The following is a 1,013,760-nucleotide window of genomic DNA, read 5'->3' as shown; positions in this document are numbered from 1 at the left end:
CATGCTGTGTGCAGAGCACTGTACTAAGCAGCTGGGAGGGTAGGAAAGAGTGGAAAAGAATACATCAACCCTGTCAACAAGGAGTTTCTTGACATTTCTAATCTGTTTTACTCATTCAATCGTATTTATTCATTCAATCGTATTTACTGTGCGTTTACTACATGCAGAGCACTGTACTAAGCACTTGGAAAGTACAATTCAGCAACAGAGACAATCCCTGCCCACAACAGGTTTATAGATGTCTATATTAGATATATAATATCTATATTAAATAGCCAAATCAACATCCAGAACTTAACTCCCTCCACTGGTGTTAACTTAACTCCCTGATTATTTGCAAGAGGGCAAATAAAAAGACTTTTGGGCACCTGACCTTTGGGCTAGCTTCTTCTGAGAAGGTTGGAAAGTGATATTCATGGAAATCATTTTCCCGAATATTTGACAAAACAAAGGCCTACAGAAGAAGCTCTTCTGAAAGCTTTTCTTGTGGGTCGGGGGTGAATATTTCTAATTAATTTTCAAAAAGCACCTGGGTTATTTTTCATCCCTCCAGTCGTGTTACCAATTATATTGTTTCAAGTGTTCCACCCTTGCTATTTCAAATGACCTTAAAAGAAGATGTGCAGCAGGCAGTGAAATATAGGTGGTAAGAGTTCTTTTTCACTAATTAAAGGCCCCCCGTCCTTGCTATCAATATGTAAATGTCTTGAGAACAGCAGGAACAGCAACCTTGAGGAACAATTCATCAGACAGATAAATTCTGATATTAAGAAGATGAGATAAATGCATTTTATTCTTATGGTAATATTTAAAATCAATTGTTTTTATTCTAATTTTTAAAAATCCAATCAACCTGTTTGGGGGTCTGTTTTTCCAAAAAAATGTTTATGGTTTCTCAAAAAAAAAAGACCTTTGGACATGTTCCATTTCAGCTTTCTTAAATTTTTAAAAACATTCCTCTGTGAGAATGAATCCTTTAAGGGTATCAGATAATTTTTTACTTTGTGGGTGTTTATCTACTCTTGTTTCATAGTCAGAATTTCTATTAATATTAATCAGAGCCAAAACCGCCATAAAATATTCAGAAGCCTGAAAAGATCAGTTAAGTAAGAAATCGTGGTTTCCTCAGTTTCAACTCAAATTTAAGTTTTGCTTCACAAACTAAACCGCTCTCAATTATTTCCTTACCAAAAAAGAAAGCATTCTCTTAAAATTTATAAATCGTTCAGCTGGGACTTAGGCTTTAAGAAACTGTGATGACGTTTTTCTAAGAAAAGTGTTAACAGCTGACTGTCAAAAATGAAATTATCTGATGAAAAATAGGGTCTGCTTCCTCCTACCACAGAGAGTTAAAATGATTCTGAATTTAGATATATGACAATATTTCTCCCTTCAAATAATCTCCCCTATTTGGACATTTTGAATAGAGATTTCAGATGTGATTGTTCCCTGGGAAACACATCTTTGCATGTTTGAATTAAGGAGATGTTTGACATTGTAGAGGGCAGGGGTGATTTATCCCTGGGGTACAGTATCAAAGTTTTCCCTCTCATTCATTTTTATGCATGATCTCATACTTTAACAACAAAAATTATTTTATGAAGTATAGTTTCAGCACATATAAAATACCTCATTATAGCACTGGTTTTATTTTGCTATTTTTTTTTTTGCCAATTCTGCTTGGGGCTAAAGGGGAGGAAGAATAGAAATATTCTGCATTTAGGTAGGAAATATTGTCTTAAGGTGATAAGGGTCCAGTATTCAAGTGTCTCCGCTACAAATATACTAAAGGTAAGTGTTGATAGGTTTTTCTGATTCTATTACTTTATGTATACAGAATTTAAAATCTATGTTTAAATTTTTATTTTGGAGATTAACAGCTGTAGTGTGTATGGGACTGTGGGTTTTAGAAAGAAAAACCAAAAAAATGCAAATATGCTAGTTGCATTTTGCCTTTAAACCAAAAAGCATCAAGGATAGGATGACAAATAGTAACTGAATGTCTAAATTCATGTCCTCTGGAAAAGATCAAAAGATGGGGCACTGTTTCGAATGGAGGCGCGAGCATCTAAACATGAAAATACAGTCTCCTTCTCATAGGGCTTTCCGTTAAAGTGATGCTAGTGATTTCAAATTATAGTAGTCGACTCAAAATACTGGGAACTCAGAGCACCTTCCATCCCCGGCCCCCCACGCTTATGTACAGATTTTTATACTCTAAAGCGTCCTCCTACCTGAAACTTATTTGGTTGTCTATCTGCCCCCCTAGATAGTAAACTCCTTTAGGGTAGGTATCATGTCACCTCTTTCGAATTTCATTCAATAGTATTTGTTGAGCGCTTACTATGTGCAGAGCACTGTACTAAGTACTTGGAATGTAGAAATCGGTAACAGATAGAGACAGTCCCTGCCCGATGAAGGGGCTTACAGTCTAATGGATGAGAGCGAGTCCTTAATGAATTAATCTATCAATGTGATTGATTGAGCAGTCCCTCTGTACTGTGAGCTCATAGTGGGCAGGGAACATGTCAACAACTCTTCGATATTGTATCTCCCAAGTGCTTAACACAGTGCTCTGCTCCCAGTAAGCACTCAGCAGATGGATGGATGAATGAATGAATGAATGGTGTGAACTGTAGAGGAGTGTGTGAAGAGAGCCACAATGCAAGATAGGGAAAGTTGGTTGAAGGCTCAGGAGCCAATGGTAAGTCACCTCCATGCTGCAGAAGGAGCTAGAGAGCCATCGGAAGTTTCTGAGGAGTTGAGGGACAGTTTTGGAGAAGCAGCGTGGTTCAGTGGAAAGAGCTTGGATGTCAGAGGTTATGGGTTCGAATCCTAGCTCCACCGCTTATCGGCTGTGTGGCTGTGGGCAAGTCACTTCACTTCTCTGGGCCTCAGTTACCTCATCTATAAAATGGGGAAGACTGAGCCTCACGTGGGACAACGTGATGACCCCGTATCTACCCTCAGCACAGCCTCAGCTCACCGTTAATCTCCATTTTACAGATGAGGTCACTGAGGCACATTGAAGCAGCGTGGTTCACTGGAAAAGAACCTGGGCTTCGGAGTCAGAGGTCATGAGTTCGACTCCCAGCTCTGCCACATGTCAGCTGTGTGACTGTGGGCGAGTCGCTTCACTTCTCTGTGCCTCAGTGACCTCATCTGTCAAATGGGGTTTAACTGTGAGCCTCACGTGGGACAACCTGAATACCCTGTATCTACCCCAGCACTTAGAAGAGTGCTCTGCACATAGTAAGCGCTTAACAAATACCAACGTTATTATTATTATTAAGTTGTGACTCGCCCAGTTACACAGCTGACAAGTGGCAGAGCCGGGATTCGATCAGAACCCCTTCTCAGGGTTGCACCTGGAGAGTTTCCAGTCTTCTACCAGTCATTATTGCAGGAGGGGGAGTCCGGCAGAGACCTACCCATTCCATTCCTAGCTTGGGCAGTGGCTAGTAAGCGGAAGGCCATCTGCTGCAAGTCCCATCGAGGGTGAAGACTCAACTTGCCCAAGGTCACATAGCAGAGCAGGGATTCAAACCCATGACCTCGTGACTCCCAGGCCCGTGCTCTATCCATTACGCCACACTGCTTCTAAATAGCCACTTTGGAATAGATACGAGGTTAAGATGTATCAAACCAAATTGAAGAAAGCACAGACAAGATCCATTTCTTTTTTTTAACCTCGTCTGACTTTCTACCCCTTCGATCCGGCGGTTATTCCTGAGTGCTCATCGAAGCGGATTTGAAAACAAAAGCTAGTGACCAAATTAATGTAAAGTGGGACTGCTAGTCAGGACTTTCATATGGTCCATTAGGGGATCTGGCAACCCGTGGCTTTCTCTAAGGAAGACGTAAAAGATTCTTATAGATGGATCACAGCCGATTAAGGACTCAAAAGGAGTCTGGTTTACCCTTTAAGCTAAATAAGTTCTTCGCTGGCTGAAGACAGCCATTTGTGCATGCCTCCTTGTTCTTCATTCTGCTTTTGTTGTTCGATCTGAAGATGATAACAAAAAACATCCATATGCACCTCAGGACCACAGATTATTTTCAAGCATACCCTTTTCCAACCGAAGTTGGAAATACCATTTTCAGGAAAAAGGTTTTGGAATACGAGAATACGACAAAGAGTGAGGCTCCGAGGCTTTATGTAGGAAGGACGATACAAAATTTCTCCTAAGAAAAAACAGCGGGGCAACAGCTAACAAACGGCAAAATAACTTTAAAATTCAAAGTACTTGAAAAGTTCCCAGACTCTAGGTTTTGATTAAATATAATGCACAGTTTTATTGACAGAAGCCATTCTGAATTTTGAGAAAATTGCTCATGAGCTTGTAATCTTGGTATGAAGGAAATTGGAAATATATCCTCTGTACATTTTATTGGAACAGTAATTAAGACATTGAAACTTGGATAAAGGTAGTGAGCTTTTCATAAATGTTCACCTTTTAAAATTCAAAGGTTGGTTTTTTTGCATTACCATCTTCTTCATGTATTGGCATTCAAATAGATAGCCATGTTTGGTCTTTAATAATGTTGGTATTTGTTAAGCGCTTACTATGTGCCGAGCACTGTTCTAAGCGCTGGGGTAGACATAGGGGAATCAGGTTGTCCCACGTGGCGCTCACAGTCTTAATCCCCATTTTACAGATGAGGGAACTGAGGCACAGAGAAGTGAAGTGACTTGCCCACAGTCACACAGCCGACAAGTGGCAGAGCTGGGATTCGAACTCATGAGCCCTGACTCCAAAGCCCGTGCTCTTTCCACTGAGCCACGTTGCTTCTCTAAGTGCTGCTAAGCACTTTGATCCCTACGAAAGATATGCTTTGTTAAAAAAAAAATTGCTTTCCTGTGGATTATTTTCTAGTATACTCAAGATGTTAAAAACATTCAGGAAATTCTCCAAATTTCAACTTTATTTCTGGTTAACCATCATAGCTTTGCAAAAGATTTTTTTCAAAAAAAACCAAACATCAGGATGGCAGCTTCCAGGTACTTCGGGGATTGCTATATTTTCTAGTGAAATCCTTTGTTCATTCATACTCAATGTCAGTGGAATGAGACTTTAGGTTGGAAGCCTTTTATAAATACCACATGGACCTCTTGTTTAATGAATAGAGATTTTTCCTCGCTTTCCAGTCGCTTCAAATGCAGGCACTCAGAGATTCCAAAAGAGAATAATTCTGGTCCAAATGGCCTCTCGATTTTTTTTGCACAGACACTTCAGAATTGATAATATTTGAAACGAGTTATATGAAAAAGCACTTTCGGGCTAGCATCGAATAATCAATGTTCTAGAGCTATGAAATCTGAAGTCTGAGGATCAGAGGTAAATCCAGTGACTAGGATTTCAAATCCTTTTAGATTTCCCATGGTCTGTATGTACATTCACATTAACAAAAACATTGCCAGTGATTTGGACAACAGTGATTGACAATGACTTCTACTGTAGCCTGGGTACACACATGAACAATGACATCATGTCAACAGTACAGTACTGTACTTTATCAGTCCATAGCATTGTCACAGGGATATGTCAAAACACATCCTAAAAGTAGTATTATGCTATTTAATTCCTTGTGACATAAGTAACCCCTCTCAGTGTCGCATCTGGAGAGTTTCCAGTCCTCTTTCAGTCTTGACTATGGGAGGCAGAATCAAGCAGAGGCCCATCCATTCCATTCCTAGCTTGGCCAGTGGCTAGCGAGTGGAAGGCCATCTGCTTTGGGGCAAAATTCTCCTGTGCTGGGCAGCAACATCCTGAGAGAGAGTCGAGGGCAGAGACTCAAGCTTACTGCGTGGAAGGAGGCAATGTAAACCACTTCTGTATTTTTACCAAGAAAACTCTATGACTCCATTACCAGAACGATTGCAAATGGAGGTGGGGCGTTCCGGGAGAGATGCGTCCATGGCGTCGCTAAGGGTCGGAGACAACCCGACAGCATAAGACAGGTAACTTGACTAATTCTCCCCCATCTCTCAGCTGCTGTCAACATTCTGGACCACCCTCTTCTCCTGGATATATTATCCAACCATGACTTCAATTGACACTGTCCTCTCCTGGTTCTCCTCTTCTCTGGGTGCTCATTCGCAGTCTCTTTTTTCAGTTTCCTCTGCCTCCCTTCCCCTAACTGCGGGGGTCCCTCAAAGTTCAATTCTGGCCCCCTTCTATTCTCCCTCTAAACCCACTCCCTCGGAGAACACATTTGCTCTCAACTACCATCTCTTTGCAGATGACTCCCAAATCTATATCTCCAACCCTGATCATTTTCCCTCTCATCAGTCTCATATTTCCTCCCGCTTTCAGGATGTCTTTACTTGAAAGTCCTCCGACACCTTAAACTAAACATGTCCAAAACAAAACTCCCCATATGACATCCTCGTGATATTCCCATCACTGTAGACAGCACCATCTTCTTCCCTGTCTCACAAGCCCCAAACCTTGGCATTATTCTCTTCTCATCTCTCTGTATAATGAGGATTAAATAGCAGTTCTGCCTCTTATTTAGACTACGAAGCCCATGTGCGGCAGGGACTGTCTCCTACCTGTTTATCTTACGTTTACATCAGCGCTTAGTACAATGTGTCATACAGAGTAAGGCCTTAACAAATTTCATAATAATAATAATACATATTGATGATGATTATCGTTGTTATTATCAAGCTGCGAATATAAGCAATCTGTCCATTTCTCCCAGCCTGGTTTTCTTTTGCTATTGACTTTTGGGTCAGTGGGTCAGTGGGTCGGTTGTACAGGACACTAGTTAAACTAAGCATAAGCATCCTGTGGACAGGAAACAGGTTTTGTGCTTCTGTTATACTTCCCCAGTGCTTAGAACAGTGCACTGATTCATTGGCGCTCTTACTATGTGCAGAGCACTATACTAAGCACTTCACTACATCAGCCTAGAAATTATTTTGTAATTGTTTCCTGAAAATGGTGAACAACGTTTTCTAGAGATTATTACCCTCTTTAAGTCACCAAAGAAGGGCCTTTACCTCTTCGAGCTTGTGATAAAATCAGTTGGGTGCACTTCCCTCGAGGGCATCCAGATGTTTATTCATCGGTGAACTTAGGCTAGTCTTGGTTTCTTCCTTCTTTTATTTACCATTTTTTTATCGGTATTTGTTAAGAGCTTACAATGTGCCTGGCAATCTTCTAAGGGCATGATAAATACCATTGATCAGGATGATGACTGACACTGATTGGTGCGTAATCAACCCTAATCCCTAGAACCCAGATAGAGTTATGAGAGAAGAGAAGCAGCATGGCCAAGTTGGTTAGAGCATAGCAGTCAGAAGGATGTGGGTTCTAATCCCAGCTCCACCACGTGTCTGCTGTGAGACCTCGGGCAAGTCACTTCACTTCTCTGGCCCTCAGTTACCTCATCTTTAAATGAAGATTGAGAATGGAAGCCCCATGGGGGACATGCAACTTTATATCTACCCTAGCATTTATTACATTCATTTTCTCATTCACTCATTCAATCGTATTTATTGAGCGCTTACTGTTTGCAGAGCACTGTACTGAGAGCTTCGAGAGTACAATTCACCCCTGACTCACAGTAACTGCTTAATAAATACCATTAAAAAAAAAGTTGGCTGGTCATAGATGAGGGTTGGCTGATGGCAGTACTTGCCAATAGAAGAAACGATACAATTGCAGGCAGGATGGTCTTAAAGGGGAACATGAGGACACTTGATTCTCAGACAGTAGTACAGAGATGCTCTCAGTAACTTGGTTCTCAGTAGCACAGAGATGCTCTCAGTAACGGTGAAAGGGATCAGTGAAAATGATGTGACTTATTCAGCATTCCAAGGAGAAGAGGCAGAGTAGCCTCAAACAGCCCAAACTAATGGATGAACAGCAGGCGATTTCAAGCTCCACTCACATTAATAGTAAGACCATTAAAGGCATCATTGAAGACACTGAGGAGAGCAGTATTTTGGGAAAGGATTGGAGTGATTATGCATCACGGAATTTCGACTCTGAGCCGTTAAAGAAATCCTAAGTCCATTTCTAATCATATAAATCCCTCAGGGTTTGTGCAAATCAAAAGGTGATGAAGACTAAGATGTGGGGCTGGCAGCTTAAACAAAAGCCCCTTGAAACAAATCCTTGCTTAAATCTAGCCTGACATATGCTCCTCATTAGTAGCTGAGCAACAACCATATGTTTGAGATGTCTCCAGCGTTCCCGTAGCCAGAAATACACGGCGTATGGAGGAGAACCATACTTTCAATGATCACGTGTTATGTGCGTTGATTCATGGATGGTTTGGCGATACCTACATTTAGATCGTGAGTTTCCCGAGGAGCAGGCAACACATCTGATTCCTACCCGTGTATTCTCTCCCAGAGCTAAATACAGTGTCCTGCACAGAATAAGCGCTTAATGAATACTATTTCTACTACTCTCTCATAATATATCTAGATATATGTGCAGATATCTATATACACACACACATACTTTTGTATAGTGTGAGAAGTGTATAGTGAGAGGAAGCATGGTCTGTTCAATCATTCATTCAATTGTATTTATTCATTCACTAGTATTTATTGAGCGCTTATGTGGAGCACTCTACTAAGGGATTGGGAGAGTAAAATACAGCAATAAACAGACACCTTCTCTGCCCACAATGAGCTTACAGTCTAGAGGAGAAATTTATACTCTAGAAGACAAGCTTACAGTCTAGAGGGCTAAGGGATGGAGCACGGGCCTGGGAGTCAGACGGACCTGAGTTCTAATCCTGCCTCCACCATTTGCCTGCTGTGTGACCTTGGCCAAGTCACTTAACTTCTCTGTACCTCAGTTTCCTCTTATGTAAAATGGGGATTAAGACTGTGAGCCTTATGTGGGACAGGGACTGTGTCCAAACTGATTCGTTTGTACTTACCCCAGTGTTTTTAACAGTGCCTGGTACATAGTAAGTGCTGAACAAATGCCATAATAAAATAATATAGTCATTCTTAAGTGATTAACATATTTGTATGTGTTCAGTGCTGGAGCAGATATCAATCAGATCTGATGTTCACGAGATACAGTTCCCATCCCACACAGGGCTCTCATTTTAAGGGACTGTCGAATTATCCTCTTCCAAATTAGACTCGCACCAACCTTGCCTAAAGGTTTCAAGGGAATTTATATAGAGAAGAAACTTTAGCCTGGTGGATTTGAAGGGAGAGGGAATTCCAGGAAGCAGGAAGGTTTGAGCAGTGGGTCTGGGAAAGGAGAGTCAAGAGCAAGGCACAGAAATATGGTCAACTTGGGATGGAGTGAAGAGTGTCAGAGATTATTAGCTTCTAGAGGGCAGAAATTGTGTCTACCAATTCTAGCGTATTGTTTTTCCTTAAAAACCTCATACAGTGCCCTGCACCCAGGAAGTGCTCAATAAATAAGAAGAAGCATGGCCTAGTGGATAAATCACGGGCCTGGGAGACAGACGACCTGGTTTCTAATTCTGACTCTGCCACTTGTCTGCTGTGTAACCTTGGACAAGTCACTTATCTTCTCTGTTTCTCAGTTACCTCATCTGCAAATGGGGACTAAGACTGTGAGCCTCATGTAATCAGGAACTGCTTCCGACCCAATTTGCTTGTATCTACCTCGGCACTTAGTACAGCGCCTGGAACATAGTAAATGCATATGAAATACCATAATTGTTTAGTACTCTGCTCTGCATATAGTTAGTGCTCAATAAATATGATCAAATAATTATTATAAGATTCCAGATAATTTGAGGGAAAATACTGTGTGTATGACTATGTTAATGGAAATACAGCATGTAAGGAAGCTAGTTCATCCTAAAGAAATTGGATCATGTCTACCAACTCTGTTATACTGTACAATCCCAAGCACTTAGTACAGTTCCCTGCATACAGTTAGTGCTCAATAACTATCATTGATTGATTCCAAGCGCTTAGTACAGTGCTCTGCACATAGTAAGCGCTCAATAAATACTATTGAATGAGTGAATGAATGAATGACATTGGTTCGTCAAGAACAAAATATTTCTTCTTAAGGAATATATGAAGGGGCGGTCCCACTCAATACTCTATTTGAGTTGGTTGCTGACTTAAGCACGACTCTCTCCAAAGAAATTTTTAAAGTTCATCAGGGTTCCCATGTGCTTTATTTGTCCATTTCCAACTGGGTACTACCGTTCCAACATGAGAGTTCTGAAATCGGGCGTCAGGATTTGATGTATGTCTTGATGAGGCCTATGAGGGAAATAAACTGAAGCCTGCAGTCGAGTGATCCTGGAAATATCATCCCTGGGAGCAGAGGTTGGGGAATCAACTCCTCGATTCACAAGATTTTTGTAGTTTAGGCCGCAAGATCAGGTGACTTTCTCAGAGGTAGTGAGATGAACAGGGTGGCCTAATGGAAAAAGTACAGGCCTTGAGGACCTAAATTCTTATATCCCTTGTCCAACCACTTGTGATCTTGGGCTAATTACTGAACTTTTCTGCGTCTCAGTTTCTTCACCTGTATAATGGGTATTCAATACCAGTTCTCCCTCCTACTTAGACTGTCAACTCTAAATGAGACGGAGACAGATTTATCTTAAATCTCCCCTACCGCTTTCTAAACTACTTGACACACAGTAAGACTTGATGAATACTACCATTATTATTATTATTATTATTATTATTCCATCTGCCCCACCTCCCTCTTGTATTTTCTCGCCCAATTCTAACTCCCCTTCTAAGCTGATATACACCTCAAGGACTCAGTGGATGCCTAGACATATTTTCCTTCCCCATCCAATGCTCTGTGGACCAACAGTTCACTGGTGTTGGTTTTTCCCAGAACACTTCCAAAATCATTCTACCTGAAACGATCCATTCGAAAATGAATCCACCAGACAGAGCAAGCAACACGATATGTCACTGCGCAAATCGACAACCGTGATCTAGAGCGGGTGGGAGATAGGGACAGTGACGAAAATATACAAAAATGTACCTTAATCAATGTAGAGGGTTTTTTTTCTTTCAGCACCTTGTGCATATTTCATCTTATTATAACATTTCTTTAACGTGACCAGTACTCTGAGCTTTTAAGTAGGGAGAGGAAAGGGATGAAGGTTTTGTTGCTTTAGTGCTTTCAGTCACGCTGTGTAACCTGCTAAAAGGCTAGTCACAAGATTCCTGACTCTCATCAGAGCATTGAAAATGAGAGGACTTGATGACTAGCAGGACATCCAGGTCCCAGCAGTCCTCGTGAGGAACTCTTGATTAAAGTGTCTTGTTAGTAGTCATTAAGGCTCTAAGGAGTGATTACTTTTTTAAAGGATAATATTCTCATCGTCAGTCTCTTTTGTAGCTACTCCAGTGCCTCCCATCCCCTAACTGTGATCACATCCTATCCCTCAAGGCTCAGATCTAATAATAATAATAATTGTGTTTTTTTAAGTGCTTACCATGCGCCTAGCACTGTACTAAGCACTGAGATGGATACAAGTAAATTGGTTTGGACACAATCCCTGTCCCTCATGGGGCTCATAGTCTTAATCCCCATTTTACAGATGAGGTAACTGAGGCACGGAGAAGGGAAGTGATTGCCCAAGGCCACACAGCAGACAAGTGGCAGAGCCGAGATTAGAACTCATGACCTTCTGACTCCCAGGCTTGTGCTCTATCCATTATGCCATGCTGCCTCTCAATACCATCTAGGTACTGATGGGTATCGATCTGGGTCCCCTTCTATTGTCCATCTACACCCACTTCTTGGAGAACACATTCGCTCGCATGGCTTCAGCTATTGCCTCTACAAGGATGATTGCCAAATCTACATCTCCAGCTCTGACCTCTCTCCTCTGCAGTCTGGCATTTCCTGCTGTCTTCAGGACATCTCTTCTTGGATATCCCGCCATCGTCTCAAACTTAACATGTCCTTTTTCCCACTGAAACTGTGTTCTCCCCCTGACTTTCCCAAGACTGTAGAAACCAACACCATCTTCCCCGTCTCCCAAGTGACTACATAGCCTTGGCATTATCCTCGACTCATCTCTCGGTCAACCCACGTGTTCAGCGTCACCCAATCCCTTCACAAGGTCGGCTGAAATCCACCCTTTCCTCATCATTCAAACTGTCACTATTCAGGCCCAAAGCACTCATCATATCCCACCTTTACTACCGCACTGGCCTCCTTCCTGACCTCTCTAGTCTGTTGCCCAGATCATTTTACTAAAGAAAGCTCAGGCCACGTCTCCCCACGCCTCAGGAACTTCCAGCGGTTGCCCATCCATCACCACACGAAACAGAAACTCCTTTCATAGGGTTTAAAGCACTCAATCACCTTCCCTCCTCCTATCTTACCTCCCCAATTTCCTACTATAACCCAGCCTGTCCACTTTGCTCCTCTAATGCCAACCTATTCGCTGTACCTCAGTCTCTTCTACTTCACCGCCAACTACTTGCCCACACCCTCCCTCAGCCTGGAACTCCCTCTCTCTTGATAACCGACAGTCACTCTCCTCACCTTCAAAGTCTTACTAAAATTATAACTCGCCCAGAGCCCTTCCCCAACAAACCCTTATTTTCTCTACTCCCTCTCCCTTCTTTATAATAATAATGTTGGTATTTGTTAAGAGCTTACTATGTGCAGAGCACCGTTCTAAGCGCTGGGGGAGATACAGGGTCATCAGGGTGTCCCACGTGAGGCTCATAGTTAATCCCCATTTTACAGATGAGGGAACTGAGGCCCAGAGAAGTGAAGTGACTTGCCCACGGTCACACAGCTGACAAGTGGCGGAGCTGGGATTCGAACCCATGACCTCTGACTCCCAAGCCCGGGCTCTTTCCACTGGGCCACCCTGCTTCTGCTTTATCACCCCTGCACTTGTATTTATCCACTTTAAGCCCTTGCAATTCACCCTACCTCAGCCTTACAGTGATTATAATTTATTTGAATGTCTGTCTCTCCTTCTAGATTGTAAACTCCTTATGGGTAGGGAACTTGTCTACCAACTTTATTGTATGGTACTCTTCCAAATGTGGTGAGCATTCAATAAATGCCACTGATTTATTAATTGATGGTTCCTCTGACTTTTCTGCCATCGAGTCAAACTTCTAAAGCATTTGTTAAGCACTTACTATGTGTTGAGCAGTGTTCTAAGTGCTGCGATAGATAGCAAATCTGGCCAATGCAGAAGGGAGTGAGAAAAGAGGAGATGAGGGCTTAGTCATCTTAGTCACTACCCCAGAGAAGCTTATTCATTTTTTCATTCAATCGTATTTATTGAGTGCTTCCTGTGTGCAGAGCACTGTATTAAGCACTTGGAATGTACAATTTGGCGATTATATATTTCAGTAGTGATGAAATGATTCTGGTAAATTTGGCAGTGTACGCGTTTTCTTAACTTGTAGTGCTTCAAATTAAGAATTTGGGAAAAGAGCAATTAAGAAAGGATTGGGGTTAAAAACTTCATTTTTATTTAATACATGGAAAACTACTATTAATAATAATAATGATGGTATTTTTTAAGCTCTTACTCTGTGCTAAGCACTGTTCTAAGCACTGGGGTAGATGCAAGATCATCATGTTGTCCCACATGGGGCTCAGAGTCTTCCTCCCCATTTTACAGAAGAAGTAAGTGAGGCACAGAGAAGTTGTGACTTGTCCAAAGTCACACAGCTGAGAAGTGGCGGAGCCGGGATTAGAACCTATGTCCTCTGACTCCCAAGCCTGTGCTCTTGCCACTAGGTCATGCTGCTTCTCTAACTACTCTGCCTGGTTACTGAGACTGTAGTTTTTCACGAATTAAATCTAGATATTGCAGGTAATTGACACACACACACACATTTCACATGCACCTGCTAGGACATCCACACTGCACAACATTAATCAGTGGTATTTATTGAGAGCAGTCTGTGTGCCGTGCAATGTACTATTACATACATATCTTTAAATTATATATTATGAATTATTTATTCATATTAACATCCATCTCCCGCTCTAGACTATAAGCTCATTATTGGTAGGGAATATGTCTGCTAATTCTGTTTTATCGTACTCTCCCTAGTGCTTACTACAATGCTCTGCACATGGTAAGTGCTCAATAAATAAGTTTGAGTGATTGATTATTAAGTACTTAGGAAAGTGCAGAGCGACAGAGTTGGTAGATGGAGAAAGCAGCAGGGCGTAGTGAATAGAGCATGGGCCTGGGAGTCAGAAGGGCATGGGTTCTAATCCCACCTCTGCTACTTGTCTGCTCTCCCAATTCGGAGAAGCAGTGTGGCTTGGAAAGAGCACAGGCTCAGGAGTCAGAAGGTCATGGGTTCTAATCTCGGCTCCGCCACTTGTCTGCTGTGTGAACTTGGGCGAGCCACTTAACTTCTCTGAGCCTCAGTTACCTCATCTGTAAAATGGGGATTAAGACTGTGAGTCCCACATGGGACAACCTGATTACCTTATATCTAGTCCAGTGCTTAGAACGGTGCTTGGCACATAGTAAACGCTTAACAAATACCGTAATTATTATTAGATGTGATCCTTGACCTCAAGGAGGCTAAATACTATGGAGACCTTATAATCTACAGGATAAAATAATAATTATGGCATTTGCTAAGCACTTACTAAGTACTATGCCAGGCAGTGTACTAAGTGCTGGGGTGAATACAAATAAATTGGGTTGGACACTGACCCCATCCCATGTGGGGCTCACAGTCTCAATCAAGTTAAATAACTTCAACCCCCAGATATCTTAGTTATTTCTTAATTGTTGTTTTTGTTTTGTTTTTTCTTTTCACGCATCCTGAGATGGATAAGCGATAGGATTTGGTGCATCTTTTATGCCTATCCTCAGGAACTTGGGTCACCTTCCATGCAGAGCAAAGCCTTGGAGAGGAAGACAATAGCTGAGCCGATTCATTCTTCTCTACTGGTAGATATGGAAGGAAAAAAAATCATGAAACCAAGGCTTTTTTGAATCATGACAAGAGGGCAAGCGGGTATAAAACACTGATACAACGTCTAGAGGCTCAAACAAACACAGAACTGAAACCACTCCATTTGCTGAGAGTTTGAGTGAGCATTAGAGCATAGAACTCGCGTATACTGTAATAAACAAAGGTCTCTGGAAACTACTTCAGGATCACATTTCCGAGGAGTTACAACCATCGATAACGTTTGAATTGTGGAGGCTAATCTTGAAGGTAAAAAAGGTCAGATGGTAAAACTTTGGCTTCCCACTTCTAGAAGAAATTTATGCTTTATATCCACAAAATATCTCTGAAGCCCGATAGTTTTGAGTGGCTCTATATTTTGGAGACCCACTTTTTGAAGTTCAGTTTCTACAGGATTTATTGTCAGGGAGAGCACAGAGGTTCAATGGCTCTTCAACTCATGCTCTCCAGATCTGAACCATCACTGAACATTTAATCTTATCTGAATCGGATGGATGTGGACAAAGGCTTTAGGAGAAATTGCAACTCGAACATTGCTAAGAACCAGATTTCGAATGTAAAGTGAGTAGTGGAGTGAAGGCAGCATTTGAAATCCTAAATCTTGTTCCCCATCTGGTAATCGTTTTGATTTATTAAACTTGGATCTTAACCAAAAATATACTTAAACATGATTATATTAAAGTGCATTTGCCTTCTTTGATATCTGTATTAAGGGAAAGGAACCGAAAGTAAACGGTAGTGCAATAGCTTACAATTTGATGACAGTGAAAATATTTTTGGAGTTTATCATGGACAAGTCATTAAGGAAAATTTGCCATCCGCCTGCTTTGTTTTTCACGATATCATTCTAAAAAGCATGATGATCTTTTCTAATGCACATTTATTTTTTAATGTTCTGCCATAGAATGAGAATGTTTGTTGTCTTGGGAATTTCAATGATAATAACTTTTCCAGCAGTTTCCTACCATTTCTTACTGGAAGGCAATTATTTCTTTTGGGGTAAGTAATGAAAATTCATTTTCTGTTTGTAGCCTTTATATTCAATTGTTGGTAAAGCATGATGGACACGTTCAATACCTTATAATTAGTATTTGGGTTTTGAAAGAAACATTTGATAAGATCCACTAGAGTAATGAATGATATTAGCTCACCGGCTATGGATGGATGTCACACACATGATTCAGAGATTACTTTCTGATACCATGGGGCTTAGGATTTCAAAACTCTTATTAATTGTAATGGATGTTAAATGTAAGGATTTTGATGGGATTAAAAGGAAAAGAAATCATTGAAAAGCCCATTACTATTCTGCTTAAAAGATGAAGCCGTTATTAAAAAAAAAGAATTTTAAAATGCCTGCTTAGGAGAAAAAATTACCTAGTCTTTCACTGAGGCATAGAAGAGGCATAAATGGTGTGTAAGCTCTTACTATGTATCAAGCACTGTTCTAAGAACTGAGGTAGATGCAGGTTTATCAGCTGGGACAAAGTCCCTGTCCCACAAGAGGCTCACAGTGAAGTCGGAGGGAGAACAGGTAGCAAATTCCCATTTTACAGTTGAGGAAACTGAGGCACAGAGAAGTTAAATGATTTGCTCAAAATCACACAGCAGGCAAGCGGTGGAGCAAGAATTAGAAGTCAGGTCCTCTGGTCCCCAGGTCTGTGCTTTTATCCACTAGGCTGAACCGCTTCCCTCCTCGGGGACCCACAATATTGACACTGACTCCTACCCTGGAGGAAACTGTCAAGTTTGGGAGACTCATACTTTCTGTCTTCAAGACAGACACTCTCACCCCTCCTAGAACCACACTCTATATTGCCTCGTGTTCCATGATTGAAGAGGACCCAGATTTTGGCTAAATGCTCCCGTAAACGGAACTGCAAAGTTATCTTTTTCTGAATTTTAAAAAGCAGAGAAAGTTGGTGAGGAAAACTATTGTTTTTAGATGACCGAGCCTACTCCCAAGAAAAGATGCACATAATTGTAAACTGCTTCACCAAATCAACCAGGCATAGGGGCTAACCATAAAGTCGTCAATCAAACAACTGTATTTATTGAGCACTAACTGTATGCAGAACACTGTATTAAGAACTTGGGAGAATACAGTATAATAGAGTTGATAGGCATGTGTCCTGCCCATAGTTTACGGTCTAGAGGGGGTTACAATTTAGGAGAGCTCACAGCCTAGGACCTAAGTGCTGTGGGACTGAAAGCGAGGTGAACATGAAGGTCTTAAAGAATATAGATCTGCAACTAGATCTGCAGGAATTGGATTCCCGCCAGGTCAGAATATAAGGGATCGGGGGAAAATCAGGTCATCCTGCAGTATCCTGGGGCAACTAGTATTAATAGAAGTGCCTAAAGTTGGCAAGGGAGAGGTATAAAGATCTCATAGGTAACAATAGGTAACAACAAAATTCATCAGGCTGAGACAGAGGCTATGTAGAAGACTAGTTTTCTTGTTCTGTGTTGGTTTTGCTTTGATTGTTCTTCTTTGAACATCTGCCGTTGGTTATTTTCTAGTAACAGAAACTAATCTTATTTGCAGAAGAGAGTGGAACAGATAGTCATTTTAAAATTTAATTTACAGAAAAAAATAATCTCAAGCGCTAATTATGATGGGGTACGACTAGTCTTGTCCGTGGAGTGCCACTTATATTATACTTTTATGATGTTTTTGTCAACATGCAAATATCTTTATAGAATATGTCTTCCAAAATAATTGCTGTTGAAGGGAAAAATAATATGAAGAAATTGAACTGGAAAGAGAACCATCTTCTATACAGATTGGAGGAAATTTAGAAAGTCATGTTTTATTTGAATAGAAGAATCTATCCAGTATATCCAAACTACTCTAAAGAAACCTGATAGTCAAGATTAGAGGAAAGCTCAAATTCAGGGTGGTAACAAATCGACCGCCCCCCCCAAAAAAAAAATATTTAATATTAAGTCAGGTGTGAAACTCTGCCTCCAGAAGCCTAACTGCTGTTTTGTGTTAATGTTCAAAAGATCTGGTTTGGCCTAGGCCTTCATACATTGTCTTCTGTTGTGAAAAATAAATAAAGCAGTCTTTATTTTCATTGAAAATTACAATGATTTATGAGAGTTGTATAATTTCAGGGTATTTTTAGAGGCAGCCTCTTCACCTATTCATCTCTAATGAAAACTGCTGCTTTTCAATGGCATTTCCATTTATTACCTCAAAGGATAGGGAAGACTAAGAAAAGGTTTTGCGTGGTTGTGTGTTATGTATGTATGTGTGAAAATCTGCCTTCCACTTTCAAAAAGGCTGCAGCTGGCATTCAAGCCTTATCCATGCATGGAACTGTGCCCAATGCATTCATTTAATCATATTTATTGAGCATTTACTGTGTGCAAAGCACTCTACTAAGCACTTATTATGGTAGAAGGATTGTCTTTAACCATCCTGATGATGTCCTGGCCATTTTGCCTCTTGCTGTTTTTTATTCCGCCTCTTAGTATTCAAAAGATACATGTGCTTTAAATATATACATGTCTTTAAATTTATCTTGTGCCTCATATATTCTGATTAATCCATCTGGACAGATAGGTTAACAGTAGTTTTCCAACTGTTAATTGACCTTTCACTTGGTTTCAGGAATTCGACATAGCTCAGATGCTGTGTGCTTAGAGAAAGTTGTTAACGGTATTGCTGAATTTGAATGTATTCGACTGTATTTTTCCCAAGGTTTTAGTACAGTACTCTGCACATAGTAAGCACTCAATAAACTAACAATGAATAAATAAATGAACTGTAATCCTTTTAATTTTATTCCACAGAAGAAACCAAAGAATCACAAATCAGCAATATTGTTGAAGAAAAGAAGCACATGGTAGAAAATGCTATATACAATACAATGAAAAGGTAAACTGGATTTTACTGATGATCTCATTACCTCCTGGATTGCATAATTATGAAATTTACCATCACGATAATTTCTGAATACATGTGTCTTTGACCAAAGGGAGAGCTTTTATCACATTCTTATTCAGACACATAAATTTAGTGCCTTGATATACTAACAGTAGGTACTTTAAAAGTGTTGATGATGATGAAGATTGAAATCGCAAATGACAGCCAGCATCCCATCTACCCATAAACCACTGACTAGGGAATAAATGCCTTTTCATTCTGTCTTAAAGGTTTGATTCTCTGAATCAAACAAAAACATTTCTTTTTATGTTCCCAATCTGTGAGGGATGAGAACTTTACTCCAGGTTTTGAGGTCACTGTCCAGGCATGCGATGAAATCTCCCACGATAGCAATTATTATTACTATTGTTTTGGTATTTATTAAGAACTCACCATCTGCCAAAGAACTGTTCTAAATCCTGGTATGGATAATCAGACCTGGTCCCTGACTTCCATAGGGCTTTCAATCTAAGAGGGAGGAAAAGAAGGCATTTTATCCCTATTTTACAGATCAAGGTCCAGAAAAGTGAAGTGACGTGCTCAGGATCATACAACAGGTTAATGGGAGAGCCAGGATTAGAAACTGGACTTTCCCTCTGGACTGTAAGCTCACTGTGGGTGGGGAATGTGTGTGTTTATTGTTGTACTGTATTCTCTCCAGTGCTTAGTACAGTGCTCTGCACACAGTAAGTGCTCAATAAATATGATTGACTGACTAAATGACTGACTGCCTCTCAGTCTCATGCTCTTTCTACAGAGCCTCTGATGATGATCCGCTTTTTTCAATCCTGGGGGATGTTGAATCCGGAGGGCTGATGCTACAAAGTCACACCAAGATTGTGCTCAAAAGCATTAAGAAGCAGCTTCATTCTCTGGTGGTGGCTCCGATCTGAGATTCTCAGAAGTTGAAATTACAGATTTATTGCCAAACTGATCAAGGAAGGTCACCACAATGATCACAGTGGTCTTGACCCAATGGTTGATCTCTATCTCTGTGTCAGCTGAAGAGAGATGCACATAGACCAGTACAATCTGCCCGCTTACGTACATCCTCCCTCACACCCATTGGTCGCCAACGTCTTCTGCTACCGTCCTCTTTTCCACCTGTCTCTTTCTGTGATCGGTTGGTTGGTTGGATTGTTTTATGCTCCTCTCCTCGGACCCCCCATCTTCTGGTTTCAACTGATTTAACCCGGGCCTGGGGTGGGTTTTTACTTCTATAACCCCCTGTAGTGCTCCCTCTTCTTCTGGTGGTCAATATTTTGCAAGCCTAACATTTATCTTATACCTGGCTTTCCACTTTATAGCTTATCTACATTTCTGGGATCTCACCTTCCATCCTGATTTAAGCCTGGCTTTCAGCCTTAAATCCTTGGGTGTTCTCTGCCTATCATAAGCTCTGTTAATTCATAAACCTACATCTCCTCTCCGTGCATACCCCTATTAGCTTGTCAGATTTTTGGAGCTGCCATGACAAATCTATCCAGATATTCATCTAATTTTGGTTTTATCATTATTGTCCCAGAGATATGTTCTTAAGGCTGGGCCTTCCTGAAATGACCATTGCAATGACATCAAACTGAGATAGTTTTTAATAGCTAGGATCTGGTAGAAAAGATGAACGGATTTCACCCATATAATTTTCAAAAATGGGAATGTTCCCATAACTTTTAAATATGACGCCCATGATGCAATCTGGAAAAAGGAGAATCTACTATTAAACAACCTTTGAAATCACATATACATGTACCAGCCAATTAATCAACCAATCAATCATATTTATTGAGTGAAGAGCATTGTTTAGGAAAGTACAATATAACTGAATTGGCAGACATATTCCCTGCTCAAAAGGAGCTAAGAGTTTAAAGAAGAGACAGATCTTTAAAAAAGAATTACAGATACATTTATAAATACTCTGGGGTTGAGGGTGGGGTGAATATAGGGTACAAATTCAAGTGTGAAGGTGACACAGAAGGGAATGGGAGTAGAGGAAATGAGGCTTAATCAGAGAAGGCCTTTTGGAGGAGAAGTCATTTTAGAAGGCTTTGAAGGTGGGGAGAATGATGGTTTGTCAGATAAGAAGTGGGAGGGAATATTCTAGGATCAATGGACCACGGAATGTACAGAACACTGACGCAGGTTAAAAATAAGGATTGAATGCTTGAAAGGGACTGAACCCGACCAAAATTGGAGAGAATCAAACCTTAGTAAATCCTAAAGGCTACTCTCAAATTTCTCATTCTGGCTGGGGAATTTTACATTTTCCTCCCCTTGCTACAATTTTTTTTGGACTTCTCTTTAATACTGGGATTGTATCAAGTGAACACAATGTGGAGCACACTTCTGGATTCCCTTCTTCAAAGGAGGAAGTCAAATCTAAGATGGTATATGTCAGTGTAATATGAGTCAGATAAATTTTTTTAATGATAGTTGTTAATAATAATAATGTTGGTATTCATTAAGTGCTTACTATGTGCCAAGCACTGTTCTAAGTGCTGGGATAGATGAGAGTCCATCACGTTATCTCACGTGGGGCTCAGTCTTAATCCCCATTTTACAGATGAGGTAACTGAGGCCCACAGAAGTTACGTGACTTGCCCAAAGTAACACAGCTGACAAGCACCAGAGCCCGAGAGTAGAACCCACGACCTCTGACTCCCAAGCCTGTGCTCCTTCCACCGAGCCACATTGCTTCTCTACACTCACTATGTGCCAGGCACTGTACTAAGCACTGGAGTAGGTTCGAGCTAATCAGGTTGGACCTAGTCCTTGTCTCAAAATCTCACTACCCATTTTACAGATGAGGTAAGTGAGACACAGAGAAGTGAAACGACTTGCCCAGGGTCACAGAGCAGACAAGTGGCAGAGGCAGAATTAGAACCCAGGTCCGTGCACTTCCCAGTAGGTGACACTGCTGCTCAGTTATCACTGATACCTACGAGAGAAGCTGAGCGAGAGAGCAGAGGATTTGGTGGCAAATGACCAAACTCTAGGCTCGGCTCTGCGACTGGCCTATTAAATGATCTTAGCAAATTAAAAATTAAAAAATGGTGGTATTTGTTAAGTGCTTACTATGTGCAAAGCACTGTTCTAAGCGCTGGGGGGTACAAGGTGATCAGGTTGTCCCACGTGGGGCTCACAATTTTAATCCCCATTTTCCAGATGAGGTAACTGAGGCACGGAGAAGTGAAGTGACTTGCCCACAGTCACACAGCTGGCCAGCGGCGGAGCTGGGATTAGAACCCACGACCTCTGACTCCCAAGCCCGTGCTCTTTCCACTGAGCCGCTCTGCTTCTCTATTTATTTAGTTATTCATTCTTTCTGGTCCTCTTTTTCCCTCGTCTATAAAATGGGGTTAAATTGTCTACTCTCCTTCCCTATTATAGTGTTACTTTTGTGCGGGACAGGGATTGTATCTGATCTGTTTGGCGTCTATCTTCCCTTGGGGTGGAAGACTGGCCAAATGATTTACTGAGGTCATTTCCAACTCTCTGATGTTAAGACCATGACCTCGGATGATGTGCTAGACGCAGCTGCCACGCACTCCAGTAGATATGCCTTGTACTCGAGAGAGTCGATGACTCTTGACATTTTGTTCTCCACTGAGCTGTGTTTCTTCTGAACCATTAACCTAGAAGTTTCTTAGCTTTAAATATCTTCTGGCAAGGATGCCCGCAGGTTTTCTTTCTATAACGAAGCTATCGGGTATCTGTTTTTGCACAGTGTTTCTCAGCACGCAAAGCCTGAAGGACAGACTGCTCCCTCTACCCACCCTTTGACCTCTCCGCAGCTAAACCTTCTCCTCCCCCCTTTCCCTCTCCTCCTCCCCCCTCCCGTCCCACCCCCTCGGCACCGTACTCGTCCGCTCGACTGTATAGATCTTCATCACCCTATTTATTTTGTTTAATGAGCTGTACGTCACCCTGATTTTATTTGTCATTGTTTTTATGAGATGTTCTTCCCCTTGACTCTATTTATTGCCATTGTTCTTGTCTGTCCGTCTCCCCCGATTAGACCGTAAACCCATCAAAGGGCAGGGACTGTCTCTATCTGTTGCCAACTTGTACATTCCAAGCACTTAGTACAGTGTTCGGCACATAGTAAGTGCTCAATAAATACTATTGAATGAATGAATGAATGAGTTCTTGTGCCCAAACCGGCAAATTTTAGTGCTGACAAAATTGATCTGGCACTTATCATCCTGTTTCTAATCGTTTCATTCCTTGAAGGAAGCTCCAACGTATTTGTCTCGTATTCATTGGCATCATTAGTTCGTGCCTTCATTCGCTTTTTTTAATCTTTTATTTTTCTGCTCAACAAGTGGCTTAATCTCTCTAATTACTCTTGTCACCCGTACAAAACCGGTGTTCTTGTTTTGGGTTTGCTGTCTTGTCCAGTTGCTGTTAAAAGAAGAAAATGATCTGGCTGAGATTTTGTAGTGAATGTTAGGCATCTGTTCCTCGGGAAAAAGGTGGAGAGGTTGTTGTGAATAAAACAAGCTATTCCATATATCCCGGCTCTGCCGCTTGTCAGCTGTGTGACTGTGGGCAAGTCCCTTAACTTCTCCGTGCCTCAGTTACCTCATCTGTAAAATGGGCATTAAGATTGTGAGCCTCACATGGAACAACCTGATGACCCTGTATCTACCCCAGCGCTTAGAACAGTGCTCTGCACATAGTAAGTGCTTAACAAATACCAACATTGATATTATATAGGTATAATATTCCACACTCAGAGTCGGTGACTCTCCAGACTGTCATCCTCATCCTATCGCCCCAGGGTTGAAATGCCCCAGATCTATCTATAATTTTATGTCTATTGCATCTTTATCAGTCAGTCAGTCAATCATATTTATTGAACACTTACTGTGTGCAGAGCACTGCATTAACCACATGGGGAAGTACAGTGTGACAATATAATAGACACATTCCCTTCCCACAAAAGACTTAAGGTCTAAATAATAATGTTGGTATTTGTTAAGCGCTTACTATGTGCCGAGCACTGTTCTAAGCGCTAGGGTAGACACAGGGGAATCAGGATGTCCCACGTGGGGCTCACAGTCTTAATCCCCATTTTACAGATGAGGTAACTGAGGCACAGAGAAGTTAAGTGACTTGCCCACGGTCACACAGCTGACAAGTGGCAGAGCTGGGATTTGAACTCATGACCTCTGACTCCAAAGCCCGTGCTCTTTTCACTGAGCCACGCTGCTTCTAAAGAGATAGACAGACAATAATAGAAATAAATAAATGACAGATCTTCATAAGTGCTGTGGGGCTGGGAGAGGGGATGAATAAAGAGATCATTTCAAGGTGATGCAGAAGGGAGTTGAAGATTAGGAAAAGAGATCTCAGTCAGTGAAGGCCTCCTTGGAGTTATTGTCTGCTGGATATGAAGAGGAAGGGTGTTCCAGAACAGAGGCAGAATGTGGGCACACAAGTCAGGTGTGAGATAGACGAGATCCACGTACAGAGAGGAGGTTAGCATTAGAGGAGCAAAGTGTGATGTTGGCTTGTAGTAGGAAAATAGCGAGGGGGAAGGTGATTGAGATGCCTTTGTATATATGCACTGTTGGTATGGAAAAGGTCCCTGCCTTAGAGAAAATTAGGTGAAAAACTGAAAATCTTTGACACATAATAATAATAATGATGGTATTTGTTAAGCACTTACTATATACCAACCACTGTTCTAAGCGCTGAGGTAGATACAAGGTTATCTGGTTGCCCCATCTGGGGCTGATAGTTTTAATCCCCATTTTCCAGATGAAGTAACTGAAGCACAGAGAGGTAAGTGACCTGCCCGAAATCGCACGGCTGACAAGTGGTGGAGCCGGGATTAGAACCCACGGCCTCTGACTCCCAAGCACGTGCCCTGTCCATTAAACCATGTTAGCATATATTCTAAGGATATATACATAGATATAAAAGAGAACCTATTAATAATCGCAATGAATACAAGTATGTTGGAGCATCTTTCAAGGAATTAATTGATTAGAAAGAGGATGAAAACTGCCAGAGAGCTGGGACTTCATGCATTGCAAGGGAAACCACAAGTGAAAAGAGTAGAGAGAACCTTCCAGAAATTCAAGGAATGGAATCTTTTAAAGCCACTGACCTAGTGAAAGAGGAAGGGAGGATCTGAAGAGGGAGGGTGAGGTGAGTGAAAAAGACACTGTCAATTTAAGTTCCAAGATGCAGAACGAGTCTATTAAATTCAAGTAAATGCAAGAAGTGCTTAAATGGGAAATGAAGTTAAAGGTTTTGAAGAACTCTAGTTTGTCTGTGAGAGAACTGAAGTAATCATGTTTCTGCCCGTAATGAAATTCTGATGCCTTGCACATGAATGTGATTTTTCATCGGTGTGCCCATTTACACAGATGCATACATTTGATAATTTAGGGGTAATTATTTTTACGGCTTTTATGACTTATGAGTTTATGGGTTTGTGATTTTTGACCTAAAATATTTCCCTTTAGCTTTCACTTGAACATTCAGACTTTACTGGAATTTTACCTTCTACTTTGGCAAATGAAATACTTCCTTTATGCATAATGCATCAGTTCCATTCTTAACGATAGATTTTTGATAAATTGTAAAGGAAAGCCAGATGTTTCTTTGGGTTTACACAGTCATTCTTAATTTTTTTAGCATTCAAAATTAGTTTCATTCTGTTACTGATCATTTTTGTTCCTTATAGATATTTCCAACATGAAATACTAATGGTGGTATACTATCTTCTTTTTGATAAGGCCTCCTTTTTCTTCTTCTACAGTTTTAATTACTTTTGCTGAAAGAAATGCAATGGTTCCATGTACCAAGTATTTTCTTGAGGAATAATCTGAATTACCAATTTTTTGCTCCTTTTGACCTCTCACCTCCTCACACAACACAGTTAATTAACTTTTGCACAATTTTGTGAGAAAGAATACGATAGTTTAATTAGGTTTTAATTTATTACCTTCTTATCAAACATGAGCAACAGGATGCTTAAATATTTGCTTTCACTTGCAACAAATAACCTGATTTTTAATCATTCATTTTCTGTGTATCTTCTAAAGAGACAGTTTTTTTAAGTAGGGAAATTGTTAAGAATGACAAGTTTTTCGGGACAATTATTTAGAAAACCTAATGAATGAAACTAAATCAGGCTTTTTAAACACCAACTAGGATAGTAGACTAAAATATCTGACTAAAATTTATCTTTTATAAAAAATGTTCAATGGTTTGTATGTTCGGATATTTAATTAACATTCATGCATTCTACTAAATGATCTTCCTGGACCGATAAGGCCCAAACTGCTATCAGAGTTTTCCTTTAAAAGGTTGAAATCAGAAACTGTATATGTTAAAGAGAAAATGAAGATGTGTTAGCCTCAAGTTGTGTATGTTAACAAGGATGAAAGATATGAGGTAGCCAGTAAAGGAATAATAATAATAATAATAATGATAATGTTGGTATTTGTTAAGCACTTACTATGTGCAGAGCACTGTTCTAGGCACTGGGGTAGATACAAGGTAATCAGGTTGTCCCACGTGAGGCTCACAGTCTTAATCTCCATTTTACAGATGAGGTAATTGAGGCACAGAGAAGTTAAGTGACTTGCCCACAGTCACACAGTTGATAAGTGGCAGAGTCGGGATAGTGTTAGGAATATAGGAATGTGTTAAATTGAAATAATTATAATAATTTTGATAAAGCATTTAGTAGGTGCCCAAACCTTTGCCAATCACTGAGATAGATGCGAACTAATCCCAGTCTATTGGACTCCTCTCTATAATAATAATAATAATTATGGCATTTGTTAAGTGCTTGACTCTGTGCCCGGCACTGAACTAAGCAGTGGGGCGGATACAAGCAGGTCGGGTTGGACACAGTCCCTGTCCCACGTGGGGTTCACAGTCTCAATCCCCATTTTACAGATGAGGTAACTGAGGCCCAGAGAAGTGAAGTGACTTGCCCGCAGTCACACAGCTGACAAGTGGCAGAGTCGGGATTAGAACTCATGACCTCTGACTCCCAAGCCCGGTCTCTTTCCACTGAGCCCCGCTGCTTCTCTGTCCTAATTTGCTGACTTCCTTGACTCCAGCCTCTCCCCTCTCCAGTCCATACTTCACTCTGTTTCCCATATCATTTTTTAAAATCGTTCTCCAATCCCTGCGGATCCACTACAGCATCAAACAGAAATCCCTCACCGTCAGACTCAAGGTAGACCACAGCCTCTCTCCCGTCTTACTTCTCCTGGCTCCTCTCCCTCTTCAACCCAGCCCAAACATTTTCTCCTCGAATGCCAATTTACTCACTCTGCCTTCCTCTCATTTCGCTGGCCATCAACTCCTTGTTCACTGCCTCAGGGAAGGAGTGTGGCAAGATAGAGCCCGGGCCTGGGAATCAGAGGGTCATGGGTTCTAATCCCACCCCTGCCACTTATCTGCTGTGTGACCTTGGGCAAGTCGCTTCGCTGCTCTGTGCCTCAGTTACCTCATTGGTAAAATGGGGGATTACAACTGTGAGCCCCATGTGGGACAGGGACTGTGTCCAACCCGATTTACTTGTATCCCCTCTTGCGCTTAGTACAGTGATTGGCACATAGAAAGCGCTTAACAAATAGCATCATTTATTAATTTTATTTGACCTCCTTTCTTCCTGGAACTCCCTCCTCCTTAATATCCGAAAGAATGCTACTCCCCCCATGTTCAAAGTCCTGCTAAATTCCCATCTCCTCCGGGTAGCCTTCCCTGGCTAATCTCCCTTCTTCACAGCTTATTTCCATTTTCTTCTGCTCCACCTGTGAACCTGAGTCCATAACCCCAAAGCACCCCACTCTCCCACAGCACTTCTGTTTATATTCTTATACCCACAGCCGAGTATATACTGTAATTTATTTTAGTGACCTGTTGCCCTCACTAGATTCTAAGCTCCTTGAAGACACAGATCATGTTTATTTCCTCTATTATACTCTCCCAGTAGCTTAGTCCAGGGCTTAGGAGACCAAAGGCACTCATAAATGCCACTTACTGATTGATCGATTGATTCCTCTCTGTTCTTTTGGACAGTGTCTTTACTAGGTCCTAAATTGAAGTGTTAAACTCTCTCTTCGCATCATACAGAAATCTCAAAAGGAGGGAAGTAACATCTCCAGCTCAGCTCTTTGCCTTTTCAAAAAGCCCGGAACGGGCCAGCCAAGATGTTTCCCGAGCAGCAGAAATAATGGAAGCCTCGGTGCAAGCGGTGAAAGGAAAAGTTGGCCAAAGTCACAAAAGACTGCTGCATCCAACAGGTGAGTATTCACACAAAAACTGGCAAGACCCTCCTCCCACCTCTGTTTAATTCTCAAGGGTCATTTTCTGTAAGAAAGAGTTGTGGCATTTGGGGGGATTCTTCTTTCCTCTTCTACTTCGAGCAGAAGTACGATCGGTATCAACTCTCAGACTCAAAGAACAAAAGATTCCGTTCGGAAAGCATCTTATAAATGGTAAAAGGGATTTCCCTTCAGAGAACTCTCTGTGAGTTTAGATTGAGATCTCTTCTAGGATTTGGACACTGCACTTTGCAATATTGCAGCTTCATTCATTCAGTCCGTCATATTTACTGAGCTCTTACTGTGTGCCGAGCACTGTACTAAGCACTTGAAAAGTACAATTCGTCAACAGAGGGACAATCTCATAACGGGCTCACAGTCTAGATGGGGGGAGATAGACATCAAAACAACAAAAAGACATCAATAGTATCAATATCAATAAATAGAATTATAGATATATACACACATCAGAACAAGTAAATGGGCATTAATATAAATAAATAGAATTACAGATATGCACACATATACACAAGTGCTGTGGGGTGGGGTGGGGGAATAGAACAAAGGGGACGAATTGGAGAGTTGGGGAGGGGAGGGGGTTGTACTCTGCCAAGTGCTTAATACAGTGCTCTGCACACAGTAAGCATTCAATAAGTAAAATTGATTGCCCGATCGACCTTCTTCCATAAAAACAATAGCAGTCACTGTTAACCAAAAATATTGCAAATGCTCAGGGTGGCATGCACAATCCCACAGCCGAGGAAAGATATTTTTGACCCATTTCAAACTCAGAATGTCGGGCACAAAACTGGAAAAAGATTCCCTTTTATGGTAACCTTTTTTGTAGTGCCCTTTCATAAAACCATGCATTTGAGAGTTATTCTTCTTTAATTCATTTTTTGGAATATAATTGTTTTATGAATGATACAGAATGGAATATTGGTCGCTTTCAGATATGATTCTGTTTACTGAGTTTTTTATGTGCCGGGCACTGTACTAAGTGTTGGGATAGATACAAACTAATCAGGTTGTCCCAGAAGGGGCTCACAGTCTTAATCCCCATGATGGTATTTGTTAAGCATTTACTATGTGCACTGTTCTAAGTGCTGGGATAGGTACAAGCTATTCATGTTGGACACAGTCCCTGCCCCATATGGGGCTCACAATCTTCATTCTCTTATTTCGGATGAGTTAACCAAGGCACAGAGAAGTGAGGTGACTTGCCCAAGGTCACAAAGCAAAGCCAGGATTAAAATCCAGGTTCTTCAGACTCCTAGGCCCGTGGCCTATAATTTGCGCTATGCTGTGACCTGGAGAAAGTCACTTAGTTTTTCTGTGCCTCAGTTGCCTCACCTGTAAAATGGGGATTAAGACTGTGAGCTCCATGTGGGACATAGACTGTAGCCAACCTGATGGGCTTCTATCTAAATCCAGCGGTTAGCACCTGCTTAGAACATAGTAAGGGCTTGACAAATACCATTTTAAAAATAGGGAGATTATATGTATGGAAAAGTATCACAAGACGATGACCAATTTTATTTTTTGTCACATTCTACTATTATTCACATAGTTTAAGATGGCAAGAAGGAATGGTGAAATAGGTTCGGAGGAATAAGATCATTCGGGTCACATCAAGTTGAAGAGATTTATAAGAAAGAGGGAGCCAGGCAATGAAGAAAGTAAAGACGGAAGGACAGTGAAGAATTTACACTTTGATTGGGGCATCAAAAAATTGCTGGAAACTAACAGATTTTCAGCAGAGTGAAGAATAGAAACACTTTTGGAAAGATTCAAGATAGAGTTGGGTTAGTAAGTGATTATACTTTGGACATTATCGAAAATATTATTGAGAACCTAAAATGCATATAGTGCTCTACCAGTAGCTGAGGACTATATGGAGATTATTCCAACCGACGACAGACTGTACCCATGGAGAGACCACTACCTGTAGCGGCAAAGGGGGGAAATTAATGAAACAGTGGTATTTAATAAAAATAATAATTTTGGCATTTGGTAAGCGCGTACTATGTGCAGAGCACTGTTCTAAGCACTGGGGTAGATTCAGGGTAATCAGATTGTTCCACGTGAGGCTCACAGGCTTCATCCCCATTTTACAGATGAGGGAACTGAGACACAGAGAAGGTAAGTGACTTGCTCAAAGTCACACAGCTGACAAGTGGCAGATCCGGGATTCGAACCCATGACCTCTGACTCCCAAGCCCGGGCTCCTCCCACTGAGCCACGCTGCTCCTCATTTACTGAGCAACCATGCAGTCCAAGTACTCATACCCTGCCCTTAAGGAACTTGCTATCTAATGGATCTAATGAATATAGAACTAAGCCAGGAAAATACCAAAAATAGCATTTGAAGAGCTAATGTTCAACAAAATCTATGCTAGAGGGCAAGGAGTGGGTCTTCCAACTCAATCGTACTCTCTCAAGTGCTCAGCCCTGTGCTCTGCACACAGTAAGCGCTCATTAAATACCATCGATTAGTTGATCGGCTGATACAGAAGGGACTGTAATCATCCTTTGCTTGCATTGGGATTACACCATTTTGCTTTAGGATCATGGAATCAAAATGGAAACCACTGTTATTGTCCATTTTTTTTTAATGAAGGGCAAATCATCCACATTTAGAAAAAGAGTGGGGAAATGCCAGAGGGGGAAGGGGTCCTGAGGAGGATGGGGAGTGGTGGGGGGGTGGGGGGGTTAATAGGAAAAATTACTTCATTCTTGAAGAATTCTACCTGATTATTTCATTTGAGAAACTGTAAATGGGAGGAAAACTAAAGGAGATGCTGATTTCAATTTCAATGCAGAAAATACATATTAACTTAATAACATAATAAAGTAGAATTTTCCTGGTAATGTGGGAGGATCAGTAAGTCAGTCCTAAATAATAGATATGTAAATGCTGAATTGTACTTTCTAACGGTGTCTAGAGAATTAGAAAGGGGAACAGGAAAAAAAAAAGCCCAACTAATAATAAAGAGGAGAAGCAGAATCTTTCTGAAATGACATGTTTTTGGGGACAGAAAATATTTTAGCACCTTTATGCCCCCAAAATGCTATTTAATTAATGAAAATCATATGGGTTTACTGCATGAGAAGAAGTCTGCCCATTTTAACTGAATAATACTGGCGACATGTGAGAGAGGAGCAAGACCAAGCTTTAAAGGAAGCATGTGCAATTAACTTGTCTTCCAGCCATCGAATAAAATCTGCAATCTATACCCACTCAAAAGGTCAAAGATCTACTAACTGATTGGACAGACGTGAAATTCCTTACAAAGTTAGAAAATCGTGTCAAGATGACATTTTAAAATACAGCTATTAGCTAGGTTAGAGATAACATCGGTCTCTAAAAGTACAAACTTGCTTTTTCAGACGGTTTACCAAGTGCTGTGATGAACATCATTGCCAATGTGTCCGGCTGCCTGCCTTTCATGTTACCACCAAAATGCCCAAATACCTGCTTAGCAAATAAATACAGGTTAATCACCGGTGCCTGCAACAACAGGTATTTCCTGCACATTTCTTTACCTCATAATGTTATTCCCCCTCGAGACTGTAAGCTCCAAGTGGGCAACGGATGCGTCTACCAACTCCATTATATTTGACTCTTCCTGGCGTTTAGTACTGTGTTCCACACACAGTAAGTGTTTGATAAATTCAAATGATTGATTCTTAAGTAATTTATTTTCATATTTTCTAAGCCCTCCCATCCCCTACCTAACCTTTCCCCCTGCATTGCCTGTGTACTTGGGACTATATTGTACTGATACCCCAGTTCCGCAGCACGTATGAACATATCTTTATATATACTACTTGGGAAGCAGCATGGCTCAGTGGAAAGAGCCCGGGCTTGGAGTCAGAGGTCATGGGTTTGAATCCTGGCTCTGCCACTTGTCAGCTGTGTGACTGTGGGCAAGTCCCTTAACTTCTCGGTGCCTCAGTTACCTCATCTGTAAAATGGGGATTGACTGTGAGCCTCACGTGGGACAACCTGATTACCCTGTGTCTACCCCAGCGCTTAGAACAGTGCTCGGCACATAGTAAGCGCTTAACAAATACCAACATTATTATTATTAAAAGGGGGATTAACTGTGAGCCTCACGTGGGACAACCTGATCTCCCCCAGTGCTTAGAACAGTGCTCTGCACATAGTAAGTGCTTAACAAATGCCAACATTATTATTATATACTACTTCTAAATGATTTTAATGTCTGTCTCTTCCTGTAGACTGTTAGCTCCTTGTGGACAGGCACTGTGTCTATCAGTTCTATTATATTGCACTTTCTCGAGTGCCTGGTATAGTATTCTGTGTATAGAACACTAAGGCTAGGAAAAGTCCAGGGAAAAAGTCAAAGAGACAGACCAGCAGCTAGATGGATAGAGACCATAACAACGATGACAGAAGAAACGTCAGAAAGGTTGCGGATTATGGCGGAGGACGGGACGTTCTGGTCAAAGCAAATCCATGGAGTCACTATGAATCGGAAATGACTCGACGCCACATAATAAAAATAACAATAATAATTGTGTCGTTCTTTGAAATGAAATATCTGTTCACTGAAATTTTAAAAAAGAATAGAAATTTTGCTAAGGATCATCAATCCCCAAAGCATAGCCAGATCTTTCTGAACTATAGATTTTCATAAAAGCATCAATTAGCGTATTCATTCTGTTGTGCCATCCTGGTGAACTACTAAAATACAAAATAAATTAGAAGGAGAATCACTGATTAGGTAGTTAAATGAACATTCCTTTATTTTTAATTGACTGACATAGTGCTGTTCCGTGAGCAGTACTTTATGCGATTTCAATAAAGACAAACGAACTGTAACTAATTTGAACACTTTATTAAGCCGTACGCCAACGTTCGAGCGCTGAATCATTGCAGTTAATTACGAGCATTACAGTCCCATATAGCTTTGTAAATTGAGGCATTCTGATTAATGATGTATTAATAACCAAACTATTCCCTGTTTAGCATCTCTGCAGACATAATAACCTGCAGGTAATCCACTGAAGATCCACTCTCCTTTACCAAAATGTCACTCTGAAATCCTTCCCAGATTCTATATAAAAAGATGAATGATAGGATTAAAATTTCTTTTGGGGAATATTTCGAATCGCTTGTAACCAATAGGATTTGCAAGAATTGAATAATGCTGACATTAGAGCTGAAAAACAATAAAGAGTATTTCCTGGCTCTTGAATTCAATCTTTTACAACCAATCCTTCAGTGGTATTTTTGATCACTTAATGTGTGCAGGGCACTGATAACCTAATGCCTGAGAGGCCACCGCACTGTTTGTTGTGGGCAGAGAACGTGCTGGCTTATTGTGTATTGTACTCTCCCAAGCGCTTAGTAGAGTGCTCTGCACACAGCAAGCGCTCAGTAAATACGACTGAATGAACAAGCTGTAGTGTTGGTAGACACGATCTTATAATCTACCGGTTCTTTAGATCACTGGGTGTTTAATTATGTAGATCTATGGCACTATGAATTCATAAACCATACATTTTCAAACCTATACCATCTAACGTAGTATCCTGCATGGTTAGGTTGCTGTATCAACACAGATGTAAGAAGCTGGGGAAAACGGACAGTGTGAAATGAACCTTGGAAATTGAAGTAAGGCTTCGAGGCTTCCCTTTAAACGATATTAGAAACAAGGTCCACAGATCCTTGTGGAAAGATTAAGCGACACAGTTCTGATTCAACGCAAGGTATATATGTGGAATCTTGGTTCGCTGATCAGAAATCTTTTGGACTTAGTGTGCCTATCAGAAGAGATAAATAGATAAATGAAAACGGCATTTGAGCTCCTCTAAACCCACCCTCAGAATCAATTCAAAACCCCCTCCCCCTAATTCCCAGGGAATCTAATGGATAACGAGAAGATCTAGTGGGTTGATCCCTCAAAAACAATCCTTCAACCACAAACTGGCCAAATAATGATGCTAAAATATATATGAAAGCTTTTTCACCACACAAATTGCCATGCGCTTTCATCGCATGAAGTTCCTGGAATTATATTGAGCATTTCTTCCATCAAAGAGAATGCATTCATCCAACAGCATTTTTTGAGCTCCAACTCTGGGTAAGTCACCGTACTAGATACTTGGGAGAATATAATACATGAAAAAGCCACCATCCCTGGTCTTTATCAACCAGTCCATCAATCAGTGGTATTTATTGAGGACTGATTGTGTGCAGAGTAGTGTACTAAGCATTTGGAAGATTGCAGTACAGCAGAACTGGTAGGCATATTCCCTGCCTAGATGTGGGAGGCAGATATTAATATGAATAAATAAATTACAAATCTCTTTGTGGGCCTGGGAGTCAGAAGGACCTGAGTTCTAATCCCACCTCTGCCGCTTGTCTGCTGTGTGGCTTTGGGCAAGTCACTTCAATTTTCTGTGCCTCAGTTACCTCATCTGGAAAATAAGGATTAGAAGCAAATCAGGTTGGACACAGTCCCTGTCCTACATGGGGCTCACAGTCTTAATCTCCATTCTATAGATGAGGGAACTGAGGCAGGGCACAGAGAAGTGAAGTGGCTTCTCCAGGGCCACACAGCAGGCAGGTGACAGAGCTGCGATTAGAACCCACGACCTTCTGACCCCCAGGCCCCTGCTCTATCCACTAAGCCATGCTGCTTCCCAGACACTATATTGATGCCCCCCTCTAGACTATGACATTGTTGTGGGCAGGAAAGTGTCTATTATATTGTACTCTCCCAAGAACTTAGTATAATAAGTGCTCAATAGATGCAATTGAATGAACGCTTTTCCTAGTTTCACAAAATCAACAGTTCCAGGATCTTTTTTGAAAAGAAAAGGTACTGGTTATAAGAATGATTGGCGAGATCTGAGAATCCCTGAAAAATCGACTTTCAAGTCTCTCTTGTTTCCACAGGGCCAATCCCAGATGGGGAGGTTCTAACACAGCTCTAGCTCGATGGCTCCCCGCTGTTTACGAAGATGGAATCAGCCAGCCCAAAGGATGGAATCCCAGCACCTTATACAATGGATTTGCGTTGCCCATGGTGTGTATAACCCATCAACATTTGAGACTGTGGGACGGAGTTTGCATCTCATGCTGAGTTTCCCTTTCTTCCAAAGGCTGGCCCTAAAAACTGACCCTGACTATTTTTCCATAAATGCGAAAGCATCTTTAGCAATCCAAGAGCAAGATCTTCTTCCCATCATAGCCAGCGTGGAGGAATTGATCATAGTTCTTGTGGTTTCCCCACTGTTCATATGTTCTCATGCTGAGCATGTAGGTGGAGAACAGTATAACATATTGTGCAACACATGCAATAACTTCACGGACCAAACTCATGGACTGCCAAAGTGTCCACGGCATAGTGCAAGATGCAGGTCGTTAGGAATTAGGGGGCAAGAGCTAGGATAATCCATTTTTTAATGGTATTTTGTGAGCATTTGCTATCAGCCAGGCAATTTACTAAATTCTGCGGTAGATACAAGCTCAGACACAGTCCGCGTCCCCCATAAGGCTCACGGTCGTAATTCTCGTTTTTCAGATGAGGTAAGTGAGGCACAGAGAAGTTAAGAGACTTGCCCAGTGTCACACAGCAGAAAGGTGGCGGAGCTGGGATTAGAGCCCAGGTCCTTCTGACTCCTAGGACTGTGCTCTCCATGTACCCATTTGATTCCTATGGCAGTCTTCACTATGTGAGCCAACTTCTTCAGAATTGAGCATTTAGTACAGTGCTTGGCCCAAAGTAAGTGCTCAAAACATATGACTGATTGATTCCTTCCTGCTGAAATCGATATGCGAGACATTCTAACCGGTCCTTTGGCCAGAAACCTTCAGGCCTGTTGTCATGGCTCACTCAATCTCCACCATGGAGAGGTGAGGGTCAGAGTTTAGGGGTGTGATGTAGAGTTTCATACAGTTTGGGATAATAATAATTCCCCCGATTAGACCGTAAGCCCGTCAATGGGCAGGGACTGTCTCTATCCGTTGCCGATTTGCACATTCCAAGCGCTCAGTACAGTGCTCTGCACATAGTAAGTGCTCAATAAATACTATTGAATGAATGAATGAATAATAAAAATGAAAACAAGATGATTTAACTGAGAACTGGGCAATGAATTACATTAATCTCACTCTGTTCAACTGTATAATAATAACGATGGTATTTGTTAAGCGCTTACTATGTGCCAAGCACTGTTCTAAATACTGGGTTAGATATAAGGTAATCAGGTTGTCCCAAGTAGGGCTCACAGACCTAATCCCCATTTTACAGAAGAGGTAACTGAGGCCCAGCGAAGTTAAATGACTTGCCCAAAATCACACAGCGGACAAGTGGCGGAGCCGGGATTAGAATCCACGACCTCTGACTCCCAAGCCCGGGCTTTTTCCACTTTCCCAAGTGCTTAGAACAGTGCTCTGCACCCAGTAAGTGCTCAATAAATACCACTGATTGATTGACCGATTGGTCTCACATTTTCTCAGATCCATTAGTGAAAAGAACTGTCTAGAACTCAGAGTAGTTTCCTGCAGTATTTCAGCTGGTGTTGGATAAAAAATGATTAACTCCGGAAATCCCTCATTGAAATTTCGGCTCATTTAATTTTGAAAGCATGTGTTCAATCGCAATCTTTGATCCAAATTCATTTTACAAGATGACGCTCTTCAAATCTTTCTGATTGTTATCTTTCAATTGCAAGTGTTTATTGTACTTTCTTTTTAGCCTTCTGTGGTGAGCCTAATTGAAGAAGATAGAAGCAATAGATATACGGATTGACTTTAGTAAGAGTTTTGATTGGATAATGAATGAAATCCATAAATTTATCCATAAAAGGAAGCACAAAACACATTCGGATTACGACCGTGTAACTAACAGCAGATGAACCAAAACATTATCCTTCTCCACTATTAAAGCTCAGTTTGGCAGATAGCATTTTTTTTTTATGTCTGGTATTCCTTCTTCCTATTGTTTTGTTGGCATGTCCTATAAAGTAAACAGTCTTCACCACTCTAGGTACATGAATTCTCTCTCCTAGGTTCGGGAAGTGACGAGAACGATTATTCAGGCACCTAATGAAGCGGTCACGGAGGACAACCTGTATTCTGATATTATGATTGTGTGGGGACAATATATCGATCATGATATTGCATTCACTCCTCAAAGCACCAGTAAAGCTACATTTCTGGGAGGAGCGGACTGTGACCTGACGTGCGAAAATCAAAATCCATGTTATCCCATTCAGGTATGGTGCGAATTTGGATTCTGAGATAATCTCTTTTAAAGAAACATAATGATAATGATATTTGTTAAGTGCTTACTATGTACCACGCATCGTTCTAAGCGTGGGGGTAGATACTAGGTAATCAGGTTGTCCCACATGGGGCTCACAGTCTTCATTCCAATTTTACAGGTGAGGTAACAGAGGCACAGAGAAGTTAAGGGACTTGCCCAAAGTCACCCAGCTGACAAGCGGCGGAGCCAGGATTACAACCCACAACCTCTGATTGCCAAGCTCGTGCTCTTTCCTCTAAGCCACACTGCTTTTCTATAGTTACCAAAGAATCTAACTTCACTGTAAATATGTGGTCCAGGGTAAATCAATACAATGAATTCAAAAGGGGGAGAAACACTCAGAGAGACAGACAGAAAGAGAAAAACCAAAGAGACGGGGAGAGTCAGAAAGAGTGAGAGAAAATACATCAGTGAATAAGGATGTGTCTGTGTGTACAGGGAAGGTTTGACTTTGAAGATATTAGCCAAAAGACATTTTTAGTCAGGAAGTTTTTGCACTTTCCATTGTTTTTTCTCAGAGAACTGTGTCAAAAGGGATTCATAAATAATTCTCTTTCTAACCTGGCATTTAGTTTTATGTCTGAAGTGTCAACATGTATCTGTGAAAAATATGATCTTTTTTTTGATGGGGGGGGGTGAGAGCAGATTTTTGACAGGGAAAATGAATCCGCTATCCCTCTCATGCAGCATGGGGGAAAACCGTGACGCTCCAGACCCTGATGAGTTTGATGGAGAGCTAGGAGGGGATTGCAAGTTTCTTCAACAACTTATTAGAATTTATGTTTTAGCCCCACTCTCCCTTAATATTTTATTTTTAAAAGTGGATACATTTTCTCTCTCCCCGGAGGGGCAGGGGGCCTTTTGGAAAGAGGATGGAACTGAGGGTTGGGAGATGTAGATTCAATTTCCCTACTCTGTCACTGGCCTACTGTGTGAACCTGGGGAATTCACTTCACCTCTTTGAGCCTCAGTTTCCTCATTTGTAAAATGGAGATAAAATAGAGTGTACGGTCTTGGGGTCTGCTAATTCTGTTGTATTGTCTTCTCCCAAGCACTTAGCAGAGAGCCTTGCATATGGTAAGTGCTCAGTAAATGCCATCGATTGAGCACAGAGAAGCAGCACGGCATAGTGGCTAGAGCATGGGCCTGAGAGTCAGGAGGTAATGGGTTCCAATCCGGGCTCTGCCACTTGTCTGCTCTGTGACCTTGGGCAAATCACTTCACTTCTCTGTGCCTCAGTTCCCTCATCTATAGTATGGGGATGAAGACTGTGAGCCCCTTGAGGGACAGCTTGTGTCCAACCTGATTTCCTTGTATCTACCCCAGGGCGTAGAACAGTGGTTGCTACATAGTAAATACTTAACAATGGCCATAATATTATTATTATTTCTAGACAGGTTTTAAGCACACACGACTACCCCTCAGGCCCCGATATGAAATTTATTTGAGGCATGTTTTATATCTTGGATTCCTGATTGCATCCATAAATTTTTCCAAGTCCAAAACCCCAATCCAATCTCATCAACTAGTTTATCCAGAGGGGCTTGAGCTCTCTCAACTGTGATAATTTGGAGGATACCTTATCTCATTTAATTTAGCTTAAATTTGTACAAAGACCTAAAACCATTTAGGTATTGATCAGAGAGTTTAAAATTAAGAAAGTGTAAAATGTAACATCCACTTTATTCCCGGGAAATAATCTCTGTGTTGCCTCTTAATGCTCCATGTGCACTGTTCATCTCTACCCCGATCAATCATTGGTATTTATTGAGAACATACTGTGTGCAGAGCACTGTACTAAGTGTTCGGGAGAGGACAATCTAACAGAGTTGATAGACACGTTCCTTGCCCATGAGGAGCTTACCCCAGTGATGCAGATCTAGAACTTTACATGGTCATACTTCCTGCCTTTAATTCTCCTAATATAGTGATAGTATTTATCAAGCACGTTTCTGTTCCAAAGCACATTGCCAAGTGCTGGGGCAGACACAAGAAAATCAGATCGGAAACAGCCTCCGTCTGGCATAGGGATCACATTCTAGGAAGGAGGGAAAGCAGGAGTCATTGCCATTTTACAAATGAGTAAACTGAGGCCCAGATAAATTAAGTCACTTGCTCAAGGTCACTCAGCCGACTAATAACAAGAGCAGAGACCCAGTGTCCTGATCCCTCAAACCATATTCCATCCTTGCGGTTTTCTCCATCTCATGTGATTTCCTCAAAGAAGTTAAATTTCATTTTATTCACCCAGGTAGAAATCGGGATTCTAAAATACAATATTTATTTCACTCAATCGCACATTGAGCTTGTTACGGAAAACTGGACACGGATGATAGTGTTACATTAATTATGTGCTCAGTGTTATTCTGTATGAAAGGAATTCACCTCAAACTGCACACCGATACTTCCAGAACGATGGAGATCCTCCCTTCCGTATGGACACTAGGGAAGCCTCATTTGCCCACTTAGCCTTTGGATGCATAAAATTCATCACCCAAAAAAGCACAACTTCATTAATCTTAGGTTTTTTTCATTCTGAATTAAAATTGCAGTGCATGGAAAAATCCACCAACTCTTGGTTTTATCATCCTCTCTGTTAACTAAATCAAGATGAGTTGGAAGGTGTGGATTTGGATTTGAAAGGGAGAGGTCTTGTTTTGGTAGCTGAAAAGGAGAAAGTAAAACCAGGTGATGTATAAAGTCCTGTGTGTTTGGCCAAGATCAAGCCCCCTGGGAGGTTATCTGGCTCCGCCACTTGTCTGCTTGCGAGACCTTGGGCCAGTCACTTAACTTCTCTGGGCCTCATTTCCCCCACTTGTCTGTTGTGTGACTTTGGGCCAGTCACTCAACTTCTCTGGAACTCAGTTCTCTCATCTGTAAAATGGGGTTGAAGACAGTGAGCCCCGTGCGGGACAGGGACTGAGTCCAACTCAATTATCTTGTATCTACCCCAGCGCTTAAAACAGTGCTTGGCACATAATAAGCACTTAACAAATACCACGATCATCATTTAAAATATTATATCGGTGAGGGGAACCATTAGACATTTTTGGCTCCTTATCCTGATAAGTATCAATAGCTTAAGCAAAGATACTGACATGACTTCAATTTAGGTTATTAGAACCACAGCATGTCAAATAAGAAAATAATGAGTTGCTAATAACAATAATAATGATGGTATTTGTTAAGGCACTTACTATTTGCCAGGCATTGACAGGTTGGGGTGTCTACAAGCAAATCAAGTTGGACACGGTCCCGGTCCCATGTGGGGTTCACAGTCTCAATCCCCATTTTGCAGATGAGGGAACAGAGAAGTGAAGTGAATTGTCCGGGGTCACACAGCAGACAAGTGGCAGAGGCAGGATTAGAATCCATGACCTTCTGACTTCCACGTCCGTGCTCTATCCACTATGCCAGGCTGCTTCCTCAACTTGCTTGTTGCTAGCGTTATTTTCCATTCATTCAATAGTATTTATTGAGCGCTTACTATGTGCAGAGCACTGTACTAAGCGCTTGGATTCCACTGAAGTCTTCTGTCTTCTTTCCCTTCATTCAAGGCCTCCTTTCCTTCCAACTTGATTTCCTCAAAACCCTCCACCAACCGTCTTTCGTCTAGTAGAGACACACCTGAGGAGTTTTTACAAAAATATGTAATCCTCATCATCAGGATGAACAGCATTAGCTGATCTTCGCTGTTTCTAAAGACAGTTGTTTGGGGAAACCCCGAAGAAAATGAACCGATGGCCAATTCGCTTACATTCTAACAGGAAAGACAAGTTGGCACATAGTGATTAACCAATAGGTAAAGAAGCTTAAGAATAGATCGAAATAATTAACAATGGCCAGTTCTTCCTATTAGAAAAGCACAACACTGGAAGGCAGGAGACCTAATCCTAATCCTCTGCCACTTCCCTGCTTTTTAACCTTGGACAAGTCACTTATCTTCTCTGTGCCTTGGTTTCCTCATATATAAAATGGAGATTAAATACCTGCCAGAAAATACAGGGACTGTGTTTGACCTGATTTTCTTGCACTTTCCTTAGCGCTGAGCACGGAACTAAGCCCTTGACATTTAGACTGTAAACTTATTGTGGGCAGGAAACATGTCTTCCAACTTTATTGTACTCTCCCAAGCACTTAGTACAGCGCTCTACACACAGTAGATTCTCAATAAATACCACTGATTGACTGATTTAGAAACGTGCATTGCCAAAAACCACATCTGAGAAAACGATTTTTTAAACCAATGGCAATAGATTTTGAAAGCTAAGAAAGAGGTGGTAATACTGCATAGGTGTTCTAATCTTTCTGATTTTTTTATGAAATCTTCACTAAATCGATCGAAAAGAATTAGATGCAGTTTTGTCATTCAAACTGGGTTTCCAAAACAAATAGTCCTTAGATTTGATGTTTCAACAAACACCACACTGCTCTCTTCAGTCCTAGGAAGGAGAACAATTTATAATTTATCTAGAGCTATTCCATGATGCTAAAGATGGTTGTCTAGAAAAGGTTCTCACGAAGCAACCAACAAGAGGCCCTTCAGAACTGGCAATGTCTCTCTCCCCCTCTAGACTTAAGGCTCTTCTCATACTGTAAATGTATCATACTGAAATCTATCATATTGTATTTTCCCAAGACCTTAATACAGTGCTGTGCACACAGTAAGTCCTCAATAAATATCATTGGATAGACTGATTGGAAGAGGTCTTAGAATTTTAAAGGAAAGACAAACACTGAGGGAAAGTAATATTATGAAAGTGACAAATTGATTTGTTGCGTTTGTCAACTGAGTTCCCAAGAGACAGGGAAGCGAGGTTGCATTCCCATTGAAATTACTTTTCTTAATACAAGTGATTTTTGAGTGAGTCTGAACTCATTTTAAAGAAGCTGTGTCTATTTGAAGAGTACTGTATTGATTTTCATTTCAAAAAGCAGCATGTCAGCTTGTCTTGCAGGTCACAAAATCCCAGAGTAGAAAATGTTCTAGGGTTGTTTTTTTTTTTCATTTTTCTTCCTGATCCCTAATGTTGACAATTGTTGTCACCCCTGTGAGTTTCACTTGCACAGTTTTGAGAAACAAGTTCTGTCTTCCTGAATTCCAAAGCAGACATTTTGAGATGGCTGATCTCTCTTGAGATTGCCTGGGACTTTTTCATTCTTTCATTCACTCATTCAGTTGTATTTATTGGGAGCTTAACTGTGTGCAGAGCACTGTACTGTGGTCATCTCCTTGAGGGCAGGGAATCACATTTACTAATTGCATTATACTTTCTCAGGGTTCGGTACAGTGCTCTACTGAAATTATAGATTATAGATCATTTCATTATACCAGCTGGATGGATAGAGACCATACCAACGATAACAGAAGAACCATTAAAAAAGTTGTGGATTATGGCAGAGGGCAGGCCATTCTGGGGAAAGTATACCATGGAGTCGCTATGAATCGGAAACGACTCGACGACACAATAACAATAATAATAATGATGTCTGTCTCCCCCTTTAGACTATATGCTCGTTGTGGGCAGGGAATGTGTCTGCCAACTGGGTTGTATTTTTCTCTCCCGAGTGCTTAGGAGAGTGTTCTCCACATAATAAGCACTAAATAACTACCAGTGGTGATGACGATGTTGATGTACTACACAGAATAAGTGCTCAACAAATACCATTGACTGATTGATGGATTCAAGCGATCGCATTTATTGAGCACTTAATGTATTAATTGGAAGAGTACACTATAACAGAGTTGGTGTCCAGAAAACCAACTCATTCATTCATTCAGTCATTCACTAGTATTCATTGAGCGCTTACTATGTGCAGAGCACTGTACTAAGCGCTTGCAATGTACAATTCGGCAACAGAGACAATCCCTGCCCAATGACGGGCTTACAGTCTAATAGACGTTGACAAGCCATGGAAATAATTTGGAAAAGTCCAATGGTGTGCTTTTTAGCCTTTGACTGAAAAATGAGCTTTCTTTTCTAAGATCGAAACAGCAGGGCTAATCCTCCGGCTCAGACTTTGATTTTCAGTCAGTCGTGTTTCTTGAACGTTCACTGGGTTAACGGAGGTAGAATTTGCAATTTCTTTTTGAAAACTAAGAATCTGAAGCATCTCACTTCTCCCCCAGCTCCCGTCCAACGATAGCTTGTCAACACGTATGGACTGCCTGCCCTTTTTCCGCTCATCTCCCGCATGTGGCACCGGAGACCAAGGAGCCATCTTTCAAAACCTCTCCACATCCAACCCCAGGGAGCAGATCAATGGACTGACGTCATTCCTCGATGCCTCCACGGTTTACGGCAGCACACCCGCTCTGGAAAAGAAGCTGAGGAATTGGACTCACGATGAAGGTCTCCTTAGGGTAAATCTGCAGTTCTCCGACCAGGGCCGGGCATACCTGCCTTTCGTCTCCCGGGTCCCTTCTCCGTGTGCCCAAGCTCGGGACACCGATCGAGCGGAAAGAATCGAATGCTTTATGGCTGGGGACGGTCGGTCCAGTGAAGTAATTTCCCTGACCGCTTTGCACACTCTCTGGTTGAGAGAACACAATCGCCTGGCCAAAGCCCTGAAGCAAATCAATCCTCACTGGACCTCTGAAACCCTCTACCAGGAAGCTCGGAAAATCGTGGGGGCCCTTCACCAGGTAGGGTTCCGGGGCTCTTGATATTGAAGTTCATTCATTCAATCACTCGTATTTATAGAGCGCCTTTACTGTGTGCGAAGCGCTGTGCCAAGTCCTTCGGAGAGTACGATATTAGCTTGGGTAATTGTGTGTCCACTGGAAGTCCTTTAATTCATTCAGTCGTATTTACTGAGCGCTTACTGTGTGCGGAGTACTGAACTAAACACTTAGGAGAGTGGACAGGGAATGTCCCTCTTTATTGTTTATTTACCCATTCGAGCGTATTTATTGAGTGCTTACTGTGTCCAAAGGCTTAGTACAGTGTTGTGCACACAGTGAGCACTTAATAAACACGAATGAATGAACAGACACATTCTCTGCCCACAACAAGCTTACAGTCCAGAAAGGAATGAATGAATAACTACGATTGAACAAACATTTTTCTTGGAATCTTCCTTGTCGGCAGGGAATATGTATTTTGCTTCTCTTTCATTTTCCCGAATTCTCTGCACCTTGTGAGCGTTCAATAAAAGCCACTGACTGACTGAACAGTTGATGTACCTACCCACCAGCCAATTGGAATAGGATAGCTGCAGATCTTGGAGCGATTTTGGAAGCTTAAATGGTGTGGTTTGGTAGGTGTTTAGTGAGTGAGAAGAATATATGCTTATCAAGTGGGACTACTTAGTTGTGCATTATAAGCAGCACTTTTAATCCTTCTGTCAGCCCTGCTGTTAGTTCTGTGGAAATAATAATAGTAGCGGTAATTGTATTTATTGAGAAAAAGGAGAAATATTACTCCAGTTGTGACTGTTGGAGCCATGCTTCTGACCAAATAGTCAAATAGGGCATTAATAATAACAGGAAGGAGAAGAAGAAGAAGAAACTCATTTTGCAAGATGCACTGGACCAGTGACAATCCTAAAATATAGCTAGCTAACATTGGTGAAGTCCAAAACCTTTATCAAGGTAACCAACCTACTGGATCATGGCAGCACAGTATAGGATTGGAAGCAGCACGGCCTGGGGAAGCAATCATTCATCACTCGGTCATATTTGTTGAGCACTTACTATGTGCAGAGCACTCTGTTAAGCGCTTGGGAGAGTACAGTACAACAGTAAACGGAAACATCACCTGCCCGCGATGAGCCTAGCCGACAAAGCACGGGCCCAGGAGTCAGAGGATCTGGGTTCTAATCTCAGGTCAGCCACTCGTCTGCTGTTGTAAACTTGGGTAAGTCACTTAACTTCTCTGGGCCTCAGTTACATCATCTGCAAAATGGCGATCTTATCCTATTCCCTCCTTAGACTGTGAGCCACACGTGGGACGGGGACTGTGTCCGACCTGATTATCTTGTATGCATCCCAGCGCTTAGTACAGTTCTTGGCACATAGAAAGCTCTTAACAAGCACCACTATCATTAGGAGTAATTTTATTATTTGGGCATAAATGGTTCATTCTCGGTGTCCCGGCAGGCGTAATAATAATGACAATGACAATGATGATGGCGGTTTTTGTTAAGCTCTTACTATGTCAGACACTGTACTAAGCGCTGGGGTGGATACAGGCAAATCGAGTTGTACACGGTCACTGTCCCAAGTGGGGCTCACAGTCTTGATCCCCATTTGATAGATAAGTTAACTGAAGCCCAGAGAAGTGAAGCGACTCTGTATACAAGTGGCAGAGCCGGGATTAGAACCCTCGACCTTCTGACACCCAGATCCGGCCTCTAGCCACTGCGTCATGCCATTTCTCTGAATAAGACTGATGGGGTGAGAGAGGGTGAGTGACGGTGTGAAAATAACTAGGGCGCTCCACAATTCTTTCATCGGGGTTCTCAGGTTTGAAGTGTAGAGATTGAGGATCACCTGTCATTCCTGAAGGGAGACTTCATCCATCCTTTTGTCAGTTCAACTTGTTATTCTTCTAAACCTAAGACCTGACATTTACTGTAATGTACTATCACTCAGCAGGATATGATACTTGATTAGTCAATTTAAATGTGCATTCATAGAAATTATAGCAATTGCTATAATTGTTATTTGCTATGAGCCAAGTACTGTATTAAGCCTGGGGGTACCTACGAGATAATCATTTTTGGACACAATCCCCTGCCCCTCAGGGCGCTCACAACCTAAGGGGTGTGTGGGGTGGGGGGTGGGGGGGCAAGAACAGATAATCACATCCCACTGTACAGTTGGGGAAACTGAGGCACAGTTAAAAGACTTGTCCAGGGTCATCTAGCCGGCAAGCGGCAGAACCAGAATTAGAACTCAAGACTCCTGATTCAGAGGCCCGGACCCTTTTGATTTGACCACTCCGCTTCCTTACAAGAAACATTAATGCTCTCTTGTCTTTTCCATTTTTATTAACAGGGACAAGTTATGGGCAAAGGATGACCCAAGGGAGCCTTCCTATTTTTAATGTTTAAATATATTCTGATACATTAAGTTCCCATTTCGACCCTCAAAATAGCCTTTAAGTGTTCATTCCCACAAGGCGTGTACCCAAAATTGTCGGTACAATTTGTTTCTCTCAATAATTTGGTCCTCTCTGTCTTAAACGGATTCATATGTCCACACCATACAAAAGATAATCCATCGACAATTAGGCCTGTTACTCTTAGTTAAATTCAGTGTATTTTTTGAGAGAGCGAGGATTATGTTTCCTGCCCACTTCTAAGCTAATTGAGTCGCATCAATGAGGGCTTGAGTGAAATAGCTGGGATGCAATCACGCCTGATGGATCTCAAGTGAGTAAGAGTGTTTTAAGACACAAAAACTAAGAAGGAGGTTTAGAAGAAGAAATCAGATAAACCTGTAAATTATAGAGAGCGGGCAAGAAGGCTAATTTTCTCATCCCGGTTTAAAAACCGATGATTTAAACACACAATAGGTCCTTTCTTGAAAGAATGAATTTAAGCAAAATGCCATGCCCCCGTGAAGGAGATTGCAGGAGATTGAGACAACTTTATGGATAAAGCTAATAAAAGCAAGGAATTGACTCCCCTTACCCAAAGTGGTAGAGCTCGAATGAAGCCGACACAATAGTTTTAGTGAGATTGTAAGGAACAGGTTAGAGTGATCAACATCAAGGGCATTTAAAAAAGGAACAGTTTGATTTCAAACTGGAAATTATTATTTGACTAAAAAATGGAATGCTGTGATTAAGATTGGCTCCTGTTGATTTTGCTCTCTAATATGCTTTTTCAATTAATACAATTGAGCATTCACACCGTGTCTCTCCCACTCTTTTCAATCCCTCAAAATTGGAAATATCTCACCTCCGGAGCTCTGAGAGCTTCACCGCTTCAAACGCCAAGACATTTTTGATCCGGAATGATTTTTCCTCTCCTGCTTCTAGATAATCATTACTTGTCTTCCTTTTCCTTGCATCACTCTTCATGCTTTGGTTTCTCAACTTGGAGTCTTTAAATCACCGCAATTATTTTTCACATTTTCCGGTTTCATCTCGGAGGTTTTTTTTTTTAAAATTCATGTTTATTACCAGTATCTTCTCCTCCTCCAGAGTGTGAACTAGTGAGCAGGGAATGTGTCTACCTACTCTGTTGTACTATACTCTCCCAAGCACTTAGTAGAGTGCTCTGCATGCAGCTGGTGCTCAATAAATACCACCGATGGATGGACTGATTAAATACCAAATAAGAAGTTGCATGTAATGAACTGGTAAAATCCCCACTGTACTTTGATTTTAAAACATACGATGTGTTGGATGCAGTTCCACCTCTCTAGATTATATAAACTCATGTGGGCAGGGAACATGACTCTACCAATTATGTTGTACTGTGCTCCGTGGCTCAGTGGAAAGAGCTTGGGCTTCAGAGTCAGAGGTCATGGGTTCGACTCCCGGCTCTGCCACTTGTCGGCTGCGTGACTGTGGGCGAGTCACTTAACTTCTCTGTGCCTCAGTTACCTCATCTATAAAATGGGGATTAACTGTGAGCCTCACATGGGACAACCTAATTACCCTGTATCTCCCCCAGCGCTTAGAACAGTGCTCGGCACGTAGTAAGCGCTTAACAAATACCAACATTATTACAACAGTGCTCTGCACACAGTAAGCGTGCAATGAATGCCACTGATTGATTCATTGATTGATCTCCCTCCATTCCAGTTGACTAATGCTTATTACTCAATGGCATATAATAGTAGCCACTTCATTCTCTTTTAATCAAGGCTATCCCAACTCCCATCCTTTATTTCAAATTTGAGCTATATAAAAAAAATTAATAATAATTGTGGTATTTAAGTGCTTACTATGTGCCAGAGACTCTACTAAGCGTTGGGTGGATACAAGGAAATCAGGTTGGACACATTCCCTGTCCCAGGCAGGGATCACAGTCTCAATCTCACTGTAGTAAGGCTGTAATAAGGCTTCCTTTGCCTTGCATCACTCTTCATGCTCTGGTTTTTCAACTTGGAGTCTTTAAATCACCTCCATCAGTCCCAGAGAGGTGAAGTGACTTGACCAAGGTCCCACAACAGAAACTGGCGGAGTCAGGATTAGAACACATTACCTTAGAACATATAACGCATCACATTAGAACACATAACACATTACAGAGAAGCAGCATGGCTGGGTGGAAAGAGCACGGGCTTGGCAGTCAGAGGTCATGGGTTTGCATCCCAGCTCCGCCACTTGTCAGCTGTGTGGCTTTGGGCAAGTCACTTCACTTCTCTGTGCCTCAGTTATCCCATCTGTAAAATGGGGATTAAGACTGTGAGCCCCACGTGGGACAACTTGATCACCTTGTATCCTCCCCGGCGCTTAGAACAGTGCTTTGCACATAGTAAGCGCTTAACAAATGCCATCATCATCATTACCTTCTGACTCCCAGGCCAGTGCTCTATCCACTGTGCCATGTTGCTTCTCTATATTATATCACCGACAATGTGATTTGATGAAAATGTGCTACTGCATTTTAATCATGTCAATGTTCAATTTAAAGGAAATTCCTAGGTCATTGGAAAACGGTTATAGTTGGGGAATAAGAAGGATATGTTAACCTTTTAGTGCTGAATTCACTCTGGAATTTCTTTGTCAAGGTGGATTTTTGTTTTGTTTTCTTTTGGGTTTTTTTGCTCTCTTCTGGGATAGAAATCAAAATGATGTGAAGGCTAGGGATGGAAGAGTTGTCATTAAAGTAGACTGCACTTGAATTTGAAGTTTTCTCATAACCCACAATGTATAAAGGACATATGATTTAAGGTGTGCCCTCCCTATGGAACAGGATGAAAGTTACATACATTTGCACTTCAAAATATTTTATTTTTAAAAGACCACAGGCCCTGATTAAAGAACCACACATTAGTGTCAGCCTGTCACCTGGATATAGAATCACAGGGATATTATTGATAACTTTGATAAAATATCAAATAAATTGAATCATTTAAAGCACAAATTAACACACGAGGGCCACCTTTGCAAATTGATATGATTCTCTGCTTCACATTTAAAAGGGTTCTGAGAAGACCAGATTCTTCTGTAGGTGATCTTTGTCGCAACGTGACTTTGGTGCTTCGATGCAAGACGCCAATTCTGTTCAACCCACTACATAGTTTTTGTTATGTCATGGTGAGATTTGTTTAGGTCTTCTTAACTGAGACTACTGAGCAAAGCACAGCAGCTTCCATTTTGGGGCTGAAAAGCAGACTGAATGGGTTTGTTTTTCTTGCATCCAGGAGAGTCTGTTAAACTCCGTTGCTACCCAGCAGCTCCAGACACGGAGTCTAAATTGGGAGAGAAACAAATTACTAGGTCACGGCAGCTAAACGGCCAAAGGTTTAAAAGATAAACTTTGGTTTTGGGACACTGATTCTGCTCTCTCCTCCCTACTTAATCTTCCCCTCACCCCCAAACTCCCACTATACTCCAGCCCAAACAAATGGCTCCTCCAATATCAACTAACTGTAACTCACTCCTTCCCGCACGTGCCTGGAACTCTCCTCTCATATAATAATGTTGACATTTATTAAACGCTTACTATGTGCAGAGCACTGTTCTCAGCTCTGGGGTAGATACAGGGTAATCAGGTTGTCCCACGTGAGGCTCACAGTTAATCCCCATTTTACAGATGAGGGAACTGAGGCCCAGAGAAGTGAAGTGACTTGCCCACAGTCACACAGCTGACAAGAGGCAGAGTCGGGATACAAACCAGTGACCTCTGACTCCCAAGTCCGGGATCTTTCCACTGAGCCACGCTGCTTCTCTATCACTCTCATCTTCCAATCCCTTCTGAAATCATATCTTCTTCAGAAGGCCTTCGCTGACTAACCTTTCATCCACTCACCCGTTTTCCTCCTCCCTAAGGCTTCGCCCACTCAATTAGTATCACCCCTAAGCGCTTGAATACTCCCACTGCTCCTATGACCAGAGCACTTACGAGCACATAATCAAACCCGGTGGATTCCCTTACCTGTAATTTATTTTGATTTCTGTCTTCCCTCCTGGATGGTAAACTCCTTGAGAGCAGGCATTATGTCTATTTCCAGTGTAGTTCATTCATTCATTCAATAGTATTTACTGAGCGCTTACTATGCGCACAGCACTGTACTAAGCGCTTGGAATGGACAAATCGGTAACAGACAGAGACGGTCCCTGCCCTTTGACGGGCTCACGGTCTAATCGGGGGAGACGGACAGACGAGAACGATAGCAGTAAATAGAATCGAGGGGATGAACGTCTCATTAAAACGATAGCAAATAAATAGAATCAAGGCGAAATGCTTAGTGGAAAGAGCCGGGGAGTGGGAGTCAGAGGTCATGGGTTCTAATCCAGATTCCACCACTTATCAGCTGTGTGACTTTGGGGAAGTCACTTCACTTCTCTGTGCTTCAGGTACCTCATCTGTAAAATGGGATTAAGCCTGTGAACCCCATGGGGGACAACCTGATTAGCTGGTATCTATGCCAGTGCTTAGAACAATGCTTAGCACATAGTAAGCACTTAACAAATATCATCATATTCCAAGTGCTTAGAACTCTGCTGAGTACAGTGCTCTACATAGGATAAGCACTCAATAAATACCACTGACGGATCGATAAACAAAATAACAATAATAACTGTGTATTCGTTAAGTGCTTTCTATGACCTAGCGCTGTGCTGTTTTGGTAAATACAAGATAGACAATAATAAATACCAACATAAAAAATGGAATAGCTAGGAATGAGTAGAAGTCTATTTAGGTTCCAAATATCTTAAATCCGAGCTGAAGCAAAAATCTATATTGGAAATGTGCATTATCTTAGGCACAGTAGTCCTAAATGGCCAACGTTGAATTTTTTAATTAATAATGTATAAATTATGCCACCCAAAATATGTTAGTTGCTCAGATGCATTTCATTTAGCCCCCATTTCTTTTTAATTGCAGTATTGCTAATCCAAATAAAAAATACATTTATTTAGTAAAATCCTCCTCTCCTAACAGATCTGAATCTGAATCTGGGGAAGTCACTTCACTTCTCTGGGCCTCAGTTACCTCACCTGTAAAATGAGGATTGAGACTGCGAGCCCCATGTGTGTCCACCCTGATGTGTTTGCATCCACCCCTGAGTTTAGCAGAGTGCCTGGCACACAGCAAGCACTTAACAACTACCATCATTAAAAAAAAATACCAACATTATTATTATCCTTCTCTTATTACCCTTTCAATCCCTGTACCAGAGGGTTTGACATGAGAACTGAGGGAATCACGCTCATGTAGAGCGTGGGCTAAATCTCCATCTGCTAAACCGGAAAACGTCCATTTATTCTTTCCCTTTCTTTCAGATTATAACCATCCGGGACTACATTCCCAAAATAATCGGACCCGTGGCTTTTGAGCAATATATCGGTCTTTACGGAGGATACGATCCAACCGTGAACCCTACGGTGTCGAATGTATTTTCAACGGCTGCTTTTCGCTTCGGCCACGCTACAATTCACCCCGTCATAAAGAGACTCGATGCACGGTTCCAGGATCACCCAGACCTCCCCCATCTGAATTTACATGAGGTTTTCTTCAGTCCTTGGAGAATTATTAAAGAAGGTAATTTCTTTTTTTCATCTGGACCGCGTGTTTTCCATTATTATGGTGATTTCCTCAGCTGCACTTAATTACATTCCTGAATCTTTGGAGGCCAAGAACATTAGTTAATTGTACCGGGGGTTCAGCTTGTTGAATGCTGTCCAAAGAATCAGTGTCCACTGGGTTGAATTATTTTTTGCAGTGGCCTTTTGTGGGTAACTCACTCCGGTCTTCATTAGAAATAATGGACATTCCTTCATTCCTGAAATTCTGAGTCAACAGGCTTCACTTCTCCAACTCAAAGTTGAATAAGAGGCCGGGACTACTTACAGAAATCGTTCCCGATTTTATGTGCCGTTTAATTTTAAATGTAAAATGTGTCAAGTCTCTAGAGAAGCGGCGTGACTTAGTAGAAAGAAGCTGGACCTAGGAGTCGGAGCATGTGGGTTCTAATCCCGGCTTTGCCACGCGCCTGCTGTGTCACCTTGGAAAAGTCACTTGACATCTCTGCCCCTCAGTTTCCTCATCTATAAAATGGAAATTAATCCTACTCCCTCCTATTTAGAGCAGCGTGGGTGCTCTAAATATTGGGAGCAGCGTGGCTCAGTGGAAAGAGCCTGGGCTTCAGAGTCAGAGGTCATGGGTTCGACTCCCGACTCTGCCACTTGTCAGCTGTGTGACTGTGGGCAAGTCACTTCACTTCTCTGTGCTTCAGTTACCTCATCTGTAAAATGGGGATTAACTGTGAGCCTCGCGTGGGACAACCGGATTAACCTGTATCTACCCCAGCGCTTAGAACATGAGAAGCAGCGTGGCTCAGTGGAAAGAGCACGGGCTTTGGAGTCAGGGCTCATGAGTTCGAATCCCAGCTCTGCCACTTGTCGGCTGTGTGACTGTGGGCAAGTCACTTAACTTCTCTGGGCCTCAGTTCCCTCATCTGTAAAATGGGGATTAAGATTGTGAGCCCCACGTGGGACAACCTGATTCCCCTATGTCTACCCCAGCGCTTAGAACAGTGCTCGGCACATAGTAAGCGCTTAACAAATACCAACATTATTATTATTATTATTAGAACAGTGCTCTGCCCATAGTAAGCGCTTAACAAATACCAACATTAATTATTTAGAGCGTGAGCCCCGTGTGGGACAGGGACGGCGTCCAAACTGATGAACTTGTAACTACCCCAGCTCTTGGACCGGTGCTTGGCACATAGTAAATGCTTCACAAGAAGCAGCATGGCCTAGTGGAGAGAGCAAGGGCCTGGAACTCAGAAGGACCTGGGTTCTAGTCCTGGTTCTGTCACTTGTCTCCTGTGTGAACTTGGGCAAATCACTTAACTTCTCTGTGCTTCAGTTACCTTAGTTATAAAATGGAGATTAAGACAGTGAGCTGCTTTTTTTTTAAGTATTTTTAAGCCCTTACTATGTGCTTGTATCTATCCCAGAATTTAGTGACAAAAATAATAATAATGTGGGAATTTGTTAAGCACTTACTATGTGCAGAGCACTGTTCTAAGCACTGGGGTAGATACAGGGTCATGAGGTTGTCCCACGTGAGGCTCACAGTCTTCATCCCCATTTTACAGATGAGGGAACTGAGGTCCAGAGAAGTGAAGTGACTTGCCCACAGTCACACAGCTGACAGTGGCAGAGCTGGGATTCAAACCCATGACCTCTGGCTCCCAAGCCCGGGCTCTTTCCACTGAGCCACGCTGCTTCAATACCTGTAGTACAGTACCTGCCACATAGTAAGCGCTTAACAAACACCAGATGAAAAAATGGACCATCATTATCAAATACCTTCATTTATCCAGTCCTATTTATTGAGCATTTATTGTGTGCAGAGCACTGTACTAAGCACTTGGGAGAGTACAATATTAACATAAACAGTCACACTCCCTGCACTCTATTATACTGACCCCTCCCAAGCCCTTAGTAACAGTCCTCTGAACACAGTAAGTGCTCAATAAATATGATTAAATGTCTTACCCCACTGCTAAATATTAATGAATACGGTTTGACCTCCTACTCTGTGCATAGTACGGGACTAAATGTTCGGGAGCATCCAATAGTTTTGTTAGACAACAGTTCTTCCCTCAAGGAGCTTACAGGCTATAAAAATGACGGTATTTGTTAGGTGCTAACTATGTCTAGCGAGGAGATTTATTTCACAGAACACAGAAATGTTAAGGATAAGGCAGGTGTCCATGTTTATTGACCTATTCGGGGCACTCTCCTATAGACAGTTTTGGCTTTTGATTGAAATCCGCAGGACAAATGAAATGAACGTTACCGATGGTTAAACTTTCCGGGGATTGTACAGGACAGGTAGATTCTACCTTTTTAAAGTCACGGGACACTAGTTCTGCTCTATCCCAGCTCTGCCACTCGTCGGCTGGGTGACTGTGGGCGAGTCACTTCATTTCTCTGTGCCTCAGTTACCTCATCTGTAAAATGGGGATTAACTGTGAGCCCCACATGGGGCAACCTGATGACCCTGTGTCTACCCCAGCGCTTAGAACAGTGCTCTGCACATAGTGAGCGCTTAACAAATACCAACATTATTATTCTTATTATTGTAAGGAATCAGCATGTGTAGTGGATAGAGCGCGGGCTGAGAGTCAGAAGGACCTGGGTTCTAATCCCAGTTCCACTATTTGTCTTCCGTGGGACTTTGGGCAAGTCACTTCCCTTTTTTGGGCTCAGTTCCCTCATCTGTAAAATGGGGATTAACACCGTGAGCCCTATATGGGACAAGGACTGTCTCCAACCTGATTTTCTTGCATCTACTGTCATCGCTTAGTATGGTGCCTGGCACATAGAATGCACTTAGCAAATATCATTATTATTATTACTGATATTATTTATTGATATCAAGCACCATACTAAGTGCTGGGGGAGATATAAGGTAATCAGGTTGTCCCACGAGGGGCTCACAGTCTTACTCCCCAATTTACAGATGAGGCAACTGAGGCACAGAAAAGTTAAGTGACTTGCCCAAAGTCACATGGCTGACAAGTGGCGGGGCCGGGATTAGAACCCATGAGCGCTGACTCCCGAGCCTGTGCTCTTTTCATTAAGTGCTTACTAGGTGTCAAGCACTGTTCTCCCACTGGGGTAGATACGAGTCAACCGGGTTGGACACGCTCCCTTTCCCACGTGGTGCTCACCATCTTCATCCCCATTTTGCAGATGAGGTAACTGAGGCATAGAGAGGTGAAGTAACTTGCCCGAGGTCACACAGCAAACAAGTGGCAGATCAGGGATTAGAACCCAGGTCCTTCGACTCCAAGGCCCGTTCTCCTCGTGGAGCCAAATGACGGCAGCCGGAATAAAGGTGCCTCACCACTTCTTGTTTGGTCCCAACCCAAGTCTGCAGTAGGTCTGACTTTTAGGGCACTCACTGGCTGAGGAGAAAGTGAAGCCACGGAAAAAGAAACTAAAAAAAATCTCAAAACTGAATGGAAGTGAGAATGCTCCAGCTAGGGTACTGTAATAATAATAATAATGATAACGATGGCATGTGTTAAGCACTTACTGTATAATAACGATGTTGGTATGTGTTAAGCACTTACTACGTGCAGAGCACTGTTCTAAGCGCTGGGGGAGATACAGGGGAATGAGGTTGTCCCACGTGAGGCTCACAGTCTTCACCCCCATTTTACAGATGAGGGAACTGAGGCACAGAGAAATGAAGTGACTTGCCCACAGTCACGCAGCTGACAAGGGGCCGAGTCGGGATACGAACCCATGACGTCTGAGTCCCAAGCCCGGGCTCTTTCCACTGAGCCACGCTGCTTTACCAAGCACTGTTCTAAGCGCTGGGGTAAATATAAGGTTATTGGGTTGTCCCATGTGGGGCTCACAGTCTCAATCTCCACTTTACAGATGAGGTCACTGAAGCGCAGAGAAGTTAAGTGCCTTGCCCACGGTCACACAGCAGACAAGTGGCGGAGCCGGGATTAGAACCCATGACCTCTGACTTCCAAACTCGTGCTCTTTTCACTTGGCCACGCTCCTTCTGTACTCCCCCAAGTACTTAGTACAGTGCTCTGCACACAATTAAGCCCTAAATAAATACCACTGATTAATTGATTGAGAGAGATATTTAAACAAGAGCACCTGGGGTAAGCTTAGCAATTTACTCCCTCTAGACTCTGAGCTTGTTGCGGGCAGGGAAAGTTCCTGTTTGTTGTTGTACTCTCCCAAGCGCTTAGTACAGCGCTTGGCACGCAGCGAGCGCTCAATAAATACAGTTGAATGAATGGATAATCAGGAAAGTCTTCACTTGGGAATCAGACTTTTAGTTAATTATTTGGTCAGTTCATTTAATTAGATATGGTGTCTGTTAAGTGCCTGTAATGTGACAAGTGCCGTGTTTGGAATAATCGGCCGGAGTGAAATAGAGTTTTTTATTTCTTTAGGACTTTCAGAGGATAATTTTTTTTTCTACATTTTTCTGAACATCACCAGGTGGTTTGGACCCACTGCTGAGAGGTCTTCTGGCAAAATCAGCCAAACTGCAGACCCAGGATCAGCTGATGAATGAAGAGTTAACCGAAAAGCTCTTTGTGCTGTCCAATTCTGGGGCCCTGGATTTAGCGTCCTTAAATTTGCAGCGGGGACGTGACCACGGCCTCCCAGGTAGAAGCCTTTCTTTTTTTTTTTTTTTCTATTTCTTTTATGGCTCACGAAACCCCCAGATAACGTTGTCACTGTTGGGTAAAAAACAAACATAATATTGGATGTGTTGACGAAACAAGAACGCGCTCCAGGATTCACGGTAAAAAACTCTGCTGGCCCAGATTTGATAACAATCCAACAAGTTGTTAAAAACAACAGGCACGTGTTAGAAATATAGGATTGTGTAATGGCTGAGCATTTCTGCCGTTTCCTTCCCCTGAGGATTGGCATAGAGTACATCATTATTTCAGTGGCCGGTATAGCAATCAGTCGGTTGTATTCGTAGAGAACTTACTGTGTGCAAGGCGCTGTATTAATCACTTGGGAGAGTACGATATAACAAGAGTTGGTAGGCACGTCCCCTGCCCACGACATGCTTCCAGTCGAGAGGGGGAGGCGGATATTCCTATAGATAATTAAATGAATAAATCACAGATATGTTCCTAAGGGCTACGGGGCTTAGGAAAGGATGACTAAAGGGGGAAAATCCAGATGCAAGGGTGATGCGGAAGGAAGCAGGAGGATTAGGAAACGAATGCTTAGTTGGGGAGGGCCTCTTGGAGGAGACATACTTTTAATAAAGTTTTGAAGGTGGGGAGAGTGACGGTCTGTTGGCTATGAAGAGGGAGAGCTCTCCAAGAGAGCGGCGGGACGTGGGCCAGGGGTCGGAGGCGAGAGAGATGAGACCGAGGTACTGGGAATAGGTTGGCATTATTATTGATATTATCATGTCCCATCAGGTCATTTCCCGATTCATAGCCACTCCATGGTATACATTCTCCGGAACGTCCAGTCCTCTGCCGTAATTCTGCGACCTTTCTAACAGTTCTTCCGTTATCGCGGTTATGGTCTCTAAAAATAATAATGCTGGTATTTGTTAAGCACTTACTATGTGCAGAGCACTGTTCTAAGTGCTGGGGGAGATACGGGGGAAGCAGCGTGGCTCAGTGGAAAGAGCCCGGGCTTCGGAGTCAGAGGTCATGGGTTCGACTCCCGGCTCTGCCACTTAGCTGTGTGACTGTGGGCAAGTCACTTCACTTCTCTGTGCCTGGTTACCTCATCTGTAAAATGAGGATGAAGACAGGGAGCCCCACGTGGGACAACCTGATGACCCTGTATCTCCCCCAGCGCTTAGAACAGTGCTCTGCACATAGTAAGCGCTTAACAAATACCAACATTATTACTACAGGGTGATCAGGTTGTCCCACGTGGGGCTCACAGTTTTCATCCCCATTTTACAGATGAGGTAACTGAGGCCCAGAGAAGTGAAGTGACTTGCCCACAGTCACACAGCTGACAAGTGGCGGAGCCGGGACTTGAACTCACAACCTCAGTCTCTTTCCACTGAGCCACGCTGCTTCTCAAGCCATCTAGCTGCTGGTGTGCCTCTTCCACCTTTTCCCTGGACTTCCCTAGCATTCATAAAATAATAATGTAGGCATTTGTTAAGCGCTTACCACGTGCAAAGCACTGTGGTAAGCGCTAGGGAGGATACAAGATGATCAGGTTATCCCACGTGGGGCTCACGGTCTTAATCCCCATTTTTCAGATGAGGGAACTGAGGCGCAGAGTAGTGAAGTGACTTGCTGCATTAGTGTCTTCTCCGGAGATTTAAGCCTCCTGATTACGGAGGAGTGAAATGAGAGGACTGGATTATAGTGTATAATAATAATGTTGGTATTTGTTAAGCGCTTACTATGTGCAGAGCACTGTTCTAAGTGCTGGGGGAGATACAGGGTCATCGGGTTGTCCCGCGTGAGGACAACTACTGGTATAATCACTGACCTCGACGTAGCGTTGTGACTTGGCTCTTAGAATCCCTGCGCTTCACGTCATAATTGTTTCACAGGCGTGTTGGTAGGACGCGGCGAAATACAAATGTCTCGGGGTTTGTACAATTTGTAGGTTACAATGATTGGAGAGAATTCTGTGGCTTCCCGAGACTGAAGACTCGCACTGATCTGAACACGGCCATTGCCAACAGCAGTTTAGTTGAAAAAATCATGGAGTTGTACAAGCATCCCGACAACATCGATGTCTGGCTGGGGGGTCTAGTGGAAAATTTCCTTCCGGGTGCTAGAACTGGCCCATTATTTGCTTGTATCGTCGGAAGGCAAATGAAAGCTCTGAGAGAAGGTGACCGGTAAGTACTGAGGACAAGGTATCTACTTGTACGATTTATCTCCTGCACCGGGAAATGATGTTGATGAGATGTACATCGCCTTGATTCTATTTATTTGCAATTGTTTTAATGATGTTAATTAATTAATTAATGTTGGTATTTGTTAAGCGCTTACTATGTGCCGAGCACTGTTCTAAGCGCTGGGGTAGACATAGGGGAATCAGGTTGTCCCACCTGGGGCTCACAGTCTTAATCCCCATTTTACAGATGAGGGAACTGAGGCACAGAGAAGTTAAGTGACTCGCCCACAGTCACACAGCCGACAAGTGGCAGAGCTGGGATTCGAACTCATGAGCCCTGACTCCAAAGCCCGTGCTCTTTCCACTGAGCCACGCTGCTTCTCTGAGATGTTCATCCCCTCGATTCTATTTATTGCTAGTGTTCTCGTCCGTCCGTCTCCCCCGATTAGACCGTGAGCCCGTCAGAGGGCAGGGACCGTCTCTATCTGTTACGGATTTGTACACTCCACGCGCTTACTACAGTGCTCTGCACAGAGCGCTCAGTAAATACTATTGAATGAGTGAATGTATATCGAACGTACAGAATCATCTAGGGAAAAATGGGCAACAGTTCAAAGAAGTTCATCTCGATTGGCTCCTGGGACCATGTTCTACCTCTGCCATACAATTTCTAGGGAGTCCAAGATGATTGAAATTTTGATGAGTTTAAGGAAAAAGCCTACGTGTGAACTTCTTGTCTGTGTATTATGTGGAATCCTGTCACCTGGCTCTTTTTGACTTCATTCGCATTTCCCTTTTCGTCGTATATTTTCCTTTCCATTGTCTCCACTACCTCGCGATACTTGAGATTGGATCTGTCGGTGAAACGAAACAGAAGCACCCGATCGCTGGTCTCTTTCAGTCCGTCAGTCGGAGACCGTAGGCCCGTCACTGGGCAGGGATCGTCGCTATCTGTTGCCGAATTGTATAGTCCAAGCGCTTAGTACAGTGCTCTGCACATAGTAAGCGCTCAATAAATACTATTGAATGAATGAATGAATTTATCGAGCGCTTACTGTGTGCAGCGCACTGTACTGAGCGCTTGGAATGGACAAATCGGTAACAGATAGAGACGGTCCCCGCCCTTTGACGGGCTCACGGTCTAATCGGGGGAGACGGACGGACGAGAACAGTGGCGGTAAATAGAGTCGGGGGGAAGAGCGTCTCATTAAAACAATAGCAAATAAATAGAATCCACCTTACAGTCTCCAGAACCTTAGCCTTCCGCTCCCTCCACACGGTCTACCTGGCCCAATATCCCACCATTTCACTAACGATAAAGGCCCAGGCTCAGCCGATGTATTATTTTGATTACTTTCTATAGACGAAGCCCAATCGATAAAATAAATACCTTCAAATAGTTTACTAAAAGCAATCAGCAGTATTTCCTGAGCGCTGTATAATAATAACGAGGGCGTTTGCTAAGCACTATGTGCCAAGTACTGTTCTTAGCACTGGGGTAGATTTATAATAATAACTGCGGTATTTTTTTAAGCGCTTACTACGCGCCAAGCACTGATCTAAGCGCTGGAGTAGATACAGGGCAATCAGGTTGTCCCAAGTGGGGCTCACGGTCTGCATCCCCATTTTACAGATGAGGTCACCGAGGCCCAGAGAAGTGAAGTGACTTGCCCAAAGTCACACAGCAGACAAGTGGTGGAGGCAGGATTAGAACCCATGACCTTCTGACTCCCAAGCCTGTGCTCTATCCACTACGCCATGCTGCTTCTCAGCATACATGGCAATCAGGTTGTCCCCCGTGGGGCTCACAGTCCTAACCCCCATTTTACAGATGAGGTAACTGAGGCACCGAGAACTGAAGTGACTTGCCCATAGGCACGCAGCTGACAAGTGGCGGAGTTGAGAATTAGAACCCACGACCTCTGACTCCCAAACCCGGGCTCTTTCCACTAAGCCACCCATGTTTTCTCCGTGCAGAACACTGTACTAAGCACTTGGGAGAGTGTAATGTAATAATAGTTGGTAGAGACGGTCCAGTCACTTGACTTCTCTGTGCCTCAGTTACCTCATCTGTAAAATGGGGATTAACGATGAGCCTCCCGAGGGACAACCTGATTACCCTGTATCTCCCCCAGCGCTTAGAACAGTGCTCTGCACATAGTAAGCGCTTAACAAATACCAACATTATTATTACACTGCCTGGCACAGAGTAAGGGCTTAACAAATCCCGTAATTCTTCTAAGAGCTTGGGAGAGTAAAATGCAACACAGTTTGATGTTGTTCCTTGCCCACAAGGCTCTTGGAGACTAGAGGAGGAGCCACACGTTAAAATATACTAGAGATATGTTGTAATTGAATAAAAACATACTTGAGAATAATAATAATAATGGTACTTGGTAGGTGCTTACTATGTGCCAAGCACTATTCTAACTGCTGGAGTAGATATAAATCAATCAGGTTGGACCCAGTCCCACATGGGGCTCACGCTCTTAATCCCCCCTTTTCCAGATGAGATAACCGAGGCCCAGAGAAGTGACGCGACTTGCCCAAGGTCACGCAGCAGACATGTGGCGGAGCCAGGATTAGAACCCAGGTCCTTCTGACTCCCAGACCCGTGCTCTATCCACTAGGCCCTGCTGCTACTCTACTTATCGATTTGCTCTTCAAGATACTGAAAGAGACAAAATTGAAAGCCCGCTTCCTCCGTTTCTTTCCGGCTTTTCTCATTCCCAATTCGGTCTCGAATTGATAAGTTATTTCTCCCGAAACAATGCCTTATGCTGTGTTGTGATCTTTTTTTCCCCTCCACATTCCTGTGCTCATTCTTTGGAGTTTGAAATGTCACTGTGCTGCAAGAATGTGACAGGGTAAGACACTAATTAAGAAAACAGCATACTACTTTAGCTTGTGTTTTGTCACATAAGCATTCCATTATCTTCTGTTGAAACACATCTCTTTTTAATCAGGCAGGCAGAGAAATAAGACAGATTTCTGGAGCAATTCTGTTCATTTCTCATCCGTTAACTTTTCATAAATTAGAGACTTGCACATGGTAAAAATGAGAGTTTTCCATTCTACCTGGTTTCCCCTTTCTCTGCTAGGCGGGGAACGGGTTCTGCGGGAATCCTGCAATAGGGAAAATCTGGTTGCATTAACGCCGGTCCAATCAACTGAGCCTGAGCTTCTTTCCTCACCCCTCTCTGGGCAGACGCCCGCTATCGCAAAGAAATTCCCTGACGTGGGTCACCACGTTCTTTCCGCACTACGTAGTGAATGCAGAAGATCCGAGTCCTAATCGCGGTTCCCCCACGTGTCTGCCGTGTGATCTTGGCCAATAATAATAATGTTGGTATTTGTTAGGCGCTTACTATGTGCAGAGCACTGTTCTAAGCCCTGGGGTAGATACAGGGTCATCAGGTTGTCCCACGTGAGGCTCACGGTTAATCCCCATTTTACAGATGAGGGAACTGAGGCACAGAGAAGTTGAGTGACTTGCCCACGGTCACACAGCTGACAAGTGGCAGAACCGGGAGTCGAACCCATGACCTCTGACTCCGAAGCCCAGGCTCTTTCCACTGAGCCACGCTGCTTCCCCTAAGCAGAGGCCAAGCCGCTTAGCTTCTCTGTGCCGCAGTTCCCTCGTCTGTAAGACTGGGAGCCCGGTGTTCATTCATTCAATAGTATTTATTGCGCGCTTACTATGTGCAGAGCACTGGACTAAGCGCTTGGAATGTACAGGTTGGCAACAGACAGAGACGAGCCCTGCCCTGTGATGGGTTTACAGTCTAATCGGGGGAGACAGACAAAAACAATAGCAATAAATAGAATCAAGGTGACGTGCAGCTCATTAAAATAAATAGGGGAATAAAAATATGTACAAATGAGCGGAGGAGCTCAGTGCTGAGGGGAAGGGAGAGGGGGAGGAGCAGAGGGAAAGGGAGGAAAAGAGGGCTTAGCTGAGGGGAGGCGAAGGGGGGTCAGGGAGGCAGCAGAGGGAGCAGAGGGAAAAAGGGGAAGCTCAATGTGGAAGGCCTCTCGGAGGAGGTGAGCTCTCAGTAGGGCTCTGACGAGGGGAAGCGAGTTAGTTTGGCTTAGGGGAGGAGGGAGGGCGTTCCGGGACAGCGGGAGGACGTGGCCCGGGGGTCGACGGCGGGAGTGTGGAACGAGGACTTTGCCCAACCCGACTGTTTTACCCCAGAGCTTAGACCGGCGTCTGGCACATATAGTAAGCACTTAACGAATACCACTCTTATTATTATCCCAATTACTCCGTATCTAGCCCAGGACTAAGAATAGTGCCTGGCACATAGTAAGATCTTAACAATTACCACAATTATTACGATTAACGATTATTATTACCATAGTAAGCACTTAACAAAAAAATGGAAAGGAAGCAGCGTGGCTCAATGGAACGAACCCGGGCTTGGGAGTCAGAGGTCACGGGTTCAAATCCCCGCTCTGCCACTGGTCAGCTTTGTGACTGTGGGCGAGTCACTTCCCTTCTCTGGGCCTCAGTTCCCTCATCTGGAAAATGGGGATGAAGACGGTGAGCCTCACGTGGGATAACCTCATGACCCTGTATCTCCCCCAGCGCTTAGAACAGTGCTCTGCACATAGTAAGCGCTTAACAGATACCAACATTATTATTATGTAAAGACAAAAGGGGGGCTGCAGAGCTGAGTATATTTCTTCAGGGATGAAACAATGAAAAATCTGCATTCTTGGTGGTTTTGGATGTTTCTTTTTCCTGTCACCATCAATATCAAAAGTATTTATTGAGCACTTACTGTGTGCAGAGCACTGCACTCCAACCAATAATGATAATAATGACGGTATCCGTTAAGCGCTTACTATCTGCCAAGCACTGTTCTAAACACTGGGGTAGTTGCAAGGTCATCGTGATGTCCCAAGTGGGGCTCACAGCCTTCAGCCCCACTTTACAGATGAGAGAACTGAGGCACAGAGAAGTAAAGTGAGTTGCCCAAGGTCAATCAGCTGACAAGTAGTGGAGCCGGGATTAGGACCCGCATCTTCTGAACCCAAAGCCTGGGCTCCTTCCACTGAGCCACGCCGCTTCCTCTTGGGAAAGTATAACGGAAGCGGTAGATACGTTGCCCACCGTGAGCTTACCGTCGAGACTGGGATGCCCACCGGTCACTTGGAGCCCAGACTTGCCTCCGACTTGAGGCAGACCGCTGAGGAGGCAACTTTGAGGAGGTAGGCCTTAGATGGGAAGAGATGGGGAAAAGAGAAAAAGGAGGGAGAAGAGACAGAAAAACAGTAGAAAAGAGACAGAGGGAGAGGAAAAGGAGAAACACCGGAAGGAGCGGGAAGAGGAAATGAGCAAAGGCAGAGGGGAGGAGGGAGCCGAAGGTAAGAAGGCCCTTGATGATAATAATAGTCTTTATTTAGCACATACTATGTACCAAGCACTGTAACAAGTGCTCAGATACGACGGGAATTTCATCCCCGTTTTCCAACTGAAGGAAATTGAAAGCCCAGAGAAGGTAATGCTGGTATTTGTTAATAAAAATGATGTTGGTATTTGTTAAGCGCTTACTAGGTGCCGAGCACTGTTCTAAGCGCTGGGGTAGACACAGGGGAATCGGGTCGTCCCCCCGTGGGGCTCACGGTCTTCGTCCCCATTTGACAGATGAGGGAACTGAGGCCCAGAGAAGCGAAGTGACTCGCCCACAGTCACCCAGCTGACAAGGGGCAGAGCCGGGATTTGAACTCATGACCTCTGACTCCAAAGCCCGTGCTCTTTCCACTGAGCCACGCTGCTTCTCTATGGGAAGACACACTCCACAACGAGACACGGAGTACTCCATACTCCACATGTTAAGCGCTTACTATGTGCAGAGCACCGTTCTAAGCGCTGAGGTAGAGACAGGGTACTCAAGTTGTCCCACGTGAGGCTCACAGCTAATCCCCATTTTACAGATGAGGGAACGTAGGCCCAGAGAAGCGAAGTGACCCGCCCACAGTCACACAGCTGACAAGTGGCGGGGCCGGGATTCGAATCCATGACCTCTGACTCCCAAGCTCGGGCTCTTCTTGCCCAAGGTCACACAGCAGGCAAATGGCGGATTGGGGACCGGTGGGTCTCCTTGACTCCTAGTTCTATGCCCTTACTACTAGGCCAAACACTTGTGCCTGCTGAACCGGTTATATTCTACAGGCTCTACAGTTTTTCACAGAAATGAGGTTCATCCGTTGGAGTTGTGGTCCAGATGGGGGTTTGCGTCATCCCTCTCATGTTTTCCCAGTTGCCTCGCATAGGCAGAGAAGCAGCGTTGCCTAGTGGCTAGAGCCCGGCCCTGGGAATCGGAAGGACTTGGGTTCTAATCCCGGCTCCACCACTTGTCGGCTGGGTGACCTTGGGCAAGTCACTCACCTTCTCTGTGCCTCAGTTACCTCACCTGTCAAATGGGGATGAAGACCGTGAGCCATGGACAGGGACTGGGTCCAGGTCAATCACCTTCTATCCTCCGCAACGCTTAGAACGTAGTAAACGCTAACAGAAGCAGCGTGGCTCGGTGGAAAGAGCCCGGGCTTGGGAGTCAGAGGTCATGGGTTCGAATCCCGGCTCTGCCACTTGTCAGCTGGGTGACTGTGGGCGAGTCACTTCGCTTCTCTGGGCCTCAGTTCCCTCATCTGTCAAATGGGGATGAAGACCGTGAGCCCCACGGGGGGCGACCCGATTCCCCTGTGTCTACCCCAGCGCTTAGAACAGTGCTCTGCACATAGTAAGCGCTTAACAAACCCCAACATTATTATTATTATTAACAAAGACCACAAAAAAGTAGCCACTCCAGGTACACTTAAAGGAACCAATAACTCTTCCTTTCCCGTGGGCTTGAAAGCTTTTGCTTTTTTGATTTTTCAGTAGTGATATTATTTCCTAGCAGTTCTCTTCCAATTAAGTGCCTGCTACTCTTCTATTTACCAGTCTCCTTTTCTATTATTCCCTTTTACTCTCTTCCCCTTGCCGGGTTTCTCTTCACCTTTCTCCGACTCCAAATGCCGTAATTCCGCCTGCCGAGGCACAATGAGCAACTCACGATGCAACCAAGAAATCTGCTTTGCAACGTGGTCTCGTTGTGGAGTATGTCTTGCCATAGAGAAGCAGCGTGGCTCAGTGGAAAGAACCCGGGCCTGGGAGTCAGAGGTTGCGGGTTCGAAGCCCGGCTCTGCCCCTTGTCAGCTGTGTGACTGTGGGCGAGTCACTTCACTTCTCTGGGCCTCAGTTCCCTCATCTGTACAATGGGGATTAACTGTGAGCCTCACGTGCGACAACCTGACGACCCTGTATCTCCCCCAGCGCTTAGAACGGTGCTCTGCACATAGTAAGCGCTTCACAAATACCAACATTATTATTATTATAGACGTACGTGCAGCTAATGAAGATGCGTTCCACAACCGAAACTGCTCTCTACCACCTGTCTGCTGTGTGACCTTGGGCAAGTCACTTCACTTCGCTGTTCCTGTTACCCCTTCTTTAAAATTGGGATTAAGATCGGGAGTCCCATGTTGGACGGGGACTGGGTCCATCCAATCTTATTAACTTGTATCTACCCCAGTGCTTAGAGTAGTGTCTGACACATAATAAGCGCTTACAAGAACCATAATTATTATTATTATTATTATTAGCTCTAAAGGTAGGGCAGGGATCATGTCTACAACGTCTATCGTCGCGCACTTCCGAATGTCATTTTCAAACCTGCCTTTAATCCAAAACAATCTGTGGATCCAAAACTAGCCACATTCCTCCACTCATCATCATTATTATTATTATCCACTCTGAAATGCCGCATTTGCACTTTACAGCTACTCATGTGTTTCTTTCACTCAATTCTCTTCACTATCAGTTCAAATAGCTAATGAAATAAACATCCATCTCCCTTTCGGGTTGTATGATTTAAGCCAAACTGTGGGATATTTACCACAGACTTTGATAAAGAGACAATTCGAAATACTGACGTGTTCTAAAATAACTTTGGATCCGTTCAGGTTTTGGTGGGAAAACAATGATGTATTTACTGACGCTCAAAGACGCGAACTGGGAAAACATTCTTTATCTCGAGTTATCTGTGACAACACGGGTCTGGACAAGGTGCCGGGCGACGCCTTTCGACTGGGGATGTTTCCTCGAGACTTTGAGCTCTGTGAAAACACTCCCGGCATGAATCTAGCAGCTTGGCGGGAAGATGTCCATCAGCAAGGTAGGTTTAAATTGTCACAGTGCACCAGTTTCCCTGGGGAGCACGCTCTGAGAAAAGTTGATGCAGAGTTAGTCAGTGTCAACTAAACCTAGGGAAGCAGCGTGGCTCAGTTGAAAGAGCCCGGGCTTGGGAGTCAGAAGTCACGGGTTCGACTCCCGGCTCTGCCACTTGTCAGCTGTGTGACTGGGGGCGAGTCACTTCACTTCTCTGGGCCTCAGTTCCCTCCTCTGTAAAATGGGGATTAACCGTGAGCCTCCCGTGGGACAACCTGATTACCCTGTATCTGCCCCAGCGCTTAGAACAGTGCCCTGCACATAGTAAGCGCTTAACAAATACCAACATTATCATTATTATTTCTTACTGAGTCCCTAGAGAAGCAGCGTGGCGCAGTGGAAAGAGCCCGGGCTTGGGAGTCTGAGGTCATGAGTTCGAATCCCAGCTCTGCCACTTGTCAGCTGTGTGACTGTGGGCGAGTCACTTCAGTTCTCTGTGCCTCAGTTACCTCATCTGGAAAATGGGGATTAAGTGTGAGCCTCACGTGGGACAACCTGATGACCCTGTATCTACCCCAGCGCTTAGAACAGTGCTCGGCACATAGTAAGCGCTTAAATACCAACATTATTATTATTATTACTGTGAGCAGAATCAAAGTTATTCATTCAGAGGAGTTTCCTAAGTTCACTGCAAACTCAGGTTAGTTGTCTGCTGCGGTATAAACAGATTAACAGTGCTTGGCACACAGTGAGCACTTAACAAATACCATTATTAGTATTATTACAAAGCAAAATCATCAGCTAGGCTGGGGAGGTTCAAAGGAAGACACTGAAATCAAGGTTTATTTCATTCATTAGGAAGCACAGATCTCTCTGATTGTATCACCTGTTCTCTCTGTTATAGTTGGCACGTGTGGCAAACCAATGAAGGTGGAAAATGGGGACTTTTTATATTGCTCAGAGTCGGGAAGACCAGTTGTAGTTTACTCCTGTCATCACGGTTATGAGCTTCAGGGTCACGAACAATTAACCTGCACAAACGGACGATGGGATTTTAAGCCACCGGTGTGCAAAGGTGTGTGCTTATTAATTATAACGATAGTAATAATAATAGTATTTGTTAAGCACTTGGTACGTGCTAGGCATTGTAATAATAATGATGGTATTCGTTAAGCACTTACTATATGCTTAGCACTGTACGAAGAGCTGGGTAGACAGAGGCCAATGAATGCAATCCTAAAATTACAATACATTTGCTGACACTTTTTGAAATGCCAAACTTAAATTTCAGGAAATAACTTGCAATCGATGATTGTTTGGCTCACAGCATTCAAAATATAGGGTTCTCCTCAGAATCTGTGGAAGAAACTCAGGAGTTCTTTTAAAAAAAAGCATGAAAATAAAGTCAGGCTTGGAGTACCCAATTATCGTTTACTTATTTGTAGTGCTCTGCACGTAGTAAGCACTCAAAAAATGCCGTTGTTTTATTGATAATCAAAGCACTGAGATTGAATTCCCATAGGTTTTAAGGCATTATGTCTGCACTAGAAAGGATAAAACTTGAAGTGGCCGCACTCAAAATGATGTATAATTGTAGAAAATTCATTTTAATAATAATAATAGTAATGGTATTTGTTAAGCGATTACTATGGGTCTGCTGATTTTGTGGTATTGTATCCTCCCAGGGGCTTAGTACGGCGCTCTGCACATAGTAAGTGCTCAATAAATACCATTGATTGATTGACTATGGGCCAAGCACTCTTCTAAGCACTGGGGTAGATACAAGGCAAGCATGTTGTCCCACGTGGGACTCACAGTCTTAATCCCCATTTTCCAGATGAGGTGCCTGAGGCACAGAGAAGTTAAGTGACTTGCCCAAGGTCACACTGCAGACAAGTGGCAGAGACGAGATTAGAACCCACGACCCCTGACTCCCAAGCCCGGGATCTGCCACTAAACCACGCGGCTTCTCTACATTTAGTAAAGCTGATTCATCAGTGAGGGGTTTTCCGGCATCACCAAAACTGCAGAAGGGAAGACTACCAGCAATCAATTAATCAATAGCATTTACTGGACACTAACTGGGGGCTGAACACCGTATACAACAGCGGGAGAGTAAAATGGAGGCAGTAGGCTTGATTCCCGCCCTCGAGAACTCTATGTTCTGTCAGGAATGAGAGAGTCTAAAATAAAATCATTGGGGGAGGAAGGGATTGAGCATAAAATTACAGAGACTAGGGAGGGAGGAACAAAGAGCTGAAGTAATCAATCAATCACTCAATCACTGGTATGTATTGAGCACTAACTATGTGCCCAACACTGTACTAAGCACTTGGGAGAGTACCGTACATCAGAACAGACACATTCCCTGCCTGGAACAAGCCTACACCACGGAAGCGGAGATAGACATTAGCATGAATAAGAAATTTATAGTACTTATAATTTATAGGTGACAGTTGGGGGATGGATATAGGATGAGGAGGTAAGGGATTAATCTTTGCCAAACATCCAATTCGGCAACATCGAGTGAGATTTACTTTCTTCTTGTTATTTCCAGCCAATTATCCACTAAAATCCACCCAGGCAAAAAAAATCTACTGGTGAAAAACGCTTTTAAACGAATTATAATAAACCCTTTTCAGACTGCCGAGGCTAGGAATGCCAAACGAGTACAACAATGAATTGAATAAAATGTTTTTGCACTGCTTAAGGTCAACAGGCTGTGCGATTATAGGAATGTAAACAACTTCTATATCCGTTAAAGAAAACAAGATCATCAGCACAGCATTTACTTGAAAAACATATTTAGGCAGATGTTCTTGAGTTAGCGGGAGCCATTTAGATGTTCATTTTGTTGCTCTCTTGAGAGTAAATATAAACCAGATTAGATGACAACGCTTATGCCCTTATGGAAATGCATGCCAAACAGAGAAAGCAGCTGGGGAAGTTTCTTTGAAATCCTTCGCTTGTCATTTTAGTACCCAGACGCGGTATCCGTGGACATCTTCCAACTCCACATATTCATTCAGAGTTTCAAGCGCTACCGAATTTTAACAAATGGCAGCCCAAGAAGATATATTTTTCAATCAGTGCTATTTGTTGAGTGCTCACTATGTGCACAGCACCGCACTCTGAGCTTGGGAGAGTACGATACCACTGAATCAGCAGACACGTCCCCCGCCCATCACAAGCTGACAGTCTAGAGGGGGATTTCAGTGTGGAATCAGGATGACGCTCTTGAAGTGTTATACTATGCAATTTATGCTCCACAACCCATGAGAATCTGGATCGAGGAAAATAAAATCCGGGAGGAATGAGGGCAAGGGAGAAGACGGTAATTTGGGGATGGAAGAAAAGGGTTTCAAGATCATGGAAGATGCCAAGTGAAGAGGCAAAGAACGAACAGGGACACGTTGAACTCTAACTGGATCACAGATGAAGAAACTGAGACCCAAATTGTTTAGGTGACATGCTTAAGGTCACCTAGCAGATCAATAGCAGGATTTCAGATTTCCAGAACCATGGTATTGCTACTAGGTCATGCTGTAACTACTAGGCGAAATTTCTGACGGAGGAGAGAAACAAATATTTACGGTATAATTCAGAGTAGTTCAGGCAGTTGAGAGTTCTCAAAGAGCTCCACCATCAGGAATTTATCATTTTTCCTTCTGGGTCTTGAGGCAGATTCAAATGCTCTCCTTTTATGGATCATTAATATATTTAATTAACACTATTTCCTTTCCTCACAGTTCCGAGAAGAAAGAGGTAAAATGCTAAACCTTTAATGACTGTTTTACAAATTATAATGGGCATCAATCAGGGGTACTTAGGGTAACTGACCTTGGGGCTATAGCAGCATTTCTTTTGCAGGTTAGAATTTGGATTGAAAATGGGAGTTTGGGATTCACAGAGAGAATATCATCAGACTCAAAATTAGTTTCCTCTGATGTGGCCGGGATTGGTAAATTGGCTCTAAGTAGGGGCCCATCTGGGAAAGAACTTGGATGGAACTTGCATCCTGGATAATAATAATTGTGGTATCTGTTAAGGTGCTTACTATGTATTAAGCACTGTACTAAGCACTGAGGTAGATACAAGTTAATCAGGTTGAACACAATCCCTGTACCACATGGGACTCAGAGTCTAAGTGAGAACTAGTCTCTAAGTTGGTTGTGGGCAGGAAATGAGTCTGTTTATTGTTCTATTGTACTCTCCCAAGTGCTTAGTGCAGTGCTCTGCACTCAGGAAACGCTCAGTAAATACAGCTGAATGAATGAGCAGGCATCGAGCCTCCATTTTACAGCTGAGGAAACTGAGGACCAAGAGAAGTGAAATGGCTTATTTAGTTGCCATTGTTTTTACGAGATCTTCTATCCCTCGACTCTATCTATCGCCATCGTTCTCGTCCGTCCGTCTCCCCCGATCAGACCGCGAGCCCGTCAAAGGGCAGGGACCGTCTCTATCTGTTGCCGACTTGTTCATTCCAAGCGCTTAGTCCAGTGCTCTGCACATAGTAAGCGCTCAATAAATACTACTGAATGAACGACTTGTCCAGGGTCACTCAGCAAGCAAGGGGCAGAGTCAGAATTAAAATGCAAGTCCTCTGCCTCCGGACCCTGTGTTCTTTCCCTAGGCCACGCTGTTTCTTGTTACAGGTTACATATCCAGAATTAATTGTAAAGTCTGTCTTCCCCTCTAGACTTGCCTGCAGGGAATGTGTCTACCCAAATCCATCGTATTGCATCCTTCCAAGCACTTACAATGGGCCTCTACAGAAATATGCACTCAATTAGACTGTAAGGCCGTCAGTGGGCAGGGACTGTCTCTATCTGTTGCCGAATTGTCCATTCCAAGCGTGTAGTATTCATTTATTCATTCAATAGCGTTTACTGAGCGCTTACTATGTGCAGAGCACTGTACTAAGCGCTTGGAATGGACAAATCGGCAACAGATAGAGACGGTCCCTGCCCTTTGACGGGCTTATGGTCTAATCTATGGGTTTACGGTCTAATCTATGGTTTTAGAGAAGCAGCGTGGCTCGGCGGAAAGAGCACGGGCTTGGGAGTCAGAGGTCATGGGTTCGAATCCCGGCTCGGCCACTTAGCTGTGTGACTTTGGGCGAGTCACTTCACTTCTCGGTGCCTCAGTTACCTCATCTGGAAAATGGGGATGAAGACCGTGAGCCCCACGTGGGACAACCTGATTCCCCTGTGTCTACCCCAGCGCTTAGAACAGTGCTCGGCACATAGTAAGCCCTTAGCAGATATCAACATTATTATTAATCGCGGGAGACAGACAGACAAGAACAATAGCAATAAATAGAATCAAGGGGAAGAACACCTCATTAAAACAATAGCAAATCAATAGAATCAAGGTAATGCACATCTCATTACCTAATTAGCACTAGTACAGTGCTCTGCACGTAGTAAGCGCTCAGTAAATACTATTGAATGAATACTACTGATTGAATGATTTAATAATGACAACAATAACTGTGGTATTTGTTAAGCTCTTATTATGTACTCAGCGCTCGAGGGGATACAAGCAAATCAGGTAGGACGCAGTCCCTGTCCCACATGGGGCTCCCGGTCTTAATCCCCATTTTAAAGATGAGGTAACTGCAGCCCAGAGAAGCAAAGTGACTTGCCCCAGGTCACACAGCGGACGAGAGGTGGAAGTGGATTAGAACCCAGGTCTTTCTGACGGCAGACGAGTGGCAGAGCGGGGATTGGAATCCGGGTCCTTCTGAATTTTTAGAATGTTGGAGGGTGATGGAGGATTTTGGTGTTGGGTGATAGGTAATGATAATTCTTTCATTTATGTAGACATCAACGAATGCGAAGATGAAATGAATCCTTCCTGCCACAACTCGGCTAACTGCAAGAACACCAAAGGCGGCTTCTACTGTGCCTGTGCAGATCCTTACGAACTCGGAGAGGATGAAAGGACCTGTATAGGTAGGCCATGGTCATGGCAAGAATGCCTTTTGCTGGATGAACAGATAATCATTTTGTTCCAAACCTGAGATGCTCCTACTCTGCTACAAACACTGCATTAAGCACTGGGGTAGATACAAGCTAATCAGGTCAGACCCGGGGTCCGTCTTGATTGGGGTGGGGGCGGGGTAGAAGGACAACAGGTATTATTAATCATAATAATAATAATAGTATTTGTTAAGCACTTACTATGGGCCAAGCACTGTCCTAAGCACTGGCGTAGATAGAAGGTCATCAGGTTGTCCCACGTGGGGCTCACAGTCTTAATCCCCATTTTCCAGATGCGGGAACTGAGGCACAGAGAAGTGAAGCGACTTGCCCAAAGTGACACATCCGATCAGTGGCGGAGGCGGGATTAGAACCCACGACCTCTGACCCCCAAGCCCGGGCTCTTTCCACTAAGCCACGCTGCTTCTCAGTTCACACATGAGGAAACTGAGATACAGAGAAATGAAGCGAACTTCTTGGGACATCTTACCCAGAGTCACACAGCCCACAAGGGGCCAAGCAAGGATTAGAACCCAGGTCCTCTTCCTCCCAGGCCCGTGCTCTTTCTGCCAGAACACACAGCTCCTCTGGAAGGCCGTTACAGGCGCATCTCGGAGAGGTGTCTGTGAGGACTCAACAGAAAGAGAGGGTGAGAGACTCACCCCCCAGAGGCATGGAGAGAGACAGAGAGATGGAATCGAGCAGAAAATGACAGAGGGTGTCGATCGGAGAGAATCAAAACCCTGTGCTAAATAGCGTTGGTATTTAAGCGCTTACTATGTGCCGAGCACCGTTCTAAGCGCTGGGGGAGATACAGGGTCATCAGGTTGTCCCACGTGAGGCTCACAGTTAATCCCCATTTTACAGATGAGGGAACTCAGGCCCAGAGAAGTGAAGTGACTCGCCCACAGTCACACAGCCGACAAGGGGCAGAGCCGGCATTCGAACTCACGACCTCTGACTCCCAAGCCCGGGCTCTTTCCACTGAGCCACGCTGCTTCTCTAAATGGTGGGGTTGATAAAAATAATCCAGCGGCAAACAGTCCCTGTCTCCCCCAGCATTCTCAGTCTAAGAAGCGAGAAGAGCAGGGACCAATTTGTTCATTAAAGAAAAACATGGTCTCGTTCCCATGGCTTTTTAAACTACATTTATAAGTCAGCTTCTTTCTCCGTGGGGGAGGGAATGGCTTTTGCCTCTGAATCCCGGGAAGCCGATGAGCGGAAGATGCTGTCGGGAAAAACGACCCGAAACTACTCATCGGGAGGCCAGCCGAGTGCCCTGGAGCACGGGCTCGATCAGGGCCCGGTCTGCTGGAAACCAGCCCGTGACCGTGGGATCACGGTCACCCGTCATCCCTAATTAGAAAAAGAAATCAACCCTCGGAGTCGCTGGAGCACAAAACCCAAGGCAAGAAATAAGCTAAAGTAAACCTCATTCTAATGAATCTAATCCCAACAACAAAAATCTCCGTCTGGAACATCGAAGTTCAGCAGCCATGGGTGGTGTTGATAAATAAAATGGCCCTCGAACAATTCCTCAGCCAGGAAATCTGATTCTAGGGACAAAGTAGTGGTTTTGGTTTTGTTCTCTAGGATTTCTTAAGTGTTTACTGCGTGCCAGGCTCTGTACTAAGCGCTGGGGTACAAGCTTATCAGCTCCTTGTCCCACAGGGAGTTTACGGTCTTAATCCCCACTTTACTGATGAGGTAACTAAGGCATGGAGAATAATAATAATAATAATAATGATAATTGTGGTATTTATTAAGCACTTACTATATGCCAGGCACTGTACTAAGCACTGGGGTGGATACAAGCAAATCTGGTTGAACACACTCCCTTTTCCACATGGGGCTCCCACTCTCAACCCCCATTTTCCAGATGAGGTAACTGAGGCCCAGAAGAGTAATAATAAGAATGGCGTCATTTGTTAAGCGCTCGTTAATAATAACGATGGCATTTGTTAAGCGCTTACTATGTGCAAAGCACTGTTCTAAGCACTGGGGGTGGCCACAAGCAAATTGGGTTGGACACAGTCCCTGTCCCACATGGGGCTCACAGTGTTAATCCTCATTTTCCAGATGAGGTAACTGAGGCACAGAGAAGTGAAGTGATTTGCCCAAGGTCACACAGTAGACAAGTGACAGAGCCAGGATTAGAACCCATGACCTTCTGACTCCCAGGTCCGCGCTCTAGACACTACGCCGTGCTGTTTACAGTTCCACAGGCAGGGAAACCTATTTCAGCCCCCAAAATTCAGGGCTCCAGGCCTGGCCCACATCTAAAAGAATCTCTCGACTGTTCACATAATAATAATAACAACAATAATAATGGTATTTGTTAAGCGTTTACTATGTACCAAGCACTGTATTAAGCGCTGTGGTGGATACAAGATAATGGGGTTGGACACAGTCCCTGTCCCTCTTAGGGCTCACAATCTAAATCCCATTTTACGGATGAGGGAACTGAGGCAGAGAGAAGTGAAGCCACTTGCTCAAGGTCACACAGCGGACAAGTGGAGGAGCCGGGATTAGAATAATAATGACGGTATTCGTTAAGCACTTGTGGCTCAGTGGAAAGAGCCCGGGCTTGGGAGTCAGAGGTCATGGGTTCGAATTTCGGCTCTGCCACCTGTCTGCTGTGTGACTGTGGGCAAGTCACTTAACATCTCTGTGTCTCAGTTACCTCATCTGGAAAATGGGGATTAACTGCGAGCCTCGGGTGGGACGACCTGATGACCCCGTATCTCCCCCAGCGCTTAGAACAGTGCTCGGCACATAATAGGCGCTTAACCAATACCAACATTATTATTGTTATATGCTGGGGTAGATACAAGGTAATCAGGTCGTCCCACGTGGGGCTGACAGTCTCCGTCCCCATTTTACAGATGAGGGAACAGAGGCCCAGAGAAGTGAAGTGACTTAGGGAAGCAGCGCGGCTCAGTGGAAAGAGCCTGGACTTCGGAGTCAGAGATCATGAGTTCGACTCCCGGCCCCGCCACTTGTCAGCTGTGTGACCGTGGGCGAGTCACTTCACTTCTCGGTGCCTCAGTTACCTCATCTGTAAAATGGGCATTAAGATTATGAGCCTCACGAGGGACGACCTGATGACCCAGTATCTCCCCCCGCGCTTGGAACAGCGCTCTGCACGTAGCAAGCGCTTAACAGATACCCACATTATTATCATCATTACTTCCCCAAAGTCACACAGCTGACAAGGGGCAGAGGAGCCGGGATTAGAAGCCACGACCTCTGACTCCCAAGCCCGGGCTCTCTCCATCAAGCCACGCTGCTTGATTCGAACCCAGGGCCTTCTGACTCCCAGGCCCGTGCTTCGTCCACTCGGTCACACGATTTTCCAGCTGCTCAGGGAACAGCTGACTCCCTACTCTCCCCTATCCCAGGTGACAGCAAACTCCAGGGGGAAGGATCTGGAGAGGAATGTTTGACCCCCTGAGATTTCCAGAAGCCCTCATTCTTTACTAAAATATCCCAAAAGCCCTGTTTCCCGACAGGAAGGCCAGCTCCCCGGGATGACTCAGTTCCCAAGTTCCCAACGACGAACTGTCACCATCCCTCTCCAGCACTTATCCGTTAAACGTTCTAGTCCAGTTGTCCAAGCAATTTCAATATTCTATCTCAATTTTAAATCGATCGGTTACAGTCGGCCAAAGTCCAATTTCCTCTACGGATCCCTATTTGGGAACGGTGGAATTCGGGGTTTTCTTCTCCCAATCCATTTATTTAGGATGATCTCGTTAAATGATGACTCGGTTCATAGCTTGGTCAAGATGTTTGCGTCTTGACACTGGGACGCTGGATAAGGACACTGGGATGCCCGACCAGAAGTTCATATTCTAAAAGCAATCGGTCGCAAATCCAGTCACTGAATCTAATGTCCAAACAGATCTACTTCCCAGTTGGAAGTCAATTTATGATATCGGCTTTTGATTTCCAGAGTCATCAGGGATTGTGGTTCCTTTTGTTTGATTTGAGAACTACTGTTCTAACCCTTTATTGAGCCCCGGGGGCGGGGGTGGTTTCGTCTTACATTTTCTAATGAGTTGGCGAACAACAGTGAGAATACAGCTTGACTCCCTTCTAAAGTAGCAGGCTTCAAATACAAAATGAGCATCTAGGGTTTATGAGGGGTTGGAATTTTGTACTGGTACCGTTGAAGGATTTAAAATCATTAAGGTACTTTATTATTTTTAGAATTTGAATATTCTAAAGGGCTTTTAAAAATAGGGACCACGGCGGATTAGAGAAGCAGCGTGGCTTAGTGGAAAGAGCACAGGTTCGGGAGTCAGCGGTCATGAGTTCGAATCCCGGCTCTGCCACTCGTCAGCTGTGTGACTGTGGGCGAGTCGCTTGACTTCTCTGGGCCTCAGTGACCTCATCTGTCAAATGGGGATGAACTGTGAGCCTCACGTGGGACGACCCGCTGACCCTGTATCTCCCCCAGCGCTTCGAACGGTGCTCTGCCCATAGTAAGCGCTTAACAAATGCCAAATTATTATTCCGAACCAGGAGCGTGCCACGATACAACAGGATCGTGAGCCTTGAAATTGTCGTTCTGTCACGAATAGTTGTATCGTGAGATACATCTGCCGGCAGACTTACATACGACTAGTTAGGTTTCATTCCAGCCTTCAAGTGAGGGCCGAGTATAACGTGTTGAAAGATATAGGAATTCCTTCCACGACGGTTCCTCCCCTCGACACCACCCCACGCTCTCCTCCCTTCTAAACTGTGAGCGGGTTTTGGGGGAGGGATTGGCTCTAAATCTGTTGCGGAATTATACTTTCCAAGAGCTTAGTAGAGGACTCTGCACACGGTAAGCGCTCGATAAATGCAACTGAATGAATGAACTTGTCCTCCTCTGTTCCTTTTCTGCCACCCTGCAATGAATCATATCTACTGAACTCTTACGACGTGCAGAACATCGTCCTAAACCCTCGGGAGAGGACAATATGATGTTGGCAGACACGTTCCCTGCCCACAAGGAGCTTACCGTCTAGAGACCGTTCTCAGAGTTCACCCCCCTAAACTGCTTTTCTGTCTCGACGGTCACCTCAATAACGCTCCAGGGCAAAGTGACTTATCTACACTGTGCCGCCAATGTCCCCTCTTTAAAATAGGAGCTAAATATCTGCTCTTGCTCTTCCAAAGCTAGATGACGAGGGAGAGGTTTGGACAGGTGATCAGCAGTGGATTGGGGAGCGTTTGGGAGACTACAGGAAAAACCCCGGGCTTGGGAGTCAGAGGTCGTGGGTTCGAATCCCCGCTCTGCCACTTGTCAGCTGTGTGACTGTGGGCAAGTCACTTCGCTTCTCTGGGCCTCAGGTACCTCATCTGGAAAATGGGGATTAACCGTGAGCCTCTCGTGGGACAAACCGATGACCCCGTGTCTACCCAAGCGGCTAGAAAGGTGCTCTGCACGTAGTAAGCGCTTAAATACCAATGTTACTGCATTCACCTGCCGACCCCTCGCCCACATCATTCGCTCATTCAATCGTATTCATTGAGTGCTTACTGTATGCAGAGTGTTGTACTGAGCGCTTGGGAGAGCACTACACAACGATAAACAGAAACAGTATGTGTTTACAGTCTAGAGAGGGGGGAGACGGACATGAACAGAAATAAATAATAATGTTGGTATGTGTTAAGCGCTTACTATGTGCCGAGCACTGTTCTAAGCGCTGCGGTAGACAGAGGGGAATCAGGTCGTCCCATGAGGGGCTCACGGTCTTAATCCTCATTTTACAGACGAGGTCACTGAGGCGCCGAGAAGTGAAGTGACTTGCCCAAAGTCACACAGCCGACCAGTGGCCGAGCCGGGATGCGAACTCACGACCTCTGACCCCAAAGCCCGTGCTCTTCCCACCGAGCCACGCCGCTTCTCTAAAATACGTCCCTAAGTGGTGTGGGGCTGGAAGGGAGGAAGAGCAAAGGGAGCAAATCAGGGTGACGCAGAAGGGAGAGGGAGAGGAGGAAAAGCGGGACTTAGGCTGGGAAGGCCTCTTGGAGGTGCCTTCAATAACCTCTCGTCTGGAAATCCCTCCCTTCTCGATTACTCTCTGCCCACTCAAAGCCTTATCGAAGGCACATCTCCTCCCAGAGGACTTCCCTGGCTAGGCCCTCCTTTTCTTTCCTCCCTCATCCTTCTGCATCACTCTGACTTGCTCCCTTCAGACTGACAGACTGTCTTGGCCTCCCAGGCCCATACTCTTTCCATTAAGCCTTTTACATCGACTCTCCCTTTCTTTTCAGTGAATTTTCTCGTTTCCATCTTTTTTCGTGTGTATGTTTGCGGGCGGTGGAAAACGTTCACATGATTCCTCATTTTCTGACCATCTTCTCTTTTTTTTAACGGTATTAATAATAACGATGATGGTATTTGTTAAGCGCTACGAGGTAATCGGGTTGGCCCACATGGGGCTCACAGTCTTAGTCTCAGAGAAGTAACGTGGCTCAACGGAAATTGCACGGGCTGGGGAGTCAGACGTCGTCGGTTAAAATCCCGGCTCTGCCACTTGTCGGCTGAATGACTGTGGGCAAGTCACTTCACTTCTCTGTGCCTCAGTTCCCTCATCTGTAAAATGGGGATTAAGACTGTGAGCCCCACGTGGGACAACCTGATTCCCCTATGTCTACCCCAGCGCTTAGAACAGTGCTCGGCACAGAGTAAGCGCTTAACAAATACCAACATTATTATTATTATTATTATTATTATTATTTAGGCAAGTCACTTCACTTCTCTGTGCCTAAGTTCCCTCATCTGTAAAATGGGCATGAAGACGGTGAGCCCCACATGGGACAACCTGATCACCTTGGATCCTCCCCGGTGCTTAGAACAATGCTTTGCAGCTTGGCTGAGTGGAAAGAGCATGGGCTTTGGAGTCAGTGGTCATGGGTTCGAATTCCGGCTCTGCCACTTGTCAGCTATGTGACTGTGGGCGAGTCACTTAACTTCTCTGTGCCTCAGTTCCCTCGTCTGTAAAATGGGGATTAAGACCGTGAGCCCCACGTGGGACAACCTGATTCCCCTGTGTCTACCCCAGCGCTTAGAACGGTGCTCTGCACATAGTAAGCGCTTAACAAATGCCAACGTTATTATATAGTAAGCTCTTAACAAATACCATCGTTATTATTAATCCCCATTTTACAGTTGAGGTAACTGAGGCACAGAGAAGTTAAGTGACTTACCTAAAGTCACAAAGCTGGCAAGTGGCGGAACCAGGATTAGAACCCACAACCTCTGACTCCCAAGCCCGTGCTCTTTCTACTAAGCCACGCTGCTTGTTAAGCACTTACTGTGTGCCGGACGCTGTACTAAGCACTAGGATAGATAGAGGTTAATGAGGTTGGACGCAACCCCTGTCCCACCTAGGGTTCCCAGTCTTAGTCCCCGTTTTACAGATGAGGAAACTGAGGCCAGAGAAGTTCAATGACTGATCCGGGGTCACACAGCAGACAGCCGGCAGAGCCTTTTTTGTTTGTCCGCATGAAAAATCTACTCATTTTTATTCCAGGACACTTAGACACTGCCATCTGATAGACTTCATTTGTTTGTTTATTTCTTCTGGCCAAATGTGTAAATTATTTCAGGACTGCGGAGATGAGCTAAGAGAAGCCTAAGGTAGCATGGGTAAACCAGAAGTCATGATCTAGTAAGGACTCTTTAAATGGCAGCTGACGTGCTACAGAAGCTCATTTTTTCATCTCCCTCAGAGACAGAGGGGATCATGGACATTGACTCTAAATATGGATTTTGTTTACGGCTCCCATTTCAGATTCTGGAAGATTCCCCAGAGCATCCGTAATAGCCATCATTTTTGGCATTGTTCTGGCCAGCGGAGTGGTGGTATTGACCTGGAATGTGATTTGCAGTGGGTAAGTTTCTGGTATCCCTAAATGGAAACCTGGAAGGGTAACGGTTTTCTTTTCCTCATGGAAAGGCCGTTAATGAAGCCTCTCGGTTTCTCTACAGCCAGTATAATCTAGGGATCGTGAACTCATTTATCTGCAGAGCTATTCTGAACAACCTATTAAAAATTTTACTGCCTTCATTGTATTCGAAATAATGGAAATCTGAATGCACATTAGTACACCTTTAACTCAATCAGCGAACCCTGGATGGGTGATTCGGTGATACTGAAAGCTTTGAGTTCTTTTAAATTAATTTTTTTTGGCAATATTCCCTTGTTCGGAGAGAAAATGCTAAAAAGCTTCTTAGACAAAAAGGTTATCTCCATATTGAATGCCTGGTTATGGATTCTGCTGTTCCTTTTGTTTCTTCCCATTGCCAAGTGGCCTGGTAGTAAAGGAAACTAGGAAACTGGACTGAAAGTCAAAGTTTATCTGCAAGGTTTTAAAAGATTTTGATCAGAGGTGAATCTTTGGAAATGCGCAGCATTGGTACTAAGTCACAGGAAATATAAAAAGAATTGGCCAAGAATTGGACTAAGTAGTGGGGTAAGGACGAGATAATCTGGAGCTCGGACACTGTCCCTGTCCCTCATGGGACTCAGAGTATGAGGAGGGAGAACATGTATTTAATCCCCATTTTATAGATGCGTAAACTGAGGCACAGAAAAGTCAAGTGGCTTGCCCAAGGTCACACTGCAGACAAGCGGAGGGGTCGGGAACCTCATATACAATGAATAATTCAATCAATCAATCGCATTTATCGATCAATTGCCATGTGCAGAGCACTGTAGTTACTTCGCTCCTCTAATGTTAGTCTTCTCACTGTGCCTCCATCTCATCTCTCTCACTACCAACCCCTGGCCCACGTCCCGTCTCTGGCCTGGGATGCCTTCCCTCCTCAAATTCAAGAGACAATTACTTTCCTCACCTTCAGTGCCTTACTGAAGGATTATCTCCTCCAGGAGGCCTTCCCTGACTAAACTAAGCAGCCCCCTTTCCTCTTCTCTCACCCGCTTCTGCATCGCCCTGACTTACTCCTTTGTTCTTTCCCCTTCCCCGCCTCATTGCACTTATGTATATAGCTGCAATTTATTCAAATTAATGTCTGTGTCCCCAGCTCTAAACTGTAAGCTTGTTGTGGGCAGGGAATGTTTCTGTTTATTGTTGTATTGTACTCTCCCAAGCGCTTAGTACAGTACTCTGCACACAGTAAGTGCTCAATAAATGCGACTGAAAGAATGAGAGTACAATATAACAGACTTGACAGACACGTTCCCTGCCCACAATGAACTTAGATATTTGGCTTGATCCCGTTAAGCCAACTTCCTGAAGGGAAAACAATCTGATGAATTTGTATCTACCCCAGATTATTGTTATTGTTGTATTGTACTCTCCCCAGTGCTTAGTACAGTGCTCTGCACACAGTAGGTGCTCAATAAATATGATTACCTACCTCTGCAGCACACCTGCTTGGAATTTAACAGATACCATAGTTATTAACAACCAGTTGACTGGACTCGAGTGAAAGTTTGAAATGAGTCATCCCTTAGAAGAAAATCCAGAGGAGGAGGGAAAATCAGTTTGAAGAAACTGATTGGAGGATAATTTTGGGATAGTAGTAAAAAAAGATAAAAAAGGTGGATAGAATTCATCATTTAAGCACAGTCCTGTAAGCAACTCATAATACTGGATAGAAGAAGGATTCTAAATAGGAAATTGATGGATGAAGGCAAGTAAAATATAAGTTGAAGCCCATATCTGGTAACACTGCTTGACACCAAAAATGATTAGTCTGTGGGAAATTTTCCCAGAGGAAATGGCGGAAGTTATTTTATTCTAAGAGGAATATTTATTAGAGGGAGCAGCAGTGTCCTTTCAGGAGAAAGGGACATAAGCTAAAGACCCAGATACTATTTTCTGCCACCATGCTACGATCTCCAGTGAAAAACAGAATCCTATTTTGATGACATTTAGAATTATAATTCCAATTTTTCCAAGAAGACCCGAAGAAACAAAGAAAACATAACCCAATTTAATACCGGCATGGGTTTTGAAAACACATCTTTTTAGAGAAAAAGTGGGTTCCCTTATTATATCTTAATCATCGTCTGTGCCTGCAGTCATTCTCTGATCAGGCTACTCTTTTAGAGCTCTTTCACAGTAGCACTATTGCATTTTATAGCAATCTCATTTGAAGAGAACTAGGTGTAGCTTGCTTTAGCTTAAATGAATCACCTTTTTTCTCTTCCTTAACTTCTGGAGTATTTTCTGTAGCTCAGTAGAGTGATTAAAGCTCATGAAAACCTCTCCTTAGAGTATGTCCATTCAGCCCGGATATTTCTCTTGTCTGTTTGCACAAGGTGCATTTTTTGTGAATAGGTGGGGAAGCTAACACATTTCTCACTCTAGGCTTCATGGCTCTCCATCCCCTTGCCCCCTCCTACCTCTCCTCCCTTCTCTCTTTCTACCGCCCACCCCGCACGCTCCGCTCCTCCGCCGCCCACCTCCTCAGCGTCCCCCGTTCTCACCCATCCCGCCGTCGACCCCCGGGCCGCGTCCTCCCACGGTCCCGGAAAGCCCTCCCTCCTCACCTCCGCCAAACTGATTCTCTTCCCGTCTTCAAAACCCTACTTAAAGCTCACCTCCTCCAAGAGGTCTTCCCAGAATGAGCTCCCCTTTTCACTCTGCTCCCCCTCTACCCCCCCTTCACGTCCCCTCAGCTAAGCCCTCTTTTCCCCTCTTTCCCTCTGCTCCTCCCCTTCTCCCTTCCCCTCAGCATCGTCTTGGTCCGCTCAACTATATATATTTTCATTACCCTATTTATTTTGTTAATGAGATGTACATCACCTTGATTCTAATTATTTGCTATTGTTTTAATGAGCTGTTCATCTCCTTGATTCTATTTAATGCTACTGTTCTTGTCTGTCCGTCTCCCCCGATTAGACCGTAAACCCGTCAAAGGGCAGGGACTGTCTCTGTTACCCATTTGTACATTCCAAGCGCTTAGTCCAGTGCTCTGCACATAGTAAGCGCTCAATAAATACTATTGAAAGAATGAATGTGTACACTTAATGACCCCTCTCAGGATGGCACCTGGAGAGCTTCCAGTCCTCTACCAGTCTCGCCTACAGGAGGGAAAGTCAAGCAGAGGCCTATCCATTCCATTCCTAGCTTGGGCAGTGGCTGGCGGGTGGAAGGCCATCTGCTTCAAGTCGAAACTCGCCTTTGCTGGGCAGAGGTGGCATGGAAGAGAGTTGAGGGTGGAGACTCAAGTTTAATGCCCGGAAGGAGGCAATGGTAAACCACTTCCGCATTTTTTCCAAGAAAACTCTCCAGATCCACTACCGAATGACTGTAAGACGGAGGTGGGGCGTTCTGGGAGAGATGTGTCCATGTAGTCGGCGTGAGTTGGAGACGACAGCATAAGACACTTAGAAAAAAATCCTACTCAAAATAACCCTACTCTCTCTCCCCAACTTTCTCCTCTGCCCCGTGCTCCTCCCGTCAGATCCCTGTCATTTTTTTTCTTTCTTTCCTCTCATCCCCTTCCTTCCATCCCCTCCATCTTTCTTTTTTCTCTCTTTTTCTCTCTTTCTCTTTCCTTCTTTCCCCATCACGCTACACCCTTCTTCCCCCTTTTCTCCCCTCGTCCATTTGGCTTCTTCTGGCCATCAATTCTGTGCTCTTAGCAGCCCCGATTTAAGGTTGATGGGAGACAAAGGTGAGGCTTTGGAAAGATAAGTGAATTCTATGCACAGTTACATCTACCAATGGTGGGGTAACTAACTCTCACTTCACAAATCAACCAAATATTTTGAAGAAATTGTCTCTTTAGAATCATATAATACCCTAAATTACTGGCATCAACTTATTTTCTCACAAACTAGTATCTGACAGCACTTGCCTATCGTCCCTTCTCTGCTCTTCCCAATTCCCCTTATCCCTTGGAATGCATTAGGGCAGCCTAAGAAGGAAACATCTATTTGGAGATTGGAAAATAACTTTGTTCTCTCTGTTTTTTCTGATACAAACTGATTCTCCACACAGACACGAATGTTCCATTTTCACTTCACAGTATACTTAGTCCACAGAGAAGAGCCACTCTGTCGACTTAATTGAATAGGTCTGAGATCCTCTCTTGGGTTAAACTACAGAATTTGGCTTAAAAAACTGCAAGAGGTCACAGTGACAAATAGAAAAAGGGAGGAGAAAGAGAAGTTATTTTGTCCCTCTTGCTAGTCTTATATGGATTACACAGCAGCATGACCTAGTGGAAACAGCATGGGGATGGGAGGCAGAGGTCCTGGGTTCTAATTCCTGGCTCTGCCATGGACCTGCTGGGTGAAACTGGGCAGGTCACTTAACTTCTCTATGCCTCAGTTCCCTCAACTAAAAAATGGGGATTCAATACCCGTTCTCCATCTTACTTAGACTGTGAGCCCCATGGCGGACCCCGGTTATCTTGTATCTACCCCCAGGCTTAGTACGGTGTTTGGCACGTAGCAGACGTTCAACAAATACCACACTATGTGAAATGTATACCATAATCCCATCTCTGAATTATGAGCAGCTCAGCTCCCTATGGTTTTCTTTTTTTCTTATAAGGCCTACTTACATTATTCTACCTGTCAAGCAACACGTAATCGTGATCAGTCACCACAAGTTAAATTCATTCAGCTGCTCCTTCGACACCATAAATCAAATCTGTATCGGATCATTCCAACACTAGTACAGTGGAACACCTGTATTGAACTGATTTGCATGTTTGACCCGCTTCCAACAGCAGCATGTTGAGTAGTTGAAAATGTCACATAAAGAATAAATTTTCAGCACCTTGTCAAGGCACCCTGATAAAATGCTGCTTTTTGTTTCCAAGCCTTCTTTTCCTTATTAAGCATCTCTCCAAATTTCAATATTCCTGTACCATTAGTTCATGGAGGCGGCATGGCCTGGTAGAAAGAGCAAAAGAACTGGGAATCAATAAAATGTCGATCTGACTCACAGCCACACCGCTGACCTGCTGTTTGACTTGGGGTAAGTCACTTTCTGGGCTTCAATCTCTTCATCCGTAAATGGGGTTATGATAAAACACCAGCAGAGACTGTGTACAGTCACATAATCTCATATCTTCTCTAGCGTTTAGCACACAATAAAGACATAACCGATGCCATAATACTCATAAAAGTAACGGTGGCATTTAACTGCTTACTATGTGCCCAAAACTGTTTTAAGCACTGGAATTAGGAGGGAGAACAGGTATTGAATCCCCATCTTTGCAGATGAGGGAACTGAGGCCCGGAGAAATGAAGTGACTTGCCCAAAGGTCACACAGATGGCATGTGCCAGTCAGGACTAGAACCCAGGTCCTTTGATTCCCAGTCTCGTGCTCTTTCCACTAGGCCATGCTGTACCACTGTTACATTTCAGACATGAATCTTCTATTTTCTCATATAGATTGTCATAAACGGATACAAGAAAAACACCACTTGCAGAAATAAGAACTGGAAGTCGTATATTTTTCATAAAAATCTGAATACATTTTTCTGCCAAAATTTTAATAGATGCTTTTGTCTTAAAATATTGACTATAAATCTAAAACACTTAAAATGTTTCTTTAAAACTGTCCCTTTCTATAACAAGCTTGTTATTTTACTGGTAAAAGTCCTTCACACTAATAATATGACTGAAATTTTCAGAAATTGGAATTTCCAGAAAAGAATCAGCCGTAATTGTGTGAAACTAATCTTTTAATTTTTTTTTAAGACGGATTAATTTTATTTTTGTGAAATGCATCATATCACGGATGAACCGAAGACGAGCAGATGGGTGTTTACTGGAGTACTGGTTGCACAGGAAATTAAAAATTTAATTTGGTTAAACTACATGGTCCTTCAAAACTCAAAAACCATTTTATACACCTGGCTAACCCAAGCTACGTTTCCATGACTGCAGGGGTAACGGATCTATAACATTAATCGATCAATTAATCAATCAACAGTATTTATGGCGCACATACTGGGTATAGGGCGCTGCATTAAGCAGAGTAAGTAGACATATCCCTGCCCTCAAAGACCAAAGAATCTAATGGGAAGAAAGACATTAAAATAAATTACAAATAGAAGGATATGCACGTAAACGCTTGAGCACAGGGGAAGCAGTGTGGCCTAGTGGATAGAGCATGGGCCTGGAAGTCAGAAGGACCTGGGTTCTAACCCCAACTCCACCACTTGCCCTCCGTGTCACTTCACTTCTCTGTGCCTCAGTTACCTCATCTGTAAATTGGGGATTAAGATTGTGAGCCGCAAGTGGGACAGGGACTGTGTCCAACTGATTAACTTGTACGTACACCAGCACTCAGTACAGCATCCGGCCCATAGTAAGCACTTAACACCACTTCTCTCGCCCCCGCCAAAAAATTGTGCTGTGGGGCAGAGAAGGGGTTTGTTCATAAGAGTTTAGGAATTACGGTCTCAAATGCATAGGTGATGCGGTAAGGAAGGAAAATATAGTGAGGATAAGAGAAATTAGTGAGTGAATAATAATAATGATATTTGTTAAGTACTTACTATGTGCCAAGCACTGTTTTAAGCACTGGATAACAACGATGGAATCTGTTAAGCGCTTACTGTGTGCCAAGCACTGTTGTAAGCACTGGAGTCAAAATTTTCTGGCTTCTCTTTTTGGGTTTCCACAGAATGCCATTTAGTTTTAGTAGTTGTCTGTTTCCCCATCCTCCTTTTCTACTTCTCTTTTTTGGTTTCAACAGAATGCTGTTTAGTTTCAGTTGTTGTCCGTTTCCCCCATCCTCCAAGCATATCCAACTCATTTTCACCTTTTCAGGTAACAATTTGTTGTTGTCTTTTTGTTTTATCCCCCCCCCAAATCAGACTGCTAGGCTGAGGCAGAAGCCATCTCTTGGAAATATAAGCCCAGCTGCTCTCTGCCGCTTGCCAGCTGTGTGACCTTGGGCAAGTCACTTAACTTCTCTGTGCCTCAGTTACCTCATCTGTAAAATGGGGATTAAAACTGTGAGCCCCACGTGGGGCAACCTGATCACCTTGTATCCCCCAGCGCTTAGAACAGTGCTTTGCACATAGTAAGCGCTTAACAAATACCACAATTTATTTTTATTTTATTTATGCACTTGGGAAAGTACAGTAGAACAGAATTAGCAGACACATTCCCTGCCCATAATGAGTCTAGACTGTAAGCCCGTCAGAGGGCAGGGACTGTCTCTATCTATTACCGATTTGTACATTCCAAGTCCTTAGTCCAGTGCTCTGCACATAGTAAGCGCTCAATAAATACTATTGAATGAATGAATGAATGGGGGGGAGGTAAACATTAATATGAATAAATAAGGAAGTTATAATATATAATTTAAAGATAGGTACCTAAGTGCTGTGGAGAATTGCATGAAGGTCAATGGCTAGTTCAGAAAGACCTCCAACATTATCCTAAAATACCCCTAAAACTGGGATTTTTCACAATAAGTCCTGGACATGAAGTGTTTCTCAATCCCTTTCCACCCTTTTTTCTATATATAATCTTCTAAGGACTAAAGGCTATATAGATTGAAGCATTATCCATTTATTTTTCACATATTTTGTTCTCTCTTGCTGCTGAGTGTGTCTAAACACTTCTGCCCGCTCTGATTGTCCTTACCTGATTTATGACAATGGTATTTATTAAGTACTTACTGTGTGCAGAGCACTGTACTAAGTACTAGGGAAAGAACAATACAAAAATAAATAGTGACAATCCCTGCCTACATCGAGCTCAGGTTGGATGGTAGTAGGAGATCAATCATAGAATTTACTGAGCGCTTTCTGTGGGCAGACCACTGCATTAAGCACACTGGAGGAAAGCAATAGGATGAGGAAGGAGAGGAAAGACTAACTGAGTACCTGAAAACTGATTATAAGTCATGGTTTTCTCACCATCTGGGATATATCAAACTTGATTTGGTAATCTTGATAAATATTTTTATGTCAGTCTCCCCCATTGCCTGTCTACTGGTTTTGTTCTGTTGTCTCTCTCCCCCTTCTAGACTGTGAGCCTGTTGTTGGGCAGGGATTGTCTCTATCTGTTGCCGAACTGTACTTTCCAAGCACTTAGTACGGTGCTCGGCACACAGGAAGTGCTCAATAAATACGGATGAATGAATTAATTAATTTAAATGTAAGGTCCTTGTGGGCAGAGAGAATATCATTTATTGGTACTTCTCAAGGGTTCCATGCAGGGAATCAAGTAGGTACTGACCATATAATGATAATAATAATGGTATTGGTTAAGCACTTACTATGTGCTAAGCTCTGTACTAAGCACTGTACTATTACTGAACTACTAAGCTCATTATGGGCAGAGAATGGGTCTACTAACTCCGTTACGTCGTATTCTCTCAAGTGCTTAGTACAGTACTGTGTAGTCTCCACAAGGTAAGTGCTCAATAGATACTATTGATCGATTCCTCGGAAAAGTTTCTGCCCTATCTACTTTTCTGTCATAACCAAGCAGTAATAGCATGAGTGTGTGTATAACCTTTGATTATCCAAAGTTTCACATTAATGATTTCACTTCAGCTCAAAGCATCTCATGCGGGACAAGGACTGTAACCACCTGATTACCTTGTATCTACTTCAATGCTTAAAACAGGGCCTGCCACAAAATCAGCAATTGATTAATGCTATTTTTAAACAACAATCCCTATGAGGTAGAGGGAAACTGGCATTAGTTACCCATTTTACAGATACAGTAAGTGAAGCCCAGGGATATTCTATTTACTGCTATTGTTTTAAGGAGATGTTCATCCCTTTGCTTCTATTTATTGCTATTGCTTTTGTCTGTCCGTCTCCCCCGAATTAGACTGTAAGCCCGTCAATGGGCAGGGATCGTCTCTGTTGCCGAATTGTACATTCCAAGCGCTTAGTACAGTGCTCTGCACATAGTAAGTGCTCAATAAATACTATTGAATGAATGAATGAACTAAGCAGGCTAGTGGGAGAAGAGGAACTAAGTTTGAGAAGCAGCATGGAGTAATGGATGGAGCACACACCTGGGAGTCAGAAGGTCATGAGTTCTAATCCCAGCTCCACCATTTGTCTGTTGTGTGACACTGGACAAATCACTTCACTTCTCTGGACCTCAGTTTCCTCATCTGTAAACTGGGGACTGAGGCTTTGAGACCCACCTGGGACAGGGATTGTGCCCAACCCGATTTGTTTGTATCCACCTCAGCCTGGCCCATAGTAAACTCTTAACAGATACCATTATTATCATTATTATTAATAATAAACATCAAGTCTCTAGCATCTCACACCAGCCCTGTCCTCTTCCTTGAAAGTCCAGTGACTTTAACAAAATATTGAGGCATATTACCAAAACAAGTATTGGGAAAAAAAATTCTGGTGTCATTTGACTTTAGTGTGTAAGATAGAGAGTGTGGATGCAGTTTGCCTCTCAGTGGTTTTTGTTCATTTGTTTGGCTGGCATTTTTTAATTTCTCCTTGAATATTTTTCTTTCTTAATTTTTATTTATATTCCACAAACTAGATAAACGATTTAACTTTAGTGTCTCAAAAAGCTAGTCTTTTAAATGCTCACCCGGGATACTTTCACAAATGAGAGATCCCTGTGTCATATGGATGCTTCATCCCAGTGACAATAATCATGAAAATGATAGTAATAATAATGATGATGATGATGATAGCAATAATAAAGTTTACTGGGAAATATAACCGCCATTTCACTTTACGTTACAGCTTGAAAGACGCACACAAGAGTCATGAATCTCTGTTTTAGGATCGCCCTTGTGGGCACAATATATTCTGATAATAAAACAGTTCCCATTTATCAACAGGATGTATTCAGGTCCTGAATCTGCTGAATCAAGCTGGTTAAAAGATGACAAGATAACAGCCAAAGTCAAACGCACAGAACACCATGAAATGAAAATTTCCCAAGCTGGCATTTTAGCTGATCCAGTTAATAAGGTATTCTCTTGCATCTATGGAGCGATTGTATTTATTGAGCACCTACTATTTGCAGGGCACTGTACTTCGCACTTGGGAAAGTACAGTAGAACAGAATTAGCCGGCACATTCCTTGCCCATAATGAGTTTACAGTCTAGAGGGGGATATAGACATTAATATGAATGAATAAAGCAGTTATATAATTTAAGGAGAGGTACCTAAGTGCTGTGGGGTTAGCGGCGGGGGAGGAGGGGGAGAATTGCATGAAGGTCAAAGGCTAGTTCAGAAAGACCTCCAACATTATCCTAAAATGCCCCAAAGACTGGGATTTTTCACGATAAGTCCTGGGCGTAAAGTGTCTCTCAATCCCTTTCCACCCTTTTTTCTATATATAATCTCCTAAGAACTCAAGGCAATATAGATTGAAGTATTCCATTAGTTTTTCACCTATTTTGTTCTCTCCTGCTGCTAAGTGTCTAAACACTTCTGCCCACTCTGATTGTCCGTATGCGATTTATGAATCCCTTCTCTCGTATTCGATTGTGAGCTTCTCAAGGCCAGGGATCACATCCTTCATTTTTATTGTCCATTCCCAAACCCCTCGTTCAGTGTTTGTGCCATGGTAACTCTTGCTAAATATATCCTTAAATGGAATGTTTCGGCTTACATTTTTCAGCATGTCAAGGAATCTATCAATCGGTAGTTTTCATGAAGTGCTTCCTTTGTTCAGAACACTCAATGAAGTTCTTGGAAGAGTGATAAAGGGTTAGTAAAAAAAAAAAAGCTCACAATCCCTACCTTCAAGGAGCTGATGAGCACCGCACTAAATTCTGAACTAGATTCGAGATAATCAAGCCAGACAAAGTCCTTATCCCCTCTGGGACTCTCAGCCTAAGTAGGAGGGAGAACAGGTATCAAATCCCCATTTTAAATCTGAGGAAACAGACACAGAGAAGCAAAGTGACTTGTCCAAGATCACTCGGCAGGCAAATGGCAGAGTCACGATTAGAACCCATATCCTCCGAATCCCAGGCCCTTGCTCTTTCCATTAGGATTTAAGTTTAAAATCAGCGGTCCCCGCTCCCGCACAAAGAAGTCCAAAGAAGAGAAATTAATCATTAATGATGGTATTTGTTAAGCACTTACTATGTGCCAAGCACTGTTCTAAGCGCTGGGGGAGGTACAGTGTTATCAGGTTGTCCCAAGTGGGGTTCACAGTCTTCATCCCCATTTTACAGATGAGGTAACTAAGGCACAGAGAAGTCAAAATCACACAGTCGACAAGTGGCAGAGCTGGGATTCGAACCCACGACCTCTGACTCCCAAGCCCCGGCTCTTTCCACTTAGCCAGAGAGCCCTCGTTTCCCCTCTCCCACTCCCTTCTGCATCGCCCTGATATGCTCCCTTTATTCTCCCCTCAGAACCACAACGCTTATATACATATCTGGTAATTTCTTTCTTTTATATTAATGTCTGTCTCCCCCTCTGGACTGTAAGCTCCCTGTGGGCAGGGAATGTTTCTACCAAGTCTGTTATATTTTTATATCATACACTCGCAAGCACTTAGTACAGTGCTCTGCACACGGCAAGCGTTCAAAAAGATATGACTGTGTTGAAACTCAAAAATCAATTGTCAGCTCTATCAGCTTCATCACCCCGTCTTCCCCCGGCCCAGAACGTCGCTCTCCACTTGAGACTGTTTCAGACATTTGGACTGCATCCTCTCGTGTTCACCACTGTCTCGAACGGTTAAAATTCTCCAGTGGGAGGAATCGAATCATTCATATTTACTGAGCACTTAACTATGCGCGGAGACCTGTACTGTGCTCTTAATTAAACATAGAGCCCATGCAATAACACCAAACTAAGAAGACTTTTTCAAGCTGAGGAAAATCAGAGTGCTGAAAAACTCCAAGCAAAAACTCTTTGCGGGGGGAGCGGGGGCTGCTGAATTTAAACTTGAATCCTAGTGGAAAGAGCAAGGGCTTGGGAGTCAGAGGATGTAGGTTCTAATCCTGCCATTTTGCCTGCTGAGTGACCTTGGACAAGTCACTTTGCTTCCGTGTCTCAGTTTCCTCATACTTAAAATGGGGTTTCGACCTGTTCTCTCTCCTACTTCGGCTGAGGGTCCAGAGGGGAAAAGGACTTTGGTCCGATTATCTTGAATCTAGTTCAGAACTTAGTATGGTACTTGTCAGCTCCTAGGGGTTGTGAGAAGCAGCTGTCTCATATTTTCTATGCGAGCTTTAACGGCCAAAGATTTAGAGAAAAGGTTCCGATAATTGTTGGGTTCACAATTGGAGGCATCTCTAAAGTCTTCCCATAAATCTTCCCATTAGTAATGGGGATAAAGTGCTCAAGGCCATGTAGACAAGCAAAACCATAGCCTGCATTTTCCTTTCCACCATAGCCTGCATCTTCCTTTCCGAAATCATTCCCATATCTAGGACAATTTGCCAGAGTTCTCAGTGTCTTGGTGTCTATAGCTCATTAACTCCAGGTGCTTCCTTCTCAAAGCCTTAGGTTGCTTTTTGCCACACTTCCACCCTACCCATGAAACTCTAAATTGAATGTTCCTGAAATAACTTTACCTAAAGGCATCTCAAGATATGCACAAGATACTTTCCTGATGAAGCAGTTCACGTAACAGATTTCACACTCTCAACCCTATTTCCACACCGGCTTGTCGTCCTGTACTGCTGAGGCTGTAGCCCTCAGGAGAAAAATCACTTCATCTGTGGCCTTAATATCAGAGCACCAGCTGGTACTGGCGCAAATTCAATTCACATCCCCTCTAGAAGACTTTCCCTATTCTTACTACCAATTACCACTTCGGCACTTTCCCCCACCTGAACGCCGACGTCGACATCTTTATACTCTTTTACCTCCTTCTGTTAGTAACTGATTCTAGTGTCTGTCTCCTCCGTCTAGACTGCAGACTATTCCTAGAGAAAGAGCCGTCCGGGCTTGGAAACAGCGTGGCATATAAATTCATCGATCAATCAGTAGATAGAAGTGATTGAGTGCTTACTCTGAGCAGAGCACTGTGCAATTGCTTGGTTTAGGTACAAAAGAATGAGTGACATTATCCTCGCTGTCAAAGGGCTCAAGGTCTAGTTGGGGAGATGAACCCTAGAGTAAATTACGTCTGGGGAGGAGCAACAGAATAAATGCTACCGAAAAATCTAAGATGGCCTCAAAGTTGAGAGCTTCTAAGTTAGAGAAGATGGTGGTGATGTAGACAGTTTTCTATTAATAAATGATATTTTTTGAGCACTTACTGTGTGCAGACCACTGTACCAAGAGCTTGAGAGAATATAACGTAACTGATTTGGTAGACATGTTCCCTGCTCACGAAGAGCTTTACACTCTGGAGGGGGAAGGAAGAAAGAAAGAAAGTTGAAGAGGAAGACGGGGTGTTGGTTTTTTGCCAAACTAAGTTTAAGGTAAGAGCTGGTTCATCAAGAGATAATTCCTTTGAACAGTGGAGCAAGATGCTATTAAAGGTCTCTCCTTATTCATTAGAATTCATTATAATTGTAAATGCTGCCAGCCAAATGGTTCACAAACCCTTTTTATGACATATTTGGTCCAATTTTCTTCCTCTGTGCCTTCTATAGATTGTCTTTGTAGGGCTCATGCATTAACTGATTATAGAAAGCATGATTGGAAAGCATTAATTCCCCGACCTCTCCTCAATCAGGCTGTAACTTTCTCCGGGACGGAGAATGTATCGGTTTGTTATTCTGTACTTCCTAAATGCCTAGGATGGGTTCAGTGAATGCTACCACTACCAAGAGAGCACTGGCCTGGGAGTCAGAAGGCTCTGGGTTCTAATCCCCACTCTGCCGTGTGTCAGCTGTGTGACCTTGGGCAAGTCATTCCTCTGTGCCTCAGTTACCTCATCTGTCAAATGGGGATCGAGACTGTGAGCCCCATGTGGGAGAAGGACCATGTCCAACCCCATTTGCTTGTATCCACACCAGGGCTTAGAACAGTGCGTGGTGCCGAGTAGGTGCTTAACAAATACCGTTATTATTACTATTAGACAAATTTCATATTTTTGTGCTAAAGCAAACAAGCAATCGTGCCACATATAAATAATTCCTCTCATAGAAAGCTGGATACAATATTGCCACTAGGCTATGGAAACACCAGTAGCTTGCCAAATTATTCCTTGATGATATCTGCAAAAAACAGTCCTCCACAAAGGACTCTGAAACCATGCCATGAAACTAGGTGACTGTTAAATCTGACTCTGTGACTTGATTCTACGTGTAGCAGACCTTTCTTAGCTACCCGTGCGTGTGATGTTCATTCATTCAATCGTATTTATTGAGCGCTTACTGTGTGCAGAGCACTGTACTAAGCGCTTGGAATGTACATTTGGGCAACAGATAGAGGATATTCCTGCCCAGCAATAGGCTCACAGTTTAAAAGGGGGAGACAGACAAGAAAACAACTAGTCAATACCATCAAGATAAATAGAATCATAGATATATACTCATCATTAATAAAACAGAGTAATAAATAATATATACAAATATGCACAAGTGTTGCGGGGAGGGAAAGGGGGTAGAACAGAGGGAGTAGGGGGAATAGTGAGGGAAATAGGGGCAGAGGGAAAGGGGGGGCTCAGTCAGGGAAGGTCTCCTGGAGGAGGTGAGCTCTCAGTAGGGCTTTGAAGGGGCGAAGAGAGTGAGTTTGGCGGAGGTGAGGAGGGAGGGCATTCCGGGACAGCGGGAGGACGTGGGCGAGGGGTCGACAGCAGGAAAGGCGAGAACGGGGGACCGTGAGGAGGTGAGCGGCAGAAGAGTGGAGTGTGCGGGCTGGGATGTAGGAGGAGAGACGGGGGGTGAAGTAGGAGGGGTCCAGGTGATGGAGAGCTTTGAAGTCAAGAGTGAGGAGTTTTTGTTTGATACGGAGGTGGATAGGCAACCACTGGAGATTTTTGAGGAGGGGAGTGACGTGCCCGGAGCGTTTCTGTAGAAAGATAATCCGGGTGGCGGAATGAAGTATAGAATGGAGCGGGGAGAGACAGGACAATGGGAGATCAGAGAGGAGGCTGATGCAATAATCCAATCGGGCATGTTGTTAACTTTCAATCAGGAAAAGCAATCCAGAATCTAAAAATGAGTGACTTTGGATCTAAATGTAAAGAATTTTGCCATCTTGAAATTATGATATTCATTTTCTTTCAGAGTTGATTTCTCCTGGGAGTCGGATCCTGGACAAGAGATTTCACAAAGAACTTCACTGGATCATTTTTCGAGGAAATTGAGAAGTGAAATTTAACGGTACGGTTAAATAAAACATTAAGCATATTTTGAATTTGATGAGAGTGTTTCAGGACTCTTTTATGACTTTAAATTTCTGACACTGATTAGGGATTATAACACACCCAGACAGTGTGGAGTGTGGTCAGAGAACAATGTATCTGTTTTTTAGGCTAACTCAGAAGAGTAGATTCCTTGATTATAATTGAAGCAAGAGGGCTTGAGTAGCAACAAAGTGGATGATGTGCATAGGGGAGATATCAAATATCGAATATAATATTTTAGAGAGAGAGAGAGAGACATTCACATAAAAGGTGAGGTAAGGAGGGTGGGCTATATGAGAATCAGTGATATTTACTGTGTACTCTGTGCAGAGCACAGTATTAATGCTTGGGAGAGTAGTCTCGATCCCTGCCCACAGCAGCTTACAGTTTAACAGAGGATACACTGGATAGAACCACCATTCCGGTGGAGAATAGTGGGGAGGGTTTCCCGGCTCTAAAAATACACAGGAAGAGGTTTTGGAGGAAGAGGTAGGGTTTCCGGAGGACTTTGAAAATTGGGAAAGTCTAGAGGAAGGGAGAGAGCTCCAGGAAGGGAAGGGATTAGAAGCACGAGAGTTGAAAGCAAGACAGTGAGATGGTTAGTCTTGAGGAAGGAAGGGGTTGAAAAGAACAGCTTTGTAAGAGGGAAGAAATGGGTGGAAAGCCTTGAATTCAATAACCAGGGAGACTTGGGCAGCCCCTGGAGGTTTCTGAGGACTGTGGGAGGTGGAATGACATTTTAGAATGACAATCTCAGGGGGGCAGAGATCAACAATCAATCAGTTGTATTTATTGAGAGCATAGGTGTACGGCAAGGTACTGTACTAAATAAACACATGGAAGAGGAGAGTACGACAGAGTTGGCCGACCTACTCCCTGTCCACAAGGAGCTTGCAGTCTACAGGTAGAGACAGACATTCAAATAAATATGGATACATGCATAAGTGCTGTGGAGCTGGGGATGGGGTGAATGCCAATTGCTGAGAGGGGACATATCCACATCCGTAGGGCCACGCAGAAGGGAGAGGGAGTAGGGGAAATGATGAACTTGGTTGCAGAGGGGACGTGATTTTGATAAGGCTTTGAAGGTGGGAAGAGGGGTGATTTCTCCTATATCAAGGGGGAGGAAATTCCAACCCGAAGGAAGGACGTGGGCAAGAGGTTGCTAGCAAGATAGGTGAGAAAAAGGTACAATGTACAGGTTGGAATTAGAGGAGCAAGGTATGTAGGATGTTATAGTAGGAAATCAGGAAGGTAAGGTAGGAGGGGGCAAGCTGATTGAGTGTTTTAAAGCCGATGGTAAGGAGTTAATTTGATGTGGAGGTGGCTGAGCAACCACTGGAGGCTCTTGAGGAGTGGGAAACATGGATTGAGCCTTTTTTAGGAAACGATTCTGGCACAAGAGTGAGATAAGGACTGGAGTAGGGAGAGACAGGAGGCAGGGAGGTCAGCAAGGAGGCTGATACAGGAGTTCAGGCAGGTTACGAAAAGCGTTCGGCTCCGCATAGTAGCAGTGTGGATGAAGAGGAAAGGGTGGATTTTTCCATGCCGGGAAAGGAGAACCGACAGGATTTGGTGACGGAATGAATACGTTGGTTGAATGAGAGATGGGTCAAAGACAATACTAAAGTTAAGCGCTCGTGAGAGAATGAGAAGAGCGGCGTTGTCTTCTAAAGTGATAGGAGAGATCGGGAGGATAGGGTTTGAGCGGAAAGATGAGTTCTGTTTTAGACACGTTAGATCTGAGCTGTCGGCGGGACAACCAAGTGGAGACGTTCGGAAGGCAGAAGGAAACGCAACACTGCGGAGAGGGAGAGACAGATCAGGGCTGGAGATGTAGATTTGGAAGTCGTCGGTGTAGAAATGGTTGTTGAAGCCACTGAAGTGAATGAGCTCTCCAAGAAAGTGGCTATTCATGGAGAATAGAAAGGGACCCTGAACTGACCCTTGAAGGACCCTCCCACATCTAGGGGGTGGGAGGCAACGAGGAGCCCACCGCAGAGCCTGGAAAGGAGAGGCCAGAGATAGAGGAGGAGAATCAGAAGGGATAGTGTCAGAGCAAGGTTAGATAACGTTTCAAAGGGAAGGAAGTCATCCACAGCGTCAGAGGCAGCTGAGAGGTCACTCAGTCAATGGTATTCACTGAACGCTTACTATGTGCAGAGCACTTTACTGAGCACTTGGGAGAGTACAATACAACGGAATCAGCAGACACGTTACCGGGCCATAATGAGCTTACAGTGTAGAGGGCTGTAGACCGTAAGCCCGTCAAAGGGCAGGGACCGTCTCTATCTGTTACCGATTTGTACCTTCCAAGCGCTTTGTACAGTGCTCTGCACATAGTAAGCGCTCAATAAATACTATTGAATAAATAGAGGGGTTGAGGAGGATTTGGCAAGGAATGTGGGGTGGGAAAGGAGAAGCAATAGAAAGGTAAAAGGTAACAGTGTAGTGAAGGCCGGTGAGGAAGAAGATGAAGAGAAGATCTAGTCAGCCCTGGCTATTTACCACAAATCAATGGGAATGTAGGGAAAGTGACTGCATAATCGACCAATCTATCTACTGAGCACTTACTATGTGCAGACCACTGTACTAAGTGCTTGGGAGAGTCCACTATAATAATAATGTTGGTATTTGTTTAGCGCTTACTACGTGCAGAGCACTGTTCTAAGCGCTGGGGTAGATACAGGGTCATCAGGAGGGCCCACGTGAGGCTCACAGTTAATCCCCATTTTCCAGATGAGGGAACTGAGGCACAGAGAAGTGAAGTGACTCGCCCACAGTCACACAGCTGACAAGTGGCAGGGCAGGGAGTCGAACCCGTGACCTCTGACTCCGAAGCCCAGGCTCTTTCCACTGGGCCACAGGCATGGAAATCTTTAGATAATCTCCAAATCACATCCAGTTGTCAGTTTCAATCTTCTCCACAGAACCCTTTCACCAGAGTTAATATGTGCGTGGATTTGAGACACTCCTCTTTTCTCTTTCTGAACAGTTACTCCTGATGAAATTTCAAAGAAGTGAAATAGACCACAGGCAGTCAAAAGAAAACAGTAGGAGGAACAAGCTCCTGAATAATTAAATCCTAAAGATTAATGAAAGTCTGATTAAATGAGAGGCTGTAACCTTCTACCAAGAAGGATTACAAATATTTCAACTAATAGTTTAAAGCTTTTTCAGTGAGAAAGGTTCATACCATAGTAAACTATTACAAATGTTGGACTTGGGCTCTAAGCCCCGTTAGTCCGCTCGTCTGTCATGTGGCCTCAGTCAAGTCGCTTCACTTCTCCGTGCCTCAGTTCCCTCATCTGTCAAATGGAGATTAAGACTGTGAGCCCCATGTGACACCGAAACTGTGCAACCCAATTATCTTGCATCATGCTGCTACGAAGCAGCCTGGCCTAGTGGATAGAGCACAGCCCTGGGAGTCCAAAGGTCCTGGTTTCTAATCCTGGCTCCTCCATTCGTCTGCTGTGTGACCTTGGACAAGTCACTTCACTTCCTCAGTGCCTCAATCTCCTCATCTGTAAAATGGGGATTGAGACCGTGAGCCCCATGAGGGACAGGGACCGTGTCCAACCCGATTCGCTTGTATCCACCCTAGTGGATACTACAGTGCCGGGTACAGACTAAGCGCTTAGCAAGTACCACAGTTATTGTCTAGCCCAGTATTAAATACCTAAAAGATTAATAAATAAGTCATCACATCTCTTAACGATATTCCTAAATGCACGCACCATTTTACACTTACATGGGTTGCCAGAGAAAGGGACCACATTTCATTCCTGTTTATCCTCACCCAGCAGTCACTACAGTGATCTGCACATGTTAAGTGCTTAATAAGTACTATTATTATAAATAACACATTGATTTGATTTTCCAGCAATAATCTCCTTTTGTTTAATGGCATTTGTTAAGCGCTTACTATGTTCCAGGCACTGTACTAAGCACAGAGGTAGGTGCAAGCTAATCAGGTTGGACAGAGTCCCTGTCCCACATGGGGCTCACAGTCTTCATCTCCATTTTACAGATGAAGTCGCCGAGACACAGAGGGAGTGACTTACCCAAGGGCACACGGCAGTTAAGGGCAGAGCCGGGATTCGAACACAGGTCTTCCGACTCCCAGGCCAGTGCTCTATCCATTAGCCCATGCTGCTTCAGTTTATGGCATCGGCTCACAGGGTGCTGTTGATGTAGCGGGGAGAGAGGACAGGGATCATTTTTAAAGTTCAGAGGAGCGGAGTGAATACCTATTCACTCAGTTGTATTTATTGAGTGCTTACTGGGTGCCGAGCACTGTACTAAGCCCTTGGGGGAGTACAATATAACAATGAACAGACACATTCCTGCCCATGACGAGCTCACAGTCTAGAGGGCGACAGACACCGATATAAATAAAGGACAGATATATAATAATAATAATAATAATAATAATGTTGGTATTCCTTAAGCGCTTACTATGTGCCGAGCACTGTTCTAAGCTCTGGGGTGGATACAGTGTCATCAGGTTGTCCCACGTGAGGCTCACAGTTAATCCTCATTTTACAGATGAAGTAACTGAGGCACAGAGAAGTTAAGTGACTTGGCCACAGTCACACAGCATATATACAAATATATACATTTGTACTGTGGGGATGGGAGGGAGGAGGAATGAAGGAGCAAGGAAGAGCAGCAGAGAAGGGAGTGGGAGGAGACATCAAGAGGCATCTCTGAGAAGGTTATACATGTCCATTTTACTTCCAACAATATAAAAGTCATTTACCCTAGAACGGCACTTCATTCTCAGTATAAATACATTCATGTAGCTCAATTACTCATCTATCATGGACTGCACATACAATTCCGGGTGATTTGGCTAAGAACAAGGCATCCAACCTCGCTAACCCCTAATTATAAAATTGTCTCTGGGAGAAAAGTGGTTCCGACTTAGAACATTTTGACTTAAAAATGCTGTTTTCAGAAACCGATTGTGTCAGAAGTCCTCCGAATCTGTAATAGCTCATTTCCTCTTTTCCTTCTCCCTTCTGCGTCACTCTGACTTGCTCCCTTTACTTTACCCCCGTCCCTCCAGGCCCACAGCACTTATGTACGTATCTGTAATTTATAATGTTGGTATTTGTTAAGCGCTTACTATGTGCCGAGCACTGTTCTAGCGCTGGGGTAGACATAGGGGAATCGGGTTGTCCCACGTGGGGCTCACAGTCTTAATCCCCATTTTACAGATGAGGGAACTGAGGCACAGAGAAGTTAAGTGACTCACCCACAGTCACACAGCTGACAAGTGGCAGAGCTGGGATTCGAACTCATGAGCCCTGACTCCAAAGCCCGTGCTCTTTCCACTGAGCCACAAGTTATTTTTATTGATGTCTGTCTCCCGCTCTAGACTGTGAACACATTGTGGGCAGGGAATGTGTCTTTTATACTGTTGAGTTGTACTCTCCTAAGTGCTTAGTACAGTGCCCTGCACACAGTAAGCACTCAGCAGATGAGACTGATAGACAATAGCTACTAAATTAATAATAATACAAATGTTGGTATTTGTTAAGCGCTTACTATGTGCCGAGCACTGTTCTAAGCGCTGGGGTAGATTCAGGGTAATGACGTTGTCCCACATGAGGCTCACAGTTAATCCCCATTTTACAGATGAGGTAACCGAGGCCCAGAGAAGTGAAGTGACTTGCCCAAAGTCACACAGCTGACAAGCGGCAGAGCCGGAATTCAAACTCATGACCTCTGACCCCCAAGCCCGGGCTCTTTCCACTGAGCCACGTACTGTCCAGTAGATCTCTTGACTACGAGTCCAATATCAGTTCAAATGGTGAGGCTACATAGGGTTCATCCACAAATTAAGGTTCTATTATGTTCCATCGGACTTTTTTGATTTTCTCAACACTTTGGACAAAAGAATAACACGAGCTTAGAATCAGTTTTCTACTACCCTTTTCCACCACCTCGTGGTAAACTCTAGAAGTACTGTTTCAAGGAAAAACCTGACATCGACTTAAAATAATAAAAATAAAAATACTTAATATTTGTAGAACGTTCTATTTTTTCAAAAGCACTTCCAGAACAGTTTTCTCGTTACATTTTTCCAACATCTATGTGAGCTAAGAAAAGGCAGATATTCTCACGCTGGTATCGTTAGTTTAGCATTATAATTATCATCAATATTATTCTCATTACTGTTATAATCTCTCATGCTTCATTTTGTTTCCGTTTTTTATTGGGAATTCTTCAATTTGGGAAATATAGGGCCAACACACTATGATCTGTCTGATCATTCCCCTGAAAGTATGATTCTACTTTTTTGATTAATGGCATTTATTTATAGAGCTAAGCTGTACTATGCCATCTGGAGAGTAAGATAAGTAGTTATGAACTCTGCCCTTAAGAAACTTACAATTTTCCGCCTTTTTAAAAAATATATATGCCAATTCCTTTTTCTTTTCAATATGCCTTTATGCTATTTTATCTTCTCACTCCCTTAATTCATTCATTCAATAGCATTTATTGAGCGCTTACTATGTGCAGAGCACTGTACTAAGCGTTTGGAATGGACAAATCGGCAACAGATAGAGACGGTCCCTGCCCTTTGCCGGGCGCACGTTCTAATGAGGGAGACGGACTAATCAATCAAGAAGCTGCACGGCCTAGTGAGAACAGCAAAGGCTTGGGATTCAGAGGACCTGGGTTCTAATCCCAGATCCCCCACGCATCTGCAGTGTAACCTTTTTCAAGTCACTTCACTTCTCTGTGCCTCAGTGAACTCATCTGTAAAATGGGGATTAAGACTATGAGCCCCTCTTGGGACAGGGGCTGTGTCCGCCATGATTATCTTGTAACTACCCCAGAACACAGAACAGTGCCTGGCACATAGTAAGCACTTAACAGATACCACGATTATTATTATCATTAGCATTATTATTATCAATCCTATTGAGTGAGCGCTTACTGTGTGCAGAGCACAGTACTAAGCCCTTGGGACTGTGCACCGTTTCTCTTTCTGGTTTTTCAGTGTGTTTTAATGGTATGTTTTAAGCGTTTATCCTTTCTAAGCACTGGGACAGATGCAAGTCACTTAGGTCGGCCGCAGTCCCTGTCCCTCATGGGCTCACAGTCGAAGTCGTTCTAGAGATTCTCAAATCCATCCCGGTTCTTTTTACATCTGTGCTCAGGGTTAAAGTTTTCATCCTTCAGCTAATAGGCAATTATAATACTTTGAACGAAAAAAAAAACCCCAGCAAAATGGAGTAGGCCAGAGGGATGTACATTAACGCGGTCACTTGCTCTCCCAAGAGCTCAGTACAGAGCTTTGCCCACAGTAAGAGCTAAATATGATTGAATGAATCAATTAATGCAAGGAAGCTGTATGAAAAATAGATATTTTACTTCTCCAGAGTTGACAGCTAGGAGCCATTTCAACCTTCAATGGCCTAAACCTCCCCAGAATCCCACAGTCATGGTAGAGTCAAAAATTAGCCGTTTTAGATTGTGTTTACTATATTTTTCCAACAGGACAATATATTAAGGGAGTTGGGCTATTAGAGCTGTGGGTTGTTTTCTTTAAGAATAAATATTACTATGTAGAGAATAGTGTATTCTCCCAACGCTTAGTACGGTGCTCTCCACCAGTAAGTGCTCAGTAGATACCATTGTTTGAGTGATGACTGATTGCAATTGGAGAGGTACAAGTTCAAACTAGTAGACTGCAGATGAGCTAGGTCATTTGACAAGAGTCACCCAATTCTGGCTACGACTTAAATACAGGAGAAGCTCTCCAGAGGACATCGGACCCATGCATTCAATCAAATCAAATCAAGCATATTTATTGACTGCTTATTATGTGCTTACTGTGGGCTACGAAGCACTTGGGAGAATACAATGTAACAGAGTTGGTAGACACGTTCCCTCTCCACAGAGACCTTACGGTCTAGAGGGGGAAGGAGACATTAAATGAATTCCGGATAAATACATAAGTGGTGCGGGGCTGAGGGAGGGGTGAAGAAAGGGAGCCAATCCAAGTGCAAGAGTGACCCAGAAGGGAATGGGAGGAGAGGAGGGATTAGTCGGGGAAGGCTTCTTGGAGGAGATGGACCTTGAATAAGGCTTTGAGGCAGGAGGCGGGAGTCATTGTCGGATTTGAGGAGGGAGGACGTTCCGGGCCAGAGGCGGGACAAGGGAGCGGGGTTGGCAGTGAGACAATAATAATAATAATGTTGGTATTTGTTAAGTCCTTACTATGTACAGAGCACTGTTCTAAGCTCTGGGGTAGATACAGGGTAATTAGGTTGCCCCACCTTAGGCTCACAGTCTCAATCTCCATTTTCCAGATGAGGTAACTGAGGCACAGAGAAGTTAAGTCACTTGCCCACAGTCACACGGCTGACAAGTGGAAGATGGAGGTACAGTGAGTAGGCTGGCGTTAGAGGAGCAAAGTGGCTGGGGTGGGTTGTAGTAGCAAAGCGGTGAGAAAATTTAAGCGGGGACAAGGTGACTGAGTACTTCAAAGCCGACGGAAAGGAGTTTCTGTTTGATATCAAGGTGGATGGGCAACCACTGGAGGTTCTGGAGTGATGTACACCTTGATGTACATCACCTTGATTCTATTATTTTGTTAATGAGATATACATCACCTTGATTCTATTTATTTGCTATTGTTTTAATGAGATGTGCATCCCCTTGATTCTATTTATTGCTATTGTTTTTGTCTGTCCGTCTCCCCCGCGTCAAAGGGCAGGGACTGTCTCTGTTACCGATTTGTACATTCCAAGCGCTTAGTACAGTGGTCTGCCCATAGTAAGCGCTCAAGAAATACTATTAAATGAATGAATGAGTGGGGAAACGTGGGCTTTTATGTAGAAAAATGATCCGAGCAGCAGAGTGAAGTATGGACTGGAGAGACGGGAGGCGGGGAGGTCAGTAAGGAGGCTAAATCAGTAATCAAGGTGGGGGAGGGGAAATGCTCGGATTAACACGGTAGCGGTTTGGATGGAGAGGAAAGGGGGGATTTTAGTGATGCTGTGAAGGTTGAACCGACAGGATGTGGTGACAGATTGAACGAGAGAGAGGAACGGAGGATAACGCCAAGGTTATGGGCTTGTGAAACGGGAAGGATGGTGATGCCGTCTATAGTGATGAGGAAGTCAGGGGGAGGGCAGGGTTTGGGAGGGAATGTGAGGAGTTCGGTTCGGGACGCGTTAGGTTTGAGGCAGCAGTGGATTATCCAATTAGCGATGCCCTGAAGGCTGGAAGAAATATGAGATTGCAAAGAAAAAGAGCAGGGCTGGACATTCAAAATGCAGCAATCCCTGCAGGCACGAGAGCGTGTTGGAATAATTTTAAACACAGGTTACCCAGTAATCCTCCGTGCTAGCTCCGGGAATTTTATTGGAAAGCCTAGGCTCAATTGCTGTCTATGTTCTGATGGATAGTTGAGACATCCAGATGTTTTTTTGTGTTTATAAATGATGGGTTTTACCAAACAATGGCCGGAAACATGGGTTGTCACGATGGCTCCTTCTAGGAATGCCACCACAGCTGGACTCATTTGGTTTCCAGTCGGTAAATTAGCCAGTCAGCCAACTGTAATAATAATAATTCTGGTATTTCTTAAGAGTTTACTAGGTTTCAGGCACTGTTCTAAGCACTGGGGTAGATTCAAGCTAATCAGGTTGGACACGGTTCCTGTCGAAAACGGGGCTCACAGTCTTAATCCCCATTTTACAGATAAGGGAACTGAGGCCCGGAGAAGTGAAGTGACTTGCCCGATATCACACAGCTGACAGGTGGCAGATCCAGGATTAGATCCCAGGTCCTCTGGACTCCCAGGCTCGTGCTCTAGCCACTAGGCCAAAGCTGCTTCTCAGCTAGGATTTACTGAGTGTATACGGTGTTCAAAGCACTGTACTGAGCATTTGGGAGAGTATAACAATACAACAGACACATTCCCTGCCCACAAAGAGCTTACAGTCCAGAGCGGGAGACAGCCATTAATATAAATAAATGACAGATATGTACATAAGCTCTGTAGGGCTGGGAAGGGGGGAGGAATAAAGGGAGAAAGGGTGGGGCAGAAGGGAGTGGGAGAAGAGGAAAAGAGGGCTTAGTGAAGGAAGGCCTCTTGGAGATGTTCCTTCCATAAGGCTTTAAAAGCGGAGAGAGTCACCGTCTCCCCTCTCAGGATGGCACCTGGAGAGTTTCCAGTCCTCTACCAGTCTCGGCTACAGGAGGGAGAGTCAAGCAGAGGCCCGTCCGTTCCAGTCCTAGCTTGGCCAGTGGCTAGCGAGTGGAAGACCATCTGCTCCAAGTCAAAACTCACCCGTGCTGGGCGGCAGCGACATGGGAGAGAGTCGAGGGCGGAGACACAAGATGACTACACGGGAGGTGACGGTAAACCGCTTCCGGATTTAACCAAGAAAACCCCCTGGATCCGCTACCGGAACGAATGCAGACAGAGATGGGGCCTTTTGGGAGAGATGTATCCATGAAGTCGCTATGGGTTGGAGACCACTCCACAGCATAAGACAAGAGTAATTGTCTGGTGATTAACAGGTCCCTTGGCCTGGAGCTATGTTGGCTCACTGTGGACCTTCCAACGAGGTCTAGGACTAGTACAGCTACAGAGTAGCATGGTTGTGTTTCCCCAAGATGGTGGTGTGCACCAAATTGCCTGGTAAAGTTATTATAATAATAATAATATTATTTGTTAAGTGCTTTCTATGGGACGGGCACTGTACTAAGCGCTATGGTGGATACAGGCAAATCAAGTTGGACACAGTCCCTGTCCTGTGTGGGGCTCAGAGTCTCAATTCCCATTTTACTGGTGAGGAATTGAGGCACAGAGAAGTGAAGTGACTTTTCCAAGGTCAGACAAGTGGCAGAGCCGGTGTCAGAACCCATGACCTTCTATTAAAACTGGAATTTCACTTCTTTCCTACTGCAACCCATGTGAGTTAGGGACTCTGTCCCTACCTACCCCAGGGCTTGGACAAAGAAAATGTGTAACTAATACTATGATTATTATTATTTCATTGGAATCCCAATTCGCCCTTCACTTAGAGAAATAAAACCCTCTCCTATGTAAACATCCTTCTCTGTGTCATCTATGGTCTGTATTTATAATGTCTTTAGTGAATTTTAATTCCCTCAACCTTAAATTATCATTTCATCTAGAGAACCAAGTTCTCTCGCTCATTCAACCCACGTTTCATTGCTTAAAATTGTTATGCACTTTCTGATTCCAACCATCCTGTATGGTAGTACAGTACTAGGCACACATTAAGTGCTTAATAAAAACTCATGTTACTATTACCCCTTGACACACAAAAAAAAATTCCAAATTGTGAACACTGAAAATCTTAATGAGGCTTAACTATTGAGATTACAGCAAACTACAAGGACCATTTCTGAAGGTTGATTTGGGGCAATTCCATGAAAAACTTTGGTCCTACCATGTATAGGGATGCAAGAATTGTTGGATCTTTTTGGGATGGATTATCACAAGCCAGGGCGTCCATTCTTCTAAGACGACACACGTTCAGCAGGCTTACATTCAGTCAAGGAACTTACATTTGATTCAGTATGATACGTCTCTCACGTAGTAAACGCTTAACCAATACCAGAATTAATGTCATTATTTAATGTTGTTGCAGCCTACGCCACACTGAGGAAGATTTAATCTAGATGAAGGATAATAATGATAACCAGGAGAAAAGGGAGAAGGGGAGAAGGAAGAGAAGGAGGAGGGGCGGGAAGATGGGAAAGAGAAGGTTAAATTTTACTCTGCCAAGCGCTTAGTACACTGCTCTGCACACAGTAAGTGCTTAATAAATACGATTGATTAAAGAGGAGGAAGAGGACGAAGATGAGGAGGAAGAGGTGGAGATCAATCGATCAAACATTTATTGAGTTCTCACTGCATACAAAGCACTGTACTAAGCACTTGGGAGAGTAAGGATGTGAAAGGGGAGGTAGAAGTGGTGGAGGAAGAGGAAGCCCAAACTTACTCTGTTTTTTCAAACACCGATTGGGTCTAAATGAGGTAAATCTTTCCAAAGTGTCTTCTTATAATTTGGCCCCAATTTTTTTCTCTCCTTTTCTTCCTCTTCATATTGTCTACCCGCTAAAGCACTATGGAATAATAAAATGTATGCCAGCTAAAGCACTATGGAATAATAAAATGTATGCTACACAAGTTCAAGGTCTTATTATTATTGATATAAGCATGTAGCAACACAATCCAATTTCCAAATCTCAAAGTCAATCATTTGTTTTTTGAGTTTAAGAGTATGGAGCTCAAACAATTTATCTCCCTCTTGCTACAATATTAGTTTTCCGCCCAGTCTTTTTCTACGTCATCAGAACAATCGAATTTAGAAAGTTCAAGGAAAATGATGGCTTCAGTTGTCATTTGTTTGCTTCCTGGAAGGGGTTTTCCTTCACAGAGTGGGCTCTTCCCTTTTCACTGGAGTTTTCTTTCTGAAATTCATTCATTCAGTCATTCAATCCTATTTATTGAGCGCTTTCTGTGCACAGAGCACTGTACTAAGCAATTGGGATAGTACAACACAACAGATAAAACTCCCTTATAGAATCTGTCTTAATGCATATGTTCTGGAAAATGTCTACTCACTCAGATGTGTCAGAACGCAATTTACTTTCAATTATTTATTTGGAGCCATTTAGTTGTAAATATGCTGAAATCCAACTCTTCCATTCCGGTAAGCTCCTTGTGGACAGGAAACGTATCACCTGCTTGATTTACGCTTTCCCAAGTGCTTAGTATAGTATCCACTCGATAAATGCTATTATTGCTAAAACCAGGAGTAATTAAATTGGGGGTTATAAAAGAAGGACATTGCTATATCATCATCATCATCATCATCTCTCTTATAAATCAATGTCTTACCCTGGAGGGAGAGTTTGCGTATGCCAATGAAGCTTAGCGCTACACTACTGAGAGATACTGATACTCGCGTGGCTCAGTGGAAAGAGCACGGGCTTTGGAGTCAGGGCTCATGAGTTCGAATCCCAGCTCTGCCACTTGTCGGCTGTGTGACTGTGGGCGAGTCACTTCACTTCTCTGTGCCTCAGTTCCCTCATCTGTAAAATGGGGATTAAGACTGTGAGCCCCACGTGGGACAACCCGATTCCCCTATGTCTACCCCAGCGCTTAGTACAGTGCTCGGCACATAGTAAGCGCTTAACAAATACCAACATTATTATTATTATTATACTCTCTCGTAAGGGTTGCCCATAATGAAAATCTTTAAACCGGAGAGTCAGAAAAAGTTGATTCACCTGTGCTGGGCAGCAGCAGCATGGAAAAGAATCAGAAGCGGAAGATCGGAGAAATCAAAATGTTGACCAAACAGAGGCAGAGACTTAAGTTGTTACTGTGCCGAAGAAGGTAATGGTTAACCATTTCTCTATTTTTTTAAACCAAGAAAATTCTCCGTACTGATCCTTAAAGTCGCTATGAATCGGAAACGACTGATGACATTTACAGAAGAAAGATCATCATTTTTGTTAAGGTCTTGTTCAGCACTGTTCTAGCCGCTGGGGTAGCGTCCCGGGTAACCCTGGGGTACCGACCATCTCAAGGTCAAATGCTACCTCTTGACCTCCTGAGCCAGCAGGCGGAACTCGGAGGTGAGGGTGGGACAATGCCCCAAAAACCCAAACTGCCAGATTGACAGCCCAAGCTGGGAATACAGAAGGTGCCCCTCGCCCCCGTGCCAATCAAATTAGGAATGGAGGAGGGGGGAGGGCAGAGATTGGATAAACTGAGGCCGGAAGCTGGAATGGCCTAAGGGCACAGGCGATAAATACCTGCCGCCTCTAACCTGTGCAGAGGAATGGGACTTGCAGCAGTCGGCTGCGGGTCGCCTCTGTCCAGAGCGTGAGAAGGCCGCTCTGCCTGCACCAAGTCAGGAGCCGTGGGATGGGTGAGTGTCCTCTCCTGCTGAGAACTCGTGGGGTTGGAAGCCAGATGCTTCACCATGAGTACGTAATTGTTTACAATGGATTTGATGTCTAAGTGGGGGCCTCCCCAGGGGGACGCGAACAGGGTGGGAGCTAGCCGCCTCACCAAGTGCCAGTAACCGTAAGTGGGTAATGCATAACTGGGTTGAACGCATAAGTGTATGTAACTCATTAGTGTTTAGCGCATAAGTGTATTTAACGCAAAGGTGGATTCCTCCCGGGTGGGGTGAGCACACGGTGGGAGCCAGCCGCCTCACCACGTTGTGAGTAAATCATAAGTGGGCTCGGGTGTCCGCCCACACGCGAGTAACATACCAGTGTATTCCTCCCGTTAGGGAAGCTCTAACCCCATATTCCTCCCAAAGGGGAAGCTTTAACATCATGTTTCCCCCAAAAGGGAAGGCCGATTGTCGCGTCTAAATAATTAAATTCAATCCGCCCCACGGAATAAATTCTATACAAAACTCAGGTTTTTCCATCCCCGGCCTCTCTCTCTCTCTCTCTCGCCGCGCCAATTCCGAAAGAACCTGTCCCTGGCGACGGGTGACAGGTAGATAGAAGTTAATTAGGTCAGACACAGTTCCTGTCCCACATGGGGATCACAGCCTAAGTAGGAGGGAGAAAGAGTGTTTGGAATCCCCATTTTATGGATGAGGAAACTGAGGTACAGAGAACTTAAGTGACTTGACCAAGGTTACACAGCAAGTAATTGGCAGAGCTGGTAAAAGAACTCAGGTCCTCTGACCCCCAAACCTGCGTTCTTTCCACTAGGCCATACTGCTCCTCAATTAATGATAATAATAATAATCATGGTACTTGTTACACGCTTACTATATACAAGCACTGTTCTAAGCACTGACGTAGATACAAGTTAATCAGGTTGGACATAGTCCCTATCCCACATTGGGCTCCCACTCCTAATCTTCCATTTTTCCAGATGAGGTAACCGCACATTGGACTCCCACTCTTAATCTTCCATTTTTCCAGATGAGGTAACCGAGGCACAGAGAAGTTAGGCCACTTGCCCAAGGTCACACAGCAGACAAGTGGTGGAGCTGGGATTAGAACCCATGACCTGCTGACTCCCAGGCCCGCGCTCCAGCCACTGCTCCACGCTGCTTCTCGTAGCCAATCAATACATCACCGGCTGGCTAGGCTTGTCTTTAAGAGTTTCTGAGGCCGGCTGCCTTTTCATTCATTCAGTAGTATTTATTGAGCGCTTACTATGTGCAGAGCACTGTACTAAGCGCTTGGAATGGACAAATCGGTAACAGATAGAGACGGTCCCTGCCCTTTGACGGGCTCACGGTCTAATCGGGGGAGACGGACGGACGGGAACGATGGCGATAAATAGAATCGAGGGGAAGAACATCTCAATAAAACGAAAGCAGATAGATAGAATCAGGGTGATGTACATCTCATCCTTTTCTCAACCTTCCCGTACAGTGTGCATAATTTTGTTGCCAAAGAGCTTCTATTATAATCTCTGCCATCCTCTCTTGCCTTGGTCTGCTATTCCTATCGGGCAAAGAACGGCCTCACACAATTTCTGCACATAACTGTCCCGAACTATCTCTTCTTCCATATTTGGAAAGGAATTGCTAGAGAAACATCCCGTTCAGGCTGTGCGCACAGCAGCCAGATTTTTCTGAGGCCATACCTTGCCTTCTGTGACTAGTTGAGGAAACGGTTCTTCATTCTTGCCACTAGCTTTCAGGTTCCATTTATAGTTTCCCCCCCCCAGAATCAATGCTAAACCCCGCTACCAATCTTTCCTCCATAAGGCCGTCCGGTTCCTTTCCATCTTCGTTCATAATGTTCGCCTCTTTCCCTCTGCTCCGCCTCCCTACCCCCCCCCCACCCTCTGCTCTTCACCCTTCCCCTCCCCTGAGCACTGTGCTCATTGGTATGCAGCGCGGCTCAGTGGAAAGAGCCCGGGCTTTGGAGTCGGTGGTCATGGGTTCGAATCCCAGCTCTTCCACTTGGCAGCTGTGTGACTGTGGGCAAGTCACTTCACTTCTCTGGGACTCAGTGACCTCATCTGTAAAATGGAATTCAGACTGTGAGCCCCACGTGGGACAACCTGATTCCCCCGTGTCTACACAGCGCTTAGAACAGTGCTCTGAACATAGTAAGTGCTTAACAAATACCAACATTATTATTATTTATTACCCTATTCCTTTGTTAATAAGGTGTCTATCTCCTTGATTCTATTTATCTTCATGATGTTGTCTTGTTCTGTTTTTCTTGGCTGTCTGTCTCCCCACCTTTCAGACCGTGAGCCCGCCACTGGGCAGGGACTGTCTCTGTTGCCGAATTGTACATGCCAAGTGCTCAGTACAGTGCTCTGCACATAGTAGATGCTCAATAAATACTACTGAATGAATACCATTTATTGAGCACTTACTGCGTGCTAAGTGCCAGGGTCGATAAAAGGCAGACACTGATCCTATTCCACACTGGGCTCGCCATCTGTCTTATCCCCCTTTTAAAAGTGATGAAACCTAGGCTCAGAGAGGGTATGTGACTTGCCCAAGTCACACAGTAATCCAGGGGCAGAGCCCAAACATCCCTGCCAGTAATTGGTCACTAGCGTGGCGTAGTGGATAGAGCACGGGCCGGGGAGTCAGAGGGTCCCGGGTTCTAATCCCGCCTCTGCCACTCGTCTGCTATGGGACGCTGGGCAAGTCCCTTCACTTCTCTGTGTCTCAGTTCCCTCATCCGGAAAATGGGGATTGAGACCGTGAGCCCCACGTGGGATCGGGACTGCGTCCAACCCAATTTGCTCGTATCCACCCTAACGCTTCGTACACTGCCTGGCACGCGGTAAGCGCTTAGCGAATGCTACATTTTTGTGGAGCTCCTTTTTTGTGAAAACCTTATATTTTTCCTTCATAACAACAAAAATACAGTGGTTGGCTGGAAGCTGAAAAGGTTAAGCAGAACTACTTGGTCTTTGCCAGAGTACTCACAATGTCGCTCACATTTCCTCTTCCTTTTTTCTTTTCTCTCCCCTTTTCATTTTATCCTCATATCCGCTCCATCAATCCAGAAGCCAACGAGAGCTTCCAAAGTAAGAAAGATTCCAATTCTACACACGGTGAAGGTACACTGTAATAAATAAGGTAGACCTCTGATAAAATGAGACTGACAAAAATTTGATTGAAAATAGAACATGTACAATGGCTCCTGTCACTCTCGCCCCTTCACAGTCCCCCCTTTAACATAACAATAATAATAATCATGTTGGTATTTGTTAAGCGCTTACTATGTGCAGAGCACCGTTCGAAGCGCTGGAGTAGGCACTGGAGTAGATACAGGGTAATCAGGTTGTCCCACATGAGGCTCACAGTCGTAATCCCCATCTTACAGATGAGGTCACTGAGGCACAGAGAAGTTGCCCACAGTCACACTGCTGACAAGTGGCAGAGCCGCAATTCGAACCCGTGACCTCTGACTCCCAAGCCCGGGCTCTTTCCACTGAGCCACGCTACTAACATCACCACACCAGTATCATCTCCAAACCAATTCACACAATTTTCCCTCTAGACTGGAAGCCGGTTATGGGCAGGAAACGTGCTGCTAATTCCGTTGTATCGTACTCTCCCAAGTGCTTAGTACAGTGCTGGGCACACAGTGAGCGCTCAATAGGTATGGCTGAATGAATGAGTGAATAAACAGTAAATCCTCAGTAAATATCATTAAAGCAGCAGCATGACCTAGTGGGTAGAGCACGGGCCTAGGATTCTGCAGGTCATGGGTTCTAATCCCAGCCCCAGCACTTGTCCGCTCCGTGACCTCGGACAAGTCACTTTGGTTCTCTAGGCCTCGGTTATCTCATCTGTAAAATGGGGATTAAGACTGTGAGCATCTACTGCTTACCCTGTATCTACTCCTTACCATGTATCTCCCCCGGCGCTTAGAACAGTGCTCTGCACATAGTAAGCGCTTAACAAATACCAACGTTATTTTTATCATTATTATCATCATGTGGGACAGGGACTGTATCCAAGCCAATTTTCTTGTATCCACCCCAGTGCTTAGTACAGTACCTGGTACGTAGTAAGCAGTTCACAAATACCACAATTATCACTGATTTATTGACTGATTGAGAGTCAGGAGGGGAAAGCTTGAACCAGGCTAACAACAATGTTGGTATTTATTAAGCGCTTACTATGTGCAGAGCACTGTTCTAAGCGCTGGGGCAGATACAGGGTCATCAGGTTGTCCCACGTGAGGCTCACACTTAATCCCCATTTGACAGATGAGGGAACTGAGGCACAGAGAAGTGAAGTGACTTGCCCACAGTCACACAGCTGACAAGCGGCAGAGTCGGGATAGTGACCGGATGGATGGATGGGGTTGGACAGTGCAGATTAATTTCTTAATCCACATTTCCTAAATTTCTTGAACACTTGGGAATCTAGGCAACAAATGCGTATTTCAAAGTAGGTCGTTAAAACATGTAATATTCATTAGGATTCACCTCCTAAAAGCTCATCTCCTTAAAGGTCACCTCCTCCAAGAGGCCTTCCCAGACTGAGCTCCCCCCTTCTTCCCTCTGCTCCCTCTCCCCTCCCTTCACCTCTCCGCAGCTAAACCCTCTTCTCCCCCATTCCCTCTCCTCCTCGCCCTCTCCCGTCCCACCCCCTCGGCACCGTACTCGTCCGCCCCACTGTATAGATCATCACCCTATTTATTTTGTTTAATGAGATGTACATCACCCTGATTCTATTTAGTTGCCATTGTTTTTATGAGCTGTTCTTCCCCTCGACTCCATTTATTGCCATCGTTCTCGTCTGTCCGTCTCCCAGGATTAGACCGTGAGCCCGTCAAAGGGCAGGGACTGTCTCTATCTGTTGCCGACTTGTCCATTCCAAGCGCCTAGTACAGTGCTCTGCACATAGTAAGCGCTCAATAAATACTATTGAATGAATGAATAGGATTCAAAAACAACCTCCTCGAACATGGTAACCAGATTTTTACCGTTATACTACAGTAAGCGAGACTTTTCACACCACAAGATGGTAGTGTTGTCATATATTGCAGTACCTTTGAAGCTTAAAAGGAAATTTTGTTTCTCCAAGACAGTCGTAAAGTGACATTACACAAATATAATGGATTCTAATATAGACTGATGAAATCAGCTTTAAGTTCTTTTTTTTCCGCTTTAAAGCAACATGTACACATTGAATAATCACCTGAATGGAAATCTCCTGCGAAACGGGGCTCATGTCTTGAACTGAGCAAGCAGAGAAGAGAAGCAGGGTGGCTCAGTGGAAAGAACGTGGGCTTTGGAGTCAGAGGTCATGAGTTCGAATCCCAGCTCTGCCACGTGTCAGCTGTGTGACTGTGGGCGAGTCACTTAACTTCTCTGTGCCTCAGTTCCCTCATCCGTAAAATGGGGATGAAGACTGTGAGCCCCACGTGGGACAACCTGATTCCCCCGTGTCTCCCCCAGCGCTTAGAACAGTGCTCTGCACATAGTAAGCGCTTAACAGATACCAACATTATTATTATTATTAACTGTGTAGTACCCTGAAACGTAGTATCGTACTTGGCCTGTATTAGCCAGTTAATAAACACCATTACCAACTGAGACGGCCAAATCCTGTGTGTCCCTTCAATAATTTATTTCATGCTTCCAAAGGGAAACATTTTAAAAGAACAAATCTAATGATAATGTTGGTATCTGTAAAGTGCTTACTAGGTGCCGAGCACCGTTCTAAGCACTGGGGTAGATACAGGCTCAGCAGGTTGTCCCACGTGAGGCTCACAGTTCATCCCCATTTTACAGATGAGGGAACTGAGGCACAGAGCAGTGACGTGACTTGCCCACAGTCACACAGCTGACAAGTGGCAGAGCCAGGAGTCGAACTCATGACCTCTGACTCTGAAGCCCAGCTTCCTTCCACTGAGCAAAGTTCCTCTAGACTGTAAGCTCACTGTGGTCAAGAAATGTACTTGTTTATTATCACACTATACTTTCCCAAGTGCTTAGTACAGTGCTCTGCATACAGTAAGTGCTCAATAAATGCAACTGAATGAATGACTGCAACCTGGGATACTGCTATTTGGAAAAGAAACAAAAATTACTATGACATGCTTTTCAGAGTGTGTGAAACATAATACTGAATAATGATGATGATGATGTTGGTATTTGTTAAACGCTTACTATGTGCAGAGCACTGTTCTAAGCGCTGGAGTGGACACAAGGGAATCAGGTTGTCCCACGAGGGGCTCACAGTCTTAATCCCCATTTTCCAGATGAGGTCACTGAGGCACAGAGAAGTGAAGTGACTTGCCCAAAGTCACACAGCTGACAAGTGGCAGAGCCGGGATACGAACCCATGATCTCTGACTCCAAAGCCTGTGCTCTTTCCACGGAGCCACGCTGAGTATGCACCATAATTATCAATATTCAGAATACAATTAATTTTCCATGTCTTAATCCTTTACTGGGGCTCTCACTTGGTTTTCGGATGGTAGATTATTCCACATTATTCTATAACCGTGATGTTACATAATCGCCCCCTTACAAGAAACTCACCCAGTTAAATGAATATTCTACCCAACACCAAATACCATAATAAGTAAAGAAATAAAACACCTAGTATCCCAGTCTAAATCGGGGGTGGAAAAATAGTCTCAGAACTGCCTCAGTTGGCCATTTAAGGTAAATGGCAAAAGGCTGGTTAATCATTACAATATATCGGAAAAGCTTTAGAAGGAAAGGAATGTTTTGGTGGACTGTTTCTTTCGTGGCAGTTATTCGTTTTCAATATCAGTACTTTTAAAATGTTCCTCAACGCGGCCTAAACCCATCACAGTTGAGACCATTAAAAGTTTAATGAGAAACCTACGTGTTCCTTGAGTTAATTGATTTTAATTAGCTAGGAGAATGGATTCACGCAAATCAAGTCTTCGGGCTCTGTTCAAATGTCTACTGAGGTCTTACCTAGGGTAAGGATAATTTTTAGAACTGTTACACTTTCCTCAGTGACAAGAATAACTCTACAGGAAGGTGACCGTCACGCTGAAGGTGGCTCAGTGGAAAGAGCCCGGGCTCGGCAGTCGGGGGTCATGGGTTCGAATCCAGTCCTGCCACTCGTCAGCTGTGTGACTGTGGGCGAGTCGCTTCACTTCTCTGGGCCTCAGTGACCTCGTCTGGAAAATGGGGATTCAAAAATGTGAGCCCCACGTGGACAACCTGATGATCCTGTATCTCCCCCAGCTCGTAGTGCTCTGCACACAGTAAGCGCTGAACAAATACCAACATTATTATTTAGTGCAGGTTTGGTGTGTGAAACGGCAATTTCGGGCACTCCTTAGTAATGTTTTCGGTAGTTTATGCATCCGTTTCAAGACCTTTTTGGCTAAACGATCTGCACTGTGGAAAAAGCAAGGGCTGGCTCACTTCAGAGGAGTAGGAGAAACCTTGCCTTGAAGCAACTGGTTTCGTGTTGCAGGAGGAATGTTAATTGGATAACTCGGGGGCCCTGAGTACATCTTAGACCTTAAAATAATGCCTGTGTTTGTTGTGCTAAGGCTTTTTTTTTTTTTGTCTTGGCACCGACAACTACGATGAGTATCACAAAACATACTTTTTTATTGAAGTAAGATGTTTAGAACTGGACCCTGTAGCTTTCTCATTTGATTTACACTTGGTGTGCTGAAACTGCCTCCATTTTTTGCCGACATGATACTCTGTCAAGCGCTTAGTACAGTGCTCTGCACAAAATAAGGTCTCAACAAATAATAATGTTGGTATTTGTTAAGCGCTTACTACGTGCGGAGCACTGTTCTAAGCGCTGGGGTAGATACAGGGGAATCAGGTTGTCCCACGTGAGGCTCACTGTCTTCATCCCCATTTTCCAGAGGAGGGAACTGAGGCCCAGAGAAGTGAAGGGGCTCGTCTACAGTCACACAGCTGACAAGTGGCAGAGTGGGATTCGAACCCATGACCTCTGATTTTCAAAGCCCGGGGTCTTTCCACTGGGCCACGATACCACCGATCGATGGTGGTGCCCGAATCAGACCGACAAGTTGGGTAGCTGGGTAATTTATGTTGAAAACGTCTCTACCAATTCTGTTACATTCATTCAATAGTATTTATTGAGCGCTTACTATGTGCAGACCACTGGACTAAGCGCTTGGAATGGACAATTGGGCAACAGATAGAGACAATCCCTGTTGAAGGACGGGCTCACAGTCTAAACGACAGTGAAGAGCAGTGTGGCTTAGTGGAAAGAGCCCAGGCTTGGGAATCAGAGGTCATGGGTTCTAATCCCGGCTCTGCCACCTGTCTGCTATGCGACCTGGGGCAAGCCACTTCACTTCTCTGGGCCTTATTTCCCTCATCTGTAAAAATGGGGATTGAGACTGTGAGCCCCACGTGGGACAACTTGATTAACTTGTAGGAGAAGTAGCATGGCTTAGTGTATAGAGCATGGGCCTGGGAGTCACAAGGTCATGGGTTCTAATCCCATCCCCGCCCCTTGTCAGCTGTGTGACCTTGGGCAAGTCACAACTTCTCTGTGCCCCGGTTCCCTCATCTGTAAAAGGGGGATGAAGCAGCGTGGCTCAGTGGAAAGAGCCCGGGCTTCCGAGTCAGAGGTCATGGGTTCGACTGCCTGCTCTGCCACGCGTCAGCTGTGTGACTGTGGGCGAGTCACTTCACTTCTCTGGGCCTCAGTTCCCTCATCTGGAAAATGGGGATTAACTGTGAGCCTCACGTGGGTCAACCTGATGACCCTGCATCTCCCCCAGCGCTTAGAACAGTGCTCGGCACAGAGTAAGTGCTTAACAAATACCAACACTATTATGAAGACCAGGAGCCCTACGTGGGACCACCTGATTTACCTTGTATCTACCCCGGCGCTTAAAACAGTGCTTGGCACATAGTAAGCGCTTAACACATACCAACATTTTATTTTTTATTTTTATTGAATGAATTATTATTATTATTACTCTCCCAAGTGCTTAATAAACTGCTCTCCACCCAGCAAACACTCAATAAATTTGATTAATTAAAAATAATACCCTTAACATCCCAATTCCATTTCAAAGACCCAAAGCACCTACCTGAAACTTTTTTAGGATTCTCGGCCTCACCCGTCTTTGAAAACCCTCCACCAACCCTCCGTTTAATTGGCCTTAGTAGCAACAGCCCATCAGATTCTGTCTAGCAGAACCAATCAGAAGAAGCAGCCTCCTGACAGGCAGGTGGCTCGACCAATAGGATCTTGCCTGGAAATAGCCAGTAAAACCGTGCTTCCATCTGGTGGAATATGATCAAAGAAAGTCATAATAATAATAAAGTTGGGATTTGTTAAGCGCTTACTATGTGCAGAGCACCGTTCTAAGCGCTGGGGCAGATACAGGGTCATCAGGTTGTCCCACGTGAGGCTCACCGTCTTCATCCCCATTTGACAGGTGAGGAAACTGAGGCACAGAGACGTGAAGTCACCTGCCCAAGGTCACACAGCTGACAAGTGGCAGAGCGGGGATTCGAACCCACGACCTCTGACTCCCAAGCCCGGGCCCTTTCCACTGAGCCTCGCTGCTTCTATAAGAAAGTTATCGTTTCTGGTGGTCGGTGGTACCTTAGCAAGGTGCGAATTTCTCTTAAATCCAGCAATATTAGAATTAGTACTAATAAGATAATAATAATAATAACAATACTAATAATGACAATCAAAGACTTAGCCTGAGCCCCTGGGAAATGCAAGAGGGAGAAGAGAATTTGAAGCTGCCTCTGAGGGGTTTTTCAGCGTGCACTCAGAACTCATTTTCACCGGTAAAGGTGGAATTAATCAACCAAACGAGCAATCGAAAGTATTTATTGTGTTCTCACTGTGCGCAGAACACTGTACTACACACTGGACTAAGCACTTGGGAGACTGTTGTACGACAGTTAGGAGCCGGGCTCTCTGTCCTCGAGGACCTAGAGAGTCTAGAGAGCGAAGGAGACGGTAAAGCAGCATGGCTCAGTGGAAAGAACCTGGGCTTGGGAGTCAGAGGTCGTGGGTTCCAATCCCGGCTCTGCCACTTGTCAGCTGTGTGACTGTGGGCGAGTCACTTCACTTCTCTGGGCCTCAGTTATCTGTAAAATGGGGACTAACTGTGAGCCTCCCGTGGGGCAGCCCGATTACCCCGTAACTACCCCAGGGCTTAGAACAGTGCTCTGCACAGAGTAAGCGCTTCACAAATACCAACAAAAAAAATAAATGAATAAATAAATTTCAGCTCTGCAACCCAGAGGTCGAGGGTGGGAAGGGATATTAAGTGCTTAAAGGGTCAGAGAGCTAAATACACATAGGCCCTAGAGAGAAGCAGCGTGGCTTTAGTGGAAAGAGTCTGGGTTTGGGAGTTAGAGGTCGTGGGTTCAAATCCCAACTCTGCTACTTGTCTGCTGTGTGACCTTGGGCAAGTCACTTCACTTCTCTGGGCCTCAGTTACCTCCTCTGTAAAAAAGGGATTAAAAATGTGAGCCCCGTGTGGGACAACAATCTGATGACCCTGTATCTACCCCAGCTCTTAGAACAGTGCTCGGCACATAGTATGCGCTTAACAGATACCATGGAAGCAGCGTGGCTCAGTGGAAAGGGCCCGGGCTTGGGAGTCGGAGGTCATGAGTTCGAATCCCGGCTCTGCCACTTGTCAGCTGTGTGACTGTGGGCGAGTCACTTCACTTCTCTGGGCCCTAGTTCCCTCATCTGTAAAATGGGGATGAAGACTGTGAGCCCCACGTGGGACCACCTGATGACCCTGTATCTGCCCCAGCGCTTAGAACAGTGCTCTGCACATAGTAAGCGCTTAACAAATACCAACAAATAGCAACATTATTATTATAATCATTATTATAGGCCACACTGAACAGAGAGGAAGGAGGGAAAGAACTCACACAGTTCAGAAAGAACAGTTCAGGCGGAACTCTAGACTGTAAGCCCATCAGTGGGCAGGGACCGTCTCTATCTGTTGCCGATTTGTCCATTCCAAGCGCTTAGTACAGTGCTCTGCGCATAGTAAGCGCTCGATTAATACCATTGAATGAATGAATGAACTTTAGGAGAAGCAGCGTGGCATAGTGGGTAGAACATGGTCCTGGGAGTCAGAAGGACCTGGGTTCTAATCCTGGCTCTGCCACAAGTCTGCTGTGTGACTGTGGGCAAATCACGTCACTTCTCTGTGCCTCAGTTACCTCATCTGCAAAAGGTCAATCAAGAGCGTGAGTCCCACGCTCATCGTAAGCGCTTAACAGGTACCAGAATTGTTATTATTATTTTCTAATCCAAGCAAGACCCGGAGGACGTTGTCCACCTTAATCCTAGCGGTGTCTTAGAAGAGAAGCAACGTGGCTCAGTGGAAAGAGCCCGGGTTTCGGAGTCAGGGGTCATGGGTTCGAATGGCGGCTCTGCCACTTGGCAGCTGTGGGACTGTGGGCAAGTCACGTCACTTCTCTGTGCCTCGGTTCCCTCGTCTGTAAAAGGAGGATTAAGACCGTGAGCCCCACGGGGGACCACCTGATTCCCCTGTGTCTCCCCCAGCGCTTAGAACGGTGCTCTGCACCTAGTGAGCGCTTAACAAATACCAACATGATTATTATTATCTGTAGTTTAGGGCCCCGAAGCAGATTTCAGAATAGGAACATTTTTAACTGGAAAAAATAACCTGCATTTGGGTTCTCAGTAGAACGTGCTGTACATTGTAAGCTATTCACCAGAGTTTCCCCCCAGCCGGGGAAAAAGTTAGTCAGCACCTAGAAAATTGTAGAAAGTCGGTGCCAGTGCTGATAATTGCTACAGATAAACCAACCGCCCCCTCAGAATTTCTGGGCCAACTATGCTCTTAAGTATTAACAAACAGACCCGTGCCTATTAAATGCATACCTGCTGCTTCCAACACCCCCTCACGTACATATCCTACAGGAGAAGCAGCGTGGCTCAGTGGCGAGAGCCCGGCCTTGGGAGTCCGAGGTCATGGGTTCGAATCCCGGCTCTGCCACTTGTCAGCTGGGTGACTGTGGATGAGTCACTTCGCTTCTCTGTGCCTCAGTTCCCTCATCTGTAAATTGGGGACTAACTGGGAGCCTCACGTGGGACCACCTGATGACCCTGTATCTCTCCCAGCGCCTAGAACGGTGCTCTGCACGGAGTAAGCGCTTAACAGATACCGACATTATTATATCTGCTTTGCTTCTTCCTCCTTTCTATAAATCATTTCGGTGTCTGTCTTCCCTCAGAGAGGGCAGGGATCATGTATGTTAGCTCTGTTGTATCATCTCTAGCCTCTAGCGCCGTCCTCAAGCAGCGTGACTTAGGGGCAAGAGCCCGGGCTTGGGAGTCAGAGGACGTGGGTTCTAATTCCGGCTCCGCCACTTGTCGCTGTGTGGCCTTGGACGAGCTGCTTTTTAAACTCCTCTGTGCCTCAGTTACCTCAACTGTAAACCGGGAATTAAGACTACGAGCCCCACGTGGGACAACCTGGTTACCTCGCATCAGCCTCAGCGCTTGGAACGGCGCTTGGCACATGGTACTTAACAGATACCATAATTATCATTATTACATTAGCACTCAATTAGACTGTAAGCCCGTGATTGGACTGTAAACCGGGGAATGGGCAGGGACCGTCTCTATCTGTTGCCCATTTGTCCATTCCAAGCGCTTAGTACAGTGCTCTGCACATAGTAAGTGCTCAGTAAACACCATTGAATTACCGATTGATTAGGGCAAGGCCTAGGCAGGGAGGTGTATCTTCCGATTGTTTAGTACAGCACAGACTAGAGCTCGAAAAATCCTACTTTTTTAAGTGGCCTTTGTTAAGCACTTAGCATGTTTCAGGCACTGTGCTAAGTGTTGGGGTAGATTACGTAATGATAATGATGCTGGTATTTGTCAAGCGCTTACTATGTGCCGAGCACTGTTCTAAGCGCCGGGGAAGATACAAGGTAATCAGGTCGTCCCGCGTGGGGCTCACCGTCTTCATCCCCATTTGACAGATGAGGTCACTGAGGCCCAGAGAAGTGAAGTGACTTGCCCAAAGTCACACAGCTGACAAGTGGCAGAGCCGGGATTCGAACCCATGACCCCTGACTCCCAAGCCCGGGCATTTTCCCCTGAGCCACGCCGCTTCTCCAAAATAATCAGATGGGACGCGGTCCCTGTCCCACATGGGGCTCACGGGCTTAATCCCCCTTTTACCGACGAGAGAACTGAGGGGTAGAGAAGTGAAGCGACTCACCCGAGGTCTCACGCAGCAGACAGACGGCAGAGCTAGGCTTAATAATGTTGGTATTTGTTAAGCGCTTACTACGTGCCGAGCACCGTTCTAAGCCCTGGGGTGGACACCGGGTCATCAGGTCGGTCCACGTGAGGCTCACAGTTAATCCGCATTTTACAGATGAGGGAACTGAGGCACAGGGAAGTTGTGGCTCGCCCACAGTCCCACAGCTGCCGAGTGGCCGAGCCGGGATTCGAACCCATGACCTCTGCCTCCCAAGCCCGGGCTCTTTCCACTGAGCCACGCTGCTTCTCTAGAACCCAGGCCCTCTGCGGCCCCCCTCTATCCACTGGGCCATGCCGCCTCTCCTTTCCATCCCATCTTCTCACTTCCACGCCTCACGTGGCTACGCACTGGGTAAATGCCTCCACTTGCAAATGTGGAGAAAGAAAATTTGCAAGGGCTGGAATCTTTTCACTCCCCGTCACAGCAGCTGAAGGCTCCATCTTAAAACGTTCACCTTCCAACCAGCAATCATATCTCGTTCCCCGAGCGCTAACTACGTGCCCAGCGCTGTACGGGACGCTCGGTAGGGTACGACGCGACTGAATCGGCGGGCGCGTTCCCCGCCCGTAATGAACCTATAGTCTAAAGAGGGAGACGGACGTCGAAACGGAGAAATCAGTAAAATCGGCTTTTCCAACTTAGCGCTCCGTACGCACGATCGAATGAATGGTGCTTATCGAGCTCGGTTGGTTGACATTTAATGTTGGTATTTGTTAAGCGCTCACTACGTGCAGAGCACTGTTCTAAGCGCTGGGGGGGATACAAGGTGATCAGGCTGTCCCTCATGGGGCTCACGGTCATCATCCCCATTTTACAGATGGGGTAACTGAGGCCCAGAGAAGTGAAGTGACCTGCCCACCGTCACACAGCTGACGGGTGGCAGAGCTGGGATTCGAACTCATGACCTCTGACTCCCAAGCCCGTGCTCTTTCCACTGAGCCATGCTGTGAGAAGGCCTGTCTAGTACACCAAAAAAACAGTTTATTTCAGCCCTGGAGCACTTCGATACTTTACCACTCCACCTCAGTGCACGTGTGCACATGTCTTTTTTTAAATTATGGTTTTAAGCGCTTACTATGTGCTAGGCGCTGGCCTAAGGGGGGGGGGGTAGATACGAGCTAATCGGGTCGGACCCGGTGCCTCAGTTGCCCCATCTGTAAAAGGGAGATTAAGACTGAGCACCATGTGGGATAGAATTTACGTCCAACCCGATTTGCTCGTATAATAATAATTCATTCAGTAGTATTTACTGAGCGCTTACGATGTGCACGGCACCGTACTAAGCGCTTGGAATGTACAGTGGAGGAGCCCAGGGCCATGCTCTACCCACTAAGCTTTCTCTTGGAAATTGTCCTTCGAACTGTCTTCGATAGTTTTGCTGACAATAATGACGATGGCATTTGTTAAGCGCTTCCTATGTGCAGAGCACCGTTCTAAGCGCCGGGGTGGACACAGGGTCATCGGGTTGTCCCACGTGAGGCTCGCCGTCTTCATCCCCATTTTACAGATGAGGTCACTGAGGCCCAGAGAAGTGAAGTGACTCGCCAAAAGTCACAAAGCTGATAAGTGGCTGAGCCGGGATCCGATCCCACCGGGCTTGGGTGTCAGAGGTCATGGGTTCGAATCCCGGATCTGCCATTTATCAGCCCTGTGACTGTGGGCGAGTCACTTCACTTCTCTGGGCCTCAGTGACCTCATCTGTAAAATGGGGATGAAGACGGCGAGCCTCACGTGGGACAACCCGATGACCCTGTGTCCACCCCGGCGCTTAGAACGGTGCTCTGCACATAGGAAGCGCATAACAACTACCAACATGATTGCATGATTATTACCTCTGATCCCAAGCCCGGGCTCTTTCCACTAAGCCATGCTGCTTGCGTCCACCCAGCATTTAGTACAGTGTCTGGCACGTAGTAAGAGCTTAACCAAAGAGAAGCGGCGTGGCTCAGTGGAAAGAGCCGGGCCTTCGCAGTCAGCGGTCATGGGTTCGAATGTCACATCTGCCACTTATCAGCTGTGTGACTGTGGGCAAGGCCCTTAACTTCTCTGCGCCTCAGTTCCCTCATCTGTAAAATGGGGATGAAGACTGTGAGCCCCACGGGGGGCGACCCGATTCCCCTGTGTCTTCCCCGGCGCTTAGAACAGTCCTCGGCACACAGTAAGCGCTTAACGAATACCAACGTTATTATTATTGTTATTGAATACCGTTAAAAAAAAATCGCCAAAGCAACTCTGCTATATCGTGCTCTCCCAAGTGCTTAGTACAGTGCTCCACACAAAGTAAGTGCTCAGTAATTGCGATGGATCGATTCCCCAATGTCGCCGGGGCTACTCTAGCCAGAGACTCCATCGCCCGGAAGAGACTGAGAGCTTTTTTCCAGGCTACTGTGGGTCCCTTTGTTGACTACCAGCACCATCGAGTCGAGTAGCGGTGTTGCCTAGTGGGAAGAGCAGGGGCCTGAGAGTCAGAGGCCCTGGGTTCTAATCCCGCCTCCACCGCTCCCCTGCTGGGAGACCCTGGACGAATGGCGTAACTTCCCTGTGCCTCAGTGTCCTCATCTGTAAAATGGGGACGAAATACCTGTCCTTCCTTCTACTTAGACTGTAAGCCCCATGTGGGAGACTTTGAGCCCGCTGGGGGCAGGGAGTGTAGCGTGGCTCGGTGGAAAGATCACGGGCTTGGGAGTCAGAGGTCACGGGTTCGAACCCCGGCTCTGCCACTCGTCAGCTGTGTGGCTGTGGGCGAGTCACTTCACTTCTCTGTGCCTCAATTACCTCCTCTGTAAAATGGGGATTAACTGTGAGTCTCACGTGGGACAACCCGATGACCCCGTATCTCCCCCGGCGCTTAGAACGGTGCTCTGCACACAGTAAGCGCTTACAAATACCAACATTATTATTATTGTCTCTATGTGTGGCTGAATTGTACTTTCCAAGTGCTTGGTACAGTGCTCTGCACACCGTAAGCGCTCAATAAATACGACCGAATGAACGGATGATTGTGACCGACCTGACGATCTTGTTTCTACCCTGGTGCTTAGTTTACTGCTTGGCTCGTGGCAAGCGCTTAACGAAAACCCCAATTATTATGAGGTTTAAGTTATATAAAGCATTAAATAGTATGTCTACTAACCTTACCGTATCCTATTTTGAGAAGCCGCGGGGCTCAGTGGAAAGAGCCCGGGCTTGGGAGTCAGAGGTCATGGGTTCGAATCCCCGCTCTGTCACTTGTCAGCTGGGTGACTGCGGGCAAGTCACTGTGCCTCGGCCACCTCGTCTGTAAAATGGGGATTAACTGTGAGCCTCGCATGGGACAACTTAATTAGCTGTATCTCCCCCAGCGCTTAGAACAGTGCTCTGCGCATAGTAAGCGCTTAACAAATACCGACATTATTATTATTATGAGACCCTTACCTCTGACTGGTACTTTTGTTCGTAAAATAAAGGTCGTTACCAATTGCCATTTCGACTTTTCTTTTGCTCGACCGTGGGTTATTCTCGGAGAATCTCCTCCCCCTAATCTCCCTCCGTTCCAGCCACTCTTCCTCCTAATATCTCACTATAAATCGGTACCCGTTAACGAGTTACGTCTGCAGAGGGCCGGATTCTCTAATGAAGACATACATGACACGTCCTCGTCGAGGAACGGTGAAGGAAAGGTAGCTCTGAGAGGCCCGAGAAGGCACGCGGATGACGGGTACGAGGTTTATCGGCAGACCCCGTACGATCCTGGCCAGTTCTGACGCGCACCGTTTCTAAATCACCAGCGACGCGACCGTTCCCAGCCCGGCATCAACACAGCCGTGTTTTTTGTCCGGACCGGCGAAGAGAAAGCCGAGGGGGAGGGGAGAGGGATGGGAAAAAACACGGTTGAGTGGGTTCTGCTGACTGTTCTAACCACGGGGCTCGTCCAAGTGCCGGAAAGCATTTTTTCCAAACCGTCAGCAGCCGCGCGGGACCTTTGTTCTAGGATAAGTGGATCTTTTTCTGCTCATCAACCGCAGAAGGCCAGGAAGAGACAGGGTAAACATTATCAAAGGGGATGATTGCCCATATTGAAATTTTTCTGTGGCGCAAATGAAGTTTTAGTCTTCGAGGCTTTGAAAAAAATCTGTTTTGGGGCACGTGAAGTAAGTTAATAACTCAAATTCCAAAGGCGTATTTTTGAAAGCAATCTCCAAGTTTGCGCGTTTCCTGTAGGGGCTCGGGGGAGGGGTTGGTGCCTCTTAGAGGACGGATATTCGCCCCCCCCTTCCCCACTCCACCGAGACCCCCTCACGAGCCTGAGCTGGAACCAAATGGAGAGGGGAGGAGGAAAGGAAAGATGTTTTCCTCTGTCGGGAGAAGCAGCGTGGACAGGTGGCTAGAGCCCAGGCCTGGGAGTCAGTCGGACCCGGGTTCTCATCCCGGCTCCTCCGCTTGTCTGCTCTGTGACCTTGGACAAGTGGCTTACCTTCTCCGGGGCCTCAGTTCCCTCTTCTGTAAAATGGGGATCAAGACGGTGAGCCCCGCATGGATCAACCTTGTATCTGCCCCAGAGCTCAGAACGGTGCTTGGCACATGGTAAGCGCTCAACAGATACAAAGCGAAACGGGGATGAAGACTGCGAGTCCCATGTGGGACATGGAATGCGTCCAACCTGATTAGCCTGTATCCACCCCGGCGCTTAGTTCAGACTTGATACAGTGAGAAACTCCACTGTAATAATAATGATAATAATGTTGGTATTTGTTAAGCGCTTTCTATGTGCGGAGCGCTGTTCTAAGCGCTGGGGGAGATACAGGGGAATCAGGTTGTCCCACGTGAGGACACTAAGCCACCCTGCTTCTCATACAGCCCCGTAGGCCCAGGCCAGATTCCAGGAGGGAGAAGATTTTGTGTGTGTGTGTGTGTGTGCGTGTTTTATTTGTTAAATGCTTCCTACGTTCCAGGCACTAAGTGCTAACTCAGTCACTACACTCTTTGGTGCCTCAGTTACCTCATCTGTAAAATGGGGACTGAGACTGTGACCTCCCCCCCCCCCGCCCCGTGGGACAGGGACTGTGTCCAACCCGATTCTTTTGTATCCACCCCAGCGCTCAGTACAGTGCCTGGCTCATAGTAAGTGCTTTCAAAAATACCACAATCATTATTGGAAAGAGCCTGGGCTTCGGGGTCAGAGGTCGTGGATTCGATTCCCGGCTCCGCCCCTTGTCAGCTGTGCGACTGTGGACGAGTCACTTCACTTCTCTGTGCCTCAGTTCCCTCATCTGCAAAATGGGGGTGAAGACTGGGAGCCTCGCGTGGGACAACCTCATTCCCCTGTATCTACCCCGGCGCTTAGAACGGTGCTCTCTCTGCACGCAGTAAGCGCTTAACAAATACCAACATTATCATTATTATTATTATTATTATTCTCTGTGCTTCAGTGACCTCATCCGGAAAATGGGGATTAAGACTGTGAGCCCCACGTGGAGCGACCTGATTACCTCGAATCTATCCCAGTGCTTAGAACAGCGCCCGACACATCGTGAGCGCTTAACAGATACCATCGTTATTATTATTATTTGACTAATTTTCGGCCGGGTGGTCTGGTTTTCAGCTGATCGGATGCCTGTCAGATGGGAGGACTCGCCGTAAGAGCCCAACTTACCTCTCCTTGGCTTTTCCAGCTGGGTTCTACAACTCAGAAGCCACACTCGCGTCCACCAGGATCTGGGAGAAGAGCACAGGATGTAGCAGCGGGTGGAGAGTAGCGGCCTCCTCTACACGGAGAAAAAAGCATCGGGGTCCGGCGGCCTTGGACGGACTTCTGAAGCAGCATGTCGTAGTGGATAGAGCAGGGGCCTGGGAGTCAAAAATAGTCACGGGTTCTAATCCCGGCTCCGCCACTTGTCTGCTGTCTGACCTTGGGCAAGTCCATACACTCCTCCGTGCCTCGGTAGAATAAGGTATTCATTCATTCATTCAATAGTGTTTATTCATTCATTCAATAGTATTTCTTGAGCGCTTACTATGTGCAGAGCACCGTACTAAGCGCTCAGAGAAGCAGCGTGGCTCCGTGGAAAGAGCACGGGCTTTGGAGTCGGAGGTCATGGGTTCGAATGCCGGCTCTGCCACTTGTCAGCTGTGTGACTGTGGGCGAGTCACTTCACTGCTCTGGGCCTCAGTTGCCTCATCTGGAAAATGGGGATGAAGACCGTGAGCCCCACGTGGGACAACCTGATTCCCCTGTGTCTACCCCAGCGCTTAGAACAGTGCTCTGCACGTAGTAAGCGCTTAACCAATACCAACATTATTATTATTAATGTATAAATTGGTATCAGATAGAGACAGTATTTATTGAGCACTTACTATGTGCAGAGCACTGTAGTAAGCACATAGTAAGCGCTTAACAAATACCAACATTATTATTATTAAGCGCTTGGAATGTACAAATCGGTAACAGATAGAGACGGTCCCTGCCCTTTGACAGGTGCACGGTCTAATCGGGGTAAACACCCTCGGCCATCGAGAAAGGAAAAGCCCCACTGGGATTTGAACCCAGGACCTCCTGTTTACGAGACAGGCGCCTTTACCAACTAAGCCACGGAGCCGATAACAATAATGTTGGTATTTGTTAAGCGCTTATTATGTGCAGAGCACTGTTCTAAGCGCTGGGGTAGATACAGGGTAATCAGGTTGTCCCACATGGGGCTCAGAGTCTTCATCCCCATTTGACAGATGAGGGAACTGAGGCCCAGAGAAGTTGTGACTCGCCCACAGTCACACAGCCGACAAGTGGCAGAGCCGGGAGTCGAACCCACGACCTCTGACTCCCAAGCCCTTGCTACTTTACATCGTCTGTAAAAAGGGGGATTGAGACTGTGAGCCCCACGTGAGACGGGGACTGTGTCCAAACCGATTTGTTCGTATCCACCCCAGCGCTCAGTACAGTGCCCGGCTCATAGTAAGTGCCTAACAAATACCACGATCATTGTTATTATTAATATTACAGTGGAATCTATCACCCTGTCGCCTGCACCACAAAGAACGTCGTGGACCACTCTAGCAAGGCCTCCGTCGCCTTCCCTCTTCCTGTCCCCCGGGCTTGAAACTCCCTCCCTTCCTCCTCCCACAAGACGGCCCTCTTAAAATGCAACTTCCTCCAGCCAGCCTTCCGTGATTAATTGCCAGCACTCGATCATATTCATCCCAACCATCAGCCACCTCTAGCCCCTATAATTCACCTGTATCATCCTCGTCACTTTTGTTACAAACGTAGCAAAGAATCGGTACAATTTCTTGACGAGAGCCCGGGCCTAGAAGTCGGAAGGAACTGGATTCTAATCCCGCCTCCTCGACATGTCTGCTGAGTGACCTTGGGCAAGTCCCTTCACTTCTCTGGGCCTCAGTTACCTCATCTGTAAAATGAGGATTAAGAGCGTGAGCTCCATGTAGGACAGGGACTGTGTTCATCCTGATTAGCTTTTATCTACTCCAGCGGTTACAACAGTGCGTGGCACATAGTAAGTGCTTTACAAGTACCATAATTAGTATTATTAATTGTAATGATAATAATGTTGATGTCTGTTAAGCCTTTACTGTGTGCAGAGCACTGTTCTAAGCGCCGGGGTAGATACAGGGTAATCAGGTTGTCCCACGTGAGCCTCACGGTCTTAATCCCCATTTTACAGATGAGGAAACTGAGGCCCAGAGAAGTGAAGTGACTCGCCCACAGTCACACAGCTGCCAAGTGGCAGAGCCGGGGTTCGAACCCATGACCTCTGACTCCCAAGCCCGTGCTCTTTCCACGGAGCCACGCTGCTTCTCTAATATGATATCCTAGTGTACACTCTATTATTGTGGTTACTCTATTTGTAAATATTTATATCTCTGTCTTTCCCCATTAGACTGTAAGTTCCTTATAGTCAAGGAACGTAATATTTCTTCGTTTGGTTCTTCTCCATTGCTTAGCCCAGGCAATACTAATACAATTTTAAGATTGCCCTCCTCTCCTTACTTGTTTATCGCTTTCTGACGCTGGTTGTCTTATTTCAGCCATTCTATTCGTCTGACTACTCCCCCGTAGCAAATGTGGAGTAGAAATTTAAATCATCTATAACATGCGATTGCGAACAACGATTCCAAGAGCAGAAAATCTATTTTTGACAAAAATACAGAAGAGAGCTCATGAACAATTCCACTGATCTTTCCAATCACCTCAAATAACCCAGTTTCTTCCAGCGTCCCAAAACGTATTCAGGGTAGGCCTGGAAAGTTAACCTAATTACATTTCTAGGAAAACTTTTACAAAATACAGAGCTGATCTGATTGCGAGGCTGTTGTTTCTCTCTTTTAAAGCAGTGTTTGACAAAACCCAGGATTCCGTTGATTGCGATGTTTATGAAAAGAATGGATTTTACAGGGCTGTGAAATCTTTGGTCGTAAATAAAATTAGCCCAGATTCTCTTCGATACAATTGCGGTCTCCGAACGCGAGGACATTTTCGGGGAATTTTAGAGTGGGAACACAATGGCGAAGCCGACAGGGAAAAGATTAAGGAATAAACTCAGTTCTATCAATGTCCTTCACTTCCCGTACTTAACCGGGAAGCTCATGTGGTAAAGGGACTGTGTCAGATTTTATGTACTTGTATCTATTCCAGTGCTCAGAACTGTGCTTGACATATAGTAAGCACTTAAAAGTATAATAAAAATGATAATAATAATATTAAAATCGTTCAAACCTTGAGCTGTACTAACTGCCCAATACTATTTCTGACTAAGCTCTCATTTCCACGATATCCCCTCCCTTGTGCATGGCCTATGCACGTCCGTCTCCCCCGATCAGACCGTGAGCCCGTCAAACGGCAGGGACCGTCTCTATCTGTTGCCGACTTGTTCATTCCAAGCGCTTAGTACAGTGCTCTGCACATAGTAAGCGCTCAATAAATACTATTGAATCTGATCTGGAGCCTTTTATCCTCGATATTCGCTCTAACTCCACCCCACGGATCTTTCGTAAGCATCCCTACAAGCTCCCGTTTAACCGATCGGTAATTTATTTTGCAGTCTCGTCCCCTACTAGACTGCAAGCTCCTTCTAGGCAATGAAAATTGTACTGTATTCATTCATTCAATAGTATTTATTGAGCACTTACTAGGTGCAGAGCACTGTACTAAGCGCTTGGAATGGACAAATCGGTAACAGAGACGGTCCCTGCCCTTTGATGGGCTTACAGTCTAATCGGGGGAGGCAGGCAGACAAAAACAATAGCAATGAATAGAATCAAGGGGATGGAAATAGAATCAAGAGGTACTCACCCAAGCAGTTAGTACAGCGCTCTGCCCACAGTAAATGCTCAATAAATACCTTTGATTGATGGCTTGATTGAAATCAACCTTGGAGGGCTTCTTTGCGGCAAGATGACGTCACGCATTTAGAGTTTCGGGTTTAGTGTGACCTCATACGTGCCTCGCGTAATCCAGGAAGCATTTAGATGCATTGTTTGAAGACGTGGTATCTATCGCACCCCTAACTTGCTCTCTTTATTCACCCCCGTCTCCCCCCAGCTCCTTCCCCAGCTCGGCCCCACAGTACTTATATACAGCTCCATAATTTCTTAATTTGTATCATCTTCTCTCTCCCCCTCTAGACTGTAAGCTCAGCAGCGTGGCTCAGTGGAAAGAGCCCGGGCTTGGGAGTCAGGGGTCATGGGTTTGAATCCCAGCTCTGCCACTCGTCAGCTGTGTGACTGTGGGCAAGTCGCTTAACTTCTCTGTGCCTCAGTGACCTCATCTGTCAAATGGGGATTAACTGTGAGCCTCACGTGAGACAACCTGATGACCCTGTATCTACCCCAGCGCTTAGAACAGTGCTCTGCACGTAGTAAGCGCCTAACTGATACCAAATTATTATTATGTGTCTGTTCTGTCGTACTCTCCCAAGCGCTCAGGACGGTGCTCGGCACACGGTAAGCGCTCATTAAACAGGATTGGTGATTTGATCTCTGTTAACATCCTGCCCGATCTCTGAACTCTCCCGAGGCAGGATAGAGGCAGGTCAGGCCGAATTGTGCGTCCGCTGCTGTGTGCCGGGCGCAGCGCAACGCTGGGAATTAAGATCGACGTGTCAACAGTGTAGAGGTTGACTGACTCCACATCACACGTTCCATCAGTATTAGCAAGCTCAAGTAGAACAATCAACCCATCAAGGTTATGGATTGGGCGCTTGCTATAATAATGATAATGACGGTATTTGTTAAGCGCTTACTACGTGCAGAGCACTGTTCCAACCACTGGAGTAGACACGAGGTAATCAGGTTGTCCCACTTGAGGCTCACAGATTTAACCACCATTTTACAGATGAGGTAACTGAGGCCCAGAGAAGTCAAGTGACTCGCCCACAGTCACACCGCTGAGGAGTGGCCGAGGGGAGGTTAGAACCCACGACCTCTGACTCCACTAAGGCACGCTGCTATGTGCAGAGCACTATACTAAGACTGTGGGAGAGTTCAATACACCAGAGTTAACAGCCTCGTTCCCTGTCCTCAAAAAGCTATGCTCTAAAGCCTCAAATTCCCAAACGAAGGAAATCCGTCAATATTTACTTGGAAATAGTCAAAGGACGAAAGACTTGATTTGCCCTCGAGGAGTTTACATTTAAAGGCACCGGCTGGTAGACCGGCTGAGGATCCACCACACTTAAGAGAAACAAGACTCGAATGAATAAATAGATAATATAGTCGACACCGTGACACCATCCTCTCAATTTGAAGAGAAAGAGAGAAGCAGCGTGGCTTAGTGGATAGAGTCCGGGCCTGGGAGTCAGAGGATGTGGGCTGTAATCCCTGCTCGGCCTCTTGTCTGCTGTGTGACCTGGGGCAAGTCACTTGCCTTCTCCGAGCCCCATTGACCTCATCCGGAAAATGGGGATTAAGACTGTGAGCCCCACGTGGGACAACCCGATCATCTTGTATCTACCCCAGCGCTTAGATCAGTGCTTGGCACATAGGAAATAGGGTAATTATTATTATTAGTGCCTTGCACATAGTAAACACTTAACTATTATGATTATCATCATCATTACAGTGCTCTACACACAGTGAGTGCTAAATAAATATGACTGAATAAATATAAACATATAAATTACGAGTATGGACATATGCAAACTTGACTCCTGAAGTACCTTCACTCCATCATGTAGCCTCCCCCTCAAACAGTCAGTCGGTGGTATTTACTGAGCCCTTATTATGTGCAAATCATTGTATAAAGTTTCAATAACGACTCCTAGTTGAACAAACCTCCTAACCAATAATAATAATAATAATAATTCATTCATTCAATAGTATTTATTGAGCGCTTACTATGTGCAGAGCACTGTCATTGTGATATATGTTAAGGAATTACTATATATACCAAGCACTGTACTAAACACTGAGGTAAATACAAGTTAATCAGGCCCCGCATGGGACTCTAAAACACGTACTGAACCCCCATTCCGTAGATGAGGAAAGCGATGCTCAGAGAAGTTAAGTGGCTTGCTCAAGGTCACACAGCAGGAAAGTGGCAGAGGCAGGATTAGAACCCAGGTCCTCTGACTCCCAGGCCCGTGCTCTGTCCATTAGGCTTTCCAGAGCAATATCATGTCAAACCGAGAGTTTCATTCTCTTCTCCCTCTATTGCATTAGCTCACAGAGAGGACTCTGACCAACCCCACCCAACAACTTTCTGGCCGGGGATGAATCTAAGGAAATAATATTTGACGGTCTCACCAAGGAAGGGAATAATAGCAGTAATAAATGTGTCATTTCTTAAGGGTTTACTATATAATGATAATAATTATAATAATGTTGGTATTTGTTAAGCGCTTACTATGAGCAGAGCACTGTTCTAAGCACTGGGGTAGATACAGGGTCATCAGGTTGGCCCACGTGGGGCTCACGGTTAATCCCCATTTTACAGATGAGGTAACTAAGGCACAGAGAAGTTAAGTGACTTGCCCACAGTCACACAGCTGAGAAGTGGCAGAGCCGGGATTCGAACTCATGACCTCTGACTCCCAAGCCCAGACTCTTTCCACCGAGCCACGCTGTTTCTCCATATACCCAACGTTATACTAAATCCTGGGATAGAGTCAGTGCACTCAAACCAGATGCAGTCCCTGCCCCACACGGGGCTTACAGTTGAAGGGGGAAGGAGAGCAGGTATCGAATTCCCATTTTACAGCTGAGGAGCCTGAGGCACAGAGAAGGTATGTGTGTTGCCCAAAGTCACACAGCAGGCAAGTGGTGAGGCTAGGATTAGAAACCAGGTCTCTCGACTACCAGGCCCAAGCAGTCCTCCGGGTGGCTTCCCAACGTCAGAAGGATGAATATAATCATCAGCATCATCCAGAGGGACACACGAGGCCTTCATGATTCAGAGCAGCAGCGTGGCCTAGTGGACAGTGGCCCTGGGTTCTAATTCCACCTCCACCACGCATCTGCTGGGTGACCTTGGGCCAGTCACTTCACTTCCCTATGCCTCGGTTACCTCAGCCGTAAAATAGGGATTAAGACAGCGATTCTCTTGTGGGACAGGGACTGCGTCCAATCTGATTATCTTGTATCTACCCCGGCACAAAAAACAGCGCCGGGCACCTAGCAAATGTTTATTAATAATAATTATTATGGTATTTTTAAAAGGCTTACAATGAGCCAGGCACTGTACTAAGCACTGGGGTGGATCCAAAGCAAATGGGCTGGACACAGTCCCTGTCCCTCGTGGGGCTTACAATCCTAAAAGTTGACACGTAGCATAAAAAATAATAATAATACCGGCATCTGTTAAGTGCTTACTATGCGCCAAGTTATATACTAAGCACCGAGGTAGACACAATGCAATTAGACTGGACACAGTTCCTAACCGATACCAACAATTTTAGGAGGCTAGAGAACGTGATTTTGGCCCCCATTCAACAGAGAAGGAAACTGAGGCACAGTTTACATCGTAGTAGGTACAATACACACTTATATGTAACAGTTTAGTTAAAGGAAACTGAGGCACAGTTTACAATGTAGTAGGTACAATACACAATCGTATACAACAATTTAGTTAAAGGATAGACTGGCTGAATTCTTTATGCATAGTATTCTGATATTTAAAATGACCTTTTTTTTGGAAACGCAACACGTTTATACTTTCTAATGCACCATTGCTGGGAATGAATGATTTATTTAATCCAACGTTAATATATTCCTCTCCAAAGACCATCTAAAGGTTTTTAAGGTTATAAAATAGTTTATTTACCAAGGAGTGATATTCCACTTGCAATGCTGTACCAAATTTCAAAGAAGTAAAACCAGTTTGATCCAAGTCTCTTGTGACATACGAAGCACTGTTCTTGGGAAGTATTTGAGGGCACATGGTTTCTGCTGGAAAAATAGAGTCTTTGTATGAAAATGCTCTGATTGCACGGCGAGTTGAATGATTTCTATTAGAACTAAGCGTGTGGTTTTGTTTGAAAGAGCCTTTCCATATGTGAAAAGACGTTTTCCTTGGTTTATGAATTTCAGGTATACTATACTAGGTCAAATGGTCTGGAAACCACAGACTAAAAAGGGTTTATTATGTAGTGAATAGGGGATCAAGCTTTGTTTATTCCAATCCTCTCTATTTTACAGATTCGGGAGAGCAGGAAATGGATGGCAGGGTTACTTTCTTTATTCCTCAGTGTTTACGGAACGTCAGCTTAAACGAATATTACCGATCAATTTCCCAATCAGTCTTTTATCGCTCAACCCCACTCCAGAGCTACGTCAGCACGTCTGCATCTCTGCAGAACACGGGATTCACCCCTTCCCCGGTGGCACGTATACGCATATTTTTATACCCTGTTGCTTTACTCCTTTTAAATGTTTGTCTCCCCTGTTAGATAATAAACTCCTTGAGGGCAGGAGCTCTGCCTACTAACTCTAACTCTCCCAAGTACTTAATAGAGTGCTCTGCATAAAGTGCTCAGTAAATACCACTGATCGGTTTTTCATGCCCCATCCGCATCGACCAGTGTTTTGAGTAGACAAGAGCATTTCCCCAAAGACTTTTGAACTACACTAAGATTATTTTCAGGGATATGTCAGTGCTTAACGTGAATTAGTCAGCATAGACTAAACGCTGTGGTCTTCATAATGATAACGTTGGTATTCGTTGAGTGCTTAATACGGGCAGAGCACCGTTCTAAGCGCTGGGGGAGATACAGGGTAATCGGGTTGCCCACATGAGGCTCACAGTCTTAAACCCCATTTTACAGATGACGTCACTGAGGCCCAGAGAAGTGAAGCGACTCGCCCACAGTCACACAGCCGACAAGGGGCAGAGCCGGGATTCAAACCCAAGACCTCTGACTCCCAAGCCCGGGCCCTTTCCACTGAGCCACGCTGCTTCTCTTTTCATACGTGCCTCTCTTTTCTCTTACATGCCACTCTAAGGAATTAATTCTCTTTTCATATATGCTTAGTACAGTGCCTGGCATATAGTAAGTGCTTAACAAATCCCACAATCACTATTATGATTATTAACTGCTTGCTATGTAATCATAATAATAATAATGTTGGTATTTGTTTACCGCTTACTACGTGCAGAGCACTGTTCTAAGCGCTGGGGTAGATGCAGGGGAATCAGGTTGTCCCACGTGAGGCTCACAGTCTTCATCCCCATTTTACAGATGCGGGAACTGAGGCCCAGAGAAGTGAAGTGACTTGCCCACGGTCACACAGCTGACAAGGGGAAGAGTCGGGTTTCGAACCCATGACCTCTGACTCCCAAGCCAGATGTGCCAGACGCTGTTTTAAGTGCTGGGGTAGATACAAGTTAATCAGGTTGGACTCAATTATATTCATTCATTCATTCATTCAATAGTATTATTGAGCGCTTACTATGTGCAGAGCACTGTACTAAGCGCTTGGAATGGATAATTTGGCAAAAGGTAGAGACAATCCCTGGCCCATGACGGCTCACAGTCTAACATACAACTCTAATCATTCTCTTTCTCTTCAAAGTCCTACTGAGATCACCTGTCCTCTAGGCAGCCTTCCCTGATTTATTTCTCGACTCCCTGGGCTATATCATTCATTCCTTCATTCAATAGCATTGACTGAGCGCTTACTATGTGCACAGCACTGTACTAAGCGCTTGGAATGGACAAATCGGCAACAGATAGAGACGGTCCCTGCCCACTGACGGGCTCACGGTCGAATCGGGGGAGACGGACGGATGAGAAGGATGGCGATAAGTAGAGTCGAGGGGGAGAACATCTCACAAAAACAGTGGCAACTAAATAGAATCAGGGTGACGTACAGCTCATTAAACAAAATAAATAGGGTGATGAAGATCTTTACGGTCGGGCGGACGAGTACGGTGCCGAGGGGGGAGAGGGGGAGGAGGAGAGGGAAAGGGGGGAGGAGAGGGTTTGGCTGCGGAGAGGTGAAGGGGGGGGAGAGGGAGCAGAGGGGAAAAGAAAGGGGGGAGCTCAGTCTGGGAAGGCCTACCAAGGGTCACCTAACCACCCACAACCATCCACGGCGACGACGTCCGCGCCTCTTTGCGTTTGCAATTTTCTGCGGTGTCTGTCTCCCAGGCAGACTATAAAGCTCTGGAAGTCAGCGATTGTGCTACTTGTCTGCTGTGTGATCTCGGGCAAGTCACTTCACTTCTCTGGGCCTCAGGATCTAAGCAGCGTGACTCAGTGGAAAGAGCCCGGGCTCGGGAGTCAGAGGTCATGAGTTTGAATCCTCGCTCTGCCACTTGTCAGCTGTGCGACTGTGGGCGAGTCACTTCACTTCTCTGGGCCTCAGTTCCCTCATCGGTAAAATGGGGATTAACTGTGAGCCTCAGGTGGGCCGACCTGACGACCCTGTATCTCCCCCAGCGCTTAGAACGGTGCTCTGCGCATAGTAAGCGCTTAACAAATACCCACATCATTATCTGTAAAATGGGGATTAAAAGCGTGACCCCCATGTGGGACAACCTGATTACCCTGTATCGACCCCAGTGCTTAGAACAGTGCTCGGCACATAATAAGTGCTTAACAAATGCCATCATCGTTATTATTATTATTAAACTTCCCCTTAAGCCTCTCAGCTACTCCAGCCATAAAGTGAAATGTGTGCTCCTTGAAGGCAGGAATCCCGTCTTCTCTTTGATAACGATAATAATAATAATAATGTTGGTATTTGGTATTTGATAACCTCCCAAGGGCTTAGTACGGTGTCTGCCCACGGGAGGTTCTAAATAAATCTTACTGATAATGATAACGACGAGGGCGTTAAACGACTCGGCGTCGGGCGTCGAGGAGAGATTCTGGAGTTGGGTGGAGAGAGAGCGAGTCAGGATGCCGGTGAGATCAGCGTCCCTTTTTACTGGATTGTTTAACTGAAGAGAGGGAAGGAATCTTTCTCAAGAGGATGTTTAACCCATCCTTAACCCTAAACGTAATTCTTGCCAAAAACAGAAAGATAAACAAGGACACTTTGGCTTTCCTCCCCGGCCCTCTGATTCCAGAGTCATTTCTTGGAAGTGGAGAAGTGACAGAGATCTAGAAAATTCTGGGCAATCCAGAAGAGGTCACAAGAGAGCCGCGCAACTATTTATAAAAGTGGCTTCACAATTTTTGCCCCAAATCCACAGGATCCTTTTTATCACTTCACCGTGCACGGGGACCGATTAAGCGAGCTTCCTAAAATCATCTAACTCCCTTCTATTCTCCCAATTGCTCGAAACCTCAGTAAATACTAATGGGGGGGGGGGGGGGGGGGGGGGGTTCATGGGTTTGAGAAGCAGCGTGGCTCAGTGGAAAGGGCCCGGGCTTGGGAGTCAGAGGTCATGGGTTCTAATCCCGGCTCGGCCGCTTGCCGGCTGGGTGACTTGGGGCAAGTCGCTTTACTTCTCTGTGCCTCAGTTCCCTCATCTGTAAAATGGGGATCAAAACTGTGAGCCCCACGAGGGACAACCTGATCACCTTGTATCCCCCCAGCGCTTAGAACGGTGCTTTGCACATACTAAGCGCTCAGCAAATACCAACATCATCATTATTATTTGTCTGCTGTGTGACCTTCGGCAAGTCACCTCACTTTTCTGTACCTCAGTTATCTCATCTGGAAAACGGGGATGAAGGCTGGGAGCCCCACGTGGGACAACCTGATTGCCTTGTATCTACCCCAGCGCTTAGAACAGTATTTGGCACATAGAACTTAACAAATGCCATGATTATTAATTATTTATATTATCAATTCATTGATATTTTCAATTCATGCAGCCATACTATCGGTTCATTTATATAATCAATTCACGCGTCATATTAACAATTTATTCATTTATATCGATATCTGTCTCTCCCTCTAGACTGTGAACTCCTTGTGGGCAGGAAAGCTGTTTGATGTTATAGTGTCCTCTCCCAAGTGCTTAGTACAGTGTTTTGCACACAATAAGCTCTCAATAAATACGATTATAATAGATGAATGAATATTTTTAATGATAATAAATGATAATGATAGTATTTGCTAAGCGCTTACCCTGTGCTAAGCACTGTTCTAAGCACAGATAGATACAGGGTAATCAGATCGTCCCATGGGGCGGCTCACGTTTTTAATCCCCGTTTTTGCGGATGAGGTAACTGAGGCCCAGAGAAGTTAAGCGGCTTGCCCAAAGTCACAGAGCAGACGAGCGGCGGAACCGGGATTAGAACTCACGACCTCGGACTCCCGAGCCCGGGCTCTTGCCGCTGAGCCACGCTGTTTCTCCAAGAGATCTCCCTGACTCATTTCCTTACTTGGAGGGAAACACTGTGGCCTAATCGTGGCTCAGTGGAAAGAGCCTAGGCTTGGGAGTCAGAGGTCACGGGTTTGAATTCAGACTCTGCCATCTGTCAGCTGTGTGACTGTGGGCAAGTCGCTTCGCTTCTCTGTGCCTCAGTGACCTCATCTGTAAAATGGGGATTAACTGCGTGCCCCACGTGGGACAACCCGATGACAATGTATCTCCCCCAGCGCTTAGGACAGTGCTCTGCACATAGGATGCGCTTAACAAATACCAACATTATTATTAATTGGTGGAGCCTGAGCCTAGGAGTCAGAAGGACGCGGGTTCTCATGCGGGCTCTGCTACTTGTCTGCCACGGGACCTTGGACGAGTCACTTCCCTTCTCCACGCCTCAGTTCCTTCATCTGTAAAATGGGGATTGTGAGCCCCACTCGGGGCACGGACGGTGTCCCACCCGCTTACCTTTCTCGACCGGAGGGCTTAGTACAGTGCCTGGCACATAGTAAATGCCCAACCAAATACCACAATCACTGTTATTATTCCGTCTGGGGTCTGCTAACGTTGTCTGCTAACTCTGCTGCACTGTACTCTCCCAAGTGCGTGGTACAGTGCTCTGCACGTACAAAGCGCTCGATAAATACCATTGATTGATTGATGGATCTGGGATCGATCCACACTGAGAGCCCCAGCCCAGAGAAGCAGGTGGCTCAATAGAAAGAGCCCAGGCTTGGGAGTCAGAGGACGTGGGTTCTAATCCCGCGTCCGCCACTATGTCTGCTGTGTGACCCGAGGCAAGTCACAACTTCTCTGTGCCTCCATTACCTCATCTGTAAAAGGGAATTAAGACTCTGAGACCCTCGTGGGACAACCTGATGACTCCATATCTCCCCCAGCGCTTAGAACAGTGTTCGGCACATAGTAAGACCTTAATAAATATCATAATTATCGTTATAATTATATATGCTCTGGATCCAGGAAGCCATTTTCCATTTAGGTTTATCACGCATGTGGTTCCGTTCCTAGCAGCCTCAAGTCTGGCCCCCTCATCCATGATAATGTCACTACCGTCGGTAACTTCCTTTCGGCCTTTTGAGCCTCAAGGCCGTTCCAAACCCACACCGCACCCGCACCGTTCGGTTCCAAGGCAGTTCGGTGCGTCTCCAAATTATTCCCAGACTTTCCCCTCAGTTGTCGGGCCTGCTCTAATCGAAACCTTTCGCAGCCCTCTCCCGCTGCCACAGAGACCACCTCACCGAAAGCCGTCCGCCTTTCCCTCCTTCGTCCAAGCACAAAACCTGACATTTTCATTGAACGCTCTCTCCTCTTTCTTGTTCCTTTACCTTTAGAATGACTGTGATGTTCGTGGCTCTATTTCCAGAGTGGTTAAACTGTTTCTTCTTTTCTTACAACGAAGGGCTCCCTTCTCCATTTTCTTATCGAGTTAGATCCAGGGTATTCCGTGATGTAGCCGGGGGAATGTAGTGTTGTGGGGTATATTTTGCCCACAATATATAACATATATATATATATAATATATATAAGTTAAAGTCCCTTCCAGAACTTGGCAAGGTGGCTAGAAGGCTGGCCTGTGAGTCAGAAGGGCCTGGGTTCCAATCCTCACTCCGCCACGTGTCTGCTGTTTGACCTGGGCAAGTCACTTAACTTCTCTGTGCCTCAGTTAAAATGGGGATTAGCAGTGCGACCCCTATGCGGGACAGGGACCGCGTCCAACTTGATTAAATTGTACCTACCCCAGTGCTTTGAACCGTGCTTGGCACCCGGTAGGCACTTGATAAGTACTATAATTATTCATTCATATTAACTAGCCCCACTCAGAGAACTGAGTATCCACTCAGTATCCACTCCGATAACTACAGGGAAGTGAAAATTACCCTGCAAATGTCTTTTTCCCCTGATGCCCCTTTCCTCTCCCTGTTCGTATCTGTTTTCTTTTTCCCCGCCACCCCCTGAATACGGCCTCCTCCTCTCCTGTCCCCCCATTCCTCCTCACCCCATGTTCTCATCCTCCAATTTCATTGGTCTGAATTGAAATCGAAGCAACAGATGCTGCACAGACTTCCACATTGGCCCTTTCCTTTCAATCCATCGATCAGTGGTCTTCATCGAGCACTTACTATGTGCAGAGCACTGTATTAAGCTCTTGGGAGAGGCAGGGAAGGTGACCGTTTAGTGGTGTAATATACTCTCCCAAACGCTTAGTACGGTGTTTTGCACACAGTAAGCGCTCAATGACTATGACTGCCTGATTGACTGACCGACGGCAAATACAACAGAATTAGACATGTCCCTTGCCCCTAACGAGCTTGCAGTCGAGCAGCGGCACAGTTTAGTGGCTAGAGCCCGGGCCTGGGAGTCAGAAGGCGGTGGGTTCATTCATTCAATTCATTCAATAGCATTTATTGAGCGCTTACTATGTGCAGAGCACTGTACTAAGCGCTTGGAATGGACAAGTCGGCAACAGATAGAGACGGTCCCTGCCGTATGACGGGCTCACGGTCTAATCGGGGGAGACCGACAGACAAGAACAATGGCAATAGAGTCGAGGGGAAGAGCATCTCATTAAATCAATAGCAAATAAATAGAATCAGGGTGACGTACAGCTCATTGAACAAAATAAATAGGGTGATGAAGATCTATTCAGTCGAGCGGACGGGTACGGTGCCGAGGGGAGGGGAAGGGAGAGGGGGAGGAGCGGAGGGAAAGGGGGGAGAAGGGGCTTTAGCTGCGGAGAGGTGAAGGGAGGGTAGAGGGAGCGGAGGGAAAAGGGGAAGCTCAGTGTGGGAAGGCCTCTTGGAGGAGGTGAGCTTTAAGTAGGGTTTTGAAGAGGGGAAGAGAATGAGTTTGGCGGAGGTGAGGAGGGAGGGCGTTCCGGGACCGCGGGAGGACGCGGCCCGGGGGTCGACGGCGGGACGGGCGAGACCGGGGGACGGCGAGGAGGTGGGCGGCGGAGGAGCGGAGCGTGCGGGGTGGGCGGTGGAAAGACAGAAGGGAGGAGAAGTAGGAGGGGGCGAGGAGATGGACAGCCTTGAAGCCTAGACTCCTCCACTTGCCTGCTGTGTGACCTTAGGCAAGTCACTTTACTTCTCTGGGCCTCAGTTACCTCATCTGTATAATGGAGGTTGAAACTATGAGCCCCACGTGGGACAGGGACCGTGTCCAACCCAATGCTTGTCCATCCCATGCTTAGTATTCTTTCATTCATTCAATCATATTTATTGAGCACTTACTGTGTGCAGAACACTGTACTAAGCGCTTGGACAGTACAGTTCAGCAACAAAGAGAGACAACGCGCAACTGGCACATAGTAAGCGTTTAACAAATAACACAATTATCATTATTATTATTATCATAATTAATAAGGACTTTCTTTCCTGGCTTATAGCTCCAATTTCCAACTGCATCCCCAGCCACTGGGATAGAAGCAGAGAGGCCCGGTGGCTAGAGCCTGGGCCTGGGAGTCAGACGGATCTGGGTGCTAATCCTGACTCTGCCACGTACCTGCTGCGTGACCTTGGGCAAGGCACTTCACTTCTCTGTGCCTCAGTTTCCTCATCAGTAAAATGGGGAATTCAACATCTGTTCCCCCTCCTACTTAGCCTTTAAGCCTCATGGGGAATTCGATGATCTTATATTAAACTTAGAGCTTGCGTGCAGTGTTAGAAAAGCAGCGTGGCTCAGTGGAAAGAGCCCGGGCTTGGGAGTCAGAGGTCATGGGTTCGAATCCCATCTCCGCCACTTGTCATCCGTGTGACTGTGGGCAAGGCACTTCACTTCTCCGTGCCTCAGTTACCTCATCTGTAAAATAGGGATTAAGACCGTGAGCCTCACGTGGGAAACCTGATTCCCCTGTGTCTACCCCAGCGTTTAGAACAGTGTTCTGCACATAGTAAGCGCTTAACAAATACCAACGTTATTATTATAATTTAACAAGCTTTTAGCAAACACCAAAATGATTATTCATCCGACCCGGTAGGGGAAGAATGAGGAGAGGAGAGGAGACTCGCAGTGCTGACAGTTTATCTGAAGCCACAATAGGGATTGATACTGTGAGCCCCACACGGGACAGGGACTGTGTCTAACCCGATTTGCTCGTATGATAATGATAACGTTGGTATTTGTTAAGCGCTTACTATGTGCCAAGCACAGTTCTAAGCACTGGGGGAGATACAAGGTGATCAGGTTGTCCCACGTGGGGCTCACAGACTTCATCCCCATTTTCCAGATGAAGGAACTAAGGCACAGAGAAGTGAAGTGACTTGCCCAAAGTCACACAGCTAAGTGGCAGAACCAGAATTAGAATAATAATGTTGGTATGTGTTAAGCGCTTACTATGTGCCGAGCACCGTTCTAAGCGCTGGGGTAGATACAGGGTCAGCAGGTTGTCCCACGTGAGGCTCACAGTTAATCCCCATCTGACAGATGAGGTCACTGAGGCACAGAGAAGTGAGGTGACTTGCCCACAGTCACACAGCTGACAAGTGGCAGAGCCGGAATGCGAACCCATGACCTCTGACTCCCAAGCCCGGGCTCTTTCCACTAAGCCACACTGCTTCTCTGTATTCATCCCAGCGCTTAGTACGGTGCCTGGCACACGGTAGGTGCTTAACAAATACCTTCATCATTATTGTTATTATTACCACCCACCATCGTGCCCTGTCTTCACTACCGAGGTTAAGCTGGTGCTGCTGCCGCTGATGGTATCTGTTAAGAACTTACGACGCATCAAGCACTGGGCTAAGCGCTGGGGTGGGTACAAGCAAATCGAGTTGGACACAGTCCCTGTCCCACGTGGGGCTCACGGTCTCAATCCCCATTTCACAGGGGATGCAAATGAATGCAAATCCTGCTGCATCTGATTGCTGAAATGGGAGCAATGAATAAATTGCTCCCGACAGACGATTCCCAAATGGATGCTAAATGCCAGAATTCTCAGTATTTACCGCTACGATAGCTTCACATCTGCTCACGGAATAGTCGTCTTCCTGCCTCGAGCTGAAATTTGACTAGCCCAGACAAATCCCGTGAAGAGAGAAGGCACAGAAGACACACAGGGCGGTGTTCCCAAAGCACACTCAAAAGAACGTGCGTCGAAAAATGGCCCTTTCCAAAGCCCACGAGCAAACGGGAAGATCGACTGTCCTCGAGACGGAAGAGGCCGAAATATTTTGACATGTGCGGGAAATAATATCCTTTTTGTCAGTGAGCTGCGGTGATTGAGGCTCCGAAAGATTTTCCCACCTTTGTTTTCCGTCCTCCTACACGTTCCTGTCCTTCATTGTTTTCCTACGGCAGATGCCCTTTCCTCACCCTCTGTCCAGCCAAGGCAAAGAAAGAGTTGCCGCTGTTTCTCAGCGCGACGGATTTGCCATCGGTTTATAGTAATAATAAAAATAATGTGGGTATTTGTTAAGTGCAGAGCACCGTTCTAAGCCCTGGGATAGATACAAGGTGATGGAGTTGTCCCACGTGAGGCTCACAGTCTTAATCCCCATTTTCCAGATGAGGTCACTGAGGCACAGAGAAGCGAAGGGACTTGCCCAAAGTCACACAGCTGACAAGTGGCAGAGCAGGGATTCGAACCCCTGACCTCTGACTCCCAAGCCCGGGCTCTTTCCACTGAGCCACGCCGCTTCTCCGGTTTATGAGGAAGTAGGGGAGGAGGAGGAGGAGAAAAAGCAGAAGGATGATGAAGAGGAGGAGGGGGAGGAATGAGAAGAAAAAGAAGGGAGAAGATGTTAAAGAGGAATAGGAGGAGAAAGGACAGTTTGGCTATTCGAGTGGTGCCACCATTAAAGTTCCCTTTGAAAACCATGTGCATCATTTTAAGCCCTGTCTCCTGGAAAGGAAAGATTTCCATCCTTCCTCCCAAGCCCCGAGGAGGCTTCCATTGGAATATCCTGCCTTAATTGGTTTAGCACACGATACATGGCTCTTATGCAGAAAATCCAGAGTCCGGTTGACTTACCCCTTATGCACCCAGCCAAGGTTTTTGTACGAATCCCGTTAACAGCGTGGTTAATATTCCCATTCTAGCGAGACCATACGAATTACACTTTTTTTAAGATTAACATCTCCTTTGAATCTTAAAACTGCCGCAAATGTTGATATTTGGTCTGATGAAAGAAGAAAAAACAAGTCGGTAAGAAATGAAACCGTGCATTGAAATTCCCTGTGGAAGAGACTGTTTTAAAATGATTATAGCTTTCTTAAAGCTGTTTTGATCAGTCAGTAGTGCTTATGAAGTATCTACTGTGTGTGCAGAATTGTAAAAAGAGCTAGGGAGAGTAGCATAGAATTAAAAATAAAAATAAATTGTGGTATTTGTTAAGCGCTTACTATGCGCAAAGCACTGTTCTTCACTATAAGGTGATCAGGTTGTCCCACGTGGGGCTCACAGTTTTTTAATCCCCATTTGACAGATGAGGTAACTGAGGCACAGAGAAGTTAAGTGACTTGCCCAAGGTCGCACAGCTGACCAGCGGCGGAGCCGGGATTGGAACCCGTGACCTCTGACTCCCAAGCCCGCGCTCTTTCCACTGAGTCACGCTGCTTCTCTAATGAGTGATCCCTGCCCACAAGAAGATTGCAATCTAACAGGAGACACAGATACTAAAATGAATTACCGAAAAAGAAAAAATTCATGCTTAAATAGTCAGTCAACTGTATTTATTGTCTCGTCTGTCAAATGGGGATTAAAACTGTGAGCCCCACGTGGGACAACCTGATCCCTTTGTATCACCCAGCGCTTAGAACAGCGATTTGCACATAGTAAGCGCTTAACAAATACCACAATTTATTTTTTATTAAGTGCTTACTGTGTGCAGAACACTCTAAGAAGTGCTTAGGAGAGTACAGTATAATAATATAACCAACACATTTCCTGCCCACAGAGAGCTTACAGTCTAGATAGGGAGACGAGACGTTAATACGAATAAATCAATTACAGTTATGGACATGAGTGCTGCCAGGATGGGAAGGGGGGATGAACAAAGGGAGCAAGTCGGGGGACACAGAAAGGAGTGGGAGAAGAGGAAAGGGTGAGGGGCTTAGTCAGGGAAGCCCTCTTGGAGGAGATGGGCCTTCAATAAGGCTTTAAGAAGGGGGAGAGTCATTATCAGATATACTGTTGGTATTTGTTAAGCGCTTACTATGTGCAGAGCACTGTTCTGAGCGCTGGGGTAGATACAGGATAATCAGGTTGTCCCGCGTGAGGCTCACAGTCTTAATCCCCATTTTACAGATGAGGGAACTGAGGCACAGAGAAGTTAAGTGACCTGCCCATAGTCACACAGCTGACAGGTGGCAGAGCTGGGATTCGAACCCATGACCTCTGACTCCCAAGCCCGTGCTCTTTCCACTGAGCCAGGCCGCTTCTCTGATATGAAGAGGGAGGGTGTTCCAGGACGTGAGAAGTTGGTGACAAGATGATGTAAAGTATGGACAAAAATGCTAAGGGACATTGTGAGTATAGCGGTAGTGCAGAGATGCTGCAAATGCCAACCGGAGAGATAGAAACAGGGAAAAATTACAACTCGATCAAGACAATGGACCAGAATTAAGTCAGCTGCGTAGACGATTCAATTGAAAAAAATTCTGTTGAGGAAGAGAGGGAGCAATAATAATAATAATAATAATGCTGATAATAATAACGATATTTAGAAGTGCATACTATGTACAAAGTAATGTGTGAAGCATACGGAAAATACAAATTAAACATTACATGATTATGCAATATTCATTCAATAGTATTTATTGAGCTCCTATTCTGCGCAGAGCATTGGACTAAGCGCTTGGAATGTGCAATTCGGCAACAGATTCATTCACTCATTCATTCAATAGTATTTATTGAGCGCTTACTATGTGCAGAGCACTGGGCTAAGCGCTTGGAATGAACAAGTCGGCAACAGATAGAGACGGTCCCCGCCGTCTGACGGGCTCACGGTCTGATCGGGGGAGACGGACGGACGGGAACGATGGCGATAGATAGGGTCGAGGGGAAGAACAACAGATAGACAATCCCTGCCCACTGACGGGCTCACAGTCTAATCAGGGGAGATCATCTTGTATCTACCCCAGTATTTCACAGAGTATTGGTCACAGATTATGCACTTATAAATTTTCTATTGTTATTAATATTATTACTCCCTCTCTTCCTCAGCAGATTTTATTTGCACTTGAATGATCTATACAATTGCCTTGTACAGGAGGAAGAGGAGTGGGAGAGCACTCGGTGAGTCCTCAATATGTGTTATTGCTATTCTACCTAGATTTCAAGATCCCCCTCTCCCTTCCCATCCCCTCAGCACTGTACTCGTCTGCTCGACTGCATATATTTTCATTACCCTATTTATTTTGTCAATGAGATGTACATTGCCTTAATTCTATTTATTTGCTATTGTTTTAATGAGATGTTCATCCCCTCGATTCTATTTATTGCTATCGCTCTTGTCTGTCCGTCTCCCCCGATTAGACCGTGCGCCCGTCAGTGGGCAGGGACTGTCTCTACCTGTGGCCGATCTGTCCATTCCAAGCGCTTAGTACAGTGCTCTGCACATAGTAAGCGCTCAATAAATACTATTGAATGAAGTACCTGTGTAGAGAAATGGTTCTAGTGCCTGTCCTTCACGCTACATTTTTCTCACTCTCTCGTCTCTGCCGGTTGGGTTTCTACCACGGCACAGAATGCAACAAGAGCACATAGTCTAGAGGATAGAGCGCAGGCTTGCGAGTCGGAAAGGCCTGGGTTCTAATCTTGGCTCTGTTTGCTGTGTGACCTTGGGTAAGTCATTTCACTTTGAGAAGCAGCATGGCTTAGTGGAAAGACCCCGGGCTTGGGAGTCAGAGTCCGTGGGCTCTAATCCCGGCTCCGTCGCTTGTCTGCTGTGTGACTTTGGGCAAGTCACTTCGCTTTTCTGGGCCTCAGTTCCCTCATCAGTAAAATGGGGATGAAGACTGTGAGCCCCACATGGGACAACCTCATTACCTTGTATCTACCCCAGCGCTTAGAACAGGGTTCGGCACATAGTAAGCGCTTAACAAATACCGTCATTATCATCATTATTTTCTGGATCTCCGTTACCACATCGGTAAAATGGGGATTAAGACTGCGAACCCCATGTCGGACAGGGAATGTGTCCAACCTGATTAACCGGGATCTATCCTAGTGCTTAGAACGGTGTTTGGCACATAGTAAGTGCTTAACAAATACCATAAAAAGGGGGGTCAAGGAGAGTTCAAGTTTCATCTTCATCCAAGTTAATCACCAACAGGTAGAACCAATCTCATGCGCTCATGCCCTTTAATGAGCTTTTAGCAGGCTGTTCTCTTCATAGATAAAGTGAAAAAAATGCTCGCGTTATTTAAAGTCAAGTTTACCGGAGTGTACAAAATACACTCACGCACACACAGACACACACAGAGATCCTTATTTACACTAGTTTAAAAGCCAGAACTCGACGCCAGTTAAATAAGCAGCAAGCGTATCAGCAGTCCTGTCCCTACACGTTTTCGGCTTTGCAAGAAACTAGAATACAACCATTAGGATTTTTTTTTTCATCGCCGGGTTATTTATAACATGGGAAATAAGGAACCCAAAGCCTCGCAAAGACTAACCGCTAAAATGCAGAGGCCAGATGTCGAATTCAGCCCAGAAGGGCAGTGAGCTGGATAAATCCTTCCGTGGCTTTGTTCTTTTTCTTTTGACCGTCACGACCCTTCTCAGTTCCTCGGACCAGGAAAATGAGAAAATCCCTTAGGTCCTAACATGGCAAAGAGCGTGACGTTCGGCAGACACGTCAGCAAGTCTTCAACTCATTTTTTCGTATTGCTTTCCTACTCTTTCACGCGCCGCCACTGGCACGTCCATGAACGAATCCCTCGTGATGGCCAATATTTTGAGCACGGGGAGTGTACGACTCGCTCCTGCACTCAACTTTTTCATTATCTATAGGTGCCGGTTCCATATCGTACCCCCCCATAGAGGCCACTTTGTGACTGTGAGAATTCATTGCCCAGAAACCATGACATGACTTGCATCTTATGGACTGGCCAGTGTGGCCTCGATATAAAAATCATTATTCGCGAGAGGCAGCGTGGCTCAGCGGAAAGAGCCCGGGCTTGGGAGTCAGCGGTCATAGGTTCGAATTCCGGCTCCGCCACTTGTCAGCTGGGTGACTGTGGGCGAGTCACTTCACTTCTCTGTGCCTCAGTTACCTCATCTGTAAAACGGGGATGAAGACTGTGAGCCTCACGAGGGACAACCTGATTATCCTGTATCTACCCCTGCGCTTAGGACAGTGTTCTGCACATAGTAAGCGCTTAACAAATACCAACATTACATCAGTAATAATGATAATTATGGTATTTAAGTGCTCACCATGTGCCAGGCACTATATTAAGCGCCGAGGTAGATACAAACTAAGCAAGTTGGACACAGTCCCTATCATTCATTCATTCATCGTATTGATTGAGTGCTCACTGTGTGCAGAGAACTGTGCTAAGCACTGTGGAGAGTACAATAGAACAGAGGCATTTCCTGGAGATAGGAGGTGGGGCAGCCTCACTTGGAAGTCATTTTTCCTTATCAGAGCAGTGACTACAGAAAGGAGGTTAGCTTTCAGGAGCAGTGAAGGCTCCCTCCTTCCCCAGCCATTGGCAAATGTTTAGTGGCCAGACGTCGCATGTACGATAAGAATAACTGTAGTGGTAAGCGCTCGCTAATTACGGTCGTATTTATCGAGCGCTTACCGTGTGCAGAGCACTGTACTAAGCACTTGGAAAGTACAACTGGGCAACAGATAGAGACAATCTCTACCCCAAAACGGGCTCACGGACTAGACGGGGGAGACAGACAAGAAAACAAAATACAACAAATAGGCATCAATGGCATCAATATAAATAGAATTATAGATGTATACACATCATTAATCAAATAAATAGAACAATAATTATGTACACAAGTGTTATGGGGGGGCGGGTAGAGCAGAGGGAGGGAGTAGGGTAGATTGGGAGAGAAGGAGGAGCAGAGGAAAAGGGGGCTCAGCCTGGGAAGGCCTCCCGGAGGAGGAGCGCTTTCAGTATACAAGTTTATCAGGTTGGACACAATCCCGGCCCACATGGGGCTTCGCCGTCTCAATCCCCATTTTACGGATGAGGTAACTGAGAAGCAGAGAAGTGAAGTGACTTAATAATAATGATGATATTTGTTAAGCACTTACTGTGTGCCAGGCACTAAGCGCTGGGGGGCAATACCGGCAGATCGGGTCGGACGCAGTCCTTGTCCCACATGGGGCTCACAGTCTTAATCCCCATTTTACAAATGAGGCAACTGAGGCCCAGAGAAGTGAAGTGATTTGCCCAAGGTCACACAGCAGACAGGTGGCGGGGCTGGGATTAGAACCCATGACCTTCTGACTCCCGGGACCATGCTCTATCCACCAAGCCATGCTGCTTCATAGTGATTAGACTGTAAGCCCGTCAAAGGGAGGGGACTGTCTCTATCTGTTACCGATCTGTACATTCCAAGCGCTTAGTACAGTGCTCTGCACATAGTGAGCGCTCAATAAATGCTATTGAATGAATGAATGATTTGTGAATCCCCGGTTTTGTGTTTGACCAACAGAAACCACGTCTTTCTCGACAGCATATAATCCCTCCTAAACTCACACCTCACCCAGAACCATCCTCCCTTGGAGCTACAGATGTTACCTGATGTTACGTGTTACCGAGAAGCTGCACGGCTTAGTGGATAGAGCACGGGCCTGGGAGTCGGAGGGACCTGGGTTTTAATCTTGGCTCCTCCACCCATCTGCTGTATGATCTTGGACAAGTCACTTCACTTCTCTGGGCCTCAGTTACCTCATCTGGAAAATGGGAATTATGACTGTGAGCCCCTTGTAGGACAGGGACTGTGTCCAACCTGATTAACTTGTATCTACCCCAGTGCTTAGAACGGTGCTTGGAGCAGAATCACCACTTAACAAGTATCAGAATAATAATAATTGTCACTACCCTGCCCTGGATGCTCTTTAAATCAAATCCAGCATCTGCCATAAATAAAAATAAGGAGCAGCTTATTTTTGAGATTTGTTTCAAATGTTTGAACTTTGAAATGAATTTACGGGAATATTTGCTTACAGAGGAAAGGGGTAATTTTAAAATATGACTATGGATAATTGATCGACGGAATTGACCGAGTGTCCTCGGGGTGTAGAATTTTGCTTGGTGTTAGAGTTCATTTATCAGTCATTCATTCAATAGTATTTCAATAGTATTTATTGAGCGCTTACTATGTGCAGAGCACTGTACCAAGCGCTTAGCACTGTAAATCGATTTACCTTTCCCGTGGGCTGTCATTCTATCGGTCATTCAGTCGTACTCACCGAGCACATTCACCCAGAATGGTGGCCTTAACGAGAACTGCCTGCTTCCAAGCTGATGCCGAAACACCTTGAGTTCAACTGAAGCTACAACTTGCTTAAATGATCTGAAAGAAGAAATAAATTCACTTTCCAGGTAGAGTTCCTACAGTGCCTCTCATTCAGCCCTCTCTCTGAAAGGGAAGAGTTTTTATGTGGATAAAGTCTCACTCTGGAGGAAAGGCGATGAACAGTTCTTTCCATTCTATGCTCTTCCTGAACATGGAAATGTATTTTAAATGCTCTCGCCGTCCAAGAAGCCCACCAAGGCAAATGTCCCTGGTGCAATGTCTCTTTTTCAAAAGAGGAAATGAATAAAAACTGAAGCAGATGTCAGTGATCATGATGCCATTATATATCAGGATTAATTTTTTAAATGGTATCTGTTAAGCTCTTACTATGTGCCGGTCACTGTACTACGCCCTGGATTAGATACAAGATAATAAGGTTGGACCCAGTTCCTCTCCCCCACAGGGCTCACTGACTTAATTCCAATCTTGCACTTGAAGTAACTGAGGCATAGAGAAGAGAAGTGACTCGTCTAGGGTCACACAACAGACAAGTGGCAGAGCTGGGATTAGAACCCAAGTCCTAGGACTCCCAGACCCATGCTCCACCCAGTAGGCCATACTACTTCTCCTCACTGAGTCAGGGGAGAAATGTCCCCTGCCTCTCAGGGCTGGATAACCCTCCTGTCCTTCTCCCTTGCTAGACGCTAACTTCCTTGAGGACAACTTTCATGTCTATTTCCTGAACTGAGCCCGTCACTGGGCAGGGATCGTCTCTATCTGTTGTCGAATTGTACATTCCGAGTGCTTAGTACGGTGCTCTGCACATAGTAAGTGCTCAGTAAAGGCTATTGAATGGATGGATGAATGAATGAATGAATGAACTCTCCCGTGTGCTCAGGACTGCGTTCTGCTCAGAGCAGGCACTTCGGGGAAGCAGCGTGGCTCAGGGGAAAGAGCCTGGGCTTCGGACTCAGAGGTCGTGGGTTCGACTCCCGGCCCTGCCACTTGTCAGCTGTGTGACTGTGGGCGAGTCACTTCACTTCTCTGTGCCTCAGTGACCTCATCTGTAAAATGGGGATTAACTGTGAGCCTCACGTGGGACGACCTGATTCCCCTGAATCTCCCCCGGCGCTTAGAACAGTGCTCTGCGTATAGTAAGCTCTTAACCAACACCAACACTATTATTATTAACGAAAGATTTCCCGGTGACACATTGTGACCACTGCCCTGCAAGAGACATTAAGTAGCATGCCTCTAAAACCAAACCTGGGTAAAAATTAAAGTAGATGAAAACATTCAAATGTGTTACATCTCAAACATGTTCACTCCTTTTTCCTAACTAGTCAGCAGACCTGGGCTTTGGACTTAGCTACCCAACCAACATTTAGCAAATACTAAACATCCTAATCCTAAATTTTTCTCGCCTCCTGATAATCTTGTAAACGATGGTGTTGGTTAAGTGCATTGCTATCTAGGGAAGTGGTACAGCCTAGTGGATAGAACATGGGCGTGGGAGTCAGAAGGTGATGTATTCGAATTCCGGCTCCACCACTTGTCAGGTGTGTGACCTGGAAAGTCACTTCACTTCTGTGTGCCTCAGTTCCCACTTCTGTAAAATGGGGATTGAGACTGTGAGCCCTATGTGGGACATGGACTGTTTCCAACCCGATCATCTTGTCTCTACCCCAGTGCTTAGTACAGTACCTGGCACATATCAAATACCATCATTATTATTATTAGTCCATATAAGAAAATGAAATCTGACAGAGTCACTGTCCTACATGGGACTCACAGCCTAAGGGGGAGGGAGAACAGGCATTTTACCCCCATTTTACTGAAGAGGAAACTGAAGTCCAAAGAAGTTAAGCAGAGTCACACAGGAGGCAAGTGGTAGAAACCTGGTGTCCTAACACCAAGTCCCGGACTCTTTCCATTAGGCTACACCGCCTCGTAATCATTTCTCGTTCAAATGCTTTCGAGCCTCCCAGGAAATCCCCCTATGAAACGGAATCCGTATCCTCCCCTGGGTTGGCCTTCAATAGGAATCCTGAAGAGCGGACCTCAAAGTTTCGGTGTGAGTCTGGCAGGATTTTTTTGCTGAGAGATGAGCAGAATCCCAGACCTTGGGCAGCTACATCCCTCCCTCTGTGAGAAAATGTGCCAAGGTTTGCTGCCGGGAATTCCCAGGGTGCAGGAAATCCCAAAGCAGGACTAGAATTTCCCATTGTTTACTCCAAACGGCACATCCGATTGCAATCACTGTGCTATAAATGTCTCGGATCGCCAACCTTGAACAGCGAAACAGAAGCTTTTCAGCCTCAGAATATCTGGAAAAAAACCCAAAACAAAACAAAAGGGAGCATCTGTGCCAGTGAGGGCTGAAGCAGCGGAGAGGGATCGAGACTTATGAATTCCATCCTAATCTCTCCAGGACTTTATTCATTCGATCATATTTACTGACCATTTGCTGTGGGCAGAGCGCTGTACTAAGAGCTTGGAAAGAACAATTAGGCAACAGATGGAGACAATCCCTACCCAACAAGGGGCTCACAGTCTAGAAAGGGGGAGACAGACAACAAAACGGGGGCCAAATTCACTGGGGCCGAAAGAGATGAAGAAGGAACGGCGGTGATTCTCTATTGAACAGAGTTCATTGAAATGATGATCTCAACAGAACACTGGATAATAATAACAAGCGTGGAAACAGAGAATGGGTCATCAAGGGTGTCCACTTTGTCCAAGTTAGCATGCTTTTTAAAATTTATTATTTTTTTTATTGTATTCCTTAAGGACTTACTCTGTGCCAGGCGTTGGCTCACCTCGCCTCGAAGCCGGCCAAACCTCCGGCTCCTTCGAGCCAACCCCCTTCAGAGCTTACTCCACCTCTTTCCGCCAGAGGGTCCTTGCGATCGATCGTCACCATTTCCAACCCCCACGGTGTGCTATTTCTGGAGGAAATCCCATTGTTCCAGTTGGTAAGGATTCAGGAGCATGATAAGTCTCCCAGTAACACAGCCAAAGAAGAGAAGCAGTTAACGAGTGATTCTTAGGAAATTAATTACCAAGAAAACTAACAATGTTCGGTCATTCATTCATTCATTTGTATTTATTGAGCGCTTACTGTGTGCAGGGCACTGTACTAAGCGCTTGGGAGAGTAACATACAACAATGAACAGAGATATCCCCTGCCCGCAACAAGCTTACAGTCTAAAGACAATCATCTCCTGTCCTTGGGGATGAGAGAAGACCAGTCCAAAATAAAGTGCTGTATTGTACACTTCCAAGTTTTTGGTTCAGGGCTCTGCACATAGTAAGAGCTCAATAAATGGCTTCAAATCCCAGCTCCACCACTTGTCTGCTGCGTGACCGTGGCCAAGTCACTTCACTTCTCTAAGCCTCAGTTACCTCATCTGTAAAACGGGGATCGAGACAGCGAGACCCACACAGAACAGGGCCTGTGTCCAGCTTGAATTGCTTGTATCCAACCCGGCGCTTAGTACGGCGTGTGGCACAAAGTAAGCACTTAACAAATATAGTCATGATTATCATTATAAATGCCACTAATTTATTAAGTGGGAAGATGTCCCCTGTAGATTATAAGCTCGTGGTGGTCAGGGAACCTGTCGTGACAATTCTTCGTTCATTCAGTCGTATTTATTCTGTCGTACCGTACTCTTCCAAGTGCTCAGTACGGTTCTCCGCACATAGTAAACGCTCTATAAATATCACTGACTGATTGACTGAAGATATAAGGGCAGGGAATCCTCGGACGGCAGTTGAAAAGTGAGTATGACTTGTTTTCTTCTCCAAACACCTTCAATCGACAACCTAAAATAATCTTAAATAAATTGGTAACCACTGCCTGAAAAGCCAGTCTAAAAGTCAGCCTGCCTAAGGGTAATTGGGCAATGAGTCCCGGAGAAATTTGATATAATAATGATAATGATGATGATTTTTATTAAACGTCATGTGCCAAGAACTGTTCTAAGCTCTGGGGTAGATACAAGGTTATCATGTTGTCCCACGTGCGGCTCACGGTCTTAATCCCCATTTCACAGATGAGGTAACTGAGGCACAGAGAAATTAAGTGATTTGCCTAAAGTTACACAGCCGACAAGTGATGGAGAGGGATTAGAACCCACAATCTCCGACTCCCAAGCACATGCTCTTTCCACTAAACCCGATATCTTCTACCTCTGCATGCTTTCCCTTTTTAGCTGGGTTTCGTGGAAATCTGGGTTTGTGGGGAAAATCCTGCATGTGTTTGCTTTAGGCCCATGTTGGAATTCCCCATTAATTTAGTGATAATGGTGAGTGATAGAAGCTTGTGCAGGAATATGTGTTTGGGACCATTGTAAATTTTACAGGTCAAATGGATTTTTCGTGGGTGAAATGATGCTATTTTTTACTAATTAATAGACTGAGATAAACCATCTGTCCTTTTCTCTCCCTTCAAGGCCGGGCCTTGTAGCTAATCAACAGATCCTGTTGATTCGTTTATTTGAAATCAAGCACTAACCGAAGGGACTGATATAGAATGGATTTGGGGGTTTCAAACAAATTCACCCTGCTCTCCCTGATTTTTTTTTTAAATTCAGGTTAAGGCCCCCAAATCCCAGATTGGGGCTGGGGGTGTGGGGTGTGTGTGTGTTTTTTGGGTGTCTATGCTGATTCTGGGTTACCTACATGGAGGTGTTGTCACTGTCAATCCTCAGCCAGGATCCCCATTGTCTCAAGTGTCTTGGACTATTAAAAAGCAATCTCTAGATTATTATTACCTCACTGAGGGCAGGGAATCTGTCTACTAACGCTATTGTACTCACCCAAGCGCTTAGTTCAGTGCTATGCACACTGTAAGCTCTCAATAAATATGACTGATGGATTAATCAAACTGAGCACAGAGCATCCATGGTCCTCCTTGATAATAATAGTAATAATGTCGGTATTTGTTAAGCGCTTACTATGTGCAGAGCACTGTTCTAAGCTCTGGGGTAGACACAAGGGAATCAGGTTGTCCCACGTGGGGCTCACAGTCTTGATCCCCATTTTACAGATGAGGTAACTGAGGCACAGAGAAGTTAAGTTGTGGCTCAGTGGAAAGAGCATGGGCTTTGGAGTCAGAGGTCATGAGTTCGAATCCCAGCTCTGCCACTTGTCAGCTGTGTGACTGTGGGCAAGTCACTTAACTTCTCTGGGCCTCAGTTCCCTCATCTGTCAAATGGGGATGAAGACTGTGAGCCCCATGTGGGACAACCTGATTCCCCCGTGTCTCCCCCAGCGCTTAGAACAGTGCTCTGCACACAGTAAGCGCTTAACAAATACCAACATTATTATTATTATTATTAAGTGACTTGCCCAAAGTCACACAGCTGACAAGTGGCAGAGCAGGGATTCGAACCCATGATCTCTGACTCCAAAGCCCGGGCTCTTTCCACTGAGCCACGCTGCTTCTCATGGCTCCAGACATTCTTCCCCGAGGACACTTTCAGCATGGAAAGATGATCCAAAAGAAGACTCATCTTGGCCTAGTGGATAGAGCACAGGTCTGGGAGTCAGAAGGACCTGGGTTCTAATCCTGGCTCCGCAAAGGGTGACTGCGGGCAAGTCACTTAACTCCTCTGTGCCTCATTACCTCATCTGTAAAATGGGGATTAAGACAGTGAGACCCACGTGGGACATGGACTGTGTCCAACCTGACCAGTTTATATCTACCCCAGGGCTTAGTAGAGTGCCTGGCACGTAGTGAGCGCTTAAGAAATACCATAAAAACAAAAGCAGACGTCTTTATCAAGTTCAGTCTTCAGTCAGGGTCCTCCTAAATTGGGCTGGCAGCTGTGCTGGAAACATTTTGCTGAACTTCAAGGCCTTCAGCTACAGGGGTGAGAGTCATCGCCGGCCATCTGTTTATCGTCTCAGCTCCTGCAGGAATCATCCCTTAAATGAATCATAAAAGGTTAAAAATCCCTCCAGAGGAAGTTAAGGACAAACACACGAGAAAAGAGCTAATCTTCTCACCGTACCTCCATCCCATCTATTTCGCTGCTGACCTCTCTCCCACAACCAGCCTCTGGCCTGGAATGCCCTCCCTCCTCTATTCCAACAATTTCTCTCCCCCATTTCAAAACCTTACTGAAGACATGTCTCCTGCAAGAGGCCTTCCCTTAAGCCCTCTTTCAATAATGATGGCATTTGTTAAGCGCTTACTATGTGCCAAGCACTGTTGTAAGCACTGGGGTAGATGCAAGATAGGTTGACCCACGTGGCGCTCACAGTCTTAATCCCATTTTACAGATGAGGCAACTGAGGGTCAGAGAAGTTAAGTGACTTGCCCAAAGTCACACAGCTGACAAGCGGCGGAGCCGGAATTAGAACCCATGACCTCTGAGTCCCAAGCCCAGGCTCTTTCCACCAAGCCATGCTGTTTTTTTCCTGTTCTTCTGCATCACCCTGACTTGCTCCCTTTATTCATTTCCCCTCCTGGGCCCATAGTACTAATGTCCATATCTGTAATTTATTTATTCATGTTAATGTCTGTCTCCTCCTCTAGACTGTAAGCTCACTGTAGGCAGGGAATGTGTCTATCATATCGTATAGTACTCTCCCAAGTGCTCAGTACAGTGCTCTGCACACAGAAAGCTCTCAATAAATAAGACTGAGTGACTGAAAGAGGCAAATGAGAAATCAGATCAGATAAGGAAATCAACTCGTGCCAGGAAGGTTACCTCACTGTCTGATACCGCTTTCATTTCTCCCTTTCCTGAAGCCTCCTTCTAAAACAGTCATCTCATTCCTGATCATTCCAGCCTTGTTTCTCCCCTGCTGAGCTCCTCATTGTTCTCCCGGATACCCTGTGGTTTGATATTGCTTCAAATCCAGAGCCCAAACAATGGGACATAACACTGAGAAACCTCTAGAGTAGACAGACCACAACATTTAGAAAGGCAAACTGAAAAAACAGATGGATCCTCCATTGTCCATACTCATTAGCACTTTATCTGCCAACAATTTAATGCTATCACACATTGATTTTATTAGCCACGCCACCGGCTGAATGGGTTTTTTTTCTCCACTAATAGCACTATCTTAAAAAATGGCCTGTCCTTTTGCATCCCCACAAGATATCTAGTCTTCCCTCCACTTAGACCTTGAGCCACATGTGCGAAAGAGACTTTGTCCAGGACTTCTTACAATTGGCTCGAAGACACTCAAATAGCTCTTCCTCCAACCTAACTTGTCTTCTCTCCCACTAGGACACGGCCTGCACACTTCCTCTATTCATTCGATTATTTAACAGCTTATTTATCGATTGATTTATATTAATGCATGTCTCCCCTTCTAGACCGTGAGCTGGACGTGAGCGGGGAACGTGTTTGTTATTATATTGTCCTCTCCCAAGTGCTCAGTGCAGTGCCCTGCACACAGTAAGTGCTCCAGGAGAACAAATGAATGAATCTTTCTACTGTAATCCATTTTATTATCCATCTCCCCACTAGATTTGTAAGGTCCATGAGGGAGGAGCTTCACCAGCCCACTCACTGTCCACACCAGTCTTCACAGCTTCGCAGCCCAATTCACCGTCTAAGAACTCATTTGTTCTTAAGGTTTCAACTACCATCTCTGTGGAGATGATTCCTAAATCTACCCCTCCAACTCTTTACTGCTGACAACTTGAACTTAAAATATCCAAAGATCTCCTCATCTTCCCACCTAAAACCTTTCCCCACTTTGACTTTCCCATCATGGTAGACAGTACCACCATCTTTCCTCTCGCAAACCTATACCCTGGTCATTATCCTCAACTCATCCCTCTCATTCAATCCACATATTTAAACTGTCACTAATCCTGTTCCTTCTACCTTTACAACATTGCCAAAATCCACACTTTCCTCTCCATTCACACTTCTACTAGCTTATTGTTTTGGAACGGGCATTCTGAGGATAGCAGCTCTTGATCTAAATGACTCTCTTTTTGCCTCAGGAAGTCCCCCATTTCAGGTGGGATGTATACGACATCCCGCAAATTCTGGGGGACCGGAGATTGCTTCTTACCCCAAACAGATAAGGCCTGCTTGAAGAGTCTCTTTTGTCATTGAAGAAAACACACTTGTCCGAGTTTTTTTGCTATTGGCTAGTTCTCCTATATGTTGTAAATAAAGGCCCAGCCAAACTGGAGAGCAGAGGCCGCTGTGTCACTCGTACCTCTCCGGAGGTGAACGGGCACTCGGTCACATTCCTCCCTTTTCTGATCTATCCACCACTGTCTCTGATTGTTACTTTTCCTTGCTTGCGTCACCACCTTGGGTTCGAATCCTCACTGCTTTTTTAGTTGCATTCTCTTTTCGAGTACAGTTTCTTGGCGACCACGAAGGGACCTTCGTGCCGTGACCAACTTCAACGCAGAATGGATCAGAGAGGGGACGGTGAATCCACCTAGCGCGCAATCGTAAGTCTAAGGGATCCGCTTTTAGGGCCCGGCTCCTCCCTCCCTCCTTTGACCTGGTTCTGCTGAAATTAGGAGTGCTCCTCAGAGAGCTAGTAAGCGGTTTCTTTCCCGGAAATAGGGAAATGATTCTCCTCCTGGTGTACGGTTGGAGGGTTTCTAGTGAAAGACGTTTCACTACGGTCTGGGATACGATCCAGGGTAGGGTCTGGGAGACGCCCCAGGGTAGGGTCTGGGAGACGCCCCAGGGTAGGGTCTGGGAGACGCCCCAGGGTAGGGTCTGGGAGACGCCCCAGGGAAGGGTCTGGGAGACGCCCCAGGGAAGGGTCTGGGAGACGCCCCAGGGAAGGGTCTGGGAGACATCCCAGGATCCTAATCATTTAAGTGGGACTGTTGATTAGTATGGGGTCAGGTCACAGTAAGCCTAATGAATGTTGAACTAAATTGCAGAAGTTGTGGGACGAGGGTGTCCTTCCGGTACAAAAAGCAATGATGAGAAAAAATTCTTGCAGGGTCATAAAGTATGGACCCAGTTTCAAGATATCTGGCCTGAAGGAGGTTCCTTGGATCCTCAAATTCCCAAAAAACTCCGGGACATCCTATGTGTCTCACGTGCCCGGGATATAATAATGTTGGTATTTGTTAAGCGCTTACTATGTGCCGAGCACTGTTCTAAGTGCTGGGGTAGACATAGGGGAATCAGGTTGTCCCACGTGGGGCTCACAGTCTTAATCCCCATTTTACAGTTGAGGGAACTGAGGCACAGAGAAGTTAAGTGACTTGCCCACAGTCACACAGCCGACAAGTGGCAGAGCTGGGATTCGAACTCATGAGTCCTGACTCCAAAGCCCGTGCTCTTTCCACTGAGCCACGCTGCTTCTCTACGGACCGAGGCGGGAACGCGAGAAAATCCTGGCAGTGTTCCCGGAGCACTAGCCACCCCTAAAACCTCTATTTTTGGGTGTTCTCTTCCTCAGCCACCTGGACTATATCCTCAGTTGCCCATTGCCCCCTCACTTAGCCCTTCCCCACCGTCCTACCTCCCACCGTCCTACCTCCCACCGGTGCAGCCACCTCCCGCAGTCATGGCCCCGGTCCGGGTATCCCATCAACAGATCCCTGACGAGGGTGGACAGTTAATCGTTACTTCTTCGCTCCCGTATCCCATTCCAGCCCCAGACACTGTTGTTGTGGCAACAGAACACTCCTCCCTTCGCCCAAAATCCTACGGAGGTCCATAGACGAGTTTTGGGCATCTTTAGGACCCATTCTCCAACCTGGGTAGATGTAGAGGAGCTGTTGGAACTTTTTTTTACTAGAGATGAGAGGCAGCGTATACACGCCCAGACCGTAAAATTAGAAGGTGAAGGCCAGTCCCGTGTGGCTTGGCCAGTTGCGGATCCTAATGGGAACTTGAATGTGGAAGGAGACTGGCAGCGCCTCACGGGCTCGTCAGACCCTATTAATCGCCATTCGGGAGATAGGTAGAAAACCTCCTGATTGGGATTCTTTTAATGGGCTGAGGCAGGAGGACTTAGAGACCTCAGACGAATTCTTTAATCGACAAGTGAAGCGGCTGAGACTTTAGTACAGTTGAATTTGGATAACCATCGGGATGTCAGTGCTCTGGCTACTGCCGTTGTTAAACAAGGGAAATTTTCTAATTATTTGGATAAATTTATTCCCGGATGGAGTTCTAAGCCCCTTACAGAACTCAGAGGGATTGCTCGTCATGTAGAGACTATGAAACAGGACAATGCAGCTAAGGTCCTGGTAGCCCAGGCACCCAGAAACTCCCCGAAGAACCCCCTGAACTTGAGAATTGACCGATTCTCTATGGAGCACAGGACCCTTAGCGATTTAACTGAGGACCCTGGAATTTGTGTCCTGGGGGTTATTGTGCCAGAACTGTCTGTCCATCAAAACCGCTCCTTTACACATGCCCGAACTATGCCCCGATGGCATCGCCGGAGTGTTCCAGCCTGGTCCCTCGGCCACTCCTTTTCTGGATGGCATGCCTTTGCTCTTGGCCTTTTTCCCACTGTGGGCATGGAAAATCTCTCCGGCTCCCTTTTCAGTCTCTCCGCTGAGCTCCGTCTGTTAGCCAACTACACGGGAGACGCCAACCCCGCCCTTCGGTCGGAGGTGAGCTCCCTGTCCCGTGTGGCCCTTCAGAACCGAATGGACTTAGACTTACTCCTCTCCAATCAGGGAGCGGTCTGCGTGGTCCTAAACCGGTCCTGTTGTTTCTACCGGGATGAGTCGAGTCACGTCGGGACGTATAGAAAATCACATCCCGAATGGATCGCCTGCCTTCCCATCACGGCTATGCTTCTGGGTCCTGGCGGGATTGGTTGGGGCTCTCGAACTCGCCTGCTTGGCTGGGAAATTTGACCAGTGGACTAATTGCCTTTGTCCTCCCTATCATACGGGACCTTCTCCTGGTTTGCTGGGTCATTCAACCTCTTAAATTGTGTTTCCAAAAGGCGGCCCAATCGATCAGGCTGTTGCGCCCGTCAGGAGCTACCCTCACATGGGAAGACCTTTTCAGATCACCCAGCGCTTGGACAAGATCTACAGCTTCCCATAGTCAGCGTTTCTAGGAAGACTTCTGTTTCTAGGAAGACCTTTGTTCCTCCAGGAGGGATATGTGATCCCCACAGGGGTCTGGGTCCTGCTGGGATCAAAAGGGGGGATTGTTGCGGAGTCTTGATCTAAATGACTCTGTTTTTGCCTCAGGAAGTCCCCCATTTCAGGTGGGATGCATACCACATCCTCAAATTCTGGGGAACCGGAGATTGCTTCTTACCCAAAACGGATAAGGCCTGCTTGAAGAGTCTCTTTTGTCATTGAAGAAAACACACTTGTCCGAGTTCTTTTGCAACTTTTGCGATTGGCTGGTTCTCCTATATGTTGAAAATAAAGGCCCAGCCAAACCGGAGAGGGGGGCCGCTTTGTCACTCGTACCTCTCCGTACCTCTCCGGAGGTGAACGGGCACTCGGTCACATTCCTCCCTTTTCTGATGTCTCCAGCACTGTCTCTGAGTGTTACTTTTCCTTGCTTGCGCCACCACCTTGAGTTCGAATCCTCACTACTTTTTTTAGTTCCATTCTCTTTTCGAGTACACTTATCATGTTCTGCACACAATAAGTGCTCAATAAATACCGATGATTGACTGATGATGTAGCCCCAACCCTAGTTCTCGGCATCAAGCATGGGAGTCAGAAGACCTGGGTTTGGAGCAGCGTGGCTTAGTGGTAAGAACCCGGGTTTTGATGTCAGAGGTCATGGGTTCTAATCCCGGCTCTGCCACTTGTCAGCTGTGTGACCTTGGGCAAGTCACTTCACTTCCCCGTGCCTCAGTTGCCTCATCTGCAAAAGGGGGATTAAGACTGGGAGCCCCAAGTGGGATAACCTGATTACCTTGTAACTACAGCACTTAGAACAGTGCTTGGCACGCAATAAACACTTAACAAATACCATTATTATTATTACAAAGGGAGCAAGTCAGGGTGGCGCAGAAGGGAGTGGGAGAAGAGGAAAATACATGCTAATCTACTTTTTCCTTTAAAGGGCCCTCCCACTTTCACATTGATGAGAGTACAGTGAGTCAAAATGCTTTCTTATTGAAAAAAAAATCTAGACTCAGAGGCTGAAAAAAGAAGATAAGAAGATTTAAAAAAAACCCCAGTTATTTATGGCCTAAGCAGTGAGATGGGAGTCGGAAAGCTCTGTTATCCTTAACGGGAAGACTAGAGCCCAGCCTGCAGACTGTTAGTCTAACTGAGCAGCCTCTGATAGCTTCTGCCCTACATCTACATAGCTGGAGGAAACTGTTGAAAATCAGCCTGGTCCCTATGGTTACCACCAGAGCAACAAGTTGTTCCCAGGAAAGGGGAAACAAAAGTTATGCGAAAAACAGATCTTTCCTAACTCGCAGCGGAGCGCGGAATCTCGACAGCGGCCCAAAAGCCGGTAAGAACACGGCAATCATCTTTCCAAGAACATCGTGCGTAACTGAATCCAAGAGTCACGAAGGGGACGAAGATAAAGAGCGCGGATTGAAATGAGAGTCTGGGAGTCGTACTGGTTTTTCTCTTCCCCCGTCCCCCCCCTTGTTTGGGAAGGATCCCCTCGGCCAATTTCTTCACGCTTCAGTTGGCTGGGAAGCATCTGCTAGGGATCCTTGCCAGTCATGAACCGAGTCACGCTCGTATCCCTTGACTCTGTTTTCCGATCTGTAAATTATTTTAGCATCTGTCTCCGGATCAATCAGTGGCACTTATTGGACGCTTTCTGTGCGCAGAGCACTTTGTACTAAGCGCCTGGGAGAGTCAAATGCAGTAGAGTTGGTAGACGTGATTCATTCATTCGATCGTATTTAATAATAATAATGTTGGTATTTGTTAAGCGCTCACTATGTGCAGAGCACTGTTCTAAGCGCTGGGGTAGACAGGGTAATCAGGATGTCCCACATGAGGCTCACAGTCTTCATCCCCATTTTACAGATGAGGTAACCGAGACACAGAGAAGTGAAGTGACTTGCCCACAGTCACACAGCTAAGTGGCAGAGCTGGGATTCGAACCCATGACCTCTGACTCCCAAGCCCGGGCTCTTTCCACTGAGCCACGATTTATTGAGTGCTTCCTGTGTGCAAAGCACTGTATATGATTCCTGCCCTTAGAATGAAAGCTTCGTGATTATTTGTTAACGCTACTGTACTCTCTGCACATAGTAAGCGCTTAACAAATAACATTATTAGTATTAGAAGCACTGTCAAAGTGGAACGCAGGCTGCATGGGGCAGTGATGATGTCAGGATAGGGCAGTGAGTCACAGTTCCTGGTTTCTACGGTCGTTCTCTGCTTACACTTAAACAAAAATCCTCCAAGAAGCTCTGTGTGTTGATTTAAACTGAGAACCACGTGGATGTCATCAGAAGTAAATAGAAACAACCGGCCTAATGTCACCCCAAATGACTGTGAGCTTCATGAGGAGAGGCTGCTTCGTAGGATTCTCTTGTGATAATAATAATAATAATGACGTTGGTATTTGTTAAGCGCTTGGGTAGATACAGGGTAATCAGGGTGTCCCAGGTAAGGCTCACAGTTAATCCCCATTTTACAGATGAGGTAACTGAGGCACAGAGAAGTGAAGTGACTTGCCCACAGTCCAACAGCTGGCAAGTGGCAGATCTGGGATTCAAACTCACGACCTCTGACTCCCAAGCCTGGGCTCTTTCCACTGAGTCACGCTGCTTGTTTTACACCACCTCCTTGAATTTCACCCAGTAGGGCAGAAATTGAATATTATCTCAACTGTTTTCAGTCCCACCTTCTTCTCGCTTTACTTCCCGATGAAACAATGCGTAATGCCGCACAAAAACACCGGGATATCCCCGATCGCCCCCTTCTCTGAGATTTGAGTCGGAGCAGAGCTTGTTGCAGGAGTCTGTGAAAACCCAGCAGACTTAGATTTCCATCGAGGCAATGGGTGGAGAGCTGGGTTGGGAGGGAGTTCTCCCCGGAAATTTGAGGGAATTTTACAGACTCCACCTTCATCTAGTGTCAGGAAACCTTGCTGGACATTTTTGTAGTATTTCGTTGCAGTTCATCTTTGTGGCAATCCACAGCACAGTAGTCTTTCGGTAGCGACTGGCACTCAGCAGATGTTTAACAAATACCATTATGACTGTTATTATTCGTGAATTCTTGATCCTATCTAGCGGATGGAGCCCGGGCCTGGGAGTCAGAAGGACCCGCGTTCTAATCCCGGCCCCACCACTTCTCAGCTGTGTGACCTTGGGCAAGTCAGTTAACTTTTCTGTGCTTCAGTTACCTCATCTGTAATATGGAGATTAAGATTGGATGCCCCATGTGGGTCAGGGACCGTGTCCAACCTGATGAGCTTGTATCTATCCCTATGCTTAGCACAGTGCTTGTCACATGATAAGCACTTAACAAATACCATCATCATCATCATCATGCTGCCTTGGCCTATTTGCAGTGGGCTGTGTCCGGGAAGCAGCGTGGCTCATTGGAAAGAACCCGAGCTTGGGAGTCAGAGGTCATGGGTTCGAATCCCGGCTCTGCCACTTGTCAGCTGTGTGACTGTGGGCGAGTCACTTCACTTCTCTGGGCCTCAGTTCCCTCATCTGTAAAATGTGGATTAACTGTGAGCCTCACGTGGGACAACTTGATTACCCTGTATCTCCCTCAGCGCTTAGAACAGTGCTCTGCACATAGTAAGCGCTTAACAAATACCAGCATTATTATTATACCGCCTGCGTCAGGTTGAATGTGTCCTATGATTCTACTGTACTCTCCCAAGTGCTTAGTACAGCGCTCTGCACACAGTAAGTGCTCAATAAATACGATCGACTGACTGATTGACTGTAGCCAGCGGCCCCGGTTCCATCCCACTGCTCCTATTGTCCGCCTCATTGATCACCCCTAGCCACAGAATTGCCACCAGGACCTGCTGGCAAGTACAGATGGCTTTGGTGGTTTCACCTCATTTGCGACAGTTTCTTTGCCGTTTTCCTGAAAATCCTACCAATCCCTGCCTTAACCCGGCGTTATCGTGTGGCATTGCCCATTATTTCATCCGGAAGTAAAGGGAGAAGGAAAAGGTGGACTGAAAACGGTTGAGAGAGTACCCGATTTCTACCATATGGGTGAAATTCAAGAAGGTGGAGTCTAACAGATTCCTTCCGAGCAAGCGACATTGTTTGATACTTTTATCTGAAAGTCAGAAGGACCATAAATTAACAAATTGCACGATTTAATGACCATGATAACAATAATGATAACAATAGTTATAATAACCACATGAATTAAGTGCTTTTTATGTAAGTGCTGAGGTATATTCAATCACCCATATGGAGCTTTTTTGCTCATTTTATGAAGAAAATCAAGTCCAAAAAGGTTAATTAACTTAACCAAAGTAAGACAGTAGGCCATTGGTTGAGATGGGACTCAGACCAGTTTTTTTTTTTTTTTTTCATTAGCATTTGTTAAGTGCTGATTTTCTGCCAGGCACTATATTAAGTGCTGGGGTAGTTACAAGCTAATCCGGATGGATAAGGTCCATGTCCCCACCTGGGGCTCACGGTCTTAATCCTCATTTTCCAGACGAGGTAACTGAGGCCCCGAGAAGTGAAGTGACTTGCCCAAGGTCACAGAGCATACAAGTGGCAGAACCGGTATTAGAAACCAGGTCTTCCTGACTCCCAGGCCTGTGCTCTCTCCACTAGCCCCAGCTGCTTCTCTATCTTGAATTTTGCTTCCTGGTAAACCATGGTATTTCCAGTTGACAAAGGGGTTCATTTTAATAATAATGTTGGTATTTTTTAAGCACTTACTATGTGCAAAGCACTGTTCTAAGCGCTGGGGTAGATACAGGGTGATCAGGTTGTCCCACATGGGGCTCACAGTTTTATTCCCCATTTTACAGATGAAGTAACTGAGGCACAGAGAAGTCGAGTGATTTGCCCACAGTCACACAACTGACAAGTGGCAGAGCTGGGTTTCGAACCCTTGACCTCTGACTCCCAAGCCCGGGCTCTTTCCACTGAGCCACGTTGCTTCTCTAAACCATTTTAAACCAGTTCTCCAGGCAACGCTAATGAAGTACTGGTGGAATGGTGCTACGTCATCCTGTATATCGATTGAAACTGCCTTTAGGAAACATTCCTAGCCAGAGCGCTTTGTGATAGGGCCAATTCAAATTCAAATCTGGGAGTAACTGTGGCCTCCAGTTCTTCTACCGTATTCAATCCAAATTGGGTTTTAAAACAATGTACTATGTTGCGCTACAGCAGACCTCTCCTCCAAGAAATTTGGTCCCCTGCTTACCAGATGACCAGGGTTTTGTGGGAAGTCTACCTCGGATGGCATGGACATCAGCAGAGTGGTGGCCTAGGCTTGGTAAATATAAACTGTGAAAGGGGTAACATCAGTATCTAGACCTGCCTCAGTGTTCTTGTCTTGTGCTGTCGAGTCACGTCCGACCCATGGCGACGCCATGGACACATCTCTCCCAGAAGGCCCCAACTCCATCTGCCGTCATTCTGGTCGTGGATCCACAGAGTTTTCTTGGTCAAAATCCCGAAGTGGACCTCCCGCGCGGTAAACTCGAGTCTCCGCCCTCGACTCTCTCCCCCGGGCCGCTGCTGTCCAGCAGGGCGAAGTTTTGACTTGTAGCCGATGGCCTGCCACTTGCTACCCACTGACCAAGCTAGGATTGGAATGGGCAGGCCTCTGCTCGACTCTCCCTCCCATAGCTGAAGCTGAAAGACTGGAAACTCTCCAGGTGTCACCCTGAGAGTAGGCCTCGGGGTTACACAACTCTAAAAGGAGCACTGTCTGGTGGTTAGACCATGGGTCTGGGACTCAGAAGGTCCTGGGTTCTAATCCCGGCTATGACACTTGTCTGCTGTGTGACCTTTACTCATTCATTCATTCATTCAATAGCATTTATTGAGCCCTTACTATGTGCAGAGCACTGTACTAAGCGCTTGGAATGGACAAATCGGTAACAGATAGAGACGGTCCCTGCCCTTTCACGGGTGCACGGTCTAATCGGGGGAGACGGACCGACGGGAACAATGGCAACAAATAGAATCGAGGGCGAGAACATCTCATTAAAACAATAGCCGATAAATAGAATCAGGGTGATGTACAGCTCATTAAACAAAATGAATAGGGTGATGAAGATATATACAGTCGAGCGGATGAGAACAGTGCTGAGGGCATGGGAGGGGAGAGGGGGAGGAGCAGAGGGAAAGGGGGGAGGAGAGGGTTTAGCCGCGGAGAGGTGAAGGCGGGGTAGAGGGAGCAGAGGGAAAAGGGGAGCTCAGTCTGGGAAGGCCTCTTGGAGGAGGTGACCTTTAGGAGGCATGACTGAATTTCACAGTTTTAATCTGTGCCAAACATGGAATTCAACTCACAGAGAGCGTGGACGGTGACTGAGAGGAGGCCAGGAACAGGAGGGTGAGGGAGGATAAGAACAGGGCAACAGCAAATAAAGCCAGGCTGGTGTTTAAATATCCTGGGTTACATCAGCAGTGGTTCATTTACTGTAGGGCACTCAAGCAGGGGCAGACCTCTACGTGCCCCTTACTGGGAATTTATAGTGTAGCAGATAGAGCACGGGCCCGGGAGTCAGAAGGTCATGAGTTCTAATCCCACCTCTGCCACTTGTCTGCTGTGTGACCTTGGACAAGTCATTTCATTTCTCTGGGCCTCAGTTATCTCTTCTGAAAAATGGGGATTGAGACTGTGAGCCTCACGTGGGACCGGGACTGTGTCCAAATTGATTTGCTTAGATCTACCCCAGCGCTTCGTACAGTGCCTGTAAATAGGAAGCGCTTAACAGATACTATCATTATTATTATGTCTATCTATACTATCATTATCAGGCAGATAGGCAGCGTGGCTTAGTGGAAAGAGCACGGCCCTGGGAGTCAGAGGTCGAGGGTTGTAATCCCAGCTCCTCCACTTACCAGCTGTGTGACTTTGGGCAAGTCACTTCATTTCTCTGTGCCTCAGTTACCTCATCTGTAAAATGGGGATTAAGACTGTGAGCCCCACTTGGGGCAACTTGATTTCTTTGTATCTACCCAGCACTTAGAACAGTGCTTGGCACATAGCAAATGCTTCACAGATACTATCATTATTATTATTGTTAATTACTCTAGGCTCCAGAGTCCTCTAGAATGTAAGTTCCTTGTGGGCAGGGGTCCTGTCTACCAACTTGATTACATCGCACTCTCCCAAGCACTTAGTATCGTGCTCTGCACACAGTAAGTGTTCAATAAATACCACTGATTGACTAATTACTTCATCGGAGACTCCTCCAATGGGATTCACCACTGTGGCTATAGGAAAATTCCCAAGTAAAATAGTCACACCCCTTCCAACAGTCATGGTCATTTTCCCCTTTTATAGAATGCAATCAATTAGTTCAGTCCATTTATCCTTCATTATTCCTTCAGCAGATTCTCAAGAAGACCCAGCCCAGACAGATTAAGTCCAGCAGGGTTTATTTCCCATATTGACATCAATAATAGGGCTCAGAGAACAATACAAAATTCCCTAGTCCTCCTCCAGGGTGGTCATTCCTTATTTCCCGTTGATTTTTAATACCCTGAGAACCAAGTTCCTTTTTTAAGGGTTTCTTTTTTTTTTCTTTTTTTTTTTTGAGACATTTGTTAAGCACTGATGATGTGTCAGGCACTGTAGGAAGTTCTGAGAAGCAGCCTGACTCAGTGGAAAGAGCACGGATTTAGGATCAGAGGTCATGGGTTCTAATCCCAGCCCCCCCACCTGCCAGCTGCGTGACTTTGGGCAAGTCACTTAGCTTCTCGGTGCCTCAGTTCCCTCATCTGTAAAATGAGGATGAAGACTGTGAGCCTCACGTGGGACAACCTGATTACCCTATATCTCTCCCAGTGCTTAGAATAGTGCTCGGCACAAGGTAAGCGCCTAACAAATACCGACATTATTATTCTGGGGTAGATCAGCTAATCAGGTTGGTCAAAGTTCCGCGTGGGGCTCACAGTCTTAATCCATATTTTCCAGATGAGGTAACCGAAGCCCAGAGAGATGACTTGCCCAAGTCGCACAGCCAACAAGCGGCAGAGCGGGGATCAGAACCCAGGTCCTCTGACTACCAGGCCTATGTTCTATCCATGATAGTAATCGTTTTATGCATTAAAAGCTCGCCTGTGCCAGGCACTGTTCTAAGCGCTGGGGCAGATCCAAGCTCGACAAGCTGGATCCAGTCCGGATTCCGCAGGGGGCTCACAGTCTTAATCACCGTTTTGCTGATGAGGTGACTGTGGCCCAGAGAAGTGAAGTGATTTGCCCAAGGTCACACAGCAGACAAGTGGTGGAGCCGGGATCAGAACACATGACCTTCTGACTCCCAGGCCCGAGCTCTATCTACTACGACACGATGCTTCTCACCACAGTGACAATAATAACAATAATAATGATGATATTTGTTAAGCACTTACTACGTGTCAAGCACTGTTCTAAGCACTAGGGTGATTGCAAGGTAATAATAATGTTGGTATCGGTTAAGCGCTTCCTATGTGCCAAACACTGTTCTAAGCGCTGGGGTAGGGATACAAAGTAATCAGGTTGTCCCACGTAGGGCTCACGGTCTTTATCCCCATTTTATGCAATCAGTAGTATTTATTGAACGCTTACTATGTGCAAAGCACTGTACTAAGCGCTTGGAATGGACAATTCGGCGACAGAGACAATCCCTGCCCAATGACGGGCTCACAGTCTGATGGGGGAGACAGACAAAAACAAGACAACATAATCACGATAAATAGAATCAACGGGAGGTACACCTCATTAACAAAATAAATAGGGTGATAAAAATATCTACAAATGAGCACAGTGCTGAGGGGAGGGGAAGGGAGAGGGGGAGGAGCCGAGGGAAAGGGGGGGAAAGGGGGCTTAGCTGAGGGGAGATGAATGGGGGAAAGGGGAGGGAGCAGAGGGAGCAGAGGGAAAAGGTTCCTTCATTTTACAGATGAGGGAACTGAGGCCCAGAGAAGTGCAGTCACTTCCCCAGAGTCACACAGCTGACAAGTGGCAGAGCCGGAATTAGAACCCATGACCTCTGGCTCCCAAGCCCGAGCTCTTTCCATTAAGCCACGCTGCTTCTCTGTGTTAGGTTCATGCTATTACTTAATCCCCATTAGTCTCAATCTTTCCAAAGGGCCCAGCTCTTCCCCTTAATTTCTCTCCACTGGGCAAACAGTCAAAATCACAGTCCTTGAAGATTTAAAGGCTCTTAATCTGAACCATTTAATGGATGAAAAGCCACACTGGATCCCTGGTGGCCTTTACAGGAAGATTCCTCCTTCGATTTCTTTTCTTCTCCCTTCAGGTCCCTATCACTAACGAAACCTGCCCCATGTGGGACAGCGACTCTATATGGCCTGACTGACTTGTATCTGCCCCAGAGTTTAGAACAGTGCTTGATACATCGTAACCGCTTATTCAGTCATTCATTCACTCATTCAATTGTATTTATTGTGCACTTATTGTACTAAGTGGTTGGGAGAGTCGAATATAACAATAAACAGACACGATCCCTGCTCGCAGAGGCTTTACAGTCTAGAGTGGGAGACAGACATTAATATAAATGAATAAAATACAAATACCGCAAAAAACCCACCTCATCTTCACCAAGCTTATACATTGAGCCCCTCCTGTGTTCAGAGGACTTTTCTAAAGTGCCTGGACAAGCATAAAATGATATTTATGAAGCGCTTACTATGTGACGGGCGCTGTATTAAGCATTGGAGTAGATACAAGATGATCGGTTTGGACACGGTCCCAGTCACACATAAAGCCGAGAGTCGTAATCCCCATTGCAACGATGAGGTAACCTAAACAGAGAGAAGTTAGAAGTGACTCGCCTAAGGTCGCACAGCAGACATGTGGGAGTCAGGATTAGAACCCCTGTCCTCTGACTCCCAGGCCCGCGTAGCGGAGATAATGGAGTGTAGCGGGGTCAGTGGAGTGTGGTGGGAATTAATAGACACAATCTCTACTCTCGAACATTTTACAGTCTCCTGAGGGAGACGGATGCTATAATAGTTTCCCGAGCACGGGAAGGAATACGGACATGAGTTATCTGTGGTAAACAACTAAGAAACAGCATAGTCTAGCGGCTAGAGCACTGGCCCGGGACTCGGTTCTAATCTTGGCTTCGCCACGTGTCTGCTGTGTGACCTTGGGCAAGTCACTTCACTTCTCTGGGCCTCAATAACTTAATCTGCAAAATGGGGATTACCGTGTCCAACCTCATTAGCTCGTATCTGCCCCCGGGGCTTAGTATGGTGCCTGGCATGCAGAAAGCACTTGACAAATATCATAAAAAAATAAATATCTTTCAGCCCAAGTACCAACATTCACGTGAGCTAGGAGGTTTCAATCCAATGCCGAATCTAGGACGAATACCAGATTGCTCTTTGTGACTTTTCCGTTGAGGCCAAAATGACCAGTACCATGGTATGAGGCTTTTCAAAGGTACGGTTTCTACTTAGAGAAGAGTGTTCTTTCCTAATTGGGCAGAAAAGGAATACCTCGGTCATGGATCCATTTAGGGCATAATTTGATTCTTAGTTTTATACAGAACTTTAATCTTCCCTTCATTCCCTGGTCAGCTCTAGACTGTGAGAAGGAATGCGTCCGTTTGTTGTTGTAATGATGCTGCTGATGGTGGTATTTGCTAAGCTCTAAGTGCCAAACAATGTTCTAAGCGCTGGGGTAGATACAAGTCCCGCGTGGGGTTCACGGTCTTAATCCCCTTTTTTCAGATGAGGTAACCGAGGTACAGTGACAAGTGGCGGGGTCAGGATTAGAACCCACGACCTCTGACTCCCAAGCCCAGGCTCTTTCCACTAAACCGTGCTGCTTCTCTGTCCCAAGCGCTTAGTACAGTGCTTTGTATAAAGTAAATGCTCAATAAATACGATTGAATGAAGGAAACAGACCCTTAGGCCTATATGAGGAAGCGGTGTACTTCTCCAGTGTCAGTCAGGTCTGTTCCTGCATGTTAAATATTTGCGTTGTACTCAGTCATTTCTCCTTATCGGTCCCTTTCAAGATAAGTATAGGATTCTCCAATCCTTTTCTTTCTTTTCTTTTGTTTCGTGGGGAATGCAGGGGACAATATTCTTCTGCCTTTGTTGACACAGCAGAGAAGCAGCGTGGCTCAGTGGAAAGAGCACGGGCTTTGGAGTCAGAGGTCATGAGTTCAAATCCCGGCTCTGCCACTTGTCAGCTGTGTGACTGTGGGCAAGTCACAACTTCTCTGGGCCTCAGTTACCTCATCTGTAAAATGGGGATTAAGACTGTGAGCCCCACGTGGGACATCCTGATTCCCCTGTGTCTACCCCAGCGCTTAGAACAGTGCTCGGCACGTAGTAAGCGCTTAACAAATACCAACATTACCGACATTATTATGTCGTTGTCGCCTGGACCCTCAGCGATGCCACGGACACATCTCTCCCAGAACACCCCACCTCCACCTGCAATCGTTCTGGTAGCGGATCCAGAATTTTCTTGATCAAAATACAGAAGCGGTTTACCATTGCCTCCTTCCGCGCAGTCAACTTGAGTCTTCGCCTTCGACTCTCTCCCCTGCCAGGGTGAGTTTTGATTTGCGGCAGATGGCCTTCCACTCACCAGCCACTTCCCAAGCTAGGAATGGAATGGGCAGGCCTCTGCCTGACTCTCCTGTAGTCGAGACTGGTAGAGGACTGGAAACTCTCCAGGTGAGACCCTGAGAGGTGAAACCCAGCAGATATGCTTGGATTTTTCCACTGGGCAACGGATAAACGAACACCCTGCCACAGGTGGCTATTTCATTGCAGATGCACCCAAGAAGTAGCCCCCAATGATCGGGTGTTCATTTATGCCCCTTCCCAAATCCCCCCCCCCCATTTCTCTGAGTCGCCTCCGCCTTGTTTAACCCCACTCTCTGACAAAACGTGAAAGATTCCAGAGCTGAAAACCGCCCAGATGATACGATTTTGGCTATTGCTCCTTGAAGCCTCCCCCTTCCATTCCTCCCCCTTCTTAAAATCCCTAACCCCTTAACGCTTCCATATTCAAGTAGAAAAGTTTGGCCCTCTGCCCGGTAACAACTCATCTTGCCGTAAGGTCATCTGTAACCTCAGTCATTACAACTATCGAATGGAACTACCGAAAAAGACATCACTCAAACTGAAAAATAGCTGATATTAAACAAGCCACCGTCTTTGATAAGCAGAAAAACGTCAAACCCCAGTAGAGGAACATGACCTTACACTGATTTAGGAGCCAACTTAGTCATCCTAACAAATAGTAAGGCCCAGGCTGGTGAACAAGCATAATAATAATAATGGTGTTTGTTAAGAACTTACTATGTGCCAGGCACTGTACTAAGCACTTGGGTAGATACAAGCAAATTGAGTTGGACACACTCCCTGCCCCATTGGGGCTAACAGTCTTAATCCCCATTTTACAGATGAAATAACTGAGGCACAGAGAAGTGAAGTGACCCGCCCAAGGTCACACAGCAGACTGGAGGACTTTAATGTATCTTTTGAAGGATGAAAAGAATGTGATAAAGAATTCTTGGTTGTTGATATCCAGCGAGTTTGGCAATAGTGGGCCCTCCTATGTACTCTGATCAAATAGAGGACACACACTCTTGCCAAATATGCTCTAGGGCACTACATTCCTAAGAGGGAAAAGGCTAAACTGACAAACACTAGGGAACATTTTCAGACATGGACTGCCATTCAGTTTAATTGTTATGGATGTGTGACTGGACTGTAAAGTGTAGACCTTCTCAGTTTCTACATTTAGAAAGATCTTATTTCAGAAAGGGACTCCATTTTCTCATCCGGCAAAGGATCACCTCACCCTCGTCCCACCTGGGGCTCACAGTCTCAATCCCCGTTTCACAGAGGAGGGAACTGAGGCCCAGAGAAGTGAAGTGACTTGCCCAAGGTCACACAGCAGACAAGTGGTGGAGCAGGGATTAGAACCCAGGTCCCGACTTCCAGGCCCGTGGTCTATCCACTAGGCCACTCTGTATATATATATATATATATATATATATGAAATATGTATGTATATACGCCTATATATATACAAATATCTATACACAAATACAAATGATACAGAGGTATTATTATTATTATACCATAATTGTTATTATTATTGTTCACCAGCCTGGGCCTTACTATTTGTCAGGATGACTAAATTGGCCCCTAAATCAGTATTAGGTCATGTTCCTCCATGGGGGTTTGACATTTTTTTGCTTATCAAAGATGGTGGTTTGTTTAATATCTGCTATTTTTCAGTTTGTGATGTCTTTTTCAGTAGTTCCATTCTATGTATATATATATATATATATATATATATATATATACATTAGGACCTATTTGAGGGAACCTGACCCAGAAAAATCAATCCCAATTTCAAAGACTAGCTTTAAGCCATTTACAAAACTGAAAAAAGAAAGGATATTGAAAGAGTCGATCCTTAAAAGGTAAAGGTAAAAACTCAACTCCAACCTTAAAACTGCAGGATAGAGATTGGGTTTCCAAACACACACTAAAACCTTAGCCGTGCCTGATCCCCAAGTGGAAATTTTCTCTACACAAGTCCTGAAGGCATTTCCTCGAGTGCTTGGCTTCTACTCATCATAAGACACCTGTTTCTGAATCCAGCTGCAGCTTTCAGAGCTCCCAGCGGCCTTCCATCGAACCATCTCGCACGCTAGATTTCAATCCTTGGAGATCCCGTTCGTGCTATTTTGGTAAAAAATACACCACTCTGCTCTCGACTCTGCCTTGTGCTCTCCCCTGTCTTCCCCTGGAAAGCTAGGGATAAATGATTTGAAAAGTATATGGCTAGCGTTCTACTCTTCCATCTCAGGGTTTAAAGAGTTGCAAAGAAAATTTCAAAATCTAAGGTAGCTTTTGAGAATAGGGAGCCCTAGGCATTTTTTAGAAGGGAAAAGTATGTTGATTTTCCATGCCTAGAGCTTCACCGCTGCTTCAAACAATCAATCAACAGTTACTGAGATGCGTTACAGAGGACTGAAGCAGCCTGGCCTAGTGGATAGAACATGAGCCTGAGAGTCAGAAAGACCTGGGTTCTAATCCCACCTCTGCCACATGTTTACTGTGTGACCTTGGGCAAATCACTTCTCTGGGCCTCAGTTACGTCATCTGTAAAATGGGGATTGAGACTGTGAGTCATGTGGGACAGGTACCGTGTCCAACTAGATTGGCTTATACCCGTCCCAGAGCTCAGTACAGTGTCTGGCACATAGCGCTTATCAAATACCATAATGATTATCATTATCATTAATCTCCATTTTACAGATGAGGGAACTGCTAAGAATAAATCGAATTACTTAACCACTTTTACCACTTGCTTAGCCCTCTCAATGAGAAATTTTTGTCTTCCCTCATCATCACTTTAATTGTTTAATCAGTATTCTTTATAAAACACCTACTGTATGCAGGGGGATAATAATCATGGAATTTGGTAAGCACTTACTATGTGTCAAGCACTGTCCTAAGCTCTGATCTGCGCTCCTGGGAGAATACAACAGAGTTATTAGACATGGTCAAAGATTTTACAATACAGCAAGGAAGAGTAACTTTAAAATAATGTGCAGTTAGAAGGAAGAAGGAAAAGGAGATACAGGCAGTAATTGGTGTGTAGTGATGACGATGGTATTTGTTAAGCGCTTACGATGTGCCAAGCACTGTTCTAAGCGCTGGGGTAGATACAAGATAATCAGGTTGTGCCACGTGGGGCTCACAGTCTTAATCCCCATTTTACAGATGAGGGAACTGAGGCATTGAGAAGTGAAATGACTTGCCCGAGGTCGCACAGCAGACAAGTGGCGGAGTGGGGATTGGAACCCACTACCTCTGACTCCCAAGCCTGTGTGCTCTTTCCACTAAGCTACTCTGTAAGCCACCAATCAAATCAATCAATTGCATTTATTGAGTGCTTACTATTCATTCATTCAATAGTATTTATTGAGCACTTACTATGTGCAGAGCACTGGACTAAGCACTTGGAATGTACAAATTGGCAACAGATAGAGACAGTCCCTGCCCACTGACGGGCTTACAGTCTAATTGGGGGAGACAGACAGACAAAAACGATAGCAATCTGCAGAGCACTGTACTACGGGCTTAATAATGTAGGTATTTGTTAAGCGCTTACTAGGTGCAGAGCACCGTTCTAAGCGCTGGGGGAGATACAGGGTCATCAGGTTGTCCCACGTGAGGCTCACAGTTAATCATCATTTTACAGAGGAGGGAACTGAGGCACAGAGAAGTGAAGTGACTTGCCCACAGTCACACAGCTGAGAAGGGGCAGAGCCGGGATTGGGAGAGTACCATACATCAGAATTAGCAGAAACGTTCAGTGTTCAGATGGCACAGAACTGTAGTCATGGGCAGGGAATGGCTCCGTTTATTTTTATATTGTACTCTCCCAAGCTTTTAGTACAGTGCTCTGCACAAGTAAGCGCTCAGTAAATTTGATCGAGTGACTGAATGGATACTGAAGGCATCTAATGTGGTCACGGGGGCGAATTCCTCACCTCTTCACAAGATTTCTACACTGGGATAGATCCATTGTGGTGGAACTTCTAAAGGGACAAGGAAGCAGCAAGTATGAAACACTTCTGCTTTTTTTACCTTGACCTCCTCAGGCACCTTCTATCTTCAATCAAACAAGCACTCGAGCATATTAGGGTACATTCCGCCCCCTCTGAGCTTGGGGGAAACTTGGATTCCATTCCCTCTAGTGGATTAGGAAGAGAGTAATTGAATTTTCCCTGGGTTTAAGTATCCCGCACAGCTTTAAGTATCTCGCAGCCCCTTTGAATGCGGGAGGGCACTTCAAGAGACCGTAAGTAGAGAATTTGAATTTCCTTAGCAGTTCTGTCCTTTAGTCCGGAATCTGAGACGGTTCAAGTAGAGAATAATAATAATGATGGCATTTGCTAAGCTCTTAATATGTGCAAGGCACTGTTCTAAGTCCTGGGATAGATAGAAGGGAATCAGGTTGTCCCACATGGGGCTCACAGACTTCATCCCCATTTTAAAGATGAGGGAACTGGGGCCCAGAGAAGTTGAGTGACTTGCCCAAAGTCACACGGCTGACAAGTGGCAGAAGCGGGATTAGAACCCACGACCTCTGACTCCCAAGCCCCGGCTCTTTCCACTAAGCCCCGCTGCTTCTCCGTAATTTCGAGACTCCAGGTACAATTTTCATGGAAACGGTACAAGCTCATCCACCGGACAAGAAGAGGTAAAATCCTGAAATGACAAGCTTGTATAAACCACGTATTAATAAGGAGGTAAATGTGCGTTTCCCCTCTCAGGGTGGCATCTGGAGAGTTTCCAGTCCTCTACCAGTCTCGGCTATGGGAGGGAGAATCAAGCAGAGGCCCGTCCGTTCCATTCCTAGCTTGGCCAGTGGCTAGCGAGGGGCAGGCCGTCGGCTACAAGTCAAAACTCCCCCGTGCTGGGAAGCAGCGGCCCGGGAGAGAGTCGAGGGTGAGGACTTTTGAGTTGACTGCGCCGAAGGAGGCAAATACTGCCGGATTTTGACCAAGAAAACTCTCTGGATCCACGACCAGAACGAATGCAGACGGAGAGCGGGACCTTCTGGGAGAGATGTGTCCACGGTGTCGCTATGGATCCGACGTGACTCGACAGCATAAGACAACAACAACAAATGTGTTTGTGTGTATATATATTCATTCATTCCTTCAATCGTATTTATTGAGCACTTACTGTGTGCACAGCACTGTACTAAGTGCTCGGAATGTTCAATTAGGCAAAAGATAGAGGCGATCCTTACCCAACAATGGGCTCACGGTCTAGAAATGGGGAGAGAGACAACAACACAACTAGACAGGTATCAATAGCATCAAAATAAATAAATAGAATTATAGATACATGCACATCATTAATCAAATAGAATGATAAGTATGTACAAATATACACAAGCTCTGTGGGGTGGGGAGGGGGATAGAGCCGAGAGGAGGAGTCGGGGCGATGGGGAGGGGAGGAGGAGCAGAGGAAAAGGGGGGCTCAGTCTGGGAAGGCCTCCTGGAGGAGGTGAGCTAGCAGTAGGGCTTTGAAGGGGGGAAGTGAGTGATTGCACTTACCAAGTCTGTTGGATTTTACTTTCCCAAGTCTTAGTACTGTGTTGTGAACACAGGAAGTGTCCAATAAATAACACTGATCATTCGACAAGTGTAAACAGTGCAGGGGGTGGGGAGGGGGAGTGGGAAAAGGAGTTGATTCACATGGTTATTTTAAATCTGAGCTCCTTATCTTCCCTCCCAAACCCTGCCCTCTCCCTGACTTCCCCGTCCCCGTGGACGGCACGACCATCCTTCCCGTCTCACAGGCCCACAACCTTGGTGTCGTCCTTGACTCGGCTCTCTCATTCACCCCACACACCCAATCCGTCACCAACGCCTGCCAGTCTCACCTTTACAATATCAGCAAGATCCGACCTTTCCTTACCAACCAAATGGCGATCGTACCGGTACAGGCTCTCATACTATCCCGACTGGATTATTGTGTCAGCTTCCTCTCGGATGTCCCTTCCTCCCGTCTCTCCCCACTCCAGTCTATTCTTCATTCCGCTGCCCGGATCGTCTTCCTACAGAAACGCTCTGGGCCTGTCACTCCCTTCCTCAAAAGCCTCCAGTGGTTGCCTATCAACTTCTGCACGAAACAACAACTTCTCGCTCTAGGCTTCGAGGCTCTCCATCCCCTTGCCCCCTCCTACCTCTCCTCCCATCTCTCTTTCCACCGCCCACCCGGCACGCTCCGCTCCTCTGCCGCCCACCTCCTCACCGTCCCCCATTCTCGCCCATCCCGCCGTCGACCCCTGGCCCACGTCCTCCCGCGGTCCCGGAATGCCCTCCCTCCTCACCTCTGCCAGACTGTCTTCCCCTCTTCAAAGCCCTACAGAGAGCTCACCTCCTCCAAGAGGCCTTCCCACACTGAGCCCCCCTTTCCCTGTTCCCCCTCCCCTCCCCCCAATCTCTGCTCCTCCCTCTTCCCCTCCCCTCAGCACTGTGCTTTTTTGTATATATTACCTTATTTATTGTCTTTATGAGGTGTACATCCCCTTATTCTATTTATCGTGATTATGTTGTCTTGTTTTTGTCCGTCTGTCTCCCCCGATTAGATAGTGAGCCCGTCATTGGGCAGGAATTGTCTCTATCTGCTGCCAAACTGTACATTCCAAGCACTTGGTACAGTGCTCTGTACATAGTAAGCGCTCAATAAATACTACTGAATGAAGATGTGTTAAACGCTATGTGCCAGGCACTGTATTAAGCGCTGGGGTGGATACAAAGAAGCAAATTGGGTTGGACACAGTCCCTGTCCCACTTGGGGCTCACAGTCTCAAGCTCCAGTTTCCAGATGAGACAACTGAGGCCCAGAGAAGTGAAGCGACTAGACCGAGGTCACACAGCACACAAGTAGCGGAACCGGAATTAGAACCCATGATTCCCAGGCCCCGGCTCTACTCACTATGCCAGGCTGCTTCTCATGCATAGTTATAACATTTTAAAAATAGCTGAACTTTTCTTTTTTTTTTTTTACACATACACTTAGAGGTACCATTTTTTCAGTCTACACTGCAACTTCTTTATTATGCGAGAAAAAAAAAATAGTTCTAGAGTTTCGCTGTCCTGGGATCTTGGATAATTTCAGGCAAGATATTTGCTTCCTTCCGTTATGATTCAGTTGCTTAAACAAAGAAAGCAGATGCAGACTGAAAAACCAGATGGAGCACTGGAATTTTTAACTATACCAACTTAGACGTCTGAAAATCTTGCGCTCAAAACCCTAAAGAATGAAATGATCTCAATGAAGCCAGAAATATGCAAATTATATACTCTCCCCCTGACGATATTAGGAGTATTTAAGGGAAGATATTTGTTAAGCAATCAAAAATGCGATCTTTCAAAGGATGAGATTTCAGGAAGCCTTCTTTTGAGCAGAATTAAAGTTGTATGCCAGTTTGCAGACACTAATGAGATGTCTTTTTAGCTTTTTAGCTGTATGAGCCATCTTCTCCAGTCTCTATTTTTTACTGCTGCCTTTGGAAGCCCAGTTAAAATTTGATGTAATGAAAACCATTTGGCTAGTTAGTCTTCCTTGGGATTTTTTTTTTTTTTTGGTGGGGGGAGGGGGAAGGGGGACAAGGGAGTAAAAGTCACTGCATAATTGGAGAGTAGCTGAACATCAAATACGTAGTTTCAGGGAATATATATATATATATATGTGTGTGTGTGTGTATATATATGTATATATTTTTTAACTGGGCTTCCAAAGTCAAGTAGTATAATTTTAAAGACCAAAAAACATGAGAACATGGCTCAGTGCTAACAAATGGTAACTCTCAAAGGCTAACATGGTTATCTTGAAAATGATTTGAGCTAATTTGAAATTAGAGCCTTCTACAGTGAGAAAATTGTACATTTTCTCAGCAAAATGTTCTCAGAGGGATGTATTGGTATCTAACTGCCTAGTGGAAGCATCATGGCTTAGTGGAAAGAGCCCGGGCTTGGGAGTCAGAGGTCATGGGTTCGAATCCCAGATCTGCCACTTGTCAGCCGACTGTGGGCAAGTCACTTCGCTTCTCTGGGCCTCAGTTATCTCATCTGTAAAATGGGGATTAAGACTTTGAGCCTCATGTGGGACAATCTGATTACCCTGTCTCTACCCCAGAGCTTAGAATAGTGCTCTGCACATAGTAAGCACTTAACAAATACCAACATTATTATTATTAGTATTAGTGGATAGCGTATGGGCCTGGGAGTCAGAAAGACCTGTGTTCCAATCCCATTTCTGCCACTTATCTGTTGTGTGACCTTGGGCAAGTCTTCTTGACTTCTATGGGCCTCAGTTTCCTCATCTGTAAAATGGGGGTTAAGACTGGGAGCCCTTTGTGGTACGGGGACTGTGTCCAACGTGATGAACTCATATCTACCCCAGCGCTCAGAACAGCGCCTGACACAAAACGAGTGCTTAAAAAGTGCTATTAAAAACAAAGAAAAGAAAACAAAAACCACTGCCGCTTGCAGCCACTTGACTGAGGCTTTCTTCACTCCCCGTGGTGGTCCTGGTGAGCCGCCATTGCAAAGTTTGTACACGCAGGTCTGGACCGGGGGTGCATGACATCCGCGGCCCTATCTCTTGCCCCCTGCTTCCCAAACCAATTCCCCAAACCCGCAACACCTCGTAACCACTCGGCTCCCGTCTCCCTCCATCCCGGGACTGCCTGCTTGCCACCATCCCAGACACCCGGTCACCATTACAGCTAAAGGGAATTTAACTAGAATTCGAGCAGACTTAGGTCCACCAATGCTAAACTTCCCAATGTCCCTCCATCACGTCTCTCTCGCCGCCAAACTCTCGCCAGCATCATGCCTCTGGCCTGGAAAGCCCGCCCTTCTCATATCCGACAGACAATGACTCTTGCCCGCTTCGAAGGCTTAATTAAGGCCCGTCTCCTCCAAGAGGCCTTCCCTGACTAAGCCATTCTCTCCTCTTCTCCCACTCCCTTCCGTGTCGCCTTGACCTGCTCCCTTTCTTCATCCCCCTTCCCAACCCCACTGTAGTTATGTACACATCTGTCATTCATTTATTTATATTTGCGTCTGTCTCCCCCTCTAGACTGTGAGCTAGTTGTAGCCAGGGAATATTATATTGTACCGTCCTAAGCACTTAATACAGTGCTCTGCACACAGTAAATGCTCAACAAATACGATGAACTAAGTGAGTTTGGGATCTCGGTTATGGGCCGTGTCATATTTTTGGTTTGGGGCTCGTCACCTCGTGGGGCGGGGCCAGCCCCAGCAAGAGGGTATCTGGAGAGCAAAAGGACAAAACAGACACTTCTTGGGCCTGAGAAACACCGTGAAATCTCTCTCACACATGTCTAATGGTCAAGCATCAACATACCCAATCAAAGAATAGTGAATCACAGACCACTCACGAATAATAATGATGATGATAATGATTGCATTTGTGAAGCACTTACTCTGTGCCAACCACTGTATTAATCCCCATTTTCCCCATTGGGAAACCAAGGCCCAGAGAAGTGAAGTGACTCTTTCAGGGTCACACAGCAGAACAGCAGTGGAGGCAGGATTAGAAGCAGCTCGGCTTAGTGACAAGAGCCTGGGCTTGGGAGTCAGAGGACGTGGGGGTCTCTGGTCCTCTGGAAATGACGGTGTTTATTAAGCTCTTACTACGTGCACTGTTCTAAGCACTGGGGTAGATGCAAGGTAATCAGGTTGTCCCACGTGGGGCTCACAGTCTTAATCCCCATTTTACAGAGGAGGGAATTGAGGCCCAGAGCAGTGAAGTGACTTGCCTAAAGTCACACAGCTGACGAGTGGCAGAGTTGGGATTAGAACCCACGACCTCTGATTCCCAAGCCCGGGCTCTTTCCACTGAGCCACGCTGCTTCCAACAGATGTCAATCCAGAGAAAACACCACTGGCCTGCACTACTGCCCTGAGAGAGGCCGACAGGGATTTGAAAGAAAAAAGAAAAAAGAATCAAGTCTTCATTTGAAAATGTGACCCATTTATTTTAACTGAGAAGCATCCTTACAAAGTGCCCACTCTTCTTTGGTACATGTACTGGTTACAATAAGAATGATGAAGTATCCTTGCTTCGGGTAAGTTTAGAAAAGTGAATAAATATGTACAGTTTGCCACATAGTACAACGATAATCTTATGGCCACCGAAAAGGACTCGGTCAGTCATTGGCTGTTATTTTGTAACTCTTTTAGAACATTTTAATCCAAATTGGTGGTGCAGATACGTCCCTTTAAGTTACAGAATTTGAGCGCAAAATCTCAGACTCCATTTTCTCCTGTAGTTTTAGGAATTTCTTGGAAAACGCACTGATTGGCTGGTTTGAGGACCTAAAACCAGCCTGGAGTCTTTTCTTGATTTTTTTATTTGTATTTTTTCAACCCACCTATACTAAGAAGTGAATGACAAAAATAGAATAAAAACAAGTTCCTCAAAGTAAAACAATCAGACTATAATATTTTAGTTGGAGAGTCATTTGATATGTGTCATACCTGAGCATTTTAATGTAAAATTAAAAGGATAACTAGAAATATATATATTTCCTGGTTTATATAACCACCTCCACAGTTAATGACACATCTGTATTTGCAAACACTTCACCATCAGAGACTCAGGACACTCTATGGTGCCCTAAAAATCTCTCTATGGCTTCTAACGATATCATATATAAGGTTTTAGAACCAAACTCTAGATTTAAAACCAATCCAAAGAGTTAGAAAAATATGAATTGGAAAAATCGATTGTACCTCCAAAATACGTGGTCAAGCACAACTCAGATACTATTGTGCTAATCAAGAACTGTGTACAAAGACCATCCTCAGTCTATAGCATTTGAATTTGAATCATGACGCCGTCTTACAGGTATTCGAAAGGGTACAGTATCGAGTGTTTGAAATGTTGATGCGCCGAGTAAATTTGAGTGGATCTTCTTTGTACACTCCTGCACGGATCTTTTATTTTTGGGCCTCCTTACTAAATGAACATTCATCATTTTCACAGACCGGTAATGATGGTTGGGTTTTTTTTTGTGTGTGTGTGTGCAACTTTCCTAAATACTGTAACTAATTACGTTCTGTGAACGTGCGGGGGTATTGACCGAACAAAGTAAGTTTTTTAAAAAAAAGTTTGTCACATGAGGTATGATGGTTGTTTTTCACTAAATTTTTCTCATAAACATCCATTCAACCGACACGCCGCTGGAATGCTAAATGACGGGGAGCCGTGGCTTAACGGAAAAGATGAACATCATCAAAATGCATCATCTTTGGGAAATGCAAGACCTTTGGAAAAATACAAATGAGGTACTGGATTGACTTAAAAACGATGCAGATACTGAAGGTAGAAAACTTATTTAATTCAAATACCAAGCCCAAATAGTAGCACGGGGTAGCGAGCCATGGATATTGCTCCTTCGATGGGTTTGTTCTGCCTCCAAACAAGGCCCCTCCATAGATCAGTCTGCGATTTATTGATTAGCTTTGGCAAGACAAAAAATAAATCAGCAGGTAACTTCAGAAACAAAACGTAACTCCCGATCTTTTTCACATTCTTTTCCAAACCAGGCTACCCATATGCATGTCTCGAGTTTGGACGCAGCAGCATCCCAGTCTGAATTCGTCTTCACTACAGTGATGTCTCATGCTTTCAAAAAAGGGTGAAACCCAGTGTGAAACAGACTTACGTACAGTTGGGTAAAAGAATTGCTTTGTCTTATGGTTCAGTGTTGTTAAGTTCGCTTACAGAGCACTGTATTAAGCGCTTGGGAGAGTACAATACAATAATAAAAAACTGTGAAATGTCACACCCACTGAGATAAAAACATTCAAGGAACCCCAAATATGCCTTAGAAAAAAAAACCTACGCTTACATTCTCATAAAATATATATTTTAAGTTCGGCGACCATTGATTTTATTCAGTGTTCCGCTGTGACTTGAAATGAAGAGAGCTCGTTGCTTTCTCCTCTTACACTCCAACTCCCTCTCCGCGTAGAGTGAATGACACCCCAGCCTCTGTACCCTTTCCACATCGACAAAAAAACAAACAAGCACAGCTCTGATCCCACCATTCTTCTTCTTCTTTCTGCTTCCTGGAAATGTCGCGTGGAGTTTAAATTAAAATAGTGTCACAGTCCACATGATTCAACCGAGGCCTCAGCCCCCATCGCTTTGAGTAGCACCAAATTTAATTTGCAAAACCTGAGAAAGTCTAACACAAAGTTATCATGACCGTTTGACCTACATCCCTTTCTGGATAGTTGCACTGTTCTCTCCTTCTTTGTGGGCAATGAAATCGACTTGAACCGTGTTACGTTCTGGAATCTCACCAATTGGAGGTTGTCCCCGATACATCTTCATTCCTCGTTCTCTCTCTCTCGAGAGGGTGGAGTTCTCTGGGCGGGATGAGGAGACACAGTAACTCCCCCAAACCTGGAAGGCCCCTCTTATGGCTCCTCATTTTTGCCAGCGGTTTCTTTTAAACAGATGGGACAACAGGCTCCTTTTATCTTCACTGGAGCCGCGCATTTTTCTGGATGACAAGATTCTACGAAGCAGGTAACTTGGCCACCCTGGATTACAAAGATTTTATAATGGTCAAAGAGGGTCAAATCATAAAAAAAAAAAGAAAATGAGTGCAACTTAATATATACACTTCACTCTACACCCTTGCAGCGTGGCTCAGTGGAAAGCGCCTGGGCTTCGGAGTCAGAGGTCATGGGTTCGACTCCCGGCCCTGCCACTTGTCAGCTGTGTGACTGTGGGCGAGCCGCTTCACTTCTCTGTGCCTCAGTTACCTCATCTGTAAAATGGGGATTAAGTGTGAGCCTCACGTAGGACAACCTGATGACCCTGTATCTCCCCCAGCGCTTAGAACAGTGCTCTGCGCATAGTAAGCGCTTAACAAATACCAACATTATGATTATTAAATAAGTAGGACGAATAGACGGGCACATTTCTGCACGGACCGTGTCTGTTTATTGCTGTATTGTACTCTCCCAAGCGCTTAGTACAGTGCTCTACACACAGTAAGTGCTCAATAAATATGATTGACTGACTGACTTAGTCCCATTCCCACCAACGAATAAGCCACTTGAACGAACCTGTCCTTCCCGAGATGGTATTTTATTTTTTTACAGGATTGGTACACTTCTGATTTCATTACTAAAGAGGGATTAGTTATGGAAAGATAAAGTACTCCATCGAAATTAAGTTGTAAGAAATCAGCAGTACTGTTTATATATTGGGCATTCACTCGATATCATGCACTGACATAAGCTCTTAGGAAATAAAAATAATGAAGTGACACATTTCTTGCCTGCAAGGCAGAGAAGGAGCGTGGCACAGTGGAAAGAGCACGGGCCTGAGAGTGAGAGAACATGGTTTCTAATCCTGGCTCCGCCACATCTCTGCTGTATGACCTTGGGCAAGTCATTTTACTTCTCTGGGCCTCGGTTACTTCATCTGTAAAATGGGGATTCAGACTGTGAGCCCTACGTGGGACACTTAATTACCCTGCATCTACCCCAGCGCTTAGAACAGTGCTTGGCACCTTCATTCATTCAATCGTATTTATTGAGCGCAGACTGTGTGCAGAGTACTGTACTAAGTGCTTGGAATGTACAATTCAGCAATAGATAGAAACAATCCCTGCCCAACAACGGGCTCACAGTATAAAAGGTTTGGCACATAGTAAGCACTCAACAAATACCATAATGATAATAATGATAATAATAATCATTATTAGTACTATTACAAGCTTCTCGCATTATAACCAGAAGGGCAAACAAAAAATAATTGCAATTTATGCATTCTATCATATTTATTGAGCGCTCATTATGTGCAAAGCACTGTACTAAGTGCTTGGCATGTAGATTGGTTGAAATAATCAATTGTATTGAACACTTACTTTGTGAAGAGTATTGTATTAAATGTTTGGGAAAGTACCATATAACAGACATTCCCTGCCCACAATGAACATATATATGTATTAAATATACATCTATAAATTTAATATTTACATACACAAACCTGCACATAGTCAGCAAAGGCTAATATGGATTAGTTTAAAATTACTAGAGTTGGCCGATGGGATGATATTGCTGGTATATGAACTGCGGAAGGCATGTTGGAGGAGGTGAGATTTTTAAGACTCTGAAATGCAGAATAATTCAAAAGACTTCACGAAGCCTCAAAAAGCTAACTAAGACCAGTTTGAGGAAATGGTTAATCCCAACTTCTAAAATGTGATTTCCTCACCTTGCACTCACATACAGTACAGGGATCCCTTTTCCATTTTTCATTGCTCGAGTAGGATTTCCCCGTCTCATCAGTACATTCGCTTTTATTGAGGCGCACTTCAAGTTTCTTTATCTGCAGAGAGATTAATTCTGATGAATCAAGTCAGATTGAAGGATTGTTCTCAACAAGTTGTAACCGACTTACCCCTTGTACCTTTTTTACGATCTAATCCTTCGAAAATGAACATGACCTTATTGCGTGATTTCATTTTGATCCATCAATGGTTTTTATTGAGCGTTTTCTGCGTACAGAGCACTGTACTACATGCCCTGGGCTCTAGTCTCCGGTCTGCCACGTATCTGCTGACTGCACCTGAGCATCAGGTGGTTTAATAGCTAGAACATGAGCCTGAGAGTCTGAAGGATCTGGGTTCTAATCCCGTCTCTCCCAGATTCCTTCATTCAGTCGTACTGATCGAGCACTTACTGCGTGCAGAGCACTGTACTAAGTGCTTGGGAGAGTATAATACAACAATAAACAGAGCCATTATCTGCCCACAACGAGCTTGCGGGTCTGCTGTGTGATCTTCACTTCTGTGGTCCTCAGTTACCTCATCTGTAAAAAGGGGATTAAGAGGGGGAGCCCCACGTGGGACAGGGACTGTGTCCTGCCTGGTTAACTTGTATCTATTCCAGGGTTTAGAACAGTGCTTGGCACAAAGTAAGCACTTAACAAATAACAATTACTATAATTAGTATTATTAGCAAAGAGAGAATGCTCTTGGATATTATGCAAGTCACTAGCATGACAAGGAATTCCTTTTCAGGCTTCTCTTTCTTAAGGTCTCAGCAACAAGGCTTGCCCACTGCTCCCAGTGGAAGACTGCACTCCGCAATGATTTCCAGGCCTGCGCTGAAATCTTGGGGTCCATTTGGTAGGGTCTCTTAAAAGCAGTGCAGCTTAGAAGAAAGAGAACAGGCCTGGGAGTCAGAAGAACCCGGGTTCTAATCCCGGCCCTGCTACTTGTCTATGTGACCCTGGGCAAGTTACTTCACTTCTCTAGGCCTCAGTTACCTCAGCTGTAAAATGGGGATTAAGATTGTGAGCCCCATTTGGGGCAGGGACTGTGTCCGACCCGATTTGCTTGTATCCAACCCACTGCTTAGAAGAGTGTCTGGCACACAGTAAGCACTTAAATGCCCCAGTTATTATTATTATTACTAGACCAATTAATCATCTACCTGGCTCTGGTTAGATGGTAGAAACCATAAGGATGAGAGAACAAAGGTGGGGCTTGAAGGCAAAGCAAATAAACCTGTGCTTCCCATAGACTCTGGGCCATTTGTTTTAAGTGGTTTCAGGACTATATGAGGAGGATGGTGAACATTACGCTCTAGTGGAAAGAGTCCAGACCTGGGTTCTAATCCCAATTTGGGGGAGTCATTTAATTTACCTGTGCCTTGGTTACCTCATATGAAAAATGGAGATTAAATCCTCCTCCCTCCACGTCATCTGTGAGGCCCATGTGGGACGGAGACTGTATCCAACCTGATTATCTCATATCTACCCAGCGCTTAGAACAGCGCCTGGCACATAGTAAGCGGTTAACGAGAACTGTTTAAAAAATAGGGTGTGGAACCACGTGCGAAACAAAATAGTTTAAAATGGAAAATGTGGCATTCAATATGCTGGTTCGCTCTGCCTGGTTAGTCCACCTGTTTCCTGAGGCCTGTGATGGTCTTTTGCATTTCCAGGACAAATTCTTTGAAGTCGTTTATCACCGGTCCATCTGTTTGCTCATCGGAGGCCCAAGTGCCATTCTTGAAATTTGGACTCTGCTTTGGGGTCCTGCAGCGGGTTGGAGAGCAAAATAAAAAGTATCTTTCAATATTGAAATTAATTGCATGTCAGAGAGCAGAAGAAATGCAAACCTATTTCAGGGCACAGGGTTGGCACTAATTCCTTGCTTAGAAAGTCATCTAACTTCTCTGGGGCTGTTTCCATCTCTGTAAAATAGGGAGGATACCCAATGTTTCTTTTTTTGTAGACTGTAAGGGACGAAAACTGTTTCTGATCTGATGATTCTGTATCTACCCCAAGGCTTATCCCAGTATTTGCTACACCCTGTAAGAAATAAATATCACCATCAGCAGACTTCTTCCACTTGAAATTGACCAGAATTATTATTTTTTTGTGGTATATGTTAAGCGCTTACTATGTGCCAGGCACCGTAATAAGCACTGGGGTGGATACAAGCAAACACGCTTGGATGTAGTCCCTGTCCCATGTGGGGCTCACAGCCTCAATCCTCATTTTACAGATGAGGTAACTGAGGCCCAGAGAAGTGAAGATGACTCGCTGAAGATCACACAGCAAAGTGGTGAAGCTGGAATTGGAACTCATGACCTTCTGACTCCCAGTGCCATGCTCTATGCCACGCTACTTCTCTGGCCAAAGCCGTTGGAACATTTCATGGTGGACTCGTTATTTGGGAAACTCCTTTTTCCCTGCCAACGTTGACCAGGCCAAAGATCTATTTTAGCCGAGCATTTTCTGTCCAACAGCAGCATCAAAGATACCCGGATGGAGAGTTAGACGCTCTCGTGACGGAGGTGCATTCATTCTATTGCTGTGGTCATTTTTTTGAAATGAGAACTGGGCCACTTTAGTGGAGAAAAGGAAAAATTCACAGAACCTATCCTAAAGGATTGAGACTAATACTGTAAGTTTGTGGAGGAAAGGGAACCTGTCTGTTATAGTATATTCTCCAAGGGCTTAAAACAGTGCTCTGCACACAGTAAGTGTGCAACAGATATGATTGATTGACTGATTTCGCACTCCCTGAATAAGAAATTCTCATGGTCATATATAAAAACAGAACGCTGTCCTAGACTACTGAAATTAACACCATCAAAACCATCCCCCACAAAGGTGGATAATGACAATGAAATTTCTGTTGGAATTTTGAGAATACAGCTATCTGGGAATCTCAGATGAAAACTTTATGGACCAATCAGTGGTATTTATTGAGTGCTGCGTGAAGAGCACTGAATTAAGTGCTTGAGAGAGTTCAATATAACAGCGTTGATAGTCACGTTTCCTGCCCGCGATGGGGAGATTACAGTCTGGAGTAGAGTATATAGTCTACGGGTTCGCAGATACATATTCTTTATGTAATAATATTTCTTTTTTATGGTATTTGTTAAGCACTTAGTATGTGCCAGGCATTGTACTAAGCATTGGGGTGGATGCGAGCCAATCACATGGGACCCAATCCATGTCTACCCTCTACGAACACACTGCTTCTCTAGTTGATTTCTTCAGCTCTCGCTTTCCTCCTACTCTCTTCGCCGAACTCCTAACTTCCTGCTAACCTTTTCTCGCCAACCACCCGCCCGCTGAGGGGCATCTGGTGGGATCACAGCCACTCTGCTCCTCCTCCCACAGCTAAAAACTTCTGGCAGATTTCCGGCTTATCGGGACAACTAATGGGGCCTCCAGATTCACTCAACCCTGCTAGACTTCGGCATTGCTGAGCTAAAGGGAGAGGTCTCCCTCTCCTCTGGTTCAAAGCGTACAACTGTTCCAAACCTATAACTCCTTCCTGAAGGAGGGGGGCCCAGGGGAAAGAGGACGGGGCTGGGTTTCAGGATACACAGATTCTAATTGTGCAAGTCATTTTACTTCTCTGCACTTCAGTTTCCTCATCTTTAAAATGGGCATTTAATACCTGTTCTCCCTCCCACTTCGACATGAACCACGTGTGACAGGGACTGTGCAGGGAATGTGTCTCTTTAGTGTTGTATTGGATTCTCCCAAGCACATGATACAGTGCTCTGCACAGTAAGTACTCAATAAATAGGATTGAGTGAATGTGTCTGATCTGAGTGTCCCTTATCTACCCGGTGGTTAGCATAATAATAATAATAGTTATGGTATTTGTTTAGCACTTACTATGTGCCAGGCACTGTACTAAGTGCTGGGGTGGATATAAGCAAATGGGTTTGGACACAGTCCCTGCCCCACATGGAGCTCACAGTCTCAATCCCCATTTTCCAGATGAGGTAACTGAAGCCCAGAGAAGTGAAGTGACATGCCCAAGGTCACACAGCAGACGAGTGGAGGAACTCATGACCAGCAGCGTGGCTCGGTGGAAAAGAGCCTGGGCTTCGGAGTCAGAGGTCATGAGTTCGACTCCCGGCTCTGCCACTTGTCAGCTGTGTGACTGTGGGCGAGTCACTTCACTTCTCTGGGCCTCAGTTCCCTCCTCTGTAAAATGGGGATTAACTGTGAGCCTCACATGGGACAACCTGATTCCCCTGTATCTGCCCCAGCGCTTAGAACAGTGCCCTGCACATAGTAAGCGCTTAACAAATACCAACAATATTATTATTATTATCTGACTCCCAGGCCCAGACAGGTTCTATCCACAATGCCATGCTGCTTCTCTATCTATAGTAAAAGCTTAACAGATACCACAATGATTATTACGATGAAGCCGATTATGTAAAAGCCATTAAGCACTGACCTTCCCCAAGCCTCTCCATTACTTCCTCCCTCCTCTCCACCCTCTCCTTCTCCTACTCTTCTTCCGCAGCTGTTTCTCAAGAGATCTCCTGCCCGCTCTTAAAGCAATTCAAACTGTTTATAGATTGATTTCTTTGAAATTAAGAGTTTGGTATGTAAAACAAAACATGGCCAAATATTTAGGAACATAAGTACTTCAGATATTGGACAGATAGAATGACCGAGATTTTAAAGGAGCTCTGCTGTGAAAACAGCATGGGCCCGGGGGGGTCGAGGGACCAGGGTTCTAAACCCGGCTCTTGCCACTTTCCGATTGTGCGACCTTGGGCAAGTCACTGAACTTCTTCGAGCCTCAGCTCCTCATCTGTGAAATGGGGATTCAGTACCTACTCTGCCTCCCCCTTTGGACATCCGATTCGGTGTCCCGCACCCAGCGGGCTTGCCGCAGAGGCTGCTGTTTCCACCAAAAGGGCAGGAGCAGGTGATTCTAACGCTTCGTTCCCAAATAGCAGAATATTATCTCATCTGTCTCACCGCTAAACTCTCAGCCATGTCCCGTCTCCTGCCTGGAACGCCCTCCCTCTTCAAATCGACACACGATTACACTCCCCACCTGCAAACATCATTGAAGGAAACATATACAAGAGGCCTTCCCTGACTAAGCCTTCATTTCCTCTTCTCCCAATCCCTTCTGCATCACTCTTGCACTTGAATTTGCTCCTTTTATTCCCTGCTCCTTCAACCACCCAGGACTTCTGTCCATAGCTCTAATTTATTTATTTATATTAATGTCGGTCTCCCCGTCTACAATATTAGCTCACCTGGGGCAGGGAACAGTTCTACCAACTCTGGCAAATTGTACTCACCCAAAGTTCTTAGCGCAGTGTTCGGCACACAGTGAGCGATGAATAAATATGACTGATTGATAACCTACTGCGTGGAGCATGAGAACGGGGTCGAGATGGTTCTATATTTTTCTGCTCTTCCCTGAATCCTGAGCTTCAGTGATGCCCCAGGTATCTCCTTTATGTAAAGTTCCCACCTTACCTTCGGGTCTTCCGTGCTTTCATTTTCCTCAGGGGCTTATCCTCCTGATAGCTGTAGTCAAGGGAGCGTTTCCCCCGGAAATGATGAAATGAAAATGCATTAAACTGTCCTCTGGTTCTACAGTCTGCAAAGAAAGATGCAAGGGAGTATTCTTATCATCTGTGGGGCTTTTTTTATAATTTCATAGCATTTATAAGCACTTATTCATTCATTCATTCAATAGTATTTATTGAGCGCTTACTATGTGCAGAGCACTGTACTAAGCACTTGGAATGTACAAATCGGTAACAGATAGAGACGGTCTCTGCCCTTTGACGGGCTTACGGTCTAATCGGGGGAGATGGACAGACAAGAACGATAGCAATAAATAGGATCGAGGGGATGAACATCTCATTAAAACAATAGCCAATAAATAGAATCAAGATGATGTACATCTCATTAACAAAATAAATAAGGTAATGAAAATATATACAGTTGAGCAGATGAGTACAGTGCTGAGGGGATGGGAAAGGAGAGGGGGAGGAGCAGAGGGAAAGGGGGGGAAAGAGGACTTAGCTGAGGAGAGGTGAAGGGGGGTAGAGGAGGAGCAGAGGGAAAAGGGGAGCTCAGTCTGGGAAGGCCTCTTGGAGGAGATGAGCTTTAAGTAGGGTTTTGAAGAGGGGAAGAGAATTAGTTTGGACTTACTATGTGCCAGGCACTGTACTGGCGCTGGGGTAGATACATGTTATTTAGGTTGGACAGTCCCTGTCCCACAAGGGGCTAAAAGTCATAATCTCCATTTAACGGATGAGATAACGGGCACAGAGAAGTGAAGTGACTTGCCCAAGATTACAGACACCTGGAGGAGCTGGGTCTAGAACCCAGGTCCTTTGACTTCCAGGTCTGTGCTCTATCCACTAGGCCACACTGTTTCCCTATGTGCTTGAATTCAACCAAGGCAAAATGAGGTTCCTGATGCGATTGGCTTTGCCCTCTTTATAGCTTTTCACCCCTGGGCTCTTCACAACTGCGATAAGATATTTTAGATAAGGGGACATTAATTAACCCGGTGGCTTCAGGGAAAGATCAACATTCCCCAAAAATGTTAAGGATGATTCTGAGTCATCCCTTTGTGTTCTTTCCTTCCTAACTTTGTGTGCTCACTGGAAGTAGCTGAGTGAAAACTTGATGCATTTCCACCTTAGGAAGCAGTGTAGGGAAGCAGTGTGGTCTTGCGGAAAGAACATTTATTCTTCCATTCGATCGTATTTATTGAGCGCTTGCTGTAAGCAGAGCTCTGTACTAAGTGCTTGGAAAGTCCAGTTTAGCAATAGCGAGAGACAATCTCTGCCCACCACGGGCATAAAGTCTAGAAGGGGGGAGACACACATCAAAACGAGTGAACAAGCAACACTATAAATAAATAGAATTATAGTTATATAGACATCAAAACAAGTAAATAAATGTAAATAAAGACAATTGTAGATATGTACATATATACACAAGTGCTGTGGGGCGGGGAGGGGAGGTAGAGCAAAGGGAGCAATTTGGGGTGATGGGGAGGGGGAAGTGAAGAAAAGGAGGGGTTTAGTCTGGGAAGGCCTCTTGGAGGAGGCGCGCCTTCAGTAGGGCTTCGAAGGGGCAGGGGGAAACAAGAGCCTAGAAGTCAGAGGCCCTGGGTTCTAATCCCTACTCAACTGCTTGCCTGTGATGAGACCTTAGGCAAATGACTCACACTTCTCAGTGTCTCATTTCCTCATCTGTAAAATGGAAATTAACTCCTACTCCCTCCCAATTAGACGATGAGCTCCATGTGGGACAGGGATTGTGCCTGCCCAGATGATCTCGTGTCCACCCCAGTGCTTAGTACACTGCCTGGCACATCGTAAGCACTTAATAAGTACCCTATTTAACTCAGTTATAAAAGTAAATGGAGCAGAACAAGAAACACTAAGTAGATAAGCACACAAGCTCAGAAAAATCAAAGCATTAAATGGGGATATGCACAGTTATTAGAAAAAGAACACAAAGAGTGAAAAGCAAATTTAGGAAAGCTTCAGGGAATGGGGTTTGTGGCAAATTTTGAATAGGGAATGGTTTGACAATGGAGTGTTCTCACCGTTCTCCCTCTAGACTGTAAGTTCAACGTGGGCAGGGTACATATCTACCAACTCTATCATAGTGTACCCTCCAAAGCGCTTAGTACGATGCTCTGCACACATGACACACTCAATAAATACGAGTGATCGATTGATGTTCAAAGCCCTTGGGAAATCACATCACCCCCAAGAGTTTTTCCTGATGGATTTCTAATTTCTCCAGCCGATCTCTCCAACCGCAAATTCACCACTTCAATCATTTAATCGTGTTTATTGCGCACTTACTGTACGCAGAGCACCGTACTAAGATCTTGGGCCACAACAATAAAACCCACACATTCCCTGACCACATTAAGTTTACAGTCTAGACCACTAGCTTCTGGACCACTTAACCACTTATGCCTTACCTCTTCTGGACATTTACACTTTGTTTCCACCTAGGTGCAATTTATTGTAGTACCTGCTTTGCTAGATTGTAAACTCCTCAAGAAGAGGGACCACACATACTCATTCTCTAGAACTCTCCTGAGTGCTTAGTACAGTCCTCAGCAAGTGTTCAAAGAGTACCTATTTAGGAAAATTAGTTTCATAGCAATCAAAATCAAAGTTCTGGTGTGAATCTATATTTCCTAGATGGAATGACTGAAGTGTCCCACTACAATGTATTCTTGGATATCTAGTGGAATGCAAATGGCGGAAAATGAAAGGAATATCCAACAGAGTTGCCAATCACTGAGAATCTTATATTGCGATATTAACCCGGAGTGTCCCAATCTGAATAAGACCTCAGGGAAAAAACAAACATTATACAGTTATCTTCAACAGTTTCCTGTCAAGCTGGGTGTAGGAGTGCCTTGAAAAGTCTGAACTGCTTTAAGCATGTGGCTCTGCTGAACAGTCACACACACAGAGGCACCCAGCCAGTGACCACTCTGGATATTGTGCACAGAGCTAGGGGCTAACAAGAAATGGAAGAAAAAGCAGGTTATTTATGGATTCATACTGGGGCAACAGTATCCACAACCAGAAGTTTTCATCAGTAACAGAACTATTTTTTCATCAAAATTCAGTGCTGTTCAATGATGTATGAGTGGATAAAGAGATAAGGAAACAGAATCTAAATGGCTGACACGGGTTTCGGCTGATTGAGACCTTCTAGACTGACAGAGGAAAATCAAAACACCACTGCATGACGGTTCTTCCTGTTTTTGCTCGTGTTGTCAACACTTTGGATCTGTCCTTTCACCGGACACATGCTGCTACTAATCTCTGATAAAAAAAAAAATTGGGTTTTCCAACTGTTTTAGAGGTAAACAGGGGAACTCCGAGCGGAAGGATCTGTTCACCTCAGCATTAGGAAATTTTCAGGAGAGGAATATGGGTCAAACCCCAAAAGATCCCTCTCATGAGGGACAATCTCTGGACTATACACAACTTATTTTGAGGAAAATGAGGCATCTTGTCCACTTTGAGTCTAACTTCAAAGAGCTTCGTCCACACCGTCCCATTGATGGAATTATAAGCGCGTATGAAGAAGTACACTTTGGAAGGGGTGGAGAGGTAAATCTAACTTTCTAAATGAATGCTACTCCTACATCAAAACCCAAATCTTCTCTATTCCCCAATTAAATCAAAATCTTGACCCAAATCAATACTTCTAGGCCAGAGAGAGAATCTCTGTACTCACTACTTGCTTCTCCGCTCTAGGTTTTCAATCGGTCTTATTTATTTAGCGCTTACTGTGTGCACTAGGACCGGCTGCTTCTCTGCAGAACTTACCGGAGGTGACCTGTAATCCACTGCCTCCTAGGGATCACTTACCAAATCTGAAGTGTGTTGTTTTTTTTCCCCATGATTTGTATATATTTTGTGGCTTCCTCCCAGAGAACAAATGGGAGATTTCACAATTGCTGAATATTTTGGTTTGATAACCGAAGGACAATTTTCTAGGCACCACTTTTTAATCAAGTTGAATTAACCTGTCCTCTGACCCATTTAGTTTTTAAGTTAAATGAGGACATGAACTTTCGGGTCCACTGTACTAAGCTCTGGGGAAGAGTAAAACATAACAATGAGCAGACGCATTCCCTGTCCACAACGAGCTCACAGTCTGGAAGGTTTTCACCGCCATCGTGATTCTGAGCTGAGGGACTAGGGAGAGACAGCGTGGGGTCCATTTTTCCTCCCAAAACAGGCGACGGAAGACACAAACGGCACACTACAAAATGCCACCCCCAAGTAGGCCCTCCCTCTCCGGACGGACCTTCACAGCAATCCTGCCACATCCGGAGATCCACTTTGGGAATTTCATCACAGCTGCCATATCCGTGAGGGAACTCGGCCACGGTGAAGACGTCTCTCTGCACCCTTGTGATGTTGTCTCCGTTGTCACAGAGGATTCTGGCGAGGGAGGTCTGCTTTATTTGAGTCAGCTGAGCGGGATTAAACACTCCAGGGTTCTCATACCACAGCCTATGTTTTCATGAAGGGAAAATAAAAATGACCTTATTATCCGATTGGCTTTGCATATAGCCCAATGCCATTATTTCTTTAAAAGAAAAAGGCAAGGGAAATCCAAAGGGCAAGGATTTTTAACAATCAGTACATTAACTCAGTTGACCGAACAATTCATCATGACCAATCACTGTACAGGTAACTGAGAATCAAAATCTCTTTAAAGGATGGATAAAATCCCGAGGCAGAAAGGAAACACCCGAGTTTATCTGAAAGATAATTATTTAACCATCTGGGGGGAGCAGAAGACTGACTACGTTTTCCTTGAAGGGAGCAACAAATGGAGTATTCTCAACTTTGCTTGGAACCCAATAAAACTGCTTTATCCCTCTGATAATCTACTGCTGCAATGTAGGCCCATTTCCTCGCCAGCCACCCTGTTTATGGAGGATAAACCAACCAGCAGCCTCCCATACTTCATTCATTCACTCAGTTGCATTTATTGAGAGCTTCCGGTGAGCAGAACGCTGTACTAAGCGCTTGGAAGAGTACAATATAACAATGAGCAGACACATTCCCTGCCCTCAAGGAGCTTAACATTTCCAACCCTAAGCTCCTCGAGTTGAGGTAGTAATTGATTGATTGATGACGGTTATGAGGTCCACTCCTCGGTCTCCTCATCCTTTAGGCTACCCAATCCCAGCTCTTTCAGCCTTTTATCAGAAGACTGGTAAGCCACCCTCCTAAAAACCCCTGCTGCATTCTAGAATCATTTCTCGCTTCAGCAACTTTGCCATGGGCAAGGTTCAGGGTCTAGCGGAAAGAGCACGTGGCCTGGGAGTCAGAAGACGAGGGTTCTAATCCCGGTTCTACCACAGGTCTGCTGGGTGATCTTGGGCAAGTCACTTCACTTCTCTGCACCACGGTTACCTCATTTGTAAAATGGGCATTGAGACTGTTAGCCCCATGTTGGACAGGGACTGTGTCCAACCTGATTAGCTTGGCTCTACCCATTCATTCCTTCATTCGATCGTATTTATTACGCACTTACGGTATGCAGAGCACTGTGCGAAGCACTTGGGAAAGTACAATGCAACAATAAACGGTGACGTTCCCTGCCCGCAAGAAGCTCACAGTTTGTGGAGATGGGGAGGAGGGGGAGAAGACAGACAGCAATACAAATAAATAAAATGATAGATATGTACATAAGTGGTGTGGGGCTGGGAGTGGGAGGAAGAGCAAATGGAGCAAGTCAGGGTGATGCAGAAAGGACTGGGAGATGAGGAAAAGTGGGGCTTAGTCTGGGCAGCGCTTAGGACAGGGTTCAGCACACAATAAGCGCTTAATTAACACCTTTAAAAAAGAAAATCCGGGGGATTGGCGTGTACCTGTCTCCGTCTCGGAGGCGCTTAAACTGTGTGCTTAGCAGGCACATCAACGTAGGGCCCAATCTGCTCCCAGGAACCAAATCTTCCACCACGAGGGCAGGAAACAAGTCTATGTTTAGTGGCGAGCCGTACAACCTAGGAGAAAGATACGGAACTTAGTGACTTTGTTCCCAGAGACACACACCAGCTATTAAAGACCAGAGCAAAGGATGGTCTTCCCCCATATCTGTGTCCCTACATCATTCAGGCCTTTTTCATAAATGGTAGTGCTGGAGTTAAATCTGAGTTTCCGCCAGACAGAAATTTGCTATCTGAAGAAGAGAAATCAGAGCACACTTTCTCTTTTCTATAATGTAGGAAGATGATGACGAAGACACACTGAAACTTACGCATTTCGTATTTAGAGTCTAACCCAACAGAAAGACGATGATGGTATTTGTTAAGAAAAATGTGCTCTCCCTTCCCCCACCCCCTTTCCACTCCCCCCATTCTCTTCCCCCTGTGACACACACACAATAATGAACCCATCAAGCTGGTCCATATTTCACTGTGGCTGGAGAGCCAGCATTCTCAATGGAAATACACTTTTTATGGTATTTGTTAAGTGCTATGTTCCAGGCACCGTACTAAGCGCTGGGGTAGATACGAGCAAATCGGATTGGACACAGTCCCTGTACCAGATGAGGCTCGGAGTCTTAAGAAGCATTTCACAGATGAGGCAATCGAGACCCAGAGAAGTTTAGCGATTTGCCCAAAGTCACACAGCAGACCATTGGCAGAGCCGGAAATAGAACCCGCGTTCTTCTGACTCCCAAACTTTTCTCTATCCACTAGGTCACGTTGCTTCTCTGCAGAATTTACCGGATTTGACCTGTGACCCACTGTCTCCTAGGGATCACTTCCCAAATCTGAAGTGGTTTGTGTTCTTTTTTTCCCCATGATTTATATATATTCTGTGCCTTTCCCCCAGAAAACATCTGGAAGATTTCACAACTGCTGAATATTTTGCTTTGAGAACCAAAGGACATTTTCTGGGCATTACTTTCGATCAGGCTGAATTACCCTGACCTCTGACAGTTAGTTTTTAAGGTAAATCAGAACATGACCCTTTGGTCCACTGGCTGAGAGCGGACAGTGAGAAAAACACCTAGAACAGATGAAGCTGAAAACGAGCTCGTTTTTACTTCCCCTAAACTTAATAACTGAATGAGAAGCGGTGTGGCCTAGTGGATACATCATAGGCTTGTTAGTTAGAAGGACCTGGGTTCTAATCCCAGCTCAGTGAATTGTCTGCCGTGGGACCTTGGGCAAGTCACTTCACTTCACGGTAGGAGAAGCAGCGTGGCTTAGAGGAAAGGGCCCGGGCTTGGGAGTCAGAGGTCATGGGTTCTAATTCTGGCTCTGCCACTTGTCAGCTGTGTGACTTTGGGCCAGCCACTTATCTGTGCCTCAATTACTTCATGTGTAGAATAGGGATTAAGACCGTGAGCCCCAAGTGGGACAAACTGACTGCTTAGAACAGTGCTTGACACATAGTAAGCGTTGAACAAACGCCATCGTTTTATTATCCCTGTCTCCGTGCCTAAGCTACCCCATCTGGAAAATGGGGATCAAGAACCGTGAGCCCCACGTTGCATACGGTAAGTGCTTGACAAACCATATATATATATATATATATATATATATATATATATATATATATATAAAAAACCGAGGTAAACCCCACCAAGCTCACCACCAACCTCACCTCTGCAGCTCGGCCCGGATGTCAGGATTCCGGATTTCGTTTCTCAGGTCTTCGAAGGTGTGGGCCGAAGACAGGTTGCAGTAGACCCGGAAGTCGTGGTAGGGAGGGATGCCGTGGTCCCGGCCCCTCTGGATGTTGATGGCCGCCAGGTCCAACGCCACGGCGTGGGCCATGGAGAAGAGCCGCTCGGTCAGCTCCGTGTTGAGCGGCTGGGACGGCACCCGCATCTTCCCGGCCACCCCGAACAGCCCCCTGAGCAGAGGGTCGATGCCCCCTTCGTTGATGATCCGGAACGGGGAGAAGAAGGCCTTGTGGAGGGGGACGTGGCCCTGCGCGATGGGCCGGAAGTTCTCATCCAGCCGGTAGAGGAGGGGGTTGATGAGGGTGTGGCCGAAGCGGAAGGCCGCCGTGGCGAAGGCGTTGAAGACGCCCGAGTTCACGGCGGGGTCGTAGGCCCGGTAGCTCCCGAGCATCTTCATGCCCGCCTCCCCGAAGATCTTGGGCAGCCAGTGGCTGTAGGTGATGTGCTGGACCTGGGCGCCCACGATCTTGCGGGCCTCGTGGTAGACGGTGTCCCCGTCCCAGTGCGGGTTGAGGCGGAGGAGCTCGGCGGCGACGCGGTTGTGCTCCCGGAACCACAGCGTGTGCATGCTGGTCAGGCCCAGCTGCTCGTTGGCCCGGTGATCCCCGGCCAGGAAGCAGGGGATGGGGCTCTCGTTCTCGTCCCTCATGCACTCGGTGGGCGGGCCCGTGGCGAAGGGCAGCAGGGGCTTCCCGGACCGCTGGACGACGCCCTGCCTCAGGAGGCCGCGGTGGCCGGCCAGGTCGCGCACCTCCCGGGCCTCGTGGTCCGAGCTGCCGTAGACGTTGGAGGCGTCGACGTAGGAGGTCAGCTGGTTGATCTGCTCCCGCGGGTAGACCGAGTTCATCAGCAGGGAGGTCATCCCGCTGCCGCACACGGGGCTGGAGCGCACGAAGAACATGCAGCGGGCCCCGTTCCTCCCGCGGGGGTCGTCGGGGGGCACCAGGACCGAGAAGCACGGCGGGTCGTTGGTGCAGACCGAGGCGCAGTGCCGCCCGTCCGAGAAGCGGGCCTGGCTCAGGGCCGCTACGGTCGAGTCCAGGTCGTGGTCCAGGAACTGGCCCCACTGCATGGTCATGTGGGTCAGCCGGGCGTCCGGGGTCACCGCCTCCGTGCCCATCAGCGCGGTGGACACCAGGCGGGGAGGCGGCAGCGGGTGGCCGTGGTAAAGGCGGTGGGGGTCGGCGCCCCGCGGCAGGTTGAAGCCGTTCTCGTAGGCGGCCTTGAGCAGCCGCTCGAAGGCCGTCAGGGAGGCCCCCCACATCGGGTGCTGCAGGTTGTTGCAGGTGCCGTCGTGGGTGCGGTACTTCCGGTGGAAGCACGTGTCCGAGCAGTTGTTGACGCGCCGGTGCGCCGTGCAGCCCGACAGGTTGGCGATCAGGCTCAGGTACTGGGGCGACACCAGGTCGTTGTAGTGGTAGCCTGAAACGCACAGCCCTCCCGTCAGCGCCATCCCCTGAGCTCCTACTGGGTGCCGAGCACCGCGCTGAGAACCCCGGGGAGCGAGACGGGGTCCGGAGACGCGGGATCCCCGTCTGGAGGGCGCCAACCTCCCGCCTCTCCCCCCTCCAGCCCACACTTCGCTCCGCCGCCCGGATCGTCTGTCTTCAGAAACGCTCAGGACACGTCTCCCCCTCCTCAAGCAGCTCCAGCGGTCGCCCATCCGCCTCCGGGTCAGACGAAAACTCCTCGCCGTTGGCTTTAAAGTCGTCCATCCCCTCGCTCCCTCCTACCTCACCTTCCTTCACTCCTGCTCCAGCCCAGCCCGCACGCTCCGCTCCTCCGGTGCCACTGATCTCCTCACCGTGCCTCCATCCCGCCCGTCTCACTGCCGGCACTGGCCCACGTCCTCCCTCTGGCCTAGAACGCCATGAATAAACGGAGCGAATCACACACAGAAGGGTGTGGGAGAAGAGGAAAGGAGGACTTAGGGAAGGCCTCTTGGAGGAGATGGGTAGTCAAGAAGGCATCGAAGGGGGACGGAGTCGTCGTCTGTCTGAGGGAGGGCGTTCCAGGCCAGAGGCAGGACGTGGGCGAGAGGTCGGTGGCGAGACAGATGAGATGGATGTACGGCGAGAAGGTCGGCATTAGATAAACGACGTGTGCGGGCTGGGTTGTGATAGGAGAATAGTAAGGTGAGGCAGAGAAGCAGTGTGGCTCAGTGGAAAGATCACAGGTTTAGGCGTCAAAAGTCTTGGGTTCTAATCCCGGCTCCGCCACCTGTCGGCTGTATGACTTTGGGTAAATCACTTCACCTCTCTGTGTCTCAATTACCTCATCTGTAAAACAGGGATTAAGATTGCGAGCCTCACGCGGGACAACCTGACGACCCTCTATCTACCCCAGCGCTGAGAACCGTGCTCGGCACGTAGTAAGCGCTCAACAGATACAACATTATTATTAGTATTAGGAAGAGGCGAGGTGACTGACTGCTTTATAGCCAATGGTGAGGAGTTTCTGTTTAAGGCGGAGGAGGACGGGTGACCACTGGAGTCCTGCAGCGTGATCCCGGAAAGGTGGCTCAATCTCTTTGTGCCTCAGCTTCCTTATCTGTAAAATGGGACTGAATTCAGTCAATGTCTAGCGGCTTGACCAAAGATGGGATTAGGGTGTGCCGATGTTTTGGAAAAATAAAAACCCTCTTCGAATGGAAGAATTATCAAGGGTGTGGCATTTTGCGGGGATTTTCTTGAAAGGGAAAATTGCCCATGGATGTTTTCCTAATGGCGTAGCTGCCCGGGAGAAATTCTGCAGGAAATATCCCTAGGCTCTATTGGCTACAACCCCATAGTCGAGGTCACAGGAATGTAATTCTAGCTGAGGTCAGCTTCCCAGCTAATATGAGTGAAATTCAAGAGGAATCCTATTTCCTTTTTCTAGTTTTTTAGAGGATCTTTTAAATACCTCCCCCCAAAAGGAAAAATAAATTTCTTTGCCCAAAAACTAGACAGAAGAGAATCCGGAGTCTTTCACATGAGAAAGAGGCATTACAGGGTGAGGAGGAGAAGCCCTTCCGTTTCCCATGAAATCCAAATCACTAGGAAGAGCCCGAGTTTATTTGCAATGCTCTCGACAGCGTAGAGTTCCCCAAACTTAGAATGTTTGGATTGATACTTCTGGCCCCATCATCACAGTTAACAGTAGTCGGAAGTTACAGTAAGAATTCTAAATTGCGCACATCAAAAAAGACTATGTGAAGAATGTTTCCGCTTGGCTGTTTCTGTTATAGGCTACTTGCCAAAACTCCATGATACACTTGAAATATTCTCATTATTTCCAAAGCTTTGGTCATACATCTTGGGAACAGCCCCCCGCCTACTCCCTGCCAGGGCATTTCCACAATTAGCTTAGAATGTCCACGTACGGTCACTTTTCCAATGCAGAATTGAAATCGCTCCTAGAGTCACCCCCATTTTTCAAGTTTCAACTGCCCACTCTACGGGGGTGACGTTCCCACAGCCTCCTGGTCGGCTGACTAGACGTGATCATCCTGGGCTTCTCACCGGACCTGAGAGTTTCCAATCAGGGCCTGAAAAGAAGCTAAATGGTGCCATTCTGATAAAACGATAACATTTGTGGTATTTGTTAAGCGCTCACTATGTGCAAGGTACCATACTATGAGAAGCAGCGTGGCTCAGTGGAAAGAGCCCGAGCTCGGGAGTCGCACGTCGTGGGTTCTAATCCCGGCTCTGCCACTTATCAGCTGTGTGACTTTGGAGAAGTCACTTAACTTTTCTGTGCCTCAGTTACCTCATCTATAAAGTGGGGAATAAGAGTGTCCCAAATGGGGCTCACAATCTGATTACCTCATATCTATCCCAGTGCTTAGAACGGTGCTTGGCACATAGTAAGTGCTTAACAAATATTATCACTATTATTATTACTAAGGGCTGGGGTGGATACCAGCCAATTGAGGTGGATCCAGTCTCTGTCCCGTATAGGGCTCATAGTCTCATTCCCCATTTTACTGATGAGGTAACTGGGGCACAGAGAAGTGAAGTGACTTGCCTAAGGTCACACAGCAGACGATCAGCAGAGCCGGAAAGAGAAGCCGTGACCTTCTGACTTCCAGGGCCGGGCTCTATCCACTGCACTACGCTGCTTCCCTGTTTGCTCTCTCAAGTCTTTGTTTCCAGTCCTCACCCACTTCTAAATCTCTGATCGCTTTTCCACCCCCAAATGAAAGGTTGGCACCTATGGATAATCACTCAGTCAGTCCATCGCATTTGATGAGCGCCGACTGCGTGCAAAGACTTGGAAAAGTACAACAGAACACTGAGTTCTAGAAAGAGGTCTTGTGGCCAGGACACAGGATAGGGAATCTGTCTAATCCTGGCACTGCCACTAGTCCACTGAGGGACAAGTTACGTAGCTTCCCTGTGCCTCAGTTTCCTTATAAGATGCTCGCTCTCCTTTCCCTCTTAGATTGTGATCAGCGAGTGAGACAAGGGCTGTAGCCAATCAAATTATCTTGCCATCTGCACGCAGTAAGCGCCTAATAGATGCCACACTCATCCACACGATGATGAAGAACAGTCACGGGACAAGCAAAGCGGCGGATTCTCTTCTCCCTGGCACCCAGGTCTGTCGATGGTAGTAACTGGGAGATTTACTCCTAGCCCTTGAAGGCGATCGAGTCCAACCACACAAATGTCCCGCCTCGCAAGCCTATCTGGACACAGCCCCCGCTAGGTGCTGCCTTCAATGTGTTAGGATGAATTTGGCCCCACAAGAACAGTTACTTATTGCAGCAGAAATTGGGATGATACATCAAAAATTGCCTTAACTGGGCACAGCCAACATTTCTTTTTGGAAAATGAAAGAGCTTCACAAACGAAGCCAAAGCTTTGAGAAAATGAAAAGCTCCAAGTCCAAAGTGTGTAACGATTAGATGACGATATAAATAGCTTCAAAATTAAAATTAAACCACCATAGCAGAATTTGTGGTGAATTCCTAGGCTATTTTTAAAAACAACTGTAGAATCACTACAAATTTTCTCTTGGGGTATCATCAAACCCTGGGAGTCAGAAGGACCTGGGTTTTGATGCCAGTTCCGCCATTTGTCTGCTGTGTGACCTTAAGCAAGTCAGTTAACTTCTCTGGGGCTCAGTTACCTCATCTGTAAAATGGGGATTAAAAGTGTGAGCCCCATGTGGGAATGGGACTGTGTCCAACCTGATTAACTTGTATCTACCCCAGCGCTTCGAACAGTACTTGGCAGATAGTAAGCGCTTAACAAATACCATAATTATTATGAATAATTCACTCGATTTCTCCGTGCCTCAGTTATCATCTACAAATGGAGATTAAGCCTTGAGCCCCATATGGGATAAGGACTATGTCCAATCTGATTTGTTTGTACCAATCCTATCATTTAGTACAGCACCTGGCGAATAGTAAGTGTTCAATAAATACCATTTAAAAACAATGACAATAAAAAATGTTTCATAAAATTCAGAGTTTGGCCCAGGAAAAGAAAAAGTCAGAAGGAAAGAGAATACTTACTTGTTCCATTCAGGTCAACCATCAAACCATGCTGTACATGGTCCTGGATTAGCTGCAATGTTCTCTCAAAAATCTCTCCCGCTCTCGCCTGTTCTACGGTGTAAGGATCTCTTGGATACCGGAACAAAGCCAGCAAATCATTAGGCGAACGAGGACGGCTGATAATAATTGGGGAGGAAAAGAAAGGAAAGAATGAAGCTACAATTGAGCGAATAAGAAGCTACCACCATCTAGACGCAAAGGAGCCACTTTTAGACCTTTCGAGAGTTTAAGAGTCCAGAGGTAGGATGTACTACTGTACCTTATTTCCTTATCCCCAAACTGAATGCATAAAATAAAATAAGCGCACGATTAATACGAAATCAGAGAACGCCAGGTGCTTCGCATGGATTCAGAGTCAACTACACATCAGCCCGGGACTTCACGGGAGATCCGCAGTTACAGGTCAAAGTTGGGATCACGTTTGAATGCAAAGGCCAACAACGTCTAAGGCTCGGTAGATTCCCTTAGGAAATGTCAGAGAGTGATTAAAATTCTAATAGTTTTCAAATGCTCCGCTTCTGCCAAATGACTAAAGTAATAACATCGGCCTTATTAGGTGAATTTTTTTATTCATGAATCATAGCACGGATTCTATTTGGAGGGCACGAGCCTTTCCCGTTGCACTGCTTAACTTTGGAGCTCAACCAGATGTTCAAGCTGTTATTCATCTCGGCGGTGAAGTTTCTTTGTGGAAATGCAAAGAGTTGGCATGTATGAATATCTGCAATAGCCTGAGCTTTTTTGGGGGGTGTGAGAAGGGTCAGGGGTGGGGGTGAGAAAAACCCAAAAAGGCATACCTGTCAAATAAATGCGATCGGGTAGAATTTATAGCTCTGTCAACGGTGGCGATTGCTTCAACAATGGAGGTGGCTACATAGGGATCTCCATTTCGACTGACATCGGGAACTAGGAAATCACGGAGTTGCATATTACCGGAAAGGAACTATACACGTTGCTCATAAAAGAATGTCTAGACGCTACCTCATTTTTACTTAAAAAGCCACACTCCTGTTCTCAGTTTTTTCAACTGAGGTGTAAACCTCTCACAACCAACTAATAATAATTTCTGGTTGAGGAAAGGGAGACTTTTAATAGGCTATGTTGGGTTCTAAATTCCGGCTCCGCCACTTACCCGCTCTGCGACAGTCACTTCACTTCTCTGTGCCCTCCTCTGCAAAATAGGGATTCAATACCTTTCCTCCTTCCGTACCTTGACTTCCATGTGGGATCTGATTCTCCTGAATCTACCCCCGCACTGACTTCAGCGCTTGACACAGAGTAAGCGCTTAACAAATACCACAATCATTATTATTATTGTTGATAATTATAATGATGAATACCATTGACTGACTGATCACGAATCTCCTGAGAAAGGTGGGACTGGCCCTGGTTCTCTTCTGGGAATCTCCTAGCAAGGCACTTTGCTAACAAGAGGCCTCTCCCTTGAAAAATCACCTTTCATTCCAGTTCACATAACCAATCAATGGTATTTATTGAGTAGTTACCAAGTGCCGAGTTACCGTACTAAGGGCCTGGGAGAGAATATGATAATAATGATGGTATTTGTTAAGCGCTTACTATGTGCCAAGCACTGTTCTAAACGCTGGGGTGGATACAGGACAATCAAGTTGTTCCACGTGGGGTTCACACTTTTAATCCCCATTTTACAGATGAGGTAACTGAGGCACAGAGAAGTTAAGTGACTTGCCCAAAGTCACAAGTGGCGGAACCAGGATTAGAACCCACGTCCTCTGACTCCCAGGCCCGGGTTCTTTCTACTAAACCACGCTGCTTCTCTTGTTCTTGTTCAGTTGAGGATACAATACAAAAAAACATACACCTTCCCTGCCCACAAGGAGCTTACAGTCTACGGGGAGCTCAACAGCAGGGAAGCTGAAGTAGTAGCAGGAGTGGAACAGTTGGGGGTTCTCCGATTCCACGGGAACACTGGCCCTACCTCCAGTACCTGCCCAAATTCCTCAGTGCAAAGAGCACTGGCTTTGGAGTCAGAGGTCATGAGTTCGAATCCCAGCTCTGCCACTTGTCAGCTGTGTGACTGTGGGCAAGTCACTTCACTTCTCTGGGCCTCAGTTCCCTCATCTGTAAAATGGGGATGAAGACTGTGAGCCCCACGTGGGACAACCTGATTCCCCTGTGTCTCTCCAGCGCTTAGAACAGTGCTCTGCACATAGTAAGCGCTTAACAAATACCAACATTATTATTATTAAATGTTAAGGCTGGGCATGGATAGAGCAGTCTCAGTGGACGACCACAGAGGTTACGTGACATGGAGGCATCATGGCCTTCTGGACAAGGCACAGGCCTGAGAGACACAATATGAGTCCTAGCTCTGCCACTGGCCTGCCGTGTGACCTTGGGAAAGTCACTGAACCATTCTGGGCCTCGCTTTCCTCATCTTTAAGACACCTACTCTTCGCCCCAGTTGGGACGGGGTCTGCGACTGACCTGATTATCTTATTATTATTATTATGGTATTTGTTAAGCGCTCAACTATGTGCCAGGCACTGTACTAAGCGCTGGGGTGGATACCAGCAGATCGGGTTGGACACAGTTCCTGTCCCACGTGGGGCTCACAGTCTCCATCCCCATTTTACAGATGAGGTAACTGAGGCCCAGAGAAGTTAAGTGACTGGCCCAAAGTCACACAGTCGACAAGTTATATACCCGGGCGTTAGCACACAATAAGCACTTAATAAAGGCTGTCATCATTACAGCCTTTATTAAACAAAGCACAAAATATACTTTCTTCCCACGGAACACGAGTCTTCTTTCATATTCAACCTGTTTTGTTTTTAACGCACTGAAGTTTGAAAACGTGTCAAGAGTCTTATGATAACGGTAATAATACAGTCGTTGTGCCCTTTCTAATGCAGCTTCATGATTACCCCCGTTGTGAAATGAAAAATCCCCTTCGGTGAAATTAAAATTCCTCTTCGCAACCTTTTAGGGGAAACACAGAATATCTCACCATTGACGCTTAGGACCATACTGACGGAGGAATATCCGATAGTGTTCCGGGCGACGCATTCGTATCGCCCGGCGTCGGCCGTTCCCACATCGTTTATGGTCAGAAATCCTTCTGGGCTAATGTGAAACTTTCCACTTTCAGTTACCTGAACTCCATCCTAGATCAAAATAAAGACACTGATTGGTTTTAAAAGACCACTGTGTTGGGCCAACCTGCGTACAATTTTCAGTAATTTAAAGAGCTGAAATCGTTACTGAGAAGAAAATGAAGAGTGAAAACGGAGGAGAGGAATAAGCCTGAATGGAAAAGCTTTAAAACTCACCATTGTTTTTCAGGTCCTCTGTGAAACCTCTCCCTCTTAACCATCTACTCTCTTCTTCCACTTTACTCCAGCTTGCACTCTCCATTCCTCTCAAACTCACCTTCCTTATCACTCATTCCCAACTCTCTCATCTTCAACCGCTGACTCACAACCCCCCTCCTGCCAGGAACTATAATAATGTTGGTATTTTTTAAGCGCTTACTACGTGCAGAGCTCTGTTCTAAGCGCCGGGGTAGATACAGGGGAATGAGGTTGTCCCACGTGAGGCTCCCAGTCTTCACCCCCATTTTACAGATGAGGGAACTAAGGCACAGAGAAGTGAAGTGACTTGCCCACAGTCACACAGCTGACAAGGGGCATAGTCAGGATTCGAACCCACGACCTCTGACTCCCAAGCCCGGGCTCTTTCCACTGAGCCGCGCTGCTTCTCTAGACTCTAGTATGCTGGTTGTGGGCAGGGAACGTGTCCACCAACTCTGTTATACTGTACTCTTCCACGTGCTTAGTATAGTGCACAGCGTATGGCAAGCGCTCAATAAATGAACTGAGGTATCTGTTAAGCACTTACTATGCGCCAGGCACCGTACTAGCCCTGGGATAGCTACAATCTGATCAGGTTGAACACGGTCCATTTCCTACCTGGGGCTCACAGTTTTCACCCCCATTTTACAGATGTGACACCCGAGGCCTAGAGAAGTGAAGTTATTTGCCCAGGGTCACGGAGCAGACATGTGATGGAGCTGGGATTAGAACTCGGGTCCTTCCGCCGACCAGGCCGGTGCTCTATCCACTGAGCCACGCTGCTTCCCTATATAAATAAATATGACCGATTGACCCTCCACCCACTTCAAAACAACCAGGGAACAAATCTCTCCATGTCCAAATACCCTTCTAAAATCCCACCTCCTCCTGGAGGCCTCCCCTACCTCAGTGTTTCTTCTCCACAGATCCCAGTCCGCCTGCTTTCCCTTCGGCAGCTTTGCACCCATTACCTCTCATTGCGTTTTACATACTTTGCTATTTGAGCACTCCCTCCATCCTGCTTTGCCTGCCATGCTAGACTGCAAAATCCTCGAGGGCAGGGATTATGTCTTAAAGATAATAACTGTGGCATTTGTTAAGATCTTATTATGTGCCGGGCACTGCCTTAAGCGCTGGGGTCGATACAAGCAAATCATGCTGGACCCAGTCTCTTTCCCACATGGGGCTCCCAGTCTCCACTTCCGGTTTACAGATTATTATTAGTCATAATAATAAATATCATGGTAATTGTAAAGCACTATGTGCCAGGCACTGTACCAAGCACTTGAGTAACTGAGGCACAGAGAAGTGAAGTGACATGCCCAAGATCACAGAGCAGATAAGCGGCAGAGCCGGGATCGGAACCCAGGCCGTTCTGACTCTCGGGCCTGTGTCCTATCCACTAGACCACGCTGCCTCTTCCTTCTCATTCGAAGTCAGATAAGATAGGACCGAGACATTCACAGAAAAAAGTGTAATCTAGCACGGCCACCGAAGCTTGTTGCAACCCAACTCTGCTGAAAAGACCAGGATGAAGACTTAAATGACAAGAGAAGGACCAAAATAGCTGGTGAAAGCGTGGGCGATCAATCGATCCATGGTATTTAGTGAGTGCTTTCTACGTGCAGAGGACCGTACAAAGCACTTGGGAAAGTAAAATAGAATGGAATCGGTAATAATAATAAATGCGGTATTTGTTAAGCACTTGCTAAGAGCCAGGCACTGTCCTAAGCGCTGGGAAGCTAAGCGGATCGGATGCAGCCCCTGTCCCGCGTGAGGCTCACGGTCTTCATCCCCATTTTAGAGATGAGGTAACTGAGGGCCAGAAAGGTGAAGCGACTTGCCCAAGGCCATAAACAGACAGATGGCGGAGCCGGGATCGGAACCCATGAGCCTCTGACTCCCAGGCCCGTGCTCTATCCACTACATCATGATCCCCACCCCCGAGGAGCTTACAATGTAGTGGGAGCTGATAACCTAGCGGGCATGGCTTTAACTTGATTTCCTTCTATCCCCCCCAGCGCTTACTACAGTCTTGACACTTAAGAAGCGTTTAACAAATACCATTTGGTTACTAAAGGTGCAGTAAAGGCACAATTTCTGCCTCAGTGCGGTGAAGTATGGGCGGGCTGGGCGACAACAAGAGGAGAGAGATGAGCTGCGCAAATCCGATCTCGAGGATGGGGAGGATCCCTCAGAGTAACGCTTCGCCCAGCCCGCGAGTCAAAGAGGCAGAGTTTATAAACGGCATCAGGCACAGAGCTGACCCAAGGATGGTACGCTCTCTCTGCTCCCCTTCTACCCCCCCTTCACCTCCGCTCAGCTAAGCCCTCTTCTCCTCCCTTTCCCTCTGCTCCTCCCCCTCTCCCTTCCCCTCCCCTCAGCACCGTACTCGTCCGCTCAACTGTATATATTTTCATTACCCTATTTATTTTGTTAATGAGATGTACATCACCTTGATTCTATTTATTTGCTATTGTTTTTGTCTGTCCGTCTCCCCCGATTAGACCGTAAGCCCGTCAAAGGGCAGGGACTGTCTCTATCTGTTACCGATTTGTAATAATAATAATAATGTTGGTATTTGTTAAGCGCTTACTATGTGCCGAGCACTGTTCTAAGCGCTGGGGTAAACACAGGGGAATCAGGTTGTCCCACGTGGGGCTCACAGTCTTAATCCCCATTTTACAGATGAGGGAACTGAGGCCCAGAGAAGTGAAGTGACTCGCCCACAGTCACACAGCCGACAAGTGGCAGAGCTGGGATTCGAACTCATGAGCCCTGACTCCAAAGCCCGTGCTCTTTCCACTGAGCCACGCTGCTTGTACATTCCAAGCGCTTAGTACAGTGCTCTGCACATAGTAAGCGCTCAATAAATACTATTGAATGAATGAATGCTTAGGAGAAGCAGCACGGCGTGTGGTTAGAGCACAGGCCTGGGAGGCAGAAGGTCATGGGTTCTCATTCCGGCTCCTCCACTTGTCTGCTGTGTGACCCTGGGCAAGTCGCTTCACTTCTCCGGGCCTCAGTGACCTCATCTGTGAAATGGGGATTGAGATCGGGAGCCCCAGGTGGGACAGGGACTGCATCTAACTTGATCTGCTTGTCTCCACCCCAGCGCTTAGTAGAGTGCTTGGCACACAGAAAGCCCTTAACAAATCCCATCATTGTTACATGAGCACAGTATCGAGGGCTGGAACCCTGTCTATTCATTCTGCTCTGCTCTTCAAAGGGGGTGGTACAGTGCTCTGCACCCAGTTGGTGCTCAATAAATACAATTGAAGGAAAAGACTGCTGGTGACTCAACGACACAACATCACTAAAATCCACCCTTTCCGCTCTATCTAAACGGCCATCACGTTAATCCAACCACTTATGCTTGAGGATGTCCTCACTTCAACTCAAGCTTTATATATCCAAAAAAGGGCTCCTTATCTTCCCACCCAAACCCTGTCCTCTCCTTGACTTTCCCATCACTACAGACGGCACCACCATCCTTCCTGTCTCACAAGTCCGTAACCTTGCGGTCATCCTTGATTCGTCTCTCTCATTCAACCCATAATCGATCCATTGCTAAATTCTGTCGGTCCCACCTTGAGGACGTCGCTAAAATCTGCCCTTCCATCACCATTCAATAGTACTTATCGAGCACTTACTATGTGCGGAGCACTGTACTAAGCGCTTGGAATGTACAATTCGGCAACAGATACATTAATACATTCACTCATCCTATTGAGCTTGGATTACTGCCTCAGCCTCCTTACTGACCTCCCAGATTCCTGTCTCTCCTCACTCCAGGTCATACGTCACTCTGCTGCCTGGATCAGTTCTCTTCAAAAACATTCAAGACGCGTCTCCCGACTCCTCAAGAACCTCTAGTGGTTGCTCATCCACCTCCGCATCAAACAAACACCGCTCACCATTGGCTTCAAAGCGGTCAATCACTTTGCCCCCTCCAACCTCACCTCGCTACTCTCCTACTACAACCCATTCCGCACACTTTGCTCCTCTAATGCCAACCTTCTCACTGTGCCTCGATCACGTCTCATCTCGCAACCGACCCCTGGCCCACGTCCAGCCTCTGGCCTGGAACGCCCTCCCCGCTCAAATCCCACAGATTCATTACTCTCCCGCCTTCAAACCCTTATTGAAGTCCCATCTCCTCCGCGAGGCCTTCTCTAAGGCCCCCATTCCTCTTCTCCCACTCCCTTCAGCATCGTCCCAACTTGCTCCCTTGGCTCTTCTCCCCTCCCAGCCCCACACCACTTATGTGCATATCTGTAATTTACTTATTATATTAATGTGTTTCTCCCCGCTCTAGATGTGAGCTTGTTGTGGGCAGGGAGTACGTCTATTTTATTGTACTCTGCCTAACACCTAGTATACTGCTCTGCACACAATAAGCCCTCAATAAATATGATTGAATGAATATATATGCATATACATATAAAACAATTAGATTCTGCCCACTAACCTAAAATTACCCACTGCAACTTGCCCCAGAGAGATAAAATGAGAATAGCAAATCATCTCTGTTTTTTTTTTTAAATCTTCATTTGGATGAAGGATTTAGAAACTCAATTTGCCCCACATGTGCAGGTCCGTCATTTACTGAGGAAATGTGGAGGTTAAGAAGATAAATGTTCAGACCTGATAAAAACATGCTCGGACCAAATGATGAGTCGTTAAACATATTCAGAGATGAGGAATGCAGGTACCGGGCTACTCCGCACTTAATAAACAGTTTGACTGGACAGCGGTAAAGTCTAAATAACACTTCTGGATGCTGAGAAGATTTAATCCCATGAATTTACTACCTTATTCCATGTTATTTCTGGCTTGGGCTCTCCTTGAGAACTGCATGGAATCCGTACGTTGGTGCCAACTTCCACCGTCATATCGCTCGGAATGCTCACGAACACCGGAGTGACTGGAAGAAAAGGGACAGGAGATCAGCGAAGGCTTGGAAACTTGTCGCGATTCCATTTTGAATAACAGCGGTCTCAAGTAGGGCTATTAGCCTCATCTTGAATTTGTTAGACCTTAATCTTAGACTGAGAGCTTCAGGTCACGTAAGGGACTGGGTCCAATCTGATCATCTTTTATCAACCTCGGCGGGGAACACAGCGTGCTTGGTACCAAGTGAGGTCCTAATAAATATCATAATTAAAAAACCCCCACTATATAATGATGATAAGAATCTCTTCCAGGCCTGCGCCTTGATTCAGGTTTCCTGACTAAGCTCTCATTTTCCTCGGGACTAAAAGGGAACAGATTGAAGTGCACAGGTGACACAGAAGGTAGAGGGAGTAGAGAAGCAGCATGGCTCAGTGGAAAGAGCCTGGGCTTGGGAGTCAGGGGTCATGAGTTCTAATCCTGACTCCTCCACTTATCAGCTGTGTGACTTTGGGCAAGTCATTTCATTCAGTGGTATTTACTGAGTGCTTACTATGTGCAGAGCACTTACTAAGCGCCTTGGAATGTACAATTCGGCAACAGATAGAGATAATCCCTGCCCAATGACGGGCTCACAGTCTAATCGGGGAAGACAGTCAGCAGAGCAAAACAGAACAAAAAAACAAGACAACATTATCACGATAAATAGAATCAAGGGGATGCACACCTCATTAACAGAATATATAGGGTAATAAATAATATATACAAGTGAGCACAGTGCTGAAGGGAGGGGAAGGGGAGAGGGGGAGGAGCAGAGGGAAAGGGGGCTCAGCTGAGGGGAAGGGAAGGGGGAAGGGGGAGGAGCAGAGGTTGGAGATGGAGCAGAGGGAAAAGGGGGGCTCAGTCTGGGAAGGCCTCCTGGAGGAGGTGAGCTCTCAGTAGGGCTTTGAAGAGGGGAAGAACTTTCGTTCAGTCATTCAATAGTATTTTTTGAGCGCTTACTATGTGCAGAGCACTGTACTAAGTGCTTGGAATGTACAAATCGGTAACAGAGACAGTCCCTGCCCTTTGACGGAATTACAGTCTAATTGGGGGAGACGTACAGACAAAAACAATGGCAATAAATAGAATCGAGGGGAAGAACATCTCGTTAAAACAATAGCAAATAAATAGAATCAAGGCTATGTACATCTCATTAACAAAATGAATAGGGTAATGAAGATATGTACAGTTGAGCGGATGAGTACAGTGCTGAGGGGAGGGGAAGGGAGTGGGGGAGGAGCAGAGGGAAAGGGGGGAAAAGAGGGCTTAGCTGAGGAGAGGGGAGGGGGGGTAGAAGGGGAGCAGAGGGAGCAGCGGGAAAAGGGGAAGCTCAGTGTGGGAAGGCCTCTTGGAGGAGGGGAGCTTTAAGTAGGGTTTTGAAGAGGGGAAGAGAATGAGTTTGGCGGAGGTGAGGAGGGAGGGCGTTCCGGGACCGCGGGAGGACGCGGCCCGGGGGTCGCCGGCGGGATGGGCGAGAACAGGGGATGGTGAGGAGGTGCCTCAGTTACCTCATCTCTAAAATGGGGATTAAGACTGTAAACCCCACATGGGACAACTTGATTACCTTGTATCTACCCCGGTGCTTAGAACAGTGCTTGGCACATAGTGAACGTTTAACAAATACCCTCATTATTAATTATTATTATTACAACCCAACAGAGTAGGTGAATATGCCCTGCCAACAAAGAGCTTACAGACTGAAAGAGGAGACAGATGTTCACTTACAGACATGGGAAATGGCGGAGTATAAGGATATGGACATAAGTGCTGTGGGCCTGGGAGAGAGATGAATATCAAAGAGCTTCCACATTGTTAGAGACGGTGATTCGTAAGTCCTTAAAACTCTGCCCACACTTTCCTTTCCATTCCCCACATAGAGGTGCTTGGAAATCATCCATTCTTCCAGGCATCCTGCCTTATGAGAAGCAGCACGGCCTAGAGGTTACGGCACGGGATCTGGGAGTCAGAAGGACCTGGATTCCCCTCCCGGCTCCGGCTCTGCCACATGTCTGTTGCGTGACCTTGGGCAAGTCAAGGGACTTACCGCATCTGTAAAATGGGGATTAAGACTGCAAACCCCATGTGGGGCATCGACTGAGTCCAACCGGATTAGCTTGTGGAAGAGCAACGTTTGCACCTTGTGTAAACAACTTTTTGAATTTAATGCCCTTTGGCCTAAGGCTTCCTGTGATGCAACCGGCCAGACAGATAGGCTCCAAGAGAAGACCAAATGTTGACACACCCACAGGGGCCGGAGAGATGTCTTCTAAGAGCAGAATACAACGGAGCTGTAATTGGTAGATTAGGGCAATTTCATGGAAGGTAGATATAATAATGGTGATATTTCTTATTCATTTATTCAATCGTATTTATTCAGCGCTTGCTGTGCCCGGCATTGTACTAAGGGCTTGGAAAGTACAATTCGGCAACAAATACAGAAAATAATAATAATGATAATGTTGGTATTTGTTAAGCGCTTACTATGTGCAGAGCACTGTTCTAAGCGCTGGGGGGGATAGAGGGTCATCAGGTTGTCCTACGTGAGGCTCACAGTCTTAATCCCCATTTTACAGATGAGGGAACTGAGGCACAGAGAAGTTAAGTGACTTGCCCACAGTCACATAGCTGACAAGTGGCAGAGCAGGGATTCGAACCCATGACCTCTGACTTCCAAGCCCGTGCTCTTTCCACTGAGCCACGCTGCTTCTCTAGGGTAGAGTAGAAAATCCCTACCCAACAACGGGCTCACAGTCTAGAAGGGGAGACACAGACAACCAAACAAAGCAAGTAGACAGGCATCAATAGCATCAATATAAATATAAACAGAATTATAGATATATTTATACATCATTAATAAAATAGAATAATAAATACGTACATATATACACAAGTGCTGTAAGGCAGGGAGGGGGGTAGAACAGAGGGAGGGAGTAGGGGGAATGGGGAGGGGAGGAGGAGCCGAGGAAAATGGGGGCTGTCTGGGAAGGCCTCCTGGAGGAGGTGAGCTTTCTGTGTTTACTATGTGCCAGGCAGGCACTGTGCTAAGTGCTGGAGAAGATACAAGGTAATTGGGTTGGACACAGTCCCTGCCCCACATTGGACTCACAGCCTTAATTCCCTTTTTTTTTTTTTTTAAACAGATGAGGGAACTGAGGCATAGAGAAGTAAAGTGACTTGCCCAAAGTCACATGGCGGGTCGCAGAGCAGGGATTAGAACCCAGGTCCTGCTGACTCCCAGGCCCCTGCTCTATCCACTAGGCCACGCTGCTTCTTCTATGCTCTGGTTGTTGAGGAAACCTTTCGTTATGTATAGGACTAACCAGGTGTAACGATAAAGGCATTTCAGGACTTACTCTATACAAAGCACTGTCCTAAGTACTGACATAGATACAAAATAATCAGATTAGACCCAGTCCCGGAGTTACACTGGGACTGTTGCCCAAGAGGCAGAGAAAACAGGAATTTGATCCTCATTTGCCAGATCGCTTGGCCAAGATCACATCGGAGGCAAGCAGCTTTGTCAGGACTAAGCGCGTTACAGAAAGGGAACGCGTCCGCTAATTCTCTTGCTTTGGACTTTCTTTTCATTCATTCATTCAATAGTATTTATTGAGCGCTTACTATGTGCAGAGCACTGTACTAAGCGCTTGGGATGAACAAGTCGGCAACAGATAGAGACGGTCCCTGCCGTTTGACGGGCTTACGGTCTGATCGGGGGAGACGGACAGACGAGAACAATGGCAATAAACAGCGTCGAGGGGAAGAACATCTCGTAAAAACCGATGGCGACCAAATAGAATCGAGGCGATGTACAATTCATTAACAAAATAAATAGGGTAACGAAAATATATACAGTCGAGCGGACGAGTACGGTGCTGTGGGGATGGGAAGGGAGAGGTGGAGGAGCAGAGGGAAAAGGGGAAAATGAGGCTTTAGCTGCAGAGAGGTAAAGGGGGGATGGCAGAGGGAGTAGAGGGGGAAGAGGAGCTCAGTCTGGGAACGCCTCTTGGAGGAGGTGATTTTTAAGTAAGGTTTTGAAGAGGGAAAGAGAATCGGTTTGGCGGAGGTGAGGAGGGAGGGCGTTCCGGGACCGCGGGAGGACGTGACCCGGGGGTCGACGGCGCGATGGGCGAGACCGAGGGACGGCGAGGAGGCGGGCGGCGGAGGAGCGGAGCGTGCGGGGTGGGCGGTAGAAAGAGAGAGGGGAGGAGAGGTAGGAAGGGGCGAGGTGACGGAGAGCCTCGAAGCCTAGAGTGAGGAGTTTTTGTTTGGAGCGGAGGTCGATAGGCAACCACTGGAGTTGTTTAAGAAGGGGAGTGACATGCCCAGATCGTTTCTGCGGGAAGATGAGCCGGGCAGCGGAGTGAAGAATAGACCGGAGCGGGGCGAGAGAGGAGGAAGGGAGGTCAGAGAGAAGGCTGACACGGTAGTCTAGCCGGGATATAACGAGAGCCCATAATAGTAAGGTAGCCGTTCGGGTGGAGAGGAAAGGGCGTATCTTGGCGATATCGTAGAGGTGAAACCGGCAGGTCTCGGTAACGGATAGGATGTGTGGGGTGAACGAGAGGGACGAGTCAAGGATGAGGCCGAGATTGCGGGCCTGCGGGACGGGAAGGACGGTCGTGCCATCCACGGTGATAGAGAAGTCTGGGAGAGGACCGGGTTCGGGAGGGAAGATGAGGAGCTCAGTCTCGCTCACGTTGAGTTTTAGGTGGCGGGCCGACATCCAGGTGGAGACGTCCCGGAGGCGGGAGGAGATGCGAGCCCGAAGGGAGGGGGAGAGGACAGGGGCGGAGATGTAGATCTGCGTGTCATCTGCGTAGAGATGGTAGTCAAAGCCGTGAGAGCGGATGAGTTCACCGAGGGAGTGAGTGTAAATGGAGAACAGAAGAGGGCCGAGAACTGACCCTTGAGGAACTCCAACAGTTAAAGGATGGGAGGGGGAGGAGGCTCCAGCGAAGGAGACCGAGAATGATCGGCCAGAGAGGTGAGAGGAGAACCGGGAGAGGACAGAGTCCGTGAAGCCAAGGTGAGATAAGGTACGGAGGAGGAGGGGATGGTCGACAGTGTCAAAGGCAGCAGAGAGGTCAAGGAGGATCAGAATGGAGTAGGAGCCATTGGATTTGGCGAGAAGGAGGTCACGGGTGACCTTAGAGAGAGCAGTCTCGGTAGAGTGGAGGGGACGGAAGCCAGATCGGAGGGGGTCTAGGAGAGAATGGGAGTTAAGGAATTCTAAGCATCGATTGTAGACGACTCGTTCTAGGATTTTGGAAAGGAAGGGTAGTAGAGAGATAGGACGATAACTGGAGGGGGAAGTGGGGTCAAGAGCGGGTTTTTTTAGGATGGGGGAGACGTGGGCATGTTTGAAGGCAGAGGGGAAGGAGCCCTTGGAGACTGAGTGGTTAAAAATAGAAGTTAAGGAAGGGAGGAGGGCAGGGGCGACAGTTTTAAGAAGGTGAGAGGGAATGGGGTCCGAGGCACAGGTGGAGGGGGTGGCACTTGCGAGGAGGGAGGAGATCTCCTCTGAGGATACTGCAGGGAAGGATGGGAAAGTAGGGGAGGGGGTCGGTGGGGGGGAGGGGAGAAGCGGAGGGGTGACTTTGGGGAGCTCAGACCCGATCGTGTTGATTTTCGTGAGGAAATAGGTGGCCAGATCATTGGGGGTGAGAGATGGGGGAGGGGGAGGAACAGGGGGCCTAAGGAGAGAGTTAAAGGTCCGGAACAATCGGCGGGGGTGACGGGCATGGGTGTCGATGAGGGAGGAGAAGAAGCTTAGCCTGGCGGAGGAGAGGGCAGAGTTAAGGCAGGAAAGGATAAATTTGAAGTGTTTGAGGTTGGCTCGGTGCTTGGACTTTCGCCAGCAGCGCTCAGCAGCTCGAGCATAGGAGCGTAGGAGGCGGACGGAGGAGGTGATCCAGGGCTGTGGGTTAGTGGAGCGAGAGCGGCGGAGGGAAAGGGGGGCGAGAGAGTCGAGATGAGTAGAGAGGGTGGAGTTGAGAGCGGAGACCCGCTCGTCGAGAGTGGGAAGAGAGGACCGGGCGGCGAGGTGAGGAGAGATGCTATTGGAAAGACAGATGGGATCGAGAGAGAGGAGGTCGCTGTGGGGCAGTAGCGAAGATCTGCAGGGGGAGGGAGTGTGAGAGATGAGGCAGGTGAGAAGGTTATGGTCCGAGAGAGGGATTTCAGAGTCGGTGACGGAGGAGATAGTGCAGCGGTAGGAGATGACGAGATCGAGGGTGTGACCGAGTCGGTGAGTGGGCGCGGTATGGTGGAGGAGGAGGTCGGCAGAGTCGAGGAGGGATAGCAGGCGGGCGGCAGAGGAGTCGTCGGGTACATCCGTATGGATGTTGAAGTCTCCGAGGATCAGAGTGGGCAGAGAGAAGGAGAGAAGGAAGGTGAGAAAGGGGTAAAGGTGGTCGAAGAAGTCGGAGGTGGGACCGGGAGGGCGGTAGATGACGGCGACAAGTAACTGGAGTGGGTGGTAGAGGCGAATGATATGGGCTTCGAAGGAGGGGAAAGGGGGGGGGGGCGTAGTATAGTGCTCTGTAAATACCAATGATCGACTGATTAGAACCCGGGTCAACTGACTGATAGGCTCCCAATCTTTCAATAGACCATGCTGCCTGGTGTTATAGACAAGATCCAGGCGTTTGTTAATTCTGGGAAGTAATTCAGACTAAGCCCCCTTTCCCTCAGCTCCCCCTCCCTTCCCCATCACCCTGACTCGCTCCCTTTGCTCTCCCCCAACCCGTGGGACAACACTTGTGTTTATATGTACATATCTCAGAGAAGCAGCATGGCTCAGCAGAAAGAGCCCGGGCATGGGAGTCAGAGTTCATGGGTTCGAATCTCAGCTCTGCCACTTGTCACCTGTGTGACCGTGGGCAAGTCACTTCACTTCTCTATGCCTCAGTTCCCTCATCTGTCACATGGGGATAAAGACTGTGTGCCTCATGTGGGACAACCTGATTACCCTGTGTCTATCCCGGCGCTTAGAACAGTGCTCTGCACATAGTAAGCGCTTAACAAATACCAAAATTATTATATCTATAATTCTTTTTACATTAATGGCTGTTTACTTGTTTTGATGGGTACATATCTATAATGCTATTGCTATTGATGCTACTGATGCCCGTTTACTTGTTTCGATGTCTATCTCCCCCCCTTCTAGACTGTAAGCCTGTTGTGGGCAGGGGCTGTCTCTATTGCTGAATTGTACTTTCCAAGCACTTAGTAAAGTGTTCTGCACACAGCAAGCGCTCAATAAATACGACTGAAAGATTAACCATCTGCAAGTATGTGTCCAAAGAATATGGTTATTAAAGTAAAGGTAGTCTCTGTCCTTACATCTTAATTTGTGTGCCGATTAGACTCTGAGCCCATCACTGGGCAGGGATTGTCTCTATCTGTTGCCGAATTGTACATTCCAAACACTTGATACAGTGCTCTGCACATTGTAAGCGCTCAATACATACTATTGAAAGAATGAATGAATTTGTCCCTGAAGACCGTGGCTAAGTTAGACCCATTTTCCCATAGGAACAAGGATCTAAATGATTCATTAGCTCTTAACACAACTAAATACTTGATTTTTTGTTAACCAAAACCGCACGCAATTGTGTGTTACCTCAAATCTTGTTCTGTTAAGGCATTTTATATTGTGAAGAACAATCATGCTGATGTACAAAATGATACAGAAAGTTAAAAATGGTGGCTTAAATGTAATTCAGTATTGCATTCTAAAATGAGCAATGCCTCTGACCAACAAGTGATCTAAAACATAGAACAAAGCTAAAGCTTTCACCGTGAGCTGTAGATATGAACTCTTCGGTGGATCTGATCAGAAGAGGCTTCAAGGGATTTTGGAGGTGATTTGGAGGGTTGCTTTGAAAGTTTCTTGACTTTGAAAAGCATCCCCAAGGGTGCAAGACCTGTTCAAAAGATCAGTGGTGTGTTTTTGTTGTCTCACTCAATCAATGGTATTTATCGAGTGCTTACTGTGTGAAGCATTGAAATAAGCAACTGGAAGAGAACAATATAACAGAGTTAGGAGATGGGTTCCCTGATCACAATAAGCTTACACCCTAGAGGGACTTCTTAAGATTCCTTCTTTATCTATCAAATCCAGCCTGGTGTGGGCAGGGATTGCCTCTCTTTACTGCTGAACTGTACTTTCCCAGCGCTTAGAACAGTGCTCTGCACAAGGTAAGTGCTTAATAAATATGACAATGAATGAAATAAATGAAATCCATCTTGATCCTTTCAGAATAACTGAGTAACATTTCCCACCTCGGCCACTTCTTACGGATGAGTTAAAGGCCCTTAATTTGGTGACAGGCAGCAGATTCCTAGGTGGGTTTTTTGTTGTTGGTTTTTTTAATGGTATTTTTTAAGCTCTATGTGCCAGGAACTGTACTAAGCAATGGGGAAGATACAACACTGAACACAGACCATGTTCCCTGACACGGGACTGCCAGGTGGAATCTCCATTACACTGATGAGGTAACAGAGACACAGAGAAGCTTAAGTGACTCGCCCAAGATGACTCAGCGGACAAATGGAAGAGCCAGGATTCGAAACCAGTTCCTCTGACTTCCAGGCCCGAACTCTTTCCACTAGGCTAAGCTGCTTCTCACCTTGCTAGATGTCCTTCTTATTTGGTACCATCTCGGGGGAAAAAGCACTGGGGTCATAATAATGATGATGGTATTTGTTACGTGTCAAGCATTGTTATAAGCGCTGGGGGAGATACAAGACCATCAGGTTGGAGCCAGTCCCTGTCCCACTTGGTGCTCACAGTCTTAATCCCCATTTCTGTATATATCTTCATTACCCTATTTATTCTGTTAATGAGATGTACATCACCTTGATTCTATTTATTTGCTATTGTTTTAATGAGATGTTCATCCCCTTGATTCTATTTATTGCTACTGTTTTTGTCTGTCTGTCTCCCCCGATTAGACTGTAAGCCCATCAAAGGGCAGGGACTGTCTCTATCTCTTACCGATTTGTACATTCCAAGCTCTTACTACAGTGCTCTGCACAGAGTAAGCGCTCAATAAATACTATTGAATGAATGAATTTTCCAGATGAGGTAACTTAGGCCCAGAGAAGTGAAGTGACTTGCCCAAGGTCACGCACCAGACAAGTGGCAGAGGCAGGATCAGAAGATTAGAAGGCAGGATTAGAACAAGAGCACGGGCTTGGGAGTCAGAGGTCATGAGTTCGAATCCCTGCTCTGCCACGCTGAGTCAGCGGTCATAGGTTCGAATTCCGGCTCCTCCACTATTCTGCTCTGTGGCCTTGGGCAAGTCACTTAACTTCTTTGGGCCTCAGTCACCTCATCTGTAAAATGGGGATTAACTGCGAGCCTCACGTGGGACAACCTGATTACCCTGTATCTACCCCAGCGCTTAGAAAAGTGCTTGGCACATAGTAAGCGCTTAACAAATATCAACATTATTATTATTATTAATAACCCAGGTCCTTCTGACTCCCAAACCCGTGCTTTTATCCACTAGGCCACGCTCCTTCTCTGACCATCCCCGACGGCACAAACAAAGACAGTACCTCGAGGCTGTACCGTCAGCTGGACGGCGATCCTCTGAGAGCCGACAATGTTGACAGCCTGACATTCATACTGTCCCTGGTCATGAAGAGCCACGGCGGAAATCCTCAGAGTTCCCGACGACAGAACTAAATGCCTCCGATCCACGGAGAGCTGGCTCCCTGGAACACAAGCAAATCGAAAGCGAATCAGCTTTTGCAGCCGCAATTACAAAATACGTTCAAACCATTACCTCGGGGCCTTGGTGAGGTGGGAAAACTTTCCATCTGCTTGTGAGTTTAGAAGGGTTGGGCCTAGTTGTGGATGATGGGAAAGGCTTGGCAGGGAGGGAGAAAGGTGGACATTGATTCCTCCCATCCAGGAGGTGAGGCCCGGTCAGGATTTTCTTCTCAGAAGGGCTAAGGACGCGAAGAGTGGAGGAGAAATATCTTCCAAGAAACTCACACAGAGCAAAGGCCATTAGCGTTCTTAAGATTCTATCAATCCTTGAGGAGAAACAGCTCAGCGTTACCACACGCCAACTTACCTCCCTTAGTCCAGGCGATCACAGGCTGAGGGTAGCCCTGGGCCGCACAGTGGAAGTCGACAGTGTGGCCCTCGATAACCACTCTATCTTGAGGGGCAACGGTAAACTGAGGCACAGCTATGGGATGGAAAACAATTTTTTTGTAAATGGCGTATGTTAGGCGCTTACTACATACTAGCCATTTTACTACGTGTTGGAGTAGATTCAAACCAATCAGGTTGGACACGGTCCCTATCTCACCTGGGCCTCAAAGTCTTAATCCCTATTTTACAGAAGAAATAACTGAGGCACAGAGGCCTTAACTCCGCTTCAAGGCCAAGCTTGGCTGCCGGCCTACTGTGCGGCCTCTCCGTACCTCAGTTTCCTCATCAGTGAAATGGGAATAATACCACCTGCCTACTAGCTCACAGGGTTGTTATGAGGCAAAAGTGAGATAAGTAATGAAAGTGCACTTTGGGAATGAAAGTCCTATACAAAAACTAAACGTATTATCATTATTATTATTACAGTGCACCAAGTGGAACTCAATAAATAGTACTACTACTATTCCCTTAATTGGAAGAATGAGAATGACTAGACTGTAAGCTCATTGGGGGCAGGGAACGTGTCTACCAACTCTATTATACTGCACTTTCTCAAGGGCCTAGCACGGAGGTCTGCACATAGTCAGTGCTTGATAAATACAACCGATTGAGAGGTAAAGTGGAGGGACTAACTTTCACAAATCAAGGTAAAAAGGAAAATTGGGGGATTAGTTCATTCCCCAAGCCTTACTAAAATCACACCCCTTCCAAGGGGCCTTCGCAGACTAGGCCCTCATTTTCCCCACTCCCTCTCCCTTCGGTGTCCCCTACGCACTTGGCTGTGAACTCTTTAAGCACACTCAGCCCAACTCAGCCCCACAGCACCAAACTGCATATTTGTCATTTATTTTATCGTGTGTCTCCCCCTCTAGACTGTAAACTCCTTGTGGGCAGGGACGATGACTACCAACTCTGTTGCGTTGCCAAGCACTTACTTCAGTGCTGTTCACACTGACAACGCTCAATGAATCCCACTGAATGAATGCTGACCAAAGAGCAATCACCAAACAAATACACACATCAGTCTGTCTCTAAATCAGCCCTGTCAAATCTTCTATTTTAAGAATTTTCTCTTTCAAACGGCACTGACCTTGCACGATGATGAGAGCCGTGGCGTGGATGTTATCCAGGGTGTTGGTTGCGAAGCAGGCGTACTCGCCGCTGTCTTCCTGGACCACGTTTTGTATGTAAAGACCCCCGGAGGGGGTGATGTTGATGCGAGGGTCATCGGGCAGATGTGTCCTGTCGCCTCTCGTCCAGGTGATCCGGGGTTGTGGGTGGCCCGTGGCGCTACATTCCAAGGTGACGCTCTCCCCCACCAACACTTCGGTATTTTGGGGCTGAATCACAAAACTTGGTCTAGCTATCCCAAGACAAAGAACAACGGCCCCCATGCGAGAATTAGCTTCTCCCAGTGTTATCTCTGATCCGCAAGACGTCTAATTCCATCCGGGTGTAAATGAGTGTACTCGTGGGTACACCTCCTCCAAGAGGCCTTCCCTACTAAGCCTGCCTTTCCTCTTCCCCCTGTTCCCTTCTGCTTGCCCTGACTTGCTCCCTTCATCCACTCCCCAATTCTCAGGGCCACGGTACTTATGTACATATCTGTGATTTATTTATATTAATGACTGTCTTTCCTTCTACACAGTAAGCTCATTGTGGGCAGTGAATGTGTCTTTATTGTTATACTGTACTCTCCCAAGTGCTTAGTACAGTGCTCTGCATACAGTAAGTACTCATTATACACGACTGAATGTTCATCCCCCTGTTCCAGCCCCACAGCATTTATACACATTTCTGTATTTTATTTATTTTTATCTCACGTCTGTCTTCCGCAAACACTTTGCACAGTAAGTGCTTAATAAATACGATTGAATGACTGAACATTCATCCCCTCACCGGCCTCATAGCACTGATATACGTATCTTTACTTATTTATATTTATGACTGTCTCCCTCTCTAGACTGTAAGCTCATTGTAGGCATAGAATGTGTCTATTATTACATCGTACAGCCCCAAGCACTTACTACAGTGCTTTGCAGACAGTAAGGACTCAAGAAATGCAATTGAATGAATGACAAATTATCCATCCCCAGATTTTTAATCAACCTTTCAGCCGCTTCTTGCACTTAACCGTTCATTTACATATGCCCATCCTCCAAGATATTTTCATCTCTGACCTTCCCGTAGAGTGTAAACACTCTGTGGTCAAGGAACTGTCTTGAGCTTCTTCTGCACCTCCTAAGCCCTTGGTAGAGCAGTCAGTAGACCCTCAATAATTATCATTACTACTCATCAAGCCCCTTCTCTTTATGCCGAGTAAAACTCCTTCGCTGAAATGAACTTACCTGGGGATTCAAAATATCTGAGGGTAACTTCCTGAGTTTTCACTTCTCCAGCCACATTTTTTGCCATACACTGATAAATCCCTTGGTCGGTCACCTGAGTGTTCTGAATCATCAAAGTTCCATCATCTAACAGGTTCAAACGGGAATCTGTTTCCATGCTTAGCTCGTTACTGTGAAGATAAAAATCTGGTGATCCAAAGTTGCACACATATAAGCATGAAAAAATAATTCCATTCAAAAGACATCAAGATGAAAGGTTTCCAGAATGCCCTATGTCAGGCTTTAAATTAATCAAATATGTTCACGAATTTGACATTCACATCTTTATTCCTGCACTTTCTAATTTGTCTCTGGCTTCCAACACTTAAGAAAAAGAAGTGTTTTTTCACTAGGTGTTCGGTTCTTTTTTGAAAGGCTTAAAATGAGATCGATCTATAATGATGGACAGATTTTTAATGGTATTTGTTAAATGCTTATTATATACCAGGCACTGCCCTAAGCACTGGGGTAGATACAAATTACTCAGGTTGGACATAGTCCAGGTTCCACATGGGGCTCAGAGATGTTTTATAGATTTTCTAGATGAGGTAACAGAAGCACAGAGAAATTAAGTGACTTGCCCAAGGTCACACAGCAGACAAGTGGTGGGGCTGGGGAAGAACCCAGGTTCTTCTGTAAGGAACATTACAGATGCAAAGGAATTACAAAGCATTTCCCGCTCTAGGATTTGCTAATGCATGACCATTATATTAAACCTGAGATAAAAGGAGAGAAAAAAATTGTAAGGAAACAAAGTTTCCACATGTCTTTGGCACCTTGCTTTTAAAGATGCAAATTATTTTGTGTTCCCCAACTGCCCTTAACACTTCATCTACCCTGACATGCCTGAGTCCCAGGGCAGTTAAGAGATTTACTCTCCAGATGGCCGAGTTGAAAACTTGGTGCAATAATCAGCTATATTTGGACAGAGAATACCTTCCTCTGGCTCTCTATAAATTCCAAAGAAAGCATTATGACATCATTCCTATTCTGCGGCTTATCTTGCTGGTAATAACTTAGTTAAGATTTCTTGGTTTATTGAAAGATGAAACGGAACATAAGAACCCACAACATTTAACTATTTATCAAGGTTATCGCTGACCCAAGGAAAAGAGTTTCCACAAGTACTAAAAAAAGTTGAAAATCAAAATCCTATGGGATCACAGATGGAGCTGAGAAGAAACCTACTGTTTTTATTAAGTCATTAGCAAGTCGGTAGAGCCAATTTTTTTTCATACAAGTTCTTTTCCCTGGGTTGGAAATCTAATGCACTCTTTTCTCCTCCTTTCCCAGATATTTTCCTCTTCTTCCCTTCCCCCCTTCAAAAAACAGAGATGCCTTGAGGAATGTTTAATCTTACGTGACTCTCAAATACATCCCAAGAAAAGAAAGATAAAAAAAAAAGATTACATGTGTTAAAATAAACCCTCAAAGGTCCTTCGAGAAGTAACATATTTGAGTCTGACAGACTGGGGCTAAGATGATAGAGTCTGAAAATTTAGGTTGCTCATCTAAAATTGCTTCCTTTGCTTTTGGCTTTTTCTGAAAGTCTCTGAAAAAGATTTGGTTGCAAACACCACTTTTGCTCTGAAACACACAACCACCGTTTTATTCTCTGACCTCTTTTCCGACTTACTTGTTGCGAAGCCAAATAATTTCTGGTTTGGGATTGCCTTCTGCTCGACACGTGAAGTACACCGTATTCCCAGAAGTAACATCTACATCATGAGGCTCTGATGTAATTCTTGGCCTTTCTGTATCAACAACACAAAGGAAACATATCAGTTTTAAAGTTGTCTGGTGAAAGTAAACGATGCTGCAAGCTAAATTAGAAATTTCCACATCATCACATCCACATCCACTGCACACCCGAGTGACCTGATAACCCTCCTTAAGCAGGGAAAATGATGTAGTCACCCATCAGGAAGGATGTAAAATCTCAGTCCTGAGGTTTCAGGATGGAGAACCTGTTCAGAGGCATTGATTCTATCATTTGCTTAATCGATGGCATTTAGTGATGAAGAAGCAGCATGTCATTGTGGATAGAGCACGGACCTGAGAGTCAAAAAGTTGAGGATTCTAACCCCAGATCCGCCACATGTCTGCTGTGTGACCTTGGCCAAGTCGCTTCACTTCTCTGCGCTTCAGTTACCTCATCTGTAAAATGGGGATTGAGACTGTGAGCCCCACGTGGGACACAGACTGTGTCCAACCCAATTTGCTTTTATCGTCCCCAGCGCTTAGCACAGAGGCTGGCTAGTAAGCACTTAACAAATATCATCACTATTATTATAAGAGAAGAAATGAATCTGTCAGTCACTCAACAATCATATTGATTGAGCACTTACTGTGTACAGTGCACCATATTAAGCTTTTGGGAGAGTCCGATATCAATGTTATTTATTGAGCGCTTAGTATGTTGCAGATGGAGGGGGGGCATTCTGGGAAAGATGTGTCTGTGGTGTAGCTGTGGCTGGAAATGACTCAATGGCATAAGACAACCAAGACTATAATAATAACGATTATGGTATTTGTTAAGCGCTTACTATGTGCCAAGCACTGTTCTAAGCGCTGGGGTAGATACAAGGTAATCAGGTTGTCCCCCAAGGGGCTCACAGTCTCAATCCTCATTTTACAGATGAAGTAACTGAGGCACAGAGAAGTGACTTGTCCAAAGTCACACAGCTGACAAGCAGTGGATCCGGGATTAGAACTCACGACCTCTGACTTACTTCATGGTAAGTGCTTAACAAATTCCATTATTATTATTATTATTCTCTGCACCTAGTTCCTGCAACTGTAAAATGGGGATTAAATTCTTCTTCCTCCTATTAGGCTGGGGGTCCCCTATGGGACGGACTATGTCCAAGCTGATCAACTTGTAGCTGCCCTAGTGTTTAGAACAGTGCTTGGCACATGTAAGAGCTTAACAAATATCTTTATTTTGCTTACTATTACTGTTATTACTTTATAAGCCCTAACAACCGGGTCCAGATCAACACTGCAAACCCAAGAATGGAAGCCATAGAGTTCTACACCCCAGTAAATATTCACGAGTGGAAAATCCGTCAGTGCGTAACATCAGCGTCGGAAAGAGAAACGTGGAGCTTTCGGCTCGGATTCTATTACTTACGCTGATCGGCACGGTTCATTTTAAAAGATGCCGTAATCAACACTCAATTAGCTGAGCTAGAGGAGAGCAAGCCCAGACTCCCATGACTCCGAACCCCAGACAGACTCATTCCACACAAACAGACGGTGTCTGACCAAAGACCGAGAACACGTTTCTCCGTCAGTTTGCTCCAGCAAACCGAGGCCCCGAGGGCTAGCGCCTGGTGAGGCAATCAGGAGCTGAAATCAGGGGCCGGGCCAGAAAAGATCGGGGCAAAACAAACTCGCAAAGCTGAAAACCTGGGAGCAGGCCTCGAAGAAAGGGAACAGGGTCTGCCGCTCCTCGCTTCTTTCAATTCCCTCTTGCGGGATTTCCGTGACAGGGGATGTCATTGCTAAACTTAAGGAGGGCCGGGAAAACTTTCTGGCCCGAGCAGAACTCTGAAAAGACAGTAGCTGCTGGAGAACCATTTGACGTGATGTTGTTTTTGGTAAATAAACCTGCCATAGAGGTCTCCTTCTAGACACGGGAGGAAAATGAAGCCTCCTATTGTTCAATACAGTATTTGAAGGGGCAGATGATCTAAATTTGGGAAAGGACACAGAGAACTGCAGGCACAGGATTGTTACAAATAGAGTTTTGATTTAAAGCCATTTCAAGTCCGATACAATTTCAGTTCCAACCTGGGGTTTCACTTGTAAATCGGGCCAAGTTGGCTTTCTAGTTTATTCTCCCAAAAGCTTAGTACAACGTTTCTCACGCAGTAAGAGGCCAATAAATACCACCGATTGAGCTGGAGTGTGAGGAAAGAGGGGGAGAGGGTCCATTTCGATTAGACTCTAAGCCCGTCAAACGGCAGGGACTATCTCTATCTGTTGCCAACTTGTTCATTCCAAGCGATTAGTACAGTGCTCTGCACATAGTAAGCGCACAATAAATACTATTGAATGACTTTCCATCAGTAGAACTCTACTAAGTCCAACCAGGCCCAAATCATCTCGGGTCTGGATTCCTAAAGATAGACCAAGGTGAGTCTAGACTTTTCTAAGCCCCAAACTTCCCATTCCCAAAGAAGATGGGTAGTACCCCCTCTGGATCGTGAGCTCGTTCCGGGGAGGGATTGTCTCTTTTTATTACTATATTATACTTTCCCAAGAGCTCAGTACAGTGCTCTGCACACAGTAAGTGTGCAGTAAATATGATTGATTGTATGAATGAATGAATGAAAGCAGTGTGGCCTGGTGGAAAGAGCCCGGGCCAGGTTCTAATCTCAGCTGTACTACTTGTCTCCCTTGTGTCCTTGGGTAAGTCACGTAAATTCTCAGTTTCCACATGTGAAAAATGGAGATTATATCCTATTCCTTCTTACTTAGACTGTGTGTGGGTCCCCTGAGGGACGGCGACTGCCTGTCTACCCTAAAGCAGTTTGGTCTAGTGGATAGGCCACAGGCCTTGGAGTAGGAAGGACCTGGGTTCTAATCCCAGCTCCATCACGTTTCTGCTGTGTAACCTTGAACAAGTCATTTTGCTTCTCTGTGCCTCAATTCCCTCACCTGTAAAGTGGAGATTAAGACCGTGAGCCCAATGTAGGACAAGGACTGTGTCCAAACCAATTTGCTTGTATTCACCCAGTGCTTAGTACAGTGCCAGACATATAGTGCTTAACAAATACCACAGTCATTATTATCTTGTATCTATCCCAGCTCTTAGTATAATGCCTGGCACATAATAAATAACAACACATAACACTTAAATATCACAATTATTACTATCATTACTATTAATAATAAGGACCCCAAGTATTATTATTCTTGTGGAGTTCCTAGGCCAAAGCTGACCCTAGAGCTCTCAAAAAGGAACCAGACTCTACAACATCCTCCGAATTAACTCGAACCAAATGTTAGTCCAACTAGATCAGGTACCCTCTCATCTTAGGGACCGTCTCCAATGAAAAAAATAAATAAAAGAATAAATAAAGACAGACAGTCTCTGCCTGGAATGAACTCACAATCTAGAGGGGGTACTACCCATCTTCTTTGGGAACCAGAAGTTTGGGGCTTGGAAAATTCTAGACTCACCTTGGCTTATCTTTAGGAATCCAGACCAGAGATGATTGGGGCCCGGTTGGACTTACTAGAGTTCTGCTGATGGAAATGGACCCTCTCCCCCTCTTTCCTCACACTCCAGCGTAATCAGTGTGGAATTTATTGGCCTCTTACTGCGTGAGGAACATTGTACTAACTCTTGGGAGAATAAACTAGAAAGCCAACTTGGCTCAATTTACAGGTGAAACCACAGGTTGGGACTGAAATTGCCTTGGACTTGTAATGGGTGAAAGTCAAGACTGAGGCTTTAAGTAAGATCCCTGATACCAAAATAATGTTGCTCAAAAACAAGGCCAGGCTCTTCGCCCATTTTAGCAATGAATAACAAAGACCCATCTTAAAATAGCCTGATCATTTGAATTGTGTTTTTCATTTTGAAGCATCCCTTATTTGGGGATGATCAATTTGAATCAGAAGTAGAAATGATACTAATAATAATAATAATGTTGGTATTTGTTAAGTGCTTACTATGTGCAGAGCACTGTTCTAAGCGCTGGGGTAGACACAGGGGGATCAGGTTGTCCCACGTTGGCTCACAGTCTTAATCCCCATTTTACAGATGAGGGAACTGAGGCACAGAGAAGTTAAGTGACTTGCCCACAGTCACACAGCTGACAAGTGGCAGAGCCGGGATTCCAACTCATGAGTCCTGACTCCAAAGCCCGTGCACTTTCCACTGAGCCACGCTGCTTCTAGAGCAAGGTAACAGACTAGAACCGACGCTCAAAAAGCCAAGAAAGGGATAGAGCGCAGGTCTGGGAGTCAGAATGTCAAGGGTTCTAATCTTGGCTCCACCACATGCCTGCTGTGTGTCCTTGGGGAAGTCACTTGACTTCTCTGCGCCTCAGCTCCCTCATCTATGAAATGGGGATCGAGACTGTGAGCCCCACGTGGGACAAGGACTGTGTCCAACCCGAATGGCTTGTATCCACCCCAGCGCTTAGTACATGGCCTACTGGCAAGAGCATGGGCTTGGGAGTCTGAGGTCATGGGTTCTAATCCTGGTTCCGCCACTTGTCTGCTGTGTGGCCTTGGGCAAGCCACTTAGCTTCTCCGTGCCTCGATTTCCTCATCTGTAAAATGGGATTGGGACTGTGAGCCCCACATGGGACAATCTAATTACCTTGTTTGTACCCCAGCACTTAGAACAGGGCTTGGCACATAGTCACTGATTAACAAATACCACACTTATTATTAGCAACATCATTCCCATCAGGATTGCGTTCCACTTCATGGACGGGCCTAAAAACCCCGGGCCCATTTATGAAATTTCAGGCTTAGTGCTGTCGCCAAGAAATAACTCACCACAATTAAGTTCTTCCGGAGTTATGGTTGCCAGTGCTCGTCCCTGTATCCGCCTTGGATATTCACAAGTAGCTGCTGCTTGGGCATTTCCAGATTCCGCATATTTCTTCAGCAAATCTGCCAACCAGAGGATTTCACAGTCACAATGAAGAGCATTTGAATCCAATCGCCTTTGGGAAGGAAGAGTTAGAACGGTAACTGTACGAGCGTCTGAGGACATGTCACGGGTAGGAGCCCTTGTTGGGAGCTCGTTACAAAAGCCGGTGTAACCAAAAAGATTGACTTACAGGCCCTTCCGCTCCATGATGCTGCCGGAGGGTACATTCATTCATTCATTCAATAGTATTTATTGAGCGCTTACTATGTGCAGAGCACTGTGCTAAGCACTTGGAATGTACAAATCGGTAACAGAGACAGTCCCTGCCCTTTGCCCGGTTTACAGTCTAATCGGGGGAGATGGACAGACAAGAACAATAGCAATAAATAGGATCAAGGGGATGAACACCTCAATAAAACAATAGCAAATAAATAGAATCAAGGCGATGTACATTTCATTAACAAAATAAATAGGGTGATGAAGATATATACAGTTGAGTAGACGAGTACAGTGCTGAGGGGATGGGAAGGGAGAGGGGGTGGAGTAGAGGGAAATGGGGGGAAAGGAGGGTTTAGCTGCGGAGAGGTGAAGGGGGGGTACAGGGAATAGAGGGAGAAGGGGAGCTCAGTCTGGGAAGGCCTCTTGGAGGAGGTGAGCTGTAAGTAGGGTTTTGAAGAGGAGAAGAGAATCAGTTTGGCGGAGGTGAGGAGGGAGGGCGTTCCGGGACCGCGGGAGGGTGTGGCCCGGGGGTCGACGGTGGGACGGGCGAGAACGGGGGACGGTGAGGAGGTGGGCGGCGGAGGAGCGGAGCGTGCGGGGTGGGCGGTGGAAAGAGAGAAGGGAGGAGAGATAGGAGGGGGCAAGGGGATGGAGAGCCTTGAAGCCTAGAGTGAGAAGTGTACAATCAACCAACTGATGGTATTCACTGAGCACTCACTGCGTGCAGAGCACTGTACTAAGCACTCGGAAAAGTAGACTATTGCCCTGCCCACAAGGAGTTTACATAGAACCTACAAAGTTTCACTTCATGCTGATTTAGAGGGCTAAAGCCCCCACAACTTTGGTAGACTCCTAAACTTGTTCATCCCAAGACAGTGTTTTCAATCAAGACCCCCCAAAATCAGAATTATGGTTATCTAACCCATTAGCTCTTAGAAGCCCGCCTCCCCTTCACCACCCACCCCTTCTGCTAAGATGTTAGCCCTGCCCTCAAAATTAAAATCTGGCACGCTTAGAGGGCAAAGACGGACCTTTGAGTCTCATTAGATAGCATCTTGAATCAGTGTGCGCAAGTGTGAAATGCTACTAAAATAAAACACCTTGAAATCAGTATGCGTTCCACAGTATTTTATGCCAGAATTAGGAATCCATCTTAATTATGACAATGATAGTAACAGTGGGATCGGCTAAGTGCTTACTATGTGCTAAGCACTGGGGAAGGTACAAGATAATCAAGTTGGATAATAATGGTATTTGTTAAGCGCTTACTATGTGCCGAGCACTGTTCTAAGCGCTGGGGTAGACACAGGGGAATCAGGTTGTCCCACGTGGGGCTCACAGTCTTAATCCCCATTTTACAGATGAGGTAACTGAGGCACCGAGAAGTTAAGTGACTTGCCTAAAGTCACACAGCTGACAAGTGGCCGAGCCGGGATTCGAACCCATGACTTCTGACTCCAAAGCCCGGGCTCTTTCCACTGAGCCACGCTGCTTCTCACGTTGGATACAGTCTCTTTAGCACACGGAGTTCACAGTCTGAGGTAATTTCATTTATTTGTACCAAGGTCTGCTTCCCCGACTCTAGACTGCAAGCCCATTGTGGGCAGGGAATGTGACTGCTTACTGCTGTATTATACTCTCCCAATTGCTTAGTAAAGTGCTCTGCATAGAGTAAGTGCTCAGTAAACACAATTGAATGAATAAATGAATGAGGAAGAACAGGCACTGAATCCCCAACTTTCCCAAGCTAAAGGAGGAACAATAATAATGTGCACAAATGAGAAGAGATGGGAAGATCATTTCGGCTAGTTTCCTTTATCTCCACTGAGGAGGCATTAGGAAAGGGGTTAGAGTATTGCAGAAATCACATTAATGATGACATTTCTTAAGCGCTTCATAGGGGTTAAACCCCGGGGAAGATACTGGTCTCGTGCGAACAAATCTGGGAATCTGAAGGACCTGAGTTCTAATCGCTCAATGCCACTTGTCTGCTGCGTGCCCTTAGGCAAGTCAAGTAACCTCTCTGTGTCTCCAGCTATCTCATATGCAAAATGGAGAATAAGACTGTGAGCCCCATGTGGTATGGAGACTGTATTCATTCATTCATTCATTCATTCATTCAAAAGTATTTATTGAGCGCTTACTATGTGCAGAACACTGTACTAAGCACTTGGAACGTATAAATCGGCAAGATAGAGACAGTCCCTGCCTTTTGACGGGCTTACAGTCTAATCGGGGGAGACAGACGGCCAAAAACAAGACAACTATATCCAACCTGATTAGCTCACCCCAGCGCTCAGAACAGTGCTCATCACACAGTAAGCGCTTAACAAATAATAATCATAAAAGTGGAATTTGTTAAGCGCTTACTATGTGCCGAGCACTGTTCTAAGCACTGGGGTAGATACAAGGTAATCAGGTTGTCCCACAAGGGGCTCACAGTCTTAGTCCCCATTTTACAGATGAGGTAACTGAGGCACAAAGAAGTTAAACGACTTGCCCGAAGTCACACGGCTGACAAGTGGCAGAGCGGGATTCAAACCCGCAATTTCTGACTCCCAAGCCTGGGCTCCTTCCACCAAGCCACGCTGCTTCTCTTCCATCATCCTCATCTGCTTCTCTACCATTATCATCATCATTATTTTTATTATACAAGATAATCGGATCAGATCAGAGGAAGCATTAGTCTCACATGGGGCTCATAATCTAAGTTAGAGATGGGGAAGGCATGTCTTTGAGATCTAAGCAGAACAAAAATGGTTTGAATGTAACACTCATGGCAAGAGATCAAGCATCCTACAATTTTATAGTCTCATACATGAAGTGAAACATTATGAAATGGAACATTTTATTGCACCTCAAATACATCACAATATTTTGACTGCTGAAGACAGTTGATGAAACGAGCAGTTTAAAGTGAAGTCTTTCCTCCTAATTGTTTCTCATGTGCTCCTTTTGAAATAAGATTTACCACTAAACCGGCAACATAAATCTCATTCTTCATGAACAAGAGGAGACAAACCACCTTCCTCTTTTAACAACTTTTCTGGGCAAGAAAAACCCTTCATAGTTATCGACAGATGTTGATGTCAAATAGAGAAGTAGCGTGGCTTAATGGAAACAGCCCGGGTTTGGGAGTCAGAGGTCATGGGTTCTAATCCCAGCTCCACCATGTGTCACCTGTGTGACCTCGAGCAAGTCACTTCACTTCTCTGGGCCTCAGTTCCCTCATCTCTAAAACTGGGATGAAGACTGTGAGCCCCACATGGGACAACCTGATTACCGAGTATCTACTCCATCGCTTAGAACAGTGCTTGCCACAGAGTAAGCGCTTAACGAATGCTACCATTATTATTACTAAATTGCAAATTAAAATTAAAAAAGATTGAATCCTTGCATATCACAACATACTTAAATACAACGGGATGAACAGACTTTAAAAAAAAATTGATCTCAAATTTACTTACAATCTCTTCATAGATTCCAACTGGCCAAATGTTCCAGGAACAATATGAGCTATCCTGTTGTTGTGCAAAAACCTATTAAAACAAACAACGGGTTTCAGAATTAGATCTGCTTTTATCATTAAATTGAAATATCTTTGGCATTTTGTATTGGTATCCTTTAAAAAAATACAGATTTCAATTAAGCTTGGGGACCAAAATTTGAAAATGTCATTCATTTCATTACCATTATCGTTATGTATTAGTTACCGAGCACCTATTGTCAGGCGAGCACTGCATTTTGTGCTTGGGAACGCAGAAGTCAAAAATATAGTCCCTGGCCTCAGGAGGCACACCTCATCTTTTGCTTTTGTTCTGAAGTCACTTCAATAAATACATTTTCAATATCATTTATGAAATACTGTTTGGTTTTCTGTTAGAGAGAAAAGATTTATACAGTCTTGATTTTTAAGATACTTACAGTCTTTCAAGCTTTGGAAGATGATTAAATGAATTTGGTTCCAATGTTTCTATTTGGTTAAAGTGCAGATATCTAGAACAACAAGTAACAGAATTTTTCAATCATTTTTAAAGTTATCCTTTTTACAAACAGACCAGATTTTTCATCGAAAATTTTCAAGATGATAGAAAATAATAAGTAAAATGGCACTAGATCATATATATTGTCTGACCAATAAAAAATGGGCAGGAAATTGCAATAAGAATGAAACACTAGTAAATTTGGAATAAAAGTAACATTATCTAAAATGATTTTCTGCCATGAGTAAATATTTTCAGGCAGTCTCACCCAGGATTGCTCTGTCATTGGTGTTATCAAAGTTTATAAATCTACCTGAACTATATTAAAAAATAACTGCTTGTACAGGCTTTAGGTTAATGAATTTGAAAATTAATATGTCAGCATCCTACAAATCAAGTATAATGACTATCAAATGGATTTCACTATATTTTTAGACAACACAATGGCTCTACGAGGTCAGTTTTTCAAGTGCTTTTAACCAGCTGAGGAACCGAGTGCATTTTTTCTGAAAGGAATGAACATAAATCACCATAACTGTGCACGACTTGACAGTCCCTTTACTCATTCCGAAGACCTTTCGGAACACTGGAAACAAAGCAGTCCATTTAGAACACACACGCTTGAAATCACCTGTGGTCTTGGCTCAAGACTTTTAACGATTTTTCAGCACATGGACCGGGTTCAAGCCCTAGAAAAACATCAAATTCATTTTTCCCTCCTTCTTCGCCTTCTACGTCTCGAGGCCAAGATTTTGATCATTCAGTTTAAATTTTTCAGAATGGATCGTAAGGGTTTCCGAGACGACTTAGTTTCTCACCGTATGAACCTGACTGCACAAGCATCACTGGACTATTGTATTTGTCTCTTTCTGCTCCTCTGTATCCTATTGTCACTATTTCTAGGACACAGAATTCCCCAAAACTACGAGACCCACGGAAGACACCCACGGTCAAGGAAAATTTTACAGGTCAACTAGGGGGATAGAATAACTCCCGGTGAAAGTATCCACCAGACTGTTGGCTGTTCATCGAGCTGCTGAGGAAGCAGCACGGCCTAGTGGATAGAGCACGAACCTGGGAGTCAGAAGGACCTGGGTTCTAATATCTCGGCTCCTCCATTTGCCTAATGTGTGACCTTGGGCAAGTTACTTTACTTCTCTGTGGCTCAGTTTTCTCATCTGTGAAATGGAAATCAAGACAGTGAACTCTATGTGGGACATGGATTGTGTCCAACCCTAATTAGCTTCTATCTACCCCAGTGTTTCGTACAGTGCCTGACACACAGTAAGAACTTCGCAAACAATAGCTAACGCTCACTGCTCACTACTAACGATGTTAGTTTAATCAGAACCAACTATCTGCAAAAAACAGCTAGGCTGTGTGTTTATGGACCCCTTCTTTATTTTGTACTTCTCCAGTGCTTAGTACAGTACATTGCACCCAATAGGTGTTCAATAAATCATTCTACCCCAGAGCAGATTCAATCCCCCAGGAAATAAAAATGCCTTTGCTACCAGGGGTCCAAAAGATGGGGTAGATAGGGCTGGCCAGACTTTTTGAGGTGCCTAGGATTAGAGCAGACATCTTGGGCCTGGCTGAATAAGCCAGTAATTTCCAGTCTCGAGACCAGGATCCCTCCACCCAGGGTTTTGGAGGCTTCTGTTTCCCCAGTTAGAGAGATTTCAGTAATCATGAATCTTGAAGACATCTCAAAATGTCAACTGATCTGATGTTTCCCAAATGCTATACTGGAGTGTAGTCAAGTGGCTTCAAGGGAAAGTGTGAAAAATTGGGTTCTGCCATCTTTAATTTCACTGCATAAAATGGCTGTTCTCCACGATCCTGTAATATCAAAATGGTGACAACCAGATTTAGAGATCTCAGCTCCAAGACAAGAACATATCAAGATCAAGACCATGCAGGAGTGATAGCACCAGTGAGCCCTCATATTGAAAAATTGGGCGATAATAATCTAGCTCATATTCCGACCTCCACCTAGCACCTATAACTTAAGCACCATAGTAAGTGCTTAACAAATACTATAATTATTATCATTAGGCAAAAGAGTTTGGCGAATATTCTATTTTTTCAGTATTACTCATCACCCCTTTGAAAAACCAACTAACTTTTCTCTCACAATCAAAGAAACTCTGAGGGATGCTTCAAATAGATTTGCTACAATTTCCATTACTTTTACCTTATTCAAAGCTCTCTAAAGGCAGGGAATCTCTAGGCTCTATTTTCTTTCAAAGCAATCTCACAAGTATCTAAAGACTACTATTTAATCTCCTTATGCCTCTTCTCCTGACTAAACAATCCCAACTCTTTCATGCCTGGAATCTATTTTTCATCTCTTTAAACACTGCCATTTTAGTTTTGGAACGCTATTCAATTTATCCACATTTTACTTTGAACATAAAACACTACTCAAGTTTTAAAAAGGCAAAAGAGAATTTAAATTGACCCTAACTTGTTTCAATTTAAGCTGAAAGGCAAAAAAAGGAGATTTATAGTTGGATTCAAACCAAAGACAAAACCTAAAATGCAAACATGCAAATAAGAATAAAAATGTATATATCTAAAGCAATACATTCACTAGTTCTACCACCAAGAGGTATACAGAACAATAAAAAAGGTGTTCCTTTATCTGCCCAGCAGGAATGGTGATTTTTGCTGGCTGAGTAGCCATCTACAAGGCAGGTGTTAAGCTTATAATCCTCAAATCATAAATTAAAACAAAAATTAACTTTAAAAAAAATCTATTCCTCCCAATCAAAATACAAAACAAGGAATTATCAACTCTTCATCCTTTTCCCATCCAAACTATGTCTTCACCGTGATTTTTCTCATTACTTAGTCAGCATCACCATCCTTCCTGTCTCACCTTGGCGGTATTCTTGAGTCCTCTCTCTCATTCAACCCACATATTCAACTTATCACTAAATTCTGTCGGTTCAACATTCACAATATCTCTAAAGTCTGCCATTTCCTCTCCATCCAAATAGTTACCATGTTAATCCAAGCATTTATCCTATCCTGACTTGATTACTGCATCAGCCTCCTTGCTGACCTCCCTGCCTTCTGTCTCTCCCCACTGCAGTCCATACTTCACTCTGCTGCCCAGATCATTTTTCTCCAAAAACATTCGGTCCAGGTTTCCCCACTCCTCAAGAACCTCCAGTGGTTGCCCATCCACCTCTGCATCAAACAGAAATTCCTTGCCATCTACTTTGAAGCAAACAATCACCTTGCCCCCTCCTACCTCACTCTGCTACTCCTCTATTACACCCCAGCCTGCACACTTCAGTCCTCTAATGACAGCCTACTTATTGTATCTCGATCTCATCTATCTCGCTGCCAACCGCTCGCCCATGTGCTGCCTCTGGCCTGGAAAACCCTCCTTCCTCATAACACAGACAATGACTCTTCCCCTCTTCAAGCCTTAGTGATGGCACATCTCCAAGAGACCTCCCCTAAATCCTTAATTCCTTTTCTCCCACTCCCTGTTGCATCACCCTGATTCTCTCCATTTAATTCACCTTCCTCCCTCTCAACCCCGCATGACTTGTGTACACATCTGTAATTTACTGATATTAATGTAAGTGCTCAATAAATATTACTGATGAACTGACAGTCTTTCATTTTAGTTAAGATCACTAGTCAGGTAGCAAACTTCAAAAACTGGCTTAAACCTGGCATTTCGACAAATTGCAAAATACCTTTACTGGTGTGTACTTTCTTCCAAGTCAACATTATACAAACAAAAAAATCTACTTTTTCGCTTTAAGTGAACAATACATCTATTCTGGGTTTAACCAACAGTTCATATAGCTTAGTTTCTTCCTTTTGACACTAGTAACAGGATGCTTGGGTGAATAATATTAATCCCTGGCATTTATTTGTACATTTGCTATGTGCAGAGCACTGTAGTATACTCTTGGGAGCTGTACATTACAACAGAATGGACACATTCCCTGCCCAGAATGGACTTACAGTCTAGAGGAAACAATACGATCGCTTCCGTCTTTATTATCCATCCTAAAGATTGGGAACAAACCATATAACATCCCTACCTTTTCCCTCTGCATCTCCAACCTTTCTCATTTCCATTAAGCTTCCTTGATCCACAGTACTACCTCAAACTAACACACAACATAGAAAATGATGTACCAGAGAATTACCAGCTGATGCCTGTATATTGTAGGTAAACAGTAAGTGGTAAAGAGGGAGGGTGTTTTCAGTTCAGTATGAGCTAGTACTTTTAGGAAGGCAGTTCATTTTCTTAAAAGTGTAATTACCTAAACTATATTTTTCCTTTTCTCTCATAGCAAAATCTTTACATGGCTGTGGATTAGAAGAATCGGTATATATGTCTACTTAAACATATCCTATATTGGCACAGAGCTGTTTCTGGTTCTTATATTGATAATAATAATAGTAATCGTGGTATTTGTTAAGTGCTTACTATGTGCCAAGCATTGTTTTAAGTGCTGGGATAGTCAGATAGAAATCAGGTTGGGCACAGTCCAGTCCCACATGGGGCTCAGAGTCTTAATCCCCATTTTACAGATGAAGTAACTGAGGCCCAGAGAAGTAAAGTGACCTGCCCAAGACCACACAGCAGACAAGGGGGCAGAGCTGGGATTAGAACCCACATCTTCTGACTCCTGGGACTGTACTTTTTCCACTAGGCCGTGTTACTGCACAGTGATTTAGAAAGCATGTACTAGAGTGTGCTGTGTCCTGGTTAAATGAGGCGTGACCTACTCAGCTCCAAATAAATAATTTCACATGCAGCTACAACAATCTTCACGTATTTTCATTTCACATTTATACAGAAGATCTGTCAGCCGGGAGACACAAACCCGAGCTTCAGAAGATGATGATGATAGATAACTGGGAGGAAACAAAATTCATTTACTAGACATAGAGATCCCCCAGTAAAATTTGACGGACTCCACATGGTGTTTGAGTGTGACAGTTCTGTCACTGCCAGGGGTTGGAAGGTCAATTAACTAGAATGTTCTGAGGGAAAAATACAAAAGTTCTGGGATGGCATTCATCTGAATTTAAAGGACAACAGTTGGGAAAGGTCACTACGGTCACCTTGCTTTCATCGAAGTATCACATCACGGATTAGGAGCCCAGGACAGAAAGCTCAATTTCCACCTTTCCTCCTCTTCATGCACACAGTCGCAGGCCTGACAACTGTCCGATCGAGCGGAGACATGCATGGCATGCAAGCAGCAGACACCGTTCAAGGCATGCACTATTCCCCCAAAAGGCAACTGAGCAGACCGTGGGACACTTCAGCACAGATGAGAAAGGCCACTTACAGTTGTTCTAGAGAGACAAGTCCCTTAAATGCTTGCCTGTCAATTGATTGGATTTCATTCTTGTACAAATAGCTGAAACAAGAAACATTCGGGAATATTAGTTCACAAACAAAAGCAAAATGAAGGTGGGAAAAGAAGAAGTTGACGCGTGAAGACAGCTTTAAAAAAACTGATAACTGTATTAGAAAACAAACAAAACATTTACAACCAAGTATCGCTCTTAGGGGTGACACCCTGCTCTTGGCCAGCAGCAGGAAACAATCACAAATACAAACACCAACAAAAAGCATCTATCTTGGCATTTCCCTCCTGTCACCTCCCACTTCATACTACTCTTTCAATTCACCATCTCCCACCCTCACAACTTAATTAAGGTCCGCCTCCCTCGATGGAAGAAATCCCTAGACTCATTCTGAGTACTTATGACTGAGCTAAAGCTTGAATTTGGTCAACTTCTTCACCAGATTGACTTAGGAGAGAGTTGCTTCAGCCCTTTTCTCCACATCCATGAAATGGGAATGAAATACAAATGGCAAAATGTATAAGTGACTACAGTTTACTGTGAGCCAGCTTGTAAACATTTATTTAATAAAGGTGAATGTATTCTGACACAACCAGTTCCTCTCCTCTGCTGTCCTCAAATCACCATCTTCCCTAAGTACCGGTGAGGATTTAAACAACTGCAAAGCACTGGGAATTACCTAATCTATTCGTTGAAGAAAACATTCAAAATGATGGATTTGATTACATTCATTCAATTGTATTTATTGAGCGCTTACTATGTGCACAGCACTGGACTAAGTGCTTGGAATGGACAATTCGTTCCCCCTTCCCTCCCTCTTCCACCTCTTCCTCCCCCTCCCGGTCCTGGCCCCTTCCCCCCCCAGCCCGTCACCCTCACTCTATACCTGTACTTCTAGCAAAGACACTCCCTAAATGCAATTAATATCCAATGCATCTATTTTTAAATAGAAGCTTCAACATTCAGATGTGCATTTATAACTTCCAGGTAGATAAATTTCATGTTGGCAGTAGAGTTCTAAATTCAACCCTATCCTTTCGGCAATCGAGTAGTACACAAATACATAAGGAAGCATCAGAGATCCATAGCTGCTCAGGTACTTATGGATCTTTCATGCATATGTACAAATGCAGATAGATACAAATTTCCCTTCCCAAATTTGCAGGGGATCAGAGGATTAGATTCCTGTTATTATGTCCAGTTGTCAAAGCAAAAAAAATTAGGAGAGTCTCCACACTGGGTGAAATTCAGAAAGGTAATGACGCCCTCCCTCCCGCAAAAAACAACAACAGAAAAAAACATTTAAGGTCTTTGTTACACATTAAGGAATTACACACACACACACATACACACACATGCCACACACATATGCACACACACACATATGCACACACACACACGTATATACATTAAATTTCTATATGTATACATATGAAGTTACGATTACTATGAGAGCCATGCTACCAACAGTCCAATCACAGAATTTGTGTTGTGTCAATCTCTGAATTCAAGGAACACTTAAATGAAAGGTAATTTAAGACCATCACTTTTCACTCAAGTTTTCACTTGCCCGATTGATCAATTACTCTGAAGAAAATTAAGTTGAATATTTTCCCTCCTATTTTCCTGTTAAACTCACTTTACACTTAAAAAAAAAAAAAAAAAGCCCAGCTCTGTAGCCCACGCTCTGGAATTCTTTTTCCAGACCCTAACTGTGCAAATGCTAGCGCACTCGGCACTTTAAATTTTCAAAACAAAGGAAAAGTTAGTCAATAGAATTGTAGTTCATATACACTGATTTAAATCTTGCCTTTTTATATTTAATACATATCTCTAAGGATGTAGGTTAATGAACTTTATGGATAAATATGTCTTGCTCACTACGTGCAGAGTACATACTTGAACCTACAGCCTTGAATCACTGAATATATTTATTGCATAGTTTCCTCTAAAGGATAAAGACCCCTGTCCAAAATGTGGAAGACCACTCGGATAAATAGTCATTAAACCTTTAAACATAGGAATCTAGTTACAATACTTATCTTTTTGTAACTAAACCAACTTTGAAAACTAGCTGAAGTATTTTTAAATTTAAAAAATGTGAAATTTGGGAATACATGAGTCACAGAAAATTAGATGTCTAACTCCAGCCAAATGCAACTAAAAGGGAAATGCCCATGAGGTTCAACTTTCAAAACTTTCTAAAATTAAGAAATGGAATTTTCAAATACGAGTTAGCACATTTCAGAGCAGCCGAGAAATGAGCACAATGTTTGTTTTTTTTTTTAACAATTTCTAAGTCGTTTCTTTAAAAGGAATAATTCTACAGAGACCTTGCAATATCCCTAGAGAGCTGAATATTGTTTCTTACTTTGGAAATAAATACAAGACCTACTTAAATTTGGGGGAGGGGGCTATCTATCTGAAATCAGTGATTAAGAAGAATCTCAAAAAGTGCTGTGAACTAAAAAGAATAGAAATCTACTTCCCAGCTATTCAGTAGTAGAAGTCAACTTCACTGAGACGCATGGAAAATAATTATAAGTGATTGACAAAACGTAACTTGTTCAATACGAAGTCTCATGACATATAGTGATTACCTTTATAGTTAGGTCAACTTTTTGCCCAACTCTTCATTCATAGAACACTGAGAAAATTGGCATTACGATGAAGATACCAAAAAAGTAGAGGGGAGTTGGTTCCTTTCCAGATTCACTGACAAAGACAAGATGGTGGGCCAGGATAGGGAGGTTGGCCAGAGATTGGAATGAAGGGGAGATAATTCAGTCATTCATTCAATCATTCAGTTGCATTTCTTGAGCGCTTACTGTGTGCAGAGCACTCTACTATGCGCTTGGAAAGTTCAATTCAGCAACAGGGACAATTCTTACCCTCAACAGGCTCACAGTCTAGAAAATGGACCCAAGATGGGAACGGGTAATGCACATCAAAGGGACAAGGCTAGGGCAAGGTTAGGCCAGAGATGGCATGCCGGGCTTACCAGAGAAAGTATCATTGCCAGTTAAAAATTAAATTCATTCATTCATTTAATAGTATTTATTGAGCACTTACTATGTGCAGAACACTGTACTAAGCGCTTGGAATGTAGAATTCGGCAACAGATGGAGACAATCCCTGCCCAAGGACGGGCTTACAGTCTAGAAAGGGGAGATTATAAATTAAACACATACCTATCTCGTCAAATCAATACAGAATACGGGAAGCAGCATACTCCTGTGGAAAGAGTACAGGCCTGGGAGTCAGAGGACCTGGGTTCTAATTCAGGCTCTTCACTGACTTGCTGTGTGAACTTGGGAAAGTTGCCTAACTTCTCTGTGCCTCCGTTTCCTCAGTTGTAAAATGGGGTTTCATTTGAGATCCACATGGGACCTGATTATCTTTTACCTACCCCAATGCTTAGTACAGTGCTTGACACAAACTGATTGCTTAATTCCTCAATTATCATTATAATTATTAAATCAACAAATAAATACCAAAATGACAAAAAAATCTTTGCACAAAGGAGTCATATAACAGGCTTCTTTGTTAGGTTTAAGTGAAATTTCCATATAGAAGCTGATAAATGATAAATGAGATTTCATTGAAGAATGATCCTATAAATCAGTAAGTTATATCTGGCTGGCTGTTTATATTCTTATTTGTTAAAAGTAAGTGCCCCAAAACAAAGGCGTAATTATGCACTACTGCCAAGAGATGGCTAATTTGGAGCTGAAATGATTTGTTGGACATTTTTCTTTAGAAATATGGTGTTTAGTTTACAGTGAAACACTCTATCTTGAACTTCAGATGCTGCCTTATCCTTCAACCACTTTCATATTTAATCCATGAGATTTATTGAGTACTTCCTTGGTGCACAACCCTGTATTAAGCAGTTGGGAGAGTCCAACAGAACAGAGTTGGTAGAAATATTCCCTAGCCATATTCATGTTATCATCTCTAACTTCTCAAGTGTGGGGCTTGTAACCTATATCCCAAAGAAACAAAAGAAATGATGAAAATGGAAATAAATCATAGAAGGAGAAGGTAAAATTAGAGATGCATTCATTCCAATACAAAGATGTAAGGCCAAGCCCTGACAATGACCATAAAGATATTGTGAAGGACATTTTTGAGGGAGAAAGTTCTTTAAGTCATTGGTTTACGTAACTGAAGTAAAGATTTGAAAGGCAGGGCCAACCTGAGCTTCAATTTTCTCAGTGGTTGCAATGTACCTTGGAAAAATTCCACAATTCCACAAAAGTTGAGAAGCTGTGTGGCCTATTCATTCATTCAATAATATTTATTGAGAGCTTACTATGTGCAGAGCACTATACTAAGCACTTGGAATGTACAAATAGGTAACAGAGACAGTCCCTGCCCTTTGAAGGGCTTACAGTCTAATCAGGGGAGACGGACAGACAAGCACAATAGCAATAAACAGGATCGAGGGGATGAACATCTCATTAATACAATAGCAAATAAATAGAATCAAGGTGATGTACATCTCATTAACAAAATAAATAGGGTAATGAATATATAATAATAATAATGTTGGTATTTGTTAAGCGCTTACTATGTGCCGAGCACTGTTCTAAGCGCTGGGGTAGACATAGGGGAATCAGGTTGTCCCACGTGGGGCTCACAGTCTTAATCCCCATTTTACAGATTAGGGAACTGAGGCACAGAGAAGTTAAGTGACTTGCCCACAGTCACACAGCCGACAAGTGGCAGAGCTGGGATTCGAACTCATGAGCCCTGACTCCAAAGCCCATGCTCTTTCCACTGAGCCACGCTGCTTCTCTATATACACAGTTGAGTGGACGAGTACAGTGCTGAGGGGATGGGAAAGGAGAGGGGGAAGAGCAGAGGGAAAGGGGGGAAAAGAGTGCTTAGCTGAGGAGAGGTGGGGGCGGGTAGAGGGAGCAGAGGGAAAAGGGATAAAGCACCAGTCTGGGAGTCAGAAGGACCTAGGTTCTAAACTCAGCCTTGCCACTTTTCAGCTTTGACCTTGGGCAAGTCACTTCAATATGCCTCAGTTACCTGTAAAATGGGATGAAAACTGTGCACCCCATGTGGGGCAGAGACTGTGTCCAGCCTGATCACCACACACCTACCCCAGGGCCTAGAATGGTGCCTGGTACATAGTAAGTGCTTAATAAATACCATGAAAAAAGAAAGTAGTTCTGGATCGATCTGGAATGGATCCCAATCCTAGGAGACCTAGACCAATTCTGGAGATAAATTCCAGACCAGAACTCATTGCTGCCCCAGGGAGACACTAACAACCAAGACATATCCTTAGCCAACGTCATATTCATTCATTCACACATTCACACAATCATATTTGTTGAGGGCTTACTGTGTGCAGAGCACTTTACTAAGTGTTTGCGAGAATAAAATACAATACATATATGACTAAAGTCCACCCTCAGAGTTTCCATTGACGATCTGTGGTCATTTCCTGGGCTATTGAAGTGCCTGGCCCTGTGAGTGACTCAGTTAACCATTGTCCTGTTCACAGAATACATTCAAGTGTCAAGTTGAAAACAACTGTGGTGATCACACTACAACTTCTAAAGACTTCAAATAAAGAGAAAGTCTCCTCGCTGGTATCAACCTATAAAAAAGACCCTTCATCACCACAGATGAACACAACCACGGCAATGATCAGCTGGGCAGATCTAAAATGCCAAACTGGACAACAGGGTACCAGGTGGTTGGGAGTGGGGTAAAAAAAGCAGTATTGCCAAGGGAATAGAGCCTGGGTGTCCAAAGGACCTGCATTCTAATCCTGGCTCCGCCATTGTACTGCTGTGCCCTGGGGCAAATCACTTCCCTTCTCTGTGCCTCAGTTACCTCACCTGTAAAATGGGGATAAAGACTGTGAGCCCCGTGTGGGACAGGGACTGTGTCCAACGCATTTATCTTGTACCTACCCCAGCACTTAGAACAGTGTCTGGCCATAGTAGGAGCTTAGAAAACACCACTATTATCATTATTATTATTTGGGACAGGGTTTCTGTCCAACCTGATTTAATTGTATCTACCCCAGCGCTTACTACAGTGGTAAATTCTTAACAAATACTATAAAAAAGGGCTTTCACTATGGTGGGCGCATGTAGGTGTGGATATCTTGGGTGCTTTCAAATACCCAACCTTCAACACAAAGTTGGGTAGGATGAATTTGGGACCTAGTGGTCTCCACCATGAATCTAGTTCCCAGGATTTCTGGGGGTCTGTGGAGAGAGAGGAATGGAGGAAGAGAAGGAAGTCTGATCGGAGGGGTCGAGTGGGGAAGAGTGGAAACACCAGGCATATCAAGTTGATGGTCAGATGCCAAGATGATCTCATCGGCACAGCCTCAGGCCAAACGTATTCAGTCAGCACTTACTGTGTGCACAGCACTCTACTGAGTGCTTGGGAGAATACGATATAACGGAGCTGGAAGACACATTCCTCACCCACAACCAGAAGCAGTTTTGACTAATGGTTAGAGCATGGGCCACAGAAGGACCTGGGTTCTAATCCCAGTTTCGCCACTTCTCTGCTGGGTGACCTTGGACAAGTCACTTTATTCTCTGGGCCTCAGTTAACCTCATCTGTAAAATGACGATTAAGACAATAAGCCCCCTGTGGGACATGGACTGCGTCCAACTTGATTAGCTTGCATCTACTCCAGTGCTTAGTATAAAGTAAGCACTTAACAAATAAACTCATTATGGGCAGAGACGTGTCTGTAATTTCTCTTACATTCTCCCAAGTGCTTAGAACAGTGCTCTGCACATAGAACATGCTCAATAATTACTACTGATTGACTACAAAAAAACCCCCAAACGAGCCTACAGTCTCAGATAATAATAATAATAATAATAATGGTATTTGTAAAGCATTTATCATGTTCCAGGCATTGAACTAAGTAATGGGGTAAATATGAGCAAATCGGGTTGGACACAGTTCCGGCCCGATGTGGGGCTCACAGTCTCAATCCCCTTTGTGCAGATGAGGTATTTGAGGCTCAGTGAAGTGACTTGACCAAGGTCACACAGCAGACACGTGGTGGAAGCGGGAATTTGAACCCATGACCTTCTGCCTCCCAGGTCCATGTTCTATCTGCTATGCCATGCTGCTTCAAGATACTGGAGCAGTCCTATTCTCCTGCAGCAGAGGGAAAGACTGTCAGGGAAACTTAAAATAGTAGCCTAGGTCTTGGTAACTACAGCCACGAAAGCTCGGAATATTGAATCGATGGATATTGCCCTATTTGGGTGATAAAATAGTAAATAACTTACAGATATTTTAAATTTTCCAGGTCTTCAAAGGCTCCACTAGGTATTCTCTGAATTTGATTGTTGTTCAGAAGGCTAAAAAGAAATGAAAATGACCATTCATTTTCTAAAAACTACAAAAATGAAAGAACATAATGTAAAACACTAAATTCTTAATGTAAATTAGAAGTTTAGACCAACCTGATTAGCTTTGATCTACCCCAGCGCTTAGTACAAGTGTTTGGCACATAACAAGCGCTTAAACACCACAGTCTTTTTTAGTATTATTACTATTAAAATGACCAGTCATATTTCTCATAATTATGAGGACTGAATTCATTTTTATCACGCAACACTTTCTCAACCCAAATTGCAAAAGAAAATACTGTGTTCCCAATGCATTCATCACAGCACCTAGAGTCAGTATAGTTGACTTATCTTTGTGGGGCGGGCAAAGGGAATCCAGTGTGGTTAGCAATTTACAATTGTACTCAAGCAAAACATTCAATTCCCTCTATGAACTCAGTCTGCGGGTTAACAATTTCCTGGTTTACTGCAGCTTTGGGAATAGATATTAAACCTCTGATTGGACACGCTAGGCTATGTACATTTCATGTTCTCACACTGAAGCTTCATCAAATTTTATGGTTGGCCTAATTTTGACCCATCACTTTCATTGTACTTAACGAAGGCCACATATACATTATTGCTTATTACTAGACACTAAAAACTAGTATTTACTGAAATCAGATCTATGAAATTTTTTAAAATCTTTACTTAAAAAAAGACACATTTCACTTACAGTGTATTTAAATTTTTAAGCTGCTTAAATGCTCCGGGCTGGATCTCTCTAATTCTATTAAAGCGCAGATCCCTGTGGAGGAAAAAAAGAGGGGAAAAAAGAAAATCAACGTTGTGGAAAAGGGCACAGTTGATTATCACTTTTAAAGTAGCCTCCCGTCATATATGCAATTAACACTACTTGTGTTTGAAAATTCATAATCACGCAATTGACTTTATCACGATCCGTTACAACAAGGAAATAGTGTGGACATCTGCTATGAAACTGAATGTGTCGGTTTAGTAAAGAAAGGAAAATTGACAATTTTCACAACTCTCAAAGAAACAGATACACCAAATCTAGTCTCTTGTGCCAACTCCTCAAATTAACCTGAGTTGTTTGATTATTGGAATTAAGTTTAGAGAAAGAGTGTGAGCTAGTGGAAAGGGCATGGGCCTGGTAGTCAAAAGGACCTGGGTTCTAATCCGACTCCACCACATGTCTGCTGGGTGACCTTGGGCAAGTCCCTCTACTTCTCTATGCCTCAGTTGTAAAATGGAGATGACAGATCCATGTGGGACATGGACTGTGTCCAAGAGGATTACCTTGTATCTACCCAGCAAACACAGTAAGTGTGTAACAAATAACATGAAAAAAAGTTTATCAACAGCTAGTTTACTTAGTCATTTAAGAAAAAAAGTGCATAATCATTTAGAATTACAAAGTAAATTAAGGCTACCTAGAAAAATAAGTTCTATTTGGCATAAGCAGTTTAACATTTCCAAGTATATACGACTTCAAACATGTTTTTACCAGATCTGAGAAAGACACCCGAAGCAGTACTCAGGAACAAAAAAATAAAAGAAAAGAAGGTTTAGCTAAAAAGCATTCTTATTACTGGTAAGTTTGGAACAATGTTACTACTTGGCTCCCTGGAGTTTCTTGAGAAATCAACATGAAATGGCTCTCCAACACCAGAGTTAAGAGGCAGGGTAATATAATTATGACTGAGGAGTCACCAGAAATTTAACACATTAATTTCTTTGGGTTTAATCTTCTTTCATCCAACCAGGGGCATTTAGTAAGTGCTCATTGTGTGCTCACTGAATACCACTGTTCTAAGTGCTCGGAGGAGTCTGCTCTTATGCTGTTGAGTCAACTCCGACCCATAGCGACTACATGGACGCATCTCTCCCAGAACGCTCCATCTCCATCTCCAGTCATTCTGGTAGTGGATCCAGAGAGTTTGTTGGTAAAATCCAGAATCGGTTTACCATTGCCTCTTTCCACGCAGTAAACTTGAGTCTCGCCCTCTATGCTCTCCCAGGCCACTGTGGCCCAGCACAGGTGAGTTTTGACTTGTAGCAGATTGCCTTCCATTCGCTAGCCACTGGCCAAGCTCGGAATGGAATGGACAGGCCTCTGCTTGACTCTCCCTCCCGTAGTCGAGACTGGTAGAGAACTGGACATTTGGAGGGGGACCCTTGGGAGAGTACAATACAAGTGATGTCGACATAATCCCTGACTACAAGTAGCTTACCCACAACAGAGGTAGACAGACATCAATATTAATTAAAAATTGAGGAAATGAGGGAATATAGACATATGTAGGTAAATACTCCGGGGGAGGGGTGAATATCTAGCGCTTAAGAGATAAAAATCCAAGTGCATCGGTGACATGAAAGGGAGGACGAATGGGAAAATGTCTGGGAAGGCTTCTTGGAGATATGAATTTAGGAGGGTTTTCAAGGAGGAAGAGCAGTAGACTGCCAGATAAGAAAGGGGAGGGAGTCAGAGGCCAGCAGGAGGACCTGAGCAAAGGATCGGTAGAGACTGAGGAAGCAGCGTGGCGCAGTAGAAGCAGCGTGGCGCAGTGGAAAGAGCACGGGCTTTGGAGTCAGGGCTCATGAGTTCGAATCCCAGCTCTGCCACTTGTCAGCTGTGTGACTGTGGGCAAGTCACTTAACTTCTCTGTGCCTCAGTTCCCTCATCTGTAAAATGGGGATTAAGACTGTGAACCCCACGTGGGACAACCTGATTCCCCTGTGTCTACCCCAGCGCTTAGAACAGTGCTCGGCACATAGTAAGCGCTTAACAAATACCAACACTGAGGTACAGAGAGTAGGTTGGCGTTACAGGAGCAACTTTCTCGTTGAACTTCGATCTCGTCTATGTCGCTGCTGACCCCTCGACCACGTCCTGCCTCTGGCCTGGAATGCCCTCCCTCCTCAATCAAACAGACAATGACTTTCTCCCTCCTCTCTGCTTCAAAACCTTAATTTAGGCTCATCTCCTCCAAGAGGCCTTCCCTCCTTTCCTCTTCTCCCTTCTGCGTCACCCTGACTTGCTCCCTATATTCATCTCCCCTCCCAGCCCCAAAGCACTTAGGTACATATCTGCAAGCAATTTATTTATATTAATGCCTGTCGCCCCTCTAGACTGTAAGCTCTTTGTGGGAAGGGAATCTGTTTATTGTTATTATTCCCCGATGGGCTTAGTACAGTGCCCTGCACAGAATAAGCACTCAATAAATGTGACTGACTGAATGAATGAAAGGAGCAAAGGGTTGTAGAAAGATATCAGCAAGGTAAGATAGGAAGGGGACAGGTGATTGAAGTCCTTCAAGCTCATAAGAAGCCATGGGTAGAGTGATGAAAAAGAAGGGAGAAAGGCTGTGGTTTGCAAGCAAACTTGTCAAAGTGGAGTACCAAGAAGGTTCCCTAGTTGTCCTAAGTTGGAAAATACCATCAGGTGTGCCACAAAACATTTTCAAAACAGTTTGGATAAAACTCAACACCAAATTTAAGGAATATTCTTCCAACAGTCTGCGTGTCTAGATAAAGCAAGATGAGGTGTTGGAAGCAGAGGGAGTACACATGCAACAGAAATATAAAAATACTAATTTCTCTCTATAGAGTGGTTACATTGCAGAAAAACCGGGTGTTTACAAAGATCTCTGACCAATTCCCTTCAAAGAGCCAAACAATACCTGACTCCCAACCATAAAAACCCTCCTAGAAAGGCCACCTCCTCCAATCATTCAATCAATCAATTGCATTTATTGAGCGCTTATGGTGTGCAGAGCATTGTGATAAGTGTTTGGGGGAGTATAATGTAAAAGTTGGTAGACAATTCCCTGCCCACAAGGAGCTAACTCCAAGAAGCATTCCTACCTAATTTCCCATCTTCCTGATCATGTCATCCCTTCAACCACTTTAGCACGTATGTGCATATCTGTGTATTTGTGAGAAGGTGTATTTGCCTGTTCTATGCATCTCTTTTCTTATTCTTGCACCTAATGTGAATTTGAGAAGTCCACAACCACTTCCATAATTTTACCAAGAAAACTCTAAGGATACAATCCCAGAACGATTGCAGATGGAGGTGGGGCGTTCTGGAAGAGATGCATCCATGGCGTTGCTTTGGTTTAGAGATTATTTGTTTATGGTATCTAAGCGCTACTACTTTTCAGGCACAGTTCTAAGCACTGGGGTAGATACAAAGTAATTAGGTTGGACAAGGTCCTTGTCCCACATGGGGCTCACAGTCTTAATCCCCATTTCACAGATGAGGTAACTCAGGCCCAGAGAAGTGAAGGGACTTGCCCAAAGTCACACAGCAGATAAGTTGTAGAGCCAGAATTTAACCCGAGGTACTTCTGACTCCCTGCCTTGTACTCTATCCACTGGGCCTTACTTCTCTCTCCCAAAAGAAACATAAGATCCTAAAGAATAGCAAATAAGGACAGAAGTATTAATTGTATTTACTGAGCACTCACTTGGTGTAGTGGACTTCACTAATAATAATAATAATAAAAAAAACAGTGTTACTTGTTAAGCACTTACTCTACGTCAGGCACTAAGCGCTAGGGTGGATACAAGTAAATTGGGTTGGACAAAGTCCCTGTCCTACATGGGACTCATTGTCTTAATCACCATTTTGCAGATAAGGTAACTGAGGCACAGAAAAGTAAAACGACTTGCCCAAAGCCACACAACAGACAAGTGGCAAAGTCTAGACACTTCAGAACTACAGAACACAGATGGAACACATTTCCTGCCCAGGAGCTTTCATGCTAAGAAAATATTTACAACTAGAATGGTCAAAATAAATGAGTTCATATACTTGTTTATATATGTATATTTACACACACATATGTAAACTCTATTTATTTATATACATATAACATACATATATAAATATGCTCCAAAGAGCTACGCCCTGAATAACTTGTATCTACCCCAGCGCTTAGAGCAGTGCTTGGCATAAAGTGTGTGCTTAGCAAGTACCCTAATTGCCATTCTCTTTTCAAATGTTTTTAAGAACTGCTTCAATCCCGGCTGGAATGAAACATGGGATCCATTTAGCAACTCAGTAATGATCCAGCAATGATCAAAAGGAAAGAGCATTCCACTCCAATCAAACTAGCAGTGGAATCAAAGTAAGCCGAGAGAAATGACTCAATACATCCTGAAGTAAGCATAATTCCTTAGGCAGAAAGTTTGGAAAGAGAACATTATGCGGGTAACGGTCATTTTCAATTTCTCCTGGCTATAAGGCTCACCAAACAAAACGGCATGGTCATTGCCACCCGACTTTAAACATTGACAAAGCCTTAAATGTTGCTGGCAAAAAGGTGACACCCCTGTGCCATTAAAACTGGACGTACTGCCATTAATGATGATTATGGTATTAGTTAAGCACTTCTTTATATGCCGGGGACTGTACTACTACTACTAATAATAAAATGTTGGTACTTGTTAAGCGCTTACTATGTGCAGAGCACTGTTCTAAGTGCTGGGGCAGATACAGGGTAATCAGGTTGTCCCACGTGGGGCTCACAGTCTTAATCCCCATTTTACAGATGAGGGAGCTGAGGCACAGAGAAGTTAAGTGACTTGCCCAGTCACACAGCTGACAAGTGGCAGAGCCAGGATTCGAATCTCTGACTCCCAAGCCCGGGCTCTTTCCACTGAGCCACACTGCTTCTCAGTACTAAGCATTGGCGACACTGTACTAAATCCAATATAAATATAAAAATATTTGAAGCCTTTGAAAATATATTATCTCCATCAGGTGAGCCCACAGCCATTACAGCAACTGCAGATAGTCATGAGGCTTGTAATCTCTTCCTAGTGTGCCTTTCCCATAGATCTTATTATGAAGTTATTAATGAAGTTAATAGTGTTATTAAGTTAATAGAGTTATTAACTCCCCGTCTAGACTGTAAGCTCATCGTGGGCAGGGAACGTCTCTATCGTAATAATGTACTCTCCCAAACGCATAGTGTGCACACGGTAAGCACTCCATAAATACTATTATTAAAGGAATGAATAAAAAAAGAAGTGAAACATTACTTGTAAATCTGGAATAATGAGATGAACCCATGGCTATGTACACATGGAGAAAGACACAATTCTACAGGTCCAACGTGTTTGAAAGCACTGTTATTGATGCTGAGATTTTTTCGGCGTGTGAGGACATGAGTGATAATATCAGAGCTGGACTGATCATCTCTTCTCTCCCTTCGAAAGAAATCATTATCTATGCTAGCATTGTTGTAGTCATCCTCCCTTTTTCATCACCTATAGAGATAATAGTAGTTGGGGTATTTGCTAAGCGCTTACTTTGTGCTTGGCACCATACTAAGCGCAGATACAAGCAAATCAAGTTGGACACAGTCCTTGTCCCACACATGGGGCTCAGAGTCTCAATCCCCATTTTCCAGATGAGGTCACGGAGGAACAGAGAAGTGAAGCCACTTGCCCAATGTCACCCAGCAGACAAGTGGTGGAGCCAGGATTAGAACTCATGACCTTCTGACTCCCAGGCCTGTGGTCTATCTACTACATCATGTGACTTCTCTACTATGCAACTATATAGAGGTTTTTACCCCTTAAGGCAAGAAAAGTGTTCACCAATTCTGTCATACTGTACTCTCATTCATTCTTTCAACCTTATTTATTGAGCGCTTACTGTGGGCACAGCACTTACTAAGCACTTGGGAAATAATAAATAATAATAATGCTGGAATTTGTTAAGCGCTTATATGTGCAGAGCACTGTTCTAAGCGCTGGGGGAGATACAGGGTAATCTGGTTGTCCCACATGAGGCTCACAGTCTTAATCCCCATTTTACAGATGAGGAAACTGAGGCACAGAGAAGTGAAGTGACTTGCCCACAGTCACACAGCTGACAAGTGGCAGAGCCAGGATTCGAACCTATGACCTCTGACTCCCAAGCCCGGGCTCTTTCCACTGAGCTATGCTGCTTCTCGACATCTGCTTCTCGGGAAAGTACAATACAGCAGTGAAGAGAGACGATCCCTGCCCATAACAAGATCACAGTCTAGAAGAGGGTGGGGGAGGCATGTACTAAGCACTCTCCCAAGGGCTTAGTACAGTGTTCTGCATAAAGTAAACACTCAATAAATATGATCGATCCATATCCACCTCAGCCACAAAATATCTACCTTTATACTCTGCTACTATCTGTAATTTATTTTAATGCCTGAATCTCTCACTATACTGTGAGCTTCTTGAGCCATCATGCCTGCTAACTCCCACATACAGTCCTCTTCCAAGTGCTTAGTACAGTGTTCTGCACGCAGTTCGTGTTCAGTATGTTCCACTGATCAATTGCATCTGCTACACAACAGACCTGGCACTATTTTCACTTGTCCTCTCCAGAATCGGAGCTTCTTAAAGCCCCTGCCTCCCACTAGTCAGATCATTTCCGATTGTTTCATGCCAGGCTGACTTCTAAGCGGCCACCGGTACGCTACTTCTTTGGAGGTTTTGTTTAAAGCCTTTTTTTCTGCCCATCTTGCTAACGTGGTGCTCCACTTGGGCTCACCCCAAAACAGTTTGGATGACCTGCGTTTTGCCTGTCTCTTTTGCTCACACTTTCCCTCCTGCATGGAACTCTCCATCTCTTCATATCTGAAAGACCTTTACTCTCCCATCTTCAAAGCACCTGGGAAATCACACTTCTTCCAGGAAGCCTTCTCAACTAATCTATCTCCCCACCCAACTGCCCTATAACTGCATCAACTACATTGAGTCTATACTCCCTAATCAATGGGGTTTACCTAATCAGTGACATTTATTGAGCACTTACTGTGTGCAGAGCACTCTGTTAAGAGCCTGAGAATAGAACTGTCTCATACACTAAAGTACCTAAACACTCAGGTCCCCCATGCAGACCCTCCCGCAAAACACTTACCTGAATATTTTGAAACTCAAAAGTTTAACCTTAACTGTAATTTAATTGGGTGTTTATCTCCTTTTAATAATAATAATGTTGGTATTTGTTAAGCGCTTACTATGTGCAGAGCACTGTTCTAAGCGCTGGGGGAGACACAGGGGAATCAGGTCGTCCCACGTGGGCCTCACAGTCTTCATCCCCATTTTACAGATGAGGGAACTGAGGCCCAGAGAAGTGAAGTGACTTGCCCACAGTCACACAGCTGACAAGTGGCAGAGCTGGGATTTGAACTCATGACCTCTGACTCCAAAGCCCGTGCTCTTTCCACTGAGCCACGCTGAGGGCCCCCATGCAGACCCTCCCCCAAACCTACATATTTTTAAACTCAGTTGTTTAACCTTAACTGTAATTTAATTGGGTGTTTATCTCCTTTTCTCTGTAGTAAAATCTTTGATGGCAATATTATCTCTAACGTGCTCTCCCAAGTGCTGAGTTCAGTATTCTGCAAAATGTTTTCTATATATACTAAGACTGACTGATGATGTAACTAACCTTGCTTCGACACTATAGTCTTCCCAGGTCTAACAAAAATCATAGTCTTTGTTAAGTGCTAATTGTGTGCTGGGCACTGTTCTAAGTGCTGGGGCAGACACATGAAAATCAGGCAGCGTGGTTCAGTGGAAAGAGCACGGACTTTGGAGTCAGAGGTCATGGGTTCAAATCCCGGCTCGGCCATTTGTCAGCTGTGTGACTTTAGGCAAGTCACTTAACTTCTCGGTGCCTCAGTTACCTCATCTGTAAAATGGGGATTGACTGTGAGCCCCACGTGGGGACAACCTGATTCCTTTGTGTCTACCCCAGCGCTTAGAACAGTGCTCGGCACATAGTAAACGCTTAACAAATACCAAAAAAAAAAAAAAGGGTCACAATCCGTGACCCACATGAGGCTCAGAGTCTACCTCAAGGTGCTACTCTATTGCGCTTATTCCTTTTCAACTGGTTTTACTTATTTCAAGTAGTGGGTGCTGGTGAAATGGCTTCAGAAGTCAAACATGGGATTTGCTGCCCAGTCCAGCCCAGTCAGAGATGTAAAGAAATTTAGACACTACAATTGTCCAAGGTATTTTAGCTTGACCTGAGTCTTGACAGCATTTTAGTGTCACATAGCTTATTGAAATTCCTCCCAGAACACAACACAATAACTTTTTTTAAAAAATGGTAATAATAATAATAATAATGTTGGTATTTGTTAAGTGCTTACTATGTGCCGAGCACTGTTCTAAGCGCTGGGGTAGACTCAGGGGAATCAAGTTGTCCCACGTGGGGCTCACAGTCTTAATCCCCATTTTACCGATGAGGTAACTGAGGCACTGAGAAGTTAAGTGACTTGCCCAAAGTCACACAGCTGACAAGTGGCCGAGCCAGGATTCGAACCCATGATCTCTGACTCCAAAGCCCGTGCTCTTTCCACTGAGCCACGCTGCTTCTCGTGGTACTTGTCAGGGGTACTATGTGCTAAGCACTGTAAGCAATGGGGTACACAGACCCTGTCCCGCATGGGACTCACAGTCTAAACAACAGGTAGTAGGACTTAACCCTTATTTTACAGATAACTGAGGCACAGAAAAGTTAAGTGACTTGTCCAAGGTCACACAGCAATTAGGAGAGTCAGAATTAGAACTCGGGTCCTCCAACTCTCAGGGCCGTGCTCCTTCTCCTAGGCCACACTGCTTCTCAAAACCTCCTGGTTTGATTTTCTACCATCTATCCTTGATTCTTTGGACTATAGGCTACCATGTTAAATTCCATGACATCATTCAACTCTACATTAATGATGATAATTTTCGTTTGGTGTTTTCGTTTGATGATTTTCATTTGGGTGTTGACTTTGCCAGGTGTAAGCTTGTAGGTGAATTTGATTTTCTTTGGGTTAGCTGTCAATCCCTAGTTCTTCACTGATTTTTAAAAGAGGTTGGTATTCAACTGCGTTTCAACCCGAAGCCTGTGCTTCCAAGAAACAGTCATAAGCTTAATAGATCCTCTGAGTGATTCAAGGACTCTTGATGATATGCTATCTTCTGGTCATCTAAAAGCTATTGTCATTAATATCTAAAATGAAATAAACACATTTTTTCATCTTCAAGGTCCTCATAACCTTGCAAAATGAGTACATGCATGAGTACATGAGTACTAACTCTTAAAATGTAAACACATAATTAGTGTCCACTTACAAGAAAAGTTCACCTTCTGACCAGATAGTTTTGGTTCTCTTTTAATATCCTCTACGTGTAAGGAGATAAAAATTCTATCTCCAAATAACTATATCTATAAAATATTTTTTTCTTTTTTTAAATACTGGAAAGGTTTTACTGTTGTAAACTGTGCATCCTGAAAAAAGTCTTCAATGTCAAAAATCCCACTCAGAGCTTTCAAGGTAATGTGGCTAAGGGGGTATCTCGATTCAAATTTTGGGATATTTATTATTCCTTTAATAATGAATGCTTTAGACACTAAAAAAATAAACAAACATTGGAATAACATGCCAAGCTGCTTTTCAAGAATTGACATTGCTATTTTTAGCCTACAAAGGAATTAGGTTATTCCCTCTAGAATGAATCTAAGTTTGTTCTCTGGTATATTTATTTATAAATAGCATATTGTTGCAAATTTAACCCTGAATGTACAGGCATTTTAGTCGGCAGATCTGTGCAGCACAAACTGATAAGTGAAGAGTAATTTAAGGACAACATATACTGTTTTCCAATATAGGATGCTGTTGACTATAGAAAAGAAAGGGTGAGCATATCTGGGAGTATATATATATATATACACACACACATATATACATATATATAATATATGAAGTGTATATAGTATATTAAGCATAATATAATATAAAATGCAAAGTATATATCATGTGCTGATGCCAAGGCTTTAGGGTGGGGTGTTCATGCCTCCAACATGAGAAGTTGTTAGTAGGGGAGTGTGTTATTTCACTGTTGACTCTGACCAGACAGAAATGCCGTAAATCACTATACGAAAAAGACAGTAAGGGGAAGGTGGGAGAGGGACAGAGAGAGAGAAAGAGAAGAGAGATGGAGAGAGGAGGAGGGGTCTCTGTGTTTACATCCCATCTGGAATTGGCTGCGTCCAACCTGATTACCTAGTAACAATAATGATGGTATTTGTTAAGTGCTTACTATGTGCCAAGCACTGTTCTAAGCGCTGGGGTAAATACAAGGTAATCAGGTTGTCCTAAGTGGGGCTCAGTCTTAACTCCTATTTTGCAGATGAAGTAACTGAGGCAGAGAGAATTGAAGTGGCTTCCCCAAGGTCACACAGCTCACAAGTGGCAGAGCCTGGATTAGAACCCATGTCCTCTGACTCCCAAGTATGCTTGATACACAGTAAGCACTTAGCAAATACCATAATAGTAACAGAGAGACAGAGAGATAGAACGAGAGAGGGGTTTCAGGGAAACCAAATCACCTTTAGTAACAGAGTTCCTCTGAGAAAAAGTAGCTCTGACATACAAGATACTGATTTAAAATACAGTTTCCAGGAGGCATTTGTGTTTTTTACATCCTAATGCTAACTATGGCACTTCTTTAGTTCTTACTTTGTACCAAGCCCTGCATTACCCACCATATCACCTTCAGTAACAGGTTTCCAGGAGCCACTTATGTTCTACCTCCTAACACTGTGGTATTTCTTAAGCTCTTACTAATGATGCCATTTGTTAAGAGCTTACTATGCGCCCAACACTGTTCTAAGCGCTGAGGAGGATACAAGGTGATCAGGTTGTCCCACGTGGGGCTTACAGTCTTCATCCCCATTTTACAGATGAGGTAACTGAGGCCCAGAGAAGTCAAGTGACTTGCCCAAAGTCACATGGCTGACAAGCGGCGGCTGAGGGGGGATTTGAACCCATGACCTCTGACCCCCAAGCCCGGGCTCTTTCCACTGTGCCACGCTGCTTACTACATGCCAAGCCCTATATTAACCACTGGGGTAGATATGGGATAATCCGGTCAAACCCAATCCCTGTCCCACTTGGGGCTCACAGTCTAAGTAGGAGGGAGAACCGGGATTTAGTCCCCGTTTTACAGATGAGGAACTGAGGCACGGTCACACGGCAGACAAGTGGCAGAGCCGGGATTAGAACCCAAGTCCTCTGACTCCCAGACCTGTGCCCTTCCTCCAATGCCAGGCTGGGTTGAGCAGTCCTGCTGATCCAGGTCAGAGAGCATTCACTTAGACAATCCCTGTCACTCAATAGTACTTATTGAGCACTTACTATGTGCAGAGCACTGTACTAAGCGCTTGGAATGTACAATTCGGCAACAGCTAGAGACAATCCCTGCCCAATGACGGGCTCACAGTCTAAACTGCGGCTCACCGTCGGAAAAGGGAGGAAAAGCCCAAAGAAAGACTGCTACAAACGGCAGCGTGGCCTAGTGGAAAGAGTCCAGGCCTGGGAGTCAGAAGGACCTGGGTTCTAATCCCGGCTCTGCCACTTGTCTGCTATGCATCTTTGGTAAATCACTTCATTTCTACGCGCCTCAGTTACCTCATTTGGAAAATGGGGATTAAGATTGTGAGACCCACGGGTCCAACCTGATTAGTTTGTATCTATCCCAGCACTTGGCACAGTGCTTGGCAACTGCTTAAGAAATGTCACAATTATTATTACCCAATTTGGAAACAAAATCAAAACAAACAACTCATTCTTTGCCCTTGAACTCTAAATTGGGGCAGGGATTGTCTCTATCTGTTGCCGAATTATACATTCCAAGGTCTTAGTACAGTGCTCTGCACAAAGTAAGCACTCAATAAATACTATTGAATGAATGAATAAATTTTGTTCAGGGGCCGGTGCCTACAAGCCCTGAGCAATCCCTCATCAATCATAAGCACTCAGGAAGTAGTACTGGTATGATTTTGAAGTCTACATTGACTAGGATTTAAACCATCAGCCCGGCACCATCAGGAAAGGAATCCAAACAGCTAAAAAAACCCAACCATGTTGCTGTTTCCAAAGTCACCAAATGCCTAACAAAAGCTACTGATTACAATTTAGTCAGAAAGGCAACCAAAGTGTTATCGAGAATAACTTCCCTAACGGATTAGCAGCCTGGCCTCGCAGAGAAGCAGTGCGGTCCAGGGGATAGGGCACAGGCTTGGGAGTCGGAAGGACCTGAGTTCTGATCCTTGACTCCACCACATGTCAGCTGTGTGACCCTGGGCAAATCACTTCACTTTTCTGAGTCTCAGTTACCTCATCCATAAAATGGGGATTAAGACAGTGAGCCCTGCACAGGACAGGGACTGTGCCCAACCTGATTAGCTTGTATCCACTCCACTTAATACAGTGCGTAACAAATAATCATAAAAAAAGACTAGATTGAAGCCATATTAGCCCTGTTGTCTAGCAACCTAAAAGATGAGACAGGATGTCATTAAAACCTACAAATCAATGAAACGGGTGTCCAGGATAATCACAGATTATTTGTTCATCAAATCCAGGTCTCAGGACCAGGGGGTTCCCACAGAAACGAGGAAAAGGAAACACTTTCCAAGGTGGACAACATACGGAAATTAATATCTACAGAAAAAAGTTGTCCAAGTTGAAAATATTATTAGGATTAGAAATGACTAAATAGATCCATGGATAAAGCCACTAAAGAGAACATTAGAGGCATCGGAACATCCATCACTAAGACTTTTATTATTAAGTTCTGTCAACTTGTTTCCGATTCATAGCGACTCTATGGATCTACTTTCTCCAGAACATCCCATCCTCTGCCATAATCTGCAAACAATCTAACAGTTCTTCCGTTATCGTTATGATCTCCATCCATCTAGCTGCCGGTCTGCCTCTTACTTGTTTTCCCTGGACTTTTTCTAGCATTAGTGCCTTCTCCAGAGAATCAGTCCTCCTGGATTACAAGTCCAAAATATGCTAATCTAAGTCGAGCTATTTGGCTTTCCAAAGACCACTTTGGCATAATTTGCTGTAAAATCCATTTGTTGGTTTTTCGGGCAGCCCACGGTATTCACAAAAGCCTTCTCCAAAACTACATTTCCAAAGAATCGATGTTCTTTCTATCCTGCTTTGTCACTGTCGGACTAAAAGTACAGATCTCTTATAAGGAAAGCAACTAATCAGTGGTATTACTGAATACTACCCTAGGCACTAAGGAGAGAACAACACAATAGAGTTTGTAGACACATTCTACCCATGGCCGCTATGGCCTGCAAAGAGAAGTTTTAAGGAGTGAAAAGAGACAGGGCCCACCTGCAAATTTCCTCTCTCTTTACTTTTTTAACCTCATCCTTCAAGTCCTTGTGTTCTCTGACAGAGAAAGCATGATCTACTCAATGTGAAAAGGAGGAATTTTCTTGCTGCAAAATTTTCCCCTTTGTTTTGCCAACAAAAGGCTTTGCCTTCCAAAGCCTTTTCATTAGGAGAGAAAAGACAAGATTTGGGACAAAAGGAAGCAGTGTGGCTCACTGGAAAGAGCCCGGGTTTAGGAGTCAGAGGTCATGGGTTCGAAACCCACCTCTGCCACTTGTCAGCTATGTGACTGTGGGCAAGTCACTTCACTTCTCTGGGGCTCAGTTCCCTCATCTGTATAATGGGGATTAACTGTGAGCCTCCCGTGGGACAACCTGATTACCCTGTATCTACCCCAGCGCTTAGAACAGTGCTCTGCACATAGTAAGCGCTTAACAAATACCAACATTTATTTATTCCCTACCCTCAAGGAATGCAAGGTCTAGAGGTGGAAAAGTCACAATGCACACAGGAAACACTCCATAAATACCACTGAGTGACTGATTGCTTTACAACTTATTTGATGGGAAGAGAATGCTGGCTGTGGGGAAAACTAGTCTGACCCAAAATAACATTTCTCCGGCTCAAATGATTTCTACAACATTAAGAATCAAATAGGAAAGGATATTGATTTTGGATACAATGAAATTATTCAGAAGGAAAAACATGCCATTTATCATTTGATGCCCAGTACATAAAATTATGATTGCTCTGGAAACTCCATCTCCTCTGACTAAACCTGTCAGTGATATCTGTTGAACTGTACTCTCCCAAGCACTTAGTAGAGTGGTCAGCATGTAGTAAGTACTCAAGAGATGCTAGTGATTGATACTTACTGAACACCTACTGTGTTTAGTCAGAATATTAAGTGTTCAGGTGTGCAGTAACCATAAAAGACATAAGAATACAGTTCATTCAATCATTTATTGAGCACTTACTGCATGCAGAGCACTGTACTAAACACTTGGGAGAGTACACTATAACATAAGCAGACACATTCCCTGCCCACAACAAGTGTACAGTCTACTTAAAGTCACCTCCTCCAAGAGGCCTTCCCAGATTGAACTCCCCTTTTCCCTCTGCTCCCCCTTTACCCCCCACCTTCACCTCTCCTCAGCTAAGCCCTCTTCCCCCCCTCTTTCCCTCTGCTCCTCTCCCTCTCCCTTCCCATCCCCTCAGCACTGTACTCGTCTGCTCAATATATTTTCATTACCCTATTTATTTTGTTAATGAAATGTACATCACCTTGATTCTATTTATTTGCTATTGTTTTAATGAGATGTTCATCCCCTCGATTCTATTCATTGCTATTGTTCTTGTCTGTCCGTCTCCCCCAATTAGACTGTAAGCCCGTCAGTGGGCAGGGACTGTATCTGTTACCGATTTGTACATTCCAAGCGCTTAGTACGGTGTTGTGCACATAGTAAGCGCTCAATAAATACTATTGAATGAATACAGTTCTATGTATCTTATTAGCCCTTAGAGTCTGATTCTCTGGCAGCCTCTTTTTTCCTGGTTAAGCAGCATGGCTTAGTGGAAATAGCCCATGCTCGACGACTGGATGAACTTGTTTCTAATCTGCCCCTTGCCTGCTGTGTGAATTTGGGAAATTCTCTTCACTTCTTGGCCTCAGTTTCCTCATCTGTAAAATGGGGATGAAACATCTGTTCTCCCTGCTACTTAGGCTGGGCATCATACTTGGGTCAGGGGCCTTGTCTAACCTGATTATCACCCCAGTGCTTAGTATGGTACTTGGCACATAGTAAGCATTTAAATACTATTATTATTGCTACTCCTGGTCATGAGGCAGTATGGAAGACTCTTCAGGAGGGAACCTGGGCTTCCAGATCACTTGTGTCCACTGGTGCTATCTTGAAAACTACTCTCACTCCAAAAGCCATCAGGGGAGCTCAGCAGCAAACAACGGACTCCAAGAAGTGTCTTTCCTCTGCCACTGCTTCCAAATAGGCCCGTTTCTCAGCCTCATGGGAGTATGCTGGCATTTATCCAGAGAGTTATAGGCTGGCCCATGAGACCTGAGGATTCTTTACCAGGAGAGCAGATTTTTATTTTCAAAATTGTTGCTTCAGATTAAAATAAAATGCTAAGTATCTCAGGGCAAAACATCTTCCGACTTCTGTTTCCCAATAAATAACTGAGCTTCCTGTCAGAGTCCTGCATACCTCTTTCTTATGGTTGTTTAAGCTAGTCTAAACCCAGAGAATGGAAACAAAATCCAAAAGTTTAATCGGAGTCATTTTTTAGACAAAACAATGAGCCTCTTCCCACACAAGGTGGGAAACCTGTACAGTTTCTGGAGATTGCAGTTGGAATTAATGAGTGTTTCCTTTCTCAACAGAATAGCTGCAAATCTTGGAGCTGAAAAAAAAATCAGGGAGTTTATGTTTATTTTGGACACCTTCTTTGTTCTCACATTAAAAGCTGCCTGGAGGGTGAATTTATCTTTAGGAATGTTCCAGGATTTGGAAATTGAGCACTCTCCCATCACCTGTCCTCTCCCAACAGGTCAGTAAAAATGCTTCCATAATCATTCCAATCTACCTTCAGCTGACAAAGCACATGAATTTTAAACGGCTCTGGGTTGGAGGGAAGAAGAAACATATTTCAAGTTCTCTGATGACTATCACCAGAAAGCTCAATAGAGATCAGATGTTGGCTGACAAGAGGCTCTTGTTTCTACACGCTTGAAGGAAGATCTGTTCTTTATGAAAAGTCTCCTAAACCAGATAAGCTTCCTTCAGCTCCCCGAGGTCAGGGATCGTGTCTGCAAAGTCAACCGTACATTTCCTAGAGCACTTTTCATGCAATAGGTGATCACTAAATACTATTTTCTAATGGACTATGTTAAGTGCTTGCTGTGTGACAGGGATGGTACAAAGTGTCGAGGGAGATACGAGATAATCAAGTTGGACACAGTTCATCTCCCCGTGGGGCTCGCAGTAATAATCTCCATTTTACAGATGATGTATCTGAGGCAAGGAAAAGTTAAGTGACTTGCCCAAGGTCATACAGCAGACAAGTGGCGAAGCCAGGATTAAGACCTACGTCCCCTGGCTAGGCCCGTGCTCTTTCCACAAGGCCGTTTTGCTTTGCTGTTGTTTCATTGATTCCTACACTCGACTTGTAACACGCTTCACTGCAGCATCTATTTCAGCCTGCTTCCCTGGTCATGAAGTCAGTATTTCACTGAGCGATGAAAAAAAAAACCAAACCCTAAGACAGTTACAGGCTTCCCATGCACTCATGAAAACACCTCTAAGGCAGTTCTGTTTAACTACAAAAGGGCAGAGGTCAAGCTGAAACACAAAAACGACAATGTCAGAAACATGTGGCTTTTGTAAAAGATTGGGATCTGTGTAAGGCTTGTTAATTCACTCCCCCATCTGACGCTCCAGAGAGCCGGCACAGTCCCTCAGACCTCAACGTTGCCAAAGTTCCTTAACGTCATTCCCAAAGCTCCTCAACACTTTGAGAGAGGAAAAGCAACTGGCTTATTTGGGAAGGAAAGACTCAGCCTTAAGTCTTTGAACCATTTCACCCTTTGCCATCTTCCCTGGAGGATGGGGAAGAGAAGAAAGAGAAGATAGTTGCAGTAGTCTAGTTTACCACTTATTTTTAAGTCCAGTAGAAACAACTGGAGAACGAAGAGCTTTCAGATCATTCGACTGATTTTTTTTATTATTCTTTGTGCATTGAAAAACATATTACCACACTCTATTAGTCGATATTTAATATTGTGCGCAGAGAACAATAATACTAATAAAAGTAACAGCCATGGTATTTGTTGAGTGTTTACTGTGCAGTGTACTAGGCGATGAAATAGATACATTTTAGTCAGATTAAACAGTCTCACATGGGGCCCCTCATCTGCCCGTTATGGGCAGGGATTGTCTCTCTTGGTTGCTGAACTGTACTTTCCAAATGATAAGTACAGTGCTCTGCACACAATAAGTGCTCAATAAATGCGATTGAATGTACCGAATCCCCATTTTACAGATGAGGAAAGAGGCACCAAGAAGTGAAGTGACTCTTCCCAGATCACACAGCAGGGTAGTGTGATGTCAAGTTTAGAACTCAGATCGTTTAACTGCCAGGCCCGTGCTCTTTCCACTAGGCCATGCTACACAGAATTAAGTGATCTCCCATCTACCTCCACCCAGTGCTTAGAACAGTACTTAGCACATAGTAACCGCTTAACAAATACCACCGTTGTTATTATCAAACAGAAACTCCTTAACTTCGGCTATAAATCGCTCAATCGGTTTGCCCCCTCCTACCTTAATGATTCCCTAGCACAGTTCAACCCACTCTCTACATACCTCTAGCAGCAGCTGTCTCGTTGTACCCAGATAACAATAGTAATAATGATAATGTTGGTATTTGTTAAGCGCTTACTATGTGCAGAGCACTGTTCTAAGCGCTGGGGTAGATGCACGGTAATCAGGTCGTCCCATATGAGGCTCACAGTTAATCCCCATTTTACAGATGAGGTAACTAAGGCACCGAGAAGTTAAGTGACTCGCCCACAGTCACACAGCTGCCAAGTGGCAGAGCCAGGATTCGATCCCATGACCTCTGACTCCAAAGCCTGGGCTCTTTCCACTAAGCCACGCTGCTTCTCCATCTCATCTGTCTACCTGGGAAGCAGCATGTTATAGTGGATAGAGCACAGGCCTGGGAGTCAGAAGGTCATGGGTTCTCATCCCAGCTCTGCCACTCATCTGCTGTGTGACCTGGGGCAAGTCGCTTCGCTTCTCTGGGCCTCGGTTACCTCTTCTGTAAAATTTGGATTGAGACCGTGAGCCCCACATGGGACACGGACTGTGTCCAATCTGATTTGCTGTACCTTCCCCAGCGCTTAGTAGAGTGCCTGGCACATAGGAAGCGCTTAACAAACACTACAGTTATTATGGCTAAGATCACTATCTTGCTGCCAACATCCTCCCTCTGGCCTGGAAGTCCTTCCCCCTCTATACTACCCCTCTAGATGGCAAACTTGTTGTGCCCAGGGAACACGCCTACTAACTGTTATACTGTCCTCTCCCATGAGGCGGGTATAGTGCTCTGCACACAAGAAGTGCTCAATAAATGATTATATATGTCAGATCACTAAGCCCCACACCTTCAAAACCTAATTAAAGTCAACTCCTCTGAAAGCCCTTCCCCACTTAAGCCCTCTTTTCCCCAAATCCATGTCCCTTCTACAACCTTCATGCACTTGGATCCATAACCTCTATAATAATTACTCTATAATAATAATTATATTTGTACTTACTATGTGCCAAGCACTGTTCTAAGTGCTGGGGGAGATACAAGGTAATCAGGTTGTCCCATGTGGGACTCACAGTCTTAATCCCCATTTTACAGACTAGGTAACTGAGGCACAGAGAAGTTAAGTGACTTTCCCAGGGTTCACACAGCTGACAAGTGGCAGAGGAGGGATTAGAACCCATGACCTTTGACTCCTAAGCCCATGCTCTTTCCACAGAGCCATGCTGCTTCTCTATGCATTTGGTATTCAACTCAGCCTCACAATATGTATATACATATCTGTAAATTATTCATTTAAAGCAATGTCTGTCTGCCCCTCTAGACTGTAAGTTGGTTGTGGGCAGGGAATGTTTTTAACAACTCTGATGTACTGTACTCTCCCATGTGCTTAGTATATTTCTCTGCACACAGGGAGTGCTCAACAAATGCCACTGATCAAGTGGCTTAATATATGAGTTAGTCTGGTATGCAAGTCCATATGAACAAAAGTGCAATGGATGGGTGTCAGATAACCCCAGTGGGGAAGGAGGCTCATCAGGAAAGGCTTCCTGGCAGAGCAGTGATTTCTGAAGCACTTTGAAGATCAGGGAAGGAGGGAACCAGTGAATCTGTAAGAGGTAATAATAATAATAATAATATTTGTTGAGCACTTACTATGTGCAAAGCACTGTTCTAAGCACTGGGGGGATACAAGGTGATCAGGTTGTCCTACGTGGAGCTCACAGTTTTAACTACCATTTTACAGACAAGGTAACTGAGACACTGAGAAGTGAAATGACTTGGCCGAAGTCACACAGCTGGCAAGCGGCAGAGCCAGGATTAGAACCCATGACCTCTGACTCCCGAACCTGGGCTTTTTCCACTGAGCCATGCTGCTCTACGTGTAGAACCATGCTTGTAGATCACACCCACCAATCATGCTACGAAATATCTGGGAAAATGTGGCCCAAAAGAGGGTAATAATAATGATGAGGAGGATGATGAAAACGATAATAATAATAATTGGTACTGGTTAAGCGCTGTGTGTCAAGCACTGTTCTAAGCACTGAGAAAGATATAAGATAATTGGGTCAGACACAGTCCCTGTCCCACAGGGGCTCACAGGAGGAAGAACAGGTATTTTTTTTTTCAATTGTATTTATTGAGCATTTACTGTGTGCAAAGCACTGTACTAAGCACTTACTGAATCTCCATTTTACAGATGAGGGAACTGAGGCAGAGATAAGTTAACTGACGTGCCCAGGGTCATGGTTTAGGCAAGTGGGACATCTGGGATAAGAAACAGGTCCTCTGACTCCCAGGCCCGTACTCATTCCACTAGATTACAGGGATTGAGTCTTTCTCAGAAGCAAATAAGGTGATATTTCTCAACCCTACATGCTCAATTAACTATTGATCACGTTCACAGGCAGTTTCCAGCTCCACAGAGAAGCTGTGACCCATCGTCCCACTATCTTCTGCCCTCAAAATGTTCCCCAGGCAGAGATTTAAGTGGGGTGGAATGGAAAAAGTTGGGCAGAGTTGACGACTGCTTTAACCAATTTCTCTTTGAAGCAAGAATAATACTATTAATGGTGTCTGTTAAAGTGCTCGCTATAGGTCAAGCCCTGTTCTAAGTTCTGTGGTAGATAAAAGTTCACCTGGTCAGATGCAGTCCTTGTCCCACAGAGGCTGACACAGTTCTCAGTAATGTTTGTTTCCAAAGAAAAGACAAATATATCACATTATTAGACTTAAATAATAATAATAATATTGGTATTTGTTAAGCGCTTACTATGTGCCAACCACTGTTCTAAGCACTGGGGGAGATACAAGGTAATGAGGTTGTCCCACATAGGGCTCACACTCTTCATCCCCATTTTACAGATGAGGGAACTGAGGCACAGAGAAGTTAAGTGACTTGCCCAAGGTCACATAGCTGACAAGTGGCAAAGCCGGGATTAGAACTCACGACCTCTGACTCCCAAGCCCGCGCTCCTTCCACTGAGTCACGCTGCTTCTCAAGCTTCTTTAAGCTACCTGAGGAAAGGGATCACATCTTTGAATTCGATTAGACTCTCACAACTATAGTGTCGATAAGAGTACTCTGTACAGACTAAGAGCTCAATAAATATTATTGATTAATTGACTTGCCAAAAGAAGTTGGGAAAAAAAAACCCAACCCACATCTACCAACCAATCAACTGTACCTACTGAGCACGACATGAAAAAACCAAAGAACTGAAAACTCCAGTGTGGTGACATTAAATAATAAAGAAGAATTAGGCCCGGGTTCTGATCCCAGTTTAGCTACATGGCTGCTGCTCCACTTTGGACAAGTCATTTAACTTTTCTCTGTGTCTCAGGCTCCTCATCTGATAAAACGGAGATTAAATTCCTGTTTCCCCTACGTCCCTTGCATCTGACTACCTTGTATCTTACCGAGAGCTAAGAAAAATCCTTGACACATAGCAAGAGACTAACAAATACCACAATTACGACACAGAATCCACTAGACCGTAAGCTCCTTCATGATAGGGAACATGACAAACTGTACTTTACTTTTCCAAGCACTCAAAACACAGGTCTGCCCCTAAAAGACATTCGTAAAATACTACTGATTGATTTTAAGCTACTTGAGGACAGAGGTCACGTCTACTAATTCCACACTGTGTGCACATTACACAGTCGGTAAATGGCTATTGATTGACAAGTCATCAAGGTCATCAATCACTGCAAGAAAATTATGGCAGTATTCAGTGTCGAAAAACATTCAAACAGCAGAGCCTGAAAACTTCACAAAAAGAGCTTTGTAACCAAGTCATTGCAGTTACTGGACGATGTCAACTGCAATTCAGTGTTGCTTGAACAAGAAAATGCACCCAAAAATGTGCCACTTAGTTGAGGAAAAAGACAACTTCTTTACTGTTTAAAAACAATTTCCAACTTGCTTTTTTTTAAACTCATTTTTCTGATATAAAAAATTCTATTTGCAGAATCCAGAGAAGGCATTCAAAGTATTTGTGGAAGGTCTATCCTTTTAAACTTCAATTTTCAACATATTTTAAGGAAATGTTGATGAAAATTTGAAGATATCCAGAAAGTTGTACAAACCAGATATGGAATACAAAGAGAGAAGCCATTATCATTTCTTAAACCAGTATTGAAACCATTATTTTTTAATGGAATTTGTTAAGCACCTACTATGTGCCAGGCACTGGAGTAGACATAAGCTGATCAGGATGGACACCATCCATGTCCCACATGCGGTTAAATCTTAATCCCCATTTTACAGATAAGGTAAATGAGGCACAGAGAAGTTAAGTGACTCGCCCAAGTTCACACATCAGACAAGCGGTGGAGGGGGAATTAGAACCCAGGTCCTTCTTTGGAAACCTTCTTTGCAACTTGACCAGCGCAAAACTGGAAGCCATCTTTTCAGGTATTATTGTTCTGCTAATATAAACCAACGATCATGTATTGGGTCAGTTCTCAGATTCTAAACTTGCGGGGTCAAACCTCCATTTTATCTCCAAGCAAATTTTGGAACTGCCTTCTCCTTATGAAGCAGCATGGTGTAGTGGTTAGAGCAGCGTGGCTCAGTGGAAAGAGCACGGGCTTTGGAGTCAGAGGTCATGGGTTCGAATCCCCTACCGGCCACTTGTCAGCTGTGTGACTTTGGGCAAGTCACTTCACTTCTTGGTGCCTCAGTTACCTCATCTGTAAAATGGGGATTAAGACGGTGAGCCCCACGTGGGACAACCTGATTCCCCTGTGTCTACCCCAGCGCTTAGAACAGTGCTCGGCACATAGTAAGCGCTTAACAAATACTAACATTATTATTAGAGCACAGGTCCGGGAGTCAGAAGATTATGGGTTCTAAACCTGGCTCTGCCATTTGTCTGCTGTGGGAGTTTGGGGAAGTGACTTTGCTTCTCTGTGCCTCATCTATAAAATGGGGATTGAGACCGTGAGACAGGGACTGTGTCTAACCTGTTTTGCTTGTATTCACCCCAGCACTTAGTAATAATGTTGGTATTTGTTAAGCTCTTACTATGTGCTGAGCACTGTTCTAAGCGGTGGGGTAGACACAAGGGAATCAGGTTGTCCCACGTGGGGCTCACAGTCTTAATCCCCATTTTACAGATGAGGCAACTGAGGCACCGAGAAGTTAAGTGACTTGTGCGAAGTCACATGGCTGACAAGTGGCAGAGTCGGGATTCGAAGCCATGACCTCTGACTCCAAAGCCTGTGCTTTTTCCACTGAGCCACGCTGCTTCTCTAGTACAGTGCCTAGCACATAGTAAGCACTTAACAAATACCATAATTATTGTTATGATTATCATGACAAAGAGCCTCTGTCACTCTAACCTACTTATGTGCAGGTCTCAGCTTTTCCAATCCCCAGTTTTGACTACGAGGACCTTCTAAGACCCTGATGCTTTTCCTTCAAAATATCCTAGAGGAAGGGGAGAAGCAGTGTGGCCTGGTAGATAGAGCACAGGCCTGGGAGTCAGAAGGACCCAAGTTCTAATCCCAGCTCTGCCCCTTGTCTGCCATATGACCTTGGGCAAGTCACTTCACTTCTCCATGCCTCAGTTACCTCATCTGGAAAAGGGGGAATGAGACTGTGAGGCCCACGTGGGACAGGGACTGGGTCCAACTCCATTTGCCTGTATCCACCCCAGTGCTTATTAAAGTAAGCACTTAAAAAATACCATCATCATTATTATTATTCTCTGTTCCTCAATTACCACATCTATAAAATGGGGATTAATACCGTGAGCCCCATGTGGGACATGGATAGTGTCCAACCTGAATAACTCATTTCTAACCCAGGAATTCATACAGTGCCTGGAACAGTGTGCTTATACACCACTTCCTCTAGACTGTAAGCTCCTTGTGTACAGGGTACGTACCTACCAACTTTGTTATACTGTACTCTCCCAAGCGCTCAATACACCCAGTAAGCACTCGCTAAATACAATCGATTGCGTGACTAAGCATTAGATAAATACCATTGATTGGCTGATTAATGCAATAAATCTACAATAATAATAATGTTGGTATGTGTTAAGCGCTTACTATGTGCAGAGCACTTTTCTAAGCGCTGGGGTAGATACAGGGTAATCAGGTTGTCCCACGTGAGGCTCACAGTCTTCATCCCCATTTTACAGATGAGGGAACTGAGGCCCAGAGAAGTGAAGCGACTTGCCCACAGTCACACAGCTGCCAAGTGGCAGAGCCGGGATTCAAACCCGTGACCTCTGACTCCCAAGCCCAGGCTCTTTCCGCTGAGCCTCGCTGCTTCGTATACTAGAGGGGTAGATGGGGAGGATGTCAAGGCAAACAGAAGGAAGAGAGAGGTATGAGAGCAGAAAAATTCTCCTAAGAGACGGGAGACAAAAAACCAGTAGGCATTGGAGGAGACAGCAGTCAGAAAACCTAGGTAAGTGACTGAGAACAGTAGTAGAAGTCTTGTCAATTTGGTGCAGTCTACTGAGGAACAGAGAATAATAATAATGATGATGGTATTTTTTAAGTGCTCACTATGTGCCAGGCACTGTACTATTCATTCAATAGTATTTATTGAGTGCTTACTATGTGCAGAGCACTGTACTAAGCGCTTGGGATGAACAAGTCGGCAACAGATAGAGACAGTCCCTGCCGTTTGACGGGCTTACGGTCTAATCGGGGGAGACGGACAGACGAGAACAATGGCACTAAACAGCGTCAAGGGGAAGAACATCTCGTAAAAACCGATGGCGACTAAATAGAATCGAGGCGATGTACAATTCATTAACAAAATAAATAGGGTAACGAAAATATATACAGTTGAGCTTTAGCTGCGGAGAGGTAAAGGGGGGATGGCAGAGGGAGTAGGGGGGAAGAGGAGCTCAGTCTGGGAACGCCTCTAGGAGGAGGTGATTTTTAAGTAAGGTTTTGAAGAGGGAAAGAGAATCAGTTTGGCGGAGGTGAGGAGGGAGGGCGTTCCGGGACCGCGGGAGGACGCGACCCGGGGGTCGACGGCGGGATAGGTGAGACCGAGGGACGGCGAGGAGGCGGGCGGCGGAGGAGCGGAGCGTGCGGGGTGGGCGGTAGAAAGAGAGAAGGGAGGAGAGGTAGGAAGGGGCAAGGTGATGGAGAGCCTCGAAGCCTAGAGTGAGGAGTTTTTGTTTGGAGCGGAGGTCGATAGGCAACCACTGGAGTTGTTTAAGAAGGGGAGTGACAGGCCCAGATCGTTTCTGCGGGAAGATGAGCCGGGCGGCGGAGTGAAGAATAGACCGGAGCGGGGCGAGAGAGGAGGAAGGGAGGTCAGAGAGAAGGCTGACACAGTAGTCTAGCCGGGATATAACGAGAGCCCGTAATAGTAAGGTAGCCGTACTTACTGTACTGTAGCGTAGCTGTACTAAGTGCCACGGTGGATATAAGCAAAATAGGTAAGACCTTGGAAAAGACTCATTTCATGCATATCTACCTGTAAGAGGAGAAGCCCTGTGGCATAAAGGATAAAACATAGGCTTGGGTTCTAATCTGGACTCTGCCATTTGTCTGCTGTGTGTCCTTGGATAAATCACTTCAGTTCTCTGGGTCTAAGTGACCTCATCTGTAAAATAAGGATTAAGACTGGGAGCCCCAGGGATTGAGCACTTGACAGGGATTGTGCCCAGCCTGATTTGCTTGTATCCACCCCAGTGCTTACTACAGTGCCTGACACACAGTAAATGTTTAACAAATATCATTATTATTACTGTCAACTCTGTGGCTTCCCCACACCAATAATTGGTAAACTCTTCGGGGAGGAAGGATTGTGTATAATTACTCTACTGCACTCTCCAAAGCACTTAGTAAAGCATTTTGCAGAGAGTATGCGGGCATTAAAGGCTCCTGATAGAGTGATCTGATTCCAAATGAACGAAGAGTCTAATGGGGGGGTGGGGTGAGGAGTGAGACAAAAGTATTTTAAAATGGAGCTTACAATCTATCACACATCCTGTCTCTCCTCATTCTAGTCCACAATTCACTCTGCTACCCAGATCATTTTTGATAATAATAATTACGGTATTTGTTAAGCGCCTACTATGTGCCAAGCACTGTTTTAACGCTGGAGTAGATACAAGGTAATCAGGTCATTCCACATAGGGCTCACAGTCTTAATCCCCATTTTACAGATGAGGGAACAGGCACAGAGAAATGAAGTGACTTGTCCAGTCTTGATCAGACAAGTGGAGGAGCCAGGATTAGAATCCACATCCTCTGACTCCCAAGCCCGGGCTCTTTCCACTAAGCCACACTTCTTCTACACAAAAATGTTCACTCCCACTCCTCAAGAAACTCCAGTGGTTGCCCATCCAACTCCACATCAGACAAAATCTCCTCACCATCAGCTTTAAAGCAATAATCACCTTGCCCTCTCATTCATTCATTCATTCATTCATTCATTCAATAGTATTTATTGAGCGCTTACTATGTGCACAACACTGTACTAAGCGCTTGGAATGTACAAATCGGTAACAGATAGAGACAGTCTTTGCCCGGCTTACAGTCTAATAGGGGGAGACGGACAGACAAGAACAATGGCCATAAATAGAATCGAGGGGAAGAACATCTCATTAAAACAATAGCAAATAAATAGAATCAGAGTGATGTACATCTCATTAACAAAATACCTCACCTGGCTACCTTCCTAATTCAGCCCAGCCCGCCAACTTCGCTCCACTAATGTCAACCTACTCACTGTACCTCCATCTCATCTATCTCAAACCGACCCCTCGCCCACGACCTGCCCCTGGCCTGGAACGCCCTCCCTCCTCATATCTGACGGACAATGACTCTCTCCCCCTTCAAATCCTTATGGAAGGCCCATCTCCTCCGAGAAGCCTTCCCTGACTGCGCCCTCCTCTCCATTTCTCACACTCCCTTCTGCATCACCCTGGCTTCCTTTATTCATCCTCTCTCCCAGCCCCCCACCATTTACATACATCTTTGTAATTGATTTATTTCTATTAATGCCTGTCTCGCCCTCTAGACTCTAAGTTCCTGTGGGCAGGGAATGCGCCTGCTTATCGTTATATTGTATCCTCCCAAGCGCTTAAGTACAGTGCTCCGCACACAGTAAGCGCTCAGTAAATAGGACCGAATTGACATGAGCGTACCTAAGTGCTCAGGGAGGGTACTAGCTAGTATGTAAGTGCTAGAGTTGGACCAGTGATGGGTTGATTTGGGGTGTTTCACTGAGAAGTTGAAGGGAAAGGGAAAGACCAGGCCAAAAGAAACAGGCGGGACCTAGACCAGCACAGATTTGGCTGAAAATACCAATCAGACCTCACTGGCAATGGGGCGGTTTGGCAGTACAGAGGCAGCGTGACGAACCAGCCGGCTTGGTTAATGAGTCAGAGACCCTCACCACGTCTACCGTCTGCAGCCAGAAATCCAGCCTGTGGCTAGTGCAGGACTGTTGGGCCTGGTCCAGGACAGCAGATTACGGGCGATCCCCAAAATTATTTAGATGTTTAGACTGCACAGAACCTTAGACTCATTCATTCAATCCTCTTGATTGAGCATTTACTGTGTGCAAAGCACTACACTGATATCTTGGGAGTGTAGAGCTCCACAACAGACACATTCCCTGCCCACAATGAGCTCACTGTCTAGAGTGGGAGACAGACATTGATATAAATAAATTAATTAATTACAAATATGTACATGCATGCTGGGGGGGCGGGGAGGGAGGATGAATGAAGGGAGAAATTTAGCACAACGCAGATGGTAGTGGGAGGAGAGGAGGGCTTAGTAATGGAAGGCTTCTTGGAGGAGGTGTGTCTTCAATTAAGACTTTGAAGTGGGAGAGGGCAATTATCGTCTGATATTAGGAGGGAGGGCATTCCCGGCCAGAGGCGGGATGTGAGCGAGAGGTCGGCGTCGAGATAGGGAAATTCGAGGTGCAGTGAGAAGGTTGGCATTAGAGGAACAAAGTGTGAGGACTGGGTTGGAGTAGGAGAGTATCGAGGTGACGTAGGAGGGGGTAAGGTGATTGACTGCTTTAAAGCAGATGGTGAGAACTTTCCGTTTGATGCGGAGGTGGATGGACGACCACTGGAGTTTCTTGGGAAGTGGGGAACCATGGTCTGCAGCCAGTAAGTGTTCAACAAATACGACTGACTGGTTGGAATGTCTCAGTAGAATTCAGAGGGAAACTGCTGTTTGGGGCCAATGAAGAAACAAGTCTAAAATAAATTGCACTGATTAGGACAATTCTTGGTTTCCAAACTGTGTCAGTGAGCATGTAGCCTTGAAAAACATCATTCTACGAAGGCCAGCCAGTGGAAGGACAGTCAAAAACGGACGCCAGTTTGGGATAATGAGATGGAAGGAAAGCTGAATCCCGAGCAATTGGGAATTGTGGTTCATTTTTTTCGGTGGAAAATTGAACCTCTCTTCCTGTTATGAAAACAGGACACAGGTGCAAACAAACGAATATAAATCTCCTAATTGAATCATCCTGTAGTTCCAGGCAGCTGAGTGTGCTTTGCTGATGTTTCAGTGCTCGCAAAGCAATTTTTTGATAGGTCCCAGTCAAATCTGTGTCGAAACCTTGGTTTCGGCTTCCAGCTTTGTTCTACCGAGCACACGGAGTGGAGGGTGTCTGCCCCCACAAAGGGGAGAACACTGAGAAATCCAAAGGATCTTTGAAGGAGCTCTTTGATGGCTACACAGAGATAAGTCAGAGATGGAGGAGCACCGAGTGGGAAAAGAAGCAGAGCTAACAAACATACCCGGGAAAAATGCACTTCCACAGAACTATTTGCTTCTTATCTCACCTTCAATTGGCTTGGGAATGTAACCTGCCCTTTTTGAGGCTAAACAGCAAGCCCGAGGGTATAAAAGCACCTTATTTTCCTAAAAATATTAGTCTGAAGTGTTTCTAGTGTTACATTTTCATTAATAGCTTTCGGGCTCCAATGAAAAACAGTATCTTCAACGTTTTCCCAACAGTTCATCTCAGATGCAATATTACAACAGATCTTGAAATCTAGGAAATGAGGTGAAGATAGATCCATTCCAATCTCACGTTGTTCCATATTACCCGAGGGATCAGGCTGCCATGTCCCTACCTTATTATAGTACTTGCTACAAAGCAATGCCTAGCAAAAAAGGAAAACAGAAAAATAAAACCATTCATTCATCCATTCATTCAATAGTATTTATTGAGCGCTTACTATGTGCAGAGCACTGTACTAAGCGCTTGGAATGGACAAATCGGCAACAGATAGAGACATTCTCTGCCCTTTGACGGGCTTACGGTCTAATCGGAGGAGACAGACGGCCAAAAACAAGACAACTTAAATGGTGAAGAAAAAAAAAATTGAAGTGGAAAACTTGACCAGGCAGATTCCAAAGCTGTGTCTGTCATTTCCAAGACATCTTTGTATTTTTTTTCTATCTGTTAATCATTTTAAACTCTGACAGCTTTAGGCTATCTAATTCTTCCAGTCTCAGCATCTTCCGGTATGATGATAATCACCTCCAACTGATTGCAGACACCAATTGTCTCATTCTTCATTCCCCACTCTCGGAGTCAAAAATAGGAAAGGAGACTAGAAAAAGTCTTTTAAAGTAATTTCCTCCCACAAACTCTTAATCCTCTAGTTTACCTTCCACGTTTCATGTAAGAAAAAATCATCATGGCTCCACGCAACAGTACAAACACACCTCCATATGTGTAATAAAATTCAGAAAAAAATGTAAATATTGAGGCTGAAAATATTAAGTACATACTACTGTAAACCTGAGCTAATTCTTACTGGAAGCACCCATGCTGGAAGCATCTTTTAACTTTAAAAAAAATGTAGACAGCCAAGTCCACATGGCCTTTTAATAATGTTGGTATTTGTTAAGCGCTTACTATATGCAGAGCACTGTTCTAAGCGCTGGGGTAGACACAGGGGAATCAGGTTGTCCCATGTGGGGCTCACAGTCTTAATCCCCATTTTACAGATGAGGTAACTGAGGCACAGAGACGTTAAGTGACTTGCCCACATTCACATAGCTGACAAGTGACGGAGCCGGGATTCAAACCCATGACCTCTGACTCCAAAGCCCGTGCTCTTTCCACTGAGCCACGCTAGTTCTCTTCTTTTAGGAAGCCCTGTAACGACCCAACTCAGAGCTGGAAGTGGTCAGTGAATTCTGCTACCTAGGCCACAAAGATAAAGTAAAAGGCTGATGTGTCTTTAGAGAACAGCCAGATGGGAGTCACTTTGGGTCTAACGTATTCTATTCTTGATTCTATTTAGTTGCCATTGTTTTTACGAGACGTTCTCCCCCTTGACTCTATTTATCGCCACTGTTCTTGTCTGTCCGTCTCCCCCGATTAGACCGTAAGCCCGTCAGACGGCAGGGACTGTCTCTATCTGTTGCCGACTTGTTCATTCCAAGTGCTTAGTACAGTGCTTTGCACAGAGTAAGCGGTCAATAAATACTACTGAATGAATGAATGAACGTATACACAGTGAAAACCCACCGTGGAAAGGGAACGTGTCTGTTAAACTTCTTCCATTGTTCTCTCCCAAGAGCTCAGTACAGTGCTCTGCACGTAGTAAGTGCTCAATAAATACCACTGATTGAATAGACGGATAGAGTACCCATGGGTTTACTGAGGAGAGATTAAGGGCTCAACAGTCTAGACAACTCTGGACACCAGAAAACATTTTCTGCTCCAACTGAATCGAAACGTTCCACTGGTTCCACCAAGATTAGTCATGCGAGTCATCAACACAACGCGCTCTTTTCTTCAGGCACCGTACGTGGATGAGACAATGTCTCCCACCGGGCCGACCTCCACGTCTTGCTCAACCAAGTACTCCCAAAGCTCAGTGCGGTTTCGACAGTCTGAGCCGTCTTCCAGCTCCAAAGGAATGGACCTCGTTGCTTCCACAAGAATGCTTTCTTAATGTCCCAAACTAGGTTGAGCCTGATTTCAAAGGAGGAATTAAGCTAAAAATTTCAAACACGACTATATCAGAAAATAAATTTGACAGATGTGGTGGGGGAAAAAAATAATCTCTAAAACGGCAGGCTCGTGGCATTCATTTTTCCACTGGGCCCCCTCCCGCTGACACCCCAGGAATCGATAATGGCAGGACTTATCGCTTGAAGTCTAACGATCTAGTCTGGTCCAATTCTGGGGATCGGTCTCCAGAACTGGATAACACGAGACCATTCTAGGGCTTCCACCGGACCCCAAGAAAAAGCAACTCCACACCTGCAGGGAAGAAGGATTTCACTCTGTTCCCGCAGGAAGATTTCCTCTAAATTATAAATTCCCCAGGGCAACGATCATTTCTACCTACTGTATTACAGTGAATTCTTCCAAGCGCCTAGTACAGCACTCAATAAATATCACTGGTGATTAACACTGCCCTACTTTTTCAAGCTTTTCAGTGTAGATCACCCAAGCCCCCCGATGACAGGGGCAGATGGAGACCTTCCAGGAGTTGAGGCAGTCCAAATTCTAAACACACCCGATTTGGCCAAACCAGACGGTCTTTCCTAACTAGAAAGCTGAACTTATCTGTCCAGTGGTTATACCTTGCGCTTGGAGGTACAAAGACAAAGAAAATGTAGTCCCAAGGCATTCCGAGAGCCAAATCGATTTTAATTTCCCCAGAAATAAAGTCTTTTGACTCTTGGTTACCCTCCCATTTGAACTCAATCATTTAATTCTTCATTCGGAGGCGGTGAGGCCTCGTGAATAAAGCCCGGGCCTGGGAAAAGAAGGACCTGGGTTCTAGTCCTGGCTCTGCCACTTTACTGCTGTGTGACCTTAGGCAAGTACTTTGCTTCTCTGTGCCTCAGTTACCTCATCTGTAAAATGGGGATTAAGGTGGTAAACTCCATGTGGGACAGGGTCTGGGTCCAACCTGCTTACCTTGTATCTACCCCAGCACTTAGAACAGTGCCTGGCACCTAGAAAGCAATTAACCTTTTAAGTTAAGGGAGAACTATTAAGTTAACTATTAAGTTAAGTTATGGGGGAAGCAGGGTGGCTCAGTGGAAAGAGCCTGGGCTTGGGAGTCACGGGTCATGGGTTCGACTCCCAGCTCTGCCACTTGTCAGCTGTGTGATGGTGGGCGAGTCACTTCACTTCTCTGTGCCTCAGTTACCTCATCTGTAAAATGGGGATTAACTATGAGCCTCACGTGGGACAAACTGATCACCCTAAATCTCCCCCAGTGCTTAGAGCAGTGCTCTGCACATAGTAAGCGCTTAACAAATACCAACATTATTATTAACCCCTTAATGAAACCAACAGAAAAACCCAAGTTTACAGTCTGAAGGGACAGATAATAACGTAAATAAATTATTTAAGGTCCCTTCATTCATTCACTCAATCGTATTACTTGAACCCTTACTGTACGCAGAGCACTGTACTAAGCGCTCGGAAAGCACAATTCGGCAACAGATAGCGACAAACCCTACCCAACAACGGGCTCACAGTCTAGAAGGGGGAGACAGACAACAAAACAAAACAAAACAAGTAGACAGTCATCAATAGCATCAAAATATTGCTCGATTATGTGCAATTAGGTTAGGCACATAAGTGTTGTGGGGTTGAGAGAGGGGGTGAATGAAGGGTGCAGATATTGGGGAAAACCCACGGCAGTTTAAAAAGCAACCATCTGCCAGGTGCTTAACACTCCAGGCTCTGCAAACTCTGGAGAAGTAACAGGAAACCATCTGGAGAGAAGCACCATACCGAGGAGACGGATGTATTGTCAACATTTTTCCTAACATTCCTCCAGGATCTTTCGAACCTGTTCAAAACCGTGGCCATAAAATGCGAGATCAGTCCGTCGGTATTTGCTCACGGAAATAAAGAAGCTCATTTCTCTGGGTGGGGCTCGACCCCCCCCCCCCGAGGGCCGGGAGGGGAACTCCATTTGACGGAAGACGACGGGGACACCCCCCGACTTGGATGCCGGCTGACCACCGGCTCCGATGGATCGATTCCGGGAGCGGCCTGGGAGGCGGACGGGGTCGGGCCCCGAGCCAAGAAGCGGGACGGCAGCTGTGCAAGCCGCTGGCCTGAAGGGATGGGCTTTCATTACCAGTCACTGAGGCCTGCTCGCCTGGATAGCTTGGGGGTCCCCCATTTCCTCCTTCCTCTTCCAGAGGGATAACGATAACCACAACGATAATAAGAGTATGGCACTTGCTATGTGCCCAGGTGCTGTTTACGCACTGAGGATGATACACGATAACTAGATCAGACACACCTCCATCTCACGAAGGAGGCAGGGCAGGTAGTTTATCCACATCTTCCAGATGGGAAAACTGAGGCCCAGAGAGGTTTAAGTGACTTGGCCGAGGTTCCGGAGCAAGCTGGTGTAATTTATTTCTTTATATTAACGTCTGTCTCCCCTTCCAGACTGCAAACCCGCGGTGGGCAGGGAATGTGTCTGCTTATTGTCGCAAGGCATCGTGGATAGAGCACGGGCCTGGGAGTCTCAAGATGACGGGTTCTAATCCCACCTCTGCCACTTGTCTGCTGTGTGGCCTTGGGCAAGCCACTTCACTTCTCCTTGCCTCGGTTACCTCATCTGTAAAATGGGGAAGATTTGCTCGGATCCACCCCAGCGCTTAATACAGTGTCTGCAAATAATAATGATGGCATTTGTTAAGCACTTACTATGTGCCAAGCACTGTTCTAAGCGCTGGGGTAGATACAGGGTAATCAGGTTGTCTCATGTGGGCTCACACTTTCAATCTCCTTTTTATAGATGAGAGACTGAGGCCCAGAGAAGTGAAGTGACTTGCCCGAGGTCACAGAGCTGACAAGGGGCGGAGCCGGGACTAGAACCCACGACCTCTGACTCTCAAGCCCGGGCTCTTGCCACTGATCCACGCTGCTTCATAGTGAGTGCTTAACAAATATCATAATTCTTCTTCTTCTTTGTACTCTCCTAAGCGCTCAGTACAGTGCTTTGCGCCAAATAAGCGCTCAATAAATACAACTGAAAGAAGAAGGAATAGTGTCCGAGTTGGGACTAGAACCTGGCTCTACTTACTAGGCAGCATCCCCACCTGCTAGATGATTTGTTTGCCATTCTGTTATACCTACCGCGTCTCCTTTTCATCTTTCCTGACACCAACGTTTCGGATTCAAACTTTCCCCTCCTTCACATCCGCCAGGCCACCGCTAGCCCCGTCTTCAAAGCCCAGCTAAAATCCTGTCTCTCCAAGCAAGTTTTCCCTACTCTCCTCCCTCTTTCCACCCTATTCCCCCTCCCTTCTGCATCCCCTATGCTCCCTTTTGATATTCCCCGCATCCCCAACACTCATGTGCCTAATCCCATCCTCTGTCCCTCTCCTTACCTATTTTTTATTTTAATATCTATCTCCCCGACTAGAAAATAGGACGAGAAGTAGCCTGGCTTAGTGGAAGGAGCCCGGGCTTGGGAGTCAGAGGTCATGGGTTCTAATCCCAGCTCCGCCACTGATCAACTGTGTGACTGTGGGCAAGTCACTTCACTTCTCTGGGCCTCAGTTCCCTCATCTGTAAAATGGGGATGAAGACGGTGAGCCTCACGAGGGACAACCTGATTCCCCTGTGTCTACCCCAGCGCTTAGAACAGTGCTCTGCACATAGTAAGCGCTTAACAAAGACCAACATTATTATTATCTACCCCAGCGTTTAGAACGGTGCTTGATACACAGTAAGCACTTAACAAATACCAGCGTCATCATCATCCTTGAGGGCAGGGATCTTATCTACCAACTCTACGGGATGGTACTCGCCCAGGTGCTTACTACAGTGTGCTGCACTCAGTGAGTGCTAAATAAATAAGACTACTAAGCGTTTGGGCAAATACGACTGAATTGATAGATAAGACCCCTGACTTCTAGGAGTTTACTACAACGGGGGGACCGGGGGGGGGGGGGGGTGAAGCCAGGGGAGGAAACTATATCTATTTATTTACCGATTTATATTGTTTGTCTCCCCCTCTAGACTGTGAGATCATTGTGGGCAGGAATGTGTCTGTTTGTTGTTATACTGTACTCTCCCAAGCCCAGTAAGTGCTCTATAAATATGGTTGAATGAACGAATACATTTGAGGTAGGAGAAAATAATGGAGTATAGATACATATACCTAAGTGTTAAACGGTGGGGGTAATAAAAATAATAATGTTGGTATTTGTTAAGCGCTTACTATGTGCAGAGCACTGTTCTAAGCGCCGGGGTAGACACAGGGTCATCAGGTTGTCCCACGTGAGGCTCACCGTCTTCATCCCCATTTGACAGATGAGGGAACTGCGGCACAGAGAAGTGAAGTACTTGCCCACGGGCACGCCGCTGATAAGTGGCAGAGCTGGGATTCGAACCCATGACCTCTGACTCCCAAGCCCGGGCTCTTTCCACTGAGCCACGCTGCTTCCCGTGGGGGGTATGAACACTTGAGTTGGAGTTGCAGAAAGGGAGCAAGGGCGAGGAGATGACAACAATGATAATAAGAATAACTGACATATCAGTGCATTTACTAAGAGCCCAGCCGTGTACAACGTTCTAGGGGACGTACCACTAGATCAGACACATTCTCTGTCCCACATGGAACTCCCGGTCTAAGCGGGAAAGAACAGGTATTGTATCTCCATTTCCCAGAAGAGGAAACTGAGGCACAGAGAAATTAAGTGACTTTCCCAAGGTCACCCAGGAGGTGAGTGGCAGATCGGAGATCAGAATCCTGGTCCTCTGATTCTGAGGACCATTTCATTCATTCATTCGTAATTATTGAGCGCTTACTGTGTGCAGGGCACCGTACTAGACGTGTAGGCAAGTACAGTACAACAATAAACAGTGGCATTCCCTGCCTACAAGGAGCTCATAATAATAATAATAATGTTGGTATTTGTTAAGCGCTTACTATGTGCAGAGCACTGTTCTAAACGCTGGGGTAGATAGAGGGTCATCAGGTTGTCCCACATGAGGTTCACAGTCTTACTCCCCATTTTACAGATGCAGTAACTGAGGCCCAGAGAAGTGAAGTGACTTGCCCACGGTCACACAGCTGACAAGTGGCAGAGCCGGGATTCGAACCCATGACCTCCGACTCCGAAGCCCGGGCTCTTTCCACTGAGCTTCTCATAGTCTAGAAGGGTCGGAGAAAGACATCCATAGCAATAAATTAAATTACAGATAGGTATACAAGTGCTTTGGGGCTGGGAGCGGGGGAAAGCAAAGGGATAAATTAAATGACAGATATGTGCATTAGTGCTTTGGGGCTGGGACAGGGGAAGAGCAAAGGGAGCAAGTCAGGGCGACGCAGAAGGGAGTGGGAGATGAGGAAAAGTTCCATTAGGCTGTGCTACTTCTCAAAGATGAGAGATCAGGGGAGGGCTCCTGGCTGAAATATAATTTTAGTAGAACTGTACAGCTGGGTTGGGGTAGTGGTCAAGCGACAAATGAGGTATATACCTCCATGATACTATTTATCTTGATGACGTTGTCTTGTTTTGTTCTCTTCTGTTTTGCTTTGCCGTCCGTCTCCCCCGTTTAGACTGTGAGCCCGTCGGCGGGCAGGAATGGTCTCTATTCATTCAATAGTATCTACTGAGCGCTTACTATGTGCAGGGCACTGTCCTAAGCGCTTCGAATGGACAAATCGGCAACAGATAGAGACAGCGCCTGCCCATCGACGGGCTCGGGGGAGACGGACGGACAAAAACGATACTAATATCTGTTGCCGAATTAATACATTCCAAGCGCTTAGTCCAGTGCTCTGCACACAGTAAGCGCTCAATAAATACGATTGAATGAATGAAATGGTATCACGGAGGGAATGCCGTCCTCCTTAATTTAAAGTTTCTATTCAGGGATGAAACCACGTCTATGTTTTTTAGGTCCTCCGTTTGAATAGGTGACATAAAACTACATTTTTGGCTCAGATTGCTTGGGAAACCTACCTCCTTGCCATTTACCCTATTTCCCGGGCTATTTTTTGATATTGAAGGTGTTTATACTAACCAGGGTCTTTAAAGACCTACGCACCCAGGTCTTTATCGCCACCAGGCCACATAGTCAAGTTTTGTTTTTCTCCCAAAGAGAAATCAAGTCTAGCAACAGAATTAGAAATAGCCATGTCTGACTAGATGAGCATAATGCTTCAACTGTCTGAGTTTTTCCACTAACTCACTACAAAATAAAACACAACCATATCCAGAAAGAACCTCAGCATAACAACTTTAATCCAATTCAGTGTATTGGGATTTGCTACTCCTGGACATTAGCCTTCAATTAATATCCACATCCTCAAGCATCTGAAGACTTTTCATTAAGGAGAAACACTCAGGAAGGCACCGAGAAAAATTCACAACGAAGGTCCACAGGAAACTAGCCAAAAATGCAACGATCAGTAGAAAAGGTGGTCTGTAAATACGGTTTCTTCCGAATTTAAGAAACACAGACCATTTCCTGAATGGCCCGCTAAAACTTTTACGGTTTCTTCCTGCCAATGTTCTTTCACTCAGCCAAGAGAGGTGAAAACTATTTTTGGTATTCTGGAGAGCCGAGATTTGACAGTGAATGATATTCGGCATCGGAAAAGAACGGTCGCTTCATGGATTTCATTCATTCATTCATTCAATAGTATTTACTGAGCGCTTATTATGTGCAGGGCACTGTACTAAGCGCTTGGAATGGACAAATCGGTAACAGATAGAGGCAGTCCCTGCCCTCTGACGGCCTTACGGTCTAATCGGGGAAGACGGACAAGAACGATAGCAATAAATAGAATCAAGATTTGGATTTGGAGAATAACAACAGTAATAATAATAATAATGCTTCATGTGCCTATCAATTCTGTTTTATTGCTATACTGCACTCTCCTCAGCGCTCAGTGCAGTGCTCTGCGCTCAATAAAGATGACCGATTTAGTGCTTACTATGTGGCGAGCACTGTACTGAACACTGGGGTTGATACAAACAGACAAACAACAGACAGACAAACAGAGACACAGAGAAGCAGCGTGGCTCAGCGGAACGAGCACGGGCTTTGGAGTCTGAGTTCATGGGTTCGAATCCCAGCTCGGCCACTTGTCAGCTGTGTGACTTTGGGCAAGTCACTTAACTTCTCTGTGCCTCAGTCACCTCATCTGTAAAATGGGGATAAAGACTGTGAGCCCCACGTGGGACAACCTGATTCCCCTGTGTCTACCCCAGCGCTTAGAACAGTGCTCGGCACACAGTAAGCGCTTAACAAATACCAACATTATTATTACAAGGTAATGGGGTTGGACCCAGTCCCGCATGGGGCTCACAGTCTTAATCCCCATTTTACAGGAGATGGAACTGAGGCCCGGAGGAGTGAAGTGACCGGCCCAAATCCGCCCAGCAGACAAGTGGTGGAAATGGGATTAGAATTCAGGTCCTCTGACTCCCAAGCCCAGGTTCTGGCCACTAGGGTAGCTCTCTCTAAGCTTGTGGGCAGGGAACGTGTCCCTCCCCTCTCATATCCTGGACTCTCCCAAGTGTCCGATTCAGTGCTGTGCACACAGTGAGCACTCACGAAATACCACTGAATGAAATGAATGAACGAACTAAGTTCAATTGATTGATTGATTGATTTTCCTCTTCCCTCTCTGTCCCTTCCTCCTCCTGTCTCTCTCTGTCTCTCTGTCTCTCTCTGTGTCTGTCTGTCTCTGTATCCCTTCCTTTTCTCTTCCAGCTCCCTGATCCTCAAAGTGCTTTCCATTTGAAGAGAATGCAATGTCTGTCTCTCTCTCTGTCTCTCTGTCTTTCTCCGTATCCCTTCCTTTTCTCTTCCAGCTCCCTGGTCCTCAAAGTGCTTTCCAGTTGTAAGGGAATGCTCTGTCTCTCACTGTCTCTCTCTGTATCTCTCTGAATCTCTGTCTGTCTCTGTCTCTCTCTGTATCCCTTCCTTTTCTTTTCCACCTCCCTGATCCTCAAAGTGCTTTCCAGTTGAAGGGAATGCTCTATCTCTCTCTTTGTCTCTCTCTGTATCCCTTCCTTTTCTCTTCTACCTCCCTGATCCTCAAAGTTTTTTCCAGTTGAAAGGAATGCTCCATCTCTCTCTTTGTCTCTGTCTGTCTCTCTGTGTCTCTGTCTGTCTCTTTATCCCTTCCTTTTCTACCTCCCTGATCCTCAAAGTGCTTTCCAGTTGAAGGGCATGCTCTGTCCGTCTATCTCTCTCTCTGTATCTCTCTGCATCTCTGTCTCTTTCTGTATCCCTTCCTTTTCTCTTCCACCTCCCTGATCCTCGAAGGTTTTTTTTTCCAGTTGAAAGGAATGTGCCATCTCTCTGTCTCTGTCTGTCTTTCTCTGTGTCTCTGTCTCTCTCTGTATCCCTTCCTTTTCTCTTCCAGCTCCCTGATCCTCAAAGTGCTTTCCAGTTGTAAGGGAATGCTCTGTCTGTCTCTCTCTTTGTCTCTCTGTGTCTTTGTATCTCTCTGCATCTCTGACTCTCTCTGTATTCCTTTTCTCTTCCACCTCCCTGATCCTCAAAGTGCTTTCCAGTTGTAAGGGAATGCTCTGTCTGTCTCTCTCTCTCTCTCTGTCTCTCTGTGTCTCTGTCTCTCTCTGTATCCGTTCCTTTTCTCTTCCACCTCCCTGATCCTCAAAGTTTTTTCCAGTTGAAAGGAATGCTCCATCTCTCTCTTTGTCTCTGTCTCTCTCTGTGTCTCTGTCTGTCTCTGTCTCTCTCTGTATCCCTTCCTTTTCTCTTCCACCTCCCTGATCCTCAAAGTTTTTTTCCAGTTGAAAGGAATAATCCATCTCTCTCTTTGTCTCTCTCTGTGTCTCTTTCTCCGTATCCCTTCCTTTTCTCTTCCACCTCCCTGATCCTCAAAGTGCTTTCCAGCTGTAAGGGAATGCTCTGTCTCTCTCTTTGTCTCTCTTTGTGTCTCTGTATCTCTCTGCATCTCTGTCTCTCTCTGTGCCTCTGTCTCTCTCTGTGTCTCTGTCTCTCTCTTTATCCCTTCCTTTTATCTCTTCCACCTCCCTGATCCTCAAAGTGCTTTCCAGCTGTAAGGGAATGCTCTGTCTCTCTCTTTGTCTCTCTCTGTGTCTCTGTATCTCTCTGCATCTCCATCTCTCTCTGTGCCTCTGTCTCTCTCTTTATCCCTTCCTTTTCTCTTCCAGCTCCCAGATCCTCAAAGTGCTTTCCAGTTGAAGGGAACACTCTGTCTCTCCCTGTGTCTCCGTCTCTCTCTGTATCCCTTCCTTTTCCAGCTCCCTGATCCTCCAAGTGCTTTCCAGTTGAAGGGAATGCTCTGTCTCTCGCTCTGCCTCTCTCTGTATCCCTTCCTTTTCTCTTCCAGCTCCCTGATCCTCAAAGTGCTTTGCGGTTGAAGGGAACACTCTGTCTCTCCCTGTGTCTCCGTCTCTCTCTGTATCCCTTCCTTTTCCAGCTCCCTGATCCTCAAAGTGCTTTCCAGTTCATTCATTCATTCGATCGTATTTATTGAGCGCTTACTTATGTGCAGAGCACTGTACTAAGCGCTTGGGATGAACAAGTCGGCAACAGATAGAGACGGTCCCTGCCGTTTGACGGGCTCACGGTCTGATCGGGGGAGACGGACGGACGAGAACGATGGCGATAGATAGAGTCGAGGGGAAGAACATCTCGTAAAAACCGATGGCGACTAAATAGAATCGAGGCGATGTACAACTCATTAACAAAATAAATAGGGCGACGGAAATATATACAGTCGAGCGGACGAGTACGGTGCCGTGGGGAGGGGAAGGGAGGGGGGGAGGAGCGGAGGGAAAAGGGGAAAAAGAGGGTTTAGCTGCGGAGAGGTAAAGCGGGGGTGGCAGAGGGAGAAGAGGAGCTCAGTCTGGGAAGGCCTCTTGGAGGAGGTGAGTTGTAAGGGAATGCTCTGCCTGTCTGTCTCTGTCTCTCTCTGTCCCCCTTCCTTTTCTCTTCCACCTTCCTGATCCTCAAAGTGTTTTCCAGTTGCAGGGAATGTCCTTTTATTCTCTGTCTCTCTGCCTCTCCCTCCTCCCCCACCCTCGCCCCCCAGTGATTTCTTCAGTTGTTTCTAGTCTTTCCCTCCCTTTCTCTCTTCCCCTGAAACGCTTGGGTCTTCATCAAGCAGCGTGGCTCAGTGGAAAGAGCCCGGGCTTGGGAGTCAGAGGTCATGGGTTCGACTCCCGGCGCTGCCGCTTGTCCGCCGTGTGACTGTGGGCGAGTCGCTTCACTTCTCTGGGCCTCAGTTCCCTCATCTGGAAAAGGGGGATTAACCGTGAGCCTCCCGTGGGACGACCCGATGACCCCGGATCTCCCCCAGCGCTTAGAACGGTGCTCGGCACCTAGTAAGCGCTTAACGAATACCAACATTATTATCCCACAGACAATGACTCCGTCCCAATTTCAAAGGCTAACTGAAGGCCCATCTCCTCCAAGAGGCCTTCCGGACTAAACCCTCACTTCCTCTTCTCCCCCTGCATCCCCCTGATTTACTTCCTTTGTTCCTTCCCCTCTTTCCCAGCCCCACAGCACTTGTATACATATCTGTAATGTATTTACACTAATTTCCGTCTCCCCCTCCCAGCTCTGCCACTTGTCGGCCGTGTGACTGTGGGCGAGTCACTTCACTTCTCTGGGCCTCAGTTCCCTCATCTGGAAAATGGGGATGAAGACTGGGAGCCTCCCGTGGGCCACCCTGATGACCCTGCATCTCCCCCAGCGCTTAGAACGGTGCTCGGCACATAGTAAGCGCTTAACAAATTCCAACATTATTATTGGACTGTAAATTCCCTGTGGCCTGAAAATGTCTGTTATATTATTGAACTGTGCCCTCCCAAGAGCTCAGTTCAGCGCTCTGCCTAGAGTAAGCGCTCAATAAACACAATTGATGATTGATTGATTGATTGACGATTCCACCTCCCACTGCCGGGTAGTCGAACCCCGCCTTACACGCACAGAACCCAAACGCTATTAGAGAAGTAGCGTGGCTCAGTGGAAACAGCAGGGGCTTTGGAGTCAGAGGTCATGAGTTCGAATCCCAGCTCTGCCACTTGCCAGCTGGGTGACGGTGGGCGAGTCACTTCCCTTCTCTGGGCCTCAGTGCCCTCATCTGTCAAATGGGGATGAAGACTGGGAGCCCCGCGTGGGACGACCCGATTCCCCCGTGTCTACCCCAGCGCTTGGAACAGTGCCCCGCACACAGTAAGCGCTTAACAAATACCGACATTATTATTTTCTCCGGCAGTGGTGCCTATCGATCAGTGGTATTTACTGAGCCCTTAACTGTACTGAACACTTGGGAGAGTACAGTTCAACAGAGGGGGTGAAGATCCAGTCCCGCTCAGAAGGGGGTGTGTGCGGCCTAAGAGGGGGATAGAGGTATTGGAATAAATCAGTGAGTCAGTAACTGGTATTTATTGAGCGCTTATTGTTTGCAGAGCACTGTACTACTACTACTGCTACTAATTCCATCATTACCAAATACCAACATCATCATTATTGTTATTATTAGTCGTCAATCCCTATGCCCCAAGCATGGTTCTAAGCGCTGGGCCAGATCCCAGGTTACAGAGGCAGGGAATGAGGATGGAGAGAAAGGCCGGGAATGGGAACAAAGGTGGAAAAAGGAGGTGGGAGAGGGAAGGGATTTCCTTGGGTTTTCCCAACTGAGGCCCGCAGTGGGGGGGAAGGGGAGGATGGTGTTCCAAGCGCTTAGTCCAGTGCTCTGCACATCGTAGGCGCTCAATAAATACGATTGAACGAATGAATGCAATGGGGGCTCCCCTCCCCCAACTCGGGGCCTCATCGCCCCCCCTCCCCTTTGGCTCCAAAAGAGGGGGGCAGGAAAAGGGAGTGTATTGGGCGGGAGGGAGAGCCAGGGCCGGCGGACAAAGAAGCTCAGCCCGGGCTACTTCTTGGACGCTGGGGAGGGGCGAGGGAGGGGGGGCGATCCCGGGGTTGGGGGGGGCAGGGCGCCCCGGGGTTGCTTTCGTTCATTCATTTATGCATGCATGCATTCATTCATGCATGCATGCATCCAGGCATTCATTCATTCACACATGCATGCAGTCATTCATACATGCACACATGCATGCAGTCATTCATTCACGCATTTATTCACGCATTCATGCATGCATGCATGCATGCATTCGGGCATTCATTCACGCATTCATTCATACATGCAGTCATTCATTCATTCATGCATGCATGCATGCATTCAGGCAGTCATTCACACACGCATGCATGCATGCACGCCGTTCGTGCATGCATTCATCCATCCCTCCACGCAGGCCTTCCTTTACGCAGTCCTGCATTCCCGCAGCCATCCCCGCACGCAGGCAGGCAGGCAGGCGGGCAGGCAGTCGAGGATTCCTTCCCGCAGTCGTGCGCCGGCATTCCCGGGGCGCCGACCGGGCGCAGACCCCCGGGGCGGACTTACAGGATGGAGGTCTGCGGGGAGGCGGCGGGGACGGCGTCCAGCAGGAGGTGCATGCAGCGCACGGTGGTGCGGAAGCAGAGGCAGCGGCTGGGGCAGCGGGGCCAGCCCGGGGAGGCGGAGGGCTGCGCGGAGGCGGAGGGCTGCGCGGCGGCCCCCGGGCTGCAGCCCCCGGCCCAGCACAGCAGCACGGCCAGACCCCACCCCCCGCAGCCGCCCATCGCCCCCGACGCCCAGCCCGCACTAAGCGCCAAGCCGCCGCGCCCCCGCCGCCCGCCCGCCGCCAGGGGGCGGGGCCGGGGGGCGGGGCCCGGGGAACCGCGGGGGCCCCCCATTGGGGGACGGGAAGGGCGGGGGGCGGGGCCGGGGAGAGGGAAGGACGCCCATTGGCGGAGGGCGGGAGAGGGGGCGGGGCCGGGGGAAAGGGGCGGGGCCCGAGAGAGGGAAGGACGCCCATTGGCGGAGGGCGGGAGAGGGGGGCGGGGCCGGGGGAAAGGGGCGGGGCCCGAGAGAGGGAAGGACGCCCATTGGCGGAGGGCGGGAGAGGGGGGCGGGGCCGGGGGAAAGGGGCGGGGCCCGAGAGGGGCTCCGCCCTGTCGAGGCGCTTGGGGGCCCGGCTTGGGAGAGGGGCGGGGCCGGGGTGGGTGGAGGGGCGGAGGAGGGGGCGGGGCCTAGGGAAGGGCGGGGCCGCCATTGGTGGAAGGGCCGGGCAGGGGGCGGGGCCGGAGAAAGGGAAGGGTTCCCATTGGCGGAGGGCGGGAAGGGGGCGGGGCCGGGGAAAAGGGGCGGGGCCTAGGAAAGGGCGGGGCCGCCATTGGTGGCAGGGCCGGGCAGGGGGCGGGGCCTCCGAAAGGGACGGGTACCCATTGGCGGAGGGCGGGAGAGGGGGGCGGGGCCGAGGGAAAGGGGCGGGGCCAGAGAGGGAAGGACGCCCATTGGCGGAGGGCGGGAGAGGGGGGCGGGGCCTGGGGAAAGGGGCGGGGCCCGAGAGGGGCTCCGCCCTGTCGAGGCGGGAGGGGGCGGGGCTTGGGAGAGGGGCGGGGCCGGGCTGGGTGGAGGGGCGGGGAGGGGGCGGGGCCTAGGGAAGGGCGGGGCCGCCATTGGTGGCAGGGCCGGACAGGGGGCGGGGCCGGGGAAAGGGAAGGGTTCCCATTGGCGGAGGGCGGCGAAGGGGGAGGGGCCCGCGAGGGGCTGCGCCCTTTCGAGGCGGTAGGGGGCGGGGCCTCCGAAAAGGCGGCGCCGCCATTGGTGGAGAGTTGGAGAGGGGCGGGGCCTGTGAGGGGCTCCCCCGTTTCAAGGCTGTAGGGGGCGGGGCCTGGAGAGGGGCGGGGCCAGGATTGGTGGAGGGGCGGGGAAGGGGCGGGGCCTGGGGAGGGCGGGGCGGCCAAGCCCGTCAAAAGGCAGGGACTGTCTCTATCTGTTGCCGATTTGTCCATTCCCAGCGCTTAGTCCAGCGCTGTGCACATGTCAGCTGTGTGACCCCGGGCAAGTCACTTCCCTTCTCTGGGCCTCAGTTCCCTCATCTGTCAAATGGGGATGAAGACTGTGGGCCCCACGTGGGACAACCTGATTCCCCTGTGTCTCCCCCAGCGCTTAGAACAGTGCTCGGCACATAGTAAGCGCTTAACAGATACCAACATCATTATTGACATTATTATTCGGGGCGGAGGCGGGGTCTGGGAAAGGGGGCGAGGCCCGGTAGAGGACGGGGTCCGATCGGTGGGCGGGGCGTAATCCGTGTGTCTGAACCAATCAGGGGCAGAGGCAGATCAGTGGGTGGGGCCAAACCCTTGTGCCTGGACCAATCAGGGGCGGAGGCAGGTCAGTGGGCGGGGCCAAGCCTTTGTGTGTCTGGGCCAATCAGGGGCGGAGGCAGGTCCGTGGGCGGGGCCAAGCCCGTGTGTGTGTCTGGGCCAATCAGGGGCGGAGGCAGGTCCGTGGGCGGGGCCAAGCCTGTGTGTGTCTGGGCCAATCAGGGGCGGAGGCAGGTCCGTGGGCGGGGCCAAGCCTGTGTGTGTGTCTGGGCCAATCAGGGGCGGAGGCAGGTCCGTGGGCGGGGCCAAGCCTGTGTGCCTGGACCAATCAGGGGCGGAGCTAGATCAGTGGGCGAGGCCAAGCCTGTGTGCCTGGACCAATCAGGGGCGAAGGCAGGTCAGTGGGCGGGGCCACGACTGTGTGCCTGGGCCAATCAGGGGAGAAGGCAGATCAGTGGGCGGGGCCACGCCCGTGTGCCTGGGCCAATCAGGGGCGGAGGCAGGTCCGTGGGCGGGGCCAAGCCTGTGTGCCTGGACCAATCAGGGGCGGAGGCAGGTCCGTGGGCGGGGCCAAGCCTGTGTGTGTGTGTCTGGGCCAATCAGGGGCGGAGGCAGGTCCGTGGGCGGGGCCACGCCTGTGTGCCTGGGCCAATCAGGGGCGAAGGCAGGTCAGTGGGCGGGGCCACGACTGTGTGCCTGGGCCAATCAGGGGAGAAGGCAGATCAGTGGGCGGGGCCACGCCCGTGTGCCTGGGCCAATCAGGGGCGAAGGCAGGTCAGTGGGCGGGGCCACGACTGTGTGCCTGGACCAATCAGGGGCGGAGGCAGGTCCGTGGGCGGGGTCAGATTAGTGGGCGGGGCCACGTTTATTCGCGTGGCCCAATCAGGAGCGGGGGCAGGTCGGTGGGCGGGTCCTGATCGGGGGCGGCTCCTCCCCCCCCTCGATAAGCGGCTCGATGGGAGATAATAATATTTCTATCCGTTAAGCGCTTCCACTGTGCAGAGCACTGTCCTAAGCGCTGGGGGACATGCAGGGTCATCAGGTTGTCCCACGGGAGGCTCACGGCCTTCGTCCCCATTTTCCAGATGAGGTGACTGAGGCCCAGCGAAGTGCAGTGTGACTCGCCCGCAGTCACCCAGCTGCCAAGGGGCAGAGTCGGGATTCGAACCCATGACCTCTGACTCCCAAGCCCGGGCTCTTGCCACTGAGCCTTCATTCGGTGGTATTTATTGAGCGCTTACTAAGTGAAGAGCCCTGGACTAAGCCCTTGGATTGTCCTCCAGGAAGCCTTCCCAGACTGAGCCCTCCCTCCCTTTCTTTCTTTCTTTCTTTCTTTCTTTCTTTCTTTCTTTCTTTCTTTCTTTCTTTCATTCAGTAGCCTTTATTGAGCACTTAGTAATTCATTCATTCAATAGTATTTATTGAGCGCTTACTAAGTGAAGAGCCCTGGACTAAGCGCTTGGATTGTCCTCCAGGAAGCCTTCCCAGACTGAGCCCTCCCTCTCTTTCTTTCTTTCTTTCTTTCTTTCTTTCTTTCTTTCTTTCTTTCTTTCTTTCTTTCTTTCTTTCATTCAGTAGCCTTTATTGAGCACTTAGTAATTCATTCATTCAATAGTATTTATTGAGCGCTTACTAAGTGAAGGGCCCTGGATCTTTCTTTCTTTCTTTCTTTCTTTCTTTCTTTCTTTCTTTCTTTCTTTCTTTCTTTCTTTCTTTCTTTCTTTCTTCCTTCCTTTCTTCCTTCCTTTCTTCCTTTCTTCCAGTAGCCTTTATTGAGCACTTAGTAATTCATTCATTCAGTAGTATTTATTGAGCGCTTAGTAATTCATTCATTCAATAGTATTTATTGAGCGCCTACTCTGTGCAGGGCACTGTACTAAGCGCTTGGAATGAACAAGTCGGCAACAGATAGAGACGGTCCCTGCCGTTTGACGGGCTCACGGTCTGATCGGGGGAGACGGACAGACGAGAACAATAGCAATAAATAGGATCAAGGGGGTGAACATCTCAATGAAACCATAGCAACTAAATAGAATCGAGGCGATGTACATCTCATTAACAAAATAAATAGGGTGATGAAAATATATACAGTTGAGCAGACGAGTACAGTGCTGAGGGGAGGGGAAGGGAGAGGGGGAGGAGCGGAGGGAAAGGGGGGAAAAGAGGGTTAAGCTCTGCCCCTCCTCCCCTCCCCACAGCACTTGTGCATATTTGTCTCTATTATTCATTACTCTATTAATGAGGTGCATTTATCTATATTCTATTGATCCATCTTGATGGTATAGATGCCCGAGTGTTTGTTTTGTTTTGTTGTCTGTCTGCATTTATCTATATTCTCTTGATCCATCTTGCTGGTATCGACGCCCGACTGCTTGTTTTGCTTTGTCTGTCCGCATTTATCTATATTCTATTGATCCCTCTTGATGGTATCGACGCCCGACTGCCTGTTTTGCTTTGTCTGTCCGCATTTATCTATATTCTATTGATCCCTCTTGATGGTATCGACGCCCGACTGCTTGTTTTGTTGTCTGTCTGCATTTATCTATATTCTATTGATCCCTCTTGATGGTATCGACGCCCGACTGCCTGTTTTGCTTTGTCTGTCTGCATTTATCTATATTCTATTGATCCCTCTTGATGGTATCGACGCCCGACTGCTTGTTTTGCTTTGTCTGTCCGCATTTATCTATATTCTATTGATCCCTCTTGATGGTATCGACGCCCGACTGCTTGTTTTGTTGTCTGTCTGCATTTATCTATATTCTATTGATCCCTCTTGATGGTATCGACGCCCGACTGCCTGTTTTGCTTTGTCTGTCCGCATTTATCTATATTCTATTGATCCCTCTTGATGGTATCGACGCCCGACTGCCTGTTTTGCTTTGTCTGTCTGTATTTATCTATATTCTATTGATCCCTCTTGATGGTATCGACGCCCGACTGCTTGTTTTGCTTTGTCTGTCCGCATTTATCTATATTCTATTGATCCCTCTTGATGGTATCGATGCCTGACTGCTTGTTTTGTTTTGTTGTCTGCATTTATCTATATTCTATTGATCCCTCTTGATGGTATCGATGCCTGACTGCTTGTTTTGTTTTGTTGTCTGCATTTATTTATATTCTATTGATCCATCTTGATGGTATCGATGCCTGACTGCTTGTTTTGCTTTGTTGTCTGCCCGCATTTATCTATATTCTATCGATCCATCTTGATGGTATCGGTAATAATAATGTTGGTATTTGTTAAGCGTTTACTATGTGCCGAGCACTGTTCTAAGCACTGGGGGAGATACAGGGGAATCAGGTTGTCCCACGTGGGGCTCACAGTCTTCATCCCCATTTGACAGATGAGGGAACTGAGGCCCAGAGAAGTGCAGTGACTCGCCCACAGTCACACAGCTGACAAGTGGCAGAGCCGGGAATCGAACCCATGATCTCTGACTCCAAAGCCCGTGCTCTTTCCCCTGAGCCACGCTGCTTGACTGCTTGTTTTGTTGTCTGTCTGTATTTATCTATATTCTATTGATCCCTCTTGATGGTATCGACGCCCGACTGCTTGTTTTGTTTTGTCTGTCTGCATTTATCTATATTCTATTGATCCCTCTTGATGGTATCGACGCCCGACTGCTTGTTTTGTTTTGTCTGTCCGCATTTATCTATATTCTATTGATCCCTCTTGATGGTATCGACGCCTGACTCTTGTTTTGTTTTGTCTGTCTGCATTTATCTATATTCTATTGATCCCTCTTGATGGTATCGACGCCCGACTGCCTGTTTTGTTTTGTCTGTCTGCATTTATCTATATTCTATTGATCCCTCTTGATGGTATCGACGCCCGACTGCCTGTTTTGCTTTGTCTGTCCGCATTTATCTATATTCTATTGATCCCTCTTGATGGTATCGACGCCCGACTGCCTGTTTTGCTTTGTCTGTCTGTATTTATCTATATTCTATTGATCCCTCTTGATGGTATCGACGCCCGACTGCTTGTTTTGCTTTGTCTGTCCGCATTTATCTATATTCTATTGATCCCTCTTGATGGTATCGATGCCTGACTGCTTGTTTTGTTTTGTTGTCTGCATTTATCTATATTCTATTGATCCCTCTTGATGGTATCGATGCCTGACTGCTTGTTTTGTTTTGTTGTCTGCATTTATTTATATTCTATTGATCCATCTTGATGGTATCGATGCCTGACTGCTTGTTTTGCTTTGTTGTCTGCCCGCATTTATCTATATTCTATCGATCCATCTTGATGGTATCGGTAATAATAATGTTGGTATTTGTTAAGCGTTTACTATGTGCCGAGCACTGTTCTAAGCACTGGGGGAGATACAGGGGAATCAGGTTGTCCCACGTGGGGCTCACAGTCTTCATCCCCATTTGACAGATGAGGGAACTGAGGCCCAGAGAAGTGCAGTGACTCGCCCACAGTCACACAGCTGACAAGTGGCAGAGCCGGGAATCGAACCCATGATCTCTGACTCCAAAGCCCGTGCTCTTTCCCCTGAGCCACGCTGCTTGACTGCTTGTTTTGTTGTCTGTCTGTATTTATCTATATTCTATTGATCCCTCTTGATGGTATCGACGCCCGACTGCCTGTTTTGTTTTGTCTGTCTGCATTTATCTATATTCTATTGATCCCTCTTGATGGTATCGACGCCCGACTGCTTGTTTTGTTTTGTCTGTCCGCATTTATCTATATTCTATTGATCCCTCTTGATGGTATCGACGCCTGACTCTTGTTTTGTTTTGTCTGTCTGCATTTATCTATATTCTATTGATCCCTCTTGATGGTATCGACGCCCGACTGCCTGTTTTGTTTTGTCTGTCTGCATTTATCTATATTCTATTGATCCCTCTTGATGGTATCGACGCCCGACTGCCTGTTTTGTTTTGTCTGTCCGCATTTATCTATATTCTATTGATCCCTCTTGATGGTATCGACGCCCGACTGCTTGTTTTGCTTTGTCTGTCCGCATTTATCTATATTCTATTGATCCCTCTTGATGGTATCGACGCCTGACTGCTTGTTTTGTTTTGTTTTGTTGTCTGTCTCCCCCTTCTGGACTGTGAGCCCGTCGTTGGCAGGGATGGTCTCTATCTGTTGCCCAATTGTACTTTCCAAGCGCTTAGTACAGGGCTCTGCGCACAGTAAGCGCTCAGTAAATACGAGTGAATGAATGAATGGCCGGCATTGTGCTAGGTTCTCAAGAAATACGAGTGAATGAATGAATGAATGCAGGCCAGGCCTTGCACTAAGTTCTCAATAAATACGAATGAATGAATGAATGCATGCATGCATGCATGCCAGGCATTGTACTAAGTTCTCAATAAATACGAATGAATGAATGAATGAATGCCAGGCATTATACTAAGTTCTCAATAAATACAAGTGAGTGAGTGAGTGAGTTAGTGAGTGAGTGAGTGAGTGAGTGAGTGAGTGAGTGAGTGAATGCCAGGGCTTGTACTAAGTTCTCAGTAAATACGAATGAATGAATGAATGAATGCCTGACATTATACTAAGTTCTCAGTAAATACAATTGAATGAGTGAATGAATGAATGCCAGGCATTGTACTAAGTTCTCAATAAATACAATTGAATGAGTGAATGAATGAATGCCAGGGATTGTAGTAAATTCTCAATAAATACGAATGAATGAATGAACGAATGAATGAATGCATGCCAGGCATTGTACTATATTCTCGATAAATACGTGTTAATGAATGAATGCCTGGCATTATACTAAGTTCTCAATAAATGCAATTGAATGAGTGAGTGAATGACTGAATGCATGCCAGGCATCGTACTAAATCCTCAATAAATACAATTGAATGAGTGAATGAATGAGTGAATGCCAGGCATGGTACTAAGTTCTCAATAAATGCAACTGAATGAGTGAATGAATGAATGAATGCATGCCAGGCATCGTACTAAGTTCTCAAGAAATACGTGTTAATGAATGAATGAATGCCAGGCATTGCACTAAGTTCTCCAGAAATATAATTGAATGGATGGATGAATGAATGCCAGACATTGCATAAAGTTCTCAATAAATAAATTGAGTGAATGAATGAATGCTAGGCATTGTACTAACTTCTCAAGAAATACGAGTGAGTGAGTGAATGAATGAATGTAAGGCATTGTACTAAGTTCTCAATAAATGCGAATGAATGAGTGAGTGAGTGAGTGAGTGAGTGAGTGAGTGAGTGAGTGAGTGAATGAATGAATGAATGAATGAATGAATGAATGAAGCGGTGGTGAGACACAAGCCAGTCGGGTGGGACCCAGCTCCTGTCCCCCATGGGGCTCACAGTCCTAATCCCCATTTTACTGATGAGGGAACTGAGGCAACAGAGAAGTGAAGTGACTTGCCCCAGGTCACACAGCAGACAAGTAGAGGAAGCAGAATTAGAACCCACGACCTTCCGCCTCCCAGGCCAGTGCCATATCCACTGGGCCATGCTGCTTTTCTGTGTGTCATCTCTGCTGTGTTGCACTCTCCCGACGGCTGAAGACTTTGCTGTGGACGTAGGAAGCGCTCCATAAACATACACTCATTCATTCATTCAATCATATTTCTTGAGCGCTTACTGCGTGCAGAGCACTGTACTCAACGTTTGGAAGCAGCGTGGCATAGTGGAAAGAGCCCGGGCTTGGGAGTCAGAGGTCATGGGTTCGAATCCCGGCTCTGCCGCTTGCCAGCTGTGTGACTTTGGACAAGTCGCTTCACTTCTCTGGGCCTCAGTGACCTCATCTGTAAAATGGGGATTAAAACTGTGAGCCCCACGTGGGGCAACCTGATCTCCTTGTAGCCCCCAGCGCTTAGAACGGTGCTTTGCACATAGTAGGCGCTTAACAAATACCACCATTTTTACAAGGCAGGAATAGAGAGAATGGCTGCCCACAGTGGGCTTACAGTCTTGGAGGAGGAGGAGGAGGAAGAGACTCGTACTATAATAATGTGGGTATTTTTTAAGCGCCTACTATGTGCCGAGCACTGTTCTAAGCGCTGGGGCAGATACAGGGTAATAGGCGGTCCCACGTGAGGCTCGCCATCTTCATCCCCATTTTACAGATGAGGGAACTGAGGCACAGAGAAGTTTAGTGACTTGCTCACAGCTGGCAAGCGGCAGAGCAGGATTCGAACTCATGACCTCTGGCTCCCAAGCCCGGCCTCTTTTCCGCTGAGCCACGCTGCTGCCCGTACTAAAGGGAAGGAAGGGGGCAGGATGAGGAAAATACCCCCAAAGTGAGAAACTGTCTTCATTCATTCACTCGATAGTATTTTCTGAGCGCTTACTATGTGCAGAGCACTGTACTAAACGCTTGGAATGGACAGTTGGGCAACAGAGAGAGACAATCCCTGCCCAACGACCGGCTCACAGTCTAAGCGGGGGAGACAGACAGCAAAATAAAACAGAACGAAACAAAATATCTTCAAGATAAATAGAATCGCGGAGCTATCCACCTCATTGGAGAAACAGCGCGGCTCAGTAGAAAGAGCCCGGACTTGGGGGTCAGAGGTCATGGGTTCGAATCCCGGCTCTGCCCCTTGTCAGCTGTGTGACCGTGGGCGAGTCACTTCACTTCTCTGTTGCCTCAGTTCCCTCATCAGTCAAATGGGGATGAAGACCGGGAGCCCCCCATGGGCCAACCTGATGACCCTGTATCGACCCAGCGCTTAGAACAGTGCTCGGCACCTAGTAAGCGCTTAACAAATACCAACAATATCATTATTAATAATAAAATGAATAGGGTAATAAATGATGTATACAGATATGCACAGTGTTGAGGGGAAGGAAAAGGGAGCAAAAATGCTGCTGCTGCTGCTGCTGCTGCTGACGATAATGGCATTTAGTAGATAATTAGGTGGGGCAGAACCTTTATTTCCCAGTGGCCTCAAAGAGAGAAGGAGCAGAAAGGGAAGGGGTTCTGCCGTTAATGAGATCTTTTAACACTCTGCCGCTAAATGGCCTCAATATAGCGGGGCTCAGTGGCAAGAGCCCGGGCTTGGGAGTCAGAGGTGGTGGGTTCGAATCCCGGCTCCGCCACTTGTCAGCTGTGTGACTGTGGACAAGTCCCTTCCCTTCTCTGGGCCTCAGTTACCTCGTCTGCAAAATGGGGATTAAAAAATGTGCCCCCCCCCCCCCCCATGGGACAATCTGATGGCCCTGTATCTCCCGCAGCGCTTAGAACAGTGCTCGGCACATAGTAAGCGCTTAATACCAACATTATTATTCTCTGAATAAACTCTCGGGGCTGGAGGAGGAAACCCGCTAAGCATTCAAAGTCAGGGCCACCGAGAGGGATTTGAGCTATTCCAGGTTTAGATCCGGAGCAAATCACAGGAACACCCAGGATTAAATTAATTCTTGAAGATTGGAATTAACGGGACTTTTTTCAGGGCTGCAACTCTGCCCTCTCCTGGGAAAACATCTTCCTAAACACTCGTCTTTAAATTCATTCTCACTCCTGAAAATCCCTTCCAACAGCCAGAAATCTCCCTAATTTAATAATAATAATGTTGGTATTCGTTAAGCGCTTACTATGTGCCGAGCACTGTTCTAAGCGCTGGGGTAGACGCAAGGGAATCAGGTTGTCCCACGTGGGGCTCACAGTCTTCATCCCCCTTTTACAGATGAGGGAACTGAGGCACCGAGAAGTGAAGTGACTTGCCCAAAGTCACACAGCTGACCAATGGCCGAGCCGGGATTCGAACCCATGACCTCTGACTCCCAAGCCCGTGCTCTTTCCACTGAGCCACGCTGCTAATTTGATGATGCTGCTGATGGCATTTGTTAAGGGCTTACTCTGTGCAAAGCGCTGCGGAGCATACAATGATGTTGGTATTTGTTAAGCGCTTACTATGTGCAAAGCACCGTTCTAAGCGCTGGGGGAGATACAGGGGCATCAGGTTGTCCCAGGTGAGACTCACAGTTGATCCCCATTTTACAGATGAGGGAACTGAGGCCCAGAGAAGTGAAGTGATTTGCCCACAGTCACACAGCTGACAAATGGCCGAGCAGGGATTCGAACCCATGACCTCGGACTCCCAAGCCCGGGCTCTTGCCACTGAGCCACGCTGCTTCTCTAAAGGTGATCAAGTTGTTCAGGCTCACAGTCTTAATCCCCATTTTAATAATGTTGGCATTTGTTAAGCGCTTACTCTGTGCCGAGCACTGTTCTAAGCGCTGGGGTAGACAGAGGGGAATCAGGTTGTCCCACGTGGGGCTCACAGTCTTAGTCCCCATTTTACAGGTGAGGTCACTGAGGCCCAGGGAAGTGAAGTGACTCGCCCACAGTCACACAGTTGACAAGCGGCAGAGCCGGGACTCGAACTCACGACCTCTGACTCCAAAGCCCCTGCTCTTTCCACTGAGCCACGCTGCTTCTCTAGATGAGGTGACTGAGGCCCAGAGAAGTGAAGTGACTGGCTCAAAGTCACACAGCTGACAAGGGGCGGAGGCGGCATTCGAACCCATGACCTCTGACTGCCGAGCCCGGGCTCTTGGCCCTGAGCCACGGTCGCTTCTCTGGGAAGTTCCCAGATAACCGATTTGGCAGCATCCTCCCATTAAGTGGCCTCATGGAAAGTGGAAAGAAAAAAAAGAAAGAAAAAGACGCTGGACTGTGTGAGGTCTTTGGGAGCAGGGATTTCTGTTCATTCATTTAATCAGTTTATGAGCACTTATTGTGTGCCAAGCTCTGCACTAATCGCTAGGGAGAGTACAATATAACAACAGACACAACAATCTCATTGTACTCCCCCAAGCACTTAGTACAGTGCTTTGCATACAGAGACTGCTCGATAAATTCGTTCATTCATTCAATAGTATTTATTGAGCGCTTACTCTGTGCAGAGCACTGCACTAAGCGCTTGGAATGGACAATTCGGGCAACAGATCGAGATGATCCCTGCCCAAGGCCGGGCTCACGGTCTAATCGTGGCTCAGTGGAAAGAGGCCGGGCTTGGGAGTCAGAGGTCAGGGGTTCGAATCCCGGCTCTGCCCCTTGTCAGCTGGGTGACTGTGGGCAAGTCACTTCACTTTCTCTCTGCCTCAGTTACCCCATCTGTCAAATGGGGATGAAGACTGTGAGCCTCACGTGGGACAATCTGATGACCCCGTATCTACCCCAGCGCTTAGAACAGTGCTCTGCATATAGGAAGCGCTTAACAAATACCAACTTTTTTGGGGGGGAGTGGTTTCAGGAGACTATCTCACCACTGACCCCCCCCCTCCCCCCCATGTCCTGCCTCTGGCCTGGAACACCCTCCCTCCTTCCCCACTTAACAAATACCAACATTATTAATCGGGGGAAACAAGACAACAGAATCACGATAAATAGAATCAAAGGGATGGACACCTCATTAGCAAAATAAATAGGGTAATAAAAATCTATACAAATGAGCAGAGTGCTGAGGGGAGGGGAAGGGAGAGGAGGAGGAGCCGAGGGAAAGGGGGCTTAGCTGAGGGGAGGGGAAGGGGGAAGGGGGAGGGAGCAGAGGGAAAAGGGGGTAGCTCAGGCTGGGAAGGCCTCTCGGAGGAGGTGAGCTCTCAGTAGGGTCAATAAATATGACTGAATGTCTCCAGTGAATCCGTGCCGTTCCCTATTCCTCCCCTCCTTTCCCTCTGTATCCTCCACATGGAATTCCAGTGATGGGGACGTTCTTAAAACACCCGATTCAAAGCTCTTCCCACCCCTCAAGCAAACAAACCCGATGCCCCTTTGCAAAATGAGATGGCTGAGCCCAAATATACTTAATAATAATAATAATAATAATAATGTGATACGTAAGGTATACTTAAACTGTATGCCTTCCTTGAGGCGTCAGGGTCATTCATCCACAATCCTTTAGGTTTGAAATGCTGGGCTCAGCCCATCCTGAGGGGATTTTCCAAGCCGTCTGGACCGATTAATAACAACAATAATAATAATCATGGTATTTGTTAAGCACTTACTACATTCCAGGTACTGTACTAAGCACTGGGGTGGACACAAGTGACTCGGGTGGAACACAGTCCCCGTCCCACGTGGCACTCAGGGTCTCACTCCTTATTTTCCAGATGAGGTAACTGAGGCCCAGAGAAGTGTCGTGACTTGCCCGAGGTCACAGAGCAGCCAAGGGGTGGAGTTAGGATTAGAACCCATGACCTTCGGGCTCCCGGGCCCTTGCTCCACCAGCTACACCATACTGCTGAATCTGGCTCTGTTTCTCAGCTCAGATTACATTATCGGGGATCAAGTAGGAGAAGCATCGTGGCTCAGTGGAAAGAGCCCGGCCTTGGGAGTCAGAGGTCTTGGGTTTGAATCCCGGCTCTGCCACTTGTCAGCTGGGTGACCGTGGGCGAGTCACTTCACTTCTCTGGGTCTCGGTTCCTTCAACTGTAAAATGGGGATGATGACTGTGAGCCTCACGTGGGACAACCTGATGACCCTGTATCTCCCCCAGTGCTTAGAACAGTGGTCTGCACATAGTAGGCGCTTAACAAATACCAACATTATTGTTATTATTATTATTATGAGTCAGAGGTCAGGGGTTCGAATTTGAGCTCTGACGCTCGCCAGCTGTGTGACTTTGGGCTAGTCACTTCATTTCTCTGTGCCTCAATTCCCTCATCTGTAAAATGGGATTAATTGTGAGCCCCACGTGGGACAACCTGATCGCCCTGTATCCCCCCTAGTGCTCAGAACAGTGCTTCGCACATAGTAAGCGCTTAACAGACACTACTATTATTATTATTAAGTCTCAATCGGGGAAGAGCTCCAAGCACTGACCCTAAGATTTGATTCTATCCTCTCAGTCTTCCTGCCTAAAGCAAGCTGTTCCATGCATTTGGGTGGGGATGCGTCCTTGAAATTAAGGACGAAATTGCAATTAGAATGGAAATTGCAATTAGAATGGAAATGATAAATAGCTGCATAATTTTGAAAGGTAATTATAGGTTTTCGTCATGCGCCGCATACACACCATTTACCGATTCAAATTCCCCCTTTTTTCCAAATTCGGCATCACCTGCCTTTGAAAGCTCTCTGGGGGAACAGTGAGATACAGCCAAGTTCCAACCAATACTGGATCTTTTTCCAATTCCCTCCCCTCCAGAGCCCCTTTTGTCGTAAGCCCATCTACCAAAGTGCAGATCAAATCACAATACGAAAGATCGGAAGATGGAAAAGTCCATTTACCTGGGCCTGTTATTGCTATGAGGAAGGCGTTCATCCATCCAATCGTATTTATTGAGCCTTCATTGTGTGCAGAGCACTGTACTAAGCGCTTGGGCGAGTACGAATATAATAAAATTATATTTGCAAGGAATGCAAATGCCCATGCACATTCCCTGTGTGTTTGGAAGAGAGCACTCTGCTGACCTCTATTTGAGAGACAGTCGATCAATTGTATTCATTGAGCATTTACTGTGTGCTGAGCGCTGTCCTAAGCACCTAGGGGAGTCCAATATAGCAGAGTTAGCAGACAGATTCCCTGCCCGCAACAGTCTAGAAGGTAGTATAAAAGACCCTTGGTGTTATCCTGGCCCCCTCTCTCTCATTCAGCCCACATACTGTACTCCCCCAAGTGCTTAGAACAGTGCTTGGCACAGCACACAGTGAGCTCTCAATAAATAGGATTGAATCAATGAATGAGTATTTAATCCATCACTAAATCCTGACCACTCAACCTTCACAACATTGGTAAATCCGCCCTTTCTTCTCCGCCCCAATTTCTATCACGTTAATCCAAGCACTTCTCCTCTCCCTCCTTGATCAGTCTCAGCCTCCCTGCTGACCTCCCTGCCTCCTCTCTCTCCCCACTCCAGTCCGTATTTCATTCTGCCGCCGGATCAGTTTTCTAACTAAATCTCGATCTCGGGGCAGGTTTCCCCCTTCCCCTCCACATCGAGCGGAAATTCCTTACCATCGGCTTTCAAGCAGTCACTTTGCCCCCTCCGACCTCACCTTGCTACTCACCTGTTACACCCCAGCCCGCACACTCCGCTCCTCTAGTGCCAACCTTCTCACTGTACCTCGAATTCGTCTATCTCGCTGTCGACTTCTGGCACTGTACATCGAATTCGTCTATCTCGCTGTCGACTACTCGCACTGAACCTCAAATTCGTCTATCTCGCTGTCGACTTCTGGCACCGAACCTCGAATTCGTCTATCCCGCTGTCGACTTCTCGCACCGAACCTCAAATTCGTCTATCTCGCTGTCGACGTTTTGCCCAAGTTCTGCCTCTGGCCTGGAACGCCCTCCCTCTTCATATCTGACAGAAAATGACTCTTCCCACCTTCAAACCCTTACCGAAGACCCATCTCCTCCAAGAGGCCTTCCCTGACGAAGCCTTCCTTTCTTCTTCTCCCACTCCCTCCTGCCTCACCTTGACTTGCTCTCTTTATTCATCCCACTTCCCAGCCCCACAACATAACAGTAATCTGATTTATTTGTACTGATGCCTGTTTCCCATTTCCCCTCTAGACTGTATGCTCAGTGCGGGCAGGGAATATCCGTTATATTGTTGTGTCGTACTCTGCTAAGCGCTTAGTACAGTCCTCCGCATAAAGTAAGCACTCGGTAAACATGATTAACTAAAGGCATGATGTTGTGCTCAAAATCTCTAATTCACAAACACAAACATACACACAGATATATATGTATATATATATCTGACTACATTCATTCATTCAATAGCATTTACTGAGCGCTTACTATGTGCAGAGCACTGTACTAAGCGCTTGGAATGGACAAATCGGTAACAGATAGAGACGGTCCCTGCCCTCTGACGGGCTTACGGTCCAATCGGGGGAGACGGACTGACGAGAATAATAGCAGCAAATAGAATCTAGGGGATGAACATATTAAAAACAATAGCAAATAAATGGAATCAGGGTGATGTACATCTCATTAACAAAATAAATAGGGTAATGAAGATATATCCAGTCGAGCGGACGAGTACGGTGCGGAGGGCACGGGAGAGGGGGAGGAGCAGAGGGAAAGGGGGGAAGGAGGATTTAGTTGTGGAGAGGTGGGGGAGTGGTAGAGGGAACAGAGGGAAAAGGGGAGCTCAGTCCGGGAAGGCCTCTTGGAGGAGGTGAGCTTTAAGTAGGCTTTTGAAGAGGCGAAGAGAATTAGTTTGGAATATAGTCATGTACATATGCACGTACATAAATTGAATGTGATCTGGGTCTCTGCACACAGAAGGCGCTCAATAAGCCTGATTGATGGATTGATCTCCTCTCTCTTCCGCCTTTCAAGGGGTAGGGAGGCCGGGAATCAGAGAGGGAATCAGGTTGGAGAAATTTTAGAAGGATCAGAAGGCTGAGGTGCTGTCAGGGGAGGTTGAAGGCTGAAGACAAGTATTCGTTGGATTTATTAAGCTCTTCCTATGTGGTCAAGACAAGGTTAATAGATCAAACAAGGTCCCCGCCCACAAGCTTAAGTGAAAGAAGACAGATACAGAGAATAACAAGAGCCACATTAAGAACAAGATTGAGCACAAACTAAAGAAACCGAGATGACTGCGATCCGATATGCAAACCCGCAGTTGTGAAATAAACCACGTTGGGAAGCAGGATTGCTCCTAATTGCTCGAACTAAGGGCCCTTGGTTGTAACGCTGCAGCCTGGGGGTATTTGTTAAGCGCTTCCTATGTGCCAGGCACTGTACTGAGCGCTGGGGCCCCCGATACAAAAGCAAACCCGCTCAGGGTTCTGAGCGATCTAAGGACCTAATGATCACTGAATCCATAATAATCACTCGATGCCTTCCGTGTTCACAGTACAGTGCTCCGTCCACCAAAGGAGCTTAATAAACTCGATTGATGCCTGACCTGAGAAGCAGCGAGGCTTAATGGAAAGAGCATGGGCTCGGGGGTCAGAGGACAGGGGTTCTGATCCCAGCTCTGCCGCTTGTCTGCTGTGTGACCTTGGGCAAGTCACTCTACTTCTCTCTGCCTCAGTTCCCTCATCTGTAAAATGGGGATTGAGACTGTGAACCCGACATGGGACAAACTCACTACCTTGTATCTACCCCAGGGCTTAAAACAGTGCTTGGCACATAGTAATCGCTCAACAAATACCATCATTATCACTATTATCATTATTCTCTATAGGGAGATAATGAGGGTTTATGGCCCATGAGGATCCTAGGACATTCCACAGAGTCTAGCAGGAATCTTTTCTTTCTTTAATGGTATCTATTAAGCGTTTACTATGAGATAGAGTACGGGCCTGTGAGTCAGAAGGTCATGGGTTCTAATCCCGGCTCTACCAGTTGTCTGTTGTGTGATCTTGGATAGGTCATTTAACTTAACTCAGTTCCCTCATCTGCAAAATGGGGATTCAATCGTGTTTTACCTCCTCCTTATACTGTGAGCTCCATATGGGACCTGATTCTCTTTGAATCAACAATCAATCCTATTTATTGAGTACTTACTGTGTGCAGAGCACTGTACTAAGCGTTCGAGAGAGTTCAATATAAATTGATAGACATGTTCCCTGCCCTCAGTGACCTTACAGTCTAGAAGAACTATTGAACTCTTGTATCGTAGATACTATTTGTATCTACCCCAGCATTCAGTAGAGTGCTTGGCACATAGTAAGTGCTTAACAAAAACTACTATCATTATTATTTTTAGTAGTACTAGTAAAGATAGTAATGATTATCGTTTTTGGTAATAATAATAATATTAATACTAATAATGATACCGAGGAGAAGGCCTCATTCTCCACAGAAATACTGGGAAGACCAGGAAGCAATCCAGATGATCTGGGAATGGGTACAGGCCAGGAAGCAGCTGCGAATCCACCTCTGCCCAGAGAAATCTGGAAGTTGGAGAGCCAAGCTGGGCCCTGGGAATCTGTGACCATATTCCCTAGGCCGCCACAGACTCCCACCCATCGGCAGCCATTCCCATCCAGAGCTTAGGGAGGGTGGGATCACTTTCTGGGCCAAAATTAAGATCCGTCTCAAGCCCCGGGGGGCTCGGAGCTAAAGGCCAAGCCCACATCTCCTGGAGTTCTAGCTTTTTTACTCTGCGGGCGGGTTGGGGGGAAAAAAACGTGTTTTCCTGTTTTTGAGGAAATGACTTCGAAGAAATCTCAAGTGACTTTTCAGGCATTGAATAGCTAATGCAAACAACATTGCGGTGACCTAAGTGCAAGTTAACCAAAGACATATGGACCAACTCTCTCTGAGTGCGTAAATTGAAGAGAAAACAAATTCTGATTCTCGCTGACCTCATTTCTTTCAAGAAAAAGGAGTCTGAGGCAAGTCGTGAACTCGCGAAGCAGCTGCGTCCGCTCATCTGCCTCACTAAGGTTGCTCTCGGCCTCCTCGACTTCTACCGTCCGCGGGCAATCTGGAGAGTAGCGATGCCGTGATGCTCTCTGGAGAGGACTGTCACATTCCCCCTTTAACAGGATCAGAGCGCTGCTGGCCCGTGGAAGGAGCAGGGCCGGGGAGGGAGGGGAGGTCGCCCAGATTGGAGTCACGGGAAGGTAGCGGGCCTGATGGAAAGCATCGGTCAGTCGAGTGTATTTTTTGAGCGCTGACATTCATAAATTCATTCATTTATCGAGCACTTGCTGGGTGTAGAGCACGGTATTAAGCGCTCGGGAGAGGCCAGTGTAACAGTGAATGGTTACGTTCCCGGCTCCTCACAATGAGCTTACAGTCGGGAGCTCTGGAGGAAATATTGTCCACAGCCAGGGCGGAGGAGCCAGAATGGGGCCGTCCTGGGTCCCTTCCTCCCCAGCTTCCTGGAAAGTTCCACCCCTCCCTTTCCCCGGCACCACCCCCGGCTCAGCGGATCAGGCGACGTAATAATAATAACCAACTGTGGCAATGCCAGGAACTGTTCTAAGAGCTGGGGTGGATACGAGCAAATCGGGTTGGACCCAGTCCCACGTGGGGCTCACAGTCTCAATCCCCATTTTACAGATGAAGTAACTGAGGCCCAGAGCCATGAAGTGACTTCAGCAGACAAGTGGCAGAGCCGGCGTTAGAACCCGTGACCTTCTGACTCCAAGGCCCGGGTTCTATCCACTACGCCGTGCTGCTTCTCTAGTAATTAAAGGGCAGGGGCCGTCTTTATCTGTTACCGATTTGTCCATTCCAAGCGCTTAGTACAGTGCTCTGCATATAGTAAGCGCTCAATGAATACTATTGAATGAATGAATGAATTAATCAGTAACTATATAAACCCCTCCTTTAGCATATCTTCTTCAAGGATTCTGCCTGCTTTTTGTAATACACAACTCCCCAGTTTGTCATGGAATTCCTTAAGTGACGCAGACAGATTCTATAAGTGTTCTTAAAGCATTTCCTTTTTCTTTCTGTCCTCCAGATCTGACCTAGATAACCTCATGTCTACAACATCCACTCATCTTTTCTACTCATGAGAGGCTCTTCAAATGTCTCCTTCTGTGGCATAAACCCCTCATTTAGCAGATCGTCTTCAAGGATTCTGCCTGTCTTCTGTAATACGAAACTCTCCCACTTCTGGAATTCTTTAAGTGACAGAGACGGGACTTCTATTTGCCAGGCGCTGTACTAAGCGCTTGGGTAGATGCGAGCTAATCAGTTTGGACACACTCCACGTCCCAACGAGGCTCGTAGTCTTTAATCCCCATTTAACGGATGATGGAACCGAGGCACAGAGAAATGAAGCGACTCGCCCGAGGTCGCACAGCAGACAAGTGGCGGAGCCAGGATTAGAACCCGGGTTCTTCTGACGACTCCCACTAAGCCACGCTGCTTGAAAGACTAATCCCTTGTTAGGGGCCTGCAGCTTCCATGCATGTACTGGCCTCGTTTTTGATCCTCCCTCCTGGCATGGCAATCTGCCCAACGTTCGCTTGGGCCTGAAAGGACACAGTAAGCGCTCAGTAAATACGACGGAACGAATGAAAAGGCTCCACATCCTGTCGGCTTCTTGGCAAGCTGCTCCGTCCTTCAGTGGGATGCACTTGAACCATACAACAAGATGGCACCACATGACTTCATTTCCTCTCGCCCACTCCCTCTGCGTTGTCCTTGCACTTAGATCTGCTCCCTTTATTCACCCCTCTCTCAGTCCCACAGCACTCAAGCCCATAAGCGTAATTTATTTATTTATCTTCATCTTGTATATGCCCCAGCGTTTAGCGCGTGACACACAGTAAGCGCTTAACAAATACCACTATCATTTGTAGCATTATTAATCTCCATCTCCCCCACTCCACCGTAAGCTTGTCTTTGGCGGGAAACATGTCTGCCAGCCCAGATATACCGTACTTGCCCAAGGGTTTAGTACAGTGTGCTCTGCATTCAGTAAGTTCTCAATGAATACAATTGATGACTGGCTTCTACGGTCCCCGCCTGCCCTAAATTAACTCATCTTTTGGTTCGTCTGGTTATTTTTTTGTGGCGTTTGTTAAGCATTTACTATGTGTCATGCACTGTACTAAATGCTGGGATTGATCAAGTCGGACACAGTCTGTGTCTCGCATGAGGCTCACCGTCTTAATCCCCATTTTACAGGTGAGGTAACTGAGGCACAAAGAAATGAAGTGACTTGCTCAAGGTCACACAGCAGACAAGTGACGGAGCTGGGATTAACAGAGCTTGGCACATAGTAAGTGCTTAACAGGTACTCCCCGACCCAGACTGTGAACTAGGGGAAGCAGCAAGGCTAGTGGATGAAGCACGGGTCCGAGAGTCGGCAGGTCATGGGTTTTAATCCCGGCTCTGCCTCTTGTCTGCTGTGTGACTTTGGGCAAGTTGCTTCACTTCTCTGGGCCTCAGTTCCCTCATCTGGAAAACGGGGAGTGAGACTGTGAACGTCACGTGGGACAGGGACTGTGTCCAACCCGATTTGCTTATATCCACCCCAGCCGCTTAATGCAGTGCCTGGAGCCTAGTAAGCGCTTACCAAATACCCCAATTTAATTGCGATGGGTGTTAAACATTATTATATGTCAGACGCTCTGAACACTGAGGTCGATCCAAGATAATCAGGTCCCACACAGTCCTTGTCCCACGTGGGCTCCCGATGTAATAATAATAATAATAATAATGTTGGTATTTGTTGAGTGCTTACTATGTGCAGAGCACTGTTCTAAGCGCTGGGGGAGATACAGGGTGATCAGGTTGTCCCACGTGAGGCTCACAGTTAGTCCCCATTTTACAGATGAGGTAACTGAGGCACAGAGAAGTGAAGCGACTTGCCCACAGTCACACAGCTGACAAGTGGCAGAGCCGGGAATCGAACCCATGACCTCTGATTCTCAAGCCCGGGCTCTTGCCACTGAGCCACGCTGCTTCTCTTACGTAAGGTCTTGCTGCCAAGTCAAACGATTGCATATTTTTAATCAATCAATCAGTTGTATTAGTTGAATGCTCGCTGTGTGCGGAACACTGAACGAAACACGTAGGAGAGTCCAATAAAAGATTTGACAGATAAGTTCCCTGCCCAGAAGGAATTTACGGTCTAGAGGGGGAGACAGAAATTAACGGAAATAAAAACAATACGGCTAAGTACGGGAGTGTTGTGGAGCCGAGGTCGACACGGAAAGGAGTGTGAGGAGAGGAAAGGAGGGCTAAGTCAGGGTATATTTCTTGGAGGAGACATGTTTTTAATAAGGCTTTGAAGGTGGGGAGAGTAATTGCCCTTTGGATATGAGGAGGGAGGACGTTCCAGGCCAGAGGCAGGATTTGGGCGAGAGGTTGGGGGCAAGATAGATGAGATGGAGGTACAGTGAGAAGGTTAGCATTAGAGGAGCGAAGTATGCGCACTCCCAAGCACTTAGTACGGTGCTCTGCACATAGTAAGCACTCAATAAATACTGCCGATTGATTGACTGTGGTGCGATAAGGCCCAGTCTAGTACCTAATTAATCTCAGATCGCTACAATTAAGTGTGTCCAGCTCTGGACTGAAAGCTCGTGGTGGGCAAGGAACATGTCTAGCAACTCAGTCAATCCATCAGTCAGTAGTATTTATTGAGCACTTACTGTGTGCAGAGCACTGTACTAAGCTCTCGGGAGAGTACAATAGAAGAATACAACAGAGTTGGTGGACACGTTCCCTGCCTATAACGAGCTCGCTTACATTGTACACTCCCAAGCACTTTAGACAATGTGTTGCACACAGTAAATACTCTGTGAAAATGATTGACATTAGTGTTTTTCTCTGATGGGGAAGGTTTTCTACACGTCCGCAATGTCTCTGTTCACTTTAGCCTTTAATTTTGAATTTACCCCCAAATCCAAATTCCCCGAGATGATCTTTCTTACCCAGCTTGGGATTTTCATAAGATCACAAATCTGAAATTTTCTCTACAAGGAGGACTTATGCTGCTAAATTGAGTGGATAAGCCACTAGTTGGTAAAATTAACGAAAATTAATGAATAGAATTTGAACTTAGAGTTCAGAGGAAGTTGGTACAGAAAAATGAATTTTGACTTTAGAAATGAATCAAGAAGCATTGACAGATGAGGAATTCTTCACCTTTTATTGTGATTTCTGTTATTATTATTCATAATAATGATAATAATTGTGATATTTGCTAAGCACTTACTATGTGCCCAGCCCTGTACTAACCACTGGAGTAGATACAAAATAATCAGGTCAGACACATTTTTTAACCCATATAGGACTTACAGTCTACCTACAATTTATCTACAGTTATATTGTACTTTCCCAAGTGCTTAATACAGTGGTCTGCAGACTGTAAGTGCTCACTCAATATGATTGATTGACTGATGCGACCTGCCTTTATCCACCCTTCAAGCAATGTCCACATGTTAAATGCAGTTTCCGTGAAGCAATTCCTGAAATCCGGAAGGAAAGAATCTACTCACCTGAGGGCGATGCGGCTCGTCCTTCTTTGCTTTCTGGGGTGATCTCTTTCACTCCACTTTCTACCTTTTTATAGAACCTATTATAATGTAAAGTGGATCCTACATAATGATTGGCATTTTTCGTGATTGGTATCCCGAGTTAATTATACCTTTCCCTTAAATAATCAGAACCTTCTCTGAGACATCCTTTTCCTCCTTTTCCTCGGTGCCCAGCCAGTGTTCCAACAAACCAAAGAACAGTGGGAAGGAAGGAAAAAAAAAATCGTGTTAAAGTAAGGAATGAGGTGGGTGTCCTCTGCATGTCTGATGACATTATAAACCTTAAAATCAGCTCCTGGTTGTGTGAGGGGGAATAGACTAGAGATGGGATTTCATTTGCCTGGGGGAGATTGTCTTTCTCTGGTTTTGCATTTCTACATTGAAAAATAAACATACTCCCGTTTTACCTTGTTCTGGGTCTCAGAGCTCCTCTCCTTCCCCATATTCAAGTCAGTACCTTTCCTCTGTTCACTCAGGACTCCCCTCATTTGGCCTCACAGGATTCCAGTGTTTGACACCTGAAATCTGTTCTTAGGCAAGGGGCCAAGTGAAGCGTCCAACACCTGCAGTGGGATACGTCTGTGTCTTCATTTCATAAACTAGAGACTTGACAGCTTCAACTAATCTTGCTTTGGCAAATCTTGAAAACTAAATAACGCTAATAAATCACCCTTCCTTTGTGACCAGAATGTGTTTTGTGTGACCATTTAGTGTTAATCTCCTAATTCCTCTAATCCCTTTCAGTGTCCTTGGAGAGCCAATTATCTTTACATTTTTTTATATCCACCATCCCCTCTCCAATGGCTAAGCCCTTGGCTGTGTACCCCTTAAGCACTTTGGCACAGTGCTCTGCACACAGTAAGTGCTTAATAAATGTGACCATGAATGAATGAATGATACTCATCCCAGTCCCACACCACTTAAGTAAATATTCTTGTCTTCTACTACTTCAGTCAATCAATCAGACAATCATATTTATTGAGCACTTAGTCTGTGTGGAGCACTGTACTAAGTGTTTGGGAGAGTACAATATGACAGAATTAGCATACACGTTTCCTGCCCATAATGAGCTTAGAGTCTGGGGGGGGCGGGGGGGGCGGGGAGATGGACGTAAATATGGGTAAATAGGTAATTTACAATATATAATTTAAAGGCTTGCAAATAAATGCCATGGGGCTAGGGGTGGGTGAATATCAAATATTCAGAAGGGAGAGGGAGGTGGGTAAAAGGGGGCTTGATCGGGGAACGTCTCATGGAGGAGATGTGACCTTAGTAACGCTTTGAAGGAAGAGAGAATGATGGGCTGGAGGAGGGGCCGGGGGGGTTCCAGGCTGAGGAGAGGTTAATAATAATAATAATGTTGGAATTTGTTATATGCTTACTATGTGCCAAGCACTGTTCTAAGCCCTGGGGTAGATACAAGGTCATCGGGTTGACCCACGTGGGGCTCACAGTCTTCATCTCCATTTTACAGACAAGGTAATTGAGGCCCAGGGAAGTTAAGTGGATTGCCCAAGGTCACACAGCAGACAGGTGGCGGAGCTGGGATTAGAGAGGACATGGGAAAGGGGTTGTCAGTGAGGTACTTCTTCCTCTCTCTGTCGATCAGTCAATCGATCAGTCATTTATGGAGCACGTACTATGTGCAGTACACTGTTCTAGGTTCTTGGGACAGTACAATAGAACAGAGTTGGTAGACTCATTCCTAATTTTAGCGTCTATCTCTCCCTAGAGGCTTTAATCCCTGTTTGTGATTAGGGAGTTCATACCTACCAACTCTAACATATTGGTTCTCCTCTAGTGTTTAGTACAGAGCTCTGCACACAGGAAGTGCTCATTAAATCCCATTGATTTTCTCATTCATTTCCCATGACTGCAATTCTGTCCACATAGAAGCAGAGAGACTCACAGAGGTGGAACTCGTATTCACTTACCTCCTGTCATTTCAAGTGTCCATTCTTCAAACTGTTTTTGCTCTCTCGTTCATACAGACCCGATCTTTTGCAGAGCGCTTTCAATCAGTCGATCAATCAGTCACATTTATTAAGCACTTACTATGTGCAGAGAACTGTACTAAGCGCTTGGGAGAATACAACAGGATTAGTAGGTACGTTTTCAGGCAATAACAAGTCTATAGTCTACAGAGAAGCACTATGGCCTAGTGGATGGAGAACAGGCCTTGGAGTCAGAAGGAACTAAATAATAATTGATAATCAGTGCTTATTATAATATTATTATGATTATTAGTGGTTAGAGAACAAGCCTGGGAGTCGGAAGGAACTGGGTTCTAATCCTGGATCTGCCACTCGTCTGTTGTGTGACCTTGGTGAAGTCACTTAATCTCTCTGTACCTCAGTCGCCTCATTTGAAAAATGGAGATTAAGACTGTGAGCCCCTTGGGGAGTAGGGACCGAGTCCAAGCCAATTATCTTGTCTCTATCCCAGAGCTTAGTACAGTGTTTGGCACATAGTACTTTACAAATACCATTAAAAAGTAACTCAGTTGATCAATCAGCGGTATCTATTGAGTGCTTACTGGAGGCAGAACGTTTCTTCAATATTCATTTTTTTCCCTAGCTTTATTAATTTTCATACTGGGTTGTTCAATGAAGGGATGGTAGCGAAGTCTTTTCTAACAACTGGATATAAGCAAAGTCTAAATTTCACAGAGAGCAGAATGGATTCTAGAGCTGCCAAATAGAATAAGTCTCTGATTTTTACCATGGGTTTTTCTCTGCCTTTTCCCCAAGATTTTTCCCCATGTAATTTGAGCATGGGCTTTGGAGTCAGAGGTCCTGGGTTCGAATCCCGGCTCGGCCACTTGTCAGCTGTGTGACTGTGGGCAAGTCACTTCACTTCTCTGGGCCTCAGTTACCTCATCTGTAAAATGGGGATTAAGACTGTGAGCCCCACCTGGGACAACCTGATTCCCCTGTGTCTAACCCAGCGCTTAGAACAATGCTCTGCACATAGTAAGCGCTTAACAAATAACAACATTATTATTATTAATTTCTCAATTTGAAATCCCACATTTTTCCTAAGCCTCAGGGGTTTTCAGCTTTAGCCAGCTTTCCTTTCCTTGAAGCCCCTTTAGCCAGCTTTCCTTCCCTTGAAACCCCTGAGCTAGAGAATGTGTCAGGGAGCGGTGTCCCTTCCTAGCTCGTATAATCTCTAAGGAATGCACTAAAGCCACCAGCCCATCAAAATAATTGCCGCTGGGAGAATGAAACAGGGGGATATTTCCCTGCCTCTTTTATGTGGATTTCCTGACTCTGGAAATATGATCCTCTCAACGGCTTGCCCATGAATCAATTAGCTGTTATCTCATTTATAGATGAGTTTATTTAATTTCTGTGCAAGGAAGGAGACTTCCAAGGAGGGATTCAACCAGAACTGGGTCATAAGTCACTGAAGACAGCTGCTCGAGTTGTTTGGAGGAAGAGAGGCAGTGGAGAGAGAGGGAAGGCATTAGATATCATCGACCGTTTATTATTCCTGCTAGTATAGGCGCTGATGACCAAAAATATAATTAGCAATCATTTTTGTTCACTCTGTAATGACAAGTGGGTCATCTGCGATACCTCTGTAGTCGAATGATAGGAAACGTGCTTGTGAAGCATGCCGTTTGCACTTCTCATAAACCACATGTAAAATTTAATGCCCTTTGGCATGGCCCTTGCTGCGATCGCAGGTGAGCCAGACAGACTGGCTCCAAGCAAAGATCTATATGTTAACACATCCACGTGTGGGAGAATTCAGGTGGGATGTCCTCTAGGAGCAGAAGACTATGAAACTGTAATTGGTAGCTTAGGGCGATTATGTGGAAGAAGTTCGATGTAATGGTCAAAAAGCCGAGTAGAAAGGCTGGGGGGAAATGCCTGTCGCTGCTGCTCGCTGTCCTTCGAAAGCATGGCAGGGTCGGCCCGGACAGGAGAGATCTTTTCGCCAAGGACGCTCTTAAGCCCGTACCCGGACGGAAAACCGATTTGGGATTTATCATCCCGTGGTAGGAAAGACTCCATGCCTCCGAGTTGAGTGCTTAAATAATGTCAGAGCTTTCATCGTCCCTGGGTTGAGGCCCTAACAGTAGCAGGATCCGTTGTGCTTGATGTTTTTCTGTATGTTAATAAATGTTTCTTACTCTAATATTGAATATCGCTGTTTAGTCCCTCGGGAAAGCTGAGTCACGTACCCCACCGTCCCTAATTGACTCTACTGGGACCTAATAAGTTGTCAAATGTGAACGAAAGTTAGAGAAATAAGTGCATCAGTTCATGTCCTTGGATCCTTACCCTTTGGGGATTTGATATTCACCCTACCCTCAGCCCCAAGGCACTTATGTACACATGCGTAAATTATTTATTTACAGTGATGTCTGTCACCCCCTTTAAACTGCAAGCTCACTGTGGGCAGGGAACCTGTCTAGCAACTCTGTTGCACTGTACTCTCCCAAGCGCTTAATACAGTGCTCTGCACACTGTATGTACTCAGTAAATACCACTGATTGATTTATCAATCTCCTTAGGAAGCTCCTTCAAAGAAAACAATGAATTGAGTCATGGCATGCTGTATGCCATTAAGAAAGAAGCAGCATGACCTAGTGGATAGAGCCCAGGCCTGGGAATCAGAAGGACCCGGGTTGTAATCCTGACTCGGCTGCTTGTCTGCTGTGTGACCTTGCGCAAGTCTCTTGAATTCGCTGGGCCTCAGTTCCTCCATCTGCAAAATGGGGATTAAGACTGTGAGCCCCATGTGGGACAAGGACCGGGTCCAATCTGATTAGCTTGTATTTACCCCAGCGCTTAGCACAGCGCATGGCACGCAGCAGCACGTGGCACCCAGCGAGTGCTTAACAAATGTCATTAAAAAAGAGAGAAAAAGAAAGGGTGCCAGATCTGGGAAGGGACAGAAGAAGGTAAGCAAAATAATTGAGAGAATGGAGTCCTTCTTCAATAAGGGTACTAGAGCTAGAAGGGACGAGATTAAAGTTTATGTAATCATGGAAGACGGGGAAAGGTCTAACGAAAACTTGATGGCTTCAAAGCAGCCATTCACACCTCCTACCTCACCTCGCTTCTCTCCTACTACAACCCTACTAGAGCAGCAGCGTGGCTCAGTGGAAAGAGCACGGGCTTGGGAGTCAGAGGTCATGGGTTCGAATCCCAGCTCTGCCACTTGTCAGCTGTGTGACTGTGGGCGAGTCACTTCACTTCTCTGGGCCTCAGTTCCCTCATCTGTAAAATGGGGATTAAGACTGTGCGCCTCATGTGGGACAACCTGATTACTCTGTATCTACCCCAGCGCTGAGAACAGTGCTCTGCACATAGTAAGCGCTTAACAAATACCAACCTTATTATTACAACGCAGCCCACACACTTCTTCGCTTCCACTTCTCTAATGCCACTGTACCTCTATCTCGCCTATCTCCCAGCCCAACCCTCACCCATATCTTGCCGCCGGCCTGTAATGTCCTCCCTCTTCACTCCTGACGGACAATGACTCTCCCCGCTTCAAAGCCTTATTGAAGTCACCTCTCCTCCAAGAGGCCTTCCCCTTCCCTGGCCAAACCCTCCTTTCCTCTTGTCCCGCTCCCTTCTGCATCACCTTGATTTGCTCCCTTTACTCATCCCCCTTCCCAGTCCCACAGTCCTGAGGTACATAACCGTATTTATTTATGTCTGGTCTGTCTCCCCATCAAGACTGTAAACTCGTTGTGGGCAGGGAATGTGTCTGTTAAACTGTTGTATTGTACTACTGCCAAGCACTTACTTAATACAGTGCTCTGCACACAGTAAGAACTCAGTAAATACAATTAACTGACCAACATGGAACTAGCTCATTAAAAACCTACAACAGGAGGGAGAGAGGAGATCCATTCAAAGCAAGTAAAATGCAAAGCTGATAAGCTGATAACCCAAGTGGATTCAAGTAGGTTTTGGTTCAGTTCGTACACGGAAGACCCCAAATGGAGTATTAGAGCGAAATAAACTGTGAACTACCCTCTTAACTGTAAGTTCCTTATGGGCAGGGAACATGCCTGCTGACTCTGCTATATCTCATGTGCTTAGTGCATACAGCGAGGACTCAAGAGATAGTGTTGATTGATTGAGAAAGTTAGGAATATTACTGGAAAAGTCAGGGATGCTAGATGGGGCGTTCTGAATGAGGGGAAGGACATCATCATGTCGAGGAGGGTAAAAGTCATCCTACTGTCTTTCCAAACATCCTTGGTTGCCACCGATAGACCCAGAATTGTGGCCTTCATGGTTTAATTTACTAGTCTGGGTAGATTGTTGGACCAATCTACCAGACTGAGCCGGGCTGGCTTGGCTTCACGCTTACGTTCTTAAGAGGATTGCAGTAGATACTGCTGAGGTGCTGATTACATCAAAGAATGTCAGTAATCTGCTTCTATTTTAAATCCAACAGGAGAATTCTGAGGTGGCGCTCCTACGGGAACGTAAATCTCCAGTGTGCTACACAACCCGGATATTTAGCTTCAGGTTTCTGGGCGTGGACGACTTGAGAGAAGTTACAGCCAGCTTCCGTTCGACCTTCAGAGTATCTGGAGGATTCCCAGCGTGGCCTAGGGGAAAGAGCACGGGCCTGAAAGTCAGAGGACTAGGGATCTATCTTGGCTTTCCCGTTTGCCTGCTGCGTGACCTTGAGCCAGTCGCTTAACTTCTCTGTGCCACGGTTTCCTCACTTGTAAAGCAGGGTTTAACTACCTGTCTTCCTTTCTCCACAGACTGTACGTTCCACGTGAGACAGGGACTGGGTCTGACCAGATTGTCTTTATAACTATCCCAGTGCTTGGCACACAGTAGGTGCTTCAGAAATACCTCAGTGATTACTTTGTTGTCTGTCTCCCCCCTTCTAGACTGTGAGCCCGTCGTTGGGTAGGGATTGTCTCTATCTGTTGCCGAATTGTACATTCCAAGCACTTAGTACAGTGCTCTGCACACAGTAAGCACTCAATAAATACTACTGAATGAACTGTCTCTATCTGTTGCCGAACTGCACTTTCCAAGCGCTTAGAACAGGGCTCTGCACACAGTAAGCGCTCAATAAATACGATTGAATGAATGAATATACGGGTATGAATGTATATATACATATATATAAAAATATATATATATATGTATATAGTCATACCTAGATACATTGAATATATGTATGTATACATTCCCAAGACTGACGATACATTGAGAAAAGCGACAGAGATCATAGAACACTGTGCTACAAATGTGGCAACACATTTTTTTTTTTATTTAGAGTAAGATGTGTTAACATCCAGCATGACAAAATTTGTACAAAGTTCACAATTTAAAAATGAAGTATCACAGCAACTTGTGATTCCACACATTTATAGCAAAATTAAAATGTCAACAAATCCATGCCGTGTAGTACAAAAATAAATCAAACTTCAGTTCCACAGAGAGCACAATAAATAGTTTATACAAAATTCTGTCTTAGTAAATGATTACTTAAATCAACTTAGAAATGAATTTGAACGATAAGTTAGAAGAAATAAACTCTGATGACTCACAATAATTCCATATGAAAGGTCAGCATTCTAATATGTGACACTTTTTTTGTGTGTGATCCCTATATAATAGTCACAGATAACTTTTGATTTGATATTATGTACCGACATTAGATGAGCAGCAGATTTGTGCTTAAAATCCCTTTCCATTGTACATAGGTGATAACAAGAAGAATCCCAAACTGATACTATCTAGTACTCTACTGAAAGCATTACTATATTGCAAAGAAGCTGCAGACACAATGCAGTGGAAAAATGCATATGCCATTATGAACAATGATAGCCCTAAAAGGAAGCTAGGGCCAGAGTACAATATATATGGCAGAGGTGAGCAACGAGTATCTTGCTTCAGCTCTCAAAAAGGCAATTCTGAGCGTGGCAGCTACAACTAAAAGCACAACAGAAAGAGGGGACTATACCGCTAAGAGCCCGCAGAGCCCCAAAGTAATTTTACATAATCTTGTTTTTTCCCAGCTAGTTATTAAAGTCCTCGTGGAAAACTGTAAGCTTTTGTACAGTGAAGAGTATAAAGTGCCGCTGGGATATACATATATTTATACATATATATATATATACCGAGGTTGAGTATTGTATCAGAATATTTGTTGTGAGATCCCTGTATGTCTCCCTTAGCAATATTATTGGATCTGCCATAATGGCTTCCGCTACGATTTGTTCAGGTTAGTGTCACGAGGCTGATGACACGAGAAATTGCACACCTCCGTACGGATAAATAGGACAAGGTAAGTGCAAATCGTCAACTGGCACATTGTGGGGACGATGACCCTGTAAGTCCTGTTCTGCTAAAAATATTTTTTTTTTTTTTTACAAAACCCATCTTTTTCATAACAAAATTTGAAAGCACTTTTGTACTTTCTGCATAACATCAAGACATGGAAGGAAAAGATACGCTAGTCGATCGAAATCAATCCGACATCCGAGAACACGAGACATCATCCAAATGGCTACCGGGAGGGGGAAAGAAATGAAAAGGTGTCGAAAGGAAAAGTGTTCTTATGCATACGTATAGTGCAGTCGTTTGGAAGAAAACAACCAAATCTCGAAGCTACGAATAAGTTTTCGTCTTAAAATGATCAGGCCGAAAGCAAAAAAAGTGCTGAAGTCTATTCGGGTTACATTAAAAAGTTGATTGCATTCATTCTTGTGACAGGTAATAATGAAACAAATCTAAAGCATATGCGAATGCTGTATTCAAGACTGTTCTCCAACGGAAGGTAGAACGAGCGTCACTAAGAGTACCGTATGTGGGATCAAATCCTTATTCAGAGCCCCGGGGGGAAGGGCAGAAGGGGGGCGAAAAAAAGACATTCTTTACTGAACTGTACTCCTGCTCCAAACGGCGATGAATTCAGTCCAGTAACTAAAGCAGTCACAAATAACTGGTATCCATCTCCCTCCCCCCGCAAAATAAAAGGCCAAAAAGGGACATCTTTGTTTTGAAATTAACACCCTTCGTCCTAAAGCGAAAGCACCCCAGTTCGGGCGGGGGGAAAATGAACTACATCGTAAAAACGGACAGTTCAGAGGGGCGCTAAGAAATCCTGGGGATTTAAGAGAACGTTGCTCCAACGTTCTCTTGAAAAGAAAAGAGATCTTCATGTGGTCCACCTCTGATAAGTTCCCGCCTGAATGGAAGTTTCCGTATTCATACCATGTAATGCTTAGAAGTGAATTGAAAAGTGCTCTTTAAGCTGCTTTGAATCTTCTGTCAAGTTTCCATGGCTTGATGTTGTCTTACATGAAATTACCCATTTCATAGCTTACATAGAATCCGTGCCATTTCCTCGGCTTCCCCCAAACTTCATTTTATTGCCCCACCACACACCAACAACCATCCTCTGAAAACAAAAAATCACACATTTTCAAGCATTGTTCAAAAATAAAGCATTTTTGCAACCAATTCTTGCTATGAAACAATATGCACACAAAATGTATTTCTCAAATCCCATAAAATCCTCCAACATGAGGCAAAATGAGAGTGTTTAAAAAGTGGCTGCAGAGACCGCAACATTGTCATTCAAAGCTGTTTTTTTTTTTGTCCATTTCAGTTCAAAATACTAAAACATTTAATCACTAAAGCATTAAAAAGAATTTACACTCTATTTATTTTGATCAGCTTACCTCTTCAGAAATATATATACCCCAAAAATGTGCATACATTAGCAGCTATAAACATTACATGGCATCTCACACTATGTCAGCATATATGAAAACGTACAAAATGTGAATGTATTCAAAAAACTATTCCGCAGTTACTATCTTCAAAGCAAGACATAAAATCATCATGAAGTCTTGTAAGCATAACACTGTTTCAAACAGAAATAAATATAGAACACTTTCTGGTAAATTACAGCAGCAAAAAACAAGAGGCATCCTTTTTTTTTAAGCAAGATTTCCACCACTACAGCAGCTGTTCAGACCTGAATTCCTCTCACAGCCTGCTTTATATTTTCCAGTAGGGCTTTATTTTCTGGACTCTGATAACGATCTTGATTTGTATACATGTCCGTCAAAGTGGTCACGTAAGCATCAAAATTTTGTTCATTGATTGGATCCTACGAGATATTAAATAGTAGTTCATATACAACTTTTATTTTCTTAATAGTATAGTCATATAAGCATAAAATACTATAATAGCATATCGCCACCATCTTATAATATTTAAAATGCCTATTTAGAGCATACTTAATTTTACAGGATACATCGGAATAGGCCCACCAAGTTTTTTATTTTTTTATTTTTTTGTCTTTTTTTAGCAGTTAAGGTTATCTTTATGGTTTCGGGGTTGTAACCGCAAACATCCAACTGCTTGAGGAATCGTAAACATAAAAAAAAAAGACATCTACTGTATGATGTGAACTGAAGAAGATCGCCAAATTCCTTAACTTGTGCTCTCAATCACTTACCATATGTGGTAGCTGGATATTAGCTAGACTATGAATTAAAGACTGGCTTAAATTGGCCAGTTCATGAAGAAGAGACTCATTTTGCTGTTCAATTACTTTGTTCTCCTCTTCTATCGTCTTCAGGTTGCTCTCCATTGTGGTAATCTAGAACGCACAAATTTGTGTAACATGTAATATAAGGCAAGCCGTTGTGAAGCATGCTCTCTTTGACGGGAGTGATAACAGTTATAGCAGTTGAAAAGGAGACCTTTTGGCTCAAATTAAAAGGCTTCAAATGGATCATTTATCATTTTAAGGGTTTTTTGGGTCAGTTACAAATTAAAGTGTTGTAACTTTTATTTAACGGCTTGTCTTTTCTGTGGGAGGAGTTGATGTGAGGTAGATGTATGGGATGAGGTTTGTGGGGTTTTTTTTAATACATCTCCAGTTTTTTACTTAACTTTAATGCATTATAATTTGGGTTATAGGACACGACGTTGAATTTCAGGCACCGGATTAAGTGAATTGCATATTTATTCATTAATAGCCCTGTGATTAATCGCTCCCCTATTAATAGTTACATTTCGCAATCTATAAATGATATCACTCTATCCCCAGATTGCCTTGAAGGCAGATGGACCGTACTGGATTCCATAATTTATTCAAGAGCAGTCTTCAAATTACCACATAGGAACACTATTTCATCCACATATATCTAAGGAACTGTTTCTATAGAACCGTCTGTAGGATGAGGATCTGCCATACCTTAATATCATTCTAATTTTCCTCTGTCCAACTATTCTAGATCAGTTAGATGAATTCATCCACAAGAGGTGGATCTTTTTCAGATTCCAACACCAGTTCTATTTCTGTCTTTATTTCCCATCCATCATTCATCATTTATTCACCAGAGACCTACTTTCACAAAAAGAGAGAAAACCACCCAAAACCAACATCTGTCCGGCCCTTGCAAACTCCAGACTCTGATTCCTGAGTGCTCTTGTCTCTGTCGACCCCTTGTTCACACCCTATTCGTTCATTCAGTCATGCAATCGTATTTATTGAGCGCTGACTGTGTGCAGAGCACTGTACTGAGCGCTTGGAGGAGTACACTGCAACAATAAACACATTCCCTGTCCCCAACAAGCTTACGCCATCCTTCCGGCCTGCTCGTTATGAGCAGGGAACATGTCCTCTAATTCTGCTGTATTGTACTCTCTCCAACGTTTATTACAGCAGGGCTCTGCACATAGTAAGCGCTCAATAAATATCACCAACTGATACTGTAGTAAGCACTTGCGAGAGTATAATATCATAGAGTTGCCCTCGAGAAGCTTAAGGTTTAGAGGGAAACTCCCATCCTGTCAGCGTTTCTTCCTATCACTCCCATCCAGCTCCCAGGGTTAAAGTCAACTAGGCAAAGCTGACCTCTTACCCTAAAATCTACAGGGTACAGAGGGAAGCTTAGGACAGTGCTCTGCACATAGTTAGCGCTCAATAAATACCACTGAATGAATGAAGCTGACTAATCCCTGAAAATGCCTGCTTCTTTCTCCCTCTCTTGTCCTTTCACTTCCAGGTTTTTGGATTTTTGCTCCTCTTTTCTCGATCTTAGAGAGGCAGCACGGCCTAGCGGCAAGAGCATGAGCTTGGGAAACAGAGGACGTGGGTTCTAATCCCAGCTCCGCCATTTGTCTGCTGTGTGACCTTGGGCAAGTCACTTCACTGCTCTGTGCCTCAGTTACCTCATCTGTAAAATGGGGATTAAGACTGTGAGCCCCACGTGAGACAACCTGATTACCTTGTTTCTACACCAGCACTTAGAACGGTGTTTGGCACATAGTAAGTGCTTAACAAATACCATAATTATTATTACCTTTACGCCTGAGCTTTTTTTCTCTCCCTCATTATCTATATTTTCCATTATGTATACCTTCCATTATCTATCATCTCTTATTCCTCATTTTTCAAAAAGCAGAATGACCAAGTTGTGGGCAGGGACTATGTGTTTATTGTTGTGTTCTACTCTCCCAAGCATGTAGTACAGTGCTCTGAGCACAGTAAATCCTCAATAAATACAAGTGACTGATTAACTGATTATGGGCCTGGAAGTCAAAGGACTTGGGTTCAAATCCTGGCTCTGCCACTTGCCTGCTGTGTGATTTTGGGCAAGTCACTGAACTTCTCTATGCCTCTGCTTCTTCATCCGTAAAGTGGGGATTCAATCCCCGTTCTCCTTCTACTTTAGACTGTAAGCCCCATGTGGGCCAGGGACCGTGCCCTATCTGCTTTAGCATCTACTCCAGCTCTTGATACAGTGCTTGGCACAAAGTAACAAATTCCACTATGAAGCTATGGCATCTTTCTGCCTTTGTCTTTTACTACAGACTGAAGTAGGTGCAGGAATGATATTTTAGTGATATTCAAATCAAAGCAGTGATATTGTTATTGTATTTCTCACTCACCTCTTTTCCCTCTCTACCCTCACTCTTTCTCCAATCTCTTTTCCCTTCCTAGTCTTTGAGACACTTTTTCTACTTTTCTACCCTCCTTCCCTGAATCATACCCAAATCAAGATCCAGCTGATTCAGTCCTAATGCAAAACATTTTTCACTAAGAATTCCAGATTATCCTCCAGACCATTTTATCCTTGAGTTACATGTCCTTAATCAAATAAAGTCCAAAGATGTCACGACTAACTTAACTTCCATCAACCTAGAGTAGTAGAGACCAAAGACTTCATCATCTTCCAAACCAAGGAGACAGAAACCTGAGAGTATTTTTTCTCCAACTAAGCTGCATGTCACCCTCTCATTTCTACATCTTAAGTGAGAAACCAGGTATTTCAGACCCAAGTCAGAACACTGTAAAAAAGCAAACAGCCTGCGGTAATTCATCCATCTAGCCTTAAGGACTTAAGGTTGGGTGTCACTATAGGATTTCTACTTTCCAGCATTGAGGAGAAGTTTCAGAAGTGGAGGGATTTAAACAAAGACTGGTGTTGGAACTTTACAAAATATCTCCTGACTTTCTGACAAAGACGGGTTCCTTGAATTGCAGTTCGACTACAGTGCCTTGTCATGATTAGTTTCCTACCTTATAGTCTCTCCTTTAACTGTGATAAAGGGTTTGTTCCTTTTGAAGGCCCGAAGGGCACTTCATAGTTGGATAACTCAAAAACAGCCAAAGGGAAATTCCATGTAATTTTCCTGAGACTTCATTTCATCTGCCTGTCCCTCAGGCAAGGGGATCTGCTAGGGGAGTCTATACATCCTGGTGATATCTCAGTAGCTCTCCAGGGCATTGCAAACCCTGTTTCACTAGCTACACCAGCGACATAAGTGTACAGCTTAATCGGAAACACATTTGAGTCCCAAACATTTTCTTGGACAGGGGTCCGTAACTACGGCCTACCTTACTTCTGGGTCCTACTGAAAGTAAATCAGATCCTTTCCTCGAAAAACCCTGGGGCAGGGGGCCTGCCAATTATAAACTCCAAAATTATACAAGTTACCAGTTGCCAGCTGCAATTTCCAAATCCAAATCAAAAGACCCGAAATTCTGAAATCTATCCCACTTTCTGTAGAAGTGAGTGGGTGAAAGTGCGAATGCTCGTGGATTTTTGTGTTCCCTATTGAAGTCCACTCTATGGAAAAAGAATGATGATGGTATTTGTTAAGCGCTTACTATGTGCTGGGTACGGAACTAAGCGCTGGAGTGGATACAAGCAAATTGAGTTGGACTCGATTCCTGTCCCCCATTGGGCTCACGGTTTCAATCCCCATTTTACAGTTGAGGTAACTGAGGTCCAGAGAAGCGAAGTGACTCGCCCAAGGTCACACAGCAGACAAGTGGCAGAGCCAGGATTAGAATCCATGACCTTCTGACTCCCAGGCCCGTGCTCTACCAATAGGCCATAAAGTTGATAGGAAATGGAAACGACTCGACGAGATTTAAGAAAGGAATATTGAAGTCCAGTTCATTCTTCCGTTTCAAAAGGTACCGTAATTCCTAAATCGTAAACTTAGATCCCAAACTCCTCTTGTAGGAACTGCTGTCCTATTCTGAGCAAGTTACCAGAATCCATTTGGTTAGGGGCAGAGCTCAATGAGTAGATTAAAAAGTCTTCCTTATTTCCCAAGTGTAAGTTGTTCGTTTTCTTTTCTTTTAAACTCAACAACCTCTACCACCCCACAGGAAGCACAGTTGTTTTTGAGCTGTACTACAGCCCCAAACTTTCTTAAAGAATGTTCGAAAGCTGCTTTTCAAATATCTTAGGGAAACATAATTATAACGTTCACACGTGCATAGGAAAATAGTCCAGGCCCAGTCAAAAAATGCAAAGAATTTTGCTAGACTATCAGACTGTCTTGTTGCATTTTCTAAATAGTTTCTTCGACATTTTTTTTTTAGCCTTAGTTTTCCTTCGGCTGTTCTCTACGTAGAGATTAGAATGATAGATAAAATGTCTTAACTCTTCCTTCGATTTCCTTAACTATTTGAAATCTAGAGGGGAAGGAGCGCGGCCTAGTCGAAAGAGCATGAGCCTTGGAGCCAGAGGAGCTGGGTTGTAATCCCAGATCTGCCACTTGCCTGCTGTTTAACCTTGGGACAGTCACTTAACTTTGCTGCACCTCAGTTTCCTCATCTATAAAATGGTTATCCAATACCTGTTCTTTCTGCATTTTCTTTTCTTTTCTTCTACTTAGACTGCGAGTCCTGTGTGGGCCAGGGACTGTGTCTAACCTGATTATCTTGTAACTACCCCTGGGGCTGACACAAATTCTTGGCAGTTAGTAAACACTTAACTATCATAATAATTATTGTTCTTCCTAATTACACTGACTCCCTCAAATGAAAGTGCAACGTATGTGGTTATTTAGTTCATCGATCTGGTGGCAAAGACATCGAGTTAAGTCTGACAAAAACCCGTCTTTGTCAGAAAGTCAGGAGATATTTCATAAAGTTCCAACACCAGTCTTTGTTTAATTCCCTCCACTTCTGAATCTTCTCCTCAATGCTGGAAAGTGGAAATCCTATAGTGACACCCAACCTTAGGTTCTTAAGGCTAGATGGATGAATTACCACAGGCTGTTTGCTTTTTTTACAGGGTTCCGACTTGGGCCCGAAATACCTGGTTTCTCACTTAAGATGTAGAAATGAGAGGGTGACATGCAGCTTAGTTGGAGAAAAAATACTCTCAGGTTTCTGTCTCCTTTGTATGGAAGATGATGAAGTCTTTGGTCTCTATTACTCTAGGTTGCTGGAAGTTTTAACAACTGAACAACAACAATTTTTTTGAGTTGTGTCTTTTGTAAATACGATGAGACCCATTGATGAAAGGTTTCATGTCTCATTTCAAGTTAGGATTCATGGAAGTTTTGTGTAAATTCACAATGAGGGGAGACTGGGGCATAAATAAAGACTCTTTTGGGTGGCATGTGTTAGGACACTGATCCTCTCTTACCCACTGAATGGGAGGTGTAAGATTGGCTTGGAAGGCAAAATGGAGGGATTGAATCTTTGGGTCAGGAGAGAAAGGGAAGGACCAAGTGGAATCTGGATTAATTATGATCATCCTTAAACAAGGATGACTGAATTAATCAAGAGAAGCAGCATGACCGAGTAGAAGGAGCGTGGGCCGCGGAGCCAGAGAATCTGGGTTGCCATCGTGGCTCTTCCTCTTGTCTTCTGTGTGAACTTGGGAAGCACTTAACAATATAAAAATAATTATTACTATCATTGTTATTGTTTCTATGAAAAGCTGTAGATCACCACTAGGCAGCTTGGGCTATGTGTATTTAAAAAAAAAAAATCATGGCTTTTCAATCTTCTGGTCCAGGATATTTTCTCAACAATTTTGAGCAAAATTAAATGAAATTTTAAGCAGCTGAAAGCTGTATCTCCTGACATTCCCTGAACAAATGGCCAATGCTGAAAGTTAAACTTTTAGCCTTAAAGGGCACACTTTTTTTCTTGGCAGGTACTTTGGACTATGAACTATTAATTATGCCCTAATCCTTAACTGGCTTCTTTAACTGCAGTCACCTGTGACCTTTTTCCTAAGCCTTGTCTCAAAAAACTACAGTTGCTTATAGTGTACTCAGGCTGTGACTACTCTTCGCACAGTGTATCCGACACGGGTTTCAACCTGATTTTTAGAGTCTTTTGGAATTGATCCGGCAGCGAAGACGAACTCCAATCCCTTTCTGTGGACTTTCGCTTAGAGCGCATCATTTACAAGACAAGTCGGAGAGATTAACCCTTAAAATTTCTTTTTGATATCAGAAGAAAATAAATGCAACCTGAGACAAATATTGACCTCTGATATCAAAACACACAAAATGAGCTGGTGAGGACAGAGAGTGACAGCAAGAATGATTTCTGCATGAAGGCAGACATGCAAAGCAGAGTTAGGAAGATGTAACGCTACCTAAATCCGGATTTCAACATCGTTCCACATATCCATAAGATACAGAAGACGGTTCTCTAGATTTTATTAGAGCATCACTATATAGAGAAAGACAGATGTCTCTTCTGGCCTTTTAGAGTAAGATTTTATCAAAGGCGTTATTACATGTGCAGAATAGATCACCTCACATTATTGGATCCAGTACTCATATGCTGAAGCGAATCTAGTGCCCCGAGGAGGAGGACGAGCACCTCGCCATCTCCGTGGAGGATGGGCGAAGAGGAAAAAGACATCAGGAGGCCGAGAGACACTTTCCAATGGCGAGGGGAGGCTGGAGGATCTCCTCCCTGAAGCCTTTACTAAAGGAATATGACTAAGTAGGTGATTGTGACCTGGATTTGTCCACTGACCGTGAGCCCCCCACCCCCGACCCTCTCAATTCCAGCTGGGCTTGGGGGTCTCTGGGTCACCTGAGAGACTCCGTATTGCTCAGCGTGGCAGTGGGGAACCATTATTTGTTTTACTGGTTTTTGTCTGTGGTATTTGTTAGGTGCTTATTATGTGCCAGGCGCTGTACTAAGTGCTGGGGTAGATACAAGATAATCAGGTCGGACACCATCCGTGTCCCACTTGGGGCTCACGGTCTTAATCCCCATTTTATAGATGATGTCACTGAGGCACGGAGAAGTGGAGTGACGTGTCCAGGCTCACACAGCAGACAAGTAGTGGAGCCGGAACTAAAACCCAGATCCTTCTGACTCTCAGGTCCGTGATCTATCCACTAAGCCATGCTGCTTTTAAAGTCGTCCTAAAGGTGGGCAAAGAAGGTCCCCATTTGGGGGAAGTTGGAGCACTTTCTGACTAGTCTATGGGGCTCTGGTGAAGTCTGGACAGAACAGGCTTCCCAAGGTTTTCCTTCCTCTCCCCCATAATCCACTGGAATTCCATGGTTGCCGGGTACGTTGAGTCCTGCTGGACCCCTGGAAATGAGACTCAGGCCCATCCCGGTCCTGTTAATGAAATGTACATCGCCTCGATTCTATTTATTTGCTATTGTTTTAATGAGATGTTCATCCCCTTGATTCTATTTATTGCTATTGTTCTTGTCTGTCTGTCTCCCCCGATAAGACTGTAAGCCCGTCACAGGGCAGGGACTGTCTCTATCTGTTACTCAACTGTACATTCCAAGCGCTTAGTACAGTGCTCTTCACATAGTAAGCGCTCAATAAATACTATTGAATGAATCCTGGTCTACATCCCCTGGACGACCTGCATCTTGGAGTGGTTTCAGAGACCATTTAGAAAGGGTCTCGGATGGTCTGTGGCTGTCAATCTGTGGGTCAATCAGTGGTATTTACTGAGCGCTTTCTATGGGAGAGTACAGAACACTGGCTTGGGCGCCTAATTCTGGCTCCGCTACTTGTTTGCTCTGTGACCTTGGGCAAGTCACATAACTTATGGGCAAGTCATTTAACTTCTCTGCGCCTCAGTTACCTCATCTGTAAAATGGGGATGAAGACTGTGAACCTCACGTGGGACAATCCGATGACCCTGTAAATCTCCCCCAGCGCTTAGAAGAGTACTCTGCACATAGTAAGCGCTTAACAGATACCAACATTAACAAATGCCAACATCATTATAACTTCTCTGCGCCTCAGTTACGTCATCTGCAAAGTGAGGATTAAAAGTGGGAGCCCCCCACGGGACAACCTGATTACCTCGTATCTACCCCAGTGCTTAGCACAGTGCTTGGCACATAGCAAGCGCTTAACAAAGACCGTAATTATTAATTAGCAGGCATGCTCTCTGTCATAATGAGCTTACAGTCTAGAGATGAGCTTTCAGTCTAGAGGTGAGTAGAGAGATGTAACGTGGATTGGTTCTGATTGATGTGAGATGCTTTTGGGATTGGCCTTTAAAGCGAGGGGCCAGACCAGATGCCGGAAATCCCTGACACAGGCCCCGCAGTCGAGCTGACCAAAGCACTCTGCTTTGAATGCTAGAGAAGCAGCGTGGCCTAATGGATAGAGCATGGCTTTGGGAGGCAGACGGACCTGGGTTCTAATCCTGCTCTGCCACCTGTCTGCTGTGTGACTTTGGGCAAGTCACTTGACTTCTCTGGGCCTCAGTTGCCTCATCAATAAAATAATAATAATAATGTTGGTATTTGTTAAGCGCTTACTATGTGCAGAGCACTGTTCTAAGTGCTGGGGGAGATACAGGGGAATCAGGTCGTCCCACGTGAGGCTCACAGTCTTAATCGCCATTTTACAGATGAGGGAACTGAGGCACAGAGAAGTGAAGTGACTCGCCCACAGTCACGCAGCTGACAAATGGAAGAGGCGGGATTCGAACCTATGACTTCTGACTCCCAATCCCGGGCTCTTTCCACTGAGCCTCGCTGCTTCTCTATGGGGATTAAGACTGAGAGCCCCAGGTGGAATATGAGCTTTAACCAGCCTGACTGTTTTGCATCTTTTTGGAGAAGCAGTGTTTTGGAGAAGCAGCGTGGCTCAGTGGAAAGAGTTCGGGCTTGGGAGTCAGAGGTCATGGGTTCGAATTCCAGCTCTGCCACTTGTCAGCTGCGTGACTGTGGGCGAGTCACTTCACTTCTCTGTGCCTCAGTTCCCTCATCTGTAAAATAGGGATTAAGACTGTGAGCCTCACGTGGGACAACCTGATGACCCTGTATCTACCCCAGCGCTGAGAACAGTGCTCTGCACATAGTAAGCGTTTAACAAATACCAACATTATTATTATTATTATTATCTACCCTAGCACTTAGGGCAGTGTTTGATACACTGTAAATGCTTGACAAATGCCATTATAATTATTAGCCATTGGTGCATGGAGCTGCTTTCAGTTTGAAAAAGCATTTTCAGTTTTATCAGGCATTTTCATTTTCTCTGAGGCCATTTTGTGAGTTGCATCTAAGCCCTTGAGCAAACCTTCCCATCTCCCTAGGTGGTTGGCAAGAAGAGGGGAAGCCAGGAATGGAGGAGGAGGGGTGGTGGAAAGAAAAGGGTAAAGGGGAGTGGGGTTGGGGAAGAGGAAAGGAGGAGAAGAGGGGAGGCGGAACACAAGGAAAATCCCTCTAGACTTTCCTCTATTCCATAAGCTGATTTTGAGCAGGGAATGAGTCTGTTCATTGGTCTTTTCATTCACTCATTCACTAGTATTTATTGAGCATTTACTATGTGCAGAGCACTGTACTAAGTTATTTCGTACTCCCCCAAGTGCTTAGTATAAAGCTTTGCGCACAGTAAGCGCCCAATAAATATGATTGAATGAATGAATGAAAGAAGGTCAGAAAGGAGAAGGGGAAGGAGAAAGGAGGGGAAGAGGAGTGGAAAAAGGAGAGGGAGGGTAAAGGGGGAAGGGTGATGGGAAGAGAAGGGCAAGGGAGAGGAAGAGAGGAGCAGGAAAAGGTGGTTCAAGAACCAAGATGGCTGCACGGACTCTAGGACAGCAACGGTGGCACTGTGAATGCTGAAATAGCCACAGCGATTACATCGCGGTTGCAAATTCCCCCTGGGAACTGGCTCTCATTTTTCCACTTTAACTGTTCAATTGTAGCATTTGTTAAGCCATTACCATGTTCTAGACACTGTACTAAGCACTTGGGTGAATACAAACGAATCAGGTGACACAGTCCCTGTCCCATTTCAGTCTCAATCCCCATTTTACCAATGAGGTAACTGAGCCGCAGAGAAGTAAAGCAACTTGCCCAAGGTCACACAGCAGAGGAATGACAGAGCCGGGATTAGAACCCAAATCCATCTGACTCCCAGGCCCGGGCTCTATCCACAAGGCCATGCTGAATCCCTGAATCCCTATGGACTGAACTAAATATTCATTTAAGACAGCTTCAGCATTATAATTTAATGTTTCAAAATAGTTTTGGGGAAAAATATATTTTCTTATAATGATTTGGACTCACCTAGGGACATATCTCTATAGGGTTTCTAGGCAAAATATTGTAAGGATTCCACAACAGATGTTCATGAAGGGCTTTGAAACCACATCTGGATTCTCAACTTCATTTATTCTGGAAAATTAATTTGTGGTGGAATCCTGTTACAGATAAATGCAACTTGAGAAGCAGCGTGGACTAGGGGATAGAGCCTGTGCCTGAGAGTCAGAAAAACCCAGGTTCTAATCCCAGCTCTGCCAATTGTCTGCTGTCTTGTGTGACCTTGGCCAAGTCACTTCAATTCTCTGTGCCTCAGTTGCCTCCTCTGTAAAATGGGGATTAAGACTGTGAGCCCCAAGTGGGACTAGGACTGGGTCTGACCTGATTAGCTTCTATCTACCCTGACGTTTGGGACAGTGCCTGGCATATAGAAAGGGATTTCCAAACCCAAAAAAATAACAGAAAAACTTTTGCTGCTAAGAAAGGCCAAAGTCTAAGTCATTCATTCAATCATATTTATTGAGCACTTACTGTGTGCAGAGCACTGTACTAAACATTTCCTCTTGGGAAACAGAAGTAAGGCCTCGGACCTTATGCTGAAGACAAAAGACTCTTTTTATGAACACAAAACAGAACAAAAATTTCTGTTTCCTTGCTAAGGTGACTTCTACTCTAGTGAGGGCAGTTTATGCTTTGGTTATAAGCGGATCCAGAAGCAGCGTGGCTCAGTGGAAAGAGCCCGGGCTTGGGAGTCAGAGGTCATGGGTTTGAAACCTGACTCTGCCACTTGTCAGCGGTGTGACTGTGGGCAAGTCACTTCAATTCTCTGTGCCTCAGTTGCCTCATCTGTAAAATGGGGATGAACTGTGAGCCTCAGGTGGAACAACCCATTTACCTTATATCTCCCCCAGCACTTAGAACAGTGCTCCGCACATAGTAAGCATTTAACAAATACCAACATTATTATAACTATCGATCAACCAACGGTAACTCTTGAGCATTTACTGATTCGGAGCACTGTATTAAGTGTTTGGCAGAGTCCAATATAGTAGAATAGATAGACATACTCCCTGCACACAAGAAGTTTACGGCCTAGAAGAGTCACACCTTAGATGATCACTTCAGCCTCACTAAAAATCACCGTTTTTCCAAGAAGCCTTCTCTCCTGAATAATCTCTCATTTCTCCTCCCTGTTTCTAATAATAATAATGACAATGATGGTATTTGTTAAGCACTTACTGTGTGCCAAGTACTGTCCTAAGCGCTGGGGTAGATACAAGGTAATCAGGTGGTCCCACATGGGGCTCACAGTCTTAATCCCCCTTTTACAGATGAAGAAACTGAGGCACAGGGCAGTTAAGTGACTTTCCCAAAGCCACACAGCTGATAAATGGCAGAGCCGGGATTAGAACCCATGATCTTCTGACTCCCAGGCCCGGGCTCTATCCACTACGCCATGTTGCTCTTCTTTGTAATCCTCTTTACATTACCTGGAATTTATATTACTGTCTGTGTCTCCAGATCATGTCCACTAACTATAGCATGCTCCCAAATGCTTAGTATAGTGTCCGTACAGGGTAAGCACTCAACCAATTTTGTTAATAATGATGTTGGTGTTTGTTAAGCGCTTTTTATGTGCAGAGCACTGTTCTAAGCGCTGGGGTAGACACAGGGGAATCAGGTTGTCCCACGTGGGGCTCACAGTCTTCATCCCCATTTTACAGGCGAGGTAACTGAGGCGCAGAGAAGTGAAGTGACTCGCCCACAGTCACACAGCTGACGAGTGGCAGAACCGGGATTTCGAACCCATGACCTCTGACTCCAAAGTCCGTGCTCTTTCCACTGAGCCACGCTGTTTCTCTATTGTTGAACTGTATTCTCCCAAGTGCTTAGAACAGTGCTTTACTCCCAGTAAGTGCTCATTAAATACCACTGATTGACTGAAAATAAATTGAGAAGCAGCATGGTCTAATGGATAGAGCCCTGGCCTGGGAGTCAGAAGGACCTGGGTGATAATCCCGGCTCTGCTGTCTGCTGTGTGAGCATGGGCAAGTCATTAAATTCTCTATGCCCCAGTTCCCTCAACTGTAAAATGGAGATTAAGACTTGGAGTCCCACATGGGACAGGGCCCGTGTCCAACTTGATTAGTGCTTAGTTCAACCTGATTAATTTGTATCTACTCCAATGCTTAGTATATTGCTAGAAGCAGTGTGGCTCCGTGGAAAGAGCCCAGGCTTGGGAGTCGGAGGTCATGGGTTCGAATCCCAGCTCTGCCACCTGTCCGCTGTGTGACTGCGGGCAAGTCGCTTCACTTCTCTGGGCCTCAGTTCCCTCATCTGTAAAATGGGGATGAACTCTGGGAGCCTCACGTGGGACAACCTGATTATCCTGTGTCTACCCCAGCGCTTAGAACAGTGCTCTGCACATAGGAAGCGCTTAACAGATACCAACATTATCATTACAGTGCCTGGTCCCCAGTAAGCGCTTGTCCATTGTCATAAAAATGAAAGAAAATAAATACTACTGATTTGATCGACTGATCGGGACAGAGACGTCGACAGAGCCCTGCTAGCCCTCAGCTTGTCTGGTGGCCACGGACTGAGGCGTCTTTGCCTCGGTTGCCCTCTCCTGCTACTGTCGCTGCCATCCACTGGTCCTCCCGAAGTATTCCCACGCCCGCGACCGGCACTTGTCGACTACCGTCTCTACTTTCAATTTGGAAACCGTGCTGAGAGCCCAGAATGGATCAATCACCCCGAAACCCTCCCGGCCAACGCACTTCCAGCCCGGCTTCAGCCGTTTCCAAGGGACGAACTCCATCTCCTGAGCGGAATCCCACCTCACAGATCAGCTGACACCCCATCCGGTAGGCCAGATCCACAAATCGTCAGACACGGGAAGGTTCTTCACGGCAGGGCCATCCTATTTGTCAGTGTTCAATCTACCCTGGAGTTAGCGTTAGGTCAAATCCAGCCGGTTTTTTATAATCGGCTTCTTTTCGTAATCACCTACCACCACATACGGCCTTTAGTCGTTGGTTTGGTTGTATAAAAGCTGCCTCAGAGGTCAAAATGATGACAATCAGAATATTAAGGGCCTAGCCACCACTCTTCATATCGTGTAGGACAAAGTGCATAGTGTGGAACATACATTAGTACCATTTTAAAGGAAATAGTATTTCAAGATATGAAAAGTTGACTGTCTGGCGCAGACTTAGAAATGTGGTGCTGGTGGCCACGGTGGCATCGCAAAACTTACACGTGATTTCCAAGAAGGACAGACCGGTGAAATGTCAAACCAAGCATGGGTCGACGATGAGTGAAGGTGGAAAACGGAAATGGACGGTCCTTTTGCCAGCTTACATTCTTTCCCCTACTCCCATCTGACCCCCGTTTCTTCTCATTAATACCTAAAAATTGCAGCTGAAATTTAGGGCTTTGAAAAACTGTTACCTGAGTTCTGAGCTTAATCATATCAGCTTCCATCTGGGAATTGGATTCATTTAGCTCCTTGATTTCTTCATCTAACTGTTTAATTTCTTCATCGTTCTCTATACCTGTAAGATGATAAAATGAGTACATTAAGAATAGATTAGAATAACTCAAACCACACAGAAAGGTACATGAAACAAGGTAGAAAAACAAGGTTCGGAAAAGAGTCACAGTCAACTTTGCTTCTAAAGTTACAGCTCATTGGGGTCTCTTTCTCTTTTGACTAATCGTTTCCCAGTTAAACAACTGGGTCCTGAGTTTTATTAAATATATAATATTTAAAGGACAGGACTGGCCAAGGGCAAGAGAGGCAGTGTTTTCTAGTGGAAAGAGCACCGGACTGTGAATGCCTGGGTTCCAATCCTGGTTCCACCACTGGCCTGCTATTTGATTTGGATATGGGTCTTCGTCTCATTCATTCATTCAATCATTCATTCATCCATTCTTATTTATTGAGCGCTTACTGTGTGCAGAGCACTGTACTAAGCACTTAGAAAGTACAATTCGGCAACAAAAAGAAACAATCCCTACCCAACAACGGGCTCCCAGTCTACAAGTGGGGAGACAGACAACGAAACAAACAAAACAAGTAGACAGGCATCAATAGCATCAATATAAATCATTTTCCTCATCTGTAAAATGGGCGATTAAACACTTCTTCTCCCTCTTAGATTGTGAAGCCCAGGTGGAATAAAGACTATGTCTGAGCAGCTTGTACTGTATCTACCCCAGGGCTTTGCTCAGTGCTTGGAATAATAATACTAATTACAGCATTTGTTAAGCATTTACTATGTGCCAAGCACCGTTCTAAGCACTGGGAGAGACACAAGTTAATCAGGCTGGACCCAATCCCTCTACCACATGGGGCTCACACTCTTAATCCCCGTTTTACAGATGAGGGAACCGAGGCCCAGAGAAGTGAGCTGCCCAAAATCACACTGCAGACATATGGCGGTGTCAGGATTAGAACCCAGGTCCTTCAGACCCCCAGGCACGTGATCTGTCCCCTAGGTCATGCTGCTTCTCTGCGCAGTTAGTGTTTATCAAATATCACCACTATTATTATCAGGAAATCACAGGTATCATTTTCAGGACCAAGGGCAATGAAATGCTGGGCTACATTTTAAACTGGGAATCTTTTCCTAGCAGTGGATTCCCAATAACAATAATAATAATAATAGTGGTATTTGTTGTGGTAACTATTTGCGCCAGGTACTGTACTAAGTGCTGGGGTGGTTACAAGCAAATCGGGTTGGATGCAGTCCCTGTCCCACGTGGGGCTCGCAGTCTCAATCCCCGTTTACAGATGAGGTAACTGAGGTCCAGAGGAGTGAAGTGACTTAACCAAGGTCACACAGCAGACAAGCGGCAGAGTCGGGATTAGAACCCATGACCTTCTGACTTTCAGGCCCGTGCTCTATCCACTACAAGGTGCTGCTTCCCAGCGGAGAGATCCGGCTGAGGCAGAGCTGCTGCCGCCACAGGGATCAGCTCCAGGTCCGGCCACACGAGTTTTGGTTTCAGGGGAAGCCATGTCCTTAAATCCCCAGTCCTCTCCTCGCTTGCGTATTCCTGCCTCCTACGGGGGTTTCACGGAAAGTCCCGTCTCGACTTCCCCCAGCTGTGCCTCCTGCTTGTAAGATCGGGTGACCTAGTAATATCAACTCTGAGGCGATCGATCCGTAGCCGTTAAAAACCGCCCATTTGCTAGATCAACCTGAAGGATTTTGCCGTCCTAATATTTCAGAGATTAAATTGGTCCAACCTGTTGTGGGATTCTTTACACCCCAAAGACCATGGGAATCTTGGCCTTCTATCTTGGAGTGGTGGAAAGGTTGGACTTTTTTATTGGAAGATTTTTCTGTCAAATCCTGACCAAAGAATTCCTTGAGGGCAGGGAGAGTGTCTACCAGCTTGTTGTGGGAATGTGTCTGCTGACTCCCGAGCACAGAATACAGTGCTCTGCATACAGTAAATTCTCAATAAATATGATTAAATGAATGAATAGATGAGTATTTATTGAGCACGTACTGATTTTCAGAGCACTGTATTAAGCCCTTAGGAGAGTACGATATGAATATAACGGTCACCTTCCCCGCCCGCAACGAGTTTACAGTCTAGAGGGGGAGACTGACATGAATATAAATACAATTACAGAGATGTACATAAACGCTGTGGGACAGGGAGCGGGGATGAATAAAGAGAGCGATTCAGGTTGAAGCAAAAGGGAGAAGGAGAAGAGGAAGGGAGGGCTTTCCAGGCCAGAGGCAAGACTTGGGTGAGAGGTTGGTGGTGAGATAAATGAGATTGAGGTACAGTGAGAAGGTTGGCATTAGAGGAGCAAAATGTGTGGCAGGGTTGTAGTAGGAGAGGAGAGAGGTAAGTTTGGAAGGGGCAAGGTGATTGCTTTAAAGCTAAAGGTAAGGAGCTTCCGTCTGTTGCAGAGATGGATGGGCAATCATTGGAGGTTCTTGAGGAGTGGGGAAACATAGGCTGAACATTTCTGTAGAAATGTTTCAGCAGAGAAAAGTATGGACCGGAGTGGGGAGAAACAGGAGGCAGGGAGGTCAGCGAGAAGGCTGATACAGTAATCAAGGCGGGACAGGATAAATGCTTGGACTAATATGGTCGCGGTTTGGTTGGAGGAGAAAAGGCAGATTTTAGCGATGTTGTGAAGGTCGAACAGACAGGATTTAGTGATGGCTTGAATGTGTGGGTTGAATGAGGGAGAGGAATCGAGGATAACACTACGGGTTTGGGAGACAGGAAGGATGGTGGTGCTGTCTACAGAAATGGGAAGGACAGGGTTTGGGGTGGGAAGAAAAGGAGTTCTGTTCTAGACATGCTAAGTTTGAGGTGACGATGGGACATCCAGGTAGAGATGTCTTGAAGACAGGAGGAAGGATGGCACAGTAGAGAGAGAAAGAGATTAGGAGATGTAGATTTGGGGATCATCCACCTAGAGGCGGTCGTTGAAGATAGGGGAGAGAATGGGTTCTCCGAGGGAGTGTGTGTTGATGGAGAATAGAAGGGGACCCAGAATGGAATCTTGAAGAAGAGCCACAGTTAGGGGGTGGGAGGCAGAGGAGGAGCCCGCGAAAGAGCCTGAGAATGAGCCGTCCTAATGATAATAATAATAATGTTGGTATTTGTTAAGCGCTTACTATGTGCAGAGCACCGTTCTAAGCGCTGGGGGGATACAGGGTCATCAGGTTGTCCCACGTGAGGCTCACAGTTAATCCCTATTTTCCAGATGAGGAACTGAGGCCCAGAGAAGTGACTTGCCCACAGTCACACAGCTGACAAGGGGCAGAGCCGGGATTCAAACTCATGACCTCTGACTTCCAAGCCCGTGCTCTTTCCACTGACCCACGCTGCTTCTCTATCCTAGAGATAGGAGGAGAACCCGGAGAGGACGCTGTAGGTTAAGCTGAGGTTGGATAATGTTTTCAGGAGAAGGGGGTGGTCTATAGTGTCAGAGGCAGCTGAGAGGTCGAGGAGGATTTAGGACGGAATAGAGGCCGTTGGATTTGTCAAGAGATCGCTGGTGATCTTTGAGAGGATGGTTTCTGTGGAGTGAAGGGGAGGGAAGCCAGATTGGAGGGGTTCTAGGATAGAACCGAATGAAAGGAAATGGAGAGAGCAGGGGTAGAAAACTCGCTCAAGGAGTTTCGAGAGGAATGGCAGAAGGGAGATGGGGTGATAACTGGAGGGAGCCACGTTTGAACGCATGTTAAATACAGGTTAATCAGGCACATACCAGGTATACCTTGAAAACGTGAGCATAGCGTAAAAATAATGATAACGATAATTAAAAATGTGGTATTTTATTATCCTGTACTCTCCCAAGTGTTTAGTAGAGCTCTCTGCACACAGTAAGTGCTCAGTAAATACGATTGATTGATTTGTAATTTTTGAGCACTTACAATCTGCCAAGCACTGTGCTAAGCATTGGGGTAGATACACTATAATCACGCTGAACACAGCTCCTGTCCCACATGGGACTCACAGAGAAATCCAGGGAACCGTGGAATACATTTTCCAAAAAACTTAAATGTAAATTAGTCAGGTTCTGATTCCGGAACCAACCCTAATACGGGCCTTCAGGTAACTGAAAATTTCCTTGTAGATCTATGCCTCTTCTCTTCTCATCCCTTTTTATTATTACTTCTGAGGACTTTTCTAACCTTCCTCTCCAACACTAATATGGGCTTTCAGGTAACTGAAAATTCCCTTGTAGATCTATGCCTCTTCTCATCCCTTTTTATTACTTACTTACGAGGACTTTTCTAACCTTCCTCTCCAACACTCAAGTAGAGCAATCTCATTTCCCTCATTGCCTGTCTGCCCGGATAGCATCTCCCTCCGAAGCATTAGTAGGAGGAGGAGTACTAGAAATAATAGTAAATGATCATAATAATAATAATTACTCCAGCTCGTAATTGCATTGTTTCATTATTGTTTGTGAAACAGTGAGGTGCACGGAAACTTCTCAGCTCTATCCTACAGCCAGCAGGAGAGGGAAAGGTTAATGCTATCAGAGTCCCTTTCCTGGGGTTTCAACACCCGTCTAGCTCTTAATAATAATGATAATAATAATAATGGTAATAACTGTGGTTTAGCTTAAGCACCTACTACGTCCCAAGCACTGTGCTAGACTGTATTAGACCGTAAGCTCCCTCCAGACTATAATCTTGTTGTGGACAGAGAATGTGTCTTTTTATTGTTATATTGCGCTCTCCCAAGTGCTTAGCGCAGTGCTCGGCACACAGTAAGTGTGCAAAAAGTACGACTGAATGAATGAATCTCTAAGTCCTTTCTTTTCCTTTATACTTTCCTCCTTTTACCCTCTCTCTATAGTGGGGAATTAGCTTGAAATAAAGCTGAAAGACTGGAATTAAGGAATCCTGCTCAAAATTGAAGCTAAAGGATGGTGGCTCCAAATCCTGGTCTACAGATTGAATAGCGGTGAAGAGCCTTACACTTTGAATTTCTCTGAGGCCACAGGGAAAGGAACAAGTCAAGGAAGCCCAGACACAACCTGGAATCCAGATACAGGTTTCTGGCCAAGAAAAACGGTAAAATCCTTTCGATGAGAAAATGCTGGGGCCCGTTTTGACACACCAATGTAGAGCAGGAAGCAGAAATACTAAATGCTGCTGCTATTACTATTACATAAGAAATATACAGTGGAAATCTTAGGGCACAGGCTAGTGGAATTGACAAGTAAGCCAACTGTATTCTGAATGGTTTTTCAGCCACTGATGTTCAGCCCGAGAATTGATTTATCTTTTCAGTGAATCACTTCCCTTTTTCACCATATTACCAAAACTCCAGCTCGTAGTTCTCTGGGCTCTGACGACTTGCTAGAGAAGGAACATGGCTCAGTGGAAAGAGTCTGGGCTTGGGAGTCAGAGGTCATGGGTTCTAATCCTGGCACCACCACTTGTCAGCTGTGTGACTTTGGGCAAGTCACTTTACTTCTCTGTGCCTCAGTTACCTCATTAGGAAAATGGGGATTAAGACTGTGAACCTCATGTGGGACAACCTAATCACCTTGTAGCCCCCAGCGCTTTGTGCTTTGCACATAGTAAGCACTTAACAAATAGCATCATCATCATTATGATTATTAATAGGTGTCTTTTTCCAGAATTATATCGTGAGACTATAAGTTCCTCTACTAGACTGTAAACTCCTTGATCATGCTTACATACTCTACTGAAGTCTCCCAAGTGCTTAGTATAGCACTCTGCACAATGAAAACCCTTAATAAATATCCATGATTGATTGATTTCTTGATTGATAGTTTTCAATCACTGACGGTCAGCCTAGAAATTTCAGTGAGTGACTTATCTTTTCCACTCCACAGTGAGAACACCAATCCTGTTGGATTCTGATAACTTGCTAGTTAGGATCTTTCCCAGAACTGTACTGAATCTACCCCTGTGCTTCCTATAGTAGTTTTATCGTACAAAGTTCCAGGGAAACTACAATACAACAGTTGGTTAAGTTGGTAGGCATGTTTCCTGTCCATTACCAATCAATCAATCAATCCATCAGTGGCATTTAGTGAGCATTTACCGTGTGCAGAGTACTGTACTAAGCACTTGGGAAAGTACAATAGTGTAGGTAGATGGGATATCAAGGAGATAAACTGGGAATATCTTTCTCATTTCTCTATTGGTGGTCAGTCTTTTCCATACATTTATCCGGCTAGATTTTTCAATTTAAATATAATTATATGTATACCCACTTATACAGCTAGCAACTTTGTAGTTTAATATGCTGTTCGTCTTGGGGATTAAAAGTGAAAGAAATTACAGATAGAAATACCGAAGGTGGATAAAAGGAAGAAAAATAAATAGGAGGATGTGGGTAAGGAAATAATCACTGAAATACAACCGCCCCATCTAGACTGTGAGATCTTTGTAAGCAGGGAATATATCTACCAATCTGTGCTCTCCCAAGTGCTTAGTATGGTGCTCTGCAGACAGTAAGCACTCAGTGAATATGACTGATTGATTGGTGAGTACAGCTTTATGCAAAATCCCTGTAAGAGAGACCATCAGAGGTGCCCAGAGTGCCAATAAAGATGCTCAGAAATGAAAATGAGTGAAAGCAGAGCATCAGAAATGCTCCTCGAGATCAGAACAGGGCTCATTCCATCCAGAACCCCATCGCCAAGTCGTGTCCAAGCATGTTGATTTAGCAATCTGATAGTTGTTCTCTTTGACGTTCATCTTCACGGTTAGAGATGTTACTTTTCCATCTAATCCATTTTAGCCTCTTACCCATGAATTTACATAAACCTATCTTATCCCCTGCCCAACTTCCTTTGGAAATGAATTCCACAGACTGATCTTGTTGTCCATTCCAGATCACCTTCTTTCTGCTTCAATCTAGGACTTTTATAGACACCCTAGCGCAATTTTTTTCTTCAGATTCATGAGCAAACTATTCGAGAGGTTTATAATAATAATAATGATTGTGGTATTTGTTCAGCACTTAGTATCTGCCAAGCACTGTACTAAGCTCTGGAGCAGATACAAGATAATCAGGTCATCCGTGAGGCTTATATTCTAAGTAGGAGGGAGCACAGGTATTGAATCTCCACTATCTAGATCAGGGAACTGAGCCATAGAGAAGTGAATTGACTAGTCCGAGGTCTCAGAGCAGACCAGAGCAGAGCTGGGATTAGAACCCAGGTCCTCTAACTCCCAGGCCCGTGCTCTTTCCAATAGGCTGCACTGCTTCTCCGTTCTGATAATTTTACAAGAATGGCCACTGAGAGCTTTCATACCTCATCCTTGCTCTTTTTTTTTTTATCAAAGAAGTGTGATCATAAATATTAAGGCTAGAAATGCTTACCATTACTGGCCCTCTGTTTTATTGTTAACATTTGTTCTCCAGACAGCTTTGCTTTCTTCATTGCTGAGGTGGCTCTAGGGCATCCTGAGAGACTGTGAATGATAAGAAAATAAACATCTTATTAATCAGGAGTCATGGGTGATTCAAAATCCAACAGATAAAATAGTGAAAATTATGATTAGGCCACCCATTAATAGTTGCAAAAGATCAATCGATTAGCATTTACTGAATGCCTCCTGTATTCAGAACACTGTACCAAGAGCTGAAGAGAGTATAACAGAATTAGTATATAGAATTCTGTCCTTAAAATGCTAAAAATCTTGCGGATTAATGGAAAAGCCTCAGTGGTTCATTTCTTACCTTTTTTTGCTTGTCAATCAATCACTCTGTCAATCAATGGTATTAAATGAGCACTTACTGGGGGCAGAGCATTGTACTAAGCACCTAGGGGAGTATACTACAGTAGAGGCGGTGGCATGATCGATCCCTCCCTTCACGGAATTTACACTCTAGTTAAGCTATACCTTCATCTTGTATTGAATAATGCCCTAAATTATGTTTTTTGCATTAGAATGAAGACTCTCTTCAGCTTTTCTACACCAGCAGTTAATTCTTCACACCTTATGGAATTCTTCAGAACATATCTCATGTATTTTATTACTTCCTGTTATTTGTGTAGTGGATAGAGCACCGGCCTGGGAGCCAGAAGGTCATGAGTTCTAATTCGGCTCTACCGCTTGTCTGCTTTGTGATTTTTCCCTGGGGTGACACAGAAGGCCAACGGCAGCAGAGTTGGGCTGAGAATCCGGGTCTCTTTATACTAGACTAACCTGCTTCACTAACCAGAAAGCCTCGCTGATGGCACATCACCTCCCAGAAGCCTTCCCACGCTACGTCCTCATTTCCTCCTCTCCCAATCGCTTCTGCTTTGCCTTTGAACTTGGATTTGTACCCTATATTCATCCGTCCCTCGGGCCCACAGCACTTCTGTCCATATCCCTAATTTATTCCTTTATATTAATATCTGTCTACCCTGTCGACTGTAAGCTCATTTTGGGCAGGGAACGTGTCGACCACCTCTATTATATTGTACTCTCCCAAGTGTTTAGCACAGTGCTCTGCCTACAGTAAGTGCTCAATAAATATGAGGGACTGATGGAATGAAGAAAGTACCTAGGAAACTCATTTAGAGAGAAGAGAGGGGACCCAAAACTAGGCTTAGAGAAAAATGAAAATCATCATTACACATTGTTTTAGAAGCATTCGTTTTCACTGCAGTGTTTTATGTATATTGCCAACAGATTTTGATTGAAAGAATCTTACTAAAAACTATCTACTCCAGCACAAAGAATAATTTCTCTCATGTCAGCTAGTTAATGACTGATAAATAATTCATTGCAGCTAAGGCTTTGGTTGATCGTTCAGCCAACTGAACCACAAATGTTCTTCAAAATACCATTTGATACTATAACATGGGTCAACAGTTCTTCACAATGATCAGCAAAGGGCCTAACTTGTGCCCTGGGACTTAGAATTCTGTGTTTTTTATGGTATTGGTTTAGTGCTTACTATGTCCCATGCACTGTACTAAGCTCTGGAGTAGAACAAGAAAATCCACTGGACACAGTCTATGTTCCACGTGGAGCTCACAGTCTTAATCTTCATTAGAGAAGTTAAGTGACTTGCTCAAGATCACACAACAGACAAATGGTAGATCTGGGATTAGAACTCTGGTCCTTGGACTCTCAGGTCAGTGCTCTATCCATTGGCCACACCGCTTCTCTTGCTACTTATCAATCAATCAATCAGTGGTATTTATTGCATGAAGGCTTTGCTGTAAATGTATTTCATATGTTGAGGATATGTTCAACATTTCCTATGTTGAGGAACAAGTCATGCAGAACCCCTAAAACTCCAATCCCCTATTCGCTCATTGATGTCTGCAGGAATATTCATTCATTCAGCAGTATTTATTGAGTGCTTACTGTGTGCAGAGCATTGTACTAAGCACTTGAGAGAGTAAATCCTTCTCGGTGCTACACAACTGTTCACGGCTCTGACTGTGGAAGTAACTTCCTCAAAAGCCAGAGCTGCTTTTACACACTTCCAAAAACTTCTTCCCCTCCAGTGGAAGGCATATAGAAGTGTTAATAATGATAATAACAATAAATATGGTATTGGTTAAGCACTTACTATGTGCCAAGCACTGGGGTAGATACAAGTAGTCAGGTTGACCCCCGGGGGGCTAAAAATCCTAATCCCCATTTTACAGATGAGGTAACTGAGCCCCAGAGAAGCACTGTATTAAGCACTTGGAAAGTAAAATACAGAAAATAGAGACAATCCCTGCCCACAGTGGGCTCCAGTCTTGAGGCAGGGAGACTAACATCAACACAAGTGAACAGGCATCAATAAATAAATGAATAAATAGATTTATATATACAAATATACATGTTTTGTTTTGTTCTGTTTTGCTTTGCTGTCTGTCTCCCCCATTTAGACTGTGAGCCCATTACTGGGCTGGGACTGTCTCTATCTGTTGCCGAACTGTACATTCCAAACGCTTAGTACAGTGCTCTGCACATAGTAAGCGCTCAGTAAATATTATTGAATGAATGAATGAATGAAGTGACTTTCCCAAGGTCACACAGCTAAGTGGAGGAGTTAGGATTAGAAGCCAGGACCTTCTGACTCCCAGGCCCGTTCTCTATCCACTATGCCATGCTGCGGTGTCAGCTCTTTAAGATTCCCGTTTTGCTTGTGAGGAGGATTCATGTGTTTTTAATCCCTTCAGAAGCTCTGCGGAAGTGTCTTTGTGGGATAAACCTCTTTTTGTGATGAGTAAAAGTGGCCACTTTGAGCGCCGGTCTGTAAATCCACAGAAGCAGCATGGCCTAGTGGAAAGAACACGGCCCTGAGAGTCAGAAGACCTGAGCCCCAAGTAAGACGTGTGCTGTGTCTGCCCTGATTACCTTGTAAATAACCAGCGGTTACTGCAGTTCTTAATAATGTTGGTATTTGTTAAGCGCTTACTATGTGCCGAGCACTGTTCTAAGCGCTGGGGTAGACATAGGGGAATCAGGTTGTCCCACGTGGGGCTCACAGTCTTAATCCCCATTTTACAGATGAGGGAACTGAGGCACAGAGAAGTTAAGTGACTTGCCCACAGTCACACAGCCGACAAGTGGCAGAGCTGGGATTCGAACTCATGAGCCCTGACTCCAAAGCCCGTGCTCTTTCCACTGAGCCACGCTGCTTCCCTAGTTCTTGGCACGTAATGAATGCTTAACAACTGTAAATGTGCTGTTGTGATTATGGTATCTGCAACAAGCACTGTGGAAGACACAGACATTGGTGGGTCTTGAGACACCCAATTTTTAAATTTTAGCGGCATCCTGATGCCTGCATTTATTTGGGAAGCAGAACCTGGTGATGGCAGTTAGGGAGAAGCAGCGTGGCTTTATTGGACCGAGCACGGGGCTGGGAGTCAGAAGGAACTGGGTTCTAATCCCCGGCTTTGCCACTCGTCTGCTGGGAGATCTGGGCAAGGCATTATACTTCTCTGTGCCTCAGCTCACTCGTCTGTAAAATGGGGATAAAGACTGTGAGCCTTATGTGGGACAGGGACTGTGTTCAACCAAAATATCCTACCCAAATATTTCATACCTACCCCAGTGCCTAGTAGAGTGACACCACTAAGCACTCAATACATACCAAAATTATTAGTATCATTATTATTATACCGCCAAAGAGCAGAAGTGGATTGCCTAGATTTGTCTAGTGTACAGAGTTGGGGATTGAGAGTCAAGATATCTGGGGTCTAATTCCAGCTCTGAACTTGGGCAAGTCAGTGCCTCAGTTTCCTCAACTGTAAAACGAGGCTAAAATACCCGTGTTCCCTTCCTAAACTTCAAGTCACGGGAAAGGAACTCTTTCCCATCTGTTTATCTTGTATCTACTCTCCACTTAGCAGATGGGGATAAAAACTGTGAGCCTTATAATAATAAAAATGATGTCGGCATTTGTTAAGCGCTTACTATGAGTCGAGCACTGTTCTAAGCGTTGGGGTAGATACAGGGTCATCGGGTTGAGGCTCACAGTCTTAATCCCCTTAATTGAGACACCGAGAAGTGAAGTGACTCGCCCAAAGTCACATAGCTGACAGGCGGCGGAGCCGGGATTAGAACCCATGACCTCTCACTCCTAAACCAGTGCTCTTTCCACTGAACCACGCTGCTTCTCTATGTAGGACAGGGACTGTGTCCAACCAAAATATCCAACCCAAATATCTCCTAGCAACCCCAGGGCCTAGTACGGTGCCAGACAGTAAGCACTTAATAAATATCACAATCACTACTGTCATTATTATAAGCTGGTGTTGATGTAGCCAAGGAGCAGAAGTGGATTGTCAAAGTGCCTAAAAGAAGCTTTTTATTATTATTATCCTCCTCCTTCTCCTCCTCGTCATTATTATTGTCCAGTGAGATGCAGGTGCTTTTTTCCCGTGTTTCAGCATTTCTGCATACTAGCGCACTGAAAGCTCCCATCAATGCACATTTGCCAAATTTGGGAGTGATAAGATGAGCGCCTCCAGATCCTGATATCAGTTTTCTTTAACTTCGCTGCTGCGTCTTCTACCGTTACTCTTGCTAGGGACTGTGTCTGTCTGTTCTCGTACCGTACTCTCCCAAGGGCTTAGAACAGGGCTTTGCACACAGTGAGCACTCAATAAATACGACTGAAAGAATGAATGAGTAGGTGGCTCGGTGGAAAGAGTCCGGGCTTGGGAGTCAGAGGTCGTGGTTTTTAATCCCGGCTCCACCACTTAGCTCTGTGACGCTGGGCAAATCACTTGGCTTCTCTGTGCCTAAGTTCCCTCATCTGGAAAATGGGGATGAAGAGTGTGAGCCCCACGTGGGACAACCTTTCATTCATTCATTCATTCATTCATGCATTCATTCAATAGTATTTATTGAGCGCTTACTATGTGCGGACCACTGTACTAAGGCTTGGAATGAACAAGTGGGCAACAGATAGAGACGGTCCCCGCCGTCTGACGGGCTCACGGTCTGATCGGGGGAGACGGACGGACGAGAACGAAGGCGATAAATAGGGTCGAGGGGAAGAACGTCTCGTAAAAACAACCTGCTTACCTTCTATCCACCCCGGTGCTTAGAACAGTGCTTGGCACATAGTAATAATGATAACAGCAAAGTTGGTATTTGTTAAATGCTTAATAAGCGCCGAGCACTGTTCTAAACACCGGGGTAGATACGAGGGAATCAGGTTGAACCACGTGGGGCTCACAGTTTTAATCCCCATTTTCCCGATGAGGTCACTGAGGCGCCGAGAACTGAAGTGACTTGCCCAAAGTCACACGGCTGACAGGTGGCAGAGCCGGGATTAGAACCCGTGACCTCCGACTCCTAAGCCCGTGCTCTTCCACTGAGCCACGCTGCTTCTGTGTTTAGTAAGTGCTTAACAAATACCATTATTCTTATTATTGTAACTATTATTACTACTCTGATTGCTGCTCTTACTACAGTTACTACTCGTTTTTAAGTTCTTTCTGCGCGTCAGGCAAGATGCTGATCCCCGGGAGAGCTACGAGATAATCAGGTCATTATGGGGGTGAATGTACTGTTCTGAGGGCAGAAGCAGACCTAGAGTCACCTTAGGCAAAACTGCAAGTTTGGAGTTTAAGGTCGAATTCCAAATAATAATGATAATGTTGGTATTTGTTAAGCGCTTACTATGTGCAGAGCACTGGTCTAAGCGCTGGGGGAGGTACAGGGTCATCGGGTTGTCCCACGTGAGGCTCACCGTCTTCATCCCCATTTTACAGATGAGGGAACTGAGGCACAGAGAATTGAAGTGACAGAGAAGTGAAGTGACCTGCCCACAGTCACGCAGTTGCCAAGTGGCAGAGCCGGGATTCGAACCCATGACCTCTGACTTCAGAGCCCGGGCTCTTTCCACTGAGCTACGCTGCTTCTCCGTAGCCGAATATAGCTGTAGCTGAATAGCTCCTTAGCTCCGTAGCAAATCCAAATATCTGAGTGTTGTGCCGAAGCAGAGAAATCTCTCTGGAAAATAGCATTTCCAGCGATGGTCTCCACTTAGCTGCTTATCATCATCATCATGGATACCATGTCTTGAGCTCCTGTCGTGGGCAGAACACAGTCTTAAGCGCCTAGAAGACTACGCTGGAACTAGTAGTCACGATCCCTGCCTAGAGGGAGTTTCCAATCAGTACTTTCACTTTGCTGATTTTTATTTTGACGGCATCTGTCAAGCGCTTACTATGTGCCAAGCACTGTAATGATAATGTTGGCATTTGTTAAGCGCTTACTCTGTGCCGAGCACTGTTCTGAGCGCTGGGGGAGATACAGGGTCATCGGGTTGTCCCACGTGAGGCTCACGGTCTTCAGCCCCATTTTACGGGTGAGGGAACTGAGGTCCGGAGAAGTGATTTGCCCACAGTCACACAGCTGACAAGTGGAAGAGCTGGGATTCGAACCCATGACCTCTGACTCCCAAGCCCGGGCTCTTCTCTACTAAGCGCTGGGGCAGATACAAGGTTAGACTGTGACCCTTAGTGGAAAGAGCCCGGGCTCGGGTCAGAGGACACGGGTTCTAATAGCATTAGTATTTGTTAAGCGCTTAAGGTGTGCCGAGCACTGTTCTAAGCGCCGGGGAAGATACAAGGTCATCAGGTTGTCCCACGTGGGGCTCCCAGTCTTCATCCCCATTTTGCAGATGAGGTCACTGAGGCCCAGAGAAGTGAAGTGACTTGCCCACGGTCCCACAGCCGACAAGCGGCGGAGTCGGGATGAGAACCCATGAGCTCTGACTCCCCAGCCCCGGCTCTTTCCACTAAGTCACGCTGCTCCTATCCCAGCTCTGCCACTCGTCTGCTGTGTGACCTTGGGCAAGTCCCTCATCTTCTCTTCGCCCCACTTCCCTCATCTGTAAAATGGGGATGAAGACGGTGAGCCCCACGGGGGACAACCTGATTACCGTGTATCTACCCTAGCGCTTAGAACAGCGTTTGGCACATGGGAAGCGCTTAACAGATACCACCATTATTAGAGAAGCGGGGTGGCTCAGTGGAAAAAGCACGGGCTTTGGAGTCAGAGGTCATGGGTTCAAATCCCGGCTCGGCCACTCGTCGGCTTTGGGCGAGTCACTTCACTTCTCTGGGCCTCAGTTCCCTCATCTGTAAAATGGGGATGAAGACGGTGAGCCCCACGTGGGACAACCTGATTCCCCCTGTGTCTACCCCAGCGCTTAGAACAGTGCTCGGCACATAGTAAGCGCTTAATAAATACCAACCTTATTATTATTACCATTATTGTGATAATTATCGTTACTGTGCTCTGCTCACAGTAAGCGCTCAATAAATACGAGAGGCAGCGTAGCTCCGTGGAAAGAGCCCGGGCTTGGGAGTCAGAGGTCAGGGGTTTGCATCCCAGCTCTGCCACCTGTCGGCTGTGTGACCGTGGGCAAGTCACTTCGCTTCTCTGGGCCTCAGTGACCTCATCTGGAAAATGGGGAGGAAGACTGTGAGCCTCCCGTGGGACAACCTGATGACCCCGTATCTACCCCGGTGCTTAGAACAGTGCTCTGCACATAGGAAGCGCTCAACAAATACCAACATCATCATCATCAATAAATACGATCGAATGAATGAATCAGGTTGGACACAGGGAGACGCAGCGTGGCTCAGTGGAAAGAGCACGGGCTATGGAGTCAGGGCTCATGAGTTCGAATCCCAGCTCTGCCACTTGTCGGCTGTGTGACTGTGGGCGAGTCACTTCACTTCTCCGGGCCTCAGTTCCCTCATCTGTCAAATGGGGATTAAGACCGGGAGCCCCACGTGGGACGACCCGATTCCCCTGTGTTTACCCCAGCGCTTAGAACAGTGCTCGGCACATAGTAAGCGCTTAACAAATACCAACATTATATACACAGTACCCGGGCAGGCAGTGTGACATCCAATTCTGCCGTACTGTGCTCTCCCATGTCCTTGGTTCAGTGCTCTGCACACGGTAAATGCTCAATCAGTATAATTGATTGACTGCTTTATCCAGCCTTTGGTACAGTTTTTTAGGGTATCTGTTAGGCGCTTACTGTGTGCCAGGCACTCTTCTAAGCACCGAGGTAGATAAAAGCTAATCAGATTGGACACAGTCCATGTCCCACGTGGGGCTCACAGTCGATACCCCCATTGTATCGAGGAGGTAACCGAGGCCCAGAGAAGTGAAGCGACTTGCCCAAGGTGGCAGAGCAGGAAGCAGCATAGCGTAGTGGACTGTGCACAGGCCCGGGAGTCAGGAAGAACTGAGTTCTAATCCTCCTCTGCCAATTGTATGCTATGTGACCCCAGGCAAGTCACTTTACTTCTCCGTGCCCGTTACCTCATCTGTAAAATGGGGATCGAGTCCGTGAGCCCCACGTGGGACAGGGACCGTGTCCAACCCGATTTGCTTCTAGCCAGCCCAGCCCTTAATACGGTGCCTGGCCCATAGTAAGCGCTTTACAAATACCAGAATTATTGTTCCTTTTGTGTCGGAGTTGGAATCAGAACCCAGGTCTTTCTGCCTCCCAGGACCGTGATCTAGCCACTAGACCACGTTGCTAATAGAGTTGAATCGTTATCGCTCTCCAGTGCAGATTATTGATTTGGAGCCTCTCTTCAGCGTCCAGCCCTGTCCTTCCGGGACAGCGGCAGGAGGTTTGGGAAGTTCAAGAGGTCACTGGTCTCCTAGGGTCAAAGGTGGCGTTTACTGTGGGTCCCATGTGAGACTCTGTCCCATCTCATCGTCTCGTATCTCCCCCGGTGCTCGGAACAGTGCTTGACACATAGGGAGTGCTTAACAGATGTCATTTAAACAAACAAACAAAAAGATGGAGAAGGGGAAAGTGACCCACAGAGGGATTTGGACCCTGAAATCTATGGCTTCAGACATACATTAATAAATAACTATAATACCGGTGGTTCTGCTTCAGCGCATGCTATCTAATCGCAATTCTAATAACTGTGGTATCTGTTAATAACCAGCACTGTACTAAACACTGGAGTAGAAACAGCACAGTCAGGTTGGACGCAATCCCCGCCCCACGTGGGGCTCACCGTCTAAGTGTGGGGGAGAACAGGTATCTGTCTCCCATTATCTTTTTCCCATTTTACACAGGAGGAAACTGAGCCCCAGAGAAGTTAAGTGACTTGCCTAAGGCCACACAGCTGGAAAACGGCTGACTCAAAATGTCAACCCAGGTCAGCTGACTCCCAGTCCCGTACCCTTTCCACTGGAATCCTCAGAACCGTTGGTTTCATCCACCCTTCAACGTCCACTAACTTCATTTTCCCAAATTCCCCTACGTGGGGATGGGGGTGGGCTAGGTTTGTAGTTTTCTTGGTCGTCAAATCAACTGGGCTGGAAATCTTGAAAAGAGCTGGGAGGTATTCAGAAGAGCTCCTTCCATTCCTCCATAGATATCTACATGTGGCATATTCCCTCCTCCGACACCAGCCCGGCCCCAACGCCCCCCTGTAGACCTTAAACCTTGGAGAAGCAGCGTGGCTCAGTGGAAGGAGCCCGGGCTTGGGAGTCAGAGGTCACGGGTTCTAATCCCGGCTCCGCCACTTGTCAGCGGTGTGACCGTGGGCAAGTCACTTGACTTCTCCGTGCCTCAGTTCCCTCATCTGTTAAATGGGGATTGAGACTGTGAGCCCCACGTGGGACAAGCTGATCACCCCGTATCTACCCCAGCGCTTAGAAATGCTCTGCACATAGTAAGCGCCTAACAAATACCAACATTAGGATTATTAGACACCTCAGCATCTACGGGGTCCCTAGGGGTGGTTGAGTTTTGGGGCTCCTTAAAGGTCCAAGCTCTTCAGAACGAGGCACAGGCTTAATGAAACAATTCCTCTTTCATCCGCTATGACCTGAAACCTCCTTAGGGCACATGACCATTACTGTAATTTATGGATTTATACGATTGTCTGTTTCCCCCTCTAGACTGAGCTCATTGTGGGTAGGGGTCACATCTGTTTATTATTAAATTGTACCCTCCTCATCGCTCAGTACAGTGCTCTGCTCACAATAAGTGCCCAGTAAATCCGATCGACCGGCCGACTGTCTGAGATACTAATAACGTCGGCATCTGTTAAGCGCTTACTCTGTGCCGAGCACTGTTCTAAGCGCTGGGGGGGAGATACAGGGTCATCGGGTGGTCCCACGTGAGGCTCACAGTTAATCCCCATTTTACAGATGAGGGAACTGAGGCTCAGAGAAGTGAAGTGACTCGCCCACAGTCACACAGCTGACAAGCGGCAGCGCCGGGATTCGAACCCATGAACCCCGACTCCCGAGCCCGGGCTCTTTCCACTGAGCCGCGTTTCTTCTGCCCAGATAATCTCTGACTCCGTCAGCGCGGTCACGTTAATGGTTTTTACAGTCGACCGGGAGTTCGAAAGCTCGCCCCTCGACCGTGGGCTTGTTGTGGGCAGGGGATGCGTCGGTTGTATCGTTCCGTTGTACTCTCCCCAGAACTTAGTACAGTGCTCTGCACACAGTAAGTGCTCAATACATAAGACTGAGTTTGGAATCTACACTCCTTCGGTTTGAAGATTTCCCCCCGAGGTTCCAGTTTCACCACGGGTATTCTTCCTTCTCTTTGGGGCCATCTGCTATCCCTGCCAACTCACCTCGATTCCAACCCACTTTCACTCACATCTTCAAAACCTTATGTTGGTCTTTGGTAAGCGCTTACTATGCGCCGAGCACTGTTCTAAGCGCTGGGGGAGATACAGGGGAATCAGATGGTCCCCCGTGAGGCTCACGGTCTTCATCCCCATTTTACAGAGGAGGGAACTGAGGCCCAGAGAAGTGAAGCGACTCGCCCACGGTCACCCAGCTGACAAGGGGCAGGGCCGGGATTCGAACTCATGACCTCCGACTCCCAAGCCCGTGCTCTTTCCACTGAGCCACGCTGCTTCGTATCGCCTCCAGGAAGCCTTCCCCGATTCATTCCTCTTTTCTCCGGCTCCCTTCCCCTTCTGCATCATCTGTGCGCTTGGATCCTCCTATCGGATGGATCACTGCTCTCCCCCACTTAAAAGCTTTATTGAAGGCCCGTCTCCTCCAAGAAGCCTTCCTTGACTAAGCCGGCCTTTCCTCTTCTCGCTCTCCCTTCTGCTCTGCTCTTACGCTGAGAAGCAGGGTGGCTCGGTGGAAAGAGCCCGGGCCTGGGAGTCAGAGGTCCTGGGTTCTAATCCCGGCTCCGCCACTTGTCAGCTGTGTGACTTTGTGCAAGTCACTTCACTTCTCTGTGCTTCAGTTCCCTATCTGCAAAATGGGGATTAATAATAATAATAATAATAATGTTGGTATTTGTTACGCGCTTACTATGTGCAGAGCACTGTTCTAAGCGCTGGGGTAGATACAGGGCAATCGGGTTGTCCCACGTGAGGCTCACAGTCTTATTCCCCATTTTACAGATGAGGGAACTGAGGTACAGAGAAGTTAAGTGACTTGCCCACGGTCACACAGCTGACAAGTGGCACAGCTGGGATTCGAACCCATGACCTCTGACTCCCAACCCCGGGTTCTTTCCACTGAGCCACGTTGCTTCTCCAGAGATTAAGACTGTGAGCCTCACGTGGGACAACCTGATTCCCCTATGTCTACCCCAGCGCTTAGAACAGCAGCGTGGCTCAGTGGAGAAGCAGCGTGGCTCGGTGGAAAGAGCACGGGCTTTGGAGTCAGGGCTCATGAGTTCGAATCCCGGCTCTGCCCCTTGTCGGCTGTGTGACTGTGGGCGAGTCGCTTCACTTCTCTGGGCCTCAGTTCCCTCATCTGTCAAATGGGGATGAAGACCGGGAGCCCCACGTGGGACGACCTGAGTCCCCCGTGTCTACCCCAGCGCTTAGAACAGTGCTCGGCACATAGTAAGCGCTTAACAAATACCAACATTATCATTATTAACAAATAGCATTATCATCATTACTTGCTCCTTCATTCGTCCTCCCTCCCATCCACACAAGCACATATGTATAAATCCATAATTCATCTATCCATTTATTTATTTATATGAATGCCTGTCTGCCCCTCTAGACCGTGAGTAAGCACTCAATAAATGCGATTGAATGAATGGGGCAGGGAATGTGTCTGTTTGTTGTTCTCTTGAATTCTCCCAAGTACTTACTACAGTGTTTTGCACAGGGTAAGCACTCAATCAATGCAATTAAATGAATGAATGAGTCAGTGACCTTTAGGCATTGGATATCTGCCTCACACTCAACCCCACACCACTTACGTGTCTTTAAATGATATATTACAAATCACTTATTCATATCAATGTCTGTCTCCCCCTTTACACTGTGAGCTCACTGTGTCTGCTACCCGTGTTTCACTGCATTTTCCCAAACGCCTAGTACAGTGCCCTCTCTGCCCATAGTAAGCACTCAATTCATTCAATAGTATTTATTGAGCGCTTACTATGTGCAGAGCACTGGACTAAGCGGTTGGGATGAACAAGTCGGCAACAGATAGAGACGGTCCCCGCCGTTTGACGGGCTTACGGTCTGATCGGGGGAGACGGACGGACGGGAACGATGGCGGTAAATAGAGTCAATCAATACCACTGACCGATTAATTGATATTCACCCCACTCTTAATCCCGTAACATTCATATATACATAGGTACATATCTCCATAGTTTATGTAATTATATCAATTCATTCATTCAATAGTATTTATTGAGCGCTCACTATGTGCAGAGCACTGTACTAAGCGCTTGGAATGAACAAGTCGGCAACAGATAATGTTTTTCTCTCCTTCTAGGGGTAAACTCAATGTGGGCAGGGAACGTGTCTACCAATCCTCTTGCATCGTACTCTTTCAAGCATTTAGTATTATGCCCTGCGCGCAGTACGTCCTCGATAAATATGACTGATTTACTGACTGAATGATCTTTTATAGAAGTTTTCTAGAACCAAGGAAGAGCCCTTTGAGACCTAGAATTGGAAGGTGATTGTGGTTCGGCTCAACGTTTGACAAAGCTATCACTTGCTTACAAAGGCACAAAGCATCCGTATCACAGGTACAGGATTTAGTAGTTATGAAACAGAAATCATTTCACAAAGGTACGGGATCCTAGGTGCTCCACATTCCGCGTCAGAGCAAAACTTAATTTTTAATAGCTTCGGTTCAGCAGGGATTAGCTGAACTGTGTCAAAGATGGAAGATAATTTCATTGTTATAATACAATGAAATACAATGAAATGATACAGTTATAGAATATAATACAAAGCACGGGCTTTGGAGTCAGAGGTCATGTGTTCGAATCCCAGCTCTGCCACTTGTCAGCTGTGTGACTGTGGGCAGGTCACTTCACTTCTCTGTGCCTCAGGTCCCTCATCTGCAAAATGGGGATTAACTGTGAGCCTCACGTGGGACAACCCGATTAACCTGTATCTACCCCAGCGCTTAGAACAGTGCGCGGCACATAGTAAGCGCTTAACAAAGACCGACGTTATCCTACAGAAATGCCAAGTGGGCAGTTTCATACTGTGAATTCCACCTAACGGAGAAGAAAATCTGAGGCAGGAGATTGGGTGTGGGCAAGGAGAAGTTCTAAGGCACAGGAAAAGTGTTTTGTATTGCATTATACCTCAGGCTGTGCTTCAGAACCACTTAAAAGACGCTGTTTTAATGATCAAATCAGGTGGTGATAGTTTGGGATAAAGGAAGAAAGAGACACACCCATAAATTTAATAAGCGGCTTTGTTTAGAAATGTTACTGAACATATTGTGGGTAGGGATTGTCTCTCTTTGTTGCTGAATTATACTTTGCAAGAGCTCAGTACAGTGCTCTGCACACAGTAAGTGCTCAATAAATATGTTTGAATGAATCAATGGATACCTGGTAGGAAACCAATAACCTCAAAATATTTGGCCAGAATTGGATGCGGATGGTTGTCAAAGTTTGTGAAAGCTTTCGGTTTTCCTGAATCTATCTTTAGAGTGTGACGTTTCAGTTCTCGGGGCTTCCGCTCCGACAGACGCCTTGATGCATCAGAATAACGGAGAATAAGCATAAAATCATGGATTTAGGCTTTGGAACTTCTGGTGAGATTCCTCTTTTCGGGTATTTGTTAAGTGCTTACTCTTTGCCAGGCCCTGAACTCAGCGCTGGCGTTGGTACAAGTTATCAGATTGGACACAGTCCCCGTCCCACGTGGGGCTCCTGGTCTTCATCCCCATTTTACGGAGGAGGTAACTGAGGCACAGAGAAATGAAGCCACTTGCCCAGGGTCACACAGCTGACGGTAGTCTATCTCATCACTGAACTCTTGCACACCTCCTGCCTCTGGCCTGAAACGCCCTCCCTCTCTGCACGTCGGACAGGTGATAATTCTCCCCACTTTCAAAACCTAATTCAAAGCACCTCTCCTCCAAGAGACCTTCCCCAACTAAGCTTTCATTTTCTCTTTTCCCACCCACTTCTGCATCGCCCTTGCACTTGGATTTTCACCTTTAATTCTCCCCTCCCTCAGCCCCAAGGCTCTTATGTACAATCCATAATTTAGTCATTTATATCAGTGTCTGCCTCCCACGCCATACCGTAAGGTCTCCGCGGGCAGAGAACATATCTACCACCTCCGCCGTGTTATACTCGCCCGAGCATTTAGTACAGTCCTTTGCACATAGTAAACGCTCAGGAAATACGATTGATTGATCGGTTAAGTATATACGCGTAATGTTTTTATGGGGAAGCAGCGTGGCGCAGTGGAAAGAGCCCGGGCTTCGGAGTCAGAGGTCATGGGTTCGACTCCCGGATCTGCCGCTTGTCAGCTGTGTGACTGTGGGCGAGTCACCCGATCAGACCGTAAGCCCGTCAAACGGCAGGGACCGTCTCTATCTGTTGCCGACTTGTTCATCCCAAGCGCTTAGTCCAGTGCTCTGCACATAGTGAGCGCTCAATAAATACTATTGAATGAATAAACTTAACTTCTCTGTGCCTCAGTTTCCTCATCTGGAAAATGGGGATTAGCTGTGAGCCTCACGTGGGACAACCCGATTCCCCTGTATCTCCCCCAGCGCTTAGAACAGTGCTCGGCACATAGGAAGCGCTTAACAAATACCAACATTATTACATTATTATTATTCACATTAACAACTTTCTCCCTCTCAAGACGGACACATTTCCTACCCACAATGAGCTTACAGCCGTGAGAGCAGGGAATGTGTCTGCCAACTCTGTTCTTTTGTACTCTCCCAGGCCTTTAGTACAGTGCTCTGCACACAGTAAGTGTTCGATAAATACGATTGATTGATGATTGACTGAAGTGGCGAACCGGTTCGTCTGACTTTTGGAAACGTTAGTATCTGGGCAGTGTTCCATTTAAATGTATTTAGATGACCCGTCCGTAATTCAAGTTTATGATGTTTATTCATGCTTATTACCGCATAGATTTTTCAGCAGGACATCATCATCCAAAGTATTTTTTGAGCACTTACTATGTGCAGAGCACTGCACCAATGCAACAGAGTTGGCACATTCCCTGCCCACGGTGAGTTTACGGTCTTGAGAGGGAGAAAGATGTTCGTATGAATAAATACATTCTGTGTAGAGGGGGATACAGATATTGAGATAAATGAGTGATTTGTAAAAAATAGAATTTAGAGCTATGTAGATAAGGGCCGTGGGGTCGAGGGTGGGGCGAATATCCAATGCCCAAAAGACAAAGATCCAGCGGCATAGATTCATGCATTCAATCGATCGTATTTATTGAGCGCTTACTGTGCGCAGAACACTGTTCTAAGCACTCGGAAAGTACAATTCAACAATAGAGACAATCCCTTCCCACAGCCGGCTCACAGTCTCGAAGGGGGGATGATAGATGATTCATTCATTCAATAGTATTTATTGAGCGCTTACTACGTGCAGAGCACTGTACCGAGCGCTCGGGATGAACAAGTCGGCAACAGATAGAGGCGGTCCCTGCCGTTTGACGGGCTTACGGTCTGATCGGGGGAGACGGACGGACGAGAACGATGGCGATGAATAGAGTCAAGATGATGATGCCAAAGGGAGAGGGAGGGGGAAAAGAGGGAGGAGAAAGTAGTCGGGGGACAAAGGGGATTGGGTGCCTTAAAGTCATAGTTTCAGGACACCGTGTCCCTAAAAACTCCATCTTTATCCACCAAGCAGCTCTTCCTTCTTTCAAGGTGGGGAGACTTCCATTTTGGGTGTAGTTGCCTGTGCTGGAGCTCTCTGCACTGTGCTGTCTCTGCTTTGGGAACCACCACCCTGCTAAGCTGAATGTGGTCTTGTGAAAACCTCCTATGTCCTGATGGCTCGTTTAGGGTATTCGTCAAGTGCTTACTAAGTGTCGAGCACTGTACTAACTGCTGCGGGTAGAAACAAGTTAATAAATCCAGGCAGTCCCACCTTCACAACATCACTAAATAATGATCATGATAATGTTGGTGGCTGTTAAGCGCTTACTATGTGCAGAGCACTGTTCTAAGCGCTGGGGGAGATACAGGGTCATCGGGTTGTCCCCCGTGAGGCTCTCGGTCTCAATCCCCATTTTACAGATGAAGTAACTGAGCCGCCGAGAATAATAATAATAATGATAATGTTGGTATCTGTTAAGCGCTTACTATGTGCAGAGCACTGTTCTAAGCGCTGGGGTAGATACAGCGTAATCAGGTTGTCTCATGTGAGGCTCACAATCTTCATCCCCATTTTCGAGATGGGGTAACTGAGGCACAGAGAAGTGAAGTGACTTGCCCACAGTCACACAGCTGACCAGTGGCAGAGCCGCGATCCGAACCCGTGACCTCAGACTCCCAAGCCGGGGCTCTTTTCACTGAGCCACGCTGCTTCTCTGAAAAATCCACCCTTTCCTCTCCATCCAAATTGTTACCACATTAATCCGGTCACTCACCCTATCCTGCCTGGATGACTGCATCAGCCTCCTCTCTGCCCTCCCAGCCTCCTGTCTCTCCCCCACTCCAGTCCATACTTCACTCCCCTGCCCGGATCATTTTTCTACACAAATGTTCAGAACCTGTCACCCTGCTCATCAGAATACTCCAGTGGTTGCCCATCCTCCCCGGCATCGAACAAAAACTGCTGACTGTTGGCTTTAAAGGAGTCCATCATGCTGCCCCTCCTACCTCACCTCCTTTCTCTCCTTCTGCAACGCAGCCCGCACGCTTTGTTCCTCTGGGCTAACCTTCTCCCTGGGCTTCCATCTTGCCTGCCTCGCCGACGACCTCTGGTCCACGTCCCGCCTCCGGCCTGGAAGGTCCTCCCTCCTCAAATCTATCGAGAGCCCATCTCCTCCGGGAAGTCTTCCCAGGCTAGGCCCCACTTTTTCCTCATCTCCCACTCCCTTCCGCATTTTCCCGACTTGCTCATTTTTCTCCTCCCTCCTACCAACCCCACGGCACTTATGTTCAGACCTGCCATTTTATTTATTTGTATTGATGGGCCTCTCCCCTGTTCTAGTCTGTCAGCTTGTTGTGGGCAGGGAATGCCACTGTTGATTGTTGTATTATGCTCTCCCAAGCGCTTAGCACAGTGCTCTGCACACAGTAAGTGCTCCATAAATACGACTGAACGAATGAAAGATCAGACACTGTCCCATCCCACTTGGGGCTCATGGTCAAGTAGCAGGGAGAACGGGTATTGAATCGCTACTGATGAGGAATTTGAGGCACAGAGAAGCGAAGTGACTTGCCTAAGGTCACACGGTGGACAAGGGGCAGAGCTGCTCCTGGGCCCTTGTTCAACACTCGGTCTGGCATGAACCTCGTCAGCCTCTTCTTTACATTTCGCATGTTTTGCAAGGCGTGTCGGAGAAGCAGCACGGCTTAGCTGACAGAGTGGGAGGCAGAAGGTCAGGGGTTCTAATCCCGACCCTGTGGCTTGTCTGCTGTGTGACCCTGGGCGACTCACTGCACTTCTCCGGGCCTCAGTTCCCTCATCTGTAAAATGGGGTTGAAGACCGTGAGCCCCTTGCCGGACAGGCATTGTGTCCAACCCAATTACCTTGCATCTACCCTAACGCTTAGAACGGTGCCTGGCACATAGTAAGCGCTTAATAAATACCATAATAACATTTGGCCCGAGGAACAGCAGGGAATGAATATCTTCTGTGGATTTGAATAGAGGTTTCTAGGTCAGGGAGCATCTTTGGTTTGATCTCTTCTACTCGTACATCAATCAACAGTATTTACTGAGCACCTGCTCTGTTTGCGGAGCACTGTACTGCACGCCCAGGGGTCCTGAAACCAGCTGATGTCTTTCCGGCTGTCGGCTGGAAGTTGGAATGATACTAAGGAGATCAGATCGGACGTAGTCCCCTGTTTCCCATGGGGCTCACAGCCTAATGCAGAGGGAGACCAAGTATTGCGTCCCCGTTTCGCAAGTGAGGAAATGAAGCCCAGAGAAGTTAGCTGATTTGTCCAAGGTCACTCAGCACGTAAGCGGTCGAGCTGTGATCAGAACCCAGGGCTTTTGACTCTCAACCCTGTATGCTTTCCAGTGAGGCACACTGATGTTTCACCTTTCTTTTTGTTTGTCATTAACCCTCTTCCCCTTATTTTTAAATTGGGAACCCCATGAGGGTGAGACACCTTGTCTAATTTTCATCCATGTATATTTTCTCGGTGCCTTATATGGTTCGTTGAACAAAGAAGGTATCGAATATACATCAGTCCCAGTGCTATTACTGGAAGGTCTTGATTTGTCCCGCATAGACAAGTGATTTTGTACGAGAATGAACTGCATACTTCTTTGAGCTCCTAGTACAGTGCTCTGCACACAGTAAGCGCTCAATAAACATGATCGAATGAACGAATGAACTTCTCGACCCAGCTCCTAAACATCTTAAATCCTATCATCCGAGCCTTCGGTTGTGGAGAGAAGACAGAACAAGTGGCCAAGCCCTTTTTGCCAGGGACAGTGAGAAACCGCATGACCTAGTGAGTAGCACACGGGCCTGGGAGAGAGAAGGGCCTGAGTTCTAATCCCGGCTCTGCCCCTTGTCTGCCATGTCACTTTGGGCAAGTCGCTTCATTTCCTCCGTGTCTCAATTACCTCATCTGTAGAATAGAGATTAAGACCGTGAGGCCCATGTGGGACAGGGACTGTGTCCAACTTGATTATCTTGATTATCTAAATCCGAGAGCTTAGTAGAATGCCCGGCACAGAGAGGGTGCCTCTCAAATTAAAAAGGATTTTTAAAAAAATACTTTTATCTTAAAGTTAAAACTTCAAAGTTAAGTAGGGGGGCAAGAGAGCACTGAAGTCAATGGTCAGGAGTTTCCGTTTGGCGCAGAGAGGAAGGGGCGACGCGGGAAGATTTTGAGAAGTGGGAATGTTGAAGCAGCACGGCCTAGTAGAAAGCCTCTGGGCTTGGGAATCAGAGGAGCTGGGATCTTAAAGCAGCTCTGCCACTTGCTGTTCATTCATTCATTCAATAGTATTTATTGAGCGCTTACTATGTGCAGAGCACCGTACTGAGCGCCTGGAACGAACGAGTCGGCAACAGATAGAGACGGTCCCTGCCGTCTGTCGGGCTTACGGTCTAATCGGGGGAGACGGACAGATGAGAACATTGGCGATAAATAAATATGAATTGATTTATATTAAATAAATAAATAAATTGCTGTTGGGTGACCCTGGGCAAATCTCCGGGTCTTAGTTTCCTCATCTGTAAAATGGGGATTCAATCCTTCTCCCTGTGAGCCCCAGATGGGGCAGGGACCGGATCCCACCCGATCATCTCGTATCTACCGCAGTGTTTAGTAACCTGCTTGGAACATGGAAAGTGCTTAAGAAGTGTCATCATTACTGTGGGGAATGTGTGTAAAAGGAAGTTTTAGAAAAAAAAGTTCTGGGAAGCAGAGGCAAGTGTGGACTGGAGGAGGGAGAGGCCGGAGGCTGGTAGGTCCGTGAGGAGGCTGACTCTCGCTACCGTGCCCCGATCCCGAATTTAATGTTGGTATCTGTTGAGCGCTCACCGTGTGCCGAGCGCTGTTCTGAGCGCTGGGGTAGATACGGGGTCATCAGCCTGTCCCACGTGAGGCTCACAGTTAATCCCCATTTTACAGATGGGGTAACTGAGGCCCAGAGGAGTGAAGTGACTCGCCCACGGTCACACAGCTGACAGGCGGTAGAGCCGGGATTCGAACCCATGCCCTCTGGCTCCCAAGCCCGGGCTCTTTCCACCGAGCCACGCTGCTCCTCTTGCCACGCTGCTTCTCTTTCAGAATTTCAGACCGGTGGTATTTCTTAAGCACTTATCGTGTACCAGACACTGCACTGAGCGCTGGGGTAGGTAGGAATTTATCAGGTTGGACACGGTTCCTGTCCCATGAGGGGCTCACAAGTCTTCATCCCCATTTCACCGATGAGGGAACTGAAGCCCAGAGACGTGAAATGACTTGCCCAAGGTCACACAGAACACGAGTGGCAGAGCCGGGTTGAGAACCCATGCCCTCCTGCCTCCCAGGTGTGTATTCTATCCACCACGCCACGTTACTTCCCCGTGCTCCACTGATGGAATCCTTACTGTGTGCAGAGCGCCGTAGTAAGCACTTGGAAGGGCACGATATAACAGTAGACAGATGTGAACCTGGGGGTGCAGATGAAAGGCCAAAAAGGCCATGTGGGTTCTTGTCCACCCCCTGAAAGCCACCCCGGGAGTGTGTAGACTCAGCCCACGGCGTCCTCCCCGCCCCCCCCCCCCCCCCGCCAGAAAACAACCAGCAGGACCAGTCACTCACCTCCGATGCGTAAGGAAACTACCACTGACGTGTCCTGAGCCATCACATCCTGGGGTGGGACACGACATACCTTCCGTCTTCACTGACTTCCAGGAGAACTGGGAGCCATTTAAATACCCGTCCTTTTGCCTTTTGGCTGCCAGCGGGCACCCCGACGCGCTGCGGTGGGATGCGTACTTTCCAGTTATATGACCCTGACCGTCACAACCCGGAACCGGACATCTGGATAGCGGATAGATGAGATAAACTTTATTGTCTTGCCATCCTATACCTGGTAGCCTCTACAACAAAGTCAAAATAACCTGACATGAAAAAAAAAAAAAGAACAATCATGCTCTACAGACTAAAGGAAAAAAAAAAAAAAGAAAAAAAAAAGAAAAAAACACCAAAGACAGCACCTAATGGAACAATTAAATAGATCAGAAAACACGTCAGATCGGCCGGGGTGTTCCACGCGCGTCCTAGACTGCGAGCTCGCCTCTAGACCGAGCTGGTTGTGGGCAGGAACGTGTCTGCCGGTCGTTGTACTCTCCCAAAGGCTCAGTACAGTGCTTTGCACACAGTAAGCGCTCAGTAAATATGACTGAGCGAAGGGATCCTAGCCATCTCCTTGGACACCCCCACAAGCTAATCCAGAGACAACTCAGTGCCCTGGCTATCACGGGACACCTCGGCAGTAGAGACGACCGGAGGAGATGATTATTCCACAGTGAACGGGGAAACGTTTTGGATTTCCTAATGTGAGTTTCCGGTGTCCTGATCCCCAGATTTTAGTATCCCCAAAAGAGGAGATGGATAATTAGCTCACCTGGCCAATAGCAACACCCCTACGTCGAAATTGGAATTATCTTTCAGTGCAAGAGACCCTAAATATTTTTCCGTAGCCAGATTTTCCATAGCCACTGCTTCTCTCTGACTCATGGACAGTGTTCTTTTGCACTGAAATTATTTAAATTGGCGCGTATTTAATTTAGCACTTAGTACAACGCCTGGCACGTAGTAAGCGCTTAACCAATACCATAATCATGTACTTTTGCACCGCGCTTCTGTCACTAACTCTCTGTAAGTCACGAAGGATGTATTTTCGCACCGAACGTATTTAAATCAAACTCCACTACATCGTTTCTTGAATCCTTCATCTTATTCGGGAAAAAATAAAAATTGCTCCTCTTTGCTGTCCTATCAGAACTCCGGTTTTTTTTAGAGTGAAAGAAGACTCTAATCCCCTTTTCCTGCTTTCTAGAATGTTCTGTTCTCCCCTCTCCCCTCCGTCCTAATGGCGATGAAGCTTGAGAAGTTTGAATCGCAGTACATCAATTTAATGTGAATTGGGGCGTACTCACCTAATTGGCTCTTGATCTTCTTTGTCTTCTTTACTTTGTGCTATCCTGATTCCACTTTTCTTTGCTCGGGGACAACCTGAAAGACTGAACAAGGGAGAAGGTTTTCACTGGAAGCAAAATTCACCAAAGTTCTGGTTTTGGGTGAAAACGGCAGAAGGTCTGACCCGACGCTGCAGTTCTGCTCTCCAGAGTTAGATGGTCACACGTGTAAAAGTAAAGCAGAATGGTTAGTTTCAGCCTCCGTGCTCCGAGGGGGCCCAAGAACGAGGTTGGTAGGCGAGAGTTCTTCAGAGCCGTTGGGCCATCGTGTGACTGGCAGAAAAGAGAGCACGTGAGTGGTGTTTTGGCAGACGAAGGCGCTAAGATCAATTCCACGGCTTGATTTCCCAATCCTGAAATCTCGATGTCCGTATTGCGTGTTGCCTAGTGGAGAGAACACGGGCCGGGGAGTCAGCCACAAAACCTGGGTTCAAATGCTGGCTCCGCCACTTGCCTGCTGTGTGACCTTGAGCAAGTCACTCTACTTCTCTGGGCCTCAGTTTCCTCATCTGTAAAACAGGGATTGAAACTGTGAGCAAGCACCATTTGGGACAGGAACTGTGTCCAACTGGATTTGCTCGTATCTATCCCAGAGCTTCGTACAGAGCCCGGTACACCGTAAGCGCTTTACAAATACTCCTATTATTGTTATTTTCCGGCATTCGATTTCCTCATCTGTAAAACTGGGGACGCAATACCCATTCTCCCTCCTCTGTGAACTGTGAACCCCATGTGGGGCAGGGATTTTGCCTAATCTATTTTATGGTTTCCCCACTACGCCTGGGAAAGTACAATGTAGCGATAAAGAGAGACAATCCCCGCCCACAACGAGAGTACTACTAGTAGTAGTATTTATTGAGCACCCCCTTGGGGTATTACACTGTACTAGACGCATGGGAAATAGAGAATAGAGAAGTGGCATTATCCTTCCCGCAAAGACCTTGCTCTCCAATGAAAGAAACACAGAAAGATATTTACAATTAGAGTGGTCGAAGTAATTGAATAAACATTTATACATGAGTGCTGTAGATGAGAATGAATAGATCTTTAAGTTTTACCCCCACTCCCTTATGCCTCTCCCTTGGATTTAGATTTGTACCCTTTAAGCGCTTGATGATCACCACACCCTCGGCCCCGCGACGATCACGTACATATCCACGATTTTAATGCCAGTCTCAAGTACAGTGCTCTGCACACAGTAAGTGCTCAATAAATATCACTGATTGATTGATACGTGCTAAAGGGCTATTAGTTGGGGAAGGCTCTTTGCAGGAGTTGGGATTTTAGGAGGACTTTAAATAAGGATATCCGCCAAGCACTTCCTATGCGTCAAACACTGTTCTCTGTGCTGGGGTCGATACATCTTAATCAGACTGGAAACAGCCCCTATCCCACAAGGAACCCGCACAATCTAAATAAGAATGAGAACAGATATTTCATCCCCATTTTACAGGGGAGGAAACTGAAGTTCACAGAAGTGAAGTGACTTACCCAAGGTCGCCCGGCTATCTATCAATGGGTCATATAAATTGCATGCTTACTGTGTGCGGAACACTGTACTAAGCACTTCGGAGAGTAGAATACAACAGAGTTGATAGACACATCCCCTGCCCATAAGGAGCTTACAGCCTAGGGGGGGGTTCACAAGTTGCAGAACTGAGATTAGAACCCAAGTCCTCTGACTCTCAGGCCTGTGCTCTATCCACTAGACCATGCTGCTTCTTAACTGTGGGGAAAGCCGTGATCTGCTGAAGGTTGTCCATCATTCTGAATGAGAGAAATCATCATCATCATCATAGCTGTGATATCTGTGAAGCGCTTACTATGTATCAGGTACTGTTCTAAGCACTGGGGCAGATACAAGTTGGGTCTGACATGGTCCCTGTCCCCCATGGAGCTTATAGTCTGAGTAGTAATTCATTCATTCAACAGTATTTATTGAGCGCTGACTATGTGCAGAGCACTGTACTAAGCGCTTGGAATGTACAAGTCGGCAACAGATAGAGACAGTCCCTGCCCTCTGACGGGCTCACGGTCTAATCGGGGGAGACGGGCAGACGAGAACGATGGCAGTAAATAGAGTCGAGGGGAAGAGCATCTCATAAAAACAATTATGAGAACAGGTATTGAATCCCCAATTTTTAGATAAGGAAACTGAGGCACAGAGCAGTTAAGTAACTTGCCCCAGGTGACTCAGCAAGCAAGGGGCAGAGCCGGGATTGGAATCCAGATCCTCTGACGGCCAGACCCAAGCTCTTTCCTCTCTACCACGGTGGTCCTCATCAGAGAAGCAGCCTGGCTCAGTGGAAAGAGCACTGACTTGGGAGTCAGAGGTTGTGGGTTCTAAACCCGGCTCTGCCACTTATCAGCTGTGTGACCTTGGGCAAGTCACTTAACTTCTCTGTGCTTCAGTTACCTCATTTGGAAAATGGGGATTAAGACTGTGAGCCCCACGTGGGACAACCTGATCAGCCTGTATCTACCCAGCGCTTAGAACAGTGCTTGGCACATAGTAAGTGCTTAATAGATACCAGAATTATTCAAAATCCGAAACCTTTGTGATTCTTCCAGCTGCTTCAGGAGAGGCACCAACAGATTCAAAGAGAATCATTGATTAACTCAAAAATGGTGGTGTTTGTCAGGCTGGGGAGTGCCACGAAGCAAAGAACAAGAAATGAAGAATCCTCCAAAATGGCATAAGAATAGAACTTTTCTGTCCCAAAGAGAGACATTTTCCACCGAGAGGTTGTAATTCACATATGTTTCATCTGGGAATGGGAAGGTTAAAAGGAAACTGATTTTTTTTTCCATTCTGCCTGACGGTATTCCACCTTCTCAAGGCCTTCCCTGACTAAGCCCTCCATTCTCCTTCTCCCACTCCCCTTTGCATCACGCTGATTTACTCCCTTTATTCATTCCCCCTCCCAGCCCCACAGCAATTAGGAACAAATCTGTAATTTATTTATTTATATTAATATTCATTCATTCAATAGTATTTATTGAGCGCTTACTATGTGCCGAGCACTGTACTAAGCGCTTGAAATGGACAAATCAGCAACAGATACAGTCTCTGCCCTCTGACGGGCTCACGGTCTAATCGGGGGAGGCGGACAGACAAGAACAGTGGCAATAAATAGAGTCAAGGTGAAGAACATCTCATTAAAACAATAGCAAATAAATAGAATCTGTCTCCCCCTTTAGACCTTTAACTCTTTGTACTGTCCTCTCTCAAGTGCTCAGTCAGAAAGACGCCAACCCCAGCTCTGTCACTTGTCTGCTGTGTGACGTTAGGCAAGTCACTTAACTTCTCTGAGCCTTAGATTCACAATAATAATAATACTTGTTAAACACTTTGTGCCAAGCACCGTTCTAAGCACTGGGGTAGATACAAGTTCATTCATTCATTCATTCATTCATTCATTCATTCAATAGTATTTATTGAGCGCTTACTATGTGCAGAGCCATAGTAAGCTCTGTGTGAGGGTACAAGTTACCCTATAGGGTACAAGGTACCCTATGTGAGGGTACAAGTTAATCAGATTGGACACAGTCCCTGACCCACATGGGGTTCACATTCTAAAAAGAGGGAGACTAGAGACGGAATCCGCATTTTACAGATGCAGTAACTGAGGCACAGAGGAGTTAAGTGATTTTCCCAAAGTCACACAGCAAGCAAGGGCAAGAGATAGGATTAGAACCGAGGTCCTCTGCCTCCCAGGCCCGTGGTCTTTCCACTAGACCGCGGTGGGCTCACGAAGGAAAAGCCCTTCTGTCAGACCTGAAAAGGCATGTAAACAGAGTAAAGAAGCAATAACGATGAAGATGTTTCATAATTAAAATAGTTTTTAATTCCTTCGTGCCTCGCTTTTTCCTTTGGTAAGCAGGAGTATTTCATCGTTTACTTAAGGCCTGGCATTTTACCAGAGCAATACAATAGATGATATGCTTGCCACTGGGCTTACAATCTGAAAATCTTCATGGTGTCACTGCTGAATAGTTCAGACTTTAAGCACCATCATCACATGAGACAAGGGAATCGACTACAGAGAGCCTTTTCATGGCCTCGGGAAAAGGTCTTCCACCATTAAGTAGGAATTCCTCGGAAACCTCGAAGATTGGGAAGGCATGACATCTCCTCCAACTTTTCAGAAAAATCCCTTCTGCCGATCAAGCTGGGGATAAAAGAGTGGTGACCTTCCTGCATTCCACAGCACTTATGCACTTAGCTGTAATTTCTTTCTTTGTTTATTTACTTCTTTATTTAGTCACAGTGTCGGTTTCCCCCTCTAGACTGTAAGCTCACTGTGAGCAGGGAATAGGTCCATTAATTGTTGTATCGTACTCTCCCAAGCGCTTAATACAGTGTTTTGAACACAGTAAGTGCTCAATAAATATGATTAAAAAGGTAGAAGCTCTTCCTCGACCTATAAAACACTGAGGAAATGCCACAAGATTTCAGAGATCCCGCCATAATCCCCCCCTTCATGTAGAAAGTGGAGTTAGCAGGCCACGGGAGGTATGGAGATCATCCCCAGCTTCGTTTCGGGGGTACGATTCTACTCAGAACCCTTCAGGACAGGCTTCCGACGGGCACGATCAACTGTGGGCTGCCTGAAACAAATGTAACTTCAGGCCCGAATACGGCAAACTAGTTATGACCTTTACATTTTGGTCCATCGATCCCACAGTTGTCGTTACTGAGCTCTTACCCCATGTAGAGCATTAGGGAGAGGACGATAGAATTAGGAATCCTGCTCCCTGCTTTCAAGGAGCTTACAATCTAGTAAGGGAGAGGGAGATCGACAGTAATTAAGAGAAGAGAAAGAAGGAAAAGTAGATGTTTACGAGAGCCGGTGCTTAAGTACAAGGATATGCGAGTTAATAGGTACAGGAATAAAACGAATGGGTCGTGAGTCTCTTCTAGTTGGTAAAGAGGTGCTGAGGTGGTATTGAGGGTCTAAAGCCTAGGGTCGAACACTATAAGGATCGACAACAGCTGGTGAAAACTATCAGTATCTTGTAGCAGAAAACGGCACAAGTTGGCCGGGAAGAACAACTGAAATAATCCATTATCAATCCGTCAATCAATTCATTAGTCTTTATTAGTCTTTATAGTACAGTGGAGCACTGTACTAAACACTCGGGAGAGTACAATACAACAGAACCTTATTCCCTGCCCACAACGAGCTATGCAGGTGTAAGAGTGTTTCCGCCGTCCGGAAGTAATGGCGCTCCACGCTTTGGTCAATAATAATAATAGACCAAATTATTAATAATAATAATGTTGGTATTTGTTAAGCGCTTACTATGTGCCGGGCACTGTTCTAAGCGCTGGGGTAGACACAGGGGAATCAGGTTGTCCCACGTGGGGCTCACAGTCTTAATCCCCATTTTACAGATGAGGGAACTGAGGCACAGAGAAGTTAAGTGACTTTCCCACAGTCACGCAGCTGACAGGTGGCAGAGCCGGGATTTGAACTCATGACCTCTGACTCCAAAGCCCGTGCTCTTTCCACCGAGCCACGCTGCTTCGTGGCTTGTTCCACATGGGGCTCACAGCCTTAATCCCCATTTGGCAGATGAGGGAACGGAGGCACAGAAAGTTAAGTGATTTGCCCAAGGTCACTCAGTAGACAAGTGACGGAGCCGGGATTAGAACCCGGGTCCTTCTGGCTCCCAGGCCTGTGCTCTATCCACGAGGCGGCACTACCTCTCTAGTCGAAGAGAGAGCTGGACCTGAATATTGATCTAGGGGCCTTCAAATTGATTTTTCATTCATTCATTCATTCAATAGTATTTATTGAGCGCTTACTCTGTGCAGAGCACTGGACTAAGCGCTTAGAATGGACAAATCGGTAACAGATAGAGACGGTCCCCGCCCTTTGACGGGCTCACGGTCTAACCGGGGGAGACGGACGGACGAGAACAATGGCAATAAATAGAATCGAGGGAAAGAACATCTCATTAAAACGATAGCAATAAATACAGTCAAGGGGATGTACATCTCATTATCAAGATTTGAATCTTGATGCCACATTGACACCATTCTGTGTCTCTACGACTTAAATACCTGTTCCTCCTCCTACTTCGACTATGAGCTCCGTGGACAGGGACTGTTTCCGAACCGATTAACCTACAGATCTACCAGACGATACTACTAATGATAATGTTAGCATTCGCTAAGCGTTTACTATGTGCGGAGCACCGTTCTAAGCCCTGGGGGAGATACAGGGTCATCAGGTTGTCCCACGTGAGGCTCACGGTGAATCCCCATTTTACAGGTGAGGGAACTGAGGCCCAGAGAAGTGAAGTGACTACTCCACTCCAGTGTTTAGTAAGCCTTATCGCATACCATAATTATTATTTATTATTGCCTTCACGGTGTCATTAGCTACCTCTCTTCTTGCTTGTTGCCTAGATGGCAGAATTCAGTGACTACATCCAGGTCTGGATCACCGATGGAGCTCCAAAGTTTTCCAGGACGTTTGGGGACGTAGCGAAGCAATGTGGCCTAGTGGATAGAGCCCGGGCCTGGGAGTCAGAAGGACCTGGATTCTCATCCTGGCTCCCCCGCTTGTCTGCTGTGTGACCTTGGGCAAGTCACTTGGGCAATATCACTTCTCTGTGCCTCAGTGACCTCATCTGTCAAATGGTGATTAGGACTGTGAGTCCCACGCGGGACAGGGACTGTATCCGGCCCGATTTGCTTGAATCCATCCCAGCCCTCAGTACGGTGCTTGGCACATACTCCGCGCTTAACTAATATCATCATCATTATTATTATTGCTTAATTTATCTTTGTAATCTTCATAAGCTTTGGAGGGCCTCCAAACCTGCTTAATAATTGACAGAAGTGAGGTCTACTGATGTGCCAAATCTTTTCTAGCTTCTCCGAACATCGAGAAAAAGTCCGGATGTTGTTTCCTACAATTTGTGAGGATCTAAAAGAGCAGTGGTCATGTCTGCCGGGTCCCCATCAATCCATCAATCGATGTATCTTTTATTGAGCGTTTACTATGTGTAGAGCACTGTACTAAGTGCTTGAGAGTGTACAATACAGCAGAATTAGCGGACCTGTTCCCTGCTCATAACGAGCTTAATGTCTATTAATGAATTCATTCATTCAATAGTATTTATTGAGCGCTTACTATGTGCAGAGCACGGTACTAAGCGCTTGGAATGGACAAATCGGTAACAGACAGAGGCGGTCCCTGCCCTCTGACGGGCTCACGGTCTAATCGGGGGAGACGGACGGACGAGAACAGTGGCAATAAATAGAATCGAGGGGAAGAACATCTCATTAAAACAATAGCAGACAAATAGAATCAAGGTGACGTACATCTCATTAACAAAATGAATAGGGTGATGAAGATATAGACAGTTGAGCGGATGAGTACGGTGCTGAGGGGATGGGACGGGAGGGGGGAGGAGCAGAGGGAAAGGGGGGAGGAGAGGGTTTAGCGGCGGAGAGGTTGAAGCGGGGGGGGGGGGGCGCGGGTAGAGGGAGCAGAGGGAAAAGCTTTCCACTCTGCGGAAAGATGTACTGTGCTTCTGGGAGCCCTAAGTAAGACATGTTCTTCAGGAATGAGGCCTCAGGTAGGTTTCTGGGAGGTGGGGAGAACTCTGCGACCCTGTGAGGCTCTCTGCTGTCGGCTCGCTCTCTTCTCTATATAGTAATAATGATGCCATCTTTCTTTGAAATCCTGTGGCATTTCCTCAGTGATCCATAAAGGACAAAAAAAAAGCAGCTTGGGAAGCAAAGTGGCCTTCGGGAAGCATAGGAACCGGTTGAAAGAGCACAGGCCTACGAGTCAGAGGACCTGGGTTCTACTGTGAGCCTGCTACTTGTGTGCTGTGTGATTTGGGGCAGGTCACTTCACTTCTCTGTGCCTCGGTTGCCTCGACTTTAAAATGGAGATTCAATACGTGCTCTCCCTCCTACTTGGACTGTGAGCCCGACGTGGGACAGGGACTGTGTCCTACACGATCAACTTGAATCTACCCCAGCACTTAGAACAGTGCCTGAGAAGCAGCTTGGCTCAGTGGAAAGAGCACGGGCTTTGGAGTCAGAGGTCATGGGTTCGAATCCCGGCTCGGCCACCTGTCAGCTGTGTGACTGTGGGCAAGTCACTTCACTTCTCTGTCCCTCAGTGACTTCATCTGTAAAATGGGGATTAAGACTGTGAGCCCCACGTGGGACAACCTGATTCCCCTTTGAATACCCTAGCGCTTAGAACAGTGCTCAGCACATAGTAAGCGCTTAACGAATACCAACGTTACTATAGTGAGCGCTTAACAAATACCATAAAAAAGGAAGGTGTGGGCAGGCATGCCATCCAATACGGGAACCGATTTCGGTCTATATCATTCAATGTACAGCAATGACGGTACTTATCAAGTGCTTACTATATGTGATCCTTCACGGTTAGATATATTACAATTGATTCGCGGCTCACCGAAAGGTTTAATGCCTCGGTAATAATAACGGTACTGAATGACAGGCTCTCACTCTCCCCACCTTCCAAGTCTTATTAAAAGCACATTTCCTCCAAGAGTCCTTCCTTAACTACGCCCCCGTTTCCTCTTCTCCCATTCCCTTCTGCACCATCTTTGCACATGGACTTGCATCTCTTATTCACCCCTCCTTCAGCTACACAGCATATTCATTTGATCGTATTTATCGAGCACTCAGTGTGTGCAGAGCACTGTACTGAGCGCTTGGGAGAGTACAAAACAAGAATAAATTCCCTGCCCACAATGAGCTTGCAGTCCAGAGATGTACATATCCTAAATTTATTTATATTACCACCTATATTAACTAGCCCGAAAGCTTGTTGCGGGCAGGGAACAGGTCTATCGACCCTATTACACCGTACTCTCCCAGAAGCTTAATACAGTGCTCTGCTCACAGTCGGTGCTTGATAATTTTGATTGACTGATGGAATGCCCAATTATCGCTTAACACCAATCTGCCACCCCACTTTATAATACTCCTTCAATAGGCCTTTCATTTCAACCTTTCTCGACACTTCTCGTTACTCTTTGCTTGTGATGCTTTCTTTCCAACACTGCTTTCTTCCCAAGCTTCCTCTGTCACCTCATCAATCAATCAATCCATAGTATCTATTGAGCACTCACTGTGTGTAGAGCACTGCTCTAAGAGCGATAGAACAATATAATGGACGCATTCGCCACCCGAAACAAGCTTTCGGGGGAGACAGATATTAATATGAATTACAGATATGTACAGAGGAGCTGTGGGGCTGAGGGAGGGGTGAATAAAGGGAGCAAATCAGAGTGACGGAGAAGGCTGAGGAAAAGCAGACTCATACGGGGAGAAGGTTCCCTATCTTTGGGAATAAAACCCCTCTGATCCTGACATATATTTTCTGGTCCATCCCAGCTTTACGAAAGAAGACCACCAGGTCAAGGTAGGTTCCTGTTAAATGAAAGCGTTGCAAAAAATGGAGCAGGTTATGGAAGATTCACCAGCAGCCTAAACTGCTAAACAACCCAGCGGTAAGATGCTGAAATAAAGATAATTCCTTCTGTCGCCGACTTTCATATCCCAATATGATACCGTTGAGGGTCGCACTCAGTGTGTATAACTGATAGACAAACTCGCTGTAGGCAGGGACCTTGTCAGCCCACTCTACTGCATTGTAATAATAATAATAATGGTGTTTGTTCAGTGCTTACTATGTGCCAAGCACTGTTCCAAGCGCTGGGGTAGAGACAAGGTAATCGGGTTGTCCCAGGTGGGGCTCACAGTCTTCATCCCCATTTTACAGATGAGGCAACTGAGGCCCAGAGAAGTTAACTGGCTTGCCCGAGGTCACACAGCAGACAAGGGGAGGATCTGGGATTAGAGCCCACATCCTCTGACATCCAAACCTGTGCGCTTTCCATAAAGCCACAATGCTCCTCTATCTGGCTATCGATCGACAACCGGTCACATTTATTTAGTGCTTACTACGCGCACAGTACTGTACTAAGTGCTTGAGAGAGTACAGAATGACTACATAGCAGAGTCGGGAGCCACGTTCCCTGTCCACGACGAGCTTACACTCTCCCAAGCGCTTATTACGGCGCCGTGCACACAGTCAGCGATCAGCCAACATGATCGATCGATACTCTTCCAAGCACTTAGTAGAGCGCTCTGCACAGGGTAAGCATTCAGTGAATGCCACTGATCAATTGATTGATCTGACCACCTGCTCATGTCACACAGTAGTCATATTGGTAACGGTAGTAAAAAGAATGAATTAGCATTACTTGAGCATCAGCTGAGCAGAGTGCACTGTACTAACTCAATTTGCCTGTATCTTCTCCGGTGCTTAATACAGTACCTGGCACATAGTAAGCGCTTAACAAACACCATGATTATTATTATTATTATTATTGTTAAGTGCTCGGTAAATACACAGCAAAGAACTGGCACATTTTCTGGGGTAAGGAACCTGCACGTTAACGATGGAGACGGATTTAAAAAAAATTATGAAAGGAGTAATCAAGATCAACACCTGAATGCCCAACCGAGGAAACATGTATCCTATTTACTGGAGTTAAGTAGAAATACGTAGGGAAGTGTGGAAGGTGAAGGATGGGTTGGGATGCTGGGAATTCATCAGAGAAGACTATTTGAACAAAGAGGGATTTTAAACTCCCAGAATGTAAGCACACTTTGTGCAGAGAATGTGTCTGTTCATTCTTATATTGTACCCTCCCAAGAGCTTAATATAGCGTTTTGCACATGGTAAGCGCTCGATAGATGGAGACCCTAAAAAAGATAACGGAAGAAGCATTAGAAAGGTCGCGGATTACGGTAGAGGGCGGGACGTTCTGGAGAAAGTCTATCCGTGGAGTCGCTATGAATTGGAAATTATTAAATGACGACACTTAATGATAAATAAAAGCGCTCAATAAATATGATTGATTGAATGAATGAATGAACAGAGCTTCGAATGTCAGAGAGCTGTTACCCGGGAAATTTGGATGAGGGAGTTCCAAGCTACAGTCAACAAGGGGATGGAGGAGAGAGTGGAGAGCGAGGTTAAGATAGAAGGTTAATTCGGGAGGAACCAAAGTTGTAGAATAATAATGCTGGTATCGGTTAAGCGCTTACTATGTGCCGAGCACCGTTCTAAGCGCTGGGGTAGCCACAGGGGAATCGGGTTGTCCCACGGGAGGCTCACAGTTAATCCCCATTTTCCAGATGAGGTAACTGAGGCCCAGGGAAGTGAAGTGACTCGCCCGCAGTCACACAGCCGACAAGTGGCAGAGCTGGGACTCGCACCCATGACCTCTGACTCCAAAGCCCGTGCTCCTTCCACTGAGCCACGCTGCTTCTCTAGAACAGTGGGTGAAGAGAGCAGCTGGAGGAGGAGAATTAGTGGAGCGATTTGAAGCTGATTGTGAGTTTTTGCTTAATGTGTAGGGATATGGAAAGCTAGTGGAAGGTTTTGGGAAGTAGAAAGTTGTGTTCTGAGGGACTCTTCAACAGGTAGATCCTTAAGGCGACATATATTATCGGTTGGAGGGCGCAGAGGCTGGAACGGGGAGACTAGAGAGGAGTTTAATATAATAGCATGGCCTGGTGGCAAGAGCACGACCTTGGGAATCTGAAGGGTTGGGTTCAGAGAAGCAGCGCGGCTCAGTGGAAAGAACCCCGGCATAGGAGTCGGGGGTCGGGGGTTCGAATCCCAGCTCCGCCACTTGTCAGCTGTGTGGGCAAATTACTTAACTCCTCTGTGCCTCAGTTACCTCATCTGGAAAATGGGGATTAAAGACCGTGAGCCCCTCGTGGGGCAACCTGATTATCCTGTATGCCCCCCCCCCAGTGCTTAGACAGTGTTTGGCACATAGTAAGTGCTTAACAAATACCATCATTATTATTATTGTTATTATTCTAATCCCAGCCCTGCCACTTGTCTGCTGTGTGACCTTGGGTAAGTCACTTAAATTCCCTGTGCCGCAGTTACCTCAGCTGTAAAATGGGGATTAATTCTGTGAGCCCCACGTGGGACAACCTGATTACCTTGTATCTACCCCAGCGCTTAGAACAGGGTTTGGCACGTAGTCAACACCTAACGAATACCACCCTCATCATCAAACTGATTTGCTTGTATCTACCTCAGTGCTTAGAACAATACTTGGCACACTGTAAGCGCTTACACATACTGTTATTATTCGCCATGATGCTATCACAACTTCTGTGAGCGCGGAAGCTCTCGGCTGGGGAGGAACAGGTAGATCTCAGAGATGTGGTGTAGGAAGAACTGCCAGGATTTGTCAGGAGACTGAATGTGAGAGTTGAAAGACAATGAGGAGTGGAGGTTGACACAGATATTATGAGCCTCAGAGGCAGGGAGGATGGTGATGGTATCTTCTGAGCAGCGTGGCTCAGTGGAAAGAGCACGGGCTTTGGAGTCAGAGATCATGGGTTCGAATCCCGGCCCGGCCACTTGTCAGCTGTGTGACTTTGGGCAAGTCACTTCACTTCTCGGTGCCTCAGTGACCTCATCTGTAAAATGAGGATGAAGACTGTGAGCCCCACGTGGGACGACCCGATTCCCCTGTGTCTACCCCAGCGCTTAGAACGGGGCTCGGCACATAGTGAGCGCTTAACAAATACCGACCGACAAAAGTAGAGGAAGTAGATTTAGGAGCGAAGGTGAATAATTGAGTTTATCCAAAACATAAGAGCCATGACGAGATGTCCTGGATATAAGAGGAGATATATTCTGTTTAACAGATGTGCTGCCTTGATTCACTTTCCATCATTCTTGTCTAGCGTTTATCTTTGATTACGGGGCTGCCTAAGTAGCAGAATTCTGTGACAGCCTTTAACTCTGTGATGCAATACCGACTTTTCATTTTGCATACGATTTCCTCAGTGTATCCCGCCATTGTTCATGACTCTGACAGGGCAGTTGCCAGTTTTCTTTAGACTTACCATTAGCCCATAAAACATGGCTAAGTCAGTAATGCGCACAGTAAGTGCTCAATAAATATGATCGATACTGATTAATGGGCTTTACAATAGTTTGCAAGCCTTCTTGGATGCAGTTCTCCGTGTAGAGGGGTTCTCAAATGATTGTCTCTAGGACTTTGGATATGTCTGTTAAATTGAAGAGCTTTCCAGAGGGACAGAAATGCCCTCTAAGATCATCAGCCCCTTGAGGGCAAGGACCACATAGAGCCTTGTGGGTAGAGTCCGGGCCTGAGAGTCAGAAGGTGCTGGATTCTAATGCTGACTCTGCCACTCATCTTCTGTGTGACCCCGGGAAAGTCATTTCACTTCTCTGGTCCTCAGTTCCCTCATCTGCCAAATGGGGATTAAGACCGTGAGCCCCACGTGTGACAGGGACTGTGGCCAGCCCGATTAGCTCATATCCAGCTCTTAGAACAGCGCTTGGCACGTAGTAAGCGCTTAACAAATGCCATCATTATAATGTTAAGCGCTTACTACCCGCCAAGCACTGTTCTAAGCGCTGGGGAGGATACAAGGTGATCAGGTTGTCCGCCGTGGGGCTACCTTAGTGCTTAGCATAGGGCCCTTAACAAATACCATAAAAACTGCCTTGCATACAATAGGTGTCAAAAAATACTATTAATTAATTGATTAAGGCCAATCTTCTCACTGTACCTCGATCTCATCTCTCTTACTGCCCACCTCTTGCCCACCCCCTGCCTCTGGTCTGGAAAGCCCTGCCTTCTCATATCTGACTAGAGATGACTCTCCCTCACTTCAAAGCCTTAATGAAGGCCCGTCTCCTCCCAGAGGCCTTCCCCGACTAAGCCCTCGTGTCCTCTTCTCCCGCTCCTTCCTGCATCACCCGGACTTGCTCTCTTTATTCATCCCCCCTCCCAGCCTCCCAGCCCGGAGATACAAATCTGTAAGACTTACTTATCTGAATGCCTGTCTCCCCCTCTAATAATAATGTTGGTATTTGTTAAGCGCTTACTATGTGCAGAGCGCTGTTCAAAGCGCTGGGGTAGACACATGGGGCTCACAGTCTTCAGCCCCATTTTACAGATGAGGGAACTGAGGCCCAGAGAAGTGAAGTGACTCGCCCACAGTCCCACAGCTGACGAGTGGCAGAGCCGGGATTCGAACTCCTGACCTCTGACTCCGAAGCCCGGGCTCTTTCCACTGAACCACGCTGCTTCTCTAGACCGCGAGCTCGCCGTGGGTGGGGAATGTGTCCGTTTATTGTCATATTGCACCCTTCTAAGCACTTAATATAGGGCGCCGCACACGATAAGTGCTCCATAAATATGACTGATTAAAGGACTGACAAGAAGAATGTAAAGAGAGATAAAGAGAGGGCAATAATGTTAATAATAATGTTGGCATTTGTTAAGCGCTTACTATGTGCAGAGCACTGTTCTAAGCGCTGGGGTAGATACAGGGTAAGCAGGTTGTCCCGCGTGGGGCTCACAGTCTTCATCCCCATTTTACAGGCGAGGTAACTGAGGCGCAGAGAAGTAAAGTGACTTGCCCACAGTCACACAGCTGACAAGTGGCAGAGGGCAGTGGAGATACTGCGAAGGAACTGAAATGAACTCAAGTTCAAGAACCTGAGTAGCAGCGGGGTCACGTGGAAAGAGTATAGGTCTGGAAGACAGAGGACCCCAGTTCTAATCCCTGCTCTGCCAATTGCTTGCCGTGTGACCTTGGACGAGTCACTTAAATTCTCTGTGCCTCAGTTTCCTCAACTGTCAAATAAGGATTGAATACCTTCTCCTCCACGCACTTAGACTGTGGGCCCCAGATTGGACGGGGCTGTGTCCAACTGACACATAGCAAATGCTTAATACAATAATAATATTGATGATAACAGTAACAATAATAATAATGATAATATCCTTGTTTTTCAAGACTGAGTCACTCTCCTGGAATGCTTTACTTTACCAAAATATTTGTTAAGCACTTATACCTGCCAGGCACGATACTAAGCAGTGTGTAGATACGAGTTTGGACGGACTCCTCGTCCCACATTTTACAGATGAGGAAACCGAGGCACGGAGAAGTGAAACACCTTGACCAAGGTGACACAGCAGAAGAGTTACAGAGCTGGGATTAGAACCCCAGTCTTCTGATTAACGCTGCTTCTCTACGTACCGTCTGCTTCGGCCATGCCTTTAACCCTATGCATTAATCTGGGACGGAAGGGAAATCAGGGCAAGAGAAGAGTGATATAAGGAGGGCTTAGTGAGCCATTCCTCCAGACAACGTTGAGTCCTCCGTACTGCATAATATGTCCACAAACCAAAAGCTCCAAAATGGGATGTCAGCTGCTTGCTCTTACTGATCCTTTCCGATTATTTAGTCTGCGAATTACCACACGTCAAGAGGGACCGAACAAGGACATTAACTTCCGTCTGGCTTGTTCGGGGAGCATGAATGAATGACTCCCAAATAGGTCTACTCCCAGATAGAAGCCAAGCGGGCGGTGGCAAACAAAGAGTTCAAGAAAGTTTACAGAGCTGTGGACATGGGAACTGCTCTAATCAAATCTACTTCAGAACCCTGCAAAACTAAACCCAGGCTTATAGCTCATAAATTTGCCCGGGGAAATCAATCAATCAATTGTATTTATTGACCACTTGCTGCATGCAGAGCACGTAACTAAGTTCTTGGGAGAGTTTCATACCACAAAATTGGTAGACACGTTCCCTGCCCTCGAGGAGCTTACAGTGTAGGGGAGGAGACAGGCATAAATATAAAAAGTTATTGATACATACGTAAGCGTTGTGCAGAGGGAGGTGGGGTGAATAGGTGGGGAAGCAGCGTGGCTCAGTGGAAAGAGCCTGGGCTTCGGAGTCATAGGTCATGGGTTCAGACTCCCGGCTCTGCCACTTGTCAGCTGCGTGACTGTGGGCGAGTCGCTTAACTTCTCTGTGCCTCATTTACCTCATCTGTAGAATGGGGATTAACTGTGAGCCTCACGTGGGACAACCCGATGACCCTGTATCTCCCCCAGCACTTAGAACAGTGCCCTGCACATAGTAAGCACTTAACAGATACCAAAATTATTATTATTTTTAATAGAGGGCAGAAATCCAAGTGCAGAGCACTTGGAGAAGGAGCAGAGGAAATGAGGGCTTAGTCAGGGAAGGCTTCTTGGAGGAGATGTGCATTTAAGAAGGTTTTGAAGGTGGGGAGAGTGATGGTCTGTGGTAAATGAAGTAGGACGGCGTTCCAGGCCAGAGGCAGGCCCTGGGTGAAGAGGCAGTGGCGAGATAGATGAGCTCGATATACAACGAGTAGCTTTGCATTCGAGGAGCAAAGTGTGAGAGGTGGGTTTTAGGAGGAAATCAGTGAGGTAAGACTGGGAGAAACTAGATGATTGCTTTAAAGCGGATGATAAAGCGTCTCTCTTGGATGCAGCGGTGGACCGGTAACCACTGGAGGTTTTCTGGGGAGTGGGGAGACATCGACTGAACACGTTTTCAGAAAAATCATTCAGACGGTAGAGTGAAATATTGCCTGGAGTGGAGAAAGACGGGGGGGTGGGGGGAGGTTCAGCTAGGAATCTGATGCAATAAATAAGGTCTGCCAGCTCCCCGATGAAGTAATTAAGCTCCCAGCTCTGCCACCTTTCCGCTGTGTGACCTTAGGCAAGTCACTTAACTCCTCTGTGCCTCAGTTATCTCCTTTGCAAAATAGGAATTAAGACTGTGAGCCCCACTTGGGACAGGGACTGGGTTCAACCTCATTAACCTTATATCTGCCCCAGCATTTAGTAGGGTACCTGGTGCACAATAGGTGCTAAACAAATACAATTCAACACAATGAGGCAGATGAGGTTAATTGCTTGGATCAACATGGTAGCAGTTCGGATGGAGAAGAAAGCCTGGATTTTAGGATGCTGTGAACGTGGTGACTAATTGAATCTGTGGGTTAAATGAGAGATGAGTCGAGAATAATGCCAAGGTCATGGGTTTGTGAGACGGGAGCCCGGTGGTGCTGTCTACAGTGACTGGAAAGTCAGGGAGAGGACAGAGTCTGTGGGGGAAGATGAGCAATTCTGTTTGGAGGTGTGAAGTTTGAGGTAGACGAGTTTCCTAATGTATGTACGTCTTGTTTAGGTTGAAAATATCAATATTTTAATCAGGGCATATAGGTGTGTTGTCCTATACATGTTTCTCGATCCTTACTATATCTTGGGTCCTCTCAGGGTCGCACCTGTGGAGTTTCCAGTCCTCTACCAGTCTCGGCTATGGTAAGGAGAGTCAAGCAGAGGCCTGTCCATTCCATTCCTAGCTCGGCCAGTGGCTAGCGAGTGGCAGGCGATCCGCTACGAGTCAAAACTCACCCACCCTGGGCGGCAGCGGCATGGAAGAGAGTCGCGGGCGGAGACTTGAGTTTACTGTGCAGAAGAAGGCGACGGTAAACCACTTCTGGATTCTTACCAAAAGAACCCTGTGGATCCACTACCAGAACGATTGCAGATGAGAGAGTGGGGCGTTCCGGGAGAGACGTGTCCGTGGTGTCGCTGTGGGGCGGAAACGACTCGACGGCATAAGACAAGACCGTATCTTGTGTACGTGATATATTCATGAATTTTCCTGAGACTCCCTCTTTGGGTCACACTCTTTTTGAAGCCTTCTGCTCTGAGAGAGTCACCCCATTCCTCCCGGTAGAACACTGGGCTGAGCTATTTCTGGTGGTTTATTGCATTCTCCCTAAGCAAACCAAAACAAGCGAACAAAAAAAAAAACTCCTAGAGTTTGAGGCTCCGTCTTTGTAGCGTATTTGAGGTTCTGTCTTTGCAGCATATTTCTTCTGCCCCTCTGTTTACTGCTGCTCCATTTCATCTCACCCTAGAGTAGCTGTTTGGGTATCCAGTTTTCCATCCCTTTTACATGTTCTGCCCGGAAAAGATGTGAAAAATCAGGATGGCTTAGAGGATTGACGTTGATGGAGGAGCTCATCATTTGTGACCCTGTTATCATTCAATCGTATTTATTAAACGCTTACTTTGTGCAAAACTCTGAACTAAGCACTTGGGAGTGTTCAATACGACAACAGATACATTCCCTGCCCACAGTGAGCTCACAGTCTAGAATGTTTTGCCACTAGGTTTTAAGTAGGGCTTGGGGTCTGATCCTCGTTCGGCCACCCGTCTGCTGGGTGACCACGGGCGGGTCATTTAGCTTCTCTGTGCCTCAGTGACCTCATCTGTAAAATGGAGATCGAAACTGTGAGCCCCGTGAGGGACACAGACTGCTTCCAACCCGATTTGCTTGGAACCACCCCAGTGCTTTGTACAGTGCCTGGCACATAATAAGCATTTTTAAATGCCACAGTTATTATTATTATGAAGCATTGGACTTAGCATTGGTTGAGATCTGTGGAAATCAGATGGGGGCCCTACTGGAAAGTGTACAAGCCGAGGAGTCAGGTCACCTGGGTTCTAATCACATCACTGCCTCCACTTGCCCGCTACTGTCTTGTCTTATGCCGTTGTCGTCTCCGACTCCTAGCAATTCCACGAACACATCCCCCCCAGAACTCCCCACCTCCAACCGCAATCGTTCCGGTAGTGGATCCGGAGGGTTTTCATGGTAAAAATCCAGCAATGGTTTACCACTGCCTGCAGTAAACGTGAGACTCCGCCCTCGACTCTCTCCCGTGCCTCTGCTGCCCAGCACAGTGGAGATTTGACTTGTATCAGATGGCCTGCCACTCGCTAACCACTGGCCAAGCTAGGAATGGAAAAGACGGGTCACTGCTTTTCTCTCCCTCCCGTAGCCGAGACTGATGGAGGACTGTGAATTCTTCGGGTGCGACCCTCAGAAGGGGATGTCTGCTGTTATTTAGGATGAAATCGCTTAACTTCTCTGGGCTTTAATTTTCTCACCTGTAAAATGGGAGGAAAATACGTAGTCTCCCTCCTCCGCGGGAGAGGGACTATACTGGATTTGATTATCTCGAACTTACCCCAATACTTAGCCTATAGTAAGCACTTGGTAAATTCATCATTAAATGGTATTTATTTTTTGTCATATAAAAATATGACTAACATTAATAATGTCGGTAAGTTGTTAAGCGCTTACTATGTGCAGAGCACCGTTCTAAGCGCCGGGGTAGACACAGGGCAATCAGGTGGTCCCACGTGGGGCTCACAGTCATCATCCCCATTTTACAGATGAGGTAACCGAGGCACAGAGAAGTGAAGTGACTCGCCCACAGTCACACAGCTGACGAGTGGCGGAGCTGGGATTCGAACTCATGACCTCTGACTCCAAAGCCCGTGCTCTTTCCACTGAGCCACGCTGCTTCTGGAACGTGGAGACCTTCATTGTGGTCTGAGTCCTAATGTAATGATGGTTGGAGCCTTACTCTGTCATCTACCACCCACCTGTCTACCCTCGACAGTGTGTAGTCTAGACAAATTAAATCAGGGGTATTTGTGTTGTGTGTACTCTATTGCATAGGGGTATCCTTGGTTACATGTAACATTTGGCAAGTGTTCACTGAATCTTCATCTTTTTCAGTGTTATGGTTAACTGAGACGCTCTATAGCCTAGTGGATGGAGCCTAGGCTTGGGAGTCAGAAGGTCATGGGTTCCAATCCCGATTCTGCCACTTTGATTAGACTGTAAACCCATCAAAGGGCAGGGACTGTCTCCATCCGTTACCGATTTGTACATTCCGAGCGCTTAGTATAGTGCTCTGCACATAGTGAGCGCTCAATAAATACTATTGAATGAACTTATCTGCTGAATGGCCTTGGGCAAGTCACTTCACTTCCCTGGGCCTCAGTTACCTCAACTGTAAAATGGGGATTGAAACAGTGAGCCCCATGTGGGACCTGGACTGGGCCCAACCTGACTAGCTTCTATCTACCCCAGTATGTGCCTGACACATAGACATTTAACAAATACTATGAAAAAAATTCAGAGTACTTTTTTTAATTGTGACAAGCAGTTTATGATCACTGACAGGCTTTCTTACTCCTAAATTCTGAGAATTCCCTAAGTTACCATTAACAGCTAGGCTTTTTAGTAAGTTTCGGGGATTTTTATTTATTTTTTTTTAGTTAAGTGCTTTTTGTTAAGTACCTACTTTGTACCAGACAATGTACTAAGTGCTGGGGTAGATAAAGTCCAATCGGGTTGGACACAGTCCGCGTCCCACACCTCATTATGGGCCTTCAAGAACATTTTTGCTAATTCTGTTGTATTATACTCTCCCAAGCACTTAATACAGTGCTCTGCACATAGGTGGCAAGAGCCTGGGCTTGGGAGTCAGAGGTCATGGATTCGAATCCCGGCTCGGCCACTTGTCAGCTGTGTGACTGTGGGCGAGTCACTTAACTTCTCTGTGCCTCAGTTACCTCATCTGCAAAATGGGGATGAAGACTGTGAGCCTCACGTGGGACAACCTGATGACCCTGCATCTCCCCCAGCGCTCAGAACGGTGCTCTGCACATAGTAAGCGCTTAACAAATACCAACATTATTATTATTATTAATAGATACCATTGATTGATTGATGGGGCTCAATGTCCTAATCCCTATTTTACAGATTAGATAACTGAGGCTCATAAAGTTAGGGGCAGCAACATGGCAGAGTGGATAGAGCACGGGCCTGGAAATTAGAAGGTCATGAGTTCTAACCCCAGCTCCACCATTTGCCTGCTGTAGGACCTAGGGCAAGTCACTTGACTTCTCTGGGCCTCAGTTACCTCATCTTTATTTGCTTGTATCCAGTCCAGCGCTTATTACAGTGCCCGGCACATAGTAAACACTTAATCAATACTATTTTTTATAAATGACTTGCCCAAGGTCACACAACGGACACATAATGGAGCCTGGATTAGAATTCAGGTCCTCTGGCTGCCAGGTCCGTGCTTTTACCACTAGGCCACACGGCTTCTGAACCCCTTCTCGTAACAGGGTTCCTCTGTGAATGATTTAAGTGTCTTTGATAATGCTTTTCAGCTGTGATTTGAGTTTCCCAGGAGCACATTTGGACACCAGGTTCCAGTTCAGGGGCCTGCAGCTGGCTGAGCCAATTTTTCAGAGTGGTACAATTTAGAGAAGCAGCGTGGCTGACTGGAATAAAGCCCGGGCTTGGGAGTCAGAGGTCATGGGTTCGACTCCCGGCTCTGCCACTTGTCAGCTGCGTGACTGAGGGCGAGTCACTTAACTTCTCTGTGCCTCAGTTACCTCACCTGTAAAATGGAGATTAACTGTGAGCCTCACGTGGCACAACCTGATTACCCCTATCTCCCCCAGCGCTTAGAACAGTGCTCTGCACATAGTAAGCGCTTAACAAATACCAACATTATTATCATCATTAAATATCTGCGTGGGGCAAGGTCGATGTGAATACACTGGACACAGGAGGAACGTGGAGGTACATATGGTTTAGGATACCTCCTCCAAGGGGCCTTCCCTGATTAAGCCCTCATTTCCTCTTTTCCCACTCCCTCCTGAGTTGCTTTGACTTGCTGCCTCTATTCACCCCCACCCTGCCAACCTCACCCCATTTATGTCTTAGACTCTCGAGTCGTCTCCGCCCCACAGTGACTCCATGGACACATCTCTCCTAGGACACCCCGCTCTCCATCTGCAATCTCTCTTATAGCGGAACCTTAATTAATTAATTAATTTATATTAATGTCCGTCTCCCCCTCTAGACCATAAGCTCTTTAGGGGCACGGAATGTGACTGTCATATGGATGTGTTGTCCTCTCCCAAGTGCTTAGTTCAGGGCCCTGCACGCAGTAAGTGCTCAATATTTAAAATTGATTGACCGACTGATTAGGACAGGGCAACAAGAAGGTCAGTGAGGCCAAAGAGGGTCCCAGGACCCTATGGAAGTTCTCACACTCAGCTGAATAGATTTCACACTCAGGAACTTAGCCTCACGCTCAGGAATGTAGGTGAAAGATGGTCAACGAAAGGGTACTGGGATTTAGGGGAGTGCTGGAACTTGTAGAAAAACTGAGCACGGGCCCAGAGTCAGAAGGACCAGGATCCTAATCCCAGCTCTGCCACTTAATGATAATAATAATGTTGGCAGTTGTTAAGTGCTTCCTATGTGCACAGCACTATTCTAAGCGCTGGGGTAGATACAGGGTAATCAGGTTGTCCCACGTGAGGCTCACAGTCTTAATCTCCATTTTACAGATGAGGTGACTGAGGCACAGAGAAGTGAAGTGACTCGCCCACAGTCACACAGCTGACAAGTAGCAGAGCCAGGATTCAAACCCATGACCTCTGACTCCCAAGCCCGTGCTCTTTCCACTGGGCCACATTCGTCTGTTGTGTGACCTTGGGCAAGTCACTTCACTTCTCTGTACTTCAGTTGCATCATCTGTATGTAATATGGGAATTCATCAGTCAATAAATCATCTTTATCAAGTGTTTACTATGTTCGAAGCACTACTGTGAGCCCCGTCTGGGACACAGACCATATCATATCTGATTAGCTTGCATCTAATGCAGTGCTTACTGCAGTGCTTGGCACATAGTAAGAACTTGACAAATACCATTCAATAAATAAAAAAGAATCCACTTGCATCATTCTGTTATACTCTCCTAAGCACTTAGTATAGTACTCTGCATCCAGGAAACACTCGGTAAATATTATTGATTAATCAAGTGTGCTAAAATAGTACCGGGGTTCTAGAAAGACAAATGAAATGGGTAATTGAACTGCTTTTAAATTAAGAACGGGGTCAAAAATGGAGCGTGAGACCAGTTAAGAGATGCTTCTCCTTCAGACTGTAACCTCGTCCTCTAGACTGTAAGCTAGTAGTGGGCAGAGAACACCTCTGCTGCTACTTCTGTTGTATTGTACTCTCCCAAGCGTTTAGAGTAGTGTCCTGCACATAGTAAGCGCTCAATAAATGCTATTGATTGATTTCAGGCACAAGCGGCTAAGCCAGGGGAGAAGCGAGAAACAGAAAGATCTCCTCTGCTTTAAAGGATTCTCCCAGGCTGTTGAGAAGGAAGTAAGCTTCAGAAGGGAAAATCCCCATAATGAGAAGGAGAAAGTCAAACCTTCTCAGTCCTGGAATGTCTGGAGTGATTGCTAAGCAGAGAAGAATCCCAGGCCCCCCCCCCACACACACAGGGCAGCTGGCAGGCGTGCAAGATTGATGACAACAAGAATTGATGCTCGATGGGTTTCACTTCACACGGTGGGTAAGTGATCTGAAAGAGAGAACTCTCAGACAAGTCTCAGAGCTTGCAGAGGCACTAGACTTTTGTAGGTAGGAAATTGAGCTCTTACCGTCGAGTGACTGCAAAGAAAAGAGGTAGATGAGGCTCGGTGTTGCCGAGAGCAAGGAAAAGAACCTCCAATATAGGATTACGAACACAACCGAATGATTAGAGACTCTAAGTCATGTCTCAGGAAAGAGATCTGGGACTCGTAATAAGCTGTGACTTTAAATCAATGCAACAATGAGCGGGAGCCATAAACGTCTCCAGAATTTGAGGAGGAGGAGAGTAGAAATTTAAACAAAAGGTGAGATTTGGGCACTACAGAAAGTACTGCACAGCTTCCTTTGGAATGCTACCTGTAGTCATGGCTCCCCCATCTGAGGAATTGGAGAGGAACGGGAACAAGAGGTTCTGGAACAGTTGCTTCTGAAAGATGATGTTTTCCAAAGATTAAGACTCTTAGCAGTCCCCAGAGAGAAAGGTTGAGCGAAAGAAAGGTTGAAGCCTAGAAAGTCAAGAATGGTATGGGCAGGAAGGGTCCATACTGTTGTTCAGCAAGTCCGACGACTCCAGAGGATAGAAGAAAGGTAGGAGTTGGGAGTGGAAAAAAATCCGTACGTCACCCCGGGGGAAGAACGGGAAGTCACAGGAAGGTTGGCCGGCCAAAAATACCAAGAGGCCCGAAAAGGGATGGACAGATTGGGATGAGAGTAGTGCATTTTGAGATTGGAATTTGGAATGCTGGTGGGAAATCTGAATGTTAGAAGAATCAAGACAAGTGGATAAATGAATGACAAGTACAGGATGGATTATTAGAGGGAAAATTTCGGTATGACAAATAGTCTATCCGCGACCTAATAAAGCACAACCTTCATACTATTTTTCCTAGCAGCCTTTCTTTCCACTCTTGGTAAGATCGTTTTCAGACAGACAAGACCGGCGGTAGCTTCACTGTAGCATCTCTAATGATTTAACGACTTGTGCCTACCTTGGATTGTCACTTTTGACTAAATCGATCATGCTATTTTTTTGGTAGAATGAGGGATACGTCCTCAAGCTCACTTGCCTTCACTGCCAGGGACCATGACGGGGTTGGAGGGTCGGGGAAGGGGTGGAGAGGGGCAAATGGGTTTGACATCCACCCGCAGCATTCTGGAATATCCCTGCTACTCGCCTCAGTGGACAGTGAGATCTATACTTGGTCCCTGCCACACCCAACCTTATGAAATGAGCAAGAGCAACTTTGATGCACGGTAGAAGCCTACCAGTTTACTCATGACAATTTCAATTCCATGACATTTGACTGTTTTTTAAAAAGAATTCCCCTGTGTGGTCCCTAAATTCCACCACTCTCTTTGGCCTTCTGAGATGTGTGGAAACTGCCTTTTAATTTCCTTAGAAAGATGTTCCTGTTATATCTGTTCAAACGAGGGACTAAATCCTCAAGCATTTATCTTTTATCTGGAATATTCCCAGCGCCTATTTCCTCAACCCTTTACCATCCTGTAATTAATGATAGTTTTCTTAAAGAGATTATAAAAATAATAAAACTAATATTTTGGAAACTGTAGCATCCTTATTTTATTTAACGATAAAAATTTGATTTAAATATGTGCGCGTATATATGCACATATATGCACGTTCAAACTCTCATGCGTGAGAGACAGAGAGAGGCACCTGTCATTTTTAATTTATTTTAGATGGGAATTTTTCTTCTACCGAACCTCATCTTCTCTCCCTGAGGACAATCTACTTTTTAAAGACAATTTCTACTGGGCATTAACGTGCCCTTTAACTCCTATGATCACTGGGCAACGTTAGCACATACCAATGTGGTTCCTTTGATATTCATGTGCTATAATGTGGGGAAATCTTCTTTTTGAATTTCACCGAACTTCCAGGCAGATGTCAAAGGTTGTGGCTGAGTCATTTTGAGCTAATTATAGCTTGGCTCTGCTCTGCCCAGACCTCTGTTCTGCTTGGCAGTGCTCTGCACACAGTAAGCGCTCAATAAATACGATCGAATGAAATACGATTGAATGAATAGATGGACTGGGATTGCGCAAAACCTGAAGAGGGCCTAGAGTAACTGACTGTGCCCTGGAATAATGAAGGTTTTGCTTCCAAATAAGGCTCTGATTTGGCTCATCCTGGCTTGAAGATCTGGAATTCCATCATAGAATTCAAACGGGATCCGCCTACGAAGAGCCTGGAAGCGGAGAGGATTTCTGTCTGTGGATGTTTGATGTATGTGCGGTTGATACCTAATAAACATGAATGGTTTGGAGAAGAGAATAAACATCTCTTTACATACCTTCGATGAGAAGCATAATTGCCAGTAATATGTCCAGAGCCATCACAACCCGGTGTGGGACACCTACAATTAAAAATGTAAATTGGATAATTTACTTGGAAGAAATCAAACCTCCCCAAACAATTAAGTTCTTGTCAAGCACATTGTGGATTTCTCATTTGGACTGCCTCTGGCTGATGGCTAAAGATTTAGCCGAGTGCCAGTTTGAAATAATTTCCATTAGCATGAAAGTTCCCCCTGGTCAGGGAACATGTCTATTGTCCTTTCCCAAGCGCTTAACAGTGAACAGCACTTAGTAGATGCTCAGTAATCACCATTCCCTCTCCATCCATGGAACTGCGAGGCTGCGCCCTTCATGGAAACTACTGAAAAGATCGGTGGTGCCAGAATCTTTCCCTCAAGAGGGAATCACAATTCGCCAGAGTATGAACGAGGATCTAGGGTTTCGCGGTCCCTGTGTGTACGGCATTTCCGTTTCATTAGACGTTAAGCTAAGAACGATAGCCAAAACTGTGCTATTTGTCAAGCGCTTACTATAGGCCAGACACGGCCTAGTGGATAGAGCAAGGGCCTGGGGGTCAGGAGGTCGTGGGTTCTAATCCTGGCTCTGCCACTCTCTGCTGTGTGATCTTGGGCAAGTCACTTCCTGGGCCTCAGTTACCTCATCTGTAAAATGTTGATTGAGACTATGAACCCCACGTGGGATAGGGACTGTGTCCAACCCGATTTGCTTGTATCCACTCTAGCGCTTAGTACATGGGCTGGAACGTAGTAAGCGCATAACAAATACCATAATTATTACCGCATTAAGGCTGGAGTAGGAACGAGATAGTCAGATCAGACACAGCCCCTGTCCCCCATGGGGCTCACCGCTAAATGGGAGGGAGAACAGCACTGAATCCTCATTTTACAGATGAGAAAACTGAGGCCAAGAGAAGTGAAGCGACTTGCCCAAAGGACACAGATCGGGCAAGTGGAATATTGCTCTATTGTACTCTCCCAAGTGCAGTACAGTTCTCTGCACACAATAAGCACTCAAAAAACACGATGGACTGATTGAAGTGGCAGAGCAGGGATTAGAACCCAGGACCTCTGATTCCCGCATCACTAGGTCACATTGCTTCAGTGCCGCTATTGGACAAGTTTGGCTGGTGGGACACGGAAATGGGGCCTATTTTTCGTGGTTTTTACTTTTGAGATTCAAATTATTTTTTTTCCCACTCTCCAAAACTGTACTTCGCTTAAGGAACGACAGCTGCAGTTTTTCCAGGGTTTTAATCCAAATCCTAAAAGAGTGATGGGGTGTTCAGAATTTAAAATCTTATCTTTTTTTTCACAGAATCAGTCTGAGAATGACACCTCATTAACTTCTTCTGCCTTGTTCGAGGAGCAGGTCTTCTATCGAAGAGGATCCATTGCACTATTTGCACTATAGTCTCTGCACTATTTGTTCTTCCCCTTGACTCTGTTTATTGCCATTGTTCTTGTCTGCCCGTCTCCCCCGATTAGACTGTAAGCCCGTCAGTGGGCAGGGACTGTATCGGTTGCCGATTTGTACATTCCAAGGGCTTAGTCCAGTGCTCTGCACATAGTAAGCGCTCAATAAATACTATTGAATGAATCGGTATATATTCTGTTGCTAATCATCTATCTACAGAGAGGAAAATAAAGAAAAAAAACTCTGTCCTATGTCTCTCAGGATAGGATTATTATCCTAAAGCGAAAATAAGTAGTTTGAAGTGGCAAGGGAAGTCTTGAAATGGAAACCTTCTTATTTAATTGGAAAAATTTTAAATTGCTGAACTAAGCAATAGTGCCATCCCGTGGCCAAAGGGAAATCTAACCTTTCAATAGGATAATTCCAGAAAATTTAATGTGTGTTAAAGGTAAAATAAGTTTCAGGGCTATTTTATTGGGCCCATTTTTAAACTTTGACGAACCACGTAAAATCTCAACGAAGTTTTACGCGTGGATTTTTAATCGAGACAGCAATAAGATTAAAACGTAATGAGTCTGATTTTTGAAAGCTAATTTTTAAGACGGCAAATGAAGAATGAAATGAAAAAAGGAAAGGATGTTGAGATGATCTGATTAGGTGCATTGCTTATTTTTGGCAGAGATGTACGCTATCCCAGGAGTCATGGTTATCTAAGCAATCAATCTGATTCAAACTCAGTTTCTCATCTCGGGCTGAAATGATTTCTTTGTAACGGCTGGTCTGTTTATATCACGGCTTTCAGGATTAAGCATTGGTAAACTATTTACCGGAGGAAAAGGGTTGAGGAAACAGGACACAATCTGACATTAAAGATGTAAATGCTATTGAACGATCTTTTAAAGTGGGCCCAAAGATATTCTGAGCTCTGATTCCAGCTTCCTTTTTCCATTCAGAACTGACTTAGAAGTATCCCCAGTTGTCGCTGCAGATTAACTCATTTTTAATCCAATTACCTTAACAGTGGATTTCTAATGGACAGACAAATGTTAAAAATGGAGACGGTATTACAATCCACAATAGAGTCTTCTAATTTTCCAAACAGAGTAGTACTTCAAATTGATATTAGGTTCTGAGTGTTGTATTTTTCCACCATGGGAAGGGAATCTGCGTACTAACTCAGTTATACTGTACTCTCCCAAGCATTGCACACAGGAAGTCCTCAATAAAAACAAATGATAGATTGATCGATCCAGAAGTTCAGCTAGAGTGATTAAAAACACATTTGCTTCATTCCAATTCCAATCAATGGCCATTTTTCTATGCTCTCTTCTAACGGTAAATGAGAACTAAAATATCCTAACAAAACAGACACCAGAATCTACAGGATTTAGGAATCTATTTGGGATACGACCACAAATGATTCCGGTAACTTCCAAACAACTAATAGTTGCCAACAACATATCTAATCATTGGATGCTACATTTTCAACCGTCCAAGTACCGAACAATTTTTCAATCAGAGAAAGAAGGTGCCGTGTGGAAATGAGGCCAAAAACCTGGCCTCCCTCTTTCATGAGACTAGGAGCAGGGGATGACAGAGAGAGTTTCTGTGGGAGATTGCATCTGGTGGAGCTCAGTTTCTGACCAGGGAAACGGCATGGTGCAGTGGATAGAGCCCGGGCCTGAGAGTCGGAAGGTCATGAGTTCAAAGGCCGACTCTGCCGCTGGTCTGCTGTGTGACCTCTGGGTCTCAGTGACCTCGTCTGTAAAATGGGGATTGAGACCGTGAACCCCACCTGGGACGGGGACTATGTCAATCTCGATTTGCTTGTATACACCCCAGCGCTTAGTACCGTGCCTGGCACATAAAGGAAGCACTAAGAAATACCGCAATTATTATCGCAACTACAAATGAACCTGGTCTCTTCTTAGATAGAGGGTGGGGTGGGGTAAGGGGGTCGGAGGAGGGGGTCTTTTCCCGGCGAGGTCCCTCTCTAATCTCTCTGAAAAGACAGATTCATGAAGTCCACTTTAACAGCCGTGTTAATCCCCTTCAGCCAAACAGAGTCGAAGGGCAGGTAGTTGAGTCCATTCATATCCCAGCTTCTTTTTCAGTGTCTCACTTAGAAACCTCTGTTGCTTCAGGATGAAAATGGAACTTTCCCAGCATGAAATGGAAGTCTGTGTTGCTGTTGGAGCATCCATTACCTGGCTCTGGCTGTGTGTACCTGAGAAAAGTATTTTCGAATGAACTGTCTCATTTGATCCCCAGATATTTCTTCCCCCTCTTCATTTGCTTTCATGGACTGAGAGAATGCGGGTGTAGCTCTCTTGACCTGATGATGGTGCTGGTCACCTCTCTCTCTGTACCCAGATAAATGATCCTAAAATGTCGCCCGGTCACAGAGTTCACGTCTTCATTCGTTCCGTCTTATTTATTGAGCGCTTACTGTGTACAGATCACTGTATTAGGCATTTGGGGGAGTAAAGTATAACGATAAACAGACACACTACCTGCCCCCCCGCAAGCTGACGGTCTGGAGGGGGACACAGAAATATGAAGAAATGAATTACAGCTCTTGAGGGCTATTTCTGAAGGATGCCAACCTGAAGGTACTGGTGAGCCAGATCACGGAAACCTGGCCCTGGTGTTCTGCTCTCTGAGTTCATTGGACTAGTGATGAAAAGAGAGAGTCAGGGTGGGCAGTTCATTCATTCAATAGTATCTATTGAGCGCTTACTATGTGCAGAGCACTGGACTAAGCGCTTGGACTGGACAAATCGGTAACAGATAGAGACGGTCCCTGCCCTTTGCCGGGCGCACGGTCTAATCGGGGGAGACGGACAGACGAGAACAAGAGCAATAAATAGAATCTAGGGGATGAACATATTAAAAACAATAGCAAAAGAATAGAATTAAGGCGATGTGCATTTCGTCATATGCGCTCTTCATTCATTCATTCATTCAGTCGTATTTATCGAGCTCTTATTGCGTGAAAAGCACTGTACCAAGCGCTTGGGAGAGTACAATATAACAAAAAACGGACACATTCCTACCCACAGCGAGCTCACGGTCTAGAGGGGGAGACGGACACTAATACAAATAAATAGATAAAGAAATAAATTACACACGTAAGTACAGATCTATCCATATGTGCTGTGGGGCTGGGAGGGAGGATGAATGGAGGAGCAAGTAAGAGCGGCACAGAAGGGAGTGGGAAAAGAGGTGAGGAGGGCGCAGTCAGGGAAGGCTTCCTGGAGAAGATGGGCCTTCAAAACCCCCGAGTTAACCTCTGATTGGATAGAGTCCATAGCCCCGGGAATGCTGGGCATCCTGGGCTCCCACCTATCCTGCCATCACATTATATTCTGGAGACTGCCCTCAGACCTCTAATAATAGTCATAATGTTGGCATTTGTTAAGTGCTTATTATGTGCCAAACACTGTTCTAAGCGCTGAGGTAAATACAAGGTAATCAGGTTGTCCCACGTAGGGCACACAGTTTTCATCCCCATTTGACAGATGAGGTAACTGAGGCACAGAGGGAAGTGCAATGACTTGCCCAAGGTCACACAGCTGACAAGCGGCATAGCGGGGATTAGAACCCGTGACCTCTGACTCCCAAGCCTGGACTCTACCCACTGAACCATTCTGCCTAGGGGAAAGAACATGGCCCTGGGAGTCAGAGGACCTGGGTTCTAGTACTGGCTTTGCCAATTGCTCTGCTAACTGATTGCTGAGTGACCTAGGACAAGTCACCTAACTTCTCTGTGCCTCGGTTTCCTCAACTGTAAAATGCAGATTTAATACCGCTGCTCCCTCCTACTCGAGACCGTGAGCCTCCATGCAGGATCGTGTCCAACTAATTAAGAGGATACAATGATAATGATGGATTTGTTCTAAGTGCTGGGGTAGATACAAGCTAATCGGGTTGTCCCACATGGGGCTCACAGCTGTAATTCCCATTTTACAGATGAGGGAACTGAGGCACAGAGAAGTTAAGTGACTTGCCCAAAGTCACACAGCTGACAAGTGGCAGAGTGGGATTAGAACCTACGACCCCTGACTCCCAAGCCCTTGCTGTTACCACTAAGCCACCTGCCCCAGCGCTTAGAACAGTGTTTGACACATAATAAGCGCTTAACAAGTACTCTAAAACAAACAACTCAGACTCCGTGCTACAAGTCAGGGCTACAAAAACTACTTCATTTTGTTTTGGCAGGTTCCATTCTGGAAGATGCAAGTTATCAATCAATCAACAGTATTGATTTACCACTTACTATGGGCCGAGCAGCGTACTAACTGCTTGGGAGAGTAAAACAGAGTTAACAGAAACATTCCCTGCTCACAACGAGGTTACAGTCTAGAAGTCATAATAATGTTGGTATTCGTTAAGCACTTACTATGTGCCGAGCACTGTTCTAAGCGCTGGGCTACATACAGGGTAATCAGGTTGTCCCACGTGAGGCTCACAGTCTTAAGCCCCATTTTACAGACGAGGGAACTGAGGCACGGAGAAGTGAATTGACTTGCCCACAGTCACGCAGCTGACAAGTGGCAGAGCCGGGATTCGAACCCATGACCTCTGACTCCCAAGCCCGGGCTCTTTCCACTTAGCCACGCTGAAGTCATCACACGCAACCAGCGGAAAACTGAATAATAGAGCCAGCCCTAGGGGACGGATTCCGTCTCTAGGTAGGAGTAGTGGGTCTGGTGGGGGAAACTCCGACCTCTGAAAATCTGGGGCAAGATTTGCTTCTGAATGATAATGATGAATTATGGTATTTGTTAGGCACTTAGTAGGTGCCCAACATTCTTGGAAATGCTGGGGACATACAAGTTAATCACGTTGGACGCAGTCCCTGCCCCAAAGGGGCTCACAGTTCTAGAAGGAGGGAGAACAAGAATGAAGAGCTTTCCGGGAAGCCGCGTCCCACATAGAGATGCTCGTGGACGGACAATGAGGAGGCGCCTGCTGAAAAAAATTCCCTTCAGTTAGAGAAGCAGCACGCCTTAGAGGATAGACCCATGAGTTTGGGAGTCAGAAGGGCCTGGGTTCTAATCCCGGCTCCACCACCTGTCTGCCGTGTGACCTTGGGCAAGTCACTTCAATTCTCTGGGCCTCAGTTACCTCATCTGGACAGTGGGGATTAAGACCCTCGGCCCCATGTGGAACCGGGACTGTCTCCAACTTGATTTACTTGTATCTACCCCGGTGCTTAGGGCAGGGCTTGGCACATAGTAAGCACTTAAACAAATAGCATTCTTCTTATTGTGTGTCAAGCACTGTGCTAAGCACTGGGAAACATACAAGATAATCAGATTGAATAGAATTTTTGGTCCTTGGCAGAAGTGAAGGTAGCAAGGGGGAGTGTAATTGGATTGAAGTGACAAGCAGTTTGGGAAGCACCAGTGGGAAGAGCATAGGTCTGGGAGTCAGGCGCCCTGGGTTCTAATCCTGACTGTGCCACTCACCTGCTGTGTGACCTCGGCCAAGTCATTTAACTTCTCTGTGTATCAGTTCCCTTATCTGCAAAAAGGGGATTGGATACCTGTTCTCTCTCCTACTTGGACTGGTGAGCCCCTTGTGGGATCTGATTATTCCGTATCTACCCCAGAGCTTATACTGTGCTTGGCAGAGAAGGAAGTGCTTAAAATATCATTTTCACTGTTATCATTATCATTGAGTAACTTTACCTACAGTCACTGTTGCTCCAAGGAGCTCCCAAATTGTAGCCAACCTAGCATATAGGCCAATGAGCGCGGATAGTCAAAGATTTGGAAAACCGTAGCAGGCAAGGAAACCACTATATAAAATGGACGTGGTCTCCATCTGAGTGCTCTGACTGGCTCTTAGATGGTTCCCAAATGGTAATAATCATGATAAGAGTGGTGTTTGTTAAGCACTTCCTACGTGCCGGGCACTGTACTAAGCGCTGGGGTAGGTACAAGCTAATAGAGTTGGACACAGTCCCTGTCCCACATGGGACTCACAGTCATAATCTCCATTTTACAGATGAGGTCACTGAGGCACTGAGAAGTGAAGTGACTTGCCCAAGATCACACTGCAGACCTGTGGCAAAAGCAGGGATGGAACTCATGGCCTTCGAAATCCCAGATCTGTGGTCTGTCCACTACACCATGCTGCTGCCTAATGGCAACGGTTTGAAGGGCTGGACCGTGGGAGGGCCGGAAGCCGGAGCCGAGATGAGGAGCAGTGAGTTTGGCTTGGAGATCCTCCATCAGCCACATCTCTAACTTCTCTGCTCTCTCCTGCTGCATCCCAGCTCTTGCTCTTTGCTCTTTAACTTTCCCTCCGATTCATTCATCCAATCGTATTTACTGAGCACTTACCATGTGCAAAGCACTGTACTAAGCGCTTGCAACGTACAGTTCGGGGAATGTACAACTGGGGGAGCCTCCCTTTACCTCAATCCACAATCCTCTCCTTTGCCTCTTTTTCCTCCTACAAAGCCACTCCTTCAGGAGATATTCCCCGGTCGATCCTATCTTCCCGGGAGTGTTATCCCATTAGTCAACTCAATCAATGGCATTTATTAAACACTTACCGTGCACAGAGCCACTGTACTAAGCATTTGGGCGAGTTCGATACAAGAGACTTGGAAGACAAAGTCCCTGTCCACGAGGAGCACATTCTGTCAGTCAATCAGCCACTTGTATTTACTGAGCTCTTACGGGGTGCAGAGCACTGTACTAAGCACTTGGGAGAGCACAATAAAACAGTGAACAGACACATTCTCTGCCCTTCATGTATTTCTATTAATTGGTACAGTGCTAAGTGGTACTACAGAGCACACAGAAAAACATTCAATAAATACCATTGATTGATTGATTCATCGATCTTTTTCTTCATTATCTACTATTAGTATCGATTTTATCACTCCTACTTATGCTACATTCTTCAGTGTATGTCTTCAGTTTAGGTGGTAAATTCCTGGAGTACAGGAACTAGTTTAAGGTATTCTCCCAACTCCGGCAAAGAATGCACCCTCAGTAAGTACGGTGGATCTGAATACTCATACTGTCATCAGGCAATCGTATTTAATAATAATAATGTTGGTATTTGTTAAGCGCCTACTACGTGCCGAGCACTGTTCTAAGCACTGGGGGAGATGCAGGGTCATCAGGTTGTCCCACGGGAGGCTCACGGTTAATCCCCATTTTACAGATGAGGTCACTGAGGCACAGAGAAGTGACGTGACTTGCCCACAGTCACACAGCTGAGAAGTGGCAGAGCTGGAATTCGAACTCATGACCTCTGACTCCCAAGCCCAGGCTCTTTCCACTAAGCCTGAGCGCCTACTGTGTGCAGAGTTCAAGAATAAACAGAAATATTCCCTGCCCACAACCAGCATACAGTCTAAAGGGGGAGACGGACATTATTATAAATAATTACATGATTGTCCATCAGTACTGTGGGTCCGGGAGTGGGGAATGAATAAAGGGAGCAGGTCAGAGCGATGCAGAAGGGAGCGTGAGAAGCGTAAAGGGGGATTTAATCGGGGAAGGCTTCTTGGAGGAGATGTACCTTCAGTAAGGCTTTGAAGGAGGGGAAGGTGCTAGAGAGGCTTCTTGCCAGGGCCTGATAACCTGCAGTGGATCAAGGACAGAGAAGGGAAGAAATTATCTCTCTACATGGATCAGGGAAAGAAGAAGGGAGGAATGAGGTGGGAGTCAGAGAGTCACGGAACAGAGCCTGGGGTAGAAACAGGAGAGTCACAGACAGCTTTCTGTGATTAGTTTAGAATATCAGCCTGCACTATCGTGGCTCGATTGCACTTCTTGTTGTACTTTAATATAGGCCTCGTTCTGGAAAATGGAATTCTGGATTGCAAATTCTGAAGTAAGACAGGTGTCGGCTTCGACACCTGTTTCCAGCAGGTTCAGGTTAACGTTTTTAACTTGTTTTTGAACACTCTATATTTGAGTGGTAGGCATAAAACTAATGGGAGCTTTTAAAAACAAGTGACTCCAAAAACACCGAACGAGGAAAAAATGTCTTCCTGAGGATTGGCTTAGTAGTTCTTCTGGCCAGATTTACACTAGTAAGCTAAGGCAGTTATCCAGACCTATATCAATCAACATATTCATTGAATGCTGTCTTTAGAACACTTACTTTACACCTTGAACTTTCTAGGGAATCAGTAGAATTATCCTTTTACCTTGAATTGTTTGGATAATTGCTGCAAGTATAGATCTGGACACTGTGTATAATTCCCGAAGAAAAGCCAAAACCTATAATTTCCATTACCAAGGAGAAAAAAACGCAGGTTGTATTTCTGTGAACATGTGCCTTTTCAAATAGTATTCTGGCTACAAAGTCCACACCAGTAAGGGTTAGGATTCAGCTTTCTCTCTAAATTAGCTTCTAATTCCTCGTGGGCAGGGATCTAATCTACCTATTCTGTTGCGTTGCACTATCCCGAGAGATTAGTGTGGTGCTCTGCACACAGGAAGCGTTCAATAAATACCATCGATTGACTGATTGGCTTGGTCTTCTTCAGCCAGTCATCTACCTTTCTATTCCTCTTTCTTTCCTCAGGTGTCAGCACAGGGTAGGAGCTTTCAGTAAGAAGTATAGAGGGGGATATTGCCACAGTGCACCGAGTAGATGTTTTTCCCAACGTGACTAAGTTAATTCCATGGAGTAAACTTCAAGTCTAAAATACAATTGAAGAAGAAGAGAATTGGGCGGTATTATAATCTGTGGCATGCATATGTTCTTCAAATTCCCGCACATGCACATATATCCATATTTGGCTCGATATTAGTTCCAATAACTAAAATCCACTGTAAAATGTCTTTTCAGTATCCAGCGCTTAGAACAGTGCTCGGCACATAGTAAGCGCTTAACAAATACCAACATTATTATGACCTAATGGATCGAGCTCCGGCCTGGGAGTCAGAAGGACCTGAGTTCTAATCCTGGTTCTTCCACTGGTCTGCTGTGTGACCTTGGGCAAGTCACTTCACGTCTCTGCCTCAGTTACTTCATCTGTAAAATGAGGATTAAGACTGCAAGCCTTTAGCGAGAAAGGGACTCTGTTTAACCAGACTACCCTGTATCTGGTCTTGTGTCCCTCTTTTTCCCCTTTTCCCTCTGCTCCTCCACCTCTCCCTTCCCATCCCCACAGCACTGTACTCGTCCGCTCAACTGTATACATTTTCGTTACCCTATTTATTTTGTTAATGAATTGTACATCGCCTCGATTCTATTTAGTCGCCATCGGTTTTTACGAGATGTTCTTCCCCTCGACTCTATTTATCGCCATCGTTCTCGTCCGTCCGTCTCCCCCGATCAGACCGTAAGCCCGTCAAACGGCAGGGACCGTCTCTATCTGTTGCCGACTTGTTCATCCCAAGCGCTTAGTACAGTGCTCTGTACATAGTAAGCGCTCAATAAATACTATTGAATGAATGAATGAATTTATCAAGTCGTTTCTGATCCATAATGACACGACGGACACATCTCTCCCAGGACGCCCCGTTTTCCATCTGCAATCGTTCTGGTAAAGGATCCAGAGAATGGTAAAAATCCAGAAGTGGTTTACCATTGTTTCCTTCCACACAGTAAACTCGAATCTCCGCCCTCGACTCTCTCCCATGCCGCTGTTGCCCAGCACGGATGAGTAATAACTTGTAGCCGATGGCCTTCCACTCACTAGTCAGTGCCCAGGCTAGGAATGGAATGGACAGGCCTCTGTTTGACTCTCCCTCCTGAAGCCAAGACTGGTATAAGACTGGAAGCTCTGCAGCTGCAACTGTATCTACCTCAGCGCTTATTACAGTGCCCGGCACATGGTAAGTGCTCAAGAAATACCGTAATAAAATAAAAAATATATCTGACTACAGATTTAGAAGGCCCCGATAATGCAGCAGGGGACCTTTACTCATCTGGTCTGAAAAAACCCACCGTCTCTGATGTCAATGCAATCTTAATCTTCTGTCAGAAAATAAGAGAAGAGCACTCGGTTTATCCAGTTCCGGTTAGAAAGGAAAAATGACTCAGATATTGAAAGTTTCAAAGGACGATCACAATTATTACAGTAAGCTTACTGTGTGTAAGGAACATGTCTACCAACTCTGTTCCCTCCTAAGCGCTTAGTACAGTGTACTGTAAGCAGTAAGCTCTCAGGACCTTCAACTGATTAATTGAATAAATTGATGTTTCCTGGCTAAAATAATTCAGAGTGCCTATTAGGCCCTTTCATAACAGGAGAGATGAATATTTCTTCTTTTTCAACCCCCAACACTATAAGGAGTGATTTCCATTTTATGCAGTGGAAAAGTGTTTGGATTTGTTCTCTGGTAGAACTTTTTGATCATGTATAGTAAACATATTTTCATTGCTTTTTTTGGGAAATAAAATGGTTAAAAGTATGCCCGTGCAGTGAAATATATAATAATTTATGAACTATTAAAATGTGAATATGAAAATATTGAAATTTAACACTGAAAATACAAAAAATGAAGGTATGTTTTCATTTTAAGGGAAAGAAATAAAAAAAGTAAGACACCGAAAGATGAGAAATTTTAGGAAAAAGACACATCTAGCCTCTGTCATTTTAATTTTGACTAGTCACTTCAGAACTTAGAAGACCTTAGGTCTTCTTCAGTAATCAGGAGGTGTTCTAATTTATCAATCAATCAATCATATTTATTGAACAAACACTGTATGCAGAGCAGTGTACTGATTGGGAGAGTACAGTAGAACAGAGTTGAGGGACACATTCCCTGCCCACAAGGAGCTTATAGTCTAGAGAGGGAGACAGACATTAATATGAATAAATAAATTACAGATCTGTACATAAATGCCGTGGGGCTGAGGATGGGGTGAATATGGGGTGCAAATCCAAATGCACTTTAAGAGATTAGTATCAAAAACTCAGAAAATGTTCAAATCTATGTTTCATTTACCACATATTTGTCCATAATGGTTTCTCTGATTTACCTTTTTCATGAGAGTTTGAAATTAGGATTACAGAGTCATGTTGCTTTCTCCCTAACACTATAACCACTTTCCCGTTAAATCCTTTTCCATAATTCCCTTCTCACTGTGGGCTTTCAGTCCTGATCTTGTGTACTTCTACGTTTTGTCCTCTCTTCTACCCAGCCACCCCATTTTCACTCTAAATCATGGTTTTGTAGCCATTAGGAATCTTTTTGGGAGAAGCAACTTCTACGCACCAAATAAAGGAGTTTCTTTGCATCAATAGTATTAAAATTAAACAGCTGCATTCTGATAACGATTAATTCAGCTCAAATAAATGATCTATTTTTGTCAAGGTTTCAAAAGCTGTCCTCCCTTTTAACCACTTTCTTCTAGAAGAAAGGAATCATCCCTTTTCATATATTGCCCACTTGGTAGAAATTTGATAGCAAGCTCATTTATAAGAGACAAATAAACAAACTATTATTTATACATTCCCAACAGGTGTACTGACTGGAATATAATTACTATTAGAAGAAGACTCACCCGGCCTGTCAGAGCTTAACTTATGATTACATCCAAAACAAATAACAAAGACAGTTTTTTAAACCTTGATATTTCTTCTTTGGCTAAGAGCTCTCCCTTGTGGTTTTATTCAGACCCTGATTTCAAATTCACACGAACCATTGATTTAACCGGCTCAGTGGTTGATGATGCCTTAGTCCAGAAAGATTACACTTAACCCTGCTTCACATCAACGATGGAAAAGTCGTTTGGCTGTTCAGCCCTAGCTAGAGTTTAGCAGCAAGCAAGTGCTTAATAAGTACCAGAATAGTGCTAATGCTATCTGCTCCACGTACTTTCGGCACCCAGATTTTGGGAAGGGTGTTTTCTGCTAGATTTGGCTCTAGTTGCGCCCTTTGTGTGTAAATAATACGTACCTCGGGCTGATTACAGAATATATGAACTAGTGGAAGCTGACCTCATTCCACGTGGCCATTTTTAACGCGAGTTAGTTTTGGTTTTTGATTTTTTTGGAGTTTACTGCCTTGCGTGTAGCGTAGACTACCTTAACCAGACAGACATACATCTATAAAACATTGGTAGACATCCCACTCAGGGCCCACTCGGTTGGTAGACGTCCCACTGGGAATTTTGTCAAGGATTAATTTACAAGGGTGGTTTACGCTATCACCCCCCCCCACTCCCAGCCCTCTTGCCAAGTTAAAGAAGGAGTTGAGAGCAGGAGATTTGGAACTACGCTCAGAAGGGAAGGGGATAATCGCCATGCTCCCCCCACTGAGGGAACATAGAGGCCGAGGCCGTTTGTTTCCCACTGAACGACGTCGCAGACGCAGCCAGCAAATCCGCTTTCGTCCGGCGTGGCTGAACATACCTAGCACGTGCTGACGTCCTATTCACCTAATGGGCGGTTCAGAGGAAACCACTACCAGACCCAAACTCAACATTCCAGCAGCGGAGAAGACAGTTAAACAGCAGGCTGGTAGCAGCTGAAGTCAGCATTGGTATTGGACTCAGAAGACCCATGCGAAACAAAAAAATACAAACGATGACTAATCTAGTGGCGGAGAACCCATGCAAAACAAAAAAGTACAAATGATGACTAATCCAGTGGACTCAAGTCAACAGAAACAGAGGTTTGGGCCTGGCCTAATCTCTCTGCCTTAACGATTGACCGGAGGAAAGGCGCTGATTTCTCTCCACTGAATGATTTTGAGAAGCAGCATGGTGGAGTGGGTCATGGGTTCTAATCCCAGCTCCACCACGTGCCTGCTGTGTTACTTTGGGCTAGTCACTTCACTTCTCTGGGCCTCAGTTCCCTCATCTGTAAAATGGAGATTGAGTCTGTGAGCGCCAACGTGGGACGGAGACCGCATCCAACTCGATTTGCCTCTATCCATCCCAGCGCTTAATACGATGCCTTGCCCATAATGAGCGCTTAACAAATACTATAATTATTATTATTTTCCTAAGGGCAGGAGGGAATGCGGTTTTCCTCACCCGGGTCCGATTATCCATTTTTCGAAGATCGGCGGTCCGAAATAGGAATACCCACCTTAAACCGAGGAATTGAACAACAAGACATTGCCTACTCTTTCCGAGCAATGGAATGAGATGTTTTGCAGAGCCCGCTTTTTTTCTCGCTATTCTCACGAGTGAGACTGGACTGAGAAGTCCGAGACAGCTGTGCCTGTCCAGTTGGCAAAGAGGAAGGGCGGGGGCAACGCCCACCCCGGTAGCCTTCCACAACCTTCCTGTCGGCGGCTCCCAAGACTCTTCCACTGCACTGGCTCTTCCATGGACACTGCCTCACATTACTGTTACGTCAGGTTTCGACGGGACTTTGGAATGGGGGTGACTGACCAGAAGGGCTCATCGGGTCAAAACCGCCACCTCCGGGATTTTCATTAACCGCTGAAAAATTTTACCCAAGTGAATAATTTTATTTAACATGATTTTTCTCTGGCACAGCACACTCTACTCCCAGACCTCTCCCAAAGCCTCTACCCCAATCTCCATAAAGCCAATTACACCGAAGCGTAGAAAGAGAGCTAAAATGAAGATCGTGAATTAGTTTCTTCCATTTTAGATCTTTCAGATCCTGTCCTTGAGTTTAAAGTAGGTAGTCCTCTGGACGGTAAGCTCATTGTGGGCAGGGAATGTGTCTGTTTATTGTTGTATTGTACCCTCCCAAGCGCTTACTACAGTGCTCTGTACACAGTAAGCACTCAATAAATACAATTGCATGAAAAGTGAATGTGTTGTTCTGCACACAGGAAGCGCTTAAGAAATACCACTGATTGTTTGATAGACTGCATCTGGAGAGGGCTTGCATGTCCCGTACATCTTCCATGAAGGGAGACAACTACGAATAGCTGCCGAAATCCAACATCACGCTCCACAGCTCACGATCGATCGATCAGTGGTATTTATTAAGCACTCACTGCGTGCAGAGCACTGTACTAAGCACTTGGGAAAGTACACTACAATTGTGTCGGTAGATGTAATTCAATAATTCAATCATAATTATTGAGCATTTACTGTGTGCAGAGCACTGTACTAAGCACTTGGGAAAGTACACTACGATTGTGTTGGTAGATGTAATTCATTAATTCAATCATAATTATTGAGCATTTACCGTGTGCAGAGCACTGTGCTAAGTGCTTGGAAGGTACATTTTGGCAACAGAGACAATTCCTGCCCACAACGGGCTTACAGTCTAGGAGATCTCAGCCCACGGGGAGTTTACAGTCTACACGGGGAGGAAACGTGATTGCAGAAGGGATGTAATTTCGGTGTTGGCAAGGTTAATCAACAAATCAATCATTACTTTTCGGCACTTAATGTGTGCAGAACATTATACTAAGCACTTGGTTGCATACAATATAACAGCTGATAGACACGGTCCCAGCCCACAGTGAGCTTACATCTAGAGGGAGGCTTGGCTGGAGACTGTATAGGGACTAAGGATGATGAGATTGAGCTTGTATCCAAGCTGGCGAGTGGATAAAATGAGGAGTGGAGGTGTGAAAAGATGCCGGCGGAGAAAAGGCCATCACTAGCAAATCCTGGCAGAGAGCAGAGGGGAGACCTCTTCTGGTGCCACCTCCAAGGAAATGATGGAAGGGAGAAAATCTGTAAAATGGGCAAAATGAACCAAAGGGAAAGAGTTTCTTTTTCTTCTGTCAACAACCCTCAAATCTAGGGAGGAGAAAGAGAACACTGAAAAAGGCCTCTGTCAGGAGGAGAAGAAAGGATTTATCTGAAACCACTTTAACACCAAGAGAAATTTCATTCCCTTTCACCCTTCTATATCGCCTTCTTCAGTTTTTCTCCTTTAATTTTCTATTTCCTCAGATTAGCTGTAATTTCTACTTCCCTAAGACTACTCTATTCTTTCACAGCTACTTCTATTAGGAGAGATTTTATAAAGGTTTTTACCGGGCTTCCCTCTACTCTGAATTCACAGTTGACTCCCGGCCTTTTTCTGTTTATCATCTTTCTTTCATTTTGATACTTTTCTACCACCCTTTCCATTTTGATTCCATTTCTTCCTTCTTTACCTTTGGGAAATCTCACTGCTTCCAATATCCTCCTCTTAACAACACCCTTGTATGATTTTTGAAAACTAACTTTCTCAATTGTATTTTCCCTTCCCTCTGCAGGGTTTTCATCTCCTGTCTTACAACACTATCTTGCCATTTCTAATGATAAGAGTAATTGGGGTATTTAAGTGCTTACTGGGTGCTAAACACTGGGGTAAATATAACATATTTAGTTTAGCCACAGTCCTTGTCAAACATATGGCTCATAGTCTAAGTAAGAGGGAAAAAAGTAATTAGAATATCCATTTTAGATATGAGTAAACTGAGGCACAGAAAAATTAGGTGACTTGGCTGAGACCATACAGTGCTCTGACATCTAGGCCTGTGCTTTATGCACTAGGCCACACTGTCTCTATCCCTTCTTTTTCGTCCCTCCAGATTGTATTTTAGCAGTGCCCGAAGCTACATTCCCACAGCTCAAACCCAAGACACGTAGGTCAGGAAGTTGTCCGCTGCTCAGAGTCAAACTAGCACGGCATAGTGGATAGATCACAGGCCTGGGAGTCAGAAGGTCATGTGTTCTGATGTCTGCTCTGTGGCCTGGGGCAAGTCACTTCACTTCTCTGGGCCTCAGTTACTTCATCTGTAAAATGGGATTTGAGACTGCGAACCCCCTGTGGGACAAGGACTGTTTCCCAACCAATTTGCTTGTATCCACCTCAGCGCTTAGTACGGCGCCTGGCACTTAGTGAACGCGTCACAGATAGCACAATCCTATTAGAGGAGCTGTTTTAGGACAGGATGGAAGTGGATCATACTGAGACACTTCTCCGTCTCCTCTCCCTAAAATGCCGGAAGCATCTCTGCCAGGTGAACTTTTGGAAAAGAGGTAATACGCCCAAGAAGTCCAGAAATAGAATGATAGACAACGGCTTCAGGATCCACAAAGATACATAAGTGTCAATAGCAACAGCAGTTGGGACATTTGTTAAGTGCTTACTGCGTGCCAAGCACTGCTTACACTAGGTCCATCAGTCAATCAGTGGCATTCGTTGAGTGCTTACTATGTGCAGAGCACTCTGTACTAAGCATTCGGTGGAGTACAATACAACAGAATTAGCAGATACGTTCCCTGCCCCTAATGGGCTCACAGTCTAAGTAGGAGGGAGAGCACGTACCGAATCCCCATTTTGCAAACTAGAGAACCGGGGCCGAGAGAAGTGAAGTGATTTGCCCAGAGTCACAAAGCAAACAAGCGGCGGAACCGAATTAGAACCCAGGTCCTCTGACTCCCAGGCCCAAGCTATTTCCATTATGTCTCGCTGCTTCTCAAGATAACTGAAGCTCTCTATGCATGAGACGTTTCTATAAGCAACAGAACCTTTAAACAATGTCCTAAAGAAAAACAGCTCTCATTTTCATTGACATGCAAATTCGTGAAGCGTTCCATATTTTCTCTGGGAAGCAGCGTGGCTCAGTGGAAAGAGCCTGGGCTTCGGAGTCAGAGGTCATAGGTTCGACTCCCGGCTCTGCCACTCGTCAGCTGTGTGACTGTGGGTGAGTCACTTCACTTCCCTGAGCCTCAGTTAACTCATCTGTAAAATGGGGATTAACTGTGAGCCTCACGTGGGACAACCCGATGACCCTGCATCTCCCCCAGCGCTTAGAACAGTGCTCTGCACATAGTAAGCGCTTAACAAATACCGACATTATTATTATCATTATTATTTTCCATCGGTCCTCGGTTAGCTTTGCAACGGCAATTTCGGTTGAAAATCATATGGGCTTTTGTGAATCGTCTTTTTGGGAAAAAAAAGTTCTTTCTAAGTAGAAAATCCATAATGATTTCATTTCCTAGGGTGCCACCATCATTTAGAGAAAAAAATACAGAGTTTTCTGTTAGTCAGTATCATAGAAAACCTGTTCCATGTTTGTTTACACACACACACAGACACACATATAAAAAAATGACCAAACAGGTAGGACGGAAGGGATGGAAAAGCACATAGTTTTTGTGAAGTCACTGCCAAATTCATCGTGTTATTCTGAATTATTTTTATAATATTTATTTTTAACTTCGTAGTGGTCATTATATATCTAGTTTGTGATGAAGATAATGAATTTGTCCAGATCAATTGATGTACAATTAATCATGTGCAGTTGATTGAGCTGACATAATAATAATGATGTTGGTATTTGTTAAGCGCTTACTATGTGCAGAGCACTGTTCTAAGCGCTGGGGTAGACACAGGGGAATCTCTTTGTCCCACGTGGGGCTCACAGTCTTAATCCCCATTTGACAGATGAGGTAACTGAGGCCCAGAGAAGTGAAGTGACTCGCCCACAGTCACACAGCTGACAAGTGGCTGAGCCGGGATTCGAACCCATGACCTCTGACTCTAAAGGCCGGGGTCTTTCCACTGAGCCACGCTGCTGACATGTGTTATTTGGTAGGTCTCTCAAATAAGAAAGTTGTCCACAGAGTTCAAAATCTGGGTTTCAAGAAAACTACTGCATGCAAGACTCATAAACAGCAAAAAAAAAAAAAATAAAAAATTGAAAATTGGATGGGAACAGAGTTTCTTTTTTCAGTTGCTTGGGAAGTTGAGCAAGGAGAAATATTTGGGGATTTCTTCCAATTAGGAGAGTCGCGGTATCTTGAGGGAAAATGGGACTGAACCCTGACAACATATACAACATAGGCAAAGGGATTCTTTTTTTCCGCTCAGAAAACAGAAGAAATATTCTGCTTCTGTGCAGTCAGCATCATTTCTCTCGTGGCAGCTGACCAGTGAAGGGGACTGGAAAGGAGACAGAGAAAATCTGGGTCACTGTGTCATAACCTGCACATTCACCCAAGCGCATTCAACTTTGCTCTATTAATAATGATAATGATGGTATTAATCAAGCAGCATGGCCTAGCAGAAGGAGCACCGACCGGGGTTGAGTCTGAGGGCCTATATTTTAATCTCGGCTCTGCCACTTGTCTGCTGTTTGACCCTGGGCAAGTCACTTGACTTCGCTGTGCCTCCATTTCTGCACCTGAAAAGTGGAGATTCAATACCTGTTCTCCCTCCCACTTAAGGTATGACACCTGCGATGATTATGATGATAATGGCATTTATTAAGCGCTTAGTAGGTTCCAGGCACCGGAGTGGATACAAGCTAATCAGGTCAGACACAATCCCTCTTCCGCATGTGGAACAAGGGATGGATACAAACTAATTATCTTGTTCTTAAGCGATTGTAAGCACTTAGCAAATACCATTATCATTATGGTTATTATTATCATTGTTACTAATGATACTATTTACTATGCCAAGGAGTATGTTAAGCAGTGGGATAAGTAGAAGATAATTAGATTGAATACAGTCCTGGGCTAAGAGGAATACACGATCCGAGAGGGAAGCAGCCTGGGCATTTTATCCCCACTTGCCAGTTGAGGAAACTGAGTCGTAGATCAGCTCAGTCACTGGGTCCAGATCACTTAGCAGGACAAATGGCAGAGCTGAGAGTAGAACCCAGGTCCCCAGACTTCCTGCTAGGCCATTCCTTCATTCAATAGTCTTTATTGAGCGCTTACTATGTGCAGAGCACTGTACTAAGCGCTCGGAATGGACAAATCGGTAACAGATAGAGACGGTCCCCGCCCTTTGACGGGCTCACGGTCTAATGGGGGGAGACGGACAGACGAGAACAGTGGCAGTAAATAGAATCGAGGGGATGAACATCTCATTAAAACAATAGCAAATAAATAGCATCAAGGTGATGTACATCTCATTAACAAAATAAATAGGATAAAGAAAATATATACACACTGGAGAGAGCAGCAGTAGCCACTAAGGAATACTTGTGGAAGTATAGCGATGAGCACTAATAGAGGATATCCATCTTTGTTTCCCTAGGAGTACAAAAAAGTCAGCACTGAGAAGACCTGGGTCCCAGGAGGCGGAGGACGTGGGTTCTGATCCTAACTCTGTCACTCGCTTGCCGCGTGACTCTGGGTAAGTCGAGGCACTGGGGCTTAGTGGAAAGAGCCCGGGCTTAGGAGTCAGAGGACCTGGGTTTTAATCCCGGCTTCACCAATCGTCTGCTGGGTGAGCTTGGGCAAGACACTTCACTTCCCCGTGCCTCAGTTACCTCGTCTGCAGAATGAGGATTAAAAGTGTGAGCCCCAGGTGGGACAACCTGCTTTACCTTGCATCTACCCCAGCGCTTAGAACAGTGCTTGGCACATAGTAAGTGCTTAACAAATATCATTATTATTAACTTCCCAGTCTCTCAGTTTTCTCAACTGTGAAACAGGGATTAACTACCCGTTCTCCCCGCTACTTAGAATGGGAGCCCCATGAGGGACAGGGGCTGGGTCTGACTTGATTATCTTATACCTAGCCCAGCACCTCCTCCGGCACTTAGCATGTCGAAAGCGCTTAGCAAATGCCACAGTTATCACGATTATTATTTCCTAATGGACTCCCCAGACACTCATCCCCTTCTGATGCAGCTCCTCTGCAGCTAGCTAACCACCGATTTGCCATTTTGAATAGAGCCTGGGGGCCTTATCTAGGTCAGGGAAGAATTACTCAATACTTTAAGTGTAAGAAGTAGCTCGGACCAGCGGAAAGAGCCGGGAGCCGGTAATCCGAAGGGCCCGGGTTCCAATTCCGCCACTTTGCTGCGTGACCTTCGGCAAGTCGTTTCACTTCTCTGTGCCTCAGTCGCTTTCTCTGTAAAATGAGGATTAAATCCCATTCCCTCCTACCTAAACTGTGAGCCCCCTGTGAGCTGGGGACTGTGCCCAAACTGCCAAGTGCCTGGAACAGCATGAGAAGCAGCGTGGCTCAGTGGAAAGAGCCCGGGCTTGGGAGTCAGAGGTCATGGGTTCGAATCCCGGCTCTGCCACGTGTCAGCTGTGTGACTGTGGGCGAGTCGCTTCGCTTCTCCGTGCCTCAATTACCTCATCTGTAAAATGGGGATTAACTGTGAGCCTCACGTGGGACAACCTGATGATGCTGTATCTACCCCAGCGCTTAGAACAGTGCTCTGCACGTAGTGAGCGCTTAACAAATACCAACATTATTATCAGTCCAGGCTATTTATTGAGCTCTTACTCTGTGCAGAGGACTGTACTAAGCACTTGGGAGAGTATAATACAACTTAGGTAGCAGACACACTCCCTGCCCATAATGAGGTTACAGTCCAAAAGGGGAGACAGACATGAATATGTTTCCCTCAGGAATATCAGTGAACGACGTGTGCTAGGATACCGTGATCATCGCATAAAAGTGCCCGAGAGCTCGATGTGTGGAAATTTGAGGACAGACTAAATTAGAAAGAGAAAGCGAGAGGGTCTAACGGATAGAGATACGTCTCTGATTCAGTTCGTGTGGCCAAGGATATCGGAGTCAGTTCTAGAACTAACAATCCATTTCACCTCTGGTTAAAAGATAGGAAGGACATTTTGAGTCTTTTGGGAATGTGCTAAACATTTCCAAAATAATAATAATAATAGTATTTAAGTGCTTACTATGTGTCAAGCACTTTGGGGTAGATACAGAGTAATCAGGTCGTCCCATTTGGCCCTCACACTTTCTACCCCCATCTTCAGATGAGGTTAAGTGACTTGTCCAAGGTCACAGACAGGTGGCAGAGACAGGATTAATAATAATAATAATAATGACGTTGGTATTTGTTAAGCGCTTACTATGTGCAGAGCACTCTTCTAAGCGCTGGGGTAGATGCAGGGTAACCAGGTTGTCCCACGTGAGGCTCACACTTAATCCCCATTTTACAGATGAGGTAACTGAGGCCCAGAGAAGTGAAGTGACTCGCCCACAGTCCCACAGCTGACAAGTGGCAGAGCCGGGAGTCGAACCCATGAACTCTGACTCCGAAGCCCGGGCTCTTTCCCACATCCTCTGACTCCCAAGCCCGGGTTCTTGCCACTAGGCCATGGTGCTTCTACAGTGTTATGTTCCTAGAGAGAAATGGCTCTCTCACTGAGCTTAGGTACAGAGAGTGACTGGTTCAGTACTCTAACTCAATTTTACTCTTCCCTTCCCTGGTCTTTTTCATGAATTTCCCTTTTATTTTTGTTCCATGCACCTCCAAATTCCATTCCTTATTATTTCCCCTCTATTTTTTTAATGGTGTTTATTAACAAATGTTGGTATTTGTTAAGCGCTTACTATGTGCAGAGCACTGTTCTAAGCGCTGGGGGAGATCCAGGGTAATCGGGTCATCCCACGTGAGGCTCACAGTTAATCCCCATTTTACAGATGAGGTCACTGAGGCACAGAGAAGTCAAGTGACTCGCCCACAGTCACACAGCTGACAAGTGGCAGAGCCGGGAGTCGAATCCATGACTTCTGACTCCGAAGCCCAGGCTCTTTCCACTGAGCCACGCTGCTTCCCCTATTTTATTAAGAGGTTACTATGCGCCAGGCACTGTTCTAAGCGCTGGGATCGATACAAGGTAATCAGGATGGGCACAGTCTTCATCCTCCTTTTACAGTGAGGTAACTGAGGCACAGAGAAATTTAGTGACTTGCCTAAGGTCGTATAACAAACAAGTGGCGGTGCTGGGAATAGAACCCAGGTTGTTCGGACGTCCAGGCCTGAACTCCATTCAATTGTATTTATTGAGCACTTACTGTGTGCAGAGCACTGTACTGAACACTTGCAAAGTACAATTTGGCAACAAATAGAGACAATCCCTACCCAACAACGAGCTCAAAGTCTAGGCAATGCTGCTTCTCTACTGACCTTCTTTCTTCCTCACCTAATGATCTTATTCTTCTCTACTGAACTTCTTTCTTCTTCTTCTAATAACCTTATTCTTGGGAGCAGGATGGCTTAGTGGAAAAGGCACAGGCTTGGGAGTCGCAGGTCGTGGGTTCTAAACCTGGCTCCACCATTCAGCTATGTGACTTTGGGCAAGTCACTTAACTTCTCTGCACCTCATCTGGAAAATGGGGATTAAGACTGTGAACTCCTCGTGGGACCACATGATTACCTTGCATGTACCCCAGTGCTTAGAACATTGCTTGGCTCATAGTAAGCGCTTAAAAAAATACCATCATTATTTTTCCTATCTACTGACCTCTCTTCTTCTAATGACCTTATTCTTCTCTACCGACCTCCTTTCCTCACAACTTTCCTTCATTCTTCCGCCATTTTATCATCTATTGTTGATCCATCTATGGCATTTATTAAACTCTTACTGGGTGCCAAGGTCTTTCTTAAGCGCTTGGGTCTTTTATGTATGTCAGTCACCACTGATGCCACGGTCAACATTTTCAGCAATAAGTGGTGATGATGATCATGCTGAGCACTTACTATATAACAAGCACTCGGGTAGGTTCATTAAAATCGGATCAGAACTGGTCCCTTTTCCTAATGGGCCTTACAGTCTAACTCAGAATGCCAACAGGTATTGAACTCGCATTTTCTGAGGCAACTGAAAGACAGTTAAGTGACCGGCTTAAGAAAACGCAACAGGCAAGCGGCAGGATTAGAACCCAGGTCTTCTGACTCTCAGACCCGTGCCCTTTCCGCAGGGACCACCTGCTCGGCGTCCTCTATTCATGCCGTAGCAAAGTCGAACAGGATCGAGAATGAGCCACTGGAGTGACATCAATGTTGTGTGACAGGGAGGGCGGGGAGACCAGCCTGATACACAGCTATCTTGCTGATTCCACTCAAGAGGAAGATTCGAGAAGATCATCTGAATAGAGAACAGTGCAAGTAAAGAGGCTAGAGAAGAGTGAAGCCAAGTGAACAGAGAAAGAAAGCCAAAAATGAAAAGAACCACAAGCCTGATAGTTGTAACAGAAGTAAACAATGGGCAAATGTTGAGAGAATCCTCACTCATCATTTACTTGTCAATATAGGTGCACACACATATGCATGCGTACACATGCGCATATACCTGCACACACGGACACTGGATCCCTCAGTTAGAAATATAAATTATTTGGATTAAGATAGTGCGTACTAAGCATCATTATTAAGAAAATATACTGAAATCTTTTTTTCAACAGTTTCTGGATCCTCATTTAAAATGACTGAATTTCTGCAGATATTCCCTTAATAGGCAGCTAACAAAAGCCCTTAACAGTTTCAGAGACAATTGCCAGTCTTTGCTTTTGTCAGCAAGTTTGGAGAACTTGCCTCTTGTAATAATTGTTCGCTTTCGGGAAGTCGGAGGCTTTAGCCCTTACTCCATTCTGAGAAACTGCAATAATTTGAAGGAAAACAGTCTCCCCTTTTTGCAATACTATTAGATAGCTTTTAATCAATCCATCTATCGGTAGTGTTTATTTAGAGTTTACTGTGTGCAGAGCACTGTAGTAAGCACTGGGTCTCCCAATATGGTCGGCGGAAACGACCCCTCCCCTCCAGGAGCTTCCGATCCAATGGGAGAGATAGAAATTAAAATGAAGCGCTGTGGAGGGTGATTAATTATTATTTGGAATATAATACTCAATGATAAAAGTCCCAAATCTCAGAAAAAGCTGCAACTAACAACATTTTCCTAAAAATCTGCATTGTGCTAAAAAATGGAAAAAAAAAAACCACCTTTGGGGATAATGATCTATTTTTCTAATTTTTAGTGTGGTACCTACAGCTGAATCTTTCTTCCTCCATCTTACCTCTCTTACCTTCTCCTAAGGCCCGTTTAGTGCCAAAACAGACACATTCATTATTTTAACTGCGCCTCAAGGTTCCAGGGGAGGAAAGGTAAGGGGACAGGGAATCGAAGAGATGAAACGTACCCAAAAGAAGACGCTGCCAAAGTGCGCAATTCCTCGACTATTAATGACACGGTTCACAAAATGGTACCCCAGTGATCTAGCACTTCCCCAAAGGTGCCTAAAGAAAAGCCAGGGAGCAAATTACAGCAAAACCTCATTAATCTGAAATTGGTTCACTCCCAATTTCATAGTGTTTCAATCGAAGAAAACACTCTGGTGACTGGAGCCGGCTTCTCTGTGTATTTGGAATGGATAAGACAGAGCTCGACTAGTCTGAAATGTGAAGTGGAAATGTGGTTGTCATTGCACTGAGCCTGCAGGAATTGGTCAATTAATTCCGAGTGAGGGTCTCGTCTCAGATTCGTGCGGGCCCTACTTGTTTCGGTCCCAGAACCCCAGGGCCAGGGCGATGGTGATGAAGAGGTGGAAAGAGAAAATGGTGTTCAGTGTTTCAGAGAGCACAGAATGGCAGTGAGTTAAGACACGAGAAGCTGGTAATGCTCCAGAGCTGGTAAGGCCCCAGGGCTGGGAGTCATCTATGAGCGGCAGGGAAAAAAGTGAAGAAGTCAGACTGCTTAGAAATTCTGAATTATCTACTACGACGAGGCTTCAGCTGCAAAATTCCTGTTGTCTTAGAAAGATGAGAAACGGAAGAGCACCTCCCTCAGATCTGGATTGGTTCCCTCAGAGAAGACGCTGATTTGGATTGACCCTCTCGAGGGAGAGGCTGATCTGGATTGGCTCCCTTGAAGGAGATGCTGATGAACTAGTTTCACTTCTGCATCACATGTTAATAATGATAATAATCATTATGGTATCTGTTAAGCACTGACTATGGGCCAGGCACTGTGCTAAGCGCTGGGTGGTTACCAGCAACTTGAGTTGGACACAGTCCCTATCCCACATGGGGCTCACAGTCTCAATCCCCATTTCACAGATGAGGGAACTGAGGCCCAAAGAAGTGAAATGACTTGTCCAAGGTCATACAGCAGACATGTGGCGGGGCTGGTATTAGAACCCACGATCTTCTGGCTTCTAGGACCGTGCTCTATCCACTCCGCCATGCTGCTTTCCACTTTTTTCCTAGCTATCTTTACACTCTAGGTGACTTCCTCCTTCCTGGAATTGATTCTAGTCCAAATAACCCCTGCTAAATTCTTAGCTCATTGCGATCAGGAATCAGGTTGATTAACTGATAATAATAATAATAACTATGGTATTTAAGCGCTTACTATGCGCAGAGCACTGTTCTAAGTGCTGGGGTAGATACAGGGTAATCAGATTGTCCCACGTGGGGCTCACATTTTTTAATCCCCATTTTTCCAGATGAGGGAACTGAGGCCCAGAGAAGTGAAGTGACTTGCCCAAGGTGGGGATTAGAACCCGCGATCTTCTGACTCTCAAGCCCGGGCTCTTGCCACTAAGCCACAATAGTACTGTTCTAAAAGCTTGGAGGAGCTCGATTAATATTATCGATTGAATAGCTGGATGGGAAGTCACTGACTTGGGTCGATCAATCAATCACAGTTATTGAGCGCTTACTATGTGCAGAGCACTGTACTAAGAAGTGACAGAGTGGGTAGACAGGTTCCCTGACAATAAGAAGCTTACAGTCTAGAGGATGACACATCACATCTGTAAACCGGTGAAGGGCCAGACTACCTAAAAGAAAGTCATCACCGGTAGCCTGGATGGGATTTAAGACCAAAAAAAAAAAAATATTTATTCCCAAGCTTTTTCCACTCTGGGGCTTTCTCTGCCTGGAACTGCATGGCCTAGTGAGAGGCAGCATGGCCTAGTGGTTAAGAGCACGGGCTTGGGAGTCAGAGGTCATGGTTTCTAATCCCACCTCTGCCACTGGTCTGCTGTGTGACCTTGGGAAAGTCACTTAGCTTTTCTGTGCCTCAGTTACCTCAGCTGTAAAATGGGGATTGAGCCTGTGGGCCCCACAAGGGACAACCTGATCACCTTGTATCTACCCCAGTGCTTAAAACAGTGCTTCACACATAGTAAGCACTAAACAAATACCATAATAATAATAATTATTATTTTTAGTCCCTCGTCTAGTATTACACTAAAGGTCCGGTGCACTATTTCTGGTTGTCCGATTTCCCAGGGACATTCAGCACTGGGTGTCCATCAGTCAGTGAGGCAATCAATTGAGCCTGGAGGTGCTCAATACATATTATTGAGTGGTTGATTAGTTGGATGGTAGGTCAGTGGCTTGGGTCGATCAGTCATTCATATTTATTGAGCACTTACCGTGTGCAGAGCACTGTACTAAGCGCTTGGGAGAGTACACTAAAACAATATAAAAGACACAATACCTGCCCACTCCCATCCCACGGTTCCTAGACAGCTGCTTGTAGGAGGGAAATGTGTTTATTATATCGTTATAGTGTACTCTCCCAAGAGCTTAGTACAGTGCTCTGCATAAAGTGAGTGCTCAGTAAATATGATTGACTGAGCACAGGTAGAGCTATAAATTTATAGTAGTAATGGGAATAATAATAACGATGGTATTGGTTAAGCGCTTACTATGTGCAAATCACTGTTCTAAGCGCTGGGGAGGATGCAAGGTGATCAGGTTGTCCCACGTGGGGCTCACAGTCTTAAAATCCCCATTTTCCAGATGAGGTAACTGAGGCACAAAGAAGTTAAGTGACTCGCCCAAATTCACACGGCTGACAAGGGGCCGAGGCGGGATTAGAACACAATAGTAGTAATAGAAATAGTAGTAACAGCGGTCGTAATAATAAGAAGAATTATGGTACTTGTTAAGTGCTTGCTATTTGTCAGTAAGAATAATAATTGTGCCATTTGTTAAGTGCTTACTATGTGCCAGGCATTGTACTAAGCACTGGGGTGGATAGAAGCAAATCGATTTGGACACAGTCCCAGTCCCACGTGGGGCTTGCAGTCTCTTTTAGATGAGGTAACCGAGGCCCAGAGAATAATGATAATAATAATGTTGGTATTTATTAAGCACTTACTACGTGCAGAGCACCGTTCTAAGCGCTGGGGTAGATACAGGCTGATCAGGTTGTCCCACGTGAGGCTCACGGTCTTCATCCCCATTTTACAGATGAGGGGACTGAGGCCCAGAGAAGTTAAGTGGCTTGCCCAAGGCCACAGAGCAGAATAGTGGAGGAGCCGGAATTAGAACCCAGGTCTTTCTGACACTTAGGCCTGTGGTCTATCCACTGGGCCATGCCGCTTCCCCCAGGAAAGTAGCGAATATAGATCACGGAATGCCCAGTTGACTAAGCATGTAAACAAAAGTGTTGAAGATGAGTATAAATAGATTGATGGTGAACATGTGAGATATTCTTTTCCGCCCAGCTGAGGACGAAATGCACGAGGGTAGTGCAAACTGAACAGGAGCTGAGTCCTTCCCTCAGGAGTTTAGAGTCTAATAGGGAGGATAGCTGAGCGTGGCTTCCCTGCCCCTGGGCAAATCGGCCCCAGCCTCCTGTTCTGGGCCGGGGAGGGTAATACATAGCCGCTGTCTCACCGCTCTACGGCTGGCAGAGTTTCCCGGGCGCCGTCTGCACTGCCTGGAAGCCGGAAACCCCGTAGAGCAGCGTGGCCCAGTGGCGAGAACCCGGGTCTGGGAGTCAGAAGGACCTGGATTCTAATCCCGGCTCTGCCACTTGTCTGCTGTGAGATCTTGGCCAAGTCACTTCACTTCTCTGGGCCTCAGTTCCCTCATCTGGAGAATGGGGATGAAGACCGTGAGCCCCACGTGGGACAGGGACTGTCTCTAACCTGATTAGGTTGTGTCTACCCCGGTGCTTAGAACGGTTCTTGACACATATTAAAGCTCTTAACAAGTAGCATCACCAGCAGAGTCGGTCGTTCTCGCTGTCTTCCTGCGTCTCTCCTTCTGGGCTTTTCTCTGTCACCGTCTCTCTACCTGTGCTTCTCCCTGTCTTTCTGTCGGAGGTTCTCTCTGTCTCCCTGGGTCTAACTTCTGTATTCATCTCTTTCGATTCTTACTGCCCATTCGTAATGGTTCTGCTAGAAAAAAAGGAGAAATGTCCTATTCAACTTTTTCGTTTCATTTTGGGATGTTCTCTCCACAGAGACCGCCCTCTCAGAGGTCACCGATGATCTCCTTCTTGGCAAATCCAACGGCCTCCACTCCATCCTAATCCTGCTCGACCGCTCGGCTGCCTTTGACACGATCAACCGCCCCCTTCTCGAAATGTTAGCCAACCTTGGCCCACTCACTCCTGGTTCTCCTCCTATCTCTCTGGCTGTTCATTCTCACTCTTCGTCTGCTCCTCCTCCCCCTCCCCCCCTCCCTAAATGTGGGAAGTAGAGAAGCAGCGTGGCTCAGTGGAAAGAGCCCGGGCTTGGGAGTCGGGGGTCACGGGTTCGAATCCCGGCTCCGCCACTTGTCAGCGGTGTGACTGTGGGCAAGCCACTTAACTTCTCTGGGCCTCAGGTACCTCATCTGTAAAATGGGGATGAAGACTGTGAGCCCCTTGTGGGACAACCTGATCACCTTGTATCCCCCAGCGCTTAGAACAGTGCTCTGCACATAGTAAGCGCTTAACAAATACCAACATTATTATCCTTCAGGGTTCAGTTCTGGGTCCCCTTCTATTCTCCATCTACACCCACTCCCTTGGAGAGTTCATTCGCTCCCATGGCTTCAAGGCACAACTCCTCCGAGAGGCCTTCCCGGACTAAGTTCTCATTTCCCCTTTTTTCCCACTCTCTTCTGCGTCACTCTGACTTGCTCTCTTTATTCATCCCCCTCTCCCCGTACACTTCCACAGCACTTACGAACATATCTGCTATTTCATTTATTTGTTTCAATGCCCGTCTCCCCCTCTAGACTGTAAGCTCACTGTGGGGAGGAAATGTGTCTGTTATAATGTTGTTTACGCTCCCAAGTGCTTAGTGCAGGGCCTTGCAGTAAATGCTCAATAAATAGATTGATTTTTAAAGATAAAGTAGCTTCCCGAGGAACTCGTTAGTACGTGCAGCTTTTACAAAATTCCAATTCACATACGAATGTCTAAACCGTATTGGCAGCACATCCATAAACAGTAGTTTGACAGCCCTGTCTTATCCATTAAGGAATTACTTTTCAGGTCCTGGCTAGAAGGAAAGGTGAAGCATTTGTTAAATTAGATCAGAAACATGTCTGCTAATTCTGCTGTACTCTCACAAGCACTTAGTACAGCGCTCTGCATATAGTAAGCGCTTAATAAAAGTGATAAAGTTTCTTCGAAATTATATGGTCTATCAATCAATTATATGGATTGATAGAGCTCATTATTTCAAAAAACTTATTTTTTGGTTTCTGCATTAGAATTATAGGGTTTTCACTGTGAACCCTTTTAGTATCTTCCAAATTTCTAGCTTATCAGAGAGGTTCTTGATCACCTATGTAATTTTTCCCTTACTACCGTTGCTCTCATTTACAACTTAGAAAATACGCTATTGACTATTAAATTGCCATTTCATATTATTTTACAGGATACACATTTTAAGATTATTTTTAAAACACTGAACCAAATTCCTGAGGAAAATGTTCCACTCAGAAGGGGATACAATTTCCAAGGCTTAAATGACCACAGTGTGAAATAAATGAAAGTCCGGTAGCGTCTCCAGACGGAATCATCCAGTGTGCAAGTAATAAAAATAAATATGATTGAGGTAATGGATCAATCAACTGTCTTTATTGAGTACTGAGTGCAGAGCGCTTAGTACAATGCAGCAGAGTTGGTAGACACGTTCCCTGCCCCACAAGGAGCTGACAGTCTAGAGGGGGAGACAGACATTAAAATAAAGGAATTAGTTAGAGATATCACTTATCATTGATGATATTTATTGAGAGCTTATTTTATGCAGGGCACTGTACTAAGTGCTTGGGAGAGTATAAAACAACAAAATTGGTAGACTCGTTCCCTGCCCACAACAAAGTTACACTCTAGAGGATATGTCAGTAAGTGCTGTCATAATGGTAACAGAGTCTCCAGTCAGGAAAAGTGGATGAGACTCAGTCATGAGCCTTTGCTTAGTGCTTAATATAGTGTTCTACACACATTAAGTGCTCAATAAATACCGGTGATCGATGGACCGGTTGGAAAGAGCACGGGCTTGGGAGTCAGAGGATGCAGGTTCTAATCCCAGCTCTGACTCTTGTCTGCTGAGTGACCTTGGGCAAGCCACTTAACTTATCTGTGCCTCAGTTACCTCATCTGTAAATCGGAGCTGAAGACTGTGAGCCCCATGCGGGACAACCTGATTACTTTGTATCTACTCCAGCACTTAGAAAAGTGCTCGACACAAATACCATAATTTGAGAAGCAGTGAGGCTTAATGGAAAGAACACAGGATTGGGAGTCAGAGGGCGAGGGTTCGAATCACAGCTCTGCCACTTGGCTGTGTGACTTTGGGCAAATCACTTAACTTTTCGGTGCCTCAGTTAGCTCATCTGTAAAATAAGGACTAAGACTATGAGCCCCACATGGGACAACCTGATCACCTTGTGTCTACCCTTGCACTTAGAACAGTGCTCGGCACACAGTAAATGCTTAACAAATACCATTATTATTTTCATTATTATTGAAACCTTAAGACCAAGGAGGTGTGCAGAGGTAATGATGACAGTACAAGTGACTTTTGTCACACCATTCACACTTTCCCATCCTTGTCTATCATATTACTGTTAGGGAAAAGAGGGCAACAAGAGGGCCTCCTCCAGGAGGCCTTCCCAGACTGAGCACCCCTTTTTCCTCTCCTCCTCCTTCCCTCCTATTTGCCCCTTCTCCAGCCCTCCGCTCTTCCCCTTTTCCCTCCTCTCAGCACTCTGCATACTTGTATATATTACTGATCACTCTATTTATTTTGTTAATGATGTGTATCCATCCATGATTCTATTTATCTTGATGATATCTATGCCAGATTATTGGCTTTATTTTGTTCTGTTTTGCTTTGCTGTCTGTCCCCCCCATTTAGACTGTGAGCCCGTTATTGGGCAGGGATTGTCTCTATCTGTTGCTGAATTTACATTCCAAGTGCTTAGTACAGTGCTCTGCACATAGTAAGTGCTCAATAAATACGACTGAATGAATGAACAAATAAATGGATACAGTCATGCAACTCACTGTGAAGGGCGTGTGCACGATTGCCAGCTGCTCTTCTTCATTCAATCGTACTTACCGAGCGCTTACTGTGTGCAGAGCGCTGTACCAAGCGCTTGGAAAGTACAATTCGGCAACGGATAGACACAATCCCTACCCAACAACAGACCCACAGCCAGCAGTGCTCTTGCTATGGGACCAGTGAAAGGAATAAGATAAACTCTGTCTCCAAAAAAATGCAACTGGCTTTTGAATTTTTACCAGAACTTGAAAGCTAAGTAAATGATGTAATCATTACAATGGCTGAAAGCAAAAGGTTACACTCCATAGACTAAAGAAAAGAATTATAAAATTATTACTGTGAGAGAAGGGATAGTTGACTATTGCCTCAGCCTCCTCAGTGACCTCCCTGCCTCCTGTTTCTTCTTCACCCTGCTTTCCAGATGATTTTTCTCAAAAAAAATCACTCTGCATGTCTCCCCACTGCTGAAGAATCTCCAGTGGTGGCCCATCCACCTCCGCATCAAACAGAAATTCTTTACCATCGGCTTTAAGGCACTCAGTCGGCTCACCCCCTCCTACCGTACCTCGATGATTTCCAACTACAGCCCAGCCCGCACACTTCGCTCCTCTAGCGTCGCTTAGCACACTGTACCTCGATCCCATCTATCTCACCAACAACCTCTTTCCCAAATCCTGCCTCTCTTCTAGTACTCCCTTTACTTCCTTATATGAGAGACCACCACTCTCCTCCCCTTCGAGCTTCATTAAAATCACATCTCCTCCAAGAGGCCTCCCCGGAATAAGCTCTCTCTTCCTCTCCTTTCTGTGTCACCTATGCACTTTTATCTGCTTCCTTTAAGCACTCGATATTCATCCCACCCTCAGATCCACAGCACTTATGTATGTATGGAATGTATTCATTTGTATTAATGTCTGTTTTCCCCTTAAGATGTAAGTTTCTGTGGGCAGAGAATGCATTTACCAACTCCGTTTTACTCTCCCAAGCTCATAGTAAGCGCTTTATAAATTGGGGAAGCAGCGTGGCGCAGTGGAAAGAGCATGGGCTTTGGAGTCAGAGCTCATGAGTTCGAATCCCAGCTCTGCCACTTGTCAGCTGTGTGACTGTGGGCAAGTCACTTAACTTCTCTGTGCCTCAGTTCCCTCATCTGTAAAATGGGGATTAAGACTGTGAGCCCCACGTGGGACAACCTGATTCCCCTGTGTTTAGAACAGTGCTCTGCACATAGTAAGCGCTTAACAAATACCAACATTATTATTAAATACCACTGATTGACTGATTGATATGATTATTACCGATCGATCTTCGAAGTACCTAAAACCTCAGTATCCAGATATAAAACTTTCTAAGAGCAAATTAAATGTTCTTAAATTAAATCACACTAATTATGGTAAATGAAAAAAAATTCCAATAGACAATTTAACATTCAGGAAATAAGTAATAATCAACAAACCCATGAATGCAAACAGTAAATTAAACATTTCAAATATTCATTATGCTCCTAGCAGGTCATAACATGTGAAAAGCAAAATAGTCCAGTCCAATATCCCAGGGGAAAATGGAGAAAACTTGCAACATTAAAAATCTTGAATGAAAACATGCTTCTCTGCACAGTGAGAAGGCTAGGGAATAGGAAAAATAATTTTGAGAAGACTTATGACTTAAGAGCACGGGCTTAGGAGTCAGAGGTTGTGGGTTCTAAACCTGTCTCTGCCACTTGTCAGCTGTGTGATTTGGGGCAAGTCACTTCACTTCTCTGGGCCTCAGTTATCTCATCTGTAAAATGGTGATTAAGACTGTTAGCTCCGCATGGGACAAGTATCTACCCCAGCACATAAAACATTGCTTGGCACATAGTAAGCACTCAACAAATAGCATCATTATCATTATTATTATTATTCAGAATCACCTTCCCCAACAAAGAGAGTTTCAGGAAAGGATAATTAATACCTGAAAAAATTTTCAGGGACTAAACACACATTTTACTTTTTTATGCCATTTATTAAATGCTTAATCCATGCCAAAGCACCTGCCTGGGTACTGGGGTAAATACAAAATAATTCAATCAGACTTGTAACTTTAGGCCTTTTAAGTCGATTCAGAAAGCCCGTTTTTCTGAAGGCAGCTACTATGATACAGGGCCAATTTAAATAATGGAGGGGGGGGTTTCAGGGTTTGGGGGGGGAAATAATATTGGCAGGATCTTAATAGGGGTGGTTGTGAAAGTGTGCTCAGGGTATCTTGGGAGGGGAAAGGCAGAAAGACAAGTGAAATAATCAGCAATGGGGATCTGGGTTATTCAAAGTTGCATCTCCCTACTGCTCCTGCTTCAGGTCCTCCTTCCTGCTCAAATTTCTCCTGCGTCCTTCTGCTACTACATATTGATTGGCTAGAAACTCTAGGTCCATAGTGTCTTTGCTGCATAAAATATATTAGTCGCAAATTCTCATAGTAGCAAAAAAGAACTTCTGCACTAGGTTTTAATTTAGCCTCATTTCTCCTTTCTGGTGACAGGTCTTGACTTGCCATGCAATATTCAGAGCTGCCAAGAGAGTAAAGTCAACTACAGGGACTAGGAGATGACATTGAAGCAGCATGGCGTAGTGGATAGAGCAAGGGCCTGGGAGTCAGAAGGTCATGCGTTCTAATCCCGGCTCCGCCACTCGTCTGTTGTGTGACCTTGGGCAAGTCACTTCAGTTCTCTGTGCCTCCACTATCTCATCTATAAAATGGGAGCCCTAAGTGGGACAGGGACTGTGTCCATCCCAATTTATAACATCCATCCCAGCCCTTAGTACAGGCCTGGAACATAGTAAGCACTTTACAAATACCATAATTATTATTCTTATTGCACTATTCTTGAAGAGACGGTAGAGTCAAATCAATTCCAAGGAAAATCTTCACAGTTGAGTTTAAGGACCTGGAATACTCCTAATACTGCTGTTTAATATTTAAACAGATTAAGATGATGATTGCAAATCATCTCTACTTTTGATCTGAAAAATAACAGAAGCAATTTTTTTTATATTTTCCCACAGAACACCCAGAGCTAACCCATCCAAAGTAGATGCTCCTCATGTCAACAAGCAGCACGGCCTAGTGGATAGAGCACAGGCTTATGAATCAGATGGCCCTGGGTTCTAAAATCTCAGCTCTGCTACTCGCCTGTTGTGTGACCTTGGGAAATCACATCTCTTCTTTGTGCCTCTGTTAAAGTGGGGATTGAGACTGTCAGCCCCATATGGGAAAAGGACTGTGTCCAACCTGGTTAACTTGTATTTGCCCTAGCTCTTAGAACAGTGCTAGACACAGAGGAAGAACTTAACAAATGCCATCATTATTAATGTTAGTATTACTTTGAGAGGTTGGAAAAAAGATAGATGCTTTATAGCCCCACTTAGTTGCAAAAAAGAGCACACAGGTGGCAAATAGTCATAGACCATTTGTCCTATTTAAAGTCAATCAATCAGTGGTGTTTCTTGAGCTTACTGTGGACAGGGAATATGTCTTAATTATACTGTGCTCTCCCATGGGCTTAGTACAGTGCTCTGAACACAGTAAGTGCTCAATAAATACAGTTGATTGATTGAGAACTTACTCTGGACAGAGTACCATTTATAATTACAAGTATGGGAGAATACTATACAATAGAGTAGGCCGACGTGATTTCTGCTCACAAGGAACTTACAGACTAGACAGACGTTAAACTATATAGGTACCATGGAGTTGGGGTGGTTATCCTTCTTTATTGCTGCATTGTACTTTCCCAAGCGCTTCATACAGTGTTCTGCACCCAGCAAGTGTTCAGTAAATATGATCAAATGAATGAATGAAGGGCTTAAGGAATACAGACCCAAAGGCATGGTTGACATAAAAGGGAGAATGAATGGGGGAAGTGTGGGGTTAATCACAGAAGGTCTCAAAGTGTGGGATTAATCACAGAAGGTCTCTCGGAGAAGATGTGATTTAATAAGTCTTTGAAGATGGGGAGTATAGCTATCGGTTAAGTAGTCAGGGGGAGGGAGCACTAGGCCAGAGGGAGGATTTGGGTAAGGGGCTTGTGGCAAGAACATAAGATCGTGGTGCAGTGAGTAGGTTGAAGTTTAGTGCTCTACAGTTAGTGCAAGATTGTGGTACAGTGAGTAGGTTGAAGCTTAGTATAGTGCTCTACAGTTAGTGCTCAATAAATAAGGTTGATTGATTGACTAATCGATTGAAGCTGACCAAAATAGCCCTCAGTAAGAAAGGTTGGGACATTTCCTAGTCTTGAATAGCTTAGCAATTTAGATAAACATTCAGGCATACAAATGATACAATATATTATTAGAGAAAGCTGGAATTTTGAGATTGTAAATTCCTTGAGGGCAAAAATCAGATCTTACTATATTGCATATAGTAAAGGCTCAGTGAATGACAGTCGGAGGAGCAAAATGGATCCTAGACGGTGAGCTCCTTGTGGGCAGGGAATGTGTCTTATTAGTACTTTTGTACTATCCCCAGGAGTCAGAACAATGCCAACATAAGTGCTCAATAAATACGATTATCTGATTGATTGAAGGCAAAAGGGGGAAAAAGGAAAGAATGCCATAGCCTCAGCCCACGTTCCTAAAAAATCCCTCATAGATTATGCTGGCTTGCCAAAACTATTAAAAATAATAATGTTGGTATTTGTTAAGCGCTTACTATGTGCAGAGCACTGTTCTAAGCGCTGGGGGAGATACAGGGTAATCAGGTTGTCCCACGTGAGGCTCACAGGTAATCCCCATTTTACAGATGAGGTAACTGAGACAAAGAGAAGTGAAGTGACTTGCCCACAGTCACACAGCTGCCAAGTGGCAGAGCTGGGATTCGAACCCATGACTTTTGACTCCCAAGCCCAGGCTCTTTCCACTGAGCCACGCTGCTTCTCAACTAGTGAAAACTGCCTTTTATAAAAATGGATTTCAAATCAGAATCCCACCTCGACTACTTCATCAGCCTCCTTGCTGACCTCCCTGCCTCCTGTCTCTCTACACTTCAGTTTTTACTTTTTTCTCTTTTTTTAGCCGAGGCATACTCATAGTTAGCTTTCATCCAGTTGATCTGAAGCATGTGAAAGAAAACTGCTTTCAGAGTGTGAGGCAGCCGTCAAAAGCAGAGCGGGTGATTTCACTAAGTCGATGAAGCATTTTTTCAAGAGAGACCAGGAATTTACACCAGCTTTAATCTTAAATTTACTCTAACTCTGCCACTTTATTCATCTCGTCACATAAATTACTTTGCATTTTGAATCTGTTGGTGAATTTTTATTGAAGCGACACACTAAAATCACGATTCTGATGTCAACTTGGTATGCATGGGTGACTCTACATTGACACATTGGCAAGCTATTTTGCCTTAAAATTCTTAAAACAGTTTTTGAAATTCCTGAAAATCAATGGGTGTGGGAATTAAGGTGTGAGAAGAAACTGAAGAAGTTTGGTACCATTTTCCTGGTCAACTCTTCAGTTTGGCAATTTGTGAAATAAGACTAGTTATCTTGAAAAGTTTCTAATCTTTTGGCTATAGTTAAATGGGGAAAAAAAACTAGAAGAAAACTGCTTCATCAACAAATAGAGAATGAGTAAATGGACATGGACGTGGCTTTGAAATGCCATTGTGGAGGTTGAAGCAATAACTGATAGGAATGTCACACTATAACACTTTTTGTGAGTGAGATTTGAATATCAGTGAAATATCATTACTGTGACTACTTCTGTCTTTGGTAACAGACAGCGGCAGAAAGATGTCACAGCTTCATAGAAAAGGGTCAAGCTCACTTTCAGTCCATTAAGAAAGTTGGTGTAGCTTTAAATAGGGGTGACCCAACGGTAGAAAACATGAGATGATATGAATTTAGTCCAGTTTAAAGCTCTGGCACATAGAACACTGATCAAAGGTCACGACAAAAAGTGCCAAGAAATCCAAAGTCACAGGGACTAAATGGTTTTCCCAGAAGGGGTGGTCTGACGGTTAAGCTGGAGGCATTTCTGAGGAAAAAAGAAAGTTTCATATACATTTTCTCCCACACTCTCTAGGAAAACTAAGAACACCAACCTTGACTGCTTTCTAGATTATGAGCCCCACGTGGGACAGGAACTGTGTCCAACCTAATTAACTGGTAGCTACCCTGGCACTTAGTGTCTAACACAGTATAAGAGCTTAACAGATACAATGATGCAATAAAGTACTGAAAATCCCTTATGAGTCCTGTATTAGAGTTTGCATCTGAAAAGATTTCACAGCATCAGAGATTCAGTTCCTTTTCTTAGAGGGCACAGGGAGGGTGTAATCGCTTTTGAGAAAGGAGAAAGGAGAATTTGACTGACCACTAGGGGCCAGGATACTACTAAGGCCAAAATATTTTTTGAAAAAAAATCTGGATTTTAGCTCTTTATTTGACAAATGAACCAAAGTCATGCCAAAAAGTGTGGCCTAACGCTGAATCAGGAGTCAGGAGGCTGGGCTCCGTAACATCATCTGTTCAATGGGAATTGAATATCTTTCTTCCCTCCCTTAAAACTGTGAGCCCCATTTAGAATTACTCCTGACATGATTTTCTTTTAGAGAAGCAGCGTGGCTTAGTGGAAAGAGCCCGGGCTTGGGAGTCAGAGGTCGCGGGTTCTAATCCCGGCTCTGCCACTTGTCTGCTGTGTGACCTTGGGCAAGTCACTTCACTTCTCTGTGCCTCAGTTACCTCATCTGTGAAAACGGGGATTAAAAAATGTGAGCCCCACGTGGGACAGTCTGATTACCCTGTATCTACCCCAGTGCCTAGAGCAGTGCTCAGCACATGGTAAGCATTTAACAAATATCATAATCATTATATTATCTACCCCAGTGCTTCATACGGTGCTTAGATCACATTAAGCATTTCATAAATATCGTTATTGTATTAGTGAGGAGGAGAAACAGGACCAGAGCGTGGAAAAGTCTTGACTGCAGTCAGTCAAAAAGACAGACAGACATACTCATACGAGTGTTTCCATGGTAGAATCTTTAATCCCCCTGATTCCAAAAGCAACGACTGGCTACCTCAGATCAGTAATAATTTTACATTTTCAGGAAAGCCTTGAATTTATACCAGAAAATCATCCTCTAAAGCTATGCTTGGCTAGCACGGGGCTAACCTCCGTATACACTTTGTTCTGGCTGAATTTATGTTTTCTCATATTTCTGCTTTAGTGCTTTCATTTATTTCCTGAATGTGAATTGCTATGAAAACTTCCTGGGAAGTAGCCGGAAAGCCTTTATTTACTTATTTGTTTCTAATCTTCCTTCCTACTCCCAATGATTTGACTTATTTCTGCAATTCACACATCATTAAAGTTCACACAATCCAAGTAAGTGGATAACATTCATTTGCCTGCACAAAGGCCACCTATTTTTGATGCACTAAGAATGGACTAAAACCAAGATTTAGGAGGAGGGAGAATTAAAAGACCTGGATTTGCAAGTAAGTGAAAATCAATGCATCAAAGACATTGAGCAGAAAGACTCAGAACTTATACCTGAGAATCAAAAGAATAAGAAGCAACAGTGACAGAAAAGCACTTATAACGAATAGGCAAAATGTAAATAAGTATTTGGATTAAAATTAAGAAGGAAAAAGTGTTGGTTTTGCAATTTCTGAAACAAAACACTCCTATTAGTCATAGTTAAAATAATTGATCATTACCTCATCTGCATTCAAAGCCCTACAATAACATCACATTTCACATCAACAGACTAGAAGACCTGGCAAAGTCAGGTAATTTACATTATTCATGATTTTACTATTTGAAAACTATATTCAGTAATGAAATCAAAAGCATCAGAAAGTGTTCTTACTAGTCTTGATGGCATTTTGCCAACAATTAAGCAAAATATTTAATTCTCCAATATCTTAAGATGTTGAAAGGTAATTGAACATGTGTTAAATTAGGATGCAAGATGTTTGGAATGTTCTATGGAGGCGATGTTGAAATTAAGGAAATTTAGAAATGAAGCTTGAGATTCCTCAATGCGATTAACTACTTATTTCCACGGGCAACTTTACTCCTCTATATTTATTAATTCACACCCATTCCTTGAGTCCAGAGAGTTGTGGCAACAGAAGGATGATGCACTTTACATAATACAGATTACTCATGATCAAATGATCTTACATCATTTATTAATTATTTAAATATTGAAAGTTACAAGGATCTAGCAGAATGATGTGAGCTCCTCTCCCTTACAACACACAAAGAAATGATGGAAGGGGCTGAGATAAGAATCTTTCCTCACGAAAGGCCATAGTTGAGAGAGCTGTGAGAGCAGCAGGGCTTAGTGGAAAGAGCCAGAGTTGGGAGTCCCAGGTCTTGGGCTCTAATTCCAGCTCCTCCACTTAGCTGTGTGACTTTGGCCAAGTCACTTCACTTCTCTGTGCCTCAGTTCCCTCATCTGGAAAATGGGGATTGAAACTGTGAGCCCCACGTGGGACAACCTGATTACCTTGTATCTATCCCAGGGCTTAGAATAGTGCTTGGCACATAGTAAGTGCTTAACATATACCAGCATCATCATCACCTCAGATCTTAGTACAAGTGTTCTGAACACAGTAAGTGATTAATAAATACCATGACTATTACTGCCGCTTCCTCAATCTATCGACAGAAATGAAACAAAAAATCTCCGTAGCCTTAGCTGTTCTTCATATTCCCTCCACCACATAAAATGAATTTAATTTCTCCAAAATTCTCACCTCGTACAGAAGGTGGACAAAGAACCCATCGTCTTAATAGTAACAACAATAATGATGATGATGATGATGATAGTGAGGATGATAAAAATATCAGTGGTATTTGTTAAGCGTGAAATAAGGACAATAATAATAGTTATGGAACTTGTGAAGTGCTTACGATGAGCCAAGCACTGATCTAAGCGCTAGGGTAGATACAAGTTATTTAGGTTGGACACAGTCCCTGTCCCACATGGGGCTCACACTCTTAATCCTCACGGTATAGATGAGGTAACTGAACTCAGAGAAGTTAAGTGCCTTGACCAAGGTCACAGAGCAGACATGTGGTGGAGCTGGGTTTAGAACCCAGTTCCTTCTGACTCTCGGGCCCATCCTCTATCCACTAAGCCAAACGCTGTACTAAGCTCTGGAGTCGATCCGAGATAGGTGAGACACAGTCTTTGTCCCATGTGGGACTCACGGTTATTAGCACGGAGGGGATGTATCCTCCAACGTGTCCTCCAAACTACCTAGATGATTCTGGCTTGAGAAGGTGATTAAAAAAAACAACGATTCAACTAATCTGGTCAAAAATTTCCAAAAGGAAACATGCTCTTCTCTTTCAATCTCCCTCTTTTGGGCTCCAAGTACTATAATTTCATTTAAGGGTCGCTAGATTGAAACCTCAAATTTACAGTTTAAATTGGGTCTAACCCATCCCTTAACGATCAGATGTTCGGATCACCAAGAGCCTGTGTGTCAGCTAGCCTGTGCTCCCGGGATCTAACAGAAGCCTGGAGTCCCATTACAGGCAAGGCCAGCCCTCAGGAGCAGAGAGCGAGATGAAGAGCGGATCCTGAATTCCCAGCAGTTAAGGAGAAACTAGATTTAATTAGATGTGCTATTTGAAGAGGATGAATACTTAAAAGATGTTTAAAATAATTGTGAAAGGAAATGAGTGGATATTAGGAATCCTAATTCAGAGACAGGATCTTTAAAAATTGCAGAATTTAATAGTTCCCCTCTATCATCCATACACGACTAAGGAAAGAACATTTTAAAACATATTTTCTCTGAACTACTCTTATTTTAGAAAATTTGAGGTAAATAACTAAGACACAGCGGGTAGACAGAGGAGTGGTTTTCTTAATACTGGGTTTAAAGATACAATTTTTCAGAATTGTGCAAATTTCTATGATTTCACATTTTTTTTATTTTTAAAGAGACTTTGATCAATCAAATCCTGAATGTGAATTCTGAATTTTATACACAGTTTGCCGAACTTGTGATCTCTCCCCATCATGAATTCCAACCATGAAGAAGAGAGATCCCACATTTGGTTAATTTATTGGATTTACATGGTTTACCAACTGTGCTCCTTATTAATCATGGATATTAATGTTTTTAGGCCAAATACGTATGGATCAATGACAGAAAAATTCTAAAATTTCATCCATGGCTTCAAATGCCTGTGACACAAAGAAAGGAAATCATTTTCACAATTTTCATCTTCAAATTCTATAGACTCAAGCATGGTTTTTAAATATTGAGGAGTCATATTAATTGATAAAACCTTCATGACATATTTATTGATAAAAACGTGTCTCCCTAAAATTTCCCTGGGATGTTGGCTTCTCGGGCACTTAATCAATCAAAGGTCTTTACTGAGCACTCACTGTGTAGAGAGCACCGTACTAGACTCTTGGAGAGTATAGCACAGGAGAGTCGGTGAGTGTGATCCCTGCCCGCAAAGAGCTTACATTCTGCAACGGGAGACCAGACGTTAACATAGATCACTGATAGAAGAAATATCAGAGTTTAAGAATCTGTATACAGCCCCACTGTGGGACTGGGGTGAGTATCAGACATCTTAAACCATTCACTCTCCAGTGGCTTCTTCCCCACTGCTTTCAAACAGGCCAAAGTCTCCCCTAACCTAAAAAAACTCTCCCTTGACCCCAAGGCTCCCTCCAGTTATTGCCCCGTCACTCTCCTACCATTCTTCTCCCAACTTCTTGAGCGAGCCGTCTACACCTGCTGTCTCAAATTCCTCTCCTCCAATTCTCTCTTTGACCCTCTCCTATCTGGCTTCCGTCCCCTTCCCTCCGCACAAACCGCCATCTCATAGGTCACCGATGATCTCCTTCTAGCCAAATCCAACAGCTTCTACTCCATCTTAATCCTCCTTGGCCTCTCAGCTACCTTCAACACCGTGGACCACCTCTTTCTCCTGGAAACATTACCTAACCTTGGCTTCACTGATTCGGTCCCCTCCCGGCTACCCTCTTATCTCTGGCCATTCATTCTAAGTTTCCTTCGTGGGCTTCTCCTCTGCCTCACAGCCGCTAACTGAGGGGTCCCTCAATGTTCAGTTCTGGATCCCCAACTATTCTCCATCTACACCCACTCCCTGGGAGAACCTATTTGCTTCCGTGGCTTCAACTACCATCTCTATGAGGTTGATACCAACTCTCCATCTCTAGCCCTGATCTCTGTCCCTCTCTCCAGGATTGCATCTCCTCCTGCCTTCAAGACATCTTTATTTGGAGGGCTTTCTGTCACCTCAAACTTCGCCTGTCCAAAACAGAACTCCTTATCTTCCCATCCAAACCCCATCCTCCCAAGGACTTTCCCATCACTGTAGACAGCACCACTATCCCTCCTGTCTCACCAGCCTGTAACCTTGGCTTTATCCATGACTCTTCTCTGTCATTCAACACACATATTTGTTCCGTAACTAAATCCTGTGGGGTCATCCTTCACAACATCGCTAAAATCCACCCTTTCCTCTTCATCCAAACTGCTACCAAGTTAATACAATTACTCATCCTATCCTGCCCGGATGACTGCATCAGCCTCCTTGCTGAGCTCCCAGCCTCCTGTCTCTCCCCACTCCGGTCCGTACTTCACTCTGCTGCCCAAAGCATTTTTCTACAAAGATGTTCAGGATGTATAATTTTATTATTATAATTATTATAATGTTATTATTTTATAATAATAATGATGATGAGATTTGTTAAACACTCGCTATGTGCCAAGCATTATTTTAAGCACTGGAGTAGAGACGAGGTAATCTGGTTGCCCTACATGGGGCTCACAATCTTAATCCCCATTTTACAGATGAGGTAACTGAAGCACAGAGTAGTTGAGTGACTTGCCCAAAGTCAAACAGCTGACAAGTGATGGAATTACGATTAGAACCCATGTCCTCTGATTCTCAAGCCTGTTCTCTTTCCACTAAGTCACGCTGCTTCTCACCCTGCCCCTCAAAACACTCCAGTGATTGCCCATCCACCTCCACATCAAACAAAAACTCCTCACCATTGACTTTAAAGGAGTCCACCACCTCGGCCCTTCCTATCTCACCTCGCCTCTCTCCTTGTACAACCCAGCCCACACACTTGGTTCCCCTGATGCCACTAACCTTCTCACTGGGCCTCCATCTCGCCTGTCTCACCACTAGCCCAGGTCCTTCCTCTGGCCTGGAACGCCCTCCCTCCTCAAATCCAACAGACAATGCCTATCCCCCCTTCAAAGCCTTATTGAAGGCACATCTCCTCCAAGAGGCCTTCCCAGACTGAGCCTCACTTTCCCTCGTCTCCCACTCCCTTCTGCTTTACCCTGACACTGTGTTTGTTCTACCCACCTCCCAGCCCCACATCACTTATGTACAGATCTATAATAGTGTTTTATTCATTTGTATTGATGTATGTCTCCCCTCCTCTAGATTGTAAGTTCATTGTGGGCAGGCAGTGTGACCGTTTAGTGTTGTAATGTACTCACCCAAGCGCTTAGTACGATGCTCTGCACCATTATGTGCTCAATAAATATGATTGATTGAATGAATGAATATCAAAGTGCTCAAGGTGTTCACAGCCAAGTGCATAAAAAATGCGGAGAGCAAGGTGGTTGGAGAAATAATAGCATTAGTGAGGGAATGACTCATTTTTCTGGTATTTATTAAGTGCTTACTCTGTGCTGGGCATTGTTCTAAGTTCCGGGGTTCCAAATTAATCAGGTTGGATACCGTTCATGTCCCACATGGGGCTCGTAGTCTCAATCCCCATTTTACAGATGAGGAAACTGAGGCCCAGAGAAGTTAACTGACTTGCCCTTGGTCACGGAGCAGACAAATGGCAAAGCAGGGATTAGAGCCCAGGTTCTCTGACTTCCAGGCCCATGTTCTTTCCACTGGGCTATGCTGCTTCGAAGAGATGTGATTTTAGGAAGGTTTTGAAGATCGAAAGAGCTGTGGATATGAAGGAGAAGGAAGTTCTAGGCCTGAGAGAGAACCTGGGCCAGGATCTGTGGCAAGATAGATGCGATCTAAGAGTGTAGGTCAGCATTACAGGAATAAAGCACGTCGGTCCAGTTGTTGTAGGAGATTAACAAGGTAACATAAGAAGGAGAGAACATTAATTGGCTCAACACTGATGTTTAAGAATTTCTGCTTGATGCGAAGGTGTAGAGACAACTATTGGAAGGTTTTGAGGTGTGGGGAGGCAGGAACTAAACCGTTTTTCAGAAAAATGATCTGGGCAGCAGAGTGAATTATGGGCTGGAGAGGGGAGAGACAGGAGACATGCATTAGTCAAGGTGGGATAGGATTTGACCGTGAGCCCGCCATTAGACTGTGAGCCCGTCACTGGGCAGGGATTGTCTCTATCTGTTGCCAAATTGTACATTTCAAGTGCTTAGTTCAGTGCTCTGCACATAGTAAGAGCTCAATAAATACTATTGAATGAATGAATGAATCCAAATATAATAGGCTTGGATTATATGGTAGCAGTTTGGATGGAGAAGAAAGGGTGGATTCTAGAGATGCTGTGAGGATAGAACCGACGGGATTTGGTGACAGGTTGAATGAGGGAGACGAGTCAAGGATCATGCCAAGGTTATGGACTTCTGAGATAGCGGTGTGGGTGGTGCTGCCTACAGTGACAAAGGGCAGGATTTGGGTGGGAAGAAGAGTTGTTCTGCTTTGGACATGTTAGGTTTGAGGTGTCAGTGAGACATCTAGGGAGAGATGGCTTGGATCCAGGAAGAAATATGAGATGGCAGAGGAGGAGAGAGGATGGGGCTAGAGAGGTAGATTTGGGAATCTTCCATGTAGAGATGGTTGTTGAAGCCCTGTGAGTGAATGAGTTCCCCAAGCGAGTGGGAGTAATAGAAGGGGATCCAGAACTGAACCTCGAGGAGCCCCCACTGTTAGTAGGTGGGAGACAGAAGAGGAACCTGTGAAAGACACTGAAAAAAAGTGGTCAGAAGGTTAAAGATGAGAATCAAGTGAGGACAGTGGCAGCGAAGGCAAGTTTAGATAATATTTCCAGGAGAAAGGGGTGGTCTACAGTGTCGAAGACAGAGAGATTGAGGAAAAGACATAGGATGGAATAGCAGCCATTGGATTTGGAAAGAAGGAGATCATAGGTGACTTCAGACACAGTCATCTCCATGGGGTAAAAGGGGGGAAAGTCAGATTGCAAGGGGTCAAGGAGAAAGTGGAAACAACTCGCTCCGGCAGTTTGGAGAGGAGTGGTAGGAGGGAGATGGAGCGATTGCTTCAGGGAGCCATGGGGGTCAAAGGAGGGTTGCTTTTAGGATAGGGGAGAGGTGGGCATGCTTGAAAGCAGTGGGGAAGGAGTCATTGCAATATGAGCAGTTGAACATGGCTCTCATGGCAAGAAGAAGGAAGAGGGCAGTTTCGGTGAGAAGGGATGGGGTCAAAAGAGCAGGTGAAAGGCGACGATGGTGGACATCTCCCCTTGAATTATAGCTGGCTTATGATTAAAATTGATGATTTTAAGTTTCTTTTTTAAGATATCAAAGATGAAGATTTTAAAGTAGATTATGAAAACGAAGGACTCTTGGTTATCCTATTTCGAAAGTGGAGAGGGTTTAGGTGGGAGGTTACGTTCTCGATAGACTCTGTTTTGAAGAAAAATCAGTGCTCGAGATTTGACCAGTTGTGTATGCATTCACACCACTTTTTCTCCCCACCCTCCATCAGGGTTAGTTAGAAGAAGGTTCCCTAGTTACGGAGTAGCATTCTATTAAAAATGCACAGTGAACACACAGATTGTGAGAGAACTGAGAGTGTTGCAAAGTGCTTGTTTAAATGCTGCTTTTTTCTTTTTTAATGGTGTTTGTTAAGCATGTACTGTCAAGCACTCTTCTAAGTACTGAGGTAAGTACAAATACATCAGGTTGGACACAGTCCCTGTCCCACGTGGAGCTCACAGTCTAAACTGGGGGGAGGATTTAATCCCCATTTTACAGATAAGGAAATGGAGGCACAGAGAAGTTGATTGATTTTTCCAAGGTCACAAGTTAGACAAAGGGCAGATCAGGGATTAGAACCCAGATCCTCTAACACACAGGCCCATGGTCATTCCATTGCCTATGCTGCTTTGCATTTGGCTTGCCATCTGGTCCTAACCTCGTGAATGCAGGAAGACTACATTGATTAACTAAATGAGCCTTCAGAGTTATTTTGATTATCTATACTCTCAGATACAGGATTCACTGAGATGTTTCTACTTCTTTCCTCATTTTCAGATTCTCCAGGTTCTGAGAATGAAAATCTCCCTTCATCAATGATGGCCCTTGTTGAACAGAAGCTGCATGGCCTAGTGGATAGAGCACAGATCTGGGAGTCAGGAGGTCTGGGTTCTAGTTCTGAACCTTCCATTTGTCAACTCTATGATCTTAGGCAAGTCGCTTAACTTCTCTGGGCCTCAGTTCCTCATCTATAAAGTAGGGATTAAGACTGCAAGCTACACGTGAGACACTGACTGTGTCGAAACTGCTTAGCTTATATCTACTCCACTGCTCAGTACAGTGTCTGAAAAAAGCAAGCACAAATATACACATAACATAACAAATACCACAAAAAACAAAAACGAACAAAAACAACAGAACTGTGAGTTTCCTGAAATTGTTCCGATAGTTTCTTCCTTCAAAAACTACCAATAAGCAGGTTATGTTGATTCAGGAAAGGAAATGGAGATACGCTATGAGCCAGAAATGACGATTTTTTAATGTTTGTATAAAATGATTCACAATATCAATATGCTGTAATGTAAACTGAGGACTACTTAATGTTATAAACTTGTCTCAAAACTTAAAGATGAGGTTTGTAAATAGCTAACCACCTGGTTTGAGATAGATTTTCTAAACATTCTTATTTCAGAGAAATTTTCTAAACATTCTGGCCCCGTCACATATTGCAATTTCTTTAAAAAATGGTGATTAGGAGAATATATGCTCTGACGTTGCATCCTGAAAAGATTAATATGAAAAACTAGCTGTTCATTTAACAGATGTGGTTTAATTTATGTTAATGTTTTCTAGTTTCATTTTATTCTAGGTTTAGCTGGGGAGAAGGATGATATTATTTCATTTTTGAATCCTAATTCTAATTATGACCCTAGTACTCAGAAGTACCAATATAAGTTGAGAGAAAGAAAAATATTCTTGAAACTAAAAATGAATGGTTGAATATCCCCAAAAGATAAAGATTGCATATATTTTGAAATTTTCTGTACCTCCTCTGTAGGTTATATTTGGGTCTCGAATGTAAAAACACTCGATGGATCTTTTGAGTCTGGTGCATGGTGCTAAGAACCAATTGTGGAGCCATTGTGCGTGCATGAGAATTTCCACCTGGGAAAATTCCCAATCTCAAGGGCCAGAATCTTTCTAAATGAGTCATTGGGAATTTAGCTTTGATTCTCCATTCCCTGACCACCCGGCTGCTCTTCAATCCAACTGTATCAGAGGTGCCTCAGAAACAAAAGAAAATGATGAAGCTTTGATCTATGCTATTTCTATTCTACATATGTCTACGTCGACTTCAAAATGAATATGCTTCTTCTTATTACTATGGTATTTGCTATGTGCTTACCATGTGTCAAGCACCATTGTAAGTTCTGGAGTAGATGCAAGTTAATCAGCTTGGACACAGTCCTTCTCCCACAAGGAACTCACAGTCAAAGTAGGAGGGGGAACAGGCATGGAATCCACATTTTACAGCTGAGGAAACTGAGGCACAAAGAAGTTAAGGGACTTACCCGAGGTCACACAGCACGAAATGAGCAGAATAGGAATTAGAACCCAGACCCTCTAACTCTCAGACCCTTTCCACTAGGCTACATTGCTATTTTCCTGGCTCTCTAAGCACCAGTAATAATGATAATGATGATTATAATAATTTTTTTTGTAAGATGCTTAGTAAGTGTGAACCACTATACTTTCTGCTGGTGTAGATTCATTCATTCATTCATTCATTCATTCATTCATTCATTCATTCAAATGTATTTATTGAGTGCTTACTGGGTGCAGAACACTATACTAAGTGCCTGGAAGAGTACAATATAACAATGAATAATAATAATACTAGTATTTGTTAAGCGCTTACTATGTGTCAGGCACTGTACTAAGTGCTGGGGTGGATACAAGCAGATTGCGTTGGATGTAATCCCTGTCCCACAGAGGGCTGACAGTCTTAATCCCCATTTTACAGATGAGGTAACTGAGGTACTGAGAAGTTAAGTGACTTGCCCAAGGCCAAAAAGCAGACAAGTGGCAGAGCTGGGATTAGAAACCATGACCTTTTGACTCCCAGGTCAGTGCTTTATCCACTATGAAGAAGCAGCTTGGCTCAGTGGAAAGAGCAAGGTCTTGGGAGTTAGGGGTCATGGGTTCTAATCTCAACTCCACCACCTGTCAGCTGTGTGACTTTGGGCAAGTCACTTAACTTTTCGGTGTCTCAGTTACCTCATCTATAAAATGGGGATGAAGACTGTGAGCCTCACGTGGGACAACCTGATTACTCCGTATCTACCCCAGTGCTTAGAACAGTGCTTGGCACATAGTAAGTGCTTAACAAATACCAACAATTATTATTATTATTATTATCACTGCTGCTATAATAGACAAATTCCCTGTCCATCATAAGCTGGGACACAATCTATGTCCCGCGGAGGTTCACAGTCTAAAGGAGGGATATCAATTTAAATATTAATTCTCATTTTACAGATGAGGAAGCTGAAGAACAGAGAAGTGATGGGATTTGCCCAAACCCAAAATCCAATGCTGGCTCCGTGTCCCGTGTAGCCTTGGGCAAGTCAATCAACTTCTCGGAGCCTGAGTTACCTCATCTGTAAAATGGGCATTAAGACTGTGAGCCCCATGAGGGACAGGGAGTGTGTCCAACCCAATTTGCTCATATCCACCCCAGCGCTTAGTACAGTGCCCGGCACATAAAAAGTGCTTAACAAATAGGACAATCATTATTTGTCAAGACAGGTAGGTCGCAGCCAGAACAGTGAGGTTGAAAACCCTTTATCACACACCTGTCAGGAGCTGAATTGGAAAAGGAGCAGAGGTAAAACCCAATCCTTTGGGCAAAAGAGATTGAAACATTCTGGAAGGAGTCTGGCTCCTCTGCCAGGACTAGGAAATCACTACCCCTTGTAGGTCGTGGCCAACTTCTCCTCGGGGAGAACTTGGAGAGAAAGATACATTTTTAGTACTCCTTGCTGCATTTCTCTCTGTTTAATTAGTTCCTGAAGTAAAAAGAAAACCAGGGTCAGAAAATGTGGGGTTGTTTTGAGTGTGCACCATTTTCCTGCCACTTCCCCAAGCAAAGTCTTTAGGTAGCCATGAAGTTGAACCCGCAGTAACAGGTTTCTGGTAATCAGGCAATCAGTCTTGACCCCTCAGTAGCTTTAAAATCCACTTGATTCCTCAGCTCTTCTTTCCCATTTGTAGGATTAAGTCCTGACTTTGATCATTTTGGGAATTCTGGTTTAGGCATCATTAACTGTCTTCACAGGCTATCCACTGAGTCTTGTCTATAATTTTTAATCCCTCACCTTCCTTGTAGTGCTCTAAATGAGGGTTGGCTAATTTCGGGTCCTCGTTCTGGGTAATACCACTGTGAGGATCCAATCTCAATTCTGTGGAGAAAAAGCTTCAGAATTTGAAGGAGGGAATCATGTCTGCCTACTCTATTGTTCTGTACTCTCTCAAATGTACTCTCTCAGTACAATGCTCTGGGCATGAAAAGCGCTCGAGAAATGCCACTGACTGACTTTTTGAGGGGAAAGATTTTTCTGCAGCAATGTGAATCACTGCCCAAGTTCCAGAGCCAAAGCCACTTGAAACTGTCAATATCAAAATTTCAGGCTTTGTCCTCAGCCTGATATCTGGTTCAGTTGGTTTAGCACGGCTTAGTGGATAGAGCACAGGCCTGGGAGTCAGAGGTCTTGGCCTTGCCTGCTGTGTGACCTCGGGCAAGTCACTTCACTTCTCTGGGCCTCAGTTACCTCATCTGTAAAATGGGAATTGGGTGAGCCCCACATGGGACAGGGACCGTGTCCAACTAGATTTGCTTGCATCCACCCCAGTGTTTAGTACAGGGCCTGGCACAAAGTAAGCACTTAGCAAATACTATTAATATTATTATTATTATTAGGTTTGGGGATTGGAGAATTCATTCTTGTCAATGGTCTGTCCTTCTTCTCCTCTACCGTTAATTTTAGGTTTATCTTCCAGGATTAGCCTTTTAGCACGAAAAAGATCATATGGTATACCCGGTTTTATTATTAAAAAAAGAAGGAAAAAATCTCTCCCCCAAAAGGCTGGAAACTTCAGTCTTTTCTACAGTTGTTGATTAAATCAAATTCAAAAGGTTTTGATGGTGAGACTTAAAAATCGCAAAATTACTTCCTTTACTTTCCCAGCAAGTATGATTTTCCTTTTTGGCTAGGACACGGCCAGTTAAAAATGGCAGGCGTGCAAATAACCGGTTTCCCTAATTTGCAAATTATTTCAAGTTGCTACTTGTAGGTGGTGCTAGGCAATTGAAAATGTAAGGGAAAGATGCTATCCTTAAGAAGAATTTATATGGCTTTAGTCACAGTTCTCATAAACAATAGGTATTTTTTTACTTGTATAGGTTTTATTATTTATTTGGGGGTCTTAAGTTTACAAACATAATCCTCACAACACCCCTGTGAGGTAGGTATATTTTAGTTATAACAAAAAGCAGTTGCTAGTCTACCTCAAAGCATCAACTTGAAAGGATCTGCAGGATACAGAGCCATGACAATCTGTAGTTGTCTAGTTTACAAATTTTAAAGTGCAATGATTTAAAAAAAAAAAAATCCTCCTGTTTCATTGTTTTAATCACGAAGCCTTATCGGAAACATCCAAGTGATATCAGAAAGCAGCAGGTTTAGAATTTGAAATATTCATTTACAGGTTCCATTTTAATACATTGCTATTTTCATATTACATATTATTCACAAATCAACACAAACAACTGCTCAATGAAAAAAAAAAAAGGTAAGATTGTCTGACACTGCTTGTGCTCAGAACTGAGCAAAGAGAAAAAAGATTTCAATGAGGCTGATAGTCCAAAGATCTGCCCGGAAAGTCACCAGGAAGAATGATGGGTTTTTTCCCCCTCTGCTAAGACAGTCCAGGCACCAGCCAACCAAAATTGAAATTTGAAACAGCAACAAGAAGGCCCCGGGAAAATGTCATGATGCAGAAGAAGACAGATGTCAGTTTTCTGAGTGTACTCGGGCCCAGATTTCACAGGGCCTTTTAGGTGAAAATTAAAAAGCAGAGGCAAAACATCACACGGCGGAAGGTGCAGTAGTCTTCACGACACCTCGTCCGCTAAAACAGCCTCCTTTAATTGGGTGAGGGGCAGCATCGGGTATTCCCTGATCCGTTCAAGACACGGTCAGAGGGTGGAATATCTTTATGACGATACAAGGCAGCTGGCGGGGGAGATGGGGAAGGGGGAGAGGGGGGTCACAGAAGTGTGGATCATTCTGGGCCCTCGTACTCTGACTCAGCCATCATTTTAGCCTCTAAGTCATTTTGAAATGGGAAAAGTCAGGACATAGAACTTTCTGACTCGGATGAGGAAGTGGAGAAATGATGAATGGTCCTATATAGAAACAGTCTTAAACATCACAGTTACCATTATTACTTAGCTCTATTGAAACCCAGGTACCCCGAAGGAATTTGGAATTAGATGGTAGCCACTTGCTCTGCGTGACTGAAAAATGCTATTTACCCCATTCCCACGGTCCCACCCCGACTGCCTTAGCCAGAGATCCAGGGCCAGAAGTGGACAGTTGGAAAAATTCACCGATGTGGTTAAATGCCGCAACGAAGATTAACTACAGAGTGAATGATTCAAATCTTGGGGGTGGCCAGTGCATCGGTGTCGTGGGGATGGGATGAAGCCTTTAGAAGGCCTTCGACCCTCTGGAAGGGCCGAGGGTTTGGATTTTCAAGACGGGGGCTTAAGCGGGCCTGACCTACAGGAAGGAGTAGGAGCAGAGGTATGCAAAAACATCAAAGTGCCTACCCTGAAAGATGATGATGGCGAGAAGGCGTGGAAGACGACGACTGTACCTGGCCTCCAAGACAGAAGATGAGGGAGGCTATCACGGCCGGAAAAGGGGAATTCATGGAACATGGAACCGACCCGTGAGTTTTTTCTGTTGGCTTGAATCTCAGGTCAACAAAAAACTCCAAACGAACTTCCAAAGATGTCAAAAACACATGGGAAAACCAACCCGAGAGGAAATATCCCTGAATCCTTCGGGGACGCTAAGCGGTTAGGAGCCGCGTTAGATACAAGTTGTGCTTGGGAACTTTGTTGTTTATAGCCGGACTGCACGTGGGTGGAGAAATAAAGCCAAAAGCACTGCCAAGTATTCCTCATAAAGAAATTCAAAAGAATGTCGCCGAGTCCCAATGCCTTGGCCGAGTTCCAAGGTCAGCCAATCACATACTTGACTGTGAAGGAAAATATGGTCTCATGCCATGAAAAGCTGACTTGAAACACGTTCAATCCTAAGACTGTCCATTTTGAAACCCTAATAAGCTACTTCTTCCACAGGCACTGATTTTTGATCCCGCTACCAACTTTAAAGCAGTTAAGTCAGTGGGCACCCTCCAGATGGTAAAATTCCATGCAGATAACTCCAAAGTCTCGAGACGGAAGTGCTAATTCAGGAAGTCACTGAACATTAGCAGGTGCTCTATGGCATTAGCGCCTTGAACAGGGATCCTGCAAAAAATGACATGGACGTGAAACAAGGCCCCAGACTCCTGGAAAACCCTGGCCTAAGGGATGCAGGGAGGTGGGATGGGGAAAGAAAGGGGAACAAATGCGGATGAAAAATTAGCGACCCTTGGCACTGGTCCGAGCAAGTGAAAATCACAACATGGCCTACTTATTCGCAGGGCAAGGGTGTTCGGTAAAAATAAACTGTTCTTGGAAACATTTCCCTCGACACACCGCTGTTCTCCACTAGCTGTTCAGATCAAGAGCAACAGAACCTACATTACGCACCCCTCCGGCCCTTCCATGTGGAGGCTCTACATTTCAGCGACGGTCTCCCAGGTGCCCAGTACAGAGCTCGGCACATAGGAGGCGTTCAATCAATGCTATCGATCGACTGCTCGCCTGCCATATTCGGCGCCTTCTTCTGCAGAAGTGGACCTTAAGGAATCAAAGTGGGTGGCTTCCTACTTGACGATCGGTTATGGCGACATTTAAAATTGTTTGGGATCAACACTACTCTGTATTAGTTAAGCGGAGTAAAGGTCAGCTTTCTCATTTCACCCACTGTGTCTTTGTCAGGTTTGGTGGGGACAAACCAAGAGTCACGAGTTGAGGGAGGTGGCCTCGCCCTAGATTCTCGGGCTGTGCTTGTCTGCGATTATCTGCCCCGAGGCGGGACGAGAGCTCTGAAGAGTTTACGTGGACGGAAAAGGTAAATGAGTAGTGAGCTACTTCTATGCTGCTCTCGAATGGCCGTGCGTTGTTTCACGAACTCCTATGCGTAGCCTTATTTGGGAATGACATATGGAAACCCTTGGAGCCCATACAGTGTGCTCCCCGCCTGAGCCCCCAGCCTGGAATTGTATTTGGCCAAGCGTAGCCGTACCAAGTTTTCATGAATTATTTACTGAAAAGACATCCCTTATGGCTGAGCACCGGCACGGTACGAAGGAATCCCGAGAACTTCGAGAAAAATACAGAAGGGAGAACGGGTCGGAATGTGGAGAATCGATGAGCGACTCAAACCGAGAGGGAATTGGCGTGAGCGCCCAGATAAAAGCACTAATCCTGTGCGGGGACTGCTTCTTCTATCATTTATGTTCCTCCTTTTAGCATGAGACTTTACAGCGCTGGTGAGTGACTAGTTAGGAAAAGAGAATGATTTTCTTTATATCTTACTTGAGTTCTTGGGAGGTCGTGGCCAACATACTTCGAATGCTTTTATCAGCCAGGGGGCAGCCAGACAGACTGTAAGACAGGTCAGGATATCCACGTAAGTCAACCCTCTTATACGTTTCAACCTCCCAAACAAACACAACATAAAAGATAAAAATTAAAAGTTTTAATGCAGAAAAGCGATGGGTCAAGTGCTGTATATTGAGGTGCAATCGTTAACCCTCTGAACTATCCGACGTCAACTTGACAGAATGTTTCAGATGGTCTTTTGCTTTTGTTGTGTTTTTCATGAAACTGAGACAAAATATTTCTGTCCTTTTGGGTCGATTCTTAAATGTTTAGAACGACTCGGCAGTCGGAGCGCTCTCTTGGAAAATAAAAGACGGTGTACAACACAAAAAATTAGCATGCTCTTAGAAGTCAACATATAGCACTTAGAGGGTTCACACAGAGTTCAACATTTGTACTTTGACAGCATTGTTGAGGTAAGCTGAAAACAATAAATTGAAAAGACAGAATCCACCATGAAAAAAATGAAGTCACACCTTCTATGTGAGGCGTAATTACCAGTCACATGACCACTCCCATCACACCCTGGTGTTGGACATCTGCCACCAAACAAAAACAAAAACAGCCAAAATAGTAAGTATGTTTTAAAAAAAAAAAACTTTTAAAAGTTTCATTGTTTCCAGTTTAGCTGCAATGTCTGCAAGGGGACTTAAGCATCCTAAAGAAAAGCTGCAAAATGAACAGGTTTAAATGAAAATGGTGGTTCGATCCACTACGGCATCGTTAAGAACAAGCAAGTACACATTAGCTTATCACTTAACTGAACTAGCAATTTGAAACATTTATACGCTGCAGAGGCCGCATGCTGATATGGCAAGGCATATACAGATCGGATTTTTACTTCGATAGCCAAAAAAAGAAAAAAAGAAAGAAACAAAAGAAAAGGTTTAAAAGAGAAAAATAATTTCACCTCACATTATGCTTACGTTATTAAATCCTTTTTGCTCTCTTTGCACTGAGGATATTTGGGCTTGGGACTTGGTATAGTAACTTCACCCGGATACCTTCGCTCCTCCAATGCCTCTTGGAATGGATCCAAGTCTTCTGGCTGCAGGCAAACATACAGGTATTAGACCCACTTAGGTGAGGCTGTAACATACACAAGAAAAACAATGCAATGTACAGTTATCGGCAATCTCGTCTCTGTGTTTCCCACTTTTTCAGACCTCAAAACTTCCACAGTTTTTGTTTTTTTTAAACACTCTTCCTCGGTTAATGACATTTCTTCCGTCTATTGCTAATGATGGTATTTGTTAAGCGCTTACTATGTGCCCCGCACTGTTCTAAGCGCTGGGGGAGATTCGAGGTAATTGGGTTGTCCCTCGTGGGGCTCACAGTCTTAATCCCCATTTTACAGATGAGGTAACTGAGGCTCTGAGAAGCTAAGTGACTTGACCAAGGTCACACAGCAGACAGGCGGCAGAGCCGGCATTAGAACCCAGGTCCTCTGCCTCCCAAGCCCGGGCTCTACTCTTAGATGTAAATATAAGTTAGGATTCACTTGAAGAGGAATTAGATCTCTTCAAGGGGAAGGGCAGTCTGAGTTTATAGACCTCTGCCATCTTGCCAACTCTTCCCAGTGCTTAATGAAGCCAACCGGAAGACTAAGATTAATAACTTAAACCTCCAGGGACTGTGTCTTTATAAAATCAATCGATCGATCAATCTTATTTATTGAGCGCTCTCCGTGTGCAGAGGACTGAACTAAATGCTTGGGAGGGCACAATACAAGGCAGAGTTGGTATTCATCCATTCATTCAATAGTATTTATTGAGCGCTTACTATGTGCAGAGCACTGTACTAAGCGCTTGGAATGGCCAAATCGGTAACAGATAGAGACAGTCCCTGCCCTTTGACGGGCGCACGGTCTAATCGGGGGAGATGGTTGTTAGATGCATTCTGGCTCACAACCAGTTTGTAGTCAAAAACCATATATACATATGTGTGTACACACACACACACGTTTTATATAGTTTTTTTAATATATATAGGTTTAAATACATATCTATATGTGTGTGTGTGTGTATATATGTTTAAATATATGTGTGTGTGTGTGTATACACACACACATATACACACACACATATGTTGCAAACTGCCAACATTCAGTCATTTTAAAACCTGTTTCTAAGTTCCAGAGCAAGGTGTCTGACTGGAGGAAATTCATACATGTAAACGTATGGCTCGGGAGAGGAAATTCATACATCTAAACGTATGACTCGGGAGACTGATGGGGTGTGTTTTTTTTTTTTTTTTTTTCTGAAAGTGTCTAATTGTTCTTCCACAGATATTGTGTCTTCTGAGTAGATTCGGTCCTAAAATGGAATATGCTCTGGCGCAGTATCAAATCCATCCCCATAGATGGCGATATATATTAACTATAAGGTAAATTATTTTGCATTTTATTTCAAAGGTCCTTCTAAGTATATATGCTCACATATATTATGTTTGTATATAGTATATACATAACCTTTCGTTTGTATCATGCTATATAGAGTGCAAATGTTTCAGCAATATTTCTGTGGAGCCGTAATTTCAATGAAGAGGAATTTGGCAATATTCCTACCGCGCTAAGTTGCACGCTCAAGGATTAATGCTTTATATTAAGTGGGAGAAACACCGTCGCTAAATACAACACGCTACTCAGGTTTAGCTTTCTTTCACAAGAGCTCAATTCGCCTTTCAAAATTAAAGACTTCAGATAGCAGCATCGCAAATTAAGTAGACGTGAGTTTCCTAATTCCTTGAAATAACGCACCCCCATTTTTCTTCACAAAACGTTATTGCTCTCGTGATCTTCCATCCTCTATATTTTAAAATCAGACGTGATGTCCGATGACTGAAAGTGATTCATACAAACATATCTGAAACGTAATTCTTGAGGAACCTGATTCAAGCGCTCAATAAATCCTATTGAATGAATGAATGAATAATTCAGTCATTTTTCTTTATATCCTCAATTTGCCTAAGAATATTGTAATCAACTCAATAATTTAAATTTGAAGAAAACATAACTTCCCTTCAAAGCGATGTTCTTCCAAACCTATATAGGCCTTGTTCAGTCTAACAGAATCTCTGGTTGATTATAAGATTGGCAATCTCAAAATGCTCCTCCTGAATCCGTTACAGGCAGTTTCTGTACAAAGAACGTTTCTGGGCTTTATATTTGAAGTTCAGGGGATACCAAGAAGTTCCCCAGTGCCTCAGCGCTGGCCAATTTCAATACTTCATGGCAATCGAAATATGCAAATGCTTCTTTCTAATGCTCTATTTGAAGGAAAGCTCTTAAATTCTACAAAAAGTCACCCCATCATTTAGTGCTATGCAACCAAATACCATATTAAAACGTTAGCTAATCTCTAGGGGCTGGGGCGGGGGGCGGGGATGATCGGTCACTGTTGTTAGAAAACCCGATTCCCATGCGTGGTTTAAAACATTGATCGGTGGAATTTAGTTAGAGATTGCATGTACGCCAGCATGATGCATTTCCATGAACTAACAGGCGAGAAGCGATCTTTTAGGAAAACCTCCATTTCTGTCCATTGTCTGGCGCCTGTTATCTTCCTTCCTTTCCGTCAAGTTTTAAAACCCAACAGCGTCAAAACCATCAAGTTACAACGAGAAGTTCCCGGCGGAAAAGACATACATTAATCTCTTTGGGATCATCTTCGTCTATCCTTCGGGGTTTCATTTTAGTGTAGTCGACTGGCAAATCCCAGCAGTCCTCTTCGTTCAGTTGGAAACATCGATTATTCATAACGGCCTGTCGTTGAGGTGACATAGTCTCTAGGGGAGTCAAGATAGTGCAACAGCCATCACGCTGCCTCTGCTTGTTCATGCTCAGATCCAGTGTTCCATTTTCATCTACTTCCATATCAGGATTCTGCCAAAATCAGAACAATTGTAAGCAGTCGGCCTTCCTCCTCCCGGTCTGCCATCTCTCTTGCGTTTCGCTTCTACCTACTTAGAGGAACCCGACAGCATTCGGATGTGCCGACGCAGAGGTTTCCTCAGCCCCACTAATTTGGTCGGGCAACGTGGACTGGGGTAACAAGACTGATAACGGTGATACCTGTGAAACTCTTCCTACATGCTGTGCCCGTAGGTAGCAAAAAATTGGGTTGTACACAGTCTCTGACCCGCCTGGGGCTCGTAGGCTGAGAGGAGGAGGCCGCGAAGGCATCTAATCCCCATTTTACAGATGAGGAAACTGAAGGCCGGTGGAGATAAGTGACTTGGCCAAGGTCACACAGCAGCTGATTGGCAAAGCTGGGATTAGAACCTGGGTTTCGAGACGCCCAATCCTCTGTGCTAGACATTTAGGCCACGCTGTTTCTTCCGGAAAATAATAATAATAATAATAATGGCATTTGTTAAGCGCTTACTATGTGCAAAGCACTGTTCTAAGCGCTGGGGAGGATACAAGGTGATCAGGTTGTCCCACGTGGGGCACACAGTCTTCATCCCCATTTTACAGATGAGGTAACTGAGGCACAGAGAATAATAATAATGATAATAATAATGTTGGTATTTGTTAAGTGCCTACTATGTGCAGAGCACTGTTAATAATGTTGGTATTTGTTAAGCGCTTACTATGTGCAGAGCACTGTTCTAAGCGCTGGGGGAGATACAGGGTCATCAGGTTGTCCCACGTGAGGCTCACAGTTAATCCCCATTTTACAGATGAGGTAACTGAGGCCCAGAGAAGTGAAGTGACTCGCCCACAGTCACACAGCTGACGAATGGCAGAGCCGGGAGTCGAACCCATGACCTCTGACTCCGAAGCCCAGGCTCTTTCCACTGAGCCAAGCTGCTTCCCCTAAAATAATAATGTTGGTATTTGTTAAGCGCTATGTGCAGAGCACTGTTCTAAGCGCTGGGGCAGATACAGGGTCATCAGATTGTCCTACGTGAGGCTCACAGTCTTAATCCCCGTTTTACAGATGAGGTAACTGAGGCACAGAGAAGTCAAGTGACTTGCCCATAGTCACACAGCTGAGACGTGGCAGAGCCGGGATTCAAACCCATGACCTCTGACTCCCGAGCCCGGGCTCTTTCCCCTGAGCCACGCTGCTTCTCTAAAAAAAAACCGGACTCAACTGTCTCCGCCCTACACGCTTGCATATCAGGAGGACACAAGTGGAAAAGCAACCCAATGTTTCCACTAGTCAAAATTGGCTTTCAAATGGCTTAGAAGGCCTTGTCTCTGGATTTGTGATTTATGCCTGGGCAGGCTGATGTCCCTAGACTAACCACTCTCCTCACCATTTTCAACTGGCTTGACACATCCCATGACTACTTAAATAATCGTCCATATAAAGAAGCACCTTTGGAGATTATAACCTTTCCATCTAGAAATAAGATACATTCATTTCTTAATCCCTCAAGACGAGAATTAAGGAGAAAAATGTTTGTTCATTGGGATGAACTTCTATCTATAGCATTTGCTCTTTCTCTGAGAAAGTGAATGCCCAGTTCATAATGGTTCAATCACAGATGTTGAAATCTATCCTGTCAGGACTTCTACCAAATCTGATGTACAGTCAGCTGCTTTAGTTGAGAAAAAATAAAATAAAAACCCAAACCAAAACCTGGTGCCTACTGGCTTTTTCGGCAGCCAGCCACTGATGAACTGTGAAGTCCAAGGCACTGTAGATGGCGTTTGGCATAGAATGAATTAGAACCCAGCTTTCACTTTGGGGTGGGGAGGAGGAAAAAAAGGGAGCGAAGGCAAAGGATCGAGGGAACAATAAAAATACACCCAACGATCCTTCATTTTTTCCAGAGTGACACTATCTTGAAGAGAAATTTGATTTCAGAGCTGGTGGGAACACCGCAGCCTACTCAAATGTCTCCCAGCTATCTTTCCTCTTGATGCAGAAACAGAACGGCAGGGAGGAACCGGGAATAAGAATCCCTTGCTTTGGGTTATTACCTTGATAAATTATACAGCATTATTCTACTTGAACACGTTTTGTCAAAATGTATTCCTGACTTCTGCCTGGATACTAATTCTGGCAGAATAATGTTGAATTTCTCCTTTTATTCTGTCATTTTCGTTTGAACAAAGTGAAAAAAGCTGAAAAGGGGTCAATCCTTTTCGCCACATAATACCTTCAAAGCTAGTCTTCAGTCCCTCCCCACTACCAGCGCTGATTACAATTAAAACTCTGCATGCTCAAAAAAAAAAAAAAGAGAGATTCACCAATCTAAAGGATGAAAACCATTTCTACGAAAGGAATTATTTGAAAACATAAAGTTACTGACCTTTCTGCATTGAGAAATATTTAAATGATTTCTAAAAGCTACTCTTAGGACTCTTAGCTCATTAAGCATCACCAAGAGGCTTAACAGAACGGGAGGAAGCAAGCTTTGTCTTTCTGGCGACTACAATAAAACCGTCCCCTCCCGCGCCGCATCTTTCTATAAAGCCATCTAGTGGTCTCTACGAAGTAGCTTCTCATTAGTTCCCGGTGCATTTTTAAAGTCGTTTCTCCTCCAGTGTCAGCAAAAAGGATGCATCTCTTTAGGATAAAAGGACAATATCTCACAGGGCTTCTATGAAATATTAGCATCCGTAATGATTTTTAGTCACGAATGCGGTCTGTGCTTCTACTGACAGGTTTGCGCTAGAACTCCCCCTTAGCTTTCTTTGTCTGGCTGGCACCGGCTAATGCACTGAAAAACACTCCACTCTACGTCATAAATCTGGGCGAAGTGACTGTCGTATGGGGTAGATGTTACATTCGTGGCTTTCTTTGGGTTTTGCCGTAATTTAGAGGAGGCTTCTATCACAAAAATGCAGGTGTAAGCAGTGAGAGCAAACCCCATTTCTCCCGACTGCGAAACCTCGGGGAACGGGTTCTGCACCCAAAAAAGCTGCATATCAATCTCTACAACTTTAGCGATTCACAAATGAAACCATTAAACGATGAACATACTAAACAACTACCGCACGGAGATGCGACCGATTCCCCTGGAGGTAAAGCCACGTCCGTCCGTAAGACGTACGACGCTTTTCCGCTCGCTATGAAATCCACGGATCCAGGGGAGAATGAAATCCGGGAATCATTCGATTAGACCGTCTCCTTTTTGGGGTGGGGCGGGAGGGTTTAAATCCCGATATGGATTTCGGGAGCTACCGTGGGGGAGTTTACTTTCTCTATTTTGGCCCGACTGCACGAGGAACGGGTCGTCCTTTCCTTTTTTGTTTCATCTCGAGACCACTAAGTCAGAGCCATAGATGGCGGGGTCCTTGGGAATCGGCTTGATCCACAGGCACGAGAGTTCATCGTTACCCTGGGACAGAGGTCCTGCGGCTTGGTGGAGAGGTTCTGCGGCATCTCTCTGCAGCGGGTGGAGAGATTCAAAATAGCCGTCGCAGCCATGTGAGCCGCTTCCATGTCGTGGGTGTAATCGAAGCTGCTCTTGCTGCATGTGCTGCTGGCACTGCTGCCTCCGCTGCAACTCATATTGCTGCTGCTGCTGGGGGCGTAGCTGCTTGTCGTGCTGCTCGTCGGGCTGGAATTCTTACAATATCGTTTAGCTGCGGGTGATGGGGGGAAAGATAATGTTAAATGAAAGAAGACGCGGAAGTGTGAACTGATTGTACACCTGGAGAGAAATATCCTTCTTCTCCAGGACCCTCCCCGACCAACAAAACCCAAAACCTAATGCTGTGGGAGTAACGTTTCTAACGACCCAACAGAGGGGGTTCAGGAAAAAAGGAAGAAACAGACTGGGATTTAGTCGGCCGTAATGGAAGGGGCGCGTGTAGGCGCCCGCGTATGCATCCCTCAGTCCGAAAATCGGTACCTCTAAGTAGCCCATTAAAGAAATGATCACGTGACCAGGCCCTCTGATGCAATAGCGTGCACAAGCCAAGCGACTGTGCGTGACGGCGCGGTTAGCCGGGAGACGCCACGGTCGGAATGGCTCCCGATTTCACGCGGTGACAAAGACCTTGGCAGATCGCTCCTCCGTGAAGCGACTGGCTGCCGTACATCCGATCGAGGGGCTTTGGAGCTGTGCCAGAGCTCACTGGGATGACACGCAGATGACCCAGATACGCGGGTCCCCCACTCCCTCAGGCCAAGAGAGGACACGCTCTTTGTGCAGACAATGTGCTTGGTTTCTGGCCCGGAATATTAACCCGCCGTGGCTAGTTCACTGCCTCAAAAGAGGGCAAGTACTTGATTGCTGATACATGGCAGAGAGAGGGGGGAAAAGGCAAAGGAGGGGAAAACACTATTCACATTTGGATGCCGATAGGCACTAGACCGATTAAAAAAGGAGAGTGAGTGGCTTTGCAGCGACAGTCCGATAATAAAAATGATAATGATAATTATGGTATTCGTTAAGGGCTTACTCTCTGCCAGGCACTGTGCTAAGCGCTGGGATGGATACAACCAAATCGGGTGGGACACAGTCCCTTGTCCCACGTGGGGATCATGGTCTCAATTCCCATTTTAGAGATGAGGGGACCGAGGTACAGGGAATTAAGTGACTTGCCCAAGGTCACACAGCAGACAAGTGGCAGAGCCGGGATTAGAACCCATGACTTACTGCCTCCCAGGCCTGTGCTCTGTCTACTACGTTATGCGATAGAATGCACATCCTACACAAACCATCTCTTCGCATTCTGGACACAAAGAGATATTCGTTTTATTTATCTTCAATATCTGCTGGTCCTCATTTGTCATTAACTTGGTTCGTGTCTGTGGCACCGGTTAGAGGAAAAATAACAGTAACAAATAGATATGCTTGGATCTCCGGGGTTTGGAGGGCCCTCCAAGGGGTATAGGGTGTGAGGGGCCTGGACGTAAAACCAGAATTAGGGAAGCAGGTGGCCTCGTGGAAAGAGCACAGGCCTGGGAGTCAGAGATCCTGAGTTCTAATCCCGGCTCAGCCACTTGCCTGCTATGTCGCCTTGAATAATTCACTCAACTTCTCCGGGTCTCGGGTCTTTCATCTGCAAATGGGGATTCGATGCCTGTTCTCAGACTGAGCTCCACATGGGATCTGCTGATCTTGTTTCTACCCCAGGATTCAGTACAGTAATAATAATAATTGTGGTATTTGTTAAGCATTTACTGTGTGCTAGGCACTGTACTAAGCACTGGGGTGGATAAGGGGCGAATTGGACTGGACACAGTCCCTGTCACAGTCTTAATCTCCATTTTACAGATGAGGTAACTGAGGCACAGAGAAGTTAATAATAATAATTCATAGTTGTGGTAATTGTAAAGCCCTTACTATATGCCAAGCACTATACGAACCACGGGAAAAGACACAAGGTTGGACACAGTCCCTGTCCCACATGAGGCTAACATTCTTAATCCCCATTTGACAGACGAGGCAATTGAAGCAATGAGAAGTTAAATGACTTGCCCAAGGTCACAAAGCAGGCAAGTGGCAGAGCTGGGATAGAACCCTTCTGACTCCATGTTCCATCCACTGGCCAAATTTGGCACACAGTAAGCACTTAAACAGATACCACAATTATTACTATTATCACTGTTAATTTTTAGAGGACCTGGATTCTAATCCTGGCACTGCTACTTAGCTGCTGTGTGATCTTGGGCGAGTCACAACGTCTCTGTGCTCAAATCCTTCATCTTCAAAATGGGGACGTTCTTACTCTTACACTGCGAGCGCTATGGGGGACCTGATCATTTTGAATCTACCGTACTTCTTGTACAGTGCTTGACATTTAGTAAGTACTTATCAAGTATCACAATTTCAATTACAATTTCACCGGGAATTCCACGCTCTTACTGTTTCTCCACATCCTGTACCCCTTAAAACTGAATTCAACACCAGTCCATAATATGGGACAACCAAGCTCAGTCAGCCAATCCACTTTTATCATTTTCCTCATACAATAACCCTAATATCACCAAAAATAATAATAACTGTGGCATTTTTAAACACTGTCCTAAGCGCCGGGGTAGATACAATATAATCGTGTTCTGATATCGTCTCTGACTGTCCTTCCCGGGTCTCGCAGTCTAAGGAACGGATAGAAGAGATTTAATTTGCATTTTACCAATGAGGAAACTAAGGCATAAATCAGCTAGGTGACTTGCCCAAGGTCATGCAGTTGGCAAGTGGCTGCTGTGGAGAGTGAGAAAAAACCCTGTCTTTTAAAATGGTTTAAAGACACAGGACCTCCGGTTTATACACGGACGGTATCCGTTGCTTGGATCGCCAGTTTTTTGCTAAATAGTATCGGGTTTTGAGTCGCGTGATGGAATATGTCAGCAGTTGTTTGGAAAATATCTCGGGGGGGGGGGGGGGAGGCATGTAACGGACCCCACGGTGCTCAGCGTGGCAATCAATCGACCGATCGATCATATTGACAAAGGGTTTTCTGTTTCTGCAGCTCTGTACTGCAAACTTGGGCGCGTACAATAGGATGAGAAGAAATAATTCCTACCTTCAAGCAGTTTACAGTCTAGTCTTGGAGACAGACACTACGATATATTCGAGTTGGAGAAGAGAAACTGATATGGTACAAAATCAGATCCATAGAGCTAAAGAGGTAGTGAGCGCTTTGGGACAACCTGATCACCTTGTATCCCCCAGCACTTAGAACAGTGCTTTGCACATAGTAAGTGCTTAACAAATACCGCCATTTATTTATTTATTTATTTTAGGACTTATGTTTTACTGTGTGCTCCTTGTGGTTAGGTAATATGTCTACCAACCGTGCTATAGTATACCCGCCTAAGCAGTTAGTACAGTGCTCTGCACAGAGTAAGTGCTCAATAAGTATCATTGATTGACTGATTATAAAAGTGCTGATATGGGAGTTGGAGGATAGAGGGTAGAGCGATAAGAAATCAACTTCGTCGAAACAATTTCTGAAACACTTTCTTATTTCATATAATTACTACTCGGTCATTTTAGTACCAAATCTGCCAACGGTACAGGATGATTTGAACAAATCACATTTTTACAAGCGCCTCGCCTTTCAGCCACGCACGTTAGATTGGTGGCTGAGAAAATTTTCTCTAGCCTACATAATAAACATTTACCTATTTACCTATTTCATAATGTCATGTTTTTTCATCTAGGCATGCTAGCCTGTGGTGCCTAATCTAAGTAGCAAACCAACCTAAGTTAATACACTGGAGATAATTCACTAAATAATTCTAGACCTACTCTCTGATTTCTTCATTTCCAACTTAAATGCTTGTAAGATCTTGGTGAATAAAATGATTTTATTGGTTAAAAAGGTTTGGTCAATGGACAACTGACTTCAAATCAAAATTTTTGAAAAGGGCACGAAGATGCTGCAAATCAATCAATCTGTGACATTTACTGAGTGCTTTCCGTGTACAGAGCATTGTACTCATCCCTTGGGGAATGCACAATACAACAGAGTTGGTAGACATATTCCCTGCCCACAAGGGCTTTATAATCTCCCCCTCTAGAATTTTAGTACAGTGCCTTGCACATGGTGAGCGCTCAATAAATTGTGCTTATTATTGATTCATTAATTCATTGGTTGTTTATTTTATTTGTACGAGCTCATTCATTCACTAATTCAATCATTCTTATTAAGCACTTAGTGTGTGCAGAGCACTGTACTAAGGGCATGGGAGAGTACGATAAAACAATAAACAAGCACATTTCCTGCCCACAGTGCCTAGATGGTTGAACCCAGAGGTGTTTTTCACAAGTAGGTGCTCAATACAGACTACTGAATGAATAAATGAAAAGATATTCATCCCAGCCTGAAGACAGCGTTCACCTAAATCATGTGGGGAGGGTTCATACTGATCTGAAAGGTCCCTGGGATGATCTTAAAACGCTCCAGGAAAAACTATTCAGTCCACATCTCTCCACTCCTGAAACCTCTACTGACTGCCATTCAACTCCACATCAGACAGAGACTCTTTACCATCACCTTTACGCCGCTCGATCCCCTTGCCCCCTCCTGCCTCACCGTGCTGATTTCCTGGTACAACCCAGCCCACACGCTTCGGTCCTCTTTTGCCAACCTACTCGCTGTACCTCGATCTCATGGATCTCGCTGCTGAGCCCTCGCCTGCCTCCTCTCTCTGACCTGGAACTCCCTCCCCCTTGCTATCTGACAGACTATCGATCCATCTGGATTGAAAGAGAGGGAGGAGTTAAAGCTAATGCCCCTGGCCTGGAACACCCTCCCTTTTCATATCTGACAGACAATTATCCTCCCCACCTTCAAAGCCTTACTGAAGGCTCATCTCCTCCAAGAGGCCTTCCCTGACTATTCCCTCATTTCCTCTTTTCCCATTCCCTTTTGGGTCGCTCAGCCCCACTGCTCTTATGTGCCTATCCAGAATTTATTTATTAATGTCTGTCTTAGAACAATGCTTAGTACACATAATAAGTACTCAATAGACAGAGAAGCAGTGTGGCTCAATGGAAAGAGCACGGGCTTGGGAGTCAGAAGTCATGGGTTTGAATCCCGGATCTGCCACTTGTCAGCTGTGTGTCTGTGGGGAAGTCACTTAACTTTTCCGTGCCTCAGTTATCTCATCTTTAAAATGGGGATTAAGACTGTGAGCCTCACGTGGGACAACCTGATTACCCTGCATCTACCCCAGCGCTTAGAACAGTGCTCTGCACATAGTAAACACTTAACAAAAACCAACATTATTATATGATTGCTTGCTTGATTGATTGATTGCAAGGCTGTGGGGTTCAAACATGAGAAGGAGGGTGGTGTTAAAGACTGTGGTGACATCAGGTTTCTAATAAAGGAGGGTTACGAATCGATCCAATGCATTCTTTGAACCCTTATTATGTGCAGAACACTATACTAAGTGCTTGGGAGAGTACAATACAGGGACAAACCCTGGGATTCAACACCTTTTGAGTTTTCTCCTTTTCATAGAGGGGGCTTATTTGAAGGAGTCCTCCCAGAGAGACTTCTGAGAGGATAGTTGCCCCTTCTACACCCACCATCACCAATTGGCATCTCCCAGAAGCCCTCAGGTCTGAAGCTTTTAGTTAGGAGAAACCCTAATCCTTTCTCTCACCTCCTGGTTTCCTGATTCTAGAAGCTGGAGTGGGGTCACCTCCTCACCCATGTAAACAAGTAATGACATAGCTGGGTAAAAGAGAGCTTAATCCAATACATCAACTTAGGTAGGAAGAACCATTCAAACACAAACAGGTAATTCCAAACAGAACTGTGTAGCCCTGCTATAAACAGTCCCTAACTCAGGGGAACATCTTCCCCTCCTAAACCAACAGTCATTCCCCAGGTTTCCTTAGGAGCTTGGGTCAATTCTATGTTCAGTTTGCAATTCCTTTTTCATCCCTTCGGTACTCTCGGGATTCTCTGACTAAAGCCTAGAAGAGGTACCACACTGTAGCCCCCAGATCTACACTTTCTCCTCACGATTAATCATCTCTTGTCTCCAAGCTCTTCTTCCCTGAACCTCATCTGATTGTTTCTTCCTGGATCATCAATCATTGATGGCATTTAGTGAGCACTTACTGTGCTCAGAGCACTGTACTAAGCCTTTGGGAGACTCTATGGGAGTTGGTAGGCAGAGTCCCAATCCACAGTGAACTGGAGCCCAAGTAAGACTGTCTAACCTCACTCAGTTTCTAAAACTGTGGACTGCTTCCTTCTGAAAACTCTATCTAACCTTGGATTCACTGACCCTGTTCTCTCAGGGTTGTTCTCTTATAATAATAATGGTATTTTTTAAGCACTTACTATGTGACAAGCTTGTTCTAAGCATTGGAGTAGATACAAGGTAATCAGGTTGTCCCATTTGTGGTTCACAGTCTTAATTCCCCTTTTACAAAAGAGGTAACTGAGGCACAGAGAAGTGAGGTGACTGGCCCGAAGTCACAAAGCTGATGTGGCAGAGCTGGGATTAGAATCCACAACCTCTGATTCCCAAGGCCAGGTTCTCTCCACTAAGCCACGCTGCTTCTCATCTACTGAACACTTACAGGGTACAAAGCACTGTACTAAGCGCTTGGGAGAGTACACTAGAACAATAAACAGGCACATTCCCTCCCCACAACGAGCTCACAGTCTAGAGGGGGAGACAGACATTAGTATGCATAAGTAAATAAACAAATAAAAGATATATGCCTAAGTGCCATCTCTCTGGACAATCCTTTTCAGTGAATTTTGTCAGCTCCTACTCAAATTCCCATCCCTTGACCGTGGGATCAATTAACCAAATGATCAAATGTTCTCTATAAGCACTTTTATTGAGTGCTTACTGTATGCTGAGCATTGACATAGAGAGAGAACAGTAGAGCAGAACTGGTGGAAATGTTCCCTGCCCACAAGAAGCTCTCGGCCTAAAGCAGGGACTGACATTAAAATAAATTACTAATGAAGGAATGGGAGAATAAAGTGCTGTGAGATTGACGGTGGGATCACTATCACTTTCTCAAGGGGTTCAGATCACATGCAGAGGCCATGCAGAATACAGGGCAAATGGAACAAATGAGGGCCTGATCAAAGGGAAGGCCTCAGGGAGGAGGTGTGAATTTAGTAAGGCTTCAAAGGTGGGGAGAATGGTGGTCTTCTGGATATGAAGGGGGAGGTGCTCTTTGGTTAAAATACTTTTCATAGACTCTAATTTCTTCATAGGTCCCCTTTTCCTCATCTAAAATAGACAGTTTTAAACATGAAAGTGTTTATGGCTCTAGCCCCACTGCGATCCCATTAAATCTCCTTAACATCAGACTTATTCAATGGTATCGCAAAAATAGAAGCAGCATGGCTTCGTGATTAGAGCGCAGGCCTGCGAGTCAGAAGGACCTGATTTTTAGTCCCAGTTCTGCCGCATGTCTGCTGTGTGACCTTGGGCATATCACTTTCTTTCTGTGGGCCTCAGTTACCTCATCTGTAAAATGGGGATTAAGACTGTGAGCCCCACGTGGGACAGGGACTATGTCCAACCTGATTACCTGTATCTACCCCAACGCTTAGGATGGTGCTTGGCACATAGTAAGTGCTTAACAAGTACCATAATAACCATAATAAATAACATTATCCTTCTGATGCGTGACACCAAATATAGTATCGTTGGATCACATTTCAGTTGATTCGGCTACAAATGGATTAATTTTACTTGTGTTTCTAAAACTCAGTCTCTGATGGGTTATTATGCACCCCCTAGACCTCTACTAGATTTCTATATAGTTTGTTGATGACTATTTTATTACACTCCATTTTGTAGTTTACCTGTGTTTAAAACGACATATATATGCTCACTGACATAGATATGTCTTTAATTTTCCTTGTATGTGAGAAAAAAACGCCATGAATATGGAAAATTTTCCACTTTCTGAGTTACAAAATTATTATTCAGGTGAAGAATTACTTCTTGAATGTAGTCAATTTCCCACTTCTTTTTCTCTCAAAATGAAATTCAGAAGCTCTGGCTATCACAGCTGTAGAAAACTGCTACATGTTTATTTTTCAAAGCAGGCCTACTTTTAATGTTTACAGTAAACATCCGGTTTCTATTGAAATGTCTATATTACCAAATCTCCTACTAGGATACCTTGCCTGCAAATTGTAGCCTAACTTCCAGCAAAAAAAAAAACCAAAAACACCCAAAAAACAAACTCAAACATTTTGGAAGTCTTAGTATGGTCCGGATTAATTTGGTTCTGAATTTGGGTTTTCCCACCCAAGGTAACTCCTGATACTCTACAACACTAGGATCCAAGAGAACTTTGACCTAGATCTGATACTAATATTGATATTACTCATTTTTGTCATTGGGCATGGATTGTCTCTATCTGTTGCTGAATTGTACCTTCCAAGCGCTTAGAACAGTGCTCTGCACATAGTAAGCGCTCAATAAGTACTATTGAATGAATGATTGAATGAGCAAGTTGCAACAAAGTTACCTTGTCTGAGGGAAAATAAAAAAATACGGCTTTATTAAGTACTACTTCATGCTTAAGTGCTAAGGTAGAGCAAGAGAATAAGGTTGGACATGTTTCCTGTCTCATTCATCCATTCAATCATATTTTTTAAGCCTTACTGTGTGCAGAGCACTGTACTAAGCTCTTGGGAAAGTACAATACAGCAATAAAGAGGCGCTCACAGTCACAAGGGGCTCGCAGTTAGAGGACTGTCTCACCTGGGACTCACAATTAAGATTTAGGGAGAGACGAGGATCTTATCCCCATTTTACAGATGAGGAGGAAAGAGAGGGTCAAAGATGTTAAGTGACTTGCCCAAGGTCACTAATATATCAATGACAGAGAAGGCATTAGAACATAGAAGCAGCATGGCTTAGTAGAAAGAACGTGGGCTTGGGAGTCAGAGGTCGTGGGTTCTAATTCCGACTCCACCACTTGTCAGCTCTGTGACTTTGGGCCAGTCACCTAACTTCTCTGGACCTCAGTTACTTCATCTGTAAAATAGGGATTAAGACTGTGAGCCCCACGTGGGACAACCTGCTTACTTTGTATCTACCCCAATGCTTAGAACAATGCTTGGCACCTAGCAAGCGCTTAACAAATACCATCATAAAATAAATAAGCACTGGTCCCGACTCCAAGTCAACAGCAAAGTAGACAAGCATTTTGTTAGATCATTTGCCTACTTTCAGGGTAAGTATATACACTAATCCTTTTAAGATGAAATTGTTCATCATTTCGGTAACCACTCGTGAACGATTTTGTCTCGATAGTTTTGGGCTACCATGTCCAAACACCTACTCGTTTGCCCCAAGTTCCACCCAACAATGAACTGGCCACCGAGTCAGAAAGACCATGTGCTCAGGAGCGAGGAAATATTCTAGATCACAAGAACCTCACTACATTCAGGAGCCAGTGTGAATTCAGCGAAACCCTCCGCCTATCATTCAACTGATCCATCAGTCATATTTTTGAATGCTTACGGTTTGCGGAGTGATTGGGAGACTTTGATATAACAGAGTTGGTAGACACGTTCCCTACCCACAGCAAGCTTCCAGTCCAGCAGGGGAGACAGACATTAATATAAATAAAAAAATGATAAAATGAGTCACAGTGCTCTAGGCAACTTAGTCCCTGAGAATCTGCAAGGCTTTGCCATGTCAGCAGGAAACACGTCTACCAACTTTGTTAAATTGTGCTCCCCCGAGTGCTTACTATTATACTCTCCACACAGTATTATTATTATTAAGTGCCATCGAGTCATCTCTGATTCATAACAAGTAAGAATAGTGTAGTATATCCATGGTTATACTTTCTCCAGAACATCCTGTCCTCCGCCATAATCCGCAACCTTTCTAACGGTTCTTCCGTTATCATTGTTTTGTTCTGTATCCATCTAGCCGATGGTCTGCCTCTTCCACGTTTCCCTGGACTTTTCCTAGCATTCATGCATTCAAGTGCATTTATTGAGCACTTACTGTGTGCAGAGCACTGTACTAAGTGCTTAGGAAGTACAATTCAGCAACAGATAGAGACAATTCCCTACCCAACAACAGGCTCACAGTCACAGTCATTAGCTTCATGTCTTCTCCAGAGAATGAGTCCTGCTGATTATGTGTCCAAAATATGCTCATTTAAATTGAGTCTTTTGGCCTTCCAAAGACCACTTTGGTTTAATTTGCTCCAAAATCCATTTGTTTGTTCTGCACACAGTAAGTGCTCAATAAATAGGATTGATTGATTGTTACTAATGATATATACATACTCTCCTGTTCCATCTTTCTTCTGCCTATAAATTATTGTAGCAACAACTCCCCCCAGTAGATTGTAAACCCCTTGAGGGTCGGGATTGCATTTTCTAACTCAAATGCGCTTTTCCAATCTCTTAATACAGTGATTGATCAAATGATTGATTGACTGACCCATCTTAATTCTCATGGAACAGAAGTGAGGGGAAGAAATGGAAGAATCTGTGTTGGAAAGAATAAAAAGAAAAAAAGTGTACAAAGTACTATATTAGAGCATCTACGGCAGAGTTGGGGAAGCAGTAAGATGTAATGGTTAGAACACGAGCCCAGGAGTCAGAGGGTCATGGGTTCTAATCCCAGCTCCACTACTTGTCTGCTGTGTGGCCTTGGGCAAGTCACTTCACTTCTCTGGACCTCAGTTACCTCATCTGAAAATGGGGATTGAGACTGTGAGCCCCATATGGGATAAGGACTGTGTCCAACCCGATTTACTTGTATACATCCTAGCGCTTAGTACAGTGCTTGGTACATAGTAAGCACTTAAATGCCACAACTATTATTATAATTGTTATTATTATTAGATTTGTTTTCTAAACATATGGCAATGTACATGGATTCTGCAGAAAGAGAGATGATTCCTTCAGGCCTCATTACTGAATCTAATCTGATTGCAAATGAACTGATGAACTCTTTCTATTCTCCCCCTCCTTCCTTCTACCCATCTCTCTCTCTCTCCCACTCTCTTTTCCCGTCTCTCATTTCTTCTTTCCCCCACTCCTTCTGTCTCAACCCACCTCCGTTTCCTGGAGAGACTTGTTATGCTAGTTAAACAGACCTACAGGACCTGAAACAAATCAGTCTCGAAAAAGAACTTTTAAATGCAAATCTGACCCACAGCCTTGGGTTTTAATTTACATATTTTAAAAAGTGAAGATGGGATGTAAATAGTTTCTTTCTCTTCCCCTTCTCCTCACTGTGAAGAGAGAATTTAAACCATCATAACCTCTAACACCTCCAACCACCTGCCATAAAACCGACTAATCCACCTTGGAACCTAAAACGGAAAAGTTAGAAAAATATCAAAATGCAAAAAAGAATCAATCCGCTCAAACAGAGAGCTATTAAAGAAGCAGTCTGTGCTAAATGTTCCCGATTAAAATCGGACAATTTTTGATACCACCATATAATCCCACAAGAATGGAAGAAGGATACCTAGCCTCGTTTAGGGAGCCCGGTGAATTCGATTCTGACACACCTGTTATTCTGCGATCCTCCCCTGAAATATGTTTCTCCCCCCAGAGAGGAAGTTACGAAGAAGGGATAGCCGAAAGATATCCCCATGAGCACAAAAGACGGGTGGGCTTTAGAGTTTGCCTTTTCCTTCCTCTCCCCACCGTAGAAACCAAGCACACGATCTCCCAAGTGGCAGGAGGTAAAACCGTTGGAGTCGTTAAGTACCCAAGAACCCATCCGGTTGGCTGCCGGTGCCTACCAGTTGAATTTACCACCTTTCGAATACTTTAACCTTAGGCTCACTCTAGCTACGCTCTAAGACACTGGTGGTATGGGACAGTTTCATTCCAAGGGTATGTAAAAGCATGCTCTGTCAGATCTTCAAATTAGCTCAAGTATACGGCGTCAGGAAGTGAGTGCATTCTACCCCGTGCAACGGTTAAACGATCGCAGAGGCCGGCCTGTTTGGGTGGATGGCATTGAAATATACAATACAACATCATTAACTGCAAACTTGTCTCTCATGTATAACAGAGTGTGCACCTCCTACCATCATATCCTTTGGGGGCTATATCCCTGGTTTGCACCTTGGGAGCTATGGCCCTCTTGCCATAGGCATGGTTGTCATAACTGTTATATTCGAACGAAGTCTTAGAATATTTCTCTAGTTCCTTGGCCAAATTGGAGCGAGGTGTGGTTGTGGGGACATTGTTCCTGTAGCCATACTGAGGGATCTCCAATTGCTTGACAAAGCACATGGGCCTAGAAATGAAAGACACACAAAGTTGTTAGCGACACCAGTCCACTGATTCGGCACACGCTATACACTTAGACTAGAAATGGAGAACGGCTCTTAATGGCCCCTCACCAGTTACGTATATACCGGGAATTTATTTCTATGATGTCTGTCTCCGCCTCGACTGTAAGCGCGTGGTGAGCATGGAATATGTCTGTTCATAGTGGTTTACTCTCCCAAGCGCTTAGTACAGTGCTCTGCACACAGTCAGCACTCAATAAAGATGATTGAATGAATGAATATTGCTATGAGATTGGAAGAGGTAATATCGATCGGGTGCCTATCAAATTATTATTCTTTTATGGCACTTGTTAAGTGCTTACTCTGTGTCAAGCACTGTTCTAAGTGCTAGGTAGATACAAGTTGATCAGACCAGACACGGTCCCTGTTCCACATGGGGCTTACAATCTGAATAGGAGGGAGAACAGGTATTGAGTCACCCTTTGGCAGCTGAGGATACTGAGGCACGGAAAAGGGAAGCGCCTCGTCCAAGGTCACACAACAGGCAAGCGGTGGAGCCGGGATTCGAACCCCTGGCTCCCAGGCCCAGACTTTATCCACCAGGCTATGCTGCTTCCCACTAGGCCACGCTGCTTCTCAATTTTACAGATTTTTCATTTGTAAAATGTCACTGAAGAAAACCTAAAGTAAACTGATTTTACCGGATCCAAAATATCTTAGACCTAAAAACAAACTGATGGGTTAAATTTAAAAAAAGCTTTCAAAAATATTTAAAAATATCTCTTTGCTGTTGTTACTCTCTTTAAAGTGACGTCTTTTTGTGAGTAGGAAAGGAAGATACTATAGGCATACTGTTAGCACATTTATACAAATCTTTATGTTACAGGATCCAAAATCGGCAGGCTCTAGAGTCAACAAATGAGTAGGACCCGGCACTCAAAAAGACAAGAAAAGGGAATAAAGCTAGACCCCTAGGAATGCAGATTTAGTCAAAACTGGATGAAATTCGAGCAAGTGGAAAATAAACAGACACAATAGCATTTGCTGAGAAACAGTACAACACCTATTGAGCCGTTTTTTTCAAACCTTTTCCCTCTCTATCCATTCATGTTGTTGGACTTTGATGTTCTCCACGCCTGTTATTGGACAATTGATCTCAAATTTTTCGCACTTTTTTTCCACAAAATAGAGAGAAAGCTGGGGCTTAATGGAACTTTTTTCAGTTTTTTTCAAAGAATAATATATGCCGCTATATTTTTCACCGGGGCTTAATTTTCTACCCAGTATGCTCAGAACAAACCAGCAAGTTTTGGGTGGAAGAAAGAGATTGTTATTGTGGTCCAATTCACACAAGTGAAAAAAGCCTTTCTCTAAGTTGTGTCACCTTTGAAAAAGGATAGCTGTATATAATGCACACTCTCACACATGCTGGACTGTCCAGGCAGGAATGAATACAAACTGTTCAGGAGATTTATTCCTACACTAGAGATGGGAGATTTTAGAAGACTCAGTTGTAGATTTTTCTTTGGCTAAACATTAAAACTTCTTAAAATGCATTCACGCTACTAATAACTAACATTCATGCTGAGAAGCAACATGGTCTAGTGACAGGATCCATAATGATAATTATTATTTTTGTATTTGTTCAGTGCTTACTATGTGCCAAACACTGTACTAAGTACTGGGAAGCAGCGTAGCTCATTGGACAGAGCCCAGGCATGGGAGTCAGAGGTCAGGGGTTCTAATCCCACATCTGCCATTTAGCTGTGTGACTGTGGACAAGTCACTTAACTTCTCTGTAAGTTGGTAAGTAATACCAACATTATTATTATTATTATCACTGGGGTAGAAACAGGATAATTGGGTTGGACACAGTCCCTGTCCCACATGGAACTCTCAGTCTTAATCTCTATTTTACAGGAGAGGTAACTGAGGCACAGAGAGGTGAAGTGACTTGCCCAAGGTCACACAGCTGACAAGTGACAGAGATGGGATTCAAATCCATGACCTCTGACTCCCAAGCCCGGGCTCTTTCCACTGTGCCATGCTGCTTCTCTACTGAACTGATTATAGTATTCCTACCTCCAATGCTTAGCACAGTGTTTGGCACATACTAAACAGTTTTTATGGTGCTTGTTAAGCACAGCCTGACACTGTATAAAGTTCTGCGGTAGATACAAGATACTGAAATTGGACATAGTCCTTGTCCCACATGGGCTCACAGTCTAAATTGGAGGGAGGAGAGTCTAATATCCTTTTAATGCATGAGGGAACTGAGCCATAAGGAAGTTAAGTGACTTGCCCAAGTTCATTGAGCAGGCAATGGTGGAGGAGGGTTTTGAATCCAGGTCCTCTGACTTGCATGCTCATACTCTTCCCACTAGCAAAACTGCCACAGTGCTAATAATAATAATAAATATCAGCCGTGGTGGACTGTAATTTACTTCTCTCCTCAAATTCTCCATCTTTCTCCTGAGCCTTAACAATGTTTTAAGATGTCTCTTCTTACAGTTTTGCTCTAGTCCTCGCTTGCTCTGACTGAAGGAAGAATATCGGGGGAAAAAAAGGCTGTGCAAATATTTGACCGCTCCCTCTTAAAGCATTCAATTTTCTCTGAAAAGCCCGCTCAGCATGCCTTAAACTGTTGAGCTGTTCTTTGTGTTAAACCCGAAAGGGAAACAGTGTCCCAGATATGCCCTGGGATCAGGCTATTGAGATCCTGAATACAGGACATGCTTTGAGGCCACTGCAAAGTCACCGAGTCAGCAACCTAAGCAGGCTGCCAAAGGGCCAGAGCCAGCCCCTCGTGGCTTTCAATTCCAGAGACGCCTCCTCGGACTCCTTTAAAGATAACCTGCAGATGAAGAAATTAAAAAACACCTGCCCTCCGTCCTGTCAGCAGGCACTAAAAAACCCCACTCATGTTTTACCAAGCAGAAAGATGTAGTTCTTTAGCTACATTTTTCCCCCGGCTTGGGTTCGGACCGCTGGTGCCCCCACGACCGGACCGGCTCTGAACAAGGATTTGCAGAGGTGGACTCGTTCCCGAAGAAGAGGGGTTTTCAGAAGAGCTGTCGCCAACTTTCGAACTAAAACTTTCTGAGGGGAGAAATTCCTTCTTTTGCTTCGGCATGTTTTTACTTAACAACGTTATAATAATAGCGATAAGAATTGTGGCATTTGTTAAGCACTTACTGTGCCCTGCTAACCGCAGTTCTGGCGTAGATACAAGATGAGCGGGGGAGAGGGGGGACAATTTTACATGGGAGGAAACTGAGGCAAAGAGAAGTAACTCATCCAGGGTCACAAATCTTATATTCACATGTAACTGTGATATAGTTTACGGTTCTGAAAATGACCATCACCAACCCTGACCAGTTCTACATCTGAAGGGGTGTTGCATTTTTTTGTTTGAATTGACCACCCAACTCCTAGGGCATCAATCAGTCAACTGTATTTAATTGAGTGTTTACTGTGAGCAGAGCACTGTGCTAAATGCTTGGAAGAGTACATTATAATAATAAACAGACCCTGTCTTAATACACGTTCAAAGTACAGATTTGGTATTCAGGAACAACCGTGGAATTTGCTTGTGGCTTCCTGTGAGTGCTGGCATTTCCGCCCTTCCCCTTTCTTCCCTCCTCCATCCAGATTGGGCACTAAGCATTGCCCTAAACACGAGTACTCTCCAGAGTGGCAACTGAGAGGGGCATGGTTGGGAGGTGGAGAAAAAGTTTTCTGTCAATCATATATTCAGGTTGAAGTTAAGGAAGGAGGACGGATTAGTAAACTCTGGTTAGCCACCTTATTTTTTTTGCAAAGTTCAATCACCATTATTGAGAGAATGGTTCTGGCAGGGTCTAATACAAAGAGCTCGGGCGGGCAAATCATAGGATCGGGGTTCTAAACCCTTGCCTGTGGTATGGCCTTGGGCGAGTCACTTCACTTCTCTGGGACTCAGTTGCCTCATCTGTAAAATGGGGATTCAATACCTGTTCTTTCCCCATGTGGGATAGGGACTGGAATCGACCTGATTTTCTTGAATCTACTTCAGTGCTTAGAACAATACTTGCCACATAATAAATACTTAACAAATACCATAAAAAAGTCAATGCCAGGAATCCTAATTGGAGTCTATGTTCTTTTTCACGACAGATCTTTCCGGGGACCCCGTTCTCTCTTTGTGAACTTTGTTACCTTAAAACTCGATCCGACGCCTGGTTTGATTTGGACACGTCGCAGCTCTGATGCTTCTCTTGGGCCTTTGCCAATTTCTCTGCTGCAGCAATAGGACACCCGGAAAGGCTGCAATGGCAGAAGGGAGAGGAATGTCATTGTCTCATCCAAAGTGGTTTCACCGCCCTTGAATCCAATCGCTTCTTTGAATTTTCTCTTCATTAGTCAACACCAGGAGGAAGCCAAAGAAAAAGGTTTTCTTCCCGGGCCCAGGTGTTCCCAATATAAGATATATTTATTTTTTTTTTTTGGGGGGGGTGGTGATTTCTGCATCTTTAAACAGCATCTAAATGGTTACATCTACAGCACACGACTTCTGTCAGGCATGGGTTTGCAAGAAGGCAAGCCCTGGGGTAAAGAAAAATTGATTGCACTATGTTCTGAGCATGTGTTTAATGTTTTATTGCCACTGCAGTTTACATATATATATATATGTAAACTGATATCTATCTATCTATATGAGTTTACAGATATCTCTCTCTCTCTATTTATATAGATATCTGTAAACTCATACATTATATGTACACATATATATCAGCATTTCACAAAATCTATTGGATGGTGTTATGCTTTCAAACTACACAACTTTATCGGAATCAATGCACAATGAATATCACCACCATTTTACAGCTGGAATTTTCCTGGAAAAGATGGTCAAGAGCAAACAAGCTGAACTAGCCAGCTGCTGGGAATCTATAAAATTCTGCAAATTAATAAAGGTCAGGGTACGTTAGATGACCTTAGCTCATTGTGTCTTCACCGAAGCATTACGGCTAGCAATAGCATTCATCGTAAAGCTACTGGGTAGAGATGCTATACTAAAGATTTGGGTAGTGCAAATCAAAGGAATGGTACATTTCCTGTCTTCAAGGTTCTTGCATTCCAATGGGGAAGAGAAGACAAAAAAAAACATATAATTATGAACAGAGTAATCAAAATAAAGACTTTAAAGTGCCACTAAGGAAACAGGTATACCTAAGTGCTGCGAATTAATATACATAAATACATGAGGGCTAGAGATGGATGATAGGCCCAGACTAAGCCCCACTTTTCCTCAGCTCTCCCTCCCTTCCCTGTCACTAAAGACTAACTCCCTTTGCTCTTCTCCCCCTCCCCATCCCACGGCACTTATGTATATATGTATATATCTATAATTCTATTTTTGTATCGATGCCTGTTTCCTTGTATTGATGCCTGTCTCCCTCCTGTAGACTGTGAGCCCACTGTGGGCAGGGATTGTCTCTCTTTACTGCTGCATTGTACTTTCCAACCACTTAGTACAGTGCTCTGCCCACAGTAAGTGTTCAATAAATACAATTAAATGAATGAATGAATGAATGAATGGATGAACTGGAGGAGCTGGGAATTAATCAGGGTAGGGCAATTAAATTGGAGGAGAAATCAGAGCATCCTCTAGTAAGGCAAGGCATTGTTGATTTTAGAATGGAGTCCCATTCTTACAGAGTACAGTCTCGATTTATGCACTGAGAAAACCTTTCTTTGTTTAGGAGTAGTTTGGGATAATCACGTCTAAGCAGAACTAAGGGTAGACAATAGAAGCCTGCCTTAGGGTAGCTTTCTTATAAAAATGCTCTAAGGCCAATTGAAATACTTCATATTTCCTTCCATATTTAATCTTCTCTTTGGCTTTGCATTTCTGTCATTGCAGGTCAAATAACATGGGGGGAAACCAAGCAACCATGAATGAACACAAGCTCTTTTTTATATTATTCTCCATTTTTGCAAAACCCACGGGACCAGTAAAGTGTCTCAGCCCTCTATCGATCAACCAATGGTATTTACTGAGCACTTACTATGTGCAGAGCACTGTACTAAGTGTTTGGGAGAGTACAATATGACCAGATTAGTAGGCACGTGCCCTGCCCAGAGCGAGCTTACAGTCTAGAGGACGAGCTCAGAGTCTGCAGTCTGTAATAATAATGATACTAATAATTTCATTTTTGTTAAGCTCGTATTATGTGCCAAGCCCTGTACTAAGCGCTGGGGTAGATACAAGATGATCGGGTTGGACACAGCCCCCATCCCACATGGGGCTCACACCCTAAATAGGAGGGAATAAGATGAATCCCCATTTTGCAGATGAGGAAACTGAGACACAGAGAAGTGAAATGACGTGCTCAAGGTCACACAGCAGACACGTGGTGGAGCCGGGATGAGAACCTATGTCTTCTGACTCCCAGGTCCGTGCTTTTGCCATGAAGAGCAACTAATAAAAAACCCATTACAGTGATACAAATCTTCCGGTTGCGACTGTGGAAGAGTGGTAAGGAAAGTGGAGAAATGAATGGGACAGGAAGGGAAGAGAGACATACCCTGGCCTCATTTCTGATTATTTTTTAGGGAATGTGGACGGGAATTTAGTGGGGGAAACCGGCCCGTGGCAGACAAATAGTTGGATCTGCCTGTATTCTTGAAATGCACCAAGGCACTGGGATATTTTTCCTGAATCTGGATGGTCAGACTACACTCTTCAGTACCATTCAAAGGGCAGCACTCCCAGAGAGTCATCACCTTGTGCCCAACTAGGTGGCTTATCTTAAATAAAGTAAACCTGAAAAATGACAGGGCAGGCACTTATTCTCCTTGAAAACCCCATGAAGCATTTTATTCGTTCCACAAAGTACACTGAGGACCATCTGTCAACTTCTAAAAGGAAAAAAAAAACACAAGAAAGAACCCCTCCCCCCCAAAACCCAGAAATGGTTGGTTAGACCAGAAATGATGCAGTTGTGAAACTGTGATCACTCTAGAATTTGGCGCAATAATGCTTTGCTTACCTTCGGTGAGAATTCCTGTTGCTGTTTACGTGTCCTCTCCCCGTGCAGCCTGGTGTAGGACACTTGAGGACATTTTCATGCATGGCAAGAACTTGAGACGGCAGAAGGAGAGAGAGAAAACCCCGATTAAAATCCCAAAAGAGACAGAATAAAGACTATGCAATCATCGTAATGAAAGGCAGGGTTAATTTACGTTCCTCACAATACGTAAGTGATGGCAGGGCTTAAAAGAAAGGATAACTGTGATAAAAAAAAAATACTGTCGTTCCGATCACGCTTCCATCTGAATGCAGGGCAGAGAAATGCTATACAGGAAAATTATAAAGGTGAGAATCTCCAAATATATTTTTCATTCTTAAGCTTCGAATATTTATCAGTCACTTAACGTCATAGTAATAATATATTGAAAAGACATAGGCCTTTTATGAGAAGCCGAATGGCCAAGTGGAAAAAGCATGGATGGACCTGGGAGTCAAAGAACCTGGGTTCAAAACCCAGCTTGGCACTTAATAAAAATAATAATAATTATAGTATTTTTAAGCACTTACTATGTGCCAGACACTGCCCTAAGCGCTGGGGTGAATACAAGCCAATTCATCCATTCAACAGTATTTATTCAATAGTATTTATTGAGCGCTTCCTATGTGCAGTCATTCATTCAATCATATTTACTGAGCGCTTACTGTGTGCAGAGCACTGTACTAAGTGCTTGGAATGGACAATTCGGCAACAGATAGAGAAAATCCCTGCCCAATGACAGGCTCACAGTCTAATCGGGGGAGACAGACAGAGCAAAAGAGAACAAAACAAATCAAGTTGATCACAGTCCCTGTCCCACGTGGAGCTCACAGTCTCTATCTCCATTTTACTGATGAGGTAACTGAGGTACAGAGAAGTGAAGTGATACAGAGAAGTGAAGTGACCTGTCTAAAGTCACACAGCAGACAAGCGGCAGAGCAGGGATTACAGCCCATGACCTTCTGACTCCCAGGCCCACTTATCTTCTGTGCGACTTGGGTAAGTCATTTAACCTCTTGGAGCCCCAGTTGTTCCCTCATCTGCGAAATCGAGAGTCGATACCTCTTCTCCTTCCAATTTAAACTGTGAGCTCCATGTGGGACCTGATTATCTTGCATCTACCCCACTGCTTAGTACAGTCCCTGGTACATAGTAAGCACCTAACGAATACCACAGTTTTTATTACTGCCACAATTATTATTATTTCTCAAGCACTTTCACATCACATCTTATTATTCCCATTGTATATATGAACAAATGGAGGAAGTGAGAGCTTTATGACTCGACTGAAATCACATGGTAGGACAGTGTCAGAGATGGGACTAGAACTCCCCTTCCCATTGCCCCAACTCCCTCTCTCTGCTGTAACTCCCTCCCTGCCTCACAGCCTTTGTGTATATACGTGCAGATTTATTATTCTATTCATTTTGTTAATGATATGTATATATCTATAAATCTATTTATTTATATTGATGCTATTGATGCCTGTCTACTTGTTGTATTTTGTTTTGTTTTCTCTCTCCAGCTTCTAGACTGTCAGCCCGTTGGTGGGTAGGGATTGTCTCTATTTGTTGCCGAACTGTATTTTCCAAGCACTTAGTGCAGTGCTCTGCACACAGTAAGCGCTCAATAAACATGATTGCTTGAATGAATGAACTTACATCTTCCAGAACTCTCTCCACAATGCAAGTTTCTTCCCTGTATTTCCCAGCAGGTGGACATTTTAAACCATACGTCAAAAACAACAAAAAAAATCAAGCCCAAATGTTGATCATTTCAGATTGGCATTTGGTTAAGCTGCTTTACTATTCTCTAACTACATTGAACAAAAATTGAAAATGGGGAAAATGAATATGGAAATATGTAAACATAGCCAGATCACCACTCTGCTTACCTTCGAGGCCATCCCAAAATACATCTCCTCCAAAAATCATTTCCTGACTAAACCCTCATTTCCTCTCCTCCCTCTCCTTTTTCCAGCACCTGCACATTTGGATCTGTACCCCTTAAACAATTGACATCCACCTCACCTCAACCCCATAGCGCCTATGTACGTATCCTTATACTCTCTACCATTGCCCCTCTTTGTAATTTATTTTAATATTTGTCCTTTTCTGTCGACTTAGAAGCAGAATAGTCTAGTGTATCCATGTACACTAGTGTACATATTAGTGTATGTTCTAGTGAACATGGGACCGGGAGTCAGAAGGACCTGGGTTTTAATCCCAGGTCTGCCACTTCTCTGTTTTGTGTCCTTGGGCAAGTCACTTCAGTTCTCTGGGTCTCAGTTACCTCATCTGTAAAATGGGGATTAAGATTGTGAGCCTCATGTGGGACAAGGACTGTGACCAACCTGATTAGCTTGTAATAATAATAACTCTGGTATTTGCTAAGTGCTTACTGTGTACCAGGAACTGTACTAAGCGCTGGGGTTTATACAAGCAAATGGGGTTGACACAGTCCCTATCCCACGTGGAGCTCACAGTCTCAATCCCCATTTTACAGGTGAGGTAACTGAGGCCCAGAGAAGTGAAGTGACTTGCCCAAAGTCACACAGCAGACATGTGGTGGAGGTGGGATTAGAACCCATGACCTTCTGATTCCCAGGCCGGTGCTCCATCCACTGTGTCATGGTTGAATCTACCCCAGCACTTAGTACAGTGCCCAGCACGTAGTAAGAGCTTCACAAATGCCATAAAAAAATTGTAAGCTCTAAGTGGGTAAAGATCCCATTTACCAACACTACTGTATTACACTCTTCCAAACGCTTAGTATAGTGGTCTGCCCACAATAAGCATTCGGTAAATACCATCGATTGGAAACATGTCTAGTGTGTGAAGGTATGAACTGGCTTGTTTTCTGACACCCAGGGTGATGAAGAAGATTTTGTTCACTGGAGATTTCAAGAGTAAGACCCGACACCACTCTACTGAAAATCCTATGTCAAAGTATGGAAGCAGGGATGGTGCAGTTCTTGTCTAAGCCCATGCAAGCCTACGCTGCTTGAATTCTCTGATGAGAAGCACTGGAACAAGCACAGTGAGTCCATACCCTTGGTCTCGGCATCCTTCTACGCTTGGCATTTGGTGGAGGTTCAAGGGTAGGGCAGGGTTCCAAATGTGGGAAGAGTCCCTCTGAACTATAAGCTTGTTATGGGCGGACAATGAATATGCCTGCTAATTCTATTGTTCCATACTGTCCCAAGCGCTTAGCACAGTGCTGGACATGTAGTAAGCGCTCAGTAAATCCCACTGACAGATTGAGGGAAACACACTTTGCTCACCTCAGGTGCCAATTTTTTCATTGACGCCATTTGGGAGAAAATTGCTACCCAGAATCCCCTGAAGTAAGAGATCAAGGGTCAGGGTGGTTGCAATAACAAAATTAATTCACTGGCAAATCATCTGTCCCCTTAGACTGCCTTTCAGTCAGAAGCTGGGGCAGTAAAGGGCAGTAAACGTGCCCTGCTCGAAGCCTTCATTGTCCAAAAACTGATCTTGGATCCAGAAAAGGAAATACGGAAAGGTAGTACTCGCCAAATGTCTTTTTTTCTTCAGTGACCTGATTTTAAGGGTAAATGAATCAGAGTAGTTCCTTAATACTGGCTTTTCCGTGTATCGGGTCCCTACCTTCTGAAATTCTTAATTTTACAGGAGTTCTGGACTAATGTTTTACTGGACTAGCCTGAAATGGAACTCGACCATCACACTTACATACACAGAAAATAGAGCGGTCTATTTCCTGGAATACACTGATGCTGAAGGGGAGGGAGCCCATTTTTTTTAGATCAATACCTATTGTGGAGGAGCCTGGCTTAGTGGATAGAGCATAAGCCTGGGGGTCAGAAGGACCGGGGTTCTAATCCCAGCTCTGCCACTTTGCTGTGTGGCCTGGGGTAAGTCACTTCACTTCTCTGGGCCTCATTTAAATTATCTGTAAAATGGGAATTAAGACTGTGAGCACCACGTGGGACAGAGACTGTGTCCATCCCGATTGGCTTGTATCCATCCCAGCACTTAGTACAGTGCCTTGCACATAGTAAGTGCTTAAGAAATAGCCCAAGTATTATATTATCATTGATATTATTATTATCCTTATTATTATTCAAACTTGCTGCAGTTTCACAGTGAGGACGGCTGACAATCTCAGAACTTGAAAATTTCCTTGTTTTCAGTTACCCGGAGTCTAGAAGGAGTCACATTAAAAAAAAAAATCCTTCTAAAGTAATATTCGATTATCCTAACTTACTCCAGAATGGAGTTTGTGATATCTTCAGCTAAAAGATGCAGGGGAAAGGATATAGGCCTGACCAGTGCCTTTTGGCAAGTCACAACTTCTCTGAGACTCAGTTTCTTCACCTGTAAAATGAGCGTTCAATACATGTTCTCCCTCCTACTTAGACTTTGAACCCCACAAGGGACAGGGACCATATTTGTTTGTTATTTGTTTTATGGCATTTATTAAGTGCTTACTATATGCCAAGCACTGTACTAAACACTAGGGTAGATACAAGATAATCGGGTTGGACACAATCCCTGTTCCAGATAAGGCTTGCAATCTTAATACCTATTTTACATAGGAGGTAAATGAGACACATAGAAGTTAAGTGACTTTCCCAAAGTCACACAGCAGACAAAAGGTCGAGCCGAAATTAGAACCCGGGGCATCTGCCTCCCAGGCCCATGCTCTTTCCACTAGGCCACACTGCTTCTGTGTCCAACCTGATAAACCTGTATCAGAGCTAAGAATAGTGTTTGATAAGTAAGTGCTTAATAAATATAACAATAAAAGAGTAAGGGTATGATTATTATAAATAACAATTATGATAATCTGCAGCAGTTTCATGTCACCACCTTGGGCACTGGAGTGCTTTATTGAAAATGACCAAGGCTGATTTTGATTTAAAATTGAGATCAAAGTTCCTAAACTTCCTTCTGCCAACGAATTCAGAGGTTGGGTTTTGTACAGCCAACCTGCTCGCTTACCTTTCAACCCTGCAAATATATTCTGGGCAAGATCGAGGATAAACATTTTAATTTGTGGGTGATCTCCAAGACGGACTCTATTATATATACTCTCCCAAGCGCTTAGTACAATGTCCTGCTTACAGTAAGGTTTCAATAATTATGACATTGATTGATCAGACAAAAGGATACTTGAAATTTTGAAATTCTCCCTTTAAATTTAATATGCAAATAATGGAAAAGCTAGAACTGGAACTTACTGTACAACTGAAAAGAAAGGAGAAGGAATAGTGAAGAGTTACAAACGAGAGGACGTGTAGACTTACTTTCCGGTGGGACCCTGTCTTTGTGTGGGCAGCCGGATAAGCTCCGATGATGAGGATAAAGTCCAGTTACATGGCCGGTTCCATCACAGCCAGGAGTTGGACATTTGCTCTCTTTCTTTTCTGCTCTTGAGGGATCTGGAAGTGACAAATGTGTGTCAATTATTATTTTTTTTAATGATTGATGGCGATGGTTAATTGAACAATGCAGAGTAACCTTTGCTAAACCAAGAAAACTTCAGAAAATGAGATTTCTCCTGACCTACCCTGGCTTAACAAACTTAACATGAATCTCTTATTGTAAGTTCTTCAGACAGTTATACAATAACAGTGACCGCGCTCACTTATGGATAGAATAGAAATCGTTCTTTGTCGATCACTACTTTCTCTGCAAGAATCAACCGCGGAGTGAAAGATTTCTTAAAAACTCTATAGTTGAAATTCTGCCTCTGTTGAATAGTTTGGTCTAGTGGCCAGAAATCTCCTTATTTACTATGGTAGCAGGGTATTCACTTAAGGCTAAGGGACTCGACTGAGTGCCCTGATTTGTTGTTCCACTGCAAACAAATCAGCTTTCAGAAGACTCTAGATGTGTACATAACAGAAATGTTCTTCAGTAAACTATGATACATACTCAAAACGACTTCAGAAGCCACTGGGTTTATACTTCCCTATGACTGTAAACCCTCACAGTAGCCTTCTAAGAGAGGAAAGATTTTATATATATATATATATATATATATATATATATATATACGAATAGAACGTGTTCTTTTTAATATGCTAGACATTATATTCACTAATCTAATTAATTAATGACTTTTTCTTTATACTTGTTCGGGCATCTGGGTAACACCGGTTACTGGATGTAGTAAAGGAGACTTTAATTCAAAATTGAATGTTCACTGCCAGGAAGAAATGAAAGTGTTAGTGAAGTTATTCCCAACTTTGCATTTGATAGCATAAGAGTTTGCTAAATCCCAAATCTCTCAGAGCAACGCCTGTACCACAGTGGGTCTTTTAAATGACTAAAACGATTTTCCAGATAGGTTCGGAAATAAAATTGCAGTCCATCCAACGGGAGAGTTATCAATCATTTGCCCTCTGTGCAACTGGGAACCTTGGCTCATTATGATGTCAGTCAAACTGTCCTGTTATAAGGTTCGTGCTGTTTCTTTGCTCAGTACGTGCATAGGAATAGCAAAAGCACTATTTTACAAGTGGGGACTGGATTTAGCTTTCTTAACTCCTCCTAGCCTTTCCCTTAATCGATTTCTGTTAACTCCATTGCCCCACAGATCTCTAGAGCTACAGAATCAGCTAACAGGCACCAATCCAAATCCCCAAATATTACTCATTTTCAGTTACTGGAAAGAAAAGACTGTCTACTTCTCTGGCTGCTGCATCTTTCAGGTTTCTGGAACTTAGTGAACTGGTATTTATTTATTTATTTTTTTTGCAGGGGGAGAAGGGAGAATCTCCTGGATATACCGGCCAGCCTCCCTATCCTAATTTAAAATTCCTGTCTTCTTCGAGTCCTAAGGATAAATATGAATAAAAGTGCTGAACCTTTAAGACCCAACATATAACTTACCAAACGAGCGAATTCAACTCAAATTTGGAATCTTTCATTTTAGTTTCTATTGAAGAGGCCTCCCCGGGGCAACTGATACAAAACCTTTTTGTTATTGGTATAATTTCATTCACCAAACATTTTGCACATCTGAAAATTGCTATATAAACAAAAATAATAATAAAAATCAATGCAAAACAGATGTATTACAGGACAGTGACAGAGTCAAATGACAGAAATGCTTCTTTAGATCCAAAATTAAAGGAAAAATTTGCCTTAGGAATGATTTCTGTATTATTAGTTGATTAAACCACCCAGTAAACAAAAACTCAAAAATAATTTCTCCCACAATGCCACTTCCTACTAAGCTGAATATTTTAAAGGTATTCTACCGTGTTTGGGGAGCCTAATGTCACTTGATTAAGCAGCTTAAATCCACTTTACTTTTAGTAAAACACTAGGAATATAGTCGCCTCTCAAAGCACAAAGTCCATAGCCATGATACAACCCTCATCCCTCATCTCTCTCCCTGTCTTTTGTGGAACTCCTTTATCTGGGATCCAAGGCTGCCAAATTGATATTCAGCACTGATACGGCAGTGGTTTACTATATTTCTGTTCCTTTTCCAAAGGATCCCTTAGACTGTTACGGCAAGAAATCTTTTTCCAAAGGATCCCTTAGACTGTAATGACAAGAAAGAAGAGCTTCACTTTTCATTTCTTCCATCTCATTTCATCACTGAAGATACTATGCTTAGTTTTAGTCGCCCATCAAACTTTGGGACCATTTTCTGATAGACGTAGGTCTGTCAAAGGAACAGAAACAGAAAATACTCAGGCCAAAAGCCAAATTTGTGACAAATGTGTATTCATTAATCTTATTCTATTTACTGTTGTCTTTTATGTTATTTTTGTTTTTTATTTTTTCTTTCTTTTCCTCTGTAGCCAGCCCCTATTCTCCACTGCATTAGATGGTGAGCCCCTTGGGGATCCAGGACTAGTGTCTGAATCAGATCATTGTGATTTTCCCTGGGGCTTAGTATAGTGCTTTGCACACATTAGGTACCTAATTTATATTATTACCACCACCATGCTTTCATGCTTTATGTTTTATGCACGCTTTTCTTTCTCTCAGCCTAGAGTTCAACAGCAGACAGATAGGTAGATTAGCCCAAATAGTTCTTCAGAACTTCTCTGGACAGTTTAAATGAACACTATGCCTAAGGCCAATTCTGAAAGCATTTCAGAGATCACTTCTTCCCACATGGGAAGCAGTGTAGCTTAGTAGATAGATCACAGGCCTGGAAGCAAGAAGAGCCTGGGTTCTAATCCTGACTCTGCCACATGATAATAATGATAATGATGGTATTTGTTAAGCATTGACTATGTGCCAAGCACTGTTCTAAGCACTGGGGTAGATACAAGGTAATCAGGTCATCCCACGTGAGGCTCACAGTCTTAATCCCCATTTTACAGATGAGGTAACTGAGGCCCAGAGAAATGAAGTGACTTGCCCAAAGTCACACAACAGACACGTGGTGGAGCTGAGATGAGAACCCACATCCTCTGAATCCCAAGCCCAAGCTCTTGCCACTAGGCCATGCTGATTCTCTTATGTCTGTTGTATGACCTTGGGCAAGTCACTTAAATTCTCCATGCCTCAGTTACATCATCTATAAAATGGGGATTAAGACTGTGAGTCCCATGTGGGACAGGGATCGTAACCCATTGGATTAGCTTGTATCTACCCTAATACTCAGAACAGTGCTTGGCATCTAATAAGAGCTTTAACAAGTACCATAAATCATTGAAAAATATCAAGTTGATTCAGTGAGCACTAAATAGGGCATAGCTGAGAGGGAAATAACCCTGACGCTTCCCCTTTCTTGAAATTACTTCTTGCCCCCTGAGCAGGGTGCTTCCGGTTTCCCCAAAGACAACCACAAAGCCCAAGACTTGATGTTGCAATTGCGGAGATGAAAGATATAGAAGTAATAGCAGCAGCCCAGCAGGAAATTCAAGAAACCATGAACCGTGGATTCACAATACGAGGTTAGACCATTAGCCTAAAGAGTACATTTCTGCACTCCATTTCTGACATAGACCTATACGCTACCACGATGCTTAGTAAAATAACACCGGAGCACACCCCTATGTTGCTTGGATATATGCTCTCTTCCAGACCTTGTTTACTTTCCTTGGTGAATTTTTAGAATCTTGGAAGCCCAGTGTAATTCTAAACTCAGTTCCCGTGTGATAATGTGAGTAGATATTCATGGCATTCCAATACCTAAACATACATGCGATGTTGCCCAGATAAGAAACTCCAATTTAATCGATTGGAAGATTTTCTTCTAAGTATAAAGCATACAGCAGTCTTTACTTCAGCCAGCTCTTCTGAGGAAGAGAGAAAAAACTTTCCCTGGAGCCTTTTGGATATGAAGGATCAGAGTTCAAGCATCCAACGTGATCAAGAACCCAAGCTAATTCCTTGGTCACTAGGGAGCTGGAGGTGTGACTGTGTTTTAATATTTGAGCTGTTGACTTGGTTTTCCATTGAATCATCTATGTGAAAGAAGTAACCAATGCTATGGAAGTTAGGTGTACATTTTGAGAGGAGAATATACACCTGGATCATATGAGAAAGTCAAAGATGCTGAAAAACTCCTTCTTACACTGGTAACCCTTGGTGGTTGGTGGTAGGGTGAAGGAATTGTGGCCGATATGATGCCCTTGTTATCTACTCCAGTGCCTAACACGGTACTTGACTTGTCATGGGCGCTTAATACAGTGCTTTGCACATAATAAGAGCTCAGTAAATTCAACTGAATGAATGAATTGAATGGGCAGGGAATATGCCTGTTTATCATTATGCTTTTCTCTCCCAAGTGCTCAGTACAGTGCTCTGCACACAGCAATTGCTCAAAAAATACGACTGAATGACTGAGCAAATAGTCATCGCTTAATGGACACCATTATCATTAAAACCAATAATTCAGTAACTCCTTTTCTAAACACACCTCCACATCTTTCTCAGATACAATGAGATTACGCAGTTCAGATAAGGTGAACAGAACGCAAGAGTTCAAATCAAAAGATAGATAATTTGAGTTGTACAAGTGGGAAAGAATTCAAGAAAGCCCTAAACATTATATTGTCTCTCTGGGCTTCTAGGTAGCTTATTCTATTAAATGAAGCCCAACGCCTATCTTATCTGATTTTTTTCTTTGAAATTTCCCGATCTGCTAACTTCGCTACTCCTGCATGCAAAAATCTATTTCATAGCCTAAGTAGATGGTCCATATTAGAAACAGCTTCATATAAAAGTAGCCCACCTGTCAGTGGAAAAGTAAAATCGATCACTCCGGATGCAAATATATCTCAGTACATTTATGGAGGAAAACACATAGGAAATCAGAGGAACAAATGCATGGTACCTATCCTTGATCCATATGTGTAGAGCTTATCAATATATGCAGCTATAATTCAAATATAAAACACATCTTGAATAGTAATCTTTTTTCTCCGTTCTTCATTTCCTATTGACGAACATTTACGGATAGAACCTAAAGTCTTTCCACAATGGAATGGAGCCGGTGAACTGGAATGCCTAGACGCAAGAAATTGCTATTGATCTCAGTCCGAGCCACACCACGCCTTGCATAGCAAATGGTTTCCATTACCCTCCTATCTTTAAGATAATTAATGTGCAGTCACTGCCCCTATCTTCTGTTATCGGTCATTCTGATCCTGTTCAATTTCTATCGGGGAACTTTACATTTTAGACGGGAGAGGCTTCATCAATAACTGTCATTTGATGATGATTTTATAAATCATGATGCCACCTACCCCATCCAATCTGTAAAATGTGCACTTCAAAGCTGATTGACTAAGTGCTACGTGAAATCTTCCCAGTCATCGTGGTATCTCATTTTTTTTCCTAGCAAAACTTTTTTAGCATTATTCCTATGATGCAGAGCACACTCTCTAGATCAGTTCCGTCCTGCAGAAGGGGAACTGCTTCATTTTGACTTAAAAATGAGATTTCCCCTTCAGGCTAATATCACACTGAGCTATCACACGTGTTTCTCGCAACCGGCTCCCCTCGGGTCTCTAACGCCCAGTCAACGTGACGCTTTCAGTTAACGCACGCTCCGGAAAGCGACGGTTGGCAAGATTCCCATCTCCACCGGAGAATCCGAGGGACAACGTACTGCTCGTGCCCATCTCCGTGCATGAGACAACGGACGGTATATAGAAATATTACCTTTACCATAATATGGCTTTTTGACATGGCTGTCGCTGGATTTGGGCTTGCGCTCCTCCCCAGAAAGTTGACGCGGAGGTGGTTCTTCAAACGACCTCAGGTCCCTCCTTCCGGCTTCCATTGCCATTTTTTCTCTCATGGCTTTTGCTCTCTCGGTCTCCAAAGCAATCGCTTTCTCCAGAAGGGTTAAATTGCCCTTAGTCATGTCAAACACTTCTTCAGACCTGTCCGAAGTAACGGAGGCGGTGTCATCATCCCTTTCGTGACACCCGTCCTCCTTAGCGCAGCTGGCAAAAGTCCTAGATCGGGGACTCAACTGTTCTTCAAGCCTCATCAAGTTCATCATGTCCGAGTAATTCCTATCGGGTGTCCTCCCTGGGAAGTCGTCTTCCTGTCTGACGTGTTGACGGATGTTCATGTTCTGCTGCTGATTCCTCTCCTGCGGGTTTGTCTCGCTGAGTTTCCTGGCCAGATCAAAGCACTGGTTCCTCAAGCACTCCAAACTGCTCAAGCAAACCTCCTCATCACTCTCCTCCACCATCTTGTCCATCAATCCGTTGTTCATGGGCTTCCCTAACATCACAAAGTTCATATTCCTATTATCTTGCTGCGAAATGTTGTCCGCGTAACCTCTGTCGTTGATATTTTCCGACAGGACCACGCCATGGCCTTGGGCTAAGAGTTTAAGAGAGTCCACTGTTTCCCTTACCACGTCGCTGTCTAAGTCTAGACTCAGCTCACTTTTCCGACCCAGGTTTTCATTTTTATCGCTCTCGTCTTCCAGACTATTAGACGTATTGCTGTTCATCTCCGACTCCGTCCTGGCTCTGTAGGCTGCGTCCTCTGCAATTTTCCCCAGATTTAACAACGACTTGGCCACCAGCTCATCGTAATTGTCATACTCGTCGTTATTGTTATCGTCTTTTTCCGTGTCTTGCAGGATTCGAGTATTGTGACAATTCATCTGATGGTCTTCTGCAAAAAGAAGACAAAACAAAGGAAAGAAAAGGAAAGAAAAAAGTGGCTAGAATTGGAACCGTTGTTGCAAATAGCATGGGAGAAAACGAACTGTAAGTCAAAAACCGTTCAGCGTAGCTCTCAAACCATAAGCCCCGTTTGCCTTTTAGACTGCTGAAGGGAGAAAAGCTAGTCCTCCAAAAACACTTTTTTGTTAAATTGGCCAGGCTTCATTGATGTATTTCATTGCTATTCCAACAAGCCGGTAAAAACCGAAGAAAATGGTGATCGCACTAAAACATCCATTCTGGTCATTTCTAATGTACGAAGGCACAACGCACATGCGATTCTTAAGGCTTTGCATTTACAGGTCAACCGAGTTGTAAAATAACATTACCATGTCACTATCCTTGTTGAGATTCTCTGACTGTTCTTCACTGAAAATTCTCCAAACAGCTGTTAAAAGAAATATTCCTCAGAGAGAAACCCTCGGGGCTCTTAAAGAAGTTTTACCAGGGCGTGTGTCATAATTTAGCACAAAAAGAGATAGGTTTTGGCAAAATTCAAAATTATATGCGTCTGAGAAATGGGACATTATAAAGTACACAATCTCCGTCAAAGGGCAAAACCTAGGTATAGAAAGTTTAGAAGAAAAGATCTGATTTAATTAAAGGTTCCTAGGGGTCCCTACCAGAACGATTGCAGATGGAGGTGGGGTGTTCTGGGAGAGATGTATCCATGGCGTCGCTACGGGTCAGAGGCGACGCAACAGCATAAGACAAGACAAGGGTCCCTGGCCAAAAAACTCATACCAAATAATGGACAAAGACATTGTTTTCTTAATGTCACTTATGAAACACAGCAACATAACCTGACAAAAATCCATTTCATTTCCTTCACTCACATCATACCAGAAATTATCTAAATGAGGACATGGAATCACTACCTGAAAGCTCTTTTAGAATTTACAGTTTCATTTGGAATCTCAAAAGCTACTTCTAAAAAATCACATTTTAAAACCAACATGTCAAAACCAAATAAAGTCCTGAATATTTCTGGTATATTTTTTTCCTTCTAACAATCAAGTCAAATTTTCTATATTTGTCCTCTTTTGCATGTTTTTGGACAGCGGCTCTTCAATTATTTATTTTTAATTTAAGAAAAATTGTTCAGCAAGCTATTCTCTTGTAACAACCAATGGAAAGAAAAATGCCCTCGTAATTCATTTTCCAATATTAAGTCCAATGGATTTGGGGTTTGCCTGAAAAGAATCCGATGATGTTTTTGTGAAGGACTTCCGTCATATTAAATTAAGAATGCCCCGTCTCGTATTAAATCAAGTATATCCAAACGTTTCAACCACTAAATGTCTAGAGGCTAATTTTCAACAACAAGAAAATTGGTCAGACATTGGATTCGTGAAGGGAAAAAGCAGCATGGCCTAGCGGAGAGAGCACGGCCCTGGGAGTCAGAATAAACTGGGTTCTAATCCCAGCTCCGCCACCTGTCTGCTGTGTGACCTTGGGCAAGTCACTTCACTTCTCTGGGCCTCAATTACCTCATCTGTAGAATGGGGATTAAGGCTGTGAACCCCACGTAGGACATGGTCTGTGTCCGACCTGAATAGTTTGTATTTACCCCAGTGCTTAGTACAGTTCCTGGCACACCATAAGAGCTTAACGAATACCGTAAGAAGATTTTTAATAAAATCACAAAGGCAAATACTCTAGTTGAGAATTACACTTGATTAGTCTCATTATTCATCCAAATATAGGATCTAAACATGTAGTCGTTCCCTAAAAGTGGCATATAATCCATCTCTGCCCCCACCCTCAGACTGAGTTCGATGTAAGCAGGGATTGTCTCTATTGCTGTATGGTAATTTCCCAAGTGCTTAGTACAGTGCTTCGCATACAGTAAGCACTCAATAAAAATGATTGAATGAATGAATGACTATACCTATATAAAGACAAAAGTTATATTTCTCTTGTAAAAAGAAATCAGCCCTACTTAATAGTAAAATGTCATGCAATAACCTGCCTACTAGTAAAATTGATGCCCTACGTGTGTCGTAAAGCAGAATGTCGAATAACTCTGCTGTGCTTGGTATTATCTTTCTCAATTTAAGTGTTTTTAATTTATGAAGTGCTTAAATGTCCTCTTATTAACTGAGTCTGATTAAAAATGAGGCGAATGGGTTTTATTTTTTCTCACTGTGTTTATCTCCAAGTGACGTGCTGGCAATCTGAAATACTCTTGCACAGCGTGGGGCTTCCACAAAGATCGGGACCGCAGCTGTGGTTGCACTGTGCCTTGGGCTCTGAACCCCAAGGAGCCCCAGATCCTGCTCCCCTAGCTGCACTTTCCTACTGATTTTCGGTTTGGTTCTAAGGATTGCTCCTTGTCTTTTACACTGTGATTAACATCGCTTCTCGCTCCTTATGTAACTGCATCCTATCCCTCCTCCCTTCCCCCTTATATTCTTAGATTATGAGCCCTCTGAGAGATATCTGCTTTCCACTCATGTATTCTTTCACAGCACTTAGTATAGTCCTCTGCCCGCGTTTCCCCACTCCTCAAGAACCTCCAGGGGTTGCCCATGCATCTCCGCATCCAACGGAAACTCCTTACCATCGGATTTAAAGCAATCGATCACCTTGCCCCTTTCCTATCTCACCTCGTTACTCTGCTTCTACATCCCAGCCTGCACAATTCACTCCTCTAAATGCCAACCTTCTCATTGTACCATACTCTCGTCTATCTCACCATCGACCTCTCGCTCACATCCTCCCTCTGGCCTGGAACACCCTCCCCCTTCATAACCGTCAGACAATTACTCTCCCCTCCTTCAAACCCTTATTGAAGGCCCATCTCCTCCAAGAGGCCTTCCCTGACAAAGCCATCCTTTCCTCTTCTCCTTCTCCCTTTTTCCCTGCCCTGTCTTGCTCCCTTTACTCATCCTCCCTCCCCACAGCACTAATGTACAGATCTGTAATTGTATTTATTTATATTAATGTCTGTTTCCCCCTCTAGAGCGTTAGCTCGTAGAGAAGCAGCATGGCCCAATGGAAAGAGCCCGGGCTTGGGAGTCAGAGGCCATGGGTTCTAATCCCGGCTCCACCACTTGTCAGTTGTGTGACTTTGGGAAAGTCACTTAACTTCTCTGTGCCTCAGTTCCCTCATCTGTAAAATGGGGATTAAGGCTATGAGTCCCACGGGGAACAACCTGATTACCTTGTATCCCCCCTCCCAGTGCTTACAACAGTGCTTGGTACATAATAGCGTCTGCTCAACTGTATCGTCTGCTCAACTGTATATATCTTCATTACCTTATTTATTTTGTTAATGAAATGTACATCGCCTTGATTCTATTTATTTGTTATTGTTTTAATGAGATGTTCATCCCCTCGATCCTATTTACTGCTATCGTTCTTGTCTGTCCGTCTCGCCCGATTAAACCGTGAGCCCGTCAAAGGGCAGGGACTGTCTCTATCTGTCACCGATTTGTACATTCCAAGCGATCAACATAGTGCTCTTCACATAGTAAGTGCTCAATAAATACTACTGAATGAATGAATAAGCGCTTAACAAATGCCATCATCATCATCAATGTCGGCTGTGAATGTGTCTGTTATATTGTACCATCCCAAGTGCTTAAAACAGTGTTCTGCAGACAGTAAGTGCTCAATAAATACAATCGACTGACAGTAAGCACTTAATAATTACTACCTCTCCTATCTCTAGGATGATCAACAATGCAGTAGATGACTCCACTAGGGACTTCGTCTAACCTTCTTTGGCTTATGGTGGAGACATCTGGAAAGAGGATGGTGGGGGAGCCGGAGATGAATGTGGAAGAGCCCACCATAGCCTAACTGAAGCCCCTCACTTTCTGAGGAGACCTCGATGATATGGAACATTTTCCCGCAGCCTAGCACCTGGAGAGTTTCCAGGCCTCTACCAGTCTCGACTATGGGAGGGAGAGTCGAGCAGAGGCCTGTCCATTCCATTTCTAGCTTGGGCAGTGGCTAGCGAGTGGCGGGCCATCGGCTACAAGTCAAAACTCCCCTTGTGCTGGGCAGCAGTGGCATGGGACAGAGTCGAGGGCGGAGGCTCAGGTTTATCGTGTGGAAGAAGACGATGGTCCATCACTTCCGGATTTTGACCAAGAAAATGTTACGGATCCACTACCGGAACACTTTTAGATGGAGAATTGGCACTTCCGAGAGAGACGTGCCCACGGAGTCGCTAGGGGTCGGAGATGACTTGACAAGCAATAAGACAAGACGGCACTGTTGTCCTCGAAAGGGCCCTGCTAGCCTGAGGAGGGGATCCCTTGGGGGAAGCAAGCAGTCATGACCCGCGCCATGTGAGGGATGAAGGGGTGGCAGGACCAAGAGGCCTCTTCTGCAACCACCCATGCCTGCCGGAAGCGGCGGTTCAGGTCCAAAACTCAGCTCCCTCAGCCCCAGAGCGACGCTGCTCGCTGACAGAATCCCTGGTCTTGACTAGAAGTGCCTTAGTGCTGGAATAGGGGAGTGGCCATCGTTCAAGACTATCACCCACTCTGTCTCAAATTCTCCCAGGCCACCCACTGTGCTGAGTCCCCATTTGAGCATGTGGCCTAGTGGATGGAGCACGGTCCTGGGAGTCAGAGGGTCCTGGGTTCTAATCCCCGCTCCACCACTTAATAATGTTGGTATTTGTTAAGCACTTACTATGTGCAGAGCACTGTTCTGAGCGCTGGGGTAGACACAGGGGAATCAGGTTGTCCCACGTGGGGCTCACAGTCTTCATCCCCATTTTACAGATGAGGGAACTGAGGCACAGAGAAGTGAAGTGACTCGCCCACAGTCACACAGCTGACAAGTGGCAGAGCCGGGATTCGAACTCATGACCTCTGACTCCAAAGTCCGTGCTCTTTCCACTGAGCCACGCTGCTTCTCCAACTTGTCTGCTGTGTGGCTGTGGGCAAGTCGCTTTGCTTCTCTGGGCCTCCGTTACCTCATCTGAACAACTGGAATTTTGACGGGAAGGCTCACGTGGGGCATACGCTGTGTCCAACCTGCTTAGCTTGCATCTACCTCAGTGCTTAGTACAATGTCTGGCATGTATTAAGCTCTTAATAACTACCATAAAAAATAGCTCAAAGAGCAGCAAGACATTCACCTAAACATGGTGCTTCCTTCATCGATCTAGAGCACAGAATTATGGATGTAAAAGAGAAGACAACACCAGACACAGCTTTGTTAAATGCAACAATTTTAACGGCAATACTGTTCTCTCAATTCATGCATTTTATTTTCAAACCGTGTCCCGTGTATAGTGCAAAAACCTTTTAGTGTCCAAACTCGCACAGTCCTTCACCTCATGATACAAATTCTGTGGTGCTGGGCTGTTGTTTTTTTTTGAAAAAAGGATGTATTTTTAAAAATGAATAACTTAAAAAGAGCCAGTGTTGAAGAAAGATCACGCTTTTCTGTGCAATAAGGAAGATTCAAAATAACCGACCATAAGCAACACACATATATTCATTCCCCTGGAAAGTCAAGTTGGAGGGAGAGTTGGGAAAATTCTGTTCTATTCCTTTTTTTCTCTTTTAGCATTTTCTTACCAATTTCCTCCTGAAGAATGTGTAAGAGATGTTGCAGAAAAATACTGAAGTACATAATCCATAAGAACATCAAGGTTAAAACCTCCATAAAAATAATTTATTTCCAGGGTTGCTGTTGAAGCATTTCAATGCTACTTTTACAAACATGACTCTGTTCCTTTTGCTACCTACTTAAACTGTATCATTTCTTTTTTGATATCACCATCCCTTGCTTTTCTCACCTTGGGCAAGTCACTTCACTTCTCCGTGCCTCACTTACCTCATCTGTAAAATGGGGATGAAGACTGTGAGTCCCACGTGGGACAACCCGATTCCCTTGTATCTACCCCAGCGCTTAGAACAGTGCTCGGCACATAGTAAGCACTTAACAGATACCGACATCATCAGCCTCAATGTTTTTCATCACCTCAATGAACTAACTCCATGATCCTCTATGCATTACTACAGCAACACTAAAGAATCAAGTTGCTCACCCTCAACACAGGCAGAAGAAATCTTGTACAGAAGGCAAGAAACTACAGCATTCTTCTGAACTTTGATTCCACCATTTCATTTTCTTTACTGAACAGAAAACAGGCTATTCTGAGGAGTGAGCCTAATATCAACCTTTGGGGACTTCGCTGCTTTCGTTAAAACCACGAAAAATGGAACACATTTGGATCTGAATTTCTTCCTGCAGAAATATATATAAGCCAGGAAGGAGTCGAATGTATAGACTCCAAGACATTTTCTGCCACATGCGTAATGTAGAATAAATGGCATCAGGCCTCAGAGATACCACTATAATTAACATCTTCTAGAGAAGAAAATTAGGGAGCTATCTCTGGAAACTATCCAGTGGGTTTCATTGTTTTCTGCGGTAGGCAAGATCCTAGCCAGGATCTTTCAGAACAGGCGACTGAAAAGTAAGTTAACCTCGCCTCTCCTTTCCTGCAATATCATCTTAATCAATCAATCAATGGTATTCATGGAGTACTTACTGCATGCACAGCAATATACAAAAGTCTGGGGAGAGCACAATACAGTTGGAGAAAAGTCCCTGCCTACAGCGAGCTTATAGTCTAGAGGGGGAGACAGACATAAATATGATTAAATAAATCATTTATAATATATAATTTAAAGATATGTCCATAACTGCCCCGGAACTAGGGGTGGGGCAAATATCAAATGCCCAAGATCTGTGACTTTGATCACAGATCCAAATGCGGGCAACGCGGAAGGGAGACGGAGACGGGGAAAAGAGGGCTTAATCGGAGAAGGCCTCTTGGAGATGTGACCTTAATACGGTGCTCAAGCTATTGTCTTGTCCAGGTTTGTTTGACCTTTGCAATGGAAGTGAGGATCTACTCCAAGACCTCCGTAACCTCATGAGAATGTAAGCTCCTTGTCTGAAGGGAATGTGCATTACGTTTTCCCTCAGTCGCTCTTCCTAAGTCCTTGGATCTGTACCCTCTTGGGAATTTGGTATTCACCTCCCCCTCAGAAGGAATCCAGACAGTGACCATGATGCCCTGATAGTAATTCTTACAGTGCTGTGCTCTTGAGGCAGATATATGAGAAGCCGTGTAGAGAATTATGGATCCCTTCCTAGAATCAGCACAGCAATGTGTCCTGACAATAAAACCCACAGAAAACCCAGGGCGCAGACCACCATTTTCCCCATTTTCTAAGTCCTACTGAGATCATATCTACTTTAGAGGGTCTTCCCTGAAGGGAGGCAGCATTATATAGAGGAAAGAGCACCGGCCTGGTCGTCGTAAGACTTGGGTCGTAATCCCAGCACTGCCAATTTTTGCAGCGTAACCTAGGATAAGTCATTTAACTTCAACTTCGGCATGGCTTAGTGAAAAGAGCATGGGCTTGGGCTTCGAATCCTGGCTCTGTGTGACATTGGGCAAGTCACTTAACTTCTCTGGGCCTCAGTCACCTCATCTGTATAATGGGGATTAAGTCTGTGAGCCCCACATGATTACCTTGTACTTAGGTACATCCCCTTGATGACCTCGTACCTAGAACAGTGCTTGGCACATAGTGAGCGCTTTACAAATACCATTATTATCACTATTCTTATTTAACTTCTCTGCACCTCAGTTTTCTCATTTGCAAAATGGGAATTCAATTCACATTCTCCCTCTTAGACTGTGAGGCTCGTGTGGAACGGTGACTGTGTCTCACCTGATTATCTTGCCTCTATCCCAGGGCTTAGTTCAATGCTTGGCATATGGTGGGCGTGAAACAAATACCCCAACTACTAATTACCTCATTATTTCCTTTCAACATCCCGTCAGACAGGGAGAGATTGCTATTATTAGTCCCATTTCATGGATGAAGAACTGGGACCTAAGGAGGTTAACTTTATGTTCTCAAAAGTACCCAGCACGGGCTGAGCGGCGATAGAATCCGTATCTCCCATCTCCTAATTCCTTGCTCTTTCCATTAGACCATGTAACTGTCAATCACTCTCCGACTCCTTCCCGCTACGGCTCCGAAATGCCTGATTACCAATCTTCCTTTAGCTGATTTGAACAGAATACTGGAATCTCAACAACTCTCAAGCAGTAGGCAGTACCTTCTCAGATTCTTTTTGCTTTTTAGGGTTGTCTTCAGCCTCACACTTTTAAGGCACGGCAGAAACAAATTTCTCCACATCTCAAAAACCACCTCCTCATCTGCTCTGTCAGGGCTTTCCATCAATCAGTCGATCGATCGCATTTATCGAGCGCTTACTGTGTGCAGGATACTGTATTGGGCACTTGGGAGAGGAAAGTATGACGATATAACAGAGTTGGTAGACAAGTTCTCTTCCCGTAAAGAGTTCACAGTCTAGAGGACTTCCCTAGCGGAATCCTTTTCCAGAGTTGAGTCGTCATCCTTTGGAAATCTGATTTCTGTCTGAAGGAAATCCCAAAGGACTCTAAAGCTTTGTTTATTTAAGGCAAGCACTTACAATCATTCTACATTATCATAGTAATGATATGGGGATAGTAATTATGGCATTTGTTAAGCACTTCCGAGCACTGTACTAACCGCCGGGGTGGATACAAGCAACTCGGGTTGGACGCAGTCCCTGCCCTACCTGGGGCTCACAGTCTTAATCCCCATTTTACAGAAGAGGTAACTGAGGCCCAGAGAAGTGAAATGACTTGCCCAAGGTCACGCAGTAAACAAGTGGCAGAGTGGGGATTGGAACCCATGACCATCATGACCTCATTTACCTCATCTGTAAAATAGGGATTAATACTGCGAACCCTATGTGGGACAAGGACTATGTCCAACCCAATTGGCCTGTATCCATCCCAGTGCTTAGTACAACGCTCGGCGTGCAGGAAGCACTTAATAAATACCATTATTAGCATACAGTAAGCGCTTAATAAATACCGTTGTTATTATTATTATACAACAGAGTTGTTAGACATGTTCCCTGCCCACAGGGAGCTTAGAGTCTAGAAAACTCCTCTCCTCTTCTCTCACCAAAAGGAGACTAAAGACAACCAGTCTGATGTGTGTAGTGAAATTCACAGAGCAGATTATTCAAAACTACTTTGCGGGGGCGGGGGGGCGGGATTTGTTAACCATCTACTACGTTCAAGTCACTGTGTGTACTACGCGCTCGGTGACTCCGCCACTTGTTTGTTGTGTGACCTGGGGCAAGTGTCTGTGCCTCAGTTATCTCATCTGTAAAATGGAGATTGAGACTTTGAGGCAGGGACAGGGGCAGGGACTGTGTCCAACCCGATTCGCTTGTCTCCACGCCAGCCCTTAGTACACTGTCTGGCACATAGTAAGTGCTTAAAAATACCACAATTATTATTATTACAGTGCTCCGCACACAGTAAGTGCTTAATAAATATGATTGAGAGGAGGAAGGTCTCATAGGCACATGAAAGCGTGGCTCAGTGGAAAGAGCCCGGGCTTTGGAGTCAGAGGTCATGAGTTCGAATCCCAGCTCTGCCACTTGTCAGCTGTGTGACTGTGGGCATGTCACTTCACTTCTCTGTGCCTCAGTTCCCTCGTCTGTAAAAGGGGGATGAAGACTGTGAGCCCTACGCGGGACGACCTGATTCCCCTCTGTCTACCCCAGCGCTTAGAACAGTGCTCTGCACATAGTAAACGCTTAACAAATACCAACATTATTATGAAAAGATGTTTTTTGTCCTTTCGCGCAGAGGGGTAAGGAGAACGTGGCTTTGTGAGGGACATGCTTGGAAGGCATCATGAAGCCCATTATGGCAGCCGCCTAATAGTCTGACGCAGTAGACACTGAGTCGAATGAGGCCGAGGGCCCTTGGAAGAAGTCAGTGAGGTGTTCTGTTTTCCTTTGCTGTCTGTCTCCCCCGTTTAGACTGTGAGCCTGTTACTGGGCAGAGATTGTCTCTATCTGTTGCTGAATTGTACACTCCAAGCGCTTAGTACAGTGCTCTGCACACAGTAAGCGCTCAATAAATACTATTGAATGAAATGAATGAATGGATCATGCCAGCTGAACTCTTTCTTGTTGCTGGTAACGATCTTTAGGCTGCAGGCTCATTTCTATTCATTCAAGCATATCTAGTGAGCGCCTACCGTTTGCAAAGCACTGTACTGAGCTCTTAGACTTCTACTCATTCATTCAATCGTATTTATTGAGCGCTTACTCTGTGAAGAGCACTGTACTGAGCGCTTGGAATGTACAACTTCTAGACTGTGTTTGTTATGGGCAGGGAACGTGCCCGCTAATCCTGTTGTAGTGCCCTCTCCCAAGTGCTTAATGCAGTGCTCTGCACCTAGGAAGTGCTCAATAAATACCATTGCTCGATAACAATGGAGTAAGCCTCCTTGTAGTTGCCACCTTCACTCAGTGTGGGTTAGTGGAAAGAGAGTGGGCGCGGGAGTCAGAAGGACCCGGGTTCTAATTCTGACCACCACATGTCTGCTGTGTGACCTGGGGCGAGCCACTTTACTTCTCTGGGGCTCAGTTACTTCATCTGTAAAGTGGGGATTAAGAGCGTGAGCCCCACGTGGGACAGGGACCGTGTCCAAACTGATTGGCTTGAATCAACCCCAGCGCTTAGAACATCACTAAGCTTATACAAGTGACTACTAAATACCAAAATCATTTTTAGTATTCTCATTAATCCTCCTTCCATCCCACCTTTCCACTTGCCCTGCTCTCCCACTGAAGCCTCTGTCCTAGAGCTTTTCTGCCAAGGCTTCAGCCCCTGTTTTGTCATCTGTAGCAACCAAGCTTTCCTCTCCATTGCTACGGGTCTGGATGGGCTGGTTCCTTCGCTCATGGTGTCCAGCTTCCCCCCATCCCATCCTATTCCAGGTAGAATCTCTGTTCTTTTAAAACCTCTCTCATCCACCATATCCCTCATGTCCACTCGATTCTTTCCAGCGCTTGATGGCTGGGGCGCCCAAATCTGCAGGAGGGTGGAGAGAGAATGATAATAATAATGATGATAATAACAATAACGATATTGGTTCAGCACCTACTTTGTGCCAGGCACAGTAGTGAGCGCTGGTGGGAGTACAGGCGAATCGGATTGGACACGGTCCCTGTCCCATGCGGGTGTAGATTTCACAGTCTAAATCCCCATTTTACAGATGAGGTCACTGAGGCTCAGAGAAGTGAAGCCCGAGGTCGCTCAGTAGACAAGTGGCCGAGCTGGGATTAGAACCCAGGACCTTCTGACTCCCGGGCCTGGGCTCTATCCACTAGGCCATGCTGCTTCTCTGACGGAACCAGGGAGGGATGGGGCGGTGGTGGTATTGAGGATCTGGGGGCCCCTGGATCCCCAGTGGCCTCGGGGCCCGCACGGAAGGGACGGAGATCGGGTGGTCACGTTCTTGGTTTAACGCTCTTGCGGCTTTGCGGGTGGGGATGAGGAAGCGGGGAAGTCGAGGATAAACGGGAAGGGTGAGTTCGGGACTTTGGGAGGGTGGCGAGAGGGAATGGGTTAAGCAGGAAGAGAGCAGGGCAAGGAAATCGAAGACATAAAAAGAAATACGTCTTACCTGGGCGATCGGTGGCAGCACCAAGGAGGTTTATGTTGTGCTTGCCAGCGACGCTGAAGACGCATCTCTTTCACTTAGGCCTTGAAATGGTAGAGCATGGCATCAAACGCCGAGAAACAACAGTGCCATACAGACTAACCTGACGGGTGGAAATCAGAACGAGGTGGGGGAGGGGGAATTCACTCTGAGAAAAAAGCATTTGGATGAGTAGGGGTTTGAGGAAAGGAATGGCCGACGGAGCTGGGTTCACCAGAAATCCAGGAAACGTGGAAAGAAATGTCAATCATAATCCTCTCGAGTCCCCGCCGCGAGCACGGAGAAAATGCCCAGCCGGCATCTTCCCAGATGGATTCCAATTCATGCAGCCTAGTGGAAAGAGCTTGGACCCACGAGTCAGAGGACCTACGTTCTAATCTTGGCTCCACCTCTTGTCTGCTGTATGACTTGGGAAAGTCACTCGACTTCTCTATGCCTCAGTTTCCTCATCAATAAAATTCCTGTCCTTCTCTCTACTTAGATCGGGAGGCCTAGTGGATCCTGATCCTCTGACTCCCAGGCCCGGGCTCTTCCCACTAGGCCCGGCTTCTCCGCTCACTAATAATGATGGTGGTATTTGTTAAGCGCTTACTGTGTGCAAAGCACTGTTCTAAGCACCGGGGGATACAAGGTGATCAGGTTGCCCCAGGTGGGGCTCACAGTTTTAATCCTCATTTTACAGATGAGGTCGCTGAGGCACCGAGAAGTCAAGTGACTTGCCCAAAGTCACACAGCTGAGAATCTTGTACTTACCTAACTCCCTCCACACTTAAAACAGTCCTCGGTCCTAGAACAGTGGTTGATACATAGTAAGTGCTTAACAAATACCCTATTATTCCTGAATGCTTAGCAAATGCCAGAGAAGCAGCGTGCCCAATGGATAGAGCACGGGCTTGGGAGACAGAAGAGCCTGGGTTCTGATCCCGGCTCCACGCTCGTCTGCCGAGTGACCTTGGACAAGTCACTTCACTTCCTCCGGGCTTCAGTGACCTCATCTGTAAAATGAGGATTAAGACTGAATGAATGAATGGAGGGAGGCCCAGGACAGAAGCAGGACGTGGGCAGGGCATCGGCGGTGAGATGGACAAGACCGAGGGACGGTGAGTCTGTTGGCGTTAGAGGAGCAAAGTGAACGTGCGGATGGGACACTGCCATCTGTGCTGATTCTCGAGCGGAGAAGCCGGGCCTAGTGGAAAGAGCCCGGGCCTGGGAGTCAGAGGACCGGGATCCTAATCCCGACTCCTCCACTTGTCTGTTCTGGGACCTTCGGTACTTGACTTCTCTGGGCCTCAGTTGCCTCACCTGTAAAATGGGGATTAAGAGCCCCAAGTGGGACACAGACTGTGTCCGATCTGATGAGCCAGTCAGCCCATCGTTTTTATGGGGTGCTCTCGGTGTCGAGCGCACTGATTAGCTTGTATCTACCCCAGGACTTAGTACAGTGTCTGGCATATAGACCTTAAAAAATACCATTTAAAAAAACCAAAAAACAAAAATGGAAAGTGAAGAGCGCAGACATTACTGTTGTGGGCTGGGAAGGTGACGGTTTATTATTATACTGTCCTCTCCCAAGCACTTAGTACAGTGCTCTGCATAGAGTGAGAGCGCAGTAAATATGATTGAATACCAAATTACCAGCCGAGTGGGTTATGGTGTAATGACGCAGCGTCAACACAACTCTGTGATCCCTCCAGACATTACTGGGTCCTGCACTAAATAGACTCTGCTAGCACGTCGCAAGGTGTTGCCCCTTTGTGTCACTCCGGGGCAGGGACTTCAGCGGGAAAACGTCAGCGTGAGTCATTCTGCTCAGGCCACTGATGCTATAACCAATTCCCCGCTCACGGGTGCTCCGCCAACCCCCAGACCTCAAGACCAAAAGTTCCTTCATCGTTACTTCCGGGAAACTAGGCTACAAGCAAGCCGAGAGAACTACTTTGGTTTCTCCATCCCACCGCTCGATTGGAGATAACATCCCTTCACACACGTTCCTCAAACTGCGTGGCCTAGCGGAAAGAGCCCGGGCTTGGGAGTCAGAGGTCATGGGTTTGAATCCCGGCTCTGCCACTTGGCAGCTGGGTGACTGTGGGCGAGTCACTTCATTTCTCTGTGTCTCAGTGACCTCATCTGCAAAATGGGGATGAAGACTGTGAGCCTCATGTGGGACAACCTGATTCCCCTGTATCTCCCCCAGCGCTTAGAACAGTGCTCTGCACATAGTAAGCGCTTAACAAATACCAACATTATTATTATTATAAATAATAATAAAAATCACAGTATTTAAGTATGTATTACGTGCCAGGCACTGTACTGAGCACTGGGGTGGATATGAGCAAATGGGGTTGGATACAGTCCCTCTCCTATGTAGGACTCACGGTCTCAATCCCCATTTGACAGCGTAGTTCAGTGGAAAGAGCACGGGCTTGGGAGTCAGAGGTCATGGGTTCGAATCTCGGCTCTGCAACTTGTCAGCTGTGTGACTGTGGGCAGATCACTTAACTTCTCTGTGCCTCAGTTACCTCATCTGTAAAATGGGGATTAAGACTGTTAGCCTCACTGTGGGACAACCTGATTACCCTGTATCTACCCCAGCGCTTAGAACAGTGCTCTGCACATAGTAAGAGCTTAACAAATACCAACGTTATTATTATTTTACAGATGAGGTAACTGAGGCCCAGAGTAGTGAAGTGACTCACCCAAGGTCACACAGCAGACAAGTGGCGGAGCAGGTGTCAGAACTGTATAAGCTGCCAACAGGTTTGGACTTTGGATGGTATTATTACCTGGATCCTAGATTCGTATGCAGAATGACTATCTTAGATGTAAAATTCCATCTACATTTTGTTCATGCTCTAGGCTACAGTCTAAGATACTATTTTCTTTTTTCTTATTCTGGTACTAAATATTTCGGGGGCTGATTTGGGGGAGCTAGCCCAGTCTCATTCTAAATGATGTGCGTCTTCCATCTCTCTCATTATCCTTGGGTCCCAGTCTCATTACCTTAAATGTCTCCACTCTGAATTACTTGACCTATTTATTAGCCAACTGATAGACTCTTTATCCAATCTAAATGTGTTTCCTCTATTCCTTTGTATTGGCTGCTGTACTGCGTTTCCTGACTTTGCAAATCAATCTGTTCTGTGGCACAGTATCAAATGCCACCCGGAAATCCAGATAAATTGTGTTCTGTGCTCTAGCATTGTCAGAGGACTCTGTAACGTACTCTTAGAATTCAAGCAAGACTCAGATTTGCCGGGCATAATTGCCTTTTACGAATGTACCAGGGTGAGTCCTTGCTAAATTATGTATTTCTCAAATGTTTAGTGATCTTGGCTCTTGTCACTGAGTTAATATCTTCTTTGCAGCTCCAGTCAAGCTTCCAAGCTTAGGGTTTCCTGAATTGGCCAGGATTGCAAATATCCCTTCAGATCAACCCTATTTATTGAGCAGCATGGTGTCGTGGATAGAGCGCAGGCCTGGGAGTCAGAAGGTCATGGGTTTTAATCCTGGCTCTGCCACTTGTCTACCGTGTGACCTTGAGCAAGTCACTTCATTTCTCTGGGCCTCAGTTACCTCATCTATAAAAGGGGCACTGAGACTGCGAGCCCCACATGGGACAGAGACTCTGTCCGACCCGATTTGCTTATATCCACCCCACCACTTAGTACAGTTCCTGGCACCTAGGAAGCACTCAACAAATAAAACAATTACCACAATTTTCACTAAGCGCTTGGGAGGGTTCAATACAACAGAGTTGGTAGACACGTTCCCCGCCCACGACGAACTTACAGTCTAGAGGATCCGTCAGTCACACTTAACATCTCTGTACCTCATTTTCATCACCTGAAAAGTAGTGGCAATATTCCTGTTCTCCTTCCCTCTTAGAGAATAATAATTATTATTACGGTATTTGTTAAGAGCTTCCTATGTGCCAGTCACTGGACTAAGCACGGGGGTGGACAGTAGAAAATCAGGTTGGACACACTACCCACTACGCCATGCCGCTTCTCACGATTGTGAGCCCCATGTAGTGCAGGAGAGTATATGATCTGATTATCTTGTAATCGCTCCAGTGCTTAACACAGTGCTTGGTACACAGCGAGTGCTTAAAAAGTACCATTATTATTATTACTAACTGGGTAAACTGGAGTTCAAAAAGAAGAGCTCATTTCCCCCTGGGATAATTAAGTTTATTGCAGTGGCGGTCCAGGTTTTGTGTGAAAACTGGAAGAGGATAATCGGTTGGAGAAGCTCATGTGAGACCGTGGCATCATTTCGCCAACCAACCTGCTCTGCCTCTGGCCTCTTCCTTCTCTCTTCTCCTCCTCAGTCAGTCCATGAATAGTAGCGATTGAGCGCTTACTGTGCGCAGAGCCCTGTCCTAAGCGCTTGGGAGAGTAAAATAGAGAAGCAGCGTGGCTCAGTGGAAAGAGCACGGGCTTTGGAGTCAGAGGGCATGGGTTCAAATCCCGGCTCGGCCATTTGTCAGCCGTGTGACTGTGGGCGAGTCACTTCACTTCTCGGTGCCTCAGTTACCTCATCTGTGAAATGGGGATGAAGACTGTGAGCCCCACGTGGGACAACCTGATTCCCCTGTGTCTACCCCAGCGCTTAGAACAGTGCTCGGCACATAGTAAGCGCTTAACAAATACCAACATTATTATTATTAAAATACAACAGGGTCACCGGACACGATCCCTGCCTTCGAGGTGGTGGTTTTTTGTTAAGCCCTTATTATGTGCAGAGCACTGTTCTAAGCGCTGGGGTAGACACAGGGTCATCAGATTGTCCCATGTGAGGCTAGATTCAGGGTCATCAGGTTGTCCCATGTGAGGTTCACAGTTAAACCCCACTTTACAGATGAGGTAACTGAGGCACAGAGAAATGAAGTGACTTGCCCACAGTCACACAGCTGACAAATGGCCGAGCTGGGATTCGAACCCATGACCTCTGACTCCCAAGCCCGGGCTCTTTCCACTGAGCCATGTGTCTACCATCTCGTCAGGGAGAAAGTGACTAAATAAATCACACGTAGGGAAAATGGCAGAGTAGAACGATACAGACAGAAGTAGTACATTGTGGAAAGAGCCTGGGCTTCGGAGTCAGAGGTCATGGGTTCGACTCCCGGCTCCGCCACTTGTCAGCTGTGTGACTGTGGGTAAGTCACTTCACTTCTCTGTGCCTCAGTTCCCTCATCTGGGAAATGGGGATTAACTGTGAGCCTCACGTGGGACGACCCGATGACCCTGGCTCTCCCCCCAGCGCTTAGAACAATGCTCTGCACATAGTAAGCGCTTAACAAATACCAACATTATTACACCCCACTGCCCTAGTTACATGACCATGGTTCTTCCCTCCCTCAATTCTAGCCTCTCCTCTTCTTGTCTCCGGGTTAAAACTAGATCGTTCAGCTCTCTCTCTAGTTCTCATCTTCTCTCCTCCTCCCAAGTTGTCTGCTAAAGATTCTCCAAGGTGTAGATGGAGGAGGAATGGAGATGCAGTGTTTATGGGGAGAAGACTGATTTTCGCAATAAACCGAAGAGTGGAAAGACCATCGGACTGGGAGGCAGGAGAAATGGATGGCTCGGTGGCAAGAACCCAGACTGAGCTCCCTTTTTCCCTCTGCTCCCTCTACGCCCCCTTCACCTCTCCGCAGCTAAACCCTCTTCTCCCCCCTTTCCCTCTGCTCCTCCCCCTCTCCCTTCCCCTCCCCTCGGCACCGTACTGGTCCGCTCGACTGTATACGTCTTCATCACCCTATTTATTTTGTGAATGAGATGTACATCGCCTTGATTCTATTTATCTGCTATTGTTTTAACGAGACGTTCATCCCCTCGATTCTATTTATTGCCATCGTTCTTGTCTGTCCGTCTCCCCCGATCAGACCGTGAGCCCGTCAGTGGGCAGGGACTGTCTCTGTTGCCGATTTGTCCATTCCAAGCGCTTAGTACAGTGCTCCGCACGTAGTAAGCGCTCAATGAATACTATTGAATGATTGAAGAACCCGGGCTTGGGAGTCAGAGGCCGTGGCTTCAAATCCTGGCTCTGCCACTTGTCAGCTCTGTGACTTTGGGCAAGTCACTTCACTTCTCTGGGCCTCAGTTCCCTCGTCTGTAAATTGGAGATTAAGACTGTGAGTCCCATGTGGGACAACTTCATTACCTTGTATCTACCCCAGTGCTTAGGACAGTGCTCAGCACGTAGTAAGCGCTTAACAGATACGATCATTATTATTATTATTATTATTCCTAGCTCTTCCACTAGAAGAGAAGGATTTCAAATATCCTTTCAGATCAATCAATCGCATTTATTGATCAGTACAGTGTGGTGGAGAGAGCCCAGGCCTGGGAGTCAGGAGAACCTGGGTTCTAACCCCGGCTCCTCAACCTGTCTGCTGTGTGACCTTGGGCAAGTCACTTCACTTCTCTGGGCCTCAGTCTGCAAGATGGAGATTAGAAGTGTGAGCCCTATAATGGCCAGGGACTACGTCCAACTCGATTGGCTTGTATCAACCCCAGCAGTTAGAACAGTGCTTGGCATATAGTAAGCATTTAACAGATACCATGATTATTATAATTATTATTGTTAGCCTGCTAGATGACTTTGGACAAGTATGGGCCTCAGTTTCTTCAGCTATAGAATGGGCAGAAGATCCTGCTCTCCCTACCGCTTAGATTCTTTCATTCAATCATATTTATTGAGCTCGTATCGTGTGCAGAGCTCTGTACTAAAGGCTTGTACAATTAAGCAACAGATAGAGATAATCCCTCCCCAACAACGGACCCATGAGTCTGTGGGAAAGAAATCATGAGAGCCACACAATAAATGCTTAATAAATTCCATCAGGGTTGATATTATCGGTTTAGGCTTGGAAAGAATATCACCTGCTATGCAACAAAGCACGTCCACGCTCAGTACAGTGCTCTTCGCACAGTAAGTGCTTAATAAATACCACCGTTACTCTCCATCCAAAATGCTACCAGACTGATCTAAATACTTATGATCTCCCTCCTTGACTGTTGTATCAGCTTCCCCGTTGACCTCCCTGCCTCTTTCTCTCCTCATTCCAGTCCATACTCCACTCTGCTGCCCGGATCATTTTTCAAAAAAAAAACCCAACATCCTCCACCCGCCTTTCCACACTTCCAAAACCTCAGCCTATCTACCTTCGCATCAGACAGAAATTGTTTCCCTTCGGCTCGAAGGAATTCAATCAGCCTTCCCTCTTCTTCCTTACCTCACTTGATCTCCAACTACAACCCAGCCCACACGCTTCCCCGTTCCAACGCCAACCTACTCAATCTTGTCTCTCTCACGGCCGACACTCTGCCCACGTCCTCCCTCAGTCAGTCAGTCGTAATTATTGAGAGCTTACTGCTGCAGAGCATTGTACTAAGCCCTTGGGAGAGCAGAATATAACAATATATCAGACACAATCCCTGCTCACAAAGCGTTCACGGGTTTAGGACTCTGGCCTGGAACACCCACCCTCTTTTTATCTGACAAACCACAGTTCTCCTCACTAAAAACTCTATTAAAACCCTACTAAAATCACATCTACTCCAAGAGGCCTCTCCAAGTAACCCCTCATTTCCACAATTAGTCCTCCTTTTTTGTCACCCTGTGAAGTTGGATCTGAACCTCTAAACATATAGTCACTCCACCCTTAAGCACTTTTGTGACTAGCCTTATATTCTCCCGTATCTCCCGTCTGCGATTTATTTTAATGCCTTTGTCCCCTTTTAGACTGAGCTCTTTGAAGCGGGGAACATGTCTAGCAATTCTGTTGGTGGTGCCTTCTTAATCAGTTCATTGTGGGCTGGAAATGTGTCTGTTTATCGTTCTATTGTACTCTCCCAAGCGCTTAGCTCAGTATTCTGCAGATAGGAAGTGCTCAGTAAATAGGATTGACCGATTGATGTCTTTTCAGCTGTGAGACCTCTTGTCTGCTCTGAAACCTCTCGTCTGCTGTGTGATCTTGGGCAAATCACTTCACTCCTTTGGGCCTCAGTCCCCATCTGAAAATGGGGATCGATACCGGGAGCCCCATGCGGGACATGGACTCTGTCCAACCTGATTAGCTTGGATCTACCCCAGCGATCAGGACAGTGCCTGGCACAGAGTAAGTGCTTAACGAATATCCTTAAAAATGAATAAATTCCATCAATTGATTGTTTCTATTATTTCACAGTTTGAACTCATGGCTTAGTGAATAGAGAACAGCCCTGGGAGTCAGAAGGTCGGGGGTTCTAATCCCGGCTCTGCCACTTGTCGGCTGTGTGACCTTGGGCAAGTCACTTCTCTGGGCCTCAGTTTCCTCATCTGTAACATGGGGGTTAAGACCGTGAGCCTCTTGTGGGACGGGGACTGTGCCCAACTCCGATTTGCTTGTATCCGCTCCAGTGCTTAGTACAGTGCCTGGCACCCAGTAAGCACTTAACAAATACCACAGTTGTTATTATTGTTAACTGGAAGAGGTATCTGGACGTTGAAGACCTCATTATCTCTCTTAGGCCCCATTGCCCACCCAGTCAGAAGGCTTGAGTGGCGTCTAGACGTGGAGGGCAAGTTTGTGGAGTCGAGGTCCTCTCCTCCAGCACCAAGCGAGAGCTCTTAATAATGATGGTATTCGTGAAGGGCTTACTATGTGTCAAGCACTGGTCTAAGCACTGGGGTAGATACAAGCTAATCAGATCGGTCACAGTCTCTTCCCTACGTGGGGTTTACAGTCCTAATCCCCATTTTACTGATGGGGAAACTGAGACCCAGAGATGTAAAGTGACTTGCCCAAAGTCGCACAGCAGACGAGTGGAAGAACCGTGATTAGAACCCATGCCCTTCTGTCTCCCAGGCCCGTGCTCTATCCACTAGGCCCCGTTGCTTCTCTCCTGTGCGAAGACCATAGTATTATTTGGATGCTCTGTGCCCATATAATAATGTTGGTATTTGTTAAGCCCTTACTATGTGCCGAGCACTGTTCTAAGCGCTGGGGTAGACACAGGGGAATCAGGTTGTCCCACGTGGGGCTCGCAGTCTTGATCCCCGTTTTACAGATGAGGTCACGGAGGCACCGAGAAGTGAAGTGACTTGCCGAAAGTCACACAGCTGACAAGTGGCGAGTCGGCATTAGAACTCACGACCTCTGACTCCCGAGCCCGGGATCTTCCCACTGAGCCCCGCTGCTTCTTCTGTGTGCTGCCGTGTTCTGTTGGACTCTCCCAAATCCTTAGCACAGTGCTCTGCACATAGTAAGAGCTCAGTGATATCACTGATGGATGGATCGGTGTCGGTGCACATGGAGTTGTGGTACTGTGTTAAGCACTTTCTGTGTGCCCAACCCGATGCCAAGTTCTCGGGGGTAGATGATACAATTAGAAGAGATTCAGACCCAGCGCCACGAGGACTCACGGTCTAAGAGGGAGGGAGACCTGGGATCCTACTCCCATTTTCCAGATGAAGGAGCTGAAGCACAGAGAAGTCGGGATTCACCCGAGGTCACACAGCAGACAGGTGGGAGTCCTCGCACACCTGACTCTCAGGTCTCTGAGCCCGTCACTGGGCAGAGATTGTCTCTATCTGTTGCCGAATTGTCCATTCCAAGCGCTTAGTCCAGTTCTCTGCACATAGTAAGCGCTCAATAAATACTATTGAATGAATGAAAAGGTCTGAGACTCCTGTAGAGAAGCAGCGTGGCGCAGTGGAAAGAGCACGGGCTTTGGAGTCAGGGCTCATGAGTTCGAATCCCGGCTCTGCCACTTGTCAGCTGTGTGACTGTGGGCGAGTCACTTAACTTCTCTGTGCCTCAGTTCCCTCATCTGTAAAATGGGGATTAAGACTGTGAGCCCCACGTGGGACAACCTGATTCCCCTGTGTCTACCCCAGCGCTTAGAACAGTGCTCTGCACATAGTAAGCGCTTAACAAATACCAACATTATTAAACAGCGGGGCCTAGTGGCAGGAGCCCAGGCTTAGGAGTGAGAGGGCATGAGTTCTAATCCTGACTCTGTCACTCGTCTGCTGCGTCACCTTGGGCAAGTCACTTCACTTCTCTGGGCCTCAGTTACCCCATCTGCAAATTGGGGATTAAGCTTGTGAGCCCAAGGTGGGACAGGGACTGTGGCCAACCTGCATACCTTACATCTACCGCAGTGCTTAGAACAGTGCTTGGCACACAGTACACACTTAACAAATACCGTTATTATTATTATTATTATTTATCATGTCCCGAGACTCCCAGGAATCACTCGCCCTGGCTCTGACCTCTAATTCTCAGAGCACTGTGAAGTGAAGAGCACTAACCCAATGTACTTGTACGTCGGCCTCCTCTTAAAGTGATCCAGAGAAGCGGGGATTCATTCTATTTTTACAGGCTTCCAAGAAGAAAATTGCCTTATCTTTGTCCGTAGCCCATTTTAATCCTTAAACTGGCAGGTAGGAAATTGTCCTCATACGTAACATGCGGTTTCCAGAACTATTTTCTCTGAAGACTGGGGAGTCAGTTAAAATGACTGTGTCCTAGCTGATAATCTTATATCTGTACCAGTGCTTGGCACACAGGAAGTGCTTAACGAATCCCGCAATTATAATCCTCATCGTTATTTTTATTATTAATAATAGTAATAATGATAACAACAAAATGGCACTATGCTAGACTAGGAAATAAACCATGAGCAAGAGGTGGGATCTGAAATGATGACCATTCCATTCTAAAATAGGGATCTTACACTTACAAACCCATGGAATAAATCAATCATATCTTGTCAATCAGGCTGATTGTTTTCCCAGGGTTTTAAGCAAAGGTACCCATGACTTCTGTTATTAAATGCCACCTTCTTTTTTCAGCAGTGTTTCAAATTTGCTTCAATTTAGTTCAAGGATATGAAATCCACATTAGTCTGGTAATAGTTTGCTAAATCAAAACCTTTGTCTCCTAATCCAAATTAAGAAGGTGTAAACGTTTTCCTTAGTTACTCCTCAATAAATATAGATACCGAATATTTCAAACACAGCTCACTGAACAGAAACACAAACAAAACGGAAGGCTCCTTAACATCCGTAATTTATGGTCCTAAAATCTTGGTAAAATCGGTCAATGGCAGGTTAACTCTTAAACAGGTGATAGAGATTTATCCAACCCATTTTCCCTTAATCAGACTCCCAGTCTCCCACGTATGACAAACATTCATTCCCAGCATTTGTTTTCTTTGATCTTAGCACTGTGATTGATTGGTGGTCCGTATTTATTGAGCGCTTACTATGTGCAGAGCACTGGACTAAGCGCATGGGACGTACAATTCGGCAACAGACAGAGACAATCCCTGCCCAGTGACGGGCTCACAGTCTAATCGGGGGAGAGAGACGGACAAAAACAAGACAACATAATCACGATAAATAGAATCAAGGGGATGGACACCTCGTTAACAAAATAAATAGGGTAATTAAAAATATCTACAAATGAGCACAGTGCTGAAGGGAGGGGAAGGGAGAGGGGGAGGAGCAGAGGGAAAGGAGGTAGCTCAGTCTGGGAAGGCCTCCTGGAGGAGGTGAGCTCTCAGTAGGGCTTTGAAGAGGGGAAGAGAGTTAGTCTGGCAGATATGAGGAGGGGGGGGCATGCCAGGACAGCGGGAGGACGTGGGCCAGAGGTCGACGGCGGGTTATGGACTACCACAATCTGTTCATATTTGAAGATGACTAATTCTATCAAAGCATCTTTCAATTGGGAAACAGACTTTAGCCATGTGTTCGGTTCGCGTGTCAAAATAGATTGCTCTGGAGAACCAAATTAGAGATTCCAACAGATCAGTCAGAATTATTAAAATGAACTCTATTACTATGGTAGTTTCCAGAACTTTTCCTTTAATTTTAGTTTTTTAGCAAACAACCTGGAAATGGTAGGATCGGTAAAGTGAACGGAGTACAAAGCGTCTCTTAACACGAGGAGCTTCTCTCCCATGCCTGGAATCTTGAATTATGCAGCTGATCACAAATGAAGATCCAATATCGGGTGACCAGTAAGGAATAGAGATTAACTAAATTTCTAGATATATTTTGAACTCCCGAACACAGTATAACCAACGTAACCCAGAGAGTCCTCTAGACTGTCAACACATTATGGGCAGGGAAGGTGTCTAGCAACTCTGTTTCATTGTAATCTCCCAAACGCTTAGTACAGTTCTCTGTACACAATAAGTGCTCGATAAATATTAACTGATTGACTGCAAGGGAGCCATTCTCCTTACGGAACTTCATCCCCTTCGCCATCCAACGGACCACTGTTCTCTCCATCTCTGTGGCCCTTCTGAAACTGCATCTCCTCCTGGAAGCCTTCCCTGATTAATCTCTTTTTCCCCACCCTGCCTCCCTACCGCCTGCCATTTCAGCAATCCCACATCACCTAAGCAGTTGGGTACTCGCCCGTCTCCTCCTGTAGCGCTTCTCTACGTAGCTTTTCACTCCATGATCTGCCCCTACCCATGATTTACTTTAGTGTTTGCTTCCCCTACTGAATTATAAGCTCCTTGAAGTCAGGGACTGTGTAGACTAACTCTCGTTGTATTCGCCGAAGAGTTCAGGACAGTTCTCTGCCCAGAGAAAGTGATCAAACAATACAACTGAGGAAGATGCACAGTCCAATGGAAAGAGCCCAGGTCTGTTATGTGACCTTGGGCAAGTCTGTTACCTCCTAGTTGCCTCGGTTTCCTCAACTGTAAAATGGGAATGAAATATCTTTTCTCTCTCCCTCTAAAACTGGAAGCCTTATGCGGGACAGGGGTTAGGTCAGATCGGATCATCTTGTATCTATCGCAGTGTTGAGTACGGTGCTTGGCACAGATATCATAATTACGGATCAGTGGACTGATGCAAAATCACCACACTATCTATATAGATATTCACTCTAAGAAACAACATTTTTCCTTTTAATCAGCATGGTGTCCGCATTAAATGATAGATCTTCAACGGGCCAGAGACTAATGATGATTTTAAAAGCCTGTTCTGTTTTAAGGTGCTGATGTATGAAAATGAATTATAACTCACTGGATTCTATGTAACAATTCATTCCAAATTTCTTAAAATACAGGAGAATTAAGGGAGAAGTACAGAATTACTAGGCAGAAATGTAGGATAATATGTACAAATTTCTGAGAACAAATGGCAAAGATCTCTGACTAATGAATTAGGAAGCTCTTCTGCTAAGGATGAGTGAATTTTGATAATTGTGTCTCACCTAAGAGCTGGTGGATTTTTCAAATAAAACAAAATTCACCAGGCATCCAAATAAAAGCCCGGGGCATATAACACTTGGATTAGATCATCATGCACTAACATATCTGAAGGATATTTGCCAACTGACCTCTACTGAACGATACTAGGGGATGCTTGGATTCTGGAACACCTTAAGTGATAAAAAGGAATAAGAAGATCATTATTCTGGATAAATAAATTGGATTTTAAATTAAACCAACTCTACTAAAACCTAAACACAATGGGCAGGCTTTATCAGTTAAAATCTGACCGGCTATTGCTTAATAACTTGGATCCAGGCCTATGTCTATACTGCTGACCGTCCCCATGAAAAGCAAAATCCAAAACACATAGTAAGAGTAAGGTTCTTTCCCTATTGCTCTGCTAATTGATTCAGTCCTTACAAGGGAAATCACATCATAATATTTTCCACCTTTACAGCTACTAAGAAAAATGGAAAAGAAGCCACATTATCCACAAAATACATTTACATGCACATCCTCTGAATGTAATTTTTTCCATTTTCAAAGCGGAGTGTTTTAAATGCGAGTGCCTTTAGAGGCTGCATTTATCCAAGTAGTTGCTTTTCAACACTGCTGAGTTGTTCTGCCTTAAATTGTTTTTCTTCTTTTTCCCCCCTCTCCCGATTGTTGGTATAGGAGGAGCTAGACAGAGCATTAAGGATAAAAGCAGAATGGAACCTAAATAGGGGTAATCCATTAAGAACTAAACAAGGTGCTTTTGTCTGGAAACTCCCTTCAAAGCAGTAGAACACAGTGATTTGAAACCAGACATTTCACACAATACTTCCTAAGGCAAAGAGAGTTCTGATGTTTGTAAATTACCATCAGCTTCTTTACACGCTTATTGATCTTCCCCATAAGAGTATAAGCTCCTTGGGGGAGGGGTGGCGTCTTCCACTTCTATTGTACTGGCTAGTTCAATAGGGAAGCAGCGCCGCTCAACGGAAAGAGCCTGGGCTTCGGAGTCAGAGGTCACGGGTTCGACTCCCGGCTCTCCCACTTGTCAGCTGTGTGACTGAGGGCAGGTCACTTCACTTCTCTGTGCCTCAGTTACCTCATCTGTAAAATGGGGATTAACTGTGAGCCTCATGTGGGACAACCTGATGACCCTGTACCTACCCCAGCGCTTAGAACAGTGCTCCGCACATAGTAAGCGCTTAACAAATACCAACATTATTAGTTCAGTGCTTGGCATATAGTAGGGCTCTACAAATAATATGGTTAGATTCTTCTTTGAATGTTCGCTTGATGCAGGATAGGTACAACCACTATCTCTACTGCTTGATATGTCCAGCTGCAATCTCTTGCGAAGTCCCGGCTTCCTCTTTCAACTGATGTTATTTGAAAATGCCCTTTATTGCCTGAGTGTGTGTATGTTCGTCTATGTGTGTGTGTTTGTACACACAAGCAGGGATCTACAAAAGTCCCTGAGGATAGTCTTTTCCTTTCTCTCTGAATTGATACTTGTGTTTGACCCTCCATTGGAAGCAGCGTGGCTTCGTGAAAGGGAATGGGCTTGGGAGTCAGAAGTCGTAGGTTCCAATCCCAGCTCCGCCACCTGTCTGCTGTGTGACCTTGGGCAAGCCACTTCTCTGTGCTTCAGTTCCCTCATCTGTAAAATGGGGATTAAGCCTGTACCCCCCACTTGGGACATCTTGATTAGCCTGTATCTAACCCATCACTTAGAACAGTGCTTGTCACATAGTAAGCGCCTAACAAATACCATAATTACTATTACCTATAGTAATACAATTACTGAGAAGCAGCGTGGCTCAGTGGAAAGAGCACGGGCTTTGGAGTCAGGGCTCATGAGTTCAAATCCCAGCTCTGCCACTTGTCGGCTGTGTGACGGTGGGCAAGTCACTTAACTTCTCTGTGCCTCAGTTCCCTCATCTGTAAAATGGGGATCAAGACTGTGAGCCCCACGTGGGACAACCTGATTCCCCTATGTCTACCCCAGCGCTTAGAACAGTGCTCGGCACATAGTAAGCACTTAACAAATACCAACATTATTACTATTATAAGACAAACAAGCACCAGAAGGCTGAGAAGGAAGTCCAGGACGGCAACCCGAGGATAAATGTCACTACCGGTGTTAAACAAGAAAGACGAAAGGGGGTCTTAAGACCCAGTGGCTCATATCCTCCAATGAGCTACGTCACAGAGAAAATTCATCTTTTCCCAGGGATCAGAAATGTCAATGCCATCCGGTGAAGATTTGCTGAGGCATCTTCTCTGAGTTCTTCTGTGATCTATAAAAACCTTACATATTTTCCTTTGGAGATAAAGATGCTCTTACCAACAGTAAAAAGTAGTACTAGGGAATATGATTCCAAATAGCAACAGAAAAATGTAGTGATTCCCCCTACAGACCGTTCTAACACGGAGTGCATATTTGGGATATGAAGAGAAAGGACTGAGAGACAGATCTATGCATGGACAGTCCCATTTCAGTCAGTTAAATCAACGTCCAGTCGGCTGACCGTGTGCAATGGTTATCTGATCAGTGGACAGATTCTGCTTCCCTTTTTCTTGGGCCAATCTGCCTCCTCCTGACCCTGAGGGGATACGAAATACCTGGAGGACGAGCCATATTGAATGCCTTCGTATGATACTGACTACATGATTCCTTGGAATTTCTGTTCTTGGAGAAACCTCCAATGGAGTTTTCTCTCTTTAACAGAAAAGCTTTGTGAAACAGCCTCTGGAAACCGGCTATCTCTTCTCAGAAGAAGAGGAGAGACCTGTTTGCCTTGAAAATCCCAAGTGCCTTTTGGTGCTTCACTCCAGAGAATTTGCGGCCATAACTATGTGGTGAGAAGCTCTCCCTAAATGACTGATTTCCCTTGGGGAATATGAGACAGGGGATAGGTTATCATGAAAGGGCAACCCGCATGTCTTCCTTTTTTTTTTTGGCTACAGGAGGTAAATTGGAAGGATTTGTCTTCCTATAATAGCAGTAGATTGCTTAACTCTCTCAAAGTCCTTTCAATGTTGGCAAGCTCTTCTGAGCGGCCGTGAACTCCTTCGCCAAAGAGATTCAGAGCATTTAATGGAAGGTTAAAGAGGGCACTTTTGTGGGGGAGAGATGTTAGAGGGGAATTTAAAGATTAGGTTTAGAACAATGGATCATTTATTGAGACAGGAGTCAGCTCTTGAACTCTCATCTTCACAATGACCTTGGCTCTTAATTGATGCTTCGCAGTATACTAAGAAGGTTTATGTGGTGGTGTTCTATCAAATCTTTTTTCTTCCAATGATTTGGAAGTTGTCTAGACTCTGGTTTTAGTTTTGCGGTGTGCATCTGTTTGTTGTCATGCTATTGCAGTTTGCTCAACTGTGGCCTGAGCCCTTCCCAGACTGAGCCCCCCCGTTCCTCTGCTCCTCCTCCCCTCTCCATCACCCCTACTCCCTCCCTCCACTCTACCCCCCTCCCCGCCCCACAGCACTTGTGTATATATGTACATATTTAATATTTTGTTTATTTTATTAATGATGTGTATATATCTATAATTCTATTTATTTATATTGATGCTATTGTTGCCTGTCCACTAGTTTCGTTTCGTTGTCTGTCTCCCTCCTTCTAGACTGTGAGCCCGTGGGGTAGGGATTGTCTCTATTTGGTCCTGAATTGTACTTTTCAAGCGCTTAGTACAGTGCTCTGCACACAGTACGGGCTCAACAAATACGACTGACTGACTGAATGAATGAATGAATGAATGGAATTTTCCTAGCTAGCAAAGGAACGACTATAAGTTTTCGACTCATGGGAGGAGGATGAATAGTCAGAATTGAACAAATGCTAAAATTACATAAAACCCCACATGTTCAGGGTGACATTTCAGGACTTTCTTCAATAAATACTACAGGCCACTTAAAAAGCCTTTTATGTATTCCTTCCCAACATTCCCTCATATCGCTTTACATCCTTCAACTTTAGGGTTCACTAAGATTGCAGAAAGCAATACAAGTTGAAGATTGAAATCTGGAAAATAAACAGCAAAAGGAAAGGATCACGGGGGCCTTTGGCCAAAGGAAACGCAAAGGTTTGTAATCTCTCTTTTTTTTTTGTAGGAGGTATTAATCTCTGTTCTCCTCCCTTAGATGCTCAAACTTCAAATCTAAATTAGAGAATTGTACCTCACATCAACCATACAGTTAGCCATGATGAATGCGTGGATCATTAGGTAGCTTTGACAATCAATGGCATCGCCTAAAACAGTACAGCTAGATCATATTCTGAAATCATTTGCTGTATGTCTGCAAACCAAATATTTCTATATTTATTTTAGTAAACTCTCATCTTCAGTTCTTAGACTGTCAACTCCTTGAGTTTAGTGATCATGTCTTCTCACGCAACTGTACTCTCCCAAGTGCTTAGTACAGTCTCTGCATCCACTAGGGACTCAAAAAATAATATTGATTGACAAGGCACGTCTCTACCTGCTCTCCTTCTCTTGACATTGAACCGTTTTAGAAAAAGCCTTGCTGAGGCACTTTTGTTTTCTAGAGATAATTGTGTTCCTTCTCTCTATTTTACCTTGCTGTGCAGCCTAGTTGGTCAGAAAAGAAAATCCCCTAAGGATACTGACTAGGATATTGAATACATATGCAACTTCCCGATGCTAGATTATAACGCCTCAACATCATGCTCTATGAAGTTAATTGCCTAAAATCTGTCACAGATTGCTGGGAGAATTAGTTTGTTTTGTTACCACGATTTTAGAAAATAATGTTGGTTCACTGTTTTCCATCACTACCCAACACTTCTATAATGATTTTCAGCCAAGACAATCTAAGCGGGAAAATCAGGGAGTAAAAGCGTCCCTGTTCCGGAGAAGTGATGATCACGGACTTCCCGCTCCTCTAATGGGGATTGACAACACTGGCCTCACAAGGCCTATCTTCCGCTCTCCCCACAACTCCAAAACAGCAATCTTCTGGAGTAAGAAACAGCACCAACTCTCCGTCAAACTCCCCAAAAACGTTCAACCCTGGGCATAATTGTTTCCCTCATTCATTCTAATGATGTTTTTGAATTTTCACTAAGCAAATTTCAAGAGAATGAGGAAACGCTCTGTACCTAGGCACCTCACACAAAGCTCAAGGCAAATCTTCGGCAAAAAAAAAAAAAGAAGCCTGCATGAACAAAAGATTTCCTGAACCATTTTACCCACTTGTGCTAAGTGGAAGCAAGAATAACGTGTCACTTCATTGACATTGGGTTCCTTGAATAAGCCAACTACAGCATGGCGAAGGTTTCATTATGTGTTTACACTGCTTTAAGGAAAGGGACTCTAGCGACTCAGAATACGATTCTTTAAAGTGGGAATGAAATGTTTTAAAAGAGCTATTGAATTCGTCTCATTAATGTTAATCTTCATTCTGAGTTCACCTAAGTTACACCTAAGTTAGGCATCTACACCAAAAAGCATATCAACTGTTTGGAACTCAGACTTCAAATAAGGAGATGTGTGAAGGGCTAATATCCATTTTTTACGGTCAGATAATTCCCCAAAACTGCATCTTTTACAAAATTGAGAAGGTATCCGAGAAAATTCAAATTTACTTTACATCTTGCTATGCCAACTTAAATTTTTTCATCTTATTTAAGGTGTTCTAAACTACACATTGCATGTTGCGGCAAACCCCTATCTACTGCGGCATTCATTTGCCTGAAAGAAACTATAAGACCTACAAAAATATTTGGAAGACAGTCAGTAATAGAAAGTGTAAAAGAATGTAGAGGCTTCATTTTTCAGGAGAGAAAAGAAAGGAGACTCTCATTAAATCAAAGTCCCGCAAACAGACTTTCACTACTTTACTAATATTTTAAAGATTACCATGTTCTTCTTCTTCTTCTTCATCTTCTTCTTCTTCTTCCTCCTCCTCCTCCTCTTCCTCCTCCTCCTCCTCTTCCTCTTCCTCCTCATCCTCCACATCCTCTCCTTCCTCTTCATCATCTTCTTCCTCCTCTTCAATCTCCTCGTCCTCTCGATCAATCTCTTCGTCATCCTCGTCCTCGTCCCCTTGCTCCTCATCCGAATAGTCCTCCTCCTCCTCCTCCTCTTCCTCCTTTTCGTCCATCTCCTCCGTTCCATCTGTGTCGTAACATTCATCCACGGAGGAGTTGTCTGCTTTCACCACAAATGGTTTCCTTTTGGGAGCGGGCTCTTGGGGCTGCTTCTCTTGTGTTTTTCTTTTCTTGGCCAAAGGACAACCGTAAACACTGTGGGGGAAAGTAAAAGAAGCGTGTTATCTCTTTGCCCTTTAAGTCAAAAGCAATTCAAGTTTGGGGGACGCTGAATGAAATTTGCAAATTATTCATTTCGACGAGACACCTCGCAGCAGTGCCTAAGGTATTGGATCAGAGGTCAGGAATACGTTCGGTGGGAGGAAACACGGAATATGTCGATTGTTATCAGAATTGGGTCGTGTATACAGCTATTACCAGTGCCGTGATCAACAGGGATTGGAGATTTGTTTTCCCTACAAGAAAGCACGAAGTCAGAAAGAGACGAAACCTTCACCAAGACAGCCGGCGGGCAGACCAGGGCAAACCAAGTGCAAGGAGGAGTTGGTTTAAAGTTTTTCTCTGCCACAGCTATCCTAAAACATCTAGAAAGGGCATAGACAAGTGGAAAGGGCACGGGAGACAAGAGGCCCAGGTTTGAGTCGCGACTGCCACTAGCTGCTGTGGGACTTTGGGCAAGTCACTTAACTACTCTGTGCTTCAGTTTCTCCATTGCAAAATGGGAATGAGAGTCATTCAATATTCATTCAATAGTATTTATTGAGCGCTTACTCTGTGCAGAGCACTGTACTAAGCGCTTGGAATGAACAAGTCGGCAAAAGATAGAGACGGTCCCTGCCGTCTGACGGGCTCACGGTCTAATGGGGGAGACGGACGGACGAGAACGATGGCGATAAATAGAGTCGAGGGGAAGAACATCTCGTAAAGACCGATGGCGACTAAATAGAATCGAGGCGATGTACATTTCGTTAACAAAATAAATAGGGTGATGAAAATATATACTGTCGAGCGGACGAGTACGGTGCCGAGGGGAGGGGAAGGGAGAGGGGGAGGAGCGGAGGGAGATGGGGGGGAAAAGAGGGTTAAGCTGCGGAGAGGTGAAGGTGGGGTGGTAGAGGGAGTAGAGGGAGAAGAGGAGCTCAGTGTGGGAAGGCCTCTTGGAGGAGGTGAGTTTTAAGTAGGGTTTCGAAGAGGGGAAGAGAATCAGTTTGGCGGAGGTGAGGAGGGAGGGCGTTCCGGGACCGCGGGAGGACGCGGCCCGGGGGTCGACGGCGGGACGGGCGAGACCGAGGGACGGCGAGGAGGCGGGCGGCGGAGGAGCGGAGCATGCGGGGTGGGCAGTAGAAAGAGAGAAGGGAGGAGAGGTAGGAAGGGGCGAGGTGACGGAGAGCCTCGAAGCCTAGAGTGAGGAGTTTTTGTTTGGAGCGGAGGTCGATGGGCAACCACTGGAGTTGTTTAAGAAGGGGAGTGACAGGCCCAGATCGTTTCTGCGGGAAGATGAGCCGGGCGGCGGAGTGAAGAATAGACCGGAGCGGGGCGAGAGAGGAGGAAGGGAGGTCGGAGAGAAGGCTGACACAGTAGTCTAGCCGGGATATAACGAGAGCCCGTAACGGTAAGGTAACCGTTTGGGTGGAGAGGAAAGGGCGGATCTTGGCGATATTGTAAAGGTGAGATAGAGTGTAAGTTCACTGTGGGCAGGAAATGTGCCTGTTTATCCCAAGCTCTGCACACAGTAAGTGCTCAATAAATACCACTGAATGAACGAATGAGCTGTGAGGACAGCACGGGAGGGAGACTGTGTCCAATCTGATAACCTTGAATCTTTTCCAGTTCTTAGCACATGGCATCTGGTAAGCACTCTCTAAGTGTCAACACTGTACTGAGTACTAAGGTTGACACAACATACGCAGATTGGATACAATTCCTATTGCAAATTGGGTTCACGGTATAAAAGGGAGGGAGAATACATATCTTGTCCCCATTTCTGGATGAAGTATCTGAGTTGCAAAGAAGTTAAGTGACTTTCCCGAGGTTATATAGCTAAAGCAGCATGGCTTAGTGGATATATCACAAGCCCTGGAGTCAGAAGGCCATGGGTTCCAATCCTGACTCTGCCACTTGTCAGCTGTGTGACAAGTCATTTCACTTCTCTGGGCCTCAGTTACCTCATCTGTAAAACGGGGATTGAGACTGTGAGCCCCACGTGAGACAGGGTCTGTGTCCAACCCAAACTGCTTACATCACCCCAGCGCTTACTACAGTGCCAGGCACAGAGTAAGCACTTAAATGCTACAATTACTATTATTAACTCCTTAATAAATGCTGTAATTATGAATTATTCAGCTCTCCCTAATTTGGGTTTCCTGGATACTCATTACTGAATAATCGTCTTCCTTAATCTCCAACCTGCTGGAAGGTGATATCTTCAAAACTCTTTTGTGGTAGGAAAAAATGCAGTATTATTCAAAATGTTGTTCTGGGTTCCACACTGACTTGCCGAAGAATCTTCTGTTAGGCACTTCCTTTCTCTGTGCCTCCTATGTCCGATTAATAAAATGAGAACCAAAATGAGATCAATTCATTAGAATATTGCGAGAATTAATGTACACGCACTATTGTGCAGAATAAGGAAAAGTTTGCAAAGATGAATGAGTTAATTTGCTCAAGTTCCTTAACTCATTCAAAAGAAAATAATTTGAATCATTAATCAGTAGTAGTTGCTAACTTGAAAAAAATGTATAGAGAAATTAGCTAGAAACTAAAGAAATCAGAATGGGCTGGTCCGAAGCTTCATATAATGGGAAGATGAAAGTATTTTTTCTCCCAGTGACGCTTACTCTCAACAGGTTCAGGCTAACTGTGTCCCTGGAAAATAAGGGCTAGAAAAACATAGGCATCTCTATTTTTCAACATAAACATATACATAATACATATCTTCAAGGTCATATTTAATTGGGACGCATCATGGTCTTGTGGAACGAGTATGGATTTGGGAGTCAGAGGGCTTGGGTTCTAATCCTAATCTAATCCAATCCAGAGAAGCAGCGTGGCTCAGTGGAAAGAGCCCGGGCTTGGGAGTCAGAGGTCATGGGTTCGAATCCAGGCTCTGCCGCTCGTCAGCTGTGGGACCGTGGGCGAGTCACTTCACTTCTCTGGGCCTCAGTTCCCTCATCTGTAAAATGGAGATTAACTGTGAGCCTCACGTGGGGCAACCTGATTACCCTGTATCTGCCCCAGCGCTTAGAACAGTGCTCTGCACCTAGTAAGCACTTAACAAATACCAACATTATTATTATTATTATTAATCCTGCATCTGCCACTTGTCTGCTGTATGACCTTGGGTCAGTCACTTAAATTCTCTGTGCCTCAATTCCCTCATCTGTAAAATGGGGATTAAGGCTGTGAGCCCCATGTGGGACATGGACTGCGTCCAACCTGATTATGTTGTATCTGCCCCAGGGCTTTGTACAGAGCCTGGCACATAGTAGTAGGCATTTAACAAATGTCATTAAGATAATAGAATAGCAAAGAAAACGTTGTAAATTCTATTTGAGATTTGCATTTACTTTCTACCAAAGAGGTGGAGAATATGCCGCTATTACTAATGCACGTATGATAACTAACATATTTTCTCTGAATGGTACAAAAGGTAGCAAAATTCTCAGCTGAATTATTGGAGAATATCGAATGTCTTGATATTCCCAGAAAAGGTAATGTAATCCTAATGATCTGAAAACATTAACACACTTCCAAAATAAGAGGAAAATGCTCCCTTCCATTATAACTATAAAAATTGTGGTAGCAATCATAACAGTAAATTACCATTTCCAATAAGAATTTAATAGAATTTTAGATTTCCACATGCTTTTGTCATATTACACCCTACTTTTTTTTCTCAATTTTTTACCAAATAGTTTTCCTAGTATGCAGTATTCGATCCAAAAAATAAAGGACATAGGTTTTCTTCTGTTTGTTTTTGCTTCTTCTCTTAACTATGTTAAATTCAAAGAAAGTTCCCATGGGCAAATGTAGAGAACAATATTTAATGCTACTTTGCAGATACAGAAACTAAAATAAGGCAAAAGAAAACTAGCTGCAACCCAAAATTATAAAGGGAGAAGTATTTTATTTGTTCAATCTTATTCATTGAGCACTTACCGTGTGCAGAGTACTGTACTAAGCACTTGGTAGAATACAATACAGCACTTCTCTAGGTTCCCTTTTCTGGGAATTGATCGGCTCCGGAAAGAACGGAGCGTAGGACAGCGACAGAGGTGCATGATGTTCGTCTAAAGAATAACTCATGGAGTTATAAGGAATACATCTTTTAGCCAACGGAGAGATTTAGGACACTCTAGAATTCACCTAAAGCTCCAGGAATATATGGCAGACTACTGTGACTAATCATTTCCACAAACCTTATACTTGGAGATGGAAATACTAGAGTTATGATGAGACACTAGCAGCAAGTGAGAAGCAGCGTGGCTTAGTGGAAAGAGCACAGGCTTGGGAGTCAGAGGACGTGGGTTCTAATCCCGGCTCCACCATTTAATAATGTTGGTATTTGTTAAGCGCTTACTATGTGCAGAGCACTGTTCTAAGCGCTGGGGTAGACACAGGGGAATCAGGTTGTCCCACGTGGGGCTCACAGTCTTCATCCCCATTTTATAGATGAGGGAACTGAGGCCCAGAGAAGTGAAGTGACTTGCCCACAGTCACACAGCTGACAAGTGGCCGAGCCGGGATTCAAACCCACGACCTCTGACTTCAAAGCCCATGCTCTTTCCACTGAGCCACGCTGCTTCTCTATCTGTCTGCTATGTGACCCTGGGCAAGCCACTTAATTTCTCTGTGCCTCCGTTACCTCATCTGCAAAATGGGGATTAAAACCGCGAGCCCCACGTGGGACAACCTGATCCCCCTGTATCCTCCCCAGAACTTAGGGCAGGCTTAGCACGTAGTAAGCGCTTAACAAATACCACGATTATTATTATTACCGGTTCTTCTTGACACTGGCTAATTGCAAAAACTCCGTTATCATCAGTCCCTCCCCTCTAGTGTCCCCCACCGGCCTGCTTCCTGCCTCACAATCACGCGGCTCCTAAATTCGGCCCACCTCCCTGCCTTCCTTTACTCGTGCTTCCTCTTTGGAACGAAGATATTCATAGAAGATAGAGCTACGGGACAAAAGACTAGAAAGCGAATAAAAAAGAGAGGGAGAAAGAAGACGCCACGACACCTGGAGAGAGACTGACAGAAAAGAGACGACGATAATTAGAATTCAACTATAATGTGGTTGCGCCTTCGTATCGAATAATATTTAATCTACCAATCGATCGATCAATCAGTGGTATCTATTTGGAAGCCCGTCAAAGGGCAGGGACCGTCTCTATCTGTTACCGATCTGTCCATTCCAAGCGCTTAGTACAGTGCTCTGCACATAGTAAGCGCTCAATAAATACTACCGAATGAATAATCCTCAGCTCCACAGCTCTGATGTACCTATGTTTAAATTACATATATATTATAAGTAATATATTAATATAGATGTCTGTCTCACCCTCTAGACTGTGAGCTCATCGTGGGCAGGGAACATGGTCTATCGACTCTGTTGCACTGGGCTCTCCCAAGTGCTTAAGTACAATACTTTGCACATAATGAATGCTCAATAAATATCATCGATGATGATGAGGCCGACCACTGCACTAAGCGCTTGGGAAAGTACAAGGAAACGGAGCTGGCAGACATGTTCTTTACCCACAGCAAACTTACAGTCTACAGGGGCAGAGAGACCTTGATATGAATAAATAATTTAGAACATCTATAATTATTATTCCTTCAGTTCACGAGCGCCGACAGTTTTCAAGGTTTTTTTCTGTTCTGCATAGGAGGAAATCCTTTCAAATTCCTATAGAGAGCTCACCTCCTCCAAGAGGCCTTCCCAGATTAAGCCCCCCTTTTCCTCTGCTCCTCCTCCCCTCCCCATCACCCCCGACTCCCTCCCTCTGCTCTACCCCCTTCCCCTCCCCCCAGCACTTGCGGATATTTGCTCATATGCATCCCAGCTCTGCCATTTGTTAGCTGTGTGACTGTGGGCAAGTCACTTCACTTCTCTGTGCCTCGGTTCCCTCCTCTGTCAAATGGGGATGAAGACTGTGAGCCTCACGAGGGACAACCTGATTGCCCCGTATCTCCCCCAGCGCTTAGAACAGTGCTCTACACATAGCAAGCGCTTAACAAATACCAACATTATTATTATTATTAGCTTGTATCTCTCTCAGTGCTTAGTACAGCGCCTGGCACTGTAAGCTCATTATGGGCCGGTAACATGTCTGCTAACCGAAGAGTGCTCTGCACATAGTAAGTGCTCAATAAATATCACTGATTGGTTAACATAAGCAAAGAGATGATGGGTTCTACCAGCAGAGAACAACAAGAGAGGGCTGACTGGGAATGACTACACGGAGGGCAGGGGATTTGTCTTTTATTTTGTTTATCGTCCTCTCCCAAGCACTTGGTACAGTGCTCTGCGCCCAGTAAGTGCTCAATAAATACGACTGACTGACCGACTACAGGCCAAAGGGCTACTTGAAGGAAAAGTAGTGTGGCTTAGTGGATAGAGCACAGGCCTGGGTGTCAGGAAGCCCTGCCGTTCTAATCCCGCTCCTCCCCTCCTGCCGTTCTAATCCCGCTCCTCCCCTTGTCTGTTGTGTGACCTTGGGCAAGTCACTCCACTTCTCTGGGCCTCAGTTTCCCCATTTGTAAAATGGGGATTAAGAGTGTGAACCTCATGTGGGACGTGGCCTGTGTCTAACCTAATTAACTTGCATGGACCCCAGTACTTAGAACAATGCTGGACACATAGAAATGCTTAACAAGTACCTTTATCATTATTATCATTATCAGCTAAAGCACACAAGTTATCAACCTACTCCACAGTTTGCAGGTCTTTCTAGCCCTGATAAATGTGATGCTTATCAATAATAATAATGTTGGTATTTGTTAAGCACTTACTATGTGCAGAGCACCGTTCTAAGCGCTGGGGTAGACACGGGGTCATCAGGTTGTCCCTCGGTGAGGCTCGCGGTCTTAATCCCCATTTTACAGATGAGGTTACTGAGGCCCAGAGAAGTTAAGTGATTTCCCCACGGTCACACAGCTGACAAGGGCAGAGTTGGGATTCGAACCCATGACCTCTGACTCCCAAGCCCGGGCTCTTTCCACTGAGTCACCCTGCTTCTCTAATATTTGCCAGGCTTATCTGTGGAATTCAAAGAAAGCTAAGAAACGTGGATGGCTCAAGTTATACGCAAGGCTATGCCGCTTGCAAGCAAGGCAGAGTCCTATAGAAACATCCAAAAGACATAATCTTTCTGCACCAGCCAAGAGTAGCAATAGCACCATCATAAATTGCCAGAGAACCAGTGTGGCTTAGTAGAAAGAGCCTAGGCTTAGGAGTCAGAAGTTGTGGCTTCTAATCCCGGCTCCGCCACTTATTCATTCATTCAATAGTATGCACTGAGCGCTTACTAGGTGCAGAGCACTGTACTAAGCGCTTGGAATGTTCAATTCAGCAACAGATAGAGACAATCCCTGCCCACTGACGGGCTTACAGTCTAATCGGGGGAGACGGACAGACAGGTACAATAGCAATAAATAGCATCAAGGGGTTGTACGCCTCATTAATAAAATATGTAGGGGAATAAAAATATATACAATTGAGCAAATGAGGGGAGAGGCAGGGAGAAAGGGAGGGGCAGAGGGAAAGGTGGAAAGGGGGGCTTAGTTTGGGTAAATTACTTAACTTCTCTGGCCTCAGTTACTTCATCTGGAAAATGGGGATTAAGACCGTGAGTCCCACGTGGGACAACCTGATTCCCCTGTGTCTACCCCAGCGCTTAGAACAGTGTTTGGCACATAGTAAGCGCTTAACAAATTACCTTCATCATCATCTTAACTTCAGACAATGTAGGCAGGTTGAAAAGATGGTGCATTTCAGTGATTTCCTCTAGGCTCTAAGCTTTCTTTTTTTCTTTTCTTTTTTGGTATTTAAGTGCTTATTTCCTGCCAGGCAGCGTACTAAGTATTGGGATAGATACAGCTAAGAAGATTGGACACAATCCTCATCCCACACGGGGCTCATGGTCTTAATCTCCATTTTACTGAAGCACCTAGAAGTCGCGCCACGCCCCAGCCGGGATTAGAACCCAGGTCCTCTAACTCTCAGGCCCATATTCTTTCCACTGGGCTACACTGCTTCTTCTTAATAATAATAATAGTATCTGTTAAGCGCTTACTATGTGCAGACCACTGTTCTAAGCCCTGGGGTAGATACAGGGTCATCAGATCGTCCCACGTGGGGCTCCCATTTTTTTTAATCCCCATTTTTACAGATGAGGTAACTGAGGCGCAGAGAAGTTAAGGGACCCGCCCAAGGCCACACAGCCGACAGGTGGCGGAGCCGGGATTAGAACCCACGACCTCTGACTCCCAAGCCCGGGCTCTGTCCGCTGAGCCGCGCTGCTTCTCTTCTTGTGAGTGAGCCTCGGGCCTACCAACTCCACTGTGCTCCCCCAAGCTCTCAGTACAGTGCCCGGCACCACTAAGTGCTCAGTCAAATACCACCTATCGATTGATTCCTTCACATTCCCTTCCCGCCACTGAGGCCGAGGCTCTTCCAGGAACAGTTCTAGTGCCAACGTGGAAAGATGCGGCTTTTGGCTCCGGCACTTAATGGAGCCATGACTGCAGTCAGAGCTGTGAAAAATGGCAAAGCTCCCGGATCAGAGGGTTATGCCAGCCGACACCTTCCAGCTACTTGAGGAAGCTCTCGGCCTAGTGGCTTCCACGAGCTTCTCCTCACCATACGGAACACTGGGAAAATGCCGTAGAAGTTCAGAGATATCCCCACGGTCGCCATCTTCAAGAGGAAAGCGGGGACTACGGGAAGCGGGATGTGATCTCGCAGGTCTCCATTAATAATAATGTCGCTATTTGTTAAGCGCTTACTGTGTGCAGTTCTAAGCACTGGGGTAGATACAGGGTCATCGGGTCGTTCCACGTGAGGCTCACAGTCAATCCCCATTTTACAGATGAGGGAACTGAGGCACAGAGAAATGAAGTGACGTGCCCACAGTGCCACAGCTGACGAGTGGCAGAGCCGGGATTCGAACCCACGCCCCCGACTCCCAAGCCCGGGCTCTTTCCACTGGGCCACGCTGCTTCTCTCGTTAGCAGAGACCTGGGGACGCTCTTCTTGGAATTAACCGGAATAACTTTGCGGCCTCGGATTCGTTCATCCGTATTCACTGAGCGCTTACCGTGGGCAGGGCACTGTACTGAGCGGTGGGGAGAGTACAAGACAACAATAATCAGGCACATTCCCTGCCCACAATGAGCTCGCGGTCTTGACGGTGCAGCGGAGTACGACCTATTTGCCCTTTCCCTCCTCTCGGAGATGAGAGAAACGCGAGGCCGACCCGTTGCGTTCTCCGACCATCTGGCGTCACTGGAAAAAAGCTCGGCCTACTGGATAAAGCCCAGGATCTGGGCATCAGAGGACTTGGGTTCTAAGCTCTGCCACTCGTCTGCCGGGTGACCTCGGACAAGTCATTTATCCTCTCTGTGGCATGACAAGGGACAGCGGGAAACAGCCACAGGAACGAGGTCACCTGGAATCAGTGACTACCTGGTAGCAGAAGCAGCAAGAAGAAGGGGACAACAAGAGGGTGAAAACAGGCACCGTCACAAACACGACGGCGGTGAGGAGTTGAAACTGTGGGGACGTTCACGTCCGGTCCAGTCCGAGCTCGGCCAGTGGCCAGCGAGGGGCGAACATCGGCTAGAGGTCAAAACTCACCCGGGCCGGACAGCTTCGGCACGGGAGAGGGTCGAGGGCGGAGAGTCGTCTACTGCGCGGAAGGAGGTAACGGTGAACCACTTCCGTATTTTTAACATGAATAGATAGATGAACAAATGTGCAGAAAGGTGGCAATAGGGGGATTTAGAGGGGCGAGACGGAGGAAGATCTCCTGATCGAGGTGTGAAACTGGTATTGCTTCGAATCTGGAGAGAACTGCATTCTGCCGTGATGTGAAGAGGGAGGGAATTCCGGGCAAGGGGGAAGATAGTGCGGCTTAATGGACAGAGCTGGGCCTGGGCGTCGGTAGGACCTGAGTTCTAGGCTGTGAGCCCCAAGGGGCGGGGACTGTCTCTATTTGTTGCCCAACTGTACATTCCAAGTGCTTACTACAGTGTTCTGCACATAGTAAGTGCTCTTTAAATACTATTGAATGAATAATCCCAGCTCTGACACTTTGCTGCATGACCGTGGGCAAGTCGTTTAACTTCTCTGGGCCTCAGTTACCTCTTTTGTAAAAGCAAGGATTAAGATCGTGAATCCCACGGGGGAAAACCGTGAGCCCCACGGGGGACAGGGATTAAGTCCCACCTGATTAACCTGTATCTACCACAGCATTCATGGGCAGGGAACGGAAGAGAAGCAGCACGGCTCAGCGTGGTCATGGGTTTGAATCCCGGCTCGGCCACTCGTCAGCCGTGTGACCGTGGGCGAGTCACTTCACTTCTCTGGGCCTCAGTTCCCTCGTCTGTAAAATGGAGATTAACCGTGAGCCTCACGTGGGACGACCTGATGACCCCGTATCTCCCCCGGCGCTTAAAACAGTGCTGCAAATAGTAAGTCGGGGGAGATACGGGGTCATCAGGTTGTCCCTCGGGGAGGCTCACACTCTTTATCCCCATTTTATAGACGAGGTAACTGAGGCCCAGAGAGGTGAAGTAATTTACCCAAGCTCAACCCCCTTTCCCACCTTTCCCTCCGCTCCTCCCTCTCTCCCTTCCCCTCCGCTCAGCACTGGGCTTGGCAAAGTAAGCACTTAACGAGTACCATAATTATTATTAAGACGTGAGCAAGAGGTGGGTGGGGTGACAGAAGAGAACGAGCCACAGGAAACAGTAAATGACTCGAGAGGTTGTGAAAGGGATGTTGATCATTCATTAGCCACACATACACCCGCACACTGATTAAATATCTCTCCGTAAGTATCTCCATTTCTGAGTTTGCAGGACAGTCACCTAAGTCAAATGTACAGATTTCGTATGTCATGTGGCATAGAGAAGCGGCGTGGCGCAGTGGAAAGAGCCCGGGCTTAGGAGTCAGAGGTCATGGGTTCGAATCCCGCCCCTGCCACTCGTCAGCTGGGTGACTTTGGGCAAGTCACCTAACTTCTCGGTGCCTCAGTTCCCTCATCTGGAAAATGGGGATTAAGACTGTGAGCCTCACGTGGGCCGACCTGATGACCCTGTATCTCCCCCGGCGCTTAGAACAGCGCTCGGCACATAGTAAGCGCTTAATAAATGGACGAGAAGCAGCGTGGCGCAGTGGAAAGAGCCCGGGCTTGGGGGGGTCAGAGGTCGTGGGTTCGAATCTCGGCTCTGCCACTTGTCAGCTGGGTGACTGTGGGCGAGTCACCTCACTTCTCTGGGCCTCAGTGACCTCATCTGTAAAATGGGGATTAAGACTGTGAGCCCCACGTGGGACAACCTGATTCCCCTGTGACTACCCCAGCGCTTAGAACGGTGCTCTGCACATCGTAAGCGCTTAACAGATACCAGCGTTATTCATCACATCACAAATCAACACATTACATTACATTACACATTACATTACCCAAGCTCAACCCCCTTTCCCACATTACAAGTGACGACGGAATTATTCATTCAACCTGCCTTCTCCGTTGCGGTTGGAACTATGAAGCTTCCATTACAGTAACTGGTAGAATTCCAAAAACCTGGTCCTTGGTCCTCGCCACCGACTTGGAGGCACTGAATCAGTTGATCAGTCAAACAGTCAAAGGTATTTACTAAGTACTTACTGTGTACAGAGCACTGTACTAAACGCTTGAGACAGTACAATCCGATCGAGGCGATAGCCGTGATCCACAAAGAGCCTACGCTCTACGGGGGAGGAAGACACCGGGATAGATTAGGGATAAGGGAAGTAGTAGAATATGAGAATATCAATGCAAATATTGAGGGCTGGGGTAACAAAGTGCTTAAGGGGTACATGGATAATAATAATAGTAATAATAATAATGATGATGATGTTGGTAAAGGTTAAGTGGTTACTACGTGCCAAGCACTGGGGTGGATACAAAGTAATCAGGGCGTCCCACATGGGGGGGGGGGGGTGTCACAGTCTTCATCCCCATTTTACAGCTGAGGTAACTGAGGCTCAGAGAAGTGAAGTGATTTGCCCAAGGTCACCCACCTGACAGTGGAGCCGGGATAATGATAATGTTGGTATTCGTTAAGCGCTTACTATGTGCCGAGCACCGTTCTAAGCGCTGGGGGAGATACAGGGTCATCAGGTCGTCCCACGTGAGGCTCCCCGTTAATCCCCATTTTCCAGATGAGGGAACTGAGGCCCAGAGAAGTGAAGTGACTCGTCCACGGTCCCACAGCTGACGCGGGGCAGAGCCGGGAGTCGAACTCATGACCTCTGACTCCGAAGGCCGGGCTCTTTCCACTGAGCCGCGCTGCTTTCCCGTAGGGATTAGAACCTACGACCTCTGACTCCCAAGCCCGGGCTCTTTCCACCAAACCACGCCGCTTCTCAGATCGCTGCTTCCCATCTGCAGACGGGAGGGCGGCAGAGATGAGGGTTTAGACCGGGAAGGCCTTTTAGAGGAGATGCGATTTTGAGAGGGTTTTGAAGGTGGGGAGGGAAGTGGACTGTAGGGATAAAGGGGCGGGGGCGGGAATTCCAGGCCCAAAGGAGAATGTGGGTAAGGGGTCAGTTACCTCATCTGTAAAATGGGGATGAAGACTGTGACCCCCTCCCCCCCCCATGTGGGACGCCCTGATTACTTTGTATCTACCCCAGCGCTTGGCACGAAGTAACCACTTAACTTTTACCAACATCATGATCATTATTATTATTAACCGTGTACCCCTTAAGCACTTTGATACCCCAGCCCACAGGATAGACGAGATCAAAGTACAGAGAGCGTGTTGGTGTTAGAGGAGCCGAGCGCGAGGTACGTTGTAATGGCACGGCCTGGTGGCAAGAGCCCGGGCTCGGGAGTCAGAGGTCATGGGTTCTAATCCCGGCTCCGCCGCTTGTCTGCCGTGTGACCTTGGACGAGTCACTTCTCTGGGCCTCAGTTTCCTCGTCTCTAAAATGGGGATTAAAAGCATGAGCCTCATGTGGGACAGGGACGGTGCCCAACCTGATTACCTCGTATCTGCCCCAGCCCTTAGAACAGTGTTTGGCACATAGTAAGCATTTAACAAATACCATAATCATCTGTAAAATGGGGATTAAGACTGTGAGCCCCACGTGGGACAAGCTGATTCCCCTGTATCTACCCCAGCGCTTAGAACGGCGCTCAGCACCTAGTCAGCGCTTAACAAATACCAACATTATTTTTGAGGGAAGCAGCGTGGCTCAGTGGAAAGAGCCTGGGCTTCGGAGTCAGAGGTCATGGGTTCGACTCCCGGCTCTGCCGCTTGTCAGCTGGGTGACTGTGGGCGGGCCGCGTCACTTCCCTGTGCCTCAGTTACCTCATCTGTAAAAATGGGGATTAACTGTGAGCCTCACGTGGGACGACCCGATTAGCCTGCATCTCCCCCAGCGCTTAGAACAGTGCTCGGCACATAGTAAGCGCTTAACGAATACCACCACCATCATCATCATTAGTAGTAGCATTAATAGGAGATCACAGAGGCGCGGTAGGAGGGAGGCCGTGGATTGGGGCAAGAATTTCTCCAAGGATAACTCTCGGAGGCTTTTGAGGAGCGAGGCGATATGGACTGAACAGTTTTTCTGAAAAATGATGCAGGCAGCAGGGTGAAATATGGCCTGAAAAGGAGAGAGGGGGGGAGGTCAGCGGGGAGGCTGAGGCAGCAGTCAAAGCAGGGAGTGACAGACGCTCGGATCGACGCGGGAGCAGTCGGATGGAGGGGAAAGGGTGGATTCCAGAGATGTGAAGGTAGAACCGACAGGATCTCACGACAGATTGAACGCGTGGGTTGACCGAGAGAGATGAGTCGAGGAGAACGCCAAGGTTACGGGCTTGTGAGACGGGGAGGACGGTGGGGCTGCCTACGGCGATAGGAACGTCAGGAGGAGAACAGGATTTGGGTGGGAAGGCGAGGAGCTCTGTTCTGGATACGTTAGGTTCGCGGCATCGCCCGAACGTCCAACTGGAGATTTCTTGAAGGCAGGAGGAGATGCGAGACGGCGGAGAGGGAGCGAGAGATCGGGGCGGAGAGGGAAATCTGGGAATCGTCCGTAAAGAAGACAGATGAAGCCGTGAGAGTGAATTCGTTATCCGAGGGAGCGGGTGCGGACGGAGAATAGATGGGGACCCAGAACTGAACCTCGAGGGACCTCCAAAGTTAGGGGGAGGGAGGCGGAGGAAAAAGCCTGAGAAGGAAGGGTTAGAGAGAGAGGAGGAGAGCCAGGAAAGGACAGTATCCGTAAAGCCAGCGCAGGCTGAAGCAGCTCTTTCCCATCCTCACTCCGATTAACCAATCGATCCATCTACCTCTGGAAGTTCCTGAGGTGTTACCGCGTGTGGAGGACTGTACTAAACACTTGGAAAATACGCAGTTATCAATGATTTAGTCCTTGTAATGTCTGTCTCCCCCTCTAAAATGTAAGCTCATTATGGGCAGGGAACGGAAGAGAGGCAGCGTGGCTCAGCGTGGCTTGGGAGTCAGAGGTCGTGGGGTCGAATCCCGCCTCGGCCACTTGGTGACTGTGGGCGTCACTTCACTTCTCTGGGCCTCAGTGAGCTCATCTGTCAAATGGGGATTAACCGTGAGCCTCACGTGGGACGACCTGACGACCCTGCATCTCCCCCGGCGCTTAGAACGGCGCTCTGCACATAGTAAGCGCTTAACAGATACCGACATTATTACTGATTCTGTTGTACTCTCCCAGGTCCTCAGTACAGTGCCCCGGACATAGTAAGTGCTCCATAAATGCCACTGATCGATTGATTGGCAAAGCACAATACAGTAGATATCCCTGTCCCCAAGGAGCTTACAGTTTATAGGGGGAGACAGACATTAAAATAAAATACGGATAGGGAAAAAACGAATGCATAAGGAAATTTATATAAGTGTTGTGGGGCTGCAGAAAGTATCAAACTAATAATAACAGTAATGGGAGTAAATGAGGCACAGAGAAGTCAAGTGATTTACCCAAGGTCACACAGCAGGCAAATGGCGGAGGTGGGATTAGAACCCACGTCTTTCTGACTCACAGGCTTGTGCTCTCTTCACTCATTTACACTGGAAGCACTTATCAAATACCATAAAATAACCCAAAAGAGAACAGTATGATGCCAGGCAGAGTCTGGGAGAGTGGTCATTCGAAGAGCAGTCGGTGACTTACTGGGGGGGTTCAAGCCACTTTACTTAGCGGCAATAGCATCTATTAAGTGCTTACTGTGTGCAGAACACTCTATTAAGGGCTGGGAATGAGTATCGAAGTGGGAATCAGACGCGGACCCCGATCCTTGAGGGGCTCACAAGTACATTTTTTGCCTCAGGGTGTTGCGGGGGGTAACTGGGGGGTAAAAGGGTACCTGAAAAATCACATCCTTTAGAGAAGCAGCACTGCTTAGTGGAAAGAGTGCAGAACTGGAGTTAGGAGTCCTGCTTCCTAATCCTAGCTCAGCCACTTGTCTGCTGTGTGAGACCTTGAGCGCGTCATTTTACTTCTGAACGTTCTCATCCGTAGAATAGGAACTAAATATCTGTTCTTCTTCCATCCTGGACTGTAAAGCCTGTGTAGGACAGGAACTGTGTCCGTTCTGACTGCGTCTACTCCATCGCATAGCATAGTGCTTGGCACACAGTAAACGTTTAAGAAATCCCGTGGCTCAGTGGAAAGAGCATGGGCTTTGGAGTCAGAGGTCATGAGTTCGAATCCCGGCTCTGCCACTTGTCAGCTGTGTGACTGTGGGCGAGTCGCTTCACTTCTCTGGGCCTCAGTGACCTCATCTGGAAAATGGGGATTAAGACGGCGAGCCCCACGTGGGACAAGCTGATTCCCTCGTGTCTCCCCCAGCGCTTAGAACAGTGCTCTGCACATAGTAAGCGCTTAACAAATACCAACATTATTAAATTACCACATTGCTATTATTATTATTATTATGATTATTTCTACTATTACTATTATAAAGGCTAGCTAGGGAACCACACCTGCTGAATTTGAATCTTGTGGAGCCGAGGCAAACGAAGCTCGCAGATAGAAAAGAAAATGATCTATCGTGTCATGGAAAACCAGGATGCTGCGTTACAATGGCAGCAATCAATCGATCAGTCATATTTAGAGAAGCAGCGTGGCTCAGTGGAAAGAGCCCGGGTTTTGGAGTCAGAGATCATGGGTTCGAATCCCGGCCCTGCCACTTGTCAGCTGGGTGACTGTGAGCAAGTCACTTCAGTTCTCTGGGCCTCAGTTCCCTCATCTGTAAAATGGGGATTAAGACGGCGAGCCCCACGTGGGACAAGCTGATTCCCTCGTGTCTCCCCCAGCGCTTAGAACAGTGCTCTGCACATAGTAAGCGCTTAACAAATACCAACATTGTTATTATCATTATATTTACCGAGTCCTTACTTTGTGTAGAGCACCGTCCTAAGCACTTGGTAGAGTACAATACGACAGTTAGTAGATACATTCCCTGTCTACAACGAGCTTACAGTCTAGAGGGAAACACCAAAGTCGATATAAAATAAATTAAAGATACGCACCTAAGTGCGGAGGGGTGAATAATGGGCCCGAATCCAAGTGCGGACAACAGTCATTCGACGGACTGTTAATAATTAAATTGAATTAACGACAGAATAGCAAATCATTTAACGGAAGAACATATCATTGCACAGGGACAGTCCCGTTACGGGGTCGATACAGCAGAGTGTCGAGCAAAACCAATGCGGGCTTCCTGACTTCTTGACCGGCGAGGACGGGTGCGGGATGAAACCCTGCCTTTTGAGCTCTTAGGCTGCCGTTAATTTGTAATCAGGGATTGTCTGCTTGGAGCCCGAGGATTGCTAATGCCAAGTACTGTTTTCACTCTATTTTTAGACGCTGCTAAGTCGCGCCGTTGAATTTAATAATTTATTGTTGCCCCTAATTCACTGATACTGTTCTGCGTATCTGTCTTTCCCATCTTGAAAAGAGAGCTCCTTGTGGGATAAAGACAGTGTCTTGTCTACTTTGTAGAGTCATTTCTACTATAATGAATGTTTTCTTCAACGATCTGAATAGAGCTCAAGGGGAGAATAAGGGCACACAGTAACCATAGCTTGTCTGCGAATTGGTTACGATAATAAAGGTCTTCGCCAGGAATGCCGTTTCAAGGATTTGATAGGATCATAGGGAGACCCTCTTATCGGTCTTTCATTAGCCCTGCAAAGAGACCAATCGGTCACTTAATCAGTGGTATTTATTGCGCTCTTGCCGCGTGCAGAGCGCTGTACTGAACGCTTGGGAGAGTACAATACAACAACATCGGCAGACTCGTTCCCCGCCTGTAATGAGTTTACAGTCAAGAGAGGGAGGCAGATGCTGTTCTGAATAAATAATCTATAATACATCATTTAAACCAGTCGCAAATAGACTCAGTTCCGCCATAACGCTTTGGGAGACGAGAGAAGCCGGTTTGGACACGGCAAGATATAGACGCCGCGAGGATTAAAACATGGGTTTTTCCTCGGTGTGGGGCTTTGCAAGAATGCGATGCGGTGGGAGAACTGGGTATATTGAAAATACGTTCTTTATTATAGAATGCAACATTTTATGGAATTTGGTAAGTGCTTACTATGTGCCAGCAACCGTGCTAGGAAGCGGGATAGATACAAGCTAAGCGAGCGCAAATTGGGTCCTTGTGAAGTGTCGGGGGAAAAGATGAGCACAGTGAATGAAGGGAAGAAACACGGTTCGCTTCAAGCCCTAGTCTTGGTTGTAGGTTTTGGGTTGTTTTTATCTTCTTTTGGCTTTCACAACTCCTTGCTGAATTTCACCAAGTGGGTTGCAAACACACACTATTTCTGTTGTTTCGGGGGGATCTTCCTGATGCCCCTTGTTTCCTACTAAGAGAACTGCTGTTACCACATAATTTATGAAAATCCCGGGGGGGTTGGCGTTGCAGGACTGAAATGATTTTGCTGCAGAAGAACCACCCGCATCTGCCTCAGAGCTTAGCACAGGGCTTGGCATTTAGTTAAGGTTTAATGAATCCCATCACTCACTCACTCACTAACCAACTGGAGGACAGGCAGTCTTTCGAAGTGGCTGCCCTCCTCACGGAGAGGACGTCCGTCTTTAATCGATCGAGCAACATCGTATTTATCGAGCGCCTACTAAGCAGCGTGGCTCAGTGGAGAGAGCCCGGGCTTGGCAGTCAGAGGTCATGGGTTCTAATCCCGGCTCTGCCGCTTGCCCGCTGGGTGACTTTGGGCAAGTCACTTCACCTCTCCGGGCCTCGGTTACTTCATCTGTAAAACGGGGATGAAAACCGTGAGCCCCACGTGGGACGACCTGATCACCTCGTATTCTCCCCAGCGCTTAGAACGGCGCTCTGCACATAGTAAGCGCGTAACAAATACCGACGTTATTATTATCGTTATTCGTCAGGAGTGAAAACCTCCTGACGCAGAGCTGGCAGTGAGCTGGCGTCAGACACATTCCCCGCCCACGATGAGCTTACAGTTCAGAGGGGGAGACAGACAATATGAATAAATAAATTACAGATGGGAACATAAGGGCAAACTCTGTGCCGAGCCCCGTGGTGAGCGCTGGAGCAGAAACAATAAAATCAGATCAGAAGGTGTCTCGCATGGAGCAGGGGCTGCGTCAGATTTGATCATCATCCCGGGGTTTAGCACAGTGAGAAACGTTTAATCCATTTACTCTTCTCAGGATTAATTTCACTCGGTTCCTAAGAGGAATCTCTCTGTAGCTCAGCGGCCCGTCCCGAGTCTCTTCCGCGAACGGAGGACAGTTGTAGGTGCTTGAGAACATACAATCAGCATCCGTGGCATTTATCGAGCGCTCACTACGGGCAGAAGCAGCGTGGCTCAGTGGAAAGAGCCCGGGCTTGGGAGCCAGAGGTCACGGTTCGAATCCCGGCTCCGCCACCTGTCAGCTGTGTGCCTGTGGGCGAGTCACTTTACTTCTCTGGGCCTCAGTTCCCTCATCTGGAAAATGGGGATGAAGACTGTGAGCCTCACGTGGGACCGCCTGATGACCCTGTCTCTCCCCCAGCGCTCAGAACAGTGCTCTGCCCACAGGAAGCGCTTAACAAATACCAACATTATCACCAAGCACTTGGAAGAGTAAGATACGACAGAATCGGCAGACGCGTTCCATGCCCACAACAAACCTATAGTCTAGAAGGGGAGAGAGACATCCAATTTGACCCTAAGCTCGGTGTGGACAGGGACGGTGTCTGTTTATTGTTGTATTGTACTTTCTCAAGCGCTTGGTACACTGCTCTGCACACAGTAAGCGCTCAATCAACACAATTGAATGAAGCAGTTTATAACGTATAACTTGGAAATACATACGTAAGTGCTGTGGGATTGAAGGTGGGGCGTATAGCAAATGCCCAGAGGTCACAGATCCAGGTGTGTGGGTGACACAGAAGGGAGACTACTGTTTTTGCTATTGTTCTCGTCCGTCCGTCTCCCCCGATCAGACCGTGAGCCCGTCAGAGGGCAGGGACCGTCTCTATCTGTTACCGATTTGTCCATTCCAAGCGCTTAGTACAGTGCTCTGCACATAGTAAGCGCTCAATAAAGACTATTGAACGAATGAATGAATGAATGAATGAATGAGACGAGGTAGGGAGAAAAGGGCTTAACCTGGGAAGGCCTCTTGGAAGAGAGGTGACCTTAATAATAATAATAATGATGATGGTATTTGTTAAGCGCTTACTATGTGCCAAGCACCGTTCTAAGCTGTGGGATAGATACAAGGTAATCAGGTCGTCCCACATGAGGCTCACGGTCTTCATCCCCATTCTACAGATTAAGCACAGAGAAGCGAAGTGACTTGCTCGGGAAGCAGCGTGGCTCAGTGGAAAAGAGCCCGGGCTTCGGAGTCAGAGGTCATGAGTTCGACTCCCGGCTCTGCCACTCGTCAGCCGTGTGACTGTGGGCGAGTCACTTCACTTCTCTGGGCCTCAGTTACCTCATCTGGAAAATGGGGATTAACTGTGAGCCTCCCGTGGGACGACCTGATTCCCCTGTATCTCCCTCAGCGCTTAAAACAGTGCTCTGCACATAGTAAGCGCTTAACAAGTACCACCGTTACTATTATTATTATTACTTGCTCAAAGTCACAGAGCTGATAAGCGGCGGAGCAGAGATACGAACCCAAGACCTCGGACTCCCAAACCCGGGCTCCTGCCACTAAGCCACACTGCTTCTTAATGCTTCTTAATAATGATTTGAAGATGAGCAGAGTCTTCCAGAGGAGTAAAATCGAGGAAAAACTAGAAGTTGCCCTCGAGGATCTTGCAAGCTCATGGGGTTGGTAAGAGAACACAAATTAGAGATCTACAGTATGGATATTAAAAAAGTCAGAGCACAGATATATAAGTGAAAAAAATAAAAGTAGGAGGATATTATGAATAGACGGACCATAAATGCTCATGGGGTGAGATGACCGGGAAGGTGAGAGCTTAGGTAATAGCTACAGTGGCTCGGTGGAAAGAGCGCGGGCTTGGGAGTCCGAGATCACGGGTTCTAATCCTGGCTCCGCTGCTAGTCAGCTGTGTGACCTTGGGCAAGTCACTTAACTTCTCTGTGCCTCAGTTCCCTCATCGGTCAAATGGGGATTAAAACTGTGAGCCCCACGTGGGACAAACTGATCACCTTGTAGCCCCCAGCGCTTAGAACAGTGCTTTGCACAGAGTAAGCGCTTAACAAATACCACAATTTTTACTCCTAGTATTCATTCATTCATTCATTCATTCATTCAATCGTATTTATTGGGCTCTAACTGTGTGCAGAGCACTGTCCTAAGAGTTTGGAAAGTACAATTCAGCACCAAATAGAGACAATCCCTACCCAGCAACGGGCTCGTAGTCCAGAATGGGGGAGACAGACAATAAAACAAAACAGGGACAAGTAAACAGGCATCAAGCGCATCAATATCAATAAAGAGAATTAGAGATATATACACGGGAGCGTGGCTCAGTGGAAAGAGCCCGGGCTTGGGAGTCAGAGGTCACGGGTTCAAATCCCGGCTTTGCCACTTGTCAGCTGCGTGGCTGTGGGTAAGTCACTTAACCTCTCTGTGCTTCAGTTACCTCCTCTGTAAAATGGGGGTGAAGACTGTGAGCCTCACGTGGGACAACCCGATCACCTTGCATCCCCCCAGCGCTTAGAACAGTGCTTTGCACATAGAGAAGCAGAGTGGCTCAGTGGAAAGAGCCCGGGCTTGGGAGTCAGAGGTCGTGGGTTCTAATCCCGGCTCTGCCGCTCGCCAGCTGGGTGACTTTGGGCAAGTCGCTTCGCTTCTCTGGGCCTCAGTTCCCTCATCTGCAAAATGGGGATTAAAACTGTGAGCCCCACACGGGACAACCTGATCAGCTTGTATCCCCCCCAGCGCTTAGAACAGTGCTTTGCACATAGTAAGCACTTAACAAATAGCACCGTTATTATTAGTAAGCACTTGACAAATACCAACATTATTATTATAATTCATAAAATGAATTGAATAATCAACATGTACATATCTACACAAATGTTAGGGGGCAGGGAGCGGGTAGAGCAGAGGGAGGGAGTTGGGGCGATGCGGGGAAGGAGGAACATATTACTAGAAGCAACGTGGCTCAGTGGAAAGAGCCAGGGCTTAGGAGTCAGAGAACATGGGTTCTAATCCCAGCTCCACCGCCTGTCAGCTGTGCGACTGTGGGCGAGTCACTTCACTTCTCTGGGCCTCAGTTCCCTCGTCTGGAAAATGGGGATGAAGACCGGGAGCCTCACGTGAGCCAACCTAATTACCTTGTATCTACCCCAGCGCTTAGAACAGTGCTCGGCACACAGTAAGTGCTCAACAAATACCAACATTATCATTACTGCTAATACTAACACTACTAATGTTAACAATGATATTTCCTGAAGAAGATGTCTTTTAAAAGGATCTTAAATACGGATAAAAACTCCCCATAAGATAAGCAAAGGATTTGAAAGCCATACGATTTTAGCTCCTCGGGGGGCAGGGAATGCATCTACTGACTCTGTCGTACTGTTCTCTCCCAACCGTGGGCAGGGCACGTAGCTTTCAAATTGTAATGATAATAATAACGATGGTATTCATTAAGCGCTTACTATGTGCAGAGCACTGTTCTAAACGCTGGAGGAGATACAGGGTGATCAGGTTGTTCCACGTGGCGCTCACGGTCTTCATCCCCATTTTCCAGATGGGGTCACTGAGGGACAGAGAAGTTAAGCGACTTGCCCAAAGTCACGCAGCTGACAAGTGACGGCCTGCGATTAGAACCCGTGCCCTCTGACTCCCAAGCCCGTGTCCTTTCCACTGAGCCTAGCTGATTCTCTACTGAGAACTTCTGAGAAGCAGCGTGGCTCGGTGGAAAGAGCCCGGGCTTGCGAGTCAGCGGTCATGGGTTCGACTCCCGCCTCCGCCACTTGTCAGCTGTGTGACTGTGGGCGAGTCGCTTCACTTCTCTGGGCCTCAGTTCCCTCATCTGGAAAATGGGGATGAAGACGGTGAGCCTCACGTGGGACGACCTGATGACCCTGTATCTACCCCAGTGCTTCCAACAGGGCTCTGCACATAGGAAGCGCTTAACAGATACCAACGTTATTATTGTACTCTCCCAAGCACTTAGTGCAGCGATCTGTCAGTAGCAAGTGCTCAAAAATTACCATAGGTTGACCGATTGATTTGCCACGTACCACGTACACTGGCGAAAGAACTGAGCGGGAAACTATCACTTAAAAAAAAATCACATTTTTCTGGGTCCCCAAAATAAAGAAAACCCAACTGAAAACAAAGGGTGTATGGGTGCGATAAGTCCTTGAGTCACTTGATTCGCCGAACACCATCACCATAAACACCCTCAGACATAAACTTGATAGATTGCATTTAACATCCACGCAATAGGTCAAAACTATCATTTTCGTACCTACTTAAGTATTGAGATCTAGAGTACTCTGTCGTTTATTCCTAACGCAGGGCTATTCTTTCGCTGCCGTCGGCGCTTCGTTATCTCACCCCCGATATGCACCCGACTGTATTTTTTTAACCCAGCCTTCCTCCTGTCGCGGATAATTCAAATTAAGGTTTCGATCTAGAAACGAACGCTTTTCCGGGTTCCACGTTAGAATAGCAGCAAGCAAACGCTTCATCCAGTGACACGCGTGTGAAAGATACAGTGCGAGAAGCGGGCGACGCTATGGAATACTCTATTATTGCAAGGAGAGGTTATAGGAACGGGAAACAACTTGTAGCCACGCAAACGTACACCAAACCCAGAACCATCAAACCTGCAGAATTTTAGAATTCACGCACTAGATTCCTCCATCCCACCTCAGCTTCGGTACACAGAGAAGCGGCGTGGCTCGGTGGAAAGAGCCCGGGCTGGGGAGTCGGAGGTCATGGGTTCGACTCCCGGCTCTGCCACTTCTCGGTTGTGGGACCGTGGGCGAGTCACTTCACTTCTCTGTGCCTCACTTGCCTCATCTGGAAAATGGGGATTAACTGTGAGCCTCACGTGGGACAGTCGGATGACCCTGTATCTCCCCCAGCGCTTAGAACGGTGCTCTGCACATGGTAAGCGCTTAACAGATACCAACATTATTATTATTACACAGTAAGCAAGGCTAGGAGTCCCTCAAAGAGCAGTGTGGTCGAGTGGAAAGAGCATGGGCCTGGCAGTTAGAAGGAAGTGGGTTCTAATCCTGGCTCTGCCAAATGTCTGTTGTGTGATCGCGGGCAAGTCACTTCACTTCCGTACGCCTCAGTCACCTCATCTGTAAAATGGGGATAAAGACTGTGAGCCCCACGTGGGACTTGGACTGTGTCCCATCTGATGATCTTCGATTAAGTGCTCAGTGGAAAGAATCCGGGCTTGGGAGTCAGAGGTCATGGGTTCAAATCCCGCCTCTGCCCCTTGTCAGCTGCGGGACTGTGGGCAAGTCACTTCACTTCTCTGCCTCAGTTCCCTCATCTGTAAAAGGGGGAGACTGTGAGCCTCACGTGGGACAACCTCATTACCCTGTATCTCCCCCAGCGCTTAGAACGGTGCTCTGCACGTAGTAAGCGCTTAACGGATACCGACATTATTATTACAGTTCTCTGTCATTCATTCCATAGTATTTATTGAGCGCTTACTACGTGCAGAGCACTGTACTAAGCGCTTGGAATGGACAAATCGACTGTCCAGAGTAAGCACTCCGTAAATAGCATTGATGTTCCACTGATCTATCCCAGCGCTTAGTACAGTGGCTGGCACATAGTCAACGCTAAACAAATGCCAGTAAAAAAATTAAATTCTGGTAGTTAGGGCACCGAGGTATTTATACCTTCCTGTTTTGCAAGTAAGGTCCCGAATATTTTATTCGATTTAGAAACGATCTTTTTTGAACAGAATGGGAAAGAAAATATATTATGGCCGAGGCAGTACCGCAGCTGTCTGTAGAAATCAGGAGGCTGAGATTCTGTGGCTCTCCAGGACGGGAAAGAAGCGAAGCCCCGTTGGGCTGAAATCTCAAATTGAATTTTAAGCATTATTTAATATTTCCTTTGTGATGAAACAGCTACATATTTATGGTCGGGAAACGCACCAGAGTATTAAAAGAAAATCCTAACGCAAATGGTAGGGTGAAAGAAAAACTGCATTCAGGAGCAATTAAATTCAAGAAAAGCGTTACAGTGCCATCGCGTCCGCCTCCACCACGAGGGAGGACTGACCGGATGATCCGCTGGGAGGCCCCAGTTTTCTGTCCGGTGTGGAGGCCGGGCCCGCCGGCAGGCGAATCAGCCCTGACTTTCCAAATGTCCTCCCCCCCGGGGCCGGTCGCTTGGAACTCCGCCCGTGGAAAAAAGACCCAGGGAGAGACTCAGACGCTACCAACCGTCCCACGGGAGGGACGGTGAGATCGTTAGCTCCAATTTGGCGGTGAGGCATAATGAGAATAACCTCGACGTCACATCGCATCTCGGCGGCAGGGCCAAGAAGATCATCCTCCGCCCCTCAACGTGCCCTCGGCCGCGTCGTCTTCCGAACGACACCGCCTCCCGGCTGCCCGGGGGTCTCTCGGGGCGTCGTGGAAATCGCGAGGCGGGTCCGTGGAGCCCTCGGGATCCCCGGGTGAATAGATGCCTTCCTGATTATTCTATATTTGGCTTTTTCGCTCCCCTGCCTCTTCACTTCTCCTGGCCTCATGGCTCTCTGGGGATCACACCTAGCTCATTCAGAAGTGGAGCACGCCATGTGATTGGCTAACTGGGCTAAACAAGGAACAACGGAGCATCAGCGGATCACGTACATATATCATTCGTAGAATCTCTACCAAGGCGATGACTTTTCTGTCCCTCACGTTTTGGGAAAACACACGCACTTTTAAAGACGGAGACAAGTTTAGTTTCAGACAATACGCTCCTTCCCAGAGACGATGAAATTACAATGAACGGACATTTTCGATATTCTGGTATTGGATGGGCGTGGCGCAGTTCAAACGGGAGGGAAGAAGCGGATTGTTTTCAAGGCATTTAATCAACATATCTACAATCTATCGTCATCCTCAAGAAGAAAGTAGTGTCCTTGCTTCGGCTCACTTCCCGCTAAATGCCAACTAGTGTCTCCAAGTCGTTGACCGTTCCCTCCACGTGACCCTTTTTTGACTCGGAATTGTTACAGAAATCATCGCTTCGACCTGGAATTCCCCTAGGTTGTAACGGGGCCCGGGTCTGACCTGATTATTCTGTATCCGCCACAGCACTTAGTAAATTGCTTGGCTCATAGTAAGCGTATGACAAATACCGCGATTTTATATCGCTACGGAAAACAACTTGAGGGAAGGGATCGTGTCTACCGACTCTGCAGAGGCGGCGAGGTCCAGTGGATAGAACCCGGGCCTGGGAGTCCGAAGGACCTGGGTTCTAATTCTGGCCCCGCCACTTGTCCGCTGTGAGATTTGGACAATTCGCTTCACTTCTCTGTGTCTCAAATACCTCATCCGTAACCTGAGGATTAAGACGGTGAGTCCCGTGTGGGACAGGGACTGCGTCCAACCTGATTAGCTTGTACCTACCCTGGTACTTAGTAAAGGGCCTGGCACACAATAAGCTCTTAACAAATATCGTAAAAGAAAAAAAAATGGATGAGTTTCTGCTCTTGGCATTTATCCTGTGTGGTTTGTGTCATCTCCTCGGCAGCTGGTAAGCTCCTCGAGGGGACAGGCAGGGTTTTCTCCTTCCTCCTAACTCTCCATTGGGCTCCACTGAGTTACAAGCAAAACCCTAAAACCTCTTCTGGAGGCAGAGCTTAAGTTTGAGTGGGAAATCATCCCTTATGAAATGACATTTCCTGCCCCTAAACCACAACTAAAAATAGAAAAGCCTTTTTCAGAGAGGACATTTCCTACAAGGCCTTTCTTTTCCTCATGGTACTCCGGGGAACACGACTGACGGGATCAAAAGAGTGAGAGTGGCTCTGTGCAAGCCACTGGAACTATTATCCACTCCTATTCACCGGTTCTTGGGCCCAAAGTCACTGGGCGGAGACTCATCTTTTGTTCTTCCATGAGAGAATCTTTCATCCCATTCCCGTCTACCCAGAGACCGCAGAGAAGCAGCGTGGCTCAGTGGAAAGTACACGGGCTTGGGAGTCGGAGGTCATGGGTTCTAATCCCGGCTCCGCCACTTGTCAGCTCTGTGACTGTGGGCAAGTCACTTCACTTCTCTGGGCCTCAGTTCCCTCATCTGGAAAATGGGGATGAAGACTGGGAGCCCCACGAGGGACAACCTGATCACCTTGTATCCCCCAGCACTTAGAACAGTGCTTTGCACATAGTAAGCATTTACAAATACCAACATTATTATTATAGGGCAGGTGAGGTAGGTGTGAGGAACCATCTTGCCCTCTTACTCTTCTCTTCACTGGCTGCCTGGGCTATGTCTGCCGGAGGTCTCAACGGAGGGGTGCGATTTTTACTTGGAGACAGGGTGACAAGAACCGTGGAACTTTCTGGGGTTCTCCTCCTCCTGTTCATTTTTGGGGTTTTTTTCTGCTTTAAAATCCAGCGCGTGAGCCAGCGGACCTGGTCTTTTTAAGGCGAATGCTGAAATCCCAACGTCTCTCAGGAGATGTCGTCAACACCTGTTGTTCCAAGCTCTCAGTACAGTGCTCTGCACACAGTAAGTGCTCAGTAAATACGACTGAATGAATGAAAGAATGAATGAACCCTCCTCGTCAACATCTTGTCCTCCCCGTCCCCATCTCCTCAAGTAACACCTCTTTTTCGGGGGTGGGTTGGATGTCTCGTTCGGGTCCACACCGTAAATTCAAACAAATCACCTAAATCCCGCACCACAGAATGCTTATTAACTCTTGGGGACTATAAGAAAGGCACATCAAAAGAAGAGGAGCCAGCCTTGTGGGAAAGAAGCCCTGTGGATTCACTTAAGGATTTGCTGTAGGCACTGCCCTCCTTGCTGTGTCCCTCACTTGACTTGTCTTTGCCTCAGTTTCCTTCTCTGAGAAATGGCAGGGGGAGGAGGGGTGTTTAAATATCTATTCTCCCTCATAATCTGTGAGTGTCATAGGAAGCTGGGGCTCTGTCCGACCTGATAATCTTATACTGACCTCAGACCTCGGCAAATAGTAAGAACTTAACGCATGCTACAGTTATTATTGTTACGCAGAAGTGAAGACAGAGGAGAAAGGTGTTATTCCTATAAGATCCTTTTGGGAATATTCTTGGAGATGGGTGTCTGGGTGGGGCGGGCTTTTAATCTTATACACCACGGTTATATTAGAGGGAGAGAGTACCATTCATTCAGTCGTATTTATTGAGCGCTTACTATGTGCGGAGCACTGTACTAAGCGCTTGGAACGGACAAATCGGTAACAGAGACGGTCCCTGCCCTTTGACGGGCTTACGGTCTAATCGGGGAACAGAAAAAGCAGAAAAAGCAGCGTGGCCTAGTGGAAAGAGCCCGGGCCTGGGAGTCCGAGGAACTGCAGTCCAATCCCGGCTCTGCTACTTGTCTGCTGTGTGACCTTGGGCAAATCACTTGGCTTCTCTGTGCCTCACTTCCCTCATCTGCAAAATGTGGATCCGATACCTGTTCTCCCTCCTACTTAAAACCGTTAGCCCCATGTGGGACCTGATTATCTTGTATCTACTTTAGTGCTTAGCACGGTGCTTGGCACTTGTGTACCTATGTACGTATTTATCATTCTATTTATTTCATTCATTATGTGTATATATCTACAATTCTAGTTATTTAGATTGTTGCTATTGATGCCTGTCCTTGTTTTGTTTTGTTGGCTCTCTCCCCGCTTCTAGAAGAGAGAAGTGGAAAGGAGGGCTCAGTCAGGGAAGGCCTCTTGGAGGAGACGGGGCATCAATAAGGCTGTGAAGCGGGGGAGAGTCACTGTCTATCACATTTGAGGTGGGAGGGCGTTCCAGGCCAGGGGCAGGACAGTGGGAACAATACGACAGAGTTATTAGATGTGTTCCCCGCCCACAGAGAGTTTACAGTCGAGAGTGGGGAGCTTTCCTGGAATACACAGAGATGGCAACGGAAGCAAACTCGCCGGCTGTGTGACCTTGGGAAAGTCACTTAGCTTCTCTGGGCCTCAGTTACCTCGTTTGTAAACTGAGGATTAAGACTGTGAGCCCCATCTTAGTCTAAACAGAGAGGCTCAAGTGGAAAAAGTCCTGGCTTGGGAGTCAGAGGTCGTGGGTTTGAATCCCGCCTCTTCCACTTGTCAGCTGGGTGACGGTGGGCAAGTCACTTCACTTCTCTGGGCCTCAGTTCCCTCATCTGTAAAATGGGGATTAACCGTGAGCCTCACGCGGGACAACCTGATTAGCCTGTATCTACCCCAGCGCTTAGAACGGCGCTCTGCACATAGTAAGCGCTTAACAAATACCAACATTAGTACCTGGACTGCGTCCAACCTTATTAGCTTGTCTCCACCCCAGCGTTGAGTCCAGTGTCCGGCACACAGTGAGTGATTCATAAATACCATAAAAGAAAAAGAATCAAAGAGATGGTAACTGGAAGAACCATGCCATTCATTTAATTCATTCCTAACCTTCCTCCCATTATTCAGCTAGCAGAACGTGGTTACCCGTCCAAAGAGATCGTTGGCTCTAGACATCGACATCTCAACATCTGCGTGGATGCTGAATAGAGAACATTTCCAGGACTTTGAAAAGGAATTACACGTATTGTTCCAACTCATATCCTAGATGAGAAGACTCACTAGAAAGATCACTTAGAACAAATGTCGAACTTGCCGGGAGTGTTATTTTAATTTCACTTTCTTTTCTTGGCCCAGACAAGCCGCGCCTTTTAACAGGTTGCCTTTAGCTTTGTCTTCATCATAATAATAATTACGGTATTTGTTAAGGGCTTATTATGTGCTAAGCACTGTTGTAAGCGCTGGGGTAGATACAGGGTAATCAGGTTGTTCCACGTGGGGCTCACACTTTCAAACCCCATTTTACAGATGAGGTAACTGAGGCACAGAGAAGTTAAGTGATTTGCCCAAGGTCACACAGCCGACAAGAAGTGGCGGAGGCAGGATTAGAGCCCACGTCCTCTGACTCCCAAGCCCGGGCTCTTGCCACTAAGCCATTATACCCAGGCACTTATCCCTGCCACATCATTCAATCTGTGGTATTTATTGTTTATTGTGTGCAGAGCACTGTGCTAGGCACTTAAATAACAAGAGAAGCACTGTTGCCTAGTGGACAGAGCACGGGCCTGGGAGTCAGAAGGACCTGGGTTCTAACCCTGACTCCACCACTTGACAGCTCTGTGGCCTTGGGCAAGTCTTTCCTTCTCTGGGCTTCAGTTACCTCATCTGGAAAATGGGGAATAGGATCGTGAACCCCATGTGGGAAAGAGCCTGTGTCCAACTCTATTTACTTGAATTCATTCAATAGTATTTATTGAGCGCTTACTATGTGCAGAGCACTGTACTAAGCTCTTGGGATGAACAAGTCGGCAACAGATAGAGACGGTCCCTGCCGTTTGACGGGCTTACGGTCTGATCGGGGGAGACGGACGGACCCCCAGCACTCAATTTGGAGCCTGGCATATAGTAAGCGCCTAAAAAAAGTCACAGTTATTATTATTATTATTAAGACATCCAGGTAAAAAGGTTGCTCCCGAAGTATTAGCTATTACCAAACCTCCGTGATGGAGAGTTACAACAATAACAATTATGTAGATCTGTTTAGCGCTTACTATGTGCCAGGCACTGTACTAAGCACTGAAGTGGATACAAGCAAATTGGGTTAGACCCAGTCCTTGTCCCACCTGGGGCTCACAGTCCCGATCCTCGTTTTCTAGAGGAAGTAACGAAGCCCGGAGAAGTGAAGTGACTTGTCCAAGCTCACACGGCAGACAGGTGGCAGAGCTGGGATTAGAACCCATGACCTTCTGAGTCCCAGGGCTGTGCTCCATCCACTAGGCCAGGCCAGGTCTAGGAGTCCAAAGGCTTAGGCTCGAGTTCCAGGTCTGCCACTTGCCTGCAGTGTGACCTCGTCTAAGTCATTTGATCTCTTTGGGAAGCAGCGCGGCTCAGTGGAAAAGAGCCTGGACTTGGGCGTCAGAGGTCATGAGTTCGACTCCCGGCTCTGCCGCTTGCCAGCTGTGTGACTGTGGGCGAGTCACTTTACTTCTCTGGGCCTCAGTTACCTCATCTGTAAAATGGGGATTAACTGCGAGCCTCACGTGGGACGACCTGATGACCCTGTATCTCCTCCAGCGCTTAGAACAGTGCTCTGCTTAGAACAGTGTAAGCGCTTAACAAATACCAACATTATTATTATTATTTAGGCCTCAGTCTTCTTATCTGAAAAAAGGGGATATTAAACCCTGGCTTTACCTTTCGTCGTGTGGACAACAACGGTGTCAGTCACACGCCACGGCTTAGAGGAAAAAGAAGCTTTATGTAATCAACGTATTGCGTTTACTTGGCTAACAATATTGCAACTGAAACTTCTTCATAGAATTCTATCGACCTACGGTAGGTATTTGTTGCGACCATCTGTTTGCAAAGCTCTAAGTGACTGGGAGAGTAGAAAGAAATTAGTCAATTAGTCAATTGTATTTATTCAGCGTTTACTGTGTGCAAAGCACTGTACTAAGCACTTGGGAGAGTACAATATAACAAAAAAAACAGACACATTCCCTGTCCGCAGTGAGCTTACATGATCACAGCCTTCAAAGAGCTTACAAACTAGGTGGGGAGATTTTCTCTAAAATTCATTACAGATCAGAGGATCAGGAAATAGGGGGACGCATATGAAAATTAGCTTGAACCTATATAGGGGATATAGAGGTATGTATATCAATGCCACAGATCATTTTTAGTACACAAGGCCTTGGGGTGTGCAGAAGTGCTGAAGTGGGAGCTGGTGGGAATATAAACTGGGAAGAGCAGGGATTCATCATTAGAGAAGCAGCGTGGCTTAGTGGAAAGAGCATGGACTTTAGTTGCCATTGTCTTTATGAGATGTTCTTCCCCTCGACTCTATTTATCGCCGTCGTTCTCGTCTGTCCGTCTCCCCCGACTAGACCGTGCGCCCGTCAAACGGCAGGGACCGTCTCTATCTGTTGCCGACTTGTTCATTCCGAGCGCTTAGTCCAGTGCTCTGCACATAGTAAGGGCTCAATGAATACTATTGAATGAATGAGTCAGAGGATGTGGGTTCTAATCCCGCCTCTGCCACTTTTCTGCTGTATGACTTTGGGCAAGTCACTCAACCTCTCTGGGCTTCAGTCCCCGCATCTGTAAAATGGGGATGAAGTCTGTGAGCCCCATGTGGAACAACTTGATTACGCTGTATCAACCCCATTACTTAGAACAGTGCTTAGCAAATAGTAAGAGGTTAACAAATACCATAATCCTTATCATTATCAGAGTTCACCGTAGCCACAGGCAGCGACATTCAGACCTATGCACCAATTTGCAGCACACGTATTTTGAATTTTTAAGACTCGTGAGGGCACCTTTTTCATCATTAATCAAGAATCCAGACAAAGGGCATAATGCTAAATCCAGACAGCAGCCAATACAGACCCCTAGTCCATTAAGGATTCTCTGTCAAAACACACGCTCCTGTTTGCGGTACTCCATTTGAAAATTCCTATGCTTTATCTTTCAGGGTACCAGATTGTCTTGAAAAGAAAAAAATAACGAACTAGATTAAGGAGTGTTGCTGTGTTCATCAAAAGATCCAAAATATCTCCTACAATGAATGAATCATTTTACTAAACAGGGTGAAAGTCCAGTGCCCGTCATGCACAAAATTTGCAACGGTACACACAGCTTGTACACTCACCCTCACACAGTCTGCTGGGAAGGTTTTTCCTCAGGAAAACCTCTTAGGCTCCTCTGGTTCTCATTTTCCTTCCGTAATAAAGACTAAAGAGCCGCTCAGTCGAAAACGATGCGTCTGCAGCTATGATTCTATTTATCTCTTTTGATGGTATCGATGCCTATTTGCTTTGTTTTGTTGTCCGTCCCAACCCCTTCTAGACTGCGAGCCCATTGTTGGGTAGGGATTGTCTCTATCTGTTGCCCAATTCTACTTCCCAAGCGCTTAGTTCAGTGCTCTGCACACAGTAAGCGCTCAATAAGTTCGACCGAATGAATGACAAAGGTGATACGTCTCCTCTAGTTCCCCGTCCTCACTCAGTTAGCCTTACATCACGATGAGACACCTTCGCACCTTCCGCCTGGCTCTCCGCTTTAAACAGATACGTTGGCCGACCTCCATTTTTGCACAGAGTGCCACCACGCTCCGCTAGCAAATCGGTGTTAAAATATGTATGTCCCAACTCCCGATTTACGGTATCGGTGACAAATAGTCAAAAGGACCGGGCTTGCCGTAAACTTTACGGATGGACTGGCGGCGGGGCACTATAATGTCTCATAAAGGATTGGGAGGGGGGTGTGGGGAGTGGAGGGGTTATTTATCCCCGTGGATTCATGAACTAAAACACAGATAGACTTACTGTGTGGTGGCGTGCGCGGAATTTTTCATAACTATCTCACAGTGCACTCTGTTGTTCAGCAGCCAGACATTAATTAGAGCATTCAACAGACACTGCAATGTGTTCTACTCGCCCAAGTGCATCTTCATTTTTCACTTGCAGGGCCTTACTAATTAAAATCAGCTTTGCAATTAAATGTGGAAAATTGTGTTAAACTTTCAAGCGTGGTTACGGAAAAAAAAAAGTAATTATTTTTAGAGTATTTTATTTTGATGCAAATGAATTTTCCATCAAAGTGAAACTAAAAAAGGGGAGGTACGAGGATTTCTCTCTCTCTTTCTCTCTCTCTCTCTCTTTTTTTTTTTTTGGTATTATAGATGCTCTTCTCAGTTGCAAGTTGCAGCATTCCACTATCTCTCTGCCAGGAGCTGGCCCTGTTCCAATGCTTTAGTGAGTGCTATCTGTCAAGGCATGAATAATACAGCCTCTAGGCTGTCGGCAGAATCCAAATGAGGCATACATCAGGAAGCAAGCACTCGACTTTAGCTCCAAAACATGCTCCTGTGAAGACAGGCAATTATTCACCCACTGCTGCAGCCATGACAATCAAACTGGTGGGTGAAAAGGTATCTGGAATGAAAAAAAAATTTGAATGCAAAAAATATGGCGCAACGAGCCCCAGAAAATTCAATAATTTTCCTGTAATAAGAGAGAAATGCCAGTCCTCCCCGATTTGGAGGCTTTTCACTTTCAAGGTGACAGCCTGAATGCGGGCGCTGGGTTTCTAAATTGAGGTGGATGAGGAATATGTCAAGGGTGGGCCACAGAAGTCACCCGATCAGCTTTCGTCAAGACCAAATACAATGGTGCTCGATCTACTGTGAGTACTTAAAGCCGATCTTATTATAAAACAAAATCCTCAGTGGAAATGTACAAAACTGACCCCGCTATGAAACGTCCGAAACGACCTACGGATGACAGCGCAAAGGAAGACAAGGTGGCATTGACATTTATCTAGACCGTAAGCTCACTGGGGGCCAGGAATGTGTTCATTGTTGTATTGTACTCTCCCAAGCGCTTACTACAGTGTTCTGCCCATTGTAAGTGCTCAATAAATATAAGTGAATGAATGAATGGAGTTTTTTAACAAAAATAATAAAAATAATGGAACTTATGTATTTAGTATATGCCAGGTACTGTACTAAGCACTGGGGAGGAATACAAGCAGATCGGGTTGGACACAGTCCCTGCCCCACACTGGGCTCACAGTCTTAATCCCCATTTTCCAGATGAGGTAACTGAGGCCCAGGGAAGTGATTTGCCCAAGGTCCTACAGCAGACAAGTGACAGAGCAGGGATTAGAACCCATCACCTTCTAGCTCCCAGGTCTGTGCTCTAGCCACTAGGCCATGGAAGACTTCTAGGGCAACAGAAAAGGGGTGATTACGGGACAGGTGAAATGACCAAGGCAACCCATGTCCCTTCTTATCTTTGTTCTCTCTTAGTTCGTACAAAAAAAAAGGCTCATTTTTCAAAAGAGTTCAAATCTCATTAATTGCAAATTTTCCCGATTATACCTCAGAACTTCCCTTGATGATGGCATTCGAGAATTTATTACATAGTTTCATCTAATTATCGTCTTTCTGTGAGAAGTTACCGATTTGTTGACTTTCCGATAGTTCACTTAAGAGCTCTTCCACCTGGAATGAAACCCCCAATCCCTTAGTGTTTGATTCTGATCACGTGGTCCCTGACGTTCAGCTTGCGGGACAATGAGATTACAAGTTTAGCAGCTGATATTTTTTCAAACTAAGCTTCCTTTGGGGTCTTTCACCTAAAACCTGAAATGACCTGAAAAATGGTGAAGCATCATGGCAGAAATGTGTTTCCTGTGTCCAGAGGTTTAAAGATAATGCAAACTGTAGAAGTTTTATACACACACACACACACACACACACACATATATGTATCAATGGTAATGGTGAGATAATTAATAATAATAACAATAATGGTATTAGTTAAGTGCTTACTATGTTCAAAGCACTGTTCTAAGCACTGGAAGGATACAAGGTGATCAGGTTGTCCCATGTGGGGCTCACATTTAATACCCCCTTTTTACAGATGAGGTCACTGAGGCACAGAGAAGTCAAGTGACTTGACCGAAATCACACAGCTGACTAGAGGCGGAGCCGGGATTAGAACCCCTGACCTCTGACTCCCAAGCCCGGGCTCTTTCCACTGAACCACGTCCCTTCAATAGGAAATGAGGACGTTATCTATCCGCTGGATACCTTGTTCACAGATTGAACGTTCCAAACATATACTCGATCATTCGTATTTATGGAGAGCTTACTGTGCGCAGAGCACTGTACTAAGCACTTGGGAGAGTACAATACAACAGAGTTGGTGGACACAGTCTCTGCTCACGCTGGGTTCGCAGTCGAAAGGGGAGGCAGATAAACAACGTAAATAAATACATTTCAGATACATACCTAAGTACTGTGACTGTGTACTGATTAGACCGTGAGCCCGTCAGTGGGCAGGGATTGTCTCTATCTGTTGCTGAATTGTCCATTCCAAGCGCTTAATACAGTGCTCTGCACCTAGTAAGCGCTCAATAAATACTATTGAATGAATACTGTGGGGATGAGAGAGGGGTAAATAAAGGGAGCAAATCTAAGTAATAATGTTGGTATTTGTTAAGTGCTTACTATGTGCAGGGCACCGTTCTAAGCGCTGAGGTAGATACAGGATAATCAGGTTGTCCCACGTGAGTCTCACAGTCTTCATCCCCATTTTCCAGATGAGGGAACTGAGGCCCAGAGAAGTGAAGTGACTCGCCCACAGTCACCCAGCTGACGAGCGGCGGAGCCGGGATTGGAACCCAGGACCCCTGACTCCCAAGGCCGGGCTCTTTCCACTGAGCCCCACTAAGTGCAAAGACAACACAGAAGGGAGTGGAAGGAAGGGAAGTGAGGGCTTAGTCAGGGAAGGCCTCTTAGAATACATGTGCCTTCAAATAACGGGTTGACGTTGGGGAGAGTCATTGTCTGTGCTATATGAGGAGGGCGGATGGTCCGGGCCAGAGGCAGGATGTGGGCAAGAGGTTAGCGGAGAGATGGAGAAAATACAGGTACATCTATAAGATTTTTAGGGAATCTATATAATCTATAAGGTTTTAGGCAAAAGATTAAGGGAACCTTTACTCCCGGGTAATCAATCAATCGATGAGTCGTATTTACTGAGCTGCTACCGCGTGCAGAACATTGTACTAAGTGCTTGCGAGAGTACAATATAACAAAGCGAGAGACACATTCCCTGCTCACAAAAAAATAAATGGCAAAGCAAGGGCCACTGGACGATCGATGAATAAATGGTGTTTGCTGAGCACTTACCGTGTGCAGAGCATTATACTTAGGAGAGCACAATGGAACTGCACTGTTGAGAAGCACTGTGTCTTTGTGGAGAGAGCACAGGCCAGAGAGTTAAAAGGAACTGGGTTCTAATCCCGGCTCCGTCACTTGCTTGCTGTGACATCTCGGGCAAGTCATATAACTTCTCTGTGCCTCAGATACCTCATCTGTAAAATGGGGATTAAAACTGTGAGCCCCACGGGGGACGATCTGATCACCCTGTATCGCCCCGGCGCTTAGAACAGTGCTTTGCACGTAGTAAGGGCTTAACAAATACCACCATTATTAAAATTTGGGGGAAGCAGCGTGGCTCAGTGAAAAGAGCCCGGGCTTCGGAGTCAGGGGTCATGGGTTCGACTCCCGGCTCTGCCACTCGTCAGCTGTGTGACTGTGGGCAAGTCACTTCACTTCTCTTTGTCTCAGTTCCCTCATCTGTAAAATGGGGATTAACTGTGAGCCTCACGTGGGACAACCTGATTCCCCGTATCTCCCCCAGCGCTTAGAACAGTGCCCTGCACATCGTAAGCGCTTAACAAATACCACTATTATTATTATTAATGTAGCAGAATCCTGCTTGCAATGTGCTCCTGCTTGCCTGATTCAACTGCTCTGATTATTTTCGAGTTTACTGGCCAGGATTCACCCACCCTAGGTAGAGAAAGGGAAATGGCAGAGTCCGAAGACTGGTAGTCTTTTCTTCCCTTTAATTTAGGTCTACTGAGATCTATTAGATTCATCTGCAAATACCCCGAGAGAATGTGACACCAAAAGGACATAAAAAATGTCAGTGATATAAAACTTAACAATGCTTTGGAACAAAAACTAGGCAATTATTAAGAATTGTTTTTTGTTTTTAACGGTGGAGAATGACAATAGTACCCCGTCGGGTTTGATAGTTCCAGTAAAATGCAACTTTAAGGTTAGTAGTCCTAATGCTAAAGAATGAATCAACCGATCAATAAATAGCTTCCACTGATAGCTTATAGTGTAGAGTAATAATAATAATAATAATAATGATGTTGGTATTTGTTAAGCGCTTACTATGTGCAGAGCGCTGTTTTAAGCGCTGGGGTAGATACGGGGGAATCGGGTCGTCCCACGTGAGGCTCACAGTTAATCCCCATTTTGCAGATGAGGTAACTGAGGCACAGGGAAGTTAAGTGACTTGTCCAAAGTCACACAAATGACAAGTGGCAGAGCTGGGATTCGAACTCATGACCTCCGACTCCCAAGCCCGGGCTCTTTCCGCTGAGCCACCTGTACTAAGCACTTGGGAGAGTACAGAAGAATTACTAGACATGATCCCTTCCCTCAGAGAACTGACAATCCTATGAAAGAGAAAGATGCTAAAATATATTATACAATTTTAGGTAGCTGGAAGGTAATAATGATAATTATGGTAATTTTTAAGTGCTTATTATGTGCCAGACACTGTACTAAGCCCTGGGGTGAATACAAGTAAATCGGGGTGGACACAGTCCTTGTCCCACATGGGGCTTACAGTCATTCATTCATTCATTCATTCATTCATTCATTCAATCGTATTTATTGAGGGCTTACTGAGTGCGGAGCACTGTACTAAGCGCTTGAAAAGTGCAATCGGGCAACGGGTAGAGACAAGCCTTACCCAACAATGGGCTCACAGTCTAGAAGGGGGAGACAGACGACAAAACAAAACAAGTAGATAAACATCAGTAGCATCAAAATAGATCAATAGAATTAAAGATAGATACACATCGTTAATAAGATAAATAGAATAATAAATGTGTAAAAATATACATAAGTGCTGAGGGGGCGGGGGAAGGGAGAGAGCAGAGGGAGGGAGGTGTGGTGATGGGGAGGGGAGGAGGAACAGAGGGAAAGGGGGGCTCAGTCTAGGAAGGCCTCCTGGAGGAAGTGAGCTCTCAGTAGGGCTTTGAAGAGGGGAAGAGAGCTAGTTTGGGGGATGTGAGGAGGGAGGGCGTTCCGGGACAGAGGTGGGACGTGGGCCAGGGGTCGACGGCGGGACAGGCGAGGACGAGGGTCAGTGAGGAGGATGGCAGAAGCGGAGGAGCGGAGTGTGTGGGCTGGGCTGGAGAAGGAGAGAAGAGAGGTGAGGGAGGAAGGGGCAAGGGGATGGACAGCTCTGAAACCAGGAGTGAGGAGAATTTACTTCATACAAAGTTTGACAGGCAACCACTGGAGATTTTTGAGGAGGCAGGTGACACGCCCAGTGCGTTTCTGGGCAGTCTCAATCCCCATTTTACAGATGAGGTAACTGAAGCCCAGAGAAGTGAAGTGATTTGCCCAAGGCCACACAGCAGAAAAGTGGTGTGGCCGGGATTAGACCCGTTGACTCCCAGGCCCGTGCTCTATTCATTACGCCACGCTGCTGCTCGTATAGGGTAACAGGCGGGTGGGGATGGAACTCAAGTGTCGGGCTCCTCAGAGGAGCTGAAGTGAAAGTGCGAGGGGCATATAAAACCAGAGAAGAGTGACTAACTAGGGAAAGATTGTAAACTCACTGTGGGCAGGGTATGTGTCTGTTATACTGTTGCATTGGACTCTCCCAAGCGTTTAGCATCGTGCCCTGCACACGGTAAGCGCTCAATAAATACGATCAACTGATGGGAAGGTTTCCGGAGAAGGTGTGATTTCAGAAGGTTATGAAGACGGTGAAAGCAGTGGTCTGCCAGATGTGAAGAGGGAGGGACTTCCAAGTGAAAGGGAGTGTGTTAAATGGGAAAGGTGAGAATGAGGAATATTCATTCGATTCATTCACTTGTATTTACTGAGCGCTTACTGTGTGTAGAGTGCTGTACTAAGCGCTTGGGAGAGTATACTACAACCATAAACAGACAGGTTCCCTGCCCACAGCGAACTTTCGGTCTAGAGGGGGGACAGTAAGGAGATTGGCTTGAAAGGAAGCAAGAGTGTGAGCTGGCCTCTGGTGGGAGAAGAGAGAGGGTCAGAAGGTGGGAGAGAGCGGATGGAATGACTTAAAACTGAGGGGCCGCTACTAGAGGACTAAAGGCATGGGGAGATGTGTGTCTAACGATGCTTTAGAAATATGACGGGGGAGGCAGAGTGAAATATGACTGAAAATGGGAAAGGACTGTTATTTGGATTGTGGGCGGCAATGCCGGCAAGTTGGGGCCGATCAGATATTTGAAAAGATCATGAGGCAGGGTTATGCAAATGGAAAATGATTCAGTACAGTAGGAGGTGACCCGGAAGTGCATACCCTGTGGAATGAACGGATTTTCAGTAAATAATAATAATGTTGGTATTTGTTAAGCGCTTACTATGTGCCGAGCACTGTTCTAAGCGCTGGGATAGACATAGGGGAATCGGGTTGTCCCACGTGGGGCTCACAGTCTTAATCCCCATTTTACAGATGGGGGAACTGAGGCACAGAGAAGTGAAGTGACTCGCCCAGAGTCACACAGCCAACAAGTGGCAGAGCTGGGATTCGAACTCATGAGCCCTGACTCCAAAGCCCGTGCTCTTTCCACTGAGCCACGCTGCTTCTCCAACTCTCGGTGGGCAAGGAATATGCCTACAAACCTGGTTGTGCTGTACTCGCCCAACCGCTTACAACGCAGAAGACTCTCAATATATATCACTGATCGTCGGATTGATCGATCGATTGACTGAGGCATGGATTGTCATCACGCCGACGTGTTTGCTGTTTCTGTCTCTCACACATACAATTAAAATCTCATCAGCAGTCACGTCGTCTTCAAATCGGATCACCAGCTAGGTGTATTTTGATGGGAATTGTATTTCCTTGTAAGTGTCCTACTATTTAAGATTAAATTAGGCATCACACAATGAATTCTGCAGGTTAACGCTCACCAAAGATAAAACTCCCTCCTGCCTGAAATCCTCCAGACACTCTCCCGCTCTTCCAAGCCTTACTGAAGGCGCATCTCTTCCAAGAGGCCTTCCCAGACTAAACCCCACTTTTCCTCATCTGCTACTCCCTTCTGTGTCACCCTGACTTGCTCCCTTTGCTCTTCCCCCATTTCACTACCCCACAGCACTTCATGTATATATCTGCCATTTTATTTATATCGGTGCCTGTTTACTTGGATTGATGTCGGTCTCCCCACCCCTAGACTGTGAGCTCATTTTGGGTCGGGATTATCTCCCTTCATTGCTATATTGTACTTTCCCAAGCGCTTAGTACAGTGCTCTGCACACAGGAAGGCTCAATAAGTACTATTGATTGAATGAATGAATGATAAAACTCTAACTGATTTGCCCTTTTGTCTCTAATACTTACTGGGCACTCAAATATTTGCCTTCAGTGTGAATAGATCTGTTTCATGAATTAAGAAAAATGGAAACCTTAATTCGAGCTCAGTAGTTAAAAAAAAATTGATCAAATTGAAGTTTAACATTACTGTTAAGGAAATAAAAGTTCAGGAATTAGTGAACCGATTTTTGATTATCTGGGTTCCAGATGAAGTAAGTATCATTCATCCTAAGTAGGGAGTCGCTTTGCTACTGTGACCTAGAGGTCTCACATTGTTATTAAGTTCTTTGGAAATTGTAATTTGAATACACTTCTGCTCTCCTCAAAAACCTCCAGTGGGTGCCTATCGACCTTCGCGTGAAACAAAAACTCCTCACTCTTGGCTTCAAAGGTGTCCATCCCCTTGCCCCCTCCTACCTCACCTCCCTTCTCTCTTTCTACAGTCCACCCCATACACTCTGCTCCTCCGCTGCTCACCCCCTCACTGTCCCCCGTTCACGCCTCTCCCACCGTTAATCCGTGGCCCACGTCCTCCCACTGACCTGGAACGCCCTCCCTCCTCACCTCTGCCAAACTCACTCTCTTCCCCTCTTCAAAGCCCTACTGAGAGCTCACCTCCTCCAGGTGGCCTTCCCAGACTGAGCCCCCCTTTCGTCTGCTCTTCCCACCCCCCCAGCACTATGCTCATTTGTATATATTATTTATCACCCTATTTATTTTGATAATGAGGTGTACATCTCCTTGATTCTATTTACCTTGATGATGTTGTCTTGTTTTTGTTTTGTTCTGTTTTGCTTTGCTGTCTGTCTCCCCCGATTAGACTGTAAGCCCGTCAATGGGCAGGGATTGTCTCTATCTGTTGCCGAACTGTACCTTCCCAGCGCTTAGTACAGTGCTCTGCACATAGTAAGCGCTCAATAAATGCTACTGAATGAATGAATTGAGTTCAAAAATGGTGCTGAATATAAAAATACAGAAAAACAGGACTTCTAAAGCAATTTTAAATTCTCAGTTGGTATCTGGATTTGGATCATTTAAAAATGTTTTGTATGATATGAATGCTTATTATCAGGAAAAATTATTTGTATTCAATTTTTAAAATTGATAAAATAAAGAAGAAAGTTTAGGATTAAAATTCGCTAGAACTTCAATATATTTCCCATTAAGAGTGTGATCTCTTTTCAAACGAATGGACATCTATTAGCTGGCTACAATCCGACTTGCTCGATTGACAATTAGGCTGAGGAAAAATAGAATGAAATAATTTTACAAGAACAAAAAACCCCACCGACGTTTGATACACTTCCAAATTGGACTGCCATTGTGAATTCTCACCAAAATTTCAACTAATTTGCAGCTCTAAAATCCAGGCTGTTCATGAATTCACACACTAGAATCATGTCATGAAAGCAAAATGCAGAATTAACATCTCATAACTTCACCTCATCTCACCCAACCTCACATGCATTGCCTAGGAAAAATAGTCTATACGAGTGTGTGTACACACATATATACACACACACACACACACACACATTACAAAATTTAGCAACAGTGTACAGTGGTATAAATACAATTTAATTTGGAAACTGCCTTTTGTTTCCTTTCCAGAAGAAAAAAACTTGGACATGCAAAAGTTAGTAAATTTCGTCAGTTATGTATTGAAATACTTTGGAGATTTTTTGTACCCCCTCGACCCCCCGTTAACTTCTAGACAAGGTAATTCTGAAATTAATAAGTTGATATGACTCATTATACCTGTTCTGGTTTGTATTTGAAAGGAAGTAAATTAAGGAAAGCTCCTTCATATTCTCATAAAATCTATCTAAATAATTTCCTCTGACCCTAGTTTCATAACCTCCTTGTAGTTTTCCTTGAGTTAAGAAGCTGGAAAATGTGTCGATGGCACCAAATAATAATAATTACAATGGTATTTGTTAAGCGCTTACTATGTGCCAAGCACTGTTCTAAGCGCTGCAGTAGATACAAGGTAATCAGGCTGTTCCACGTGGGGCTCACAGTCTTAATCCCCATTTTACAGATGAGGTGGCTGAGGCATAGAGAAGTTAAACGACTTGCCCAAAGTCACACAGCAGACAAGTGGCGGAACAAGGATTAGAACCCACATCCTCTAACTCCCAAGCTCAGGCTCTTTCCACTGAGCGATGCTGTTTCTCCTCATATTTCCCACTCCTCCCGTTATGCTCTTAAGAATAACCAACTGGGATTTTTCCATAATTTGGTGTTCATCATTCAGTCCACTGAATAACTACCTTTATTTAAGCTCTACATTTAAGGATAACAGAAAATAAATTAAACATGGAGTTCAGAAATGAACCTAGATAGGGGTGCAAGGGGCTAGGGCCACTTGGAGACAATGAAATGACTGCAATCTTCTCATTTGAATATTCGGTTTTGCTTGGAAAACTTCTAAATAACTAAAATACATCGTCAAAACTTAAGGACAATTAAAAATGGAAATTGCAGGTCACGAGAAGGATCGTAAAATTGCAAATTAAGCCATTTTCATTCTGAAAACTAGTTTTCCTCAAAAAAACTTGTTGAATAAAATGGGTCAGCGCATTCTCTTGGCAATGATCACAACTAAAGGCTACAAGTAATGATAATGCTTATTATATCATGTGATAAATAATGGAACACACTTCTCAATAAAATTAGAGGTATGGTCTGCACATACTGCACTCTCCTAGATAGCATTTACAGGGCTGTAAAGATTAAGCTCTAAATCACTTTTTAATACCAGTATGCAAAACATAATGCACGTAGAGAGATTCCACCACGTGGAAATGCAGTCGGCTTTAAGGAGCCGTACTAACATCCTTTCCAAATGCATTAAAAACAAAGCCTGAATGTCGATGTCTACTTAGTGCCGATCTGTCCTAGATCTTGACCTTTGAATCTATCTTCATCACGAATCTCCTTTCTATTCCAGGGCTGGTATTTTCGGTTCTGATATGAGCCATGCTAAATGATACAAGTTACACTAGCTCAGAAATGTCAACAGGGTCACATTTGTTTGGCCACACGTAATCGGTGAAATTGCAAGTAAAAATGAGCAAAGATAGGCAATACAAACAAGCGATGTCAGTAAAACGGAGGGGGTTTTTTGCTTGTTGTTTTTTTTTTCCCTGTATGGCATTCAACATGATAATCCCCTGCAGGTAGAAAATGTAGAACACTATATATATAAGAAAAAGAAACGACGATTCCTAATTTACACCTCCTTTTTTTAGTCATTAGTTCTGCGGGGTATAGACGGGGTAGACACACTTCTGCTCTGAGATCCTTAAAATAAAGGAGAGAGTTTTAGAAAGAGAAGGCAAAGATGAAGAGCTTTTTTTTTTTTAAGTTCAACTGGCCACTGTTTCCTCATTTTGTTCAGGTCATTAATACGGTATGTCAGATAAAGTGGTCATCAAATCCTTCTGTTCCATTAGGGGAAAAAAAATATATGGGCATTACCTTCTGTGTCTTGCATATTTGCCACTAACGTGACCACTGCCATCACAGCCAGGAGTAGGACAGCTGCAAGAGGAAGAAATTAATTATATAAGGTACCAGCAGGCCGTAGAGAGATTATCCTAAAAGCAGGCGGTAAGTATTAGAGAGGTGGAGGGCCACAAAGGCAGAAAGGGAGAAATCAAATAACCGAGAGGAAAGGAAAGAGGGGATGCTTTTTATTAGCAAGTCTCAGGGGAATTAATTTCATCGGTGCAGTAGGGCATGAGCAGACCATCAATGAACTTGAAAGTGCATTATACCCATTAAAAGGCATGAATTTTCTAAATTGCTAATGGGGATACATTTTATGCTCAGAGCACTAACCTGAACAGCTCCTGTATGGCTGGTTCCACGGGAACTGCAGAGAGATGGAAAATATATAAAAATTTATCATCTATTACGAGAACCCCTCTCCGACAGAAGACCGCCAAAGAGGTTGTGTAAAAGCAAGGGCCGCGGTGGATCGAGCGAGGAGATTCTGGAGGGTGAAGGTCACCCTGAGCAGGAGCCTGGAGTGATTTAGCGAAGGGAGAGACCTACCTCGAACACCTTTGGAGCGTGTGCGGTGACGTTTTTCATCTGCATCAACCTCCATCTGGGAATAGATTAGCAGGCAGTCAATGAACTTATCCCGCGTGCCCGGACTCTCCTAAAGCACAGACTCATACATGCCATCACCCGCACAGTTTACGTTCCATTCTGTTCTGGAAGGAAAAGTCCCCTCCTAAAGAGAGTTTCGGGGAAAAAGCCCCGAACGCGTTAGCGTGGTTTCATTTTTTCTTCATTTGCAACAAAACGTCGATCTTCTCCAATCCGCTGGCACATCCTGGATGGATTTTTAGGAAAGCTAAATGCACCGGGTTGTCTCCGTTATTTAACTTCAAATCAACTGAAGCTAATCTGAAATGCATTTAGTCCATGTCCTGCACAAGGAAGGTGTGAAATAATGATGCGGGGTGAGGACGGTGATGATAACTATAGTAGGCAGCTGCATGGTTGGAAACTCCATGCTGTAGGTCCCCCATAGTAATGGAAGGAGGATTTATTATGGCTCCAGCTCTGCCACTTGTCTGCCACTTGTGTGACCTTAGGAAAGTCACTTCACTTCTCTGGGCCTCGGTTACCTCATCTGTAATATGGGGATTGAGACTGTGAGCCCCACGTGGGACGGGGACTGTGTGCAACCCGATTTGCTTGTATCTACCCCGGCACTTGATACCGTGCCTGGCACATAGTAAGCACTTAACAAATACCATAAATTATTATTATTGTGGCTAACTAATTAAGAAAAGGAGAAGCAGACAGAGGAAAGTGAAAGGTCCAAAAAAGATTTTCTCAAGGTTGAATGCTGAGGGTCAGAGAAATTGGCCTTGCACTTCGCTTTGCACTCTCTCTCCCTCCTCCCTCCCTCAGACCCACAAAATTTATGTACTTCTCCATAATTCATTGATTTATTTACATTCATATCTGCATGTACCCCTCTAGAATGTAAGCTCTTCTGGGCTGGGAACGGGTCTACCAACTCTATTATACCGTATTCCCTGCAGCGCTTAGTGAAGTGCTCTGAGCAAAGTAAGCATTCAATAAATATCATGGACTGGTTGACTGACATTGATACTTGGCATATAATTATTTAGTAAGCACTCAATGAATATCATTGATTGATTGATTGACGTTGATACCCGGCATATAATCATTTAGTAAGCACTCAGTAAATATCATTGATTGATTGACATTGATACCTGGCACATAATCATTTAGTTAGTTAGTCTAGTGGAAAGAGCACAGGCCTGGGAATCAGAGGACCTGGGTCCTAATCCTGACTCTGGCACTTGTCAGCTGTGCGACTTTGGGCAAGTCACTTCATTTCTCTGGGTCTTGGTTCCCTCAACTGTAAAATGGGGATTAAGACTGTGAGCCTGACGTGGGACAACCTGATCACCTTGTATCCTCCCCGGTGCTTAGAACAGTGCTTGGCACACAGTAAGTGCTTAACAAATGCCATCATTATTATTACTTGCCTGCTGTGTGACCTTAGGTAAGTCACTTTACTCCTCTGTGTCTCAGTTTCCTGATCTATAGAATGGGGATTCAATGTCTGCCCTCCTACTTAGACGATGCGTACCATGTGGGACAGGGACTGTGACCAATCTGATTGACTCGCATCTCTCCCACTGTTTAGAACAGTGCTTGGCACATAATAAGCACTTGGAGAAATACCATAATCATCACTATCATAGTTTGGTCAGTCAATCAGTGGCATTTAATAATGTTGGTATTTGTTAAGCGCTTACTATGTGCAGAGCACTGTTCTAAGCACTGGGGTAGGCCCAGGGTAATCAGGTTGTCCCACATGAGGCTCACAGTCTTCATCCCCATTTTACAGATGAGGTAACTGAGGCACAGAGAAGTTAAGTGACTCGCCCACAGTCACACAGTTGACGAGTGGCAGAGGTGGGATTCGAACCCATGACCTCTGACTCCTAAGCCCGGCCTCTTTCCACTGAGCCACGCTGAAGAGCTACAGAGGCGATGATGAGGTGGGTTTCTCTGCCACTTGTCAGCTGTGTGACTGTGGGTGAGTCACTTCACTTCTCTGTGCCGCAGTTACCTCATCTGTAAAATGGGGATTGAGACTGTGAGCCCCACGTGGGACAACCTGACTCCCCAATGTCTACCCCAGCGCTTAGAACAGTGCTCTGCACATAGTAGCGCTTGACAAATACCAATATTATTATTCTTATTATTCAAAGTATTTAGGGGTCACGGACCCATACGCATAGACAGTGTAGAATGGAGTGGGTCAGCGAGGAGCTCCTGAAGGAGATACGATCTCTGCAGGGCTTTGAAGAGGGGGAGATCGGTGGTCTGTCCGACATGAAGGGGAAAGGAATTTCCGGCCGGAGAGATACGTTAGATTGCTTTCTAGTTACTTCCTTGTCCTTGGTTCTACTCTAGTCACTGAATATATTAGGTATTTCCCCATCACGCTGGGTGATTAATGCAAAACCAATCTTTTAGCCTTCACCTAGGAAGCCCATCTATTGTGTCTAAAAGACCACCTCAGATGAGCCGCTAAAGAATGAATCACAACCAGAACAATAGAGGAATCCATTATCCATCAGCCATATGGAGATCTCTTCTGCAGCCACCTCTAAATCTTTCCGCTGTGAATAGCCTTGCCGAGCATGGATAACTGAATCCGTGAACCAGACTGGCTGCCTCCACAATGACGGAAATAAATTAAAGGTCGCGGTGGATGGGATGAACCTTGAGCGTAAGCTCCTCGAGAGCAGGGATCACGTCTACCAACTGTATTGTATTCTTCCAAGTGTTCCTTCCACTGCTCCGCACACAGTAAGCCCTCAAATACCAGTCGATTATCAATCAATCAGGGGTGCATATCGAGTGCTTATGACATTTAATAATTATGGTATTTTTTAAGCGCTTACTATGTGCCAGGCACCGTGGATGCAAGCAGATGGGGTTGGGCACAGTGCCTGTCCCACATGGAGCTCACATTCTCAATCACCATTTTACAGACGAGGCAATTGAGTCACAGAGAAGTGAAGGTACTTGCCCAAGGTCACATAGCTGACAAGTGGCAGAGCCAGGTTTAGAACCCTCGGCCTTCTGACTCCCAAACTAGTCTCCATCCACTACGTCATGCTATTAAGAGTTTACTACGTGCCAGGCACTGTACTAAGTGCTGGGGTCGACACGAGATAATCAAGTCGAACGCACAGTACAACAAAGTTGGTGAACACGTTTACAGTCGAGAGGGGGAGACGGAAAAGTAACGGAAATAAATTACGGATGAGTGCAGCGTCGCAGAGAGAGGGGCGAGTATCAAGTGAGATCCAAATGCAGAGACACCTCAGAAGGAAGAGGGAGTTGGGGTAAAAAGGGCTTAATTGGAGGACTCTCAGGGGAGGTGTGATTCGGATTAGGGTCCGAGGGTGGGGAGAGGGTGGTCGGTTGGATATGGACGGGAAAAGAGTGCCAGCCCAGTGAGAGGAAGTGGGTGAGGAGCAGGAGGCTAGGCAGATGGGAGAGAGGCACAGTGTGTACGTTGGCTTTAGAGGAGCAGACCGTGAGGACTAGGTTGTAGTGGGAAATCAGCGAGAAAAGGTAGGACGGAACGAGCTGGTTGAGCGCTTTAAAACTAATGGTATAGGGGTTTCTGTTTGATGCGGAGGCGGATGGGCATCCACTGGAATTTCTTGAGGAGTGGGGAGTTTTGGAGGCAATGTATTTTTAGAAAAGTGATCCGGGCAGTAGAGTGGACTCCAGTGTGGACTGGAGTTGGGAGAGACAGGAGGCAGGGAGGTCAGCGAGAAGGCCGACGTAGTAGACAAGAAGTGCTCTGCACATAGTAAGCGTTCAATAAATACTATTGAATGAATATATAAGTGCCTGGATCAGCACAATAGGGATCAAGGAGCGAATTGGTGGAGAGGAAGTGGAGACGGTGGTTCGAGGAAACTCAATCGAGGAGTTTGGAGAGGAATGGCAGGAGGGAGATGGGCTATTAACTAGAATAAATGTGGTATTTCTGATATTTGTTAAACGATTACTATGTGGTGGGCACTGTACTAAGGGCTGGGGTGAATACAAGCCAATCAGGACTGTTGGACACGGTCCCTATCCCACGTGGTGCTCACAGTCTCAATCCCCATTTGACAGATGAGGTAACTGAGGCCCACAGAAGTGAAGTGACGTGTCCAAGGTCATAGAGCAGACATGTGGAAGAGTCAGGATTAGAATCCATGACCTTCTGACTCCTAGGCCTTTGATCTATCCATTACACCATGCTGCTCCCCCCTGGAAGGAGACAAGGGGTCAAAGGAGGATTTTTTGGGTTTTTTGTAAGATAGAGCATGAGCGTGCTTGAAAGCAGTTTTAAAGTTGGAAAGTGAACGGTTGAAGATGGTGCTCAGGGAGGGAAAATGGGCTGGAGCAAGTGTTTTAATAACGTGTGAAGAGATGGGATCAGAGGCGCACGTGGAGGGAGTGGACTTTGAGCAGAGATGACAAGTCTCTCGAGACACTACTGGGAAAGATGGGAGAGTCATAGAGGGTGCAGGAGTTCGGCGGTACTGGAAACAAGCATGGGAGATTTTGTAGAGATCACAGCTGATGGTTTCAATTTTATCAGTAAAGTACATGGCCAGATCATTAAGTGAAAGAGATGGCTGACAGGGGTAAACGAACAAGGGATGTGAGGAGGATTAAAATATCCGGAACAGCTGGCACGGACAATGGATATTTGGGTCAAAAAAGATGGGGAAATATTGTTGCTAGGTGGAGGAAAGTGCCAATTAAAACAAATGAGGCTGAATTTGGGATGGACGAGGTCAGCCAGGTGTCTGGATTTCTGCCAGTAGCGCTCTGCGTCTCGAGTACAAGAGTGGAGGGAGCATGGAGAGGCAGCATGGCTTAGTGGCAAGAGCCTGGGTTAGGGTCTAAGAGGACCTGGGTTCTAATCCCGGCTCCGCCATTTGTCTGTTGTGTGACCTCGGGCGAGTCACTTCACTTCTCTGTGTCTCAGTGACCTCATTTGAAAAATGGAGATTAAGACTGTGAGCCCCATGTGGTGCATCTTGATTACATTGTATCTACCCCAGTGCTTAGAACAGTGCTTAGATCATAGTAAGCACTTAAAAAATACCATTATCACTATAATGTGGAGGTGAACCCCCGTGCGGGTTAGTTGTACAAGATCAGTGGAGAGACAGGGGAGAAGAGAGTTGAGTTCAGTGAAGAAGGGCAGTCTTGAAGGTGTCAGTTTTTCTACTAAGAAAAGTTAGTTTGTGTATGTGAGAAGCAGCATGACCTCGTGGATTGAGCCTGGACCTGGGAGTCGAAAGGACCTGGGTTCTAATTCCGGCTCCGTCACTTGTGTGCCATGCGACCTAGGGCAAGTCGCTTCGTTTCTCTGTGCCTCAGTTATCTCATCTGTAAAATGGGGATTAAAACTGTGAGCCCCAAGTGGGACAAGGGACGGAGTTGAACTGGATTAGCTTGTATTCACCCCAAAGATAGAACGGTGCCTGGCACATAGTAAGTATTTAACAGATACTACAGTTATTATTCTTTAGACGGTAAGTTTGTTGTGGGCAGGGGATGTTTCTACCAACTATGTTATATTGTACTCTCCCAAGCATTGAGTATAGTGCTCTGCACATAGTAAGCACTCACTGTGACTGATTGATTGATTGATTCCCTGCTCACAAGCTGACCTTTCCCACTGGTGCGATCCCAGGGCTCTGTTAGGTAAGCGCTCACTAAATACCACTGATTAAAGTCAATGTCACCCACCCTGAACCTATGGCTTCCCCATAATTCTTCTCTTGGATTTAGATTCATTCATTCAGTAGTATTTATTGAGCGCTGACTATGTGCGGAGCGCTGTCCTAAGAGCTGGGAATGTACAATTCGGCAAGAGATAGAGATAATCCCTGCCCATTGACGGGCTCACAGTCTAATCGGGGGAGACAGGCGGACAAAGAGCAAGACAACTTAATCACGACAAATAGAATCAAAGGGATGTACACCTCATTAACAACATAAATAGGGTAATAAAAATATATACAAATGAGCACAGTGCTGAGGGGAGGGGAAGGGAGAGGGGGAGGAGCAGGGGGAAAGGGGGGGAAAGGAGGCTTGGCTGAGGGAAGGTGCAGGGGGGGCAGAGAGGAAGCAGAGGGAACAGAGGGAAAAAGGGAAGCTCAGTCTGGGAAGGCCTTGTAAAGAGAGGGAGCGAAACACCTTCTTTTCTTTGCTTATGCTCTCACTCTATCACTAGACTTGGTCCCAAAACTTTTGCAAGGATCCTGAATATAAGTCTAGGTAAGGGGCATGGGCAAGAGCTGGAGGTAGGAAAAATTAAGGACTGAATGACTTTGGGCAAGCCACTTAACCTTTCTCTGCTTCAGTTTACTCTTCTTAAAAAGGGGATCAAATACCCATTCCCCTTCTTCCTTAGACTGTGAGCCCAGTGAGGGTCAGGGACCATGTCTGACCTGATTGTGTTGTAACTACCTCTCCCCCGCTAGACTATAATCTAACTGTGGGCAGGAAATGTGTCTGCTGTACATTGTTACACTGTACTCACCCCCGCGATTAGTACCGTGCTCTGCTCATGGTAAGCACTCAATAAATATGACTGATGACTGACTACCTTGTTCCTTAATGTTGGTGTTTAAGTGCTTACCATGTGCCAAGCACTGTTCTAAGCACTGGGAAAGACACAAGGTTATTAAGTTGCCTCACTTGGGACTCACAGTCTTAATCCCCATTTTACAGATGAGGTAACTGAGGTATAGAGAAGTTAAGTGACCCGCCCAAAGTCACACAGCTGACAAGTGGCAGAGATGGGATTAGAACCACGGCCTCTGACCCCCAAGCCCGGACTCTTTCCGTTAAGCCACGCTGCTTTCCTGGTTACTTGGACCCTGTTTGTAAAAATTAACCCAGCCATTACCTCGATGAATTTCATGCCCCTCTGGGTGAAAACAGCAACAGAGACTTAGAAGAAAGAAACGGTAAACAAAACCAACAACAACAACAACATGGCAACCCAAGTGTTTACAATTATTCCCCATATTAGAACAGGAGAGGTCAGTGGTTACTGGATTTAGTTAACGTCACCCGAGTCGCTTCTACCTCTGAGCAGTCTGCAAAGGACATTTAATAATTGTGGTATTTGTTAAGTCCCTACTATGTGCCAGGCACTGTACTAAGCGATGGGTCAGATGCACAGTAATTGGGCTGGTCACAGTCCCTATCCCACATGGGGCTCACAGGCTTAATCCCTATTTAACAGATGAGTGAACTGAGGCACAAAGGAGTGAAGTGACTCTACAGTGTAAGCTCACTGTGGGCAGGGAATGTGTCTGTTTGTTGTTATATTGTACTCTCTCAAGTGCTTAGTACACTGTTCTACACACAGTAAGTGCTCAATAAGTACAACTGAATGAATGAACTTGACCAAGGTCACACAGCAGAAAAGTTGCAGAGCAGGAATTAGAACCCGCGTCCTCCTGACTCCTAGGGCCGTGCTCTAACCATTAGGCCACGCTGCTGGTCCTATTTCCCAGCAAAGGTCTCTGAAACGCTCTGATGAGGAGAGCCTTCTCCACAACGGGTCTCAACTAGTATTCAGTTCCATGAGCCATCCCATACCGGTTTGTCCAGTGCTTTGATACACCCAACTGGAATGTAAGCTCCTTGAGGGCAAGGGTCGTTTCTACCCACTCCACTGTGTTGTACTCTCCCGGCCACTTAGTACAGTGCTCTGGACACGGTAAACTTTCAATAAACACCATTGATTGTCTGACCGATGCTCATCTTGCCAACCCAAATGCTACCGGTGACTCCAACCATTCTGGGCGATGACAGAAAGGTTGTGATACGGAAATGGCAACGACAATAAGGTAGGAATGGGTTGAAAAAGCTAAAACTTCAAAAAAAAAAAATAGGAGCCCGCATTCTGGCCCTCGACAGACAGGAGTAGGGGGATCTCTCCTTTCCAAGAAACCTATCATTATCATCATCATCATCATCATATTTGTTTAGCACTTAATGTTTGTCAAGCGCTGTACTAAGCGTTGGCATTGATACGAGTTAATCTAGTCCCACATGGGTCACACAGTCTAAGTAGATGGAAGAAGAGCCATTGCATCTCCATTTAATACACGAGGAAACTGAGGCACAGAGAAGGGAAATGACTTGCTCTAGATCCCTCAGCAAAAAACTGGCAGAGCCAGGATTAGAACCTAGATCCTCCGTTCCCAACACCTATGCTCTTTTCACTATGCCACCCTGCTTCCTTGCTGGTACGTCACGAAGCAGCACGGTGTAGTGGATAGAGCACAGGCCTGGTCATGGATTCGCATCCCGGCTCCACCACTTGTCTGTCGTGTGACCTTAGGCAAGTCACTTCACTTCTCTGTATCTCAGTTACCTCATCTGTAAAAAAAAAATGGCGATTCGGAGTGTAAGTCCAAGATGGGACAAGGACTGGGTCCACCCGGGTTAACTTGTATCTATCCCAGCGCTTAGTACAGTGTTCTGCACACAGTCAGCACTTAACAAGTACCATAATTATCATTAGCATTATTCTAATTAGGTCAGGGGCAGACACCACAAGCAGTGAAATTCCCCCGTAACCATCTCTGTGAAAGCCAAGGACAACATACTCTGTGGTTAAACGGTTCGGCAGTCTCCCAAAGGATACGCTGACCTTCTTTACTAGGTTTTCTTCTTTCTTAGCTATGAATCAATCGGTCGGTCATTCATACTTATTGAGCACTTACTATGTGCAGAACACTGTACTAAGCGCTTGGAAGAATACAAGATAATTAGAACTACCATGGGTTAGTGTGCTGCTTAGGTAGCAGAATTCTTTGATGACCTTAAGGTTGGTGTTGCCAAGCTTGGAGTAGCTTATGTCTGTGACTTCTGTGATACGGGGTGATACACTGCTTCAGTTTTCTTTATGTCGACAGTCATTCTGTCTCACATGGCTCATTTGTTAAAACCAAAATCTCATCCTCCTCCCTTATGACTCCTGGTTCTTTCGCAAGCACATCACGTGCCGCTCCAACATGCTTCAGCCCGGGGTTACAAGAGGTCCAAGTATCTTCCACAGTGTTCGGGAACAGCATTCTTGTTCTAAGCCCTGTTGTGTTTGTTACAGACAGGTACCAGACTTATTGATCTCTCGCAACAAGGTACATCTCTAGGACGAGTTTACTCTCGACGTCTCATCCTTGTTGGGCTGTGCAGGGAACCCAGAAAAAGATAAGACTCTTTTCCACAATACAGGGATCGGCCTGGTATGCCCGGTACAGTGTGTATGTCGGCACTAGGCTACTACTACTACTACTACTAATGATTGTGGTATTTAAGCGCTTACTATGTGCCCAGCACTGTTCTAAGCTCCGGAGTCGATACCAGGTAATCGTGTTGTCCCACGTGGGGCTCACAGTCTTAATCCCCATTTTAGAGTTGAGGTGACTGAGGCACAGAGAAGTTAAGTGACTTACCCAAGGTCACACAGCAGACAAGTGGTGGAGCCGGAATTAGAACCCACAGCCTCTGACTCCCAAGCCCGCGTTTTTTCCCACCGAGCCACGCTGCTTCCCCTACTACCAGGATTGAGAAGCAGTGTGGCGTAGTGGAAAGAGCATGGGCTTGGGAGCCAGAAGGACCCGGGTTCTAATCCCCCCTCTGTGCCTCAGTTCCCTCATCTGTAAAATGGGGATGAAGACTGTGAGCCCCACATGGGACCACCTGATGACCTTGTATCTACCCCAGCACATAGAATAGTGCTTGGCACATAGTAAGCGCTTAACAAATACCATTATTATCATTATTATCATTATTACTCTCTGTCTCCATTTTCAAATGCAGACAAGTATGCAGTACAACGGCAGTATCAGGCTGGTCTTTGTTCGTTGGATGGGAATAGGTTGACGGAGAGGGGCTGGTCTTCCTCTGAACATGGTTCCCAAATATCCCAGCAATTCATGCCTGCCTTTCCAATCCAGCAACATGTTCTTCATACAGATCGCCGTTTTCTTTTTCCCTTGGTCTACAGAATTCTCGTGAAGGGCTCTCCGGGTCACCTTCGGATTCACCGGCAGATGCGCCGGCTACCGACCCGAGATCTGTAGGGGAACGTGAACTGGTTGAATCACCCTCTAGGACTCCATTCATGATTTCTAGCTTGGGCCATTATCTCCAAAGCAGCGTACGCCCGCCAGGATCATGCGGTGATAACACTGGGATTTGCTGACTTCCTTTTGCCAGTAAAACTCTTTGAATATTGTCATCATCCAGCCAGGCCTTCTGCCAATCCGCTAAGCTCATTTGCGCCACTGGCCCTGATCCAGATCCTCCGAGCAGATTAGAGTGGCTACTGGCACGAGACTGAGAGGGGAAGGATGAAAAGCTCTGGGCCCCTCCACTGATGAATGGGTGCACTCAACTCTGAGTCACAAATGGCTCCCGGCCCATCCGAGAGGACCACGGTGTACTCTTAGCTTACGTTTCTCTCTGAGACGGAGCATCCGCGACCGTGCCGCTCCTCTTCGGCTAAGATCGGGTGCGGAGATCATAATTCATCTCCTCTCCGTGATGTCCAGTTCGGCACGTCACGTTTATGGGAGTGGTGGCTAGAAGCCCTGATGGATTCAGTGCTCTGCATAGAGTAAGTGCTCAATGAATGCCACCGATTGATTGAAATGGGGTCGCACTCAGAGGGGGAATCTGAAAATCGTCGGGGTTTTTCCGTTACCACGGTAGGAATTCCAGCTTGTGGTCCGGGTAGAGTACTTAGCCAGCAGTGAGAACTGACCTGGCGGAAACAACAGGTGTCAGGTGCCCATTTGGCAAATTAGGACTGGGCAGGACTGAAAGATAAATACCGAGGTGGAAAAAAAGCCCAGAAGTGTGGGACCCAACAGTTAACAATCTCCCTGAAGGACAACGTGAAGCAACGTGGCCTAGTGGATATAGCTCAGACCCGGGAGGCAGAGGACCTGGATTCTAATCCCGGCTCTGCCACCTGCCTGTTGCGTGACTTTGGTCAAAGTCAATTCACTGCTCTGTGCCTCAGTGTCCTCAACTGTAAAATGGGGATTCAGTACCTTGTCTTGACTGTGAGCGCCATGTGGGACAGGGACTGTATCTCACCTGAGTAACTTGTATCTGCCCCATTGCTTAGAACAGTGCATGATGCATAGTAAACACTTTAGAAATACCATTAAAAAAGAAAGGCCCATCCATACCACCAGTCTTCAAAGAGAACCATCCTTGGAAAGTATTTTAGTATCTGTTATCCCCGTTTAGGTTTTCTGAGGGCAGAGACCATTATGTACTAATTTTATTGTACTCTCCCATATGCTTAGTACTACGCTCTGCTCAGGGTAAGAGCTCAATCAATACTCTTAATTGATTGATTCACTGATACACTGATTCACTGCCTGTAAGCTCAATGTGGGTAGGCAATGTGCCTGTCTATTATAGTGTACTCTCTCAAGCGCTTAGTACAGTGCTCTGCACACATTAAGCACTCGATAAATACCACCGAATGAATGACACAGGAACTAAGACTCCACCGTGATTGCGGGAAGGTGGGGGCGACTCGCTACTCTCTTTCCTGACTTCTGTCCCTGTGGCCTCTGAAGGTTGTCTTGAATTAAGAACATTCAGGGACTTCCAAAGGCAATCAACCATCACTGGTATTCATTGAGCACTTACTATGTGCAGAGCACCGTTCTAAGAGTTTGTGAGAGTACAAGGGAAATTAGCAGACATCCATGATGAACTTACATTCTAGAGGGGGAGACAGACATCAATATGAATAAATATTTTATAATAAATAATTTATAGGTATGTACACAAGTGCTGTGGGATTGGGGGAGGGGTGCATATCAAATATGAAAAGATCGTAAGGGTTTGACAAACCCTTCTGGAAGTTGCTCCTGGAGTCCCCCAAAGTTCAGTTTTTTGTAGCTCCATGGGAAGGACCAGACTGTACATGCCTCTGCTTCCTCAGAGTGAGGGCTCAATCAATCAGTCAACCGATTATATTTAATTAGCACGTACTATGTGAAGAACACTGTACTAAGCACAGTAGAACAGAGTTGATAGACACGTTTCCTGCCCACATTGAGCTTACATTCTAGAGGGACTTTACGGTGCAGGGTGCTCGCTCCTTCCTGGGAAGTGGTACATCTCCCACGCCTGACAGAGGCTCTTCGCCATCACCCTTTTCCTCAGACAAGAGTCGGGCAATCATCCTTCCACTGAACTCTGCCCTGAGTGGTCCCTTAGAATCTACTACTACTAATAAAATAATATTAATGACAATGGTAATTGTGGCCCGTGTTAAGCCCTTCTGATGTGTCAAGCATTATGTCACGTACTGGGGTGGATACAAGGTAATCAGGTGGGACACAGACCCTGTCCCACATTGAATCACAGTATAATCAAGAGAGAGAACAGGTACTGAATGCCTAATTTTCAGATATGGAAGCTTAGGCTCCGAGAATTTAGCCAACAATAAACCCCCTGGCCCACCCTTTTGCCACTAGGCCATGTTCTATGGACTTTGTGTCCAATACTGGTCACTGCTCTTTAGAAAAGATATGAGACACTGGAGAGGAACGAGACAGGAATGATGATAGGATAAAAGCTAGGTAATAACAGTAACAATAATAATGGTATTTATTAAGCACTTACTCTATTGCCAAATACTGCACTGTGGAGGATACCAGATAATCAGATTAGACACAATCCCTGTCCCACAAAGGTACCTTAAGGATTATTTTAAGGATCTTGGACTAAAATACGCAATTACAATAGAAATAGTACACATGATCCCTGCCTTCAAGAAACTTACACTCACTCAATCGTATTTCTTTAGCACTTGCAGTGTGCAGAGCACTGTACTAAGTGTTTTGAGAGTACAGCATGACTATATAACAGACACATTCCCTGCCCATATTGAGCTTACAGTCTAAAAGGGGAGACAGGCATTAATAGAAATTAAAAAATGACAGATATATACCTAAATGCTGTGGGACTGGGAGGGGGGATGAATAAAGGGAGCAGGTCAAGGTGACTCAGAAGGAAGTGGAAGAAAAGGAGAAGAGGACTTAGTCAGGGAAGGCCTCTTGGAGGAGATGGGCTTTCAGTAAGGCTTTGAAGAGTAATTGTCTATTGGGTATAATAATAATAATAATAATAATAATACTGTTGGTATTTGTTAAGCGCTTACTATGTGCCGAGCACTGTTCTAAGTGCTGGGGTAGACATAGGGGAATCAGGTTGTCTCACGTGGGGCTCACAGTCTTAATCCCCATTTTACAGATGAGGGAACTGAGGCACAGAGAAGTTAAGTGACTTGCCCACAGTCACACAGCCGACAAGTGGCAGAGCTGCGATTCGAACTCATGAGCCCTGACTCCAAAGCCTGTGCTCTTTCCACTGAGCCACGCTGCTTCTCGAGAGAGGGTATTCCAGGCCAGAGGCAGGCCATGGGCGAGAGGTCCATGGTGAGGTAAACACGATGAAAGTACAGTGAGTAGGTTGGCACTTAGGGGAGCAAAGTTTGCAAGCTGGATTGTAGCAGGAGAGTAGAGAGGTGAGATCAGAGGGGTCAAGACAGTTGACTGCTTTGAAGTAAGGAGTTGCTATTTGATGTAGAGGTGGATGGGCAACCACTGGGTGGGCTCGAGGAGCGAGGAAACACGGACTGAACGGTTTTATAAGAAAATGATCCTGGCAGCAAAGTGAATATGGACTGGAGTGGGGAGAGTCAGGAGGCAGGGAGGTCAGCAAGGAGGCTGATGCAGTAAGCAAGGCAGGATAGGACAAGTGCTTGGATTGACACGTAGCACTTTGGATAGAGGAGAAAGGATAGACTGTAGCGATGTCAAGGAGGATGAACCGACAGGAATTAGTGATAGATTGAATATGTGGAGAGGATGAGAGGGCTGAGTTGAGGAAAATGCCAAGGTTATGGGCTTGTGAGACAGGTAGGATGGTGGTCTTGCCTACAGTGATGGGAAAGTCAGGAGAAGGATAGGAAGATAAGGAGTTCTCTTTTTGACATGGTAAGTTTCAGGTGCCGGTAGGCCATCCAAGTAGAGATGTCCTGAAGGCAGAAGGGAATGTTAGACTGCAGAGGAGGAGAGAGATCAAGGCTGGGGACATAGATTTGGGAATCACTTGCGAGAGGTCGTAGTTGAAGCCATATGAATAAATGAGTTTTCCAAGGGAGTGGGTGTAGGTGGAGGATAGAAGCAGACACAGAACTAAACTTTGGGGGGCACCCACATTTATAATTTTTGTATTTATAATTGATGCTACTGATGCCTATTTACTTGTTCTGACGTCTCTCTTCCCCCTTCTAGACCGTGAGCCTGTTGTGGGCAAAGATTGTCTCCATTTCTTGCCGAATTGTACTTTCCAAGTACTTAGTAATGATAATAATAATGTTGGTATTTGTTAAGCGCTTACTATGTGCAGAGCACTGTTCTAAGCGCTAGGGTACACACAGGGGAACCAGGTTGTCCCACGTGGGGCTCACAGTCTTAATCCCCATTTTACAGATGAGGTAACTGAGGCACAAAGAAGTGAAGTGACTTGCCCACAGTCACACAGCTGACAAGTGGCAGAGCCGGGATTCGAACCCATGACCTCCGACTCCAAAGCCCGTGCTCTTTCCACTGAGCCACGCTGCTTCTCGCATGATCTGCACACAGTAAACTCTCAATAAATACGATTGAATGAATGAATGCATTTAGGGATTTATTTTCCAAGCACTTAGTACTCTGCTCTGCACACAGTAAGCATTTAATAAATATGATTGAATGAATGAACCTGTGAAAGAGACTGAGAATATATTCTAAACAGAAAAATACTAAGGGAGCAAAAGCTGAAAAATGAAAACACTCAGTAATACCCAAACACCATAACCTGGGAACTCAATCCATGAAAAGCCTCTATTAGGGGGAAACATTTGAGGATTATTTCTCTCAGAAATTCCATTTCCAGATTGATTTTGCAATGAATGATTCAATCACAGTAACATTAGTTGGGACATTAATGGGTGAAACAGGTGAAATTTTCTGTCCCATGTACACTAGTTTCACTTTTAAGTGACCCACTCCCCTGCAGACCCCCGTCCTTCCCCAGAATCCCGTCAGCCTCACCTGAGAAAAGCAGTTTTGCCTTTCCCACGACTCAGCCCCAACTCCAGTTCACCGGTCTCACCACATGCCCCGAGGCAGGCAGTAACATTAATAATTGTGATATCTGTTAAACACTCACTGTGTGCAAGGCACTGTACCAAGTACTGGGTTAGACACAGTCCCTGTCCCATCTAAGGCTCACACTCTGAATCCCCATTTTGAGGCACAGAGAAATGAAGTGACTTGCCCAAGGACACAGAGCACACAAGTGGCGGACGGGGATTAGAATCCAAGACCTTCTGACTCCCAGGCCTATGATCTATCCACTACACAATAGCCAAGTCCCGGGGCAAGTCACTCGCAATGGTGACATTTCGGGGAAAATCTATCCCATAAGTACAGGCATGCCTAGTTCCCTAGGCCTGGAAATCAGTGGAGCTGGGTTCTAACCCCAGCTCCGCCCCTGATTTGCTTTGTGACTTTGGGCACGTCTCTTCATTTCTCTGAGCCTCAGCTTCTTCAGTTGTAAAATGTGGATTCAACGCCCCTTCTCCCTCCTACTTAGAATGCGAACGCCATATACGACAGGGATTGCGTTCAACCGGGTCATCTTGTATCTCCCCCGGTGCTTAGTTCAGTGCTCGGCACATACTAGTCAATTAATCAATCATATTTATTGCATGTTTACTGTGCGCAGAGCAATGTACTAAGTGCTGGGGAAAAATACAACAATGAACAGCCATATTCCCTGCCCCAAATGAGCTATGATTATCATTATCAATCATTCATTCATTTATTCATTCATTCAACTATATTTATTGAGCGCCTACTCTGTGATAAGCACTGTACTACGTGATTGGGAGAGTATAATTTAATAATAAACAGACACATTCCCTACCTACAATGAGTTTTGAGTGCTTACTGGGTGCTAAGCACAGTCCTAAGTTCTTCAGAGAGTACAATAGAACTTATTTGGCCTACACGCTTTTTGCCCACAAGGAGTTTACAGTATTATTATTATCATTATTCTTATCAGAAGGCAAGGATTCATTCAGAGCTCCCAAGACACTGCTGTTCAAAAACTTAGACAGAATTCCAGGCTCGTGGATAAAGCAAGTATTTCTGCAACTGAAGAACGGGCCTGCATTTACCTTGAAGAAAGTATTTTCTCCTTGGTAGGGAGGCAGCGTGGCTCAGTAAGGAAAATACCAGGCTGGGGGGTCAGGAACACTGAGATCTAATCCTGGTCCTCTCTGACTGTGTGACTGACAGAAGTCACTTGGTCTCCCTTGGCCTCAGTTTCTCCATCTGTAATAGAAGGAAAATAAGGAGACACACCCTGACTATTGAAACTGTTGACTCGCTTATGAAGGAATAATGAGTGATCAGGATACACTACTTATTTTACCCAAGGTCACCAACTCCAATGTTTTGTACTTTGCCAAGCACTTAGTACAGACCTCTGCACAAGCTCTCAATAAATACCACCGGTCAGGGTGATACATACACACAAGTCAATCGTTTGTACTTAGTGAGCACATACTGTGTGCAGAGCAATGTACTAAGCACTGGGGAGAGTACACTCTAAGAAGATAACGGATTCATTCCCTGCCCACAATGAGCTTACAGTCTAGAGGAGGAGACAGACACTAAAATAAATTAATAAAATGTCAGATGTAAGTGCTAAGGGGCTGGGATTGATGAATAAAGGGAGAAAAGGCAACTCAGAAGAGGTAGAATAGGAAAGGAGGGCTTAGTCAGGGAAGGCCTCTTGGAGGAGATGGGGCTTCGATAAAACCTTCAAGGAGGGGAGAGTATTTGCCTGTGGGATATGAAGAGGGAGGGAGTTCCTGGCTAGGGGCAGGATGTGTTCTGGGCCTCCATATCCTATTTTCCTTCTTCCTCCTCCCTGTAAACTATTTTAATATCTGTCTCCCCATAGTCAGGAGATAGTAAAGTCCTTCAGGCTAATAACAGAGGCCCTGACTACTGAAACTGTTGTACTCCCCCAAACACTTAGTTCCATACGCTGCACTACTCTGGGCCTCAGTGACCTCATCTGTAAAATGGGGATTAAGACCGTGAGCCTCACGTGGGACAACCTGATGACCCCGTATCCACCCCAGCGCTTAGAACAGTGCTCTGCACATAGTAAGCGCTTAACAAACACCGACATTATTATTATTATGTGGGCAAGAGATCGGCTAGGTAGATGAGACTGAGGCACAGTGAGACGGTTAGTAGTAGAATCGGAAGAGCAAAGTGTGCTGGCTGGATTGTAGTAAGAAAGTAGAGAGGTGAGGTAGGAGGGCGCAAGGTGATTGAGTGCTTTAAAGCCGATGGTGAGAAATTTCCATCCGATGAGGAGGTGGATGGGCAACCACTGGAGACTCATGAGGAGTGGGGAAACATGGACTGAATGTCTGTAGACAAATAATCCGGGCAGCAGAGTGAAATGTAGAATAGAGTGGGGAGAGGCAGATCAGGAAGGAGGCTGTTACAGTGATCAAGGAGGGAGAGGAGAAGCGCTTGGATTAACTTGGTAGCGGTTTGGACGGAGAGGAACGGGCAGATTTTAGTGATGTTGTGAAGGTCGAACTGACAGGATTTAGTAATGGATGGAATATGTGGCTTGAATGAGAGACAGTAGTCAAGACCACACAGAAGCTACAGTATCTGGTTTTACCCATAGGATTGCTCTAGCAACTGACATTTCTCGATATTATCCTGCACAAAAGCAATTACGGCTGAGTGATTCCTTATGAGGAAAGCTTCCTCCCAGCTGGAGAAGGTTGCGATGATCAGAGTGTGTTTGAGTATCCCGACAGAGAGGAGATTAACAAGTCTCAGTTTATTCCTCCTTAAACCTTTCTCCCTGGGGAACCAAAGCAGGCAGTATCGAGTTGCAGAGAGGCAAAGGCAGAAGGGTTCTGTTCTCAGACTAGAAAACTGTCTCCCCTCCAAAAAAGTCACCCTCAACCCAAGGCAATGGGAATGGATTTCCAGGGAATGCTTTTCCCAACAAATACATGAACTTAAGAATGGCGAGCGTTCAACTAATAAGAGAACTGCCTTTCCCGACTGCTATGTGTTCTTTGCAAGAGCCTAGCCAATAGGCTTCTGAAAGAAATCTACTCTTAATTGCACGACTATGCTAGCCATCCAGATGTCTATACAAAACACTTGAGCTTTTTTTTCTTGTGATGGTATTTGTTAATTGTTTACTATGCGCCAGGCACTGTACTAAGCGCTGGGGTAGATACAGGATAAATGGGATTCACACAGTCCCTGCCTCACAAAGGGCTCACAGTCTCAGTCCCCATTCTCTGAGGTCCAGAGAAGTTAGGTGTCTCACCCATGGTTACACAGCAGACAAGTGGTGGAGTCAGAATTAGAACCCAGGTCCCCTGACTCCAGATCCATGGTGTATCCATTGGGGCACACTATTTCCCATTGAACTCTATGAGGGATCAATCTGGGCCCGATCTGATCATTTGGGATCTACACGGGGCTTAGTGGACAGAGCATGGGCCTGGGAGTCAGAAGGACCTGGGTTCTAGTCCTGGCTCTGCCACATGTCTGCTGTATGACCTTGGGCAAGTCACTTCACTTCTCTGGACCTAAGAGAATGGGGATAGAGGCTGTGAGCCCCATGTGGGTCAGGGACTGTGCCCTCCGGATTAACTAGCATCTACCCCAGTGCTTAGACCAGTGCTAGTTACACAGTCAGTGCTTAATGAGTACCCCTATCATTATTATTAGCTCAGTGCTTGTCAGTTAGTAAGCACTTAATAATTACCATAACTACCTCTCTGGTAGCTCTGACTCTTAGTTAAACAAAATTTTTGACAAACTAGCTCTTCCCATCCTATAAACATTTTGGATAATAGAGTGTTTCTCTTTTCCTTTCCTTTCCTTTCCTTTCCTTTCCTTTCCTTTCCTTTCCTTTCCTTTCCTTTCCTTTCCTTTCCTTTCCTTTCCTTTCCTTTCCTTTCCTTTCCTTTCCTTTCCTTTCCTTCCTCTCTTTCACTTAGTACAATACTTAAGCACACACTGAGTGCTTAACAAATACCACAATTATTATGATTTTAGAAATTAAGAGAAACAAGAATTGCCCAAAGTCAATCCTAAAGCGAAAGATGTAATATTCGATGCTAATAAACACCTAGAATGACCACCTCACTATTTTTCCTTTTGAATAAACCGAGAACTCGAGAAGACATCAGTATTGATTATTACACCTTCAGCTCTATTACGATACCATCCTCAAAGGTTTTTGCCTGAAACACAAGATTCTTCAGACGCTTCCACTTCCTGCTACCGAGAGAAGTGTTTAAACTAATATGTTCCTAGATGATGCAGTTTTCTCATCAAGGGGCATGTGTTATAAAAATCTCATAGGTTTAGTAATGCAACAATGAAATGCTAAATTAATAAGAGAGACAAGCAAAATATGACTCGTGGCACATCATTAAACGTAAATTAAACAGGACCAGGCGTTCCTTTCTACTGCAGCTGTTACAGGAAACGGGAATACTTAGTTGATTCATTTGCTGGCTTGTATTTTGTTAACAATGAAACTGCATTAGACAATGCCCAAAAGAGAACAAATAAAAGAACAGGAGAGTAATAAAATATTCATTCAAATGATCTGCCCGAGATGGGAATGAAAACATTACACAAACAGAAAATATTTGTGTATGAATTCCTAACTTCATGTTTACCCACAAAGCCAAACACCTTCAAAGGGCAGAGACGGGAGTATATTTAAATGCTTCTAAACTGGACACCTAGTGACTCATTTAAGGAATGTATAGATGTCTTATAATAAATCAACCACAATACCAGCAGAATCACTTTTGATGGCAGTCTCTCCTTTCCTCTCTCTAGTCCATACTTCACTCTGCTGCTGGGATCATTATTAGCATCTCAAGAGGAGATGGATCATTCAACCAATCAATTGTATGCATTGAGCATTTACTATATGCAGAGCACTGTAGGAGACACTTCATTCATTCATCCAATTGTATTTATTGAGCCCTTACTCTGTGCAGAGCACTGTATTAACGGTTTGGGAGAGCATAACATGACAATAAACAGACACCTTCCCTGCCCACAGTGAGCTTACGGTCTCGGGGGTCGAGGGGGGAGACAGACATTAATTAAAATAAATAAATGGCAGATATGTATATAAGTGCTGTGACTCTGGAAGGGGGAGATGAACGAAGGGAGAGAGTCAGGGCGATGCAGAAGGGAGTGAAAGAAGTGGGGAACATCAACCAGAGACCTGCCCGAGGACTCCGAGATGTCTCCTCTGAGCAGTCTCAGCGTCACCGGGTTATCAGCCATAATGATAATAAGAATGATATTCATTCACTCATTCATTCAATCATATTTATTGAGCGCTTACTATGAGCACAGCACTGTACTTAGCGCTTGGAATGTACAATTCGGCAACAGATAGAGACAATCGCCGCCTAACAGTGGGCTCACAGTCTTTAAGGGGGAGACAGACAGCAAAACATAACAAAACAAGTAGTCTGGCATCAATATCATCAAGATAAACAGAATCATAGATATATACACATCATTAATGAAATAAATGGAGTCATAAATAATATATACAAATATGCACAAGTGCTGTGGGGAGGGGAAGGGGGAAGAACAGAGGGCGGGAGAAGGGGGAATGGGAAGGGGAGGAGGAGCAGAGGGAAAGGGAGGGCTCAGTCTGGGAAGGCCTCCTGGAGGAGGTGATGATAATAATAATAATGATGATATTTGTTAAGTGCTTACTATGAGCCAAGCGCTGTTCTAAGTGCTGGTGTAGATACAAGGTCATCAGGTTGCCTCACATGGTGCTCACAGTCTTCATCCCCATTTTACAGATGAGGTAACTGAGGCCCAGAGAAGTTAAGCAGCTTGCCCAAGGTCACACGACGGACAAGTGGCTGTTGTTGGGTAGGGACTGTCTCTGTTGCGGAATTGTACTTTCCAAGTGCTAAGTACAGTGCTCTGCACACAGTAAGCGCTCAATAAATACAATTGAATGAAGTGGCGGAGTCAGGATTAGAACCCACATCCTCTGCCTCCTAAGCCGGGGCTCTTGCCACCGAGCCACGGACCGCCTGCCCGCCCACCGGGGTTATAGCTCTTTTCGTTTGCAGTCTGCTGTGGCCAAGAAGAGACCGTTTTCTTCATCTTTGCTCTTTCCCTGCAGTCAGATCAGGGTTTTGCTGCCTAACCCACAGGTGACAGAGGTCCTGGTTCATATATTATTACATTTTCAAAGCTGCCTGCCTTCACACCTACTCTGCCCAACCCAGGCTGTTTACTCCTTTTCGCTGCCCTCTTCGCTCCCAAGGCCCCAAGGCCAATTTGACCATAACGATGATAATAATGATGATGACATTTGTTAAGCGCTTACTATGTCCCAAGCACTGTTCTCAGCATTGGGGTAGATACAAGGTAATCAGGTTGTCCCACATGGGGCTCCCAGTCTTAACCCACCTCTTACAGATGAGGTAACTGAGGGACAGAGAAGTTAAATGACTTGCCCAAAGTCACACAGCAGACAAATGGTGGAGTTAGGATTAGAATCCACATCCACTGACTCCCGAGCCCGGGCTTTTGCCACTAGGTCATCTCAGGCTTCCCCTAAAAACTGGACTCTTTACTCTCAAAGCCCCAAGGACAACTCATTCAATAGTATTTATTGAGCGCTTACTATGTGCAGAGCACTGTACTAAGAGCTTGGAATGTACCATTGGGCAACAGATAGAGACAATCCCTGCCCAATGATGGGCTCACAGGCTCTCCTAGTCCCTGGCCTTTTCACTCTCAAAGACCCAAGGATATTTCAACCATCCCCTCTGGGGATGACCGGATTAAGTTGCCATCTCTGTCTTTTACCTCACCGACCCCACCATGATCCTTCAGTTCCCATCCACCAATGTCAACCCGTCCCAGTCTTCCTCCTAACCCTAACCCTCCACCACCCAACTCCTCCCCTCCCCACCCCATCCCTGTCCTCCTGTCCCAGAGCCTCCCCTCATCCCCCTCCTCCCAAACCGGCCCCCCGTCGGCTCACTCCCATCCAACCCCTCCCCCAGGACCCCCCTTCCCTCCTCTCCCCAGCTTCAGCCAAGTGTGGCCTGGGGAATCTCCCGCTCCATCTTGGGGAAGCTTCCCTTCATCCTTGACCTGTTCTTATCCCGGTCCCTCCTCCTCCTCACCATCACTGAAACCTGGCTCTCCCCCAATCACACGGTCTCCCCCACTGCTCTCTCCTGAAGGGGACTCTTCTTCTCCCCCTCCCCCAGGCTCACTGGGAAAGGAGGAGGTGTTGGCTTACTTCTCAAGCCCCAATGCCGCTTTCACACCATCCCCCATCCCCCATCCATCCCTTTCTTTCCCTTCCTTTGAAGCCCACATCATCCGCCTCTACCACCCACTCCAGATTCTAGAAGCTGTCATCTACCGCTCCCCAGGTCCCACCTCCAATTTCTTTAACCATTTCAATCGCTTTCTCACATCCCTTCTCTCTTTCTCCATACCCTCACTGATCCTTGGGGACTTCGATATCCACACAGATGTTTCTGAAGACCCTTCTGCCGATCGCCTTCTATCACTCCTCAGCTCCGCGGATCTCCTGCTCCACCCCACCTCGCCCACTCCCCAACTTGGACACACACTTGAACTCATCATCTCTAACCTCTGCACTCATTCAGTTCATTCAGTTGTATTTATTGAGCGTTTACTGTGTGCAGAGCACTGTACACAGCCGGGGAGACAGACACGAATACAAATGACAGATATGTACCTAAGTGCTGTGGGGCTGGGAGGGGGTAATGTTTGACACGGAAGGGAATGGGAGAAGAGGAAAGGGGAGCTTAGTCAGGGAAGGCCTCTTGGAAGAGATGGGCCTTCGGTTAGGCTTTGAAGTCGGGAAGAGTCATCGTCTGTCGGATACGAGGAGGGAGGGCGTTCCAGGCTAGAGGCGGGACTTGGGCGAGGGGTCGATGGTGAGATAGAAGAGATCAAGGCATATTGAAAAGGTCAGCATTAGAGGAGCAAAGGATAGAGGCTGGGTTCTAGTAGGAGAGTAGCCAGGTGAGGTAGGAGGGGCTAAGATGATGGAGCGCATTACAGCCAATGGTGGGGAGTTTTTGTTTGATGTGCAGGTGGATAGGCAACCCCTAGAATCATCTAAGCAATGGGGTGCGTCCTGAATATTTTTATAGAAAAATGACCCGGATGCAGCAGAATGAAATATGGACTGGAGTGCGGAGAGACAGGAGACTGGGAGGTCAGCAAGTAGGCTGATGCAGTCATCCAGGCGGGATAGGATTAACGACTGTATTAACAATGGTGGTATATGTTAAGCGCTTACTATGTGCAAAGCACTGTTCTAAGCACTGGGGGGTACAAGGTGATCGGGTCGTCCCACGTGGGGCTCACAGTTTTAATGCCCATTTTACAGATGAGGTAACTGAGGCACAGAGAAGTTAAGTGACCAGCCCACAGTCACACAGCTGACAGGTGGCAGAGCCGGGAGTCGAACCCATGACCTCCGACTCCCAAGCCCGGGCTCTTTCCACTGAGTTCGGATGCAGAGGAGAGGGTAGTTTTTAGTGATGTCGTGAAGGTGGAACTGACAGGAATTAGTGATGGGTTGAATATGTGGGTTGAATGAAAGAGAGGAGACAAGGATAAGGCCAAGGTTATGGGCTTGGGAGACAGGAAGGACGGTGGGGCCATCTACAGTGATGGGAAAGTCAGGGGGAGGACGGGGTTTGGGTGGGAAGATAAGGAGCTCTGTTTTGGACGTGTTAAGTTTGAGGAGACGGGAAGACATCCAAATAGACATGTCTCGAAGGAAGGAGGAGACGCAAGACTGGAGAGAGGGAGAGAGATCAGGGCTGGAGATGGACATATGGGTACGTAGAGGTGGTAGATGATGCCATGGGAGTGAATGAATTCTCTCTGAACACCACTCAGTACCCTGTATTTGACTCCTCTGTCTCCCCCTCGGGTAAACATTAAGGGCCTTTCTCCTGGGGATTGGGTCTCCGTGGGTGTTCCTCTTCGGCTTCTTTTTTTTAAAAATGGTATTTAAGTGCTCACTCTATTGCCAGGCACTGTACTAAGCGCTGGGGTAATCAGAAACTAATCAGGTTGGGCGCAGTCCATTTCCTCCGTGGGGCTCACAGTCTAAATCCCCATTTTACAGGTGAGATAACTGAGGCACAGTGAAGTGAAGTGACTTGCCCAAGGTCAACTGCAGACAAGCGCTTAGTACAGTGCTCTGCACACAGTAAGCGCTCAATAAAAACGATTGAATGAATGAAGTGGTAGAACCAGGGTTACCACTCAGTTCCTTCTGACTCCCAGGTCTGTGCTCTACCTACTAGGCCATGCTGCTTCTCTATAATAATAATAATTATTATGGTATTCATTAAGCACTTACTATGTGCCAGGCACTGTACTAAGCGCTGAATGCCAGTGAACACACATACACCTAGGAATTCGCATACTCACCCTCGATTTATAACTCTCTTAGAGTAAAATGCCTTTCCCCAGACCCCCACACAAGAACACCCAACAACTTCCTTTCCAAGAAAATCACTTTGCTTACAGAGATCCATAAATTGTTCACTTTTCTCTTATGAATTATGACCTCAGCTCTGCCCACCTTCAAATCCCTTCTGACATGCCATATCTTCCAGGAGGCATTCCCAATTAATTATATCTTTTCCCTGAGTTTCTCTCCCAGACAACTATCACCTCAACACTTCCATGCCAACTACGCTGTTACGTATTCACAAACCCTGTTGCGCTTCTGAACATGCATCCCTTACTACCTAAGGGATTCACTCGTCTACATATCTACATTTCCTTCTTCCATTTATTCATATCTTTCATTCTTCCTTCTTCAATCGATCAATCAATTGTACAATTGAGTGCTTCGGAGAACTATACAAAGCACTGGGGAAAGGGCGTTATAACAGAGTTGGTAGACGCATTCATTCAATCGCATTTATTGAGCGCTTACTATGTGCCGAGCACTGTACTAAGTGCTTGGAAAGTACAATTCAGGAACAGATAGAGACAATCCCCCCTCACTCTATCTATAAATTATTTTAGTATCTGTCTCCCACTAGCTAGTAAGGTCCTTGAGGGCACAGGGTTCACTTCTACTCACTCTATTGTACTCCCCCAAAATGTTAGTAAAATAAGGAAGTAGCATGGCTTAGTGGTAAGAGCACGGACTAGGGAGAGGGCGTGGGTTCTAATCCGACCTCCACCACTTGTCTGCTGTGTGACCTTGGGCAAGCCGGTTAACTTCTCTGGGCCTCAGCTACCTCATCTGGAAAATGGGGATTAAGAGTGAGAACCCGATGTGGGACAACCTGATTACCTTATATCTACTCCAGCGCTTAGAACAGTGCTTGGCACATAGTAAACACTTAACAAATACCATTATTATTATTATTCTGCACATACTGGATCGTAAGCTCCTTGAGAACAGGTATGAAATCTTTGGATAGTGTGGTACTCTCCCAAGCGCTCAGTGCAGTCCTCTGAAATAGTAGCTGCTCAACCAACACTATGATTGATTGACAGGACTCTGCCACTTCTCAGCTCTGTGTCACTTCACTTCTCTGGGCCTCAGTTCCCTCATCTGTAAAATGGGGATTAAGACCGTGAGCCTCACGTGGGACAACCTGATGACCCTGTATCTCCCCCAGCGCTTAGAACAGTGCTCTGCACATAGTAAGCGCTTAACAAATACCAACACTATTATTATTATTATTACCTTGGGCAAGGCACTTAACCTTTCTGTACTCCGGTTCCCTCATCTGTAAAATGGGGAATAATATTGTGAGCCCCATGTGGGACATGGACTGTGTCCACTCTGATTATCCTGCACCTGTCCCAGTGCATAGTAGAATGTCCGGCACATAGTAAACGTTTAACAAATACCATCTGAAAAAGGGGTAACAAAATCAGAAGAAAAATGTTCAGTGGGTCTTAAAGTCATGAAGCACAATGCGGTGAGAGTGCTAGGGTAGAGAGTGTGGGCATGCACGACTGGTAATGGCAGGTGGTGGGTGGATGTTCAGTCAAAGAAAGCAGTGATTACTTAAAATTGCCTGCTGTCGTGCCAGAATGCTTCACAGAAAGGTAAGGTCATTCCATCAGTCCCTAGCCACATGAGGGAATGGGAGCCCTAAGCAACCCCCGTGATTGGTTTGCTGGCAAAGAGGGAGGGGTCAGAAGGGGAGTAGTGTGCAATAGATGGTGGAGTGGGATTTTATCAAAATTCAAGCCGGAGGAGCAGATCAAGTCAATAATAATGAAGGCACGCTCTGTTCCTAATCTTCTTCCCGACTTCTGTGCTGAGCTCTCCAAGATTTTCTTCTCCCGCCCTTCTCTTTCCAGACATGCATTGCCTCTCGGTTGGGAGCGTGATTTTTATTTTTTTTTTTTTTGACACTCAGCCAAGGTTCCTCGCTCTATTTGGGGATTTGAATACCATTCTATTCCTCTCTCAGTTCCTCCCTTCCTTTCTTTGTGCGTGTCCTCGTTTCACCACGTAGCTGTCATTCCAGTCCTGTGCCGGAGCTCTGGCTTGCTTTTGAAAGGGAGACAAAGGTTGGCGGGGGAAGGTTGGCCTATTGTACTTTCCCAAGCGCCTAGTACAGTGCTCTGCACACAGTAAGGGCTCAATAAATACGACTGAACGAATGAATGATTGCGGGATAATGCACACTTGCCACTCACTTTTAAGGAACGTCACCCGTCTCCCCAGCCATCCTCCCCACATGTTTAACAAAATAATAATATATGAAAGACACAGAAAAATATGTATGGAACAGAATTGTCATGAGTTCTTAAAGATGCATCAAAGGGTCATAGAGTCAGTATAGTGCTTTCTGCTTAAATTGAACCTTCTCTATTTTCTAACAACATATTACATAAACCCAGGTTCCAAAATATCCAATACTGTTCTCTTGATGGGAAAGGATAATGAAAAGAACTATTTTGGCATTTAAATGAGAATTCATTTTTGGAGATATTAAAAAAAAAGACCCCGAGAAACAATAACAGCCATTTCAGAACATTTGGAAACTCTGAAGAGCTACAGAGTTATTACTTCTGACACATGCAAATGTCCTGTCAAAGATTCCTCTGCCTTTATACCCCATGCACTTGTCTATACACCCCAAAACCTTAACGAGGTTGGATGATAAAAATAGTACATCTCTAGAATATCTACTCTTCTATTCAAATTATTCTGATTGAATGTCGGGGCACATTTTTCTGGTGTACACTGACCCCGAAGATGGGTATTCTGCATATATTTTGTACTTTTTTTGTTTGTTTTTTTCATAACTTTCAAGGTCAAGTTGACTTCTATGGTCTGTCAGTTGGGAAATTAAGGCAGAAAGGAATTAAATGAATAGTCTAAGATTGTTGAGAAAACTAATGGCTCATCACATCAGATACATGGGTACTTGGATATGTACCCTTCAAGCACTTAAAATTCATCCCACCCTCAGTCCGAAAGCACATATCTGTAATTGATTTTTATATCTGTCTCCCCTTCTAGATTGTAAGCTCTTTATGGGCAGAGAATGTGTCTGCCAATTCAGCTGCATTGTTCTCTCCCAATTTTTTAAGCTCTCTTTATTATTCTAAACACTTTCAATTTAAAAATACTAAAGGAATTTCTGCTCATTCCACATCTCCACACTCCTCAAAAACCTCTAATGGTAGCTAGGCCATCGGACTCCATGTAAAACAAAGACTCTTTTCCAAAGGCTTTAGGGCATTCAAACATCTCATCCCCTCTTACATTACCTCACCGATTTCTTACAACAACCTATCACGCAAAATTCACTCCTCTAACACCAAGTCACCCACTGTTTCTTGATCATGTCTTTCTCGCTTCCACTCCCACCCTTTGGGCCGGCACTCCCTCCATTCTGAAAGGCCGTCGCTCTGTCCTTTTTCCAAACCCTTCAGAAATCCACACCTCCTAAAGAAGGCCTTCCCTGACTAAGCACGGGAACTGCATCGACTACACACTTGGCTCTGTAACTCTTAAGCGCATCAATAACAATAACTGTGATATTGGCTAAGTGCTCATTTTGTGCCAAGCACTGGACTAAGTGCTGGGGTAGGTACGAGATTATCAGGTTGGACACAGACCTTGTCCAACGTGGGACTCACAGTCAAAGAGAGAAGGTGGACACATATGGAATCTCCCCATTTTACAGATGAGGAAACTGAGGCGCCGAGAAGCTAAGCGATTTGCCCAAGGTCACACCGCAGGCAAGTGGTAGCGGGTCCTCTGGCTGTAATGTCCCACTAGAACGTAAGGTCGTTGTGGGCAGGGGATATATTGTTACATCGTACTCTCCTAAGCTCTTAGCTCAGTCCTCTAAACACAGTAAGTGCTCAATAGAAACGATCGACTCACTGACTGATTGATTCTGACTGCCAAGCCTATGCTGTTCCTACTAAGCCATGCTGCTTCAATTTTGATTTTCAACTTTGATTTTCTGCGCCAATGCCCGCAAGACTTATATACGTATTCATCTGTAATTTATTTAAATATTTGCCTCCTTCTCTAGTCTATAAACTCCTTGTACACAGGGGCCATGTCTACCTGCTCTTTAGTATTGTATTCTTCCAAACACTTAGTCCAGTACCCTGCACATGGTAATAGCTTGATAAATATCACTGATTGACTGATTGAATTTCTATTTGTAGCAATAAATCAATATCAGACCTTCAGTAAAGAAAGTAGGAGAAGGGCAGGGGGCTTCTGGGGAATAACAACGGGGAGCAGTGTGGTCTAGTGGATAGAGCAAGGGTCTGGGAGTCAGAAGGACCTGGGTTCTAAACCCGACTCTGCCCCTTGTCTGCTTTGTGACTCTGGGCAAGTTACTTTGCTTCTCTGAGCCTCAGTTACCTCATTTGTAAGAGAGGGTTTAAGGGGGTTTATATATCTGTGTGTGTGTGTGTGTGTGTGTGTGTGTGTGCGCGCTGTGGAGCTGGGACGGAAGATAAATGAAGGAAGCAAGTCAGGGCAACACAGAAGGGAATGGGAAAAGAGAAGAAGAGGACTTAGGGAAGGCTTCTTGGAGGAGATGGGTCTTCATTAAGGTTTTGAAGTTGGGGACAGAAAGATGTTATACTGGGAGGTATCCTGAACAAAGAAATGGTCTCTTCTGGAAACTCCAAAAGCCCAATAACCATTTCATTTTGGTATTTGTTTTGTCCTTACCACGTGCAAGCCAACATCTTGGGGTAGTTACAAGCTAATCAATTTGGACCCAATCCTCACTGGGCTCATAGTCTTAATTCCCATTTTACAGATAAGGTAACTGAGACACAGAAAAGTTAAACGACTGTCCCAAGATCACAGAGCAGACACGTGGTGGAGCCGAGACCAAAATCCCTCCGTCTGTCTGACTTCCAGGTCCGTGCTCTATCCACTAAGCCACGCTGCTGATGAACCACTTGGGTCATTTAATCCTGACTCGGGGTTTGTTGGGGTTGGAGCTCTGAAAGAATTGATTTTCAAGCATCTCATAGGTTCAACTTGTGTGCAAAGTTGAAATCAGCCAAAGGATGATTCTTAGAGAAAACATATTTTCTCAACTGCCCAGGCCAAATTTCCCTTTTGCTCATTAAGCTTAGCCTACCTAAAATGATCTTGCAGTTTCTGCACAGGGTTATTTACCTGCTGCTGTTTCTTGGGTCATATTACCCTTTGTTATTAACTAGCTGACACACTTCACCCCAGAGGTAATGGGCATGCAAACTGTTTTCCGGATATAAACGGTTTAACCGATACACTTTGCTTTAAAATTTAGATCAATGGACCAGTAAGAGGTCAAGCAAAATGATCAGGCTTATTTTTCCATGAAACCAACTTTGCTATCAATAAGCATAAACTCTGACGTAGGGCCCAGATCAATATTGCATTGTAATTCTCCAATTCATTCATTTCAATCAGATTTATTGAGCACTTATGTTGTGCAAATCCCTATACTAAGCACTTGGGAGAGTACAATATCGCAATAAACAGACGCATTTTAAAAACAAGGAAACAACGAAAACATGCTTCATTGCTTTACCATCACCTGTTCATCCTTTCTCCCTAGGGCTGGAAATTCAGACCCCCAATTTTTCTCTAGAACAGTTGGTGAGATTTCAGTCACCACACACAAGGTAAGCATCCTATGGATTGCGTATTTTAATAATAACTCTTCTGTACTTTTATTTCTCCTTCTTTGAGGGTCTCGAAAATGGTTTGGCAACCTAAGTTGATTAATCCTCACAGAACCCTGTGAATTTGACAAAGATTATCAGAACCCTGTGACTCTAAATGAATATAAGAACCTCCCCTCACCCGTTTAAAGGGTGACCTTTAAAACAGGTTTCTGCCCGAGGAGGGTAGGATCTAAAATTTAGTTGCTCTCACAGTAGCTGTACTCACATCCCGAGTGTTAAAAAGAATTTGCGTTGGAAGGCAGAGGAGCAGAGGCTATTTTATTCTGTTGCATTAGGTAGAGTTGTCAAAGTTATGTGGCCTTAATTTCATTCTCTTTTGGCAGCATGCCACCCAAAGAAGCAAAGTTCCTCTGCATAGCGGCTGGGCTTGCGATTCACTCTCCGTAGCAGCAGTTGCCTGTCTGCGGCTCAGAAAGTGCGCGTTCCCTATTGGCTGTTGGTGCTGTGACCCTCGTCTTCCTCCCTCTTTAACTCCCACACACCTTCTAGAAAGAACCCTGCCACTTTTCTGGCAGCCACTGGGAATAACCTCTCTAATCCACAGCCGTGCCGATGACAACCGGCAGAATGCAAAACCCCTACCTTCCATTAAAATGCAGCTCATTATCTGCCTCAGAGAAAGCTCACATCTTTGTTCTTCGGCTCTGATCAGTGAAAAGGGAAGAGCGTGAGCAGAAAGTAAGAGGTAATCGGCCCCGGTTGGGGTAGAAGCTAAGATGGCCTGAGGATTATTCTTTACCCATTCCCTAAAATGCGTCCTGCCTTGATGTGGGGGGGGGGGGGGGGAGAGAATTGATGATGATGAACTATGGTATTTGTTCTGCGATTACTATGGGTCAAAGACTGTACCATAGTGGGGAGATTCAGGGTAATCGGGTTGGATGCAGATGCTGTCTTACACTGTAATCTCGTTGTGGGCAGGGAATGTACCTGTTTATTGTTGAATTGTACTCTCCCAAGCGCTTAGTACAGTGCTCTACATGCAGTAAGTGCTCAATAAAAACGACTGAATGAATGAATTGGGCTTACCATCTTAAGTAGGAGGGAGAGCGGGTATTCAATCCCCATTTTACAGATGAAGAAACTGAGGCACAGAAAAGTGGACTGAGTAGCCCAAGGTCACAAAGGAGGCAGCAGAAGCAGCGTGAGAAGCAGCGGGGCTTAGTGGCAAGAGCACGGGCTTGGGAGTCAGAGGACGTGAGTTCCGATCTTTCCTCTGCCACCTGTCTGCTGTGTGACCTTGGGCAAGCCACTTAACTTCTCTGTGGCTCAGTTAGCTCATCTGTAAAATGGGGACTAAGACTGTGAGCCCCATGTAAGACAACCTGGTTACCTTGTATCTACCCCAGGACACATAGTAAGCCCTTAACAAATGCCACAATTATTATTATTAGGTAAGTGGCAGAGTCTTTTTTGAGAAAGGACTCAGAAAGAATGTTGCTGCTACAGCACAGCCCATGGTCTGATCATCAGTCACTCAATCGTATTTATTAAGCGCTTACTGGGTGCAGAGCACTGTGCTAAGCGCTTGGAAGAGTACAATTAAAATAACAGACACATTCCCTGCCCACAGTGAGCTTACGGTCCAGAGGGGGAGACAGGCATTAATATAAATAGATGAAATTACAAATATGTACCTGAGTGCTGTGTGGCTGGGAGGGGGGACGAATAAAGAGCTCAAAGCAGGGCAACGCACAAGGGAGTGGAAGAAAAGGAAAAGAGCACTTAGTCAGGGAAGGCTTCTTGGAGGAGACGTGCCTTCAATAAGGCTTTGAAGGGAGGGAGAGTAAGTAACTGTCAGTCCGTCACTCAGTCAACTGTATTTATTGAGCGCTTGGTGGGAGTACACCATAATATTATAAAAGACACATTCCCTGTCCACAGTGAGCTTACAGTCTACAAGGGGAAGATAGACATTATAAATAAATAAAATTGCATATAAGTACGTAAGTGCTACAGGGCTGGGAGGGGGGATGGATAAAGGGAGTAAGTCAAGGAGAAGCAGAAAGGAGTGGGAGAATGGAGCCCATTTTATGTCTTCTCAGGGCACTTTTGCAAAAGGAATTTGTACCATTAAACCTCTCAACCATCTCAATGAATTAATAGCATTTATGAGCTGTGCAAGGCACCAAACTAAACACTTGAGAGAGTTGGTAGCCATTTCCCTGTCCTCTTGTAGCTTACCGCCCACTCGGGGAGGCAGATACTAACAGAAATTACAGATAGGAGAATGAAAATGGGGTATATCCCATGCTAGTACTTAAATTGTAGGGTTTGTGAGTATTTCGGTAGTACAGAAATAGCGCAGAGGGACACAGGGGAGATAAAACTCAAAGTGTTTGGGGTAAACAACTTCGTCACATGCAGGCTTACCGGCTTCTGCTTTCAAGCTAAAAAACCCACTGAATTTGATGTTTGTGGGAGACCTAGATCCAGCTCCAGCCCTTGTGGCCCAGTGGATAGAACCAGGGCCCGGGAGTCCAAAGGTCCTGGGTTCTTATCCCGGCTCTGCCACTTGTCTGCTGTGTGACTTTGGACAAGTCACTTCACTTCTCTGGGCCTCAGTTACCTCACCTGTCAAATGGGGATTAAGACTTTGAGACAGGGACCGCGTCCCACCTGATCTACCCCAGTGCTTAGAACCGTGCTTGACACATAGTAAGTGCTTAATAAATACCATCATTATTATTATTATAGTGCGAGAGACCACTGAGGTTTTTCCAAACTAAGGGAATATCACAAAAGGGTTAGGGCCCTGTCCATTCTGGGAAGTGTAGGTTTCCAAGCCAGTTTTTGACCTCGACCCTCGAATAGAAAACTAGCAGACACTTTGGACTGATTCCTCGATTGATGGATTATACCCTTGACAGACTTGTTTCGCCTTTTAAGTCACCTGGCATTTGGCCCGTGTCTAGGATATTAGGAATTGCGGCCAGAGAGGATTTTGCCATACTCTTCATGTTAGTGCTTATCAAATGTGAACATAACAGGGTCAAGGATCATGTTTCAGAGACAGACATGATGTTTTCCACCCCTGCCTCTCCCCACTCCAGTGCATAGTTCATGTTGCTGCCCAGATCGTTTTCCAACAAAAACATTCAGTCCATGTTTCTCCACTCCTCAAGAAACTCCAGTGGTTGCCCATCTACTTCCACATCAAACAGAAACTCCTCACAACTTGCTTTAAAGCCTTCCATCCCCTTGTCCCCTCCTACCTAACCTCGCTACTCTCCTACTACACCTAGCTCCCAGATTTCGCTCCTTTAACTCCAACATGCTCACTATACCTCAGTCTCATTTATCTCACTGCCGATTCATTCATTCAATAGTATTTATTGAGCGCTTATTATGAGCAGAGCACTGTACTAAGTGCTTGGAATGTACAAATAGGCAACAGATAGAGACAGTCCCTGCCCACTGACGGGCTTACAGTCAAACGATCTCTCACCCACGTCCTGTCTCTGGCCCGGAATGCCCTCCCTCCCACATGACAGACAATTACTTTCCACACCTTCAAAGTCTTCTTAAAGACACATCTCCTCCAAGAGGCCTTCCCTGACGAAACCATCCTTTCCTTTTCTTCCTCTCCCTTCTGTATCGCTCCAACTTGCTCCCTTTATTCACCAATTCTGCCATCGGCCCCACGGCGCCGATGCACATATCCGTAATTCATTTATATCAATGTCTGTTTCTCCCTCGAGACTGTAAAGTCGTTACGGGCAGGGAATGCCTGTTATATTGTGGTGTTACACTCTCCCAAGCGCTCAATACACTGTCCTGCACACAGTAAGCACTAAATAAATAACATTGGTTGCTTGATGATGATGGGAAGATTTATAAAAATGCTTGGAGAGAAAGAAAATAATTCAAGACAAAAGACGTTACCCAGAAGCTGTAGTCTGGTGGTGTCTGCTGTCTGAGAGCAAAGGTCCTTAAATGATGATGATGATGATGATGATGATGATAGTAGTAATGATAATAATAATGATTAGCCTGGACTAGAATCATCAGCAGGGCACATGTCTACCAACTCTGATGTATTCTCCTCTCTGCACACAGTAAACACCCAATAAATACCATGGATTGATTAATAATGATAATAGTTGTGGGATTTTTTAAGTGCTTTTTATAGACTGATTAATACTCTACTATGTGCTAGGTTACTGCACTAAGTGCTGAGACAGATGAAAGATAATTGGGTTGAACACAGTCTCTATAATAATAATTGTGATACTTTTTTAAGCGCTTACCAGGTGTCTAGCACTGTACTAAGTAGTGGGGTATATGAAGCAGTGTTGTATAGTGGAAGGGGGACGTTTCTAGGAATCAGAGGACTTGGATTTTAATCCTGGCTACACCACATGTCTTCCTGGTGACTTTGGGCAAGTCATTTAACTTCTCAGTTTCTGTTACCTCATCTGTAAAATGGGGATTGAGATTGTGAGCACCATGTACATGACGGATTGTGTCCAACCTGATTATCTAGTATCTACCCTGGCACTTAGTAATGATGATGATAATGATAGTAATAGTGATGATAACAATAATACTTAGCCTAGACTAGAATTATAGGCAGGAGACATGTCTACCAGCTCTGATGTATTAACCTCTCTTCACACGGTAAACATCCAATAAATATCACTGATTGATTAATATCCTTAGTCCCTACCCCGGCCCACAGTAAACACTTAACGAATATAACTATTATTGTCATCATCATTATGTAGATTCGCGAACATCTTTCAGGATACAGTCTCTGTCTCATGTGGGACTCACCGTCTAAGTCAGGGGGAGGAGAATTTCATTCCCATTTTATAGATGCGGACAGCGAGGCACAGAAATGTCAGTTGAGGTGCCCAGGGTCAAAACAGTGGGACAGGGACTGTGTCCAACCTGATTATCTTGTATCTGCCCTACCACTTAGGACAGTGCTTGGCCCATAATAAATGCTTACCAAGTACCATAAAAAACAAATAAACCCCCAAACCAAAACACAACAAACAGCAGGGCAAATGATGGATCCAGGATTAAAACCCAGGCCTCGAGACTCTAAATGCTGTACTCTTTCCACTAGGCCGTCCCGCTTCTCATCAGCACTAGGCTCTGTCGACAGAGAGCTAGCCCTTGTTATCCTTGGGGAAGCCCAGTGTCCTTGGATCTCAGCCTATTCATCCCTCCTCCTATCACAAGAGTTATGGTTGCAGTGTTCCCACCAACAATTTGGGAGGAAAATTGAATTGTGAAAGAGAAATTGCTTCATTTCAAAGCCGATTTATTTATTTTGTTATCCACCTCCATGATTTATGCCCATCTCCACTCATTTGGGATATTTAGAAACTGGGTATCACCACTTAAAAATCTGTGCTTGTTGCCTTAGAAGATAATTTCTTTTGCGCTGAGGAGGTGTCAGAAGCAGCTTGACCTAGTGGATAGAGTGTGGACCTGGGAGTCAGAAGGACCTGCGTTCTAATCCTGGCCCTGCCTGTCGGCTGTGTGACCTTGGGCAAGTCACTTAACTTCTCTGTGCCTCAGTTACCTCACCTATCAAATGGGGATTAATGTCGTGAACCCCATGTGGGATACGGACTGAATCCAACCTGAATAGCTTGTAACTCCCCAGCTCTTAGAACAGTGTTTGTCACCCAGTATACGCTTAAAACCAGTACGATGATTATTATTACTATTTTGTTTCCAGTAGAAGTATTTTCCAAAATGGACTCTAAAATCGAAGCTGGGTCTGGGAGCTAGGAGAACTGGATTAATTATGGTATCTGTTAAGCGCTTACTATGTGCAGAGCACTGTTCTAAGCGCTGGGGTAGATACAGGGTAATCAGATTGTCCCACGTGGGGATCACATTTTTTTAATCCCCATTTTTACAGATGAGGTAACTGAGGCACAGAGAAGTTAAGTGACTTGCCCAAGGTCACACAGCAGATAAGTGGCGGGGTCGGAATTAGAACCCATGACCTTCGACTCAAACCTGGGCTCTTTCTCAGCAGCGTTCTAATCCCCACATTCCCCTAGCCTGTTCTGGGGCTTGGGCAAGTCACTTTACCTCTTCGGACCTTTCTGGTCCCTCAGAAGTGAAGAGGGGATGAAATTCCGGGCTCATCTCCCTCTTAAGGCGGTGAACCCCACGGGGGACAGGGGAGACATCTTCTCTGATTATCGACCACGGTGCTTAGCACAGGTTATAGAAGTTACCGTGCCTCTGCATCTTCTGTGGTCCACTACAAAAGTTCAGGTAAAGACTGAGAAGGCATATATGTTCCACTGTGCTACTCAAGCCCAGCCATTAGAGCTAAACCAAGGCTTCTCTAAGAGAAGATTTTATTAGTATGTGTTAAGCCCTTACTATGTGTCAAACACGGTTCTAAGAGCCGGGGCAGATACAAGTTAATCGGGATGGAAACAGTCCCTGCCCCCCATGTGGCTCATTCAATCATTCGTTCAATCATGTGCAGAACACTGTACTGAACGCTTAGGAGCGTTCAATATAACAGACACATCCCCCGTCCACACTGAGTTTGCGGTCTAGAGGGACGAACCTACAGTCTACAGTCTCATTTGGAGGGGGAACCGTCATGGAATCGCATTTTTACAGTTGAGGAAACCGAGGCATAGGGAAATTAAGCGACTTGACCCAATCACACAGCAAGCAAGGGGCAGCACCAGGATTAGAATCCAGGACCTCTGACTCCCAGGTCTCTGCTCTTTCCACTAGGCCACACCGTTACTGCAAAACTCAGACCGATCCTTACTACCTGTACTTCTGTTTTTCTAAAGAATATCAGCCCATGGCCCCAGCTTTCCCGGGGATATTCATTCAGTAGTATTTATTGAGGGCTTACTATGTGCAGGGCACTGTACTAAGCGCTTGGAATGGACAAATCGGTAACAGAGACAGTCCCTGCGCTTTGACGGGCTTGAGTTTCCATGAGAATCGACCAATCAATCGATGGTATTTATGAGCACTTAGTATGTGCAGTGTCCCGTACTAAGAGTTTGGGAGAATCCAAGCCGACAGAGTTAGCAGACCCATTCCCTCCCCACCCCGCGCTTACGGTCTGAGGAGGAACCTCAGTTAACTAAGCCTCACTATGGGAAGTGCTTTGTTAGGAAGCCGTGTTGCCTAGTGGATAGGGCTTGGGCCTGGGAGTCAGAAAGTCATGGGTTCTAATCCCGACTCTGCCACCTGTCTGCTGTGTCGCCTTGGGCAAAGTCACTCACTCCTCTGTGCCTCAGTTACCTCATCTGTAAAATGGGGATTAAGACCGTGAACCCTATGTGAGACGGGGACTGTGGCCAACCCGATTACTTATATCTACCCCAGTGCTTAGCACAGAGCCTGGCACATAGTAAGTGCTTAACAAATACCACAATCATTATGATTATTACTTAACAACCTGCCCGTCTCGCACCATGGGCCTGAAATCTCCGAATATCTACTGATGCATAAGAAAACTGCCAAAAGGAGAAGGCGACGCTGGAGTATAAAGACAAACGTTTGGAATCAGAGATCAGACGCCCAGTTGTAAATAATGTATAGTACGCAAACATTTGTAAACTGATAGGAAATGCACACAGCCGGCCCCCACGAGGATATTTTTAGTCACCGGATGTTTGAGAAAGAGTTGAACCACTGAGGATCATCTCCTACGAAAACCCGGAGAATTTGGAATCATTATCTGCTCAGTCATCGGGCTCGCGTGTTCTAACGGTGTTATGTATAATTAAAGCAGAGCCTAATTTTCCTAGTGTTGAGTTCACTACCCAGCTGGTGAATTGCAAATGGCAATTTCAATGACGTGTGATATGAAACTCTGGCTGAAAATGATGGCTGAGGCCCACCCATGTGATTCTATTTCCCCTTCGATACCAGTCTTATTACATCTGTATAGACCTGCTATTTATTTATGCATTCATTTGTTCATTTATGTATATTAATGCCTGTCTCCCCTTCTACTGTCTGTTTCCCCTTCAGTACCAGCCCTATTACATCTTTATATACCCGTTATGCATTCAGTTATTTAAGTATATTCATGTCTGTCTCCCTCTCTACTGTCTGTTTTCCCTTAAACATCAGCCTTATTTCATCAGTATATACTTGTTGTTTATTTGTTCATTCATTCATTCATTTATGTATATTAATGTCTGTCTCAGCCCTAATGTCTGTTTCCCCTTCAGCACCAACCTTATTACATCTGTATATACCTGATATGTATTTATTCATTCATTCAGTTATTTATTTATGCATATTAATGTCTGTCTCCCCCTCTGATGTGTGTTTCCCCTTCAACACCAGCCTTACCACATCTGTATAAACCTGTTGTTCATTTATTTATTCGTTCATTCAGTTATTTATTTATGTATATCGATGTCTGTCTTCCCCTCTAGACTGTGAGCTCACTTTGGGCAGGGAATGTGCCTGTCTGCTGATGTGCTGTACTCTCTCAAGCGCTTAATACAGTACTTTGCATACAGTAAGTGCTCCGTCAATACAACTAAGTCAATGAATGAATCAATTCATCAATGATATTTATTGATTAGCTATATCTACCCCAGCATGTAGTACAGTGCCTGGTGCATAGTAAGTGCTTAAATAATGCAATTAAAGAAAAAAATCAATCTAAGGTATTCATTGAGCACTTACTTTGCGCTGAGCACTGTACTTAGTTCTTGGGAGAGTACGATGCGACAGAATTAGCAGAATTAACAGACACATTCCCTGCCCATAATGAGCTAACAGTCTGGAGGGGAAGACAGATACTAATCTGGGTAAGTAAATACTTTATAATACATAATTCAAAGACAGGGCCAAGTGCTATGGAGTTGGGGGTGGGGTGAATATCAAATTTCCAAAGGTCACAGACGCGAGTGTATAGGTGACACAGAAGGGTTATTGGAAGTTCTTGGGGTCATCGGCTAGGTTTCGCATTTTCCAGTCTTCTAGACTCTAAGCTCCATGTGGTCAAAGAAACGTGTCTACCAACTCTTGCGATATGTTACTTTCCTAACTGCTCAGTATAGTGCTCTGCTTTCAGTAAGTGCTCGATAAATACTATTATAAATAATACAATAGTATAATAACACTATATATACTATGATATATTATATTATATATAATATATCATAGTATATATAAATATGATATATAACATATAATACACACATGATATAATTATAAATATATTATACAGTTATAATATAATTATATATAACATATATTATATATAATAATATTGTGATAATAACACAATACAATGATACAATAAATACTATTATAAATATTGATTTATTGATCAACCTACCGGCCACCGTCAGAACTGCAGAATTGCAAGTCATGACCTCTTTAGTTTGGGGAAGCAATACAGCCTAGTGGAAAGAACACGGACCTGGGAGTCCGAATACCTGGGTTGGTATTTGGTATTTGTTAAGCGCTTACTATGTGCAGAGCACTGTTCTAAGCGCTGGGGTAGATACAGGGCAATCAGGTTGTCCCACGTGGGGCTCACAGTTAATCCCCATTTTACAGATGAGGTCACTGAGGCACAGAGAAGTGAAGTGACTTGCCCACAGTCACACAGCTGACAAGTGGCAGAGGAGGGAGTCGAACTCATGACCTCCGAGTCCGAAGCCCAGGCTCTTTCCACCGGGCCACGCTGCTTCCCAGCGTTCTAATCTCAGGTTCGCCACTTATCTGCTGTGTGACCTGGGGAAAGTCTCCTCACCTCTCTGTGCCTCAGTTCTCTCATCTGTAAAACGGGCATACCATACCTGTTCTCCTTCCTACTTAGATTGCGAGCATTCATTCATTCAGAGCAGCAGCGCGGCTTAGTGGAAAGAGCCCGGGCTTGGGAGTCATGGGTTCTAATCCCAGCTCCACCACTTGTCTGCTGTGTGACCTCGGGTAAGTCACTTAACTTCTCTGTGCCTCACTTCCCTCATCTGAAAAATGGGGATGAAGACTGTGAGCCCCACGTAGGACAACCTGATCACCTTGTATCTACCCCGGCGCTTAGAACAGTGCTTGGCACATAGTAAGCGCTTAACAAATACTACCATCATGATCATCATCATTCAATCATATTTACTGAGCGCTTACTGTGGGCAGAGCACTGCACTAAGAGTTTGGAAAGTGCAATTCAGCAGTAAAGAGAGATAATCCCTGCCCACACCGGGTTTACAATCTAGAAGGGGGGAGACAGACATTAGAACAAGTAAACAGGCATCAATAAAAAAAGAATATAATTACAGATATCTACACATCGGAACAAGTAAACAGGAAATAATATAGATAGAATTGGAGATACGTACATATGTACACAAATCCTATGGGGTGGGGAGAGGGGGGAAGAACAAAGGGAGTGAGTTTGGGCGACGGGGGCAGGGGGGGTTGAGGAAAAGGCTGCTCGGTCTGAGAAAAGTGGGGACTAAATGGGAGAGGGGCAGTGTTCAACCCGGTTAACTTGCAATCCTGATTCTGCCTTTTGTCTCCTCTGTGACCTCGGGCAAGCAATTTCATTTCCCTGTGCCTCAGTTACCTCATCTGTAAAATGGGGATGAATACTGTGAATCCCATGTGGGACATGGACTGGGTCCAACTCGAATATCTTGTCTCTACTCCAGCCCGTATTATACTGCCTAGCAGTAGACAAATAACACGAAGAATGGATACTATATCCTTTAAATATCATCTCCAAACATAGATGGAATCTGTGCGTGCGTGCGTGCGTGCGTGTGTGTGAGAAGGTGTAACAGTTCTGGGCAGAAAGGAAAAGAACTAATAATAAAAACGATTGTATTTATTAAATGCCTGAGGTACTAACACCGTGCTGAGTTCCCGACAGGAACAGCATAATAATATTGGACACATTCCTTGTTCTACAGTGGGCTCACGATCTAAGAGGGAGAGCGTGTATCTTATCCCTATTTTAAAGATAAGTAAACTGGGCTAAAGACACTAAATAACTTCCCCAAGGCCGCAAAGCTGGCCAGTGGCCAATCTAGGATTAGAACCCACATCTTCTGACTCCCAGGGTTAGGCCCTTTCCACTAGGCAATCCTATATAGAGAACCGGCATGGCACAGTGGATAGAGCACAGGTCTGGGAGCCAGAAGGTTACGGGTCTCAGTCCTGGCTCTGCCATTCGTCTGCTGTGTGATCTCAGGAAAATCACTTCACTTCTCTGAGCCTCAGAGACCTCACCTGTAAAATGGGGACTGAGACTGCGAGTCCCATGTGGGACAGGGACTGTGTCCAACCTGATTTGTTTGTATCCACCCTAGCGATCAGTAATAATAATAATGGCATTTGTTAAGCGCTTGCTGTGTGAGAAGCACTGTTCTAAGCACTGCGGGGGAAACAAGGTGAGCAGGTTGTTCCACATGGGGCTTGCAGTCTTCATCCCCATTTTACAGATGAGGTAACTGAGGCACCAAGAAGTTAAGCGACTTGCCCAAAGTCACACAGCCGAGAGGTGGTGTAACCGGGATTAGAACCGATGACCTCTGACTCCCAAGCCCGTGCTCTTTCCACCGAGCCACGCTGCTTCCCGTACAGTACGGTGCCTGTCACATAGTAAACGCTTAATAAATACCACAGCGCTTTACAAATAGAGGCTGCACAAACTGGGGGTCGGTTGAAGATTACTGACAAGGAGGAATTCCAGGTGATCCTGAACCTGAGATGCAAATGGGGTACATTCAGCCTTAGTATTCCCCCCGGTTAGATTCACTCACTGCTTTTTCCAAAACCCCCTCTTCCTCTGGTATCGAAGCTCCGAGGACTCTAACTCCCTGGCTCCAACCCAGGGAGATTAGAACACCCACCCGCAATATCCTTTCTTCTTGCTCAGAGTGCAGACGTAGAAATTCAAAGCACAAAATCTACTGTAACCGGATAATGAAGGGATTTACGGTTGGCGTGTTTTTTATAGTGACCGAAGCTCCTAATGAAATAGATTATTCAAAGCATTTTCTGTAGGTCGGTCATGCTTTTGAAATAAAATCCATATATTGTTTTGGCTTCTTGGATTACATCCATACAGACGCTCCTACCAGGCTTCCCACCCTTACGCCAACAAGATTTAATAATAATATTGGTATTTGTTAAGCGCTTACTATGTGCCGAGCACTGTTTCCAGCACTGGGGTAGATACAGGGTCATCGGGTTGTCCCACGTGAGGCTCACGGTCTTAATCCCCATTTTACGGATGAGGTAACTGAGGCACCAAGAAGTATTTTATCCCAATTTTAAAGATAAATAAACTGGGCTAGAGACATTAAATAACTTCCCCAAGGCCGCAAAGCTGGCCAGTGGCCAGTCTAGGATTAGAACCCACATCTTCTGGCTCCCAGGCTTGGGCCCTTTCCACTTGGCAATCCTATATAGAGAAGCAGCATGGCACAGTGGTTAGAGCCCGGGTCTGGGAGCCTCTGACCTCTGACTCCTAAACCCGTGCTCTTTCCACTGAGCTTGACTTCCGCTGAGCTCTTTCTGTGCCTGGAAGGGCGAGGAAATAGTGGCGGCCTGAGACCCTCTCACCTTTTCAAACTCCAGTAACCCTGTGGTCGCCCTCTCGGGGTCGCACCGGGTGAGTTTCCAGTCCTCTAATAATGTTGGTATTTGTTAAGCGCTTACTCTGTGCCGAGCACTGTTCTAAGCGCTGGGGGAGATACAGGGTCACCAGGTCGTCCCACGTGAGGCTCACAGTCTTAATCCCCATTTTACAGATGAGGGAACTGAGGCCCAGAGAAGTGAAGTGACCTGCCCACAGTCACCCAGCTGACGAGCGGCGGAGCCGGGATTGGAACCCGTGACCTCTGACTCCCAAACCCGTGCTCTTTCCACTGAGCCACGCTGCTTCTCTACCAGTCTCGGCTACGGGAGGGAGAGTCAGGCAGAGGCCTGTCCGTCCCACTCCTAGCTTGGGCAGCGGCTAGAGCGCGGCAGGCCATCGGCTACAAGTCGAAACTCCCCCGTGCTGGGCAGCAGCGGCACGGGAGAGAGTCGAGGGCACAGACTCACGTTTACTGCGCGGAAGGAGACAAGGGTAAACTACTTCCGGATTTTCACCGAATAAACTTTCCGATCCACTACCAGAACGAACGCAGATGGAGGTGGGGCGCTCCGGGAGAGACCTGTCCACGGAGTCGCTATGGGTCAGAGACGACTCGACAGCATAAGACGGGACAAGAACCCTGTGATTGTGACCGGGCCGTGACTGTTGAACCTTGAGGTGGAAGGAGCACGAAACTCTCCTTCTATAGCCACACTACAGTAGCATTCTTACGATATTTAGCCTCGTCCTTGTCCTTCATAATTCTCTGGGTCTTTTCTCTTTCCTTATGTGTCCTTTGCCAACTCTCCCCAAACCTTATTCTCGGATTGTGAGCCCTTAGAGGGCCAAAGACCACATCTAATTTCACACCTGTGAATTCATTTTTTTGGTTGTCGTTTCCCAGCGCTTACCACACAAGAAGCTTTTTTTTTTTTCATGGAATTTGTTCAACACGGTGTCAAAAACTGTTCTAAACACTGGGATAGGTACAAGTTAATTAGGTCAGACCCCATTCCTGTCCCGCATGGGGTTCACGGTCCAGGTAGGAGGGAGAACAGGTATCCGCATTTTACAGTTGAGGGCACTGAGGCACAGAAAAGTTAAGTGACTTGCCCAAGGTCACACAGCAAGCATTTGGCAGAACTGGGAATAGAACCTGGAGCTTTTTGACTCGCGGGCCTGCGGTCGCTCCACTAGGCCACACTGCTGCTCTCTGGAAAGCTGCTGAAAATGAATATGATCATTAGCGAAATTCTGAAGAACACAGGTTATCGCAACCTTAAAGGGAACTGTTCATCTCTCCCTCTTTATCTGCTATTCCCCAATTCGCTGCCTCCTTTCTTTCCAAGCCACCTTCTAGCTGTAACTCACTCTCAATTCTTCCTCCTCCCTCATCACTCAAGCTCCTTCCCTGACTAGAAATCTTGTCCCTCCCCACCTCAGGAAGATCGCAGCTCTCCTCATCTATTATTATACGGTATTTATTAAGCATTCACTATGTGCCAGGCACTGTACCAAATGCCGGGGTAGATACAGGCTTATCGGGTTGGATGCAATTCACGTGCCTCGTGGGGCTCTCAGTCTTTATTCCCATTTTACAGCTGAGGTCACTGAGGCGCAGAGCATTTAAGTGACTTGCCCAAGGTCACATAGTAGATATGTGGGAAGCGGGCATTAGAACCCAGGTCCTCTGATCCCCAGGCCCGTGCTCTTTCCATTAGGTCATACTGCTTCTCAAATCCCCCCTAAAATCCCACCTCCTTCGATAAAAATTTCTTGAATGATTGCCCAGCATCCTCAGCCACATTATCCCTTCATCCATGAAGAAATAGCGTGACTCAGTGGAAAGAGCCCGGGCTTGGGAGTCAGAGGTCGTGGGTTCCAAACCCGGCTCCACCACTTGTCTGCTGTGTGACTTTGGACAAGTCACTTACTTTCTCTGCGTCTCAGTTCCCTCATCTGTAAAATGGGGATTAAGACTTTGAGCCCCACGTGGGACAGCCTGATTACCTTGTATCTCCCCCAGCACTTAGAACAGTGCTTGGCACATAATAAGCGCTTAACAAATACCATCATTATTATTATGATCATCCAATCTTAGCAGTTATGAACTCCTTTTATACCTTCCTTAGAGGGAGGTGATATGGGTATATACTGATCGATCATCTAATGATATCTACTGAGTGCTTACTGCATACAGAGCACTGCATTAAGCAGTTGCAAGAGTACAGTGCAACAACTATACGTCAAACACTGTTCTAAGCACTTGGGCAGGTATCAGTTAATTAGGTCGGGCACAGTCCCTGTTCCACATGGGACTCACAGTCTAAAAAGTAGAAAGGAGAAAATAAGCACTCGATCAATACAATTGAAAGAATGAATGAAGGAGAACAGGTAATGAATCCCCATTTTACGGTTGAGGGAACTGACACCCAGAGAACTTAGGTGATTTGCCCAAGGTCACCCAGTAGGCAGGTAGCAGAGCCGGGATTAGAATCCAGGTCCTTGGATTCCCACACCCACAGTGTTCTCTCCATGAGGTCATGCTGCTTCTCCATCCTACACCGATAAATGGTCAATACCACAGTCCACCCGGGAACGTGCCTTCTACCCTAGCGGAAGGGCCTGCTCGAAGCGTAGAAAACCGACCGGGACGTGGAGACGTGACTTCGGCACCAGGTTTTGAGGGAGTAATCTCTGCAGTCAAGGCCACGGAAAGCGGAAAAACATCCAATCCTGATCGCATCCCCGCACCCGCTAACAGACACGGACAGAACACAAGCTTCTGGAGCCTACGCAAGCTTTTCCTCAACATACCGATCCCCTGACGAAAAGCCATCGAACTTCCCAGATGACACCAAGCATAAAATAGGTCCAAGAAGGGGTATATTTCTAACGTGCTCTGGCAAAGAGAGGAGATAAATAAGGCGGCTCAGAGCTTTAGCACATTTCTAAGGCCCAGCAAACCACTGTCCTTGCCTTGACTCTAGAAAGCAATTAAATGTGACTGTGGCGGGTGTAATACATCATCTCCTTGGTTAGATGCCTTTTTCATAGGCCCCGAGAAATCTAATAGCCAATCACACTTCCACAAGACCAAAGCAAGCCTAAAGCATGAGGCAAAACTCTAGGCTAGAAATTGCACCCCATGATTTTTTTTTTTTTATTTTGAAGGGAAACCTTTTATCCTTTAGGATTTAAATGCTAAAGAAATTGAGGCAACGATTCTAATACCCCAAATGATAGGTCATTTTTTCTGAGAAGCAGATGGCTTAGTGGAAAGACCCCGGGCTTGGGAGTCAGAGGTGGTGGGTTCGAATCCCGGCTCTGCCACTTGTCAGCTGTGTGACTTTGGGCAAGCCACTTAACTTCTCTGTGCCTCAGTTAGCTCATCTGTAACATGGGGATTAAGACTGAGAGCCCCACATGGGACAACCTGATGACCTTGTATCTACCCCAGGGCTTAGAACGGTGCTTGGCACATAGTAAGCACTTAACAAATACCATAATTATTATTAGAAAATTACATGTACATTTAAAGGGGAAAAGGTTTAGCTACAAGATCTCAATGTGCTTAACCATTAGCAATCTAGACACTCCATTATTATTATTATTATTATTATCATTGTATTTGAAAAGCACTTACCGCATATCAAGTCCTGGAGTAGATACTAGCGAATCAGGTCAGACACAGTCCCTGTCCCACATGGGACTCACAGTCTACTTAAGAGCGGGAGCAGGTATTTGCAACTCCATTTTACAGATGAGGAAACTGAGCCACAGAATAGTCACATGCCCAATGTCACACAATAGGTCACTGACAGAGTGGGATTAGAACACAGATCCTCTGTCTCCCAGGTCTGTGCTCTTTCCAATAGACCACACTGCTTTTCATCCTATCATTCTACAAATAATCAATGGCATTTATAACGATAATTAACAATTATGGCATTTGTTAAGTGCTTACTATGTGCCGGGCACTGCGTTAAGCACCGGGGTAGATACGAGCAAATTGGGTTGGGCACAGTCCCTGTCCCACACAGCAGACAAGTGGAGGAGCCAAGACTAGAACCCGTGACCTTCTGACTCCCAGGACCGTGCTCTATCCATTATTCCATGCTACTTCCCTCAGACACCTGTCTGCTGTGTGACCCTGGGCAAGTCACTGCACTTCTCTGTGCCTCAGTTTCCTGTAAAATGGGGATTGAGATTGTGAGCCCCAAGTGGGACAGGGACTGTGTCTACTACCCCAGATTTGCCTGTATCCAGCCCAGCATTTAGTAGAGTGCCCGGTGCATAGTAAACACTTAAATATAATAATAATAATAAGAATTATCATATAAGGTAATCAGGTCAGACCCAGCCGCTGTCCCACATCTGGCTCACAGTCTAAATTCTGAATCACCCTGACTTGCTTCCTTTATTCATCCCCCTCCAAGCCCCACAACATTTATAAACACATCTCTAATTTTATTTATATTAATATCTGTCTCTCTCTATACTGTAAGCTCAATGTAGGCAGGGAATGTGTCTGTCACATTGTACTCTCCCAAGCATTTAGTAGAGTGCTCTGCACACAGTAAGCACTCAATAAATGCAACTGACTGACACACTGAAATTAGTGCTGTGGGGCTGGTGGGGGGGGGGGGGAATAAAGGGAACGAATCAGGGTAACACATAAAGGAGTGGCAGAAAAGGAAACGAGGCCTGTCAGGGAAGGCCTCTTGGAGGAGATGGGCCTGCGATAAGGTTCTGAAGGGTGGGGAGAGGGATTGTTTGTCAGATATGAGGAGGGAGGGCGTTCCAGGCCAGAGGCGGGACGTGGGTGAGAGGGTCAGTGGTGAGAAAGAGGAGATCAAGGTATAGTGAGCAGGCTGGCATTAGAGGAATGAAGTGTGTGGGCTGGGTTGTAGGAGAAGCGCAGCGAGGAAAGGTAGGAGGGAGAGAAGGGATCGACTGCTTTAAAGCAGAAGGTAAAGGAGTTTCTGTTTGATGCAGAGGTGGAGGTCTGAAGCCTGGGGAGTTCACTGCCTCTGCCTTGACCTGGCTCCAAAATAGTCCAATTCTCTTGCTTCCTGCTTCAGGATCAGGTATTGGTCTATCTATGGTGACTGAGAACTAGTCACTCTTGAACAATGAATGGCTAATTTGATCCATTTGTGATTAGGGGAGGTACACACACACACACACACCTGTAAATACACACGGGTACAAACACGGACACACACGCACCCATACCGCTCTCCCCCCCACCAACACACACCCTGCAGACTAGATAAATGCATGATTCCCTCCCCTTCTCCCACTTCCTTCTCAACAGGCTAGCAAATCTGAAATCACAGCTGAGTAGCAGTGTGGCATTTTTCTCAGGTTTTTAGGATTTTTGTACAGGATGGATTTCAAATCGAACATCTCCCTAAATCACCATGCCCTATTTCTGGAGGGCTTTTGTTTTTTAGTCTCTGGTTACCCAGCAGGGAATGTGCAATCATCGATAGTATTTATTGAATGTCTTAGGTTGCGCAGAGCACTGTGGTAAGCACTCGGAAGATTACAACGGAGGCAGAAGACATGATTCCCGTCTTCGGCTCGGGAATCGTATTAAAAACGGCAATGGGAGAAATGTTGGAAGTAGGGGAATCCAACGGATCTTACAATACTGGGAAAATTCCTGGAAAGTGTTGGGTAAGGGGATAGGATGATGGGAAATGCATTTTGAAATCTATGAATTTCATGAAAACCCAGTGCATTGACTTCCAAAGGAATTTAATGGTGTCTAAAACAAACGTGTAAAATATGGGAAAATGCACATTTTAATAAGATAAAAGCAGGGCTTCACTGGATTCTAATTTGTTCTTTTCTTCTGGTATTTTCATTAACCGAATTAAGCTCTCATGACAGCAGAAAGATGTAGTGCTTTTCATCTCATAAAGGGTCAATCGTTCATCCTCACCGTGACACAAATATTTGTCAGTCCGCATATTAAAGCCATCTTATTGACCAAGTACTGCGGGAAATGGATCCTTCAACCAAATGTGACTGAAATCATGACAGGAATATTTTGCCTACCCAGTGCTTCCGCCACCTGAGATGTCAGTAAATTTTACCTAGATTTGACTCTGAATTTTTCCCTTATGCATAAAGAAGGAGTAACTCCAAGCTGTGAATGAGCTCGTTATACTAAAACTTGCAATATTTTCAACTTGGTCTGATCCCAAAAGGAACGGAACGGTGGTGTCTACTAAGTGAGGCTCATTGCTGTTTCCTTCCTGGCAGACAAGGGAAGAACTTGGGGAAAACGGGACCACTTCTTTGAAAAGAAGGCATCTTTTTATGTGTAGGTGACTCGGTCAATCAATCAATCCATCAGTAAGATGTACTGAGCACTTACTTTGTGCTGAGCAATGTATTACGTGCTTGATAGAGTCCGGTGAAATAGAGAAGCGGCTTGGAGTAGTGGATAGAGCTTTTACCTGGGAATCAGAAGGTCACGGGTTCTAATCCCGGCTCCGCCACTTGTCTGCAGCGTGGCCTTGGGCAAGTCACTTCACTTCTCTGGGCCTCAGCTCCCCCATTTGTAAAATGGGGATTGAGACAGTGAGCCCCACGTGGGACAGGGACTGTGTCCAACCCGATTAGCCTGTATCCAGCCCAGCGTTCAGTAGGGTTCCTGCCACACGGTAAGCACTTAACAAATACCATAATTATCCATGATTATTATTATTCTAATCCTAGCTCTGTCACAACTTCTCTGCGTCTCAGTTCTCCCGTTCTCCCTCCGGCTTTGACTGTGAGCCTCATGTGGGACAGGGACTGTGTCCGACCTAATTAAGCTCTTAGAGCTTACAGTGTAGAGGGGACACAAACCAAACAAAATACAAAAAAACTGAACTGTTAGGGGGAATACAATCAAATTAGTATATATGACCCTTGGCCATCAAGGAGCTTACAACCTAGCAGGTCAATGCAAACTTTAAGCTCCTCGTGGGCAGAGATGGTGTCTATCGACTGAACTGTATTGCCCTTGCCCAAGCACCTAGTTCAGTGCTATGCACACAGTGAACACTGAATAAATAGGAGTTTGAATTGATTTATATCGGCAGGAAAGTGGAGAAAAATGATGTCTAACCATACTAATAAAAACCCTGTCCTTTGGGAAGCAGGGCTTTATTTTTATTTTTTTCTTTTGGCCAGTGAGAAAGGTATGCCAGTGTACACTCAGGACAATTAAAACACCACAACATACACTCTCCTTGTGGAAGGAGAGAAGCCAGGAGAGGAAGGAGGGGGCAAGGCGATGGATTGCTTTAAAGCCAACGGTGAGGAGTTTTTGTTTTCTGTACACTTACAATGTGCTTCACCCCAGCTCGCCCGCCCATTTATACTCACTGCTCTCATTATAATCAATTCCTTCATTCAGGTTTTCAGTATCGGTGTCTTCTTGATTGGAATGCTCCTCAGCTGTCATTTAAAACGGGGGACTCTATCAATCAATCAATAGCATTTATCGAGTGTCTACAGTGTATAGAGCACTGTACTAAATGCTCAGGAGAGTGATAATCATGGTACGACTGAGTGCTTTACTATGTGTCAAGCACTGTCCTAAGTGCCTGGGTAGATTCAAGATCATAATAAGAGAAGCAGTGTGGTTCAGCGGAAAGAGCCCGGGCTTGGGAGTCGGGGATCATGGGTTCGAATCCTGGTTCTGCCATTTGTCAGCTGTGTGACTGTGGGCAAGTCACTTCACTTCTCTGGGCCTCAGTTACCTCATCTGTAAAATGGGGATTAACTGTAAGCCTCACGTGGGACAACCTGATTCCCCTGTGTCTACCCCAGCGCTTAGAAGAGTGCTCTGCACATAGTAAGCGCTTAACAGATACCAACATTATTATAATTGGGTCCCACATGGGGCTAGCAGTTTAAGTAGAAGGGAAGACAAGTATTGAACCTCCATTCTGTAGGTGAAGGAACCGAGGCCCAGAGAAGTGAAGTGACTTGCCCAAGGTCACATAGACGAGTGGTGGTGTAAGGATTAGAACCCAGGTCCTCTGACTCCCAGGCCCATGCTCTTTCGACTCCTGATCTCAAGGATTTTTAAATCTAGAGGGGGAGACAGATGTTCAAATAATTTATGAATTGGAGGAAGGAAAATGTGCTATACCATAGGTTGGCGGAGTGGATAGAGCACGGGCCTGGGAGTCAGATGGTCATGGGTTCTAATTCTGACTCCACTTGTCTGCTGTGTGATCTTAGGCAAGTCACTTCACTTCTCTGGGCTTTAGTTACATTATCTGTGAAATGGGGATTGAGACTGTGAGCCCCATGTGGGACAGGGACTGTATCCAACTCGATTTGCTTGTAACCACCCCAGCATTTAGAACAGTGTCTTACACATAGTAAGTGTTTAACAAGTACCATAATGGTTATTATCATTATTATTATTACTTAGTGCTTAGGTAATAATGTAAGGCAAATATGTTCACTTGTGGCAGGGAATGTTGTAGGTTCACAGAGGCTTAGTGGGGGAGAAATATAACCTGTGCTGATTAGAAGTGAATCAGGGAACACCTTCTGGAGGAGATCTGATTATTCAATTACCGAATCTTACTCCTTAGCCACGTTAAAATAAAATCATTTTCTGGTACTGAGTTAAGTCTTTCGGGAAGGCGATTACTGTTTCACAGCCTTGGGAACTGCGTACTTCATAGCTGTATAAAACTCACGTAAAATAATAACAAGAGAATTTAGCCCATTGAATCATTTGGGTTCGTGCTTACTTGGAAGCTCTCAAAAGAACGAATAGGTTAAAACATGCTAGCAAATCATGCGAACTGTATCATATAAGGCTTGGATAAATAAATGAAATATATATTCAGTAAAATCACATTGTGAGATTAAATAATCTGAAATAACGTTATATTGATGTAGATAGCTCACATTTTTCTTTAACAATTCTACTCTATTAAAATATTAGCTCATTAATTTCAAATTATATTGGAATTCCCACGGAATAATGTACTATTTCCATATCCAAATAAAAAGGAGTTAATCAAATTAACATTACAGTGGTAAAATATTATAGTAATATTCCCATTAAAGTAAGTCAAAGAGTCAGAACGAAGAAAAACGTTATCGATTAAGGATACAAGTTGGCCCGTCTGCTTGGTTGACTACGACACAATGATAAAACATTTCGATATTAATCCTGAGTGATGCCAACATGGCCTCCACGAATGATCAGTGGGAAAGCTTCAGAGGAAGCGGGATTTTACCGCGCTGTACCATACTGCTCCTCAAGATGGAAGTCAAGGAAACTAAGTTATCCAATTGGACATTTCCATCCCCCAACATGCTAACTTTCTCACTGTCCCTCCACCTCATCTATCTTGCCACGGACTTCTCTCCCACGTCCTGCCTCTGGCCTGAATCCCACTCCCTCCTCATATCTGATAGACAATGACTCTCCCCCGCCTAATTGCTTTACTGAAGCCTTATTGAAGACCCATCTCCTCCAAGAGGCCTTCCCAATCTAAGGTCTCTTTTTATCTTCTTCCACTCCCCTCTGCATCGCCCTGACTTGCTCCCTTTATTCATCCTCCCTCCCAGCCCCACAGCACTTACGTGTGGGGCTCACAGTCTCAATCCCCATTTTACAGATGAGGTAACTGAAGCCCAGAGAAGTGAAGTGACCCGCCCAAGGTCACACAGCAGACGAGTGGCAGAGCCAGGATTAGAATCCAGGATTAGAACTCATAATCAGAACCCAGAGATTAGACCTCTGACCCCCAAGCCCGTTTTCTTGCCACTAGGCCATGCTGCTTCCTGTGCAGTAAGCGGGACAACTGCCCTGCCCGGCCCTACCCCATAGTCGTCGTGAGCTGTTGCATCTGGAGCAGACACTCGGTTCCAGTCGGCCTGTCCCAGACTGGCCCTGGAGTGGCCCTGGACTGGCCCTGAAGCTGTTTTCTTTGGGATGATAATGATGATGGAAGTACCCAATGTAACTCTTGTCCATGAAGGGATGCAGTGATGCTCATTCATTCATTCAATCCTACTTATTGAGCCCTTACTGTGTGCACAGTCTTAATCCCTATTTTACAGAAGAAGGAACCTGAGGGACAGAGAAGTGAAATGCTTTGCCCAAGGTCACACAGCAGACAAGTGGAGGAGTCGTGAGGCTGTTGTTGGGTAGGGATTGTCTCTATTTGTTGCCCAAATTGTACTTTCCAATCTCTATTTGTTGCCCAAACTGTACTTTCCAAACACTTAGTACAGTGCTCTGCACATAGTCAATGCTCAATAACTCTGATTGAATGAATGAATGAATGAATGAATGAATTCACCCAGGTCCTTCTGACTCCGAGGCCTGGGCTCTATCCTCTAGGCCGTGCTGCTTCTCTTGGTGCTACTGAAAAATTAATTCATGTCCATATCCTCTTATCCTTCTTTCTCCTCCCTGTAAACTATTTTAATACGTGTCTCCCCATAGTCAGGAGATAGTAAAGTCCTTCAGGCTGAGGGCAGAGGCCATAACCACTGAACTCCCCCAAACACTTGGTTCTATATGCTGCACTTTAGGAGTTTAATAAATATCACTGTCTGATGAATTGATTGAAAAGCATAAGTTTAGCAGAGGTTAAATTCATACAGGTATACATGATCCAAAGCAATTAACTAATATTTTGCCTTCTCCGTCTGTCTATAAATAACCAGCGTTAATTCATTCAATGAATCGATGGTATTTACTGAGTGATTGCTATGTGCAGAACACTGTACTAAAGGCTTAAATGTTCAATTGATAATTTTTGTTTCAAAGTTATGCCAAATTAATTCTCTGATATGATAGATAAAAATCTCAGTGTCCACACACAAAATTAGAAATACAGACCAGGGAAGGATTTTAATTTCCACTTCCTTCAACCCAAATGCCAACTAAATGGAGTCAAAGTTTATCCATTAGCCAGGTTCAAAGCACAGAGTCCTACATGGAAATTTAGGCAACACATTCCTTGACACTCTTGGTCAGTTGTGGAACTAGAAATCTAATGGGGAAAGTCCATGGCAGTTTTTAGGCCTGTAAGGCCATTAAGAATTTTCGGTTGTGGGAAAGCAGCGTGGCTCAGTGGAACGAGCACAGGCTTGGGAGTCAGAGGTCATGGGTTCGAATTCCGGCTCTGCCACTTGCCAGCTGACTGTGGGCAAGTCACTTTGCTTCTCTGTGCCTCAGTTCCTTCATCTGGAAAATGGGGATTAGGACCGTGAGCCTCACGTGGGACAACCTGATTACCCTGTATCTACCCCAGCGCTCTGCACATGGTAAGCGCTTAACAAATACCAACATTATTATTATTATTATTATGAAAGGTTTCCTGGTGGAGGCCGATACTTTGGCTATGACAGAATTCTGCTACCTTGGCAGTCCACCGACTAACGATGCAATGATACACAAGGATAAAGACAACGGAATCGAGAAGGTCAGCATGCCCTTTGGGAAACTGTTAAATAGAGTGTGGTGACAGTGTGGTTTTAGGTGGCGGACCGAGCTAAAAGTCTAGAGATTTATACTGCGGTCCCACGTTGTCTGTGGCTATGAGATATGGACCACACCCAGCCGTCAAGTCTAGCAACTAGGGCAGTCCCAAACTACATCTTTTACAGTCCATATTCAATATCAAACGTTAAGACAAGATTGCAAACGATGAAATCTGGTGTGCAAACGATAAAATTCTGGTGTGCAGCCTCTTGGCTCACCTTACCGTAGCTTTGCAGGGTAGGACATTTGATGAGAATGAGCACCAGCAGGATGCCCAAGAAGCTTTTGCATGGAATGCTGAAATTGGGAAAGCAAAGCAAGGACTGAGGTAATGTTTTAAAGATGGCAGAACCCAGTCTCAGTCAACGCTACATCTCAGCTGGAAAATGGGATCGACCGTGGAAGACAGACCCGCATAGCGCAGTGACATCAAGAAGGGAATGGCTCCTCGGTGTAGCGGAGACAGCAAGGGCCGGGATATCAGAAGGTCATGGGTTCCAATCCCTGCCCCGCTACCTGTCTGCTGTGTGACCTTGGGCAAGTCACTTCACTTCTCTGGGCTTCAGTTATCTCATCCGTAAAATGGTGATTGATACTGTGAGCCCCACATGGGACAGGGACTGTGTCCAACTCAATTTGTTTGTAACCACCCCAGTGCTTAGTAGAGTGTCTCGCACGTACTAAGGGCCCAACAAATACCATCATTATTAATGGTTCTCCCGTTGAGCAAAAGCTTCTATTGGAAGGGAAGGCAAGGATGCAAAAGGGAAATTGGAGCCAGGTCTGGCAAACATTAAGCATGGCATCGCAACTAGGGTCACACAGTTTTTGTGCCCACAGTAGCCTGAGAGGTGCCCTTTTGTGTTGGCCTCTTCAGCCATACACACATTCACGGGTGAACTTCACCGTCAGCGGTGTCTTCTACAAACACAAAAAGTAATAATAGCGCTGGTATTTTTAAGCGCTTACTATGTGCCAAACACTGTTCTAAGCACTGAGGTAATCAGGTTGTCCCACCTGGGGGTCACAGTCTTAATCTCCATTTTACAGATAAGGGAACTGAGGCACAGAGAAATGAAGCGACTTACCCAAAGTCACACAGCTGCTAAGTGGAAGAGCCAGGATTAGAACCCATGACCTCTGATTGCCAAGCGCGGGCTCTTTCCACTAGGTCAGGTTCCTTCTCTGTAACTATAAAGTAACTTAAAATCACTACATAATAGGGAAGCAGAGTGAGAAACAGTGTGGCCTAGTGGATAGAGCACTGGCCCAGAAATCAGAAGGACCTGGGTTCTAATCCCAGCTCTGCCCCTTGTCTGCTGTGTGACCTTGTGCAAGTCACTTCACTTCTTGGTGCCTCAGTTGTCTCATCTGTATAATGGGGATTAAGTCTGTCTCTCTCACTCTAATGTGGGAGCTTGTGAACTGTGTAAGCTTATGTGCTGGGAATGCATCAGATTACTGTTGTGTTGTACTCTCCCAAGCACTTAGTACAGTGTTTTGCACATGGTAAACTCTCAATAATTATGTTTTAATGAATGAAGGAAGGAAGGAAGTCTGTGAGCCCCAGGTGGGACACGGACTGAATCCAACCTGATTAGCACGTATCTTCCTCAGCACTTAGTACCGTGCCTGGCACACGGTAAGCTCCTCACAAATAGCATAAAAAATAGGGGAAAAGTAGAATAAGATGTCACACCATCAAAGGTATGCGTGAGCATCAAAAGAAACCCCGTCTCCAGGAACACAAGTCATCGGGGTTTTGTGTAAACTACCCTTTGTGACTCAAGGAAAGAACCGCACAGGCTCGAAACAGGCTGCGGTCACAGAACGGGGTTCCGTAGCTGGGCTTAGGAAGCGATTCGGTTCCCGACAGGAATCCGCTGTTCCTATTTCTCTGTTTCTATTTCAGGATGGAAGTCCCGACGTTCCGGAACAAACCGGCACTCGCGGAAGGTCCAACAGACCCTGGGAAATCCGTTGGGTCTGCCTCCCTGATAGGATCTCTGCATCTGCACGGGTCGGTGAGCAAATAGGGAGTCTCCAGACGAACGAGTTTAGAACCTCGGTCATGGTCCATTTCTATGTAAATGAGAGATCACAGGCCAGTTCAACGCTCAGAACAAATAGCCCTCGAAGACTGAAAGAAGAATGAACCTTCGATAAGCAAAAACACAGAGATTAAGACCCATCCGTTTCCCTCTTGCTACGTGGAAGATTTATGCAAGAAACTCCCATTAATTCTAATGAGAGTCCTCCGTGTAAATCCCCCATGAAATGATGGAAAGATTGGACCCATCCATCACCGATGCAGATATTAGCGTTTCAGTGGGAGTTCTGTAGCCGGCGCGGTGGTTCGCTGGGATTTATTTGCCGACCTTAGATGAGAACGCTGATGCAGCAGCCACTGGTGCAGAAGGCTGGTTAGGGAGGAACTGGAAGAGAAATCGCTTTCTCAGAACGGTGCGGCACGGAGCACATTTCTGGGCATATGCCTGCTAGGAGGCGAACTTGCCAAGTCGGAAGATCACGGTAATAATAATGACGGATTTATTTAAAGCTTACTATGTGCCAAGCACTGGGGTGGGCACGAGATAACAAGATCAGAGATCATGTCTGCTGATTCTGTTGTGCCCTTTTTAGTGCAGGGAAGCAGTGTGGCCTGGTGGAGAGAGCCAGAGTCAGAAGGACCCGGGTTCTAAACCTGACTCTGCCACGTGTCTGCTGTGTGACCTTGGGCTAGTCACTTCACTTCCCTGGGCCTCAGTTACTTCATCAGGTAATTCATTCAATAGTATTCATTGAGCGCTTACTATGTGCAGAGCACTGTATTAAGCACTTGGAATGGACAAATCGGTAACAGATAGACACAGTCCCTGCCCTTTGACGGGCTTACGGTCTAATCGGGGGAGACGGACAGACAAGAGCGATAGCGATAAATAGAATCAAGGGGAGGTAAATAGTGATTAAGACTGTGAGCCCCCGTGGGGCATGGACTGTGTCCCACGTGAACAGCTTGTATCTAGCGCAGCTCTTAGTACAGTGCCTGGCACGTAGTAATCACTTAACACATACCACAGCTTTGATTATTATCACTATTATTATTCTACACAGAACAGAGCCTCAGGAAATATCGACTGATAGGTTGAGGAGCCCCCACGGACAATACTCAGCCTCTCCACGAACCGGGTCAAGGTTCACCGGATTTAAATACCCTCCTTTCAGTTCAGGAGCCCCAGAAAGAAAAGAGTATTGGGAGGATCCTGGGTTTACAAACATTTCAACCGCGAAACCTACCACGCCCCACGGCTGAGCACTGTCAAGTACTTTTTTTTTTTGGGCATTTGTTACCGTAAAAACATAAAATGAGGTAAGCTGGTTGAACACAGTCCCTGCCTCACATGGCTCTCAAAGTCTTAATCTCCATTTTACAGATGGGGAAACTGAGGCACAGAGAAGTGAAGCAACTTGACCAAGGTCACACAGCAGAAAAGTGGCAGTGGCGGGATTAGAAACCAGATCCTTCTGATCCCAGGCCTGTGCTTTAACCACTAGGCCATGCTGCGTCTCAACAAATGCGCTCGGCACTCATATGTGTACGTATTGTGTAGCTGATCTGGGGATAAAATACATTCTCAGCAATTGGAAAATAAAACATTTTGATAAATCAGAACTGTAGGCTGTCAAATTTCCCTCCAGGATTTTTCCCTAATTATTTTAGAATTTATGTGAAACAGTCCCTACTCTAGGGCACTCTCCACTAAGTCATGTTTTCTCTGAATTCCACCTCGAATTCCCTTGCTCTTTTTTATTTTATCATATCGTAGTTCTCTCTCGACCTTGCCGTACGCTTCCCCCAACTAAATCTCTTCAGTTCTAGGGGTTCACACTCTTCCCAGACAAACTCGTCAGCGTGGAATGGACAACATTACCACCTTACCTGCCTCATAAGCCCGAAAGCTTGGCATTATCCTCGACTCATCTCTCATTCAACCTGCACCCTTAATCTGTCACGTAACCCTGTCGGTTCTACTTTCACGAATCTCTTGCATCTGCCCTTTCCTCTTAAACTTCTACCATGCTGAATGAAGCACTTAACGTTTCCTGCCTCGACTACTCCCGCCCTGCCTCCTGTCTCTCCCTTCTCCAGGCTCCAAATTTCACTCTGCTGCCCGGATCATTTTTCTGAAAAACCATTCAGTTCACATCTCCCCAGTCCAAACAAAAACTTCCGATCGTTGTTTATCCATGTCCGCATCAAAAAGAAACTGTTTTACCATCGGCTTTACTCAGTCGGCTTGCCCCCTCCTACCTTGTTTATTTCTACTACAGCTCAGAGCACGCTAAGTGCTCAATAAATACCATCGAATGAACACTTCATTCCTCTAACACCAACCTACTTTCTGTTCCTTGACCCTTTATGTCTCATTCCTAATCCTGGCCTTTGTCCTCCAATGGACCTGGAAGACCCTCCCCTTTCCAATCTGGAAGTTTTACCAACTGTCCTCACCTTCAAAATCCTCCTAAAAATCACATCTCCACCAAGAGGCCTGCTCTGATTAAGTGCTTCTCCTAGTCACCCTTCCCTCTGCATCACCTGTTCACTTGGCCATGAAACCCTTAAACATTTGATACTCACCCCATCCCCAAAGCATTTATGTAAATATCCTTATACTCTACTCTTTCTCTAGCTGTACTTTATTTTACTATCTGTCTTTTTTATGGCATTTGCTAAGCACTTAGTATGTGTCAGGCACTGTACTAAATACTGTGGTAGATATGAGCTAATCACCTGGGGCACAGTCCATGTTCCACATGGGGCTCCCAGTCTTAATTACTAATTAAATCTTAATCGGGTTACCAGATGAGGTAACTGATCCACAGAGAGGTTAACTGTCTTGCCCAAGGTCACCCAGACGACAAGTGGCAGAGGCGGAATTAGAACCCAGGTTATCTTGTAATCCAACCCAGCGATCTTGTTTCCTCCCCAGCGCTGAGAACAGTGCCTGGCACATAGTAAGCGCTTAACAAGTACCATTATTACTGGTCTGACTCCGAGGCCCGACTCTAGGCCATGCTGCTTCTCTCCTAGTATATTTGTGAAGAAGGATTGTATTCACCAACTCTATCATATTGTTTTTTCCCAGGAGTCTAGTACAGTGTTCTGCACAAAGTCAGTGCTCAATAAATCCCATTGATTGACTGATTCCTTGGTGCATATCATCTGAGTAGATCAAAATGCAGCCACATCCAATCAATCAGTCAATCAACGTTCTGATTGCTCTCCTTCTACTTAGGCTGTGAGCCCCACGTCGAACAAAAACAGTGCCCGACCTGATCGAATGATGTATTGATTAACTTGTATCTATCCCAGTGTCCAGAACAGCGTTTGACCCAGCGTAACCAGAACAAGATAATAATAATAATGTCTTTGTTGAGAGCTTACTATGGGGGGAGCACTGTACTAAGCTCTTGGGAGAGTTCATTACAAGTTGACAGAAATGATCCCTGACAGCAGGGAACTTATTCTTAGGTTGGGAGCCCCTCAGGGACTCAAGACCAAGTTGCCTGTCTACTCTTTACCTAGCACTTGGTACAGTTCTTTGCACACAGTAGGCCCTTAATAAACTAAAAAATAAAATAATAAAGTCATCATAATTGTAGTAATACTACTTAGGGAGTTCCATGAGAAGCATGGACCGTGTCCTACTTAATTAACTTGTACCTTCGGATATCGTTTGACAAACCACTTCACTTCTCTGAGCCTCAGTTACCTCATCTGTAAAATTCATTCATTCATTCGGATTTACTGAGCGCTTACTATGTGCAGACCACTGTACTAAGCGCTTGGAATGGACAATTCGGCAACAGAGACGATCCCTACCCAATGACGGGCTCACAGTCTAATCTGTAAAATGGGGATTAAGACCGTGAGCTCCATGTGGGACGTCCTGATTAGCTTGCATCCACCCCAGCGGTGCTTAGAACAGTGCTTGGCATATAGTAAGCGCTTATCGAATGCCATAAAATAAATTGAAATAATAGTAGTAGTAACAGTGTATATTGAGCACCCATCTGATGAAGTAAACTGAACTAAAATTTGGGACAGAATTATCAAGTGACCTGGCCCCTTCCTACACAGAGGTCACACTTGAGAAGTGACAGTGAGTGAAGTCAAAATAAATATTACCATGGCCGTCCAATCACGTGAGTATAATTTCTTAGGAAGCGGGGGGCTTAGTGGACAGGGCACGGACTTGGGAGTAAGAGGTCATGCGTTCTAATCCCGGCTCCGCCACTTGTCGGCTGTGTGATTTTGGACAAGCCACTTCCCTTCTCTGTGCCTCAGTTACCTCATCTCTAAAATGGGGATTAAGACTGTGAGCCCCATGAGGGACAACCTGATTAGCCTGTTTCCACCCCATCGTTTAGAACAGTGCTTGGAACGTAGTAAGCGCTTAACAAATACCATTATTATCATTGTCATCATTATTACCCATGTTTATCAAACTGACTAAAATTCAGGGGGGCTTGAGACTTTTCTCAAAGTATTTGCAAAGCATCTGAGTTAAGCTAAGAATATTTCACTCTTTCCATCCTCTCTTGTGCATCTTTATAAACTTACCCGGTCTCGTTACTTCCCGTTGTTCTAATCTTCATAATCCTATAATCATTTTTCAAGGAATTTTCTAAAAAAACAGGTGCCATCTCACCAGTTCTGTAGGTTGTCCCAAGCCTTGGGCCTCCAGATTTGGGAATTGGTACTGACGGTTAACCTGTAAATCTGATCAGTCAACTTCAGGTGTGGTTTGTGGGTGTTTATGTGTCTGCGGTCTGCCTGGGAAAATCAGTGCACTATTCTAAAGGTCTCCTAGAAGCCAGACCAAACTATGAAACACGAGGCTACCCAGAAAAGCATCTCTGTATAAAAATCTAGTGTGCGAAACCTGAAAATCATGTTAAGGGAAGGAAACCTTTGAGAAATGGAGAGAAAAATGACTTTTTTTCCCCTTAGAAATATATCTCTTCTTCAAGCAGACATTTTCCATCTCTGAGTTAATCCCCTTCTTAATTGCAACACTATTAGGGCATTTGATCAAACTTTTACTAGGGAAAATTAGTATTCAGTGCCTCCTGTGAGGTTCATATGTTTATTTTTGATTATGTGGTGAACATAATTGAGATCATAATGGATAAATGCTCTAAAAAGACAGTGTCGCATATTCAACTATACTGGACTTAATGAAGGAAGTTGGTGAATTGAAAGTAAGATTTGATGGGATGACCTGAGGGGTAAAGACATTTAAAAAAATTAAAAGCTCTTATGGATTTACGGTTCAGGGAGGTGAGGAGATTCTTGGGAATAGGAGAGGGAAACCAGGCTAAAAGGTAGGGCCAATTACACCTCACATGCTGGGAACAGTGACCTTCTAATCTCATTTTATCTATCCCTGAGGTGCCTCCTTTTCCAGTTTCTTCTTTCCACTTCTGAACCGGTCTCACAGAATTCCTTGTGGCCTAAAGACACTCTCAACCACTTTTAGGCTAATAAATTTCTCTGGGACTTTTTGTGGAAGGAAATTTGGCTCCTAGAAGAGTTCTGATAGAAAAGACAAAGCAGGTTAAACCAGGGAACATCGAGGAGTAAACTCAGCCCTGTTGCTTGCTAAGGACCCATTTCATTTTGGTGACCGTGTTCTCAAAGAGCCCAGATGCAAAGTTAATACAATAATAATGATGAAGATGATGATAAAGTTTAAAATAATTGTGGTGTTTGTTAAGCACTTCCTATATGCCAAGCACTGTACTAAACACTGGGGTAGATACAAGATCATCAGATCTCACAAGGGGCTCATAGTCTAAGTAGGAGGGACATGTCATTCCTAATTTGGAAAATAGAACTTCTTGATGAGAAAATAATATATACGACCCTAAATATTAACTAAACTTTAAGAAGATTGGGCAGTAGGAGGTGAGCAGAGATGTTAGCAAATAAAGCAAACAGGGAAAAGAGAGTTATAACTAATTAGTATAAGACTGGCCTTTTGGTAAAATGCACAAAAACAAATATCTATTGCACAATGGGCCACATTAAAGCACACAAAAGTTTGTTAAATAAAATAATCTGGCATAAGTCCATATGTGTAATAATAACAATAACAATAATAATAACAATAATAATGGTATTCATTAAACACTTACTATGTGCCAAACACTGTTCTTAGCACTGGGGTAGATACAAGGTCATCAGATTGTCCCACGTGAGGCTCACAGTCATAATCCTCAATTTACAGATGGGGTAACTGAGGAACAAAGTTAAATGACTTGCCCAAAGTCACACAGCTGATAAGCGGTGCACCCGGGATTAGAAACCATGACCTCTGATGTCCAAGATCATGCTCTTTCAACTAAGCCATGCAGCTTCTCTCTAAATATAATTATTACAAAATGTTAGAACAAAAATAACAAATCACTTTAGGAAAAAATCCACGCTGAAAAGATGGAAGGACAGGTTTCATCTTCAGAGTCAGTTACTTTAGAAAGAAGCTTGATTCCTGAGCCTGGACAATAATAATAATAATTTCGTTATTGGTTTAGCACTTACTATGTGCCATGCACTGTACTTAGTACTGGGGTGGATACACACAAATAGGGTTAATATCGAGGATTGGGAAATTTATACTGCTTTGCTCTGAGGTAAACCACTCCATCCAATCCCTGAACTGGATCCTTTAGCCCTTCCCCAAACAATAATATTTCTGTCCCACCTTCAATCAATCAATCAATGAATCAATCAATCACATTTATTGAGCAACTTATGTGTGCAGAGCATTATATTAAGCAGGTGGGAGAGTGCAAAACAATACAGAAATAGTGTGGTCTAGTGGCTAGAGTCAGTGTGGCTCAGTGGAAAGAGCACGGGCTTTAGAGTCAGAGGGCATGGGTTCGAATCCCGGCTCTGCCACTTGTCAGCTGTGTGACTGTGGGCAAGTCACTTCACTTCTCTGTGCCTCAGTCCCCTCATCTGTAAAATGGGGATGAAGACTGTGAGCCCCACGTGGGACAACCTGATTCCGCTGTGTCTACCCCAGCGCTTAGAACAGTGCTCGGCACATAGTAAGCGCTTAACAAATTCCAACAGTATTATTATTATAGAGTGTGACCCTGGGAGTCAGAAGGACCTGAGTTCTCATCTTGGCTCTGTCACTTTTCTACTGGATGACCTTGGGTAAGTCACATAATCTCCCAGTGCCTCAGTTATCTCAACAACTGCAAAATGGGAATTGAGACTTTGAGCCCCATATGGGAATAGACTTGTATCAGCCCCAGCACTGAGTAGAGTGCCTGGCACATAGTAAACCCTTTACAAATACCACCAAAAAACCCTAAAACAAAATAAACAAAAAACAGAGTTGGTAGATATGTTCCCTGCCTACGGTGAGCTTCAGATGAAAGGCTTCAAGTGATGTGTAAACATAATTAATGGAAAAAGCACGGGCCTGGAAGCAAGAGGAAACGAGTTCTAATCCAGCTCCACCCCTCGCCTCCTGTGTGACCTAAGGCAAGTCACCTCACTTCTCTCTGCCTCAGTTTCATCAGCAGGAAAAGGGTGATTCAATACCTGTTCTCGCTCCTACTTAGACTGTGAGCCCCCTCGGAAACAGAGACTGTATCCCGGCTGATGAACTTGTATCTACCCTGGAGCTTAGAACAGTGCTTGACCAAGAGTAAACACTTAACAAATACCACCACCACCAACAACAATAACAATGTTGGTATTTGTTAAGCGCTTACTATGTGCAGAGCACTGTTCTAAGCGCTGGGGTAGATACAGGGTCATCGGGTTGTCCCACGTGAGGCTCACCATCTAAATGCCCATTTTACAGAAGAGGTCACTGAGGCACAGAGAAGTGAAGAGACTTGCCCACCGTCACACAGCTGACAAGTGGCACAGGGGGGATTCGAACCCATGACCTCTGACTCCCAAGCCTGTGCTCTTTCCGCTGAGCCACGCGATGAGGTCACGTTCTACTAGTTTCTAATAGGTCAGTAATAATAATGATGATAATAATAATTATATTTGTTAAGAGCTTATCATGTGCCAGGCACCTTCGTGGCTCAGTGGAAAGAGCCCGGGCTTGGGAGTCAGAGGTCATGAGTTCGACTCCCGGCTCTGCCACTTGTCAGCGGTGTGACTGTGGGCATGTCACTTCACTTCTCTGTGCCTCAGTTACCTCGTCTGTAAAATGGGGATTAAAAGCGTGTGAGCCCCACGTGGGACAACCCGATGACCCTGTATCTCCCCCAGCGCTTAGAACAGTGCTCGGCACCTAGTAAGCGCTTAACAGCTACCAACACTGGGGTGGATACAAGCAACTCAGGTTGGACACAGTCCCTGTCCCAGGTGGGGCTCATAGTTTCAATCCCCATTTCACAGATGAGGTATCGGAGGCGTAAAGAATGGAAGCGGCTTGCCCGAGGTCACACGGTAGACGAGTGGCGGAGCCAGAATTAGAACGCATTACCTTCTTACTACGAGGCCTGTGCTCTATCCACTAAACAGTGCTGTTGCTAATGATGGTATTTGTTAAGCGTCAGACACTGTTCTAAGCCCTGGGGTAGATACAGGCAAATCGGGTTGGACACAGTCCCTATCCCACGTGGGGCTCACAAACTCACCTCCTCCGAGAGGCCTTCCCAGACTGAGCTCCTCTTCTCCCTCTACTCCCTCGACCACCCCCCCTCCACCTCTCCGCAACTTAATCCTCTTTTCCCCCCCTTTCCCTCCGCTCCTCCCCCCTCCCTTCCCATCCCCTCGGCACCGTACTCGTCCGCTCGACCGTATATATTTTCATCACCCTATTTATTTTGTTAACGAAATGTACATCGCCTCGATTCCATTCAGTCGCCATCGTCTTTACGAGATGTTCTTCCCCTCGACTCTATCTATCGCCGTCGTTCTCGTCCGTCCGTCCGTCTCCCCCGATCGGACCGCGAGCCCGTCAGACGGCGGGGACCGTCTCTATCTGTTGCCGACTTGTTCGTTCCTAGCGCTTAGTACGGTGCTCTGCACGTAGTAAGCGCTCAATAAATACTATTGAATGAATTGAATGAATTCTCCATTTTACAGATGAGGTCACTGGGGTTCTGAGCAGTGAAGTGACTTGCCTCAGGTCACACAGCAGCCGAGTGACGGGGCGGAATTAGAACCCATGGCCTTCTGACTCCCAGGCCTGTGCTCTAACCACTAGCGCATGCTGCTTCTCAATCCTCACAGATGCCAACTCTCCAACCCATGGCATCTTTACCTTTTTTTTCCATAAATGCTCTTTGTTTAAAAGATAATTCTGAAAAAATATGACTAATACTAGCAGCAGTAGAGCATTTATTGGGAGTGTACTTGATGGAGTATACTATATTAGATGCTTAGGGAAGTGCCAACCCATCAATCAGTCAACGATATTTATTGAGCACTTACCGTGTGCCGAGCATCACTCTAAGCACACGGGAGAGTTCAATACAATAGAGTTGGTGGACATGTAATCTAATCTCAAAACTTTACAGTTTGGAGGGGAAACAGATGAACTGTACATTCCAAGCGCTTAGTACAGTGCTCTGCACATAGTAAGCGCTCAATAAATACTATTGAATGAAAACAGACATTAACATAAATCACAGAGGAAACAGCAGCGTATAAATATATATGCATAAGAGTCGTGGGGCTGGATGTGAATTGTACTTTCCAAGCGCTCAGTACAGTGCCCTGCGCACAGTAAGCGCTCAATAAATACGATTGAATGAATGACTGAATGAATGTCCCATGTGGGACAACCTGATTACCTTACATCTACCCCAGCCCTTAGAACAGTGATTTTAGTTTGTATCTACTCCGGCTCTTAGTACAATGTCTGGTACACAGTAAGGGCTTAACAAATGACAAAAAATAAAAGTAAATAAATAAACGAACTCACTAGGACGAATAGAGGACTATTTGGATTCTCACAGCAAGGCTTGTACAATATTTTCCAGGGTATTAATTTAGCTGAATAATAATAATAATAATGGCATTTGTTAAGCGCTTACTACGTGCCCAGCACTGTTCTAAGCGCTGGGGGGGGATACAAGGTAATCAGGTTGTCCCACATGGGGCTCACAGCATTAATCCCCATTTTACACAGGAGGGAACTGAGGTACAGAGAAGCGAAGCGACTTGCCCAAAGTCACACAGCTGACAAGTGGCCGAGGCGGGATTAGAACCCATGACTCCTGACTCCCAAGCCCGGGCTCTTTCCACTGAGCCACTCTGCTTCTCTAAACGTCTGTAAAAGCTAAAGCTCCTCCCAAAGTACTTAAATTTGTTCAGGTTGGCCTGGGAGCAGGGAAGGAGCAGTAAAGGTGACAAACACTCAATGAAATGGGGACTTGGTAATTGCCAGACATTTCGGGAGGGCGGTCGTTTGCTTTTTCATGCAAAAGGGACAACATACCCTAAGTAGGTGATGAAAGGGATCAAGCAAATAACTCTGCAAAGTACTTTAAGGAATTCATCTTGAATAAATAAAATGGAAATTAAATATTCATTGGGTTCAGAATGAACGATAGACTTCCAGTGATTTTTCCCTTCACGCTGTGATACGAACTCACGGTCGCCCTCAGGGCCGGGACTATAAATAGCAGAGACGCTGCGTGGTCTAGTGGATAGAGCAGAGGCCCGGGAATCAGGAGGACATGGGTTCTGATCTGCTCTGCCACTTGTCTGCTGTGTGACCTTGGGCAAGCCATTGAAGTTCTCTGGGCCTCAGTTGCTTCATCTCTAAAATGGGGATTAGGAGTGTGTCCGACCTGATAAGCTTGCATCTACTCCGGTGCTTAGAACTGTGTCTGGCACGTAGTGAGTGCTTAAAAAATGATGACGAAAAAGAAAAAAAGGAGCAGGGACCTGCGAGTCGGAGGACTGGGGTTCTAATCCCAGTTCTGCTACTCGCCTCCTTTGCGACCTCGCCTAAGTCAGTGGGATAGAGGATGGGGCTGGGAGTCAGAAGGTCATGAGTTCTAATCCTCGCTCCGCCACTCGTCTGCTGTGAGACCATGGGCACGTGACTTCTCTAGGCTTCAGCTTCCTCATCTGTAAAATGGGGATTGAGCCTGTGAGCCCCACGTGGGAGAGGAACTGTGTCCAACTCGATTAGCTTGTATCCACCCCAGCGCTCAGTACAGTGGCTGGCATATAGTAAGTGCTTAACAAATGCCATAATTTTTCTTATTATTATTATTTAACTTCTCTGTGCCACGGTTTCCTCATCTGTAAAATGGGGATTCGATACCTGTTCTCCCTCATACTTAAAATGTGAACGCTGGCTGGAACAGGGACTGTGTCTATCCGGAATACCTTGTATCTACCCCGGCGCTTATTACAGTGCTTGTCACATATTCAGGGCTTAGCAAATATCGCAGTTATTATGATTATATAGAACTAGCCATGAAGCATTCAATGATTTGGAAGGCATGGACCCCCCCGATCGCAACTGCCGAACTAGCTCTCTTCCCCCCTTCAAAGCCTTACTGAGAGCTCACCTCCTCCAGGAGGTCTTCCCAGACCGAGCCCCCCTTTTCCTCCGTTCCTCCTCCCCTCCTCATCGCCCCAATTCCCTCCCTCTGCTCTACGCCCTTCCCCACCCCAAAGCACAGGGGTATGTTTGTATCTACTTATTATTCTATTTATTTTATTACTGATGTGTATATATCTATAATTCCATTTATCTATTTTGAGGCTCTTGATGCCTGTCCACTTGTTTTGTTTCGTTGTCTGTCTCCCCTCTTCTAGACTGTGAGCCCGTCGTTGTGTAGGGTGGTCTCTATCCAAGCGCTTAGTACAGAGCTCCGCACACAGTAAGCGCTCGATAAATACAATTGAATGAATGAACAAACGAACGAATGAGTTCTCTAAGGGTAGGACACCTAAGCGTAACTGGGAAGGGGCAATTTTTACTTCAAAGCAAAGCACCCATCAATCGATCAATGGGTCATATGGAGCACCTAGTATGTACAGAGCACTTGAGCGAGTACACGAAGAGGAAAATAAATTGATAATTATCTTTCACTTTAGGTTTCAGGCCCCGTTTCCTCTTCTTGAGTGGAAACTCCTCAAGGACAGGGACCACGCCTACTGAATTCTCCCAAGGACTTTAGTATAGTGCTCCACAAAGAACACTCAATAATACTATTCACTGATCGCTCAATCTGTGACTCTGTGGAAACTGTTCTGAACGTTGAACGTGGAAACCAAAGTTAGAAGAGGGCTCATCAGGAACGACTGACAATTTTCCTGGTCATTATCTCAAGAGCTCCTTCAGCCACGCACAGGAAAGAACATAGCAATTAATGACATGTGTCGATCAATTTCAAGGAGGAGGAACAATTGAGTCACTGAAAAAGGTAATTCTTGAATGGAATGAGTTTCCAAGTGTCTTTTCTCTTCCGCCGAACAACCTCCAGAGAGCAGAGTTAAGGAAATCCGAAAAACACCCCAAAACCCGAATACTCTTAATAGAAAAAACATCGCTCGGAGAAAATATTGACTCCCAGATGCTTCATAAAAGTCCAATATTTTTTCAAATATTACTGCAGGATGTAAAATTCAGATCACTCAAATGCACTGATTAGCGAGGTAATTCCTCGGGATCGATAATGAAGACCAAGAGCATTTGTATCCATGGTTTTCAGGATATCTCTGAGAAAGAGGACAAAACCCGTCATCTGAGTATCAGAGGCGCAAATCAATCAAGCAATCAACGGTACTGATGGAACGCTTACTACGTACAGGACACTAGGCTAAGCGCTTGGGGGAACACAATACAGCAGAATTAACAAACACGCTTCTTACCCATAATGAGTTCAATCACATTCATTTAGCACTTAGAATGTGCAGAGCATTGAAATAAGCAATCGGGAGAGTACAATATAACAGAGTTGGTAGACGTATTACCTGCGCACACGGAGTTTACAGTCTAGGAAGGGGAGGAAGACTTTAATATCCATATAAATAAATTACAGATATGTACATAAGTGTCGTGGGACTGAGGTTGGGGTGAATGAAGGGCACAAATCCAAGCGCAAACACGGTACAAAATCATTACCTTTATATGGTTTCTTGAACATCCACGTGTCTGCATCCCGTGTCCGAAGTTTCTGGATGAAGATCTCACACACTACACCTTGACCGGCTGAGATAACTACATTGTTCTCGTCCTACCGGAGCTGGTCGTTCTAGAGAAGAACAGAAGTAGGGTGATGAAGTTGAGGTTCCCACTCGACAGGCTTATTGAGTTCCCTACCCAGGGAAGAGGGGATCTGAAGGGCACAGCTGGAGGGCGTGAATTGAAAAATGGGAGATTTTGGGCTCATGGAAGCCAGTGGTGAGGAGTTGCTATCCGATCCCCCATGGCGTAGTGGATAGAAGACGGGCCTGGGAGTCAGAGGACATGGGTTCTAATCCATCCCAGTGACACAGAACAGACAAGTGGGGGAGCCAGTTTTAGAAACGATCAATTGTATTTATTCATTCATTCATTCAATCAATCATTTATTGAGTGCTTACTATGAGCACTGTATTAAGCACTTGGGAGAGTACAATATAACAATATAACAAACACGCCCACAATGAGCTTGAACCCAGATCGCCAGAATCCCAGGCCCATGCTCTTTCCACTAGGCCGAGCAACATTGATTTTCCATAGAAAATTGTTTATTGTTTGTTCTATAAAGTATTAGATATGTTCACTCACTCTGATATAATAAAACTCATTGTTGGCCATGCATACTACGATTCGTTTCGTGAAAGTGATACAAAGGAGATTATGTTCTAATCCCAATCTCGTGCATTTTGGAGGTCTTGTGAAAACACGAGGTAATTAGCCGACTTACTAAAAAAGTTAAATAAACAAACTCACAAACAGGAGGCATGCCTTAAAATTTAGCTTGTAAATAAAACATTACAAAATCTATTTCAGTGATTTATAGTCTAGTAATAGACATGGGAGTTGGGCCTGTCCGCAAAGCTTCTGAATTATTTTGCCAAAGCTTGGTTAGGCAGAATGCACACCGTGTAATTATTAGGAAGGATTCTTTAGTTCAATCATTTATCTACTATATTCTTTTTTAAGAAAACCCAGCAAGTCGTGGTGTAGCAGTGGATAGTAGGGAAGTGCATGGCCTAGTGGATAGAGACGGGCCTGGGAGTCAGAAGGTCATGGGTTCTAATCCCAGCTCCGCCACTTGTCTGCTGCGTGACCTTGGTTAAGTCACTTCACTTCTCTGTGCCTCAGTTACCTCAACTTTACACTGCGGATTAAGAATGTGAGCTCCACGTGGGACAGAGAGTGTGTCCAACCTGGTGATTTGCTATCTACCCCAGTGTTTAATAAAGTATTTAGTACATAGTAATTGCTTAACAAGTACTACAAAAAAAAAAAAATTAGAAATGGAGCGGGAGGGAGGGAGAGGGAGGCCAGGAAGATAGATACCCACATAGAGCTTGCGGAAGAAGATGATATCAAGATAAAATAGCAGCAGGCACAGGTAGTAACTTTTGGAACACCACAGTGGGAGCAATATTTGACTGCACCATTAGTGGAAATTGAATTGGTCTTAACAGCCACACCTCCACGCACACAAAACTAACTCACTATCAGCTGTATCATTTTTGAAACTGGAAGACAGTGTTGTCTGTCCCAACCTTCCACTTCCTCTCTCTCTCTCTCTTTCTCTCTCCACCCCCACTTCCCCCTTCTCTCTTTTTCTCCCTGAATAAAATTGAATGCCATAAATATACACGTTTTGCAAAGTACCCAATACCTGTCCAACCATCCAAAGGGAAAGACTGATTGCTCATGGAAGTGCAATGGAGAAAAAATGGTTGCTGACAGAGCTCTGGAGTTTTCCAAGCGTAGAGCAAGAAATAGAAAAGCAGGATGGCTTAGTGGAAATAGCACGGATTGTGAGTCAGGAGGACGTGCGTTCTAATCCTGACATTCATCTGCCTCTTATCTGTTAAGGTGATCGTGGACAAGTCACTTCATTTCCTCTCTGCCTTTGTTACCTCATCTGTAAAACGGGAAATGAGACGATGGGCCCCATATGGGACGGGGACTGTGTTCAAGCTGATTAGCTTGTAATAATAATAATAATGTTGCTATTTGTTAAGTGCTTACTACGTGCAGAGCACTGTTCTAAGCGCTGGGGTAGACACAGGTTAATCAGGTTGTCCCACGTGAGGCTCACAGCCTTCATCGCCATTTTACAGATGAGGGAACTGAGGCCCAGAGAAGTGAAGTGACCCGCCCACAGTCACACAGCTGACAAGGGGCAGAGTTGGGATTCGAACCCATGACCTCTGACTCCCAAGCCCGGGTTCTTTCCACTGAGCCACGCTGCTTCTCTCCCTAGCTTGTACCTACCCCAGCGCTTACAACAGTGCTCGACACATAGTAAGGGCTTCACAAATACCATTATTAGAGACGCGGCATAGCCTAGACCAGTCCTCGTCCCACTTGGGGCTCACAGACTTTATCCCTATTTTACAGAAGAGTTAACTGAGGCCCAGAGAAGATAAGTTGACTTGCCCAAGGTCACACAGCAGACAATTGCCAAAGCAAGGATTAGAACCCAGGTCCTCTGACTCCCAGGCCTGTGCTCTAGTCACTAGGCAACACTGTTTCAAGAGATCCTTTGTATTTCTTTATCACTTCAGTAGAAATTAACTCTTAAAAAAATTCCTCGCTTTTATGAGTCCAATACTGAAGACGAGAAGGCCCCGTATCGAAAGATAGTCAGTGGAGTTTATGCCATTTGCAAAGCAGAAGAGCATTTCAAATCGGAAAGCTAGCACTCAGCGAGTAATCACCTTTAAGTGTATATCAGGTAAACCCTACTTTGCTTGAAACCTCCAGTGCTAGGATAAAATCGAACCCAGCAGTGGCTTTCTCTACTTTGACATTAGGCTACAAAGTCACCTCTTCTTAAACAAAGAGTAATTCACTGGACACATCATCAGGCATTACGTACCGGGGTCCAGATGAAATTGAAAACATGAAAAGCACTGTATTTGGAAATCCAGTCCACAGAATCCAAAGAAGCTGTCTGGAACTCTGAATGTGCAAGCGTGAGAGCTAAAAAGTCCTTTAGTGATCATTTCAACTGCAAATGTGGATTTTGAAGGGAGACTTATCTGAGCCATCAAATATGAGGCTTACACGTGTGTTATTTTAAAATCAAGTGCCGGGTTAAAATTGCATTTCACACAGTTAAGAGAATGCAGTTTCACAAAGTACTTAATGCAGATTCATTCATTCACTCAATCGTATTCGCTGAATGTTTACTGCGTGCGGAGCACCGTACTAAGCACTGGGGAGAGTACAGTAGAACAGGCACATGCCCTGCCCACAATGAGCTTACGGCCTAGAGGGAAAGACAGATATTAACAGAAAGAAATAAATCGGCATGGAACTTGTCTGCTAATTCTCTTGTGTCTTTCTCTCCCAAGTGCTTATCCGTGGTTCAGTGGAAAGAGCCCGGAGACTTGGGAGTCGGAGGTCATGGATTCGAATCCCAGCTCTGCCACTTGTCAGCTGTGTGACTGTGGGCAAGTCACTTCTCTGTGCCTCAGTTACCTCATCTATAAAATCACTTAACTTCTCTCTGCCTCAGTTACCTCATCTGTAAAATGGGGATTAACTGTGAGCCTCACGTGGGACAACCTGATGACCTTGTGTCTCCCCCAGTGCTTAGAACAGTGCTCTGCGCATAGTAAACACTTAACAAATACCAACATTATTATTATCCAGTGCTCTGCACATAGTAAGCACTCAATAGATACCATAAATCGACTATTAGGTGGATCAAGAAGGACTGTAAATTCCTTGAGGGCAGGGATCATGTTTACATACTCTGCACTATCCCAAGCATTTGGGTCAATTCTCTGCCCACAGTAAGAACTCAATTCTTTCCAGTGATTGATCAATTGTTTATTTATAGGTCAGTGGCCAACAGATTCAGTGGTAAAAGGGACCAGAAAGGGTTTGGGCGATTAGCCAAGTTCAGTTAGATCTAGACTGCGGGCAAGTCACTTAACTTCTCTGTGCCTCAGTTACCTCGTCTGTAAAGTGGGGTTTAAGATCGTGAGCCTCACGTGGGACGACCTGATGACCCTGTATCTACCCCAGAGCTAAGAACAGTGCTCTGTACATAGTAAGCGCTTAACGAATACCAACATTATTATTATTATTAGACTGTAAGCTCCTTGTGGGCAGGGCATGTGTCTACCAATTCTGTTTTACTGTACCCTCCGAAGAGAGTAAAGCAGTGTTCTGCACACAGCAAGTGCTCAGTGAATACCACTGCTTGACAGATCGATCCAAAGCTTCCCATTGTTCAAGCATCTGAATAATACCCAACCTGCCCCAGCTTGAATACTTCGATTAGACCGTAAGCCCGTCAAACGGCAGGGACCGTCTCTATCGGTTGCCGACTTGTTCGTTCCAAGCGCTTAGTCCAGTGCTCTGCACATAGTAAACGCTCAGTGAATACTATGGAATGAATGAATGAATACTATTATGAGAAATATAAGGATTTGATCCCTCCGTTCGATATCTCCATATACGAGATATCTCCGGCATATTAGAGGCAGCATAGCGTAGTGGATAGAGAACAGGCCTGGGAGACCGAAAATGAGTTCCAATCCCACTTGCCTGCTGTGTGACCTTGGGCAAGTCACTTCACTTCTCTGGGCTTCAGTTACCTATTCTGTAAAATGGGGATTGAGACTGTGATCCCCATGGGGAAGCAGCGTGGCTCAGTGGAAAGAGCCCGGGCTTGGGAGTCAGAGGTCATGGGTTCGACTCCCGGCTCTGCCACTCGTCAGCTGTGTGACCGTGGGCAAGTCACTTCACTTCTCTGGGCCTCAGTTACCTCATCTATAAATGGGGATTAACTGTGAGCCTCAAGTGGGACAACCTGATTACCTTGTATCTCCCAGCTCTTAGAACAGCGCTCTGCACATAGTAAGCGCTTAACAAATACCAACGTTATTATGTGGGTCAGGGAGAGTGTCCAACCTAAGTTGCATCTACCCCAGCGCTTAGTACAGTGCCTGGCACACAATAAGTGTTTAACAAATACCATAAAAAAAAAACTATCAGTCGACATGCAAAAGGTCCCCTATAACCTCACTTCCATTCGGCCATTCTTCTAAACGAACGCATAAATCTCTGATTTATTATTATCTTGTTCTAGTAGATAGGGATAATGTCCAGACAGAGAATATAAGCGAATCTACTGCTTGTCAGCCAGTGATCAATAGTTTGACCACAATTGCATCTTGAAATACTTTTTCAAAAACACTTAATAAAGCCTGGTCCTGTCTAAAAAGACTAAGCACACTCTTAAAGAAACCTCTGATGAATCCGTGGCCTTTCCTATTCTTGAATTACTGCCGTGTGAAAAAAAGGCTGCCTGTTATTATAAATTGCAGCCAAGGAAAAAAAAATAATAGAGTGTTGTCCTCCGGTTATAATGTTAACAAGCTGATAATTGTCAAAGACAATTTGCTGTTAGACTCGTTTTCCTAGAAACCTTCAGACTCAGAACATCTTCACTCTCAATCCAACTTTTTCAGCATCATTCAATATTCATTCAGTAGCATTTATTGAGCGCTTACTATGTGCAGAGCACTGTACTAAGCGCTTGGAATGTACAAATCGGTAGCAGATAGAGCCAGTCCCTGCCCTCTGACAGGCTTACAGTCTAATCACCCATGCTAGGCTCTGATCCTGAATAATATTAATAATAATTTTTCTTAAGCAATCACTATGCACCAGGCACTGTTTTAAGCGCTGGGATAGATACAAGACAATAACAAAAATTGTGGTATTTGTTAGGTGCTTACTATGTGCCAGGTACTTTACTAAGCGCTGTAGTGGACACAAGTAAATAGGGTCGGACACAGTCTCAGTACCACATGGGGCTCACAGCCTTAATCCCCGTTTTACAGATGAGGGAATCGAGGAACTGAGAAGTTAAGTGACTTGACCAAGGTCACACAGCAGACAAGTGGCAGAGCTGGGATTAGAACCCAGGTCCTTCTGACTCCCAGGCCTGGGCTCTAGCCACTAGGCCATGCTGCTTCTCTAAATGGATCCTAGACTGGAGGAAGCAGCGTGTGGGATTGTGATCTGAGTCTGGGGTGTGGGGAAGGAGCTATGAGAAGTCTGAGAGCTCTGAGAAGGGGGACGGTGGGGTTGGGAGGGAGTGAAGGGGAAGGCAGGGGGTGGGGCAATTTTTCTGATGAATTCCCCAAACCTGACACATAAGCAGAAATCACTTAGGAAAAAGATTTCATTCATTCATTCATTCATTCATTCATTCATTCATTCGTATTTTTTGAGCGCTTACTATGTGCAGAGCACTGTACTAAGCGCTTGGAATGGACAAATCGGCAACAGAGAGAGACGGTCCCTGCCCTTTGACGGGCTCACGGTCTAATCGGGGGAGAAGGACAGACGAGAACAATAGCAATAAAGAGAATCGAGGGGATGAACGTCTCATTAAAACAATAGCAAATAAATAGAATCGAGGCGATGTACATTTCATTAACAAAATAAATAGGGTATTTTGTATTACTACAAAATAATAGTAGTTGAGCAGCCCATTTCTTCTGGGCTGACATGAAACCTACTGTTCCAGCCTTCCGGTGTAGGAGAAGCAGCATGACTTAGGGGCTAGAGCACGGGCCTGGGATTCAGAAGGTCACAGATTCTAATTCCTGCTCCAACACTTGTCTGTTGTGTGTCCTTGGGCAAATCACTTCACTTGTCCGGCCCTCGGTTACCTCACCTATAAAATGGGGACTGAGACTCCGAGCCCCACGTGGGACAGGGACTGTGTCCAACCTGATTTGCTTATATCCATCCCCGCGATTAGTACAGTGCCTGGCACATTGTAATCACTAAACAAATACCACAATTATTATTATCATTATTACAGTTACCTCATCTGTAAAATGGGGATGAAGACTGTGAGCCTCACGTGGGACAACCTGATTACCCCGTATCTACCCCAGCGCTTAGAACAGTGCTCTGCACAGAGTAAGCGCTTAACAAATACCACCATGATTATTATTATTGTCTCGCTGGCTCCAGCTTCTCCCTTCTCCAGGTTATTTTTCATCGTGATATTGGAGAGTGCTTACTATGTGTCAAGCGCTGTTCTAAGCACTGAGGTATATGCAAGGATAATCTGGACACAGTCCCTGTCTCACATGGGGCTCATAGTCTTAGGGGAAGGGAAAACAGCTACTGAGTCTCCATTTTTCAGATGAGGTAACTAACTGAGAGAAGGAGAAGTTAAGTGACTTGCCCAAGGTCACACAGCGGGCAATTGGTAGAACTGGGATTAGAACCCAGGTTCTCTGACCCCAGACCTGTGCTCTTTTATGATTATCATTGCATTTTATTGTATTTACCAGGTACTATACTAAACCCTGCCGTAGATACAAGTTACGCAGATTGGACATAGTCCATTTCACACCGGGGCCTCGCCGTCTTAATCCCCATTTTATAGATGAGGTAACTGAGGGCCCAGAGAAAGAGCATGGGCTTGGGAGTCAGAGGTCATGAGTTCTAATCCCAGCTCGGCCACTTGTCAGCTGTGTGACTTTGGGCAAGTCACTTAACTTCTCTGTGCCTCATTTCCCTCATCTGTAAAATGGGGATTAAGAGTGGGAGCCCCATGTGGGACAATCTGATGACCCTGTATCTCCCCCAGCGCTTAGAACAGTGCTCCGCACATAGTAAGCGCTTAACAGATACCAACATTATAAGTGACTTCCCCAAGGTCACACACAGAACAAGCGGAGGAGTCAGGATTAGAATTCAGATCCTTCTAACTCCCGGGCATGTCTTCTATCCACTAGGCCATACTATGGCGCATCCTGATGACTAGGCAATCTTTCCGAGACATTCCGCATGAAAACCTCCCTGCGCTTGGCTCGAAGGCTCTCCCTCAGGCTTCCTCTCTGCTCTCCTCACTCCACGTTCCCCAGGGGTCTCTGTTGGTTCCTAGCCGCCCCTCCCTCTCAGGATGGCCACCTCCACCTCCTTGCTAGCGCCACTTCCCTGACTTGAAACGCCCTCTCTCCCCAAATCTGACTGACAACTCCCAGCTCTCCCTGATTTCAAAGCCCCTGTAAAATCAACACATCCCCTAGCCCATCCCCTCTCAGTTATTTACCTAACCCCTGACAGAGAAACGCAGTAGCCAACTCTAGCGCATAAAAACCCCATCCACATCGAGCACTCTGCCGATCCAAGCCACTTGTCCTCTCCCGCCTGGATGTCTGCATCAGCCTCCTCGCTGACCTTCCCGCCTCCTGTGTCTCCCCACTCCAGTCCATAATTCACTCTGCTGCCCGGATCATTTTTCTACAGAATCCTTCAGGCCGTGTTTCCCCTCTCCTCAAGAACCTCCAGTGGTTCAACAGAAACTCCTTACCTTCGGTGCTAAAGCAGTCATTCTCCTTGCCCCTTCCTACCTCATCTCGCTAATTCTCCTCCTACAACCCATCCGGCACATTTCTTTCCTTTAACGCAACTCCCCGTTCTTTGATTTCGTCTCGCTCGCCCCGACCCCTCGCCCACATCCCGCCTCCGGCCTGGAATGCCCTCCCCTTTATATCCAAAAGACCGCCATTCTCCCCACCTTAAAAGCCTTACTAAGATCCCATCTCCTTTAAGAGGCCTTCCGGGACTAAGCCCTCATTTCCCCAACTCCCTATCCCTTGTTTCTTACTCTGGAACTTGGATTTTTCCTCTTTAAACACTTGATATCCACCTCAACCGCGGCTCCACAGCACTTACGTGAATATCCATCATTTATTTTAATGTCTGTCTCCCGCTCTAGACTGCAAGCTCCTTGTAGACGGGGAACGTATCTACCGACTCTGTTATATCACACGCCCAACCCCGAAGTATGATACTCTCATATGATTGTTATTACATTTCACTGTATTTGTTAAGGGCTTACTATGTACCAGGCACTACACTAAACCCTATAGTAGATACAAGCAGCGTGGCTCAGTGGAAAGAGCCCGGGCTTGGGAGTCAGACGTTCATGGGTTCGAACCCCAGCTCTGCCACTTGTCAGCTGTGTGACTGTGGGTAAGTCACTTAACTTCTCTATGCCTCAATTGCCTCATGTGTAAAATGGGGATTAAGACTGTGAGCCTCATGGGGGACAACCTGATTACCCTGTATTATCCCAGTGCTCTGCACATAGTAAACGCTTAACGAATACCAACATCATTATTATTATTATCATCACAAGTTACGCAGATTGGACATAGACCATTTAACACAAGAGACTCACCCTCTTAATCCCCATTTTATAGATGAGGTAACTGAGGGCAAACGCTCAATCAATACGATTGGCTGGACTTATTCATCACCATTTTCAGCGCCTTTGTATTTGTGTCTATTCACTCGTACGTTCGATCACTTATCCTGACTACTCCACGGGTGAACCATTTTAAATCTGTCTTCCCCGACAGGGAGTAAGCTGCTCGTGCACAGGGAACGGGTCGCGTCTTCATTTCGTACTCCCCCGCGGGTACTCGATAAATACGACTACAGTTTCCCGAAGGATTACCTTCTTTATTAAAAATGACCCTGCTCCTTGGCGAAGTCCGCCGAGATAATCCAATAAACCGTCGGCGGTTTCTCGCTGCCTCGACCGTTGTCTAAATCCTTTAAATTTCATTAGTCGCTGGCCTAGCAAGGTGGGGGTGGTGCCAGGGAAGGGGGAGGTGGGACATTCTGGTGGTGAGTCTGGCTTCTTCCCTTCCCCGTGTTTTTCCTGCTCGTCCTCCTCCTCCTCTTTCTCCTCCTCCTCTCTTTCCAGAGCAACGGTGGCTCCCTGCTCCTGGCCTGGAGGAGATTAATGTGATGGATGCAGTAGCGATAGGGACAAGAAGGGAACTAATTTTGATTTTTCAGAAATATTTTGGGTCTCAGTCGCTGAATCCCACTGTGATCTCACTATTACGTGGGAGCCAGGGAAGCAGCGTGGCTTGGTGGAAAGAGGCCGGGCTTGGGAGTCAGAGGACGTGGGTTCTCATCCTGGCTCGGCCACCTCTCCGCTGTGTGACCTTGGGCAAAGTCACAACTTCTCTGTGCCTTAGTTACCTCATCTGTAAAATGGGGATTAAAAGGGTGAGCCCCACGTGAGACAACCTGACTACCCTGTATCTACCCCAGTGCTTTTAGACAGTGCTGGGCATATAATAAGCACTTAACACATACCATAATTATTATCATGATTAGTTCACTAAAGCTTCCGAAAATGCAAACTATAGAAATCTCTCTCTTCTACCAGGATTCCTAGGTTCTTTTCAGTCAATCAGTTAATCAATAAATCATATTCATTGAGCACTTACTGTGTGGGAAGCAGCATGGCTTAGTGGAAAGAGCCCGGGCTTGGGAGTCAGAGGACACGGGTTCTAATCCCGACTCTGCCACTTGTCTGCTGTGTGACCGTGGGCACGTCGCTTAACTTCTCCGTGCCTCAGTTCCCTCATCTGTAAAATGGGGATTAAAACTGTGAGCCCCACGTGGGACGACCTGACTACCTTGTATCCACCCCAGCGCTTAGAACAGTGCTCGGCACATAGTAAGTGCTTAATAAATAATAATGTTGGTATTTGTTAAGCGCTTACTATGTGCCGAGCACTGTTCTAAGCGCTGGGGTAGACATAGGGGAATCAGGTTGTCCCACGTGGGGCTCACAGTCTTAATCCCCATTTTACAGATGAGGGAACTGAGGCACAGAGAAGTGAAGTGACTTGCCCACAGTCACACAGCCGACAAGTGGCAGAGCTGGGATTCGAACTCATGAGCCCTGACTCCAAAGCCGGTGCTCTTTCCACAAATACCATAATAATAGAGCACTGTGCTAACTGCTTTCCAGATGAGATAACTAAGGCACAGAGAAGTGAAGTGACTTGCCCAAAGTCACACAGCTGGCAAGCGGCGGAGTCAGGATTAGAACCCAGGACCTCTGACTCCCAAGCCCGGGCTCTTTCCACTGAGCCACCCTGGAAGTTGATGTTATCAATCAATCAATCAATAAGTGGTATTATTGATAATGTTGGTATTTGCTAAGCGCTTACTATGTGCAGAGCACTGTTCTAAGCTCTGGGGTAGATACAGGCTAATCAGGTTGTCCCACATAGGGCTCACAGTCTTCATTCTCATTTTACAGATGAGGTAACTGAGGCACAGAGAAGTGAAGTGACTCGCCCACAGTCACAGAGCTGACAGGTGGCAGAGCTGGGATTCGAGCCCATGACCTCTCACTCCCGAGTCTGGGCTCTTTCCTCTGAGCCGCTCCGCACACAGTAAGCACTCGATAAATACCACTGATATTGATTTACAATTGCTGAAATACTTGTTGGGCCACAATCACCGGACAAATTGGGTAAATAAACAATACCTCGCTCTAAGGAACACAGATTCGGGAAAAAAATATAATCTTTTTTTTCAGTTGTATCATTTCACCTTTTTAATACTTAGAGTTCAATTGGCCACTTCACTTACGATTAAATGGGCAACTTGTGCTGAATCTATTAAAGGGCCCTCCTATCCGAGGGACAAGAGAAAACAAATGAGATGTTTCTCACTATTCTTTCTCCTGGACAGCTAAGGTTACTGTGGCTAAATCCTCTTGCTTAGTACAGTGGCTCAGCGCTTACTACAGTACCTGGCACTTAGCAAGCGCTTAACAGATACCAGTAAAGAAATCGGTCCATCGATGGCATTCATTGAGCCTTTACCAGTCGCAGAGCACTCCACTAATCGTTTAGGAGAGTAGAGCTCGGCCACCTGTCAGCTGTGTGACTTTGGGCAAGTCACTTCACTTCTCGGTGCCTCAGTTCCCTCATCTGTCAAATGGGGATGAAGACTGTGAGCCCCACGTGGGACCGCCCGATTCCCCCGTGTCTACCCCAGCGCTTAGAACAGTGCTCGGCACATAGTGAGCGCTTAACAGATACCAACATTATAATTATTATTAGAATACAACAGCTCCATTAGACGAGTTCCCCGTCCACAGTGAGCTTGCAGTCTAGAGGCCGAGAGAGACATTACTAAGGGAGAGGTGAATATCAAATGCCTACAGGGAACAGATTCAACTGCGTAGACAACGCAGAAGGTGACAGGGAGTTGGGACAAAGAGGGCTCGATTGGAGAAGCCATCTTGGAGAAGAGTTCAGTCCACGTCTCCCGATTCCTCAAGATCGTCCAACGGCCGCCCATCATCTCCGCATCAAACCATGCGTTTTAACGCATTCAATCGGCTTCCCCCCTCCTACCTCACCTCATTCATCTCTTACTCCAGCCCACACACTCCGCTCCTCGAGCGCCAGCTTCCTCACTGGGTCCCGCTCTCGTCTATCTCACCGCCGACCTCTTTCTCGCATCCACCCCCTTGCTAGAACTCCCTCCCCTTCCACATACCCCGGACCGCCACTCTCTCCACCTTCAAAGCACGATTAAGGTCACATTTTCCCCAAGAGGCCTTCTCTGATTATGTTTTCTTTTCCCAGCTCTCTTTCATTCATTCAATAGTATTTATTGAGCGCTGACTATGTGCAGAACACTGTACTAAGCACTTAGAATGTACAAATCGGTAACAGATAGAGACAGTCCCTGCCCTCTGACGGGCTTCCGGTCTAATCGGGGGAGACGGACAGACAAGAACGATAGCGATAAATAGAAACGAGGGGATGAACATCTCCATTAAAACAACAGCAAATATTCCCTACTGTGACGTCGCTGCACTTGGATCTCTGACCTTTGGACATTTGATATTTCCCCCACCCCCAACCCCACAGCGCTTGTGTTACATCGCTTTCAATTATATATTCTACATAGATTCAGAGAAGCAGCGTGGCTCAGTGGAAAGAACCCGGGCTTCGGTGTCAGAGGTCATGGGTTTGAATCCCGGCACGGCCACTTGTCAGCTGTGTGACTGTGGGCAAGTCACTTCACTTCTCTGTGCCTCGGTTACTTCATCTGTAAAATGGCGATTAACTGTGAGCCTCACGTGGGACAATCTGATTACCCTGTATCTACCCCAGCGCTTAGAACAGTGTTCTGCACATAGTAAGCGCTTAACAAATACCAACGTTATTATTATTACATTCTAAATTATTTATTCATATTAATGTCTTTCCGCCCTCTAGACTGTAAGCTGGTTACGGGAAGGGGACGTGTCTGCTAATTCTGTTGCATTGTAATTTCCCAAGTGCTCTGCACATAGTAAGCGCTCAATAAAAAACATTGATTGATGTGACCATAATTCATTCAATCGTATTTATTTGGCACTTACTATATGCAAAGCACTGTACTAAGTGCTTGGGAGAGTACAATATAACAATACAACAACAAACAGACACATTCCCTGCCCAAAGCTACCTCACAGACCTTAATATGGCTTTGATGGTGGGAGAAAAGTGATCTGGCGACTTTGAAGTGGCTCAATAAATACTATTGAATGAATCAATGAAAGATATCCAGGAAAGGAAGGAAGGAAGGAAGGAAGGAAGGAAGGAAGGAAGGAAGGAAGGAAGGAAGGAAGGAAGGAAGGAAGGAAGGAAGGAAGGAAGGAAGGAAGGAAGGAAGGAAGGAAGCAAGAAAGAAAAGGAAGGGACGGGAAGGGAAGGGAAGGGAAGGGAAGGGAAGGGAAGGGAAGGGAAGGGAAGGGAAGGGAAGGGAAGGGAAGGGAAGGGAAAGGGAAGGGAAAGGGAAGGGAAAGGGAAGGGAAGGGAAGGGAAGGGAAGGGAAGGGAAGGGAAGGGAAGGGAAGGGAAGGGAAGGGAAGGGAAGGGAAGGGAAGGGCAGGGAAGGGAAGGGAAGAAAAGAAAGGGAAGGGAAGGGAAGGGAAGGGAAGGAAGGGAAGGGAAGGAAAGGGAAGGGAAGGGAAGGGAAGGGAAGGGAAGGGAAGGGGAAGGGAAGGGAAGGGAAGGGAAGGGAAGGGAAGGGAAGGGAAGGGAAGGGAAGGGAAGAAAGGGAAGAAAAGAAAGGGAAGAAAGGGAAGAAAGGAAAGAAAGGGAGAAAGGGAGCAAGGGAGCAAGAGAGAAGAAGAAGGAAAGAAGGAAAGAAAGGAAAGAAGGAAAAGGAAGGAAAGAAAGAAAGAAAGAAATAAAAGAAAGAAAGAAAGAAAGAAAGAAAGAAAGAAAGAAAGAAAGAAAGAAAGAAAGAAAGAAAGAAAGAAAGAAGAAGAAAGAAAGAAAGAAAGAAGAAGAAAGAAGAAAGAAAGAAAGAGAGACCAGAAGGAGGACACAGGAAAGGAGAGGGAGGTGAGATAGATGAGACTGGGGGCACCGTGAGTACATTGGACCTAGGGGAGGGAAGTGTGTGAGCTGGGCTGTAGAAGGAGATCTGTGGGATAAAATGAGGGGGCAAGCTGATTGGGCGCTTTAAAGAGAGTTAAGGAGTTTCTGTGGGATGCAGAGACGGCCGGGCAATCATTGGAAGTCCTTTGAGTGGGGAGATGTGGACTGAATTTTTTTAAGAAAAATTATCTGGGTAATAGGGTGAAATATGACCTGAAGCGGGGAGAGACAGGAATCAGGACGTCAGCGAGGAAGCAGATGCTGTAGTCAAGGTGGGATAGGATGAATGAATCAGTTTAATAGTGGTTTGGATGGGGAGGAAAGGGTGGATTTTAGCAATATTGTGAAGGTCGAACATACAGGGCTTGGTGACGGATTGAATATGTGGGTTGAATCAGAGAGAGGAGTCGAGGATAACGCCGAGGTTACGGGTTTCTGAGAGAGGAAGGATGGCAGTGTTCGGTGATGCTGAACAAGTGGTAGAAAAGTCAGGGGGAGGACAGGGCGTGGGCGGGAAAATAAGGAGCTCTGTTTTGGACACGTTGAGTTTCGAGGCGACGGTGGGGCATCCCAAGGCAGGAGGAAAAACAAGAATGCAAAGACGGAGAGAGATCAGGGCTGGAGAGACAGATTTGGAAATCACCAGATTTGGGATTTGGGAATTAGAGAAGCAGCATGGCTCAGTGGAAAGAGCCCGAGCTTGGGAGTCAGAGGTCATGGGTTCGAATCCCAGATCTGCCACTTGTCATCTGTGTGACTGTGGGCGAGTCACTTCACTTCTCTGTGCCTCGGTTCCCTCATCTGTAAAATGGGGATTAACTGTGAGCCTCACGTGGGACGACCTGATTACCCTGTATCTACCCCAGCGCTTAGAACAGTGCTCTGCACATAGTAAGTGCTTAACAGATACCAGCATTATTATTATCGCCCACCTAGAGATGGTAGCTGAAGCCATGGGAGTAAATGGGGAGATGGAGAATAGAAATGGACCTAGAACTGAACCTTGAGGGACCCCCACAGTTAGGAGGGAGAGAAGGAGCCTTCATTCAAACTGCTACCAGCTTAATCAATCATATTTATGGAATGCTTACTGTGTTCAGAGCACTTTCCTAAGTGCTTGGGAGAGTACAATATAAGAGAGTTGGTGGATGCTTTCCCTGCCCACGATGAGCTTACAGTCTAGAAGGGGAGACAAAGCACTTCTCCTATTCCACTTCCATTACTGCATCAGCCTCCTTGCAGACCCGCCTGTCCCCCCATCTCTCCCCACTCCAGTTCAGGCTTCACCTGGCTGCCTGGATGATTTTTCTTCAAAATCGTTCGGTCCACCCACTCTTCAAGAACCTTCAGCGGTGGCCCGTCGGCATCAGACGGAAACTCCTACCCGCAGGCTCCAAAACAATCAATCCCCTTGCCTCCTCCTACCCGACCTCACAGCTTTCCTATCACAACCCAGCCCTCACACTTTGCTCCTCTAATGCCAACCTATTCACTGTACTCCATTTCTGCCTCTCTCACTGCTGACGTCTCACCCACATCCTGCACCTGGTCTGGAATGCCCTCCCTCTTCAAATCCAAAAGATGATGACTCTCCTCACCTTGAAAACCTTATTAGAAATTCATCTCCACCAAAAGACCTCCCTGACTAAGCCCTCATTTCCTCTTCTCCCACTCCCTTCTACATCATCCTTACACTTGGATTTGTACCCTTTATTCACCCCCTTCCTCCCTGCCTCCCTCAGCCCCACAGCCCTTACATACCTTTCTGTAAATTATTTATATTAATGTCTGTCTCCCCCTCTAGACTGTATAGACTCTCTGTGGGGAGAGAATGTGTATATCAACTCTGTTTGACTGTACTCTCCAAAGAGCTCAGTACAGTGCTCTTCACACAATAAGCACTCAATAGGCTGGATTGATCGAGGCAGCAAAAGACACCGAGAATGAGCGACCAGAGTCAGAAGACTGATTCCTAAGTGTTTAGTACTGTACCCTGCACACAATCAGCGCTCCAACAATACTCTTCATGAAGTTCCCAGCCAGAGCACCTCAGCGAACAGGGCCTCAAGAGGCCTGGTCATTCTACCACAGCTTTTCAATCAAACATGGAAGACATCAAAATAGGGACTCACTGGATGCCCGACTAGACTGTGAGCCCGTCAGTGGGCAGGGATTGTCTCTATCTGTTGCCGGATTGTCCATTCCAAGCGCTTAGTACAGTGCTCTGCACATAGTAGGCCCTCAATAAATACTATTAAATGAATGAATGAATGCCAAGCACTTGATAATAATGCAATATTTCAGACAGTGAGGAAATAAAGTCAATGATAGGTTGTTTTCTGAGGGATTAAAAAGTGCTATTTAATTGGACCCCAAGACACTTCATCTTAGAAATCATGATCTTCTTGTGAAGTTTCCTGCCATCATAGAATGATAAGATCCATCGTTGGACCTGAGCCATGACTTTCATTCTCCCTTAAATAATGGTATTCGTTAAGCGCAGAAAATGACCTCGGGGCAGTCCAACAATCCTCAAAAAACCACATATTGTGTGTTTCCAACGCACTGGAGAAAACACAGAAAAAGATGATTAAAACAACGCTTGCCCACCAAGACTTGCAATCTAAGTGGACAAACTAGCAGTTACATTTATTTCAAAGATGGAAAAGCAGCGCTTAGTGGAAAGAGCATCGGTCTAGGGTTTCAGAGGACCTGGGTTCTAATCCCAGTTTTGGACTGTAAGCCCGTCAAACGGCAGGGACCGTCTCTATCTGTTGCCGACTTGTTCATCCCAAGCGCTTAGTACAGTGCTCTGCACATAGTAAGCGCTCAATAAATACTATTGAATGAATAAATACTATTGAATGAACAAGCTTTGGAAAGCAGCACGGTGTAGTGGATATAGCACAGACCTGGGAGTCAGAAGGTCTCGGGTTCTAATCCCAGCTCGGCCACTTGTCTGCTGTGTTTTCCTTGGTCAGGTCACTTCACTTCTCGGGGCCTCAGTTACCTCTTCTGTAAAATGGGGATTGAGACTGTGAGCCCCATGTGGAACAGAGACTGTACTCAACCCAATTTGCTTGAATTCACCCCAAAGCTTAATCACCATAATTATTATGCTTGCTGGGTGACCTTGGGCACGTCACAACTTCTCTGTGCCACTGTTCTCCTGCTCTCCCTTCTGCTTAGACTGGAAGCCTCATGTGGAACAGGGATTGTGTCCAACCTCATTATCTTTGTACCTACCCCAGTGCTTAGAACAGTGTTTGGCACATAGTAAGCATTTTAAAAATACCACAAAAAAAATCTCTCTCCTGGTAAGATCTACTGAGAATTCCAGTCCATTTCTTGGCCTCGCCTGTGTCCTGCAAGGTCCGGGTAACCAAAAAAAAATAGCTTTTACACCAAGCTTTTAAAAAATACAAAGTTCCCCTCCCTCTCTCTTGGTCTCTGCCCCTGAGGGTCGGGTGAGAAGCAGGACTTGAAAACCATGTTGTCTGGTGTTACTGTGGTGGTGACGCTCGAAGAAGCGTGGCCTAGGGGAAAGAACCGGTACCTCGGAGTAAGAGGACCTGGGTTCTAATCCCTGCTCCGCCACTTGTCTGCTTTGTGACCTCGGGCAAGTTGCTTCACTTCTCTGTGCCTCAGTTACCTCTTCTGTAAAATCTTCTCCCTCTTTTTTAGATTGTGAGCCTTGTGTGGGAACGGGACTGTGTCTGACCTGATCATCTTCAATCTTCCCCAAGGCTTAGAACAGTATGCTCAACAAACACCACTAAAAAAAAAAAAAGCAGTGTGTTGGAAAGAGAAGCAGCATGACATTAGTCTGTAAGCCCATCAAGGGGCAGGGATTGTCTCTATCTGTTGCCGATTTGTACATTCCGAGCGCTTAGTATAGTGCTCTGCACAGAGTAAGCGCTCAATAAATACTATTGATTGAATGACATAGTGGATTAAGCATGACCATGGAAGTCAGATGGTGATGGGTTCTAATCCCGGATCTGCCACTTGTCTGCTGTGTGACCTTGAGTAAGTCACTTCATTTCTCCGGGCCTCAGTTACCTCATCTGTAGAATGGACATTAAGACCGTGAGCCCCATGAGGGATAGGGATTGTGTCCAACCTGATTACCTTGCATCCACCCCATTGCTTAGAACAGTGCTTGGCATATAGTAAGCGCTTAACAAATAACATCATTATCATTAAAGAGAGAGGAGTCCCAAGCCTTGAAAGGGGGTTCAGTCTAGAATCTTCTCTGCCTGACTCTGGCTCTGCTCCTTGGGTGGACAGAAAAGGGAAGAGCAGACTGAGGGACCATATTTCCTGAAGGTTCTGGGGTGGTGTGAGCCAGACGACTCAGAGACTCTGGTGATGAGGAAACTCAAGTAGATATGAATTCGCCTGAATTTTACGGGCCAAGAATTTGGCCAAAGATCTTTCCTTGTATAATGCCCACATATATAAAATATAAAAGATACATTTTTTCTACAATGTCATATTTTTTGAGCCACTTACTGTGTGTGCTGAGCCAGTCAGTCAGTCGTATTTATTGAGGGCTTACTCTGTGCAGAGCACTGTGCTAAGGGCTTGGGAGAATAGAATATAACAATCAACAGACACATTCCCTGCACCGTACTAAGTTCTTGGGAGAGTACAACTGCTAGACGTGTTCCTTATAATTGACTTTAATTTCTCAAAATACCTGATTTGGGTTGTTTTTTTTTTTAAGCTCCCTTTTACCTCCTAATCAACAGCATTGAAAAGAATGACAATGTAGTCAGTAAAAGGGCTTTTCCCACAGAGTACTGCCAAAACTGGAACTAGGGTGGTATTACTTTGTACAACAAGAAACATCCATTCACCAAAGGACAAAATGGCAGGCTATGGAAGGAGTGTCTTGAGTGCTCAAAAAAGTGCTCAATAAAAACTACTGATTGATCGATTATACAAGCAACAGAAATGAACATCAGATTGAATGACCAGATTCTGTTTATCCTGTTTTGGTGTTCCAGATTTGTACTTAGCAGGAAGGACATTTGGGGATGGAGAGGGAAGTGATTCTTTGAGAATCGGGAAGTGGACGTGAGGAATGCTCCTGGAAAATGGGGAGAACCAACAAAAGTGGGGAATCATTTCCACTTGGAAATATAACCATCTCCACACTAGCAAATTCTGGTTACAGTTGACAGTGAAGAAAAGACACTTTGCCAGTTGATCGATAGCATTTACGGAGTATCTACCATGTACAGGGCATGGTACTAAAAGGCTGGAAGAGTACAGTAGTTTTCTAGACTCTTTGGGGCAGGCAGCATGGCCTAATGGATATAGCAAGGACCTGGGAGTCAGCAGGACCTGAGTTCTATTCCCAGCTCTGTCACTTGTCTGCTTTGAGACCTTGGGTGAGACGCTTCGTATCTCTGGGCATCAGTTACTTCATCTGTAAAATGGGGATTAAGATTGAGAGCCCTATGTGGGACATCAACTGTGTCCAACCTGGTGATCTTGTATCTACCCCCAGTGCTTAGAACAGTGCCTGGTGCCTAGTAAGCCCTTAACAAATACCATTAACAAAATGTGTTATACTTTACTCTCCAACTGTTCAGTTCAGTGCTCTACACACAAGGAAAGCGCTCAGCAAATATGTTTGATCGGTATAATAGACTTAGCAAGCCCTTAAGGAGTTTACAATCTAGTAGGGAGATGGACACCAAAATAAATTGCATGTATGAGGATGCACCAGACTTTAAAGATAAGAACACAAGTGTTATGGGGAGATGGGGAAGGAGTACCCAAGTGCTGAGGTAATTATTTTGTGCCATTCCAACTCCAAACTCTGGCTCTAGGAGAGATTGATTATTGATCTCTAGATATCAACCAATTAATCAATCAACCTAGGCTATATATCAAGTACTGCTGCATGCAGAGCATCCTACTAAGCACTTGGGAAAGTACAATACAATAGAATTGGTAGACATGTTCCCTGTCCATGAGGAGCTTAATGCCAAAAGAGAGAGTACCCTTCTTACTACAATAGAGTCAGAAGCATGAAATTCATGGTGTGTCTTAATAATAATGGTACTTATTATGGAACTTTTCTAAGCACTGGGGTATATACAAGATAGTCGGGTTGGACACAGTCCCTGTCCCACATAAGGCTCACAGTCTTAATTAACCCCCATTTTTCAGATGAGGGAACTGAGGCGCTGAGAAATTATACATTCATTCATTCAATAGTATTTGCTGAGTGCTTACTATGTGCAGAGCACTGTACTAAGCTCTTGGAATGTACAAATCGACAGCAGATAGAGACAGTCCCTGCCCTTTGACGGACTTACGGTCTAATCGGGGGAGACGGGCAGACGAGAACAATGGCAATAAATAGAGTCAAGGGGAAGAACATCTCATAAAAACAATGGCAAATAAATAGAATCAGGGTGATGTACATCTCATTAAACAAAATAAACAAAATAAATAGGATGATGAAGATATATACAGTTGAGCGGACGAGTACAGTACCGAGGGTGGGACGGGAGAGGGGGAGGAGGAGAGGGAAAGGGGGGAGAAGAGGGCTTAGCTGCAGAGAGGTGAAGGGGGGGTTGAAGGAGCCAGAGGGAAAAAGGGGGGAGCTCAGTCTGGGAAGGCCTCTTGGAGGAGGTGAGCTTCAAGTAGGGATTTGAAGAGGGGAAGAGAATTAGATTGACGGAGGTGAGGAGGGAGGGCATTCCGGGACCGCGGGAGGACGTGGCCCGGGGGTCGACGGCGGGATAGGCGAGACCGAGGGACGGTGAGGAGGTGGGCGGCGGAGGAGCGGAGCGTGCGGGGTGGGCGGTGGAAAGAGAGAAGGGAGGAGAGGTAGGAAGGGGCGAGGTGATGGACAGCCTCGAAGCCTAGAGTGAGGAGTTTCTGTTTGGAGCGGAGGTCGATAGGCAACCACTGGAGGTGTTTAAGAAGGGGAGTGACAGGCCCAGAACGTTTCTGCAGGAAGATGAGCCGGGCGGCGGAGTGAAGAATAGACCGGAGTGGGGCGAGAGAGGAGGAAGGGAGATCAGAGAGAAGACTGACACAGTAATCTAGCCGGGATATAACGAGATTAAGTGACTTGCCCAAGATAATACAGAAAGGAAGTGGCAGCAGGATTAGATCTCATGACCTTCTGATTCCAAGGCCCACGCTCTATCCACTAGGCAAAGATTCATAGTATAAATGACAATAACAATTGTGTTCTTTCTTTAAAAAGTTAGTACGTATCAAGAACTGCTTTGAGGACTAGGGTAGACACTCTACAAATAGATCAGACAGTCTCCATTTCACAGGGTCTCACAAGGAGAACAAGTATTTAATGTCTGTTTTATAGATGAAGAAACTGAGGTGCAGAGAATTTAAGTGACTTGCTCAAGGTCACACAGCAGACAAGTTGCAAGTTCCTCCCCTTCTCCTTTCCCATCCCCTCAGCACTGTACTCGTGCGCTCAACTGTATATATTTTCATTACCCTATTTATTTTGTTAATGAGATGTACATCACCTTGATTCTATTTATTTGCTATTGTTTTAATGAGATGTTCATCCTCTCGATCCTATTTATTGCTATTGTTCTTGTCTGTCCGTCTCCCCCGATCAGACTGTAAGCGCATCAAAAGGCAGGGACTGTCTCTATCTGTCACCGATTTGTCCATTCCAAGCGCTTAGTACAGTGTTCTACACAAAGTAAGCGCTCAATAAATACTATTGAATGAAAGTGGCAGAGACAGCATTAGAAGGCAGGTCTCCAATTCCCAGTCCTGTTCTCTTCCCATCAGTCCACACTGCTTCTCTTTAGATGTTTCACTTTTCTTATCTGAAGTCATTCATTCCTTCAATCGCATTTTATCGAGTGCTTACTTAGTCCAAAGAACTGCACCAAATGCTTGGGAAAGTACAATATAACAATAAAGAGATACATTCCCTGCCCACCAAGCTGACAATCTAGAATGCGAGCCTATTGTTGGGTAGGGTTTGTGTCATTTTGTTGCCCAATTGTACTTTCCAAGTGCTTAGTACAGTATTCTGAACAGTGAGTGTTCATTCATTCATTCAATAGTATTTATTGAGCGCTTACTATGTGCACAGCACGGTACTAAGCGCTTGGAATGGACAATTCGCTCAATAAATACGAATGAATGATCTAGAGACAAGTTTACAGTCTTCAAGACAAAGTTCAAATAGATAACTGCATTACACTACAGCTTGGGGAACTCTGAGTCTTATCCAAATCACTATCTGAATTTACCTCATAGCACGATCATGTTCTCGGCACCTAAAAGAGCCCCTTTATATTCACGGATAGGTATGAGCACTGTCAACTCTCCACATTCAGGAACCAAGGTGACAGATTATTTCAAAAGACTTCCGGCGGGTGGCTAAAAGCAGATGGAAAAGAACTACGTGCCTCAATGGAATGTTAAAATTTGAGGGGCATCTTCTTGCCAAAGGAAGTTAAGCGGTATTATTAGCTTCCTCAGAAGCTAGGTGCGTGGGCATGCAACCGAGCAATCGTGCTAACGCATTAGATGGGAAAAACCACAAGCCGCTAATGAGAACAGTGAAGAACACGGTCTCATGGGCGAAAGAGAGGAAGCTAGAATATACTTTGGCTGTTCGGGGAACCCAGAAGGCCAGCTGGATCTATGTCACATTCAGCCAAGCCACGGCTAGGAAGCGGATCAAAGAGTTAGGGAAATCCGGGAACAAAGGCAGATAAAAAAAAAAAAAATCACCTCTGTTCAAAAGCACCTTCCTTTCAGCCTACAGATCTGAATCCTCTTTCTTTTGTTCAATTTTTTTTTTTCAGCAACATGAGTCCTTTGGCTGAAGTGATCAGTCCCCGTGGTCTAAATTGCTGTTGTTACTCAGTTGACACATAAATCTGCTCTTCTCATTTTGTTTCAAGCGCTCGGCTCTCACGACTTTGCAGGATGCCGAACGGATTCCGACCCGCATATCCGTGAATCATCCCGGCTTCCACCGACTTTTAGCTGCTGGGATCTCAGGGGATTTCACCCTCTCGGGATCGCGGCGTGAGATCTGTTCTTTCTTTCTAAGTGTAAGTCATTTTTTAAGGGGGCAGGGGGGCGGAAGGAAGAAGATCTTGAACAGTTTCGATCAGCCATAGGTCACCCCTGATGTCAAAACAAGGTCGTTCAAGCAATCAGTGGTATCTATTGAGCACTTACTAGGTACAGAGAACTGTACTGAACGGTTGGGACAGTATGATACAACAGAATTAACAGACACATTCCCTGCCCATAACGATTTTACGGTCTAGAGGATTACCGATAATAAAGTCCTGGAACTGAGTGAGCTCACAGCTTCCCCTCTCTGTAATTTATTATGACGTGTGTCCCCTCTACTAAACTGTGAACTCTTTTTTAAATTAAAAAAAAAAAATAAGGCATTTGTTAAGCACTTACTATATACCAGGCCCTACAGTGAGCACTGGGGTAGGTACAAGCTAATCAGTTTGGACACAATCCACATCCCAACTGTCAGCCTGATGTGGGACAGAGACTTTGTTCAACTCAATTATCTTGTACCTACCCCAACACTTTCTACAGTGCCTGGCACATGGTAAGCACTTAACAAATAACCTAAAAAAAACCACCAAAAAGCAAAAAACCAGAATTATGTTCCCTATTCATAATGGGTTTACAGTCAAGAGGTTCTCAGGAAGGATTTCCTTTGTGGACACACTGTGTGGAATTGATTGTCAATCATATCGACTGGTCTTTTCACCTTTAATAACAACATCTGTGATTTCATTTATGCAATTTTTTAAAATTTATATTGATGTTTGCTTATTTGTATTGATGTCTGTCTCCCCTCCAGACTGTGAGCTCATTGTGGGCAGGGATCGTCACTGTTTATTGTCGTACGTACTTTCCCAAGCTCTTAGTACAGTGCTTTGCACACAATGAGTGCTTATTAAATACGACTGAATGAATGAATCTTAAAAGTAAAAGGTGGTTCTTTCTGCCTCTCTCTGTCTCTTACTCAATCTGTCTCTCATACCTTCTCTCTGTGTGTGTGTGCCTATCTCTCTATGTCTCTGTCTCTCATCTCCCTGGAGAGGAGTGACCATGTATCCAAGAATCTCAGGAAAAAAAATAGCACTGTGAGCAACAGTTAGAGCAAGCTTTTCTGCTCCACAAGACCAATTATCCTTCTGGCCTATTTTGAGGGGAGCAATTTAAGAAGGCCTGTTTATTCTTGGTCCTAAGCCTGCTATTCCCTGCCTATTTGAAACTCCTCCTGAGGTTGTCACTTTGGCTTTCTCTAAGTCATTAGTCAAAATCTGCGACAACTCCCTAAGATCAGTGTTAATGAAGGGGAAAGTTAACCTTCATCACGGAGTCCAGAAGCTAATACGGAGAGGAGACGTAGTTGATGTACCGTTTACGAGGGAGGAAGCGTTGATCCTGGAAGGAAACCCATCACTCAGGGCTCCGGGCAACCCCACGTTAATGCTGCTGGGGAATCACATAGGTTTGGTCTAGTGGAAAGAGCAGAGGACTAAGAGTCAGTAGACCTGGGTTCTACTCTCAGCTCTGCCACTGGCCTGCTGTGTGACCTTGGGCAAGTCTTCTCTGTGCCTCAATTTTCTCATCTGTATATAGTTGTTCTTCCTCTCTCTTAGAATGGGAGTCCCCGTGTGGGTCAGGGAGTGTGCTTGATAATAATAATAATAATAATAATATTATGGTATGTGCTTACTATGTGCCAGGCACTGTTCTAAGCACTGGGGTAGACAGAAGTAAATCGGATTGAACACAGTCCCTACCCTCGTTTTACAGATGAGGAAACTGAGACACAGAAAAGTGAAGTGACTTGCCCAAGGACAACCAGAAGACAAATGACAGAGTTGGGATTAGAACCCATGACCTTCTGACTCCCAGACCCGTGCTCTAACCACTGTGTCTTGTTTGATCTGATTGCAGTGTAGCTTTCCCCATGCTTAATACAGTGCTTGACACAGTAAGCACTGATCAAATACCATTATTATGATGATTGTTATCATAATTTTAGAATGCAGGTGCTCACATCAAAGGAAAGGATCTAGGATAGGATCTAGGATCTACGATTCACACCCAGAAATTTGAGAGAAAATTATAGAGTTCTTCCCAGTTTGGAATTCCCTTCCTCCCCATATCAGCCAGATCACAGCTCTGCTCACATTCAAATCCTTCTTTAAATCCCACATCCTTCAAGAAGCCTTCTGTAATTACTTTCCAGGGAACCCAACTCACATCTTCCCTTCAGTCTTTTCTAGCGCTTAAGGAACTTACTGACATCCGCCTTAACAGGCCTTTCAAGTGAACTCAGTTATTTGTTTTGACCACTTGGGTGGTAACGATTTTCATGTTTGAATCCCCTGTTAGAACACAAGCTCCTTGTGAACCGAAAATGTGTCACTTCTTTATTCTGTACTTTTCAAGTTCCCAGTACAGTCCGCTGCCCCAGTTGGTCTAATATTAAAGACAGGCCTGTTGATGTTGAGATATGGAACAGAAACAGCTTTTTTTTAAAAAAATGTTGAGCTATTTATGGTGTGTCAGAGTCCCTTGTATTAGAATCTGTAGGACTTTAAGCTCTAGACTATAAGCTACTTGTGGGTAAGGAATATGTCTACTAAGTCTGATAATAATAATAACTGTCGCATTTGTTAAGTGCTTATTATGCGCCAAGCACTGAACTACAAGATAATCAGGTCCCACTTGGGGCTCTCAGTCTAAATAGGAGGGAGAACAGGGATTGAAACCCTATTTTTCAGATGAGGAAACTGAGACACAGAGAAGTTAGGTAACTTGCCCAAGATTACATGGCAGGTAAGTGGCAGATCAAGGATTAGAACCCAGGAACTCTGATCCCCAGACCTGTGCTTCTTCCATTAGACCATGCTGCTTCTCAATAGAACTATTATATCGTACTCTCCCGAGCCCTTAATACAGTGCTTAGCACACGGTAAGTCCTCAATAAATATAACTGATTGACTGATCTCTCTTTTAGTGGGCAGCAGACAGTGGGCACCTCACACCCCTGCTAGTCGAGTGGGAAGATATGATTAACAGATGGAAATGACCAAGATGTTGTTTATCGATCACACGGATCAATCGATCTTTCAGGGATACTTAATGAACGCTTACTGTGTGCAGAGAACAAAGTTAAGTTCTTGGGAGAGTAAAATACCACACGATTTGTCGACATGTCCCTCGACCACCAGGAGCATATAGTCTAGAGGGGAAGACAGACATGATAAATTATAGAGAGGCTTATAAGTGCTGGGGGATGGGGCTAGCAAGTGCTTTTAGGGGACGGATCCAAGTAAGGGTGAGATAGAAGGGAGAGGGAGTGGGGGAAATGAGGGCTTAGTCGGTTGAGGCGTCTTGGAGGAGATGCGATTTTAATAAGGCTTTGAAGGTGGGGAGAGTGTTGGTCTGCTGTCAAACTAAGGGAGAGTTTAAGGATGTGTGGAGGTCAGGATTCTTGGGATGGGCTTGGCGGAGAGATTAGTAAAAGTGGCTTCAGAAGACAGCACGATCCTCACTAATATTAGATTAGTGCAGTTTAAAGCACAAAAAGATGAGCTTCTTTACAGGAAAATTAATTTCAAGAATGCATTCGCCCCACGCAACGTGATCTGTGTTTCTCAGTTTCTGTGCGTAGAGCCCCTAGGGGTATTCCTGGTGTTTCGTTCACTTATCCCCTTGCCATTTTAAGCCCAAGGGTAATTTCATTTGCAGAATATGAATATCGGACCCTGGAATCCTCTGCTCCCTGCTACCAACATTTCGCATTAAATATATTTGCGATTTGGATTCTGAATCTGGATTTTTTCTTTGAATTTGGGTTCTTTATCATGAAAACCTTGTCTGTTAAATGCAAAAATGATATCGGTATCTCCAGAGTGGCTGTTTCTCCCTCAGGCAATTATCGATACTATTTACTGAGCACTCATTCTGTGCCGGGCCCTGTACTAAGAATTTGGGAGCCTACAATAGAATTAAGATTCTTCAGGATAGGGATCGTGTCTATTAACTATTTGACCCTCTGAAGAGTTTAATACAGTACCCTGCACCCATTAGAAACTCAATGGGAAGCAGCGTGGCTCAGTGGAAAGAGCCCGGGCTTCGGAGTCAGAGGTCATGGGTTCAACTCCCGGCTTTGCCACTTGTCAACTGTGTGACTGTGGGCAGGTCACTTCACTTCTCTGTGCCTCAGTTCCCTCATCTGCAAAATGGGAATTAACTGTGAGCCTCACGTGGGACAATCTGATTACCTGATCACCCTGTATCTCCCCCAGCGCTTAGAACAGTGCTCTGCACATAGTAAGCGCTTAACAAATACCAACGTTATTAATATGTTCTACTGATCGATTTTAAGAGCTTTACTGTAAGCTGACAGAATTGGGGAAGGAGAGTTGTAGATTGTAATCATCATTCTAGCAAAAGACACTTACAGTCTCCTCCTTGTGATTTCCAAAACTGGTTCTATTCATTCAATTGTATTTATTGAGCACTTGTTGTGTGCAAAACACCGGATGATCTGATCTGATTTATGACCTCACGTAACTTAAGACATTTCATACAAACCGCTGCCCTTCTAGAGAAGCAGCGTGGTTCAGTGGAAAGAGCATGGGCTTTGGAGTCAGAGATCATGAGTTCGAATCCCGGCTCTGCCACTTGTCAGCTGTGTGACTGTGGGCAAGTCACGTCACTTCTCTGGGCCTCAGTTCCCTCATCTGTAAAATGGGGATTAAGACCGTGAGCCCCACGTGGGACAACCTGATTCCCTTGTGTCCATCCCAGCGCTTAGAACAGTGCTCTGCACATAGTAAGCGCTTAACAAATACCAACATTATTATAGGCTCCAAACAAACAGGATTCTGAGCACTGAGTACTCCTCAATGCGACCACTTCTCTTCTCCCTTTCCTACCCTCATACCATCCTGCTTGACTATTTCACCACAGAGTTGTTGGGAGAACAAATCAATGTTGATAAGATACGCTATGAGAGAAAATGAAATAAAATCTAAATTACTGTGATCATCATCATCATCATCGTCATTGATATCTACATTAAACTTCAAATTAACGCATCTCAAATGGATGTATCTTAACATATATCAAAAAACACGGTGAAAAATAAATGTAAATATCCCCTCAAAGGAAAATAACTTCAAAATAGTGTAAGGTATCAATCGACCGATCAATCCGTGGTATTTATTGAGCGCCGCCACATGCCGAGCACTTGTACCAAACGAGCGGGAGGGAACGAATTATCAAAAAGAAGTGCGTACGGCAAGGAAGGAATCCATCAGTGCACCTGACTAAGGTGCTCGTGAATTCTGTGCAAGGGAATGTACTGCAAGTTGTTTGTGCATTTAGTCTTAATTGACAATCGCTTCACGGGAGAGCGTACTGTTGCTATGGTCACCGCACTTGAAGGAGGCTTAGCAGGCTAGTCTCTCGCACGTATATTCACGCGGGAGAACGTCGGCCTGCGCGTTTCCCTTTCTTTTATACGCAGCGACAGGCAGGCCAGGATCTGCGCGCATCCATGTCCAAACCACACTCGCCACGCTCTCTTCATGGCTGTTCGGGCCCGATCCCGGTCCTAAAAGTTGTGTAGCACTGCTTCTGGAAAATTCGAAATCAGAGGTCTGCTCACGGCCCCCACAGAAACGCATCCTTCTCTTGCCCAAATAAGGAAGCAGATCCAGAGGGGGTAGTGAGTCAAAGGCATGATCTTCCCTGTGGGGTGGAGAGTAGGAGGGATTCTGGGTCTGACTGACGGTTCCATGAACAGCCAGGAAGAAGATTTAAAGGATATAATAAAATGCACTGGTAACTGTGATATTAATTTGCCTAGATAAATCCTCACTGGAGCAGTAATGTCTGCAAAATTTACCCTTAAAGCACGCGCACAGATACACACTCCCCCAAATCATCGGAGCAAAGAGCGAGTATAATTATAAACAAGCACACAGACGGATACACAACCTTGCAGTAGGACTGTCTCTAATTGAAAGCGGACACTTGGTTGACATTTCTGAATTTCTCCATCCCGTGAAATTGGCAGAGAGGAAAAACATTAGACGCCTTCCAAAATGCCTTAGTGGGTGAGGGGGATCCAGTTTGAAGGCCTCCTCCCATTCGAAAGCAGAAGAGACAGTGATGAAGAGAAGGTGTGAATCTTCATCAAGAGGCAATTTACCCCAGGAGAGTGCCAGAAAAGGAGGAAAAAAAAATGATTTTTTTTTCTCCCAGAGCTCAGGTGAATTTTTAAGTATCATTTGGAGATGATAATGTGAAACTTCCAATAACTAGAACACAGTACCACTTTGCCTCATTTATGTGTTATCAATCATATTATCTCAAATATTTTAAAATTAATGCAAATTTCTTGACAATAATACACTCCAAGCGTCACTACAAGGGTCAATTTTGTATCAGATTATACAAAGCACACAATGAAAATACACTGTTCTGTGTAAATTTACATTAAAAGTAATGAAATGCTCAAAATCGGAAATAGGTAATGAGGACGAAAAACTTCTCATCTCCGTGTGCTTGAAATAATGACAGAACTGGTGAGTGGATGGATCTCTAAAAAATACTGTTTTTTAAAACTCCAAATGTCTTGTGGGGATCAAATTAGTTAACGATTGAAAAAAATCCTCTGAAGCTGAAGAGTTTTATTTCTAACTTCATTAAAGTTTGGCCTAATGTTGTAAGTCCTTTTTTTAATTCTCAGTTGGGGATCTTAGGAAGTTGGAAAAGAAGAGGAATTCCAATTCCATGTGCGGTGGAAAAGCGGGACCTTCATGTATAAGGCATATCTGTGAGTTTAAGTGGAAATGCCAGTGTGAGAGGACAGTGATGATGAAGGAAAGATAACCAAGTTGAAGGCATTTGCCTATATCCCAGATGAGATTATGAGGAAACCGATGTGTGGAAAGAAAATGTATTTCACCCCAAGGCACAAAGCCTACTCACAGGCACCCATGAAATAATCATTTGTGGTCCTGGCAGAACAACACAAAACTTACAACCCTCTATTCCGCAACAGTAGTTCCCGATCACAGAGTTGTGATATGTTGCACCATTAACGGAAAGACTTTAGGTTTTAAACTCGTAATGGATGGAGAGTAATTTTAATACTTTCTATCATGCTGAAAAATTGGACAGAGGTTTAGCTCCCCATTGTTAATCATTCTGCAAGTTAATACTGTACAAGGAGTATTTTTCCAAGACGTGAATGACTTTGATAGTCTCACACTTTAGCATAGATTTTGATTTATGGCTTTGGTTAGTGAATCCGTAGAGATAAATAAGAAACAAAAATAATATCAAATGCAAATAGAACATGCTGGACACTATATCTCTCTCTTTCTCTCTCTCTCTCTCTATATCTCTCTATAGATATATATATAGAGAGATATATATCTAGATAGATAGATAGATAGATAGATAGATAGATAGATAGATAGATAGACACATGTATATGCAGTTCAGCAATCCCTGCCATTCCTCTGAGAGACGCTTCACTGACGGCAAATTGCAGTGGAGAGAAGGCACCAGGAAGAGAAAGTATTTTCCACTCAGGAACTCTTATTACTGGCATTAGGGCTGTCGCTAAAGAGGGCCACAATAATATCATTTTCCTGTCATCGCTATGGATCTACTGCTTTGCAATCGTGGCCCTCTTTGTTTTGTTTTTCCCAGGGGAGGCAGCGTCGCCTAATGGAAAGAGCACAAGGTTGGAGCCAGGAGGTGAGGGTTCTAGTCTCAGCACTGTCACTCGTCTGCTGCGTGACCTTGGGCAAGTCGTTTAACTTCTCTGGACCAGCTACCTCATCTGTAAAATAGGGATTTAGACTGTGAGCTCCATGAAGGACAGGGACCGTGTCCAACTTGATTTGCTTAGTACAGTGCCTGGCACACAGTAAGGGCTTAAGAATTAATATAAGATCTTTGCTTCAGTAAATTAGGATCAGTTCTTGTCCTCAGTTTACTCAATTTGAGAATAGAGATGAAACACCCGTTTGCTTCACCTCTTAAACTGGGGACACACATCTGGGATAGGGATTGCTTCCAATCTGATTATCTTGTTCTGTCTCAGCGTTTACCACGATGCTGGGTACAGAGTGAATGTTTAATTACCATTGTTATTATTTTTCCTCCCTCTTCGGCTAGCGTCAACTCTGTATGTTGTAACCTCTTCTGTTGACTGCAAGCTCCTTGTGAGGAGGGATGATGTCTACCAACACTGAGAAGGAGCGTGGCTCAGTGGAAAGAGCCCGGGCTTGGGAGTCAGAGGACATGAGTTAGAATCCCAGATCTGCCACTTTTCAGCTGTGTGACTGTGGGCAAGTCACTTAACTTCTCTGTGCCTCAGTTACCTCATCTGTAAAATGGGGATTAACTATGAGGCTCACGTGGGACAACCTGATTACCCAGTATCTACCCCAGCGCTTAGTACAGTGCTCGGCACATAGTAAGCGCTTAACAAATACCAACATTATTATTATTATTAGCTCTGCTCCGTTGAACTTTCCCAAGTAATTAATACAGTGCTCTGCACACAGTGCATGCTCAAGAAATCCTAGTGATTGTCACAAAAATTAAAATATATTTTGCTAATATAGTAGTTTCCTCCTTCAATAACAGTTATTTGCAGAAATAACACAATACAGTACTCTGCTCACACTAGACACTCAAATACTACTGATGGATTACCATTTTATCTTCCCGTATAGGTTCTCATTCCTCAAAATCACTTTATTTGCAGAAAAAGTGTTGATGAAAGAGGCAAAAAACATACAGGTAGAAAGGGCTGGGATCGCATTTCTAATAAAAACTCCAAATGGGAGATGGTGTTTTCTACCGGGTATATTTTCTATAAATAATCTAATGCCCCAGGCACGAAGATCAATCGATAAATCAATCATTTAATGTTATTTACCGAGCACTTACTGTAGAGCACAGTACGTGCTTGTGAGCATAATTCATTAATCAATTGTGGTGCTTGTTAAGTACTTCCTATGTGTTAAGCACTGTAGTAAGTGCTGGAGTAGATACAAGATGATCAGGATGGACGCGGTCTCCGTCTCACATGGAGCTCACAGTCAAAGTAGGCAGGAGTCAGATTTAATCCCCATTTGACAGATGAGGTAACTGAGGCCCCGAGAAGTCAAGTGACTTGCCCAAGTTGTCCCAGCAAGCAAGTGGCAGAGCTAGGATTAGAAACCAGGTCTTTGGACTCTCATGCAATAGACCCGGCTCGGCCACTGGTCAGCTGGGTGACTTTGGGCAAGTCACTTAACGTCTCGGTGCCTCAGTTACCTCATCTGTCAAATGGGGATTAAGACTGTGAGCCCCGAGTGGGATAATCTGATTCCCCTGTGTCCACCCCAGCGCTTAGAACAGTGCTCGGCACATAGTAAGCGCTTAACAAATACCAACATTATTATTATTATTACCTGGTAAACACGAGGAACTTCAAATGTTGCGGGGGCACAGGTATTAAAATAAATTACATAAAGGGGAAAAATCAGAGAATAAAGATATTGACATAAGTGCTTGTGGGGTGGGTTAGAAATGTGCTTAGGGGACATGGATCAAGCGGATAGTGGTTGCTGAAGGGAGGAAGAATAGGTGATCTCAAAGACCCCTTACACTGCATCTTTTCTAAAAGAATTCTGAGATAGAGCGAACAGGTAATGACAGACCATTTCTTGTTTGTTATTTTTCAGGGTTTTTTTTTCCTTTCACAAAATGCAAATAGATTCTGTGGATTAGGTTAGTGTCTGACAGACAGCAGTGAATAAAATTCCGCTCACCAATGCCATAGAATAGAAACAAAATGTACGTGAATGCCTCCTATAGTTCATTTTTAGAAACTGAATCCTTTGAATTTTAATAAACGGTTAGGCTGAAAAAGTGACGGGATGAATTTTAATACTTAGGACACATGATCCATTAATATAACTAGGGATTGCATGAGGCTTTTTTTCTTATGCTGAATGTAGTCCAAAAATCAAACCGAAACTCCTCCAAATTAAAAGTGATCTGTCTGATCTGTATTCAGGCTTGACAGGCTAAGAGGACCCCGATATCACTATTTACGGCCCGGGAAAGTGTGATTAGTCTGACTGAGAGAAGAGTTTCTAGGTTGAAAACTGATGGTAGGAAGGCTTCAGCATGAGTAATTTGTACACCTGTTTTTTTTGGAAACTTTTCAAATTTTTTTTTTCTGCCGGGAGGTGCAATGGTGAGACTTAGTGCTGATTCCAACTGCTGTCTTCCAAAGGGGAGACGGTGCTTTCTACTAGGGACGTCTCCTATAAATAATCTTCCCGAAATAACAGTCGAAGACTTTACGTAACTGAAATTCACCTCACCACCTGACGGCCGGTGGAATTTCCTCCGTACCCCAGCCGGAGGCTGATGGGGGCTGCTTTGTGTGGAGAACGAGGTCGGGGTTCCCGTCACTGGGCGGGGACGGTCTCCATCTGTTGCCAAATTGTCCATTCCAAGCGCTTAGTACGGTGCTCTGCACACGGTAAGCGCTCAAGAAATATTATTGAATGAGAGAAGCCGCTGAGAGGGGGTGAGGGGTTCGACAGGGAGAACACAGTGACGATGCCGTAGCGATGACTGTGGTGACGGCAACAGGATGTGACGGCATTTTGAGGAGCCGGCCTTGGGTAGTTTCGGGAAAAGCAAATGGCTCTACCAGCTGAGGTGATTTTCTGACCTTTCCCTCACTTTCTGCTACTGTCAATCAATCGGTCAATCAATTCTTGTCTTATGGCGTCGAGTCGTCTCTGGCCATAGCGACGCCATGGACGCCTCTCGCCTAGAATGCCCTACCTCCATCTACAATCCTTCTGGTAGTGGATCCGGAGAGTTTTCTTGGTAAAAATCCAGAAGTAGTTTACCTTGTCTCCTTCCACTCGGTAAACTGGAGTCTCCCCCCGCTCCGCCCCACCCCGACTCTCTCTCATGCCCCCGCTGCCCAGCACGGGTGAGTTTTTACTTATAGCAGATGGCCTGCCACTCACTATTCATTCATTCATTCATTCATTCAATAGTATTTATTGAGCGCTTACTATGTGCAGAGCACTGTACTAAGCGCTTGGAAAGGACAAATCGGTAACAGATAGAGACGGTCCCTGCCCTTTGACGGGCTCACCGTCTAATCGGGGGAGACGGACAGACAAGAGCGATAGCAATAAATAGGATCGAGGTGATGAACATCTCATTAAAACAATAGCAAATAAATAGAATCAAGGTGATGTACATCTCATTAACAAAATGAATAGCCACTGGCCAAGCAAGGAATGGAATGGCTAGGCTTCTGCTTGACTCTCCCTTCTGTAGTCGAGACCGGTAGAGGACTGGAAACTCTCCAGGTACGACCCTGAGAGGGGAATCAATCAAATATATATATTTAATATACACACACACACACACATATATATGTAAAGGCATTTGTTAAGCGCTTATTAAGTGCCAAGCACCCTTCTAAGCGCCGGTTGACACACAAGGTAATCAGGTTGTCCCACATGGGACTCACAGTCTTAATCCCCATTTTACAGATGAGGTCACTGAGGCACAGAGAAGTGAAGTGACTTGCCTAAAGTCACACAGCTGGCAAGTGATGCAGCCGGAATTAGAACCCATGACCTCTGACTCCCAAGCCTGTGCTCTTTCCACTAAGCCACGCTGCTTCTCTACTCAGTTCTCAAGCACTTTACATTTAATAACGATTGTGGCATTTGTTAAGCACTCGCTAGGTGCCAGACACCGCACTAAGCCCTGGGATAGATACAAGCTGATCGGGTTGGACCCGGTCCCTGTCCCACAAAGGGCTCGCAGTCTTTATCCCCATTTTACAGATGAGGTCACTGAGGCCCGGAGAAGAGAAGTGACTTGCCCTAGGTCACACAGCAGACAGGATTAAAACCCAAGACCTTCTACCTTCCAAGCCTGTGCTCTACCCGCTATGCCGTGGCCGGCTAGGGTGAACTTTGGACTGATTTTTTTAGCAGAAAGTCTAGTTAGGGCCTGTCCCATCGTGGCTATTCATTCATTCATTCAATCAATCATATTTATGGAGCGCTTACTGTGTGCAGAGCACTGTACTAAGCGCTTGGAAAATACAATTCGGCAACAGATAGAGACAATCCCTACCTAACCACGGGCACAGGCTGTGGCTATGACACAACTAGAGCCTAATGATTTCCTCTGTCTCAGTTCTGCCTCTGCCTCCTATTGCCCACGCCCCCCACCCCACCATTTCTATTCAGACCTGGGAGGACCTCGTCTGAAGTGTGACCTTGGGCCAGTCCCTTCACTTCCCTCTCATTTGTTTCATGGGTAAAAAGGGGATGAAGACCGTGAGCCCCATGTGGGACAAGGACTGTGTCCAAGCCAATAGTACTAATAATGTTGGTACTCGTTAACCGCTTACTATGTGCCGAGCACTGTTCTAAGCACTGGGGTAGACAAAGGGGAATCAGGTCGTCCCACGTGGGGCTCACGGTCTTCATCCCCATTTTCCAGATGAGGGAACTGAGGCACAGAGAAGTGAAGTGACTCGCCCACAGTCACCCAGCTGACAGGTGGCAGAGCTGGGATTCGAACTCATGACCTCGGACTCCAAAGCCCGGGCTCTTTCCACTGAGCCACGCTGCTTCTCTATTAGGACTGTGAACCCCATGCGGAGCATGGACTGTGTCGAACCTGATCGGCGCGGATCTACCTCGGTGCTTAGAACGGTGCCCGGCAACTAGTAAGCCCTTAGCAAATGCCCCTAAAAAAACCACAAACCGGTATGTCTGGATGAAGAGAAAACGTGGATAGAGCCCAATGGTTGTGCTGAAAGCCTTCTGGGTTTTTCACTGCTGATGTGAAAGAAAACAAAGCCAGACAAAAAACAAAGTCATCCTTAAATCCCATCCCTAGAGAGTGTCTGCCCCAAAGCCCACTAGATAACCTAGAGATGGAAAGATTCCCTAGGGTTGGGAAGTGTTCCGGAGAACAAGAAATTCATCTTAGAGGTGGATCCTTAACTTGGGAAACAGTGTGGCCTAGTGGAAAGTGTATAGACCTGGGAATCAAAGGACCCGGGTGCTAATCCTGGCTCTGATACTTTCCTCGGGCAAGTCACTCCACTTCTCTGAGCCTCAGTTACCTCTTCTGTAAAAGGGAGATCGGGACTGTGAGCCCCTCGTGGGACAGGGACTGTGTCCAACCCGATTTGCTCATACCCACCCCGGTGCTTAGTATTCATTCATTCATTCATTCAATAATATTTATTGAGCGCTTACTATGTGCAGAGCACTGGACTAAGCAATTGGAACGGACAAATCGGCAACAGATAGAGACGGTCCCTGCCCACTGACGGGCGCACGGTCTAATCGGGGGAGACGGACAGACACAATAGCAATAAATAGAATCGAGGGGATGAACATCTCATTAAAACAATAGCAATAAATAGAATCGAGGCGATGTACATCTCATTCACAAAATAAATAGGGTAATGAAAATATATACAATTGAGCGAATGAGCACAGTGCTGAGGGGAGGGGAAGGGAGGGGGGGAGGAGCAGAGGGAAAGGGGGGGGGGAAGGGGAAGCTCAGTGTGGGAAGGCCTCTTGGAGGAGGTGAGCTCTAGGTAGGGTTTTGAAGAGGGGAAGAGAATGAGTTTGGCGGAGGTGAGGAGGGAGGGCGTTCCGGGACCGCGGGAGGACGCGGCCCGGGGGTCGACGGCGGGACGGGCGAGACCGAGGGACGGCGAGGAGGTGGGCGGCGGAGGAGCGGAGCGTGCGGGGTGGCCGGTGGAAAGAGAGAAGGGAGTACAGCGCCTGGCAACATAGTAAATGCTAACAAATACCATCATAATGATTATTAGCATTATTTGGAGTCCAGAGGCCAGCACTCTGGTGGAGTGAAGGTCCTGCAGAGAAGAATGTGCCCTGGGACGCCTGCAGGGAAGTATCCAGACTGTCCTGGAGGAGAAGAGTGTCAGATGGCGGGAAAGACCAGTTAACCTGGATTTTCTCTGGTCGTTACCTTGCTGTCTTGTCTAATGCTGTCCAGTCATGACCGACCCACAGCGGGGCCACGGACACATCTCTTCCAGAACGCCCCACCTCCATCTGTAATCGTCCCGGTAATGTATTCGTGAGTTTCCTTTGTAAAAATTCGGAAGTGGTTTGCCATCACCTCCTTCCGCGCAGGAAACTCGAGTGTCCGCCCTCGACTCTCTCCCGTGCCACTGCTGCCCAGCACGGGGGAGTTCCGACTTGTAGCGGATTTCCTGCCACTCTCTAGCCTCTGCCCAAGCTAGAAATGGAATGAGTAGGCCTCTACTTCACTATCCCTCCCTCGGCCGAGACCGGCGGAGGACTGGAAATTCCCCAGGTGCAATCCTGAGAGGGGCTGTTACCTTATTAAGAATATATTGAATAGTGTAAAGATCTCAGATCTTAGTATCCGCCTGCGGTAGGGGCTGAGGAGAGAAGCTTCTGGTGCCTAGGAGAGACGTGACTCGGGACTGCTCTGTCGGTGGGCTTCCTGCCGCTGGCTCCGAGAAGGGCTAACGTGTCCAGAGTCCCTGAGTCCCCCATGACCTTTCATTCATCCGTTCAATTCATTCGATTATATTTATTGAGAGCTTACTGCGTACTACACACTTGGGAGAGTTCAGTATAATAACAGACATATTCCCTGCTGACAACGAGCTTACGGTCTGGGGTGGGGAGAGGAGACGGACGTTAACCGAAATAAATAAAGGACGGATATGTACATAAGTGCTGCGGGCTGGGAGAGGGGATGAACAAAGGGAGCAAGTCAGAGCGATGCAGAAGGGAGTGGGAGAAGAGAGAAGAAGGGCTTAGTCAGGAGGGACGAGTAACTGTCTGTCGGATTTGAGGAGGGAGGGAGCTCCCGGCCAGAGGCGGGATGTGGGCGAGGGATCGGAAGCGAGATAGACCAGATCACGGTACAGTGAGTAGGTTGGCATTAGAGGAGTGAAGTGCGTGGGCTGGGTTGCAAGTCATCTTTGAGGAAATGCCAGGTTCAGCCAGCAAAAAGGGTGCAGGGACTTGGGGGACAGCGAGGATACTCCAAACTGACGGTAGAATGAAGTACATGGGGAGGCTTTAGGTCGCCGAAGAAACTAACCACGGTCCGGGCGCTCCTAAGGTGTCTCTAGAAACTCTGTTGACCAGGAATCATGGCTGAAAACCCCTGGTTAACATCACAGGCATATTATTACTATTATTTTTACTACTGTTAATAAAGATGATGTTGGTATTTGTTAAGCGCTTACCATGTGCAGAGCACCGTTCTAAGCGCTGGGGTAGACACAGGGGAATCAGGTCGTCCCACGGGGGGCTCACGGTCTTCATCCCCATTTTACAGATGAGGTAACTGAGGCACAGAGAAGTGAAGTGTCTTGCCCAAAGTCACACAGCTGACAAGTGGCTGAGTCGGCATTCGAACCCATGACCTCTGACTCCAAAGCCCGGGCTCTTTCCACTGAGCCCCGCTGCTTCTCTATTGTAATCATCATCCCCTTTAGGGACAACACAACCTGCCTCCAATAAACCAAGTTTCTCTAGAGTTGACCTCGCCGCCTCGAAGACTCTTCAGTTTTCCAAGACACACCTGAGCCCCCAAAAGATGGGACCCGTAAGGACCTCAGTCCACCCGAGGATCTACCTTGCATCTGATGAGCATTAGAGCAAGCTTCAAAGATATGCTGAGAAATTTTCAATTGGGAAAGTCTGAACCAAGAGAGGTAGACTGCGGCCTGTCTGAGAGACTTCACTGCCTTCCTGAGGCCGGGGGCTTACGTCACAAGACCGCTCGCTGGCCTTTCTAGCCCTGATTCCAGACTTAGACTCCTTGCCTGCTCGTTTAATTCCACTACTATATAAAGAGAAATGTAGAAAGCAGGGATTTTCCAGTGAATCAGTATTAACGATGTCGGAAGATGGCTGAAGCAGAATTGTTCCTAAACTCAGCTGGCTGTAAAAATCCCCATAGAAGTAAAAACTCAACCTAGAATCTCTCTAGGGGCAGCTGACGTAAGCTCGCGGTGGGCAGGGAATGGGTCTATTGTTATGTTAGATTAGACCGTAAGCCCGTCGAAGGGCAGGGACTCTCTATCTGTTACCGATTTATCCGTTTCAAGCGCTTAGTACAGTGCTCTGAACATAGTAAGCGCTCAGTAAATACTACCGAATGAATGAATGCATGTTGGATTCTCCCAGTACGGTAAGTGCTCAATAAATACGATTGGATGAATGAATGCATGAATGAATAAAGAGAGGAAGCCTGTGTCCGTGATCCAGTTTAGCGGAGGAAAAAAGGGGGTGGTGAGAAGCAGAAATGAAGAGCCAGGCTGAGTTTCCTTGCTGTTTAGACAACTGTGACTCTGAAATGTGGTGGGCATTGTGGACGCCAAACTTCCAATGACACCCAGCGCTTAGAACAGTGCTTGGCACATAGTAAGCGCTTAACAAATACCAACTAAATAGCCGTGGACAGTTAGGAATCGGGTCCCCATTCATTCATCCATTCAATCGTATTTAGTGAGCATTTACTGTGGGCAAAGCTCTGTACTAAGCATTCGGGAGAGTACAATACAACAACCGACAGCCCAGGAATATAATTCAACTAGCCTACCCTCTATCAGGAGCAGTAGAGCCGCTGAGGCGCAGAGGAATTGGGGAAACAGTGTCAAGGACGGGGAAAACTGTAAACAGGTCCTGATAGTCTGGGTGCTGATGAGGATGGCACATCATGGATAATAATAATAATAAAGTTGGTATTTGTTAAGCACTCACTATGTGCAGAGCACTGTTCTAAGCGCTGGGGTAGATACAGGGTAATCAGGTCGTCCCACGTGAGGCTCACGGTTAATCCCCATTTTACAGATGAGGTAAGTGAGGCACAGAGAAGTGAGGTGACTTGCCCACAGTCACTCAGCTGACAAGCGGCACAGTCGGGCATCGAACCCATGACCTCTGACTCTCAAGCCCGGGCTCTTTCCACTGAGTCACGCTGCATTCTGGGATTTGTTAAGTGTTTACTATATGCCAGTCACTGTACTAAGCACTGGGGTGGGTAAGCACTGCGGTGGGTACAAGAAGCGTGGCTCAGTGGAAAGAGCCCGGGCTCGGGAGTGAGAGGCTGTGGGTTCTAATCCCGGCTGTGCCACGTGTCAGCTGCGGGACTTTGGGCAAGTCCTCAGTTACCTCATCTGTAAAATGGGGATGAAGACCGTGAGCCCCACGCGGGACAACCTGATAACCTTGTATCTACCTCAGCGCTTACAACAGTCCTTGGCACACAGTAAGCGCTTAACAAATACTATACGTGACCTTCCGACTCCCAGGTCTGGGCTCTATCCACTTCTATAGACACACAGGGCACGGGAGAGCCTTAGGTCTGCATTTCTCAATCCATTTCAGGCCACACACTGATGAAATCCAATAAGCCGTAGCATCCTCTCCAGACGTCTTAGAAAGAGCGCCGCTCGGGGCCTGTGAAATGCTCACTCGGTATTCCATGTCAGTGATATTATTCCTCGCATCCCATTTTTAACCGGGATCTAGACGAACTTTAAACTCTGACTAATGAGCATTAGGCAAAAATGCCAATTGGCGCTTTTACCAGGTTTACTCGGCCAGCTGCTTTCCTGGATGGAGAAGTGGTCCCGGTTTTTGTTTTGTCTGGGAGAGGAAACATTCCTCTGTTCCCTCAAATGGGCTCGGCGGATGCATCCGACTCGAGCCTCGACAAACACGGGCAGGCAGTGTCGACCTCTGAAGCTTTCCTCCAATCTGCTGCATTGGGTGCTGATTTTCTGCTCTGGCTAGACTGTTTGCTCACTCATCGCTCTCATTACTGGTGGCCAACAGTAGGTGTAATAGGCGCCGGGGACTATTCCAACGAGATATAAATCGAAGAGGAAGCCAAACTCAGAAGAGTTAACAACGAAAGAATTAACACTAAACAGACTGGCCTCTATCTTGCTGTTTTTATCCCTTCTTTTTCTCTTCTCCCATTCTCCCAGAGTTTCAAATATTCATGGAGAAACACCATGGCTTATTCATTCATTCCATTCGATGGTATTTATTGAGCGCTTACTATGTGCAGAGCACTGTACTAAGAGCTTGGAATGAACAAGTGGGCAACAGATAGAGACGGTCCCCGCCGTTTGACGGGCTCACGGTCTCATCGGGGGAGACGGACGGACGAGAACGATGGCGATAAATAGAGTCGAGGGGAAGAACATCTCGTAAAAACCGATGGCGACTAAATAGAATCAAGAGCTTAGTACAAACAGCACGGGCCAGGGAGTAAATCAGAGGACTTGGGTTTTAATCCCAGTTTGCCATGTACCTGCTGTGTAACCTTGGGCAAATCCCTTTACTTCTCTGTGCCTCAGTTCCCTCATTTGCAAAATAGGGATTCAATACCTGTTCTCCTTCCTACTTAGACCGTGAGCCCCATGGGGGACCTGATTATCTACTCCAGCACTCAGTACAGTGCTTGGCACATAATAAGCATCATAATTATAATATAGCATTATAATATAATGCTAATATAATGCTATATAATATATTATATTATATAGCATTATAATAAGCATTACCAAACACCATTATTATCATTACTATTACTATGATTTACAAAGGTTTGACTACTCATTTCTTATTTTTATATATTAATGTCTGTATCACCCTCTAGACTGTGAGCCCATCGTGGGCAGGGAATGTGTCTATTTGTTGTTATATTGCACTCTCCCAAACGCTTAGTACGGTGTTTTGCACACAGTAAAGCACGCAATAAGTACTGATTGAATGAATTGAATGAATAAATGAATACTCTTCCTCCTTGGGCTGGGGGACACAGGCATTAAGATGATGAAGGCATTCAGTGGCTCAGATTCCTCACCGATCAATCCTATTGATTGAGCATGTATCGTGCGCACAGCACTTTACCAAGCACTTAGGAGAGTTCAATAAAACAGAGTTGGTAAACATGCTCCCTGCCCACGATCTGTAAAATCGGGGGATCCCAATCTGTAAAATCAGGATTTGATACCTGTCTTCTCTAGACTCTGAGCCCCATGTAGGGCAGGGACTCTGTTTGATCTTGTTTCCATCTCAGTGCTTAGTGCAGTGGTTGGCACATTCATTCATTCATTCACTAGTATTTATTGAGCGCTTACTATTCATTCAATAGTATCTATTGAGCGCTTACTATGTGCAGAGCACTGTACTAAGCGCTTGAAATGAACAAGTCGGCAACAGATAGAGACGGTCCCCGCCGTTTGACGGGCTTACGGTCTAATCGGGCACATCATAAGGGCTTAACAGATATCACTATTATTAGTAGGAAAGAGCCCTGTCTTGGGAGTCAGAGATCGTGGGTGCTAATCCCAGCTCCGCTGCTTGTCTGCTGTGTGACCTTGGGCAAGTCACTTAACTTCTCTGTGTCTCAGTTACCTCATCTGTAAAATGGGGATTAAGACTGTGACCCCAAAGTGGGACAACCCCAGTGCTTAGAACAGTGCTTGGCACATAGTAATTGTTTAACAAATACCATGGTTATTATTATTATCAGCTCAATCAGTCAATGGTATTTATTGAGTGCTTCCTGTGCGCAGGACACTGTCATAAGCGCTTGGCAGAATAGAAAACAACAATATAACAGACAGAACACAGAGTGATGTAAAGCACACGGACAAAGCACACTGGGCTTGAACTTTAAATGAACAAAGGGTGAAAAGTCCCAAGTCCTAACTAATCAATCAATATCATTTAAATGCTTACTGTCTACAGAACTCTGTACTGAGTGCTTGGGAGAATATGATCAACTTAGCATACGCAGTCCCTGCCTTCAAGGGGCTTGCGAGCAGACAGCGAACTCCCTTGCAAATCGTGTGGAAGCAGCGGGGCTTAATGGAAAGATTCCGGGCCTAGGAGACGGAGGATCTGGGTTCCGATCCTGGTGCTGTCACTTGTTCATTCATTCATTCATTCATTCAATTGTGCTTATTGAGCGCTTACTGTGTGCAGAGCATTGTACTAAGTTTTTGGAAAGTTCACTTCAGCAATAGAGAGGGACAATCCCTGTCCGCAACGGCTTACAGTCTAGAAGCGGAGAGACAGACATGAAAGCAAGTAAGCAGGCATCAGTAGGATAGATATAAATGAATGGAATTATAGAATTCTATAATATAATTCTATAATTATAGAATTATAGATATTATATATATAAAATATATATTATATTATGTAGAATTATAGATATCATCAAAACAAACAGGGATTAACATAAATAAATAGAATTATAGATATGTACAGATATACATTAGTGTTTTGGGGCAGGGAGGGGGGTAGAGCTATGGGAGTGAGTCAGGGCGACGGGGAGGGGAGGAAGAGCAGAGGGAACGGGCGAATCAGTCTGGGAAGGCCTCCTGGAGGAGGTGAGCTCTCAGTAAGGCTTTGAAGGCGGGAAATGTGATAGGTGGATGTGAGGAGGAAGGGCATTCCAGGCCAGAGGTAGGACGTGGGCCAGGGGTCGAAGGCGGGACAGGAGAGAAGGAGGCCCAGTGACAAGGTGAGTGATGGCAGAGGAGCGGAGTGTGGGGGCTGGGATGGAGAAGGAGAGAAGGGAGGTGAGGTAGGAGGTGACAAGGGGATGGAGAGTTTTGAAACCAATAGTGAGGAGTTTTTTGCTGGATATGGAGGTTGCTAGACAACCACTGGAGATTTTTGAGGAACGGGGTGAAATGGCCAAAATGTTTCTGTAGAAAGATAATCCAGGCAGCAGAGTGAAGTATTGACTGAAGCAGCGAGAGACAGGAGGTTGGGAGATCAGAAAGGATCCCGATGCAGCAATCCAGTGGGGATAGGATGAGTGACTGTACTAACGCGGTAGGCGTCTGGATGGAGAGGGAAAGGCATATCTTGGAGATGTTGCGAAGGTGAGACGCGCAGGCTTTGGTGACGGATTGGATCCGTGGGGTGAATGAGAGAGTGGAGTCAAGGGTGACGGCAAGATTGAGGGCTTGTGAGACGGGAAGGATGGCAGAGCCGTCCACAGTGATGGGAAATGAGGGAGAGGAGATGGTTTGGAAGGGAAAATGAGGAGCTCTGCCTAGGACATGTGGAATTTTAGGTGGCGGGAGGACATCCAAGTAGAGATGGGGATTAGGTAGGAGTAGGAGCCGTTGGATCCGGCGAGAAGGAGGTCATCGGTGACCTGTGAGAGGGCGGGCGATAACTGGAGGGGGCTGTGGGGTCAAGGGAGGGTTTTCTTAGGATGGGGGAGACTTGGGCATGTTTGAACCCAGAGGGGAAGAAGCCGTTGGAGAGCGAGCAGTTGAAGATGGAAGTTAAGGAGGGGAGGAGGGAAGGGGCGAGTGATTTTATAAGGTGGGAGGGAATGGGGTCCGATGTGCATGTGGAGGGGGTGGCACTTGGGAGGAGGGAGATATTGCTGGGAATATCAGATATCCTCTGAAGATATTGCCGGGAAGGATGGGAAAGTAGAAGGGGGGATCGAGAAGAGGGGGAGCAGTGATTTGGGGAAGAAGTAGATGGACAGATCGTTGTTGGGGGTTGGGGGGGAAGGGGAGGGTGAGGGACAGAGGGCCTGAGAAGGGAGTTAAATGTCTGGAACAGCTGACGAGGGCGATGGGCACGGGCGTCAATAAGGGGAGAGAAATCGTTTTGCCGGGCAGAGGAGAGGGCAGAGTTAGGCAAGAAAGGATAAACTTAAAGCGGACAAGGTTGGCCCGGTGCTTAGATTTCCCGCCAGCGGCATTCAGCGGCTCAAGCATGAGAGCGAAGGAGGCGGACAGTGGAGGTGATCCAGGGCTGTGGATAGGGGAGCGAGTGACTTGAGTCTGCTGTGTGATCTTGGACAAATCACTTGACTTCTCTCAGTCCTCTCACCTGCAAAATGGGCATTCAATACCTGTACTCCTTTTCTCTTTAGGACAGGAGCCTTATGTGGGACAGATCATCTTGTATTTCACTCATTCATTCTATCACATTTATTCAGTGCTTATTGCGTGGAGATCACGGTACTAAACGCTTGGAAAGTACAATGGAATTTACCCCCAGTGCTTAGTACAGTGCCTGGCACATAGTAAGCACTTCACAAATACTATTAGTATCATCACCATCATCCTCATCATCATTGCAAACCGAAACCTGCTGAACCTCCCTGACCCGTTTAGCAGCCAGTCTTTCCGAGAAGAAACGGAATGAATTTGGGGGATCTCGCTCCTGAAACAGATTTATCAGAAAATAAAGCAGTAAAAAAAGCCACACTTCCCCCTCGGGGAGTGAACTTCCAGTGAACCATGGGCACTGCTGGGCTCTTGGCTCATCTTTTTCCACGGAAAAGTTCAAAAGAGCAATTCCTGAACCCAAGTGCCAATTCAATAGGTGAGGAAAGTAATGTAATCACTCAGAATTCCATCAGCCTTTAATAGGACAGCGAATAAGTACTGGGAAGCAGTGGATAAAGAGTCTCACCTCCATGACGCTCCATCTTGTCGCCTTTCCTACAACGTGGCCTCAGAGACAGGATATAGGCCAGAGAGTCGGAGGGACCTGGGTTCTAATCCCAGCTCCTCCACCTCTCGGCTGTGTGACCTTGGGAAAAAATCAATTCACTTCTCTAGGTACTCTCCCAAGCACTTAGTACAGTGCTTTGCACGCAGTAAGCACTCAATAAATACAATTATTAATAATAATAATAATGGTAGTTATTGGGGAAGCAGCGTGGCTCAGTGGAAAGAGCCTGGGCTTCGGAGTCAGAGGTCATGGGTTCGACTCTCGGCTCTGCCCCTTGTCAGCTGGGTGACTGTGGGCAAGTCACTTCACTTCTCTGGGCCTCAGTTCCCTCATCTGTAAAATGGGGATGAAGACTGTGAGCCTCACGTGGGACAACCTCATTCCCCTGTATCTACCCCAGCTCTTAGAACAGTGCTCTGCACATAGTGAGCGCTTAGCAAACACCAACAGTATTATTATGATAATAATTTGTCTCATGTACCTTCCCTTTCAGGATTGCAACTGGAAAGTTTCCAGTCCTCTACCAGTCTCGGTTACCGGAGGGAGAGTGAAGCAGAGGCCTGTCCATTCCATTCCTAGCTTGGCCAGTGGCTAGCGAGTGGAAGGCAATCTCCAATAAGTCAAAAGTCTCCGACGCTCGGCAGCGGCGGCACGGGAAAGAGTCGAGGGCGGAGACCCAAGTTTACCGTGCGGAAGAAGGCAATGGAAAACCACTTCCATATTTTTACCAAGAAAACTCTCAGGATCCACTACCAGAACAATTGCAGATGGCGGTGGGGCGTAATGGGAGAGGGGTGTCCACGGAGCCTCTATGGGTCAGAAATAACGGGACAGCATGACAAGACAGGTCCCTCGCCTGTAAAATGGCGATTAAGACTGGGATGGGGACGGGGTCCACTCTAATTACCTTGTATCGACCCCAGTGCTTAGTACGGTGCCTGGCACATAGTAAGCCCTTAAGGAAAACCACTAAAAAAACCCCCACATAACACTAAACATTCATTAAATATATACAGTTTGATCTCCATCCATCACAGTAAAACACTTGCGATTCTACGGATTACATCTATCTGGCCAAGCACATTAATTCAAAAGTGTTTTGCCCAGGTGCAAGATGTCACATCTGGTCTACCACCACTGGAAAGGACTCATACCTGATTAATGCAGGCCCAGTCGGAAAATCTGCCATCTCCGTGCTCTGCCAAACGCAGACCGTAAGGAGGCATCACAGAAAGACGGTGCGGGCGTCATTCGGAGTTTCACGAACACCGTCAAAAGAACGAGGGGCAGAAAGTTATTTCTCACCAACACCTTGCTGTACTGGGTAACGGGTGATCTAGGTGATTATTGCGTAGATTGTCAGGTCCTTTTGGAAGGGGTCGTATCTACCAAACCTACTTTCCCAAATGCTCAGTACAGCGCCTGCTCCCAGAAAACGTTAAAACACCATTGACGGAGTGATGCCTCGTGTGTCTGCAGCCTGGAAATACTACAGATTTCAGTGTAGGACTAATTTTAGATCCAACTACGCAAACCCGCTCCACTATTTATAATGATGAATTACTTATTTACATCAGGAACTCAATACATTAGCCAAGGCATAAATAAAGCAGGAGCCGAATTGAAACTCCCGAATAAATCTTCAAAGATCACCTCCACAAAAAGAATAAAGAATTATTATCATCACCATTATGTTTTTTTTAAATTATCTTTATTTTATTTAAAGGCTTACTATGTGCCAAGCACTCTTCTAAACACCGGGGTGGATATGAATTAAACAGGTTGGGCATAGTCCCTGTCCCACTTGGGGCTCACCGGCTTAGTAGGAGGGAGAACAGGTATTTAATCCCCATTTTACAGTTGAGGAAACGGAGGCACAGACAAGGCAAATGACTCGCCTAAGGTCACGCGACAGGTATGTGGCGGAGGTGGGATTAGAACCGGGATTAGAACGGGGTTAGATTTGTGTTCTCCTAAATGCTTAGGACAACGTTGTGCACAAAGTGAGTGTCCCATAATACCACTGATCGTTGATTCGACCCACATATCCAATCCGCCCTCAGAACCCGTCGGTCCTATCTTCACAACATCGTCTGGGCGAGTCACTTCACTTCTCTGTGCCTCAGTTACCTCATCTGTAAAATGGGGACGAAGACTGTGAGCCCTACGTGGGACACCCTGATTACCCTGCGTCTACCCCAGCACTTGGAACGGTGCTTGGCACATAGGAAAAGCGCTTAACAAATACCAACATTATTATGAAAATTCCCCCTTTCCTCTCCATCCCAACTGCTACTACGTTGATCCAAGACCTTATCCCGTCCCACTTCCACTGCAGCAGCTGCCGCCAAGCTGACCTCCCTCCTTCTTCCGTCTCCAGCCCATACTTCACTCTGCTGCCAGGATCATTTTCCTAAAACGACGTTCAGTCTACATCTCCCCACCCCTCAAGAACCTCCGAGGGTTGCCCATCCACCTCCGCATCAAACGAAAACTCCTTACCGTTGACTTCAAAGCACACAATGAGAATAACAATGTCGGTATTTGTTAAGCGCTTACTCTGCGCAGAGCACTGTTCTAAGCGCTGGGGGAGATACAGGGGACTCAGGTTGTCCCACGGGAGGCTCAGTCTTAATCCCCATTTAACATATGAGGTCACTGAGGCACAGAGAAGTGAAGTGACTGGCCCACAGTCACACAGCTAAGTGGCAGAGCTTCGCCTCCTCATATCTCACCTCGCTGATTTCCTACCACACCTCGGTTTTCACGCTTCATTCCTCCAATGCCAAGCTTCACCCTGTACCACAGTCTCATCTATCTTTCCCCCGACCCCTTGCCCACATCCTGCCTCTGGCCTGAAACGTCCTCCCTCTTCATATCTGACAGGCAATCACTCTCCCCACCTTTAAAGCCTTATTAAAATTCTCCGAGAGGCCTTCCCTGACTAAGCCCTCCTTTCCCTTACTCCCTCTCCCTCCTGCATCGACCTCACACTTGGATTTGTACCCTTGAAGCACTTGACATTCACCGCTCATCGCCACGGCACCTTATGTACATCTCCATAATTTCTTTTAACGTCTACCGCTTCCTCGCAGGCAGGGAATGTGCTGCCAACTCGGTTGTACTGTATTCATTCACTCATTCATTCAATCACATTTACTGAGAGCTTATCGTGTGCAGAGCACTGTACTGAGCACCTGGAAAGCACAATTTGTCAACAAATAGAGACAATCCCTACCCAACAATGGGCTCACGGTCTAGAAGGGGGGAGACAGACAACGAAATAAAACGTGTACTCTCTCAGTAGCTTGGTACGTCGTTCATCCATTCGCTCATTCAGTCGTATTTATTGAGCGCTTACTATGTGCAGAGCACCGTACCAAGCACCTGGAACGTACAAGTCGGCAACAGACACAATGCTGCACTACACTCGGTAAGTTAGCGTGGCTCAGTGGCTTCGGAGTCAGAGGTCATGGGTTCGGATCCCGGCTCGGCCACTTGCCAGCTGTGTGACTTTGGGCGAGTCACTTCACTTCTCGGTGCCTCGGTTCCCTCATCTGTAAAATGGGGATGAAGACTGTGAGCCCCACGTGGGACGACCTGATTCCCCTGTGTCTACCCCAGCGCTTAGAACGGTGCTCGGCACATAGTAAGCGCTTAACAAATACCAACGTTATTATTATCACTAAGCTTTCAATAAACACCACTTATTGATTGACTGCTTGATCTTTGAATAAAGTCCACAGATATCATTAAGCAAATTGGAAAGGGGAGGCAGGAAGCTGTTCTTTCCCTTCATCGATCAATCCTATATTGAGCGCTTACCATGAGCAGAGTTTGGGAGAATCCAACAAGACAATATACCAGACATATTCCCTGCCCACAACGGGTTTACAGTCTAGAGGTGTCAGGGTGCGCATTTTTACGTTCTTTGTCTGAAGGATTGGTTTCGATGATGGAGAGGATGATGCTGACATGGATATGACGATGGTATGATGATGATGATGATGATGATGATGATACAGCCTGGTTTAGTGACAAAAGCACGGGCTTGGGAGTCAGAGGTCATGGGTTCTAATCCTGGATCTGCCACTTATCAGTTGTGTGACTTGGGAAATTCACTTAACTTCTCTGTGCCTCAGTTAACTCGTCTGTAAAATGGGGATTAAGACTGTGAGTCCCACATGAGACAACCTGATTACCTTGTATCTACCCCAGCACTTAGAATAGTGCTTGGCACATAGTAAGTGCTTAGCGAATACCATCATTATTAAAACACTAATAATAACTGTGGTGTTCGGCAAGCACTGTAATAAGTGCCGCAGTCGATGAAACATATACTGGGATGATGATATCGATATTAAGAACAATCAAGTTTCTGGTTTGCTACTCCAAGAAAGCCATACGCCCACAAAGACTGAGGAAGAGAAAACCAACTCCCCCGACTCTCTTCCTCGTCTTTCCAGATCTACGAGATCAAACCTTCAGATGAATCAATCAGGAGAAGCACTGTGGCCTAGTGAAAAGAGCATGGGCCTGACTTCTAATCCTAGCTCGGCCTCTGGCCTACTGTGTGACCTCGGGCAAGCTACTTAACCTCTCTGTGCTTCGGTTCCCTCAGCTGTACAACGAGGATCAAGACTGGGAGCCCCACGTGGGACGGGGACTGTGTCCAATCTGATTAGCTCGTATCTACCCCAGTGCGTAGTTCGGTGCCTGGCATAAAGAAAGCACTTAAATACCATGAAGGAAAAAAAACAAAGCAATCTATGATATTTATTGAGCGCTTACAGTGCGCAGAGCGCTTGGGAGAATAAAAACGAAAGAGATGGCGGACACTTTGCCTGACCACTACGAGGTGAACGTCTAGAGGTCGATTGCAGCTACGCCTCTTGGGTTGCCGTCCGGCTCTTCGTCGACCTGAGAAGCCACCAGACTCCGTGGCTCGACCCTCCCCTCTTCCAAACACGTTCGCTCTCACGGACGCATTCGGCCTATAAACGCTGCTCGCTACGCTGGTTCTCGGCAGTTCGCGGGGGGATTCGCCACCCGACTCTCTCTCCTTTCCCCTCCCTCTTAATTCCGCAGCGCTGCCCCACCCTGCAATCTCAACTTTCACGGGGGAGCGACTTGGGGTATTAAACAACATGGCTGTCTCCTCGCTATCGCTATGTGCTGTAAAAATTACAACAACTGGGTTCAGAGTCCTGTAGTAAGGCCTGGGAGATCAGTCAGTCACTTTATTGAGCGCTTACCGTGTGCGGAGCACTGTACGAAATGCTTGGGAGAATACAAGAGAACAATAGAGCAGCGTGGCTTAGTGGAAAGAGCCCAGACCTGGGAGTCAAAGGACGTGAGTTCTCATCCCGGCTCTGCCACTCATCCGCTGAGTGACCTCGGGCAAGCCACTTCCCTTCTCTGTGCCTCAGTTCCCTCATCCGTAAAATGGGGATTAAGACTGAGAGCCCCAAGCGAGACAGGGACTATCTCACGCAGCAGACAGGCGGTGGAGCCGGAATTAGAACCCAGGTCCCTCTAACTCCCAGGCCCGTGTTCTATCCACTGGGCCATCCCGCTTCGACGATGGCATTCAGCTTCTCCTGTCTGGAAGAGGGAATGGTTTCAATTCATTTGGGGGCAGGAGAGAAAAGCGTCCAGATGTCCAGGACCACTATTTTTTGCACTTAATTGAAATTCAATCAATACATGATTTTAGTGACTGCAGAGTTTTGATAACCTTCGACTCCAAATGCTACAAACTTGAATTCCAACCGCTTTCGGATGCAACCCGAAACATTCCAAAGTCTCATTACCAATTAAAAATATCAAGCTGGTGTTAATTAGCTGGTTAAAATTCTGAGCTTGAAGATGTTTAACATCACAGGCTAACTTTCTTAAAATGCATCGCATTATAATACTATTGCTATTCAAATATTGTTTTTACATATTTACATTCTTTCCTTAATTATATTTAAATCATGGCTTCAGATGAACATGATCAAAATATTTACCAATGAACTGTTACAAAGTGTATGACAATTAGCCACCGACCGAATTGTAGGAAACGGCTTGAAAATATCTGAGAGTCCCCAAGACCTGAGAGGGGAAGAGACACGAGAGGCCGCGTAAGTGAAACTGGGAAGCTCCAACTGACAAACCACTCATTTCATTCTGTTTCTTTTTTAAAAAATGGTATTTATTAAGCGCCTACTTTGTGTCAGGCACTGTTGTAAGTGCTGGGGTACACACAGGTTTTATCAGGTTGGTCACGGTCCCCGTCACACATGGGGCTCGCAGTCTTAAGGAGGGAGCAGGATTTAATCCTCATTTTTCAGCCGGGGAGACTGAGGCACAGAGAGGTTAAGTGACTTGCCTATCGTGGCAGGGATTCTGAAGAAGCTCAGTCGTCCTCATGATAAAGACTAAGGATTGAGCAAGAGCTGTAACGTGGCCTAGTAAAAAGAGCCCGGGCCTGGGAGTCAGAGGACCTGGGTTCCAATTCAGGCTCTGCCCCTTATCTGCTGTGTGACCTTGGGCAAGTCACTTAACGCCTCTGTCTCTCAGCTCCCTCGGCTGCAAAATAGGGATCCATTACCCTTTCTTCCTTCGACTCAGCCTGCTAAGCTAAGCACCATCCGGGACCCGAGAAGCAGCGTGGCTCAGTGGAAAGAGCCCGGGCTTTGGAGTCAGAGGTCATGAGTTCGAATCCCAGCTCTGCCACTTGCCAGCTGTGTGACTGTGGGCGAGTCACTTCGCTTCTCTGTGCCTCAGTTCCCTCATCTGGAAAATGGGGATTAAGACCGGGAGCCCCACGTGGGACATCCCGATTCCCCTGTGTCTACCCCAGCGCTTAGAACGGTGCTCGGCACATAGTGAGCGCTTAACGAATACCAACATTATTAGGATTATCTTGAATCTACCCCTGTGCTCGGTAGGATGCTTGACACATAATAAACACTTACCAAATTCATTCAGTGGTATCTATGGAGCACTTACTGTGTGCAGAGCACTGTACTAAGCGCTTGGGCGGGTACGCTACAACAACAAACAGACACGCTCCCTGCCCACGATGAGCGTAGAGGGAGAGAATATGGTTATTATTATTATTATTCCGGGAGCAAGCCCTCTAACTCAAAGAAAATTAGTGGGGAGACGCAGACTGCAGGGAGAGAGAGCCAATTCCTTTCTCCTGGCCCCTCACCTGTCTCTCTTCCGCAGAACCAACCAACCGATCGATCAATCAATCGTCTTTATCGAGTGCTTACTGTGTCTGGAGGACTGTACTAAATGCTGAGTACGGAGTTGGTAGACCCGTTCCCCTCCCACAAGGAGCTTACGATCTATTGTACTCTCCCAAGCACTTGGTACAGCGCTCTTACACCCTGGAAGTGCTCAATCATCAATCGATCGACAGGGTATTTATCGAGCGCTTGGGAGAATACAGTGTATGAGAAGTGGTCGTCACGTTCCCTGCCCACGAGGAGGTTGCAGTCTGGAGGAGGGGCGCAGGGTGGATCCCTGGAGTTAGTGTTGGAGGCAGTGCCGGCCCGGGCCTGGGAGTCAGAAAGATCTGGGTTCGAATGCCATCTCTACCACTTGCCTGCGGTGTGACCTCGGGCAAGTCATTTCTGTTCTCTGTCCCTCTTTTCCCTCCTCCGTCGATTGAGGATTCTGACTGCGAGCCCCGTGTGGGACAGGGGCAGTGTCCAACCTGATTATCTTGTAATGTTGGTATTTAAGCGCTCACTATGTGCACAGCACTGTTCTAAGCGCTGGGGTAGATACAGGGTCATCAGGTTGTCCCACGAGAGGCTCACAATTAATCCCCATTTTACAGATGAGGTCACTGAGGCACAGAGAAGTGAAGTGACTTGCCCATAGTCACCCAGCTGACAAGTGGCAGAGCTGGGATTTGAACTCATGACCTCCGACTCCCAGGCCCGGGCTCTTTCCACTGAACCAGGCGGCTTCTTGTGTCCACTCCAGCGCTTAGCAGAGCGCCTGGCACATAGCAAGTGCTTACCAAATACCAGAATCATTACTTATCAATATTGTTCTTCCATGACTCCGGGCCCAGTCTCGGGGTTCTTGCCCTCCCGGTGCCGCGGGCGTGAGCAGAGCGGACAATCTGCAAATCACTTGGATGCCTGGCAGAGCAAACAAAGGCTCAGACTTATTGACCCAGATGTCTCCACCGGAGAGGCAGAGGTGCCCTCCTTCCCCAGGCTGACCCGGATGATCACGACACTCCGGGCATTTGTTTCGCCTTTACTCTACGCGAAGTACTTTCATTCGTTCCTTCGGTCGTTTTTACTGAGCGCTTACTGTGTGCAGAGCACTGTACTGAGTGCTCGGAGAGTACGGTTCGGCAACAGATAGACAATCCCTACCCAGCAGTGGGCTCACAGTCTAGAAGGGGGGAGACAGACAACAAAACAAAAGAAGTAGGCAGACATCAAGAGCATCAAAATAATTAAATGGAAGTGCTTGAGGGGGGGAGGTGGGTAGAGCAGAGGGAGGGAGTCGGGGCGACGGGGAGGGGAGGAGGAGCGGAGGAAAAGGGGGGCTCCGTCTGGGAAAACTATGAGCAGCGCTGGGGTAGGTACAAGAGGATCAGGTCAGACCCAATCCTTGTCCCACCTGGGGCTCACGAGTCTCCCCCGATCAGACCGTAAGCCCGTCGAACGGCAGGGACCGCCTCTATCTGTTGCCGACTTGTTCATTCCGAGCGCTTAGTCCAGTGCTCTGCGCATAGTAAGCGCTCGATAAATACTATCGAATGAATGAATGAATGAATAAAGGCGAGGGAGAAGGTGCATCGAATCCCCATTTGACAGATGGGGTAACCGAGGCCCAGAGAAGTGAAGTGAGCTGCCCAAGGTCACGCAGAAGACAAGTGGCAGAGTCAGAATCGGAACTGGTCTAAGTCACACCGAAGGGGTTTCCGCGACCTCACAAGACGGCCATCACAGTGGTGATAACCTCCCTTCAACACAATCTCCTCCACCGCCCTTCAAGAGGTTACAACCACCCAACAACACAACACTTCCCACCTGCTCTCAGCTATACGGCCCAGGAATTACAACCTCCCCGTAACACAACCCCCGCCCCCCGGGGGTTACAATTACGATCACCTCAGGGATACGCTTAACCACCGCAAGACAACCACCCCATAGCCAAACATCTGGTGTCCCGGTTCACACTGTCACTCGTCTGCTACGTGACCTTAGATAAGTCACTTTACTTCTCCATGTCTCAGTTACCTCATCTGTAAAATGGGGATCGAGACTACGAGCCCGATGCGGGATAGGGATCGGGTCCAACCCAATTTATTTCTATCCACCCCAGCGCTTAGTGCAGTGCCTGGCAGATGGTAAGTACTGAACAAATACCATAATTGCTACTTCCATAACTATTCATTATAATAATAATGATGATCGGGGTATTTGTCCAGCACTTACTATTCATTCATTCAATAGTATCTATTGAGCGCTTACTACGTGCAGAGCACTGTACTGAGCGCTTGGAATGAACAAGTCGGCAACAGTCCCTGCCGTCTGACGGGCTTACAGTCTAATCGGGGGAGGCGGACGGACAAGAACAGTGGCGATAAATAGAGTCAAGGGGAAGAACATCTCTTAAAACAATGGCAACTAAATAGAATCGAGGCGACGTACATTTCATTAACAAAATTAACAAAATGAATAGGGTAATGAATTAACAAAATAAATAGGGTAAGGGCACTTACTATGTGCCAGACACTGCAATAAACACTGGGGTAGGTATAAATTCATCTGTTTGGATGCAGTCCCTGTCCCACACGGGGCTTGCAGTCTTAATCCCCATTTTACGGAGGAGGGAACTGAGGCACAGAGAAGGTAAGTGAATCGCCAAGGGTCACGCAGCAGACAAGTGAAGGAGCCGAGATTAGAACCCAGGTCCTCTGACTCCCAGACCTGTGCTTTACCCATTAGGTCACTCTGTTATTCAGAATGCTCACAACCAGATCGGATCGAGACCCTGTTCCCATAGACAGTATGGAATTTGAAGGTGGGGACTGTATCTTCCGACTGTATTGGACTCTCCCGGTGCTTAGTACAGTGCTCTGTACAGAGTAAGCACTCCATAAATATGATTGATGGGGCTTATAGTTAAAGGTATTTAATCCCCAATTTATGTACGAGGAAACAGCGGGACAGCGATATCCTGTGATTTGGCCAAGGTCACGCAGCAAGTAAATGGCAGAATCGGGATTAGAACCTTAATACCAGGCCGATGCTCCTTCTATTAGGTCATGCTGTTTCTCAGTTCATTAAAGGACAGGTTCATTATTTTGAAAAAAAAAACACTCTCAATTCACTACATTCTTGGGAGAAATGTTGCTATCATCCCTCTTACAGGCATCCTGTCATTGCAGCGTGGGAAGGAGCAAGGTCTAGAAAGCACTTCTGTTTCTGCTCTCGGTTCAGGTGGCCAAAACCATATTAGAGAGAGAAATGTCAAGAGCGGTGATTGGGAAAAAAAAAAAACCAAACAAAACTAAAACCCACTAAAATTTCATAAACAACCAGGGAAATAGGAAACTTGTTAACAAATGCACTGCACTTCCTACCTGACCAAACACATTTGACCTCCTAAAATGTAATTTTAATTGGATTTCTCAGGTTAGTCGATGTCTCGCAGGGACAGGCAACTAGGTGCGGAACTAATTTTCACGGCTTCAAGGAATTCCATTCCTTCTGCAGTACCGTAAGTGCCAAAGGGTTCATAATTGAAAGACACCTTTAATTGTTTAATTGTTCTCACCGAACCCCTCCAGAGGTGATGGGAAATACATGTAGAGAGAAATCCCTTTGGTAAAAGAGGTTCCAGGGAGTATTATGTATACATAGAACTGCGGGCCACAGGGCAAAATCCTATTCTTTCTCATTTTTTAGTACGATAGAAACTAGGACTAAAAATTATGAGCATGTAGATGATTGCGCCGGGTTGGGTTTCTGAAGAGAAGCCCTCAGCTCACAGACGCAAGTCTAGAACACGGGAAAGAAGGTGACATGGCTTGTCAACTAAACCATGGGACAGTTGACTACAGGCATTGGGACACCAAAAAATGGTCACAGAGATACCATCTGGAGCGCAATGCCAGTGGAATTACAATTTTCTCTTGCTGCTTCTGAACAGTGGCTGCTTCAGCCGCCTCTGTTGGCATTTTCCATCATTTATGGCTAAAATGATGAAACGACCGTAGAGATTCGAAACCTTATTCACAGCACATCTCCTCCGAGAGGCCTTCCCTGACGAAGCTCTCATTCATTCATCCGATAGTAGTTTTGGAGCGCTTACTACGTGCAGAGCACTGGACTAAGCGCTTGGAACGGACAAAGCGGTAACAGATACAGTCCCCGCCCTTTGCCGGGCGCACGGTCTAATCGGGGGAGACGGACAGACGAGAACAACAGCAATAATTTCCTCTTCTCCCACTCCCTACCACATCATCCTTCCCCTTGGATTTGCTCCCTTTATCCTCCCCTCCCTCAGCCCCACAGCACTTTAAATCCATATCTGGATTTTAATCCGTGGGTTCTAATCCCAGCTCCGCCACTCGCCTGCTGTGTGACCTTGAACGAGCCACTTAACTTCTCTGGGCCTCAGTTACCCCATCTGTAAAATGGGTTTTGAGACTGTGAGCCCCACGTGGGACATACTGCTTTCCTTGTATCTACAACAGTGCTTGTCACGTAGTAAGCACTTAACAAATACCACATTATTATTATCATTATTATTATTATATCTGGTATTCATCCATAAATACCAGGGATCGATTGATTAATAATGTTAATGATAATAATGTGGGTATTCGTTGAGCGCTCACTATGTGCCGAGCACCGTTCTAAGCGCTGGGGTAGACACAGGGGAATCGGGATGTCCCACGTGGGGCTCCCGGTCTTAATCCCCATTTTCCAGATGAGGTAACTGAGGCCCAGAGAAGCGAAGTGACTCGCCCACAGTCACCCAGCTGACAAGTGGCCGAGCCGGGGTTCGAACTCATGACCTCTGACTCCAAAGCCCGTGCTCTTTCCACTGATTAGGAGAAGCAGCACGAACTAACGATAGAGTATGGACCCACGAGTCCGAAGGACCTGGGTTTTAATCCCAGCCCTGCCACTTGTTTGTTGGGTGATTTGGGGAAAGTCACTTAACTGCTCGGTGGCTCAGTTACCTCATCTGGAAAATGGGGATTAACAGTGGGAGCCCCATGTGGGACGTGGACTATGTCCAACCTGAGTAACCCGTCTCTAGCCAGTGCCTGGCACATAAGAAGAAGCAGCGTGGCTCAGTGGAAAGAGCCCGGGCTTGGGAGTCAGAGGTCATGAGTTCGAATCCCGGCTCCGCCACTTGTCAGCTGTGTGACTCTGGGCGAGTCACTTCATTTCTCTGTGCCCCAGTTCCCTCATCTGTAAAACGGGGATCAAGACTGCGAGCCCCACGTGGGACGACCTGATTCCCTTGTGTCTACCCCAGCGCTTAGAACAGTGGTCGGCACATAGTAAGCGCTTCACAAATACCAACATTATAAAGAGAGCTTAAAAAATTCCATATTAAAAAAAAGGGAACATGTTTACCAACTCCTTTATATTTGACTCTCCTAAGCACTTTAGACTTAGAGCGTGAGCCCGTTACTGGGCAGGGATTGTCTCTGTTGCCGAATTGTCCGTTCCAAGCGCTTAGTACAGTGCTCTGCACATAGTAAGTTCTCAATAAATACTACCGAATGAATGAATAAGCACCTAGTACGATGCTCTGCCCACAGTAAGCACTCAATAAATCCCAGCTCCTCCACTTGCCTGCTGTGTGACCCTGGGCAAGTCATTTTACTTCTCTGCGCCACAGTTACCTCACCTGTAAAAGGGGGATTTTACGAGCCCCACATGGGACTGGGACTGTGTCCGACCCGATTCGCTTGTTTCTACCTCGGCGCTTAGTACAGTGACCGGCACGCAGTAAGCACTTAACAAATACCATAATTATTTTTGTCGTTATTATTAAATATGGTGGATTGATTAATGAGGGACGTGAGCCACAGAGAAGTTGTGACTTGCCCAAGGACACACGCCAGGCAAGTGGCAGAGCCCAGATTGGAAGCGGATTAATACCGTGAGCTCCATGAGGGGCATGGCCTGTGTCCAACCTGATTATCTCGTGTCTAATCGAGCGCTTAGTACAAAGCCCGGCACGTTGTAAATGCTTAACAAATACAGTCAAATAAATGCAAATAAAAGCAAAAGGATGGATGAAGCCAAAATCATTTTTGCAGTATTTATTTCAGCTGAATCGATCCATCAGTCCTATCTGTCGAACGTGTACCGTGCACGCGTTCTGTTGCTGATTTGTTCATTCCAAGCGCTTAGTACAGTGTTCTGCACATAGTAAGCGCTCAATAAATACTATTGAATGAATGAACAGCACCATACTAAGCGTTTGGGAGAGATGGAAGGAATTCAGGATGATTTTCCAGTACCTTGTTTTTATCTGAAAGTAGAAGAGGTAACTAACTTTATGCCCTGCCATTCGTCAGCTGTGTGACTGTGGGCAAGTCACTTAACTTCTCTGGGCCTCAGTGACCTCATCTATAAAATGGGGGTTTACTGTGAGCCCCACGTGGGACAACCCGATTCCCCAGTGTCTACCCCAGCGCTTACGACAGTGCTCTGCACATAGTAAGTGCTTAACGAATACCAACATTATTATTATTATTATTATTATTATTATCATTTAGAAGGTACACCTTTTAAAAAAATGGCATTTGTTATTAATAATCGATAACTGTACTAAGCGCCGAGGTAGATACAAGCAAATCGGGTTAGACACGGTCCCAGTCCCATTTTCGGCTCGCAAAATCCCCCTTTTACAGGTGAGGTAACTGAGGCACAGAGAAGTAAAACGATTTCCCAAGGTCACACAGCAGACAAGAGGAGGAGCTGGGATTTACTGAGTGCTTACCGTGTGCAGAGCACCGTACTAAGTGCTTATGATAGAGTTGATCGACACTTTCCCTGCCCACAGTGAGCGTACAGTCTAGAGTGGGACACAGACATTGATATAATAAATTGCACATAGAGCATGGGCCTCGGGGAGTCGGGAGGACCTGGGTTCTAACCCTGGCTCTGCCACATGGTTGCTGCGTGTCCTGGGGCAAGTGGCTCGTCTTATTTTTCTTTTCCTGGACAACTTTTACTCTGCACACGGTAAGAGCTTAACAAATACCATTATTATTATCATCATCATCATAATTATTAAATATGATTGATTAATGAGGAACCTGAGCCACGGAGAAGTTGCGACTTGCCCAAGGACACACGGCAGGCAAGTGGCAGAGCCCAGATTAGAATCAGACTAAGACTGTGAGCCCCATTTGCGACAGGGCCTGTGTCCAACCTAATTGAGTCGTGTACCGACCCCGGCGCTTAAAAAAGTGCTTGGCACATAGTAAGCACGTAACAAGTACCATAATTATAATTAATTATTAATAACAAATGCCTTTTTTTTTTTTAAAAAAAAGGTGTACCTTCTAAATCATAGCATAAAGTTAGTTACTTCTATTTTCAGATAATAATAATAATAATAATAATGTTGGCATTTGTTAAGCGCTTACTACGTGCAGAGCACTGTTCTAAACGCTGGGGTAGATACAGGGTCATCGGGTCGTCCCACGTGAGGCTCACGGTCTTCATCCCCGTTTTACAGACGAGGGAACTGAGGCACAGAGAAGTTAAGTGACTCGCCCACAGTCACCCAGCTGACGGGTGGCAGAGCCGGGAGTCGAACCCGTGACCTCCGACTCCGAAGCCCGGGCTCTTTCCACTGAGCCACGCTGCTTCAGGTACCGGAAAATCGTCCCGAATTCCTTCCATCTAGTGTTTATTTAAAACGCCAGGGCCGTGATCACAGTCTACCCCGTCTTTCATTCGATTCATTCGATCACATTTACTGAGCGCTTCCTGCGTGCGAAGTATCAGCTGTCCAGGAAAAGAAAAATAAGGCAAGCTCCTCAAATGTTGGCAAAATACGGAAACGGATCCTTGAGCACCCTCCTGCAGCTTTCTTCCTTACATGATGTGTTCAGGAGAAAGACCGGCACCCATTTCAAACCGAAAATAGAGTTTCGAAGGCAGAGCCCTCGTCCCCTGTCTCTTCTGCCCACCTCTCGTCCGGCAGCTGCGGAGTCGTCACAGACAAGGAAATGAGACTTAAGGGACAGAGAGTGACACGGAGCAATTTGGTTTGAGCGGAGTCATTCGGCCGTGTGAAACATTTGTGCCGTTTCCTGTTCTCCAAGTTCCCCGCTGGTCCAGGAGACCAGTCGTAGGGTAGGAGTGAGGCAGATGAGAACGACCCTCAGGAATTTCCAGATACTCTGTTCGGTCCCACGGCGTTTTGGCTGGAATATCGGCCTCACCCCTCCCAGATTTCCACTGAGGTGAGCTGAGAATTACTAGCGTTATCATTATCATCTGTTCCCGGAGAAGCGGCGTGGCTCAGTGGAAAGAGCACGGTCTTGGGAGTCAGAGGACCTGGGTTCTAATCCGGCTCCGCCACTTGTGTGCTGTGTCACCTTGAGCAACCCTTCTTCACGTCTCTGTGCCTCAGTTATCTCATCTGTAAAATGGAGATTAAGACGGTGAGCCCCACGTGGGACATCCCGATGACCTTGGATCTACCACAGGCTCAGGACAGTGCGAGGCACTTAATGAGTGCTTAACAAAACCATTATGAGCGCTTAGTACGCTGCCCCGCACACAGTAAGTGCTCGATAAATACGACTGAATGAACGAAAGAATACTGAATTCATTCATTCAATCGTATTTACTGGGTGCAGAGCACCGTACTGAACGCTCGGGGAGTGCAATACGACAATAGACACCCTCCCTGCCCAAGCGCTTAATACAGTGCTCTGCACTCAGTAAGCGCTCAATAAATACAATCTAATGAAACCTGGGAGATTGGACCCTGTGCAGGAGAACTGGGTGATCTATGCTTCCAAGAGGTAAGGGACAGCTTATACAAATGAACACAGACGAATCATAACGTTGGTATTTGTTAAGCGCTTACTATGTGCAGAGCACTGTTCTAAGCGCTGGGGGAGATACGGGGTGATCAGGTTGTCCCACGTGGGGCTCACTGTCTTCATCCTCATTTTCCAGATGAGGTCACTGGGGCACAGAGAAGCGAAGTGACTCGTCCACAGTCGCACAGCTGACGAGTGGCGGAGCCGGCATTCGAACTCATGACCTCTGACTCCAAGGCCCGGGCTCTCTCCACTGAGCCACGCTGCTTCTCACGGGAGAAGAAATCACCCACTTTCTCACTAAGCAGCCTGGCCCAGTGAGAAGCAGTGTGGCCTAGTGGAGAGATCATAGACCTGGCAGTCAGAAGGACCTGGATCCAAATCCCGGATCTGCCACGTGTCGGCTGGGTGACCTTTGGCAAGTCACTTCACCTCTCTGTGTCTCTGGGGTAGATACAAGGTAATCAGGTTGACCCACGTGGGGCTCACTGTCTTAATCCCCATTATACAGATGAGGTAACTGAGGCACAGAGAAGTATACTTGGTGCACAGTGAGTGCTTAAAGAATAACATAATTATTACTATTATTTTGACCCCCTTACGTATGAATATATACAGCTGGGACGTATAGAGAAGCAGCATGGCTTAGTGGAAAGAGCCTGGGCTTGGGAGTCAGCGGTCATGAGTTCGAATCCCAGCTCTGCCACTTGTCAGCCGTGTGACCGTGGGCGAGTCACTTCACTTCTCTGGGCCTCAGTTCCCTCATCTGGCAAATGGGGATTAACTGCGAGCCTCACGTGGGACAACCTGACGGCCCCGTGTCTCCCCCAGCGCTTAGAACAGTTGCTCTGCACATAGTAAGCGCTTAACAAATACCAACGTCATTAACTCCTTTGTTAAAAAACAAGCTAAACAAGAGGGAATATCTCTGCCAATGCCTGGTAACTGGTGAGTTCAAGAGAGAAATGGAAAACAAAGCCCCATATAGTGGAAATCTTAAAAATGGTAGGCGCATTAATGAGCCAATTCTGTTTTTCCCCATGTGGGTAACAGACGACCGAAACTCTACTTGGGTTCCCTCAGAAGTCACAGATATGCAGGGGGAAAAGCAATCAATCAGCGATCATATTTATAGAGCACTTGATGCGTACAGAGCACTGTACTAAGAACTTGGGAGAGTACAATACAACAGAGTCGGCAGACACGTATCCTGCTCACAACGAACTACCTAGGAAGAAGAGAAAACTTTCACCAATAAAGGGGTAGCATTTTGAGTCGACGCTGCGTTTACTAGGGAAAACATGCCTCTTTTTCTAAGTTCATTTCTGCTAACGATCCGGAACGACAAGCCCAAATAAAATTCCATACTGTACACCATTGGTCCCAAAACCGTTGATTTGAAGAATGTTAATAAAGCGATGCCTACTACATTCTAGAATAGAAAAAAACAACAACCGGGGTTGGGAAGTGTCGCAAAAGGCAGGTTTTCTGAAGTTGTTAACTTCCCCTGCTCTTTGCAAAACAGTAATCAACGTCTGACTTCCGATCACAAGGGAATCTTTCTCTGCAGATCAGTCTAAAAAAAAGATGAATTGCCTTTCGTGAGTTCAGAGAGACACGAGGAAACGCACAGAGAGGAACCCTCTATATAGAATATGTTTCCGCTAATCACCCCCCCCCCCCCCCCCCGCCACATCTAGGGAGTGATCACGAATGAAAGTCTATCGTGAATACTACATTTTTCTTCAACATTCTGAGCTTAGCGTTGTTGCTGGAATGGTTTCTCACGCCACGGTGCTGCATCGCTCCGTTCCAAACTGATGAGACACGGGAGAAACGGAATTTGGAGACAGGCTCTCTCCGTCCGACCTGGGTATGTGGTAAGTATCAGAGCGGGAGAACGAAGAGAACTCTAGGGAGCCACCGGGGAATAAATACCTAATGTCACAAGAAGGAAACTGGAGTTTTCAACCAACACCAGTCAACACCCCTCGTTGTTCCAATGAGGCTAATGCTGAAATAGCACGTCATCAGTGAGAGCTGGAGTGACATTAAAGCATGACAGACATTATTTAATTGGACCAAGTCCACCGTCGCCTCTCAGGGTCGCGCCTGGAGAGTTTTCAGTCCCGGTCCCGGCTACGGGAGGGTCAAGCAGAGGCCTGTCCGTTCGATTCCTTGCTTGGGCAGTGGCTAGCGAGTGGAAAATACTCTCCAACGAGTCAAAACTCCCCCGTGCTGGGCAGCAGTGGCCCGGGGCAGAGTCGAGGGCGGAGACTCAAGTTTACGGCTCGGAAGAGAGCGACGGTAAACCATTTCCGGATTTTGACCGAGAAAACTCTGCGGATCCGCCACCAGAACGATGGCAGAGGGAGGTGGGGCCTTCTGGGAGAGACGTGTCCGGGGTGCCGTTATGGGGTGGAGGTGACTCTATCTCCTAAGACGAGATGAGACGAGTCAACTGTGCCTACATGGGTAGCTAAGGAACAAATGATCAAACCATCACTTTGCAAACACCTACAAATGAGGGAACGGATGCACAGAGCAGCAAAGTGACTCACCCAAGGTCACAGAGCAGACAAGCGGTGGAGCCGGGATTAGAACTCGCATCCCTCTGACTCTGAGGCCCGGGCTCTATCCACTAGGCTACACTACTGCTCTCCACATGCAGATTAGAAAGGGGATTTGAGGAGAGATTTGAAGATGGGAAGGGTTGCGGTCTGTAGGATCTGCTAAGGAGCTGGGGAGCGGTAGAATTAGTCTCTTCTTGATTCTGTTTCTTTGCTACTGTTTTAATGACAGGTCCATCCCCTCGAGTCTAGTGATTGCTATCGTCCTCGTCTGTCCGTCTCCCCCGATTAGACCGTGAGCCCGTCAGAGGGCTCTATCTGTTAGCGAGGTGTCCATTCCAAGCGCTCAGTACAGTGCTCTACTCATAGTAAGCGCTCAATAAATACCGTTCAACGACTGAAAGTCTCGCCTTTAAAACCCTCAGTCGGCTCTCTTTACCTCTCCGATCTACAGCAACCCAACCCGCACACTTCACTCCCCTACTGCCAACCTCCTCACTATACCTTCCTCTCTGGCCGCGCGTTCTCGGTCTTTTCCACGGGCTCCTCCTCTGCCTCCCACGCCCTAACTGGGGGGGGGGGGGCCCTCAAGATCCAGTCCGGGGTCCTCGTCCATTCTCTACCTACACCCACTCCCTTGGAGGATTCATTTGCTCCCATGGCTTCAACCGCCACCTGTCTTCAGATGATTCCGAAATCTCCACCTCCAGTCCCTCTCTGCAGTCTCATATTTCCTCCTGCCTTCCCCACACTGCTACTTGGACATCCTGAACTCAGCTCAAACTTAACATCACCAAAACAAAACTCCCGATCTTCTCACCCAAACCCTGTCCGCCCCCTGACTTTTCCATCACTGTAGACAGCGCCACCATCCCTCCTGTCTCTAAGAAGCAGAGGAAAGAGCACGGGCTTGGGAGTCAGAGGACGTGAGTTCTAATTCCGGCTCCACCATTTGTCTGCTGGGTGACCTCGGACGGGTCACTCAACTAGGGATGGCAGCGTGGCTCAGTGCAAAGAGATTGGGCTTCAGAGTTAGAGGTCATGGGTTCTAATCCCAGCTCCTCCTCTTGCCGGCTGTGTGACTGTGGGCAGGCCACTTAACTTCTCTGTGCCTCAGTTACCTCATCTGTAAAAGGGGGACCAAACCTGTGAGTCGCACGTGAGACGTCCCGATCAGCTTGTATCCCCGCAGCGCTTAGAACAGTGCTTTGCACATAGTGAGCGCTTAACAAATACCACCGTTATTGTCATTGAGAAGCAGCGTGGCTTAGTAAAAGAGCCCGGGCTTTGGAGTCGGAGGTCATGGGTTCCAATCCCGGCTCTGCCACTTGTCAGCTGTGGGACTGTGGGCAAGTCACTTGACCTCTCTGTGCCTCAGTCACCTCATCTGTAAAATGGGGATTAAGACCGTGAGCCCCACGTGGGACAACCTGATCACCCTGTAAATCTACCCCAGAGCTTAGAACGGTGCTCTGCACATAGTAAGCGTTTAACAGATCCCATTGTTATTATTATTACCTCATGTCACTACTCTCTTACAACCCAGCCCGCCCGTTTTGCTCCTCTAATGCCAAGTTTCTCACTGTACCTCGATCTCATCTATCTCGACACTGACCCCTTATCCACATCCTGCCTTTGGCCTGGGAAGTCCTCCTTCCCTATATCCAACAGACAATCACCTCCCTGCTTTCCAGACCTTATTAATGATAATAATGGCACGTGTTAAGCGCTTACTATGTGCAGAGCACCGTTCTAAGCGCTGGGGGAGATACAGGGTGATCAGGTTGTCTCACGTGAGACTCACAGTTAATCCCCATTTTACAGATGAGGGAACTGAGGCCCAGAGAAGTTAAGCAATCGTGTTCATAATTCTGCGTCACCCTGCTGGCTCCCTTTTTCATCCCCCGCCCCCACAGCCCCACAGCCCTTATGTCCCTATCTGTCCTTTATTCATATTAATGCCTGTCTTCCCCTCTCGACTGTAAGCTCGCTGTGGGCAGGGAATTTGCCCGTTACGTTGTCGTGTTGTACTCTCCCAACCGCTCAGTGCCGTGCCTGGCACCCAGTAACCACGGATTAAATGCAACTGATTGACGGACCGGCTATAATTATGACGTATGCTGAAAAGCAGAGAAAGGCAGCCAAAGCTGCACCTTTCTAGAGAAGCGGCTCGGCCTAGAGCACGGGATTGGGAGTCGGAGGTCGTGGGTTCTAAACCCGGCTCCACCAGTTGTCTGCTGGGGTGACCTTGGGCAAGTCCCTTATCTGTGCTCTGGTTATCTCATCTGTAAAATGGGGCTTGAGACTGTGAGCCCTGTGTCAGACAGGGTCTGTGTCCAACTTGACTACCTTGTATCTACCCCAGTGCTTACAACAGAGCTCGGTACATAGTAAGCGCTTAACAGATACCATTATCATTATTATTATTATTATTATTATAATGTTGGTATTTGTTAAGCGCTTACTATGTGCCGAGCACTGTTCTAAGCGCTGGGGGAGATATAAGGCAATCAGGTTGTCCCACGCAGGGCTCACAGACTTCATCCCCATTTTACAGATGAGGGAACCGAGGCACCGAGAAGTGAAGTGACTGGCCCAAGGTCACACAGCTGACAAGCGGCAGAGCCGGGATTAGAACGCACGACCTCTGACTCCCAAGTCCGAGCTCTTTCCACTGAGCCGCGCTGCTTCTCTGTCATCATTACACTTCGTAGAGACTGATCTGTGCTATACCTGCACCAAGACTGTGTTGCCTCATCTGTAAAATGGGGATTTAAGAGTTCTGAGCCTCGCAAGGGACAACCTGATGACCCTGTATCTCCCCCAGCGCTTAGAACAGTGCTCGGCACATAGTAAGCGCTTAACGAATACCAACATTGTTATTATTGTGACCCAATCACCGAAGAGAAAGAAGCCCGTATCCGAGGAGTCACAGAAAAAAGATAGGAAGGACCTTCTTGGCCAAAGAGATTGTTCAGGTGGTGGTGGATCCACAGAGTTTTCTTGGTCAAAATCCAGAAGTGGTTTACCACTGCCTCCTTCCGCTCAGTAAACTCGATTCATTATTCATCACAGCAGGTAACGAAAGCAGTCACGACTCTACATCACATGCCCGGGTTAAATCCTTCCTCGATATCATCTCTTGGTGCCTAGGAAACCCTGGAGGGTTCAGGAAGCTTCTTTGGAGGCAATGGAAGACGAGTGTCACCACAGTCAAATCGATCGACTGATCAAGTGGCATTGATCGAGTGCTCACTATATGCAGAGCGCCGGTCTAAGTGTTTGGAAGAAATAAAAGGCAAGAGAACTAGCAGAACCATTCCTTAATCAGTGCTTTTAGAAAGTGACATACATCACTGTAGCAATGGTTAATGCAGTTGTGGACTAAACCTGTCTGTTAAACACTATTATTTTCATAATCATTCAGTCGTATTTTCAATTGTATGCACTGTGAGCTTACTGCGTGCAAAGCACTGCATTAAGCGCTTAATTAGGACTTAGTCATTGCCCATGAGCTGAAGGGAACATCATTCATATTAATATCTATCTCCCTCTCTAGACTGTAAGCTCGCTGTGGGCGGGGGCTGTGTCTGTTATATTTTTATACTGTACTCTCCCAAGTGCTTAATACATTGCTCTGCACACAGTAAGCGCTCAATAAATGAGACTGACTAACAGAAAACCAGAGACATAGGCCTCATATAAGAATACCAGGTCAACGCAATCCATCGAATGGATTCTGTGATGGACCCCTCCGCATCATAAGACGATCCACTCGTGTTGATACCCAAATGCAACATCTAGGAAGGGAAACCTATTTCCGTTCCTGTTTCCACTACGGATCCTTGGTCTCTGAATTATGGAAGCCTCTGCTTTGTTTTCAGACTCATTTTTAAGAGAAAATACTGTTGCTATAGCAATACTTCCTCACCCTGAAATTGGATCACACTGGCTTCTCCTTGGGTTTCTGCAAATTGAAGCCAGCATCGTTCCTCTATCAAATTCTCAGACGTTTATTCCAGAGCAACTTTTAGCCAGGAGACAGCAGACCTTCAGCTTCCCCCTCTCCAGGGATCGGGTCTCACAGGCATCTCACATAGAAATACAGCATTTAAATCTGAATAACACTCTACATCTGGTTCCTTATCTCTTTCTGTCCTCCTTGACTTCCATTCTGTTTTCTTTTTTTTTTCCTGGCTCATTCTTTTTACAGACGAAGCGTACAGTCCTCAACGTGTTCCGGTAACCCCATTTTTTTTTTAAAAAATGTATTTTTGTGTTTACTATGTGCCAGACACTGTACTAAATACTGGGCTAGATTCATCAGCGTGGCTCAGTGGAAAGAGCATGGGCTTGAGAGTCAGAGGTCGTGGGTTCTAATCCCGGCTCCGCCACTTGTCAGCTGTGTGACTTGGGGCAAGTCACCTAACTTCTCTGAGCCTCAGTTACCTCATCTGTAAAATGGGGATTAAGACTGTGAGCTTCACGTGGGACAGCCTGATCATCCTGTATCCACCGCCCCCCCAGCTCTCAAACAGTGCTTCGCACATAGTAAGCGCTTGACAAATGCCATCATTATTATTATCAATCGATCAATGAATCAATCATATTTATTGAGCACCTACTGTCTGCAGGATACTGAACTAAGTGCTTGGGACAGTATGAATCAATCAATCAAATTGATTTACTGAGTGTTTAGAGAAGCAGCATGGCTTAGTGGAAAGAGCTCGGGCTTGGGAGTCAGAGGTCATGGGTTCGAATCCAGGCTCTGCCACTCGTCAGCTGTGTGACTGTGGGCGAGTCACTTCACTTCTCTGGGCCTCAGTGGCCTCATCTGTAAAATGGGGATTCACTGTGAGCCTCACGTGGGACAACCTGATTACCCCGTATCTACCCCAGTGCTTAGAACAGTGTTCTGCACATAGTAAGCACTTAACAAATGCCAACATTATTATTATTATTACTGTGTCCGGGGCACTGTGCTAAGCACTTGGGAGAGAATGGCACAACATTATAACATATACATTCCCTTCTGAGAAAATAGGTGTAAGATAATCAGGTTGGATACTGTGCCCTGTGCCTCATGGGACTCACAGCTGAAATGCCCATTTTACTGGAGAGGTAACGGGCGGAGAGAAGTGAAGTGACTCGCCCAAGGTCACACAGCAGACAAGTGGTGGAGCCGGGATCAGAACCCACGTTCTTCTGCTTCCCGGGCCGGGGCTCTATCCACTAAGCCATGCTGCTTCTCTATTCTCTAATCATCCTGCCGGATCTTCTGACCGTACCAGGTTCTTCTCCTAGAACATCTGGGCTCAAGGCTATAAATAGTCATCGAAGGCGCACCTCAAGATCACCCTGTATCTTCGACAAAGAGGTTTCTCAATCTACCTGAGACGAAATGAATCTCCCTGTCCGTAAATGGGCCTTTCCCCTCCACGGTCGGATAAAAAAAGGCCGTCTTTGTTTCCTGGAGGAAAACGGTTAGGGATGGTTTGGCAGTTTCCTCGCTAGTTGCGAAAAAGTGGAGTTGGCATACAAATGCCTCACTACCAATTTGCATGGTCCAGGTTGTCAGCCTTGGGCTACTCCTGAGTGAAAATCTGACAAAACTCCACTGAGGGAAGACTGGCGGGAAATGGACATTTTTCGACAAATGTTTCCTTTCTTGTTGCTCATCAAAATTCATATACGGACGTACATAGGAATGTCTCCACAGAATTATAATCGGTGTCAGTTTCCTTCAAACAAAAACTCCTTTTTTTGCCATCCCAGGCTATCAAACCAACAGAATATATGTTTTTAAATGATGTTTGTTAAGGGCTTATTAGGTACCAGACCCTGAACTAAGCACTGGGGTAAATACAGGTTACTCAGGTTGGACGTTGTCCATGTCCCACATGGGGCTCGCAGTCTTCACAGATGAGGTATCTGAAGCACAGAGAAGTGAAGTGATTTATCCAAAGTCACACAGCAGACAAGTGGAAGAGCTGATGTTAGAAGCCAGGTCCTTTTGACTTCCAGGCCCGGGCTCTAATTTCAGTTAGTGCTTATACGGACAGAGCACTGTACTAAGTAAGTCCTTAGTACCTCAGAATCAGCAGACAGGTTCTCTGCCCATAATGAGCTTACAGTCTAGAGGACGAATTTACCATCCGGAGGAGCAGAAGATGATTCCTGCACAGCCCAGAGCAAGAAAATTGGAAAGGCCCAGGGGAGTTATGATAGGCCAGAAAATGTTTCATTCAAACAATCAATGGCATTTATTGATGTCACAGGTCTATCAACTCTACCGCCTTTTCCTCTCCATCCAATCTGCTACTATGTTAATCCGAACACTTATTCTACCTTGCCTTGATTCCTGTATCAGCCTCCTTGTTGACCTCCCTGCCTCCCTCCTCTCCCCACCCCCAAGTCCATACTTCACTCCACTGCCCGGATCATATTTTTACAGAAACGTTCAGTCCGTGTTTCCCCGCTCCTCAAGAATCTCCTGTGGTTGCCCCTACTTGTCTGCGTCACACAGAGACTTCTTACCATTGGCTTTAAAGCATTCGTTCCTGTTCCTTCCTCACCTCACCTCGCTACTCTCCTACTCCAACCCAGCCCGCACCCTTTTCTCTCCCTTCTAATGCCGACTGTCTCTCTGTACCTTGATCTCAACTATCTCACCACCGACCTCTCAGCCGCTCCTGCCTCTGGCTAGGAAAACCCTCCCTTTTCATATCCAACGGACAACCGCTTTCCACCCCCGTCAGAGCGTGATTGAAGACCCATCTCCTCCAAGAGGCCTTCCCTCACTAAGCCCTCATCTCCTCTTTTCCCACACCCTTCTGTGTCGCCCTGACTTGCTCCTTTCATTCATTTCCCGCTCCCAGCCCGACAGCACTTATGTCCATATCTGCAATTGATTTATTGCTATTAATGTCTGTCTCCCCCTCTGGACTGTAGGCCCGTTGTGGACAGGGAACATGTCTGTTATATTGCTGTACTCTGCCAAGCACACAGTACAGTACCCTCCTCATAATAAGCCCCCGGTAAATACGATTAATCGATCGATACTATCTCAAGCAAGCACTTAGTCCAGTGCTCAGCACAGAGTAAATGCTCCATAAATATCCGTGACGATGACGACGCTGATGGTTCTCGACCCATTGCCGGTCAAACATGGTCAGAGTGATGGTGATGATTCAGGTATTCAGCCTGCGTTGAAAACTGGGAAAGAAAGATAACTTTTGTGATGCAAAGCCGCTCTTCCCACCCTCTATGTCAATAGATCATTATCGTTGTAATCATTTGCCTCCTCAGTCTGTAATTTCTCTTCTCTCTGCCTCCTCCACTAGACTGTAAAACTCCTTGAGGGCAGGGATAATGTCCAATAGCCTGATTATACTTTCCCTGGCACTTAGAAAAGGGCTCAGCACCCAGAAAGTGCTCAATAAATTCCAGGGATTGAGTGCAACCAACCCCGGAGTGGATTCTGACCGTTCTGACACTCTAGATGAGCATCTGAGACAAAAGGACATTCTTCTCGCGCTGCAGTTGTGTGGATTTCAGTTGGGGAAATTGCACATTGGTGAAAATGAGTGCAATTAAAAGCTGTAGGCTGCTTTAAAGAAAATCATCTACAACGCATGGGGGTGAACTGTGCTCATGGAGCAGTGGATAAGCAGCGTGGCTCAGTGCAAAGAGCAAGGGCTTTGGAGTCGGAGGTCATGGGGTCGAATCCCCGTTCTGCCACTTGGCGGCTGTGTGACCGTGGGCAAGTCACTTCACTTCTCTGGGCCTCAGTTACCTCATCTGTAAAATGGGGATTAAGACTGTGAGCCCACGTGGGACAACCTGATTTCCCTGTGTCTACCCCAGTGCTTAGAACAGTGCTCTGCACATAGTAAGCGCTTAACAAATACCAACATTATTATTAACACAGGCCTGGGACTCAGAAGGTCATTGCTTCTAATCCTGGCTCTGCCACCTATCTGCTGTGTGACCTTGGGCAAGTCACTTCACTTCATCTGTGACTCAGTTACCTCATCTGTAAGACGGGGATCGAAACTGTGAGCCCCACTTGGGACCAGGACTGCGTCCTACTCAATTTGCTTGTATCCACCCCGATGCTTAGTACAAGGACTGGCACAGAGATGGTGCTTAATAAGTAACACAGTTATTATTATCATTTTTATTATCATTATTATTAACACATGCAATGTCCTGGCCCACATGGGACCCTTTCAAAAGATAAGTGGCCACATCTGGGTCATTGTTCTCTTGCGTTTCCAGCCACTCTGAAGGGAACGTCAGCAGAACCACAGTGAGGGATGATTGGGCTGGCCGCCGGTCCCTTTCGTAAGCATTTAGTACAGTGCTTTGTGTATTGTGTTTAGCAAGCGCTCAGTAAACACTGACCATCCACTGTCCTTGGTATTCAAAGAAGTCACCACCGATAGTGACATTCACCTATGAGTAGGTGTGTGACTGATAACCGACAAGGTCAGGGAGGGCTATCCACAGACCCGGCCACGCTGAGCGCACAAACAATTGTCCCCTGTTTTGTTGTTGCAATTAATGTTTGCAGCTCTTGACACAGTGTTCTCTTTATCCTCCTTTTCGTTTTCCTTAGGCAACTTTTGCTCAAAGATAACCCCTCCCTTCTTCGTAGCAGTGGGGCATTCAAGACTGTACTCAGCCACTGACTCCCAGGTTTCTCCTAAGATACAGTGGTGTCTAAGGATTTGTTGCAAAAAACAACAATAACAACCACAAATAACAAGGCTTCTGAGTTAAGCGGATTTGGAAAAACGGCTAAAGGAGTGCAAAGTTCAGTAATTTAGACACGGACACTGGACTGGAAATTCTAGAGTGTAAACTCATTGTAGGCAGGGAAAGTGTTAACCAACTGGGTTGTATTATCCTTTCCTAAGGATGTCGTACACCAGTGCTCCTGCATACGGCGAGCGCTCGGTGAATACTATTGATTGATGGATTAATTGCAAATATACAGCAGCTTACTTAGCACTTTAAATGGAAAGAAATGCTCTAAATTTCACCCTGAGTCACATATGTGGCTCAGTGGAAAGAGCACGGGTTTGGGAGTCAGAAGACATGGGTTCTAATCCTGACTCTGCCATTTGTCAGCTCTGTGATTTTGGGCAAGTCACTTAACGTCTCTGTGCCTCAGTTACCTCATCTTTAAAATGGGGATTAAGACAGTGAGCCCCACATGGGACAACCTGATTACCTTGTACCTTGTATCTACCCCAGCACTTAGAAGAGCCCTTGGCACATAGTAAGCGCTTAACAAATATCATAATTGCTATTATGATATTCTGTTAATCATCTATCTATAGTCTGTGGTAAACCTGGCTAAGTCTTTTTACCTTGATCAATTGAGAACTGTCTGCCAGCGAAGGCCAAATTTTCTGTCATACCCCAAGCCAAAGTTGGGCAAGCTTCAAGAGCTAGGTCATCCACTTCCTGAAACTTCCTCACCTTCTCTCCATTCCCACTTGGAAACCTCTCTCCCACATCAGTTGTATTAATTCTTTATACTCTTATTCTCACTTCATTTCAGTTTTACAGCGGTAAAGCAAGTGGGGAAACTAATTGGAGAATACCATTCGGGTAGACTGTCGTGTAGGACAGTTTCTAGAGCACTGTGGAAAATATCAGTAATAGCAAGAGAAGCAGCATGGCCTAATGGGTAGAGCACACCCTAGGAAATCAGAAGGACTTGGGTTCTCATCCCACCTCCGCCACATGTCTGTTGTGTGACCTTGGGCAAAGACATGTCACTTCTCTGGGCCTCAGTTATCTCATCTGCAAAAATGGGGATTAAGACTGTGAGCCCCACGCAGGACAGGGACTTTAATCAACCTGACAACCTTGTCTCTACCCCAGTGCTCGGTACAGTACCTGGCACATGGTAAGTGTTTAACAAAAGCCACGTATATTAAAAAAGAAAATTTCATGGTGCTTATTATCATTACTTGTAAAAGCATGTCTCAATTTTGGGACATCATAGTCAGACATTCTGCTAGCTCCCACGGTAAAGCTGGGTGATACTAAACCCCTTGGTGCTGCATTTCATTTGATTTGCTATCCCGTGCAATTTTCAGGATGATTTAATGATTATGTGTTTGACAGGAAAGGCTGTATGTCATTGAAAGGACAAAACCCTTCATGAGGATTTACCCCGATCTTGATTCTTTGGGTACAGCTGTCACAAAACTGAGTATTCTCAGGAGGTTGTCTGGCTCATGTGACATAGATAATGACACTTGGGTTATTCTAGGACCAGGCCATTGCCTCGATTTCTCTAAAAAAATAAACCAAAATTTTACTGCAGGCAATTATAAACAGTGGATTCAGAAGCAGTGTGGCCTGGTAATAATAATGTTGGTGTTTGTTAAGCGCTTACTATGTGCAGAGCACTGCTCTAAGCGCTGGGGTAGATACAGGGTGATCAGGTTGTCCCATGTGAGGCTCACACTCTTCATCCCCATTTTACAGATGAGGTAACTGACAAGTTCTGACAAGTGACAGTGATAACTGACAAGTGGCAGAGCTGGGATTCGAACTCATGACCTCTGACTCCCAAGCCCATGCTCTTTCCACTGAGCCACGCTGCTTCTCCACTCATTCGTTCATTCAATTTTATTTACTGAAAGCTTACAGTGTGCAAAGCCCTGTATTAAGCACTTGGAAAAGTATGATATAACAACAAATAAACACATTCCCTGCCCTCATAGTCTGACGGGGGGGAACAGATGTTAATACACATAAATAAATGAATAAATAAATAAATGACTGATATACACAGATAAATGCATATGTGCACGGGGGCTGGGAGGGAGGATGAATGAAGGGAGTAAATCCGGGCAACGGAGAAGGGGGTGGGAGAAGAGGAGAGGAGAGCTCAGTCGGGGAAGGCTTCTTGGAGGAGATGTGCTTTCAATATGGCTTTGAAGTAGGGGAGGGCAATTATCAGTCTGATAATTGAGAGTCAAGCGGTCTGAGAGTCAAGCAGAGGCCTGTCCCTTCCATCCTTAACTCGGCCAGTGACTAGCGAGTGGAAGGCAATCTGCTACAAGTCAAAACTCACCCGTGCTGGGCAGCGGCGACATAGGAAAGAGCCGAGTGCGGAGACTCCAGTTTACTACGCGGATGGTAAACCACTTCTGGATATTTACCAAGAAAACTCTCTGGATCCACTACCAGAATGATTGCAGATGGAGGCGGGGACTTCTGGGAAGATGACTGTAAGCCCGTCAAAGGGCGGGGACTGTCTCCATCTGTTACCGATCTGTCCATTCCAAGCGCTCAGTACAGTGCTCTGCACATAGTCAGCGCTCAATAAATCCTATTGAACGAATGAATGTGTCCAAGACGTCGCTACGGGTCGGAGACGACTGGACAGCAGGGGACAGATCCAAGTGCCAGGGCAATACAGAAAGGAGACGGAGTTGAGGAGAGGAGGGATTTAGTCAAGGAAGGCCACTTGGAGGATATGTGATTGTATTAAGGCTTTGAAGGGGGGGAGAGTGACGGTCTGTCAGCTATGAAGTGGGAGGGAGTTCCATGCCAGATGGGAGTCACGGGCGAGGGGTTGGCAGCAAGATAGATGTGACTGAGGTACAGTGAGTAGGCTGGCTTTGGAGGAGTGAAGTATATGGGCTGGGTTGTGATAGGAAATCGGAGAGGTAAGATAGGAGGGGGCCAGGCGATTGAAGCCTTTAAAGCCGATACTAAAAGGTGCTGAGTAACGTAGGGGTAGATGGGCAACAACCGGAGGTTCGGGAGGAACAGAGAAACGTGAACTGAATGGATTTTTTTAAAAAAAATGATCCAGGCAGCAGGGTGAAGTGTGGATTGGAGCGGGGAGAGACAGGAGGCCGGGAGGTCGGCAAGGAGGCTGATGCAGTAGACTGTGAGCTCGTTGTGGGCAGGGAATATGGATGTTTTTGTACTATACATTCCCAAGTGCTTAGTATAATGCTTTGCACACAGTAAGTGCTCAATAAATACGACTGAATGAATGAATGGATAAATGCAGTAGTCAAGGCGGGTTACGAGAAGTCCTTGGATCAGCATAGCAACAGTTTGGATGGAGAGGAAACGGTACTTTTTAGCAAGGTTGTGAAGGTGGAACTGACAGGATTTGGTGACAGATTGACTATCTGGATTGAATGAGAGAGAGGAATCAAGGATAATGTCAAGGTAGCAGGCTTGTGAGACAGGGAGGACGGTAGTGTTGTCTATAATGGTCGGGGAGACAGAATTGAGGTGGGAAGACGAGGAATTAAATTTTGGAATGTTAGGTTTGAGGTGTCAGCGGGATGTCCAAGTAGAAATGTCCTGAAGGCAGGAGGAAATGTGAGACTGTAGGGACGGAGAGAGGTCGGGCAGGAGGTACAGATTTGGGAATCGTCAGCAGAGAGATGGCAATTGAAGCTGGGGGAAAACTGAGTTCTCTGAGGGAGGGTGTGTAGACTGACAATAGAAAGGCACCTGGAACTGAACCTTGAGGTTCTCCCACAGAGTTTGAGAGGCAGAGGATGAGCTCACAAAAGAGAGGTAGGATGGTCAAGTGGAAAGAGCGCAGGCTTGGGAGTCACAGGACTTGGGTTCTAATCCAGATCTGCCATGAGTCTCCTGGGCGACCCTGGGAAAAATCACTTAATTTATCTGTGCCTCAGTTACTTCATCTACAAAATGGAGATGAAACCCTACTCCCTCTTGCTTACACTGTGAGCCCCATGTGGGACTGGGACCTTGGGAGAGTCACCTGCTTTCTCTGTGTCTCAATTACCTAATCTGAAAAATGGGGATTAAGAGTGTGAGCTCTATGTGAGAAAGGGACTGTGTCCAACCTGATTATCTTGTATCTACCCCAGCGCTCAATAAAGTGCCTGGTGTATAGTAAGCGTTTAACAAGTACCAAAAAAACCCCAGCGAAAACAAAGCGACTTAGTCAACCTGATTAACTAGTATATACCCTAGTCCTTAGTGCCTGCGTGGAGTGCTTTGCACATAGTAAGCACTTAACCAGTACCACAAAAAAAAAAAAATGAGCAGCCAGAGAGCTAGGAGGAAAACCAGGAAAGGACACTCTGAGTAAAATCGAGGTTCTAGTTCTCCCATAACATGTATTTTCTCTTCACATTTTGGATAGAACACTTTGGGCAAATCAGGGAACACTTTACCAGCAACACCCATCTGTCTGGATAGAGGAAGAGGTTCTCTCTGAAATATCGTTTGGGTGCTTGCTTTTATTCCGAAGAAACAGCAGGTCCTAGCGGAAAGAACATGAGCCTGGAAGTCCTTTCCCGGACCATTCTCCCTTCGGTGTCGAGAAGCAGTGTGGTGGAGTGGTTGGAGCCCAGGGTTGGGAATCAAGGGATGTGGGTTCTAAAGCTTGGCTCTGGCCCTTGCCTACAGTGGGACCTTGACATCCTCTTCGACTCCCCTCTCTCAATCGACCCTCATATTCAATGTCACCAAATCCTGATGGTTCAACTTTCACAACGTCGCTAAAATTTGCCCTTTCCTCTGCATCCAAACGGCTGCCACGTTAATCCAAGCTTTTATCCTATCATGCCTTGATTACTGCATCAGCCTCCATGATGACTTCCCTGCCTCCTGTCTCTCCCCTCTCCAGTCCATACTTCTCTCCGCTGCCCAGATCATTCTTCTGCAGCGATGTTCAGGCCATGTTTCCCCACTCCTCAAAACCCTCCAGTGGTTGCCCATCCACCTCTGCATCAAACAGAAACTCCTTCTCATAGGCTTTAAATCCCTCAATCACTTTGGCCTCTCATTTTACCTCTCTGATTTCCTATTACAGCCCAGCCCGCACACTTCACTCCTCTATTGCCAACCTATTCACTCTTCCTCCCCCTCGCCAGTCTCGCCACCGACCCCTCACCCACATCCTGCCTCCGGCCTGGAACTCCCTCTCCCTTCATATTTAAATGATGACCCCTCTCCCCACCTTCAAAGCCTTATTAAATAATAATGCTCACTATTTGCCAGGCATTTGCACTAAGCGCTGGGGTGGACATAGCCCCTGGTCCTCGTGGGGCTCACAGCCTCAATCCCCAGTTTACAGATGGGGAAGCCGAGGCCCAGAGAAGTGAAGTGACCCGTCCGAGGCCACGCAACAGACAAGTGATGGAGATGTGTTTAGAACCCGTGACCTTCTGACTCCCAGGCCCGTCCTCTATCCTGCTTATTAACAACACATCTCCTCCAAGATGGCTTCTCCAACTGCCCCACCCTCTTCTGCATCACTCTTGCACTTGGATTTCCACCCTTTATTCACCCCACCCCCGGCAGTTTCACGCCTATCTGGGATTTTTAAAAATCTATATTAATAATAATGATGGTATTTGTTAAGCGCTTACTATGTGCCAGGCGCTGTAGCATGGCCTAGTAGAAAGTGCACAAGCCTGGGAGTCAGAGGTCCTGGGTTCTAATCCCAGCTCTGCCACATGTCTGCTTTGTGATGTCGGGCAACTCACTTAACTTCACTGTGCCTGAGTTACCTCATCTGTAAAATGGGGATTAAGGCAGTGAGCGCCATGTGGGACATAGATTGTGTCCAACCTGACTGGCCTATGTTGAGTGCAGCGCTTAGTACAGTGCCTGGCTCATAATGATCACTTAAGGAATGCCATTTTTAAAAATTGCCTCCCCTGCTAGACCGTAAGCTCCTTTTGGGCAGGGAATGTGTCTAACAACTTGTTTATATTGCTATATATCAAGAACTTCGTACAGTGCTCTGCATATAGAAAGTGTTCAATAAATATGATCGATTGTTTGATCTGTTGACTTCAGACCAGACACTTAATTTCTGTGTCCTTCAATTTCCTCATCCGTCAAATGGGGATTAAACTCCTGCGTTCTCTAACAAGTCTGATCGTCCCTCATCGACCCCAGCGCTTAGTTAACACGGTTCTAATCCCACAGCAAGTGCTGAACAAATATCACTACTGTTATTATCATAATTAATATCACCATGTTAGAAATCAACTAGAAACCCAAACAATACGCATCGCTCCACCTGGTGTGCACCCATTGGTCAGTTCCATGTAAAGCCTTAAAAAATAACAGCATTAATCTTGATACGTGGTTTTTTTCCCGAGCAGGATGGTAAAACAGATTCATTTCATGTGATTTTGGTATTGCCTGAACTTCCGATTCAAAAGTCACTTTGGCTAGTATTCAAATCAATGACCTCCATCACCACCGTTTTACCGGCACGATGACAGAAGTGGACGGCTACCAGTCTCCTAAACTTTAGCTGCTTCTCTCTAAGCCAATGAAGAAATCGCTCAGCGCTCAGGCGAGGAGCTGATTAGTCCAGCCAGGACAATGTAATGTTAACAGACTGTTTTCACCATTCTGAACAAACGAGCAGGGAGATTTTTCTCCAGGGGAAAAAATGGGGTAGAGAAGAACATTATTCGAACGACTGTGACCCATTAGAGCAACTCACGGAGCTCTTTGAGCGTGCGATACTTAAAAGGCTGTAGTGTGCAGAATGCGGTACTCTACCGGCTACTGATTTTCACGCAGAAGGGAGCGTACCAGGTTATCAAAAACGTAAGTAGGGCAGGAAGCCGACAAACCAATTACCATTGTGAAGGGAATCTAAAAGGAATGCAATATCCCTTAGCATATATCATCCCTGAGAAATGATTAGTTTACAAGGATCTCCTTATCTTTCACTAAGAAAAAAGCCCTGAGTTTCCCATATATGAGTACTAAGATAAGATGCTTCGGCTGCTAAATCTGAAGCACCCACACGTATTCGTAGGCTGAGAGCTGCTGCAGGGTTTAAATGTCAGCCACCAGATGAAATCATACGTATTTTCAGTGTCTGGGAATTCCTAAACCAGATGCCACCCCAAAATTTTCTATTGGATTTCTGTGAAGTAATACGATCCCTCGGCCCTTCTGTGATTGTTAGCTGATTCCTCCAACACAGAGAGACACGTGTTGATGTCCAAATATGGTCACCTGTTAACAGAAGAAATCTAGCTCTGGGCACACGTGCACATCCATGCACGCCCGCCCGCACACATACAGACACACACATACACATACTTACATCTATCTATTCTGTATGGCTTGTCTCCATCCCGGCGCTTAGTACGGTGCCTGGCAAGTAGTACGTGCTTAACAGATACTACAGTTATCGTAATTATTCACATATACACTTCCTCTTTCATTCATACAATAGTATTTATTGAGCGCTTACTATGTGCAGAGCACTGTACTAACCGCTTGGAATGAACAAGTCGGCAACAGATAGAGACGGTCCCTGCCCACTGACGGGCTTACAGTCTAATCGGGGGAGAGAGACAGACGAGAACAATGGCAATAAATAGAGTCAAGGGGAAGAACATCTCGTAAAAACAATGGTTTGGCATTCGTCCACTCATTCAATCGTATTTGTTGAGCGCTTACTGTGTGCAGAGCACACTGTCCTAAGCGCTTGGAAAGTCCAACTGGGCAACAGATAGAGACCCTCCCTACCCAACAACGGGCTCACAGTCTAGAAGGGGGATGGCACCAAGGATTCAAACGCATTCCCGATCTAAATAACTTTAGTAGCCGGAACAATAAATGCATCATCTAATTTAACTGCAAATGGCTCTTTTTGAACACGAATTGTCTGTTTCAAGAGGATGCACATCAGAACCCTTAACGGCAGCATCAGGCGGGGAGATCTCAGGGGTGTCACGGAGCAGCGACCGAGAAAGGCGCTGCAGGGCAGATTATCATCTCCGGGGAGTTGGGTTAGGAGGTACCTGAAATGGTGTGTGGGCAGCTCTTCAGCCCCGGTGTTCAGGAAGCCAGGCAGGATGCTGAGACGTCCACTGAATGAGAAGCTCCGATCTTCCACCAAGTTCTTTTCCTAAAAGAAAATTGAACACAATGACTCCTAAATGAAAAAGAGTCAAAGTCAAGAGGAAGAATCTTTCCAGCTCTAATATGCATCGTACATTGCAACGATAGATTTCCCTTAATATTATATTCCCTTTATATATATATATTATACATATAGTGTAATCCTTCATGTTTGAAGAAGACACCGTTGACAGGTTTGCCTAGGAGTGTGTGGTGCTTGTGCCTGTGTGTGTGGCCATCAAGGCCAATGTGGGATCCACGGTCCCGGCCACATTGGACACACACAAAAGTTTTCCCTTGTTGTGTTGTGGCCTTTAATGTTCTCATCATCACCTTGTGATGGTTCTTTTCTCTCATTAGTCAAATTGCGGCAGCGTGGCTTAGTGGAGACAGCATAGGCCTGAGCGTCAGATGGACATGGGTTCTAATCCTGACTCTGCCACAAGTCTGCTGTGTGACCTTAGACAAGTCACTTCTCTTCTCTGTGCCTCAGTGCCTCATCTGTACATTGGGGAGAAGAGCGTGAGCGCCTTGTGGGACAGGGACTGTGTCCAATTTGATTAACTCGTATCTACCCCAGTGCTTTAGGATGGTGTTTGGCACACAGTGAGCTCTTAACAAGTACCAAAATTATTAATCGTTAAAACCACGTTTAAACAAAGGTAAACACACGTCAGGGTGGTTGGCAATTTTTCTCTTTTTTTTCTTTTTTTGGTCAGGAATGATGCACTGGAAGACCGCAATGGATTAGACGAAAAGGAATCTTTCTTTTCTCAGAAATTCAAGGCATTTGGGGTCATTTAAGGTGAATGACTGTATTCGCTATTTTAGTTAATCAATTAACAATGACATTAGAATCAGAGCACCCTTATTACTTTGTTTCAAGTGAGGTGTAAAGTGAACAAACCAGGGGAAGATTCTAATGGATTCGCTCTATTTTTTACTAGTATTAATCTGATTTAATCAGATCCCAAAACCCCTTGGAAAACTATGCACGTTGATGTGCTCTATACAATGTCAATCTTATGGTAATAGGCCAAGAACAAAATGTGTTTCCTGAGTCTATTCGGCATTCATTTACGTATAAACTCGGAGTACTTTTGAAATTATAGTCAGGTATTTGGAATCGTTGTCTGATGTAATTAAAACGCTTGCATTTGAACGATAAAGGAAAATGCTGCTGTAGATTAAACCTGCTCCACGGAAAATAAAAAAAAAAAACAACACAAAAACGATAACTCCAAATGTTGAGTAAAAGCAAGGTGCCTTCATTGTTAAGGGCATTGTTTCCTTCCAGACCTCCAAATTCAAAGATACTCATTAAATTGAGTATGTGGCAATAACAGACGAAGTGTTAATGGGGCAGCAGTGGAGTGTGTCAGGAAAATGAAGAGACCCTTAGGGGCTCACCATGCTGTTTATGATCAGCTAAATTCAGCAGCATTACCATAAATCCTCTAAAAGATACTGTACCAGACTTCTCCTCTGGTCCCTCTCACTAAGGAAAATATTCAGAGTCTTTAGTAACTGGGATTTGAAAGAAAAGAATGCATTACTTCCTTCAAAATGAACAAGCAACCTATAAAAATTCGGCTATAATGCATTTTAGCGGTTTCCTAATAAGAGCATACTTTGAGAAAGACATAAAGACACAACAGTTCCAAAACATGGAGAGATTGAAAGGTTTTGCAAGTTCAAGAAGGCAGTGAAGATAGAAAAAAGAGGGTCTAGGAGATTTTCCTTCCAGTGCTGGAGGTCGGACTCTGCAAGTCTAAGTAGAATTTACAAATAACTTAAGACATATCGAATGTGAAACTGGCTCATTAATATACCAATCGATGGTATTCATTCGATCGTACTTATTGAGCGCTTATTGTGTGCAGAGCACTGTACCAATCTGTTATTTTACATTACTATCTATAGCAGTTTTCTAGCTAGGTAGCTTATCATAGTAACTCACCACTCTGAAAACCCGCTGGCATAAACTTATTTTTATGATACAAACCCACAGTGCCTTTTTCTTTTCTGAATTGATTCACATCTATATTTCTATTTACGTGTATACAGTAGATGCATATGTAGAGTTTTAAACTTTGGATAATTGGCATTACTGTTCTTTCTGGGAATAGATTTCTTTACCACTCTTTAAGCACCTTGACTAGGCACTGTAACCATAGCAGTGTGAAGGCAACCCCCTATGATATACATTATTCATTACCACTGACAACTGGAGCAGAAAGCCGGCTGCTAAACTTTGATTTCTGCGGCAAGATTCAACATACCGTAGAAATTCTCACTCCTTGTATCATTTTTCATATGCGAAATAATCCCCAAATTACTTCATTTGTATCAAGATGAACCATTTGTTTTTCATCTATAAATGCGCTTATTTACTAACCTAAGACAACGTCAGAGAATCGGCAGCCCGAGAAAAAATGTTTCTTCAGGTTTTTTGTTTTCTTTTTTTTTTTTTAACACTTCCTGATAAAATTTGGTATTTAAAGAAACGACGGACTTCTGGCGATACTTATTCACTAGAGTAATATGCCTGTTGGAGTCCAGATCCATTTTAACCAACATTTCCTCATGTTAGTGTTCAAGGACATTCAATTCTGACCTTCAAAACCCTTCTGAATTTTCATCTCCAGAAGGCTTTCCCTGTTTCATTTCTCATCTCTCCAGGTTAGAGTTCTCCAACTGTCACTTCACAACCCCAGTAGCACTTACATATTTATCTTACTTACCTTATTACTTGAGCACTAGCTCATATACATATCAATCAGTCAATTAATGATATTTACTGAATGTATATTGTACGCAGAGCGTTTGGGAGAGTAGAACACAGAGTTGGTAGACCTACCCACTAGGAGCTTACAGACTAGAGGGAGAGAGACAGGCACTAAAATTTTATAATAAATATGTACATAAGTGTTGCGGGACTGAGGATGAGGTAAATATCGAGTGCGTAAAGGAAGAGAGCCAAGTGCATAAGGCTCCGCAGGGTCACTTGGTCTCTTGGAGGAGATGTGATGTTGGTAAAGTGAAAACTCCTTGAGAATGTATCTACTAGATCTATTGAAGATCCTCAAGGGATCAATACGGTGATCTGTATTCAATAAGTACTACCGATGAACCAATTGACAGAAAAAAGGCATTTTTACCTAATAGTTAAATTGGAGGTCTTAAGATAGACCAGTCAAATTAACTTGTGGCCAACAAAATGGAGGCAACACTAAGTATTTCATATTATTATTGGAAGAGAAAACATCTGTTTTCCTCAGGTCGATGACACCATATTGTTGGAATAATAATAACAATAATGGTGGTATTTGTTAAGCGCTTACTATGTGCAAAGCACTGTTCTAATCTCTGGGGGGGATACAAGGTGATCAGGTTGTCCCACGTGGGGCTCACAGTTTTCATCCCCATTTTACAGATGAGGTAACTGAGCCACAGAGAAGTGAAGTGACTGGCCCAAAGTCACACAGCTAGCAAGCGGCGGAGCCGGGATTAGAACTCATGACCTCTGACTCCCAAGCCCGGGCTCTTTCCACTGAGCCACAGTGCTTCTCAAAGTGAAGCAAAGTAAGAAACAGAGAAATGGTCCACTTTAAAATATGGAAAAGAAGCACAGCATAGCTAAACAGGAAAAATAATATTAGGTAATTTTGAAAAAACAAAGAAATCCTAGGGAAAGGCATTATGAGTAGATGTCTGTTCTATCTCCACAAATGTATGTGTCTGTTTGTTTCTCTTAATCCCTACCCTGAAAATGCTCCCCCGATTAGACTGTAAGGCCATCAATGGGCTGGGATTGTCTCTCTCTGTTGCCGAACTGTCCATTCCGAGTGCTTAGTACAGTGCTCTGCACATAGTAAGCGCTCAATAAATACTGTCGAATGAGTGAATGAATATAGAGTATATCGTTTATGGTGACAATTTTCACTATGGGTGGGTGGATGGGGTTCCATCTACGACCCTCCCTATCCCATATCAGTGGAAAGAGCATGGGCTTTGGAGTCAGGGCTCATGAGTTCGAATCCCAGCTCTGCCACTTGTCGGCTGTGCGACTGCGGGCAAGTCACTTCACTTCTCTATGCCTCAGTTCCCTCATCTGTCAAATGGGGATTAAGACTGTGAGCCCCACGTGGGACGACCCGATTCCCCTATGTCTACCCCAGCGCTTAGAACAGTGCTCGGCACATAGTAAGCGCTTAACAGATACCAACATTATTATTATTATATCCCATCAAATGCTAAGAAGTTCCACATTCTAAACTGGTTCCCAGGCAGAGTCAAATCTTTAAGAATGAGAGAATATCCTCTTTCCTTCATTACGCCAATTCACTGGCTGCATTAGAGCGAAGCGCAGTGTAAACAGGTATTTTTGAAGCTGAGCTTATCTGTAGTTCTGGGACAGGGCTGGTTCAGTGCTGTGGGAGTCAGCTGGGAGTCTGTACCTCGGGAATAAGCACGGCGTGTTTTCTTTACACCCATCTTCTCCATGCCCCCGGCTCTTGATTAAGCTTAGTCAAACCTGTATCACCGTTTGGTTCAGTGGGAGGCAGAACACTTCCTAAATCCCGAGGTCCACGGTGGTTTCCACACCCCTACCAACTTTCCACACCCCTAACAACCTCTGCTTTGGGCAAATGCCCTCCTCGTACACCACTTAGGCGTGCTTAGCGCTGGTCGTTGTATACAGTAAGCATTCGGTGAGTGCCATTTGACGTAGCGGACAGAGCGGGAGCCTAGGAGTCAGAAGGTCGTGGGTTCTAATCCCAGATCTGTTGTGTGACTTTGGGCAAGTCACTCCACTTCTCTGTGCCTCAGTTACCTCATCTGTAAAATGGGGATTAAGACTGTGAGCCCCATGTGGGCCCGGGACTGTGTCCAACCCGATTTGCTTGAATCCCATCCCAGTGTGTATTACAGTGCCCGGCACATAGTTAAGCACTTAAATACCCAAATTATTATTCTTAGTGATTATTATCGATCGATTGAAAACTCAGCTGGGGGCATCTTAGTCGAAGAACAGATGATGAAATCTGTCTGCAAACATGCTTGGATTTTGCAGAGTACAGGATTTGGTATAATAGAATATACAGCGAAACTGCCCACTTAGCACAATACTTAGGTACACTTAGTAATAATAATGTTGGTATTTGTTAAGCGCTTACTATGTGCCGAGCACTGTTCTAAGCGCTGGGGGAGATACGGAGTAATCAGGTCGTCTCACGTGAGGCTCACGGTCTTCATCCCCATTTTCCAGATGAGGGAACTGAGGCACAGAGAAGTTAAGTGACTCGCCCACAGTCACACAGCTGACAAGCGGCAGAGTCGGGATTCGAACCCACGACCTCTGACTCCCAAGCCCGTGCTCTTTCCACTGAGCCACGCTGCTTCCCACAGCACCCTGCGTACAGTAAGCCTTCAATCAATGCCACTGATTGATTAATTGAAAACTCATCTGGGGACAGCTTAGTCAAAGGCAGAACAGATGGTCAAATCTGTCTATATACATCATTGGATTGTGCAAAATGCAGGGAACTAGAGTTACCCTCCTAGAAAAGAAAATACAAATCTTCGCTTCCAGGACCAAAAAAAAAAAAGAATTTTGCATTCCCCACTAAGGTTTTTTGGAAGGGAAGACTGTACTTAAATATACTCCTATTCTCCCCCTTGCTAAAAGCCCACAGCCAGAGTAATGGAATATGAATCACTCTACCACGACTCTTTATTTTTTATTTACTAATTTATTTAGTTATTTTGTAACGGTATTTGTTACGCACTCATCGTGAGCCAGCAGTGTATTAAGCATTCTGGTAGAGACAAGTTGATCGGGGTGGACACAATCCTTGTCTCCTATGGGGCTCAGAGTCTTAACCCCCTATTTTACAGATGAGGTAACTGAGGGCCAGAAAAGTGAATAGACTCACCCAGTGATCCACATCGGAGAAGCAGCGTGGCTCACTGGGAGTCAGAGGTCACGGGTTCTAATCCCCGCTCCGCCACTTATCGGCTGTGTGACCTCGGGCAAGTCACTTCACTTCTCTGTGCCTCAGTTCCCTCATCTGTAAAACGGGGATAAAGACTGTAAGCCCTACGTGGGACAACCTGATTACCTTGTATCTCCCCCGGCGCTCAGAACAGTGCTCGGCACATAGTAAGCGCATAACAGATACCAACATTATTATTAACAGACGAGTGGCAGAGCCGGGAATGAAAACTCAGGTCCTCTGACTCCCAGACCTGTGCGCTATCCACTAGGCCTCACTGATTCTCTTTAAAAATGGAACACATCAAGCTACAGGGGAACCTGTCCCTTGGAGAAATCTCACCCCCCGGCCCCAGGAAAACCGTGAGGTAGGACAGCTAAGCGATCGGGCCGGAGATCACGGTTTCTGTAAATTTCCCACCCGAGAGAAGATGCTAGTGGCACATCGCATTCGGAGCCAATTATAGCCCTCAAATTCACGCAGATAAAATAAATACCCCAAACTCAGAAAGGAATACCGGAAACTCAAAAAAGCAATTAAAATGACAATCAATTAACGCAGGCAGCGAGCAAAATGGCTGCTGCCCGCCAAGGAGGCAACTCGGTTCCACATTTGCTGCCCTCTCGGAAAGTTAAGTCAGCAGGAAGTCCAAAAATATGTTCATGTATATTACAGACTTCCCTGATGTCAAATTTAGTTAGGGAAGCCAATTGCTGCGAGTTAAAATTAATTCAAAAACAACATAATTCTGCTGACAATTTCTGAAAAATAGGATGAATTCCTCAAAGAAAGAGATGAAAAATACATATTCAATGACACCGGAAAATGGCACGCGCTTCTGCAGAGTAGAAAAAAAAAAAAATGATCTTCCCTATTGACTCTTGTCAAGGTAGGGAATTAACACTGCCAAAATAGGCTGTATTTTGGCTGGGTAATTTTCACCTGATGGACATTCAAAAGATCAGGAGTCAAATTAAGAACAGTAATTCTTGACAAGCAGCATGGCATAGCGGATAGAGCATGGCCCTGGGAGACAGAAGGTCATGGGTTCTAATCCCGACACTGCCATTTGTCCGCTGTGTTATCTGAGGTAAATCACTTCTCTTCTTCGGGCCTCAGTTGCCTCATCTGTAAAATGGGGATGGAGACTGTGCGCCCCATGCGGGACTGGGACTGTTTCCAACCCAATTAGAGAAGCAGCGTGGCTCGGTGGAAAGAGCCCGGGCTTGGGAGTCAGAGGTCGTGGGTCCGATTCCCGGATCTGCCACTTAATAATAATGTTGGTATTTGTTAAGCGCTTACTATGTGCAGAGCACTGTTCTAAGCGCTGGGGTAGACACAGGGGAATCAGGTTGTCCCACGTGGGGCTCACAGTCTTAATCCCCATTTTACAGATGAGGGAACTGAGGCACCGAGAAGTTAAGTGACTTGCCCAAAGTCACACAGCTGGCAAGTGGCAGAGCCGGGGTTCGAACCCATGACCTCTCACTCCAAAGCCCGTGCTCTTTCCAGTGAGCCACGCTGCTTCACTTGTCAGCTGTGTGACTGTGGGCGAGTCACTTCATTTCTCTGTGCCTCAGTTGCCTCATCTGTAAAATGGGGATTAACCGTGAGCCTCATGCGGGACGACCTGATGACCCTGAAATCTCCCCCAGCGCTTAGAACAGTGCTCGGCACATAGTAAGTGCTTAACAAAATACCAACACTATTATTATTATTAACTTGCTTGTACCTACTCCAGTGCTTAGTACAGTGCCTGGCACACAGTAAGCACTTAACAAATGCCATAATTAAATTAACTCATTATGTATTGTTGACTGCATCTAGGCTTATTATTCAATACTATTCATTTACTGAGTGCTTACTATGTGCAGAGCACTGTACTAAGCACTTGGAATGGACAAATCGGCACCAGATAGAGACACTGCCTGCCCTCTGACAGGCTTACAGTCTAATCGGGGGAGACGGACAGACAAGAATGATGGCAATAAATAGAATCGAGGGGATGAACATCTCAATAAAACAATAGCAAATAAATAGAATCGAGGTGATGTACATCTCATTAGCAAAATAAATAGGGTGAAGAAAATATATACAGTTGAGCGGACGAGTACGGTGCCGAGGGGAGGGGAAGGGACGGGGAAAGAGGGAAAGGGGGGGGGAAGAGGGCTTAGCCGAGGGGAGGTGAAGGGGGGGTAAAAGGGGAGCAGAGGGAGCAGAGGGAAAAGGGGGAGCTCAGTCTGGGAAGGCCTCCTGGAGGAGGTGAGCTTTAAGTAGGGTTTTGAAGAGGGGAAGAGAACTCCAACCCTGGACCTGATCAATCTCTCCGTTGAATGTATTGAGTGTTTTACCACGTTGAGAGCACTGTACTAAGCACCAGGGAGAGTACAAAATAAAATTACTGGGCACGGTTCCCTGCCCATAACGATCTTACAGTCTAGAGAACAGATCCACCGATGTCGCTCAGCAAATTTCTACTTAGGTGAACTGGAGTTCGGGGTTAAAAATGAGACGAGGAAAGAGTGAGAATCAGCCTAGCCTAGCGGACAGAGCGGGGGCCGGGGAGACGGAAGGGCTTGGGTTCTGATGCTGCTCCGCCACTTGTCTGCTGTGTGACCTCGGGCAGATCACTTCACTTCTCTGGGCCTCAATCGACCCATCTGTAAAATAAGGATTGAGACTGTGAGCCCCATGTGGGACAGGGACTGTGTCCGACCCAATTTGCTTAGTACACCCAGTGCTTAGTACAGTGCCCGGCACACAGTAAGCACTTAACAAATAACACAATTGCTATCGTTATTCTCTGTGCTTCGGTTCCCCCGTCTGTAAAATGGGGATTAAGACTGTGAGCCCCACATGGGACAAGGACTGTGTCCAACCTGGTTAGCTTGTAACCACCCCAGCGCTCAGTACAGTGCCCGTCGCACCTAGACCGTGGGCCCACCGTTGGGTAGGGACTGGCTCGATTTGTTCCCGGATTTCATTTTCCCGACACCTAGTACAGCGCTCGGCACACAGCGGGGGCTCAGTAAGTACGACTGAATGAATGAATACTAAGCACTTCATTCAACAGTATTTACTGAGCGCTTCCTATGTGCAGAGCACTGTACTAAGCGCTTAGAACGTACAAATTGACACATATAATTGAAAAATAAAAGAGCATCCAGAATCTTTGACAAATGTATCTTACACAACAGTCACCCTGGTGTGTCTTCATCAACTCCAACGCCCGGATCTCTAACGAATCCGAGAACTCACAGCGAACTGTATAATTCACGTAGAAGCCACTCTGTCAACCTCCGTTTATGATATGCAGACGGGTTCCACAGAGAGAGACGATGATTTTTCACATGATGAGCTGCCAGAAGCAGGACTCGCCCATTGTCTCTGCCTCTCCACTGCACGGCTCGTCCAAGGCCCGGGACGGAAACTCAACCGTCTAGGAGACGGGGATTCGCCGGCCGGGAGATTATTCCGCACATCGAGGACGGGGGACAGAATCGCTGCACTTTGGAAGCCAAGTCAGAGCTTCTCTTTGAAGGAGGTTTCTGCGCACGGTGAGAAGGGAAGGGAAAAACACAACGCTGCGTTTGGGGCCCGGGATTTGCGTCTGGATTTTGGGCCAGTAGGAAGAGCACTGTCCCGGGAAACGGAGGAGCGGTGTGGCTTAGCGGCTAGAGCACAGGCCTGGGAGTCGTGGGTTCTAATCCCGCCTCGGCCACTTGTCTGCCGTGTGACCCTGAGCAAGTCGCTTAACTTATCTCTACCTCAGGTATCTCGTCTGTTAAATGGGGATTAAAAGTGCGAGCCCCACATGGGACAACCTGATGACCTTGTATCTCCCCCGGTGCTTCGAACAGTGCCTGGCACATAGTAAGCACTTAAAAAATACCAACATCATTATCATTGTTAAACACCATCATTATTATTACTATCATTATGATTATTATGATCATGATTATTATGATTAGGGGAAGCAGTGTGGCTCAGTGGAAAGAGCCCGGGCTTGGGAGTCCGCGGTCATGGGTTCGAATCCCCGTTCTGCCACTTGGCAGCTGTGTGACCGTGGGCGAGTCACTTCACTTCTCTGGGCCTCAGTTACCTCATCTGGAAAATGGGGATGAAGACTGTGAGCCTCACGTGGGACAACCTGATGACCCTGTGTCTCCCCCGGCGCTTAGAACGGTGCTCTGCACATAGTAAGCGCTTAACAAATACCGACTTTATTATGAAATACTATCATTATTATTACTATCATTATGATTATTTCATTTCTATGGGCCTCAGTTGCCTCTTTTGTAAAATGGGGGTTGAGACTGTGAGCCCCACATGGTACAGGGACTGTGTCCAACCCGATTTGTTTGTATCCACCCCAGTGCTTAAAACAGTGCCTGGTGCACAGTAAGCGAGTAACAGATGCTGTAATAATAATAATAATAATAATAATAATGTTGGTGTTTGTTAAGCGCTTACTATTTGCCGAGCACCGTTCTAAGCGCTGGGGTAGACACAGGGGAATCAGGTTGTCCCACGTGGAGCTCACAGTCTTCATCCCCATTTAACAGATGAGATACCTGAGGTACAGAGAAGTGAAGTGACTTGCCCACAGTCACACAGCTGACAAGGGGCAGAGTTGGGATTCGAACCCATGACCTCTGACTCCCAAGCCTGGGTTCTTTCCACTGAGCCACGCTGCTTCTCTACCTAGCTTGTACCTACCCCAGCGCTTACAACAGTGCTCGACACATAGTAAGGGCTTCACAAATACCAAATATTATCATTACCTGAGTTCTAATCCCAGTTCCACCATGCGCCTACTGTTTGACCTTGAGCAAGTCACTTCACTTCTCTGTACCTCAGGTATCTCATCTGTTAAATGGGGATTCAATACCCCTTTGCCCTCCTATTTCGATTCTGAGCCCCGTGTGGCATGGGGACTGTGTCTGACCTCATCATGCTGTATCTTCTACAGCGCTTAACAAATAGTAAGCCCTTAACACATACGAATAAAATATAATTATTATTATTATTATTATTATCAGGGGACTTGGGTTCTAGGCCCCATTCCTCTTGTAGTTAGCTAACGAGGGTGAAGATCTGCCCTTTGCAAAGTGATAAATCCCTGCCCTCTTCTTGACTCAATGCCCCAGAGGGAACAAGCCCAGCCAGGGCAACTGAGTGGGAATGGCAGTGTAGAAGCCACTAGTACTAGAATCAATTCCTCTTCATTCTTGATTCTTCATTCTTGAAGGATAAACCCACCACGTCATTTCCAGTCACTCAACCAATCAGTCACACGTAGTGAGCGCTTATTGGATGCAGGGCACCGTACTAAATGCTTGGAAAGCGAAGAAGCAGCATGGCCTAGTGGATAGAGCACGGGCCTGGGAGTCGGGAGGACCCAGTTTCTACTCTCAGGTCTGCCACTTGCCTGCTGGGTGTCCTTGGGCAAGTCATTTCACTTCTCGGGGCCTCGGTTCCTCATCTGTAAAATGGGGATGAAGACTGGGAGCCCTACGTGTGACAGAGACCGTGTTCAACCTGATTATCTTGCCTCTACCCCAGTGCTTAGTACGGTGCCTGGCACATAGTAAGCACTTAACAAATTATTATTATTATTGCTACCAAAGAATTAGCAGACATGTTCCCTGCCCATAACAAGCTTACAGTCTAAAAATCCTCGAAGCACTGTTCTCTTGTATTAGTCGCTTTTCCAAAAACTGTTACGAGATCACAAACTTTCTGCCACTTTAATAGTCCTGGAATCATGGAAAATAAACATAGAATCAGCCCTCTCAGAACATACAAAGTTAATGCACTTTTAAAATCTAACAGGAGACTAGACTATGTTAGGAGATAAGGATCATTTCAAGTAGACAATTCCAAATTTGAATAGAGCGTAGATTCCACAAACAAATCTTTGGCCATGGATACCTTCTAAATCATAAGATCTATAATGGCCACTCCTACTTCTCAATTTAGGGTTTCGAAAATTCTGCTTCATTGATTTACCCATGAAAAAGTTAATTAAAACGAACCCGAAATTATTTTCTAGAAATTTAAGCTATCGCCCTGAATGTTTTCATCAATATGTAGATCCGGTAACTCGCAGATTCCTTTTGCAACAGAGAAGTCCAGACTTCTCAGCGTCAAACCGATCCATTTATCAATCAATGATATTGACTGATCACTCTGTGTCTCCGGCAGGCGAACTCCAGCTACAGAAGCAGCCTTTGCTGATTGGAGAAGAACCACAATTCTAGCAATGAACAGATAATAATAATAATAATAATGATGGCATTTGTTTAGCGCTTACTACGTGCAAAGTACTGTTTTAAGCACTGGGGGGATACAAGGTGATCAGGTTGTCCCACGTGGGGCTCACAGTCTCAATCCCCATTTTACAGATGAGGGAACTGAGGCAGCGAGAAGTGAAGTGACTTTCCCAAAGTCACCCAGCTGACAAGTGGTGGAGTTGGAATTAGAACCCATGACCTTTGACTCCCAAGCCAATTCTCTTTCTACTGAGCCATGCTGCTTCTATGTGGTATTTTTTTAAGCACTTACTGGGTGCCAGGCACTGTACTATGCACTGGAGTGGGTACAAGCAGATTGGGTCAGACACAGTCCCTTTACCATGTGGGGCTCACGGTCTCCATCCCCATTTTACAGATGAAGAAATTGAGGCAGGGGGAAGTGAAGTGACTTGCCCAAGGTCACAGAGCAGACAGGTAGCAGAGCCTCGAGTAGAACCCCAAATGGCGGTCTTTTGCTTGTAATAGATGAGCTGCAAGATAATTAAGTGTAGATATGGACTGGTATTGAAATATCTATTTTACCTCATCTGAGAGGTAAAAATCTGTGCCCTCCGTTAGTTAATACATGGCAGCCATAATAATAATAATGATGTTGGTATTTGTTAAGCGCTTACTATGGGCAGAGCACTTTTCTAAGCGCTGGGGGAGATACAGGGTCATCGGGTGGTCCCACGTGAGGCTCACAGTCTTCATCCCCATCTTCCAGACGAGGTAACTGAGGCACTGAGAAGTAAAGTGACTCGCCCACAGTCACACAGCTGCCAAGTGGCAGAGCCTGGATTCGAACCCATGACCTTTGACTCCCAAGCCCGGGCTCTTTCCACTGAACTGTATTGCTTCTCTATCAGTCAGCCATTCCAGCATGACTGACCAAATCGAGGAGCTGGTGGCTGATATAATAAAAAAAACCACTAACAATGATCTACTCTTCTTATAACTGCTTCTGTATGAACTGGAAGCCTTCCTCTTTCCCCTTCCTGCCTGTGCTACCCATAAACCACATCCCACAAACCTCGTTAGGTGAATCACGGTTTTGCTTTATTTTTTTCTTCATATCCTCTGAAGCACCCGTAACGTTCAGGGCCAGAGGAAAGTTATCGGTCTCGACGGACACGCGATCTGATATCGGTTGGCAATCCCTATGAAGTTTGGCCGGCCTGAGGTTTGTCGCTCATTTCCTATCACACTCACGAGGCTCTCATAAAGAGAAGCCCTCCCCACAATAGCAGTTTGGCAAGGCTTGACACGCCAGCGTGAAATTCGCATTCCGCTAACCCCTCACCCTCTGCTGCACTGTCAGACTCAATGCAGAAAATCTCAACTGCTCGAGATTGACGCTGATTTGAAATCTCAGACAATACGATCAGTCTCGCGTAGATTTGGGAAACTTCGAACCAACGACCGGTAGATGGACTTGTTTACAGATATTCAAGTCGGAGCGTTCCAAGTCCAAACCCTCATTCCTGAGGTTTGGGAAGAGAGGATCACGAATTTAATACAAATTAACTAGCAGTGATCCCCTGCTGATGGAGAGACACAGCTCTGGTTGGATTGAAGCAGCGTTAATTCCGGCTATCAGAAATTCCGCCACCGTCAAATACTACTCCAAGCATTTAGGCTGAATTAAAATGATCAGCACAAGCTTGGGGAGTAAAAATTAGGAGACTTCTGAAAAACGTTGCTTCTACGATCTCCCAAAGGATAATCGATAGACACAACGGAAAAATTAATCGTGCAAAAGAACGGGCCATCTCAATAACACCAACACACAAAAACACCCTTAGACATATTTACACAAACACACACCAACACAGGAAGTGGAGGCGAAGCATTTTAAAGGTTTCTTGCCTGCAATACAGTGGGTAATCTAAAGGATTGGGTAAGGCAAAAGATTACCATTTCTCACAGTAGACGAATGAAATCAAATGAAACTAAATTAAACTATTATCTGAATTCTGTAAAAGACAGAAGGCAAAAAGAATATGGCACAAACCAACAACCTCCTTAAAGAGATGCGGTGTGAAAATGAAAATGGATGCCTACATTTAGAAGAATGCCTCCATGTAGCAGCAGCGTGGCTTAGTGGCTAGAGCACGGGCCTGGGAGTCAGAAGGACCTGGGTTCTAATTCCAACGCTGCCACATGTCTGCTGGATGACCTTGGGCAAGTCACCTCACTTCCATGGGCCTGGATTACCTCATCTGCAAAATGGGGATTAAGAGTGGGAGCCCCGTGTGAAGCAGCGTGGCTCAGTGGAAAGGGCACGGGCTCTGGAGTCAGAGGTCATGGGTTCGAATCCCGGCTCGGCCACTTGTCAGCTGTGTGACTGTGGGCAAGTCCCTTCGCTTCTCTGTGCCTCAGTTACCTCATCTGTAAAATGGGGATTAAGACGGTGAGCCCCACGTGGGACGACCTGATTCCCTTGTGTCTCCCCCAGCGCTTAGAACAGTGCTCTGCACATAGTAAGCGCTTAACAAATACCAACATTATTATCATTATGTGGGACACAGACCATGTCCAATCCCAGAATTTAGAATAGTGCTTGGCACATAGTAAGCGCTTAATAAGAAACATAAATAAATAATACAAAATATTTTCTATATATTATAGACCTAATCCCTTCCTGAAAGGACATATCTACATTTTGCTTCTTATTTTAAAAGGCTATTTCCAAAAATATACTTTGAAAGTTCACTCAAATCTAAATGAAACTGTTGTAAAGATAATGAAAATCCTAAAGTTCAAAAGTGGCGGAGAAGGAAAATACAGACCTACTGTAGAGAACTTTTGGACACTATCATCCATTGCTTAGAAATGGCAAGTTTGGCCAGTTCCTTAGAAATTTGGCTAGTTCCTTAAAAAAAAGTTTAGGAGCTCAAAGGATGAGAAACTTGACTTTGAACGTCCTTTTTAAAGTCACCAGTCTCATCCACTGGGTGTCTATGAAGATGATGAACAATGAATTCTTCTCAAAATGCATTTTACATGTCATCGAAACATTGTTTTGGGGGTTTGCTAAGCCATTGTCTTCATTTGATTTTATTTGTTTGGTTTATGGTATTTGTTAAGCACTTACTTTGTGCCAGGCACTGAACTAAATGCTGGGGTAGATACAAGCTAATCAGACTGGACACAATCCATGTCCCTAATAATAAAAGAATAATAACAATAATAATAATGGTATTTAACAAGCACTTACTATGTGCTAAGCACTGGGGTAGATGTAAGCAAATCGGGTTGAACAAAGTCCCTGCCCCACGTGGGACTCACCGTATCAATCCCCATTTTACAGGTGAGGTAACTGAGGCACAGAGAAGTAAAGAGACTCACCCGAGGTCACACGGCAGACGAATGGCAGAGCCGGAATTAGAACCCGTGACCTTCTGATTCTCAGGCCAGGGATCTATTCACTATGCCAGGATGCTATTCATTTGTTAAGAGACAAATTGAAAGGAGAGAAATGATTTTAAGTGAAATGGTCAGGCCCCCCCGCCACCCATCCTCATTAAACCAACGACACAACTTCAAATAGTTCAGATGGGGGAATTACAACTCTATCATGACAGAAAGAAAGAAAAAAAAATCCCTTTTCTGGCTTTCCGTTCACAGGGCTCATTGTTAGTCACCCGAAGAGAGAAATCGAGAAAAAGATATTACTACAACCTGCCCTTAATGAACTTCAATAACGCGTCCTAATCACAAAATCCCGTCTCCAAAAGGAGGGCAAACACAAGGTGAAACAGGTTGAAGGCAAAAGTCCTGTCTGTAAAAGCAAATGTCAAAAGCAAAGCTCTGATATTTGGTTGTGGGCTTCCACTTTTCACAGAGGCATTTCCTAAATCCATGTTTGATGAGCTTCCCAGCTATAAATTCCGCAAATTCCCTGCGGAGCCGTACGCTGGAGCTTCATGAAAATGTCATCTGCAAGTGCGGCAATTACTCACACTCTGGCAATCATGTGCACAATGCAGAATGGGTCGAATTCAGGTGAGAATGAGAACCTGCAATCAAGCCTCTGGGATGGGGAACAAAGCCATTTTCTTTCATCTGCCATCAACACCACCACCAGGCCTTAATTACAAGGCAAGTGTCGGGCCCAGCATCTGAAAAGCTTATTATTACCCAGCTCAGCTTCAAATCAGCTTTGTATTGATGAACTGCAAAAAATGAGGAAACCAGCTTAGCCCCAGAAGAAAAGAAACGGGGACTAAATGATTAGATGACTGGCAGGGGGAAAAATCCAGAGATATTAAAAATATTTTTAGACGGAAAACGGGGCGGGGGAAGATCAAAATATCCGAAGACACGATTCTCCCAGGTAACAGCCACTTGTTTCGGGTGCTCGATACCGCTTTCAATATAGGGAATTTGTTTTAACCCAACCTATTTGGCCTCATGTTACGCCCGTAGCCTCTTTAAACAGCTCAGTGAGATCTCTGCATATATTTTCACATTTCTTCACACAGAAGAGTCTCGCTGGAGAGTTCTCAAAATCCCTCATTTCCTGTTATGGAAAATGTAGCCACTCCTGTCAATATCTGTCCTTGAAAATATTGGATAACCCTCAGTAATAAAATTATAACGATTCCCCTAATTCTATCAGCAGAAAGTGTTCACTTGAATAATCATAACAATAGTAGTATTTTTATTGTTAACGGTTAAGTGCAGGGGTAGATACAAGCTAACCATGTCAGACAGAGTTCCTGTCTCCCACGGGGCTCGCAATCAAAGAAGAGAGACCGGGTCTCCATTTTTGTTTGGGGAAACCGAGGCACTGATACATTAAGTGACTTGCCCAAGGTTACACGACGGGGCTGGGCAGATCTAGGATTAGAAGCCACGTCCTCTGGCTCCCAGACCTGTGCTTCATCCACCAGACCACACCGCTTCCCTATATTAAGCAGTATTTTTGATAAGCCCTCATTATGCCCAAGCACCAAACTAAGCACAGGGTAGTTACAAGATAAGCGGGTGGGACACAGTCCCTGTCCTACATGGGGCTTTCCGTCTAAGAGAACAGGTGTTTCATCCCCATTTTGTAGATAAGGAAACTGAGGTACGGAGAGGTTATGCGACAAGCCCAGGGTCACACAGCAAGCGAGGAGCAGAGCAGGGATTAGAACTGGCTATCGTTCTCGTCCGTCCGTCTCCCCCGATTAGACCGTGAGCCCGTCAAAGGGCAGGGACTGTCTCTATCTGTTGCCGATTTGTACATTCCAAGCGCTTAAGCACAGTGTTCTGCACATCGTAAGTGCTCAATAAATACTATTGAATGAATGAACGAATGAACCCAGGTCCTCCGACTTTCACGGCTGTTCTCTTTCCCTTTCCCTTACACCATATTACTTCCCAAAGGTGCTAATAATGCATTCTGAAGGCACACGCGTTTAAGCGGTATAGATTCAAACCTTAATTCTTGTTTTTAAAATGTCTACTTATTGAACAGATGTATCTGGGAAGGTAAGAGGTATAAGGCCAAAATTATTTGCCATCATCCTTATCACCATCAATCCTATTTACTGAGTGCTTACTGGGTCCAAAGCACTGTACTAAGCCCTTGGGAGAGTACAACAGGAGTTGGTAGTCACGTTCCCTCAGCACAATGAGCTTACAGTCTACAAGGGGAGACAGACATTAAATATATAACAAACCCAAGAAAGAACAACCCCTCATTGCATACACACAATAAAGCAAAGGCAACTGGAACATTTATTCCTTCAGTTTCAGTGGAATTTGATCACAGGAAACTTTCTCCCCTTTCAAATTGGCCAAATTTCATCCCTTTTTGCCTTCAAAGCTCCAGGAAGAAGTTGCTTCTGCCAGAAGGCTTTCCCTTACCCACTGCTTTCCCAATCCATCAGTCTACCACCAAACTTTTACATATCCTTAGTATTCACCTGCACAGAGATGCCAACCTCTTTTTTTGTTGTTTAAATGGTAGTCGTTAAGCACTTACAATGTGCCAGGCGCCGTCCTAGGCACTGGGGAAAATACAAGCTAATCAAGTCGGACATAGTCCATATCCCTCATGAGGTGCGTGGTCTTAATCCCCATTTTCTAGATGAGGTAACTGAGGCACAGATAAGTTAAGTGATCTACCCAAGTTCCCAGAGCAGGCAAATGTCAGACTCTTCGGTCAGTGCTCTATATCCACTAGGTCACGGTCCTTCCCGATGATTGATTTTTGTTGAAGGAGCGAGTTGAGGGCAGTGGGAGAGGGAGAAAGAAGGTGAAAATTATGGAGAAGTTGGGATAGGAATGGTAGAGGTAGGAAAGAAGGGCAAAGGTAAGGAGAGGAAGAGGAAACGGAGCAGGAGAAGAAGAAGGATGAGGGATGAGAATGAGGAGGAGGTGATGAATCAATCCATCCATCCATCAATTGCATTCGTTGAGTGCTTACTGTGTGCAGAGCACTGTAATAATAATAACGATGGTATTTGTTAAGTGCTTACAAGGTGCCAAGCACTGTTCTAAGGGCTGGGGGAGATACAAGGTAATCAGGTTGTCCCACTTGGGACTCACAGTCTTCATCAGATGAGGTAACTGAGGCTCAGAAAAGTGACTTGCCCAAAGTCACACAGCTGACAAGAGATGGAGCCGGGATTAGAACCCACGACCTCTGACTCCCAACCCCGTGCTCTTTCCACTGAGCCACGAAGCTAATCAGGTGGGACACAATCCCTGTTCCACATGGGGCTCACAGCCTTAAAACCCATTTTACAGATGAGGGAACTGAGACCCAGAGAAGTGAAGTGATTCACCCAAGATCACACAGCAGACAGGTGGCAGAGTCGGGATTAGAACCCAGGTCCTTCTGACTCTCAGGCCCGTGCTCTATCCACTAGGTCACACTGCTTCTCCACAAAACCTCGGGGAGGCTGTGGAGGCTACTGCTTTGGCAGTCACTGGGGATGAGGATGAGTGTCCAGAACTTAACTACTCCACTTGAAGCTCACCTCCTCCGAGAGGCCTTCCCAGACTGAGCTCCCCTTTTCCCTCTGCTCCCTCTACGCCCCATTCACCTCTCCTCAGCTAAGCCCTCTTCTCCCCCCTTTCCCTCCGCTCCTCCCCCTCTCCCGTCCCCTCCCCTCGGCACCGTACTCGGCCGCTCAACTGTATATATTTTCATCACCCTATTTATTTCATTAATGAGATGTACATCGCCTTGATTCTATTTATCTGCTATTGTTTTAACGAGATGTTCATCCCCTCGATCCTATTTATCGCCATCGTTCCCGTCTGTCCGTCTTCCCCGATCAGACCGTGAGCCCGTCGGAGGGCAGGGACCGTCTCTATCTGTTACCGATTTGTCCATTCCAAGCGCTTAGTACAATGCTCTGCACATAGTAAGTGCTCAATAAATACTATTGAATGAACGTTTTCCTAAAAAAAAGTTCAGTCCACATCTCCCCACTCCTCAAGAAACTCTCGTTTGCCCATCCTTCTCCGCATCAAACAGAAACTTCTTACCATCAACTTTAATGCACTCAATCACACACTTATCATCATCTAGGTTAAACTCTTACAAGTAGGAGTTGTTTGTTCTTTTGTTTTTCCTACTACTAGGCATTGTGCCCAACCTGATTTGCTTGAATCCACCCCCCAGCGCTTAGTACAGTTCCTGGTACACAGTGAGCACTTAACATATACCAAGTGCTTAGTACAGTGCTCTGCACATAGTAAGCACTCAATAAATACTGTTGAATATACCATGATTTTTACTATTATGGAAAGAGCATGGGCGTGGAAGACAGAGGTCACGGGTTCTAATCCCGACTCCGCCACTCGTCAGCCGTGTGACTTTGGGCAAGTCACGTAACGTCTCGGTGCCTCAGTTACCTCATCTGTAAAATGGGGATAAAAACCGTGAGCCCCACGTAGGACAACCTGATCGCCTTGTATCTATCCCAGCTCTTAGAACAGTGCTTGGCACATAGTAAGTGCTTAACGAATACCATTATTATTAGTAGCAGTATTTGTTAAGCGCTATGTGCCAGGAAGTGTACTAAGCGCTGGGGTAGTACAAGCTGATTGCATTGGACACAGTCTCTGTCCCCCATGGGGCTCACAGTCTCAATCCCCATTTTACAGAGGAGGTAAGCGAGACACAGAGAAGGAAGGTGACTTCCCCAGAGTCACACGGCAGACAAGTGGTGGAGTTGGGTTTAGAACCCAGCTCCTTTTGACTCCCAGGCCCGGGCCCTATCTGCTAGGCAACAAATACCAAATACCAGCATTTTGGTATATACTTTGTATATATATTTGGTGTATATATATATATATATACTTTGTACGTATATTTGGTATATACAAAATGCTTAACGAATACCAGCATTATTATTAGGCCACGCTGCTTCTCTATAATTTCTCTCTGTTGGTTTCCGGCTCAGGTTGTAACCTCCTCAGGGATAGGGAACAGGTCTTTTTCTACCGCTGTAGAGGTCTTAGAATTGTTCTTTTCAGGGGCCAGACTTGGCATCCATTATGTCAACTAACCATTTCACCGGTGGGTTTTGCTGTGCACAGGGGGATGAGGGGAGACTGTGGATGACTGGGTTCAAACCATCACTCCTGCCAAACTGACTTTAGTCCGTGTCTCCCCACCAACGCTCACCCAAATGCCAAAACTGTCCAGAAAGCTGCCCTGCCGGACCCAAGAGGCGTTCAAAAGACACTGCTGGATAAATGAACGAATACCATCGCGGATGTCCCAGATTCTACCGTCTGCCTCCGGGCAGATCTGTAAAGCCGACTGGGGCCAAAGGGTCCTGAATGAAATTGGATGCGGAGTTCTCCCCCGCCCCCTGTCCTCCCCGCTACGAGAGTGGGAGGGAAGGCATTGAGGTTCCCAAAGTAACATGTCAATTATGCCAGATTTTCAGCAGGGATCTGTCAAAGTGGACTCCTCGCCTTCGGCTTTAAAGCCGGCCACCACCTTGCCCCCTCCTACCTCACCTCGTTACTCTCCTACTCCAACCCAGCCCACACGCTTTGCTCCTTTAATGCCAGCCTTCTCACTCTACCTCCAGCTCGGCCATCTCTCCGCTGACCCCCGGCCACGTCCCGCCTCCGGCCTGGAATGCCCTCCCTCCTCCTAGCCGACAGTGACTCTCCCCACCTTCCAAGCCTTATTGAAGGCACATCTCCTTTAAGAGGTCTCTTCTAACTCCTCCTTTCCTCTTCTCCCAATCCCTTCCGCTTTGCCTTAACTCGCTCCCTTTATTCATCCCCACTCCCAGTCCCACAGCACTTATGTTCTATCTGTAACTGTATCTATTTTAAGGTCCGTCTCCCCCTCTAAGACTGTAAGCTCACTGTGGGCAGGGAATGTGTCTGTTATAATGCTGTACTCTCCCAAGCGCTTGGTACAAGGTTCCGCACACGGTAAGAGCTCCATAAATACAACCGACCGACTCCCATTAATAACACAACAAGAATCAGGCACCGCTTTTTCTAAACGGTTACAGCTCAAGGCCTAAACATCTTCCTTCTGCCAAGATGTGGAGAAGGTGATCCCGTAACAAGATTACGCAGGGAGAGTCTGTGTTTTTAATTCATTTTCCTTAGCGTTCCAAGAGTTGCACAGAACACTCGATCTTTTTGGTGGAACCCCAGGCTTGCCTCGGCTACTGTGACTGAAGCTCTTTGTCATTCCTTTAGAAAGGCTCCGCGTCTCCAAGATCCTTGACTACTTAGGGGCAGGCCAGTGATTAGAGTAATCATAATAATAATAATGTTGGCATTTGTTAAGCGCTTACTATGTGCAGAGCACTGTTCTAAGCGCTGGGGAAGATACAGGGTCATCAGCTTGTCCCACGTGAGGCTCACAGTTAATCCCCATTTTACAGATGAGGTAAGTGAGGCACAGAGAAGTGAAGTGACTTGCCCACAGTCACAAAGCTGACAAGTGGCAGGGCCGGGATTCGAACCCATGACCTCTGACTCCCAAGCCCGGGCTCTTTCCACTGAGCCACGCTGCTTCTGCCTACCTCAGCAGGAATGATCGACATTCCTGTTGGATGGCAGGATAGGCCGACATCCTCTGCTCCACACTGGGCAAGTCCCTTCACTTCTCTGGGCCTCAGTTCTCTCATCTGTAAAATGGGGATTAAGGCTGTAAGCCTCATCTGGGACAGGGACTGTCCAACCCGATTTGCTTGGACCCACCCCAGCACTTAGTACAGTGCCTAGCACATAGTGAGCACTTAAAAAATACCGTAATTATTGTTATAATAATAATGATAATGGTATTTGTTCAGCACTTACTATGTGCCCAGCAGCGTTCTCAGCGCTGGGATAGAAACAAGATAATCAGGTTGTCCCATGTGGGGTTGAAAGTCTTAACCACCATTTCACAGATGAGTTAACTGAGGCACAGAGAAGTGAAGTCACTTGCCCAAGGTCACACAGCAGACAACCGAAAGAGCCGGGATTAGAACCCGCGGCCTCCGACTCCAAAGCCCACGCTCTTTCCTCTAAACCGCGCTGCTTCCAATAATAATGATGGTATTCGTTAAGCGCTTACTATTTGCCTAGCACTGTTCTAAGCGCTGGGGTAGACACAAGTTACCCAGGCTGTCCCACGTGGGGCTCACAGTCTTAACCTCCATTTCACAGATGAGGTAACTGAGGCACAGAGGAGTGAAGTGACTCGCCCAAAGTTACACAGCTGACAAGTGGCAGAGCAGGGACTAGAACCCACGACCTCTGACTCCAAAGCCCGGGCCGTTTCCAATAAGCCACGCCGCCTTCTCATTATCGTTATCTTATTATCCTCTTACGGCTGTTGTGGCTTTTCGACCGGTCTATTTTATGTCTGCTTTCTTTTTTTTTTTATTTCAGTAGTATTTCTTGAATGTTCTAAGTCCTGCGATAGATAAAAGCAAACGGGTGGGACACAGTCCCTGTCGCACGTGGGGCTCACAGTCTTCACCCCCATTTTAGAGATGAGGTACCTGAGGCCCAGAGAAGTAAAGTGACTTGCCCGAGGTCACACAGCGGACAAGTGGCAGAGCCAGGATTAGAACCCAGGTCCTTCTGACTCCGGGGCCCGGGCTCTATTCGCTAGGCCACGCTGCTTCTCTTTTTCGAGTTCATCCATTCTCACCTCATTTCAATTCTGAGTCCCCTGTGGGTGAGGGTGCGTGACTAAATCAATTTCTTGTATTTTTTCCCTGCAATTAGTACAGTGTTCGGCACATATTTTAAGTGCCTAGTAAATGTGACCGCTCTTATCGTTAGTGACGGCCCATTCATCCAGGTCTAGCATGGATGATTTCGGATTTTGCGGGACTGCCCCACACCATTAGTCAAAATCGAGTCTACCGCCTTAGCTAAGCAAAGTGCGGCTTCCTAATAGCCAGCTTGGGCCAGTTCCCAGCTCGCCATTCCTCGCATCCCAGAATGAGTCTCAGGGCCAAACACTCCTGGACTCCGGTTTCTCGACTTGGGCCGTCGGCTATGGATCGATCCATCGATGAGTACGGTACTGATAATGTGTGCTGATAATAATAACAACGATGGTATTTTCAAGGGCTTACTAGGTGCCAGGTACCGTTCGAAGCCCTGAGGTAGATAGGAGACGACTGGATTGGCCACAGTCCTGTGAGGGAACCGAGGCCCAGGGGAGTGAAGCGACTCGCCCGAGGTTACGCAGCAGAGACGTGAAGGAGCTGGGATTAGAACTCATGACCTACTAACTCCCAGGCCCGTGCCCTATCCACTAGGCCGGGCCGCTTCTCGACGATCCCGGCCCTCTAGGAGCTTTTACATTCTAATGGGGTTGAGAGTGTCCATTCGTCCAATCGTATTTATTTTCAGAGTGCTCACCGTGTGCAGAGCACTGTACTAAGCGCTTGGAAAGTACGATTCAGCACCAGATAGAGGCGATCCCTGCCCACAACGGGCTCACGGTCTAGGATTAGCTCGTGTCCCAGTGGAAAAGATGGCCGTGAGCCTCAGCCTGTCAGCGACCAGCCCGTGAAACGGCACGGGGGAGTTGATGATCTTGCTACCATCCGCGCTCTCTCCTCCGTGTCCATCCGGGGGGAGCAACACGGCGTAACGGACAAGGCACGGGCCCGGAGACAGCGGACCCGGGTTCTAATCCGGCTCTGCCAACCGCTCGCAGTGTGACCTTGTGCAAGTCACTTAACTTCTCTGTGCCTTAGTATCCTCAACTGTAAAATGGGGATCCCCGTTCTCCCTCCTACCTAGATGGTGAGCTCCATGGGGGACGGGGACTGTGTTCAGCCTGACCTGTACCTACCCCAGCGCTTAACACGGTGCTTGACACATAGTAAGCGATTAAGAAGTACCGTAAAACAAACGAAACAAATAAGTCCCGTTCCTGCTAGGACAACGGACGAGGGAGGTGGCAGGCAGACAGAGCATGCGAAAGGTTCTTACAATCTCCAGTAGCAACATACTCTAGAAGAGGCAGCGTGGCTTAGCGGAAAGAATCCGGGCTTGGGAGTCAGAGGTCATGGGTTCTAATCCCCGCTCTGCCACTTGTTAGCTATATGACTTTGGGCAACTCACTTAACTTCTCTGTGCCTCAGTGATCTCAACTGGAAAACGGGGATTAAGACTGTGAGCCCCACGTGGGACAACCCGATTATCTTGCATCTACTCCAGCGCTTAGAACAGCGCTTGACACATAGTAAGCGCTTAACGACTGTCCAACGTGGGGCTCACAGTTTTAATCCCCAAATGCCATCATTATTATTACACACTGACAGGATGTTGCCCCGGTAACAGGCCACAGTACTGAACACGTGCTTCCGGTCAATCGGTCGACCCATCAGTTGCATCTGCAGACCACTTGCTGAGCGCGGAACACTTTACTAAGCGCTCGGGAGAGTACACTCTAAGAGAGCTGGTAGACAAATTCTCTGCCCATCTCTTTCCTTCCGATAAGTTATATGGTCATCCTAATTTTGATGAATTCCTACCCAGCTCTGAATTTCTGCTATCTACGTAAGTAAATGATCGACATAGCCTAATGGAAAGAGCACAGGCCTGAGAGTCAGAGGATTTGGGTTCTAATCCAGACCTCGTCACTTGTCTGCTGTGTGACCTTGGGCAAGTCACTTCACTTCTCCGTGCTTCCGTTACCTCATCTGTAAAATGGGAATTAAGCTTGGGAGCCCCGTGTAGGACAGAGACTGTGCCCAACTCGATTAGCTTGAATCCTTCCGGTGCTTAGTACAGTATCCTGCATTTGATAAGGGCTTAACAGATACCTTTAAAAAAAAGAAGATCATGAGACTGAAAGTCAGAGAATTTGGATTCTAATGGTGGCTCTGTCGCTTTCCTTCTCTGTGCCTCAGTTTTCTCATTTGTAAAATGGGATTTAATTCCTGCTCTCTCTCCTACTTTCATTCATTCAATAGTATTTATTGAGCGCTTACTATGTGCAGAGCACTGTACTAAGCGCTTGGGATGAACAAGTCGGCAACAGATAGAGACAGTCCCTGCCGTTTGACGGGCTTACGGTCTAATCGGGGGAGACGGACAGACGAGAACAATGGCACTAAACAACGTCAAGGGGAAGAACATCTCGTAAAAACCGATGGCGACTAAATAGAATCAAGGCGATGTACAATTCATTAACAAAATAAATAGGGTAACGAAAATATATACAGTCGAGCGGACGGGTACAGTGCCGTGGGGATGGGAAGGGAGAGGTGGAGGAGCAGAGGGAAAAGGGGAAAATGAGGCTTTAGCTGCGGAGAGGTAAAGGGGGGATGGCAGAGGGAGTAGAGGGGGAAGAGGAGCTCAGTCTGGGAAGGCCTCTTGGAGGAGGTGATTTTTAAGTAGGGTTTCGAAGAGGGAAAGAGAATCGGTTTGGCGGAGGTGAGGAGGGAGGGCGTTCCGGGACCGCGGGCGGACGTGACCCGGGGGTCGACGGCGGGACGGGCGAGACCGAGGGACGGCGAGGAGGTGGGCGGCGGAGGAGCGGAGCGTGCGGGGTGGGCGGTAGAAAGAGAGAAGGGAGGAGAGGTAGGAAGGGGCGAGGTGACGGAGAGCCTCGAAGCCTAGAGTGAGGAGTTTTTGTTTGGAGCGGAGGTCGACGGGCAACCACTGGAGTCGTTTAAGAAGGGGAGTGACACGCCCAGATCGTTTCTGCGGGAAGATGAGCCGGGCGGCGGAGTGAAGAATAGACCGGAGCGGGGCGAGAGAGGAGGAAGGGAGGTCAGAGAGAAGGCCGACACGGTAGTCTAGCCGGGATATAACGAGAGTCCGTAATAGTAAGGTAGCCGTCTGGGTGGAGAGGAGAGGGCGGATCTCGGCGATATCGTAGAGGTGAAACCGGCAGGTCTCGGTAACGGATAGGATGCGTGGGGTGAACGAGAGGGACGAGTCAAGGATGACACCGAGATTGCGGGCCTGCGGGACGGGAAGGATGGTCGTGCCATCCACGGTGATAGAGAATACTTCCCGTCACCCCTCTTGTTCTCCCTGGTCTCTTTCAGGGTACACCCTAAAATATTCAGAGACACCTCAGGAGTGCCCGGGACGTCCTCCCGTTACCTCCAACTTAACATGTCCAAAACAGAACTCCTCACCTTCCCACTCAAATCCTGTCATCCCCCTGACTTTCCCGGCACTGTAGACGGCACCGTCACCCTTCCTTTCTCACAAACCCGTAGCCTTGGCGTTATCCTTGACTCTTCTCTGTCATTCAACCCCCATATTCACTCCATCGCTAAATCCCGTCGGTCCCACCTTGATGACATGGCTAAAATCCCGAACCTTTCCTCTCCAACCAAACTGTCTCCACATTAATATAACAACCCATCCTATCCCACCCGGATTCATTCGATATTCATTCATTCAATAGTATTTATCGAGCGCTTACTACGTGCAGAGCGCTGTACTAAGCGCTTGGAATGAACAAGTCGGCAACAGATAGAGACGGTCCCTGCCCTTTGATGGTCTAATCGGGGCATCAGCCTCTCTGCTGACCTCCCAGCCTCCTGTCTCTCCCCACTCCAGTCTATATTTCACTCTGCAGACCGGATCATTTTTCTAGAAAAATCCTTTCATTCATTCAATAGTATTTATTGAGCGTTTACTATGTGCAGAGCACTGTACTAAGCACTTGGAACGTACAAATCGGTAACAGGTAGAGACAGTCCCTGCCCTTTGACGGGCTCACAGTCAGGACATGTCACCTCGCTCCTCAAAAATCTCCAGTGGTTGCCCATCCGGCTCTGCATCAACCAAAAACTCCTCCTCATTGGCTTTAAAGCTGTCCATCACCTTGCCCCCCACCTCGCCTCGTTTCTCTCCTTCTACGACCCGGCCCGCGCGCTCCGTTCCATTAATGCTACCCTTCTCGCTGGGCCTCCATCTCACCTATCTCACCGCCAACCCCTTGCCCCCTTCCTACCTCTGGCCTGGAACAACCTTCCTCCTCGAATCCAACAATGACTGTCCCCCCATTCAAAGCCTTACTGAAGACCCATCTCCTCCAAGAAGCCTTCCCAGACTAAGCCCCGCTTTTCCTCATCTCCCTCTCCCTTTCGTGTCACCCTGACTCGCTCCCTTTGCCCTTCCCCTCTCCCAGCCCCACACCACTTATGTATAAATTTGTAACTTATTTATTCATATTGATGTCCGTCACCCCACCTCTAGCCTGTAAACTCACTGTGGGCAGGAAATGTGTGTGTTCACTGTTGTGTTGTACTCTACCAAGCACTTAGTACAGTGCTGTGCACACAGTAAGCGCTCAATAGATACATCTGAATTGAACTGAACCACCCAGACCAATTCTCCCCCGATTAGGCCGTAAGCCCGTCAAAGGGCAGGGACTGTCTCTATCTGTTGCTGATTTGTACATCCCAAGCGCTCAGTACAGTGCTCTGCACATAGTAAGCGCTCAATAAATACTATTGAATGAATGAATGAATGAATGTCAGTAGTGAGTACGCCCACCCTCAGGGCGGAACTTGGGAAGGGCAAAGGACTGTTGCAGGATATAGCAGAGGTTTAGAGGACAGTAGCAATCGTGGTACTTGTTAAGGGTTCACCATGTGCCAGACACTGTTCTAAGCACTGGAGTAGATACAAGGAAGTCAGGTTGGACACAGTCCCTGCCCCACACAGTCCTAACACCCATTTTGCAGATGAGGCAACTGAGGTTCAGAGAAGTGTAGCGACTTCACCGAGGTCACACGGCAAACCAGTGGGAGGGCCGGGATTAGGACCCAGGTCTTTCTGCCTGGGTTCTACTAGCCCACACTGCGGTCTTTGGTCTGAGGGACTGAGTCCACTGGTCCCTGTATTATTGGAAAAATGAACCAGTAAACTGCACATTTGTTTATCTCTCTGTCACCCTGTCTCATTCTTGGACTGGTAAGGATAGTGGGGTGATGAGTGGGGTCTTTATGGGAGAAAGAGGGCTCTCTTATAGGAATCTGGTACACTGCTGATAGAGAAGGTTGTTGGCAACATACATATCTATAAATTATAGTGTAAATTATTTATAGATAGTTAAATATGCCTCCCCCTTTAGTGGACAAGGAACATATCTAGTGGACAATATCTAGTGGATATTTAGTGGACAAGGAACCCGATTAGACCGTAAGCCCGTCAAAGGGCAGGGACCGTCTCTATCTGTTACCTATTTGTCCATTCCAAGAGCTTAGTACAGTGCTCTGCACACGGTAAGCGCTCAATAAATACTATTGAATGAATGAATGAATGAATGAATATCTACCAACTCTGTTGTGTAATACCTTCCCAAGGCTCCCAGGTCTGGTCTCTTGCCACAAGACCACGCTAAGGGTGGGAGGTAGGCGAGATGAGAACAAAAGACCGAGAGAAGTTTCTCTGGGAAGAAACAGAATGCATAGACTGGGAGGTTGCGAGTACGGAGGACTGATAAGAGTTAGTCTTAATGTCGACAGAAAAGTCTGCTTAAAGTGGGTAACGATAATAATTATGGCATCTGTTAAGCGCTTACTATGCGTCAGGCACTGTAGTAAGCACTGGGGCAGATACAGGCAAATTGAGCTGGACAATCTCCGTCCCACATGGGGCTCACAGTCTCAATCCCCATTTTACGGACGAGGTCACTGAGGCCCAGGGAAGTGAAATGACTCACCCAAGGTCACACAGCAGAAAAGCAGAGGAGCCGGAATTAGAACCATGACCTTCTGCCTCCCACTGCCTGGGCTCTAGCTCCTACCCCACGCTGCTCCTCTCCATTTCGGGTTAGGAATCGGTAGCCACTGCAGGTGTTTAAGGAGAGGAGAGCTGTGCCGAGGAAGATGACCTCGGCTGCGGAGTCGTGAGCGAATAGGTCAGAGATTGACGGCGTGGAAACCAGTAATTCCGAACCTAGGTAATGGCCAAGGGGGCAAAGAGGAACGAGAGAAAAATCTAGAGAAAAAACCAGCATTGATTAGCGGGGTTTATAAGTAGATAGGGGTGCAGTCACCTCTCAGCGTCGCACCTGGAGAGTTTCCGGTCCTCTACCGGTCTCGGTTACAGGAGGGAGAGTGAAGCAGAGGCCCGTCCGTTCCATTCCTCGCTGGGCCAGTGGCTAGCGAGAGGCAGGCAATCTGCTACATGTCAAAACTCCTCCATTCATTCATTCATTCATTCAATAGTATTTATTGAGCGCTTACTATGTGCAGAGCACTGCACTAAGCGTTTGGAAGGTACAAATAGGCCCACGTCGGGCGGCAGTGGCACGGGAGAGATTCGAAGGTGGAAACTCGGGTTTACTACAAGGAAGGAGGGGATGGTAAACCACTTCTGGATTTTGACCAAGAAAACTCTGTGGATCCACTACCGGAACGACTGCAGATGGAGAGCGGGGTGCTCGGGGAGAGATACGTCCGTGGCGTCGTTATGGGTCGGACAAAACTTGACAGCAACAGACAACAAGGAGTGCAACATGATGGTAACATTCAACAGTGTGAGCGGGGAACTTGTCTACCAAGACTGTTGTGTCATATTCTCCAAAGTGCTTAGTACAGTGCTCTGCACAGAGTAAATGTTCAATAAACACCTTAGATCGATCGATTGAGTTCAGCAACAGGGAAGAGGGTGGTATTGCCAACTCTATTGGAAAGGTAACTCGGGAGTTAATTGCTCCCAGACAGAGTGATGAAATCCCCTAATTGCCCAATCATTTGAACTGTTTCTATTCCAATCGTATTCCATCAACTGTATTTATTGAGCCCTTGCTATGTGCCGAGCACTGTACTAAGCACTTAAGGAGAGTACAAAATAACTGAGTTAGTAGAGACATTCCCCACCCACATTGAGCTTACAGGCTAGAGGAGGAGATAGAAATTAATGATAAGTAAATTAGGGATATGTACATAATAATAATAATAATAATAACGTTGGTATCTGTTAAGCGCTTACTATGTGCAGAGCACTGTTCTAAGCGCTGGGGGAGATACAAGGTAATCAGGTTGTCCCACCTGAGGCTCACAGTTAATCCCCATTTTACAGATGAGGGAACTGAGGCCCAGAGAAGTGAAGTGACTCGCCCACAGTCACACAGCTGACACGTGGCAGAGCCGGGATTCGAACCCATGACCTCTGGCTCCCAAGCCCGGGCTCTTTCCACTGAGCCACGCTGCTCAGGGTGGAGCTGAGGGAGGGGTGAATAAAGGGAGCAAAGGCAAAAGCCCGGAGGACGCAGAAAGGAGTGGAAGGAAAGGAAATGAGGGCTTAGTCAGGAAAGTCCTATAACAACTAGGATTTGAGAGAAGCAACAATAGCCTAATGGATAGAGCTTAGGCCTGCACAGTCAGAAGGACCAGGGTTCTAATTCCGGCTCTGCCTCTTGTCTGCCGTGTGACCTTGGGAAAGTCACTTCACTTCTCTGGGCTTCAGTCACCTCATCTGTAAAATGGGGACATGACCTTGAGCCCCATCTGAGTCATGGACTGTGTCCAACCTGATCACCATGTATCTACCCCAGCACTTAGAACATAATAATAATAATAATAATAATAATGTTGGTATTTGTTCAGCGCTTACTATGTGCCTAGCACTGTTCTAAGCGCTGGGGTAGACATAGGGGAATCAGGTTGTCCCAAGTGGGGCTCACGGTCTTAATCCCCATTTGACAGATGAGGGAACCGAGGCACCGAGAAGTTAAGTGACTCGCCCACAGTCACACAGCCGACAAGTGGCAGAGCTGGGATTCGAACTCATGAGCCCTGACTCCAAAGCCCGTGCTCTTTCCACTGAGCCACGCCGCTTCTCTTAACATACATACACCAGGCAGGTTGCTTCTCCCCATTTTCTAGATGGGGTAACCGAGGCCTCCCGAAGTTAAGTGCCTGGCTCACACAGCAGATCCGAGGTAGAGGGGGACTAAAGGGCACGTCTCCTTCCTACCTAGAAGGTGAGCCCCAGGTGGGACAGGGATTTGGGACAAATTAAGCACTCAACAAGTACGATGGAAAAAAACCATACAATTCCAAACCCAAACTCCAGTGAGGCCCTGTTCCCTCACGGTATTTGGCCAGACCCCAAGTGGGTAACTGATAAACCTCTGCTCTCCCATTCAGGACTTTGCACCTAGGTGGTGTTCCATAAATTCATTCATTCAGTCGTATTTATTGAGCACTTACTGCGTGCAGAGCACCGTACTAAGCGCTTGGAAAGTACAATTCGGCAACAAACAGAGACAATCCCCACCCAACAACGGGCTCATAATCTAGAAGGGGCCACTACTAATCCACATAAGGAAATCGATCCATCGATTTATTAAGCGCTTACTGGGCCCAGAGCACTGTACTGAGCCCTTGGGAAGGTACATATTATATTAGAGTTGGTAGACGTGTTCTCTGCCCACAGCTGGCTGCAATAGAACACACCACACTGAACATTATAATGATAATATTGATGGTATTTATTAAGCGTTCACTAGGTGTCGAGCACTGTTCTAAGCGCTGAGGCAGATACAAGGTAATCAGGTTGTCCCACGTGGGGCTCACAGTCTTCATCCCCATTTGACAGATGAGGGAACTGAGGCACAAGCTGAACGTCCACCACACCTGGAGATAAAGGCCATCAGAGGCAGCCTCACAGCACAGCTAAGCGTCCCGACATTCTAACGTTCACAGAGGCTACGCACCGTCACAGCTAAAGGAATATTATGCTATGAGTCATAAGAGCAAGAAGAATAATAATGATATTTCTAATATTTGTTAAGCGCTCACTGTACTAAGCGCTGGGGTGGATACAATTAAATCGGGGTGGATACAGTCCCTGTCCCCTGTGGGGCTCGCAGTATACAGAAGAAAGCAGCGTGGCTCAGTGGAAAGAGCCCGGGCTTGGGAGTCAGAGTTCATGGGTTCCGATCCCGGCTCTGCCACTCGTCAGCTGTGTGACTGTGGGCGAGTCATTTAACTTCTCTGTGCCTCAATCCCCTCATCTGTCAAATGGGGATTAACTGTGAGCCTCACGTGGGACGACCTGATTGCCCTGCATCTCCCCCAGCGCTTAGAACAGTGCCCCGCACATAGTAAGCGCTTAACAAATACCAACATTATTATTAAAACATTATTATTAACCTTACGTTTCCCTTCGTATTCCAGCCTTCTGTCATACCTCTCTGAACGTCTGCACGGATACAGGCCTTCTCTTAACATAGAAGAGGTTGGAATCATTATGTAATAATGCGCAAAATATAAGGATTCTTCTCATCAGTTGAACCGAAACGGAACGGTCCTCGTTTGATCCCATCGAACAATCAATCAGTCGGTGGCATTTATGGAGCACTTATTGTCCACAAAGCATCACACGAAGCACTTGGGTGAGCACGGCGCGATAGAGAAGAGAGACACGATCACGTGGATTTTATCGACTAGATGGGGTGACAGATATTGAAATGAAGCACAGATGGAAATTTGTACTGTGGGACTAGGCACGGGGTGACTATCAAAGCGGTTTAAAGGTTTCAGACCCGAGTTCATAGGTGACACAGAAGACAGGATTTAGGCAGGGAAGTGAGGTTTTAATCAGTGAAGGCCTCTTGGAGGAGATTCATTCGATTGTATCTATTGAGTGCTTACTGTGGGCAGAGCACTCTACTAAGCATTTAATAGCAGCGTGGCTCAGTGGAAAGAGAGTCAGAGGTCATGGGTTGGAATCCCGCCTCCGTCACTTGTCAGCTGTGTGACTGTGGGCGAGTCACTTCACTTCTCTGGGCCTCAGTGACCTCATCTGTAAAATGGGGATTAAGACTGTGAGCCTCACGTGGGACAGCCTGATTACCCTGTATCTACCCCAGTGCTTAGAACAGCGCTCTGCACATAGTAAGCGCTTAACAAATACCAACATTATTATTATTATTATTATTATATGGTTTTAGTAGGGCGTTTGCGGTGGAGAGAGTGTTGGTCAGTCAAAAGCGAAAGGGGGAAGGAATGCCGAGACCAGAGCGAGGACGTGGGCCAGGCATCGGTGGAGGGAAGGACGAGATTGAGGTGCAGTGAGTAGGTTGGTGTTAGAAAAACGAAGCGCGCGGGTTGGGCTGTAGCAAGGAATCGATTAGACCGTAAGCCCGTCAAACGGCAGGGACCGTCTCTATCTGTTGCCGACTTGCTCATCCCAAGCGCTTAGTACAGTGCTCTGCACATAGTAAGCGCTCAATAAATACTATTGAATGAATGAATGAATGAGCGAGGTAAGGTAGGAAGGGGGTGAGCTGATTGAGTCCCTTAAAATCGATGATAAGGAATTTCTGCTCAATGCAGAGGATTGGAAGTTTTGGGGGAAACAGAAGATGTGGACCGAGCCATATTTTGGAAAAATGACCCAGGCAACAGAGTGAAGTAGGAACGGAGACAGGAGGTTGGGAGGTGAGTAAAGGCGGGATATGTTAAATGCTTGATAATCAACACCGCTTAATAATGTTGGTATCTGTTAAGCGCTTACTAGGTGCCGAGCACTGTTCTAAGCCCTGGGGGAGATACAGGGGAATCAAGTTGTCCCACGTGGGGCTCACACAGTTTTAATCCCCATTTTACAGATGAGGGAACTGAGGCACGGAGAAGTGAAGTGACTTGCCCACAGTCACACAGCTGACATGTGGCAGAGCCGGGAGTCGAACTCATGACCTCTGACTCCGAAGCCCAGGCTCTTTCCACTGAGCCACGCTGCTTCTCACAAGCACTTATATTCTCCGAGTGCTTGGCGCATAGTAAACACTTAACAAATACCATAATTATTATTATTATTATTATTAAGCACCTTCTATATACCCATTCCTGAGTACTTCCGTATCTCTACTATGCCATTGTACATTTGATTACTTTAATTTGCAAGTATTTTTTTTGTCTGTCTTCCCTGTTCCAACGCAAGCTCCTTGTTGTACCGTGGAAGGAAGTCACCGCTGCATCTGGAATTAAGAACAACGGAGCCTTTCCTAGCTTCGGTTGTATCCCTTCCAAATCCTTTAAGCTAGGAGGAAATGCACTGTTTAAACGTTGGCATTTGCTTCACTTCAACATATGGAACCCTTTGGAAATGCCATGCGATATCCAAGATGTCATGATCATTATCATCTTCAGGAAGAACACCTTCACTTTCCCACCACATCTCTGGATGTGAACCCATTTAAACAACTTACTTGAGCCCCTCATTCTGATGGTGCAAATCACCGAAATTTTGGTGGAGCCACCGACGCTTTGAGTTTCATTAAGCCTAGGGAATTTCTTGCCCAATTTTCCCGCTCGAATCCAATTCTTCTTTTACCTCAGAGAATCATCGTACTAAAATCTAAAGGAATCGAAGATCTTAATGCAACCAAAAGTTCCTTGTTTTAGTAATAGACTCTGGCCCCGTTTTTAATCCTGGAGAATCTACCCCTGCTTAATCTTCGATTTTCTTCCTTCTAAAATGAGCACCTTCCTTTCCTAAATCCAGAGCTGAGACAGTGTTTAACCTCAGAAAAGAAACTGTAATTTTCTTACAATCTGTAATTTATTGTAGTATCTGGCCTCCCTGTTCGAGTGTAACCTCCTTAAGGATAGAGATCATATTAAGAGTGTGAGCCCCACGTGGGACAGGGACTGCGTCCAACCTGATTAACTCGCATCTACCCCAGTGCTTAGAACAGCGCTTGGCACATAGCAAGCACTTAACGAGTACCATAATTCCACGTATTATTGTCACTGACTCAATTACATTCTCCAAGATGCTGAGAAAAGCGCACCGCGCCGACTAAGCGCTCAATAAATACGACCGATTGACTAGAATACTACCGAATGGCTATTAAAGTGAGAAATTGCTCAACCTACATTTGGCAAGTCTAGACCGACACCTCCCTCCTCAAGGTTAGTTTCCCAAATGACGCAAGCAAAGGAAGAAACACGAGTCTCGCGCCGTAGATACGGAGGAGGACGCTGCCGAATCACAGAACTTTTGTCCATCTGCACTTCGACTTGAATTTGCAATCGACGGTCTTTAGATGCTCCCGAGGATTAATTTATTTCTCCCTTTATTCCAAATGATCCTGTTCTACCCTCTTATTTAAAAGTCGAGGTGCGTAACAACAATGGAAACGTAGGGGGCAATTCGGAAAAGAAGCGAAGCTGCATATTCCGAACAGATGGCAGAGGAAGGAGTTCGATGCGCTCGTCGGGATCTTGTGAAACTAACGTCCCTGAGGAAAAGGCTTTAAGTCACATCGCTACTTCGTTGCGGCTGTCTAAAACCTCGTTACCGTCTAGCTCCACTCTCCCACTTCCACTAGGTAAGAAAACACCGAATTGTTCGAAAACCTGCTGAAAGTCACACAAGCCTTAGACACCGTCCGTCGAGCGCTTGTCGCGGAAGAAACTTTTCCCACATCTCTGTTAGCGTACTTGGAAAATTGGTTTTGTTGTCTGTCTTCCCCCCTTCTAGACTAAGAGCCTGTTGACGGGTAGGGATTGTCTCTATCTGTTGCTGAGTTGTACTTTCCGAGCGCTTAGTACAGTGCTCTGCACACAGTAAGCTCTCCGTAAATACGACTGAGCGAATGGATGAATGAGAAGAGTGTCTCTTCATGCCCTAGAAAGCACTAAGATAGTGAGGGTCGCTACTTATTCAGATAGAATTTTTCTGTCCCAACATCCTGAAAGCCATTGTCCTTGCAGGCCTGAGCTAAATGCAGGAAAAGAACTGGGGAGTGGACTCCCAGATAATAATAATAAAAAAAAATATGCTATTTGTTAAGTGCTTATTATGTGCCAGACACTGTACTAAATGCTGGGGTAAACACAAGCAAATCAGGTGGGACCCAGTCCCTGTCCCGCGTGGGGCTCACAGTCTTCATCCCCATTTCACAGATGAGGGAACTGAGTCACGGAGAAGTGAGGTGGTTTGCCTAAGGCCACACAGCAGACAAATGGCAGAGCTGGGATTAGAACTCACGGCCTTCTGACTCTCAGGCCCGTGATCTAATACGCTACGCCATCCTGCGCCTCGCCAAATTTGTTTCGTCAGTCTCCCCCGGCCCCAGACTGTGAGCTTCTTGTGGGCAGGGAATGTGTCCGTTACTTACTGTAATGTACTCACCCAAGCGCCTAGTACAGTGCTCTGCACAGAGTAAGCGCTCGATAAATACGGCTGACTGAACGGATGAATATTTTTCCAGGTCACTCCCATCGGTGCTGACCTCCGTGAGAAGGGCAGAGGGTAGCAACAGCCCAGATCCTCCCTCAAGTACCAATCAGAAGCAGCGTGGCTCAGTGGAAAGAGCCCGGGCTTTGGAGTCAGAGGTCTTGGGTTCGAATCCCCGCTCGGCCACTTGTCAGCTGTGTGACTGTGGGCGAGTCACTTCACTTCTCTGGGCCTCGGTTCCCTCGTCTGTAAAATGGGGATGAAGACTGTGAGCCCCACGTGGGACGACCTGATTCCCCTGTGTCTACCCCAGAGCTTAGAACGGTGCTCTGCACATAGTAAGCGCTTAACAAAAACCAACACTGTTATTATTATCAGGGAGAGGTCTGGGAGCTGGGCCCCTGCTGGCGTCAGATAGCATCACGTGATTGACAGATGTCGATCATCAGCGATGTGGTGTCATCTAGAGAGTGTCGACACCGTAAGCTCGCTCTCTAGACCACAAGCTGGTTATGGGAAGGGAAAAGGTCGACCAGTTCTGCCGTTACTGTGCTCTTCCAAGCGCTTAGTATGGCGTTCTGCATACGGTAAGCGCTCAATAAATATGATTGATTGGTGTTGGGTTATAGTTCCACCCTGTCCTAGGGATTGGAAGGGTACATCCGTTAACCCAAACAACTGCCTTTCATGAAAGTATCTGTCATGTGCCCCTTCTGAAACATGCTAACAATAAGAATAATCATTGCGGTATTTAAGTACTTACTGTGTTCCAGGCACTGTACTAAGCGCTGGGGCAGATAATCAGCTTGGACACGGTCCCTGTTCCATACGGGTCTCAGAGTCTCGATCCCCATTTTATAGATGAGGGAACTGAGGTCCAGAGAAACGAAGCGACTTGCCCAAGGTCACACAGCAGACAAGTGGCAGAGCCGGCGTTAGAACCCAGGTCCTTCTGATTTCCGGGCCTGGGCATTTTCCGGTAGGCCACTGCTTCTTATACAGCGCTCTACACCCAGCTGATACTTAATAAATACCCCTAATGGATCGATTGATTCACCTTTAGCGGTCGGCAGGGATTTGAACTCGGAACTGTAATATCTGTAATTCATCGATTCATTTGATCATCGTTACTGAGCACTTACTGTATGCAGCTCACTGTATTAAGTGCTTGGGAGAGTACACTATAGCAATAAACAGACACGTTCCCTGCCTACCAGGAGCTATCTGTAATTCATCTCCATATTGAGAAGCAGCGTGGCTCAGGGGAAAGAGCCCAGGCTTGGGAATCAGAGGTCACGGGTTCGAATGCCGACTCTGCCACTCGTCAGCCGTGTGACTGTGGGCGAGTCACTTCACTTCTCTGTGTCTCAGTTCCCTCATCTGGAAAACGGGGATGAAGACTGGGAGCCCCACGTGGGACAACCCGATTCCCCTGCATCTCCCCCAGCGCTTAGAACAGTGCTCTGCACATAGTAAGTGCTCAACAAACACCAACGTTATTATTATTCATCTACACATCTGTAAATTTGTTTTTATTAATGTCGGTACCCCCCTCCAGACGGTAAGCTTGCTGTGGGCAGGGAATGTCTGTTCACTGTTACATCGTCCTCTCCCAAGCCCTCTGTCCCTCTTCACTCTTTTCCATTCTTTTCATTCATTCAATAGTATTTATTGAGCGCTTACTACGTGCAGAGCACCGTACCAAGCGCTTGGAACGAACAAGTCGGCAACAGATAGAGACGGTCCCCGCCGTCTGACGGGCTCGCGGTCCGATCGGGGGAGACGGACGGACGAGAACGACGGCGATAGATAGAGTCGAGGGGAAGAACATCTCGTAAAGACGATGGCGACTGAATGGAATCGAGGCGATGTACATTTCGTTAACAAAATAAATAGGGTGATGAAAATATATACGGTCGAGCGGACGAGGACGGTGCCGAGGGGAGGGGAAGGGAGAGGGGGAGGAGCGGAGGGAGATGGGGGGAAAAGAGGGTTAAGCTGCGGAGAGGTGAAGGGGGGGTGGTCGAGGGAGTAGGGGGAGAAGGGGAGCTCGGTCTGGGAAGGCCTCTTGGAGGAGGTGAGTTTTAAGTAGGGTTTTGAAGAGGGGAAGAGAATTAGTTTGGCGGAGGTGCATTCTTCAAAACACGGCTCTCCATGTCCTGAGAAAATTTTTGCAAGTGGAATTCGGGAACTCCTATCTTGGGCGAATTCGGGGCTCAGTTAAGGGACCACTCGGAGGTCGGGCTTGCAAAAACAACAGATTGTCCCATTGGGTTCTAATCACAGCAGCACATTCTCTGGGCCTCTCTGGGCCCCGGCGGGCAACAGGGAGCCAGCCTCCGACCTGACATGTGACGCTCAGGACGATCACAATTCGCGGATGCCAAGTTGGGAAGAGGATTCGTCCAGCAACAGCAAGGAGAGAAGCAGCGTGGCACGGTGGAAAGAGCGTGGGCTTGGGAGTCAGAGGTCACGGGTTCGAATCCCGGCTCCGCCACTTCTCAGCTGTGTGACTGTGGGCAAGTCACGTCACTTCTCTGGGCCTCAGTTCCCTCATCCGGAAAATGGGGATTAACTGTGAGCCTCACGTGGGACAATCTGATTGCCCCGTATCTACCCCGGCGCTTAGAACGGTGCTCTGCACATAGTAAGCGCCTAACATATACCAATATCATTAAGAAGGAGAAGCAGCTGGTACTTCGGTGACTGCACAGGCAGAAAAGCTACGGAGTCGCCCCTGGGTCCGCCACGTAGCTGGGCTGCTACATCGCCTGCCGTTCTACTCGGTGCCGTTTTTCTCCGACTTACCTGTGATCCTCAGATATTTGCATATCGATAGGCACTCGAGAAAAATTTCCCGTGTAAATACCTCAGGAGATCGCTCCATCTGTGCATTCTTGTCAGAGGGAAAAAAGAAAGGACATCCAGGGATTAGGGCGTGATCCACATCACCGGTGTTCTCGGGAGATAACCTTTACCCACAGAGACACGCAACAGGCGTTTAACGTGAGCCATTTGCCAAAGCGATCTGGCTGGATCTGGGCAAGTAAAACGGACTAAACCCTCTTTTCCTTTTCTTCAACTCCCTTCTGAGTAGCCCTGACTCGCTCCCTTTATTCATCCCTCCCTCCCAGCCCCACACCACTCACGTCCATATCTGTCATTTCATTTATATTAACGTCTGTCTCCCTATTTAATAATAACAGTGATGTTGGTATTTGTTAAGCGCTCACTGTGTGCCGAGCACCGTTCTAAGCGCTGGGGGAGATACGGGGTCATCGGGTCGTCCCACGTGAGGCTCACAGTTAATCCCCATTTTATAGATGAGGTCACTGAGGCACAGAGAAGCGAAGTGACTTGCCCACGGTCACGCAGCTGACGGGTGGCGGAGCCGGGAGTCGAACTCATGACCTCTGACTCCCAAGCCCGGGCTCTTTCCACTGAGCCACGCTGCTTTAGGCCGTAAGCTCGTTGTGGGCAGGGAATGCGCCTGTTATATTGTACTTGCCCAAGTGCTCTGCACACAGTAAGCACCCACGTGGGACAACCTGATCCCCTTGTGTCTCCCCCAGCGCTTAGAACAGTGCTCGGCACATAGTGAGCGCTTAACAAATACCAACATTATTATTATTAATAAATACAATTCACTGACTGACTAAATAAGACAGGGCAAGGTGTCTTTGTAAGCATCTGCCGGCCTTTGTTTTGGGGATATGCAATCCTTATTTCACCTTACCTTCCTAACCGGGGACTAGAGAGCAACAAAATCTGAAAAGTAGCATGGCTAGTGGAAGGAGCTCAGGACAGGAGTCAGAAGCCCTGGGTTCTAATCCTGGCTCCGCCCCTTCTGTGCAGCGGGTGACGTCGAGAAAGTCACTCCGCCTTCCTCGCGCCTCCGTTCCCTCGTCTGTAAAATGGGAGTGCGATAATGTTCTCCCTCCAATTTAGACCGTGAGCCCCATGCGGGACCTGATCATCTTGTATTTACCCCAGCACTTAATACAGTGCTTGGCACGTAGTAAGCACTTAACCAATACCACAAAACAATTGATGATAACAGTTATCTTCAATACTGTTATTAGGAGGGGACAGAGGAAGGAAGCCAGAAAGAAAGATTGGGTGAACGTGCCTGTGAGAGAGTAATCCGACTTCCCAAAGCTGCAGTCTGCTGCTTGCGCGATCGGCTTCTGATCAGTCGATCGGTAGTGTTCACTGAGTCCTTACTACGTGCAGAGCACTCCACTAAGCACTTGGGAGAGTACGATACAAGAGAATTATCGGACACGATCCCTGCCCGTAATGAGCTTACAGTGTAATTGACACTACTGATAATTAACACTACTAATAGTAACACTGAGCCTACCTCACTGAGAAGCAGCGTGGCTCAGTGGAAAGGGCCCGGGCTTGGGAGTCAGAGGTCGTGGGTTCGAATCCCGGCTCCGCCACCCGTCAGCTGCGTGACCTTGGGCAAGTCACTTCACTTCTCTGTGCCTCAGTGACCTCATCTGTAAAATGGGGATTAAGTGTGAGCCCCACGCGGGACGACCCGATGACCCCGTATCTCCCCCAGCGCTTAGATAGGTGCTCTGCACACAGTAAGCGCTTAACAGATACCAACATCGTTACCTCCCTTCTCTCCTTCTACAAGCCAGCCCGCACACTCCGCCCCTCCAGTGCCTCTAACCTTCTCACTGTTCCTCCATCTCGCCTGTCTCACCCTCGACCCCTGGCCCACGTCCTGCCTCTGCCCGGAAGGCCCTCCCTCCTCTAATCCGACAGACGATGACTCTTCCTCCCCTCAAAGCCTTCCTGATGGCACACCTCCTCCCAGATGCCTTCCTAGATTACCTGGTGGCACACCTCCTCCCAGATGCCTTCCTAGATTACCGGACGGCACACCTCCTCCGAGCTGCCTTCCTAGATCAAGCCCCGATTTTCCTCATCTCCCACTCCCTTCTGTGTCCCTCTGACTTATTCCCTTTACCCTTCCCCCGTCCCAGCCCCCCAGCACTTATGTATAGAACTGTCATTTTATTTATTTGTCCTGATGTCTGTCTCTCCTCCCCTCTCCCACCCCAAACTGTGAGCTCGTCGTGGGTGGGGAATGTCACTGTCTACAGTATACTTTCCCAAGAGCTCAGTACCGTGCTCTGCGCACGGTAAGCTCTTAATAAGCACGATTAAATGAATGATTGAATAATAATAAAGGTAATAACAGTGTTCCCTAAGTGCGTCCCAAGTGCCTAGGCATCGGGGTACGTGTTGGGCTAGATGGGGTGATCAGATCAGGTAGAGTTCCCTCTCTTCATTTTACAGATGAAAAAACTGAGGTCCAAAGAGATGAAGTGACTTGCCCAAGGTCGAACGGCAGGCCAGTGGCAGAGAAGGCACCGGAATGTGGGTCTCCTCATGCCTCCTCTGGTGTTCTTTGCACTTCCCTTCTCTTCTCTTTCCACACGAAGAAATTGAAACCTACAAACCACATCAGGAGCACAAAGGACTAACTCCTCTCCGCGTTTCTTCTTTCTCCTGTGCTTTTCCTCTAATTTCCCAATTCTCTCTGGACCCACACACTAAGCTGGGATTTGAATCCCAGGTGGCCCATTTCCACTCGCGCTCCCAATTTTCCACTTCGTTAAATGCTGTTTTGATGTACGAGGGCCCGGACACGAGACCACCCCCAGGGGGTCCCCGCCAGAATCCGGGTACGTCTGCGCCATCGCAGGTCCCCCATTTCCCGCCTTCTTTCTTAAAGGCTGCCACGTTTTCACACAGGGAACAAACACCGTTGCAAAATCTCCACTGGACTTGGCTGTGGTTCCCCTGATGTGAGCTGGTGGTGGACATCAAGCGGGGTAGAAAACCCTTTAATTGGGTGGCGGATGCTGGAAGGGTTGGACGTCACTCTCTAGTCTCCAGAAAAGCAGAAGGGCCTAGGTGTGAGGAGGACCTGGGTTCTGATCCTGGCTCCGCCACTCTCCCACTGTGTGACCCTGGGCAAGTCACTCCACTGGGCTTCAACTCCCTCATCTGTAAAATGGGGATTAAAACTGGGATCCCCATGTGGGACGTGAACTGTGTGCTACCTGATTAGTTTGTATCTACCCTAGTGCTTAGTACGGCGCCTGATACCAAGTATGTGCTTAACGAAATACCATAAAAACAAAAAGAAACACAAAGGAGTCTTCTCTCATCATGGGTCATTCCCCATTGCACAGATTTCCCCCAATCTTTCTCCTAAACTCTGTCTCCTACACCGCTTTCCTTCGACCCACAACTCCAAGCTTTCTGGAGAAGCAGCGTAGCTCAGTGGAAAGAGCTCGGGCTTGGGAGTCAGAGGTCACGGGTTCGAATCCCGGCTCTGCTACATGTCAGTTGTGTGACTGTGGGCGAGTCACTTCACTTCTCTGGGCCTCAGTGACCTCATCTGTAAAATGGGGATGAAGACTGTGAGCCTCACGTGGGACAGCCTGATCACCCTGTATCTACCCCAGAGCTTAGAACAGTGCCCTGCACATCGTAAGCGCTTAACAAATACATGCCGTGAGGAGGTGAGGAAGCAGCATGGCCTAGTGGATAAGAACCCGGGCCTGGCAGTCAGAAGGACCTGGGTTCTAATCCCGGCTCAGGTACTTATCTGCTCTCTGACCTTCGGGTAAGTCAGATCACTTCTCTGTGCCTGTTACCTCATCTGTAAAATGGGATTAAGACTTTGAGCCCCACGGGGGACGGCCGGATCACCTTGTATCCCCTCAGCGCTTAGAACAGTGCTTGGTGCATAGTAAACACTTAATAAATGACATTATTATTATTGTTATGATCTTGTACGTACCCCAGCATTAGAACATTATTTGACACATAGCACGCTCTTTAATAGTAGCAACTTCAGTAGCTTGACAGCACCCTCCTTCATCAAGTAACAGGTCTCACTGACCTCTTCGCCACGTCCTGCCTTGGAACGCCCTCCCTCTTCTTAGCCTACGGACAGTGACTCTCCCCCGCTCCAAAGCCTTATTTAAGGCACATCTCTTCCCTGAGGCCCTCCCTGATTAAGTCCTCTTTTCTCCTTCTTGCTCCCTTTATTCAGCCCTCCCTCAGTCCCACGGCACTTACGCTCCTATCTGTAATTGGCAAAAATGCCTAGGCCCCCGGGGAGGCCATCTTCCTTTCCAAGGAGCAGCATCCTGAAGGATTTGGAGATCTGGGGAAATAAGCGTATGCTGGAAAGGCCAAAGCAGGGGGAGGAGAGGTACCCAAATTTAAGAGCTACCTCACCCAGATTGGAGGGTGGGGTTTACCTGGCTCTAAAATGAACAATGAACTCTGAACTCTCAAACTCTGAATTCTGATCCATTTTCCCCACTCCTCAAGAACCTCCAGTGGTTGCCCATCCACCTCCGCATCAAACAGAAGCTCCTTATCATAGGCTTGAAAGCGCTCCATCTCCTTATCCCCTCTTATCTCCCTGATTTTCTACTACAACCCAAGCCGCACACTTTGTGCCTTTCATGTCAACTTTCTACTGTACTTCAGTCTTGTCTACCTTATTATTAATCATATATATTGAGTGCTTACTGTATCTAAAGCCACTAAGTACCTTGGTACTCACCCCTCTGTCTCATCATTCATTCAATCGCATTGATTCAATCATTATTGATTGAGCACTTAAAAACCCGACTCTGCCCCTTGTCAGCTGTGTGACTGAGGGCAAGTCACTTCACTTCTCTGTGCCTCAGTTCCCTCATCTGGAAAAGGGGGATGAAGACTGAGAGCCTCACGTGAGACAACCTCATTCCCCTGTATCTACCCCGGCGCTTAGAACAGTGCTCTGCACGTAGTAAGCGCCTAACAAATACCAACATTATTACTATTATTATGTGCAGAGCACTGTACTTGCCTCTGGCTTAGAACACCCTCCCTCTTCGTACCTGTCGGACGATCACTCTCCCTATCTTTAAAACCTTATTAAAAGCACATCTCCTCCAAGAGGCCTTCTCCCATTAGACCCTCATCTCCTCTTCTCCCACTCCCCTCTGCGTCACCCTGATTTGCTCCCTTTATCCACCCCTCCCTTCTCCCCAGAGCACTTAGGTACAGATCTGTAATTTATTCATTCATGTTAACGTCTGTCTCCCCCCTCTAGATTGTCAGCTCGTTGTGGACAGGGAACTTACCTACCAACTCTGTTGTACCGTATTGTACTCTCCCAAGGACGTGGTAATGTGCTCTGCACACAGTTACCGCTAAATAAATACGTTCGATTGATTGATTAGGGCTTCTGGGTCCTCCTACCACTTGCTTCTAACTCAACTCCTCTTCATTCCCACTTAGCCTGACACATTTCAAGTAGCAAAGGTCAGTCAAGTGTCAATCAGTGACCCTCTCCTTCCCTCACTTCATCTGCCATTCGCCCCACGTGGTGTAGTGGATAGAGCATGGACCTGGGAATCAGAAGGTCATGGGTTCTAATCCTAGCTCTGCCACTGGTCTGCTGGGTGACCTTGGTCCAGTCACTTCACTTCTCCGTACCTCAGTTATCTCATTTGTAAATGGGGATTATGCTTGGGAGCCCAAGCGGGACCGGGACAGCGTCTAACCCTATTTGCCTGTTATCCACCCTGGTGCTTAGTATTCATTCATTCAATAGTATTTATTGAGCGCTTACTACGTGCAGAGCACTGTACTAGGCGCTTGGAATGGACAAATCGGCAACAGGTAGAGACAGTCCCTGCCCTTTGACGGGCTTACGGTCTAATCGTACAGTGCCTTGCACATAGCAAATGCCTAACAAATACCAGAAATACCCGAATTATCCTGTGTCTTTCCCAGTTGTGAACCCAAACCTCAAATCACGGGTTTTCCCTGGTGGACACCTGGATTCACGATGCGGCACCAAAGGCCAAATTTCCTCTAACGAGGTTTATCCCAACACACCCAACCCTAATTAAAAGGCACGATCGGGAGGTACACTTCTCCCTCCGCAAGAGATGCTTGGGAAAATCACATTCCGCCCAGAACGAGCCCGCACTGCATTTGTGCTGCAGCCGAATTGGAAATGCAAACACACGCGTTTGTTCCCTGCCTTAGAATCTCCCAGTTCCACCATGAATCAATGATGCTTTGTGGTCCTAACACATCCCTGTGTGTTAGTGGAAAGACTCAGCCGCTTCAACTGCAGAGCACTGGGAAGCCTTGCCCGGTGCTTTTCCGGGCCTTAACCTTCTGTCTGGAGCCATGAACCCTGTCTAACGATAATAATATTTGTGGTACCGCCTGTCTACTTGTTTTGTTTTGTTGTCTGTCTCCCCCTTCTAGACTGTGAGCCCGTTGTTGGGTAGGGATTTTCTCTATCTATTGCCGAATTGTACATTCCAGGAGCTTAGCATAGTCCTCTGCACACAGTAAGCACTCAATAAATATGATTGAATGAATGGTATCTGTTAAGCGCTTGCTCTGTGCCACACACTGTAATACTAAGCGCTGGCGTGGATACAAGCAAATTGGGTTGGACACGGTCCCTGTCCCACGTGGGGCTCACAGTCGCAATCCCCATTTTACAGATGAGGGAACTGAAGCCCAGACAGGTCCAGTATCTCGTCAAAGGTCACACGGCAGATAAGTGGCAGAGGTGGGATTAGAACCCACGACCTTCTGACTCCCAGTCCCGTGCTCTATCCACTATTCCATGCCGCTCCTCCTGTTCTGTTCCCAGTTCTATTTGTTGGTTTTGAACATTCTCTTTTCCACTCACTAAAAGTTATGATAATAATAATAGTGCTTCTTAAGCACTCACTATCCATCAATCAATGGCATTCAATCGTTCAATCGTATTTATTGAGCACTTACTGTGTGCAGAGCACTGTACTAAGTGCTTGGCAGAGTACAACATAATGATAATGATAACAATAATAATGACGCCATTTGTTAAACTTTCACTGTGTCGAACACTGTTCTAAGTGCTGAAGTAGCTACAAGCTAATTCATTCAATCGTATTTATTGAGCACTTTCTGTATGCAGAGCACTGTACTGAGCTCTTAAACTAATCAGTTTGGACATAATCCCTTTCCCCCATGGGGCTCGCAACTGTATATATCTTCATCACCCTATTTATTTTGTTTAATGAGTTGTACATCACCCTGATTCTATTTAGTTGCCATTGTTTTTATGAGATGTTCTTCCCCTTGACTCTATTTATTGCCATTGTTCTCGTCTGCCTGTCCCCCCCGATTAGAACGTAAGCCCGTCAAAGGGCAGGGACTGTCTCTATCTGTTGCCGACTTGTTCATCCCAAGCGCTTAGTACAGTGCTCTGCACATAGTAAGCGCTCAATAAATACTATTGAATGCCTCTTAATCCCCATCACTTAATCACTTAACTGAAGCACAGAAAAGTTAAGTGACTTGCCCAAGGTCACACGGCAGACAAGAGGCAGAGCCAGATTTAGAACCTAGGTCTCTGACTCCCAGGTCACTACTCAGTTCACTAGGCCAAAACAGGCACGTTCCCTGTCCACCGTGTGCCAGACACTGTACTAAACACTGGCATAGATACAAGATAACTGAGTTGGAAACAGTCCCTGTCCTTCATGGGGCTCACAGTCTCAATCCTCATTTTACAGATGAGGTCACTGAGGTGAAGAGAAGTGAAACGACTTGCCCAAGGTCTCACACAGCAGACAGGTGGCAGAGAGGGATTAGAACCCATGACCTGCTGCCTCCCAGGTCCGTGCTCTATCCACTACGCCATACTGTTTTGAGAACGCGGTTTCAATATAGAGCACGGTGCCTGGTCCACAGTAAGAGCTTAACAAAGACGACGATTATTATTATTAATACTTCGGTGACCATTTACAAAACAGTAGTTCAGCACAGTGCCCTATCCTTGGTGGCGGGAAGCTTGTCACCGTCTCAGTAAACGGGAATGAAGTAGCTCACTTCCTTCTAACACCTGAACGCTACACAAGGTATCTGACTGTAGCAAACAACCGGTGTTCAGTGTCAGGTTATTTTCTAGGTCAGAAAACAACTCACATCCCTCACAAAATGTGCTAATTAGTAACGTTGATAGCAGCAATTTTCAGAGGGGTTATAGATGTCATCAGCATTACAGCACAGGATGATTTACCAGATTTTTTTTTTTTTAAACCACCAATATTTCAGACTCCACTTAAAGACAGTTAAATTCCGACTATATAATAAAGGATTTCAAAAGGTTTCCGGAATCGGATTTTAATTCATGTGACTTTTATTTACAACCTCACTATGAAATCCATATCACTGAGACGTTCTCCTACGAATGATAGCGTTGGGATTACGGTTTAGAGATGATGCGAGCAGTATTTGTTAAGCACTTACTAGGTGCAGAGCACCGCTCTAAGCGCTGGGGTAGATACAGGGTAATCGAGTTGCCCCACGTGAGGCTCACAGTCATAATCCCCATTTTACAGATGAGGTAACTGAGACACCGAGAAGTGAAGTGACTCGCCCACAGTCACACAGCTGATAAGTGGCAGAGCCGGCATTCGAACCCATGACCTCTGACTCCCAGGCCCGGGCTCCTTCCACTGAGCCACGCTGGGTTTACCATAATCTTCTGCCATCCTTTTGTGTGCACACATGCAGTTGTGTTTGTGAGTTCCTTCTGCCAACCAATTTGATAGGGATTTTATTGAGGACAGGAAGGAAGGGAAGAGATTTACCCAATTTCTAGGAAACAGCCACCTGTGGATGGACATTCACTTTGAATCAACCCATCAATCGATGATATGTATCGGGTTCTTACTGTGTGCAGAGGACTGTAATTAAGTGTTTGGGAGAATTCAACAGAGTAGATAGACAAGATCCTCGCACTCAGGGAGCTTCGAAGACTAAGGAAATACTCACAAAAATTTGTCACCGATCCCTGTTTCCAAACCTATTTGCTTGTATCCACCCCAGCACTTAGTACAGTGCCTGGCACATAGTAAGCGCTTAACCAATACCACACTTATTTGTATTTTTAACCCTGGGCTCCCTATTCCCACACATTTTAAAAGCTCTCATTCCAACTGTCTTTCCTTCCCTTGCCACCACCATCTTCAACCTCTTAATCTCCACTGGGTCCTCCCCCACTGCTTTCAAATCGCTACAACTCCCGTTCTGTGAAACCCTTCCCTGCTTCCCAAGCAACCCTCCAGCTACTGTCTCATCTTCCTCCTCCCCATTTGTCTCCCAAATCCTAAAACCCGTCATATTCACCTGCTCCCTTCAGTTCCTATCCATCGACTCTCATCTGGAACCATCAGTCAGGTTTTCATCCCCCTCGGATCCATGAAACCGTGGAATCCGAGGTGACAAAGACCTCCTCAATGCCAAGGCCGCCATATTCTATTCTGAATATTCTCTTCTATTTCCTTCCTCACTCCAACTTCTCTCCCGCTGTAGATTTTGTATTTTTTTCTTGCCTCCAGGACATCAGTGTTGGGATGTACCTCCTTGACCACTCAGCTTGTTTTGATGTCTCTGACCACTTCTTCCTTTCCGCAACAGACCTTGGCTTGACTGACCCCGTACTCACTAGCTCTCCTTCCTTTCTGACTGTCCATTCTCAGACCTATTCCCTGATGCTTCTCCCTCTTCTCATCCCCATCTCTGGGTATCCCACAGCTTTCATTCCGGGTTTCTAACCTTTTTTGCTCTACGCTTACTCACTCAGGAAGTTCATCCGCATGCACAAATTCCACTGCCACTTTTGTGGTTGACTTCCACTTCTTCCTCCCTCACTCCAACTTCTCTCCCGCTGTAGATTTTGCATTTTTTTCTTGCCTCCAGGACATCAGCGTTGTGATGTACCACCAGAATCTTAAAGTCACAGCATATTTCAAATGGAACTCTTCACTTTTCCTTATAAACCCACTCCTGAATATCTGTCAACACCATTACCTTGTCCCAGAATCCCACAGTATCATCTTTGTCTCCTCCCTGTCAGACTGTAGCACCATCATCAGTTCTTTGACCCGGATTCTGGCCTTAAAATCTCTGCCACTTCATCAAGACTCCTCCTTCGTACACATTGTGAGTCTCTGGCCTCAAAACTGTCTTCACTATCAGCATCACATCATCATCATCAACATCATTTAATCCTCACATTTACTCTGTCACTACGGTCTGCCATTTCCTTCTCTCCTTTTTTTTAATGGTATTTTTTATGCATTTACTATGAACCAGGCACTGTATTAAATCCTGGGGAAGATACAAGATAATCAGGTTGGACATAGTCCATGTCCCCCATGGGGCTCACAGTCTTAATCCCTGTTTTACAGATAAGGTAACTGACGCACAGAAAAGCGAAGTGACTTGCCCAAGGACACATGGCAGTCATGTGGTGGAGCAGAAATTAGAACCCAGGTCCCTCGTTCCATTCACTAGGCCACGCTCTTTCACTGCAATATTTCTTTGATCTGCTCCTTCATATTATTTCAAATTTCCACCAATTCTGGTAGGAGATCTCACTATCTTCCAATTATCTGCCTCCTCATTGGCCTCCCTTTCTCCAACCTTCTCCCTTCTTTCCTGTCTTCAGTAGAGAAGCCGTGCGGCTAAGTGGAAAGAACCCAGGCTTGGGAGTCACCGGTCAAGGATTTGAATCCCAGCTCCGTCACTTGTCAGCTGTGTGACTCTAGGCAAGTCACTTCACTTCTCTGTGTCTCAGTTATCTCATCTGTAGAATGGGGATTAAGACTGTGAGCCCCACGTGGGAGAACCTGATTACCTTGTATCTACCCCAGTGTTCAGAACAGGGCTTGGCACAAAGTGCGTAACAAATACCTTGATGATGATGATGATGATGATTATTATAACACTATACTCTGAAGCTCCCGTCATCTTTCTAAAATGTCATTCTGTACTCTCCCAAGCACTTAGTACTGTGCTATGCACAGAGTAAGTGCTGGATAAATATGATTATTATTATAAATGATAATAACAATAATTATAATGATACTCAATGTCTCCCTTGAGTGAAAATGTCTGAAAATGTCTAGTGACTACCTATTTTCCTGAGACTTGAAGAGCCATAGGCTTCAAGACTCCCCATGAGTTCCTTCCTTCTTTCTTACCTGTGCTCCTTCCAAACGGACCTTTTCATCTATCCCAGCTTTCCCACCGCCACCCTCATCGCCTTGCTCTTTCCCTCTCCCGCTTAGGCTAGTGTGGCCTAAGTAATATAGCTGATAAAATCTAAATATGTCTGATAAACCTGCCACATATACCTCAGATGGCTCCTTAGAGCTCGATTTCATATGCAATAATCATTGCTCTTGGTACCATTTCTAATCATTCAATCGAATTCATTGAGCCTTTACCGTGTGTAGAGCTCTGTATTTCTCTTATTTGTTGCGATGGTCTTCCTAAAACCCTGTTTTAAATCAGCTGCTCTATTTCTCATGTCTGTAATAATAATTGATAGTAATAATTATGGCATCTGTTAAGCGCTTACTATGGGGAGTATACAAGCAAATCAGGTTAGACACAGTCCCTGTCCTGCACAGGACTCATACTCTCAATCCCCATTTTACAGATGAGGTAAATGAGGCACAGAGAAGTGAAGTGACTTGCCCATGGTCATACGGCAGAGAAGCGGCGGAGCCGGGATTAGAACCACGACCTTCTGACTCCCAGGCCTGTGCTCTACCCACTATGCCATATAATAATAATAATGATAATGTTGGTATTTGTTAAGCGCTTACTATGTGCACAGCACTGTTCTAAGCGCTGGGGGAGACACAGGGGAATCAGGTTGTCCCACATGGGGCTCACAGTCCTAATCCCCATTTTACAGATGAGGTCACTGAGGCACAGAAAAGTGAAGTGACTCGCCCACCGTCACACAGCCGACAAGTGTCAGAGCCGGGAGTCGAACCCATGACCTCTGACTCCGAAGCCCAGGCTCTTTCCAGGATATTGCAGCAGAGGATGCCCTAATCAATCAACCAATCATATTTATCGAACGCTTTTTGTGCACAGAGCACTGTAAGCACGTTGTGGACATGCTGAGGGAATGTGTCTGATTATTGTTACTGTGTACTCTTTCAAGCAGTTAATCCAGTGCTCTGCACACAGTAAGTGTTCAACAAATATGATTGAATGAATAACTGAATGAGGGTACAATATAACAATGTTGGTCAACATGTTCCCTTCCCACAACAAGCTTACAGCCTAAAGTACAAAGGCTTTGAAGAGAAGATGACCCCAGGAGGGTTAGGGTTAGGTTTGGAGGGGGACAGTGGGATAAAGGAAAAAGAAATGTTACCAGGGCCACAAGCTGTTAGGAAAAGGAAGGTTTCTCACTGATCTGGCCTGCAATGAAATGCAAAGACTTCCCAGTCATTCACCCCAAGCAAAACCCATCATGACATCCGTGCACCTCCTCCTGCAACGGACGATGTTTCAATTACAACCCGCATTCACAACTCATAAAACTATCCAGGAGGACGATGGCTAACATCTGCAGAGATGCATTTCTCCACACTAAATGCTAATCATGATAACTTCCAAGGCTCAGCGTTCGGAAAGGGGCATTATTTCGGTTACTGCAACTTCACACATGCCTTCCTGTGAATTATTTTCTGCTCTTAAAGCTTCAAAAGGTGGACTTGGGAATTTTTAGACCTCAAAAAGGAGGTTATAAATGGGTTCGCCTAAGTCGCTTGGAGGGAAGAGGTTCAAGAGGAAGGGACGGAAGACAGAATGATGAGAGCTAGCGTGTTGTCATTCATTTAATGGCATACGTCCCAGTTGTTATTCTTGAAATCGTAAAGCTTCAAGGAAATTACGAGGGCATAACGAAGGAGTCTAATTTGCTTTGCGGAGTGCTTTGTACAAACAGTCAGGGCTCACACTTGTTTTAGACGACGCCGAAGACAATGAGACCAGGAATGCACTCCAATGGGACGCAATATTACACGCGATACTTTGAAAATTCAAGGCTAGTCTGATTTTTCATGATAATCACCGCCTCTTCAATATGTAAGCTTCTCTTTCTTTGATTTCCCTTTTTCGAGGCAGACATAGGATTACAGCCAGAGAGAGGAGAAAGCATCACCCAAAGGACAAATTGTGTGGTGCAGTTGAACACTGTGAAGAACGAATAAAGCTAGGGTCTTCTCGTAAGACAAGAGGAGGAAAAGATAATATTTTGGAGGTGGAGCAGTAAATTCTGCTTCAACAGGGGCAGTATTTTTGTTCTTTTCTTTTTAATTTTTTTATAGTTTTTTATAGTGTGTTAAGCACTTACAGTGTGCCAGACAATGTACTAAGTGCTAGGGTAGATACATGCTAATCAGGTTGGACACAGTCCAGGTCCCACATTTTACAGATGAGGCAACTGAGGCACAGAAAAGTGAAGTGACTTCCCGAAGCTCACACAGCAGCCAAGTAGTCTAGCTGAGATTAGAACCCAGGTCCTTCTGACTACCAATCAGGCCCTTGCTTTAGCCCTATACCATGGGTTTTTTTTCCCCATTTTCCAGGGAAAAAAATTCTTTGTCTTGTTCTCCTCCGCATGCTCATCATTGCATTCACTAATCCATCAATCAATCGTATTTAGTGAGCACTTACTGTATGAAGAGCACTGTACTAAGCACTTGGAAAAGGACAATATAATAACAGTGAACAGATTATTGGAAATATTATCTTGAATTGGCATAATGTTTCCCAACCGGATCGCAAGTGTTTTACATAGGTTTAGTTGGAAATTTTCTCAAGGAGTTCGTCCTCGTTACTATAAGCTCACTGTGGGCAGGGGACATGTCTACCAACTCTGTTATATAGTACTCTCCCAACTGATTTGTTTAGTGCTCTGCACGCAGTAAGCGTTCCATAAATACGATTGATCGATTCGAAGAAATCACTCCTCGGAAAAAGGTAGATACTTAGGAATGTAAAAGCACTTGCTCGGAAGGTCAAGCCACAAATACTATTTTGCTGTCAGTTGCGTATTATGTAGTGTGTACAGTGCTCTACACACAGTAAGCGCTCAATAAATACGATTAAATGTAACAACTGAAAAAGGTCACGAGAATGGCATTTTGGAAACTCAGGTGAGAAAATGCTTGAAAAAGAAATACATTCTAAAGTAACTAATGTTTTACTCAGGTCCTCCCTGACCAATCTTCCATTCACCATATCTCACATCTGCTCCTGAGGAAATACGGGCATCCGACTCCCTGCCTCCTGAGAGAGGGAGACTCGCTTACCTTTACCCCTCTGAAAACTGGCACCAGTACCCGGATTTATTTTCTTTCCTCAGAGTATAGGCTGTCATCTTGTCAGCATTTAGCCGGTCAGCCCCAGATGGTTCAATTCAGTCAAATCAGATACAAGGTTAGGACATCAAAGTCAGCAGCATCGCTTTCAAGTAAGGAGGACAGGTACGAACCTATTTACACACACATCCATCCTGACAGATGTTCTCCAGAACAATTTGTACAATTCTCTATCCGGACATGGTCCGGAGGTGATTACTAGAGTGGGGGTGGTGAATGAGAGTTAAATGAATATGATAATAATAATATAAATGATAATCGCGGTATTTGTCAAGTGCTTACTATGTGCCAGGCACTGTACTAAGCCCTGGGGCGGATACAAGCAAATCGCATTGGCCACGGTCCCTGTCCCACTTGGGGCTCACAGTCTCAATCTCCATTTTACAGATGAGGTAACTGAGGCCCAGAGAATAATAATAATAACTGTAGTATTTGTTAAGCACTTATTATGTGTCAGGCATTGTACTATGCACTGTGGTGGATACAAGCAAATCGCATTGGACACAGTCCCTGTCCCACTTGGGGCTCACAGTCTCAATCTCCATTTTACAGATGAGGTAACTGAGGCCCAGAGAATAATAATAATAACTGTAGTATTTGTTAAACACTTATTATGTGTCAGGCATTGTACTATGCACTGTGGTGGATACAAGCAAATCGCATTGGACACAGTCCCTGTCCCACTTGGGGCTCACAGTCTCAATCTCCATTTTACAGATGAGGTAACTGAGGCCCAGAGAATAATAATAATAACTGCAGTATTTGTTAAGCACTTATTATGTGTCAGGCATTGTACTATGCACTGTGGTGGATACAAGCAAATCGCATTGGACACAGTCCCTGTCCCACGTGGGGCTCACAGTCTCAATCCCCATTTTACTGATGAGGTAACTGAGGCCTAGAGAAATGAAGTGACTTGCCTAAAGTCACACAGAAGACAAGCGGTGGAACTGGGATTAGAACCCAGGTCCTTCTGATTCCTAGGCCCATGCTCTTTCAACTAAGCAACACTGCTTCTCTACCAGCAAACAGACCAGCAAAGGAAACTGTGGACTCTGAATGTAGTCATGCACAAGCCCACACACTGACTTCTAAAATGCTTCTGGATTAGATCTTTATTTTCGAACAATCCCTCAATCAATCATATTCATTAAGTGCTTACTCTGTGCACGGCACTGTACTAAGCGCTTGGGAGAGTACAATACAACAGAGTTGGTAGAAATGTTTCTTGCCCTCAAGGAGTTTACAGCCTGGAGTGAGGGGAGATGGGCATTAATCTAAATGAAGAAATTACAGATATGTATATAAGTGCTGAGGGGACTGTGAGTGAAGTGAATAAAAGGTACAAATCCAAGTGCAAGAGTGAAGCAGAAGGGAGTGGAAGAAGAGGAAATAAGGGCCTAGTCAGGGAAGGCCTCTTGGAGGAGATGTGCTTTCAATAAGATTTTGAAGGTGGGTAGAGTACACTGTCAAAATATGAAGGGGGTGGGAGTTCTAGGCCAACAGCAGGATGGGGGTGAGAGGCTGTCAGTGAGGTAGACGAGATGAATAACCTTTAAGTAGATCTGTTTCCCTGGAGGTATGTGATTTTTCGGGATTAGGAATCAGTCCGTCCCCGGCTCTGCCACTTGCCACTGCGTGACCTTGAGCAAGTCACTTAACTTGTCTGGGCCTCAGCTTCCTCATCTCTAAAAAGGGGATTAAATACCTATTTTTCCCTCTTGCACAGTGTGCTCTGTGTGGGTCCTGGACGGTGTCCAAGTTGACTATTTTCTATAAACCCAGGAGTTTAATACAGTATATAATAATAATAATAACAATAATTGTGGTATTCGTTAAGTATTTACTATGTGCCAGGCACTGTATTAAGCACTGGGGTAGATACAAGACAATCAGGTCAGACACAGTCCCTGTCCCACATGGGGCTCACAGTCTTAATCCCCATTTTACGGATGAGGTAGCTGAGGCACAGAGACATTAAGTGACTTGCCCAAGGTCACCCAGCAGACGAGCGAATGATTCAGGATTAGAATCCAGGTCCTCTGACTCCCAAGCCCATGCTCTTTGCCCTTTCCACTAGGCAATGCTACTTAACACAGAGTAAGTACTTAATACCTATTGACATTTTTTTAACGATAGTTAAAAATGGGGATTGAGAGTGTGAGCCCCATGAGGGGCAGGGACTGTGTCCCACCTGATTTGCTTGTATCCACCCCGGTGCTTAGCACCATGCCTGGGACATAGTAACTGCTTAATAAATACCGTAATTATCATTATTATTACTCCCATTGGGAAGCAGCATGGCCTCGTGGAAAGACCTCGGGCCTCGAAGTCAGAGGACCTGGGTTCTCCTCCTGGCTCTGCCACTTACCTGCTGTGTGAACCTGGGTAAGTCACTTGACTTCCCTGGCCCTCAATTCCCTCATTTGTAAAATGGAGATTGAAAACCTGCTCTGGCTTCTGATTATCGGGTATCTACCCCCAGGGCGTGCATATTGTAAGCACTTAACAAATGCCACAATTATTATTGCTTTCCCAAGAGCTTTGTACAATGTTCTGCACATAATAAGCATACAATAAATATCACAGATTGATAAACAGATACTTGATACATCTTATGCAGGGATTCTCCTCACACCACTTCCTTCTCACCTTTTCTCCTGGTAGAGTTATAAGGGTTGAAAAACATTCATTTTCATCTCCACCCTAAGACAAAAACACGTTATTCACTCTCTTATCTCTGTACCCAGCATAAACTTACTGGTTTCAAAAAAAAAAAAGAGGAAGGTTCCGGGTCTAAAATGCACCATTTTGGACCCTCGAATCTAGCCATTACGATGGAATGGGTTTAAGACTGACTCAGTCAATCAATCACATTCATTGAGCACTTACTGCATGCAGAGCACTGAATAAGGCCTAGGGAAAGAATACTACAAGAGAGTTGGTAGACATGCTCCCTGCCAAAAGGAGTTTTCAGTGCACGTGGGGAGAACAACCCTGAAAGAAATTAGAGGTAGGTAAAATAGTAGAGTATTAGAATATTCACATAAGTGAGTATCAAAGTGCTGGGGGTTAATAGCTAAATTTAAGGTCGACGCAGAGAGGAGGGTGGATAGGACGATAAAGGGCTTAGTCTGGGAAGGCCCACCTGGAAGAGGTGTGATTTTAGAAAGGTTTTCAAGGAGACCAGTGTAGTGAGACTGTCAGATATGATCAGGGAGGGAGGTCCAGACCTGAGGGAGAACGTGGACAAGGGGTCGGCAGTGGGAGAAACGAGTTGAGACAGTTGGTGCTAGCGGAGCGGAGTTTGAGGGTTGGGATGTAGTAGGGAATTAGCGAGGTTAGGTAGGAAAGAGAGAGCTGATTTAGTGCCTTAGAGCTACTGGTAAGACATTTCTGTTTTATATGGACGTGAATGGGCAACCGTTGGACTTTTTTTTGGAGTGGGGCAATGAAGACAATGTTTTGTTAACATTTTTAGAAAAATGATCCAGCCACAGGAATGAAGTATGGACTGGAGAGGGCAGAGACAAGAGGCAGGGAGGTCAGCCAGAAAGCTGATGCAGTTATCCAGTCAGGAAATGATGAGTGCTTAAATCAGCGTGGCAGCAATGTGCATGGAGGGGAAAGGGTAGATTCTTGAGATGTTAAAGAAGGTAGAACCAGCAGCATTTTTTGACAAGATTGAATGTGTGGGTTGAATGACACAAACGAGGTGAGGATAATGCCAAGGTTACGGGCTCGTGAGACACGGAGGACGGTGGTGCCGCCTAGAGTGATGAGAAAGCCGAGGAAGGCCAGGGCTTGGGCGGGAAGATGAGGAGTCCTGTTTTAGACATGCAGAGTTTGAGGTGTCAGTGGGACAAGCAAGAGGAGGTATCCTGGAGGCCAGAGGAAATGGAAGACAGCAGAGGAGAGAGGACAGAGCCGAAAAGTCAGATTGAGGAATCATGTGCATAGAGATAGTAGTTGAAGCTTTGGGCGTGAAGGAGTTCTCCAAGGGAGTCGGTGTAGATGGCAAGAGAAGGGGACCCGGAATTGAACCCTGACTCCTTCTGGAAAATGAGAGACTATAAAATAAAACGGGTTGGGGCTGCTATGCCTCTAAGCTAGGACCACATAGAAGGACGAAACGGAATACCTCTCTACCCAGGAGCTTTACCCTAAATCCCAGAAAGGAAATGGGTTGCATTAATTGACTGGCTAGGTGTCTTGGAACTTTATGCAAGGAGTCGCCTCTGAGGAACTGAAGAGGGCATTAAATTACCTACTGAAGTATGCACACTTCTGATGGAGTCAGCAGATCGGATTCCTGGAGAATGGTTGATACCGAGAGTTACACAGTAGGGAAGCCTGCTTTAACGTACTGCCCGGAGTCACCACTGTCACCGCCGTCAAGCACTGGGGCTCGGCAGGGGAAGGAGAGGAGGCAATTAAAAGGGAGGACTGGCATCTCAAAGAGAAACCCCCACCGAGAAACTCCCGTAAATACCTAAAATAGCAGAAGGACGTAGTCTGGCGAAGAGGTAGAAGAGCCGGAGACAAAATGAAGCGCGAGTGCAGATCCAGTTAGCCGAGTGAGGGGAGAAAACTATCGACCGTGGGCCCTTCTAATCTTCGGTCACCATCGCTTGTGAAAGTTAACGGAGGCAGCCTTTCCGCCACCAGGTCGGAAAAAGAACGGGCATCGTGGCTTCATCCAAAATGGCTGCCTTCACGAAAGAGAAAGGACGCATTCTAGCGGTGAAACCACCCGACGCCACCCAGAGATGGTGGACACGAACGTTGCTACCCGGAAATCTTGGGATGGCCGAAGGGGCTGAGGAATCACAGAGGAGCCCACTGTCACTCTGTCTTCTTTCAGAAGTGAGCTGAAAGAGTGTAAAGCAGTGAGGCGTTGAGGACCGTATCTTCGGTGTGGGCTTCAGGAATGGAGGACGGTGGAGCTCTTGCTGACAAGTAGGGGAGGGTTAGAGGAGGAGAGGAGGAGGCGAGCAAGTGAGAAGTTCCATTTTACCACCTCCTGACTTTCGAGGGGCAGGGGGACACTTAGGCCGAGGTGTCCTAGTGGCAAGGGGAAACTGGGGACTGAATAGCTGGATGGGTGATCGGGGCTACAGAAGTAGATCTGGGTGTTCTCCATCTCGCTCAACCAAGGTGGGCAGAGGACCTACCCAAGAGTAGAAAGTGAGAAGTGAAGAAGGCCCAGAAAAGATGTTTTGTGCATCCTCACAAACAAAAATAGACAAACCTTTAAAGACTGGATTTAAGGACACAAACCTTTAATACACTTGCTCCTCCAGACATCTCCAAAGAGCACTATCTGACCTTCAGGCTAGAAGATGACATGATTGGAAGAGACATTCTTATCCAGTGAGGCCAAACGTGACTGGCTGATAGGTGAAGATTTGACTAACAAACGCTTCCACAAAATGACTAGTCTTGTTGCCCGTTGCATTTCAAACTCACAGTTCCAGAAGCCATTTTTATTTCTCGCTCTTGCTATCCCTCAGTGGCTCAGGTTTTCAATCATTTCTGAACGGTATTTGTTAAGTCCTTACTCTGCGCCAGGCACTGTACTGAGCCCTGGGGTAGATGTAAGCTAGGCCCGATTGGACACAGTTCATGTCCCACGTGGGGCTCACAGTCTTAATTCCCATTTTGCAGATGAGGTAACTGAGGCACAGAGAAGTGAAGTGACTTGGCCAAGCTCACATAACAGACAAGTGGCAGAGCTGGGATTAGAAGCAGGTTCCAGGCCCGGGCTCTAACCAAAAGGCCATGCTGCTTCTCCCGTCTTTCACAATCGGTATAAAAATAATATTCTTTTTGACAACTTACCAAACTGAGTTCATTGCATAATGACTTGTTTTTAATTGACTGCATTCACAGACTGTTTAGTATTTAACTCTTCTATAAGAAATCCCTCCAGGTTCCACTTTTATAGTTAAATTGATAAATAGGAAATCATCTTTCAAATCTCTGAGCTAAGGCCCGTGTCTTAGGCATAGAGGTTGATCTAACCAATAACAAATTGAAAGGTTTTACGCGTTTAGTTGACTCATTACAGTAAATCAATCAATCGTAGCCCATCTCTTTCCAGAGAGTCCTCCCCACCTTATCGCTAATCTCCTCTCTCCAGATCTTCCAACTAACACTTGAGCCCTTCTATTCCACTTAACAGTTAGATATTTACAACCCACATAGTACTTATTTACATCTAATAGTGTGTTTATTAAGCATTCCATGCGGAGCACTGAGGCTAAACACTGAGTTAGAGATAAGAGGATAGCAGAGGAGACAGCCTCTGTCTCCCACAGGGTTCACAGTTTAAGAAAGAACAGGGATTTTATCCCCATTTTGCAATGAGGAAACTGAGGCCCAGAGAAGTTAAGTGACTTGCCCAAGGTCACGGAATAGGTGAGTGGTGGAATGAGGATACACGAGATTCTTCCTCCCTGTCCTCCCCGGCATCAGCCTTTCCCTTCTCCGGTCCATACATAGTTTGCTTAGACTATGAGCCCCAGGTGGAACGGGAATTGTGCTCTATCTGATTATCTTGTATCCGCTCAATCAATCATTTTATCGAAAGCTTTCTGTGTGCAGCGCGCTGTACTAAATGCTTTAGAGAGTACCACACAGCAATAATAACGTAAGCGCTTACTATGTGCAGAGCACTGTTCTAAGCGCTGGGGTAGACACAGGGGAATCAGGTCGTCCCACGTGGGGCTCACAGTCTTCATCCCCATTTTACAGATGAGGTAACTGGGGCACAGAGAAGAGAAGTTCATTCATTCAATAGTATTTATTTATTTATTGAGCGCTTACTATGTGCAGAGCACTGTACTAAGCGCTTGGGATGAACAAGTCGGCAACAGATAGAGACAGTCCCTGCCGTTTGACGGGCTTACAGTCTAATCGGGGGAGGCGGACAGACAAGAACAATGGCACTAAACAGCGTCAAGGGGAAGAACATCTCGTAAAAACAATGGCAACTAAATAGAATCAAGAAGTGACTCGCCCACAGTCACACAGCTGACACGTGGCAGATCCGGGATTCGAACTCATGACCTCTGACTCCAAAGCCCGGACTCTTTCCACTGAGCCACGCTTTCCTTGCCCAAAATAAGCTTACCTCAGCTCTCAGAACAGTGCTTGGCACATAGTAAGCATTTACATTCCATCATTATTATACTCCATTTCAGTGACTGTATTGTTTTTCTAAAATAGTTTTCTCCACAAACTTTCCCGCTCCTTGAAAACCTCCAATGGCTTCCTTCTTATCTTGTCCTATACCGTCGAGTCGTCTCCGACCCAGAGCGATGCCACGGACACATCTCTCCAAGAACACCCCACCTCCAACTGCAACTGCTCCGGTAGTGGATCCGGAGAGTTTTCTCGGTCAAAATCGGGAAGCCGTTTTCCATCACCTCCTTCCTTGCAGTAGACCGGAGTCTCCGCCCTCGACTCTGTCCCGGGCCGCCGCTGCCCAGCACGGGGGAGTTTCGACTCGTAGCCGATGGCCTGCTGCTCGCTAGCCACTGCCCGAGCTAGGAATGGAGTGGGTAGACCTCTGCTTCACTCTCCCTCCCGTAGTCGAGCCTCTTAGAGTATTGGAAACTCTCCAGGTGCGACACCGAGGAAGGGAATGATTGCCAATCCATCACCGCACGTAGCAGAAACTGGAGATCATCAGCTTGAAAGCTCCCATTCTCCTTTCTCCCCTCCACCTATCCTCATTTCTCTCCCACTACGATCCAGTCTGCCCACTCTGCTCTTCTAATACTGAACTCTTCAATAATAATGTTGGTATCGGTTAAGCGCTTACTACGTGCGGAGCACTGTTCTAAGCGCTGGGGGAGATACAGGGTCATCAGGTCGTCCCACGTGAGGCTCACGGCTAATCCCCATTTTACAGATGAGGTCACTGAGGCACCGAGAAGTGAAGTGACTTGCCCACAGTCACACGGCTGACAAGTGGCGGAGCCGGCATTCGAACTCATGACCTCTGACTCCAAAGCCCGGGCTCTTTCCACTGAGCCACGCTGCCTCTCAGCGTGAAGAGATATGAGCCTCCTTCTCACCTGTCTCAACTTCAGTGCCTTTCTCACACCCTCCTTTGTTCCTGGAACTCCGTCCTCCTTCAAATCTGGCAGACTGCCACTTTCTTCATCTCCAAAGACCGACTGAAACGACATCTCTTCCAGGGAGCCTTCCCTGACTAACGATAATGATAATAATAATAATAATGGCATTTGTTAAGCGCTTACTATGTGCACGGCACTGTACTAAGCGCTAGGGTAGATACAAGGTAATCAGGTTGTTCCACATGGGGCTCACAAGTCTTCACCCACCTTTTTATAGATGAGGTAACTGAGACACAGAGAATTGAAGTGACTTGCCCAAGGTCACAGAGCAGAGAAGTGGAGGGGCTAGGATTAGAACCCATGACCATCTGACTCCCAGGCCCGTGCTCTATCCACTAGAGAAGCAGCGGGGCTCAGTGGAAAGGGCGCGGGCTTTGGAGTCAGAGTTCATGGGTTCGAATCCCAGCTCGGCCACTTGTCAGCTGTGTGACGGTGGGCAAGTCCCTTCGCTTCTCTGTGCCTCAGTTACCTCATCTGGAAAATGGGGATGAAGACTGTGAGCCCCACGTGGGACAACCTGATTGCCTTGTGTCTACCCCAGCGCTTAGAACAGTGCTCTGCACATAGTAAACGCTTAACAAATACCAACATTATCATTATTATTACGAGGCCATGTTGCTTCTCTAATCTCTAATCTCCCCATCCTATTTTCCCTCTGCAGTGTGTCACCTTACGTACTTGAGTCCACCACCCCCAAGCACTTAAATGAGCCCATTATCACAGCACATATGTACATATTTTAATCCTGGCTCCACTACTTGTCTGCTGTGTGACCTTGGGCAAACCACTTCACTTCTCTGTGCCTCGGTTACCTCATCTGTAAAATGGGGATGAAGACCGTGAGCCCCACGTGGGGCAACCTGATTGCCTTGTATCTAACCCAGTGCTCAGAACAATGCTTGGCAAATCCTAAATGCTTAACAAATGCCATAATAATAATTATTATTATATTCTTCTACTTCCTTATTACAGTGCTTGTTGCTCCCTCTACGTGTAATTTATTTTTCGGTCTGTCTACCTCACCACCCGACTAGGCAGTATTCATTCATTCATTCAATCCTATTTACTGAGCACTTACTGTTTGCAGAGCACTGTACTAAGCGCCTGGGAGAGTGCAATTTAACAACAGACACATTCCTACCCTCGACAAGCTCACAGTGTAGAGGACAGTAAGCTCCTCGTGGTCAGGTAATTTGTCTACTTACTCTATTGGACTCCCCCAAGCATTTAATAAAATGCCCTGCTCACAGGAAACACTCTAAATTTTTCACTCATTGATCATTTGGATTAAAATCACATCTCCTCCCAGATAATCAATCCATCGATCACTGGTATTTACTGAGCGCTTCCTGAAGCAGCATGGCGTAGTGAAGCAGCAAGGCATAGTGGATAGATCACGGGCCTGTGACTTAGAAGGTCACCGGTTCGTATCCCGGCTCTGCCACTTGTCTGCTGTGTGACCTGGGGCAACTCACTTTACTTCTCTGTGCCTCAGTTGCCTCATCTGTAAAATAGAGATTGAGACTGTGAACCCCAAGTGGGACAGAAATTGTGTCCAACCCGCTCTCCTTGTATCCACCCCAGCGCTTAATACAGTTTCTGGCACATACTAAGTGCTTAACAAATACCATCATCATTATTACTCTTCTTAGTCTATTATAATAAGCAGCGTGGCTCAGTGGAAAGAGCACGGGCTTTGGAGTCAGAGGTCATGGGTTCGAATCCCCGCTCGGCCACTTAGCTGTGTGACTTTGGGCAAGTCATTTAACTTCTCGGTGCCTCAGTTCCCTCATCTGTAAAATGGGGATTAAGACTGTGAGCCCCACGTGGGACGACCTGATTCCTCTGTGTCTCCCCCGGCGCTTAGAACGGTGCTCGGCACATGGTAAGCGCTTAACAAATACCAACGTTACTATTATTATTATTATTCTCTTATCATTACTACGTGTAGGGCACTGTATTAAGCATTTGGGAGAATACAATTCAACAAAATTAGCAGACACATTGCCTGCCCATAACGAGTTTACAGTCTAGAGGAGGAACTTCCCTGATTAAACCCTCATTTCCTCCCTTTGTTCTCCCTTCTGTATCTCTTATGAACTTGAACCTGTACCCTTCCAGCACTTGATATTACCGCACCCTGAGCCTCACACTTTTGTACATAGCCATAATTCATTTGTGTGTCTGTCTGTCCCCTGACCGTAAGCTCCTTGTAAGCATGGGACGTATCTACCAACTCTGTTGTATTGTAATAATAATTACGGTATTTAAGTATTACGTGCCAAACACTGGGGTAGATGCAGGGTAACTGTACTCTCCCAAGCGCTCAGTACAGTTCTCTGCACATAGTACACGCTCAACAAACCCCATTAATTGATTGACTGACCGATAGTAATCCAGATAATTGAATAAATATAAAAACTGGCAAAGATTCTCCTTTCAGACAGATGAACTGCTTCCTCCTTGCCAGGCTCCGGTTCACTGTTCAATCGGGTTTTTGTGAGGTATTGCCAACTGGGACCTTCGACAGGAGCCTCAAGGGCGAAGTCACAATGTCACAACTTATCCCCGATCCTCGCCTCGGCAAATCCAGTCACAGCTTCACACCTCGGCTGCACCCGGCAGCTTCAGCTTCCACTCAGCTCTGGGCAGAGTTTACGCTGGGTGGGGCTCGGCATTCCTCCAGGGACCGACTGAGGTTTTCCTAGGATAGCAGAGCTCTCAATTTTCTCTCTGGGGGCCTGCGTGGGTCGCTCCGATGCTCGGTTTTGCCTCCTTCCGGAAAGCCCCACTTCCCCGCGGAAATCACGTCAGTCGATCAATCCACCAAGCAAGTTCATTGAGCGCCTACGGTGCGCAGAGCACTAGTACTCGGTGTTTGGGAGAACACCATATAACAGAGTTGGTAAGACACGTTCCCTTCCCACAAGGAGCTTACGGTTTAGAAGGGGAGACCTAGTCAGTGCAAGTGAATGAATTATGGATATGTAATAAGTGCTGTGGGGCTAAAGGAGGGATTAATAAAGGGTGCAAATCCAAGTGGAAGGGTGACACTGAAGGGAGTGGGAGAAGAGGAAATTAAGGCCTAGTCAGGGAAGGCCTCTCCCTGGTTTCTTGAAGCAGCGGCAGAATGGAGTTCGAACAGTCGCCATTTCATTTCCTGCCCCACCCACTAGATGATGGGTTCGTGTTCAGGATCGCATCTACCGACGCTACTTGTCTTCTACTCTCCCAAATGCTTAGTACGACGCGGAAACACAGAAATCGCTCAATAATTACCATCGATTGATTGATTGTTCATGACATGAAGCAATCGATCCATCAATATTATTTATTGAGCTGTGTGAGGCACACTGAATTAAGCGCCTGGGTGAGTACCAGACAATAGAATTGGTAGACGTAATCTCTGCCCTCAAGGAATCTGTAAGCTCTCGAACTTGATCGTAGTCTAGTGAAGTGTGAAGTGATGTCTCCAAATTCACATAGTGGGTTTCACTTGTCTTTGTGAGTCCCCCGAGGGACAGGGACCATTTCTAACTGCCACCTGGGTATTCTGTCCCATCGCTTAGAACAATGCTCTGCACGCAGTAAGCGCTTAATAAATATGATGGAGTGAATAATCTGAATCATAATTTTGTCAAATTCTTACTAACCGCATCTCTTAAATCTCGCCGGACCAGACGCTCTTAGGGGGGGGCAGTTAGACTCTTTGCATCCAATCGGGTCCTGGAGCAGTAATGGTGGCTCAGATGAAAATTTCAACAAATATGAAAGTATAAATGCCTCTCAGGTATGTAGGATATAGACTTCATTTACTGATGAAGAAAATGCCAAGAGATGATCGGAGCTTCCAAGCAAATAATGTATCACAATAGAGCCTTGAGTTCCAGACTGTAAACTCACCGTGCACAGGGAATGTGTCTATTTCTTGTTTTAGTGTACTCTCCCAAGTGCTTAGTGCTGTGCACAGAGTAAGCGCTCAATAAATATGAATGAATCGCTCAATCAATAGCACTTGACTAGCTACTATGTGCTACTCAGAACTGGAGAGTACGACAGGTTTAGAAGGCACCGTTCCCGCCCTGGAGAAATTTATCATCACTCTAGCAGGGGAAAAGAAACAAACATCATTTACAGAGAGGATGTTTCACATCTTACACGCTGATGTAGAGTCAAATCCATGTAACCACCAACAGCGTGGCCTCGTGGTTAAAGCCCTGACCTGGGAGTCGGAAGGACCTGTGTTCTTATCGCGGCCCTGACACTTGGCTGTGTGATCTTGGGCGAGTCAGTTCACTTCCCTGTGCCTCAGTTGCCTCATCTATAAAATGGGGACTAAGACTGTGAGCCCTGTGTGGGTCATGGACTGTGGCCAATGGGATTACCTTGTAGCTACCCCACCACTTAGAAAAAGTGCCTGGCACATAGTAAGCCCTTAACAAATACCACACAAAAAAGGAATGCATTAAATTCATTTCGATATTGTTCACATCCCCTTTCATTTTCTGAGTTACAAAGCATTAGTCACATGTTGAAATGGGAAGCAGCGCGGCTCAGTGGAAAGAGCCCGGGCTTGGGAGTCGCGGGTCGTGGGTTCGAATCCCGGCTCCGCCGCTTGTCAGCTGTGTGACTGTGGGCGAGTCACTTCACTTCTCTGTGTCTCAGTTACCTCATCTGTAAAATGGGGATTAAAACTGTGAGCCCCACGTGGGACAAGCTGATCACCTTGTATTCCCCAGCGCTTAGAACAGTGCTCTGCACACAGTAAGCGCTTAACAAATACCAACATTATCATTATGAATAAACTAATGTGAATGGAGAAATCCATGACTTGAGCAAGCCTGCTCTGATAAACTATGTCATCAAACCCAGTACAGATTTCACATTAAGAATGGAGGTGTCTCTCTGTTCACCCTAAATTCTCGACTTTTCATCTTTCTCTTCAGTAGCGTAAGAACTTCAGCCCCGTATCAAGGAACATTTCTCAAGTCATCCAGCTTGTTAAGAGCATTTGTTAAGTGCTTACTATGTGTCAAGCACTGTTCTAAGCTCTGGGGTAGATTCTAGTTAATCATTCAGCAATAGAGACAATCCCTTCCCACACCTGGCTTACAGCCTAGAAGGGTTAGACACAGTCTCTACCCGACCTGGGGTTCAGAATCTAAGGAGGAAGGTGAGCAGGTATTGTATCCCTATTTTACAGATGAGAAAACTGAGGCATTGAGCAGTTAAGTGACTTGTCCAAGGCCACATAGCAGGCAATTGGCAGACCCAGGATTAGAACACAAGTTCTCCTACTTGCAGACCCCTGTTCTTTCCATTGCTTCCCCTGCTGCTTTATTCATTCATTCAATCGTACTTATTGAGTGCTTACTGAGTGCAGGGCACAGTACTAAGCACTTGCTCTTCTTCAGATCTACCAATCACCTAGGTAAAGTGCTCCTCATTCACAGAAAATCACTTATCAAGTATCAGGGCTGAGGAACAAATCTCCCAAAAGAAAACCGCCAGAAAGCAATATGGACAAAAACAATTATTAAAATCAGCCCAAGAAGAAGTCGATTCTCAATAAATCGTCAACAACTTCAAGTAACAAATCACCCACCTCACTCAGCCTTCTCTGATCAGAAAACCCTCCCACTGAGAAAGTGGACCCCACCCAGATTATTCAATCAATTGTATTGATTAAGAGTTTATTCATTCATTCAGTAGTATTTATTGAGCACTTACTATGTGCAGAGCACTGTACTAAGCGCTTGGATTGTACAAGTCGGTAACAGATAGAGACAGTCCCTGCCCTTTGACGGGCTTACGGCCTAATCGGGGGAGAATTTATTCTGTGTAGAGCACCGTACTGAGCACCTGGAAGGGTAGAGGGACTTCAGGACCTTACAATCGAGTTGGAAAAACTAATACTAAAATAAATTACAGGTAGTAAGGAACAACGGAACTTAAAAGTATGCACGTAAGTCCTTTGAGGGTTGGGATAGGGAGGACATCTAAGTACTGAGGGAGGGAGGACTGCATGATAGATGATTTAGTAGGGTGGGGAGATTAGAGTTTAGGCAGGAAAGGCTTTCAGGAGGAGATGTGACTTTAGAAGGGCTTTGAAGACGGGGAGAGTACTCATCTGCGGGAGGTGAAGCGGGAGGGAGTTCCGGACAGAATTTGGGGGCGAGGGGAGGAAGAGGTTAACAGCAAGGAGACAAGATGGAGGCATAGGGAGTACTTTGGCCAAAAGAACTTTAGTTCTTAGGCAAAGGGGGCTCTGAGCGGTTGCAGGAATTCTTAGCTCAAGGCCTTCGGAATGAAGGAAAGAGGAGGACAAGAAAGAATCCCCCCTGTAAGAGTTTGATTTTATGACTAAGGGTTAGAGAACAGGCTTGGAGGTGAGAAGGCCCAGGCTCCGTTACTTGTTTGCTGGGTGACCTTGGACTTCACAGTCACTTAGCTTCTCTGTGCTTCCATTACCTCATCTGTAAAACGGGATTTAAGACCGTGAGCCGGTAGGCAGGACAGGTACAGTCTCCAACCTGATCAGCTTGGATTTATCACAGCGTTTAGTTCAGCGTAATAAAATACTGTAAGAAAAATCCTCCTTAAAAGTGATATGGAAGGTGATCACGGTGATAACGGCAAAGACGGTGTCATAACCGTGAAGATAAAGGAGTCTCACGACAAGAAGGGCCAGGCTCAGTCCGAAGACTTCAGGTCTGAGAATTATGACGGTATGTGCTAAATGCTGTTCTAAGCGCTGGGGTAGATTCAAAATAAATGGGTTGGAAATAGTCCCTTGTCCCAAATTAGGGCTCACAGTCTTAATCCCCATTTTACAGATGAGAGAACCGAGGCAAAGAGAAGTGACTTTCCCAAGATCACACAGCAGATAAGAAGAGGAGCCGGGATTAGAACCTAGGTCCTTCTGACTCCCAGACCCATGCTCTATTCACTAGGCCAAGTTGTCCGCTTTATGATCTTGGGCAAGTCATTTCACTTCTCTGGGCCATTTACCTCATCGGTAAAATGGGAATTAAGAATATAAGCCTTATGTGGGATATAGATTGTATCCAACCTGAGTAGCCTGAATTCATTCAGTTGCATTTACTGAGCGCTTACTATGTGGAGAGCACAGTACCAACCGCTTGGGAAAGTACGATACAGCGATAAAGAGAGACAGTCCCCGCCCACAACGAGCTCACAGTCTAGTGGGGGTTGGCTATATCTACCCCAGGGTTTGATGCGGTGTCTAGCACATAGTAAGAGGTTAGCAAATACCACAAAAATGGCATTTTTATGCAGAGCTCTCTACTAAGCATATGGGAGAGAGAAAAACAGAGCTGGGAGACCCGTTCCCTGACCACGACAAGCTTACGGTTCAGAAAGGGAGATAGACATTAATATAAATAAATGATTTATACTACATAATTTTAATCGCCTCCACAGGACTTATGCACTTATCCTTAATTTATTCATATTGATGCCTGTATCTCTTTAACAATAATGATAATGTTGGTATTTGTTAAGCGCTTACTATGTGCAGAGCACTGTTCTAAGCGCTGGGGGAGACACAGGGTAATCAAAGTCATCCCACGTGGGGATCACAGTCTTAATCCCCATTTTCCAGATGAGGTCACTGAGGCCCAGAGAAGTGAAGTGACTTGCCCACAGTCACACAGCTGGCAAGTGGCGGAGCTGGGATTCGAACCCATGACTTCTGTCTCCCAAGTCCGGGCTCTTTCCACTGAGCCACGCTGCTTCTTTAGCTCGTAAGGTTGTTGTGGGCAAGATACTTGTCTAACGACCCTGTCGTACTGCACCCTCTCGAGGGCTTAGTACGGAGCTCTGCGCGTAGTAAGTGCTCAATAAGTACGATTGATTGATTGATTGATTGGCTGCTTGTGGGGCTAAGGGTGGGGCGAATGCCAAAGTGGGCAGACGACACAGAAGGGAGAGGGAGCCGGGGAAAAAGGGGCTTAATCGAACATCTGAGTGTTGATACCGGACCGTACCACTGAGTCTCCAAGGAGATCCCCTCCAACTCGCAGGCCGATCGCTGATCAACTGCCCTTTCCGACCGGTGCCCTGGTCAGAATAATGATGAAAGCGATGGCGTTCGTTAAGCGCTCACTATGTGCCGAGCACTGTTCTAAGCGCCGAAATATTCACCCCCCGGTGGACCCATCCCCTATTTTCAGAAGCGAGGCGCTTAGAACAGTGCTCGGCACATAGCGCTCGCTGGATCTCCCGGTTCTCACAGCTGCGCTCTTGGCACTTCAATACAAGCAACGTGGCTTAATGGAAAGAGCCCGGGCTTGGGAGTCGGGGGTCATGGGTTCCAATCCCGGTTCGGCCACCGATCAGCTGTGTGACTTGGGGCAAGTCGCTTGACTCCTCTGTGCTTCAGTTACCTCATCTGTAAAATGGGAACTAAGACTGTGAACCCCATGTGGGACAACCTGATTACCTTGGCTCAGTGGAGAGAGCCCCGGGCTTGGGAGTCCGAGGTCATAGGTTCAAATCCCGGCTCTGCCACTTGTCAGCCGTGTGACTGCGGGCGAGTCACTTAACTTCTCTGGGCCTCAGTAACCTCATCTGTAAAATGGGGATGAAGACTGTGAGCCTCACGTGGGACCACCTGATGACCCTGTATCTACCCCCAGGGCTTAGAACAGTGCTCTGAACATAGTAAGCGCTTAACAAATACCAATATTATTATTATTATTATTATTTATTGAATACTTTCTGTGGACAGAACCCTGTGTTACGGCCCCGAGAGAGTACAATACAGAAAGTAGATAGGATGGGCCCTCAAGGAGCAGTACGGTCTAGTGGATAGAGCCCGGCCCTGGGAGTCGGAGGACCTAGGTTCTAATCCCAGATACGCCTCTTTACCGCTGTGCAACCTAGAGCAAGTCGCTTCGCTTCTCTGGCCTCATTTCCCTCATCTGTAAAATGGGGATTAAGACTGTGAGCCCCATGGGGGACATGAACTGTGCCCAGCCTAACTAGTTTATATCTACCTCAGGGCTCAGTACGGTGCTTGGCACCTAGTAAGGGCTTAACAAATACCATTATTATTACGTTGCAGTTTTCCCAGTGCTTAGAACAGTGCTCTGCACAAACCTAACGCTCAGTAAGTACGATCGAATGAATGACTTGGACTGTGTCCAGCCCGATTAGCTTGTATCTACCCCAGCGCTTAGTACAGTACCTGGCCCATAGTAAACGCTTAACAAATACCATGGAAAAATATAAAGAATTCATTCATTCAATCGTATTTATTCAGCGCTTACTGTGTGCAGAGCACTGTACTAAGCCCTTGGAAAGTACAGTTTGGCAACAAATAGAGCCAATCCCTACCCAAAACTGGAATTAACAACCTAATGGGTAGCCTGAAGCCTTACTTAAGTCTTTAGGATATTTTCACCCTGTCCGTTTACGTGTGTTCTCATTCATTCATTCATTCAATCGCGTTTATGGAGTGCTTACTGTGTGCAGAGCACTGTACTAAGCACTTGGAATGTCCAATTCGGCAACAGATAAAGACAATCCCTGCCCAACACCGGGCTCACACCATACACGTTAAGCAGCTCCTTGGATGTCACGTACTTCTCACTGCCTACGCCCTCTCATCCAGGAAAGCTCTCTGAAGCATTTGTGCCTCGGAGACCTCGTCTTTAAACCGGGGATTAAATAATAATGCTGGTATTTGTTAAGCGCTTACTATGTGCAGAGCACCGTTCTAAGCGCTGGGGGAGATACAGGGTCATCAGATTGTCCCACGTGAGGCTCACAGTTAATCCCCATTTTCCAGAGGAGGTGACTGAGGGCCAGAGAAGTGAAGTGACCTGCCCACAGTCACACAGCTGACAGGGGGCAGAGCCCGAGATTCGAACCCATGACTTCTGACTCCCAAGCCCGGGCTCTTTCCACTGAGCCACGCTGCTCCTCAAACCCTATTCCCTCCAACTTGGACTGGGAGCCCTATGTGGGCCAGGGACTGGGTCCCACCTGATGATCTTGTGTCAACCCCAGTGCTTAGAAGGGTGTTCGACACATAGTAAGCGCTTTACAGATACCGTAAAAAACCCACTAGCTTTCAGAGGCCAAGGACCCCTTTTGAGTGGCCAAGCGCTTTGTCGTCGGATGTGGCACGAGGGCAAAGATGCCCAACTGCAGGAGAAGTAAGGTGTGCCTTTGGGGTGGATTGGAGTCTCGGAGAAAAGGAGAAGGTCGGTCGCCATGTCTTTCACCTTTAGTTTGTTCACCCCACTGACCCCCACGTTCTGTCAATCTCCCACATGCCACACTACGCTTTGCGGTTAAAGAGCCCGGGCTTTGGAGTCGGAGGTCATGGGTACGAATCCCTGCTCCGCCACTTGTCAGCCGTGTGACTGTGGGCGCGTCACTTCACTTCTCTGTGCCTCAGTTCCCTCATCTGGAAAATGGGGATTAAGACTGTGAGCCCCACGTGGGACAACCTGATTACTCTGTATCTACCCCGGCGCTTAGAACGGTGTTTGGCACATAGTAAGCACTTAACAAAAACCATCATTCATTCATTCATTCATTCATTAACAGTAGTTGGTACACAGTAAGCGCTTAACCAATACCATATTTATCATTATCATTATTATGTTCCACCATGATGTGATCTTGGAGAATTTCTCAAGGTAGGAGATTGGTCAAAGAGTTGCCACACTCCCGCTGTGAGGAACGGATAAACGGAGACCATGAAACAGGCCACAAGTGTGAGGAAAGAGAAAAGCAAATCCAATACTATCTCAGCTTTGAAACGAACAAATGAATTCCAGCGGCTTTCTAATAGCTATAGCCAGAATGTCATCAGACTTGGATCTTCTCGTGGGATGGGAACATGGGTAGCACCTCTGTCACGTTGCCCTCTCCTGAAGGTTCATGACAACGATCTGTACAGAGTAAGTCCTCATTATTAATTATAATGATAGTAATGATAATAACGATGGTATTTGTTCAGTGCCTACTGTGTGTCAGGCACAGTTCTCAGCCCTGAGTTGGATACAAGCAAATCAGTTTGCACACAATCCCTGTCCCACGTGGGGCTCACAGTCTCAATCTCCTTTTTCCAGATGAGGTAACTGAGGCCCAGAGAAGTGAAGTGACTCGCCCAAGGACACACAGAAAACAAGTGACGCAACTGGGATTAGAACCCACGGGCTTCTGACTCCCAGGCCCGTGTTCTATCCACCGTGCCGTGCTGCTTCTCCCGGTAAATAGCAGCGATTGATTGAACTATTGGAGTCTTAGCAACCCTGATTCTACGTAGGTCCCGGCGGGAACCAGGAAGTTCTTCATTTTTTTATGGTTTTTTTTATGGTATTGGTTAAACGCTTACTACGTGCTAGGCACCGTACTGAGGGCTGGACCACGTGTAGTTGAAAGCGGGCTGCTGGAGGTGGTGGTAATGAGAGCAGCAGACGCAATTCTGACCCTCGCAACCACTGCCTGAATGGGCAGCCCAACTACGGCATCGCCACGGCCAAGAGGATGGCATTTCTCTGTGTGCCCGTGATGGGAGAGAATGCCAACCGCGCTGCTCACTCTCTCCCGGCCCACCTTTCCTTTTCTTCTAGCTGGAGAGAGAGAACGTTTGCCCCCCCGCCCCGCCACCGAACCTCACAACTCCACGTTCTGGCTCCAAAAGTCAACACAAAATGATATCACAAACGGGATGGGGAAATCTCAAGCCTTTTTAAAAAGAATCCTCCAGCCACAGAGGTACTTTTGCAAGAGGAACATTGGTATTGTTTTCAGTCCATAAACACTCTCCCTCAGCATCTTCCTTCCAACAACACTTACCTCTCGCCACCTTCATTGGTTCGCAGCTTTCTCAGTAAAAAGGATCCGGCTTCACTTGGCAGCATTAGACGGTCTGGATGCTTTTCAAAAGCCATAAATACCATCATCGTTCTCCCTCTCCACCACATCAATGAAGGGCTGCCTTCGTTTCTGCTTTCGGAAACCTTTATTTTAAAAGCTGAATTCTCATGCAAAGCCTTTCATAAATGCTAAATTTTTTCCTAAAAGCATCTTTCAGCATTTTTGCATCGGGACAGCTCTGATGCACTCAGCTATCACTCTATCTGCGCTCAGCTTTGATGTCATTTCCTTGAACCGATTGCTCTGCCACAGAGACGGCCTTTCTGTTAAATTTGGACATCGGAGAACCGAAATTAAACTTTCATTGATCTCAGTTTGTAGTCAATAATAATCTAGGATTTAATTCCCCCAAAATTGCTCTCCAAATTTCTCCAGGCCTTTGCTATATAATATTATTAGGAAAACTTTACCCTCCCTTTCAAAATACAGAAAATTCCCTCTATAGAAAATCGTGACTGCTAAATAAGTCACTCGCTTGAGAAATTGTAATAAGGAGCAAACATTTTCCAGCAGATATTATGCTAACAAAGACAAATGGACTTTCCCATACCAAAAAGATATCACGTGGGACTGCTAGGCTTTTTCCAATTAATTCCGAGAATCATCCTGAAATACTCCCTCCAGGAACAAATGAAAGAAATACCTTGGAATACTGATGAAGGACTGGCTCAAACCCTTTCAATCACCAGATCAGGAGAGAAAACAAAGCATTTATTTCCAAAAGTATGCGGAAGAACGTGAACTAGTTTATCCACTACAGCGTACCAAGAAATTTACCTTTAGTCGATTCCAGTGCAGTAAATTCCAATTTCATTTCCTAATGGAAAGAGCACTGGCCTGGGGGTCAGAGGACCTGGGTTCTACTCCTTGATCACCACTACCCGGTTGTGATATCAGTCACTTTGGGGCAGCCTCAGTTACCTCATGGGCAAAATGGGGACTCGATAATAATAATAATAATAATAATAATAATAATGTCGGTATTTGTTAAGCGCTTACTATGTGCAGAGCACTGTTCTAAGCGCTGGGGGAGATACAGGGTCATCGGGTTGTCCCACGTGAGGCTCACAGTCTTCATCCCCATTTTATAGATGAGGGAACTGAGGCACAGAGAAGTGAAGCGACTCGCCCACAGTCACACAGGGACAAGTGACAGAGCCGGGATTCGAACCCATGATCTCTGACTCCCAAGCCCGGGCTCTTTCCACTGAGCCACGCTGCTGTTCTCCCTCCTAACTTAGACTGTGAGCCCCATGTGGGATCTGATAACTTGTATCTATCCCAGCACTTAATACAGTGCTTGACACATAGTAAGTGCTGCTTAACAAATACTATTATTATTAATATTCTATCATGCCATTCTTCCATGTTTTTCAGTACAAATATAATAACGTTGGTATTTGTTAAGCTCTTACTATGGGCAGAGCACTGTTCTAAGCGCTGGAGTAGATACAGGGCAATCAGGTGGTCCCACGTGAGGCTCACGGTTATTTTACAGATGAGGTCACTGAGGCACAGAGAAGTTAAGTGAGTTGCCCACAGTCACACAACTGACAAGTGGCGGAGCCGGGATTCGAACCCATGACCTCCTACTCCCAAGCCCGGGCTCTTGCCACTGAGCCACGCTGCTTCTCAACAAACACTCACATGCATGCTATTTTACTGGTACTTATAGACTCACACCTAATTATATTAGCTACTACTACTACTAGTAATAATTTTGATATTTGTTAAGCGCTTACTATGTGCCGAGCACTGTTCTAAGCGCTGGGGGAGATACAGGGCCATCAGCTTGTCCCACGTGAGGCTCACAGTTATTCCCCATTTTCCAGATGAGATAACTGAGGCACCGAGAAGTGAAGTGACTCGCCCACGGTCACACAGCGGATAAGTGGCAGAGCCGGGATTCGAACTCACGTCCTCTGACTCCCAAGCCCTTGCTCTTTCCACTAAGCCAGCTAGGCTTCCTGTCCTTTTAGATTATAAATTCGTTGGGAGGGGGAGACTTGTCTTTTCCTTCAAATTCCCCAAGAGCGCAGATTCTCGATAAATTCTATTGACGATGATGCTTAGATAATTGGGATAGCTACCCTAGAATCTGGTGGGTTTTTTTCATTTTTTTTCCAGCTTACTCATATCATTGGGCTAAAGAATTAGGGATTTGTGTAGATGAAACTAGATGTTTTCCAGTTGAGTGTCAACAGCACCCTCCTGAGGAATATACACGAAAAACAGATTTATCCAATGGTCGATGAAAGCTATGGGGAACCTGAATCCTTGATGAATCTGTCGCTCCATCCCTCCTATTTATGGAAGGCGTGCTGTGTGAGAGAACTGCACAGCGCTCTGCACAGAGTAAGCGCTCAATAAATAGTACTGAACGAATGAGTGCACTGTACTGAGCAACTGGAAGAGTGGGATGCGATAGAGTTGGGAGTCGGGTCCCTGCCCGCGATGATCTGGAAACTCTTCATTCAGTAGCATTCATCGAGCGCTTGCTATGCGCAGAGCACTGTACTAAGCGCTCGGAATGGACAAATCGGTAACAGATAGAGACGGTCCCTGCCCTCTGACGGGCGCACGGTCTGATCGGGGGGAGACGGTCTAATCGGGGGAGACAGTGTTCTAAATCTTCTACCTCGACGGGACCAGACGTCGGCCTAAGTCTTTCATTCATTCAATAGTACTTATCGAGCGCTTACTATGTGCAGAGCACCGTACTAAGCGCTCGGAATGGACAAATCGGTAACAGATAGAGACGGTCCCCGCCCTTTGACGAGGTCTTTGAGACGGTTCATCCAAAAACTGCGGATCGCTAATAGCCATCCTATCTTCAAGAATACACCCGAGGGGCGACGACTTGTCCGGCGGATTTAACACAACGTGGACTAAATGAAACCAGGTTCACGGCCCGGATCCCGGCCAGGTTCCTGCCCATTAGCGTAAGCGTGGTATCTATTAAGCACTCGCCCTGAACGGAAACACTCTGCTCGACGATCGGGTAGAGACCGGATAGGCTGGACCCCCCACCCCGTCTCCATCTGAGAGGGGGGTCTTTAGAGAGAAGGTGACCGAGGCCCAAAGAGGGTAAGTGACTTCCCTGAGGTTACCCGACAGGCAAGGGACAAAGCTAGATTTATTTCCCGCCGGTTGTGGGGCAGGGATCGTCTCTTATCTGTTGCCGAATGAGACATTCCACACGCTTAGTACAGCGCTCCGCACATAGTAAGCGCTCGATAAACATGATGGTTCATTGTCCTCGTCCGTCCGCCTCCCCCGATTAGACCGTGAGCCCGTCAGAGGGCAGGGACTGTCTCTATCTGTTACCGATGTGTACTTTCCAAGCGCTCAGTACGGTGCTCTGCACGTAGTAAGCGCTCGATCAATACTATGGAATGAACGAATGATTGAATGAAATGAATCGCCTCGGTTTCCTAAGCCCCAGAGATCCCCGTTATTTCTACCGGGCCACATACCTCCTTACACAGAACCGAAGACCTCATCCACACAGGCACAGATAAAGCTACCTTCAGTCTCCAACCAGCGTTGCTCGGCTACACAAAGGATCGGAGAAATCAACGGAGGACGATTTACCTTAGGGAGAGTTTACGGAGAATGACCGGCTGAACATTGGCAAAACCGGGGTAAATCCCCAAACTTCAGTAGGCTGACACAACTGGGACCGACGACAAGGAGACGCGCAGATCGTCGGCCATTTCCTCAGCGTGGCTACCAGCCCTGTGCGCCGGCAAATGGCCGACCAACCTCCCCAGCGCAAAGCCCTCTCTTTCAGTCAGTTCCGCAACTTTTTCCACGCTCGTCGCATCACAGCGTCACCTCGCAGGGTGGAACGGGTGCGGAGAGCGGACTAAAAGGTTCCCGAGGAGACCCGATACGTGTTGGATGCACAACGATCACTTCTGCCCACCCAAACGGTATCGGCGATAGTTTCACCAAGGAGGCTGTCGGCGTGCTCTTCCTAGGGAACTCTACTTTGCTTATGACAATAATCATAATAAGGGTGGTATCTGTTAAGCGCTGACTATGTGCAGAGCACTGTTCTAAGCGCTGGGGGGAGATACAGGGGAATGAGGTCGCCCCACGCGAGGCTCACAGTCTTCACCCCCCTTTCACAGATGAGGGAACGGAGGCCCGGAGAAGTGAAGTGACTCGCCCACAGTCACACAGCTGACAAGGGGCCGAGCCGGGATTCGAACCCATCACCCCTGACTCCAAAGCCCGCGCTCTTTCCACTGAGCCACGCTGCTTCTCAATAATAATAATGATAATGTTGGTATTTAAGTGCTTACTATGTGCAGAGCACTGTTCTAAGCGCTGGGGGAGATAGAGGGGAATGAGGTCGTCCCGCGCGAGGCTCACAGTCTTCACTCCCCTTTTACAGATGAGGGAACCGAGGCACGGAGAAGTGAAGTGACTCGCCCACAGTCACACAGCTGACAAGGGGACGAGTCAGGATGCAGTCCATCGCTCAGTGGTATTTATGGAGCATTTCGCGTGCGGAGAACCGTGCTAAGTGCTTGAGAGAGGTAGTAGCCCCATTTTCTGCCCACCGCAAGCTCCCTCGGGTCGTATCTCACGCCGTCGAGTCGTCTCCGACCCATAGCGACACCACGGACACACCTCTCCCAGAAGGCCCCACCTCCATCCGCCATCATTCTGGTAGTGGATCTACAGAGTCTCCGTGGGGAAAATACGGAAGTGGTTTACCGTCGTCTCCTTCCGCGCAGGAGACTGGAGTCTCCGCCCTCGACTCTCTCCCGTGCCGCTGCTGCCCGGCACGGGGGAGTTTTGCCTTGTGGCCGATGGCCCGCCGCTCGCTAGCCGCCGCCGCCCGAGCTAGGAATGGGTTGGACGGGCCTCCGCTCGACTCTCCCTTCCGTAGTCGAGACTGGTAGAGGACCGGAAACTCTCCGGGTGCCACCCTGACCTGTCAGCTGGGGGACTGTGGGCAAGTCACTTCACTTCTCTGGGCCCCAGTGACCTCATCTGTAAAATGGGGATGAAGACTGTGAGCCTCACGAGGGACGACCTGAGTATCCTGTATCCACCCCACCGCTTAGGACAGTGCTCTGCGCATAGTAGCGCTTAACAAATACCAACATTATTATTATTCTTATTATAAGCTCACAATCTAGCTCTAAAGGCAAGCTCGTAGTTAGGTGTCACAGATATTTACACACCAGAATAGATCCTCTTCACCATCACGGGTGTGTCCCAAAGTAAGCCGGTGCCACCTACTTCCAAGTTGTCTCCTGGCATCTGACCTTCGTAAACCCTTAATATAGTAACCCTAATCTTAATGATCATTGCAGTATTTAGTAAGCATCACCCCGTGCCAGGCACTGTACCAAGCGCTGGGGTGGATACAAGCCAATTGGGTTGAACGCAGTCCCTGTAATAACAATAATAGTGTTGGTATTTGTTAAGCGCTTACTACGTGCAGAGCACTGTTCTAAGCGCTGGGGTAGGTACAGGGTAATCAGGTTGTCCCACGTGAGGCTCACAGTTAATCCCCATTTTACGGACGAGGTAACCGAGGCACGGAGAAGTTAAGTGACTTGCCCGCGGGCACACGGCTGACGAGTGGCAGAGGCTCGCGGTCTCAATCGTCATTTCACAGATGAGGAGATCGAGGCGCAGAGAAGTGACTCGCCCGAGGTCACACGGCAGACGAGGGGTGGAGCGGGGATTTCAACCCACGACCTTTGAGTCCGAGGCCCGTGTTCTATCCATTACGGCACGCTGCTTCATCGACTGTCCTCTGGAATTCTGGCTGCAGTGGTCTTTACTATGTGCAAAGCACTGTTCTAAGCGCTGGGGGGATACAAGGTGATCAGGTTGTCCCACGTGGGGCTCACAGTCTTCATCCCCATTTTACAGATGAGGTAACTGAGGCCCAGAGAGGTGAAGTGACTTGCCCACAGTCACCCAGCTGACAAGTGGCGGAGCGGGGATTCGAACCCATGATCTCGGACTCCCCAGCCCGGGCTCTTTCCACTGAGCCGCGCCGTTTCTATAACACAGTCATCTCAAAGTCTCCGGTTATTTGGATGATGCCTGTAGCCTGCTGAGCTGGAAGAGTCTCTCTGTGGACAAGAACATTCTGACTCGAGCTTCCAACTCTCATCTTAATAACGTTGGTATCTGTTAAGCGCTTACTAGGTGCAGAGCACTGTTCTAAGCGCTGGGGGGAGATACAGGGTCGTCGGGTCGTCCCACGGGAGGCTCACAGTGAATCCCCATTTTCCAGATGAGGGAACTGAGGCCCAGAGAAGTGAAGCGACCCGCCCACGGTCACACGGCGGACAAGTGGCAGAGCCGGGAGTCGAACTCATGACCTCTGACTCCGAAGCCCAGGCTCTTTTCCACCGAGCCACGCTGCTTCCCATACCCACGCTGCTTCCCATATTGCCTCCCGAGGCATGGAGGCAGCTTGGCCTAGGAGCCTGGGGGTCAGAAGGACCTGGGTTCTAATCCCCGCTCTGCCACTGGTCTGCTGTGGGACCTTGGGGCGGTCACTTCACTCTCTGGGCCTCAGTTCCCTCATCTGGAAAATGGGGATTAGGGCTGTGAGTTCCATGTGGGACAGGGACTGTGCCCATCCCGGATTCCTTGTACCTACCCCAGCGCTCAGTACAGTGTCTGGCACAACGTAGGCGCTTAACCGATACCACAGTTATTATGCGTCAGATTGAACAGACCTGCATCCATGATAAGGGAGAATGGGTCAATAGGGTTTGGGTTTTTTTGACATTACTAAGCCTCTGATCCACAGTCGTCGTACTAATTGGGGTATTAGTTTCCCAGGCATAGACTGCTGTGTGACTGTGGACAAGTCACTGAACTTCTCTGTGCCTCAGTTACCTCATCTCTAAAACGAGGATTAAGACTGTGAGCCTCACGAGAGAGAACCTGTATCTCCCCCAGAGTTTAGAACAGTGCTCTGCCCATAGTAAGCGCTTAACAAATACTAACGTCATCATTATTATTATTATCGTTATTATTATTATTATAAGGCTTCCATTTTCTTCAGACTCACTGTCTCACTGACCACTCTAGTGGGAAGCAGCGCGGCTCAGTGGAAAAGAGCCCGGGCTTCGGAGTCAGAGGTCACGGGTTCGACTCCCGGCTCTGCCCCTTGTCAGCGGTGTGACTGTGGGCGAGTGGCTTCACTTCTCTGTGCCTCAGTTCCCTCATCTCTAAAATGAGGATTAAGACTGTGAGCCTCACGAGAGAGAACCTGTATCTCCCCCAGCGCTTAGAACAGTGCCCTGCACATAGTAAGCGCTTAACAAATACCAACGTTATTATTAGTCAGTGTGGCTCAGTGGAAAGAGCCCGGGCTTTGGAGTCAGAGGTCATGGGTTCGAATGCCGGCTCGGCCACTTGTCAGCTGTGTGACTGTGGGCGAGTCACTTCACTTCTCTGGGCCTCAGTGACCTCATCTGGAAAATGGGGATGAAGACTGTGAGCCTCACGTGGGACAACCCGATTCCCCTGTGTCTACCAGGGGAACAGTGCTCTGCGCACAGTAAGCGCTTAACAAATACCAACATTATTATTATTATTATTATTAGTCGTAGTAGCAAAAAGAGAAGAATAAACACTGTTCAAGGGCTCCCCGTAGCTCAGCGCTGGGCCCGCAAGGTATGTCTTCTTTTTTAAATGCTTCTACGACACGGTCATCCCAAGGTCTCACATTATTTGGATGATGCCTGTAGCCTGCTAAGCGGGAAGATTCCCGCGCGATCCCCACCGACGGCGGGGAGCCTGGCGATTCCCCGTGGTCCAGGTGTCAGATGCTTAGGGTTCGATGACTAGAAAGCGATTGTAGCGGATAAAGCCCGGGCCTGGGATTCAGCAGGTCGTGTGCTCTAATCCCGGCTCCACAGCTCGCCTGCTGTGTGACCTTGGGCAAGTCACTTCACTTCTCTGGGCCTCAGATACCTCATCTGGAAAATGGGGATCGAGAGTGGGAGCCCTGTGTGAGACAGGGACGATGTCCAACTTGATTTGTCTGTCTCCCCCCGGGGGCTTAGTACAGTGCCTTGCACATAGAGAAGCAGCATGGCTCAGTGGAAAGGGCCCGGACTTGGGAGTCGGAGGTCACGGGTTCTTATCCCAGCTCTGCCACGTGTCAGCTGTGTGACTGTGGGCGAGTCGCTTCACTTCTCTGGGCCTCAGTTCCCTCATCTGGAAAATGGGGATGAAGACCGTGAGCCTCACGTGGGACGACCTGATGACCCTGTATCTACCCCAGCGCTTAGAACGGTGCTCTGCACATAGTAAGCGCTTAGCAAATGCCAACATTAATCCATTAGTAAGTGCTGAATAAATACCACAGTCATTATTAGTATTAGTTATCAATCAGAGGCTTAGTTTCTGACAACGCGCTACTCCTTCACATTTCTGTGCATAAAGATCAAGTAGGGAATTCACTGCCAATCCACCCATTGAACGACTGCACGATTGGCTACGATGTCTCGGGGAGATCACAGGAGATTCTCAAATGGCATTTTGAACGGATAGAAGCCGCCCTTTAAGACCGAAACGAGGTATGCCCGGTCCGTTCAAATCGAAGCGGTGGCAGACTCGGATGCGATCGCCTTTTCCTTCGCCCGGGTCCCCTTCACCTTCTAAACCGGAAGTCCTCATCTTTCCAACCGCACGCAGTCCTCCGCTCTTTCATCACGATCATCATCAGCGGTATTTATCGAGAGCTCGCTGTATGCAGAGTCCCGAGCCCGAAACCTTGGCGTTCCCCTCGACTCATCTCTCCCATTCAACCCACACGTTCAATCTGTCAGCGATCCCTGGCAGATCTACCTTCACATTTTTAGAATCCGCCCTTTCCTCTCCATCTAAACCGTTGCCGCCCCGATCCAAGTACTTATCGTTTCCCACCTCGACGACCGCATCAGCCTCCCTACCTCCCATCTCTCGCCTTTCCGGGCCGTACTTCGCCCTGCCGCCCGGCTCATTTCTCGGGCAAGGCATTCGGTCCTCACTTCCCCGTTCCTTAAAAACTCCAGCGGTTTTCCATACACCTCTGCATCCGAGACAAACTCCTTACTGCTGACTTTAAAGTCCTCACCGAGCTTGCTTCCTCTTGCTTTACATCACTGAGTTCCTACTGTCACCCCTCCTGCCCATCCCACTCCTCCAGTGCCAACCTTCTCTCACTCCACCTTAGTACTGCCAGTCTAAGCGGTACTAAGCACACAGTTCAGTGTTCGGCACACAGTGAGCGCTCAGTAAATACCACTCAACGACGCCTCGCTCGTGTTCTCCCTCTGGACTGGAACTCCCTCCCGCTTCATAGCACGGCACAGTGGGTAGAGCACGGGCCCGGCAGTCAGAAGGCGGTGAGTTCTAATCCCGGCTCCGCCGCTCGTCTGCTGTGTGATCTTGGGCGGATCGCTTCCTGTGCCGCAACTTCCTCATCTGTATAATGGGGATTGAGACCGTGAGTCCCAGGTGGGACAGGGACCAGGTCCGACTCGATTTGCTTGTAACCACTCAGCGATTAGTACAATGCCCGGCAAACAGTGAGCACCTAACAAATACCAGAATTATTATCATTATTCATTCATTCATTTAACAGTACTCAGTATACAGAGTACTGTACTAAGCGCTTGGAATGTACAATTCGGCAACACATAGAGACGATCCCTGCCCAATGGCAGGCTCGGAGTCTGAACGGGGGAGACAGAAAAGCAAAACGGAACAAAACAAAACGAGACAACATCATCGAGATAAATAGAATCAAGGCGATACGCACCTCATTAACAAAATGAATAGGGTAATAAATAATATATACAAATAAGCACAGTGCTGAGGGGAAGAAGGGAGAGCAGAGAGGGGAGGGGAGGGGGAGCAGAGGGAAAGGGGGTGCTCAGTGCGGGAAGGCCTCCCGGAGGAGGTGAGCTCTCGGTAGGGCTTTGAAGAGGGGAAGAGAGTTGGTTTGGCGGAGGTGAGGAGGGAGGGCGTTCCGGGACGGCGGTAGGTAGGACGGGGGCCGGGGGTCGACGGCGGGATGGGCGCGAGCGGGGGACGGTGAGGAGGTGAGCGGCAGAGGAGCGGAGCCTACGGGACGGGCTGGAGAAAGAGAGAAGGGAGGTGAGGTTGGAGGGGGCAAGGGGATGGACGGCTTTGAAGCCAAGAGTGAGGAGTTTCCGTTTCGTGCGGAGGTCGATGGGCAACCGCTGGAGGTTTCGGAGGAGGGGAGTGACAGGCCCAGAGCGTTTCTGGAGGAAGATGAGCCGGGCAGCGGAATGAAGAATAGACTGGAGTGGGGAGAGACCTCGGAGGAAGGGAGATCGGAGAGGAGGCTGACACAATAATCCTGTCCAACGGAACACCACTCTCCCCACCTTCGGAACCGTCCTAAAATCACATCTCCTCTAACCACTCTCCTCGCTGTATGAATTATACGCTTGGTTGTGCATACCTTAAGCACTTCATAATCATCCCAGTCCCACAACACTTACACATGCATGTGTAAGTGTATGCATTCATTCATTTCATTCATTCAATCACATTTACCGAGTGCTTACTGTGTGCAGAGCACTGTACTAAGCGCTTGGAATGTGCAATTCGGCAACAGAGACAATCCCTGCCCAACAACGGGCTCACAGTCTAAAAGTGGGAGACAGACAACAAAATAAAACAAGTAGTCAAGCAACAGTACCAGCAAGATAAATAGAATCGTAGATGTATACACAATAACAAATAACAAATACTGCATTTGTTCGCGCTGTGAGTATAAAAGTGCTTAAGGAATGCATAGATGTCCGTTTAATCTCCTACTTCCTTATCTACAATTTATTTTAATGTTATTATTATTATTTTTTCATGGTTCTTGTTAAGCTCTTACTATGTGCCTAGCACCGTCCTAAGCGCCGGGATAGATACAAGTTGATCTGGTTGGACACAGTCCCTGTCCCACGTGGGGCTCACGCTCCTCATCCCCATTTCACGGATGAGTTAGCTGAGGCACAGAGAAGTGAAGTGACTTGCCCAAGGTCACACAGCCTACACGTGGCAAAAGTGGGATTAGTACCCACGTCCTTCTGATTCCCGGGCCCGTGCTCTAGCCACTCAGCCATGTTGTCCCTCATGTCTGTGTGACTGTGGGCAAGTCACTTAACTTCTCTGTGCCTCAGATCCCTCATCTGTAAAATGGGGATTAAGACTGTGAGCCCCACGTGGGACAACCCGATTCCCCTGTGTCTACCCCAGCGCTTAGAACAGTGCTCGGCACATAGTAAGCGCTTAATAAATACCAACATTATTATTATTATTATGTCTGCCTCTCCCTCTAGACTGTGAGCTCCTTGTGTGCGGAGATCATGCCTACCACCTCTGTTATACTCCACAGGAGGTACTCAGCGTGGCTCAGTGGAATGAGCCCGGACTTGGGAGTCAGAGGTCACGGGTTCGAATCCCAGCTCTGCCACTTGCCAGCTGTGTGACTGCGGGCGAGTCACTTCACTTCTCTGTGCCTTAGTTCCCTCATCTGTAAAATGGGGATGAAGACTGTGAGCCTCACGTGGGACAACCTGATTCCCCTGCATCTACCCCAGCGCTTAGAACAGTGTTCTGCACATAGTAAGCGCTTAACAAATACCAACACTAAATTACTCACTCAACACGATCGGTGCTTTGCTTAAAACCAAAATCAGTGTGTGGGCCAAAGAGAAAAGAGAGTAAAAAGGACCACTGCTTACTGTCTGTCTACTTTTAACTGGGGCAACAGGATGTAGAGATTTGAGATCCCAAGCACGGTGAGATCCTCTGATCACGGTTTCTCAGGCTCGACACCTACGTAGCCTAAGCTTTCGTTGTCGGTTCAGCGGAAAGAGTTCTGCTCTTAGGATCGGAAGACCTGATTTTTAGCCCCCGTTCCGCCCGAATCCGGCTAACATGGGCGAAGATCACACCTGGGTTTTGTGACGAGCCAGGGCTCTTCCCGCCCGCTCGCTCGTTGAACGCTTTGCCCCAGCAGGACGGCGGCTGCGGGAATGACAGACCGTCGGTGGTTCTACACAAGCCAGAGCCCTCGAATCCATCCCTCCTTGCAGGTTTTTTATTCCTGACGCTTCACGACCGAGGTTCATCCATCGTTCCCGATGAGAGACGCCATCCGTTATCATCAAGGCTCCGTCCGATAATGCTAATCAGCGCTACTGATTAAATTCATTATTTCCTTCCATAGCTGACTTGATCCGACTTGCATCTCGGCCCTGCACAGCATTTAATATTTGAGGTTGAAGAGAACAAAGTCACCGAGGTCCTTTCCAAATCCGGTGTTGACTTATCGTCCGCTCCGGCAAAGCACGTGCGAGAGGAGATTTCGGGGAAATCAGGTCCTTACTGTTGGAACTTTAGAGTCACTGAGAGGTCGGTGGTGGAAATGGAATTCGGGTGGCAGTAAATCATTGAACGAACTGGGGTAAACCTAGCTCTCCTTTATAAAAGCATGAAAAATGGCTTAACGAAAGTCCAGAATACCCCCCAGATCCCGTCTTCTTTACCAGTTCATTCAATTCCCTACCACTGTGTAAACGCTGACCCCGTCCTGCAGATCGTAAGCCGCATTAGATGCACTGTAAACTGATTGTAAGGCTGACGGAAGTGAACGTCCTCCGCTTTAACTCACTAAAATCTCTGCAAAGCAACGAAATATAGGCCCTCACGGGGAAGAGAGGAGGGGGGCAGTTCTGGAATAATGACAATTATAATAGTTACAACCGTGGTGTTTGCTAAGCACTTGCTACGTATCAAACAGTGCTCTAAGAGCTGAGGTGAAAACAGTCTGATCAGATCAGACACACTCCCTGTTCCCCACAGGGCTCACACACTAAGTGGGGCTACGGATATTCAATCCCTATTTTTCAGATGAGGAAACTGAAGCACAGAGATGTTGAATCTGCAAGACTTTCTGAACGACTCGTGGGCAGGGAACGCGTCCACCACCTCTGTTAGGTTGTACTCTCCCAAGTGCTTGCAACAGTGCTCTGCATACTTCGAGGGCTCAATCAATATAATAATAATAATAATGTTGGTATTTGTTAAGCGCTTACTCTGAGCAGAGCACTGTTCTAAGTGCTGGGGGAGATACAGGGTAATCAGATTGCCCCACGTGAGGCTCACGGTCTTCATCCCCATTTTCCAGATGAGGGAACTGAGGCCCAGAGAAGTGAAGTGACTCGCCCACAGTCACACAGCTGACAAGGGACAGAGCCGGGATTCGAACCCATGACCTCTGACTCCCAAGCCCGGGCTCTATATATAATCGATCGAGTGAAGTGACTTGTCCAAGGCCACACAGTGGGTAAGTGGAAGAGCTGGAAATAGAAGCAGTTTTCCTGACTCTCAGTTCTGTGCGGTTTCCATTAGGCTCACTGATTTTTTTTTAGTTACGTAAGAGAAGAGAGAGACAGAGATACAGAGAGTTGTCCTTCCCAGTTAAAGAAGATACCAGTGAAAGGATGGGTAGCTGCCGAATCCTCCATTTCATTCTTAAAATGCAGAGTACACGGCCCCTAAGTCTCTGCAAAAAAAAGGTTATCCGTCACAGCTGGACTGTAACACTGAATACCACCTCAAAAAACAATTTGCGGATAAAATGGACCTTTGTAGCACCAAAAAAGTTCACCCAGAAATGTGTTGGTAAAGCACTGTAATAGCTAGAAAAAGCCCCCCAGACTAGCGAAGAAAGGCAGATGCGAAGTCGCTGACGAGCATTAAGGAGAATTCAGAATCTAAAGGCTTCAGGAGACTCACCCTTGCTAGTGAGGACAAGTCACTCTTTCCAAAATAAAGTAACACATTTCGGTGGCACGAAACCTTTGGCTTCCTATGACTTTGAAAAGTGAAGATTTTAAAAAAATGTACTTTTCCTCACCTGCTTTCCTCTTTAAAAAGCATTTTTGGTTACTTTATCTTAGCACATCTCCTCACGTGTATAAGCACCAAGTTAAGCACTAACATGTGCATATCCCTCTTTCCTTCTTCCTCCTATATGTTATCTTTTTAGCGTCTGCCTCCCTCATTGGATTGTAAGCGCTCCACAGGCAGACATTTTATCTTTCTATTCTACACTCCCAAGAGCTTAGTACTGTGCTCTGCCAACACAGTACCCAATAAACACTACTGATTGATTGGTCCACCAAAGAAATTTTCTTTGAAACCTCAAGTGAACACAAGGATCATGAGGAAATGTCTTTTTCTGAGAGCCCTACTGGGTCGAGCAAATCTGTGGGCATCTATTCTTCCATGCAATAAAACAGTGCCATTCGGCTTCCCCAGCACCCAGTTTTTAAGTCTTTACAGGGAAACGGAAAGAGTCCGCAGCTCATCCGCACGGCCGGACTTAGAAATTAGCATTCGGTGAGAATGTCAGGAAAGACAAGGAAGCCGACAGAAGTAAAACTTTTGGGCAAGATCAACTGAATGTGTTTTCTCAATCCAACTCACTAGTCGCTGGCACCAGCAAAAGCGGGCTACTGTGGTCACAAAAATGAATTTTTCTTTCCCTCTGAAACAACTGCAGATTTGTGATGAGGTCACAGATCTTGATCACCGTCATTGAGTTGCTATACACACCACTGCATGAATTATTCATTCAATAGTATTTATTTCTGTGTGCAGAGCACTGTATTAAGCGTTTGGGAAAATACAATACAGCAGTAAACAGTGACGTTCTCTGCCGACAACGTGAGCGGGCTGCCTCTCTGGGAGGATTGCTAGATCCAATTCTTTGCCTCGGTGCTTAGTCTCTACCTGAGTCCACTTACAGATCAATCATTCATTCAATCGCATTTATTGAGTGCTTACTGTGAGCAGAGCACTGTGCTAAGAGCTTAGCGCTGAACTAATCAATCAATCAGTGGTACTTATTGAGCAATTACTATGCTTGGGAGAGTACGATACAACAGAATTAATAGAAATGTTCCCTGCCCATAACAATGACTTTGCAGTCAAGGTGGGGAGACAGATATGAATGTGGACAGGGAAAGTGTCTGCTAATTCTCTTGTGTTGCACTCTCCCAAGCGCTTAGAAGAGTGATCTGCACCTAGTAAGTGCTCAATAAGTACCTCTGACTGACTGAATAAATAATTCATAATATTATTAGGGTATTTGTCAAGTGCTTACTATGTGCATAGCACTGTTCTAAGTACTGGGGTAGATACAAGGTAATCAGGTTGTCCCACGTGGGGCTCACAGTCTTAATCCCCATTTTACAGATGAGGGAACTGAGGCCCAGAGAAGTGAAGTGGCCAGCCCAAGGTCACACGGCAGACAAGTGGCGGAGCTGGGATTAGAACCTCTGACTCCCGAGTCTGTGTTCCTTCCACTAAGCCACGCTGCTTCTCCAATATATAATTTAAAGATATGTACACACGTGCTGCGGGGTTGAGAGCGGGGCAAATATTAAGTGTCCAAAGGTCACGGATCCAAGTGCAAAGATGCAGCAGAAGGGAGAGCGGGCTGGGGAGAAGAGGGCTTCATCGGGGAAGGCCTCTTGGAGAAGATATGACCTGAATAATGTTTTGAAGGTGAAGAGAGGGGTGGTCTGCCATATGTGGAGGGGGAGGAAGTTCCAGGCTGGGGAGAGGACGGGGGACAAGGGTCAGCGGCGAGAAAGACGGGATCAGGGCACGGTGAGTGAGCTGGCACTAAAGGAGCAGAATGTGCCGGCTGGGCTGGAGTAGGAGATTAGGTGAGGTGAGGTAGGACGGAGTGAGCTGATCGAGCACTTTAAAGCCAACGCTAAGAAGTTTCTCTCTGATATGGAGGTGGATGGGCAGACGCTTGGAGGTGCTTGAGGAGGGGGGAGATATGGACTGAACGTTTTGGTTGAAAAATGATCCTTGCAGCCGAGTGAAGTATGTGCTCTCTTCACAGACCCCTTTACATATGCCTCGATTCGTTCTCCACTGGGAAATCTTCTCTCTGTACCCAAATATTGATCTAACTCTCGATCCTGATGTCTGCTGCACAACCTAAATTGTCCACTCCATTTCCCTTTTCACTGGAGAAAAGTAAGCGCCACTTGGCTGATGTACCACCTTAGGCAATTCATGTCACTTTCTGTGCCTCAGTCCCCTCCTCTGTAAAATGGGGAGATAATACGTTTTCTCTCCTTCTCGGACTGGGAGCTCTTAGGGGTTAGAAACTACGTCCGATCAGATTTAATCTATCCCAGAGCTGAGCAGAGTATTTGACAGGGAGTTATTATTATCGATAATAATATTATGGGCCACAGAGATCCCCCGGCCACTCGCTGACCGAATATTGGCTCCAAATGTCCCCCCACGGTAGGTTTTGTTTGAGCCACTGCTTGGGGGACTTCATTTCAATTTAGCTATTTCCAACAAAGACCATCTACAAGAGAACAGAAGGATAATTATGTGCAAAAATATGTAAGGATTACAGCAGTTCGATGCATGTGGAATGCTTCTAAATGAAAAGGATAGGGCTGTCATTCTGAAACAGTCAAAGGGAAAAAAAAAAGCCCTCTTAATAATATGTCTTTCACTTCTCCAAGTGGTACTCCACTTACCAAATAACAATGGAATCCTAACAACACAACCCTCTCCTTAGTGTTTTTGTTATATGCGGAACAATACTCAATCAAAGACTTAAAAATAGAGAATCAGGATAAGAGCACCTAGGAGAAACCCAAATTCTCCTATCACTTCCTCTTATTCACCCAGACGATTTGTAGTCATTACCGGGCCAAAGACCTAGACGTGTGGAAATAGCCCGGGCCTAGGAGGCGGAGGATCTAGGCTTCTAATCCCAGCTCCACCGCTTGTCTGCTATGAGACCCCGGGCAAGTCACTTCATTTCTCTGTGCCTCAGTTTCCTCATCTGTAAAATGGTGATTCAATACCCAGTCTCCCTCCTCCTTAACTGTGAGCTTCAGGTGGGGCAGGGACTGTGTCTGCCCTGATTAACTTAATATTAATAGTCGTGGTATTTGTTAAGGGCTTACTATATCGGAGAAGCAGCGTGGCTCAGTGGAAAGAGCCCGGGCTTGGGAGTCAGAGGTCATGGGTTCGAATCCCAGGTCTGCCACTTGTCAGCTGTGTGACTGTGGGCAAGTTACTTAACTTCTCGGTGCCTCAGTTCCGGAAAACGGGGATTAACTGTGAGCCTCCCGTAGGACAACCCGATTACCTTGATTACCCAGCGCTGAGAACAGTGCTCTGCACAAAGTAAGCGCTTAACAAATACCAACATTATATGCCAGGCACTCTACTAAGCCCTGGGGTGGTTACGAGCAAATCGGGTTGGACGCAGTCCCTGTCCGGCGTGGGGCTCACAGACTCAATCCCCATTGTACAGACGAGGTAAACTGAGGCTCAGAGAAGTGAAGTGGTTTTCCCGAGGTCACACAGCCAACAAGTGGACAGGAATCGGAACCCACGACCTTCTGACTCCCGGGCCCGTGCTCTCTCCGTTAGGCCAGGCTGTTTCTCAGCACTTAGAACAGTGTTTGACACATCCTGTCATTATGTGAGCTAAAAGGCACCGAATAATATCACAAATGAAGGATGAAAGCAAAATACTATTTATGCCTGCCATTTTCATTTGTGAAACTGACATTATATTATTTTCTCAAATGAATTTTCTATTTCCATTTTGAATTTGTTCTTCCTGCTTTAGCCTTGCTTCCCTCAACTTCCTTGCCAGGATATTACACACGGCATAATCTTACTATTTGGAGGCTAATTTCTCTCCTCCTCTTTCAGATCAACATCGTGAGATTGCAGAAGAACAACGCAGAGGCATGAAGCCATAGATGTATTGGCACCTATCTGAATAACTGGCATATTGTATGTGGAATTTTCTCATTTACCATTTTCACGGAAGCGCACAAATGCGCACTCCAGGGAAATGCCAGCACATTTCTCTGGATTCCTCGGGATCCAGCCCTTGCCACATATCTGCATGATGCCAAGAACCCTGGGTTTTCTGCTCAGGTCTCCAAACCTAGCGAGAACTGCGTAAAAGGCGGACGTGGTCCATCTCCACGCAGGCTCCCCGGCTGTGTTTATCCCAGCCGGCGTATAAAGCATTCCGTATTTGCGAAACCGGCAAACGTCCATTTTTAATAGGAGGGAATGAACGATTCATCAGGTGGCTCTCTCTTCCTCCCGCAAGCACAGTGTACAACACCATTGTCTTAAAAGGCCCTCGGGGAATCCCAGAGAACCTGACCGTTCGAACACGGGCCCTGACTGCGTTTTAAGAAACGGCCCATCCAGTTACCGCGACCGAGGTGACGAAATCCAGCGAGAAAAGAAAACGATACGTGGTTTGGGCCCCTCTTCCTCTCGCCAGGTCAAAACAGATGCTCTCGTTAAGGCTAGATTGCAAATCCCAAGAAATCAGATGGCTGCTTCCTCATCTTAGCCACTTCACGACTGGCTGGGCTTTAGGGGCTTAATTGGCTTTTGCTTTGCCTCACGCCACGAACATACAGCTGTTTGTGCTATAACAGGATGTTGGTAGTAGACTCACCCATACCTTGCCCTTACATAATCATCCCGTGGGTAGTAAATTTAGATTTGCTCTTCTTCGGAGAAACCGGTTAGGTAATGTTTCCCTTCCCCTCAGAAGTCGGCTATTTAAAGGCGATCCTTGAAATGTTGTCGGAGAGGAGTATTACATTTTCAACAACTCATTGGAGGTTTTTTCTCGGATTTTCTGAGAAAATGAAATGAAACAAAGGCATAAAATGCACTGGCAGGTTGGGGGACGTATAAAGCACTTAGTCCTCCACACGCGATGACTTTGGCCATGGCTACACTGCTGGAGAGAGGGAAGACCCCCGAGAGTCATCCCCATCTTTTAGGGGAACGTCGCTCTCTGCTCCCCAGAATCCGAGACCCCCCAGACACAAGAGGATGAGGGCAGCCCAAGGAGGCTTGAGCTCCAAGGAGCGTCTGTTGGTCTTCAGCGATTTCCCAAAGAGGAGAGAGGTGGGAGGAATCGATCCATCAACCGATCGATAGTATTTATTGAGTGCTCACTCCGTGCGGGGCCCAGGACTAAGCATTCAGGAGAGTCAAATAAAACGTTCCCTGCCCGTAAGGAGCTTATCATCAAGGGAAAGGAGCGTGTTCTGTCAATATGTCCATATGTCACTCTTTCAGCGTGGCACAGTGGAAGGAGCCCGGGCTTGGGAGTCCGAGGTCGTGGGTTCCAATCCCGGCTCCGCCGCCTGTCTGCTGTGTGATCTTGGGGAAGTCACTTCACTTCTCTGAGTCTCAGTTACCCCATCTGTAAAATGGGGGTGAAGACCGTGAGCCCCACGTGGGACAACCCGATAACCTTGTATCTACCCCAGCACTTAGAACAGTGCTTGGCACATAGTAAGGCCTTAACAAATACCATCATTACTATCATTATTATTATTATTTATGCACATGAACGGGAGTTTGGACTCCAAGATGAGGCTTACTGCTGGAGAAGCAGTGTGGCCAAATGGATAGAGCACAGGCCTGGGGGTCAGAAGGATCTTGCCCGTGTGTCCTCGGGCGAGTCGCTTGACTTCTCTGTGCCTCAGTTACCTCATCTGTAAAATGGAGATAAAAAGCGTCCAAACCCAATCTCCTTGTATCCACCCCGGTGCTTAGTACAGCGCCTGGCACATAGTAAGCACTTAACAAATACCACAATGATTATTGTTATCGCTACAATGAATTATTAGTTAATTTTGCCCATAGGGGAATGTGTGATCAAAAAGGTCGATGAGAAATACACAACTCAGGCACACTGGGTACACCCAAAGGGTAACCCCTGTTGCGGTGTCTTGTTTGATGTTGGCAGTGTCTGGTGTTGTTTTCTCTTTCGACTCCTGGTTTTTCGACCCCCTCGCTTGTTCCAGAACGCCTGCACCGTCTTCCCAGGTCTCTGTGAACAGGAGCTCTGCCTCTGGGCCGTGGGACGAAAATAATGCTACTGGACATAAAGGAAGCCCATTGCCATGTCTCCACTGGACAGGGGGCAGACAATAATAATAATAATACTAATAATGGTATTTGTTAAGCGCTTACTATGTGCCAGGCACTGTATTAAGTGCTGAGGTGGATACAGGCAAATTGAGTTGGACACAATCCCTGTCCCCCGTGGGGGCTCACCATCTCAAATCCATTTTACAGATGAGGTAACCGAGGCACAGAGAAGTGAAGTGATTTGCCCAAGGTCACACAGCACAGAGCCGGGATTAGAACCCATGACCTTCTGATTCCCAGGCCCTGGCTCTAGCCACTACGCCGAAGATCAGATGGAAACTAGACTATGGGGCCTAAAAGTGGATGAGGGACCACCCTGACCAACCCGCTGATCCGCTGATATGAGAAGCATTTGAATATTCATTCATTCAATCGTATCTATTGAGCACTTTCTATGTGCAGAGCACTGTACTAAGCGCTTGGAATGGACAATTCGGCAACAGGTAGAGACCGTCCCTGCCCAGTGACGGGTGCACGGTCTAAACGGGGGAGACAGGCAGCAAAGCGAAACAGGAAAAAAAACAAAACAGGTATGAGGGTCAGACACGGAAATCACCTCAGGAGCCCCAGTTAGCCCAACCCGGGAGGCAAACAGCAAATAATAATAATAATTATGGTATCTGTTAAGTGCTTACTATGTGTTAAGCATTGTTCTAAGTGCCGGGGTAGATGCAAGGTACAAGGTAATCAGGTTGCCCCACGTGGGGCTCACAGTCTAATCCTTATTTTACAGATGAGGTAACTGAGTAACAGAGAAGTGAAGTGACGTTCCTAAAGTCACACAGCTGATAATAATAATGCTGGTATTTGTTAAGCGCTTACTATGTGCAGAGCACTGTTCTAAGCGCTGGGGTAGATTCAGGGTCATCAGGTTGTCCCACGTGAGGCTCACAGTTAATCCCCATTTTACAGATGAGGGAACTGAGGCCCAGAGAAGTGAAGTGACTCGCCCACAGTCACACAGCCGACGAGCGGCGGAGCCGGCATTCGAACCCATGATCTCTGACTCCCAAGCTCGGGCTCTTTCCACTGCGCCACGCTGCTTCCCAAAGTGGTGGAGCCGGGATTAGGACCCACCACCTCTGACTCCCAAACCTGGGCTCTTTCCACTGAGTCTAGTATATAAAGCCCAAGCCTGGGAATGGGCAGGACCTGAGTTCTAATTTCAGCTCTGCCCCTTGTCTGCTGTGCGACCTCGGTCAAGTCACTTCACTTAACCATGCCTCAGTTACCTCACCCGTAAAATGAGGATTAGGACTGTGAGCCCCGTGTGGGCCATGGACTGTGTCCAACCTGCTTCTCTTGCACCTACTTCGGTGCTTAACACAGCGCCCGGCCCGTAGTAAGCCCTCAACAAATACCATTAAAAAAAGAAGCGGAACACTTCTTTTCAGAACTGGATCTGAGTCAGACTAGCTTCCTCCAAACTCCTCCTTGAATGGACAATCTCATTCCAGTCAGACTGTATTCTTTTGAAAACTACCTAAGTCCGGTGTCATTCTTTCCCAATTTGATTCCATCAGTGGTATTGATTGAGTGCTGACAGTGGGCAGTGAACTGTCCTAAGGGCTTGGGAGAGTACAGTGTAACGATATAACAGTTGGTATTCACATTCCCTGCCCGCAGAGAGCTCACAATCTAGAGGATGAGCTTACAGATCCACGTATAAAGAATTCGAGAACCTCTAAACTGAGGAGTCCCTGATGACTTTTTAACCGAGAAACTGTATTTATTGAGTGCTTATCATTTTCGGAGCACTGTACTAAGCACCTGGGAGACAAAAATAGAGTAAAATGGACCTGGTCTCGGTTCTCACAAGGTTTACGGTCTGGAGCCCCCGTACTGATTTTATTAATTTGTTTCTCCTATTATTTTTTTTTTTTTATGAAGATTTTACTGTGGATTATTGCAGACGTAAATCTCAATATTCTGCACCTGAGCTTTCTGTGGATTCCCGGATCTGCTCTACTGTCCTCTCCCGAGCATTTAGTGCAGTGCTCCTCACACGGTAAGCACAGTAATTACGACCGACTGATCGCTTGGTAGGTGAATACAGGGGGCCCTTAGCAGAATCAACGCTCCCTGCCCAATTCCAACTGCAACATTAGTTTACAAACTGCAGCTCATTACTTAGAGATTGCTCGAAGAGAGTCTTATCACAATTTTACCGCACTTTCAAAGAGAAGGAAAAGATTTGGAACATGGGACAGAAAATTAATCCTAATTTTACTTCCAGTCAAATTTTTTATGTAAGTCGATGAATAGCAAACAGCTTTACATAACTCTCTCGCTGCACGACATTGCAATGGCAATAGCAGCCATTTCTTCTTCCTGAGTTTTTCCTCCTTTTAACCTAAATTCACTCCTGACTAATCTTCCCAGTTTGCATTCAACCTCGTGGTATGGCTTGGTGTTCCCAACAGATCCCCACTGTGCACATGGAATGTGTCCACCACTCCGTTAGACTGTACTCTCCCAAGAGTGTCTCTGTGGCTAGAGCTCGGGCCTGGGACTCAGAAGGACCTGGGTTCGGATCCCGGCTCCGCCACGTGTCTGCTGTGTGACCTTGGGTAAGTCACTTCACTTCTCTGGGCCTCAGTTCCCTCATCTGCAAAATGGGGATTAAGACTGTGAGCCTCCGTGAGACAACCTGACTACCATGTATCCACCCCAGAGCTTAAAACAGTGTTCGGCACATAATAAGCGCTTAACAGATACCGTCATTATTATTATCATTCTCCTTTGGGCCCCAGTTACCTCATCTGTAAATTGGGGATTAAGAGGGTGAGCCCCAGTCCCAGGTGGACACAGCAGTTTAGCGATTCGAACCCGGGCCTGGGAGTCAGAAGGACCTGGGTTCTAACCCCAGTTTAGGGAATGTGTCCAACCAAATAACCTGTATCTACCCCAGCTCTTAGAATAGTGCTTGGCACATAGTAAGCCCTTAAAATACCATAACTATTATTATTATTATTATTAAAGTGCCCTGCCAAAGTAAGTGCTCAATAAATACCACTGATTGATTGATTTGATCATTCAGGCAAGGCTTTGCAAATCTAGATTGCAGATTTGCTTGTGTCTACCAACTCCGCTATATTCTACTCTCCCAGGCACTTGATCCAGTGCTCTGTACCCAGTAAGCGCTCGGTAAACACGACCGGTCGATCGACCCGATCTACCCTTCTAGGAAGGTGTCGCGTGAGGCTCGTGTCTCGCAAAGCAGATCTTCCTATGGATGGGTGAGCCCCGAACGTACCATAGGGAGATTAATTACCCAGGCTTATGGTTCCGGCCAAATCCGAGATCCCACGTCCACAAGAGAGGGACTGATTGTGAGCAAGATTACCCTCTGGGGAGAAGGAAACCTTTTAGACGAATAACTGAGCCCCAAGCCGGACCCATTTTACGACTGGGCTCAGGAGATACGGCCAAAAAGCCCGTTAGCAAAGAACGGCATTTCAGAGTTCTGTTTTACACTCCACTTTCTAATTTTATCCTTTGTTTTTTTCCAAATGCTGGCTATTGGCAGGCAGTCAGTGTGGCATCCTTTTAACTTCTCCTTAAATGTCCTTCTTTACTAGCTTCCTTCTGAGCATACATTTCTCTCTTTCCTGCCCCCCCAGATGCATAAAAAGAAAGCATATATATTGCAATTAACCCCTATCACATAAAAATCTGAGAGGAATTCTTTGAGATCTTCAGGAAAGGAAAAATATTGTCTTATAGGAATGAACGGTTGTAAGCCTGTTCAGTTTGGCAAAACCGTTCCGCGGCTCTCCTTCTCCAATAAATGTAGGTCATTATTTGAAACGGACCTCGCGGCGGTAATGTAGTCGCGAAGCAATCCTAAGGACCTCTTCCAGATAACAGGAAGTAGAGTGTTTCTCGCAGGTAGAATGGCCAAATGGATTGGGCACGGACCTGCGCGTCAGAAGGACCCGGGCTCTAGTCCCGGCTCTGCCACTTTATCTGCTGTGTGACCTCAGTCAAGTCGCTCAACTACTCTGTGCCTCAGATACCTCATTTGTAAAATGGCGATTAAGACTGTGATTACCTTGGATCTACCCCAGCGCTTAGAATGGTGCCTGGCACATAGTCAGTGCTTAACCAATACCATAAAAAAGACTGTAAGCCCGTCAATGGGCAGGGATTGTCTCTACCTGTTGCCAAATTGTCCGTTCCAAGAGCTTAGTACAGTGCTCTGCACATAGTAAGCGCTCAATAAATACTATTGAAGAAATGACAAAGATAATATTACTAAATAACACCAACCGCAGCATGGCTCAGTGGAAAGAGCACAGGCCTGGGAGTCAGAGGTCACGGGTTCGACTCCCGGCTCCGCCACTGGTCAGCTGTGTGACTGCGGGCAAGTCGCTTCACTTCTCTGTGCCTCCGTTACCTCATCTGGCAAATGGGGATTAAGACTGTGAGCCTCACGTGGGACAACCCGATGACCCTGTATCTCCCCCAGCGCTCAGAACAGAGCTCTGCACATAGTAAGCGCTTAACAAATGCCAACATTATCATTATGTCCTCCCCCTCGCCTGGAAACCCCATCCTCCTCCTCCGCATACACCAGACCACCACTCTCCTCACCTTCAAAGCCTTACTTATTAAGGTCACATCTCCTCCAAGAGGCCTTCCCCAGTTAAGCCCCCTTTCCTTTCCGATTTACTACTACAACTCAGCTCGCACGCCCCGATCCTCTAGCGCAGACCTTCTCGCTCTACCTCGATCTCGCCTCTCTCGCAGCTGACCCCACGCCCACATCCTGCCTCTGGCCTGGAACGCCCTTCCTCTTTATAGCCAGAAGATGACGACTGTCCCCACCTTCAAAGCTTTATTAAAATCACACTCCCTTCAAGGGGCCTTCTCCAACAGAATCCTCATTTCCATTTCTCTCAATCCCTTCTGTGGATTCGAATCCTTTATTCACCGCCCCCATCCCCGCGGCACTTATGTGCATATCCATAATTTATGTATATCAATTTCTGTCTCCCCCTCTATACTGTATGCTCCTTGTAGAACCTGCCTACTGACTCTTTTGTACTGTACTCTCCCAAGCTCTTAGTACAGTGCTCTGCACACAATAAGTGCTCGATAAATCCCACGGATCGATTGATTTCCTGACTCCCTCTCCCTTCTGTTCAGACGAATCTTGGACTATTTGGTATCCACCCCTGCCTCAGCCCCAGGACATTTATATGCAGCTCCTTAAATTATTTATTTATATCAATGTCTGTCACCCTCTATAGACTGTAAGCTCGTTGTGGGCAGGGAATGTATCTACCAGCTCTGCTAAGCACAGTGGTCCGCACACAGTAAGTGTTTAGTAAAAACAATTGATTGACTGATTGAGTCGATCAAAAATTATATAAAACAATAGCCTAGTGGAAACCTGGGGGCCACTCGCCTGCTGTGTGACTTTGGACAAATCGCTGACCTAGACTAGACCTCAGTTTCCTCAAATGAACAATGGATATGAAATACATTTTCATACCTCCTCTTAATGTTGGTAATGTTGGTATTTGTTAAGCGCTTACTATGTGCCGAGCACTGTTCTAAGCGCTGGGGTAGACACAGGGGAATCGGGTCGTCCCACGTGGGGCTCACGGTCTTAATCCCCATTTTACAGATGAGGGAACTGAGGCACGGAGAAGTGAAGTGACTTGCCCACAGTCACACAGCCGACAAGTGGCAGAGCTGGGATTCGAATTCATGAGCCCTGACTCCAAAGCCCGTGCTCTTTCCACTGAGCCACGCTGCTTCTCACATGTGAACCCCACACGGTACAGGGGATGTGCCTGATTGGATTATCAGGCAGAGAAGCAGCATGGCTTAGTGGAAAGAGCCCGGGCTTGGCGGTCATAAATCGCAGGTTCTGATCCCGGCTCCGCCACTTATCAGATGTGTGACTTTGGGCGAGTCACTTAATTTCTCCGTGCCTCAGTTACCTCATCTGTAAAATGGGGATGAAGATTGTGAGCCCCACATGGGACAAGCTGATTGCCTTGCATCTCCCCCAGCGCTCAGAACAGGCTTAGCACAGAGTAAGCGCTTAATGAATACTCAACTGTATATATTTTCATTACCCTATTTATTTTGTTAATGAGATGTACATCGCCTTGATTCTATTTATTTGCCATTGTTTTAATGAGATGTTCATCCCCTTGATTCTATTATTGTTATTGTTCTTGTCTGTCCGTCTCCCCGGATTAGACTGTGAGCCCGTCAAAGGGCAGGGACTGGCTCTGTTACCGATTTGTACATTCCAAGCGTGTAGTACAGTTCTCTGCACATAGTAAGCGCTCAATAAATATTATTGAATGAATCATTATTATCATCTTGAATTTATACCGTCACTTTCTTTTTTAAAAGTGTTCGTTAAATGTTTACTGTGAGCCAGGCACTGTACTAAGTCCTGGGGTAGATGTAAGCTAATCAGGTCGGGCACAATCCATTTCCCACATTCACTCATTCATTCATTCAATCGTATTTACTGAGCGCTTACTACGTGCAGAGAACTGTACTAAACGCTTGGAATGAACAAATCGGGAACAGACAGAGCCAGTCCCTGCCCAACACCGGGCTCACAGTCTAAAAGACAGCAAAACAAAACAAGTAGTCAGGCATCAATACCATCAAAATAAACAGAATCATAAATCTATACACAACAATAATAAGATAATAAAGATAATAAGTAATAAATAATATATACAAATACGCACAAGTGCTGTGGGGAGGGGAAGGGTGAGGTATCCGAGGCAGAGGGAAATGAAATGACTTGCCCAAGGTCACCGAGCAGACAAATGATGGAGCTGGGAGTAGAACACAGGTCCTTCTGACTCCCTGGCCCATCATCTTTCCATTAGGCCACGCAACAGGGAAGCGGTGGAGTGGGAATTCAAACCACGTCCTCTGACTTTCAGGACTGTACCCTTTTTACCCTCCTCACTGCTTCTCAATTTCACCGACCAATCAAGGGTATTTTATTTTTTTTCAGAACCTACTGTATGTAGAAGACTGTACTGTACTTTAAATAGTTCAGAAAACATTAACATTATGAAGCTTACAGTTTAGGGAGCATTTACCGTGAATTTAAGCCCATGATTTGCATACGATCCTGAAAAATCATATGGCCCTTTTATCAAAAAGGGCAACACCTGCTCGAAAGGGTTATTTTGAACCTATATTCTAAGACTATCCGCCAGATATCAGCGAGTTCAAACCCTAATGTACATACCAGTTTGTTTTTATTTTCAAATTTATTTAGGGGTAATATTAGAAGCACTGAACCATTTTATGAATTCCAAAAAGAAATATCTTTCCTCCCAAACAGTAAACAAATCTATCCCTTGTAATCATATTACAGCTCCAAAACTCCCTGCAATTTGGCTAGATTTGGGGTTTAAAAAAAAAAAAAAAAATTTCAACTCCTCATGTTACTCATGTCTCTGAATAATGCATTAAACTTAGTCACTGTAAGAATTCAAAATGATGATAATACGACCGACAGACAGTTGTCTCTCTGACCGAAGAGCCTTGCAAAAACTTCTAGATCTAAGATGGAGGATCCTTTGAAAAATGCACACAAATCCTCGGTCTTTCACATCAGGAAGGGGACGGAATACCGAAAAAAGTTATCATATAATAATAATAATGATACTTGTGAAGCGCTGACTACGTGCCAAGCACTACTCTAAGCTCTGGGGTAGATACAAGGTAAGCAGGTTGTCCCACGTGGGGCTCCCAGTCTTCATCCCCATTTTACAGACGAGGGAACTGAGGCACAGAGAAGTGAAGTGATCTGCCCAAAGTCACACAGATGACGAGCGGTGGAGCCGGGATTAGAACCCACGACCTCTGACTCTCAAGCCCGGGCTCTTTCTAGTAAGTCGTGACTGAAGGAGACCACAGCAAGCCAAAGAAGAGGAAATACAATGGTTTGGTTAAGAAGCAGCGTGGCTCAGTGGAAAGAGCCCGGGCTTGGGAGTCGGAGGTCACGAGTTCGAATCCCGGCTCTGCCGCCTGTCAGTTGTGGGACTGTGGGCGAGTCACTTCACTTCTCTGGGCCTCAGCTACCTCATCTGTACAATGGGGATGAAGACGGCGAGCCCCACGTGGGACAACCTGATTTCCCGGTATCTACCCAGCGCTTAGAACAGTGCTCTGCACATAATAAGCGCTTACCAAATACCAACATTACTATTAAGACCTCATCCCGTTTGACTCTGAGTTGGCAAGCAACTCATTCAGCGGGGCATGTGACTTCACTGCGACGGCACCTTGGGTTTGTGCCTTCGTCCTCTCAAAGTCTCATGTCACTGCTGATCGAGACCACCTGTGGGGAAGGGGGTTCCAGGGGAGGGGGAGACCCTACCGTAACTTCAGCTCCGTCTCTCATCCCCTGCCAATTAAAGGCTATAAATGCGAAAAGGCAACCCTCCGGGACAAGAAAGTCTACTTTGAACTGGAAAATCTGAAGCATAATATGCGAAGCGCTAGTCGGCCTCCTGGACGGAGGACAGTACGACTCGATCCTCGCTTGAGAAGGCCATCGCAGTACCGCGAGAACACTTTGGCCAAGTCAAGTGCTAAAGTGAGCGATGGCGAAAAGCAATGGCAGAGACAGAATCGATCCCCTCCATGTCATGTTGAATCCTGAAAATGAGCCATACAACCAGGAAGCAGGTGGGGTAGGCAGAGAAGCATCCTGCAAAGAAGTAAAGGGTGTTTATCAAGTCTATCGTGCGGTCCCAAACACTGAGAACAGCGCTCTGCTTGGACTAAGTAAGCACGTTAAGCGCTCAATAAATACGATTGAAGGATTGAATGACTAGGTGCTCCATAAACACTACCGATTAATCAGATTGGGAGCTCCGTGTGGTACAGGGACCGTGTCTGATCGGATTGTATTACACCTGCCCCAGCCCTATTTGTTTATGGCATTTGTTAGGCGCTTAGTATGTGCCAGGCACTGTACAAATTGCCGGGGTAAATACAAGTTAATCGGGTTGGACAGAGTGGCTTAGTGGATCAAGCCCGGGCCTGGGAGTCAGAAGGACCTGGGTTCCAATCCCAGTTTGGCCAGATGTCTACTGCGTGACCTTGGGCAAGTCATTTAACTTCTCCGGGCCTCAGGAACCTCACCTGTAAATTGGGGATTAAGAATGTGAGCCCTATGAGGGACAGGGACTGTGTCCAACCTGATCAACGTGTATCTACCACTGCACTATGAAGAGCGCTTGGCACATAATAAGCACTTAACGAGTACCATATTATGGGTTCTAATCCCGACTCTGCCACTTGTCTGCTATGTGACCTTGGAAAAGTCACTTCACTTTTCTGGGCCTCGGTTACCTCATCTGTAAAACGGGGATAAAGTCTGTGGGCCCTAGGTGGGACGGGGACTGTGACCAACCTGATTTGCTTGCATTCACCCCAGCACTTAGTACAGCGTCTGGCACATATTAAGCACTTAACAGATACCATAATTATTATTATTATAACCCACATGGGCCCACAGTCTTAATCCCCATCTTGCAGATGAGATAAATGAGGCCCGGAAAATTTAGATGACTTGCCCTAGGTCACAGAGCAGACAGGCGATGGAGCCAGGAACCAGAAGCTCACAGTCTAGAGGAGGGGAGACAGACATCGATATAAATAAATACATTACGGATACGAACAAAAGTGCTGTGGGGCTGGGAGCGGGGAAGAGCAAAGGGAGCAAGTCGGACAACGCAGAAGGGAGTGGGAGATGAGGAAAAGTGGGGCTGAGTGTGGGAAGGCCTCGTGGAGGAGATGGGCCTTCAATAAGGCTTTGAAGGTGGGGCGAGTAATTGTCTGTTGGATTTGAGAAGCAGCGTGGCTCAGTGGGAAAGAGCCCGGGCTTGGGAGTCAGAGGTCATGAGTTCGAATCCCAGCTCTGCCACTTGTCAACTGTGTGACTGCGGGCGGGTCACTTCACTTCTCTGTGCCTCAGTTCCCTCATCTGGGATTAAGACTGTGAGCCCCACGTGGGACAAGCTGATGAGCCCGTATCTCCCCCGGCGCTTAGAACAGTGCTCTGCACATAGCAAGCGCTTAACGAATACCAACGTTATTATTATTATTTGAGGAGGGGGGACGTTCCAGGCCTGAGGCTGGTCATGGGCTAGAGGTCGGTGGAGAGACAGGTGAGATGGAGGCACAGTGAGAAGGTTAGCAATGGATGAGCCAAGTGTGCAGTTACAGTAGGAGAGTGGCAAGGTGAGGTAGGAGGGGGCAAGGTGATTGACTGCTCTGAAACTGACTGAAAGTAAGGAGTTTCTGTCTGATGTGGAGGTGGATAGGCAATCGCTAGAGTTTTTTTCAAGTGTCAGAAAACATGTCCCGAACGCTTTTGGAGAAAAATGATCCAGGCATTAGAGTGGAGTAAGGATTGGAGCGGGGAGAGACAGGAGGCCGGGAGGTCAGCAAGGAGGCTGAGGCAGCAATCCGGGCGGGATAGAATGACTCACTCTAGCAGTTTGGATGGAGAGGAAAGGGTGGATTTTAGCAATGTTGTGAGGTGGGACCAACAGGATTCGATAATAATAATGTTGGTATTTGTTAAGTGCTTACTGTGTGCCAAACGCTGTTCTAAGCACTGGGGTAGATACAAGGTAATCGGGTTGTCCCAAGTAGGGCTCACAGGCTCCATCCCTATTTTGCAGATGAGGTAACTGAGGCACAGAGAAGTTAAGTGACTTGCCCAAAGTCACATAGCTGACAAGCGGCAGATCCGGGATTAGAACCCATGACCTCTGACTCCCAAGCCCGGGCTCTTTCCACTGAACCATACTGTTTCTCTAGTGAGTTAGTGATGGCTGGAATATGTGGGTTGAATGAGAGAGAGGAGTCAAGGATAATGCCAACATTATGGGCTTTTGAGACAGAAAGGACGTTGTCTACACTGATGGGAAAGCCAGAGGGAGGAGAGGGTTTGGGTGGGAAGATAAGGAGTTCTGTTTTGGACACGCTAAGCTTGAGATGACGGGAGGACATCCTAGTAGAGACATCTTCATGGCAAGAGGAGATGCGAGACGGCCGAGAGGGAGAGAGAACAGAGGAGCAGATGCAGATTTGGGTATCATCCTCGTAGAGGTGGTTGATGAAGCCACGGGAGCGAATGAGTTCTCCAAAGGAGTGAGTTTAGATGGAAAATAGGAGGAGACACAGAACTGAACCTTGAGGGACTCCCGCGATTAGGGGGTGGGAGGCAGGAAGAGCTCACCAAGGAGACTGAGAATGAACACCCAGAGAAATAAGAGGAGAACCAGGAGAGGACGGTGTCAGTGAAGCCAAGGTTGGAGAACATTTCCAGGAAAAGAGGGTGGTCGAATGGAATGGAATGGAGGCAGTTGGATTTGCCAAGAAGGAGATCATTGGTGACCTCTGAGAGGGTGGCTATGGAGTGAAGGGGACGGAAGCCAGACTGGAGCGGGTGAAGGAGAGAATTGGAGGAGAGGAATTTGAGACCACAGGTGGAAACAACTCATTCAAGAAGTCCTTCTGACTCCCAGGCCCTTGCTTTATCCAGTAGGCCCTGCTGTTTCTCTTTAAATGGTAGAGAGTATGGGTGACGCCGAGAATCACAAGGATCGATTCTTCCGATCAGCGGCTCGAACTTGCAATTTGAGGATTGAGGCTCATTCATCCAACCCGACGGGAGACTCCACTGTGTCAGCTTATCAATCGATCTTATCTATCGAACGCTTATTGCGTGCCTAGCACTGTACTAATCGCCAAACCTAGGCTGTCTGCAGGAAGCGAGTCAACTGATCAGTCGCTCGATGCTCTAATTTGCCGTCCGAAAGACTGATCTATCCAAACTGTGTCTGAGTCGCCTACCTCATATCAACCTCAGCTCGGCACCCAGAAAACATTCAAATAATGCATCAACTACAACAATAGAAGCGACATGGATAGAATCCGGGGCTGGGAGTCAGAGAACCTGGGTTCTAATCCTGGCTCTGCCACTTGTCTTCGGTATGACCTTTGGCAAGTCACTTTATTTTTCTTTTTTTCAGTGGTTATCTGTAAAACACTTACTACGTGCCAGGCATCGTACTAAGAGTTGAGGTAGATACAAGCCTATCAGACCGGTCGCCGTCCATATCCCCCCCAGATGCTTAATACGGTGTTCTGAACACTGTAGAGCTCAGTCTAGGTTAAAAAGTGACTGAGAGCTGTCCACCAAACAACTCCAGCAGGTGCTCGGCACTATTCTCAGAGCTTCGATCCAACGTGAGGGCCTCTAAAAGAATTGATAAATTCAGATCTTCTCTCCCCTCCTAGTATTATTATCCTAGTAATCTCTTATCCACAGAATTTCTATCAGTGTAGTTTGGATGTAGTATTAATACCCAGTAAGGATGAATCGTTACAGAAAATAAAAAAGTATAAAAAATGGGTCCTTTTTATTCAAAGGTCAAATACGAAGTTCCGAGGCACCTGGGGAAATTCATTCATTTATTCTAAAATATTTATTAAGCACCTGCTGGGTGCAGAGCACTACACAGGAATGAGGGAGAGTATAATCAAAGTAATAGACTCAGCTCATGCCCTTGAAGTGTTCTCAGTTTAATAGGGAACCTATAATAAGGGATTTAGATCATCATTTGTTCATGCGTGACTTGAAATATCTGGCTTGTTTGGGGTTTTTTGTGATATTTTACATTTTTATATACTGTGAGCCCATTGTTGGGCAGGGATTGTCTCTATCTGTTGCTGAGTTGTACATTCCAAGTGCTTAGTACAGTGCTCTGCACACAGTAAATGCTCAATAAATACGATTGAATGAATGAATGAATATGATTGCAGTCCTAATACTAATACGATAATGGTATCTGTTAAGTACTGACTATGTATCAAGCGCCCTTCTAAGCACCGGGCTAGATACAAGCCGATCAGGTTGAATCCAGTCCCTGTCCCACATGGGGCTCACAGTCTTAATCCCCATTTTATAGATAAAGTAACCGAGGCTCAGAGAAGTGAGGTGACTTGGCCCAGGTCACACAGAAGACAAGTAGCAGAGCTGGGATTAGAACCCAGGTACTTCTACTCCCAGCCCCATGCTCTATCCACAAGGCCATCCTGTTTCCTTGATATTTCCTAAGTGCTTACTACATGCCAAGCACTGTGCAGAGCACTGGAATGGGGAACGATTTATGGATCAGACACAGTCCCTGTCCCAGATGGGGCTTAAGGGAGAGGGAGAACAGGAATTTAATCCTTAATCAATATGTTCAATAAACAATCCTTGTGTGCAGAGCAACGTACTAATCCCTTGGGAAAATATGATACACTAGAGTTGCTGACTTCAGGCAGTTGACAATCCCCATTTTACAGATGATGAAACTGAGGCACAGCTAAGTTAAAGACTTGCCCAACGTCACACAGCGGGCAAGGGGCCCAGGTGCGATAAAAACCCAGGTCTCTTAACTCCCATGCCTGGGATCTTCCCACTGGGCCGTGCCGCTTTTCAATTATGTTTTTACTCCTCATTTATGACCCCTCATGTGAGATATATGTAATCCAAAAGACAGTCGATCCATCGATCAGCGGAATTTATTGAGTGCTTACTACGTACAGAGCACTGTACGAAGCCCTTGGGCGAGTATAATACACACTCCTTGCCCACAGGGAGCTTACGGTCTAGAGGAAATTGCTATATTTCTATTTAGTGAGGTATCTAAATATATAGTAGGTGGTTTAATTCATTCTTAAATATGACTGACTGGACAGTGAAATCCTATTCGGGCTCGTGACTGTGCCTGGAAAAATCTATGGGCAGTCTGACACTCCCTTCTTCACTACGTTTCCCCCAAAAATGCAATGAGCAAGTCACGTTGATCTAATGTGCAAAAATTCTTAGTGGATATCATTACTCACATTTCAAAGAATGTCACGTATGACCAACAAAATTTCCATCCACCTTGTCCTACGATACCATCTTTAATTATTAAGTAGAGCTGGCAGAATTTAAGCCCAAGTAATTCATGCAAGTGCTTGTCGTAATTTTGAACTCGCTTTCATAATAAATGAAGATTTCTATCCATGTAGTCTTTGTAGAGAATTCCCATTTATTTTTGCCTCATAAGATTAAAAGTCAACTCTTCGGGGCCAATATGCTTCAAAATGGAATTCTGGCAAGAACGGAGATGGGAGTGAGAAACTAGGCTCTGACCTTTCGGCAAAGGCTTCCAAGAAAGTTGTCCATAAGTGTCCATTGGAGTAATGAGTTAGAGGCGACCACCGGAACCAAGCTTAACAATCTCACCTTGCGAGGGAAGTTCCCTGTCCATCGGACGGCAACAATTCCCCCTCCTGATTCACCCACTCTTCTCTGTCTCACTTATTATTAGTAGTATTTCTATGATATTTGTTCTGTTCCCCTCATAGCACTTTGACAATCTGGTATTTGTTAAGTGCTTACTATGTGCCAGGCACTCTACTAAGCACGGGGATGGCTACAAGCAAATCGGGTTGGACACAGAGGCTGCCCCATGTGGGCCTCACAGTCTCCATGTTCATTTTACAAATGAGGCACAGAGAAGTGAAATGACCTGTCCAAGATCGCCCAGCAGACAAGTGGTGGCGCCAGAATTAGAACCCATGACCTTCTGACTCCCAGACCCATGCTCTGTCGCTCCACCCCTAGGCCTACACCATTTTTGTAGATATCCTTACACTCTGCGTTTCCCCTTTCTGTAATTTATTTTCGTGCCTGTCTCCCTCTCTAGATTCTGAGTTTCTTGAGGGCAGGGATCATGGCTACCGAATCTATTTTACTGCAATCTCCTAAGCACTGCGCGCAGTGTTCTGCACATCGTAAGCCCTCCCAAAATACCGCCGATAATACAATTACTGCTAATCACAATATTTGTGGTATTCGTTAATCACTTACTATGTGCCCGGCACTGTACTAAGCACTGGGATGGATACAAGCAAATCGGAATGGACACAGCCCCTGTCCCACATGGGGCTCACACTCTCAATCCCCATTTTACAGATGAGGGAACTGAGGCCCAGAGAAGCGAGGTGACTCGTATTGACTCCGGCACTTAGAAGAGTGCTTGGCACATAGTAAGCGCTTAACAAATACCACAATTATTAGTACTATTATTATTATTATAGTCACACAACAGACAAGTGGCAGAGGCGGGATTAGAACCCAGGTTCTTCAGGCCTCTGTTCTATCCATTAGTCCACGCTGCTTCTCTCTACTAGTATAAAGATGGTGTACGCCCTCGCCTACCAATATTTAATTCAACTAAGAATCCAAAATGGGCTTGCTTCTATGCAATGCGTTTTGAATAACTGAAACAGAAAAGTCGGGAATGAAAATAGAGGGAAGGAGATAAAGACAGAGGGAGAAAGGGAGAGAAACAGTGTGGCTAAGTGGAAAGAGCAAGGATTTGGGAGTCACAAAGACCTGGGTTCTAATCCTGGCTCTGCCACATGTCCGCTTTGTGACCTTGGGCAAGTCACTTAACTTCTCTGGGCCTCAGGTATCCTCTCTCTCAAGCGCTTAGCACAGTGCTCTGCACACAGTAAGCGCTCAAATAAATAAAACTGAATGAATATAAGACAGTTGGTAGACACGTTTCCAGCCTATTACGCTAACTCCATGTGGCTTGTCATTTCAAAGGGTCTAGTCAGACCCTGGACATTCATCCCCTGTCAAACACACTGCGATTATGTATACACCTGCAAAAAATAAGGATAAAAATTAACACTGCCAAATACCCATGGTGATTCTAGATGGTGTTAGGAAAACTACAGGGCTGTGAAGGCATACGGGAGAGTGCCAGTTTTCCAGAAACAAAATCTTCCAGAAAATAATGATAAATTAATAATTATGGTATTTAAGTGCTTACAATATGCCAGGCCCTGTACGAAACATTGGAGTACATACAAACAAATCAGGTTGGACACAGTCCCCATCCCATATGGGGCTCACGGTCTCAATCCCCATTTTAACTGAGGCACAGAGAAGTAAAGTGACTTGTCCAGGGTCACACGGCAGACAAGCGGTGGAGCCGGGATTAGAACCCATGACCTTCTGACTCGCGGGCCCACGCTTTATCTACTATGCCATGCTGCTTCTCATAATAAGCCCAGTCACCCTGGACCCTCCCTTTCTGGAGCCTCTTCCAGAGCCCCGATACCAATCAATAAGTCAGTAGGTGGAATTTATTTAGTACTTACTGTGTGCAGAACACTGTACTAAGGGCTTGGGAGAGGACAATATAATAGAGTGGGTAGATAAGGTCCCTTCCCACAAGGCGCTTACAATACGAAGGGAGAGATGGATATTAAAATAAATTGCAGATAGGCAAAATGGCACAGAATAATATACACCCCCCCCACACACACACATATACAGTGGGCTGGGAAAGAGATTTATTTATTTCTATTAACGTCTGTCTCCCCTTCTAGACTGTAAGCTTGTTGTGGGCAGGGAATGTGCCTGTTTATTGTTCTACTGTATTCTCCCGAGAGTTTACCACAGTGCTCTGCACACAGTAAACGATCAATAAATATGATTGAGTGAATGAATGAGTACTGAAGTGTTTAAGGGGCACAGAGCCCAAGAACGTAGGCAACCCAGAGTAAACAGGGTGGGGAAATGAAGAGGGAATCAGGGAGGGCCTTTAGGAGGAGATAGTTTAGGAGGGATTTGGCTTGGGAAAGTCTAGTTTCACCCAGAATCCTGGAATTCCTTAAGTCCTGACACCTCAGCGTTCCTCAGAAAAGTCGTTATTTGGACAAGGGGAAGAGCAACGTGGAAGGTTCCTCATCTGGAGTTGAAATTGCTGCCCCTCCTAGAAAAGCTGCAGGCCACAGAGGGCTCCAAAAACCTTCTTAAGGCCACGCAGATTTCCAAGTCAGTCTTAGGGAACTCCACGCTGACCCAGGTTCTGGAAAGCAGGCAATGTCTCTCTGAATAATAATCTTAATGATGATGATAATAATAACCGTGATATTTCTTAAGCCCTTACTATATATCAAGCATTGTTCTAAGAGCTGGGGTAGATGCAAGACAATCCGGTTAGACAGTGCTTGTCCTACATGGGGCTCACGGTCTTGACCCCCATTTTACAGATGAGGTAAGCAAGGTCCAGAGAATAATAATAATAATGTTGGTATTTGTTAAGCGCTTACTATGTGCAGAGCACGGTTCTAAGCGCTGGGGTAGATACAGGGTCATCGGGTCGGCCCACATGAGGCTCAAAGTCTTAATCCCCATTTTACAGATGAGGGAACTGAGGCACAGAGACGGTAAGCGACTTGCCCACAGTCACACAGCCGACAAGCGGCGGAGCTAGGATGTCAAGCGACTTGCCCATTATCACAGAGCAGACATGCGGTAGAGCTGGAATTAGAACCCACGCCCTCCGACTGCCAGGCCCATGCTCTTTCCGCTCGGCCAGGTGAGCTAAAAATGGAATATTGCTGTATCTGTAGCGGTCATCTCTATTGAGCAGTGCATGGTACCAGCTGATCCCAGAGCATTTTTTACGTCATCCTCCATTCAACAGATTCAAATCCAACTCTGCGGAATTATGTTCCTTTTCTTCCTTTTCCCGTTTGTCGTTCCTGCTCTTACCTTTGTTGTGACTACTATAAAGCTCTTGAACTAAATCCTCCTTCTTTTAATCCCACCTAAGAACATAAAAATATCACTCCTGGGCCTGACAAATAGTCTCTGCGCCTCAGTATTTTGAATAGGGGACGGTTGGCGATTCCTGGGATGGCAGCCCTCCCTGACACCCACTGTGAAAGCAGCTTGTTCGAAAGAACCTCTACACCGCGTCCCGCCCATTTCACAGTGCACCCGAGAAACGCTCCAACTGGCCCCAGTGGCCAACAAAACCCCCTTATTCGGATACCAAAATCAGGCATCGTATTTATTTACTGTTATTTCTCTGATGGCGATCATTTCCCCTGCCTCATCTCAGATTTTTCAACCACCGTGATTAAATTTGGGAAATGGCTCGTTAAAATGGGAGCTCGTCCACCGCAAATCTCAGTAGAACCCCCAAGACTGACCGTGAGACGGATGCAGGCTTATCTGGCCACAGGAAGACTCGAGGTAGGTCACTGTCGATTCCGGACACGTAAAAGCCCACGGGGATGGAGAACTGACTTGTAGGCGTGACTGATACTGTCCATCAAATCCCGATTTGCTTGTATTCCCGAACCCAGTGCTTAGTACGGTGCTCGGCACATAGTAGGTGCTTGACAAATACCATCGCTATTATTATTATTATTATTATTATTACAGTCTAGCTAGAGTGTGACCCTGTACCGAACACCGACTTTTTCCTGCTTTCTTTTATTAATAATAATGTTGGTATTTAAGTGCTTACTATGTGCAGAGCACTGTTCAAGGAGCTGGGGAAGATACAGGGTAATCAGGTCGTCCCACGTGAGGCTCACAGTTAATCCCCATTTTACAGATGAGGTAACTGAGGCCACAGAGAAGTTAAGTGACTTGCCCACAGTCCCACAGCTAAGTGGCAGGGCCGGGATTCGAACCCATGACCTCTGACTCCCAAGCGCGGGCTCTTTCCACTGAGCCACGCTGCTTCTCTTTTAGAATTATATACACGGGACCGATTAGATAAAAAGGACCATTTCTCCGGGTGATATCAAAATTTAAAAATCTTATGCATATATATAAATAGATAATGGAAAATATATTCATTTCATCTTGGACACCCTCCTATGAATTGATGCCTTACGGTGGCAGGGGAGTTTGCATCCACTGATGACGCTTAAAGCTGTGCCATATAGGACTACCCAGAATAGAAAGGTCTAAACAGCAGCAAGACAGAAGCCGGGATGTTCTGAAGAGAGGACGTCCACGGAGTCGCTACTGGTAGGAAACGGCGTGCCGACATTTGCAGAAGCAGACTTTTGCACGGAACCATTCTCCTAGATCGTCCGTATGAACAGAACTCTTGAAAAGTGACCCGGAGACACTCAGCTATTCAGCTTATTGCCCCATGAATTTCATCCCCTTGATTATGCTATGATTTGCCGGGCGGCTTCCTTAAGGGCCAGATCGGAAGCCCGGGAGCCAGGAGACCCGGGTTCTAATCCCAGATCTGCCCCTGGGATGCGGTGTGACACTGGGCAAGTCACTTAACCTACCTGTGCCTCAGTTCCCTCATCTGTAAAATGGGGATAAGATACGTGCTCTCCCTCCCGCTTCGAATGAGAGTCCTGAATGGGATAGAGATGGAATCCCGAACTAAGCCCCCCTTTTCCTCTGCTCCCCCTCCCCACCTCCCCATTCCCACTCGCTCCCTCTGCTCTACCCCGGCATTTATGTGTACGTGAGTACATATTCATAATTCTATTAATTTTTATTAATGATGTCTAGATATCTATAATTCCATTTATTCATACTGATGCTACTGATGCCTGTTGACTTGTTTTGATGTCCGTCTCCCCCCTTCTAGACTGTGAGCCCGCTGTGGGCAGGGATTCTCTCTGTTGCTGAATTGTATTTTCCAAGCACTTAGTACAGTGCTCTGCACACAGAAAGTGCTCAATAAATATGATTGAATGAATGAATGAAATCTAATCTGATTAATAATGTTGGTATCTGTTAAGCGCTTACTATGTGCAGAGCACTGTCCTAAGCGGTGGGGGAGCTACAGGGTAATCAGGTCGTCCCACGTCAGGCTCACGGTTAATCCCCATTTTACAGATGAGGTCGCTGAGGCACAGAGAAGTGATTCGCCCACAGTCACACAGCTGACAAGCGGCAGAGCCGGGAGTCGAACCCATGACCTCTGACTCCGAAGCCCAGGCTCTTTCCACCGAGCCACGCTGCTTCCCAAGTGATTAGTACTTACCAAGTAGGAAGCACTTAATTATTACCATAATAAAACATATCATGATCATCAACGGTATTCATTTAGTGTTTACTATGTGCAAGGCATTGTACTAAAAGCTTGAGAGTGTAATAAAAATAATAATAATAATTGTGATACTTGTTAAGCACCTACTATGTGCCAAGCACTGTTCTAAGTGCTGGGGAAGATACAAGCTAACCAATTCAGGTTGGGCACAGTTCCTGTCCCACACGGGGCTCACAGTCCTAGTCTTCATTTTACAGATAACCGAGGCACAGAGAAGTTAAGTGACTTGTCCAAGGTCACACCGCAGACGTGAGACGAAGCGGGGATCAGAACACACAACCTCGGAGTCCCGGGCCCGTGCTCTTCCCACTAGGCGACACCGCTTCCCTACAGTACAACACAGTTGGAAGACGTGTTCCCTGCCCATAATGCGCTCAGAGGGGGAGACAGCCATAAATATAAATGAATAATCTGTAATATACGATATGAAGATACGTGTACAAATGTTGTGGGTTTGAGGACGGGGCGAATATCAAGGGCCCAGAGGTCACAGGTCCAAGTCTATGTTCTTCCCCTCGACTCTATTCATCGCCATCGTTCTCGTCCGTCCGTCTCCCCCGATTAGACCGTGAGCCCGGCAAAGGGCAGGGACCGTCTCTATCTGCTACCGGGCATTTGTCCATTCCAAGCGCTTAGTACAGTGCTCTGCACATAGCAAGCGCTCGATAAATACTATTGAATGAATGAAGAGTCTACAGGCGACGCAGAAGGCAGAGGAAGCTGGGAAAAAGAAGACTTAATCGAGGAAGGCCTCTTGGAGGACATGTGGCCTTATAGGGCTTTGAAGGTGAGGAGAGTGGCGGTCTGGCATATTTGGAAGGGGACGGAGTTGGAGGCTACGGGGAGGATGAGGGAAAGGGGTCGGAGGTGAGATAGGCGAGATCGGGGTACAGTGTGTGGGCTGGAGTAGGAAATCGGCGAGGTAAGGTAGGAAAGGGAACAACTGATTGAGCGCTTTAACAATAATAATAATAATGTTGGTATTCGTTAAGCGCTCACTATGTGCGGAGCACTGTTCTAACTGCTGGGGTAGATACAGCCTAATCGGATTGTCCCACGTGAGGCTCACAGTCTTCATCCCCATTTTACAGATGAGGTCACTGAGGCACCGAGAAGCGAAGTGACTCGCCCCGCAGTCACACAGCTGCCAAGTGGCAGAGCCGGGAGGCGAACCCGTGACCTCTGACGCCCCAGCCCGGGCTCGTCCCACGGAGCCGCGCTGCTTCACTGCTTTAAGGGTGATAGAAGGGGGTTTCTCTATGCTGGAGAAGTGGCCGGGCAACCACTGGAATTTTTGGAGGAGTAGGGCAACCTGGACCGAACGGTGCTGTAGAAAAACGATCCGGACGGCAGCGTGACATCCGGTCCGCGGTGGGGAGAGACCCGGGGAAGGGAGGCCAGCGAGGAAGATTTTAAGGAGAGTTTTCTCCGTGTCACAGTGAACCGCGCCGATGAAACGATTCTAAAATATAAGAGGAGAGTGCGGATGAGTAGGAAGATCTTCATCATCACGAGCGCTATTTACTGAGCTCTCACTCTGTGCGGATACTACGTACTAGTCCTATATAATAATGTTGGTATTTGTTAAGCGCTTACTATGTGCGGAGCACCGTTCCAAGCGCTGGGGTAGACACAGGGGAATCGGGTCGTCCCACGTGGGGCTCACGGTCTTCAGATGAGGGAAGTGAGGCGCAGAGGAGTGAAACGACTTGCCCGCGGTCACCCAGCTGACAAGGGGCTGAGCCGGGATTCGAACTCACGACCTCTGACTCCAAAGCCCGGGCTCTTTCCACTGAGCCACACCGCTTGGGAGAGTACAATACAATGGAATCGAAGCATGTGTTCTCTGCCCTGGATGAGATTCTCGACCGTAAGTGGGATAAAACACTGACCTGGACACCAAGGGAGGTTGGGGAATCTCCTTCTTCTGAGACGCAGCCTTTCCCAAAGGCAGGGGACCGGATCAGACGACCCTTTAGGCGCATTCCAGCTCTGTGATTCTAACGTGATAGAATCGCTTCTCTGGATTTCTTCACAAAATCAAATCGTTACAGTCACCAGAAACGGAATAAACCTCCACGTGGAAAACAGAGTTTCAAATCCTTTTTTACACTATTTCATATTCTCACGTCAGATACGCTCATAATGCAGTATACCGTAAGTACCCTTTAAAAAACAAGGGGAGCTACGGCAAGCCTAAAATGGGGAAAATTGAAAAGACGAGGATTTGATTTTTGACTCAGTGAGCGGCCGAAGAGATCATTAATTCCCTCAGCTCGGTCACACCTGCGTCACAGAATAAACATCTCACTCCACAATGAGTTCGAAAGGCCCTGGGAGTAATCCCCAAGAGCTAGCAGGGAGAAGACGGGGGGAGGCCGGTGCTCGTTTTTCTGAGCCAGCTTCAGGGAATTGTTTGGCCGTCTCGGTGCAGATGGAACTCCCTAGGGAATGTCTCTTAACACCACTCCCCCCGAGGATTTTTGGTCTTTCTGTTCTAGCGCCGCGATGGGTGACCTTCAGACATCATCCCGCTGAAGGTTACGGCCGAACGGTAACTCTCGGAAGTGTGGCCCGCCTGACGCCTGCAACGTCACGCGGCTCAGAGAAGCAGCGTGGCTCAGTGGAAAGAGCCCGGGCTTGGGAGTCGGAGGTCACGGGTTCGAATCCCGCCTCCGCCACTCGTCAGCTGTGTGACAGTCACTTCACTTCTCTGTGCCTCAGTTACCTCATCTGGAAAATGGGGATTAAGACTGTGAGCTCTGTATCTACCCCAGCGCTTACAACAGTGCTCGGCACACAGCAAGCGCTTAACAAATACCAACATTATTATTATCATTCTTTCTCACCCCGCTGTGAAGTTATCTTAGATGCTGCCTTTGATAGAAGGAGCTTGCCCCGGTGGATAGAGCCCGGGCCTGGGAGCCAGAAGAATTGGGGTTCTAGCCCCGGTTCCTCCCCTTGTCTGCTGTGTGACCTTGGCCAAGGCGCTTAACCTCTCTGTATCTCAGTTGTTTATGTTGGTATTTATTAAGCGCTTACTATGTGCAGAGCACCGTTCTAAGCGCTGGGGTAGCTACAGGGGTAATCAGGTTGCCCCACGTGAGGCTCACAGTCTTCATCCCCATTTTACAGATGAGGTAACTGGGGCACCGAGAAGTGAAGTGACTTGCCCAAAGTCACACGGCTGACAGGTGGCGGGGTCAGGATTAGAACCCATGACCTCTGACTCCCAAGTCTGTGCTGTTTCCACTGAGCCACGCTGCTTCTCGAGTCGTCAGCCGTTGTTAGTTGTTACCGCGTTTTTAAAATGGGGATTAAGGCCGAGAGCCCAACGGGAGACGGGGACCGGAAAATGGGGATTAAGGCCGAGAGCCCGATGGGAGAAAGGGACCGTGTCCAACCTGGTTATCTTGTATCTACCCCAGTGCTTGGCACATAGTAGGAACTTCCCAAACACTATAAAAAAAAAAATTAAGAGCTACTGGCAATTAATTAATTAATTCAATCAATAGTATTTATTGAGCGCTTACTACGTGCAGAGCACTGTACTAAGAGCTTGGAATGGACAAATCGGTAACAGAGACCGTCCCTACCCACTGACGGGCTCACGGTCTAATCGGGGGAGACGGACAGACGAGAGCAATAGCAATAAATAGAATCGAGGGGATGAACATCTCATTAAAACATAGCAAATAAATAGAATTAAGGCGATGTACATTTCACTAACAAAATGAATAGGGTAATGAAAATATATACAGTTGAGCGGACGGGTACAGTGCCGAGGGGAGGGGAAGGGAGAGGGGGAGGAGCAGAGGGAAATGGGGGGAAAAGAAGGTTTAGCTGCGGAGAGGGGAAGGGGGAAGGTAGAGGGAGTAGAGGGAGAAGGGGAGCTCAGTCTGGGAAGGCAATCCATATTGGTTTCCAATTTTCCAAGACCCGCCCTCTTGAACAATGACTTTAGGCTTCAAAGGCCTTCAGCAGCTGATCCCATCACTGGAAACTCACCAATCAATCAAGGGTAAATGAATTAAGTGCTAAATTCATTCGATAGTATTTATTGAGCGCTTACTCTGTGCAGAGCACTGTACTAAGCGCTTGGAATGGACAATTCGGCAACAGATAGAGACGATCCCTGCCCACCGACGGGCTCACGGTCTAATCGGGGGGAGACGGACGGACGAGAACGATAGCAAGAGATAGAATCGAGGGGATGCACATCTCATTGAAACAGTAGCAATAAATAGAATCGAGGGGATGTCCATCTCATCAACAAAATAAATAGGGTGATAAAAATATATACAAATGAGCGGACGAGCACGGAGCTGAGGGGAGGGGAAGGGAGAGGGGGAGGAGCAGAGGGAAAGGGGGGGGGGGGGAAAGGGGGCTTAGCTGAGGGGAGGTGAAGAGGGGGGCAGAGAGGGAACAGAGGGAAAAGGGGAAATGTGTACAGAGCACCGTACTAAGCACTTGGGAGAGAACAAGAGAGATAGTAGACACGAGCCCTGTCCCCTGGTAACCTACACTCCAGCAGGGGAAAGAGACCTAAAATAAATTACAGGTAGAAGAAAGCAACAGAGTTTAAAACTGTGGACATCTTTATCTATGTCAGTCGGGGAGAGAACATCTAAGCTCTTAAAAGGCTGAGAAATTCAGTGTAAAGGTGATGTTTAAGCGCTGAAGAGGCAGTAGAGGGGAATAGAGAGGGGAGATGAGAGATTAATCGGACAAGTCTATTTCCTCTTCGCCAGCCAGACAAAGGTTTTATCGTCTCTCCATCCAGCTCGTCCATTTTCTACCTCTGACCCCTTTTTACGGGCAATTACGTCTGCCCCCGGTAGCCTACTTAATCTCTCTATTCTTAAACATTCGTACGTGCAGAGTGGCCACCGCAGAATACCGGAGGAGATGCCCGTGTCGTCATACGTGCTACAACCGGCACGTGGCGTAATGCGAACAGGAGTGCCCAGAGGAAAGAGCACCGGTCTGAGAGTCAGGCGACCTGGATTCTAATCCCACCCCTTGCCAGCTACGTGACCTTGGGCCAGTCACCTAACTTCTCTCCGCTCGGTTACCTCGTCGGTAACGGGGGAGTTCAGTGGCCGTTCTTTCTTCCCTCCCCTTAAAACACACACTTCCATCTTAAGACTGTGAGCACTCTATGTGAGAGGAACTGTGTCTGGCCTGATTATTTTGAATCCGCCCCAGCTCTCGGTTGAACCTGCTCCAGCTTTCGGCAAATAGTAAACAGTTAACGAGTACCGGTTATCGTTAACGTCACCACATCCTGGGGAACTCTACCGATGGCTCACAGACCCTAGAGGGTCCTCGGGGGTGAAGCCTCTAGGAACCAGACAGAGAGCAAGCCACTTGAAAGCAGAACGTGCTGGATAAAACCAGACTACCCGCTACCCTTCACTTACGGTTCTAGCCAAACTTTTCCCTGCCACCCTCTAAGGAAAACCAGCTCCTTATCCTGGTTCTGTTGAACCATCTCTCTGTGCCCACAATATTAAGGAGCATCTGTTATGGCTTAGCCTTCTCGGGCCCGCCCAAAACCATCGATAGGAAAGCGGCATGGCGTAACGGATGGAGCACGGGCCTGGGAGTCAGAGGGACCTGGGTTCTAATGCCGGCTCTGCCACTGAATAATACTGTTGGCACTTGTTGAGCGCTTACTACGTGCAGAGCGCTGTTCTAAGCGCTGGGGTGGATGATAATGTCGGTATTTGTTAAGCGCTTGCGATGTGCGGGGCACCGTTCGAAGTGCTGGGTAGACAGAGGGTCATCAGGTTGTCCCACGTGAGGCTCCCAGTCTTCAGCCCCATTTTACAGATGAGGGAACTGAGGCGCAGTGAAGTGACTTGCCCAAAGTCACACAGCCGACAAGCAGCGGAGTCGGGATTCGAACCCATGACCTCTGGCTCCCAAGCCCGGGCTCTTTCCACTGAGCCACGTCGCATTTGTCTGGTCTGTGACCTTGTACAAGTCACTTCACTTCTCTGGGCCTCAGCTCTCTCATCTGTAAGATGGTGACTGAGACTGTGAATCCCACGTGGGACAGGGACTGTGCCCAACCCCATTTGCTTGTATACACTCCGGCGCTTAGTACAGTGCCTCGCACATAGAAAGCGCTTCATAATAATGTTGGTATCTGTTAAGCGGTTACTATGTGCCGAGCACTGCTTTAACCGCTGGGTAGATACAAGGTAATCAGCTTGTTCCACGCGAGGCTCACCGTCTTAATCCCCATTTTACAGATGAGGTAACTGAGGCACCGAGAAGTGAAGCGACTTGCCCAAAGTCACACAGCTGACAGGTGGCGGAGCCGGGATCGGAACCCATGACCTCTGACTCCTAAGCCCGGGCTCTTTCCCCTCAGTCACGCTTAACCAATACCATAATCATTATTGTAACGGATAAGCTCTCGCCACCAGTAGCATCGATTTTTTTTTTTAAGAACGCCAAGGGCAGATACGTTAGCCTATGGATATGCGTATATATCTGGATGTTGATCTTTTTCTGTTCTTCATCCATTCATTCAATCATATTTACTGACTGCTAAGTGCAGAGAACACTAAGCACGCGGGAGAGTCAAATATGACAATAGACACATTTCCCGCCCACAGCAAGCTTACAGTCCAGAGGGGGAGACAGATATTAATATGAATAAAGAGATGCCAGATATCTACATACGTGCCGTGGGGCTGGGACGGAGGGATGAATAAAAAGAGCATTCATTCATTCATTGAATAGTATTTACTGAGCGCTTACTATGTGCCGAGCACTGTACTAAGCGCTTGGAAGGTACAAATAGGCAACAGATAGAGACAGTCCCTGCCCTTTGACGGGCTCACGGTCTAATCGGGGGAGACGGACGGGCGAGAACGATGGCGATGAATAGAGTCGAGGGGAAGGACGTCTCATTGAAACAAGAGCAGATAAATAGAATCAGGGCGATGTACATCTCATTAAACAAAATAAATAGGGTGATGAAGATATATAGAGTTGAGCGGACGAGTACAGTGCCGAGGGGATGGGACGGGAGAGGGGGAGGAGGAGAGGGAAAGGGGGGAGAAGAGGGTTTAGCTGCGGAGAGGTGGGGGAGGGTAGAGGGAGCAGAGGGGAAAAAAGGGGGGAGCTCAATCTGGGAAGGCCTCTCGGAGGAGGTGAGCTCTAAGTAGGGATCTGAAGAGGGGAAGAGAATCGGTTTGGCGGAGGCGAGGAGGGAGGGCGTTCCGGGACCCCGGGAGGACGCGGCCCCAGGGGTCGACGGCGGGACGGTCGAGACCGGGGGACGGCGAGGAGGCGGGCGGCGGAGGAGCGGAGCGAGCGGGGCGGGCGGTAGAAAGAGAGAAGGGAGGAGAGGTAGGAAGGGACGAGGTGATGGAGCGAGTCAGGTCGATGTGGAGGGAGTGGGAGGAGATGAAAGGAGGCCTTAGGGAAGACTTCTTGGAGGAGACGTAAGCTCGTTGAGGTCAGGGAACGAGTCCGTTCACTGTCACAGTGTACTCTCCCAAGCGCTTACTACAGTGCTTAGCACACAGTAATCGCTCCACTAAAATGAGCGCCGGAATGAAGGAATGAATGAATGTGTCTCCATTGAGGCTTTGAAGGGAGGGAAAGTTACGACGTGTCCTTAACCCTGGCTTCATAGCACCTTGGAAGACCGCTATTCAGGGAACAGAAAAATCAGTAGATGCTTGTCGAGAACGAGGAGGATCCTTATCCAAACATAGTTGGAAAGGAAAAAAGAAGGAAAGGAAAAAAGGCCAGAGGCAGAGAAGCCAGAGAGAAAGCCACTCTGAGCAGCTCTCAATTGCTGGCTTGGGAAAATCCAGGCCGTCAACTCTTCTCCCGTAACCTCAGGAAACGAGGACGTGGACGGTTTTTCCAGCCTTTCGTCATCTGCAACTGTAACTGTTAATTTCCCCTGACACCCCCTCCTTCCCTGTCTTTTTTTCCTCTTTCCCCTTTCCACACGATTTTCAATTCTAAGCTATCGATCTGTATAAACGTTCAGTGTAGAAGTTACTAAGCGGCACGGCCGAGTGGCAAGAGCCCGGGCTTGGGAGTCAGAGGTCGTGGGTTCTAATCCCGGCCCCGCCGCCTGGTGACCTGGGGAGAGTAGCTTCACTTCTCTGGGCCTCAGTTACCTCATCTGTAAAATGGGGATCGAGACGGTGAGCCCCATGTGGGACAGGGACTGTGTCCAACCAGATTGCTTTCTATCTATCCCAGCGCTCGGAACAGCGCTTGGCACACAGTGAGTGCTTAACAAATGCCATGATTATTATGATGATCCGAAGCAGCGTGGCTCAGTGGAAAGAGGCCGGACTTGGGAGTCAGAGGTCATGGGTTCGAATCCTGACTCCGCCACTTGTCAGCTCTGGGTCCGGGGGCAAGTCACTTCACTTCTCTGTGCCTCAGTTCCCCCATCAGTAAAATGGGGATTAAGACCGTGAGCCTCACGTGGGAGAACCTGATGACCCTGTATCTACCTCAGCACTTAGAACAGTGCTTTGCACATAGTAAGCGCTTAACAAATACCCACAGTATCATTATACTTGGTGCCTATACGGAAAAGATGTTATAAAATTCTAACACTTGCCAACACCTTTTTTGAAGGGACTCCACTTAGAAGAATTTTCTTGGTTGATACACTGTGAGTTAAATATTAGATCTTTGTAATAATAATAATGATATTTGTGCTATTTATTAAGCACTCACTATGCCAGGCACTGTACTAAGCGTTAGGGTGGATACGAGCAAATTGGGTTGCACACAATCCCTGTGCCATATGGAGTTCACGGCGTTAACCCCCATTTTACAGATGAGGTGACTGATGGAGAGAAGTGACGGGACTTGACCAGGGAGCCGGGATTAGAACTCATGACCTTCTGACTCCCAGGCTCGGTCTCTCTCCGCTACGCCATGCTGCTTCTCCGCACACCATGCCGCTTCTCTGTCCATCCAGAATTCCCTTCTGCCTCTCACAGTGCACCTATTTCCTCGAAGATCATCAAAAAGGGGAGTGCTTTGTTGCATGTTCTGAAAGTAGATGCACGTTTCTGTGCCATTTTTAGTGATTTTTTCACACCGAGTCCCCAAAATAATTCTACCCAGCATTTGCCCAGTGTGGACAGGGATTTTCTCTCTCTTTATTGCTGAACTGTACTTCCGAGTGCTTAGTACAGTGCTCTGCACACACTAAGCACTTAATAAATACAACTGAATGATTGAAATATATGAGGGCAACTCCCATCTTCTATGCTCCTGAATTTCACACTAAGACGGAGTCCCCTGTGTCTTCATCAATAAGGGAGATGAAGTCATAGCCAATCATCGGTATTTACTCTCCCAAACGCCTAGTATGATGCTTTAAGCACAGAAAATACTCAATAAAGACTTTTGATTCCTTATCAGACACCTCCTGGATGCAGAGCACTCTCTGAAGCTCTGAATAATAATAATGTTGGTATTTGTTAAGCGCTTACTATGTGCCGAGCACTGTTCTAAGCGCTGGGGGAGACATAGGGGAATCGGGTTGTCCCACGTGGGGCTCACAGTCTTCATCCCCATTTGACAGATGAGGGAACTGAGGCACAGAGAAGTGAAGCGACTTGCCCACAGTCACACAGCCGACAAGAATATAGTAAGTCAACACAGTATCTGCCCTTGCAGAGATTACAGTCGGGCAGAAATGCCCAAACTAAAAGATTACACAAAAAGGAGGAAAAAGGAAAAGAGGATCTGAACACAAGTTAGAGTTTATGTAAAATCAATCAATCCATCGTTTTTATTGATTTCTCCCTCTGTGTGCAGAGCACTGTACATAGGACTTGGGCGAGCACAACATAACAGAGTTGACACACCCGTTCCCTGCCCACGAGGAGAAGCAGTGTGGCCCGGTGGATGGAGCACAGGCCTGGGAGTCAGAAGAACCTGGATTTTAAGCCCGGCTCCACCGTTTGTCTGCTTGCACAAGTCACTTCGCTTCTCTGTGCTTCAGTTACCTCATCTGTAAAATGGGGGCTAATGCTGGGAACTCCATGTGAGACATGAGCTGTATCCAACCAGATCAGTTAGCATTTCATTCATTCAATAGTATTTATTGAGCGCTTATTATGTGCAGAGCACTGTACTAAGCACTTGGAGTGGACAATTCGGCAACAGAGAGAGACAATCCCTGCCCAAAGACGGGCTCCATTTATCCCAGCACTCAGTAGGGTGCCCGGCGCATAGTAAGTGTTTTAACAAATACCATTGAAAATGAAAGAGCTACAGTCCAGAGGGATTAAAGAATGTTTAAGTGATATTCATTCGTATTTATCGAGCGCTTAAATGCTACGGGTGGCGGTGAGAACACTAGTCGTGGCTCAGTGGAAAGAGCACGGGCTTTGGAGTCAGAGGTCACGGGTTCAAATCCCGGCTCGGCCACTTGTCGGCTGTGTGACTTTGGGCGAGTCGCTTCACTTCTCGGTGCCTCAGTTCCCTCATCCGTAAAATGGGGATTAAGACTGTGAGCCCTACGTGGGAAAACCTGATTCCCCTGTGTCTACCCGGGCGCTTAGAACAGTGCTCGGCACATAGTAAGCGCTTAACAAATACCAACATTATTATCATTATTATTATTAGTGCTGAGGTGATGTGGACAGCTATAGGGATACCGGTGGGGGTAAAACCTGAGGGGGTCAGAGACCACTGGAGAAGCCATCTTGGACAGGATGTCATTCCAGAAGGGATTCAAAGATGGGGAGAGCACTCTGTGGACGAAGCAGCGCGGCTCAGTGGAAAAGAGCCTGGACTTCGGAGTCGGAGGTCATGGGTTCGACTCCCGGCTCTGCCACTCGTCAGCTGTGTGACTGTGGGCGAGTCACTTCGCTTCTCTGTGCCTCAGTGACCTCCTCTGGAAAATGGGGATTAACTGTGAGCCTCACGTGGGACAACCTGATGACCCCGTATCTCCCCCAGCGCTTAGAACGGTGCTCTGCACACGCTAAGCGCTTAACAAATACCAACATTATTATCTTCCCACCAGACGTGAAGGCGGAGGGGGTCCGGGCAGGCGGGAGGATGCGAGTAAGAGGTCGGTGCTGGGAGGGATGAGAACGAGGCACAGTTTGAGGGAAATGAAGAGCGCGAGAAGGGGTGTACGACAGAAAAGAGGGGATAGGTACGAGGGAGAGAGCCGATGGACTGTCGACAGACGATCTCTTTCGGATGAATTTCTAGCCTCCGCTAAACACCTAAGAACACTGTCTAATAGAAAGAAAGGACCGACTGGCGATAAGACCCTGAAGCAAAGAAAGCTGGCTTTCAGTAGACTCGAGCTTGGACTTGACAGACTACTGTCCCCAGGTTATCATACATATTTTAACTCCAAGCCAGTAAAAAGAGAACAGTACAGACACAGTTGTCGGGAAAATGGTATTCAGGGAGACTGAAAGCATGAGTGATGGAGGGAGAGTCAAGATCTGGCTGACATTTTGAAACACGTTTGGAAAATTCATCTCTGCCTCTTGCAAATTTCATGTTTCCCTTTGCATTTCCCATTTGGTAAAGGAGCCCGCATTCTGGGAGAAATCGCGGCAGACGCCGGATCGAGAAGCAGAAGCAGCCTGCAACAGTCATTCGTGGCAGAGACTGTTGTCACAACGGTCGTGGGACAGAGCAGAGAATTCTATTTTAAGGAATACGGGAGAATCGGGTTCCTAAGCCACTGGTGAGATCAGGTGCCACGGGGAATCTGTTGCTTTTGCAACGAGCACCTGCACTCATCCTCGCTGCCGCCCAAGGGGTTGCAAAGGAGAAGAAAATCCTCAGAAAATACCAGCGAAAACAACGGCTAAACGGGCAGCTCCTTGAAGGCAAGAAATGCGCGTCTTCCTTCTAAATATAAATTCAGAGAGAGGGACAGAGAAAGAGGGAGGGGGGGAAAGAGAGAGGATGAAAGCACCAGAGGAAGAGAGAGAAAAAGAGAGACACAGAGGGCGAGATCTGGCCTCTGCTTCCTAAAATGATCATACCTGTTGGTAGGATATTAGTCACGTATATCAAAAGTCTTTTACCTACTCTTTGCCTCGGTTTCCTCATCTGTAAAATTGGGATTAAATACCTGTTCACCTTTCCCGTTAGACTGAGGGCCCCATGTGGGTCAGAATGCTGCTCTGATTATCTTATGTCATAATAATGATAATGGCATTGGTTAAGCGCTTACTATGTGCCAGGCACTGTTCCAAGCGCTGGGGTAGATCCGAGGTAATCCGGTTGTCCCACGTGGGGCTCACGGTTTTAATCCCCATTTTACAGATGAGGTCACTGAGGCACAGAGCAGTTGATTGCCCAAGGTCAGAGCAGACAAGTGGCAGAGTCGGGATTAGAACTCACGACCTCTAACTCCCAAGCCCGGGCTCTTTCCACTAAGCCACGCTGCTTCTCTGCCAAGCACTTAATACAGTGCTTGGCATATAGTAAGTGCTTAAGAAGCAGCTTGGCCTGGGTAGATAGAGCATATTTCTGGCAATCAGAAGGACCTGGGTTCTAATCTCTGCTCTGCCACCTGTTTCCTGTGAGACCTTGGGCCAGTCCCTCCACTTCTCTCTGCCTTAACTGCCTCATCTATGAAATGGGACTTGGACTGTGTCTAACATTAACGTTAGAGAACTAACATTAGAGAAGCAGCGTGGCTCAGTGGAAGGAGCCCGGGCTTGGGAGTCAGAGGTCATGGGTTCGAATCTCGGCTCCGCCACTTGTCAGCTGTGTGACTGCGGGCAAGTCACTTCACTTCTCTGTGCCTCAGTGACCTCATCTGTAAAATGGGGATTAACTGTGAGCCTCACGAGGGACCACCTGATGACCCTGTATCTCCCCCAGCGCTTAGAACGGTGCTCGGCACATAGCAAGCGCTTAACGAATGCCAACATTAACACGATTACCTTGTATCTACCCCAGTGCTTAGAACAGTGTGTGGGACATATTAAAACACTTAACAAATACCAAAAAGAAAAAGAAACAATAACTCAGTGGTATTTAGCCTCACGTGGGACAACCCGATTCCCTTGTGTCTAGCCCAGCGCTTAGAACGGTGCTCTGCACATAGTAAGCGCTTAACAAATACCAACATTATTATTATTATTATTATTTAGTGAGCACTTACTGTATGCAGACTACTGTACTGAGATCTTGGGAGAGGGCATTAAAAAAAAAAAAGTAGACATTTGGTGCTTGCCCACTACTTGCCCACATCACTCTTTTGACTTGACGCATTTACATTTAAAAATATGGTCTTGCCGCATTAATGGGTTCGTTCTATTCGGGGGCTGTTTCTGATTTGGAGGCCGTCTTTTGGTATTCCCATCTCCACTAAGACTCTTCCGACCGCTAGATGCCAACCAGCAGTCCACCGCTATTTCACCGTGTGTGGTACCCTGCCGCTATGTCTTTTTTTCGTTTACTCTGAATGAGAGCGTCCTGTGTTCTAATCCCTGCTCTGCCACTTCTCTGCTGTGTGACCTTTGGCAAGTCACTTCACTTCTCTTGGCCTCAGTTTCCTCATCTGTAAAATGGGGATGGAGACTGTGAACCCCAAGTGGCGCAGGGACTACGTCCAGCCCGATTTGTTGTATCCACCCCGGCGCTTAGTACAGTGTCTGGCACACAGTAAGCGCTTAGTATGAGAAGCAGCGTGGCCTAGTGGAAGAGCACGGGCTAGAGAGTCAGAAGTCGTGGGTTCTAATCCCAGCTGCGCCACTTATCAGTTGGGTGACTTTGGGCAAGTCGCTTCACTTCTCTGGGCCTCAGTTACCTCATCTGTAAATTGCGGATTAAGACTGTGAGCCCCATGTGGGGCAACCTGATTATCTTGAATCTCCCCCAGTGCTTAGAACAGTGCTTGGCAAATAGTAAGCGCTTAACAAGTACCATAATTAATAAATACCATTATTATCATTCATTCATTCAATAGTATTTATTCAGCGCTTACTATGTGCAGAGCACTGGTACTAAGCGCTTGGAATCATTACTATTTGTCTTCCTGGGTTGTGGGTTTCCCATCCAGCAGCCGCTTAGCATTCATTCTCCTCAAATGCCCTGCCCAGGGGAGCTGTTTGGCTGTGAGCACTGTTTCAGTGCAGATGAGCGGAGCGCGGACCAGAGACTCACGCTGATGAAAATCCGGCCCTGCTTTCGGATACTGAGTGAGGCTCATAGGTGATATGGGTGCAAACATTACAGATGCTGCCCTCTTGCCTGTAAGCAACATAAAGGGCCACGGGAAGCAGCCTGGCCTAGCGGAAGGAGTTTGGGAGTCAGAGGGCCTGGATTCCAATCCCGGCTCAGGCACTCGTCTGCTCTGTGACCTCGAGCAAGTCACCTAATCTCTCCGTGCTTCAGTTTCCTCATCTGTAAAGTGAAGATTAAACTATGAGCTATATGTGGGACAGGGACTGTGTTCAACCCGATTACCTTCTATCTACCCCAGGGCTTAGTGCAATGTCTGGCATACAGAAGTGCTGATCAAATACCACAATTATTATTATTATCATTATTGTTATTGAGCTCATTGTGGGCAGGAAACATGTCTTCCGACTCTACTATATCTTACTCTCCCAATCGCTTACTACAGTGCTTTGCACATAGTAAGCGCCAAATAAACATTAGTGATTGACTGATTGATGTGACTTTGGTATTTGAGGTCTCACGGCCTTATAGACGTTCAGATTGGAGTTGAATCGGATGCTTCCTTGTCACTACCCTCTGCCTTACAGTCATCCCTCGATCATTCTGGCCTGTTGGATTTGGTTTTCTATGTCCTCATCTTTCTGATCATCATCGGGCAGGAAACTGCCTAGGTAGCAGAATGCAGTGACTATTAAAGGAAAACCTATGGATGGTTAAGGTTTTCCTGGTTGTAAACTGGTATATGACTTCCACTTTTTAAAATGGAATTTAAGTGCTTACTATGTCCCAGTCACTGTACTAAGTCCTGGGGTAGATAAAAGCTACTCAGTGTGGACACAGTCCCCGTCCCACACGGGGCTCACGGTCAATCACATTTTACAGATGAGGTAACTGAGGCAGAGAGAAGGTAAGTGATTTGCCCAAGGTCACGCGGCAGACAAGTGGCGGAACCAGGATTAGAACCCACGTTCTTATGACTTATTACCCTGTATCTCCCCCAGCGCCTAGAACGGTGCTCTGCACATAGTAAGCGCTTAACAAATACCAATATTGGTATCATTATTATGACTTCCTAGTCCTTGCCCTGGGCTGAATCTGCAAACTGACTCATGTAATCATCTGCAAGATTTCTCGCATATGTGCCATCAGAGCAAAGTCATGTTGAGTAATGACAGAGATGACGACAATAACCATGGCATTCGTTAAGCGCGTACTGTACGCCATGGACGAGATTCCAAGTAGTGTGGCTTAATGGATAGCGCGCAGGCCCGTGATTCAGATGGGCCTGGGTTCTAATTCTAGCTCTGTCACACATCTGCGGTGTAACCTTAAACAAATCACTTAACTTTTCTGTTTCTGAGTTACCTCACCTGTAAAATGGGGATTAAGAGTGTGAGCATCATAGGGGAGATGGATTTGTGTCGGGGAGATGGATTTGTGTCCAACCTGATTAGCTTATACTTTCCCCCGTGCTTAGTAGAGTGCCTGGCATGTAGCATAGCCTAAATGGATAGAGCAAGGTCTTGGGAGTCAGAAGGACCTGGGTTCTAATCCTGACTTCACCCCTTGTCTTGCTGTGTGATTTTAGACTAGTCCCTGAACTTCTATCCCCATATCTCACATGGGGCTCACAGTGAAAATAGGACATAGAACAGGTAGTGAATCTCCAATTTACAGAAAAGAAAACTGAGGCACAGAGGAGTTAGCTGACTCACCTTAATCCGCACAGCAGGCAAATGGCAGGGCTCTAACCTTGATCTCCCGAGTGCTTAGCACAGTGCTTTACATGCAGTAAGTGCTCAATCTATTCAACTGCTTGATCGATTTTGTCATTCTAAATGGATCGAAGACTTCATCCAGGTGGGATTATTTTGGTGAACGTGGCAAATTCAAGAGTAAAACCTGTGGTTTTTTAATGCATTTCACGATTTTAACAATGACGAAACTGAGCAGGTATAAAAGGCAGGTAACTTCATAAAGTTGTTTCTCAAATAATGAAGATTTGGGAGACTATGGGGAATGGTACCTCTTCATAACAAGTCTGGTTCTCTCAGGAGAAGTATAAAATATTGTATTCTGCAGGCTTGAGCTTGTTTGGGAATCGGCTGATATTCCCATTTGGAGTAGAATGTCACCGCTGTCTGGGAAAACACACAATTATTTTATGGAATCCGAGATTATTTCCATTTTGAATGTTTTACCCGTTGTTTTCTGCAGCATTGTAGAATTAATGATTAATGCTCACAGCACAGAAATCACGTGGGCAGTTTCATAAAAATGGTAAGTGCTGGGGAAATTAAAAGTGGGCAAGGAGGTAAGCGGAGATGGAAGAGAAGGGGAGGTTTGTGGGAATTAGTGTTAAAGCAAGGGGATTGATAGGAGATAAAAGTCAGCAGATAAATGCAAGCAGCTCACAATTTGGGGGTTGAAAGTGCTATATATCACAGTGCCACAGCTAAGAGCAGGCAGATGTCCCGATTAGAAAGGTGTAACCTCTTCCTTGGATAAAAGAAGGTAGATTATTTTATAAAAAAATGGGGGGGGGGGGCTGGTTGTCACAGTAGGTCTTGCAAATATGTGGAGACGTTGTAAACCAAGCATCAAAAACACCCTCTCCTCACAACTAGCCCTTGATGAATGCAACACTGAATGCTAAGAAGTTAAAGTAAATCGCCAACAACTTCTAAGGGTCTACCTTTCCAAAAGTAGAACTAAGCCAATCAACAATCCCATCAAATGAAATAACACTTCATTATAGGCAGAACATCCTCCGTCTATGGAGAGAGGACGGTCACAGATAAAAGAAGGCCTCTTCTCCTTCAGCAGAAATGGCTTCAAGGGAAGCTGAAGGGAGGATGTTACAAGGTTTGGTTCCTCCTGTGCTACGGAAGAAGACACTGACTCATTTGTCACAAACTTCTTTTGGTGTAACGGTGCTTTTTTGCCGACTTGTTCATTCCAAGCGCTTAGTACAGTGCTCTGCACATAGTAAGCGCTCAATAAATACTATTTTTCTTGGCAGAAGCATTGATGTGATCAACAGTTGGACTATCTGATCACTTATCGTTAGTTGGGCATTTGAAATTGAAGTTTTCATCACTGATTATAGAGCCCAGCGTAATATCATACAAATAGCACGCAACCTTGGAAACACCACATCTACTATAGCATATGTTTCCTTAAAGAGGGAAATTATTGGATTTCCCATGCCCATTAAACCATCATTTTATAATGGTGTTCCATAACGCAGTTTACAGTATAAATCCTGTCTCCAGACTCCACACATCAAGAATACCGAATTATTCCACCTTTCCTATAATATTCATGCGAGAACAAAAAGGGGTAACATCATTGTATCATAATACAATGTTGTTTGTAGTTATATATAGTGAGGTAGACATATAGGTATAATAGAGATATTATATATAATAGATATATAGATATATAGGTATATCTATAGAGAAATAGAGAAATCAGATGATAGATAGATAGAAAAGAGAGAGAGAGAGATAGAAAAAGAGAGAGAGAGAGAGAGAGAGAGAGAGAAGCAGCGTGGTGCAGTGGAAAGAGCACGGGCTTTGGAGTCAGGGCTCATGAGTTCGAATCCCAGCTCTGCCACTTGTCAGCTGTGTGACTGTGGGCAAGTCACTTAACTTATCTGTGCTCCAGTTCCCTCATCTGTAAAATGGGGATTAAGACTCTGAGCCCCACGTGGGACAACCTGATTCCCCTGTGTCTACCCCAGCGCTTAGAACAGTGGTCTGCACATACTAAGCACTTAACAAATACCAACATTATTATTATTATAGATAGATAGATAGATAGATAGATAGATAGATAGATAGATGATAGATAGATAGATACTGATGCATTTCTCAGCAAGGCATAGGCTCTGTTGATTTGAACTGTAGGACTGTAATGCTATATACACTATAATATATATGTGTGTGTGTATATGTTATGTATACTGCTATATACATTATAGCCCCATAGTATATATAGTATGCTGTATATATGTTTAGTATATATTCATTCATTCATTCAATAGTATTTACTGAGTGCTTACTATGTGCAGAGCACTGTACTTTAACACTTGGAATGTACAATTTGGCAACAGATACAATCCCTGCCCAATGACAAGCTCAGTCTAAATGACTGTCTAACGTGTGTGTGTGTGTGTGAAAGTGAGAGTGTGTGTGTGTGTGTGAGTGTGTATGTGTGTATACTGGTGCAGTTGATTCAGACATTCCTTCGCTCAGAGGTTTAGTTTAGATAAATACCTAAATAAAAAAACACTATAATACTCCAACTGACTTTCCATTGGCTATGCAAAATTGAATAATTATCAACAAACACCAAAATTATTACTACTGATAACAGCGTTGAGCATTCATTATGCAAAAGGAGCAAGGGGATGGGCTTTGGAGTCAGAGAACCTGAGGGTTAATCCTGGCTCTGTCAATTGCCTTAGCATGTCAATTTCCTGAACTGTGAAATGGGGATTAAATACCTCTTCTCCCTCCTATTTTCTATATGAGCCCCATGCAAGAGAGGGACTGCGTCCACCCCAGGACGTGCAACAACGTTTGGAACACAGTAAGCGCTTAACAAATGTCATGAAAAACATCCCAGCATCAGCAGATTTTCTTCTAAGCACACACTGATGCATTTCTCAGAAAGGCATATCCTCTGTTGATTTGAAATCTAGGACCCCCCCCCCCCCCCGCCAAACAACAGACTCAGCATTTGCACTCTTTTTTCACCCACCTTCGACGCCACAGCATTTATGTGCCTATCTGTAATTAATTTATTTAATAATAATGTCAGTCTCCCCCTCTAGACTGCAAGCTTCTTGCGGACAGGGTATTTGCTAGGTGCTTACTACATGCCAAGCCCTCTTCTGAACCCCAGGGTAGAGACAAGGTAGTTGGGTAGGACGCAGTCCCTGTCCCAAATGGGACTCACAGTCTTAATCCCCATTTTACGGACAAGTCACCTGAGGCCCAGAGAAGAGAAGTGACTTGTCCCAGGACACACAGCAGACGTGTAGCAGAGACTGGATTAGAACCCACATCCTCCGACTCCCAGGCCCGGTCTCTTTCCACTAAGCCAGGCTGCTTCCCTCGGGCCCTTAGTTCAGTCCTCCGCACACAGTGAGTGCTCAAAAAATCCTACCGATTAACTGATCGATTCACTAAGATGAAGCAGAACTGTAAACTCCCCGATGCTGAGCTGAGCCAGTGTGGTTTAATCATGGTGGGCAGGAACTCCTTAGCATGAGACAAACAAGCTCGTTTCCAATGCCTGCTCAAAAATCTCCGTCCTTTCTTCTTGGGCTGCCAACCGGGGTGCCAATTAGTGTCAGTTGCCATGGTGCCAGTTTTGTCACTTTTAAATCTGTATGTTCTGCAATCAGTTCTGGATCCTAAAGTTTGCTTTTTTTTTTTTTTTTTTTAATTCCCAAAGAGAAAAGGTTTCCGGGTTAACCCACTTCAGTCAAGATAGACGGCCACAGCCATCAGTCGGAGATCTGCGCCGAAGAAAACTTTCCATGCATATCTCTAGGCTTGTCAGGGGAGTTGCATTCTACCAGACTGCTTTGCGGAAAGGAAATCGATACGGTTAATAAAATTAAAAAACATTAAACTTCAGAAATGTTAAAAGCCGGCTACTACTTTCTTTTTCTCCCGCCTTTGCTGAACTTGGGGAGTGAGGTGCCCATTTCCATTTAATTCTCAAGGTTTGTGAGTCAATTAAGAGTCCATTTACATTACGCGTTTGGTTCGCCAGACTCTGTCTCATCTGCAAACCGAAAGGTCATTCACTTCTCAGTTTCCAAAATTCAAGTCTGAGCCAAGGTCCCATCACCTTCACAAAGGACTCATCAGTCAATCAATCAAATTTATGGAGGCTTTCTTTATGCAGAGCACTGTACTAAACTCTACTGCAGCAGCACGGCCTAGTGGATAGAGGAAGGGCTGGTATTCAGAAGGACCTGGGTTCTAATCCCAGCTCTGCCACATGTCCGCCGTGTGACTTTGGGCAAGTCACTTCATGTCTCTGGGCCTCAGTTGCCTCATCTGTAAAATGGGGATGAAGAGGGTGAGCCCCACGTGGGACGGGGACCGTGTCCAACCCGATTAACTTGTATCTACCCAGTGCCTAGAACGGCGCGTGGCACATAGCAAGGGCTTAACAAGTAATAATAATGTTGGTATTCGTTAAGCGCTTACTATGTGCACAGCACTGTTCTAAGCGCCGGAGGAGATACGGGGTCATCAGGTGGTCCCACGGGAGGCTCACGGTTAATCCCCATTTTACAGATGAGGTCACTGAGGCCCAGAGAAGTGAAGTGACTCGCCCACAGTCACACAGCTGACGAGTGGCAGAGCCGGGACCATAATTATTGAGCGGTACGATATGACAGAGTTGACAGACACGTTCCCTGCCCACGATTATCTAGAAGGGGAGATGGGCTTTAACATAAATAGGGAAAATTTCGGGAATGTACGTAAGGGCCGTGGGGCTGAGGGAGGTGAAAAAAAGGTGCCATTGCAACTACTAGGGCAATGCAGAAGGGAGTGGGAGAAGGGGAAAGGAGGGCTTAGTCAGGGAAGGCCTCTTGGAGGAGATGGACCTTCCGTAAGACCCTGAAGCTGGGGAGAGTCACTGTCGGTCGGAAATGATGAGGGAGGGCGTCCCGGGCCAGAGGCAGGATGTGGGCGACGGGTTTGAGGCGAGGTAGACGAGATGGAGGCACAGGGCGTCGGTTGGCATTAGGGGAGTGAAGCGTGCGGGCCGGGGGGGAGTAGGAGAGCGGCGCGGCAATCAGTCGGTCGGTCGGTCATTTATTCGGGACGTACAGATCGAGGAGGCAGTGGGGTGACGTGGAAGAGCACGTGTCCAGAAAGCAATGAGCTCTCGTTAGCGGTGACTCCTGTGAATCGATGCAGACGGCTGGGGCGGGATAATAATGATGGCATTTGTTAAGCGCCTACTATGTGCAAAGCACTGTTCTAAGCGCTGGAGGAGATACAGGGTGATCAGGTCGTCCCACGTAGGGCTCACAGTCTTAATCCCCATTTTACAGTTGAGGGAACTGAGGCACAGAGGAGTGAAGTCACTGGCCCACGGTCACACAGCTGACAGGATGGAGGGGAGGGGGGCTTGGGGACGTTCTCTAATGTGCACCCCACTTCCCCTGAGTTTCACTGTGAGAAGCAGCACGACGTAGTGGATGAACATGGGCCCGGAAGTCAGAATAATAATAATAACAATAATAATGTTGGTATTTGTTAAGCGCTTACTATGTGCCGAGCACTGTTCTAAGCGCTGGGTAGACATAGGGGAAGCAGGTTGTCCCACGTGGGGCTCACAGTCTCAATCCCCATTTTACAGATGAGGGAACTGAGGCACAGAGAAGTTAAGTGACTTGCCCACAGTCACACAGCCGACAAGTGGCAGAGCTGGGATTCGAACTCATGAGTCCTGATTCCGGGGCCCGTGCTCTTTCCACTGAGCCACGCTGCTTCTCTAGCCACGCAGGAGGCCATGGGTTCTAATCCCGGCTCCGCCACTTGTCCGCTGGGTGTCCTCAGGCAGGTCACTTCACTCCTCTGGGCCTCAGTTACCTCATCTGTGAAATGGGGATCGAGACCGTGAGCCCATATGCAACAGGGCCCGCGTCCAACCTGACTTGCTTGTATCCACCTCGGCACTTAGGACGGTGCCTGGCACATAGTAAGGACTCAACGGATACCATTATAATTATTATTATCATCACTAAGTCTGAGGCACCAGCAGCCCCACCGTGTAACTTAGAGGTTTCTATCGGCACCAGTCGCATTTTAAGAAAGGAATTTTCTTGCAGAAACTCCATTTTTCACCTCAGTGTGCTCAAGGAAAACCTACGTTTAGATAACAATCTATGCTAACGGAGTAAGTCCCTGGCCTGAAGGAACTAGGAATTTAACCAGGTGCCTGCTTCATCAAAATATCTCCCTGCTCGAGTCTCTATTTTTAGGGAAGCAGCGTGTCCTAGTGAAAAGAGCTGGTTCTATTCCCGGCCTCGCCACCTGCCTGCCGTGTGACCTTAAACGAGTCACTTGACTTCCCCGGCCTCAGTTTCCTCATCTCTAAAATGGGGATTGAACACTCCTTCTCCCTCCCCCTTAGACTGCGAACCCCAAGTGGGGCTGGGGCTGGGTCTAACCCGCTTGTATTTACTGCAGCAGTTAGCACAGTGCTTGGCCCAGAGTGAGTGCTTAGCAAATACCACAAGGATCAGTTGGGGGTTTCCTACCCCAAAATTGCTAACCTTCTCGCTGGGCCTTCTCAATCTCGACTATCTGGCCGCCGAACCCCGGCTCACGTCCTGTCCCTGGCCTGGGACGCCCGCCCTCTTCAGATCTGACGACTATTACCCTCCCGCCTTCCAAACCTTATTGAAGACCCATCTCCTCCAGGAGGTCTTCCCTGATTAAGCCGCCTTTTCTTCTTCTCCCACTCCCTTCTGCGTCACCCTGACTTACCCCTTTTATTCATCTCCCACTTCAGCCCCGCAGGACCTATTTGTACATCTGTCATTTTTTTTTTAATATTAATGTCTCTCTCCCCCCTCTAGACTGTGAGCTTGTCGTGGGCAGGGACCGTGTCTGTTCATTGCTGTATTATGCTCTCCCGAGCACTTAGTACAGTGCTCTGCACACCGTAAGCACTCAATAAATATGACTGAATGAATATCTCCTTGCGGCTGTGGCTGGGGAGTGGTGGGATCCAAGCTTCAGGGTCCAAGTCAGCGGAGATGGGGATGAGAAGTCAGTACAATGCTCGCCGCCCTCTTCCCGGGCAGCTGGGGTAAATCAAGCAAATTCCCATATTGATCGATCGATCAGTGGTATATTGAGCACTTATTGTGTACGGAGCACTGTACTAAGCGCTCGGGAGAGTACAATAGAACAGAGTTCGTAGACCGGCTTTCTGCCCGCAACAAGCTAACGGTTTAGAGGGGGAGACAGAAGTTAATTAAAGAAATAAATGGCAGATAAAGCCCATGTCAGAGTCAGAAGGACCTGGGTTCTAACCTTGGCTTCGCTAATCTTCTGCTGTGTGACCTTGGGCAAGTCACTTCACTTCTCTGGGCCTCAGTTACCTCATTTGTAAAATGGGGATTACGACTATGAGCCACATGTGAGATAGGAACTGTTTCCAACTTGATGAATTTGTAGCTACCCAGAGCTTATAACAGTGCTTGGCACACTGTAAATTTTGGTGTCTGTCTCCTCCTTTGTAGACTGTAAATCCATTATGGGCAAGGATTGTCTCTCTTTAGTGCTTCATTGTACTTTCCAAGCACTCAGTACAGTGCTCTGCACACGGGAAGCACTCAAAAAATACGACTGAATGAAAGAAACTACTAAATAAATACCATAATTATTATCATTATCATGCTGTGTGACCTTGAGCTAGTCACTGAACTCCCCTGTGCCTCAGCACCTCAACTGTCAAATGGGGATTAAGACTGCGAGCACTTTGTGGGACAGGGACTGTGTCCAACCTGATTATCTTGTATCTACCCCAGTGTTTCGTACAGCACCTGGCACCGAGTAAGCACTTAAATAGCAAGAAGAGAAAGTCTGTGGGGATCAGTCAAGAGTCACGACAAACATAAATTCTCACAGAATTATTACTCAGCAGGCACCAACTCAATCTAATTCTTTGGCATTTGACTGAATTGTAAAACAAATTATCGGTATCAAACCTTCCTAATGCTGCTTGGTAAAGACGTGAGCCAGCACTGTGCTAAGAAGGATCTGTGAATTCTTTTCAAACTTCCACTTGGGGTACCCCAGGGATATTTTCCCAAGACACATGGGGGACTTAACGTTTGTTAATGAAGCAGGTGTAAAACAACACCTCAATGTCCAATCTTTTCGGCAGGCACTTTGACACCTCAGCAGAGTAAGGCATGCAGGTCATTCATTCAATCCTATTGATTGAGCGCTTCCTGTAGGCAGAGAACTGTAATAAGCGCTTGGGAAAATGCAACAATAAACAGTGACATTCCCTACCCATAATCAGCTAACAGTCTAGAGGTTGGGAGACAGGAATCAATAGAGATAAATAAAATGACAGATATGGACGTAAGTGTCGGGGGGCTGGGAGGAGGGAAGAGCAAAGGGAGCGAGGCAGGGAGACGCAGACGGGAGCGGGAGATGAGGAAAAGTGGGGCTTAGTCTGGGAACGGAGGCTTCGAAGGGTGGGGAGAGTCACTGTCTGTCAGATCCGAGGAGGGATTTCCAGGCCAGAGGTGGGACGTGGGCCAGGCTCGGCGGCGAGACATTTAAGACGGAGGCCCAGTGAGAAGGCCAAGTCAGAAGAGTCAGAAGAAGAGAAGAGGTCAGAAGAGACCCAGAAGAGCCAAGAGTGAGGGCTGCTTTGGAGAAGGACAGAAGCGAGGCGAGGTGGGGGGGACAAGATGGTGGGCTGCTTTAAAGTCAATGGTGAGAAGTGCTTGTTTGACGCGGAGGTGGATGGGCAACCCCTGGAGTATTTGGAGGAGTGGGGTGACGTGTCCCGAATGTTTTCGTAGCAAAACGATCTGGGCAGCAGAGTGAAGTTTGGACTGGGGTGGAGGGAGGCAGGAGGCAGGGAGGTCGCCAGGGAGGCCGATGCAGTGATTCAGGTGGGAGAGGATGAGGGATTGTATTAACATGGTAGCAGCTCGGACGGAGAGGAGAGGGCGGATTGCAGCCGTGTTGTGAAGGTGGGACCGCCAGGATTTGGTGACGGATTGAATACGTGGGGCGAATGACAGGGAGGAGTCAAAAATAACACCGAGGTTGTGGGCTCGCGAGACGGGAAGGATGGGGGTGCCATCGACAGTGATGGGAGAGTCAGGGGGAGGACAGGTTTGGGTGGGAAGATAGGGAACTCAGTCAGTCAGTGGTATTTACTGAGCGCTCACTATGTGCGGAGCTCTGTTCTAAGTGCTTGGGAGAGTACGGTACAATAGAATTAGCAGTCACGTTCCCTGTCCTCAATGAGCTAATGGTCCAGAGGATGGTGTGGGCAACCAACCACCCCACCCGACCCCCTTCTGACCTTCCCACCATTAAAACCTCCTCTGAGATGCCCCTTCCACGTTTCCCAAGTGAAATTCTTTGAAAGAATCTACCCAGCCACATTGCTTTTCTCAATAAATCAATCATATTTATTGAGAGTTTACTGTGTGCTGAGCACAGTACTAAGCGCTTGGGAGTATACAATATAGTAATGTCGGTAGGCATGTTCCCTGCCCACAGTGAGCTCGTGCCTGGTGAAAGCCTTGGAAGTGATCATTTGTAGATTCATTCATTTTTTTGTTTTTTAATAGAAAAAAAAAATTAGGTTTACCATTTCAGCTATATACCCGTGAGAATTGCTATTACAAGATTCTTCAATTTTAACCCTCTTCAATTACCACTCTTGCATGACAGCCTTATTTCATTTTAATTTTCATGTATTACTTACAGCGCTCTCTCACTTCAAGATAAGAGTTTACCTTGGATTAAACATCTCCCCATCACCCTTAAAGACCGTAAACCCGTTATGGACAGGGAATGTGTCTGCTAAATCGGCCGCATTGGACTCTCTCGCGTGTTAATACAGTGCTCTGCGCATAGTGAGCACTCAACAAATGCCATTGATGATGATGATGATGACTTTATATGGTAACTAAATCCTATTCAGTTTAGCATTAGATAATGACAGATCCATTTGACACAAATAACAGGGATCTAATGTTAGCGAGAGATACTTTCTGCAGAATAGACTGTGAAAGGTGACCATCTGAAGAGTGAGTATTTACATGAGTACATATAATCCGGGAAGCAGCGTGGCTCAGTGGAAAGAGCCCGGGCTTGGGAGTCGGGGGTCATGGGTTCGAATCCCGGCTCTGCCACTCGTCGGCTGTGTGACCGGGGACAAGTCACTTAACTTCTCTGTGCCTCAGTTACCTCATCTGGAAAATGGAGATTAACTGTGAGCCTCAAGTGGGACGACCGGATTACGCTGTATCTACCCCAGCGCTTAGAACAGTGCTCTGCACATAGTAAGCGCTTAACAAATACCAACATTATCATTATTATTATAATCAATCAATCATTCAATGATATTGCTTGAGCGCTTACTGTGTGCAGAACACTCTACTAAGCCCTTGGGAGAATGCAGTACAACAGAATTAGCAGAAATGTTTCCTGGCCATAATGAGCTTACGGTCTAGAGGGGGAGGCAGACATTAATATGAATAATTTATAATGTATAATGTAAACATTGGCAATAAAGTGCTGGGGGGGGTTGGGGGTGGGGTAAATATCAAATGTCCAAAGGTCACAGAGTCAAGGGCATAGATGACGGAGAAGGGAGAGAGAGTCTAATTCATAACTTTGTATCGCCGACACATAGAAATCCGAGTTAAGAAAGCCAGCCCGGTCTCCGAGAGTCTGTCAAACAGAGTGTAGATGCCATGTGATATCCGGCTCCAAACCAAATTAAAATGCAATAATAATAATAATAATTATGGCATCTGTTAAGCACTTCCTATGAGCCAAGGACTGTTCCAAGTGATGGGGTGGATCAAGTCCATCCGGTTGGACACGGTCCCTTCCCTACACGGGGCTCACAGTCTTAATCTCCGTTTTACAGGTGAGGGAACCGAAACATGGAGAAGTGAAATGACTTGCCCAAGGTCACACAGCAGGCACGTGGCAGAGCCGGGAATAGAACCGGGTCCTTCTGGTTCTTAAGAGAAGCAGCGTGGCTCAGTGGAAAGAGCCTGGGCTTGGGAGTCAGAGGTCATGAGTTCGACTCCCAGCTCTGCCCCTTGTCAGCTGTGTGACTGTGGGCGAGTCACTTCACTTCTCTGGGCCTCAGTTCCCTCATCTGGAAAATAGGGATTAACTGTGAGCCTCAAGTGGGACGACCTGATTCCCCTGTATCTACCCCAGCGCTTAGAACAGTGCTCTGCACATAGTAAGCGCTTAACAAATACAAACACCAACTAATCCCAACTCTGCCACTCGTCAGCTGTGTGACTTTGGGCGAGTCACTTCACTTCTCTGGGCCTCAGTTCCCTCATCTGTAAAATGGGGATTAAGGCCGTGAGCCCCACGTGGGACAACCCGATTACCTTGGATCTATCCCAGCGCTTAGAACGGTGCTTGGCAGATGGTAAGCGCTTAACTAATATCATTATTATTATTATTATTTTTATTACTCTGACTCTCAGGGCCTGACTATCCGGTACAGAGCTGAACAGTTGTCTAACCTTGCCTGTGGCCGTAAGACACGGACTCCACCCAGGCACCACTTCAATCCTCCGGAGCAGTTACAACGGCCTCGTTGATGGACCGTACTCAATATCGATCAATCACCAGGCGCTGCGAACATCAAGTCGGACTACACAACAAAGGACAACATTTTTGTGTGCTCAAGGTGGCTGCAACCGTGGATCTGTTAAGCACATTTGTCAAGCACACAGTAAAGCGCTTAACAAAAAACATTATCATCTACCCCGGCGCGTCCAACTGTGAGCCCGTCGGATAGGGATTGTCTCTATCGCGAGAAGCAGCGAGCTCAGTGGAAAGAGCCCGGGCTTGGGAGTCGGAGATCCTGGGTTCTAATCCCGCCTCGGCCATTTGTCTGCTGTGTGACCTGGGCCAAGTCACTTAACTTCTCTGTGCCTCAGTGACCTCTTCTGTAAAACTGGGATTAAGACTGTGAGCCCCACGTGGGAAACCTGATTACCTCCCGCAGAATTTAGAACAGTGCTTGGCACAAAGTAAGCACTTAACAAATGCCATCATCATCTCGCGTTGCTCTTCTCAACCGCAGACACACATTTGCAGGTAAATTTCACCGCCAGGGATATTTTCTTCTAATAGAGGAGCCCGCTATTGGGTAATCTGGTGCCAAATTACACTTTCCAAGAGCTTAGTACAGTGCTCTGCACACAGTAAGCGCTCAATAAATACGATTGAATGAATGATACAGAAGACGCCATATATGATGGGAACATAGGTTTGATAGGCGTGGTGCTCCAGTCATTTTTTTCAACATCATCATTTTGTTTTCATCAACCATTTGGATCTTGGGAGTGCATTAATAGAGCATGAGCCTGGGAGACGGAAAGTCGTGGGAGACAGAAAGTCAAGTCATCACCTTGATTCTATTTATTTGCTACTGTTTTAATGAGATGTTCATCCCCTCGATTCTATTCATTGCTACCGTTCTTGTCTGTCCGTCTCCCCCGATTAGAGGGTGAGCCCGTCAGAGGGCAGGGACCGTCTCTATCTGTTACCGATTTGTACTTTCCGAGCGTTTAGTACAGTGCTCTGCACATAGTAAGCGCTCGATAAATACTATCGAATGAATGGGTTCTGATCCCGGCTCCGCCACAGGTCTGCTGTGTGACCCTGGGCAAGTCACTTGACTTCTCAATGCCTCAGTTCCCTCATCTGTCAAAAGGGGATTAAGAGTGTGAGCCCTACGTGGGACAGGGACTCTGTCCAATCTGACTACCTTTTATCTACCTCAGCACTTAGAACAGTGCTTGGAACATAGTAAGCGTTTAACCAGTACCATTATTATTACAATTATCAGTTTTCTTTCCTAAGTGAAACTACTTTCTTTAGCGCTCTTTTTCATAGCACTCCATTTTTATGGAACAGATTAAAAGAACTAAGTGGGGGTATGGCCTCATTTCTTATTCAACGATACCAAGGTGCAGCATAAACCTGATCTAAACAATTCCGATCTCGCTTTCATCAGAATCAAACATCGCATTTTAAGTTTTCCACTCGAGGTTGTCGTTTCTCGGTTCCGTACTTCCCAGACTAGAGAAGCAGTGAGGCTTTAGTCGATGGAGTACGGCCCGGGAGTCGGAAGGACCTGGGTTTTAATCCTGGCTCTGCCACGTGTGTGCTGTGTGACCTTGGGCAAGCCGCTTAACTTGTCTGTCCAGTTGCCTCATCTGTAAAATGGGGATTAAGACTGTGAGCACCACGTGGGTCAGGGACTACGTCCACCCTGGTTAACTTGCATCTACCCCAGCACTCAGAACAATGTTTGGCACACATTAAGAATTTAACAAATGCTATTATTACTATTATAATTACTATTATCATTGCCAAGCATCTAGTATAGTACACTGCTCCCAATCTGTTGCCGACTTGTACGGCCCAAGCGCTCAGTACGGTGCTCTGCACATAGTAAGCGCGCAATAAATGCTATTGAATGAATGAATGAACGCTCCAAGCGTGTGCTCGATAAATCCTGCCAATCCCACCACCACTACTAGTAGCGTGGCTCAGTGGAAAGAGCACGGACTTGGGAGACCTAGGTCATGGGTTCGAATCCAGGCTCTGCCGCTTGTCAGCTGTGTGACTGTGGGCAAGTCACTTCACTTCTCAATGCCTCAGTTACCTCATCTGTAAAATGGGGATCAAGACTGTGAGCCTCACGTGGGACAACCTGATTCCCCTGTATCTACTCCAGCGCTTAGAACAGCGCTTGGTACATAGTAAGCGCTTAACAAATACCGATATTATTATTATTATTATTACTACTGCGCAATTATACACCGTCGGCCTCAACAGAACTCACTGAATAATCCGGGCATCTTCATTGGAGACACTGCTTACTGAGCACCTACTGAGTTGGGAAATTTGGAAGGCAGAGCACCATATACAATAGGACTGAAAGAAAGACTTCCTGCCCTTGCAGAGCTGACAATCTAATGGAGGGTTACAAACAGACAACAATTGCCAACATTCACTAGGTTGAATGGTCGCAGAGGACCGACGAATGACAAAAACCAAAGGAGGCACATAAATGATTTGTCTTCCCTGAAAGGCCATCTGAACGGGAAATAGGCCAATAATAGAAGAAGCTCTCTTCCTATATGGAATTTAAGAAAGAAGAACCGAAATAATCCTCTCTGCCACTTTCTTTCACTTTAAAGCGCACATTATTAATGCCTATTAATTGAAAGGCCCTTTAATTTGTTGGGAAAAAAAAGGTTTGTGAGGATTCCCTCTCCCTTGTGAATTTGGATTTATACCCTTTAAACACATTTGTACTTATCTGCAATTTATTTATGTATATTAATGTCTGTCTCCTGCACTAGATTGTAAACTCCTTGTGGGCCGGGAATCTGTCTAACAACTCTGATAATAATAATAATAATGTTGGTATTTGTTAAGCGCTTACTATGGGCAGAACACTGTTCTAAGCGCTGGGGTAGATACAGGGTCATCAGGTTGTCCCACGTGAGGCTCACAGTCTTCAACCCCATTTTACAGATGAGCAAACTGAGGCAGAAGAGAAGTTAAGTGACTTGTCCACAGTCACATAGCTGACAAGTGGCAGAGCCTGAATTCGAACCCAAGCCCGGGCTCTTTCCACTGAGCCACGCTGCTTCTCTTAGGAAGCAACATACTTCTTGGCATACTCTTGCTTGGCATCCTTGGCATACTCTGCCAAGCATTTAATATGGTGCCCTGCATAGAGTAAGCACTCCAGAAATAATTATCATTGATTAACCGATTAATTGATCTTATTCAGATACAGTACCTCCAAATTACTGTCACTACTGGGACACTAGCTATAAAAATAGACTTATGTTGTCGGTTGATTTTTAGATTCTGAAAAGTCCAAATAATATTTTTATTTATGGTAGCAAAGCGGCATGTAGAAGCAGCAGGGCCTAGTGGAGACAGCAAAGGCCTGAAAATCAGAAGGCCTGGGTTCTAATCCCGACTCCGCCACCTGCCTGCAGGGTGACTTTGGCAAGCCGCTCAACTTCTCTGAGGCGCACGTTCCTCATCTGCAAAATGGGGATTAAATATCTGTACTCCCTTCCCTGTGAGGTCTACGGAGGTTGGGGCAGTGTCTGGTAGGATCATCTCGAATCTACCCCAAGGTCCAGCACAGTGTTGGCATGTAGGAAATGCTTAACACGTGTCATGCTTATCATTATTATCACGATTATTACCACCATTAAGCGCACACACACTCCTAGGGTGGCAGGGACCGGGTCTAATATTTTTATCTTGAATCTACCCCATCATCTAGCACAGTGTTGACAGGTAGAAAATGCTTAATAGATATTACGCGTATCATCATTAGCATCGTCGTTATCACCATTAAGCCCACACACCCCATTCTAGTTTAGGAATCTTTTCTACCAACGGGTTTCATGGCCCTTATCAAATTCATTCAATCAATCACACTGAGAGCTGACGGTGTTCAAAGTCCCGTACTAAGAATTTGGGAGAGACCAATGTAAAAGAGTTGACAGAAACATTCCCTCCCCTTCACGAGCATACAGTCTAGAGGACACAGAGCACGATGTAAGCTCGTTAAGATTTTCCCAGAAAAAAAAGTATTATATGATATTTCCAATACCAGTGGAGAAGCAGCATGGCCTAGTGGAAAGAGCAACCTGGGAGGCAGAGAAGTAGCGTGGCTCAGTGGAAAGAGCACGGGCTTTGGAGTCGGAGGTCACGAGTTTGAATCCCAGCTCTGCCGCTTTCATTCATTCAATCAATAGTATTTACTGAGCGCTTACTATGTGCAGAGCACTGTACTAAGCGCTTGGAATGGACAAATCGGTAACAGATAGACAGTCCTTGTCAGCTTTGTGACTGTGGGCAAGTCACTTCACTTCTCTGTGCCTCAGTTCCCTCATCTGTCAAATGGGGATGAAGACTGTGAGCCCCACGTGGGACAGCCTGATTCCCCTGTGTCTCCCCCAGCCCTTAGAACAGTGCTCGGCACATAGTAAGCGCTTAACAAATACCAACATCGTTATTATCATGATCTGGGTTCTAATCCCGGCTATATTTAATTGCTAGCTGTGTGACCTTGGGCAAGTTACTTAACTTCTCTGGGCCTCATTTTCCTCAGCCGTAAAATAGGGCTTCAATCCCGGGTGTCCTCCCCCAAATAAGACTGTGAGCCCTATGTGGGACAGGGGCTGTGTTTCACTCTGACTAACCAATACCCATCTCAGAGCTTAGAACAGTGTTCGACCCCTAGTAAGCGCCTAACAGATACCATAAAAACAATCCATCGCAAACAATTTTTAACAGATTAAGCAGTTAAAACCTGCCTCAGTAATTGAGAATGTTGGAAACCAGAAGGGCGGAAGCCCAGAGGTGACCTGGTTGTGAATCTGTTACCCTGCACAAGGCAATTATTGATATGAAAAGGAATCGGGGGGGGGGGGGGGAGTGGAACTTCTATTTCTGCCTGACTTCAAGACAAACTTGAGTGAGATGTCAAATTACAAAGACTATGCCTGTCACTAAATATGCTGATATATGCATTTCCTCTAGCTGATGTCTGCATACACCGAACAATGAGTTCTCTCCTTGTCCCTAGAAAGACAGACATCTTACAAAGCTCAGGTGCTTGGTCTCCGAGAAAGGCAAGGGAGAATTCTAGCACATAAAGCTCTCCCATCTAAATTAAAAACAGGCATCGTCCGCTGTCGAATGGTCTTCAGAGCCGAGAGTGATGAATCCATCGATGGATCAGTGGTATTTATTTATTCAATAGTATTTATCGAGCAGAGCGCTGTACTAAGCGCTTGGAATGGACAAATCGGTAACAGATAGAGACGGTCCCTGCCCTCTGACGGGTTTACGGTCTAATCGGGGGAGACGGACGGACGAGAACGATGGCGATAAACAGAATCGAGAGCAATAAATGGAATCAAGAACAATAAATAGAATCAAGACCTTGAGCGAGTCACTTGACTTCTCCGTGCCTCGGTTCTCCCGTTCTCCCCCCTACTTCGGCCGGGAGCCCCACGTGGGACGGGGATTCCGTCTAACGCACTCACTTGTTTGTGACTTAGTGAGCGAGGGAGGTGTAGATACGATTGAAATCCCTGTACCTACCTCAGTGCTCACAACAGCGTTTGACATAAAGTAAGCGCTCAACAAATACAATTTTAAAAAGTAAATAAATACGACAGTGATCCTAAGGCAACTCTGAGGTCTAGAGTCAATAACTGAGTGAGAAGCAGCGGGGCTCAGGGGAAAGAGGCCGGGCTTGGGAGTCAGAGGTCTTGGGTCCTAATCCCGCCTCCGCCCCTTGTCTGCCGTGTGATCTCGGGCAAGTCACTTGGCTTCCCTGGGCCTCAGTGACCTCATCTGTAAAACGGGGATGAAGACTGAGAGCCCCACGGGGGACAGCCTGATGACCCTGTATAGCCCTTATTGTGTGCAGAGCACTGTACTAAGGACTCGGGAGAGTACAATGTAACAGAGTTGGTGGACACGTTCCCTGCCCGCTACGAGTTTACAGTTTAGAGGGGTAGAGAGACAATAAGATAAATCAATAAATGACGGATATGTACTTTAGTGCTGTGGGTCTGAGGGAGGGATGAAAACAGGGGACAAATCCAAGTAAAACAGTGGCAGAGTAGGAAGCAGGGAAAGAGAAATGAGGGCTTAGTTAGGGAAGGCTTCTTGGAGGAAATGTGCCTTCAAGAAAGCTTTGAAAGTGTGGAGGGTGATGATTTTTTTGGATATGAAGAGAGAGGGGGGTTCAGGCCTCAGGCCGGACACGGGCAAGAGCTGAGCAGTGAGAGAGGTGAGACACACGTACAGGGAGTAGGTGGGCAACAGAGGAACGAAGTGTGTGACTTGGGTTGCGGTAGGAAAGCGGTGAGGTAAGACAAGGTCAGTGGAAAGAGTCCTGATTTGGGAGTCAGAGGTCATGGGTTCCAATCCCGGCTCTGCCCCTCGTGAGCTGTGTGACTGTGGGCAAGTCACTTCACTTCTCTGGGCCTCAGTTCCCTCATCTGGAAAATAGGGATTAAGACTGTGAGCCTCACGTGGGACGACCTGATTACCCTGTATCTACCCCACCACTTAGCGCTCTGCACATAATAAGCACTTAACAAAGACCAACATCATTATTATTAAGAGGGGGCAAGGTGATTGAGCGCTTTAAAGTCGATGGTAAGGAGTTTCTGTTTGATGTGGAGGTGGATGGGCAAACAAGGGAGGTTTTTGAGGCGTGGGGAAACATGGACTGAGCGTTTATGGGGAAAAAGCGCTCAACAAATATCACAGTTGTTACTGTCGCTGAACTGTGAGGCCCTCTGAGGGGGAGAGTACGCATTTTCCATTGGTTGGTGATACCCGATTCTCTCCACTTTTCCTTGCCCACGCTCGGACCGACAACCTAGGCGACGGCGAGGATATTTCAAAATGTCGAGGGGCCCAGTCATGGTTTAGTGGGAAGAGCCCGGGCTTGGGAATCAGAGGCTATGGGTTCTAAACTGCCACTTGTCCGCTATATGACTTTGGGCACGTCACTTCACTTCTCTGTGCCTCAGTGACCTCATCTGGAAAGTGGGGATTAAGATTGTGAGCCCACATGGGACAACCTGATTACCTTTCATTCATTCAATAGCATTTAGTGAGCGCTTAATATGTGCAGAGCCCTGGACTAAGCGCTTGGAATGGACAAATCGGCAACAGATAGAGACGGTCCCTGCCCACTGACGGGCTTACGGTCTAATCGGGGCAGACGGACAGACATGTATCTACCTCAGTGCTTAGAACAGTGCTGGGCACATAGTGAGTGCTTAACAACTACCATCATCATCATCATCACCACGGCTGAGGCTGAGGGCTCTGCTGCCACGGATCGACTTGCTCCCTGCCAGAGGCAACCGTACGGGAGGAGATTCATTCAATTAATTCAATAGTATTTACTGAGCGCTTACTATGTGCAGAGCACTGTACTAAGCGCTTGGAGTGTACAATTTGGCAACAGATAGAGACAATTTCTGCCCGCTACCGGGCTCACAGTCTAAGCAGACACCCCCCTTTAATTACCACCGCTACGGTCTCCCAACCGCCTGGGTTTAACGCAAGAGGTCCAAGGCCATGGGAGCGTGGAGAAAACGGTGCTGCTTGTTGGACAGCGTACGCACCTGAGAGTCAGAAGGACCCGGATTCTAATCTCAACTTTGCCACTTGTCTGCTCTGTGACCTTGGGCAAGTCACTTCACTTCTCTGGGCCTCAGTGACCTCAGCTGTAAAATGGGGGTTAAGACTGTGAGCCCCATGTGGGACAGGGATGGCGTCCATCCTGATTACTATCTATCTACCCCGGAGCTTAATACAGTGCCTGGCTTATAATAAGTATTTAACAGCACTGCCTAGCGGATAGAGCGAAGGTCAGGGGTTGAGGGGGTGGTCTGCTGTGTGATCTTGGGCAAAGTCGCTTCGCTTTTCCGGGCCTCGGTTCTTACATCTAATAATAATGTTGGTATTTGTTAAGCGCTTACTATGTGCAGAGCACTGTTCTAAGCGCCGGGGGAGATACAGGGTCATCAGGTTGTCCCACATGAGGCTCACAATCCTCATCCCCATTTTACAGATGAGGTAACTGAGGCACAGAGAAGTTAAGCGACTTGCCCAAGGTCACACAGCTGACGAGCGGCAGAGCCGGGATTCGAACCCATGAGCTATGACTCCCAAGCCCAGGCTCTTTCCACTGAGCCATCTGCAAAATGGGGATCGAGATCGTGAGCCCCACATGGGACAGGGTCTGTGTCCAACCTAACTAATTTGCTTGCATCTACCCCAGAGCTTAGTACAGTGCCTGGCACATAGTAAACACTTGACAAATGTCATTATTATCACTATTATTATTATTACTATTATCATTAAAAAAGTCTGCAGCAGCTTCCTCATTTATAAAGCAGAATTAAATAACCATTCCCCCTCCTCATTTAGCCTATAAGCCCCATGTGAGACAAGGACTTTTTTGACCTTATTATCTTGTATCTATCCCCTTGTTCAGCACAAAGTAAACACTTCACCAACACCACACCGAATATGGTGAGAAGCAGCACGGTCTAACTGAAAGAACACGGGCCTAGCATCAAAGGACCGTTCAATTCTAGTTCAGGACAGTGAACATAAAGGATATTTTAGATCCTCTTCATCGTAAGCTCGTCGTGGGCGAGGAATGTGTCTGTTCACTGGGATATTGTACTCTCCCAAGTGCTTAGTATAGTGTTTGGCACATAATAAGCGCTTAACAAATACCACCATCATCATTATTATTGGTATTGTTAGTAAGCGCTCAATAAATGTGATTGAATGAATGAATGAGTCTTCATTAGAAGATACTGGGAGGTAGCAAAGAAATATTTTGGGGGTTATTTCTGTCCCTGGAATGCCCCCAGAGAGTATCCATTGTCCTCAGCTTTTGAGTGAAAATGCATCCCTCAGCCAATGATATGAGAACAGATAAGCCAAGGATGGGAATCCTGTAGTTCGAGGAGACCTCTGTGTTTATGGCACAAAATCCTTCCCAGAGAATAAATAGCATGGCTTTGACACACCGGGGCAATTTCTTTTTTAAAGGACTCCCTGCAAATGAAAGAATGATAATGAACTTGGGGGCAGAAGTTCATTTATTTGAAATGTTGTCAATCTCATTGCTGTGTAGGAGCCAAGGAAGAGGTGGAAGGGGTTGAATCTCTGTCAGAAGAGGTCTGGCAGTAGGCGGGCCAGCCTGATTAGGGGGATTGTGTTCCAGTGGCCCTGTGTCGTTTCTGACTTCTTTCAGGGCGGTGGTGCTGACAGAAGACTTACTGCAGCGTGGCTCAGTGGAAAGAGCCGGGCTTGGGAGTCAGAGGTCGTGGGTTCGAATCCCGGCTCCGCCGCTTGTCAGCTGTGTGACCGTGGGCCGGTCACTTCACTTCTCTGTGCCTCAGTTCCCTCATCTGTCAAATGGGGATGAAGACTGTGAGCCTCACGTGGGACCACCTGATTCCCCTGTATCTCCCCAGCGCTTAGAACAGCGCTCTGCACATAGTAAGCGCTTAGCAAATACCAACAATATTATTATTAAAGGCCCATCTTCACCAAGAGGCCTTCCCTGACGAAGCCCCTCCTTTCCTCTTCTCCCACTCCCTTCTGCATTGCCATTTTTTCTTCCCCCCCTCCCAGCCCCATAGCACTTAGGTACATCCCTGTAATTTCATTCATTTATATTAATATCTGTCTCCCCCTTTAGACTGTAAACTAGGGCAAGCCACTTAACCTCTCTGTACCTCAGGTACCTCATCTTTAAAATGGGGACGAAGACTGTGAACCCCACGTGGGACAACCTGATTACCCTGTATCTACCCCAGAGCTTAGAACAGTGCTTGACACATAGCACTTAAATACCATAATTACTATGAGTCATTCAATAGCATTTATTGAGCGCTTACTATGTGCAGAGCGCTGGACTAAGCGCTTGGAATGTGCAAATCGGTAACAGATAGAGACGGTCCCTGCCCATTGACGGGTTTACAGTCTAATCGTTTTCATTATCAGGGAGTGTGGGCTGGGAATGTGCCTGTTTATTGTTATATTGTATTCTCCCCAGAGCTTAGTCCAGTGCTCTGCACATAGTAAGCGCTCAATAAATAGAACTGACTTACTGATTGACGGGCACAGTCCCCCAAGAAACGATAGCAGCCATGACTGCTATTGCCGCCAATCCCACCACAGTGGAACGGGTTGACTGGTTTCCAGCCATCTAGATGTAAGCCCGTCAATGGGCAGGGATCGTCTCTATCTGTGGCCGAATTGTACAGTCCAAGCGCTTAGTACAGTGCCCTGCACATAGTAAGTGCTCAAGAAATACTACTGAATGAATGATGTTCTCTGAGTCTGGCTGGCAGTTGCCAGTCGCGGTGGTCCCGAGGGCCATCGGTGATAGCCGGGGTTGGCACCAGCGATTGCTCCTCACCCACCCACACCGTCTCCCGCTGCTGCTCACTGAGAAGCAAACTCGACCTAGTGGAGAAAGCCCGGGCCCGGGGGTCGGCAGGATCCGGGTCCTAATCCCTCAGCTAACGCTTGCCTGCTGTGTGACCTGGGGCAATTCACTTCGCTCCTCTGTGCCTTAGATTCCTCATCTATAAAATGGGGATGAAGACGGTGAGCTCCAGAATAATGACGGCATTTGGTAAGCCCTTACAATGCGCCGAGCGCTGGGCCAGACACAAGGTAATGAGGTTGTCCCACGGGGAGCTCGCAGTCTTCATCCCCATTTGACAGATGAGGTGACTGAGGTGCAGAGAACTGAAATGACTGGCCCAGAGTCACACAGCTGATAAGTGGCGGGGCTGGGATTAGAACCCACGACCTCCGACTCGTAGGAGTCTTGCCACTAAGCCACCCTGCCAGGTGGAACAGAGACCGTGTCCAGCCTGATTATCTTGTATCTACCCCAACGCCTGACACGTAGTAATAATTATGGTACTTGTTAAGCGCTTACTATGTGCCACGCACTGTTCTCCCCACCCGCCTCCACCACTTCCCTACTGTGTGACTTGGGGCAAGTTATTTAAGTTGTCTGTACCTCAGTTTCCTCAACTGCAAAATGGAGATTCAATAGCTGTCCTTGCTACTACTTTGACCGTTACGCCCATGTGGGACAAGGACTGTATCCGGCTTAGTCAACACGTCTCTACCCAGTGCTTAGACCAGTGCTTGGCACGCAGTAAGCTTGACAAATACCACAGAAGAAAAATGTGGGTGAAGCCAGTACGGCAGACTGAAATGATAAAATCTCCCGTCAGAAACGGAGTGAAGACCTCCTAATATAGCTCATCCAATCCCTCTCTGATAAATGGTTTTTACTTGTCCTTCCCCAAACTCTAATTTGTTTCCGAATGTGAAAGGCGAAAAATTTAAATAACCTAAACACTTGCCAAAAACCATGATAAATTCGATCCACGATAAGTTCAATTTAAAGTGGTTTGAACAGCTATTTTCAGAACCGTGAGGGGTTGTGCAGGAGGAGAAGGCTCTCTCTCTCTCTTTGAGGAAGCAAGTCGGATGAAAAAAAAAAGACCTCCCCTCCAAAGTTATGTTAACAAACAACTTATTTTCGTTTGCAGGTCGGTCTATTGTTACCAACTCGTCTAGGACTGGACTGAGTATCTGTCGGGCCAGGGGTGGATCGGTAGCACACAGGACAGACGTAACAGAAGCTGCGGAATGACTCCTCTATGCAGTTAGAGGGTCCGTTTTGCACAGTTGGATAAGAGAATTCTTAAGCGAACTGATTGAGCTGATCCGGTTTAATGGGGAGAACACGTTTATAGAGGCCATTTTAGAAGAGCGTGCAGAAATCCCCAAATCTGGTCTGTTTCGCCTCTGCTGGCCCGCTTTCCCTCCAGCAGTTCTCCCACATAGCGTCCTGAGCGTGCCTTATGCATCCGCAGAACGCCGGGAATCTTAATTCCACACTTCTCCCATCATCAGCCTTCGTGGGGAATAAGTGCCACAGGGAAAGATAGACAACAATAATAATAACAACAGTAATAACGATGGTATTTTGTTATGCAATTCCTATGTATCAAGGATTGGGGTAGATATATAGGTTAATTGGGTTGGACACCGTCCCTGTCCCACATGGAGCTCACCGTCTTAATCCCCATTTTACAGATGAGGGAACTGAGGCACAGGCAAGTTAAGTGACTTGCTCGAGGTCATCCATCAGGCAAGTTGAGGAACTGGGATTAGAACTCAAGTCCTTCTGACTCCCAGGTGCGTGCTCTAGGCCACGCTGCTTCGATAATCACGCTATTTGTTAAGCGCTTACTAAGTGTTAATGTTTAATGTTAAGTGTTAATGCTTACTAAGTGTTAATTGTTAATGAGATGTACATCGCCTTGATTCTATTTATTTGCTATTGTTTCAGTGAGATGTTCAGCCCCTCGCTTCTATTTATTGCCATCGTTCTCGTCTGTCCGTCTCCCCCGACTAGACCGTGAGCCCGTCAGTGGGCAGGGACTGTCTCTGTTGCCGATTTGTCCATTCCAAGCGCTCAGTACAGTGCTCTGCACATAGTAAGCGCTCAATAAATACTATTGAATGAGTGAATGGATAAATGCCAGGCACTGTACTAAACGCTGGGGTAGATACAAGTTCAGATCAGGTTTATCAGGTTATTAGTCCCTGTCTCGGGGTGTCGATCCTCACTTTACAGACGAGGTAACTGAGGCACAGAGAAGTGAAGTGATTTGCACAAGGCCCCAGAGTAGACAGAGTGGCGGAGGCAGTATTTGAACCCGTGACCGTGTGTCAGTTTATTGTTGCATTTTACTCTCCCAAGGGCTTAGTAGAGTGCTCTGCACACAGTAAGTGCTCAATAAACGCGATTCAATGGACGCTCTAATACGCTAAAGGGGAGGAGGACAAAAGCCAGTATACTTTTTTATGGCATTCGTTAAGCACTTTCTATGTGTCAGGCGCTGTACTAAGCACTGGGGTAGATACAACCTAATCGAGCTGGATACAGTCCATGCCCCATCTGGGGCTCATCCCCATTTTACAGATGAGGTAACTGAGGCACAGAGAAGTCAAATGACTTGCCCAAGGTAACACATCAGATAAGTGGCAGAGTCAGGTTTGGAAGCCCGGTCCTCTGACTCCCAGGCCCGGATTCTTTCCACCAGGCCACGCTTTTTCTCTCGATCTGGTGCCCCAACATCCCGGGTTGCAATTAAAATAATCTGGATAACCTATTCTTAGCACGGAGAGACGAAGAAACGCACTGAGCTGTCACAGATTTGAAAGCCCAATTCCTAATTACTGAATCTACAACACCAGAAACCAACTGGAGAGAAGAAATCTCAGTCCCTTATTATAAACAGAAGAAAGGTAACACTGTTGAAAAGGAGTCTAATATCTAGGCTCATTCTAAATTTTATTTCTCTCTGACATAATTAAATCCCCGGCAAGAAAATTCACTACGTGCGTACAGTGAAGAAGAATTACTGAAAACCTTTCCCCTAGTACCTTACAACTTGAAGGCTCATCAGCTTTCCAGAACGCTCAATGGGCTATTTCTCAGTAAGAAGTCATTAACATATGTTACACCTGTATTCTCTGAGGGGAAAAAATATAGAGATTTTTGTATTTTAGGAACAGGGTAGTTCCGGAAAGCTCATAGATCGTACCATTACATTTCTGTGCCTCGGCTTTTCATAAACTGCACCGTCTAAGAGGACATCCCAAGATTATCACTCCGTGTCACCGAGGAATCCGGAATAGCACAGCAGCTGGAGAGACTCACGGGGATGATTTGATAAGTGAGGCTTTGTTTCGATTTCTTAAAAGCGGTGGCGGGCCGGGGAGAATGAAGGCCATGGACACGTTGGCCGGAGTTCATCCCTCCTCCAGCCAGAGAAACAGCGTGGCGTGGCTCAGTGGAAAGAGCCCGGGCTTTGGAGTCGGAGGTCATGGGTTCGAATCCCGGCTCGGCCACCTGTCAGCTGGGTGACTCTGGGCAAGTCACTTCACTTCTCGGTGCCTCAGTTCCCTCATCTGTAAAACGGGGATGAAGACCGCGAGCCCCACGTGGGACGACCTGATTCCCCCGTGTCTACCCCAGCGCTTAGAACCGTGCTCGGCACATAGTGAGCGCTTAACAAATACCAACATTATTATCAGTGGAGAGAGCACGGGCCTGGGAGTCAGAAGGTCATGGGTTCTAATTCTGGCTCCACCCCAAGTCTGCTGCGTGATCTCGGGCTAGTCATTTCACTTCTCTGTGCCTCAGTTACCTCATCTATAAAATGGGGATTAAGAGTGTGAGGCCGACATGAGGCAGGGACCGTGTCCAACCTGACTTCCTTGTATCTCCCCCAGCATTTAGAACAGTGCTTGGCTCATAGTAAGTGCTTGGCACATAGTAAGTGCTTAACAAGTACCATAATTATTCATTCATTCATTCAATAGTATTTTTTTAAGCGCTTACCATGTGCAGAGCACTGTACTAAGCGCTTAGAATGTACTATTCGGCAACAGATAGAGACAATCCCTGCCCAGTGACGGGATTACAGTCTAATCGATGGGAGAAGCGGCATGGCATAGTGGATAGAGTACGGGCCTGGGACTCACAAGGTCATGGGTTCCAATCCCAGCTCTGCCGCTCGTCTGCTGTGTGACCTTGGGCAAGTCACTTCACTTCTCTGTGCCTTAGTTACCTCATTTGCCAAATGGAGATTGAGACTGTGAGCCCCACTTGGGACAGGGCCTACGTCCAACCCGATTTGCTTGTATCCACCCCAGCACTTAGTACAGTGCCTGGTCCATAGTAAGTCCTTAAAAAATATCAAAATTATTGTCATTATTATTATTATTCCTAGATTCATCTCCCAAGCCCTGATCTCTCTCCGCTGCAGTGGAGCATTTCCTCCTGCCTTTGGGACATCTCTCTCTCGATGTCCTGCCGACAACTCGAACTTCACATTTCCAAACAGAACTCCTCATCTTCCCACCCAAACCCTGTACTCCCACTGTCTTTCCCATCACTGTAGACAATACCACCATCCTCCTTATCTCACATGACTATAACCTAGACGTGATCCTTGACTCATCTCTCTCATACAACCCACACGTCACCAAATCCCAAGCAGCGTGGCTCGGTGGAAAGAGCCCGGGCTTGGGAGTCAGAGGTCATGAGTTCGAATCCCTGCTCTGCCACTTGTCAGCTGTGTGACTGTGGGCGAGTCACTTCACTTCTCTGGGCCTCAGTTCCCTCATCTGTAAAATGGGGATTAACCGGGAGCCTCACGTGGGACAACCTGACGACCCTGTATCTCCCCCAGCCCTTAGAGCAGTGCTCGGCACGTAGTGAGCGCTTAACGAATGCCGACGTTATTATTATCACTGCTAAAATCCGCCCTTTCCTCTCCATCCAAGATGCTACCATATTAATCCAAACATTATCCGATCCTGTCTTGATTACCGTACCAGCTTCCTTGCTGACCTCCCAGCCTTCTGTCTCTCCCGACTCCAGTCCATACTTCACTCTGATGCACGGATCATTTTCCCAAAAAACACATTCGGTCCATGTCTTCCCACTCCTCAAGAACCTCCAGTGGTTGCCCATCCACCTCTGCATCAAAGAGACTCCTCAAATTGGCTTTAAAGCACTCAATCAGCTCTCCCCCTCCTCTTCACTGATCTACTACAGCCCAGCCCGTATATTTTGCTCTTCTAACACAAGCTAACTCATCGTGCCTTAATCTCATTTATCTCACCACCAGCTCTTTTCCCACACCCTCCCTCTGGCCTGGAATTCCTGCCCTTCCATTCATGCCAGACCACCAGTCTCCCCAAATCTGAAGCCTTATTCAATCTTCTGGATTGTAAGCTCACTGTAGGCACGGAACAGGTCTGTCCACTCTATTGTTTTGAACTTTCCCAAGGAGTTAGTACAGTGCTCTGCATATAGTAAATGCTTAACAAATCCCACTGATTGATCTAATCAATGATACTAAAGTTGCATCCCCTCCAAAAAACATTTCCCTGCCTAAGCCCCCTTTTCCCCAACTCGATCACCCTTCTGGGATGATTGGATCTGTATCCTTTAAGTTCTTGATATTCACCCCACTCTCAGCCCCATAGCACTTAAAAACACGTCTGTAATGTATTTATTCATATTAACGTCTCTCTTCCCCTCAAGACTGTAAGCTCGTTTTAGGCAACACCTTTACCAACTCATTGGCGTCGTCATCATCGTCGTCATTATCGTCAATGAAATTTACTGAGTGCCTAATATGTGCAGAGCACTTACTAAGCACTTGGGAAAGTACAGTGCAACGGAACTGGAAGAAACGTTCCCTGTCCACAATGAGATTACAGTCTAGAGGGAGAAACTTTGTTTCAACATACTCTCCCAAGCATTTGATACACAGTAAGCACTCAATGTATATACCACTGATGTGGATTTGGGGGCGGAGTGGGGAATCTGCATAGCCCGATGATGATATTGAAGAAGCAGCGTGGCTCAGTGGAAAAAGCCCAGGCTTCGGAGTCAGGGGTCATGGGTTCGACTCCCGGCTCTGCCGCTTGTCAGCTGCGTGACTGTGGGCGAGTCCCTTCACTTCTCTGTGCCTCAGTTACCTCATCTGGAAAATGGGGATTAACTGTGAGCCTCACGTGGGACGACCCGATTCCCCTGTATCTCCCCCAGCGCTTAGAACAGTGCTCTGCACATAGTAAGCGCTTAACAAATACCAACATTATTATTATTATCGATCGATTGACATACGAAGGTCCTAGTAGTGGACCCTACCTCGTTCTCGGACTCAGCTCAGCTCCGGGCCGCCGTGTGCTTGAAATACACCCATTTAGGTCCAGTAGGATTCTAGGCCTTCTGGTACAGACAATCCAAAATGGTGCCCTAACCCCCAACTGGTCCCCTCTTTCGCCTCTAAATGGTTGAGCTCTGGCCCTATTTCCTGGGACATCTCACTCAAATGACAGCTCAGCCCGCATCTCTTCACTCCTCCAAACCTCAAGGGCTGCCTTCCTCTCTCCACTTGAAACAACAACTCCTAATCAGATAGAGGATATGGGAGTCTGAGCACCTGGATTCTAATCCCAGCCCCGCCACTTGTCTGCCACATGACCTTGGGCAAATCACTTCACTTCTCTGGACCTCGGTTTTCTCATCTGCGAAAAAGAAAGTCGAAACCTGACCTCCCTCCCGCTTCATGTCAGCACATAACCCTCATGCTACAAAAGAGTTGACTGCACAAAGAAGTTTTTATTTCGCTTCTCATTTGATTACTGGGCACAGTAAGTGCCTAATAAATACCTTTGACCGATTGATTTTCAAACACCCTTTCAGAGTCTACCCCATAAAGCTGGATGGACGTAGGTTCGCTGAGCTGACCCTGATATTATTGGATTTTAAGTTTGCCACTCAAACCTGAGCGATTCGATGGTTGTGACCAGCCTAAGCAACCAGGGATGTAAGGTTTGGGAAATGATCAATTCATTGCTTTTATTGAGCACTTACTGTAAGTGCAAGAGTAATAAAGAAATAATTTCGGTACTTGTCAAGCACATATTATGTGCCAAACGCTGTTCTAAGTGCTGGGTCGATGCAAGTCGATAAGGTTGGACACAGTCCCCGTCCCATGTGGGGCTTGCAGTCTAGTGGAAAGGCAAGTTCCTTGCCCAGAACAAGCTTACAGACTAGAGAGGGAGAGAGTTATTAATATAAATAATTTATAAATATATACATAAGGGCTCTAGGGAAAGCAACGATTTTTTATACCATCAATCAATCAGATGTGTTTATTGAGGGCTTACTATGTGTAGAGCACCGTACTAATCCCTTGGGAGAGTACGGAACAACAGAATTAGCAGATTAGCCAATGCTGAGTACGGTGCTCTGCACGCAGCAAGCGCTCAATAAATACGATTGAATGAACGAGCTTACAGTCTAGCAGGGGAGACAGACATTAATAGGAATACTTCAGTAATTGATAATGTGCAATTTAAAGATATGTACATAGATAATAATAATAATAATAATGTTGGTGTTTGTTAAGCGCTTACTATGTGCAGAGCACCGCTCCAAGCGCTGGGGTAGACACAGGGGAATCAGGTCGTCCCACGTGGGGCTCACAGTCTCCATCCCCATTGGACAGATGAGGGAACTGAGGCCCAGAGAAGTGAAGTGACTCGCCCACAGTCACCCAGCTGACAAGTGGCAGAGCCTGGATTCGAACCCACGACCTCTGACTCCCAAGCCCGGGGGCTCTTTCCACTGAGCCACAAATGCTTTGGGGTTGTGGGTGAGGCGAATACCAAACGCCCCAAAGTCACAGATTGAAATGCACAGACGACCCAGAAGGGAGAGCGAGCCGGAGAAGAGAGGGCTTAATCGGGGCAGGCCTCTTGGAGGAGATGGGACCTTTAGTCACAACTTCCATGTCTTCGTGTTCCCAGGCAAAATCTGCGAAGAAACCTTCACCACCACTGCTCTGAATTGTTCCTTCCAAGCGCTTAGTACAGTGCTCTGCACACAGTAAGTGCTCAATAACTGCAACTGAATGAATGAATACCAATGGACACCAAATCCGGAGCTGGGATTGAGAGCGGTATATCTCTGCCTCTAATTCCTTGTAAAACGCAGGGTCATCGCACATTTGGACGCTCAGTGGATGGTTTCTGAATTCCCTTTCGTTTTCCAGGTCTTCAGTTGGAGACGACAGTCACGTAACATAGTCGTTACATAGATTCCATACGAACGTTACATACGTAGGCGTGTAAATATGTGCATACGAAAATATGTCAAAACGTCCCCTAAATTGCAAGCTAGCTGTGGGCAGATATCGGTTTTGCCAACTCGATTATACGGTACCTTCACAAGCACTTAGTACAATAATAATAATAATAATTATGGAATTCCATTTAACTGTAATTATATTTACTTGTATTGGCGCTACTGATGCCTGTTTCCTCGTTTTGATGGTCTGTCGCCCCCCTTCTAGACTTTGAGCCTGTTGTTGGGTAGGAGCTGTCTCTATCTGTTGCTGAATTGTCCTTTCCAAGCACATAATAATAATAACGTCGGTATTCGTTAAGCGCTTACTATGTGCAGAGCACTGTTCTAAGCACTGGGGTAGACCCAGGGGAATCAGGTCGTCCCACGTGGGGCTCACAGTCTTAATCCCCATTTTACAGATGAGGGAACTGAGGCACAGAGAAGTGAAGTGACTCGCCCACGGTCACACAACTGACAAGTGGCCGAGCCGGCATTCGAACCCATGACCTCCGACTCCAAAGCCCGGGCTCTTTCCACAGAGCCACGCGGCTTCTCACTTAGTACTTAGTAGAGTGCTCTGCACACTGTACTGAATAAATATGATTGAATGAATTTGTTAAGCGCTTACAACACACCAGGCACTGTATTAAGTACTGGGGTGGATACAAGCAAATCAGGTTAGACACAGTCCCTGTCCCACATAGGGCTCACGGTCTTAATCCTTATTTTCACAGATGAGGTAACTGAAGCCCAGAGAAGTGAGTGCACTGCCCAAGGCCGCACAGCAGACAAACAGCAGAGGAGAGATTAATACCCGTGACCTTCCGACTACCCGGCCCGTGCTCTAGCCACCGTGCCCCGCAACGCAGTAAAAGCTCAATAAATACCATTTACTGATTGATTGATTTTGGTCAGAGAGATGAAAGCAAAATGGAGAGGAATCCCCAAAGCAAACCATTAATTATATATTGGGGAAGCAGCGTGGCTCAGTGGAAAGAGCCTGGGCTTCGGAGTCAGAGGTCATGGGTTCGACTCCCGGCTCTGCCGCTTGTCAGCCGTGTGACCGTGGGCGAGTCACTGCACTTCTCTGGGCCTCAGTTCCCTCATCTGGAAAATGGGGATTAACTGTGAGCCTCCCGTGGGACGACCCGATGACCCTGTATCTCCCCCGGCGCTTAGAACAGCGCCCTGCACGCAATAAGCGCTTAACAAATACCGACATTATATTTTGCTGATTACAATTATACTATAATAATAATGATAGCATTTGGTGAATCCTTAGAACGCTGTCTGACAGCCAGTAAGAACGGAACAGATACCATCAAAAGTATAATATGGAAACGTAACGGAGTTGGCAGACACTTTCCCTTCCCACAACAAGCTTCTCTATATGCCAAGCACGGTCTTAGGCAATGGATTAGACACGAGTTAATCAGGTTGGACACGGTCCCTGTTCCCACCTCAGTGATAACAATTCTCGCAAGGGAAAAGGTGACAAGTGTGCTACCGACCTGGCCAGGCAGGTGAAATCTGACCATAAGTCACATCTCCTCCGAGAAGCCTTCCCTGATTACACCCTCCTTGCCTCTTTGACCACTCTCTTCCACGTTGCCTGACTTGCTCCCTTCATTCATCCTCCCTCCCCGCCACGCAGTACCTCTGTATATATGTGTCATTTATTTATTCATTCATTTATGTATATTAATGTCTGTCTCTCCCTCTGGACTGTGAGCTCATTGTGGATGGGGAATGCTTCTCTTTGTTGTTATATTGGACTCTCCCAAGAGCTTAGTACAGCGCTCTGCACACAGTAAGCGCCCAATAGATACGACCGAGAGGATGGACCACATCGACGATCACACAATTCTGACAGTCTTTCTTTTGGAGGCCGCTCACCGTACTCAAAGATCACTTGGAATGGAGAAGCGGCGTGGCCTAAGTGATCACGGCCCAGGCCTGGGACTCAGGAAGACCTGGGTTCTAATCCCGGCTCTGCCGCTTGTTCGTTGTGTGACCTTGGGCAAGTCGCTTCAACTCTCTGGGCCTCAGTTACCTCAGCTGTAAAACGGGAATTAAAACGATGAGCCCCACGTGGAACATGGCCAAGGTCCAAACTGATGAGCTTGTATCAACTCCAGCGCCTAGTACAGTGCCTGCCACTTAGAAAGTGCTTTCACAAATACTATAAGAGAAAGTGGAGACGATCAGAAAGCGCATTAACGTTTTAGTTCAAATAGCTCATTCATTCAATCACATTTATTGAACGCTTATAGTTCATTCAGTAGTATTTATTGAGCGCTTACTATGTGCAGAGCACTGTACTAAGCGCTTGGAATGAACAAGTCGGCAACAGATAGAGACGGTCCCTGCCGTTTGACGGGCGCACGGTCTAATCGGGGGAGAAAAGCACCGTACTTCAGGCTCCTTCTGACTTGTCTGAAAGACCAGGAAGCAAACCTTAGCCTTAGCAACCTTGTTTTGTTTTCACACTTTGGATTTTGTCTCCCTTGGGGACACTTTCTTTTCCCCGCAATGGGAGTATCTAGCAACTAACACGATAGCAAACAGGAGATGCTGATCAACTATATACTGTAAACCCATTCATTCATCAATCGTATTTATTGATCACTTGCTGCGTGCCCGGCTCTGTACTAAGTGCTTGGGGGAGTACAATGCAACAATAAACTGACACATTCCCTGCTCCCAGTGAGCTTACAGTCTTGTTTCCGGGGGAGACAGACATCAATCTTTTCTTCCCCAGAGATGGTCTTCGCTCCCTGGACTAGAGGAAGTGTTGGAAGATGGGAGGGAAGGGGAGAGGAAGAAGAGGGGGGCAGAGGGTAGGGGTGGGGAGGCAAGACAGGCCTTAGAGTTTTGCCCCCCCCAAAGCCTCATCAACTGGGGAGTGGGTGGCTGGGGGAGAACAGCTTCCACTGCTTCACAGTCCCAGGAGTGGGCAATATAGTAAACGGTAAAGGGACTCTCCCAGAAGAACCCGCACCGGATACGATATTCCTCCCGTCCACCATTTTCTCCTTGGGGAGCTACCAGAGTTCACTACCGGCAGGGATCGTGTCGGCTAATTCTCTTCTTTCGTACTCTACCAAGTGCTTAGTACCGTGCTCTGCACATAACGTGGTGCGGTGACTAGAGCCCGGGCCTGCGAGTCAGAAGGTCACGGGTTCTAATCCCGAATCCGCCCTTTGTCTACCGCATGGCCTTGGGCAAGACACTTCGGTTCTTGGGGCCTCAGTTACTTCCTTTTTAAAATGGGGATTGAGACTCGGAGCCTCCTATGGGACAGGAATTGTGTCCTACCTGATTTGCTTGTACCCACTCCAGCGCTTAGTACAGTGCCTGGCCCAAAATAAGTGCTTAACAAATACCACAATTATTATCATTATTATTCTAATCCTGACTCCACCCCTTGTCTGCTGTCTGGCCTTGGGAGATTCACTTCACTTCGCCTCAGTTCCGAAATAAGTGCTTAACAAATACCACAATTCTTATCATTATTATTCTAATCCTGACTCCGTCCCTTGTCTGCTGTCTGGCCTTGGGAGATTCACTTCACTTCGCCTCAGTTCCCTCATCTGTAAAATGGGGATTGAGACTGTGAGCCCCACATGGGACAGGGACTGTGTCCAACCCAATTTGCTTGTAAGCACCCCAGCATTTAGTACAGTGCCTGGCACATAGTAAATTAAGTGCTTAATAAACACCACAATCATGATTAGTTGTAGTAGCAAGCACTCAATAAATAATAATTATGGTATTCTGTTAAGCGCTTACTATGTGCCAGGCACTGTACTAAGCGCTGGATATGATTGATTTTGAAGGGCCGAGAGCACTGTCGTCTTCCTCGCCTTTCCACTTTCCCTCCAGGACGTACTTTAGCCCTGCTTGTCCTCAGATGAATCAAAACCCAAAGCTATTGAGAGGAGCTGTGTGGCCTAGTGGAAAGAGCATGGGCCTCAAAGTCCCAGCACCTTAGTTAATAATAAGATAATAAGGATAGTGGGGGTATTTGTTAAGCGCTTACTATGTGCAAAGCACTATTCTAAGCCCTGGCGGGGGGGGATACAAGGTAATCAGGTTGTCCCACGTGGGGCTCACAGCTCTAATCCCCATTTTACATATGAGGTTACTGAGGCACAGAGAAATGAAGTGACTTGCCCAAAGTCACACAGCTGTGCAAGCGGAGGAGCCGGGATTAGATCTCATGACCTCTGACTCTCAAGCCCGGGCTCTTTCCAGTGAGCCACGCTGCTTCTCTTAGTTCTAATAATAATAATAATAATAATGTTGGTATTTGTTAAGCGCTTACTATGTGCAGAGCACCGTTCTAAGCGTTGGGGTAGACACAGGGGAATCAGGTTGTTCCACGTGGGGCTCACAGTCTTAATCCCCATTTTACAGATGAGGTCACTGAGGCACAGAGAAGTGAAGTGACTTGCCCACAGTCACACAGCTGACAAGTGGCAGAGCTGGGATTCGAACTCATGACCTCTGACCCCAAAGCCCATGCTCTTTCCACTGGCTCCGTCACTTGTTTGCCAAGCGACCTTGGGCAAGTCGTTGGACTTCGCGCCACAGATTCTTCATCTGTAAAATGGGGATCCAATAGTCATTCTCCCTCTCCGTGCAGAGTATGAGTCCCATGTGGGACAGGGACAGTGTCTGACCCGATTATCCCAGCGGTTAAATCAGTACTTAGCACAAAGTAAGTGCTTATCAAGTACCACGATTATTACCATTAATATTCAAGCTGGAGTGGATGTGAAGCAGTGTGGCCTCCTGGAAAGAACTTAGGCTTGGGAGTCAGAGGACCTGGGTTCTAATCCCAGCTCTGCCACATAGCTGCTGTGCGGCCTTGGTCAAATCACTTGGCTTCACTGGGTCTCAGTTCTCTCATCTGCAAAATGGGGATTCCATCCCTGTTCTCTTCCTTACTTAGACTGGGAGCCCCATATGGGACCTGATTAGCGTTTGGCACCTAGTAAAGTGCTTAAAAAATACCATCATTAGTATTATTATTATCTTGTATCTACCTCAGCACTTAGTACAGTGCGGGTCACAATTACCACAATTCTTCTTCTTCTTATTATTATTATTAGGTGAAGGTAAGAACTAAAGAACTTTTAGCAGGTGGTTCCTTCCTTCCTTCCTTCCTTCCTTCCTTCCTTCCTTCCTTCCTTCCTTCCTTCCTTCCTTCCTTCCTTCATTCAATCGTGTTTATTGAGTGCTTAGAGTGTGCAGAGCACTGTACTAAGCACTCAGAAAGTACAATTCAGCATTAAAGAGAGACAATCCCTGCCCACACCGGACTTAGAGTCTAGAGGTGGTTTCAGCTATTCCACTGTACTCTTAACCCAACAATCTGCTACACTGTTATGGGAATTAGTTATAGTTATTAATTATTATCAGTTAGTTACACTCTCATTGAGCCCAAATGCTTGAAACCTCCGGCTATAGTGTTTTCTCTAATACGAATAATAATCATTACATTTAGTGTCCGTGAACAACTTTTCTCTCCTTCTCTGATACAACATTAGGGAATTTCCCTGACGATCTAGCAGATGAAGGCTGAAATCACTCTACTTATGAATAGCATTCCAGTAATCAATCCTATTTATTGAGCACACTTACTAAGCACCTGGGAGAGTACAATACAGTAGGGTTGGTAGACACACTCACTGCCCACAGGGAGCCTCTTTCTGTCCTTAAAATCCAAGTCAAATAATAAAAATACCTGGTCGATTAAATCCCTTAAAAATGATTCTTGTATCACTGCAGTTGTTATTTTTAGTGATTTGCACTGTTTTGAATTCTTGCTCATAGTTTCACAAACCTTCTGAATCTTCAGGTTGCAATACAGGCTCATTTGTCCGATACTGTCCTTTGGCCAACAACACACTGCTATGTTGTAGCACCTAAAGTTGTGTTTCACGACATCGTGAAATATTTCTCAGTCGTCGTAGCCCACCCTAGAACTCGCCTAATTTCAACCGCTCAGGTATCCTGCTCTCTTACATTCTTCCTGCTCTCTTACGTTCTTCTCAAATATCTTTCCCAGTGAAGCCGTTGGTTGTGTAGTTTGCTTTTGATATTTACAAACTGTATTTCTGGACCTCAGAGAAGCAGCATGGTTCAGTGGAAAGAGCCTGGGCTTGGGAGTCAGAGATCGAGGGTTCGAATCCCGGTTCTGCCACTTGTCAGCTGTGTGACCTTGGGCAAGTCACTTCACTTCTCTGTGCCTCGGTGACCTCATCTGTAAAATGGGGATTAACTGTGAGGCTCACGTGGGACAACCTGTAGATGACCTTGTATCTACTCCAGCGCTTAGAACAGTGCTCTGCACATAGTAAGCGCTTAACAAATACCAATATTATTATTACCTTGTTGCTGGTGATTCCATAGTCAATCCATCAATGATATTTACTGAGCTCTTATTGTGTTCAAAGAGACTGTACTAAGTTCCTGGGAGAGTAAAGTGCCCGTTACGTATGTTGCTTTGATATTTATGAGCTGCGCTTCTGGACTTTATTGCTTCTCATTCCATCTTGGGTGACTCAATCAATGACATTTATTGAAACTACATTTCCTCCAAGATGCCTTCCCTGACTAAACCCCTCATTTCCCCTATTCGATCATTCATTCAAACGTATTTATTGAGCGGTTTCTGTGTGCCAAGTACTATACTAAGCGCTTGGGAGAGCATGGTATATAAGTCTCCCTCCTTTCTATGTCACCTAAGTACTTGGATTTGTAACCTTTAAGCACTTGATATCTACACTCAGCCCCACGGCACTTATATGTGCATATCCATGATTTATTTTAACTTCTGAATCCCCTTCTACCCTCTTAGGTCCTTGTGGGCAGGAAACAAGTCTAACAACTCTGCTGTATCATACTCTTCCAAATGCTAAGTACAGTGTCCTGCATAGTAAGTGCTGAGTAAATACTCCTGATTGACTGAGTGTTTCCACCGGGAGAGGACCATAGTACGTCCCGGCTTAAACAGCATAATAATGTAATAATAATAACAGTGGTACTTCTTAAGCTCTTCTTATGTGCCAAACATTGATCTAAGCACTGGAGTAGATACAAAGTAATCAGGTTGAACACGGTCTCTGTCCCACATGGGCTCACAGTCTTAATCCCCATTTTACAGATGAGATAACGAGGCAAAGAGAAGAAAGACTGACTTGCCCACCGTCACCCAGCAGACAGGTGGCAGAGTCCGGATCAGAACCCAGGTCCTTCCGACTCCCAGGCCCATACTCTAGCCACTAGGCCACACTAGATGGCTACAGTCGGGCCACACTGAATGGCCTGTATCAAGCTCCCTCGGCTCTGGCTTTGGGAGTTTTCTTCAGGGCAATTAACAGCTCCAGGCCAGCAACCTCAGCTTCAGAGTGATTAACAAGGAAGCTTTGGTTCAGCCCAAATGGGCTTGGGATACAATCTGAATTTCCTTTCTATAGACTGCCCTGTCAGTTGAAGGGAATGGAGCCTGAAATAGTTATCCTGACACCTCCAGAAAGGGACAGGAGCAAAGACCCCATCATTAAATTCCCTTAAGCACATACGCTGGGTAAAACGTTCTACGAGGATCACTCATCCTCAACTCGTTGGCTGATACAGCTCCAAAAATATCATTTAGAAAAGGATGGTGGAGTCCTACATAAATATTCTATAGACTAGCTACCGAAGGCTGGGGGGCCGGGGAGGCATCTATTTTGACTTTTGCCTGGCAGATCATTATCTATATGAACTCAAAGCCAGTGAACTCCTATTCCCAAATTGATTCAAATGGCTAGAGATGGTATTTACCTAAGCAAGGTAATCGGGGGAGGGGGAAGGGATTAGGTTCCTGTTTGTAAAGCTTGTGAAAATGCAAACTGTCAAATGCATTATATCAGATAAAATCCCAATACGACAAAATATGGCCCACGTTAAGAATTTCATTACAGCAGAAAAAATAACCTAACGACTGTAATAGGTGGCCCATCATTATCCTTGAAGAAAACAAACCTTCACCGACAAAAATGTGCAAGCATCCCCATTATATTGAAGTTTCAAACTGTACTGAATATATAACTGAGCTCTTATTTGGGGCATGAGACTTAAAATGTAGGTCCCAGCCATACATAGGCTTAATTTCATTGCAGCCTTTTACTTAGTTGTGATAGACGTAAGCTCGCAGTGGGCAGGGATTCTGTCTGTTCATTGTTGTGCCGTACTCTCCCTGGTGCTCAGTCCAGTGCTCTGCACAGAGTAAGCGCTCAACAGATACGACTGAATGAATGAGACATCCGACACATATCACAAACGTAGTCGAGAAAAGATCGTTTGAGCCCGTCCAGCGGGCCGAGTACCCAAATGGCCGAACACTTTTGAACCCGTAGCGTTGTTGATCATTAATCCTCAGACTAGATGAACAGGTGGTGATTTGTAAACAGGTGCATTAAATTTTCCCCGGGGAAGAGAGCACAGTGAGCTTGGCTTCCATGAGGGTTAGAAGTCCCGAAGGGCGAAGCAGTGTTTTTGACTTTACAGAATCACAGCAACAGTTTATTAGACAGAAATGTTTCTGCTAATGAAACTACTCAAATTTTATGATCAGGGTCATGAAAAAGCTCAGAAGATATCAGATAATAGACAATAAGAAATAAAGAATGACATATCATTAGACCTTCAGCTTGGGGCATTTGAAACAATGGGGGAATGAAGAGTTGAATCCTAAAAAATGGGGGATTGAAGAGTTGAATTCGAAATCTGGATCTTGGCCGGTCAGAGATTTCTTTCTCCCTACAGGGGACCAGGGTCCGACTTGAATCAATTCCTCTTCCTCAAATGACCCATTTCCATCTTTCCAGCCAAGGAGTGGCTATTCCATAACACCATCAGACTCCCCACCCAATTTCCAGACTGAAACCAACTATAAAATAATACCCTGACCATAACTAAATGTCTTCCTCGCTGGCTTTAATCTTCAAATTCTTTTCATTCTAGAATGGCCAGGTAGGAACAGGCGGGTCCGACTCGAGGCCAATGAACCGTTTCTTCATCTGAAACCCTGCGGTGCGTGGAAGTTTTCTAATTTGAATCTTCTCCTCCTCCTTTTTAGGTTTCACCTGGCCAATGAAGAGTGGCCGGAAGCCCGATTCTACCGCCCCGTTTAACTGTCTGCAACTTGGCGATACTGTTTCTGTCCCAGTCTGAGGACGCAGGTGATCGAGGAGGAGCTGGGCCCATCTTAGCCCACCTGCCTTCCCGTCTCCCTCTCTGCCTGTGATTCCGGTTGTTGCCCCCTTACCCCCCACCACCCATCCCTTCTGCCCCCCTTCCTGTCCGTCCGCAAATCCGCCTCCTGCCTATCTCGGGGCCTGCCCATCTGTCTCTCCACCCACCCGTCTGTCTGTCTGTCTGCCCATCTGTCCTTCTGCACGCCTGTATGCCCCATCTGCCCGGAGCCCAAGAAGGGCCAGATCAGTTCACAAGGAGGAGGGTTAACCGTAGCCTGTCCAAAGTGCAGCCTGACCCTGGCCGGGCAAAATTTTACATCTCCCTCAACCTTAGGCTGGGCAAGCACGTATCGACATCTTTTTTTTTTCCTTCCCCCCGCCAAAGCAGTGCCCCTGTCTATCCTGATTTGGATTGATTTTCCACAAGTGGGTAAGGGCTGGTTCAGACGGTCTCAGCATTTTCCCATTATGCTAATCCTCTGTCGCCATCCTGGAAGTGTACTGGCAGCGGCGGCAAGAGCAACAACAACATTTTATATATAGCCTGGGAGCAGACACAGCTTCAAGCCCGAGACAGCCCTCAACCCCCAACATCCGGTCTTTACTCCTTCGGGTGATGACGGATTTGGGGAAACGCTTGGACTGGCCACCCGTTTGAGGACACTGCCCATCGAAAGCCATTCGAAATCTCAGAATATTCCCAAACCTCATTATCCCCCGACTGTAGGGTCAGAAAAAGGACAAAGAACGTATGTAGCTCCTGATAGCAACCAGGGTAAAGAGGCCTGAGAAGACCCATGGTGGTCCCTGGGGGAACATGTGGAGACTCAGAGCCAAGCGCTTCCTTTTCCTGTTCTTTACCATTGCCAGACTTCAGCATAACATGTGCCTAACATGTTCTTAACAGGAAAGATGGGAAGGTTCCGTGTCAGAACATGTTATTCCCTCACACCACATCAGAAGAAGGAATGCTGCAGTTCGGCAGAAAATTTGATTCTCATGCTCCTGTACTAGCCAAAGGCAACAGAGAGGGGGATTTCCCCTTGAAAAAAAAAAAAAATCAAACTAGTCACTCCTGAGAGATAAATGACAAAAAGACTTTTCTTAGAATCCACGTTCCCTGCCCTCTAAGTGTATTATAGATGGGGCCGGATAGAATCTCTCAGAGATTCAGGATTGGGCTCACCGAAGCCCACACAATCCTAGTTTCCTAACTCCCCCCTTCTACACGAGGCGTATTATGGTACATATTGTTTTTAAAAGCTAAATGGTCATTTCTACATCCCGCCTTCCAAGACTGCTGCAAAGAAGTGGTGGAACCACGTTAAACGCTAAAAAGTTCACACAAACAAAAAGGCTACGGAATGAAGAACATGAAGGCCACCGGGGCCAGGATCAGACTGGGTGTTTTTTGGGTTGTTTGGTGTGCTTTTTTTCCATCATCCTCTGACCTTACCCAGATTCCTTTTCTCCCCCGACCAACTGGAGAGGAAAAACCTTTCTCTAGGACTCAGACACCAGACAGCTGTATGGATGCCAAATGAACCTACAACCGCGGTATACCATGCCCTTTCTAATCAGCTTCCTAATTAAAAAATGCCATGCTGGCATGAGACATGAGTTGTGTAGGCTTGGAAGATTTCAAAAAACTAAATCAGCTTCCAATGGAAAGGCTGTTGGAAGTCTGGACCTTACAGATGTTGATGAGCTATCTTGGTGCAGAGCGCTTAATCAATTTGCCTATGCCTCCCCCTCAAGACGTATTCAATTTATCCTGAAGGAAACTGGTTTCTGAAGCCACTTGCCCAGATGCATTAGGCAAGGGGGAGTTCCAGAGGACTCACTCGTCAACCAGCAGATGCAGCATTGATTTCTGAACCCTCACGATCGATGGGAGAATTCCACGGCAGACGGGATTTGATGCCCTGCAGCCTCGATGGGTTCCACAGCAAGGATGGCTATCACCCTTCCGTGGGGTCAGGTGCTCTGCCCTCACAGGACGCTTCGGATGAGACAAGGCATTCATAAGCAATCTAAGGTGCCGTTAGGGAAGTCAACCTCTACGAACTGCTCGAGACTTCTGTGGACCACCTCTTGAGCCCTTGGACGGGCACAGAAAGCCAAATCTTGGCTCAGTTCGGAGTCATTAAAACGGGTCGCTCTGGTTCCCTGGGTGAGATTTTTCCAGGATGCTTCGAGTCGAAGCATGGTGCAGTAGAAATTAGATCATGAAAATCTCTGACAACGCGCTGAAAGGATTTTTCCAGGTGAATTATTAATCTGGGGAATGCTTCAATCGATTGACCGCAACACCTGAGAATTCTGGCAGTGTCCAAAATTTGGGGGCAATTCTATTTAGGGCAAATTTAACGGTGTCTTAAGCTGTCTTACTTCTGTGCGATGCAATAATTAAGAGCCATGAAGTTTCAATGAACTCTATTATTGAGGTTTCGTAAATGCCGTATATTTGACACTCACACAGCTAATGCATATATTCACCTGGTGGTTCTGCTCGAAAATGACTGCACACACTACTCGTGCGTCTCGATATGACAATCGCACACACACTCACACACGCACACAGAAGACTCCAAAACACTAGATACAACACACTCTATGAGTGGAGGAATGCACCACAGAATTAAATTTCAAAGGAAAATAAGGTCAAGTGATAGTCTTAAAAAGACACCCATTTACATCAGAACTTGTGGATTTTCTGACTGATGTAAACACCACAGCAGTATTGCAATTTCTTCTCATTTGTATGCGGGTAGCGTACAGACTCCACAGTAGAAGATAAGCACTTTACCACTTTTTTCTCCATTAACCTGGCGAAGTGAAAATTTGGGGATGGACAATTTGTTTGGGAATTTTGCCGGGGAGGGAGCAAAGGGGGTTTGGGTTTATTAGGCTTACTGGTTTCTTATTTTGAAGATTGCTATTATAATGAAAACTTTTCATTCAAAATTTCAAATGAAACCAAGTATAAATGCGTGTGTATGTTTATACAGCTAGATCTATATATATATATATATATAATATATAGATCTTCAAACTATATCTTACATGAGAACAGTAAGATACACATTGACAAAACCTTGAATTGTTTGTGAATGCAAACATAGCTCAAGTCTATAGTACAATGACTGATAGTGGTATAAAGTAATCCTGTCAACTAATATGACATAATTTTGGCCTGTTTATAAAAGCCACGAATTGCATTCTGTAAAGCAGCCAAGAACAAGGCAAGAATTATAGATGGGGCTCCCTTAAGCATTTACCTTCTTTTGTTAAGTGGCTGCTTTCATGGTCCCCTGCAAATATTGAACATTTATTTACCTTTCAAGAAAGTCATAAACTATGAAGAAAGTAAATTACAGCCTTAAAGTAAGTTTCAGAAGTCCTTAAAGTATGGCTGCATTTGCCTTTTCAATTTTGAATGATTTAAGCTTTTGATTCAGTTGCTGAAAAAGGAATATATTGACAAAAATATCCAAATACTGTTCATCTCCAGATAAGTAGGAGATCCTGCAAATCCATCCAAACAGTTGATTTTTATCTGCACTTGGTCTGGAAAATCTAAAACCCAAACATTTTTCCCTCATGTTTTCCAACATATTTTGAACATTTAATATGGGCAGCCTTTATTTTCAAAAGATTTACAGAAAGGAAGCCAAAAGCCACTCGTTCCTAAAGCCAAACAACATTAACAATCAGAAACTTAAAGAGGTTAAGGAATCATCAGGAGACGGTCCAAGCTACTTAGCATGAAGGGTTAATTGCTTATTGCAGCATTATAGGTTTGAGCTTTAACTTGTGCTGAAGATTTGATTTCCTTCTTTTCCCTTTTGTAAACATAGCATCTTCCAAAGGAGGACAATGCTCGAAAGGAAAAAAAAAAAAAGTTGTATTGCCTTTCCAAAATTTCTAGTTGTTCTTTAAAAGCAAAAAAACAAAAAACAAAAAAAACCCACCCCATTGAAGTGAAACAGTTTGAGAAAAACATCCTCAAAATGAAAGCAAGTCATTTATTAAGTGATAGGCAATAGTCAGAAAACTAGAAAAGACAATTAAAGGATAATCATTTCTACTTAACCTCAACCTTAACAGCAGTTAAAATTAGGTCAGTTAAAAAGAAAATCTCCATTTTTAAGGAGATTAAGAATCATTAATTTTTTTCACATTTTAAATGATTTAAATATTAATGACTTTCAGACAGGGAAATAGATTCACCTAAAAATGCAGGCATCCACAGTGAAGAACGTACAGAAAGGAATTATATAAGAAATGTGTGTCACTGTCACTGAGTGACAAAACACCAGTATGGCATTTACCAAGGTTTCGTGCAATTTAAACACCGGTTTTAGAATCCTAGCTCATTAAACATGCTTTTCCTCTTATCAAATCCCTTTATTTCAAGAGACAGTACCCGTTTGTTTTTACGTCCATTCCGCAGATTTTCCAGATCAATAAGAACTTCAGGTTGGTTCTGACAATCACCAGTGAGATGACTGTTAAATTAGCTCAAAACCGTCTTCCAGCCCAGGGAAAAAAAAAAAAAAAAAAAAAGCCTGTACCCATCAAAACCCACTACCTTCTGGCCTTTAATCGCAATGAGACGTGCTAATTTTCCAGGTCTGGATCCCCCCTTCCCAGCAAATATTCATTAAACCCATTTAATAATGGCTGCTTCCCATTTCTGAAAACAATAATCCCTAAACAGTTAATTTTAACTCCGGACACATGCACGGAAAAACGTGTCAAGCAGCCATCCCCGACGGGCAGAAAATAGCTATTCTTTTGTTACTGACCAAAAGAGTTGAACTTTGCTCCACTTTGCGAAGAGCCGTGAACTGTTCGGGAGAACCCCGGGAAAGGGATGGGGCATATTTACCTTGCGGGAAATCGCCAAGAGCAAGGTGAGGAACGGCAAAACAAAGTCGTCCAAACGAATTATCTCCGCATGCAATCCAATTTTGCACCTCCAAGCTAGGCTAGGCCCCTGTCTGCCAAGCAAACGTTTCAGCACCAGCCTCCTTGCCTTCCATCTTAAGAGATTCGCCCGGAAAATTTACAAACCTGCTCCACGATACCAAACTCTTCTAATGCTCTTGCACGCCTTCTCCCCCCCCTTCCACCTCCCACCCTATGCTCTCTCTCCATTCATCCAATCAACTTTGCCCTGCACATCTTGTCGGTGTAGCGAGGCTAAGAGACAGGATCCCCTCCTCATCTGTATGCTAATTATTTTGCCACATGGACAAAAGTCATAATGCTTTTAGACAGGAAACCCACGGGCCTGAAGTCGAAGAGAGAAATTAATAAGTTGACACTGCTAAACGGCAGGAACGGGGGCCAGGCGTGCCGGGCTGGAGTTTAGGATCAAGTAGCGACTCCATTAAGGGCAGCAGACAGACAGGCGATGGGAAACAGAAAGACAGGCTGGGTCGTTTACACCAAGCCCAAGTTCCCTCAGAGACCACATTACTGCAGCAGAATCACATCGGTAGCATATCGCCGACTGACTTACCCTATCTCGGCCTTCATCCTTTAAAGCCACACAGAACGTTGCCTTCGCCAAATCCAAAAGGGCGGGTTCGCTTCACCACATAGCTAGATCTCTCTGGAGCTGGAGGCCGAGATGACACCGGTCATTTCTAACCCTCCCGTTTATTAGGCTGGCGGTGCAGGCAGACAAGATTGGGGATGTACGCTGTATGCTTCTACATTGTACCCACAGGCCCCTAAATCTCTAGAGCAGAATGTGTATCATGTGCAGTGCTGTATTCAATGTAATAGATGGGAACCGTAAATACCACAGGCAGCCTGCGCCGGCTGCCGAGTGGGCGATCTAGCGAAAAAATACCTCCTCTATCAAAGGCGCAGTGGTAGCATCGCGGTGTGGCGAGAGAAACCTCGCACCGTTCCTCGGAGCCTACGACCTGGTACGTTTCGCATCTCCCGAATCCCCTCTAGCCCCTCTGCCCCTTCCAGAGAGAGAGCAGTTCCTCAAGAGTTAACGCCAACCGATTCTTGAAACGTCTTTCAGAATGCCAACTCCACTAGAGTGGATTCGTTTTCACCCTGGATTGTTTTTTATCAGTTTATTTTAAAACAAAAGAGATGGTCCACTTGCAGACTCCGGCCAGGATTACGTTTACTCCGCTGGAAACGTACCCACCTCTCCACGCTCGGGGAGATGAAATGGAGTCAAACTTTGATCTGAATACAGCTAACCAAATAAGAGCTCAAAAACACAAAGGCACCGATACAAGGTTATCATTACTCGCATTTTGGGGAGGGACGTACACTGATTTCTGTGACGGACGGCAGTTAACGCCGTCAAAACTCCCAACGCTCCTCTCTCTCAATCAGATCTCTCCGTGATAACACTTGCTCTCGGGAAAGGTTCCATTAAATCATAATGGCACCTCCCCTTCCTCCCCCCCCCACCCCCAACTGGCCTCTAAAACACCGGGAGATCTTTTTCAACTACCAACCAGGATGCAAAAATATGTGATGGTAATACTGAGGCCCAGTGGATTCTGAAGGGCTTCATTATTCCATCCGGCACCTCGAACAGACAGTATATTCAGAGGACCTCTAAAGTCCGTAACCAGATTAAAACCAAAGGTCCCTGACGGCTTGGGATACGATAGGATGGGAGAAAAAAAACCAACAAACCCAAAGACTATTACTTAATGGGCTCGTTGAGAGCAGGCGGGTTCCGATTGGAGCGTCGGGACAATAATCTAGAACGTGAGGGTTCCAAGGAGCCCCGGAAATCTGACCCGATATTTTTCTTAAAAAACAGCGAACCTTTCAATATATCAGCCGGTGGTTCTCGAGATAAAACCCCCTGAACAAACTATTTCTCCCTGCACAGACCCTAGAGCAACAGGGAGAAATGCCCAGGCAGATACTTTGGGTTCCCTTATTCATTCCTCTTGCATTCATTCTAATACTCCTACTTTCTCCAGTCTGGGTTTTTTTGTTTTGTTTTGTTTGCCTTTAGGGATTCTCTCAGCCAGGAGTACTTCTGTTGATAAACCACTGCAGCTTAGAAGACGGTACCGACTCCCGTTTGAGCAGAGAGGACTAACCCAGAATAATAATAATGGTGGTATTTGTTAAGCACTTACTATGTGCCGGGCACTGTACTAGGCGCTGGGGTGGATACAAGCAGACGGGTTTGGACACGGTCCCTGTCCCACATGGGGCTCACGGTCTCAATCTCCCTTTTACAGATGAGGGAACCGAGGCCCAGAGAAGCAAAGTGACTTGGCCAAGGTCACACAGCAGACAAGCGGTGGAGCCGACTCACCCAGAACCCCTTCTTCCACACCTCTGAAGAAACCTGGCTAAAGGTGAGTTTGACGCCACACATGTTGAGACCAGATGCAAGTCTCAAATCAACAAAGCTGCTCCCTGAATCCCAACACTGGATCTTCACCGCCTCCTCCCCCACGACCCCCAAACATTTTCTAATAATCTCTGTGTTGAGAAAAATAAATAAAAGACATAGAAGAATCTTAAAGACCTCCTTGCTAAAATCAGTATTACCCAAATCCGTTGAAAAGGTATTTTATTTTCCTTTTGGTTTAACAACACTGTGTACTCTCTTTAATTTTTTCTGACATCTCTGATGATTTCTACTGGTTCTCTAAGGGTACATTAGGATGTCAAATTCGAAGGCAGTCTCATTTTGGAAGCTTACTTAAGAAAATCATTGTGTGTGCTTGAACAATGCAGGTATGTAACAGAGACAGAGAGGGAGGGAGAATGAGAAGGGGAGACAGAAAGGCAGAATAAAAATGTGCTCTGATCAGAGAGAGTGAGAGGAGCAAAAGGGAGAGAGAGAGAGCAGAGGGTGAGAAGGGTGAAAAGGTGAAAGCTAGAGGAAGAGGGAGAGAGAGAGTATGTGAGGGAAGGGGAGAGAGACAGAGAAAGAGGAGGAGATAATGGGAAGGAGAAAGGGAAAGAGAGTGGGGAGACAGAGAAAAGGGAGGGGAGGGAGTCGGGGTAGAAAGAAGGGGAGATTGATAGAGGGAGAGGGACAAAGGAAAAAGAGGGAGAAAGAGCAAGAGAGGATGAGGGAGGGAGGGAGGGAGAGAGAGAATGTGAGGAAGGGAGAGGGAGAGAGAAGAGACGGGGAGAAAGAGAGAGATGAAGGGAAGTGAGGAAGGGAGGGGGAGAGAGGTGAGATGGAGAAAGAAGCAGAGTGAGGGGGAGATGGAGGAGAAGAGAGGGAGCGGAAGAGAGAAGGGGGGGGAAGGGAGGGGAGAGAGGGAGACAGAGAGACTGAGACAGAGAGAAAGAGAGAGAGACACAGAGAGAGAGAGAGAGAGAGCTTGCACCACAGACAGAGCAATGGGCCAGACAGAAAGAGGCAGAGAAACAGAAAGACAGCAAGACAGCCAGCAGAGAGAGGCAGACAGAGAGGTAGACAGATTGACAAAGGCAGGGAGATAGGCAGGCAGAGGAAGACAGGCAGAGAGAAGCTGAGACACAAAGAGAGTCAGACAGAGAGAGTAGGGAGAGGGAGGAAGACAAAGAAAGGCAGACATACTAACAGAAAGAGGCAGACAGGAAGTTAAAAGACAGGTAGGCAGGAAAAGAGAGACTGAGGGAGAGAGAGAGTGTATACGTTAAAGAAAGAGAGAACGGAACAGCAAGACCAAAGGATAAGAAAGGGCAGCAAAGAAGCTGACAGAGAGAAACCCTGAGAGAAACGCGAACGGAAACAGAGATACGGGCAGAGAAGCAGAAAGGCACTTGGAGTGTCATGGAGAGGGAGACCGGCTAGGTAGAGGCAGGGAGACAGACTAGCATTAATCCCTAATGAACATTTTTTCATAGAGGAAAAAAACACATTTACTCTTTATTATCTCTTTGTGAGAAAGCAGGGTCAGGTTGAAAATTACTGACCTCTAGCTTTTGCTTTTTTAAATGTCCTCTATTTCGTATCCGCATTAAATCTCACCTTGAAATTCTAGATGTCCCCGTACACTGGAACTTCAGAGAAAACAGCCTCCCTGATCTTCCTTCCCACACTCTCTGCCAGAATCTCGTTCTTAACCTGGCAACACCCAGCTCGGCCACTCGCCTGCCTTGTGACCTTGGTCAAGTCGCTAGATTTCTCTGTGCCTCGGTTTCCTCTTCTGTGATACGGGAACTCAATACCTGTCCTCACTCCCCCATTGACTGCGAGCCCTACGTGGGACAGAGCTGTGCGTCGGACCTGATCGTCTTCCATCTCGGCGCTTAGGGTAGTGTTTGGCATTTAGTAATTACGTACAAATACTACAGTGAGTATTATTCCCAGCAGTTGCTAGTTACAGCTGCAACTGAATCCCTGAATGCAGGAAGTATGTGAGAGTGTCTTTGGGAGAGAGGAGGGGCCCAGCTGGGCCCCAGGAGATTTATGGAAGGCAAAAGGCACAGCTACATCTTCTGTCCCCAAAAGAGCAAACCGCCTATCTCTGCTTTGCGTTCTCCTTGAACTATATAGCTATGACATTCGCCTTTAGCCCTCAATAGGCAGACAGTTCGAGAGGGGAAAATGGAAAGGGCTTGAGGGAGAAGGGAGAGAATTTTCCCAAACCTACCGAAAACCGCAAGAACATCTGTCTGCAGAGCTTATTCTCCTCATCGCTAGGGCTGCATGGCTAGCTTCAGGATATCTTTGAACCATAAGGAGAATTCTTCTTATTTTTTTTCCAGGAAATTTCTCAAGGAAGCAGCGTCGTCTAGTGGAAGGGGCATAGGCCTGGGAATCAGAGAACCAGGGTTCTAAAGCTGGCTCTGCCGGATGTCCTTGGGCAAGTTGACTTCCCCGGGCCTCAGTTTCCTCATATGTAAAATGGAGATTTAATACCTGTTCTTCTCCTAATTAGACTCTTGGCCCCATGTGGAAGGGACTGTGTCCAATCCGATTATTTTGCATCTAGGGAGGATCTGCCCATATATCTGGCACATAGTAAGAGCTTAACAAATGTTATCATTATTATTAATGATAATAATGAAGGCAAAGTAATATCGTCCAAGTATCCGTGACCCTACTCTAAATAACAATCTTACAGGGAGATTTTATATGCTCTGAACCATTGTCTGCACTTTCATATGCTCCTCTCCCCTTCTCTTCCTGACTGGGGCCCAGCAAAAATATCACACTTTTTTTTTTCCATTTAAAAATGATTTAGCAAAGGTCCTTCTCAAATCAAAGGGAATTAAATAACTGATATGAAAATCAAAGGAAAAAATATAAGAAATCAATTAAGCAAACCGGCAGTAATCATGGCCTAATGGAAAGAGCCTGGGCGTCAAAGGATGTGGGTTCTAATCCCGGCTCTGCCACACGTCTGCTGTGCGACTCGGGCAAGGTACTTAATTACTCTGTGCCTAAATGACCTCATCTGTAAAATGGGGCTCAAGACTGTGAACTCCATTTGGGACAAAGACTGTGTCCGACGTAGTTACCTTGTGTCTACCCCAGCACCTAGAACAGTGCTTGGCACATAGTAAGAGCTTAACAAATACCACAATTATCATGATGATGATTATTATTATCATCCATTCAAACCAACAATTACTGGGCTCGTTGGAAGTGGTTTCAATTGGTCTTTCTCATAATATGTAAAAATCACCATCCATGAAATTAATGTCAACATATTTGACATGAACAGAGGAGGCAGCCTGATATAGTGGTAAGACTATGGTCCTAAGAGCTTGAGGATCCTAATTCTAGTTCAAGCTATGCCTCCGGACTGCTGCGTGACCTTGGGCAAGTCATTCAACGGTCCCATGCTTCGATTCTCCCATATGAGCAATGGGGATGATAATACGCGATATTCCCTATCTCAAAGGGATACTTCTATGACTAACAATAATAGGAGTATTTGTTAAACGTTTATTATTTGCCAAGCACTGTACTAAGTACTGGAGTAGGAACAGATTAGTCAGGTCAAAAACAGTTCCTGTCCCACATGGGGCTCACACAGACATTTGAAGGGAGAACAAGTATTGAATCTCCAATTTATTGATGAGGTACTGTGGCACAGAGAAGTTGGTTGCACAGCAAGCTAGTGGTGATATCAGGTTGAGAACTCACGTCCCCAAACTCCCAGGCCAGTAGGCTCTTCGTACTAAGTCGAGCTGTTTCTCCGAGGTTGGGAAGGCAAAAGGGATCTAAGCATTGTTATTTTAAAATGGTATTTGTTAAGCGCTTACTATCTGCCAAGCACTGAATTGAGTGCTGAGGTTGATACAAGAGAATCAGATTTTTTTTTTTACTTTTTTTATGGTCTTTGTTAAGTGCTTACTATACTATACCGTTCTAAGGGCTACGGTAGATACAAGTTAATCGGGTTGGACACGGTCCCTGTCCCACATAGGGCTCACAGTCTTACATTATGCAGATGAGGGAACTGAGGCATGGACAAGTTTAGGGACTTGCCCAAGTTCACACAGGGGACGAGTGGTGGAGCAGGAATTAGAACTCAGGTCTTCTGACTCCTAGGCCCGTGCTCTTTCCACTAGGTTATGCTTCCTGCTCTTGGAATCAAAGTGCTTTATAAAATCAGGATATTATTAAATGCTATTAGGAGGTGATTCATCCCAGGACTACCAGTCATATTAGGATAAGAGGCACCACATTAGGATTGCTTTCTTTGACATCAGCCTATCATAAAACCACTAATAATGACAATAATAATAATGATAATAACGGTATTTGTTAAATGCTTACTACGTGTCGAGTGTCGCGCCTGTGCTGAGTGCTGGGGTAGATACAAGTTAATCAGGTCAGACACAGACCTGGCCCCACTTGGGGTTCAAATAAAGGGGATGGAGAAAAGGTATCTAATCTCCACTTTACTGATGATGAAACTGAGGCACAGAAAAGGTAAACGAGTTGCCCACTGTCATATGGCAGGCAAGGGGCAGCGCCAGGATTAGAACCCAGGTCTTCCGACTCTCAGTCGTTTGCTCTTTCCATTAGGTAATAGCGCTCCTCCGAATCCATCCTGTACCTTCCCTAACTTTTATCTCTCCATTCCTATCTTCCGGCCTTGTACTCTATTATGGGGTACTCATCCTTGAATTCATCCAACCCCTCTTATACTCAGAGATAATGTATCCAACCAACTCATTAGCAATTCAAATGTATCACCTTAAATTACAGAGAAACACTAGCAGAGATTTACTCTGATGGTTGCAGCTCATGGTTCACGTTTTACAACAGAAAAAAAGGTAAAAGATTCTACTTATATAATGGGGGGGGGGATAATATTTTGGGGATATTAAAAATTTGGGTGAACGCTACTCAAATATTAACCAATTTGGTGTACTATCCCAAAAACTGATATAAATAATATTAATGTATACATTTAGGATATATTAAATTATACATTATTCATTTGTATTTTAGGTTCTTGGTGAGAATTAGCTCCATAAAAGCTCTTATCAAGCTCTAGGTCTCCAATGATTGCAGTAGGCTTGGTGATAACACTTCTGTCATTTAATGGGATACACTGCACGAGGCACATGGGAAATACAGAATGACAAATCGGAACGTTCACTGCCTTCAGGTAGCTTTCGCTCTAACGGGAGAGGCAAGTAGAAAAATGATTACAACGCTGTCAAAAAAATCAATAAATGGAGCAGACATACCCTCATGAGTACTGTGTAGCATGCGAATACGTTCAGGGATGCAGTGACAGCTGAGGGAATGATTCGATTGCGGCATTCTGGGAACTTAATTGGGGAGAACATGGAGAAGGTGCAAATTTAAGAAGGAGATAAGCGGGGGGTGTGCTGTGTTCTGTCTGATATGCCAAGGTAACTCTGTAAGCAAGGGAAAGAGGCAGAAGAACCGAGAGCTATAAGCCCATGCACTTGTACCTATCCCTCTTAAGCCTTTTATTACGCACCCATTTCCTAGCCCCTAACACTTACGTACAAATATATGCCATATACTCCAATTTTCCCTGTCTGTCATTTCCTTTAATGTCTGTCTCTCCCTCTAGACTCTAAGCTCCTTGAAGGCAGGGATCATGTCTAGCAACTCTATCGTACTGCACTCCCCCAAGCATTCAGTACAGTTCTATGCACACAGTAAGCACTCGATAACAGCGCAGATCGATTCCGGTTATCGACCTAGAGGAGCAGAAAAAAACTCAATCGATCAATCGTATTTACTGAGTGCCTACTGTGTGCAGAGCACCGTAGAGAGAGAGAGAGAGAAGAGAAAGAGAGGAAGCAAATGATGCTAGTTCAAACCAAGGAATGAGGACTTGCGTCATTTCCAAATTTTCTTAAAATCACTCCAAGGATAGATTCAAAATCAGATTGGGAAGAAGAATTATTCTTTTATTTTCTTTGCTCTCGTGCATTCCATATGGAATAAGACAATTCGGTACAAGTGCCCGTGCAGACGCACAATCCAGGAACAGGTACGTGTGTACTTGTGAAGACATGTGCGTCCTTAAAAAGGAACATACAACACACACATACATAAACACACGCAAACACAGACAGACACACAGGGTACCGGGCCTAGACTGTTGCATTTTCACTTCCATCTGAAGAAACGCCCTCTGAAATAGCCGCTTATGGTGACGAGGTAGCTGTTGAAAATATCCTGAAAATACTACGGTGATTCCAGTTGCCAGTTCCCCTAAGAAGTTAAATGGAAAGTGCAAGTCGCTCCCCTTCCTTTCCCGTCCAATAAAACTAGATCTGACTAGCACTCGACCCAGAGATTACGTGGGGTTCCCTAAACCCCAGAGAACCCCGGGGAAAAGGGTCCAGAGTTTTCTCAAACCCCAAAGAGCAAGGAAGAGGAGAGAGACCCAACCGTGCAGGGGTAGGATTACGGGGGAAATTAAAATGTCTTTTACCACATCGCGGACCGGTTGGGTTTTCTATCTGTCTTAGCGCCATCCTCCAAATGTCCGACTGTGGGGGGTGAGAGCTGTCCTTGCTTTTCCCTCGATGAGGGGAATCATTCAGGTGATGAAAGTGAGCTATTTTTTCACACCGCCGGTAAACTAGGATGAAGTCAGTCACTGGTGAAAGTAAATCGCTCGGAGCGGCGGACAGTTCCCGGTGCTGAAGGGAAAAGGCGCCCGGACCTTGGTGATGCCCAACGCTCACTCCACCGGCCTTGGAAAAATCACAGCAAAACTCACCGAGGTACCAAACGGTCCTGGCAGAATAGCACTGTCCACAGGACAATGGCAGCCGACTCCAAATCCTCCCATAATCACGTTAATGAGATTAATCAGTGAATTAGCAGCGGTCAAATGTCAGGATGGCAAGGAAGAATCCAACCAAGCTGGCTAATGAACTTTTGTTTTTTCCTTTGGGAGGGAGGGCCCTGAAAGGAGGGGGGGGGTCGGGAATCAGTCATGCTATCTCTTTGGCTTTTGAAAAGTCGAATGTTTTCCTTTATCAGCTCTGGGACAGACGAATGACTCCAAATGGCGGTATTTGTTAAGCGCTTACTATGTGCGAAGCGCTGTTCTAAGCGCTATGGGAGGTACGGGGTGATCAGGTCGTCCCACGTGGGGCTCACAGTCTTAATCCCCATTTTGCAGATGAGGTAACTGAGGCCCAGAGAAGCTGAGCGACTTGCCCGAAGTCACACGGCTGGCAAGCGGTGGAGCCGGGATTCGAACCCATGAACTCTGACTCCCAAGCCCGGGCTCTTTCCACTGTGCCACGCTGCTTCTCCAAATAATCGATAATAATAATAAAAAGAAGAAGAAGAAGAATGATGGCGTTTGTGAAGCGCTTACTATTCTAAGCGCCGGGGTAGATACGAGGTAATCGGGTTGCTCACCGTCTCAATCCCCGTTCTACAGATGAGGTAACTGAGGCCCGGAGAAGTGAAGCGACTGGCCCGAAGTCACACAGCCGACAAGTGGCGGAGGCGGGATTAGAACCCACGACCTCTGACCCCCAAGCCCGACTTCTCTCCACCAAAGGCACGCCGCTACACATGTTATACGATAGATCTTGGAACACGGACACTGTGTCACTTTCCCCGGATACCTCGACTGCATCTCTTGGAGAAAACCCACGCCACCTTAAACAAGCCACATGGAAGTACTAAGGCCTTGTCGTGTGCGACTTCAGAGGTGTGAAATGAGTCTTTCTATCCAACTTTTTTCTAAAAAATCTTAGCCTCAGAATAAAATCTGGCTGATGAAAAGAAAAAGTATTGCCTTACCGATATACTTAGTTAAAAGTTTCCGATGATGAAATAAGACTTTCCGGAAGTACAAGATGTAAAATATCAGCATTCAGATAGAGCGGTCATAATGACTTACTGCTGTTTTTAAAGGTAATGTATACTTCTGAAGATATTTTTCAAGTGCATTTTAATCAAGTGATTTAGAACTCACTCATTTAGAACAGTTGATCAAGTCATTCCCTCTCAGGTCAATTTGGAAAAAAAGAAACTTCTAATCTTCTGAACTTCAGTCCTCAATGTGGTTTCAATATTACAAAGACATAATAAACAACCAGACATTCAGACACAAACTCTTTGAAAATAGGAAACTCTTAGAAATACAGTGGTCTATTCATTTTCCAAAAGGTATTTATGATTTTAAAAACCTCTGAGTTTATGATAACAACACTGTCGTTCCTAAAAAATAAATCGATTTACTAGTCATTTTTTAGGTACGAGACTCCTCAGGAGGTGAACGTTTAAAAGTATTCTCTATAGTCTATCTCTATGTCTCCCAATCATACTACAAATATATATATATATATATATATATATATGGGGGAGGGGGTTATATGGCCAATATATTCAGGAACAGAATACTTATTTTCATGAAAAATCATTGAATTCCTCATTTTGAAAATTATGATTATATATGTATATATATAACCTATAGTTTCTGGCTAAATTTCTATGAAATGTAAAGTGTTCACTGAATGTCCAATCTTTTTAATCATGGTTGGTATTATTTGAAGCTTTATTACGTTATCCTGAACCTTCATGAAGCCCAAGTACATAAAAGAGGTTTTAACAAGGTAAGCTTAATATTATTGTTCGAAATAGAATCTTCGGTTGAATGAAATATCTTCCCCCATTATTATGAACAGCAAGTGTTAGGCTCTATTAAAACCAACTTTTATTCAAGTTTTTTTCTAGCTCAAAATGTCAGATCTCTTCTTTGCATCATGCACTCCAATGTCACGTTCTATGCAGGTTCTAATATACAACAGATTACTTGCACAGCCTTTTTGCCAATTTTCTTTTTTCCGATTTATCTGTGAGGTAAAGCAATCCGCAGTTTCCCCGGGAAGTTTTTGTTTCAGCCTCTTCATATCAGTCAAGTACCGTTCATGCAGCAAGTTTTTCATAAACAACATCACACTGAATGCATGCAATGATTGCTTGTTACGCTTTAAAGACAGTCTGCGGCTACCTACTAAGACTACAATTGTCCAGAAACATTTCAACCACCCAGTCTGATTAGGTAAAGAAGTTAAAATTAGCCAACAATGGTGAACAACCGGAAAACAGAAGCTTTTGGACTCAAATCAAATCACCCGGCAAAGAAATGCACACACCCGCACACACATACACTCACCCACGCACCCCTCATGACACCACAACTACCCTCGATAAACGTAAAACACAAGTTCATTTTCCCTCGCTACGTTTCATCACATTACCCGGACAGAAAGAGATCCCTGCTTTTCTAGAACTTGGAAAGGATGAAGAGGAGGAAGCCTACCACCGAGACAGAGAAAAGGCTGCTTTTTTTTTTCCTTCAACGAACATAGAAATGAAACCCCCAGTCCAGGGATTAAAAAAAAAAAAAAATGAAAATCACCCACCAAAACTGAGTAAAAATCAGGGGGCTTCAATCGGGGGGCTGCAGGGACAAGCTCTCACTCTCTTTAGTGTGCAGAAGCTTAGGGGGGAAAAAAAATGTCGCTTCGACTAGAATGACAAATGCAGTATGATAGGCTAGCAGGCCTAAGGGATCTGTTTTACTTCCACATACAACCTCTAATGCACGGATTCCCACTCATCCTCTCGATATGCTTTTTTTTTCCCCTCCACATTTTTTTTTTTCACCAGCTCCAAATCCCCGGCATATGACCTTCTGTTAAATAGATAAAAAAAAAAATTTGCTTATCACTCATGCAAATGAGGCTGAATTCATTTTCCACAACAGATGGCCTCGTAGATAATGATGATGGAAGAGAGAAAATTGAATGTCTCTCACAAGGTGGCCATGGCAACCGAGAGCGGAATAATATCAATAATAAGCTCGCTGCATAATAAGGTTGTCAATCCCACAAATCAAAGTCTCCGGCTAAATCAGGTATACCACCCCAACTAGTTATCAGGTAAATAAAGAAATAGATTGTATTTTACGCAACGATCAGGAAGAAAAAATGGCTCACCCAGATCCTGTGGGGGAGGGGGAGATGAAAATAGAAATGATTTCTCTGTTTCTTTCCTCACGTTATGTTTTATTTAATGGACGGGGTTTTACGGAGCCCCTTTTTAAGAGTGGTGCTGATTTGGGAAGTGGGTATGCCATAGTTTCTTCTCTTGCTCCTTTCTCTCTCTCCCTCTCTGTCTTCCACCAATCTCTCAAGCTCTCCCTCCCTCTCCCTCCCACCCATCTCTCTCTCTCCCTCCCTTTCCTTCCTCTCCCTCCCTGGCTCTCCCTCTCTGATGGGGTATGCTACACTGATGCAATAGCAGCTCGCTTCAGGCTTCCACCTTGGCTCCCAGGGGGCCACCCTGCAAAATGAATCAGCAGCCATCCTGAGCAGACTGATTAAAATGAAAATGGCAAGGCACATGTCTAGGCGGAACTAGAGCTGAGCTTTCCTGCTTGTCTGGCAAGCATGCTCAATATAGCTCTTGCTAATAATGGCTTACTGCCTTTCATTTTGAAAAGGTATTACCATCTTTCCCCCCCTAAACATACAATGGTGCAGGATGGTTCTTTTTTTTTTTTTTTTCCTTCCCTTCTTCTCCTTTTCTGTTGCTCACCGTGAGTCTGCCAGCCTGAGCTGAGGTTGTGAGAAGCACTGCACTCCATGGAGCCCTTGAGGGAGGCTTTTTCAGTCCAGGTGCCCCGAAATAACCAGGGCTCCATTGAACCATGTGACAGATCATCTCTGGTAGCTGAATCCCAGAAAAGATACCCCCAAAAAGCAACTCAAGGACTCCATTTCACGGGAAAGCCGCCTGAGAAAGAACCGATTTTGCTTCGAAAATTATCTCTTCAGGCACAGTCCGCAAAGGGACTTTGGAAGGTCTGTGGAGCACTGAACACTAGCAACGGCAAATGAACAATAACCCTGCCTTATGTAGTCGACCATTTCTCAGGCAGAGCTTAGAAAACAGCCCCCGGAAAAGAAAAATTAAATTACACCTAACTATATCCCCGCCGAGCATTATTTTTCGTTCTCTACTGGAATTTAGATGCGGTGAACCTTGCAAAAAGCAGTGCTTCTTGAAGGGTCTAAAACAACATTAAAATAAAAAATCATTGATTTCCTCTGTTTTCAAAGCTGTAAAGCAAGATGGCATTGTTTTTTTCTCTCCAGGTCCTTTGGTCTTATGCATAATTTGGGGTCGGAAACAAAGAAAACCTGGTTTTATCTAGCTATCATCTTCGCATTTGCTTTCAGTTCATTCCTGTGTCTGAGACGTGCCTTTTTTCCTGCACTCCATCCCTGTTGCTGCAGTGTGAATCAGAAATCAATAGAGCTGCTCTAATGGAGGCTCTGCTCAGAAAAGCAGCTGCAGTCGGCTCTGCCCACACACACACACACACACACACACACCTCATCTCTCTCCCTCCCTCCATCTTTCTCCTACTTCCTCCACCTCCCTCCCCCTCTCCATCTCCCTCCCTCTCCATCTCGCTTCCACTCTCTCCCTCCCTTTCTGTCCTTTTCCTTCTCTCCCTCCCTCTCTCACTGGCTGTTTCCCACTCTTTCTCTGCCTGCTTCCCCCTGTCTATCCCTCTCTCATTTCCTCTCTTTCCCTCTCCCCATCCTCACCCCCTACAACCAGAACTAATGACGTCTGTTCAGCTTTTTCAGCTGATTGGGCACTGCATCGGATGTTCTGTGGAGCAAAGAATACGAATCATTTACAGTCTGTGGGAAAATAAAAAAAAAAATGGTAGCTTGTATCTTCCTGTCTCTGAGAGACTGAGATTGAGTTCCCCCATACAGTCTAGTGCACTATTTTAAGGACATTTCTACACAGGGCGAGGGGTCACCCTGGAGCCAAAGATGCCAGTCAAAAATGATCACGCCACCGTGACCCACTACTGTATGTGGATTTGGATTTCCTTTGCATTTCTCTTAAAGGATGAGGCATTCGTAAAAAGTAAGCAGAAAATGGAGAAACGTGCATGAAGATTAAAGACTCTCAAGGCAATTCCTGGGAGGGCCAATGCAGTCTACAAGAGTTAAAAGACATCTCTCTGTGAAATGTCTTCAAAGAAAATCATCGTACAGGAAATAAAATTAATTGTCAACTGAAATAATGCCACACACGCATATTGCAGGGTTTTCTTACCTATATCTCCGCTACAAGAGCAGTAGGGTCGATTATCTCTGTTAAAATTCACTTCTGGATTGCATCTGGAAAAAGAACACAATGATAATTCTGCAGCTGATGCTCTGGCATTTTTTTTCCAACATGGATTTCCACATGTGTGCGTTCATACATCTAGTGTGAGCATAAATGTGATCGTGTGGGCGGTTGGCAGAAACGGCAGCGGAATCTGGGTTGGGGAACATGCGTTAGAAGCCTTTACTCCTGAGGTAAGGTATTATCACCAGACTCTGCAGCAATGCAGAACGCCTCGCTCCCATTCCAGGGAGGTATCTCTGCCTCGCGGTACGGACACCGCTGTCCCAGCCTCAGCCTGGATCCAGCCAAGCACAGATTCTGGGTCATGCGCCTTAGTCGGCTGTCAGAGGGCCGACTCTGAGCCCAGTCGTATACAGATAGTGACCAGTTTGTCACTACAATCACGACCGAGGGAATCGAAAAGTCAGAGAACGAGGCAGGAGGGCAGCAGGATTTCAGTCTGTGCTTTACAGAACGGGCACGGCACACTTAAAACATTCCCACCAAAATTCTAAAATGATTGAAATGAAGTGCTCTGTGGGGAATCTTCCCGACCCGTAGCACGTAGGTCCATATCTGTCATTATATTAATGTATTTCTCCCCCTCTAGACTATGCGCTACTTGCGGGCAGGGAGTATGTCTGTTATGTTGTTGTAGTGTACTCTCCCCAGCTCTTAGTACAGTGCTCTGCACAAAGTAAGTGTTCAGAGGATATAATTGACAGATTGACTGAAGGGCAGAAGGCTCAATGAAGTCTGATCTGTCCTTGGAGTTAGCACTTAGACCACCACAATATGATTTCTTCCAAATATTTATCTTCTCCGGTTTAAATTATTTATACTAGATTTTCTGCTTCCCTTGGCAGTTTGCTGCTCATATTCACTACTCTCTAGGTAAAGCAAACCAGCCTTAGGGCCTCCACGGCTCAGACCCCGTCGAAGCCCGATCCCTACCCATCTAGCAGAAACATTTCATCTCTGCAGTCAATGCTAATGTACACGGAGAGATTTAAGAGCACGCCAACGTGTCCTAAATGATGGGTGGCAGAGGAAGATTGACTAATTGGGAAATCGGACCCCGTCTGAAAACGGTCATGCCCTAACCACGTGCCCAGTGCCAAATAAATCTCGGGTGAACGAAAACACGGACCATTCTTTATAACAGTTTCAAATTATATAGTCTTTTCCAAAGTGTTGCGCTCATCAATCTTGTCTGTTTCCAGGAAGTCCTTAAAAGTGTGCTTATGGGAGAACTATGCTGCTAAATAATAATCATTCATCCAATAATAATAATGGTATTTGTTAAGCGCTCACTATGTGCCAGAAACCGTACTAAGCACTGGGGTGGATACAAGCAAATCGGGTTGGACACAGTCCCTGTTCCACATAGGCCTCACTGTCTTAATCCCTATTGTATATATGAGGTAACCGAGACACAGAGAAGTGAAGTGACTTACCCAAGACCACACAGCAGACAAGGGGCAGAGCCAGGATGAGAACCCATGACCTTCTGACTCCCAGGCCTGTGCTCCCTCCACTATGCTACGCTGCTCCTCGATTAATAATAATGATGGCACTGGGTAAGGGTTTACTATATGCCAAACACCGTGTTAAATGCTGGGTAAGAGACAATCAGACCAGACACGGGAGGTCTCTGACCCACCATCGGGAGGAGTGGGGGAACAGGTACTTAACTCCCATTTTACAGATGAGGAAACTGAGGCACAGAGAAGTCAATTGTCTTGCCCATGGTCATGCTGCATAGATGCGACAGAGCTGGGATCAGAGGCCAGGATTCCTGACTCCCAATCCTTTGGTCTTCCCATTATTCATTCAATCATTCATTCAGTCGTATTTATTGAGCGCTTACCGTGTGCAGAGCACTGTACTAAGCACTTGGAAAGTACAATTCGGGAACAGATGGAGAGAATCCCTACCCAACATCGGGCTCAAAGTCCTTTAGGCCATGCTGCTTCTCTTAAAAACTTTATCAGCCGATGGCGTTTCCTTTTCACGGATAGGGAGACAACAACAACTAGGCTGATAGGTGAAGAGAATCCTACTGTAGGTTTTTCTTTGACTTCACATTGCCTTTCCAGAAATAGCCTCTTTGGAACACAGGTTGAGTTCAGTACGAAATGCAACACTTACTATCTCTCCCGTCTTCTACAGAGCTTTTGCACTGGCTTCAATACTCTCCACCAACACAACCCATCTCTCCATGGCTGTTCTACTCCCCAGCTCCTGCTCTCGTGCAGGTCGCAATATACACCTCGCTCCTGCTTTTTGTCCCTTTGTTCACTCAGTCACACCGATTTCCTAGCCTGGAACTCCCCCCATGCCCCCCTGCCAGAAAAGAAAATAAATCTGCCATTCCACATCTCTTACTCCCATCTCCAAAGCCTCCCTCTAATCATTCTTCTTCCCCAGATTTACCTTAATAATCCACAATAACATGGTTGCCCCAACCCAAAAATTACCCTTAGCACTTGGAATTCTAGTTTATCCTTATCTTCCCGAAATGCGGTATTTTTTCAATGCCTGCTGTGTGCCAAGCGCCCTACTGAGCACGGGGGTAGGCAAGAATCAGGTTGGACAGAGTCTCTGTCCCACATGAGGCTCAGAGTCCACACAGGAGGGAGAGAGAGTGTTGAACCCCCATTTTACAGATGAGAAAAGAGAGGTACAGAGAAGTAAAGTGACTTGCTCAAGGTCACACAGCAGACAGGTGGCAGAACCGGGATTAAAACCCAGCCTTGCGCTCGTTCCATTAGGCCACTGGGGGCCCCTGCTCTCACTGTTTGTTCCTTTGAAATTAACCTACTCACCGCCTTCAATCAATCAATCGCATTTCCCGGGCGCTTACTGTGCGCAGAACACCGTACTAAGTGCTGGGCGGACTACAGTACCAAAGAACTATAGATTCCCTTCCTTCTTCTCATCTCTCCCACTGCTAACGTCTAGTTCAGACCGTCTGGTTGCGTAGAACCCCACAACTTGTCCTACCTGACGCACGACAATCTCCCCAGCTTCAAAAGCCTTTCTGAAATTCCATCTCCTCCAGGAGGCATTCCTCACTTGAAGGTTAATCTCCTCATGGCACAGCGGACAGAGTCCAGGCCTGGGAGTCAGAGGGTCACGGGTTCTCAACCCCCAGTTCCACGACTGGTCCGTTGCGTGAGCTTGGGCAAGTCACTTCACTTCTCCGTGCCTCAGTTACCTCATCTGTAAAAGGGGGATTGAGACCGTGAGCCCCACGTGGATTTGCTTGTTTCCACCCCAGCGCTTAGTACAGCGCTTGGCAAACAGTAAATGCTTAACAAAAACCGTGACTTGTTATATCCACCCAAGTGCCATTTCAGCATTTCTGCACGTATTTTCCATACTTTATTACTTAATAATAATAATAATAATAATGTTGGTATTTGTTAAGCGCTTACTATGTGCAGAGCCCTATTCTAAGCGCTGGGGTAGATATAGGGTAATCAGGTTGTACCACATGAGGCTCACAGTCTTCATCCCCATTTTACAGATGAGGTCACTGAGGCCCAGAGAAGTGAAGTGACTTGCCCACAGTCGCACAGCTGACAGGTGGCAGCGCCGGGATTCGAACTCATGACCTCTGACTCCCAAGCCCGGGCTCTTTCCACTAGGCCACGCTGCTTCTACTTCCTCCTCCGTGCAGTGTGTTTGGGTGCCTCTCCCCTCAGCTATAATATAAACTATTTAAGGACAAGGAATCATCAATCAGTGATATTTTCTGAGGGCTTACTGTGTGCAGAACACTGCCCTGAGCAGTACTAAGTCTGTTGTACTTTTCCAAGGAATTAGTACTCTATAATGCAGGCAGTAGGTGTTCAGTAAATGCTATCGATGGATTAGAGAAGCAGCATGGCTTAGTGGAAAGAGCACCGGCCTGCGAGTCAGAGGACCTGGGTTCTAATCCCGTCTCCACCACTTCTCTATTATGTGACCGTGGGCAAGTCACTTCACTTCTCTGGCCCTCAGTTCTCTCATCTGTAAAATGGAGATTGAAGCTGTGAGCCCTATGTGGGACAGGGACTATTTCCATCCTGATTATCTTGCATCTACCCCAGCACTCAGAACATTGCCTGGCACATAATAATAATAATAATAATGATGATGGCATTTGTCTAGTGCTTACTACGTGCCCCCGCACTGTTCCAAGTGCTGAGGAGGATACAAGGTGATCATGTTGTCCCATGTAGGGCTCACGGTCTAACTGGCCATTTTACAGATGGGGTAACTGAGACACAGAGAAGTTAAGTGACTTGCCCAGAGTCACACAGCTGACAAGCGGTGGAGCCGGGATTAGAACCTGCAACCTCTGACTCCCACGCTCAGCCTTTTTCCACTAAGCCACACTGCTTCTCTCTAAGTGCTTAGCAGATTCCATTATTATTATTATTATTATTATTATTATTATGAGATACTGTATGACTGACTTGTGCACCAGCTCATTAGTTTTGATTCATTTTTTTTTTACATCCTTATTTATCCTGGACAGCAGGCTACCTACTAGAAACCACCATAGCATGCCACTGGGAATCAGGCTACTCAAGTTCTTTGCCTCATTCTTGCTGTGTGACCTTGAGTAACTCACCTAGCCTCTCTGAGCCTCAGTTTCTCCACCTACGAAATGGGGATAAGATATCTGCTCTCCATCTTTACTAGATGGCATGACCTCTTTGGAAGGGGGAAGGTGTTCAGCCTGGTAATGCATCAGTTTATTGTTATGTCGCATTCCCCCAAGTGCTTAGTACAGTGCTCTGCATACAGTAAGTATTCCCTAAGTGTGATTGAATGAATGAATGAATGAATGAATGAATGAATATCTGGCATCTATCTCAGTGTTCAGGACTGTGTTTTGGTACATAGTAAATGCTTATCAAATTCCATATCATATTCACATTATTATATTCACCCAAAAAATGTATACTTATGAGCAAGAAAAAAAATTATTATGATACTTTTTAAGTGCTTACTATGTGCCAAGCACTGTTCTAAGCACTGGAGTAGATACGAGACATTTAGGTTGGACACGGTCCCGCTCTCACGTGGGGGTCACGGTCTAAAGTAGTGGAAGTAGGATTTCATCCCCATTTTACCACTGAGGAAACTAAGGCACAGAAAAGTTATGTGACTTGCCCAAGGTCACACAGCAGACAAGTGGCAGAGCCAGGATTAGATCCCAGGTCCTCTGACCCCCAGGCTCTTGCCCTTTCTACTAGGCAACACTGCTTCCACACTCCAGGTCACTCATCCAAAATTCATTCATTCGATCGTATTTATTGAGCGCTTACTATGTGCAGGGCACTGTACTAAGCACTTGGAATTCACAGTTTGGCAACAGATAGAGACAATCCCTGCCCAATGACGGGCTCGCAGTCTAATCGGGGGAGACGGACAGACAAAAACAAGACTGAAAGGGTTCATTGTACAGTGATACCGAGCTTAAAAAGAACACTTGCTAAATCTCTAGTGTTTAAATTTATTAAATTTATTAAGACTACAGACCGAACTTCAATCAATCCATCGATAGTATTTACTGAGCACCTGTATGCAGAGTGTTATACTGAGCGCTTGGAACAAGTGCAATCAAATTAGTAGACATGATTCCTGCCTTACAACCTAGGAGGGCAAATGCAGGAATAAACTATAGGGTGGGAGGAAACAACAGAGTATAAAGAAATTTAAGAGCTTAAAAAGCATTATCATTATTATTATTATCATTATTTCCATGAGTGCTGCGGGAAGGAGTGAAGGAGGGATTTGGACTGCGTCCAACGGGCCCAACATATCTGTCCAAGTGCTTAGTTCAGTGTTTAGCACAGAGTATTTAATCCCCATTAAAAAATAGAAACTGGGATGTGAGTCCTCAGGTCCTTAGGTGATGCGGAGGCCGTGAAGTGGGGGAAACAGGGTCGATAAACGGAAGATTAATCGAGACGGCTCATCTGGGGCAAGGGACGCATCTACCAAGCACTCAGTACAGTGCTCTGCACAGTAAGCGCTTAATAAATACCACTGATCAAAGTCCTCCTGGAGATGTCAATCTAGAAGAGTCTTGAAGATGAGGAGAGCAGCATTCTTCTGGATGTGAAGGGGGTGGAAATTCCAAGCCAAAGCAAGGGCGTGAAAGAGGAGGACAATGTCGGGAAAGACGAGAACAAGCCGTAGTGAGCGGCTTTGACTTGAGAGGAGCGGAGCGGGTGGGCTTCGTTGTTGTGGGAGAGGACTGAGGAAAAGAATGGGGGAGAGAGTTGATGTAGCACCTTAAAGCCAATGGTCAGGACTTCCTTCCAAATCAGAGGCATGAGAAACCATTTTTGAAGAGTCGTGTGAGGAGTGAAAAATGAGGCTTTAGAAAAATGATCCATTCGTTGGATCGTATTTATTGAGCACTTACTGTGTACAGAAAAGGCACCGTACTAAGCCCTTGGGAGAGCAACAGGGTGAAGTATGGACTGGAGAGGGGAGAGCTATAGCGCTTGGTACGGTGCTCTCCACACGCTAAGTGCTTGTGCTTATTAAATACCACTGATTGCCTGAGACTGGATATTCTGGCTACTCCAAAATTCAACCACGTTCATAAATGTCCCTTTCTTCCGCCACCCGGATTTCTCCCTAAATACAAGCATTAAATAAGCCTCCTTTCCTCATCGATCTATCTCTTCTGGAATATTACTCAGAATTCAAGACTGCAGTGTGTCCCCAAGCATAGGCAAGGCATGTTTTCTTGATGACTGGATTTTATTTAATCTGGACTTCTTTCTAGCTTCTCCTTATCCTCCTTCTGAATACCCGAGAACAACTGACTTTTTGTCAAAATCTACTCATTATCAACAAATTACCCTTCGTATCTCCTAAAGACCTTATTGTCTCCTTAAGAGTCTTGTGTTCTCTACTGAATGGACTTGAACCAGGCCTAGTAACTTAAGTTGACCTCTTTTGAAATCTTCCTTTTCTTCTCCCCATTGTTTTTCCTAGCATTTATCACTCTCCTTTAGGTTCATTCGGTCCCAGACAATTTCTACCTTGCCTTGCCTCTTATCTTGGATTGATTTTTAGATTGATTTAGAGAAGCAGCGTGGCTCAGTGGAAAGAGCACGGGCTTTGGAGTGAGAGGTCATGGTTTCGAATCCCCGCTCTACCACTTGTCAGCTGTGTGACTGTGGGCAAGTCACTTCACTTCTCTGGGCCTCAGTTCTCTCATCCGTAAAATGGGGATGAAGACGGTGAACCTCACGTGGGACAACCCAATTACCCTGTATCTCCCCCGGCGCTTAGAACAGTGCTCGGCACATAGTAAGCGCTTAACAAATACCAACATTCTGATTGTTATTATTCTTAACATTTGCTCGTTCATCCACAGAGCCTATCCTTTTCACTCCCCATGGCTGAGGCTGCAGGGAAAGCCTAACCCTTGGGGAGGCATCAGGTTGGAATTAAAGACAAGACAGAAAGATCGTAAGACGTACCCTCACTCACGCTCTCCGTACACCTACCTCACAGCTCTGGCTACCTAAGCACTTGTGGCCCATTCGAGGATATGAACGTTTAAGGATTTCCCGTCCCCGCCTCCCTCTGGACCGTAAGCTCCTTGTGGGAAGGGAACGTGTCTATCAACTCGGTTATAGTTTACTCCCTAAACACTTAGTAAACCGCTCTGCACACAGTAAGTGCTCAATAAGTACTACTGATTCACCGATTCACAAGTGACTCATCAACGCACTGGCTTTCTCTTGACTTTGCTCCGTGATCTCAGGCAAATGCCAGCCCAGCTCTATTTGCTTCGGAGCCTCCATATGTAAGAAGAGGATAATGGCATGGCACGCTGTGTGACCTTGGGCAAGTCATTAAACTTGTCTGGGCCTCAGGTTCCCTAACTATAAAATGGAGACTCAATACATGCTCTCTCTCCCCTTTAGACTGCGAGCCCCATATGGAACAGGGACTGTGTCTGACCTGATTTTCTTGTATCTACCTCAGCGGTGAGTGCAGTGTTTAGCGCATAGTAAGTGCTTAATTTTTTTTTTATTATTATCACTAAGTGCCGTCGAGTCGTTTCCGATCACAGCGACTGCGTGGATACACTTTCTCCGGAACGTCCTCTCCTCTGTCATAATCCCCAACCTTTCTAACGGTTCTGCCGTTATCGCCGTCACGATCTCTATCCGTCTGGCCGTTGGTCTGTCTCTTCCCTGTTTTCCCTGAACTTTTCCTAGCATCGGTGTCTTCTCCGGAGAATCGGTCCTCCTGATTATGTGTCCAGAATATGCTAATCTAAGTGGAGTCGTTTGGCCTTCCAAAGACCACTCTGGTTTAATTTGCTCTAAGATCCATTTCTTTGTTTTTCAGGCAGGCGACGGTGTTCACAAAAGCCTTTTCCAACACCACATTTCAAAAGAATCGTTGTTCTTTCTACCCTGGTTTTTCAATGTCCGGCTTTCAGATCATTACACTGTCACTGCAAACACCAAAGAGTTGGCAATTTGGATTTTTGTGGCAATCATTACATCAGCACATTTCATGACTTTTTCCGGGCTCTTCATAGCTAGTCTTCCTAATATATGCCACTGTTATTACTGCGATCATCCTCACTGGATCTGTGATAATAAATAATAATAACAAAGTTGGTATTTGTTAAGTGCTTACTGCGTGCCGAGCGCTGTTCTAAGCGCTGGGGTAGAAACAGGATAATCAGGTTGTCCCACGTGAGGCTCACAGTCTTCATCCCCATTTTACAGATGAGGTCACTGAGGCACCGAGAAGTTAAGAGGTTAGAAACAGTCCCTGTCCTGTGTGGGGTTCATAGTTTTAAGCCCCATTCTGCAGAGGAGGCAACTGAGGCACAGAGAAGTTAAGTGATTGGCCTAAGGTCACGCTCAGCAGACAAGTGGTGGAGTCGGGATTAGAACCCAGGTCCTCTGACTCCCAGGCCTGTGCTCCATCCCACTGGGCCACGCTGCTGGATGCTGCTGCTTCTGTTTCTCTTCATGAAAGACTGCTATTCTACATGGCTTCACAAATGAGTATAAAATGGGTTAAAATGTACTGGTATTGAAAAAGCACTGATGGAAATGCATCATCATAAAAGTACAGATAATAACCGTGGGGTTCAATAATAATGTTGGTATTTGTTAAGCGCTTACTATGTGCAGAGCACTGCTCTAAGTGCTGAGCACTGTTCTAAGCGCTGTTTAAGTGCTTACTATGTGTCAAGCACTGTACTGAGCAATGGGTTAGACACCAAATGAACAGGTCCAACATGTGGCTCACAGTCCAAGTGGGAGGGAGAATGGATATTGAGTCCCCATTTTACAGATGAGGAGCTGCGGCAGGGAGAAGCGAAGTGACTTGGCCAAGGCCACACAGCAGTCAAGTGGTGGAACCAGGCTTAGAACCCAGGTCCTCTGACTGGAAACCGGAAACCCTCGTGCCCGGCTTCACATTCTTAAACTTGTTCAACTACGGTCTTTAATTTTTTGAAACACCAGGGTAGTGAGACAATTTTTACTTCTGAGACGTTCTCAACCCGAGGCATGCCATCCTGGGTCATCAGTGAACCCTGGCGCCGGGCTGGCCGAGAGCTGCTAATACACAGATGGCAAACGGTTTGCGTGAAAAAAGACAAATGAAACCGAATAGCGAAAGTGACAGAAATCGAACAGTCACCTGGGATACTATCAAACACCGACTCCTTCCTGTGCCTCTCGACTCCCCAGCACCCCGAAGTCATTTTTTCCTTTTTCGAAACTGTAATTTTTGAGCCCAATAAGATTCCGATCTGAGTTCGTTACTCTTCTTCCTTTTTCTGCTAGGGAGCTCATATGCTCGTCAGCTCTGAGCCGATATTACCTCTGTGTGGATGACTCCCAGATCTAGGACTTCATCTCCATACGTCCGTTCATTTGCTTAACAAGCTCATCTCTCCTCTTGCCTCTCAGAAATCTCCACCGGGATGATCAGCTGGCACCTCAGAGTCAATATTTTTGGGGGAGTTTTTGTTTGTTTTTATGATATTCCTTAAGGGCTTATTTAGTCAGCCAGTCAATCGTATTTATTGAGCACTTACTGTGTGCAGAGCACTGTATTAAGCTCTTGGGAGAGTACAATGTAACAATAAACATTTCCTGCCCGTGACAAGCTTACCGTCTAGAGGGAAAGGAAGAAAGGCTGTACAATCACCCCTGTAACTCAAGGGTTACGTTTCCAAACACCTATGATGCTGCATTCACCGTTGGAACATCGCCAACAATGCATCGTATCGGATCCGGGCAGATTTGCTCTGCGAGAAGAATAGTCCTGAATTTGATGACATCCTATCCAAATTGCCTAAGTGCTGGGGTAGATACAAGGTGATCAGGTTGGACACAGTCCCTGTCCTCCTCGGGTTCCCCAGTCTGAACTCCCATTTTACAGATGAGGCAACCGAGGCACAGAGAACTGAAGTGACTTGGCCAAGGTCACATAGCCTACAAGTGGCGGAGCCGGGGCCGGGATGAAAATCCAGGTCCCACTGACTCCCAGGGTCATGCTGTAATATGGAAAGCTGCTTCCATATCAGTTCTCCTTACTCTCCGGCTCACATTCTCCCCTTATCCCATATTCTCTGTCTACCTTTCCCCCATTCTCAATTCCCCACGCCCGACCATCACTTACACCGTGTTTCTGTCCTGGAACATCCCTCCCACAAAACCTGCCACACCCCTGGCCGCTCCATCTTCGAAGGTCTTTTAAAATTCCACCTCTTCCAGGAAGCCTTGCCACTTGTCAGCTGTGTGACTGTGGGCAAGTCACTTCACTTCTCTGGGCCTCAGTTACCTCATCTGTGAAATGGGGATTAACTGTGAGCCTCATGAGGGACAACCTGGTTACCCTGTATCTCCCCCAGCGCTTAGAACAGTGCTCTGCACATAGTAAGCGCTTAACAGATACCAGCATTACTATTAACTCTCAATACCCTCAGTTACATCAACCTACTTCCCACCCTTAGTATTTATGTGCCTCATTCTAATAATGATAGTAATGATGAGGATGATGATGGCATTTGTTGAGCATTTACTATGTGCAAAGCACTGTTCTAAGAGCTGGGGTGGCTATAAGGTAGGCAGGGTGTCATGTACGGCTCACAGACTTCATCCCCATTTTACAGATGAGGGAACTGAGGGCCAAAGAAGTTAAGTGACTTGCCCAAAGTCACACAGCTGACACGTGGCAGAGGAGGAATTAGAACCCATGACCTCTGACTCCCAAGCTCAGGCTCTTTCCACTAAGCCACACTGTTTCTCCAAGACAAGCATTCTATCCAAGAACTTAGGCATCCAGGTATATTTTGTTTATCTAGTTACAGATTTATGTGCTCAATTACTAATCAAGCCATTTCACTCTGATATATCCGTTCCACTTCCTGTTGTATTTTTGTCCTTCCGGCTCTGACCATTTGTAGATCATTTGTAGACACCCTCATTAGATGGTAGGTTTCTTGAGGGAAGGAAATACACAAGTGGCTTCTATCGTATTATCTCCAAGCATTTACCATAGTGCTTAATCCTCAACAGGCCCGCGGTAAATTCCATCGATCGAATGATTCTGCAAAAATGGGCATATCTTGAAACTGCAATGAGACAGAAGGCCAGCTGGCAATCGGTGGCTTGCCCCTTCATGATTTATCCGGAGGAAATCTTTCCGGTCTTTGATGGCCTAGCTAATAATGAAAATGATGGTATTTGTTAAGCACTGGGGGGGAAACAAGGTCATCAGGTTGTTCCACGTGGGGCTCACAGTCTTAATCCCCATTTTACAGATGAGGGAACTGAGGCACAGAGAAGTGAAGTGACTTGCCCAAAGTCACACAGCTGACAAGTAGCGGAGCCGGGATTAGAACTCACGACCTCTGACTCCCGAGCCTGTGATCTCTGCATCGCGCCACCCCCGCTTCTCATGAAGAACCCATGACATTTAAGCCGTGGGGAAGCAATACGATCTAGTGGAAAGAACGATGGACTGTTGTTGAGTACACTCAGGTGCTAATCTCGGTTTGATCACCGGAACTGGGTGACTCCGACCAAGTCCTCTCAGCTTCTCTTTGCCACAGTTTCTCCGTGTGTAAAATGGGGCTGAGAGACACGCTGCTTAATCAATCGATAGTATTTATTGAGCACATGCTGTGTGCAGAGCACTGTACTAAGTGGTAGGGAGAGTACAATACCACTCTCCTCATCTTCCAAGTCCTCCTAAAACCATACCTCCTCCGGTAGGGCTTCTCCGACTTCTCCCTTCTGAGTCGCCTATGCATTTCGGTCCATTATTCGCTCCTCCCCCAGCACTTCCGGACATATCCATCTGCAATTTATTTTAATGTCTGTCTACGATTCAACTGTAAACTCCTCGTGAGCCGAGACTGTGACTATCTTCTCCAGTGCACCGTCCTCTCCTAAAGGGGGAGGCACTCAATAAATCACATGGATCAAATCCTCCCGACTCCGGGACCGACCAGAAAGTCGCAGCAGCTGGCATGTTAATAATGTTGGTATTTGTTGGTATTTGTTAAGCGCTTACTATGAGCACTGTACTAAGCGCTGGGGTAGATACAGGGTCATCAGGTTGTCCCACATGAGGCTCACAGTCTTCATCCCTATTTTACAGATGAGGCAACTGAGGCACAGAGAAGTTAAGTGGCTTGCCCGAAGTCACTCAGCTGACAAGCAACAGAGCCGGAATTCGAACCCATGACCTCTGACTCCCAAGCGCGGGCCCTTTCCACTGAGCCACGCTGCTTCTGATAATTTGGCCTTCTCCAGGACCCGTCAATTATTCAATGACAGCTGGGTACAGTGCTCCAGGGCTTAGAGCAGTGCTCGGCACGTAGTAAGCGCTTAATAAATACCATCATCATTTATTGAGGGCTTGCTTTGTTCAGGGCACGGGATCTAAACAGGGAGAGAACGAGAGAGTAAGTAGCCACAGTGCTAACGCCTGTCTTGAATGCAGACTTCCTACCGCAAGCTTGTTGAGGGCAGGGAATAGTTCTGTTTCTGTATCTTACTCTCCCAAGTGTTAGTATACTGCTCTGCACACAGTAAGCGCTCAATAAATACGAATGAATGAATGAAAGGAGATTGACCAAGTAACCCCGGATTCTATCAGTGAATAATATTTACGGAGCACCTATGTGCACAGCACTGGACTAAGCACATGGGAGAGAAGCAGCGTGGTTTAGTGGAATGAACCCGGGCTTGGGAATCCGAGGTCGTGGGTTCTAATCCCAGCTCTGCCACTTGTCAGCTGTGTGACTGGGCAGTCACTTCACTTCTCTGGACCTCAGTTACCTCATCCGTAAAATGGGGATGAAGACTGTGAGCCCCACATGGGACAATCTGATTGCCTTTATCTGACCCAGCGCTTAGAACAGTGCTTGGCACATAGTAAGTGCTTAACTAATACCACGATTATTATTATTCCAACAGAATTAGCAGACATGCGCCTTGCCCATAACGAGCTTAGAGTCTAGAGGAGGACACAGACATTAATATAAGTAAATAATCTGTAGTATAGAATTTAAAGGTATGTACATAAGTGATTTTTACATCTATCTACCTCAGAGCTTAGAAGAGTGTTTGACACATTCCACGTCTCTAGATTGTGTGCTCATCACGTGCAGGAATAATAATAATGTTGGTATTTGTTAAGCGCTTATTATGTGCAGAGCACTGCTCTAAGTACTGAGGTAGACACAGGGTAATCGGGTTATCCCACGTGAGGCTCACAGTTAATCCCCATTTTACAGATGAGGTAACTGAGGCACAGAGAAGTGAAGTGACTCGCCCAGAGTCACACAGCTGACGAGCGGCAGGGCCGCGAGTCGAACCCATGACCTCTGACTGCGAAGCCCAGGCTCTTTCCACTGAGCCACGCTGCTTCCCCCAAAGAGAATATGTCTCTTTGTTGTTACACTGTCCTCTCCCAAGTGCTTAGTTCAGTGCTTTCCGTGCAGTAAGTGCTCAAAGAATACAACTGAATGAACGGTTAACAAATACAATAATAATAATAATACTGAGGGTGGGGTGAATGTCAAATGTCCAAAGGTCACAGATCCAAGTGCATAAATGACACAGAAGGGAGAGAGAAGTGGGGAGAAAAGGGGGCTTAATCAGGGGCTTAATTCTAGTCATATGGATCCCTAAATCTACCCATCCCATTTCCATCTCATGCAACCTGGTGGCTTTTGTTGCTCTGGAAGAAAGGTCAGTTGCCATTTGACCACCAGCATCATCAGTTGAATCAGACATAATAATAATGTTGGTATTTGTTAAGCGCTTACTATGTGCAGAGCACTGTTCTAAGCGCTGGGGGAGACACAGTGTAATCAGGTTGTCCCACGTGAGGCTCACAGTTAATCCTCATTTTACAGATGAGGTCACTGAGTCACAGAGAAGTTAAGTGACTTGCCCCCAGTCACACAGCTGACAAGTGGCGGAGCTGGGATTCGAACTCACGACCTCTGACTCCAAAGCCAATGCTCTTTCCACTGAGCCACGCCGCACATACACGGTAAGCGCTCAGTAAATATGATTGAATGAATGAATCGGACCCAAGCAGAGGGAATGTACACATCACCAGCTTGGTGCCTAGCAATGTCTTGATAGCTGAGGTTTTCACAAAAAGATGAAGAGCAGGCCATGGTAAAAGGTCCTCTGGGAGTCAGAGGACCTGCGTTCTAATAACAGTGATGGTGTTTGTTAAGCGCTCACTATGTGCCGAGCACTGTTGTGAGCGCTGGAGGAGACACGAGGTCAACAGGTCGTCCCATGTGGGGCTCACAGTCTTCACCCCCATTTTACAGATGAGGGAACTGAGGCCCAGAGACGCGAAATGACTTGCCCAAAGTCACACAACTGACAAGTGGCAGAGCCGCGATTAGAACCCACAGCGTCTGCCTCCCAGGCCCGGGCTCTTTCCACTAAGTCATGCTGCGCAGCTCTTCCAGATGCCTGCTGTGTGACCTTGCTCAAGTCACTTCACTTCTCTGTGCCTTAGAAACCACTGCCTTTTCTGCCTCCTAGCTAAGACTATGAGCCCCATGTGGGAAGAGGAATGTGTACAACCTGATTAACTTAGATCTACTTAGAAAAGTGTTTGACACGTGGTAAGTGGTTAACAAATACGATCATAACAACAATAATAATAATAATAATAATAATAATTTGAAGGTTTCCTTTGGGGCAGGCCAGCACAAAGGCAAAGAGTCCTCTAGACTGTAACCTCATCTTGGGGCAGGGAATGAGTCTACCAGCTCTGTTATATGGTTAGATTGTACTCTCCCAAGTGCTTAGTAAGATGCTCTGCACACAGTAAGCGCTCAGTAAATGATTGATTGATTGATTGATTGATTGATTGATTGATTGCTAAAGTGACTCTGTAGAACAGCAGCCACCTGAAGAGGTCAGCCTATTTATTCAAGAAAAATCGGCACCTGCTCCAACGTTATCTGCTGCTTTCGTTACCCGAGAGCATCAATCCCCCCAGCATTCATTCTGCGCTTGATGAGAAAGCTAAAATCACGAAGGGGAAAAAATACAGAAAAGTCAATAACCGAAGTCCTCGAGTTTGGGGATTTGAGTTAAGTTTGGCTTTTACTCAAGACTGAGACTTTGCTCAGCTTTTTACCCTATTTTTAACTCCGCTATGATGCAGTGCACTGAGGAGTAATGTTGCACGCGAGGGTCCGCTGAAAATATGCAAAGGAGTGCTAGACGAGCCATCTGGAAAATCCAAGGGGCAAAATAAAAAGGAAGAGCTTGAGGAGAGTGGGAAAAGCGCCGTCACCCCGACTGTCGTGGGAACATTGGCAGAGGGATGGAATGTGGAGCAAGAAAAGTTAGGCTGAAGGATGCTGCGTGGAAACCGGGATGCTTTACAACCAAGATGCTGTGCGAAGCGGAGACGGAGGGGAAACGTCGGATGAAAAGAAAAAGAGACAAAACAAATTTTGCTTCTACTTCTAGAGCAATGGTCACTGTTTTCCGCCCTCTTTCCTCAAATCCAATAATTACTCTCCCCCTTCAAAGCCTTATTTATGGCCCATCTCCTCCAAGAGGCCTTCCCTGACTAAGCCCCCCCCTTCCTCTTCCACTCCCTTCTGCGCCATCCTGACTTCTTCCCTTTGTTCATCCTCCCTCCCAGCCTCCCGGCACTTATGTCCATATCTGTAATTGATTTATTTACATCTGTACCGCCCCAGACTGAGGGAATATGTCTCTTTATTGTTATATCGTACTCTCCCAAGTGCTTAGTACCGTGCTCTGCGCCCAGTAAGCGCTCAGTAAATACAACTGAATGAGTGGATGGATTTTTTGCTTCTGCTTTCCACAGACAAAGGGACAAATACCAAACACCGAAACAGAAGGAGCAACCCCGGCCCTGGTGTTCTGGTGCTTCCTCTGTTGTGTCTCCAAAGCAGAAGTGGGGTAATCAGTCAATTGTATATCTATAATTCTATTTACTTATATCGATGCTATTGATGCCTGTTTACTTGTTTTGTTTTGTTGCCTGTCTCTCCCCTTCGAGACTGGGAGCCCGTTGTTGGGCAGGGATTAGTCTCTCTGTTGCTGAATTGTACTTTCCAAGCACTCAATACAGTGCTCTGCACACAGTAAGCACTCAGATACGATGGAATGAATGAAGGAATTGTATTAATTGAATGCTTGTGTGCGTTTTTCCTTAGTTCCTTGGAGAGAATAATAAACAAGAGTTGGCAGACACGTACCCCACCCACAATGAACTTATAATCTAAAGGGGGAGATAGACGTTCATATCAATACATTCCGGCTATGGACATCAGAGATGTGGGCGTAAGAAGCAAAACAGAAGGGGGGGGAGAGAGACTCCGCCTCATTTCGTGGCCTGCTGCTCCTCTTTATCTCTAGACTATGAGCTCCCCTCTAGACTTTATGCGCTTAGTACAATGCTCTGCACACAGTAGCGCTCAATAAATACGATTGAATGAATAAGCTCGCTGCGGACGGGGAACGTCTACCAACTCCGTTAGACTGTACTCTCCCAAACTCTGAGTACAGTGTTCTGCGAACAGCAAGCACTCAGTAAATACCACCGATTGACTATCTCTTTACACCACTCTAGAAAGAGCCTGGGCTTCGGAGTCAGAGGTCATGGGTTCGACTCCCGGCTCTGCCACTTGTCAGCTGTGACTGTCAGATGAGGTAACTGAGACACAGAGAAGTGAAGTGACTCGCCCACGGTCACACAGCTGACAGGTGGCAGAGCCGGGAGTCGAACCCATGACCTCTGACTCCGAAGCCCAGGCTCTTTCCACTGGGCCACGCCGCTTTCCTAATGTAAATAAATAAATTACAGATCCGTACATAAGTTCTATGGGGATGAGAGGGAGAAGAAGAAAGGGAGGAAGTCAAGGCGACACAGAAGGGCGTGGGAGAAGAGGAAAGGGGGGCTTAGTCAGGGAAGGCCCTTTCTCTCCTCTGGTTCTGCTCCAGCTACTCAAGGCAAACAGAAACCTGAACACTTATAACAAACCACTTCTTTCCTGACTTCCGAGTTGCCAAAAAGCCTAGGTAAAAATCAGGCTTGGCTCCGAACCTGGAAGTCAAAAGCCTGGGATACGACAGTTCAGAGGCGAGCCTCTGACTGGTGGCAAGTGACCCTTCTGGTTTACCAAACGTCAGGATATGGTACTAACTGGCCTGCCCAGATGGGGAAACTGGGTCTACGTTTAGGCGGATGAACAGAACTTGGAATCCGTTTTCTTGTTGCCGACGGGAGATTTCGCCACCGTAGTCAGTAGCGATGCCAAATACAGAAAGCGGTTGTCAGACCACTTGGGACTGACAGTCTGGAGAGCTAAGGCCTTTTTGGACTCATGGAATAGGCCTAAATCCATCTCGTGATCTCCGACGCCATCTTCGGCCTGCCGAACCTGAGGAAAAGATCCTGGAGGCCCCAATTTGAGGAAAAGATCCTGGAAGCCCCAATCTAAACAGTGGCGTTTCACTGACTAAATCCAAGTGGGCCAGAGGGGGCTCAAAGAAGGATCTGAAACATCAAAGTGGCCACGTGATATTCATCTCAGCAGACCTCAGCTCAACAAGCCAAGGCAGGATGCTTTTACATGATTAAATTATGAGGGAATTTTACCCTTTCTCAGCTCCTGAGTTTGCACAAAACCTCATGAATACGGGCCCCGTCACGCAACGTACGATAATCACCGGCTTACAGACTCCTAGGGCCACCTACGGGTCACTTTTACAAAGCTCAGGATGGACTTTCCGCACTTGGACTGTGACCTCTGGGCATCTGATCCCACCCTCAATGCCACAGCACTTAGGTACATATCTTTAAATTATAGATTCCAAATTAGTTCTTCACATCAATGTCTCTCTCTCCATCTAGACTGTCAGCTCGTTGTGGGCGGGGAACAAATCCGCCAACTCTTCCTTTCAATAGTATTTAATGAGCGCTTACTATGTGCAGAGCACTGTACTAAGCGCTTGGAATGTCCAAATCGGCAACAGATAGAGACAGTCCCTGCCCTCTGACGGGCTCACGGTCTAATCGGGGGAGACGGACAGACGAGAACAATGGCGATAAATGGAGTCAAGGGGAAGAACATCTCATTAAAACAATAGCAAATAACTCTCTTGAATTGCACTTTTACAACAGCGCTCCGCACACAGTCAGCACACAATAAGTACCACTGATGGATTGACTGACTGGAGAAAAAAAAAATGCTTCTAGAATCCACGTGTGGCTCTTTAGACCAGAAGGAAACTAACATTTTGTGTGTGAGAGAGAGAGACAGAGACAAAGAGAGACTTCATGAGGCTTTGCAGGATAATTTCTTTGCACTCCTCAAAAGAAAGGGCTTGGATATATCCGCTTAATCTTCTTGATCTACAACATTTATTGTCTGAGACTGGGGGAGGAGGGAGATTGCGAGGAAAATGTTGTGCAGCTTCCCCGATCATTTTTCAATTAATGCAGCTTTACTTACCACTCAAGAGTGAGGGGACATAAAATGGCTAGTGAGAAAATTATAGTTTGCTGGAGAATCTGGAAATGTTCGGATGAAAGGTGAGAGAGAAATGTAAAATAATAGTGAAGGCTGAAAATGCAATTTTGAACCAGCCGTGGTGCGTGCTTTGCTAGGACCCGATGAGAAGAGCAAGCCATATAAAAGTGGGGGCGGGGGGAATGAGGGGGCTTCTTCATGTCAGAAGAAACAATACTGCTGCCTTTAAAAAAAAAAAAAATCAAAACAACAAATCATTGTAAATCTGCACACACGGGGAGGGAGGGGGTGTAATTCAAGACATACAGGGAGGCAGCTGGAGTTTCTGTAGAATTCCCAGTTTAGCACTGGGATTAAACTGCTCCAGAGCATATAGTGTAGCAGTCCCCAGACACCTGCACCCCCCGGCTCCTACTCTGATCCCAGCCTCCCTACTGACGCTTCAACCACACGGTAGCGCATGAGCCAGGCAAGTAAACAACTGCCGTCCCGTCCTATAAGACGGTGCAGTCACCTCAACAACGCCTAATTTAACCCTCACTCATTCCAGGCTTATAAACACTCAGTGGACCAGACGAAGACGAGTGTGCAAATTCTGGGTGGATAAACGGTGTGCCCGTGGGCTGAGCACTTTATCTCGGTGAAATGGTGTCTGCTTCCTAATCTGGAAAAGGAGGTCTTTGGAGGAAGTCCGGGGAAACACTTCAGTCAATCACACCGACTGAGCACTTACTGTGTGCGGAGCACAGCACTAAGTACGTGGGAGAGTACACTATAACAGGGTCTGCAGACACGTCCCCTGCCCCTAAGGAGCTTACAGTCTGGAGGGATAGGAACCTGTAAACCCATGAATAAATCCATCCAGATATCCCTCATGAGAAAGAAAACTAAATGTGCAAATGGACACAAACACACACAGATAGCAATTATACCAGTAACGGTGGTATCTGTTAAGTGCTCACTGTGTGCCAAGAACCGTTCTAACCGCTGTGGTAGATACAAGGTAATCAGGTTGTCCCACGTGGGGCTAAACAGTCTTAATCCCCATTTTCCAGATGAGGGAACTGAGGCCCAGAGAAGCGAAGTGACTTGCCCGAGGTCACACCGCAGTCAAGTGGCGGAGCCGGGATTAGAACCCACGACCTCTGACTCCCAAGCCGGTGCTCTTTCCACTAAGCCATGCTGCAATAGCCATCCCTTTAGACCGTAAGCACGCTGTAGGTGGGGAACGTGGCTACCGACTCTGTGGTATGATGACCATAACGATGGCATTTGCTAAGCGCTTACTATATGCCCAGCACTGTTCTTAGCGCAGGGGGAGATACAAGGTAATCGGGTCGTCCCACGTGGGGCTCGCCGTCTTAAGCCCCATTTCACAGATGAGGAAATTGAGGCCCAGAGAAGTTAAGTGACTTGCCCAAAGTCACACAGCTGACAAGTGGAAGAGCAGGGATTAGAATCCACGTTCTCTGATTCCGAAGCCCGGGCTCTTTCCACTGAACCACACTGCTTCTCCATGAGCGCACCCACACCCACGAATAGCCATATCTCTAGACTGTAAACTCGTGTGGGCAGGGAATGTGTCTCCCGACTCTGTCGTGTTGTGCTCTCCCAGCACTTAGTACGGTGCTCTACACACAATAAGCGCTCAGTGAATACCACTGATTGATAGTTGCTTGTTTTTCTCTAGTCTGTGAGGTTACGCGACGCTTCCAAGACTAAGGAGCAACGGATGATCGTTTTCACACACGGAGTCCTATTTTTAAAGCTCCATTTTCCAGACGAGGGAACTGAGGCCCAGAGAAGTGAAGTGACTGGCCCAAAGTCACACAGCTGATAAGTGGCGGGGCTGGGATTAGAGTCCACGACCTCTAACTCCCAAGCCCGGCCTCTTTCCTCTAAGCCATGCTGCTTCCCCAGTAGGACCAGCATCTGCCCGTCGATGCCTCATCTTTTCCAGATACCCTAATGAGCACCAACCCTCTCAGTTACCATTCCCTCAGTCACTTCGGTCAATCAACCGATAGTCTTCATTGAGCACTTTGTGCCAAACACTGTACTAAACACTCAGCTTTTTCAGATACCCTAATGAGCACCAACCCGCTCCGTTACCATTCCCTCAGTCACTTCAATCAACCAGTGGTCTTTATTGAGCACTTTTTGCCAAGCACTGTACTCAACACTCAAGAGAGAACGCTCGAGAGAGTCAGAAGGACCTGGATTCCAATCCCAGCTCTGCCAATTATCTGCTGTGTGACCTTAGGCAAGTCACTTTTCTTCTCTGGGCCTCAGGTGCCTCATCTGTGAAATGGGGGTTAAGATTGTGAGCCCCATATGGGACCGGGACCGTGTCCAACCCGATTAGCTTGGATCCACCCCAGTGCTTAGTACTGTGATCGACACATAGTAAGTGCTTAACAAACACGCTGGGGAAGCAGCGTGGCTCAGTGGAAAGAGCACGGGCTCTGGAGTCAGAGGTCATGAGTTCGAATCCTCTGCCTAGAATTCCTTAACTCCCATTCTCTCCTAGACCCCCTCCAATCTGGCTTCCGTCCCCTCCACTCTACCGAGACTGCTCTCTCTAAGGTCACCCGTGACCTCCTTCTTGCCAGATCCAATGGCTCCTACTCCATTCTGATCCTCCTTGACCTCTCTGCTGCCTTTGACACTGTCGACCATCCCCTCCTCCTCCATACCTTATCTCACCTTGGCTTCACGGACTCTGTCCTCTCCCGGTTCTCCTCTCACCTCTCTGGCCGATCATTCTCGGTCTCCTACGCCGGAGCCTCCTCCCCCTCCCATCCTTTAACTGTTGGAGTTCCTCAAGGGTCAGTTCTTGGCCCTCTTCTGTTCTCCATTTACACTCACTCCCTCGGTAAACTCATCCGCTCTCACGGCCTTGACTACCATCTCTACGCAGATGACACGCAGATCTCCATCTCCGCCCCTGTCCTCTCCCCCTCCCTTCGGGCTCGCGTCTCCTCCCGCCTCCGGGACGTCTCCACCTGGATGTCGGCCCGCCACCTAAAACTCAACATGAGCGAGACTGAGCTCCTCATCTTCCCTCCCAAGCCCGGTCCGCTCCCAGACTTCTCCATCACCGTGGATGGCACGACCGTCCTTCCCGTCCCGCAGGCCCGCAATCTCGGTGTCAGCGTGGCTCAGTGGAAAGAGCACGGGCTTTGGAGTCAGAGGTCATGGGTTCAAATCCCGGCTCGGCCATTTGTCAGCTGTGTGACTTTGGGCAAGTCACTTAACTTCTCGGTGCCTCAGTTACCTCATCTGTAAAATGGGGATGAAGACTGTGAGCCCCACGTGGGACAACCTGATTCCCCTGTGTCTACCCCAGCGCTTAGAACAGTGCTCGGCACATAGTAAGCGCTTAACAAATACCAACATTATTATTATTATTATCCTTGACTCGTCCCTCTCGTTCACCCCACACATCCTATCCGTTACCGAGACCTGCCGGTTTCACCTCTACAATATCGCCGAGATCCGCCCTCTCCTCTCCACCCAAACGGCTACCTTACTATTACGGGCTCTCGTTATATCCCAGCTAGACTACTGTGTCGGCCTTCTCTCTGACCTCCCTTCCTCCTCTCTCGCCCCGCTCCGGTCTATTCTTCACTCCGCCGCCCGGCTCATCTTCCCGCAGAAACGATCTGGGCATGTCACTCCCCTTCTTAAACAACTCCAGTGGTTGCCCGTCGACCTCCGCTCCAAACAAAAACTCCTCACTCTAGGCTTCGAGGCTCTCCGTCACCTCGCCCCTTCCTACCTCTCCTCCCTTCTCTCTTTCTACCGCCCACCCCGCACGCTCCGCTCCTCCGCCGCCCACCTCCTCGCCGTCCCTCGGTCTCGCCCATCCCGCCGTCGACCCCCGGGTCACGTCCTCCCGCGGTCCCGGAACGCCCTCCCTCCTCACCTCCGCCAAACTGATTCTCTTTCCCTCTTCAAAACCTTACTTAAAAATCACCTCCTCCGAGAGGCCTTCCCAGACTGAGCTCCTCTTCCCCCTCTACTCCCTCTGCCATCCCCCCTTTACCTCTCCGCAGCTAAAGCCTCATTTTCCCCTTTTCCCTCTGCTCCTCCACCTCTCCCTTCCCATCCCCACAGCACTGTACCCGTCCGCTCGACTGTATATATTTTCGTTACCCTATTTATTTTGTTAATGAATTGTACATCGCCTTGATTCTATTTATTTGCCATCGGTTTTTACGAGATGTTCTTCCTCTTGACGCTGTTTAGTGCCATTGTTCTTGTCTGTCCGTCTCCCCCGATTAGACCGTAAGCCCGTCAGACAGCAGGGACTGTCTCTATCTGTTGCCGACTTGTTCATCCCAAGCGCTTAGTACAGTGCTCTGCACATAGTAAGCGCTCAATAAATACTATTGAATGAATGAATGAATGAATCCCAGCTCTGCCACTTGTCAGCTGTGTGACTGTGGGCAAGTCACTTCACTTCTCTGTGTCTCAGTTACCTCATCTGGAAAATGGGGATTAAGATTGTGAGCCCCACGTGGGACGACCTGATTCCCCTGTGTCTACCCCAGCGCTTAGAACAGTGCTCTGCACATAGTAAGCGCTTAACAAATACCAACATTATTAACATCAATCGGTAATATTTATTGAGCATTTACTTCTTGGGGAGCATTTCATCGGATTTTTGAGAGAATCCAATAGAGTTAGTAGGCCCGATCCTTGCCTTCAAGAGGGTTTTTTAAGTCTATTGTGTACTGTGGAATGTGCTAAGCCCTTGGGAGAGTCCAGCAGACATCACCCAGAACAAGCAGACGGAGAAACGGGAAGGTTCAACTGATCAAACTCCTTCTGGTTAGGAAACCTGCCACTTCTCCAAAAGCCTAGCGAATGGGTTCTCAGCAACGACACCACTCTACAACTCCCATTTTGCCGGATCCTCCCCAGAATCTTTATTTAGGAGGCTCGGAGTCGGACCCCGGCTGGCATTAAAACTATAGTTGACAAGCTGAAGGCGTTTTCAGTAGTAGCGGACAGGGTAATATAACTTCAAGAGTTCGGTTTGGATTTTATTGCAAAACGTCACGTGAACCTGCCATGGCCCACGCTCTAAAGAAAGCCCGCCTTTCCGGTGTCACAGAACCTATCCCATAATTGAGGAAACTATAAAGCAAATCTAATAATGATAATAATATTGGTAATTGTTAAGGGCTAACTATGTTCCAGGCACTGTTCTAAGCACTAGGGTAGATACAACATAATCGGGTGGGAAACAGTCCCTGTCCTACAATAATAATATCGTCAAAGGGCAGGGACCGTCTCTATCTGTTACCGATCTGTACATTCCAAGCGCTTAGTACAGTGCTCTGCACATAGTAAGCGCTCAATAAATACTATTGAATGAATGAATGAAGAATAATAATAATAATTGTGATATTTGTTAAGCGCATACTATGGGCCAGGCACTAAGTGCTGGGGGAGATACTTGCAACTCAGGTTGGACACAGTCCCCGTCCCATGTGGGGCTCACAGTCTCAATCCCCATTTAATGGATAAGGTAACTGAGGCCCCGAGAAGTGAAGTGACTTGACCAAGGTCACATAGCAGACAAACGGCCAAGGCAAGATTCGAATTTAGATTAGATTAGGTTAGATTAGAGCCTTCTGGCTCCCAAGCCCGTGCTCTATTCACAACACCATGGCTCACAGTCGATCACCATTTTAAATATGAGGGAACTGAGGCACGAAGAAGTGACTCCCCCGAGGTCCCAGAGCAGACGAATGTTGGAGCCGGGATTAGAACCCATGACCCTCTGGCTCCCAGGCCCCGGCTCTATCCACTAGCCTGCGCTGTTTCTCAAACAGCCTAAAAGAAAAGTAGGAAATAAACGGCATAGCTAATGTGCTTAATGTTTTTGTATAAAATCCTAGGCCTTTGAAAGGAGATGTGTCTACTCTGATAAAATTTTGCTGGAAGATTGTTCTTAAGATGTGAATCTGCATTAAAAAAATATATATTACCCACTCCTCTCCTTCCTCTCCCAACTTCAATTCAGCATGCTCACTTCACTCCACTAAAGTCAACCTACTTACCGTGCCTGAATTTTGTCAATCTCTCTGACCCCTCGGTCACTCTGTCCCTTCTGCGGGGAATTCCTTCCTCTTCATCTCGGACAGATCACCGCTCCCCACATCTCAATTCATTCATTCAATAGTATTTATTGAGCGCTTACTATGTGCAGAGCACCGTACTAAGCGGTTGGAATGGACAAATCGGCAACAGACAGAGACAGTCCCTGCCCTTTGACGGGCTTACATTCATTACAGTATTTATTGAGCGCTTACTATGTGCAGAGCACTGTACTGAGCGTTTGGAATGTACAGATCGGCAACAGATAGAGGCGGTCCATACCCTTTGACGGGCTCACGGTCTAATCGGGGGAGACGGACAGACAAGAACGATAGCGATTAATAGAATCGAGGGGATGAACATCTCATAATCACCCTATTGAAATCATACTTCCTCCATGAAGCCTTTCTTGACTAACGCTTCGTCTCTCCACCCTATTTTCTCTCCCTGCGCGTCGCAAATGCAATTAGATGTGTCCACCTAAAGCACGTTGATATTCACACCATCCCCTTAACGCTTATTTTACATACTACTACTAACAATAATGGTACTTGTTAAGCACTTACTATGCGCCAAGCATTGCTCTAAGAGCTGGGGTAGATACAAGGAAATCAGGTTGTCTCACGTGGGGCTCCACAGTCTTAATCCCCATTTTACAGATGAGGTAACTGAGGCCCAGAGAAGTGAAGTGACTCGCCCAGAGTCACACAGCTGATAAGCGGCAGAGCCGGGATTCGAACCCATGACTTCTGACTCCCAAGCCCCGGCTCATTCCACTGAGCCGTGCTGCTTCTCTAACTGTAATTTATTTTACCCTCTCCCCCACTAGATTGTAAGCTTCTAGTGAGGGGGAATTAACCCTGACTAAGCCCTCCTCTCCTCTTTTCCCACTCCCTTCTGCATCGCCTTTGGCTCAGTGGAAAGAGCCCGGGCTTGGGAGTCAGAGGTCATGGGTTCGAATCCCAGCTCTGCCACTTGGCAGCTGTGGGACTGTGGGCGAGTCACTTCACTTCTCTGGGCCTCAGTTACCTCATCTGGAAAATGGGGATTGAGTCTGTGAGCCTCACGTGGGACAAACTGATTACCCTGTATCTACCCCAGCGCTTAGAACGGTGCTCTGCACATAGTAAGCTCTTAAATAACATTATTATTATTATTATTATTTCTCCCCTATTTCTTCCCCCCTCCCGGTCCCACAGCACCTCTGTACATATCCATAATGTATCTATTCATATTAATGTTTTCACACCGCCTCTAGACTGTAAGCTCACTGGGGATAGGGAACATGTCCAGCAGCGTGGCACAGTGGAAAGAGCCCGGGCTTGGGAGTCAGAGACCATGGGTTCGAATCCCTGCTCTTCCACTTGTCAGCTGTGTGACCTTGGGCAAGTCACTTAACTTCTCTGTGCCTCAGTTCCCTCATCTGTAAAATGGGGATGAAGACTGTGAGCCCCTCATGGGACAACCTGATGACCCTGTATCTACCCCAGTACTTAGAACAGTGCTCTGCACATAGTAAGCACTTAACAAATACCAACATTATTATTATTGTATTGTACTCTCCCAAGCGTTTAGTACAGTACTCTGCACACAGTAAGCTTTCAATGAAATCAGTGAGTGAATACAAGGCAGGGATCATGTCTACCAACCCTATTGTACTCCCCCAAATGCTTAGTACAGTGCTCTGCACACACTAATCATTCAAGTACCTTCATCAGATGATTACTCTGGGAACCGGAAAACCTGGGTTCGAGTCCCCCTTCTACTTATAGCTGGCTAATGTGGGCACAGATCACATCTCCACTTTGACATAGGCTGCTCTCTGTCCCTCAACCTGCTCGCTGCAATAAACTGTATTTACTGAGTGCTGTGCAGGGCGCTCTACTAAGTGCACTGAGAAATAGTGTGGCCCAGTGGGTAGAGCACGAGTCTGGGGATTGGAAGGACTCGGGTTCCGCCTCTTGCCCGCTGGATGACCTTAGCCAAGTCACTTAACCGCTCTGAGCCTCCGTTACCTCATCTGTAAAATGAGAATGAAGACTGCGAGCCCCACGTGGGAACAAGGACTGTTTCCAACCTAATCAGCCTGTAACACCCCAGTGTTTAGTCCAGTGCCTGGCACATAGAAAGCGCTTAACAAATGCCAGAAAAAGAGTTCTTGGGAGAGCACAATAGAACAGAGATGGTAGACACATTCCCTAGTCTCAAGGAGCTTAATGTGTAGAGGTGGTTACAGTCTAGACCCCGGGGGGACACTTTTGACAGAAATGGGAGGGTGAGGTGGTACTGCCCAAGTTCTTCATTTGATAATTAGATGATTATCATCGTTTGATGATCAATACGGTGCTCTGCGCATAGTAAGCGCTCAATAAATACTATTGAATGAATGAATGAAATAATCAATTTCCCTGTGCAGGTTCTCGATCAGACAATGACGTATATTGTGCAAAACAAGGACGTTAACCATTCCTGACCACAAGGAGCTTAGACTCCAAGGCAAGGCATGATTTAAGTACATGAAAGTACATGAGTGAAGATTTCATTTTTTACAGTATTTGTCAAGTGCTTACTATGTATCGAGCACTGTTCAAAGCTCTGGGGTAGGTGTGAGAAGCAAAGGGTGGCTCAGTGGAAAGAGCCCGGGCTTGGGAGTCAGAGGTTGTGGGTTCGAATCCCGGCTCTGCCACTTGTCAACTGTGTGACTGTGGGCAAGTCACTTCACTTCTCTGGGCCTCAGTTACCTCATCTGTAAAATAGGGATTAAGACTGTGAGCCTCATGTGGGACGATCTGATGACCCTGTAGCTACCCCAGCGCTTAGAACAGTGCTCGGCACATAGTAAGCGCTTAACAAATACCAACATTATTATTATCATTATTACAAGTTAATTGGGGTGATACAGTCCCTGTCCCCCATGGGGCTCACCATCTAAGTAGGAGGGAGATCAGGTATTGCACCCTCATTTTACACTTGAGGAAACTGGCACAGAGAAGTTAAGTGATTTGCCTAAGGTCAATCAGCATCAAGTGGCAGGGGCAGGCCTGGAACCCAGGTCTTCTGGCTTCCAGGCCCGGGCTTTATCCACTAGGCCCTGTTGCCTCCCCGATACTTTCTTTTGAAAGTATCCCAGGACCAAACATCACAGATGTCCTGAATTTGAGACAACCATTATAATCTCACGCTTAGAAATAGAAAAATCCATCTCTTTATTTGCTGGGAAGCATTTTTCTTTAGTACATGGGTTAGCTTTCCAAATTAGTGTCAACATGTTGCAGTGGCATTTATATGCTCATCTTTCACTTTCTCTTGTTATACCTTTATTAATTAACACTTCCAGGATGAGGAAAGTAACACATTCCTGGCTTCTGATTTTCTTAACACCACTCATAATCCTTCAGTCAAGAACAGCTGATACATCCTAACTTTGGGGCCCTTTAACTAGAAATAACTCTCCTTTGCTCTTCCAACTGAACTTTCTTTTAAATCAAATTCCAGAATGTCAACTCGGCCGAGGTCCGGCTCTCCACCGCATTTGGATATCCGTGAGTAAGAGGTAAGTCCATTAGCGTTGTCAGTTTTGTACTTATCAGCTTCTCCTCCTCAAGCAATATTTACTGAGTGCAGGAGCGTGATAATAGACTAGAAGATTTTATCAGATGGTCGGTATTGTCCAACACAACTTATTAAGCATTTATTAAGCTCCCACGGTTTGTTTCGCTTTCACTCCCCGTGAGGAAAATGCAGATGTGAACAAACAAGCACGTTGCCGCAAATGATTCCACTGATTTTCTCCTTGCAATTAATAATGTCCTCACCGGATTTAAATGCAAATCAATCCATCGGTGATATTTATCTCCTCCGAGTGACGTACCTCGACTGAGCCCTCATTTCCTCTCCTCCCACTCCCTTCTGCGTCACCCTTGCACAGGATTTGTTCCCTTTATCCACCCCTCCCTCAGCCCCTTAGCATTTATGTACACGTCCATGATTTATTTATTTATATTAGCGTCTATGTCCCCTCCTAGACCGTAAGCTCCAGGGAACGTGTCTACGACCCTGTTACACCGTACTTCCCAAGCGCTTAATACGGTGCTCTGCACGCAGTAAGCGCTCGATAAATACCCTTGATCGACTGAGGACTTATCAGTCAGCAGACTCATACAGTTCACGCTACAAGTCATATGAATGCAGGGAGTGGAAGAACTCTCTGGCCTAAATACGCAGCGCATCTTTAGCACAAATTACTTCAATCGCCGTATGCAAAAATAAATCAGGAAGGTCCTCGGCACACAGAAAGGAGGAGGTCCGGCAGGGATTGAATTCGTGGTTGAAATTAGCGGCGAGAGGAAAATTCCCATTTAGAAATGATTTGAAATTCTTGCCACATAAGTAAAAGCTCATTTATATACCCACCGAGTGATGTGGGAACTAACTTTTTTGAGGGGGACTGGAGTTCGCTTGGAGGATTGCTTTTTAAGCTTAGTTTAAACAGGCCGTCTAGTTCATAGACACTAAGTGAAGACGCCTTTGCTATCGTGGCTCAGTGGAAAGAGCCTGGGCTTTGGAGTCAGAGGTCATGGGTTCGACTCCCGGCTCTGCCACTTGGCAGCTGTGTGACTGTGGGCAAGTCACTTCACTTCTCTGGGCCTCAGTGACCTCATCTGTAAAATGGGGATTAACTGTGAGCCTCACGTGGGACAACCCGATTCCCCTGAATCTCCCCCAGCGCTTAGAACAGTGCTCTGCACATAGTAAGCGCTTAACAAATACCAAGATTATTATTATTATCATTTCCTCTAGGCCTCTTGAAACAGGTGACAAATGCAAACACTTGTCCGAAGTGAACGGCATCGCCTAGAGTGTTTTAAGAGGGAGAAGAACCAGGCACAAATCAAGCCAGGGTTAGAGTCGCTCAAGATGAACAGGATTCTGTTCTGGACTGTTACGATAAGCTAGAGGAAAGATATTTAGCGACTCATCTCACTGAATCTGAGAAGCGGCATGGTGTAGTGGGGGGAGCCTAGGAGTCAGAAGGTCATGAATTCTAATCCTGGCTCTGCCACTTCATTCATTCATTCATTCATTCAATAGCATTTATTGAGCGCTTACCATGTGCAGAGCACTGCACTAAGAGCTCGGAATGGCCACCTGTCTGCCGTGTGGCCTCGAGCAAGCCATTTTGCTTCTCCGTGCCTCAGTTACCTCTTCTGTAAAATGGGGATTGAGACTTTGAGCCCCATGTGGATCAGAGACTGTATCCAACCACCTGCTTGTATCCACCCCAGTGCTTAGTACATAGCAAGCACTTAAATACTATAATTATCAACTATTGCTGAATCAGACCTATTCCAACACTTCACTCAATAAGTTGTGCGCAGACTCTCTACTAAGCACTTGGGAGTGTACACTAGAATCAGTGGGGATAGCCTCTGCTCACCAGGAGTTTATAAAATGACCATTTGATTCATTTTATTAATATCCTCCTCCTGCCCTACTGGTAGTGTCAATTCCATTAGGAAATTCGATTTAAAAAATGATGATTTCCAGACCAGGTAGGCAATATATTAATATATATTTTAAGGGAAGAATATCATCGCTATCGCCACCATGTTGCGGTGCAGGCCGTTAGGGAAAATGTCCAAAGATACACGACATTCCAGCGTGCGGGAATCAGATACGATTGAATTTTGCGGCCCTGTGAGCCTCTTTTGGAAGTATTCCGATTAATAATACGCTAGTCAAGTTACTTGGGTGGAGTGCGAATGGGTCGGGATGGGGGAAGACAGTTGGATTCCATTCTGCTGGAGCACACATTTTCTCAAGATGACTTAGATGATTAATCAGCGGTATTGCTCGAGTACCTACTGCGAGCACGCAGAGCACTGAACTAAGTGTTTGGGGGCGTCCGATAAAATGAGCGGATATGATCCCTTCCCTCAAGGGCCTTACCGCTGCGGAAGAAGGGATGGAAGAACTGGGGAATGTTGTTCCCATAACACGGGTCTACTGAGGGGATAAAGATGTTCCATAAGTTGGAAAGAGCCCGGGCTTGGGAGTCAGAGGTCATGGGTTCGAATGCCGGCTCTGCCACTTGTAACTTGTGTGACTGGGGGCAAGTCACTTCACTTCTCTGTGCCTCAGTTCCCTCATCTGTAAACTGGGGATTAAGACTGTGAGCCTCACGTGGGACAACCTGATGATCCTGTATCTCCCCCAGCGCTTGGAACAGTGCTCTGCACATAGTAAGCGCTTAACAAATACCAACGTTATTATTATTATTTTAATTGAGGAAGAAACGGTTGTCGGTATATGTCAGAGTTAGATGTGACTGTTTTCCAGCCTCTGCTGTAGCCTTATTGTATTATGCCAATAGTACTTTGTGTTTTTGCCAATGTTCGGGACTTAATAGAGAAAATGAGTAAACAATAATAATAATAATGTTGGTATTTGTAAGTGCTTACTATGTGCCGAGCACTGTTCTAAGCGCTGGGGGAGACAGAGGGTAGATACACCCATGTGAGGCTCACAGTTAATCCCCATTTTACGAATGAGGGTACTGAGGCACAGAGAAGTTAAGTGACTTGCCCCAGTCACACAGTTGACAAGTGGCAGAGCTGGGATTCGAACCCATGACCTCTGACTCCAAAGCCCGGGCTCTTTCCACTGATCCACGCGATAGTAAGGGTATGAGCACTCTGCTATCTACCAATCCTTCCATCCTATTAATTGAGAGCTTATTGTGTGCAGAGAACTGTTCTAAGTTTTCGGGGGAGAAGTCAGTCGGTAACGGTATTTATGGAGAACTTACTATGTCCAGAGCACTGTACTAACCGCTTGGGAGACTACAACAGGACGACAGACACATTCCCTTTCCACGAGTTGGTGACGGACATCACTGACCTTCTCACCGTGTCTCAGTCTCACCGATCTCACCCTCCACCCCCCAGCCCACGTCTCTGCCTCTGCCCTGCAACGCCCTCCCTCTTCATAGGGGAAGCAGCGTGGCTCAGTGGAAAGAGCCTGGGCTTGGGAGTCAGAGGTCATGGGTTCGACTCCCGGCTCTGCCCCTCGTCAGCTGGGTGACCGTGGGCGAGTCGCTTCACTTCTCTGGGCCTCAGTTCCCTCCTCTGGAAAATGGGGATTAACTGTGAGCCTCACGTGAGACGACCCGATGCCCCTGTATCTCCCCCAGCGCTTAGAACGGTGCTCTGCACATAGTAAGCGCTTAACAAATACCAACATTATCATTACAATTGCTCTCCCCCATTTCAAATCCTTATTATTGAAGACCCACCTGCTCCCAGAGGCCTTCCCAGACTAAGCCCCGCTTTTCCTCCTCTCCCACTCCCTTCTGCGTCACCCTCACCTGCTCCCTTTGCTCTTCCCCTCTCCCAGCCCCGAACCACGTACGTACAGATCTGTAATTTTATTTTTCCCTTTGCTCTTCCCTCCTCCCAGCCCCAAAGCACTTAGGTACATATCTGTAATTTTATCTATTTGTATGGATGTCTGTGTCCCTCGCTCTAGACTGTGAGCTCCCTGTGGCCAGGGAATGTCACCGTTTATTGTTGTATTTTACTCTCCCACGCACTTAGTACAGTGTTCTGCACACGGTGAGTGCTCAAAAAATATAACTGAATGAATGAATATTGGAAAATATAATTAATGATGGATTGGAAATCCATCCAAATCCATTCATTCCTACTGAATCCCTGAGCCATGCTCTCTGCTCACAAGGAGCTCACAGTCTAGAAGGGGAGGTAGACATTTAAATGAATTACGCATTTTTTTATGGTATTTGTTCATTCAACAGTATTTATTGAGCGCTTACTAGGTGCAGAGCGCCGTACTAAGCGCTTGGAATGGACAAATCGGTAACAGATAGAGACGGTCCCTGCCCTTCGACGGGCTTACGGTCTGATCGATCTGTTACACACTTACTATGTGTCAAGCACTGAGCTAAGCGCTGGGGTAGATACAAGTTAATCAGGCCAGAGACTGTCCCTGTCCCACATGGGGCTTCCAATATAAGCAGGAGGAAGAAGCAGCAGCATGAAGCAGTGTGGCCTAAAGGACGGAGCACGGGTCTAGGAGTCAGAAAAACCTGGGTTCAACTCCCTGCTCTGCCACTTGTCTGCTGTGTGACCTTGGACAAGTCACTTACCTTCTGTATACCTCATTTCCCTCTCTTTTAAAATAATAATAATGTTGGTATTAGCTAAGCGCTTACTAAGCGCAGAGCACTGTTCTAAGCGCTGGGGGAGATACAGGGGAATCAGGTCGTCCCACATGAGGCTCACAGTCTTAATCCCCATTTTACAGATGAGGGAACTGAGGCACAGAGAGATTAAGTGTCTTGCCCACGGTCACACAGCTGACAAGCGGCAGAGCCGGGATTCGAACGCATGACCTCTGACTCCCAAGCCCGGGATCTTTCCACTGAGCCAATGGGGATTATGGTTGCGAGCACCGCGTGGGACATGGACTGTGCCCAATCAGATTAGCTTGTAACGACCCCAGAATTTAGTAGAGTTTCTGGCACATAGTAAATGTTTAACAAATGCCATAGAAAAAAACAAACAAGTATTGCTTCCCTAATTTATAGCTGAGGAAACGGGGGGCCAGATGAGTTAAATGACTTGCCCAAGGTCACACAGCAGGCAACTGAAAGAGCTGGGATTCAAACCCAGGCCCTCTGACTCCTTGACCTGCGCTCTTTGCACTAGACCATGTGGCTTCTCGTGTGTGTACATATGTACATACGTGCCGTGGGTGGGGTGAATAACAAATGCTTAAAAATATAAATCCAAGTGCAAGGATGACGCAAAAAAGAGAAGGAGTGAGAGAAACGAGGGCTTTGTTGGAGAAGGCCTCTTATGAACACGGTGTAGCGGATAGAGCCTGGGAGTCAGAAGGTCATGGGTTCTAATCCCAGCTCCAACACTTTGCTGTGTGGCCTTGGGCTAGTCACCTCACTTCCCTGGGCCTCAGTTACCTGCTCTGTAAAATGGGGATGAAGACTATGAGCCCTATGTGGGACAGGGACTGTGTCCAACCCGATTTGTTGGTATCTACCCCGCTGCTTAATAAAATAAATGGTGGTATTTGTTAAGCGCTTACTACGTGTAAAGCTCCGTTCTAAGCGCTGGGGGATACAAGGTGATCACGTTGTCCCACGTGGGGCTCACAGTTTTAATCCCCATTATACAGACGAGGGAACTGGGGCCCAGAGAAGTGAAGTGACTTGCCCAAAGTCACACAGCTGGCAAGCGGCGGAGCCGGGATTAGAACCCACGACCTCTGACTCCCAAGCTCGGGCTCTTTCCACTGAGCCATGCTGCTTCTCAGTGTCTGGCAAATAGTAAGCGCTTAACAAATACCAACATTATTATTCCTCCAAGGAGAAGCACCACTTTGCTCTACGTACTGACCAAACAAGAGAACGTGCCCCACGTCCGCTGGCTAAAGCTACTTCGCTGTGAAACTCCTAAATTCAGATAGGGCTCTGGGGACTTATTTTTCCGATATCTCGCTCGGACTCTGCTAATTGAAGATTTATTAGTATGCTAATTGAAGATTTATTAGTAATCAATACATACATGGGGGTTTACTAGCATTAATGCTATGCTTAATACAGAACTGGTCTCCGGCCAGAAAGTTTTCCTGAAATACATGTCAGGTTTTAGGTGGGAAAAAGACTATTAGTTGTTGTAATTGCCACCCTCGTGATATAGTGGTGCTAACTGAAATGAATCAACAGATTGCGTGATATTTAAACAGATAGTTCTAATGCAGGAAACTAAAGCAGGTCACTGAGAAGCGGCGTGACCGAGTGGAAGGAACACGGGCCCGGGGGTCAGAGGACCTGTGTTCTAATCCCGGCTCTGCCACGTGCTCTCTGCGTGACCCTGGGCAAGTCACTTAACTGTGTCTCAGTTACCTCATCTGTAAAATGGGGATTCGATCTCCTCTACAGTGGAAATTCGCTGCGGGGAGGGAATGTGTCTGTTATACTGTTATAATGTACTCTCCCAAGTGCTTAGTACAGTGCTCTGCACACAATAAGCGCTCAATAAACACCATTGATGACGATGGCGTTCGTTAAGCACTTTCCAGGTGTCAAGCACTGAACTGAGCACTGGGGTAGATACAAGATGATCAGGTCCCAGATGGTACCCACAGTAAATGGGGATTAAGAACCGGGACCCCGTGGGAAGCAGCGTGGCTCAATGAAAAGAGCCCGGGCTTGGGAGTCAGAGGTGATGGGTTCGAATCCCCGCTCTCCCACTTGGCAGCTGTGTGACTGTGGGCAAGTCACTTCACTTCTCCGGGCCTCAGCGACCTCATCTGGAAACGGGGGATTAAGACTGTGAGCCTCACGTGGGACAACTTCATTCCCCCGTATCTACCCCCGCGCTTAGAACGGTGCTCTGCACGTAGTAAGCGCTTAACAAATACCAACATTATTATTATTAAAATGGGGATTAACTGTGGGCCTCACGTGGGACAACCTGATGACGCTGTATCTACCCCAGCGCTTAGAACGGTGCTCTGCACTTAGTAAGCGCTTAACAAATACCAACATTAATTCATTCATTAATTACAATTCGGCAACAGGTAGAGACGATCCCTGCCCAACAAGTGGCTCACAGTCTAAAAGTCACAGTGCGTCAATCAGTGGTATTTCTTGAGCACCACTAAGCTCCTAGGAGGGTACAGTATAACAATAAACAGTCCGATTCCCTGCCCACATCGAGCTTACAGTCTAGAGGACTGTACCTGTTGAGCGTTGAGTGCAATGCTGTGCACACAGTAAACTCTCAATAAATACGACTGATGGATTATCCCAGCACTCAGTATAATGCCTGGCACACACTAAGTGCTTAAACAAGTACCAGAAGAAAAAAAAAAGAAAGAAATTCTTAGGGACAATCGATCGAGTGCTTCTGCGTATCAGTATTATCCGGACTCGAGAGGCAATGATAAATCATCATCATTTTGTTACTAGTGATGTTTGTAGAAATAGGAAAGTCTATTCATCTCAGCGGAAATGGATATACTATAGAGCGCAACCCTGTAGCAACAATATTTATAGACCGTGAGCCCGTCAAACGGCAGGGACCGTCTCTATCTGTTGCCGACTTGTTCATTCCAAGCGCTTAGTACAGTGCTCTGCACATAGTAAGCGCTCAATAAATACTATTGAATGAATGAATTTATTAGGCTGCTACTATGTGCAAAACTCTGTACTAAACCCTGGAAAAAAAAAGGATATATGTGACAATGTATCTATTTATTGCTATATTGTAATAATAATAATAATGCTGGCATTTGTTAAGCGCTTACTACGTGCAGAGCACTGTTCTATGCGCTGGGGTAGATACAGGGGAATCAGGTTGTCCCACGTGGGGCTCACAGTTAATCCCCTTTTTACAGATGAGGTCACTGAGGCACAGAGAAGTGAAGTGACTTGCTCACAGTCACACAGCTGACAAGTGGCAGAGCGGGGATTCGAACCCATGACCTCTGACTCCCAAGCCCGGGCTCTGTACTCTCCCAAGCGTTTCGTACAGTGTTCTGCACATAGTAAGCACTCAACAAATACAAGTGAATGACACAAAGTCACTAGTACTCTGGGCACTTGCAATCGCAGAAGTGGCTGAGGATAGGTTGGCAGCAGATGAAAAAAGAAAGTTGAAACAATAACAATGTAAAATCATAAAAGGACAAGGAAAAAAATACAAGAGAAATTGGGTACCATGGCTAGAGGAGCGGAACTTTAGGCTTCTGGCCACTCAGAGACTATTTCCCATCAAAATGTGAACTAAGACAATTAAAAACGTACAGTTTGAGCAAGCCTATATTGGCAATCTTATGAAACACAGACAGAATAAAAAATTTAATCTCATGCCTCTGTTTAGTAATGGAGAACTGGAAATCAATCAAGACATAATTAGGAATGGATAATCTTCAACTCTTTCCCTTAAATTTCTCAAAAATTATATTTTGGGTCGGCTTTCATTTCCATTTACAGCAATAAGGGCGAGGAGGGAGATTTCAACTCTATCAATTCTCGGATGCACTTTCGGCGACCTCTGTGACTTTTTAGAAAAATACCCCGGAGAATGAAAGAAAATCCCACTGGAGGAAACGAAGCACTGCTGGTCTGGATAAGGATGAACCACATCAAGGCGCTTATCAGAGAGAGCTCTCTGACCATCTTTCTAGCAGCACATTAAAATCTAATCCTAAACAAGCCAGAAGTCTCCAAAGACAGAGCTTTTCCACATGGGATATTTCAGTTTTATCCTGGGGTTGCTAACCCTCAAAACTCAGAGTCCATAATTATTTGGATTTTTTTTTTTTTTGGAAGGGGGGAGAAATACTGAATGCTTTCACTCAGACCTCTCTTGTTTTTCTTCCATCTCATTAGGATGTAAGCTTAATTTTGTGGCTCATCTTCTTAAAGGTGTGAGAGAGAATCCCCGAGGTTGCTAGAAAGGCAATTAATAGGCTCTCCTCTTCCTTAAATGGTGCAGGCAGGAGCTGATGAAAACTAACCAGCCTCACCTTTCTGGAATTGGCTGGATAGAATTTTGAACAGATTGCTAAAGGGCCAGAGCTCATGAGGGAGAAGACTGACAGAAATTGTTTCTAAGAGTAGCCCAAGGCAAAATAGAAATGGCTAAAGAAATAAATCTCAAGGCAAACCTGCCTTTGGATTTCAGGATATTAATCTCAGGGCTGAACAAAAAGTAAACCGGAAGCGAGAAGCCAAATTTTTAGGCCAGATACGGACTTCAGCCCTGGCTAAGTGCTATAGGTCTTGCCCAACCCCAGCCTCACATTTGGGAATGAAACAGTAACACGGAGACTTTGGGGAACAAACACCGGCCCGGGAGCCAGGCTTAATCCCAGCTCCACCGCTTGCCTGCAGTGGGACCTTAGACGAGTCACTTAACTTCTCTGAGCCTCAGTGTCCTCAACTTCTCTGGGCCTCAGTTTCTTCAGATGTAAAATAAGGATTCAATACCTATTCTCCCTCCCCATTAAGCTGTGAGCCTCATGTGAGACGGAGACTCTGTCGGACTTAATTATAACAACAATAATAATGTTGGTATTTGTTAAGCGCTTACTATGTGCAGAGCACCGTTCTAAGCGCTGGGGTAGGTACAGGGTAATGAGGTTGGCCCACGTGAGGCTCACAGTTAATCCCCATTTTACAGATGAGATAACTGAGGCACAGAGAAGTGAAGTGACTTGCCCACAGTCACACAGCTGACAAGTGGCAGAGCCGGGAGTCGAACCCATGACCTCTGACGCCCAAGCCCAGGCTCTTTCCACTGAGCCACGCTGCTTGTAGCTAACCTAGCACTTAACACAATACTTGTCGTACGGGAAGCAAACACCACAGTCCTTATAAATTATCACAATTATTATCTCCCAAGTTAGTTACACCCCTCATCCCCCAATCCAGCCAACACAATGCACGCCAATCCTCTAACGAGAAAAAACCAGACATTTTAGCTTCCTCACCTTGCGACGAGAAAGGCCTAGACCTCATCCAATCTCACTTCCCAAGGTTCCAGATTCATTCAGTAGCATTTATCGAGCGCTTACCGTGCGCAGAGCACTGTACTAAGCGCTTGGGAAAGTACAATGCAGCGATAAAGAGAGACGATCCCCACCCGCAACGAGATAGGGTCAAAGGGCACTCTCCTATCTGCTGGGTGTCATAATTCAACACCCCCTATTCCTCTTCCTCCCCCCAAGGGGAATCACAGATTGCTCACCTGAATCCCACTTAGCTGGCTCCTTCATGAGAAGATCACGCCTCCACATGCAACGGGAGGAGGTCTTATTTCTCCGTGCAAGGGAAGTAGGTCTTCCTTCCACCTGCACTGGAAGTAGGTCTTATTTCTACCTGCAGTGGAAGTAGGTCTTCTTTCTATATTCAAGGGAAGTAAGTCTTCCTTCCACCTGCAATGGAAGTAGGCTTTACCTCCTCAATTGCCTTTTCTGTCCTCTCTGCAAAGGCTTCTGGATGGCCCCCATCTTGACCTAACTCATCTTTCTCCTTAAAGGCATAGCTGTTCTCCTAAAATGTCTGCCCCTAACTGAGGGAATGAGCCAAAAATGAAACCGACATGCTCCACATCCTGATAAATCTTCTCTGGAATTTTATCTATCATTAGGACGGCCTTGCATCTGTCTTTATACCAGACTGTTTGGGCGGTTTTTTTTTTTCAGCTCTCGTGTACACGTTTGCCATTTATTTATTCATATTACCGTCTGTGGCCCCCTCTAGGCTGTAAGGTTGCCTCTAAGTTCCTTCTGGGCAGGGGTCATGTCAAGCTACTCTATTGTATTGTACTCTCTCCAAGTGCTTAATACAGTCTCCAGCATGAAGGGAATGCCTGATTAATACCAAATAAATACCGATAAATCAGCAAAGTGATTTATCAATTGACAGTTGTAGTATCTCTCCTTCTTACTTAAACTCTGAGCCCCATATGGGACAGAAATGGTATCTGACCTGATTAGCTTGTGTCTATCCCAGTGCTCAGAACAGGGTTTGCCACTTGGTAATTCCTAAATAATGTAATTATCTATATGTAATAATAATAATGGCATTTGTTAAGCACTTACTTATTACTAAGCACTTCTAAGCACTGGGGTAGATACAAGGTAATCAAGGTGTCCCACTTAGGGCTCACAGAATTCATCCCCATTTTACAAATGAGGGAATTGAGGCCCAGAGAAGTTAAGTGACTTGCCCAAAGTCAAACAGCTGACAAGTGGCAGAAGCAGGATTAGAACCCACAACCTCTGACTCCCAACCCCGGGCTTTTCCCACTATATCTGCATGTATAGGGATATTTACTTAAAGATGGAAGTATAGAGCATTGTTAAATGCAGATTGCACCTTACTTCAAAGGTTGAGGAGGAGATGAGGGGAAATATTAAAACCAGAATGAGAGGACGCTGTGAATCGACTGAAAAATTAAAACTTCAAATTATTTGAAAAGAGTACGATGAGATTTAATTTAAGCCATTTTTGTATTTCATTCTGAGCCCTGACTAGGATTAATTCATGGCATTTATTGAGCACTGGCAATACGTAGAGCCCTGTACTTAGTGCTTGGGAGAGTACGATACAACAGAATTAGAAGATATATTACCTGCCCATACCGCGATCACAGTCTAGATGGGGAGACAGACATTAATGTGAATAAGGAATTTATAATATATAATTTAAAGATATGTATGTAACAGCTGTGGGGCTGGGGATGGGGCAAATATCAAATGCCCAAAGGTCACAGATCCAAGTGCAAAGAGGAGGAAGAAGAGAGAGCAGGACGGGGAAAAGAGAGCCTTATCAGGGACGACCTCTTTCATTCAATAGTATTTATTGAGCGCTTACTATGTGCAGAGCACTGTACTAAGCGCTTGGGATGAACAAGTCGGCAACAGATAGAGACAGTCCCTGCCGTTTGACGGGCTTACGGTCTAATCGGAGGAGACGGACAGACAAGAACAATGGCACTAAACAGCGTCAAGGGGAAGAACATCTCGTAAAAACCGATGGCAACTAAATAGAATCAAGGCGATGTACAATTCATTAACAAAATAAATAGGGTAACGAAAATATATACAGTTGAGCGGACGAGTACGGTGCTGTGGGGATGGGAAGGGAGAGGTGGAGGAGCGGAGGGAAACGGGGAAAATGAGGCTTTAGCTGCGGAGAGGTAAAGGGGGGATGGCAGAGGGAGTAGAGGGGGAAGAGGAGCTCAGTCTGGGAAGGCCTCTCGGAGGAGGTGATTTTTAAGTAAGGTTTTGAAGAGGGAAAGAGAATCGGTTTGGCGGAGGTGAGGAGGGAGGGCGTTCCGGGACCGCGGGAGGACGTGACCCGGGGGTCGACGGCGGGATAGGCGAGACCGAGGGACGGCGAGGAGGTGGGCGGCGGAGGAGCGGAGCGTGCGGGGTGGGCGGTAGAAAGAGAGAAGGGAGGAGAGGTAGGAAGGGGCGAGGTGACGGAGAGCCTCGAAGCCTAGAGTGAGGAGTTTTTGTTTGGAGCGGAGGTCGATGGGCAACCACTGGAGTCGTTTAAGAAGGGGAGTGACATGCCCAGATCGTTTCTGCGGGAAGATGAGCCGGGCAGCGGAGTGAAGAATAGACCGGAGCGGGGCGAGAGAGGAGGAAGGGAGGTCGGAGAGAAGGCCGACACGGTAGTCTAGCCGGGATATAACGAGAGCCCGTAATAGTAAGGTAGCCGTCTGGGTGGAGAGGAAAGGGCGGATCTTGGCGATATCGTAGAGGTGAAACCGGCAGGTCTCGGTAACGGATAGGATGCGTGGGGTGAACGAGAGGGACGAGTCAAGGATGACACCGAGATTGCGGGCCTGCGGGACGGGAAGGATGGTCGTGCCATCCACGGTGATGGAGAAGTCTGGGAGCGGACCGGGCTTGGGAGGGAAGATGAGGAGCTCAGTCTTGCTCATGTTGAGTTTTAGGTGGCGGGCCGACATCCAGGTGGAGACGTCCCGGAGGCGGGAGGAGACGCGAGCCCGAAGGGAGGGGGAGAGGACAGGGGCGGAGATGTAGATCTGCGTGTCATCTGCGTAGAGATGGTAGTCAAAGCCGTGAGAGCGGATGAGTTCACCGAGGGAGTGAGTGTAAATGGAGAACAGAAGAGGGCCAAGAACTGACCCTCTCTCTTGGAGGAGATTCATTCATTCAATAGTATTTATTGAGCACTTATTATGCGCAGAGCACTGTACTAAGCGCTTGGAATGTACAGATCGGTAACAGATCGAGATAGTCCCTTCCCTTTGACGGGTTTACAGTCTAATCGGGGGAGACGGACAGACAAGAACAATAGCAATAAATAGAATCGAGGGGATGAACATCTCATTAAAACAATAGCCAATAAACAGAATCAAGGTGATGTACATTTCATTAACAAAATAAATAGGGTAATGAAAATATATACAGTTGAGTGGACGAGTACAGTGCTGAGGGGATGGGAAGGGAGAGGGGGAGGAGCAGAGGGAAATGGGGGAAAAGAGGGAGTAGAGGGAGATGTGAACTTAATACTGTTTTGAAGGTGGAGAGAGTGGCGGTCTGTCATATATGAGGAGGATGGAGTTCCGGGCTAGGGGGAGGGCAAGTGATAAAGGGGTGGAAGGGAAAATAGACACGTTTGGGGCACAGTGAGTAAGCTGGAGCTAGAGGAGCAGAGGGTGCAGGCTGGGGACTCAGAGGATGTGGGTTCTAATCCCGGCTCCACCACTTGTCCGCTGTGTGACCTTCACTTAACTTGTCTGTGCCTCAGTGACCTCATCTGGAAAATGGCGATTACGACTGTAATCCCCTTGTGGGACAACCCGATTGCCTCGTTACCTACCGCACTGCTTAGAACAGTGCTCGGCATATAGTAAGCACTTAACAGATGCCATAATTATTTATTAGGAGTAGTAGAAAGGGAGAAGTCTGGGTAGAAAACAAAATCCTACTTCATAGAACACCAGAAGAACAGTGACAATGCTTTGTAGCAAGGTCTAGGGGATAGCCTGAATGTGGGAATCAGAAGAACCTGGGTTTTAATCCCAGCCCTGCCACTTGTCTGCTCTGTGACTTGGGACAAGTCACTTCACTTCTCTGTGCCTCAGTTATGCCATCTGTAAAATGGGGATTGAGACAGGAAGCTTTATGGGGAACAGGAACTGTTTTCAACCCAATTAGCTTGTATCTTCCCCAGTGCTTAGAACAATGCCTGGCACAGAGCAAGCACTTAACATATGCCATAAAAAAGAGAAAGCTCATTCAAAGCAGCAAAAATTATATCAATTCTGATTTTCACTTCCCTCCCCACCAGCTGCTAAAACCTTCAGGCGCATCTCGATAATGACGGTCTGAGACCAAACCATGAAGATTTTCTGTTACCTCTGACTGTCCCATTCTTACTTTGGACATAACACTAGCGAAGACAACCACGTAGCTACTTGCCTTCTAACACTGTGGTATGAGAAAGGTGTTTGGTTTTTTATATTTGTTAAGCACTTAGTAAGTGCCAGGCACTGTACTAAGCGCTGGGATTACATAATAATAATAATTCTGGTATTCTGTAAGCACTTACTGTGAGCCAGGCATCGTACTAAGTGCTGGGCGGCTCGATACGAGCAAATTGGGTTGGACCCAGTTCCTGTCTCACATGGGGCTCACGTTATTAATCCCCATTTTACAAATGAGGAAACTGAGGCCCAGAGAAATGAAGTGACATGCCCAAGGTCGCACAGCAGGTAAGAGATGGAGCTGGGATTAGAACCCACGACCATCTGAGTCCCAGGCCAGGCACTTCTCAGCATGACATGTTTTTGTTGTCATGTTTTTTTCAGAGACGAGCCCCAAAGTTCCACTTGGAGAACATTTCCATAATTTCTGACGGAAGTGGCAGGTTGAAAATTGGCAGATGATAGTTCGGAGAGATTGTCAGGTTGTGAAGAAAGTCATTAGAGCGGGGGGGGGGGGGGGGGGGCGGGGGGGGTAATTCCTGCTTCTTTTGATTGAGCAGGAAGACAGCCAGATGTCAAGGAGGTAACTGCGTCGTTAGTTGTAAAAGAAGTCCCTGTTTCCACTCATTCCTGAAAACAGCCATGTGGGTCGTGAGTTCAAACTCTAGACAGACAGCTGCAGCTCCTCAATTGCCTTCATCTCGTAAGATGGAGTCGGGAAAGACAGATTGATCTCACTTTCGAAGCATTAAAGTTCAGAATACAACCATGGTGACTGGGCTCAATTGCTTCCATTACTAGCCTGAAATGAACTGGAAAACGTTGGCACCTCAAGTAATTTCCCCCACCGAGCCTGTTTCCAAAATGACTTGCCCATTAAAAGATACCAGGAATTAAGCTGATTTCACCAAATAACAAATCTACAGTTTCCCCGATCCATAATTTATTTTAATGTCTGTCTCCCCCTATAGACTGTAAGTGCCTTGGGAAAAAGGATCATGTCTTCCAACTTGGTTGTACTAACTTTCCCAAGTTCTTAGTATAGCTTTCTGCGCACAGTATGTGCTCGATACATATGGCTTAGTACAGTGTCTAGGTCTTAGTACGGTGTCTGGCACATAGTAAGCTCCTAACGTGGCTCAGTGGAAAGAGCACGGGCTTTGGAGTCAGAGGCCATGGGCTTGAATTCCGGATCTGCCACTTGTCAGCTGTGTGACTGTGGGCAAGTCATTTCACTTCTCTGTGCCTCAGTTACCTCATCTGTAAAATGGGGATTAAGACTGTGAGCCCCACGTGGGACAACCTGATTCCCCTGTGTCTATCCCAGCGCTTAGAACAGTGCTCTGCACATAGTAAGCGCTTAACAAATACCAACATTATTATTATTATTATTATTGACAGATGTTTAGCTTTTTGGAACTCTCTGGTTTCTAACAGTGATGCTCAAATATTGAGGAAAACCTAAAAATCAAGATCTTTCCATTGCTACTCAGAACCTGTACCCTCTCCCAACTTTCTTGCATGATAAGCATTGTGCTACTTGGATAAAGCTACATGTTATCGCAACAAAACTTTAGAATGTTTGTTGCAAATGGGCTAATTTGGACATTAGAACTGCCTTCTCTTCTATGACCTTTGGGTGTCATGGCTATATGGAACATTATCCTAATCGTTTTTCTATTGTTTACAGTTCTTCATTTCCACTCCAGTGGTCCCCAACCAGGAGAATGACTCAGTTTCCCCCTGAATACTTTCCTTCCCCTACTTTCTCCCCTGTCAGTTTCACCATGGGGTCTCTGTGGCTTGGTTCCTTTAGTTTCGGGATGCAAGTCATACAAATGACTCCTTTATCATCCAGCCTCTCCTTGGATGAATTGCCCCACTCGACAGTTAGATTTTCCTCCCACTTCCTCCATTATTATTATGTCATTTGTTAAGCGCTTACTATGTTCCAAGCACTGTTCTAAGTGCTGGGATGGATACAGGGTAATCAGGTTGTCCCACGTGGACAACCTTTTAAGCCCCATTTTACAGATGAGGAAACTGAGGCACAGAGACATTAAGTGACTAGCCTAAGGTCACACAGCACATAAGTGATGGAGCCACTTGATATTATCCCTATTCTCAGTTCTATTATCTTTCCCACAAATGTCCACCTCACTATACCGAATGCCACCTCTGAAATGGTCAAGGACCATTTATCAGATCCTTTCTCTTAAATCCAGAAAGGATTCCATAAATACGATTGCCTGACTGATGGAATCAATCCCTGCCTCTCCCAGAGGCTCTCTTTCTCTAATGTCTCTCACTGATCCCCTGCAAGCTAGTTTCCGGCATGGGGTATCAATCGCGGCCATGAAAAGCAGACCCTCCTCACCTCCCCCAAGAGACTAGATTATGGTCGTTCTTCAGGACAATTTCGTCTTTTGTACTATACCATGTACATTTACTGAACCACAGAAAACATAAATCATAATAGTCAGTAACCCCCAGGCAAGAGACAGTTGTGTTGCTTACTTCTTTAGATCTCATCATTTTAATCTCCGTACAATCTCTACCCCCCTGACTCTGAATCCTTCTAGTTGATCGTAACCTTCTTACCTGCCTTCTCTCCCACACACTCCTTCCCTGCAAACCTGTTTTGTTTCCCTACAGAGACCCCTGATGTTTTGACCCCCTCCCATTTTTTCAAGCCATCATGCCCCATTTGGCATCCAAACCCAAACAACCTTCTCTTAATGCTCAAATTGACAACCTTGACAATGCCTATTGTACTCAACACCCTAGCTCCCCTGTTCCTACGCCGAGCTCATACCACTAACCCACAGCCCTGAATCATTTCCGCCTTCAGCTTCTTCCACTCTTGTGCTCGAGCTGCAGAACACTGATAGTGGAAATCCAGACATAAGACCTAGCTCGTCTGTCCAAACTTCATCCTCACCTGATTTAACTCGGCCTTCAACACTACTTCTCCATTAGTTGATCCATCAATCATATTTACTGAGAGCTTTATGTGCAAAAGCATGGTAGTAAGTGCTTGGGAGGTTATAATATCACAGAATTAGCAGATACGTTCCCATACCACTTGCTCACACCGGTTGTTCAGATGTTTAATGCCCTTCTCAAACTCCTTGGCTACCCACCCACCACCATCTCTTTCACTTATAAATTGGCTGCATACTTTATCGATAAAATTGAAACCGTCGGCCATGATCTCCCTAAAATCTACCTAGCTCTTTTTCAGTCCCTCCCTCCCGCTCCCCGCCTCCAAATCTCCCATCTAAGAGGGTCTCTCCTGTCTCCTCTCAAAATCTTCCATGTCATCTGTACCTACAACCTCATTCCTTCACAATTTATCAAGACATTTATCCCTTCTCCTCTTCCCTCCCTTACCGCCATCTTCAACCATTCACTTTCCAGTGACTTCTTCCCCACTGCTTTCCAATTTGCTCACGTATCCCCTATCTTAAAAAAACCCCTCCCTTGACCCCCCAGATCCATTCAGCTATTCCCCCTATTTCCCTCCAACAATTCCTCTCCAAAGTCCTTGAGCAAGTTGCCTACACCCACAGCTTCCAATTCTTCTCTTCCAATTCTCTCCTTGCCCTCCTCCAGTTTGACTTCCAATCTCCTCTCCACAAGACACTGTCCTCTCAAAGGCCAACAGTGGCCTTCCTCTTGCCAAATCCAATGACCTCTACTCCATCCTAATCCTTTTCAACCACTCAGCAGCCTTTGACACTTGTGTACTGTCCTCTTCTGGAAACTTGATCCAACCTTGCTTTCCTTGACACTGTCCTCTCCTGGTTCTCCTATCTCTCTGGCTGCTCATTCTTTGTCTCTTTTGCAGGCTCCTACTCTACCTCCTATCCTTTAACTTTGGGAGTCCCTCAGGGCCTCTATTTTCCATTTACGCCCATTCCCTCAAAGAACTCATTCAATCCTGCAGCTTTAACTACCACCTCTACGCCAATTATTCCCAAATCTACTTTCCCAGCCCTGACCCCTCTGCTTCTCGCATTTCCTCCTGCCTTCAGGAAACCTCTACACGTACACTCTGCCGACATCTCAAACTAAACATGTCCAAAACAGAGCACCTCATCTTACCAACCAAACCTTGTCTTACCCTTGTCTTTCCCATCACTGTAGGAAAGACCACTATCCTCCCTGTCTCACAAGCCTGTAACCCTAGGCATTATCTTCGACTCAGCTTTCCCATTCAACCCTCATATTCCATTTATCACCAAATCCTGCTGGTTCTACCTTCACAACATCGCTAAAATACACTCTTTCCTCTCCATCCAAACTGCTACATTACTGATCCAAGCACTTTTCATAGCTCACCTTGACTGCTGCATCAGCTTCCTTGCTGACCTCCCTGCCTCCTGTCTCTCCCCAATCCAGTCCATACCTCACCCTGATGCCCGGATCATTTTTCTACAAAAACATTCAGTTCTTGTTTTCCCCAGTCCTCAAGAACCTCCGGTGGTTGCCCATCCACTTCTGCATTCGAACAGAAACTCCTTACCATCGGCTTTAAATCACCCAACCAGTTTTCTCCCTTTCTACTTACAAACCAGTCCACACATTTCATCCTCAAATGCCGATTACTCACCCTACCTATATCTCATCTGTCATGTCACCGATCCCTTGTGCATATCCTCACTTTGACCTGGAACTCGCTCCCACTTCTTATAGGACAGAGAACCACTATCACCACATTCAAAGTCTTATTAAAAAACTCATTTTCTCCAAGAGGCCTTTCCCAATTAAGCCCTCTTTTCCTCTACTTCTGCTTTTCTCTGCATTGCATATGCACTTGGAACTGTACCCTTTAAGCACTTGATATTAATAATGATAATAATAATGATGGTATTTGTTAAGCAATTACTACGTGCCAAGCTCTGTTCTAAGCACTGGGTTAGATACAAGGTAATCAGATTGTCCCATGTAGGGCTCACAGTCTTAATCCCCATTTTATAGATGAGGTAACTGAGGCACAGAGAAGTTAAGTGATTTGCCCAAAGTCACAGTCACCCACCTTCAGACTCACAATACTCATATACATATCTGTCATTTTTAAATTTGCATTATATGTTTCTTTCCCCCTCTAGACTGTAAACTCATTATTGGCAGGGAACGGATCTACCAACTCTGTAATATTTTACTTTCCCAAGTGCTTAGTACAGTACTCTGCACCCAGTAAGTGCTCAATAAGTACCATAAATTGATTGACTGATTCTATTGGCCTCTATCAACTCACGTCTTCTGCAACTGCAGTGAGACCAAAGGCCATGCAGACCCTTGACCCTGGTGTCTTTAGTCACATTTGGAATGGTTTTCTGATTTCTAGGGCGTCAGAAGTTTGGATGCCATTCTAAATCAGTTTTATCACTCTTTCTCTTGCTTTGAGAACAAAAGTGTTACTTTCTTGGAAAGTCAATTTAGAATCAAATGACCAGACTATATTTTACCTAATTGATCCCTTCTGAGGGATTGCAGTTTATTATTAACCAAACCTATGGACGATGGGTGGGAGAAAAAATGGCTAATTTATCAATTTTCTGGGATATCATTATTCTTCTCTCCTCTTTGATTGTAGGCTCCTGTCTTAACCCACTATGTTTCTCATGTGGAGCATTTTAAAGAGTTTTAGGTAACATAAGAACATAGACTATTTAGCCTTTAAAACATCTTTTAAAAATCAAAAATACTCTTTAATCCCAATTATAGTTATTAACCAATTACTGCCTCCACATCTTATTGAAATTATTCATTACACCACACACTCAAGCCCCGCTTCAAGTTTGCATAATCACCACACTATTAAGCCAACATATATTCCAAGAACAAGGTTTTTTTTGTCAATAATACACAGCTTGATGTATTTACTCTTAAGAAATTCTGTTCTAAACCCCGCAAAACCTTCAGTATGAAGCATAGTCAATAAAAAAAAAGTAATTATAATCAAAATTAAGGAGTTCAACTTACATCCTGAAAAGTTCAATAAAATAGACATCTTTTTGAAAGTTCGCTTCGTAATAAAATAGCAGTGATAGCCATAGTATTTATTGAACATCCATTTAGAGCATTGCACTGTAGTTGACACTTGGGTGCACTGTAGTAGACACTTGGGAAATAAAGAATAACCAAGTGAAATATTCCTCTCCCACAAGGAGCTTCCACTGTAATGTGGAATTGTTATTCATATTAACAACTATCTCCCCCTCTAGGCTGTAAGCTTGTTTAGGGCAAGGAACATGTCTGCTAATTCTTTTGTATTGTGCTCTCCCAAGTGCTTAGTACAGTGCTCTTCACGTAGTAAGGGCTCAATAAATACCACTGATTCGTTGATTAATGTGGGAGAAAGCTTTGATGACTGATCTCACCAAGCCCGTGCCTGGAGAACCCCCACTATATTCATGTGCAAACACTAGGTTCCGACTCATCTGAGTTGTCTCCGGTTATTTACAGTAACCGATCGATCCATCAATGCTATTTATGGAACGCTTATTAGGTGCAGAACACTGTTTTAAGTCTTGGGAGAGTACAGTATGACAGAATTAGAAGACACGTTTCCTACCTGTAATGTAAGTGTTTTTCTGCATGACCCATTCACACTTAGGCCTTATAATAATAATGATAATGTTGGTATTTATTAAGGGTTTACTATGTGCCGAGCACCGTTCTAAGCGCTGGGGTAGATACAGGGTAATCAGGTTGTCCCACGTGGGGCTAACAGTCTTAATTCCCATTTTACAGATGAGGTAACTGAGGTACCGAGAAGTCAAGTGACTTGCCCAAAGTCACACAGCCGACAGGTGGCGGAGCCGTGTTTAGAACCCACGACCTCTGACTCCTAAGCCCAGGCTCTTTCCACTGAGCCACGCTGCTTAGATAGGATCGTTGGATGATATTAGCTTCCAGTGTAAAAGACAGCTCTAGCTTTGTCATTTGCAGCGTGTAGTCCTGATTTTGAACCCACTAGTTACTATTTCAATATTCCTGAAGATTTCTGCTGTCATCTACAAGGGTCTGAAAGTCAGAGGAACTGAGTTCTAATTCCAGCTCTGCCAGTTGCCCACTGTGTGACCTTAATTTATCTGTGCCTCTCTCCTCATCTCTAAAATGGGGATTGAACACCTGTTCTCCCTCCTGTGTAGACTGTGAGTCCCGCATGGGACAGCCGCTGTGTCCAATGAGATTATCTTTTATATAACCCAGCGCTTAGGGCCGGGCTTTGCACAAAATAACCGCTTAACAAATGCTGCAGTCATTCTTAAGACTCGACCCAAGAAACAGTTGGTAGTGACCTGGAAAGTTCTGGCGTGCCAGCCAGGCTCTGAAAGCCAAGCTCTACCCCTGACCCCAAGGACTCTAGTCACATTTGCAATGGTTTTCTGATTTCTAGAGCATCGGAAGTTCAGATGCCAATCTAAATCACCTTTCTCACTCTTCCTCTTGCATGGAGAAAAAAATGACACTTTTGTCATTCTCCTGGAAAGTCTGCATCAAATCAAATGACCAGATTATTTATCCCCTCGATTCTATTTATTCCCTTGATTCTATTTATTCCCTCGATTCTATTTATTGCTACTGTTCTTGTCTGTCCGCCTCCCCCGATTAGACCGTAAGCCCGTCAGAGGGCAGGGACTGTCTCTATCTGTTACCGATCTGTACATTCCAAGCGCTTAGTACAGTGCTCTGCACATAGTAAGCGCTCAATAAATACTATTGAATGAATGCATTATATTTCACCTAATTTATCGCTTTTGAGGGATCTTGCTGTATTTTAACCAAACCTATGGACTTTGGGTGGATGAAAAATTTGTCAATGTTCTTGTGAGGAATGATAATAATAATAATGATGGTATCTGCTAAGCGCTTACTATGTGCCAAGCACTGGGGTAGATACAAGGTCATCAGGTTGTCCCACGTGGGGCTCACAGTCTTCATCCCCATTTTACAGATGAGGTGACTGGGGCACCGAGAAGTTAAGTGACTTCCCCAAAGTCACACAGCTGATAAGTGGCAGAGCCGGGATTAGAACCCTCGACCTCTGACTCCCGAGCCCGTGCTTTCTCCTCTAAGCCATGCGGCTTCTCACAGTAATCTAACAAGGATAAGCAGGCCGGAGCCCAGCAAGCTGAGATAATAATGATAATGATGTTGGTATTTGTTAAGCGCTTACTATGTGCAGAGCACTGTTCTAAGCGCTGGGGTAGACACAAGGGAATCAGGTTGTCCCACTTGAGGTCACAGTTAATCCCCATTTTACAGATGAGGCAACTGAGGCACAGAGACGTTAAATGACTTGCCCATGGTCACACAGCTGATGAGTGTGAGGAACACGGAAGTGTTGATGACACTGCACAAGAAAGCAGAGTTGTGCGGGACCGAGCTCGAGTGCTGGAGTTAGGGGGTCCGGTCTGGGGGGTCTGTGAAATTCTGAATTTTTCGACGGTAGTTGTGCTGTGGGAGAAGGATTAAAAAAGAAGCCTTTTGGTCTACCTCTCACAAATGTTCATGGGAAATATAGTGACTGAGGAAAGATTGAGCTAAAACCAACTATGAAGAGTTCAACCACCATTTTTTTTCTTTCTCCCTAGTGTCCCATTTCTTGTCCCCTTTTAAATAATAATAATGAAAATAATGATGGTATTTGCTAAGCACTTATTCTCTGTCAAACATGGTTCTAAGCTCCGGGGTAGGTAAAAGCTAATCAGGGTGGACACAGTCCCTGCCCCACATAGGGCTCACAGTCTTAATCTCATTTTACATCTGAGGAAACTGAGGTACAGAGAAATCGAGACTTGCCCAAAGTGACAAAGCTGAGTTTACAGCGCAGATCCTTCTGACGCCCAGGCCCGTGCTCTATCCACTAGGCCATACTGCTAAGTACTTGGAAGTCAGAGGTCATGGGTTCAAATCCCGGCTCTACCACTTGTCAGCTGTGTGACTGTGGACAAATCACTTAACTTCTCTGTGCCTCAGTTCCCTCATCTGTAAAATGGGCGTGAAGACTGTGAGCCTCATGGGGGACAACCTGATGACCCTGTATCTACCCCAGCGCTTAGAACAGTGCTGTGCACATAGTAAGCGCTTAACAAATACCGACATCATTATTATTATTGCTATTGTTCTTGTCTGTCCGTCTCCCCCGATTAGACGGTAAGCCCGTCAGAGGGCAGGGACTGTATCTGTTACCGATCTGTACATTCCAAGCGCTTAGTACAGTGCTCTGCACATAGTCAGCGCTCAATAAATACTATTGAATGAATGAATGAATGAATGATTATTATTACAGCAGCATAGCTCAGTGGAAAGAGCACGGGCTTGGGAGTCAGAGGTCATAGGTTCGAATCCCGGCTCTGCCACTTGGCAGCTGTGTGACTGTGGGCAAGTCTCTTCACTTCTCTGTGCCTCAGTTCCCTCATCTGTCAAATGGGGATGAAGACTGTGAGCCTCACTTGGGACAACTTGATTACCCTGTATCTACCCCGGCGCTTAGAACAGTGCTCGGCACATAGTAAGCGCTTAAGGATACCAACATTATTATTGAGAAGCAGCGTGGCTCAGTGGAAAGAGCAAGGGATTGGGAGTCAGAGGTCATGGGTTCGAAGCCCGACTCCGCCACTTGGCAGCTGTGTGACTGTGGGCAGGTCACTTAACTTCTCTGTGCGTCAGTTCCCTCATCTGTAAAATGGGGATTAAGACTGTGAGCCTCACGTGGGACGACCTAATTACCCTGTATCTCCCCCAGCCCTTAGAACGGTGCTCGGCACACAGTAAGCGCTTAATAAATACCAACGTTATTATGTGCCAAGCATTGTACTAAGCCCTTAGGTAGATATAAGATAATCTGGGTGGACACAGCCCCTGTTCCACATGGAGTTCACAGCCCAAATAGGAGGGAGAACAGGCATTGACTCCCCTTTTTACAGTTGATGAAACTAAGTGAAGTGACTTACCCAAGGTCACACAGCAAGCAAGTGGTAGAGCCAGGATTAGAACCCAGGTCCTCTACCTCCCAGGCCCCTGCTTTTTCCACTAGGCCATGCTGCTTCCCTTTTCTATAGTGAAGGCTCAGAAAAAAACAAAACTGGAAGAAGTGAGGGAATTAAAAACCCCAGGGGTGCTTCAGAGACAAGAGAACAATAAAGAGTCGATGAGAAAGATGATTATATATTCTTTAGGAAATGCATCTTGAATCTTTAAATTAGTAACCTGAAAATGAGTAGGATTAATTTCATGAGTAGTGGGATTTAACAGCTCAAAGTGTAAAATGCTTTTTTTTTTTTCCGATTAAAATAGGGTGCTCCGGGTTTGGAATTGCCTTTCTGTCCATTTTTATATTTGCAAATAAAACGATTATTTAATGTTCTTATCAGCATATGAGAACACGTTGCCCCTTCTTCCAATAATTGAACGGAGATGCTAATAACTATGGGAATTATAATGATTTATTATCGAAAAAGCCTCTATTTCCTTTCTCTTTTTAGAGTCAGGTAATAAGAAAAAAAGATAAACAAATGCTATTTTAAAAAAGAAATGATGCCAGGTTCATCTCACTAAAGGGTTAACTAAGAACTAGACTTGAGTTCAATCAATCAATCAATCAATCAGTGGTATTTACTGAGCCCCTACTGTGTGCAGAGCACCGTACATGAGAAGCAGCGTGGCTCAGTGGAAAGAGCCTGGGCTTGGGAGTCAGAGGTCATGGATTCAAATCCCAGCTCTGCGACTGGTCAGCCGTGTGACTGTGGGCGGGTCACTTCACTTCTCTGGGCCTCAATTCCCTCATCTGGAAAATGGGGATTAACAGTGAGCCTCACGTGGGACAACCTGATTAGCCTGTATCTACCCCAGTGCTTAGAACGGTGCTCTGCACATAGTAAGCGCTTAACAAATACCAACATTTATTCCTTTTATTCTAATCCCGGCTCTGCCGCCTGTCAGCTGTGTGACTTTGGGTAAGTCACTTGACTTCTCGGTGCCTCAGTTCCCTCATCTGGAAAATGGGGATTAAGACTTGTGAGCCTCACTGGGGACAACCTGACTACCCTGTAACTACCCCAGCGCTTAGAACAGTGCTCGGCACATAGTAAGCGCTTAACAAATACCATCATCGTCATTATTATTATTATTATTATTACTACAATGCAGCCCGTACACTTCGCTCCTCTAATGCCCACCTATTCACTGTACCCCGGTGTCTTCTATCTCCCCGCTGACCTCTCGCCCACATCCTGCCTCTGGCCTGGAATGCCCTCCCTCTTCCACCCGACAGCTCATCACTCTCTCCACCTTCAAAGCCTAAATAAAGGCCCCTCTTCTCCAAGAAACCTTCCCCAACTAAGCCCTCATATCCTCTTCTCCCACTCCCTTCTGCACTGAGAAGCAGCGTGGCTTAGTGGAACGAGCCCACGTTTGAGAGTCGGAAGAAGTGAGTTTTAATCCCGCCTCCGCCACTTGTCTGCTGTGTGATCTTAGGTAAGCCACTTCACTTCTCTGTGCCTCGGTTACCTCATCTGTGAAATGGGGGTTAATAATAATAATAATAATAATAATAATGTTGGTATTTGTTAAGCGCTTACTATGTGCCGAGCACTGTTCTAAGCGCTGGGGTAGACACAGGGGAATCACAGGTTAAGACCGTGAGCCCCACGAGGGGCAACCTGATTACCTTGTATCTACCCCAGTGCTTGGCACATAGTAAGCGCTTAACAGACACCATCATGATTATATAAAGCCTTCAACTAACACTAGCACTTTTTCAGTTATTTACACTCTCCTCAGAACTTTTAGGTATATGTTTTTCCAACTTTACTCTCAATTATTCATCTTGATTCTTCTGTTTATAAATATTTTTGATCTGGAGAGAATCAGGGACCTATCTTTCTTTTGTCCTGCTTCAATAGTATTGATCTTTGAGCGGCTAAGGGTTCCCCGTTCTCACCTTTTCCCCTCCAAAGAGAATGCAACCTGTAGGCTCAGGTGAACCGAACGGACTGCTTCGTGGCTAAGTGGAAAGAGGCCGGGCTCGGGAGACGGAGGTCATGGGTTCGAATCCCAACTCTACCACTTGTCAGCTGTGTGACTGTGGGCAAGTCACTTAACTTCTCGGTGCCTCAGTTACCTCATCTGTAAAATGGGCATTAACTGTGAGCCTCACGTGGGACAACCTGATTACCCTGTATCTACCCCAGCACTTAGAACAGTGCTCTGCACATAGTAAGCGCTTAACAAATGCCAACATTATTATTATTATTTCTGCTAGAAAGATAGGTAATGTTTGGTTCTGTTCCTAAACTCACCAAGTGAATCTATTAAAACTCCTAAGAGGGGCGGTTGGGACGATTAGCTCAGAAAATCCCTTTCCTTCCCATCAGGCAAATTAATCAAAGATTAGAGTTAATTTTCAGAAACAAAATCCCACGTAATGTGCTGCTGCCTGACAGCCTCGATCTTCTGAAGTGAGAAAGTCCTCCAAACTATCACAGCAGTGTGGGAAACAAATTCCTGAAAGGGAGATTTAAGAAGGGTTTATTCACCTTCTGTTGTGCTGTACAAACATCTATTTTCAACTGACATCTACTTTTATATAGGTGCTGCTTCCTGGCCTTTTCCAGACGAAGAGGCTGTAGGGAAAATGTTTAGATTTTTTAAGCTTTCCCCCTGAGGTGCCCTTTGGGAATTTATGCAGAATGAGAAGATTCAAAAAATAGGTATAGCCCTTTCCTGACTTTTTGACTCATTATATCTGGTCAGTGCTACACTGGGGGAGTCCACTTACTGGATGCCAGCCGATTTGGACAGTGACCAGCAAATACCCACGATATTCGGTTCCAGTTCAGCAAGTTTTAATCCCCCTTCACCTCTCCGGTTTCCACATTTCCAGCTTCCAGGTTACCTTCCCAATTTATTTAATCTTTCCCTCTTATAACCCCATCCCCCCAACCCTGCTCCTCCTTAAAAACCACCATCGGTGGAACAGCTGCTCCAAACTTCCCCAGTCTGGTTTCCACTATTCCATACAATAGATCGAGCAATTGCTTTTATTCCCTAAATTATGAATTTGAACTGATGCTTAATTCCCCATTTCAATTTACCCCAGTCAACAGCTACCCCAACCCAAGTTTGATGCTCTCCGCCTGACTTTCAATATTTCTATTCCACAAAAATCCACAAGTTAACAACAATTCATTTGCTTTTTTTTTTTTTTCCCAGTGATATTTGTTAAGCCCTTACCATGTGTCAAGCATCGTTCTTTCCTCTGGGGTGAATACAAGTTCATCAGGTTAGGTACAGTCCTTTTCCCTCATGGGGCAAACAGTCTCAGTAGGCAGGAGAACAGGTACTAAATCCCCATTCTGCTGATGAGGGAACTGAAACACAGATAAGTTAAGTGACTTGACCAAGGTCACACAGCAGGTAAGTGAAGGATTTGGGATTAGAACCCAGGTCCTCTGGATTCTAGATCCATGCATTTCAGATTAGGCCACACTATTTCGCTTACCATTTCCCCGCCTCAACAATCGTAGAGTTTTTGGTGGTGGTGTTTTTAGTCAGTCAATCTATCACTGGTATTTACTAAGTGCTTAGTGTGTTGAAAGCACTGTAATAGTAATGTTGGTATTTGTTAAGGGCTTACTATGTGCAGAGCACTGTTCTAAGCGCTGGGGTAGACACAGGGGAATCAGGTCGTCCCACGTGGGGCTCACAGTCTTCATCCCCATTTTACGGATGAGGGAACTGAGGCACAGAGAAGTGAAGTGACTTGCCCACAGTCACACAGTTGACAAGTGGCCGAGCCGGGATTCGAACCCACGACCTCTGACTCCAAAGCCCGAGCTCTTGCCACAGAGCCACTGTTCTAAGCACTGGAGAGGATACAAGGTGATCAGGTTGTCCCACGTGGGGCTCACAGCCTTAACCCCCATTTTACAGATGAGGTAACTGAGGTACTGATGACTTGCCCAAAGTCACACAGCTGACAGGTGGAGCCGGGATTTGAACCCATGACCTCTGACTCCCAAGCCCGTGCCCTTTCCACTGTACTAAATGCTTGGGGGAATACACAGACACATTCCCTGCCCACAGCGAGCTTACAGTCTACATAAATGCTGTGGGATTGCGACGTGGGAGAATATCAAGTGGTTAAGGAGTAATAATTATTGTGGTATTTTTTAAGCACCTACTATGTGTCGGGCACTATACTAAGCACTGGGGTGGATACAATTACTCTCCCCGCTCTTCAAATCCTATTGAAGGCATATCTCCTCCAAGGGGCCTTCCCAGACTAAGCCCCCTCTTCCTCATCTCCCACTCCCTTCTGCGTCACCCTGACTTGCTCCCTTTGCTCCTCCCCACCCCTCCCCGCCCCACAGCACTTATGTCCAGATCTGTCATTTTATTTATTTGTATTGATGACTATTTATCTGTATCAATTTCTGTCTCTCCATACCTCCTTTAGACTGTGAGTTCATTGTGGGCAGGGATTGTCTCTCTTTATTGCTTCATTGTGCTTTCCAAGAGTCTAGTAGAGCATGGCTCAGTGGAAAGAGCCCGGGCTTAGAAGTCAGAGGTCATGGGTTCTGATCCCAGCTCTGCCACGTGTCAGCTGGGTGACTTTGGGCAAGTCATTTAACTTCTCGGTGCCTCAGTTCCCTCATCTGTAAAATGGGGATTAAGACTGTGAGCCTCATGTGGGTCAACCTGATTCCCCTGTATTTCCCCCAGCGCTTAGAACAGTGCTCTGCATATAGTAAGCGCTTAACAAATACCAACATTATTATTATAGTGCTCTAAACACAGTAAACACTTAATAAATATGATTGAAAGAATGAATGCATATGAGCAAATCTGGTTGGACACATACATCCAAGTGCTTAGGTGACCCAGAAGGAAAGATACTTGAGCCTCCATCACCAAACGTCAAGCCTGGGTACATGGGCAGAGGAGTTGGTGAAAGTACTAGTGTCTTGCCCATCATGTTCCCACAGGAGCATGTTGCCCTAAGCCAGTGTCCTGCCAGGGGTGCCACACACTGCGAAGTACGTACAATCCTTTCACACACAAATGCCCATTTCAGGCCAACCGGACCCCAGCACGGCCTGACAAAACACTGCGGTCAGCCGGAGGGGCCTAGGGAAGCAGTGTGGCCTAGTGGAAAAGTCATGGCCGAGGAAATCTGAGGTTCTGGGTTGTAATTTTGGCACCGCCATTCATCCGCTGGGTGACTTTGGCCAAGTTGCTTCGCCTCTCTGGGCCTCGGTATCCTCACCTGTCAAATGGAGATTAATAATAATGATAACTGTGGTATTTGTGAAGTGCTTTCTACGTGCCAGACTCTGTATTAAGTGCCGGAGTGGATAGAAGCAAATTGGGCTGGACACAGTCCCCGTCCCAGCTGGGGCTCACAGCCTTAATCTCCATTTGTCTTGTCTTATGCTGTCGAGTCATCTCTGACCCACAGGGACTCCATGGACGCAACCCTCATCATACCGATAGTGTATCCATGGAGTTTTCTTGGGAAAAAAACCAGAAGTGTTTTACCATTGTCTTCTGCGTGGTAAACTTGAGTCTCTGCCCTCAACTCTCTTCCATGTCGCTGCTGCCCAGCACAGGTGACTTTTGACTTGTAGTAGATTGCTTCCCACTGGCTAGCCACTGCCCAAGCTGGGAATGGAATGGACGGGCATCCGCTTGACTCTCCTACCTGTAGCTGAGACTGGTAGAGGACTGGAAACTCTCCAGGTGCGACCCTGAGAGGGGGAATCCCTATTTACAGATGAGGAAACTGAGGCACAGAGAAGTGCCTCACAGCAGACAAGTGGAGGAGCTGGAGTGAGAACCCACCGACCTTCCGACTCCCAGGCCTGTGCTCTAGCAACTACAACATTGAAATTGTAAGTCCCATGAGGTAAACAAATACCAAAAAATTCCCCAAAAAGCCCAGCTACCTCAGGAACCTATGCGATCTTCACCATCTACGTAGCCACTCTCAGGATCCCTGCCTTCCTCCCAAGACACTCAAGGTGTTTCTTCAATCACAGCTAACACCCACACCCAAATTTCTGGGCCCTCTTTTGATGGCATTTGTTAAGCACTTACTATGTGTCAGACACCGTGCTACGAATAAGCTTATCAGGTTAAGCTTATCAATCCCCGTCCCTCGTGGTGCTGACGGTTTTAATCCCCATTTTCCGAGGTAACCGAGGTCCAGAGAAGTAAAGTGGCTTGCCCGAGGTCACACAGCAGACGAGTGGAGGGGCCGGGATTAGAACCCAGGTCCTTCTGACGTCCGGGCCCGAGCTCTAGCCACTAGGCAACGCCGCCTCTCGAAAGAGCGAGAGAAGATCATAACCCGATAGTGGATTGGCACCACGGTTCAGCTCGCCTTGCCCGCCGTCTCCTCCGAAAGCCCCAAAGAAAGCTTGCCTAATTCCCACTGTCAGCTTCAGTCGTTAGCTTGAAATATATCGTCAGGTCTGACCAAATGATATTAACTCCAAGTCTGTATTGGTATTATTGCCATTTGGATGTTTTCCACACTGAATCCCGATTGTTTGGTCCCCTGGGAAGATTTGATTTCTTCCAGACCGAGAGCCATTTTCTTTGTTTTAAATGGGGTTACCGTCCTGAAATATCCCTAAGCCCGCTAGGCACCGGAAGATTCACCCACACACCCTGGGAAACTTTCAAACCTCACACCGGCTTTGCAGGTAGGAAGAGAATGGATGAAGAGCTGCAGTTAATCCACAGCCTTAATCTTCACGGATGCTGCTTTATTCACTGAGCCCTTCTACCGTATTTTAGATCTCCTAGCTGATCCAATGTAGACAAACTAGTTTTCGGGTTTCTTCCTGTCCTGAAAATGTTGACTGATGTCTTCCCCTGCATTGACTCCTCCTACTTATCGATGTAACAAAACTTCAAGCGATCTTCAGCCACGGGACAATCCTCAGTTGATGAGACACCTTCAGCAGTTTCTTGCCGAGTCTTTCCCGTGGACTCAGTTTGTCCAAATTTCTCCAAATTTTGAAAAGAATCATTTCCTCGCCATCGTCGTACCTAAACGGCCCTCTGCCGTTCCTACCTATGTTTCCTATTTTATTTCCATTAGTAGCAGTGTGACCCCGTGGAAAGGTCATGGGACCAGAAGTCAGGAGGCGCGGGTTCATTCATTCATTCATTCAATCGTATTTATTGAGCGCTTACTGTGTGCAGAGCACTGTTCTAAGAGCTTGGAAAGTACAATTTGGCAACAAATAGAGAAAATCCCTGCCCGCAATGGGCTCACAGTCTAGAAGGGGAGAGACAGACATCAAAACAGGTAAACAGGCATCAGTAGCATCAATATGAATACATAGAATTATAGATATATGCACATCAGTAATAAAATTAATAAAATCATAAATATATATATAATATATATACACAAGGGAGGGGGTTAGAGCAGAGGGAGACAGTTGGGGCGATAGAGAGGGGAGGGGGAGGCTCTTGTCCCAGCTCTGCCTCTGGGCTGCCATGTGACTTTGGGCAAGTCACTTGACCTCTTTTAACCTCATTTTCCTTCCTTATAAAACAGGAATAGAGCATGAGTCCTGTGTGGGATAGGAGCTACATGTAAACTGACAAACTTGGCTTTATCTCCTTTATTGCCTTTATTTCCTAAATGCTATAACTATTATTATTATTATTATTGATTGGTGGTACCCAAATAAGCATCACTGACTAGTTTGCCAGATCAATCAATTACTGGTATTTATTGAGCACTGCCTTTATGTAGAGCACTGTATTAAGCGCTTGCAGTTGAGGCACAAGGAAGTGAAGTGATTTGCCCAAGGTCACACAGTAAGCGCTTGGCAGAGCAATTGGCAGAACCCAGATTAGAACCCAGGTCCTCTGACTCCCAGGCCCGTGATCTTTCCCCTTGGCCACGCTGTTCCTCAGTTTGAAAAAGGGACAAACACAGATTCGGAAGAAAAATGATTTCGAGCTGTAGGGAAACACATTTTCAATCAGTGCAACTTCTCAGTGGACTGCTGGAAGACCACTGCACTGTGCAGACCGGTGTGGCGCGCGGCAATTAGGGGAGAACTTGATCTCCTCATACAAAGATCTCGTGGAGATCGGGATACCAAGAGACAGGCTAAAAAAAAAAACCGAGACAGGAGTGGTCTGGGGGAAACACACAGAGAAGGGAATATTGATCACGGGTTGTTCGTTCCAGACGCATTCGTGCCGCCATCGTGTTTTCTTTGAAAAGCAAGGCTAGCTCTTCATACTTACAGTATATGTACGTTCTCCCTGCACAAGCGTGAGCTGCCTCTGATTCTCGACAGGAAGAGACAGGGAGAGATACGGAGAGACAAAGAGAGAGATGAACAGAGTGAAAGTATTTTCCTCTCTCCGGTGAGGAGCCAATGTGAGGGGAGAGCTGGTAGAATCGCCTACTCCCAAGAATTATGCTAAAAGCTTCTGTGCGGTACCCCTGTTCATTAACCTCCCGCTTTATTAATTTTTTTCGGTTTCTGTTTAATGGAGGTTACCCTGAATGGAAGAGGCGAAGGGGGAGGAGGTGTCGGGCTGTGTGTGGGATCACCATGGAAACAGCAGCCGTGACCAATCCGGTGGTAGATATTTTCCAAGCATCCCCTGGTCCCGGGCCAGGCATCACAACCCCTTTGATTTTAGAACAAAGTCGCTGCTGTCGGAGGTGCCCGGCGTCACGGGACCCGAGGATCACCGGCTCTGGGTCAAGTGTTCTTAATTCCACCTCGGGCCGCGGGCTCGGGGAGGTAGGAATAACCGAGTCCCGTATCCGCTTGGTTTTCTTCACTGCCCCTTCCTCTTCGATCCCGGGGCCGATTAGAGGGGAAGCGGAGGGAGCTGGTGGCTCCCAGAGTAGAGATGGTCGGCGGAAGGGGATGTATGAGCACTTAGTTTTGTTAATGGTAGCTCTGAAGTACTTACTGTGTGCCAGGTGTGGTACTAAGCGCTGGGATAAGAGCTAATCAGGTGGGCCACGGTCCATGTTTCACCCCAGGCTCATCCCTTTCCCTAGAACCCAGATTCTACAATTGCCAGGTTTGTCTGCCAAATCGATCAGTGGTGTCTACTGAGCATTTACTGTGTGCAGAGCACTGTTCTGAGCATTAGAGAAGCAGCGTGGCCTAGTGGAAAGAGCCCGGGCTTGGGAGTCGGAGGTCATGGGTTCGAATCCCGGCTCCGCCACTTGTCAGCTGTGTGACTTCGGGCAAGCCACTTCACTTCTCTGTGCCTCAGTTACCTCATCTGGAAAATGAGAATGAAGACTGTGAGCCCCACATGGGACAATCTGATAACCTTGCATCTACCCCAGCGCTTAGAACAGTTCTTGGCACATAGTAAGTGCTTAACAAATACCATCATCATTATTATTATTATTATTATTAGGTCCAGTACAATCAACTAGTGTTGCTGAATTGTACTTTCCAAGGGCTCAGTACAGTGCTCCGCACACAGTAAGCACTCAATAAATACGATAGAATTGAATGAATAAATGAGTCGGTAGACCCTCGCCCTGCCCACAGCGAACCTCCGGCCTAGAAGATGGATCGGGAACTCCAATCAGCTCTCGGTGCCAGGACTGTCAAACAAGATGCAGCTTTTAGGAGAAGCAGCGTAGTGTAATGGGTAGAGCACCGGTCTGGGGGGCAGAAGGTCACGGGTTCCAATCCCGGCTCTGCCGCACCACTGCTGTGTGATCTTGGGCAGGTGGTTTCACTTCTCTGGGCCTCAGTTAACTCCTCTATAACATGGGGATTGAGACTGTGAGCCCCACGTGGGACAGGGACTGTGTCTACCTCGATTTGCTTGTTTTACATAGTAAGCACTTAACAAGAAGCAGCGTGGCTCAGTGGAAAGAACACGGGCTTTGGAGTCCGAGGTCATGGGTTCGAATCCCGGCTCTGCCACTTGTCAGCTGTGTGAGTGTGGGCAAGTCACTTAACTTCTCGGTGCCTCAGTGACCTCATCTGTAAAATGGGGATTAAGACCGTGAGCCCCACGTGGGACGACCTGATTCCCCTGTGTCTACCCCAGCGCTTAGAACAGTACTCGGCACATAGTAAGCGCTTAATAAATACCAACATCATTAAATATCATTTTATATATATTCATATATAGATAGATATATAAACTCTCCTTCCTGTCCACTTGCTTGTCGTGCTCCGGGCCCCAGCAGGAACACTACCAGCATGGGCGGGAGAGTGTGAGTGGTGCTACGCCATCCATCAGCGGTATCATCCACCCCTCCGCAGAGATTAACGGTCCTGCGGTCTCAGAGCTGAGACTCCTGCCTCCTGCCTGCCAGGAGATTCCACCGTTCCATCTTTCCCCTCAGGGATTAGGAGACGATCATAATTTCTGCCTAAAATAACAGAGCAAAGCACTTTCTCTGGTGATAAAATTTAGTGCCTGGAGGTCTTTCCAAAGGGCTGGGTAATTTGTGATGGTTGCTATCAACTGTATTCGTGATCTAATGTGCTGGACAATTACTGGAAAAATAAGAATAAATCAGATTTTGAGCCGAACAATGTGTCTGTAGGGAAGCCTCTGTCCGCACAGGGAGGCAGAGTGGCATAAGAGGCAGACCACAGGACTGGGAATCAGGAGATCTGGATGTTAGTCTGGATGACACTTGCCGGCTGTGTGTCCTTGGACAAGTCATTTAATGTCTCTGTGCCTCAGTTTAGTCATTTGAACAATGGGAATTAACTGTCTGTTCTCTCTTCCCCTTCAACCGTGAGGCCCGTAGGACAGAATGATTAGGTCTCGTTAGATTGTATTGTATCGACCCCAGTTTGGGGCACTTAGTAAGTGCTCGACAAATTATTATTATTTTATCTAAGTGCTTACTATGTGCCAAGCACTGGGGTAGATACAGGGTAATCAGGTTGTCCCACGTGGGGCTCAACTTTTAATTCCCATTTTACAGATGAGGTAACTGAGGCACAGAGAAGTCAAGTGACTTGCCCAAGGTCACACAACAGACAGGTAGCGGAGGTGGGATTAGAACCCTCATCCTCTGACTCCCAAACCCGTGCTCCTTCCACTAAGCCACACTGCTTCTCTTAAAAAACCACATTATTAGAGTATAATATATATTATTAGTCTCTAATTACTATTTTTATCATAAACCGGCCTGGAACTTCAGCTAACAAAAACCCGCACTCATCTCTACACTCCATGCTCAAAATCTGATTCCTTCTCGATACTGATACTATCAATCAATCATCAATCATATTGATCGAACACTTACTATGGGCAGAGCACAGTGCTAAGTGCTTGGGAGAGTACATTATAATAGCAGAGTTGGTAGACATGTCCCCTGCCCAGAACGAGCGCTGAACCAACTCTCCTATCCTTTGGTAAATAATAATGTTGGTATTTGTTAAGCGCTTACTATGTGCAGAGCACTGTTCTAAGCGCTGGGATAGATACAGGGTCATCAGGTTGTCCCACGTGAGGCTCACGGTTAATCCCCATTTTACAGATGAGGTAAATGAGGCACAGAGATGTGAAGCGACTCGCCCACTGTCACACAGCTGACAAGCGGCAGAGCCGCGAGTCGAACTCACGACCTCCGACTCCGAAGCCCAGGCTCTTTCCACTGAGCCACGCTGCAGGATTGATTAAATGGGATGCAGGCGATATTTTCTCTATGAAGTCCAGCTAAGATGGCACCGCTTCAATCGATCGATCATATTTACTGAGCATTTTCTGTGTACAAACCAGTGCGCTGTACCGCATGGAAGGGATTTTTTTCTATGGTATTTGTTAAGCACTTACTATGTGCCAGGCACTGTGCCAGATGCTGGGGTAGATATAAGCTGATCAGGTTGGACACAGTCCCTGTCCCACATAGAGCTCACAGTCTTTAATCCCCATTTCAGAGATGAAGTAACTGAGACCCAGAGAAGTGATGTGCCATGCCCAAGGTCACACAGCAGCCAAGTGGCGGAGTTGGGATTAGAACCCACGACCTCTGACTCTCAGGCCTGTGCTCTTGCCATTAGGCCATGCTGCTTCCCCGTTTGCCCCGTCCTACTGGAGTCTGGTCAGTCCGTCGATCGTATTCATCGAGCGCTTACCGCGTGCAGACCACTGTACTAAGCACTTGGGAGAGTGCACTGAGAGAAGCAGCGTGACTTAGTGGAAAGAGTCAGAGGTCATGGGTTCTGATCCCGGCTCTGCCATTTGTCAGCTGTGTGACCTTGGGCAACATCTCTGTGCCTCGACGGCCTCATCTGTAAAACGGGGATGAAGACTGTGAACCCCAAGTGGGACAACCTGATTACCTTGTATCTCCCCCAACCTCTCAAACAGTGCTTGGCGCATAGTAAGCCCTTAACAAATACCACCACTATTATTATTATTATTATTGTTCAATAGAACAATAAACAGACACATTCCCTGACCACAGCAGGATTACGATCTGGGCGGAACGTTGAGGGATGGACCCGCTGCCAGGAGCGATGAAGAATATTGTTTTGGGAAGCCATTCAGTGAAATTAGGCTACTAATATGCGAATCCGTGTCCTTCCTTCATTCATTCATTCAATAGTATTTACTGAGTACTTACTATGGGCAGAGCGCTGTACTAAGCGCTTGGAATGGACAATTCGGCAACAGATAGAGACAATCCCTGCCCAACGATGGGCTCACAGTCTAATCGGGAGAGACAGACGGACAAAAACAAGACGACATAATCACGATAAACAGAATCAAGGGGATGTACGCCTCATTAACAAAATAAATAGGGTAATGAAAATATATACAAATGAGCACAATGCTGAGGGAGGGGAAAGGAGGGGGGGAGGAGCAGAGGGCAAGGCGGCTGAGGAGGGGGAGGTGAAGGGGGGAGAGGGAGGGAGCAGAGGGCGGAGGGGGAGCAGAGAGGGAGCAGAGGGAGCAGAGGGAAAAGGGGAAGCTCAGTGTGGGAAGGCCTCTTGGAGGAGGTGAGCTCTCTAGGGCTTTGAAGAGGGGAAGAGAGTTAATTTGGCGGAAGTGAGGAGGGAGGGCATTCCAGGACAAGGGTAGGACATGGGCCAGAGGTCGACGGCGGGATAGGCGACAACGGGGGACGGCGAGGAGGTGGGCGGCAGAGGAACGGAGCGTGCGGGGTGGGCGGTAGAAAGAGAGAAGGGAGGAGAGGTAGGAGGGGGCGAGGGGATGCAGAGCCTCGAAGCCCGGAGTGAGAACCCTCCCGGCCCCTGACATTCCACAGGGTGCAGCCGTTGCCTATAGGAGTCATCTATTTCCTAAGGAAGCCATACATGCGCTTCCCCAGCGGAAAGCTTTCTCGGACGAACGTGGGCGGCCGGCCCGTCACGGAAACGCTCTCTGCTACAGAGCACGGCTTTTCCTAACTGAGCCGGGAGGAGCTGTTAGGCACGGGCCTGAAGCTGCACTGCAGCTGTCTGGATCGTAAATTGCCCCGAGACGTCGACACCCAGCAGGCCTCCGCTGCCTCTTGGGGGAAGAGATGTTCCCAGAAGCAGCACGGCTCAACGGAAAGAGCCGGGGCCTGGGAGTCAGAGGACCTGGGTTCTAATCATGGCTCTGCCACTTGTCTGCCGTGTGACCTCGGGCGAGTCTCTTCACTTCTCTGGGCCTCAGTTCTCCTGATCTCCGTCCTTCTTAGTCCATGAGCACCATGTAGGACAGGGACTAATTCACTTGGATAAACCCCAGTGTTTAGAACGGTGCTTTATCGTGACACTCGTTGAACGCTTACTATGTGTCGGAAACTGTTCTAAGCAGGGGTGGGGGGAGGTACAAATTGGATAGTTTGGACATGTGCCTGTCCCACATGGGGCTCACAATCTAAGTAGGAGGGTGAAGAGGTATCCCCATTTTACAGTTGAGGAAACTGAAGCTCAGAGAAGTTAAATGACTCGGCCAGGGTCACAAAGCAAGGTATATTGGCAGAGCCAGGATTGGCAGAGCCAGGGTTAGAACCCAGGTTCTTCTGACCCCAAGGCCCACGTTCTCTCCACTACTGCCCATCCTCACATAGTACCATGTTTGACACATAGTAAGTGCTTAAGAAATATCATAAAAAAGATTGGACTGGTCTCTTTCTCTAGCCTGCATCTTTCTCCAGTGGATTTTCTTTCCCTTACACAGCAATCAACTTAATCCCAAGGTTCAAATCACCTTGCATTCAGCTTGGGGTAATCCACGTTTTGCCCACTTTGGTATTCCCATATTTTAGGTGGCTGGAATACTTTGATTCCCTCTGTGAAAACTGCCAGGTATTTTTCATTCCAGGCGGGAGCACAGTCTGATACTGGAAGGCAGGATGGGAAAGTTGCAAATGTATTCATTCATTGATTCATTCAATTCAATAGTATTTATTGAGCGCTTACTATGTGCAGAGCACTGTACTAAGCACTTGGAATGGACAAATCGGCAACAGATAGAGACAGTCCCTGCCCATTGACGGGCGCACGGTCTAATCAGGGGAGACGGACAGACAAGAACAATAGCAACAAATGGAATCGAGGGGATGAACATCTCATTAACAAAATAAATAGGGTAATGAAAATATATACAGTTGAGCGGACGAGTACAGTGCCGGGGGGGGAGGGAAAAGGAGAGGGGCAGGAGCAGAGGGAAAGGGGGGAAAAGAGGGTTTAGCTGAGGAGAGGTGAGGGGGGGTATAGGGGGAGCAGAGGGAGCAGAGGGAAAAGGGGAAGTACTGGAAAAATATTCACCAACTGATGCATCTCCTTTCTGTCCTTTAATGGGGTGGGATGTATTTTTTTAAAAAATGGTATTTGTTAAGTGCTTACTCTATGCCAGACATTGTAGTAAGCACTGGGATGGTTACAGGTTAAGCAGATTGGACAAAGTCTAAGGACTCACATGGGGCTCCCAGTCTTAATCGCCATTATACAGATGAGATAACTGAGGCACAGATAAGTGAAGTAATTTGCCCAAGATCACAGGGCAGACAAGTAGCAGAGCCAGGATTGGAACCCCGGTCCTTCTGACTCCCAAACCCGTGCTCTTTCCAGAAGACCACGCCACTTCTCAAGTGCTTGAGAGAGTACAAAACAACAGAACCGCCTAGACTGTAAGCTCACTGTGGGTGGGGAATGTGCCTGTTTACTGTAGTATTGTACTCTCCTAAACACTTAGTCCAGGGCTCTGCACATGGTAAGCACTTAATAAATATGATTGAATGAAAGAATGAATCCGAGGTGTGCCTCTGTCATATCTTCAAGGGCCTCAAGGGATCATTCCACTGTGCTCAGTGGGCTAGAAGTCCGCTTTTGCTTCTCATTGCCTCAGTTACCTCATCTGCAAAATGGGGATTAAAACTGTGAGCCCCATGTGGGACAGGGACTGTGTTCAGCCTGATGAGCTTGTACCTACCCCAGCATTTAGAACAGTGCCTGGCACATAGAGAGCACTTAAATACCATTAAAAAAACCCACCTAACTTCTCTCCGCTGCCCATCACAGAAACTCCGCATCCCCACCCCAACTCCTATAAACGGACAACCCCTGCCACTAAAAGCAAAGAAGTAACAATAATAATAATAACGATGATGGCATCTGTTAAGCTCTTACTATGTGTCAAACACTGTTCTAGGTGCCGGAGTAGACACAAGCTAATCAGGGTGAACACAGTCCCCGTCCCCTTCAGTGACACCACAGTTTGGGTTGAGAACTCAATTCATCCAACTGTATTTACTGAGCGCTTGCTGTGTCCAGAGCACCGTACTAAGAACTTGGGAGAGTACAATGTAACAATAAACAGACACGATCCCTGCCCACAATGAGCTTACGGTCTAGAGACGAGCTTAGGTCGAGAACTCAGTTAACGAGTGGACGACCTTTTACCTTGTCTCCAAAGTCGTGTCAAATTGGCTTGGCAGGCGGTGGGTTTCGACCTGCCTCTGCACCTCGGAAAAGAGAAGGGGGCACTGCCGATCTCGAACTCCGCCGTGGACGAGTGTTCATGAGAAACGCCCCACCTTCATCGCTCATCAAACAATGCATTTAACGATTGCACGTATCAAGCGCTTACGACGTGCTTGGTGATAGGATAGGCTCAAGATTAAAAGACTGCACACAGCAGGAAGCACAATCTAAGAAAAGCTCAGCTTTCTTAGCCCGTTTTACAGATGAGGGACCTGAGGCCCACAGAGGATAGGTGACATGCCCAAGGTCACACATCAGGGCAGCGGACTATGTCGAGGCTAGAAGCCGGGACTCTGAACGGGAGTTCTCGACTCCCATATCTCAGTCGCGGGCTCTTTCTGCCCGACCAAGGTGTTTCATTTCAGCCTTGCCCTCCGTCTCCAAGCAAAGATCCATCCTAGAAACGGATACAGAGCCAGCCGGCTCGATGATGCATCTCCATCTTTTGCCAAAGGGAGGTCAAATGGCAAATGGGGTATCTTGGAAACCAGCAGGCTGTCACGTGACTTGTTCAGTCTCCATTTATAGCGGTAGCCATGTGGGAGGGAAAACCTGCTAGAGTATGAACCGCAAACAGGAAAAAAAAGAAAAGGAAAAGATTGCTGTAAGCTCAGATAAAAGGAAAAGATGTCATTTTCCTGAACCCCCATTTTATGGCAAAATACATTTTGAAAGGTAAATCCGCAGGCTAAAAATAGGGAGGGTTAGCTGCCTTTCTGGATCATAAAAAAGAGGATTGAACGCTTGCTTAACAACACAAAAATATTAACATTTCCTATTTTGCTTTTACTTCCCTAAACACAATCTCACACCCACACAGACGCACGTGAGCCCGCGATCTTGCCCTCCTCTTGAGATCCTCCCAGTTTTCTCATTTTGGGGGGGCTGAGTCTTGTGGAAACCCAAAGATTTACAATAACTGCATGCAACGATCCTACCTCAGAGAGACAGTGTCATCCCACATGAAGGATTTTTGGAAGGCCCATTAGCTTTGCTCCACTGAATCGGGATGTAAATATTTTAACCTTTATTTTATTAAATATTATATACTGCATCCTCAGGCTCCTGCCGCCTGCCACATACTGGCTTAAAATATCAGCCTGAATAAAACCATCCCTCAGCTGACACTCCCTCTGAATGACCATGAAATCTTCACTTAAAAAGTGTGGGAGGGAAGAAATGTCGCAGGTAACCAGGCACAGTGCAGGACCGAACAATTAACAATCCACAAATTCCGGAAGAGTGTCGGCTATCATTCACGTAACAAATTGAAAATGCATGCTACAGACCCGATTATTTGATTAGAAACACCATTAAATTACATGCTAGATCACTGTGGCGAGTTAACAGATTCATTTCAGCTACAAAGGCAGAGAAAACAAAGACCACGGAAGGACCAAACTAAAATAAAGGAGAAATGTTAAATTCCCCCAAATTAAAGGGCACTTGGAAATTCCTACTGGGAATTCTTTGCTGGCTGGTGCTATCCTGCCATGCCAGGCGAGATAACGGGTTGGTGAGGCCGCTAGGAGAGATTGGCGTTCTGTCCGTACATCTATCAATCATGTCCATATGAACGACTGGATCGCTGCTCGATACTCAATACTCATTTTCTTCCAAGGCTTCAACAACCACCTCTATGCGGATGATTCCCAAATCTCCATCTCCAGCCCTGATCTCTCTCCCTCTCTTCAGTCTCGCATCTCCTCCTGCCTTCAAGACATCTCTACTTGGATGTCCTCCTGTCACCTCAAACTTACATCCGAAAAAGAGCTCCTTATTTTCCCACCAAAACCCTGTCCTCCCCGTGACTTTCCCATCACTGTAGACGGCACCACCATCCTTCCCGTCTCACGGGTCCATAACCTCGGCATTGTCCTTGACTCGTCTCTGTCGTTCAACCCGCATATTCAATCCGTCGCCAAATCCTGTCGGTCCCAACTCCACAACATCACTAAAATCCACCCTTTCCTCTCCATCCAACCTGCTACCGCATGAATGCAATCACTTATCCTATCCCTCCTGGATCACTGCATCAGCCTCCTTGCTGACCTCCCAGCCTCCTGTCTCTCTCTTCTCCAGTCCATACTTCACTCTGCTTCCCAGATCATTGTTCTACAAGAACATTCAGGAATGTCACTCTGCTCCTCAAAAAATTCCAATGGTTTCCCAGCCACCTTTGCATCAAACGAAAATTCCTCACCGTCGGCTTTTTAAAGCTCTCCGTCACCTTGTACCCTCCTACCTCACCTCACTTCTCTCTGTTTACAGCCCAGACCACACACTTCACTCCTCTACTGCTAACCTTCTCACTGTGTCTCCATCTCTCCTGTCTCACCACCGACCCCTCATCCTCATCCTGCCTCTGGCCTGGAACACCCTCCCTTCTTAAATCTGACAGATATTTACTCTCCCTGCCCTTCAAAGCCTTACTGAAGGTACATCTCCTCCAAGAGACTTTCCCAGACTAAGCCCCACTTTTTCTCATCTCCTATTTCCTTCTGCATGGCCCTGACTTGCTCCCTTTGCTCTTCCCCTCTCCCAGTCCCACAACACTTACTTAATATTTGTCTTTTTTTTTTTTATCTGCATTGATGTCTGTCTTCCCTCCTCTACACTGCAAGCTCGTTGTGGGCAGGGAATGTCACTGTTTATTGATGTACTGTACATGCTCCCTAGCACTTAATACAGTGCTCTGCACATAGTAAGTTCTCAGTAAATTCTATTGAATGAATGAATATGTCACTTCCAATAGGGTCTAACTATATCCACCCAAAGAGTGGACATAATTTGGTGCGGGGGGGAGGGGGGTGCTAGGGTTGGTATTTATTAAATGGTTTCTATGTTCCAGGCACTGTATACAGCACTGAGCTAGTTACAAATTCATCGGGTTGGACACAGTCTATATCCCATGTGGAGCTCACGGTCTTAATCCCCATTTTAAAGATGAGGTAACTGAGGCACAGAGAAGTGAAGTGACTAGCCCAAAGTCACACACCAGACAAGAGCTGGGATTTAGAGACCAGGTCTTTCTGACTCTGCTTCACACTGCTTCAAACAAAAGCACCCTAAGTAAGCCCAGAAGCTCAAACTTAATCTATCCATCAGTCAGTGGTACTTTTTCATCAGGGATATTTATTGAGCTCTTACTGCATGCACTGTGCTAAGCACTTGAGAGAGTACCTTGCAACAGAGTTGATAGACACATTCCTTGCCCACAAGAAGCTTACAGTCTAAAGTGGGAGTAGACATTAATAGAAATAAATTACAAATATGTACATAAGTGCTGTGGGGCTGAGGCTGGTGGGAAGCTTCTTGTGGGCAGGGAATGTGTCTGTCTATTGTTACATTGCCCAGCGCTTAGAACAGTGCTCTGCAATAGTAAGCGCTTAACAAATACTAACAAGTATCAACATTGAACAGTGTTCTGCACACAGTAAGGGCTCAATAAATCTGACTGAATGCATGAATGAATGGATATCGAGCGCTAGAAGGGTAGAGATCCAAGTGATCCAGAAGAAAAAGTGTGTCAGGGAACAGAGGGTTTAATAGGGAAAGGTCTCTTGGAGGAGATGTGTCCTTATTAATAATAATAATTATAGTATTTGTTCAGCTTTTACTATGTACAGGCACTGTACTAAGCACTGGGGTTGGATACAAACGAATCAGGACGGACACAGTCCCTGTCCCACATGGGGGTTCACAGCCTCGGGCGCCATTTTAAAGAGGAAGTAACTGAGACACAGAGAAGTGAAGTGATGTGCCCAAGGTCACACAGCAGACAGGTGGAGAAGCTGGGATGAGGCCCCATGACCTTCTTCTGAGTCCCAGACCTGTACACTATACACTAGGCCACGCTGCTTCTCTTGGTTTTGAAGATGGGGACACCGGTGGTCTGACATCTCTATCAGTTGCCGAATCGTACATTCCAAGCACCTAGTACAGTGCTCTGCATATAGTAAGCGCTCAATAAATACAAATGAATGAATGAATGAATGTATTTGAGGTGGGGCCGGAGGGAGAGTACCAGGTCAGAAGAAGGACACGGGAAAGGGGTCAGTGACAAGATAGATGAGGTCGCGGTGCAGAGAGAAGGCTGCTGTTAGAGGAGGGAGGTTTGAGGGTTGGGATGGATTAGGAGATCAGCAAGGTGAAGCAAGAAGGAGAGAGGTGGTTGAAGACCTGTAAGCCACTGGGAAGGTGTTTGTGTTTGATGCAGAATAATAACAATAATGTTGGTATTTGTTAAGCGCTTACTAGGTGCAGAGCACTGTTCTAAGCACTGGGGTAGATACAGGGTAATCAGATTGTCCCACATGAGGCTCACAGTCTTCATCCCCATTTTACAGGTGAGCTAACTGAGGCACAGAGAAGTGAAGTGACTTGCCCACGGTCATACAGCTGACAAGTGGCAGAGGGGGGATTCAAACCCATGACCTCTGTCTCCCAAGCCCGTGCTCTTTCCACTGAGCCACGCTGGATGGGAAAAGAATGGAGGCTTCGGAGGAATATGGAGACATGGAATAACTTGTTTATTTAGAGAGATGATTTAGGCAGCAGAGTGAAGAACGGACCAGAGAGATGAGAGAAAAAATGCAGGGAGGTCAGCAAAGAGGCTGATGAAGTGGTTAAGGCGGGAAACGATGAGCACTTGGATCAACGCGTTGGCTCTTTGGATGAGAGGAGGATTTGTCTCCCCCGATTAGACTGTAAGCCCGTCAATGGGCAGGGACCATCTCTATCTGTTGCCCATTTGTACATTCCAAGCGCTTAGTACAGTGCTCTGCACATAGTAAGCGCTCAACAAATACTATTGAATGAATGAATGAAAGGAAAGGGTGGTTCTAGGTATGTTGGGAGGGGAGAACAGACAGGATTCTGTGACAGCTTGAATGTGTGAGTTGAATTTGAGATGAGTAGAAAATAATCCCTAGGTTATGGACTGGGGAGATAGAGGGGATGATGATGCTGTCTTCAGTGATAAAAAGAGTCACAGGGAGGACAGAGTTTGGGTGTAATTATAATAATATTATTTTGTTATGCATTTACTATGTGTCAGAAACTGTACTAAGCTCTGAGGTGGATGCAAGCAAAGCAGGTTGGACACAGTCACTGTCCTATGTGGAGCTCACAGTCTCAATCCCCATTTCATGGATGAGATGACCGAGACACAGAGAAGTGAAGTGATTTGCCCAAGGTCACCGGCAGACAAGTGGAGGGGCCGGGACTAGAGATGAGGAGCTCTGTTTCGGATATGTAAAGCGTGCGATGTCGACAGCTAATCCAGGTAGAATTGTCCTGTAGGCCGGAGAAAATGTGAAATTGCAGAGAAGGAGAGAGGTCAGGACTGGAGAGGAGGTTAAAGAGATGTTAGTTGAACTTGTGGGAGTGAAAGAGAAAACAAGTGGCAGAGCAGGGATTAGAACCCAGGTCCTTCTGACTCCCAGACCCGGGCCGTCTCTTCATTCATTCATTCAATCCTATTTATTGAGCGCTGACTGAGTGTGGAGCGCTGTATTAAGTTCTTAGTGGTCGCTTGGTGACCACCACTGTGTCAGGCTGCTGCAGTAATCACCATAGTAATATTCTATCTACCCCAGTGCTTAGTTCAGTGGTTGGCGCGTGACAAGAGCTTAATGATATTAATAATAATTATGGTATTTGTTAAGCACTTACCGTGCGCCAGGCACTAAGTGCTGGGTTGATACAAGCAAATCGGACAACCCCCCTCCGTCCCACATGGGGTTCATAGTGTTAATCCCCATTTTAGAGATGAAGGAGCTGCGGCATATAGAAGTGAAGTGACTTGCGCAAGGTCACACAGCAGACAAGCGACAGATCCGGGATTAGAACCCACGGCCTTCTGACTCCTAGGCTCATGGCACAACAATTATCGTGATATGATGACGACGATGCTGTTGATATCACCCTGTGGGGCCCATTCGGGAGAGGCCTCAGATCCCTTAGGAACCAAACAAGTCCCCTGTTCACTGTGCAACTGTTCTGCTTGACTACTACAGCTCCCCATTCATTCAGGTGTATTTACTGAGTGCCTACTGTGTGCAGAGCACCGTACTAAGTGCTCGGAGAGGACAACATAACAATAAACAGACACATTCCCGACCCACAACGAGCTCCCATATATCACTTTGCGCATGTTGGCTGACTGAGCCTCAGGTGGGACTCAATCAATCCATCGTATTTACTGAGCGCTTACTGTGGGCAGAGCAATGCACTGAACCCTTAGGAGAGTACGGGACGGCAGGGTTGGTAGACACATGCTCTGACCACAGTGAGCTAACACAGTCTAGAGGGGGAGACAGGTTGTAATATAAATAAATAAATTACGGACATTGACATAAGCGCTGAGGGATGGGGGCGGGAGGGTGAATGAAGAGTGCCAAGCCAAGGCGAAGGAGTCCCGGAAGGGAGTGGGAGAAGATTAAATGAGGGAGTTGTAGGGGAAAGCCTCTTGGAGGAGGTGTCCTTTTAATAAGGCTGAGGACCACTCCCCATGTGGTTTATCTGAGAATGGACATCAAAGTATCTGTGTCTCAAACATTTAATTTCCATTCTTCGGTAGTTTTCCTGACTCTTTATCCTGGAGGTTGATGATTTTCATCATATTCCTTATTGATTTGCCCTATTTTCCACCGTTTGTGGCAGTATCATTAGCATCTCTGGTCTCTGCATGACTTTGGGTTTCAGCATCCTGACCTAATACATCACTTCTGACCATTTCTCTGAACAAGGTTAATTTGTTCTTGTACGTTACAAGAACCGTATTTTTCCCACTACTATACGTGGTTTCAGTGTTTGCCTGTAGCTGTGATCTTTCGTCTGCCTGTAAAATAGGTTCCCCTCGTATAACCTAACGTCACTGCAGACCAAATATTTAGTAGGATGTTATGCACACAGTAAACTTTCAATAAACTCAGCCCCACATCACTCACCTACATCATTGTGATGTATTTATTTCTATTAATGTCAGTCTCTCCCTCTAGACTCTAAATTATGTGGGCAGGGAATGTGCCTTCCAACTCTGTGACCTTGTACTCTCCAAGCACTCAGCACAGTGCTCTGCACATGGTAAGCATTCAATAAATATGATTGGTTGATCGATCGATCGAATAAACACCAACGTTTGGTTAAGCGAAGCCCATCCTAAGTGGAAAGATTTCATTTCTTCAGGACTCCCTCTAGACCATTAATTTGCTGTGGCCAGGGAACGGTTCTATCAACTCTGTTATATTGTGCTCTCCCAAGTGCTTAGTACAGTGCTCTGCACACAAAAAGTGCTTAATAAATACAACTGATTGATCTATTACTCCCATTCCCCCTGCCTCCATCTTCTCAAGGCTATCCTGTTTATTCATTCAATTCATTTATTCAATCATATTTATTGAGCTCTTACCGCGTGCAGAGCATTGTACTAAGCACTTGGGAAAGTAAAATACAAGAATAAACAGTGACATTCTCTGCCCACAACGAGCTTACAGTCGAGAGAGGGGGAGACAGACATCATTGCCTTAATTTCTATGTAGTCTCCTTAAGATGCGGATAATTCTCCTCCTTAACAACCTTCACATAGAAATCTCTGTATATAGTGGTTTCAAGGACTTCCTCCAGCTGTCCCCTTGGAGAAGCAATGTCAGCAAGTGGATAGAACATAGGCCTGCGAGTCAGAAAAACCTATTTTCTAATCCCAGCTCTGCCACTTTTCTGCTGTGTGACCTTGGGCAAGTCACTTAACTTCTCTGATTCTCAATTAACATCTGTCAAATGGGGATTAAGACTGCGAGCCCCATGTGGGACAGGGACTGTGTCCCACCTGATTAGTTTCTACCTACCCCTGGCACGTAGTAAGCGCTTAACAAATATCATTTAAAAAAACCTCTCTGTTCTCTTCTCTCACTTCACCCCAGCTCGCACTCTCCACTTCTCCCAAAGTAAGGCGCTAGCCACTAGCTCACTCTGGATGATCCTGCCTCTGGTGTCCATCCCCTTCCATGGAATTCCCCCCTCTTCAGTTCTGTTAACTACGTCCCTTCCCACTTTCAGAGGCCTCCTAAAAAGCCACCTCCAACAGGAAGCATTCCCGGACTAGCTTCCACCTTCCTGACCCCCACTTCGCATTTCCAGGAATATTGGTTGTTTCTATCCACTTCTTCATTTACGTGTGATTATGTCTACATTTTCCCTTTCCGGGTACAGTAGCCATCTCTGCCTGTCTGTGAGCTCCTTGAGAGTGAGGAGTCAGTCTTATTTATTTGTACATTATGTCCTCAAGTGCCTGATCCATTACTCTGCACACATTAGATGCTCAATAGAGAATGATATCGGCTGATGATGATGATCACGGGTAATTAAAGACGATTGATGACGGATGGCTGTTGGAGGAGGAGAATGACGATGGAGACGATGCTCATACGAAGACTGCACTGGAGGTTAACCGCTTAAGAATGGGTGGCCTTTCGAGAAGTCTTCCCTGATTAATCTCTCATCTCCACACCCTATTGCACTCCCAACTTCCTCACTTCCATCTCACCTACTGTGCAATTGGGTACTCACCCCCACCCCCCGATAGCACTTTTGTAGATAGAGTCGTGCTCCGTTGCTTCCTCCTATCTGTAATTTATTTTAGCGTCTACCATCTTCCGCTAGATCTTAAGCTCTCTGAGGGCAGGATTCATGTCGACTCCCTCTGTCGCACTCTGCTAAACACTTAATATCCTGCAGTGCACAGGGTAATTGCTCAATTGATGCCGTTAATGGCAATCTACCATGTAGCCTCCATTCTCAGTAGGTGCTGCTTCTGTCACGAGCCCCCGGTTGGTACCAACCAGGACCCTCCTGGACCGGTGACACGTAGCAGATGTCAAACCACATCTCTGATCACCAAAGTTACTGGGGAAAGGTTTCACCTAGTTTTTCCAAAGTGCAAGGGAGTGACACATATACATACACACACTCACCCCACTCCACCAAGGGTCCAGTACGGGTCAGAGGAGCCCATTCTGCCAATGCTTCTTCTTTCTGCTTCTGCTGCTCTCTGCGTGTTTCCTTCTTGTTTCTCCTTTGCATGCTTCTGCTGCAGGTGTGCCTTCTCCTTGCTTTCACTTGCCACTGTGCTGCTTCTGTACACACCCTTTGCGTGCCTCCTTGCGATTCAGAATGACCGCCTTTTATCCGCCTCAGGCCCGGCGGCTGTGGCTCTACTTAGCAGTCACTGATCGGTCCAGGCCCGTTACTGGGTAGAACAGGGAGGGAAAGTTCCGCCTCCACAGGTCCTCAATCACCTGTCTCAGGTAGAGCCCATCAGTGCCTTCCTCTCTTCCTCGTTCTGGTTCACGGGATCACAGACAGTCACTAAATAAGGCAGTTTGTTGTGGGTCCACCACAGTTTCGACCCAGCTGCAGAAAATGGGATATTGCCCATAAGATTCCTGGAAACTTCAAGTCATTTTATTTCCTCAAACAAATGAGTTTTGGTTGAGTACATATGGTAGCCAGATGTCTTGGGCTCCTCTGCTCTTGAAGTTCCTTCTAATGAACTTCGCCTCCTATTTCCCCTAAGTTTCAGGTTCCCTGAAAATCATATTTCTTAAACTGAAGACTTCCCTTCAATCTGGTATTTACATTCTGTCTCATCTTCTGGTTACTTTCACCCACGTTTTCATCCTCTTTGGATTCTAATCAGCCAACCAAGAAGGACATGTCTTCTAATCAATTCTTCTTTCCTTTACGACAGGACCTGGTCTCCGTGCCTCTTTTTTTATGGGATTATGGTATAATAATGATAATAATAGTTGTGGGATTTGCTATGTGCTTACTACATGCCAAACATTGTAGTAGGTGCTGGGGTAAATACAAGTTACTCAGACTTGATAAAGTCCAAGTCCCATGCAGTGCTCACGAGCTTAATTCCCATTTTACAGATGAGGTAACTGTGGACCAGAGAAGCCAAGTGACCAAGGGCATACAGCAGACAAGTGGCGGAGTCAGGATTAGAACCCAGGTCTTCTGAATCCCAGGCCCGTGCTTTTTCCACTAGGCCTTGGTTTGAGGTTCAGTGACCTGTTTTGACTTCCTAAAGGTGCCGAAGTAGTTAAAAGCTTGTATTGCCTTGAAAGTCTATCATGCAGTTATTGGTTTAGATTAGACCGTAAACCCGTCAAAGGGCAGGGACCGTCTCTATCTGTTGCCGACTTGTACATTCCAAGCGCTTAGTACAGTGCTCTGCACATAGTAAGCGCTCAATAAATACTATTGAATGAATGGTTTGTGAAATTCTCATTTCAAATAATAACGATAACAATATTAATTTTGGCATCTGCTAAGCACTTACTACAAACTAAGCGTAGTACTAAGTACGTGCAGGGAAGATACAAGATAATCGGGTCCCATGTGGAGCTCAAAGTCTAAGTAGGAGGAAGGACGGGTTTTGAATCCCCATTTTGCAGATGATGGAACTGAGAACAGTGAAGTTAAGTGACTTGCCCTAGGTCACACAACTGATGAGGGGTGGAGCAAGATTAGAACCCAGGTCCTCTGAATCTCATGTCTGTGCTCTTTCCACTAGGCCACAGATTAGATTAGAAGGGTTTCCCCCAGCTTTTAGTATCAGTCAATCAGTGGTATTAAAGAAAAAAAAAGATAGCATTTGTTAAGCACTTACTATGTGCCAAGCACTGTTCTAAGCACTGGGATAGATACAAGGTTATCAAGTCGTCCCACGGGGGGCTAGCAGTCTTAATCCCCGTTTCGCAGATGAGGTAACTGAGGCACAGAGAAGTGAAGTGACTTGCCTAAACTCACACAGCTGACAAGTGGCAGAGCCAGAATTAGAACCCACGACCTGTGACTCCCTAAACCCGTGCTCTTTCCACTAAGTCACACTGCCTCTCCATAACGAGGGGGTTCTGCGGCGCTGTAAGCTCGTTAGGGGCAGGGAACATGTCTCCTAATTCTGTTATATTTTACTCTCCCAAACTCTTTAATACAGTGCTCTGCATATAGTAAGCACTCAATGAATACCAATGATTGATTGATTTAGCAGGAAGTTAAAGAGGCAGAAGCTTGTCCTGCTGACCATGGTAATGCTTTTTTCAATTTCAGTGAAGAATCATCCAACTGCAGTTGAACAGTACCCTTCTTCTTTTCTTCACTGAAAATACCTAGGAGCAAGCAGGTTCTCTCCTTCAGAACACTCCAGCCCTCTTCAACTCCCCATACAAATCTGAAATCTCCGTCTCTCTCTGAGGAAGCAGATCGAGCCGAGGGAGGAAACTGTTCCCCGAGTATAAATTAGTAAGTGGCACTGCCCCCCTCCTTCTCTTCCCCGTTCTTGGCAGCTTCCGTTACCCACCCACTGCCAACCCCTCCCCCCCCCCCCCCGACTCTCCCTTTACACTGAACTCTGTGGAAAAGAACAGTATTTTGGGTCTCTCTTTCATCCTCAATTCTACATTTAGCGGTTACCAGGATGGTCTCTGCCACCTCTGCCAACTCACATGCTTCCCACATTCAGGCCATGTTTCCCCTCTCCTCAAGAAGCTCCAGTGGTTACCCATCCACCTCTGCATCAGACAGAAACTCCTCGTCATTAGCTTTAAAGCAGTCAAACCCTTTGTCCCCTCCTACCTCACCTCGCTACTCTCCTACTACAACCCAGCCCGCACACTTCGCTCCTCTAATGTTAACCTTTTCTCCGTACCTCCATCTCATCTATCTCATCACCGACCTCTTGCTCACATCCTGTCTCTGGCCCGGAATGCCCGCCCTTCTTATATCCAACAGAGAATTACTCCCCTCACCTTCAAAGCCTTACCGAAAGCACGTCTCCTCCAGGAGGCCTTCCCTGACAAAGCCTTCCTTTCCTCTTCTTTCATTCCCTTTTGTGTCTCCCTGACTTGCTCCTTTTTTTCATCTCCCCTCCCAGCCCCGCAGTGCTTATGTCCATATCTGTAATTGATTTATGTACATGGATGTCTGTCTCCCCCTCTAGACTGTAAGGTCATCGTGGGCAGGGAATGTGTCTGTTATATTGTCATATTGTATTCTCCCAAGCGCGGAAGAAGGCAATAACAAACCACTTCCGTATTGTTAACAAGAAAACACAATGGAGGCACATGCCAGAATGGGGCGAAGGTAGGACATTCTGGAAAAAATGGGTCCAGGGAGTCGCTATGAATCGGAAATGATTCGACATCAATTGACGGACTGACTCTCCCTTAGTACAGTGCAATGCACACAGTAAGCGCTCAATATATATGGTCGGCTGACAGCCTGACCCAACTGCTTCCCATTCACTGGCTCGCAGCTCCGTTTCCCCAACCTACATGAGTGCAAGGGGACCGAGGCAATGAATTGTACGTTCCAGGGGCTTAGTACAGTGCTCTGCACATAGTAAGCGCTCGATAAATACTATTGAATGAATGATGGATCAGGGATCAGTGGGGTTGGGGTTGAAATTCCCTGCAAGCAGTCATCCTTCTCCTCCCTCCATCCTGCCCCAATGCAGCACTATCTCCCTCCCTAACTGCTCGCCCAAATCCGGCCCCGTCTCCATCTCCTCTGTGCTACCACTGCCTTGAGCTGATCAACCCTTCACGTGCCCTTGGCTTCTACCTATATGGAGATGACTTAATAATTGAGGTATTCTATAATTATAATGATAATAATAATAACTGTGGCATTTATTTAGTGCTTACTATGTGCCAGGCACTGTAGTAAGCGCTGGAGTGGATACAACCAAATCAGGTTGGACACAGTTCCCGTCCCACTTGGGGCTCAGAGTCTCATTCCCCTTTTTACAGACGAGGTAACTGAGGCACAGAGAAATGAAGTGATTTGCCCAAAGTCACACAGCAGATAAGTGGTGGAGTCGGGGTTAGAAGCCAAGACCTTGTGACTCCCAGGGCCAATGCTCTATCCACTATGCCGTGCTGCTTCTCTGTTAAGTGTTTACTATGTGCCAAGCACCATATTAAGTGCTAGGGAAGCAGCGTGGCATAATGGATAGAGCATGGGCCTGGGAGTCAGAAGGTCATGAGTTCCAATCTCAACTCCACCCCTTGTCTGCTGTGTGACCTTAGGCAACTCGATTAGACTGTAAGCTCGTCAGAGGGCAGGGACTGTATCTGTTGCCGACCTGTACATTCCAAGTGCTTAGTACAGTGCTCTGCGCATAGTAAGCGCTCAATAAATACTATTGAATGAATGAATAAACTCATTTCACCTCTCTGTTCCTCAGTTACCTCATCTGTAAAATGAGGAAGACTTTGTCCGACCTGATTTGCTTGCATCCACCCCTGTGCTTACTAAAGTGCCTGGCACATAGTAAGCACTTAACAAATATCATAATTATTATTATCATCACTATTAACAAATACCCAATTATTATAACACTTATTGTACAAGATAATCAGGTCCCACCCGGGACAAACAATAATAATATTAATAATAATAGGACTTGTTAAGCACTTGTCAAGCACTGTTCTAAATTCTGGGATAGATTCAAGTTAGGAAGGAGAACAGGTATTGATTCCCCATTTTACAGATAAGGGAACGGAAGCACAGAAAAGTGGTGACTTATCCAAGGTCACATAGCAGCTAGGTGGCAAAGCCGGCATTAGAACTCCTGTCCTCTGATTCCCGGGCGTGAGCTCGTTCAACTAGGTCATGCTCCATGTCTATCTCGCTAGCCACAACACCTGGAGTTTTCTTTTTTTATCTCCTTGGCTCTCATCCCTTAACAAGCTATTGCTCTAAAGGAGCAGCTAGGGACTGCCCTGCCTCCTGACCCACTCCCGGCACTGGCCACCCGAGGTTTCCTGACGTGTGGAAAGTCCTGGGCTGGCCCGAGGACTTAGAGAGAGCTCAGGTGACCCTTGACCAATGTGCCTCTTGAGGATGCAGGAGTTTAACCCGAACGAAGTCATTTCTCCCATTTAAGATGCAAACGGAGGGTTTCGCTGATGCAGTCGAGGCATACCCCGAGATAACAAGTTAGCATCGTTAGGGCCTTCCTCCCCGAAGCTGGAAAACCTTCCTTTGCCATTTCCTTTCTCCATCTCAGTATGCCCACCGCTCCCGGCGACCAAGGCGGGAGAAGGTCTCACTGAACACAGAGCACCGAATGGAACAATAGGCCCCTTAAAGCCAAAGGAGGGTAAGCTTTCACTCTGAGAGAATAAGATGGCTTTCTAGTTTCCAATCAGAGAAGCAGGCCGGGGAGAGCAGCCCGATTTCCTTAGGAAGAAGCGAAGAAGGGCTTCCTCCGTCTTTCTCCGTATCTCAGTTAGCAGGCACGGGCGGCGAGGACGGAAAGAAAAACACGAGCCGATAGTTTGCTTATCCCCGAAAAGTCTCGTGGTTTTGAGTAGCGTCTCGCTGATTGGAGCAGTAGGGGATGAAATTCTCTCTTCGCCATTAGATGCCTCTGCAATCAATAGGAATGGCTGCCCTCTTGACAATAAAGGGTTTTTCAGAAGGAGAAGAATAATTTAGCTATCCATATCAAATTAAAATAAAATGCAAAGCTCTTTCCAGGTCAGTTAAGCACAGTGGGTCACTATCTTTCAGTTTGCATAAGAACATAAAGTAAGTTCTCCTTAGTATATGCATCTGTAGAGTTGATCACCTGCTGTGGGGGTAATGAATGGGTTTAAAAAAAAAAAATTGTTACCTTTAATGTACTTCCGGAAAAAAGAAAATACCCACCAGAAGAGCCACACTGAGCACACTGTTTTCAAGTTTAAATGCAATTCAAATTGATAATGATAAAAGGCGTGATCAAAAACCAGACTAGGGGATAAAATGCAGTGCTAAACTTCTCTGTGCCTCATTTAACTCATCTTTAAAATGGGGATTAAGACTGTGATTACACTAATCCAACTTGATTAGCTTCTATCTACCCTAGCGCTTAATACAGTGCCTGGCACATAGAAAGCGCTTAGCAAATGCCCTTAAAAAAAAGTGACTTTATGACTCTAAATTGGTTGTCGACCGAGAGTGGCCTGTCTCTCTGTAGTATATCTGACCTAAATCCTGAGCCCAACAAGAATAAATAATTGAATTTTATATTCCCTAATAGTCTCTTGTTAAGGGCTGAAAGACTGAAACTAAATTTAGGTGGTGATGGTCTGCTCCTTGAGGACAGGGATAGTGTCTACTACCTATTGCACTCCTCCATGCATTCCATACAGTGCTCCATACAAAGTAAGTGGTGATTAAATACTACGAAAAGCACTTTACAAACAATCTGGGGGTATTCTAATAGCCCGTATGCTTCAGCAGAAAAATGTTATTTTAAGTCAGTGTGCAAGATCGAAAGTGATCCTTCTGAACTCTGCATTGGCTAGACAAATTACCTATTACAAATTATTGTAATAATTATCCATACATAATTCCTAATTATTGTAATGAAGGTCTAGCCATTATGGAGTAAGGTGGATTATTACTATAATTTGTAATAAACGTCTAGCTTGTATGCTTGTTGTGGCCAGGAAACATGTTGAACAACCCTGTTGTACAATAGTCTCCGAGTGCTTTGAGAAGCAGTGTCGCCCAGTGGATAGCCCATGGACCTGGGATTCAGGAAGACCTGGGTTTTAATCCCATTTCCGACCCTTATCTGTTGTGTGACCTTGTACAGGTTACTTCACTTCTCTGGGCCTCAGTTACCTCATCTGTAAAATGGGAATTAAGACTAGGGGTCCCCTGAGGGACATGGATCGTGTTCAATTTGATAATCTTGTATCTACCCCAGTACCTAATATAGTACTCGGCACTTAGTAAGTGCTTAAGAAATATCATAAAATAGTGCCCAGTACATCTGTATACAACAATAATAATAAAAAGTATGGTGTTTGTTAAGTGCTTACTATGTGCTCAGTCTGGGAAGGCCTCTTGGAGGAGGTGAGCTCTAAGTAGGGTTTTGAAGAGGGGAAGAGAATGAGTTTGGCGGAGGTGAGGAGGGAGGGCGTTCCGGGACCGCAGGAGGACGTGGCCCAGGGGTAGACGGCGGGATAGGCGAGAACGGGGGACGGCGAGGAGGGAGGAGAGGTAGGAGGGGGCAAGGTGATGGACAGCCTCGAAGCCTAGATGAGAAGTTTTTGTTTCAGGCGGAGGTTGATAGGCAACCACTGGAGGTTTTTAAGAAGGGGAGTGACGGGCCCAGAGCGTTTCTGCAAGAAGAATAGACCAGAGCGGGGAGAGAGAGGAGGAAGGGAGGTCAGAGAGAAGGCTGACACGATAATCCAGCCGGGATATTATGAGAGCCCATACCAGTAAGATAGCCGTTGGGGTGGAGAGGAAAGGGCGGATCTTGGCGATATTATAAAAGTGAGACCGGCAGGTCTTGGTGACGGAATCCAAGCTTTCTCCTTCTGCCCCAAATAGTAATGATAATGATAATAATAATAATGGCTTTAGTGAAGCTCTTACTATGTGTCAAGCACTGTACTAAGCACTGGAATAAACTACAAGATAAATAGACCAGGAAGATGGGTCATAATCCCTGTCTCCCAAAGGGCTCACGATCTAAGGGGGAGGAAGTACACATTCCCATTTTACAGTCGAGGAAACTAAGGCACAAAGATGTTAAGAGACTTGGCCGAGGTCACACAGCAAGCAAGTGGAGAAGACAGGATTAGAACCCAGGTCTCCTGACTCCCAGGCCCAAGCTCTTTCCACTAAGCCGGGCTGCTTCTCTGGAATTACATTCTCCTGCTTCCCTTAGAAATCCCAGGGTCACCGTCTACAGATCCTGGCGGTTCAGCCTGCTGGTTCGCAACTTCCTGGTGAAAAGCCATTTGCTAACTTCTTTCCCTCCAGGAAGCAGGACAGCTTCCAGCTCTTACTTTCCAGCTCCAGGGTTTTTAGAAGCTTTTCTAGCTCCTGCCTCGTGGCCCAGTTTCTCTTTGGCAATTGGCTGTGCTCCAGCTGAAGTCATCGGGTGAGTGATTGACACTCCCGCCCGAAAGAGCTCTCCCTCCGAGAAGCGTTCTGAGGTGTGAGCAGTTGCTCCTTCTCGAGGATCCTGGGGCTGGACGCCTCTCCGTCCGGGGGAAGAGTCTAGCGAGTTCCAGGCAGCCTGCCCCGAGCACAGCAGTCAAAATAGTTCAAGAGAGGGGAAAAGGGCCTTCTGGGACTTTGCAATTGCTGGCCTGCTAAGAGGCAGAATAGAAGTGAAATGGTCTGCATGAGGATGGAGGGGTTTTAACAGGTGACTGTTGACCGGTTATTTTCCATTTCCACAGAGGAACAAACACAAAGAAATAGGCTGGAATTGCAGTGAGGAAGTTCAGAAATAAGGCAGATCTGGATGTATAGGAGCGAAGCCTGAGACACGCTCTCACCAGAGAATAAGAAATCTCCTTCTCTGGAGACTGTCCCTCCCCATCCCCAAAAAAGGCTAAAACAACCATTTTCCTTAGATAGGTTGGGTATTCATCTGCCTGAAGGCAGGGGGCTGGATCAGGTGACCTTTGAAGTCTCTTCCAGCTCAATGATTCTATTATCTGATGAAATGAAGCAAGCATAATAACCAATGTCTCCACGGGGTAGGCATATTTTTGAAGGCAATATTCCTATTGTATTTTTTAAAAAAAAAAATTTGCCAGGATCTGCAAGGAGCAAATTAGCACTGGGTGTAAAGCGGAAAGGGTTAAAGTTTTCCTAGCTTCGGGCCACTCGTCCTGCCTCCCGCCTCCATCCTGAAGACCCCAGCAGGCATCGGCACACCCCTCTGTTTGACGGATGGCGTTCTGAGCCTTTCCAGACGTCGGAAGTCAAGGCAGTGCCCAGGATCCGTCGGGGGGTCGATGCGGATCCAGCAGCGTCCCAGGTAACAGCTGTCAATCAAGTGAATTCCTGGACCACCCAAGGGATACGCGCGAGGACGCATCTCACGGCGAAGATGTGCCGGCCTGAGACTGAGGGGGCAGAGCAGTTGAGGGGTGGGTCTGACCTAGTGGCCGCTGAACGAGAAAGAGGAGCTGGAAGGGCTTCAGGCTCTTGCTTTGCGGCGTTTCTAGCCATCTGCTCTAAGCACGACCTCTGTGTTTCTGGGGATTCCGGCTGCTTTAGTACCTGAGATTCCCACAGCAGTGGCCCATCGATCTGGCAGGAGATGAATTTGGAATGCGGATAGCTTACTACCCCTTTCCCCTAAAAATGTTTAGGGGTAGAAGGGTAGAAGGGGTGGAGATGAACTTAAATATTGAAAAAAGATTTGCCGCTTTATTTCTGTCTATATTTTTATTTTCTTCTTTCCCCTTCTCCATTCCCTTTCACCCTTTAACTGTGGTATTTGTTAAGCGCTTCCTATGTGCCAGGCACTTTACTGAGTTCTGGGGTGGATACGAGTAAATCAGGTTGGATAAAGTCCCCGTCCCACACGAGGATCACAGTCTTATTCCCCATTTTCATTTATTCATTCATTCATTCAATCGTATTTATTGAGCGCATGTGCAGAGCACTGTACTAAGCTCTTGTTGGAAAGTACAATTCAGCAATAGAGAGAGAGACAGTCCCTGCCCACAGCGGGTTTACACCAGATGAGGTGACTCAGGCACAGAGATGTGAAGTGATTTGCCCAAGGTCACAGATCAGACAAGTAGCAGAGCAGGAATTAGAATGTAGGTCCTTCCCAGGCCTGTGTCTATCCACTGGGCCATACTCCTTAATTTTACAATTATTCATCTTCCCAACCCCTCCAGAAACGTAAATTAGGAGGCCCATAAGTCTGACTTATTTCCAAACCTTTACACGCCCTGCTGCCTAGTTAATATGGGATCATCGCTTTGGTAAGTGGGAAGGCCCTCAGAGCTTTGGGGGTAGAAACATGTACAGAACTCAACAATCGACTGGGATCATCTTCCGCCGCTGCAGAGAGCTCACTGTTCCCCAACAATTGGCTGCTTCCCCTTGAGAAGCAGCGCGGCCTAGTGGGAAGAGCGCAGGCTTGGGAGTCAGAGGTCAGGGGTTCAAATCCTGGCTCCGCTGCTTGTCAGCTGTGTGACTTTGGGCAAGTCACTTAACTTTTCTGTGCCTCACTTTCCTCAACTGTAAAATGGGCATTTAAGACTGTGAGCCCCACGTGGGGCAAACTAATCACCTTGTATCCTCCCCATTGCTTAGAACAGTGCTTTGCACATAGTAAGCGCTTAACAAATGCCATTAAACAAAAAGTGCTGGAGTAGATACAAAGTGATCAGGCTGTCCCACGTGGGGCTCACAGCCTTAATCTCCATTTTACAGATGAGGTCACTGAGGCACAGAGGAGTTAAGTGACTTGCCCAAAGTCACACAGCTCATAAGTGGGGGAGCCGGGATTAGAACCCATGACCTCCGACTCCCTAACCCGTGCTCTTTCCACTAAGCCAAACTGCTTCTAGACTATGACTTGGGACATCAGGATGCTACATGATATCAGTAATCACAGTGGACCCTGATGAATGATGAAGGAGACAGAGACAGGTTAGGTCATTTCCTGGACTGAAATCACTCAGGTATTGGTTTGGCAGTCGGACCATTCTTCATTTCTACCTGCCAAATTTGTCCAGGGGCTTCAAGGACTGCCTGAAGATTCTGTCTGTCTCTAAAGCGAAAGTGTTGGGCTGCCATCATTAGCTGCCCCGCCGAAAGGATGATGTATGGCGATGTACGGAAAGGAAAGTCCAATGAGGATCTGGATGCCTCCAAACTGTGGCACCTGGGTGATCGCAGGAGAAGCCAATGCAAGGAGGGAGAGTGATACGAAGGGAGGCAAGGAAAAGAAACAAAAAAAACAAAGCGGGGCACTTCCTTTGATTGAGGCTCTGGAAAGGCCCCATTTCTACTCAGCAAATAAGCCAAGCATCAGCTCATAATCACCAATCCGATTTTTCATCTCCCAAATTGGAGAAATACATCACGGAGGCATCAGTGGTCCAATAGCAGATTATCTGATCATCATCCATCAGCAGGTTGGCAGGTTCGTGGCAGCCATTCAGGGGGATGAGGGCCGGGCTGACCATTGCGTCACGCGCTCCACACCTCCGACAGACGGCACATCTTATTAATGAGCAGCAAATGACAGAGCGGGAAAAATCACATTTCCGTTACCAAGGTGGAAGGCTTGCTGTTGGGGATGATTGCCGTCATAAAGATGTGATAGTAGAAGTGGTCTTTATTCATTCATTCATTCATTCGATCGTATTTATTGAGCGCTTATTATGTGCAGAGCACTCTACTAAGTGCTTGGCAATAAAGAGAGACAATCCCTGCTCACCTCCAACTCACCGTCTGTGGGCCGGGGGAAATGCCTTCATCGTGAAGAGCACCGGACTAAACGCTGGATAAAAAAATTCAGGGCCGGTAAGAAAGGACACTGTTTTGGGCTCTACTGTAATTTAGAGTCTGTCTCCTCTGCTAGATTGCAAGTTCTTTGAAGGCAGGCAAGGTACTTTCTCTACACAAAGAAAGTATTCATTATCGTTCATGGATTGACTGCCTGACCCTTCTAGACCTTAACCTCTCCTCTAGACTGTAAGCTTGTCATGAGTAGGGAATGTGTCTGTTTATTGTTATATTTTACTCTCCCAGAGTTTAGTACAGTGCTCTACACCCAGTAGGCTCCCAATAAATATGACTGAAAGAATGAAAGTAAGTATTCTTTACCACTCATGGATTGACTGATTGACCCCTGTAAACTGTAAACTCGTCATACGTAGGGGATGTGTCTGTTTATTGTTATAGTGTACTCTCCCAAGTACTTAGTACAGTGCTCAGCACACAGTTAAGTGCTCAATAAATATGAATGAATGAATGATGGATGGATGAAGGATGAAGCAACAAGAAAAGACATTAAAAGACAATGACAGTGCTTATCCAGTGCTTATCTTGATTCTATTTATCGTGATTACGTTGTCTTGTTTTTGTCCATCTGTCTCCCCCGATTAGACTGTGAGCCCATCATTGGGCAGGGATTGTCTCTATCTGTTGCCGAATTGTACATTCCAAGCACTTAGTACAGTGCTCTGCACATAGTAAGTGCTCAATAAATACTACTGAATGAATGAATGAATCCAGTGGCTGCTGGAGCTGGTTGGATACTGGAGCCGGGACCTGGACAGTTCAAGGTGTGTTGGGGTCCATGTGCAGTTCGGCAGCACCTTGCCCCACCGATGGTCATCCCTGGTGGTGGGATTCAGCCCCTCTGTTGCCTCAGGGAGGAGGCTGATACATTAATCAAGGTCTTGTCTTATGCCGTTGAGGTGTCTTCGACCCACAGCAACACCAAAGACACATCTCTTCCTGAACACCCCACCTCCATCTGCAATCGTTCTGCATCCACAGAGTTTTCTTGGTAAAAATCCGGAAGTGGTTTACCACTGCCTCCTTCCACGCAGTAAACTGGAATCTCTACCCTCGACTCTCTCCCACGCCACTGCTGCCCAGCATAGGCGACTTTGACTTGTAGCATATTGCCTTCCACTTGTTAGCCACTGCCCAAGCTAGGAGTGGAATGGACAGACCTCTGCTTGACTCTCCCTCCCATAGTGGAGACTGGTAGAGGACTGAAAACTCTTCAGGTGCCACCCTGAGAGGGAGGTAATCAAGATAGGTACTGATTAAATGCTTAGATCAGGATCCTAGCAGTTTGGATGGAGAAGAATGGGAGAATTCTGGAGATGTTGCGAAGGTAGAACGGACAGGATTTGGTGACAGATTGAATACGTGGATAGAAGCAGAGAGACGAATTGAAGGTAATTCCATGGTTATGGGCTTGTGAACCAGGAAGGATGGGGATGTTGTCCACAGTTTGGGGAAAGTCAAGGGGCGACAGAGTTTGGGTGGGAAAATGAGGAGTTCTGTTTTGAATATGTTTAGTTTGAGATGAGGGCAGGATATCCAAGTAGAGATGTCTAGAAGGCAGGAGAAAACATGAGATTGAAGAAAAGGAGAGAGGTTGGGCCCGGGGAGATGGATTTTGGAATTATCCACGCAGAGATGGTAGTTGAGTGATTTCTCTGGGGGAGTGGGTGTAGATGGAGAATAGAAGGGAAACCAAAAGTGAACTTTGAGGAATTCCCACAATTAGAGGGTGAGAGGCAGAGGAGGAGTTCCCAAAGAAGATTGAAAATGAGCCGTCAGAGAGATAAGAGGACAAACAGGAGGGGATGATGTCAGTGAAGCCAAGGTTGCATAACGTTTCCAGGAAAAGCAGGTGGTCCACAAAGAAAAAGGCAGCTGAGAGGACAGGGAGGATGAGGATGGAGTAGAGGCTGTTGGGTTTAGCAAGGAGATCATTGGTGATCTTAGAGAGCCTTTTCAATAGAGTTGGAGGGAGATAGATTTCTGGGGGGTCAAGGAGAGGAATTGGAGGCAGCAGGTGTAGACAACTGGCTCAAAGAGTTTGGAGAGGAGTAGTAGGAAGGAGGTGTGTGATCAAGGGAGGGGTCTTTCTTAGGAAAGGGCATACTTGGCCATGGTTGGAAGCCACATAGAGGGAGCGAATGGAAAGTGAACGGTCAAAGACGGTGATCATGGAAGGGACAGGACAAGTCTTTCCATAAGGTTCAATTGGATGGGTTTGGAAGCACAGTTGGAGGGGGAAGATTTTGTGGAGAAGTGGAAGATCATGTGAGATACTGTGGCTGGGAAAGCTGAAAGGGTTGAAGAGGGGTAAAGAAGAAGAGCAGGTGAGGAGCAGGGGAGGCTTTAGGGAGATCATTCCTGATGGTTTCAAACTTATCAATGGAGAATGTCATTAGGGGCAAAGGATGAGGGAATGAGAGTTTGAGGAGGGGAGTTAAAATTCTGAAACAGCTGGCACTGGCAATGAGCCTGGGAATAAATACTAATGGAGAAGTATGGTTGTCGGGCAGAGTTAAAGCAGGTGAAGATGTATTTGAGATGGATGAGGTCAGGTTGGTGTCTCCTCTTGCCTGTAGCTCAACCACAACAGCTTGAGTGTCTCTCATTCTTGCCACTCTCTCCACTGACCTCCCGTTTATGTCCTAACCCCTGCCTGGAATTCTCTCCCTCTTCAATCAATCAATCAAGTATATTTATTAGGCACTTCTTGCGTGCAGCTCTAGGAAGATTACGATAGAACAGTTGGTTGACATGCTCTCTGTCCACAGTGAGCTTACAGTCTAGAGGACTTCATGTCCAATCATGTCCAATACCCCCACAACGAAGTTAAGCGACTTGCCCAAGGTGACACAGCAGGTACTTGACAGAGCCAGGATTAGAACCCAGGTTAGGAGAAGCAACTTGGCCTAATAGATTGAGCACGGGCTTGGGAATCAGAAGGACCTGGGTTCTAATCCTCAGTCCGCCACTTGTCTACTGTGAGACCTTGGGCAAATCACCTCACTTCTCTGTGCCTCGGTTATCACATCTGTAAAATGGAGATTAAGACTGTAAGCCCCATAATCAGATACCTGATTATCTTGTATCTACCACAGTGCTTAGGACAGTGCTTGACACATAGTAAGCACTCAATACATACCACACACAAAAAAGTCCTCTGACTCCCAGGCCTGAGTAAGAACTAGACCACATTGTTTCTCTGTACTCTCCCAAAGGCTTAGTAAGGCGCTGTTCACTAAGTAAGCATCCAATAAATGTCGTTAATTGTGAAGACACACTTCTAGACAGTACTGGCATTTATCAAAAAACAGCAAAGAGAAGAAACATAACCCTGTCTGAAAGGCTATTAAGATTGAAAGGTTCCTGAGGATAGGGATGTGTACTAGTTCTATTGTAGTGTACTTTCCCAAGTGCTTAGTACAGTGTTCGGCTCATGGTAAGCTCTCAATAAATAGCACTGTTTGATTGTCATACTCAACTCTTCAGTCCCTCTCGAAAAAAGAATCTAGTCATTTCCCACCAATGAGTCGGAGATGTAAATGATTCCACGAAATCTCGGAGAGTTGCCAGGGCAATCTTCCAGGAATGCCTCTTCTTTGGACCCGCTTGAAAGGAAAAAAATATTTTCCCTGAGCCTGTTCTCCTGCATAAACTCTGTAAATAAATACGACAAATAAATTAATCCATGGATGGCCCCATGAAACCTTTCTTTTCTCTGCCTGGCTCCATTTACTTTGCTTTTAATGTTTTTTGTCACTTTTTGTTTGTTTATTTTTATGGTATTTGTTAAGCGCTATGTGCCAAGCACTGTACTAAGTGATGGGGTAGATTACAAGCTAATCAGGTTGGGCACAGTCCCTGTCCACATGGGGCTCACAGTCTTGATTTCTCGTTTTACGGATGATGTAACTGAGGCACCAGGAAGTAATGTGACTTGCCCAAGGTCAACAAGCAGACAAGTGGCAGAGTCAGGATTCGAACCCAGGTCCTCTGACTGTCAGTTTATCTTTTTTTCTGCTAGGCCACGCTGCTTCCCAGTGTTGTGACGGGGAGATAGATGATCTATGGCTAGAATTGGACAAAGCAGTGAGAGTGAAGCAATTTCAGAGAAACCAAAGGATCATAAGACAGATGGATTGTATTTTGTGAGTTCCGATCTTCTCCCCCTCCTCTCAGTATAGAGCAGTTTTGGTATTTATTGAACATCCATTTGGTGTGATCCACTGCCCCATCAGTGAAGTGGTAATGTACAGATCCCTAATTTATTTATTGCTATTAGTACCTGTTCCCCTCCCCAACCCCAGACTGTAAGCTCACTGTGGGCAGGGAATGTATCTGTTAATTGTTGCACTCTAATTTCCCAAGCGTTTAGTCAGTGCTCTGCACACAGTAAGTGCTCAATAAATACGAATGAATGAATGAATGAATGAATGAATGAATGGAGGCTTACTCTTTTAAAATGGTGCCTTCTCAAACTAACCAAAGACAATCCCGTAAACCCCAGAGTCTTACTGGATGCGGTAGCCTCAAAGCGCTTGATTCTCCCTCCATCATCTACTTAGAGAACCTTCTTAAATGTTTTATATTCCAGTTCAGAGGTGGAGCTTCCTGCAAGAATAACAGCACTTAGTATGGAATACAGATGCATATCTAACTAATGAACCTCCGGCAAATCTCTACCGTGGCAAAAATCCAACCAATTTGTAATTAGGCACCGGGCCATCTTGACAGATGGGCATTAGCTTGGGCAACTGAGGATGTATATACGGACCCATCAAGTTTAAGGGTTGAGACCACCAGTTTCAAACAATGGCACTTGAAAGGGTGATTTTTCTGACGTTTAGCAAAACAATCTGCCCTTTTCCAAAGTCCCTCTAGACTGTAAGCTCGTTGTGGGCAGGGAAGATGTCTGTCTGTTGTTTTATTATGGCATTTGTTAAGCGCTTACAATGTGCAAAGCACTGTTCTAAGTGCCTGGGAGGATACAAGGTGATCAGGTTGTCCCTCGTGGGGTTTACAGTCTTCATCCCCATTTTACAGAGGAGGTCACCGAGGCCTAGAGAAGTTAAGTGACTTGCCCAAAGTCACACAGCTGGCAAGCGGCTGAACCGGGATTTGAAGCCATGACCTCTGACTCCCAAGCCCGGGCTCTTTCCACTGAGCCACTCTGCTTCTGTTGTTGTACTGTACTCTCCCAAGCACTTAGTACAGTCCTTTGTACAAAGTAAGCACTCGGTAAATACGATTGAATGAATATTATAAGACATTTTTCAGAGCTGTAGTTGAGAAGTTTGTGTAGTCCAATTAAATCAAATCAAATGCTAGATACTAAGAGACTACTTTCTGATGCAATCACTCAGGGTCACACCTGGGGAGTTTCGAGTACTCTACCAGTCTCGACTAGGGGAGGGAGAACCAAGCAGAGGCCCGTCCATTCCAATCCTAGCTTGACCGGTGGCTAGCGAGTGGAAGACAATCTGCTACAAGTCAGAATTTACCTGTGTTGGGCAGCAGCTGCAGGGGAGGGAGTCGAGGGCGGAGACTCCACTTTACTGTGTGGAAGGAGGCGATGGTAAACCACTTCTAGATTTTTACCAAGAAAACTCTGTGGATCCACTACCAGAAAGATTGCAGATGGAGGTGGGGCCTTCTGGGAGAGATGTGTCCATGGCGGACAAGCCTCGACAGCGTAAGACAACAAGAACAAAAGCTACTACTGATAACTGCAATAACTGTGGTAATGGTAAAGTGTTACTATGTCACAAGCAACAATAATAATAATGTTGGTATTTGTTAAGTGCTTACTATATGCAGAGCACTGTTCTGAGCGCTGGAGGAGATACAGGGTGATCAGGTTGTCCTATGTGAGGCTCACAGTCTTAATCTACATTTTACAGATGAGGGAACTGAGGCGCAGAGAAGTGAAGTGACTTGCCCACAGCCACACGGCTGACAAGTGGCAGAGCAGGGATTCGAACCCGTGACCTCTGACTCCCAAGCCCGTGCTCTTTCCACTGAGCCACGCTGCTTCTCTAATAACAATGATAATAATAATAAACGATGGTATTTGTTAAGCACTTACTGTGAGTCAAGCACAGTTTTAAGCACTGGGATAGATACAAGGTAATCAGTTTGGACACAGTCCCTGTACCACTGGGGGCTCACAGTCTCAATCACCATTTTACAGATGAGAGAACTGAGGCTCAGAGAAGTGAAGTGACTTGCCTAAGGTCACACAGAAGACAAGTGGCGGAACCAGAATTAGAACCCACGACCTTCTGTTTCCCAGGCCCGGGCTCTATCCACTAGGCCATGCTGCTTCTCTGAGTGCCACATGTATAAAAGACAATCCTATCAGACACAGTCTCTGTACCATATGGGGCTAACGATCGATCGATCAATCAATTAGTGGTATGTATTGAGCACTAACCGTGTGCAGTGCACTTTATTATGAGCTTGAGAGAGTACAATACAGATAGACACAGTCCCTGCTCTCCAGGAACTTACCGTTTAAAAAGGGGCGACAAACATTAAAATACATTTACAGCTAAGGGAAGCAACCCAATATACGGATACTTACATAAGTGCTGTGGGCATGGAAGGTTTAATCTAAGTGCTTATCTGGTGCCTAAGTGGGAAAAAGAATGGGTATTTTAATCTCATTTTTTACAGATGAGGAAACGAAGGCAAAGAAAAGTTAAGCGACTTGCCCAAGTGACAGGTATGTAAGAAGCAAACAATGAAATCTCCAAAACATTATAGGTATAGTTCAGAGTCTATCAGATTCCATGGTCAAGGGACCAGTGTAGATGCTCAAATAATAATAATAATAATATTTGTTAAGTGCTTACTATATGTCAAGCACATTTCTAAGGTCTAGGGGAGATACAGCCTAATTAGGTTGGACACCATCCCTGTCCCACTTGGGTCTCACGATCTTAATCCCCATTTTACAGATGAGGAAACTGAGGCACAGAGAAGTTCAGTGACTTTCCCAAGGTCACATAGACAGATGGCAGAGTCAGCACTAGAACCCAGGTCCTTCTGACTCCCAGGCCTGTGCTCTATCCACTAGGCCACACTGCTGCTTCAGCAGATCATCCCAAGTCCAGTCGCAGCCCAAATGGTAGCCAACGATCGAAGATTGCCAGTATTGGATTTTTCTTTTGTCACATTCTTGTCTTTAAATAATGCATCTTATGCATGTGAGGAATTTAACATTCATTATATGGACAAGAATGAGTTTCTGCCCCTTAAAGCAGAATAAAAAGTCAAAAAGATTCCCCAATGCAATCCCCGGTAATGGTGTAGAAAGCACGGCACTGAAAGAGAATTAATGTTTGGGTAGACTGGGAAATAAGAATTGAGCTGTTAGTTCCTAAATCCATCACAATAGACAGAGGAAAATATCTTAATGTTGTAACTTTCTGGGTAGAAAGAACAGACTGGTTTTTACAAATGTTGGATATCAAAAGTGGCATGATCTCTGAAGAGAAGCCAGGAGAGCAGACAATCTAAGCAAGATTGGCTGAGGATAAATTGAATGATGTGAAGTTCACATGCGCGGGATCAATGTAAATGATCCACATTGTGAAGCCAATGTCTAGGGGAGAATTAATAAGGCTAAATGTCACCATGCACAAGCTAAGCAAAATGACAGCTCTCAGTCATTCTGTGCATAATGAAATTCCATTCTACCAGAGCCAGAAACGAAGCCTAGATGAGCGCAAAGAATTCCGGAGGTAATTCTGAAGTCACAAATCTTCAGGAGATTATTTTATTTATTTTATTTTATGGTACTGTTTTGTTAAGCACTTACTCCGTGCCTGGCACTGTACCAAGCACTGGAGTAGATACAATCAAATCAGGTTGGACACAGTCCCTGTCCCACCTGAGGCTCACAGTCTTAATCCCCATTTACAGCTGAGGTAACCGAGGCACTGAGATGTTGAGTGACTTACCCAAGGTCACACAGCAGACAAGCATTTTCAGCATTAGAACCCAGAAGATCTCCCATCTCCCCACTCCCTAACCTTCCAACTGCTGCTTCAACACTTCTGTGTCACCCCAACACTTGGCTACTCACATTTTCCCATTGCATCTGTGTATATATCTTTTACTCTGTTACCTCCTCTTACAGATTTTACTGTCTCCCCAAATAGACTGTAAGTTTCTAGAGGGCAGGACTCATCTCAAATGACTATCTTGTACTTTCTCAGGATCTGAGTATATTGCTCTGTCCATAGTAGGTGCTCAGTAATTGCTGCGACTACCAATCGATCCTATTTATTGAGTGCAGAATACTGTATGAAGTACTTGGGAGAGTACACTACAACAGAGTTGGTAGACACCTTTCCTGCCCACAGTGAGCTTACAGTCTAAAAGAGGGGAAATTATGGGTACGTACATAAGTTTTTAGTGTACATAAGGGTACATCAGAACCGTTAGAAAGGTTACGGATTATGGCAGAGGGCAGGACGTTCTGGAGAAAATACATCCATAGAGTCGCCGGGAATAAGAAACGACTTGGAGGCTCTTAATAACAATACATAATTTTTGCGGGGCTGACGGTGGGGTGAATAAATGGAGCAAATCTAAGTGCAGGGGTTATAATAATAATAATAATAATGTTGGCATTTGTTAAGCGCTTACTATGTGCCGAGCACTGTTCTAAGCGCTGGGGTAGACACAGGGGAATCAGGATGTCCCATGTGGGGCTCACAGTCTTAATCCCCATTTTACAGATGAGGTAACTGAGGCACAGAGAAGTTAAGTGACTTGCCCACAGTCACACAGCTGACAAGTGGCAGAGCTGGGATTCAAACTCATGACCTCTGACTCCAAAGCCCGTGCTCTTTCCACTGAGCCACGCTGCTTCTCTCTCTGGTTATGTTGAAGGGTGTGGGAGAGGAAGGCATGAGGGCTTTGTCAGTTGAGGCCTCTTGGAGATGTGATTTTAATAAGGCTTTGAAAGTGGAGAGAGTGATTGCCAGACATGAAGAAGGAGGGATTACTAATAGTAACCGCGGGGATGATGATGATAATGATGATGGTATTTGTTAAACACTTACTGTATGCCAAGCCCTGTTCCAAGCTCTGGGATAGATACAAGGTCATCAGGTTGCCCCAATTGGGGCTCACAGTCTTAATCCCCATTTTACAGATGAAGTAACAGAAGGCCCAGAGAAGTGAAATGACCTGCCCAAAATGGCGGATTCGGGATTAGAACCCACAACCTCTGACTCTAAACCACGCTGCTTCTCTTCACTGTGGCATTTGTTATTACGTGCTGGGTACAAGGATCATCAGGTCGGCCACAGCTCCTGTTCGACGAGGGGATGGAGAACAAGTCCTGAACCCCCATTCTACAGGTGAGGAAATCGAGGTGCAGAATCCTACAGCAGACAAGTGGCAGAGTGGGAAGTAGAATCCAGAACTTCTGACTCCCAGATTCACGTTCTCCCCATGAGGTTGCACTGGGGAAAAATCGTTTGATGGATTGATTGAACTGATTGACTGGATCGACTAGCTGGTCAGGGTAATATCCTTGCAGAAAACATCATCCATTCCCTACTCTGTAAGTTTTCCTTTCAAAAAAAAAAAAAAGGTGAACTGTAAGATCTACTTTTCAGACTGGTCAGGGGGCCTGAAAATCCAGAGGAAAATCCTTTGAAATGAGAGGGCCCCCTCTAGACTGTAATCCCGTTGTTGACAGGGATCGTCTCTCTTTATTGTTGATTTGTACTTTTCAAGTGCTCAGGAGAGTGCTCTGCACACAGTAAGCTCTCAATAAATACGATTGGATGGATGAATGAATGAATATTACATTGGTTATCAATGGTGAATTTCATCTCTCTTCCTCTAAGGGACAGCTGAAACCTTATTTATAATAATAATAGTAATAATAATAAAATAATTATGGTATTTGTTAAGCACTTACTATGTGCCAAGCACTGTACTAAATGCTGGGATGAATACAAGCAAATTGGGTTGTGTGCCTTGTCCCATTGGGGCTCACAGTCTCAATCCCCATTTTACAGAAGAGGTAACCGAGGCCCGGAGAAGTAAAGTGAGAGGCCCAAGGTCACACAGCAGACAAGTGGCGGATCAGGTATTAGAACCCACAACTTTCTGACTCCCAGGCCCGGGCTCTATCCACTATGCACTTGGATGAAGAATTCAAAGTTGTTTTTGTTCCTGTTGGTGGGTTTTTCTTATGATATTCGTTACATGATTACTATGTTCTAGGCACGGTACTAAGTTCTGGGCTTGATACAAGCTAATCAGGTTGGACACAGTCCCTGTCCACATGGGGCTCACAGTCTTAATCCCCATTTTACTGATGAGGGAACTGAGGCACAAAGAAGAAGCAGCGTGGCTCAGTGGAAAGAGCCTGGGCTTCGGAGTCAGAGGTCATGGGTTCGACTCCCGGCTCTGCCACTTGTCAGCTGTTTGACTGTGGGCAAGTCACTTCACTTCTCTGTCCCTCGGTTACCTCATCTGTAAAATGGGGATTAACTGTGAGCCTCACGTGGGACAACCTGATTACCCTGTATCTATCCCAGCGCTTAGAACAGTGCTCTGCACATAGTAAGAGCTTATCAAATACCAACATTATTATTATTATTATTGTTACACAGCAGACAAGTGGCAGAGTGGGGATTAGAACCAAGAGTCAGAGGAACTGACACAAAAGGGGACACCCACACATTTTGACAAAAGCACCCTCTTAGATGAAGCATCCACACACTTCTTCACTTTAAAATTTTGGAAATTTCGAAGCCAAATATAGTCTCAGCAAATGAGTAAACACGTTTCCTCTTTTTGTTGCACTTAAGTAGTCGACATGTCATCCACAGAAGATGCTGCTTTTGTTGCTAAGCCCTGCAGTAAGTCTAGAGGAAAATGTAGGCTCTGGGAATTAGGAGATCTGGATCCTAGTCCTGTTTCTGCCACTAGCCTGCAGTGTGATCTTGAGCAAGGTACTAAATTACTCTGTGCCTCAGTTTTCTCATCTGTCAAATGGGCGATTCGATACTTGCTCTCCTGCCCCCTTAGACTGTGAGCCCCACATGGGACAGGGGCTGTGCCCCACCTGTAGCAGCATGGAGGAGTGGATAGAGCACAGGTCTGGGAGTCAGAAGGTCATGGGTTCTAATTCCAGCTCTGTCACTTCTCTGTTGTGTGACCTTGGGGAAGTCACTTCACTTTTCTGGGCCTCAGTTACCTCATCTGTTTGAGACAGGGAGCCCCATGTGGGACAAGTACTGTGTCCAACCTGAGTGGCTTCCACCCTGGTGTTTAGTTCAGTGCCTCACACATAGTAACCCTGATTCTATTTAGTTGCCATTGTTTTTACGAGATGTTCTTCCCCTTGACTCTATTTATTGCCATTGTTCTCGTCTGTCCGTCTCCCCCCATTAGACCGTAAACCCGTCAAACGGCGGGGACTGTCTCTATCTGTTGCCGACTTGTTCATTCCAAGCGCTTAGTACAGTGCTCTGCACATAGTAAGCGCTCAATAAATACTATTGAATGAATAACCGCTTAACAAATACCAACAATAATAATTATTATTATTACCTGATTAACTTGAATCTCTCCCAGCTCTTAGAACAGTCCTCGAAACACAGTAAGCACAATAATCTTAGTCCGAAACCCACCTTTCATGGATGGGAAAAAATAAAATACAGCTAAAATGACACATATTGTCACCTGAATGAAGAGATTTAGTAGAACTGGCCAAAAGCAGCAGGCAAATTTGCAGAATGATATTGACGTGGTCTCACACTATTTCATTTTGTTCTTCCAAGTGCTCAGAACAGTGCATTGTACCCAGCAGGTGTTCAATAAACCCTATTACTTCCTGGCCAGTGGCCTAAATTGTGGTAACTCTTCTTCTGAAGAGATCCTGAGCATTAGCTGAGTCACCTCAGTGCTGCTCAGCTAGATTATATAACATCTTTGTCCTGGATTATGGAGAAACACACACGTTCACACCCTTGCCGTCTTTATAGGGTCTCTTCTTCAGGGTAGAGAGCTGGGCACTATCTGAGAGCAGTGGGAATGGACAGGACATTAAAAGTTCACCTTTTAGTCACACTGATTTTTTTTGCCCGACTGTTCTGCCACGGAAGGATGAAGCGGGAAAGCAGAAAGGCGGAAGGCAGAGGAATCTAGGAGGTGGGGATGGGGAGAGGAACTACTATTTTGCCGGTAGGAGACGATTCTTGGAGTCCTATTCACAATAAGGATCTAAAGTCAGCATTCGTTTCCATTGGATTTCTGGTTTCTGGGCACCAGGCCTGCTCCTTCCCAACAGCACCTGCCACAATTTATTTTATGACTGACTTTATTTCTGTCTCTCCCACTAGACTTTAAACTCCTTCATTATTAATGATGATAATAGATGTGGTATTTATTAAGCATTTACTCTGTACCAAGCCCTGTTCTAATCACTGGGAAGCGACAAGATAATCAGGTCAGAAACAGTCCGTGTCTCACATGGGGCTAAAGGTCAGAGTAGAAGGGGGGGAGAACAGGTATTAATCCCCATTTTACAAGCGAGGAAACAGAGATCCAGAGAAGAAGAGTGACTCACCCGAGGTCACGTACCAGGTGAGCGGCAAAGACAGGATTCAAACCTAAGACCTCTGACTCATAGATCTGTACTTTTTCCACTAGGCCACGCTGCTTCTCAAGGGCAGGCCCCATGTCTACCAGTTCTGTTATACTGTACCTTCCCGGACACTTAGTACAGTGCTCTACATAAAGTGAGCGCTCCATAAATACCACTGAGATTCCAAGTGCTTAACTCAGTGCTTGCCACATTATAGATGCTCAATGAACATGCTTGACTGAAAGATGAGTGTGAAAATGAAAGATGAGTGGGGAAGCAGCGTGGCTCAGTGGAAAGAGCCTGGGCTTTGGAGTCAGAGGTCATGGGTTCGACTCACGGCTCTGCCACTTGGCAGCTTTGTGACTGTGGGCAAGTCACTTAACTTCTCTGTGCCTCAGTTACCTCATCTGTAAAATGGGGATTAATTATGAGCCTCACGTGGGACAACCTGATTACCCTGTATCTACCCCAGTGCCTAGAACAGTGCTCTGCACGTAGTAAGCGCTTAACAAATACCAACATTATTATTATTAAAATGCCCTTTTCACTACATAACCTGTTGACCACTGATAGTCCAGAATATTCTTGAAATAATGGAATATCTAGAAGGCGACTTCAATCAATGGTATTTACTGAGCACTTAATATGCACAGAACAGTATTCCTAGTGCTTGGGAAAGAGCAATATAACATAGTTGGCACATGGGATCCCTGCCCACAGGTAGCTTACAGTCTAGAGGGGAAGCCAGACATTAAAGTGGATTGGCAATCAGTCAATCGTTTATATCTGTTGAGGGCTTACTGTTTCCAGAGCACAGTACTAAGCACTTGGGAGAATACAATATAACAATCTAACCGATCCATTCCCTGCCCACAGCAAGTTTACAGTCTAGAGAGGGAGGCAGACATTAATAT

The 1,013,760-nt window shown here is 45.8% G+C and overlaps 3 protein-coding genes, 1 long non-coding RNA gene and 4 other non-coding genes across 8 annotated transcripts; 4 read left to right on the top strand and 4 right to left on the bottom strand.

The window, feature by feature from the left end:
• Positions 1–15,410: 15,410 nt before the first annotated feature.
• Positions 15,411–96,373, top strand: TPO (thyroid peroxidase). The gene is made up of 17 exons (XM_039910147.1): positions 15,411–15,481; positions 15,603–15,655; positions 18,722–18,806; positions 27,963–28,132; positions 31,544–31,676; positions 35,085–35,214; positions 37,202–37,408; positions 43,589–44,104; positions 51,873–52,131; positions 56,583–56,753; positions 58,698–58,935; positions 66,948–67,159; positions 68,057–68,227; positions 72,978–73,109; positions 80,930–81,029; positions 90,925–91,057; positions 96,239–96,373. The coding sequence occupies exons 1-17, from the start codon at positions 15,411–15,413 to the stop codon at positions 96,242–96,244; spliced, it is 2,787 nt and encodes a 928-aa protein (XP_039766081.1). The 3' UTR covers positions 96,245–96,373.
• On the top strand, positions 84,141–84,278 carry LOC114807250. The gene has a single exon (XR_003755301.1). It is a non-coding gene; the product is annotated as a small nucleolar RNA SNORA7 (small nucleolar RNA).
• Positions 96,374–100,458: 4,085 nt separating the features above from the next.
• Positions 100,459–119,474, bottom strand: LOC114806358. Its single transcript, XR_003754387.2, has 3 exons — positions 119,425–119,474; positions 113,313–113,451; positions 100,459–100,542 (listed from the first exon to the last, which is right to left on the bottom strand). It is a non-coding gene; the product is annotated as an uncharacterized LOC114806358 (long non-coding RNA).
• LOC114807009 lies at positions 106,528–106,665 on the top strand. Its single transcript, XR_003755062.1, has one exon. It is a non-coding gene; the product is annotated as a small nucleolar RNA SNORA7 (small nucleolar RNA).
• A 10,654-nt stretch (positions 119,475–130,128) lies between the features above and the next one.
• Positions 130,129–130,202, bottom strand: TRNAT-CGU. The gene has a single exon. It is a non-coding gene; the product is annotated as a tRNA-Thr (tRNA).
• A 56,238-nt stretch (positions 130,203–186,440) lies between these two features.
• Positions 186,441–298,096, bottom strand: PXDN (peroxidasin). The gene is made up of 24 exons (XM_039910146.1): positions 297,879–298,096; positions 255,453–255,457; positions 254,661–254,799; positions 253,883–253,954; positions 246,572–246,643; positions 241,177–241,248; positions 240,720–240,791; positions 236,937–237,106; positions 232,051–232,168; positions 230,376–230,545; positions 229,118–229,390; positions 227,945–228,061; positions 227,421–227,579; positions 217,730–217,842; positions 212,573–212,729; positions 210,381–210,489; positions 209,542–209,699; positions 203,954–205,457; positions 202,207–202,341; positions 200,628–200,836; positions 196,287–196,410; positions 192,428–192,560; positions 190,731–190,844; positions 186,441–189,043 (listed from the first exon to the last, which is right to left on the bottom strand). The coding sequence occupies exons 1-24, from the start codon at positions 298,094–298,096 to the stop codon at positions 188,918–188,920; spliced, it is 4,539 nt and encodes a 1,512-aa protein (XP_039766080.1). The 3' UTR covers positions 186,441–188,917.
• A 29,646-nt stretch (positions 298,097–327,742) lies between these two features.
• On the bottom strand, positions 327,743–896,801 carry MYT1L (myelin transcription factor 1 like). Its single transcript, XM_029051295.2, has 23 exons — positions 896,573–896,801; positions 721,065–721,171; positions 639,658–639,787; positions 569,944–569,998; positions 569,728–569,761; positions 569,365–569,427; positions 524,785–525,170; positions 493,079–494,047; positions 487,237–487,371; positions 481,929–482,019; positions 479,092–479,199; positions 474,688–474,899; positions 462,549–462,796; positions 458,897–459,133; positions 456,177–456,298; positions 455,185–455,253; positions 399,855–399,917; positions 374,310–374,393; positions 372,967–373,188; positions 352,148–352,239; positions 344,735–344,844; positions 330,984–331,127; positions 327,743–330,632 (listed from the first exon to the last, which is right to left on the bottom strand). Exons 3-23 carry the CDS (start codon positions 639,691–639,693, stop codon positions 330,492–330,494), a joined length of 3,621 nt encoding a protein of 1,206 aa, XP_028907128.1. The 5' UTR covers positions 639,694–639,787; positions 721,065–721,171; positions 896,573–896,801; the 3' UTR covers positions 327,743–330,491.
• A 108,776-nt stretch (positions 896,802–1,005,577) lies between these two features.
• Positions 1,005,578–1,005,715, top strand: LOC114807183. Its single transcript, XR_003755236.1, has one exon. It is a non-coding gene; the product is annotated as a small nucleolar RNA SNORA7 (small nucleolar RNA).
• The last annotated feature ends 8,045 nt before the right edge of the window (positions 1,005,716–1,013,760 follow it).

Source organism: Ornithorhynchus anatinus, chromosome X1 (genome assembly GCF_004115215.2).
Source record: "Ornithorhynchus anatinus isolate Pmale09 chromosome X1, mOrnAna1.pri.v4, whole genome shotgun sequence".
Classification (NCBI taxonomy): domain Eukaryota; kingdom Metazoa; phylum Chordata; class Mammalia; order Monotremata; family Ornithorhynchidae; genus Ornithorhynchus; species Ornithorhynchus anatinus.
The sequence above is the reverse complement of the archived record's forward strand: the minus strand, read 5'-3'. Positions and strand labels throughout refer to the sequence as shown.

Bases quoted from the DNA above. Each gene is read 5' to 3' on its own strand.
- TPO (XM_039910147.1), top strand. From the start codon at position 15,411: ATGGATGTGGACAAAGGCTTTAGGAGAAATTGCAACTCGAACATTGCT. The intron at 15,656-18,721 runs GTAGTGCAATAG...TTTATTCCACAG, and splicing joins AAAGGAACCGAAAGTAAACG to AAGAAACCAAAGAATCACAA. The intron at 73,110-80,929 runs GTAGGCCATGGT...CTCCCATTTCAG, and splicing joins GGATGAAAGGACCTGTATAG to ATTCTGGAAGATTCCCCAGA.
- PXDN (XM_039910146.1), bottom strand. From the start codon at position 298,096: ATGGGCGGCTGCGGGGGGTGGGGTCTGGCCGTGCTGCTGTGCTGGGCC. The intron at 241,249-246,571 runs GTAAGTGGCCTT...TTGTTGTTCTAG, and splicing joins CTTGTCTCTCTAGAACAACT to ATATCTGCACTTTAACCAAA. The intron at 232,169-236,936 runs GTGAGTTATTTC...TTGTTGATACAG, and splicing joins TCCGGAAGAACTTAATTGTG to AAAGGCCAAGAATTACATCA.
- MYT1L (XM_029051295.2), bottom strand. From the start codon at position 639,693: ATGCAGACACGTGGATGTTCAAGAAACCATATAAAG. The intron at 569,762-569,943 runs GTAGGTCTCTCC...ATCTCTCTGCAG, and splicing joins ACGCTCCAAAGGTGTTCGAG to TTCCCGTGGAACCAGCCATA. The intron at 344,845-352,147 runs GTAAGCATTTCT...ATCATCTTACAG, and splicing joins AAAACAGAGGGCCAGTAATG to GTATAGAGAACGATGAAGAA.